A 1030584-nucleotide genomic window follows, 5' to 3' on the forward strand; every position below is an offset into this window, starting at 1 on the left:
TTTCAAGTTCCACCATTTCTTACTACTTTTCAGTTGGGTCAAGTTTTTAAACTTTCTAAATCTCTGTTTTCCGGCTAATGAAAAGAAAATAGGATTCCACTGAGTCTCCTATTAACCTACTTTAGGACTTCTGTGAGGATCAAATGAGATGAGGCTTGAGAAAACACTTCACAGACTTTTGGTTAAAGTGTAAAATGTTTGCACCTGGCTATAAAGCAAGTCGTGTTCCTGGGCTGAAGAAACTCCAAGGAGGCTAGTCCCTAGGACAGTGGTGGGCAAACTGCGGGTCGGCAAACTGCGGCTCGGCAAACCGAAGCTTGTGAGCCACATGTGGCTCTTTGGCTCCTTGAGTGTGGCTCTTCCACAAAATACCGACTTCTGTGCATGGGCCACGAAGTTTTAATCGCACTGTACATGCACGCCCACAAGTGGTATTTTGTGGAAGAGCCACACTCAAGGGGCCAAAGAACTGCATGTGGCTCGCAAGCCGAGGTTTGCCGACCACAGCCCTAGGGAGAGGAAGCCAGGCGTTGCTACATGATGTCATTACCTGGTGCCCACAGCCACCATTTCTGGGCTGGGCTGGGCTGTGGGCTGCATTTTGCACCATGGGGTCTCGGCAGTGTCAGCTGTGATTTGGTGAGCTGTTGCTCCGGGGTGGTGTTGGGGCCTGTGTCCCACTTGGGGGAAGCTGAATGTTGGTTTGTCGGTGCCAGGTCCCTGGTGCCGTTTCTGTGTAAATGACCAGTGTGTGTCACGACAGCTCCTGCATTGAGTATCTGCCCCCTGCGGGTCAGTGTACATCATAGTGACCGGTCGGAAGGTCGGGCACTTAGCATATTCACCTTTTATATATATAGATATGATATATATATATGCTATATCCTATATATAGGATATATATTCTATATATGTATACAAAAGGAGATTTATTTTGAGGAATTGGCTCATGCAGGTGTGGAGGCTGAGAAGTCCCACAATCTGCTGTCTGCAAGCTGGAGGCCTAGGAAAGCCAGTGGTGTAATTCAAGTCTGAGTCTGAGGCCTGAGAACCAGGGGAACCAATGGGATAAATCTCAGTTCAAGGACAGGTGAAGACTAACAGACAAATGTCCCAGCTCAGGTACACAACCAAGAAGGGACTGAATTCTCCCTTTTCCTGATTTTCATTCTATTCAGGCCCTCAGTGGATTGAATGGTGCCCACCCATATCAGAGAGGGGAGCAATATACAGTTCACTCTTGAACAATATGGGTTTGAACTGCACTGATCCACTTATACTTGGATTTTTAAAAAATAAACATAGAGTCAGCTCTCCTTATTCCTGAGTTTCATTCTGCAGATTCAACCAACCACCAAGGATCTAAAACAGTATTTTTTGATCCGTGCTTGGGAATCCACAGGAAGTGGGGCTGACTGTTTGCATTATCCTATGCCATTTTATATAAGGGACTTCAGCACCGATAGATTTTGTTATCCTCAGGATATTCTGCAGCCAATCTCCCATAGATTCTGAGGGAGATGACTGTCAGACGACTGTGGATGAATCAAAAGCTATACGTGGATTTTTCCATTGCACAGTGATTGGCTCCCCTAACCCTTATGTTGTTCAAGGGTCAACTGTACTTTACTGATTCCACCAATTCAAAAGCTAATCCCATCGGCAAACATCCCCAAGTCCACCCTCAGAAATAATGTTTAATCTGGGCATTCTGTGGCCCAGTCAAGTTGACACCACATAAATTTAATGATCACACCATGCCAGCAAAACTGACCATTCTGTCCTTCAAACAACCTAGCTCTTTCTTTGTATAGTCTGATCCATTTGGCTGGAACACTTCCCCCCTGGTTCTCCTCTTGATTATTATTTTTTTCATCCTTTATTGCTCAGTGGAAAGATCACTGCCTCAGAGAGCTTACTGGACCACCCTGTTAAAGTAGATCACCACTCAATGTTCTATCACAAAGCAGCCAGGCTGAATTTGTATGTATAGAGTTCTTTGTTTATTTTCTGTCTTATCTGCTAGATTGTAAGCACCATAACAGTAAGAACTATGCTTGTTTGTACTCCACTGTATAACTCTTAAGCATCTTGCTAGTGTCTGGTACATAGTAATAAATATCAATAAATATTTGCTAAATGAAGTTGTCGTAAGGAATTCATCTAATAGAGGATTCATCACCACAATACAATGAAGAGATGTGTGTTATGACAAAGGCAGTGTTGCCCTGGCAAACTGACTCTCAAAAAAAAAAAAAAAAAAAAAAAAAAGCCCTAATTTGTCATTTGCTGATTTCCATGGTGGTATAAATACTCCCATCACAGCTGATTTCAAGCCACCAAAGTAAGAACTGAATTGCAAAATTCCTGAGAGCTTAAATCGGCTTTTCAAAGTTGATGCGAGCTGGCTCTGGCATATCAATGAAAGAAAGGTCAGCATGGGTGCAATGATTACCCTGGAAAGAGGCAATAGTTCACCCTGGGGGAGCTCAGCAAAGACTTCCTGGAGGAGGTAATACTCGATCTGTGTTTTGGATGATGGGTGTGTTGGCTCACATTCTATGCCACTTAAACTGGCTAATGTAGCCCTGCTCTCAGTAGCCCACATTCAGCCGTCCTTGGCTCCCCTACTCAGCTCACCTTTGCTGGGCTGGGAGTTATCACCTGACAGTCCAATCCTCAGAAAATCCTTCTATATGGCAGGTGTTCTACTGGGTTTGCTTTGACTCCAACAGAGGAGAATAATATAGAGTACACTTAGTCACGGGAGAAAGGGAAGGGTTTTCCAAACAGAGGGACAGCTTGTGCAAAAGTGAGAGGGTGAATGCAATACAGCTGTTTGGTAAATCTCGATGTGTAAGGGAGGGAGTGGAAGGACACTAGCTCCTGACAGGCGATGTTGATAGGCTGAGGAGCATAAACCGATTCCCAGCCTGGGCAGAGGAAAAGGGAAAGCCTGCTTACTTTTCCTGTATAATTCTTACCACAGCTGGTAATTGTGGGTTTTTGTGGTTATTGCTGGGTCTCATTTTTGGTATGGAGTCATTTGATTAATATCTGTCTCTTTCAAGAGACTGTAAATTCCACAAGGGCAGGGACTGCCTTGCTTGCTGTTATTGTTAAGCAGCAAAAATACAACCTTGTTGAATAACTGAATCATCTGGGTAATTTTTGAAAAAAAAAAAAAAAATGCCCCTGCTTACCTACCTCACAATAGAGTGTGCTATAATCTTTCTCTGAACCTTCCAACCACGGTATGGGGGGGTGGGAAGTAGTAGAGCTGACTTCCATATGTTTCAAAAGCCACCCCAAAGGATTCATCCCTGTTCCCCTTCTCAAACTTAATCAAGTGGATCCTTTACAAGATTTTACCCAAAAGGTGACAGGAGTAAAATGTTCCTTTGCATATAAGGGCCCTATGGTAGTAGGGAGGATTGGATAGAGGTGCTAAGGAACTGAGGCCAGTGAGGAAGACCATGCATGAGTAATCAGGTAAGAAATAATGCAGGTCTGAGTTAAATCACTGGCAGTGGGTGTGAAGAAGGAAGAGGTTCAAGAGATGCTTGGGAGGTAGATTTGGTGACTATTTGGGCATAGGTGGTAGAGGAAGTGAGAGCGAGGGAGGAATCTAGGTTGAAGGTGGGAGTTTCACTTTTGAAATGTCTGTGGGACACGGATGAGGAGGGGTCAGTCTATGAAGTTGGGAATACAAACATCCAACTCAGGAGAGGAGGGGCAGGAGCCTCCCCTCCCCCAGTGAAATACCAAGAACTCTGGAGAACACGAATATATGAGACGGGTTAGAAAAACAATTCTTGGAGCCTGAGAGGAAGAAGGAAAACCTGACTAGTGTCAGAAAATAAGTGAAAAAGAATGTCCAACAGAGTCAAATGGTGCCTAACGCTTAAGTCAGAGGACCTGAAACTATCTCTGATGAATTTGGCAACAAGGGCATTTTCTGTGGAGGCCGAGGACGAAGGAGGAAGTGGAGACAGCGAATTTAGGCTATATTTTTCAAGAAACTTGGCTGTGAAGAAGAGGGATGGTATGACTGAGTGGGATGGGAAGAGATTCGAGTTCCTTTGTAGCTGAGCCCAAGGGGTAAGAGTTGAGCATAAGCACCTTCTCCACCTCTTCATTTTGCTAGCCCCGCCCCCCCACGTGACCCGTGGCAGCCGACGGCCCGGGACTACATCCCCCAGAAGGCCCCTCGGCGCGGGGCGGAGTCGAGGCCTGGCGCTCGCCCCCGAGGCGCCGACGGAAGAGCCAGAGCTTCGAGGAGGCGGCGGCGGAAGCGGGGAGCGACGGCGCGCCCGGTAACTAGCTGCCCCGAGCCCTATCCCTCCCTCCGTCTTTCCTTCCCTCCTTCCGTCCATCCTTCCCTCCCTCCCTCTGCACCCTGAGCCGGGGCTCGTGGCGTTCCCTTCTCCCTTCACACCTGGGACGGGAGTTCCTTTCTCTTTAGTTTGCTACCGGTATTTTTTCCTCACGTGACACGCAGGGCGGGCCCCCGCCTGGGGCGGAGGTTACTGGGCAGCTCCCGCCCTTCGACCCCCGAGGGACTGGGGTTGCGGGGGACCCTACCGTCCTACCGAGGCCCTTTGGCTCTGCCTGGGGGTGCGTGCCCGCTGAGGGCCCTCGCCCCAAAACTCCCTGTAGCGGGGACGTTCTTTTCTGGGTTTCAACAGGTACTGAGTGGGTCCGTGGCCACTTGGGGGCCCGGGGCTGTGGGCCGCAGAGGCCGTCGGGAGACGCCCCCGGGCCGTGAGCGGTGTCCGGGGTGCGAGCCTGGGGAGTGAGTCCACTCCCTCCGCTGCCCGGGAGCCGTGGGCTATGCGCGGGGAGTGAGCAGTCGGTGCGGGAGGAGGCACTTCCTGGTTTTCTGGGGCGGCCCTCGGGACGCCCTGTGCCGGAGCGTTAGTTTTCCTCAGCAGTAAAGCCGCCTCTCGGAGTGGCGGAAGGGAAGACCCCCAGGGTGGGGGCCTGAGGTCCGGGGGAGGCGTCTAGGTCTCCACTTGCCGGGCCTGTGGGCCTTGTAGCCCGTTTCCCGCAGCCCCGGCCCGGCTTCCCTCTGGGAAAGCGGGGACCGTAGCCCTGGCCCGCCCGCCCGCCGTCCAGTGTGAGAGCGCCCGTGTCCCAGGTGACCGGAGCCTCCCGTCGTTAAGCCCAGGTCGGTGGCATTGTAAAGTCACGTTCGTGTTTTTTCCTAAGCCTGGAACAGGGTCCTGCTGTTGATGAAGATGAAATGAGTTCATAAACAGGTGGCAGCCGGTGCCTTTAGAAATGAAGGTGAGCCGTGCACGTGTGCTGGTGCCGTGTTCCCGGGGAGGAGGTGGTTTCAGGGCCCCGCCTGTCACCTGCGGAGTCCGTTTTTAAACTTCGTCTGGAGTTTAAGGTCCGTCAGGATCTGGACACGTCCCTCCCGCCAACACAGACACACCTGCCTACCCCCTTGTTCTGTCGTCACATTATTTCAGGTGCAGGTGTCTCAGATGCGGTGCCCAGCTAATGCCTGTCTTCAGCAGGTGTGTGTCTGTCCCCCCTTCCCGAGAGCGCCAGTGCCGACCCGCTCTGATCCCCGCACAAACCCGTCGCCTTGTGCGCATGCCCGCTCGCGGGAGGGGGGTATGCTCACCTAGCCCAGGGACGGGTGCCAGGTGCCTGTTTTGCCTCAGAGTTCGAATTCAGAATATAAACAGCCAGTATTCTAATTTTGTTTCTTTTTCTGGCAGTTGAGCTCTGAGACTCTAAGCAGGTGGCTTTTGGTCTCCGTTTTCTTCCCCTTTTAGAGAATGGGGATTTTATAATAAAAGTTTTATGGGTTTGGAGGAGTAGTAGTGAGGTGACCTTAACTTGTATTTATTCTGAAATAATTGGTGGGAAACGATTTGAATGTGGTTCAGAAAAGCAAAGAGGTTGGCAGTGCCGGGGAATCGGTTGAATGTACAAAGTCGAACCAATTTGAGTTCCAAGTCCTGGTGTTGTGACTTATATTTATGACTTTTAGCAAATTGATCTCGAAGACTGTTTTACCAGTCTCTAAAATGGAGATAATAGCATTTACCTTGCAAGGTGTCTATAAAGATTAAATGAGATAGGAATATAAAGAGCTTAGTAGTGCCTGGAGTAAGTGCTCATTCTTTTGCTGTTGTAACTGATGATGATGATAAAAACATAACTTTAGTATTTTCTTGAGATTCCTATTTTTATTTGTAAAACGAGGATAGCTATCCTTAACCCATAAACTTAAAATACTGTAAGTTTTCAGATTGCGGGTTTGTTTTTTTTTAAGCAGTTGCAATTATGTAAAGATTATATAATGCTGCTTTTCACTTTTAGAGGTTTCCAAAATGCTGTTGTGAAAAGATTTTTGGGATGTGATGTTTCATTTATAACCTGTAGTAAGAATGTAGCTTTCTGTCTGCACATAGTAGATTTTAGCAGAACAATGATCTGTGTACGACTTAGATATTGACCATTAATTGATTAGGACAGACTTTTATAAGAGCATTGTTTTGTCTTGCCTTCCTCCCCAACTTTTTTTTTTAAGCCAAACTAATTGACTTTAAAAGTTCATCTTAATGGGGTAGGGTCCTGAAGACTGGGTGACATCATTTTTTCTTTTTTGAATGTGAAGCTTTTTAAAATTATAGTTGACATACAGCATAATGATTTGACATTTATATACCTTACAAAGTGATCACCACGAAAAGTCCAGTAACCATCTGTTATCATACAAAGTTTTGTTATGTTATTGACAACTTTTCTTCCCCGTGACTTATTTATGTTGTAACTACAAGTTTGTATTTCTTAATCCCCTTTATCTTTTTGCCCATCCCCTCACCCCTCTGGGAACTATCAGTTTTTCTGTATCTATGAGTCTATTCATTTGTTTAGTTTTTTAGATTCCACATGTAAGTGAAATGATATAGTATTTGTCTTTCTCTGACTTATTTCACTTAGCATAACACCTTCTAGGCCTGTCCATGTTTTGGCAAATGGCAAGATTGCATTCTTTTTCATGGCTGAGTAATATTCCTGTGTCTGTGTGTGTCCACTTCTTTACCCATTTATCTAGTGATGAACACCTAGGTTGCTTCCATATCATGGCTATTGTAAGTAATGCTGCAGTGAACATAGAGGTACATACATCTTTTCGAGTTAGAGTTTTGTTTTCAGATACGTGCCCAGAAGTGGAATTGCTTGGGTCCTCATTTGTCTTTTATTATAGCCTTTGTTTTAAAGCAGGGTGGGAAACCTTTTTTCTGCCAAGGGCCATCTGGATATTTATAACATCATTTTGGGGCCATACAAAATTATCAACTTAAAAATTAGCCTGCTCTATTTGGTCAAACATTTAATTAACTCACCCTTGATGTGTTGGCAGAGCCAGAACAAATGATTTTATGGGGCTTATAATAAGGCCCGTGGGCTGGATGTTCCCCACCCCTCTTTTAAAGCTTATTTTGTCTGATAATTATTTCTTCCCAGCTTTTGTTTGTTTCCATTTTATTTTATTTTATTTATTTTATTTTTTTAAATATATTTTATTGATTTTTTACAGAGAGGAAGGGAGAGAGATAGAGAGTTAGAAACATCGATGAGAGAGAAACATCGATCAGCTGCCTCCTGCACATCTCCCACTGGAAATATGCCCGCAACCCAGGTACATGCCCTTGACCGGAATCGAACCTGGGACCCTTCAGTCCGCAGGCCGACGCTCTATCCACTGAGCCAAACCGGTTTCGGCTGTTTGTTTCCATTTTAATGAAATATTTTTTTTACATCCTTTTACTTTCAATCTGTGTCTTTCGACTGAAATGAGTCTCATCTTAGGCCACATATGTAAGGGTCTTGTTTTGTTTTTTAATCCATTAGGGGGGACTTCATTTTTTGAAGGCGGAAACTCTTGGTGACTGATGCTGATGGTGGCTTTGGTTTGTGTGTATTTGCAAGGAGTGAGAGTTTAGAGATACTAGGAGAAAAACCTAATAGGGAAAACTGACTTGTTGGTCAAAGCAGAGTCTTTTGGTTAAGAAATGAAATATTTGTTTTAAATTCTTTCAACCTGTTGACTGCAAGATGTTAGTAGACTCAGATGTTTAGGAAATGTTTCCGTATTCTCTTTTTTGATGTGGTATTCCCTGGCCTCTGCTTTGTCAGTTTCATTCTTATTCATGAACAAGTAAGATATTTTTCACTACAGATTTGTATACAAAAATGTAAGTGATCACTTTCATTAAAATCTACTTTGTGTGCTGTAATGTGTTTTTCCTTTTGTGTTTTAAATATTTTTTTGACTCTTACTTAAAAGAAGTTTTTGGAAGGTAGACACATTCTCAGCTATAGTATCTAACTGTACATAGTGAAGCTCAGTTAGTGATGACTGTGCTGAATAGTTCTGAATAAGAACATTTTGTTGATTGTCCTATGTCCCTAAGGCATGCTCTGGAGAGACAGTATGGTATTGTGAAAATAACATAAGCTTTGGAGTCAGACTGATCAAAGTTTGAACCTGGGCTCTGCTGTTTATTATTTTGTGACTTTGGTTCCTATAATCATTCTGAGTTTATTTTCTCATGATCTGTAAAACGGATAATAATACCAACCTGCATGACTGAAAAATTTAGACCTTGTTTGAACTTGGTAAATCTAGCCAGGCTTAGATAGATGGTGGTGTTACTACTATTTTCAGTTTTTATTGTATTTTTCTCATAGTTATGAATTTTGGTGATACATCTGTGTTCATTCCCTCAATGCTTTACATGATCAGTGTATTTTTCTTCCCTCAGCCAAGGTTAAGGTTGTTGATCATGACCATGGTATCCTGAAACAGCAAAGCTAATTGGCCAACATGTTTGAATCTGTGACCCTGTCCTCATTAGCTCCTATTAACTAACCATTCACAAAATATCTCACCAGAATGAATAAGACTGCTATATTGTTGGTTAGGCATTCATGCGCTCATTAGACATAATAGAAGTAAATGAGCGAATACTGAAAGTAAAAGTATATATTTTTAATTACAAAACTTTATAAATATAGGACTAGCCCTCACATTATGTATGAAACTGGTAACTTGCAGGATGACATTGAATACCACTAGCCTGAACTATAATTTAGACATTACTTTTAGCTGTTGAAAATGTATTTGTTGCAGACTTCCCACTCATAGGAAAGGTGAGAAGAAATGGAACTAGACTATTCATGTCTTGAAAGAGAACCCTACTCCTATGCCACCAACCACAAAATGTGCTCTTAGTGGGGAAAACAGAGTTCTCCACTGATGTTCCTGGCAGGATGGATGAAGCCTGGGTAACTCCAAAGAGCTTATTGAATTACAGTGAAATTCCAGTTGTCAGAGCTTTAGATAGAAGAGAAGTTATAGGGTGTAGCTCAGCAGCAGTAAGACTGAATTTGGAGAGGATTTTTCTCCTCAATAAAACATGGGCCAGTTGCTCCCAGCTCATGGTGTGCATTTTTCACTGTCTTTTGCTAGCCTTCTGTATAGTTTTCCATTCTTCAAATTCACTCTTCAGTTTTATAAATATTTGTTGTTCCTTCTGTATCTTTTTTTTTTTTTGTAATGTCAAACACAGTTGGTTTCTGACGAGGGTTAAAAATATGGAAGCAGAGAAGCACTGTTGGAAACAGCAGGTTCTGGTATCTAGTAAGGTTCCCAAGTAACAGGTTAACCTGTGAATATGATGGTATGGTTTTTTGGAATAGTCAGATGGCTGATAGTTCATAACCATTTAACTTGGTGCAGAGGCAAAAATATGGGCAAAAGATTTGTTTCACTCCTTAATATGTAATTTGCCTCTTAGAAAAGAATATATGTAATGTTAATAATTGGCTTGCAGTTGGGCTGTTACAAGTTCTTTCCACCATAAAAGTGTGTCTTTTTTTTTTTTTAAGTTTTATTTTTTTATTTTTATTTTCTTAATTAAATCTTTATTGTTCAGATTATTACATTTGTTCCTCTTTTTCCCCCCCATAACTCCCCTCCTCCCAGTTCCCGTCCCACCATCTGCCCTCACTCCCCACCCACTGTCCTCATCCATAGGTGCACGATTTTTGTCCAGTCTCTTCCCACATCTCCCACACCCCTTTTCCCCCCAAGAATAGTCAGTCCATTCCCTTTCTATGTCCCTGATTCTATTATGATCACCAGATTATTTATTCACTTGATTCTTAGATTCACTTGTTGATAGATATGTACTTGTTCATAATTTTTATCTTTACCTTTTTCTTCTTCTTCCTCTTCTTAAAGAATACTTTTCAGCATTTCATATAATACTGGTTTGGTGGTGATGAACTCCTTTAGCTTTTCCTTATCTGTGAAGCTCTTTATCTGACCTTCAGTTCTGAATGATAGCTTTGCTGGATAAAGTAATCTTGGTTGTAGGTTCTTGGTATTCATCACTTTGAATATTTCTTGCCATTCCCTTCTGGCCTGCAAAGTTTCTGTTGAGAAATCAGCTGACAGTCGTATGGGTACTCCCTTGTAGGTAACTGAGTTTCTTTCTCTTGCTGCTCTTAAGAGTCTGTCTTTGTCCTTTGCTCTTGGCGTTTTAATTATGATGTGTCTTGGTGTGGTCCTCTTTGGATTCCTTTTGTTTGGGGTTCTCCGTGCTTCCTGGACTTGTAAGTCTATTTATTTCACCAGGTAGGGGAAGTTTTCTGTCATTATTTCTTCAAATAGGTTTTCAATATCTTGCTCTCTCTCATCTTCTGGCACCCCTATAATTCTAATGTTGGTACGTTTGAAGCTGTCCCAGAGGCTCCTTACACTATCTTCGTATTTTCGGATTCTTTTTTCATTTTGCTTTTCCGGTTGGGTATTTTTAGCTTCTTCGCATTTCAAATCTTTGCCTTGATTCTTGCGGTCCTCTGGTCTGCTGTTGGGAGTCTGTATAATATTCGTTATTTCAGTCCGTGTATGTTTAATTTCTAGTTGGTTCTTTATCATAACATCGAGGGTCTCATTAGATTTGTTGAGGATCTCATTAAGTTTATCGGCGGCTTCTAGACAGTTCTTGAGAGACCTTAAAAGTGTGGTTCTGAACTGAATATCCTCCATTGACAGTTTTGTCCTGTTTCTTTGTCTCCGCATTTTTTTATGCTTTCTTGGTGCACCCCTTAGTGGTCTTTGTGTGCAGTCCTCCTGTAGTTAAGCCTTGATTGTTGTAGTTAATACTAGGGGGATTAACTACTAGGGGGATCCTCCAGGCCAGCTGACTGTGAGAATCAGCTGTGTCTGCAGTGGGAAAACTTCTGTCCTCTAGGGAGGTGCTAATCTAGCCTTTGCCTGAGGCTATCTGGCAAATGGCTCTGCGCAGGGCTTGGGCGGGGTGGGTGGGTCGCTCTGGCTCGGGATCAACAGGGTGGGCCGGAGAGAGCAGTTATGGCGGCTCTCAGTTCCGTCTCTAGGGGCTTTGCCTCACAGAGTCCCAGCAACCGCTGCAAACCTCGGAGAGAAAGCTGCCTTCGAGTTCTGACTGAAGCCAGACAGTCCCGCTTCTCCCGTTTGAGTCTGGGTCCCTAGAGACTCGCCTGGATCTGGAGCTCAGAATCTGAGACTCCCTCCTGATTGAAAGCACCAACCGCGCCCTCCGCCGCCAGCCCGCTCCGCGCGCAATCCGTACCTGAGTATTTCACTTCAGCACTGCGCCTCCTCTGAGTCTGGGTATGATATTCTCTTTCATCCTAGTTGTAGAATTTCCACTCATCCAGCCTTCCTGTGGTTCTGAATGATGTCCATTCCGTCTTTTAGGTGTGTTTTGATTTGGTTGTTCAAGGCAGCAATCTCCGGCGTTAACCTATGCCGCCATCTTGGTTCTTCCAGTGTATGTCTTGAGTTGAGAATTTTTGGGGGCAGAATCCAGAGATAATATTCTGGATTACAAAACAACGTCTAATAGCTATCACTTATGCAGATTACATGCCAAGTACTGTGCTTAACATCTCTTTTTTCCTGTTTAATTTATGTTGACATTATTGCAGACCACAAAATGTGCAAAAAATTTACCCAAGTACCTCAGATATTCTCTCTCTCTCTCTCTCTCTCTCTCTCTCTCTCTCTCTCTCTCGTGTGTGTGTGTGTGTGTGTGTGTCTTGAACTGTTTGAGGCAAAGGTACAGACCTATTCTCTGGCATACCTAAATATTTGTGAGTGCATTTTCTAAAAACAAGGACATTCTTTTATGTAACCACAGTGCGGTTGTCAAAATCATGAAATTAACACTGATTTAATATTACCATCTAATCTATAGACTTGTTCAGATTTCACCCATTGCTCCAATAATGTATTTTTACAGCAAAAGAAAATTTTAGATCATGAAGTGCATTCAGTTGTCATAGCTCTTTAGTTTCCTTTAATCTCTAGCATTTCTTCAGTCTTTCTTTGTTCTTTTCATGACATTGACATTTTTGAAGACTGCAGGCCAGTTATTTTGTAGAATGCCTCTAATTTGGGTTTATCTGATGTTTTCTCATAATTGGATTCAGGTTATCCATTTCTGGCAGGAGTACCACAGAAGTAATGTTATGACTTCATTAAGGTAATGTCTGCTAGGTTTTCTAGTGTGAAGTAACTGTTTTTTCTTTCATAGTTTTTTTGGTGATAAAATATATATAACATAAAATATACCATTTAGTCATTTTAACTGAAATTAACTACATTCACATTTTGTAATTTTGAAGTATCTTTGACAAAATACTTGAAACTATAAATATATTCTGTTACTTCTTGAACTTTTACTCACTGATTTTAATATCTATTAGTGATTTCTGTCTGAATCATTTTCATGATGGTTTCTAAATGATGATTTTTTAAATTCCATCATTTTCCTATGCTTATTTATAACACTACTTTACTTCATTATTTTGATGCTGTCCCTGATTTGGCCAGTGGGAAGCCCTAAGATGATCTGTCTCCTTTCGGATTGGTCTTGTTATTTCAATAATTTTCTACTTTCTACCACAACAAGATGTTCTAGGCCAGGGGTGGGCAAACTTTTTGACTGGAGGGCCACAATGGGTTCTTAAACTGGACCAGAGGGCCGGAACAAAAGCATGGATGGACTGTTTGTGTGAACTAACATAAATTCAAAGTAAACATCATTACATAAAAGGGGACGGTCTTTTTTTTTTTTTTTTAGTTTTATTCCCGCGGGCCGTAGTTTGCCCATGGCTGTTCTAGGCCCATCCTAGACTTTCCCAGCCCAAGCCTTAGAATGAGTTATTTTTTCAAGGATCTCTGGTTGCTTTTAATAGAGAATGGCATTATAAGCCAGGACCTGGATTCTAGATGTCCTCATTGCTGCTGTGTGTCATTACTTCTAGGCCCTCTTAGCAGGTATCTGGGAAATAGATACATGGGATATAGGAATACGTGTGTTTGTGTCTACACCACTGATTCTAATCCAACACTACAGAATTTATTCTAGCCTTCATTTTATCTTTATAGCTCCTCCTCTTAACAGAAACCTAGCCCCATTATTCATGTTTTTACTTACTGGCTCAATTCTAGAATATCAGAAAAATAGGTTAAGAATTGCTAGCTCATACCACTATTTAAAAGACACCTAGTAGCCTGGCTGGCGTGGCTCAGTGTTTGAGCATCAACCTGTGAACCAGGAGGTCATGTTTTGATTCCTGGTTGGGGCACATGCCCGGGCTGTGGGCCGGGTCCCTGATGTGTGGCATGCAGAAGGCAGTCGATCAATGACTCTCATCATTGATGTTCCATCTCTCTCTCCCTCTCCCTTCCTCTCTGAAGTCAATAAAGGTATGAAAGACACCTAGTAAATAGAGTTTAATATTTGTTGATAGTTTTTTCCTTTAGCATAAATCTAAAGCATAATCATTTAGTCTACTAGTAAATCTCCACTGCCCAATAGGGTAGCCACTAACCACATAAATTGAAACGTGTCGTAGTGCAAAATATATACTGGATTTTGAAAACTTAGTATGAAATAAGAAATTAATATTTTAACAATTTTTTATATTGTTTATATATTGACATGTTTAAGCTATATCAGATAAAATATATTAATAAAGTTTTACCTATTTTTACTTTAATGCGGCTACTAGAAAATATTAAATTATTTATGTTACTTTTGGACATTACTGATATAAAAACCATGTTCAAAAGTTACTTGGATTAGTTTTCTCTCCCCAATATTATTCTTTCCCTTGCATGGTTATCTTAGTCATTTGAAGTACAGTTCAGTTCTATTTGCATTTTAAGTTTTTCTCTTCATCCTAATTGATCTTATTTATTTTTGAGTATGTGAAATATTAATAGTCTTCCAAAAGTCAGAATTGTATAAAAATATACTTAGAGCAGTGTCACCCATTTTTTTTTAAATCCTTTCTTTTCTACCCTGTTTACGCTTACCTTCTATATAGGTAACCAATGTCATCATTCTCTGAATTATCCTTCCTATGTGTTTTCCCCCCATGAATGAGGAGATACAGGTATATTTTCTTATTTTCTCTTTTTTACACAAAAGAACCCATAGTACTGGTATAGATAGATACTCTTTTATACTTTGCATTTTTCACCTAACATATTTTGAAATCCATTCCACATCAATTTATAGAGTTCGCTCTCCTCCCTTCTTTCCTCCCTCTGTCTTTTCCTTCCTCCTACAGTTGCATAATACTCTATTGTGAGGATGTTAACCATTCTCTTATGCTTTTTCCAATATTTTGCATTGACAAACAGTGCTGCAGTGACTAACCTTGTCCATATATATCTTTTCATATGTTGGAAGTGTATGTTTGGGTAAATTCCTAAAATGGGATGATTGGGTCAAAAGTTTAAAAGCATATATAGTTTTAAAATATTGCCAGATCTTTTTCTATGGGGGCTGTGCACATTTGAATTCCCATCAGTAATGTATGAGAGTGTTAGTTTCCCGACAACATTACCATCAGAGTGTTATTTTATACCTTTTAATTTTTGTTAACCTTATAGGTAAGAAATGGTATCCATATAGTTTTAATACTCACCTCTCTTATTAGTGAGTTTGAACATCTTTCTAAAATATGCATGAAGGTCACTTTAATATATCTTTTTTTGTGTGAATTGTCTTGTGTCTTTTTTTGTTAATCCTCACCAGAGGATATTTTTTCCATTAATCTTTAGGGATGGGGGGATGGAGTGGGGAGACATCGATATGAGAGAGACACATCAATTATCAATTGGTTGCCTCCCTTGGGGCCTGGGAAACCTACAACCCAGGTATTTTTCCTGGACTGGGGATGGAACTCGAGACCCTTTGGTGTGCGGGCGGATGCTCTAGCCACTGTGACGCACTGGCAGGGCTCTTGTATCTTTCTATTCACTTTTCTATCAGGTTTTTTCCCTCCCTCAATTTTTAAGAATAAAAAAAATACGCTAGGGAAATTAGCTCGTTATAAATGATATATGTTACAGTTTGCCAGTTGTCTTTTGTTTCTTTAGGGTGTAAGTGTGTATTTGTTTAGACTTTTTTTGTAGTCCAATTTTTCATTGCATCAGAATTTTGGGTAATAATTAGGAAACCTTTTCCTTTACCCAGGAAAAAAAGAAATTTACACATTTTCCTCTAGTACTTGTATGATTTTAGTTATGTTTGGATCTCAGATTCATTTGAAGTTTTTTTAAATGAATATTGTGTGAACTTATAATGTCCCAGCATGTTTTCTTTAAAAAGTACAATTTTGCCCTTGTGTTTTGAGATGCCACCTTTATCATATGTTAAGTTTCCATTGAATTTATTTCTGGACTTTCTGTTCTTTTGCACCAGTCTGTATTCCTGCACCATTATTACAGTTTTAATTATAGTATATCGAGGGCTAGCTTCTAAAATTTCTACTGTGTTATTGGCTATTCTTACATGTTTGTTCTTTCTGTTGAACTTTAGTAGCAGCTGTCGCCATAAAAAAGCTTGCATGTATTAGGATTGTTATTGGGATAATGTTAAATTCATAAATTAATGAAGAGAGAACTGATATCTGGATGATGTTGAGTTGTGTTGAGTTTTCTATCTAAGAACAAGGAATATCTATTTGTTCAAATCTATATTAGTGTCACAGGAATGTTTTCTTTTTATTGGTTTTGTATACTTGTTAAATTTTCCATTTAAAAAACTTACTAACATGTTTATAGATCTTTATGTCAATATTTGTAGAGCTACTTTATTCTGTTTAATGTTTGCATTGTTTTCCATGATATAGATGTTCCATAATTGATTTACTCTGGCTGACATAGATGGACATTAAAGTTGTGTATAATTTTTCATTCTATGTAATTTTTCAGTCTACATTCACGAAAACAGGATCTTACCGCTTTTTAAAAAATCTTTGCCAGTTTGAAAGGCATTAAAGAATATATTTATTTTTTATTTCTTTGCTAACTGATGATGCTTATTTTTTATCCATCTATTCAAACTTCTATTCAGCATATTCTTACTGAGCATCCACTATGTGCCATCCTATAAGAACTATAGTAATGCCTGGAAGTTGAATGTCTTTTTGTGTTTTTGATCATTTGCATTATTTTGTTTTGTACACCTCTTTTATTTTTTTTTCAATGGCAGTTAATTGGTGTTTCTGCCCCCTCAGACCAGTTCTCAGAAGACTGAGAATGAAAGATAACATTTCTTTATTCTGTTTTGTTGCTGAGTTTCTAAAAAGTACTTTGTGTGTGTATTTATTTTTCTTGCAAAATCTGTGGTAAATCCTGGGTTAAACTCTTAGTATTCACGAAATGAGATAATGTAAGTTAAGTGCACAGGCAAGTGTCAAAGAAATGATTACACATTTTTATAAAAATGACTTTTATTATTATTATTTTCCAGGTGAGGCTGCTGCATCTATCAGAAAGGAATTTTTGTACCATTTTTCTTCAGACAGAGTCTGTTTGTTGTAGAGCAGGGGTGGGGAACATCCAGCCCATGGGCTGTATAAGGCCCTTGAAATCATTTGGTCTGGCCCTGCCAAGGCAACCGCAGGCAGGACTCGAAATTCAAGATGTAGGACCTTTTTTCATAGCAACATACGTTTATATTAAGTGAATCATAATAATTAAAAATTTTTTTTAATTAATCCTTACCCGAGGATGTATTTTTTCCCATTGATTTTTGTTTTGTTAGAGAGAGTGGAAGTAGGGGAATAGAGAGAGAGAGAAACGCTGTGAGAGAGACACATTGATATGTTGCCGCCTGTACACTCCCAACTGGGCCAGGATTGGGCCTGCAACCCAGGTAGTGTCCTTAACTGGGAATCAAACCTGGACCCTTCACCTGTGGGCCAGTGCTCTAACCACTGAGCAACAGGCCAGGGCAATAATGTAAATTTTGAGGGACAAGCAAGGAACGAAGGAACATCCATTACAAGATAGACAAGACATGGAGGAGTACATGAAAGCTTCTTGTCTGCTGACCTACGCCTGTCTGTCTGTATTGTGGTGACTCAGAGGACAGTCAGTGACGGCAGGCTGGGAGTGTACATGTTGGGACAGTGTTAACACAGAACTATGGCGATCAGTCATGAGATGAGATGCTATGAGATGATTCCTCACAATGTTGAGGATCTTGCCTCTGATGATTGAAGACGATGTTGTTGACTTTGTTAACACAGACAATAACTCCAATCCAACCTTTATCCACACATCCACCATCAACAATCCTCCCCCAAACAGTCTCAGATGAAGATTAATGAAATTACAGCAGCACACAGAAAAGACCTCAAGTGTTGATGACATGATGATACGAACATTGCATATGTTCCAAATCCAAAATGCAGGATTAGAACAGCAGTTAAAGCAAAATAATCAACACACAGACAGGATAGTTATTAAAACTTAAGTGGTGTGACATCCTACAAATGGCGACTACAAAGAAGAGAAAAGTTGATGCAGAGCGTCCATCTTTCCAAGAGAAATGGACAAATGATTATTTCTTTGTTGAAGTCAAAGGCAAACCTGTGTGCCTAGTTTGTGGCGATATGTTAGCAGTAATGGAAAGAGCCAATCTGGAGCGTCATTACAGCTCAAAACATGCTAAACTCAGTGAATTGGGAGGCCAAATGCGCCTGGATAAAATCAATGCTCTTCAGCGGAGTTTGGAATTACAACAAGCTGCTTTCACTAAGCCTCGTTGTGACAGAGACAACGTTATTCAGACAAGTTATGTAGTGAGTGAGCTAATAGCAAAGAAGCTGAGGCCTCATGTAGAGGGAGAGTTTGTGAAAGAGTGCATGGTGGCTGCTGCAGAGTTGTTAGCACCAGACAAAGTAAAATTGTTTCAAAGTGTTAGTTTGTCTCGGAGAACCGTCTCAGATCGGATCACTGATTTAGCACAAGATATTGAAAAGACATTGAAGAATTCTGCAGGAGATTTCCAGTTTTTCTCTCTGGCTTGTGACAAGACAACGGACATAACAAATACTACCCAACTGGCTGTTTTCGTTCGTGGGATAACTGCAGAGTTTGACACGCGTGAGGAACTGCTGTCACTGGAAGCCATGCATGGCACTACAAGAGGTGAGGATTTGTTTGAGAGACTTGTTTTATCAATGAAAAAATTTGAGCTAACTTTTGAAAAGTTAAGTGGCCTTATTACAGATGGAGCTCCAGCCATGGTTGACTCGCAAAAAGGGTTAATTTCATTGGTCAAGAAAGAACTGAGTCGTCTTAGTCTTGATCCAAGTAACTTAATTATATGCCACTGCATCATACGCCAAGAAAGTCTCTGTGCACAGTCATTGCGGCTTAACAGTGTAATGTCAACAGTAGTGTCATGCATAAATTTTGTCAAAAGTAGAGGGTTTAACAGCCTCCAGTTTAAGGAGTTACTGAATGATCTTCACTCTGAGTACGGTGATCTTGTTTATAACTGTGAAGTGCGGTGGCTGAGCCACAGGAACATGCTCATGAGGTTTTATGAACTGCGGGATGAAGTCAGGCAGTTCATGGAGATGAAGGGAAAACCTGTCAGGGAACTCATTGACAGCAAGTGGCTGTGTGATCTAGCATTCATGGTGGATATTACCAAGTACCTCTCAGAGTTGAATGTCAAGTTACAGGGCCCCAACCAGCTTCTCAGCACCCTGATTTCAGAGGTGATATCATTTGAAGCTAAATTAAGGCTGTGGAAAGTGCAACTGGAAAGGAATAACACAATGCATTTCCCCACCCTGGAAGGACAAAAGCCTTCTACAACACTTGAATATGCTAGTGAATGTGAAAAACTAATTGAGGCATTTAATGAAAGATTCAAGGACGTGAAAAGTAAACAAATGGAATTGAACATCTTTGCTACACCATTCAGTGTAGAACCAGCTGATGTGCCTGATAACCTACAACACGAAATCATTCAGCTGCAAAGCAATGATGAGCTGAAAGCTAGGTACAACAATGTCCCACTGCTTAAGTTCTATAAATGTTACATAAGTAGCGATGAATTTCCCACTTTGAGGAGACATGCATTGAAATATGCATCTGTGTTTGGAACCACTTACTGCTGCGAGCAGTTCTTTTCAAAACTTACCATAACAAAGAGTCGACTGCGCTCCAGACTGATCTACACAAACCTGGAAAAGCAGTTGCGAGTAGCAACTTCATCAATACCAGCTAACATCACACGCCTCACCCAAGAGAAGCAGTTTCAGCCGTCACATTAGGGGTGAGTTAATGAAATGTTTGACCAAATATAGCAGGCTAATTTTTAGGTTGATAATTGTGTGTGGCCGCCAATGGTGTTACAAATATCTAAATGGCCCTTGGCAGAAAGAAGGTTCCCCACCCCTGTTATAGAGTTTTATTGCTCAAAAAATAAATGTCACTTATTTGGTAAGTCAATTAAGTATACTTATGCATATATTTTTAGAAAAAAATTATTGATTTTTTAGAGAGAGGGGAAGAGAGAGAGAGAGAAACATCAATGTGAGAGTGAAACATAGACCAGCTGCCTCCTGCATGCCCCCTACCAGGGATCAAGCCTGCAATGACCAGGAATTGAACCAGCAACCTTTCGTTGCTCAGGACGATGCCCAACCAACTGAGCTTCACCAGCCAGGGCTTATGCATATTTTATAGAAAGACTGTTCATTTACTCTAAATATTTGTTTGCTTATATTTTGTTTCTTCTCCGTCATTTTATATTGTAACGCATGTAAAACAAGTTTGAAAGTGGCAATTTCCTAAAAGACAGGCTCTTTGGAAGATTTTCTTCTATTCTCTAGGTCTTTCTTAATTTTGGTGTTTGTTGTAAAGAGAACAGGGATTGGTTAAATAATGGAATTAGTTCTCAAAGTGGGATCACTAGCTTTGCTTTCTTCAGTCTCTCTCCACTGGAAAAACAGAAAATTAATATCCATTCTTTTAGGCTCTAGCTTTCCTATAGTTCATATAGGGATCAGCAAAGATGGAATGTTATTGTAAGGGTTAAAGCAGGGGTGGGGAACCTGTTTTCTGCCAAGGGCCTTTGGATATTTATAACATCATTCTCGGGCCATACAAAATTATCAACTTAAAAATTAGCCTGCTGTATTTGGTCAAACATTTAATTAACTCATCTCTAATGCCTTGGCAGGGCCAGATAAAATGATTTCACAGGCCTTATACAGTAGACATTCCCCACCCCTGGGTTAAAGAATAGATAATCAATTAAGTTTTTAGTAAAGTGTAATGAAGCCCTGGCCAGGTAGCTCAGTTGATTGTAGTGTTATCCCGGTGTGCTGGGGTTGGAGGTTTGATTTCTGGTTGTGGTGCGTGCAGGAATCAACTGATGGATGCATGGATGGGTGGAACTACAAATCGATGTTTCTCTTTCTCCCTCCTCCTCCCCAAAAATCAATAAATAAAAATTTTAAAAAACCCCCAAAAACAAAAAAACAGAATGAATCTCTCTAAGAACTTGGAAATGAAAAATAGATATCGAGTGAAAGTGATTTCAGTTTTTGAATATTACTCTGTAGGTGTTATTTTCAGTTAAAAATATTTTAAAGAAAATTTAGTAAATTGGTAGGACCTGTTATTTTGTGAGATGTTTTTCTAACCTACATCCTCTGATGATCTTTAAAGTCTATTTCAGCTTCTGACTCTCACATGTAGACAGTAGCAACTGGGAAGCTGATGTGTAGGGTGAAGGCTTTAGTGGTAACAAGAGGGTCAGTCACAGCATCTGTCAGAAGATAATTGTCTTGTGTGCTGCTGAAGCAGGTGGCAAAAAAAAAAAAAGGATGGAAACTATAATGAAATGATATTGGTGATTTGCAGAATTTTAAATAAGGTTTTGCACAGCAATTGAGAAGTAAATGTTGATGCTGAGAGCTGACCTTAAAGTCTTCTCAGATAGAATCTAAGAATGAGGAGCCATAGGTATAGATAAAGGGAAAGAAAATTCTCCTTTGATAGGGTTTTGGTAGTCTCTGCTTTTGTTAGTATCAGAAAGCTCACTTCAGATATTCTTAGATGGTTTGTATGGCTCATATGAGTAGAGGCATGGGACTTCATTGTGCATGACTCTGAAATGTCCCAGATCTTGAGAGTAAACCAAAGTGAATTTTAATCTTGGTTATTTAAAATCTCCTTGTACCTGTCTTATTAGGAGCTTTATTTTTTTTTAAAGAGGAAACTAATTTGCAACTGGCTATAAAGAGTGACATTGTGTTCAGGGAAATGATGTACTAACACACTGCACTGTCCCACAAGAGTACTTCTCAAGTCTCCAAACACAGTGCTGACAATCTGTGATAGCCTGTGAATTGTAGGGTAGCAGTTGGGGGAAGATAGACAGCAGAGTGAGGTGGTTGTGTGTAAGTTACAGAGGAGATGGAGAGGGGAAGAAATGAGAGAAGAGCTAAGCAGCTCAGGTTCTGTGGACAATTTGAATGGAACCTATTCTTGTTAGCTCTGATAATAGAATGAATTCAACAGCTAGAGTGTGTGTGGGGGTTTTGGTAGGGTAGAAATAGTGTGTTTCACTTTTCCTTTCAAGGTGTTATTTGTTTCATTCTGTCATCAAAATTTAAGATTAGGTGTTCTTTTGATGAGCGTATAGATTGGATAAGTTTAAAAATTTTGAAGACACTAGAAATATCACTTCATGCCAGGAAATGAGACTATAACAATCAGAGTACTAGGGGTAGGGCTTATCTTTTCAAGGCATTATTGCAATGGTAGTCAGGCCAATTACCATATCTAGAGCTAAAATGACTGGGCCTTTATCCCAGACAAATGTATATCCTGTTATTTATTTATTTATGTATTTATTTATTTAACATATATGTACACACACATACACACACACACACCCCATCAACTTATTGTTTCAGAGACAGTTAACCAACTATAGCTGTCTTCATCAGACATCAAGGCAAGAGTTTCTGGATAGTATTTGTATCGCAGAGTAGAATTTAATGTGGGGCAGGTTTTGGTTCAGTTCTTTCTCTGATTATTAGAATGGTTATACAAAGTAAATGTGTTTAATGGTTCCCCTTGGTATCGTGTCTAATTCTGAATATAGGATTAGACTTGGATCACATTGTTTTGGAGCACATTGTGGAGTTACTGAATGATCTTCACTCTGAGTACGGTGATCTTGTTTATAACTGTGAAGTGTGGTGGCTGAGCCACAGGAACATGCTCATGAGGTTTTATGAACTGCGGGATGAAGTCAGGCAGTTCATGGAGATGAAGGGAAAACCTGTCAGGGAACATCTCTCCTGTTGATCTGTTTCTGTTTTTGAGTTAAATATGTTACTGCTTGGCCATTGATACCATTATATTAAGTAAGCATAAGAGAGATGTCAGTGTGAGATTATGTGCTATCTTATCATCTTTACACCAATGTTATCCATGTTAAAAAAGATGCCTGGGTAAATAAAGGGGCAAATGGAGTAAGGGATGGTATGGAGGAAATCTAGAGACACTGTACTTTAGTATCATTTCTTAGGAATTGTCTGTAGGATCTAGACTCGATTCTCCATTTCCTAGGAGATTGAATGCCTAAACCTAGTGTTGAAGGCTCTCCAGGCTGGAAACCATCTTTCTAGTAGAATCTTCCACTACTTCCCAATACTGAACCTTTGACTTTGTCTAGACTCGTTTCCATAACTGTCTCCAAAGCAACACTTTCTGACTTACTGCCTCTGCATATTGTTAGGCTATTCCTTCTACTTGGAATGCTTCCTTTCAAGTCTCTGTCTTCTAAAGGCCTAGTTCCTAATGATGTGATTATAAGTGTAAATGTTGAATCACTGTGTTATGTACCTTCAACTAATATAATATTGTATGCCAACTATACTTTTAAAAAATTAAAAAATGAAGGTCTGGTTCCAATTCCACCTACTCAATGACATCTTCAACCATTTTAGTCCCTTAGTGATCTCTCTCCTCTGGGTTTTTTCATTTACTGCTTTTCTCTTTATTTGGCAATTACATATTACCTTAAAACAACTTACAAGAATGTTCTTACCCTCCCAGTTAGGTAGAGACAACTTAAAGGATGGAGCGGGGGCTACATTACTCATGTGGTTCAGACCCTGTTATTACTTCTAGTTCTACTTGACATCTCTACTACCCCTGACAAGAACTTAGTACAGTATGTGCACTTGATATTTGTTTGTGAGAAAATGCAGTTACCTATTGTTAGCTTTTGCCAGCCTTTAACATTTATCTTTCTTTTTATGTCATAAGAATAATAGATAGATTAGAATGCAGTTTAAGTACTTCAGCCATGTTTGTTCAATAGATTATTCTGCTTTGAAAGCTGCCTGTAGCACTCTGTACGGGCTTCCTGATCCTAAAAGGAGCATTGTTCTGAAGATACTATGTTCTCAGGTAATTATTTGTTCTTGAAGCTCTAATTAGTATCTTATCTATTATTTATTTAATATTTTCTTTGCCTGCTTTCAAGTGAAATTTGTTTTAAAGTCTTTTGGTTTCTTAGGTTCTTAACAGCCACATTTGGCTTTTACACTTATTAGCATAGCTGCAGGGAGGGAGGAGATAGATAGCAAGTTGTAACTATATTTCTAACAGGGACTCCACCTCCTTTACAGTTATTCTCTTTTGTTGCTGTTGTACTTTGATGTTTTTGTTTTTAACTACACTATGCTTTGCTTTAACCCATTTTTTAGAAGGCATGTATTGTAATTTGTAGTAGTTAAGTGCAGGGACTTTGAAATCCTAACCAACACTTAAACTGTAACTTAAGTTTCAGATATCTCATCTGTAAAATTGAGATAATAATGGCTACCTCTTAGTATGTAGTTGGGATCAAATGAGTTATTATATATATATATATCATACATACATATGTATATACATACACACACACACATTACTTAGCACAGATTAAGCCTGTGTTTTCAAAATTTACTCAGTTATTTATTAGCTGTACTTTGTACATTCAAAAGGGGGAAAATATCAAGTTTAATGCGTGTCAAGTTTGAGGCACAGCTCCCAAAGCCTTATCCATTTCAACTCTTTCCTTGTTACTAGAGAATATGAATGTAACCCAGGATATATCTGGGAAAGGAACTAATTTCAAGCAAATCTAGAAACACAGACCAACTTATAGGTGTGTAATGTGAGGAAGAAGTTTTAGGAGGGAATTATTTTTCTTCTCTCTCCAGCCCTCTATTCCCCAACACCTGCCCAAGGTAGATAAACAGTAGGAAGCAGACTTTTCTATCTTTCTATTGCATATTATATTGCTATTGTTCAGTTATATTAAAGCTTTGATCTGACTGCCTTTTGAGGTGGCTCATGGTAATAGGTGCTAACATTAAACTTGGTGAACCATGGGGTTACCTTATCAATGGAGTGTGAAAGAGACTAAGCTGCAAACTGTTTCCCAACCTGTAAAGCATGAAATCAGTTGGTGCTGATGCATGACAACTATAGCCAGTGGAGTGTAAAATAAGTTGGGGGCTTGAACTGTGTTTTAGAAAAACCTTTTCATGCTATAGTTTATCTACTTTGGTGCCCCTAAGATCCTACTGGAATCATGTATCCTGTATCTTTCATTGTTTTAGTAATCCGTTTTTTTCATGAAATGTTTCTTTCCAGTTATGTAAGGTGTATTCTTTGTCCAGCTGCATGAAGAGAGACAAAGGCTGTAATGTCTAAAGCAGACTAATAATAAGATACTATAACTATTATTTTGCTCAGGATTATATTTGAAAAAAACATCTGCAGTATATATTTGATGTACAAGTTTCTTGTTTTTTTACATTCAGATTTAAAAGTATACTCTGTATTCTGATTTGAAACTTATTCCAGTCTAAGAACTCAGTTGTGCATTTCACTGGTCATTGTTGCCATGTTCACATGTGCCTCTGGAGAAAGGGAAGACATAGAAAAGGATAATGTTTTGAAATGGTTGGGCGAATTCTACTAAGAAGTATAGAGATTATTCTTACGGGGAATAGAAGACATGGAGTCCTCTCCTGACACCTGGTGAAGTTCTTTGCCATATGGCTTTGAGGGTGAGGCAAGGTGAATGAGGAAGTTTCAGAGACAATAGTGAATTATTATTGTCAGCACTTTTAAGTCTGGAAGGTTATTGGCATTAGGCATGCTGTGAAAGCATGAAAGTTCTTTCATTCTTGTTAGTTTTCTTGTTTTACTGCAGCAGTCTTTGAATTCTCTTTAGTTGCTTTACATTTATACAGATTGCAAGCAAAGTGTGAATACTTATGAAATTAATATATTATTGTGAGAGACCATTCTGCTATCAGGCAGCCTAGTAGTTAAATGCAGGGTCTTTGAAATCTTAACCAACACTTAGAAGCTGTGTGATCTTGAGTTATTTAAGGTTCAGATTTCTCGTCTGTAAAATTGGGATAATAATAGCTACCTCATAGTCTTATAATGTAATCAAATGAGATAATATATGTAAAACATTTAGCACAGTGCCTGTCACATCATAAGTACTCATTAAATGGTAGCTGGTTATTTTTTTCCTCTTTCTCTTCCTCTGTACTAATACTACTACTACTCTACCACTAATTCACTTTTGTTTATAGGGCCTAAATCATAATGAAACCGAAAACATAATTAGACATGGTTCATAGCAGTAGATTTGGAAAAATATGTCATTGTTCTCTTAGGCATTCCTTAATAGATTTTTCTTAACCAAATAGAAACTCTATAAGAAGACCATTTTTAATGAAAGGATCTTTGTGTTGACTTTAGCTGGCCTTGCAAATGAGTATAAAAAGTTGATTATTCTAAAACGTATTTGGCTAATGCAAATAAACAACGTTTCTATGAATTTAAGGAGTATATAGAAATAAAATAAGAGTTTAAAGAATTGTCAATCCTTATTATTCACCTAACTAGAGTTATTTTGTTGTGGGTAAGTGCTGGGTTGTTGTGTTTTTAATTCTTAGGAGAAATGTTTTATCTGGTGCTAAGAATAGTCAGAGTTCTTGTCCAGTGTATGAGACACATTGCTGTGGGAATGGGATAGAAAAGTCATCCTGATCATTTATACTAATGACGATGAGCATTGGGGTGGATAACACATTTGTTTTTGATGTGTATTATGGGATGATTTTTGCAGCATGATTAACTTCCTGATTAACTTTGCTCAGCTAATATATCCTGAGCACATAGTGGTTGGAAAACTGGTTAACCAGCTATGATGGTGATAAAACTACTAAGTTACCACTAAATAGCTGTCTTAGATTTCTCAACCAAAATGAGGTTTATAACATGATTTTCTTTTTCTTTCTTTTTTTTAAATTGATTTTTAGAGAGAGAGGAATGGAGAGAGAGAGAGAGAGAGAGAGAGAGAGAGAGAGAGAGAAACATCGATGTGAGTGCAGAACATTGATCAGCTGCCTCCCGAACCCCTCTTCCCCTGCTGAGGATTGAGCATACAATCCGGACATGTGCCCAGACCCGGAATCGAACTGGCAACCCTTCAGTGCACAGGATGATGCCCAACCAACTGAGCCACATCAGCTAGGGCACAACATAATTTTCAAAGGTCTTTTTCAGTTATAAGCCTAAAGATTAGTATGGAGGTAATTGGCAATCAGGAAATGGAGCAGTGACACATTTTGGCCACCAGAGGGTGAAGTCCAATCAGTCAACTTGTGCTCTGCATTTGACCAGAATGTGGCATCCTTGGAAATAAAGAGGACACATTGCTCTTCTCTCCATTTAGTTTAAGGTGTGGAAAATCTTGCTTTCTGATTCTACGTGTATCAGATTTTTTTCTGCTCTTTTTCTTTACGGCCGTCTAGATAGAACTGAGACAAATACGTAAAGACCCAAGAAGAGTAGACGTTTCTAGTTGTCAGGGTTTCCTCTAATTTTGTTCTCTAAGATGGTGATTGGCTCTCAAGTGATCCCATGGGCAACTTTGATGGCAAGCACAATAGTATGGATGACCAAATTTAATTATTTGTGTCCACCTTCCTCCCCCAAAACACACAGGCACACACACAAATGGCACTCATCTGTCATTACCCTCCCCATTCCCTCAGAAATCCCATGGATGAAAGTGACATGTGTGAGAAATATAATAGAATGAGCACAGCATTTGTAATTGAAATCTAGGTTCCAGTCTTGCTTTGCTACTTAATATCCACCTAACCATGGATGGTGCAACCTCAGATCCTCAGTTTTCTTACTAAAAAATTGAGGACTTTGAGTTCTGACTTCAGTAATGTAATTCTAAGAGTCTGTAAAAATTCTCTAATGTTTATATGAGGGGCAGTACTGTTCTTGATTTACTATATATAATTAAGTAGTATATTGTATAAATAGCACATGATTTCTTTTCTCTCTCTCTTTTTTTTTTTTTTTGCTAGTAACAGGGCTGTAGGTGTTGTTAAGGAATAAATATTAAAGTATTAAAGTACACTACCATTACAGCAAGAAGAATGACAGTGGCCACTCCACTTGACTGTTGCCACTCACTGAGACATTTTTCTGGCCCCACAAACAAGTACAAACAAATTCTTTGTGAGTATTAGGCTCAGGGTGACAGCAAGTCAGTCAAGAGGAGGAGGATTAGGAGCCAAGCCAAGCTGATTTGGGTTTTAGCTGACTGTGAAGCATTTAGAGGAGAAGTCATTTGGGGATACGTGAGCTTAGAAAAATAGGGCATGTGGGTCCTGGAACTTGTATCACAAAGCTGGAGTCAGAGTCCATTTCTTCTAACCACATGAGTGGAAGTAACTTAGATACAGAGTCCAGTTATACAATTCTGGATTGCTGAGCGTACGGGCTAATGTGGGAGGAACAAAGAGGGCATGCAGTCCAAATGGACAAGCTGCAGTGAGTGTCTGAGAGCAAATGGATGCAGAGTGTGCTTGTGAAAACAGGGAAGGATTAGTACTTAGGATTTAATATGTACACAGGAGAATAGAAGCCAGCCAGCAGACTAGATAGAAATAGCATTTTAGGATTATGTGCAAAAGACAAAATTTTAATCTGTTCTGGTTTTAATTGCCCTCTTTGATGTTGGTAGGTCCACTTGGTATATCCAAGGCTATACATGTTTGAGGTTAGTGATTATATCACTGACAAACTCTTTGTGGTTTATATGGTTCTAATAACTTCACTGGATACACATATTCACAGGTCCACTCACTACTACTGCAGAGTTCATTTCACAGAACTGGCCAGTAAAAAATTGGCAGGCAAACTAGCTTTTCAAGTGCTCCTAGGAATGGAGCCCAGCTGTTCCCTTTGGACTTTGAGCTGTTGGGATTCATTGGGTTAGCAACTAGAAAGAATGGAACTAACATTTTCAGTCTAGTTCTTGACAGCAAAGCAGAGGTGTTAGAATTTCTGTTTTAGAGGTTTACACTGCAAGTAACTTAACCTGATTGTGTGTCTTAATATTACTGGGCTTCTGACCACTGAAATATGGCTTGGATCGATGGTGGTTTGGGGAAAGTAGAAAGAGGGCTATCCATCATTCAGAGGCTCCATCTGATAATGCTGCTTTCACCAAGCAGCCATCTGTCCATCTATCCATCAGTAGGATGAAATGAGATTTAGCGGAACAGGCAGCTGTAACTCTGAGACACTTTCTAACCAAGGATTGCAGTCCTGGCCTGAGTGTGACCACAAAGCACAGCACTGGGGTTTGGCGGGATGTGGCAGCAAGTGCAGTCTCATTCCCGTCACTGCAGCCTAGAGAGTGTTCAATATGAGGCCAAAGCACAGCCTTATTTCCCATACAAAATTGACTAAACTTGGGGTGACAACCAAACAGTAATTCTTCTGCTCCATACTGTTTCACAAGTTGAACAGACCCTTTTGATGGAGAATTTTTTTGTTTGACTTGGAGAAGAAATAGAATTAAGATGTGATTTCATTTTGCTGGAATCCCACCACACAGTTTAACCTTTAACCTGTATAGTATATTGGCAGAATGCTTTGTAAATGTTTCAGGAAGACCACCTTTTTCTTAATTGAAGACACTGTGGGTACTTCTGCTGGCAATTCCCAGTTTGTCATGGTAATGAGACTAAATTAAATTCAAGGATAATTCAAAATTCTATTTTCTTCTTAAGTAGAAATTTTTACCTAGGTTGTTAGGTAGCAGAAATTGGATTTTCTTTCTCTTCTCTCTACTCTATATTAGTGGTGCCAATATGAAAGGAAAGAAAATGTGGACAGGAAAATTAGTAATAGATTAGAAGCAAGAAGCTGGATTACCCCTAAAATGGATAATCAGGCTCTAAGCACTGATGTTAACTGTTGTCTTCCTGGTTTTCCTGCTTTTCCAGGGTACTGAGCCTTCTGAGAGCCTCCTGGTCAGTATAGTACTATGCTTATGTTGCTATCCTGGTACTTTCCCTAATCATGGGGCAGCATCCTTGTTGTTTTTTTGTTTTTGTTTTGTTTTTTGCAGTGGCCACTTCAGACCTCACTCAACTCCTGCTCTTTGTTCTGAAGTCTTGCTTTTCATTTCAGATTGGGGGAGGGGTCCAGGGAGCCTAATGTACCGGAGATGCCTCGGAAATTAGTGCCTTGGATGAATTCCTGGGCCTATTGATCCACCGGCAGTTTATGCATCCTGACATTCATAATCTCAGTAGGCTGCTGATGTTCCTGATTAATGGGTCCAGGGGCTGTCCATCCGTCACTTCACATTAATTACTGAAGAGGTGTTTTTCCAGTGATTTACCTGACAGTGGGCTGTGATAAATACCCCTAAGCAGAGTGGGCAGTGATTAATCATAGGGCCACACCCCTCCCCCACTTACCCTTCACCCTAACCACAGGCCAGCAATGGGACCTGATGAAAGAGTGCCCCCTCCCCAAAGCTATCTATCTTCATAATTGTTTGTGGATGCATATTCATCGGGGCATGGGACCTGGCAGATAGCATTCTAGAATTTGTGCCAAAGATGATGAAAAATAAATCTTCCCAGTAGGAAGAGTAACTAATTTGCTTTTACATGGGGCAGAGAAGTATATATAAGCTGCCTTTATGTTACTTTAAAGAAATCTGATAGAAATATTGCTTACCTCTATGCATAAACTCAGCACTGTGATAGTTGCTCTGCAAGCTTGAAAGAGAGGAGAAAGCACTGTTTTCGTCTTTGTGATATTTGTAGTCTTTTTTGGGAGAATCTGTGAACAAATAGGAGACATGAAAAAACATTTCAAGGCACTAATACAATCATGGGAGGATTGGGATAGAACTCCGGGGTTCTATGTCTTACATTGAGACCTTAGAAAATGAAATTTAAATATTTGAGTGTTTTGCGTGTATCAGACACTGTATTCAACTCTGGAAATATGAAGATGAATGTGATTCAGTGGTAGATCTCAGGGAGTAAAAGTGTAGTGCTCCTGGATTTTTTTCTCAAGCTATAAAATAAGCTTTTCCAAGAAGTTAAGTACCTTAAATGAATTTAAAATTAATTTAAAATTTAAAGTGGTTTAAAATGAACTTTAAATAAAATTCCACATTAATTGTTTTTCTCTGAATTGAGCACCTGTTGTGTTTCTGGGGATAGAAGACACATTTGAGAAACAGTATCTGCTCTTAAGAAACTATATTATAGACGATGAGATGACATTTAAAAATGAAACACTTAAATAGGAATATAAAATAGTATATAATGACAAATGAATACCAAAGATAATTAATGCAAAAGAAATCACAGAAGGGTGAAATCAGTGTCTTCAAATAGTTAAAGGAAAAAGCTGGATTTGAGATAAGCCTTTTGTAGTGACTAGGATTGTATAACCAGGTAATTCAAAGAGGGCATTTCAGAAGTTGGCATGAACAGACTAGATTGAGAGGCCATCCGGTGCAGAATGGAGGATTTGTATCTGAGAGTGTTAGAAATATGACTGAAACAGTAGATTGACAACAAATTGTAGAGAACCTTGAATGCCAGAAAGCTTAGTTTATATCTTGTAGACCCTGGTAAGTCAATAAGTTTTATGAGCAAGGAATTAGGAAAAAAAGGTGTGTTTTAGAAAAAATTATTATATCTGGACATATTTAATATCATTTGGACTTGCCAGAGTATTTTAGACTATTCAGAATAAAAAATTGTGAGGGTCGCCGAAGGAGGAACACACGAGGCCAAAATGGTGAGGGATTACAAATTTATTCCATCATCTGCAAACCAGATGGGCTGAGCCACCAAATGGCGCCAGCACCCGGGGACAGGAGTCAGATTTTTTTTTTTTTAAATATATTTTATTGATTTTTTTACAGAGAGGAAGGGAGAGAGATAGAGAGTTAGAAACATCGATGGGAGAGAAACATCGATCAGCCGCCTCCTGCACATCTCCCACTGGGGATGTGCCCGCAACCCAGGTACATGCCCTTGACCGGAATCGAACCTGGGACCCCTCAGTCCGCAGGCCGACGCTCTATCCACTGAGCCAAACCGGTTTCGGCAGGAGTCAGATTTTTAAAGCACTTTTGGCGGGCTTTTTCTGGGTGGAGAATTCTCTTTGCATGTCTGGGGAGAGATAGTGGTCTTTGCAAGTGGAATGTGATCTCAGCGAAAGGGAATGTCCATTGTGAAGCAACCCGGAGGTCAGTTCCTCGGGGAGGGGTATGATGCAATTATTTGAGCAAAGCTAACAAAAATTATCCAGATGAAAAATACAGTTTTATATATATCTCTGAGTGCATTGCAAAAATTGTGTGGTTTGTTTATATAGGGAGTAGGAATAGAGTTGATAGTAAAAGGAGACTGAGTTTTACAGTCATTACTCATGCAAAGTTGAATAAGTCATAGAAGTTTTAGGTAATGACTACAGAATTAAATTAGGCAAGACTATAGCCCTAATTTTAAGAAAGAAATAGATCTTTAATCTTACTAATGTAACTTCATTAAAGCTGCACTAATTACTCACTGGTTTTGGATAGGTATATTTTAAAGCCAGTAATCAGAAATTAAAGAATCAGTGCTGTCAGTTGTATTTTGGTAGGAATTTCTAGGGAATGTGGATTTTTTTTTTTTTTTCATTTAAAGACTGTAGATATAATTTACATACAGTAAGATTAACCTTTTTAAGGATATATATTCTGTGAATGTTAACAAAAGCATATAGTCATGTAACCCGTATAATTAAAATACAGTACAGTTCCATCAATCCAAAAATTCATCTGTGCCCCTTTATTATCAACGCCTTACCTAAACCTAAGCTTTTGGCAATTATTGATATATTTCTTGTCCTTAAAGTTTTGCCTTTTCCACAGTTTTATGTAAATGGATTTGTATTTCTCTAGTGATAAATTATGTTAGCAGTTTTTGGTGCCGTCTTTATAACTTCTTTGATGAAGTATTGTTCAAATTGTTGTTTGTTTTGGATATCAAGTTTTGAGAGTTTTATTATATATTCTGGATAAAAGTCTTACCAGTTATGTGATTTGCAGATATTTTCTCCCATTTGTGGTTTATCTTTTTATTCTCTTAACAGTGTCTTGAAGAGCGGATTTTTTTTTTTAAATCTTTATTGTTGAAAATATTACATAGGTCTTCCTTTTTCCCCTATTAACCTCTTCCAGCCCACTCCATCCCTCCCCTCACCCCAAGACCCTCATGACTCCATTGTCTGTGTCCACGGGTTATGCATATATGCATATAAGCATACAAGTTCATTGGTTAGTCTGTTGCCACCCACCTTCCCCTGTCTTCTCTCTGAGGTTCAACAGTCTGTGCTTCTATGCCTTTGGGTCTATTTTTGTTCATCAGTTTATTTGATTCATTAGATTTCACATATGAGTGAGATCATGTGATACTTATCTTTCTCTGACTGGCTTATTTCATTTAGCATAATACTCTCCAGGTCCATTCATGCTGTAAGAACAGAAATTTTTAAATTTGATGAAATCTTTAAATTTGTAAAAAATTTTAATGGATAATGCTTTTGGTGTTGTATCTAAGAAACCTTAGCCTAACCCTAAGTCACAAAGATTTTCTCCTGTATTTTCTTCTAGTAGTGTTATAGTTTTAGATCTTATGTATAAGTCTGATTCATTTTGATTTAGTTTTTGTATCTAGTGTGAGATATGGATAGAGTAGTAAGAAGTGACAGGTGGTGAAGAGACAGAAACAATAAAAAGCAGGTACTGTGTGAAAAAATAGTAATTTGGAGGTCGTGATATAGTTTGTGTTGGTGAGAGCAACCTGTCACAGTATGCCATGATGTGTCACTTTATACATGGCCAATTTAGCAGTTTGAATAGAGCTATTTGCCTACTCATTCTGCTTCCCATTAATGAATGTTTTCTGCAGACCTTTGAATAAGGTCTACATGAGGTCCTTTAAATCAGCAGTCATCAACCGGTGGTCCGAAAGGTTGGCGATTGCTGCTCTAAATAATACCTAGCTTAAAACCTCTTTTTTCTTCAGTCCAGGTATTTTAAAGAGGAGGCCTAGACTCCAACTATAGGCCTAATGTCACAAATTGTCTTTATTCTGTTAATTTAAATTACAGCATACTCTATATAATAAAAGCCTGATATGCTAAGTGTCCGATCGTCTGTTCAACCAATCAAAGCGTAATATGCTAAAGATATGCTAAGGCCGCTCAACTGCTCTCTATGACATGCACTGACCACCAGGAGGGCAGATGCTCCGACCAGTAGATTAGCTTGCTGCTGATGTCCGGCTGATTGGGCCTGAGTAAGACAGGCCGGATATGCCCTGGAGCCCTCCCGCAGTCCCTCCCCAGCTGGCCAAGCTCCCACATCCCTCCCCAGCCCTGATTGTGCACCGGTGGGGTCCCTTGGACTGGCCTGCGCCCTCTCACAATCCAGGACCCCTTGGGGGATGTCAGAGAGCCAGGTTCGAGGGACTTCACTGGTGCATGAATTCATGCACCGGGCCTCTAGTATTTTATAAACCTGGTTTGAATAGAAGTGAGAATAAACCTCCAAGTAGATATAGGAATTATTTTGCATTTTTAAGGATGAAATATGTCATTGTATTAACTAGTGCAAGTTCATTTATGGAAGAATGCATTAAGAAAACTATAGGACAATCAGTTGTGGTTCATTAGCAGATTTTAAAATATGAAGCCATTTCTCTGCTGTCCAAGTATAATTTTTCATGTTATTATATTATACACAAGTACCTCTGTGATGTGCTGGATCAAGTATATGTTAAGTTATGCTCTTTTGCAGAGGAAAGACATTTCGTGGTTATTTGCAGAATGAGCTTGACATTGGGAGTGGAGGACCTTAGAAGTGTGGAAATTGAGTGTATTTTTAATTTTATTATTTTGTTAAAGACTCTTGGTTAGGTGGTTTAATCTTTTGATTTTTTAAAATTTCTCCTTTATTTTGCTCTATAACCAAAATTCCAAGTCATTTAAAATAGAGCATTTTTTTATCCCTGCTGTGAAAGTTTCTGATGTTGAAATATGCTGTTTTAGTATGTTTTTTAAACAATCAAGTGAAACAACTTACTGAATAAATTCATTTAAATTATAAGAATCTAAAAATTTTTTTTAAAAATATATCATTGATTTTTTACAGAGAGGAAGGGAGAGAGATAGAGAGTTAAAAAAATCGATAAGAGAGAAACATTGATCAGCTGCCTCTTGCACACCTCCTACTGGGGATGTGCCTGCAACCAAGGTACTTGCTCTTGACCGGAATCGAACCTGGGACCTTTCAGTCCACAGGCCGACGCTCTATCCACTGAGCCAAACCGGTTAGGGCTAAACATTTTTAAATTAAGAATGAACTAGAATAGATTTTTTTAAAAAAGAGCAGCATAAATAATATTTTATGGAACTTTTTTCAGTCACATGGGTATGAATCTGAATGTACTGTGTCATGATGTGAAATGTTTTTAACTGGAGTGCAAAAAATTTTGACAAAAAATTAGCTTAGAAAGTCTTTCTATACAGGATTCTGTGTTCATAGGAGATACATCTCATACACAAGCTTTTTAAAAAATATAGAAAGGCCTAGATCAGTGGTTCTCAACCTTCTGGCCCTTTAAAAATAGTTCCTCATGTTGTGACCCAACCTTAAAATTATTTTCGTTGCTACTTCATAACTGTAATGTTGCTACTGTTATGAATTGTAATGTAAATAGCTGATATGCAGGATGGTCTTAGGCGACCCCTGTGAAAGGGTCGTTCGACCGCCAAAGGGGTCGCGACCCACAGGTTGAGAACCGCTGGTCTAGATGCAGATGCAGCAAAATGTAAATAATGATTATCTCTGTGAGATGAGAATACAGATTTAATTAAAAGGTTATTGTATAATGCTTTTGTGTTAGGGAAAATACAAAAATCTTTTTTGGGTTTTGCACTTCATTAAGTTTTTTCTTAAAATGAGATTTCCTCTATTATAGACCTTTGAGTCATCCATTATCTTTAAAAATGGTAACCTGTTTAAAGAAATCTCTTTTTTTGGAGACTCCCACAGGTAGTAGCCCATAGTGACCTAAGATAAAGAACTTTGTAATCTATTTTGTCATCAGAATCCTGAGCACTTTATAAAAGTTTAAAGTATATTTAACTGCTACATTTACAAGATGGCCCAGTACTCCACAAAGATATAGGCTAGCATTACTAAAGAAGCAGAATTTTTGTTCCTTAGACTGATTGGATTCAAATGACTGAAGAACTGATTTTGTACAGGCTTTAATGAATCCTAAACTTCACTAAGGCAAAAATAACTCTTAAGAAAGTTGTTGCATACGTGAGCTTGATATATGTGTAAATCCTGAGGCTCAGATGCCTTAACTGCCCTGAGGAGGATTCAGAATATCATACTCTACTTAACACTCCTCTTGCATTTCTAATAAAATATAACGAAGCAGGAATTGGTAGAATTTCTAACCTTATAGTTGCTAATTTTTGTTCCAGTATTTGAAAACAATAGTAAATATGCCTTTATTATAGTTAACCTCCCTATCCTCTGCTTGCATCATCAGTTTCTCCCTCCCTATTATATCATTCTTCCTTACCTCAACTGCTCTCTCACCCATTCCAGTGAGGTATTTGTCTCCCCAACCCACTGAAGCCATTCCAATGTCACCAACAGTGTCTGTCCTATCAAATTTAGTAAAAATATTCTCAGTTCTTCCTTTTAACATTTAAAGCAAATGATTATTCTTGTCTTTCAAAAATATTTTCTACACTTGGCTTCTGGGATGCTACTTCTGTTTTCTTCCTTAATCTCCTTTGCAGGCCACATTTCTTCTTTGTGACCTTTCGGATTTAGTTTAACCACCATGGCTCAATCCTCTTGACCAGCCGTGGGCAAACTACGGCCCGCGGGCCGGATGCGGCCCGTTTGAAATGAATAAAACTAAAAAAAAAAAAAAAGACCGTACCCTTTTATGTAATGATGTTTACTTTGAATTTATATTAGTTCACACAAACACTCCATCCATTCTTTTGTTCCGCCCTCCGGTCCAGTTTAAGAACCCATTGTGGCCCTCGAGTCAAAAAGTTTGCCCACCCCTGCCCTTGACCCTCTATCTTTGTTACTCCCTGGATGGTCCTGTTCCTTGGCTTGAATATTTATTTCCAATTTTTGCACCGCCACTGCGCTTTAAATTTGTATATCCAATTGTTACTTAACTACAGGATGTCCAGCAGGCATTCAAATTAAAAACGTTCAAATCACAATTTTTGATTGCTGTTTTCCCATTTCCTGCCCTAGTCTTCCCCATCTTGGTAAATGTAACTGTGATCACTCAGGTTGATCAGACCAAAACTCTGAGTGACATGTCTCTTTCCTTCTTCACATCCCATATAGTCAGTACACTAAGGTTTTGTTACCTTTGCTTTCAGAATATATCATTTATCCAACCACTACTTGTTACCTCCTTTGTTACTACCCTAGACATGGTGCGTGTCTGTTAGTTTTTAGACTTCTTTATAGATTTTCCTCCTTCTACTCTTACCTCTTATAGTCAGTGTCTCACATTTTTGCTAGAATGATCTTCAGCAAAGGTTAGTCAGATCATGTTATTCTCTTGCTGAAACCTTTCAGTGATTTCTCAGCACATTCACAATAAAAGCTCTTGCCTTGGCCTTCGAGCCCTACTTGTTCTGGCCCTTAGTTATCCTACTGACCTCCGTGTCCCCTTCTCTGCTGTTACCACGCCTGTTTTCCTGTTATTTATTAGACACTTCAAGCTTGTCCTACCTCAGAACTTTGCACTTGCTCTTATTTTTTCCTATAATTCTCTTTTCCCTAGATAATTTGTGTGACCCACTGACTCAGTTCAAGTGTCAGCTCAGGTATTAACTCAGAGTGCTCTTCTCCACTTTATCATATGGTCTTCCTTCTAAAATAGCCATACACCCCATCACTTTGATCTCTTTCCCTGCTCCATTTTACTCCATTGCCTTTATCATTATCAGGCATTATATGTTTAAATATATGTTTGTTTATTTTTTTGTCTCCGCCATTACAATGTGAGCTCCTTGAGGCCAGAGACTGTTTTGTTCATTGCTGTGTTCACAATGCCTGGATAGCACTTGGCACATAATAGATATTTAATAAATGCTTGTGGAATGAATCAATGAATGGGGTCCCAAATCTTAGAGGTTGGGGTCTTTCATTTATTGTGAAGTCTTAAGTTGCCATGATTTAACATTTACTTAGTACCAAATTCAGTGCTATGGCATTGTAAATACAATGACAAAAAGTAACCCTACATTGAAGAACTTACTGTTTAGAAGGGAGCTGGACATGCAAACACATAACTGCAAAGCAATATGATAATTGCTTTAATAAAGGTATACTAGTTATGAAAAGGTATATAGTGGGTACTTAGGACCATAATATATCAGGGGGCTTCAGTTACAAAGTTATAGAGGAAGTAACCTTTAAGGTGAGAATTGAAGGACAGGTAGAGACTGTCAGGCAGATATCCGACTGAGAAATTGTATCCCTTCAACCACAGAGGTGTAAGAAGGCAGCTGGGCATGCTTTTTTATACTGCCAGGAGTTGGAATTGATGAAATATAAAATCTGAAATTAGGAGTGGCTGGGCAGATAGGCAGTTCTAGGGATGGCAGTGGAGCTAGGTCATATGGGGTCACATATACTATACAAGATACTTTAAAGTTTGTACATGAAAAGAGCCACTGAAGAATTTTGAGCTAGGAAATGAGCAAATCTGATTTGTATTTTAGAAAATCACTGGAAGCAGTGTAGAAGTAGAATGAACAAGGCTTGGTAATTGATTGAAATGTCAGGGATAATGACTTCCAGGTTTCTGGCTTGAATAACTGTTAGCGATACCATTCACCAAACTATGAAATTAAGGAAAAAAGAACAGTGAGTCTTTCCGAGGGGATGGCTAGAATTTCAAAGTATGTAATCAACTTTTAGTGCTTAGAAATCTATTGGTTTACTTGTGTCATGTAATATATTTTGTATATTACAGATAATTATAAACATGTTAAATTTACTTTTCATATATTTTTATAGTTGGACATTTAGGCTGCTGAACTGTTGAAGGATGTTGGCATCTCTTGGTTTTGCTAGCTTGTAAATAGACTAATGAGAATAAGAATTCTTAAGATAGTATAGTAAAACAAAGAGAGTAGTTTTATTAATATGCATAGGAATAAATCTGAATCTGGGGGCCTCTATAGGCCTCTTTAAACATATATAAAAAGCCCTCTTTTCAGGAAAAAAAGTTAAGTTAGAAGAAATGGTTCTAAATTTGTTGAGGGTAACTTTTACCACATAGGAATGTTGTCTAACATGTCTTGTTTTCTGATTTATGAAACATAAGCAGACTTCTTTTGGTGCTTTATTTTTTTGATCATTTTGAACATATGGAACATTAAAATGTTTGTGCGGAGATAAGCTTATCTGTACGTTCATGTTTTAGTTGATTTCTTGCTTTGGCATATTCCCTTGTGCTAAAAGTGGAAAAATCTGATAAAAGTGGAAAAATCTGAAACAGGCAAGACACAAGAGAAAAAGTAGACTGTTTATTCTTGTGGCATTAAGGATGTGGCAAGATCTTAGACCAGCACTATTTCATTAGAAATATAACACGAACCATATATGTAGGCCACATATGTAATTTTAATTTCTCTAGTAGCCACATAAAAATATAAAAATAAACAGATGTCATTAATTTTAATATGTTTCATGTAACCCATTATATAAAAATAGTACCATTTCAACATATAGGTAATATAAAAAATATTAATGGGGCATTTTACTTTTTTGGGGGATATACCAAATCTTTGAAATCTAGGGGTATTTTACATGCACAGCACATCTCAATTTAGACAGCCATTTTTCAAGTGCTCAGTTGCTATGTGTGTCTAGTGGCTAGTGGCTAGTTTATTGGACAATGTAGTTCTAGATCATTCTTGACCAAAAAGTAGAGATTGCTTCAGCATTCTGCAACATTTAAAGGTGTCTTTCCAACATCAAGTGATTTGTGTACTGTTTGTTTTATTGTCCAATCAAGTATATTAAAGACATCACTCTTTTCTTCATTTATCATTTTCCTGTTTATAGTGATTTTGTCCAGTAAAAATCTGTTCATCAATTTCATTGTCTTTGCTTTCTCCAACACCAAATTATAGTAATGGCCTCTTAATCTAAAACAATAGCAGGTCTTTAAATTTTAATGATTTTTTAATTTAATTACAAAAATACTACATTTATGTTAACAAATTCAAACAATAGTGAGATATAGCTATAAAAATTAATAATTCTTTTCCCTCATTTTTTTGCTCCCTCAGATGTAACTATTAAGAGTTTAGATAATAGCATTTCTTCTTGTTAAGTGAGAAAATTAGTACTTTGAAAATACTTATTAGAGTGGACCTATTTAAAATGATGACTAAAGTTTTATAGTTATTCATGAAAAATTTAGGTTGTAATTACAGCTGTGCTAATTCTTAGAATTAACAAAGAATGATGCACCTTCTTGGTATAATTATTCCACTAAAATTATGTGACAGTCTGATAGCATCCTTCACACTTTGTTTGATTTTTTTTTTTTCTTTTAGTATTTATCATATACTAGTAGACTAGCCTAGTGCATCAGTTTTACCAAAACTATTGAGAATGTTCTTGGTTTCTCAAGAGATTTTTCTTAATTTTTGGCATTTTATTCTTTGATTCCTATTCTGTCATCATCCTTCTTGGGTTTTCCCTTCTTCAGTTTACTGGTTTGATTCTGCCAGATCTTTATTCCCCAAGGGTTTTGCTATGAGATGAACACTTCCTTCAATAGTATTTTCATAGATTTCATGAAATCCTGCATTCTTTTCAAGTTTTGTATTTTCACTTCAGAATTGAATTGCATTGTGTTTACTTTGTATTATTGGATATAATTATTGGATATAACATTAGACTGTTAGAGATTGATGGGCAAAGCCAGGATACATAGTTGAAGTAGATGTTAGTGTCAAGTGGAAATGGATTCTGTAGGCAATCATGGCACATTTTGAATAGTACTATATTATAAGGGCTTTTGATTCCCTGTGCAAACTTGTAACTTAAGGAACTCAACTGCCTATTTAAATAATAGCCAGCCTTTATTTATTGACACTTTTATAATGACTGGAAAATTTTTATTCATGCATTATTTTATTTTATTTATTTAGTGTGCCTATGAAATAAATTTACTGTCCTCATCTTTTGTTTTGAATAAACTAAGGCTTAGAGCAATAAATTTTGCCACAATAAAGTTATTTGAAGTCAGAGCTAGTCAAGGCGATGGGATTCTAACCCCTGAACTACAGTCCTTATTTGACTGCATACTCATGTACATGCACATACATTTCCATTTTATTGGTTTTTAGAGAAAGAAATATGGATGTGAGAGAGAAACATGGATCAATTGCCTATAACACATGTCCCAACCAAGGATTGAACCTGCACCCTGGGTGTATATGCCCTGACCAGGAATTGAGCCCTCCATCTTTAGTATATGGATGATGCACCAACTAACTGAGCCACATCAGTGAGGATCATACGCATACTTTTGTGCAAAAAAATGGATTGGATTGTAAATTCTTTTCACTTAGCATTATGTTTTGGATATCCACCCAATGTATGGATGATCCATAACTTTAGAAAATTACTCCTGTTTAGATTGTTTACAGTTTTTAAGAAAGAAACATTGATGTGAGGATAAGCTGCCTCCTACACGCCCCCGCTCCCCCCAACTGGGGATTGAGACTACAACACGGGCATGTGCCCTGACTGGGAATTGAACTGGCAATCTTTCGGTGCATTGGAGGACACTCAGCCAACTGAGCTACACCAGCCAGGACGATTGTTTACAGTTTTTGTTTATTTTTTATTTTACTAAAGTTGCTGTTCTTGATAAGAGGCTTAGATTTAATTACCATGCCTGAAATAGGACTAGAGGCATTGGGCCTGGGACAGATGAGTTGGAAACTGAGGTTACCTACTAAAGCCTTAAATCTCAAAGCATTGTACTCTCAATCTAAGGGTAGACTAGGAAAAAAAAATTACTCAGTTACAGAGAAAAATAAGGAAACTTGTCTGTTTTTATCTGGGTTCTGAGTGAAGGGGAAAGTTTCCTGAGATTTTGTAGCTATTGTTTTACTCGCATGTGAGTTTGTTTCATATTTTATACTTATTGCATGGTCCAGAATACCTCAGAGTTAAAAATTAACATTAATGCAGAGCCACTACATAGAGAAAAGCTTGTAGTCTGACTGCATGGAATTCCCACTGATATTGCTAAAGTCCCACTCTAGTGGAGCACACTTTTTTTTTTTTTAAGTTATTAAAAAAAAATTGACAGTGCCTTAAGCAAAAGCCAGATATACAAGAGGCAGTAGAATTAAATTTTCAAGAAATCCAAAAAGTAAAACTATTAAATAGTAAATACTTAGTATTATAACAAAAATGAAATCTAATTATAAAATTAATAAGACCAAAGTGATCAGGTGCAGTGGAGGGGACAAATAGGACCTTAGTCATTAAAATTTAAAAACTGATTGGATAGGACAAAATGCAGAATAGACAAATATGAAAAGAAAATTGGTGATATTGAAGATGAATTTAAAGATATAACCCTGAATGACTAGAACTGGTAAAAGACTAATAGCAAAAATATTCAAATAGTGTTGCTCTAGTAGAAAACTAATAATACTAAACACATACTTAAACACATAGTAGACATTTAAGAACACCAAGTTCATAAGATAATATCTTGAGATTCATCAGAGAAGAATGAGAGATATCTGCAAAAAGCAATGACAAACTGACAAAAACATTTTTTAATAGTAACAATAGAAAAAAATGTATTAAAAGATGGGAGCAGTGTAAAGATACTTTAGGATGAAAACTAAGAGTACATATGGAAGGGATTGTGAAGTAAAAGCATTGTACAGTTGTCTAGAAGACAGATACAAATAATGATTAACTTTAGATATTTAGACAAGTACTCATATTAGAATGCTAAGAAAGTACTGTGATCAGCTTCTATATCAATATATTTGAAAACTTACATCAAAGACATTTTCTAGAGCAATTTGTGAAACTGACTCAAGAAGAAGAAATTTCAATGGAGCTTAACATTAAAGAAAATAAATTATTATTAAACATTTTCAACAAAAATTACTATTCCCAGGCAGTGCTACAGATGACTTATACTAAACATTTAAGGAGAAGCCTAGCCTTATACATAAATTCTTGACTTATATAATGTGTCTTATAGTAACCTTGATAACCCAGTCATGTAATTCCCAGTACTAGGAAGGAAAATGATAGACTGATTTTACATGAATATACAAGCAAAATCCTCAGTAAAGTATTGGTAAGCAAGCCAGGCAGTTTCCTGACATTGGATATTCCATATTTTTCCATTGATTTGAAGTTCCGCATTTATTATAAAATGAATTCCCATATAAATGTGGATCAATTTTTAGTGGAGGAAGGTATATATGTGTGCTTCATCTGTCATTTGAATTGAAAATCTAACTGTTGAACCTTGTATTCACGATGTTTACGTTGGCATTTTACTATATACTTTACATAAATATCTTTCTATTGCATAATTTTGCAAGTCATTTGAAGGGGATGTCAGTGTCAGAACTCTGTATACCTCTTTTGAAACATTGCATTATTCTATAGAATATTTAATAGTTCAAACAAATGTAAGTTGGAAGTAGATTTCCGCAAAATGTTTTCCCCTCATGCCCTCACATACATGTCTATTAACATGTATGAATTGATTGTGCCTTGTCTCCTTCCCAAAGGAATTTGAGATGGCTTTAAAAAGGGACAGAGAAATAAATATTACCAGCCACCTGGGATGGATTAATCATTGTGTTTGAACTCCAAACTTAAATTTTGTGTTTTCTGGAAAAGAGCAGAAAGAGACACGTTATGCTCTGTCTGTTAAAGGGCGAATGACTTTGAGAGACATGCATGCTTTTTCCCTTCTTTTTACAATGGGACATTGGATAAGGTGATAATTACTTTCATCATCCATTTGCAAAAGTTAGAAAATATTCTTCAGGTATATTAACCAATTATGAAAGCTAAGATTTTAACATGGAGTCTTAACTCAGGGGATCTTAGTTTCTGAGGTGAGGTAAGATATACGGTTTACTTTTGCTTTCTGAAAAAATGCCAAGGATTGACTAGTAAATGTGAAGGGACTTGTAGAGTTGCAAAATCATCATATTGCAACCATCATAGTAAATTTTGGATCAGATTAAAATCATTAGTGTATGTAAAATCTAGGGAAATTTTGATGACGAGCAGGATATTTACATGCTTTTTAAGTGTTTACCCCACAGACTGCTTATTAATTGCAAGGGAGAAAATACACAGTAATTATATAGTAGAGAAATTGGACAATACCTTAACCAGGTGATCTAAGTTAATATCATCACTGAAGGAGAGATGGAAATCACGTGCCTCCAGATGTGATGCCTTGAGAAGGACACACAATCACCTATGTATTATTGTGGCTAAGAATGTATAACCTCAATCTAATAATTAGGAAATGGCAGGCAGACATTAAATGAGGGATGTTTAATTTTAAAAGGGGGTTAGGGGGAGCTAGTCTTATTAAATGTCAATCCTATATAATAAAAGGTAATATGCAAATAGACCCTAACAGCAGAATGACTGGTCACTATGACACACACTGACTACCAGGGGGCAGACACTCAATGCAGGAGCTGCCCCCTGGTGGTCAGTGCGCTCCCATAGGGGGAGCTCTGCTCAGCCACAAGCCAGGCTGATGGCTGCCAGCACAGTGGTGGTGGCGGGAGCCTCTCCCACCTCCTCAGCAGCGCTAAGGATGTCCGACTGCAGCTTAGGCCTGCTCCCTGTTGGTGAGTGGACATCCCCCGAGGGCTCCTGGGCTGCCAGAGGGATGTCTGACTGCCAGCTTAGGCCTGATCCCCCTGGGGAGTAGGCCTAAGCCAGCAGGTGGACATCGCCTGAAGGGTCCCAGACTGCAAGAGGGCACAGGCCGGGCTGAGGGACCCCTGAGTGCACAGATTTTTGTGCACGGGGCCTCTAGTGTCATAATAAAAGACAGTGAAGAGCTATGGAAACTTTCTAACATGTAGGAGGCTAAAGAGACATGGTAACTAAAAGTATTGCCTGATTCTATACTGGGTCTTGTATTGGAGAGGGAAATATGCTATAAAGGAAATGACAGAGTCAACTGACAAAATTGGAATACTTATGTTAGATTTGATAAAGGTATCAATGTTAGATTTGCTTACATTTATAATGTGTAATTATGTAAGGATACGCCTATTTATAGGAAATACACTGTGAAATATTTAGGGGTAGAGGGCCATGATGTCTGTAATTTGTCCTCAAAAGTTTCAGGAAGAGAAGTGTGTGTGTGTGTGTGTGTGTGTGTGTGTGTGTGTGTGTGTAGGGAGGGGTTGAGGGAGGGAGGAAAAGAGAGACAAAAAAAAGGGGAAGGAGCATGCATGATTGCAAAAATGGTAAACCAAGTGGGGTATAAAATGTTAACGGTAGATAAATATGGGTAAAGGTGTACAGGTGCTCATTGTGGCATTTTTACTTTTGTAATTTATCTATAAATTAGAAATTATTTCCAAATAAAGAGTTAAGACAAATATATGGTTTAGTTATGATGCATTCTAATGAGGTAACAAGTAATAGAGCTTAGAGAATTTGTTCTGGAAGAATGAATAGTTAACATGCCCATTCAGCAGTTTCAAATATCAGATGTCTCAAGTGAACTTTGTTAAGTACTGGATCAAATCAGTTCATGGTTGAATTATCCATTGAGTGCCTTAAGTGTCAGTATTCCCTATTGTTGATTGAAGAGGGATCTATATGTTTTAGATACCAAATGTGGACAGTGTTGACATTCTGTTATAGAAATGTAAAAGCCTGATTTGACTTGTTCACTTACTCAGGAAGGTGGGTCAGAAAGATAATTAAAGGAAGTTACTGATACTTCTCTCTAGGAGAATTTGAAATTGTAGAAACAATTGGACAGGAGCTCATATATGATTTCAGTGTTCAGAAGTATAGTTAGAAAAAATGATTTGGCCTAAAATATTTTAAGGCGTGTATTAGCACTTAACTGCCCACTATTGTAAAGGAATCTGAATTTTTATCCCCTTTAGAAAATGTAATTTTGAAAAGAACTACATGCTGATGACTAATCCAGGATAAATTAGCTGAAAAATACAACCTAAATAATTGATTCTCCCCTACAGATAAGAAGCAAATGGAACTGATAAAAACACTTAGAACATTGTGAAAAAGTTAAAACTGTTTTTTAAAAGAGAGAAAGAGCCCGGCTGGTGTTGTTCAGTGGTTGATTGTCGACCTATGAACCTAGGAGGTCAGGGTTCAATTCCGGTCAGGGCACATGCCGGGCTTGTGGGCTTGATCCCCAGTGTGGGCGGCAGCCAATCAATGATTCTCTCTCATCATTGGTGTTTCTATCTCTCTCTCCCTCTCCTTTCCTCTCTGAAATCAATAAAAATATGTTTTTTAAAAAAGATAGAAAAGATCAAGTGCTTTTAGTAAATACTTAGGTGGGAAAATTTTAATCCAAGATACATTTTAAAACTTGCATAATACAGCCAGCTTTTATCCCAATGTTAAAGGCCTTTCATGCCTACATTTACAAAAGAAATTTATAACAACACAAGGCTTTAAATTGAATTGGCTTTATCTTGAAAGTCCACAAGATGGGGATGCTCCTTTTTTGTGTGTCTGAATTATTATGAAAGGATTGTCACAACCAATGGTGTATTGGAGCATCTCCTACTAGAGCCAGGGGTGGGTAAACTTTTTGACTCGAGGGCCACAATGGGTTCTTAAACTGGACCGGAGGGCCGGAACAAAAGCATGGATGGAGTGTTTGTGTGAACTAATATAAATTCAAAGTAAACATCATTACATAAAAGGATACGGTCTTTTTTTTCAATAGTTTTATTCATTTCAAACGGGCCGGATCCGGCCCGCGGGCCGTAGTTTGCCCACGGCTGTACTTACTAGACAGAGATGATTGTTAAAATTTTAGGAATTTTGCAAACTGATTGTTAAACATGGCTATTATTAAAATTTAAATTATATAGCTTATTATTATTAAACTAGAGGCCTAGTGCACAGGTAGGATCCGGATCCCGCTGGCCCGGCCCCAATTGGGGCCCAATCAGGGGGGAGGGGCCATGGGCAATTGACTGGTGGGCTCTGCCCCTGATTGGGGTGGGAGGCCAATTGGGGGTGGGGAGGGGCTGTGGGGAGTGGGCCGGCTGGCCACACCCCCGATTGGTGTGGTGGTGGTGGGGCCAGCCGGGGGAGGGGCTGTGGGTGGTAGCCACTGGCCTTGCCCCTGATCGGAGTGGGGGGGCGATCGGGGGCAGAGCTGGCTGGGGGGAGGGGCCGTGGGCTGATTGGGGTGGCATGGGGGCTGATCAGGGGTGGGGCCAGCCGGCCCAGCCCCTGAATGGCGTGGGGGGGGGGGTGACCGGGGCCAGGAGAGGGGCTGTGGGTGGTTGGCTGGCCACTCCTGCCCCCAATTGGTACGGGGGTTCAGTCGGGGCGGGGCTAGTGGGGGGAGGGGCCACGGGCAGTTGGCTGCTGGCCCTGCCCCTGATTGGAGTGTGGGGGCTGATCTGGGGTGGGGCCAGGCAGGGGGAGGGGTTATAGGGGGTTGGCCAGCCGGCCATCCCCCCTATTGGGGTAAGGGGGGGTGATAGGGCACGGGGCCGGCCAGGGGGAGAGGCCGCGGTTGCGGGGGAGGGGGGTTGGCCAGCCACCCTGGCCTTGAGGGAGAGGCCTATTGGGAGCAGGGCTGGTGGTGTAAGGGGGTTAAGGGGGTGAGGGGTTGGGGGGAGAGGGGCCACAGGAGGTTGGCCGGCCAGCCCCATTCCCAATCGGGCGGTTCACTGGCTGCAGTGGGCATCATAGCAACCTGTCGTTTCAGCGTTTCAGTCGCTGACTTTTTATATCCTGTCTAATAATAGAGAAACATGGTAATTAACCGTAACTTCGCTACCCTTCCCATGGGCTAATCAGGGCGATATGCAAATTAACTGCCAACCAAGATGGCGGCCGGCAGTCAGGCAGCTGAAGCAAACAGGAGGCTTGCTTGCTCCAGTGATGGAGGAAGCCAAGGTTCCCCTCCTGCTGCTGCCGGCCTCTGAGCTTGCACTCTAAGAAACAATGTTGCAATTATAGAACCTAAACAAGTTCCAGAAACCTGCTTTCAGCCATCAGAGCTGGAGCGAGCAGGACCGCAACAGTGTTATAATTATAGAACCCAAACAAAGCCAGATACCTGCTTTCAGCAGCCGAGGTCTCAAAGCTGGAGCTGAGCCTCAGAGCTAAAGCTGGCTCTCAGCTCCAGTGACAGCCATAGAAGGTAAATAAATCCCAGAATAAAAAAAAAAGAAAAGAAAAAAAAGGAGAGGTTGGGAGCTTCAGTCACCCGCCAGCCTGAAAACGGCCCTCAGCCCCTCACCCAGACTGGCCAGGCACCCAAGTGGGACCCCCACCCTGATCTGGGACACCCTTCAGGGCAAACCAGCCAGCCCCCACCCGTGCACCAGGCCTCTATCCTATATAGTAAAAGGGTAATATGAAAACTGACCCTAACAGCAGAAAGACTGGGAATGACTGGTCACTATGACACACACTGACCACCAGGGGGCAGACACTCAATGCAGGAGCTGCCCTTTGGTGATCAGGTTGCTCTCACATGGGAGGAGCTCTGCTCAGCCACAAGCCAGGCTGATGGCTGTCAGTACAGCAGTGGTGGTGGGAGCCTCTCCTGCCTCCTCAGCAGCTCTAAGGATGTCCGACTGCAGTTTAGGCCTGCTCCCCGCTGGCAAGTGGACATCCCTCGAGGGCTGCCAGGGTGCCAGAGGGATGCCTGATTGCCATCTTAGGCCCAGTCCCCTGGGGAGCGGGCCTAAGCCAGCAGGTGGTCATCCCCTGAGGAGTCCCAGACTGAGAGAGGGCACAGGCCGGGCTGAGGGACCCGTCCACCCCCCCCCCCCCCCAGTGCACAAATTTTTGTGCACCGGGCCTCTAGTATATAGATAAATGTCATTTATAAAAATGTAATAAATACTTCAAATTCATCACTTTGTAGTTATCTTACTACATATTAATATGATCCATGACCTTGAATTACTTTTGTTTATTATACCTTATGATTGAAATACTGTATCATGATGTACTACTGTATATCTTTTCCCATTTTCATGTTTAGTATCATTACCACAATGATAGCTTAAAATTAGCCACAGTAGGAATATCTACATGGCAGTTGGGCAAATGCCCTAAGTCAGGGCTTCATTATTGTTTATTGTCTAGACTTTAAGTGATGGACAAAATACTAGTAATGCAAACTTAAAGTGTCATGTCTTTACCTATTACATTGTCATAGCTCAAAAATTTGAAGATATATCCTTCCATTCAAAAACTGAGTCAGAGTGGCTCACTTTGTTGAGCGTTGTCCTGTGTACCAAAAGGTTGCAGGTTTGATTCCCGGACAGGGCATATAACTGGATTGTGGTTCAGTCCCTGTTATGGAAGGCAGTGGATGGTTGTTTCTCTCTCACATAGTTGTTTCTCCCATCGATGTTTCTCTCTCCTTCCTAAGTATGTCCTTGGATGAGGATTTAAAAAAGCAAAGTTATTACTTCACATTGTTTACATCATTGAGATAAACAAAAGTATCAATCATTATTTCAAACTATATTTGGAAAACTGGTTGCTAAACATTATCAGCACACCGCTGGTCATGTCATACTTGAATTCAGTGTTTTGGTAGGGAATGGATAATAGCATAAATTTATTATTCTGTTATTCAGCTTTAGGAAATTGTATTATGACAATATGTGGGCATTAACTAAGAATAAAAGAAAAATTGAGATTTAAAAGTCATTAGCTGTAGCACATAATACTTTTAAATTTGAAGCCTTTGATGTATGTCTGTTAGAGATGAGAAATAGAATCATAGAATTTAGTTTAAAGTTAATCCAGACCTATCTGTTTTACAGATAGAAATTTTTTCTCTAGTGTATCAGTCAGTCATTCAGACTGTTTTAAATTATTCTAGATACAGAGTTCATTGCCTAAAAATAGTGTTGGAGAACTCTAAAAGTAGAGTTCTTTTTCTATTGAGCTAAGCTTTTATTTACTTATTTATTTTTATTTTTACCATTTGGTTCTGGTACTAACTTCTGCAGAAATATAGAAGCATAGAAACATAGAAGAAAAAATTTGTTCTGTATAGTAACCTATTAGGTATAAAGGTAACAGGGATGTTCCTATTTAGACTTCTTTGGGCAAGAAGTATATCTTTAGTTCCTTTAACCATACAGTGTATGGTGTATTTTCTAGACTGTAATCTAAGACTGTTGCCTTTCTAAACTTCTAAATCACTACCTTTGGTCTCTTAATGACTTTGTAGATGAAGTAAAAGCTATTAGATTCTTGTACAAATTGTACACAGGTCAAGTATTTGTTAGATTCTTTTTAACTCAAAGCAGATCTTGGTGTTATTGTTATTCGTGCTTGTGTTTTCATATTACTTTTAGCACAGCATTCTAGATTGTAGAAATGATATTAAATTTAATTTTATAATTTTTGGTATTTATTAATCCTTTTATTTGGAGTCAATTGCAGATTTGATAAACACTCAATGTCTTTTGTTTACATTGAAATTATTATTTAAAATGTTGAATTTCAAAGGGCTATGGGGACATAGTTCTCCTTTAAATAATCTCTAGACTTACTTCTGCCCATTATCGTTACTTTTTATTGTGGGTCTACCTACCAGTTCTCTTACATAGCTCACATTTCGCCATCTTATATACACAAGTTCATCATAATGTATTTTGCCAGATGCTTTGCTGAGATCAAGATATGCTATGTCTATGGCATATCCTCCAGTGGAATACACATTTGTACTTCTGTCTTTGAAAAGTAGGCATTTAAAAGAAATCCTGGCATGGCTCAATGTTAAAGTCATATTCTTCCACAAATGCAAAAATAGAAAATCCACGAAGATTGGTGGGCTAGATAATTAAGACATCATAAGAGAATAGGGACAAACAGATCACTTGGGACACTGGATGAATCAAGGTCATGGTATATACCTGGACTGAGAAGAAAATAGCCTGTGCCATGAGAGCACGACTCCTTTACTGAGGAAACAACATGAGGTGGTGCCATGCAGCCCACATTCAAGTTACCTGAATCAGATGAAGTTTTAGGGATCTGGAATAGAGTGGACAGGATTTTTTAGCCTTTCTTTTCATCTTATTATCTCTTTCCTTTGAAATGTATGTGGTGAAATATTAACAATGGGTGCTTCTGAGTGTCTATGGTTGTTTTTTGCTACATATAGCATCTCCTTATTCACTTTATTCTGGACAACCTAATACATACTTTACTTTTTTGAATATTAAAAGAATAACTCAATATGAAATTGTCTAGCACATTTATTTATATTTTTTGGTAGTTAAAGGTTTATTTAACCTTTGTTAAATATTTCCCCTTTTTAAGTTCCATTGAGCAACCATGGTGGAGGTTGTCAGGAAGTTACTAGTGTGAATTGTCTCATCTCATTCCTTGGCCTCCACCCTTCTTCATTCTACTCAGACCTGTTTTGTTGCTGCTGGAAAGAAGAACAATTTATAATAGGTCACTTGATTAAATAGTAATAATAGAATAATGGCTTTCTCTCTCCCAGTACCTATTTCTTCCTAAAAATCATAGTTCAAAAGCAGTCCCTGATTAGTCATCTTATTTCCTAGCCCACATTCAAGTTACTCACATTCAGTTATTACTCTTAAAAAATTATGCTTATATATAATATTTATGTTGAGCCAATATATTTTTAGGTGTCCTCCTTGAGTATATTCTTCAATGTAAATTATGACCTTCTAGAATATGGAGATGGTTGTGTTTTATGAGTACTAGATAAATACTAGTTCAGATAATCTGTTTTAATTCAGCCTAAGACAAGGCTACTTGTTTAAAAAGTAGAGAGCACTTGGGAGGTAGAGGGAAAGGATTTGGGGAATATGAAGAAAGAGGATATATGGATAAAATTTATGGGCAGTTTTGGAATTTTATTAGTTGCTTATGTGATTGTATTAATTATTTTATGGCAGGTTTTCTTTTAACTTGAAGGTTTCTATAGGATGGATTAGTAGGGCCGCTAACTTTTTAAAAATCTCTTGGTTCAATACATTGTAATTTGTTTTTTGTAATTAAATCATTCTCTCTATTTCTTGCAGATTGAGGTGGTGCCATGCAGCAAGAAGCAGTGAGATGCAGAGTTCGAGCCAGAAGGCCTGACATGGCACTTTATGTACCTAAAGCTCGAAGGGATGTAGTACTCCTCAAGACAAGGGATGAGGAAAAAAGCTGTGGTTCACCTAATTCTGTGGTGGAAGAAGAACAAAAAAATTGTCTCTCCCAAAAGGAGATCTTTAGAGAAAAATCTAAGACTCAGAGACTAAGTATTTATCCTGACAAAAAGGAGCACAATCGTAGGGAAGGAAAGAAATCTTCAACAAAATTAAGAAAAGACATGTGCCTTCAAGAAAACAATGAGGTTAGGGTTTGTACTAAGAGAGGAGCCACAGAATCCAAAGAAATACTATCCCAAGGACATCAGCAAGGAGTCCTAAATTCTGGGACTGTTCCTAGTATACCTTTACAAAGACATTTTAAACCAAAGAAGGCAGAGTGTTTGGAGGTTGAAACCACAGATGTGACAGGACACGAGAGGTTGCCTCTATCTCTGTCTTGTTCAGAAATCTGTGAGGCTCCAATTTTAAACAGACCATTCCAAAATGTGGAATTCTGTGATTTCAGTAGGCTCGAACTAAGTCGGGAAACATTTGAAAACAGAGATTTAGAAAGCAGACTTGAAACAAATGCCAACGTTGTAGAGATATCTGGAGTTTTAAGACCTGAGAGTATGATTGGACCAGTAAAATTAAGCTCTGATTCTGGAATTGTGCAACAAGGCATGCAAACATCAGGTGGAATGTTGAAGCTCAGCAGTGGAGGCATCACCACTATTCCTGTTCCTGGAAGTCCAGATGGTGTCACTGATCAACCTTGTGTAGACTTTGAAGCTGAGAATGTTGGTGACATAGCCAATAGTATAGATTTCATCTTGGGTCAGAAAGGTATAGATTCCATTCCTGAGACAACGGGTCACATCTCTCATAAAATGACTTCAGCCAACACATTAGAGAGCACAGATGGCATTTTTGAGCCAACGATGATTAGAGAGTGTGAGGAGAATGACAACACTGCTGATGAGTTATGCATAAAGTATGAGCCTTCTGATACAGCTGCTCTTGCTCATGAAACAGATATAGGTAATGGGTTTAAGAGTGTAGGTGACATTACAAATAAGGCATGTATGATGGACATTACAGATACCATGTCTGATCAAATAACTGTAGATAGCCCTTGTGTCGTTGCAGTTAGAATAGCTGGTGAAGCCTATAGCAATACAAGTAGTTTCTCAGAATATTTAGAAATGAGTACAGACATAACCCCTTTTCATGTAGCTAGAGGTGGGAGTGACACTGAAAATTTCAGCAACCTCACTGCTTGCTCAGATAGTTATGCTGAGAGTATTTCATGTAGTTTCACAGAGTCACTAGGAAAGTTGACAGAGAGCTCGTCAGATTGTGCTTCATCCTTGCCTATAAAAAAGATCGCTGGTAGTAATTGTAACGTCTCTTTGGACTCTGAACTCAGTATGTTAAATGGGACAAAAGTACTTTCAGATAGTGCCTTGGACAATGATCTAGATTGTACTAGTGATATAACGGAGGCATTGCATGTACTGAAAACTGAAGAGTTCAAAACAAAAGAGGAAGATGACTCAGAGAACACAGAATTTGGTATGTCCTTTCCTGGTATAGAATCAGTTTCTATAGAGACATCTATGGAACCGAAAACGACTGAAACTTCTCACATGGAGGAAAGTTCAGCTACTGAGGAGAGCTGGGAGTCCATGTTTAATGATGATGGTGACTGCCTGGATCCACGTCTTTTACAAGAGGTATGTTTACTGGAAATTGCTTGATGCTTTGATAATTTGTAGATTCATAGAATTTAGGATTTTGGAGACATTTGTGTACATTCACTGATTTACCTCCAATGTAAGGGTTCCTGCAATACACATAGGATTATAGACTGAGAAAAGACTATCTGGTAGATCTTTAAAGAAAAAAATAGGCAGAATTGAGTGATACTTATAACAGCCAAGTCATGAGTGATTTAGTGAATAGATTAAAGATGAATTTAATGGATACTGGCTGGCTATTGAGGAATACAGAGGGAAACTTCTCAAAGGGGCTCTTCTGTGTTGACAAGATATATTTTACACAGGCCTATTTGAGGGGAGGAGGATAGTTTATTATTGTTAATTTTATTTTTCCAGTAGATGTTCAGATGTTTTTAGACACTGTGGAGTGAAAGAATTAGAGAAAGGAAGAGTAAAGTAAAGGAAGGTATGATTGTTTTTTAAGGAATTTATTTTGAGTTAAAGAATAAATGGTTGTGGATTCTATATAGAAAATATAAGTGATAATGACGTGCTGGCTAGTTAGAGTTCATAAATACAGAATGTTAGGTTTTTTGTATCTAAATAATTTATAAATTATTTAGTTAAATATTTTCATTTTCTTAATATAGACAACATTTAAATTAACATAAATACAAACTACTCCCCTTTCATTCCTTATAGTGGTGAGTTCAAATAACCTTTACCTGAAATGAAAAAAATTATTTCCCTATAAAATCCCCAATTTCATAAATGAGGAAATTGAAGTTTAGTGATCATACCTTTAGTAAAGGGAGAATCAGGATTACAGTCTAATTCTATCTTACTCCAATATTATATTCTTTTTACCAGACCACTTCCTCACCTATAAAATAGAGTTTTGTTTGAGTGATTCCAAAGAGCCTTTTAAATACTGATGAGTCTTTTGTTTCTGAGAGTTAAACCAGAAGTACAGAAAAATAATCACACGCATGTGAAAGAGACACATGATACTGAAAAGGTCAGCCCATTGGACAGAATTGACTTTCCAATACCAAGCAGTTTCTTCTCACTCTTAGAATGTGTTTGCATGCACACCTACCTATACCACAGTTAGCACTTCTTATGGTCAGATCAGCAAACACTATCTTAAACACTCCTTAGGAAGAAATATAGAGCAGAAAGTACCTATGAATGGGCATTCATGAACCCATTGAAATTGCATGAAGTTTTTATAGGTGCAGTTTTTCATAGCTTTCATCAGATTCTCAAAGACAATGGTCCCCATAATATGGTTCCTGGACCAACAGCGTGAGTATCACTTGGAACATTGTTAGAAATATAAACTCTTTAGCCCATCAAGTGATTCTGATGCACATAAAATGAGAACCACTGCTCAAAGGTAATTCAGAAACTTAAATGTATTTCAGAAAGTGAGTGTGGTAACTAGAAATTACTGTTAGCCCATAATTAGGAAAAACAACTGTTCAGAGATTTTAGAATCAAATTGGATTCAGAAATACCAATAATGGGGGAATTTGGGTGAATATAGAGAAGTTATTAAGGATCCACGCATTGGAAGATGGTCTTAGTCTGAGAAAGGAAGCAGCATTCATAGGAGTTGGGAAAGGGAATACCTGAGTGGGTAGAGAACATAGGTAGGTACATATAGAGAAAGGACAGCTTCCTACAAAAGAAGGGCATGGCACACACAGCCTTTAACACATGGTAGAACTTGTTAAATATTCACTGAATGGATGTAGGCTATAGGGGAGAATTAGAGATCTCTTCCTTTTTAAGGCAGCCTCCAGATGCTTTCAAAACACAATTGATGCCCGGCTGGTGTAGTTCAGTGGTTGAGCGTCAACCTATGAACCAGGAGGTCATGGGTTCGATTCCCAGTCAGGGCACATGTCTGAGTTGTGGGCTCGATCCCCAGTGGGAGGGGGTGCTGGAAGCAGCCAAACAATGATTCTCTCTCATCATTAATGTTTCTATCTCTCCTCTCTTCCTCTCTGAAATCAATTAAACAAACAACATAATTGCTGCTAGAACTTGGATTCTGTGTAGTAGCTTAGGGATATGGTTTTATATCCAGGGGGCAGGGCAGTCAGGTGGGTAACTGTTTTTCAGGTCTTAACACTGTTTAGAATAGATGCAAAAGAATGTAGGTAACTACTTAATATTTTGAAGAGCATAGTACTACAGCCAGAGAGGACACTAGCATGTCCTAAAGCTGGGAATGGCAGGAAAATGGAGTATGTAGTGTTTTAAGCCAAAGACAGCCAGTGCCTGGGTGTTGTGTTTGGATATCTTCTGAGGTGCTTGATAAGAAGTGGATCTATGTTGAGGGATGAGGATGGATGAGAACAAAAAACGAGATGGAGAGATGGATTGAGAATGTTGAAGCAGATCTAACTTTAAACTTTGGTCTCCTGTGCTTTGGGTTTTAGAAGATGTAATAATAATAATGTTGTTAAAAGATGTCAAATCCAATAACATTAATAATCCTTTGGCTACTATTACACTTAATTTATTATTTGTATTACTCCAAACATACTTTATTAAAGGTTAAACCAGAATGTCTCCCTACCTTGAAAACTTTCCAAACAAAGATGTTTGGCTCTTTTCCCAGCAGGCCTGTTTCTTTGTTGACAATGGCTAGACATATGGAGGTTTTTTCTAATACTTCTAATAGGCAGGAAAGTATGCTATACAGTAGGGTGTGGCAGCCATTGGCATGTGAAGCAGTTTCCTGTGATGTTTGAACCTCTAAAATTGCCTGACGAGCATAGAGAGCATAGCTAGGCCATTATTGAGCTCCCAGAATCTTGATGAGTCTCTGTAGATCACACTTAATCTTCTAAAGCCATGGTATGGGATGCCCAGAGACTTAAGTTGATAATTTATATAGAAAAGGATATTGGCATGACCTCTTTTAACCTTCTGAGTGTTGGTACAAGAACAAAGGAATTATTACTGTCTAAATAAAACTTCCTTAGCTTCTGTGCCTCTCTCTACTGATCGGCAAACTTATTGGTAGGAGGGTTAATATCTTTTGTTATTAGTTCCAGCTCATGTTAACAGACATATATTTGTTTTTTTTTTTTTTTAAGCCTCACGGGGGAGTGAAGATATTTTTTCTATTGATGTTTATGGAGAGTGGAAGAGGGGGAGAGAGAGAGAGGAGAAAGAAAAACATCGATGTTAGAGAGACAAATCAATTGGTTGCCTCCTGCACATGCCCTGATGGGGGGTGGGGATTGAACTTGCAACCCAGGTATGTGTCCTTGACCAGGAACTTAACTTGTAGGTTTTATATTTATTGTTCTATGAAATACAGACTAAGAATTGTATGTTTTGCTATTATTAACACTGCTATTTAATCAGTCCCAGAAGCCAAAATGCTTAATAGTTAGCTTAAAAATGGGATATAATTATACAAATTCAATTTTGCGGACTAGTTTACAGCAAAGGACCTTAATCATATTTTCTTGCCAGATCACCCTCTTTTCCTTTCTCTTTCTAATCAGTTCTTAGTATTTATATTTCGGAGGTATTTTTATAGTCATGCATTGTTTACCTTTCACAATGCATTATTTAGCCCCAGTTTGTAAATGCATGGACATGCAGTGCTTTGTTTTGTTTGTTTTTTTTTTTTTTGCAAAGTAGCTCTGAAAGTCAACGCCAGAAATCCAAAAATGAAATGAAGGAAACAATTCTAATAGGATAAAAAATATTTAGAATTAAAATTAACAGAAGACATACAAAACTTGTACTTTGAAAATTGCAAAATGTTGGAAGAAATTAAAGAAGACCTAAATAATGGAAAGACATCACATGTTCATCTCTGATTAATAAAATTAAGATACTTCCCAAATTCAAATGGAAATGCAAGGGACTCAGGATAACCAAAGTGATTTTGAAACAGAAGAACAAAGTAGAAAGACTCAAACTTCCTGATTTCATAGCTATTATAATAAAACCACAGTAATCAAGACAGTGTGGCACCTGGAATAAGGGTGGACTTGCAAGTGATTTAAGACTCCCCTTGTTTCTGGGGCTCTGAGTTATTAAACTGATATACCAGCCCACTCTAGGCTTTTAAGACTTTGTTAAAAGTTTAGCTGATAATAATCTTGCTCACTTGTGTGGTGGCCGCTTCTTCCCATGATAGGTCAAAGGCAAACGGTTTATATGTTCTGTTTCTCTTTGGAGGGACTTATCATTCTGTGGACTTTAGTTTTCTTGGTTGTCTTGGATTCTCAACTGTTTGTTGAGCAAATTCAAGAAACGTTATGATTTTATAGATCAGCTGCTCTTATTGGTATGGTGGTAAGAATACTCTCTTTGTACTTTCTGCATCCTAAAAGTGGAAAAAGCCCTGGCTGGTTTGGTCAGTGGTTAGAGTGTTGACCCGAGGAACAAAGATTGTGGGTTCAAATCCTAGTCAAGAGCACCTACTTCAGTTGCAGGTTCATCCCTGCCCCGGGCAGGGTGTGTGCAAGAGGCAACCAGTTGATATGCCTCTCTCACATGGTTCTTTCTCTTTCTCCCCCTCCCTCCCTTTGTCCTCTCCTCCTCCCTCTTTTTCTCACTCCTTCCTCCCTCCCTCCTACTCTCTCTAAAATTCAATGGAAAAAATATCCTCAGGTGAGGATTTAAAAAAAAAAAAAGTGGGAATAGCTTGGCCTGTAATAGATTCAGCACTCAGTTAAATTTTGTTTAAAGAAGGTTGAATTCATTGAATATTTAGGTGCCATGTAGTATGCTAAGCATTTACTGCATCATTTCATTTAATCCACACAGCTGTCTATGAGGTATAAATATTACTATTATTCCCATTTTTTAAGATGTAAAACTGAAGCCTAGTGGAGAAACGGAACTAGAGGCACTTCATTTTTTGTTGGTTTTACTTAAATCACCTTTCCCCTTTCTTCCCTCCTCAATAAAATTCTTGAATCCATTTTTTACTTCTCCAAGGAAAGGAAATACAGTCCTGGCATTGCAAACTCTCATTTCCTCATTTGATGGGAAAAGGGGCATGGTATAATAGAGGGAAAGCTTGAAGGCATCTAGTTGGGCTTTTAATTAACAAGAAGACACTCTGAAGGCTTTGGATGGTCAGTATTAGCATCTAGGTTCTATAACAAGTGAATGACAAAATGGCTTTGTTGCCACTTTCCACTTTTCCCTTTCCCTTCTGTTTCTAGTGTAAAATAGTTAATAGCCTTTAGTTTTTTCATAGGATAGTAGAATTTTAAGGTTGTTGGGTGTTTGTTTGTTTCTTAGAAAAAGAAAATAGCCAAATTTAGTACGTACATATGTATGGGAACTTCGCATATATGAGAGAGAGACCCCAAATGCATGAGAGGTGCCTAGAATGTTTAAATATTTTTATTACTATTAATTTCTTTACTAACCTGCTATGTGGCAATTATTTAAGGTAGTTCTCATTCTAGGGACTTTAATTGTAATTACTTGAACCAATTGAATTTGCCTTAACAAATTCCTTTGTAAGCTAAGTTCAACAAAAGGTGGACTAACAGTGTTTTTATTCTTAAGTTTTTGTTTTTGTTCACTTCCAAAAGAAAGACTATGAGATGAGTCTGATCAGTAAGCTCAAATAATACAAACATTATTAATTGATCTCTTCAGTTATTTTCTGAAATTCATTTTCCACGATGTGCCATTTGTAACTCACCACATTAATCATTCCACATTTCTCACACAGTAGTTGATAGATGCAAGTTAAGTTTCATGCATTGCCTGTCTTTGCTAGAAATTCAATACCTTTTCAAGTATTTCACATGTATTATATAAACTGGGTAATAGAACCCTGGTCATTGTATTTATGAACAGCATTAATACAGAGACAATGTTAAAAGTTAAATAATAGGAACATGGAGACTAGGAGGAAGATTGTTTGGGGAGAACCCTATATAATAAAACCCTAATATGCAAATTGACTGAATGGTGGAACGACTGGCAGAATGACCGGTCACTATGATGCCCACTGACCACCAGGGGGCAGATGCTCAATGCAAGGAGCTACCCACTGGTGGTCAGTGCACTCCCACAGGGGGAGCGCTGCTCAGCCAGAAGCCAGGCTCACAGCTGGCGAGCACAGTGGCAGTGGCGGGAGCCTCTCCCAGCTCCGCGGCAGCGCTAAAGAACAGCAAGCTGAGCAGTAAGGAGCAGTGAGCAGGTGGGCGGTAAGGAGCGAGGGATCCCTGACTGCTGCTGGGGGGATGGGGCCTAAGCTGGCAGGTGGACATCCCCTGAGGGGTCATGGACTGCAAGAAGGCGCAGGTCGGGCTGAGGGACACACAAAACACACACACACACACACACACACACACACACACCAGTGCACGAATTTTGTGCACCGGGCCTCTAGTACTAGTATTATATAATGCTCTGGCTTGATGTGACAGTCACTAATATGCTTCTTCTTTCTTAGTTATCAGGGAATATGAAGAATACAAAAAGCATCCAGGAACCTAGATTTGATTATTATAACAGTGAAGTTCCTGATATTGACCTCAGTGATTGTGAATTCCCACATGTCATTGAGATTTATGACTTCCCTCAAGAATTTCGTACTGAAGACCTCCTACGGGTTTTCTGCAGTTATCAGTAAGTATTGCAAATGGTTGGGGATGTTAGGGAAAGTGGGATGAAGTTTTCTTTAAAATGTCTTCTGAAAAATTATCTCATGTTTTCATATTCCCTGTTGTTAACTTTAGCATCAAGTTTACTTATTGTCTTTTCCACGTCCGTTAGAAATGTTGTGTATTAAACCACTCTTCTGCTAAATCCTTACAAATGCTAAATAGTCTTTCTAGACAATTTTTAGCAGTTAGGAAGACCAGTATTAATGATGACTTCTAAATCTGTCTTCATAGTGTATTTAGTTCATTTTATATTGTAATTATTGATATACTCTTGAATAAGGTAGAGGTTAGGAGTGCAGACCAACCCACACAGTCAGAAATCCACATATAACTTTTGACTCTCCAAAAACTTAACTATTAAGAGCCTACTCTTAACTGGAAGCCTTACTGATAACATAAGCAGTTGATTGACACTTATTTTGCATGTTATAAGTATGTGTACAGTATTTTCACAAGAAAGTAAGCTAGAGAAAAGAAATGTTACTAAGAAAATCATAAGACAAAGACAGTACATCCTATATAATAAAGAGGTAATATGCAAATTGATCATCATTTCAACACAAAAGATGGCCACCCCCATATGGTCAAAGATGGCTGGCAGGGGAGGGCAGCTGTGGGTGATCAGGCCTGCAGGGGAGGGCAGTTAGGGTTGACCTGGCCAGCAGGGGAGGGCAGTTAGGGTTGACCTGCCCAGCAGGGGAGGGCAGTTGTGGGTGATTAGGCCTGCAGGGGAGGGCAGTTAGGGGTGACTGGGCCAGCAGAGGAGGGCAGTTGAGGGCAACCAGGTCTGAAGGGGAGGGCAGTTGCGGGGAACCAGGCCTGCAGGGGAGGGCAGTTGGGGGGAACCAGGCCTGCAGGGGAGGGCAGTTGGGGGGAACCAGGCTGGCGAGGGAGGGCAGTTAGGGATGACTGGGCCAGCAGTGGAGGGCAGTTGGGGCCGACCAGGCCTGCAGGGGAGGACAGTTAGGGGCAATTGGGCCGGCAGGGGAGCAGGTAGGCGTCGATCAGGTTGGCAGGGGAGTGGTTAGGGGGTGATCAGGCTGTCAGGCAGAAGCAGTTAGGGGCAATCAGGCAGGCAGGCGAGTGGTTGGGAGCCAGCAGTCTCAGATTGTGAGAGGGGTCCCAGATTGGAGAGGGTGCAGGCTGAGCTGAGGGACACACACCCCTCCATGCACGAATTTCGTGCACCAGGCCTCTAGTTTATAATACTGTACTATATCTATTGATACTATAGGTTTTAAGAAATTCAAACATAAATATTAATAAATTCACATGCAAGTTCAAAACCATCCATGTTCAAGGGTTAACTGTATTTGGATGTATGCCTGACATCCTTTTTTGTATGTTTACTTGTTCCATCTTTTTCTCCTCTTTCTTGCCTTCTTTTGGATGGATGAGGTATTTTTTTCATTCTATTTTGGGGGGAAATGATGCTCTGTTTCTATTCTTTGGTGGTTACTTTAGAAATTACAAAATGCATGTTTATCAGTGGCTAAAGTTAATATTTTCACACTCTTCCCAAACACTGTAAGAGCTTTTAGCTTCATTCCGTAATTCCATTCTTCACTTCATCTCTACCCCATTTTAGAGGGTAGAGATGCTACTAGAGGCCCAGTGCACGGATTTGTGCACCGGTGGGGTCTCTTTGCCTGGCCTGTGGGGATTGGGTCAAAACCAGCTCCCTGACACCCCCCAAGGGGTCCTGAGTCATGAGAGGGCACAGGCCAGGCTGAGGGGACCCCACCAGTGCATGAATCCATGCACTGGGCCTCTAGTATGCATATAAGATCTTTGGTTAATCTCTTCCCACCCTCCCCTCTCTCCCCTTCCCTCTGAGATACATTGGTATGTTCCATGTTTCCATGCCTGTGGTTTCAGCTCCTACATTGAGCATATGCCCCCTGGTGGTCAGTGTGTGTCATAGCTACCGGTCGGCTGGTTGGCCAGTTGCTTAGGCTTTTATATACATAGATTATGATTGAGCATTGTGATTCTTTTTTATTTATTTATTATTTTTAAAAAATATATATTCATTTTTTACAGAGAGGAAGGGAGAAAGAGAGTTAGAAACATCGATGAGAGAGAAACATCGATCAGCTGCCTCCTGCACAACCCCTACTGGGGATGTGCCCACAACCAAGTTACATGCCCTTGACCGGAATTGAACCTGGAACCCTTCAGTCTGCAGGCCGATGCTCTATCCACTGAGCCAAACCGGTTAGGGCAGCATTGTGATTCTTTTTAATTTTTTTCTTTTAAACTTTATTTGATGTTACTGTTTTATATATTCAGCATTCAGATTTACCCATTTTCTGTGTTCTTCATTTATATCTTCTTGCATCTCATACCTACCATCTGAAATCTTTTTATGTAAGTGTGGGACAATTATTTAGCATTTACTTTAATGATAGTCTGCTGGTAAGAAAGTAATTTTTTTTAAAAATGGCTTTATTTCAACTTCATTTTTGAAAGACGTTTTTGCAGGATATAGAATTATAGATTGGTAGTTACTTTTCTCTCAGAAACTTGAAGTTATTATTTTACTGTTTCCTGGCATTCCTTGTGGAGGATGAGAAGTCATCTCAAAGTCTAGCAACTGTTACTTATGAATGTAATTTTTTTTTTCCTTTGGATGCTGTTAAGGCTTTCTCTTTGTTTTTGGTGTTCTGAATTTTCAATATGAGGCTTTGTGTTTCTTTTTATTTATTCATTCTGAGATTATTTGGGCTTCTTAAATCAGTGAATTAATGTTTTTTATTGGTTTTGGAGAGTACCTCACACATTATCTCTTCAAATATTGCCTCTGCCAGTTTCTCTCTCTTCTGCCTTCTCTAGGATGCCAATCAAATGTATATTAGACCCCTCACTTGATTCTCATGTTGTCATATTTTTTATTTTTTTCTGTTTCATTCTGAGTAATTTCTTTAGCTCTAGTTTCCAGTTCACTGATTTTTTCTTCAGCTGTTGAATTTGCTGTTAAATCTGTCCATTGAATTTTTAAATTTCATTTTATGTTTCTAATTTTTCAAAGTTCTCTGTCTTCTTCAAATATGCATAGTCAGTTTTTAGTTTCTTGTTTTCTCTAAGTATTTTCAAAATTTAAAAAATTTCTTCAAGTATATTAAACATAGACTGTATATAGTTTATATCTGGTAACTACTTTACCTGAAGTCTTTTTTAGTTCTATTTCATCAAATTTTCGCTCATAGTGCCTTGCTTTTTAGTTCCAAGATTGCAGATTTAGTTCCAAGAACTCTCCATTTTCTTTACAATTTTATTTATGGAAATTGATGCCTCCAATAAAAGAAGAGGATTTCTCCTGAAAGGATTTGTGTTTTTTCTACCAAGCACCAAGGGCACTAACAGTTCAGGAACACTGTAAATTAAATTATTGATTTGAGGTTATTCTGACCACTCAGTTAGAAAGTCAAGTGGAGAATGATAAAAAATGATTGTTACATGTTTCAACTAGTGTAACAACACTTATAAGTGTCCATTCACTTGACAGTCTTTGATGTAGTGCCAAGGCCTTTTTTTTTTTTTTTTTTTAATTTATTTGTCTATTGGTAAAAGACTTTTTGTATATTAGCATCATATTATTCCAGTTTCATTTCTTTTAAGTGGAGTAAGAACTTTAACATACTTTCAGAATCATCTGAGTGCATATTGCTTATAGGGTTAAATGTTTCCTCTGTCTTTTATGCTGTTTTGCCCAAACAGTTGTTAGTAGTTTCTTAGGATTTTTAGTGACTTCACCTTTTCTCTGGTCTTCCAATGCATTCAACTAAGTTTTTATAGACAATTAAGACCCAATATCCAGAGCCTATTCCATATAAAATGTATAATAGATTTTAAAAAGCAGTCAAGATTAAATCACAAATTAGAACTACCTTAGATTGTCATTAATAACAATGACTTTTAAAACCAAGGATCAGTTTTGATGTCTAAACTTGGACGATTTGTTAATTCTAATGAGTTATTAACTTCCCTTTGATTTGTTTCTTTTTTTAAAAAAAATATATTTTATTGATTTTTTACAGAGAGGAAGGGAGAGAGATAGAGAGTTAGAAACATCGATGAGAGAGAAACATCGATCAGCTGCCTCCTGCACATCTCCTACTGGGGATGTGCCCACAACCCAGGTACATGCCCTTGACCTGAATCGAACCTGGGACCTTTCAGTCCGCAAGCCGACGCTCTGTCCACTGAGCCAAACCGGTTTCGGCTGATTTGTTTCTTTTTAATCTTACCTGTAAGACCTTTTTTCTTATCAAATCTAAAAACATCCTCGAAAGAGAGGTATTTTAAAGGATTATAAATTCTAAAGTCTAAAAGATTCTCCAGAATACATCTAGATCTTTTTGTATCCTTTTGTAAACTATCTTATGATATATATTTTTACTATTGAATTTTTTCACAGTCTCCAACCCCTGTGGTCACTTTACGCTATGGTTAAACTTATCCTTACATTTAGGAAATTTTCTAACTAACCATCAAAGTTTCCTTTATTCTATTTCCCTTAAACGAATTTTTTTATCAAAGGAATTTTTTTTCTTCATTTGTTTTTAAAGAGGGAAAATATTTTAGCAGTTGACTTTTTTTCTTTATAGTACTTTATAAAAATAGAAAAGGTCATGATCTGTAATAATGCCTGTGAGTCAGATACTACAGGCAGCTTTGTGTTTTAATCATTAATCACCATCTTCATTAATATTAATAATTTTTTATGAATATTGCTGTTAATAATAAAAAATAATGAGTGCCATTCATTTAATACCCCCTGAGTGCTCAATACCATGTGCTCTTTGCCTTGTCATGGATGATCTTATTTCCATTTTTACAACTCTGTGAGGAAGTACCATGCCTATTTCTACAGATGAGGAGACCTAGCTTCAAGAGAGGTTAAGCTCAGGATGGATAGCAGAACCTGATTCCATTTATATCTGAGGCTTAAACACTGTGCTCTTTCCATAGTACTATATTGAGTCCATGAGCAGTTTTAAGCTCCTAGCTCAGTAGTTCTCAACCTTGGCTGCACATTAGAATCACCTGGGAATCTTAAAATCCTGATTTCTGGGCCTCACCCTCTGGAAATTCTGTTTCTTTGTTATGGGGTGAGGCCACAACATTAGTAACAAAGAAATAGAATTTCCGGAGGATGAGGCCCAGAAATCAGGATTTTAAAAAGATTCCCAGGTGATTCTAATGTGCAGCCAAGGTTGAGAACCACTGTCCCAGCTAAAAAAAAAAATAGCTGTCATGCCATCATCCTGATAGTCCTTGTGTTAACTATATAACTGTGCTCCAAAATAAAGGTGTTTTTTAGACTAGGGCAGGCAGGCTTTCTGATAACAGTTGTACTTTCTCTCCATTACTTGATTTTTTTTTTTTTTGAATGATTTGTCTCTCTGTTTCTCTCTTCGTCTCTGTCCGAAGCCTACATATGCATTAAATCCAGGTGACCTTCCCTGCCTTCTGCCTCCTCTCTTATTCTTCTAACCCTCCTTTGCTTCCCCTTCCTACCTCTTCTTGTTCTGTGCTCTTAAGAACATCTCTTGTAAAATAGTGTGTTAAGTACTTTACCTCCCTAAGGGACTTGTGAGGATTAATTAGTTGATGCCTATAAAATAACTGAGAATGTAAAATACTCCCAGGTAGTTCTTTATAATGGTATTATTGCTTTTAAAATTCAGAGGCTTCTATCCTCCAAGCTGTTTTTGTTTCATTATCCCCATTCCACCAATGTGCTGTTGAGTGTTTCTCTCTCATCCTGAAATGCTTTATGAGACTCTATTTGAAAGATGTTTCATAAAGTAAATTTTTTGAAATAAAAATTGTGTTTTTTTGTTGCAGGAAGAAAGGATTTGATATTAAATGGGTGGATGACACACATGCCCTAGGAGTATTCTCCAGTCCAATTACAGGTATTTACTCAATGGATTTCAGTGTTATTTTTTTATTGTCTATTTTTTATTGTCTATTGTCTACTTGTCCTAAGTTCCCTTTTATTTCAGCCAACCGGCATTTTATTCAGCCAGTATAGGGTATTTGGCAGATACAGGTTTTTGAGGCATGGTATTTTGGTACTCATGTGCTTCTCTTCTCCCTATTCACCTTAATCCAATGGTTTAGAGAAATAGGCAGCTTCTTTCAAGGTTATTTGCTGCATAATTGTTTGTTTCAATAGTACATAAACAGATTATAGGTAGATATTTAAGAAGCCTGTGTGACTAAATCTTATAATATTTAAGATTTTTTCCCCCAGACAAATGAATTTGCAGTAGCCCTTTAACCAGCTATATAGACAATATGCAAACCAATGGGCATGGCTCTATTTCAGTAAAACTTTATTTACAAAAGTCAGGTGATTGATTGGCTGAACTTGATTACAGAGCCATAGTTTGTTGATCTCTGGTCTAAAATAACCACCGCCAGGTTGTTCCTTACAGACTTTCTAGAGCTTACCGTCTCCTTTGCTTGCCATGAAAGAAAAAATAAAAAGCACATAAAATCTAGGGAATACTTTTTAAGAGCTAGTCTTAAATTTTCATTTGCATCGCTCTTTTTCATGTCCTCTGCCTCCTTGTATTTCTTTCTCTTTGCAGCTCGTGATGCTCTGGGTAGTAAACACACCATGGTGAAGATCCGGCCCTTGTCACAGGCCACAAGAGCAGCCAAGGCCAAAGCTAGAGCTTATGCTGGTGAGCCTAATGTCAGGTGTTTTTTTTCTTGTTAATAGTAGTTTACTGTTTTTTCAGCACTTGAACAGCATCCAGAGTAGTAAAGACATATGACTTTTATTTTTAATGTTAAAAGACGTATGTTTTTAAAGAAAGTATAATATAGAAAAGGCTGTGTAGTAAATGTGGCATCTGAGCAGCCACTTGGAGAGAATGGGTGCTAACTGTAAGCAATGCAGCAGTCATTTTCTAATGACATCCTTATATAGTTTACCTCTGTGTTTAGTTGTTTGATAGAGTCACTGTAAGAAATTGTGTTAATACAGATAAAGAAGCCAGGGTTGTTTGTGCTTTGCCATGTTAATTTCCTCTGATCATCTATCAGGCTCGAATTAATTACTGCTGATGCAGCCCTTGTTAGTCTATTTTGTATGTTAATTACTGAGTTAAATCACTTGGAGCTAGAGTGCTTTCTCTTCCTTACTTTCTTTCTCTCATTCAGAGTTCCTCCAGCCAGCAAAGGAGCGTCCTGAGACTTCTGCAGCCCTAGCTAGAAGGCTAGTCATCAATGCCCTTGGGGTTCGAAGTAAGCAGAGCAAAACTGAACGGGAAGCAGAGCTCAAGAAACTGCAAGAAGCCCGAGGTGAGTTGAAGGGATGGTGTTCTTCTCTAGTCCCTTTAGAGCAGTGGTTCTCAACCTTCCTAATGCCGCGACCCTTTAATACAGTTCCTCATGTTGTGGTGACCCCCAACCATAAAATGATTTTCATTGCTACTTCATAACTGTAATTTTGCTACTGTTATGAATCGTAATGTAAATATCTGATATGCAGGATGTATTTTCATTGTTACAAATTGAACATAATTAAAGCATAGTGATTAATCACAAAACAGTATGTAATTATATAGGTGTTTTCCGATGGTTTTAGGCGACCCCTGTGAAAGGGTCGTTCGACCCCTAAAGGGGTCTCGACCCACAGGTTGAGAACCGCTGCTTTAGAGCTAACTATATTGCATGCGTTAAAAAAAAAAAAAAAATGAAGATCATTTTTTTGGGTCATTTTCATTTCCTAGAAGCCTCCCAAGTATATTGAAATTGCCTGCCTATTCCACACACCAAGGCATCGTAATCCATTTACTTACTATTGTTTTCCAAGATAGGTTCGGTCTTCTCAGCTCATCCATGGCTTTTTCTATAGTTCTTGCTCCAAAGGCTGAGAAAAATTTTTTGTGTGCAAACATATGGTCTTCTAGGTAGAAAACATTATTTGCTGTGGTTTTACTGGGCCATGATGGTCATGCTATTATCAAATGGTTGAGATCTTACGTAGAAGACAAATTAAGAAAAAGCCAGCCACTGGCATTGATGATGATAACTGTAGGAGTTTTTTTTCTTAAAGACAGTCCTGAGTGGCTCCATTAGAGTACATCTAGATTAACCTAGCTTCTGATTATTTTTCAGTACAAGAGTTCTCAGAAAATATTTCAACTGATTCACAAGCAGTATTTTTCTTTACCTGTAAGTTTTAAGTTGAGGTTAAAATCTCTCTTCCCATTGTAGGCTATTGACTTGTCTGTAAAGGTTTGGGATTCTGGCTTTGTACTTAGGTACTTTTTATCAACCTTCAGGCTTTAGACATTCTTATTGCCTTAGCCCATGATCTGTGGAATCTGTGAAGGCAATTTATTCTGAAAATACCACTTACTGAAAGTAACTTCATTTTTTCATTAAACGAATTGAAGTTTCAAACTCTTTGTTTATTGCCAGTCTAACAAGGCCATTAATACTTCCTGTCCACTCGCGTTGGTGATAGCAGGGAGCTTACAGACTCTCTGCTGCACTGGCCAGATAACCAGTGACAGAGTGTGTCATGGCAGGTGCTAGAGTTTCAGAGTATAACCCAACTAATTTTTGAAACTTTAATGATTATAATGAGGCAGTTTTTATTTTCCCAGTGCATGGTTTACTCAAAGGCCTCATAGAAAATAGAAATAGGGTAGGATTCATCTGCTTTTTATAGATGGCAATAACATAATTAGGTTAAAGGAGAAAGTGCTGTCCTTAACCCTTTATTAATTGGTTATCTTTGAAGAAAGTGATTTCTCTATGATAACCACAATTACCAGAAGATCAATAGAGGGTAATAACAGTAATATCTATAGAAAGAGATATGACTTATTTTTTTTCAGTATATCATGCTTTTCTGTGTATCTGCACTGATATTGCAGCAGCAGTTATCCATGGATGTCATTTGAGTATTCCCTCTACTCTCTAGGCACATCAGCATGCAGCTCCACTTGAAGTATTTGTTTTAAGTACTCAGCTATACAAAGGACATTTCAGTGATGTAATTAAAAATGAGACTGTTGGTTAAGTGGGTACCCTATTACTTTTTAAATGAAGACCTTTAGGTGTGAATAGAGACCCAATGTGATAAGTTCCTATTATCTGTTGGTGCTGAGGCTATACAAATTATAGAGGACTCTTCCTTTATTATGCTTCAGAGTTTTCACATTCTTCATATCTGAGAAAATACATATGGAAAAATCCTGATTTAATTCTTTCTGGCTTCTTTATATACCTGGTATTGAGCAGATTCTGTTACCTGTCTACATGTACCCAAGGCTTCTCACTTAGCAAATTATTCTCTGTGGAAATTAAAAGTACTGTTTAGGTGTTAAGAACAGATATTTTTGTTCCAGACTTACTTCCACCAGGGGAGGAGGAATCAGTATAGCATAGTGGATAATATAGACTCTGGCATCAGATGACCTGGGTCTACATCTTAGCTCTCTGTTTATTGGCTGTGTGATCTTGGGCAAATTAGTTACTCTCTGTTTCCTCATCCATAAAATGGAAATCAAGTGAGAAAAACATGAAAGATACTTAGTCATCTTAAAAAACCATAGGAATACTCTCCTTTCTGTTTCTGTAGGCCTGTAACTAGTATGTGACAAATGTTAGTTGCTCCTGTTTTTATTAATACTAGTAAATATTATATGGTGAGTCCAGTGCAGATTCCAGGGCATATTTTTTGTCATTATTCTTTTTATTTTAAATTTTATATAATACTCAACCAATTACATTTGCCAGTTATTGAACACCTGCCCTGTGCAGAGCATTATGATCCATATTTAGGAGAATTAGAGAGTTGATAAGATTTTGTTTCTCTCCTTAAGACTGACAATCTAGTGAAGATACCTGCTTTGAGTAAGGAAGAAAATATGAGCCTGGTATTCTAAGCAGTTGTTTCTCCTCTCACTTTAGTTTTGAAGATTTTAAAATGAAAAGCCATGGCAAGGTTTTAGTTGATTAAAAGGATTGGAAGGAAACTTCAGGTAATGTAACATTAAAATAACTGTGATGGATGGCTTTATTTCCAGTTTAGAGATGGCCCAGAGAAGTAACTGGCCTAAGATTACCCAGCTGGTAAATTGAAAGGAGACATTTTAGCCTAGCCCTCTCTAATTAAAATATATGCTCCTTCTGTAATACTTGTAATCCCTCTTAAAGGATTTTGGGGCAATTAAAAATATTTTTACCAGAAAAAAAAGTACTTAGAAAATTTTAAGGTCTTCAGAAAATAAAATATGACAGGCTTCTTTTTAGTTATCTGTTGCAGTGGTTAGCAGTTTTCACTGTCAGAAAATTTTTCCTTTGGTCTAACTTAAATCTGTATGATAGTTTAATCCAGATTCCTCTTCTTTCTTCCTTAGTAGAAATAGAGAATGTCTGGATACCATTCTATTCTAACAACCTTTAACTAGAATGATTAAGGGCAGATCATTTAGGAATGTGGTTTAATAGAGTTTTTGCCATTAACTAATTGTGTGGCAATGGGCATGTCTGTGTACCCCAGTTTCCAACAAAGCGACTTACCTAACCATGAAGAATTTTTTGAGTACAACATAAGTTGACATGTGTAAAAATGTTCAGAAAGTGCTTTACAAATTCAGGATACTATTATTTATGTGATTCCTGGGAAATTATTCATTATAATAATACTAGAGACCTAGTGCATGAAATTTGTACACTGGTAGGGTCCCTAGAGGCTGCTGTCCAGGAACTCCTTTCCTTCCCCCGGCTAGCCCCGCCCCCTGGTCAAACTCCCAGATGACCTCCTGGTCGAGGGGACAATTTGCAAACTATGCTTTTATTATATAGGACTAGAGGCCTCGTGCACAAATTCGTGCCAGGGGTGGTGGTGGGAGGGTTCCCGTTGGCCGGGTGGGGGGAAGGGACTGCAGGAGGTTGGCCAGCCAGGGGGAGGATCACGGGAGCTTAGCTGCTGGCCCCAAGGAGAGAGCCAGCCCTTGACCCCCCTGGGAAAAAGGCCACATCCGCCACCACCCACCCCCAATTCCCTGCCGCAGCCCAGGGCCTCAGGAGAGGAGGCAACGGTCACCCAGCTTGGTGCGGAAGAAATGGACACCGGCTGCCATCGGCGCCCCGCCACCACGCAGTTTCCCGCCTCCCCTCCTCCTCCTTCCCTCTCTGCCACAGTGGCGGCAGGAAAAGATGGAAGCAAAACAAACCCTTGTGTCAAAGGCTGACTTTCAATAGATCACAGTGAGGAAGCTGCTCTGCTATATATGAAAGCCCAGCCCAGAAGCAGGTCTCTACCAATGGTTTAGCACCAGGGGCCAGTGGGGGTCTGCTAGCCGAGGGGAGGGGCCACAGGAGTCTGGCTGTGGGAGCGCACTGACCACCAGGGGGCAGCTCCTGTGTTGAGTGTTGCACCCCCTGGTGGTCAGTGTGTGTCATAGCAACTGGCCGACCAGTCATTACAGTTGTTCAGTCATAACGGTCGCTTAGGCTTTTATATACACTGAGTAGCCAGATTATTATGACCACCTGACGTTTGTAGGCAAGTTAGCTATAATTTCATGCTGAAATTGCTAGAGGGCCAGACCATTCTAAATAGGGAAGCAGGTTGTTTACCACAACAGAAGTGATTTTTTTTCTGAAGATATGGGTAAACAACGCGATTTAATAGCCTTTGAACGTGGGATATATTTGAACGTGAGTGGCCAGATTATTATGACCCATCAGTACTTCGTTGGGCCACATTTTGCCTTTAATACTGCGGTTATTCTTCTTGGCATTGACTCCACAAGATGTTGAAAGGTGAGGCGAGGAATCTGACACCTGCCTGATGAATAGCACTGTTCAGTTCTGTGAGATTTGATGGTTGTGGAACCAGCTGCCTGATGGCTCTTTTAACTTCGTCCCACAAATGCTCAATTGGATTGAGATCTGGTGATTGTGGGGGCCACCTAAGCAAGGTAAAGTCTCCTTCATGTTCTTGAAACCACTCCTGCACAATATGAGCACCGTGGCATGGCGCATTGTCTTGTTGGAAGAAGCCATCTCCGTTGGGATACGCCATCAACATGATAGGATGAATTTGATCAGCAACGATACTTAGGTATGTTGTGCTATTCAGACGTTGTTCCACACAAATTAAAAGGCCCAAATCGTGCCAGGAAAACATGCCTCAAACCATAACACTGCCCCCACCTGCTTGAAGGGTTGTACTCATGCATGTGGGGTACATGCTTTCATGCTGTTTCTGCCAAATTCTCACTCTGCCATCTGCATGATGCAACTGGAAACGTGATTCATCAGACCACATGACTTTTTTCCAATGCTCGACTGTCCAATCCTTGTGTTCCTGTGCGAATTGGAGATGTTTTATCTTGGTAACTGCAGACAGCAAAGGTGTTCGAACAGGCCTTCAGCTTCCATATCCCATAAGATGCAGTGTACAGCTAATTTGCCTACAAACGTCAGGTGGTCATAATAATCTGGCCACTCTGTGTGTGTGTGTGTGTGTGTGTGTGTGTGTGTATATCTCCTACGTTCAAAGGCTGTTAAATCGCATTGTTTGCCCATATCTTTAGAAAAAAATCACTTCTGTCTTGGTAAACAACCTGCTTCCCTATTTATAATGGTCTGGCCCTCTAGCAACTTCAGCGCGAAATTATAGCTAATTTGCCTGCAAACGTCAGGTGGTCCTAATAATCTGGCCACTCAGTGTATATAGATTTCTGCCTATTTATTTTGCTGGGAAATGAAAGTTTTCTGGGCCAGTTATGTGAGTGCTTTAGGTTAATCATTTCATACTAATTCTTCCATTCTTGCTTAATTCCTTGCTCTTAAGGCTGCTGTTGCTCTTTCTCTCTACTTAGTTTACTTTCTTTAAAGGTTGGAGGTAAAGTTAATCAGCTTTTCTCCTGCAGTCTATCAGCTATTATCTGCTTTCCTTTCCATTTAATACAGGGACAGAATGTTTCTTTATCTTTCTGTCAATATATTTTCACATTTTTTTTTATTTTCTTTGTAGATATTTTCAGATATCAGAATAGTGGAAAATATGCTGGTTTGAGAATTATGTATGGACCTGGGTTCCAGCGTCAGTTTTTCACTGATAATGCAACCATAGGCAAATCACTTAAACCCCCCTCCAACCTTTCATTTACTTTTTAAAATGAAGAAAATATTTTTGTCTCATTCTAACATATTTTTCTATTCTAATCATGTTCTATACTTCTAAATGTATGTCTCACATTTTTATTATTTCTTTGTGCTTCTCAATTTGTCTCCCTAATCTTACTGGTTATTTCATATGGTTTACAACTAGACTTTCTTCTTATATTTACATTTGTTAATTGAGATCTACAGTCTTTTATCAGAAAGCATTAGGGCAGGAAATGTTTCAGAATTTTGTAATATTCTAATTTTAGAAAGATATTATGGTTATCTTAATACTTGTTTCATAACACCAAAATCAGACACATTAACACTGATATTTCTGCTACAGAGTGCATGACTAGTCACCCTAAATGGCATATGTGAAGGCTATAAATAGTCATATATCCTTCAGGTTAGATTTATCAGCAAATGAGTTTTGGCCCAGACTTTAAAAACAAAACTTGGTTTTCAGAACTACTTTGATTTTAGAATTGTGGATTCTGAGCCACTCTTCCCATATTGCCTTTCTGAGCTTATTGAAAACTTTGAGTTCTAGTAATTCACTTTTCTGGGTTCTTTTTCTTAGAATCCAGAACCAGTGTTTGATTGTTTTCATATAAGGTTGCCTTTGCCTTTAGATACCCTCCTAACTTTCCTGTTTGTGAGATCAGGACAGTGCCTTCCTAAGAAATGTGCTGTTTCCTAGAGAATCCCAACCCAATTCGTAAAGCCAAGTCACAGGGCACTGAATTTGCTGACCCCCATAATTTTTGCCTCTTGTAACTTTGCTGCTATATCTGGTCATGCCACAAGATGGTGCCCAAATAGCAGCGAATTTCTCTTTCTCACATGTACAAGTGCCAGTCAACTTCCTGACAAAGTTCTTTGCCCTTAAAGTACAGTCAGATATTTTAGTACAGGAATTTTATAAGAGGTTTGGCTGATTTGGAAAAGATATGAATAGCAAATGTTAACTCTAAACTCACCTTGTTTTCCATAATCCCCCTGGTTTATGACTTGAGAAATCTTTACAGACATTATCTGAAATAATAGCCCTTGGGAAGAAGAAGTTAGACTTGTCATCTACATTTTATGGTGTCAAGATAAATGGCAAGCCATGAAATTAGAACTGGTATTATGTCACCTAATGAAGTGCTTGGGCCACTTCATTCATGTGTGGTCTGTATTTTACCCATTTTGGTGAAATTGTTAAATAAAACTAGGGTTTTATGTTAAAAATTAAAGATGGATTGCCCAGATATGTGCATTTTTTGTTTTTAGAAATAGTCCTTAGTTTTCCTCCATGATGTGTGGCCATTTTTCCATTTTGGAATTGTATATCCCAGAAGATTTCTGGTTCCTGAAAGTGCTCTGAAAATACTGAAATTCAGTTTGCCTCTGAAATATTTTTTCTGTAAGATTGTAATAAGATGTAACTAATGCCCAGGGCCTACCACCCCCATTTGAGCAAGAAGTTGGAAGAAGATTATTGAAATATATGGAAAGATCAGTAAACTGGGACTAATGGGCAATTATATGGAAGCACTAACACAGTTGAGAAATAGAATTAAAATAAATATATTATCAGCAAGACTAGAATCTGGGTCCTACTAGATTTCTGACTTACTCCATATACTTTTTATTTCTCTTAGCTCCAGATCTTTCTCTTTCTATTAAATAGTAATAGTAATAGTAACATTTCCATTTAACCAACTACTTGGAAAGTTAAAGATATTAACTATCCAGTTAGAGAAGACCAGGAAATGCAGCTCTCTCTTGATTAGTTTGCTTTGTAATTGGGATTAAGGGAAAGACACTGGTTATATGACATATACTGCCACTTTTAACACTGCCCTAATTTACAGAAAGAAAACGGTTGGAAGCCAAGCAGCGAGAAGACATCTGGGAAGGCAGAGACCAATCTGCGGTTTGAACATCACTCAATGGAAAGGATAATTCCATGAATTCAGAAAATATTTCCATACTCTTCAGATAAGAAGATCCTTCCAGAGCTCTGTGTACATGCAAATGTGCATGTTAATGAAAGGAAGGGATAAAGTGATCAAGACAAGGACTGACTGGTGTAGAAAGAAGATAGACTCCTGTCTCTCTTCAGTTCTTGGGAATCACCTTATTGTGTTGGGCAAAGAAGGGAGCAATCAGCTAGTAAGAAACTTGGAAAATAGGACTTCCAGGAGTCCTCTGGACAGGAAAAGTCATGTTAGCATGGGTCACACAGGATGTTTTAAGCAAATACGAAGCAGAGGATTTAAACCTGTGATGATGGGAGATTTAGGCCCTGCAAAACCAGGGTGATGGTTAGTACCTCACAGAGCTGAGAACAGCAGTATTGAAGGGGAAGGGAGGGAGCAGTGTCTGGTATACTTGGGATTCACAGAATCTACACTTCCAGTTCCAGAACTCCCATATTGGTGAACTGCAGCAGATGAGGGTATTTGGACTCCAGAGTTTGTACTGAGAAGCTGAGTGCCTGGGGCTTCTCCAGCTGCACAGCAGCCAGGGACATGCCAGCTTCATTCCCCATAGGAAGCCTGTCTTGGGAGCTGTATTCTAGTTCCAGCTTGAGAAGTCTATCATGTTGTAAGAGGGAGACATTAAAGTCCATTTTATGACCTAGATCACTCTGGTATTTGTCAATTTTGTCATTCCCATAAAGAAATTGGTAAGCTGCTCTCCTCATCTTTATCCCTTATAACGCTGTGTGTGGGTTCAGTGGATCTCTTGATTTTATTGTATCCATGAGCAGAGAGATGATCATCTCTCTGCCCCAGAGTAGACTATAAACGTGCCTCTCCTGGGATTGGTATGTGGCAGTTCCTTTTCCCTTCTTGCCCTCTGTGCACCCAGACTCCAGCCTCTTGCTTTTTCCCCATTTCTGTCAAATCTTAACATCCTGCAGAAAATACCTGGCATGCAGCATGTTCTTGGTATGATCTTCTCAGCCTGTGCCAGAGGCACTTGGCAGGCAGTACCAGACTGTCCATTACAATGAAAAACAGCCAGAATAAAACAAACACCTCTGGGCAGTGAGAGATTTCCTCCTAAAGGACATGGACAGGTCAGAGCTGTCACCTCAGGCTTTATCCATTTTATATCTGCATTCCCAGTGTTTTGGGAGAGTAGTGCACTGAAGAAATGATAGTGCTAGACCTTAAGATGCTGAGTAGCAAGAAGTAGTGTTTCGTTGTGCTTTTAACTAAGGCATTAGCCTCATTTTTATATGATTTGGTGCCTGTGACAATGATGGATTATTAGCATTGCCTAGAACATGGTGGAGTCGGGCTTTTTTCAAACGTTCCTCAAATGACACTGGCCTTGGGTCTTAGTCCTGACACACTATCCCTGCTTCTATTCTGGTCTTGGGAGTCCTGTCACAATTTCTCAGCATTGTTTTTTTCCATCTTGGTCCATTCTGAAAGTGTCCCTTGTTTGTGTGTAATGCCTCCAGTTCAGGTTTGGAGGATTAAATCTAATTGACCCTCTGAGCCAGTGCTTAGACCAGTGCCCCTCTCTCTGGCTTGCAGCTGCACAGCTTGTGCTTTGACATCACAGAACAGACTTCTCTAAGGTAGGCATGTGTAATGGGAAAATGTGGCTGCATTTGAAAGGAAATGCAAGGAATTATAGCCAGGCTTGCTACTGAATGGTATCCCTCTGAGGTACAGGTTTGCTCTGTGTTGATTCTTTAGGGCAGAGAGTGACCTTGAGCAGTAAGAAGATGATTGCCACTATCACTTGTCTTTGAGGGGACCTCCCCTTTCTTAAAGTATTTTAGTTTTAAATGGCATTATTAAAAGGAACACTGCCCCATGTTTATTGTCCAGTTTTCTTGTAGTCCTCATAATTGCTAGAAGTTACTTTTGTTTTCTCTCTAATGCTTTATACTAGGTGGCTAGTAGCTTGTGCTTTTTTTTTTCTGTTTCCCCCAGCTAACAACCATCCACCTCTAACTTTCAGATTTATCCTTATAACCAGACCCAGAGAAAGGACTTACTTTTTCTTTTTAGCCAATATTGAAAACTGTAGAGTGCTGCTGCTTCTACCCTTAGTAGAGAGTGTGTTTTTCATTATCTTTTTCTAGTAGTTGGGATTGATGTATACTGGCTAGAGGTAAGAGGTCCTGCCATGGCCCAGCATGGACTACATTGAGCTTGACCAGATGGGAATAAAATCTTTGGCTGTATCTAAACCATGCCTTCACAAGCTGAGCTAACTGGTGAGCACCCTGTAGCTGCCACTGGCTCCTTGTTAGATGTTTGAGAAGACACAATGCACTCTGCTATGCATATATGTTGCTTCATGTATGTTGAATGTCTGCATCCAGGATTACTTGGAATTTATAGTAAAAAGGTACCTTCCCCTTGAGTTTGGATATGCTCTGCATAGAGCAAAAGTCTTTGTGGAGTAGAAATAATGTAGGCTTCTGAAGTTCCTAGCACTTTAGTTTCTCAGAGACTAAAGTATGCTGAGATGAAAGTCTTCTGACATTTTTGGTTTTGTCTGGAATTTGGTGGTTGGTATTCTGTTAACATTCCTCATCTAGTTATAAGTCATACCAGCCACCAGTCTTCCCATGCCCTTCCCTTTCAACTCAGGTGTAACAGGACAACCCTTGTATAGCTTTTTCCAAGAATTAAAACTGGCTGCACCTATCAAACATGTGATGTGGGCAGCAAGACTGAGACCAGAGCTGGTGGCTGACTGCCTGGCCTACTTTTCTGGCTCTCTTGGAAACTGGATCCAGCCAGAACCTGTGGGTAACCTCCCTGCCTGAATCTAGCCATCAGTCACCGCATGCTCCCCCACTAGCTCCACATTCTTTCACAGACCATTAGCTGCATGTGCGAGTATAATGTTGTTACTGTTTGGGAGATGTTTGCTGGCTCCAACAGGAAATCAGTCCTTCCCTTGTTTACCTAAACTGCTGTGCCAAAATATAATGCTCCCTCTGCCTAATGAAGGAGATGAGGGAGTTGAAAAGAGAGAAGGTAGAGGAGAAGGAAGAAAGCATGTCTTTGTATTCATAGAGTGTACCCCAGAGCATGTCCCTTTTTACTCTCTAAGGAGGGGGTGGCACTCATGATATGGGGAGGGGGGAGCAAGAGTGGGACACACTATTGTAAATCTGCATCCATTTATTTAGACTTTGCAGCCTCAGTTATAAAAGTTTACAGTCCCTGGACTTGACCTTCTTGCCGCCTGCCTTTCATCCCTTAACCTTTCTAACCCATGTTTCAGCACTGAGCCTGGGGAGGGAATTGGGAAGCAGACAGTAGGCTGATATCCGATCAGAGAAATGTAGTGGGGCCTCGTGTGCCCTGTGCAGCCCGGTCATCAGCTCAGTGGGAGTGAAAGGAGTGAAGTTGGAGCACTGGGAACTACAAAGAATCACAGTCAGCCTTGTTTTTGTAACAGTCAATAGTGAAAAACCTTTATTGGCACTGGGCTGTCAGACCTGTAAGGATCATCTTTTAAGTGTGTCTAAGTGGAGAAAAGATTAAGAATCATGTCCAAGAAGACCCTGGGATTTTATACTACCTGAGCAAGAGCATATTGTAGCTACATCAAGAAGGGATGGTGGCCTTTCCTAGATTTAGTCTTAATCTAGGTTTAGGGTTAACTAAATTAAATGTTCCCTCATAGTCTCCTCTCCCCCACTCTACCAGACCTGTCTTACTCCTACAGAGATGAGTGGCTTATTTGACTGATGCTCTTTCCATTGCAAAAACGTATTCAATGCAAAGTTCACTTCAGAAACTTGGTTGAGACCTGAAATTTAGGCCATTCCTGAGATGCACAGTGATCTTGAGGGGGACATTTTGTTGCCTGCCCAGGTATATGGCACATAGTTTTTCCTTGGCAGACTTTCTGCTTTTTTTCTTTTATTGCTCTGCAGGAAGGCCCTGTCTGGTCACTTCTGCAAATCTTGCCCCTTCTCAAGCACTCAGCAACTGGTGGTGTTGGCCCATCAGGAGATAAGGGGATGCCTGAGGCCTACACTTCCAGGGATATTAGAAACACCAATATGTACAGTAGGATAAAGGTAAGGGCCCTAAGGAACAGAGTAGGCAGGTGAGTTCTAAATGAGATACAGATCAAGCAAGGCAATGAATTCACAAACTTCTCTGCCAGTTGTGACATTGACACAAATTGTGTTGCTTTGATCTGCTTGCAGAGAGCTAACCCCACCTCCTGTGTATTGCCCCTGTCTTCTCCTCCTCCAAGACATGTGCAAAGCACTATTTAAGGTGGGGGACTGGACCATAGTCCATCCCCAAGGAACTGATTGCTCCTGACCCAGGAACTCGGCCAAAATCCAAGAAAGATTGGGTCTCCTTATGCAAGAAGAGCTTAGCTGCACAAAGCCTGGAGAGTCATAGTCCATAGCCAAAGGCCCGTAGGGGACAGGCCTAGAGCCATCCCAAGGGAGCAGTACCATCCTGGTTTGGTGATCTTGCCATCAAAAGGCTTCCTGAGCAATTCTTGGCGCCCCTTGGCACTGGCCCATTTCCCTCTGAGTCAGGGTTCTGTGAAGGGCACGGCTCCAATAAGCTGAGGTATCTGGTGTGTGGGCAGCAGCTGGCAATGTGCAGTGATGGCTTCAGATGAGGTTGTTCCTCAGACGCTGCTCCTGCTCCAGGGAGAGCTCTGCATTGGCTCGGTATGAATCTCCTGTGGGCCAAAGGAAAACAGGTCAGTGACCAACCCACCACAGTCTCATCCTTTCCCTGACAGCTTCACAAACACACGGACATTCTGCTGACCTCATGCTTTACATCAGGTTGGTCCTGGGCACAGACCCCAATTCATTCTATAGAAACAGACCGACAGGTGTGTGGTTTCAGGGACACTGGGATAAATAGGCTATTGGATGGAAACAGTTGTGCTGGTTATTCTCCTTTGCCCCCTCCAGATTCAGTCTCTACCCTGATTTGTCCTCTCTGTGTCCTGGAGAACTGACCCCTAGATTGCCTCACCCTGGATCTCATCCTCTGGTTTCTGGTTGATTTAGGTCAGTGGAAAGCAACAGCCAGGGATGGAGGGGGTGGAAGGAGAGAAGGTGGGTATTTCTTCCCTTGTTGTGGCAGTGATGGTCTACTGTAACTCCCGGCCAGGTTCTCCCTCATCCACAGCTCTAGCTTTCATCTGGCTCCAGGATACCCTCTCCCCTTCAAGCCTAAAGGTGGATAGTTTTCCACTCTTGGCTTATCCCTGAATGTCTCAATGCCCCTTGTTTCCTTAGTCTTACTCGAACCTCTATAAATAGTCTGTTTATTAAATAACTTCAACTCTCATTCAAGCATGCTGTCTCTTCTGCAGGGATACTGATTAGAATGGCATTGTTTTTCTTTCCTTCCTCACTGTCCTGTGCCTTGCAGCCTGCTGCCAGCATTGTGGAGGATCTGCTGTCTCCATATGCACAGCGTCAGATTCCAATTCCTGATTCCTCACACTCCTGTCTCATTGAATGGCTGCGAAGTTGACTCAGTCACACATATGCAAACCTTAGCTATTTCTTCTTCCTCTTCTCATTGTCTTCCATCTGTTATCAGATATCTTTTGAAACATAAATCTGATGTTTTTGCCCCCTTGACTATAATTTATTCATGGTTCCCAGAAGCCCACTGGATAAAGTATTTTATTAGCAGGAACCATCACAACCCTCTGCAGTCAACCTTAGTGGGTTTGAAGTACAATAGAGAAAGATTCTGAGGTGGTGACTTCCTCACTGTCTTACAGATAAAGTGGTTGGAGTTGAATTTGGACTCAAAGAAGCCTTTTATAAGCCAAATCCTATGCTCTTCCTCCTCCTCCCTTCCTTGACTTCTGTCCCTCCTTTGAAACCCAGCTCAAACATCACTTCCTTTGGGTTGTTGCTTTCTGTCTCTGCTTGTTCAACATTTAGTTCATACCAGTTTGGGGTTATCCATTTGCATGTCTGCTTGCCCTATTTGACAATGAACTGTGCATCTCCTATATATGTTTCTAGTGCCTGGCTGAGTGTTCAGCATAGACGGAGGTCTTAGTAAATGTTTGTTAACTGAATGGACAAGTCTGCCCCACCCCACATACTACCAGTGTGGATGTGAACACACAGCCCATAGCAAATACAACCTTTTTAAAACTTTAGGATGGAATTGCTCCCTTTCTTCATAGACAAGTAGAGCAACCACCTCCTTACTCTGCCCCCACTGGATCATTGCTTCCTCTTTTGTCTGATACTGCCAATCCCACAACTGCCCTGCGCCCTGCTGTGCATGGTCCCTTTTTGGCAAGCAGTAATCACAGCTGGAGGCAGATCTGAGGGACTTCTACTTTTGCCTGTGAGACAGCTTACGATGGAGGCAACTAATAAAGACCATATGAAAGGGAGGGAAAAATAACTGGAATAGGGAAATCCTGACATGGCTTGAGTAACAGGAAAGACTCTAGGACAGATGGAAACCCGTTTACAATCCAAACAGCCTTAGGACAAAGGGATATAGAAAGAAGTAGCTATTGGGTGAGGCTTGATAGTCTGATTAGTTTGTTCTGCAAATCTTCCTGTGAAGGCGTCAAATTCAGCTCTGTTCCACACCCAGCCTTTTACACACACCTTCAAGTCACACAGTCCATTTGGAGTCTGCCAGCTCCCCAAGCCCATAGAGGGATGGTCCCCTAGTGGCTCGCAATTACCTGTGTGGCAGTTGTGCAGCCAGACCTGGTGCCCATTATATTTGCAACGGCATTGCATCATGTTGTTGGAGAAATCAGACTCTGCCACCTCGTACTTGGGGTTCACGACCACCTGGAGCGAGAGAAGGGGACAGCTGAAAACTGGTGATTTGACTCCTGAGTTGCTAGTGACTGGAATAACCTTTACATTTTGTGTAGTTCTACAAAGCATGTTTATATTCTTTAATTAATCCTCACAGCCACCCCAGGAGGTAGACATGAGTGTCCCTATTTTACAAATGGGGACTGAAAAGTCACGACTGAGAAGCTGTGACTGCCTGTTGAATCAGGACTCGAACCCAGGCCCTCCGGATCCTCAGTCAGTGTTCTTGCCCCTGCAGCACACACAGCTCCTTCGAGGGCCAGGCCTGTGGGAGACCTTGACCTTATGATACTCTTTTACCGCAGGGAAGCATTGGAACATCTGGAGGAAATGGGCTTCCTGTGGGGAGTCCCATGAGCCCCCTTACCTGAAAAATGTAGTCCCCGGGCCCCACGTCTGTGATATCCACCCACTGGCAGTCAATGTCATGCCGGTAGGTGTCCCAGCAGCCAACGGTCACTCCCTGTTCTCCAAAGTTGGCACATGCGTAGCGCCGCTGCAGTCCTGTAGGGAAGGATTGCGTTCCTGAGGCACTGCTTTAGGCATTTGGGGCTACGCACGCTGCTAGGTCTTTCGCATACTTTGTCATATAGTCTCACTCCAGCCTTCCCAAGCAGGTCTTACATGCAGTCAGATCAACCTGCCTCAGTATCAGCCAGAGATCCGGCACTGCAACAACCCCATCTGAGACAGAGGTTCTTCCTTTGGATGCTCTAGTCCAGTGGTTCTCAACCTTCTGGCCCTTTAAATACAGTTCCTCATGTTGTGACCCAACCATAAAATTATTTTCGTTGCTACTTCATAACTAATGTTGCTACTGTTATGAATCCTAATGTAAATATCTGATATGCAGGATGGTCTTAGGCGACCCCTGTGAAAGGGTCGTTCGACCGCCAAAGGGGTCGCGACCCACAGGTTGAGAACCGCTGCTCTAGTGGAAAGCCTTTTTGGCCTAGGAAATGTGGTTGGAAGATTCCAGCTCTACTGAGTTACATTTGTCCCTCCGTCCATCCAGCCCTCAGGAGCCAGTGTTTACCATGCCTTTTCCTAAGGGCTAGGAATTGAGGGTATGCAAATAGGAATCAGACAATCCATGCCCTCAAAGAATTTAGCAGAGATGAGACAGGTCTGCAACTATTATCTGAAATAGGAAAGTGTTAAGTATTTTAAAGCTGGTACAAAGTGTGGGGTGGGAATGCAGAGGAAGTAGAGACCTTCCACCTAAGATTTCGGAAGGTAGGGAATCGATCATTTTGAAATGCCTTGTGTGCTGACAGTTGCCAAGCCAGAGTCCCCAGGTGCCAGGGGCTATTGAGCAGGGCAGAGGGGAACCTGACCCCAGGAAGGGTGATGACTATAACAGGAGGCGGATATGCTGACAGGAAGCCACATACCTGCAGGGCAATTTGTGTCCTCCAGACAGAAGCTGGCCTTGTGCCCCTCAGCCACCTTGGAGCCATTGAGAGTGAGTAGGTCATAGTGGGTGAAGACCTCAATGCTGTGGTAATGCCTGCGGAAGGGGCAGAGCCGTCAGTGTAGCAGCAACAGAAGAGGGTCCTCTCTGGAGAAGTTGGCAGGGAAGATTGAGGACTAGGCCCCATCATTACCCAGAGGAGAATGTTATAATAGCAGGGCAGTGCCCTTCTCCCAAACCCGAGATTAGTGACATATGGCCTACCTTCTTGGCTCCCCTGCCCAGCAGCAAGGCACAGCTGCCCCATCACCTAGGGTCTTACCCCAGTGAGAAGTGAAGTCTCTGCCCTGGTAGCCTCCACAGGCCAGGCCTGGCTTCAAGGCCTGATCGGGAGGTGGAAGGAAGGGGCACTTCTAGGGGACCAGCCTAGGAGCTGAGCTGCTGAGAGGGTGCTTACGGTGCTCCCTGTCAGCCTGGGAAATTGCTACCATTGTTTCCAATCCAGTCCTAATGACAGCTCTCCACGCTGTAAGGAAGGGAGCTTATTATCTCACAAGGCCAAGTCCGAGTGGTTGCCCATTCCTCTCAGCGTTCCCCACCCACGGCCCTGTCCTGAAGAAAAAAAGCCCCTTTTCCATTCTGCTTTGTCACGGGCATTGTCTCTCCTCCTGTCTGGGCTGGGGACTCCTGAGAGGAAAGAATGTTCATCGTCTCCTTTCAGCTCTTCTTTGGGGACCTTGCTTTGCTGCTGCAGGAACCAGCAAGCTTTTCCTGCAGAGCCAGCATCCTGAATGGGATGTCTATTTTGGGTCTGCAGGTTCCTAGGAGTTCCCACTTCACATGGCTTTTAAAGACAAGGCCTCAGGTCCCACACAGAAAAATTGTCCAATATCATCCTAACAGAGACCAGCCCTGGTGGCAGTGATGGCTCTGTTGGATGTTACTGTGGGAAATGGACCCCATGGGCACCATCAACATGGGCACATCCAGGGCCGGCGAGAGCAATGGAGAGGGTGAGCTGATGTTGCTGGGATGCCCTATCGCCTCCTGGAGGCAAGGTCAGTAAGGCCTCTAGGAAGGAGGCTCTTACCCAGAGCGCGCACCCCTCCCAGGAAAGTGTGCCTGAGGCCAGGCAGGCTTGGCCCCTGGCCCCTGCTCTTTAGTCATGGCACGGCGGTCACTAACATGTGGCACTGGTGCCAAATCCAGCTGTGGCGGCCTGTCTTGGGACGGAAGTCAGCCCGGCCCAGGTTGAAGATCTGTGAGGAGAAGCGCAACAGGCGCCGGTGTCCGTAGGGCCAGTCCATGTGGTCAGCAGACTTGGAGAGGCAGTTCTCTTCGTGGGCGCAGTAGAGCTGGCTGAGTGGGCGGTCCTCCAAGTAGGCCGTCTCCTGCACTAGCTGGGCATTCATCACAAGGTCTGGAGCACCTGGACCGCAGAGGGCATGTGGGGATGCACAGGTTGGAAGGCAGCTGTTTGGGCTCCCTTGGTAGGCTTGCCCCCAGACTAAGCTCTTTTGGGGACCCCAGAAGGGTAGGGTGGTTTAGGAGTCAGGAGATGTGAGTTCTAGTCACAAAGGAACAATCTATTGCCGTAACCCTGGAGGCAGTTACAGTGTCAAGGTTAAACTTGCTGGCTTTGGGACCAGGCCGCCTAGGTTCATGTCTTGGCTTAATTTCTGGCTATACCATTAACTAGCTCTGTGAATTGCTTAACCTTTTTGTCTCTCATTTTCCTCATCTGGAAGACGAGGATAATAATAGCGATATTAATGCAATAATACCTGTAAGGTGCTTAGATCATTGGGCTGCGATAGGCATGTAATTGATGTAAGCTAGTATTTCTTTTGTAAAATGCTTCTCAGCCTGTCTGCCTTTGTGTCGCTTAGCTCCGATAACCTCTCAGGAAGCGCTGCTTGGTCACCTCCGCTCAGTCACTCTCTCTGGGACTCAGTTCCTTCAGTGTAAGGGTTGGGAGAATTGGGAGGGTTAATCTCCAAGCCTGCTCCTGATCTACCATTCTGGTTCATTCTGCTGCAGTTCCTAGGCCTGCGCCTTCTCCACAATCTCTGTTCTAACCTGATCGCTCCCATGGGTGTTCATACCAGGTCATCCTATGCGTTCCCCTCTGAGGGCATCATGGCCATTTCTGGTGCTTTTCTGTGCATAAAAGTTCAACGTGCTGGAGCCTGTGTCTTGATAAACTGCTCAGTGCCTCTCCCGCTCCCTTCCTGCCGCAGCGGCTCTTACCCTCCTGGGAAGCCACATCCTCCTCTCATTGCTGTCCCTCGCGTGTGACAACACAGATGTGGAGATCCACAGCTGTTGCCATGTAACATCAAGAGAGAAAAGCTGCCTGTTCTCAATGCTTGTCGTGCAAAAACAGGGTTCCAGTTCAGATTTTTGGCAGAGGCATCATATGGGTGAGCCTGTGCGCTGGCTACCCTGCGATCGAAACACGCCCTGAGGGTGGGAGTGGGGAAACGGCTGGGTGGCTATATGATGCCTGTGCTAGCACTAAAACTGCACTGGAAATTCCTGGGGTATGTTCTGGAGAGAGCCAGGGTGTGTCCCCAAAGGAAAGAGAGAGCTTTCAGAGAGAATGAGAAGAGAGAGTAAAGGAAAGAAAGAAATGAGAAAAACCACAGAGGACTAATAGGGTGGCCACAGAGGCAGCAGGAGGCTGTGCTAAGCTATTGTGAAGCTTCGAGTGTTCAGGAGCAGAGCTGCCTTTCCCAGGAAGGGAGTGAGTGGGGAGCAGGCCCCCAATGTGCCGTGAGCCTTGGTGTAGGCTCACCCCGGTGCCCCATCACCCTGCAGGGCAGGGTGTGCTGTTAGGCCCAGCTTTCTTCCAGGTTCACTGGACAGAGAAAGCCCTAAAGCTCACTGACAAGGTTAAGGATGTCTTGGCATTGAAGCCTGGTTGGGAAGAAGGTCAAGAGGCCACTTGGGTTGGTGCCAGCCTCTAGCCTTTGGACTAGATATACGTAGTTATCCTGGCACAGACCTGGTCGGCAGATGTCAAACAGATGCTGCTGCCCCCAGAATCAGTGTGTGGGACAGACTGATGCCTGAGAATGGCCTTGGCCTGTAGCCTTTTGGGTGAATCCCAGAGCTCAGGAGAATACACAGGGAGTCTGAGGCCCACATGTCCGCACATTTATGTACACTCCACAACAGCTTTCAAACTTTTCCCTTACTACAAACTGCAGTAAGAAATATATGTCATGCCATTAGTACACATATACGTAATTCCAAGAAAAAATACTGCCCTTACTAAATGTAACTCATTCTGTTGTTTTCTATTCTGTTTCTTTTTCTTTTTTAACTGTTAGTCATGATATGAACATTGGAAAACACTGTTGTATATCCTTATATTTTCACACATTCTCTGTTTTAATTCTCACAATGACTCCATGGAATGGGCTGGGCAGAGCTGGCCACCCTGTGTGAACTGACTTGGCCACACACAGCTGATAACTGGCAGAGCTGGTACTCCAAGTCCAGCCCTCCTTCCACTCCCACCCTGCTGACCTGGAGCTGGGACCTACCTTGATAGCACCCAGCCTCAGAGCCGTCCCTGAGGGAGGGAGGTGTAGGCTTGCTTTGGGCGGAGCCAGGCCTGCCTGCCCCACGGCCCCATGGGCCCTCTCGTTACTCACTGTCTGTGCAGGAGACTCCCGCTGAGCCGCGCCCCGTGCTGTGGGGGCAGTGCACTGGTCCGTGCCTTTGACACTGCTGCAGGGCCAGCTCTGTGCCTGAGCAGCGCACCCCGCTCATCACCACTTCTTCGGCCCCCGCTGTCCCCTGCCAGTACCAGGTGTCCTAAGAAAACAGCCAACATCACCCAGTCAGGGTTGAGAGGTACCTTTGGAGTCATCTGACTCCCATCTATGGCTTGGACCTGTCAGAACACCCCCACCATGCGGTGCCCAGCCTCAGCCTGGAAACCTTTAGTGATGGAGCAGCCCAGGCCACTTTGGACCCCTCTGATAATAGCCATTTCTTCCATGTAGTGAGGCAGAAATACATTGTTTGCGGCTTCCACATCCCATGGCCCTGCTCCCATCCCTCTCCCACCTGGCAGCCCTCAGCTCTTTGAAGAGGAGGGTCCTGTTCCCTTCCTGCCCGCCCAGGCGGCCTGTCCCAGTTCCCAGCCCCAGATGGTCGGCTGTGCTCAGGGTTGGCCCTGGTTTGCCAGGTGAGGTGTGCCCAGCATGCCCGGTAGCCAGCACAGTGCAGTTGAAGAGGTTTGCCCATTGCAGTTAAAGCCTCTTGACTTTGTTGCCTTGATACCTTTTGACTCTATCCACTTGTTTCTACCAGGACTGCCACTTGCCTGGTCCCAGCCAGCATCATTTCTCACCTGGGCTACGGCAACACTGTTTCCTGAGCATGTTTCCCTGTAGTCACATTAGTCCCCACCCCCGCTGTTTGCCAAAGAGCAAGGAAGAAATCTTTTAAAAATCTGCGCTGCAGGCTTTGAATGGTCTTGCCCCTGCCTCCTCCACCCTCACCCTTCGCATCACCCCGCTCCCTGATTTCCGCTGCAGAGAGGAGCTTCCTCTGGCCACAGGACTTTGCATGGGCTGTTTATTCCTCTCCAGCTTGTCGGCCTAACTTCTGTTTGTCTTTCTGCAGACACAATCGTGTGAACGTTGTGTTAATGACTGTCTCCCTCCCTGGGCTGACTGCTCTATGAGGAAGGATCTGTCTTCACCACAGCATTCCCAGCACCCAGCATTACACTGGCCCAGTTTCACTCAGTAATTAATTGTTGAATGAATGAATGAATGGATGGATGGATGGTTAGTAGCTTTAGCACAGGAAGTTTGGGAGCAAGACAGGGACCTACCTTGATAGCATGGCTGGCAAAACCCAGGCCGAGCTGTCGGCAGGTCACCATGGCTTCGGTGAGCCCCCAGTGGTCACTGCACACGGTCCCCCAGCGTCGGACCCCATTCACCTCCACCTGCACCTCCACCACACCCTCCTCGGGGCTGCGCCCACCAGCCAAGCGCACCTGCGATGGTCAGAGGTGTGTGAGAAGCAGGGTGGCCTCAGGAGGGGGAGCTCGGGATTTGCAGGCCAGCTCGCTGTGCTGCCCTGACATGACACTTCCCTCTCTGGGCTCGCCCTAATGTCCCTGTCTGCTCGAGAACTATGACTCAAGCGCCTGTTCCCGGGGCTCCTTTTCCAGTACGTGCCCTCCTCCTATCTGAAATCCTATCATTAATGGCGACTCGCCAATTGCTGAGGATTTCATATCAACCGTCCCACTCACAGTGACCCTGTGAGACAGTTACCCATTTTACAGAAGAGAGAACCAAGGTCAGAGACTCAGAGACTTGCCCACCGTCCACATTAGCATGACAGTGAACTCCGATCATCCTCGAAGCCTCCCAGTGCCACTCCCCAGCTGACAGCCCTGCAGCCCTCCGCCCTCTGCACCTTTCACCTCAACTTTACAGGGATCCAGAGAGAGTGTAATGGGAGGGGACAGCCACCTAGAGTTCCCGCTGTCCTGAGGGGCTGTGGGCCAGGCCAGGGCAGACTCGGGAGAGGCGAGGCTCTCTAGGCTGGCTCCCAGGCAAGGCCAGCTGGGCCCAAAGCAGGAGCACTAGCTGCCTCTCGCCAACCCCTCCCCCTGGCTCCATGCGGCATCCTGGGGCTATCTGAGGGCTTCCCCAGTCCCCAGCCTGAGGCCATGCCCAGGCCTGAGCTCACCTGATTCTGGAAGCCCATGTTTGGGACATTGCACCTGACAGCAGCATCATTCTCATGTTGACAACCATTAGGGGACCCGTCCAGGGCGGGGCATTCACTGAGGGTCCGCTCAGACCCCTTGCAGCGCACCTCACTCATGTGGATGAGCCCCAGCCCTACAGAGGGAGGGAGAGAAATGCCACTGAGGCTCCACCTCTGCAGCCCCACCACAGAGGGGGGAGTTTCTGTCCTGGGCCCAGGCACCCCAGGACCACCAAGGAATGGACCAGTAGCACATCCAGGCCCCACCCCCCACCCCAAACCTCCTCGCTCACCTTGGCCCATCTGGGCCCCAAAGAGGACCTCCCGAGCAGAGCCGAAGCCAAGCTGGCGGCACACGACGCTGGCGGAGATGAGGTTCCACCCGTGGTCACAGACTGTACCCCACTGGCGGTTCTTGAGCACTTCCACCCGGCCCTCGCCCACCTGGGCCCCGGAGCGGAGGCGCACCCTTGGCTCCTGGTGGGCAAGAACAGCTTCAGGGAGGGCGAAGGAGGAGGGACGGGCTGAGCCCTATAAGCTGGGCAGAGACACTGACTCTGCCCATAACTATTACCTCGAATAAGCTGTTTTTCTCAACCTCCCTAAGAGCCACCACGATATGACAGTACGAACAAAGTCCAGCTCTGAGGAAAGGGCCTTAGGAGCGGGTCCCTGCGCTTCACAACCCCGCCACCTGGTCACCAGGCCAGTCCCTGCCTCGCGCCATCCTCTGCTTCTGTGTCCTTTGGGGCCGAACTAGATCAACGCTTCCCAAAGGGATCCGTGGAGTGGTTTTAGAGACATGCAGGGACATGGCATTAATTAAACTGTCTCACAGAGTGGGGAAGCTATTTCCGTGGTGATTCTCTTCCCTTCCTTCCTTTCATCCGGAGACCACCTCCTGGGTGCTGCCCTGCCCTGTCTGTACCCCCTCACCAGCACTTGCTTGTTGCTTTTTATAACAAAGGGCCAGGCTCAGGTTCAATATGGGATATAGCTACAATGTAATTACTGTTTTTATGGGTACCTTCTATTCATAGCAGGTGATGTCAGTCTTCCATTTATGGTAGGGTTATAAATGGTCCCTTTTAAATACATCCAGGGTACCACCACTCTGTGCACCGATCCCTCCTTGATAGGGGATAGGGGCCACTGTCCCTCCTCCTGCCTGTCCTGGACTTCTCACCCGTCCTTCCCAAAGGCAGGGTGCTGCTGAAAGGGGCCTGTGCCTCCCTGCCGGGTGCAGGCACCCGGGACCCACCTCTGCCCGGGACTCCTTGCGTCCAGGCTTGGCCTTCAGAGGGCGGAAGCGGGGCCCTGCCACACAGCTGACCACAGCGTGCATGCCACCCAGGCAGGCCGGCCGCGGCTTGCCCCGAGCTGGCGCCACCTGCACCTGGCAGCTGGCTATGTGGGGCTCCGTCCCCAGGCAGTTGACCCGGTGGATCCAGAAGGAATTCTTCTGGGCCAAGCTCTTCAGCCTGGAAGACAGGGAGACTGCGGGTGGGGGAGGGGTTGAGGGAAGCTCAGGACTCAGGAAGGCAAGACATTGGGGAGCGGGGAGGGGAGGGAGGCCGGTCCTGCCACACCCCTCTGCCACCCTTCCCCAAGGGTACGCTCCTCACCTAAACCTGGGATCCCTCATCTTCGAATCCCAGACTTTCCTGGAGGAGAGAAAACAGGGGGGAGTGGAGTGGGTGCAGAAGTCCTACCCGTCACCCTGGCTCCTCCCAGTTGTCCCTGAGTCTGCACCGGGCTTCACAGTTTGAAAACTCGCCCACGGGGCCCATCTCAGCGCGGAGCTTCACAGCAGCCCCGAGAGGCGACCACCTCACAGATATCCATGGCCTCCATTTCACGGGGAAGGAAAGCAGTGCCCAGCATGCTGTCTTGACGTGTCAATCCCAACGTGGGGTCTCTGTTGCACTGGGCGCCCCCTCCCCCCGGGGCGGGCAGCTCCCAGCTCGCCCTTTTCCCATGCCAGATGGAGGGGCGCCTTTGGGGAGCACCCTGAAAAAAGGGACCCAGGGAAGAGGTCCTCTGGGGACAGGTGGAGGTTGAAGGCCTTGCTGGTGGCGGCTGCCCACCCAGAGGCTATAATCAGGGCTGCCCTCCTCATGGGTGGTAAGCAAGTCAGCCAGGCCCAGATGTGCAATTACTAGGTGGTGGGGAGTCAGGGGCCCCCATGTCAGTCACCCCCAAGGCTGGAATCGAGTGGGTCCTCAAGACCAGGGTCATCTAAGTCAGAGTCACAGGACAGAGCGACGAAAAGTGGTTGGGGACGGCAAGGGTGGGTGGCTCAGCTGTGCTGTGGGAGATTCCTCCCCTGAGGAGGAACAGTCTGCACCCCACAGAGCTGGGAGAGCTGCCTGGCCCGCAGACGGGCTGATGCAATCCTGCGACAGCTGTCACGTTTCTGACAGAGGATTTTATGTCTGTGCTCCACCCCACGCCTTGCTCACACACAACCCAGCTGAGGCCTGGCTTGGATGAGAGTTGAGGAAATTCACTGGGCAAAGGTGAGACAGTTCCTTGCAGGTTGGATAGCTGAGGCTCAGGTGCCCTGCCTAGGCCCCACCGCTAGGCAGGCAGAGCTGAGACCAGAACTCAAGTCGTCTGTCCTTGTGGGCAGCATTGTGAGGCTCTTCAGTAAAGTCTACTTTGTAAATCGGGGACACACTTTTACATCCCATTGTTTTTATGTGGGAGTGTTCTGTGCTATTCTTTGTATCGGTTAGTTTCTGGCTGTTTCTAGGCATCTCCCAACGTTCACCCTCACCTTCCTCTTAATTATTCTGTGGGATCCATCACCCAGGAGATCCAGGAACATTCCTCCTTTGGGCCTGTTTCCCTCCCAGTCCCCACACCCACTGCATGACCTGCCGTAGACACACCCAACCCTGCCAACCTCACGGACCTCTGCCAGGTCCCACGTGTGTCACACGCACGCACTCACACATGCCCCTGCCCCGCAAGCCCGCCTCCCCCGCACCCTCCCCAGCTGACCTCCTACCTGTAGTAGTGACTGTTGACAGGCGCCTCACTGGGGAAGCCCAGCATCCCGCACACCACCTTGCTGTTGTTCCTGGTCCAGCCCTGGTCACACACCTGCCGCCAGTGGCCCTCGTACTTCACCTCCACGGCTCCCTCGGTCACCGGGCTCTGCCGCTTGGCACTGGCAAGGATGGGCTTGAGCCGCACCTCCTCCAGCCGCCGGCCCTGCAGGGTGCATGGGCACCGTGGGCCGGGATTCCTGCCCCGCTGAGCCCACTGCAGGTCTTCGTTGGGGGAGTTGGGGCTCAGAGCGCTTAGAGATCTCCCCACACAGCCCCCTCACAGGACAGGCCGGGAAACTGAGGCCCAGACAGGGGGAGGCATTCGTCCACGTGGTGAGCATGAGGCAGAACCTTGGTGTGTTTAGGGTCCTTTCCTCACTCTAGGCCAGTGGTTCTCAACCTTCTGGCCCTTTAAATACAGTTCCTCATGTTGTAACCCAACCATAAAATTATTTTCGTTGCTACTTCATAACTGTCACGTTGCTACTGTTATGAATCGTAATGTAAATATCTGATATGCAGGATGGTCTTAGGCGACCCCTGTGAAAGGGTCGTTTGACCGCCAAAGGGGTTGCGACCCACAGGTTGAGAACCGCTGCTCTAGAGGGAAGCAGGCAGGTCTGCACCCTCCCTGGGGTCAGGATGGGAGCTCTTGGAATTGGGGGGGTTCCACCAGGCATAGAAGAGCCTTCCTACTCGACTGGGGAGATCTGAGGATGGCCAGACCGTGAGACAGCCAACAGGGTCCTTTGGCCCAGGAGACCCCACCTTAGCCCCAGGGTGACTTAGACCATGGAGAGCCCCTATCCTGGCCTGCAGCATGTAGTGGGCCAGGCTCTCTGGCAGAGGATGGTAGGAGCCTGGACCTGCCCTGCCTGCTCCTGTTGTTTGACTTGGGCTGTTTTTAGCTCGGGGTTGTTTGTGCCGGGAAGAGGCAGCAATTGTGGCCAGGCCTTGTGGGTGAGGCAGCCCCTTGCCCCGCTGCTGCCTCCCTTATGGGGAGCAGCTTCAGTGATTCCCAGCAGGCCCAGCCTCTGGTTCCCTGGCCTCCCCCCCGCCCCACCCCGGCCCCAAGCTGGGACCCTCTGTCCATGCACCAACAGGAGTCGGGGCCAGGATGCTTCTCAGCCCAGGTTCTGCTCTCTTTCCCCTTTCTCCTCCAGGTTCATTACCAGGAGGCTCCCTGTCCCCTGACCCAATGCTTGGCTCAGGCCAGGGCCTGAAAAGCCTCCTCACCTGGGGCCCAAGGGCATTGGAGACTCTCTCAGAAAGGTAGCCGCGCTGGCGCTGGGGTTGGCACACCACCCCGACGTCCTCTGAGTGGCTGCAGTCACTGACACCCCAGCCATTAGACCCGCACTGGCCCAGGGAGCTTTCTGTGCCCACACAGCGCACATTGTCCAGCCAGATGGGTCCTGAGGGGGAGGGGACAGACAGGTGGTGCTCAGGGGCAAGCACAGAGAGACAGGCCATGAGTTGTGCCTCCTGGATAGTTACAAACTTCCCTCTTAAACTCTGAGCAGAAAGTGGGGCTGAGCGAGGAGAGGATTTGGTTCTCCTGGGATCTATTTATAACCTGCTTACTGCCTCCTCTTGGCATCAGGTTCTGCAGAATCTTTTTGGAAAACGCCAGATCGGTCTAGTAATTAGATTAACCTGTTCACCCATTCATCCATCAATCTAGTCACGCAACAACATTTGTTAAGCACCCACTGTGTGCCAATCACTATGTTCAAGGAAGTTAGTTGAGGGGCTGTGATCATGGCAAGAGTGGTGACCTCACTGCAAGCAAGAATGGGAGCTCAGAGCAGGGGGCACTTCAGCTGAGGCACTCAGGACTGGCCTCATGGAGGAGGTCATTGGGCTGGGAATTAAAGGACGGGTGGGATGTTTTTTTGTAGGAGCCTCAGAGAGCCCAGCCTCTGAGAGAAGCCCACTACCATTTCCTTGTCATGTTGCTTGGCAGCTTGTCACTCACCCTCCCCTGGGCCATACTTGGCACTGTGGGCCCAGGTCAGGGCACCCTCAAAGCCCAGCTGGCGGCAGGCTACTGTGGCCTCCTGGAGAGCGAAGTCGTCATCACACACAGTGCCCCACTGGCCCTGGTACAGCACCTCCAGGCGGCCCTCCTCCGGCCTGCTTCCTGGGCCCACCAGCCGCAGCTTCGTGGTACCCGGCGACTGCGACCTGCTGAGAGGGGCCTGGCCCAGGAGCTGGCACAGCAGGAGCAGGGAGAGGGTAGCTGGTGGGGACCACATCATGGTGACTTCACGGACAGCTGAGGCCAAGGCACCTGGGGAATGAGTAAAAAGGACAATGATCACCACCTCCCTCTGGTCTCAGGCAGAGACAAAACATGGCAGGGCCCCTCCAGTGTGTGATATGTGTGCGTGCGTGCGTGCGTGTATGCTGGCACTGACTGAGTCTGAGGTTAGTCAATTTGGTTCAAGCCCACCACTCATTAGCCATGTGACCTTGAGTTTAACTTTACTGAGTCTCAAACTCCTCACCTGCAAAATGGGGATAACGATTCCTATCTTGCACTGTTGTTGTGAGTGTTAAATAAAACGCTGTATGTGAAGTGCATAGCACAAGCCTACCACATGGTAAGTGCTCAGTAAACAGTTATTCTTGATACAGTTTTATATGTAAACTAGAGGCCTGGTGCACGAATTCATGCACAGCTGGGGTCCCTCGGCCTGGCTGGCGAATGGGGCCGATTGGGCCAGCCAGCCAGGAGGAGCGACTGCAGGAGGTTGGCCGGCCGTCGGAGGTTGGCTGTGGGAGTGCACTGACCACCAGGGGGCAGCTCCCGGGTTGAGCGTCTACCCCCTGGTGGTCGGTGTGCATCATAGCGACCGGTTGTAAGGTCACTTAGGCTTTTATATATATAGACAGAGGAGGTGACTTACCCTTGGAGTCATGGGGGAGACCCCAAGGACCAGAAATATCTACTCCAGGGGAACTGCCCTCACCTGCCTTTTGACATTCCCAGCACCCTGACCACCCTCACCACAAAAGGCGCATGGGATGCTGGAGCAGAAAGGGTCATTTGAGGGGAGTCTAGGCCTCTACCACTCATTTGCTGTGTGACTTGGGGATGTCTTTTAAACTCTCTAGACCCTGATCCTTTATTTTGAAAGTGAGGAGGCTGAACCAATACAGCATGGGGCAAAAGTAGGCTTACAGTTGTTTGTATGGAAAATATACAATAATTAAGAAATAATAATAATAATACAAGAATAAACTGTGTTTCCCATATTCACAACTCTAAATCTACTTTTGCCCCCACCCTGTATTGTCCAGTATCTCCTTGAGCTGGGAAGTCTGTGAAATCCTTACGCCCTTGCTCTAGGTCCAGCTAGGTGCGTGATTTGTACACGGATCCAACAAACATCTGTGGAATACTTGCTTCAGGTCAACTATTAGGTCAGGTGCTGGGACACTGATATGAAGATGTCAGTGCTACTCCCCGCTCTCATGAAGCCCAGAGAAGAGGAATTAGGGGAGGCTTTCCGAGAAGGGGCAGTTCACCGGGGCCTTGTTAGAGGAATGAGTTCTCCCAGATGGGAAAACTCTGCATTTCAGGTACAGAGAACAGAATGGGTAAAGGAGGGGAGAGGAGAAGAGGTGCAAGAGCAGAGGGGGGGACAGGGTAGAGGGACAGGCTGGGCCAGTAGATCAAGGGCCTTGTGTATCACGAAGGGTTTGTCCTTCATCCCGCAGGAAGTGAGGGACCCTGGGAGGGTTAGGCGGTGACCATCCCCCAGAGAGAGGGCTCCTGCCTTCAGGAGGCTGTAAGCAGATGCTCTTTGAGTCCTTAACGGGGATGAGGTTGGGGCTGATCCTCCCTCTCTCTCTCATGTGTTAGCAGCCTTGGGCCTGGGACTAGGCTTGGAGAGGAGCATTGAGGAGAAGGTTACAGTGGATTAGAGCTGTCAGTGTCTGCAGCCATCAGTGCCAAATTCCTCCATGGCCATGGCCAGGCTCTGCTGCGGATGGGGCTGAGGCTGCCTGGAGCAGTGGATGGAGAAAGTTGGGTTCTTGGCTCCCTGTTCAGGCTTGCACCATAAGAGAACACGTTCTCGGGGGGGTGGGGGGGGGCCTGCCACTCTGTTCCCCACAGGCTGGTATTTGCTGAGAATTGCTCATTCCTTGCTGCACCCAGCCCCTCTGCCATCAGCTGCCCAGCCTGCTTTGGCCAGCCCAGGACTGGGTAGAGTGGGCCCTAGAACGAAGCTCCACTAAAAAGGGGAAGGGACTTTGTGTTGTGCCCCTGGTGCCCAGAATAGAGCAGGCATGGAGGTGGCACCCAGGAAATATCCGTGGTTGCATGGATTTGAGGTGGCAAAGCTCAGCACTCAAGTGTGCAGATGGAGCCAGACTGCCTGGCCTCGCAATCCACCTCTGTCCCTTGGTGTCTGGGTGGTCTTGGGCAAGAGGCTTAGTTTCTCAGAGCCACAGTTTCCTCTCTGTAAAATGGGGATAATAATAGCACCTACCTCGCAGGATTCTTGCCAAGGTTAAATGAATGAATACATCTTGACCCTTAGGTGAGCAAGCTCTCAACTGACACATTTACTGTTAGTAACAGCAACTATAACAGCTGCTATAGCACCATAGTTTGGTTCTAGCTCCTCTTTGGATAAAGAAGGAATGGAGGCCACATCCTAACTTGACAGCAAGTCCCTGGGACCCTTCTTGCAACATCTTCCAGCTTTGCCTCTTTTCCCTCTGAGCCCAGGCTCTCCTCTCTCCACGTCCCAAAGCCCTGTGTTGCCTCCTTCCCTTTCTCACTGCTGAAGTCTCTTCCTGCCCTGCCCCTCCTGTAATTCCTCTCCAGACCTAAACACTGGTTTCTTCACATCACTACCCACTCAGAAGCCTGGTGGGGTACTCCCAGCTGTTTCTGTCACTGCCTGGGATGTTCCCTTTCCCTCCTCCATCACCCCTAAAGGGGAGGTAGACAGCTAGGGACTGAGCCAAACTGAAGTCACTGTGGGTAGGGGCCTTCCACAGATGATGAGAGAGGATGGGAAGGTGTTAGGACCCAGTGGTCACCATAAGAGACCATGTTCTCAGGAGGGGGGAGTCTGGCCTGAGAAAGTAGACTGCTCGCTATCCCAGGAGTCAGGATGTTCCTCACTCTGCCACCAAAGTGTTATGTGACTTGAGTCAGGCACCTTCTTCTCTCTGAGAGGGGGTGGCACTAGAGGGTCCCCCTCTGTAGGACGTGCTCTGATGGGCTGTGGAGTACGTTGGGCAGGTCTGCCTGTGGCTGATGTCCCACAGCGTCATGGAGGTCTTATTAGAAGCTGTGGACAGTCCTGGACCAACTGGCTCCCTCCCCTCCAAGGGGACGCCCTAGAGGCAGGGGTGGGCTCCTGCTGCAGGACCTGGGTGTGAGGCCAGGGCAGCTCCCTTCCATGAGAGCTGCCCAGGGGAGTCAGGTGCAGGGGGCACCCTCTTCCCAGCCCTCCTGCCACCGCAGGTCCCACTGCAGCTCTTGCTCGCACCCAACTTGTCTCCTCATGTTCCCCAATGTGTCCTTCAATTCCCAGCCTCTAAGCCGTGGCTCCCACTGTTCCTTCCACTTGGAGTGGCCTTTCCCTCTACTTCAGCTTGTTAGATTCCTACAACACCCAGCTCAAAAGCTACCCCTCCATTCAGCCCTCCCAGGCCCCGTCCTCCTAGCACTTGGTGTGTTTGCTTCCTGCCTCCACAGCCAGTATCCACAGTGTCTCCCATAGCTGGTCCTCCAGGGCCGAGCACAGGAAAGAGGACCAGGCTGAGGAGCCTCCCTTAGCGAAGGAAACAGCCTCACACGGCGCCCTTTTCCCAGGGAAGGAAGAGACAGAGTGAGAGGAAGGACGGAGTGGGGGTTAATAATAATTATATAACACAGAGGTACTTATTGAATACTTATTTCCACTCTGCAGATGAGAAGATGAGGCCCAGAGGAGCTAAGTAACTTGCCCAACCAGGTCTCAAACCCAAGCAACCTATTTCCAGAAGCCAGGCTGGTAGCATGAGGGATGGAGGTTGGAGGAGGAGGGGGAGAAGGACGGGTGGCAGGGAAATGAATGAAATTCCACCCTGTTCCTGGTTGATTTATGACCTGCTGAGGTGTGAGGGCACTGGGGTAGGTGCCAGCACTGAGTGCAAACAAATGACAGACCCAGGACCCTGCCAGCTTGAAGCAGAGAGGCACCTGGTGCAGGTGCCGGGAGGAGGCTCGCCCCTGCCCCCCTCGGGAGGACTGGGAATGCCCAGGGGTGCTCAGGAGGTAGCATTGGGGATGCTGCTCTGGTGGGCACCAGCCTTGGGATACTCGACCTCTTTGCAAATGGGGTGGGGCTTCCCCTCTCAGCTCTGACACCTTCCCTGGGATCACAGATTATGTGACCTGAAGCAGTGCCAGCAAATGGTCTCTGAGCCCTACCTGTCCAGCCATAGCACCTGGGAGTTGAAGCCCTCAGCCCAGGCTGCATTCCCTGCCGGCCCTTCCCCTTCCCCTCGCCCCTTCCCTCATCAGCCCTGATCTGGTTAGTTGGAGAGCCTGGCTCTGCCCTGCTTCTTAGTCCCCCAAGTCACAGGAGTGACATCTGAACCTGCCTTGCCCCTTCCCCTGCCTCCTCCCGGGTGAGACAGAGGCATGGTTACATTCAGCGCACTCACAAACAAGACGCGCAGGCACCCTGAGGCCAGGGCGGGCCTGGGGCCAAGCTTCCGAACTTGGAGACTTCCACTGGAAGCAGAGGAGACTTCCTTTGGCGAGCGACTGGGAGCTAGGCTGCCCCATCCATGGGATCGCCATCCCTCCCAGCTCAGCCTTCAGGAACCCTCAGAGGCTTGCAGACCCACAGAGAGAAGGAAGCAGACAGACAGACAGGACAGCTAGACAGACCCAGGGCCAGGGCCAGGCGGGGGCTCACCAGCTGGAGCGCAGATGGTCCGGGACTGGACTGGGCGGGCGCTGCGGCGAAGCAGCGCTAACGGGCCTCCTGGGGCGCCTGGGGCCCTTTTATCCCGCTGGGCCGCGGGCGCCCCCCACCCTGCGGGCCGCGGAGGAGGCCCCGCCCCCGAGCGGCCCTGGAGGAGGCGGGCGCCCCGCCCCAGGTCCCCCCTCCCGCCCTATGTCCCCCCCCCTCCGCCGGGAGACGGGCCAGGGTGGCCAGGTGCCAGCCCGCATAGGTTGTGTCGTGGCCCCACCGGCCTGGGAAATCCCTGGGTCGAGGAGCTGCGGGGTCGGAGGGGAACTGTTTTCTTTGGAGGAAACTGGCGCTGCTGCGGGAGGACGGCTGGTGGGAGGATCTGAGCCCCGGGAGGACTGCGCTCATCTGCCAGGAGTGCGAGTGCGTAAGTCCCTGTCTGAGGGGCAGTTTCCTCTGCCAAATCGGGCGATAGACCTACCCCCAGAGCTGACCGGGGAATTACATTCAGCGCGCTCCTTCCCATGGAAGTGCCTCCTAGTCAGTCCTGGGGTGCTTGGTTATTTAGGGGTGCGGGCAGGGCGCTCGGTTCAGGCGGTCCACATGGTGTGGAGCAGGTGGGCTCTCTTCGGAGTATCAGCAGTCCTCTCCGTGGATCGGTCTCTCAGAGTTTATTGACTACTGCGTGGGCGGCACGGAGGCCTCTGTTCTGCCCATTGTACAGTTGAGAACACTGAGTCCCAAGAGACACGACTTGCTCCCAAGCCACCAGGAGAGCTTAAATCCTCCCTACAACCCGGTACAGAGTGGAAGGAGGCGGTCCTGGCCCCTTGAGAGGCTCCTGGGGGAGGGTTGTGTGGAGGGTGGGATGGGGGGAGGCTGTGGAATAAAACAAAAGTAGAAGAGGCTGAAAGCACAGAGTCCCATCCGCTTAGCTGAGCACTCAGATGCCAGTCCCTTTCCTCCAAATTCTCTTCCACAGTCCGGGTCCCTCCCAGTGCCTCAGTACCCCCATCTGTAAAATGGGGCAGAGTGCTCACCTCCCAGCTTCCTCTCAAGGCTCAGATCAGCACAGTCTGGCTCCCCCTCCTCCCCCAACCTTGCCCCAGTGTCTTCCAAAGGCTCATTCATTCAGCAAACCTTTATTGATTTTCTCCTACGTGCTAGACAGGGTGCTGGAGTGCTAGACACTGCAGGGGGGTGGAGGGTGGAGGGGCCTTCCCAGTCTGGTGCGGGAGGCAGATGTGTAAACAAACGCTACCACAGGCAGAGAGTGATAAGAGCTAGGGTGGCAAAGTGGACCTTTTTGATCCCTGGGTGACACACTGACTTAGCTGCCAGAGAGCTGCCATCCACCCCTGGCCGACCGTGTCCCAGATGTCCCCCCAGTGCCCCTGCCCTGCCCCAGCTGGGCCCAAAGCATTCCCTGGGATGAATCAACAGGAAAGAATGCTCCAGCCGGGGTCAGTAGCAGCAGCAGCAGCCCCGCCCGGCCCCATGGACAATGAGGCAGCTGTGGGCTGTGGTGCCAGGTATGCCTTGGCTGCCTCCCCGAGCCCAGCCACCTCTCATGCCTGGCCAGGAACAACACGGAGGGCTCAGAAACGTGGTGGGCCCCGCCTGTTGCCAATCACCAGCTTGGCCTGGCCGCCCAAAGCTAAAAATACATTGGAAGCCAGGGCTGGCCCAGGCCAGAGCCCAGGGAATGAGTGGATGTTGCCCGGAAGTCTTTTAACTGCAAAATTCAGGGCAGAGGCTGAGGCGGGGGAGCAGTGAGCCCCCTCCTTGAGAAGTGAGGGGCTCCGGTCCCAGGCCCAGACCCGTGACTTACTAGTGGTGGGATTGTCTCAGCTGAGTGGCCATCTTCTCATCCTTAAATGCTATTGCTGTGAGGGTCAAATGGGACAATTCCGTTCATCTCAATAAGCTTTGAGTGATGGAGACTGCCTGCTTGCTCCTTCATGCTTGGCTGTGTTCAGGGCCTCAGCAGCATCCAGACCCTCCACTGCACTCCTTACACACAGGCCCGTGTCCACCTTGACTCTGGGAGCCCTTGAACTTCTTCTTATTTCTAAACCTGGATTCTCTCACAGTACTTGGCCCATATCAGGTGCATGGGCCTGCTTTGTGCTGGCCCTTAAGCCAGAGCTGGAGAGATGAAGACGAGCCAGATGTGATCCCTGTCCTCGAGGTTTGCAGTGCAGTGGGGGAGGCAGACCCCTAAGCAGCCGACAGACAAGGCATTGTGGTTATGACGGCTAGCAGGGTGGAGCAGTAGTTCTATGTATTATTTCGTTTAATGCACTTAAAATCACTATGGACAATTCTTTCATCGCCCTGCTTTTACAGATGATGAAACTGGGGCACAGAGAGGTTAAGTGGTTTTTCCAAAGTCACACAGCTGTTATCGGCAGAGAGTAGCAAGTAGTAAACTGCAATGGAAGCACAGGGCTGGGAGAGTCCGGAGGAGGGAAGACTGCGGATTGAAGTCTGCATGGGAGAAGTAACTTGAAGAATGAACATGCTTCACTAGGCAGAGAGGTGGGAAAGTGGGGTGGTATGAATAGCGCTCCGGAAGCCATGGGGCACTGTGTAGAATCAGGAGTTTATCCCAGCTCCCCTCACCCCGCACCCAGGGCCCCAGGGTTAAAGCATCACCATCTGCCCACCCGCCCCACCCGGGTGAGTTGCTGAGAGGTTGAGCAGTAGCTAATATGCATCTTTTCCCCATGGGGTGTTCCTCACCCCCCACCCAAATCAGGGCCTGTGCCTTCCTCCCAAGTGGGAAGAGCAGAATCTCCCGCTGGGCAGCTGTGACCAGGATGTTGTCAGAGGCCCCCGGGAACCCAGCGCCATGTCTGTGGGGCAGGACTTCCCCTCGGCACATTCAGGACTCGTCCAACCCCACCTGCTTTGCGACTCCGTGGGGAGGGAATTACACAGCTCTGTGATCGGGGACTGGAGTTCCACTGCTGACTGTCTGAACTGTGTGGACTCAGCAAGTCATTTTGCCCAAGGTACAGCCTCCTGCACCCATTTGCGTTGCCTTCACACCCCTGCCCCTCTGACATCCAAGGTCCAAGCTGCTCTCCTCTCCTCTCTGCACCTTGGCTGTCCCTGTCAATTCCTCACAGAGTGATCTTCCCACCGTGTGGCCATGCCCTAGTTCAAGAATATTCAATGGCTCACTGTTGCCCACAGATACAGAGACTCCATGGTTGCTCCTCCTGTTCCCTCTCCTCCTTCCCTCTTTTGACTTCCTTTTCCATGTTCTGCCGATCCTTCAGGTCTCACTCAGGTTCCAACTCCTCTGCGAATTCGTTCACGAAACTGCATGAATGCTCCCAAAGTGTAAGGTGCAGGGAGATCCACCTGGTGGGAGAGATGACTCAGCAGTGACGGGAGCGGAGGGGGTTTGAGAATCTCACGGGTAGGGGAGTGAGGGGTGGACCGAGCAAGGCTGGAGGGGCCGGCCAAGGGGCTGGTTGCTGGGAGAAAGGAGAGATGGGCTGGGTGTAGGAGAGGATGTTGAGAGGAAGAACGGAGCTGGTTAAATAGAAATGTATGGAGTTTTGCTTTGTGATATGCAATGTCACCCTCCCGCGTTCCTCTGAAAGCTTCAGAAAAACCTCCGTCTCTCAATGACGTGTGCGGTTGGATAGGCTCAGCCCAACATTTGCAGGGCCTGGGCCTGGGTCAGAGGATACCTCATGGCCTGTGTCTCAGTGTCCAAGAGTTAAAATTCAAACTAACTCGTTGTCAAATCCAACGTGGTCTCTCCCCTGCCGTGACAAATACCCTTTGGAGAGACTTGGAAGGGCAGGTTTGAATCCAGAGCATTCCACTCCTCAGAGTCCTGTGCAGGACAGGTTATGACACTGAGTGTCTACCCTGGCCCTTGACCTTCCCACCCTCACAGCAAGGGGCCTTCTGCTGTGGCAGGAACACACACACCCCAGGCTCTGTCCAGGCCTTCCAGTGGCTGCCCTTTGCCACCTCGCGCCTGGCGCACAGCCCGAGGCAGCGTCTGCACTCGGGAGAAAGGCTGGACGCAGGCTCAGAGTCTTGGGCAGAGCTGCTGGAGCACAGGTTTGGAAACGAGCTGGGGTTCCAGCGGGCATGTCCCCTTGGCCCTGCGAACTCCGTGCTCTGTGGGGAGAGACACGATTGGACAAGGGCCACAGGGGTGCCCTCTAAAGCAGCGGCTGCCAACCTTTTGAACCTCATGAACCACCACTGGTCCGCGGACCGCCGATTGGCAACCGCTGCTCTAAAGCATGGAGGACCGGGGCAGGGACCCCCTTGCCCAGGCCTAAGGACAGCGGTGGGGGTAGTAGGCAGGAGGTGCAGCAAGAAGGTAGGGATGTAGCCTCGAGGTGGTCCCTGGTGGGGGAATGTGGGGTGTCCAGTCACTCAAGTTATGTTTAGAGTGCTGTGGGCCATTCAGCGCAGAGCCAGGCGGGAACTCCACCTTCCCTTGGGGGGAGCGTGGGGGGAGGGTGCTGAGCTTTCTGAGGAGGGTGGGGTGGAGGTTGGGTTTGATTAGAGCTGCTGGGCTGTAAGACCCTTCGTCTTCCTTGGTGTTGTCTTGAGCTGGTATTTAACTCTTCACAGGTTCATATCTTTCATTGGGGTGCACAGGGAGGATCTTAAGAACTTGTCAGCTATTAAAGGGCAGAGAATCTGACTTCCATTCCCCCAGTCCCACCTCTGCCCTGGGATCCCCAGCCGAAAGGCCCTAAGTCCCGCAGAGGCCGGTGTGTTCCTGTTTGATTTGATACCAGTAGCTTAATGCTCATCTCTGCCCCACAGCCTTCTCCCCCACCTCCACCCCCACTGGAAGATACAGGCTCTCACCTCATTACTGGGCTTCTCATCTTGAAGTCCTTGCCTGAGGAAGGTCTTTGTCATCATCTACTCCCTCTGTCTCTCCCCGCCCCACACCCTGCTCTCTGGGTCTCTCCCTGCTTGTTTGCCTCAGCCACGCCCCCCTCTCTAAAGTTCTCCCCAATTCTTCTCCAGTTCCCTTGAGAACATCTCCCTTTTCTATTCTCCCTCTGCCCCCCAATTCCACCTGCAAACCCCCCAATTTCCCCATCTCAGCAGCTAAACATAGGTAGTGGACGGGCTTCTGACCGGGTAAATTAAAGTCATCAGTTCTGGGGGAAATGAAATGGAATGAAGACTCCGCACCACAGCCCAAGCCCCCAAGGTCCCTTCAGAAACTCACACAAGTCCGCGCTGACCTTCTCACCCGCCAGTAATTGAACCTCTTTTTCCTCAAGCAACACCAGACAAGCTAAATTAAAAAACATTTCTTATTCCACACTGTTTCCCCGGATCTTTGACAATGACCAAGACAGTAGCTGCAGTGCTCCTCCCAGTTCCTCTGGGCCGATGAGGTCAGTAGGCCTTAGCGGGCTCCCTGGGAACCTCGCAGCCTGCACACCTTCTCCCCGGCCCAGGGCCTCGCTTCTTCTGAGCCCCTTTAGGAGAATTGTTGACTATTTGGGGACAGAACCAAACTGGAGGCCAAAGTGTTAGTAGCCACTCCTAGCCCTGGATTTAACGTTTGTGAGTCACCTCTGGAATTAATGGAGCCTGGGGGTAGGGAGGAGGGGGGCAGAGAGGTACATGCAACCTAAACAGAGTTTTGTATTCTCTTGCATCTGAGTCTGTTGATCTACAGCTTTGCAAACATCTTAAAGGCTCTTTACGTGAGAAACTGATTTTATTTCCTCAGCTGGAATAGATCATTCAAGGCTGGGACTGACAGACTCCAAAGGGTTAATTTTCCTGTTACCAGCTAAAGTTCAGCTGCCAGGAACCAGGAGGGGGCAGCAAGGAGCTGTCTGGGTGGGGAATTGCCTTGACCTGGCCTGCCAGGGGGAGAGGGTAGGACCTGACAGATAGAGGTAAAGGGAAATCCATAGATAAAGCAGGAGCTGAGCCAAGACCATAGCCAGAGAGCTGGAGGCAAGATGGGGGATCTATTGGCATCAAAGGCCAAACCAGGAGTGAGGATGGGTGGTATAGGGGAGAGAGACAAGTCCCACCAGAAGGCAGGGCTAATCGGATGGGCCTGTTCAGACAACACCAGACAGGGCAAGAGGCAGCCTGGCAGTCTCACACTCTAGCCCAGCGGTTCTCCGACTGTGGTCTCAGATCGGCAGCATCAGTATTGCCTGGGAACCTGTTGGAAATGCCAATTATCAGGCCCCGCCGCAGACCCACCCAATCAGAACCTCCGAGATGGGGCCCAGCATCTGTGTTCCAAGAAGTCCTCCAGATAATTCTGACTCCTGCTACCACTGAAGAACCATCTCTCTAGACCACACCTTTGGAAGATGTTTGCATTGACAGAGTCCAGACGCCTTCTTCCTTAGCGTCCCGGTCCTGCCTGGTGGGGTCAGCCCTCACAGGGACCCTCTTGCATTAAGAGGGGCCTCCTCCACATGTGAAGGGCCTAGTCTTTGGGGATCACAGTCTTCTATATCCCTGTTACTCCCAGGTGGATTTGCAGTCCCTTCCTGGTGGGGTGGGTGGGCCATGTCTTCTGTCCTACATTAACTCCTACAAGACCTCATGTCCCCGAGGAGTCTATCACAGGGGTGGTAATGGGGGCGGTCCTCATTATTGTCCTCAGGGGGCCCTACCTGTGCTGGGCCAGGAGTGGGAGGTCAGGCAAACATTTAGACTCTGGCAGGATCTTCCTCCATGATAGGAATTTCGTCATGTACTCAACACCACAAAAAGTCATACCATTGTGACCATCAGACTGAAATCTGAGATCTTCTGGGAGACCAGTTGGCCACCAGGTGTTATTAATGTTCCCCAGCTCTGGGCAGGAGAGACCTGGAGCCTGTGCCAACTGCCCTCTCCTTCGCCAGTCGCTGGTCCTGGCTTTCATAATTCATAGTGGATTCCAAGTTGCAGGAATAATTCTTAGTCCTGGACCATTCTGGATACACCAGTGGCCACAGAAGAGTTAAATAACTACAAGGCTGTTGATTTGTTCACAAAGGAAACTGCCCAGAAAGGACAAGAGAAGCCTAATTTCCTAGCCATTAAGTGAAAATGACTTTTCTTAGGACAGCTTGACCTTTAACATGTTGACTGAATTGTCCAGAAAAAAATGTAGATACTTCCATGACATCTTCTTTTAGCATCGAGTGCTAGTAAACAAGGTGAAAGAGAAGGAATTCCACCAAGATAGTGGCAGAAACTTAACATCTTAGGGGGAATAATCTCCTCTCCTCATTACCGATTAATGAGCATACACTTCTGCCCACCAACACATTTTGGATGATTTCACTGCGGTGAGGTGGTGTGATGGGAACTTGGTGTACTGCCTTATGCCTTTTGGCAATGATTTGTAAACCGGAGCTAATAGGTGAATGTGTTTCATTCAAGTTGGGGTGTTATGTTGTACTCAGTAGTGGGCCTGGATCCATCCTATTTGTACAGAGAAACTTTGCTGGGCATGGTAGAAACACAAAGAGGGGAAGCCCAGTTCCTGTCCTCAGTGTAAGTCACATAAGTCATCAATTATATTTATATCATTATATGAATGACATCAGCCAGTGAAATCTGTTTGTATAGATGAGATCATTTGTTTACTTATTTGTCCAACATGTTTATGAGCATCTATTATTTATGGAGCCACGTTGGGAAATCTAGAAAAGTAAACATCAACCACGTTTCCCAGGCTCTAGGGTACTACTGGGTCACACTCATGGTGAAGGCCATATTTTCCAGGCTCTTGTCTCTGTTGTTCAGGCAGCACTTCCAGCACCAACACCAACCCCTGATCCTTCTCACTCAATTCGCATCTGGTTTTCAGGGGGTGGTCAACATGTCCTCATAAATGAGAATGTAAGCTATGGTCACACTGAAGCATACTCTTCCACCCCAGCTTCGCACCCTCCCTCCCTCACCACTGATGTCCATTCCTGAGATGCTTCTTGAAAATTTTATCCAGTATGGTTAATGCTCACTGCTTCCAGGGCTCCAAAGACATGAATGACGACTACCAGATCTTTTGTTATAGTCCCACAATTCCCAGAGGCTTTGTTCATTCCTTTTTTTAAAGTCTATTTTCTCTATATTGTTCAGATTAGATAAGATCTATTTTTGAATTCACGGGTTCTTTCCTCTCTCCTCTTCCCTCCTGTTCTTGAGCTCATCCACTGAGATCTAAACATTTGGCTATTGTATTTTTCTGGTCTAAATTTTCCATTTGGCTCTCCTTTATATCTTCTTTTTTTTCCCCCTGAGATTTCCTAGTCTTTGCTAAGGCTTTTTATTTTTCCATTTGTTTCAATTGTGTTTGTATTTGCCTGTTGAAGCATTTTTATGATGGCTGCTTTAAAATCTTTGCTAGATAATTCTAACATCGCTGTCATGGTTGATGTTGATATCTCTTGATGGTCTTCTTCATTCAGGTTTAGAACTCCCTGGTTCTCCGCACGATGAGTGATTCTTTTATTGAAACTTGGACATTTTGGGTATTATATTGTGACTCTATGGATCTTGTTTAAATCTTTTGTTAAACTGGCTTTTTCTGGCAGTGCTTCAGCAGGGGACAAGCGGGCACCACCTATTAGTGCTTGGTCAGCTGTAAGTCCAGGTTCCCCATCCAGTTTCCCTTGACACCTGAGGGGAGAGCTCCTCATTATAGCTGTGTGTGTGTGGGGGGGAGGGGGGGGGAGGTGGAGGGGGATGAGAAGCTTCCATGACTCCTCTCTGGCGGAGAGGAGGGGTGTCTTGTAGCTGCTTCTCACATGGCCTGCTCTGACATCAGAAGTGGGGTGACCTTTCTATCACTGGGTGGTGGTGAACGTCCTGACTTTCCCCTAGGCCTCCTCTGATACCATCCCAATGGGGAGGGGAAGAGGTTCCTCCTTCGTGTTGGATAGGAATGGAGACTCAGGCTCCACTGACACTGTGGGAGGGGCTGGGCTGAGGATGGAAGAGGCTGATTACCACTCGGTGGGAGGCCAGTCCCAGCTCCCTACTCAACCTTTCCTGACACCACCCTGCATGTGTGGGAATGAGGTATCTTGTTACAGCCTGACAAGGTTGGAAATCCAGGCTTTCCACTAGGCTTTTGCTGGTGTGTGTGTGTGTGTGTGTGTGTGTGTGTGTGTGTGTGTTTATGTTCTTTAGGTTCAGGGGATGGTGCCACCATTTTGTTTTGTTTTGTTTTTTCTGTGGCATTTGCTGGACTAGAGCAGTTATTGTCTAAAGTTTCCTGTCTTGATAGTTTTCCTGATCCTTTGCTTAGAGAGAGAGAAAGAAGGCTTTTGGGGTCTGTGCCCATTGGCACTGCCAGGTTGCTGGTTTCCTCAGCAAAAACCCTGGGCTATATGAGGCAAAAAGAAAATTCAGGGGCTTCACCATCATGTTGTTCCGTGGGTCCCTCGCTGGGCTGCCTTCTTCTCCCCACCTTTCAGAGTCTTCTTGTGTTTATTTCACATACAAGGCCCAAGGTTGGTGTGTACTCACACTCTCACTTAGTGTAATAGTATGCTCCTCTTTCATCTTCCCAGAAGCAGCAGTCCCTCTCCCTTCCTCTCTTAGTTTCTGAAGAATTTGTGTAGAATTGGTGTTATATCTTCCTTAAATGTTTGGTTACATGTGAGCCTCGGGTTTTCTTTGTTGGAAGATTTTTAGCTGTGAATGTCTTTAAGATATCGATATTTGGGTTACCTACTTCTCACTGAATGTGTTTGGCAGTGTGATTTTCAAGAAATTTAGTCTATTTAATCTTTGTTGTCAAATTTATAGGCATCATTTTTTAAATATTCCCTAAGATGTTTTATTTTTAACATCTTAGGATCTGTAGCGATATCCTTTTTTCATTCCTGATATTGGTAGTTTGTGTCCTCTCTCTTTTTCTCTCGGTCAGTCAGACCCTGAGGAGGACAAGCATGACCCATGAGGCATCTCCCTCAACTGCGGACTCTGAGTGTTTCCCATTCATTAGCCTGGATTTCTCAATGGGGTGGGGGCTCTCTTCTCTAGTAAGGGGTATGGGGTACTTCTGCCAGCCCAGAGGATTCGGGTGACTCTGGTTCGTGGCTCTAACACACATCCCCCTGTACGTCCCATCCTAGATCTCAGGGTCCGTCCCTTCCTCATCAGGGTCCTCCCTTTAGCATAGGAAACCTGTTGAAACTGTGCATCCATAGCCTTTGCAGTTTGGCCACCCTTCTGATGAACTCCTGTGCCCCACCTTCCGCAGTCTGCCATGTGGCCGCAGGCTAGAGGGCCTCTTTAAATGCTGCCAGGGAGGCCTCTGGCTTCCACCGCAGCTCTGAGTTGCTGTTGTTGACTTAGTTGACTGAGTCTATTGTTTTCTTTCTTGGAGATTTCTAGGACAATATTTAAAAAGTCATCCAGCCCTAACCGGTTTGGCTCAGTGGATAGAGCGTCAGCCTGCGGACTGAAGGGTCCCAGGTTCGATTCTGGTCAAGGGCATGTACCTTGGTTGCGGGCACATCCCCAGTGAGGGGTGTGCAGGAGGCAGCTGATCGATGTTTCTCTCTCATTGTTGTTTCTAACTCCCTGTCCCTCTCCCTTCCTCTCTGTAAAAAAAATCAATAAAATATTTTTTAAAAAGTCATCCAATTCCGTAATCTTTATTATTATCCCTGCCCCCACACATTCAAATGCTGGGGTTACTGCGTGGGCCAATGTTTTCCTTTCCATCTGTGTGCTCTCCCAGTACACCACCGGCAAGAGCCTCCCAATCTGTGAGGCACGGCCGAAGGTTTACACTGCCCCGCTTACTCCACCAATGCTGCCCTGTTGCTGTGTGAACTGAGAAGTGGTCCAGTTCCGGAAAACCATTTTAAGGGTGTGCTTTCTAGGACCACTTTTAGTACCAATGGAATTAGCACAGTTCCTGGGACAGGGACCAGGATGCACATCGTTTACATGGGAGGTAATCCCAGAGAACAGAAGTAAAGGGCCAAGAAGAATGCCCTAACTGGTTTGGCTCAGTGGATAGAGCATCAACCTGCAGACTCAAGGGTCCCAGGTTCGATTCTGGTCAAGGGCATGTACCTTGGTTGCGGGCACATCCCCAGTAGGGAGTGTGCAGGAGGCAGCTGATGGATGTTTCTCTCTCATCGATGTTTCTAACTCTCTATCCCTCTCCCTTTCTCTCTGTAAAAAATCAATAAAATATATTTTAAAAAAGAATGCTACAGGCAAGGGAAAAGAGCCAAGTGGAGATGGATTAAGCTGGTTACCACAGCTGGAAATTGGGGCTCTACCTATTGGGACCCTCCTTGGGGGGATGTACCTCAGAATTGCACCTCCAAGGGATCGGAGGCTGGGGCTTTTATTTACCTACTCTTTCTCCAGTTGTGTCCTCTATTGTGGAGGTTGCCTTGGGGGCATTAACCAGCCCAGGAGAATATGAACTGATGCATGAGAAACATCTGCTCCACTGCCCTGCAGTGAGTGTGGGAACTGGGAGACCCATAGTCTTCGCCCTGCGGTATATTTTGATCTTGTGGCATGCCCCGGATCACTGTGCCAAGGTTTCCCCTAACTCTGCTGGCCTCCTAGTCAACCGGCCTTCCTCCAGTGCTGGCTCTGCTTCATGCGATGCAGCCTACGTTCTGGGGTGCTGATGTCCTGCCTCGCTCTGATGGAGGGTGCAGGTGAGCAGGGATAGGCAGAGGCTGGATTCTGGTCCCAGATACCAGCTGTAGTGAGCTCCCGGAATTTATTGAAGTGACCTTATTAAAAGGGTCTTTGCAGATGCAGTTAAGTTAAAAACCTAGAGATGAGATCATCCTGGGTGTAGGACAGGCCCTAAATGCAATGGCTGGTGTCTTTATACCAGAAAAGACAGGGAGATTTGAGACCTGCACACGCAGGGGAACAGGCCAGGTTAAAATGAAATAGGGGATTGGAGCTATGCTGCCACAAGTCAAGGAACTCCTGGGGCCACCAGGAACTGGAGGAGGCATGGAGGGACTCTCCCCTGGAGCATGTAGAGGGAGCACGGGCCTGCTGACACCTTGACTTTGGACCCCTGGCCTCTAGACAGTGAGAGAGTGAATTTCTGTTGTGTTAAGCCACCTCGCTTGTAGTCATTGGTTATGGCAGCTGCAGGGAGCCAGCTCATCAGCCAAGGACTGAGCGATGGAGCAGCTGCCCCATATCTGTGTCTCCTCGGGTTGCTGGGAAGTGGCCCCTCCGCAGTCTGCTGGCCTCATAGACCTCATCCCTATATGGCTGAACTTGGCCATATCTGAGGTCTTGGCACCCGCACAACCTGGTCTTGACCTGCAGGTGTCTGCTCAGGCTGGCCCTGGTCGCCTGGGCCCTGTGCTAACAGGAAACATGGGATACCGCCTCTCCTCTGCCGTTCCTCGGAGCTTTCTTAGCAGGGAATTTGAGTGACATGGGTCAGTTAGTTTGTGTTGCTGGGGAAAAAAATAGACACCAACTTTGGCTACTTTCAGCAAACACGGAATTTATTGGAAGGATACAGGAAAAGCCTGGGCTAATAAAAGGCGCCTAACCACTCTGGGGACCTGGGGATTCGCCGGGACTAACGGGCGTTGGTTCAGGTTGCTGCCAGGGGAATGGCCGCAGGTCATCTCGCTCAAGTTTAAATTCAACCAGAGAAGGTCTGCTTGGGGCAGATGATGTACTGTGCCAGACAGTACATGGTGGTGGTGGTGGTGGGGGGGGGGGCGGGTGTGCACTTTGACAGCCCTACTGAGACATCACAGAATGCGGGGGGTTAGTTCCTCAGAGGGAAAGTGGAAGGACACTGGCAGACAGAAGCCCTAACTGCCCAGGAAGGGGCAAGAGCCTCGCCTGTCCCTCTTCATGCCCTCACTCCCCACCCCGGCCTCTACTTCCTCCTGCCCAGTTTCTCAGAAGGAGAAGCCACAGATTGGTTTTATGACGCAGTGGTTCTCAACCTTCCTAATGCCGCGACCCTTTAATACAGTTCCTCATGTTGTGGTGACCCCAACCATAAAATTATTTTCGTTGCAGCTTCATAACTGTAATGTTGCTACTGTTATGAATCGTCATGTAAATATCTGATATGCAGGATGTATTTTCATTGTTCACAACCCACAGGTTGAGAACCGCTGCAAGTTTAGAGGATCCCTCGAGTCAGCGGTGAGTGATAATTGGACTGTGATGGGTCTATTTAAGCGCTTCACTTAATCAATTACAATCCCTGTGCTGTCTCCAGGTATTGATCGTAGAGTCCCGAGTTCTGGAAATCTTAAGCCTGCTCCGGGGACGCTACCACCGACTCTGATTCTCCCGGGCATGTGGACACCCCGTGCTGAAGCCGATCTTTCCATGTGGTTGCTTGAGACACTTTTTCATCTTAATTGTTTCTGGAGACAGGACAGAACAGCAGCTCCTTCCATCGCTAATCTGAATCTAAGTGGGAAGGAGCGGCCTAGTTAATGGGGCGTACGGCGGCTCCCAGGTGGGAAGGATGGGGTGATCGCTCCAGATGCCCTCTTAGAGAAGACAGGGGTACAGCCTAGAGATTGGCTGTGAACTTGTGAGGATGACATTTGAGGAGAGGTGACCCTGGGCAGACCACACCACACCCTCCTCCCATAATCATCTTGGCAGACAGGTAACAGGGGCTCAGGACTGGCCAGGGACCCCAGTGAGCAGAAGCGTCTTAAGACACGGAGGGTCTCGGCAGTGTGGAAAGGGAGCAGGGGCAGGTCAAGGCAAGAGGCAGACTGCAGTGGTTTTCAACCTGGTGGCACATTAAAAAACGACGCAGGTCTCAGTCCTACCCCAGGCGGTTGTGGTCATAGTGGGGTGGTTCTGGGCATGTGTATTTTTTGTCTCCCGGCGACATCTTATTGTGCAGTGAGGGTTGAGAACCACTGAGTTAGAGCAGGATCCTCGGCCTGAGGTCCATGGTGGAGTTCGTAGGGATCTGTGATGTCCCCTGAAAGTGTACACAAACTGTCCCTGCTTTTCTAGGGACACAAACCGATCGGTTTCACGAGGCTCTCAACGGGGCCTGTGACCCTCCATGAACCATTGAGATAGAAGTCATAAGGGGGCCTGAGCCAGGGCAGAGGAGGAGGGATTCTCCGGGCAGTCCTGCCAAGCCCCACAAAACTTACTCAGCAGCCAGGGGCCTGGCCACCAGCCCCACTGGGTAACTTCCCCTTCGGCTGCATGAAACCAGCTGCAAAAAGAGGACAAGATTTGCAGGTGGATGTGAAGTCACGGAGGAGGATTCGCCAGGCTCCTCTCACCTAAAATTAGGGAGCGGGAGCAAATCCCAAACCCCACAGGGCAGTGGCTCTCTAAGGGTGGCCCCGGCAGCAGCCTCAACGCCGGGCCAGGCCGCTGGGAATTTTCTAGAATTGCCAGCTGTCAGGCCCACCGGACCTTCTGAATCGGAAACTCTGGTGGGGCCCAGCCTGTGTCCGAACAGCCCCCCCTGACTCTCCTGCCCCGTGAAGCCGAGCTCTGCTTCTGTGGGAAGTGAGCACACAGGCCCCTCCCCCATTTGCTGATGGGTTGTTCTGGGTAACTGAGCACCTGGGTGAGGCCAATCCAGCCAGTTGAAGGGGTTGAGGGCCGGCAGTCCCACAGCTGAGAAAGCTCAGCAAAGGCTCAGAGCTGCAATGCTCCAGATGCTTGCAGCTGGGTGGGAGGAAGGGCGAGGCTGCCAGGGTCATTCGAAGACAGAGTCTGGGGAGGGGGCAGGTGTTCTATCCTGCCTCAGTCATGCCGAGACCTCTGTGTAGATATCCTAGCGGTCGGCTAGGAGGTGTGGTCTTGACTTTGGGAGAAGATGCAGGGCTGGAGGTGCAATCATCAGCAAGTAGTTTAATGTGCGGGGAAAGCGAAAGGGATGAAGGGAGCTGCATACAGAGCTGGGTCTTTCCGAACCGCTCACTGGTCACAGTGCGTCTGCGCTGGTGCAGCCCGGAATCAGGGCTCTGATGCCCACAGCACAGGGCCATCCCTGCCCTGGAGAAGACCTGCGCACAGGAGGGATTGTAATGCTACTTGGAGTGAAGAGTTTCAACAGAGGGACAGCTGTGCTCTCCAAGCACAAAGGATGGAGAGAAGGCTTGTACCAGGGGTGACCCCAGAGGGGTTCTCACGGGGTGTGAGCCCTGTGTGGCGTTGGAGGAGCAGGTAGTTATCCACAGGGATACAAACTAGGGGGAACGCATCCCCAACAGCCTTCGGCGTGGGACTGAGTCAGTGAATGGAGACTGCAGCCCGTTGGAGCATAAGGTCAGTGGATGGGCCCAAAGCGGGGTGGGGAGGGGTCGCCCTGGAGAGGCAGGCCCAGTGTTGGATGGGAGGGGCACCAGCAGCCCCGCTGAGAGTTTCCTGGTCAGGAGGGGATGATACCTCACCTGGTGGCTGAGGAAGAGCAGTCTGGTAGCACAAACGGGACATGGGGTCGGGGGAGCTGGGAGGTTATCTCAGGGATGAAGTGATACGCACCCTCAGTTCAGGTGGAGGCAGGTTAGCGAGAGGAGCTAATGTTCTGGCAAGTGGCCAGGTCATTGTTTAAAGGCTTTTCGTTGACGTGTGGAGGGTCAGCATAGCACAGCCTGCCTGCCAGGAGCGACCTTCCTTGCTGAGGCCTGGGAAGTGCCCATAGGGAGACTGTGAATGAACCCGAGGAAAAAAATGGGGGTGGGGTGGTGGATTTAACCTTCCTCAGTGGGGGAGTGATGGAGAATCTGTGGCAGAATGCTGTTCTGAAGCAGGATGTGGGAGAGAAAAAGAATGAGGCAGATCTACACGCACTAGCGAGGTGAGGTTGCCTGGCACTTTGTGAAGTGAAAAAAGCAAGTTCCATCCCAATGTATTAAAATGATGTCATTTATATAAACAATAAGAACCTCAAACTATATATGAGTGTGCAAACACATTCTTTAAAAGGTTTAGAAAGAGGCACAGCCAATGATTGATGGGGACTACCTGCAGGGAGGGAAGGGTAGTTACAGAATGGGTGTGAGGGGCGCCTACACTCAGTTTTGTTGTAGAGTCGGGGGACAGTGGTGGCCTGTACTGCATGGCCAGGGTGTGTGTGTGTGTGTGTGATGAGAATAACCCCCATTGCATGGATTCTCAAACCTCGTGTGCAGCAGAAGGGCCGAGAAGCTGGTTAAAAGGCAGGTTCCTAGGCCCATCCTGCCACACTGAAGTAGGAGGTCAGGGTGAGGCCCAGACTTCTGCATGCGAAGCAGCTTCCCATGATTATGACACCAGTGGTTCCTTGAACCACTTCTGTGGCAGCTCCATAAAACTGCCTTCCCTCCCTTAGCCCAGCAGACAGGTGCTCAGTACCAGCCTTGGAGGGTAGCCGGTCAGGGCGACTCCCCCCTCAGAGGGCGGATGGTGGGGGTAGGCGGGGAGTGCCATGTGGGGCAGCCCTCCTTCAGAGCGCAGCCTTCCGTGGGAGACACCATCCATAACCATCACCACCTCACTCAGCTCAGACTCGTGCTTGAACCTGATGTTGCCGTCTCCCCGGGACCTTCATTATTGAGGGGCCAAGGTAACCCCTCAGGATTCCCTGGGCAGTCTTTAAGAGACCTAATTATCCTTCCCAAATTAATGTTGAATTCAAAGCAAGTAGGGAAAACGGGCCATAATTAAATATTTAATTGGTGTCCATTACGGCTGGAATATTGGTTTTAGCTCAAATGTATGACATGGTTGTATTTTTTTATAGCTGCACATATATTGCATCTAGGCCATTGGTTCACTTTGTGTAATAAAGTTCAGTAAATCCATGCTCACTTTATAACCGGAGTGTCGTGGTGGAGGCACCGTACTGCATTTATGACGCCGTTGGTGGGATCAGGGATAAATTTGCTGTTGAGTCACCACTGATAGACCAGTAACCATCAAGTGCAATCTTGGGCCTCTGGGAAAATGTGGGCTGCTTCACAACGGTCCATTTTATTATGCAGTTTTTAGGTGCCTGTTGAGGCAAAATGAAGTCTGTGTATTTATGATGTGGTGGGTGGGGGGTGGAACGGCCCCTCTCCTTATGGGGCCAAGGCCAAGTCCAGAAGCAAACTCCTGTGACCCAAACGTGAGTTTGGAGATTCACCGTGGAACCCAGGGGGCTGTGGGTGATAGATGCGCGCAGATCAGGGAGGAACACACAGGTTTCCTCTTGCCCTTTCGTTCAGCCTCCAGAAGCCCTTGACCTGGGCCTCTACTCGCTCAAGCGTGACTTCGCCCCCCAGCGATGAAGAGCTGAAGAGTTTCTGGTCGTCTACAGTCAACAAAAGGACGCCGAGCCAGTTGGGGTTCGGTGGTGAAAACTGATCCAGACTGGCCCTTCTTCCGGAATAGCCCTTGGTTCCAGTAAATCCCTTTGCACAACTTTTACTTTCTACAATGGATTGCGTAGGCCCCCTCTGTTTTACTGAACACAAGAGCTGAGAGTTTAGAGATCTGAAGTCCAACAGCCTTCTCTGAAGTTTAAAAAGCAACGATAACAACCAAGAAACAAACAAAACTAATCATTCCCGACAGCTCGCTGTGTGCCAGGCCCACACTAAGGGTTGAAAAGTGTTGCCTCATTTGACCCTCAGAACAGCCTCAGGAGGGGGACACTCTTATGACCCCGTTTACAGACAAGGAAAGGGGGGCCAGCCAGGTTGGTCACCCAGACGGAAAGTGGCTCAGCTTTGATCGAGGTCTCCCTGGTTCAAGTTGAAGCTCTCAACCTTTTTGCTTTGGGAACTCATGGTTGTTGAAGGGGGTAGGGTGGTGGAGGCTTTGATTCTAGAAATCCAAACCCAGGGAGGTGAGGCAGGGCAGGGCAAGGGCCAGTCCAGAGAGAAAGAGACGCACCACAAATGTATGCGCCACTCTTGCCAGAAGGGGTTTCTATCCTCTGGACCGATCTGTTCCCTGGCCCCTAAGTCTGAGAACAGTTCCCAAACCACCAGAGACTTCTCCGTGGGGAAGCACAGGTCTTGCATGGCTACCAAGCAGCTTTTCCTCGGCATTTCAGGAGCAGTTCTTTCCCCCGGCGTGGCCTGGAGGTCGGCCACGCGCGGGGCCTGAGCCTTTATGTCGTCCTGGTGCTCATCACAGAGCCTGACCCCGTCACAGTCGAAACACCCTTATCAAACCTGCAAGAACCAACCCCAATAAACCGAGGTTCAGAGAAGCCAAGAAGCCTGCCCAGAGGCACACAGTCGAGCCCAGGCTGAGACCCAGCTCTGCTGAAGCCCAGCCCAGTCTCTCCCCGTGATGTTCATGTCTTGCTGCGTCCACTTGAAGCCTCAACTTGGGGTGTTTTCGTCTCAGACACACCTGGATGGCTCTCAGTCACTCTGGCCCACCACGCAATTCATTCTTGGGCTTCCATTTTTATTTCAGGCCATTGAGTTCCCCTCTCCCTTCTTCCGCATTGACCGGGGAGGTCAGAGAGACCAGTTCCCAGCCATTCCACCTGCTCCTGGAAAAGTCCCGTGGAGTAGAATTAACCCGATTGGCCAGCCGAGCCAGGAGCCCGGGCATGCAGACCTGGGTGACCCAAGGGCACAGGGAAGAGCTCCAGGAAAGTGACACCGAGGTGGACAGTGCCCTGTCGCCCTGTCTGGGCAGGGACACATTTTTGAGGCTGGAGCTCTGTGGGTGACCTCCGGACCACGGGCCATATCAGGAGGCAGGAGGAGGAAAAGGTTGTTGGCTTTAACCAGTTGTGGTTCCAAGAGGGGGCTCTCTTGAGTGGCAGCTTGTGGCATGAGTGACTGGCCGGGCCTGGGCACCGAGCCGGGCGATCCCAGACGGGACTGGGGCTGCTGGCCTCAGCTGCCAGTACTTTTCCTCACTTACTCATCAGACTCAAAAACAACCCCACCCACTTGTGGTGAAGCTGCCCTGCATTTTTCACCTTGGGGCTATCATTCCAAGGAAGAAATATCAGCCTGGGAGGAAAGTTTTGGCCAAGTTCAAAGCGAAGGGCTTGGGAATGGAAAGTCCTTTGAAACCTCACTTGGATGGTGACTGCCTGACCCAGATTTTCCCTTTTCAGAAGTATGCTCAGAGCTCAAAGGCCCAGGTGTCATGTAGATAGGGGCGTGACAGAGGCAGGGGAAAAAAACAACCCAAGCCCAGCTGCAGCCTCGCCGAGAAACCTCCGCCTGAGCATCAGGCCAGACTCCAGGGGCGGCCTGGCTGTGGGCACCTCCTGTGGGGCCCCCAGAGAGGCCTGCAGAGGGTGAGGCCTGAGCCCACTGCTTTGTCCCTGACTGGGTCCTCTTCTCGGGCCAGCTTCTGCCTGGACATGAAATCCTGCTCCCTTTTCCCCTGGGTGTCTTAGTTTCCCAGGCATGGACACCGAGACCCGGGGGTGACTCCGAAACGCGGTTGTGGGAGTGAGTGAGAGGATTATCACATGAGCTACTACTGTGGGCACCTGGAGTTTAATTCTTCTGGGAAATAGCGTAAATGGGCAACTCAGACTTAGCCCACCTGGGAGCAAGGGAATTGGGGTACTTATACCCCATCAGGCACTGGTGCGGGCTGCCAAGTCTATCATTCCTGTGCTCGGGTGGATCAGGCTGTGGGGCTGGCCATGGGAGGTTGGGCCACCAGCTCTGAGGTGGTAAAGGCTGAGGGACAGTGGCCTGGCACAGTGTGGCTGTTCCACTGGGCTCCATTTCAGCCCCTGGTCTATGTAGGCAGGTGCTCCCTAGAATCGACACTCCTGCAATGATGGAGCTAGTGAAATGGGCCAATGAGGTTTTACATGTGCCCCAGGAAAGGAAAGAAGGAGAGAAAATGCCGAGACTGAAAGTGATGAGCCTGCAAGTCAACCTTTTCTTGGTTTCCTGTCGCCAGAGTGGGGCTGTTCAGCCCTGAATTATTGGGCACCAAACCCAGCTCTGGAGCCCTTGCATTTCCATGGGTCTCAACGCATCACCTCAAAGCAAACTTCAGCTTAGATTTTACACTGCACCCCTGGGCCTTCTTAATTCTCCCCCACCTGTCGGGGACCTCCTGGCTGCTGAACAGACTACCAGGTACGGTCTCTGTCTGACCACATTCTTCTGTGAGGCTTTGTGGTACCGGCTGGGAGTCTGCAAACCATACACTTCCTTTGCCAGCTGGTCCCTCGTAGGTTCTGCCTTGGGGAGGCCGGAAGGAGACAAGAAGGCCAGAGGAGGCAGGAGCTGGGACTTGCTCCTCCCAGGTTTGCTCCTTGTTCTGTCAAGCTCACTCCAAGGATCGTTCTTCATTGTGGCAGCCTAAGTCAGTTCCAGTTTCTAGCTTTTCCTGAACACTTCTGGAAGCAGCAGCATCGTGCACCGTGCCCACTCGGACACCCACTGGGCAGCACCTCTCCTCAGAAGTGTCTCCACCTGCAGTCCATCCTCCAGCTCCTGGATTCTAACAACCCCAACTTCCCTTGTTCCTGCCCTCGGAGTGCCAGCTGCTTTGGCATTATTCACTCTGGTTTTCCAATGTGTTCCCCAACCCCTCCTCCATTTTTATTTTATTTTTTTACCCTTTCAGTCATCCAATGTCCATTTAACCAATTCTCTAGATTAAATTCTCTCTGTTAAAATAACTGCTGTGGTTTGTTTTCCCGACCAGACACTGACAGATACAGACCCCATGGCTGCCAAACAGTCTGCACGAGGAAGCTGTAATTCACCATCTGGTTTTCATCCATCAAAGGCGAGGGTGGCTGCCAGATTACCCAGTTACTACACTGCAGTGAGGCCATTCCAGCCCCAAGCAAAAAAACAAAACAAACCCGATACCTTGATTAGCCTGAGTGACCTGGTCATGACCAGAATCATGGTTTCCTGTCTTTAGAAGCAGTGGGACTTCTTTGCAGGATTCTGTAAGATCCCTGGGGAAGACGACCGCATGGGAGCTGGCCTTGGGGTTCCTTAAGCCTGCAGACCCCTCTGCTCCCAGATGGCTGTGACAACCCTGAAGGCTTCCATGGCATCATCCCAGGTTGCCACCCTCCCTTGGCGCCCAACTCTCTTCTCTAGTCGGTGTGGGGGATCTGAGCATAACGTGCAGACAGGAAACAAGGAGGACATTCCAGCACCCATGGCAGCGAGGGTGCAGCTTCCCCCAGACTGTGGCAACATTGTCCACAGTCTTGGAGTTGGAAGAGAACCTGGAGATCAACTGCGCCAATGTACCATTTTACTGATGAAAACCCAAGACCCAGAGAGGTTAGGCAACTTGTCCAAGGTCACACAGCTTGTAGAGGCAAGTCCTGGGCTAAGGCTGAATTTTCTGTCTTGACAGCTCTGAGCTCTTCCCATGAGTCACACCGAGATTACTCAGCCTACAAGTCTCTGCAGGTCACTCTGCATGGTGTCCTTAGCATTTTATACCTAATTCTCTGCTTCCCGTGACTTAACCCTGAGTTTTCTCTGAGCTTCTCTGACCCCCAAAGTTCTTTCTTATTCCCTGCTTTTGGTCCAGCTCCCCTAATTCTCTGCTCATCCAACTTGCCCTCTGCCTCCAAGCCCCAAAGTCTCTCTGCCGCTCTTAGGGGGGCTTAGGGCTCTCGCTTTCTCATTACCAATTAACCCTTAGCAATTAGTCCTGGCTGATGGTTTATATAAACAGTGGCTTATGTAGAGTGTAACCCTATAATCATAGGCATGTCCCTGCCCCATTGCCCCATAGCTATTGATTTAGCTCTTTCACTAAAACACTGCTATCCTCAAATTGCAGGCCTGTGGACTACCATTCTTCTGAGGGTTCTTAGGAAGATGTGGAAACACCCTTAAGAGTCCAGACACAATCCTTCTGTTGATCAGCCTGGAGTGCTCCCTGGGGCATTGTGTTCTGGAGAGCTCGCCAGTGCAGAAGAAGGGAAAGCCATCATTTCCCTTTGAGAAGTGAAGCAGAGGCAGTTCTTAGAAATCACATCTGGAGTCTGTACTCCCAGGCACAGCACAATAGCCTCAACTTGCATTTGTGCTCTGAGGTTGTTTACCCTAGTTCCAGGCGTTCCAGTTTGATATAAATTCAAATCACAGAAGAAGCTATTAAAAAATAAGTTTCTTCCCCCCACCCCCGAGCTTTCAAAATAGTCCCTAAAAAGGTGATCTATCCTGGTGATCTAAGGATTTTTAATATTTTAAACACTCTCTAAATGACTCTAATGTTCAGCCACGTTGAGAAGCACCACCTAGACAGGTAGCAGAGGCTGCTGTAAGGCTGTTAGGACAAATTGGTGGGAAAAGGATGCAGAGAAGGGTCCAAAGAGCATGATGAATGAGGTTATGCAGTTAAGCCCTTTGTGGCTGAGCATTTATCCTGGAACAGTCTGTGTGGGGATGGATTCTAGGCTCATCTCTGTGTGTGAGTCCTTGGCCAGGAGTGTCTCCTTCAGGGTCACACTACCTCTGCTCCACAGACTGGGAGCCACCAGGTCCGGGCTCTCTGACATCCTCCTGGCCAGGGACACAGGATGACTCTGGGGCCTGCAGGCCTCTGGGGGCTTCCGTGAAGATAGGGTGTCTGCAGTGGTCCCCACAGTGAATGTTGTCAAATGGCATTGGTAGGTCCCACTTTGACAAGGACCATTAGCTTTTTATTTTGCATGAGTCTGATGATGAAAAAAAAAACATTTTAAGACTATGTACTCAAGTATCATTGTCTCTCTCACTTTTATCTATCATCTATCTATCAATCAATCATCTATGGCACAATAATTGAAGCTTCATGCATCAACTGGCATCTGAAAGTGGTTTGTCCTGGAAACACAGAGGATGTGTGTTCACCTTGTCTCCCCTGGGGGTGGCTCTTCCAGACCTGCCCTGGTCTGGCTTGTTTGTATCAGGGGTCATTCCAAACAGTGTCCACCATATTTTGTCTCCAATAAGTCGGAATTGTGGCTGAGAAAATGGGACCAGTCTGGTCCAGTATCCATCTTAGACCTACAATGTGAACACTCATGAACTACAGAGGCCATATTCTGCCACGTAGATGGAATGACAGAGACAACTGTTCCCCAGATGGAATAAGGAGACACCCGACAGGAGAGGAGGTGGGAGATTGTGAAGGGTGCCGATGAGCTCACTGCTCCCAGTTTACAACCCCACTGAGGTGCAGTGTACTCAGGCTTTTGGCTTCCATTAGACACCAACATGTCCTTGCAATGCAACTCCCTCCCCCCCCCCCTTTTTATATAAGCTCCTGCCCCTTTCTGTTACTTGCCACCACTGAGTTCTAACTTATGAAAGGGAAAGGGATCACCAGTCCAGGATTGACAGGTTGACAGAGCAGCCTAAGCCCAGCACTGAGGCTAACATGGATGATAAGCAGGCATTTGTGTGTGTGTGTTTTTTTCTGTTTGTTTTTTTTAAAATATATTTTATTGATTTTTTACAGAGAGGAAGGGAGAGAGATAGAGAGTTAGAAACATCGATGAGAGAGAAACATCGATCAGCCGCCTCCTGCACATCTCCCACTGGGGATGTGCCCGCAACCCAGGCACATGCCCTTGACCGGAATCGAACCTGAGACCTTTCAGTCCACAGGCCGACGCTCTGGCCAAACTGGTTTCGGCCAGGCATTTGTTATCGAGCACCTACTATATGCCAGACACAAAGTAAGTGTTTTATATTCTCCAACTTTAACAATCTTCTCAACCCTAAAAGGCAAATGTTATTATCTCATCTTACGGAAAAGGGAGCGAGGACCAGGAGAAGAGATAACTTTCCCGACTCACACAGTGAGCGGTAGAACTGGCATTTGAACCCAATCTATGTTCCCTGAAAACACAGCCTATTGCAGCTACACCATGCTGCCTTTTCATGTAGTGTAAGGCCGAGGAGGATGCAGACACTGGCAGGCTGTTCATGTTCGGGGTAGTTGTATCTGGAGGGCAAAATCCAGAAAGGCGGAGGCGGCAGACCCAGCTCAAGGCTTGAGGGTGCGCTTGGTGCAAAGCATTTCAAGCAGAGCTGTCAGGACCCTGGAGAGCTCCCAAGGAGCCACAAAGACTAAACCCTCCTCCTGTGGTAGCTCGGCCCCTATCTTGAACCTCTGGGTGCTGAGAGCTTTCACTGGCATAGGCGGGGAAGGTTTCTTCCCTGGAACCCCAGGGAGCTACTCTCCTAGCCCACCGTCAGCTTTTCTCTGCATTGCCTTTTGGGAGCGAATGCTAACTTAGGGTGCTCTTGTCTCCATGCCCCAAGAGTTGAAAATAACATAAACAATCTCTTTTAAGCCAGTCTACCTTTGCCTGGATGAAACAACTGGCAAATATGATCTGTTAATCATGCCAAGCATCCTTCGTCCATGTAAAACCAAACTGGCAGCTTCGCATAATAAAAGGTTGGAATTATGAACCGTATAGGGAACAAATAAAGCTTGATCATTCAGGCTTGAAATTTGTGACTCAACATCTTTGCACTTGCCTTTCACATTTGCTCCATCGGCATGTGTCTGCCCTCCACTGTGGCTGTTTATTTTTAATCCACGTTTCCCCAAAATAGATATTAATAATTTTCCTGCCACTCCTCTGGAAGTACCAGAGCAACAATATTTCTTTGCCCATATGCATTTGGGGTTTCCTTTGACACTGTAAATGGATCTTTTGTTTGGTATTTAAGTTGGCTGTTTGTGGGAAGCATTGGCCAGTGCAGACTTCCTTAATAAGTTCTTCATGACTGCATTTGTGATGATGTTAATGAAAGCGTTCTGAATATCAGTGGGCAGATAATGAGCCCAGGGGCAGTGACTAGGGGAGGGCCCGGATGGAGGGATGGTGGGGAGCGGGAGGGGAGTGGGAGCTAAGCTGTCTTTCTAGCTCCTAAAGGAAAGTGAACAGGAGTTCAAAACCCCCAGGGTCTGACTTTCCTCCTCCCAGCTTGAGAGATTTGTTGGGAACTACCCGGGAGCTCAATAGTTCAACTGTCCCCAGCCTGCGTAGGAGAAGGAGACCCAGGAGTCTTCGCTCCCAGCCCCCCCCCTCTCATGCTCTCCCTCGGAGAAGTCAGGGGGGATTTCCTTTCCCAGCTTAGAGGGAGTTCCTGGAGGGAGGGTCTCAATGCTTTGTGGATGCATTTGGCCTTGTGCTCCTATCTCTTGCTCTCCCTATGGACTCCCATGCTGGCTTGCATCCTGTACCCTTCTGTCGCCAGCTCCCAGCCTCCTGCCCCCCCCCTTTCCCTTCTGAGCAGATGTGGGCTCCATCTCTGCCTTGGGGTCTCTAAGCCATTTCTTGTGCTGAAGAGGGTGGAGGATGCACTTAAATCCGAGCATAGAGTCCCATCAATCTGATCTCCAAGTTTATGGGTCACCATGGGCTGTCCATCCCAGGCTGAGCCAACGGTTCAGAGAATGCAAGGGGAGAATCAGAGATCTCGACCCATTTTGGAAGCTTCTGAGATAAAGGGCAGAACAGCGCCGTCAGCTCAAACAATTAAACACTGTTGCCCAGGTGAAGAGTCACACAACCGTGGAGCCTTGTTCGTATCGCATACTTTGCAGATCTGTAGATGAAGTATTTGGTGTCCTGTATTAACAAAATCAACATATTACAACGTTTTTCAACAAATGGGAGTCATATGGGTTGTGGAAGGAGAACCTTTATTGGAGGGAGAGTGGGAGCCCTAGACTGGTGTAGTTTAAAAACTCTGACTCCACAATATACACAGAGCTGAAGCCAGGGCCAGATCACTCCCCACCTTGCAAACAACAGTTTCATTTCATCCCTCTAGACATTCCAGAGCTGCTGGAATAACAGTCTGCTCTTCAGAAGGGCCATTCAATGGCGGTGGCCCTGCCTGGCCTCTCCGGCTCTTCCCTTAGGAAAACAAGCGGGAAGGCGATGCTGGCAGTAAACAGAGTGGGACCAGGGGTCAACCAGCTGGCTGGAGGGGGGCCCTGGTCCAGCCAGGTGTGGAACTGTCACTCCGGGCAACACATGACCCGGCTGAGCAGCCCAACCAGCAAGTCCCCCAGGGAGGGCACTGTGAGGCCAGGCTGTGGCTTTGCCTACTTCGTACTCGGAGTGCCTCACCCTTCTGAGCCTTCGTGCCCAGCTATTCAATGGAGAGGTTGGAAGAGATGATCTCTGAGGTCCTTGCCAACTCCAACAGGTGTGGTTCTGGGCAGCTCACTTCCTGACACATCTCCAAGGTGCCAGGTAAGGGCTCACATGTGGGTTTGTGTCCATCTTGGCCCCGTCCCTGGAGCTCTCAAGCCACCCCCAAGCAGTTGGTTTGGAAGAAAACGCATTCCTCTCCCATCTCGGGGCCTGGCAGGCCTCGGCCCAGCTCCGCGGCCCCAGCTCCCAGACAGCTGGTCCCCCAGCTGGAGCAGACAGAAGTGCCGGAGAAGCAGAACCACTCATGCAGCTGATTTCCGAGAGAGGCATGGAGGTTAAGTTTTTTTATTTTTTCCCACTGGAGGAGCGATTCCCTGCAGCCAAACAGCTCGGCTCCAGGGAGTACAAAGCTGATAAAAATAGCTTTTAGCCAGAGCAGCAGATATGGGAGGAGGGGGTGGGGGTTCAGACCCTTTCCTTCCTCAGAATCCAGCACAGGCCACGTGTTCCACCTCGGGGAGGGGACAGTGGCTCTTGGGACAATTACTTCCTGCCATCTCCCTCTGCACCAGCGTTCTCACTCAGGCAGGGACAGCAAGGGGGAAGCAGCTCTTGTCAGGAGGAAGGCCCTATCATCATTGAGAAGAACGGGAGCTTGGATGTCAAGCAAATCACACCTGGCCAGGAATAATAATCGTTATCACGGTAAAAATAGCAATAGTAGCTAACGTTTATTGAATGTTGGCTATATACAGGGTGCTGTTAAATGTATCATTTCCTTTGATCCTCGTACCAAAAGTGTAAGTCAGTTATTATTAGCTCTATGTCCCAGACGAGAAGTGGACGCTCACGAAGAGTGAGAAACGTGCCTGAAGTCATACAGCTGATCTGCAACAATGCGGGCCTGTCCCACCATCAGGCCCATGTGCTCAGCCATGTGGGGACTAGACCTGCCTCTGGGCTTGTCGATCGTTCCCTAGCTGCGGTGATGAGAAGTCGACCAACCAGGACTCTGGGGAGGGGGACACAGTGATAGGCAAGTGTTGGTGGCTCAGATAGGTGTTCAGCACTGGGAGCATGTTCTATAAGAAGTAACTGGGAGTATGGACCTGGCAGATGTGCCTCAGCTACCTGGGGTCTGGGATCTGGGGGAGCCTGGGCAGGGAGTCCATGTCTGGACATTTGGCAGGAGAGCAAAGCAGGTGAACCAGCAAGTAGGGGTCAGCCCTGGGGAGGGAGGCCAGGAGGAGGAGGCCCCAGCCTCACACTGTGGGGAGGGGGGGAGGAGGGGAGGGGGGAGGGGCGTTCCTCTGAAGCCTTCAGAAGCTTCTATACACTTAGAACCCCAGGCCTGCCCAATCATCCTTTCTTGGGAGTTGGATGTGCACAGGACAGGGCATGAGAGCAGGGCAGGCCCCAATCTCAGAGAAAATGGGCTGCAGGGCAAGTGGTCAAGGCTGGAGCTTGAGCAGCAGCACACCATACGGTCTATTTCTCTCCCCGTCTCTATCATCTCTCAAGTGCTCTCTCTCGCTCCTTTCCTAACTCTTTCATTTCCCCCTTTCTGAATCCCGATCACTCCCATCTCTTGGCTTTTTTCTCTACATGGGGGCCTCATTCTCTTTTGTTGGAGAGTTTTTCTATGTGGTAGGGAATATGACTACTGTCAGCTCCAGGCTTATCACATCATTGGTCAGATCCATGGAGGATAAAACCTCTCTCCTATTATTCTGATAGCAAATCCCATGGAAGCACCCTGATTGGTCCTGCTTGGGTCACATGCTCAGCCTTTTGACCAATCATTGTGAATGGAGAGGGAGATTGAAGAGCCTTTGGTTATATGCTGATTTTTTTCAGCCAGGGCAGAGGCCACTAGGATTGGCAGCCTCACAAGAGTCACATGATTAGAGAGGGGGTGGAGTAGTTTGCCAAAAAAGGGGGACATGGGAAAGGGGTGCTGGGCAGATAAGCCTAAAGGAAGTTTACTAAAATATCTTATGATGGTGTTAAAGTGTCTACATGTTAGACTTGGTGCAAGACCTTTTCTATGTGCTATTTGTAATCTTCTTAATAGCCAATCAAGGTGGGTATTGTGCACCCTATTTTTAAAGTTTAGGAAACTACGTTCAGAGAGATTAAGTAATTTTCCCAAGCCACCTAGTGAGTAAGTGGCTAGTCCAGGATTCAGACATAGGTGTGTTTGTCTGCAAGCCCCAAGCTTGACCCCCTGCTCTATTAGTCCTAGTGAGAGATAATCTCAAATACCCCCACTTAGGAACTGCATCAGTCAGGAAAAGCTTGATTAAAATACAATAACAACCCCCCCCCCCCCCCCCCCCCCGCCGCCAATCTCAGGGGCCTAACACAATTTTCTTCCTTGCTCAGCCAGAATGTTCATTATGGGTCAACAGAAGTGCTGTGCTCATCTTAGTGCCTCAGGAGCCAGGGTGAGGGACAGCCACCATCTCAAATGCAAGTCAGTGCCAGGGGACAAGGAATTTTGGAGAGTCTAGAACAGCCGTGGGCAAACTACAGCCCGTGGGCTGGATCCGGCACGTTTGAAATGAATAAAACTAAAAAAAAAAAAGACCGTACCCTTTTATGTAATGATGTTTACTTTGAATTTATATTAGTTCACACAAACACTCCATCCATGCTTTTGTTCCGGCCCTCCGGTCCAGTTTAAGAACCCATTGTGGCCCTCGAGTCAAAAAGTTTGCCCACCCCTGGTCTAGAACCTTCTACTCTCAACTCATTGGCCAAAGTAGGCACACAACCTCATCCAATGGATCCAGAAAGAGAAAAACCAAAAAAATTTAAGGAACAGCACTAGTGAATTAAAAAAAATTTTTTTGGTAATTTTCTGTGGTATGAAAGGGAGTGATTTTTAAAGGTAATAATGTAATTTTAGGTCAGGGTATTATTAAAGATTATATTATGAAGTTTATTTTAATCACTCTATAATTATCTCCATAATGTTTAAAGATAAATTTGCGCATCCTCCCCCCCTCCCCCTCACTGAATAAGTGATAAATGCTGCTTAATTTACTTTGAACTAACTATGCCAAGAGATAATTTGACAACAAATATTATTTTGATATGTTTCATTTGGGGACCAAATCTATTTTAAAATGCAGGTTGTAATTATAAGTTGTAGTGTAAAAACTGTTCTCAGGTCCTTTTATCTGGAGCCATTAAAATTTTTGTGTTTTGAGAAGTCAACTAGTCTTTTTAATGTAAAAGGTTTTCTTTTTCTGGATATTGAGATTAAAGAGAAAGTTTGAAACTGCTATTTGCAAGCACTTTTCAAAAATACATTACAGGAGTGGACCATCTCTATTCTTAGCAAACATGAAAGCCAAATTGTCTGTAGTTGCCACCATGTGTTTTCCCTCCTTAGCCTTGGTTTATGGAGTACTAGGAACATTTTGAGAATTATTCTGCTATTTTTTAATGCTCCTCATTAACTTGATACTGCATTTCCATCTCAGAGTTCCGTATGCTTCTTGTCTCAAACCAATGGTCCATACTGGGTATAAATTAAATCGAGTATGACTAAACATAAAAGGACTTTAATGTGCGTGATGAACCAATGGGCTGGAGACTGAGTCATGGGCAAACTCCTCTGATCTCAACCTACTCGGGGTGGGTGCGTTCTCATGGTTTGCCTTCCCCTGGAACAAGGCACATATGTTCTCATTGATTTAGAGAAGAAATGGCAGCAGAGCATCTTTGCGTTTAAGCTTGTGGACTCCCTGCACTTCCTTCACGCACCCTGGAGATCACACCCAACCATGGGGAATGCCTCGCACCAGCTTCCGCCAGAGCGTAGGGCCTGGGGGCACATCCCAGAAGCCAGTCATCTCTGCATGTTGCGGAGGTGCCAGCCTGGGTGTTTCTCATGGGCTGAGGTGCTTGATAGTTGTATTGGAGGGAGCCAAGAAGTAAAGGAGAGAAAGACCCACGGCCCCTCCTCGAGGGTATTCTACTTCCCACTTTCCAAGGGGCTGACAGCTTTGCCCGGTGGGCAGCGCAGCACACAGCCAGGGAAGGTGTGCTCTGGGGCAGCCGGACCCAGGCGGGCCGGGAAGGAGGGGCAGGCATCCCCAGCGACCAAGGTGCGAACTCCCGGGCCGTGCCCTCCGCTGCCAAGAAGGGCTGAGATAATGAAGACAAAACAAGTTCAGAGAAGGGCAGCAGAAGCCATCCGGGAGACATGACTTACGCAGGAGAGTTTAATTGGTTTAGCCTAAAAAGCCCGTTCCGCTCGCTGGTGGACACAGTCGTGCTATAAATATCAGCAAGGTGACAACAGGGAGAGCATGGGATCCGGCTCACTGGGTACGGTGTTAAGACTGGACGCTTGGCTGGTGCCGAACCTGCTGAGGGTGTCATCTCACTTTGGGGCTCGGTGGCTTTCTGACCCTCAGAAAGAGTCCTTGGTTCAAACAAAAGCATGGGGTTCTGTTGCAGGAAACAGATGCACACTGAGCCTCTCTAGTTGCAGTGGAGGAGGGGGCCCAGGTACTCCCCTCCCCACACTAGGTGCTCCCCCAGGCACCTGCCCAGGCTCCCAGGGCATTGTAGGAAAACCTGTATTTCAGGGGCTTTGAAACCCCTCTTGCTGACATCCCATGTGAGGGAATGAGTGTCCCAGAGGGAGCTGGGGAGACAAAAAGACAGGGAAAAGGATGCAGCTTGAAATAGGGCCTCTGGGTGGAGGGAGGGCAAGAGGGCAAGAGGAGTGTGGACTGGCCGCAGGGAGAAGCCCTGGGGAGGCTGCAGGTGTCAGCAAGCGGCCCCAGTAAAGATGAGAGAGCCCCTCCCTGACCACAGTCCAACTTCAGGCCATGCACATATACCTACAGGCATCGGCCGGTGCATGACGGTTAATACAGACAGTCCCCTGCCTTCCTTTATGTAAACTTCGCTATTGAACTCCCAGTTTACCAAAGGAGGACACACGGCACAGAGAGGTCAGTTAATCATCCGATCTCAGAGCCAGGAGGTGGTTCAGGCCTGCCGGACAGAGTCCAGTACTTGTCATGGCCTTTACCCAGAGGGCAGTGTTAGCCTTGCTCCTCCTCCCTTCCCCCTCTCCTTCCCACACCCAAGCCCTCCGACTCCAGGCCAGGGAGGGCTCCCAGGGCCTCCTGCTGCAGGCCTGCCCGCATACCTCCGAGGCTGCCATGCAGCCCATAACCAGCCCTCTCCTGCCCTCTTATGGCCGCCCCTGAACCAGCCTCGGCTACAGAGCTCCCCAGAGCCTCCAGGGCCTGTGAGTACTGGGGTCCTTAGTGACCCAGGAAAGGATGGCCAGGGCCCTGACTTGGAGGCTCAAATACAACCTCAGAGAGGGAGCACCTTCCCCAAGGGACCAGCTCCACGTGTCAACCCCCTGCTCAGAAACACAGCTCTCTGCTGCCTGGAAATCAAAGAAAAACGCCCAGTGATGGGGAGCTCTTCTAAGCTCTGGCTCCCTCTGTCCCCTTCCTCCCACTTTCCCTCCTCACCTTCCATGCTCCATTTAATCCTCTGGACCTGACAGTCCCAGATCTCTGCTCAATTCGTCCCTTTACTTGCAAATGATGGTTTCTGTCTCCAGCATCTCCAATCCCGCCTGGGCAATCCTGCTTGCACCGCACTCCCCAGCCAGGGACAGGTGCTCCCCTCCCCTCCCAGCCTCCGTATGAGACACAGTTAATTGATGTTGAAACCAACCTGAAGCCCCACTGCTCACACCTGGACGTGTGCCTCCTCAGCAGGAGCCGCGGCGCACCTGGCATTGCCTGCCTGGTCTTTCATCATCATTTTCTTCGGTTGCTCCCTGATCCTTATACTAATAAGTGACTGGGTGCCTGATTCGCCATCATATAGACGGGACGTTCTCACTCTGGGCTTAGGAGTATCCAAGGGATGTGACATCGACTGCGGGTTCAGTCACAGGAAATCTGCTGTTATCTTTTCCCGCAGCCTCATTTTTGTTCTTTTTGTCGTTGTAATACATTGGGCTCCCAGAAGGATTTTATTTGGAAAGAAAAAATAGTGCTTTATAACACTTAAAAATCACAGAGGTAGATGAGCAAATATGTGCATAGCCAAATGCGTCATTTCAAAGGATGATTTTGTGCATGTAGACTTTTCTTCTTTTAAAGTGATTTTCTCGGCATTTTTCTTCTGCTTGGCATCGTGGTCCTCCGGAAAGTGCATTGCCTTGTTCTAAAGTGCACTGTCCCCGTGTGTTTATAAACAAATCTCCCTTTTACTCCCCAAAATTCAGTGACAGCTCACTTGGTCCCCTGTCTTAGGATGTTTAAGAAAATAGAACTTCCTCCCAACTTCACTCCTCATGGGAAAATGACAGAAGGTTGGAGTCAGGGGACTCGGGTTTGAATTCCAACTTTACCAACTGCCCCTTCATCAGCATCGCAGTGCCAGTAGTTAGAGTCAAGTGAGCTGTCATTGAACTTTTGGGAGTAAAAGGGAGATTTGTTTATTAACACACGGGGACAATGCCCTTTAGAAAGGGCAATGCTCTTCCCTTAGAACGGGCTTCTGAGTGTCAGGGGCTGGGTTCCGGTCACCCCAACCCTGGCCCGGTGCCCGGGCACAGTCCGTGCTCCTTAGCACTTGTGGTCTTGAACGTGAAAAGGGAAGGTTGCTCCAGGGGGACCTGGGATGTGTCTCGGTTGAGAAGTTCAAAGTCAGAATTTCTCAGCATGCCAGGGGACAACAGAGGGTCTCCTAGTGAGCCTTTGTTGGCAGGGCAGGGCCAAGACTACCTCCCCCACCCGGGCTCAGGGGGTCCCCGAGAGTGGTGTCCTGGGAGGGGTGTTATAATGAACACCAGGGTGAGGCAGGCCACATGACCCCTCTCTAGGCCCTGGTGGAGTCGGGTGGATGTCTTCCTTCTCCTCACCCTTCCCCACGTCCCCACTGCCACCATCTGAGAAGGTCCCACTCTAAGCGATGATGATGATGAAAAGTGCTCTGGGCTTGGAGTCAGGGGACTCGGGTTTGAATCCCACCTTTACCAACTGAGCTGTGTGACTCTGGGCACATCTCCTCACTCCCCTGACTCGCTCTTTTCTCCAAGATCAATGAAGACACCACAGCTCCCCCTCACAGGCTCAGTGACGTCGCAGTCAGGGCGCACCAGAGTCAGGTATTTGGAAGCTGAAATGGTCCCACCCTCTTCTTTCCTCGTTCCCTTCCATGCCCATTTCCCATCACCTTCATTTCTATGCACTTGCCAAGGAGTAATTGACCTCCCTCCCCACGCCTGGTGAAAACGGGCACCTTTCTTCCTCTGCCCCTCTCCCTCGCCCAGCGTGGTCTCAGAGCCTTAGGCTCCCTGGTTGTGAACTGGAGAGACAATTTTGTAACTCCCTGGGCTGTGTGAGGACAGGATGATGTGTAGCTACATTCGGTGAGTCGCACGTTCTCAATACAGGTCACTTGTACTCAAGGAAGGAAATATACCCAGGCTGTAGGGATGCTGGGCTGGACCGCAGCACAATCTCCAAGGGGGAGGTCACAGGTGAGCTGCTCCTTGAAGGGTGGTCAGTTGGGGGAAAGGGAATACAGAAAGGACCTTTATTCCACCCAAGTGACCGGGGAGTGCCTGCCTGGTCCCAGCTTCCACCTGTCGAGTCCTGGCAAAGACCCACCCAAGTGTACCAAGGACATCGGGTCTGTGTCCCTCGCTGCACTGCGTGTGCTGCTGGGGAGGCACGGCAGGCCAGAGGAGACACGCCCATCAGCTCTGCTCAGGAGGGAGGGACATCCATGGCCCCATCTTGTGTGGTGGCCCTGAAGTCATGCCCACAAGAGGGGAGCAGTGACCAGCCCCCAGAAGGGACATAGTGAATCAGAACGCCAAGGGCTTTCACAATCTGGCCAATACCCTCATTTATTGACGACTTAACAGGGGCACAGACACGAGAAAGGCAGGGCTTAAGGTCCCCTGCTCCTTCATCAGCATCATAGTGCCAGTAGTTAGAGTCACTTCTTGTTTAACAGGTATCTCTCTTGCCAACATTCCGTCATTTTCCCTTGAGGAATGAGGTTGGGAGGAAGTTCTATTTTCTTAAACATCCTAAGACAGGGGACCAAGTGAGCTGTCACTGAACTTTTGGGAGTAAAGGGGAGATTTGTTTATAAACACACGGGGACAGCAGGTGTAAATCAGGAAAACTGGGCTGTACGTAAGGTTACCTGAGCCCTAAGCTGTAGGTCAGTGGTTCTCAACCTGTGGGTCGCGGCCCCTTTGGCAGTCGAACGACCCTTTCACAGGGGTCGCCTAAGATATTTACATTATGATTCATAACAGTAGCAACATTACAGTTATGAAGTAGCAACGAAAATAATTTTATGGTTGGGTCACAACTTGAGGAACTGTATTTAAAGGGCCAGAAGGTTGAGAACCACTGCTGTAGGTGATGACTATGGAGATGGGTGTAGGTGTGGCCAGAAGCACGGCCAAGCTCACCTCCCAGCTCCCTGTGGGTTGCTGCTCCAGCTCCAGGGGCAGAGTTATTAATAACAAAGCCAGGCCTGCGCCTCCTGCTCCCACTCCCTGCCCTGCCTTCCTCGCAGGATCCAGAGGTGACTCTTCTCACTGGGCAGTCCATGTGACTCAGCAGGTGCCTGGGGCCCGTCACTGGGCTTCTAAGAAATCGCTTCCCCTTGAGTGGCAGACACTGTGTAGTTTATGAAGTCCTTTCACGTTGCTCCAGCTCATTTCATCCTTTTAGTCACCTTTGCAGGAGGTTAGCATCATCCTTCCCATTTTACAGGCGAGCAAACCGAGGCTCACAGCCATTACGGTGCCCACGGCACAGCTGCGAAGTGGCTGAGTGGGGACCCCAGACCAGGTGCTGGCTGGGAGCGGCAGCCTGTACTGCATAAGGTTGAATGCTATGAACGGGAAACCGGGTTTGGTGGTGGGGGTTAGGAATTATTTGTTAAAACCTCAGGCTAAGTAGCAGGCATTCTGCGGTTTGGACTAAGTGTAAATGCCTTCCCTCAAGTAGAGGGCCTCTGGAAGCTGGGCTGGCCCGGCCGGGAATTCGCTCCTGGGTTTGGAGAGATGTATAACTTCACTGTTTGTGGAGTCAATATTCCGGAGCGCTTCCTTGGCATTTGTAAAAATTGTCAGTTGAAGGTTTGCCTTTTTCCCCCTCCACAGGGTCCCTCCCAACCTTCTAGGCTGAACTTGTCTCTGTAACTCGGGCTTTGGGAAGTGTGACAAGGAAAGGAATCGGTATGGAGAAAGGGCCTACTATGTGCTGGATCATCACTTCCATTCACTCGTTATAAAGTCTCCAGTGTAAACCTAGGAGGTTATTAAGTTCATGTCTCAGAGAAAGGAGTCTGCCTTGCCCAAGGCCACCCGCCAGGGAAGGGAGGAGCAGGGCCTTGAATTTGAGTGGCTGGTTGCTTTTCTCCTGCCTCCCAGGGTCAGCGTTCCCAGGGGGCATTCTCCGAAGCCGGGGACCTCCTGGGCAGCGATGTAAGCTGCATTTAATGGAGACAAAAGCAGAGAGGGTTCCAAGTTACTGGGGACTCTTGGGAGCATTAAAACCTGTTTGGAGAATTCCAAGGACAAAGACCTTGGAAAGCTGCTGACAAACAGCCTCAGAGTGGAAGGGGCTTTAGAATTCGATTAAACTCAACTTCCTGCCATACACGCCAGGTGTTGGGGAAGGTGCTTGGGGGAAGCAAAGAGGATGGAGGCGGCTCCTGCAGGCATGGACTTGTCCGGAGGGGGACTGGGACGGGGACACTTCTGGCCTCTTCACACTAGATGACTCCATGCCTGGGGTGGAGAATGGAGAGCCTCTGGTCATGGTCTTCAAATATGGTTGGGAAGCTTTGGGTTCATCACGTCCTCATTGCCAAGGGCTTGAGGAGGAAGGACTCTGGCTTAACTTTCTTTAGTCCAGAGTTTCCTACATTTATTTGACGGTGGAGCCCTTTCCCCTCTCACAATGCCCTCTTGCCCTTGATGGACTATCAACGTCTTTGGAATATTCCAGGGAGCACATTTTGGGGCAGGGTGGCCTGAGGCAGCTTCGTGGTGGGGCTGGGAGGCGAAGGAACACATTCATTCTTTTAGCATCAGTGAGAAGGTTCTCTGTTTGGGGCTCTCCGGCTTTCTCCCCCCTTGCTCTCTTGAGTAGAAGATGTGCCTGCCGATGCTTGGGTTTAGCTTTGGCTGCTTCCTTAAAAGGTTGTCTTTTGAAATTGGGGGATTACTCAGGCCTTTGATCCCTTTCGCTAAAGGGATCCCTTGGGTCAGCAAACAAGTGTTTGGGGAACATGAGGAAGGTCACAGCTTTCATAACATATGCAGGAGCACAATTTGCAACAGGGGACTGACGCAGCCTGCATGTTAATAGGGAGAACGCACTGGAGAACAACAGAGGAGGAGCCCTTCGCCTGCAGCGCGGGGCTTTGGTCAACAGGGCTCTGCTTTCATCCCTACGAGGTCGTCCTGCCCCTGGCCAGGCTCCAGGCATTCATTTGCAGGATGAAAATGGGTGGGCAGCCGTCTCCAGCAGGTTGACATCCAAGCCTTGGCCTCCTACCAGTGGCCTTTCCAGGGAGGGGCATGGAGCAGGGCTGTTTACCTAGCAGAGCCTGTGCAAAGAAGTGACTTAGCTCCCCAGGGCTGAACGAAATTAAACGCCTGCATGGGTGTGGTGACATTTTTCCTTGGTTGGGAAACAACCTGGCTCCGTGATTAAAAGGATGCTCTGCAGTGTTACACAGGCCTGGCCCGGCCCTGGGCCTGTGTTTCTGAGCCGTGGGTCCCTCTGTCAAAAGGGATCTTTCCCCCCCTGGAATGGCTGGTGCTGGGTGAATCTGAAGGCCCCCTGGCGTCTGCCATTATGATTGGATTATTAAAAGGAGATTGTGTGTAGGAAAATGATGTATAAACTGTGAAGCACCGTATGAATGGAAAGGGTATGGCTAAATTTCACAGTGTACTCACTATTTGTCAGGGTCTGTTCTGAATTAGTTATATGCATCCTTTCATCGACATCTCACAACAACCCTATGAGATAGGAGACTGTGATGCTCCCCATTTTACAGATGAGGAAACTGAGACCCAGAAAGGTTAAGTAACTAGGTGGAGGTGACATGAAAGGGACCTGGGATTCCCACCCACGTCTGTCTGCAGAGCCGCACCTTGGTTCCTGAGTCTATGCGAGGGCAGGCGTGTTCTCCTGGGGGTGGGGGCATTCAGGCATTCTGAGGGAGCCCACAGGGTTCTGAGGGTCCCAAATTCTTTCCTGGGGTCTTTTATATCAGGTGCTCCTAGAGGGGGGAGTGGGGAAAAAGGGGAAGCCGTCTCACTTCGGCCCCTGCCAGTGACAGCACCCTTGTCTCCGGGTGATGAGGTGGGGTCATAATAAAGGCGCTGCTGTGACTGATGCTGTGACATTGCTGGACATTAACATGTCTGGAGCCCTCTGCCTCATTTCACCCTCACAACTCTGATGGAGGGGCAGCTGAATAGCTCCCTTTATAGCTGGGGAAACTGAGGCACCGAGAAACGGTGTGCAGTCATTCAGCTAGTAATCTTAGGGCTGAGACCCCAGCCTGCTTCTAGGGACTGTGCCTTTAACCACCATTCTACCTAGCGCTGGTGTTTCAGACCCACTGGAAGGGCCGGAGGGGGTGACCTAGGCCAGCTCCTAGGCCAGGGCTAGAGAGAACCAGGTGCGCCCTGTACATGTTCACATTTTATTAATCCTCACGATTAAGGTGGGTCTTGCTCTTCTAGATGAGGAAATGCAAGTTTAGGGACCTGACCAAGGCCACCCAGCTAGGAAGGCAGGGCCAGGTCTGCCTGGCTCCAAAGCCCACCTGTGCCTGCACATCCCGGTCACCCTCAGGGGCCCGCAGTGCTCTGAGGCTCAGGATCCTGGGAAGACCCTTCTCCGTGGGGCACCCCGGGACCAGGCCTCTCTCACATCTACTTCATGCTTCTTTCCTCAGCAGCCAGGAACCAAGGGCAGATGGTAAAAAGAAGTGGGTGACCGTAGAGGGAGAAGAGTCGATGGGGTGAACTAAGTTACCTGCCTGCTGTGTGTGATGGCTACACCCACTATTCTCAGCAGAGAATTTCGGTTTCTCCTTCCTCTTGTCCTCTGGGCATTTCACTATGCGAGCCATGGCCAGCTCTCCTCCGGCAGAACCACCTGCTCTCGCTGGGACCTCGTAGCCCCCAGAAGGCACCAGCCCAGGTCCTCATGGCAGCAATCAGGGCACAGATCTGAGGCCTGGGCAGGAGGGCCAGGCGGCAGCCACTCTGCTCGGAAGAGCTGATGAGTGTGGAGAGGATGCTCACACAGGATGAGCCTGGGCAAAGCGGGAGACACAGGGAGAAGGCATTCATTTATCCACTGGTTCCTTTCACCATTTTATTAAACACCTACTGTGTGACAGGCTCTGTAGTTGGAACTGGCGAGACTGAATTCAAATCCCAACCCCAGCTCTGGGCCAGTCACTCATCCTCTGTGCATCAGCGCCCTCATCTCCAAAATGAGGACAGCAGAGCCCCCAGCTCAGCCAGCTGGAATGAGGACTGGACGAGGTTGTGTGTGTGAAATACTTGGAACCGTGCGTGGCACAGAGTAAGCGCTGAATAAATGGTGGCTATTAGTGCTATTATTATGTCTGTCCTTGGGAGTTCACAGTCTGCTAAGACACAGACATGAAAAGAAACAGATTATTTCCTAATGACTCGGGCCAGGAAGCAATGCCGAGTTACACCAAGTAGGGGTGCCAGAATGTCCTGCCTCCGGTCCTCTCCGAAGCCTACTGAGCCCATCTTCTTTGCTTTGCCCAGAGCTGGGTATCTGCAGCACTCCCTGCACACTGAGCTGGGGGGTATGGGGGATCCCGGACCCGGGACCTCGCCACTTGGTCCTTGTTCAGTTTCTGAAATTAGAGAAAAACTGGGTAGGAATAGGAAAGCAGCTTCACAATTTTGCCCTGCAGACAAAAGACAATGAGATGGAAAATTCAAATGGCCAGAATGAATACATAAGAGCAAGTTTAACGGCCTGATGACAAGCAGCACATGAAATGATAATCTTCTGGCGAGGAGAGCATTTCAGAGGCGATGAAGCAGGAAAGGATTAGTGGGGTGAAGCTGGGGACCCTCACTCCCCCGCCTACTGGGTTCCTCTGGGTGTGGGATTCGGGCAGCTGTCTAGACTGGCAGAGACTTCATTTTGCTGCATCTGGAAGATCATCCAGATGTGAAACTCTGTTTTCAAGTATCACCTGCTTTATTATATCCACAGTCTTGAGGACAATATTTCCCCTATAAATTCTCTGCTTTAATCAGGCCTGTGATCATCATACTCTCCAATCCTAATTGTGGACAATAGACAAGTCTAAGTTTTTTATTTTATTTAATATCTTTATTGTTGAAACTATTACATATGTCTCCTTTTCCCCCCATTGACCTCTCCCTGCCCATTCCCACCCCTCAACACAGGCCCTCACCCCCCTACTGTCTGTATCCATTGGTTATGCTCATATGCATACATATAAGTCCTTTGGTTGATCTCTTACCCCCCCATCCCCCACCCCCACCTTCCCTCTGATGTTTGATGTTCTGTTTGATGCTTCTATGTTTCTGGAACAAAAATAGATCCAGAGACATAGAAGTCTAAGGTTTTTTTTTTATTATTATTTATTGTCAACTTTGTACCCAAAAGATCATCTCCAGGAGCTAGCTTTCAAAAAATTTAATTATTAGGAAAAAAACGTGTGATTTTGGAATAAACCACAACTATATGGAAAATCTACTTCCTTCTAGGAGGTCAGGTGTGTTGGTGTTCAATGAGATGGGACTGAAGCAGAATGCACTATTAGGCAGGCTTGGTAGGACTATCCTTTCCCGGGGGGGCTGCCACAGGGTCCCAGCACGGCTAGACCCTCAATAATGGTGAGCCGAGGCTGTGGGCAAGCGTGGGATGAAGAAGCAGACTGGGGAAAGGGATGCACAGAGGAGGGGTATCTGGGTGAACTAGCCTCTTGCCTGGCCATGAGATTTCCCACAGGGGTGATCTAGTTTTGCTGGGTGAGGGTTGAATGGTGCCCCCTCCTCCAAAGATATGTCTACATCTTAATCCCCAGAACCTACGAATGTGACCTTATTTGGAAAACACGTCTTTGTAGCTGTGACTGAATTAGGATCTTGGAGGTGATTCATGGTGAATTCCCTGGGTGGGAAGCTCTCCTGGGTGACACGAAGGCTCAGGTGGTGACTTCCCTTTGAGTTCAGCGTCTCCACTCTTCCAGTTATGTCCACCTGGCCTGTCATGGTCACAAGGAGAGGTGACTCAAGGATGCAGGAGAACATGAGGTGGCAGGGCCATCATCTTGGCAGCAGCAACTCACATGGGAACCCAGTGCTTCCAGCAGGGTCTCGGCCGCTTCGGGGCTTCAGGATCGTGCTGGGGCTGTCGGGTCCAGGCACGTCTGGCAGCTGAGCCCCATGTCTGGGCCCGTGGAAGGGGCTTTCTGACCCTCCTGGGCCAGATTCCTGCTCAAGACTGCTCAGTCTTCTCACCCCCGATCCTCGATTTTTTTCTTCTTGAAGCTTTGGTACCTGCTGCTCCTTGGCTGTTGGTTGGCCCCAGAGATAACAGCACGAACAAGCAGCACACAGATACGAAAGAGAAATTGCACACACAGCCGATCTCAATGTGGCGGCTATTTTTTTCTTCTTCGAGGACATGTGTGTTTGTGGTTGCGATGTTATATTGCACGCATTAATATAGTCATATTTTCTGCTAGTAAAATTGTTGCTGGCACATATGATGGGATTAAATATATCAGTATTTCATGGTGTTCCGCAAAAAAGCCCCATAACTTCCAGGTGCTCAGCCACATGGACAAGTTTGAGAACCACTGATCTATAATAAGGGTAAAATCATTGAACACATAAGTAAGCAGGATGTTTGAAAGGAGCCATTTGTCATGAATCCAGCAGCATTCTGGGAGGTGGGAACTGTATCTGGGTACAAGCAAACTGATAAATGTAAGTTATTTAAATTTTTCAGAACTATTTGATTAGACTTCATGTCTAATAGAATTGATGGGAGACACTCTTGACGACCTCTTTTGGCCTTTGGAGGCAAACCAGAAAATCAGCTTCATTACTGCACGAGCCAAACAGCCTCATTACTTCTGGCCACACATGGATTTGTCTGTCCAATGCACGCTGGATGTTGAAAAGCCACATCACAGAGCCTGGTCCCAGAGCCCATGCACCCCACCTCTCAATCAGATGACTTGGAAAGCACCCTCTGGAGAAGGGACTATCTTGGTGTCATCAGGACCATTGTCCCCCTGACCTGAATTGCGATGCACTGAGCTACCAAACACCACCCCTGGACATTGACTGGCCTCCTGCCAGAAAACATTGTTCTGCCTCTGAACTCAGCGACGGATGAGCCACAGTGGAGTGTGGCATACATCTTGGCCACTGGACACCCCCAAATCAGAGACAGTTCAGAGAAGTTTCCAGAAGGCCAAAAGGGTGTTGATTTGGGATGAGAAGTTGGAGAAATAAAAATAATTAGACTGCACAAATAATAATAACATTCTGCTAATAATAACATCACAAGCAAGCTGGGACATACTTTAGACCTGGAAAGGGTGTCTTCAAACAAACAAAATTCTCTTGTAAAATGGAGTATATGGCAAGAAAGTGTAGACAGAAAACAGCTAGAGGGAAAAAAAATGACAGCCAAGTCCCTCTCTGCTGGATTGACATGAGTGTGGGGCATGCATTCATTCAGTGATCATGTCTTCAGTCCCTGCATAGGCTGGCTCTGGGGAAATAGCTGTGCTGAAGACAGACACTGCCTGCCCTTTGAGGAAGGAACTCTTTGCTGGGGATTCAGGAAGAAAGGTGGTAATCACAGCCTCAGGAGTATGATGGGAAGGTCAGGATGGAAGACCCAGCACCTGAACAGAGGAGAGGCAAGCGTAGACCGCCATGGTCGCCGGCGGAGGTGCAGCCCTAGCTGACTGAGCCCTCGGTGGCAGTTCCCACCCTGGGACTTACCTTGCCCCCCAGAGAGGAGCCAGCAGGAGCACAAATGGTTTTGAAAGCATTTTAATGAGTGGACCCATTCATAATGCAGCGGCTGCAACCCCAGAAGCCCAGACAATGGGAGCCTGGTGGAGTCTACCCTATTATAAATATTTGATCTTCTAAAACGGTGTTACCGTAAATATTATGTGCTGCCCTGAAAAGCTTCAAGCTCATAGTTTTAATTTCCCACATTAGGAGTCTAATGAAGAGGATTTCAAAGTGCCTCTCCTGGGACAGGGTTTACCGGCAGGTTCCAGGCTAGGCCCTAGGTGGGTGGGGGAGGTTAAATTTGGAGGAGGTGGTGCCTGCAAAGGAGATGGGCAGGGGTGGAGTGGAAATCGCTGCAGGTGCAGGTGGACAAGGTGGTGCTGGGGCCCGAGGAGACAGACTTGTGGGGTTCCGGGAAAGTGGGCTCCCAGAGAGGTGGGAACGCGTCGTGGTGAGGAGCACGGGCCTGGAGCCAGCTCTGCTTCCGACTCACTGGTGGCCTCAGATGAGGTACAAGGTCACCTTATCTGAAAAGTGCAGTTAAGAACTGCCCTACCTTCCTTCGAGGGTGACTGCTTGGGAGACGGTGTAGTGACCCAGTGCCTGGCACAAAGCAAGCGCCCAGGAGACACTAGCTCTTTGCCGGCTGCTCTTCCCATGAGCACGTTCGCTCCCACAGGCACCCATGCTGCTGCTGCTCATTGGCACCCCATGGCCTTCAGGCTGGAAACCAGCCCCTCAGCGTGACCCAGGAGTCCTTCCAGAGCTCACCTTATCTTCTCCCCATCCTGACGTCCTCGGCCAGTCAGCTTGCAGCTGCCCATCGCTCTCACACCATCACCTGGTCCTCCTTCTCCTTCCCCTGATGCTCTCTCCACCCGAGCACTCGCCTCCAGGCCTCTGGCCTGGCTAACCCCTTCTAGTCGTCGTGGTTTAACTGATCTTGCCTCCTCCGGGAAGCCTCCATGACAGCCACACCTGCTACTCTCCGCGGGCCCACCAGGCCCTGTCCCTGTGAGGAGCTGCTGACTTTCTGCTTCTCCACACAGCAGGGAGCACCTGCTGAGGATGGAGGCGTGCTCATCTTTCTCTCCCCAGGGCCCATCGACCCCTCCCCAGCTTCGTCGAGTTCAGTAAATGTTGAGTGAATGAATGGATCTGTGTAAATATCGGGTGTGCTATTCCACCAGTCTCCCTAGGAGGATTATGATACTTCTCAGGGGCTCAGAGAGGTTAAGGGGCTTGGCTGGAGTTGCTCAGCAAGTTAGGAGCATGATCCCAACTTTGGCTCATCTATACTCCGGCCCCAGAGTAACTCTGAATGATTGTTGAGTATTCAGGGTCTGGGCCCTCTAGATTGGGTCAAGGCACCTCTTTCTGACTCTGGCTGATTAAGAGTTGAGGGCTCCACAGAAACATTAGTCCTGGGCTTCCTGCAGTTGCAAGTCATGGTGGAGAGAGGTGGAGAGGAGGGGTTCTTCCCGGAGCTGAAAGCCATCAACAGCCCCCCCCCCGCCCCGCCCCCTATAACTTGAATGAACTTCCTCGAATTTCTCAAGGCATGCTCCTTCAAGTGCTTACAACCCCATTTACAGAAGAGGAAACTGAGGCACAGAGCAGTTCTGTCCCCTGCTCAAGGTCACACAGCTAGTAAGTAGCAGAACTTGGCAAGAAACCAACTCCTTAACCACTGCTCATTTCCCTGGGCCTTTGAAACAGAAATCACGCCAGGGCCTAAAACAAATCTAGTCCCAGGGTAGCTGGTGCTGATGATTTAAAGGGCCCAGCAATGCTTAATCTTCCTGCCGGGCTCCCTCATTTTAGCAAATGTTAAGATTTAAGAGCTCATAAAACTGAGCTATATTAGTGTTCTGCCACGAGCTCTGCATGGGCTCTCCATCCCGGGCTGCACCTGGCCCGGCGGTCCCTGTCTTGTCCCAAGTCACCCTGGGAGAGGTCTGCAGCCCATTAAGTGCCAGGCCCCCTGAGGCCCCCAGAGGCCCATCAGGTTGCTTATGTCCTTACCAGGGCCAGATTGACATGCGGTGGCCATGTGCTCGGTGACTGACTGAATTCATAAATGGCTCAGGATTCTGGAGCGGCAGCGATGCTGGGCGGGCGTCAGGGTCCAATCTGGCCACAGAAGCCAATGAGTGTGGATGGGTCATCTGCACAGGGGGCCATCTTGCAAGACAGAAGCTACTCATGCCATGGAAGCAACTCTGCCTCAGAGGTACTTTCTTTCTGGTTGGAATCCCCTTCCAAAGTCTCAGGCTCATGTGACCAACATACACACCCTCCAGCCATGCCTCCAGCACCTTGCATGACCCTGTCCTATTGTAGGTGTCCAGCCAGTGTGTTTGGATGGAGGGATGGATGGGTGAATGGAAGGATGGAAGGAAGAAGGAAAGGAAGGGAGTAAAGACAGGAGGGGAGGAAGAGAGGGAGGAAGAGCGGGAGGCAGGATGGGTAAACTGATTATGAAAATGTTCCCAATTCTTCTACCTTCCTATACCCGCACCTTTGCAATGTGGCTTTCCAAGTCTTCGCATGAAGGGGTGGAGGTTTTTCCCTCCCCACCCCTCAAACCTGGGCTGGCCTTGGGACTTGCCCTGGCCATGGACTGCAGCTCACGCGACAGGGTGCCAGTTCCAAGCCACGGCCTCAAGACGTCTGGTGCACGTCTGCTTTTCCTCTCGGAACTCTGTTGAGCTGCCGAGTGAGTAAGTGTGAGCTGCTCACTAGATGATGAGTGACACATGGGCCAGTCACCCCGTCACCCAGCCTACAGCTGTCAGCTTCCAGATGTGTGTGTGAGGGGCCTCCCGCTGATCACAGAAGCAAGACTGAGTCCAGTCAAGGTCAGCCAAGTCTGGTTTAGATCTGCCCAGCTGACCCATAGTCTCATGAGAGAGAAAGAAATGCTTGTTGCGTTTAAGTCACTTAGCCATGGAGTGGCTAGTCACGCAGCGATCGCTGATCTGGTGTAGAAACCTTGGGAAATGATGTCTTTAGGTTCAGCACAGCCCCCAGTTCCATCTTCCTTTCCCTTTTTATGCTATGCCCCCATCTCCCATCACCCCCTAGTTGGAGCCGACCACGTTTGGGCATGCTTCTTCTAGGCCTGCGTCTGAGATGCCGGGCAAGCTCCTTCGATTCTATTCAGCCAACAACCTTTATGGAGCACCTGCTGTGTAAGGCGCTTCGTTCCAGCTACTACAGAGACAGTGGAAAAACAACTTATGGCTTCTGCCTCCCGTAAGCTTTCAGTCGCCATCATAATAGCAACGTTAACAACTGATACCCGCCCAGTACCTGACAGTATTCAAAGAGCTTTCACGGGTATCCCCTACTTGTGTTTACAATTTGGAGGGTGACACAGCAGGTTGGATGCAGGTTCGGCTAGTAGTTAGCGCCTACTGCATACACAGCATCATGATAGATGCCAGTGAAAGAGAAATAAATGATGCCGGGACACAGTAAAGATTCAGCCTTCTCTAAGCCCTGGAATGGTTGAGTCCTCTCCACCCCCCTTCCCCTTTTCACATGTCTCTGCTTGCAGGGGAATGGAGATGCTGAACCAAAGACTGCAAGGAACAGATGGAAAGTTCCACTTTTACATTCAAAAAAACAATTTTGCAAGAGCAGGTTAGGGGAGCCATGGCTTAGCATCAGTCCCAGTGAAGAGGATCTGAAGGGGTTTTAGTCGCCAAAACTACAACTGAGAAGCCAATTCAAATTTTATATTACAGGACAGCTCTCAGTTCATTGTTGCATCAGGGTGTAGGGCGTGAGAGCGCCAGGCTACTCAGGCCACATCTAGGAGAAGGCATTTCCCTCTGGCCACACCCTGGTCTATAAGGAGCATATTAACAGACCAGGGTGTGGGCAGAGGGAAATGACTGGGATGGAGAGTCCGGAAAATGGGACTGGAATGTTTGAGAGAATTTGGGCTATTTTGCCTGGAGAAGACAAAGCTAAGAAAAGACGGGAGGGCAGATTCAAATGTTTGAAAAGCCTCTTACACTTAAAAAGGCTGTTTTATTTTATTCTTCCTCCCTTCCTCCCTCCCTCCCTCCCTCCCTCCCTTCCTTCCTTCCTTCCTTCCTTCCTTCCTTCCTTCCTTCCTTCCTTCCTTCCTTCTTCCTTTTGTATTTTAGGGCTTGTTACTTTAACATGTATTGATTGAAAAAAAAAAAAAGGTAAAGGGGAGGAGAAGTTTTCAACATCATTCAGGATAACTATTTCCTGGTATAAAAAAACATTCTCAAACAATAACTTTCTAAAAAAGAAAACATCAAACTTTTACGTTTCACTGAATGTTTCAAACCTCTGGGAACAAATTATGCAGTAACTGTTTTGACCAGTTTTTGCCTGAATAAATGCAAAATCTTGCAAGTCAATGCAGAGGCCGGCTTTGCTGCAAGCTGACCTGCTGACCAGAGCCCAAACCAGACTTATTTCAAGGGACTCCAGCGAGGAAAAGGGGCCAGAGTAAAGAGCCAGTCAAGGCTGGTCTTTTTCAATGTTATTCAGGGGGTGACAGACGAGGAATTGAAAAGGGACAAATCTCAGCTCAACTGAAGAAACAATTGTCTAACATGTTGAGCTGCCTGCCCATTAAAGGGCCAGGCCCTTCCTCTGTGGAGATCTGCAGATTCCTTGACTGATGGTTGCTGGAAAAGGGATTTCTGGGCGTGGTCCGAGTTTGGGTTCAATGGCTTTTAAGGTTCCTTCCACCTCTGAGTTCTTGTGAAGGGCTCCACAAAGTGGCTTCAAAGCGCCCAGGGTCCTGCAATGCTCTTTGTATAAAGACAGTGAAGAGGAAGGTCAATATGGAACAATGCTTCCATCAGCACGTTGGACTCTGGTGACTGCTGAGAACATTTGAGAAACAGCATGCCAGTACATTAGCCTTTCTATGGGGACCTGCATAAATATTTTATCTATATAAAGGTTCCTATGTACATGTTATAAAAACATGGCCTATAATTTGTATAACTGCATGGCATCTATAGAAATGTGATGTGTAATTTACAGTTCTGCTCTGATGACTGGCTCATCTCCCCCAATGAAAGGGTGCAAGAAAAAATGAAGCCACTGTGCTAACCAGAGGGAGCTGGAGAGGAAGGCAGAGATGGGAGGGAATTCACAAGAAACACCAAGTCAAAGGAGTGGTCAGAATAACAAGGCTGCAGCGAACACAGGGGTGGATATATCTTTTTTAACTAGTGCTTTGGATTTCTTAAGATAAATACCCAGAAATGGAGTTGCTAGGTCATGTGGTAGTTTTGTTTTTAATTTTTTGAGGAACCTCCACACTTTTCCACAGTGGCTGCACCAATTTACTGGGACAGTCCCACCAACAGTGCACGAAGGTTCCCTTTTCCCCACATCCTCGCCAACACTTGTTGTTTGTGGATGTATTGATGGTAGCCATTCTGATAGGTGTGAGGTGATATCTCATTGTGGTTTTAATTTGCATTTCTCTGATGATTAGTGATGTTGAGTGTTTTCCATATGTTTGTTGGCCATCTGTGTGTCCTCTTTGGAGAAATGTCTATGCAGGTCCTCTGCCCATTTTTTAAACAGGTTGTTTGTTTGTTTTTTAGTGTTAAGTTGTATGAGTTCCTTATATATTTTGGACATTAAACCCTTATCTAATGTATCATTGGCAAACTTCTTCTCCAATTCAGTAGGTTGTCTTTTCATTTTGTTGATGGTTTCCTTCACTGTGTAAAAAGTTTTCAGTCTGATGTAGTCCCATTTGTTAATTTTTTTCTTTTGTATCCCTGCCTGAGGAGACACATCCAAAAATATATTGCTAAGAGTGATATCAAAGGGTTTACAGCCTCAGTATTTTTCTAGGAGTTTTATGGCTTCAAGTCTTACATTTAAGTCTTTAATTCATTAATTGCAGCATTATTTACAATAGCCAAGATAGGGAAGCAATTTATGTGTCCATCAATGGACAAATGGATAAAGAATATGTGATGCATATATACAATGGAATATTACTTAGCATTAAAAAAGAATGAAATCTTGCCACAAGCAACAAATAAATGGACCTAGAGGGTATTATGCTAAGTGAAATAAGTCAAACAGAGACAGATACCATATGATTTCACTTATATTTGGAATCTAAAAAACATAATAACCATCCAAACAAAACAGAAACAAATTCATAGATATAGAGAACAAATTGATGGTTGCCAGAAGGGAAGGGATTAGGGGTAGATGATAATAATAGTCACAGAATGTAAAGTACAGCATAGGGAATAGATTCAATAATATTGTAAGAACTACGTATGGTGTCAGGTGGGTACTAGACTTACTGGGCCGATCACTGTGTAAGGTATGTAATTGTCTAATCCCTATGTCATACACCTGAAACTAACATGATAATATATGTCAACCATAATTTTAAAATTAAAAAAAAGATAAAAAAGAATAACAGAGCTGCAGCATACGGACAAATCAGCTGGGTGAGGGGTGCGAAGGCGCAGTGTTCACTGACTTCGAGCCTGCTGCTTCGGGACAATGATGTTGTTGATGATAGTCATAATAGTTCACATTTATTGAGCACTTGCTATACGCCAGGGACTATGCCTTAGAAACATCTCATTTAAACCTCACCACAATCCAGTGTGGCAGTGCTCTTATCTTTATTTTATAGGAGAGCAATGAAAGCACAGAGAACGTAAGTAACTTATCCAAGGTCACACAGCCAGGAAGTGACAGAGCTTGCATTTAAATCTAGATCCTCAAACAATAGCTTGTACTTTTAGCCTCTTCCCAGTCACATCTTGTTGTCTGTCTCGGTGGTGCTTGTGGAAGGCCAGCTGCCTGTCTTTCAATCGTCTGCAGTCCCCAGGGTGTGATGGGGTGGCGTCAGGAAACATTTCAAGAGCTCTGAGTGATCCCACCATCTCAATATATTGATTCCTCCTCTGGAACGCGACAGGCGAGAAAGATGAGTTCTGCCTAGTGGCATAAATTAGCTCTGTGCCCTTGTGGTTTTGTCTCACCTTGCCGCCTCCTTGCCATTCAGGTGGCACGCCTGCCTGCCGCAGAGCTGTTTCCTCAGAGCGATTCACGACCAGCACATGGCAGACGCCGGGACAACAGCTTCCACGCCGAGCCTGGACAAATGGCAGAGCGGAGCAGAGGGCAGTGCAATTTACAAGGAATCTTCGCAACCAGGCAACAGGCAATAAACCAGAAAATCGGGGAGGAAACCCAGCGGAGCATGAGCTAAAGGAATTGCAGGATTTGTGAACCAATTTACACCCGTCAAAGGAGGGGTGAGAGTGGCACGGGGAGGCTCGGAGAGCCACAGCCGGGGAGCTGCGGGCTGTCACTCAGGCAGACCTGTGGAAGGGCAGTGAGGACAGGCAGTCCTGCGGGGGGACGGCTGAGCGGTGGCCTCGGGGGTCGGGGTGCATTAACGGCCCACTGTGGAGGGATGGATGTCAGGTGCAAGAGGTAAAGGTGTGAACGAAGTGAGCCTCTCTCTTCCTCGCTCCCAGGAAATCGATTAAAGATAGATGGAGTGCCCTCAACCAGAAACAGAGCCCACCTTGGGTCTCCATTCCAGGAAGTAAGGCTCTTAGGAAGGGAGCAGCGTCACTCGGGTGAGACGCCTCATCGTGAGGTCGGAAGCAGACTTGTGAGGACGTGGGAAATAAGCAAATGGGGGAAGAGCCCATTTGCTCTTCAGGTTGACATTGGCACATGTCTGCTCAGAAACACACTCCCCTCCCGAGAGACCGCTGGGAAGAGCCAACCCCCTGCCCCAGAGCCTGTGTGGTGGGGAGCAGGGGGTTTTCCTGATACAAATATCCCCACCCAGATAAGCAAGGACAGCTAAGGACAAGGCGCTGCGTCCATCACGCAGGCCAGAGGGGGTCTGCTCTGTGGTAGCCTGGCGGGTCCCAGCCTCAGGTGAATGAATCACACTGATAACAGTGAGTGCACCAGATGCAGAAGTAGGAGGAAGGGAGGTGATCGCACGTTAAAGACAAAGGCTTGTAAGTCTTAATAAGGGGATCGATGGGCTGCTTCCTCAGCGACATTCTTGCTGGTGCTCCTGGGAAGTGAGGAGTGAGAGTCTGCCTCGTAGAGAAATGAGCCTCAGTTTCCCCGTCTGTAACCAAAGTTTTCTAGGGCCGTGTCCAGCTCTGCCTCGCTGCGGTGACTTTCAGCAGTAGTGGCGGCTCAGGCATCGCCTTGGAAGGGCGAGCGTGACCCAAACTTCCCACAAGCCCCATGGAGCTCCTCGCTGACTACCCCTTGTTCTCTGGCCTCCGAGTTCTCCGGCCTCACTGGCTACAGAATGGCTCCCCAAGGCCTCACAGCACAGGGGTCCTATACGGGACCCACACAGGCTTCCGCCATGGTCCCGGGCTAGGAGACCACCTGGGGGGGGGGGTTGGAGTTGGGGAAGAGAGTATTGACAAGGATGACAGGTCCAAACCCAGGACCTGGCCCCTCCCCCGGCTTTCTGGCCCTGAGTATGACAGAGATTGTTTGTCTGCCAGCCTAGGTGGTGGGGGCACAGAGTGATTTACACAATTTAGGTAAGTAAAGGGGTGGCAGCATGATGTGGGCACTGGAGTTGGGCGTAGGTGAGTTTGAGTTCCCTCCACATGGCTCTGAGACTTGGACACGTTCCTTTCCTTTGAGTGCAGCAAAGATAATAATAATAATACCTGCCCTGTAATTCTGAGGAATATCTGAAACAATACGTGTCGGCATTTAGTGCAGGGCCTGGTGCTTTGGTAGCACATGCCCAGTAGGAGTTAGCTATTTTTAGAATCCACATTCCAGGGACGAAGATGCACACATTCTATACTTACTCGTTATTAGGCCACCCGAGAGAGTCTAGCCCTTGGGGATAAGCCGGAGCCCCAGGACTTGACCCAACCTGAGATGCTTGGAATAAGGTGAGAATACATATAGGAGTGAAGTCTAATTTCCAGGGAACTTGAGAATCAATGGTATGGTCTGAAGAATCAAGGCCAATAAAATAAGATCAAGAACAAGATCTTCCCAGAAGGATATGTTATTATAAAGTGTACCTGTCAGCTTTTGCTGCATAACAAACAGCCACAGCATCTCAGTGGCATGCAACAGTAAGCACTGATTTTGCTCATCTGGGGAAACTGCTATGTACAGGCCCCGGGCTGAAGGAAGCTGTTCTTGTGGCTACGACAGAAGCACAGGGAGCAAGTGGAAGCTCGCCAGGCCTTTAAAGGCTCAGGCTTACAGCGGGTACACTGTCCTTTTTGCCCCTTCTATTGACCAAAGCAAGTTGCAGAGCCAAGCCCAAAGTCAAGGAGTGGGGAAGAGCATTCTGCCCATGTTGAGACCATGGCAAGGGTGTGGTTGTAGGGAAGGGTGAAGAATTGTGGTCTCTAATCTACCACTTAAAGAGTGGGTGCTGACGGGGCCAGGGAGTGGATGTAGGAGACAGAGATCACCAAGGTGACATGTGCAAAAGTGAGGAGACACACACCAAAGGAGGTCCAGGGTGGGGCTTAAGGGGGAAAATGTTAAGTGACAGAACTGGTTCAGGCAGAAACAATAGCGTCGCCTCCCACGGGTCCCAGGGCACCGAGAGCCACTCTCCATTTTGCTTTGTTGATCGCCAAGGGAGCTGGGATGAGAATGGAGTGGCTGTCATCCTTGCAGGGAAATAAGCTGCTGTTTTATCAGTAAGAAGCTGTATTTGATCAGAGAGGCTTACCAGGACTTAGTTATATAGGAAAATGACTAAGTGACGTCAATATATAACACTTCATTTCTAAAAAATCCCATTATTCCCAGTCAGGCATAATGTACCCAAACTGCTTCTTATAATAGCTCTATGGGTGCAGTTGCCTGGAAATACCAGAGAGGAATTTGGAATTGATGAAGGGAATTATTAATTACTGGATGAAGGCAGATAGGACTTGAAAACGATGGGCTAGGGGTCCCATTATTGTTTATTTATTTATGATCTGTGTTCCTAGCAGCTTCCAAACAAATTTGAGGCGACTGACAATTAAAAATAGGGGCCCAGGACAGTGAGATTAAAGATGAAATATCCAAAGTCATATGGATGAAGGGAGGAGATGATTAAACCAGAAACCTAGCAGAAGATAGTTACCGCAATTGCACATTAAATTGAGCTAAAGCGAAAGGGGAAATGTGATGAGTTATCGGATAAAAGGAAGTACAGCCATTTGTCAGGAGAGGCAAACTTTTCCCTGACACTCATTGTGAGCACAGATTTATCATGAGAATCTCAGATAAGGACAGGGAGGCACACAGTAGACGCTCTCTTCAAAGGCTTCCGTGGGAGATGCAGAAACATTCTTCAGACGGTCGTTTATTATACCGACCCCGGGTAAAAGCTGAGGTCTTAGGGATGAACCCTTCTAGATTTAATATTGCCCAGGCTAATGGCTTATAGATTGTGGCCGAGGCAGGTCCAGTTAGGAGTGTTTAGGAGGCCAGGGCTGGGGCCAGAGGTCAAAGGTTTGGGAGGGATGGAGGCCAGGCGGAAGGAAGACGCACCCCCCCACCAACACCCCCTGTCCCCGAGTGAGAGATAAGCAAGGCCGCCTCCTGAGTGGGTGAAAGTCAGGAGATCCCCTGGGTGGAGGACTAACCACGACAAATCAGACTACCAAATGGAATGTGTTAGTCACGACACAAACAAAATACGTATGTCAAGAAACCAGACCTCAAGGAGACCCGCTGAAGTGTTCATAGTGCTCACCTCGGAGCTGTGAGAATTTGGAGCATTCTTTTGTTGATCATTTTCTTTCGTTTCCAAATCTTTCGGATTGAGCTTGTCTAACTTTTATAAAGAGACAGAAGAAAGTGAATAAGGTTTCTTTTGTAAATCCTGATTTTTTTCTCCTGTTTTATTATCTTTCTCTTTTACATTAATTTATTTTGTCAATTAGAGTTGACATCCGATAGTCTTTTATATTAGTTTCAGGTGTACAGCATAGTGGTTAGACATTCATATAATTTACGAAGTGACCCCCTGATAGTTCTAGTACCCATCCAGTACCATACACAGTTATTGCAATATTATTGACTGTATTCCCTAAGCTGTACTTTCAATGCCCGTGATTACTTGCACTTAATCCCTTCACCATTCTCACCCAGACCCCTAATCCACCTCCCCTCTGGTAACCATCTGTCTGTTCTCTGTACTTAGGCGTCTATTTCTGTTTTGCTTGTTTATTTTGTTCTTTAGATTCCACATGTAAGTGAAATCACATGGTATTTGTTTTTCTCTGTCTGACTTATTTCACTTAGTATAATACCCTGTAGGTCTGTGATTGTCAACCTTTTACATCTCATGGCACACATTATTAAAATTCTGGGCAGACTAAAAAATGTATTTTTTGCCAATTTGACAAAAAACAAAAGGTATAGCCCGACCGGTGTGGTTCAGTAGTTGAGTATTTGCCCATGAATTAGGAGTGTCACAGTTTGATTCCTGGACAGGGCACATGCCTGGGTTTCAGGCTCAAACCCTAGTAGGGGCATGCAGGAGGCAGCCTATCGATGATTCTCATCATTAATGTTTCTATCTCTCTCTTCCTCTCTCTAAAATTAATAAAAACATATATAATAATTTTAAAAGTTATAATTTTGAGTCATTCACCCCTAATAGCTACTGTGCTGGCTGTTGTCATTTTTTAATTTGGCAATCTAAGGGAAAAAAGGTCAGTGCCCCTGACTAAATAGTCATGTATTTCATGTTTTAAAAATTCTTGCAGCACACCAGTTGAAAATCACTGCTCTAAGTCCATCCATGCTGTTGCAAATGGTAAGATTTCATTCCTTTTTATGGCCAAGTAATAGTTCATATGTACCACAACATTTTTATCCACTCACCAATTGATGGACATTTGGGTTGCTTCCATATCATGGCTATTGTAAATAATGCAGCAATGAAATCAGGATGCATATGTCTTTATGTGTTTAAAAAAATTATTATTATTATTATTTGTTTATTTTTAAAATCTTTATTGCTGATAGTATTAAAGATGTGCCCCCCACATTGCCCCCTTCACCCAGTTCTTGCCCCACCCCAGGCCTTCACCACCCTATTGTCTGTGTCTATATGTAATGCATATCCTATCTAATAATAGACAAACATGGTAATTGACCGTACCTTTGCTACGCCTCCCATTGGCTATTCAGCATGATATGCAAATTAACTGCCAACAAAGATGGCGGCTAATTTGCATATACTGGCTGGGAGCAAAGACTGAAGACACTGTAGAAGGAAGCCAAGCAATGGAGCCGAGGTAGTGGAGACAGGCGGGAGAGAAGCTGCAGAGACAGGCGGGGTAGGAGCCGAGCCGCAGAGAAGGGCAGGGTAGGAGCCGCAGAGACAGGAGCGAAGCCCTATTCTTGCAGGAATCCTCCTGCAACGGGCCTCTAGTATGCATATAAAATCTTTGGTTAATCTCTCCAACCACCCCACCCCCACTCCCTTCCCTCTGAGATTCCTCAGTTTGTTCTATACCAGCCACGGGCAAACTACAGCCCGCGGGCCGGATCCGGCCCATTTGAAATGAATAAAACTAAAAAAAACAAAGACCGTACCCTTTCATGTAATGATGTTTACTTTGAATTTATATTAGTTCACACAAACACTCCATCCATGCTTTTGTTCTGGCCCTCCGGTCCAATTTAAGAACCCACTGTGGCCCTCGAGTCAAAAAGTTTGCCCACCCCTGTTCTATACAGTGGGGCCTTGACTTATGAGTGTCCTGACTAACAAGTTTTTTAAGATAAGAGTCATCTCTTGGCTGATTTATTGCTTTGAGTTGCGAGCTAAAATTTGGGTTACAAGCCAGCTTCAGATACCCCACCACTAGTTGGCGAAGCAAACATCACAGTGAACGCCACATCAGCCCAGCATCACGTGTCTCACTTGTTCACTTTAATGATTTGGCATATGAGTAATTTGAGTTACGAGCTCCGTCATGGAATGAATTAAACTCGTAAGTCAAGGCCCCACTGTATTTCCATGCCTCTGGTTCTATTTTATTCATCAGTTTATTTTGTTCATTAGATTCCTTATTCATTTATTTTGATTTTTAGATTCAATTATTGATAAATATGTATTTATTGCCATTTTATTGTTCATATTTTTGATCTTTTTTTTCCTTCTTCTTTTTTTTTTTAAAGAATACCTTTCAACATTTTGTATAATACTGGTTTGGTGGTAATGAACTCCTTTAGCTTTTTCTTGTCTGTGAAGCTCTTTATCTGATCTTTAATTCCTAAATGATAGCTTTGCTGAGTAGAGTAATCTTAGATGTAGGTCCTTGTTACTCATCACTTTGAATATTTCTTGTCACTTCCTTCTGGCCTGCAAAGTTTCTGTTGAAATCAGCTGACAGTCTTATGGGCGCTCCCTTATAGGTAACTAACTGCTTTTCTCTATTTGCTTTTAAGAGTCTCTCTTTGTCTTTAACTCTTGGCATTTTAATTATGATGCGTCTTGGTGTGGTCCTCTTTGGGTTCCTCTTATTTGGGGTTCTCTTCACTTCCTGGACTTGTAAGTGTATTTCTTTCATCAGGTAGGGGAAGTTTTTTGTCATTATTTCTTCAAATAGGTTTTCAATATCTTGTTCTCTCTGTCCTTCTGACACCCCATCATGTGACTGTTGGTACATTTGAAGTTGTCCCAGAGGCTCCTTACACTATCTTCATATTTTTGGATTCTTTTTTTCTTTTTGCTCTTCTGATTGGGTGTTTTTTGCTTCCTCATATTCCAAATTGTTGATTTGATTCTCAGAAGCCTCTACTCTACTGTTGAATCCCTGTATATTATTCTTTATTTCAGTCAGTGTCTGCTTAATTTCTAACTGGACCTTTTCCATGTCTTTGACATTCTCACTAAGATCCTTGAAAGTCTCACAAAGTCCCTTGAAGCTCTCATGAAGATCCTTGAGTAACCTTATAACCATGGTTTTTAACTCTGTGCCCAGTAGTTTGCTTGGTTGCATTTCTTTCATTTGTAACATGTCTCTTTGTCTCCGCATCTTGGCTGCTTCCCTGTGTTTGTTTCTACATATTAGATAGAGCTGCTATGTCTCTTGAAATTGATAGAGTGGCCTTGTGTAGTAGGTGTCCTTTAGGGCCCAGTGGCTCAGCATCCCCAGTCACCTGAGCTGAGCACTCTAGGTGTGCCCCTGTGTGGGCTCAACTTATAGTTGAGTCTTGATTGCTGTTAGAAGCTCTGGGAGGAATTGACCACCAGGCCAATTGGCTGTGAGGACCAGCTCTGACGACAGTGGAAGAGCTGCTGTGCAGGAGACACTCCTAAGGAGCAGAACTTGCTTCAGTGGGGTTTTGATGCTCACTGCCCCTGCCCCTTGAGTGTGTCACTTGTGGATGTGTAGAGTTATAATATGCTATGGTCTGGAGCTGTCCACTGGGCGCACTGGTTCTGGGGCTTCTCGGGAGTTATAAAGTCAACCACTGCCGGGGGCCACCTGGCAGGAGGTACTGAGAGATCAGCAGATGACTGCTATTTGTATTGGGCTTGGAAGTACCAGGTGAGGCCCAGCTGTGAGGCAAGGCAGGCTGGTGCTACTGCCAGGTCTTGGACCTCTTATTGATAGATTTGGGGATGCAACATCGCAGTTAATGGGTGTCACACCCTCCTGGACGTGAAACACAGTGGGTGAGAACAAGCTCAGTTGCTGACCCTGATGCCAGGTTGGTTTTTAAAAGATGACACATGCTTCTCAGGATGAACCAGCTTCTAAGAGACGAGGACCCAAAGCAGTTCCCTTGGGCCTTGTGGACACACTCCTTGAGATTTATTTGGCTTTTTGCTATTGAGTTCAGCTCTTCGAAATCCATCTCAGTCTAATTTCTTACCATGTGGCTTCTCTTTGCAGTCAGGCTAAGACGGATGAACATTTCCCCTCTTGGTTTCCCTCACTCATACGCCATGCTGGTGAAGGGAAAAGAATAAATCTGTCCGTGTCAGACTGTTGCCTGGACTTTGTGCTGTGAGATGAAGGGATGTCTGGTTGAAATAAAGACAGGCAGAAAAAAATGTCACTCAGGTGAAGGCAAGAAATCACAGGCTACAGGCGTCCTGGGCTTGGAGAGACACAAATGAAGCTGGCCAAGTGCCTCATTGTCGGTTGAGATGGTTCCTAAAGTAAGGCCTGGGATCCTGGCGGGCCTTGGACATTTCCCATGTTTCACTGAGCGCAGGGAAACAGGTGTTTATTGAGGGTCTTGCAATTACAGGATGCTTTGCTTGTGAGACCTCATCGAGCCTCACCACAGCCATAGGAAGTAGCTGTTGTTATCCACCCGCTGCAGGTGAAGAGACCAAGGCTCAGAAGGGCTGACTGACTTGCCTGAAGACACGCAGCTAGAACGCAGAGGAGGGTGAATTTGAACCCAGCCATGTCCGACTCCTAAGCATGAGCTCTCAATGCCCTACCATGTGATTGATCTCCTTCTCTGTGAATACTGTGTTTCTAATATGACCAAGGTAGATGGAAAATTTAGGACAATGCTTTGCCTTGCCAATGATCAGCTCCAACTGCTCGTCAATGACACCTATTTTTAAAAATTTAAATGCTTTCTATTTCTGGCAGGAATCAGTTGTTTGCTTTTGAGATTGTAAACAAAAGGTTACTTTCAGAGTGCCTTACCAGAGCAGTACCAGCTTCTTATTTACTCTCATGAGAGGTTTTTGAATTCCTCTTGGTGTTTTGCTTTGGTGTTTTGCACTGGTCAGCAGAAGAGGGGATTGTACTTCTTCACCGAGGTGGATAGAGGCTAGAAGTGTTTAAGAGGCTCTGCTCACGTGAAGAAGTGCTTCCTTTTCTTTGTCAAGGGTCTGGGGGACACGGGTTGCCATTTCAGGTCTGATTGTTTTGATTGTTTTGTAAAATATTTTTTATAACTTAATTTGAAGTACTTTCAAACTTATAGGAATGTTGCAAGAAGAATAACAAAGAATTCCCAAGACCCCCTTCATCCTGATTCCCCATTTGTTCAATATTTCCTCTATATACACAAATTCCCATTCTCACAATTGCTTTTCTGAACTATTTGAGAACAAATTATAGACATGCCTCATACCCCTAAATATTTCAGTGTGTACTTCCTCAAATGAAGGACACTCTCCTACGTAACACCCACAAATGCCCCGAGTCAAGAAATGATGTTGTTATGACAGATCGCACTCAGAATTTGCCAACTGTCCCAACAATGTTTCTTTTTATTTTCTGGTTCAGGACCAATCTGACAGCACATGTTGCTTTGGGTTGTCACCTTTCTTTATTTCCTTTCAATGTGGAATAGTTCCCCAGTCTTTTCTGTATCTTTCTTGATGTTGGCAGTGTACAGATCTCTCATTGGTTTTTTCCCCCCAATGTTTCCTCATGCCTGGACTCAAGCCACGCCTTTGGCAGGAAACCCACAGAAATGAGGCTGGAATCTTCTCTGTGCATCTCACTGGGGTATCACAGTGTCAACCTTTTCATGACTGTGATGGATCCTCAGTCATATATCTGGTCAAGGTGGTATCTGCCAGGCTTGCCTACTGTAAACTCACCATTTCCCTTTGTGTGTTGATAGGTATTTTGTGGGAGACACTCTAAGGCTGCACTGATATCTTATTCCTCCTGGAACATCCACTCAGCCTAGGGTCTGTTGCTGCCTCTATCAACAACCTCTGTGAGCGTTGCCAAATGGTGACGACTGATTTCCATCATTCCTTCTACATTTGTTTGTTGACCTCTTATAATAAAGAAGAGCTACCTCTTCTGATTGACTTGTCTGTCTGTCTATCTATCTCTCCAAACAACCAAACACAAGTTTACATCAACACTTCTAACTAGTCTATCACTCCAGAATTCTTCCTGTCTTTCCCTGCTCCATATTTGTAAACCCATCTCCAACAGTGAAAACTAGGCTCCAATTAGCTTCAACGTATTTAGCTTTTCACTCCCTCCCTCTTATGGACCCAAGCTCTGGACGATGCCTGCAGCCTCTGAGTTCTGGCCCTACCACCACCATCTCAGTCCTTGGCAACTTCCTGGGCCCCAGGCCATGCACCACCTCCTTGGCCCTGCTGCCTCCGTCCCTGGCCATACTGTAACCTTCAAGGGATGGCAAGAGGAAGAAAGGGAGAAGAGGAGGAAGAGGATTGAGGACTTGATCATTTCCTTTAGGTCTTTCTGTCTTGCTTCCTTCCCTCTGTAGTTATTGCAATCTGAGGCTACCTTCATTGGGAATCACCATCACTCAGGCTATGCTAAAGGGACAGGCACATTTTTATACCAAAGGATGCTCATCCTCTCCACTTCTGGTGAGATCACTTCTTTCCAGGACTTGAGCTAAAGGTGGCAGAGACTCTAGGTGTTGAGACTGGACTTGTGTTGAATGACATGTAGAGACTGGCCTGAGGATGCCACCTCAGCCACTGCACCCAAGTCTGTAAGCCCGCAGAGGAGGCTGGTCGTCAGAGAGAAATGAGGCATGGAGCACAGAAATGGGCCCAGCTTTTGCAGGGTCTGAAGCCTATACCACTTTAAGAATACGTTCCTTAAGAAACATAAGAATGTGAATATGAGTATATAAATCTCATAGCCTTTAGATGCCTCTTACTCTTCCCACAACTGCTTTATTTAAATTAGCTCAAGTAGCTTTGTGCTTCTTGCACCAAGAAGCCAGAGCTTGAGTATTAAGGCACCGACAAGAAACAAACACTAGCTGAGCTCATTTTCCATCTTTCAATTTTGAAGGCAAACTCAGCTCAACATTTGTGTCCATGAAAAATGTCCCTCTTAACTAAACCACTGAGTTGCCAGATAAGGTTTGGAGTTTGCAGCAGTAAATAAAGAAGAATCAGAAGTTATAGTTTTGGCATTGCTGTCCCAGATTTTTAGTCTGGTTCACAAAGATGTCCTTCTGAATCAAGTGTCTGAGTGTCCTTCAGCATGGCTGTTGATTCAAGGTCGCCGGGGATGCTTTATATCCAGTTCCAGGTAACTCCAGAGTTCACAGCAGAACAAGGTTTTCAGACTCGCTAGCAGAAGGTGCTTCGGGAAGTGGAGAAGGGTCTCCCTTGCAGGAGCCAGTGGATCCCAGGTGCAGAAGTGAACCACAAGTTAAGAAAGCTGCTCAGGTTTAGCTCACTTGCCAACAGGGGGCAGTGTACTAAAGTGGGGGGGGGTCCCTCCTGCCCCCCCCCACCTCCATTTCCTTGCCAACAGGGGGCAGTGTACAATGGAGATCTCTCCTGCCCACTCCTGTCTCCCTCCATCCCCCCATGATCCAAGAGTTGTAACTGATTTGGGAGACCTTGAAGAAGAATAGTGCAGATTTAACATCGATGTAAAAAAAAAAAAAAAAAGAAAAGAAAAGAAAAAAAGAAAGCAAAAGGAAAAGGAAAGCAAATCCACCCAGTGCTAGAGTGTGAAGGACTTTTTCATCATCTAATCAATTCCTGGCTCGAGTTCTAGTTTGTACTCACTAGCTAAGCAAGTTTCTCAACTTTCTTGAACACTGGGTTCCTCTTCCGTAACACGGGTACAAAGCGAACAGCGAACGCTCTTTGTAAGTGGCAAAGTAAACAACAACAACAGCTCAGCCGTAGCCAACCGTGGTGTGCTGTGTCTCAGGCTCTGCTCTGGCTGCTTGGCTCCTGTCACTTCAGTCCTACGTCAGCCATATGACAAACCATCTGACATGAAACAACTCTTTTTGTTCCCATTTTACAGATGCGGAAAACGAGGCACAGAGAGGTTAAAGAATTTGCCCAATGTCATTTAACAGGTTCATTGTTATTTTTATTGCATCTGAAGAAACTGGGCCAGAAAGGCTGAAGCAACTTGCTCAAGGTCACAGCATTAGTCTGCGGAAGGGTTACCTTTCTGGTTTCACGGGAAATTAGTTCTTTTCCTACTCGGTGGGGAAAGCTGAGACTTGGAGAACACGCGCAGGCTTAGGAGGTGTGGGTGAAACAAGCCTGAGACCGCGGGGGAGGGCAAGTGAAGCTCCACAGCCCTCCTCCAGCCAGGACAGGGCCCCACCAGCAGTGCCGACCACACGGATGCCTGTTACCTCTGCAGCCCCGGTGGGTGGCCATCGGGGACTCTGACCAAAGAGCCAGAGTAACCACCATCCTTTACAAGCCCAGAGCGGAAGGCCAAGTGCATTTTACGTTTCAGACACAGGGACCCCTACACTCACATTGCCACCTTGTAGTTAAATGGCATGAGGCAGCTTTTTATTTAATTCGACTCATTTTGGCGATAATTTGGTGATCCCTCAAGAAGAAAGTCTTATTATAAACAGATGTTGCTGGAAGGGTGTTCGGGCCTTCAAAGGGACGTTTGCTTGGGAACACTCCCAGCTCGATCACGGCTGTTCGGTGGCAGAGCCAGGACTAAATACTCCTTTGGATGTAAGGCTTAGGCTGTGGCGTCATTTTGACCGGAAGTCATTTTGACGTGGGTCCAATCCCAGCAAACTCCTCATTGGAGATCTGAGCAAATTCCTTATTGCCTCTACACCTCCCTTTCATCCGAGGGCTTTAGAGAATGACATGAGAGAATGCAAGTAAAGGCTTAGCGGGGCTACGATGAACTATCAGTGTGGTCTAATGTTCTATGGCTCAAGAATAAGGCCGCACATCTAATTCTTCTGCAGTATCTCCCCTTCCCTCCAGCTCTTTGGAAGTGTAAAGGACATACAATAAACTGCGTCTACGTAAAGTGTACAACTTGACAAACTTCCACAGGTGTATAGAGCCACGAAACAATCACCACAATCCAGGTAATGAACGTATCCATCCTCCCAAAGTTTCCTTGTGCCCTTGCATAATTCATCTCCCGCCTCCCTTCCTGTCCCCGAGCAAACACTGATCTGCTTTCTTTCACTATAGATTAGTTTGCATTTCTTGAAGTTTTCATAAATAGAATCCTTCCGTATGCACTTTGTTTTTTGTCTGGCTTTTCTTTTTTTTTTTTACTCAGCGTAGTTATTTTGAGATTCGTCCAGCATATCTATTATTGACTTGTTTTTTGGTGGCGGGGCGGGGGGGAGGGGGGCGTCCTTTTCGCTCGCACACGTGTGACAAAGTATTTCCACGGGAGAGACCAGGCAGGGGAACGCGTCCTCAAGGTCTCGGCGGGGGTTCCGGGCTTGGACTTGCAGCTGCTTGGGGTTTCCAACGCTTGCGTCTCAGCAGCGGACGGGCAGGTGGTCCAGAAGCAGCAGGGCTTGGAGAGGGTTCACGCCAGGCCGCCTTTCACATGACGTGTGCCCAGGCGCATCCCGGGCCTTCCTGGGTCTGGTGTGTGGCCCGGTGGAAAACCATGTTCTAAAGCAATGCCACTGGTTTCCCAAAGCCACCGGGGCAGCGACCGCTAGAGCAAAAGGGAGGGGGTGCAGACAGCACCCCGGGATGAGCGTCACGTTTCACAGAAAAAGTGGGGTGCTCTGTGGCACCCAGAATACACTGTAAGGCACCCACGGGCCCTCACGAATGTGGCACCCACAGTTGTTGTGACCACACGTGAAAATAGGTCTGCTCCCTGGGTTATTCCAGCATTCTACACACACGTGACCAGAGAGCCACTGGGCCCAGGAAGTCATCGTGTGGACCAGGAAATAAACAAGGGTGGTGCCCTCACCTGCCCCACATGCGAGGCCAGAAAAACCATGCTCGAGAGGGCACGGAAATCAATATCGAAAATGAGACGCCGGCGTTACCACAGAGAGCTATTTTTGCTTATTCCAAATTGCTCTGTTTCTCTAAGCAGCTATTTTCACGGCAAAGCCAGCCTCTTCCCTGGCTATGTATAGGGACAATTCAGCAATTTCAAAACAAGTGGGAAGAGAAAAGAAATCGGCAAATAGACTCACGCCCCGGGGATAAATCTGGGGCTATTCAAAAGGTGGTGTGAGTGGGTTCTTTTCCCAAATATCCGGCCTCCTCCAATTCCAGCCTGGGGTTGGAAACCAGCAAGAAATAAACACACAGGCTCGCTGGAGGGTCACTTTCTAGTAAGCCCGCGGTGTTTAAAAATAGGGGTTTGAACGGAAAGTCTGCTCCGTGTCTCGCGGTGCCGGTCCCTGGGCTGTCGTTTGCTCCGCTGTCCAGGGACGTGTCTAGGTGGCAGGCGAGGGGGCGCTCGGGTCTATTTTTAAAGCTCTCTGGTTTTCTGACTGTTGCCAGGGAGAAGGGGGACAGAAGAGGAGCACAGCGAAAGGGAGGCCACCTCACATGTTGGGTCAGTGAGTCACTCAACAACTACTTACTGGGTCTACAGCCCAAATTAAGTGGCACCTGCCCACTGGGCTCCGTCGCCCGAGTTGCCACCGTTTCCCCCTCGGCTAAGAGGGTGTCTGTTTCCTCTCGCGGCTCCTCGGTGGCCTGCTCTCCACCCAGAAGCTTCTCCAAGTGGGACCACACCCTCCATCCATAGACATGCCATAGACATGCCGGACAACAGGTCTGGAAGCCGAGCTCAGACAGTCGTCCACTGTGGGTATCCCTGGGGAGGGGGAGGGGGTACCCGACTATCTTTCCTATGTGGTTTGGATTTTATACAGTGGGCTGTGTTTCCTTCACAATTTAAAAAAGGGTCTCAAATGTTTCGTGAGGTCCTTACAGTCTAAGAGGTCTTAATCTTGCATTGGAGTCCCAGACACTGAAAATGGCAGGAATGATGCTTGTTCGTTATGGCCTCAGGGACAGAAGCTGTTGTGGGGCCGGTGTGATTGGCAACTGAACCTTAGAGAGCGGGGTGGCAAGCAGAGCTGCCCGGAGGTGACGGTCAGCTGGTGGCCAGCATGGTGGCGCTGGCCAGGGCAGGTGTTGGGCAGAGGTCCTCTGCTGGACACATTGCCCAGGACTTAGTGCCACCAACCCCTGCAGTTCTGTGACTCCAAGCGATGGGCCTCATGGCTAAGGGGATGTTCTCCAGGGCCCTCGACACTGTCTGCTTCCTTCACTTCTACCTCCGATTGCTATCAGACAAATACATTCCCAGAGCCTTCGCTTCTTGTGCCAGGAAGGTATGGACAATGGTCCTTCCGCGCGATAAACACAACACACAAGATGCACAGGGAGCCAAACTGGGGACTAAACGTGGAGAGGGGACGGGACTCCTGGAAAGGTGACCAAGGAGAAGCACCAGCACAAACACCTGCTAAGCGTTGCCTTCAGCCCTTCACTGTGACTCCACCCCAGGGTGCTCTCCGCTGCCTCCCGGTGGCTGGCTCTCTGGCTGCCAGGCTGCTCCCCTCAGGCCCAGCGCCCCTTTTCCAAGTAGCTCATTGTTCGGCTTCTGGAGCAGAAGTCAAGCTGCTGTCCAAGGAGATGACATATCCCGGGAGATGTCATTATTCTTATTCTGGAATAAATAGAGATATTAGTCTGATTGGACAAGTGCTTTATGGAGCCTTCCTTGTTCCCTGCAGGCTCTGAGACCGTTACAAATCGGTCGAACCATGTTTTTATTTTTTCCCACCGCCTCAAGGCCATGCCATTTTTCTTTTTAATATACAGACCGTGCCTTGCACAGAGTAAGTGCTCAATAAATATTTGTTGAATTGATTTTCCCGCTCGGAGATGTGGCAGAAAGACCCCCTTGCTTTATGCGCATAATTCTTGTGTGCGCTGTTGTTGAATTTCTTTCTCACACCGGGGTAAGTCTCAGGGTCTGAGCTGAGTGTTGCCTGAATCAATAAAACAAGCGTGACTCAAGATTGAGGAAGGATTGTGGTGGGGAAGAGAGCCCCAAGGTGGTAAAAGGAGAATCATTCCAGTCCCGTGTGGACAGGGGATGCATTTGAGCCTCAGGCAGGAGTCAAGGTAAGAGCTGAGAGTGCACCTGAGGAGGCCCAGATGACGGATCAGAGAACAAAGTAGATGATGTGACAGGTCCAAGAGCCAGGGGTGGACCCTGAGGGGTCCGGGCAGACATCCTGGGCTGGCCTCCTGGTTCTGGGACACATGTCACTCCGGGCGGCTCATTAGATTCCACCCTCCCAGCCACAGCATCCTTGGTGAAACTCTGCAATGCTCAGGCCCTGGAAGGATTTAACGAGGGAGCTAATATATGCGATAACACCGTACACTGAAATGTGATGCAAAGAGAAGACCAGTTAGCAAGATGTGAAAGCATTTTGCGTCCTCGAAGAATTCTTTTAAAAAAATTTTATTTATTAAAAAGATTTAAATTTTTCAATTCCTGTTGACATTCCATATTATATTAGTTTCAGGCATTCAGCATAGTGGCTAGACATTTATATAACTTACAAAGTGATTCCCCCAATAATTCTAATTACACCTCCCCCCCCCCCACACACACACACACACTGTGCATGGTTATTGACTATAGTCCCTGTGCTGTGCTTTACGTTCTCTTGACGGCTTTGTAACTGCCGATCCGCACTCTCAACCCCTTCACCCTCTGGAAGGATTCTTTACAAGTGACCTTTGGCCTTCTCTTTCCTCTTGCCGTTTTATTCACGGGGACCCAGCATCTCCGCGCGTGGAGGGGTGTTGGTGTTCATGTGACCCGTTCCTGTCATGTTCTGGGCTGGGAAATGGGCTCAGAGAGATTCAGCCACATGCCGTCAAACCCACCACAGGCTGCCTGGATGGGACTCTCCTAATTTAACTGGACTTTGTTCTCTACTCGTCTAGTGGACGCTTCACTTCGATCTCACATGTCACGGAAAGGACAGCCCACGCCGCTCAGTGTAGAGCAAAGGGGTCGAACTCCCGAGTGCGGGGCGGGGCAGGGCGCCCACCGCAGCCCCCAGGCCCGGTGCCTCCCTGACAGTCAGATTGTCCGGGAGCCCGGGCTGTGGCCAGGCTGCTTTGGAAAGGGTGACCTTCTGCAGGGTCGGGATTCCACTGGTCCGGGCAGGACAGAGAAGACGCAAAGCCACTGCCCCCAGGTGTCCTGCGGCCTCCTCACGCTCTCGCGCCCAGTTCCATTTCCCTGGGTTTCTTGGGTACAGCCAGCTTCCTGCCACCCTCCGTGTTAGCTCATGGCTTCCACACAGCCCTGCCCCATCTCAGTGGCACATCAGTGAGCCTCCCTGCTTGGGCCCTGGTCTAGCTCACCAAACAGTACAAACACCAGGGATGTGATATATATCCATGGCACGTGTATCACAGAGAGGTCACGTAGCAGAGCGATTCAAGAACCAATCAGAGAAGAAATAAAACCGGTCCTGTGTAGGTATTTTAAAAAGATTAATAATGAGAAACCCAGAGAAAGATGGCTGCATTCTGTTTTGGGTTGTCCCTTTTTGAGAGAGGAGAAGGAGGAGGAGGGGAGCTGAGAGCCCAGGTATGACAGGGTGCCAGCGAGGGAGCCAGAGCCTCCTCATGTAGCAGACTTCCAAAGGCAGCGGCCTCCTCCATCGCTGGGAGACAGTTCACCCTCCTGCCCCACAGCCTCCCAGCCTCCGCGCCTCCGCAACCCGCTGGCCCAGCTCAGCTGCCCCCTGCAGCTGTGCACCGTGACCGCCTTCTGGGGCTCCAGACCTGCCCCGGGGTCCTGCCTGGTGAGCGAGTGGCCACTTGACCTCCCCAGCTGTCTCCCCCGGCATTTCCTGACTCGGAAACCAGCCCCCCTGCTCTGCGGTGATGTCTCTTGATCCTGGCAAGCCTCTTCCTGGCTCCCCACATTAACGTCCTCCCTACAAAGACGGATGATGACAGTGCGATGCAAGATCTATTTTCCAAACCACCAAAGGCATCAAATAAATATATGAATGTGTGCATTTGTCATACAATACTGCTAATGACTGAATTAGAGCTGGCTTGGGAAGCAAGGATAAGCTACAGCAAACCCAGTAATTTGTGGCAGCCAGATGCTCGGGAGAGCGTGCTGGTGTGAGTCCTCACACACGCCCCGGCTGTGGTGCTGCTATAGTACATTTCACTTCCCTCGCTTGCAAAATGGCCTTCGCAATCAAAATAATGCCCGTCCTATTTCCTTTACAAGGTTCTTGGGAGGATCAAAGAGCAGAAAACTCTATGACACCTGTAAAAAACACCCTGCAATTGCATACAGGATTATTAGTTCCATCATTAGCAGAGCGCCTGGCTGCAACAAAGTGCTCACTAGACTTTCAACTGTCATTTGATTGTGAAAGAAAATGTCACGGTTTTGTGACATTTCCTACCTGACATGCTTATTTTCCTGCCTATGACCTGTCTCCCCTATTAGACTCCAAGCTCCGTGAGAGTAGGAATGCTGACCATCTCGCTCAGAGCCACAGTCCGGGGCCCGGGGGGTCCTGGCGGTGGATCATGCTCACTGAGTGGTTGTGGAGCGGATGAAAGGCAGCTTCCTGGCTCAGGTGGAGGCGATGCGGGGAGTAGCCACATTGGGCTTAATTGGTGAGCACACGCCTCTTTAACAAGAACCTGGTGCTGGCGTAGACATACGATGTCTTAGAGCAGTGGTTCTCAACCTTGGCTGCACATTAGAATCACCTGGGAATCTTTTTAAAATCCTGATTTCTGGGCTTCATCCTCCGGAAATTCTGTTTCTTTGTTACTAATGTTGTGGCCCCACCCCATAACAAAGAAACAGAATTTCCGGGGGATGAGGCCCAGAAATCAGGATTTTAAAAAGATTCCCAGGTGATTCTAATGTGCAGCCAAGGTTGAGAACCACTGTCTTAGAAAGTGACCCATTCGTCTTAGAGATGAAAGCAGGGATGGAAATGCTGGGCATGAAGAACAGGTTCGGGAGCTGCACGTTTCCAGTAGAGAGAGAAGATTTGCTCTAAATGCTTCTAAAGGGCTGGTGCCATTTGTGTGGTAGAACCGAGACCTGCAGAGAGCTGGGGTTTGTTTCAGTTAAAGACATTTGAAAATGGGCTGCCTCATAAGGTAGTGAGTTTCTTGTCAGGGGAGGTATTCAAGAAGAGGCCAGATGAATTTGTGGCACGAATGTTGTAGGTGGATGAGTGACGATGATACTGGACAAGATATAAGATGACCTCCATTTGGTCCTGCCTGTAGAAATCTAGAGACAAAGTCCAAACTAAATAATTGATATAAAAGAATAGGGAAAAAGGAAAGACAGGGAAGGGAAAGGGAGAGGAGGAGAAGAAATGGGGACCTCTGCCATTTTGCGTCTTTGAGAATCCTTTCCCTCCCCAATCCCTGGCCCGCTTTGGGGAACCTCAGACACGCCTCACACCCATCTCAGAACCAGAGACCCCCAGGCTCCTTCTTCAGCCAGTCCGACGCCTCTCACGGGACACATGGCCTGGATCTCAGCCCTGAACCCCAGGCACCTCAGTCCTCAGTCACCTGTTATCAGACCTGCCGAAGTGTAGCTCTCACCTGTTCCTTTTGGACACACAGACCACTGTTCACTTATGCTGAGCTGGATTGGGCTTCTCATGCAGGACCTCAACTTACCCCTGCCCGGTGGGGATGGGTAGCCCTCTGCTATGCATTACATGTATGTGTCCCTCTCCCCAAATTCATATACTGAAGACCTTCCCCCAGTGTGACTGTATTTGGAGACGGGACCTCTAAGAAAGTGATGAAGGTTCAAGGAGGTCGTAAGGGTGGGGCCCTGATTCGATAAGCCAGGAAGAGTGTCCCCACCAGAAACTGAATCTGCCAATAGCTTGATCTTTCACCCCCTACTTTTCAGAGCTGTGAGAGATAAATGACTGTGGTTGAAGTCGCCCAGTCTATGATATTGTGTTTGACCAGACCCGGCAGGCTCATATACCGTCTTCTGGCCGAATACACCTTCTCTGTAAAGTAACTTCAAGCAGGAGGCCTGACCTGAACCTCTGATCTGCCACTTCCCAGCCAAGGGGCCTTGGCCATGTTACTTCTTTCTCTCTAAGCCTCAGTGTCATCAAGAATGGATTGCAACAGCTGTTGCAGAGGGCTATTGCTAGGGTCTCAGGTTGGGTGTCTGGTGCGCAGTAAAATTTAACATTAGAACGTGTTAGGTTTAGAGAAAGATACTCTCGTCTCGAGACAAGAACACCTCTTGGTGTGGTCATTTGGAAGAAAAACAACAATAGCCATAACATAAACCACCTGCCCCAATGGGGCTGCCTCCTCCGGACACTGAACTTGAAGTTCCCCTTGTTTGTCAGTTATCTTTTGGGTTCATCGTCTCCCAACACCAGCCTCTCCTGGGTCCCTAACATTTACTTCCAAGAACTCTGCTGGAACAGTGAACTCTCCCGCTCTCCCGAGACCTGCAGACATAGGCAGCAATTCCAAGTGCAGAATTTCCAAGGAATGCTCATGGTCCCGGGGCCATAACTCATTCCTTGAGGCCACCCCCTGAAGGACCGCTGGAGGTACCCCACTGAGGAGCCAACCCACCTGCTCATCCCATGAGCCTTGGAAGCTCGTTAGACCCAATCAGACACAGGGAGAGATTTATAGCTTATCTCAAAACGGCGATGTCAATGTCGATTCCAGACAAACGGCCGGAGAGGGTACTCGGTGCCAAATTACAGGCCTCGCTTCTGAAGAGCAGCTGCCCGCGTGCTCGCCTCGAACCCTTCTCAGCGTGCTGTCTCTTCAGAGTGTGCACATCTGGACTTGAATCTTCAAGCAAGAAGTATACATTTTTCTCACCCTTGTAGAATGGCTCCCCAGGGACCCGGCAGTTCTGGCCAACCCAGACACTTCCCGCATCCTGACCTCAAACCAGCCCACATTCTCCAAGATAACAGAGAAAACCCTCCCACATCTGCAAGCTGCTGTCAGCTAAGAATTCAGGCGTCCTTGCTTCATGCTGAGAGGAGGCTCTTAAACATATCACTGCCTGGGCTGAGCTTAGCAGAGAAGCGAGTAGAAAATGTGATTAACATGAAGCTATAAAACCTTGGAGCCATAAAAAAAAAAAAAAAAAAAGGAGAAGAAGAAGGGAAAGAAGTTACGCATAAGTAATGGCTGTGTGAATGGCCACATCAAGCCACTTCCAAAAGTTCCATCTCACTGAACAGCAGTCATCGGGCTGGCCAAGTGGAAACCACCTCAAGGCATTTCCGAATTAGCGACATTCTGCCAGCAAGCTACAGTGGCTGCTCAGGGACTCCGACCACAGTCCGCGTGCTGGTCCCAGGCACCCCTGCGTTTGACTTAAAAATATACGAGGCCTCCTGCAGGCTAAGGGGTGGGGGTGGGTTGGCTCTCAATCAGTGTCAGGAGCAGGTGTGATATAGGTTATAACTCATTTGTCTGAAAGGTAAAGCAATCATGCTGGGAAGAGGAAAGAGAGAAAACACGTTGGAGATGTCTCCCTAATAAACACCACCATCTCCCTTGTATTTTGAAAGTGATTTCCCTGAGTGAGAGAGACAGACACGGTTAAAGGGAAAACAGGCCACAACAGGGATGAACGAGACGAGAGCTGAGATGATCTGCTTGCCCCGCGAGGGAGCCTGTGCCAGGAGGAAATTCGCCAGGTGGCTCCGGGCTGGCACACAGTCCGGGGTCTTATGTTCTAGACAAGGACGTTTCATTGTGGTTATGCCAATTGAGGATGGATGCTAATGGCCTGGGTAGGATGGGGTAAATCCATGAGCTCACATCCATACTATGGACCCATGAGTCCATACTACGAAATATGTGATGAATCCTTCAGTGGGCACATGATGAGGTAAAACAAATCCCACTTTTCACTGTTCAGACTCTCCCTTCAGGCCCAACACACTGGGATTGCTCACAGTTCACGGCCCTTTATTGGTTTTGCCTAGTTGGAGCCAGCGGCGGGTGAGACATAGCACCCAGTCTTGATATCTCCAAGGCAGAGGTGCTGCTGAGAAGTTCCGTTTACAGAATGAGCGTTTGGGGCAGGAGTTGGGCAGGAGTGGGCCCTCACCTGACACTTGACCTTGATCTTGAACATCCAGCCTTTTGAAAGGCACCCAGTTGGTGCTCATTTTGTTATAGAGCCCGAATGGGCTAAGCAGGCACTGTGGGTGGCGGCCTCAGCCTGTGGATTATGGGCATGGCTCTCCAGCTCACAGCCGCTGGTGGGGAGTGACTGGCATCTGTACATGGTGTGTCTCTACAGCCCCTGCCGGAGCCCAGAGTCCTGCGGCTGCAGCTCTCTCCCCCTCCCAGAGACTTTTGGCCATGCCCCTCCAACCCCAAGGCTCCGTGGCTTGTCCCTCTGCTTAAGCCTCTGGGTCAGACCTCTTCTTGGGCTCGCACTACCTTGCTGTCCTAGAGAAAACATTCTTCTAGCTCAATTTTGTTCTTTTACAAATTCATTCTCTTGTTTCAGGTTGATATTCCAGACTTCTCCTTAAATTCTGTTGTTTTTCTATTATCTGCTATAATCCCCTTTCTACACCAAATGTTTGCCAGCGTGAACCAGAAGAGCGTCAGGTTCTGGTGATGGAATCAGACAATGTAGAAGCAAGGATGGTGCTCTCCACTGTCCCTGGGTCCAAAGTGTCACTCCCGGCCCCTGCCCTTCCCCCAACAAGACACACGTCCTGTGTCCTGACCTCCCAGGCAACTCTCAGACTAGAGGAGAGCCTGTTCTGGGAGCGTCCCAGGCCAGGAAGGAGTAGCTCCCTATGTGAGCAGGGCTTCTGCCGCTCCCACAGGTATTGTTATAGATTGAATGCTTGTGTGCTCCCCAAACTCGTATGTTGAAACCCAGTCCCCAGTGTGATAGTGTTAGGAGGTGGGGGCCTTTGGGGGTGATTAGGTCATGAGGGTGGAGCTCTCACGAATGGGATTAGTGCTCTTATAAAAGGGACCCCAGGGAGCTCCCTCGCTCCTTCCACTATGTGAGGACACAGTGAAAAAATGGCCTTTTATGAACCAAGAAGTGGGCCCTGACCTGACACTTGACCTTGGTCTTGAACATCCAGCCTTTTGAAAGGCACCCAGTTGGTGGTCGTTTTGTTATGGAGCCCGAATGGGCTAAGCAGGCACCGTGGGTGGCGGCCTCAGCCTGTGGATTATGGGCATGCGCCACACTCATAAGCACACGTCCAAGAACAGATGTGGTCACTGGAGCCTGGGAATTCTGTTATAGTGAGGAAGTCTGCTCCAGTCGAGAAGGAGGTCATTAATTAAGGAGAATTTAAAACGCTGATAAGAGCTAGGGCTAGTGTTCAGAGCGTTCGGCAACCTGGAGTCATCTATAAGCACAGGCAACGCCAAGGCTACTGAGGATGCTCACGTGTCAGTCAGACGTGAGCGAACCTCCACGTGAGCCTGGTGTAACGTGTTTGAAACGTTAACAGAGGAAAAGGAGGACCGCCGGTGGCAGCCAGTCAGTTCAGGGCTGATGCCACCTGCACAGAAGACACCGCGGGGCTTTGGTTAGGTTTCGGGTGTGGGGCCCAGGGGGGAACTGTGGTGACGGAGAAGCAGGTGGAGGGCTCTGGCCTCCATTTCCCCCCCTTTTTCTTCCCCCTCAGAAAGCAGAGAAGGCCTGGAGCCCAGGAACGTAGGACAAAGAAGGGCAGATACCACCTTGTTACGGGAGTGACTGACGGGTGGCCACGGATGTGTGGGAAGAGAGGCTCGCCCGCCGTGGAGGGTGGACAGGGACGATTGCTTGAATTCAGTTGGCAAATCCTCACATGTCCACAACTAGGTCCTCCTGGCGTGAGGCTGTGTCTGACAGTCCCGGGCCTTTGCTGGCGGTGACGAATGAAGTGCAGGAGCAAACACTTCCGAATGGCAGGCTCCTGGCTTTGCACTTCTCACAAGGCCCCTCACCAGCATGGCCAGCTTGGGGAGCCTGTGAGCCGCAGTTTCCCCTGCTGTGAACTAGCCATGGAGTTGCTGGGAGGGTTACCTGGCACAGGAACAGGCTTTGAAAATTGTAATTCACCTCTGAAGTGTCCGCGAAGAGCGCTATGATGACACAGGAAGAAGCGAGCCTGGGGGTCTGGGGGCACTTCCTGGGAGAGGAAGGGGTGAGGGGCTGGGGAGGCGTGTCTTGCTCCAGATGCCCGGAGTTGCTGTGTTGGAGTTAAAATCGCCACGAAGGAGAGACCTGTGGAAAGACACACAAGAGGAGCTGCGGACAGAGAGGCTCAGGAGACGCAGGAAGTGCCCCCAAAAGTCTGCAAAGGGCAAAGAAGAAAAATGGCAGCAATGCACGTCAGGCTGCGGAGATTCGTGATTAAAGAAGAAAGGAGAGAATGAGTAACGAGCATTAAAGTTCTGCAGACAAGAAAGGGGGCAGGAGGAAGCCGCTCCAGCTCTTCCTGCCATACATCCTTCATCACGCCGCGGGGAGGAGGCGGGGAGGCGGGGAGCTTTGAAGGACAAAACGGGCAAGTCAAAACCAAAGCACTAATGAGATAATGAGAGGTTAATAAGAGCGATTTCCAGATCTGTCAGACCACATGGGTGTGACTAAGACTCACACACGATTTGGGGGTCCCTCTGAGATGCTACTGACAGAGCGGGAAGCAGGGGATTTCAGAATCATGAGCCCTGGAGGGGAAGGACCACTCTGGGACAGATAGGTTAATTAAGGGTCTTTCTCCCGGCAAAGGTGCCTCACCGTCCAGAGACGGGGAGAGCTGGAGAGGGAGCACACACTGGCCGAGCCTGAGGGTGGGCATGACCCACACTCGCCTCCCGGGTCAGCGTCCCTGCTTGCTACCTTTGGCGCCTAGAGGTGCATGCCCCATCCGTGCCATGTGATGTGTGCAAGGACTTTTATTACTGCCAGGCTGGTGTGTGGGCCGCAGTGTTATACGTGGTGGAAGCTGATAGGGTGACTCAGGGACTAGGATGTTCTCTGAAGAATGGAAGGAAACGTGAGACGTGGAAAATGATGGTTGTGACAGCCCCTGGGCTTCTGAGCAAGTCACTCCTGGCTTCTGGCCCCGTGCGCCACCTGCTAACCATGTCTTCCTGGAAAGGAACTCAGCTGCTTAGTCTCATTGCCAAGTCTCAGTTTTCTCAGCTATAAAATGGGAATGACGTTACCTGCCTCAGAGGATGACACGAAGGTCCCCTGACATAACAGGTGTGGCGCCGGGTTAGCCTCAGGAATACACTCAAGAAAGCGATTCCTTTCCTGTGCATGAAGGGAAACCCAGGTGCCCGCATGGCAATTAGAATCTTAGTCTGCAGCTGCCCAGCCTGTGCCTAACGTTGTCATGTAGACACTGATGGACGCTCAGAAGAGTCACATTACCCCTTTGTCCTGCTCCCATCTTCTGCCCAGGGGTGCCTTCTATAGACCAGGAGAGCCTAAACCAGTGATGGCGAACCTTTTGAGCTCGGCGTGCCAGCATTTTGAAAAACCCTAACTTCACTCTGGTGCCGTGTCACATATAGAAATTTTTTGATATTTGCAACCATAGTAAAACAAAGACTTCTATTTTTGATATTTATTTTATATATTTAAATGCCATTTAACAAAGAAAAATCAACCAAAAAAATGGGTTCGTGTGTCACCTCTGACACACGTATCATAGGTTCACCATCACTGGCCTAAACCCTTTAAAGGAAATACCAAGTGCCAGCAAATGCCATGGTGGGGGGTGGGCTTCCTCGCAGCCCCTGGGGTCCCCTGTCGGGCCTGTTCCTGGCCCAGCCCTGTGTTTGCTCCTCTGGGGCCTGGTGGGTCTTTCCCAGTTTCAGCTGCTCTGTTTGTACTGGATTTAACGTTTGCTCATCCCTCTGGTTGAACATCCCTCTGAGCCCTTCTCCGTGTCCTGCTGGCACAGTCCCGAAGCCTTGGGTCCCAGGCTGTCTCCTGGATGCTCAAGTCCTCCATCCATCCCTGGCCTAGAACTCGGTGTACCGGTTAATAATGCTGATTTTGTAATCAAAGAAAACACAATAATTTTAAGAAAAACATCAGAAGTGCTTTATTCAAAGTGATGTCCATCGCTAGCTATACACTTCCCCCATCTTTCAGGTAATTTGTGGATAGCGTCCCAATAGAACTTTTCTTGTGTTGAGGCAGACCATTCATTCAGAGACCCAATTTTCCACTTCTTCGTACGTTTTGAAGTGCTGCTCAGAAAGTGTGTGTGCCATTGATCGGAACAAGTGGTGATCCGAAGGAGCGAGGTTTCACCTGGGTTTTTTTCAATAGATGGAGTTACACAGTTGTTGATATGTATGTGATTTGATATGGGTTGATCCAGGTCAACCATCAACATCGACTGCAAGGCCAAATCGCTTCAGAAAAAAGACAATGCTCTGCGTTTGGTGGGATCAGGAAGGTGTGGTGTATTATGAGCTTCTAAAACCAGGTGAAACCATTAATACTGATCGCTACTGACAACAAATAATCAATTTGAACCACGCTTTGATCATAAAATGACCAGAATGGGCCAGAAGACACGGAAAAGTAATTTTGCTTCATGATGACACATCATCACGCACTTCAAAACGAGTTAAAGACACGTTAAAAGATCTTGCCTGGGAAGTATTAACCCACTGGCCATATTCACCAGACCTTGCTCCTTCAGATTACCACTAGTTCTGATCGATGGCACACGCACTTTCTTCTTTAAAAAAATTTTTTTTTCTTTATTGCTGCGGTAAAAAAGAAGGCACATGCACTTTCTGAGCAGCACTTCAAAACGTACGAAGTGGAAAATTGGGTCTCTGGATGGTTTGCCTCAAAGCAAGAAAAGTTCTATTGGGACGCTATTCACAAATTACCTGAAAGATGGGGGAAGTGTGTAGCTAGGGATGGACATCACTTTGAATAGAGCACTTTTGATGTTCCTCTTGAAATTATCGTGTTTTCTTTGATTACAAAATCCGCATTATTAACCGGTACACCTGGTAGTGGCACTAATTTACACTGAGGGGTGGATGGGGCTTAACTCAGGAGCTATTTGCAGCTCAGGAGAGCAGGGGTGGGGGGGGGCGGTGGAGGGTCCTGGGTGGGGTGCGGTGGTGGGTGTGCAGTCACCAGGTTTGTGGGCAAACACACACCTTTAAGAGCAGCATGTGTACTCCTCCCCCAAGAGAACCCCCTCCTCACCCCAAAAACATCTCCCCGGGCTCTCAGGGGAGAGGATGAAGCACCGGATGTGAGACTCATTGGGGCCCCCAGTCTTCGGTGGCCTCCTTGTGGGTGAGGCTGTGTTGCCCCTGGACCCGGTCGAGCCCCCACTCCCACACCACCACCCTGGGCACAAACTCCGTACCTGACAAATGTGACGAGGACGCGCTGGCAGTGAGCTCAGCACTTTGTTCCCTGCTCTGGCGCCTCTGACATACAGCATGTGAGCTGCGAGATCCCATTAGCTCTCCCCTGACCCTGGGGCTTGACGTTTTTCACTGAATTCATTTTAACCAACATTTATTGACTGTGTGCAAAGCTCTGGGCTCAGCATAGAAAAAAAAGGTGAGCTCAGGGAACTCATGACAAGAACAAATCGGTAAGCCCAGGCTTCTCACCCAGGGCAGCACTCAGGGCGGGTGGACGAACAGCCCGCGGGAGGGTCAGGGGGGCTGCAGAACTCATCCCGCAGGGCCAGGGGCCAGGCAGTGGGTGTGCTGCTGGTGAGGGGGGACTTCAGAGAGCAGGACTTCAGAGAAGAGGGACGATTGGATGTGGGCCTTCTTCGGACAGGCCTTCAGACAGAGGGGACCTCGTGCGTAGAGGCATGGAGGGGTGGGTGTGGGCAGAGCCTGTGGCCGCTGGTGGAGAGACGCTGGAGAGGGCATTGGGGTCTGACTACGGAGGGCTTTGGTTAATGCTGGAACCTGAAGGCTAGAAGTGCGGGGCGTCAGGGTCCACGCGATCTCTCAGATTGCATGGGAATACCGGAGTGTGCGTGCATTTTTAAAGAGGATTGTCTACACATTTCATCAGGATCCCAATGAGATCTAGACTCATCACCGCTGATCTGGACCATGGGGATATGTACCTATGAGAACATTTACTGTAGAGATTTTCCAAACATACCAGAGATGGAGGGAATAATAAAATGCTCAATGTCCCTCCTACCTGACCAACTCATGGCCGGTCCTGCTTCAGCTGTGCCTTCTCCTCTCCTCACTCTCCTGCATTAATCTGACATTAATCCCAGACCTCATATTGCTTCAACTGTAAATATCCAGTATGTATCTCTACAGGATAAGGACTCCTTCAGAAAGTTTTTAACATAAGCACAATACCATCAAATCATCTAAAACGTTTAGCAATATTTTCTTCATATCACCAAATGCCCAGTTATGTGTTCAGACTTCCCTAATTTTTTTTTTTGACAGTTTGCTTATTTGATTTGGGAGCCATAGGCTGCACATTGCTTTTGAAAGTGTCTTTTCATTCACAGGCTTCCATTCCATCTCTTTCCCCTGCAATTCTTGTTGTTGAAGAGCTCTGTCCTGTAGCATGTCCCAGTCTGTTTTTGCAGGCTGCGTGCCCAGGGCGTCATTTATCACGCGCCTCTCTCTGTGTTTCCTGTAAATTGGGAGAGCAGGAGATGTCATCAGATTCCAGTTGGATTCTTCTTTTTCTGAGATTCCTTCAAGAGGTTCATCTCCTTTCTAAAATGAGTGTCTGATTTTATGACTCAAGACTATCAGAAAATAATCCTGGCTACACATCCAAAAATTACATTAATGGGTACTGTTGTGACCCACTAGAAAAGGAGGTGTGATATGCTCGCTCTCTCTCTCCCCCCCCCACCCCACTCCACTCCCACCACTGTGATTAAGCTGAGGAGGGAAGGTCTCTCTGTGGAGTCTGGGCAGCGACAGGGAGACCCGGAGGCAGGAAGGCCAGTGAGGCAGCTCCTGCAGAGGCCCTAGGGAGCTGCTGCCCTCCAGCCCCCCAGATGGTCTCCTGGAGACAGGGTGCCTCTGTGGGCCTTCGCTGAAGGCCCCCTGGAGCTGCAGGCGTCCCTGTGAAGCTACAGGCTTGTTTTTGTGACCTGAGGAACTTGACAGCCACCAGAGGGCCAGGAAGCAACTAAATTCAGCAAAATAAATGAGCCACTTTTACTGATATGTTTGCTTATTCTGTCTCCGCTTTGCTGGGTGAATTAGATTTCCAGCCTGTTGCCCCTCCCAAGGAACACAGAACCCACAGAGGTGAGGAGGTGGGGAAATGCCTGGGGCACAGGAGAACCTGCCTGTGGCTTGGTGTGTGTTTTAAAGGAGAAAAACAACAGCTGTTTTTTTAGTGGCAAATGCTTAAACGGTGAAAACGCCCCAGATTGCAATATCTAATCTTCCCGAAAGGTACAAGGAACTTAATGTTTCAAATGGTTTTAAATGTCTTTAGTGCCCCAAAATATTCTTGTTGTCTCTCTGCCCATCACTTAGTTTCGGAGTCTTCTGAAAATGCAGGGGGTGGGGGTGGGGAGGGAGTGGGAGAAAGAGAGAGAGAGAGAGAGAGAGAGAGAGAGGATATTACACCTTCTTTTCAAATGGGTACACATAAAAGTACCCATTAATGTAATTTTTGGATGTGTAACTAGGCTTATTTTCTGATAGTCTTGAGTCATAAAATCAAACATTTATTTTAGAAAACATTTTGATTCCAAGATGTAATAAAATCATATTGGATGCTGTGAAACATATTACAGCATGCTTTTAGAGGAAAATGATACACTTTGGATAACTCTTAAGGATCTCAACTATTCAAAATAGACCATAAAATGCAAATAAAAATGTACTTGGATTATATTTTGAATTTTGGCACAACACCGTAGAGGGCTGCAGTAGCAACCAGAATGGGAGCTGAGTTGAACAGACCCCACAGGGCCTATCAACCACTGCGACACCCGCTCCCCAAGTCCTGCAGCTTTGTGTGGTGCAGAGTAATGCCAATGGCTCCTCAGCGTCCATTTCTGAGTTTTGAGGAGGCTGATTTAAGGCCCCCATGGAGGTTGCTGTGGCATGGAGAGAGCAGAGAAGTAGAGAGGCCCAGCCCTGACTTGCAAGCCCAGGAGACTTCTGGACATAGGTAGGTGAAGAGGGGAAAGGAAGGACCCCGTAGGCCAGTGGTTCTCAACCTTCTGGCCCTTTAAATACAGTTCCTCATGTTGGGACCCAACCATAAAATTATTTTCGTTGCTACTTCATAACTGTAATGTTGCTACTGTTATGAACCGTAATGTAAATATCTGATATGCAGGATGGTCTTAGGCGACCCCTGTGAAAGGGTCGTTCGACCACCAAAAGGGTCGCGACCCACAGGTTGAGAACCGCTGCTGTAGGCCAATGAGACACATTTAGAACTTGATTATCACTTCCTTGGCTGTGTGACCTTGGACATGATGTTTAACCTTTATTTTTGTTCCTTTGTCAATACATGGGTATGAGACTCTCTTGTTTCTAATACCCAATAAGTGGGAATTAGAAATAATGAGTAGGAATATTGGCTATATGTCAGGAACCAAGTAGTTGCCCAAGAAACAATAGCTCTTATTATTACCAGAACCCACAAAACAGTAAATCCATAATAGAGGAATAAATTAGTTATTACTTACAGATGAGGGAATATTCTGTAATCTCCTTTTGTTATTCAGTAGAGATAATACCATGGAATTTCCCTGATGTACGAATATGGAAAGTCTGTGGTGTGGTAACCAGTATCCAAGACAATGGGATGACTATCCTGGTCTTCGTAACCAGAAGGAAATGAGCAGTCCCTTCCCACGTTGTAACAGGATTGGCCTGTGTGGCCAATAAAATATGGAGAAATAATAGTAGGTCATTTCTGAGATTAGGCCATCATACATATTGTGTCCACATGCAAATAATTGAAGTGGGCTCCTTATCTTACCCCATATGCAAGAATTTACACAGAATGGATCAAAGGCCTTCATGTAAGGATTAGAACTATAAAACTCTTAGAAGGAAAAAGAGGAAAAATCTTTATGACCTTGAATTAGGCAATGGTTTCTTAGATAGGACATGCAAAGCACAAAGAGCAAATGAAAAAGTAGGTAAACTGGGCACCATCAGCATTAAGACTTTTGTGCTTTGAGACCAAAGTTTTGATCAAGAAAGTGAAAAGAAAACCTGCAGAAGGAGAGATAAAATTTTGCCCGTTAAAATTGCTAAGGGTCTTGGTTCTAGAATATATAAAGAACCCTTACAACTCAATAATAAAAAGACAAATACCATATTTAAAAATTGGACAAAGGATCTGAATAGACATTTTTCCAAAGAAGATACACAAATGGTTAATAAACACAAGAAAAGATGCTCAAGTTACTGACGATGAGGGGAATACAAATCAAAGCCACAAGATCCCCCTTCACACCCACCAGGATGGCTACCATTAGAACGATAGGCAATCACAGGTGTTGGAGGGGATGTGGAGGAGTTAGAACCCTGATACGTTGCTGGTGGGAATGTAAAATGGTCCAGCTACTTTGAGAAATAGTCTGGCAGTTCTCAAAATGTGAAACGGTCACCATATGATTGAGCAATCCCACTTGTTGGTACACACTCAAAAGAAATAAAAAATGTCAACACAAAAACTGGCACATGAATGCTCATAGCAGCATTATTCATAATAACCCAAACTGAAAACAACCCAAATATCTACTAATATTAAAAATATTCACATACCACATAACCAAGTACTTACCAGCCAACTTAAAAAATAGAATATTACTCTTGTATGCCCTTCCCCGTGGAATTCCCCTCCCTCCTTCAAAAGGAAATTATGAATTTTATGTTAATAATTTCCTTACTTTTTTTTCCTATCTGCCGTATTTTAAGCTTTTTGTTTGCTCCTTTGCTCATCCTGGCAAGACTAACCAATTTTTCAGGTTTCTGGATGAGAAATCCTGACAGGAAAAATATAATACTGGTCTTCCCTCTCCCATGATCACCCTAAGTAACATGGCCTGTGGAATGGTCATGGACCATTAAAGATCAAAGGGACTTTAAATATCATCTAACCCAGAGATGTAAAGAGAGGGCAGGATGCTGCCATTCCTGCATTCATGCAGACATCACTAATCAATCACAGCATTCTTTCATACTGACCTGTCTTGACCTAGGCCAAAAAGTTTCTTTGTTGTTAAATTATAGCCATTCCTCATGAACTAACTCTAGCTTTTCTCCTCTAGAAGTCCGTACAGCAACTTTCAAGTCCCACTTATTTCTCCACTAACTGCTTTGAACTTAACTTTTCTGGACCTGGTTGGCATGGGTTCCAGGACACAACTTGTCAGCTACTTTAGGGCAGGGGTCTCAGCCTAATCTTAGAGCCCTCAGAGTACCTAGCCCAACCTAGGCCTATAGTTGGCACTTCATTAATACCCACTAATTCATCTGCTGAGATCATGTTCAGCCAGTCCCTGAGGGGGTCTCTGGTGACTTGAAAGCCAGAGACCAAATACTCCAGGGTCATGCTGTTGGAGGAGTGGCCAGTTCACTCACAGCATCCACAGGTCTTGTCCTAAAAACTATCTACTTAGCTTTCTTATGTCCCAAATTCCCGACTTCCCCAGACAGTGACCTTATGGCCCATCTCCCTGCTTCTGGCCTTCTCTTGCCCCATCAGCCCTAGCATGACTGCTGTGATTGGATGTGTACCCCGAACCTCCTTCCGGCCAGGCTTCCATTTCTGTTCTGGGCAACTGCCTCGTTTGGCCCAGTCTATCTCTCCTGGGTGAGGCCCCATGGAGTTGGCCTGGCAAACTACACATCGGGGACTTTCCTCTCCGGGGTCCATTTCTTTATCCTAGAGCATGAATTTAACTTAATTTCCAGAAAGTTTTCCTTCAAAATTTCACTCTTTGCCACGATTTTGAGGCATCCGAGAAACAAATCTACAGGATACAAGACAACTGATGAATAAAAGTTCCAATATTATCAGCCACCTTGTTGTTTCGAAGGATTCTAACATGGACAAAGCTGTGGGACCAATGAGAGGCTGACTCTTAAATGCTGCACAGTTGAGGGATCAATGACAGTTGGAAGTAAGTTGCCTGATGACTTTAGTCTGTGTCAGCGGAGGCTGGCTGTGTCAGCTGGACCACCTCTCTCCCCTCCCATGATCTCTTACCCTCCACCAGGCTAGCACCAGTTTGTCCACATAGTGGCAGGGATCCAGGAGCAGCAAGAGGGCAAGCCCCAATATGCAAGCACTTCTCAAGCCTCTGTGTCACATTTGCTACTGTCCAGACAGCAAGGAAAGTCACATGGCCAAGCCCAGACCAGAGTGGAAGAGCATTTCCACAGGGAGTGGAGACAGGGAACAAATTGTGTCTTTCAATGCCGTCTACTAACCATAGAAAGGGAATTAATGTTTATTAAGCACCTACTATATGCCAGGGACTGTGCCAGAGGCGTTCCTTGGACCTTAGTTAATCATCACAGTTCTTGGAAGCACTAGTGTCTCTACTTAAGGCAGTGGTTCTCAACCTTCTGGCCCTTTAAATACAGTTCCTCATGTTGTGACCCAACCATAAAATTATTTTCGTTGCTACTTCATAACTGTAATGTTGCTACTGTTATGAATCCTAATGTAAATATCTGATATGCAGGATGGTCTTAGGCGACCCCTGTGAAAGGGTCGTTCGACCCCCAAAGGGGTCGCGACCCACAGGTTGAGAACCGCTGGCTTAAGGATAGGAGTAATCGCTCTGAGACACTGAGTCGCTTGCCCATGAAGTTAGCAATAGGGAGCTGAGATTCAAACTGGTGCAGCTGGAGACCTGGGTGGGACCTGCCCCTCTGAGGGAAATAGAAGTTAATCACAGTGGGAATGTGCCATGGGACCACCCAGAAGTCCACCTGAATCAAGCACAGGAATGAGCTCCCAAAGTAGGTCCTGCTCCTCACCTTACAGGGCACAGCCTCTCTCCGGGCAGACCTTAGTCACAGGCAGCAATTTCCACTGGTGCCCATGGCTCTTTACCCCTTACCATTGCAGATGACGGGAACAAGGTGGGGAGAAGGGAAGCAATGCGTCCTTCGGGACCAACATCCCAGAGCTGATGGACTCAGCAAAGGGGCATCTGAGGACCTCTTCTCTCTTCTCTCTTGCCCCTGTCTAAGCCCGGCTTTGCTCTCTGAGGGCTCAGAGGTCACTGAAACATTTTTCCACACCTTTAGACAAAATATATATATATATATATATATATATATATATATATATATATATATATAACAACTAGAGGCCTGTGCATGAAATTCGTGCACTGGGGGATCCCTCAGCCTGGCCTGCCCCCTCTCGCAGTCCGGGACCCCTTGCTCTTTACTGCCCGCCTGCTCGCTCCTGCCACCACCGCTGTGCTCGCCAGTGATGAGCCTGGCTTCTGGCTGAGCGGCGCTCCCCCTGTGGGAGCACACTGACCACCAGGGGGCAGCTCCTGCGTTGAGCATCTGCTCCCTGGTTGTCAGTGTGCATCATAGCAACCGGTCGTTCAGGCCATAAAGGTCGCTTAGGCTTTTATTATATAGATTTTGGAAGCGCTGGGTTAAAGATGTGTCTCTAGATAGACCTCATAGAAGGCCTACTTCAGACAGCTCTCATTTGCTGTGAAATCCCAGACAGCTTATTGATGTGACCCAAACTATAGTGCCCACGTGGGCACCTGCATCTGAGCAGTAACACAGATCACTTGATGGACTAGTGATCCGAAGTGACTTCTGGCTCAGAACAAAGGGACTTCTGTCATTCTGGCAGGAGAGACTCCTGCTTGGGAGGCTATTGGAAGCTGCATGGAATCAAGTCAAAGACCATATGTTTGTAAAAATGCTATTTTCAACTTCGGTGGAAACAGACTCAGACGGAAGGAGGCAGAGTGAGGAGGACAGAGCGTGAACTGCTTGCAGCAACCCACACAGGCAGCCCCGACTGAGAGCGGCCCTGGCTTTGCCTCCACATTCCAAAAGCCTGCGTCAGGCCCTGAACTCCCAGCCCCCTGTTGACTTCCCGGAGCCTAATTACAGCTCGGGGCCCAGCACGTCCCTCTGGGTAACAGAGAGGCCTGCACGCAGCCCCGATGACCCCTCTTTCCACACACACGGCCTGAAACAGGCGACAGATACACAACAGGAAAGGGTTGTTCGGCCCAAACACACCACCTGACCCGGAGCCAGCCTGACATAGCCGGAATTTCCGGCTTCACCTTAACCCACCCTCCGCATGTTCACAAGCTCACTGCCCTCTTTATCCCCAATGAAAGGGGACGGTTGTCCTGCTCGGTGCCCGGGGTGCCGGTGTGTTTATCTTCTTTGTGGCGAATATTTCTGGGCCTGTCCTCACTCCTCACAAAGTGTCCAGGACAAAGCTCCCCTTACAGATCGCGGAGGAACCGGGGCTCCTGTCCTAGTTCCACTTTCTTCCCCAGGATAAACAGTGTCACCCGCGGCTTTATGAGTTTCTTCCTTATTCTTATTTATCTTAGACGGCTTTTTTTTTTTTTAAGTGGCCTGACGTCTCATGACCTAGAGATAAAAGCATCGTTCAACGTGTCCCGTTGCCTGTAACTCACTGAACTTGCTGTTCAGTCAAGGCCTCGGCAGAGACTAGATTCAAACTCAGATTTTTGACTTTGACTCCAAGGCTCTCGCCTTGACGCGATGCTGTGTCCCCGAAGAGGGAGGGAGAGGAGAAAGAGGACACGGGGAACAGAGGGGAAGTGGAGTTGATCGACTCTTCGCCGGTTGCAGGCAACAGCACGGATTCTAGCTGGCTTGGGTGGCAAAGGGCAGGTGGCCTCAGAATCCAGGGGAACGTAGGAGAACTGGGCTTGGAAAAGGCCACGGACCAGAGTGGGCTAGAGTCTGGCAGGAGAAACGAATTACTAACTTCCTTGGGGCTCTGCCCCTGGAATGAATTCGCTCCAGTGATTTCCTCCTCACGCTGTGGGAGGCCTGGGAGAAAGCCCGATGGGTTGTACTGGGGCTACATGTGCTCCCCGAAGCCTTGGGAGAGAAGAGACGACACGCACTGGGGGAGAGACAGCTGGCGCTGCAAATGCTGTGAGCAAATGAAGGAGAAATGGATGCTGAGTGCCCACAGAGCAAATTACTGCTCTGTCAGAACTTCCTAGGTCTGGGGGGACTACGTTTCTGGCCGCCCCAGAGTGCATTAGGGCTGAGGCAGGACCCTGAAGGCTGAGCCTTATTCGTGCCACTGACATGACCACCATCATCACCACCATCTTCTTCCAGCGGAGATGGGCTGGGCCCCACATCCTCCAAACCTGGTTGCCGGGAGGCAGCGTTCTCCCGCTCAGGAATGAGTCCTCACCCATAACCTTACAAGATTCCACTGTAAGGCTGAAGACCCATCAGCAGCTTCCACTCAAAAGTGTAGACACACCGTTTTACAAAGACCACACATAATGCAGTGGCCTTTATAGTCCAACAACGAGTTGGAAGTCGAACACCATTTACCGGCTATAAGACTGAGAAAATACCCGTCTGTTCTCTGAGCCTCAGTTTGTTCTGCTATAAAATGTGAGGATCATAACGTGTACTCACTCTGTCTCCATCTCCGTGTTGTTCTAGCAAATGGGACAGAAACGGTCAGAAATTTGTGAGCTGTGGTCTACATGCAGATGCAGGAGGCATTGCCATAGCTTTCATTATTATCAAGTGAGGTCAGGCTGCTCAGAGTAAGTGGATGGAGGCAGGAAACACAGCTGCAAACCACAGTAATGGAGTGGAGTTGGGAGGAGTGGAGAATGGGAGCGTGGAGGATGCCATCACTTGGACTTTCAGGTTCTTCTCAACTTCAAGCAGTGTGAGCAGATGAGGCTCCTATAGATTCCGTCGGACATCCCCAGGCCAAATGGCCTGGGAGCAGAGTTATAAATTCCACCAGGAGTGTTCAAAGCTCTGCTTTAAGCTTTATCTCCTGTACTGAGAACCCAACTGCTAAGCCCTTCCTGGCAAGTAAGCTCCTTGAGGCAGAGCATTAACGAAGCTGGGTTGCCTCCAGGCTTCCCTGCTCTGCCTTTCATGGGTTGGCATCACACAGAGATGGAACCTGATGAAACGCATCCTCACCCGCCCCTGCCTGTGTCTCCGTGGCCGCCCTTCCTGCAGCTGTGCGCCAACACGAGCATTTCAATCGTCGCTCGCTGATAGCTCCACCTCCCACTCCTCCGGGAAGACACGCACGCCTCTCTGCTCACATGCCCCACTTCAAGCCATCTGCACGCACTCGGGGCACTTGCCACCTGACATCTTGGCATTCAGAACATCTAAAGCCTCTGGAATCTCATATTTATGCCCCCGGAACGTGAAGCGGAAAGGCCAGCCCTCTCGTGTCTGTATTCTCAGTGTTTCACACAGGCCCACGGAGCTGGTCTGTCACAAGGTGGGCTTGGTCTTATATCAGTCTTTTGGCTAATTTCGCATTGTCTTCCTCATCCTTGACCCTCAGTGATTATGGCAGACCGTCTCTTCTTAAAACCCGACTCCCACTCCTGCCTTTACTGCTTACTTACTTCCGGAGGCTTCTGAGGTTACGGACTCTGTTATTTCCTGCTGTGGCCCCAGCACCCAGCACCCAGCACCCAGCACCCAGCACAGTGCCTGATCCACTGAAGGTGCTCAGAGGGTGGGAAATGGATGGGTGCCTGCATGTCAGAGCCCTCTGAGGCTGCTGTGATAGAAACTGCCCCCATCAAAGTCAAAACTAAGCTTTATTGAGCAGCGTGCTGGACAGGCTTCTGTCCGCCTGGTCTCCCCACTTTGGGAATTGAAATCATCTTTGCTGCAGTCACTTGGGGGGCCCTTCAGGACAGATTTACAATATAATGATATCCAGTCGGGTTTTACTGTAGGGCTTCTAAGAACAACAGAAGAATTGAAACTGTCTACACCTACACTATGGAACGAGCATTAGAGGCAGTTGACTGTAAAGTAAACTTAAGCATAATTATACCCTGTGAACCACAGAGCCACAGCGGATTCTGGTACTAATTTCCCAGCACTCCTCGCCGAGGATCAGTGAAAATCCTCCGCCAAGTGTGGCTCAGGAAGTGTCTCTGTTGTCACCTGGGTTGGATTTATCATCTGTGTGCCTTGAATCCTCTCCCTCCAGCTTCCAGCATGTTCCGCCCACACTGGCCATTCCTTGTACCTGGATGTTTCACGCCAGGACCTGGGTCTTGCGCAGACTCCTTATGTTGTGTTTGCAATTCTACATAATTCAGATGTTAAACTAAAAAGGTGAAAGTGGAAAGGTGTGAATAAAGGCTCCCAGAGCATCAGTGTTAGAAGCGACATTCAACATTATTGAGTCTGACGATGGTTTTGCCTCAAGTGCCAGGCCAATCAATATCATGTCCAGGCTTCACCATAGAATATGTAGCGACCATTTGGTGATTTGGCCTCAGGCCAAGGACGAGGAGTGGTGGGCCATAGGCCACACGTTTGCTTGCTTGCAGGAAGGCAGGGATGTTGTAGGAAGGAGGGGAGGGCAGGATTTAAGTTGAAAACAGCATAGGTATTTTAGGAAACTGGAAATCTGATGGCAGAAATAGTCTTCTTTACTCAATATCACTTTTCAATCCAACAAGGCTAGTAGCCAAGTGAAAAATAGTATCATAAATGCCTGACTGGTATGGGGCAAATTGTAAATTTTAATTTAAGACATTGTAATTTAAAGTTGACAACACGTGATGACACAGGAAGATATAACAAAAGCTTATAAAATAAATTATTGATCATTAATAAAAAATAAACCTATAGGATTAAAAGAGATAGTAGAACTTGTAAGTTACCTGGCCCTCTGAATTTTAATGCTAGCAGTAAAACACAAAATTCCTAATTTAAAAATTCCAAACCTAAAACTAAAATGTCCAATGATGGGAACTAAGTACATGAAGGTTTATATATCTAATGGACTATTATGCACCTATTCAACATCATGAATATTATAAATGAAGGATGTAGAGCAACGTTGGGGAATGCTTGTTATGACTCCAAGTAAAGCCATAATTTTGTAAACACAAGACAATCACAACTAGGAAAAAAATTGCTTCATTGGAAAAAAGCCCTCTAGTTCTTTCTGTGGTAAGAAAGGGTTAATGTCGTCATAGCTCTCTCGTGTTTTCATCTACTTATTAGGCATCAAAATATTAACAGTATTGTACTCAAGAGCTGTAATCATGGGTGATTCTTTTTAAATCCTCACCCAAGGATATGTTTATTGATTTTAGAGAGAGGAACAGAGAGAGAGAAAGAAAGCAAGAGACATCATGTGAAAGAGAAACATCAATTAGTTCTTCCTGTAGGCACCCTGACCGGGGATTGAACCTACAACCTAGGTATGTGCTCTGACCAGGAATCAAACTGGCAGCCTGTTGGTGTACTGGACGATGCTCCAACCAGCTGAGCCACTCAGGCAGGGCTCATGGGGGATGTTTGTTAGTTTTATTACATCATCCCTTCTTGTTTAGTGTAGCAATATTAGAAAAGAAATAAACAAAAGTAAAATAAAATAAAAACATTTACAATTCTATCCTGGATAGATAACATTTTGGTGTTATCCTTCCAGATATTTTAATAGACATGTATGTATCTTTATTTTATAAAATTAGGATCATACTCAGCATCCAGGGACTATTAAAACCGCCGACCTTTCGCGGGCTGGGGCCACCTGGCCTGGGGGGGGGGGGGGCAGGGGGCTGCCTCTCTCCTCAACGTGGAAGTTCACGGGAAGTCAGATCATACAGTCTGTAACTCAATCTCAACCAAGTCTGTATGTTGCATCTATAAGGAGACTTTAAACATAAAAGCAAGAAAATGTGCAACCTCCCCAGTTTCTGCAGAGGCAGCCCTTCTCGGGCGATCTGATGAGCTCTTTGCTTTTGTCCTAGAAGAAACCAATGAAGGGCAGGGTGGTTCAGCGAACCTCTTGCCCTTTGCCAAATGGGGTGTGGAGAGGAAAATGTCAAGTGGTCCTGCTGGAAGCACCTGGCCAGGAACATCATCCTCAGGGAGGAGGGGCGGGGTGCCCGCCAGGCCTCTCCCGCCCACCTGGTGCCCAGACACAGGCACTGACATCATGCCACCCTCTCCATGCCCAAGCTGTGTGCCCACCAGGGGAGGGAGGCCCCAGAGCTCTCCCATGTTGCTATGGAAGAGGCAGGAAGGACACAGTGCAGATAATGAGGATGAACTGTGTGTGTGTGAGTGTGTGTGTGTGTGTGTGTGTGTGTGTGAGTGTGTGTGTGTGTGTTTCCCTTCTCTTTCATTCCCAACCAGCTGCAGGGAGAGCATGAGAGAAAAGATACCCAGCCCCCCAGGGGACTATGAGCCACGTGGGGTCCTGTATTAGTTTCCTGGGGCTGGTATAACAAAGTACCGCAAACTGGGCGGCTTAAAGCAACAGAAATGTATTTTCTCACAGAGCTGGTGGCTCAAAGATTTTTTAAAAAGCGGGGGGGGGGGGGGGGGCGGCGGTCAGCAGGGCCCTGCTCACTCATCTGTGCCTCTTCCAGCATCTGGTAGCCCAGGTGCCCCTTGGCTGGTGGCATCACAACTCAGCTCCACAACCACAGCTTTGCTGAAGCCATTCAAGTTCTTTGGGCCCTGGTTGTCTCATTTACTAAATGCGCTGAAGCAGGGACTTGCATGGTGTTGACCTGGACATCGTGGTGAGAACTAGGTGTCAAACTGATGACGATGAACTGACTGAGGAATGCAAATCTTTCCTTCGCTCCTACAGGTGACTCACACAGTCCGTGGACCTTCCTCTTCACACACAGCCAAAGGCTACTTGCCAGTGACCCACAAACATGTGGTCCTCATAAGCTAAAATTAGTGTCCCCCCGGTTCACCAAGGACTCGGTTTTGTTATTCCACACCTACTGTCCACAGGTGGAATTTCTCCAACTTTTGGAAGGATGGTTTTTAGTTAGTTCTTCAGGAGTTGGTAAGAGCTGTTGTGGTTTCTGATTGCTGTCATTCGTACTGTTTATTTATAAATTGCTATTGATTTTGTGCCCTCATTACCCATTTTAGTCTGATGAGAGATTGTGGGTTGTCCTGAGAGGGTATTTTTGGCCCATAAATTGACCACTATCTCCATGTTATATATAAATGAATTACAGTTCAATAAGTAGTCACTCATGTGCTCCTATTGCTAAAGGAGATATAGATTGAATCCCTTACAGTTTGTTCATGTGGTAGAGTGGCCAGCCATACCAGTTTGATCACAACTGAGGGTTTTGCCGGGATGCAAAAATTTTAGTGCCAAAACCAGGAAAATGTGGGCAGCCTGGCAATGGTCACTGTGCTATTTAGGGACCCTTCATTGGCAGTTGGCTTGCCTGTGCTATCCTAATAAATCCTTGTGCTATTCTAATAACTTTCATCTTACAAGCAAGGCTAGTATAATAAAATCAGCAGGGTTACTTTTGAGACCATAGACCATCCTATCTAATAAAAGAGTAATATGCAAATTGACCATCACCCCAACACACAAGATGGCCGCCCCCATGTGGTCAAAGATGGCCACCACAAGATGGTCAGCAGGGGAGGGCAGTTGGGAGGGATAAGGCCTGAAAGGGAGGGCAGTTGGAGGGGAGCAGGCCTGCAGGGGAGGGCAGTTGAGGGGGACCAGGCCTGCAGGGGAGGGAAGTTGGGGGGAACCCAGGCCGGCAGTGGAGGGCAGTTAGGGGTGACCAGGCCAGTAGAGGAGCAGTTAGGCATCGATTAGGCTGGCAGGGGAGTGGTTAGGGAGTGATCAGGCTGGCAGGCAGAAGCAGTTAGGGCCAATCAGGCAGTCAGGAGGCGAGAGGTTGGGAGCCAGCAGTCCTGGATTGTGAGAGGGATGTCTGACTGCCACTGATCGGGCCTAAACGGGCAGTCGGACATCCCTTGAGGGGTTCCAGATTGGAGAGGGTGCAGGCTGGGCTGAGGGACACCCCCCCTCCTGCATGAATTTCGTGCACTGGGCCTCTAGTTCATTTATAATGTAAAATCAAGTGTATTATGTGAAGTTCGTCGCTTGTAACACTAATAGAAAGATGTGTATGTCGAAGTTCAACAAGTTCAGTGTGACATATTCATTTGGTTCCTCTGCAATTCTCACCTCCTTCCTCTACACCCCATCTCCCTAGTGATCGAGCTCAGGAGAGGTGTGAAACAGACTGGACGTTGGTGTGTTTGGCCCCCACCCAGGTGGGTATAGTCAAAAAGGTTTAGGGATCCGGTTAAAGGATTTATAAGAACGTTCCTCCTCCCTCCAACCCCCTGCAGCCTATGGTTGCAGGCCCACCTGAGCTTAGTTCAAGATTGTAAACAAATGCAGATTGAGAATCCCCGCCTCAAGGAGCCTCCTGGAGGTCCTTCCTGGGAGTTATCCGAAGGTGGGTAATTCTCCTCGCCTTCCCTTTGGGAGATTTTGGTATTGCTTCACCCTCCTTTGACTAGCGCCCACTATGGATTCTCTCGTTTGGCTCCACCGTTTCACAGCAAGGGGGCGGGGAGGCCGGAGAGCTGCCATCTACTCCAATGTCCATCTTCAGCAGGTCAGCACTTGGACTAGGGGCTTTGGGATTTGGGTCTAATGTGACTTAGTCCTCACAACAACTCTATGAAGTATGACCGATCCTACTCTGTACACCAGGAGCCCGAGTTGAAGTCCAAGCTGGCCTTCTGTGCCCCGAGTGTGCTCACACCTGGAGTCCCCACCATGACCCACAGCCTCTGAGGTCCCAAAGCACCCAGTGCTCCGCTCACCTGAACAGAGGTCACTTTCAAATGGTGAAAGGAGCAGGAGCCTCAAAAAGCTCAAACAAACAAGAGGCTGACAATTTAAGAATAAAACCAACATGCACTGGGCCAGGAATGGAAGCGCCTGGTGGGTCCCTCCTCAGAGCTCATTGCCCCTAGTTTACCCCAGATCCTGGCGACCCCTCCCCTGCCGCTCAGGCTGCATTTAGGGCTTCGTTTGCTCGTGGGGTATTGTGGCCACCGTGAAGTGGGAGGCAGCTCCCCCCTCACACACCATCTCTTTTTGAGTCCTCTGTGGGTAGAAACAAACACTTTTCTGCCTTGTATTTCCACAGGAGCTGGGGTAGGAACTATGTTGTGACTGACTCCTGCTCAGCCACTTGGTTATTCTGTCCCCTTGGCAGGGGTCGGACACGCAGCATTCCAGACAGGGTTCGTGGTGGGATTGGTATTTGTTTTACTGCTAATCCCACTTACGTGGAATTAATTTACTCCACTATTATAACTCTCCTTGCTTCCTGCCATGACGGGCTCCTATAATTTACACCTGACTGCTCCATTATGCTCTGCTTCCTGGGCTAAGGGTTGGGAGCTGGGGCTCGGGTGACTCGCTGGAGAAGGTCATTTCTACAGAAGAGAGGTTTTCTCATTATAGCCTGAACGGGGTTACTATAAAAGCAGCAGTGGTGAGTTTTTCTCTCTCCCTAATAGCCAGTGCCCTTTAGGCCAGCCCTTTCTAAGGAAGTTTGTTTACTATTATTAAACTTCTCCTTAATCCCAAACACAGGCGGCTCCAGTTTGTTCAGCGTGCAGACGAGCCTCTGGCCGCTCCAGTGGAAGCCCAGCCCGGCTCTCACCTGCCCGTCCTTGATGAAATGCAGCTCAGCGGCTCTCGGGCCGTTACTCACAAGGCTTTACAAACACCTCAGACAAAGAGCAGAGGCTGCCAGCTGGGCCAGGGTCTCTCTCCTTCCTTGTAGGCGAACAAGGGGCCACTGGCATTGAGGCTGCTGGGGACAGGGCTCTTCTACGGAAGCCGCGCTGGCCTCCTGCTGACACCCCACAGTGAGCTCTCGGCCGGGCAGACAGTGGCGGGGGGGGGGGCGGGTGACCTAAAGATCTGGTTTAGCCTCCTGGAGGCGCTGTCCCATTCCTCACGCACCTCCATGCCTGAACTACTCGTTTGTGTGCCTTGGGAGGGAGTCGAGAAGGGGTGAGGGCAGCCCAAAAGCTTGCCTGGGACGGTCTCTTTCAACACCGTGCATTGACTGCTTAAGCAAGTTAAGGGGCTGGATGTGTAAAATCCCCAACGTCTCCTCAGACTCCTCATTGGCTGTGGAAGGAAGCCTGCGTCAGCCAGGCATTGGGGTTCTCAGCAGCGGGAGTCTGTTGTCCCACTATTTCTGATCATTGCTTTTCACTGACCCTCTTCCCACCCAGCTGTGCCCTCCTGATCTCTCTGCCCGTCCCCACCCCCCTGCCTTTGCCAGGCGGTGCCCTGGAGGAACTAGGCGCCCTCTTCATCCTTCACTCATTAAATCTGTTCACTCATTGAGTCTAGACCAGGGGTGGGAAAACTTTTTGACTCGAGGGCCACAATGGGTTCTTAAACTGGACCGGAGGGCCGGAACAAAAGCATGGATGGAGTGTTTGTGTGAACTAATATAAATTCAAAGTAAACATCATTACATAAAAGGGTACGGTCTTTTTTTTTTTTTTTTTTTTTTAGTTTTATTCATTTTAAATGGGCCGGATCTGGCCCGCAGGCCGTAGTTTGCCCACGGCTGGTCTAGACTCTAGTCTAGAGTGACCTCATTCTAGCTCACGCCCTGCCCCCTCTGCTGGAAGAACCACTCCCTGACTCTACATAACCACAGGCAGCTCGTCTCTCCCTCAGATTCCATAGTTTGCTCTGTGCAGAGTCACACGGCACTGGAGTTGTTAATAACCCTCAAATGCATGCTTCTTGTTTCCCCGCCCTAGACTGCAGATGCTCTGAGGCTAGGGACCATTGCTTCCCATTTGGGTATGGCCCTAACATAAATGGTCAGCAATTAGTGGGACTTGTGATAAACCACTTGTCTGCTCGTTGGATCCAGAGTGTAGCTTCTGAACATGACTTCTAGTATCTGAAAGACCTCAGTTCAAAACTTGACCTTAGGCAAGCTATTCAGCTTCACTGGGCTTGTTGCCTCATCTGTGAATGACACTCAGTGCGGATGGCTCCTGGGTTTGCTGTGGATTTAAGTGAAGTAATGCACGTGCAATGCTCGGTGGGTGCAGTGCTTGGCATGGCGTCAGGACTCGATAAACAGCAGCTGTTACTATTATCATTGGGTCCTGTTTTGGGCCTGTGCCCAGGTATCTCTGCTGCAGCAAGACTCAACAAGTAGCAAATTAATGGAGACGCTGATTCTAGGAGAGGCATCCTAGAGGGAATGTTGAAGTGAGTTATGGAAATCCAGCAAGGAGAGTAATCGAAGTTTAACCCAGTCCTATTTCTCCCAACTTTTCAACAGCCTGCAGACAGACTATGTTTTAGCGGATTCTCCAGAGATTCCAGAGCTTTCCCCAGAGGCAGATTGACTGTGCACAGCTCCAAACACCCGTGCTTGTCACCTGACCTTGAACGTCACTAGCAGCCATTGAGGAAGGGGGCTCGAGTGCCTCATGGAGTCGGGGTGGGGGGGCTCTTTCAAGGCAGGTTGATGCCTTGGGCCAGAAAGCAGCTCACCAGCCCGCACATAGGTTCTGTGTGTGGCAACGCCTTGCCTGCTTCCTGGTCTCTTGCCCGGATACATTGATCTGTGTGCAGGTTAGTTGGTGTCATTGACTGTTGAGGTAAGTGTGGGTGCTGCTGGCCCAGGATGGAAGCTTCTAGCGTGGGGGCCCTCTCTCTCTGAGGAATCTTCAAATCTGAAACGGAAAAAAAATCTTGTTCCATTTCTTTATGTGGTGGCTTTCTTCTTCTTATTTTTAAACTAGTGGCCCGGTGCACAAAATTTGTGCACATTAAAGGGGAATTAACTAGAGGAAATATTTTAATATTGCTATTTGCCCTTTCTCTATAATAGAAGTGTCAGAGATGAAAGAAAATTAGTAAAATGTATATGAAAATCTTCCTCCTGTCAGAGTCTGGGGTGCACCACGGGACCCAGAGTTAAGTCCCCACCCACCCACATGCGCCTCGAAATCACGTGAGACCCAGACCTGGCCAGCCCCACCCCCATTGGGTTAGATCCAGACCCAGCCGGTCCCAACCTTGTCAAACCCCGCTGGGTGGGGTCGCAGCCTCAGGTACCCTGGCCTGGTGCCAGGTGGGGGTACAGCCTAGCGGGGGGTTAAGCCCCGCCAGGTGGGGGGTGCGGCCTGAGGTCCCCTGGCCTGGCGTTGGGGTAGAGGGCATGGCCTGAGGTCCCCCAGCATAGGCCAGGGTGCGGGATGCACCTTGAGGTCCCCCATCAAGCCTGCCGGGCTGGGGGTGTGGTCTGAGGTCCCCCGTCAAGCCCCATCAGGCGGGGGGGGGGGGGGGGCACAGCCTCATGTCCCCTGGCGCAGCGCCAGGGTGGGGGACATGGCTTGAGGTCCCCCGTCAAGCCACGTTAGGTGGGGGGGTGCAGCCTGAGGTTCCCCGGCCCAGCACTGGGGTGGGGGGGAATACCTTGAGGTCCCCCGTCAATCCCTGCTGGGCAGGGGTGCGACCTGAGGTCCCCTGGCCTGGTGCCGGGGTGGGGGGAGCGGCCTGAGGTCCCCTGTCAAACCCCATGGGGGGGCTTGGTGGGGCACAGCCTCAGGTCCCTGCTGATTGCTTGTTAGGAAAACTCAGCCTACACTGTGGGTGCAGCCATCTTGTGTTACAGAAACCCCCGCCTCTGCTGTGGGTGCCGCCATCTTTGTGGTGGAGTGATGGTCAATTTGCATATTCCTCTTTATTATATAGGGTGTGGTTTTATTGATTTCAGAGAGAGGGAGGGAGAGGGAGAGAGAAATAGAAAAATGGATTTGCTGCCTCCTACAAGCTCCCTACTGGGGATTGAGCCCACAATCCAGGCATGTGCCCTGACTAGGAATCGAACTGGCAACCTCTTGGCACAATGCTCAACCAACTGAGCCACACCAGTTGAGCTACGTGGTGGCTTTAATTTCATTCCATTGCTTCACAGGAGCCCAGAAGGTTCCAGAGCGCCTCTCATCCTGTCTGAACCCTCTGAATGTAGTCGTGTGTCACTTTGTAAGGAAGGAAGGAAACTGGTCTGTGTTGTGTGCCTCGTACCTGGCAAACATCACTCTCTCCATTAGTCAAAAGCAACCGAGACTCAGAAGAGTTAAGGAACATTCTCAAGGTCAAATGGCAGTAGAGCCAGGATACAAACCCAGGTGTATCTGACGGACGACCTCAGTCAGCGATGGCTGGCTCCAGGCTTAGCCCCTCGGGGGGCAGGTGGCCAGCCACCATGGGAGGGATGTCCAGGCCACATGGTCTTTTTAAATGGAAATACTTTGAAATCTAGGAGCACAGTTTGAATTGGAACCATGAGGTAGATTTTGTACCCACCATGTGCATGGCTGTTTCGCCTCCTCTGGTATTATCTATTGCTGTGTAACAAATCACCCCACACTTAGCTGATTAAAATACCACACGTTTAGTATCTCATCGTTTCCAGGGGTCAGAAGTCCAGGCAGGGTTAGCGGAGTCCTTTTCTCAGGGACTCGCAAAGCGACTATTAAGGTGCTGGCCAGGGCTGCACTCTCACCTGGAGGCCCGACCAGGGAAGGACCCATTTGTCTCCTCAGATGGCGGCTGGCAGCATTCAGTTCCTTGAGGCTGTAGGACTGTAGTCTTCGAGTTTTTGCTGGCTGTTGGCGGGAAGCGGCTCCCAGATCCCTGAGGCTGCAGCAGTTACCCACCATGTGGGGATTGCCAATGTGGCCAGCTGCTTCCTCACAGCCAGCCAGGGCGTGAGAGGTTCCTGCACGACGGGGACTGTCATCTTTTAGAACATAATCACACGCATCCTGTCCCCTTGTCATAGTCCATTGGTTAGAAGCCTGTCACTGTCCTTCCCACAGAGCAGGGAGCATGGGTGGGGGCACTTTGAGGGTCTGTCCATACATCCATCTGGTCCTTTCCCCCTTTCGTCTCCTTTCTTACTGCCCTCCTTCCTGTCCACATCCTAGTCTAGACTCAGCCCTAGGGCTTTGTCGGTAAATGAGGGCTTTTCAGTGATGGTGGTAACAGGTGCTGTCACTTTATGCCGGCACCAAGCTAGTTTTCGTTTTGATGTCTGTTGCAGTGTAATAGGCTCAGAGAGATGGCAACCTCCTAGGCGTAGAGCTGGATGAATTTTTTTCAGTCTGAACCACCACACTGATCAAACGACAGGAAATTACCAGCACCCCAAATTTGTTCTCAGGCTCTATTCCAGTCCCGAACACCCTCAAGGTGAATGCCTAACAGCATAGATTACTTGCACCTGCTTTTGTACAGTATTCTTAACAGAATGCTCCAGCCTGTGGGAGTTCGTGCCCAGCTTCCTTTATTCAACATGCTATTGTGGCCTGTGGTTCTAGGTTGTTCATTCCATTGCTGAATAGGATCCCATTGTGTGAACAGACCACAATTTACTCATCTGTGCTCCTGCTGACAGGCGCTTGGGCAGTTTCCAGCGGGGAGGTGTGACAAGTGGGGCTGCTACGAGCAGTCCAGTATGTCTTTTGGTGAAGTACTTCTTATATACGCGTACCTGGAGTGGGCTTCCTGGCCGTAGGGTACACGTGTTTTGGTGAGCTATGTTTACATACATGTTCCTCACGTCCGTGCTGTGAGGAAGCCATCCTCCTCCCCTGTGCACCCCAGCTCTGGAGCCAGGCCCACCTCCTCCACGGGCCCTGAAAGAGCAAAGGGAGGAAAGGCCAGCGGGCACAGTGGCGAGTGTGGGCCTGGCCCTGATGTTTCCTCACTATTGACTACACTGTACTTTTTCTTAAGAGACCTAGTGTCTCGGAAGATGTCTGCATATCAAGCTACCAAGGGAATGTCCTTTGCTCATTTAATTCATATTCCGATTCCTTTATTAGTCAAAGACAAATCTAACCACAAAGCAAAGGATGTGACAACCAGCATGACAGAACAGATGTAATTTCAGGTAAAAGGAAAGAAAATCCAGGTTGGGGTTCACCTCTGTGGCCTCCACACCAGCACACAGGGTTTCTGTCGGGCTGTTGAAGCACCGGCAATATGCTGCCCTCCCCTTTGTGACGGAGGTCCCCCCACTAAGGAACTCTGAGACCCAGGGGTGTCTGGAAGTCTCTGGTTTATGAGCAGTTCACTAATGCACAAGTCACTTGAGATCATCATTTTAAACAATGTTTCAAAGTCCCGTCCATTTACTTTGGGCTTGTTCTTAGGCTAAGATAGATTCTCTGAAGGTAGTAAGGAACGTTTTCCAAACTGCCAGCAAGTGGCAGAAAGACTTCAGGCTCCTGCTAACACATGGGCGCACTTGCTTCTTCCAATTTGTTTCTCTGTCCTCCATCTCCGTGTGTGCGTGTGTGTGTGTGTGTGTGTGTGTGTGTGTCTGTATATGCATGGTGTGTATATTACACATATCTCATATATATATGTTAGAGTGACAGAAAGATATATATTTTAATCTCTACAAACAAAATTAGCATCCCACTGCATCTTATTTTTATCAGCATTTTTCCATGTGATTAAAAAAAGTAATTTCAAAATGTGATTTTAAAAAATGCCTTTTGGTAGTCCATCCCATGCAATACCAAGATGAATTTAACTAATTCTCTATTTTGGGACATTTAAGCTGCTTCCAATATTTTGCCATTGCAAATAACACTGCATGAATGTGGTTATACCTCCATCCTTGGGGACAGCTCTAATATTTTTCAGAGGTTAAATGACAAAACACTGAATAACCCACCACATGGGTTGGCTTTTGAGTCTCATTATCAAATACAACTTGATGCCATTGCCAACAGCATCTGAGTGTCTCTTTTTGTGCCCACACTGGTAATTTTCTAATAGGAATAATTTGTCTTTATTTTGTAGGTAAAACAAAGTGGAATGTAACTGATTCCTGTGAGGGGAAATATGATTTTAGGTTTGCTGTCCATTTGTGTTTCTCCTTATTTCACAGGGTTTCCCTTTCCCCACAGGGTGCCAGCCCGGCTCAGGCAAGTCCTGTCCTTCCTTCTCCACGGGACTCACGTCAATCTCTCACAGAAGAACGCGATGCCGCCAAGTGCTTTGCAAACGGAACACGCGTCAGGAAAATGCATACTTACAAGGTCCGCAGGGGGCCCGGCAGCCGCATTTGTCATCCCTCCAACGAGGAGGCCCGAGTTCCTCCCAGGGCCGTGAACCTCACATCCCCCCGCGGGCCGCGCTGGACACCACTGCCCAGGGGCCATCCTGACCTAACAACTTCACCAGGTTTTTACACGACTGTGCCTCAGAGGAAGTGAGCCCCGCTGCTCGGAGGACGCCAACAGCTATAAATCAGGTTCCAACGCGGTGCTGACTTATTTATCCTTGTGAGAGTTTTACGTTCTGAAGTCAGCAAGGGACTGGCTGCTGATCTGTGGCCCATGTGCAGCCATCTCTTCAGGGAAGCTCAGTCCCCTTGCTCAGTGGGATGGCATGTGCCGGGGGCTGATGGGAGCCGAGGCTCCCCGCAGGACAGAGGCCTGGTCGTGTATCTCATCTGAACCTAATGTATCTTCCAGAGCCGTGGACACAGACAGGAAGCCACCACACAGCGGGAAACGCTTCCTGGCTGTGCTGAAACTGCTGTCCGGCCCCTCCCTGACCTCCCCGAGTTCCTCCTCCTCCAGCGGGAATGTTTGCCTGGCGGCAGCTGCATCCTGGCAGACACCATGGTGAGTCATTTCAGGGTCAGCGTGGTAGAAGAGTGGCTTTCTGGCCTGTGGCTGGTGCTAATTAGCAATCAAGGCCAAGGCTGAACTCAGTGTCCTGCAATGAAGTATGCTACATCCTTACAAGAGATTATTGGGCAACTATTAAAAACAATGTTTTCAAAATACTGATAAATGCTCATGACATGAATAAAATGAAAGATATAAAACTCACATAGAGAATGTAGCATGGGATCCAGATGACGTAAAAGCCTCGCTAGAAATACTGTAAAATGGTAACCACGGTGACTTCTGCAGGTAAGGTTATGTTTGGGTTTTATGTCCTCTTGTTATTATATTTTTAAAATTTTCTAAATTAAGTATCTGTGACTTTTATTTACCATCCCCCTCCGGTTGTTAATCTTTTGAACAACCAAGTCTGATGTGCTATGCCCCAGGCCTCTGAAGATTTTGCAAGTTCTTACTTGTTATTCAAGTGAAACCACATCTCACTACAGATATTAGCCGCACCTGCCTCCCTCACATGCTCCCTCCTCCCGCAGGACACAGACGTGGCGGTGACATCTCAGCAACAGTATCAGCCGAGGACCACCCCCTGCGCCAGAGACTGGACGAAAACACGCCCTGGTGTCTTATTTGATCTTCACGACTCCTTTACAGGCGAGAAAGCTGAGTTTATTGAGGTTGAGAAATGAGTGGGTCTATCTTAATCCGCGTACATTTGCGGGGGAAGGAGGGAGGAGAGGCCCCGGGACCTGCGGCCTGGGCTGCTGGACTGAGAAGCTGGCTGGGGCGTTGGATCGCCACGGGGCCATGTGTATGAATCTCTCTGACCAGGAGTGACAACCCTCTCGAGAATAACACGAGTTCACGTGGACAGAGTTCACAGGTGTCCTGCTCGTGGGAAGGAAGAGGTGGGACGCTCTCAGTCAGGAACGTGGCCCTCAGCTGCGCCTGCCTTGCACTCACCCTCACTGCTGCCGGCCTGGCCGGCGGAGGTAAGGGTTTGAGATGCCGGGCACCGTGCAGGCCCGGGGCCCCTGTGGGTGACTTGGTGGCTCCCTGGGGAGCTGGGACCTTTCCTACAGTTTGCCTGGAAGTGTCAGCAGCAGATTGGGCCTCACCGGGCGGCCCCCCAACCCATGGGTGGTGCGGGCCCAGCAGTGAGATGGGGATGCTTGCCGGCCAAATGGGCTGTGAGGCGCTGATGTTGTGAGAATACTGAGTATTCCAGACAAGTAAGTCCCACCTACTGTCACGGAGACATGCAATTACAGTTACATTTTTCCTATTCCAATATATAGAAAAATGCAGACTATCTGTACAAAACACTGTTTTTAATAAAACAAAAGCAGTTCATCATGAGCCCTGGGTACAAGGCTAGCCAGTGCCGAATGTAACTTGCAGGTGTTTTTCTAAAATAGCCGCCGAGCCTTGAGCACTGGTCTGCCTCAGCCATAGCCTGGACAGATGGCCCCGTGGGGACCTCCAAGCTCAAGGGCAGTTCTTCCTGGGTCAGGGTCACAGGCTCTTGAGGTCCTCCAAGACCACGTGGGCTGCATTGCGACCAGCGGCTCCCATGACCCCTCCTCCTGGAGGGGAATCTCCCATGAGCCAAAGCTGCACTCCACGCCCCTCCCCCGCCCCCGCCAGGAGCGGGCAGGGCCAGGGCTCACAGGCGAGCAGCGGCCAAGCAGAGTGAGGATGCCGGAGTGCTCTGGTGTGGGCCTCGGAACCACCCTGACCCCTGACCCCTGACCCCTGACCCCTGAGGAAGACAGGCTCTGGGCTCCCCTGCAGGTTTCCTGCCTCAGAGCTCTGGGAGGGGCCGGGCCCACAGTCCAAGCAAGTGCCCCTTTGGGTCTGAGCGCCCATGTGCCTGATGGGAGACCCTCAGCACAGGGCCCTCCTGGGAGCCGGAGCCCGAGGGGCCCAGGTAAGTGTCAGCATGAACGGAGCCTGGGGGAGGTCAGTCACGCTGGGGATAGGGGAGGGGAGAGTGTTTACATGGAGACATTAACTTACCGATCCTGACTGGTTGAATGAAGGAGGGGATTTAGGGACATGGGTGCCTCACAGTCCAAATGGAATGTGGGGAGATGCCTCGGGGACATACCCCCAAACCTCCTGAGGAGGGTGCGAGCTACCAGGCCTGTGGCTGTGGTCCGCCAGGCAGAGGGCACCAGGTCCCCCAGCTCCGAGAATCCCGAATGTGGGGATGGTTGTTCCGTGGGGGTCCCGGGCCCCTCCCTGCCTCCCTCCCTGTTTATTCGGTCCCCGTCCACATGCCTCTGACGTCCCGCCAGCCCTCGCCACCCACACGGGGTGGTGGGACAGAGGGGCACTCACCAGGGTGGGCCCCACTTCCGCAGAGGTACAGGCCGGGGAGCGGGCAGCGGTGGCCGGCGTGCAGGGGCGTGGGGCGGGCGAAGTAGAGCTGGTCCAGGGCCATGGCGCCGTGGAATATGTTCTGTGGAGGCAGCGCCACGGCGTGAACACAGGAGTGTTTGGGTCTTCACTCCCTGTGCTCCCCAAGGGTCCCCCTTCCGGGATGCTCTCCTGGTTCTCAGGATGCAGAGAGGACACAGGGGCACGTCCCTGGGGCTGGGGGGAGCTTTCCAGGGGCATGTTTTCAGGAAGAAAGAAGGTGGGAGCATCTGCAGAGGCGAGGGAACCGGGACACTGAAAGGGAGATTCTACATGTTTTGCTATGGACTGCGAATCCCGCTCTGTTTGCAGTGAGAGGAACCCGACTGATTTCGGCTGCTGGCGCGTGTTTCTTTGACCAGGACACCGTCTGAGCCTGGGCCCGGGGATCCACGCTCCACAGAAACACAGTAAGTGGCAGGCGAGGGGCCTGGGACCGAGCTCAGCTCTGCTCCATGGCCTGGGCAGACCAGCCTGGCTGGGGCAGGGGTGACGGGGGGTGGGGGGGGCAGGTCTGGGCAAGAAGACGAACATCTATAGGATGTCACCACAGGGTGTGCTTCCAGCCGGCTTCTCAGCACGCCCCTCACCGACCTCGTCCCTCAAGCCTGCTCTTGCCCGTCCCCCGCGCCCCCCCCCCTCAGTGGAGATGCCACCTACCTCTCCTCGGCCTCCAGGCGGACCCTCATGTCACCCCCGCCCACCTCATGCCTTCCACACCCACCCACTCCTTTCCCTTCCCCCTGCCTGGCCTCCTTTATCCTAGAGCTGGACCAGGGATCCAATAAAATCTAACGTGAGCCACATAGGTGACTGTTATTTTCTAGGAGCCACATTCAAATTTAAAAAAGGGACTGGTGAAATCAATGTCAATGTGTGTTTCATTTAACCCAGTAGACCCAGCACATTATCATTTCAACACGGGATCAATAGCGCGTGATGAATGAGACACTGTACGCTTTTCCCACACGAAGTCTTTGCAACCTGGTGTGCCTTTTACACGAGCAGCGCGTCCCATTTGGGCCCAGACACAGGGCCGCGGTCAGCAGCCACGGGAGGCTGGTGCCACTGGGTTGGGACTGGCCTCCTCACTGGCCCCCCTGCCTCCCTCCAGCCTCAGGGAGGCTTGGGACCCTGACCAGGAGCCTGAGGGCCGGCTGCCTGGAGGAAGGGCGCTCCCTCTGAAGGAGCTCAAATGGGACGGGCGGCCATGGACGTCCAGGCGGAGGGGCCCCAGGCCTGGTGAGCTCCCCAGCAGGTGCTGCCTCCCCTGCCTGAATCTCCCAGCTCTGCCCGCTCCCTAGATCGGGCCCCTCCTCTGTCGCCTCTCCGCCGTGGGCCCTGCCACTGTCCTCCCTTGGGGTGAAGGCTGTGTGTGGGGCCCCCAGGGAGTGGGGTACAGAGAGAAGAATGTGATGAGGGACCCCACACTTATTCTTACCCCTCCAGGAAGCCCAAAGATTCTCTCCAAGTCAGGTGGAGTGAGGATGTCTCTGCCCACCACGGAGCCCTTGAAGCCAGGGGCGTAGGCCTCGATGCAGTCGAACACTGGCCCAGGCAGCAGGGAGACGGGGTGTTAGGAGGAGGCGTTATGGTTCATAATTTGGCAAGTTTACTGTAATTCATTAAACTATACACTGCAAATTACATCTCAATAAGCAAAATTAAATAGATAGATAGATAGATAGATAGATAGATAGATAGATACAATCCTCAGGCAAATAAATAATTCAGTACAAAGGCCTATGGATCTCAGGCTAGTCCCACCTTCTTACCTCAACCCTCAACACAAAGTGATTTGTTTCTCCTTGACTGTGCAAAGCTTTCCTCACCGCATCGCTTTGCTCAAGCTGTTTCTTTGCGTGGAATGCCACTTGCTATCTGGCTAACTCCTGTTCATCCTGTAAAGCCCCGCTCCCACGGCCCCGGCTCTGGAAAGCTCTCCACGTCCCCCCCCCTCACGCTTCCTCCTTCGGTTCACACAGGACCTTGTGCTGTAAGATTGGTTTCCTTATTACTCAACCCACTGGACCATGAGCCACTTGAGGGCAGGAACTGTGTGTTTTACTTTCTTAGCCCAGTGCCTGGCCCGGGCATTCGCTATGCAGACTTAGTTCCCTTGGGTAATTCTCTTCTCAGGGGACAGATCCTGAAGGCGGGGGACTCAGAGGAGAGGGGCCCTTCAGACCACCAGGCCAGCTGCCACTGCAGACAGGAAGTCTAGCGGAACTCCTTACCTTTATCTGCATAAGCGTTTCTCTCCTGCTCATCCCAGACTTGGCCTCCGGCCAGGGTGTAGGGAGTGTACTGGGTGAAGAGGGAGACCACGTGGGAGCCGGGCGGGGCCAGCGTGGGGTCCAGGGAGGAAGGGATGCACAGCTCAATCATAGGCCTGTGACAGGAGGAGGGACGGTCAGATCCGAAAAGCAGTTGCCCCAAGGGAAGGGGCTGGGGCTGCTCTGAGATGACAGGGACAAGAGGAAGGCCTGGGACCAGATGACGCCCAGGCCGGCGGATCATCTCTGTGAGGCCAAGGTGGCTGGTCACCGGCACAGGGACAGTGGCCACCAGGAGAGTCCAGACTACTCCCAAGGAGCCCAGCCCCAGCCCCAGCCCCAGGGTCTCTGGTCCCACCAGCCCCAGCCCCGAATGCCTGGCCTTCCCTGCCTTCCTCCACCACAGCCTGTAGAACAAAGGGTCTCAAATGTCCCAGGTCCAGACAAACAACACGAATGAGCGAAGGGGCCAGGCTAAGACAGCAGGCGCTTGGGCAGCCAGGCTTCAACCTCTCTTACCCCTGCCTGGTCGCCTGTCCCGAGCAGGCCAAGCAACACAGAGCTGCCGGGCACCAGCAGCCCAGGAACCGCCTCCCGCCCCTCCCTTGTTACAACACCTGTTCCCTGCAGCACAGTGTTCCTCTGGCCTCCGAACACTGCCACCCTTAGGCCACCGCGTGCCCCTTCTCCCCGCGTCCCTCCCTTCAGCGCGTCCTCTGGGCTGTGTGTCCACTAGGCCCCTCCAAAGTAACTTGCCAAACCGAATGCCTGGGATCCGCTAGAACCCGCTCCTCCCTGCACAGGCCTCCTACCCTCTCCTGGGGCTTCTCTTTCTCGTTCCTACCCCACTTCCTGCCCAACAGCCAATCCTGGCAGCTTTGCCTTCAAATACCCAGTATGTGGCCACTTCTCATCACTTCCACCGCCCCACCCTGGGCCAAGCCTCCACCCCTTCTCCCTTGGGTTCTGTAACAGTAACCATTGCACAGACATCCTTTTCCTCTGCACAGCGGCCACAGTGGTCCTTCTGAAATGCAAGTGAGGCTCCGCCCACACTCCCCTGGAGGAAAGTCCAGCAGTGGTGGACAGCCCAGCAGGATGGAGCAGCTGCGGCTCAGACCCCTCCCGCTGCCCTTCACTCCCAGGTTCTCTTTCTCCAGCCACTCTGGCCTCATTCCTGTGCCTCCCACACAGCAGCACCCTCCTGCCCCAGGGCCTTTGCACCTGACTTTCCCTCCGTCTGGATGTTCTTCCTCAGATAGCCACAGACCTCCTTCAGGTCTCTGCTCAAATGCAAAGTTATTAGCGAAGCCTCTTCTGACCCTCTAATGAAGACTAGCAATGCCCCCCCCCCCGCCCCCCGACCTATTTTTCTTCATGTCACAGTGCATGGCTATCTTGTCTCCACCATAAAATGCCAGTGACCTGAGGGCAGAGGCCTTGTTGACTCTGCTTGCTGTGTTGCACCCTGGTCCCTGAACTAAGCCTGTAACAGAGTAGGGCCCCAAATATTTATGAATGGATAAGTGGGCTTCGCCCTCTACCCTTCTCTGAGGGCCCACATCTTCTTTACCTCGTGCTGTTAACGTTTGTGTGCCCGTCTTATGATGAACTTAGTGTCTGTCTCATGCCCCTACCCGACCCCCGATCCCTTCAACCTGTGCCTACACACAGCCTGGCACAGAATCGGTTTTCAGCAGGTTTTGGGGGACATGGACAGGATGGGCAGATGCTTGCTCCCGAACATCCCTGCCTGTCCCTAGGCTGGAGACACAGCTGCGGTGCGGTGGGAGGTGGGAAACCCTTTTCCAAGTTTTGCATGAAGCAGCTTATCAGAGATGAGAGCGGATATGGGATCGGTGAGTGTGGGCCCCGGGCAGGCGGTGAATTGGATAAATGCCCTTTCTCTTCCGCATTTTCTCCAGTTCACCCCAAACGCCAGCTCTGATCTCTTCGCTCCTTCTGCTAATCCGTGCTACTTGGCTGAACCTGCTGGACTCTTCGTCCCTTCCCTGCCCTGACCCATACTTCCTGCCTGGGATGCATTTCCTCGCCTTGGAATCTCAGTGTGGATTTAGGCAGGTCCTACCTCGTTGTGAATATTTAACACCAGGAGGAAGAGACAACCCTACTGTGTCCCTAGGGCCATGGCTGAGAACACCCCAGGGATGCAAAGCCCAGGGACCGCTCACCTGCGGGAGGGCCGGCCATCCATGGCATCCTCAAAGGCCTGGTGGAGCAGGTGGGTGTCTTCACAGTTCAGGTGGATGGAGCACTGGTGATGGGGCAGCGGCTGGCCCCTGGGAGCATTGGGGGCCGCCAGGAAGTCAGGCAGCCGGCTGACAGCCACTGAGGAACCAAAGGAAGGGCGGGGTGAGGGCCCCACGGCCTGTGTCCCCTGCACCCCGGATCCTCCTTCTCTCCCCATCACCCTGCTCACCCTGGGAAGAGAAAGTATGAAAAAGTGTTTCCCCTTCAAATCAGGGGCAGGCTGAGGTCGGGGACAGAAATGATGATGAGGTCAGTTTCCCCCAGACCTGGACGCTGCTCACTCTGAGCAGGCTTTGCTTTTACCGTTGATCTTGGTGACAGGCGACCGGATGTCCAGCTGAGAGATCCTCTGTGTGAACTCTTCGGGGAGCCATTCCTGCAAGCGGAAGTTTCCATAAAGGCCTGGCCCCGAAGTGGCGGCCTTCCTCCTTTGCTCAGACCGGTCTCTTGACCTCTACTTCCGGAAATCCTCTCCATCCTCAGAGCTCAGCCAGACCCCCTCCTCCGTGAAGCCCTCCCTCCTGCTCAGCGCTAACCACTCTTCCTCCGTGACCTGTCAGCAGTCCTGACTATAAATGGCCCACACTGACTCCTGCTTTCGACACGGCCAGCGGTCTGCAGGCCTTTCTCCACCCATCCGTAAGCTGTTGGAAGTCTTGATGATCTCAGAAGTGCCTTAACAAGAGGCTTTTGAACGGATGTTTGTTGGATTTTAGTAGTGGAATCACTCAGAAAAAGAGGTGCTTGTCTCAAGAACAGCCCCAAGAATGGTTGGGAGCTCCGTGCTCATATCATCGCCTATCTTAGGGACAGGGGAGGTGTGGTCAGTTGCAAGAATTATTCCAAATCCTCACGCCTTTCTATGCATCCCTCTCTGTAATGACCTCCCATTCTGACTCTGGGGTTGGCCTTGAACAAGACCAGTGTGAATGGGATGCAACCCGAAGCCTGGAAAGGGCTTGCCTGGTTGAGTTTGCTTGCTTTTGCCTCTGCCAGACGCTGAGAAAATGCAAGAGGATGAAGGACGGTGGAACAGAGCCCCCCACCCCCCGACCCCACACACACACACCGGCCCAGGTCATTTGGGCAGAAACTGCCTCCTGACCCCCTGGCTGGCATGTGAGCGAGCCCAGCCCAGGTCAGCGGGGCTCAGAGCTGATGGCAGATGTACGAGGAGCCCAAATCAGCTGAACTTAGCCAAGATCAACGGACTTCTCCAGCTCTCTGTGCTAAATCAGTAGTTCTGTCGCATGCCCAGGAGTCCTGTGGCTGTTTGTGATGCGGCATTCATGTGGAAACAGGTAATCCACACAGGCCGTGGAGCCGGGGCTGGTTAGAAGGGAGGAACCGGGATAGCAGGACAGTTGTATAAATAACTCTGGGTCCCAGATCTGGCTCTGTCCTTTGCCTCCTGAACGGCCCAGGGCACCTCACCTCTCTGGACCTTTCTCCTCACCTGTGAGGCTCTGCCCTGTTTGTTACCCGTCTGCGAGGTGAGAAAGAGGAGGACTGGCTTCCCCAAAGGTGGACAGACTTGGCCCTTGCATCCCTTACCCCCATGCAGTTCCAGCTCCCTCGATCACCCCATTTCTCAGCTCCTGTCTTGGCAGAGATCTTTAAAAAATTGGCTTTTTTTATTGACTTCAGAGAGGTGAAGGGAGAGGGAGAGGGGATAGAAACATCAATGATGAGAGAGAATCATTGATTGGCTGCCTCCTGCATCCCCTCTCCCCCAACTGGGTAATCGAGCCCACAATCTGAGCAGGTGCCCTGACCGGGAATTGAACTGTGACCTCCTGGTTCATAGGTCAACCCTCCACCATGAGCCATCGGGCTGGGCAGAGATCTTAACCCCCCCTCCCTCCCCCAGGCTCACCTGTGGCGTCAGCTTCAGGAAGGTGGTCTGGGGCGCCGCGTTGGACAGCACCACTTTGCTCCTCACCTCGGAGCCGTCCTGCAGCACCACTCCTCGCACGCGTCCTCCGCTGCTCACCTGCACCTGAGCCACCGTCTGGACCCCGCACCGTGAGGCCCCAGAAGCCCCCAGGAAGGAAAATGAGGTGAGACCTTGAAGGATTTCCATGGTCTCTGCTGCTCCTGGACATTCACAGCTTCCGCACCCTGAATCCACTGGCCGAGCTCGCAGCTCCTTGGGGAAGCCTAGCCCGCCCCTCCGCCCGGAAAGCTCAGCCCAAGTGTGGGCAGTGGCAGTGAACTTGACGGGAGCCAGGACCTGGTGGACAGCTGCGCAGCTACTAACAAGCTGCAGGACTGAGCCTCTCGACTCCGAGCCCCGCCTTGTCCATTGGTAAAATGAGGGAACTTGCGAATCTGAGGTTTTGGAAGGACCCTAGCCAACCATCAGAGGAGGGGACAGAGGGGCCATTCACCTTCCCAGTGAAGATACTTGCTCCGTGCGCGGTGGCTGAGCTTGCGATGGCATCCGAGAGGGCACCCATGCCTCCCTGGACGTAGCCCCAGGCCCCCTGCATCCCCTCCAGGCCCCCCATCACGTGATGCAGCAGCACATACCTGAGGGCAGATCATCAGACTCAGTGGCCGGAGGTGGCATTTAATCTCCTCAGAGTTCAAGGTGCAAATATTCCACCCTGTCTTGTACCTTCAGCCTCTCTCTTCCCACCCAACCTGCCCCACTAGCCTTTCAATGGGCTTAGGCTCTTGTGCGAGCCCTTTGCTTCCCCATCCCAGTTCTCTCCCCGTGCACGTGTCTGGTGCTGCAGCTCCGGCTCTCTCCTGCGCTCCAGTCCGTCTGTCCAGCTACCCACTGAGATCCCCATTTGCATGGTTTCTTATCAGGCGTCTTAAACCCAATCTTTGCCCCCATCCACCAACCTGTTTCTCCCTCCCCACCCCCAAAGAATGGCATCTTCAGTTTCCAGAAGAAACCTGCCTCCTACTAGCCGCTCACAACCTCCATCCAACCACGTGCTGTCACCTCCGCCTCTGAAGGGCTTCCTGCCCCTGCTCCCTGCGGCTCCTTCCCGGGTCCAGGCCACCCTGCTCTTCCGTAAACACTGCAGTGGGCCTTCCTCACTGGACCACCTTCTCCCGCTCTCTCTTCCCTGCAGACCTTTCTCCACGTAGAACCTGGAGTCCCAACTCAAAACCCAGCTATGCCCTGGCCCTGCTCTCCTGTCAAACCTTCGTGGGCTCCTTGTTGGTGTGGCCAGAGTCTGAAAAGGGCCCCCAGGGCTCCTGCCTGATCTTGAGCCGCATCCCTCACCATGCCCCCTCCCAGCCCAACTCCTACCAAACGGAACCTCCTTTAGTCCCTCGGATAGGCCACCTGGTTTCTCAACTCCCAACCTTTGCACATGGAGCACAGCTGCCTAGAGCCCCCTCCTCCCTCGTCTTTTGCTTCACTAGTTCCTCCGTCCTCAGAGGCTCAGCTTCGCCGGCGCCCTCTCCTGCAGGGCTTCTCTGGCCCAGAGCACGTTGTCCCGCCTCCTTCCCGTCCCAGCACCTCGGCACTCGGCTGTCAGTGCCTGCTCTGCGTCCGCCTCACCCACAGGACTTCAGCTCCATTCTCTGCTGTCACCCTAGCACCTCGCACAGACAAGTGCTCCACCAATATTTATTGAAAGAATTAATGAAGAAACAAATTACTTAAAGGCACATTTTACAACCTGGGCAGTAGCTAAGCCTCCTGGAGGCCCACAGAGAAAAGGGTAGGAAGCCCCAGCTGGAAGATCCCTATTGATTGATCACAGAGCTTGGCCAAGGTGTGGCAACTGCTGCCAGCCCCCCTTTTCCACGGCCCTGGGGAAGGGGGGGCTGGCTTAGTGCACGCGGGAAACCACTTCCAAGGGGCGCTCCCTCCCTTGAGAGAAAAGACACATTGACAGCTTCTAGCTGCATCTTCTGGTGCTTTGGACACAGCCCAACACCTGGCAGCATCCTCTGTCCCAACACACACCCCCACCCTTCCTGCTCTCACAGGGCTTCCCTCCATCCTACCGCAGCCAAGGACTCCACTGCGTGTGACTGCCCCCTGCAGGCTCAGGCTGTTAGCACACCCCGCTCACAGAGGGAAGGCGGCTGCCCACCCTTACCCAGGTGTCTGTGTGTGAGCCTGTCCTGGGAGCCAGGGAAATGGTCGGTGGGAGGGGGAGGGGCAGCAGGGCTTCCTGGGCGGGGAGGAGATGGGAAGAGGAGTGAGGGAGAGAAGAGGAGAAAGGGTGGGAAGAAGATACATTCACGTGAGATGTCACCGTGGGAGGTGGGTGAGAGGCTTTTCTTACTGAAGAACAGAGAGTAGCAGCTAGGAAGGACTTTTTGGGGGTCAGACAACTTGGGCTGCAAATCAGCCCTGCCATGTTGTAGCTGTGTGACTTCGGGCAAAACACTTCCCTTCTCTGAACCACGGCTCTTAGGTCCTAGCGTGAGGGTCAGATGGATCGTGTACGGAGTGTGTGGCTTCCTGCTTGGCTCACAGGGTGAGCTCAGTGAATGGCTGTTGTTATCACGCTTTTGGGGGAATTCGCTCCACTCCCACTGCCCCACCTCGCCTCCCACACTCACCCACTGCCTGGAGTGTGGGGACTTGTCATGGCTCCAATCACAGCATCCGTTGCTAGAGTAGCTTTTAGAGGCTCGGACTCAAACCACTGATCCAGCACCTGGGACAGTAACACAGCAAGGAGAAGAGCTTAGGGCCACGGGGGCGGGGCGGGGGGGGGGGGAGAACCCCTCACCGCGAGGCCCTGCCTGAGGCGGGGAGCCCCTCACCTTGGTAATGGGAGCTGTGAGGACCTGGTAATACTGGGGCAGCTGGGCCCCCAGGATGCGGCCTGAAAGAGAAGACCCACAAAACATAAACTGACAGGTGAGAAGGAAACGCTCTGATCTGCAATCTCTCTGCCCTCGATTCTGGACTCATCCACAAGGTTTGCTTGGTCAGTGGAATGCTTTAAGTTGTGATGCAAACAGTGGCTTGAAACTGGCCTGCACATTGGGTCTTGCCCTCTGAGCTTCTGCCATTAATGTAAGAAGGCCTCGACTAGCCTGCAGCTCTCAGGAGGACAGGCGCCTGGAGCACAGCTGCCTTAGCTGATCTTCCCCAGCCACCACCATGTGTGAGACCAGACCAGATCAGCTGAGCCCAGTTGGCATCAGCTAAACCATGCAGATTTGTGAGAAATTAATTTTTATATGCCACTGAAGTTTTACAGTTTATGTAGCAATTTTGTGGCCATAGCTAACTGTTTCAGTATTTTTCTAGAATACAGAAGCTAAACTGGTCTTTATAACCTGGAGGAGTAGAAAAGAATAGCATGTGTAGCCAAACTGCCCTTTTCATACCTGTGTCAGACATCACTAATCAATCACAGAAGTTTTTCTTGCTAAGCCCCAATCTAGCATCCTCTTCAAACTCTCCTGGCCCCTCTCTCTAACGACCAGGGCCAGGCAGGCTTCCATCAGCTCCACACGGTGCCATCGGCAGCATCTCACCTCACACTGTAAGGTGCGCCTCTTCATTTCAGCCTTGGGGCTTTTCTGGCCCCAAGACAGGACACCCACAAAAGACCACCTGACACCCATGGATGCCCAGTCCTATGTAGGAGTTAAACTCCCATGGGGCAACCTTTGATCACTGGGAGATAGAACCTAATGGAGAAAGGTTTCCCTTTCTTCTCTGGGGGCAGGTCCTCACGAGCATCTCCTAGGGCTTCTAGGGGGTCCTCTCGGGACCCAGCACCTGTCACCTGCGTGGTGGCCCGCACAGCAGCATGCTGGTGTGGACTCCCCCTCTTTCCAGTTTCTCTCTGCCTTCCCTGGATCACCCTGCAAAACGAACCGCTCGCACGTAAGCCTTTGTGTGGGCTCTGGTGTTAGGGCACGCCAGGCACGCCCTCCCTGCCGACCTCCGGGCAGCCGTTAATGGGTGGCAGCTGGCAGGCTGCCTTGGAGGCTCAGGCTACGTCTGATCATGGCGACAGTGGGCTCGGCTCCGGAAGGTCACTCATCTGCCTGGTGCCGGCCGGGACTTACCTGCCTGCAGCAGGGGTGCGAGGGTGGAGAGCGCCCGGAGCCTCTGCAGCAGGGAGCCCCGCCAGAAGGCCTCCATGTCCACGGGCACTGCGTCCAGCAGAGGGTCGATGGCTGATGCCAAGCGATTCATGAAGGCCTCGTATTTGGGAAAAGCCTGGAACAGAACCCCAAGTCCAGGCCCTGATGCCTAGAAGGGGACATGGCCCCATGCTCTGCCCTCCATGCTGCCCCCATGTGGCCGCCGCCCTCAGCGGAGCCTCCTGGTCCTCTGGCCGCTGCCCCGCCTCTCGTGTGGCTGTGCTGTCACTCCCTGTCCGGGTCTATGCTGAGGTCGACTCCAGGGGAGGTCAGAGCGAGTCTGGGCCGCGGGAGAGCCATCGGGCGGTGGCAGGAACAGGGGTTAAGCTGGCCGGGACCAGTCGTCCGCCACAGGAACCTGGCAAGTACCCAGGATGTGGTCTCCGCGATAAACCAAGAACCACGGAGCAGTTCCTTCTTTCTCTGCCGTGCATTACTGAGGGGAAGTAGGATCCTTTCCCCGCTCTCCAGGTTGCCGACTGCTCCTTCCTGCTCCGCACCCTCCCACGTCCTCTCATCACAGCAGGACCAGGTCTGCACCCCTTCACCCCACGAGCTCCCACGACAGAATCCACTTCGACACCCACCCTCCTCCCCTGGATGGGCGACAGGAGCTGGGTGGCTGCCTGTGCCCTGGAGGCCTTATCTTCATTTTCAGCCCAGAGCTCTTAATTTTTGGTTCATCCAGACTCACGGATATACCCACGGATATAATTGTTACATAAAGGAAAGTTCTGTGTTGAAGTACACAGTGAAGCTGCACAGCTCTCTGCGGGAGGCCTTTAGAATGACCATGGACAAAGACGAAGCCAGAATCCAGGCCCCTGACTTCCCACAGCGGATGTGCCCTGCCTCCCGCTCCTGTGGTCGGCAGCACTCCAGGCCACCGCCCCGTCCCACAGGCCCCGGGCCCTGGCCTTGCCCTAAATGCTCCCTCGTGCGTCTGAGGCGGCAGGGTTTGGAGCAAGGGTGGAGGCCGTGGTCCCCGACCCAGTGCACAAAAGAATCACCTTGAAAACAAAGCCAAGCTCCCTGGGCGACCCTGACTGTCAGCGGGTTTGGAAATTGCCGGTTGAAGAGACATTCCCTGGTTATAGACTAGCCTCACAAAAAGCCACACACACTGATTACAGTAACCAGGTTCCTATAAAAACGTCTGCACAAGATCTGAGTTAAGGCCATGCCTTCAGCTTATATCTAGGCTTAGTACAAAAAATAGCCATTTAAGGAATCTTTTTATATCCGCAAACCAATCACACCAGGCCCATTATATTCACTAACTCGTTAGACAAAGCTACCCAACAAATTCCTTCTAATGCAATCCCAGAGAAAAGCCTGGGAAAATCGTGCGTTCGCTGTCAGATGCGCTGCTTCTGCTCAGCAGACCTGCACGCTATCGCGTACAAGTTCTTGCCTTGGGCTGTCGGGGGATTGACGCCAAATCGAATGAATATTTATTACAACCTCCTTGTCCTAGATTCCTGATCCAGTTCATTCTACCCTTAATCGTCTCTGATCCGCCCTTGATCCTTCGTCTTGGCCTCCATGTACTTTAATATTGATAACCACTTAGAGTTCTGTCTGAAAGCAGCGGAGACAGAAGCGCACAGTGCAAGCACCTGCCAGCGGCCTCCCTCTGACACGCAGCAGGCAGAGGCCGTCGGAACAGCGGCTGTGTCCTGAACGCACAGGTGTGAGGGGCTCCAGTGCCCACTGGTCTTAACCACTGACCTCCCCCCTTCTCTTCGCAGTGCCCAAGAGTGAGGGCAGGTGGGTGGCCTGTCCGAGCCCCCTGGCCCTTGGACCTGTGCTCCAGGACAAGTCCAATTAGGCCCGTTGCCTTTCAAGAGCCGCCTGCAGGCGACAGAGGGAGGAAGAGGTCAGTCGCCAGTCACTTTCCCTACCTGGGCATCCTTCTGCGAGAACTGGGCAATCTGCCTCTGGTTTTCCGCCATGTCTGTGCCCAAAAGTAGGGACCTGGGCGCCTTGCTCCCCGTGCCTTCTTCCAGCATGGGGGTGAAGGAGTGGGGGTTTCGAAGATGAACTCTCAGCCCATGTTTCTGCAGGACACAGGCAGAACAAGCAACATTGGAGGGATTGTGGCCTCTGCCCTTTGAGCTTCTCTGGTTGTGTTTATGATCATTGAGATACCTGCATGCAGGTTCCCACGGCCCTGATTCCTATTGTTTAGTAAAAGCCCCCGTGCCCAGGCACTCTGTGGCAGACCATATCACACCACATCACACCAGGACACACAAAGCCACACCACTCCATGTCACACCGTCACACCACCTCATATCACATCACAACACACCACGACACACAAAACCACACCCTGTCACACCATGTCACACCACATCATATCACATCACACCACAACACACCTTGCCACACCACTCTGTGTCACACCACGCTACCCTGTGCCAGGGACTGTCCTAGGGTTACCATGGTCAGCCCACAACAGCTCTATACCATCTTCATTGTACAAATGCAACAATGGAGGCTCGGGGACGTTAAATAACTTGCCCAAGGTCACAGTGGAAGGTAGATCGGGTTTCAAAACCACATCTCTGACTCAGAAGCCCTGGCTCCCGCTCCATACTAGTCTACAGCTGCCCCCGCTCCAGAAATAAATAATTAAAATTTGGAAAGACACAATAAAAAAACAATTATGTGAAAATCCATACTTACAAGGTAGATAAATTATTCACATCAAAAATTTTTATTTACTTTGCAGACTCATTTACTCCAGGGTCACCTTAAATGGAAGTTCCCTTGATGCATTTAAAATATGATTTGACTTACAAATATTTGAGGAGCACACAGAACCTTTCAGGAGCACATATTTTTTAATTTATTTTATTAATAAAGCTATTAATCATGTGAAAAATTCTATTCTGTGACTCTCCGTTTTCAGAAGCTAGATTTTTCACAGGAGGGTCTACCCCCACCCCTTCCCCACTGCGGCTGCCTCTGCGCACAGCTGGTGCGTCTGGACGTGCCGCCAGCTCTAGGCTGGTACGGGCTGAAGACCAGAGGCCCTTTCCCGTCCTTGGCTACATTTCACCCAGTCCTGGCTGGTGATGCTCTCTCTCTCTCGGGCTCAAAAGAATAATTTCTTTAGTGTGTTTCCGTAGTTATCTAGTTTGGAGAACTCCTCTACATGAACCAGTTCAAGCAGCCCAAGAGCTGTGAACAGTGGCTCAACATCCTATCAATGTCAAACTTCCAATTTAGAGCAAAGTTGGCGCTAAAGCGCGTGCGGCCTCCAGCACAGGTGGCACAGGGGCCTTTTCTCTGGGCGACAGGCACCCGCAGGGAGGGGCTCAGGGCTCTGGGCTGTGAGCAGAGTTTATACAAGAGGCAGCGAGGGGTGAAAGGAATGTGGGGGGGGGGCAGCGCTGGCCCAGCCTGTGACCAAGGCTAACCCAAGAGAGGCAGCAGGGGCCACTGAGAGGATTCAGATGGCTCCCAGCAGCCCTGGGGCCGGAAGAGGTGAAAGTCCCTCCGCTCCTGCTCGGGCTGCCAGGGCAGCAGCAGGACCTCAGCTAGACAGGCTCCTGGCCTGAGGCAGCTTTGCAAACTCGGGGCTCAAGGGTTCAGGCAGGCTCCCGAGGGCCAGACAAGTCAGGGCTGGGGGCAGGCAGGGCTGGGGACCCCCGCCCCACGTGGGGATCAGTGCTGCATGGAGGAACACGGGCCTCGTGTTGATAAAGCTCCTCCATTAAAATAAGTCTGATTTTTATGTGAAAGTTCCCGATTTTTAAGACACTGGGTGGACTAGACCAAACCATCAGGGAACGTACCAAGGAGACCGTGGACAGATAGGCCCTTGGATAGAAGCGAGGCCTCAGGTGCCGGGAATCACCTTGTGGGGAGCCTCACCCCAGGGGGAAGATGGAACTGACCCCCCCTCTCCCCCAAGGCCGGCCGCAGCAGGGCTCTACCTTCAGCTCCAGGTCAGTGTAGATCTGTGGTCTCAGCAGGCTGAGGAGGTAGGATGCTCGGGAGAACTTGAACCCTGAAACCGAGTCACATGAAGACAGTCACGGGCGGCCACTGGCGGTCACCCCACCGCTGCCCCCACTCCACCGCTCAGGCTCACCTGGAATGATCTCCTCCGTGACAGCTGCGCCCCCGATCACATGGCGTCTCTCAAAGACGGCCGTGCTCACCCCCGTCCTCTGTAGGTAGGCCGCCTGGGGGACACACAGCACCCTCCCTGCACCCTGGTGGCCGCCTGCAGTCTCAGGGGCCGCACTGCAGGCCAGCCTGCCCCCCGGGCTCACGCCGTTCCCGCCTCTGGGAAGCCGTTCCCCTTGCTTCCCCTGAAACTCGCTTTCCCAAAAGTCTTCTAAGATCCCACATGACTGCTCCGCCCCTCTGCTTCCTGGCTGCCTCTCACCTTCCCTCCAGGCAGGCCCAGGAGCCTCTGGGAACTCAGGGCCCCCCCTCCCCCCTCCCCCCTCCCCCCCCACCCCAACTTCCCCCATGAGGCTGGAGTGACTGGGCTGTGAGCGCTGAGCCTGACCTCCGCTCCCCATGGCGTCTACTCCTCTCCTGCCTGGGCAGGTTCCGCACGGAGCCACCTGGCCTCCATCTCCTCATGTGCACAATGGGGCCATGGTAACGACACCCACTTGACCTGGCTCGCCGGCTGCTGGGAGGGTTCCCTGAGCTGGGCGCTGGCTCAGGGAACGTGCCCAGAGAATGAAGCTCAGACTGCAGTGCAGCCTCATTTGGAGGAACAAATGATGGAGGGATTTTAGTAATTTTTCTCTAGCACTTAGCTGTAAATCAATAAATATTTGTTTTTTTGTAGAATTAGTCGGGTTTTGAGCCTATGCCGGTCCTCTCACCACCACCCAGGTGGCAACAGGGATGGAATAGTTCAAATGGTATGGAGCTCAGACTTTTAAAAAAAGTTCACTTGGCAACGACAATGTGCCAGACATTGGACTGGGTCAGCTCCTTTAATTCACCCAGCCCTCGAGGGAGAATTAGAATTCCTCCCATTTCACAGGTGAGGAGACCAAGGCTCAGTGAGGGGCATCGCTCTCCTCAGGCTCACGGAGCTGATGAAGAGAGTGGCTGGGAACTGAACCCAGCTGGCCTGGCCCAGGGCCCATGCTCCCCACACATCCGGGTGGGAGAGGAGAGAGAATAGCTGACCTTGGGGAGCCCGCCTGGCCCCCGGAGGGGAGCCCGTGTGTCCTGCTGGAAGGACCACCTCCGACCAGGGGCTGAGAGCACAGAGACCGAGACAGAGCAAGGCCCTCACAATTCTAAGCACAAACGCAGGGGCTCTGGGCCCCCACAAAATGCCAAGCGCTCCCTTTCTGGGCCGAGAGACGGCTGCTTCGTCACCAGTTCCTGTCTCCTCCCGCCTCGACACAGACAAGATTCATGGAGATGGCAGTCACGGAGTTGTCCCCCTTTCTGACAGGGTCCAATCGAGAGCAAACCCTACTGCTAGACGCCCCTCAAATCATCCAGCCACCGCGCCGGTCCTCCCACCGCCCCCTCACTGAGCGCCTGGGCCCCCGGGGGTGCGGTCTCCTCGCCGCCAGGAGCCAACACCCAACTCGATGAACCGCAGGGCCCGGTGGCCTCGGCTGGAAACCTCCAGCAACGAGTCAGCATCGAGTCCCTTCACAACACTGCGAGGCCCTGTGTTCCCGCGGCTCAGAGCTGGCGTGACTTGCCTGACCCTCCCCACGTAGGCAGAGCTGGGAGACAAGCCCAGGCTCATATGAACACAAACTCGATGTTTTAAGTGACTGATTTCTCCCCCTGTGAAGTGTTCACGTGAAATGGATCTGTCGGGGAAAGCGCTGAGACTTCCACGCCTCATCGCTCCGGCACAGCGAGGCCCCTACGGTGATCGTCCAGAGCGGCCACTGCTTCCGCACGATGTCCCGTGTCTGCCTTGGGTCCGGGACACCCTCTGGCACACTGTGGCCTCCTAGGAGCCCACGGACTCAGGTCCGAGAAGCACGGCCATGGGTAACCCTGGCCCGGCTCCGACGGCACCTCCCTGCTGCCCTGGCTTCCTTGCTGTCCCAGGGTGCACCTGGCCCGTGGGGCTGCTGTCCACTCCGGGTGGTGCGTGGCCTGGGCCCAGCTGAGAGCACGGGCCTCGGCACACAGGACTGCGCACACTCCGGAGCATAGACAGGCCCGCCCGCTCGGTACCTGGTCCCCAGGCTCCAACACGTCTCCCAGGTGATGCCAGTTACCCAGACACCTCCCCAGCTTCTCATCATTTCGCCTCTGAAGTTCCCTGACTCCTCCAAGGCCAAGGGGAAATCCATGGCATGAAGGAGAGGGGAGGAAGGGGAGCCCCCAACACCCTCCTTAACTCCTGCGGATTCCATTCCTCCCGGCCACTGGTCAGCACGAGGAGAGAGGACGGGCCTGCCTTTCCTTCCCTCCCGTGGCTACTGAGAGCCACATGCCAGGGGCCAGTGAAGCGTGGCAGGGGAGGTACTCACAGCCACCAGCCCGTTGTGACCTGCAATGACACAGGGAGGGGAGGGAGGCAGCATGGTCAGCAGGCAGACAGACACCTTCCCTGGTGGTGTGGTCACCCACCCCTGCCCCACGCCTGGGAAGACGCTGGAGAGGGAGCAGAAACCTGGGGTCCCCCCAAACTTGCACCTGGATGTCAGAACAGCACCCAGCCTGATGCCCTGAGACTCCTGGTCTGTGGGGAGTCAGAAACCCCGGTTCTCGCCCTGGCCTGGAAGATGTCCTTTCCCCTGGCGTGGCCTGGGGCTCCGTGCTGGAGTGGGTGGTGCGGAGTCCACGTGCATCAGAGAAAGCCATCCCGTGGAGCCTCGTATCACTGAGCTTCCTCACGTGGGAATGAGGGGTGACTGTCGGGGGGAACGTGGCTGGTGCGCTGATGCAGGAGGGCCCCGTTTGGCACGGAATCAGCGGCCGCCCAGGTAAGGGCTGGTTGTGAGGACGGTTGCTGTCCTGGCTCACTTTGCCAAGTGTGGTTCACAGCAGTGGCCCAGATGGCTGTAGGCACATGGCTTTGTCTTTGTCACCCCCAGCGCTCCCCAAGTACAATCAGCACAGTTCGAAAGGCAGGAACTGAACTCCACCGTTGCCATGTGTGCTAGAGTAGCTAGTGTGCGTCAGGGAGCCGGGGATCGGGTGGGCTTACCGACCTTACACACAAATTTCTTCCCCAAAACCGTAGGATGCCACCTGCGGGTCAGGAGCCCTGAACTTGGCTTGGGAGCCCAGGTCCACGCCAACCCTCCTGGTAGGAGTGCCTCCCCAGCTTGAGAAGTGTCAGGACCACCAGAGCCCGTGTGAATGCCGAGTGTACTCAGTAGGTGGGTGGCGGGGCCTGGTACGGGGTCTCGCCCTCCCAGGTCATTCTGACGCAGGTGGTCCCGGGGCCTCCTCTTTCCTTAGTTTCAGGAGAAGGTGCAGCTGCCAATGGATCCTCGTTGGGCAGAGAACAGGCCCCGGACATTTTCAGGGAAGGAGGAGGGCGCAGTCTGGACCACTGGGCATGTGTCTGTCCTTGGTGATGAAAGGTCGCTCTGCATCTTCGAGACGTCAGATGACTGTTCTCTGAGCACCAACCTGAACACTCTGTTGACTCAAATAAAACGCTCAACTGATAATTTCACAAGCATCCATAAATAGGGGAGCAGCAATGACCCGCATGATGGCTTTCTTCACTGCTGAGCTGATTTTAAATTTTCCACATAGAAACTCCCAGAGTTTTAGAGGTCATTGAGCCGACCTCTCACCCACTCCAGGAATCCCTTTTCAAACCTCGCCAACCAGGATCCGTGGGAGGAAATGCACCTTACACGCTGGCCTGGCACACCCTCCACATGCAAGTGTCTTCACAGAAACAAACGTGAACTGACATCAACTCTTACTATGTGGTAAGCAGGTGATGATCTATTAGATAAAATTCTATTTTTTAAAATGCTGGTGGATATACTATTTTTACACACTTTTGAAAATTCTCTTAAGAAAATTTAGAAAACATTGCTGGGTGGGACTCATGAGTGGGTTGCCACTGCAGTTTGAAAAGCCCTGCTCTCAAATACATGCACCTGCAAGACCCTGGCTCAGCCTGGCTCCCGCTAGTTCCGGGCGTGGCCCGAGAGCCAGTGTCACGGCCAGGTGCCTCATGCTTCCTCATGTGCGAAACAGGATGCTGGGGGCCTTGCAGTGTTGCAGAGAAAACAACCAATAATATATGGAAAGTCCGGCCCTTAGCAGGCCCACAATAAATGGTAGCTATTTGTTCTTTTAATTAGTACTGATTGTGAATCTTGGAAAACTAATAAAGGCTTCCAGGCAACTAGGTTCCAGTTTAATCATCACAGATAAGCCCACAAATGCACAAACATACCTCAGATGACAGGAGTCTGGGATCCGATATCCCAGAACCCTCCTCACGGCAACCCTCACCTCCCAGTCCCGGCTGAGCCCTCCTGTGGCTTCTGGTGACCTCCCCCTGCCTCCTGCAGTGGCCTTAAGCTGCAGGCAGGCTCAGCTGATCCCCACGCCGACTCCTGGGAGCCATGGGCAGCAGGCTCTCAGGGCTCCACGGAGAAGCTGCTCTGAACAAGGGCTCTGGAACGTGTGGGCTGACGCTGCCTGCATGGGGTCCACTCACAGGGCTGGTTAGACATGCGGACCTCCGGAGACACCTTCAAGCCCAAGAATCCTAATCGCCAGGCCCAGGGCCTGGACCTGCATTTTAACAAGCTCCTGCCTGGCTTTCTTAGGCACGCTGAGTCCTCTGACTACATCGGGGTCCTCTTCCAGGTGGCTCCCAGCTCCTGGTGTGACTTCAGGGACGCAGAGATGAGGCCTAGAGTCAATCTCCCTGCCAGGAAACAGCCAGGCGAGCTGTCGTCATGGGCGGAGAAAGGCAGAGGCCCCCTCTGAGGCTGAGAGACAGGCGCTTCCATTTACTGAGCTGTCAGTGCGGGCGGAGCTGGCTGTCCCAGCCCAGGAAGTGTGTGAGCCGTCGTCAGAACAGCCATTGTTAAACATTAACTTACATAAGCTTACAATGAAGTAAATTATATTAAAGACAATATTCATACTGTCACTTCCTGATTATTGTACATGTTTTACTATGGTCTATATGCTCTTGCGGTAATTACCTCTGTGCATCCGTACGGCAGCCGTGCTAGGTAACGGCGGGCTGCTGTGTATCCCACTCAGACTCACACCCAGCACGCCATTTGGCAACTTGAAAAAGGCCACGGCGAGAGTACTTACACCATGGGGATCAGCCGGCACTACACGGCGGGCTTGATTCGTTATCCTGTTGATAGACTTGAGAAAGTGGAGAAAATGCTAATTATGCAGGTTACACTTAACTGTGTTGTGTCCGTAGCTGTAGCATCGCGAAAAGCACAAACAACGGAGGGAATGTTCTTCCAGTAAAATTATTATTGGATGGAGGAAAGTCGGTCCCACCACTGAAGGAGTGAAGTTCGGACATAAATCTTCATGGTTTCACTTAGTTCACTTTTGTTCTATTCTTTAACATAAATGAAAACATCAGGCATTTTTTGGAACTATCCTCATTTGTCAATTGCAGCCATAGGTTGGCTACTGAGTTTGGCAAAATCACAGACATTTGGTGAGAATCACTTGGCTACCTGGAATGTAGAGTACCGTTATTTTACCTGTAAAAATGTGCTCTGTTGCTTTTATTTCAGCATCGCTACTAAGCTGATGCATGGGTGCATTTGCACACGTTTCCCCTGGAGGGGTGACTGTTAAACATTGACTGGCCCACGGCTGCTCTCAGCACATACGAAATGAAGGAACGCCAAAACATGGTGCAGCTTTAAAGCTAATGGGCACGGTCTCCTTCCAGTCCTGGCATCTCTCTGTATAAACCCAGTTGGAAATAATCCCAAAAGTTGAAACTCAGGCCCTCTGTGTGAATGGCAGGCCGGTCCTGCCTGCAGCCCCCCCAGGCACCCGGTGGGGTCGGGGCTCTGAGCCCGGGGCCAGGAGGACCCGTTGCAGATTCCACACCCAGATGTGCGCGCCGGGGGGCTGTCGCCCTCTGCGGACATGCACAATCATCTCTGGGACTCGTTTTTACTTGTTTTCTGACTGCCCTTTGTGAAACGATCCGTTTCCTCTGGTGGTGACCAGGACTCAGGCCCTGGATGTGGCTGGACTCCGCCGGTCTGTCTTTCTAGCCTGTAGGTAACGTGCTTTTCAAGAATGTGGTGGCAACCAGCAAATTTCACAGGAGAGAGAATGACCTAGTCCTCCTCCTCATTGTAGATGGGAAGACCCAAGCCCAGAGGGCAAGAATCTGCTCCAAACCACACAGAAGTCCACGCCAGAGCCCCAGGACCCGCGCCTGCTGGCAGACTGTGGCTTCCACCACAGCCCCTCTCCCTTTTGCCCCTTCTCCTGGCCGGCTACTGCCCAGCAAAGGGAAGGCTGGGGAGGGGTCCCTCCAGGCCTCTGGGCAGAGCTGCCTCCCAGCCCTCAGCTCTGGCTCAGCGCTTTACCTGCTCCTATCACCACCACATCGTACTCAGGCTTCAGGCTCCCCGGGGCTTCCCAGTGAGCTCGTCTCCACGCAGGACAGGGCCAGGCGCTCACGGTCCTGAGGAGGCCTCGGACACTTGCAGCCATTTCTGCTCAGCACTCGGCCAGTAATTTGCTTGCCATCAGCATTTGTGCCTCCTCAAGGGGTGGGGGAGCAGGGACAAGCGGGAAGAGAGGAGGAGCTGCAGTCCTGTTGCCACACCTGGCCCGGGGCCAGGCCTAAACCGAGGACGCTGAGCTGCACACACCCCTCCCCCACCGAGTCCGCCCAGGGCAGCGCTGCAGAACTACAACCCGCAGAACTCCGGTGGCCTTCGGAGTACTCTGTGCTGGTAATTCTCGAGGCCCCCATGAGCCAGGCGCTGTGCTGCCCGGTCCTGAAGCCCCTCCCGTAAGCCCCAGCACTCCCATTCTACAGCCCAGGGCACTGAGGCTCGGAGAAGGGTGTGAGAGCAGTGAGCGGCTCTGTGCTGTCCTGCTTCTCAGCAAGGAATGAAATGCCCGGGAGGTGCTGAGGTGGGAAATCTGAGACTCGGGTTTGACTGCCTCTCGCTCCCTGACCTGCTGGCCTGTAGGGTGGTGAACCCCTTGGGGAGCCGCTGGCCCAGCACCCCCTAGCATGGCCTTGCTCGCGGCCTCGGCAAAGCTGCAGGGAGGGCCGCACCTGCACTGGGCAGCAGAGGCGCCTTCTCCTCCAAGCACTTAAGTGGCTGCAGCAGGGGCCTGAGGGCTGGGGGCCAGCTCACTCGTCTGTAACTCTTGGGGTTCACCTTTTCCTTTTGAAGGCCTGGACATCTCCCTTGTCTTTTGGCAGCTTTCCCAAGAATCCTCAGGGACTGAAGGCCACATGTGTAAGGATCTTTGGCTAAAGCGCCTGATTACTACCCTCTGGCTTGTTTTGAATTAGGAGCCCCTTGGTCCCTGGCCCCTTAGTAAGCGGGCTGCGCCCCTTGTAGGAAGCACCACCCCAGCAGCCGGGAGTGTGCACTGCTCTGACAGGTTCCAGTAACCCCATGTCAGCCTCACCTCACCATCGGGAGGGCGTGTGGAAAGTGCTCCCAGGGGGCGTATTCCAGGGACCCTTCTCCTCACAGAGCCCCTCACAGGCACAGCCCCTGCACCCCCTGCGAGGCTCTGCGGAAACCCATCAGGATGCCCCCGCTGCTAATGACAGGGGCGGGGGGGGGGGGTCGGTTAGACTATGTCACAGCACGCAGCGGCTGAAATTTAAGGGGAATATTAGGCGACGAAAGTGGGGGCCCTAAAGTCACGGGGGGGGCGGGCTTCCAGACTTAGTCTCCCCTTTGTGCTGGCCGTATTTTCCAGGGGATGTTTTAAATGTCCCTCATGAAGGCATATGAGGGAGGACTGCAGTCCATTCCCTGGCTGTCCCTCCCTGCCCCCTTCCAAGGACTTGGGCCCGGGTGTGGCTCTAGTTCAGTGGTTCTCAACCTGTGGGTTGCGATCCCTTTGGGGATCGAACGGCCCTTTCACAGGGGTCGCCTAAGACCATCGGAAAACACATTTATAATTACATATTGTTTTTGTGATTAATCACTATGCTTTAATTATGTTCAATTTGTAACAATGAAAATACATCCTGCATATCAGATATTTACATTACGATTCATAACAGTAGCAAAATTACAGTTATGAAGTAGCAACGAAAATAATTTTATGGTTGGGGGTCACCACAGCATGAGGAACTGTATTAAAGGGTCGCGGCATGAGGAAGGTTGAGAACCACTGCGCTAGTTCCTTTAGCACCTGTGCCCCAGGCTGCTCCCTACGGGAAAGAGCAGTCCCAGGCACGAGTTGTGGCTCCAGACTGCAGACTCAGGAGGGGCTGCGGTGTGCCATCACGCAGGAACCTGCAGGAACCTGCTGCGAGGGGCACCGACCTCTGTGTCCTCCCCAGGCCCAGGGCACCAACAGTCTGTCCCGTGTCCCCCTGGGGTGGGAGCTTCTGGGTTGGAGGCTGCTCCCCCGGGCCGTTGGTTCTCAAACCCAGGCACACCAGGATCACCTGGGCGCCCTGACAAGCCTCCACACCTGGGATCCCTGGGTCTCTGGGTGGGGCCAGGGTAGGAGCCAGGAGCCGTGTGGGCACCTAGAGGCCAGGCCCTGCCAGGGTTTCTAGGCACCAAGAAGGCCCAGGCGCTTTAGCTTGGACAGGACCAATAACCATGACCAGCATTTATTGAGGCTCCTCCCGTGCCCAGCAGCCCTTACAAACACCCTGACAGGGAGTGCTGTCGGCCCTCACGTGGGGAGAGAGGAAGTGGCAGGGTTGGAACTCGACCCCAGACAGGGAGCACCTGTCATCTCGGAAGGGAAAGGGCTTCCCCAGGGAGCTCTCCCCCCTCGGACAAAGGCAGAGGATAGGGTCCTCAGACACCTGTCTCCTGGGATACAGCAGGCAGCTCTGACCTGGCAGCCACTGCTGTTTTAGAGACAAAGGAACCTCCTGGCCTCTCTCTTCCTGCAGACAGAAGCTTCTGGGGGTCTGGTCACTGCCTGGCCTGAGGCTGCTTTGGGTGAGGTTTTTTAAAGAAATCCCGGGGTGGGGTGGGGAGAAGGGAACAGAAGAAAACAAACAAAAGAAATCCTGGCGCTGCCCTGGGCCTGTCCGTCCTGAGGTGGCTGCCGCCAGGAGGCTCCGTAGCAGGGATGTCTGAGGTGGGGGTGGGGGTGGAGAGCCAGGTGCACTGCTCATGGCCTAGAGCAGGGGGACCCGGGAGGACTCCCACAGGCGCTGGGCCAGCTCGCCCGCCTGCTGCACCAGCACATCGACGGGGATGACTGACAGGTGGAGGGCCAGCAGCTCATGACACCTGACGACCTCGGCCGGGTGGTCCTTGCTGTAGTAGCGCAGGAGCTTCCTACGGGGGGGCAGGGGGGACAGGACTCAGAAGCAGCCCCGGCACGCCCCCCCGGAGCCAGGGGCTCTTTGGCGCCTTGCAGACAGTCCCCTCACCAGTTCCAGCACCAGGCCTGCGAGGCCTTCCCTTGCTGACCTCACCGTGCGAGGCTCAGCCCCAGCCCGCCTGGGTCCATCCCTCCAGTTCCCAGTCCTGTGTGGGGCCTGCTGACGGAGCATCCTAGCTAAGAGCCACAGAGCCAGCAGGGAAGTCCTGGGACCCACGGGCAGATGTTTGCAAATGCTGCCAAGAGGGTGCCAACAGCAGGATGGGCAGAAACCCACATGCCTCCCACTCACTTTCTCACTGGATGCTGGCCCCGGCTGTGAGGGCCTGTAACGAGGGTTCAGAGGTCCTTGGGGGGCATCCTGACATAGAAGCTGCTCCCCTATGTGGGAACTGTTACTTATCACCCAACATCTGTGCACCCACGGCCCCAACAGGGTACACAGATCTGTCACCTGTAGTAGTCTCCTCCCAGCATGCCCACGGGCGCCGCGTCATCAGACAGGACAGGCACCTCGATTAGCTGGAGTTTGTGCCCCTGGGAAGGAGGAAGAAGGTCTTGCTTGGAGAGGTGGTGGGTGTGGTGGGAAGAACATGTTGGTCAGACACCCCGGGTTCAGGGCCTGGCTCAGCCCTGCCTGGGGTGTGCTCTGTGCTGGGAAAACCGGGGACCTCTTTCTACTGTTTTCTCATCTGTGAAGTGGGGATAATAAAAATCCCAACGAACAGCAGAGATGACGGGTGTAAAGTTCCGAGCACCATGCCTGGCACGTGGGAGCTCCCCGGGAGGGCCACGGGGAGGGTGACCGGGGAGGTGCCGTGAAGAGCAAAGTATTACCAAGGGGCCCGTCTCTCGTTGAAAGCACCGGGCATTCCCAGGGTCGCACCTGGAGGGGAAGGGAACCAAGGTCCTCTGGGCACCCACTGTGTGCCAGGCCCAGTCACGGCGCCTGCCCAGCACCCAGGAGGTACGCTCGGCCAGACTTCACACTGGGCCTCCCCACCCGCAGCTTTACCTCAGCCCACTGCCCCGGGGGCCAACCAAGCACACAAAGCTGTGCTTTGCTCCAGAAGCTAAGGGCAAGGCCATATACACATTGGGAAGTTCTGAGACACAGAGCAAAGATGGGTGCCTACAGGTCCAAAGAGCTGAGCCTGGGTTCTGGCTTCATCACCTATGACCTCAGTGACCCACCGTGGTGTTTGATCTCCATTGTGTAGAATGGGCCAATGATACCGGCCTCAACCGTCGCACAGGGCTGTGCGGCTGGGAGAACAGTGGTGAGAGACTCCAATAACTTCACTGAGGAAAGGGACGGGCCATCACCTCAGAGTCACCTCTCGCCAAGAGCAGAGAGAGTAGGGCATGGGGACAGGGAGACAGGAGAACGGGGACCAAGGGCATGTGGGGGTAGCAGAAATGACCTTTAGAAAGCTGGAATAATGATTAACAGTGACAAATGAGGAGAAAACAAAGTGAAACAGAAAATGAAAGAGTGGGGGAGGGAGGGAGAGCAAAGAGGGAGAAGGAGAAAGAGAAGGGGAGGGAGAGACATGGGGACAGCAGACAGTAATTTTCCAGCCATGTCCATACACTGCAGTAACAGTGAGGTCTAGAGAACCAGCCAAGAGGAAAGAGATCCAAGCTATACTGTCAGCTATACTTGGGCAGGCTGGCTAATTGCTTTGAGCCTCAGTTTATCCACCTGTACAATGGGAACAACAGTGTGCCATGCTTTTTAAGAACAGTGGGTGATGCTGGGGCATCACTGAGGAAGCACATGATCTGAGCAGCCTTTCTCACACAGGGCAGGCATCCCTCTGTTCTCACGTTACCTGAAGTTACTAAATGCTGCCTTGAACCACAGCTGGGTGGAGGGACCTCTGAGTTCCGGGTCCCAACCAGCTTTGCTTATCTGTCAGCTCCACCAGGGACACGAAGAGATGGAGAGAGAGCCTGCACACCGTCCACGAGAAAGGAATGAGTGCCAGGCAAGGAAAGCTGCACCCACCATCTCGTTCTGGAACCACAGGAAGTAGGAGCAGAAGAAGTCCCCCTCCCGGAACAGCAGCGTGGTGTAGCCCTTCTGCAGGTATCTGCGAGCCCGCCGGATCAGAGACCAGACCTGGGGAGAGGAGGAGAGCGCTCGCACCACCCCGACAGCGGACAGCTCGGCTGGCCCTCTCCCCAAGGCAGGGGCAGAGCTCGGCTCTGGCCTCCAAGGGCAGAAAAGTACCCAGAGGAGCTGCTCGAAGGCCTCTCCTGCTCTTCTCTCCCTAGCGCCCAGGCACAACCCTGGCTCAGAGCAGGAGCTCAGCAATAAATCCATGTTGGATGGACTACCCCTCCAGTTCCCGTGACGATAAAATAGATGTAAAAGCACTTTATATAATGTCACCATACACTCCAGCTATAAATGAGTAAACTCATCATTCAGGCCACAAACTAGCCAAAGTCAATGTTAACACAGGAGGAGATAAAGGGTGGCCACCTGGAACCGCTCCTGCTGTCTAGGGCCGGCCCCTCCGGGCACCCTCCCGGGCGGGGAGCCTCTGACGTAGGTTCTAGGCCGGGAAGGTGTTAGTAAGGTGTTTGAGCACCGAGGGCACCCTGACCCAGCACCTCTGCTCCAAAGGGGAGGTCCTAAGGAGGCTCACCAAGGGGTCTGACGGAAACGTGCTCGCGGACTACGCAGCTTAGGCCTACCACGTACTCTGGCCTCATTCAAGGACTTCCTGAGGCTGCTATGAGCTGAGGGGAGCAGCAGGGACAGCTTGGGGCTGGGAAAAGGCCGGATGAGCCCTCTCACTGAAAAGCTGAGCGGAAGGCACACCGGGTTCACTCCGAACCTGACCACAATGCAATGTCTAATTAAATCTGTAAACAAATGCATGGATTTGCTGTGTTTTCAGGAAAGCAACTTGACAACATGTATCAATAACCTTAAAAACATTCCTCCCACTTGACTTAGTCATTCCATTTCTGGGAATCCACGGTGCGAAAGTAATCAGAGGTGAGGACAAAGACGAATGCACACAGGTGTGTGCTGCGGAATTATTTATAGCAGCGAAAGCCTGGAAACAATCTCCATGTTCGACATCGGGGAAATGGCTAAGTAAATTATGTTACATTCCCATGATGGACTCTTGTGGAGCTGTTAAAAATCATGTTTATAAAGAATTAATGACATGAGGAAATGCACGGACATAAAAGTGAAAATGTGGTAAACACAATTGCATAGACAGAAAGCGCTCAACTACATCAACCTGCACAGGAAAACAAGGAAATTAATGTACCACGGGAGCCCAACTCTCTGGAAAGAGGGACGGAGATGGAGAAGATGATGATGGTGGTGATGATGGTACCAGTAAATACGCAATAAATTCTCTCTGTTGTGCTGCGTACGGTGCTAAGTACTGTGTGTGCATTTGTAATATTTGTCAACAGTGTCACTATCCTTTTACAAACGAGGAAACCGAACTTAGGCTAAGTAACACCCAGCCACATAGTGGGAACTGGTTTTCAGCAAAGGCCTCTGACGCCCATCTGCTCTGGGCCACACTTTATTTGGGTGCAAAAAGTGCGTGTGTCTCTGTGTGTATGTAGTGTAGAAGGTGGCAGAGGTCCTCCCTTCTCCTGACTCAAAATACGAGTTTGCCATGAAGAAGAGTCAGTTAAAGAGAATGAATCCCCAGAGAATGTTTCCTTTGCAGAAACCATCTAGTTTTAAGTTCTGACAGTCAAATTGGCTAAGCTGTGTTTCTTCTTTGTTTTGTTTAACTCAACAAGTTCTTAATGGATACCTTTTACGCCAGGCGCTGTGGCCGGCCTGGCCACGACTTCCCCTGACCTCCCTGCCCAGTCTCTGCTAATCCAGGACATTAGCCAACACCCAGGAGGGTGCCCCCAGCATTGATCAAGGCTGATCAGGGCCCTGGGGTGACAGAGACAAGCTGCTATGAGGTGCCTGCGGGGCTAGGCATAGGTGCTGAAGAGGAAGAGTAGGGGTTAAGGTGGGGCGAACTCCAGAGCCTCGGGAGCCCTGGGAGCAGGGGGCCCATCCCTCCCAGGCAGGGCCAAGGCCAGCACGTCCTGTCTGATGGGCAGTGAAGAGTGCCCGGCTGGGCAGCAGTTACCTTGGTTCTGACAAAGGCAGCCAGGGGCCCCTTGCCCAGCTCCGACGAGGTCCTGTCACTGTAGCTGAGAGAGGGGGCCACCATCTGGCCAGTCGTGCGGTCCACGTAGATGAAGTGCACCAGGCCCGGGAAGTCCTCCAGGTAGGTTCAGGTCAGAGTCAAGGTGCTGTAAGCCAGGACCAGGGAGGCGCTTCTCTGTCCCTGACCCAGTTCCGTGAGGCTAAGCAGTGGAGTCAGAGGCCAGGCCTGCCCCTCCCACAGTTAACATTTCAGCCAACCCCTAGAACGCCCTTTCCTAGACTCTCTTTACCTCCGAACCCAAACCCCAAAAAGTTCTAAGATGCAAGTACAATGGATCCCCGACGTTGGCACATTGAACACGGGGAGCTCTGGATGCAACGGGAACATGGTATGTTCATGTTTTATGGTCTTCACGAGGGATGCATTTAAAGTATACGCACGATGCGGCTGGCAGAGAGGAGAGCCGCATGGGTGATGGGTGAGCCTAGCTGACCGCCACCCCACACACCTCACCGTGGCTGTTCATCTCTCACCTCAAGAGGCTGGAAGGCTGGGAACAGACCCCACGGAAGGGCAGTGGCTGGTGCTCTGCCATCCCTCTCACCTGCACACGGGAGAGACGCTGCAGGGGCTGGAGACCAGACCCTTTGGAGATTTCATACAGGCAACGCTGCTTTATAGGAAGTTCCAGGGAAGGCCAATGTTCAGTAAAACCAGTGGTCCATAGTAAGAGGGTCTAATACATCTTGGACATGGTTTCTCAAACAGGGATAAACATTCTGTGCAGGCCTTCTAGGAGCCTTCCTGTCTGCTGTGAACTGTGACCTCCAAGGAGGAGGACATGGCTCTCACACTGCCCCGCCCCCAGGACCTCCGTCCCTCGAGGAATGCCCGTCACCACTTTGCTGGCGGCACCACCGACATAAGTGAACTCTGAGGCTCTTAAGAAGTAACTTTGGGACACCAGGGGCTGCTGAAATTTCAGCCTTAGAGCGTTCCTGCGGACAGGCACCTGGCACTATTGCCTGTGACTCAGAGAAAAGAACTGAGGTGATGGAAGATATATTCTCCATCCCACAGCCGCAGTCCTTCCGAGTGGGCAGGCGGAGGGACAGGCGGACAGGAGCGCCCCCCCCGGGAGGCGCGGGGCTCAGACATGAGGATATGACACCATGGTGACGTTCCTCCTGCTCTTCACCAACAGGAAGTCCTTCCAGTCCATCAGCTTTTCTCTGTGGGAAAGCAGAGAGCAGGGGGCATGGGGAGGTGTGCACCCACCCACCCCGCCCACCCAGGGCCACCCCCACACTCACTGCATGAGCATCTGGACCTGGTCCTGCAGGTGCTGGGCTAGCTGTGGGCCTCCGTGGCTCGGAGCTGTGCTCAGGAAGCTCAGACGGTAGATGGCACAAAGCTGCCGCTTCATCTTCCCGCACAGCTGGAGCAGCCTGGGCCAGGAGATGAGAGTGTCAAGGCGGGCAGGGCCCTGGGAAAAGGCACTGTCCCCTGTGGGGCCACCTGACCCTGCGCTGGCAGACGCAGCAGGGACAGCACCGCATCCCGCATCCCGCACGGCCACCAGGCACTGATGACAGGCGCGGCTGGCGAAGCGCGCCTCACCCTCGTGACCCAGGAGACAGCTTCCTTCCCAGTTCCTCCCAACATGGTGCTCCATGCGCTTAGATGCCGTTCATGGGATCGCGTCCAACTTCATGGCTTATTTCCCAATAAACGGGGGAGGGACGTGTTCGAGGCTGCACTGACGTGGAGCTGAAGCTGGGCTGGAACCTGGCTGTGTGTCCCTGGTGTGGGGTCCTCACGGGCCTGCCGATCTCCGCTCAGACTCTAGCCGACCTGCTTCCAAACCTCCCTCTAGCGTCTGCAGCTGGACCCCCTCTCCCAGGACCCCCGTCTCCTCAAAGGCACCTTCCTGAACATTCTCTCCCTTCTGGCCTGGAGGCAACTTGCCCCTCTGTCCAAACTTGCTCCCCGCCACCCAGACCCCACAACTCACTCCTGCGATGAGGCGGGGTCACTTCTGGAGAAGGCCTTGGTCTTGAACTCCTGCCAGGTGCTCTGCAGGAGGGCAGGGGCAGGGGACCGGTCAGCTTCCTGGTGGTGTTCCACAGCGAGGCCCAGGCTCCGAGGGCAGCCTCTGAAGGCTTACTTAGGCCCCGCACACACGTGCCCTCACACAGCCAATGTGGGGTCCCGGCAGAATCCCCGCTCTCGGCACCCGCTGTGCACCATGTTCTACTCTTGGCAGGTGTTCATTTCAAAAGCACTTTCCACGTGCTGGGCCCACTGCCTGGCTGGCAAAGACAGGCAAACGAATGCTGCCAGTGACAGGTGAGTGACTCGAGGGGGCACTGACGCTGAGAGGAGCCTGGGCATCACCCTACAGAGGACCTGCACCCTGAGGCGGTGCCGCCGCGATGCCGGGGTCACTGGGAGACGCTGAGCAGCTGCCGGCTGCTCTGACGGAGACTGTGGGTCTGAGGCTGGGCCTCCTCCAATCCTTCTGCTCATTTCAGGTCAATTGTGCGCAGCCACAGTGATGCTCAGTTCCTCACACCGACCCAGCCTCCACCCCACTTCCTGCTGGGCTCCCCTCCCCTATGCCTCCGTCACTGGTCACTGTCCCTGTCTCCAAGCCGCCGTGGGCGGGGTGGAGTGGCCCTGTGAGACCTGCCACCCTGTGAGGGTGTTGGGGGCAGACGGATGGCCTTTCCTGAGTCCTGGAAGCAGGCTCTGGCTTCCTGAGTAACCTTGGCCACGTCGAGATCTAAGTCCCACAGTTCCCTCCTCTAAAAAAGTGGGAATTATAATTCGTGTTCTGCCAAACTTACATAAACGTGTTCTGAAAATGTCAAGTGCCGTGAGTTTTCGCTACAAGTTCCTAACGGGGACACAAGGATCGCAGACCCACGGTGGGGCAGAGGCGGACGGAAAAGGCCTGCCCTCTCCCGGAGGCAGGCGGATGAGGTCCTGGCCTCACCTGAAGCTCCTGTCTCCCGCGATTCTTGACAAACTTGTCCATCCTCTGGCGCAGGTCCCCGACGAGCGGGTGGGACCGCAGGGAGCTCCGGGCCTCCTGGCCCTCCTTCAGCTTCTTCTCCAGCAGGGAGAACCCGTCCAGCAGCTGGTACAGGGCCAGGGCCAGCGGCGCGCTGGGGCTCTACGGGAAGAGGCAGCAGGCAGGGGACGGGCAGCCGCGGGGCCGGTGTCCGGGCCCAGGGAGGGGGCCGGTGGGGGAGCCCTACCTTGGTGAGGAGCACCATGTTGATGCCCGGCCACAGGGGCAGGCAGTACACGGTGTGGGGTGCCATGGGGCAGTAGATGTCTTTCACACTGGCATCCAGGAAAATCCGTCTGGGGCAGGAAGGCGCTGGGGAGCCGGGCATCAGCGTTTGGAGCGTGTCTTCTCCTATCTGTGGAGGAAGAGGGGCTGTGGGGGGAGGGGCGGGGGGCCGGCTGGCCTCCTCCCGGCCTTGGATCCACCCATGCGCCGTCCTCGCTGAGAACCACGAGGAGCCAATGTTTCAGCTCCAAGACGTCCCAGCTCTCCCGTCCCTGCATGTGCCCTAACAGCCCGCAGCCCCGGTTCCAATGTCTGTCTCTCTCTCAGCTCCTCTGGGCCTTTCCACCCAGAGACAGGGCTGGGTGCCAAGCAGGGGTGGTGGGTAGAGAAGAGACGGAAAAGGCAGGAAAAACAGACAAGGGCGGAACGAGGGCAAGAGGCTCCCTCCCCATGTCTTCACAGAGAGGAAGGCATTGAAAGTTAAGTCAGTCTGTCATTTCAACTACCCTCAGAGTGCCCACCGGGGGAAACCGAGGCACTGATGACTACATGAGCAAGACTCCCGCCTGACAGAGGCTCTAAGAAAGCTTTAGTGGTAAAAGCAGAGAAGTGAGGAACTCGTTAGAGATGCCACCAAAACCTTCTGTGAGGACGGCACTGCAGTCGTATGGTAACAGCAAACGCTGGGCACCGTGTGCTGCTGTTCCGGGGGTTGCGAAGTAAGGAACAGCACACGCGATGGACTGCAGTGCGGACCACGCTGCTGAGGAGGGCCCAGCAAAGGAGAAAATGCTTACGGCAAAAGTGGGATGAAATACATTAGGAAAAGAAAAAATACACGTCGTGTGTGTGTGTGTGTGTGTGTGTGTGTGCGTGTGTACTGAGAGAGTGTAGTCCTTTACCATACTTTTGTATTTCCCAACTTTTCTACAATGAATATATTTACATTTTCATCTTTAAAAAAACGTTAAAAAGTTGGACTTTCACTCTCCAGTGAGGAGTGGGGATTTCTCAGGAGTTGAGGTCCACCCCCCCCCCCCCCCCCCGGCTGAGCTGTCCCGGCAGCACTGACAGCCCAGAGGGGGCAGGCCTTACTCAGAGGGGAAACCCCAGAGTCCCCAGCATTCACTGCAGCATCTAGATCAGCTGGTACCCTGGGCCATCCCCTCCCCCGAAAACTCACCTGGACCAGGGAGTCATCGGTGGGTGGGGTTCCCCCATCCATCCAGACAGTGCTACCTGCAGGCCACAGGCAATAAAATAACATAAATAATTGGAAACTATAAATAATGGCGCAATAGCACATCAGGAGGGGTGGGTGGAGGAGTGCCCCCGCCCCAGCTACCCACAGCACCTGGCGGGGCAAGCACTTAGTGTGGGCCGGAGGGGCACGGCCCTTCCCGTCCTATCCCAAGCCGGCAAGTGCAGGCGAGCTCTGCAGTCCCAGGGCCGGGCCGGGAAGAGAAGCTCCCCAGAGCCAGGCGCTGGGGGCCAGTGCCTGAAGATGCACCGGGCAACAGGGATGCTCCTCAGCCCCTCCGTCCCCCTGGCTTCTGCCCTCTGCCCCTTCAGTCCCCTGCCTGGCTGTAACAGTGCCTCGCCACTAGGAGGCAGCACATGGTCTACATGTCCCCATTTGTTTAGTCAGTCAGCAAACTTACTGAGCACCTACTGCGTGCTGGGAATTGAGCTACATTTCCCTTCCCAGTACAGCTCACAAAAACCTACGGAACCCACCACATACTGGAGATGTTATGTGTTTGTAATAATGGTGTCCTCTCAGAGTTTATTGCAAACGACTATCATTTATAACCATGTTTCTCTGGGGGAAGTCTGTTCCTGTGTCTCACACACCTGACTGACAAATGGGTGAGTGCAACTCGAGCCATCTGTAAGCTGAGTTCTGTGCCCTGTGGCATGGCATTATTTACAGCTCTGAGGCATAAAAACTAGCGGCTGAGAGAAAGGGGCGAGGAGGAGGACCGTGATGAGTGAGGGAAGGGAAGCCAGTGATCACCCCAAGTGGTGCTTCCCAGTGTGTTCTGGGCTCACGGAGAGGCTCAGAGGACAGCTACGGACCCTGGTCTCAGGAATGTGCCAGCACAAGTGACCGGGGACACGCCCTCGGGGGCCCCAGGCTCCTTGCTGCCCATCCAAGGACCTGAAGTTAAGAACGTCTAGCCCAGCGGGTTTTAGCTGTGGCTGCACATGAGACCTTTTAAAAATCCTGACGCCGAGGCCACGCAGTAGTTTAATTAATAAACTAAATCTTTATTTTATTTCTGTTGTTTACCCACATACTTTAGAAACAGATCAGATATAGTCTATAGAGACTGAGTATCTTTATTTTAAATCACTGTGCTTGAAATGAAATGATTACTACTTAATTTTAATTACCCGATTACTTATTAATTACAAAAAAGAAAGAGAAAGCAGAGAATACACAGACGAGAGATGAATTTTTAAATGGAATCAACGTGTCATAAACAGTTTAGTGATCACTTGAGTGGCCCTCACAGCCCCTGAATTCAAGCTGGAGCCAGGAGGGCTGACAGAGGGGTTGCTGCAGACGGTGTCCCACACTCTAGAAATCCCGGCGTCTGTGCCTGGGCCCTTACAAGGCAGGGGGTCCACTGAACCCCAAGACAGACTCCCCAGGGCTGCCACCTGGCATATTTCTCCTTCCACCCCTTCCCAGCCCTCCCCTCCCAGGTCTCACCTGAACCTGAACTCTGCTCCCCTGGGGAAGGGGCAGGGGTGAAGTACTCCTCAGGGAGGGAGAAGCTGTCTGTCTCCTGGGGGGAGAGGGGGCAGCTTGGGCCGAGGGCTCAACCCGGCCCCCTCTCCCCTCCCCGCAGGCACACGGCACATACCGTCCCTGTGGAACTCCGGGCGGGGCCGGAGGAACGAGGGCGCCAGGCCTGCTGCACGGGGATGTTCTGGCTGCTCTGCAGCCTCCGTGGGGAAGGCTGTGACAGGCACAGGAGACGCGGTTAGAGCATGTCTGACGGGCTCCTCCCCACGGTCCCCACTCCCAGCACTTCACAGCCCAGCCACGGAGCAGAGGCACAGGTGCGACTGGCTCCACCGTTGAGGCCCTGGCGTGGCCTCACCTTCCACGGATGTTTCAGTCCTAGGTGGTCTAGTCTTTCTCCAGAACCACTGACATTCCCTCACACTGACATCCAAACCACCGACGAGCAGGAGGATGGTGACGGTGGGGAGCACACTTACTGAGAATTCCCCCGCCCCAGGCATTGCTGGGCTCTAGGAACCTGCCTCCTTTATTCCTCCAAACAACCCTGAGAGGTAGATGTCATCGTTGTCCCTTTGCACAGATAGGGCCACTGAGGCTCAGAAGGGGTTAGTATCAGCCCCGCTCACATAGCTACATGGTGAAGCAGGGACTGTCTGACTCCAGAAATCTGCACTTTTAACCACATGCATTCTAGAACTCTCCTTCTATCTGAAAGCAGCAGGAAAGGCAGGCCCAGCCACAAGCCCAGAGCTGTGACTCAGGAGCCCCGGCCGCCCCAGCAGCTGCCGGCACCCCGCGGACGGGCTTTCCACGCGTCCCCGATGGCCTCCCGCTGCCCAGGGGCTGCCTGAGACCTGAGTGTCGTCACCGTCGTCCTCCTCCACGGTGCTCTCGCTGGGGTAGAGGTCATGGACCAGCAGGATGAGGGCCAGCAGGTCGGCTGGGCGCAGGGCGCTGGCACTGTGGCTGCAGAGAGAATGGGTGGCTGGTCGGCACGTGCCCAGTGCCCTGGGGGGCAGTGGACGAGGACAGCTTGGGTTGTGGAGACCCGGGCATGGTCCCGACCCCCCAGGAGTTTATGACTGCTCCAGCTGAGCCTCCCTTTTTAAAGAAAGGCAGGGTGTAGATAAAATTAGCTCATCAGTTTTTAAACTAAAACTTGGTTGTGTTAAAAATAATTATCAATGGGGAACCATCGGGGACCAGGAAGTCCTAAATTCTGACTCTGAGACAGTATTCCCGGGAGAAGTACTTCAGAGAGAGACTGAGCTGAAAGGGGCTGAGGGATCTAAGATCCGAGAAGCTTCATGGGAGAGACGGTTCTGGAAGGTTTTCTTGGCCGGGGAGGCGGGGGTTGTCAGGCGGGGTGAGCGTGGGGCCAGGGCCTCCGCTCACCTGGAGTAGAAAGCCAGCAGCTTGGAGTGCACGAGCAGGAAGGCGTGCAGGGCCTCCTCGCCGGCCCGCGCGGGGCTGGAGTTCACGGCCTGGACGACGTGCCGCTCCAGCGCCTCGATGCACAGCTCACAGAGCTGAGGGTGAATGAGCCGCTCCACGGCCTGGCCACGCGTGGGAGGAGAGGAAGCCGCGTCACCCGCCACCCTCTCCTGCTCCGGCCCTGGCTGGGGGTGCACTCCCTCAGTTCACACTGAGCACAGACCTGGGAACAGGGAGCTCAGCCCAGCACGGATCCTGCCTCACTAGAAGCTCCTGTGTTTGGGGGTCTGCCTGCGCCCTCACCCGTGAGAGGGATCAAAACCCGGACCTACGGCTGCACGGCCCCTCTGACCTGACCCGTCCTGGGCCCGAGGACCCGCACCCACGTCACCTCCACAGCGAAGCTCTGCTCCCGCTCGCGCAGGCGGCCGTGGGTCCGCAGCAGGCTCTGGAAGTGCTCCCACACCTGGACACGCTGCTCCGTGTCGGGGGGCCGCAGCCTGGGGGAGAGCACGAGGGCATGAGGAAGCTGGCTGTCCCCCGCTTCAACCCCGGGGCGCAGCCGTAGGTCCCGGGCAGAACCGGCAGAGCTCCAGTGACCTGACCAAGTAACAGGCAGAGCCTGCGAAGCACAGAGGGCCGTGTTGGGGCCATGCCCTCGGCGTGGAGAGGAGTGGCGGGGCAGGAACCGGGGGCCAGAGCCTGAGAAAATTGCTGCCCTTCTCGGCTCTCACACGCAGATGTGACACGACCCCAGCTAGAGGCCCAGGAACGCTCAGGAAGGAGCCAGGGCCCCGGTGTGCACACACGGCCTGGCCTCAGAGGGTGCTGAGCAAATGCCTGGATGGACCAGTCACGAGGACTCACTCCTTCCGGATGAGCTGGCCGTCCACGGTGACCAGCCCGAAGTGCACCTCGAACAGGAACTTGAGCACACGCAGCTTCTGCCGCAGGTCCCCCTCGGCCTCCGTGCCGTCGCCGTTGATGGCGATGAACAGGCATTCTCCGAACTGTGGGCACAGCGGGCTCATGTCAGCCAGCCCCGGGGGGCTCCCTCACCTGCCCTGATCCCTGGGGACAGTGAGGGGACGATCGGGTCCCAGGGAATTTTGGTAAGACTGCCCATGGAGTCCAGGGAGGAGGAACACAGGCCCCAGGACCACACACTCACCAGGTGAAGGACGTAGAGGTAGCTGCCATTTTCTGTGGAGAAGCAGGTGTACGTGTCTGAGAGCTTCTCCAGCATTGTCATGGAGGAGATGATGACTGGGGCCAGGAGGGTGCTGAGCTGGTCCTCCAGGGCAGGAAGCTGCCAAAGGGGGAGAAACCTGCTTGAGTGGGCCGGCCACTGGGGACAAAGAAATGGACAGAGCCGGCCTGGCCACCAGGGTGTCCACAGCTCTAGATCTGCCTGGAGGGTATCACTGTTCTGACGCCGAGGGAGCGGAAAGACATTGCCTCAAACCTGGGGCGTCGTTAGGAAGGCTGGGAAGGGCTGGCCACCTCACTGTGCTGTTCAGGCCCCGAAGGTGGAAGGGAACGTGAAGGGAGGAGGCCATGCTTCCACAGTGCAATGCTTGGGCATGTGATGGAGAGCTGGCCAACTCGAAGAGCATTCGCTGCCTGGCGCACAGCCCGCGCCCTCTGCAGCAGAAGGCCTGCTGTGGGGCGACGCAGCCTAAGGAAAGGGGTCAGAGAGTGGGCACAGACCCAGGTGCGAAGATGTTCACTACAGCATCGTTTATAGTAGCAAGCAGCTGGGGGAAAGGTAAGCGACTAGTACCAGAGGGGCATTAAATAAGTACCAGCTCATCTACATGATGGAAGAACAGACAGCCACTTAAAGCAGTGGAGTGTTTCAATGATGTGGAACATTCCTCCATATTGCAGTCAATGTTATGTTTAAAAAAAAAAGGTGTGGCCCGACGGGCGTGGCTCAGGGGTTGAGCATCCACCCATAAAACAGGAGGTCAGGGTTCGATTCCCTGTCAGGGCACATGCCAGGGTTGTGGACTCGATCCCTAGTAGGGGACGTGCAGGAGGCAGCGATAATTCCCTCTCATAATTGATGTTTCTCTCTCTCCCTTCCTCACTTTGAAATCAATAAAAACACATTTTTAAAAAATGGTGTGAATGTTTTGTATTTTAAACTATATAAAAAGCATTAAAAACATTAAGAAAGTCAACATTGTTAAATTTATTACTTCTGAATAAAGGGACCTGTGAGTGACTCTTCCTCCTACTTTTTCTATAGTTCTGTACCTCCTCCATTTCCATAACAAGCACACTTTTACTTTTATAAGCTCTTCCCCCACCCATCCTCTCTGCCCTCCCAACTAAGGAACAAAACAAACGAAAAAAGATGGACAAATTACTCGAGAATCTGCGAATAAAATGGGATAAGGCCAGTGGAATGGCCTCAGCTGAAACTCACAACACTGGAATGCAAGAAGGGAGGGAAATGCTGGCCTGGCCCAGCTGATTCCGGGAGATATGGAGAGAGCAGAGTCCCGACCTGGAGCTGGTGAGATCTCCAAGGAGCCGAGGAAGCCCTTGCCTTGAGAAGCCAGGGGCCGTGCAGAGTTAACATATGAACTGGACACAGCGTGCCATGCGGCTCATTTTCTCCCAACGTCTCAACATCAGGAGCCAAGGTCTGCCCAGCGGCTGCAGAACCTGCCAGTGAAGCTTACACAGCGGCTGCTTCTCATCATTCAGGCCCCAGCTCAGACAGCCTCTCGCCTGACCACCCTCAGGCCACCCTGCCCCAGTCACTCCCCATCTCACACCCGGTTTAAGTGCTTCTGACCATTCATCACTCGCTGAGCTCACGGTGCTTACTTGGTTCACTGTATGTCATCCCTTTTTAGCCCCTAATTACATGAGAGCAAAGTCACATTCACTGCTTTACCCCCCGAGAACGGCACACAGTAGGTTCTCAATTAACATTTGTCTGGACATCCCTCCAGGTAGGCAAATGTTGAATTATTCACGTACCATAATTTTCTAGAACTGTCATAAATGAATTGTATCAATAGAAAAGTCACTTAAAAATCTAGAGTGTGTACGGCAACTCATGTTAAAAGTAGTAGTTTTTTTTGCAGGTGTAGCAAGAATTTTTTCTGGGGGCGGGGAGATAAAAATACTTGGTGTAGGCAGAGTGTGAGGGGACATTGTCATCCTAGTTGGTAGAATTATAAAGTGGTAAAATATCTATGGCTTTTGAATCAATGTTTCTGTACTTAGGAATCTATCCCAAGGAAATTGTAAGATGTGGGGTAAAATTCAAGCACAAGTGCTCCCTACAGTAATAGTTATAGAAAACTAGAAGTGATAAGCAAGCCCAGTATTGAGGAAATAGTTAAATAAATGCACGCATTTATCCATACACAGGAATATGTTTCCATGAACATTTATGCTTTTGAGAATATTTAACAAAATGGAATAAGCTTTAGATATGATGGTAAGTGAAAAAAACAGAAAACAAAACTGTAAACGTGGCATGATCCCAACTACGGTATATATAAAATCTACTGAGTGTTGTCCTATGCACCAAGAAGTTGCTGGTTCAGTTCCCAGTCAGGGCACATGCCCGGGTTGCGGGCTCAATCCCCAATATCAATCATTGATATTTCTATATCTCTCTCCCTCTCCCTGCCTTTCTGAGGTCAATAAAAATGTATTAAAATAAATAAAATGTAGAGTGAAAATAATTAAGTGAAAATAATCTGAGTTTTAATAATAAAGTGTAAAATGGGATGTTCACATGCAAAAAATAAATTTACTTTAATCTATGCCTGACACCATATTAAAAAATTCAAAATGGATCATTAGACCCAATATAAAACCTAAAACTATAAAATTTCTGGAAGAAAATACCGGGAGAACTCTTTGTGATCTTGGGTTGGGTAAAGATTACTTAGATATGGCATCAAAAGCATGATTCATAAAAGCAAAAAGAAAAAAAAAAAGGACAAATTGAAATTATCAAAATTAAAAACTTCTGCCCTTTGAAAGACACTATTAGATGGATGCAAAGATAAGACACAAATTGGAAGAAAATAACTACAAAACATCTATCTCCTTGGATTTACATCCAAAATACATAAGAAATAATCAACCCAATAAACTGGCAATAGATTTGTACAGTTCAGTAAAGAAGATATAAGAATGGCAAATAAGCACGTGAAAAGAGATACTCAAATTCATTAGTCATTAAGGTAATGAAAATTAACACACAATGAGATTCTGTCATGAACAAATTATATTAATAGAAAAGTCACTTTCTATTACTGATCAGAATGGCCAAATAAGTTTACAAAGAGTGACCACAGCGGTGTCAGCAGGCTACTGAGGACACGGAAGTCTCACATCCTACTAGTGGACTATTAGATGGTACCACCTCTTTAGGAAAGCTGGGCAGTCTCTTAAAAAGTTTAACATACACTGACATGATCCAGCCAGCTACCCTAGGGATTTCCACGACAAGCCAGTGAGAGCTGCTTTACGTGTAAGTCAGAACTGGAAACATCCCGCATGTTGCTCCCACCAGCAGGTAAGTGGCTGAACCAGTGATGGCGAACCCATGACACGTGTGTCAGAGGTGACACGCGAACTCATTTTTGGGCTGATTTTTCTTTGTTAAATGGCATTTAAATATATAAAATAAATATCAAAAATATAAGTCTTTGTTTTACTATGGTTGCAAATATCAAAAAATTTCTATATGTGACACAGCACCAGAGTTAAGTTAGGGTTTTTCAAAATGCTGACACGACGAGCTCAAAAGGTTCGCCATCACTGGTGAACCAACTGTGGCGCATGGTGAAGACGGACCACAGCTCAGCTGTGGACGGGGATGAACTGCTGAGACACACAGTGCAAGAGGGACGGGTCTCAGTCAGGCTGCCTGAAGGAAGCCAGACCAAACCAAGACCAAACCCAGCCGGTACCCACTGTAAGATTTCAGCATAAAGGCCTATAAATACAAACTCATCCAGCATGACAGACAGCAGATCTGTGGTTGGCCAAATTGGGGGAGGTGGAGGAAGCTCACAAATTTGGGGGATGGTGGCCATGTCCATTTTATTGATTGTGATGGAACTGCAGATATGTATAAAGTATATCAGACTGTACACTTTGAGTATGTTCAGGTTATAGTATGTCAATTATACCTTAACATAGCTGTTATAAAAAGTAATGTCTTAAGATTATGCTAAACTTTTTAAGTAAAGGAACTGGTGAGATCAAGTTTCTCTGCTGTGCGATTAAAATTCCACCTCCCCCTGGCCTCACTTAGCCATCAGCCCTGGGGGAAGTAAGGGGGGGAGGTGCCAAGGATGCTGGGCCGCACGCTGTCTCTGACCCCGCCCTGGAGGGCCGGCAGGTTCTCCTGCCTCCTGTCCTCCTGGTAGTTCTGTGTTGTCCCCTCCCGTCCATCCCACACTCACCTCTTCTCCCTCATACTCCGACTGCCCAAACTTCAGCCGCAGACTCTCTTCAAACTCCTCATCTGTCCAGTAAAAGAGGACCTCTGCTCCCTCTGTGGCCACCAAGACGCACTTCATCTGCCAGGGAGAAGCAAGGTCAAGGTTGCCTCCCAGGCCCACATCCTTAAGCTTGGCCTGAGTGATGAAGAGGATCCTAACCCCAGCAAACATCTACTGAGCCCTTCCTGGGCACCAGGCACCACGGCCGGGCCTCCTGGTGTTACTTCTCCACACCCTCTCAACCACCTGGTGAAACAGGAACCTTCAGTTCCTTCCGTTCCATAGAGCACCATGTGGCACAGCTGCAAGTGGCAGAGAAGGGATTCTGTCTGAGGCCATGGCTGGGCCCTTCCCTGTGTCTTCTGACCCCTGGGCCTCCTGGGACCAATCGTGAGGAAGGACCCAGCTCTTGATCTGGACACGAGTCCCCTGCACGGGGAGGCAGGCAGTCCCCGGGTCAGGGCAGACAGAGCCTGTGCTGGAACGGAGGGCGGCTACGGAACCTCCGTCGGGGCAGTCCAGAGGTGTGTTTGTCCTCAAATCAAAAAACAGCCACAAAAGGCGAGCTTCGAAGCCCACCAGGAGTGGACTCAGCACAATTTCATTCGCATGTCCTTGCTCTGGGTGGACACAGGCTGCCGGACCTTGTCCACGTTCATTCTCACACCTGCTTAGCTGCCGAGTCCGCAGCCACATCCTCCAGTACCTCTGGCCCTTTCGAACCTCCTTCCCCACCGCCCACACATGTACCCTCTGTGCCACACATTTTAAGGCTTAATTATAGAAAATGTGTTTTCGTATCCACCAACTGGTCGATTCTTAATTCAGAGCTCCCTGCACTGTCTTGGCCCCCCGGGTGCAGCAGGACGTCGAGCCTCTCAACCCTGGAGAAGTGTGCCCAAGCCTGGTGAGGCCAGAGCTCGCAGGCGGTGCGTGCAGCTCAGAACCCCCGAGAGGAACTTCACACCTTCTCGTGTGCCTCACTGTGCTACGTGGACATGATGACGCTGCCCCTGTGCTAAGACGTGACACGGATTAGGAAGGAAGCTCTGAGTCTTCTGTGATGGAGGTCCAGCTTCCTCAACAGGAGCCTAGCAGTTAGAGGTCTCAGACGCCTATCTCTTGAGGATCCCCTATCTGAGCAGCTTAGTGGTACTTACTGAATTCCCTCCAAACCTCCAGTTGGTTTATCAACTCTAACGCAGAGCACCTGGCCTCAGGGTGTTTCCAGCCTATCCCCGCGGAACTGCTAAGCACCAGGCAGGGACTGCGAGAAGACGGAGTGTGAAGAGGTTGCTGTGGACGAGGGCAGCTGGACCTGGAAGAGGCGCCGGGACTCCCAGGCCAGCCTGATGTGGGGTGGGGCATGGCGCGCTATGGACTGATGGCTGTGGTCCACAGCAGAGAGCCCCTTTAGCCTGGTAAGGCTGTGGGAAAGGCGTGCTGGCCACAGATGGGTGAGGCCAGGTTATGGAGGCAGGCCGCCTGGTGTGGGGTCTGGAGGGCCCACTCCTTGGTGGAGGCCGGGAGAAGCGTAGCCTAGAGCCTGATGACTGCCGGGGGCTGGGGAGAGGGCCCTGCAGAGCCTGGGAGAGCGCAGTCACTGCCTGCCTCGCTCTGTCCACCTTCCGCAGCCCCAGAGTGGGTGCTGCCCGCCTCCGGCTGCCCCAGGTATGGCGGAATCATCTCCCTTGGTAAGGAGCACAGCGGGGCTTCCCGACAGCCAGCGGTTCAGAAAGGGCTGCAGGGCACAGACTCCGTGACCGGCTCATGGAGAGCAGCATAGCATTCCGGGTCCTGCAAATGCTTAAAACAGAGAGGTCAGGAGGACAAGCAGTTCTGACTGTGCCAGCTCCCGGGAGTGGACAAGGTGGCGAAGGACCGACTGCGTGGTCACAGCTCTTGCTCTGGCTCGGAGGCAGTCTGCTCAGCACGTTTTCCCCACAGCCAGGTGTCTGAGTGCCCTGTACCCCTCCACCCCTCCCCGTGAACAACTGAAACAGGACATAGCAGGTGCCCCACAAACGTGAATTCCCACCTACTGTTTCCCTCCAAGCACTCTCACTTCCCTGTGGGCCATGCAGAGCCACGGCGTGGTCAGCAAACCCACTCTAGTCCCAGGAAAAAGGAACCTGACCCCTGGTTCTAGTCTTGGCTTTGCCAAGGCCCTGAAACCTCCCTGAGCCTCAGACTCGGCTGGGAAAGGGAGGAGAAATCCCCGCTGCACTTGCCTACAAGGTTATAGCGAGAGTCGGGGGTCACCTGGCAGGAGGGCCCTGACACAGAGGTGTGTGTGGGGGGAGGGGGAGGGGGGTCTTTATTCTTATTTCCCAGGTGCCCTTCATCAAACAACGGGGTGAGCTAAACTGGCTGTAGGTCCTTCACATCCTGATGATAAAAGGCGGGAGTAATCCAAAGCTTCAGCTCAATTAGGATGAGGCAGGGAAGGGCTTTTAGGGCTCAGCATTTTTTCGCAACAGAACTGAGCGTCGCTACAGGACCGGGTGCCTGGGCTTAAGGCCACATTCCCAGGAAAATGGGAGTGTTTCCTAGTGAACGTTCGGTTGTACTTTGGTTATTCCAAACGGCTAGTGGAGGCCCTGTTCTCTCTCCCCTGCGCTCAGGAGGGAACGCGGGACTCATGGAGCTCGGCCGGCGCCCCTAGCCCCGTGCCCCGTGCCCCGTGCCCCTGGGCACCGTCCGCCTGTGGCAGGTCGGGCTGCGCCCGGCCCTGCCCCGCGGGGCGCAATGGGCACCTCGCCGCCGCCGCGGGCTCCCGACCCCGCAGCCTTCCGTCGGCCCCGCACTCTCCAGTGTGGACAGCAGTTTCACCCCCAAGTCCCCTCGCACCTCGCAGCTACCCGGGGGAGAAGGCCGGGCTGGTGGCACCCGCCCCACTTCGGAGCTGCAGGAACTTGGGCTCCGAGAAGCGAAGCGACTGGCTCTCCGCCACGCGGGCGGTGGGTGAGCTGGGGTGGGGCCCGCGCGGTCCCGAGGCAGGTCCGCCGTCCACGGAGGGGGCAGCCGAGGGCCGCGCCGGGTCAGTCGGGGGCCCCACCTGCGCGAGCGCCGCCGCTCAGCCGGTCCGCCCCGGCGCGCTTCCGGGTGGGACCACGTGATCTCCCACGTGACCGCCTGCCCGCGGCTCCGGGCGGCGCAGTGGGATCGGGTGGGATGTTCCGCCCTGGAGCGCGGGCTCCCGACCCGGGTCCCCTTCCTGTTGTCCTTGAGGGGGGCGCCCCGGCCCAAAGCATTGGGGGCGCCGCCCACAGCGCTCAGGGCCGCGTCCCGCACTGTGCCCGCCCGTCCCTGGCCTCAGTCCCAGCGGTGCCCATGGAGGCACCGGGAACAGCCCCATTTCGCTTCATTTCGCAGAAGAGGAAACCGGGGCCTAACGATAACCGCTTGCCGCGGGGCCCGGTTGGGTGAGCAGCCAGGCCCCTGGCTCCGGGCTGGCCCTTGCCCACGGACGGGCTTTGCTTCTGGGCGGCGCTTCAGCCCCGGCAGGAGCCGCGGGTTTCCCTGGCCTCCTGGGGAGCGGACAGCCTGCGGGAGGGCCCAGCTGCCCCCACGGGCACCCCGGAATTTCTTCGTCCATTGCGGGGAGGGGCCTTCCCATTAGGGGCTTTGTCTTGAACCCGAGTTCTCAAGATTTTCTGAAATTGTGTGTGTGCTTGTAGAGGCTGAAGGCGGGGAGGGCGGAGGAAGGTTATGGAAGGGACCACATCCCCACCCCAGCCACCCTCAGTGTCCTGGAGTCTCTCTCCTGGGAGCTTTGAGCGCAGCCCACGCGGGGGTGACTGTGCGGGTCTGTGTAGGACACAGCAGGTAGAGCACCCCTCTCCCCGTCCCGCCAAAGGCAGGGGCCAAGAATTAATGCTCCACCACCTTCGGACAAAGCAAGCATCACTCCTCCCCTTCCTCCATGCACTGCCCCTCCCTGGCAGCCCACCTTAGGGCCGAACTCCCCCTCCGTAGCACAGAGCCCGCCGCGGGCACTGGCTCCCGTCCATAGCTGAGGCCTCCGGCTGTGCACTCTTGATCCTGTTATTCCACTCACCATGTTTCTCTTTGGTGTCAAACTCTTCATAAGCATGAATGTCCGTGATTGAATAAATTTCATCAAGGGGATTTGCTGCTATTTATTCTCCGCGCCCCCCCCCCCCCCCCCACTAGTCCATTTCCCATCAGCATTGTATGAGGGCTCCATTTTCTCTACATTTTCGCCAAAGCTTGTTGTCGTTTTTTAACAGCCATCCTCATGGGTGTGAAGTGGTATCTCATGATTTTGATTTGTATTTCTCTAATGACTAATGACATTCAGCATCTATTCATGTGCGTTGCAGCAATTTATATGTCGTCTTTGGGAAAATGCCTACTCAAATCCGTTGCTCATTTTAAAATTAAGTTAATTCTCATTATTATTAGTTTTAAGAGTTCTTTATATATTCCGGATACAAGTCCTTTATTTGATACATGATTTGCAAAAATTTTCTCCCATTATGTGTTTCTTAAAAATCTTTGTTGCTGAAAGCATTGCATATGTACCCTTCCCACCCCCAGGCCTTTACCACCCTATTGTCTCTGTCCATGGACTATGAATATATGCATACAAGTTCTCTGGTTGATCCTTCCTGCCCACTCACCCACCCCCACCTTCCCTCTGAGATTCTTCAGTCTGTTCCATGCTTCTACGTCTCTGGATCTATTTTGTTCATCAGTTTATTTTGTTCATTAGATTCCACATATGAGTGAAATCATGTGATACTTGTCTTTCTCTGACTGGCTTATTTCGCTTAGCATAATACTCTCCAGGTCTCTCCATGCTGTCTCAAAGGGAAAGAGATCCTTCTTTTTTACAGCTGCATAGTATTCCATGGTATACATGTACCACAGCTTTTTTATCCACTCATCTACTGATGGGCACTTGGGCTGTTTCCAGATTTTAGCTATTGTAAATTGTGCTGCTATGAGCATAGGGGTGCATAAATTCTTTTTTATTTATTTATTTATTGCTTAAAGTATTACAAAGGGTATTACATATGTGTACATTTTATCCCCCCGCCCTAGACAGTCCCCTAGCCTCCCCTATCCCCCAGTGTCTTATGTCCATTGGTTATGCTTATATGCATGCATACAAGTCCTTTAGTTGATCTCTTACCCCCCTACCTCCTGCCCCCCAACCCTCCCCGGCCTTCCCGCTGCAGTTTGACAATCTGTTTGAGGCAGCTCTGCCTCTGTATCTATTATTGTTCAAAAGTTTATAATAGTCTCTATTATCCATGAATGAGTGAGATCATGTGGTATTTTTCCTTCATTGACTGGCTTATTTCACTTAGCATAATGCTCTCCAGTTCCATCCATGCCGTTGCAAATGGTAAGAGTTCCTTCCTTTTTAGAGCAGCATAGTATTCCATCGTGTAGATGTACCACAGTTTTCTAATCCATTCATCTACTGATGGGCACTTAGGCTGTTTCCAGATCTTAGCTATGGTGAATTGTGCTGCTATGAGCATAGGGGTGCATAAATTCTTTCTGATTGGTATTTTGAAGTTTCTTAGGATATCCTAGAAGTGGGATCAATGGGTCAAATGGCAGTTCCATATTTAATTTTTTTAGGAAAGTCCATATTGTTTTCCATAATGGGTGTACCCGTCTGCATTCCCACCCACCATGTACTAGGATTCCCTTTTCTCCACATCCTTGCCAACACTTGTCATTTGTTGATTTGTTGATGGTAGCCATTCTGATAGATGTGAGGTGCTACCTCATTGTTGTTTCAATTTGCATCTCTCTGATGATCAGTGACTTTGAGCATTTTTTCATATGTCTCTTGGCCATCTGTATGTCCACTTTGGAAAAGTGTATATTTAGTCCTTTGTCTGTTTTTTAATTGGATTGTTTGTCATCCTTTTGTTAAGTTGTATGAGTTCCTTATATATTTTGGATATTAACCCTTTAGCAGATGTACCATTGCCAAATATGTTCTCCTTTTTCATTTTGTTGATTGTTTCTTTTGCTTTGCAGAAGCTTTTATTTTAATGTAGTCCCATTTGTTTATTTTCTCCTTAGTTTCCTTTGTCCTAGGACAGGGGTGGGCAACCTTTTTGTGAGTGCGTGCCAAAACCAGCAAAATCTCTGACTCAAAATTCTTCTGCGTGCCAACCCTAATTTTTTGAGAACATGTTACACCTACTTGATATCTCTTAAGGTGTACGTATGTGAAGGACCTTGAAGAAATAATAAAATTCATTCGAGCGACTAAAACACAGTATATGATGATGAAAAATACATTTATTTTTTAATGTATACATGTTATGTAAAATTATTTATTTATCTAAGATGCACCTACACTGAATTTATCTGAAAAATAAAGAAGTCAATATTAAGAAAAAAATTGTAAATGGAAGATTATAAGAGAGGGTTTCATGTGCCAGCAAAAGTTACTGGCGTGCCATGTTTGGCACGCGTGCCAGGGGTTGCCCACCCCTATCCTAGGAGATGTATCCACACACATATTGCTATGAGAGATGTTTAAGATTTGGCTGCCTAGATTTCTTCTAGGATTTTTATGGTTTCACAACTTACATTTAAGTCTTTTATCCATTTTGAATTTATTCTTGTATATGGTATAAGTTGACGGTCTAATTTCATTTTTTTGCATGTGTCTATCCAATTTTCCCAACATCTTTTATTAAAGAGACTGTCTTGATCCCATTGTATGCTCTTGCCTTCTTTGTCAAATATTGAGCGTAATGGCCTGGGTTGATTTATGGAGTCTCTGTTCTATTTTATTGATCTATATTCCTGTTCTTGTGCCAGTACCAGACTGTTTTGATTACAGTGGGTTTGTAGTATAACTTGATACCTGGTATTATGATCCCTCCAACTTTGTTCTTCTTTCTCAAGATTGCTGTGGCTATTTGGGGTCTTTTTTGGTTCCATATAAATTTTTGGAGTATTTGTTCTAGATCTGTGAACCATTATGTTTTGTCTTTTTACTTATCACTTGTAGCACAAATGTTTTCAATTTTTATGTAATCCAATTTATCTATCTGTAATTATGTGCAGGTTTTTGTGTCAATGTAAGTTTTTATTTCACTTGGATAAACACCTAGGAGTGGGATGGCGGAACTGTATGTAAAGTGTATGTTTAAGTTTATATTAAGCCGTTGAACTGTTTTCCAAAGTGCATGCACCATTTTACATTCCCTCTACAATATTGAGAGTTTTAATTGCTTTGTAGTCTCCTTAGCATTTGATGTTGCCTTTTTCTAACTTTTGCCATTCTAGTAGGTATGTAGTTTTTACGTATGTATCTCATTGTGGTTTTAATTTCCATTTTCCTAATGACAAATGATGCTGAACTTCTTTTCATGTGCTTGTATGCCATCTATATCTCTTCTCTGGTAAAGTATTCAATTCATTTGCTCATTTTTAAAATTGGATTGTCTTGCTTATTACTTATATGATTTTTTATATATTTGGATACAAATCCTTTAACAGATCTATTTTGCACTTTTTTTTTTTTTTTTTTTGCAGTCTGTGGCTGTGTTTTTTCACTTCCTTCACAGGGACTTTCAAAGAATAGAAATCTTTGTGCTTTTTTGTGTGTACTGTCTAAAAAAATCGTTGCCTAAGCCAGGGTCACAGTTTCTCCTGTCTTTTCTTCTAGAAGTTTTATAATGTTAGGTTTTACCTTTATGTCTATGATCCATTTCAAGTTGATTTTTGTAGATGGTATAAGAGAAGGGTTCATTGTTTTGCATATAAATATCCATTTTTTCTAGTTCCATTTGTTGAAAAAATATCCTTTCTCCACTGAATTACTTTGACACATTTATCTCAAATCAGTTGTCCATATATGCATGAATCTATTTCTGGAGTGTCTATTCTGTTCATTAAATATGTAAGGATTCAGGTCACATTAAGGATTTTATTGATTTTTCTCAATAGCTTTTGGTTTCATCAATTTTCATCGGTTCTCATTTCCCTAATTTCTGTACTGATATTTACTATTTCCTTTCTTCTGTTTACTTTGGATTTAATTTACTTTTCTTTTTAAGTAATTTCTTAAGCTAGAAACTGACCTGATTTGAGATCTTTTGTCTTTTCTAACAATGAAGTTTACTGCTATAAAATTCTCTCAAGGTTCTGCTTTATCAGCACCTACAATTTTTGATATGTTATATTTTAATTTTTAAATAGTTCAAAATACTTTATATGTATTTTTATTTTTTTGACCCATGGGTTATTTAGAAATGGGAGGTTTTCAGGATATCTATAGATTTCTATTTCAAGTCCATCTGCTCAGAGAATATGCTTTGTATGACTTGAATCTTTTACATTTACTGATGGCCTAGGACAGTGATGGCGAACCTTTTGAGCTCGGTGTGTCAGCATTTTGAAAAACCCTAACTTAACTCTGGTGCCGTCACATATAGAAATTTTTTGATATTTGCAACCATAGTAAAACAAAGATTTATATTTTTGATATTTATTTTATATATTTAAATGCTATTTAACAAAGAAAAATCAACCAAAAAATTGAGTTCACCTGTCACCGCTGACACGCGTGTCATAGGTTCGCCATCACTGGCCTAGGATATGGTCTATCTTGGAGATGCCCATAGCAATCTTCGAGGCCAAGTGCTGAAGATGGCAGAGAACTCACAGCATCTGGATCCCTAAAGGACTACATGGAACAGAACTGCTGCCCACCTCAGTCCCATTACCACCAACTGAATTTCACATGACCTGTGAGCAAGAAATAAACTTCAATTGTGTTAAGCCATTGAGAGTCTGAGGCTTACCTGTTATTACAGCTATTAGTTAATTTATGAGAGACAATGACATCTAACTTGAATAATAAAATTTAATTTCCATTTAGAGTACTTGAGGCAAGCTTGTGGGGGAGAAGGGGGAAGGGTAGGGCAGCACACCATGAAATCAGAGGTTCCCAGCATCATCAGGCAATCAGTCTTAAGGTCAAGGACAACAGTGACCTCCCTTTCCCCACAGAACACCCTGAGAACAGAAAGTTAGAGTATTCACATTTTATTACTTAAAAAACATTACCTCAATATATAAACTACCTCATGAACCCAAGCCTCTGCAATCATCAGGTTCATATAAACCTTAATATATTCTGTTTTCTGGAAGGAAATATTAACACCTGTTTAAATCCCCTGCACAGAGAAGAACCTTTCCCTGGGAGGTGTTCCTGCACTCATTTTGCCAACTTCCAGATCAATAGAACTAAGGTTTCTTTTTGCTTCTCCCAAAAATATAATTTATTACATAACATTTACAACTTAAAAAAGAATCCTAGAAGATTTTTATGAGTAATAATTAGGAGAGTAATGTTAGTGATGTCTCTGCTGGGTGCATGAGACAGTGGGAGTTATTCACGAGCTGGTCATTTGGGACTTGTCAGCTCCTCCCAAATGTTCGTAGAGCTCCCAGGGACTGCTCTGGTGTTTGGAAGAAAGTGGGTGCCAAAGCGTTTGATTTGCTCTCTTTTGGTGTTTTGGCTTTCTTGTTTTGGAGTGATATTTATGAATACTACGCATAGGACAATGATTAGTGGACTTTTTATTTAGTTTGGGAAGGTGAAGAGAAACTTCCAAACCTCTGGGTGGTGGAGGGAGGAGGAGCAGGGCTAGCAGGGCCAGCATGCATGGGTGCTAACTGGCTCTGCCACTTACCTTCAAGACTTAGAATATCAAACTCATCACCTGTGGTGGGTAGTGGTGGTGGGAGTGGCCGTTTAAATTATTCGACAGAAAAACACACACGGAGGGGAGCAGACTAGGAGGACCGCTGCTGGGCCAAGTTGAGCCTGGATTCAAAATTCTATAGCCAATTTTGGTCATAGCCCGACTCACTACTCATCCGAGTTGTTAGCTGGCTACCCCAAACCCGAGATCAACTGTCCTGGGTGAAGCCACTACTAGAGTTGTCTGTAGACACACACAGGATGTTAAGAAAGCTAGCTGTGGGCATAATAGAGATGAGAAAAAGTTGGCCATAACTAGTCCAATAAGCGAGAAAGGAAGTACAATGCAGTGAGGGTAGGTTTTGGAATCCAACAGATCTGGGTTCAAGCCCCAGTCCTGCCCTCTGCTTATCCAGATGGCCTTGGATGGATTACTTCTCTGGCCCTCTGGTACTCACTGCCCAGGATGGGATAGAAAGGCAGTACAGGAGCTTTTGTGTTCCTGTTAGGGGAACTGAAAGGGAGTGATTGTGATGTTCTCGTTGTTTGGGCCTTATAATGACTGCTTCTCTTTGAGAACCCTTACTATCTTATGTTTAATTCTGGCTCATCTTATGAAAAGATTGCAAACATTTCTACAACCAAAACTGAATTCCCTCTCAGTACAGCAGATTTCCCTGGGCTCCGGGTTGAGGACAGAGTGGCTGGCAGAGGTGAGGCTGTGGGACTGGACAGTAAGTTAGTAGAAGTGAGCAGTTGGCAGTGTCCAGGCTGGGGCAGTGGTGTGAGGTTGGGAAGAGGGGAAGTAGAGGAAGCCATGCTCCATAAATGTTTATGCCCTTTCTTCCCTTGTCTTTTCCAAGCCATATCTCTATTATTTTTGGTTGCTCTATTGATATTTCTAATGCGTAAAGTCCTTCCCTGTTCCAACATTTTTATCCACCTGGTTGGCCTTTGCTTCTGCAGAGATTAAACACTGCCCTTTTGTTTTCAGAAATAAACCCCAGGAGGCTGCAGAGCTGGAGGGGCTTCTCAGGCAGATTCCACCACCAATCTCTGACCTGCCAGAGCTGTAGGGCTTGGCCCACCTGCCCGGGGAGAGGCTGGGGCTGCAGAGGGAAAGTGGGCCTTGGGAATGATGATGTGGGAGTCCTAGGCCTGTTGCCCTGTCTGGGATTTTCAAGCTTTTCTCCATTTGGCGGTAATGCCAACATCCTGCAGCTGCAGTGTTTTCAGGGCACGAGAGGAACTGGGACACTCTCTCCAAATAACAATGAGAATTTGTTCTGAGCCTTTGCGATAAGAAAGGAGAAAGAAAATCATTCCTAGAGGCAGAAGGAGCATAAAATCATCTCCACAAGACAGAGTTTTCATTAGCCATTATCAGGCGTTCAAATAAGCACTTTGGAAGCCCATCTTTCGGTTTAAAATAAATGGTTCTTAAGTCTTAGGTTATCTCAGCCATGTCTTGTTTTAGGAGGAAATATCTGATGGGGGAGGCTGTGGGTGAGCTCTTTGATCCCGGGCCCAGCCTGGCAAGCTGCTCCGTGATGTGGATGGTGGTGCTGAATTCTGCCCCAGGCTCTCTTTAGTGGGAAGTGTGATAGGGGAATCCATTCGAAGGGGGCATCCCCCCTGATTGAGTCATCACCCCCACACTGAAATGAAAAATCCCGGATAAGTGCGGTGTTTTAAAATCTCTATCGGATGTGATTTTATATTGAGTTTCTTCGTTTTCTTTGAACAATGCAAATACTTCTTCTGTGATTCAGTTGCAAAGTTTGAATTGCAGGACTCCAGAAATAAATCTCAGTGAACCTCTCTCTCTTTTAATTAACTTGAAAAAGCAAAACCTCTTAGGAGCCACATTTAATACACAGAGAAAGACAGAAGAAGCAGGAACTGCCTATATTCCCCATATGTAGAGTCTGAGTGAAGAATCAGCACTTACAGGAAGTGCACTCAGTGGAGTTTGGGGGTCCTGGCTGGGCTGAATTAACAGAACCTAGAAGAGGTGAAGGGGTGAGTCTGTGAGCTGGGCAGCCACTGAGCTTGGTGGTTAAATGAACAAGCTCCTGATTATTCTGAGCTCAGCAAACCATTGCCCTGGGTGATCTGGGAACGCTCTGGACCAGGGGTGGGCAAACTTTTTGACTCGAGGGCCACAATGGGTTCTTAAACTGGACCGGAAAGCCGGAACAAAAGCATGGATGGAGTGTTTGTGTGAACTAATATAAATTCAAAGTAAACATCATTACATAAAAGGATACGGTCTTTTTTTTTTTAGTTTTATTCATTTCAAACGGCCGGATCTGGCCTGAGGGCTGTAGTTTGCCCACGGCTGGTCTGGACCCTGTGCCTGAGTTACAGAAAAAACAGGGGCTACTCTGTCTGTAAAGCAACCTAGCCCAGGGCCTGCCTGCAGGCACCTCAGGTAGCTCTGGTGTTACCAGGGGCCCTGCCCCTCCGCCTGCGCTCCCTTTTGGGGAAACAACCATTTGGTCTCTCATTTCTCCTTTTCGCTCTCTTCCTCACTTGGGGCTGTCTGTCACTTCTTTCCCCTCCTTTCTCTCTCCATCCTCTCAGAGCTGAACCTTCAGGGGGAGGTGCCTGTTTCAGAGAAGAGGGGCCCTCTGAGTTACCCCAAGGCTGCATGTCAGGGTCCAGCCTCCCTCTCCCCAGCTGCTTCTAGGCTGAGCTACCCGCTGACGGGGCCCAGCGCATTCCCGTCTCCCCTCTTGCTGTACCTCCTTGTGCTGTTCCTTCTGTACCGAACAATAAGCCTGTCAAAGCCGCACCCGCTCCCTTCCTCACACAGAAATGCGCCTGTCAGCTTCCCTCTCCCAACTCCCAGTTCTTCAAGCTGAGAACCCTCCACGCCCTCTCCCGGTTCCTCCTCCTCCTGTCTCTCACCCACCGCTCACTGCAGACTTGGCCCTCGTCCTTATTTAACTCCTTGGCATCTTGGGCAGTTCCCCTGGCCTCTGGCCTCAAAGACCCTGCTTCTCCTCCATTCTCAGCCTTTCACAGTTCACTCCCCTAGTTGGAACCCTGTGACATTGACAAATATCTCCTCCTTTTAAAAGAGCATCATTCATGTCATTTATCCTGAGATAGAAAATCACATCCACAGAAAAGGAAGGAATTTCAGCCACAGATTGTTTGCAAGGACCCCACAGCCCAGACAGAAGGTCCTCATGATGAACTTCAACTCACTCCACTTGCTCCTGTCCACCTGGGAGCTTCCCACCAACCATCCAGTTTCCCCTTCAGTCCTGCTCTGGATCCTGCCCTCCCCGGAATGGCTAACTGAATGCTGTGTTCACTGCTCAGATGAGTTGGTCTGGGACAAGAAGGACCTGGTCGTGTTTAGTGACCAGATTGAATTTCTGCCTAGTGAATGCACTGAGAGGCACACAGCTACTAGTGAAGAGGCAGGAAGATTAAATTCAGTGGTATCTTAAGGCGAGAACCTTTGGTTTACACCTCTTTTTTATTTTTAATGGTTTTGGTCAACCAAACCATTAAGGGCTTATCCTTAGTAAATATTCTTTAGAATTTGAGGCAAGTCTAATTGTTTATTTATTGTTGTGTGTGTACATGTGTGGTGATAGTTCGGTGTGTGTGTGTACATATGTGGTGGTGGTTTTATGTGTGTATGTGTGAGTGTACATGTGTGGTGGTGGTTTGTTATATGTGTGTGAGTGTACATGTGTGGTGGTGGTTTGATATGTGTGTGTGTGAGGGTGTATATGTGTGGTGGTGGTTTGGTGTGTGTGTGTGTGTGTGTGTGAGGGTGTACATGTGTGGTGGTGGTGGTTTGGGGTATGTGTGTATGTGTGTGTGGACATGTATGGTGGTGAACTGTGTGTGTATGCGCGTGTGTGTGTGTGGACATGTGTGGTGGTGGTGTGTGTGTGGACATGTGTGGTGGTGTGTGTGTGTGGACATGTGTGGTGGTGTGTGTGTGTGGACATGTGTGGTGGTGGTGTGTGTGTGTGTGTGTATGTGGACATGTGTGGTGGTGGTGGTGTGTGTGTGTGTGTGTGTGTGTGTGTACATGTGTGGCGATGGTGTGGTGTACTTTCTCTTTGTACCGAAACTCTCCCTCACAGCCGCATGACGGATGATGATTGCTTTTTGTGGTGCCTACTACATTGCTCTCCACTCAATGTATATTGTTACCCGACTCCCATTCCAACCCTGGGGGAATCTGGATTCACAGAGGAAAAGAGCCTTCTTATAAAATCTGGAGTATGATCACAACTTTACTTTGGAAGCACTGACTTCCCAGAGGAATAGCCAGTGATTGATGCCACTGTCAGAAACCCAGATGCACACACTCATACATCAGCCGGGAGATGACACAAAGAGCTCACCCATCAGCCAGGGCTGACTCACCCACTTGCTCCCCTCTGGGAAGAGAGCTCATAGGAAACCCAGTGCAACAGCAGGGAGCAGGCAAGAAAAGGAGTGTGCTGGTGGTGCGGCGTGCTTTCTCTGTGCTGAGACTTTGGAAGAGGATGGGGCTCCCAAGGCCCACCAGGCTTTGGTCCTTGCTCATCTTCTCAGGGCAGCAGCCACAGGCTACGGCCTATAGTGACACTGCGGTGTGACCAGGATCTGGGCAGTTATTTCATTTGTCAGGGGAGTGTGCTTCAGCTGGGTTTCATGGTACACATACAAGGATACAAACAGCTCTACACACACAACTTCGACCTGATAAAGGTACACGTGATGTCCACACTTTCCTCTGGGGTGGATGTGACCTACCTAGGCTAAGCTCGTGCTACCTTGAGAGAGCAAGTCTATGTTGATTCCAGCAGGATGGGCAGCAGAGACTGGTTTGTGGCTAAGAAGATGTCTGAAAAGTAAGGATACTATTGGGGCGGAAAGGTGGAAAGCAGTCCAGTAGGCCTGCTGGCATTTCATGAATGTGAGGGTGGCTTATCGGTAGCGGCAGGCCAAAGCGTTGACATTCTTTACCACATAAAAGCCCATGGTAACTGGAGGGATGACCAATGTCCGGCCAGCCCGTAGCGGGCGGGGCTTCAACTCTGGGAGGGTCCCGTCGTCCACCATCACTAAGGGCTGCCCGTTCAGCTGCACTGACCTGTGGAGAAGAGAAACAGCACGGAACTCAATAATGCATTATAAGGGGGCCATCGCCACGAAGCCTGGGCAGCCCCAGAATGCTGCCTGTCTGTCTGATACATGCACAGCTATCACTTGCTGACACTTGCTGTGCCCAGGCTTTCACCTAGCAGCTTTATTTTATTAATACATTCAAACATCGCAGCAACACTCTGGGAAAGAAACTGTCATTATTCCCTTTCTACCTGCAGTGGTTAAGTGACTTGCCCAAGATCATGCAACTTGTAGGTCTGGGAGCCAGGATTTGAATACAAGATAACTAGTAGTTCCACAGACACATCATTTAGACCAGCGATTTAGACCAGCAGTCGCCAACCTTTTGGACCTCAGGGACCACCAGTGGTTCACGGACCACTGTTTGGTGACTGCTGATTTAAACAAGTGACAAGTCTCTGAGATGCAGAAGTTGAAAAGTGTCTTTCTATCAATCAAATATATCTATATCTATATATATCTATATCCATATCTATATCTATAGCTATACCTATAGCTATATCAATTTCTATCTATATCTAGAGAGAGAGAGAGAGAGAGAGAGAGAGAGAGAGAGAGAGAGAGACTGACTAATGTGAGAGAGAAACATCTACTGGGGATCGAACCTGAAATATGTGCCCTAACCAGGAATTGAACCAGCAACCTTTCGGTGCACAAGATGATGTTCAACCAACTGAGCCACACTGGCCAGGGCTCATGCTTATATTTTTAAAAATCATAATAGCACTTTAGTTAGACCTGTGGACTGATGCACAGGCTTACAATGATTTCAGAAATCTTCTATTTAACTAGAATTTTTCATTAATTTGATAGCTTAGAGTGCTGACATCATATTACTTGTATAGGGTTCTGAAGAAGGGCAGAGACATAGCTAACAATTCCCCTTTTTCTAATTTAAGAATGAGTTTTCATATCTAACATTTAACAGATGTTTTCATTTTTAGCAATACAATGAAGTATAAGGTGACAAAAGTAGGCATTTGTGATTACAGTTCACCTATCTTGCCTGCCTTTATTCTTCCTGTGCAGCAGCCATCTTCACGCTGAGAGGGGGCCACATGCGTAGTGCACTTAGAGAGGAAAGGGGAACAGATCACCCATCCTTGGCCTGCAGTACAAAATCCAGACAACTTCCCAGCTGTTCCTGACTGGGGAGCAACTTGTACAGTCACATACCCAGAATGAACCTCAGCTTTATGGGTCAGTAGAAAAGGCCAGAATCAGGGCATGAGCTGCAAATAAGGCTGTGAGTTACCCTCAGAAAACTAACATTGCTTAGTGATGACTGTTTCTGGGCCTTGTCTAACCTTCACTGTGATAACATTGCAGTGATATCATCTGAGCAGTAAAGAGAATAAAGTGTTAGAAATTGATACAAAGGTCTTTGTTTAGTGTTCCTTCTGTGCTGTGAATGATAGACAGGTTTAGAGAGAGATAATCAGACCCTTGCCCAATGGAGCAGTGAATTCCTGAGATAAGTGTGTTGTGAATTACTCCCCATGGAGGAGAGTGAGGCAGAGAGGCAGCTCCAGGCTGGCCCTGCATGAGTAAGTTTGGGCCGAGTCCAGCTCTGACAGGCCAGAGGGTACAGCCCCCCTCTTCTGGTTGGGATGGCTAAGGAATGAATGAGCGGGGAGGAGACTCTTATATAGAGCCAGGCCTGCCTCTGGAAGGTGTGGGGGTGGGAACATTGAGGTCTGAAGATAGGAGTTGACCTCGTCAAATATGCAAGGAGCTTTTGCTCCAAATTTGAGTGGTTCTCTCCGGTGAAGACAGTCTACTCACTGGTGTGGGAGGCAAGGTGAAGAGAGGCATTTCTGTTGCAAACAAAACAAAACAAAACAAAACAAAAACCCAGACAGGTCTTAACAGTGTATTTTTATTATTTTGTTTCAGGCGGTGTGCACTGTCAAACACAAGTTCACTAATACTAATTAATCTTTCCAAAGCATACTCAAATGTGTATCACTCCTCTACTTGAAAACCTTCAATGTCCCTCTTATACACAGAATTAGGCGCAAGCTCTCCCCTTGAGGAATTGGCTATTGCCCTTTTAGAATCAGGCGACCCCAGAGCACTGACATCTTTGGCTTCCAGGCAACCAAAACCAAGTATGATAGGCAAGCCTTTTAATTTCTATACTAATAACGAGTAGTTATTCTGGAAAAGGCCCCATTCTGATTTCCTTATTGGTTGGTTAGAAAGCCAACTCGGAGTGGATGGAATCAGGGAGCATGGTCAAGATCTGGACTATCTCTAAATTCAGGAGCCCGACTGCTAACTTGCAAGATGCTATGGCAAATCTCTTAACCTTACTTCCTGCACTTTCTGCATCTGTAAGAATGCTATATAGGGTGTAGTGCAATGAAATAAAAATATGAAAGCCCTTTGCAAGTATAATGAGCCATCTAAGCAGGGAATGGTGTTTTTGTTCATCTTTTCATTGCCATTATGAGTAGATAAACTTTTTGGTCCTAACACTTGAGTGCTCGGTGGCACTGACTAGTTTCATGGCTCCCTGCTTAAAGCCTCTCTTCCCTTGGCTCCCATGTTCATTCTCTCTGGCTCTGCCTCTCTCTTGGGTTTCCCCCTTTGTTTCTTTTCCAGGGGGACTGTTCTCTTCTACCTGCTTCTCAGATGTTGGGGTTTCCGGTCTTTGTCCTTGGACCGCTTCTTTTTCCATACTATGTACTCCCCCTGAGTGCTATCACCCACACCCAGCACTTTGGTTATTATCCATATGTCCATGCTTCCCAAGCCTGCAGCTCTAGCCTAGGTCCTTCCAACTTACGTATCTCCACTTAACTGTCCCACAGGAACTTCAAAGTTGCTATGTCTAAAGTAAATATCTTCTACTCAAACCCTGTCCTTTTCTCTGCTTTTTAATCTTGGTGTTGGTACCACTATTTGTACAATTAGCTAAGCCAGAAAGCTGGGAGCCATCTGATATTTCTTCCCCAGTTCCTGTCTGTAGGGCCCCTACGTCCAAGCAATTCAACCTTTTAATACTTTTCACATCTGCTCCTTTCTCACCATTTACTGCTATTCTTTTAGTTCAGACCCTCCCGCACTTGCCACACTGACCTAGTAATGCTCTGTTGCTCTCACTGCTTCAAGCTCTCCAGGAACTCCCCATCCCTTCACTTGAATATGGACACTGAAGCCTAGCTCCAGCTACCTCTCCAGTCTCAGAGCATGCCGGTATCCTCACTGCAATGCTAACTCACTGTGGATCACAGACCTCTGGGTGCGTGGGGGGGGGGGGGGGGGGGATGAGCTGGCAGTTATTGTAAGGATTTCATCAATATATGCATGAACAAAGATTGCTTTACAATGAAAAACTAGTAAGTCTTGCTCATACATGAGATAGTATTTCTTAAATGAAAATGTCAGATACTGTTGGGATTAAAATACACGAGTTCATTTAAAGTATAGTATATATTTCTGAAATGTGAATGCCAGTAGAAACTGTTGGGATTAATAAGACACAAGATGATTTAAAACTGTAATAAAATTCCCAATATGATTTTTTTTTTGGAGGATGAGGGCATCATGTGCTTTTTTTAAACAAAAGTTCCTAAAAGAACAATGACTATAATGTCGACATTACCAAGGAAGCCCCCTGCTCTCCTAAGGCCCACAACCTTGCCTCAGCATGACCAAATTGCTAAGTGACTTGCAATTCAGCTTCTGGGTTGCTGCAAAGGAGCTCTCTGTTAGATTAACTGCTTGGGTAGTTGTAGGGCTTGCTCAGGTGTTGCTCTCTCTGGGGATCCTTCTCCAACCCCTGAGTTAGGAGCCCCACCTCTGGGCTCTCTTGTACCCAAACTTTACCTATAACTACCTCACCGAACTGTAGTGATTTACTTGCTCTCTTACTAGACCGTGACTTTGCTGCAGAAAGGGACCATGTCTTTTGTCCTTAAATTCTTGGTGCCTAACAAGATGCATGTCACAGAGTAGGGACAAAATATTTTCTGAACAAGTGAATGGATTTTTGAGGTTTTTTTTTTTGTTTGTTTGTTTTTGCATTTTTTCTCGTCTTGGGTTGAGTTTCTCCAGTTCTAAAGAGGCTCCCTGGAGGCTCCCTGAGTGTCTTTACAGATTTAATTAACACAGTGATTTTCAGCCTTTTTCATCTCATGACACACATAAACTGATAAAATTTTGCTGCACACCAAAAAATATATTTTTTGCCGATCTGACAAAAAATATAGGTATAATTTTGATTCATGCACACTGGATAGCTATTCTTGTGTTGGCTGTTGTCATTTTTTTATTTGACAATCTAAGGGAAAAGAGGTTAGTGTCCCTGACTAAATAGTCAGGAATTGCATGTTTTAAAACTTCTTGCCTCACACCACTCTGTTGTGGCACACCAGTTGAAAACTGTTACATTAACATACCAATTGCTCTGGATAAGTCCTGAATTATCACTGATTCTCAGTCACTCACTAGATAATCCTATCCCAACCTGAAACAAGTTTCATTACTAGTGTTTTTCATCCTTAAAAAAAGATCTGTAGGACCAACTCTTAGCTAAGCCAACATGAATTAATTTTGTGAGGCCTTGAGTCCTCCTATGTCCTTATTTACAAAGTCCCTTCATTATAAAGATGGCCTATGTGCTTACCACCTTCATTCTGTTTTTCCTGCTTACATTAAAAACATTTTCTTAATTCTGTTATCCAGTGACATCATATCATGCTAGATATTACAATGTTTCATTTTTATTCATTGAACAAATTTGCAAATTTGTAAATATAATCAACTTAATTATAACAGTCACTGATTACTGAGCACTACGTAAAAGGCACTACGCCATGATTTACTTGGACTATTGCATTTAGTCCTTACAACTACCAACTGAGGCAGGTGTTAGCGTCCCTATAGTACAGGTGAGGAAGTAAAAGCTCACCCGGTCTAAAACTCTCCTAAGTCACACAGTCAGTGAGTGGCAGGGCTAAGAATGCACTGCCCTTCACCACAGTCCTGTCTGTCCTTCCCTGTGATTGCTAAAGAGCCCCCTGAAGTACTTAGGGCAAGCACTATTATTATTATTATTATTATTATAACTTTACTATTGAGATGAGGTCAGAGAGGTTAAGCAGTCTGGACAAGGTCATATAGCTAATAGGCTTCCTGACACCTCTTTCTACTATTTCATGTTGTTCTCCAATTCCAGATGGCACTCACCAGGATCATGTTTCTTTTCTTACAAACCTTTCTTATCATATTTTCATCATATTCTGGGGCCTCCTTACTGCCTAGGACTTTTCAAACCAAACACTAACTAATCCAGTCTATGTTGAACTATTTCTCTTAAATCCCTAGGTGTTCAGGCCATTTAAATTATCCAAATATTAGGACAACTGGGCTTTATCACCATCTGTTTTTACAAAGTCTGAGTTACTTTGCAATTCCTAAGTTGTTTTCTTTATTTTGCATGCTATTTGAAATGGGATTCAGTGTCTCAACGTGGAGTCAAGCCCTCTGCTCTCCAGGTCTCTAAGGGAGCCTCTTGGCCTGGCCACCTCCTTCCCCGTCCGCACCACCTGCCCACAGTCTCTGCTCGTCATGGCTTCCCATTGTTCTTGCTAGCAGTGGACACTGAAGCAAACTTTTGACCATCCTGAGGTCTCAGAAGCAAGTCTGGTGAGAATACCCTCTGGCCATCTTGAAGGTAATTTGCTAGACTCTGGCCCGGCCCCAGGTGGATTTTTGTAGGGGCACAGGCAAGGGAAGCCTGTGTATTATTGGGAGCAGCCTTGAGATGTAGTGTCTGGTTCAGGCTGGCATATTTGGGGCCTAGGTGGGAGGTGAAGGGACTTAGAGGTCAGTTCTGCCTCAGCCACTTTGAGAAAGTCATTGGCCTTCTCTGAGGGTGGGTTTCTCAACCTGTAAGATGGACTGGATGAACTCTAACATTTTTTTTAGGTTTGAATATTTATCAGGCAGGTGGCCCACAGCAAAACAGCTAGCCTGAGGTAGAGTTTAATGTCAAATTCAGAGTGAGCTTACACAAATAGAACTCTGATCATGACATTCACTTTCCTAATTGTCCAGTGGCTCCCTGCTGATTTTAGAACATTGTCCAACGTCATTACAAGATCCCACAGGCAAGGCCTTTTACATACTCCTTCAGCCCCTGAGAGGCTCACTGTAGCTCCTACCCATTCCAGCTCCCCACCACCCACCAACAACTTTTCTTTTGTGCTGCAATTTCCCCAATCACAATCTCTCATTCTCAGTGTTTTTGTACATGTTCCCTCTGACTAAAACCTTCTCCATACTCTCTCCCCGCTTCCAGCTTCCTCTTCCTGGCTACCTCCTATTTGTCCTTCACGTCAGTGCCCCTCCAAAGTGCTCCTATATTAGCCAGGACTTCTTGGGTCTCAGCACTCATCACATGGTATTGGGACTGCTGACTGCTTGTTGGTCTCTCTACTGAACAGGAAGACCGTGTTTCTGTCCTATTCATCCTGCATGTTCCTGTCAACCAGCTCACAATACAGATTTGTGATAAAAGGACTGGATATAAATATGTGGGTAGCGGAAAAGACTCTGGAATGGAAGCCAGAGACAGGAGTTTTGGTGCACACTCTGAGCATGACATGTGCAGGCCTAGATATGTCACCAGTCCTCTCTGGTCTCAACTTCTGGATTGTTAAATGATGAGGGAGAGGGCGGGAGGGAGGAAAAGGAGAGGAAGGGGTTGGGGGAGAGGAAGTGAAAAGAGAATGAATAAGAGTCTGAGTGTGTGTGTGTGTGTGTGACTGAGTGGGTATATGGGGGGCAGTTGGCGGGGGTATCAGTTCCCTTTGCTCCTCATAACCTGAACAGCTAGTTCTGACATGGTTCCATTGTGCTTCCCCATGGGCCACTAGAGGTCACTCTTGTTCTACACATCGGTGTCAGAGAGCATGTCAGGGCTGGGGCTCCCAGGAAGCCAGAGAGGGTCAGCCTGTCCCCACAGACCGCTCTCAGTCCCAGGAATGCCAGGGGTGAGCCCTGTGCTTGGTCTCCCGAGGAACAAACCACAGGATCAACCAAATCCCAACAACACGTCGTGGCGGTCCACTTGAAATGGGGCTAAAATTAAGGAAACTTGCAAGCCGGACTGAGACTCCTGCCTGGGGTGCGGAATTCCAGGCCAGTGTGTGGAGAGGGGTCTGCGCAGGTGCGAGGCTGGCCGGTGCCTGTGTGACTCTGCGCCAGGCTCTCAGGTCCCCAGTCCCAGGCGTCCCCTTGCACTAGCCAGCGTGCACCTGTGTGTTTTACAGGCCCCAGGCCGAGTTGCCCCCTGGAGGCCTCCTGGCTGAGTTAGAAAGCTGGTATGCACAGCTGCCCTGCCCTTCTCCAGGTCAGGGGCAGGTTAGGGCCCGAAGGGAGCAGGCCAGGTTTGAGGAGGGCCCTAGCTCCCCTCTGCTGCTCTGGGAGGGGCTGTGCATCTGGGGTCGCTTAGAGAGGAAGTTCTTTTGAAACAGCCTTGAGTGATCGCTCCTCCACTGAGAGGGCTGCTCTGAGCCGCCACTGCAGCTAGTGTCCCTGGTCCCACATGCCCAGCTGGAGCATAGGCGGTAGGAAGCCCACCACCCTCTCTGGGGTCCTGGGGAGGCTTACTTCCTCCCAAGGGTGTCCTGCACTTTTTCTCCCCGTGCTTTTTGCTCTGCATGGAATCTAGTAGCATCTGCCAAAGGCGTACTCTTCCCTCCAGGCCCCATGGATGTGGCCTCCTCCACGGGGCGTTACCCAAGGGCCCTTCCATTTGAGCATGCATCCTTTCCAGCTTTATTTTATCCATGTGCGGGAGTCATTTTGCCTGTGAAACATATTTGTTTTCATTTCTTAATTTTCATACCACGTGGTTCAGTGCCTTCTTGCCTGTGATAGTAGTTCAAATTAATGCCTGTCCAGTTCTACTCAGGCAACCTCTCTAGGAGTTCTCATGTGGCTGGTTAGGCACTCCTTTCCCCTTCTCTGTTGTTAGAAAGAGGAGACCAAACAAGAGAGAAAAATGGAGATAAAAGCTTCCTGTTCCCCTTGCCCCTCCAAAAGCTCACATCATATATGAAGTTCCTGGCCACGGAGACACTGGGAGGCTGATGAGATCGTTCGCCCTTCATCCTACTCTTTGAGGGCATATTGACACAATGAGGCGTATCAATCAAGCTTTCTTACCACTGAACAGAGAAAACACTGGGACTCCTTTATGCAAGCAGAGCTGGGGATTTTATAGGCAAGTTGCTAGGAATATAGGCTTTTCCTATTTGCAGTCAGGTTTGGGGGTCCTGCTTTAATGTGTTCTAATCAAGTCTATGTAACTATTGTCCAAGCCATAATGAAAGTCTACCATGTGCTTCTATCAGCTTAAAATGACTTAGCACACTTGGCAGACAAGATGAGAGTCCAGCTAAGGACCCTGGACTTATACCGATACTAACTCCCAACAGACGAGGGAATCATCTGGGGGCAGTGTAGGAAGAACATTTGATTCTGTGATATCCCAAAGCTCCATGACATAGCCATATCATACTCACACTACAGGATACAGTGGAGCCAGCAATAAAACTCACGAGGACTTGAATCTGTGGTTAGCTCTGTTCCCTTTGCATTGCAAAGATTTGACGCCATGGCCACCGACATTCACAAGTTGTGTGTAAAGGCATTATTCATATTCCTACTGTTCTTTGTGTTGTACAGATGTAATTACAACAGACGTAGCCCTCACCCACTAACACAGAAAACACAGAAACATGCAAATGTGTGGTCAGACACACTGTAATTAACACGTTATACAAGGAGAGAGACAGAATGAAAATCAGCTTCTTGGCCTGAATTTCAAGCCCTCTGATTCTGGCTCTAATATATTTTTGTGGCCTCTCCCTTCAGCCCACAAAGCATTCTATATTCCAGTCATGAGAGACGATGTGCCACCCCACCCCCACAAACCAAAAAAAGTGGCCCTTGAACTTTTGTGCTCCCAAACTTTTAGTAAGCTCGCCTTCTTTCCAGCATTTCCTAGACATAGGGTTCATCCTTCTGGTTCCTGCTCGATGACCCTCCGCCCTGCGGGTTTCCCAAATTCCCAGGTCAGAATTCATCTCTCCCTGCCTTACACTCCCACGCTCCTGTATTTACCCTCTTGTGGTTTGTATCCTCTGTGGGGAGGGACCAGGTTCCCCAGCCCTAGTTGTGGGAAGCTGGAAGAGGCAGTCAGGGGGGTGAGGGTAGGTCAGGAGCATCCCTTTGCAGATAGTCTGCAGGTGAGATGAAAAGAGTCAGGTAAGAGAGCCAGTGAGTGTGTGTGTGTGTGTGTGTGTGTGTGTGGGCGTGTGCTCACATGTGCACAGACAGGTTTTCCCATATGTAACAGTATGAAATAGAGTCCATAAGCCATGCCAAAAATTAGTTCCATCACTATAAAGTCATGGCTCCCTGGATACCTATTCAAATATGTCAAATCAAAGGGATAAATATCTCAGTTTGATCAGAATTTGACAGTGTTCCCTATAATATTAAGTGCACTGGTGTGCCCTCAATAGGGAAAAATAAGATGTTTCCAGTAGTGCAGGTTCTGTTCCAGGGTCCACAGATGTCAAAGTGCAAGGAGTGCTGCACTCTGAATCATTCCTGCAAGATAAGCAGGAAAGAGGCAGTCTGCTAAGTGACTACTGGCAGTTGGTACACAGTTTGGTACTTCAGCCCCTTGTCTGGAAAGAAACACATCCTGTATGGGCTCTCAATGCTTGGCAGCCAAAGAAATACCAATTCAGAGCCCAGGCCCTGGTATAGGGATGAGGTGGGTTAGGACTTTTCTGTTCCCTGGACCTTACTTTTGTCCATCACCTCTGGAGGCTGTGGAGAAAGAAGACCAGGGCCTCTTCTTTTCAATGCACCAGAACTGCCTACATGTTCTGCTCCCTGCCCCTCGGTTGAGAATCAACTGCTGGGAAACATGTTAGCTTTACACCAAATTGCGCATTTACCAGTGTTTCATCCAAGTCACCCGAACAGAATGGAAATCTCTGCAACAAAGGTCTCCAAGTGAAAGGAGGTGAGGAGGGGAGGCCACAGCCTTGATGGACAGCTATGTAGAGAGATCCCAGCTGCTGGGAGTGAGATGGAAGAAAATCTAGTCCATAACCGAAAACAAATTCTCAGAAAACTACAGTGCAAACCGTGGATTTCTAAACCAAGCATCTTGGTTTAAAATGTCAAGTCACTGTAAAATATAGAAGCATTTCATAATCCTCTAATCTGCACAGTGATCTATATATTACTACATCACTAATCGGGAGTTAAAGCAAGCAAGAAAACCTTTGGGGAGTTGTACACTCAGGCACAAGAACTCCTGGGGGGCTCATGGCATGTTCACACCTTTGGCAAAATGGCTCAGTGCCTGAATGCAGAACAGGGTGGGATCAAAGATGCAAATCAGCAGGGCTTTTGTTCCAGCCTGTTCTCCAGGGACAAGGGTTCCCACCCTGGCCACATATTTGAATCACCCGGGGAGCTTTAAACACTACTGGTGCCTGGGTCCAAGCCCAGAGATTTTGGTTTAATTGGTCTGGGGTGAGGCTTGGGCATTAGGGTTTGTAAAACTCCTCAGGGTGATTCAAAGTGCAGGCATGATTGAGAAGAAAGAATGGGAGTACGTTTGCAGCTGAGGGTGGAGGGGAATCAGACAGCTTTCTAACCATTCCATTCTGAATTAATTTTGAATAAAATAAGCTTTTTAAACTCTTTTAGAGTACCATGTCAGGAGGTCACACTTTTCAATCTAAAAGGAAGATGTGAACTTTTAAAAGGCATGCTTTTCTTTGACTAGTATGAAATGAGCATTTTTGCTATTTCAATGGAAATGCTTTATTTCATGTTTCTCTTGTATCATGTACACCGGTGAGATGCTCCTCAGCACTTACCAGGGAGATGTGTGTAGTACTTTGCAGGGTGGATTCAGAACTGAACCAGATGAAGCATTTATACACATAACGAACTCGAGTTTCTTTAGCACTGAAAGGAACAACATTGTCCTTTTCTTGAAGTGCATGTTCTAAGTCATTTGATTGTCTCAAGCTGTGTCACAGAGAGATGCCTATGGACAGAATGCTTCCAGCTCTTGAAGCAGGAGGAGCTAAGGGGATTAAATATATCATCCATTGCCCTTACTATGTTTTCTAGATATATAGGTAATTATTTACTTAGACAATGCTATAGACATTTTGTATAGTTACCATCTCTTTCTTAGCCACAAACACCCCCAAACTAGCCCAAGGTTTAAAAGAACCCAGACTCCTCTAAGTTTTAGTGAGGAAGCATATATTGACTAAAGATTTGCAAGGCTCATTTCTCTGTATATTTTCTCCTCTTTCTTTTTTCTATAGACCGACTTAGAGCCTTATTTACGTATAAGTATTCTTATAAATAGATAGTCTCATAGATACCTATATTTCTTCTGTTACAGTCTACTTGAGAACACTAACTTCCTGTTCCCTCACAGCAGCTCTGAGGTCTTGCCCTCACAGGCACCTGTTCTGCCAATCGCCGTTCCCAGTCCCTGCAGCTTCCCTTTCCTCCCGGGGCTCTGAGCGGCCTTCAAAGGGGCTGCAGATGATGTGGTTGTATCTGCACTAGTAGGACCCTGTATTCAAGGTAAGGGACCTCTATTCTAACCCTTACTCTTAAATAAAGGATCTTTTAAAAAATAGCATTTTGAATCAGCACCTGAAGCCCTGCACGAGTGAGCAGGCTTCCTCATACACTCTCAGTTTGGACAGCACCACTGTTGATGCTCTTCACTTCTTATGGGATGTCAAAATGAATTCCAAATGCATTAAAGAAACTGAGATAAAAACAAAACCACAAAGAAACTAGGAATAAAATAAAGATACCTATTTATCTTATTTCAGAAATATGAATACATAAAAAATATAAGTAGAATGGAAAAACTCACAAAGCAAAAGATAGATTTAACTATATAAAAGGGAACACTTCTGTATGTCAAGATAATACCCTAAAAATGAAATAGCTGGAAAATAGCAAATAAAATATTAGAGACAATATTTCAACACATATGATAGATAGCAAAGGGGAAATTGCCTTATATTAGAAAAAAAACTTACAAATCATTAATAAAACAGATAACACCCCAGTAGAAAAATAAGCAAAGGGCATAGAAAATGCATAAAAGTAATACAATACTAATAGACATAAAATATTCAATCTCACTAATACTCAAAAATACAAATTAAATAAGAATATGATTTTTCATTATAACGTTGCAAAGATTTAAAACTATTACTGTTCTGTGTGGATGAGGTAAATTATAATAAAATGTTCACATTTCCTACTCTTTCTCAGACTTTTACAATTCAGCTTGTCTAAAGTAAGAAAATTGAACTGTTAATCATATGAGATAAGGGTCTAAAACTCAGTAAATTCTAAGGCAAAGAGGATAGTGAGCAATCTCTAAACCAAGCTATTTGAAGAATGGTTGAATGAGCTGAGAATGTTTAGCTTGGAAACTAGAATTCTAAGGGGAGACATATTGAAAAATTGTTATAAAGAAGGTATAGATTTACTCTGCTTTATTTTTTCTAAAGCAAGGGAAGAAGTGAGAAGAAAACACCTTCTGGCCACATATAAAGAAGATCTTTTCTACAATCAGAGCCGTCTAGTCTGGGAGTGGGCCAACTCATGAGATGAGTAGTCTCATCGAAGAGAAGCTGTCAGGGATATTATAGAAGAAACATCTTCATCTCTAACAGTGCTTCCTTTTTCCCCCTTCTATAAAGTCATCTTTTAATAAGTGCAGAACTTTCATAGAGTAGCTTATTTTAAAGACTAGAGGCCCGATACACAAAATTTGTGCAAGGGGCTCGTCCTCGCAGCCGAGGCATGTTGCCTCTGCCCTCGCAGTCCCAGCTTCATCTGGAAGGTCGTTCAGCTGTCTAGTCTAATTAGCACATTACACTTTCATTATTATAGATAAACTAATTTAAATGATCCCAGACTAATGAAGATACAGTAATGGAACCCTGCAGGGAGTACATCTGGTTGACCAGAGTACAAAAGCTCCAGGTACCAACTAAGTATAGAAGTTAAATACTTAGATGTCTGGAGTTGCTGAGATAAATACAGTAATGGCCCTTTGGTCCAGAAAACAGGTCTTCAGATTTTGTGTTGAGTGTATGGGTAAGAAGTCTTGGTATAGAATTTTTAGGGTTAAGATTTTTCCCAAAGCTCCTTTCGCCAGATTCCAAAATAAATAGCTTCCAGTTATCATCAGAGAGAGATTGTGATCGGTCAGGTGGTAGCCAGTTCAGCCCTCAGGACTTTTAACACTAGCCAAGCACTGAATCTGGAAATGAAGTATCAGAATGTGGTCTGTTCCAACACGGACATGAAGTTATTTTTAAAGTCTTAGCACCTGGGAGTTACTTGAGTATTTTCAGAACCAATCTGTTTGGCTAACATTAAATGACACCTCTATAAAGGCATGCAGTTAGATGCCAATGTTTCTCTTTGATATAGAATTTAATGGGGGTAAAATCAAAGCAAAAGTTGTATCCCAGAGAGATGGGAAAAAAAACAACCCAATATCTAGATTAGGAAAAACAGTGATATTCATTTCTTCCCCAAATAGGCAAAACAATGTTTGGTTCACAGAATCCTTCAGATTCTTTCAGGTAAAATCATGGCAGCTGAAGGAGAGACTCATGCAGGTAGGAAATGCAAATGTTTAATATGGAACCTATTACCCTCAAAGCAGAAGTACTCTTCACCTCTGATGGCACCATCCACAGGCTGCTTCCTGCTAATTGTTTGCTTCTTTACTTCTAATAGTGATGAACTATTTCAGGGCAGAGACCTATGAACTGTCCCTTCCCCCTCCAAACATCCCACATTAAATAACTTTTGAAGGCCAGGTGCTGACATGGCCTGTCATTAGGTTGATGAAGAGATATTCTGATCTAAAGTATTCATATTAAACTTTATGTTTAGACTTTTCCCCTAATATGTCTACTTGGGATTCCTGAGTTCTTATAGTTATAGGAACACAATTCATTTAAAATTTTAGCCAGATTAATTGCCATTGCATATTAGACTGTTGAAGAGGAAATAGTTACGTCTGGCACAAAGTACAATCTCAATCAAAGTTGATGAATGTTGAGGACATATACTCTTCAGTTTCCCTGGGAAATGTTTCCTGCCAGCATCTTTCTCCAGAGCTGGACCTCTGAGGGTGGGCTCCAGCAGGTATAGGGCAACTGGCAGTGTCTGTGTATGGGGTCAAAATATAATATTTTGAGATTCATTTTTAGAGACCTCAGATTAAATTAATTTGTAATCACTCCTGGTATTTAGTAATTCTGTAACTGGGAAGCAGAATCTTAGAAGTGGTACAGTGTAGAACTTTTAAGAAGGATTTGAAATTAGGACTTGTGAAGAAAATTTAATGGAACTGGGTTGAGTTTAGCGTAAAGGAGAGAACATTGCTGAGTAACCTAATACTTTGAAAACATATTCATTATGTAATGAGCCTAAGATGAAATTAAACCAGACAGTATCATGACAGAGCTCAGTTATCCATACTGTATATTCATCATGGGCCATTATAATTTTATATTACTGGGCTGTTGAGGTAGTACAGTGTTGAAGCAAGTACACTGAATTTGGGGTCAGGAGAACTGACTGCTAGATATTTTCTAACTCTATCACCTAATAGCCGTATGACTCTGGAGAAGTCATTTAATGCTCTAAAACTAAATGCTCTAAAACTCAGTTTTTTCAATTCTAAAATGGGAGAGAGGCAGGAATTGTTCTACTTACTTCATGGTGCTGTTTGGAAGGTTAAAGGAGATAATGGCTATTAAAGCTCTTTATTATCTATAAAGTTCTAGCCACAGGCACAGCAGGCCCCAGTGTTATATAAGTGTTCTTATAAAATGCAGACAGAATTGAGACTGTGGGCACTCCTTCCCGAGAGGTCTTTAAACACAGAGCATCTCCTAGTCCAGATGTCCTAGCCACAGACTTTCTGAAGGCAGGGGAATGAACCAGAACACCTTGAAATGTCATTCCACTCCAGGACTCTCAGCATCTGCTAATTCCCTCAAGCCAGTGTGTCAGAATAGAGCAGCCAATGTGATAGAAGTTGTTTTCTTCTTTTCTAATTTTTGGATAGTTTTCCATTCAAGTGGAATTGAACAAGACACATAGGGAAGAACACTGGGATCTAACCAAACACCTGCTCTGGGTTGGATTTTCTCTCCATAAAGTGAGTTCTCCTGTTTTTTTGCTGTAAGTTGACTTGTTTGGCCTGACTTCATGTGGCTTCTCTGTTGAAAGACATTGGACATATTTATGTCTGGGGTAGAACTGATTCCCTAGAGGACAGTATTTATTGATTTGTGAACTTATGAAGCACTGGACAGATTCTCTCCTTTGTAGATGGTAGAGATGCTTCCAAAGGTGCCCTTTGACTTATCCAGAAGGGGAACTATTATTGTCTTGGGTGTGAATGGTCAGTCTTCCTCACAGAGAGGTGAGAAACCAGGGAACATGACAGGGAGGGACTGGCAGTGGATATTTTTTTGGAGAAAACCTAGCCCGATATTACCACCACTCCCTCCTGTAGCATAGTCTCTTTGTGTGGCCTTTTAATGGCTTAAAGAAGCTACTTTGCTGGTGAGCACAGAGACAACCAGCTCCACAAGTGAAATGGGAGTGTGGCGAAAGGGGAATGAAGAGAATAACAGAATATTAGAATTTGATGGGAAGCAGTAATCTTTTACCTCAGCCTCCCACCGAGTGAGGAATCTCAGAGCACCTCTGAGGTGGCCACGGCTTCTCAGTCTCTGACTAATAAGCCACCTCCTGAGAAAGCCTATCCTGGCCTTGGTCGGACCAGGCAAGCCATGGGAAAATGAGCTCATTTTGTGGTGAAATCTTTCTCTTTCAAATTTTACTCCATGGTTTTCTGTCATTTCAGAGGATTCTAGTCCAAATCTGTTTCTTTCAGTTAGCAGTCCTTTCATTATCTGAAGTAAGCCCTCATGACTTACCTTAATTTTCTTCTCTGAATTAAGTCTGCCATTTCCTCCAGCCATTCTTGAAGAACATATATTTCAGATACAGTATACCTTTCTCTTGTACACACTGAAGTTTTGTAAAAGTATCCCTTTTCCTATCCTAGAGGTTATAGAGCCCCCACCTTTTATCTGGTTCCTAGAATGAGAACTATCTCATTTTAAGAGTTCAGACTTGAGTTGAGACCCATCTCATGTAGAGGTGGATCTGATAATTTGTTCATGCACTGAGATGAGAAACAGGAACCTTCATTGTTGTCCTGGATGCTGGGATTATGCCTGATCAATGGTCCCAAAGGGGCGTCCTGTGCAATAACACCTGGCATACCTGAGCCCTGAGTTCACATGAAGATACCCTTTCAGAGATTTCAAATATTTCCAGTCCTGAATGGCAATTTTAAGAGAAGGCAAATTACCACATGTTCTCTACTAATCAAAAAAGTTTGCTAATGTCTCTCTCCTCCTGAAATCCGCGGAGGGAACACCAGAATGCCTGGCTGGTGGCTTGAATGGTGCACTGGCTTGCTCTGTATCTTCTTCTGGGTTCCTCCAGACAAGCAATTGCAGGATCCCGGCTCCCAGAGTTAATATGGCTTCAGGCCATAGCTAGGAATTAGACACAGAACACAGAACCTGGCCCCAGAGGCTTATAAATGAGAGAAGGAGACACCAAAGGCTAAAATCACTTCCTAGCATTTGCTTTCATCCTTTCCTGTGGACTCCGCTGCACCAAAACCACGTCCTTCCTGTGAGACCCCCATCCCAGAACCGCTGAGGGCTCTTGCTCTTAGTAGTTACTAAGCAGAGTGTGGGATGCAGCACTGAACCTGTACATGGCAGTCCCTGTCTGATAGCTGACAGTAAGATGGCACAGCACAAGTCCGAGCCACCAAGCTCTAGAATGGGAGAGGTGGTAAATCAGCAGTAGTTTACAGGAGAGAAACAGGGTTAGAGATGTGAGTGGAGGGCCCACAGTTCCACAGAAGAGCAGCTGCAGGGTTACATTCAGAATCCAGGTCTGTTGACTTCCAATCCAAAACTCTCTTTAATATCATAGATGTAAAATTATATGTGGCATCTGTATCTACATTCATATGTATATATATATGCGTGGGCGTGTAAAATTTTCTTTGTAGGAGGCTTCATTTCACTCATATGTTCTAATTTGATTCTCACAATAACCCTTCTGACAGTAAGGGAGCTGAGGCTTGATCACACATGCAAATGGTAGCAACTGGGTTCACATCCAGGCCTGGTTCCAGCTCCCTCTTCTTCCAGTTGCTGGGCATTGTTATTTGATCTCAGTGGGTATTACCAAGTCCTCTTCAGGACCCCTGTGGAACGACTAGGCATTAAGTCAATTCCTTCCATGGGGTACACACGGTCTTCCTGACACTGGGCAGGCTCAGCTCCTAATCTCTTTGGTTCTAGAGGACCCTGAACTGTCACATTTGCTAAAGAGTCAGCCCCTCTGCCACACATGACTTTTTAGGTCATTACTGAATGGCAGTGGGAGACTTGAACAAATGCAGGGTCCCCAGAAAGTCAGACCAAGGGTGAGAATTTTAGAGCTGCAAGGGAGTTTACCAAATTTATAACATCCCTTGAATTTTGTAGATAAAGAAATTGAGGCCTAAGGATTTGGATTAAAGGATTTGCCCAAGTCATAATTATTTAGTAAACCAGAACCAAGTGTCCTGCTGAGGATGAAGACCGGGAATTCTTCACACTAGTCATGAACTGCTGGGAAGTTGAGAGAGAGGGGATAAAACCGTCAAGAGAGTTCCTCTGATACAGGTATGATTGAGAGGGGGGAAAAAAAGAAGCAGTGTGCGTGTAGCCAGAAAACAGAGCCAGAATGTGAACTAAGACTGAAAATACAGATCTAGGGTGGGCTAAAAAACTCAGTAAGTGACTTCCCAGATTGTGTTTTGTTCCCATCGCACATACAGTTGGAAGCCAAATGCAAGCCACCAAGGTTGCAGTGCAACAGCGAACAATTAAAGCGCAAATAGTTGTGGGCAGCTGTGGGAGTGCAAGCCACCTGCTCCAAGTTTACAGCTTTGTTTAACTTGGTAAGCATTAAAAATGGAGTGGGAACACTCCCAGTACAACATCCCATGCCCTTTCTGGGAGGCCTTACTTGGGGAGCTGGGGTGGCTTTACCCTTGACCAGGCCCTTCTCACTGTGGCCTAGAGCTGCTTTCTATTGATAGTGGTCAGTGTTGTCAATAGCTCCTAACAGAAACTGGGGGAGGTAGGGAGTATCGCAGAATTATATATTTATAGAGTTTGAAGGGACCACAAAGCCCCAGAATATACCTTCTCTCCTGTTATTCAGATAAGAAAATTGAGATCCAGAGGGGTGATGTACCCAAAGTTACAAAGTTAGGGGCAGAACTGACTTTTAATGTCTGAACTTCTGATCCTTTGTTCAGTGCTCCTTCCTCTAAGCCCACAAGGTTTATAAATAATGCCAAATAGGGAGTTATAGCATTAGAGAATGTTATGACTGGAAGGGAAATTGTTCTCAATTCCCAGTGTTTTAAGTTGTCACATGACAAGGGGGTACTATTGGGGGGTGCATAGGGCCCAAGGATGGTAAATAGCTTGAAATGTGGTCATCCTGCATAACGAAGAATCCCAGATACCAAGAGTCACCTTGTTGAGAAATATTTTGTCCATCATTTTACATTATAGTTGAGTGATCCAAGCCTAGAGATAGAAGATGTTTGACTAGGGTCCCAAAGGGAGTCAGTATTCCCCTGACTCCATCCTACTGAACCCCTGAGTTAATTAGCAGCACCCTTGGTACCTTCAGCAAAGGGGAGACTCTAGATCCTTCCCCACCCAGCTCCTGTTGCCCTTGCACCTAAGCTATTTCCAGGCCAGCACTTACTTGGACTTCAGGCCCTCCTGTCCATAGGGCTGCAGCAGATACTGGTGCACAAGCTTGTCCCTGAGAGTCCCAGCCAGTTTTATTTTCTTTCTTGATCTGTGCAGGTTGATGATAAAAAGTGTAATGGACCCTCGAACATAGTTGTGGCTGAGATTCAGAGAGAGAGAGAGAGAGAGAGAGAGAGAGAGAGAGAGAGAGAGAGAGAGAGAAAGATGGAAACAGTGGTCAGTTAAATGCTTCTAAATATTTTACAGACTGCATGAAACAGGACAGCCCTAGTAAAGGGCACTTTGTTTTATGGTTCTTGGCCACCCTAGGCCTTCAAAGACAGGAAGGGCTTATTATTGTGATTTTCTGCAAAGAAGATGCTCACATCTCACCGCACTCCATTTGCTTTTGTTTAAATGCATTGCAATGATTTGAAAAAACAAAATATCTTTTTCTGAGTATGGAAGCAAAACATGGTAATTGCAATAAATAAATAAATAGATAGATAGATAAATAATTAAATAAATAGAAAAAATACAAAAAAGAAAAAAGAAAATTCCCATAATTCAAGTATTTTGGAATATAATAACATTTTGGTAAACATCCTTCCAGTAGTTTTTAGTTTATTAATTTAACAAATATTTACTGAGTATGTGGCACATGCATACATATTTCTCAGTCTTTCCATAACTGGGATCACATTGTTCACACAGTTTTTCCAGTTCATGAGCATCGTAAACATGTTCCCATCTTATTATATGATATATTCTGCTAGTAAAAGAATGCTAGATTCTTCAATCATAGAAATGCAACATAATTTATTTACCTAATGTCCTACTTTGGGGCATGTGGGTTGTTTTCAGTTGCTTGCCATTATAAATTATGTGATGAAGCACTTTGCACATAAACCTTTTTCACATCATGATTATTTCTGATGGATGAAGTCGTCAAAGTTGGAAACATTAGGTCAAGGGGAACGCACATTGTATGATTCCTCACCAACTCGTCATTCCGAGTGGTGGCCCTCCCTGTGGAACATTTTCTGTCCCTGCTCTGTTGAACCCTAGAGTGCTCACGTTATTGGCTTTGCTCAGTGAAATGTGGGCGGATAAGGCTTCTGGGCAGAAGCTTTAAGAGCCAACCCATGCTTTGCCATGCCCCTTTCTCCCTGCCAGAAGACCAGCAATGTTCTTGGCAAGAGGGGCCCTATTGACCTGCATCCTGGAGTGAAGATGATGTGGAGCAGAACTGCAGCTGAGCCGTGACAGACACACAGTGTGAATGAGAAATACATTTTCTTATTGAAAGCCATGGATATTTGGAGGTCTTCTGTTATCACAGCATAACCTCACTGATCCTAACTGATACACACATTTTGATAGCATTGATATTAATTCCCTAGAAAGTTTGTATCTTTTTGCTCTGGTTGACTATGTATAAGAACACACATTTCCTCATACCCTTAAGAACACTGGATATTAACCTGTCTCAACCTGAGAGGTGATAATGGGATTTCAATGTTGTATTAATTTGCATTTTTTAAAAATTCATACTGAGGTGCATTTTTTTTCGTTTGGCATTTAATTTCTTCTTTTGTAAACTGACCATGTCCTTTGCCTATTTTCTATTGGTTTATAAAAACTATTTATTTATTAAGGATAGTGATCCTTTGCCTGCATGTATGTTATTAAATGTCTCCCAGTTTTCTTTGACTAATTCAGCTTGTTTACACTGTATTTTATGTATACAGGTTAAAACTTTTATGTAGTCTAGTTTATTGATCTTTATTATTTCTGCTCTAGCTGTTTTACTTACTCCTAGATTATAAAACTCTTCACCATTTTGGAATCCTTTTAAACCAGTACAGGATGTTCAGAAGCCTGCGAAAACTATATGTCTACATGGCCTTTCAGCGTATATCAACAAAACTATAATGATTTCCTTCTCTCTTGTAGGAAAAATATTTTGTTTTTAAGGGGTCCCGTAAGGCCCCATCTGGATGGGTTAATGAGAGGAAACAAAAAATGACCTGGTCCTGCCTTCAAAGGAGGAGTTCAGAGAAACTCTACGTCAACTTTGCCCAGAGGAAAATACCATTCCTTGCAGAAACAGCACCCCTCCGCCTCTGGATCACTCATCTCTGCTTCTAAGGGTGATAATTAAGAATTGAGCCCTAGCTGGTTTGGTTCAGTGGACAGAGCATCGGCCTGCGGAATGAAGGGTCCTGGGTTCACTTCCGGTCAAGGGCACATGCCTGGGTTGCGGAGTTGGTCCCCAGTGTGGGGCATGCAGAAGGCAGCTGATTAATGATTCTCTCTCATCATTGATGTTTCTATCTCTCTCCCTCTCCCTTCCTCTCTGAAATCAATAAAAAAATATATAAAAAAAGAATTGAATGACCAAGGGCAGGTGAATATGACAACTTGTTTATTGGTTTTTTAGTAATATAGTTTCCAGGGCTCATGCTTGAATTTTTTTATTCCATTCATTTGTGATTGGGGCCTGAGAATCTGTATTTTTAATCTCTTTAGGATATTTGGCAGATGAGTTGGGTTTGGGGACATTTGCCCAGAGCGATCCATTCAGATTATGAAAAGAGTAACCAAAGTATACCCCACCAGCTCTCTGTCATGATTTTTCTTGCATGTGTAAGGGGGCATATTGTGTTCAAAGCTTTTTGTATGCCTACATTGATATTTTGATAAATTATTAAATGAAAATGTCTCTTCTATCTGGTTCCCCTTCCTCTGGTCCTCCTCAATCCCCTGGAATGTGTGAATTAGCTTTTGGAACCAAATGAGTTAGGTCAGAAGAGAATGCCAATTTACTTGATCAGGCTTGTGTCACCAGAGCTCTGAAGAAAGATGCTCTGGTGTGTCAGCATTTCCCTTCATTACAGAACACCAGTGGTGGGCTTTAGGCTTAACTTAGCTGTGCAGAACCGAGGAAGACACCATTAACTACTGCTACTCTGGTTCAGAGTGCGAATGAAAGTAGGCATACATGGATACCGGTTTTGCTGACTATGGTAACCCCCATGTTAACAATCATCAAACAACCTTCTCAAAGGCCAACAGTGGAGGAGGAGAGAGAGCCCTGCGCTTGCATTTATGAGTTTCTCTTCTGCAGAGCCGGTGCATAAAGAGGCCTCAGAGACTGGAGAGCAGAAGGGTGGGAGGTGGGGAAATGGTGGGGGGAGGGGAGGGAGGTCTGAAATCACACATTGCTCCAGGGAAAGCCATCTTTTCAAGCTGCTTGGCAATGGCCTAATTTCCATTCACATAGTTCCCCTGAGGGAAACAAACCAGTACTGAAAACCTGCCCAGAGATTGTTGTGCAGAGGCTCTCAGAACTCCTGCAGCCTCCTCAGGTAGGAACCGGCTTGAGGACTGCCTCAGCCAGACCTTCCCTGCTTGGCTGATGGGCAAGAGCATTAAGCAGGCCGTCTGACTGTGAAGACACACTTTTGGCTGGGGAGTACAGCACCAACCTGAAAGTACTGTGCTGAACATCCTGAAGCATGTATATTCTCTGCCCACAGAAAACAGTCCCTTTCCCTAAAAAATGGGGTCTGACTGAAGGTGTGGCCTGCAGGCAATTAGTCCAGGTGGTTTTTTATTCTCTTAATAAATGCCCTTTTTGTCTGGTAGAACATCTGTCTTGCTCCATGTCTCACTCATGGAGACATTTTACCACCAGCAGAGAATCCATGAATCTGGAGTTCATCTTTCTGGCTGTTCTCTCATTGCCTGACATCTCTGTGTTGCCATGGGAGGAGGAGGAAGTGAGTCAGGGAAGGGAAGCTGGAATTGGAATATCTTGGACGTAAGAGGTGGGGAATGTCATATGGGGAGGTGCATCTTGACTTCCAGATAAAAAACAGTCACTGTTCTAGAAATGTCTCCAGTGAAGCTGGGGGACTGGAAAAGGGAAGGGAGGGCGGATGATGCTCTGGGATCACAATCATTCTCAGGGAAAGTCAATGTGCTTGAAAACTGGGTTGGTCCATTGTCTCCAAATCTAATTCAAAGTTTTTGGGTTTGGTAAAAGTCAGGCCATGTTTTGCCAAACATTTTTTTTTTTTTGCCCTAATTTCAAAGCCCATGTGTATTTTAAGGGAAATTTAATCCACATGTTTCTGATTCATTTACACTTAACTCATCAAAATATTGTTTTGTAAGAGCCATTTGATGTCCAAGAAGCCTCAGGAACCTTTTTTATGAGTCTTCTGAAAAAAAAAACAGGAAGTCATGTTTTGCCAATAATAAATGAACTTGAACCCCAAAAGGCTCAATTTTGCTTCAATATTCACCAGGTTCCAATGTTCTGAACTTGGCTAAGGACCGCTGCTCCTCCCCAGAAACATACATTGCCTCAGCAGAATGGTTTCGAAAAAGGTTTCTCCCAGTCAAAACATATTTGTTCTATGAACAAGAAGACCTAAGGTGAGAACTGCCATGCTGTCACTGTCCTGACTTGTTACCTCTAGAACAGAAAGCAGAAAAGCACCTGCTGGTGGTGGTATGAGCATCTACCTTTTGCTCCCGAACCTATCATAAAAGACAATGCTCTCTTAGGTCAGAAATGATCCACAATACAAGGCTCTGTCATGGGAGACAGTGAGGCAACAAGTAGAGGTTGTACAGTCATCAGAGAGAGTATAAAAGGAATGTCTGTGTTGCATGGGATCCTGGGCCAAAATATCTCTAAGGGTTCTTCTCAAATGTAAAGCTGTTTCACTATTAATGGTGTTATTGGCATATAAGAGTAACGCATTAGAACTGTTGAATTCAATATAAGTGCAAATTACTGGCAAGATGCTTGGCACATAGCAAGTGTTCAATACACACTGGTGTGCAGGAGTTGTGTCTATAGACACTTTCTTTGGGTTATTCTACTGGTAAGTTTACACTTTCTCACCAGTCCCTGATTTGACTAAAGATATATATTTTCAGACTACTGGTCAAGACTGAACAGTATGAAGCCAACATGCCCACTCGGGGACATTTCTGTGACCTTAGCCTTGTTGGCCACAAATAAATTGAGTCAATAATGTTTCATGACTGTTGAAACATGAGTCAATTGAGTCATGACTGTTGTGGAGGATGAGGGGGTACACACAGGGCACCTGGCTTCCCAGAGAGGGAGCAGAAACACTTCTTTGCTTGTGCCTACTTATGTGGGGTATCTGACACCCACTGACATGGAGGAGACCAGCATTCTTACCCAGTGCAGTGCATCCATTGAGGATTTTCTTTTCTAATGGGAACAAAAAGAACTTCACCCCAATTACTATCATTAGGGTCATGTGTGGAATGGATTAGTAAAGTCTTCCTTCCTTCCTTCCTTCCTTCCTTCCTTCCTTCCTTCCTTCCTTCCTTCCTCCCTCCCTCCCTCCCTCCCTCCCTCCTTCCCTCCCTCTCTTTCTTTCTATGTGGAGGAGGAACACTACTGATCAAAGCACAGCGGTACCATTTCCCCAGAGAGGTTCTGGAGTGACTCCCCATAGAAAGAAGAGGAGAGCTGGTGATGTAGGGACACTATTGAATCTAGGTGATTTGAGTAACTTGCTGGAGTCCTCATGCTAGTGAATATAGAATTCTTAACCCTGCCACCACACCTTCTCCTTCTGGCTGATGTGGTGATATCAAAGTGGAAGGGAGCTAAAAGTCTAAGTCAGAAGTAATGCCTGAATGCCCTATTTCTGCATTCATTCATTCATTCATCAAATATTTACTGAGAACTTCTTTATGCCAGTCACTATATTAGACACCAAGAATACAAAAACAAATGGGACACTGGCCCTGAGTTCATGGTATACTCAGAACATTAGTGACAACTTCCATGAAAACATAAAAGAACGTCAGGATGGACGCTTGGATGAGACAAGATGAGGAGCCCTCTGTGAAGACACTCAAGTCCTGTTAAACCCATGCTATTGAATTTTCCCCTGAGTCCTCAGACTTATAGTATAAAAGCCACAGACTGTTGTGCTTCCCAAAAGAGACCAAAGGTGCCAAGAATAATTTTTCTCTGTTGAAGCTGGGGGTCCACTTTTGGGGGTTACTCCAGGGCCAAGGTGGAGACAAGGAATACAATGTTTCCTTGTGTGGTGATCAGATAACGTCAGGCCCAGGCCGTGGAGCAGTCACTCTCTGTCAGGTATTGGACCGAGCTTCCTGTTGAGCAAAAGGGATGTTGAAAACCTCTGGCCTCTGCCCAAACCAGTCTCCTCTCACCCACAATAGGGACCTGTATCTAAAGACAAGACAACTGGCCCCAGGCCCCCTATGCTCAGAGCGATTCTTTGAAAAGTCTTATCATGATAAATTAACTGGCTTAGCTCTTCTCTCATCAAGGAAGGAGAAGGAGCGTCTGTTGTAACCTGACCGCTGGGGCGCTGTGCTATCCACTGCCCTCATCAGCCCCTGATGGGCTTGCTGGAATGGAAGTATGGCTGGAGACACTTGTGCCCGGCCCCCACTCTGTTTCTCTGCGTTAAGAGAAAGAATTCTCTTTTCCAGGTCTGCCTGCTCTGCTCCTTAAACCTGAAGTGATGTAAGAAAGCCACTTATAGTCTGAAGGGTTTGCATTAGGCTCAGTTTTAAGTTTTTACCCTTATGATACTCATGTTTTAAAACATTTTATCTGCCAAACTTTATTTACTGGTAATTACTTTTCCTGTTTGAAATATAATTCTAATGACAGCCAGTGCTTCAGATAAGAAGGAGGAGGACAGCTACACATTACCTACCACGCTGAGTTGTTGGAGGAGCAGCCCCTAAATCAGATTTTGTTTAACTTCTTAACCCTTAAAAAAGCTGAAAAGATTCTGAAAGGCTGAACATGGCTCTGAAGCTGACAGGACTACCTTGGGCACACCTTTCATCCTGGGGACCCCTGGTTTGGGATGCGCTGGTCTGGGCCGAGCTTTCAGCTGATAGCTCTCCAGCATGTCTCTCAGAAATGTTGACTTACCATCTCCAGCTCTGCTGGTGGATTGTAGGAACAGAGTTTATGTCTCTTGCTGTGGCTTAGCCAGAAGCATACAAAAAGGCCTCTTGGGCATTACATCAACTGGCACAGAGGAAAAGCTCAGTAAATATTTGTTGGATGAAGAAGTAAATGAATAAATGGCATGCATTTTTATGAATAAATACTGTAAGTGTGAGAAAGGAGTTTACTTGCAGAAAAGCTATTTATCAGAGATCATTTGAAATACACAAAGAGCAGGTAGAATGTAATTCCAGAGGCAGTTTTCAGTGTCTTGAAGGGGTCCCAAAGGGCATGGAATTCTAAGAGGGGCCCACAGCCTGAAGCCCCGAGGGTGGCTTCTTGTGCCATCGCTCTGAAGACTTACTTGTGGTGGTTTGTGCAGTGAGCATAAATCCTTAGTTTGTCCCGGATGACTCGGCCTGGCCGTGGCTTCCGCTGCAGCCCAGCCACGTGCACAGCCAAGACTTTGGGGCCGATCAAGCGCTTGTAGAGGAGAGAGAGCCAGTAATCCTGAAAAGAACAGAGACATGGAGAGTCAGGGGAAGATGCAGTTCAGGTGTTTGAGTACACATAGACCAGACAGACCAGAAAGTACTTCTTAGCAGGAGTAAAGCCTGACCAAAGCGACTAACCCTGTAAGCATGGCCACCCGACAAAACGTTCACCCCGGGTTGGTAGTGAAGCCAGCATTGTCTAAACAAAGTGGCCTTCACATTCCTAATGGGGGAATGTAAGTGTGTGTATGTGTATGTGGGGGGAGTGGGGGACGACTCAGAGCCACATACAATCAAATGAATCAAATTTTCATTTGAAATAAGTTTCACATGAAATAACAACTAATTGGAGCCTTAAATTTTCAACTTTATTTTCCTATGACTATACTTTCATACTGGTTTATGGCTCTGTTTAATTGTAGAATGGAAGATCTCCAATCTTTAGGATTGCTACCAATATGCAAACCCAAAATGTTATTCTCCAAATATTGTCACTGAAGACGCCTGGTGAGGTGTGAGGGAGATGAAGCTGTTCCAGGTAGAGACTCCAGAATAACATTTGCAAACCCTAGTGCTAATTCTGGGTCACCTTCAATAATTCTACAATAAAAAGAACGATTGTAAACTAAAAAGAATGTGATGTTTTAACTATTGCATGGTCCATTTGGAATTGATTAATAAATATTCAATCTGTAACCCACACATGTATTTGAATTTACAAAAGCCTATTTACCCAACACTTTAATTTGTCTTCGCTATTACCATATTTTGTTTCTGTATTTGATACAAATATAAAATTTGCATTTGCATCATGTAAACATTTATCACCTGTTATGGGGTAATGACTTCAGTGTTTACAACTCATCATGTAACACAGGGCTTCCTAATTTGTCTAGGGGCTCTCCCCGCCCCCCCGCCACCTCCTGCAATTCTGGAATTCAGTGAATTCAAGGTCTTTAAGACATCAACCATGTCTTCTCAGCCTTCATCTTTCCAGGGGAAGCCTCTGAATAATATTTTTATCTTTCCTTGTGTCGCCATCTATAACATCAGCTGCTTAAAAATGTCTGGTGAGTTGCATAAATCAGAACAAAGCCTCAAAGCCTCTTTGACACAGAATAGATCCAAATCTACCCTGAGTAGTGGGCTCTAAACCTTGCCAGGCCATTTATCTTAATTAACTTTAAGTGGCCTTAGGATGACTATTACAGATAGTCTCTTATTATTATTATTATTTTTTAAAAATATATTTTATTGATTTTTTTACAGAGAGGAAGGGAGAGAGATAGAGAGTTAGAAACATCGATGAGAGAGAAACATCGATCAGCTGCCTCCTGCACATCTCCCACTGGAGATATGCCCGCAACCCAGGTACATGCCCTTGACCGGAATCGAACCTGGGACCTTTCAGTCCGCAGGCCGACGCTCTATCCACTGAGCCAAACCGGTTTCGGCAGTCTCTTATTATTTAAAATGGCCAATATTTCATCATTGTTAGGCAAATAGATACAAAATATCATTGGTTTAATTTTCTCTCATTTGATTACAATTTCTGTGTTTTTTATTGTTACTCTGTGATGTGTTTATCACAGTCACCCATATTTCTAATGAGATGTCCACCATTTTCTTACAGATTTGTAACATATCCTATATAATAATAATAAAAGGCTAATATGCACATTGACTGAACGGCAGAATGACCAGTTGCTATGATGCGCACTGGCCACCAGGGGGCAGACACTCAATGCAGGAGCTGCCTCCTGGTGGTCAGTGCACTTCCATATGGGGAGTGCCACTCAGCCAGAGCTGGCTCATGGCTCGCCCACCTCTGTGGCAGCACTAAGAATGTCCAACTAACAGTTAAGGCCTGATCCCTTGGGGGCCTAAGTCTTTAGTCGGACATCCCCCGAGGGCTCCCTGGCTGCCTGAAGGATGTCTGACTGCAAGCTTAGGACTGATCCCCTGGGGAGTGGGCCTAAGTTGACAGGTGGACATCCCCCAAGGGGTCCTGGACTGTGAATTGGTGCAGGCTGGGCTGAGGGACCACCCCCCCAGTGCACAAATTTTTGTGCACCGGGCCTCTAGTCTTTTAATATTAGTGGTAAGAATCCTTTAGAATGTATGTGGAACAAAAGTTCTGTCCAAGTTTGTAGTTTGCCTTTTATTACTTTTTATGACTTTTTTGACATGAAGAATTTAAAAAAATTTTACAGGAAAATATGTCAATCTTTTTCTCTCAATATCTTCCTTTTCTTTTATTCTTAGAAAGTCCTTCCTCACACAGGATCAGATAAAGCTTTACTTATATTTTTCTAGTTCTTATTGTTATTTTAAAATTTAATCTTTTAGTTCATTGAAAAATATTTTGGTGTATGATACTAGCCTTATTATTTTCTGAATACTTTACTGGTTGTTGTAGCATCATATAGTGAATAATCTATCCCTAAGTTCATCTTTATCACATATTAAGTTTTATATACATGTAAATATATATAAATATAAATAGTATTATCCTATATAATAAAAGCCTAATATGCTAAGTGTCTGGTCATCTGGTCGGCCATTCAACCAATCAAAGTGTAATATGCTAATGATATTCTAAGGCCGCTCAAATGCTCACTATGACGTGTACTGACCACCAGGGGGCAGACACTTCAACTGGTAGGTTAGATTGCTGCTGGTGTCCAGCTGATCGGGACTGAGTGAGATGGGCCAGATACACCCTGGAGCCCTCCCGCGGTCCCTTTCTGTCCCCAATTGTGCAGTGGTGGGGTCCTTTGGCCTAGCCTGTGCCCTCTTGCAATCCAGGACCCCTCTGGGGATGTCAGAGAGCAGTTTCGGCCCAATCCCACAGGCCAGGCTGAGGGACCCCACTGGTGCATGAATTCGTGCACTGGGCTCTAGTATCTCTATATATATAAAAGCCTAAGTGACCATCACAACCGAACGGATGACCAAACAGGCTGCATGGGGCGACTAGGCCAGCAGGGGGGTTAGTGAGGGGTGACCAAATGACTGAGCAGCAGCCTGCGTGGGCCAACTAGGCCCGCAGGGGGGTTAGTGAGGGGTGACTAAATGACTGAGCAGCAGGCTGCATGGGGTGACCAGGCCCTTAACTAGAGGGGTGGGGGTACATGGGGGCGACCAGGCAGCAGGGGGGGGGGAGTTGGGGGCAATGAGGCTGGCAGGGGCGGCAGTTGGGGTGACTAGGCCAGCAGGAGGGGCAGTTAGGGGTGATCAGGCAGGCAGGCAGGTGAGCAGTTAGGAGCCAATGGTCCCAGGTTGTGAGAGGGATTCCAGATTGGAGAGGGTGCAGGCTGGGCTGAGGGAAACCCCCATGCATGAATTTTGTGCACTGGAGCTCTAGTCTAATAAAACCCTAATATGCAAATCGAGCAAACGGCCCAATGACTGGTCACTATGATGTGTACTGAGCACCAGGGGGAAGACAATGCAGGAGCTGTCCCCAGCCTGCAGGCCCGCTGGTCACCCCACAGGTCTGCCCTGATTTCTGGCCAGGTTGGGGGATCCTACCTGTGCACAAATTTCGTGCACTGGGCTTCTAGTATTATATAATATGATATAGAATTATTTTATATAATATATTAGTAATTATATAATTATATATAATATACTATATCATGTATGGTATATTATTTATTTTTTAAAATGTTTTTATTGATTTTTAGAAAGAGGAAGGGAGAAGGATAGAGAGATAGAAACAGAAACATCAATGACAGAGAGGAACATCATCAATTTGTTGCTTCTTACACACCCCTACTGGGGATCGAGCCTGCAACCTGGGTATGTGCCCTGAGTGGGAATTGAACCTGCGACCTCTTGGTTCTTGGGTTGATGCTCAACTGGCTGAGCCATGCCAGCTGGGCTGATATATCTTATTTTAATATATTACATTTACATATGTATTTACATATTATATATGTATCTACACTAATAAAAGAGAAAAATGGTAATTGGCGTACGGCGATACCTTTTTCATTGGCTAATCAGGGCTATATGCAAATTAACTGCCAACTAAGATTGGCAGTTAACTGCCAACTAAGATTGGCAGTTAACTGCCAACAAGATGGCGGCTAATTTGCATATGTAGGCACAATGCAGGGAGGCGAAAGGGAAAGCAGGAAGAAGCCCCCTGCCACTGACAGTGATCTGAAACCCAGGAGGGAGCTAAGAGCTGGGGGGCAGGGCAAAGGCGGCCCTGGGGCCACCTTTGCCCTGCCCCCCAGCCATGATTGAGAATCAGGCACCTTTGCCGCTCTGGCCAGTGATAGCAGAAAGTAGGGGTGGAGCCAGCGACGGGAGCTGGGCACGGTCGAAGCTGGCAGTCCCAGGAGCTAGGGGTCCCTTGCCTGGGCCTAAAGCGAAGCCCATGATCGCGGCGCCCCCCGCTGCCACTGCAGGTCCCCGCTGCCTGGGCCGGACGCCTAGGCCAGAGGCGTTAGGCCTGGGCAGGGGCGGAGCCTGCAACCGCGGGGAGCTGGGGGTCCCCTGCCCAGGAGGCCTCAGGCCTTGGTCAAGGGGCCGATCCGGTGATTGGTGACCGGAGGGTGATGAGGGTCAACTCCTCTGGCTGAGGCATCAGGCCTGGGTGGGGGGTGGAGCCGGGGATTGGGGGGATATGATGGTCCCCTTGCCCAGGCCTGAAGCCTGGGTCAAAGGCGTCAGGCTTGGGCGGGGGTTGGAGCAAGCGATCAGAGGGAGATGGGGGTCCCATGCCCAGGCATGATTCCTGGGCCAGAGGCCTCAGGCCTGGGCAGGGGCCAGAGCCAGTGATCGGGGGGAGATGTGGGTCCCCTGTCCAAGCCTGACACCTCTGGCGGAGGCATCAGGTCTGGGCAAGGGGCCGATCAGGCGATCGGAGGGTGATGGGGGTCAACGCCTGAGGGCTCCCAGTATGTGAGAGGGGGCAGGCTGGGCTGAGGGACACTCCCCCCCCCCCACACCCAGTGCACGAATTTCGTGCACCGGGCCCCTAGTTATATTATAATCTATAATACTGATTAAAAATATGTAAATATATGTATACTAGGGACCCAGTGCATGAATTCGTGCACCTTGAAAGGAACTATGGGCCGCAAGGCTGCGGTGGGCACAGAGGCAGGTCTCAGCCCATCCTCCGTGCCCCTGCCCAGCCCCTCCTGTTATCGATTCCGGTCCCCTGTCTGCCTGCAGTCCCGCTCCAGCTGTCGCCACTCCCATGCCCGCTTGCACCCGCTGACAACATGTAGCGATCGGGGCTGGAGCTAGCAGCAGGTGTGAGCGGGTCCGGCGCTGATCTGGCAGCTGCCGCTCTCAACTGCTGACGGCGCTGAGCGATTGGGACCAGCACTGGGCTCCGGCAGTGGGTACAAGCGGTGGCTCTGGCACCAGCTGAGGGTGCGAGCAGGGCCAGCGCCGGCAGTGGTGTATGAGCAACGGCTCCAGCACCAGCAGCGGGTGCAAACGGGGCTGGCACCTGCAGCAGGTGCGAGCGCCTAGCGGCGTGCGGGAGCAAAGAATTTTCAGTAACCACCAGAGGCTAGCCCTGATGACAGTGACTGGTGCCCTGCCTTGGTCTGGTGCCCCCTCTCACTTGCTCCACCATCCCGCTGTGGCCGATGCCCACCATGTTTCATGCCACCTGCTGTTGACACCTGCCATGTTCTGCGTGCAGCTCCTGGTGGTCAGCGCACATCATAGCAACTGGTTGTTTGGTTGTTCCACTGTTTGGTCTATTTGCATATTAGGGAGATATATATAGTTCTGCATCTGAATTTTCTATTTTCTTCCACTGAACCCTATTTCTTTATCAGTTTCACATCATTTTAATGATTAAAAATTACATTTTAATATCTACAGGTTTAAGTCCATTTCATTATAATTTTTCTTTCTTTGTTCAAATTTTCCTTAATTAGTCATATCCATTTACTTTCCTAAATAAACTCAAGTAACTTTTTATAGTGTTTGTGGTTCTAGAGAACCTTGAGGCCTTAGTTTTATTCTATGTATGGTTAGTCTGTTTATTTTCTATCTCATATGTTCTGCCAGGATGCTTATAGGAGTCACGTTTTATCCTTGATATTTGAACTTTCACCAGGAATGTGTCAATGTGGGTTCTGCATTAATTTTCTGGTATTTGGGAGTGCTTTTGATAAGGAAGCCTAAGGACTTTCTCCAACCTGTGAGAATGTTCTTTAAATAAAGCCTTAATCTTATTTCTTTCTGTTTGCTTGTCTCTGTTTCAGGAGTCTGTTAGATTTCCGTCCTCAGTTCTCCACAAGTATCATCTCTTTTCTGTTTTCTCTCTGCAAGAAGAAATCTCAAGTCTGTCCTGCACACTGTATATTTATTTTCCCCAGGATCTTTTCTGTCATTCATTACAGTTTTACTTCTCTTGTAATTTTTTCTTGTTTTATTTAGTTCACTTGATTGGAACTCATTTAATTTCCCCTCATTTTGTGTATACTATGTCTATTTCTCATATACAGGACATATGTACCTTACATGAAAGTTCTGAGGCATATGAGAACCTATCATCCACCTTAAAAGCTACAATAATATCCACACTGTTGCATCTAGTTATGTGATTCTTCCCTTTCCTATTGTTGTGATTTTCATTCCTTCAGCTAATATTTGAATTCTGTCTTAAGCAATATATTAGCTTGTTAGCTTTTAAAAACTGGCATCATGCGATATGTAATTTTCTATAACTTACTTTTTTACAATATGCTTCTAGGATTCATCTAGGTTGTTATACTACCACAGTTTATTTATTTTCAATGTTGCATGCTTCATTGTGTGAACATACTATAATGCATTTATCCATTCTCCTGCTGATGGATATTTGGGTTGTGTCCAGAGTTTTGCTATCATGAACAATGTAGCCTTCAACATTCTTGCTCCTGTTTCCCAAGGTGCAGGTGAAGCAATCTGGAGAAGCATTGCTCCAATCATGACTGGAAACCAGCAGCAGCCTCATCACTGTGTGCTTCGTAGAATTGCAGATTTACAGACTTTACCCAAGACCTATTGGATCAGAATCTTCAGAGGCGGGGCCTCCAGACTGTATAGCTCTCCAGGGAATTCTGCTGCTCATTAAAGTTAGAGAAGTCCCGTAGCACTGTTGAGAGCAATACCTAAGAGTGGAATTGCTGTGTCCTGCACAGATATAAAAATATTCAACTCTATAGGCTAATGCCACATTGTTTTCCAAAGTGATTCCAATTATTCCAACTTCTACTTCCTTCAAGAAGTGTCTGAGTTCCTTTTGATTCACATTGTTGCCAACATCTGTTATTTTCATACTTCTTAATTTTTGCCAATCTAGTGGGCACATAACATCTAGTTCTTGTTGTTTGTTAAATAGTCCTTCCTCAGGACTAGTTCATAAAGATATTTTATATTTTCTTTTAAAACTTTTAATGTTTTTTCATAGTTACATCTTTAATCAATCTAAAATTTATCTAGGTTATGGGATAAGTATCTAATTTCATATTTTTCCATATGAATAGTAAGTTATATCAGCATCATTTATTAAATGGGTCTCTCCTTTCTTTAGTGATCTGCAACGCTCTCTGTATCATACATCAAACTTCCATATACTCGTGGGTTTATTTCTGGGCTATTCTGTCCTGTACCACTACTGCATTTAAAAAAATAGCCGTAACCAGTTTGGCTCAGTGGATAGAGTGTCGGCCTGTGGACTGAAAGGTCCCAGGTTTGATTCCGGTCAAGGGCATGTACCTTGGTTGCAGGCACATCCCCAGTAGGAGATATGCAGGAGGCGGCTGATCAATGTTTCTCTCTCATTGATGTTTCTAACTCTCTATCTCCCTTCCTCTTGGTAAAATCAATAAAATATATATTTTTTAAAATAAGTAATTTTATTTCAGAGAGGAAGGGAGAGGGAGAGAGAGATAGAAACATCAATGATGAGAGAGAATCATTGATTGGCTGCCTTCTGCACACCCCACACTGGGGATCGAGCCCGCAACCCAGGCATGTGCCCTGACCAGGAATCGAACCATGACCTCCTGGTTCATAGGTCAATGCTCAACCAATGAGCCATGCTGGCTGGCCACCATGAATGCAGTTTTAATTACCATCCTATATAATAAAGAGGTAATATGCAAATTAACCCTCACACCCTCACATGATGGCTGACTATGACCAGGCCGGCAGGGGGGTTAATGAGGGACGACCAAACAACTGAACAAGCAGGCTGCATGGGGCGACCAGGCTGGCATGGGGGGCAGTTAGGGGTGACCAGGCCGGCAGAGGGGGACAGCTGGGGGTGACCAGGCAGGCAGGCAGGTGAGTGATTAGGAGCCAGCAGTCCAGGATTGTGAGAGGGATGTCCGACTGCTGGTTTAGGCCTGATCCCAGCAGTCGGACATCCCCCAAGGGGTCCCGGATTAGAGAGGGTCCAGGCTGGGCTGAGAGGACCCCCTCCCCTCCACACGAATTTCATGCACCAGGCCTCTAGTTGTCTTATATGTAATGAAATTTGGTAGAGCAAGTCCTCCTGTCTTATTCTTCAGTAATGGCTTTGCTAATCTTGGGCCTTTACTCAGTCATAGACATTTCAGAATCAGATTATCATGTAGCTAAACAAAATCTACTGAGAACTTGGAATTTCATTGAATTCACAGATCAAATGAAGAGAACTTTATTTTTATGATATCGAGTCTTCTTATCAATAAATATGAAAGAGACTGAAAACAACAACAACAACCTCCTTCCACTCAGGGATCTTTCTTCCCTCCTTCCTTCCTTTCTTTCCTTCCTTGCTTTGAAAGTGGAAGTTCATAATAATGTCTTTTTTTTTTCTATTAAGAAAGTATCCTAGATCTTTTATAATGGAAGTAAATCTTGAAAGAAGAAGAAAACATGGAAAACATTTCAATTCAGAGACTAAAATCAGAACACATTTTATTTTTAGAAGCTTCCTATTCACCATTTAGTAGTAAGCATGGCAATAAGGAGAATCCAGTGTTAAGCCCCAAATTTGCTCTGTTGGCAGATTCACTGATTTTTTATTTCTAGATAAAGCACTTTTAAAGTGTTTATACATTTCCTTTCTCCCTGCCTATCCTTTGGTATTTTTGAAAACTATTTGTGATGAATCTCTTCACTTCTACTTCCAAAAGTGGACAAAAAGAAAGCCTTCATTTTCCAGCCCCTACCCCCCCACCCCTCGCCACCGCCACCTCCCAGAATTCAAGGATAATGTGCCCAGGTAAAACATGTTCTAGGCAATAGCTGTGTGCCTCTTGTATGGTGTAGGAAAATGTTTACTTTTTGTTTTTTAAAAATATCTATTCACAGTTAGGTCATATATGTCATTTAAGCACACCTACATTTGTAATAAAATTATGTGAATAGGCATGTAAGCAATAGATTGATAAACATAAAATTTGGGATAATAGTTACCTTAAGATGAGCAAGAGAAATATGAAAATAGGATATGAGAGAACTTATAAATTCTATTCTTATCAAAAACATTGTCAAAAAAGCAGTGTTTTAGTTTTGGGGTTGGGTGGAGGATTCACAGGTGCTGATTGTATTGTTTTGCTTAAAAAGTAGCATGTATGCATGGATACTCTTTTGAATGTGCCAAATAATATACTGAGAAGATAGTAAAGAATAAATATGTATACATTTGTTAATCAGAACTTCCTTTCTGAAGATGACATCATCGATCCACCCATAGGCTGACATCTCTTTGAATTGTTTTACCCAAAGGGAGATGTGTTTATGGTGACTTGCTCTTAGTTTATCATCTCTTCCCTCAGGGGACTAAAGGATTTTGGTTGCTAAGTCAGGTGATGGTAGGTTAAAAACCAAGGGGAATGTGAAATTTTTACCTTTACATAGCTACATGCACCATTTACAGTCTCCTTTCTCACATATATTCTCCAATTCCCTACGTACCCTTCTCCTCTTTAAACTCTCCATCCTCCCTCTTTCGCTGTCCTTATCTCTCCCTCATGTAAACCAACTCTTAGCTGACTCAAATTGTATTTCCTTCCTCCCTCCCTTCCTTTTTCCCTGCTTCTGCCCCCCTCTCTCCTTTCTCACTCTTTCTTTTATTTTACTATGAATATGTGCCTATATAATCATAAATAAAATTAAATAATATGATCTCTAAATATCTCTTAAGGAAATGACACGAAAAAGCAGAAAAATTGTCTTTATGCATAGAACAGGTAGAAAAGAAAAAAAAAGAATGCACACACATCTCAAACAACAACAAAAAGGTTATTGTATAAAAGATGGAATATAATGAGAAGTTTTCAGATAATAAGAGTCCTCAAGAAGGAAAGCAAATATAATGGCTTTTTAAGTCAATAAAAAATCCACAGCAAGGAATGCATTGCAATTTTCAAGGGACAAAGAGAGACACAAACAGACATTCTTTAAATGTATCAGACATGAGAAGAGATTGAAGAAAAATAGTGTCCATTTATTAGTTGGAGAGGGGAAACTAATAGAAGATGACACTGAAATGACAGAGGTTTTAAATCTTTTCTTTTACTTGAGTATTTGTCAAAAAGTCAATTGTCTGAAAGCTAGACAAAGCAATATATGGAGGAGTAAGTTGAACCAAAATAAATGGGAAAAGAGAAAGAAACTGACAGAGGGTTGCAGAATTTACTGGATTAATCGCTGAATCATGTACTCCTCGAGGTCTAAGATTATTTACCCATTCCTACAGCCCATGCCTAGCAGAGTGCCTGGCCTATCTATAGGCGGTGTTAGAATTCAATTATGAATTGAATTCAGACAATATTTAAGGCTCTATCTAGGCAGTAGGGTTACAGTGGTGAATAAGGCACATAATTTCTTGCCATCATGAAGTTTATAATCTAGCAAGAAAGTCCTTACGCCAACGAGTTAGGTGATTAATTAATTTTAATAGTACTAATGACAATTGAGGAATCTATGATACCTTATAATAGAAGATGTGACCCAGTCTGGGAATAGGGACAGCCAGGGAATGAGTTTCACGGAGTGACATTTAAGATTTGAGAAAAAGGGAGGAGGGGATAGAGAGTCTTGTTGGGCAAGAGAAAGAGCTTATGTAAAGGGTTGACCTGGGGAAGAATTGGAATGTTTGAGAATCTGAAAGCAGACTAATTCAGCTTGGAGCTCAGCAAGTGAATACAAGATGAGGATCGTAGGTCCAGGTTGATATAGACCTCAGGATTTTAGAACCACTGCAGAATTTTAAGAGATAAAGTGACATTATTCAATTTACATTTAGCAAGTTGACTTTCACAGCTGTGCAGAAAATGGACTGAAGAAAACCATTTAGGTTAGTTGGAAGAAAGATAATGGTAATCTGATCAAGGTGAGGAAATTAAATTAGAGATAACATGAGGGAGTTGAGAATATTTAGGAGATAAAATTGATTGGAATTGATGACTGATTGGGTATAGAGAAAGAGTATTAAACAGGATTCACAGCTTTTTAAATGCTCAAATCCTTAATTCCAGAGTGTGGGATGGCTCCTGGCAGCACAGCAACAAGAGCTGTATTTCCCTTCTGTCCTCAACACCACCTCCTCCCAACCCAATCCCAGCCCACAAAATCTTGGTGAGATAAAGTTCTGCCAGGAATAAGTGAGATAAATAAAGAAAATACCTGAAAGAAAACAGTCAAACAGTGTAATAGTAATATCTAACAAATGTGCACTGGCTAAATCTTTCCTAATGTGTCCCAGAACTTTAGTTCTGAAGTACTGTTTTATCATTTTTAGTACATATGAATCCAGTGCATATTTTTGAAATGCTTTGTCTTTATCCACTTACTTCACTCATTTCTCACACTTGCTATTTCTACTAATCTAGAGCTGGGCAAGGGGGCCCTTGCTTTAGAGAGCCAAGCTCTGGCCCATCTTCAGCTGCCCCCCTCTCCATGGGGTAAGAACTTTAGAGAGCCAAGGACCCATGCCCTTTGTAGACCATGTTCTGAATCCCCATGACCCCAGAATTCTCTGCTCAGATAGGCCCTCACATGTTGTCAGGGCTCGCGTGGACATCAACCTGGAGTCTGACTTCCTGAGAGTGGACCATAGCGCTGGAGTTTGTAGCACTGGTCTAGAAAGGTGGCAAGGGGAAGCTACTTACGGAGGTGTGAGCAGGGCTTGGGCTTGCCAACTAGGTTTTCCACATTGCATGACCATAAGACCCTTGATGATACACTACAGAACTAGGTGTGAGAAGGGGTGCTGGGATGTGGCTCTGGGCTCTGACCAACCCAGTGAGAGCTGAGAATACATTCTTTTATTTTACAAGCATTTTATGAGCACATATTAGTGGTATTCAAGATATTCTGTTTAGCTTGAGTGATACAAAGATGAACAAGAAGTCTTCTTCTCCTCAAGGAACTTAGTGGCCAAGACACATGTAAACAACTCTCTAAAATGAGATTCACTAAAGTAAACACCACATGAGCAGGAACCACTTGTTTTGGGAATTCAAAAGAGGAAGCAATTAATTATGATGAGGGAGTTGGAGAATGCATCACAGAAATAAATGTGGAGAAATAATTTGCTTACAGTTGAAAGATATACACTCAAACCCTAAAAAGTTATTTATTATATACAAACCTGTTTCTTCATAGGGGTTTAATGAGATGATACACCTGGAAACATCTATTATAGTGCCTGGTTTATAAAAGTATTTAATAAATATTGCTTATTTTTCTCCTTATTCCTGATTTTTTTTTTGCCTCATGAAAATAGAATAGTTATCTTATAGTATGTTCACAGTTATGTCTCAAGTTGCCCCAAAACATAAACTTAACTGGTGCATGTGTGTGTGTGCGTGTCTGTGTGTGCACTTGTGTGCATATTTTGGAAAGTCTGATGATGGTTTCAAGGAAGATCCCTGAGATCAGGGCTTATCTTTGCATCCTCTGAACAAGAATGTTGGTATTCAAGAAGTGTCCTATGAGTTGTTATCAAATAAAGATTCAACCTCCTGATGCCTGGAGGTTGAACCTTCCAGTGCTGAATAACAGTGAAAAGATAGCTTTGCAAGGTTTGCAGGTCATGGTTTTCTTGAGCAGGCCTTACTACAGGTGCTTAAACCTGTTTAATTCCAACATTTCCTGCTTCTGGAAAGTACACATGTACTGAAGTGTGTCAGCAAAACAGCAAATATTTTTCCTTCATAGAACCTCTTTTTGAATGTCCAAAGTTACAAAAACCCAATTAACTCTAGTGGGTACAAATGCTGCGCCAGTGGCCACACTTTATCTAGATATCTGACCTTAGAGAGCCAAGAAGAAATGAACTAGAACATCACCATGGCCCTCTGCGCCAGACATGGCAGTATGCCAGAGCTCACATGTAAGGGGGAGAATCCTACTGTTCTGACCTTCTCCACAGAGAGGGAACTGCAGGACAGATCCAGGAAGTTACCATAGGACTATAGCACCTTTGGAAATACTGAAAGCTACACTTTTCCATACTGCTCTTTGTAGAGGGAGTGAAATCCCTCCATTCCCATTGTTTGACCACCTTACTTAAAACATCCAATGGTTCCCCAGTGCTTGTAAGCAAGAGACTGAGACAAGTGGTTTTAATACAAACTGGGCCCTTTCACCTTGCCTTTCATGCTCAAGGACATTGATTTTTCCCCCCTCCCACCATGGGCAGGGCCTTCTTGTTTCTCTAATTCCTCCCAGTCACATCCCACACACCTCTTCCCAATAGGTGCGCATGCGTGCGCGCGCGCACACACACACACACACATGCATGCACACACGCACGCACACACATGCACACCTCACATGCACACCACACATCTCAGATGCTAGCTTTAGGGTCACTTTCTCAGGGATTGCTTCCTGGACCACCCCCAACCCCCCACCTGAGCTAAATCACATTTATGTGTTACATGTTCTCAGAGAACCATTTCTTTCTCTTAGGACACTTGATTCAGTTTCTTTTGCACGTTTATTGATAGAATTTCTGATTCATATGTCTCTTCCCTTCTAGACTATGAATTTCATGAAGATGGGACTGTGTCTTCTCCCTGTTGTATTCTCAGAGGCTAACACAACACCTGTTTTCCCTTTGGCCTGGCCCTCTGCCCCTTGTTTTTCTTATGCATCTGTAGCTAGACTTCAGATGACCTACGTGAAACAAAATTACAGAATTTTTTTTTGTACTCAGCCCCATCAATCCAAGACCTAAGTAAGGGTGGAGGGCACTGGCTCAGTTGGGGCGCTGTGGAGCAGCCAGTGAGGAACTTCATCATTTGCTGAGCGCCTGTGATGCACTGAGCAAATAGAAAGAACTAAGACACAGTCTCACACTTGGGGGAGCTCATTGTTTAGCTGGGCAGAAGCCAGTAGGGTGTCTCAGTAGAGTTTCTGAGCTAACTCCGAGGTCCCACCTCTTCTTCCTTAATTGACTCATTCTTTGTGTGTTGGTAGGCAGAAGGAGGTAAGCCCTTGTAGGTTTGAGCAGATCCTTTTTCTCCCCAAACTTATCCCCTTATAGCTTTTCTGTAATAAAAGTATTTATTTGTGCAAGTCGTGAAAATTAAGTGCACATGTGGTACTTGGAGAAGAGGCTTTATAATAATGCATTTCTGGGCAGGCTACAGAAGCCGAGCTAGTGGAGAGATTTCTGGAAGGGCATTTGGAGAGAAATTGATTTATTCCTTCATCCATGGAGGCAAAATGCTAGCACCTTTCTGGTTACAAAGAGTAGAATCGAGTCGGTGAAATCAGCCACAAGACAACCACAGCTTTAACAGCCAACAGAAGGGCCAACCAGAGGAGACATTTTGTTGACAGCCTCTCTGATGAGCGCAGGGGATTCAGAATACAAAAGTGAAGGTGGTCTCTACCCAGACAGCTCCAGGAGAGCCTGTGGAACACTGCCTACACAGCACTGCCCACAAGCTATTGTGCAGCTGTTTCAATTAAAGAATTAAACTCTATCTGAGTAGCAGCAACTACTACAGCAGACAGCTCCATGAGAGCCAAATTGGATTTCTCCTTGGAAAACAAGCTACAGACCACATCTTTATTGTGCAGACACTCATTAGCAAATATGTAAAAAATACCAGTCAGAGAAAGATGTTTTCCTGCTTTGGAGGTTTTTTATTTTATTTTTTTATTGAGTTTATTGGGGTGGCATTGGTTAATAAAATTATATAGGTTTTAGATGTACAATTCTGTAATACATTATCTACATATTGTATTGTGTGTTCACCACCCCGAGTTAAGTCTCCTTTCATAACCATTTATCCCCTCGCCCCCTGCCCTTTACCTTCTTCTACCTTTCCCCACCCCCATTTTCCTCTGGTAATCACCATATTCTTGTCTGTGTCTATGAGTTGTTTTTTCTTAATCCCTTTACCTTTTTCACCAAGCTCCCTAAACCCCTCCCCTCTAACAGTTGTCAGTTTGTTCTGTGTATCTATGAGTCTGTTTCTATTTTATTTGCTAGTTTATTTTGTCATTAGATTCCACATATAAGTGAAATCATATGGTACTTGTGTTTCTCTGACTGGCTTATTTCACTTAGCATAATACTTTCCAGGTCCATCCATGCTGTCGGAAAAGGTAAGATTTCCTTCTTTTTTATGGCGGAATAGTATTCCATTTTGTAAATGTACCACAGCTTTTTTATCCACTCATCTACTGATGGGCACTTGGGCTGCTTCCAAATCTTGGCTATCAAAAAAAAAGTGCTGCAATGAACATAGGGGTGCATATATTCTTTTGAATTAGTATTTTGATAATTTGCATACAACTTAAGTGCTCTTATATTAACATCTAAGCCACATGCACAATACAAGGATGGATGGCAAAATTCATGCTAATTATTTAAAATTTTAATTTTTCTTTACTTAGAACAACAAGAAATAGCTAATAAAAATACTACAAGTCAAGAGACTGGCAAAAAGGAAAAAAATCTTTATATTTTAGTAACTTTAATGCCACTTTTTGAAGTTGAGGTTCCACACTTTTATTTTGTATGGGGTCCTACAAATAATGTAGATGGTATGACCAGCCCTCCCTTATCAACTCTATAGAACTGCAATATCCCCTTCTTGTTGTACGCTGTGCACACACGATAAAACAGGGTGGGAGTCCAGAAAACACGAGAGAGACTCGATGGGAAGGCAGGTCTAAAGGAGACCCAAAGTGGCGTTTGACTATAAAAGGAAAAGCCAGAGAAAGAGAAGTAAAGGTGGTAGTTGCTAATTAAAGGGAACAGAGGGATTTTCCTTTGGTGAAAACTGATTTTGATGGGTGAGACCCCAGAGAAAGCAAAGCAGACTGTGGGCTGCTATAGTGACTAACATCTTAGTTATCTGGATCTCAGAAGGGCAGGAAGTGAAACGTGTTGGTGGGGTGGTCTGGGAGCATGTGAACTCAGAAGGATGAGACTAGTAGAAATATTTTATCTCCATAAAGGAATTTGAGTATTTGGCAGCATGACGAAAATAGTGTTGGCAGCTTTTAACACTGACCATGAATAATGTCTGAACGTTAAACTTTTTATGCAACTCTCTAGTAAGAGTACCTACACTGTAGGTTAGATGCTCCCATGAGTGTGAGGAAAAATTATATGAAGGCTTGTCTAAGAATGCGTTGTCTAAGATGTAATTTTCCAACATTACACACTCTTAGTCACCCCACAGAACAGGGATATGATGATTGCCATCAGACCTCAGGTGAAAAGTCCACAGTCTTAGAAGTGAGACTTCCAGCTTTTTCTGGCCTCGATATGGTCAGATGTAGAAGACAATTATGTGTGCTATTTAAGGACCTGGGGCTGAGGGGAAGGTATAGGAGAAAACTGGGTATAACAGGGGGAATGTCAGCTCTGTGAGAACAATGATTGGAAGTGAGGTCTAGATAGAATCTTTGCCTTTATTGTGCGTTATTTGCAGAGGCGATAGAGAAAATTATTGACAATTCTTATAAAGAAAGCTGTGGTGTAGCTGTGAAATGGAAATGTGCGTAAGTCATTTATACAAACGCCACTGCTCTCAGAACAATCACATCACATATATCGGATGGATCAGATCAACTGTGGTGTTTTATTTTGATTACAACACTAACTCCAATACTAAATTAAACTCTATGGTATGATGTTTAGCACTAGTCATGGGGAACCAGTCATTCCAAAATCACATTTCCTTGGTTCAGATTTCAGTGCCTGTGCACATGAAGCATGGCAATCTGCTCACAGCTCCAACAATAAATACATTGTTTCTGAAGGACCTGGATGCTAAAATACAGAACATGGTCATCATTAAGTTTACAGATGATGCTAATGGGAAGAAGGGTGGGTTAGGAATTCCAAATAGGAATAAATTCAGGGTAGAGGCCTGGAGAGAAAATTTTAATCATACAAGTGAATGATGGTGAAGGACTGCCTTTCTGTGGTCAAGACTAAATTAGGATCAGGGCTCATTGGAGAGTGGAGGTGAAGCTGGTAGAAAGTTCTGGGGTCCAGAACTCTGGAAAAGGACCCAACATCCAACTATGCTAATATCAATTCAAGTCCCTTGCCAGGATTTTCAGCCAGTCCACCTTTGCTTGGAGAGGAGTGGAGAGCTCAAATCCACTTGGGAGTTTGTATAGTATTGATGTAATTTAGGAAATTACTATCCTAGGGATTGTATAAAAGGAGGCAGAATGTAAAAATGGTTTCTCTCTTATCCTTACTCCTCCTCAACCAATCCACCTACTTGTCCTTTCTTTTCTACTCTACTATTTCTCTCAGCCATACCTTCTGCCCTCTTCATTGCCATTACCCTATACTGAGCCATTGCTGTTTCTCATATTCTTTGCAGCAACTTTCTGTCTAGACTCCCTGCCTTCACTCTTATAATTCATTTTCCACAAAGCAATTAAAGTCATCCTTCTGAAATTTAAAAAATCAGAACATATCTGTTCCTTGTTAAAGCCCTTCACTGGCTGCCCATTGCTCTTAGACTAAAATCCAAGCTTCTTGTGGTGATCTGCACAGTCTGCATGATCTGCCTGCTGCTTAGCTCTCCAACCCTATTTCACATCACGCTTCTCCCAGCTCACTACATCCAGCCTTCTTCTCTGTCCTGTGAATTTTACAGACCTTCTCCCTTCAAAGGCACCTGCACAGAAGTTCTTCCCTCCAGTTCGTCTGGAGGTGATTCCATCTCATCTTTCAGGTCTCCTTTACCAGATTTCTCCAAATCTTCAATGCATTTCTCACACTCTGTAGTAATTATCTTATTTATCAGGCTACATATTATTTGTCTCTTCCTTATAAAGACTCTGAACTTCTTGAGAACAAGAGGCCATGCCTGTTTCCTTATAGCTATATTCCCAGAACCTAACACAATGTTGGGCTGGTGCTCAATAAATAGATATGAAGTAACTAAACTTGTCTCCTATCACAAGGCCACTGCTGTGCCCAGCATATTTTAAAACTGGACCTCTGAATACTATGGTCATTCCTGGGGGAGGTATCTGCAGCCACAGAACTGAGGAATGTACCTGGACAGTAAAAGTAACCATATTTTCCAGCTCCCAACTTGAGGCCCTTCAGAATGAGATAGATGAGTATTGCGCATGGTTATATTATCTCTGAAGCTCTGAATCTTCTATTACAGCAATGGTAGCTCTGGATAAGCCTTTTTTTTCCTTTTGTGCACTTTCCACCTATATTTTCTATGCTTTGGAGAATGCCTCCAATTTAGTATCACCTACATTCTCATTAAGGTGGTTTTAACATCTGCCTTCTAGATCAAGAAGGATGATGAGAGAGTCAACTATTAAACGGTTCCTCATCCCTGACAGCTTCACAGCAGGCATTCCTCTGTTCAGCCCAGAGTCACTCATCACTCTTCCGTGTTTGTCTTCCCCCAGCCAGCTTTAGTTCATTTGACTGGCTTCGATTCAACACACTTAAGTTTTGAAAGCTGAGTTTATGAGATATAATTCCAGATACTTACATTCTCTGAGTCATGTCATTTTATCAAAAAAGCATATGATGCAAGTTTTAAAGGGCATTTCCAGAGGCACAGCTGGAATTTTCAAAAAAGAGTGGGAGAGCAAGAGGATGAACGGTACTTTGATCAACACTCATTCCCCAGGCCACATGGTGATTCCATCAGTGGACCTAAGTGTGTGCAGATCAAACCCTGAGAGCCAGTGGAGGACAGACACCCAATTAGTTATAATAACCTTTGACTGGTAAGTGAAAGGAGAGAACTATGGAAACATGGACACCCAGAAGGAATTTGGGGACCAAACCACTCTGAGTTTCCCATCTGATGTGTTGGCCAGAAGTGCAGTCCCTGAGTGAGGTGCTGTGTATTCATTAGAACTTGGGGAGCCAAGCAAATGGGACGCAGCAGCCCTAAATGAGCTTCACAGTTACTGCAAATGAAAAAGGAAGGCCATGTATTTCTAAGAGAAAAAGCCATATAAATCTGACAGCTCCACCCCACTCAACAAATCCCAATCATCTCCAGCCAAACCACTCTATTTTCCTGACAGAGACTTGAACAGTGGGAAGACAGTGTGAAAAATAAGTGGTAATAACCACAAACCTCTTATGATACACCCTGGGCTCAGTTCTAATGTCTTTGGGTCCATTCAGAGCAAGGTAGGTCACTTTCCATTTTTACTCACACACTGACAGACACATACACACACAAACACCAAACCATGACTCAGCCAACACACATGCTGCCACACCTCATACACACAAGATGAATTATGCAAGTACATATTTTGTTTATTTCCTTAAATTGCATTAAACTTTTCTGTGTTTTGAAACTTCTGAGTTATTGGTCTTAATATTACTATTATTCACTTAGTGCTTTTGTTTTTCTTGTATTAAAAGAGACTAACAGGGTTGAAAACAGTATTTTTAAAAAGTTTCCAGTGAAATCAGCAATCTATTGATTGAAAAGTATCAACATTTAATACTCTTGAATCAGTAATTTTATCTCTATGTATGTTTACTACAGAACAATATATATAGATATCCATGACCACTCATTTTCCCCATTTTTGTACCCAAGCAGCTGAATATAGTTGTTGAAAAGCACACAACAGTAAGACAGGTTTCACTTTAAATCTGACCCCATACCTCATATGTGCTCTCAGTGTTTCCTGTGATGTCAGCCTACGCTGTTTCTCTAGTTTCTTCACCGAGCTTGCCATTCTATTCTCTGAGATAACTACCTTGTACACTTGTTTCCTGTTCAAGCCCTCTTCTGAATGCACTTCCCTTCCTCTCAGTCAATGGCCCTGCCTTATGTTTCAAGCGATACAAGACACCATGATTTGGGAGCCCCTTTTCTTCCCATCACCCAGTCTCTGCATGGTTGCCTCTATGGCCTATGCTTTCTCCCTGTGCAAGTAGGAAATGCTGTATCTCCTAGAGAAGGTCAGTCTCTGTCAACTTTCATCCTATTTCTCTCCTGCATAGTCAGTCCTCATACTTTCACCTGCTTCAAATATACAACAAATTTATATCTTCAGTCCAAACATCTCCTTTGAGCTCCAGACTTGTGATTAATCTGCATATTTGATACTCCACTTGGATGTCTCCTCAACATCTCAAAATTAACATGTTCAAAGTATACACTTGATTCATCCATCCCCTACAAACTTATCCTTCCCCTAGTCTTCTTAATGCAGTAAATGGCTCCATCACTCATGAGCTGTCCAGGTTTTTCTTCTTCAATCCCCATATCCATTCCTGTTTTTCATGTCAGTTCTACCTTTGAAATATATCTTGAATTTCTCTATTGCTATAGCCACTAGCCTGCCAAAACCATCCATCATCATGTTGCCTATACTACTAAAATAGTGTCCTTCTTGGTCTCATCCTTATCCAGTTATAATCTACTAGAAGCCTGTTGCACGAAGATTCGCACAATAGGCCTTCCTTCCCCTGGCAGCTGGCACTGGTTTTCCTCCGGTACCTGGGACCCAGGCCTTTGGGTCAGTGAGGCTTGCTTCTCCCCTCTGGCCTCAGTGAGGCTTGGCTTCTCCGCTGCAGTCACAGTGGAGAAGCCAAGCCTCTTCAGTCTTTAGTCTTCACTCTGGCCAGAGCCTTCAGTCTTCGCTCCATGCCTGTGTATGCAAATTAACTGCCATCTTTGTTGGGTTAATTTGCACAGTCACTCTGATTGGCTGGTGGGCATAGCAGAGTGACACCAATTTGCATGTTTCCCTTTTATTAGTGTAGATTCTCCACAGAGTACCAGAGTAGTCTTTTATATATCTCTATCTATATATCTATATATCTATCCTATACTAATAAAAGACAAACATGCAAATTTACCATACTTTTGCTACGCCTTAAGCCACGCCCACCAGCCAATCAGAGCGACTATATGCAAATTAACCCAACCAAGATGGCGGCTGGCAGCCACAGAGCTGGAGCAAGCAGGAGGCTTGCTTGCTCCAGTGATGGAGGAAGCCAGCCTGCTAAGCCTGCTCTGAGCTACACTCAAAGCAACAAAGTTTCAATTATAGGAGGTAAATAAACCCCAGATACCTGCTTTCAGCAGGCCATGGCCATGGAGCTGGAGTGAGCAGGAGGCTTGCTTGCCCCTGTGATGGAAGAAGCCAAGCTTCCCGGCGGCTGCTGCCTCCTCTCAAGGCAACAAAGTTTCAATTATAGAAGGTGAATAAACCCCAGATACCTGCTTCCAGTCACCATGGCCAAGGAGCTGGAGCGAATAAAAACAAAAACAAAAAAAGGAAAGGCTGGGAGCTTCAGTCGCCAGGGGGCTTGGTCAGTCTGAAAATAGCCATCAGCCCCTCACCCAGGCTGGCCAGGCACCCCAGCGGGACCCCCACCCTGATCCAGGACACCCTTCAGGGCAAACAAGTTGGCCCCCACCAGGCCTCTATTCTATATAATAAAAGGGTAATATGCAAATTGACCCTAACAGCAGAACGACTGGGAATGACTGGTCACTATGACACACACTGACTACCAGGGGGCAGATGCTCAATGCAGGAGTTGCCCCCTGGTGGTCAGTGCATTCCCACAGGGGGAGCTCTGCTCAGCCACAAGCCAGGCTGACGGCTGCCAGCACAGCGGTGGTGGTGGGAGCCTCTCCCACCTCCTCAGCAGCACTAAGGATGTCCAACTGCAGCTGAGGCCTGATCCCTGCTGGCAAGTGGACATCCCCCGAGGGCTGCCGGGCTGCCAGAGGGATGTCTGACTGCCAGCTTGGGCCCAATCCCCCAGGGAGCGGGCCTAAGCCAGCAGGTGGACATCCTCCGAGGGGTCCCAGACTGCAAGAGGGCATAGGCTGGGCTGAGGGACCCCCCCGAGTGCACAAATTTTTGTGCACTGGGCCTCTAGTATATCTATATATCTATATATCTACATATCTATATCTAATCATATTACTCCCCTGAATGAAATTCTCTAGTGGCTTCCCATAACACTTCAGATGAAACCCAAACTTCTGCCCCAGCTCGTTAGGCTCAGTGGATAGAGTGTCAGCCTGTGGACTGAAGGGTCTAGGGTTTGATTCTGGTCATGGGCACATGCCTGGGTTGCAGGCTTGATCCCCAGTGGGAGGCATGCAGGAGGCAGCCAACCAATGATTCTCTCTCATCATTGATGTTTCAATCTCTCTCTCCCTCTCCCTTCCTCTCTGAAATAAATAAAAATATATTTTTAAAAACCACCCAAACTTCTTACCATCACCTACAAGATACATCATGATTGGTTTCTGCCTACCTCTCCAATGTTATTTCATGCCACTCTCTCTCATCCATCACCTTTTAGCTACACTGGCTTCTTTTCAATTCCTTGAAAACGCCAAGTTCCTTTCTATCTAGGGCTTTGTAATGCTCTACCCTATGCCTGGAATGTTCTACCATTTTTGGATCCCAATTTAAATGTCAACTTCTCAAAAAGTCCTTCCTGGCTCTGCTGTTCAGGTAAGTGATTCCAGTTAACTTTACATTAGCACACTTTATTTCCCTCATAGCGTTTATCACAGCTTGAAATTATATTATACCTGCTGCTAGATTGTAAGCTCCACAAAAAGGATATATACTATTCAGATATGATACCTTCCCCTTCCCATAGCATGTCACACATAGAGGTCAATAAATATTGATGAATAAGTAAATGAGTGAATGCAAGAATGTTAGTAATAGCATTATTATCATAGCAAAAGATTAAACAACTTAAATGTCTATTAATAAGTGAAAGGTTATACAAATGATGGCATAACCTTAGAATAGTAATAAGTGGAACAATTTGCACAGTGATAGAAAATCTGTCCAAGATACAATAATTGAAAAAAGCAAACTGCAGAACATGGTACTTAAAAATGTTTATGCCACATATAAATATATTACTACATATGCATGCAAAGTTTCTAAAATTTACACGAGAAACTATTATATGAGACACTCATACTTCTGCTTAGAGGGAATCCTTTATGTCATCCCATAAAGCTTGAATTTCCTACCATAATTATGTTTCTTTTTAAATTTATCATTTAAAAACTTTTCAAATAAAAATACAAACATACAGTAACTAAAACTTAGTCAAATATTGTGTGCCTGCTCCAAGGGCTAGTAAGCTTTGCTTGCTAGAAGTTCAGGGGTAAAGAACCCATGTGTAAGTAACCATTTTCATTAATTGACTTGCTCTGCTTTGTTCCAAAGAACTAACTCAAGGTGGCTACAAATAACTGTGTTCGATGTGACAGTTAGAACATGTGAACTTGTTACCAGATTAGGGAGGACATTGTATGCAGAGCAAGTACTCCGCATTTAACTGGACAGGAACCAGGAATTTGTAAAAGTTCCTGTCCAGTTAAAGCTTTAAAAAATTCAATATAGGCAGCTAAAAGATTAGTCTACCAGAGTAAATTTAACCTCTTAATAACATTTTATGATTTAAAGACCATAAACCAGGTAACACTCTCATTGCTCCTCTGCTAACAGTAATAAGATGTAGTTGCCTTTAGTGATAAAGTGCTTAGTATCATCCCTTATTTCTCTGGGTCAGATTTCCTTGATCCTCACTGATTGCCTAGGCTTTGTCTTATTTGAAAACCTGTAAACAACATTAGTGCCCACTGGCTCCTTCTGATACTTCTTTGTATTTATAGACAGACATAATGCAGGGAGTGTAGGGTGAGGTATTTGCTCTCTCCTGCTCACAGGTACTAAGCCTAGCCAGATTTATTTTGGTTCACTTGTGTGCTCCATCCCTCACTTGGAGGCCTTTCAATCCTCCAGTGGTTGTCAAACTTTAGAGCACATAAAGAAACACCTGGAAGGCTTGTGAGAATCCAGATGCCTGGGCCCCAGTCTTAGAGATTCAAATTCATTAAGACGAGTGGGCCTGAGAATTTGCATTTCTAACAAGTTCCCAGGTGATGCTGATGGTCTGGGGAGTCTTTGTTGAGAACGACAGCATTGGTGGAGTACCGTGACCTTTCTCTGTGCACAGGGATCTTGAGGCGCGTGACAAGACATCATACAGAAGAGCACCCATCCCTTTTGTTAGTGCTCAGTCTAAAGCCTTGATTTCACAGCCTGACAAGCTCCCAGAAGAAAATCTTCCTAAGCTGATTTTAGCCTATCATTTTACCTTGCAGAGGTTAGAAATATAGCCTTTTCTCTCTCTGGGATTCAGAGAACAGACTGTCTACCCTGGAAAAGTTTCCCTTTTGTCTATTTTGACCTTTATTGTTTCTGGCCTTATTGATTTTCAAGGACAAAGGCTGAATTGGTTCTTTCCCGTTCACAGGTCTGAGTCCATTTTCATTTCTGCAGATGCTCTGGATTTACTCAAATCCTGTGGTATCTTGATATCCACCAAGGACCTGGGACCAGAAATGTCCCCTTTGTGGAGCCTCAATATTCTCAGTTGTAAGGACTGGATGATCTCTAAGGTCCCTTCTAATTCCAATGTTCAATGAGACTCTAACTACCTGTTTCAGTGATGTTTGGCTCTGACTGCTACAAAGCTAAATGCATTCAGGGGCAGTACAGGCAAACAAGATTTCAGTCTCTGTGTTAGATTGCAAATGAAGCAGCTGTGATGTCAAGAAGCATTGCCATAATTTGAGGCTCAAAAAGTGTAAAGTAGACTTTTATAGAAGAAGGTTCTGAGAGGTATTTATGGGAGTCACAATGGGACATTTTGAAGATATAATAATGCCTTAATAAAAAATTTCCTGGCTTTCTTCTGACTCACTGGAACACAGTGTTTATGTTTTGTAATGTTAATCACATGCAATTCTTCCAAATCTGGGATCTAATGGATGCAAAAATTGGTCCAAATGTCAATTTTAAACATATGTTTTTTATATTGAATAGACCTGTGTGATTCCAAACACCAGTTAACTCTTTGATGAAATTAGGGTCTGATTTTTCAGAGGTGGTTCTGATTGGTATTCAAGATGGGGAGAAATCATTGGATCATTCCAGCAACAGGGTCAGCAGAGGAATTGGAAAGGTACTTCCTGAAGCAAAGCCCAAGGGCCTGGGATAGCTCAGTGATATGGCTCACTCTGAGGAATGGAGGGAATTAGGAAGTGGCCCAGCAGACTTTGGTAGGATCTGGAAATTGAAAATTGGAGAGAACAATGGAAGCCAATGTGAGAAGCCTTTCATGGAGACTTTAATAGCAGATGGATAACATACTGATTTTGTTGGTCATTAATAGTTATTCTGAATTTCAAAATGACCATTTTCATATTTTTCTAATGATGTGAAACAGTTTCACTTGGTCCTCAGAGAGCAATTAACCAGATTTTTTGTTGGTGTCCAACAATTGTGCTTGTGTTTTGTCTGAAGAAAAGGAGGTTGGAAGATGACTTAGCTTTATAGGACAAGAAGAAATTTATAGTTTAAAAAGTAACAAAAATAAGGGTTATTTATAAGGCTTTAAATGCCAAGACATCACAATGAGAATAACTGTCAAAAGCCATGATACCAAGGGATGGGTGACCTCTGCTCTGAAGATCTGACAACTACCACCTGTTTTGTCTAACCAGGAGATTGAGGACAACTTGATGCTTAAAGCTGGACACCAATTTATCATGTGGCGCTTCAAATAACACAGCCATGACTCACAACCATTTGGATATTTAAATTGTATTACCTTTTGAGCCAATAAAAGTCATGGATGCTCAAAACTCAGAGTGAAGGCAGGGGAGGGTGGGGGTAAGGGGGAAAGATCAACCAAAGGACTTGTATGCATGCATATAAGCATAAGTGATGGATGTGGACAACAGCGGGGGAGGGCGAGGGCAGGATTGGGGGGATGAGGAGACATTGGGGGGATAAGGACACATTTGTAATATCTTATTCAATAAAGAAAGAAAAAAAAGTCATGGAAGAAGTCTACTTCACATTAATAACCTGGGATTTTTTTCACTCCAAGTGTATTTCTCAGTTAAACTATCCATTATTCATTAGTCTTGGCTCAAAATAATAATTAGTTATTTCAGAAAATCCAACCCACTACCAAAGGATAAAGATTAGCCATGGATAAGATATCAAACAATGTGCCATCAATTCAGAAAGCAATTTCTAAAGAGGTGTTTCAGATATTTTGAGCAAAGACATTATCAGTAAAAGAACTACAGAGCCTTGTGAAGTGACTGTCTCTGAAGAGAAATCCCTTCATTTGGGTACATATGTTCTGGAAGGTTAGATAAAAAATTAGTCTGTTATCTCTTAAACTTACTTTATATGTGAGGTAGGTCCTTGTGATGGGGGGGGGGAACGGACCTATAATCTGATAGATAGAGCACCTAATTAATCTGAAAAATAATATTATTTTAAATATTAGGACACATACTTATGTGAATAGGGGGTTAAGTTTCTTATATGAGAATAGGGGGTTAACTTTTTCTTAAGTTTCCTTTTCAAGGCCTATGCAAAGCAATTGAGGTGACTTGTGAATCCAGCAAGCAGAACTGATAAGCAGGGTCAGACGGACCCACCAGGAGTCAAAACATCATCTCATCAACATCATCTCATCGCTTGATGACTAAAGTCAATAGCTGATGTCTGCAGACCCCCAGGACTGCACGTGGCTGCATTCTGTTCGCAGCCTCACCCTGGCCCCTTCCCCTTTATAATCCTGTCCCCTGCACCTTGCTGTAAGACAGGATTTGAATGCTTGTAAGAGCCCTGTCTTCTTGGTTGGCTGGCCTTCTCAATAAACACCTTATATGATTCAACCCTGCCTTCGTTATTGGACACAGTGACAGGCAACCCGAGCCCAACCAGGGGTTTCCAGGTAACACTTGCCCCCTTTCTGCCACATTAGATGCTAAGAATAAAAGTATAATTGTTTACTTAAAGGGTTCAACCTCATGTGGTACCCACAGAAAACTTCATGCTTTTTTTTTTTTTTAACCACTGCCTCATAAACCCACTTTCCTGAATGTATTCTCAAAGCTGATTTCTTAGCTTTTGGATATTAATGAAAGTTTTCATTGTCAGGTAATAAAAAGTCCAGACCAATTGAATATAAAAACTTCAGTTTTCATCCAATTCCATTCACATATTGACCAGTTTAGGCTTGACATTCAAATCAAAGAAAACTAGGGAAAGAAGGGGATACATTTTTGTTTGCTTGTTTGGTTTTTATTTAATCGTCTTCTCCACCAATTCCTGAAGGCAAAGAGGGAAAGAAGGAAGGTAAATGGGGGCAAAAATGCCTTCCTGACTGGTGGTGTTGTAATCTGGCTTTGGTGCACCCTCTCAGGGAGATGCCCAAATCATGGACCCTTTTCTTGCAGGACATATGCCAACAAGAACTCTCCTTATACTCCTCCTGTAGCAGATCTGGCACTGAGGAGCCAGAGATGTTTGTGAAGTCAGCAATTAAAACAGTGGGTTTGCATCCTGCCTGGTTTGGCTCAGTAGATAGAGTGTTGGCCTGTGGACTGAAAACTCCAGGGTTTAATTCCAGTCAAGGGCACATGCCCAGGTTGCTGACTCAATCCCTAATAGGGAGCATGCAGAAGGCAGCCTATCAATGATTCTCTCTCATCATTGATCTCTCTCTCTCTCTCTCTCTCTCTCTCTCTCTCTCTCTCTCCCTCTCTCTCCTCTCTGAAATCAATAAATATATATATATTAAAAAAACAAAACAAAACAAAAAAACAGTGGGTTTGCAATCCCAAACTAATGGTTACCTGCTCCATTCTCTTATTATCCCAATCCTGTCTTCCTGGGTGTTTTTTGAAATGATCATGAATTTAGACAAGTCCATGCAAGCTCACTATCTAAAGAAAGCCAAGAACTACACATTGATAACTGCACTGAGTACCTGGGCCAGAGGCTCCAGCCTATGCATGTTCACTGCAAGTCACCACCCATCTTCAAAATCTTCAGTTGCCATTTTAATAGATACTAATAAAGCTAAATGTTGTCATAATTGGGAGGAAAGCAGACATTGCTTCCCGGTGTTTCTGATATATATTCTGGATGCTACTAGGAGTTATTTTGAAGTTTAATAGAAATGCTCATATCAAGTGAATATGGAATTAACATTAGTAAGACCAGCTTAATAGAAAGGAACCCAATTATAGCAAATCACAGAATGACAGTGTCAGACATAATGCTCAACTATTGCATTTAGTCCAAAATACCAATAATGGTGATATTTGTATTTTCTCTAAAACATACTTTAAAAAGTCATGGCCAGCTACTCTTTTTTTTTTTAACACTTCTAGGGAGCGAAGATTAATTGATTCACTTATGGACACACTGAAATCTGCACAGTTCTCTTTAATGTTTCCTAAAAGTATGTCCCAATCTGTACATTTATATGGAAACTTTCTTTCTCAAAGACTGCTGGCATTTGATGTAAAAATAATTATGAAATATGGAGCCATTTTTAAACACATTAAGCCCACTAAATATGCTTTCCTCTAATGCATATTTATTCTCAGTTTAAGTGTATGTAAGTACTGAAAGCGCTGTGGTATGATTTATAAAGGTAAATGGGCTAAAATGTACAATGAGATGGGCAGCCACCTATGGTGCCATTAAAACTGACCCAGGAAAGGGATCTGCTTAGACCCAGCCTTCTTTATTTCTGCACTGCACCAATACTGCTCACATATGTGACAGCAGCATACTACTAGAACAATAATGATATCAGAGAAATGGCATTACACTTTTAAATCAGTTTCTTATAGGTATTGATATAGTTTTCATAAAAGATGATATAACCATGATGTTGATTGAAAATATATTTCTTTAGTGCTTGAAAGAAAGCCATTTTTACTCTGGCTTAATATAAATTAAGATTCACTTTTATCCTACATAACTTGTTTGGGGAAAATAGCCAAGAAATTATTCAATATGGTAAAATATGCAACAGAGAAGGTAGGCCTTTACCTAGGCTGTGGTTCCCAGGCTCTGAGTTTTAAGCATCAGTAAATTTACAAAACAATTTGTGGTAGAGAGGAAGAACCTTCTTCCTGTCCCTACTGCTCTTCTGACACAAACACAGTCTTCCCTTCATCCACCTCCCAGTGCCCTCTTATAGGTAGACAGACAATTGGCAAAAGATCCCATTTGGTTCGGGTTCAGAACTGTTTGGGGAAGTTCTGTGTGGATGGTATAGCTCTAATCTCTTTAGCTTTGGGGCCTCAGTTGAAACGGACGAAGAAAAGTCCAATTTGTTATAAAAGCAAAGGCTCAATGTAAATTGAAGCCAAGGCAGAGATGAAGGATATTCTCAATCATTAAAAAAACCCCATTTCATACATAAGTATTTATTGCATTATTTTGGGTTAGAGGAGAACCCAAACAAAATTGCTAAAGAAGCAGGTTTGTTTGAAATCATTGAGGTGATGCTGGGAAGAGAGAGTGCTTCTAAAGTGAAGAGTGAATATTGATGCCCTTCATACTGAACTATTAAGGCAGAGTTAAGTAGAGATGGATCTGGTTACAAGAGAGGGAGAAGAAAGGAAAAGTTCAGGGTTAATAGTGAAATATCAGGAAGGTCAAGAACCTAAGAGGCAAGAGCCATGTTTGCTAAGCCAAGGTCAAGAAAAACAGAGGTCAGAGTCAGGTAGGGAAGAGAAGAATTATAATTCTGAATGAATGGATCAGTGCTGATCAGCAGCTCATTAGGAGAAAGGAGAACATCTAAGGCTTTAACACTGAACACATATTCAGTCCCTCATACACACATGGTCGCATGCCACAAATGCTGCTTGGTTCTTACTCTGTACCAGGTACTGCGGCAGGGACTAGGTTTGCAGTAATGAACACAACAGCGTTTACCCAGAGATGAGAAAGAAAGAAACCACCTTCAAGGAGCAAAAAGAAATTCAATTTGGCTGGAACACAGAGTGCAAGAAGGGTGGCAGGAGATGGGGCTGCAGATGTAGGCAGAGACCAAATTATGCACCCTGTGCACCATTTCAATGAATTTGAATTTTATTCTAGAGGCAACGAATCTTAAGGCAACAAAGGGTTTTAAGCAGGTGTTAACAGGCATTGCATTTTAGAAAATCACTTTGGAAAAATGAATGGTGGTGCCATTCATTTAGATATGGCACAGAAGGACATCATACTTATGGCAAGGAAGTGGAAGGGTATGGGAATTGAGATGCTGAGTTTACATTTAGGCATGTCTATGAAGCACCCAGTCAGATATATCCAGGAAGAAGCTCAAACTCAGGAGAGAGAAATGGGCTAGATGTATGCCTTTATGAATGGCCGATGATAACTGGAGCTGTGTGGGTGGATGAGCTTACACAGGTTATGTGTAGAATAAGAAAAGAAGTAAGCCTAGGACGGAACCCTAAAGAATATTGATATTTATAGGATGGGCAGAGGAAGAAAAGCTTACAAAGGGAAATTAAGTGTCTCAAATGAAGAATGGTGTCTCTAAGTCAAGCATCTATCACCCTCTTACCTCCACTGGAATTTCTTTATCTTCTTGTGGTCCTGACAGTTATGAACCTTCCCGAAACTTGGTTCACCTAATATACCAGTAGATTTGGTAATGTATTTATTTCTTATTGATGTACATTAGTTTCTTGGGGGCAGGTTGGAGAGAACAAGGCAGGTAATTTATTCCCTAGGACTCTGTAATGTCCCCCAGTATATCTCATTAAGAAGGTCCAGGTCAATTGTTCTGAACCTTGGCTGTACACTGGAATCATCTGGGGAATTTTAAAAATACTGATAAATGGGTCATATCCCACCAAAACTCTGATTTAATTGGTCTAGAATGTTGCCTAAGAACTGGAATTTTTAAAAGCTCCCCAAGTGATCCTAAATGTATAGCCAAGATTGAGAACAACTGACCTTAATTAAGATGGCTTCTGATCTTGCATCAGTATTTCCTAAAAAAGGACATACCATTCATCTCTAGAGAAGTGCTTGGTTTGACTTAATGGCAGAAGTGAAAAGTTTGAGCAGGCTCTTAAGAAATGCAAATGGATAGAGTGAGCATTCCCATTTGTGAGGATAGTGAAGACATTGGTGGGGCTGCAACAGATGGTTTCTTACTTACATATTGTTAGGTACCTTGACAAATCTTGTCTATAGCTGGTCAGCAACATAGGCTAACTCTATTGTAGCACCAGATAGAGAACCAGAAAACTTCTCCAGAATTACTGACCCATTGCATCGGGAAAGCAATAGATGACTGCTTAATGTTAGGCTCAGGATAGTGGTGAAGAGGCTGAAATCTGCTTGGGGCCCTCTCCTTATCAAACCATTAATCAACAAATCAACTCCACAATATTTAACAGCCTGGTAACTTAAAAGGCATGTTAAGAAAGCTGTTTGTGGTCCTATTTTAAACTTTTTACTCATATTTTTAGAAGACTGTTGGTGGCATTCTACTTCTACAGTTTCTCCACCTATTTCTTTCTTGACACCTCTGCATCTCCTGCTTTCTCTGTTGCTGGCTCTCTCTGCCCCCATACCTCCCTTCTTTGCTCTTGCCCTTCACTTCATTCTCTTTCCTTCTCTGTCTCCCACACCGCTGCCTCTTTCAGTTTCTTGGCTGCCTGCCCTAAGCTCGTTGACTCTTTTTTTCTCTTTTAACATCCATATTCATTCCTGGTTTTACACACTGTTAAGCACACCTTTCTTACTTCCATCTCCCACAATGCTTCCGGTACCCTAGATCAGTCTTCCCACAACTTTAAGTGAAGGTGTTATGGGAGAAAAGCCCTTGTATGAAACCTGGACTTTGGGCTCCATCCTTATGACTGCATTATCTGGAAGTCTCTGCATTAAACACTGAAAGCCTCAGTTTCCTCATCTGACAATGAAGTTGGTGTGGATCAGTGGTTTTCAACCTTGACTAAATACAGTAGAATCATCTGGAAAGCTTTTTAAAAAAACTTCCAATGTCAGGATCCAATTCCAATCAGTGAAACCAGAATGTGTTGAGAGAGCTGTTGCCAGGTCCACTTTCTCTGCCAATGGGGGGTATAAGGAGACTGTTTTCTCCTCCAAAATTCTGTCCCATCTTCTTTTGCCTGTACCTTGTCTAGCTCTGCTTTGGAAAATCTTTCTACTGCCATAGTTCCAAGGTCCTAGGTTTTTAAGGCTGAGTTAAAACAAATGGGAATGAGCAAATAGCACTGAGGTTGCAGTTCAGAAGGAACCTGAAAGGATTGGCTGGAGGTCACATTTAATTTAATCACATCGATAATGATTTGTGTGAGGGAAATGTCACACAGTAAGGAGTATGGATTTGTGCATGGGAAATCTCAGTGAGAGAAGGTAAATGCAAACCACAAATGTTAACATGAATAAAAAGATTAAAATGTTAAGTAAAACCAAGAATTTCAGTTTTATATAATTACTAGAAGTCTGGTGCACGGAATTCATACAAGGGGGAGGGGGGGCCCTCAGCCGGCCTGCACCCTCTTGCAGTCCGGAGCCCTTGGAGGATGTCTGACCGATGGCAGTCTGACAACCTTAGCGCTGCCACAGAGGCCGGAGAGGCTCCTGCCACTGCTGCTGCGCTTGCCAGTCATGAGCCTGGCTTCTGGCTGAGCAGCGCTCCCCCTGTGGGAGCGCACTGACCACCAGGGGGCAGCTCTTGTGTTGAGTGTCTGCCCCCTGGTGGTCAGTGTGCGTCATAGCGACTGGTCGTTCCATGGTTTGGTTGATTTGCATATTAGCCTTTTATTACATAGGATTGATACAGTGGCCCTGGAAGAACTGCTAGGCTTGTCTAATTCAGCAGAGTACAATTTTTTTCTTCTTTTTCCAACTACATGTCTGTATAAGTGCAGATTTTTCTCATATAGTTCAACCAAAACAATATATTGCAACAAATTGAATGCAGAAACATGAAAATTCAGCTCTCTTCTGTTAAACAAGACATAAATGAGATTTGCAAAATTGTACAACAATGCCACTTTTCTCAATTACTCCCTTGTTTTGGAAAATAGAGCTATTTGTCATTTTATTAACATGTAATGGGATTTATTCTTATTTTTGAATGTATTAATACATATTTTGAAAATGTTCTCAGTTTTAATTTCTATAAGGTGAATGTTGATAGATATAATCCACATAGCCTTGGGTTCTTTAGTAATTTTTAAGAGTGTATAGGGAATCTGAGACCATAAGTTTGAGATCCGCTGGCCTAATATGACAAGCTATTGGAGGACAGGGAATGTGTCTGTTTTACTTCACACATCACACTCAGCCCTAGGGGCCTAGTACAGTATTATGACTGAGATTTATGATACAGTAGAAAAAAACAACAACAACTAAAGAGCCAGTCAGGCAATTCATTCATTCTTTGATTTAACAAATGTTTACTGCTCTAGGCTTTGGGAATATATTAGTGAAGAAAACAGATGAAACTCTTTCTTGTGGAGCTTTCATTCTGGGTTCTAGTGACAATCCTGTCCCTAACTCATTGTGTAACTTCAGTATATCACTTGATCTTCCTAGGGCTTAGTTTTCCTACAAGTGAAATGGAGACCTTGGAAAGAGTAATGTCTAAGGGCCTCCTTTAATTCTATCATTTCATAAACTTTGACTGGGCCTCTCAATGTGATCCTATTAATTCACCTGAAATTTTGCTCCTCCTTGTCACCTAGACAATTTACTCATCTGTTACATCTCATTTTAAATTCCATTTCTTCAAGGAGATTTTAGGATACTGATCAGACTGGTAATTGCCTGTTCAATATCTGTCTTACCCAGTGGACTGTGAGCTCCCTGTGGGCAGGAACTGTCTTCCTTTTCACCATATTCAAGGGACACAGCAGAGATATCACTCTATTTAAAATTTTACCTTTCTCTCTAACACTTCCTAACTAACTTATTTCCTTTTAAAAAAAAAAGTCCTTGGTATTTATCTCTATGTAACATATCTTACTCAGTTATCATGTTTATTAGCAAAGGTTGGGATGAGGGTCTATAATAATGAAAATTCCATGAGGGCTAAAATAGTCGTATCTCCAGTAACTAAAAGAGTACTTGGAACACAGGAAGAAGCCAATAATTTTTTGTTGAATAAATTAATAAATATTGCTTGAATAAATGAATAAATGTTAGCAGTGGGGTTGGATTTGAATTTATTTATACATTTCCCCCTAGTTTCTCTTGTGCCTAAAATATACATTTGTGTGAATTTTGAACAAGGTCATGAGCAAAGCCTGTAATCTATAAATGATGCAAAATAAACTGACCCAGAGAGTTAAAGGCTGTGACCTTGACCATTGTTGGACCATGAAGATGTAGTGGCCAAATGTAACTATGGTTGGTTTGCCTATTCTCTAAAACCATTAACAAGTGTGGAGAAATTCCCTAGTTGGTTTTGTTCAATGAATAGAGTGTTGGTCTGTGGACTGAAGGGTACTGGGTTCAATTCCTGTCAAAGGCATGTACCTTGGTTGTAGGCTCAATACCCAGCCTGGCCAGGATGCATGCAGGAGGCAATCAGTTTCTCCTCTCCCACATCGATGTTTCTCTCTCTCTCTCTGTCTCTCTCTTTCCCTTCTGCTCTCCCTAAAAATCAATGGAAAAATACCTCGGGTGAGGATTAACAACAATAACAAAATGTGTGAAGAAAAAGAAACATTAAAAAACCAGGCTACATGAATAGAGAACAGAGTCCACAGGACATAAAACATAAAACCCTTCAAAGGCACTTAAATAACTTAAATAGGTAATACTCTCTGAGAAAATAGTTTGCAAGATTGAGGGAAAGATAAACAGCAAGAAAATTAAATAAGCAAAAGCAACTAAATCATAGCACATTAAGACTTATAATCTAGTTAGGAAACAGCAAGTTTGAAATGCATAGCCATTGCAAATGCATACACCATGATGTAAAAAGGAAATATAAGGATAATTAAATTTAAGCTGTATAGATTTAAGAACTATAATATAAACTGTATCAGATTATAAAGGAGAAGCAAGAACAATGTGAAGCAGAGGAATAGCTGTTCTTTTGGAAATAACCTTTATTTTAGGACTCAGATGACTCATTAGAGAATTTTAAAAAAAATCAATTCCCTTTATATAACTTAAAAACAGGTTTGAATATAATAATTTAGTATGGAATAAATGTTTAGAGTCATTGTAGTCAGAAGAACAGTTTTCTACTTTTCAATGACAATTTAAAGAGGCTTTAAACGTTAGACTATCCTCATACTGCTACATCAGAGTTTAATTTTTGAAATTTAATTTTTCAAAGTTAAACTTTACTTCCCTTAAATTGGCTGTATACATCAAATTCTGAACCTACAGGAGCATTATATTTATCAGAACATTGCAGTGGTCTTCACAAATTATTTAAAAACTAGTGAGGATATTGGAACTGACTTGTCCATGTAATTCATTTAAATTAAATTATAAATTATTTGAATTAGACATAATTTCCAAGTTGAACAAAAGGTCTTTCTCTCCTATAATAATTAAATTTAAGGAGTTATTATGCACTTATGAGATTCTAGGTTCAATGGAAAGTACAGATATGAACAACTCATAGTCCCTGTCTTCCAAACTGGTGAACTATAGGGGACAAAAAAAAATGCCTACAAATAACTATAACATAATGAAATTTATGTATTTCATAAGAGTACAAAGCATAAAGGCCACATAGAAGATGTATCACTCATGTCTAATAATTCTTATAAACCTTTGGCAATAATCTTGATTCTCTGGTGACTTAGTGAATGGTGTTGACAAAAAATATATTGCTGACAACAGTTGGGCAAATTCCCTTTCCCCTCTATCTTCCTGTATGATTTCAGAGATTCAGAGATGGATGCTTACTATTTTTAACCTTCGGTGAGGGGGTACAGAACTCCTTTGAACACTAATGCAGGCATACGATTGTAGGAATCCCATTTAGCACACTGAGAAGCTGAATGTTAGGCCTACCATCCCACTCATAATTCTACAATCAAGTATTTCAGCATCTAGATCCATCTTGGAAGAGGTAAGAAAAATAAGCACAAAAGTAATCTTACTGTGATACTCATAGTTCTCTCATTGTGGCAGGTAAGATAGATATGGCTCTTTTGACTCACTTCTTACTAGATACCTATTGAATTTCTTACAGTAGATTCCCAAACCATCCCTGTTCCTACAGAGTCCCCAATCTCACCTTCTTTTGCCCACTTACAGCAGATGAGCTCAAGTTCTATTTTACTGCCGTTTTACTCATCTTGAAAAAGCATCTGCAACTTCTGCTTTCTTTTTAAAATCACCTACCTACTAGTTTCCTTCTAATCAATGTGATGGAAGTGTTCTTTCCCGTAACCAGTGAGCATCTCACTACCCAATGTGAGGGATTTACTTAGTCATTATTCTTTTCTACCCCTGTATTTAACATTGGCCATTTAACATTGACCAACCACCTCGTTTTTGAAGCTACCTTCTTTGCTTTTTGTGACCATCCACAGTTTGAGTCTTCCTACCTCAGACTGAGCCTTCTCTTTTACCTTAGATGTGGGGTTTTCTCAAGTTGTCCTTAACTTGTTTCTACTAGATCTCCTCCTCAGCAATATCATCTACTCCCACAGTTTAGATCTGTATCTGACTCCCAAATCTATATCCCTGGCCCAATATCTGCCCAGATTGACACACTGGTGTTTCCAACAGAGTGCAGGATATTTGCACCTGCATTTCTTGTGGCACATAATAACTCAACCGGTCCCAGTTTAAATATTTTCCTTCCAAAGGACATTTTCTTTCTTTACTTTTAAAATATATTTTTATTAATTTCAGAGAGGAAGGGAGAGGGAAAGAGATAGAAACATAAATGATAATAGAATTATTGATCGGCTGCCTCCCATATTCCTCACACTGGGGATCGAGCCCATACCCTGGGCATGTGCCCTGAATGGGAATCGAAACGTCACCTCCTGGTTCCCAGGTCGACACTCAATCACTGAGCCACACTGGCTGGGCTTTTACTTTTTAAATCCCTGTTAGTGTTTGTTACAAACTGAATGTGTCCCCCTCAAATTAATATATTGAAACTCTAATTTCCCAATGTGATGATATTTAAATGTGGGGCCCTTTATAGGTAATTAGGTTTAGATGAGGTCATGAGGATGTGGCCCCATGATGAGATTAGTGTCTTTATAGGAAGAGAAAGGGAGACAGAGGTCTCTCTCCATCATGTGAGGATACAGTGAAAAGGCAGCCATCTATAAGTCAGGAAGAGGGCTGGAACCTTGATATTGGGCCTCTCAGCCTCCAGAGTTGTGAGAAATAAAATTCTGTTATTTAAGCCAACCAGTCTGTGGCATTTTGTTATAGCAACCTGCACTAAACTCTTCCCTTTCTTTCAGTTTCCATATCCACTTAGTTGACAAGTATTGTAGATTCAAGAAGTGTAGATTTGCAATGTCTCATGCCCATCTTCTCTAGTTTTGCCACTTACTAGCTATACATCCTTGGGTGATTTACTTAACTGCTATATATAATGGTAAAGATGATGATGATAATTATTCATAGGGTTTCTATGATACTTAATAAAAAACAGAATGCTGCCTGGCACAAGATAGTTACAAAAGTATTAAATAGATAAATGAAATAAAGTTAAGTAAATGAATGAAGTTGGATATAAGGTTCTACATTTAAAGGGAGAAATTCTGGCAGGAGATGATGATACATGAGTATGATCCTAGAAGGAATGATTGAAGTAATGTGAATGACCAAAAAAAGTATGTAGTACATAAAAAACAGAAGGACCCCTGCTTGGTGGGCTTTTTCTCTTATTTCAACCTATCAAAATTCTTCAATTACCACATTTCATCAAGTCTAGACGATTTTTTTTTCACATGTTAAATGTCTCTAGATCATGGATACCTCTTGCAATTGATGACACATCATCATTTAATTACCAGCTCTTTTTTTCCCCAGTGGTGAATAAAATAAAGATGTCTTTCAGTTGACAGCATCTTAGATTTTATGAGATATGAAAAGTGTGATCTCTTTTCTTTTGAACCTCTAAGACACCCTACATAAGCTTTACTCTGCCTGTATTAGTGATGTCTGTTAACTACTACATTGCCAAAGTCCCCAAGTGTCAAGAAAGCTCCTGAGTCTCTTTTTTGTTTCTCTACAAGCACACTAACCAGTTCTGCTTGCAGAAGGACATCAATTAAAATTGATTGAATTAAATTGGATTCCAAGCAGGATATTATTTTTAGAATTTCTGATACTTTACAATTAGCCTCATCAGTATTCCCATCCTATAGTTAATTTGACATGAAAAATACACACTTGTTTTCAGATTACTCACTTACACCTGATTCAAAGCATCTATCACATGAATTCCTTCTGACATGAATTCATGTGACCAGTTGTACATGAATTCATGTGGAATTGATTAAATGAACTATTTCAAGAAAGCATATTGCTGGCATTCCTGTGAATATTTAAAAGTTATATTGAGAACAGAAAATAAAATAAATGTAACTATTATAGTAAAAAATCTAGGTATTATTAAGATAACTTTTTATGCCAGTAGTAGCACATGGACCATGCCTTGGGAGGTATTGGCCTAGACTCTCCCCAAGGTCCCTTCCAGCTATAACAACTCCATCTTCTCTGGGGAAGTCCTGTCCCCTCTCGAGCCATTTAGCAAAATACATTAAATGAATCTTTAACTGGGAATGACTCAGCATTAGCCCCAGGGAATGGAGTGTAACTAAATAAGCCTTCCAGCACCTTTAATGCCTGGGATTCCACCATCTTTATGCCTCCCTTTTGAGTGGTGCTGTTTGCACATTCTGCCTTTTCTGCAGCCTCTGCTTTCCTGCAGGGCCTTGTCTGTGTTTGTCTGCCCAGATCCTCCTCTGAGGGCTGTTTATGTTTGCACACTCGGCTTGTCTTGTGGACTTGTCTAACTAAACTCCCCTTTGTGGGCTATATATTTTGGCACAGTCTGGCTCTCTAAGGGATTCTTTTGTCCATTAACACTTCTTGTCTTGTAGTTATATCAGTCTTTGCTTCTCTTGCCTCAAGCAAATAAGTCCACACTATCCTATTCATGATTCTTCTGTGTATTTCTACTTATTTTCTACACTTTTTACAATGAGCATGTATAATGTTTGTAATAAAAACCAAAAATTGTCGTTTTTAAAAATATAAAGGGGACATCTGATTGCAGATGATGTAATAAAGGCATTTTAACTTCATTCTCATCCTTCAAAACCAATTAACAAAAACGAAATGAATAAAAAGCAGCATTAAGAAGAATGCCCACCCTAGCTGGTTTGGTTCACTGGATAGAGCGTCGGCCTGGGGACTGAAGGGTCCCAGGTTCGATTATGGTCAAGGGCATGTACCTTGGTTGCAGGCACATCCCCAGTAGGGGGTGTGCAGGAGGCAGCTGATTGATGCTTCTTTCTCCCTACTTCTCTGTAAAAAAAATCAATAAAATATATTTAAAAAAGGATGCCCATTATCAATGAAATAAGGAAACAACCACAATATACCATAATTAGCACCATACATCATAAGTAGCACCCTTACAAAGTGTTAGGCTTGCTTGAGGTAGAATAGTCACATTTTTGAAAGCTACTCATACTAGCACTAAGAAATCCAGGGGCATAGTTGGGATACCAGAGAAGTGGAGTTTGTTCCAATTAGAGACTTAGTTGCCTATCACAGAAAAGATTGAGTTGAATAAGAAACCAGCTTGATTTCCCACTTTTATTGTTTACCACATGCACCATAGCCCAGAGAGAATGGTGGTAATAAAGGGAGTGGTAAGCTGACCAGATGGTAACAGTTTCTCCCTGGATGCAGAGAAAGGAAGGAACATACTTCCAGAGCAGAGGAAATAAGAACTTAGTGGAAGGAGGTACAAACAGCAAATCCCACTACAAATAGATCACTCTGATAAACATACTTCTTCAGCAAATAAATGGCCCCAATCAAAGATGAGTAATAATCAAAATTGGAAAAATAGAACTTTTATTACTGGTTGACAATAGCATGTGTATGTAGGAAATCCAAAAGAATCTAAATAAATGAAGAGATTTACCATATTCATGGAATGGAAAACTCACTGTTGTAAAGATACTAATTCTCCCTAACTTAAAGTACAGATTTAATGTAATCCCTATCAAAATTTCAGCAGGTTCTTTTGCATAAATTAGCAAGCTGGTTCTGAAATTCATATGGAAATACAAAAGGCCAAAAATATCCAATGTAATCTTGGAGAAGAAAAACAAAGCTGGGAGAGACATATCACCAAGATATTAGACTTATTATAAAGTTATAGTAATTAAGACACTCAGAGTTAGGTGCAAGAATAGACAAACTAAGAAATAAAATGTAATACAGAGTTCACAAACAGATCCTCGCATATATGATAACCCGATTTATGATAAAGACAACATTGCAGAGCATTTGGGAAAGGATAATCTTTTTCAGTAAATGGTGTTGCTACAACTGGATATCCATATGGAAAAATTTTTATTGACCCTGCCTTCTAACATACAATAAAAACAATTCCAGATGGACTGCAGAGCTAAATATGAAAGGTAAAGCAATAAGCTTTTAGAGGAAACATAGGAGAACATCTTTGTGACAATGGAATATGCAAATGTTTCTTAAACAGGACACAAAGAGTACTGATTATACAGAAAAAATTGATAAATCAGACAATGTTAAAGTTAAGAACTTGTGTTTATCAAAAGACACTATTAAAAGAGTGAAAAAGCAGGTGACTGTGTGGAAGAAAATATTCATAATACATGTACTTATCAATGAATTCAGATTCAGAATATATAAAGAAAATATAATCAACTCAATAGAAAAATGAGAAAATCAGTCAATTCATAAAAGAAGCTATCTAAATGGCCAATGAATATAAACCAATGAACAACATTATTTATCAGGGAAAAATAAATCAAAACTACAATGCAAAACCAATACATATCCATGAGGATGGCTAAAATGAAAAAAACAAAACAAAACAGCATTGACAAGGCTGTGGAGAAACTGGAACTTCCATACACTGCTGGTGGGAGTGTAAATGTGTACAAACACATTGGCAGTATCTATTAAAGCTGAAAATATCATATTATAATCCTGTTTCTTTATTGCAAGGTATATGCTCAGTAGAAATGTGCACATATGTTCACCAAAAAATGTTCCTAGAAGCACTATGTGTACTAGATAAAACCTTGAAACTAAATGTCCTTCAGCAGTAGAATGGACATATAAATTATGGTATATGCACACAATGGGATATATATACACTAATGAGAATGAGCAATCCACAATTACATCCAAAAATATGGATGTTTCTCACAAGTATAATCTATATATATATAAGGCTAAGCAACCGTCCGACTGTCCAGTAGCTATGACTAGCACTGACCACTAGGGGGCAGATGCTCAATGCAGGAGCTGCTGAGCTGCAGTCACTTGGCAGCGGTGATTCTCGGGTAACGCACTCCGAAACCAGAGAGGAGGGAGCCCGATTCCTCACGATTCCTCTTGCACTCTGGGACGCCTCAGGGATGTCAGAGAGCCAGTTTCAGCCCGATCCCCGCAGGCCAGGTTGAGGGACCCCACCTGCTGGAGGGACCCCACCCACTCCACAGATGCCCTTGGAGCCTCAGCACTGGCACAGGTGCAGTGGGCAGGGAGGGGCCAAGCGAGGTTGGCTCCACTGTCTCACCCAGTCCCACCCCCGGGACCGCCTGCGTTAGTCCCTGCACTGGAGGAACTAATTAATTTCCTTTCAATGTGCATGAATCCGTGCACTGGGACACTAGTGTTGAATAAAAAAACTCAGACACACAAAAAATTAAGCACTATGTGGTTCCATTTATATAGACTATAAAACTGGCAAAATTACTTTATGATATTAGAAGTCAAGATAGTGGTTACTACTGAGACAGAACTGGAAGGGAGCATATGGAGGGTGCTTCTGAATTGATAATATTCTGCTACTTGATCAAGGTACTGGTTGCATGATGTGTTCAGCTTGTGAAATTCACTTAGGATATGTGTACATTTCTGTATATATATTATGTTTCAAAAAAAGTTTAAAAACCCAATTAGTTTATAAAATTTCACAAATAGGAGATTTCACAAAAAATGCATATTTCTGGAGTTTTTGGAAAACATTTCAAGATCAGCCCATGGTAGTTCACATCCAAGAATCCACTGGAGTTGAGGAGAGGCCCTAGTCTTCCGAAGATCTGAAATTTCTTCCTACTCACTTCACTCACTGATCCTCCCTATTGGAGGAGCCCCTAGAGGAATCTGTCTATTGATTCTTCAGCTCAAGTCTGAGTCCCAAGATAGAGCTCACTGTTTTCCTTGCATACTCCCTTTCCCTCTGACCACTCTCGCTCCCCACTGCTAATCTCTACTCCCATTTGATTGTACCTCAGCACATCATTAGCTATCTCACCTTGAAGCCTTTTCTTCTGGCCTGCACTGGCACTTATTTGACTATGTCTATCTTCACATAGTTCCCCAACTCTCTTCCCTTTTCCACATCTCTATTCCATGAATTCATCACCCATTGATTCAACAAACATTTATTGAATACCTATCATGTACCAGACTCTATGTCGGAGGCAGGTAAGTTAAGGGACAGTCTTGCCCCTGAGAAGTGTACACTCTGAGAGAAGTAAGGACAACCTGTGAGAGTCACTATACAGGTAAAGAATTACATGTGTTCTGGCAAGTCTGAGATTAATTCTGTCTGGGAAGGACTGTGTAGGGGTTCTGGAGAGTCCTTGTGGAAGAAGTGGGTTGTGAGTTGGGCTTTGAAGGACTGGCAGTTATTTGGATACACAGAGAGTAAAGAAGGTAAGTCCAGACAAGGGCTGAATTCTGTTTTCATTTGGGAGACAGTAAATACTTCTGTGTGGCTGGATGTAATGAAGGGGAGCAGTGGGAAGTAAGGCCGGAAAATAAAGATGGGGTCAGACCATGGAGGATCATGGATGCCTCAGGATGGACTTCATTTTATAGGTAGTACAGGCTATTGGACGGTTTTGAAAAATGGAGTGCAGAGATGGGTTTATAAATAACCTGCTTGGTGTTTCATCCATATTTACCTCTCCCACTTTCTCTAAATCCCCTGGCCTCTTCAAACAGGGGAATCACTGCTAATAATTATGGGGTTTCTTTTTCAGGTGATGAAAATATACTAAAACTGTGGTGATGGATGGTTGCACAACTGTGAAGATACTAAAATCATTGAATTGTATACTTAAATGAGTGAAGTATATGGCATGTAAAGTATATCTCAATAAAACTTCTATAACAAAGGTGTTCATTAAACAAAACTTAGAAAATATAGAAATACTAGTATATACAGAAGAAACAAATTACCCATTCATAGACTACTTAGAGATAGCAGCTATTGACTTTTTGCTATACTTCCTTCTTATGCTTTACACACACACACACACACACACACACACACACACACACACAACTAGAGTCATTTTCTAAATTCAAGCTTACAGCCTGCTTGTTTGACTTAATGGCAACCACAGGCATTCTCCACAGATGGTAAGGTCAGGGATTCCAGGGCAAGATAGGATTCCTGAGTCAGAATCTTGCCATGATCCCTGGCAAACTTCTTAACCTCTCTAAGCCCTCACTTTCCTTAACTGTGAAATGAAAATGCTGATACCTACCTTCCATAGATGGCACAAGGATTAAACAGAAAAGTCTATAATTCTATAATTATATTTCTTCGTTTTTTCCCCCTCAGTGAGGATCAGTTTGTTTCCCTCCGTTGCAAGGCAGTCTGCTCTCACCAGCAGACAGCCCAGATACATGAAAAACCAGGTAGTGCTATTGTCCCCACTTCATTTAAACTAAAATGTTCTTTTCGGTGGAGCTTTGCCATAGAGGTGGAAAGTATGGGTTCTGGATCCAAACAGCCTGGAACAAATCATGAGCAAGCTTCTCAACTCTCTGTGACTTAATTTTCTCATCTGTAAATATATAGAATAGTACTAAATCCATAGGGTTTTTGAGGACAAAATCTGATATTATCTATATAGTCTCTGGCGCATTGTTAATAATTATTACAATATTCTTAGCCAAGTAGTAGTTCACATTCTTATTTCAAACTTTAGTTGCCCAATAATTTGTTAACTTCCAAACCTATGATCTCTTTTCTATAATCTGAGGTACAATGTACTGGCTCTAAATTCATAATGGTTGCTCATCCATATCCACTAGCCACAGCACAAAGCAATTTCTTTTTTGGCAAATTGAGTAGTAAAGTATGTTGCCTCTATTAATTTTACTACCTATGTATCTCCTAGAGGCAGGGCAAGGCAGTTTAGTTAAACCAAACCAAACAAAGAATTTAGGGGCTTGTAAATAAGTACTCACTTGCAGTTGTTTTAAATCATCCCAGCCAGATGGGTATGTTGTAAATATTTCCAAAGAGATTTCACAAGTTCTCTTAGAAACCTGTCTTAATGCTTCCAACCCACATCGAAAGTCTTCTGAAAATCTAATGCCTGGGGCGACTCAACAATTTACTATCCAAACTGGGACATTTTTAAGAGTATTAATAATGACCACAGGAACAAAGTGGGGCAATGCTGGGCAAACTGCTGGGACATATTGTCATCCCACTAATGGCAAGCCTTCCTGTTATGAGTGCTGCCCATGTAATTCTCCTTGGTACTTAGGACAACAACTGGCTCTCAATGGCCTCTGTAACAACCTTATATTATTAAGCTTTTACTTGTTTGTCAATTTGTGGAATGGAAACAAAAGGAGAAGGCTAAAACTTGAAGGCAAATTTGAAGAATTTTTTTCCTTGCCCTCTTCCTACTTGATGTTGATAATAATACTTGGAGAGAGAATTTAACATTATACTAGGCACTCTTGTGAGTGCTTTATATGTATGATTTTATTTAATCTTCATAAAGAGTTATACTGCCCATGTCATCAATATCACCCTTGTTTTGCTGATGAAGAACTGGGTCACAGGGAGAGGGAGCATCTTGCCTAAGGGTACACAGCCAGAGTCAGTGTCCAGAGGCTGGGCTTTCAAATAAGATGCTCAATAGCAGGCCTTCTGTAAGATTTTGCAGTTCAAAACCTTTCACTTTAGTGCCCCACCCTGACTAGCTTTACCAGCCCAGTGGGTGGATTCAGCTCTCTGCTTTCTAAGGTAGGACACACAGCGTCTGCTCTAGAGGATCTCCAATGGAAGGGAGGTGACTTAGTCCCTTGGCTCCAGAGGGATGAGGAAAAATGTGGATAAAAGTAGATTAGAATAATAGAAGGTCAACAGAAGAGATCTTTCCCTTCATTGCAATCATATTACAGTAGACTTAGCTGCCCAAGGAACTAGTGGGTTCTACATAAAAACATGTACTCAAACAGGGGTAGATGTTTTGTTTCTTGGGGCAGTCACAAGGAGTCTGCTGTTCAGAAACACCTATTGGTGAGCTTGTGAGATGCAGATTCCTGGGTCATGTTCCCATAATGCTGATTCCAGGAATCTGCATTTTAACAAGTTTCCTTGCTGACTCTGACCCAGGTAGCCCAAGCAACACTGCTATAAAGGGAAGGGATTCCTGTTTGGAGTGTGGGAGGAGATGAGGTGGAAGGCAGGGTAAAGGGATAGACACATCCCTTTTGAGCTGAACCATATGGTTTGCATGAACTTTACTCTTTTAGTCTCTCTAATATTAATCTTCTTTTTGGATGTTTATTCCTTGGTTTCCTGACAGAGAATGCTTGAGTGACATATGAGGTGAGAGATCTGGGGTGTAATAATACCATGTCATGGAAACACTCATAAAGCCATGACCCTATGGCATATGAATTCTATGTGGGGTTTGCACAGGTATTAAATGTTCTGTGGTTGGCTTTTGGAAGCCTGCTCTATCCTGACACCAGGATTTCTAAGCTGGCCTGGAGGGAAGCAAGCCTGAAGCTTCCTGGTGTTTGGAGCAGATGGGGAAAGAGTCTGAAATATTCCTTGTCATCACCTCCAGCTGACAGACCACAGGCAAAGGAGGCAACAGGGAGAAGTTAGACCAGTTGATCTGGGAGAAAAGAGAAATCAATGGTGATGCCTTGTGAATGTTTCCTTCTTTGTGTTCCTCTTCAAATGGATGGTGTGTTGTGTGTGTGTGTGTGTGTGTGTGTGTGTGTACTTGTGTATACCAAGTTGTGTAGCACTTGTCTCAGGCTAGACACAGTAATAAATCAGGGGCTACAGAACCACCACTAGCCACCTCCTGCAGGCCCCGTCAAAGAAACAGGCCTTCTCGAGCACAGCTGAACCGGCAGGATCCCCAGTACTGTGGCCCCACTGCATCGGATGAAAATCACACATCTGGGATCTAGTGTGCCAGATGTGCAAAGGGCTAATACAGAAAAGACACTGCTGAGAAGACCACATTGCTCTCAAAAATATTTGTGAAGGATTCAAAGATTTTTATAACCCAATCACCACAGTGCTTTTATCAGGCTTGGGTAGTGACTTTCTTATGCCTTGGTTCTCGGTCCTGGGGTGTCAAGAAGGATGCAGAAGGATGTTGATCCCACTGAGGCAGTGACAGGAGAGGTCTAAAAGCTAAATGAATCCAGGTTGGAGTCTTGGGTTTGAAATCAACGTGGTCACTTACCAGGTATATGACCCTGAGAAAGTTACTTTAAGTCTATGAGCTTTAGTTTGTTACTCTCTAGGCCAGTGAGAGCCAGCCTCACTCAATGGCGGCAGCAGGCCCTCCTGAGGTTCCTGACCCAGAGCTGAGTTTCCAACAACCTGATCAGCTGGTGGAGCCCTGTAGGTGCCAAGAACACACCTAAGAAAGAACAAGAAACAATCTAGAGAGAACCTAAAAACCGTGCTTTTAGAATCAGCTTTAGTGATTCTCATATTGTGTATTTCCTAAGATGTGAAGACATTTTTAGAACTAATATATTAGGCTTGTCATTTTTGCTAAATATTTGGAAGTGTTTTTAATAAATTTGCAACCAATGTTTAAAAAAAAAAGTGATAGCCATTCCTTGCAGGGCTGTGGTAGAGATTAAATCATCTCTGTGAGATAACACAGAGAACAGTGCTAGCTCAGGGTGTGGCACTTAGCAGCAGGGGCAGAAAGAGGGAGACGAGCATGCTCAGCTGCTCCAGAGAGGATGGTTAGATAAAGGGAAAGAGTTTCAGTTGGCCCCAGCTCTGTGGGGACAGAGCAGTTGTCCTGTAAGATTCTTGCGTTACTAGGCCTTCTGGGGGAAGGGCTGCCTTCTTCTCTGCTCCACAACCCGAGCCTGGTTGCCTTCCTGTTTCCTCAGGGCCCCACAGTTCCCTTTCTCTCCCTAGAGGTTCTCTTATAAAGCCTTCTTTTTTGGGACCCAGGACTTCCCTGTCCCCTCTCCGCCCCACACTCCCTGTAGCCTAGCCACATCAGGATGTTTTTCTGTAGAGCAAGTGACATGGGACTTGAAGATTAATGAGAGTCAGTTCAAGGTTTCTACCCAGCTAAGACAAAGAATTCCTGGAAACCAGAGCCTCCATTCTCATTGTACTTGTGAGTTCAAAATTAAAAATAGGGTTTCTTTTTGGGGTGATGAAAATGTTCTAAAATTAGAGAGTGGTAGTTACACAACTCTGTGACTATACTAAAACCACTGAATTGTATACTTTAAATGGATAAATTTTATGGTATGTGAGTTATATCTCTTAAAGCTGTTATATATAAAATAGGTTAGACTAGTTAGCTTTCCATGCTTCTGCCTTCTCCAGTTTTAACTGATATATAAATTATAATTTAATTATAAATTTAAATTAAAAATTTAAATTGTAAAATATAAATTAAATGAAACTATAAAGAGCCATAACATACCGTAAAGCATTATGAATCAAGATTAAATACTACCTCTACTGCAAATCTATATTCCTTCCCATTCTCTCTCTCCTCAAGTACTATTGTACCTGTCAAAATTCAATTAATCTTTCCAGATTTATTCCATGAAGCCTTTTCTAGTCCCTACCAGCAAGTCTCCACTTTCTAATCATTACCAAACCTGTGCTTAGTTACTCTTGTCCATCCTTCATGGAACCGGCCCCAAGATGCGGAAATGAAGAGGTGAAGGAGGATACTGGCAGCACCGCTGATGGGGGGCTCCCCAACCTCTGCCTCAGACCAGGACTGATGCCCAAAAGACCTTCCTGCCTTCTGCTTCCTCCTATTCCATTGACTCCCAAAGGGTTGCCACAAAAGAAACTTCCTCATATACCAGTTCCATTAACTTTTCTCTCTTAATGAAGAACTCAGCATAATCCCACTTGCTCACTGAGTCTGTCCATAAGGGCTAAAAGGCCTTCTACAGACCAGCTGTGTCATATCTCATTGGCATTTCCTGCCACTTGCCAACATGCCCACTTGCTCTCTCAGCTAGGGTTCTTCCTGGCAGGTGGAATCCTCTCCCCAAACCAGATCTGAACCTTCCTTCTCCTTGAAGACAGTCCTCCCCTAAGGAGCCTATTCCACAGCTACCTGATCTTTCTTTGTTCACCTTATGATCCATTCTTTTGTCCTTTCTGGTAACATCTACTGTCATGGCTTCTGTAACTTTCATGCCCTCATTGCACAATACGATACACTGTACCCAGTAGGTGCTAAAATGAATTCATTTGTTGACTTGACTTTTCTTCTTTAAGAAGAACCTCCTGACTGCTTCAGAGTTCTTCCTCTGGGCTCTGAGGAAGTTTGTTTTAGGAACTATTAATTAATTAATTAATTAACTATTAATTGTCCATATATTAGACACCGTGGGAACTATTTCTTTCCTTTTTTTGACCTGGTCATTAGAATAGGAAAACCAACAATTAGTGGCGAACCAGCAATTAGTTGGCATCATTGTTCTATCTGCTCAGCCCCTATTTACTGATTTCCTTAACATTTTCATGTAAAGCAGAGCCATCAGATGGTTACCAAAGCATCCCTTTGTACAATCTGTGGCCACAGATGAGGGGTCCAGGGTTGGACAACTAACTAGGATCAATCAACTGGAGTCCCTTCTTTCAAACTGCAACCTGCATCTTCTGACTCTAAGTTAAGCTTGACATAATCTATCATGTCCAATTTTTTAAAATGTATTTCTTTTATTGATTTTAGAGAGGAAGGGAGAGGGAGAGATAGAAACATCAATGATGAGAGAGAATCATTGATTGGCTGCCTCTTTCCTGCCCTCCACTGGGGATCAAGCCCACAACCCAGGCATGTGCCCTTGGCCGGAATCGAACCTGGGACCCTTCAGTCCGCAAGCCGACGCTCTATCCACTAAGCCAAACTGGCTAGGGCTATCGTATCCAATTTTTAAAATACCATTCCTTCCCAGATTCTGGTTTCAGCCGCACAGTGTTAATTATTGTATGTTTAAAGTTCTAGTACCTTACAGTGTAAAGTCACAAATGTATAAATTTAATGAAATATGCTTATTGTGGCTGAGGGCAGAGGGGCTGCACAACTTTCTTTTTAAAATGTAATTCAGGCAAGTAAAGGTATTAAATTATACTAGTGCAATGGAAGATTTATTTTCTAAACTTGGAGAAGTTAGCTATTTCAGAGTCAGATTCCAGGAGAGATATTTCTAGAAAAGAAAGTAGAAAAGATATAATGCATGTCAGTGCTGTGTCCATTTGCTGCCTGGTACATTAATCCTGTGGATTAAGCATGGGGATCATGTTGCACAGACTCCATCCCTATACTTACACAGAGGCAACCCATATTTAATGAATGATTGTTGAATGGACTTCAAAGGAGTCAAATAATTTTGCATTTAAAAAAAGTATTATCCTGAGGTAAGTGACCAATAAAACTACATTATCTCCATTACAAAAGGAAAAATTGAGGAACAGAAAAATGAAGTGACTGACTCATGTCTTCTAACATGTCCATAGTAGACCTAGTACTGAATTTAAGATTTACGTACTCCAGAGACTGGATTTTGCAATGTTCATGGACTGCTAACTTATTTCATGAGATGGAGAAGTAGTGAGCAGAGTAAAGTGCATTCAAGGATGCCTCCAAAACAAAGTTCCATACAAATCACACACAAAATAATTGTTGGGCAAGGGAGGATCTTTAGGCCCAGCCTGATTCATTTTAGGCACTGTCAATTGGGCCAGGCTCATTTTCATAGTTGTTCATCTCATGAGGACTTTTCTTTATCTACACTGGGCTCCAAGTCCTGGCGCTCTAATCCAGAGGAAGATAATTCTTCTATTTCCTTTCCATTCTTACCTCTAATTTCAAAACAAAATTGCTTTCCAAATATAGTATCTCACTTCCATTGAGGCAAAATACTATAATTGATTATGGGGTTTTTGTTTGTTTGTTTTGTCTAGAGATAGCATCTGTGGGCTCACATGTTTCTATGAACATGTAACCTTATCTCAATGTGCATCTCTGCTTTGGCCACTGCTCTAATTTTCTCTCCTTCCTGATCTGATCCACACATGCTCATGTGCTTTAAGGATGACTGGAATTTGGTTTCTTGCTTCTGAGGGTTAACTCTTGTACCTGTCATTTGTATCCTGCCAACTGCATTCTCTCCATTTCTCCACTTCTCTGCTTTCTTGAGAGTGAATTCACCTTCCATGACTAATGCAATATGTAAGCAGCCTTCATGCTGATCCCACAGATTTTAATGTCCTAACTTTTCCCTTAGACTCTTCCTAACATCCCATTTAAAAAAATAAAACTCCTCTCTGGAGTTAGTCAGAGGCTCCACATGGCTTCCCATGTGAACCTGCCACAAGGAACTCAGACACCTCAGCTGGTACATGGCCATGCTCAGGCATTCCTAGAACCCAGGCAAGACTTGCACAGATGAACTAAAGCAGTGAGTTCTGAGAATGCATTTCTACCTACATGTACTAGGAACCAGCTGTGTGCTGAGCACCCTGCTAGGTGTGGCAAACAAGACAGAGATTAATGAATAAGGCCTCTGATCTCAAAGAGCCCTCAGGTCGTCAGCGTGATATTCAAGGCTAAGATACATAGAAGACAGCATGATGCAGTAGATAGGGCATTGGCCTGAAGCATTAGATCTACATGACTTGGGCTAGTTACTTAACCTTATTTTCCTCAATTATAAAAGGAGATGACACTCTTCTCATGGGGGTTCTGGTTTGGATTTAGTAGTACAAGTGGCTAGGCAGTCATTCAACAAATGGTGATTAATTATTTATTGTTATTATTTTTTAATATAACAGCAGCATTCACTATTAGGGCCCTAGAGCCAAAAATAAAAAAATCTGAAACTAACCTCTATTGCAGAAAAGCCTTCAGAGAAGAAAGGAATTGTTCCAGCTCATTGGTGAGCCTGCTGCTTGAGGCCAGCATAAGAAACATCTATCTACTCCCAAGAAAAGGGCCCATTTTCCACCACGAGGCCACTGGAGAAGGACTCTGAAGACACTACCCTGAGAAGTGTTGTTTATGGTTCAGGCCCACAGATGAAAAGGAGGACAATGAGTTTGCTGTCCCCCTCCCCCATTCTAGAATCACAATGAAATGGGGTGGGGGCAAGTTTCTTGCTTGACTCCTGCTCTCAGGATTTGGAAACCACCAAGAACTCTGCACTGCTCAGCCCCTGTCCACCTCTCCCCTTACTTTTTTCACAAAGGTCACAGGTCACATAGGTCATAGGTTAAACCTTAAAACACTTCAGCTGCTAAGGAAATGAGGCTTGTCACAGAACATGCTACCTGTGTAGATGAGGAGCTGAGGTTAAAAACCACCAGTTATTAAGCAGTCCCTGGAGATGACCCCAAATTTAATTACTTCTGATGAAGCAAACCTAATGAGATTATTACTATTTTTTCTTTCATGCAACTTTATTGAGTTATAGTTTACATACCATACAATTCATCCATTATGTATACAATTCAATGGTTGTTTTTTTTAGTACATACGCAGAGTTGTGCATCCATAACCACAATCAACTTTAGAATATTTCCTTACCCTAAAAAGAAACCCTGTATCCTTCAGTCATTACCCCACAACACTATTCTTCTCTCCCACTCCCCAGGTCAGGAAACCACTAATCTTTCTGTCTCCATACATTTGCCAATTCTGGACATTTCACAGAAATGGAATTATACAATACATGGTCCTTTGTGACTGGCTTCTTTCATTTAGGATTATTATATTTCTTGAAGACAGAGGTAACTTCAATGTTTGTCAGAGGGGAATTGCTAAAATAAAGCAGAGTGCAAACTATGGATTACTGCATCACTTAAAGAATTAGGTAGATGTACATATATTAATAAAGGTCTCTAATGTATGCATACACATATGAAATCTGGAAGAATACACAGCAAAATGATAAAGGTAGAGATCTGGTAGGGGGAGAGAGAAATAAGACTGTGGATAGAATACAAAGAAGATTCTCCTTATTTGGAATATATTAAAAAATTTCAAGGATAATTTATTCATGTACTACTTAAATTTTAAAATTAATTAAAAAGAGAATATGAGACTTCTGGTTTCCAGTTCTGCATATAAAAAGCTTGGAAGTAGCCACTACATCCCAATAATAAGTAAAAACCTGAACAGACTTGAAAAACCAACAACTCTTCTTGGATCCATAAGAGAGGGAAGGACACAGTGCAAACCACTGGATCCAAGATTGGAGAGTCAGACAGGTGAATACAGGTCATCACCACTAACAGGAGCAAAACCTTGGGAGCAGAAACTGCCCTGGGAACCAATGCCCAGGTAGGGAAACCTGAACTGCAATTTAGAGTTAAAAACTCTAGGGCAGTGGTCGGCAAACTCATTAGTCAACAGAGCCAAATATCAACAGTACGACGATTGAAATTTCTTTTGAGAGCCAAAGTTTTTAAACTTAAACTATATATGTAGGTACATTGTTATTAACTTAATTAGGGTACTCCTAAGACGTAGGAAGGGCCACACTCAAGGGGCCAAAGAGCCACATGTGGCTTGCAGGCCGCAGTTTGCTGACCACGGCTCTAGGGGACCCATTCATGGGGGTCTCCCATAATTTACCCCCAGGAGCTTGATCAGGTTCCCACAATAGATATCAGAGAAAAATCTCCTTGAGCTTCTGCCCAGGGGAAGGGAAAAGGCACCAGAGCACTCTGCTCCTTTAACAGGCCTGCCCTCAGAGGAAACAAGTTCTCCACAGCCTAACCTGCTGGGGTTTCATCAGAGCCCAGCTGACCTGGGGAAGAAAAACACCCAGCTCCAGACTCTGATGTTTCTTAAGATCTAAATATAATTGAATTTGCTTATATAATAACCTTAGAAGGGATGTCAGCTACCTACTATCTAGGGAAAGAATACAGGTCACCGCACAGCTGTGGTGGTCCACGGTGGAACTTAGATGGAAAAAAAGCCTAATTGGAGTGTCACAAAAACAGAGGTAAAATAGAACTTCTCTATTTTGACATACCCAAATAGGTAAAGTCACTTCCCCAATGGTGAATTTGTCTTAGCAAAAGTCATAGAGACATTGAAGATAAAATAGTTAATATTTATATGTGACAAACACTATGCTAAGCATTTCATATTTACTATTTCAATTAACCCTCACAATAGCCTTATGATGTAGATGTTATCATTATCCTATTTTATGGATAAAAAATAGGATCTTAGAGAGATTAAGACATTTGCTTAAGGTCAAACAGCTAGTCAGAGGCTGGAATTACACCTCATCTTCTAATTCTCGCCTAATATCACTGCCATACCATGATGTCAATTCCTTACTTTCTTGCTCTAGGACTCCTACAATCACCAAATCTTTAATTCCCTATAACTTCCAAATGTAAGACAGGCTACTTAATCTTTTCTTATCATTTTAAATTGTATATTTGAGCTAAATTCATTTGATAAAAGCAAGAGATTATTTTAGTAAATGATAATTCACTAGGATTTTGCTAATTCTGTGTGAATCCCCAGTTAATATTTTCATATACTGACACTTAAAATCTAAGTCTTTATTGTAACTATTTACCTAAAAATTGAAGTAAACTCTTGAGTTTCTAAGTGAAATGAAACTCCTGCTTCACTTTTTAGTGGAAGTAAGATATGTGAAGGTCAAAAATGAGTTCAGAATAATTTGGATATTATACTTTAAGCTACAAAGTAACTAACCTATAATATCACAGATAAAACCTAGAGCAGGTTAGAATAATCAAAGGTGTCATAGAGGAGCACAAATCATGAGGGAAACAATACGAATTCTGGCATATGAGAAGGTGGATTACATTGACCCAAGGGAACAGTGTAGGCTGCGAGGAGGGGGAGGAGCGAGTCTTTCAAGACCACTCACCCACAGAACAAAATCAACTGAAGACCACAGAGAAATAAAAAACAACTCAATTTGGTTTTAATATTTTTTTCATGAGAAACAGAAAATGTTTAACTCATCTGCTTTTTCAATTATGAACAGGAAACATAAAACTGTAGTCAATAAATACACCAAAAATTGTAATAAAAACTACTCCAGGCCCATGTTACAGCCAGTGAAAGAGGAAAAGGAGCAGAAGAGAAGGAAGGAGTGTCGGGAGAAAAAAGAGGACACTCAGCAGGGTCCCAGCCACTTCTTCGTCACTGCAGACTCCTTCCTCTCCCAGAGTACCATCCTCAGGACTACCCTATTTCTGTTTTCTTGATGCCTACACTTCTAGAACACTCCTTTAGCTTCCAATTTCTCTCCCTCCTTCATGTTCTCCCTAACCCTCCCATCACCACTTAGAGAAAACTTGGAGATGATCAATGACCCCTTCTCTAAGAAAGCCCTTACTCTTTATAGTCTTTCTACAAAGCTTTAAAATATCTTTACTAATAAAAGCCTTGGGGGTGATCAGGCCAGCAGGGGAAGGCAGATGGGGGCAATCAGGCCAGCAGGGGAGAGGTTAGGGGGTGATCAGACTGGCAGGCAGAAGCAGGGCAATTAGGCAGGCAGGCAGGTGAGCAGTTAGGAGCCAGTGGTCCTGGATTGTGAGAGGGATGTCCAACTGCCTGGATCAGGCCTAAACTGGCAGTTGAACATCCCCCAAAGGGTCTGAGATTGGAGAGGGTGCAGGCTGGGCTGAGGGACATCCCCCTGTGCATGAATTTCATGCACTGGGCCACAAGTATGTATATATATATATTGATTTCAGAGAGGAAGGAGAAGAAAAGAGAGATAGAAACATCAATGATGAGAGAGATTGATTGGCTGCCTCCTGCATGCCTACTAATGGGGATCGAGCCCGCAACCCGGGCATGTGTCCTTGACTGAAATCAAACTAGGGACCACTCAGTCCGCAGGCCTACGCTTTATCCACTGAGCCAAACCAGCTAGGGCTATACCACGCTTTCAATGGGTAATAAGCCATTCTGTTCTTTATTCTTTTTTTAAAAAAATTTTCCAAAATAATATATATTCACATGATTTAAAATAAGACCAAAAGACTTCTAATAAAGAGTGCTGCCTCTCCCACTAAATATACTATTATTTGTTAATGATCAATTTTAGAATTATCCCTGATTTTCTGATATGTAAGATGAGGATTTTAGCTCTTTAAAAGCCTAAACTCTCTATTCCTTCCCTCCTTCTCTCAATATGATTAAATTATAGTCCAACTTCCTCCTCTGTTCACCTCTGTAATTTCAAACAATGTATTTAAGATGATAATTCTTTTGTTAGCAACTACACAAGTTATTTAGTGATATCCCACTGAAAAGGAAACTAGCTGCTGTCTTTATTATTTCACTGTCTCCATCAATATGATTTTTCTATTTCAGGAAGCTCTTGACCAGGAAGATACAACTTGAAAATAAATTTGTTTGTTTCAGGAACTTCATGAAACCCATTTAAATGACATCAAACTGCTCAAGTTTCCTATAGATAGTATCAAATGACTATTTAGTATCTAAGACTCCTTGAAATGGTCAAAATTAATGATTGAGACTTTAATCAAGACAGGAATCAGGAGAGCCTGTAGGCAGAGCTCTCATGTCCTCTATTGGTGGAAAGCCCTACAGGAAGAACTCTGTGGTTATAACCCTGACACATTTCCTCTTCCTGTCTATAAAAGAACTTCTTTGTTTTGCCAGGCTTACACGTGGCTCACCATGGCTGCATATACCAGACTGCAAGGAATACCTGACCAACTTTTTGTTGTGGTCAACAAAACCCTCACCTCAAAACTCTTGCTTTGCTGTGTCCACCAATCTTAAACTGTTATGTTATGATACTTACCCAATCCTAATCAAGCCTGTACTGCACTGGTACACTGAAAGACCTACTTTGAATCAGACTTCATAAAAGCCTCATAAATATCCTGACTTTGTCCTTGTCATTCTGAGATGCTACTAAGACTTTGTAAAGATATTGTTCTCTTGCTACAGTAAGCAATAAACTCAATTTTGCTTGATCAAACGGTTACTTTGGTGGTATTTTGGAGCCAGCATTCAACAGTTTTGGCAGTCCCACTGAGATTCAATTGAAACCTCTTTATCATCAGGACCCAAAGCTTTCCATTCAAAAACTGCCCCCCAGAGTTCTTCAGTCTCCTGCTGGGATCTCTCTGACATTGACATTGAAGTTTATAAGCCCTGCATTGGGCCTGGCTCTAACTGTATATTTAAAGAGAGTCTAAGAACAAAAGAAAATAAGATTGCCAAGGGCGTGCTCTCCATTACTGCAGTAAGTGATAACACTCATCTTTGGCATATTAATAGGCTATTTGGGTAGTATTTTTAGGACACTCAACTCCACTTTATAAAAGAAGGCCTTTAGTTCTCCTATCTTTTCTCTCTCTTCTTGGCTCTTGAAATTTCTATATATTGAGCCATTTTCCTTTGTTGACCAACAGGAGAAATAGCATGACAGGAGACTGTGAGGTTATGTTGAAGCCAGGGTAATGGAACACATGTCTTCCTGAGTCGAGTCAGGAAATGGGAGGTGGAAAAGAGTGTCCAATTCAAATCCTAGGGTGATAGTCCGACAGGCAGGGTTACTTTAAATTATCCACATTAGATTCCATTTGCAGCTCTAAGACTCCCAGCTATGATGAAAGTATTATAATCTCAGGAGGGGGCAGAATAGTGAGACTAGACCTCTCACCCTGAAACAGCTTTCAGAAGAAAGGAGGTGACTGGGTGTGCAGCGTAGAGAATATAGTGGGAGTAGGCTTCCCTAACCCTGTTCTCCAGGCAAACAATCAGGGTAAGCAGGTTTTACATACCAAATTATGAGCTATTAGAGCTAATAGGACACCTTAAACCTGAAAGACAGAAGTGGGGGAAAAATTTAAAGTACTGTTTGCCCAAAACTCATTTTTATGTATACAGCTAAACAGAAATAAAAGGAGATTTTAGGATAAGAATTCAAATTTGTGAAGATTCTATTTAAATAAGCTTGACAACCTGTTCTATAAAAGCAATTAATGATCTGCAAGCTGTCAATAATCCAGAGTTTCCTATTAGTTGAATGTTGCACATATGAAGTGCTCAGTAAAACTTTGAAAATCAGTTTATAAATTACTTCCATCTAAAATTGAGGAACACTAGAAGAAAGAAGTGAAACAAGTCTTAGAGTCTGACTGTAGAATGTCTTCCCTCTGCTGCACCATCACTGCCAGCCCACCCCACACACGTACATCACCCCTGGAGAACTCCCTCTCAGCCCCTGAAACTCAGTCTCATGCCACCTCCTGGACAGTTTCTCTCTGTCCACAGAGAGCATGGCCTCTTCCTTGGTGCTCCTGAGCTCTCTGTACATTCTTACATTGCAGCACCAACCACACTGAATTATAATAAGGTGTTTATGTTTCTGTCTTTGCCACCAGACTGAGAGAATTCTGAGGGCAGAAACGATAATATTCATCTTTGCAATCCACAAATTACAAATTACACAGTACCTGGGTTATAAGAGGAACTGAATGAATGAAGAATGGAAACAATGGGAAGTAAAGAGGAAAGAGAGCCAGGCAGGCAGGAAAAAAGAGAATGGATGGATAGGTTGATGGGGTATTTTAGTTCTCCAAACGGACTTTAGATCTCAAACATCTGAGTAGATTATAAATAGAGTCTCTAGAATTCTTAATGATTCAGGTCATAGGGTCAACTGGCCTTGTTTCCATATATATATATATATATACACATATATATATATATATATACATATATATATATATATGTATATATATATATATTTCTTATTTTTCATACCACCTTTCTGTGATAAAGGGGTAAACCCAGATAATATACCATTACAAGTTGTAGTTTCAAATGCTTTTCTAGAATATTGTTATGATTATTTGCTTATTATTATTCCTCTTTTTGTGTTCTACTTTTTTATACTAAAAGTTTTAATATTTAAAAACAAAGTGTGTGTTGAGTGCCCCAAGAACATAACATCTGGTTATAAGAATTTGTAAAAGACAGTCTTTTCTTCTTAATGAAGAAAATTAATTTTTCTCTTGAGAAACTCATTTTAACTTATTACAACTTAGTGTGGGTTTTAGAGCCTCCATGAAATCAGAGGTTTTATAAAAATTAACCTTTTAATTCTAGTTCTAGGATTATATAACAGACTTATAGCAAATTTAGATTTAAAAATATATATTTTTATTGATTTTATTCACAGTAACTTTAGTTATTAGAATATATAAGCCATCATTTGCCATGGTTATGCAACTTAACGTCAGTGGTGTTCCACATGCAGGGCAGTGGGGGAGTCGCCCTGGGTACAGGCATCGAGGGTGGTGCATTGTGTGTAGAGATTTAAAAAACAAGAATGAAACTGACTAAAAGTCAGTCTGTTTTTTATTATCACCATGTGCCAACAATTCTAAACATTGCCAGTGATAAAATACTCCTCCCTGAAAAAGTCTTTTGTTGGTCTAACTTGAAACAAACTGCAATGGTTACTATTGAGTTTTAATAATATATATGTAAGCCTCAAATTAGCACATTTTAATAGTTTTTGTGTTAGTAAATATAGTATTCTACATGGAATTTAATTATGAGAACTCATTATTCAGTGAGCCCCCTACCACATGGAGTTGGCAACACGTGTTCCTTTTGAGAATAAGTTTGTAACTGCGTGCTGCGCGGGATTGTGTAAGCTCTTTTCCAGCCAACCCGTCCATCTCCAATGCCTGTAGGACCACATATTCCTAAATTCACACCGGAGCCTCTAAAGAAACAGTGACTACTCAGTGATCTTAAAGATGAAAAAACAGAACTAGGGTTATTTCAGTTCTGTCTTTTTATGTGACCACTTAAAGATTTTGCGTTTAAAATTTAGAAGTAAAGCAGAGCTATGAGGTGTACTATTCTTATTTGACAAATGTAAATTTTAGTTTATACTAAAATCTTTTACTGAATTTGGACAATCTCTTTAAATAGAAATACCTTTAAAATAGAAATGTATTTTTTTTTTAATTTTCAACTCTTTGATACTAAAAAAGGAATCAAGAAAATAATGTTATTACTGATTATCACTACAAATAACTGTCATACTGAAGAATGGGGATGTTAAAAATGATCCCCCTCTGCATGTCAAATGCACTGAGCATGCCCCTGTGTGATGAGGCCTTGAGGTAAGCCCAGGCAGTGCCTGGCCCAGGCAGGGTCGCTTGTGCCAGTTCATCAGCTCCACATACACTTCCTCTTTCAGGGCCTGTTCTTCCCAGTCCCATCCCATTGTTCACCAATCCAAGATTCCTCTTCTGAAGTTTTGTTCTCAGCAATCAGTTAATGGATTATTTTATAGCTTGACTCTCACTAAAGAATATTTATATTTTATAGGAACCTTTAAAAAAAGCTTTATTGAGACTAATTCACACATAATACAATCCACCCACTTAAAGTGTACATTCACAGAGTTATTTAACCATCATCACAATCAATTCTAGAACATTTTCCTCACCCTGTAATGATTAGTAGTCACTCCTCATTACCCCAGACTCATTCTCTCCTTCCCACCTTCCGCTCCCAAACAATCACTAGTCTACTTTCTGTCTCTATGGAATTGCCTATTCTGGGTATTTCATATTATTGCAATCATACAATATATAGTCTTTTGTGACTGGCTTATTTCATTTAGCATCATGTTTTCAATTTTATCCATGTTGTAGCATGTACAATAATTCGTTCATTTTATTGCCAAATAATATTATATTTCACGAATATATCACATTTTATTTATCCATTCTGTGGTTTATGTAGATTTGCATTATTTCCACTTTTTAGCTATTGTGAATAGTACTGCTATGAACATCCATGAACAAACTTTTGTGTGGACATGTTTTTAATTCCCTTGGGTAGATAACTAGGACTGAAAATGCTGGGGCATATGGTAATTCTATGCTTAACATTTTGCTAAGCTGTAAAACTGTTTTCCAAAGTGACTGCACCATTTTACATTCCCATCAGCAATATATAAAGGTTCCAATTTCTCCATATCTTAACAGACGCCTTTAAAAGCATGGAGAGGAAAAGCAAGGTGAAGGGAATGAACATTTGGACAGCACTGTGCTATCCAAAATATATGCACTCGAAAACCTGGGCAGTTTTCATTGTGCTATCCTGAAAGTAAAAAAGCCTTCACTAGAAGGCATCTTTATCACGGAAGGGCAGAAATAATTGGGTGGCTGGGTTGTAAGAACTGAAACTATTGATACCTACACAGCTCATTGTCTATAGTAACCCAACTCTACCATTCCACTATCTTTAACAATATAACTTTAATAATCCAATAAATTCTTGCCCAGAAATGACAGAAGTTGGAAATAATTGAATTTTGCATTCCAGGCCTAGAGGATTCATCAACCCGTCAATTGAAAACAGCAAACAACAGTTTACACCCCAAGACTCCAGTGAACCGCTCACCTCAAAATCCTCACCTGGCTTTGTAGATATTGTGAGAAGCTAGCATGCAACAGTGGATTGGAAGCCAGAAACCCTAAGTATATATGTAGCCAGGTGTCTTCCCTTTCATCCTTGGAATGAATATAAAAGGCTCCTGTATTACTAAGGAGAGTGTAAAATATGTCACAAAAATACTGTGGCAGTAAAATACTGTGGCAGAAAAGCAAAGACAGAAAACAAAATTTAAATCTTCTATAAGAAGAATACAAATTCTCTTAGAGGTTTCCAATAATTTAATGACTCAAAAGCTCAAAATAACCTCCTTGCAGTTTGGTCTGGTTCTACCAGGTGATGGTCATGTGACAACGCCATGACCAGAATGCCTTACCTCACATGGTTTGTCTGAATTGTGGTTAGTTGTTACATAGAAAGTTACCATCAGCAAGAAAGGTGTCAGATTATATAGCAGGCACTTCTTTGTTTTCAAAGTTGCTCTAAAGCAGTATCTTTTAAAAGGAACAATTACCTGATTTTTATTTGATGCTGCATATTTTATATTAAAGAGGTGTATTTCCATAAATGACAATTTGTGAATGATTAAATGAGGATGGCAGAAACTGCCACCACTCTGGGATAAAGACATATATCTGTATTGAGCTTTATTTATTTTTTTGTCTTCATCTTTTAAGGCTGGCTCAGTAACAGCGTGTAAGAATATCATTATTCATGGCTATTGCTATATTTCTTTATTCGCCTTACCTAAGGTGTTTGAATTAAGTCATAAGAAAGCTTCAATTCTTTTTTTTTTTTTTAATTTTTTTATTGCTTAAAGTATTACAAAGGGTATTACATATGTGTCCATTTTATCCCCCCGCCCTAGACAGTCCCCCAGCCTCCCCTATCCCCCAGTGTCTTATGTCCATTGGTTATGCTTATACGCATGCATACAAGTCCTTTAGTTGATCTCTTACCCCCCTACCTCCTGCCCCCCAACCCTCCCCGGCCTTCCCACTGCAGTTTGACAATCTGTTTGAGGCAGCTCTGCCTCTGAATCTATTATTGTTCAAAAGTTTATAATGGTCTCTATTATCCATGAATGAGTGAGATCATGTGGTATTTTTCCTTCATTGACTGGCTTATTTCACTTAGCATAATGCTCTCCAGTTCCATCCATGACGTTGCAAATGGTAAGAGTTCCTTCCTTTTTTGAGCAGCATAGTATTCCATCGTGTAGATGTACCACAGTTTTCTAATCCATTCATCTACTGATGGGCACTTAGGCTGTTTCCAGATCTTAGCTATGGTGAATTGTGCTGCTATGAACATAGGGGTGCATATATCTTTTCTGATTGGTGTTTCTGGTTTCTTGGGATATATTCCTAGAAGTGGGATCACAGGGTCAAATGGGAGTTCCATTTTCAGTTTTTTAAGGAAACTCCATACTGTCTTCCATAGTGGCTGCACCAGTCTGCATTCCCACCAGCAGTGCACAAGTGTTCCTTTTTCTCCACATCCTCTCCAGCACTTGTCGTTTGTTGATTTGTTGATGATAGCCAGTCTGACAGGTGTGAGATGGTACCTCATTGTTGTTTTGATTTGCATCTCTCGGATGATTAGTGACTTTGAGCATGTTTTCATATGTCTCTTGGCTTTCTGAATGTCCTCTTTTGAAAGGTGTCTATTTAGGTCCTTTGCCCATTTTTTGATTGGATTGTTTATCTTCCTTTTGTTAAGTTGTATGAGTTCCCTATAGATTCTTTTTTCCTACCTCGCCACTCTCAAAAATCTTCATTCTTTTCTGTACAAATCATAGATGAGAGAGAGAAAGTGAAAGAGGCAGGTAGTCTGCTTCAGGAAGCACAATGGTCTCTCAGGCTTCGCTTTCTACATAAGGTTTAACTGCCACCAAATTCATTTTTTTTTGTCTTTCTAAGAATTATTTAACTTATTTACTTAGAAATGAGTATAACTTACTTTGCATATAAGTTCTCACATATTCTTTTACTATTATTTTACTTGAAATAACTGAAGATAGAGGGTTCAAAAAAGTCAGAAAATTTCCTAAAAATACATTTCTTCAAGGGGATGGGCATACCGCCCTCATGGGAGCTTATTTCTCAAGATAAAAATAGCCTCATTCTTTGCCCACACTCTAGTCTGAAAAATTTATGATAGACCTTATTTGCTTAACAAGCATTTGTAGGGGAGGAAAACTTTACCCTCTTAGGTTCAGCATCTGGGGTATGCAAATTAGACTGACAAAAGACAGATTAACAGGAGAAAGACATACACATTTTATGTGATGTTAACATTTTAATTTTTACATGCATTAGAGATCTTCATAGAAAAGATGCAAAGAAGCAGTTAGACTTGGAGGTTTTATACTATTTTGACAAAGGGTGATACATTTGTGAAGAAGTGGAAGATTAAGGAAAAGAATATTAGACTTCTAGGAGTCATGCTGTGGGAAGGTAAACATACAGGGGAAACTAACGTATCTAATTATAGATAAGGCTTATTTTAGTAAGGTTTGTTGATGCACACCCATCTCGGTGCTAACTTTCTGTTTCCATTGATAACCATTGTTTTTCCTTTTTCTGGTATGGGAGGAGAGGGGAAAGACCTTTAGAAAATACTTACATTTTAACTTAAATAAGTGTATAATTTCATATCAACTTATGTAAAATTTTTAAAAGCACCATTTTCCATAGTTAGAAAGTGGCCATAAGAATAAGTACTGTGTTGCCGAAACCGGTTTGGCTCAGTGGATTGAGCGTCGGACTGCGGACTGAAAGGTCCCAGGTTCGATTCCGGTCAAGGGCATGTACCTGGGTTGCGGGCACATTCCCAGTGGGAGATGTGCAGGAGGCAGCTGATCGATGTTTCTCTCTCATCGATGTTTCTAACTCTCTATCTCTCTCCCTTCCTCTCTGTAAAAAAAATCAATAAAATATATTTAAAAAAAAAGAAAAGAATAAGTACTGTGAAAAAATGTATTATTAAATTCTAGTGAGAATATTACCAAATGCTCTGAGCCTGAGGCTCTTTGTAAAATGGGAGGCCGGCAAATCTGAAGATGTGTAAGAACACAGTCCAACAAACTGAAACTTCTTCCCATACTTTAACAGAAAAATGAAATGGCAGTAATTCCGCCACTGTGGATGCAATACTATGTAATGCTACACCACACTTCTCCTAACCTCCCTGGGGATTGTGGAAGTGGTGCCTTTTCCACCCTTTGGAAACATTGGTTCAGGGGAATGGTGGGGGGATTTGGAGCCAGGTTGCTCGAGGTTCAAATCTGAGCTCTGTCATTTATATATGTGGCTTTGGACAGGTCACTGGACTTCTGTGAGCTTCACTTTTTACTTCTTCTTAAGTAAAAATGATCTATCTCCGTGGATGCTATAGATGGAATGTTTGTGTCTGAAAATCTATATGCTGAAACCTAATCCCCAAAGTGACAGGAGTAGGGAATGGGGCCTTTTGGAAGTTGATTGAAACCCTCTTGAGTGGAATCAGGTCCCTTACAAGAGTCCCCAGAGAGATCCCTCAATCCTTCCAGCATGCGAAGACACAGAGGAAAGACAGTCAGCTATGAACCAGGAAAAGGGCCCTCATTAGAAACTGAATTTGCTGGCAACTTGATCTTAGACCTCTCAGCTTCCAAAGCTGTGAGAAACAAATTTCTGTTGTTTATAAACCACCCAATCTACAGTATTTTTGTTACAGAACGCCAAATGGTCCAAATGGGGTATTTTGAGGATTGAGGATAATGTATATATAAAGTGGCTAGCACATGGTACATCTTAATAAAGAGTAGCTTATATTGACATTATCATCAGTATCATCACCATCTTCAAGGTATAAATCAAATGTCATTCTCTGCAAAAAGCCACTTTCGCCCCTGAATTTCACAGTACTTCCATTTTGATAGAATAATTTATGTCTGTCTCACTTGTTGTTTGGTGAGTTTTTCAAAGGCCTCTGTTCAGCCCAGCAAAGCAGACACTGATTGAAAGCCTACTGTGTTGAGCCATATCATTATTTGGAAAAAATTTGCAAATTTAGTTATCAAGAGAAAGAGTACTTAAAGTGGGTTATAACCACATCATTAGAACAGCTGCTCAGAAAAGAGGCTATATAACATGCTGAATGGAGACACTGGTGCATTTTTCCACTTTATAAATTAAGAGACGCTTAAGGCCAGAGAATTTTCCATTATGGCACTAGCATGTCCTTGCTTCCACAGCTGTTCCTCTCTACTCTTAATGAAATCCAAATTGCCCAAACAATGGCTGCTAACTCACAAGTACAATTCCTCCTTCTGAGAACTATCTTGATCCAACTATTCCCAAAGCTAGCTGAACTTCAGCTAACCTCTCCCACTAAAGTCCTGTTAAAAACTACCCTCACCTGGCCGGTGTGGCTCAGGGGTAGATCTATGAACCAGGAGGTCACGGTTCAATTCCTGGTCGAGTCTATGACTGGACTGCGTGCTCAATCCCCTGTGTGGGGCATGCAGGAAGCAGCCGATCAATGATTCTCTCTCATCATTGATGTTTCTATCTCTCTCTCCCTCACCCTCCTTCTCTGAAACCAATTTTATATATATATATATATATATATATATATATATATATATATATAATCTCCTTCTGCTCTCTCTGCCCAAGTTAGAATACTTTGCTGGAACCTTCTTTCCCCTGGCATTTTGAATAAAAGATTATGCTAATGGACTCTGGTTGATTTTCTTTACAGAAGGCAGTAAAGTATACAGAGAATGCTATTCTGAGATTTTAAACCAATGTAATTAAAATTTTAAAATTATAAAACATTCCACTGAAACAAAAGAATATATAAAATAGCCAATTTAACTTTCATTCTCTATAAATTTTGTTGCTCTTCAACTCTTTATATATTGAATCACGTACATTCAAGCTTCTTTAGAAGATCAGATACTACTTACAATAGAAGGGTCATAACTCAGTTTTGAGTTTCAAATTAGCCTCAGCAAACTCAGTGAGACAAGATCTTAGAAAATAGATTTTATTAAGTATCCCCTTCCAATTCTTAAAGCTTTTTAAAATACAGCAACACTTAGAGGTCTGAACATAAAGTTGCACTGGAAGCCATACTGCAGAGAGGATTGAGGATATAACTGACATAGGGAAGGTTTGGAGGGGGATAAAACCAGGGTTAGGAAGTTGCCTGGATCACAGAAAAGAGACACAGTATTCATCCCCTGTCCTCAGGCCAGGAAGAAGGAGGAATTGAAAGAAGAGTGTACATGTGTCCTACTTTTTAGAACTGGGGGTTAGGGCCACATCATATACCAACCAAGGGCAGCTACAATGGCACAGAAGTGGTGGCTTGGTGTGATCCTGCGAAGGGATGTCTGAGTCAGTGCTTCCCATCTGCCATGGCCTTTCTTTTCCTGCAATAGCTCCACAAGTTCCCATGTGCTCTGTGATGCCACAGAGAACTGCTGAGGGGACTGTGTTTTGGAAGAATCTTGGTGACACTACAGGGAAATCCCAGAGTATGGGGTGCTTAACATGGAGCAATAGTAATTCCCATGCTCAATAGCAGGTGCTAACATGGCGCCAAAAGACCTGGCAGCACCCATTCCCCCTAAGTAAATACCAGTGTGGTGCATCAAGTAATGGGGGGGGGGGGCGGTGATTGAGCGAAGGTCAATGAGTACCCAGATAACAGAACATGTCCCTCCTCCCCATCACCAGCAACCTGAGATCAGTATCCCCATGTGCCCAGATGGCATTGAGGAGCAAGAAAAGAAGGAGAGACAGATGAAAACTTGGAAAAGTCTGAAAAATTATCAGGAAGAAAAGACTGAGTTAACTTTGATTTGTGTGTGTGTGTTTGTTATTACCAAGCAGGGTTAGGGGCTCAGAAGTGATCAGTTAGTGAAATAATGTTTGTTTGTTTTTAAAGATTCGAGTTGTAGAGTACAAATTCAAGCCCTCCTGTTAAAATGAAGTGCTCTCAGGTCAGACTTGGGCTTCGAATCCTGGCTCATAGCTTTTAGCAGGAGTTAAAATTCTCTTCCTTTTAGTTTCCAGCAAGGGGTGCTGTTCTGTGCCTTACCAGACATCTATGTCCTCTAGAAGAAATCTAAACTCTCTTACAAACAATAGCCTTTCACATATTAGAAGACAACTTTGACATTACCAATGAGTTTGCCCTTCTTTAGCTTAAATTCCCCAGGACTTTCAACCCATACTCATGTCTTTGATTTAGTCCTGTCACCATCCAGATTGCTCTCGTTAGAAGCATTTGTAAGTTGTCTACTTCTCTTCACACTTATTCCACACTGTTGTACATCACTGCTTGATGACTTCACTTTTATCCTCAGCCTTGATCGGAATGGTTCTTTTCATTCCCTTTGACTCCTCATTTTTTACTTCAACTCCCCATGGAATTACTACAGAATTTAGTCAGTCTGTCAGGTAAAGGCCTTCTGGCAACTGGGACTCAAGTATCTAGATATTCACAATTTTCTCTGTCTTGTCTCCATTAAGCTAGTAGAATTAAACAAAGAGATGAGCTGAATTAAAATTTGACTCTTGAGTACAAGTCCCCTAGTTACTACTTCTCTAGGAAGCAATAAGAGAAAAAAATTAGGCAGACATGTCTGCATGTACCAACCTAAAGCCTATTGTCCTTTATTTCTAAAAAAAAAAGAGGTAACTTTTCCTTCTCTACACTCCTCATTAAGAAGCAGCAGCCATCCTGACAATGGGAATCTCCAGTTATACTTCTAGGGGTTATACTATTTAAAAATTGTACTATTTAAGTATCTCTCCTTATTCTTTCTCTTTGGAATTCTCCTTTCTATTCACAATTCAGCAGTCACAATGTGGCTGGGAAGAATTACATATCTAGGCTGGTGACACAGTGTGCCTGCTGATAGACATGGCACCTCAGCTCTTTTCCAGTATAGAAACATCAGGTTCATTGAAATCTTTACCCAAAGTTTAGATATACTCCAGATTAGATGCCAGCTTTATTCTGATATAGCTTTACTCTCACCAGGGGAAATGATGTTTATGATAATGTTGTTTCTAAATAAGAGTACAATATAGTGGCTAGAGCAGCCGTGGGCAAACTACCCGCGGGCCGCGTGGCCCGTTTGAAATGAATAAAACTATTGAAAAAAAAGACCGTAATGATGTTTACTTTGAATTTATATTAGTTCACACAAACACTCCATCCATGCTTTTGTTCCGGCCCTCCGGTCCAGTTTAAGAACCCATTGTGGCCCTCGAGTCAAAAAGTTTGCCCACCCCTGGGCTAGAGAGTGAGTGAAGAGACAGACTGCCTGGGTTTGAATCCCAGCTGTTCCACTTACAAGTATTTAATCCATCTGAATCTGTTTCTTTGTTTTCAAAATGAGGTAATAATTAGGTCTACATCATAGTATTGATATAGTAAAGTGCTTAGATCAAGCATGTCAAACTCGTGGCCCAAGGGACACATGCAGCCCACAACAAATATTTTTCCAGCTCAGCCAATATATTTAAGGTATGTAAGGTATGTAACAAACACTAACAAAAATTTTGTAACTTAATTTTTACAATATCCTATTATACATAATTATTAATAATGAACTACAACATTCACTAATGACTGATTACTATAATCGTGTTGCATTCATTTCCCTTACATGCCTTATGTGCAGGCGCACCATTTCTCTCCACTAATACTAGCAGTGAATATTTTAGCAGCCGGTTGCCATGTCATTAGTCTTGTACTGACTTCTTTGGTGTGTGCAACAAGAAATATTTTGCTTTCAGAGAACAAGAAAAATAGGTTTATTTACATTACGCTTATTAATTTATGCAGTTACTCAGTGTCTGGTAAGTTAATATTCAAGAAAAAACATTAATTTTTGTTAAAATGTTCTATGATTTTATGTTAACAATTACTCATTTATTTCAGCCCTTTGTATTCAGTATGTCTATATCGAAATAAACCTACGTTTCTATAAAAATTGAAGCTTTTGTTTTTTTGCGGCCACATAAACTTAAACCTTGTTTATTTGGCCTGTGTTAGCCTTTGAGTTTGACGTGCTTGGCTTAGATCATACGATCAATCCAATCACAAGGGATCTGAATTATGTAAAGAGACTTTCAACAATCCATAGTAATCTTCTTCCCTACAGTCATACCGATAAGCTATGAAATCACTTAGTCTTGATAACTCTGCAAAACAAGGCCCAATTTCCAAGGTCAGAAGTTGCCTATAATGACAGTACTTTAGCTTGGCCTATTCAGCTGAATGTCTGACCTCTTCAAAAGATATTTTCAAACGACAAGGAATGATAAAACACTTCTAGAAAGGCCTCCTGTGGATGGCCCATAATGCACTCAAGACTTCAAACACAGATTGTGCTCTTCCCTAGTGAAGGTATCCATTTGAGCTTGAGCATCAGTTTCTCTTGCTTTGAAATTCAGACTCCATTTTGCCTCTGGACTTTATGCTCAAGGACTACATACAGTCTTGACTGGTCATTTACTTTCTTGAGTTTTCTGGAAAAGTTAGTTTAATTTTAGCCAAACTATTCTTCCACCAGGTAAATGACCTAACCAAAAGCAAAGGCTTTGTTTATATTCTGTGGGCGATGAGTAACATTACATACATATTCAATAGTCCAGGGTCTTTTCTCTTGCATCCTCAGGAATAAAAATGACCATCGTTCTATCACATGAACCATGCCAATTAGAAGTCACCCTTAATGTCTTGTAGTCTCCATAACTTTATTGGGTTTTCCCTCAAACCAAATCTCTCTGTTTCTGATTATTTTGCCCCAGATGTACCTGGAGCATTCTTTCAAGCTGAATCTCATTTTCTTATTTCCTGTCCATATTTCTAGCCTCCCCAAGACCCCTTGGATAATTTATCTATTGCACTAATATTTGCAGTTAAAGAAGTATAGACCTGCTCCTTCTTAGTCTTTGGGCTCAGGAAATATCTCCAATCATTTTTCAATCATTTGTGGTCCACAGAGAGCCCAAACATGCCTTTTCTGGGGAAATTTAATCCACATGTTTATGATTAATTTATATGTAAGTCATTAAATTGGTGCTTCTAAGACATTTCATTTGGCAAGCTACCTCTCTCTCACCCTTCAAATCCCCTCTCAAGTCTTATTTGAGTTGGTATGGAACCACTGAGCCAGGTGCTTCTCAGAGCTGGCAAAACACTTAGAAAAATAGTCCTGAATATAGCTGAAATTTCATTCTATCTATGCATGTTGCAGTTGATACACAACAGCCTGAATGGTGAGTGTGCTAGAGCATAGCGAATGATTAAAGAATATATAATCAGTGTCCCTTTAGGCAGCAGCTGTAACTTTTCCTCAGAGTGGAGTATGGCTTTTAATGTCTCATTCACCCAAAATTCACATTCATTTCAAATTAATTCTAGACAACTTCATAAGCTTTCATTATGCACCTATTATGTGCTAGGCATAAATCATAATAATCCCTGTCTTCAATTTGATCATTTTCTAAAAGGAGAGACTGACCTATGTATTTATAAATATGATAGACAGCATTGTATAATGAAAACCAAGTGTAACACATCATCAAAGTGCTACGAGATAACCAGAGTGAGAGATTTCTATTGGGGACATTAGAGAAGGTGGCACTGGAGATGGGCTTTGAAGCAAAGTATGGATTGGTCATTCCAGTGGAAGACATGATATCTTGGAGTGGCTGGTTGGAAAAAGAATTACAAAGGCAGAGCAAGTCCAAGGACTTGTGTAAGTCCTTGAATGCAATGCTTAGGAGTCAGGGGAATTAAGTAGGCAATGGGGACCCAATGAAGGTTTTTGAAGAAGGGGAATGACATAACCATGTATCAGACTGATACTGTGGAAGATTTATTGGAAGTAGAACCATAAAGAGGTTGTTATGATGACTCAGACAAAAGCTAAAGAGGTTCTGAGTGATTATAGAGACTAGAGCAGGGGTGGGCAACCTTTTTGTGAGTGCGTGCCAAAACCAGCAAAATCTCTGACTCAAAATTCTTCTGCGTGCCAACCCTAATTTTTTGAGAACATGTTATTCCTACTTGATATCTCTTAAGGTGTACGTATGTGAAGAACCTTGAAGAAATAATTAAATTCATTTGAGTGACAAAAACACAGTATATAATGATGAAAAATACATTTATTTTTTAATGTATACATGTACACTGATAGTCCGACAGAAAACTTTATGACTCTGTTTGATATTATCAGTGGGACTTTTGCTGCTGCATCACTGATGACAGAGTTTTTACATCAGGTTTATATTTTGTGACCTTCAGAGATATGCACAAGCTACTACTTTCATCCGTCAGGCTACTCCTATTACAAGACTTAACAAAACTCATCACTGAGAACAAAGATTCACAAGCGTATGCGGATGAAACCAAAACACTGGTCGGATCTAGGAAGGCAGGGAGAGTTAAGGCAGAGGCATAGAAAGTGATCTTCCCCTCATCAATCCATGTCTATGGTCTTTAAGATAACTTGTTATGTAAAATTATTTATTTATCTAAGATGCACCTACACTGAATTTATCTGAAAAATAAAAAAGTCGATATTAAGAAAAAAATTGTAAATGGAAGATTATAAGAGAGGGTTTCGCATGCCAGCAAAAGTTACTGGTGTGCCACATTTGGCACGTGTGCCAGGGGTTGCCCACCCCTGGACTAAAGTAATGACAGTGAATGGCTTGGCTTTTACATAAGACAATTGCTGAGGTGGACTTCAAAGAGCTTAGAGATGAGCAAGGTATGAAGATTAGGTAGATGGTGAGTGATCTTTGAGTAAATTTTCTACACTTTCTGGGCCTCCACTTCCTCAGCAGTTAAAATATGACATCTCCAGTTGTCTTAAGGATGAAAAATGTGGCAGGAAATGACCTAGCTCCTGGCATTTAGCAGGCTCTCATTTCATGGTAACTCAAAAGATGAAGATGATTCTGAGGTATATGAACTAGGATTTCTAGACCCATGCTATTTGGGTCTCTGAGTGTTTTGTTATTCTACTCACAGGTCTCATTTATGCTCTCTATAAACATGTAGTTATTGGCTCATTTTAAAGGCAACCAATCATTACAGAGTTGTGTGGTAGTTAAAGTGGTTCTTAACAAAAGGCCATGCTTCCTAAAGGGAATTTGAGCTGGTAACTAATAATCAGAAACACCTAAGACCAACTGTGGGTAATTAGCACATTTGCACCAGCGATTTCCTACCCTGCCTTGAAACAGCCCAATTTAGCAGACAATTTTTTAGTGTCTGTTAGGTATTGACTGTGCACTTGGTACTACAGGAAATATAGGGATCAATATACCAAGTCCCTACATTCAAGGAACTTATAATCTAAGAAAGGAAATATGACCAGTTTGCAAAGACTATAAATATTTATAGATAGCACCATGCATACTAAATGCATAAAAGGATATAGATTCAATGTCAATAATATTTGAAAGCTAGAGAGAAAACATTCTCTTAGGAAAATTTAAGAAAAACTACAAGAAAGAGTCAGTCTGTGAGATGGACCCTGAAAGAGAGCTTAGGCTTTTTCTGTTGTTGTTGTTGTTGAATGGAGATATAAGGGAAGGCAACTATAGGGGGCTGAGGGAATTCAATCATAAACTCACTCACGCAGTCCCCCTCTCATTCAACAAACCTTTACTGAGTGCCTGCTATGTTTGAGGAAGACAGAGTTTATTAAAATAAAGTCTCAGCACCCAAGGTTTCACAATCACTTTCAACTCAAGTGTTTCTCCCCGTCATGAGAGAGGAAGAGAAAGAGAGATGAAGAAATGAATTGCAATATAATATGGCCAGTATTTTATAAATGTCCTGTGGATAGCAGCCTTAATTAAATGTTGTCTTAGTCACACAATAGGATATGTGTGTTTATATCTCTATCTCTATCCTCTATCTTTATCTATATCTATTTATATATCTATCTGATTCTATTTATATATCTATCTGATTGATTTTAAGTAATTGGCTCACACGATATGGATTATGGAAGCTAGCAACTCCAAATCGGCAAGGTAGACCAGCATGCTAGAGATCCAGGGAAGAGTTATGCTGTAGTTCAGTGGTTCTCAACCTTCTGGCCCTTTAAATACAGTTCCTTATGTTGTGACCCAACCATAAAATTATTTTCGTTGCTACTTCATAACTGTAATGTGGCTACTGTTATTAATCGTAATGTAAATATCTGATATGCAGGATGGTCTTAGACAACCCCTGTGAAAGGGGCCTTTGACCGCCAAAGGGGTCGCGACCCACAGGTTGAGAACCACTGCTGTAGTTAGAGTCCAAAGGCAATCTGCTGGAGAATTCCCTCTTGATTGGGGGTCAGTCTTGTTTCTATTAAGCCTTCAGCTGGATGAGGTCCATCTGAAGTATATTCTGATTTACTAAAAGTCTACTGATTTAAATGTTAATCTCATCTAAAAAAGTTTAAATGTCAAAAATAATCTTTAATTAAGTATCTAGGCACCATGGCCTACCTAAGTTGACACATAAAATTAACTATTATGCTGTATGAGACAAATGCAACAAATATGGTCCCAGACTCTGTGAGACAGATTCATCCAAGTGGTTGACAGAGCAGTACACTGGTCCACTCAGGTAAAAATAGGAGTTCAGTGAAGAACATACAGAGTCAAGGGGTAGATTGTTGGGAGAGGCAGTTGGTAACCAGTCCTGATTGTTCTTGCATGTTCTTGGTGAGTGTGCTAGACTGCAAGGCTTATCTGTCTTCTGATAAAAAGCAGTTTATGTAGTTACTCACACAGGCAACTAAGTAAGTCAAATTGACCACAGTGTGACTACCATATCACTGCTCACCCTTGGGGAGTGGAGGGAGAGGTGGGGAGGAAAGACTGCTTGCTATAATGTTTGCTGCTTGCTCAAAAAGTGCTGGGTCCTTGCCCCTGAATTCATCAGCTGTAACTTAAACCAATTGTCTGTGTAGCATGCATTTGAGCCTATTACATTGCCCCAGTGTGACTTGGCCTCCAGAAGAACCAATGGAAATATGAGAATGCTCATGCTGCTTGCTGTGCATGAGAACATAAAGTCTTTTGTTTCTGACCCAGGAGTCTTGTGTCTTCGGCCTACATCTATGAAGCAGCAAAAGCTAACAAATTAGCTTGCAAGTAGGGTAAAATTTCAGGCCCTTCACAATTCTTGATCACTTTGGTGATGAGGATGGGAAGGTGACAATGACATGACTTTCTGGTTAAGGAAGAACAAGGGATTTGCAGGCCAGGTTTAGGGATAAACAAAGATTTCCCAGGATCAGGCAGTAAGTGCTCTCACCCAAATAGTAGGTGAGGTTAGCTAGTAAGTGTCCCCCAATGTACTGCCTATTAACAAACAAAAGTTGAATTAATATTTAAAGGCTGAGCAATGAGAGGCAGGATTGAACAAATAAAAAAAATAGTACCTTGACTATTGTTCACACTATCCAGATGGGTGAGAGAAAGGATATTATCGTGACAATGAAGCAGCAAACCCTGGGACCCCAACCTAAAATCAATGTGTCTGTTGTTACTGAGGCAATGAATTCCTAAAGCTGCAATAAATGAGTCATAATGGCCTTGCCATCTGAAAAGGAATTTTGAGTAACTACAAACATTAGAAATTTAGTTAGTTGAGCTGCTACACCATCCAAAACTGATAATAATAGCTAAGGCAATCTTAAAAAATAAAGAACATTTTCTTTTTTGGACTTACACTTCCCAACTTCAAAATTTAAAACAAAGCTAGATAGAGTAGTCAAGACAGTACGATATTGACATAAAGATAAACATATAGATCAATGAAATAGGATTGGGAGTACAGAAATAAACCCTTACAATGATGGTCAATTGACTTTCAACAAGGGTACAAAAACAATTTAATGGGGAAAAACAGTCTTTTCAACAGATGATGCTGGAACAACTGTATCTACATGCAAAAGAATGAAACTGGATCCCTACCTCAAACCATATACAATATTAATTCAAAATGGATCAGAGATCTACATCTAAGAGCTAACTATGAAACTCTTAGAAGAAAACATAGGAGTAAATATTTGTGGTCTTGGATTAGATACCAAAAGCACAAGTGACAAAAAAATAAATTGGATTTTATAAAAATTTAAAATTTTTGTGCTTAAAGACATCATCAAGAGAATGAAATGACAACACATAGAATTTGGGAATATATTTGTAAATCACATATCTGATAAGGGACATGTATTATAAAGAATTCTTACAACTCAACAATAAAAAGACAATTAGCTCCACTTTAAACATGGCAAAGAACTCAAATAGACATTTCTCCAAAGATTCACAAATAGCCAATAAGCACATGAAAAGATGCTCAACATCATTAAGCATTAGGGAAATTCAAATCAAAACCATAATGAGATACCACTTCACACCCACTAGGATGGCTATAATTAAAAGACAGACAATAACAAGTTGATGAGAAATTGGAACCTTCATACATTGCTGGGGAAATATAAAATGGTGAAGTCACTATGGAAAACAGTTTGGAAATTCTTCAGAAAGTTAAACACATGGCCCAGCAATTCCTCTCCAAGGTATATACCCAAGAGAAATAAAAACATATGCCACATAAAAACTTGTACAGGAATGTTTAATAGTGGCATTTTTCATAATAGCCCAAAAGTAGAAACAGCTGTAATATCTGTCAACTTATGAATAGATAAAAAAGTACAGTATATCCACATGATGGACTATTATTTAGCAATAGAAGGGAATTAAGTATTATTAATACATTACAATATGGATGAATTTTGAAAACATGCTAAATGAAAGAAGCCAGTCACAAAAGGCCACACATTATATGATTCCATATTAGGAAATATTTAGAATAGGTAAATCTATAGAGATGTAGATTAGTGGTTGCCAGGGGCTGAGGAAAAGGAGAATGGGAAGTATCTGCTAATAGGTATGGGGTTTTCTTCAGATGATATTCTAAAATAAATTGTGATGATGGTTGCACAACTCTATGAATAGACTAAAAACAATTGAACTGTACATTTTTAAAGAGTGAATTTAATGTAAATGCAAAGTCTTCCTTACAAGCATGGAATTATTCTCTCCTTCACCATCCCTGATCCTTCCCTTGCCCTCTAACCCAAGCTGAGGTATTTTTTTAAAAATATTTTTATTGATTTCAGAGAGGAAGGTAGAGGAAGAGAGACAGAAACATCAATGATGAGAGAGAATCATTGCTAGGCTGCCTCCAGCAGGCCCTCAGGCATGTGCCCTTGACCAGAACTGAACCAGGGACCCTTCAGTTCACAGGCCAACGCTCTGTACACTGAGCCAGACTGGCTAGGACCCAACCTGAGCTGTTTTAAGGAGAAAGATGACTAGATGTATGGCTGAGGTCTCCTTCTTTATGAGGGATCAAAGGCCACATGCATCCATACAAGTATGATGAAAAACTTCAGGGAAAAAGTAACTCAAACTTTTATGACTCTATTGGATACAGATGATCAAGTCACCATTCCACTAGTTTTCCTGGGGAGGAGGCCTCCTGAATTCAACTAATAAGGTTTGGGTAAGATTCCCAGTAGAAAAAATAAATCAAAAGTGACCTTGTGGATGACAGTCCTTTGGACCAGTTCAATAGGTAATAATGGTTACTGTTGTAAGCACTCATAAGAAGCTATAAGGTATGGAGTGCTAGCATCCCCATTATACAGATGGTAGAAGATGAGGGACTCTGTCAAATGTGACACAGCAAGAATCCAGATCTGTCTGACGCTAGAGCCCAGTCTCTTAAGCACCTGGTATACTGCCTGCCTGTACTCAGTGTGCACACAGAGGCTGAAACTGAAAGCCTGCCTTCCACAGTTCCATTACTGAGCACACACTGCAATTTTCAGAATCCCAGTCACTAAGCACCTTTAGTATTCAGTAAGCATTGACTATGAACAGGGCATTATGGGAAATATAAAGACAGGAGAGATGGCTTCTATTTTTAAGGAGCTTACACTCAGAGAGAGGAAATAGATGTACCCGAAAAACTCTAATGATAAAAGAAACATTACTGCTATAACATGCTACAAGAGCCTTGAGAAAAGAGGGATTCCTCCCTGAATCATTTAAAAGTGAAATCGTGTAGTTTGATTATATTTAATAGGTTTTATTAATGTAAGCTTCAGCTAAGAAGTCTGTCTGAAGATACTGGTATGGAAATCTTGAAGATGAATCAGAAAATGTCAGAATTGAAGGGGACCTCAGATCCTCAAGTTCACCCTCACATTTGAGATGGACCCAGAGCGCCCAGTGTTTCAGGATGAGTGAGTTGGTGGGAGACCCTGGAATCAGATCTAGAACTCCTGATCTTCCTTCTATCCTAAGGCACTCCTTCCTACTGGCAGCTCAGCATGGCGGTGCCCTGGTATCAATGAGCTTTCAAATAACTTAATGATAGACAGTACTAAATATTTCGTTAATATCTTGATCGTTGAAGCAAGAGTTGAGGACAGTAGAGGGAAAAAAAGGTAATTTCTAATCTAATTGGGGCAAGTGAAAATCTCTAACCGAATGGTTCTGAATTCTGGCTGTAAAATCAAACAAGGGGAACTTTAAAAGACGCCAACACCTGGCTCCTCTACAGACTATCTGAATTAGACTCTGGGGTGGGGTGGGGAGGGGGAAGGGTGTCAGCATAAGTATTTGTTAATAGCCCCAATGTGACTAGAATAGGCAGCCAGGTTTGAGAATCACTGCTTTAATGAATAAAAGTTATAAGGACTTTGACACCAAGGTAAGGGCAGTGAATTTTAGAGTAGAAGACAGGTCTGCTAACTCTCAATTCAAATTGAGAGCGAGTTAAAATGGTGTGTTCTATTCAATCCTTCCAATGCTTAAAACCAAATCAGAGGTAAAATAAGCAAAGACTGACAGTTGAAAATTAGAAAATAAGTTACCTAATAAAAATAGATTTTTAAAAATTTTATAGTGTAGTGCATTGAAATAAGAATGAAAAAACAGTCTGACCTGTGTGGTTCAGCAGTTGAGCGTCGATGTATGAAACAATAGGTTGCTGGCTCAATTCCCAGTCAGAGCACATGCCTGGGTTGTAGGCTTGATCCCTAGTAAAGGGTGTGCAGGAGGCAGCCAATCAATGATGTTTCTCTTTCTTATCAATGTTTCTCTCTCTCTCTCTCTCTCTCTCTCTCTCTCCCTCTCTCTCCCCCTTCCTCTCTATATATAAATCAATAAAAACATATTTTAAAAAAGAATTAAAAAAATAACTTTTTCTATTTCTATTTTAAAATACTTCTTTTATTTTAAAAAACAACAACAAAAAACAATTTAGAAAAAACAATGTATTTTCTTTGGCTCTCATGTTCACTTCTATCACAGGCCTATTTGTTAATTCCTAACAATTATAACCAGATATCATTGTGCCTCTAGTATTTCTAAATATAATATTTAAAAAGAAATAATCTTAAATTTGTCATATTGTGGCACTTACAAAAGATCTTTCCAACCTACCACAGAGCATTCCATTTTCCCCCTACTTTTTCTTACTCCCTACCCCACCCTTCCTCTCTTCCTTTCAGATTATTTTTAGGTTATTTTTTATTGTTTTAGGCAAGCTGATGGGGTTAGGGCAGACGAAGTTCTTATTTCCAGAGATGGCCTTGCTCCTCCATCATCTCTAAGTGGCTTCGAGAATGGCACACTGTGCTCTTAAGTCAAATGCAGAGAGGCTGTAATTGCTTCTCCTCCTTAATTTATTTAGGTTGCTGCACAATTTGCTGTAGCTGTAATCCTTCAGTACTGCAATCTGGGAACAATATAAATGGTTGATGGCAGAGTGAGATTTTCAATTGTTGCCTCTCAGTGATTCACATAATGTGCTGTCATTAGCATTCTGATGTGACATATCATGGTTTCCAGGGCTTATTGGGCCATTTATAAATACCAAATGAAGGTGTTAGAACGAGTATTGCAGTGCGGTTCTGCCTTAATTGCCTTCACTGAGAAAAGGTGGCAGCGTTTTCTCTGGAGGAAAATAAAATGTAATTTTTAGCTTGTCTTTAACCACTTACGGTCAATTCCTCTCAAGTGTAGGAATTACAGCTTTCCTTTTTTGTTCTTCTAATGAACTACTAATAAAATTTTTATGAAAAATACCTACTTTTCATAACTTGAATTGATTTCCAGATATCTGTACAGATATTCAAATATATATAATCTCACCATAGTCATGTTCAAGTTACTAATAATAATTATTCCTGTGACTATAGAATTTTGTATTTTATAATGTGACATAAGTAATAATAGCAGCTAACATTTATTGCGTATTTACTATGTGGTAAAAGCAATCTGTCTATGGGCACAGAGCTTGTAATTAGTAGAGCTGGATTTGAAACTCAGGTCAGGCTAAAGCACTACATTAAAATACTCTCCACGCCCACTCCCCAGCATAGTTCCATTTTACAGAGGCGGAAATTAAGATACAAGCAACTGAAACCTTGTGGGGCTGCACTTAGAGCCTGTATCTGCTGATTTCAGGTGCAGAGCTCTTACAACTTCCTGAGGCAGCTTCCATCAGGGTGAGCTGTTACAACTGCTAATGTCTATGCTGACATCCTGTGCACAACATTCAGGTTGATAAATAAGCAAAGGATGAGGACTGTAGTAAAAAACCAGAGGGGCTTCTATTTAAAGCATTAGGAGCAAAAGAGTTGCCTGCCTAGTTAGACAATGCAGGCGCAGGCTCTGATCTGAGAAGCCAGGGTCTGGAGGCAGAGCAGAGGAGAGAAGCAAGTCATGCCCGCTGGGCATTCAGCCCAGGCGCTCCAGCCACTGCCACGGAGCCAGCACAGTGATTGATCCTGCAGCCGAGGACGCCCTTCTCTCAGCAGCTGCAGATCTCCACAAAGGAAGGCTGTGCATGGAGAAGTTTTTGCCAGGGCCTCTAATGAGAGGATTGGGTTTCACATCACAGCTACCCCTAAACAGGTACACTCTGCTTCTTTCATCTTCCTGATGGCTCCCACGGGAAAGAAAAGAAAGAGAAAGGAAGCTACACCAAGAAACAGGTCCCAGGCTGGTTTGGCTGGGTTTTGTACCTCCTCTCCCTCACCACCTCCAGTTTGGAAATTCTTTACTTTTCACTCAGCCTGTGTGGCCACTGGACAGCAATGGGAAAAGCCTCCTAAGTAATTTTTCATAATTCATCCACCATGACTCCCTGGAAAAATTAACGCCCCTGTAACTGCACATGCTCCTGCCTCTGTGTGGAAGTTCTTCTCCAGGCCCCAAACTATTCTTCCTAAATTAACTTGCTCTTCCCTTCAAGACCCAGCTCTGGTGTTGTCTCCTCCAGAAAGACTTTCGTGATGCCTGATGCCTGCCTGACACAGGCTGGCCTCTGTTCCTCTTCTGCCCTGACAAAGTGCTTCTGCCAATTCCTGATGACTCATCTGTCTTCCAAACACTCCTAAGCTCCTTGAGGGCAAGACAGTGAGTACCTCCAGTGTCTAGCACAGTATCTATCTGGCATGTAGCATGAGTGTAATAAGTTTTTGTAAGTGAAGAATCTCTCTCTCTCTCTCTCTCTCTCTCTCTCTCTCTCTCTCTCTATATATATATATATATATATATATATATATATCTCCTAACATGCAAATAGACCAAATGGCAGAACAACCGAACAACCAAACAATCGGTCCCTATGATGTGTGCTGACCACCAGGGGGTGCGTGCAGAACTTGGTGAGCATTGGCCACAGCCGTATGGTGGAGCAGGTGAGTGGGGGCGCCAGACAAAGCCTCTGGTAGTTACTGAAAATTCTTTGCTCCCACGTGCAACAGTCCCGCCCGGCACTCGCACCACTCACACCTGCTGCTGGCGCCGGCCCTGCTTGTACCCACTGCTGGCACCAGAGCCGCCGCTTGCACCCGCTGCCAGTGCCCTGGCGCTGGCCCTGATCACTGGGTGCCATCAGCAGGTACAAGCGGTGGCTGCTGGCCCTGATTGCCACTCAGGGCTTCTCCATCTCCCTCTGCTCCTGAGCGGTGATTGGGGCCAGCAGCCACTTCTCACACCCACTGTCGGCGATGGCACCACTTGTACCTGCTACCAGTGCTGGCCCTGCATATACTCACAGCCGGCACCTGGTGCCGGTCCCGATCACTCGGCACTGTCAGCAAGTGCAAGAGGCGGCTGCCGCCCCAATCGCCCCTGAGGGCTTCTTCACCTCCCCCTGCTCCTGAGGGGCAATCGGGGCAGCAGCCGCCACTCGCACCTGCTGCTGGCGCCGGCCCCAATTGCTCCATGCAGTCGGTGGGTGAAAGCGGGGCCGGCGCCATCAGCATGTGAGAGCAGCGGTGACAGGAGCAGGGCTGCTGGCAGACAGGGGCCTGGGGGGCACGGCGGGAGGGGCTGGGCAGGGGTGCAGAGGATGGGCCGAGACCCCTCCCCTTGCCCACCACAACCTCACAGCCCACAGTTCTTTTCAAGATGCACGAATTCGTGCACTGGGTCCCTAGTGAATGATAAGTGAATTAGGTTGGGACAATGTTTACTTAACTATTGAAAACACAATCTTTTCAAAATAGTCTATTTTTTAAAAACTATTTTTCAGATTATAAAAACAGTAATGCTTGTTGTAGCAATTTTACATAAAAAATCCACAAAGAAAAAAAGAAAAACTATCTGTAATTTTTACTACACAAAGAAACCACTTTTAATATTTAGATGTAATCTCTTCCAGTAATTATCTATGTATACATGTATGTCATGTATATATAAAAATCAGAATCTTATCATCATGTCTCATTTTCTCAAGGATTGTAACAGTATCTTTTGGAGGTAGACAGAGGAGACATTTTTATTACAATTTAAATGACAAGAAAACTGGAACCCAAAGATACACATCTAATTAATAGCAGAACTAGGGCTAGAATCGTGAATCTTTTCATTATACCAGGATCCTGCTGTTCTCCGTGAGGCTTCTAATTAAGTGGTGTTCTTCACACAAGAATAAATTGTGCATCAATCCAACATCAATAGGACATGAGCTGTAATTGGATGTTCTTCCTCAGGTAAGGCACAGATTTAAGCTGATCCTGTGTCCATATCATGGCTGTGCATTATTTAACATTTCAAAGGGAAACAAGAATGGCGCACCTAGGATCTTAGTCCTATAAAAACCTAACTAGCGAAGCTAGGCAGGCATCATTAAGATTCAATTTCTTTCCAATGTCCAAATGACATCTGAACAGTGTTGGCTTGGCTCAAATCCTGTTGCTATGATAACCACAGACATAGGTTTAATCCTACCATAGACGAGTGAGTTGCAGTACAATCCACAACCACTGACTATATTCCAGAACAACGTATACAACAAGTATTCAATAAGTGTGTACTGGGGTGAATTGAATGTTTATTATCATTCAGCAGGAAGAGTCAACAAAACAGACAGCAAATATAAATATTCCATCACTACACTCAGTATAAAAAAGGCAACCCAATGTGAACTAGCTTTCTATTTTATTCTAAATAGAAGACTAAATTGTAATCCCTCAAATGCAAACACACACCAGATTGTTAACTCTGCAGATGAGGGAACTATATCTTATTTTTCTGCATACTAGCACCGAACTAGACACATTTGAAGTGTCAATGTTTTTTTAATTGAATTATATTTGCTAGGCTGGCGTGGGAGTTAAAAAGATGTTGACTAGTAATTCACTATTCTTTTCCCTGAGAGCTCTTTAAATCAAGCTCTTAAAAAAAAGCAGCAAGCTAAATTCCAAAACCCTCTCTTAGGAGAATGCCCACAACTGGTGGGGTCTGGACTATGTCCACTGGATGTGCAAATCTCTTCTGCACAAACATCATTTACTCCCAAGGGAGCCCATGACTGGCTGACTGGCTGTGGAGACTCACACGTTCCCTCTTTCCCAATGGCATGGGGTCAGGGGAAAGGGTGGGAGCTGAGTGACGAAGCACTGCTAAACTTAATGTTCTGCTCTTCCTTGGAGAAGGGAAATCTCACAACAGGAGGAGAGCTGGTACTTTTCTGGAGGAGGAACCATAAAGAACACAAAGAAGTTGAAAATGATCTTTTTTTTGAAGACAAGTTTTTGGTGTGTTTTTAAAGGGCCACTCACATAATACCTCTTACCTTAGACTGGACTGGTGCTATTGGAATGACCTTGTCAGAGCTGAGCTGAAATTCTACAAACTGGGGTCAAAGTTGACTGAGTCAGTGGAAGGGTAATATGAGATACAGGTGGAGTGATTAGGCTATGATCCTCACTTTTTAAAAATGTATCCTAGAACATTAACAAAAACAAAATGCTATCTTATATAATAAAACCCTAATATGCAAATCGACCAATCGGTGGAACAACTGGTTGTTATGATGTGCACTGACCACCAGGGGGCAGACAATGCAGGAGCTATGCACTCCCACAGGGGGAGCACCCACTGCTCAGCCTGAAGCCGAGCTCACGGCTGGTGAGCACAACAGTGGTGGCAGGAGCCTTTCCCACCTCCACTGCAGGAGGGCGGTAAGGAGCGAGGGGGGGACTGTGAGAGGGTGCAGGCTGGGCTGAGGGACTCCTCCCCACCACCAGTGCATGAAATTTCATGCACCATGCCACTAGTTTTCTAGTAAAAACTTTTCCTGAAATATACTGAGCTAGATTTGAAGGAAGTGGAATAGAAAATACTGATTTTTCTGGGAGGCAATCAAAACAACTCAGTAATCTCCTAAGCTTTTTACAAATTCTCCTGAAGATTTAGTTGCAATATAAAACCCACACATTTTTATTGGCAGTGTTTGGTTATCAACTGCACAACTCTCTGAAGTGCCTCCTATACAATTCCCACGTCTGTCTCTGTTACACATTCCCGGGGCTGCTGGCAGGACCTGTCATGTTGGTGCCATGGTCTAGCCTAGTAAATTTTCTCCAGGGGATTTAGGACACACTCTCCCAGCTGCCAAGTTCTCTACTTATAAGGTGCAGAATTTATTAGTGTAAAGAAAGACAAAAAGAAAGACTGTTACCTTTTTAAGTGCATTTTACATATGGTTTCTTTATTAGAGCTTGGTGTTTCCAGAAATACAGCTGCCCAGCTCATTGGTACTAAATCAGTGGGATTTGTTTTAGCTTCCTATGAGCTTCTGTGAGCTCTGCTACTACCACATATCAACCGAGGTCTTCTGTGCCATGCTTTCTAAGGAAGCCACCTGCAGCGACTCTCATTTTGTGAAAAAAGCCATGAAGACTTGCATCTTTAACCTGCACAGAGCCATGCTTTGGAATTCAGGATTGTCCAGTTCTAGAAATCAAGCCTGTCTAGTTACCCAAATACCATCTTTTTCTAGTCTAGGTTTTCTTCTCTTCAATTCCTGAAAATGCCTATTTCCAACTTTGGACCCAATTCTGAGGCAAACATTGGCCTCAGACCATAGCATAGATACAACAAAGAGCACTGCAAGAAACGGTGCAGCATGGTGCAAAGAAAACAGGATTTGGACCTGATAGACTCTTAGATTCCAGTTCTTACTACTTGTCTGACCTTGGATTAGTCACTTAATAATCTTAGTTTTTCTTTAGCAAAATAAGTAAAAATAGTCATACTATAAGACTCTGCAGAGTAATTATGCCAAAGTATAATGATTTTGTTTGCATGTTTATTTATTTTCCATTTCTCAGTATGCCTCATTAGATTATAAGCATGCCTTTTCTCTGTGGTTCATCACAATGGCCCATTGCACATGATCAAGAAGAGTGAATAAGATTTGAATGAAGGAAGGAAGGAATAAAGCAAGAAGGAAAGAAAGAAAAAAGGAAGGACAGAGGGAAGGGAAGACAGAGTGCTGAGAGCATTATTGGTGTATATGAAAGTGGTATATAAATTAAATATTGTCCACAATATTAAAGAAATTATAACTCACATTTGATGCATTAATTATATGAAGGTGATTTTTAAAAATGTTACTTCCCTCCATAAAACCATCCTATGACTTTTCATACTACTTACAGGAAAATTCAAACTCCTATTAGCTTAAAAATCCCCATGTGCTCTGACTCCAGCGGGGCTTCATGTCCAGTCCCCCCTTCTCTGCCAGGCCCCGTCACTCAGCTATTCTTGTGTTTCCTCAAACATGTCTGCTGTGAGGACTTCATGCTAGCTCTCCCCGTTCCTGAAAGCTCTTCTGCAAAGTCCATATGACTCCTTCTTTTCACTGGGCTCTTAGCTTCAACGTCACCTTCTCAGAGAAGCCTTCCTGCTACACACTTTCCAGGAGCCTCCACTGACTCCTTGTTATAGAACTCTATTATTTATATATTCACTCACCTATTATTAGTCTCCTCCTCACTATCTGATGATCAGTATTTTCATATGACATTATATTGGTTTAATGCACTTTTCTAATTATTATTTTGTTTATCTCTATAAGTTTATGAGCTCAAAGCAAGTACAAAACCCTGTGGTTCAAACTAAAATTTCCCTCTCCATCCCTCTGTACCCAGCCCTGCCCCCGCCCCCCCGCCCCCCCCCCCCTCCACACACACACTTTGAGAGAGGCATTGTGGCTCTCTGAATAAAAGCAACTGTGCCAGTATTGTGATTGAATTGGAGTGATACGCAATAAGTGATGCAATAAATGTTCAAAACTCTGACTAGAGGGATTGTTTTGAGACATGGAAATGGTGCTGTTGGAGGCCAAGCTGTTCTCTGTTCCAGGCTTGAAGGCCTCCTGGCTCAGGCCTGGACTTAGGAAGAGGGAAGCAAATGGCAGGAACACTCACTGGTTCCACTGGGTTTGTTTATTGTGGACCCTGGGGGAGCAGAAATTCTGTAGAAAGAGCACTGGACCAGGGCACAGGGACAGGCCCTAGGGCTGGCTCTACCTGCCCTCTCCCCACCTCCCCACCCCAGGTTATCAGTCCCTCTGTTATATGAGGTGGAACTAGATCATCTAGAAGGGGGATCCTAGCTCTGACATTCTATGGGTTAGTGAGAAGAGTCTGACCTTGCATCATGACCAAGACATCTGTGAAAAGGATGGCCCAGGTAATATTTCTGGTAAGCACAGTTTTTCTGGACTAAATGGGATTTCTTGGACTGGTCAGTCACTGGACAAACCCAGATCTCTGCTTTTGCGATTCTTCCTTAGCTTTCTTTCCATTTCCTTCACTTTGCTCGAGAAGTTGGTGCTCTGGGAAAATCCCCTCAATGTCACATAGGGATCAACATCTAACTGTAAGTGCACTTCATTCAGCCACTCTCCAAGGGATGGGCTCCTACTGTATCTGATTTTGGCCAGCATGCTCCCATCTGCTTTCAACATGTTGTATCTGACATTAACTAATGTCTCCTATTAGCATTAAGGAAAACAATCTGGAAAAATTCACTCTCAAGCAGAGTTCAAACAGGCCACAAGTAGATGTGGAATCTCAACTGCACAAGATTTCTTAAAATTATAGTAGTAAATACAATATATATAAATGTGTGTGTGTGTGTGTGTGTGTGTGTGTGTACATGCACATGTAGAGGTGTGGGTGGTGGGGGGTAAAGCCAAAAGTCTGTGAAATGGGTCAAGAATGCTTCTGTCCAATTCATGAGATTAACTGGTAACAGAAGAAAAATTCTCCCAGAGTGGAACAAGGCATGATCCAAAGAACTGAATGACATGGAGAAGGAGCTGGGAATCTTTATCTCACACTTACTGGTAATGGGTTAAAATTCTGGTCCACGAGGTGATTGTATCCATGGTCAAAAAATGAGTGCCGTATCACAACATCAATGCCCTGATTGGCCAGCATTCCTAAAGTGTTCAACCATCTAAAAAGCAGGGGGGAAAAGCTACATCAATACATTTTTAAATAGCATATAACAAATTCTACAGAGTCTGGCTAACACACACATATATACACTAACCACCCTCACCACCAAATTTACCTCATACTTTAATGGAGAAGATTATTTTAAGCATTAAATACCTAGCTGGAAGAGATTTTAGAGATTATCAAATCTTACCTCTCACTTTATAAGAAAAAGAGATACAAGAGAGTAAAATGAATTGCCCTTGGTCATAAATAGCTTGTTGCTAATGACTTATTTTCTATTCCTGTAATATTCAATATTTAAATGAACACCATAGGAACTTGTAAACATGATTATCACCCCCTGGCCACAGGATACACAATCACAGGAGCACACACACTATACTTTTCATCACTTGAACTCTCCTGCTTACACCTTATGACTGTGCATGTGGCTTTCATGTGTCTCTAATTCAAATACTCCTATGATCTGTGCAAGCGTGGGACAGTCATTTGTATCCCTCATATATTACCATCAGCAGTCGATGCAATAATAATTGTCTTCACACTATAACTATACAGGGATTGAAGTGTGCTATCATCACATGCATATCACAGTGAAGGACCTGCATTGCTCAAACACTTATTGCATACCCCACTATGCCAAACACCCACTTTCCAGGGCATGTGTTTTTTTCAAAAATATTGTTCTCTGGGTTCTTCCAACACCCATGCTAACTCTGCTTTCATTATTGACAAATTCAGTTCATTCTTTTCTCTTCCTCTTTCTACTTCTGAAACGTAGGGAAACTTCTAATTGTAATAATATAAGTGTAAGAAATATGATTGAGAGCTTCAGTCTTCTCAGTATAATATTGAGGCATTTCATAATATTTTCTCAGCATATGTGTCTAGCTTCATCTGTCACCTCTTCTTTCCTTTTCTCTCACCCTAACCCTCATTTCCCAGGCTCTAAGCTACATAAAACTACTCTTGGCTGCCCAAATACACCATGCTTTCACATGCTTACCTGAGTCTTGATACATGTTTTAACTTCTGCTCAGTATTCCCTTCCTCTCTTCCTCTAACCCATCTCATCTGGCAAATTTCTTTCCACCTGTTAATCTACTAGTCAAGTGTCACCTCCTTCTAACTTCTGCCACCACAAAGTAGTACCTTCCTCCTCTGTACTCCCAGAACTCTTATTCATACCCTTTTCCAGCCCATTAAATGACAATCACTTGCTTACTTCTCTGCTGTCTCCCAGTTGGTTATAAATTCATCGAGAACAGACATATGTTTTAGCTTTGTACCCAAAACACCCATCACTGTTCCTAGTACAGTGTAGGTGCTCAATACCCTTTATTGTGTTGAAAATGATCTGGATCAAATTAGATCCTAGGAACTTTAAAAATCACCATTCAGCATACTAGAGACATATTATGCATAGTTGTGATTTCCCAAATCTGAAACCATATGGAGCTCCAAACCAGTGACTTAGAGAATGAAAGTTTTCCCTTACTGAAATGAAGGGCATTGCTAATTTTTATATTATGAATGAATATCATTGATATTTTCAAATATTTTTCACATTGACAATTATATGTTATTCTCATAAAAACTAACAAACATTTACTGATAATTAGAGTTACAAATACAAAACAAAACACAAAAGTTTTAAATACAAAAGAAAATTTAGCAATAATATAATAGAACCTTTTTTTGTTTGTTTTGATTGGGACATTGCAACTCAGGGAATTAAAAATTCTTTTGAAATATCACACCTAAGCTACCTGCCTTTATTATTTTTATTAATTTGGCAGCCCTAGAAATCAGGATAACAGCTCTGGCCTTTCCTTTGAGCACACTACCAAGTATCTTGCAGCAGAACTCTAACACGAGTTCCGGGTGGACGCCTCCTGACTCAGTGTTCTTTCAATGTGAAAACTGGGCAAACGCAACAGGGCCCACATCTAACAAGTATTTATCTATAAAAAACACGTGTGTTATTCTCCTTTCTCGCCCTGTCCTTGTTGAGTGAATGAAGAAACAGAGTGATGAGTAAATATGTCATCATGTATATGTGAGACCCTGTATCTACCAGCATCTGGATGTCAACACAAGACCGTATTTTGGTATTTTTATATGTGAAAAGTTCCCACTTGTTCATTCATTATTCATTCAAGGACATTAATTAATCAATTGTAAATGCCAGGCCTTATTTTCAACATAGAGGATAGATTTAAAAGTGCTATGACTATGTAAGTCATTTGTAAAGCACTGGGTATGTAAATACCTGTACATACACATTTACAGGGATGGTATCAAATTCCTACTTGTGACCTCTACAGAGCCTAGCACAGTCACCTGCAAAGATTTATATATATATAGTAAATAAATGTTAACTAGTAAATCTGAGTTTTTGCTAGTATATGGGGAAGTTTTGAAGGAACTCTAACACAAAAGGGAAGAATATGCATCTTCTTCTCCAAACCCACATCCAATATGCACATCCCCACAGCAGTCAAAATTGACTATAGCCAGAACTCCTGCTTCCCCCTGGCTTTTCAGAGTGGATGGTTAGTACTGAAGTTATCTTCATCTTCTTCCAGTAATAATAAGCCCCGAGAGGAAGAGATACATGATGTTCTAAGTCTCCCTTTTATGCTCAAATAGAGAAAGGGGTAAGCTGACTGAAATATTTCACCAAGGATGCTACTGCAGCCAGTATTTTTCATTCCGCATAAGTGTATTGCATGTCTAATATGTGCCAGACACTACTAGAAGCTGGAGACACAGTAGTACGCTAAGGGTACATTGTAGTGCATCAAAGAATCTCAAAGCCAGTGGGGGGGGGGGGGGGGGTAGGGGGTAACGTGGGGATAAGGACACATATGTAATCTCTTAATCAATAAAAAATATATTAAAAAAAAAGAATCTCAAAGCCCTGATGGGGAAAAGTACCCTTGAATACTTGACAGTGAAGAATTCTGATTCATGATTGCATGGATATGTGTACCAGTAAGCTCACAGTTATACCATATATTGGGGAAAAAAGAATAAAAAAATGTTTTTTTTCCTATTTCTTGCTAACTTTCTGGAACTTCCTATAATGCTTTACTTTTTTTTCTAGGAAGCAATTTATGCCCCTTGAAGAGAACTGAACTCAAAGGGCACAATGCTGGATAGCTGCCAGTGGAGCTGTGAGCAAATGTGTGCTAAAGAGGTAAGAAGGAAAACCAGGAGCAGAATGAGCTAGTCTTCATATAGTCTGTGCCAACTAAGCAATGGGTGTCTGAACTACAACTAGAATCTAAACAACCATGTAATCTGTGTTCTGCAAAATGACTGCAGAGATATTTGGCTGATGCTCATTAAAGATAGGTCTCTCTCTAGCTCCCTCCATGAAGGTCTGTGGTACTTCTCACTTCACATCATCCCCTAAAGAGAAGAATGCTCATGAAAACACTCAGTGCACTGGGGCTGTTTGCTGGGCTCTGCAGCAGAGTTCTTTTGCAACAGCTGAGCAAAAGCTAGTCCACTGCTGATGCCAAGAGGTCCCCTGTAGTACTGACTGCTAGTCTGGCTTCTTACCCTGGCCTCTGGGCTCACAGTGAAACCTGGTGGGGAGTGTATTTTTAAAAGAAGACTCTCAGCAACATTATCAAATGCTGATTCACTCCATGTCATTCATCTGTTCTGTGCCACTCAGTGTTAAGTGCTGAGGACACATAGACGGAAGACCCAGGGTATCACAGTATATTACATTGACTCATTATCTTCATCTGCACTTGCAGGATTCCATCTGTAAAGGCAAATCTACCTGACTGACTTGATTTTTCCTTCACAAATGTGTCAAATAAGCTTCTTAGGAAGACCTTGCTTAGCCAAAAGCCAGGACCGTAAGACTAGACAGGACAGGTTAGCCCGTGGTCCTGCTATGTAACACTGGCAGGCCAGTTAGAGGTCCTTATTCTTCTGGCTTAAATTGTTCTCCAGAAAACTTCAATAACCTTCAAGTTCATTTTCCCATCCCTTGCCTCTCCAAACTCTTTAGTGTACTATTGCCAAAGCCAATGTTTTAAAAGATAGGTCAGAAGGTGTCTCTCTCTCCTCCAAAACCTTCACTGGCTTGCCACTGAATACGGAACAAGCTTCATTTCATCTGCCTGATCTTCAAGGCCTTTCGTGATTTGATGGTAAACTCCCTCCTTAGTCTCAGCCTTCCTACATTCCCTCAGATGCCAAGGCTTTTGTCACACACATTTCCCCTCCCCTGTTCCTTCAGCTGAGAATGCTCCCTGTCCTGTCACCACCATTCTCCACCAACAGAAATTAGAGTAATGTCTCTTTGTCCCATTCAAATGCTACTTTTCCCATGAAGCCCTTCCTGATCCTCCCAGTCAGAGAAATCCCTGATTCCTTTGCATGTCTATTACTTTTCTTTTATAGACAGGCTCAGGGAAAGGTGGTCTGATATAGTGGCAAAGAGGCTGGAGCACGCTGCCTGGGTGTGAGTCCAATCTCTGCTACTAACTAATAATAGTATTTATCTCACTGGGTTGTTATAAAGTAACTAGAAGCCTGGTGCATGAAATTCATGTGGGTAGGGTCCCTAGGCCTGGCTGGTGATCAGGGCCAATCTGCAGGGCAACCTGCGGAGCAATCAGGGGGCCGCCTCCTGGCACCCACCTTGGCTGGCCTGGGGCCTGCGGGCTGGTGGCAGCTCCTGCGTTGAGCATCTGCCCCCTGGTGGTCAGTGCATGTCATAGCGACCAGTTGTTCTGCTATTTGGTCAATTTGCATATTAGGCTTTCATGATAAAGTAATAGTTCCTACTTCACTGGCTGTTAAATTATTAGCCATATTAAAGCATTTTAAACAGTGCTTGGCACACACTAAGCACAACAGAGTTAAAATTATTATTATATGGCACTTATCTTTATGACTTTACTTATCTTGTCTCCCTTCCTCCAATGTTAAGATCCTGGAGGGCAAAAACCCTGTGTTACTCTTACCCATCTCCCAGGACTATGGTGAAAATTAGATGAGAAAATGTCAGCACTATGTTTTGCACTGGGGACATTAAATAAATTTTTTATTACTTTTATGACTACTGTTGCTACTATCTTGTTCTGATGCCTGTGCCTGGCATTTTCATATCTAGAGAAGTCTCTAATCTTGCTTGTTTATTGAATGGCTAAACATATTCACAAATAAGTGGCTGAAGAATTTTCAACATGAACTCTCCCTCTCAAGGGCAGAATACTGAGCAACTATGGAAGTCTCACTATCCTTCTTTCCTCAAAGTCCCTGGAAGTGAAATTGAAAGTGTTACTCACAAGAATCCTGCAGCATAGGAATCTGATAGGTTGTTTGTGCCTCCAGCTGAGGTTGTTACCACACCTTCAAGCCAAATCTTCTTTCCTGGGGTGTATGTATTAACCACCTGTTCACACAACAAAGCAGAAAGGAATAGTGATATTATTAAAAGCTGTTCTCCAATGAGAAGAAACACACATCCCTTAAGGAAATTCCTGCAATCCCTTACTCCCAGGTGGTAATGACCTATGCTTTTTTTATTTTAATGCACCCCATACAGTGACCTGGCACACGCATGCATATACACGCGCGTGCACGCACGCGCGCACACACACACACACACACACACACACACAAGAATTAATACTGACACATGTCCACCAAAAGAAATAATCACTTTTCCCTAAATTACTCCAATGTGACAAGAGAACAAATGCATATTCCAGGAAATAAACTGACTGCAACACCCTTCACTGGAAGATATAAATCTATGATATTTCCTTATTAACAAGCACTGAGAAGCAAGTTTTCTTTTTGTTTTTAAATACATTTTTATTGATTTAAGAGAGGAAGGGAGAGAGAGATAGAAACATCACTGAGAGAGAATCACTGATCGGCTGCCTGCTGCACACCCCCTTCTTGGGATCGAGCCAGCAACCTGAGCATGTGCTCAGAATCAAACCTGGGACCCTTCAATTCGCAGGTCAACGCTCTATCCACTGAGCACAGCCAGCTAGGGGTAAAAAGCAAATTTTCTTAATACTCTGTTACAGCAAATCCATGGATGAGTGCACTGTCCATGCATCAAAAGTCATCAATCATGAGAGTCCACAGAAATCAATGTCTGGGAGAAGTATTTTACAATTACCAGGGCATGTGTACATATTACAACCACATTTTGAGGTAACTGCAGTAAGCATAAAAAGAAAAATCACTGACCCACAGGTGAAAGATCCTACACAGGGAGCAGTCTCCTAAGCAAAGGCAAAACGTTTTGTCAAAAGGTGGCCCTCTGACGTTTTGAAATAGCCTAGTGTCTGATCCACAAGTTGGAGATTGGCCAAACTACCCCAATCAGAGCTCTGATCTTTTGGGAAGCAATCTGGCAGTACTTAGGGATAATGCTGTACACTGCTTAGCCTCTGAAAGCAGAGCTGACACAAAGGTTTGTCTATAGGTGGTTCATTTGGGAAGTAATATCAGCAGGAATGAGGAACTGGGGGACTGAAATAGGGAGGAAGGGGAGACCAGTACAAGGAAGCATTTTCAAATTGGCAACCAGTGCTGGCAACTTGTACTCAGTCCCACAGGGATCTTGGTAAGAGCTGTGTCTCAGAACTGTCCTTTGGCTCTTATCCTCCAAAGGTCAAGAGTAGCCTTGTGACATTTATCCCCACCCGCCATTACCCCATTTCATTGAGGGGTGAGGCTCTACTGCACCATACCAGCACTACACTGGTTGCGGCCTGTGCGCCTGCCTATCTCTGATCTCTGCAGAGATAACCAGAGCAGGAGGTGGGACTGAGAAGATGCTGGTTATGCACAAGAGGCACTGGATAAATATGATAGTGCATTTAGTAAGGTCCTATGGCCCACCAATTACTCTCCTGTACATTTAGACCAACTCTATTTTCCCTTAGGTCTCTAAGGAGACAAGTATGAGAATGTTTGTGGCAGATGTCTGTTGCTAGAGGAACAGGAAAGTAAAATGTGGTGGGTATATATCATAAAATATTATGCACAAGTTAGAGAAATAAATTCAATGTAAATCCAGCAATATGAACAGGTTTTAAAGGGTTAGTGGTAAGTTAAAAAAATAGCAACAATATAATATTTATGGACCAATATTATTTATATAATTACCATTCACACCCAATAACACTAAACAGTATATAAAGATAAATGTCTCTTAAAGACATATATCAAACACATAAGGAAGTCATGCATTTGAGGGAGGTGCATGTGAGTGAGGATTAGAAATGAAGGTGAAAATTAAAGCAGGTCTTTGTATGAACTGATGATAATAATTTGCTATAGTTCAGTAATAAGATTTTAATTAATTCTTTCCATAATATATATATATATATATATATATATATATATATATATATATATGGAGAGAGAGAGAGAGAGAGAGAGAGAGAGTTACATGTATGTCAGAACTTTCCTCTTTTCAAACTCATGAGCAGACATCAGCAAAGAGATTTCTTTTTTAAAAATCTCTTCCTCGGTACAGTTCTCTGCCTTTCCATTCCCCCTCCTGCCACCTACTAGATATTTGTATTATTTGAAACCTATTTTCAAATCAGAGATGGCAAAGTGCTTGACCCTTTAAGGAATAAAGTTGTAAAAATACTTAAAAAATTTCAGATGAAAGTAAGATAGCAATCAAAAATTGAAGAAAAACCCTGGGAATTAATAGTGGAGATCAAATTAGAATGCTGTTAAAGATTAAATAAGAATCCCCCTTACACCAAAAAAAAAAAAAAGAAGAGTTATTGAGGAAGTCACAGACAGTTCTCCTCCCCTTCTCAAATGACCCGAACCCATGTAGCCAGGGCAACACTTTATAACTAAAAAAGCAAGGAAACCACCTTAAATGATCAAAAGATAGAGCCATACAGTGACACTAAAGGATTACAATGATTCCCCTTAAAAATACCTGTGCTAGAAAAATACCTGTGCTCTTGATAAACTTTGTAGTTCTTTTGTGACTAACTAAAATTGAGTCAAATAATGGTGTTTTTCTTTTTGTCTTTGACTTCTAGGATATTCAGGATTTAATTTTGCTCAAAGACAGATATTCAAATGAGACAATTAGAGAAAAGGGGTTTGGTTAAACAAAACAAAACAAAAAGGTAAATACTACAGTATGATGAATCTTGAAATCATTAAACTAAAAGAATCCAGACACAAAAGGCCACATATTATAGGATCCATTTATATGAAATACCCAGAATAGACAAGTCCATAGAGACATAAAGCAAATTAGTGGTTTTTTAGGGTTGGAGAAGGAGAGGGAGAAGAGGAGAGGAGGTGGGGAGTGACTACAAATAGGTATGGGGTTTCTTTGGGGGATGATGAACATGTTCTAAAATTAAACAGTGGTGATGGCTTTACAATACTGTGAATATATTAAAAGTCACTAATTGCACACTTTTAAAGGGTGACCCTATGGTATGTGAATTATATCCCAATAAAATGGTATATGTGCCATTTTATATTTAAATTACCTAATAATTATAAAGCATTTGGAGAAGTGCCTGGTATATGGTAAGCTCTTAAAGCATAAATCAAAATTACCTAGATCACTCTTCTTGTCCAAAGTATATATGATTATGTTTGGATTAATCTAACATTAAAGCTGATTACTTTTCTTTTGGACACAATGCTTTTCATGGTAGATAATGGGCCAGATGTATGCTCAGTAGCAAAGAAAGGTCTATTTAAAATTTAAAATGCACAGGGATCATTTACATTAACATAATTCCCATTCAGAGTAGTTCATTTATCCACTCTCAACACAGAAGCAATTCTTGTCTTTTTCTAGAGAAGCCACATGAACAAAAAATACACAGTGAGGTAGAACTTTGATACAAAATCTAAACAAGTTATATGAAATGTTCTGTGGAAAAGAGATTCCTTGAAAGTATTCATATTAAAGGTTCTGGGAGTAGCTGGTACAGATCAACAAGGATTTTCTGAGCATTTACCATTTGGAACATGGTGAGAAGCTTGATGAACTGTATGACTATCATGAGCAGAGAAGACCATTGTGGTGAGGTGGTAGGGAGATACTGAGGCTGGGTGCTGGTTGGGATTAGGGAGGAAATCGGTAAGGGCAGACTAGGGACGAAAAAAATCAGGAAAACCAGATGGAACCACCTGCAAAATTCCCTTAGAAAGTGAAACTCTAAGAGACGGAAAGCTCTAGTTCAACACTGCGGTTTTCTGCATAAATATGATTCTCCCTGTGCTGGAAGAGAGAAAATTGCAGGACTGGAATAAACAAAGGTATGTTCCTGGTGAGAAATGATGTGCCAATGAAGGTTATTTTAAGAAACACACTGACTGGGGAGGGGGAAGTACAAATGCTGAGATTACTGATGTGAAGGTAGAGGGAGCGAAGTGGTTCGTTCCCTTTCAGAAGCTCTTTGTTCTAAATAGGCTTCAGCCATTGGGCCCATGTAGACAAGGGAGTTTTAAGGCACCCACAGAACAGCTCACAAGTGACTAGTTGCTGATCAGAATCCTTGGGCTTGACTGGGAGCAGGGTTAAGGGAAATCCAGTTCTCTGCCCTCATATTTCGAGCTTGAAGGCCTCAGGACTATTCGTGTGGCTATGCTGAAGGAAGTGAGGTGAGAAAGCAAGAAGAGGTTAGGAAAACAGCACCGGTTTTTAAAAAGTTTTATTTTCTCAACCACTTTGAAATGCTTTTTTAAAGGAAAAACAGTAAAAATAAAAAAATAACCATTTACGTGGCATAGTTTCAAACCTGGACTTCCTTTTCCTGTTTCTCAAAAACTGTGACCTAAGTCTTTTTTAAAAAATGACTCCTGAGAGCCTGGTCTCAGCCACTGACTGTGCAAGAGATGGTAGCCTTGTAGCAGCAGACATGTTGTTTATGGTTATCCAAACCCAACACCTTCCTTAATGAGAAAGGAAGCAATAAAACAGGAGCAGTGGACAGGCCAGCTGGCTAATCAGCCCTGGCAGGAGGCCCACCCTCCAAAAGAAGCTGGAGTCCATTAATTCCAGCCTCTCATCTACTCAGACATCAACCTTCCCCAGGACATCAGGAAGAGCAGTAGCCCTTTAAGAAACCAGAACCTATCTCCTGTATCATCGGTTCAAAGCTTCAGGAAGCTTCTTAAACCTTACCTATGCACAGAGCTCCTCTTGGGGGTGCCTCTGCCTCTTTGTTCCATATTATATTTACAAGAGGTTCTGGTTAGAGTTCAGTAATGTTCCGATGTTTCTTTATATTCTTCTTGTGTATTTTTTACTTTAAGCTACCTCCTATTAGAAGAGGAGGGGATCATTCCATTCTGTCCTCTCCTTCCTCACTGCCCTGTTCTGAGTGCTAGATCTTACCATTTCTTCCTCAGTCCTCCTGACAAGTCCACCTCCACACTGCTGTGTGTGGTCACAGAGGTCTGTGTAATTACTTAGGAGATGTACTAAAAGTAACTTGTGTGTAATGAATTTGAGAGCAGTGATCTGGGGAATGATTTACCAAAAAAAAAAAAAAAAAAGGATTCTAAGTTGTCACAGTAACCTTCTTTTCATTTACCAGAATTATGAAATAATTCCTTAACTGGGAGAAATAACTACAGAGCCATTAACTGCACACAATCCATGGTCTCTTGTATGTATTTGGCCATGGGAGTATGTTAGACATAGTGAAATAACAGTGAGAACCACTGAAATCTGATGCCAACTGCTTTAATTAACTTGGTATCTAAGATACTTCATAAATCCCTTAGTGACCTCTTCTGTCCTCCTTCACCACACCACCTCTGGTTTACTACACAAAATGGACTCACCATTTCCAACTACACAATCTTATTTTAGGTGTTCACTGATCACCTTCTCCCCATATCCATTCCTCACCCAGATTATCTGATTTTTTTTCGTGGGTTAATTCATGTTATCTCCTGTGTGAAACTTTATTCAAACCTTCAGAAAGTTACTTTTCTCCTTTGGGTCCCAAAGTTCTTTGAACCTGTCTCTGATCTTGACCTAATTATACCGAGTTATAATTTTCTATTTGCCTATTTGTTTTCCTTCCTATACTACAAGCATTTTTTCCTTTTTTGCATACCCTATAGAACATTTGTTAAATACTTGTGAAATAAATGAGATAATGAAATCACTTGAGATAGTATTTTGCTGATGAAAAGGCCAAATTTCAGAGAAGAAAATTAACAGCCTCAAAACCATAACAGCTAATATCAAATACTGATAGTTGCAGTTTAGGACTCTGTCCACTTTCTAGTTGAATTTTCCTGTTTGAGGAGACCTAGAGGCTTCTACTGACTAAACTGCTTCCATATTTAATATGTCCTTAAGTTAGACAAGCCGAGCTATTCTGAGCTCAGCCATTCTCAACACATTCTCTTGATTTATTTCTTCTGTCTAATGCACTTTCTGTCAGTTTCATTAATTTTTTTCTGTATAATTTCTTTTTATCATCTCCCTGTTCCGGAGTGCTACATTTTGCCCATTTTCTTTTGGTATTAGATCAATTTTTAATTTGTGGCTTCTGCGTCATTTTTAGGATTTAAAATGGCAGTCTCTGCTCTTATTATCTCAAACCACAGAAAAGCAATTGAATATAATTGCAAAAAAACCCATAAAATTAAAATAAGACATACACAGAAAATATAAAGTCACCAGGGAGGCAAGGAAATTATGAGCATATGCAAAACAATAAAGAAGAAAGTTCACAGAATCCCAAAGCCATGACTTGTTTAAGGGCAAATTCTGATGGAGGAAGAGACGAGGCAGCAGCTACTTCCATATAAAGCAATCTTCCTTCCTTCCCCAGTCCTTTTCTGTCCTTCCCTCAGTCTTTCTGAACAGTCTATCCACAGACAAGTGACAGGTTTCACCAGCCTCACAGGTAATTTCCTCTCGCTGAGGACAGCTCCCCACTTCCATGTGTAAACATTGGTAAGTCACTCCAAGTTGCCTCTCCCTTCTGAAGAAGCTTCTTGCCCAAACAGCAATTTGTTCCCAGGGCCATTCCTCCAATGTCCACGGGCAACATAAGCTCCACATTGTCATGCCTTGCACATACAGGACCAAAATCCTGTGCACATGAAACATATAAATGAAGTCCAGTGAATGAATGCAAACAACTCCCTGAAAGGCCTTGTCATCTTCCACTAATTTTGTGGTAACATTAGATATTATCTAATATTGTGGTCCCAACTCTCATTCAGTCCTGATTTCTAAGAGACGAACCCCAAATTATATTAACTGATTTGGGGATTAAATTAATGTTCTTTCACCAGGAACATTCAATATTCTTCTTTTTTTAAAAATATATTTTTATTGACTTCATAGAGGAAGAGAGAGGGAAAGATAGATAGAAACAACAATGATGATAGAAAATCATTGATCTGCTGCCTCCTGCATGCCCCCCCCCCTCCATTGGGGATTGAGCCCACAACCCAGGCATGTGCCCTGACTGGGAATCAAACCTTCACCTCCTGGTTCATAGGTTGATGCTCAACTGCTGAGCCATGCTGGCCGAGCCAGTATTCTTCTTTAAAAGCCTTCTTAATCCTGGGTAGTTAGGAAAATAAATATTATATGGGTTATGAAATAATGGTTAATAAGTGTAGGCGATGCAGATAGTGTTTTGGATAGTAGTGTGAGCTCTGGAGTTAGATGGGCCTGGGTATGAATTCTAATTTTACTACTTAACAAGTGTGACCTTGAGCAAATCACTGGTTTCTTTTAATGGGCTAGTTTATATGATGCACTTAATAAGTGACATTTGTAACCTAAAAAGTAATACAATTATATTGCTGGAAGTTAATGATGCATATTTCACACTTTAATGATTTTGGAATCAAAACGTTTTTCATGATCAATATCAAAAGAAACTTGTCAGCTGTTTACTCTCTCTTCCAGCTGTTATTATATTGATGGTATCCTATCTAATAATAGACAAACATGGTAATTGACCATACCTTCGCTACACCTCCCATTGGCTAATCAGTGTGATATGCAAATTAACTGCTAACAAAGATGGTGGCTAATTTGCATACTGCAGGCAGGGCAGGACAGCGTGAGTGCGAGCCGCCATCCAGGCCCCTGTGTGCTACCCCAGAAGCCGCCTGCCTGCCGCCCGTGATCAGATCTGATCCCAGGCCGCAGGCTGGCCCCAGAAGCCCCAGAAGCCATCTGATATGGCAGTAACTCTATCAGCAAGCACTCTGAAAGTCAGTGGCATAAATGCATCAATTAAAAGAAAGGTTATGAGGGTGAATCAAAAACAAAACCCACTTTAAAAATAAAGACACATATAGATTAAAAGTAAATGAATTAAGCTGCAGCCTGTTTTGCTCAGTGGATAGAGCATTAGCCCGTAGACTGAAGGGTCCTAGGTTCGATTCCAGTCAAGGGCATGCACCTCAGTTGCTGGCTTGATCCCCAGTCCCTATCAAAGCATGTGCAGGAGGCAACCAATCAATGTGTCTCTCCCTTTCCCTTCACTCTCTCTAAAATTCAATGGAAAAATATCCTTGGGTGAAGATTAACAAAAACAAAGTAAATGGATTAAGTAACATTAAAGAGATTATAAGAAAAATATATTCCAAATTTTGTTAGTTGTATAATGGTTATGTTTAAATTATTAACACCTAAGAAATTGGGTGAAGGGTACATATAATATGCTGTAGTATTTTATAGTTTTTTTTACATGTATGAGATTATTTCAAATTAAAATATTAAAAAATCAAAAATTAATAAAATACTAATTGAAATGTATCTGCATTACATGAAAAATCTCCTAATTGCTTCTAGCATAATTTATTAAATTGTGCTAAAATTTATAAGGGTTCCATTAAAAGATATCTTAATTCTAAATGATATAATTGAAAATATATAATAGTGGAGTTATAAGCACTTACCTGAAAATAAAAATTTAAAGAAGTGAATTTAAAAAAGGGATTAGCCAAAGAAAATATATGCACAACCCATGGACACAGACAACAGTATGGTGATGGCCAGAGGGAAATGGGGGGCAAGAGCTAGGTAGAAGGGGCAAAAGTGGGGAAATAGGGACATCCTATATAATAATAATAATAATAATAATAATAATAATAATAATAATAAAAGGCTAATATGCAAATTGACTGAATGGCAGAATGACCGGTTGCTATGATGTGCACTGGCCACCAGGGGGCAGATGCTCAATGCAGAAGCTGCCCCCTGGTGGTCAGTGCACTTCCATATGGGAAGTGCCACTCAGCCAGAGCTGGCTCATGGCTGGCCAGTGCAGAGGTGGTGGCAGGAGCCTCTCCCACCTCCATGGCAGCACTAAGAATGTCCAACTAACGGTTTAGACCTGATCCCTTGGGGGCCTAAGCCTTTAGTCGGACATCCCCCGAGGGCTCCCTGGCTGCCAGAAGGATGTTTGACTGCAAGCTTAGGCCTGATCCCCCAGGAAGTGGGCCTAAGTCGACAGGTGGACATCCCCCAAGGGGTCCTGGACTGCAATTGAGGGCAGGCCAGGCTGAGGGCACTCCCAGTGCACAAATTTTTGTGCACCGGGCCTCTAGTATTTAATAATTGTGTTTAATAATCAAGAAAATATGGCTAATGGAATGAAAATGTCCTCAACTTTGGAGCTCTTTTGTGGTAAACATACTTTTCTAGCCAGAGTCCCTGATTTATCATTAGTATCCATATATATAAAGAGCCAGGGGCCATCACATCTGAAACAACTGAACGGACAACTGAACAGGCTGAGTGGGGCAACCAGGCCGGCAGGGGGGTTAGTGATGGACGACCAAACAACTGAACAGCAGGCTGTGTGGGGTGACCAGGCTGGCAGGGGGGTTAGTGAGGGACAACTAAATGACTGAGCAGCAGGCTGCATGGAGTGACCAGGTTGGCAGGGGTGTTAGTGAGGGACGACCGAACGACTGAACATCAGGCTGTGTGGGGTGACCAGGCCAGCAGGGGGGGCAGTGAGGGGTAACCAGGCAAGCGGGGGGGGGGGCAGTTGGGGGCGACCAGGCTGACAGAGGGAGCTGTTGGAGGCAACCAGGCCAGCAGGGGTGGGGGCAGTAAGGGGCCAGCATGCTGGTGGGGGGGGCAGTTAGGGTGACCAGGCTGGCGGGGGGGCAGTTGGGGGTGACCAGATTGGCAGTGGGGCAGTTGGGGGTGACCAGGCTGGCAGGGGGGACAGTTAGGGGCAATCAGGCAGGCAGGCAGGCATATGAGCAGTTAGGAAACAGGGGTCCTGGACTGTGAGAGGGATGTGCAGGATTGGGCCTAAACCAGCAGCTGGACATCACCCGAGGGGTTTCAGATTGGAAAGAGTACAGACTGGGCTGAGGGACCACCCCCCCACACACACACACACTCCCGTGCACGAATTTCGTGCACTGGGCCTCTAGTCTAACATATGAAAGAGCAGAGTCAAAGTTTCCCTTGTTTCATATTCTCCCATTTGCAGATGCACAGCCAAGAGGAGTCACAGAGGCTAATTTACTGGGAAGCTCATGAAGCTTCAACTTTCAGCTCTCCACTTTCACAGCTCTCTACTAACATCCTAGGCAGGCCTTAGGAATGTGTTCACTTGTCAGATATACTTCTAAAATGTGCAAATTTGTTTGTTTCTTTTTCTAAAAGATGTCCCCAGTATATAAGCTCTGGCCATATGAAAATCAGAATCACCCAGGAATATCACCTAAGGTATTAAAGTGACATACAAACAAAATACACAGTTTGTATTTAGGATCCTCTGCCTCTCCTGAGTACTTCTTTAGCCTGTTTCTCTTCTCCTCAACCAAAACCTACTCTTGGGAAAGGGCCTTCTATTTGATACTACAGGCCCAGTGCACAAAATTCTTGTATGGGTAGGGTCCCTAGGCCTGGCCGACCACCAGGGCTGATCCAGACCTTCTAGCTGCCAGCCAGGGCCTTCCTTCCCCTGGCTGCCAGCTGCTGGCCAGGGCTTTCCTTCATTCCATGCCACCCCCTGGTGGTCAGCACACATCATAGCAAGCGATTGCACTCCCCGTAGAACTCCCAAGGGGACACTTTGCTTATTAGGCATATATATATAGACTAGAGGCCCAGTGCAAGAATTTGTACATGGGTAGGGTCCCTCGGCCTGGCCAGCGATCGGGCTGATTGGGGCCATCTGGCCTGGGGGAGGGACGATGGGAGGTTGGCCAGCCACGGGAGGTTGGCTATTGAGCATCTGCCCCCTGGTCGTCAGTGTGCATCATAGCAATCGGTCAAGTGGTCGTTCGGTAGCTTAGGCTTTTATATATATAGATTAGCACCATAGTAGGTCTTTAAATCTATGTAGTTTACCTCTTCTTGGGTTATTTACATTTTATATCCTCATTGTACTATAGAATAAAACATTATTTTTCTAAAATGAAATATCCAGCATTAGCAAACAGAGTGCAATGTTACTTTGAGCTGTAAAGAGATCTTTGCTTCACTCCTACACACATATTCAGAAGACAATCTCCTGAAGAAGACAGAGCCCATTTATGGCTGCCTAAATCTATTTCTATATATTCGACACTATGCTACAAAGTCAGTAGTAGATTATATTCTTCCATTATTAGATCCAAATATGAATGAGACAAAGACATTACTTCTGTTACACTTCTTCCATTATTTGATTCTGCTCATTCGCCTTCCCCTCTCTGCTTGCCTTCCTCCCTCTAACATTTATTGAGCACTTGCTGAGTGAGAAACACTAGAGTAGGAACTGAAACATTGAAATAAGCATTCAACATTATTAAATGAATGAGTGAATTAATGAATGAATCAATCCAATACTGATTTTTGTGGTGATACTACTGTTCTTGCCCTATATCTTTTCATTTTGCAGTTTGCTCATTAGAGAAGGTTAACAATATCATTGTCCTCATTTTTCCTTGTGGGTTAGTTATTTTATGATCCTGAAGAATACCTATTATTATTTTACCTTGTCCCCCTTGATATACAACAGGCTCAAATAAATAGGTAAATCAGAAGATTGGTTGAGAACAAAGTTTCTTTTTTGATCTATTAATTACTTCAAAAGAATTAAATATTCTTCTGCCTTACCTACTTCCATGATCCTGCAACTAAGATATATTGGCAAAACTGGCACAATGTTATTGCATTTATTGAGACTTCAATGGAGTTAATCTTTATTAAATAGAATAAGCAACCATAAGCATTGATGATATTAACAAAAGAATGATCATAGTTATATTATGAACCATATAAACCATTCATTCTACCACATATATCTATAATCAGGAGTCCTCTGATCATGACTTAAGACAAACTGTATAAATATGAAGTTGTCTATACTTTAGGTGTTAGCCTAAATGTTACTCCCCCTAGAAGGACTTCTTATATTTCTCTTCCCTTTGAAAGTAGATATTTCCCTCTATGGGCACCCATAGCACCTGTTATGTCCCTATATAGGACATATCACACATTATTGTTGCTTGCTTCATTAACTATTTTTCCACTAGACCATAAGGTCTATGAAGACAACCACCACATCAGTCTTATTTACCATTTTATCCTCAGGGGTCTGAAAAATACTAAGAATATTATAACCAACTGATAAGTGAAGGAAGAAAGGGGAGGAAAGAGGGAGGGAGGGAGGGGAGGAGAGAAGGAGGAAGGAAGGAAGGAAGGAAGGAAGGAAGGAAGGAAGGAAGGAAGGAAGGGACTATTAGGGAAGCCAATTGTTTAGTTTATTTAGTATTTTAAATGCAATCATATGGATAGACTTTTGGAAATACTTCCCTTATGACTGGGATTTCACCAACTCCTTCCTGTGCTTATTGAATTGCTGAAAATAATATCAAAAAGTATTATTTCCTCCTCTGATTCCTCTAGGAGATGACACAAATCATTGAGTCCAAATGACTTAAGCCAAAGTGGTTCTTCTTGGTTCTTATATCATTGTTTTGGAGTCAGCCCAGTTATCTACATTATACCATCTGTACTATATCCTAAACATCTCTCACTTTCCCATCTGACTCTTGCCTGTATTGTTAGATTCTCAACCCTTTTCCCTTGACTCATCTCCCAAAGTACAGATAGATGATTATCCTCATTCTAATGGAAGGGAGAGAGAGAGTGGGGATCATCCAAAGAAGTTGGTGTCCAAACACTGTTTCTGTTTAGCTTTCAAAAGCATCATACAGATGTTCATATCACAACAATTCACCCACTGCTCAGAAAACTGACAATTCTTATAAGTGATGTCTAAATTTGGAAACCACAGCTGTTTTCAGCAATTGAGTTACTGTCTTTCGAGTGCCAAAAATATCACCTATCATATTCTCCAGGGTTCAAAGAAAGAGGAAAGAGGGGGGAAAAGCAAAACAAAAAACAAGCTGAGGATAAAGGTAGCATGAAGCTTCTCCAGTTACATAAATTATTAAAAGTAACTGCAGTAACTAAAACCACAGTAGTAATAGCATTAAGAACTAGCTTTCAATAGCAATTAACAGAACAGGACTTCACATGACCTTCCTAACCTTCCTGAGAGGGAAGGAAGATAGTGCTCTTAAAGAAACAGAATCAGAGAAATTAAGTTAACATCCCGAAGTCACACAACTAAGCCTAACCTCCAACCCAAGCCACCAGACTTCAGAAAATCCTGTATCCTATCTCTTATTCAAACAGCTTCACCACTGATCTACCTAACCAATTCCACTTTGTGTTTTAGTCAGAAATATGCCCTTTTCTATCACTGTGGGCCTGGGGATATCAGCATGGGGGGAGGTGTTATTAGGACTTCTCTGAAGTTCCCAAAGTACAGAAACACACACACAAAGATATCATTTATAGCTTTTGGGTGAGGGCTTCAGGCATATACATATTAAAATCCTACTTGGCTCATCTCTGAACTGGTTTTGGGGCTTACAAGAAAGAAGCTGGCCCCTCTGCCCCAGTCTTCACTTTGAACTCTAACTTCCCATAACCCTGCCTACCCAACGGGAGCATTCAGGAACTGAAAAGCAACATTTCAACTGGCAAGGCCTGGTGACTCTTCTCTGATCTTCTCCCAGCTCTCACCTCCCCAGGGCAGGGCAGGGCAGGGCAGGGCAGGGCAGGCCAGTATCTAGCACATCCTGGGCTGTGCTGAGAGAGACTCATCCTGAAGGCCCTGACATTGGAGCCAATGAAGAGTCTGTCCTATGTGTCAAGTCTCAGAGAATCTGCAATCCAGTCGCACCCCCAGCAGATACCCATTTAAGACAAAATCTACAGGAGTTTTGTAAGAGAGAGTTGGAAGAAGAAAACTAATGAGGGAAATGACTGAAGGCTACTAAATGAAACAGGGAGGATGGAACTTTGGCTGACAGTATTTTCAAAAAATAACTGCAAAAACATTTCTGGTCCTAGATGCTCTTCCAGAATCTTGCCACTCCCCCATCAAGAGGAGTTTATTTCCTTTGCCCTTGAATTTCCATTAGTCTTGGTGACTTCTCAGGGTAGATTAGAAAAGGTGATGCCATTTCCACCTGGCTCTCTCTTGGGCATCTATTGGACTTTAGAACCTTGGGAGAAAGCCCAGGCTACCTCAAGAGTTCATATGAAGGTATTCCTGTATGAGTCCCACAAAGGTGCTGGTCAGTAGCTGGCATCAACTAACTGTCACACTCAGGAGTCAACAAGCCCTTCTGATGCTTCTTGTTGAGAGCCTTTGAGACATCCCAGCCTTTGAGTCATCCAGTGGAAGCTTCAGGCATCATGCAGCAAAGACAAGCCATCTCTTCTGTATGTAGGTCATTTCTCTTAGAGCAGCGGTTCTCAACCTGTGGGCTGCGACCCCTTTGGGGGTTGAATGACCCTTTCACAGGGGTCGCCTAAGACCACCCTGTATATCAGATATTTACATTACGATTCATAACAGTAGCAAAATTACAGTTATGAAGTAGCAATGAAAATAATTTTATGGTTGGGGTCACAACATGAGGAACTGTATTTAAAGGGCCAGAAGGTTGAGAACCACTGTCTTAGAGGCTCCACTATTTCTCTCTGACACTGTACTTTGCCCTCCCCATCCAAGTCCATCAGACATGTTTTCAAAGGTCTGAATCTCAAATGAGCAGTTTGAGCCTTTTTCCTTAAGTTTCTCTGGCCTTGCTTCCACAAATCAGGAGGTAAGCTTAGCTTATTAATTTCAGTCTTTGAATATTCCATGATGGTTAAGGAGTATGCAGTGGTGGAGAGTAATGGGTTGTGAGGAGAAAGGAAAGAACCTAATCCCAACACCTTTGTCTTATAGCTCTGACTTAGAGCTTTTTGTTCTACTTTAAAAATTATATGGGCACAGCTAAAACCTTCACAGTCAATACCATGATACCACTGAATCATTTTACTTCCACTGTCATCAGGTCAAAACCAAAAAGTAAAAAATACAGGGAGTTATCTATCTTGTACACTACTGTAATACAAACACTTGGAATAGTGCCTGGAACACAGTAAGCACTCAATAAATATCTATTGAATGGAAGAACAAATAAATAAATAAATAAATAAATAAATAAGATAAAATTTCCCCCCTCCACATAAGCACAATATGCTTAGAAAACTGTAGTATTCAATAGGTTGACATTGTACTATCAGCTGGGTTGTTATGTTCAAAGCTCCAGGGGTCAGATTCATGTGGGGCTTTCCATTTATATTTTGACTTGAGCTAAGACAAATGTTGTTGGTGGAAATTAGGCTCTTCCACAGGATTGCAAGGAAAGCATTCCAAGGATCTATGCACCAGAGATTGTGGTGTGGCAAAGTTTATTTGTGATGCAGGTTCTCTTCTTGGGTTTCCAATATCCCATCTCCCACCGTCCCACCATGGAAAAAATCCAAGCAAAAGCCAGAGGAACAAAGGTCAGAGGAGGTCATGACTATCTATATGAAAGGTGAGGGGGTCTAAGCCACATGACCTGTGATATGCTAGGGGAGGAAAGGTTACCCTGGGGGGTGAAATCCTTAAAAAAAAAAGAATAGGTTGAAATTGTACCTATTAAGTAATATGTTTCTAAACTTGCTTAAAGTAAGTATTAAACCTTAGAAGTGTGAATTCCTCAAGGGTAGACACCATGCCTTATTCCATTTTATATTCCAGCATCTGGTATTTTGCCTGGTACTTGCTAAGTGCTCAGCAAATGTTAAATATTTCAATATTAAAAACTAAATGAATGTCAAACACTGACAGAGATATTTCAAGTCATTTATTTCTCCTAGGCTTTGCCTAGTAGAAGGCAGTGGCAGATAAGTGCTGGCCAAGCACCTGATCCTGAGACAGATCAGACTTGGGTGCAAAGTGCAGAAGTCCTGAGGCTTCCCAGTCTTTGATAACAAGGAGACTCAAAATGATATTTGTAATTCTACGTATGACTTTAGTATGAATGCAAAAAAGGGTACAGACTTCCACTTTAGTGAATCAAAAGTACTTTTCTATAATTGTTCTACATGGGATTTTATTCCACAGCTAATTTTATACACGAACCATTTCATTCACTTGTACATTCACTTATTTATTCATCCCATATTAATGGGGGCCTATCTGTTGCTATTATTCTGCAAAGATTTGTTTAATCTGATCAATGGATAGTTAAGTGTTCAAAAGGTCCCCATTCCCTGGAAAAGGACCTGACTAGGCAACAAAAGATGTGAAATCACCATTTTGTAGAGACAGATGGAAATTGTAGACATAAGATCTCCATGGTTCAGAATTAACTAATCCAGTTTATTTCAAAATGTGATCTGCATTGGGTAAAATCACTTAACGGAAAACTATTAAATATAGAGATGTCTGGGATCCACTCCACACATACTAGGTCAGAATAACTTCCTGAGCAAGCTCTGGTGATTTAACTGTACTCAAGTTTGAGAACTATTGATCAAAGGTGTCTTATTAATAGGACCTACATGCAATTACTGAATATAATATGGCTTTCCTCACATCTCTACAAAAGTAAGATGTTACTTGGCTGGTTTTAAGACATTTAGAAATAGTGTAAATATGGCTCAAAATTGCCAGTTCCCCAGATCAAAATTTCACTTAATAAATGTAATCATCCTCTTCTTTACCTAAACCCAAATAAACCCCTGCATTTAAAAAAGAAAATAAAGTAAACCTATCCTTAAGAAACTCACAATTTAGAAGCAAACTACTACAAAATACTTGTTATTGAATCTTGGTATATCACATTCAAACCCTTCTCCATTTGAAACACAATAAACATTCGTCAACTCTGAGGGGGAGCTCTGGACCATGCAAACCCGGACTAACTGTTTTTCTACTCTGTTCCCACAGTGCTGCCATTCAGCTGGGCCCCATTGACCTTTTCCTTGCCTCATCCCCAAACTGATTCCTCTTCTTCCCAGGGGACTTTTACTCACTTTCTGAATTTTCCTAATCTGGTCAGAGAGTGTATCTAACAGGCGAGTTTTCAGGAAGTCCATCACCTTGACAACTCGGCCATCAATGTAGCAACTGGAATAAAAATAAAATAAGAATCAGATAAAATCTTGAGCAGAAGACTACATACACTTCTCTAGTCAGAGGTGTCTGTTGCCTGAAGAACCCGTCCAGGGTTCACTTGGGTTCTTATATCCTAAAAAAGTTTGATCCTGGGTACTTTTCAAATAAATAATACATTTTTTACTTTTTCTTCTTTTTAGACTGTATTAAATTCATTGGGGTGTCATTGGTTAATACAATTTTATAGGCTTTGAGTGTACAATTCTATAATATATCATCTGTATATTGCATTGTGTGTTTACCACCCAAAGTCTAGTCTCCTTTCATCTCCATTTGTGGGCTAATATTGTGATTTTTTTCAACCTTTGTCACAAGAAACTTCATTGCTTACTCTATAGAAATAGACAGGAATCCATAAAATAATGGAGAATGGAGAAATGGAGAAAAGGGTAATGGAGAAAAGGTTACATTCCCCCCACTAGGAAATGTAATTTAACACTCACTCCATATCACCCCTACCCATACCTTAAAGTAATAAAAGTATGTGAGGTTTGAAAGAATACTCAAACATTTTTATAGGTTTCCACACTTATAAATAAGAAAACAAACACCAACCACAATAATGGAATTTAGTGTAGTGAGTGTCTTCAAGGTTTCATCTCCAGTTCATCTCCCTGGGCAAAATTTCTTGTGGTCAACCTTCTCTTACTATCTTCAAAGTAAATGAATAGTGAATGAATGAATAAACAAACAAATAAATGAGTCAGATAGATTAAAGTTCAGGAGCCCTCTCTAAAATAGTGAGAAGGCACTCATGGGTGTGTCCAGGTTTTGTCAGGTAGCTTCAGTGAAACATCAAGTTGTGCTGATACTACACTGTGAACATTTGACTCCAACAGTTGCATCCAGCTTTGTGAGTACGCTCTGTGAATTCTTATTCAAAGTCAAAGCTGAGACTGGCCCAGGACTAAGTGACTTCCATTATCTCAAACCTCCCCACACCTCTCTTTGCAAAATTCCAAATTAAATCCATTTAAATCAATGCTTATGACTCTTGGGTGCCTTTTCCAACCCACTCAGGTCTTCTTGGCTGATGGCTAATGATAGGCTATTTCATTTTAAATGAGACATCAACCTATCAGTACATATTATTGAACTATGTGAAAATTCTTTTTTAATTATAAATTCCCATACCAATGTATGATGTAGTAGAATGGTTAATTCTTTCTTTAATTATAAAGCAGGTGCTCTGGTTGAAGTGAAGGTGGGAGATGAACTCCACCCATTCAGCCCCCCTCACTACCTCAGACATTTCCACAGAATCCAACATTGGTATGTTGGACAGAGTATGAGTTTGGGAGCCAGAGATATCCGAGTTCAGATTCCAAATCAGGTATTTCCTGTCTAAGTGATCTTGCACAAGGCAGTTGGCCTCTATCAGCCTTAGTTTTCTTATTCTTAAAAGAGAGGGAACACATCTACTTCTCAGTATTAACTGAAAATTAAGCACATAAACTTATAGTGTCTGCACACCGTAGGAACTCAACAACTCTTAGGTTTTTGTTTTTTTCTTCTTCTAATTTCTCTAATTTTCAGCTCGCAAAGATGGGGTCATAAATAATATGGGACTGATTAAATTAATATGAGTATAGAATTCTAAAAGTAGAATTGTATCATCGGGTACATGTTTTTGAAAATTTTTGTGGTTACTTATTTTAGGGAATAAAATAAAAACAATGACATGACCTTTCACCTCAAGTCCAATAAACATTTATAATATGCAACACAGAGTGCTAGGCATGTCCATTACCTCCTATAAGTACTTCACTATTACCATCCCTGATTTTTTAAAAAAGCTGTGATTACACAGCATATGACATGAAAGCCAGGCATATTAAAACATAGTGTTAAAATTAAAAATAATTCATGCAATTTTAATCTAACACATACTGTTAATAGATGTTGCTATTTTACATGATGACTAGGTATATGATAAAAATGCACTGTAATAAATGTTCTTTTATGTTTTAATCAAATATATTATAGTTTCCTCTTTTCTCTTTGTTAGCTCCAGTATCTATTTTAAACATCAAAGTTTATAAATGTTGCTGGCAACACATACAATTAAATACTTACTGAGATAAAAAAATGCCAGATGTACTTTTTCAATGTACACCCTCCTATCCCACACAACCCATGGTCCAGTCCAGGGTTGAGGGGCTCTTCACTCTTCCCCTCCTTCCTTTTGTTTCTTTTCTCAAGTACACAGAACTTGGAGTTAGAAAACCTTAGTTCAATCCCAGCTTATTACTTATATGATTATTGTGTTTCCCCTTCTTTAAAATTGTTTTAACAAGAAACTATAGTATTTTTACAGGGCTACTGTATCCATCAAATCAGAAATCAAAATGCTGGGCACAGAATCTAGCACATAAAAGGAACTCAATATGCAAATCTAGCCTCCATGTTACTTAAGAGCCAAGGTGGCAGTAAGCTAGACTGTAACACCATGGGATGGGGTGAGCAGGGGAGCATCTGTCTGGGGAAGGAGAGCATGTTCATTCACTGTAGGATTTGGAATGGGGGAAGTATGAAAACTATGGAGCTTGAAAAGACCCTTATGGTCATGTGGTCTGAAGTGTGTTAGCTTGCTACATCATCGCTGAAAAGTGATTATGTAGGACAGGGAACCCACTTTCATATACTATGAGTACTGTTCCACCATACTACAGCTTGAATCCATGAAAGGCTCTTCTAACATGGGTCTAAAATATGCTTCCTGTTATTGTTCACTCAATAGCTATTTTCTTAGACCCAAGAAATAGTCCAATTCCTCCTTCATTTAACATGTAGGGGGAGAATGCCCATAAAAACTTTGACTTAAACTTTTTAGAGCCTGTTGTTGGCCCCACATTTAACCTAACAAGCTGGATTCAATCATTCTGGGTTGATCTTAGGCTTTTCTGGGGCTGTGAATTATATTGGAGCAGGGGAGAGCTCCAAGCAGGAAATGCATGTGACAAGGTTATCTTATCTCAACAGTGCAGATAAGAAGGGATTTGGGTCTAAGTAAGGGAGTTCACGGAAAGATGTAAAAGTGAGAGCCTGTAAAGGAAGAACTAATAAAATAAAACTTCTGTGGAGTGTAAGAAAAAGAGGAAGGGAGCCAGTGATGACCACGAGCTTATGAGAGAGAATATTTTGGAGAATACTGCTGTCAAGGACATGAAGGCCAGCTAGACTAGGTTTTAGGTTTGTCAAAGGAGATGAAAAATGCTGTTTGAACTATCAAGGATGCAGAGAATGTCAAAGAGGGAATATGCAACAGGTAGTTGGGGAAATAAAGAGGAGGTACAGAGAAGAGTTATGACAGGTGATGATGACCTGGGTGTCTTTTTCAGTTTATAAGTAATAAATGGAGCCATGGATGTACATGAACTCTTCAAGAGAATAAAATAAGTTAACAGAGACGTAAGTCACCCTCTAAAATGCTTCTCAAATATGACCCTGGACATTGCCTCTACCTTTGACCCCGCTAAGAATCCCTTCCATCCCCAACCTGACCAACATGGTGTCTTTTTAATAACCTCAGTCTGAATCAAATTCACATTTGGATGTCAGAGGAAGCCCCATAGTATGCTGAGAAGTTTCAGCAAACTTTCATTTGCAACCTTAAACCCACATTTATAATGTACTGTGGAAACAGAAACTTTGGTCCCCCAGAATTTAATATCACTTTTAAGAGGGGATAATTTAACCATATGTATGAATCTGATAAATACCTAAGCCCTTTTTTGGGAACACTTGAACATTTAGCTTGTTGTACTTAACCCCTTAGAAACTGCTAACAAAGCTTTCAATGTCAATAATCATTGGTTATTTAAAAATCCCTGCCTGTTACAGAGCTTTGGTTCACTGATAGTGGCTGCCTGTAGTAATGGGCCCAGGCTATCATTTATATTTGGATATGAAGGAGGTGGGATAACCTGTGGTAACAATTTGGTAGAGTTAATTATTAAAAATGATGAAGATGGTGATTTCTCAATGAGACTAGGTAAAAGCAGAACTGAATTCCAACTGACTATCCAGTGACCTGGGGGCAACTCTCTCTGTTTTCTCTGCTTTTCTCACTATGATGATTAATATAACTCTTAGCTACCAATCAGTCTCTCTACAAGAGTTAATTAATTTAGTAATGGCTACAAAGGTATCAGAAGACTAAATAAATCAGAGAGGAAAGGAAGAATGGAGGGAAGGAAAGAAGGGAGATAGAAAGGAAATCCATCAAGTAGAGGTACTTTGACATCTTCTACATAAACCCTGGCACAATGGTTGGTTCTAGAAATACTAAACCTGATACTTTTAGGCAAGTCATACCCCTCCTACAAGACATCTTGAAATTTCAGCATCTCTTAGGTTCCCTCCACAGTGACTGAGCTGTTCAACTAAAGTTGAAGCCAAGGGAGACTGTATGGAAACAACCTCTCTGTGAAGTATTCCAAATTCAATGAGGTTGAAACCTTTCTGTGTGGACAAATAGTCTGTCTCACTCAATACCAGCAACCATCACCCCTTCTTCTGCTGGCCTGTAATTAGCAGTTCACATCAAGCACACATCTGGGGAGGTAGCAAAGATGGCAGAATATACAAAGTAAATGGAACCACTTACCAACTCTCTTGCCCTCAGTTTTAAATTTTATTTCCAGTTTAATACCTTTCATCTTAAGTTTGCCCTGTATTTGTTTATTGCAAAAGAAATAAGGTTCATTATAGACAAGTTCAAAAATATACACAAACAACATTAAAATATAATGAAAAATCACTGATAAGCCCAACACCTAGAGAGATCCATCGTTAATATTTTGCTGTATACCTTTTCATAGCTTTTCATAGTGAACACATAAAATTTCCCATAATTAGTTATTTAAAAAAACTTATTCCAGATGCTATTCTATGAGCATATAAACTTAAAACTGTCCCCAACTAGACTCCCAAGCCCATCTCATTGGGATACTGACAGAAACGTTAGAGACTCCCAGCATCAAATCATCTTCCTCTTCCTCCAATTCCATTCTGTTCATTTAGGGAGCCTCTGCCAGAGGCAGGTCTCATCTCCTTTCTGTCTTTGCTAGCCAGGTTTTAACCCTGGTTCCCCTTCCCCCTTCTCCAGGACCCTAGATTCAGCCTTCAGCATTGTACTACAATTAGCCACTTATATCATTAGCCTCTTAAAAATTTAATGAGGAGAGTTCCTTGGCTCCAGTAGCAGCTGGTTTTGTTTACCTGGCTCTTTACTTTAAAAAGAAAAACCTTTGCCCCTTCCTATCTGACCCCTTCTTTTATTTCAGGTAATTGCATTAGTGCTGGCTTCTCAATGCTCAGGAATTTCCGGACCTATTTTGCCGCCTGCTGCTTTTCGGGAGGGGGGGGCAGTCTGCTCCGAATTCTAACACCCAGCCTGCTGACTGGGCAGGTAATTCCATAAAACTGGGGCCTTCCCCAATGAAGGGGGGAAAGCTTGGATAATCATTAGAACCCTGTTGACCTATAAAACCTATTCTGACACTTGAAGCCAAACACTGGAGAGGCTGACTTGCATCTCTCTAAAGCTTTATAAATTGTATTTGCCCCTCCTCCAAAGGCCCTCACTCTGGTTTCCTGCTGGGTACATTCTTCACACTTGCCATTAGGTTTTCTTTCTGAGGCTCCATTATCCTTGATCTTCTTTGCAATGGGTCAACCCTCCTCTCTTGTGTTCAGAACTACTGTGGGCAAGTAAAACATATAAAATGAACACTGTTACAAAAAAAAAAGATCATACAGAATATAGATGTTTCTTTGACTTTCTTAAACCAGTTCCTGTAAAATCCATACAGCTGATTAAAGGGCTGTGGTTCAAGAATTTCTAAGAGTTGGTACTCTGAAAGATGTTATCATTGAAAAACGGTGCAAGTAAAGGTCAGTGTTGTGGGCAATCTCACAGGCACATAATGGGTGCTCGAAAAAGACATTAAATGAGGCCCTGGCCAGGTAGCTAGCTCAGTTGGTTAGAGCATTGTCCTGATACACCATTGCTATGGGCTCAATCCTCAGTCAGGACACATACAAGAATCAACCAATGAATGCATAACTAAGTGGAACAACAAATTGATGTTTCTCTCTCAAATCAATAAGTTAAAAAAAAACACATTTAATGAAATCATGACTGCTTGTATAATCCAACCCATAATGAGCCAAAAGATTGGTCTTGAAGCTTAAGGGCTGTTCTAAGGGCCCCATTTTCTTGATCTTTCCTCTCTCCTAATGCCTTACAAACTTTTGGTCCTGAATCCAGGTCGTTCTTCCTCATGAGCCCTGTCAGTGTATGTGGAGACACTGTCTTTTGGCAGAGGCTCAAAGGGCTGGCCCTTCCTTGACCCTTGCAGTGCTGAGGAGAGCTCTACAGGAAGCACAGAAGGGTGGGGGTGGAAAAGTCATCTGCAGCTCCAGCCACCGGAGTGGGCGCTGAGGGGGGCACCTCAGCGTAGTACCAGGTGATGGTACCTTAAGTGTGGGCAGGAGTGGATCCATGTATTTTGGGGCTGAAACTTAAATAAATTGTGGGACCCTCTAAGAAAAAGGAATCAAAAGTACAAAACACAAAATTAGGTACAAAAGTAAATATTAATTTAGAATGATAAAGTAAATCACAACAAACTCCCAGAAACTTAAGGAATCAAGTCTCTCCAGTCCCCCCCCCTCCCCCCCGTCCCTCACACACACACCTTTTTTTAAAAAAATATATAGTTTTTATTGATTTTAGAGAGGAACGGAGAGGGAGAGAGAGAAACATCAATGATCAAACATTAATCTGTTGCCTCTTGCACACCCCCACATTCGCCACACACACACCTTTTTTTGTTTCTGAGAGCTCTTCTGGCAATTTACCAGAAATGCTTACAGAACAAGGCTTCCTGATACAAGCAGCCCCTTACCACCTAGCTAAAGTATCCAGGTTCCAAAATGAGGCAAATGTCCAAAAAATAAATCTACCCCTGTTAGTAATCTCAAGGGATACTTTCTGGTCTTATGATTCTCAGAAAAGGGCCAAAATATGAGTAAATACAGTCATCCTCCACATAATGACATTTTAGTCAATGATATACATATACGATAGTAGTCACATAAGATTACTAACGAGCTGAAAAATTCCTATCATTTAGTGACATCGTAGCAAGTTGTAACATTATAGCACTTTATGGCACCTCACCTGTTTGTGGTGATGCTGGTATAAACAAACCTATTGCTCTCAATCTTCTAAAAGTATAGCACATTATATACAGTATATAATACTTAATGATAATAAATGACTATGTTACTGATCTATGCATAATTCCAGCATCTGTGTCATATCTGACTATAGTTCTGATGCTTGGTTTGTTAGTTAAAACTGTGTTTTTCCTTGCCTTTTAGTATACCTTGTCATTTTTTGTTGAAAGCCAACATGCTGAACTGGATAATAGAAACTAAGATAAATAGACGTTTCTGTGAGGATTTGGGCTGAGTTGGGTTATGTTTGTTGTACGTTTGTTGCAGCTATACGTACCAGAGGCTTCAAACTCCTCTAATGTACTTGTTTGTGAGTTATCTTTTGACTTTAGGCTTCCCTAGTTACTCCTCCTCAGGGAGAGACTGTGTCTTGCAGCTCTTTCAGCTATAATTCAGTTATTATATTAGCACCCTGTGGTATGTGGTTGGGTATAGAAGAAGGAAAGTGTTCCTTAACTTTATGATTCAATCTCAGTCCGTCCGGGGCTATCTCTGGGCTATAAATGTCACTCCCTCCTCCCCAGTGGTATAGCTATTTCCCCTTAGGTGAGACAGGAAGGCTAGAGGGATTCCAGTGAGAAAAATGCCTTCCCCCAAAGGGATAAGGCTCTGGTTATAACGTTTCCCTTTGAGAGTTGGTCTTTGTTATAGAGAATGCTCTGGTTTTCTACTCACAATGATAAATCTTACTCTCCCCTGGTCAGAGCTACTAGGGGATTTTTCTTGGATTCCACAAAAGTAGGGGGTAAAGGGCTAAGACTGAAGCCTCCAGCGGTTCCTTACTCTCAAGCTAGTCCACACTAAGTCCCTAGCAATTCATCAGAATTACCACTTATGTGTTCCTACCAGATTATGGCTTCAGTATTTTCTGTTTCAAATAAGCAAATTTTGGTAATGTCTCTGGATTCATCTGTCTTTCCAGATTTCAGAGTGTCGGTTTGCCCTGCAATCATAATTCCCTGATACATCCAAGAAAAGTTGTTCATTTTCAACCTTTTTATTTTGTTCTTGTTGAATGAATAAGAGTAACAACTTCTAAGCTCTTTATATGTTGGGGCTAAAATCAGAAGTCCACTAAAAGAATTTTTATCATGCATACCATCATTGATCTTTTGCATTAAGGGTTGTGTTGAGAAATAGCCCTATCTCCACTGTGCATTGTCAATTAGTGTATTAATGTGATCGATTAGTAATGTCTGCCAGGGTAATGAGAGTAAGAAATGAAGGCACATCTGCCACATATTTGTCATTTTTGATGGAGATGATTTTTAAGGTCCTTTCCAAATCTAAGGCTCAAGGTCTCCTCTTTGACACACAGTCAAATGATACCATTACGTGTCCCCTCAACACATATGAGAATCTTATATTTCAGTTGGTATTAATGAAATTGCATTTTCATATGATATTGTCCAACAAATGCACACAGGAATATATACTAAGAGAAAAGCAAAACAAAATGACTTGCCCAAAGGTTTCATGTAAGTTTCCTATTTGAGTTTGATTTTCTACACTGTCATTTATATGAGATTGAGAAATTACTTCATTTTACACTTCCCCAGTCCCTATGTCATGCCTTTTCCTTAATGCAGATTTTGCATCCATGTATTATGGTGAAAGAATAGGATAAGTAAAAACTGTCTATATTATACACACATATGTGTGTGTAAAACAACATCCATGCCATCATATGGTAGATTTTCTAGAAGACCTACCAGAAAAATTTATCTCAAGGCTTATTATCAGAAAAATGATGTTTCTCATAAAAATTAGTTTTGTTTTTTACTTGTGGACACTAGATTTTGTTTTCAGCTTTGCTTTTGCTACTTAGAAACAAAATCAAATTTGTAGCCCATTTCTAACAAGAGAATAAAATAAACTGATAAACACTTTAGAGTGCTAATCTTCCACACTGCTTTATTGTTCTTCTAAGTCTATTTTCCATTTACTCTTTCTTCCTCATTTATTTTTGATCATTTTGCTATTTTACAGAAAAGTGGCCTGAAGGAAGGTTCAGAGAAACTGTGAAAAGAAAAAAGACATTCAATAATTCACAAACTATATATTTAGCCCTCTATGTATAGGGTGTGCCAAAAATGTATATACACACTTTGAATAATTATAAAGGCAGTATTTATTAAAATAATTTCATTTTCAAAATTGAGCTATCCGCTGTTAAAGTGTGTATACATTTTTTTTGGGGGGGGGTGGGTATCCTGTACACAAAGCAAAGCAAGGCCCTATTAGTCTTATTTCCTGCCTTATTTTCATTTCTCCAAAATCAATCTTTTATCTTATTAAATATTTGGGAAAGCCTCAGGAAGTCCTATTCTCTTATCAAGTTTAAAAATTCTCTTTTTTTTTGTAAGATCAAATGTTTTATTTGATACAATATAGTTTGAGGTTAAATCATGAATCTATTAACCTTTAGTTTGTCATAAATGGATTTCCCCTTCTAAAAATTTTTAGACATTTTATGTTTTCCTGGGGCCAAAATTGGTCCTCCTAACTGGCACTAGGAATTGGTAAGGACTGAATTCATATAATCAGAGCTACCTGATATTTCCAGAACATATTTCCTCAAAGATCACAGAAGTAGTACAAATAAATTTAAAGAATCTTTCTGAATGAGAACAGAGCAATTTTGCTTTCGTCTTTCACTACAGGACATTTAGTCAGAGAGAGAGAGAGAGAGAGTGTGTGTGTGTGTGTGTGTGTGTGTGTGTGTAGTGTTGGGTGTGAGGGGGAGGTAAAGAAGTAGAGGGGGCCTAGGGGTTATGGGGAGATTGACAGACCTGCACTAAGGTAAAGGCCTATTGCCTTGCCCAGGGTTCTGCAAAGGTTTAGGCCTGAGTGGATGGGGGGAAGGGAGGCTATGTGGTCTCTGTTGAGCCTTCTTAACTCTGCTGTTGTAATATAAAAACAGCCATAGACAATCTCTAGATATAAAAGGCTACTATGCTAAGTGTCCAACTGTCTGACCGGTCGCTATGGTGCACACTGACCACCAGGGGGCAGACGCTCAACGCAGGAGCTGCCATGACATGCACTGGCTGGCACCATGGACCTGGCGCTGACAAACCAACATTCGGCTTCCCCCAAGTGGGACACAGGCCCCGCCACCACCCTGGAGCAAGACCCCACCAAATTGCAGCCAATGCTGACAAGACGCATGGCACAAAATGCGGCCCACAGCCCAGCCCAGCCCGGAAATGGTCGCTGTGGGCTCCTGGTAATGACGTCACATAGCAATGCCCAGCTTTCTCTCCCTAGCAACTAGCCTCCTTGGAGTTTCTTCAGCTCAGGAACACAGGTGGAAACATTTTACACATTAACCAAATGTCTGTGAAGCGTTTTCCAGTGCCTCATCTCATTTAATCCTCAAAGAAGTCCTGGAGTAGGTAGATATGAGACTCGGTAGAATCCTATTTTCTTTTCATTAGCCAGAAAATGGAGATTTAGAAAGTTTAGAAACTTGACCCAACTGAAAAGAAGAAATGGTGGAACCTGAAAATGACTTCAGGTTTTCTCACTACGCAGAATATAGTCAAACACCGCTACAGTTAAATATTTTACCCTTTGTTCTCCTTGTGTGATCTACAATAATAATCTGCTTCATGCTGATATTTACTGCTGTGTTGCTGATAATTACCTGAAAGAGAAGTTGGGGTGCTTCACTGGGCTGGAAAAAGTTTAGCTAAATCAGAAAGCAGGTCTAATTAAGCAAGTTTATTCTATATATAAAAGGCTAAGTTGACGTGCGCATGCACGATACATATAAAGCTCTCGTCGGTACCAATAGCACACGTGTGTATTGATCTGTCATTGTCAATCTTGAATTTGGTTGACACTTCTATTATAGAGAAAGGGCAAATAGGGATATTAAAATATTTTTCTAATTCACTTCCTTTCAATGTGTATGAATTCATGCACTGGTATATTGATAAGCACAGTTATGTTCCAATAAATCTTTATTTATGGACACTAAAATTTGCATTTCATAGAATTTTCACATTATAAAGTACCATTCTTTTTACTTTTTTCAACCATTTACAAACACAAATAACATTCTGTAAGGTTTGCTGGCTACACAAAAACACATGATGGGCTGGATTTGGCCTGTGGGCCATACATTGCTAGTACCTGCCACACTAAACAATTAAAATTCTCTACAGCTAGAAAAATAAAAGCTATCCTCGGAATTAAGTATCATCTGCAAGATTTCCCACAGGTGATATACAACCACCACTGGTAGGGTTAATATATCTATCTCTGGTATTTATCTATAAGGATTTCACACCTTACCATACAAAGCACCATTAGAAAGCACATAATATGTAGGTTCCCTGGCCCTGGGTAGAGTCCTTGAATCTACATATTTTTAAAAATATTTTTATTGATTTCAGAGAGAAAGGGAGAGGGAGAGGGAGAGGGAGAATCATTGATTGGCTGCCTCCTGCATACCCCACACTGGGGATCGAGCCCACAACCCGGGCATGAGCCCTGACTGGAAATCGAACTGTGACCTCCAGGTTCATAGGACAGCACTCAACCACTGAGCCACACCAGCTGGGCCCTTGAATCTACATTTTTAATCAGTATCTCAGGTAATATGATTTGTGAGTAAAGTAGATCCAAACTTTGAGAATCATTGAATTATTATACATTATTAGATCCTTGGCTTACACAAAACAAACTAAAACCCACGAGGTCCTTAGTGACAAAGAGCAAGTGCTCAAAATGAGTTCAACAGAAAAGAAGGTGCTAAATGTACACTTGCTCTTCCAACATTGGTTTCCAACAGTTATATAAACCTCCAGATCCCTCTATTTCACTCTTCCTAGCTAAATAGCTTCCTTCTCTGCTAACTCCTAATCTACTGTCCACGCAATGATTTATAGTGTAATATAGAGTCATGAATCCAGAAACAATACAGGGTCATATCACCCATTCTAATCTAAACTGACTTCATGAAAAAGGAATTTGGACTTAAGTAAACACACATGACTGAGTGGATGCTAGGAATCCCCCATCCAATCTTAAATATGTAGAAATGCTGCACAGATAAAAGAAAGAATATTAGGTAAACTTGAAATGAAGGAAAAGCTCCAAATAGTAGAAATAAATAGGGACTCAAAATCAGAATGGTAAGTGAATAGAATCAAGAGAACCTGAATTAAGCAAAGACCTTAAGGGTGGGAACTGCAAGCAACAACTTATATCACAAATCTCAGAGGGCTGCTCCATACATGGAAGAGGGCATTTTGTGAAGCACATCTTTGTGTCTTGTCCTTAAGATACAATTCCTTGTCTTTTCTTACTTACTAGCAGGAATATTATATATATTCTGGATGTGAACCTTTTATTGCACTTTAGCCCCTTGGCTGCTTTTTTCTGCTTAGTTTCTAGAGGTCTCACCACTTGCACATGAAGCTGAGGTGTTGGCCAATGACTTGTGGGAAAGTTGTATTCATACTTTTGGACTCCTTCTCTGCTTGCTTTTCTCTAGGATTTTACCCTTTATACTAGCCACTTTGGCAACCCCAAATTCTGACTCTGTCACCCTAGTCCAATAAGAATGCTATTTCTGCTTAAACTCTTCCCTACACTATAGTCTAGAAAATGTCCTTAGGAAAAAAAAAATCTAGGGATGATGTTAATATGTGATTCACTTCCTAAATTTCCCTTCTTTCAAGGATCTTAGCTCCTCAAGTCACCCTTTGTTGGTTAAACCCCAGTGCCTTAGAAAGGTTACCTTATTATTTGATCAGCTTTTAAAGTTGTTTTTGGTAGGAGGGTCAATCCAATAAAACTTCTCCATTATGTCAAGATCAGAAACTCTCTACAAACAAGTTTAACAAATAATATCTATATTGAATACACTGCTGCATAGACAAAGAAGGAAAACTACTTAAATCATTTTATAATGATAGTAGAACCCTGATTCTAAAGGCAGTATAGTACAAGAAAACAAAATTATAGAATTATCTCACCTATAAATATGGAAACAAAAATCTTAAAATAAAATGTTACCAAATATCACCCAGTAATGTATTAAAAATATTCCAGTCTAGATAGAATTCAGTCATAAATGGAAGGATTGTTCAATATTAAAAACTCTGTCTGTGTAATATACTATCTTAGTATTAAAGGAGAAAAACCACATGATCATTTCAATAGATACAGAAGAAAGGTTGGGTAAAATCTGATACTTTCCATTACTTAAAAAAATAATAAAACAACTCTTTAACAAACCACAAAGATAAGATCTTCTTAACCTGATAAGGGCTTATCTACCAATAACTCAGAGAAAACATCATACCTTATGGTGAAAATTAAGTCATTCCCATTCAAGTCAAGAACAGACAAGGATGACTTCCATCACCCTTAGCATTTAGCACTGTACTGAAGATCCTAACTAGTTCAAAAATAAAAACATTTTATTTTTTTTTATTTTAAATATATTTTATTGATTTTTTACAGAGGAAGGCAGAGGGATAGAGAGTTAGAAACATCGATGAGAGAGATGTTTGATCAGCCGCCTCTTGCTCACCTCCCACTGGGGATGTGCCCGCAACCAAGGTACATGCCCTTGGCCGGAATCGAATCTGGGACCCTTCAGTCTGCAGGCTGACGCTCTATCCACTGAGCCAAACCGGTTAGGGCAAAAATAAAAAATTTTTAAAGACACATAACTATTAGAAAGAAAGAAACTAATTTATCATTTTTTTGCAAGCAATATAATGATCTATAGAAAAACTAAAGAAACTATAGAATAATTTTGGAACTGGTGAGAAGATGTATCACGGTAATTACTTAAAAGATAAATATATAAAATCTATAGTGTTCCCAAATACTAAAAACACCTAGTTAGAAACTGTATTAAACATATGACATTTAGCAAACCTATAAAATTCTTGGGAATAAATCTATCCAAATGTGCAGGTACTATATGAAGAAAATTATAAAATCAGATTTCTAACTCACATCCATAAACAAAAATATATTCCAGATGGGATTAGACTTGAGTATTTTAAAAACACTTTAAAAATTTAAGAAAAAAGGAGAAATGTTTTTCATTATACTAAATAGCAGAAAAATAAATGAAATAAATTTATATGTAACAATATATATATTAGTATGTAGATCTTAGAAACATGTTGAGTAAAGAAAGCAATTTGTAGAATATGAATGTTATAACTCCATATAATTTTATATAATTTTCAATATGTAATTTATGTAAATTTTTAAAGCATACAAAGCAATACAATAGCTAGTTTATAGATTCTCATGGCTTTAGTAAAAATATAAAAATAAACATGGACTGGAAGTATGCAATGTAAAATTATGTAAGTGGTTATCTCTGAAAAATAATGGGGCTAGGTGGAAGGACAGGTGGACTTCAATTTTATATCAAAGATGTTTTGTTTTACATAAAATATCATAAGCAAAACTTAAAACATTAATACTTATTAATTATGAGTTGGATGCATTAATGTTTTCTGCTGCCATATCTGACCTCTTAAGTAACGGGTCCTATGGATGGTGCTTTTCAAATCACCCTTTCACCTCAGAAAAAGAGTAAAGATTCTCCTCTAAACAAATTTACTAGCAAAAAACTTTAAAAGATAAAACAAACAAAACTCAGGCTTAAATGAAACTGAAATTTTAGAGGGAAATGGGTCTGGCTCTAGAGGTGAAAAGGAGAACTGACAATAGGTGCCAAGAGTGTTAGCATTTTCCTCCCTGGGAGCTAGGTGTGGCTGACTTCATTGAGTACTTGTGAAGCATTAATGGGATAAGAACAGGAAAGTTATGAATCTTTATTCAATTAAAATTTGGTTGCAGCATCATTAAAACTAAGCTGTTCCACCTGCTACTAATTTCATTCTTGGCTACTAGGCTGGTTATTTATTTGTCTGAATGACGAGAGGAAATGCTGCTGGTAGGGCAGATCAAACTGAAGTGCACATGAGGGGGAAGTGGTCATGTGTTAATGAACAAGAGGGCTGATCCTGGAGTGGTTCTCACTGCAAATTTATTGTCTAAATTTGATGACAGTTTGAATGCAGAATTGCACAAATGCCTGGGGTTTCTGTTTTCCTTTATCCAGTTGTGCTGGGTAGTTTGCTTACTTCAGAAGTAGTCCTAAGGACCTTCTCATTTATAGACTTGGAACCTGAGACCCAAAGAGGTGAAATCATTGATCCAAGGTCATGCAACTCATTCCTGGACTCTTTCCAATGTCTCTGAAAATAATTCTATGTTCTACTTCTAAAATTATTTCACTCCAAATAAAAAAGGCAGCTTTTAAAAGACATTCTTCACTCACCATAACTGCTCTTGGCCACAGGAAAGGCCTGGGCAAAGGGCTGCCAAGTGAGCCCATTTGAACATAGGAGGTAATTCCTGGCCGTATCCCTGGACGTCAGCTTCCCCATAATGCCCCTTACACACTCAGGGTGAAGTTCTAGAGCTTGAAGAAGATATGGCGACTTTCTGCTTCCTTTATGAGGGAATGATGGTGCAACCACCAGGAACAATGCTGCTTCATTGTCATATTTAGTGGATGCACCTGGAGCAATTTACTTTCCAACAACAAATCCCTCTCTCCCACATATATAGAACCCACTGCATTTGCCAAGCACATTTTCATCTATAATCTCATGTGAGCCTCAAAACCTCCCTGATACAAGTAAATTATTCCAATTTTCTAGAGGAGAGAAGTGAAATGCAAGGAGGGAGTATGCTAAATTGGCACCACAGGCCAGGGCTCATCTCAGGATATCCATTTTGAATCTGGGCTGCTAGCCATCCTTTGGCCCCTCCTGCCCTGACACAGCTTTCCTCCCAGGTATTAAGCTTGGCAGACACAGAACAACCATAACTGGTGCCCCCCCCTTGGAATCACAAGCCTATATTAGGGCTGAGAAGTAGGAGAGGCAGGAGGAGAAGAAGAGCATGATTATCTCTTTTAAAGGATGCATAAGGGAAGTCACTGGAAGGACATGGGACAAAACTTGGACCAATAAAACATTTCACAGGATTCTGGTCTAGGAGAACAACATATAGTCTAGTGTTTTCCAACTCACTGATTCATTAGAATTACCTTATATAACTTTTTATTTCTTTAAATTTTGTTTTTGAATAGGTAATAGACTCACAAGGTTCAGGAATCAAAAGAAACAAATGGTATCTGATGGAAAGTCTTCCTCTAACCTCTGTGTCATAGTGACTCTATTCTACTCCTTGGAGGCAAAAAAAGGTATCAATGACTTTAAGCACATATAAGCAAAGCATATATTCCCCCTCAACACATATTTTTACATAAAAAGGAACATACTATACACATTGTTCTTGACTTTCTTTTTTCACCTAAATAATATATTTTGGAGATTATATCATACTAGAGGCCCGGTGCACGACATCCCCCAAGGGGTCCTTAGTGCTGCCACAGAGGTGGGAGAGGCTCCCGCTACTGCTGCTGTGCTTGCCAGCCGTGAGCCTGGCTTCTGGCTGAGTGGTGCTCCCCCTATGGGAGCACACTGACCACCGAGGGCAGCTTCTGCATTGAGTGTCTGCCTCCTGGTGGTCAGTGTGTGTCATAGTGACTGGTCGTTCCTCTGGTCAATTTGCATATTAGCCTTTTATTATATAGGATTATATAGGATTAGTACATGAAGAGCTTTGTCTTTTCTTTTTAAACTGCATAGTATTTTTTGTGCATATACCATGAATTTTATTTAACCAACTCCCTCTTAATAAACTATTAGGTTGTTTTAAATCTTTTGCTATTACAAAGCTGCATTAAATAACTTGGTACAATGGATATGTAAGAAAACTGAGTTTTATTTTAAATTCTAATGTAATGAATGTAGCCATGTACCCTTGGGCAAGTCAGTTATAATTTTGACCTTTTAGAAATGGAAAGAATCTTAATGACCTTTTGGTCTAGCATAGCGATTTTTAACCAGTTGCCACAAGAGGCACACTGGTGTGTGGAAAGAATTTTTAAAACATGTAATACCTGACAATTTAGTCAGGGGCACTGACTTTTCCCCACTTAGATTGTCAAATTAAAAAATGACAACAGCCAACACAACAATAGCTGTCTGCTATAAATGAATCAAAGGTATACCTATTTTTTTTATCAGATCAGCAAAATATATATTTTTTTGGTGTGCCACTGAATTTTAGTCATTAGTTTATGTGTGCCATGAGATGAAAAAGGTTGAAAATCGCTGGTCCAGGATTACCCAAAGTCATGTGCATGGAACACTAGTCCCAAAGGGTGCACACCCAGGAAACTGATAGTACATCTAAGACTTTGAGAAAACCAGAGTGAACAAACATTAATTAATCAAGGGTTTCACAAATTTATTTAATAATGGAGTCATTTTAAAAGTGTTTTTTTTTTATTGATTTTAGAGAGAAAGGAAGGGAAAGGATTAGAGAGATAGAAACATCAGTGAGAGAGAAACATCCATCAGCTGCCTTCTGCATGCCCTTTATCAGGGGTCGAGCCCACAACTTGGGCATGTTCCCTGACCAGGAATCAAACAGGTAACCTCCTGGTTCACGGGTTGATGTTCAACCACTGAGCCACACTAGCCGGGCTAATAATGGGCTCATATTTTCAGAGACTGTGATGGTTAATTTTTTGGAGAGTACTTTTAGATGAGATAAACATTTAAATCTGTGAACTCTGAGTAAGCAGACTGCCCTCCATAATGTGGGTGGGCCTCAACCAATCAGTTGAAAGCATGAATAAAACAAAAAGACTGGCCTTCCTGAGTGAAACAGGGCAGGAGGCAGTCCAGCAGATGCCTTTGGACTTCATCTGCACCATTGACTCTCCTGGGTCTTGAGCCTGCTGGATCACACGGCAGATTTGGACATTCCAGTCTCCATAACCACATGAACCAATTCCTTACAATATATCTATTTTCTGTACATATACAGTTCCTATTGGTTCTGTTTCTCTGGGGAACCCTGATTATTATAAGAACCAACTGTTCACATGCTATAGAATTAATGTTCCTTAGAACACTTAAAATTTAAAGAGGAAGTGAAATTTAATATGGGTCACAAAAACAAATAGGTTCAGCGGCAGAGGTGTGAGTGTTAGACATTTCAAGAATCATGAAAACATAAGGCATGTTGCAGGTATAATGGAAACCAGTCTGATTAGGCCTTCTAGTCTTTACCAATATTTCTCTTGTCCTCTCACTCAACAATTCATTATTGAGTACCTATTATGTACCAGGTATCATTTTAGTTACTGGGAATACAGCAGTGAATAAGACTGACAATGCATATGGACCTTATATTCTAAAAGGGGGAGAAAAAATAAAAGTAAACTAATAAATGTGTCAGATTGGGGAAAATGCTATGAAGAAAAAAATAAAGCAAGATGAAGGAGTTACAGGCTGAGGGAAATCACTCTTTTACAAAAGGTGACCGTGAAATATCACTTTGATTAGGTGACATTAGAGCAGAGTCCTAAAAGAAATGAGAGTCATGCAGATTTCTGGAGGAAGAATATTCTAGGCAAAGGGAAAAGCAAATGCAAGGGTCATGTCCAAGAAACAGCAAATAGGCTAGGAGTAGAGTTGGACAGGAGGTACCAGGGTGGTAGCAGGAGATAAATTCAGAGTTAATTTAAGGCCTCATAGGTCACTTTAAGGGCTTAGGTTCTTATTTTAAATCAGATAAAGAGATATTGAAGGATTTTGAGCATAGGAATGATAGGATCAGTCTAGTTGTTTATTAAAAATAGGCTGTAGGAGGGAGCAAGGAGATCAGTTAGGAGGACATTGCTAAAGTCTGGGGAAGAAATGAAAATTGTTTTGAATTTTGATGGCAGTAGTGGAAATGGTTAGAAGTATTTGGAATCTGGATATATTTTGAAGGTAAAACTAACAGGATTTGCTGATGGTTTGCCTGATAGTATTGTAGGACAGAGTTCTGCACAAAAAAAAAAAAAAAATCCTGGGTTCCAGTCTCTTTTGCTACTATTTAATTATGTGACTTTGAGCAAGCCATGTAACCCCCTTTGGGTCTTATTTACCCACCTATAAAATGGGGTCATTAACTTCTTGCTTGGAGATAGCAAGTCAAATGGCCTCATGAAGTGCCTTCGCTTGACCTATGCCTCAAAAATAGCACCCATAATCTACTGTCTTGTATTCCTCACTGTAGTTTTATGTAAAGAACTTTATCTTCTCTGCTACATTGTAAATTCCTTGGATGCTGGAACCTTGTCTATTAGGGTTATTATCCCTACACTAGAGGCCCGGTGCACAAAAATTCATGTACTCTGGGGGAGGGGGGGGGTCCCTCAGCCTGGCCTGCACTCTCTCACAGTCAAGGAGCCCTCGAGGGTTGTCAGACTGATGGTGGGGAGCGGGCCTAAGCCGCAGGCTGGCCTCCCTCTGCAGGAGGCGACCAGTGGGCTGATCTGGGACGGCCGGCCAGCAAGCTGCCGGCCCCGCCCCCCGACCACACCTCCACTGTTGCCAGTCGCCACTGCCCCCCCGACTGCTGTCCCCTCCCTCTGCCCACTGGCATCAGCCTTGGCCGGCCTGGCACCACCTGCTCACCGGCCCTCCCCACCCCTGCCAACCAGTCATTCAGTTGATTTGCATATTAGGCTTTTATTATATAGGATATTATCCAGTGTTTTGTCAATTGACTGAAAATAAACAATCTTTAAATAAAAACCCCTAGGTGAATTATAATGTTGTATTCAATTTGCTAATGGATTTTGCAAATATTTTTAAAATACTTTTTTTTTATTGATTTCAGAGAGGAAGGGAGGGAGAGAGAGAGAAATAGAAACATCAACATGAGAGATAATCATTGATCGGCTGTCCCCTACATGCCCCACACTGGGGGTGGAGGATTGAGCCCACAACCTGGGCATATGCTCGGACAAGGAATCGAACCATGACCTCCTGGTTCATAGGCTGACACTCAACCACTGAGCCATGCCGACTGGGTGGGATTTTGCAATTCTTCATCCCCTGCTACTACTTTTACTTTTCTTGTAATTCTTTAAATTTATTGCTTAAGAACCCCAGTTTCAAAGAGCAAGAAAGGGAAGGGAAAGAGGAAGGAAATTCCAATTAAATAGATACTATGCTGATGTAAGGAGGCTAGTTAAGAAAGAAGTTGAAAGTTTGACATGGGAGCTCAACTTTAAAGAAGAGGCAAGATTTTTCAAGTCAGAGAAGGGAAAGAAATGCATTCCAGGGAGAAGAAATAGCACTAGCCTGAAAGTGCATGCTGTAGAAAAATAAATTGCCATTGAATGAATCACTATTTTTAAACAGGAAGACTGATATAATCAGATGCATGTTTTAGAAAAATAACTGGTAATAGTGATGAGAAGGGACTGGGAAGTGCGATAAGAAGCATGGAAACCTCAGTTAGCTGATTATTGACATTCTAGGAGAGAATAAGTAGGTCAAATACACAATGGTCTTTATTATAATCAACAGGAACTTAATTGAATAGAATTTAAATAATTAAATGCTAGTAACAACTATATTTTCTTTAAAAATATTAGCATGCAGGGGTATTCAATAAATATTTATAGCTTCAATAATGTGTATGACTTGAGCAGAGAGCAAAAAAGGCAAGCAACAGCTACCATGTGACTTGAGGATTCCCAGGAGGCAGCAAGTGATTATAATCTGAGTAAATGGAGGTAGAGATAGCACCGAGAGTAGAGAGCGATGAGATGGGTATAGAATTAAGATGATTTTCCTCTGGGTCTGCTAAACTCACACATGGTGTAGCTCTTGAAAAGCTGAAGTTGAACACAAAAGCAAGTGAGCAGAAAGCAATTGTTAATTGAATAGATTCCAGAAAATGATGCTGTGCTTGAATAATCAGCAGCTTTTTGCAATCTGTTCACTAGATATCTGATATATAAGGTGTAGATTATTTTTTGTTTGTTAAAATTTTTAGTACAAATGTAGTAAAAATGCTTGTCCTTACAGATGTTGCCAAAAGTGCTGGGAAGAATATGCCAGTTGACAATATTCCATGAATTTATGAAGGAGGAATTCGTAAAAACTGTATGTATCATGGAATGATACAAACATTTCACTTTTTTCTCTTACACAAAAGCTCTGGCAAATATCACTCTAAGAAAAATAAAATATGATAAAATAAAGTGTCTTCAGATAGTCATATGTGTCTTTCTGTGTGTCATCTCCATTTATCTCTACAGTGATTTAATGAACACCAATCATATATAAAACTTTGAGGGCAGTAATGGAGGGAAGCCTACGAAGACTTCCTTCTCCTTTACCCACAACCTCTGTCTCTTGTTACACAAGAATAATTTAATTTACATTAACATTTTGGGCTCTTTATATAATCTACTTCAAAGGCATTTTAAAGGAGGACTTGGGGGCATAGGAGTTAGTGTGTTATGAGGGCAGGAGGAAGCAATGTTCAAACCTAATTCTTAACATAGGGACTTAGGATTCCTTATGAGGTCCATGGATGGGCTCTAGTGGACCCATGAAAACCTTGAACTCTTATGTAAAAGTGTGTGTGTGTGTGTGTGTGTGTGTATTCTGCATATACACATGCATTTTCCTAAGAAAATCAATCATTTTCATCTGAATTGTAAAAGAATTAATGACCTTAAAAAGTGCCTTAAACCCAAAGAACTTGCAGTGAAAGTTTGGCTCCTGTGGTAAGTAGTTAAGGATCTGGGAAATCTCTTTGGACCTGGAGGTCTTTCATGGATTTTGAGTCCCACCAGCCCATAGTCTGCCTACTCACTAGGCTGGTTTTCTTAAGCACTGAAAGATTGGTACTGCTGGTTATGCTACCACTTTTTTCCAGTCTGGAACAAAAGCTTTCTGCTCTCCTTATGGCAAAACTCAGCTCTTCATGAAATAAAAATGTCTCCTATGCCACAGGGAAATCATCATTCCTTCACTCAAGGCATACCAAGTATCCAAAAAGGAAGGGTATTTTCCAACTCGCTCTTTGCCCACCTCCCAGTCTATTAGGCTAACACCAAATTTACAAATCTACTCACACAGAAGAGGACATGCAAATGTTAAGGGGCTCATAATGTTCAACCACATTTTTCATGTGATGCACATTAAAGCATCTTATGTAAAAGTTGAACAAGCATTGAAAAAACTCTACTAATTACACACAACATAAACAAATCTTTTAAAATTATAGAAAATTTGAATTCCTTGACTTCTATAGGCCAAGTGTAGAATTTAAGTGTTTGTGGATGGTGGTTCTTTTGTTACCCTTAGCTTTGTATCCTTTTATTTATATGAAATGAAGTGGGAAGAGAGAAAAAAAGGGAGGGGAGGATGGCAGGAATCAGCTACCCACCTCCACACCAAATACCAGCAAAAACCACAGTTACACTGCCATCTAACAATAATATACTCTGTTTAAGAAACTTCCCGATCCCAGAAACAGCCATGTAACTCTAGACAATAATGACATTACATCCTGCACATGCTCAAAACCATCCTCCATAGCTTCTAACAACATACTTTTTTTTGTTTTTGCTTTCTTGAACTCGCTGAGATTTTGTTCCTTTGAAAGGAGCCTAACTATGACTTTCAGAAAAGGTGATAGTGGTGGTAATCATGGTGGTTATAGATGTGGTAATATACTTTTATCATGACCTCCAGTTTCCACTGCCATACATTTGGGAACTGGGATAGGAGTGCTTGACCATTTCTTATCAGAGAGAAGAAAGCAGTCACTTCTCTTAAGGAGAACAAATGTCTGCCAGGGTAAATGATTTACTCAGAGCATTCAGTCTTTTCTCCTGTGACAGAAGCTGGGCTCAATCTCAATTTGTCATCAAAAGACAAGCCATTTCTAAACTTCTCTTTTTTTTCTTTATTGGTTAAGGTATTACATATGTGTCCTTATCGCCCCATGGCCTCCGCCCCACCCATTTCTAATCTTCTTAGGAGAAAATATTTAGCTGCTACTGAAATCACACAAGTGTACTCAATTTTACTTTGCAAACCTACAAATGGTGAGTGTCTCTTGCTTAATTTTTCCAAGAAAAAATATTAATACTAAATAATAAAAACAACAACTTTTGCACTGAGATCACTTTGAAAAGTGTTGCTCACAAAGGCCACCTGAGGTGATAATGTGGAATATATTACCAGAGACTGAAAATTGGAAATGACTTTGAATATCTGTATGATTTTCCCAGATGCTATCAAGTATGGTTTACCTCTGGGAATCAGAGTTCCGATGGTGGTAAATATAATGATGGGTCTATAAGATCCTGGGATCCAGTCACCTATGAGGTTCCATGTTCTGTAATCCTAGAATTCAAACTCTTAAATGAATATAGTCAACATTCCATGAAATCTGAGAAACACAATCAAACAGAGTACTCACGGCACAAAGCAAGCCTGAAAGTCAAACATCCACATTGAGATAATACAGCTCTCCAAGGGATCAAATGACACCAGAGACAAATGGATCAAGTTGTTTTGCAACTGATCCAAAGTGTGGTCCAGCTGTTCGCAGTCTGTTTTCCTAACATCAGAGGCGATTCACTTAAGACAAACCATAAAAATACCTCCTTACTCATAAAAATAGATATTCCCTGACTAGTAGGCCAGACTGTTCATCTCCTCAGGCCATCGTCTGTTGTTACCCATTCCCTCCCCTGTTCTTCTCATCAAAGTAGGATTTGGGGAGAATCCTGCCAACAACTACACTTGGATTCCCTAATCCAATGGAAAGGCAGGTTATCTCGGAAGAACAGGGGAGCATCTGACTCATCCACCCTGAGACACACACAGATTCCAGGGTCATCTGCTAGGCCGCTTCTTTGGACCAAGTGTTTACACTCAGTCTATCTCAGTGATGGCAAACCTATGACACGCGTGTCAGAGGTGACACGTGAACTCATTTTTTTGGTTGATTTTTCTTTGTTAAATGGCATTTAAGTATATAAAATAAATATCAAAAATATAAATCTTTGTTTTACTATGGTTGCAAATATCAAAAAATTTCTATATGTGACACGGCATCAGAGTTAAGTTAGGGTTTTTCAAAATGCTGACACGCCGAGCTCAAAAGGTTCGCCATCACTGGTCTATCTGGTCAAACGCTTTCAAAGTACATTCAAGTGGAAGCTGAGCTATTTCTCTTTTTTTCCTCTATAAAATAGATTATGAAATATGTCTACTAAAAGAACTGTGAGGGAAATAGTGTCGTGGAAAGAGTATGCATTCATCTCTGTGAACAGACCTCAGTTCAATCTGGAATCACCATTCATTATACAAATTACCTGCTCTCTCTGCAGCTTGCTGCCCTAATCTGAGGAAGATGGTGTTGATACTTGTTTTGTTAGGGCAGTACTTCTCAGACGTTAATGTGCATCTGGGGATGTTATTAGATTGCAGATTCTGACTCAGTAACTGGTCTAGGGTGAGGCACCGTGTCTGCATTTCTAAACATTCCAAGGCACTGCTGATGCTCCTGGCCTGGCCCACACTTTGAGTAGCAAGGTAGTCAGGTCTTTCAAGGTTTTACTTTTATATAAAGTAGCTACAAGATTTGGTAGATATAAAGGTTTCACACAATACATTACATTAAACACTAACTATGTATACAGAGCTTCAATTCCTCCAAGAATTTGCAGTTAGAGATAGCCAAAATATAATTTTCATAACAAAACCTCTCCCATTCTTTTCTTCAAAATTGAAAAGAAACATGGAAAGAAAAACTGGTACACTGGGAATATTGGAAAGACTTCCCTGGAGGCAGCTGTGCTTTTAACTATAGCAGCCTTTTAGATAATAACCACCAAGAGATTGATACAGCAACTGAAGACCTGGGAACAGTGGTCACATATCCAATTTAACTTAAAAACATTTTTAATATAACACAGTTTATACCTTTTTCATGACTCTTGACAAGGGAAAAAAGTATTCAGAGATAATAAATGTATTTTTCATCTCAAAGTAGTCAAAAGTCAAGTGTTTAAAAGTCAAGAATATGTATGAAGAAAAGTAGCAATTTCAAAAAGACACTACTCTATTTATGTGCTATATGGATCATCTTGAAAGAGTCTATAACATTTAGAAATGTGATTTCCGTAAAGACAATAATAATCGTAACCAAAATTTACTAAATACTCATGAAAATTAAGTACTAGGCTCAGTGCTTTACATGTGTCATCTCCTTTATCCTCACAATCCTATGTGGTGGGAGCTAATATGACACCTAAGGCCCACTCTTGTCTTGGAGCCTTTGATCTAGCTGCTCCCTCTGCCTGTAATACACTTGTTCCAGGCCCTCACCTCCTATTTACATCTTGCTCAAATTTCACCTTTTCAAAGATAACTCCATTTAATACTGCAGTCTGCCCTGGTCCATCCATCATTTCCTTTATTCCAACTTTTGACCTCTAACATACCATATAATTTTCTTATTATATTTATTGTTTATTGTCTTTATCCACCCTTTTCCTTCTCACCAAACCCCACCCACACTCTCCCAGAATGTAAGTTCCATTAAGGCAGGGATTTTTATCTGTTTTGTTCACTAATCTATCCCAAGCACCTGGAACAGTGCTTGTCACAGAGTAGAAACTCCATAAATATTTTTGAATGAATGAATACCTATTTTACAGATGCAAAAAACTGACACTCAGTGCAGTTAAAAGACTTGTACAAGGTGATAAGCATTAGTGCCAGAATTAAAAACCAGATAATCTGACTCCAGATTAGTGCAATACTTGTTTAACAGAGCAATAAAGAAAGTGAAGATCAGGAATTTCTAAGTCTAAGCTGGCATCCAGACCCTTTGATTTCCCATGAATAACAAGATGGATAGATATAATCAACCAGCACTTCTCCAGGGTGGGCTCCAAAATAATTAAAACAAGGACCATTGGGATCTGGCATGAAGATAGAAGGCATGATCGTGGGATTTCAAGTCTAACAAGTCTCTAAAAGCTGCCTCTTTAATATCCATACATTTAGCAGATGCCCTTGATATAATGCATATAATGTGCTTGAGCCACTTTAATTAATGGCAGATGTTATTAGCTATGTGCAAGGCCCTGCACCAGTGTTTCTCAAACTTTCCTTCCTTAGGCAGGGGAGACACCTGTGGAAACCTGGAGATAATTCCAGATGGAGACATCTTTGGGGTTTTGTGTGTGCATACACCGTGAACTAGGAAGAGACTTGCTCACTCTCTTTTGCCCAAATCAACAGATGAGACAGCTTCCATGGGAATGACGGGGGAAAAGGGAGCTACTAATGGAGACTATGCAGCCTTCCAGAAGAATCAAACTGAGAGGAAGCGGCAAACACTTCTTGGGCCAATGGTAAGCTAAGACGCCTACCACTTGGTCACAAAAGAAGACACTGAGTGAGGCTCAGTGAGGTGCTGAGCAACTGGCCTAAGGTCACATGGACAGTAGGTATTGAAGACTTGAACTCAATCGGTTAGAATGCAAAACCCACGCTCTGGATCACTTCTATAAAGAACTTAGCACAGAGCTTGATCCCAGAAAATGTGAAATTAAAATATGTATAATACATATATACACATATAGGTGTGTGTGGATAGTCTTTCTGAAAACAAAGAGCTATTCTATTGTTCAATTCGCTTTTAATATATTTTTTTAATTGATTTCAGAGAGAGGAAGGGAGAGAGAGATAGAAACATCAATGATGAGAGAGGATTATTGACTGGCTGCCTCCTGCACACCCTCTACTGGGGATTGAGCTCCCAACCCAGGCATGTGCCCTTTACCGGAATCTAACCCAGGATGCTTCAGTCCACAGGCTGACGCTCTAGCCACTGAGCCAAACCAGCAGCTAGGGCTCTACTTGCGTTCAGAAAGTTTTCTCTCTCTCTCTCTCTCTCTCTCTCTCTCTCTCTCTCTCTCTCTCCTCTTTCTCTCCTCTCCTCTCCTCTCCTCTCCTCTCCTCTCCTCTCCTCTCCTCTCCTCTCCTCCCCTCCCCTCCCCTCCCCTCCCCTCCCCTCCCCTCCCCTCTTCTCTCTCTCTCTCTCTCTCTCTCTCTCTCTCTCTCTCTCTCTCTCTGATTTTCTTCTTATTGTGATCTTTACCAGGAGCACCTATCCTTTTCCACTTTCTCTTAAGGAAGGAGAATAAGCGTGGTGTGCAGATCTGATCACTAGAGGGATAAACTCCTTGCTAACCCATTAAGTTCCCCAGGAAGGATCTTGTCTCTTTTTTTCTATCTAGTCTATCTATAACAGCGATTTTCAATCTTTTTCACTATGGCACATATAATCTAATGACTAAAATTCTGCGGTATACCAAAAATATATTTTTTAACAATCTGACAAAAAAAAATAGGTATAATTTTGATTCATTCACACCAGAGTATTATTGTGTTGGCTGTTGTAATTTTTTTTATTTAACAATCTAAGGCAGTGGTTCTCAACCTTCTGGCCCTTTAAATACATTTCCTCATGTTGTGACCCAACCATAAAATTATTTTCGTTGCTACTTCATAACTGTAATGTTGCTACTGTTATGAATCATAATTTAAATATCTGATATGCAGGACGGCCTTTAGGCGACCCCTGTGAAAGGGTCGTTTGACAGGGTCATTCGACCACCAAAGGGGTCGCGACCCACAGGATGAGAACCGCTGATCTAAGGGAAAGGAGGTCAGTTCCCCTGACTAAATAGTCAGGAATTGCATGTTTTAAAAATTCTTGCAGTACACCAGTATGCCGTGGCACACCAGTTGAAAATTGCTTATCTATAACATCTAGCACAGTGCCTGAACATACTTATTGGTACTCAATAAATACCATTTTAATGAATTAATAAATAAAACATAACAGGGTTACCCCAAATAACCTCTCAGTTTCCCCCTTGGCTGAAAAGACCATAAGCAAAAGCCTTGAAGCATCTGCAGAGTGCTATGAAAATGCTCAGTAATGGAATATGTGCTAATCATCTGTATATTCCATAGTGAGACACTTTCATAAACAGAGAGATTGGGAAGGATCACAGAAAGACGGAAGGGGAAGGAAGAAGAAAACATATTTTGTGGAGGTCCATATCTATATATAAAAAAGGCTAAGCAACTGGCCGACCAGCAGACTGGCCAGTAGCTATGATGTGCGCTGACCACCAGGGGGCATATGCTCAATACAGGAGCTGCTGAGTTACAGCAACTTTGCAGAGTGCCGTCTCACACTCAGGGACCACTTGGGGGATGTCAGACTGCTGGTTTCAGGCCAGGCAGAGGGACCCCACCAGTGCATGAATCTGTGCATCAGGCCTCTAATATTGTATATATGTACTGTGCAAAGTGCTTTTTGAGCATTACCTCATTTAGTCTTCACAACAGTTTTGGGCATTAACTTTACTTTATAGGTGGGAAAACTGAGCTCTGAAGGATTTACTTTCTCCCCAAGGCCCCAAACCTACTAAGGATCAGAGGGATCTGTCCAGGCCTGCTTGACTTCAAAGCCCATTTTCTTTCTACCAAACCATAATGCAGTGCTCTATAGATTCTTTGCTTCCAAAATAGTGTTTTAAAGATGTTTAAGCACTCTTGTGAATTACTTACACTGTTGAATCATGTTTCCAATTTTTATAAATAGGGTCCACATTTTGCTTGAACTCTTTTCTCTAAAATTTAATATTTTTGTGATGGATTCCTTCAGTTTTTCCTTTTAAGCAGAATTTCTGCTTAACAAGTCACTCTAATGTCCCATTGCCCCTGGCAATGTTCATGAATTTCCAATAGATGCTCTTCTCAGAGTCATTTGCTCACATTTACTTATATTGCAAGCAAATCCATGGTTGCTCTTGCAATGACTTTTTTTAAATGTTCATTTTTGCCTTGGTTGAGCATCATCCTAAGCACAGAGAGGTCACTGGTTCCATTCCCAGTTAGGGAACATGCCCAGGTAAAGGGCTCGATCTCTAGTAGGAGAGCATGAAGGAGGCAGCCAATTGATGTTTATATCTCTCATCAATGTTTTTCTCTTTCTCACTAATGTTTTTTTTCTCTCTCTTCCTCTCCTTCTAAAATCAATAAAAACATATTTTTAAAATGTTCATTTTGTTTTAAATGTAGCTAGAATTTTAAATTATAAAATTGATCTCTTTAAGACTATAGCTGTAGTATATCGCCATATTACATTTTTCTGCAACAATAGAAGTGAGGAATGGTATATACTAGTATAAGTGCAGACTAAGACCAAATAGAGAAAAGTGCTGACTTTCATCTGCGGAAAAACTTAATTAAATGACTTGAAGCTTTGACTCTAATTACAAGGAGCAAGAAATTTTCTAAAGGCCAATTCCAAGGACAATTTTTCTTAAATCTTTTCTCCTATCCACATGTCAATAAAGAAGCTACTGAACAAAGCTTTATGCCGGAAAATACAGTGATGAATGTATTCTTATAATTAAATCCAGGCAGTCATTATCTATGGTTCTCAAGCTTTAGAGTACACTAGAATCAACTGGAGGGAGGTTAGCACACAGATTGTTGAAAGGGTTCCCAAGATCCTTTCAGGAGTTCATGAGATAAAACCTTTTCACTACAACATTAAGACACTTACTTGCCATTTCACTCTCATTTTCTCACAAGTGTACACTGGGTTTTCCAAGGCCTATATCACATGTGATAATGTCATTGCTCAGACAATTAATGGAATATATGCTTGTATATTCTTGTTTTCTAGACTTCTAAAGTATGGTTTTGGAGTATAAGTGTGTATGTTTACAATGGTTAACTCAGTTTGTCCTCAATACATCTACTGTTCTCAACAAGCTTTTTTTCTATTACACCTGCTATAATCTGTATAACTCCATAACCATCCAATAAGTTCTTTTGAAATTCTAATGTTTTTCTTATGCCTATATGAAAATTAAAAAATGTTGTTGTCTTATTTTGCAATAACATTTAAAATTATTTTGAAGTTTACTGTACTTAAAAGAGTAGGTTATTGTATTACATTGGCTAGAAAGGTGCATGAGGTAGCTGAAAGACTGACAGAGCCTTCTGCAATTGACAGTGTTGAATGACTACTGGGTGAAAACTCAGTAAAGTTAGGAAAAGGAATCACCCCAGTGCCACTTCCCAATAATACAGTAACTTGTTAAATTAAAGCATGAAGACAAAGTTAATATTTCAGGATATTAATATCTGGATAAATCTCTAGACAGCTTTTTCTCTTGCATCCACCCAATTAAGCATTAATAAAAATTTTCTGTGTGAATGGCACTAAAATAACTTGGTTTATTGGCACTAAATACAATGCTTGGCACTAAATACAAATGGTGATGCAATATATAAAGTGTAAAATAACTGATTTGACTCTCATGTTTGTACTGGAAAACTATGCTGTAAACTGAATTGGTAATTTTTTCATGGAACAACAATTGGACTGATGGTACAAAAGCAACAGTGGGTAAAACTTCGGGAAGTTTAGCACAAGTCAAGTCAGGAGCATCAAACTATCCTAGTGATCACTGTCATATAACTGCAATAAAACAAAAATACTTCCTCTGATAAAACAATAAAAGTTATTAATTTTATTAAATTTTAACCCCTGAGTACATATTGAAAAAATAATCTGTATGACTAAATGAAAAATATACATAAAAGACTTCATCTCCACAGCAAACTATGATGTCTGTCTCAAGGACAAACACTTGTATGATCGAGTTGTAAACTGCATTGGTAATTTTTCATGGAACAACATTTTTACTTGAAACAATGACTGACAGACAAATTGTGATTATTCAGACGGGTTTTTAAAAGATATTTTTTCACAAAAATGAACAAAGTAAGCCTGTCACTTCAAGGAAAACAACTGACAAAACCTGCTGCTGATTATAAATTTTGAACTGTTGAATGAAAGTTAGGATTTTAGGATATTTGTATCTGTACTATGAGCTTGTCTGCTTCCCAAAACGTACAGACTTTTTTGATTCGGTCAGCAGTGATAATAAATGTGCTTGATGCATTATGATGAAATGTGCCAACATTTGGGATATCTGTGTAACAATTCACAACTCAGCAAAACAGTGTTTTCCAAATGATCAATGCATGGTGTTACAACATCATACATGGGTAAAAGATACATTCAAAATACAAGACCAATAGATTTTAATGCATCAGAGTATGAAAAGTCTATTGATATGGCTTCATATTTCACATTGCGACAAATCTTTAGGAAACTATCACTTGTAGAATTTCAATGTAGTATCTGAGAAGAATAGCCGCAAAAACCTGAAAAAGGCTATTCAAATACTTCTCTGTTTTCTAGCTGTATATCTCTGTGAGAGCAAATTTTCTTCATATTCTTAAACCAAAATAACATATTGCCACAGAATATAGCAAATGATGTGAGAATCCACATATCTTCAGTTGAGAAACAGCTATAGACAATTAGGATTTCCATAATGTAATATCCTAGCCAGATCACCCTATATAATCCTCCACTAGTTGAGAAGAAATTTCCATGAACAAAAAAAGTCCAATCAGCGTTCATGCCTCTCTCTTAAATATTAGTGGAGATCTCAGGATCATTTATCATTTAGGAAAATTCATGTGAGAGACAAAAACCGAAATAAAGAAATGAGGAAGGGAGGAAGGACATAGAGGACAAAATGTTTAATTCAGAAACTGTAAGGAGAGAGAGAGAGAGAGAGAGAGAGAGAGAGAGAGAGAGAGAGAGAGAGAGATATTGAGAGAGAGAGAACAAACAGAGGGAAAGAGGAAGGGGAGAGAAAAGAACAAAAGAAACTAAATAAACAACTAAAATTAAGATCCTCAAGAAATAAGGAGCTAAGCTATATGAAGCCATAGGAAAAAAAAAAAAGAAGAAAATTTTGAGGATTAAAAAGAGCTTTTGGAAATTAGAAATACAACAGAAATGAAAATGTCAACAGAAAATATGGATGATTAAGAAGATTTATCAGAAAATGGAAGAAAAACAAGAAAGAGAAAAATATATAAAAGTTAGAGTACTGTTTGAGGACTTCTGATATCTGATAGTGGAAATTCCATAAAGAGAGAGCACAGAAAATAAATAGAAAAAAATTATCCAAGAAAAAAAATTCAAAAAGAGATTTCTAAACTGAAGGGTAAGAATTTCAGATTGATAGGGTCTACCAATACCTACTGAACAGAATAAAAAGAGAACCATGTAAAGGATCGCTTAGGACAAAAAGATCTTAAAAGTACCAAGATAGAAAAAAAAAAGGGCAAATAAAAGGATTGGAAATTAAAAAGGTATTGGATTTCTCAATAGTTACAAGGAAAGCTAGAACAAAATGGAGCCAACGCATCAAAATCTTAGGGAAATCTTTATGCATCCAAAATATAAATCAAATTCTAATACAAGGTCTCAACATGTTTACTTCTCATTTATCTTTTCTCAGGAATTTCCTGGGGGAAAATGTTCCCCCCAAATAGGGAGTAAACCTCAAAAAAAGGCATTGATCCAACAAATAAGAGAGTCAAAGGAATCCCCAGGATGATGGTGAAGGGAGATCCCAGGATAACAGCTGTGCAGGAAGCACAGAGATCAACCAGTCCAGATGGGATCAGAGGAGGACAAGAAGAAACTGATGGCTACCTGGGGGTGTTTGCACAGAGAGAGATTTACCCTCTGATACAGAGTTAGGGATAGATTAATAGGAAATTAGGCAAATGAAAAAGACAGTTATTAATTCCAGAGAAAGCAAAAAGTTGTGAAAGAAAGAAAATGTAACCATAGCACACCACATTCTCTGCTGTGAATCATATTTATTAGTAATAAAAATGTGAGCACTGAATTCTGATCTCACCAATACTTAAGTAAAATGTTGGAGGATGGACAAAGGAAAGTATGTTTCAGTGTGCAAGGAGTTAGGGAGGTAAGAGAGCTAAATTCTCATTTTCCATAGTAGGAAATTAATAGATAATATTTGAATTGGAAAAAAAGTCAAGAAACAGCAGGATCAGACTGTTACTTAGAAATATGGAAATAAGTATCAGAAGTGGCTAAAATTATGATGATGCTTCTATAGAGGGGCAATAAGAGGTGGGAAGGGTGGAGCTGGGTACTGCTGGTTTCTATTATGAAGAAAAATGCACTACATGCTGATTACAGAAAGACTGGAAACTACAAAAAAGAAAATATGAGAATAAAAGAGTCCCTATATGCCATCTACCTAAAGATTAACACTATAAATCTATTAGTGCATTTTCTTTGAGTTAATGTGCATTTTATATTATTGGGGTATGACTTGTATATTTTATATTTTACTTTATTCACTTGACAAAAGCATTTTCCCATTTATTATGTTCTCATACATATTTTCAGAGCAATATATTATTTTGTAATAAATAACATTATGTATTTAGGTGTAACAATGTAGGCCTATTTTCCTAATATTTTATTTTGAAAAATTTCAGAAACAGGTGAAAGAATTATATAGTGAAAACCATATATCCATCACCATGGTATTACAATGAATGCTTTGCTATATACATCCTCTACCACACATTTATCAATCTATCCCTTTATCCATTCATTGATCTATTTTATGTATTGAGGCATTTCAAAGTAAATTGCAGGCTTTGATAAACTTCATCCTAAACACTTCATCAGACATACTATTGATTAGAGTGCAGTATCTGTTTATGGTTATTTTTCTTAAGTTTTACATACAATGATATGCATAAATATTAGGTATATCATTTGATGAATTTCAAAAAATGGATAATCCTGTGAAAACTAAATTGCTATCAAGATGTAGATTACATTATACTCACCCCAGACAATTCCCTCATCCTCTCAATCCATATCCCTACCCCCTACATCGACAAAGGCAGTCAATGTCCCCATTTTTAAAATCTATTCCAAAATTTCATGTAAATAGAATGATACAAATGTATTTTTATATGACTTTTTGCACTTAGCATAATGTTGAGGTTCATTCATTTGTGGAGTCTATCATTAGTTTGTTCTTTTATCTTGCTGAGTAGTATTCCTTTATACAAATATACAACAGTTTGTTTATTCTCTTGTTAATGGCACTTGGTCTGTTTCTAGTTTTTGCCTATTTTTAATAAAACTGTTATGAACCCTTCTATAAAAAGTTTTTGTGCAGTATAGGTATATGTTTTCATTTCTTTTGGTTAAATACCCAGCAATGAAATGATTCTACAATTAATGCTTTACACACTACAATTAATGCTTTACTATATACATCCTCTACCACACATTCTTGATTTACTTTACAATATTAAGAAATTTTCACCTCAGCATTTCTCAGGGTTAGAGAAACATGGCATTTGGTTTTAATTTTTACTAAGTCCTCCTGGCCAGGATTTTCTGGAATTGTTCCAAATCTTGACTGAACACTATAGCTGGAAGGGATAAATGACAGATCTCAGGTGCTACTTGTTGTCCTCAAATGAGTTAAAAACTTTGGGGGTATTTTTAGAGTAGTTGCAAACATATGATCTATATCTTGAGAGATGGCCAGTATTTTTAAAGTAGCCAATAAACAAAACATGTTTATGAAACAATCTATTTCTCCAATATAAAAATTACTGCGCTCATTTCATTCCATTTGCATGGTAAAGTGTGCTTCACTAGGGAAGAAGAGCTTTCTCTGATCCCTCCCTGTCAGCTATAATTGATCAAGCCTTACCCATTAATATTTGTATACTTATTTCATTAGTTCTCCCTACAAACACTACAAATTCTTCAAGTTCAACCTTTATCCTACATTATCCAGATAGTCTTTTGTGAGGACACTGAAGAGGATTTAAATTCCCACACTGGAATGTAATACTTTCAGTAAAGGATCATTTATTGCTATCAAAGCAGTAATAGTTAGTAGATTATTCCAACTTCAACTCAAAACTCTGCCACTTTCTATGCAATCTTTGGATTTTTTACAACTTTCTCTAAATCATATATAAATAGAGATAAAAAGAGTCCCTACCTCATTTGGTTGTCGTGAGGAGATATGGTAAGGCATATAAAAGTTTGCAACAATTCCTGCCCTATTGTTATTATCATTGTTGTTATTGCCCAATAAACAATTGCCTAATTGGAGGGCTGGGTGAAAAAGGTGGAGAGATTAAAAATTACAAATTGGCAGTTACAAAATAGTCATGAGGATATAAAATACAGGGTAGAGAATATAATAAATGAAAATGTAATAATTAAGTATGGTGCCAGGTAGGTACTTGTAATATTAGTGGGATCACTTTATAAATTATATGGCTGTCTAACTACTATGCTCTACACCAGAAACTAATCTATAACAATAAAAGCATAATATGCTAATTTGACCGGACAGCCAAACGACCTTCCCATCCTTCCGGATGACCTTCTGGATGAAGCCAGGGCTGCGAGGGCCGAGCCCCTTTCACAAATTTCGTGCATTGGGCCTCTAGTATAAAATAATATTGAATGTTAACTTAATTTAAAAAGAAGAAAACTGAGTCTCATAAAGATTTGCAAAGGTAACAGAGATAACAATTGAAAGAACTGTGGTTCAAACACAAGTTTTCTAATATCAATGCCTTTGTGCTCAAACACTCAACCATATGGGTGTCTGGTTCTATTATTCCTTTTTTGTTGTAGTTTGAATATGCCACTTTTAACTTAAGCAATTAATAAAATGAAAGTGTTGTTTTAAAAGAAAAAAAATTGCCTAAATCAGCAGTTGTTGAATAAAATAATGCTATTTTGGTGGAAGAAAAAAACTCACAAATTATAAAAATAATAATTGTAAGTTACAATAAATTCTATGAAAAAAAGAGCTAAGAAAGAGAATTGATGAGGAACCTATTTTATAGGGAAGGCTTCTTGAAGGAGATAACATGTAAGTTGTGCCTTAAGAGATGAGAAGTAGCAGGTCACACAAAAAAATGGGGAGAACAGTATTCCAGGCAGAAGAATAACATGTACAAAGGTCCTGAGGCAGCCATGTCTGTGAATTTTCTATGAACCACAAGACCATGAGTGTGTTGGGACAGCATGAGTAAGGGTAGAGTAGCACCAGATGCAATCACAAAGAGTAGAAAGTTTGGCTTTTGGGCTAAGTGCAAAGGGAAGATCCTGAAGGGTTTTAAACAAAAGAATGACAAGATTGTCAGACTTACTCTATCCATGACTCACAAAAACAATTTGAAGGAAGGTAAGATAAAATAAACAATTTGAAGGAAGATATGAAAAATATCTGGAACTTGTTTAGAGAAACTAAGAGTATTTAGGTAGAATACAATATTTTCCATCGTAATTGAAGTTACTGATTGCCAACAAACCAAAAATCCTTTTGGGATACTTAATAAAGATTTCATCCACTTTCTTTCACACCTGTTATGAATATGCAAGGACTACAGTGACCCACTTAAAACAGAGGAAGACAAGAGTTCATGAGCTAGGGAGCAAGGGTTGGAGTAACTGAGAAAGATGGCCATAGTTGATAGCTCTGAGGGCACAGAATGGGAGCATGTAGCTGAGCTACGAAGACCACATTAGATGAAAGATGATTTGGAGGATGCTGTGGGATAGATTTCTTACAAAAAGGAAGGGCAGGATTCCAGTATAAAACTGTGAGACATTGTAAGATGTTGGACATTCCAGAATACATGGTATAAGGAGACTTAGAGAAAATGTAAATTTATATTTCAGATAATTATTGTTATAAGTCAATCTCCCCTTAGGGTAACATAGTTCTGCTATTTTAAGCTTCTTCCTGGAATGTTGGAGGGGTTAATTCTCTCTTGAAGCTGCTTCATTCCCTTCATATTCTTTTTTTTTATTTGCTTCATATTAGTGACTCTCTTGGCACTAATTAAGACCACTGCCATTAATGTAATGAAGCATTTCTATTTTCATATGATATATTGAGTAATTAACAATATTTCCTCTCTTAAGGAAATTTATTCCTAAGGAAAAGCTTATGGGGAAATGCTGGCATGTTCAAATTTCCATCACCTGCTCACTGACGACAGATTGATTTAAAAGTGTACATAATAGCCGAGCTTTCCCAAATGTGTCAGTGTTGCTGTTTTTTGTAAAATTGTATTATTATGAGATAGTATGTGTCATAAGAACAGCTTTGGGGTTAGTTTTAACTTTTTTTCTTGGAGGATGAAGAATAGTCTATTAAATGTCAGATATAAACTTCATGACAAGTAATATCTTTTATTTCACAGCAGCTGATAGATAATAAGAGCAAAAATGGTGAATACCTACTGTTGCCAGGTAACTGCATCCACTGTGCTTCCTGCCACCTTCATGAACCTGTAAGGAAGAAAAATAACAAAGATATTGCAACTTGAAGCAAACCGTATCTACAAAGTTAAAATGAAATAAAATGAAATAAGCTGAGACATACATAAATCAGGCCAATGCCTGGGTAGCTATGCTTTCTGAAAGTGTCCACAGCCCTTTTATAAACATGGTCTATCCAACAGCTATTGAAGTTAAACTGTACAGAAGGTAAAGGTAACTCTACTTTCATCTTTCCACACATCCTTACCATCTGGAACTCAAGACCCTATAGGACATTATGCCTATGTCTATCTTCCCAAGCCGATGCCTGATAGCTCCCACGTCACTCTCACTATGATCAAAACTTATCTGCCCCATTTTGTATTCTCTAAAGACTCTGAGATTTGCTAGAAAGCTATAAATAAAGGATGACATTTCACAAGAATTAGAACACAATCGATGCCTCTGAAAAACCTCAGACCTCTCCTTTTGAAGAGGGCACAGGGAAACCCAATTTACTTATACAAGTATAAAGTGATATCAAATATACTCCTATGATGGGCTGGGAGATATGCCTTTCAACCCTGAGACCCTGAAGAACTTTTCTTCAGACAGAAATTATCTTCAATCAGGACTTCATAACAAAAGAACTCTTCTACTAGGAAGGGAGATGGTATTTTTCAGGAAGGCCCTATTCCTGCTCTACCCCAGCATAACCTTGCCAGGTGTAGACATAAGCAAAGGGGTTTTGCTTTGTCCAAATAGAGGTTCTGCGTTGCCATTATGGTAGAAGAGGACTGAGTTTCTATAGGTCTAGAGAGAGGTAGAGAGAGGACAACAGGACTATGACTTAGCATTAGAGTGAAGTTTATAAAAGAAGATGAAGAAGAATGAGAGGAACGAGACAGGGACTGGGATACGGAGAGGAGAGGGGAGGGAAGAGAGAAGCAGTTGAAGGAAGAGGGGTGGAGAAAAGGCTTGGGTATTCTCTTTTCCACCCTGCCAAGTGCTCTTTCTAAGTCAATATGCATAGAATCAGCTACCTGCTTGAATAGAGAGGGGAAAACTGGAAAAAAAATAGAGGGAGAATAAAAACAGATTAGCATCTCAAATACTATCCTGGCCACGTACATATTCTAAGCAGTGGAGACCTAATAATAATCTTACAAGTAGGATCATCCAAAACTAAAGAGGGGGAGATAAAATTTTACACCCCTCCCAAGGATATTTTAAAAATTAGAAAACCTAGACAAACTTAGATATAAGTTGTTCGGTTTTTTTAAATCCTCACCCAAGGATATTCTTCCATTGATTTTTAGAGAGAGTGGAAGAGAGGGGAAGACAGAGAAAAATATCAATGTGAGAGAAACACATCAGTCGGTTGCCTCCTGCATGAGCCCCTCCCAGGGCCCTGGGCCGGGAGGAGTCTGCTACCCAGGTACCATGCCCTTGACCAGAATTGAACCCAGGACCCTTCAGTCCACAGGCAGACGGTCTATCCAGTGAGCCAAACTGTCTAGGGCTAAGTATAATTTTTTAAAAAGAAACAAAATGCTTAAAATATATTTACATGAGCTTTACTCCTCCAAAATAATTTCTAAAATCTCTGAAATAGAAATACTATTTTATATAAAGCTGTCTCCATTGATATATAAAAATAACCATAATGAAAATAACACTGACATTTATAATGCTTTCTCACTGTAAATTTTTTTTCAGCTTTGTATGTGCATAACTTCACATAACCCTGAAAACAACCTGAGTAGGCAGATATTTCTAATTTATAGTGGAGGAGGCTGAGTCTCATAGAGGTTATGTACTAGCTCAAATTCATAGAGCTCATTACTAAACCCAGGTTCTCTGATTTCAAATCCTACCCTCTTTCTAGGATCCTGTGCTGCCTCCAAGCTGTTTTCACTGAGGCCAAGAAGTGCAGTATAACTCTTAGATGCAAAAATAAGTAAATTTGACTTGAGAAAATACTACCATATTTATCAGAAAAGGCATAAAGGCCTAAGCATCGTCTTTTCCTGCTGGCTCCCTCTCACAGACTTTAGCATTTCCATGCCTGTTTGTAAGACAAGGCGCTAAAGCAGGTATCAAAAGGTGACTGACTCATGGCCTCTGCTATAAGACAACCACAATAAAGTCAAGAAGACAGACACTGAGACAATTAGCTATCAGAATCTCTATGTGTGCACTAGTGGTACAAACTAACTGTTATGAAACAGCAGTAAAGGGAGCAGTTAGTTCTACCTTCTCTGGTGTTAGAAGAGGGCTAAGCATTGAGAAAAGCCTCACATCACACATGACATTGCATCTGGCATTGAAAGAAGGGTAGGATTTTGCCATGAAGAGGGAGGTATAGAACAGCTTGAGCAAAGCAAGGAAGAGTCAAAATGAGTGTGTTCTCAGGAGTCCAGAGTGGCTGAATGTCAGGGAATAGATAAGGGAGTAACAGGAGGTCAGAGGAGCCTGTGATGCTAGTGTGTCTGGCCTTTATCATGTAACAACTAGGTACACTTCCCTATCCTATTTATATTTGTATCACTAGCACTTAACATATTAATTATAAAATACAGCTAGCTCAATTTTCATATGTATATTTGGATTTACCCTGTGTTTAAACAAGAGAGGGAGTGTCAGGATCAGATACGAGTTTTAGGAAGCTCACTCTGCTTATGGTAAACGTTACAGGTATAGGTGTGGACTAATTGACAGGAGATGAATGTAGAAGTTGGGAGACTTTGAAACGTGAGAATGAAGAAAAGACACAATTGAGAAACACTGCTGGAGCATCTAAGAGGACCTGACAGGTGTGTTTAAGTGGGGGGAGAGAGAGTACCCCAAAGTTTAAAAGTTTTTCTAAATTTTTTCAATAACATTGAATGTGATTTTTTAACTGATTTGAGGGGGAAAGAGACAGACAGACAGACAGACACACACACACACACACACATACACAGAGAAAGAGAGAGAGAGAGAGGAACACTTATTTGTTGTTCCACTTATTTATGCATTCATTGGTTGATTCTTTTATGTGCCTTGACCGGGACCGACCTGAGACCTTGGTGTATGGCATGATACTCTAATCAACTGACCTACCCGGTCAGGGCCTCAATATGATTTTATGTTAGTTTCATTATATGTACAGTATAGTAGTCATATAATGATACGCTTTATAAAATGTTCCTCTGACATTTCTAATACCCATCTGGTACCATACATAGTTATTATGATATTATTGACTATATTTCCTATGCTATACTTCACATCCTCTTGACTATTTTGTAACTATTAATTTGTACTTCTTAATTCTTCACCTTTTTCACCCAGCCTCCCAACCCCTCTCCTCTCTGGTAACTGGACCCTGAACATTTTTTTAAAAATATATTTTTACTAGAGGCCTGATGCACGAAATTCGGGGCTTGATTCTCACAGCCCGGCTTCGTCCGGGAGGTTGTCTGGACAGTCATTCTGCTGTTCAGCCACCCAGTCTAATTAGCATATTATGCTTTTATTATTATAGATTGATTTCAAGAGTAAGGGAGAGGGATAGCGACAGAAACATCAATGATGAGAGCGAATCATTGGCTGGCTGCTTCTTGCACACCAGGGGGCCAAGCCCACAACCCGGGCATGTGCCCTTGACTGGAATCGAACCCAATACCCTTCAGTCCCCAGGCCAATGCTCTAACACTGAGCCACACTGGCTAGGGCTGAATCCTGAACTTTTAATTGCAATAATGTTTTTGCTCATATGGGCAACCAGGGAACAGACTTTTGAGGCTGATATTGGTGAATATATTACAATCCTTCTGGCTGTCTCAAAGAACTTGAAGTAAATAGTTATTGATGGTAAGTTACGCATTCACAGAAAATTAGGAGGAAAAATTTAATCATCAATGCCTTGTTTGGCTAAAAGGCTTTGGACAGACAATAAAGAATACATCTAATTTGGCATTTTGGAAGTTAGAAAATGGTTCTCTATGATACTATAATCTGAAGATATCATATACATTGGATAGTTTGTTCTACTGTAGCTTGATAATTAAGTCCTTAAATACCCTTACGTTATCAAATGCAGCATTATAAAAAGAATGAGTAAACTAGAGTTAGAAACATTTAAAGTGATGCTAATGTTTTCTCCCCACACCTCTCAAAGAAAATCTATAATATCAATAATTATAAATTAATGGACCCATATGTAGAATATTATATAGTTTACAGAGCAATATTTTAAAATTGAATATAGGAAAAGACTTACCATGATCCTGGACAGGAAAATCAATTATTATTCTTAAAGTAATTTATGGGTTTAATAAAATTCTAATAAAAAATGCCAGCAGATAGTTTTGAAACTTTATAAAATCATTCTAACATTCATCTGAAGAAGCCAAGAAAATCCTAAAAAATTGGAATAATGAAGGGACATTTATTTGATGTACCATTTATTAAAATACACCATAAAAGTTGCAATGATTAAAATATTCCTAGCTCAGAAATTAGTAAGTAGATATATGGACCAGAAAAAGAATATTTTTAGTTTGCATATAAGAATTTATTACAAGAAAAAAATCAGTATATATAAAAGCCAAACCATTTTTAATATGGATTTGTGGCTATTTAAAAAGATTAAAGTCAGATCCTCATTTAATATCTTATCCTATATAATAAAGAGGTAATATGCAAATTAACCCTCATGTCCTCACAAGATGGCTGCCTTCGACCAGGCCAGCAGGGGCAACAGGTTGCATGGGGCGACTAGGCTGTCGGGGGGGAGGGGGCGTGAGGGGTGAACAGGCCGGCAGGGGGGGGGCATTTGGGGGCAACCAGGTCAGCAGGGGGGGCAGTTAAGGGTGACCAGTCTGGCAGGGAGGGCAGTTGGGGGTGACCAGGTCACCCCTCACTGCCAGCCTAATTGCCCCCAGCTGCCTAATTGCCCCCAGCCTAATTGCCCCCAGCTGCCTCCCCCTGCTGGCCTGGTCACCCCCAACTGCACCATGCATGAATTTCATGCACCGGGCCTCTAGTTTTGTATAAGAAATCAAAATAGTAAAACTGTAGTTTAGTTTTATTAAATTTTTTTTATACTTCAATCACAGCTTAACATTTTAAAACAAATGATATTATCTTCTTCACTTTAGTAGTATACTGAAGCAATAGAAAAGCTGTTTTGCTAACTTTGAGAAAACATCATTATGATACACCATGTTCACATGAAAATTGCTGTAAACTATATCTTTTCTTTTTTCCCTCAGAGCAAACTAATAGACCAACTTCAAACATATGGAAGCATTTCTGCACTTATTTCAAGGAGAAAAAAATCTAATTTTCAAATAATGTCAAGCAAAATATGCACTTCCAAATACTACCAGAATGACCAAACATGCCCTTGTTTTTTGAAATGTGTAAAAAACTCATCTCAAATGGAGCAAATGTTTTGTTTTCAGACGTCCTCAAATGTTATTTTAAAAACTCTAGAAATACAAAAATCAACCACAGAAATAACACATAAAGAAAACTGATTAGACGAAACTCCAAGGAATTGATATTATAGTCAAAGGGTTTTGGAGAATTCTCCCCATCCCCATTCTCCTTCCCTGAGAATTATGGCTCTCTACCTACCCTGCATTTATATTGTTTCTATACTCTGCTTTTTAAAAATATAAATTTATTTTCATTGTTGAGAGTATTAGAGATGTCCTACATTTTCCCTACTTTGCCCCTCTCCACCTGCTCCCACTCTACCCCAGGCCTTCAGGGCACTACTGTCTGTGTCCATGGGCTATGCATGTAAGTTCTTTGGTTAATCTCTTCCTGCCCCCCTTCCCTCTGAGATCTGTCAGTCTGTCCCATGCTTCCATGTCTCTGGACCATTTTGTTAAAGTATGGTTGGCATACAATATTATATCAGTTTCTGGTGTTTTTAGATCTATTCTGGCAATGTGGATGACAAGTCCAAAAAGATAATTTTTTTTGTTTAAATCTAGCATTGATGGATTCTTCTCTCTAGTTCTGCTTGTTTCTCAGAAACTGGCCCAAACCACATAAATGAATAACTTCAACACAGCTGCAGAATGCTCAGCAACAGTAATATTAGAGGTGGAATAACATGCACACAGACTAGTGTTGTCAGAAGTAAAATACCACTGGGAAAGTGAAATATCATTTAGGATCAGTATTATCCAAGGATTTTCCACCATCCACTTCCATTCTAATCCCTAGATTTAGGTCTATGAATGTACAAGTAAAAGATGACCGAGGATGTGAATAACGACAAGAAAGAACGATCTTGGTTTTCCAAGGTTGGATGTCCACACCTGAAATATGAAGACAGAAATTCTGGATGATTAATTCCAAGAAGAGAAGCTGTCTATGCTCATGCTGACATCAAATTGTGCAAAACAAAGATAAGAGACAGAAGGGGCAGGAACCTGTATCAAAGGAAATTAGCCAGTGCCAGGCAGACCTTTCAGTATTGGGGAGTCTTTCCCATTGGAACCAATGTGCTGCTATAGAAAAAATTACATATATATATATCCCCTTTCATTGTGAGAGTTCCTTTCCTCTCCCAAGAGACCTCGAATCTGGGAGAATTTCTTTCCTTTGTTATCCACCTGCACATATGACGTATCTGAAATATTGTTGAGCCTTTTCTCCCAGGGCATATCACAGCTCTCTCTTATAATAAGGCACATCTTTATTCATGGTCTTTGGGGTTTTGATTTCTACTTCTGGACCACAAAGTGCAACCCTAAAAACTGGATTCTAAATTTTTCTCCCAGGAAGGAGGATAAATCCTTCACAGAAAACTGAATGTTTAAATGAGTACAAACTTCAGTGAGACTGGGCAGTCTGATCTTTCTTCCCTTGTCTAAAAAGAAAATCTTTGGTTATATACCTAACATGAATAAGATTTAACAGCCATTCCACACATAAAACTAGGAAAAACATGTGAGAAAATTATTCATTTTGAGTTACAGCAAACCAGGCATCTTCCATTTGGTCCAAAGCCAGTTACTTTTCCATGGCTAATTATATATTGAGCTATACTAGGTACTGCATTGAACAAATAAAATATTGACAACTTTCTTTCTTTCTCTTTCCCTCCTTTTAAGCCTCCCTTCATTTTCCCTGGCTCCCCGCTTCCTTTTCTCTCTCAACCTCTATTTATATATAACTAGAGGCCTGATGCTTGAAATTCGTGCAAGGGGCTCAGCCCCCTGACGCCATGGTGGCCACCTCTGCCTGGGTCCCCGCCTGCTGCAGCAGCTGGGGGCCTCTGCCACCATAGTGGCCACCCACTCTGCCTCAGCCCTCACAGCCTCGGCTTTGTCCGGAAGGTTGTCCAGAAGGACGTCTTGTCTAATTACCATATTATGCTTTTATTCTTATAGGTTGTACACTGGCAGTAGGCTGATAGACTTCACTTCTAGCTAAAAACCCCATTAAATGTATAGATTTATAGAGCTGTAAATATACAGAGACTAGAGATGGGTTGAAACTCTTTAATCAGTCTCTCTTGCCAATAAGTTATACCCATCAGGATTAATTTAAGGAGGCTGCTTAATGAAGAAAGGAAAAAATAAGTTAGCTAAAATTACTGATTGACAAACACTTGGTAAGTAGTTTATATAATGTAAAACCCTGTAAGATTGGTATTATCACTTTTGTTTCATAGATGAAAAAACTGCTCAAGATCACCCAGGTAATAAGTTGCAGAGCCATAATTCAAATGCAGTTCTGATTCTAAAGCACTTGTTTAAATCATGGAGAGATGGCAAATTTGTGATATGTGTGGTGCTGCTCCCTTTTACTGAGCCTATGGTAGATATTAATAATAGATATCAATACTCTCGTTAATCTCAGAATTGACCTAAGAATCCTTCTCAAGTCAGGGTTCTAGCCACTTTTACCTGGAACTGGCCCCCAACATGAAGTCTATTTGCTGCTAATGGGCAGTGGGGTTTGGGATAAAGGAGGCTACATGAGACAGTGTCAGGAACTAAATGGAGGCAGATGTGAGACAATAATGCATAAAGGACAAACTAGGTTTGATTAGAAGGAAGACAAATGGCAGGGATATGGGGGATGATGAGAGAAGATGCCAAAATGGAACTGGAAGGCTATAGCTGGAGCTGGAAGGTGCTGGTTAGGGGAATATTTGACAGACATATCTTGACAGCCTAAAATACTGCTGAGGAAATCTTAAAGACTTGGATGCAAGCAAAGAAGGATAACGGACCTGATATGATTTTCCCTGGCTGTGGAGCCTGATAGGAAAAGGAAAAATGCATCAAGATGTTATGATGAATTTCACACCAAAAAGCAAACTGTCCAAAAACTCAAGTCCTGGAATAAAGCTGCATCTAAGAGAGTGAACACTGTGGAACTAAGATGAAGAAGAATTTTATTTTTCTATTATGTTAAGCCGTGTGACTTTGTTCAAGGATCTTCATTCAGGAAAACAGCACCACATGGGCCCAGGAGTCAAACAGATAAATAATTTAAGACCTGAATCCACAGCTTATTTGCCATATGACCTTGGGTACATTGTTTAACCTCCCTGAACCTTTTCAAATAGAGAGAACAGCAACTACTTCCCAAAGATTTTGTGAAGATTAACAAGATAACAAACATGAAGGAACAGGGGTATTGCCCAGTATATTGTTGGCACTCAATAAATGTGAGCACCTCCATTCTTTGATCTGTAAAATAAAGATAATAACACCTGATCTGCCTCTATTAGAGGACAGTGGTTCTCAAACTTTGATGTACAAAGAATCTCTTGGGATCCCTGTTCAACATGCCAATATCTATGCCCTATATCCACACAGTCCGTTTTGGTAGGTCTGGGCTGAAGTCTAAGAATCATGCTATAATTTTAAGAATCTCTCTAGGTGCTTTTAATGTAGGGGGATCATGACCACACCTTTGAAAGAATTTGATATTAGGAGCATCTGTAGAATAGGCCATTCTTGGAGGAGAAAATAGGGTTTTGAGGAAAAGTAGAAGAGGAAAGAGAGGGGAAAATAGAAGAAAGTGAGTGAGGAAGAATATCTCCCAAGAGAGCATATTTGAAGGCTCACCACATAAAGAGAAGCTTAGCACAAACCAGGCCAGTGAGTCCCAAATGAAGTAAGGAAAGGGAAAGCTGGGGAAGATAAGAGTAAAGAACTGAGCAACAGCAAAGCATTCGTTGTAGAGCCTTGTCAGACATGGTAAGGAGATTTAATTTTGTTATAAGAGAAATGAAAAGTCATTAGAGTCTTTAGCAGTGACTGACATCATACACACACACACACACACACACACACACACACACACACACACACACACTAGCTGTACCCCGCCACGCATTGCTGTGGCTCAGGCTGGTTAAATGGAAAAGAAAGAAAAGAGAAAGCGCACATTTCTAATATGTTTAATTTCACAATGCTTGTGGGTATACAATATTTTTTGTTGTTCCATTGTCTGTGCAGATATAGAGATTGTCTGGTTTGCCAACTGTAGAGCACGCAACATATAATTGTCCGTGTGAGAAGCAATCTGTGTCTAGATCTAAACGGCACAATTGTAAAGATTGGCCCTGAGCTTTGTTGATGGTGATTGCAAACGCCAATCGAATTAGGAATTGCAATCTCTTAAATTGAAATGGCATATCCATTGGAATCATAGGAACGCAAGGAATGAGTATATCTTCACCTTTGAAAGGTCCTGTCAAGATTGTTGCTTCTACGATGTTGCTCATTAATTTTTTTTACTGCAAGCCACATGCCGTTGCAAAGCTTTGGCTGGTTGATATTTCGCAACATGATAATTGGCACACCGATTTTCAATTGCAGTACGTGTGGTGGCATCCCTGGCAGATCGAGTGAATTCAAAAATTCTGTTGGATAATTAACCCCTTCATCTGCTTCCACAACAGTGTTGACGGACTTGTATGTGACTGCCTCGCTTTGAATGTTAGACTGAATAATATTGTTAAGTTCGTAGACGTCTTTGTTCTTGGCTGCAAGAATAGCTCGTTCACTCAGCCAGTCGTGATTCTTGTAATTGGTTTGAATATTGGGAAATACTTATTCAACCAATTCTTCTTTTGACATCAATAAATTGCAGAAGTTATGAGGCAATGAAATTCGTGCTGAGGTCAGATCAACTGGCACATTTCTGTTCCCAATTTCCAGCAGTTGATGTGAGAATACCTCAGCTGATCGATCGTTTTGCAGCTGGACACACATATTTGTAGTTAATTTTATCTACAATTTATAATTGTAAACAGAATCATTGAATTGGAATCGTAAAATATTTAGTATAACGTGTTGCTTTTACGTCCAACAGATGGCGCTGTTTTCCAAAAAAGCATGTTTTTACCTGTCACAGGTGTGACATTTATATAATAGTAGGTATATAGGTATATAAAAACGCGCTTATTCGAATGCAACGTTGTGTCAAAATTTCAAAGCAATCGGTGAAGAACTTTCAGAGATTTAAGATTTTGAACAAACGAACATTTACATTTTTATTTATATATACATATATATATATATATATATATATATATATATATATATATAGAGAGAGAGAGAGAGAGAGAGAGAGAGAGAGAGGTAATATGCAAATTAGGTTGGGACACCATAAAGGTCATGACCAGCTCAGGAGGAGGGGCCTGGCATGGGCCCAGAGCCTGAGAGAACAACAGACAGGGCAGCCCGTGCCTTGCCCTGTAGCCAAAGAGAACAACACACAGGGGGGCTGGCCCCCAGCCTCAGCCCCGCAGCCATGGCACTGGGCTGCTGGGGCCGGAATGGAGACACAAACCCACAGTGGGGCTGGGTTCGATTCTGATCAAGGGCATGTACCTAGGTTGCAGGCTCCTTCCTGACCGGGGCCTAGATCAGGGTTCATGCAGGAGGCAACCAATCAAAGTGTGCCTCTCACATTGATGTTTCTCTCTGTCTTTCCCTCTCTCTTCCACGCTATCTAAAAATCAATGGGAAAATATCCTCAGGTGAGGATAAAAAAAAAAAAAAGAAATGTCATATCCTGTGAAAGAGACATCTTGAAAATGCCTAAAGAAAGTTGTCATTTTTTTTCATGGGGAAGGAACTGGAGTCCGTGTTGATGAAAACACCTTGGCGGCTGTGGCGGCCAGCAGTGGCAGCAGCAACAGCAGTGGGGTGATGGGGGTGACGCCTTCCCCAGATCAGCCTGGTTGCCTCCCACAGAGGGAGGCCAGACTGCGCCTTAGGCCCATTCCCTGTAGGACATCCCCTGAGGGCTCCCGGACTGTGAGAGGAGGCAGGCTGAGCTGAGGGATGCCCCCCCAGTGCATGTATTTTGTGCACCGGGCCTCTAGTGTGAATTATGTTATAAAAGATTTTCTGACAACTAAGTGGCGAATAGATTGGAGAGGATAAGAGTGGAAAGAAAAAAACAAAACAGTAATGAGGCTGTTGATGTGGCCCAGGTCTGAGTTCTCCAAACTGTAGTTCTTTTGTTGTTATCTGTTCTACTGCCATCCCTCACTTAAAGCAGGATGCATATTCCAAGTCAATGTGGTCCAAAAATGTTAGTGAAACACCAGTTCTTCAAGATGGCCTCTGAAAATAAGACTCTGGTCAAATAAATTTAAGAAATTCTGCATGCTATATCCCCTTCTTGGAGATTCATAATGTAAACTAATGTATTAAAGGTTCTGGGAAGTGTTTCAGGAAATTTGTGTATCCCGATATTTCTCAAACTTACTTGACCATGGAACCTTTTATTCTCCCCACCTCCACATACTGTTAATAACCTGCAGAACTGATGTTCTCCAAGAGTACATTTAAGGAAATGCTACCATAAGTCATTCTAATCAAGAGTTAACTCCATGTACTTGGTTTCCGGGGCCTCCTCTTCATTTCTCTATTATTTCAATGATTTAGACAGTATTTTCTGACTCCACATTTTTACATGAGGACATCAGCTTTATATGTCTTATTTCTTCTCTTCATTTCTACCATCTATTTTCTGTCAACTGTTCCTTTACTGTTACATTATAAAGGGTGATAAAATTTTTACTCCTTTCTGTAACCATATTTTTCCCCTTGTTTCTGAGTCTGGATCTCCTATGAGCCAGTTGTTGGGTGTACTGAATTAATCCTCTATATCTGTAATATTTTATTTCAAATTTTCTAACTCTATCTAAGCTCCATGTATGAGTGATTTCCTTGATTTTTATCTTCCAATTTCTTAGTAGACTTTTTTTCTTTTAAAAGCATTTGGGAGATATAATTTAATACCATATAATCAACCCATTTAAGTGTAAAATTGAACAGTTTTTATTGTATTTGAAGAGGTGTGCAACCATCAATATAATCTAATTCTAGAATGTTTAATTTCAAAAAGAAATCCCTATCCCTGAGCAGTCACTCTCCATTAGCCCTAAGCAACTACTAATCTACTTTTTGTCCCTATAGATTTGCCTTTTCTGGACATCCTATATAATAAAGAGGTAATATGCAAATTAACCCTCATGCCCTCACAAGATGGATGCCTACGACCAGGCCGGAAGGGGGTTAGTGAGGAACGACCAAACGACTGAACAAGCAGGCTGCATGGGGCAACCAGGATGGTGGGGGGGCCATGAGGGATGACCAGCCCGGCAGGGGGGAGCAGTTGGCGGCAACCAGGCCAGTGGGGGCAGTAAGATACAATCAGGCTGGTGGGGGGTGCAGTTGGGGGTGACCAGGCAAGCAGGGGGGGCAGTTGAGGGTGATTAGGCTGGCAGGGGTGGCTGTGAGGGGCAACTAGGCCGGTAGGGGGGGCAGTTGGGGGTGACCAGGCCAGCAGGAGGAGCAGTTAGGGGTGACCAGGCTGGCAGGGAGGGGGCAGTTGGGGGTGACCTGGCCAGCAGTGGGGGGCAGTTAGGGGAAACCAGGCAAGGAGGCAGGTGAGCAATTAGGGGCCAGTGGTCCAGGATTGTGAGAAGGATGTCCCAGATTGGAGAGGGTGCAGGCTGAGCTGAGGGGACCTCCCACACGTCCATGAATTTCATGCACCAGGCCTCTAGTTTCATATAAAGGGAATCATGCAATATGTAGCCTTCTTTCAGGTAGCATTATGTTTTCAAGGTTCATCCATGTTGTAACATGTATTGGTGTTTCATTTCTTTTTATTGTCAATTAAAAAGACAATGAATGTATATGTATATTCACTGTATGAATATACCACATTTTATTTATCCATTCATCAGTTAATGGACATTTGGGCTGTTTCTACTTTTTTGGCAATTATGAAAATGTCACTATGAATAATTGTATACAGGTAGTATGTGGATTTTTTTATTTACCGTGGGTATACACCTAGAAATGTAATTGCTGAATCATATAGTAACTCGGTTTAATTTTTTGAGTAATTGCCAGAGTTTTCTAAAGCTGTTGCACCATATTATATTCCCACCAGCAGTGTATGAGGGTTCCAATTTCTTCACATCCTTTCCAATATGTGTTCTTGTATGTCTTTTTACCTTAGCCATCCTAGTGAATGGGAAGTGATATCTTATGATTTTTATTTATGTTTCCCTAATAACTAATGATATTGGACATCTATCTATTCATGTGCTTATTGGCCATATGTTTATATTCTTTGGAGAAATGTCTACTCAATTCCCTTTTGCTCATTTTAAAAACTAGGTTATCTTTTTATTGTTTAGTAAGAGTTCATTTTTAAAAACTCTTTATTGTTGAAAGTATTACATGTGTCCCCTTTACCCCCATTGACCTCTCCTAGTCCGCCCCTGCCCCTTCAAAGAGTTCTTTATATATATTCTGTAAACAAATCCCTTATCATTTATATGACTTGAAAATATTTTCTCCCATTCTGTGTGCCAGTTCACATTCTTGATGATGTCATTCAATGCACAAAAGTTATTAATTCTGTAAAGGTCCAATGAATCAATATTTTCTTTCATCATTTATACTTTCAGTGTTGTATCTAATAAATCATTGTCTAACCTTTATGAGATATAATTTCAACAATTACATATTTAGTTTTTAAAATTTCTTATTGTTCTAATTGTACGTTTTTTCATGAAAGTAAGTTTTTACTCTAGAAGTACAATATCTTATTAAGAATACTAATTCCAGTTTTTATTTTTAAAGTTCTGATCCTGAGTTATAATCTTCTTGTGTCAATTTTTAAATTTATTTATCTTGGTTTTTCTCTTCCATGCTACTGGTTTCCTTGTGATCTTTGGCTATCAATTCATATTTAAAAATTGGGACTAATATTTTTCTCAGCTATTGAGTATGTGGGCTTTGAGATAAGCCTCTCTTTTCACTGGGATGTCTGTTTTTAAGGCAGAGTCTGTTGACCAATCCATTTCACTTTAGAGAGGGAGGAGGAGGATGCACAGACAGCCTTTGGCATGGGTATCCCACAATGCTTTATTCACTGTTTTATTTACTATGCAAGAGCAACTCCATCTTAACATACTAGGTTCATCCCCTGGCGATTCTTTCAGTTTCTTTGGTGAGGGCTTCTGAGCTCTGGTTTGGCATCTGCTTAGAAATAACAGACTGAGCTGTTTTTGCTCTATCTGGGCAGGGTAGGGCACTTAAAATGATGGAGGAAGAGTTGAGCTCTGTTTGTAGTCACTCAGCAGAAAGACTTTCATGTAAACCCCTTGACTTGGTCCTCCTTTCCCATTCCACCCTCTTCTGACTCAGAGCCTATCTGCTAGGCAGATTAGCTATCTTTATTCAGAGCCCACATTCTCTGGGTTGCCATTTCCTTACTCTGCTTAATTGTTGACAGTCTTCCATCTGTTTAACTGTCTTAGTTAAAATGCTTTCAATGAATGTCTGCTTCTTGATACTACTGCATCACCAAAAATAGATTAGGTCCCTACTCTATAGCAGATATAGCAATAAACTCCAAGTAAATTAAAAGAGCTTAATTAACAATTTAAAATGTCTATATGAAAAGGAAATAGTAACTTTATCCTAACTGTGTAAGAAAAAGAAAAAGACTACTAATAAGAAAGTAGACAAGAATAGTTATAATAAAAATAAACTTTTGAAACAATAAAAACATGTTTCAAAGTAATAAAAAAGCAATAGGTTAAGATAAAATTGTCATTATATAGATGATGCATAAAAGTTTATAAAAGAATAGCAGAGGAAATTGATATAACCCTAAAGAATAATTCTTCATGCCTTTAGATAAAAATCAATTACTAGGAAGAGCCGTTCCCCGAATGAGGAAATGAAAATAATAAAACAAGCATTTTATTAAGTATGTTCCATATTCCAGGCAACACGTTAGTCCCTGAAGATATAAAAGTGAAGATTCTATATCTGTCCTAGTGGAGTTTGTATCCTAACTGGAAAGACAATCCTATAACTACCTAAGTTAAAAAATTTAAAAATTAGTTTGGCTCTATAAAGTTAAAGCTAAACCATGATGATTTATATAAACCACCATAATATACAATGATTTAAAATGCTTCACAATCACATTTATGCATACTGCTTTTGGTTCATATGAATATAGAAACAGTTGTTGAATAAGACAGAATTTATTCAACAAGCACTTATAACACACCTATTGTATTCCTAGGTTCTGAGGCTAAAAAATGAATAAAACATAGGCTGGGTCCTGATCCTAGTCCACAATCTAGTAGGGGAGGCAGACATATAAATAAATAAGTTATCATCAATTTGATAAGTGCTACAGCAGGAAAATAAACAAAGTACCATATAAGGACAGAGGAGGTGATAAAAAATCCTGCCTAAAAATGTCAGAGAAGATCTATTGGAAAGATGAAAAATTAGGGGACAGGGCGTTACTCTAAAGAAAATGTCACAAGATAAAAAGGTGCAAAGGGAAAAGGTATATGGCATCTGTCAAAATTTACATATATTTTTATGGCTAAGGGCACATTGTGCAAAGGGCATGGAGCTGCAGACTGCAAAATGAGGCAGGCACCTGATCCTGAAGCCCAGGGGGACATGTGAAAGGGTTTGGATTTCAAGCAAGAGTGATTTGATCACGTGTTGGATTTTTTTTAAAAAACCACTGAGAAATCGATGTGAAACAATTATTAGAGTCTAACACTAGATATATAGACACCATTCAGGGGAAAAAATGATAAGGCTTAAAATAAAAATGGAAAGAAGACAATATGAGTGATACTACGATGTTAGAAACAACAGAACTTAATAAGTAATTGATAGAATATATGAACAAAGGAGAGGAATGAATTTGAAATGGCCTCCCAGCCTGCGCCTGAGGCAAAAATGGTACTGTGTCGTTAACCAAACCTGGGGCAGGAGAAAGGAGACAACATAAGTATTTGGAAAATGTTCAGTTGTGTGTGTGTGTATGTGTATGTGTGTATATATATATATACACAAGGGGCCCGGTGTACGAAATTCGTGCACTGGGTGTGTGTGTGGAGTGGGGGGGGGTGTCCCTCAGCCAGCCTCCCCCCTCTCACATACTGTGAGCCCTCAGGCGTTGACCCCCATCAGCCTCCAATCGCAGGATCGGCCCCTTGCCCAGGCCTGATGCCTCTGACAGAGGCGTCAGGCCTGGGCAGGGGACCCTCATTTCACCCCATCACTGGTTCTGCCCCCAGCCCAGGCCTGATGCCTCTGGCCCAGGCATCAGGCTTGGGCAGGGGACCCCCAGTCCCCTCCGATTGCTGGCTCTGCCCCTTGCCCAGGCCTGATGCCTCGGCCAGAGGCGTAGACCCCCATCACCCTCCGATCGCCTGATCGGCCCCTTGTCCAGGCCTGACGCCTCCGCCAGAGGTGTCAGGCTTGGACAGGGGACCCCCATCTCCCCCTGATCACTGGCTCTGGCCCCCGCCCAGGCCTGAGGCCTCTGGCCCAGGAATCATGCCTGGGCAGGGGACCCCCATCTCCCTCTGATCGCTTGCTCCACCCCCCGCCCAGGCCTGACGCCTCTGACCCAGGCTTCAGGCCTGGGCAAGGGGACCATCATACCCCCCCAATCCCCGGCTCCGCCCACCGCCCAGGCCTGATGCCTCGGCCAGAGGAGTCGACCCTCATCACCCTCTGATCACCAATCACCGGATCGGCCCCTTGACCAGGCCTGAGGCCTGAGGCCTCCGGCAGAGGTGTCAGGCCTGGGCAGGGGACCCCCAGCTCCCTGCGGTTGCAGGCTCCGCCCCTGCCCAGGCCTAACGCCTCTGGCCTAGGCGTCCGGCCCGGGCAGCGGGCACCTGCAGTGGCAGCGGGGGGGCGCCGCGATCGGGCGGGCTCCGCCCCTGCCCCTGCAGGATGCCTCTGGCTGAGGCGTCCGGCCCGGGCAGCGGGGACCCGCAGCTGCAGCGGCCCCGTGATCGTGGGCTTCGCTTTAGGCCCAGGCAAGGGACCCCTAGCTCCTGGGACTGCCAGCTTCGACCGTGCCCAGCTCCCATCGCTGGTTCCACCCCTACTTCCTGCTATCACTGGCCAGGGCGGCAAAGGCACCCGATTCTCCAATCATGGCTGAGGGGCAGGGCAAAGGCGGCTCCAACCCCCAGCTCTTAGCTCCCCCCTGGGTTTCTGATCATTGTCAGTGGCAGGGGGCTTCTTCCTGCTTTCCCTTTCGCCTCCCTGCATTGTGCCTACATATGCAAATTAGCTGCCATCTTGTTGGCAGTTAATTTGCATATAGCCCTGATTAGCCAATGAAAACGGTATCGCCGTACGACAATTACCATTTTTCTCTTTTATTAGTGTATATATATATATATTTTAGAGGCCTGGTGCATGACATTCGTTCAGTGGAGGGGAAGGGTTCCTCAGCGCAGCCTGCACCCTCTCGCAGTCCATGAGCAGCCCAAAGCCGGCAGGCGGACAGTGCCCAAGGGGTCCTTAGCACTGCTGTGGAGGTGGGAGAGGCTCCTGCCACTGCTGCTGCACTCACCAGCCATGAGCCCGGCTTCTGGCTGAGAGGCGCTCCCCATGTGGGAGCACACTGACCACCAGGGGGCAGCTCCTGCAGTGAGCATCTGCCCCCTAGTGGTCAGTGCGCTTCATAGTGACCATTCATTTGGCTGTTCAGTCGATTTGCATATTAGGGTTTTATTATATAGGATATTTTTTTTTCAAGAAAAATGATTTTAAGTATAACAATGTTACATGCAGTAAACATTAATATTTCAAGAAAAATGGGTTTAAGTATAATATTACATGCAATAAAAATTAATATTTCAAGAAAAAAAAAAGACTTAAAAAAGTATTACCAAAACTGTACTAACATAGTATATCATAAAAGTTGTAGGAAAAATTAAAAATCTGCAAATAACAGGATTACTTGTGTTATACTCTAAAATATTTTTTTTCCTCTGGCTCTATTTTGGATCATCAGTTTATGCTGTTCATTATATTTCACAAGTGAGTGAGATCATGTGATATTTATCTTTCTCCAACTGGCTTATTTCACTTAGCTTAATGCTCTCCAGATCCATCCATGCTGCTGCAAATGGTAAGAGTTTCTCCTTTTTAGATGTACCATAGTTTTGTAATCCACTCATCTGCTGATGGGGATTTAGGCTATTTCCAAATTTTAGCTATTGTATATTGTGCTGCTATGAACATAGGGGTGCATATATCCTTTCTGATTGGTGTTTCTGGTTTCCTGGGCTATATTCCTAGAAGTGGGATTACTGGGTCAAATGGGAGTTTCATTTTTAACTTTTTGAGGAAACTCCATACTGTTCTCCACAGTGGCTGCACCAGTCTGCATTCCCACCAGCAGTGAAGGAGGGTTCCTTTTTCACTGCATCCTCACCAGCGCTTGTCTTTGGTGATTTGTTGATGACAGCTATTCTGACAGGTGTGAGATGGTACCTCATTGTCATTTTGATTTGCCTCTCTTGGATGATTAGTGACTTTGAGCATATTTTCATATGTCTCTTGGCCTTCTGTAGGTCCTCTTTCGAAAAGTGTCTATTGAGGTCCTTCGCCCATTTTTTGATTGGCTTGTTTATCTTCCTTTTGTTAAGTTGTATGAGTTCCCTGTAAATTTTGGAGATTGAACCCTTATCACAGATAACATTGGCAAATATGTTCTCCCATGCAGTGGGTTTTCTTGTTGTTTTGTGGATGGTTTCTTTTGTTGTACAGCAGCTTTTTATTTTGATGTAGTTCCATTTGTTTATTTTCTCCTTAGTTTCCATTGCCTTAGGAGATGTATCAGTAAAGATATTGCTACGACATATGTCTGATATTTTTTTGCCTACGGATTCTTCTAAGATTTTTATGGTTTCCCATCTTACATTTAAGTCATTTATCCATTTTGAGTTTATTTTTGTGTGTGGTGTAAGTTGGTGGTCTAGTTTCATTTTTTTGCATGTATCTGTCCAATTTTCCCAACACCATTTATTGAAGAGACTATTTTGACTCCATTGTATGCTCTTGCCTCCTTTGTCAAATATTAATTGAGCAAAATGGCTTGGGTCAACTTCTGGGTTCTCTGTTCTGTTCCACTGATCTATGTGTCTGTTCTTGTGCCAGTACCAGGCAGTTTTGAGAACAGTGGCTTTGTAATATAGCTTGATATCTGGTATTGTGATCTCTCCAACTTTGTTCTTCCTTCTCTGAATTGCTGTAGCTATTCGGGGTCTTTTTTTATTCCATATGCATTTTTGGAGAGAGTTAGTTTTACGTCTGTGAAGTATTCCTTTGGTATCTTAATAGGGATTGCATTAAATCTATAGATTGCTTTGGGTAGTATGGACATTTTAATGATGTTGAGTCTACCAATCCATGAACATGGTATATTCTTCCATTTGTATATGTCTTCCTCTATCTCTTTTTTCAATGTCCTGTAGTTTTCCAAGTAGAGGTCTTTTACTTCCCTAGTTAAATTTATTCCTAGGTATCTTAACTTTTTTGTTGCAATGGTAAATGGGATTTTTTTTTTTTTTAGTTTCTCTTTCTGTGAGTTCATTATTGGCATATAAAAAAGCCATAGATTTCTGGGTGTTAATTTTGTATCCTGCTATATTGCCAAATTCATTTATTAACTCTGCTTGTTTTCTGATGGAGTCTTTGGGTTTTCTATGTACAATATCATGTCATCTGTGAATAATGACAGTTTTACTTCTTCTTTTCCAATTTGAATGCCTTTTATTTCTTCTTCTTGTCTGATCGCTATGGCTAGCACTTCCAGTACTATGTCAAACAGGAGTAGTGAAAGTGGGCAACCCTGTCTTGTTCCTCTTCTTAGGGGAAATGATTTTAGTTTTCACCCATTGAGTATGATGTTGGCTGTAGGTTTGTTGTATATGGCCTTTATCATGTTGAGATATGCTCCCTTTATTTCTACTTTGCTGAGAGTTTTTATAAAAAATGGGTGTTGGATTTTTTCAAATGCTTTTTCTGCATGTACCAATATTATCATGTGATTTCTGTCTTTCAATTTTTTTATGTGATGTATCACATTTATTGATTTGCAAATATTGTGCCAGCCTTGCATCCTTGGAATAAATCCCACTTGATCATGGTGTATGATCTTTTTATTATATTGCTGGATGAGATTTGCTAATATTTTGTTGGCGGTTTTAGCTTCTATGTTCATCAGGGATATTGGCCTGTAATTATCTTTCTTTGTAGTGTCTTTATCTGGTTTTGGAATTAGGATAATACTGGCCTCATACAAAGAGTTTGGAAGCGTTCCTTCCTCTTGGATTTTCTGAAATAGTTTGAGGTGTATAGGTGTTAGTTCTTCTGTGAATGTTGGTAAAACTCCCCTGTGAAGCCGTCAGAACCTGGGCTTTTGTTTGGTGGTAGTTTTTTGTTTTTTCACTGACACTCAATATATTTTTTTTTATTGTTTAAAGTTCTACATATGTCTCCTTTTTCCCCGCTTGACCCCTCCCCCTTGCCACTCCCACCTCTGAGGACAAGCCCCCACTGCCCCAGTGTCTGTGTCCATTGGTTATGCTAATATGCATGCATATAATTCCTTTGGTTGATCTCTAACCCCTCTTCCCTCCCCTGCCATTTGTCTCTGTATCTATTTTTGTTCATCAGTTTATATTGATCAATATATCCCATATTTGAGTGAGATCATGTGATATTTATCTTTCTCCAACTGGCTTATTTCGCTTAGCATAATGTTCTCCATTTCCATCCATGCTGTTGCAAATGGTAAAAGTTACTTCTTTATTATAGTGGCATAGTATTCCATTGTGTAGATGTACCACAGTTTTTTAATCCACTCATCTGCTGATGGGCACTTAGGCTGTTTTCAAATCTTAGCTATTGTAAATTGTGCTGCTATGAACATGGGGGTGCATATATCCTTTCTGATTGGTGTTTCTGGTTTCTAGGTGGGAGTTTTCTTTTATTACTGCTTCTATTTCATCAGTTGTTATTGGCCTATTCAGGTTTTTATATTCTTCCTGATTCCGTTTTGGGAGATTGTATTTTTCTAGGAATTTGTCTATTTCATCCACATTGTCCAGCTTGTTGGCATATAGTTGTTCATAGTATTTTCTTACAATCCTTTGTATTTCTGTGGTGTCAGTGGTTACTCCTGTGTAACCACAGTGGTTATTCTCTGTGTTATTTATTTCTGCTCTAATCTTTATTCGTACCTTCCTTCTACTTACTCTGGGCTTTCCTTGTTGTCCTCTTTCTAGTTCTTTAAGTTGTAGGGTCAAATAGTTTTTGTTGATTTTTCTTGTTTTTTGAGGTAGGCCTGTAGTGCTATGAACTTCCCTCTCAGGACTGATTTTGCTGTGTCCCAGAGATTTTCGGTTGTTGTGTGTTCACTTTCATTTGTTTCCAGGAAGTTTTTTATTTCTTTCTTGATCTCATTGGTAACCCATTCATTGTTTAATAACATGCTATTTATCCTCCATGTGGTTAAATGTTTTTGGGTGTTTTTACTGTAGTTGATTTCTTATTTCATTCCACTGTGATCTGAGAAGATGCTTGATGTGATTTCAATCTTCTTGAACTTGTAGAGACTTGTTTTGTGTCCTAACATGTGGTCTATCTTTGTGAATGATCCATGTGCGCTTGAGAAGAATGTATATTCTGCTGCATTGGGGTGAAATGTTCTATAAATGTCAATTAAATCCATCTGATCCAGTGTGTCCTTTAGAGTCTCTGTTTCTTTGTTAAGTTTGTCTGGAAGATCTATTCAGCGCAATCAGAGGGGTGTTAAAGTCCCTTACTATGACTGTATTGTTGTCAATCTCTCCATTAAAGTCTTCTAGAAGTTTTTATTTATTTATTTATTTATTTATTTATTTATTTATTTATTTTTAATATATATTTAGGTGTTGCTATGTTGGGTGCATATATGTTTACCAGGGCTGTGTCGTCTTGTTGGATCAACCCCTTTAGTATTATGTAGTGACCTTTGTTGTCTCTTGTAATGGCCTTCATTTTAAAGTCTATTTTGTCGGATATGAGTATTGCTACTCCTGCTTTTTTTTCTTTTCCATTTGCATGGAAAATTTTTTTCCATCCCTTCACTCTCATCCTGTGTATGTCTTTTGTTTTCAGGTGGGTCTCTTGTAGACAGAATATAGTTGGCTCGTTTTTGTATCCAATCTGCTACCCTACAACTTTTGATTGGAGCATTTAGTCTATTTACATTTAGGGTTATTACTGATAGGTACATATTTTTTGACATTATATTTCTGTATGGCTATGTTTCTCTCTCTGTTTCTTCTTCTCATTACAGCAATCTATTTAGCATTTCTTATAATGCTGGCTTGGTGGTGATGTATTCCTTTAGCCTTTTTTTTTTTTGGTCAAGCTTTTTATTTGACCTTTTATTTTGAATGATAGCCTTGCTGGATATAGTAATCTTGGTCTCAAATCCTTGCTTTCCATTACCTTGAGAACTTCACACCAATCCCTCTGGCTTGTAGAGTTTCTGATGAGAAATCAGGTGTCAGCCTTTAGGGAACTCCTTTGTAGTTAACAGTTTTCTTTTCTCTTGCTGCCTTTAAGATTCTCTCTTTGTCTTTAATTTTTGGCATTTTAATTATTATGTGTCTGGGCATGGGCCTGTTTGGGTCTTCTTGTTTGGGGTTCTCTGTACCTCCTGAACTTGTGTGACTTTTTCCATTAACAGGTTAGGGAAATTTTCTGCCATTATTTCTTCAAACACCTTCTCTATGCCTTTCTCCCTTTCTGCCTCTTCTGGCACACCTGCTATTCTAATATTGTTATGTTTCATGTTAAGCGGTCCTCCTATTTTTTAATTATTTTTTTCTTTTTGGTTCTCTGATTGAGTGATGTTTTTAACTCTGTCTTCTAATTCACTGATTTGATCCTCAGCTTCCCCTAATCTGCTGTGTATTCCTTCCAAAGTGTTCTTTATTTGTATTATGTCATTCTTTATCTCAGACTGTTCTTTTTTCATAATTACTATATCTTTTTTCACACTGTTGAGCATCTTTACCATCAATACTCTGAATTCTTTTTCAGATAAATGTCTTATCTCTGCTTCATTTATTTCTTCTTCTGGAGAATTCTCTGGTTCTTTCATTTGGGGGTTGTTTCTTTGTCTCCTCATTTTGGCTTTCTGTTTGGGTTTGTGTCTATGTATTACACCTCTATACCTCTCAGTCTCTAATGCAGGGCAGTGTTAAAGGCCATTTTTGACTAATTAGATCAGGCAGAGAATCATAGCCTCCAGAGACTGCCTTGGCCTACAGACTGATAGTATTCTGACTTGAATTGCCCCCCAGGCAATCGTCTTCAGGTATGGCAAGAGTTTTGTTTTTTTTTCAACAGGGTGGGGCAGTTGCTACTCCCTGGAGGCTAATTGTTATTTTTAATCTCTTAAGTAGCCTCTGGGCAAGGTGTTTTTCAATAGGGTGTGTCAACTGTCTTCCCCCCCAGTTAAGGTAGATGTCTATGTGGGAAAGATGTTCTCTGCTGCATGAGAGAATGACTCAGCCCAGGAAACTTGGGGTGTCTGCCTTCTGAGCCCTATCCCTCGAGTCCCCAGTCCTGGCTTCTGTCCTCACAGCTCCAGTCCACTTAAGCCTCCTTCTGCCAGAGCACAAGGTGGATGGCTCCACAGGGAACTTTGTACTTTGGCCCTTTAAGAGGGTGCCTGAATTTTCAGCTGTTATTCTCTGGCAGAGAGCACCCTGCTGCTTTTCACAGCCAGATGTTATATGGGTACCCTCCACTGTTTTGGTGCTCTCTGCTGGGGGGCCCAGCTTGGGGATTAGATCCCAGAGTTCTCAGTGGCAACCCCCCACAGCTGAGATATCTCTTCGGGACTCAGTTGCTATCTGTGGGTACCCGGCCAGCCCTTTAGCGCTTCTGCCCCTCCTACCAGTTTCTATGCAGTCTCCACTTTCAGTCCTCGGGTGTCAGGGTTCTCTCCTGTGAGTTTTCTGTTGATTATTCAGGAAGTTTTTCTGTATTTTAGTTGTAATACCAGTTTGTTTCTGTGAGCATGTCCATGCAGCATCCACTTACTCTGCCACCATTTTTAATCTCCCAGTTGTTTTTATAGTTAACAGAATTCAAATTTAAACAACCATGAGGAGTCTTGCATCAATTAAAATAGAGTAAATGAATAAAAAGACAATATTCATTGCTGTGGGGTATTGGGGAAAAAGATTCACTAATACATTACTGCCCAGCAACCTGGTAAAATTGTTCTGAAAAATAAAATCTGGCAACAAATATAAGAACCATAAAAATTATCATATACATACTTCGATCCAGAAACCCAACTTTTTGGAATACAGCCCAAGGATGTAATTCAAAAGAAATAAAAAACCTATTTGTATAAAGATGTTTATAGCTGTGCTATATATTACAGACAAAAACTGGAAGCAGTCCAAATGCCCAACAGTCAGGGAAAGCTTTGGTACATTAATGCAATAGAATATTTTATTGCTATTAAGAATGACAAATATGAGAACTATGTAGAAATAAAGAAAGGGCAATATAAAGCAATGAGTAAAACATGCAGAACTCAAAATGATACATATACAATGATCGCAACTATTTAAAATTATATCTGTATAACCAGGAGAACTGGAAAAGACTACAGAGCTGATAATTTAGAGTGCTGACATTTTTGTTATTGTTGGTTGAGTTGCTAGGAATGTTTATGTATTTCAAGTTATATTTCACTGTTTACTTAGTACATATACATTAAGAAAGACAAATCTCCATTTCTTCCTGGCATATAAAGCACTGGGACCTTTCCTTGCCCTAAGTAATTTTCTCTATCTCCTGAGTCCTGTTAGTTTTTAGAAGTATAGGGAGGTGAACCCCACCACTTGCTACCACAGCATCTAGTTACATGTTCATTTCTTTTATCTGTCACTTACTATTGTATCCAAATTTCTTGACTTATTCATAACAAACCAGCATCTATCTATGTGCTCACATTTACAGTATGTACACAAACTAGAATGCCCTAACTACACCTATGTACTGGGTAGAAGTATCTCCTCAGTATGACTTTTTAACCTCTGGCATGGAGATATATTTGTTTCTTACCTTCTGTTACCCTGATGGGATTACCCCTCCATTTACTGAAGGCCAATTTTTCTGGCCTCCATTTCTTCTAGCCTTGAAGGACTTCTCACTTTGTTTTACATCTTCAGTCTGGCTCTTCTCTCTTGCATGAGCCTCGTCAACACACAAACCTGTCCTACTGTCTCCCAGAAGAAAAATGCCATCACTTTCCTTGACTCCCACATCTTCCTTAGTTTTTCTGCCTCCTTCATAGTAAAAACTCTGTTAAGGATTACTGTCCATATTATGGTTTCCAATCTTTCACACACACACACCATTTACTCTTCAAACTATTGTGATCTGCCTCCTGTTCTCACCACTCCACTGAACTTTGTCATCCAAAGTCACCAAAACCATGCATGTTGCCCAATCCATCGGTACTTTTCTATCTTCCTGTTACTTGACCTCTTGGCCTCCTAGCAGCACTCCCTCTGTATTTAAAACTCTCTTTTCTTGGTTCCTGTGACATCTTAATCTCTCCCATTTTTCTTACTTCTGAGGTCATTCCTCTTTTCTCCCTCTAAATATGAGAGTTCCTCTGGCCTCTCCTAACCCTCTGTCTCTTCTCTTTCCACATTCTCTCTAACTGATCTCCTCTATTCCCACAGCCTTATATCCTATTTGCATTTTAATGACCCCCAGAATTAGTATTGCTAGCAGAGATCTTGATCCCTTGACTCATTCAATGATATATTTGACATCTTATTTAGATTCAAACATAATAAATGTAACATGAAAACTAAAGTCATGATTTTCTTGCTAGACTAGTCCTCCAGTCTTCCCATCTCTGTAAACGACAATACCACTCACCCAGTTGCTTGAATATTCTTATGTCATATCACCATACATTTATCCAATATATCAAGACTTTTGGATTCTACCTCCAATAATATATTCCCTTGCCACCATCTTAGTCCAGGTTCCCATCATTCTTCCTTTCTGTACTACAGTGGCCTTCTCACTGCTTCCTCCCCAACCTATTTTCCATCGAGTAAACACAGCATACTTTTTGCATAACAAGTCAAATTATTTCTCTCCCCAGCTTAATAACATTCAGCATCTTTCCCATTGTACTTAGAAGAAATTCCAAGTCCTTCACTATGCCTATAAGTTTCTATCTATATAATATGACACCTACTCACTTCTCTAGCTATGCCTTTCTTTAGCCAACCTGGCCCTTTTTTCATCCTCTGGGTCTTTGCATATGCTTTTCTTTTTCCCAAGAACACAGATACTGTTCAGTTTAAACTTTATCTAGTTAACACCTACCTATCATTTAAATTACACCAAATATCTCTCTTCCTCTTACATGTGGTTTCATTAAGGAAATCCTTCTATGACCTCCTGCTCCATCAAATCTCAGCCCCTAGAGTCATTTATAGTACCATGTACCTTTACTTGGTATTATCTTAATTTTAAGATCAATTGATTAATGTCTATGTTTCTCCTACCATATTATATACTCTGTGAAGGTAAAGAAAGTATCTGTTTTTGTTTATTATTACATACCCAGCTCCTGACATGGTACTAGGCACATATCATTTACTCAAGAAACTTTTCCAGAATGAATGAATAATTAATTAGGGTTATGGTACTGAGAGGACACTGTCATCCCATGAAAATACATTAATCAAATCCTTAAAAAAAGATAATCCAAAAGCATAACTGCATGGACATAAATGATAGAGTTATTGGCTTTGTTTGATTATGTATTCCCTCCCCAATCCTACCACCTTCTGTTGACTGTGGAAGGTCTAGAGACATGAAAAGTTATTACACTGTTTGATGGAGAATCCCTGATTTAGAGTGGGGGAAATCATGGAAAAAATCTCTCTGTCCTTCCTAAGAACAAAATAACTAGAAAAAATACAAACACATTAATTAATTACATTTAATAAATAATGTTATAAGAACTGCTAAATAATCTGACGTACCCATCTAGGAGGGCGATGACATTCTTTCTGGGCCGCCCAATATTAGGGCCATACAAGCTGGCTCTTGAGTAAATCCGGATGGGCTGCAATAGACTTTTCAGCTGGATGTAATCCTTTCCCAACTGGCTGCCATTTACTGCCCGGCCATGCATAGTCCGATAGTTATTTGGCTCTAGATTAAAAGAAGACATGCAAGTCAGGGTTGAGAAGGGTAAAGCTCTGCCAACCCTTTGCTGTTCACAGATCTCTCTGCCTTTTACTTAACACTGTGAATGAAATAACCAAAGAAGATGTGAGCTAGCTTAACTTGAGGAACCCCTGCAACAAAAAAGTCAAATGCCATCTTACTATTCTATTAATTTTCAAACTAATCTTCATAAAAGATCACCTAATCCACAACAGAGAGACCATACTGATTTTCAGGTGATATTTTATAATGAGTGATACACTGGGTTGAACAGTATTCCACAAAATTTATGTCTACCTGAAACTTCAGAATGTGATCTTATTTGGAAATAGGATCTTAGAAGATGCAATTAGTTAAGATGAAGTAATATGGGACCAGGGTATGTCTTAAACCCAATAACCAATCCTATATAATAAAAGGCTAATACGCAAATCGACCAAACGATGGAATGACTGGTCTCTATGGCATGCACTGACCACCAGGGGGCAGATGCTCAATGCAGGAGCTGCCCCCTGGTGGTCAGTGTGCTCCCATGGGGGGTGGGAGGGTAGTGCTCAGCCAGAAGGCGGGCTCATGGCTGGCGAGCGCAGTGGTGGTGGCAGGAGCCTCTCCCACCTCTGCAGCAGTGCTAAGAACCCCTCAGGGGATGTCCTAAGTGGGCAGTCGGACATTCCCCGAGGGGTTCTGGACTGCGAGAGGGCGCAGGCCGGGCTGAGGAACCTCCCCTGCCCCCAAGTGCACGAATGTTGGGCACTGGGCCTCTAGGATCTTTATAAAAGAAAGGAGAGGGAGATTCAGGTACACAAACACACAGGGAAGAAGGCCACAGGTCAATGGAAGCAAAGATTGGAGAGATGCTGTTGTGCCAAAGCCAGCTGGCGTCTACCAGGAGCTAGGAGAGAGGAATGGAGTAGATTCTTCCTCTGAGCCTCCAGAAGGAATCAACCCTGGCAGTTCTTTGATTTCAAACTTCTGGTCTCTTGAACTGAGAGAGAATAAATTCTGTTGTTTCATACCACAAAACTCATTATATTTTGTTATGAGAAGCCTAGGAAATGAATATAAATGATAAAAAAGGAAAGTTCATAAATATGGTTATTATACCAAAAAGTTAGAAAAATGTAATGTTTAATAATAACAAAATAGCTAAATGAAATAATTTAGGGCAAAACCCCCTCTCCCAGTTTTTCTTAACTTGGTAGTTCTAAAGGGCAAGGAAAGTTCTAAATCCAGCAGCTCCACTGCTAGAGGGAGCTAATTTGATTTGGAATGAAGTACATGCTCTAAGAAGACTAACTTGAGGTTTTGATACTGATAGGGGAAAGATATAAACCAGCACACTTGCAAGAAATTTAACAGGAGATTTGGGGAATAAGACAGTCAAAGTGGGCCTTGATAAGCTCACAGATACTCCTCGTAGTCTGGAAGGCTGTGCATGCTCAGGAGAGACTGGAGAGGGCACTAGCTATCTATGCATTTGTAGATGAGTGCGAAACCTAGTACACTCATAAAGGAGACATGAGAAGGCATGTCAGAAAGTAAAAGTTAGTCAGACTTGTAAATTGCCTAAATTTTTATTGTGTTCCCCAACCCACATACAGATCCACTGGCAAAGGATGGAAGCCTTACTGGCTCAATTAAGCATAACCTCTGATCAATCATAGTCTCACCATTAGCCTATGTTGACTAAGGGAAACCCCTAGGAAGCTGGCCTTAAAAATAAAAAAATAATTTAAAAATAAAAATTTAAGAGATATTAGCAGTTACATAACGCAAGGGAGGCAGATTCTACAGAACTAGTGCAAACAAACAAAAAGCAAAAGCAAAAATAACCTCTGAGATGGAGGATTTGGAATTCAGGGTTGTGCTAACCTACCTGTAAGTATAGTTTCAACAACAACAAAACAAATTATGAGATGCAAAGATATAGGAAAGTATGAACATATCAAGAAAAAAAAGCAGCAAATAGAAACTCTTTCTTGGGGGGGCCCCAATGTTAGACTTAGCAGATAAGAACTTCAAAACTGTATTATAAATATGTTCAAAGAACTACATTATAATAGTTGCAGCAGGCTTCTCAGAGCCTTTTTTGAAATTTATGTTTATTGTTAAAAGTATTATAGATGTCCCCTTTACCCCCATTGCCCCTCTCCACCTTTGAGAGGTGCATATACTATAGAGCAGTCCCCAAATATATTTGAATTTTATAAAGGTTATCTTGTAGGACCAGTGTTCCATAGAACACACCCTATAAAATGCAGCTCAGACTGTGCAGACAGGTTGTATCTGACTTAGCTCCAATTTGTTAGTTATGAATCACTGATGACATTTTCTCCATATGTGGAATGAGTTAACTAGCGATAACTATATATGCAAATGGTGTGGATTCACTAAATCTACTGCCCTTCACTATTCGGTCTTTTACTATTTTCAACGCAGTGGCAAAAATCTCAAGTGTTTTCAGGCCCATACACTAGAGATGGTCTAATTGAGAGCATATCTGAGGACAACTTATTTTTTTACCCTTTATCTTGTCAATTAAAGCAAATAACAACCTTACTTACCATTACCCAATTCCCAAGAAATGTTGTACTTTTTGCTGGCGCTGTACTTTAATAGGCTCAGGGCACTAGAACTGTTCCAGGAGTTATTGGGATTACGACGCATTGCGTTTAGAGCAAATATCAGGTGGAGTCCAGAGCAATCAGCAAAGTTATAAAGTTTGTCTAGAGACCTGGCTGGGAAAAAGCAGAGAAAGGCTTGTAACTTTCAAATCATCATTCCAACAAAAGGAAAATATTAGCTACTACAAAAAGCCTTTCTATGAGTTTCCTAATAGGAATTACACAGAGAGGCTTCTAAAAGCTACTATTACCTTTTGGTTCAGTATACATTTCAAGATGATTTTAGAAAGCAGCATACACAATTGTAGATACCATGAAAAGAAGAAATATCACCCAAGGATATTGTGAAAGGGTATGATAGGAGGTAGAACAGATACTATGCTCAGTGGGCCTTGGGGTTTAACCCTGTTCTGAGCAGAGGACTCTGACCTTCTCTGTCCTTGGGCAATTCCAGAGATTCCCTGGAAGGATGCATAGGAAAATAAAAGTCATCCTAACACCAAAATATTCACTGTTGAATTGAAAACTGACTTAAATAATCCTCTACTTTACAATACCCTCGGCTCACTAATAAGATCAATGATGTTTTCAATTTCTCCAATATAATTCAAACCCAATACATATCTATTGGAAATTCAAGTTACAAATCTAAACAAAAAAAGTAGAATTGCATGAGATTAAAGAAAAAGTCTGCTCAGATCACATAAAAATCCACTAACTTATAAGGATTTAGAACAATTAGATCAGTAACTGAACAAGAGAAAACTCACAAGGATGATAATTAAGTAGGTTGCTCATAAAATAATTTGAACATTAAAAGGTAAAGAGAGGTCTATTTTGATGTCTTTTAATATTTATGATTGTGCCACAAAAGTTAAATTATTTTGTCAGAAAAATACCATTCAATTAAATAATATTTTTTTCATTCAAATTATCAATAGTTGCAACACAGCTTATACTTTGTTGGGTAAACAATGAAATACTTATTTTCATAATTTTTTGTTTCATTTATAAACTAAAATCCCAATCGAACTTTTGCATAAAAAATTAACATAAATGACTGATACTCTTTTTCGGTAGATTGATTCCCTTTAAATGGTCTTTTTGTAGAACTACAGTAGGTCATCAAGAAAATTATTTTGTTCGATGTTGTTTTGTTATAACATTGATGAGATGCCATAGGCACTTAACTCTTGTTTATATAAATTAGCCTATGGTAAAACTGGTTTCGTTATATGTAGTTTCACTTAAAGACACAGAACCTATCAGTGACTAAGTGAGGACTTACTGTAATTATCTCCATATAATGAGGATTTCCTGTGTTTATTTCATGTATATTAGCAAAACAAATATATAGCAAACACAAAAACATATCAAACCTGTAATTTCATGGACTTGATGGTTTTAAGACAAGGCAGAAGGTATTTACAAAAAAAAAAAAAAAAAGTGTGAATGAAAAGTGTGAAGAAATAACAATATTAGATGGTTTCCTTAACATGACCACATTGAGAACTAGAGTTCTAGAAATTTTGGAAATGCTTTGCTGAGGATAAATTGAAGTCCAGCCTCCTTCATGAAGTCATTCCTGAGCACACCAACCTCATCTGAGTGCCCAGTGACATCTCCTGTGACATTGTCTTACCTTGGGATTTGCCTCTTGATTTTCTCATTTCCCTAGAATAAATGGCTTATTTCCCAGTTACACTGTTAAGTTACTAAAGGCTAATTCTGTATCTCCTTTTTTCCTTCACAGCATCTATCAGAGAGCAATTTCCTGCCTCAAAATTATGCTGAAGAGTTCTTACAACCCAAATCCTTTTAGTTGCAAGTACCAAGTCTAGTAAGAAACTGAAAGGTCCCAAAGAGAGATCTAATAAGTATTATTGCTAGCTCAAGAGATATATCTAGAATTTATTAGAAAATTACATGTTTGAATGGAGAGCATTTAGTAAATGATAATCTTTGTTGCAACATCTGCTGTAAGGTCCCATATTTAAGCAAGCCCATGCTTAAAGATGAGTTTCTACTCTCTCCACCAGATGGTGCCAATGCCTCTATGTCCTATAGTCAGGTTTCCTGGCTTCTCATATGAATACTAGAGGCCTGGTGCATGAAATTCATGCACTCGGAGGGGCGGGATTCCTCAGCCTGGCCTGTGCCCTCTCGCAGTCTGGGAGCCCTCAGTGGATGTCTAACTAATGGCTGCGTTCACCAGCAGTGAGCCTGGCTTCTGGCTGAGCAGCACTCCCCCTGTAGGAGCACACTGACCACCAGGGGGCAACTCCTGCATTAAGCGTCTGCCACCTGTTGGTTAGTGAACGTCATAGTGACTGGTTGGTCCGCCATTAGGCCGAAACCAGCTCTCTGACATTCCCCAAGGGGTCCTGGATTGAGAGAGGATGCAGGCCAGGCCGAGGGACCCCACCGGTGCATGACTGTGGCCAGGGAGGGATGTGCCTGGACCCCCATCAGAAAGCTCACCCACTGGTTAGAGCGTTTGCCCCCTGGTAGTCAGGGCATGTCATAACGACTGGTCAACTGGTCGGCTGTCTCACCCCTGGTGGTCAGTGCATGTTATAGCAAGCGGTTGAGCGGCCTTAGCATATCATTAACATATTACGCTTTGATTGGTTGAATGGCGACTGGATGACCGGACACTTAGCATATTAGGCTTTTATTATATAGGATTATTCTAAGGAGCATTGACTAATGATGTGTTGAGTAAGTTTGGCTTCTACTTGGGCTTCCTTAGAGTTTTATCAAGATAAGTCATTAAAATTTAAGAACTTACTACCCAGTAAGTCATTCCAGTATTAACCCCCAACCCCTAAACAGGTTCATTTCCACTACAATTTGCTCAGTTGGGTGGGGAGTGGGGTTGGGGCAGCTGTCTCAGAGGAATGACTTCAAAGCATCAACTAAGTTCTGCTCAAGTGTGACTGATCTCTACATTTTGTTGTTCATGTGATTTTATAATCTCTTCATATTCTCATGTGCTCACAATTGGAATAAACTGATACTTCTCTATTGCACTCAGCATCAATTTCCCCTTTTGGAGTCACTGGCAGTGTTCTCCAAGAGCTAAGGAGCAGGATTATGTGTCCCAGTCCTTAGCCACATAAAAAACAAAACAAAAAAACAAAACCAGCATTTTTATTTTTAAAAAAATCACAAAGGGGTTTGCCTTTTTTTCCATTTTAGAAATGAATAAAACAAATACACCATGTTTTCTCTGTGAAACCTGCCTGTGCTTGGTGAAGAATTTCTCAAACACTAGTTTGATCAACTTTGGACCACATTAGAACACCCCATCATTCCTCCATAAGCACATTATTCCTTGGCTCCCTGCTGTCCTAAGCTTTTAATCATTTCCTGGAATATCCTTCTTTCTCTTTTTTTCATTCTTCATAGCCTAGATCAGTGACGGCGAACCTTTTGAGCTCGGCAAGTCAGCATTTTGAAAAACCCTAACTTAACTCTGATGCCATGTCACATATAGAAATTTTTTGATATTTGCAACCATAGTAAAACAAAGACTTATATTTTTGATATTTATTTTATATACTTAAATGTCATTTAACAAAGAAAAATCAACCAAAAAAATGAGTTTGCGTGTCACCTCTGACACGCGTGTCATAGGTTTGTCATCACTGGCCTAGATCAATGATCTCATCTGTGCGAGGTCTTCCCTGACTCCTTAAAGTAGAGACACTGGGACTTCCTCTCCTCTGATCTCTCCTAACTATTAATCAACTCCTGTATCAGCAATTGCTAACCATGCTATCATTGTTTAGCTCTGTTTTCTGCTCTAATGGCAGACTGGAGCAATTCCCAATGAGAAGGTACCTTGTCTGCCTTTTTAGCATCCATTTCAGTGTCTGATACACAATAAGCTTTGACAAATGTAACTCATACAGTTGTTCTTTAGGCCCACTCAATGCCACTTCGAGACAATCTGTCTGCACCCTAAACATTCAACCTCAATTATCATTATTCATTGTAGCAAATTCCCTCTAGATGATGTCTGTTACTCTATGCTGTTACATACATTCAAATAACATCCACATTGTGTTCGGTATAGAATGAGTAATACAGAGGAGGCATAGGTTATTAACCAATAGAGACTGGAATAACAGAGGAATTTCTAGTGGAAGCTAGAAAAGAAATGTAAGAATGAAATAGAATAAGGTGAACTCTGAACCAACTCTGCCTCTTGTAATTCAGAAAGAAATCATCAGTTAATGGGAAACCATTTGAATTACTGAGTACAATCAATAAGGGAGGGGGCATTTTAATTGCAGCTATTAACAGAGAACAGTTTAAAATTGCCTAGGAGGAAAACACAGCCACTTTGCAAAGAGTGAAAATATCTCTAGGCTAAGAGTGAATTTTAATATAAAGAGAAATATCTCTGGTTTAGTCAGGGCAATGAAACTTTAACTAGGTTATAAAGAAATCAGCATAAATGTCTATAATTTGACTGAAGCTATTGAAGGATAATGAGACTTGAGAAATGTCTATGAATAAAAATTGCAACACTATCAGAAGACTCTGGGCTAGAGATAAATGACCGCAGTAATCAATGTTACTAGGCTAAGGGAAAACTAAATGCCACTGAATCTCGGGACCTCTGGGTCCCCCCAGAAGTCTGTCTAAATGGTGACAGGAAAAGGGTAAAAGAGAACTGACATTAGGAAACAGGCCAGGATTGTTTTTAAGAAATGTGCCCTTAAGACAATTATTTTAAAAGATGCAAACAGTATTTTTAGAGGCTAATTTGGAAATATCTGTAAGAATTTTAAATGTTCATTTCCTTAGACCAAGAAAGCCCACTGCTAGACATTTTTCCCTATATATATATTTGAAAAATCTCTCCAAGATATATGTACAAATATTATCTCTGCAGTACTCTTTTTAACAGCCAATAACTAAAAGCAATCCAAATGCCTATCAAATGGTTACTGGTTAAACAAATTATAAAGAATCTATGTTATAGAAAGACATTCCAATAAAAAATGGGAGAAGGTTAGAATAAACCCTGTGGAATTGGATTAGATTTGGAGGTATCAATATAACTCATGGTTTTTAATATATATACAGAAGGACAGATGTAGAAATATAGATGTATATATATAGGTAATACATCTATGGATATATAGATATAGATATAATAATGTCTACTGAGCAAGCCTGGAAGTAATGACATCCCATTATCAATGAGCACACCTAGCACCCAAAATTTTGGTTTCTAAATACCATTCTCTAATTAAAGGAACCAGGACTCCTTGGAGAAAAGGCTGGTTACCAGAAATAGGTCAGAGAATACAGAAATAGGCCTAGAACATTTGATATCAGAAAGTAAACAAGTGCTCAAAAAATGATAGAGACATTTCTAGGAGACTTAGGAGCCAATTTAAACGAGCTCCCAATGGCTAAAGCTGAGAAAATTTGAACAACACAAATAACATTGAATTATAAAACACAGAACAATATAAATACACAAAAGTTATCTTGTATAAATAAATAATTGCTTACATAAGTCAAAGGGAGAAAAGGAACAGCTGTTCCTCACAGAATACTAATTCATAAATGTAGAAAATGGCATTAGGCAATGCCTCTGTAGAAATTGTTGCAGTCAAGACCATTGATGGATGCTAAAATTATTATGTCTCTTGCAGACATTAGACTAGTCTGAAGGCTTTCTTTACCTTTGCCAACTTCCCCATCCCCAATCAACCTCTCGCACACTTAATCCTATCTTTGTGTCTCTTGTTGGCATATAGCAGGAATGGTTCAAGGAAGCAGGCAGTAAAATGCATATCTGGGACTGGTTCACTCACCACCCAGTAAGGAAAAAAAACAAAACAAACTTAAGTGTGGTGGTAACTTGAAAACATAGCCAGGTAGAAGGATGCAGCCGCAATAATTTAAAAGATATGAGTATGGGGTATTCCAAAAAGAGGGCAGGGTTGCAGATTATTGCAGAAATATATTGAGACCCTGAAAAAAATGAGAAATTAAGGGTCATTAATAAGTAACTAAAGCTAAGTGTGAGAGCCAGAGGACTTCTCTGGTTATTTATAAAGGTGCCCTTATATCTTGTAGTGTAAGAATACACATAGCTAAGCAGAAGACAGATATGACAGTTCCCGAGCTTCAGGGACATTTGAATGGTCAATCACAAAATGGTCTGTTGTGGTACTATCAAGGCTCTGGTTGGAAAAACCTAGTAATCTGAAAAATAGGATGGGGACATCTGGATGGATGCCACAGATGATGGAGCTGAAGAGCCTCCCTGAGTCCAAAGGGCTTACAGTGTAGCCCACCCTTCCCTAGGAAGAGGTAGCATTTGCCCTGTGCTAGAAAATAGTAGAGAAGCCTCTCTGCAAGACAACAGGCACCCCCCTCAGGAACTGTTGCACCTCCTCTCCTGGCACCTCTTCTCTAGCATTACCCAGTTAAGGAAATGAATAGACTATGTAGTCAAGGAGTTGTGAGAATTAGCTAGCATGTAACTATAGGAGCCAGGGATGTACTCCTGGAATCAGACTTTGAAGATGCCTGATCAAGGGACCCAGGATGTAAGATTGGTTAATCATGAATTCATTGGCTTGGGGTTGCTTTCTTGGGACATGGGATTTAACATCCTAGCAAGTACCCCAGGGGCTGAGGCAAATCCACTGCCAGGATAACATTTAGCATCCTAGAAAAAGTAATGGCCATGCTGAGCAAAGTAGAAATGCTTCAGTTGCCCTGGCAGATGGTAACAGGGAGGAATAAAAGAGACTGAGGGAAGTGGCCATGTTAAGATGGATATATTTATAAGGCCAGAAAACTCACCAGAGGGTGGTGGTCCAGGGGAGAACCCAAATGACACAATTCCACCAAGGCCAGTATGAATGTGCTGGCAAGAGAGGCACAGCATCAGTAAGAAGTTCAGTATTGGCTCATATGCAGCCAGGTTTGGGCTTGTCAGTAACTAAGAGGATGGGATGATAAGGGCCAAAGCAATAGAGCTCAGTGGTGATGCTTAAATGCAATAAACCAAAAGGCTGCAATTCCCATAATGGCCAGCAAGATTAGAGGGGCAGCCAACGGGCTTGATCAGCACGGAGTTGTGAAGATGGTTAATGGAGCATGACATCCTTGGGCAAATAGATGGGTAGCCACAGGAGTGTTCTGTAAAATCTACAACCATGGAAAGATAAAAATGAATAAGCAGGAGGCTGGAAAGTCCTAATCCCTTGCTAGTTTTTGGTCCTGATCCAGTTTTCAGGTCCAGAACCCATTAACTGAAGACATGGCCAGATCTTCAGGAATAACACTGTAATATATATATATGCAACTGTCCGACTGTCCGATAGCTATGATGCACACTGACCACCACGGGGCAGACACTCAATGCAGGAGCTACTGAGCTGTGGTCACTTGGCAGCAGTGGTTCTCAGGTGACACACTCTGGAACCAGAGAGGAGAGAGCCTGATTCCTCACGATTCCTCTCACACTCCTCTACTTTGCCTGTTCTCCATACGAAAGCTTACTTATGGTGGCCTATTTCCAAGATCCTAGCCAGAGGTATATGACTATATACCCAGCAGTCAAGGGTATTCTGTATTAATAAATTAAATAAATAAAAATGATTTAATTCAGTAGATATAGCAAGAATTTATTCTTTTACAGTTTAATTATTTTTCTATATAATATTATCTCATATATTTTTGGATTTTTATGAGACTCTAGGCTTTTAGTATTTTAAGATTCAGACACTATGAATTCATTTAGACATAGTACTACATCTGCGTCAATAAAGAATCAGATTAGCTGATAATCAAATAATTAAATAATTAAATAATTCTCAGATTAGCTGCCTTTCTCTGAGCCCATCCAGAGGGGTTAGGGACTTATTCATCCACAATCTTCAATGACAACTATCCCAATTATTTTGGACGAGATGCTTTTAGGATATACAGTAATGACCTCCCTTGTAATGTATAATCCGTGCTCTAAACCCCAATCTGTTTATGAAAATTTCAGATTATATAATCCTTATAAAACTTTAAAGCTCCTCTGGAAAGAAACATTTTGGCAAAATATATTAAAAGCTTTTAAAGTGCACGTACCCTTGGATTAAAAAACTCCACTTCTAAAAATTTTCTCTGAGGGAATACACAGAATTGGATAAGAATGTTCATCATAGCTTTATGTAATGGCAGAGATAAATAGAGAGAGAGAGAGAGAGAGAGAGAGAGAGAGAGAGACAGACAGACAGACAGACACTAAATTTCCAACAATAGGGGAGTGAATAAATACATCCATAAAATGAATTCAATAAATGCACTACAGAAAAATATTTTTGACATGGAAAATATTAATACAGTGCTAAGTGAAAAATAGCAAATATATATTTAACCTTTGTTGTTTAAAAACCACTAAGAAAATAGCCCTGGTAGGTTCAATTCCTGGTCAAGGGCACGTACTTGGGTTGCACTGGCTGTAATTTTTACCTTCTTGTTTCTTTCCAGCCTTAATGGAGATCTTTCAGATTAAAATTAACATTAGAAAATCTGGATCATCTTTTGGATAGATATATATCTATATACACATACAGGAGTGGGCAAATGTAGGTTTATAGTTGTGAGTATGTGAAATGGCAGTTTATTCTTGTATTATTTATTAATTATTGTATTATTTTACATATAACTATAAACCTCTTTTATACCACCCCTGTACATATATATATATATATATATATATATATATACACATATTCTATTCTGATCCTTAATGTCTTCTCTGCCTTCACTGTATCTATTTGGGGATATATATATATATATATATATATATATATATATATATATATATATATCTGTGTACACAAAAAGTTACAGTGAACGCAGAGAAGATATTAAGTACCAAAATAAAAAATAATAATTAAATAGGAGTACAATGATCAATTTCTATAGTCCCCCTTGGCAAGGCTAATATAATATTTAAAAAAAAAATTACTCTCTACTCCACATATTGAGCAATGTTGATGATTCAAGAAAGCAGAAGCTAGAGAACCACTATGAAACCAGTAAAACAACTATTAAACCAGCAGCATCAACAACAACCAAAACAAAATATAGCATTAGGTTTAAATGACTGAATTAGCCCTCTCTCTCTTGCCTCCTTGTACTTGACTATATTGCTAATGTGTTAGTGTGTGGGAGAAACCTCATAAGTCAGCTGCACAATCAGATCAGAACTCTCAAGAGCTTCCCACTCATCCCAACCCCCACTCACCACTAATTGCATCCTCCTTTCTTTTAGCCTTCATGGGTCTGGCTGGTGAGGCGTGGGCCTGGTCAGGGGAAAGAAGTAGGGCAGATGCTGCAGTTTTAAGTGAAATCAGGTGTTGCCTTCTCTGACGTGAGATCTGGAAAATCTCAGTACTTAAGTAACTGGCATTGGCAACTGAATACTCAGCCTTCCCCACTGGGCTCAGCCTTCCCTTTTCCTGCAAGAAGTACTATTTAGGCTTTCCCTTTTCCTCTTACATTGCCAAGTTCCTCTTTAGAGGCCATTGAATAAGAATTTCCATTTTGTAGATATTCACATAACATGAGACTAAGCATGTTGGGAATGGAAAGGTTTTTGGTAATAGAATATCACAGTGTCGGTAAAGCACTGCCTAGTGTTGTTGGTGACTCAGGCTTCTACCTGTGGAGGAAGTATAAAAGATTTCTTGGAGGAGTGGGGAGGAATGAATGACTCCATATGCTGTGAGCTACAGGCAGAAACACAGCACACACGTTTAATAAAGTCAAAGCATTACATGGGGCTGGGAAAACATTCTTGGGTTTTTTTTTCCTCCTTCTTCTGCTAGTTCAGTCTGGAACTACTTCACCACAAAATTTCAGTCTAGATTCCAAGAAACACACATGTGCTCACACACAGCTGATGTATGACCATCTTTACAGTGTTTGGTTGACCTGCATAATGTGCCTCGGCACACTGTTACTTGGGTTAGGGAGCCTCCACATGTAGCACCCTTCAATCCCATCTCCATACTACAGTCCCATCTTAGATGGGATGTGGCTCCTTTTGGAGAGACAGCCCCACACTTACGCAGGGTATCTGGATGAAAACATGCATCATTATGAGTATGGTGTCAGTGCCAGTGCCGGTGATTCTCTAGTCTAGGTGGGACAAATGCAATTGTGATGAGGGCCAACAATTCTGAATTTAGTTGCTGACTAAAGACTAAATCAGTGGAACAACCTCAAAACTTAAAATTCTGAAAAACTAAACAAGCATTCCAGGGAAAGAGGACTGGACTAAGAGCTATGGCTAAATCTTCACTAAGAATATTCTACCACCCCACCACTCTTCACCTAATACTCTAGGTCAGTGGTCGGCAAACTGGCCCCTTGAGTCTCTTCCACAAAATACCACATGCGGGCGTGCACATACAGTGCGATTGAAAGTTCGTGGCCCATTCCACGGGGCCAAAGAGCCGCATGTGGCTCGTGAGCCACGGTTTGCCGACCACTGCTCTAGGTAATCTGACCCATCCCTATGGATTCATCCCAAGATATATGCTAATATTTCAGTCCAAATTTAAATCTCCAGTCCATGACTTGTCTCCTGAACTGCAGACTGGTCATATCAATCATTTCTACCTAAATGATGCACGAACATTTCAAATGGTACATACGAAAAATAAACTCATCAGCCACCCCAATAAACATTTCTTTTCTTCTATTCCCTGAACTAATGAAATGACATCGTCATTTTTCAATAAACCTGAGAATTATCCTAGGTTCCTCCCTCTATCACCTATCACAACAAAAGCTAATTAAGTCCATCTTCTAAACCTTTGCTAGATTCTCCCTTCCTCAGTCCCAACCACCTCCACCCTAATTCAGGCAACCATATCATTCATCCAAATAACTGCTACAGCTTCCCCATTTAGCACCCTTCTATCCTGTCTCAGAGAGCTTTCCTAAAAGGACATCTATACTGTAACATCCATGTAGTATTCTTACCAAACATATTTAAGCAGAATCTGACCATACAGGAACAATCAGACAAATCCAAATTTTGGTGCATTTATAAGAAATCTAGCCTGGATTCTTCAAAAATGTCAATGTCACAAGAGACAAAATATAATTGGGGAATTGTCCTAGATTTTAAAAGATTAAAGTGTAAGAAACTAAATATAAACAAGATCCTTGTTTGGATCCAGGATTGAGGCGGAGGAGGTGAAAATAGCTACTGTGGACATTGCTGGTATAATTAGGAAAAGTTACACAAACTGTGTATTAGATGATATCGAATCAATAAATGTCAAATTTCTTAGGTATTGTAATGGTATTGTGGTTATGCAGAAGAAATGTCATGATGTATGCAACTTACTCTCAAATGATTCAGCCAAAACTTACATAGGTAGATATATACCTGATAAAAAGAAAGCAAAATGTGGCAAAATGTAAACAATTAATGAATTTAAACTTTCAAGTTTCCTTCGAGTTTTAAACTTTTCAAAATAAAAAGTTGTGCAGGAAAAAAAAGAGACAGAGCAGCCAGTTACCACTACTAAAGTGTTCTTCCAGGAGACATCTTTTATGTTACAAAAAATTTGAATCTCTTGGAGATTAAAAAAAATGGTAGGGAGGTCATTAAGGTTAAATTACCAAAGCCATTTACTCTCACCCTCAGCACCTTGGGCAGGTTTAATTTCCAATACAAGTTAATTCAAGACTTAAAACTATACATAGAAGTGGCTAGGCCATTCAACAGAGAAAGTGAATTTTGCCAGCCATTTTCTTTTACACACAAGAATATAAAAGCAATTATAAGCAAACTCTCTTTAAATCCTCATAATAACTAAATGAGATATTTTAAAGATGAGGAAAACCAAACTGAATTATGTCCTAGAGTTTTTATAACTGTCAAACCAATAAAGCACATTATTATGTGATGTCAGAAGTTTGCCAAGATTAAACATGTTAAACTTTTTAAAACAGGACAGTTAAATCTTTGTGTGTGTTTTTGCTGTTTGTCTACTATATTATAGTTTTCTTCTGCTCCACAACAAAATAAAACAAAAAGTTTAAAAAAACTATGTTAAGCCCTGATCAAATCATTGTTGTATCTAGAATAGGAGTCCCTCTCTCCCTGTCCTTTCTCTCCCTTGTCACATCCCCTTTTTACTCTCTATGCTACAGCCATATTAACTACTTGTGCTTCTTTGAAGCATAGGTTCTGTCATGCCACCAGGATTGCTTGGTGGTGATCTAAGTCAAGGGAAATAGGACATGCTCCTTCATGCCACAGTTATGCCTATTGCAAACATCTCATACACAAGAACACCTAAAATCAAATCTAAACATACAGGGGGTCAGACCAGGATTCTGCTTCCAGGCTACTAAGGTTAGTCCCTTATCCTCTCCGAGCCTCAGCTTGCTCATCTATAAAAGGAGGTGGTGGTTAAATCAGATGTTCTCCAATGTCTATCTGTTTTCTGCTCTCACTGTCCATGAATCTAAGAAGTTGCTCTAGAGAAATCATAAGAGAACTTGTGTAGTAAATTCTGGTACAGAAATTTTCTTCCTCCTCTTAAGAGAAATCATCTCAAAGAAGTTGTGAAAGACAAATAAAGAGTAAAGTTTCAAATCACAGTCAAGTTTAATGGACTTCACTGATGATATAACCAAAATCCAAAGTGTGTCATCTGTGAGATTTATATCAAATTACATCTGAAAGTTTATTATTAATTTTTCTAAGGAAGAATTTTTATTTTTTAATATGTTTTTATTGAATTTAATGGGGTGACATTAGTTAATAAAGTTATATAGGTTTCAAGTATACAATTCTACAATACCTCAACTGTATATTCTATTGTGTGTTTACCACCCCACATCAAGTCTCCTTCCAACACCATTTATCTCCCCTTTACCCTCTTCTACCTCCCAGATCACCCTTCCCTGTCAATTGCTGTACTATTGTCTGGTCTACAAAGCTTTTTCTTTTTTTTTTTTTTTAATCCCTTCACCTTTCTCACCCAGCCTCCCAAACTGACAGCTGGAAATTTTAAATAATATGGTGAAACAAATGTTAAGTGAGACATTAATTTTAAGCTGCAAAATGAGATTTAGCTCCATTTTGTTGCTGGGCAGAAAACAGGCTCAAGGCAAATGCACTTGTGTGAACGTGGCCCACTAAAGAGAAAAATTAGTTTCTTAGTGTTTCATTTTCCCTCAACTGTTAGTTATAGAAATAAGTCATAAAAAGCTCTGAGGATGATCAGTGCCTGAAATCACTAACATAGGGATGCCTTGAAATTATTCAAATTTTCCCTCTCTTTTTCTTCCAAAAGACAGAGCTCCTTCCACACATTGAAACTGACACCTAGGTGGGTTGAACTGTAATAAAGCTAGAGGAAGAAGCACTCCCATATTATTCAAATCACTCAACATGGGCAGTGGAAGTGCAAATGAGGGGAGGTACTGCTCTTCACAATTCCACTCTTTTACTCAGGGGGAAATTTCACACAAGTGTTAACTATAAAAAGCTGATGTTTACATACACCATGGGCTCTGCTCTACCCAATCAAGACCTAATTGGGAATTATCTTGAGAACTAAAAAATTAATATGTATTTTTCAAAAACTTGTATTTTAAAATGTGTTTTTAGGTTCAGAAGCAAACTAGGAAGACTCTTTTAAGATGATTCTAATATTCATTAATTAATTCACTCAACATTCAACATTTATTGACTGCCTAGCATGGCATACACTGAGTGAAGTTAAGAGAATACAAAATAAATAAGACAGAGTCCCTAATCTTGAAAAACTCACTAGAAACCAGTCCTAAAACTGCCAATGTCTTTGGATATTATCTTCAAGTCCAAACTATTGGAGTTAACGTAGATGGTTTTTATCAAGAAACTGACATCAAAGGGTAGAGAGTTGCTTGATTTGGAAGAGGCATGCTAGGAGAGCCAAACATTGGTTACAAACTTGAGAGTATCTATAATGTATATTTTTCTACTTCAAGCTGGAGTTCTCTGAGCAAATTTTTAAAAAATTATATTGTAGGGGAGAAACTAAGATGGCAGCATAGGGAAACACCGAAATTGCTGCCTCCTACAACAACTTCAAAACACAATAAACAGACAAAACGGACATCATCCAGAACTTACAGGAAGGCTGGCGGAGTGGAAATTCTACAACTAGAAGGAAGGAGGAAAGCACATTGAGGGTCAGGAGCTGCGGAAGTAAAGTGCAAAGGTACGGAGGCTCTCGCGCGCGGAAAGGGGCTGGTACCTGAGGACTCGGCTGTCTTTTTGAATCGGGAGGGAGTCACAAGCTCCCGACTTCTCTGAACTCTGGTTCCATGAAGTCTCTGGGGACCCAGGACTCATACGAGGAGAAACTGGACTGTCTGGCAGCGGGCAGAACTCAGAACGAGAGGGCAGCTTTCCCTCAGAGGTGCTTGCAGCAATTGGATTGTCGGGACACTGAGACAGACTCGGCCCCTTAGGGCAGGGCTGAGAATCCGCCATAGTTCCTTGCTCCGCCCTTTGATTCCCTGAGACCCCGCCCCATCCAGGCTGTGGCAGAGACTTTTGCATATGAATGCCTTGGCCCTTTGCAACCTGAAAATTACCTAACAAATTGCAGCTGGGCCACAGACCCAGAACTTCCAAGAGAAGGCCCAAGGCCCCACAGCAGCTTGTATTGCTTCACAGCTGGGCCTCATCAGGGCACCTCCAAACTCCAAAAAAGGAAGGGGAATCTGCAGTTCTCTTCAAGCTCCTGCTGGGTAACCTCCAAGAGCCAGTGTACCCAGTGGTCAGAGTGGGACCATCCGGATTACAAATCCTCAGATCCATAAGGGACACACCCAGGGGGCAGACTCAGTGAGCACCAAAGCCCCACTGAAGCAAGTCTTGCCCCAGAAGAGTGTCTTCAGCACATAAGTTCTCCCACTGCAGACACAGCCGATTCTCACTGCCAGTTGGCCTGGAGGTCAATTCCTCCCAGTGATCCTACAACAATCAAGGCTTAACTACAACAAGACTGTGCACAAAGCCCACAAGGGGGTGCACCAAGAGTGTCCACCTCAGGTAACTGGGGAGGATGAGCCACTGGGCCCTATAGGACACCTAGCACACAAAACCACTCTACCAACACAGGGAAGCATAAAAAATGCGGAGACAAAGAAACAGGTCACAAATGACAGAAATGGAGGAAAGCAAACGACTGTATATAGAGTTCAAAACCACGTTTATAAGGTTTTTCAAAAATTTTATGGAAACCGCCAATAAATTTAGTGAGACCCTCAAGAAATCTAGTGAGACCCTTGAGGATATGAAAAAGGACCAACTAGAAATTAAGCAGACACTGACTGAAATAAAGAATAATATACAGAGATCCAACAGCAGACAAGAGGATCCCAAGAATCAAGTCAAAGATTTGAAATACAAAGAAACAAAAAATACCCAACCGAAAAAGAAAAAAGAAAAAAGATTCCAAAAATATGAAGATAGTGTAAGGAGCCTCTGGGACAACTTCAAGCGTACCAACATCAGAATTATAGGGATACCAGAAGAAGAGAGAGGGCAAGATATTGAAAACCTATTTGAAGAAATAATGACAGAAAACTTCCCCTACCTGGTGAAAGAAATAGACTTACAAGTCCAGGAAGCGCAGAGAACCCCAAACAAAAGGAATCCAAAGAGGACCACACCAAGACACATCATAATTAAAATGCCAAGAGCAAAAGACAAAGAGAGAATCTTAAAAGCAGCAAGAGAAAGACAGTCAGTTACCTACAAGGGAGTACCCATACGACTGTCAGCTGATTTTTCAACAGAAACCATGCAGGCCAGAAGAGAGTGGCAAGAAATATTCAAAGTGATGAATAGCAAGAACCTACAACCAAGATTACTTTATCCAGCAAAGCTATCATTTAGAATAGAAGGTCAGATAAAGAGCTTCATGGATAAGAAAAAGCTAAAGGAGTTCATTACCACCAAACCAGCATTATCAGCATTATATGAAATGCTGAAAGGTATTCTTTAAGAAGAGGAAGAAGAAAAAGGAACTCTTACCATTTGCCACAGCATGGATGGAACTGGAGAGTGGATAAATACCACATGATCTCACTCATTTGTGGAATATAATGAACAACATAAACTGATGAACAAGGACTGATCCAGAGATGGAGAGGCATTGATTGGACTGTCGTGCCTTGGAGGGAAGGTAGGGGAGGGTGGGGGTAAGGGGAAAAGATCAACCAAAGGACTTATATGCAAGCATATAGGCCTAACCAATGGACACGGACAACGGGGGGGTGAGGGCATGAGCGGGGGGCGGAGGGGTAGAGGGTAACATGGGGATAAGGACACATATGTAATATCTTAATCAATAAAAAATATATTAAAAAAATTACATTGTAATAAAGTTGTTTCCTCTTGTGGAGAGTTATTCACGGGAGATTTGTCTATTCAACCCCAGTTACTTACTAATTAAATAATTCATATCAATATTTTAAAAAAATGTTTCCTCTATAAGAACAAAAGTGGGAAAAGAATGGCGAGTGAAAGAGGGATAAACAGTATGTGCAGGAAGGCAGCATTAGAGAGAAGGTTCTGAGAGCTATTTATAAAGTGACATCTTTCTGATAAATTATAGGCAAATAGTTTAAGAGAAGAGGAAACCTTGCAAAGTGCTGATATAAAAATGAAACCATAACCAAACACAAAACATAGAATATCTCTAATTCTTAGAAAAAAATTTATCTAATTGATAATCTAATCTAATAATAGACAAACATGGTAATTGACCATACCTCCACTACACTTCCCATTGGCTAATCAGCAGGATATGCAAATTAACGCAACCAAGATGGCAGCCGGCAGCCACGCAGCTGAAGAGAACAGGAGGCTTGCTTGCTTGCTCCAGTGATGGAGGAAGCCAAGGTTCCCCGCCTGCCACGGCCAGGCTCTGAGCTCCCTCTATGCAACAAAGTTGCAATTATAGAAGTTAAACAAACCCCAGATACCTGCCTTCAGCAGGCCCTGGCCTGAAGCAGCAACAAAGTTTCAATTAGAGAAGGTAAATAAATCCCAGAATAAAAAAAGAAAAGAAAAAAAGGAGAGGCTGGGAGCTTCCGTTGCCGGTTTGGCCAGCCTGAAAACAGCCCTCAGCCCCTCATCTAGACTGGCCAGGCACCCCAGTGGGGACCCCCACCCTAAAGGGGGTGTGGGCAGCCTGAAAATAGCCATCAACCCCTCATCCAGGCTGGCCAGGCACCCCAGTGGGGACCCCCAGCCTGAAGGGGGTGTGACCAGCTGCAAACAGCAATCAGCTCCTCACCCAGGCTGGCCAGGCACCCAAGCGCGACTCCCACCCTGATCTGGGACACCCTTCAGGGCAAACCAGCCAGCCCCCACCCGTGCACTAGGCCTCTATCCTATATAGTAAAAGGGTAATATGCAAACTGACCCTAACAGCAGAAAGACTGGGAATGTCTGGTCACTATGACACACACTGACCACCAGGGGGCAGACGCTCAAGGCAGGAGCTGCCCTTTGGTGGTCAGTGAGCTCCCACATGGAGGAGCTCTATTCAGCCACAAGCCAGGCTGATGGCTGCCAGTACAGCGGTGGTGGTTGGAGCCTCTCCCGCCTCCTCAGCAGCGCTAAGGATGTCTGACTGCAGCTTAGGTCTGCTCCCCACTGGCAAGTGGACATCCTCCGAGGGCTGCCAGGCTGCCAGAGGGATGTCTGATTGCCAGCTTAGGCCCAATCCCCTGACGAGCAGGCCTAAGCCAGCAGGTGGTCATCCCCTGAGGGGTCCCAGACTACAAGAGGGCATAGGCCGGTCTGAGGGACACCCCCTCCCCCCCGAATGCACAAATTTTTGTGCACCAGGCCTCGTCCTATATAATAAAAGGCTAATATGCAAATTGACCAAAAAGCGGAATGACCGGTTGCTATGACGCACACTGACCACTGGTGGCAGACGCTCAACACAGGAGCTGCCCCCTGGTGGTCAGTGTGCTCCCACAGGGGGAGCGCTCCTCAGCCGGGAGCCTCTCCTGTCTCCATGGCAGCGCTAAGAATGTCTGACTGATGTCTGTCTGTAAGCCGTCAGTTGGACATCCCCCGAGGGCTCCCAGACTATGAGAGGGTGCAGGCCAGGCTGAGGAACCGCCCCCCCACCCCCGCCCCAAGTGCATGAATTTTGTGCACTGGACCTCTAGTGATTAATAACTAGCTAGATTTTTTTATTAGGAAGGTATTTCATTTGTACTTAAGTGGGTTTTTTTCCCCACGACCTTGTTCTTTGTTGTAACTTTTAAGACATGTAAATAACAGTAATTAGTGGGAAAATCACAGATGCATGGTTACAATTGGATTTCTTATATCATTAAAATACTTTTAAGAGAACAGTATATGTCAGCATGATTTTTGTTTTAGAATTTTCACTTCAGCTGTGGCATAGAAGATGGATTGGGGGCTGGAGAGTGGGGAAGGTTATATATAGAAATAGAATATATGAAATTATTGCAATACTATAGACTTTTGATTGGTTAGAGAGAGAAAATAAAAGATCACAAGATAACCACACATTTTCAATAGGAAAGGGGTGGTGAGTGATAATGTATTTGAAACATACAGATCTTAAAATAGAGCAAAAATTCCAGGAAAATTCCTTCAGATCTTATTCAAGTGTCACTTTTTCAGTGAAGCTTTTATGTCAGAAAAGAAAATGGTATGATCACCGCACCATTTCCTTTTCATAGGCAGATAGGAGGCATTTCCTTGTAGTTAAGTGTGGGAGCATGTTACTTAGTTTTGCCAAATGAGAATATAGATAGGAGTGATGTGTCACTTCCAGACCAAGTCACCTATTGGCTAATAATCTATCTACAACTCTCTCTGCCCTTAGAAACTATATATCAATGTGGCACCATCACAATATGGAGGAAACCTAGAGTCCTGAATTGCTGAATGGAGCAATGAACCATCTACATCAGACTTCTTATGAACAAAACTAAAATTTTGTTGGGCTAAACCAGTGATCAGCAAACACTCAAGGGGTTGAGTGTGGCTCTTCCACAAAATACCACGTGCGTGCACGCATGTACAGTGCGATTGAAACTTCATGGCCACACTCAAGGGGCCAAAGAGCCGCATGTGGCTCTCGAGCTACAGTTTGCCGACCACTGGGCTAAACCATTGATGTCTAGATTTATTACTATAACATAGCATAGCCAATTTTGATTAATACACTTTCCCTGACCACTATATCAAAAATTTCCTTGACCCTTCCCCCACACAAAAAAACAAACACACATATACACACTTCCTATACTTACTTCTTGCTCTTTATTTTCTTTGGTGCTTGTACTCTATAACTTATAATGCATTTCATCTATTTATCTTGTTTATTATCTGCCTTCCCCAGTAGATTCCCCTCCATATGACCAGGAATTTGTGTGTGTGTTGTTCATTGTTACAATCCCAGTGATACAGTGCTTGAAACATGTTGTGCAATCAAGAGATATTTGTGGGATGAATGAATACAAGTATAATTTTAGTTCTGCCTGGAAAACATTCAAACCTTCAAGTGGAGAGGTACTATGAGCAGCTGTGAATGCAAGTGAGACACAGACATATGTTTGGAACACATTAATATAGTTGGAGGGGTCATAGTTGAAGTCATAGAAATAAGTTCCTTCAGAGGATCTTCTTCAAAGGCAGAAGCTGAGACAAAGTCTGGATGCTTACTAAGGATCAATGCCTTTGAAAGAAAGGGAAGAAAGTGGATCGGACAGAGGAAGAAGGAACTGCAATGCAGGCTGAAAATGCCTTGGTCAATCTGATGGCGAGCTCTGAAGCAAATACTGCCTGACAGAGTTGCCCTGCATCAGACCAAAATGGTTGTGCCTTCTTGTACCTTAACTTCATTTAGTCATTGATGTTGGCTACCCAAAGAAGGGGTGACCTTGGGTGACAAAATACCTGAAGGAGCAGACAGCTGGAGGCTGTCTGCTTACCTCAATCAACACTTTTGGGTACTCCCTTCTTTGAAGGGAAATCTGAGCAATACATCTCCATATCAACCACAAATGAGAAAAAAAGAGAAGGTTAATGGCTAGATTTAAAAAATACAAATAATGTTATTTAACAACATAAGCATATACCATGTAATATTTGGGACATACTTAGGCTAAAAAATTATTCATTGCTTATTTGAAATTCAAATTTAAATGGGTGTACTGTGTTTTATCTGGCAACTGTTGTTGGGAAAGAAGTAAGTTAACGGCCAAGAAGAGATAAGAGGAAGTCATAGAATGATCACCAAGATGCAATAATAGCAATGACGGCCAATGAAGGATGTGATTTTTAAAATAAGGTGATATAACTGAGCCTTGAAAAATAAAGAAGATAAAGACAGAATTACTGCAGTGACTCAGAGACCAGGGATAACACGGCTTCAAAAAGGAATGGACTCCAGTGTCAAATGGCACAGACAGGCAGAGAGCACAGCTAAAATATTGGGGGTGGGGAGCTGGGGAGATGATGGTGAGTGAAGTATGTCAAATTAAATGTGGTACGGCATGCCTTACCACAAGATGGCACTCATAGTTTCTCTTTTTCTGGGTTTCTATCAATAAACATTCTACACATTTTTTATTGTTGTAGAACAAAGAGAATATCTTATGTTCTTATATTACATACAGCATTGTGCTCCATGTTCTACCATTTTCCCACAGCTTATGACTGATTTCTTCTTAGAACATGAAGATATAATGGATGTTGGAATTGATTGTAGGTTGGGGGCTGGCATTAGAACCTGGAGGAGGGAGCAAATGTAATGCTATTGCAGATACTTAGTACAAAGCTCTAACAAGAATCCATTGAATCTGGCCATCGGATGATGACTGATTATCTTCAAGAAATCTAATACTGTTGGAAATGGAAGCCAGACTGCCTGGTGTTGAGGACTGATACCATGTTAAGAATGTAGACAGACTATGTGTTTGGCACATGTACTGTGAAAGATAGGAGTGTTACCAGGTGGATTTTTTCCTTATAAGGAATCCTTTCCCAAATAAAGATTTGTGTACCTTATTCATAAGTTTCAAATATTTGACCAAATGCCTATTAAATGGAAGTTGGCCTCACATAAAATATCTCTACAAAAATAATGCAGTTGTGACAGAGATACTTCTACTTAATTAATAACTCCTTTAGCTCCCCAATAATATAACACTTATTTCTTTTCAAAATAATTTCAGACCTATTTCTCATATTATATTGCTTAAAGACTGAATGTTTGAATTGGGGTCTAGAGAGATGACAAGATGTGCCTAACATTACACAGATAGAAACGGAGCCTTGGTCCAAAGTTTTCTGATACTTAATTCTATACCCTTTCTACTGAATTATTCTTCCTGTCACTTAATTTCTAGTTCAAGTTTTCCACTTATCTAATTTTATTTTTCTGGCATGCATAAAACAACAATGACTTTGAAATTACATTGTTTGAATATTTTCCATGCTATCTCAGGTATGAAACAGTTAAAAATTACCTGTCTCTAGACTAGAATTAGAAAATATGTTCATTATCATCTCTGCTTCTTATAAAACCAAATATAACTGTGAGAGGAACTTAAAAGAAGAACTTATATATTAATGTACTACTGAAAAGGCAAAATCCTGTGCCTGTTGTTTCAGGTATACAGGTACTTCTGCTAGAATATGGTCTCACCACACAATCAAAAAGTTTTCTCTTTAATAAGTCCAATCATTAGCCATTTATTTGTATCTTTCTTTATCAAGATGGAAACAGTATTGGTGTATACTTTGTGTAAAAATCTTTTTTTTATCTCTTTAGACACAAAAAATAATGAAATTAAGACAACTTTAACTTTGTTTCTCTTCCACTCCAAACACAGAAAAAAAGGACAGAGGGGCTTCTCTAGCTAGTTCTATATATATAATTCCATATAAGCCAAACAAAAGAAAACTTCAAACTTGCTTTGTGGCTTGGCCTCCGCGGGGAACAGCCTTCTTACTAGGTTGGAAAGAATAAAGGGTATTTTTGAACTTACAAGTGCCTGAAAAAAGTCATGTCTGCAAAGTGTGGTTGGTATTTGTATGCATTTTAAAGAGTCTAATGAAGCCCAGCTCCTTAGAAATTCCTACAAAAAATGAAGAATGGGAAATGGTTCCTGCCACCCAGGGGTCAGAGTAGTGGTTATTGCTCCAACTAACTGTACAAAGGAGACCTGTCATTTAGAGATAACTCCAAAGGAGACCTGTCATTTATAGATTGCATTAGCAAGAACACCACAAAGACTGGCCCTTACCCAAAGAATTTACTCAGACAGACATTTAATATGGAGTAAATAGAGGCTCAAAGAGAACAGCTTTGAAGAAGGGCTTTGAAAAGGTCGGAAGAAGATGAAATGAGGAATGTTGTTACTTAGTGCTTTTAATAAACAAATGCTTGCCTAGCTCTTCTCCAGCATGCCTCAAAATGTGGCAAATAGCATGCCCATGTCCATTCACATACAAAAATATAACTGGGAACATGAAATTTTTCATTAAGATGAGCCCTCAGAACAATGAGTTATTCTTAAAATGTGTGAGTGCCCCGTTTCTACCAGCATGGTAGCCATCCTCTACATATCTACTGCTCTATGAACAGTCCAGGATAGTTTGGATCGCAGATGTTCTCCCCTAATTGTCATACCAGCTAAGTTTGGGAACTCTATTCTTCGCAATCTTTAATCCATGTTCTATCTCTTCAGGCCCTGGCAGACAGCACTTGGGTGTTAACCCTTTTGGAGACATGGGTACTTTCAATTATAAAATAAACTGATTCATGGAGTTGAATAAATTTTTTAGTTAATAATTTTAACCATTCTTAAGTGTACAGTTCAGTGGCATTAAGTCCATTTATATTTTGTGTCTGCCATTCTTATATCATCTACATTTCCAACCACTCCATAATTATGAGAATCTCACTTTTTAAATCAGACATCTAACACTTCAATTTTCATCCAAGTTCACATGCATCTTTTTTGCTCTAAATCCTCAATTCATCTTTCATGAGAATCATAATACCTCTCTCTTTCATTCTTTAAAGGGCACTCAATAATTGTTAGCTCATTGACAACATCATTCATGTGTTCCCAGAGAAGCTGTGCTGAAAACACAATGAATTCTATTTCACTGACTTTCAAGTTTTATTTGGAGTATTTTCTTGACATTTTTTCATTGTTCTCTTGTACCTTATCTAAGTGGGACATAAAAATCTAATTATGTTTCCAATATCATAATGGTCTTTGTAGAAAAGTAATAAAGAAGTTCTCTATATCTTGGTGATAGTACCTATATATATAAAAGCCTAAGTAACCAAAGACTGAATGACCCGTAGACTGGTCGCTATGACACACACTGATCACCAGGGGGCAGACACTCAATGCAGGAGCTGCCCCCTGGTGGACAGTGTGTTCCCACAGCAGGAGTGCCACTCAGCTGACTGACCCGTTCTGGCAGCCCACCAGCCTGGTGGCAGCCACTCACTCCCTCAGTAGTCCTGCAGGTCCAATCTCCAAAGAATGGGCCAGACACTGATGGACCACTGCTGGCGGCAACATCTGACAGTGCTGCCTGCCTCCTGGAAGTCGGCCTAGGGCACTGCGGCCACTTCCCCTCCCTAGATGCCCCTCAAGGAAGAAACAATATAAAAGCGGCCGCCAGTTGGCTCCCTACAACCGGTGCGAACATCAGCGGGACGGATCTGGATCCCAGGCCAGCAAGGGCATCCCACCGCCTGCCGGGAGGGCTGATTGTGTCCTGAGCCACCCCCTCCCCCCACCGCCATCCCCCTCGGGATGGGCACCAGATGCAGGGTTCATGGCTGGCAAGCGCCGCTGTGATGGAGCGAGTCTCTCCTGATCAGGGCTGACTGGGTGCGAGCCTGCATCAGGCACAGCAGGGCCAGGATGAATGGGAGCAGCAGGCAGGAGCAGTAGGCAGCATTGGACTGCCGGTTTTGGCCCAATCCCCACAGGCCACACCGAGGGACCCCACCCATGCATGAATTCGTGCACGGCGCCTCTAGTTTAATTATAAAAGTAATAAAATAAGCTCTAGTAGCCTAAGTGAGGAGCTTCTCAGCTTGTTGCAGCCACTCATTCAAGTGTATTGTTGGGAAAATCAAAAACAGTTTTGACTCCTGAGTCACTGTAAAGGACACAGGAAAGCACTGATTACTTGACTGCTCTCTTCTGTGTCACTGCTTTGACTATGCTCTCTCATCTCTCTGACAGATTCTTCTCAGCCTCATTTTACCCTTCTGTACTAAATGGGAAGATATTCTAAGACCTACTCCTCAGCTTGAGTTCTTTTACAAGCTTTAATAGATGACTCATTTATATGACCTCAGCCTACATCTCTACATGAGCTGCTCTAAAATCAGTATCTCCAGCCCATAATTCTCTGACTCCAAAAATCTTCTAAACTCATCATCATCCCCCCAAACTTTCTTACCCTCCCAGAAATCCTCTGTTTCTATTGATGGTATCATCACCTTCCTGGTTGTCTGATCTTACACTACAGCCTCATCCTTACATTTTTAAAATCCCTATCTCCTATACCAGTGGTCGGCAAACTGTGGCTCGCGAGCCACATGAGGCTCTTTGGCCCCTTGAGAGTGGCCACGAAGTTTCAATCACACTGTACGTGCCTGCCCGCACGTGGTATTTTGTGGAAGAGCCACACTCAAGGGGCTGTAGTTTGCCAACCACTGTCCTATACTCAATTCAATGCCAAAGAAAAGTGATTCCTCTTAGAAACATCTCTCATTTGCTCCACTCTTTCCCCAGCTCCACTGATTGAGGACATTACAATTTCCTAGCCTAATGAATGCAATAGTTCATGTGGTCAATCAAATATAATTTCTAACACATAATGCTTAATGAAGAAACCAGAAATCTACACTCTTTTAGGAATTAAGAGTCATGCCTCAGCATTCCTTCAACTAACACTTAGGAAAGTTTAAAAAGACATAAATCTTTTTCTGAGACAGAAAAAGCAAAGTTTTCTTTATTGGTAAAGCATGTTAGTTTATAACTAGGTCTGAGTAATGCAAACATCTGATAATCTTCAGAGAAATCACACCAACCAAATCTGAGTGCAATCTGGGCCCTCTCAAATACAGCTCACATTTCCCTAATTTTACAGTCTGTATATAAAAACTAATACTCCCATTATTACATTTAGAGAGGCCTTCAAAGGTGCTATAAAGTTTCAGTCTTGATAGCCTCCAATTAGTGCCCTGGCTACATACCTCTGAAGTTCCAGTTTACTAGATTAACATGCAAGCTAGAGCTTATCTTAACTGAGAACATTTATCTCTAATGACTGGTTTCCCTTCCAAGTCCCCAACTATACAAAACGGCTAACTTCCAGATTTTAGTTTTTAGTTTTTCCCTTGCAATCTAGTATATAGTCCAGACATCTACCTTCCTATGTGAATCTTCCACCAGAGAATACTCCATTGACAGTCACTCACTCCGATGCTCAAAGTGTTGATAATATGCATGTATAGATACATTTACAAATACGTTCACTATAGTTTCACCTGTTTAGCAGAATCTTAAATATAATCTCAGTGTCTATTCATAAGTGGGTAGCATAGTGGGCGAGTGTATAGATGAAACATAACTGCCATGAGTTGTTAATTCTTGAAATCGAGCAATGGTTCATTATACAACTCTTCTTTTTTCATATGTTTAACCTTTTTTCCTTATTTTTTAAAATTAAGGTATGTACCTACTCTGAATACAGGTGGAGCAAAAAATAGGTTTACAGTTGTTCATTTGAAAAATAATACAAGAATAAACTGTTTCGTGTACTCACAACTGTAAACCTACTTTTGCCCATCTGTATACCAGAAACAATTAATATTGTTCTAATGTCACAACAGACACAATTAATATTGATCTATCTGTTCTCACAAAATGGGGCTGTGATATGCTGTTAAGTGAAAAAAAATACAAGTTAGTAAACATAAACAGTAAGAACAGTATGGCTCCATTTGGGGGTTTTGAAAGCTTTATGGGTTTATAATTATACTAGAGGCCTGATGCGCAAAGATTTGTGCAAGAATGGGCCTTCCTTCCCCTGGCTGCAGGCACCACCTTTGCTCCGGCCCAGAGCCACCTTTCTGTCTTCCCACACTGCCCAGAGGCCCAGAGCGGCTGGGGCTGTGCAGAACGCAAGCATCCTGCCCCAGCCACTCGGCGCCTGTGTATGCAAATTAACCTGCCATCTTTGTTGGGTTAATTTGCATACTCACTCCTGATTGGCTGGTGGGTGTCGTGAAGGTACAGTCAATTTGCATCTTTCTCTTTTATTAGTGTAGATATATTTGCATATCCACAAATAAAGGGCTGGACAGAGACCCACCAAATTGACAGCTAACCTTAGAATGGATAAGAGTGGATGATCATGTCTTACTCTTCAATAATGTTTGAATTTTTACAGCATCTGTTGTAAATTTAAAAAATAAAGAGAATAATAATATTAACAATAAAAATCTATAGTGCTACAATGATCTGGAGGCTGTATTCTTGTGAGTATTAAATACTAAGGAATCCTAAAGGGGTACATCTATATTTCAAAGCATATTAAAAGTAAAATCCATTTATCTGACCTACTACTCTCTCAAGGCATTAACTTTAATTAAGTGTTTTTCCTACCTTATCTGGGGCTGCCTTTTGTTACATCCTGGCAATGTTTTAGGTAATTCTTTGATCTTTCCTTATAATAGGCAGAACAGATGAAAGAAAACCATAAAAGATTTTTTTGCCCTTTAGTCTGGTCCAAATTCATGATTTTCTTCAAAAGTGTGATCAGAGTTAACTTGTGTTTCCATGGCAACCAGAAGTCACTAGCTTTCTGCTTGACCCAAAGACATTCCTACTAGTCCCCTATTTGTACTACAGAATCTACACCTTTCCCTGCTTTTTTACCTACTAATTCCTAAAACCTTCAGGTACTAGTTTCCCTGCCTTTCACTACCTCCCACCATGTCTGGGTCTGGTGCCTTCCTCTATCATAGCATTTGTCATATTATGCTGAAAATGTTTACCTCTGTGCCTACTTTATAAGACTGTAAGAGGGCTGCAACCAGGGGTGGATCTAGATTTTGTGAGACCTGAAACTAATACAACTTAGGGAACCTTCTTTAAGAAAAAAATCCTATCTAATAAAAGCCTAATATGCTAAGTGTCCAGTTGACTATTCAACCAATCAAAGCATAATATGGTAAGGCCACTCAACCGCTCGCTATGATGTGCACTGATCACCAGGGGGCAGATAGTTGACTGGTTGACCAGTCACTATGTTGTGCACTGACCACCAGGGGGCAGACGATCCAACCAGTAAGATAGTTTGCTGCTGGGTCTGGTGGATCAGAACTGAGCGAGGTAGGCCAGACACACCCTGGAGCCCTCCCGCAGTCCCTTACCAGCCCAGATTGTACAGTGGTGGGAGTTCTTCGGCCTGGTCTGCGCCCTCTCACAATCTGGGACCCCTCGGAGGATGTTGGAGAGCCAGTTTTGGCCCAATCCCGCAGGCCACTCCCCTCGGGAGGGCACCAGGTGTAGGGCTCATGGCTAGCGAGCAATACTGTGGCGGCATGAGCCTCTCCTGACCTGGACTGATTGGGCACGAGCCTGCGGCAGGCACAGTGGGACCGGGATGAGCTGGAGTGGCAGGTAGGAGCTGCAGGTGGCTTTGGACTGTGGGTTTCAGGCCAATCCCTGCAGTACATCCCAAGGGACCCCGCCTATGCACAAATTCGTGCACCAAGCCTCTAGTCCTATATAATAAAAGCCTAATATGCTAAGTGTCTGGTCATCCAGTAGTCCGTTCAATCAATCAAAGCATAATATGATAATGATATACTAAGGCCACTCAACCGCCTACTATGACATGCACTGACCACCAGGGGGGCAGTCAACTGGTCGACCAGTTGCTATGACGTGCACTGACCACCAGGGGGCAGATGCTCCAACCAGTAGGTTAGCTTGCTGCTGGGGTCCAGCTGATCGAGACTGAGCAAGATAAGCCGGACACACCCTGGAGTCCTCCCGTGGTCCCTCCCCAGCTGGCCAAACTCCCGTATCCCTCCCCGGCCCCGATCGTGCACCAGTGGCGTCCCTTGGCCTGGCCTGCATCCTCTCACAATCCAGGACCTCTCGGGGGATGTCAGAGAGCCGGTTTCGGCCCGATCCCACAGGCCAGGTTGAGGGACCCCACTGGTGTACGAATTCATGCACTGGGTCTCTAGTATAAATTATAAATACAAAATTGTGTATAAACGTTGTGCTTATTTATAAAGAAAGAAGAAATCACAACAGATTAATAAAGCTTTAAAAATTAAGATTCCTCTCTTCTGAAACTTCTTTAGACAATTTGCTAGAAATGCTTACAATAGAAATGTGTACCGATTGCAACCTGGCTTTCCTTTCCCATTCTAGCACTCATAAGGGCCTGTGTAAATGGCGAGTCCTAAAGTCTAAACTTCATTAGCTTCATCATAAATCTATGTCTGATTTCTTTGTTGTTGAATTCTCAGCAATCAGCTTAGTATAGTATACATATAGTATACATATTAGGTCTTCAAAATATAGCTGTGATACATGAAAGCAGGGATGGATGGATTCATCCTCCTTTTACCAATTATAAACCCTTCAATGGCTCCCCATTACTCTTAAGATGAAAGTCTACTGCATAATCTAGTCCTGGCCTTCCTCTCTACTAGCCTTTTGAATTTCTTGCTTCTTTACTTAATATACACTGGCCTCTCACCGCCTCCAGAACCTGCCCATAGGCAGTTCCCTCTGTCTAGATCAGTGGTTATCAACCTGTGGGTCGCGACCCCTTTGGGGGTCGAAAGACCCTTTCACAGGGGTCACCTAAGACCATCAGAAAACACATATATAATTACATATTGTTTTTGTGATCAATCACTATGCTTTAATTATGTTCAATTTGTAACAATGAAATTGGGTGTCATTACAACATGAGGAACTGTATTAAAGGGTCGCGGCATTAGGAAGGTTGAGAACCACTGGTCTAGATCCCTCTTTCTATATCCTCTTACCTCAGTTCTGATCCTATTTTGTCAAGGAAGACTTCTAGCCTTGGTTAAATCTCCCAGTCATCTCCCGCAGTATGCCCTACTTCTTCAAAAACACTTTTCACAATAGTAATTACCAAGTTTCATAAAAAGCAATTTAATATCTATTTTGCTGCTGGAATGAAAATTTCCTGAAGGTAGGGGTAACAGTGTGTTTATTTAATATAGTGTATTTTCATATTTAGTCTATTTAAAATATTTTACAATTTCTGTTGGGTGAATCTGTTGTCAGGTCTTTCATACCTGTCTGCTTATCTTATCAACTATTGTGAAAGGATCTTTGAAGTCACCAAGTAGAAATGTGAATTTGTCTATTTCTCCTTTCAGTTCTATCTGGTTTTGTTCCTCTTTACCCCTGACAATATTTGTTTTTCTGAAGTCTACTTTGTCTCATTTCAATAAAGCCATTCCAGTTTTCATTTTATTACTGTGGTTCTTTTTCATAGACCTACCCAAGGAAAATTCGACATTAATATAAGACAATCTTCTTAGGGGTAACTCTTGCTCAATCCTCAATCCACAAGGAATATTATTGAGGGAGGATTTAGTTACCCATAGGAGATTATCTGGCAATATTTCCAATTGACCTGAGTTGTCCTAATTCCTACGATTTGGAAATGGAAAAGATGGGAATAAAGGACTTCTTCAGGAATTCTCAAACTTTACTGTGCACAGGAATCATCTGTGGAACACATATTAAAAATACAGATATCTGAGACCCACCCTCTGACATTCATGCGCTAGTATCAGGAATCTGCCATTTTAACAAGCACTCTAGGTGAGTCTGATGCAGGTTGTCCATGAACCATAGTTGAGAAATACTAGTCTATTCTGTGCTCTAAAAGCAGCATTTTCCAGAAAAGCAAATGTCATACAAGCCATATATATCATTTAAAATGTTTTTTGGTAGCCCAGCTGGTGTGGCTCAGTGGTTGAGCATCGACCTATGAACCAGGAGGTCATGGGTTCAATTCCCAGTCAGGACATATGCCTGGGTTTTGAGCTCAATTTCCAGTGTGGGCGTACAGGAGGCAGCCAATCAATTATTCTCTCTCATCATTGGTGTTTCTCTCTCTCTCCTCTCCCTTCCTCTCTGAAATCATTTTTTTTTAATGTTTTTTGGTAGACCCATAATCAGCTTTCCTGAAAAATCACTGCTAACTAAAAATACATTAGGCATTTTGGGATATAATGACACAATAATATGCTTTTGCATTAAGCTGGTGCTCTATGAGTCAACAGAGTTAAAAGATATAAAAAAGTATCATTTCTCCTAAGGAGTAATAGATGCCCCAAAATAATTAAATTAATTGTATTATACATTGTTATTAAAGTAGAAAATCCTTTATCTTGTGAGTTCCAAATTATTATCTCTCTATAAATAACATTATTTGTTGTTAGCAGGATTTGTAAGGTTGGACTTTCCATAGGTCAGTTTCCTGACCTTTGTTTTGTGAATTAATTAACAAATGGTTATGTTCATTTTAATGGTATTTTTATTTTAATATGTGTTTTTTTAATCCATCAAGTAGTAAAAATAACCAATTTGGCCATGTTGAAAATGAAATTTTAAATTCAGAGGTAGAGAAATTACATTGTTATGCAAAGAGAAAGAGCACCTGCTATGTATCATATATATGAACTCATTTCAACCCTTAAGGTAAATTTTACTATACTAAAATTTCAAAAAAGTGGAAACGGAAGTCTAAAGAGTCTAAATTCTTGCTCACATTTTCCCTGCTAGTAATTAGTGATGCCAAGGTTTGAGTTTGTATAACCCGAAAGGCCTCACACATGTTAAATGAAGTGTTTTATGTAAATTTTCACAGATCCAATTTATCAAATTTATCACTAAGTACTTTTTATGTTTTTGATGCTGTTAAAAATAGCATTTTTGCCCTAACCGGTTTGGCTCAGTGGATAGAGCACCAGCCTGCGGACTCAAGGGTCACAGGTTCGATTCCGGTCAAGGGCATGTACCTTGGTTGCAGGCACATCCCCAGTGGGGAGTGTGCAGGAGGCAGCTAATCAATGTTTCAAACTCTCTATCCCTCTCCCTTCCTCTGGGTAAAAAAATCAATAAAATATATTTTTTAAAAAATAGCATTTTTAAAATTTTTATTTTCCAGTGGTTTGTGGACAGTATGTAGAAATATAATTGATTTTGTAGCCTACAAATTTGCTAAGTGCACTTATTAATCCTATCAATATTTTTGTACAAATCCAATCCATCCTATATAAAAAAGAGGTAATATGCAAATTAACCCTCATGCCCTCACAAGATGGCTGCCTATGACCACAGCAGGGGGTTTAGTGAGGGACGACAAAACGAATGAACAAGCAGTCTGCGTGGGGCGACCAGGCTGGCAGTGGGGGTTAGTGAGGGACGACCAAATGACTGAACAGCAGACTGCGTGGGGTGACCAGGCCGGTGGGGGCGTGCCATGAGGGAAGACCAGGCCGGCGGGGGGGTTAGTGAGGAACAACCAAACAACTGAACAGCAGGCTGCGTGGGGCAACCAGGCTGGTGGGGGGGCCACGAGGGGCAACCAGGCTGGTGGGGGGGCAGTTAGGAGTGACCAGACTGGCAGGGAGGGAGCAGTTGGGGGTGACCTGGCTGGCAGTGGGGGCAAGTTAGGGGTGACCAGGCCGGCAGGGGGGACAGTTAGGGGCAATCAGGCCAGCATGCAGAGGTAGTGAGGGGCAATCAGGCTGGCGCGGGTGGGGGCAGTTAGGAGCGACCAGGAAGGCAGGCAGGTGAGCGATTAGTAGCCAGTGGTCCAGGATTGTGAGAGGGATGTCCGACCGGCAGTCAGACATCCCCTGAGGGGTCCAGGATTGGAGAGGGTGCAGGCTGGGCTGAGGGGACCACCTTGCACGAATTTCGTGCAACGGCCTCCAGTATAAACATAACTGTCTGTTTATTACTTTGTTCCATGTCAAGTAAAAATAACCATATGGATTTTCATCAAATTTAGAAGCCATGACTTTTGATTATGCTAATAGTCTATTCAAGAATGACCAAAGGAAAAGGCTACACTTATTAAATTACCAGAAACAGAGAAAACAACCAATTAAGGAACACATTAATAGCAGATATACTAAACTGAAATGTATAGCCTGCTTTTCATTTGGGCAACTCTATGTGTTATGATGCTCCATTGTGAGAAGCAGCAAAAATTTATTTAACTATGATAAACAATTTTCTTCTGCAATAGGAAAGCCAGACAGTAAAATAACCATTATTTATTGTTTCTTAATGTTGTCTCTGCCCCTTCCTGTTTATCACCCAATATAACTTTTTATTATGTTATACATTTGTGGCTGATAAATTTTAAAATAATTCTGAGATTTCCATTCTTGGTTATGAAGAGTCATGCTATATAAGATCACCTTCCTGTTGCTAGAAAAACTGAATTTTAAAAATCAGTTAGAAGACAATGGAGAGTTACCAAGATAGTCAGGACCTAAGGGGCAGATGCATGAAAGAAGGGTACTTTATTGAGTTAGTTGTTGCTGGCTTTGCTCTTAAAAACCTTTTATTATTTTACTTCTTGTATAGCTCTTAGCAGCTGCATTGAACTATTGGCTTATATCTCTATTTTCCTTAGTAGCCTATATATTTCTTAAGGTTAGGAATTCTCTCCATCCCTCCCTCCCTTTTATTCATTCAACAAACATTATGGAACACCTACTATGTGTCAGGCACTGGGCCACAAAATTGTTAGAAATATGATATTGAGAAAAATTGGTATAATGTGTGTGTTCTTACATCCAAAGGTATAGTGCAAATCCCATATACTACTCAAGTTATCATACTGAAAATCTCCGCTATACTAATTACAACAGAGTAGAGATACACGTATCTTACAAAAAATGCATGTTTCTTTACAGTTTATCAATCAAAGAAGGTTTGATCCAGTGTTTGGATATATGTGAGGTGGGAGAGGCAAAGAAGGTTTTCCTGAAACCTTTAGCAATGTCTGAGCTGAACTTTCCTAGAGAAAAAAAGAGGTACTACTATGATGAAAGAGAGGAGAACATACAGACACTGGAAAGGTCATAAGTAAAGGCTGTATTGGGTATGTACATAATTATTTGAGAAAAAGCTGGAGAATTACTAAAAGGCCAATTACATAGTTCCTTAAGAGTTTCCTTTTCCTCAAGCAAGGCTGGCTCCTTCCTGTCATTCAGATTTCAGCTTCAATGTCATCTATTCAAAAAGGTCTTTGCTAACCTCCTAAATTAAAATTTAGTCACTGATGTTAAAGCCTGTTCCCTCTTCTTCTTTATTAACAAAACTCCAATTTTATTTACCCTTCCCTTAAGCAGACAGTGCTTGTGGGGAAATAGATGCCATCCCCAGGAGATGAATTCTATTGTCTAAGTCAGTTATGGTGGTCTCATTACAATTACTAGGATTTGTTTAAGCATGAGCATGTGACACAACTCTGGCCAATAAGACATGAAGGAAACCTACTTCTGGGAAAATGCCCCTTACTTATGAGAATGGAAAAGAGAGAAGTTCTATATACATACACATCCCTTCCTTTTATCTCTTTGTCATGGGGCATAGTCATGAATGCATGTGATGCCAGAACAGCTGCAGATGGAAAGCACCTGGGTTCTTGATGATGTCTCTGACCACTAAATTAACCAGACAGAACCACCCTACTTCCAGGCTCGTTATTTAAATTACTCTTAATTAATTGCAGCTGTTACTTGCAGCTGAACGTTTAATATTTTTAGTCATTTCATCACATAATTGCAGCTCAATTCTGTGAATAGTATCTAAAATCATTAGATTACCATGTATTTGTTCCCCACTAAAATGTGTGTGCCGAAGGATGAAAAGACCTTGCCTCTGTTGTACAGCATTGTGTGCCAAGTGTTTAGAATAGTGCCGAATACATAGTAGATGCTCAGTAAATATCTGTTGAATGAGTACATGAGAAAACCTGAAAGATATTAAGTGTCAGTATTGTGTAGGAGCAAAAAAACCACAAACTAACCCTATTTTTAATACTTTAATATTCATTTTACTACACTTTAAATTTTCTTTAATTTAAAATAGCAACTCTGAAAAGAGGGTAAAGACAAGACCTAACAATGAGATTTATGGAAGTATCTTTGTGGCAGATTTAAAAGTTGACCACAAGTTCTTTGACACTTCTCCCATTGAAAGATAGAATCCATGTCTCCTGTCCTTGAAATCTGGACTCTGTATGCATCAGTTTTTAGGACCAGGCCTCTTAGGGAACTGGCAGTTTCCACTTTCTCTCTTTTAAAATGCTCACTCTTGATACCAGCCATCATGCCATGAGAAAGACAGACAGCCCATGGAAAGATCCATGTGGAGAGGAACTGAGGCCCGTAGCCCTCGGCTCCAGCAGGCTTTGTACTAGCTCCAATGTAAGTCAGCAGTGTTGGAAGTGGATCCACCAGCCCCTAGGATAAGCTGCCCAGGTGGCTGATACCACATGCAGCAGAGATGAGCATTCCCTGTCAAGCACTGGCCAAATTGAAAACTTGAAATAAATAATTATTGTAGTAAGCCACTAGTTTTGGGAATGGTTTATTATTATACAGCAATAGATAACTATACTAGCCTTCAACAGAAAAAAAAAAAAAGATGCTTAGAAAAGAGCAGCTTTTATGTGGTTACCAAGGTAAAACAATAATGGTGGTTATAAGCATGGTAGTTGAAAGACAGAAATGAAAGGTTGAATGAATTACATATTTTATTATGTGGCAAAAGTTAATAATTAAAAGCTGCTTTAAGATTGTTGGGGGGAAAAAAAGATTGCTAGGGATGTGGTGCCACCAAGGAATCTATCTCCCCCCTGTAATGATTAATTTTATATGTCAACTTTGCTAGGTTATGGTACCCAGATATTAAGTCAAACATTAGTCTAGAATCTAGATGTTTCTGTGAAAATTTTTTAGATGAGATTGATATTTAAATCAGTAGACTTTGAGTAAAACAGATTACCCTCTATAATGTAAGTGGGCCTCATACAATCAGTTGAAGGCCTTAAAAGGAAAAAAAGACTGACCTCCCTGAAGGAAAAGAGATTCTGCCAGTAGTTGCCCTTGGACTTGAACTGGAACTCTTCCGTAGGTCTTTAGTCTGCCAGCCTATCCTACAAGTTATGGACTTGTTACACAACAGTGTACACAACAGTGAGAACCAATTTCTTAAAACTCTCTTTCTCTCTTTTTCTCCCCCCCTTTCTCTCTCTAAACATATATGTATATATTTATGTATATATTTATGTATATGTATTTACACACACAGATGTCATTGGTTCTTTTTCTCTGGAGAACCCTAACTAATACACACTGTCTCCGCTTTGCATAAAGCTTTGTAGTTTTCAAAAATATTCATATGTATTTTCTTATTGGAGGCCCACAATCTTGAAAGGTAGGAAGAGTGAATTTTCAAGGATGCTGAAGCTTGGAAATAATAAATAATTTGGAATAAAGTCACAAAGCTGCTAAGTGGTAGAACCTGAACTAGAACTCATCATCATCAGATTCTTGGTACAGATTATTGATGCTATATCATCTATCCTCTTTTCAAACTTTGACATATTCTCATAAGGGCTTCGATTGCATTTTCAAAGTGATTTTCAATACTACCTTGAATTGTGAAAATTTTACCACTCCAGTATTCTCCAATATCACTAGGAATTTTAAGTTATTTGTTTCTGGCTGATCTCATTCACTCATTTATTTAATTAGGCAGTCTTTCAGCTAGTCAATAAATATTATCCACTATGTTCCAGGTATAGAGGAAACTACAGTGAATGAGGTAGATTCAATTCCCCTCCTAATAGAAATTACATTCTAGGGGGGGAGGACAGAAAACAATAATAAGTGTAGTGGAGAAGGGGAGGAGGAAAGGGGGATTAAGAGGAGGAGGGAGAAGATGAAGAAAAAGAAGAAAATCAGGGTAACGAATAGGACTTAATGAAGAGATAATTTTCACCTCGCACCCTATGACTCAGAAACAAAAGGCTTCAGTCTGAAAATAGTAAGTTTAATGACAACCCTGAATCTCCAAGATACAGGAAAAAGAAAAGGTAGAAGGATTTACAAAAATTATTCTTGATACTTCCTAAATCTAACACTATAGTAAAAGTACTCATGTAGACACAAGCAAGGCTTATTAACAAAACTTCTAACATTATGAAATTTTTTTTCACTTTAACCAAGAAGTTTAAAAAATAAACATCCATAAGACTTGATGGTTTAAAATATTCTTTAATTTAACATCCCTTGGTTAAAAGCAAACACACATTTTAGCCCTAGAGAGCATGATTCTCCCCTCAGAATCAACGGGAAATCAGGGCCATGCATTTTCAATAGTGGACATAAAATTCAATTTGAGTCACAATAGTCCATGCAGATTTTCCCAAGTTATTTTTATATTAAGGCATGCTTGAAAAATTTCAACCCAGCTTAGGTTTAAGTTTCCCAGACTTAGTAAGTAATTGCTGCAGTAATGAGTTCTTATGTCTTAATTTGGTCTGCTCCAGATGTTAACATCTAGATTGTTTGTTTTTCATTCTCCACCCCTCAGCATTTCCTTATAAAACAGTACATTTGTAAATACTCTGATTTTTATATGGGAAGAGTGTGTGTGTGGGGGGGGCGGTGTTTGAGAAAGCAGGGACAAGCAGGGTAGGCAAGAAGTTTTAGTGTCACCTTTATGCCAATTTGACCAGCTTGAATGCTGCGGAGAAGCTGGGGGAGGACCAGTTTTTACCTTCACAGAAGCTATATTTGCAGGATGGTGTGGTGTTAAGGAACATGCATTCAGAGCTGATGGTATGCTTCCCCAAGGCAAGGTACTATATTGGTGGTCCTGTTTGAGTGGGAAATGAAATCCCTGTGGCAGAGTTGGCTGTGCTATACCACAACTCAACTTACTCCCCTCCTCCCATATTTATTGAACCAAGGGAATGAGTCCCGTCCTATAAACCAGCACAACTGAATAACAGTTAGGAAAAAATTGGCTTATACATCCAGGCTAATAAAGTAATGTACTGATAGAATATATTAATAAGAACCTGCATTGTAGACCCAGCTGGTGAGCAGCTGGATGGCAGCTGGGAGACCTGGGATTATTCTCCAACAGACAACATAGACCTTGCTCAAGGGCAGTGGTTCTCAACTTCTAATGTGCATGAAAATCAGCTAGAGCGCTTTCTGAAAATGCAGATTCCATGGCCACAGGCCTAAGAATTTTTGATAGAGCCATAACTTGGATAGAACCCAGATATGTGCCTTTTCAATAAGCAGCTTCAGGTGGTTCTCTTGCAGGTGGTGGGAAACCAGATTTTGAGAAGTACTGCTCCTCAGAGCTACTAATATCATTTAAGATCTTTAGCAGCTGAAAAAGATAAATAGAGCTTTCAACCAATCTTTCTGCTTGTTTTTTGACAGCCAAGTCCTATCCACTGCTGGTAAAGATGTTGGATAATGACCATAGATAGGTTTGATCCCTCAGGATAGAATGCTTAAAGTGGTTTGGGGAGCTCTGTTTCTCCCCCATCAATAAGGGGTTGGAAGGTGGCCACAGACTGGGCTTGGAATCCAACTGGCATAAAAGTTGGAAGACAATCCTCAGTGAGGTCTGGGTTCAATATCTAACTGCTAAAGAGCTTGGCTTTCCGCCTTGTGGTGTGCAGTCAATCTTCAATTGATATAATGCTTTGATAACATATGAACAGCATGGGTTAAATCCAGAAACTGTAAAGAACTTAGATAAAAGTACTAAGACCTAAAGTTTGGTCCCCAAATGGCATGGACTAAGGACAATATTTAGGAATGAATTTAATCCTCAAGTGGTAAGAGTTTTGGATGTCAGAAATGAGGTCTGCATTCAATCTCTTGTCATTAAAAAGCTTGGAAGACCAGCTTGGGGTCTGGTTTCAATCGTCAGATGGTAAAGAGTTCAAATGACAACAATGGTTTCTAGGTTCAAGTGAAAGCTGACAAACAGCTTGAAATAAACTGCAAGATCTGGGTTCAATCTCAAAATGTTAAGAGTTTAGATAATTGTCATGAGGAATGAGTTCAGCTTGGAGGATTCTATAAGTCTAGGTGAGGTAGCTAAGAATCTGACCAGATGATTAGAGAAAACCTGTGGTCATGAACCATGTGGGAAAGGATTTAGATAGTGGCTACTCTTTTTAGATTACTAGAAGAGAGGGTGCCCAGATACCATTGATCTAGTGCTTCATATTTAGCTAATGTAGAAAGAAGTTTGAATTCTAGCTATGGAGTAAGAAAATGTATGTACAAGTACTAAGTCATGGACTAACTTTGCAAGGGAATATTATGGGACCTCTCTATATCCTCTCTTTAACTATGGAGATGCAGGCACCAGGCTTGGGAATGTAATTCCTGAAATAATGGAGCTCTTTTGCCAGGACTTTTGCTGAAAGAACAACTGTTTTATATGACTAAGAGAGCAGATGTCTGAAAAGCACTGAAATCTATGATGTGTGTTCCTAAGTGGGGTGACAGCTGGCACCATTGCATAAAATTTTGTTCCTACTTTTACAGTTTCACTAATACTCTTCTTTCTGATTATTCTGATTTATCAACAAACAGCACTTTCTGGAACCTTTTAAAAGCATACTCAAATATTTAAGAGACAGACAGTTCTCCAAACACCTAACAATCCATGAGACTCTCAGAGAGACAAAAATGGAACCAGATCCCTTAGGGAAGAAGCAAAAATCAAGCCATGACTACTAACTAGTTTTCTTCTTGACAATCTTTATTCTTTGACCTGACAATTCAAGGTGAATTTTTAAAAAAATGGCTTCATTTGGGGACTGGTTTAGAGCATGGATATATCTGTCAAAACTTTCTCTGCTTCTTGAATCTGAACATGTTCTGAAGAATACCTTTTAAGGAATAATCATGCTTTGGACTTCTGGAACATATTAGGCATTAGTTTTAAGACACTGCTATTCAAAAATATTGGTATTAATAGGTAACATTTATTGAGCATTTATTATATGTCAGGTACTATAGAAATATTTTATTTTATATGTACTAATTTATTTAATCCTTAACATAACCCTATAAAGAAGGTCTTGTTATTATCCTCATTTTATAGATAAGAAAACTGAGACCCAGATGTTAAGCAAGTTACCTAATGTTACAGAGGCACTGTTGTGTTTATCATATCACTTTTTCCTAGGCAAAAAGAAAGACTACATTTCCCAGTACCCCTTGCAATTAAGTTGCAACTATGTGATTAAATTCAGCCAATGAGGAATGTGAGTAGAAATGATAGCTTCTTTGGGGCCTAAATTTTTAAAGCACCTGGTACAATCCTCAGATAACTCTGCCACAATAAGCTTAGAGGCCAGTACTTCAGATAATATAACAAATGGAGAAGGACTGCTTCACATGTCTCAATCAGACTTTAAGCAAAAAAATTAACCTTAATTGTGGTAAGGTACTTCCAAAAAATCTAAGATGCTACTGATTATATTATCCAAATATATATATGTGTGTGTGTGTATATATGGTTGCTAATAAATAATGACATCCAATAAACTGTAGGGAACACTTATTTCAGAGATGTTGATTATGAAAAAATGACTGGTCTTCCTCATGATCAGTATTCAGGAGGCAGTTTCAAGAGACTCCAATTAATTAAGATGGAGCAATATACGCTTCAAAATGAATAACAATTATAATTGATTGGAACACACAAAATATATTTGTTATTAATCTAGAGTGATATATTTTTTAATCTTTATTGTTGAAAATATTACATATATCCCCTTTTTTCCACCATTGACCTCTTCTTGACCACCCTGGCCCCCCACCCCAGGCCTTCACCACCCCATTATCTGTGTCTATGGATTACGCATTTATGCATTCAAGTTATTTGTTTGATCTCTTCCCACCCACCCACCATCCTCCCCTACCTTCCCTCTGAGATTCCACAGTCTGTTTCATACTTCTATGTCTCTGGATCTATTTTGTTCATTGGTTTATTTTGTTCATTAGATTCCATATATGAGTGAGATCATGTGATACTTGTCTTTCTTTGACTGGCTTATTTAAATTAGCATAATACTCTCCTGGTCCCTCCATGATGTCTCTAAGGGCAAAAGATCCTTCTTTTTCACTGCTGCATAATATTCCATGGTATAAATGTACCATAGCTTTTTATTTTCAGTGTAAAATTTTTATATTTAGAACTAGAGGCCCAGTGCACAAAATCCTGCATTGGGGGGGTGGGGGAGGGTGTCCCTAGGCCCAGCCTGCACCCTCTCCAATCTGGGACCCCTTGGGGGATGTCCGACTGCTGCAGTTGAACATCCCTCTCATACTACGGGACTGCTGGCTCCCAACAGCTTGCTTACCTGCCTGCCTGATTTCCCCTGCTTCTGCCTGTCAGCCTGATCACCCTCTAACCCAGCTGTGGGCAAACTACGGCCCGCGGGCCGGATCTGGCCCGTTTGAAATGAATAAAACCTAAAAAAAAAAAGACCATACCCTTTTATGTAATCATGTTTACTTTGAATTTGTTCACACAAACACTCCATCCATGCTTTTGTTCCAGCCCTCCGGTCCAGTTTAAGAACGCATTGTGGCCCTCGAGTCAAAAAGTTTGCCCACCCCTGCTCTAACCACTCCCCTTCCAGCCTGATAGATGCCTAACTGCTCCCCTGCCGGCCCAATCGCCCCCAACTGCCCTCCCCTGCCAGCCCAATCGCCCCCAACTGCCCTCCCTTACAAGCCTGTTACTCCCAACTGCCCTCCCGTGCTGGCCTGGTGGCCCCCAACTGCCCTCTCCTGCCAGCCTGGTTGCCCCAACTGCCCTCCCCTACAGGCCTGGCCACCCCTAACTGCCCTCCCCTGCTGGCCTGATTGCCCACAACTGCCTTCCCCTGTCAGCCATCTTGTGGTGGCCATCTTATGAACACATGGGGGCAGCCATCTTTGTGTGAGGGCATGATGGTCAATTTGCATATTACCTCTTTATTATATAGGATTAGGCAGCTGGACTCAGCTTAGATGATCCCAATCTTGTTGGCAACATCCAAAGCATCATAGTCAGGAGCCAGTCAAACATATGTTTTCTTCTCTCCATCAGGCCTGATTAGGGTGTTGACCTTGGCCATATCAATGTCATAGAGCTTCTTCACAGCCTGTTTGATCTGGTGCTTGTTGGCCTTGACATCCACAATGAACACAAGTGTATTGTTGTCTTCTATCTTCTCACATCTGACTCTGTAGTCAGGGGGAATTTGATGATGGCATAGTGGTCAAGCTTGTTTCTCCTGGGTGTGCTCTTCTGAGAATATTTAGGCTGCCTTCGGAGCCTTACTGTCTTTGGCCATTGGAAGGTGGGTGTCATGCCAATCTTTTTTTGTGTGGCTATGGATGCCTTTCAGCACTGTTATCTTTGTTTTCAAAGCCTTTGCTTTGGCTTTGGCTTTGGCTTTGGGAGAGGCAGGTACTTCCTTATTAGCTTTCGGCGTCATCTTCGTAAAAAGCTACCACAGCTTTTTTTACCCACTCATCTACTGATGGGCACTTGGGCTATTTCCAGATCTTAGCTATTATAAATTGTGCTGTTAGGAACACAGGGCTGCATATATTCTTTCTGATTGGTGTTTCAGGTTTCTTAGGATATATTCCTAGAAGTGGGGTCACTGGGTCAAATTGCAGTTCCATATTTAATATTTTGAGGAAACTCCATACTGTTTTTCATAATGGCTGCACCAGTCTGGATTCCTACCAGCAGTGTACGAGGGTTCCCTTTTCTCCATATCCTTGCTAGCACTTGTCATTTATAGTGAGATTTTGAAAACCAACTGGCCACCTTTGAAAGGTGATCGAGAATTTAATTATCTTAAAAATGGTAAATAAGGGGAAAGGGTCACTTACCCTACCTTTTCTATATTAACTGTACCACTGAGTAACCAGTAAGTGTGGGAAGCAGATTTTTATAAAAGTACTAGAGGCCTGGTGCACAACATTTGTGCACTGAGGGAGGAGGGTCCCTCAGCCCGGCCTGTGCCCTCACACAGCCTGGGATCCCTTGTGGGATGTCCACCTGCCAACTGAGGCCTGCTCCAACCAGCGCCGCTGTGCTCACCAGCTGTGAACCCGGCTTCTGGCTGAGCGACGCTCCCCCTGACCACCAGGGGACAGCTCCTGCATTGGGCGTCTTCCCCCTAGTGGTCAGTGTGCATCATAGCGACCGGTCGTTTCTCTATTTGGTCGATTTACATATTAGGGTTTTATTATATAGGATTCCAACCAATAAATTAAAAATAAAACATAGAATATCACCATTTTTGTAACCTCCAATGATTTAATGGTTTTGGGCACTGAACAACAATAGCTGATATCAACAGACATCATGTCCCTCTTGATGAAAAAGCTCAAAACCGCCTATAGATTTGCCCAGAGATTCTTACAGTGTAATCCAAAGACCCTGGAACCCTCTCAGGACATCTGTGAGGTCCTTATATTTCCAACTACAAATGTGTATAAGGCCAGGTTTTCTTCATGCACTTCAAATAAAATAAAACAACATAATGCAACAGATTGAATGAAAAAGCAGATATGATAATCCAGCTGTCTTCTATTAAGCTAGACATTAAAGGAATTTGCAAAAAATGTAAAACAATGTCATTCTTCTCAGTAGACATTTTTTTCATTTTGTAAAATATAGGTATTTATTATTTAAAATGTTACTTATGTTAACATGTAATGAGTTTATTAATGTTTACTTTTAATAAATTATTACATAAATATTTTTAAATTTCTCAATTTTAATTCCTAATATGAAAAATATAGACAAACATGACTCAAATAAACAAAAGCTTTTGGGGGGCCTTTAAAAAATTTTTAAGGAAATCCTGAAATTAAAATGTTTGAGAACTGTTGGTCTTGTCAAAGAGATCAAACCTGAGTCTGATCAAGCCTCTGGATGCAGTTGTTAATTTTCAGAAAATACAGAGGACAGAGGAACATGTTGAACTGAGACATAAGTATGTAATCAGCACAACTCAGACTGTGGGAAACTACAGATCAAATGCCCTGGATTCTTAGACACGCAAACTATAAGGAAAAGAAAAGAACGAAGAAAGAACTTAATGAAGAGACTTCAAAAACATAAATTTTTTTTAAATGGGAAAAACTAAACTATAGTGTTCAGGATACACATTTGAGTAATAAAAATATACAGAAACACAAGAAATTGATTGCTATATTGGTTACTTCGGAGAGAAGGATGGGGTTAATTGGAATGAAGTACACTGGAGGGATTTGGGATAGCTAAGTTTTAAGTCTTGACCTCAGTGGTGGTTTATAAAGGTTTTTACTTTATAATAACATATCAAGTCTTAAAGAGTCCATATTAAAATTAATAATTAGAATTAATAATGATAAGTTTCCATGCCACTGCCTTTCCAGTGCAGGAATGAATGGAAAGTATATCTGCTTACCCATAATGTATACTGATGGATGTGTTATAACTTGAAAAGATAACTTTTCAACTACATATTTAAAAGAAGATTAGATGCTAGCTATCTGCCTCTCAAGTTCTTGTGTCTGTAACTCTCTAATCATGGATTCTCATACCTTTTTTTTTAAGAATCTAAAACCATTTTTGCATTGATGGTCCTGGAGAGTGTTATGCTAAGCAAAATAAGCCATTCAGAGAAAGGCAAGTATTACATGATTTCACTCATATGTGGAATCTAATGAACAAAATAAACTAATGGACAAAATATATCCAGAGACATATAACCATGGAACAGACTGATGAATTTCAGAGGGAAGGTGGGGGTGAGGGGGTAGGGGAAAGAACATTAACTGGGGAGCTTATATGCATAGCCCATGGACACAGACAATAGTGGTCAAAGGCTTGGGAGAGATGGGTGCAGGGGGGAGTGAAGAGGGTCAATGAGAAAAAAAAACAAAGGGGACATCTGTGATACTTTCAACAATAAAGACAGATTTTACAAATAAATAAACCGTTTTTGAAAAAGGGGTACAGTCAAGCACCACTTAACAATGAGGATACATTCTGAGAAATGTGTTGTTAGGTGACTTTGTCATTGTACAAGCATCATAGAATGTACTTACACAAACCTAGATGGTATAGCCCAGTGATGGCGAACCTTTTGAGCTCGACATGTCAGCATTTTGAAAAACTCTAACTTAACTCTGGTGCCGTGTCACATATAGAAATTTTTTGATATTTGCCACCATAGTAAAACAAAGACTTATATTTTTGATATTTATTTTATATATTTAAATGCCATTTAACAAAGAAAAATCAACCAAAAAAAATGAGTTCGTGTGTCACCTCTGACACGCATGTCATAGGTTCGCCATCACTGGTAGCCTATATGATAATAGTCTATTGCTCCTAGGCCAAAATCCTGTACAACATGTTACTGTACTGAATACAATTGTAAGCAATTGTAACACAATGGTAGATATTTGTATATTTAAACATAGAAAAGGTACAGTAAAATACAGTGTAAAAGATTTTTTTAAATGATATACCCGTAAAGGGTATTTACCATGAATGGAGTTTGCAGGACTGGAAGTTTCTCTGGGTGAATCAGTGAGTTGTGAGTGACTGTAAAGGCCTAAGACATTACTGTAGACTTTACAGACACTTTACACTTCGGCTAGACTAAATTTATAAAACAACACCATTAAATTAAGCTCAAGAGGAATGATGCAATCAAGAGACATGGTAAACAGGAGATGTGTGAGGCTGCTGCTGGAGTAACACAACATACTGTTTTACAGCAAATATTTTTATGAGTACACTCTAAAATAATAATAAAAAGTATAGTATAGTAAATACACAAACCAGTAACAGGCATTTATTATAATTATCAAGTATTATGTAGCATACATAGTTGTATGTACTTTTATATGTCTGGCAGTGCAGTAGATTTTAGACCAGCATCACTACAAACACATGTGTAATACATTATGCTATGACATTGCAAGGACAATGATGTCACTAGGCAATAGGAATTTTTCAGTTCCATCATAATCTTATGAAACCAGCATCATATATGCAGTCTGTCTAATGCATTTTTATTTTCTCATAGCAACTAGCACAGATCTAGGTGTTCAAATAATTATTAAAACTGTGGGAAGGTGTACATTCCTTACTGGCTTCCTAAGCCCTTAGCTGACTCCCTATGAGGCAGAGATCTCCTAACAATCTCCTCCCAAAGGGGCATATCTGTGGATCCTAGAAACAGTCTTCACCCAGCTACAAGAGTTTGGAAATGTATGATCTAGTATATATTTAAAATTCATAAACTATCTAGAGAAGTTAATAAAACTGTAATAGATCAGTTCTAGAAATAGGCAAGAAAAAATTATTCACATTTTACTAGAGTATGTCGTTACTAATGTAGGTAATGAGCCATATAAAGAACACTCATTTCATTCATATAGACATAATTAAAATACAGAAACTTTGTAAATTAAAGGCCAAACTAAAGCCATGCAACATTAAGACTGACAATTTGAATGCAGAAGTTAGGAGAGATCATTTTCTCATGTTATTGATGTCTGGCAAGTAAACTCACATAGCACTGCTGCTGCATTTGATATCAGTTATAAGGCTCTAAACCAGGGGTGGGCAAACTTTTTGACTCGAGGGCCACAGTGGGTTCTTAAACTGGACCGGAGGGCCGGAACAAAAGCATGGATGGAGTGCTTGTGTGAACTAATATAAATTCAAAGTAAACATCATTACATAAAAGGGTACAATCTTATTTTTTTTTAGTTTTATTCATTTCAAACGGGCTGGATCCGGCCCGCGGGCCGTAGTTTGCCCACGGCTGCAACTCTTATCAGAATAAAACCCTTCCCAAAAGATCACCATCACTCTATTCTTAAAAGATGAGATGAAAATTGGAAAAAGAAATAGATTATAAACAGGTGAGTAATACTTTTATAATCATTGATTCAAATTCATCATTCATCTATTAAGTATAACAGAACATCCACAATGTTCAAGATACCATCATAGGTCCTAGATAGAAGGTGCATGCCAAGATGAAATAATCTGGAACCCAGACCTCCAGATCCTTACAATTTAGAAGAGATAGAACATACACATACTAATTATAATAAAAGGTATACATTAAAAGTAACCCAAGTATATTATAGTGAAAGTGCTACTTGGTTCAAAAAAGGGAGGACTTATTTTCAGTTGGAAGAAAAGGTGATGATGTTAAATTAAAATTTCCAAGCATGGCATTTAAGATCATCTTTGAGAATCAGATATGGGAGGAACTAATAACATTTAAAAATACTTCACAATGCATCTTAAAAATATACTGTCACATTTTAAAAATATATTCTCATTTAAATATTATGAGTCTTCATTTGGATTTCATTTTTTGCACATAAAGACACTGAAACTTGGAGAAATTCAGTGACTTGTCCAAGATCCTACAGCTTGTGAACTTAAACTCAAGTTGACTTATTTCATGCCATTGTTTATTCCAGTAAACAAATTATTCTTTAATTAAGATAACTTCCTGACTATTGGGATAGGGCAGAAAAACATTTACAAGAAAAAGTGAGTTCAGCTGGCTGAATTATATATAATGAGTAAAGAAGAAAAGTTTAAAATATGGTTGAAATGGGCAGGAGCAGATGGGAGGTCTAAAAAAGCAAACTATTGATTTAGAACTTTATCCTTAGATGTTAAAAAGTTCTGAGCAGAGGTGTGCCATGAATTAGAAAGTATGAAGGGAGAATAAATCTGACAGCACATTGGAAATAGATGGGAGAGTTGATAGACTAAAAACAGAGATAGCAGTTGGTAGCTTCTTCAATATTATAAGAGAAAGATAATATGAGCTTGGGCAAAGGTGATGACAGTGGCAATAGAGAATAGAAGGGCAAAGAGTGACTCTACAGGGCTTGAAAATGGATTGGATTGGGGAAGAGACAAAAGAAAAATAGGTTTCAGAGATTACTCCAAATTTGTTAGCCTGAGTAGCTCAGAGGAGGATAGCATCATCAACTGAGTCATAAAATGCAGAGGAAAAAATGGTTGGGAAAAAGAAAAATTAACTATGCCCAGCCAGTGTGGCCTAATGGTTGAGCATTGACCTATGAACCAGGAGGTCACAGTTCAATTCCCAGTCAGGGCAAAGGCCTGGATTGTGAGCTTGATCCCCAGTAGGGGGCGGGCAGGAGGCAGCTGATTAATGATTTTCTCTCATAGATATTTCTATCTCTCTCTCCCTCTCCCTTCCTCTCTGAAGTCAATAAAATATATTTTAAAAAAATAACAAATGAGTATGTATGAAATGATCAGTCTCCAGACTGCAAGAATCTGCATTTAGAACGGCTTATCTTTTGGAACCATGGGCTACACTTGAATTTATTATATTAAGCTATTCATATTCTGGTGTGGCTTGATAATTAAATGGTATCAATATATTCAACAATAATTGATGTAGAACTAGACAGTAGATTAAAGAATTTAGACCTTTGTCAAGTCTTTTTCCGGTACACAGTAAAGTTTCAGAAGCAAAGAGAAATATTATGAATTAAAAGATCAGAAGCATGGATTAGCTGTACTCACAGATTCAACATACCAAGACATCAATCAGCCATGTGACCTTGGGAAAGTCACTTAGCCTTTGAGAACTTCAGCATTTATGTTACATATATATTTATAATATTTAATCTGAACAAAAAATCCTGAAAAATAGGTATTAATATGCCCATGGTATTGATGAGAAGTCAGAGTGATAACATAATGTGAAAACACCAAGATTCTAACCCTGGCCTTCTGACTGAAAAACCCAACCTCCTTCCAGTACACTCCTCCACCATTAGCAAGTTCAAGTTGTATTCAATCAAGAACATCATTTTTATTATATGCAAGGTAAGGCAGTTTTTAAATGCCATTTAAGATTTTAATTTCCTGGGTGAAGACATAGCCAAGTGTGGCACAAATGAAATGGAGGTATTCCTAAAGTTGTAGCTGGAAGGGAAAAGGTGGTAAAGGAGGGTTAGGAACAAGAGAGATGCCTCAGAGCTAGGCAGGAATGAGGAAGACTTGGAGAAAGGGAAAGAAAAAGTAATTTGTCAAAGTTAGGAGCATGGGGTCAGGTCAGGAGAGCTCATTACTCCTCTCACTACACTCAAATCAATGCTGCAGTGCTGCAGAATGACTAAGTAGCTTAAAGATGACTTTCACCATCAGTTTCTCATCTTTTCCTGCTTCTTACAGGTGGTTGTTGGCAATTATGGTATCTCTGGTGATATTTACCACTTATGTAGGCCTCTCTTCTGAGCACCAGATCTATATAGCAAATCACAAAGTTTTGGTTGAAAGACCAACACATGAGTAAAAAGAAATGAACAAATTTCATGAGAAGATCATAGTCTCTAAAGGCCTTCCTCAAGGAGATATTCTAAAAGTCTTAAGAGCAATGGCAACATTTTATGTTTTCCATGGTGACCACTTTGAGGAACAGTCCTCAATTGGATGCATAAATCCTGTTCTTGGTCCAGTTGTCATGTTTTGTTTCTGAGTGAGCCTCATTACTTTCCAGTCACACCTGGTGTGTGTCTCTGATGTGGTTGCAAGCAGGCTGGACAAGGGACTTCCCGTCTACTCTCCAGTGTGTCCTGGCCAGTGCACAGGTGTGTCGTGGACTAACATAAGGTTGGGAAATGGGTCATTTTCAGGCTAAAGGCAGCTGAAGTCTTTAGTGCATAAGCTCCTACTGAGTGTCATGGGACTGCTCAGTAAAGGAATCAGAGATTTTAATTACCAGTAGTTGTGTATCCCAACCAATAGGAATGCCTTTCCATTCCAAGTATTTCCCCCTTGAACAGATGCAAAATAAGGGACCTTGGTCCTGGCATGTGTATGGGATTTCTGTTTCCTATCAAGCAAGATAACTTTACAGATTCCCTTTACAGCATGGGGTGTTGTTATGGCTGATTCTGCAGAAAAATATATCATTATAAACTTATTAGTGGAATTTTGTATTTTGTCTTTATACAGCTTAACAAGAAAACAAGCTGGGTTAAAAAGTCTGTATTATCTTCTGAGAATTTTTAAAAAGAAGCAAATCAGCCAGGCTGGTGTGGCTCAGTTGTTGAGCATCGACCTATGAACCAGAAGGTCACGGTTCTATTCCCAGTCAAGGTACATGCCTGAATTGTGGGCTGGATCCCCAAAGTGGGGTGTGCAGGAGGCAGCCAATCAATGATTCTCTCTCATCATTGATATTTCTATTTCTCTCTCCTTCTCCCTTCCCCTCTGAAATCAATAAAAATTTATTTTTTTAAAAAAAAGCGAGTAAAAGTTGAAGTTATGGGTGGCCTTGGATAATCCCTGGATGCCTACCTCTTAGGATGACTATACAAATCTATTTATTTGAAAGTGCTTTAAAAAGAAAAATGTTCTTTTTTAATCCAACACAATTATTTGACTATGAAGAAAATTAAACCTAATGACTTTGTTGACCATGGTCACATATGAATCATTTTAAATTTTCTTTTCATAGTTATACTAAGAAATAGTGAATTAAGACTTTCTATCCCTTTTAAATATAACATTCTTTGTCATTAGAAATTTAAAGGTGTGACTGCTATTTTATTTTCAGATTCATGTTTTGGAGTTTTGAAATAGAAAACATAAAGCCTAGTTTTCAGGGATGTTCTTGAAAAACTTTGAAATGGCAGTAGTATGCTGCCTATCATTACCTAAAAATGATAACGTAAAATTAACAAGAAATAATTTAAAAAATTTAAGAGTTCAAGGAGCAGAGACTAGAAAGGATAAAAGGTTATCACTGTCTATTAACTAGCTCCTAGAGACTAGAAATTGTGTTATATTCACATTTGAACAGGCCAATATTTTAAGACAAAGATAACGTGTTTTTTTATTGTTGACACTATTACATGTGTCCCTCTTGTTCCCCCTCCTTTGCCCACCTCCACCCAGCTCCTGTTCCCCCTTCCCTCTAGCCATCACCATACTGTTGTCTGTTTCTATGGGTTATGCTATAATGGCACATTGTTATGAATGACAGAGTTCACACTGATGAGTGTGAGAAATTAATTCCATAATATTATATGCAAGTTAGAGAATGTGTATCTACAAACACAAAGCAGCCTAGAGAAATTTTAAGTATAAAATACAGAGGAAGAATGCTGATCACTGTGGTTAGCCCAAGCATATTCTTGCCAGTCTGGTAGTCATATCTTCAATTCACCATCCATGTTCAGATTCAATAACAACATCTGACAGGAAACACAAACTCTAAATTATTAAGAGGTTTCCCAGAGCTATGTAGAAGTTGTATTAAGAGTAAAGTCGATCTCCCCTTGTCTTTCAGTTAAAGATGGGTCATCCTACCAACCTTAATGTATTTGATAACTCTTCAAATTCCAATTGTAACAGCAGCTACCATTTATTGAACACTGGTTATGTGTTCAGCATTTGTGAAGTACTTCATAATATCTCATTTAATACTTATAACAACACCAGGGGGCATTTTTATTATCCACATTGAGGGAATTGAGGCCAAAAGAGGTTACCCATATAGCAAATGTCTGAGTTAAGATTGAACTCAATTGCCTAAACACTAAAGCTTGTGGTTTTAACCACTACTCCAAGCATGGCTATTGGATTTCACTACATATGCCAATTTGCTCGGATTGGGACTATATTCCTGTATTCTTAGGCAAACTGTAACTTCAGTGGGAAAAAAGAATTGTGATATTTATTGTTGTCTGCTATGTGTAAGGGATGAAAAGTGGTAGCAGTGACATACACATCAAGTCTTTGCCAACTCTGCTGTAGGGAATGAAGTATTAATCTCTCTATATATGATGTGTAATCTATTCTGTAGACCAGTTTATGTCCTGTCTATGTGACCATATTTTGCTAGACTAATATCAGAATACTAGGTCTGTCTACTTAACAGAATTTCCTTAATTAGTACTTTATTCTAATATCCAGGCTGTATGGTCACTGCACTATTATTGGTGGGTAATAGGGATCAGCCTTGAGTTTTCCATAACAATTTGATGGCTCAACTGGGATAAGAGAAAAATAAGAATTAGCATATCAGTTTTTGAAATGTTAACAAGCCCATATACACCAGCTAGATGTTTTCGGTGCATATCATTCATAAAATAATTCAGGTGAGAAATAATCTTAAAATGATTAAGGCTAAGATGAAGCAGACTTGTCCATAGCCAATGAAGCTAATTCAGGATTTGAGAGTAAAAAAGAAATTAGACTTAGCAGGAGGTGAGCAAAGACACTAAAAACTAAGAAAGGCCAAAGAGCAGCAAAGTTAGAGAAAAAAGAGAATCAGATCAAAGCTAGAAACTCATAAAAGCCAGGTCCATTGTAAAAAAAGGATTATTTACTTACTGCCTGTGTTCTGGTAATTTTTTATCACTGAACCAAAACAGATGGGCCAGAATTAGTCTTATGGATAGAAGGAATGGAACATACATTTCAGAGGCCATAGAAATAGGAGAGTGTCCCTGGACAACGGCAGGAAAGTGAAGCTGTTAGCATTCCTTTAGCTGCAACACAATCTCTCCTGCTAAACTCAACTAAGATGAGAAAGTACCAAATGCACTGAAGATTTTTCCTCCACCCTCCCCCTTTCCTCTTAACTGTGTTTCCTTCTGTCCTCTTTATTGACCTTCCCTCCCCTCTTTACTCTCTCTTTTCCTTCCTCCCACAAGACATTGTTGAGGGCCTGCTATATTCCAAGTCCATTGGGTTTACACAAGTGAATCAGATTCGCTCTCTGCCATTTCAAGGCTCACAATCCAATGGGGAAGATGAAAAATAATCCATTATAATTTTATAGCACTTTATAAAGAAAATCTCACACAGGGAAGGGAATTATTATCTACATTTATAAATGATAAAACTGAAGCCCAAATAGGTTAAGTGAACTGTCCAATATCAACACTCCAGTATATAATGTGGGTTTCTCTCCCTGTTAATTAAGTTTCACCATGGGCTGCATAAATAATATTCATATACTTTGTATACACACATATACATAAATACATATACTCATACATGTATACAGGATAATACTAGATATATATGAAAGTATTCTGTACCTAAGCAAGTATAAGTTAGCACCATTATTACACAGAATCAGAGTAAATGAGCAAAATAGTAAGCTAAGATTTGAAATATCTGACAACCATTCTTCTGCTTGCATAAGGCAATACAAAGTTCAGGATGAACCATTCAAGAAACCTAGCTGGCTGAATAGGTCAAAAATATAAATTAATTCATAAATCTACCAAGATAGAAAAGTACTGGATTCATCACCAGGAAGTTAAGGAACAGATTCACCAAAGGCTTTGGAAGTGAAAGTCAAGGCTTTAATATAGCCATGAGATAGTCTAAAGAGAGAGGAAATATGAGAACTTGAAAATTGGGAAGACTCATTGTTCTTTCTCAATATATGAGTAAATATATAAGAAGTGATAATTAGCTATGAGTTAGCTTTAAAAAGTAAAAAGAAAACTGAATTCAAAAATATTTGTTTTTATATGACATATGAATTCAAATATACCAATTAAATCACTTTTGCAAGAAGAATTCATTTTATACACCTAATGGTAGAGAAGTTTCCTGATAGAAAAGCCTTTCTGTACCGCACAAATTATCCCATATGGCAGTGGACCGTACATTCCATGTCTATTTGCATTGTTCAACAGATGTCCCAAGCCCTTACATAACTGAGAAATACAGTTTAGAAGTGATGAGGAAAGAATAAAAACAGTTCTAGCAACTTTAGAAGAAGTAACTATCTGAAACAAATTGGTGGACTCCAGTGCTTACTAGGATCTAGGTATTATGCTATATGAGTTAGAGTTATTACTTTAATCCTCCTGAAAAGCCTGCAAAGTGAATATCTTATTGTCATTTTATAGGTGAGAAATCTCAGAGAAGTTAAATAACCTTCCTAGACAAAACCAGGTAGATACTTACTTTCCCCTATCTTGTCTTCCAAGAGAACTGAGAGAAATAGCTGTTTAATAAGCAGATGAACCAGAAAGAACACTAGAAATTACTCTAAAACTAGGATTTATTGTGAATCTATGTCAACTGAATTGGCAATATGACTAAAATTAAACATTTGGAACTAACATAGTCTAGATTTAGAGATTGATGTTAACAATATGACAGTCAACCATACATGTTGAGTTTGGAAGGGCAGAGGTACATCAGGAGAAATACTACTAGTACATAATCTGTACCTTATAAAATCTTTGGAAGTGAAACCCCAAAAGGTTTTGATGACAGAGACGGGAAGTTACCTAAGCCTTAGGGAGCCTGGTGTAACAAAGGAAGCCTGGAATTTTAGTGATGCTATAGTTGCTGCTATTTTTCTCTGGAATATCTCAAAGTCCTCCCTCTTTTCACTTGTCCTTAAACTTCTACTACACAGGTTTTTACAAAGTGAAAGTGTTTTATTTTTGTTTGGCATAAAGCCAGGAAGGTATTCCTCAAGAAAATATGTCACATAACAAAATCATGACTCTTCCCAGATCCTTCTGCTCTTCCTCTTTCTGAAAAGAGCAAGCTTCTCTGATATGGAATAATCCTTTCTCTGTAGTTTCTCCCTGGCTTTCTGCAAGTTGGGTCTTCTTTCCCAGATTCATTCACATTTTGAGGGATTCTTTCTTTAAAAAGTTCTCTAATCTTACACTCACCTTCCTTATAACCAAGCTAGAATGCTGGCTTCTTGAGGTTCCCAAGATAAAGAATAAACTTATTTTTAATTTAATTGTGCTGCAAATAAGTTCACTTCTACTTCCAAGAGAGTTTATATATGGGATCAGATCAATTATTTCTAGAGATCTTGTCTCTACAACCATGTGTTCTAAGTAATTAGAATCACGTAGACCCATGGTCGGCAAACTGCAGCTCGCGAGCCACATGCGGCTCTTTGGCCCCTTGAGTGTGGCTCTTCCACAAGATACCACAACATACCACGTGCGGGTGCGCACGTACAATGCGAATGAAACTTCGTGGCCCGTGCACAGAAGTCAGTATTTTGTGGAAGAGCCACACTCAAGGGGCCAAAGAGCCACATGTGGCTTGGGAGCTGCAGTTTGCCGACCACTGACCTAGACAAAGCCAGATTGGTAATGCTTTTACTTTACCTTATCTTCTAAGAAAGCTGGGAGAAATAGATTAGGAGGTAAACCAAAAAGGGAGATTAAAATGACAAAATTTATGATTTATCATGAACATACCATGTCAGCAAGACTGCTGTCCAACTATAGTAGCCTCCACTATCAAAACTGGAAGAACTAATCCTCTTTCATTTACACTGGAAGACTGAATTGGCAATATGACTATATACATAACCCAGCATCATTTCTAACAATGTACAACTGAAGAAAGAAACTGAAGAAAGAAGTTGGGACAGCAAGATAGGCTTTTCTCCCTACTTGACACTAGAGAGCTGCTGACTTTCTTGAACAAGGGCTGAAAAGTTTCCTATCTATATATATAAAACCCTAATATGCAAATGGACCAAACAGCAGAACAACCAAACAACTGGTTGCTATGACATGTGCTGACCACCAGGCAGCACACATGGAACATGGGGGACGTCGGCAGCAGGTGGCAGAGCGCGGAACATGGCGGGTGTTGGCCACGGCAGGATGGTGGAGCAGGTGAATGGGAGGCGTGGGAGGCGCCAGACCAAGGCAGGGCACCAGTCGCTGTCATCGGGGTGAGCCTGGGGTGGTTACTGAAAATTCTTTGCTCCCGTGCACCGCAGTCCTGTCCGGCACTCACACCTGCTGCTGGCGCTGGACCCGCTCGCACCCGCTGCCAGCGCCGGAGCCACCACTTGCACCTGCTGCCATCACCAGCCCTAATCACTCAATGCCATTAGGGGGTTTGAGCAGATGCCGGCCCCAATCGCCCCTCAGGGCTTCTCCACCTCCCCCTGCTCCTGAGGAGCAATCAGGACAGCAGCCACAACTTGCACCCACCACTGACAGCACCGGCGCCGTCAGCAGGCGGGAGCAGCGGTGGTGGGAGCGGGGCTGCTGGCAGACAGGGGACTGGGGCCGCAACAGGAGAGGAAAGGAGGGGGCACGGAGGATGGGCTGAGACCCACACCTGTGCCCACCACAGCCTTGAGGCCCACAGTTCCTTTCAAGGTACACGAATTCATGCACTGGGCCCCTCGTATGCATATAACATTCATTGGACCACTTCTTTATTTGTTTACACAGTTTCAAGGTCCTCTGCTGGGCTATCTGTAGTCTGGCTGAGCTCCAAAACAAAAGTTTTAAAATGTAAATTAAATACAAATGGCAAAAGCCAGACATCTGAATAGTTACAAATGAAAGTCACAGAGACATTTTCATAAATATCCTTGTCATTAATCTTCTTTGAAAAGTTATTATGCAATAAGCAAGTTACAGAAGGCCAAACCATTTTATTCTCACAGCTAAATGAGGAGGAACAGCAAAACTTCCCCTAAAAGTTCTGAGCATTTATAGAGGGCTTTTGAACAACTCGCATACATGCGTGCGCACACGCGCGCGCACACACACACACAAAGAGGAGATGCTTATGTTTTCCATAAACTAAATAATACATTCAGGTGAGAAGCAAGGTGCTTCAATAAACAAAGCTCCCCAAGATATGAGTTCTAATCCAAGTTCTCTCAGTCAATGTGATTGCCTTGATATAGACAGTAGACAGAAAAATAGAGCTTCCTATCTTTATCTGCAGGAAGCCAGTCCACCCTTGCTGCTTGACACAGTCGCTGCAGGAAAGAAACATCTACACAGCTTATGTTTCAAGGGACCTGGCATATATGGTATATGTTTGCTCCCCCTCTTAGCGCTATGTGTTTTAACCAGGACCACCTGGTTGTTTCCCCAGGTGAGGATTTTTCCCTGGAGTTAGGGATTAACAGGACTAAGGAAGAGAATAAATCAGTAAAACCCCCTAGTGTTACAGAAATACCATGTACTACTTATGAAGAACTTGGACTAAGACTGTTAGCAATAAATTTGGGACTTGTTGGGCCCACATCCCCAGGGGTCTGCCCACCAGGGAAAGCACCAAAGCCTATACCCCTGGAGACCCACCGACACAGGGCAGTCCTAGGGAAGGCAAGCAGCGAGGCTGGGAGGACATAACCTTTACTGGGTAGGATAATCTCCTTCAGTCACTTCCTTGTAGCTTATCAGTAGAGCAGTGACCTTGGAATAGCCCTTATAATGGAACACAGAGATTAATCTAGACAAGATTAAAATCAACAGAACTAGATAGAGACAGGATTTTTGGCAAAGGTCAGATAAGAAACTATGGAAATGAAACAAGGAAATGTAGGTTACCCAAAACATGCCATGATGTGATTATAGGATCAAATGGTATAAATACAGATGTAACAGGACAATAGAAAAAGAACCTGGCTATGCTGATCAACTGAACGCTCTCTCCGTGTCATTCCTTCTTCGCCGACTCCATCCACACCTTTGGGAACCCCTGGACCTGCTGGGGCAGGACCCCAACATTTATCTGTTTCTCATTCCCTTTTCTCGCTCTCTTTTTAAAAATCTCATCTCCTTATCCCTTCCTTTTATCTCCTCTCCTTTCCATACATATCATTAGGAAAAATGTTTTGGTATAGTGAGTTGGCATGGTTTAGAGTGAAATGGCCAAGAAAAAGTAAAAGTGCTATATCCCCATTAGCCCTACCTACCCACAATAATCTCTTCCTTGGCACCAACTATTTCATACATTTAGAACTTGAATATATATATGAATCCTAACAAAAACAGAGCAGTTAGAAAGACACAATTTATAATGTTAAGCTAGAAGAGATGACCTGACTCTCTATTTCTCACTAACTGCATGACTTTGGGCCACTCATGTATCTGTTCTGAGCTTCAGTTACTTTATGTATAAAATGGAACTAAAGGTCCTAAACATCTCACACATAATGTATGTGAAACTGTTTTGTAAACTGTAAAGGGCTAGACAAGTGAAAGGGAATAGTATTCTCTTCTTCTCTCTGGCCTTTTCTCTAATTCTAAGTAGGCTAATAAAAAAAATCTAGACAATAAGCAAGACTTGTGTATCTCAATAATTTTTTAACATTATATTAAGAAAATCGCCGAAACCGGTTTGGCTCAGTGGATAGAGCTTCCGCCTGCGGACTGAAGGGTCCCAGGTTCAATTCCAGTCAAGGGCATGTACCTGGGTTGCGGGCACATCCCCAGTGGGAGATGTGCAGGAGGCAGCTGATCGATGTTTCTCTCTCATCGATGTTTCTAACTCTCTATCTCTCTCCCTTCCTCTCTGTAAAAACTCAATAATATATATATATATATATATATATATATATATATATATATATATATATAAAAGAAAGAAAGAAAATCCAACTGGAATAATATAACAAGAAAAGTTTCCCCTTGTCCTTTACTCTGGGAATTGAGAGCTTAAAGGCAAAAAAAAAAAAAAGAGAGAGAGAGAGAATTCAAAAGTGAAGGTTTCTTGATGTCCTCTGCTCTTTCTCTTAATTTCCTCTAGATTGATTTCCTAATATTGCACATTTCATGCACACTTTGCATCATAATGACTATTTTATGGGTTGATGATTCTTTTATGAGAAATGGTTTTCTGTGTAGTCAAGCAGAGAGAGAATTGTCTCAAGGTTCAGTTACAAAAAAATCAATTGTGAATTGCTAAATGTACGGCTCACACAGAGAAGATTGAAATGTGTTTTTTTGTTTTGCTTTCTTTTCTTTTGTTTTAATGTATCATTAGCTATTAATGTCAGCATTTCTTTGCTTGTCAAGGCCAACTCATGACATTTCAACTCTCAGGGAATGAAATGACTCTAAAGACCCAGTAGTCTAATAATCTATAATTGAGGTCACTAGATTAAATAACTTTCCTCTTCCTCTGCCTCTTCCCCCTCCCCCTCCCGCTCCCCCTCCTCCTCCTCTTCTTCCTTCTTCCTTCTCTTCTCCCTTCTCCCTTCTCCTTCTCCTTCTTCCAAAGTTTTCTTTAATTATGCTTTGGGGGGAAGGGACACCATACTTCCACTCAATTAAGAGAAGCATTTTTATCAGCACAGAGGTCTTTTTTATTTTTTCCCACTTATCATGCCATGAATTCATAGGGAATGGGTTCCAGCAGCTCAGGCTCCTTTCCATTGGTTCTCACAAAGTGTGTTTCTCTGGGTGGAGCAGGCTGACACTTCAGTTGAACCCAGGTTACTTTCTTTTTGGCTTCCTTCTTTTTCCGATCATTTTCCTTCACATGTTTCAGGAAGCTATCTCGGCTCATAGAGTGCTTAATATGCTCAATACGTACATTCATTCTCTTGGCAAGAATCTTGCCCTTAACTTGCTTGTTCACAATAATGCCAACTGCATGCTGGGTGATATTGTAGACTCTTCCAGTTTTGCCATGGTAACATTTTGGGCATTCCTTTTTGAACAGTGCACATTCCCTCAATGTCCACAATATCACCTTTCTTGTAGATTTTCATGTATGTGGCCAAAGGAACAACTCCATGTTTTCTAAAAGGCCTAGAAAACATATTGTGAGTGCCTCTCCTCTTTCCCTTTGACAAACTACTGGAAGATGGAAGTTCCGGCCGAAAGGCTTAAATAACTTTCTTTAATTGGAGTTTAGCAAACATGTATGAACCTACTGCTACACACAGGCAGTATGCTAGGGGGAAGTGTGTGGAAAGACAAATATGAATGATAGATATAACTAGGCCTTAAGGATATAAAATTCCAGTAGGCAGAAGAGGGAAGGACACACAACATATAAGGAGCATACAGGGGAACATATGAAAACCAGAATTCAGGGCACTAAAGAGGGACAGACACTACTAGTGAGGGGCAAGAAAACCAAGCTTCTATTCTAAACCACTGAAGTTCCTTATCCTATATAATAAAAGGGTAATATGCAAATAGACCAAATGGCAGAACAACCAATCAAAGCGTAATATGCTAATGATATGCTAAGGCTGCTCAACCGCTCACTATGATATGCACTGACCACTGGGGTAGGATAGATTGCTGCTGATTAGGGCTGAGCGAGATGGGCCGGACACACCCTTGAGCCCTCCGGTGGTCCCTCCCTGGCCTGATCGTGCACCAGTGGGGTCCCTCAGCGTGGCCTGGGCCCTCTCGCAATCCGGGACCCCTCGGGGGATGTCGGAGAGCTGGTTTCAGCCCAATCGTGTAGGCCACTCCCCTTGGGAAGGTGCCAGACACAGGGCTCATGGCTGGAGAGTGCTACTGGAGCAGCGCAAGCCTCTCTTGATCAGGACTGATTGGGCACAATGGGGCCGGGATGAGCAGGAGCGGCAGGTAGGAGCTGAAGGTGGCATTGGACTACAGGTTTCGGCCCAACCCCTGCAGGCCACCCACAGGGACCCCACCTGTGCACGAATTTGTGCAGCGGACCTCTAGTAGATAACATTCACCTATTATATCCAATAAAGGCAAATAGAAGAAATTAATTTATTTATCTTTAAAAATTCTGGTGTCAACTCACTGGACTTTTGATGTCTTCTTATAATGCAGGAAGTTTCACTCTACCCTAGTGATAAGAAAAACAATAACAGATAATCTACGAAATTATTTCTTAAAGCTATCAGAGACAATTTAAAAAAATCTCAGGGCAACAAACTAGCCTGAATTCTAAGGAAAGACAAGCACTTTCAAGGAGAGACAGGATGCCTGCACTTGCTTACTTTAGGCAGAGCACTGGAGTAGGAGATGGGAGATAATATATAAGCTGGTAAGAAGTACTCAACTAAAATGTTCAACAAATTGCAAAATGTAGAGTGTGGGCTAGCATGAAAGCATAGAACTCTTGGGATTCTGAGATACAAAAATACAAAGGGAGTTCTGCATCTTCTTGCAGGCTCTTCTTTCTGGATCTTAATGGGCATGCATGAAAATGATTGGGCGCAGTGGCAGGGAGGGTGGGGTGGGTGACTAAGGAGCATTCTACTTGGTGGTTCAGGCCTGGAAGAAGTGAAGGGGGGATGAGGGGAATAACAATGACTCTTCACAAAGCCTGTCCAGGTCCTTCTTCCCTATTTTCTCTGAGATACAAAAGCTCTAACAGCTAAAGGATTGGAAGGAAGCACACCCTATCACTCTCAGGGCACAGTTGAAAACCAACTACAATTGAGGGATGAGATGAGGGGAAAAAAACCTACTATCTCTGTGGGTGGAGCAGGAAACAGTCCTGGGTTCAGATCATCAAAGATTCTCTATCATCCAGGATGAGGTAGAATCACTGATGAGAAAGCCTCACCTCTGAGACCCAGGAACACAGTACTTATCGAAGACTAAGGCTGAACCAGGACAACATAGAATGATCCCCTTGACCCTTGTTTTTCCCAACCAAGCTAGCAAGCACACAGTCATCCCACATGTAGCTATCCATTATCCCCTTAAAAATCAGAAATACTGTAATAGAAACTACTTTAGTATTATTTCCACAGGAGAACCCTTGCTACTCAAGGAAGCCAAGTATGGCCAAGACTCAATGATCCACCTTACTTGCACAGGTAGAGAGATTTTCATATCTATATTTTGTAGCCAGACATATACGTAATAGAAAAATAAAACATGCTTATATGTTTGTGTAGGCTAGAAAATAGCTCACTACAATGTAAAGGCAATTCAGCCCCCCAATTGCTAGTTGGAGTAGAACAGTATGATCCTTTTGGGGCAACAGATATTTCTTTACTAGAGGCCCGGTGCACAAAACTTGTACACGGATAGGGTCCCTAGTCCTGGCCAGCGATCAGGGCCGATCGGGGCCTTCTGGCTTCCGGCCGGGGCCTTCCTTCCGGCTGCTGGCCGGGGAACTCCCTTCCCCAGCTGCCGGCTGCCGGCGGGGGGGGGGGGGTGTGGGGGGGGGAGGGGGTCTTCTGTGCTGCCCCCTGGTAGTCAGCACATGTCATAGCGAGCGACTGAACTCTTGGTCTCCTGGTCGAACTCCTGAGGGGACAATTTGCATACATATATGATTGGTTAAGAACAATGAACACCATAAGTTTTAAGTCATTCCCCAAAGCATATTAATACAAGTACAATATTTACAACAGAAAAGGATGTTTTAAAATACAGAATACTAAACATACACACACATACACACACACAAATCAAGTTCCAAAGGAAAAAAAAAAATCTACAGCATACATCTCAATGGAGTTAAGTCTTACACTAGAAAAAAAATTATATTAATGACCAGAAGCAAAGATGAGAGTTAAACGCATTTGACTTTTAGTAAAGATGTATTAATAATGAAGTTACCTGGGGACCTGACATAGGATAGTTTTATTTAACATTTTTATGCATTATCTGAAACAGGGAATGCAGAGTGGAAACTTCACATTTGTGGAGTATAGAATCTCTTCTAGTTTTAAGATGTCAAAGAAATCAGAAAACACAACATAATATGATTTCATAAAACACTGTGAATAGAAAAAATTGTGGAGACTAAACTATTTGAATAAGACATAGTTTATAAAAACACAATATTAAAAAAAATAAAAACACAATATTGATTTTAAATGAAAATAATAATAGCTATCAAATAATAACCATAGCTATTAGTAGTTATCAAATATAATATACATCCTCTCAATCCTTAATAATCTTCACAATAGTTATTCTTCCTATTTTACAAACAAGCTAACTGAGGCTTGGAAAGTTTAAGTAATTTTCCCAATGCTACAACAATGTTTATTGAATGCAGCCTGTAAAAAAACAAACAAACAAACCTGATACATAATTATTAAGCTTTGTTTCCTTGCAACTTTAAATATCTAAAGTATTTTTAGGGCATCTAATAGAAAACCAAATTTGGCAATAGGAATTTCATCCCTGTACTTGGTAGGTTGATTTCCATGATCTTAAGGCCACAACCATCAGCAGGAAGTTAGAGAATAGTTAAGTTTAGAGAAGAAATAGTGGTCTGTACCAGAAACTGAAAGTTGGAGAAGGAAAGTTGCTGAAAAAGCCTCTTTACAAATGTATGGAAGGCTGCCAAACTCAATGTTACTAGTAAATGTGAGTTGGTATTACAAATTATTTGTAAGGGGAATGAACTCCTGAGAAATCTGTTCATGATCATGTATTTGTGAATAAAATAAACCAGCAGAGGGGGCTGCTAAAAGAATATACAATAGAGCAGCGGTTCTCAACCTGTTGGTCGCCAACCTGTGGGTCGCGACACTTTTGGGGGTCTAACAACCCTTTCACAGGGGTCGCCTAAGACCATCGGAAAACACATATATAATTACATATTGGGTTTTTTTAAAAATTAAATCTTTATTGTTCAGATTATTATAGTTGTTCCTCTTTTTTTCCCCTATAGCTCCCCTCCACCGGTTCCCACCCCAACCTCTGCCCTTACCACCCCCCGCCCCACTGTCCTCATCCATAGGTATACGATTTTTGTCCAGTCTCTTCCTGCACACCCCCACACCCCTTTCCCCCTGAGAACTGTCAGTCCACTCCCTCTCTATGCCCCTGATTCTATTATATTCTCCAGTTTATTCTGTTCATCAGATTATGTGTTCCCTTGATTTTTAGATTCACCTGTTGATATGTACTTGTTGTTCATAATTTTTATCTTTACCTTTTTCTTCTTCTTCCTCTTCTTAAACGATACCTTTCAGCATTTCATATAATACTGGTTTGGAGGTGATGAACTCCTTTAGCTTTTTCTTATCTGTGAAGCTCTTTATCTGACCTTCAATTCTCAATGATAGCTTTTCTGGGTAAAGTAATCTTGGTTGTAGGTTCTTGCTATTCATCACTTTGAATATTTCTTGCCATTCCCTTCTGGCCTGCATAGTTTCTGTTGAGAAGTCAGCTGACAGATGTATGGGTACTCCCTTGTATGTAACTGACTTTCTTTCTCTTGCTGCTTTTAAGATTCTCTCTTTGTCTTTTGCTCTTGGCATTTTAATTATGATGTGTCTTGGTGTGGTCCTCTTTGGATTCCTTTTGTTTGGGGTTCTCTGCACTTCCTGGACTTGTAAGTCTATTTCTTTCACCAGGTAGGGGAAGTTTTCTGTCATTATTTCTTCAAATAGGTTTTCAATATCTTGCTCTCTCTCTTCTTCTGGCACCCCTATAATTCAGATGTTGGTTCGCCTAAAGTTGTCCCAGAGGCTCCTTATGCTATCTTCATGTTTTTGGATTCTTTTTTCTTTTTGCTTTCCTGGTTGGGTGTTTTTTACTTCTTTGTATTTCAAATCTTTAACTTGATTCTTGCAATCTGCTGTTGGATCTCTATATAATATTCTTTATTTCAGTCAGTGTATGCTTAATTTCTATTTGGTCCTTTTTCATATCCTAGAGGGTCTCACTAGATTTATTGAGGGTCTCACTAAATTTATCGGCAGTTTCTAGAAAATTCTTGAAAAACCTTATAAGTGTGGTTTTGAACTCTATATCCAGTGGTTTGCTTTCCTCCATTTCTGTCATTTGTGACCTGTTTCTTTGTCTCCGCATTTTGGCTGCTTCCCTGTGTTGATAGAGTGGCTTTCTGTGCTAGCTGTCCTATAGGGCCCAGTGGCTCAGCCTCCCCAATTACCTGAGGTGGACACTCTTGGTGCACCCCTTTGTGGGCTGTGTTCATAGTCTTGTTGTAGTTAAGTCTTGACTGTAGTTGGTATCACTGGGAGGAATTGACCTCCAGGCCAATTGGCTGTGAGAATCAGCTGTGTCTATGGTGGGAGACCTTCTGTTCTGGAGACACCCTTCTGGGGCAAGACTTGCTTCAGTGGGGCTTTGGTGCTCACTGAGTCTGCCCCCTGAGTGTGTCCCTTATGGATCTGAGGAGTTGTAATCTGGATGGTCCCACTCTGACCACTGGGTACACTGGCACTTGGATCTCTAAGGAGGTGATAATTTAGCCTCTGCCTGAAACTACCCAGCAGGAGCTACAGAGAGTTGCAGATTCCTCTTCATTGTTTGGGATTTGGAGGTGCCCAGATGAGGCTCATCTGTGAAGCAATGCAAGCTGCTGTGGGGCCTTGGGCCTTCTTTTGGATGTTCTGGGTCTCTCTGACCCAGCTGCAGTTTGTTAGGTAATTTTAGATTGCAAGGGGCCAGGTCATTCATTTGCAAAAGCCTCTGTGCACAGCTTGGGTGGGGCGGGGTCTCAGAAAATCAACAGGGCAGAGCAAACAGCTATGGCTGATCCTCAGTCCTACCCTAAGAGGTCCCAGGTCTCAGTGTCCTGCGGTAATCACTGCAAGCACCTCTGAGAGAAAGCCACCCTCGAGTTCTGCCTGCTGCCAGACAGTCCAGTTTCTCCCCGTATGAGTCTGGGTCCCCAGAGACTAGCCCAGAACTGGAGCTCAGAGTGGGAGCGTGTGTCTCCCTCCCAATTGAAAAAGATAACCGCATCCTCAGTCGCCAACCCTTTCCACGTGTGCCTCCATACCTCTGCACTTTACTTCCACACCTCCTCTGAGTCTCAGTGTGCTTTTCTCTTTCCTTCTAGTTGTAGAATTTCCACTCAGCCAGCCTTCCTGTGGTTCTGGATGATGTCTGTTTTGTCTTTTAGTTGTATTTTTGAAGTGGTTGTGCAAGGCAGCAATTTCAGGTGTTTACCTATGCCGTTATCTTGGTTTCTCTATTACATATTGTTTTTGTGATTAATCACTATGCTTTAATTATGTTCAATTTGTAACAATGAAAATCATCCTGCATATCAGATATTTACATGATGATTCATAACAGTAGCAAAATTACAGTTATGAAGTAGCAACGAAAATAATTTTATGGTTGGGGGTCACCACAACAAGAGGAACTGTATTAAAGGTTTGCGGCATTAGGAAGGCTGAGAACCACTGCAGTAGAGGCTACTTAGCCACAGTTTATATTACAAAAGTCTGTTTCTAAGTTAATTGTTTCGAGTGCAGAATTCATTTCACCAAGGGAACAATGTTCCAAAACTGGGATAAGCACTATGGCCCTCAAGCCAAATCTAGCCTAACACCTGTTTTTGTATGGCCCACAAACTAAGAATGGTTTTCACATTTTTAAAAGATTGAAAAATTTAAAGTTGACTAATATTCTGCAACACATGAAAATTACATGAGATTCAATTTTCAGTGTCCAGAGATAAAGTTTTATTGAAATACAGCCACACTCATGGCTGCTTTCACATGTAACAGGAGAGTTAAGACAGAGACCATACGGCTCACAAAGCCTAAAACACATGCACTCACAAACTATATGGCCCTCTATAGAAGAAATTTGCCAGTCTTCTTTCTAATTAATTATTGCATTCCTGGGTTGGCTGGCAAAAAGTGGTATCATTTCAAATATGGTTGTACTGAAGTGTTAATAGCATCCCCAAGTCTATGCCTGAAGCTTTTTGAGAACTCCAGTGGCATTCCAGCTGTGGAAGCAGTGAATATCAAAGCTTTCAAAGTCATAATTTTTTTACCTTTGCTTATTCTGTCCAGTCAATTTGGAATACCCTTCCCCCAACAAAACAAAAATAAAAATAGTTAACCTTTATGAGCTAACAAATTGAGCATTTTTAAGTATTTTACATTCATTATTCTATTTAATTCTCACAACAACTAAGTGAAACAGTTTCTATTAATATGCCCATTTACAGGTGGGAAAACTGAGGCCAAGAGAAATGAAAAACTTGTTCCAAATAACACTTCTAGTAGGTGCTAGAGCCAGGACATAAACCCTGGCAATCTAGAACAATCTTAGATATGGTGCTATTATCCACTGACCACAAAGCTATATTTCTTTTTTCAACTTTTGAAAGCCCTTTCAACTTTTAAAGCTTAATTCAAATGCCAGCTTCTTCATGAAGCCTTACTCCAACATTCCCTAAGCCCATAAGTTCAAAATAATTACATTAATTATTTTATAAGTGTTCTGCATGTCTATAAAAGCATTCACTTCATTTTATTCTGTATTCTAATTAATATGCACCCCCTCCGCCTCCATAGGCACATATATGAAGAAAATGTAAACTTTAGGCTTATTGAGGTCAGGAAACATGCAATTCACTATATCGTATATAACAAGTGCATCATAAATGCTTTCTAATTGAGTGGATGAATGCAAAAGCAGATAGCCTCTGATATGAAACAATAAATTCTAATGAAGAAAATTCTTCAACTGGTAAAGATATTAATATATTCTGATTATGAAAAGTGGGGAGCTTGGTTTCATTTGTTATTCAAAGTGAATCATAATTAAGACATTCTTCTCTCACCCACAATCATCTAAAGCAAACTTTAAGTATAGCCATATATGGACCTTAAAAAAGGTCTTTTCTTTATATTCATCTCACTTTGGGATTAAGAAAGTGTTCTTCCAGCCCCAGCCAGTTTGGCTCAGTGGATAGAGCATTGGCCCATAGACTGAAGAGTCCTGGGTTTGATTACAATCAAGGGCACATACCTGGGTTGTTGGTTTCCTGGCCCTGGTTACGGTGTGTGCAGGAGGCAACCAATCAATGTGTCTGTCTCACATTGATGTTTCTCTCTGTCTCTCCCTCTGCCTTCCACTTTCTCTAAAAATCAATGGAGAAAATCCTTGGCTGAGGATTAACAAAAAAGGAAAAAATAAAGTGCTCTTCCAATCTTTTTTATTCACTGAATATTTTATTTAATAAAATCCTACATAGAAGTTCAATTTATAAAACAGATGAAGCTAAAATTCTTGTGATTGAAGCAGTAAAGAGTGGAGAAGTGGGAAAGTGAGGAATCTAGTATCCTATTACCTCCAAATGACTCCTGGAGCATTACCACAGAACATGTAGGACACGGAGCACAATTTGGTTTCAGAAACCATATTGAAATAAATGTTAATGTAGTCATGTATTTTCATCCATTATTATTTTATTACCTCTTAGAGAATTAGCTGTCCCTAGAATAAGACAGGTCCTTGAAGCAATCAACATTTGATATCTGCCTGTTGATATAATGTGAAGATTTTATATATATATAATATAGTTTTATTGATTTTGGAGAGGAAGAGAGAGATAGAAACATCAGTGATGAGAGGGAATCATTGATTGGCTGTCTCCTGCATGTTGGATGGAGCCCGCAACCCAGGCATGTGCCCTTGACAGGAATTGAACCTGGGACCCTTTGGTCAGCAGGCCAATGCTCTATCCACTGAGCCAACCAGACTAGGGCGAATATATTTTGATAGATATGAGGTCAAGAAAGAATCTCGAAGTGGGGTTCCCAGGTAAGCAGCATCAGCATCACCAGGGGACTTGTTAAAAAGCAAATTCTCAGGCTCCACATCAGACCTCCTGAATCTGAAACTCTGGAGATAGGGCTCAGTGGTTTGTTTTAAAGAGCCCTCCAGGTGGTTCTGGTGCACACTGATGTTTGAGAGCCATGAACTACAGCATCTTCTGCACCAGAATTCTGCAATGGTGAGATCTGGAGCCCATGTCAGAGGGCACTACCCTAGGCACCAGGCCTGCATAAATATATGTGTGGTTTCAGAGGAGGAACCAAGATGGCAGCATAGGTAAATGGCTGTACTTGCTGCCTCCCACAACCACATCAAAATTACAACTAAAATACAGAACTATCATCTGGAACTGCAGGAAAGCTGGCTAAGTGGAAGTACTACAACTAGAAGAAGGTAAAGTAGAAAGTGCATTGAGACTGGTAGGAGGTGCGGAGGCACGGAACAGGCTGGTCAACCGCCCGGGTGTGCCACTTTTTTAACCGGAAGGGAGATTGCCTCTTTGGAGGCCACCTGGAGGAGCAAGGAGTCCCAGCCCCACAACAGACCCCCTAGCCCAGGGTTCTAGAGCTAGGGAAAGAAGCCACTACAGGCAGTAAGAAATACAGACTGTAAAAACAAGTACGGATTGGGGCGGAGTGACACACAGGCTGCTAGAGACCCAGCTGCTCCTCTTAAATGGCCAGCACTGCAAACTGAATTTACAAGTTCCCACTTGCTCTGAGCTCCAGTGCCAGGAGAGGCTCTGGGGGACCCAGGCAGATACAGGAAGAAACTGGACTGTCTGGCATCGGGGCAGGAACACAGGGGGCAGCTTTCTTCCAGACAGAGGTGCTCGCAGTGGTCATTGTTCCTGTGCTGGGACCTCCTGGGTACAGGGCTGACTAGCAGACATTTCTGTTTGCTCCTCCCTGGAGATTCCGAGACCTGCCTCACCCAATTTATAACCGCACCCAAGCTGTGTGCAGTGGCTTTTGCATATGAATGGCCTGTTATTTCTCAGCCTAAAACCTGTCAAATAAGCTACAGCTGGGTCAGGTAGCCCTGAAGCTATCAATAAAAGGCCCAAGACCAGGCACCAGCACCAGCCTGCCTTGCTTCACAGGTGGGCCTCATCTGGGCACTTCCAAACCCGATACAAAGAGGAGGAATCTGCAGATCTCTCTGTAGCTCCTGCTGGGTGGCCCCAGGCAGTAGCTGACTTTGCACTTCCCTGGAGATCCAAGAGCCAGTGTACACAGTGGTCAGTGTGAGACCATACCAGATTACAACTCTTCACATCCATAAGTGACACACTCAGGGGGCAGACTCAGTGAGCACCAAAGCCCCACTGAAGCAAGTCCTGCCCCATAAGAGTGTCTCCTGCATAGCAGCTCTCCCACTGTAGTCACAACTGGTCTCCACAGCCAATTGGCCTGGAGGTCAATTCCTCCCAGTGACACCAACAGCAATCAAGGCTCAACTACAACAAAACTGTGCACACAGCCCAGAAAGGGGTGCACCAAGAGTGTCCACCTCAGGTGATTGGGGAGGCTGAGCCATTGAGCCCTATAAGAAACCTACTACACAAGGCCGCTTTATCAACTCAAGGAGACACAGCAGCTACCCAATACATAGAAACAAACATAGGGAAGCAGCCAACATGAGGAGACAAAGAAACATGTAACAAATGAAAGAAATATAAGAAAGAAAACTACTGGATATAGAGTTCAAAACCACAGTTATAAGGTTACTCAAGAATCTTCTAGGAACCTCCGAGGAACTTAGTGAGACCTTTAAGGATCTTAGTGAGAATGCCAAAATAATGGGAAAGGACCAGTCAGAAAGTAAGCATACACTGACTGAAATAAAGAATAATATACAGAGATTCAACAGTAGACTAGAGAGAGGATCCCAAGAATCAAGTCAATTATTTGAAATACGAGGAAACAAAAAACACCCAACCAGAAAAGTAAAAAGAAAAAAGAATCCAAAAATATGAAGATACAAGGAGAACCAAGATGGCGGCATAGGTAAATACCGGAGATTGCTGCCTCACACAACCACTTCAAAAATACAACTAAAAGACGGAACGGACATCACCCAGAACCACAGGAAGGCTGAGTGGAAATTCTACAACTAGAAGGAAAGAGAAAAGCATACCAAGACTCAGAGGAGGCGCAGTGCAGAAGTAAAATATTAAGGTGCGGAGGTGCATGCGGAGCGGGCTGGTGGCTGAGGGCTCGGTTGTCGTTTTCAATTGGGAGGGAGTCTCAGGCTCTGAGCTCCAGTTCCGGGTGAGTCTCTGGGGACCTAGACTCAAACGGGAGAAGCGGGACTGTCTGGCATCGGTCGGAACTCGAGGGCAGCTTTCTCTCCGAGGTACTTGCAGCAATTGCTGGAACACTGAGACGCAGAGCCTCTGAAGGCAGGACTGAGAGCAGCCATAACTGCTCGCTCCTCCTGCCCTGTTGATCTCCTGGGACTCGCCCCCCCAAGTCTTGCACGGAGGCATTTGCTGGATAGCCTCAGGCAGAGGCTAGATTAGCACCTCCCTAGAGATCAGGACAGAAGTTCTCCCACTGCAGACACAGCTGATTCTCACAGCCAATTGGCCTGGAGGTCAAATCCCCCCCAGTGTTACCTACAACAATCAAGGCTTAACTACAACAAGACTGTGCACAAAGACCACAAGGGGGTGCACCAAGAAAGCATAAAAAAATGCGGAGACAAAGAAAGAGGATACAAATAACAGAAATGGAGGAAAGCAAACTTCTGGATATAGAGTTCAAAACCACACTTTTAAGGTGTTTCAAGAACTATCTAGAAGCCGCCGATAAATTTAGTAAGGCACTCGAAAAGACTGGTGAGACTGCCGATAAATGTAGTGAGATCCTCAAGAAATCTAGTGAGACCCTCGATGTTGTGATAAAGGACCAACTAGAAATTAAGCATACACTGACTGAAATAAAGAATATTAAACAGACTCCCAACAGCAGACCAGAGGATTGCAAGAATCAAGTCAAAGATTTGAAATGCGAAGAAGCAAAAAACACCCAACCGGAAAAGCAAAATGAAAAAAGAATCCAAAAATGCGAAGATAGTATAAGGAGCCTCTGGGACAGCTTCAAGCGTACCAACATCCGAATTATAGGGGTGCCAGAAGAAGAGAGAGAGCAAGATATTGAAAACCTATTTGAAGAAATAATGACAGAAAACTTCCCCTACCTGGTGAAAGAAATAGACTTACAAATCCAGGAAACGCAGAGAACCCCAAACAAAAGGAATCCAAAGAGGACCACACCAAGACACATCATAATTAAAATGCCAAGAGCAAAGACAAAGAGAGACTCTTAAAAGCAGCAAGAGAAAGAAAGTCAGTTACCTACAAGGGAGTACCCATACGACTGTCAACTGATTTCTCAACAGAAACTTTGTAGGCAGAGGGAGTGGCAAAAAATATTCAAAGTGATGAATGCCAAGAACCTACAACCAAGATTACTTTATCCAGCAAAGCTATCATTGAGAATTGAAGGTCAGATAAAGAGCTTCACAGATAAGAAAAAGCTGAAGGAGTTCATCACCACCAAACCAGTATTATATGAAATGCTGAAAGGTATCGTTTAAGAAGAGGAAGAAGAAGAAAAAGGTAAAGATACAAATTATGAACAACAAATACACATCTATCAACAAGTGAATCTAAAAATCAAGGGAACACATAATCTGATGAACAGAATGAACTGGAGATTATAATAGAATCAGGGGCATAGACAGGGAGTGGACTGACTATTCTTGGGGGAAAAAGGGGTGTGGGGGATGCGGGAAGAGACTGGACAAAAATCGTGCACCTATGAATGAGGACAGTGGATGGGGAGTAAGGGCGGAGGGTGGGGTGGGAACTGGGTGGAGGGGAATTGTGGGGGGGAAAAAGAGGAACAAAGTTAATAATCTGAACAATAAAGATTTAATAAAAAAAAATATGAAGATAGTGTAAGGAGCCTCTGGGACAACTTCAAGCATACAAACATCCGAATTATGGAGGTACCAGAAGAAGAGACAGAGCAAGACACTGAAAAGCTATTTGAAGAAATCATGACAGAAAACTTCCCCTACCTGATGAAAGAAATAGACTTACAAGTCCAGGAAGTGCAGAGAACCCCAAACAAGAGGAATCCAAATAGGACAACACTAAGACACATCATAATTAAAATGCCAAGGGCAAAAGACACAAAGAGAATCTTAAAAGCAGCAAGAAAAAAACAGTTAGTTACCTACAAGGGAATACCCATACGACTGTCAGCTGATTTCTCAACAGAAACTATGCAGGCCAGAAGGGAGTGGCAAGAAATATTCAAAGTGATGAATACCAAGAACCTACAACCAAAAATACTCTACCAGCAAAGCTATCATTTAGAATTGAAGGTCAGATAAAGAGCTTCACAGACAAGAAAAAGCTAAAGGAGTTCATCACCACCAAACCAGTATTAGATGAAATGCTGAAGGGTATTCTTTAAGAAGAGGAAGAAGAAGAAAAAGGTAAAGATAAAAAATTATGAATGAAGTGACAACAAATACATATCTATCAATAAGTGAATCTAAAAATCAAATGAATACAAAATCTGATGAACAGAATAAACTAGTGAATGGAATAGAATCAGGGGCATGGAAATGGAACAGACAGACAATTCTCAGAGGGAGGGGATGTGGGGGTGCAGGAAGAGATTAGACAACGATCTTCTATAAATGTATGCAGTACCTATGGGGTGGCAAGGGCCTGGTGTAGGGTGGGAACTGGGTGGTGGGGAGCTATGTGGTGAAAAAAGAGGGACACCTGTAATAATCTCAACAATAAAAATTAAAAAATACATTAAAATATATATATATATATATACTTGTGGCCTGGTGCACAAAATTCATGCGGGCGGGGGGGGGGGGGGGGCGGGGGGTGGCTGGTTCCCCTCAGCCCAGCCTGCACCCTCTCCAATCGGAAACCCCTTGGAGGATGTCCGACTGCCAGTTTAGGCCTGATCCAGCAGTCGGACATCCCTCACGCAATCTGGGAACACTAGCTCCTAACCGCTCACCTGCCTGCCTGCCTGATCACCCCTAACTGCCTTGGCCTGCCTGCCTGATTGCCCCTAACCCCTCTGCCTGCCTATTTTATCATCCCTAACCTCTCTGCCTGCCAACTTGATCGCCTCTAATTGCCCTCCCCTGCCACCCTGGTCTCGCCCCTAACTGCTCTCCCCTGCCAGCCTGTTCGTGCCTAACTGCCTCTGCCTGCCTGATCGCCCCTAACTGCCTCTGCCTGCCTGATTTCACCCCCAACTGCCCTCCCCTGCCGGCCTGATCTTGCCCCCAACTGCCCTCCCCTGCCGGCCTGAATGCCCCTAACCCCCTGACAGCCTGATCTCACCTCCAACTGCCCCCCTCCCCCCTCCCCCCCGCAGGCCTAATCACCCCTAACTGCCTCTTCCTAGGCCCCCACCACCATGGCTTTGTCCGGAAGAAAGTCAGATGTCCGGAAGATGGCCGGTCAACCTGGTCTAATGAGCATATTACCCTTTTATTAGTATAGATAGACATTTTAATGATGTTGATTCTATCAATCCATGAACACAGTTTGTTTGTCCATTTGTTTGTCTTACTCAATCTCTTTTTTCAATGACCTGTAGTTTTCCAAGTACAGGTCTTTTAACTCTTTAATTAAGTTTATTCCTAAGTATCTGTTTTTGTTTTTTTTTGTTTTTTTTTTTGATGTGATGGTAAATGGGATTGTTAATTTTGTACCCTGTTACATTGTAGAATTCATTTATTAAGTCTAATAATTTTTTGATGGAGTCTTTAGGGTTTTCTATGTATAGTATCATGTCTTCTGTGAATAATGACAAGTTTCTCTTCAATAAATGGTGTTGGGAAAACTGGACAGATACATGCAAAAAAATGAAACTAGACCACCAACTTACACCATACACAAAAATAAACTCAAAATGAATAAATTACTTAAATGTAAGATGGAAAACCATAAAAATATTAGAGGAATCCACAGGCAGCAAAATATAAGACATATACTGAAGCAATATTTTCACCGATACAGCTCCTAGGGCAATGGAAACTAAGGAGAAAATAAACAAATGCTACTACATCAAAATAAAAAGCTGCTGTACAGCAAAAGAAATCATCAACAAAACAAGAAGACCCACTGCATGGGAGAACATATTTGCCAATGTTATCACTGATAAGGGTTTAACCTCCAACATTTACAGGGAACTCATACAACTTAACAAAAGGAAGATAAACAATCCAATAAAAAAATGGGCAATGGACCTAAAAAGATAATTTTCGAAAGAGGACATAAGGAAGGAAGGCCAAGAGATATATGAAAACATGCTCAAAGTCACTAATCATCTGAGAGATGCAAATCAAAATGACAATGCAGTACCATCTCACACCTGTCAGAATGGCTATCATCAACAAATCAACAAATGACAAGTGCTGGCAAGGATGCAGAGAAAAAGGAACCCTTGTGCACTGCTGGTGGGAATGCAGACTGGTGCAGCCACTGTGGAGAACAGTATGGAGTTTCCTCAAAAAACTAAAAATGGAATTCCTATTTGACCCAGTGATCCAATTTCTAGAAATATATCCCAAGAAACCAGAGACACCAATCAGAAAGGATATATGCGCCCCTATTTTCATAGAAGCACAATTTACAAATAGCTAAGATTTGGAAATAGCCTAAGTGCCCATCAGCAGATGAGTGGATTAAAATTGGTACATCTACACAATGGAATACCACGCTGCTATAAAAAAGAAGAATTCTTACCATTTGTAACAGCATGGATGGAACTGGAGAGCATTATGCTAAGTGAAATCAGCCAGTCAGAGAAAGATAAATATCACATGATCTCACTCATTTATAGAATATAATGAACAACATAAACTGATGAACAAAAACAGATCCAGAGACAGAGAAGCATCCATCAGACCATCAAACCTCAGAGGGAATGTGGGGGAGGGTGGGAGTAAGGGGGAGAAATCAACCAAAGGACTTGTATGCATGCATATAAGCCTAACCAATGGACACAGACACCAGGGGGGTGAGGGCATGAGTAGGGGTGATGGGGGGGGGCAATGGGGGATAAGAACACATATGTAATACCTTAATCAATAAAAGAAAAAAATGTTCATACTACCCAAAGCAATCTATAGATTCAATGCAATCCCCATTAAGATAACAATGGCATATTCACAGACCCAAAAAAACCTCTCCAAAAATTCATACAGAATTAAAAAAAAAGACCCCGAATAGCCACAGCAATCTTGAGAAAGAAGAACAAAGTTGGAGGGATCACAATACACAATACCAGATATCAAGCTATATTACAAAGCCACTGTTCTCAAAACTGTCTGGTACTGGCACAAGAACAGACATATAAACCAATGGAACAGAACAGAGAACTCAGAAATAGACCCAAGCCATTATGCTCAATTAATATTTGACAAAGAAGGCAAGAGCATACAATGGAGTCAAGATAGTCTCTTCAATAAATGGTGTTGAGAAAATTGGACAGATACATGTAAAAAATTAAAATAGACCACCAAATTACACCATACACAAAAATAAACTCAAAATGAATAAAGGACCTAAACGTAAAATGGGAAAACCATAAAAATCTTAGAAGAATCCATAGGCAGCAAAATATCAGTTATATGTCGTAGCAACTTGTCCATTTTACACAACGCTGGTTGGGATTTTGATTGGGGTAGGGCTGAGTATATAGATTATTTTGTGTAGTATTGATAGTTTAACAGTATTGAGTCTTCTGACTCAATAAATATCTCTCCATTTATTTAGGTCTTTCTTAATTTCTCTCAGCAATACATTGTAGTTTTTAGTGTACCTACAGGGAGCTTCCATAAGACTGTCAGCTGATTTCTCAACAGAAACTTTGCCGGCTAAAAGGGAGTGGTAAGAACTACTCAAAGTGATAAAAAGTAAGGAAACACAACCAAGATTATTCAACCCACTAAAGTTATCATTTAGATTTGAAGGGCATATATAAAGCTTCCCAAACAAGAAAAAGCTGAAGAAGTTCATCACCACCAAACCAGTACTACAATAAATATTAAAGGCACTTAAAAAAAAAGAAAAGAAAAAGATCTAAAATATGAATAATAAAATGGTAAGAAATGCATATATATCAATAATTACTTTAAATTCAAACGGATTGAATGCTCCAATCAAAAAACATACAGAGATCGCCCAGGCCAGGTGGCTCAGTTGGTTGGTGTGTCATCCCGTACACCAAAAGTTTACGAGTTCAATCCTCAGTCAGGGCATGTATGGGAGGCAACTGATCAATGTTTCTCTCTCACATTGATGTTTCTCTCTCTCTCTCTCTCTTCCTTCCTCTCCCTCTAAAATAAATAAAAACATATCCTTGGGTGAGGATTAAAACAAAGTTATTTTTATAAAAGATATACTTTGCCTGAACAGATAACAAAACAAGACCTTTACATATGTTGTCTATAAGAGATTCACTGCAGATCAAAAGAAACACAGTAGCCATATTTCCATTTAAAATAATTTCTACTTATAACAGTGCTGTCCCAACACTATTCAGTAGGGAAACTTGTGTTTATAACTATACTCAGGAAAATTAGATCTGATAAAATGCCATGAAGAATGCTAGACAGCCACCACAGTATGTCATGCTGCTAATTTAGGAAAGTGCAGTTTCTCCTGAGTTACTTCCATTATGTTATGATAAAGTTAGGAAAACAAAAACATCATTAAATTCAAAGCCTTTCTATAATTACAAGGCTTCACATTTACTTCTATGAGAATGTATACCATTAATTATGTGATTTTAATACATAAAGACTTCAAGAAGCTATCCCTCTCATAATTTGTTATAAAAAATACAGGTTTGTGATGGACCATGCTACTTAAGCACAGCAAAGAAAGCAGTGCTACTTAAGCACTGCTCAAAGAAAGTGGTATTTCTACTATAACCGACACATTCAGCAGAAACAGAAGGTTAAAATATCATTATACTGGCTAGTCTTTTGACTCTCTCCTGGAAAATATAAAGTGTAGTAGGGAGCTTTTGTTACCACCCAGCAATTTTTTTTGTCTTGTGACGTTCTCTGACCTTCACCTGATAGCCTTTATTATGTAAGAGATTGTGATGGTGGAAAGGTTAAGCGGCATCAACGCAGGAGGACTTTAGCATGTGACCCTGTCAACAAATTTCAGTTTATCATATCACAAAACATTCTGCTGGACAAGAAAAAATTCTATGAGAAATTGCAATTTGCTATCAAACACATATTTTAGCATGTTTTCTAATTAAAAAGTATTCTTTAGAACTTGAAGCAGGTAGTAGAAACTATGAATGCTACTTTCATTATGAGTTTTTTTAAATTTTAAACTTTAAACTTAAAAGTTTGTCACAAATCCAATGGAGAAGATAAATGAGCAGAGAAAGAGAAAAGAGACAGGCAGATTCCTATGTATTACCTAGGAAGACACACAAGCACACCTGTTCTGCAAACTTGATGCTCTCCTAGATGCCTAGGTATAGATGGTTTTTAGAAAAAGAACAGTAGTGTGCGTTTTGAATGCACAAAATTACTTTTACTTTTAAAATAATCAAAAATTAAATCTCTACATCCTTCATATTTAATATATAGAATCACAGACTATCAGAGCCAAGTTGAAAATCTTTAGAGAGTATCCAACCTAAAACCACCCATTTTACATGGAAGGAAAACTAAACTCCAGAGCAGGACAAGGATGTACATTAGTGATTTTAATACACTGAAGTTCAATGAATTGTCTTTAGACATCACTGCCATAAATAACCCATGTCCAAGTTATCTATTGCACACATCTGGAATATTATAGAATGGGGCACAGCTGACTCAGAGCATGACATAAGATTCTTAATTATTAGCTAGCGTTAAAATTTCTAGTCATTTTAAACATTGGAAAACTCTGATTTATTACTGCTGGTAATGTTTTTATTAACTGAGAATGAATATCCACTTTCAGAACAATTTACATTTTCACATAATTGTTGACTTTTTTGGCTGGAAGGATTTTTAAAGTTATAATCTTCTTTCAAGCTAAACTGATTCTATATATTATATTGGACTCTTCTCTATAACATCCATGCCCAGTGGTCACTTAGGTATCTGTTTGGATGCATTCCATCTTTGAGAACTTTTGACTGTTAAAAGGATTTTCTTTAATTTTATCCAAACTTACATTCCTTTGATCTCTCTATCCACTACCCCTACCAAGGATACTACATTTTGACAACACATAAAATGTATCTTATCTCTCTCTTCAGAGCTAAGAGGATGGTGAACATATGGCTTCTCCTCTTCAAGCAAAGCAGCTCTGCTTCCTTTAGACATCGCTCATATTACATGCCTTGGAGAAGGAAATCATAGCGGTAAAGGGCATCATACTCTGAAGGTTCAATCCCATAACTACAACCTGCTGACTGTGTTATATTTGGATATTGACTATCCTCTCTGTATCCCGGTTTCCCCCATTTATAAAAGAAAAATAGTAATTGTATTTATCCCATAGTATTGTTTCAAAGAATAAAATAAATGTTGTGTGAAGCACTGGGGTAGATTGGGTGATTACTATTCCCAACCTTTCATATTCTCCCTGTATTAGAAGTATATGCATTCATGCTTTTTGCCATGTATGCAGAGTCACTATGGGTGGAGCATACTTCCCTATCCCAGAGATGCCGAGTTTAGACAAATGACTTGCTTTAGCCAATGTAATGTTAGCAGAAGTGATATAATCAGAAACTTGAAACATGCTTGCATAGTTTACTTGCTCTCTTATGCTATGATGATCTTCCATAAGAGTATGCCCTCAGGAATTCACCAGTTCAAGGAAAATAAGAAAACACACAAAGAAGACATAAACCCAACCTGCATTCTGAATCGAAGCTTAGCCTATCATAACCAAGTCTGGCAGAGCTACATATGATTCACAAACTTTTGAGGAAAAAAACATTTTCTGTTGCAAGCCACTGAAACTTTAAGATTGTCTGTTATACCACTAGTCAACTATTGTCACAATAATGCTGCATAACTACCCCCAAACTCAGTGTACAACAATAAGCATTTATTTCTAGTTCTCTTGCCAGGTTGACTGGAGTTCAGCTGATTTATACTGGTCTTGGCTGTGATTCACTCCAAAAGCTACATATTGGGTCTGGGTCTGCTCCAAACATGTCCTGTCCTTCCCAGACCAGAAGCTATCCAAGACCTGTTCATTTTATGGTGAAAAGAAAGTGTAAGAGGGCAAAGCTGACTAAAAATCCTAAAATAATAAAAGCAGTGCTTTAGCCTGTCATATCAACTAGCTTACCATTGGTCAAAGAAAATAATGTACCCAACTCCAAAGTCAATAGGAGGGGAAATAAACTCTATGGACCTTGAGTCCAAAGCAATCACACAGCCATGCTCAGCATTAATGGGGTGGTAAGTTTACTCTTCTAATGGATTTGGGGAGAGGGAGGAGTGAATATTTAACTAAATGATAATCTAATCTACTACAGTTATACAGCAAAAACTAATACAAGCTCTTAACAGAATGTTTGGTACATAGCAACTGGTAAACAAATTCTAGCTATCATAATTAAATATCATCGCAATAACTCAGGTTCTTCTCTATTTTTGTTACTCTCCTATAAATTCAGTTTGTTACTATTCTTCTCAAAAATAAGGCATTGATACAGGAAGCAGTACTTCTCGTTCTAGGTATTTTTCTTATTTTAAAACTAGAGACCCAGTGCACGAAATTTGTGCACAGGTAGGGTCACTAGAGGCTGCAGCTTCTTCTGGCTGGGGCTTCCTTTCCCCAGCTGCCGGCTGCCAGCCAGGGCCTTCCTTCATTCCATGACGCCCCCTGGTGGTCAGAGCATGTCATAGCGAGCAATCGCACTCCTGGTCGGTAGAACTCCTGAGGGGACACTTTGTATATTAGGCTTTTTTATATATAGATGACCTACACATTCAAGTTTTTGGTAATCCATCACTCACCTAAAAATCATAGTTCTCTTTCATACAGACTGATGCTTAAACATCGCTTCCCATTAAGTAATAGATCACTTAGCTATATGTATAATTAAGTCCATTTTGTTAATTAAATGTAGTTGCAGCCTATTCAGATATTTGGAGGACCTGATTTTGTCACTTTCATGTCATTTAGGTACTCTCTATCTTTATCCAAGTAATTGATAAAAATGTTTCACTGACAACATAGGATGGAAGGACTCAACTGGACCAGATCTACTCAGAGAAGCTATGGAATTCCTACCCATAAAAACAGCTGACAGCTTCCACAAGAGTAGACCTCCTGAAAACCCTGACAATTCTATGAGTTTATCATTCTTTCTGTGTTCTTCCTGAGCAGGTGTTGCAGCCTGTGCTGAGGCCATGAGTCTTTGGGGAGAGAAGGGTAGAGGGTCAAATCTGGAAGCAAAGAAAGCTTGCTTCTGGGCAGGAATAAATGGGTCCTGCAAGCTGTCCTCAAATAAAGGAGCAACACTATGGGGTAGAGAGAGCAGCCACAGCAGTGGGGTACAAATCCTTTGCTGGAATGGCAGACTTTCCACTGACAGTCAAGACTGACCCTTAGACTGGTAAGGCAACTTAGGAATATCTGAAAAGACAAACTCTAAGAATAGAAAATATTTCTCATAATTTACAAGATAGCGGTTTGTATTCATATTGATTTTGCTTTGCTGGTTTTTAAAAAGTAATACTTGAACATGGGAAAAAATTCGATGATACAAAAGGATATATAGTGGGAAATGTTTCCCTCTTCCATCTGGCCAACCTCTCTAGGCAACAATCATTACTCAGGCTCTGTCATAGTTCTGCAGCATTATTTCCATGTAATTATAAGCATATTTATACATACAGTATTTAATAATCAAAATGAAGCAGAGCATATAGATTCATTTACTTTTGAATATTCATCTTGTTTCTGACAAGAGCAGAACATCTGAGTTACACATATGAAGTTCCCAAGGTTCACAAAGTCTTAAGTCTATTAAGAGGAAAAGCCAGTATCTAATCTGAAAGCAAGACCTGGAGTAAGACCTAAGCATAACAGGTGTGAGTTTACATAAAGGAAAAACAGCCACCATACTATTTTGGGGAGATTTTCCAAATCTGCAAATAGGTGGTAGTCATTTAAAGGAGCAAAAAAGGGTTGTTTGGTTGTGACTGTGACCCAAATCCATGCCCTACAACTTTAGCCACACCACAGATAGCAGCTTAAAAGGGTGACTGATGATTTCTTTTTTTGCACTTTGTGAGTTGGGGATCTGGTATTTCTCAAAACCCTAAAATATTTTAACCTAAAACTGTCCTAAGAAAAAGGAAATGTTTCAATTTGAAATCTTTAATTAAAACCACATTCATAATTCTAAGTATTTAAAAAGAAAGTTAAAGAAGAAATTTACTTTTGCACATCACAGAGATTATAATAAACACAGAACCTTGCCAAAAGACATGCCTCCAGCTGCACTGAGGAAACATCAGAGTAGACCAGCACTGCAGCTTAGCAAGAGAAAGGCTGAAGGCAGTCATGTACGGAAAGGCAAACAACCATAATATAAAACTCATGTTCCCTGCTGAATAGAATTCTGCAGAAATGCGAGAGAGAGAGAGAGAGAGAGAGAGAGAGAAAGAGAGAGAGAGAGAGAGAGAGAGAGAGAGAGAGAGAGAGAAACTAACTACAGTTGTTCCCCAGTAACATTTGTTCCCCAGTATTAATTCAAAAATTATCAACTGTAAGTCTATTTTCTTGAGGTTCACCAAGGCCACAGATGTTTGCTCCATAAAACTATTGCCACTTTGGGGACAAGCTCAATCAATTTGTGCCTGAAAATGATTCACATGGGTCTATACACTGCAGAGCTCATTTCTTCAGGGATTTCCCAGAGCTCCACATTCCTGGCTGCCTAATCCAATAAGTGAATGCATATTTATTTTGCCAGGATATACATTACGATACAAGAAAAATCCTTCAAAATTCCTGTAATTCCTAAGAAATCTATTGGCTCAAATATGGAATGATATACCTGTTAGAGAGAAAAGTGGGTCCTTACCAGTCCCCAGAATAATGCTTCCTGACTTCTCTATCAAAAATGTTTATGGTGCATGCACCATAGTTTACACCAAAAGCTTGGAAGAAACAGAAGTTCTCTAAAGAAATTTAAAGACTAAAAGCATCTCTTATGGAATATAGATGTGTGAAATACCTTAAAATAACTACTAGACATAAAGAGAAGTTAAAAAAAAAAAAGATCATTGGAGAACAGGGCAGGGATACCTTTTACCAACACCCATAGTTTCTATTACCATTTACATGCTGAAGCCTCCCAGATCTGACTGGCACACTCACCTGTGCTCTAGACTGTGTACTCACGACCCTGACAACGTTGCATGGGTATTTCACAGGCATCTCAAATACAATACGTTCCAAGTCAAATTTATCTTGTCCTCCCCCAAATATATTCCTTTTTCAGAACTCTCTCTTCAATAAAGAACAACATTCTCCCATTTGCTGAACACAAAAACGGAGAGGTCATCCCTCACATCTATTTCTTTCTTTCCTCCCTCCCAGACACATACACATGATCTTATCACCTAATCTATCCCACTCATCTACTTCTTCCTGTTCCACTGTCATACTGCAATCCAGTCTCTACAATCACCCACTGGGACATCTGCCTCCTAACTTATCTCCCTGCCTCTTGCCCATTCCAGTTCATTCTTGACCTGGAGTCAGAGTGATCTTTTTATAATACAAAATTTATTCAACGTATTATTTGTTTAAAAAACATCAGAGGTTTCCCACTGTCACTGGGATAAAGCATCATAATCACCCTCTGCCATTTTTTGATCTCTGCATCATTCTGAGGCTTCAACATAGATCTTCACATGCCAAGTCCCTCTATTTTCATTCTAATCAAACTAAATGTTTAATCTATTGTACATACTAGTATCTCTTTCACTTCTAGGTCATTGAACCTTCTCTTTCTTCAGTCTGGAGCATTCCAGGACTTTAACCACCTTGTTCTGCTTATCTCTTATTCATCCACCAGGAAATAAAGTCCGTGAGAGCCATTTGTCTACATTGCCTGTCTTGTTCAGCCTGCCACCTTAGCAACTAGAAAAATGCATGCATATTATAGACTAGGGGCCCGGTGCACGAAATTTGTGCACTGGGTGTGTGTGTGTGTGTGTGTGTGTGTGTGTGTGTGTGTGTGGAGTGTCCCTCAGCCCAGCCTGCCCCCTCTCACATACTGGGAGCCCTCAGGCGTTGACCCCCATCACCCTCCAATCACAGGATCGGCCCCTTGCCCAGGCCTGATGCCTCTGGCCTAGGCGTCCGGCCCGGGCAGCGGGGACCTGCAGTGGCAGCAGGGGAGGGGGGGGGGGGCCACGATCGCGTGGGCTCCGCCCCTGCCTCTGCAGGATGCCTCTGGCTGAGGCGTCCGGCCCCGGTAGTGGGGACCCACAGCTGCAGCGGCCCCGAGATCGTGGGCTTCGCTTTAGGCCCAGGCAAGGGGCCCCTAGCTCCTGGGACTGCCAGCTTCGACCATGCCCAGCTCCCGTCGCTGGCTCCACCCCTACTTCCTGCTATCACTGGCCAGGGCGGAAAAGGTACCTGATTCTCCGATCATGGCTAGGGGGCAGGGCAAAGGCGGCCCCAGGGCCACCTTTGCCCTGCCTCCCAGCTCTTAGCTCCCCCCTGGGTTTCTGATCACTGTCAGTGGCAGGGGGCTTCTTCCTGCTTTCCCTTTCGCCTCCCTGCATTGTGCCTACATATGCAAATTAGCCGCCATCTTGGTTGGCAGTTAACTGCCAATCTCAGTTGGCAGTTAATTTGCATATAGCCCTGATTAGCCAATGAAAAGGGTATCGTCGTACGCCAATTACCATTTTTCTCTTTTATTAGTGTAGATACTCAGTAAACATTTGTTGAATTAATACATGAATAATTTAATAAGAGAAAGGCTGAAGGCAGTCATGTACGGAAAGGCAAACAATCACAACGTAAAACTCATGTCCCCAAAGTGGCAATGATTTTTATTGTTTTGTGGTTTTGTGGGAGGTTTTGCATTTATTATTTTGCATCTTCAATGAATTCCTACCTAATTGCCAGGTTTTTAACTTCTATAGCTGAGATTATTTTCAAAATAGAAATAGTCTCCAATTTTACTAATAAGGCAAAGTGGATTACTGCTCAAAGAGGTATCTATTCTACCAAAGATAGGCAACATTTTACCTCCTTATAGACAGCAGCCAGTTTTCTGAAATCCTTTGCTCGGGCTGTTTTTCTGCTTGGAATCACCTGCCTTACTAAATCTGCATGTCTAAATCCTTCCTTCATTAAAAGCTATTAGTGATTAAAAGCTATAGTATTAGTGAAAGAGGGTATAGAGGGGATAAATAGTGATGGATAACAAAATAAAATAAAATAAAATAAAAAGCTCTTAATGGATCCTTTAGAAAAAAATAAATGCTACAGTATCATGTTTTCTGCATGAATTTAATAAATATTTGTTTAATCAATAAATAAACGATCTTAAATAAGAATACAATTACATAACATTATCTTAACTGAAATATTTGCTATTAAATGTCGTTGAATTATAAATAATATTATATACTATTAAATTATTCCAACATATCTAAGAATCTAAGCTATTTTAGGTAAAAAGTACACAGAGTTTTCCTTTTCTTTTTTGAAGACCAAGACTCAGTGATACTAACACATGTGGTTATGTCTAATCTCACTGTGAGAAGGTAAGGACCTCATTTAGGTGCAGCTCCTAACTGCTTTCCGTAGCAACAATGCCAGGGTGTAGCCAAGAGGGTTATGTTTTACCTGTCCTTAACCACTACTGGGGGTGTATAGATTAGAATTACATTTCCATGAGCCCCAAAGAATAACCCAAGAACATAAAATCCCATTTATTGAGGGTCTATGCTTTGCATATGCTTTATCATGACAACAACAGCACAAAGTAGGTAGAATTATTCTAATCACATGGATATGGAAGCTATAGTTGAAAGAAGTGAGATCATTTTCCCAAAATCACTAAACTATACGTATCAGGGCCAGTATATAAACCTAGATCATATCAGACTCTAAGGCCTGTACTTTCTCCACTACTATCTCCTGTTTCTGAGAGTTTCTCAGGGACACTATGGCTTCAGCCCTGGCTCCTGATTAATAAATATTCTAAGAGCCAGCTCCTATCTTCTATCTCAGCTGCCTTGATTGCCAATTAAATTATACATTTAACTTTGGGTTCTGATCACTGAAAGACAATGTAATAAAAAGAGACAAGTGGCAGGTGTGGCTCAGTGGTTGAGCATCAACCCATGAACGAAGATCATGGTTTGATTCAAGTCAGGGCATGCCCAGGTTGCAGGCTCAATCCCCAGTAAGGGGCATTCATGAGGCAGCTGATCAATGATTTCCTCTCATCGTTGATGTTTCTCTTTCTCCCTCTCCCTTCCTCTCTGAAGTCTATATATATACAATTTTTTTTAAAGACAATACTGGATTCTTGAGTTCTACTTCAGTTTCATTCAAATTCACAGTTAGCCATTTGCCCACTTCCATAAGGTGGCAGATGCACTCCAGCAACTCGGCCTTAAACTCTTCACTGGATAGTTCATTCCTTTATGACAGCCTTTACATGATACAATACCTACTCTTAGTTATATGTTTTAGAGCTGCCTCTCCTAATAAAATGACAGTTGCAAGAACTATTTTTTCCCAAATTTAAAGAGTTTAAATTTATAGCATTAAAAACGAGCAAGAGTATATCTTAAAATCATACTGTTAATACACATTTATCCTCTCTCTTCCTTGTCTTAAACCTCCAACTCAAGTCACCTCAGGTCCTGACTTTCATATGCTATAGATTTTCTACTGTCATCATTGATAGTACCACCTCAATACACTAAAAGAAGGAAACTGAGGCCAAGAGGAAAAGAGAAATGACTTGTCCAAGACCACACAAGTATTTAGAAAATGGTGTATTTATTCCAAATTTGCTACCATTAATTCACCTTGGACTTCTGAGCCTGTGGCACATTACCTATATATACTAGAGGCCCAGTGCATGAATTCATGCACGGGCGTGGTCCCTCAGTGCGGCCTGCAGGGATTGGGCCGAAACTGGCAGCCCAACACTGCCTGTCACTCCTGCCTGCCATCCCGCTCATCCCGGCCCCGCTATGTCTACCGCAGGCTCCTGTCTCCTGCCCATTCAGTCCTGATTGGGAGAGACTCACCCTGCACAGCAGCACTTGACAGCTGTGAGCCCTGTGTCTGGTGCCTGTCCCCAGGGGGGTTGCGGGGGGACTAGGACGAGATCAGCCCTAGGACGAGATCAGCCCTCCAGGCAGGCCGTGAGCCGCCCTTGCCAGCCCAAGATCCAGATCCATCCTGCTGATGTTCATGCCAGCTGTCAGAAGCCACCTGATGGCCACTTTTATATCACTTCTTCTTTGCAGCTCAGCACGTCTAGGGAGGGGAAGCGGCTGCAGTGCCCGAGGCCGACTTTCAGGAGGCCTGCAGCACTGTCGGGATCATGCCTGTGGTGCCAGTCCATTAGTCCCTGGCCCGTTCTCCAGAGATTGGACCTGCAGGACTGCCGAGAGAGTGAGTGGCTGCTGCTGGGCTGGTGGGCTGCTGGGTAGGGTCAGTCAGCTGAGTGGCACTCCTACTGTGGGAGTACACTGACCACCAGGGGGCAGCTCCTGTGTTGAACAGCTGCCCGCTGGTGGTTAGTGCGTGTCATAGCAACCAGTCAACCAGTCGTTTGGTCACTTATGCTTTTGTATAGATACTAGAGGCCCAGTGCACAAAAATTGGTGCACTTGGGGGAGGGTCCCTCAGCCCGGCCTGTGCCCTCTCGCAGTCTGGGACCCCTTGGGGGATGTCCACCTGCTGGCTTAGGCCCACTCCCTGGGGGATTGGGCCTAAGCTGGCAGTCAGACATCCCTCTGGCAGCCCGGGAGCCTTTAGGGGATGTCCACTGGTCAGCAGGGAGCAGGCCTAAGCTGCAGTCAGACATCCTTAGCGCTGCTGAGGAGGTAGGAGAGGCACCCGACAGCGCCGGCCCCGCTTGCACCCACTGCTGGCGCCAGCCCCAATCGCTCCACGCTGTCAGTGGGTGTGAAAGGGGCCTGCGTCGGTGCCGGCCGCTTGTGGGAGTGGTGGCAGCAGGAGCGGGGCTGCCAGCGGACAGGGGATCGGGGGCCACAGCGGGTTGGACCAGGCAGGGACATGGAGGATGGGCCTAGACTTGCCCCTGTGCCTACCCCAGCCTCATGGCCCACAGTTCCTTTCTAGGTGCAACAATTCATTCACTGGGCCCCTAGTTATAGATAAAAGCCTAAGCAACCTAGCCTGTGGGGATTGGGCTGAAACCAACTCTCCAACATCCCCCAAAGGGTCCTGGATTGCAAGAGCGTGCAGGCCAGGCCGAGGGGCCTCTAGCTTTAAATAAATACTCTTATTGGTGATAAATCAAAAGCAATTTGGAGCCTAGTAAAGAAAGTTTGTGACTAAACTACCTAATTACATTTGGAGTAAAAAACAATTCTTAATTACATTAGAGTGAAATTGGTTTTCTTCAGATGAGGTCTTGACATAGCTGCTTGAAAGCTAATTCTTCTGAACAAAAGTGTTTAGCATTATAAAAACATTGCTATAGTATGTGTCTGACCTCTAATAAGAATTGCTTTAAGGAATTAAAACTCATTTTAGACATTAGAGTTCTAATGTATTGGTTTTTAAGAGATTAGCGCATATTTTACTCTGGCATCTAGTAAAATTTACAACCATAAATAATAAACAATAATAATAAATAACAATAAGTAGAGCCAGATACTGCATCTATTAACTGTCTTATTTAATACTCCCAACAGGAATTCCTTCACAACACCTAGTACTTTGGACAAAATTCTTGCAGATTTTTGTGTATCTTTCCTTTTCCAAATTCCAAAATATGTTCCATTTAAGCCACTCTGTTGGAGAGATTAGACATAACAACAATATAGAGAATTGTTTATCCTCTTGGAAACTGATAAGACAGATTCTTTGGGGTAGAGCACAGGACTTAATTGAAATAAATATTTTATATGCTTAGAGTTTGGAGTAAGATCCCTCAAATAATAAAAGAAGATCATGCCTCCTAAGCAACGTAGATCCTATTACTAAGGGTCCTTTGGGTTTGTTGGTTTTTTTTATTGAGCCCTGTGATGGATTTAGATATATAATTTTGCAGGTAGGAACTAGAACTAACCTCAATAAATCTGCATAATAAGGGATGAGAAACTGAAAACTTCTCATAAAAAACCTACAAGAGAAAGGAGCCAAGAAAGCTGATATGTGCATGGAGAAAAAACAAGGAAAGAAAATTGTTGATAGTTGCAAGGCTATGGAGAGACTTTGATGAGTAGAAATATCTGATAAAGGTTTTGGAGGTGTTGTTGTGGAATAAATGATATAAACTCCTCTGTTTTTTCAGGAAATCTGCAACAAAGTACATTGTTTGCTGGTGCTTTAAAGTGAGTGAATTTAGGAGAGGTGATGAGAAGGTTCCAATAGGTGCTAAATTTTATATTCATAACTGTTCAGAGATGCAAATATTAAGCAGCTGATTTGGGGGTGCTCCAGAAAAAGGATAGTACTGGAAATTTTTAAAAAGTAAAGATGTTGGCAGAGCAGGAGTAGACATTTTTGCCATGCTGCCTCAAAGTACATAAAGGAAACACCAGAAGGTAAATCCAGGACTTAGAAATTGTTTTCTTAATTTGTTGGGGAAAAAGAAGCTAAATTATGAGAGTAGAGGCTAAAAAATATACTCTGGTATGAACAGAGCTAAGGCCTACGAGAATTGGGAAATGCTTACTTAGTTCCATAGAGTATATTAAATAAACCTATTTGTATTTTTTGTTTTTGGTTTTGTGTTTCCACTCAAAGTATCAAAATTAATATCTTAATCTCTGGGATCACAGTAAAACCTGAAGACAGAGCATATAACCTGAAAGTTGCTAAAAGTTTAGACAAAAAAACAGCCATAGAAAAATAAATACCCTCTTTTAGTGTCCATATTATCTGTGGGGAAAAAAACAATCAATTTATGAGTATCTTGTTAAAACTTTAGGATAAAAAAAATCTGAAAAGTTTTTTTGAGGTATCAATATTAAGATATACAAAATGAAGAATTTTATAAAGACACTAGGGGCCCGGTACACAAAATTCGTGCACTGGCGGGGGGGGGGGGGGAGAGTGTCCCTCAGCCCAGCCTGCCCCCTCTCACATACTGGGAGCCCTCAGGCGTTGACCCCCATCACCCTCCGATCGCCTGATCAGCCCCTTGCCCAGGCCTGACGCCTCCGCCAGAGGTGTCAGGCTTGGACAGGGGACCCCCATCTCCCCCCGATCACTGGCTCTGGCCCCCGCCCAGGCCTGAGGCTTCTGGCCCAGGAATCATGCCTGGGCAGGGGACCCCCATCTCCCTCTGATCGCTTGCTCCACCCCCCGCCCAAGCCTGACGCCTCTGACCCAGGCTTCAGGCCTGGGCAAGGGGACCATCATATCCCCCCAATCCCCGGCTCCGCCCCCCACCCAGGCCTGATGCCTCAGCCAGAGGAGTTGACCCTCATCACCCTCCGATCACCAATCACCGGATCGGCCCCTTGACCAGGCCTGAGGCCTCCGGCAGAGGTGTCAGGCCTGGGCAGGGGACCCCCAGCTCCCTGCGGTTGCAGGCTCCGCCCCTGCCCAGGCCTAACACCTCTGGCCTAGGCGTCCGGCCCGGGCAGCGGGGACCTGCAGTGGCAGCGGGGGGCGCCGCGATCGTGGGCTTCGCTTTAGGCCCAGGCAAGGGACCCCTAGCTCCTGGGACTGCCAGCTTCGACCATGCCCAGCTCCCATTGCTGGCTCCACCCCTACTTCCTGCTATCACTGGCCAGGGCGGCAAAGGCGCCTGATTCTCTGATCATGGCTGGGGGGCAGGGCAAAGGCGGCCCCAGGGCCGCCTTTGCCCTGCCCCCCAGCTCTTAGCTCCCCCCTGGGTTTCAGATCACTGTCAGTGGCAGGGGGCTTCTTCCTGCTTTCCCTTTCGCCTCCCTGCATTGTGCCTACATATGCAAATTAGCCGCCATCTTGTTGGCAGTTAACTGCCAATCTCAGTTGGCAGTTAATTTGCATATAGCCCTGATTAGCCAATGAAAAGGGTATCGCCGTACGCCAATTACCATTTTTCTCTTTTATTAGTGTAGCTTTATAGACTAGTTTAGTCCTTCTAAGACTATTTTTGCCATGAGCTTTTATATTTCTCTATCATAAATCTGCCACATGGTTTTTCAAAAACAAGATTGAAGAAGAAATATTATAAATATTTGTATAATCTATACATGAATTATATGCACTGATACATCCAAAACTCATAAGGTAAAACCTTATTTGCTTAGACTAAATAAAAGGCTTGACAATCTGATCTAGTAGAATATATTTAATAAAGATTTTTACTTTCACATATGCCCAACTCCATATATATTTATAGAGCATCTATTATGTATAATGCCTTAACACAGAGAAATACATAATTTCTAGCCAGAGGGAGTGAAAGGTCTACCAGGGGTCAGAAGAGATATATGCTAATGACTCAGATACAAAGCCTACTAAGAGAAGAGCACCATAGGAAACTCCTGAAGAGTTAAGAAGATTCAAAGGAGAGAGATAAAAAGATTCATTAGAATGGCTTTTAAGATTCATCCATTCAACAAAGAGTTGAATGAACATGAGATCCTAACATAATCCAGGTTTAGTGCTGGATACTGGAATGGCCCAATGAGCAGATTTACCAGGCATGGAGATTAGGGAGTAAGGAAAGGGTTGAGAGGATTGGAAAAGCACAAGAAAAGATGGATGTATTTAATGAAGAGACAGCCAGGTATGGCTTCTAGTGTATTTCCTTAATTTAGCAGCAAGGAATGGGACTCCAGAATATATATTTTTTAAGCAGCGGAGTGATAGACTGAATCATTAATTTGGAAGATACATTAGTATAACTAGTTGCTTAAAAAAAGTTGCCAAATCTCAATGTGTTTAATTTGAAATTAGTCAGATTCATGTAAAAAACACAATACAGCCAAATCCTTCTCAACCTTCTGTGTTCTGAAGAAGGCAAAGCAGAAACTATGGTTTGGAGTTCTCTGTAAATTTCTAGTAATAGCATAAAGTAATGCCTCAGTGCTGACTATCAAAAAAGTCACAAATCTCAAATGATTACAATGCTAAACAATGAGATTTCCTGTATCACAAAATCTATAAAATTACCTCTGATAATGCTCTATAGAACACAAACATACAGTATAAGTTAATTCTTATAAAGCCAAAGCAGGAATCATAATATCAGCTTTAATATTGCATGAATACCAGGATTGGATCTCAATTTACCTCAATTTCTTCAAGTTATTAGCACCCTCTGTTTCTGCAGTGGGAGAAAAAAATTGATATTATACGCTAGCTATGTTGTGTGAAATAACTAAATAACATGGATAAAGAAGTCTAAGACATGAAAAGTGCTAAATTTAATTATTTATTATTAGCATCTCCTCCCCATGCAGATGTTTCTGATTTAAAAATGTGAACCATGTGGACAACATAGGATCAGTGAGTCTAGCAAATGGGAAGCAAGAATAGACAGAGAGGCATTATGAAAGCCATAGGGTCAGGAATGAAAGCATCTGAGGTGTGGCAAGAGTTCAAAAGTAAATTAGGATTAATCCAAGAAATATTCACAGGGATAAGCTTTCAAGAAAAACAATTTGGCAGACCAGAAATGAACAACAACAACAAAAAATGGAAAAGGAGGAGGGGCAGAAATTATGCAATCTTGAAAAGTTAAAGGGAGAATCTATCAAAGGAGGAGTAAGAGAAGCTGAATGGAAGAGAAATAAAAGACATGCATTTGTCAAACTTGGTGCAAATGTACCCTCTGGAAAACAGGAAATGTAAGCATTGGCAAAAAAAAAAAATATATATATATATGATGTCCAGAAAAATACAATTAAACTTTAATTATTAAGTTATTAAAGCAATTTAAAAAGAAAAGTAGGAACACAAAAAGACCAGTTGCAGAAATTAATAGATAGACAGGTCTTTAAACACATGTACACAAGCACACAAAAAACATAGACATGAAGATAAGTTCCAAAGAAAGCCCAGCAGTACATGGTAATCAGCCCTGCTGAATTTAATAAATAGATCCATCTTTCCATTATCTCTACATTTATTTTCCATTGGAGTCTGTTAGTGGAGGCTGATCACTTACATTCTCATAGTTAAGGAAATTGCTTCAGAATAACTTTTAATCAGAGTCACTATTCAGAAATTACCTTTTCTAAAGACAGAAAAGGCCAAAAAACTTCGTATACTTATTTTAAAACTAGAGGCCCGGTGCACGACATTCATGCACTGGAGGGAGGGATCCCTCAGCCCAGCCTGCACCCTCTTGCAGTCCAGGACCCCTCGGGGGATGTCCACCTGCTGGCTTAGGCCCACGCCTAAGCCGGCAGGCAGACATCCCCCGAGGGGTCCTTAGCGCTGCCATGGAGGCAAGAGAGGCTCCCACCACTGCCACTGCACTCACTAGCCATGAGGCCAGCTTCTGGCTGAGCAATGCTCCCCCTGTGGGAGTGCACTGACCACCAGGGGGCAGCTTCTGCATTGAGCATCTGCCCCCTGGTGGTCAGTGTGCGTCATAGAGACTGGTCATTCAGCCGTTCGGTCGGTTTGCATATTAGCCTTTTATTATATACGACTAGAGGCCCGGCGCACAAAAATTTGTGCACTCAGGAGTAGGGGGTCCCTCAGCCCGGCCTATGCCCTCTTGCAGTCTGGGACCCCTCAGGGGTGACCACTTGCTGGCTTAGGCCTGCTCCCAAGGGGATTTGGCCTAAGATGGCAATCAGACATCCCTCTGGCAGCCTGGCAGCCCTCGGGGGATGCCCACTTGCCAACAGAGAGCAGACCTAAGCTATAATTGGACATCCTTAGCGCTGCTGAGGAGGCAAGAGAGGCTCCCACCACCACCGCTGTACTGGCAGCCATCAGCCTGGCTTGTGACTGAGCAGAGCTCCCCACTGTGAGAGCGACTGACCACCAGAGGGCAGCTCCTGCATTGAGCATCTGCCCCCTGGTGGTCAGTATGTGTCATAGTGACCAGTCATTCCCAGTCTTTCTGCTGTTAGGGTCAGTTTGCATATTACCCTTTTACTATATAGGATAAAGGCCTGGTGCACGGGATGGTGCCAGCTGGTTTGCCCTGAAGGGTGTCCTGGATCGGGGTGGGGGGTCCCGCTTGGGTGCCTGGCCAGCCTGGATGACGGGCTGATGGCTGTTTGCAGCTGGTCACACCCCCTTCAGGGTGGGGGCCCCACTGGGGTACCTGGCCAGCCTGGGTGAGGGCCTGAGGGCCGTTTTCAGGCTGGCGGGGTACTGAAGCTCCCAGCCTCTTTTTTTTTTCTTTTTTTTTTTATTCTGGGATTTATTTACCTTCTATGGCTGTCACTGGAGCTGAGAGCCGGCTTTAGCTCTGAGGCTCGGCTCCAGCTCTGAGCTCGCTGGCAGCTGAAAGCAGGTTTCTGGGTTTGTTTAGCTTTTGTAATTGCAACATTGTTGCATCCGGAGCTCAGAGCTGGGCCGCGGCAGGCGGGGAACCTTGGCTTCCTCTGTCACTGGAGCAAGCAAGCCTCATGTTCCCTTCAGCTGCGTGGCTGCGGGCTGCCATCTTTGTTGGCAGTTAATTTGCATATCTCGCTGATTAGCCAATGGGAAGGGTAGCAAAGTTATGGTTAATTACCATGTTTCTCTATTATTAGATAGGATGGTAATTGACTATTCCATTTTTTTATTAGGAAGTTAAGGAAAAATATGTGAGCTTCAATAACAGAAGAAACCATAGTGGAATCAGATAGATCCCATCTCACCTCTTAATTTATCTGTTATGACCTTGAGTAAGCAGTGAAATTCTCTGAGCTTCAGTTTTCTCACCAGTAAAATGGGAATATTATCCTCTGTTTGAGGATTATGTAAGAGAACGTATGTTAAATACAAATATGGCACATATTAAGTGCTCAATTAACCTCTCCTTTTCTCCTCCAAAAACTCATTAGCATAAACATACTGAAATACATAATTCATTTATATATCTATATTGTTTCTCTACAATCCATAAAGCTTTAGCAAACCTTCTGTTAACTATGAACAAGGCATTTCTTCAACAAAACCAAGGAATTGTGGGAAGTCAATTAAATCTGGTACTTCTTTCAATCTGGAATTGCTTAAAAGATATGTGAAAACTAGTCATTTGGAGCCACATCCTCAGAATTAGCAATCTTGCCAGGGGTACCAGTGTCACTTTCCCTTCTGAACAAGGCTTTTAGTTTTAGATTTTTTTTCTCTTGCCCAATCACCAATACAAATGAACTGAAAATGAGATTGATTCAGTCATATTGCTGAATTTATTTTGATTCTTAAATTTTTATTCTTGGGCTTGCTCTGCAACATTAATAGTTGGTATCTGTGGGCAAGGACCAAGTAAGAAGAAGAAAGAGAACACAGAAGGAAGACACAAACAGCTGAATGACAGCAAAGTAGTCTGCAAAAGGCACTAGCCCAGGAAATCAAGTATCCCAAGTTAATCTTGAACAAATTGCTTCACTCCTCTGAACCTCTGTTTGATAATCAATAAAATAATATTCCAGGAGTTCCCATCAAACTCCAAAATTCTAGACTAGCTATGGGGTATCTTTTGCTTTTATTAAATTAACAAAACTGAGAGGAGAGTGCAGTGTGGGGAGTAGGAGAGGAATGCATAAACTTTCCTAAAGTTCACAGCTTGGGTGGACAGGACAGGGTGGAGAACCATTTACAAATTAATATAACTCTTTAGATGAGTAATTTGATAAAATACATCCAGAATATGAGACTTACATAGTGGCTCAAAGTTGCAGTCTCTAGTTTCAGATTGACAGGGTTTCAATGCCTATCTAATTAGGTTAATGATAAAATAAAAATAATGTAACTCTCTGTGTGGTTATTGTAAAGATTACATTAAATTCAGATAAAGATGTGCTTCACCCTGCTCCACTCATAACCTGGCACATGGGAAGAACTGAAGACATATAAACTATTATTTTAATACTAGGGGCCCAGTGCACGAATTTGTGCACCCTCAGAGAAACTGTGGGCCGCGAGGCTGCGGTAGGCACAGGGGCGGGAATCGGTCCATCCTCCGTGCCTCTGTCCATCCTCTCCCGCTGTGGCCCCCAGTCCCCTGTCTGCCAGCAGCCCCACTCCCACTCCCACACACTGATGATGCTGGCCCGCTTGCACCCACTAACGGCACAGAGCGACTGGGGCTGGCGCCAGCAGCGGGTGCGAACAGGGCCGGTACCATCAGTGGGTGCGAGCAGCAGCTGCTGCCCAATTGCCCCTCAGGAGCAGGGGTAGGTGGAGAAGCCCTCAGGGGCGATCAGGGCCAGCCAGCAACCACCACTCGCACCCGCTGATGGTGCTGAGCAATTGGGACCAGCACTGGGCACCCGCAGCGGGTGTGAGCAGCAGCTCCAGCACCGACTGCTGGTGCAAGCAGGGCCGGTGCTGGCAGTGGGTACGAGTGCCGGGCAGGACCGTGGCATGTGGGAGCAAAGCATTTTCAGTAACCACCAGAGGCTCACCCCAATGACAACAACCAGGGCCCCGCCTTGGTCTGGCCTCCCAGTTCACCTGCTCCACCATCCCACTATGGCTGACGATCGCCATGTTCTGCGCATGCCCACTGGTGGTCAGTGCACATCATAGCGACTGGTTGTTCGGTTGTTCCGGTTGTTCCACCATTTGGTCTACTTGCATATTAGCCTTTTATTATATAGGATAGCTTTGACCCAATAACCTCACTTCTGAGAATTCATCCTTAAGAAATAATTGTGAAAAAGAAGCAAGGTGTTTGAGGAAATAATTTGTAGATACACTGAGTATAATAAAAAAAAAATCTAAATGTTCAACAATGAAAAGTGGTAAAAACAAACAAGCTAAAACCTAATCAATAATTGAGAAGCTATTACCATTATTATAAGGGGTAGATGGTATTTGATATTATGGGAAAATATGTATGACATAATGCTAAGTGAAGAAGCATGACCCAAATTGCTTGTGTACTATGATTTCAACTATACAAAAATGTGCATACATTTATATAAGGGTTAGAAAAGAACAGGGGAAAAATGAAATTAGTTGATCTATTTGGATAAATTGAGTTACTCTGTTTTTTTCTTTTTAAATACTTTTTTAATATTAATATGGTACTGTTATGTAATGCTATTAAAAATTAATTCAGTAGATGAAAACAAACAAATGAAACAAAACAGACAAAACCTTCCAGGTAAAAAATATTTTAAGCAGTGACAGTTCTGGCTCACTTGTGTTGTAAAAGGGCACCAAGCCCAGCCATCTTGATAGCTAGAACATCTTTATGGTGTGTGCATAGTGAGACGATATACTTTTGACATAGCTATTTTACTGATAGGATTACATTTTAAACTTCTTTGGTCAGTCCATCAAAATATTTACTCTAAATATCAATTGAACTCAGAAAGAAACAAATAAAAGAGAACCATATCCAAATCAGCCCCAATAACCAATGGAAACTATTTTAAACAACAGGTCATAAAAATGTCAAAATATCCCCATAAGCAAGGAAAAGAATAAATGGAATAAATAATTCAAACCATAAAAACCACTGCATTTGAAACCCATAAATATAGAACATTTATTTCTAACTGATTCATGGAATGTAAGTAATAAATTTAATAATTGTTACATTCTTAAATTGAGAGTGTGAGAGAATTATTTATACTTCTAGCATTTTGTCACAAATCTTTCAGACATAATACTAGGGATTGGGAACATAAAATAAAGATGAGTATAAAGTTGAAAAACATTCTTCTCAAAATTAAGTAAGAGGAATAGAAAAAAAAGAAAAACTTAAGTAAAATAAATGTTATCAGAAAACAAGAGGCACACTGGGATTAGGTGCACTATATCTCTGTTGTTTTATTCAAATCCTTTACTGTCAAAGGTCATCCCCTAAAATGACAACCAAGATCCCATCATAATCCCAAAGATCCTAACTGAACTTTGGAATAAATTTGGAATAAAATTATTCAATATGTTCTGACACCACCAAATCCATCGTCTGCTTAATTCAGCAAATATTTACTAAGTGCTTATCATGATCAAGGCATGAGAGTAAATATGGGAAATCTATCAGAAATAAACAAATATGAACCTTTCTCTTACTCTCTCAAATTTATGAACTCTCAGATGTTTCCTGAGCAAAAGAACACTCTACTATCTTTTGCAGAACAATATAGGAACAAACAAGATATTTACAACTGAGTTAAGTTCCAGTCCCAACTTCCAAAAACCACAAACTAATTCATCAACCAGTTAACTGACAATGAAAATAAATTGCCTTATGACAAGTCTCTTGTTCCCACTGAATGATTTTAATTATTCCTAAAGCCAAGAACTGTGGCTAACTTCTGTGACAGAAGTGAGAAGTACATTGTTGAAAAGACATTAACACTTTTATTTTGTTGTTAAACCTTTGTAGAGCTGTCCTCTTTCCTGGAGCAGGGAGGAAGTGAGTAGGTAACTTGAGTACTACCAAATGCCCTATACTGGTCTATGTGCCTTATGCACATTATCCTATTTAATTCCTGCAAATAATATTATGAAGTAGGTATCACTATCACCCTCATTTTTATTTTTATTTTTATAGTTTATCGACTTTTTACAGAGAGGAAGGGAGAGGGATAGAGAGTTAGAAACATCAATGAGAGAGAAGCATCGATAAACTGCCTCCTGCACACTCCCTACTGGGGATATGCCTGCAACCAGGGTACATGCCCTTGACTGGAACTGAACCTGGGACCCTTCAATCCACAGGCTAACGCTCTATCCACTGAGCCAAACCGATTAGGGCTCATCCTCATTTTTAGAATCAGGCTTTAAAAAATTAAGTAACTGTCACACAGTCACAACGCTGAACATGAAAGGGTAGGCATTCCATGCAAACATCTGTACTTATAAAGTCAAATTATAAGAAAGTCATGAACTAGAATACCAAATATTAAAAGAATATACCTGGATCACATTTCTAATCATACAGCAAATTAGATAACCTGAACATAACTTCACTTGCATAAAAATTAAATTCTGAATAAAATATAAGAATATCTCGTAAAATTACTGAGCTGGCAAGAAAGTAAAAGAAATCAAAGGTATGAAGTCAAATAAGACCTGGTGCCTGCCCTAAAAAACTTTACAGTCTAGTAAGGGAGGCAGATATGTAAATACATAATTAAAACTAGAGGCCCAATGCACGAAATTTGTGCAAGAGTAGGCCTTCTTTCCCCCGGCTGCCGGCACCAGCTTCCTTCTGGCACCTGTGACCCAGGCTTCCCTCTGGCACCCGGGACCCGGGCTTCCCTCGAAGCCCTGGCTTCATCTGGAAGGTTGTCCAGCCTAATTAGCATATTATGCTTTTTATTATTATAAGTATAAATGAACATGTACCATAATTAAAGTATGTAAAAGTGCTAAGAGAGCACAGACTTTGCCATTAGACTTAGAGTCAGAAAAAATGGATTAAAAGCTTTGTGATCTTAAATAAGTTATTTAATTACCTTGAGTCCCAGTTTTTCAACCATAAAATAAAGTAAATGCCGCCCATGGGTTATTGTAATAATTAAATGTAAGCATGATATGAAACTATTTTGTAAACTATATGCTATAGTACACTGTGACATATTAATATTTTTTACAAACAATTGTTGCTTTATCGACTTTTTTTGTAAATTAGTGAGAATCAAATTAGTAATGTGCTCTAAGATCTGAGAAAAATAATAAATACAATATTTTTTCTTATAACTGAGAGTTATGTTCATTAGATTCCACATATAAATGAGATCGTGTGATACTTGCTACACATTTAAAACACAGTCTGGATTGGTACAGAAAGTTGGGGAGGTTTGAGCACAATCATTTAAGCTTTTTCTCCACACCCAGTATTGTCAGTTCTCCTACCAGTTACACTCATTCACCCTCGTTGGGGTCTCTGTATCCTTACTATGGAGTGCTGTAATAGCCTTCTAACAGGCCTCCTTGCCTCTGGTGTTTTTTCTTTCTCCTACTTCACCTAGGTCAGTCTGTGACCTGCTTTTTCATTGTCCTGAGAGCTAAGAACAGTTTTTACATTTTTAAAGAGTTTGGGGAGAGGGGAGGAGAAGGAGAAGACATGATAGATCCCAGCCAAATATATTCACTTTTTTTTTTTTTTACAGAAAAAAAGTTTGCTGACACTTGATCTAGATCAGTGGTTCTCAACCTTGGCTGCACATTAGAATCTTCTTTTTTATGGGGTGGGGCCACAACATTAGTAACAAAGAAACAGAATTTCCGGAGGATGAGGCCCAGAAATCAGGATTTTAAAAAGATTCCCAGGTGATTCCAATGTGCAGCCAAGGTTGAGAACCACTAATCTAGATTATCTCTGGCAGATCAATCTATGGAAAAGACAATAGAGGTATCCTATATAAAACAAGGGTAATATGCAAATTGACCCTAACGGCGGAACGACCAGTTGCTATGACATACACTGACCACCAGGGGGCAGACGCTCAACGCACGATCTGCCTCCTGGTGGTCAGTGCTCTTCCACAGGGGGAGCTCCACTCAGCCAGAAGCTGGCTCATAGCTCGCCAGTGCAGCAGTGGTGGCAAGAGCCTCTCCCACCTCCGCAGCAGTGCTAAGGATGTCAGACTAAAGGCTTAGTCGGATATCACCCAAGGACTCCCAGGCTGCCAAAGGGATGTCTGACTGCCAGCCTAAGCCTGATCTCCCAGGAAGTGGGTCTAAGTTGGCAGGTGGATATCCCCTGAGGGGTCCCAGACTGTGAGAGGGCGCAGACCAGGCTGAAGGACCCCCTCGAGTGCATGAATTTTCATGCACCAGGCCTCTAGTATGACATAATGGAATGAATACTAGCCCTGGACTATGAAGCCTTGGCTTTTAGTCCCAGACTAACCTTCCTCTATCTCTTTCTGCATTTACAATGGGAAGTGAAATGATAATGATCTTTAAGTTCATCCTGTTTTTACGCTCTAACATTGGTGTGTGTTTTTTAATTTTAAAAATTATATGAATAATTCATAAGTATGAGAAATGTTTAAAGTAATATACAGTTGACCCTTGAACAATGCCAGGATTAGGACACCAATCCCCATGGAGTAAAAAATTCACATATAACTTTTGACTCCCCCAAAACTTAACTATTAATAGCCTACTACTGACTAGAAATCTTACCAATAACATAGTCAATTAACATTATTTTGTATGTTATATGTATTATAATCTTTATTCTTAAAATAAAGTAAGTTAGAGAAAAGAAAATGAGGAAACAATAAAAATAATGAGAAAAATACATTTACAGTATTTATTGGAAAAATCAACGTATAAGTGGGCCCATGCAGTTCAAATTGATTTGCTCAAAAGTCAACTGTAGAATATATATGTATATACATGTTTCTGTGTATGTGTGTATGTATCTTTGAAAGTGTCTAGATGAAAGTTTTTAAGCCTTTTTCATACACAAATATGCATACACATATAAACATATAAATATATGTTTACAATTTTTTCCAACTCACAATACGTTGTAAATATCCTAATTTGTCAGTGCATAAAATATTTTTTTTGTTTTGTTTTGTTTTTTAATGGAAGCACAGTGGTCTCTTAACCCTCCAGGCGTGTGTTATGGCAAATGGAAAATTTGCACTTGTGCCTCGAAATGAAAAACTTTGGGAAGCACTGAGCTGAGCTATTCCCCAGCCTTCATAAAAAGATGTTGTTAAGCTTTTCCATATAGATGAGTTATTCTTCTTTTTGAATGACTTCTCTTCCTCAAATAGCACAGGGGTTGGTCTATAACAGTGGTTCTCAACCTTCCTATGCCATGACCCTTTAATACAGTTCTTCATGTTGTGGTGACCCCCAACCATAAAATATTTTCGTTGCTACTTCATAACTGTGATTTTGCTACTGTTATCGATATGCAGGATGTATTTTCTTTGTTACAAATTGAACATAATTAAAGCATTAATCACAAAACAATATGTAATTATATATTGTGAAATATTTATTTCTAATTACAAATAAATGAAATTTTGACTTGAAGCATGGTGTAACATGGGTAACAGTCTTAATATAACAACAGTAAACTACATTGCTACATTTTGTGACAGTATGCGTAAAAAGCCAACGTCAGTGCGAAGGTTGAGATTGCTTCTTCCTCATCAGATCAGAAATTCTCGGGGCAGTCTTTGCAAGAGCACAACGAAGGTCATCTTCCACAACAAGTCTACTTCTGTATTTAGACTTGCTAATCAACAAGCTGGAAAACCCTGTTTCACAAAGATATGTTGTTGGAAATGGAAGAAGAAGGCACAACACAGTCTCAGACAGAACAGGATATGACTGCAAACACTTGATCCAGAATTTTGTAACTGGCATTGTAGAGAAATCAGTTCTTGCTGCATCGTTGTTAATAAGTTCAATGAACTCCTCTTGTGCTGTCTCAGGAACATCTTCAACTTTGACTGTGAATGGGCTTTTGGTAAGTTCAAATGGAATGTGAGGTAGATTTGGAAAGTATGATGAAATTTCGTCTGCAAGCATGTGCAAGTGTTCTTTCACAGAAATTATCATCATAATCCTTTTGTCTGGTTCAATGTCATGTTCCTCAAAGAAAGCAGATAAGGTAGGCAACATGAAAATTTTATTTTCATCCAATTTATTTTTGCCAAAGCTGAAGTTTCATTTGGAATGATCGGGTCTTTTCAGACAAATCGAGGTATGTTGCATTTTGGTCCTTGCAGTGATAGATTTAACTCATTCAAGATGGCAAAGATGGCAACCAAGTAAGCTATTTTCTGCAGTTCACTTTTATCGCTGAAAAGTGCTTTGAACTGCGGTCTTGCTTTCTGATTAAAAAACGTTTTGAGTTCATCACGAAGCTCAAAAACACATTTTAAAATTTTTCCTCTCGACAACCATCTCACTTCAGTGTGAAATAGCAGAGCATTGTTTGGCGCATCCAACTCGTTGCACAGTTGCAAAAACAGTTGACTGTTTAAAGTGCTCACCTTTACAAAATTGACACAACTTATGACGCTTTTCATTACTTCTTGTAACTCTTGTGGCAGCATCTTCGTTGCTAATATTTTCTGATGAATCATACAGTGAGTTCCGATGACTTTTGGTGACTCATTCAGTACCAAATGCTGAAATCCAGATTGACATCCTAGCATAGCTGGAGCACCATCTGTGCAAACGCCACAAACCTTTTCCCAAGAGATCTTATGCTCTTTCAGAAATGAACCAACTGTGTCAAATACATCACGTGCAGTAGTTGCTGTTTCAAGAGGTTTGCAAAAAAGAAACTCATCTTAAAGTCGCCATCATTAATATACCTCACATAAACCAGTAACTGTGAACAGTTTGCAATGTCTGTAGATTCATCAAGCTGGATACTAAATATTGGAAGTGGAGCAGATTTAATTTCCTGGATTACCTGATCAAGAATATCAACAGGCATGTCATCTATTCTTCTGCGGACAGTGTCGTTAGATAAGGAAATTGCACTCAATTTCGTAACAAATTCGTCTCTGATCATAACTTGAACAATGTCTTTGGCCGCTGGCAACAGTAAATCCTCAGCAATGGTGTGAGGTTTCATAGCTCTGGCGATTCTGAGTGCCACCAAATATGAAGCTTCAACGGCTGCTACGTTTTGTTTGTGGTACTTGCCACCAGTGTCAAGTCTGGCTTTCTTGAGTCCATCAGCTTTGCTTCTAAAATAGTTGGTATCCTTGCCGGCAAAGCTCAGATGCTTGCTATCAAAATGGCGTTTTAGTTTGTTCAGCTCCATAGATTCGTCTGATAGAACTTCACAACAAATAACACATTGCGGTTTCACAATTCCTGCTGTAATTATTGAGGTAAAACCATACTGTAAAAAATCCTCACTATATTTTCTTTTCTTAACGTTCTTCTCTACACGATCCACTGTCATGGGATGGTTTGCTAATGAAAATAATATATAACAATAGCTTTCATAATACAAAAGATGATACATGGCAAAGTTCAGTCAACACAGTTCATTAAAGTTTCCTATAATTTACCATTCTCTGTGTTGTTTTTGTTTTTTGGGTTTTTTTTTATAAATCTGTTACTATCATAAGGGGGCAGTATTCACATCAACCATAGCTGAATATAAAAAGACCAATCAGCATCCAGATTAACTTCCCATGGTACAGATATATATTTTTTTGCAGTAGTTGATGATTTTACAGTACATGATTTTACATTTACCTAGTAATTATAATTCATGAAGTGTCGTTTTACCTCCAATACTGCTGCTTTCAACACAGTAGCTGCTTTTAACAGAGTAGCTGCTTTCAACACAGCAGCTGCTTTCTACACACTAGCTTCTCTCTATACATGTGTGACTGGTCCGCATAAGTACATTATGGTGCCAACCCTGTCACATACACTTGTATTTGTATAGGGTGTATGTGATGGGGTTGGCACAATGATGTCATCACGTCGGTTACTCCTATGTGGGCATATCTGCATGTGGGTGGACCCGCCTGGAAATGGATAGAGGAGCGTTGTCTCAGTTCCTAAGACCATCGAAAACATGTGTTTTTTGATGGTCTTAGGCGGCCCCTGTGAAAGGGGTTGAGAACTGCTGGTCTAGAAAGGTGAGTAGGAGTTCACAAACTAAGAAGAGTCAGGCAGAGTGTGTTCTAGGCAACTGAAATAGCAACAAAAATGTTAACGAGTAGGAAACATTCAGATAATGCCAACAAATCTGAACCATAAATAGCTGAAGCACAGGGAGCCAGGAGGTAGACAAATAGGAAATGGGTAAAAGAGTAGTCAGAGATGAGAGAGGGATCTAGCTAGGATCGAACTGAAACAAGCCTAGAGGTTTAGACTTCATTGTTTAGGCAATTGAGGGCAGTGATGTTTGCATACTTTAATATTAACATAGTTTTGTTGCAAAAAAAGGAAAGAAAGGAGTTAGAAATTAAATGGAGGTGAAGGCAGGAAAATTAGAAGGCTTTCACAAATAGAACAAGCAATGGATGAATTTGTTTTGGGACCAGATGGATATGGGTTTAAAAAGTTACACATTATTTAACCTTGTGAAATGACATAATCTACCCAAACCTCTGTTTCCTTTTCTTTCTTTTTTAAAATATATTTTATTGATTTTTTACCGAGAGGAAGAGAGAGGGAGAGGGATAGAGAGTTAGAAACATCAATGAGATAGAAACATCGATTCAGCTGCCTCTTGCACTCCCCCTACTGGGGATGTGCCCGCAACCCAGGTACATACCCTTGACCGGAATCAAACCTGGGACCCTTCAGTCCACAGGCTGACGCTCTATCCACTGAGTCAAACCTGCTAGGGCTGTTTCCTTTTCTGTAAAATACAGACAATAATACCTACCTTTGTAGAATCATTAATATGATATGTGTCTAAATATGATAATGTAGTATCCAGAACATATCTACACTAATAAAAGAGAAACATGCAAATTAACCATCACTCCACCACTTCGCTATACCCACCAGCCAATCAGAGTGACTATGCAAATTAATCCAACAAAGATGGTGGTTAATTTGCATACGCAGGCTCCGAGCAAAGACTGAAGATGACTGAAGATGGCATCAGCCACGGAGCTGGAGCAAGCAGGAGGCTTGGGTTGCTCCCGGCGATGGAGGAAGCCAAGCTTTCCGCTGGCCTTGGGCTCTGCTCAAGGAGGGGCTGGGAGCCTAGGCTCCACTCAAGGAGTGGCTGGGGGCCTGGGTCGCCGGGGGCAACCCAGGCTTCCAGCCAGCCCTGGGCTCTGCTTGAGGAGCTGGAAAAAAAAAAAAAGGAGGGGCTGGGAGCAGCCAGAGTGGAGAAGCCAAGCCTCACTGCTGCAGCCAGACCAAAGGCCTGGGTCCCGGGTGCCAGAGGAAAACCGGTGCCAGCAGCCAGGGGAAGGAAGGCCTATTGAGCAAATCTTTGTGCAACAGGCCACTAGTTAAATAATAAACGTTTATAACGAATACATTGATAATGCAGTGGCACTGAAGATAGAGATTACCATGAATAAGTCTTGGGGACTGAGTGGATATGGAATTTAAGGAAGATGCAAAAAGAGGGAAAAGTCCTATACTTAGCAACTGACTTTGTTCTCTGTAATAAACATCTCTAATATCAACCCAGTGAATTGTTAACATCTGCCTCAGCTAGACACCATGCTCTGTAGAACATAATTCTCTAGTAATGCCATTTGGTACGAGTTTAAGTTTCTCTTCTTTCTTATATCTCCCTTTTCTTTCTTATATGTTAGCTAAAGAAGCTCTATTCAAAGATTTCAGATATTCAAAAGAAATGTACTGAAGAATTATATTAAATAATTTATAGCCAAAGTAGAGTTATAATCTAACTAAGCAACAACATTGCAAAATGTTAAAAAAAGAACCCCATCTCTTTATACTGAAACCTTGAGTAGCCTAAAGAGGTCCTGTAATCAAATTGAGATGGTTCAAGTCACTGCCCCTAAAGCTTGCATATTGTACACACTGGAAGTTAATTAACAGTTTAAATTATTTATCTCCTTTAATGGTAGAACTGTTGAAATGAGCTGTAGGACAGAAATCATTTGTAATCTATCTTCATGCAATGAAGTATATTTTGTGTAAATCTCCATAACCTCTTATGGTATCTTTAGTTAGTGCAAAGCAGGGCCCAGAAATGCTTTGAAAAATAATTGGCGTCAGAGAAGTCTGAAATTTTATCAGAAAATACCATAAAAAAAGACTTTATTTGTGAGAAAAACTGGTCTAAAATTTTCCCAAATGAGCAGCCCAAATGCCACTGACAGAGCCTGGGGATATGAACCACTGAGTGCCTACCATAGCTTTCAAATGCCTGAATCAGAGCAGATAAAATGAAATTAAAGCTTTCATTGGGAGCCTGTAAGATGGATCTTCAAAAAATTTTAAACCAATCTCTTGAAAGGAAACAATTTAAGGAATTAAAAAGAAGGGGATGCTTCCTTAACAAAAGCGAGCAAAGTACCATGCTGAATGACTGGTGGAACCTCAAATGCACAAATAACTGAGGGGAATCAAGTAAGCAGTTAAATTTTTTTGTTTGTTTGTTTGTTTCTCATAAGATCAGTGAGAGAAGTGAAATTTTAGTAGATAAAAATGGAGTACTAAGCATTATGAGGCCTAGTGCTATTCAACAAAAATAAAAGGCAAAAGAAAACAAAACAGAAAGCACTATAATTTCTCAAACCCACACAATTTAGTGTCAGTTGAAGCCTTAATCTTCCGGGAAGAAACCATAAAATAAAAATTAAGATTGCACCAATATGTTGCCTAAAGACCAAATAGCAAACACTTCTTAATCCAGGCCAGCCACATTTAGTAATTTGCTGTAACATCAGATCTATGTCTGATCTTCTTACATAGAGAATGAATGTTTATTAGTTTATTAAAAAATCAACCTAATGGAAGCTGGGACATCTGAGCTGTGGCAGCACTAAGATACCTGCCCTCTACATTAAGGGCAAAGGGAGAAGAGCTTAGAAGATAGACATCCATCTCCCATCAAACTGAAGCTAATTTTATCACATTTCAGATGCTCTGCTACCTAAACATTTAAAGAAAAAGGGAAGAGCGCTATGTGATAGACCATACCCCAAGGCCAGGCCCCTATAGCAAAGATCAATTTAAGAAAAAAACAACAACAACACACATACACATTATAAAACTTTCCAATATTTAAAAAAAAAAACATTCAAAAGTGTATACACAATATAAGCTCAACAATACAGAAAATTTTATGCACTAAAAAAATTGGAAGGAAATATGATATCATTCATATTTTTATCTTTTGATAGTAAAATTATTTTTTCTCCTACATACTTCTATATACCTCACTAAGCTTTGAAACAATTTTTATATATTTCTTTCTATACCTTTAAATTTTTAATATTTTCTACAATGAGCAAGCATTAGTTTTACACCAAGAAAATAAATGTTAAAATATTTTTTAAAATGAGAAGCAGGGAAAGGTTTAATTGTAAGGGGATAATTCTAGAATCTTCTCTAGAATGTCATAGTTAGAACTAAAATCTGTGATCATGATTTAAAAACATAACCAACAGACTAACACTTCACATGCCCCAGTCTCTGGTCTTATGTTTGCTTTTCCTTCGTGCAAACTCCATAAAATGCTAACAATAATCTCATTCCATGAAGTGTGTACGAGAAGAAAAGAAAGAGAGTAACTTGCACTTGTGAGAGGAAGAGTGTTTGGAAAAGTTAACTACAAGGAATGTCTGAAACTTCCACAGAAATAGTCACAGGTAAAAATGCTTATAAGACTCCAAATGAGATACAACTGAGGCTGGCCTTACCAACAGGGAGGAAAGTATGAAAAGATTACAATGGACAAGAGCGAGCAGAGTACAAAAAGAATAGCAGGAAACATACAAACTTCGTATGGTGTTTTTTTCCACATAGGATTCACAACATTCCTCAGAAAATTCAATTTAGTTGCCCTGTTCTAGCTTACTAACCAGAACCAATTTAATTTTAAATCTACGCACAGAGCCAAGGGGGACAAAATATTTTGCAATTACTTTTAGCTCCCTCTTGGAAGGCAAAATAAGACTTAACCAGTTCTGTTCGGGCTGCAATAAACAGCCAGGTTTGTCAGAGACCTAAATGGTGTCCTTTGCTTAAAGATTAAAGAATAGAAAATTCTGTAACAATTACTTGCTTTGTTTAACAACTTAATGGGAGTGAATTTTGAGAATGTGACAAATTGCTTTTGATTTATCTACACAGGGCATGAAATACTGATGCAAGAGAGCAATTTGTTACATAGACAATATCTACCCCTTGCTATAAATCTGCCCACTGTCACACTCCATTTGACACCCAGTTAGGTGATTTTCGAAGAACTAGTTTATTACTGCATTTAATAAAGAGCAGAAAACTGATATATGCCTTTCTTGCTGCTTCGCAGCTACCAGGAACATGTTTCTCAGATATCAGTCTATGCAAACGCTTCTTGGTTTTATGCTCTATTGTGACAGATAGGTAAACAAGCTGATAAAATCAAGCGCTTTCAAAAAGGAAAAGTTACCATATTCATGTATGCCTTAACTTGTCATGAAAACTTCAAACAGTTTCTGGTTCTGCTTACCATCTGCACAGATTTATTCCAAATAACATAACCAAGTTTGTTTCTTGATTTCTTTCAACATAAATAGAACCATTAACTTTTGGAAGTGTTTATATTCTGGGAGATAATCAGATCATCTATTCTGATTAGCCTTAACACATAGACCTGGCCCCTGCCTTTACACAGGGCTCACCCCTGCTTCCCTCCTCAGTCAACCCTTTCCACATTAGCAGTGCTGTATATCTAGAGCATCTATCTTCACCAGGCCTCCTACTGGGAGGAAATGAGGCTGCTATAGGTCTGACTGGAGTTCCTCTTGGGCTATACTGTGGCCTGTCTTTATTAAAAGCAAAATATAGGTCTCACATGGGGAGTTAGCAACTATGTCAGATTGTACCAGGTTTTTTTATTCTTATTTTTTTGGTGGGGAATGTAGGGAAGGATGAGGCCTTTTTTTCCCTACTACAAAAGTTTGTCAAAAACGTTCAGTATGAAAATGTACATGACCAAATTTTCATATTATAAAACAGGTGTTGTGGTGAGACTTGTGGAAGCAGTTGATTTCTCTGGTAAACACAGCCATTCTTAATAGTCATTCCAAAGCTTCCAATATGATTACATTATTTCCTCCTATTATCACCATTCCAATATTGTTCTGTTGCCCACTAGTTGCCATCTCCACACATTCATCTATCACAAGATTCATAAAAGGATCAAATCCCTATATTAGTCCTTGGACATGTCTGCCACCATTTAATTTCAGTGATAATTTCTTATCCATAGTGTTTTTAACTCAAGGGGGTAAGCTTTGCTAATGATGTCTACTCAGAGAACTCAAAACATGCTTCCAAATGGAATTCCTCCCTCATGCTTGGAGAAATCCATTTATAAATGTATACAAATACAGATCCCAATTTATCATGGTCTGTTTAAATGCAGACACCCTCCCCACCACCCCAATTCACTTTTAGCTAGTTGAATTTGAGAAAGAACCATTAGCAATTTCAATAGAAATAATTCTTATAGGCAAATTAAGAACTAATCTATACAATTCTAACTATATACATTAGATATTCAATAAGTATGACGCTGATTCAGAACTTAATTCTGTATGCCATCTAATATGGAAATTGGTATCATCAGATTCCTGGATTGAGTGGAAAACAACTCAGGAATATAAAATACAGAAGCAATCTTCACGTGACTAGATGGGAATAATTCTGAAATCAATCCTGAAATAGAGCTATTTCAGAGCACTAATTCCTACCTTCAAATCCTAGCTCCACTAGTTAACATCTCTGAACATCCAATTCTTCATGTTTAAAATGAATAGAATAGTTTCTACTACCTCATAGAGCTGTTCTGAGATTATGTCACCTGAATGAGCACTTAATAATTGGCATCTAATCTTTACTTTCTTTCCTTGTGGACTGTTTTTACCTACCACTATAAGCTAAAAGATAAATGAATGAGTGAATGAATAAGTGAAATGATAAATGAAACAAAAATAAATAAATATGTAGCAATACTTGTAAAAGAGGAACTCTGGTAGGCATCTAGCAATAAAGTTTAATTTCTTTTCTGTTTCTCTTTCTAGTGACAATACCCAGTGGGAATTTTAATGCAAATCAGTCATACATCACTAGTGACATTGTTCTGAAGATATAACCCAATATAATTGTCCAGGTACAAGTTATATGAAAATGAAAATGATATGTCAAGGCCATGCTTGCCAGGTAACTCAAACCCTCAAATCTTGCCTATTGCATCATCATATTTATATAAATATATGTGATATACATAATAAGACAAGTAAGGCAACTGCTCTCAAATAATGAAAATCATTAAGATGTAAATAGCATCAACAAGTCCAGTTAATGAATACTGAAATTGAGTTTTCTTAATGTTCCTTAAATACATTTTCATTTCATTCATTTACATCCCATTTCACAAATATTTGTTCAAAGAGACTCTGTGATAGACATTGTGGGCAATACAAGGAATGTAACTCAATTTTGGTTCAGTTCACCATTATTTATTGAGCACCTCTGATGGGCCAACCACTGTGCTAGGGGCAAGGATTATAAATATAAATAAAACACAACCTGGCCCATTATGGAAAGGGTACAAATAATTATAATACAAAACATGGAGCTTCCAATTACAGATGAAGGGTCAGTTCTGAACAGAAATCCACAAAAGCTTCCAAGAGAATATGCTACCTAACCAGATATTTAGTAGCAGTATGTCAAGTGGATACAAAAGAGTACAGTTTAGACAAAGAACGGTGTATATACACAGGCAGGCAATAAGCAGAACTATGATTGGTTCCATAGCACTAAAAGAGCAAGCACATGGAGGAGAATTGAAGGAGAAAAGGTTAGCAAGGTGAGCAGGAGCTTGGGGTTTTCCCCCTCTAAATGCTAATAAGCCATTGAGGTTTTCTAAAAAGGTCACATTTGTGTTTTGTACTGTACAGAAGGTGAATCAAACATCGACAAGACAGAGGCAGAGAGAACAGATGGAAAGCTACTAAAAAATCCAAGGAAGTAGGGATGAGAGAACTGCCCTAATCTAATAGCACAGGGAATAGAGAGAAAGAACACATTTTAAATATATTCAAGAGACAAAATTATCATTTTAGATTATTTAATATTTATGGAAAAGTGAAAGTGAAAAGTAAGTACAAATGTGTTCTTCCTACGCACATAACATAAATTTGAAGCACTTAAAACAATTATTCGATACCAACATGGCAAAGCTATAGCAGATTCCAGAAAAAAATAAAAATAAACAGCCAAAGAGTTGGGTATGGGGTCTAGAAAGAAAGGGATCAAGGAGTCTTATTAGACAATGCGCTTTGATGCCAGGGGATTTATTTTTAGGAAAAAAAATAGTTTACTTCTTGGTTCACTTGACACTAGCAGTAAATTTTAGGAAAATACCCCAGTTTAGCAATGTTGTATGCAACTGCAGTAGACATGGATATGGTCCACTCAGCTCTCGTCCCTTCAAGAGAGCCTGCTGCTTGAAGCATAGCTAGCTGACAGCCTCCAGCTGTTGTACTTTAGATCTACTGCAGTGTTCACTCTGAGGTCATGCTCCGCACCCTGCCCTCCACCCTCTGACCCCCATGCTGCTCCCAGGCAATGACTAAGTACAGAAGGTGAAGAGAGCTAGGCCGTCCCCCCAGCACAAATTTCTTTAATGGGGGATGTTTTCCTAAAGTCTCCCATCAGCCTAGCCAAGACTTTCTCAGAATTGCTTTGTGGACTGAAGCTCTTCCTGCCCAATTTTCTTTCCTTCTGCACCTTTCACAACTGTCAGACCTGCATCACTCTCTGAAGGCTCTCCCTGCCTACTCTTGATTCTTTCCTCTTTACCCTTAATGGTTGTTTCTCCAAATAAAACTCGGAGATGTCTAATTCCTGTCTTGGTGTGTGCTTCTCAGAGGACCTAAACTGACACAGTAGTTTAAGTTAAATTTATGAAGAATAAGAATCACAAGGAAACCTGAGGTCCTCTGCTGAGAACCTCACACCTAAACCATCTCTGGGAGACAGAAATGTAGCTGGTCCTCAGGATTTTCAAGAGATTACACAAAGACCCAGTGTTTAACAGCCCTCACAGTCAGACATTTTATTCTTAATGACTTACCCACCTCCCTTGGGTCACATGTTTCATTCTAAGTTCCAGAACATCTTTTACTAACATTTCATATAATTGAATTAAATTAGATTAAACTCCCCATAAAAAACAGATAACTAAAAATAGTGAAAACTCTATGCATAAGAATTTTGTCTTGAATCAAGTGAATTCTCAACTTAAATAATCACAGTCTTCTCTTTGAGCCCCAAGGGCAGAAGCAATTCAGGCATACAACAGAGTTCTCTGGAGTATAACGTTCATCTGCTTCTCAGGAGAATTTGCCTTTCCTGCTGCAAGCAGCTTCATCCAGCTGCCGGGAGAATATTTGGATGACACTGCCTCAAAGTCAACACAGAAGAATTCTAGTCAAGGGAGGCAGTCTGGCATGATAGTTAAGTGGATAGACTCTGTACTCCTACACACTTGGGTCCACTAGGTGCTCAAACTGGGTAACCTTAGGCACAAATTTTTTTCCTCTCTGATCCTCAATTAACATCACTTGTAAGCTGATTATAACAATAGAGCCCACTCGTGTGCTTATTGTGAGAATTAAATGGGCCAAGGCAGATAGAGCATTTAGTACAGTTCCTGGTATATACTGAGTACTCAGTAACTGAAAAATGCTATTATTTATGTCATTTTCATCAATGTGAACATCTGCTCTGGGAGTGAACAGAGTTGCTCTCCACATTGGAGAAGCCAGTTACCATATAAAGTGATCTGGCCTCTTTTTTCACTAGAAAGCTGAGAAGCTATGTAAGTGGCCACACATTAAGGCTCAGCCTTCACTCACAGCAGTAAAGGGGAAGCTGGCCCCTCTCTGCATAAAGGGCAGACAGCTGGAAAGGGCCAAAAGAGGGATTACCAAAAGATTACAATGGTCAGGGGAAAGCTGAAATAACTATTTTAACAGACAATTTGTGCTCCAATTACCATCTAAATGTTCATGGTAAATAAAGATCCATAAAAACACATGTGTAAAACCCCAACTTTAGTGACTGGGGCTTTGCATGGTTCATTAGCACATGCTCTTTTGCCCAACTGTGACATCACTTATCAGCACAGCCTTGTCTTTTCAAAGTCTATTCTCTAGCAGTTGGATCCAGGAAATGTTCTAAATGTGAGGAAATGTTCTAAAATCAATGCAGTCACAGACCTCCTCCCAAGGGTGCAGGGGAATCTTATTAAGGGAATAATTTCCATGGTTCTGTCACCTATCCTATGCTCCTCTTTCAAGGTAAGGGTTAATACCTATAAATTAGTAGGTGACAATTTGGGGAGAAAGATTTGTGTGCTAGATACAAGTGATCAGCTATAAGGAAAGCCCTAAATCCAGGACCTCTATGGCAGCGGTTCTCAGCCTGTGGGTCGCGACCCCTTTGGGGGTCGAACAACCCTTTCACAGGGGTCGCCTAAGACTACTGGAAAACACATATATAATTACATATTGTTTTTGTGATTAATCACTATGCTTTAATTATGTTTAATTTGTAACAATGAAAATACATCCTGCATATCAGATATTTACATTACGATTCATAACAGTAGCAAAATTAGTTATGAAGTAGCAACGAAAATGATTTTATGGTTGGGGGCCCAGGTTAGGGTGCGCATGCAGGAGGCAACCAATCAATGTCTCTCTCTCACATCAATGTTTCTCTCTCTGTCTCTCCCCTTCACTTCCACTCTCTCTAGAAATCAATGGGGGGAAAAATCCTCAGATGAGGATTAACGAACAACAACAAAAAAGAATAAAATCTTACCATTTGAGATAGCATGGATGGACCTGGAGGGTATTATGCTCAGTGAAATAAGCTAGTCAGAGAAAGACAAACACTGTATGATTTCACTTACATGTAGAACCTAGAGAACAAAATAAATTAACAAAACTGAAACAGACTCATAGATATAGAGAGAGAACTGGTGATTGCCAGAAGGGAGGTTGGATTGGGGCACTGGGTAAAAGTGGTGAAGGCAATAAGAAACACAAATTGGTAGTTAAAAAATAGTCACATGAAATAAGTAAAGCATAGGAAATGTAGACAATAATGTAATGACTATGTACTGGAAATATCAAGGGGAACACTATGTAAAGTATATGATTTTCTAACAACTAAGCTGTACACCATAAACTAATCTACACTAATAAAAGAGGAAAACTAAGATTGGCAGTTAACTGCCAACAAGATGGCGGCTAATTTGCATATGTAGGCACAATGCAGGGAGGCGAAAGGGAAAGCAGGAAGAAGCCCCCTGCCACTGACAGTGATCAGAAACCCAGGGGGGAGCTAAAAGCTGGGGGGGGGGGCAGGGCAAAGGCGGCCCTGTGGCCGCCTTTGCCCTGCCCCCCCAGCCATGATCGGAGAATCAGGCGCCTTTGCCGCCCTGGCCAGTGATAGCAGGAAGTAGGGGTGGAGCCAGCGATGGGAGCTGGGCATGGTCGAAGCTGGCAGTCCCAGGAGCTAGGGGTCCCTTGCCTGGGCCTAAAGCGAAGCCCACGATCTCGGCGCCCCCCGCTGCCACTGCAGGTCCCTGCTGCCTGGGCTGGACGCCTAGGCCAGAGGCGTTAGGCCTGGGCAGGGGCGGAGCCTGCAACCGCAGGGAGCTGGGGGTCCCCTGCCCAGGCATGACACCTCTGCCGGAGGCCTCAGGCCTGTACAAGGGGCTGATCCGGTGATTGGTGATCGGAGGGTGATGGGGGTCAACTCCTCTGGCCGAGGCATCAGGCCTGGGTGGGGGGCGGAGCCGGGGATTGGGGGGATATGATGGTCCCCTTGCCCAGGCCTGAAGCCTGGGTCAGAGGCATCAGGCTTGGGCGGGGGGTGGAGCAAGTGATCAGAGGGAGATGGGAGTCCCCTGCCCAGGCATGATTCCTGGGCCAGAGGCCTCAGGCCTGGGCGGGGGCCAGAGCCAGTGATCGGGGGGAGATGGGAGTCCCCTGTCCAAGCCTGACACTTCTGGCGGAGGCGTCAGGCCTGGGCAAGGGGCCGATCAGGCGATCGGAGGGTGATGGGGGTCAACGCCTGAGGGCTCCCAGTATGTGAGAGGGGGTAGGCTGGGCTGAGGGACACTCTCCCCCCAACACACACCCAGTGCACGAATTTCGTGCACCGGGCCCCTAGTCCTATATAATAAAAGGCTAATGTGCAAATTGACCAAACAGCAGAATGACCGGTCGCTATGACGCACACTGACCACCAGGGGGCATATGCTCAACACAGGAGCTGCCCCCTGGTGGCCAGTACACTCCCACAGGGGGAGCGCCGCTTAGCCAGAAGTCAGGCTCACGGCTGGCGAGCACAGAGGCGGTGGCAGGAGCCTCTCCTGCCTCCAAGGCAGCACTAAGGATGTCCGACTGCCAGCTTAGGCCCTCACCCCAGGAGGAGCAGACCTAAGCCATCAGTTGGACATTCCCCGAGGGCTTCCTGACTGCAAGAGGGCGCAAGCCAGGCTGAAGCAACCCCTCCTCCCCCACAAGTGCATGAATTTCGTGCACTGGGCCTCTAGTACGTAATAAATTTTAAAAACTAAGATAGCATCGATTGATTGTCTTTTTTCATTCAAGATCTGGCTCTTGGTAGGAAACTGGACATGCCCATATTTTGTTATGAGACTCTGAGTCTTCTTTAAACATTCCCTTTTAACTGGCTTTTTTTTTTTTTTTTTTTTTTTTTTTTACTATTCTTGTTGAGGATGTGAAGGCCCTGCTTTAGTACTGACAGGTGGAAATAAAAGTCCACGTTACCCATTCAACCTCCACTGACACCTAAGGGCAGCTTCTTGTCATTGCTTGGTGGAAGTTTCAGCTCCCTGTAGTCTCCACTAACATCACAGTAAAGGAGGAAAGGAGCACCTCATTGGCAGTCAGTAGGGATGCAAGTCCAGGTTCTCTACTGTATTTATCTGACATCACTCTGATGAGGGTATTGGGGAACAACACTAGAGCTTTATAGTAGAGTATAGCCTGGCCACTTATCCTTTGGTAGCATGATGGAGTGGGTACACAATTTTTTGTGGTGTTTTGGTAGAATAGAGCAGTTGTGTAAAAGTTTTCTGTGTTGCTAGGTTGCTCCTTTACTGGTCCTTTGGCTATAGAGAACTGGCTGTTTTTGGTCTGCTTTATTGGCATTTATAGGTTGCTGGCCTTTACATCTCTAAGTCTGTGATATGTGAAACAAAAAGAAAACTCAGGGAACTCACTACCATGTCATTCCTTGAGTCCTGGCCTGCCTTCTTATCACTACCTTTCAGAGTCTTTATACACATAATATCCACGGATTTTAGTTGCACTTAGCAAGAAGAATAGGGAAAAGTACATCTACCCTATCTGCCTGGAAGTGGAGTTAAGCTACATGACCTTTATTTATTCATCCTGCCACTTTACTATTCCATGGTGCACTGAACATGCCCTTGCAAGCACAAATGGCAGACAAAAGTTCCAGAAACATACACCACTGTAATCAAGCCAGGCAAAGGAACAAGGAAATTGGGAGCTTCACTGACAGTGGACACTGGGGTTCCTATACTCATCGATTTTCCCATTCTTTATGAACAAAATCAAACTAAGGCTTTCCTTGACTAGGGCTACAGTACCAGTTCTACTTTTGATAAAAGTTAAAAAAAGCTCTATACTTCAGATTACTTGTTTATAAATTGGAAAAAAGAGTAAGGAGGTGGGCAAGATAATATCCAAGGTCTCCTCTGGCTCTACTGATTCAGGATACTACACACTAAAGTTTCCTCATTCTGAACAAGGGAAAGAGAAGCCAGCTTTGTAAAGAAGTATGAATGTTGAATAGCTACTGAAGATCTAGGGTGGTTGCAAGAAGAATTCCCAACTGAAAACTGAGATACTACAAATGAGAAGCTTGCTCTAGAGGGAATTACCCAGAAATATTTCATACCCTTAATGGAGAAAAAAATAAGATGTATTTGTTTACATTTGCATAAAGAAAGTCTAGATCAGAGGTTGGCAAACTACTGTCAGTGGGCAAGATCAGCCTGCTTTAATATAACCCACAAGCTAAGGATTTTTTTGTTTTGCTTTTTTAACAGCTGAAAAAAATCAATATAAGAATATTTCATGACAGAAAATGTTAAAAAATTCAAATTTCTGTGTCCATAAGTAAAGTTTTATTGACAATGGCCATGTCCTCTTGTTTACTAATGTCTATGGGTGCTTTCCTGCTACAACAACAGAGTTAAGTAGTTGTAACAGGGACTGTATGGCCCATAAAGTATAAAACATTTACTATCTGACCTTTTATTTAAAAAAAGTTTCCAAACTGTTCTAAATTACCATATAAGAAACTTTTAAATGTTACTATAAGAAGGGGGAAGGATGAGGGCAAGAATAAGAGACTTGTATTGAATATTAAGGTCATGTGCCCCTTAACGACAGGAATACATTCTGAGAGATCTATTAGTAGGCGATTTTGTCCTGTGATCATAGACTGCATTTACACAAACCTAAATGGTATAGCCCAGTGGTCGGAAAACTGCAGCTCGCGAGCCACATGTGGCTCTTTGGCCCCTTGAGTGTGGCCACAAAGTTTCAATCACACTGTATGTGCGCGCCCGCACGTGGTATTTTGTGGAAGAGCCACAAACAAGGGGCCGCAGTTTGCCAACCACTGGTATAGCCTATTACTGTAATTGTACGCACAATACTTTTATATGATTGGCAGCACAGTAGGTTTGTTTGCACCAGCATCACCACATATGAATAATAGTAGTTAAACCTTGACAGTAGGTTTCTTTTTGTAACACAAGTGCCTGTCTTAAGCTTTGATTGCTCAGGTATTCACTTCAAAGAGGCACCCCTCAAGTAAAGCTATAGGGAATAAACACGTGGCCAGCCACCAGACTAGGTAAAGATCCAGGCCACCTCCCCCCAGTGAGGTTCCTTGTTTTAGAGATCTTGGTTGATTTCAATAACTGACCATTTGGGCCAGTTTTGTTTTCTCTTTCTGCATTTTAAATTCTCCCTTATGTTTTAAATTCACCAATAAAGAGTGAGCCTACAAAACACTAGGCCTCCATCCTGAACCCACCCAAATAAAAGCAGAACCCTAGGCCTAGTCTCACATGACCCCCACCCCACCCATACCTTGTATACCCTAGGACCTATAAGTAATCTCTTTTTTGTTTCGAAGGTTCTAAAGGTTATTGCTGAAGAGTAGTGGCTTGCAATTATAATAAGAACCACAAGAATAGATCCACTTGTAATACTGGTTAGGAAAGGGAGATATCTAAGCGATGCTCATCAGGGGCTAGGTGAGTGCTCCCAGGCATTTCTAGCAGATAGCAATAGCATTACTAGAAGAAGACCAGCACAAAACAGTTATATATGGTGCTATGCTTTTAGGACAGCTACAACACTAGGCAATAGAAATTTTTCAGCTCTATTATAATCTTACTAGAGGCCTGGTACACAGATTCGTGCACTGGTGGGGTCCCTTGGCCTGGCCTGCGGGGGTCAGTGGAACTCTATGCCACTGCAGTCCAGCCTTACTGGCCAGCTCCGGGGGCTCCAGACGCCTGTCCATATCAATCCCGCACAGTAGTGTGGGAAGCAGCAGGTGGCCGGGGAGAAGCCTAAGCCCAGGCTGGGCGCTGCGCCACTCCCGCTCATCCTGACCCCACTGATCCTGCCGCTGCTGCCACTGCTGGGGTGTGCAGTAGGAGTGTCTGTGGGAGAGGCTGGCACCACTGCAGCTGCGCTCGCCAGCTATGAGTCTGGTATCTGGCACCCGTCTGCCAGCTGAGCAGCACTCCCACTGTGGGAGCGCACTGACCACCTGGGGGCAGCTCCTGCATTAAGCATCTGCCCCCAGGTGGTCAGTGTGCATCATAGCTACCGGCCAGTCGGCCGGTCACTGAGGCTTTTATATATATAGATGGGACCACTGTCATATATGCAGTCCAACATTGACCAACATATGATTATGCAGTGCATGATTGTATTTTTTTTTGGACTGCATGAATGTAGACCCCATGAAAACAATTTTAAAATAAATTTTGTTTCTGTACCTCTTCACTAAAAAGCGCTCCTGTATCCTTATGGTAGCCAGCATACAAGATGGACCCCAGTGATCCCCACCTCCTGGGATTCACACTCTTGTGTAATCCCCTCTCTCACTATACCAGGAAGGTCTGTGTGACAAATAACATGTGGCAAATGATATGTCACTTAAAAAATTGGGTTATAAAAGACAATGGTGTTTTTTTTTCCTCTCCATTTCTCTCTTTCTCTCTCTCTTATCTCTTCACTCACTAGCTTTGAATGAAACCAGCTCCCATGTTGTGAGACACTCAGGCAACCTATGGAAAGATCCGTGTGATGAAGAACTGAAGCCTCTGACCAATAGCCAGTGATGAACGGAGGCCTGTCAACACCATGTGAATGAGTTTGTAAATGGACCCTCCCCATGCCGAGCCTTCAGATGAACCTGCAGTCCCAGCCACTTTCTTGACAGAGACCTCGTGAGGGAACCTTGAACCAGGACTACCCATCTAAACAGTTCCCAGATTCCTTCCCCAGAGGAACTCAGATGATAAATGTTTGTAGCTTTAGGAACTTAGGTTTGAGGTAGACTGTTACATATCAGTAGATAACTAATAAAACCATTACTTTTGGCTAAGAGCAAATTAAAAAATGGGATAGTGTTAAAGATCAAAATTTAAGACTGGGAGCAGATAGGAGTTGCATGCAAGGCCTCTCAGCTGACCTCTACTGAGAAGCCAAATAGGTACAAGAACAAAAAATGCAAATCAGTTCAAAAGGCAAAGGGTAGACATAGAGAATGAGTTCAGGAGTGATTGACTTAAGTCCATTTACATCAAATACTCAGGTGGAAATATACTGAACAAAATTAACTGGTGAATAAAATAGGTCCACAGGCATGGATGCATGGGACAGACTGACAGGTCTGGGGGTAAGGTGAGGGAGGGGAGAAGAGTTTTACCAAAGACCTTATATGCATAGCCACAGACAATATTGTGTTGAAGGCTTGGGGTAGGGCAGGAACTGGGTAGAGAAGGGGAAGGAGGTGGGGGATGAGGGACATCTGTAATATTGTCAACAATAGGAAAAAAAAGGACTTTTTTTTTTTTAAGCAGCTGAGGCAGAGAACAGCAGAACAGGAAGGTGGCAGGAAAAGCTTTTCTGGACTAGGGTCCAAGAGGCTAGCATTTCATAAATCTACTGTGCTTCTAATTAGCTATGGGATCCTGGACTAGCTTCTTGAACTCTCTGAGGATTCAGTTTCCTTATCTAAAAAGGAGTTGGATAAGATGTTTATAAACTCTGCCATTGAAGTATTCTCTTTGCACAATGCTAGAGGCAGTAGCACTGCCTTGGGCAAATTATAATTTATACTGTTTCAGTGGTCTTGGGGGACAGAAGTATTGGCAGGGCATCTTCTTAGATTGGAAGCTTTTCACATGTATCATTTACTCAATAATTGTTTACTGAGGATTTCCTCTGTTCCAGGCATAATGTACTGGGTTTTAGGAGTGAAAATGGATTTAAAAGGTCAATGAGACATAATACCATTCCTCAGGAAACCAATGACACTCATTCTACCTGATCTGGCACTAACCCAACATCTGTTTTTTGGCTTAAGTAGAAAGGTTCCTCTTTCTTTTATCTATTTCTGAGATCCTTAGCTTCCAATTTCTTCATCTCTGGGACTTTTAAGCTCTAACATCTATTCTTTTATCTTCTCCACAGTACTGGCTTTGGAAGAAAGGGCATCTGGTAAGCCAAGGACTTTTCTGAGTTCTATTCATTTTAATAACTTTGGAGAACATTATTCCCCTTTTAATGAACATTACACATCTTTTAATGGAACTTTAAGATTGCTTAATTGCTGTCACACCACAATGGTTGTTCAATCAACTGCAAATTTACTTAGATACACATTCATCATTTTAGCTACAAGATTGTATGACATTGAAACCTTTGTAAATTGATTTTCTGAAATCAATACACACTCTGTATAAGGAATTCTCCAATACATCAAGCCACTAACCACACCCCAAAAAGAAGCAAATTTACTTTGGTAGTGTTTCTTAGTGAACATAATTGGTTCGTACTGACCACCACTTTGTCTCCTAAATGTACATAAAGCACAACCTTTATAATTATCTACATTGTTTTTACATTATTAAAACATATAAATGATGTTGTTTCCAAATTCACTCCTTTTCCCTTAAAAAAAAAAATAACCTTTTGTTCACCTTTGATCCTGATAGCTTTCTCTAGTTATCACATTTGTAGATGACAGAAAGATCCTCTCATTGACCTCTTGCTTTATCTCTTAGACATAAAACCGTCAATAAAACAAGAAAAGAATTCAGATTTTAGAAGGATCCAACATGGTGGCCGACAGGACGGCAGTGAGGAAGAGAGTGTGAGTGAGAGAGAGAAAGGGGAATGCGTGGATGTGTGCGGGGAGTGAGTATGTGTGAGTGAGGGACAGTTATATTCCACAGGACTGTCCGGGACTGGCAAATCAGGCTCCCCTAGCCAGGCAGCCTCTACTACCGCTGAAATCTCTCCCAGGATGGCCGACTCTGCTGCACAGACCACACCATCTTGAAGGGGAGAGCAGATGTGACTTGGAGCCCAGCCTCACCTCCACCAGGAGAGACCTCAAACACCACCCGGGACCCCACAGCCACACCGGCCAGGGACCAGCTACCTCAGCTGCAAACCCACCAACACTGATACTCCAGCCTCCCCAGCTGCAGGCTCCTAAAAAGTATGTCCAGGGGGAGACAAAATGGTGGCCGAATAGGCAGACGGGTCCTGCACCTTCTCAGAGCCGATTGAAGAAACAGGTGAATCAAATAACATCCATCTGGAATTGGCGAATTAAACACAGCTGGCAAGACATTCCATAGATAGAAAGGTCAGAGGTCACCTGGAGAGAGGTGGGTTTGGGGATCTGGGCTGGAGGGAGAAACACAGGCAGCTGGGACTAGAGTCTCAGAGGGGGACTGCGTTTCATTAAATCCGAGTCCCTTGTGGAAAGTACAGCGCTCCACTGTGGAAGGGGGTTCACAGGGCTGCTGGCAGCGGGGACTCTAGATCTAAGCCCACATCCTGAGAGGCTGTGCCCAGAAAGGCAGCCTGAAGTTCTTCATGGGCCTAGCAGTGTGTGTGTGTGGGGGGGGGGGGGGAGGTGGAGGGGGGGGGCAGGGACTGGGGGTGGGAGGGGGCACGAATCGGCACAGTTGCTCTGTCTTCATAATTTCCTTACTTTTATTCGCTAAACCCAGTGCATAGGATCTTTCAATTACAAACACTCACCGAGGCTGCGATGCAGGGGAAGGTGGTTTTGTGGAAGCTGGGAAGCAAAATAGGGAGAGATGATCAGGAAGCCAGCTCTGGGACAGTCCAATCCCTCCAATCCTGAAGATACATTTTTCTCCTGAAGATCAGACACCTCCTAACAGCGCAGCCACACCCAGCCTTGAGCTCAGCAGGGAAACAAAGATTCTAAATACCCCCAAGGAGCCCTTGGGGACTGGGTTGAGGGGCCATTGGATCCCGAAACTAATACAGAAACACCACCACCTAGAGGCCATGTCAGAAATAGATGCTTGTGTAAATAAGACTGAAAGCAGGCAGAAAAAACAAAGTGGGCAGATTGATCCCGCCTGCCTGAAACTAAGGTTGTGGCGTCTGACACAGAGGAGCGGTGGATCACTGGGAGCTTCAAAATGGTGCTGACTACCTAACAGGAAACAGAGACATGGCAGGCAGAACACAAAGAGGGGTCGGGTCTTAAGCCAGCCCCCATGGGACATTAAAACCATGCTGAAGTGAACAAACTTCACTACTTCACTTTTTTATTTTTTACTTAAGAAACTAAAATTTTTTTATGTTTTTCTCTTTTCTTCGTTTTATTTTATTATTTTTATTTATTTTTTTAACCTTTCATTTTTTTTGCAATGGATTATTTTGTTTTAATGTTAAATAATAAGAATATAGGAAAAATTCTATTGAATAATACAATTGAGCCACAGAGTGAACTAGTAAGACTTTAACAAAGAAGGTCTAGAGAAAAAAAATCCTTTTGGATGAGAATAATAATTAATATTTATGGACTGAAAACATCCTTGACAATAGTCATCATATAGGTTTGAGGTAAAGGTGGTGGCATAATCCTCCAAAAGAATATTTCTAAATATTTCTGACATAAAAAGGAACAGAATGTGGAAAAGGATGTTCCAACTATCTCCTCCATTCACGCCCCAAGTTTGCACAGACTGCTCTGCTATTCCTGCCTTTCCTGTTTTAATTTCTTCTCAGTGGACCATTGAGAAAACAGAAATGGTGATACTGAACCGGATATAAACAATTTCCAAAGAAGACCTTAATAAATAGGTTCAAAACAAGCATTTTTAGGCTCTAGCCATTATCTATTGGTAAATATGCATTTGTTGGCTTCTTTTTCCTTGGACAGTCATGTCTTGAAAGTTTCAGATGTTGTCCTCCAGAACTTCAGAGTATTTTGTTTATTAAAGAATGGATTTCACTTAGCTGCTTCATATTCTGGTGGCTACTCTACAATATAAATTTAGTCTTCATAGATTTACAAATATATTTTCATAGCAGTAAGTCTGTATCCATTATTGTGAAGTTTGCTTTCAAGGGAATTTGATGTTCCATCATGAGTTAAATTATTTGTTCCCAAAGTAACTTCATTTGAAAGATGTCATAAAGTTCCTAGATCTCTATTAAAATTCAAGCCATTCTGTCATGTAAATACAGTTAGATGGTGAAATCTCATCACCTTCCTGGCAGTTGTCAAAAACCGGGCAGAGTCCACATGGGGCCCGGACCAAGCCCATATGTGGGATGATTGGATTGACTGCTCTGTACAGTTTCATGTGTCCGTCTATACTACCAACTGTGCCTTCCTTTGCTGCGATGATAGTCATCTCCACTTTCCCATCATATGAGTATATTCAAAATGGTTTCGGTTCCTCCATGGACAACTCTACCTTACTGATCCCCAATTCACAGATATATATTTCCACACTTCGTGTGATGAAGCAAATGAACTATTTTTTGTATCATTGGATTCTGTTTGCTTTCTTGGGCTGTTTCTGCCTTGGACTATAGGAACTTAAAACACTGTTGGTTAAGTACCTCTACAAATTCAGATTCAAAATCCTGGTCACTGTACCAGGCTTCACCAGTCACAGACTGGTCAGGCTGCAGGTTGTGAAGCATATGCTGCAGTTGTGAAGCATACACACCTTTTTTTTTTTTTTTTTTTTTTTTGAGGCTGATACAGACTTAACAGCTTTGATAAGCTTTATAACTTTCCAAATTCTTAAAAATTTTGTTAATGGCAAATTACTTTTATACCAGATATCTCTGCTCCGTATTTCTTTATTTCCTGCATCCTCTATGATCTGATATACTAGTTTTTCTTGGTTATCTGGTCCCTTCATTTTACCAGCATTCTGAGAATCCTTTATTCTATACAGAAGGCCTGTATTGCTCCTTAAGATATCCAACTGACCCATAGACAATAGTCTACTGATTGCCACTGCCCGCTGCTGAGCTTCTATACGAGGCATTTCATTTTGAATTACTTGGTCTGTGATTCCATGAGGGAACTGGTGACATAATTTTATAATCCTGTTTTTTTTTCTACTGGATCCACGTCGTGTGGCTGCAGCTTCACTTTCACCTCAGCCATGAGAACGAGGTTCCTATCCCCAACCTTTCAAATTTTTTTATCTTTTTTTTTGGATTAGAGTATTAGATTCTTCTTTTATTCTTTTTAATCATTATTTTACTCTATCTCATATTTTCCTTTATGCCAACGCTTTCTTCCTCACTTCTTGCTTTTTCATCCTGTTTCTCTTCACCTGTCCCTGCTTTAGTTTTACACTCTCCTTTCTTTTTACTCCTTGTTAAAAATTGATATTCTTTATCTGCCTTATTGATGCATTACTAGTATAATAGTCTCTGTTGGCTTACTCATATATCTAATTTCCTCTCACCTGCTTCAAGTCCATGAACCCTTTTCTTTTCTCTTTCTTTGCTAATTTTTTTCCTTGTTGTTGTTGTTTGTTTGATTGTTAGTTCTTGTTTATTTTTATTTTTTTTATTTTATGCTTTTGTTTTTCCTCTCCTCACCTGTTCTCTTCTTCTACTAATAATAGCTTAATTAGTTTCACTCACCAAAATCAGGCCTATCTGCTCTCTAGTCTCCTTTTCCAAAAATAGATGAATATATAGATAAAGGAGAAAAATTATATATATATAAATTTTATTTTGTATATATTTTTATTATTTTTAAAATTACTTTTTTGAGTATTTTGTTTTTTTACTTTTCTTCTTATACACTCACTACAGGCCTGGTGCATGAATTCATGCACGGGTGCGGTCCAGCTGGCCCACCTCAATCGGGGCCGATCACGCTGGGCCAGCCGGGGTGAGGGGACGCAGGAGATTGTCCAACTGGCCCTGGCCCCTGGTCAAACTCCCAGTCGAACTCCCAGTCAAGGGGACAATTTGCATATTATACTTTTATTATATAGGATTTTCTTTCTACCTCCTCTATACTGAATCATGGCCATTCCCCCAATCATTCAATGCCTTTACCTTACCTTCTAGAAATAAGCTCTGCCTCTTCAGATTCAGGTCCCCTCCTTTTTTTCTAGGTGGTGGTTGTTTGTATTTTTTTGGGTTAGCTGTTGATTTTGTGGAGTTTTCTCCCCATATATGTATATTTCTTTCCCTTCTTTTTTCTTCTTTTTCTGTTCTCTCTTACCTTTCCCCTTTTCTCAATATCATTTTTGCACACTTTTCTCTCCCCTATGTCTCTTTTCTCTGGTGATCACTTTTATTTGGGGTTATTGGTATCAAGAATACATGTGTTTTTTGTTCCATGTCGTGTCTTATCGAGTTGCATTTTGTGCCTTTTGGTCAATGCAGTAGAGAGGAGTGAAAATGAGGAGAAAAATAAACAGCCCTCATAAGAAAGAAAAGGAGGAATCACTGGAAAAGTAAGTGAAGGAAATGGAGGCAAGCAATTTGTCAGAGAAAGAATTCAGAGCAATGGTCATAAGGACACTGAAAAGGAGGAAGGCAAATTCAACATGTGTAAGAACCAAGAGGAAATGAAGAAGCACCAAGAAGAAATAAAGAATGACATAGTTGCAATAAAGAATAAAACAGAAAGCATCAACAACAGACTAGAAGAAGCTGAGGACCACATCAGTGAGCTAGAAGACAAGGTCAGAAAAAACACCCAAGCAGAGCAGCAAATGGGAAAAAAAACCTTAAAAAACAGGAGGAGAGCCCAAGGGAGCTTTGGGACAACAAAAAACAAAACAACATGCACATAATAGGGGGGTCAGAAGGAGAGGAAACTGAACAAAGAATAGAAAACCTGTTTGAAGAAATAATGACAGAAAACGTCCCTGATATTGGGAAGAAAAAACCCACACAAGTCCAAGAAATACACAGAGACCAAAACAAGATGAAACCAAAAAGACTGACACCAAGACACATCATAATTAAATTGCCAGACACCAACGACAAAGTAAGAATCTGAAAGGCTGCCAGAGAGAGCCAGAAAGTTACCTACAAGGGATCTCTCATCAGACTATCAACTGATTTCTCAACAGAAACACATCAGGCCAGAAGGAAATGGAATGAAATATACAAAGTGATGCAAAGCAAGGGACTGAATCCAAGAATACTATACCCAGCAAGTCTATCATTCAAACTAAAGGTGAAATCAGAAGCTTCACAGACAAAAAAAAGGGCTAAGGGAGTTTATTACCACCAAACCAGCAATGCAAGAAATGCTAAAGGGACTGCTGTAAAAAGAAGAAATAGGAAGGGTAGAAGGAACACAAGCATAAAGAATAAAAATGGTGACAAACAAGTACCTATCCTATCTAATAAAAGAGAAACATGGTAATTAGCGTACAACCGCTACCCTTCCCATTGGCTAATCAGGGAGATATGCAAATTAACTGCCAGCCAAGATGGCGGCTGGCAGCCAGGCAGCTGGCTGCTAACATGAGGCTTGCTTACTTCAGTGATGGAGGACTCCAACGTTCCCCGCCTGCCTTGCCGGCCTCTGAGCTTGCAGTTTCAAACATTGTAACAAATATAGAAGCTAAACAAAACCCCAGAAACCTGCTTTCAGCCTGCCAGGATCTCAGAGCTGCAGTTATACATTGTTTCGATTATAGAACCCAAACAAACCAGATACCTGCTTTCAGCAGCAGAGGCCTCAGAGCTGGAGCCAGAGCTAAAGCTGGCCCAGAATAAAAAGAAAAAAAGGAGCAGTTGGGAACTTCAGTCACCCATCAGCCTGAAAACAGCCCTCAGCCCCTCACCCAGACTGGCCAGGCACCCCAGTGGGGACCCCCACCCTGAAGAGTGTGTGACCAGCTGCAAACAGCCATCATCCCCTCATTCAGGCTGGCCAGGCACCCCAGTGGGGACGCCCACCCTGATCCAGGACACCCTTCAGGACAAACCAGCCAGCCCCACCCATGCACCAGGCCTCTATTCTATATAGTAAAAGGGTAATATGCCTCCCAGCACCGGGATCAGCAGAGCCGAGAGGCCTCCCGGCACCGGGATCAGCGTGACAGGGGGGAGCGCCCAAACCCCCTGATCGCCCTGTGGCTCTGTGTGTGACAGGGGGCGGGGCCACAACCTCCCTATCCGCCCTGCTCTGTTCGTGACAGGGGAAGGCGCCCCAACCTCCTGATCAGCACTGCTCTGTGCCTAATATGGGGGAGCTCCCCAACCCCCTAATCGCCCTGCGGCTCTGTGTGTGACAGGCTGCAGCGCCCCAACCCCCTGATCGGCCCTGCTCTGTGTGTGACAGGGTAGAGCCATAACCTCCCCATTGGCCCTGCCCTGAGTGTGAGAGTGGCGGTACCCCAACCCCCTGATCGGCCCTGCTCTGTGTGTGACAGGGAGCGGTGCCCCAACTCCCCTATCGGCCCTACTCTGTGAGTGACAGGGCGGAGCTCCTCAACCCCCTGATGGGCCCTGCTCTGTGCGTGACAGGGGGGAGCTCCCAACCCCCTGATCGACCCTGCTCTGTGAGTGACAGGGTACGGAGCCCCAACCCCCCTGATGGGCCCTGCTCTGTGCGTGACAGGGGGCAGTGCCCCAACTCCCCAATTGGCCCTGCTCTGTGCGTGACAGGGAGTGGTGCCACAACCTCCCTATCAACCCTGCCTTCAGTGTGACAGGGGGCGGTGCCCCAACCCCCCAATCGGCCCTACACTGAGCATGACTGAGGGTGGCATCACAACCTCCCAATCTGCCCTGCTCTGTGCATGACAGGGGGTGGCGCCCCAACTCCCCAATAGGCCCTGCTCTGAGCTCGACCAGGGGCTGCACCTAGGGATTGGGCCTGCTCTCTGCCACCTGGAAGCAGGCCTAAGCCAGCAGGGCGTTATCTCCCGAGGGGTCCCAGACTGCGAGAGGGCACAGGCCGGGCTGAGGGACCCCCTCTTCCCCCCCGAGTGCACAAATTTTTGTGCACCGGGCCTCTAGTCAATAATAACCTTAAATGTAAATGGATTAAATGCTCCAAACAAAAGACATAGGTAGCTGAATGAATAAGAAAACATGGCCCATATGTCTGCTGTCTACAAGAGACCCACCTCAGAACAAAGGACTCAAACAGACTGATAATGAAGGAATAGGGAAAAAAGTTTCAGGCCAATGGAAATGAAAAAAAAGGGTGGGATAGCAATACTTATATCTGACAAATCAGGCCTCAAAGTGAAGGCCATAATAAGAGATAAGGAAGGCCACTTCATAATACTAAAGGGAGCAATTCAACAAGAGGATATAACTCTGGTAAACATATATGCACCCAATACAGGAGCACCCAAATATATTAAAAAAAACTTCTGGAAGATATCAAGGGAGAGATCGACAGCAATACAGTGAGAGTAGGGGACTTTACTACCCCATTTACACCATTGGATAAATCCTCTAAACAAAAAAATCTGCAAAGAAACATCAATCCTAACTGCCTAACTAGATCAGACGGAATTAATTGACATCTTCAGAACATTTCACAGCAAAGGTATAGAATGTACATTCTTCTCAAGTGCACATAGGGCATTTTCAAAGATAGACCACATATTGGGACACAGGCAAAGTCTATTCAAATTCAAGAAGATAGAAATCATACAAGCATCTTCTCAGATCACAATGGCATAAAATTAGAAATCAACTACAATAAAAACAATGAAAAAAAATCAAACACTTGGAGGCTAAATAGCATGCTATTAAACAATGATTGGGTTATCAAAGAGATCAAAGAAGAAATAAAAAGCATCCTGGGTAACAAACACAACGAAAACACAACAATCCAAAATCTATGGGACACAGTGAAAGCAGTCTTGAGAGGGAAGTTCATAGCTCAACAGGCCTACCTCAAAAAACAAGAAAAAATGGTAATAAATTATCTAACCCTACAACTCAAAGAATTAGAAAGAGAGCAACAGGAAAAGCCCAGAGTAAACAGAAGGAAGGAAATAATAAAGATTAGAGCAGAAATAAATGACATAGAGACCAAAAAAGCAATACAAAACATCAATAAAACCAACAGCAGGTTCTTTGAAAGGATAAACAAGATTGATGAACTTCTAGCCAGGCTCACCAAGAAGCAAAGAGAGAGGACTCAAATAAACAAAATCAGAAATGAAAGAGATGGAGTAACAACTGACCCCACAGAAAAACAAAGGATTATGAAAAAATACTATGAACAACTCTATTCCAACAAACTGGACAGCCTAAATGAAGTGGACATATTCTTAGAAAAATACAAGCTTCCAAAACTCAATCAGGAAGAATCAAAGAACCTGAACAGGCCGATAACTACTGAAGAAATTGAAGCAGTAATCAAAAATCTTCCAGCAAACAAAAGCCCAGGACCAGATGGCTTTACAGGCGAGTTCTACCAAGCATTCAAAGAAGAACTAAAATCTATCCTCCTCAGACTGTTCCAAAAAATTCAAGATCAAGGCACACTTCCAAGCTCTTTCTATGAAGCCAGCATTACCCTAATTCCAAAACCAGATAAAGACACCACAAAGAAAGAGAATACAGGCCAATATCCTTGATGAACATAGATGCCAAAATCCTCAACAAAATTCTAGCAAATCGGATCCAGCATTACATTAGAAACATCATACACCATGGCCAAGTGGGATTTATTCCAGGGATGCAAGGATGGTACAATATCCACAAATTAATAAATGTGATACATCACATAAACAAATTCAGAGACAAAAATCACATAATCATATCAATCGACACAGAAGAAGCATTTGACAAAATCCAACACCCTTCCTTGATAAAAACTCTCTGCAAAGTGGGAATAGAGGGATCATACCTCAACATACTAAAAGCCTTATATGACAAACCTACAGGCAACATCATACTTAATGGGCAAAAACTAAATTCATTTCCCCTAAGAATAGGAACAAGACAGGGATGCCCACTTTCACCACTCCTGATCAATATAGTACTGGAAGTGCTAGATATATCTATCAGACAAAAAGAAGAAATATAAGGCATCCAAATTGGAAAAGAAGTAAAACTGTCCTTCTTCATAAATGACATGATACTGTACATAGAAAACCCCCAAAGACTCCATCAAAAAATACTAGATTTAATAAATGAGTTTGGTAATGTGGCAGAATACAAAATTAACATCCAGAAATCTATGGCTTTTTTTACGCACCAATAATGAACTCATAGAAAGAGACTAAAAATACAATCCCATTTACCATTGCACCAAAATAACAATAATAATAATAATAGCAATAATAATAATAATAAAAAACCTAGAAATAAACTTATCTAAGGCGGTAAAAGACCTGTACTTGGAAAACTACAGGACATTGGAAAAAGAGATAGAGGAAGACATAAACAAGTGGAAGAACCTACCGTGTTCATGGATTGGTAGAATCAACATCATTAAAACGTCTATACTACCCAAAGCGATCTATAGGTTCAATGCAATACCCATTAAGATACCAACGGCATATTTCACAGTCGAAAACAATCTCTCCAAAAATTCACATGGAATAAAAAAGACCCTGAATAGCCGCAGCAAACCTGTGAAAGAAGAACAAATTTGGAGAGATCACAATACCAGATATCAAGCTATATTACAAAGCCATGATCGTGGTCTCCTTTTTCTTTCTCCTTTCTTTCTCCTTTCTCCTTTCTTTCTCCTTTCTCCTTCCTTTCTCCTTTATCCTCTCTTTCTCCTTTCTCCTTCTCCTCCTTCTTCTTCCTTCTTCTTCTTCCTTCTCCTCTTCCTCCTCCTCCTTCTCCTCCTTCTTCTTCCTCCTCCTTCTTCCTCCTCTTCTTCCTCTTCCTCCTCCTCTTCTTCCTCTTTCTTTTCTTCTTCCTTCTCCCTCCTTCTCCTCCTCCTCTTCTTCTTCTTCCTCCTCCTCCTCCTCCTCCTCCCTCTCCTCCTCCTCCCTTCTTCTTCTTCTTCCTCCTCCTCCTCCTTCTTCTCCTTCTCCTCCCCCCTCTTCCTCTTCTCCTTCTCCTTCTCCTTCTCCTTCTCCTTCTCCTTCTTTTTTTCTTTAAAGCCACAGTTATCAAACTGCCTGGTACTGGCACAAGAACAGACATACAGACCAATGAAACAGAACAGAGAAGCCAGAAATAGACCTAAGCCATTTTGCTCAATTAATATTTGACAAAGGAGGCAAGAGCATACAATGGAGTCAAGACAGTCTCTTCAATAAATGGTACTGGGAAATTTGGTAAGATACATGCAAAAAATGAAACTAGATCACCAACTTACACCATACACAAAAACAAACTCAAAATGGTCAAAGGACTTAAATGTAAGATGGGAAACCATAAAAATCTTAGACTCCATAGGCAACAAAATATCGGACATATGTCATAGCAATATCTTTCCAATACAGCTCCAAGGGCAATGGAAACTAAGGAGAAAATAAACAAATGCGACTACATCAAAATAAAAAGCTTCTGCACAGCAAAAGAAATCATCAACAAAACAACAAGAAAGCCCACTGCATGGGAGAACATATTTGCCAATGCTATTTCAGATAAGGGTTTAATCTCCAAAATTTACAGAGAACTCATACAACTTAACAAAAGGAAGATAAACAATCCAACCAAAAAATGGGCAAAGGACCTAAATAGACACTGACCGAGAGACATATGAAAACATGCTCAAAGTCACTAATCATCCAAGAGATGCAAATCAAAACAATGAGGTACCATCCCACACCTGTCAGAATGGCTATCATCAACAAATCAACAAATGACAAGTGTTGGTGAGGATGCGGAGAAAAAGGAACCCTCGTGCACTGCTGGTGAGAATACAGACTGGTGCAGCCACTGTGTAAAACAGTATGGAGCTTCCTCAAAAAGTTAAAAATGGAACTCCCATTTGACCCAATAATCCCACTTCTAGGAATATACTCCAAGAAACCAGAAACACCAATCAAAAAGGATATATGCACCCTTATGTTCATAGCAGAACAATTTACAATAGCTAAGATTTAGAAACAGCCTAAGTGCCCATCAGCAGATGAGTGGATTAAAAAACAGTGGTACATCTACACAATGGAATGCTACACTGCTATGAAAAAAAAAAAAGGAACTTTTATCCTTTGCCACAGCATGGATGGAACTGGAGAGCATTATGTTAAGCAAAATAAGCCAGTTGAAGGAAGATAAATATCACATGATCTCACTCATATGTGGGATATAATGATGAACATAAACTGGTGAAGAAAAATAGATCCAGAGACAAGGGGCAGGGGAGGGGGCTTTAAAGATCAACCAAAGGACTTGTATGTATGATATTAGCATAACCAACTGACACAGACCCTGGGGCAGTGGGGCCTGCCCTCGGGGGTGGCAGTGTATGTGTGGGGCCAATTGGGGAAAAAGGAGACATATGTAATACTTTAAACAATAAAAAGAAAACGTAAGATGCACTGTCTTTCGCAGACACTAGCTTCTAGTAGCCATCAAAATAGTTGTCACAATTACTATAATTTGCTTTGTTCAGCTTTGTAATATGTATTAGAAAGCATTTTTCACATCCTTTTTCTGGTCAGACTACTAATATCTGTACACAGTCAATGTTAGACAATTAAATAATATTTTTATTTGAAAGGAATTAGAAATCCTCTAGAAACGGAGGCTCTGGAGAGTAAAGGGGTTTGTCCAAGGTCATAGTCCTGGGCAGATAAAGAGGTCAAAGTTCTTGATACTGAAAGCGTCTCACATTGCAATACAACATCTCGCCCTCATCACAATTTTAAGTGCAATTGAAACTTCCCTTCTCCTTTTACCCTCAGCCAACTGCTCCTTCCATGTTAAAAAGTATTTATTGAACACTAGTAATTTATTGAGTCTAGTAATTGCTTATTTGTGAACAATTTTTTGCTAGTACAACCTATCTTTAATCCAGTACACTACTAAGAATCTACAATACAACATCAATAACAGCCAAAAATAAATTATTTTATATTAAACTGTAAAATCGAACCAATAAAGGGGGAAGTACAATATAAATTATGATATATCAACATAATGGAATAATACATAGCCATTATGCTATTCTGATTGTTACCTAGAAAGATAGGAAATGTTTATTACATAAATATTGAAAGCAGGATACAAAGTACAGGTAAATACAATGATTAATTCTGTAGATGTTTTGGGCTTGGCAGGAAATATGCAAAAATACACTCAGTAAATGAGATTGTGGAAAATTGGTTTTCCTCCTCAAAATTTTTCTTTAATCTTATATTGATTGTTGTCAATGTCCAAACCCTTTTTAGATAAAATTTAATGGTACCTTAAGAGAGACAATTAGATAATACTAACCTCTTATTTTACATTTACCATTCATGTTTACCAAACGTTGTAACATTTCACACTCATAGAAAAAATAGCAATATAAACCAAGTACGTTAGAAGAATTTTATTACTAACTCTCATAATAATCCTTCAAAAAAGGTGTGATGCCTCCCACAAACCCACACACATTATAACCAAGTAGTTTTGTTGAGTATTGCCAAAAGTAGGCCTCTGCCTTGTCCCACAACCAATGAAACCCAATCAGACTCTCCTTGGCATTTATTAAATTAGACCTTGGGAAAGAAATTCAGTCCCTCTTTGGTGGCTAAACTGTGTCTGAGATGGAAGAAAAAGGAGAGTCTGGTAACCAAGTTTGTAACCGTGTGAAAGAACCCATACTGAGAAAATAAAGCTGACCAGAAAGTAGTAGCTCAGAGTTGGAAAGGGACAGACAGTTCTTATGACATTGGTGTCAGTGATCCCTGAGTCTCAATTGCACCCCTTTCTGGAGTGATCTCACACAAAAATTTTCTACTTTTCATGTTTGCCTAAATTATTCTTAGATGGGTTTCTGTCATTTGAAATAAAAAGGTCATGCCTAATATAGCAGATATTATTATTCCTGTTTTACACACAGGAAATCTAAAATTCAGAAAAATTAAGTAAGATTACAAAGTTAGTAAGCTTTGGCTTTGAAGCACCACTTTTTCTATAAAGGCAAGTTGCATTCGTGGAAGAAAAAAAGGCAGCTAAAGGAAAAAGTTACAAAAAGGGAAAACATAAAATAGAAAGGCAGAAGTACGTCAAATGGAGAAAAATAAAAGTTTCAAAAAAACTATATACATACGTTAGCACACACACAGAATTTATGCCCAGTTGAAACAGAAAAGACCAAGTATTTCTAATATTAAGTTAGGAAAACTGAACAATTGAAAAATTATAGTAACAGCTGATTCCATCTTAGTTTTTTCTTTTTACTTTTTATCTATATTGTATCCAGAAGCAGCTTAACTGAGCCTTTTGCCTTAGGGTCTCCTACATAAGTCTCTCCATAGAGCATAAAATATATAATAAGAAAGCAAAGAACAGAGCCAGAGAGAATCTTAGCAAGAGTAAATTCATGATCTTTTGTAACCTAGACATAAAGTGACTTTTCATATCCTATTCTTCAGAAGCAAGTCACTAGGCCCGGCCCACACTTAATAATCATCCAAGGGCATGAATATTAGGAGTGGGGGATCACTGGGAATCATCTCAGAAGCTACCTGCCACTCGAGTGGTAGCTGAAATGATGATGCATCTTATAAAGGACAAAGTCTTAGATTCACTGAAATACAGTAGGAAGAACTCAGTAAATATTTCTTGAATGGTTAAAATGAATGAAAAAGATAAAATAACACTGTCCTTTTTCACATAATCAATGACAATTTTCTTGCTGTGTTATCAATATTTCCAAGTGTTTCTGACTGTCACTGTGACTATACCAACTTCCTTCAAATTGATTTTCTAAAAACACAATCACAGAAATAATATAATTGTTTTACATCTGCTGGCAGAATGTACCAGCACCTTTTTTTAGTGCAATATTAACATGTGCTAACCCAATAAACAAATCAACATTCCCATCTCAAATAACTCATTCAAGAGGATAAGCAATTCAAATGATTAGTCATGAGCTAACAATATGCTCCCTCTTCACAAAGACCACTGTGATTCTCAGCCCACTGAGAAGTGGTAAGACTTTTTTCCCCTTTACTTGTTCTACTATTGACATCACTGTTTACACATGCACTGACCTCTGTCTAGCTTTCTGCACCATCTTATATAAGGGCTGTAATAAAGGAAAGTTCATGTGAAGGCTATCTAAGCCAGGCAGGCCTGTATACACAAGTGACGAAGTGGTAGTTAGCCCCTTTTGCGTTCTACTAATTAAACTAGAGAAGGAAGATGGGTTCAAAATGAAGAAGGTGAGAGAGCCATTTTACAAGCATTAGGAGACAAACACTAACTCCTTTTCTTTTTCAAACCAAAGCATACTGCAATAACCTTGTCTGAACAACAATAGTTTGACTACAGAAATACCATAGTCCTGGCTCTATTGAAGAAGAAAAGCAAAGTATTTTCATCTTAATTGGTAACATTAAGATATGCTGATCATTCTTATAGAGTTATTTTGTTTGTTTGTTTTTCAAGAAAACGTACTGTCTTTGTGAAGAAATGACAAAGTCAGCATACGTGGAGCCTTTGGACTAGATGTTCTTCCAAGAAAGTCTCCCTCCTTTGTATGCAAGAAAAGGGTCTGCTTTGGAGAAGCACCAGGGAAGTGACAAAAAAAAATAATACATGAGGTATAATATTTGGCCACATTGTGCACAGGGCTAGGAGGAAAGATTCAAAAAAGCCAAATGTAGCTGACTTCAAACAGCGTAAGAAGACAGATAAACTGAGTGTGCAGAAAACCTGACAGTAGGTTTACTGGAAAACAGGAATTTTGAAGATGTTTTAAAAGACTTGGTGTCTATGTGGGTCTCTTAATCTCATAGGAATTCTGCATGCTGTTTTTCATACTTGTAAGATCCCCAAGGGCAGGCACAGAGCATTATTTCTCTGTGTATTTCCAAATATAGTGTCCTTTACAGGAGGTGCCTAGTAAATTATATTTATTGCCTACTTACTAATATATAAACAGATTCTCTGCTACAAGCTTAACATAGATTATCTAACTAAATCTCTACATCTCTTTGAATAATTATCATCATAAACCCCACCTTACAAATGAGACAATGAAGGCTTAGAGATCATATAGCTATAATCTGTAGAGCCAAGATTTAAGCCTAGGTAGCTGATTCCAAAGCCTTAGCCACTCTTAACCCTACACCAAATGACTGCTGACTTCAATTGCTGCTCTTAGTTCCAAAGAGGGATCTTCCTGATTCGGTTTTACAGAATTCTATTTTTCACAAGTCTTGCACAGAAAATAATAATCTATTGTCACAGGTGAGCTCCCTTTCACAAGTGAGGTACTAAGAAGGTCACTTCTTTTTCTCATACCCCAACAACGCCTCATATATGAAAAGAGGGAGCTCAAGAAAGCCAAGGGCCATTGAGGAAGGATTCCTTGCTCGTGTGTGTGTGTGTGTGTGTGTGTGTGTGTGTGTGTGTGTGTGTGTGTGTGTGTAGTTGGGGGAAATGGGCCAGGATGGGGTGGAGAAGAGTGGTAGATGGGCTGTAACAAATGTCACTGGAAAATCCCTATGCCCTCGGGGTTAACTAGTCACTCATTCACAACTCCATGTGAATTACTTTGATCAGTTTGCCTTCCTTTTAGGGACTGAAAGAATTCCTGCCACTTTTGCCAAAGAAAATGACCAGCCACTGAGGGCAAAGGCTCTGATAATCAAGTAGTTGTATTCATCAGCTCAGAATAACAAAACACCAAAGACTAGTGGCTTATACATAGAAACTTATTTTCTCACAGTTCTGGAGGCTGGAAGTCCAAGATCAGAGTGCCATGGTCAGATTCTTGTGAGAACTCTCATCCTGGCTTGCAGATAGCCTCCTTCTCTTTGTGTCCTCACACAGCTTTTACTCAGTATGTGTGCATAGAGAGAAAGAGAGACATTTCTTCTTATCAGGCCACCAATTCTATAGGATTAGGATCCCACCCTTATGATTTCATTTAACCCTAATTACCTCTTAAAAGCCCTATTAAATACAGTTACTTTGGAATTTAGAGCTTCAACATATGACTTTGCAGGGAACACAATTCAATCCATAACAATAGTGGTAGTAAGCTCTGACAAAGAATAATGACACCTAACCCACCCTTTCTGCCCCCTACCCACTCTGCCAGAGCCCCAAATAAGTCCAAGTCACTGGTATAGCTGCAAAAAGGTGCCAAAGGCTCCTGGTGGACAAGGGTAATATTTCTTAAACAGGAGAGCTGGGCTTCCTCCTGGTAGTGGGGTTGACCTGGCAGCTCTGAGATGCTCAATAAAAGACTTCCACTGGAAGATCACAGTGGGAATTAGAATTCATTTGGTGCTCCCCTTGAGTCTTTCCACATGACTGGAACCTTGCTGTCTTGGCCGTATCCCACATGGACATGTCTAATCCAATTCTGCTGCTGTGACTGTGATCTTTTGGCCTTATCAATGCCTGCTTACCTCTCCATGCTTCTGTCTAACACAGGAGGGACCTGGGCAGACTCACATTTCACTGCACCAAACTGTGTTCACACTACCTGGGTCTGGCCTCTTCTACCCCAAACCCACGTCTGTGCACTGTGATATCTTGTATTATCTACCTAGCCCTGCTTGATGCTGGTGGGCCCACATGCTTAAGAGCAAAAGGACACAGCCTCCACACTGACGTAGTGGTAAGGATAGCCTATTTTGGAGCTTGAGGAATTGGGGCAGATGGTTAGACAGCTGACTCATACTAATCTGGAGCATAACTAGGGAGTATAATAACAGGCATCAAAGAGGAAGTATAACATGCCATATGATAGAATGACTGGTTAAGAAAACAGGATTTGGAGTCCTATATACCAGGGTCCTCATCTCAGATCTGCCAATTGGTCACAATGCAACATTAAAAACCTTAATTTCTCTAAGCTTCAACTTTTTCACCTCTAAACTGGGAATAGAATTCCTAAATTCACATGGTTTTTCCAGGATTAAAAAGATAATATAAGCAAAGTGCTGAGTATGGTATCAAATCTATACTAAGCATTCAATAAATAGTAGTTATTATTAATAAGAAAGAACATAGAGTTGGAGGAAAAGGGCAGTAAGCGTTTGCAAAGGGCCATGGGAAGTAAAGCAGGAAGGCCTACAATTTTCATTCCCTTTTCCATTCTATTGAGAGCCCTGGTGACACCATATATGTTACTAAAAATCATCTTGACTAAACACCAGTAATAGCTAGATACCAAGGTTTCCTAAAAATATGACAATTCAAGCAGTATTGGGGAGAATACAATGACTTTTAAGCTTTACCATCACCAATCCATTGAAATTGCTTTCTGACATTTCTAAAGGTTCTTTATTTACTAAGTTTTCACTTTTTATTACAGAAAATAAAAAGGAAATCTTCAGATTGATTTTAATATATTTTTCTATAGCTTTTGCAACTTTGGTTTAAGAAGTTTACTGATTCATATGAAAGAACATAATAAAAGAAACTGCTTCCTTCATTTTGAAACATAAGATGAGGTGAGTGTTGACGGTGCCCACACAGAAGAGACAGGCTCCACTTTTTCTACCCAATTCATCATTTACTGAGTACCCCTAAATGCAAGCCCTGTGTGAATGCTGAGGAATTCACAAGCCCTGTGTGAAAGCTGTGCTCTCCAGCTCTGTACTTGGAGTAATATCTTCTTACATTCTCCCTACATTTCCTTCTACTCTCGTAATCCTACTTGCCACCCCTTTCTCTGCAACAAAGCCATGAAACCTCTTTATCTTTCAAAATCTACCTTCACCTTAATGGGTACAGAGGTCTCATTCTCACCTCTATGAGCACAGAGCATCATATGTTATCACCTCTTCTCAGAGGTTCCCTATATATACTAAAGCCATTTCATCCTGGGTATTCATTTTTCTCCCTTAAAACGTTAGAAATATTTCAAAGTTAACAAGTGTCCCTTGGTTTCCAGCTACTTGCAAAATATTCTGAACATTTTTTCATACCACCAGTGGTTGGTTTTTATTCACTTTTAGGGAGATTTAATGTGGGGTTTTTATGCATGAAGTCAAAAGAGACAGCAAGCTGAATACCAGTCAGCAACATGTAGCTGCTGGAAACCTGGGAACATAACTCTACAAAGTACCAACCTTATTTCATAAATGAAATAAAAAACCTTTTGTTCTATTTGAGGCAACAGTTATGAGGTGAGTACAACATAAACCTAGTATTTTCCACCTTCTTTAGGATGAATGTATAATTTACATTGTAGGGAAGCTAATAACTCAAATTTGATCTTTTTAAGTACCTACAGATGACAACAGATGCCCCCTTCCCAAAGCATAACTAGAAATGAAGGTTAAATTAAGCAGTAAATACTTGATGGATCAAAGCTAGAAAGACCTATTTAAAGACATTACTATATCTACAGAAAGAAGGTGTGGTTCACAAGAAGACTGGTCACCCACAGAAATAGAATCACAGAGAAAAATGCTGATATGAGTAGGAGGAATTTTAGCCTACAGATTTCATTAACTCAACAAATTGTTTACTGAGTACCTACATTGTTTTAGCTCTGAGGATACCACACTGAACAAAGAAGATAAGGTCCCTCTCCCACCAATGTTACATTCTACATGGGAGAGACAAACAATAAAAAAGAAAGAAATGAGAATTTCCAATTGCTAAAAGTGCCATGAAGACAAACCAGAGAATAACGGTATCATAAAGTATGGTATATGCTGGCAAGAGAAGAATACTTTAATTTGGCATAGGGTGGCTGAATATACAAAAAAAAAAAAAAGAAATAAAAGTGGCTTAAATGAAATAAAGTTTATTTCTCTCTCATTTAAAAGAAGCCAGGAAGTAGACAATCCAGGACTGCTTTAGAGAGTCACAAATTCATCAGGGACTCAGGCTTTCCAGATCTCTGCTCCATCATACCTAGTGAATGCCCCTTTCCCATTATTCAAGTTAGCTGCTAGGACACAGTAACCATTTGGTATTTCAGGGAACAGGGCAGAACAGGGGAGAAAAAAAGAACCATTTCCTTCCTCTTAGGAATTGTCTCAAAGCACCACATTACTTTTTGGTTTACATTTCATTGACCAGAACTTAGTTACAGGACAACATGCATCTGCAAGGGAGCTTGGGTAATATAGTTGCTTGGCTGTGTGCCAATGTGCCTAACAAGGAATAAAAGGGAGAAGGGATATTGGGAAACAAACATCATTTTTTTTGCCAAAGGTGGTCAGGGGAGCCCTCTCTGGATAGCTAACCTTTGACCTGAAGTCTCAATGAGGAGGAGGCAACCATGAAAAGATTTGGAGATAGAACATTTCAATCAGAGGAAAGGACAAGTGAAAATTCGCTAAAATGGTAATGAACTCTGTGTGTCTTTGAAATAAAAAGAATGCTAGGGCACTGGCAAAAAGTGAATGAGAAAAAGTGTAACAGCATGAGGTTGTATTAGCATGTTAGACCTTGTAACTGGCCACAGTAGTAAGTTCAGATTAGAGCATTTTCAGTCGTCTTGAAAGGACCATCCTCATTGTGATAATGATGAACAGGTCAACCTTTCCTGAGACCATCAAACATTTGATTTATCAGCGTTCTCTTGTCATGAATATGGTTTTCTAATTCTATATGCTCCATCAATAATATGACTTCTGATTCTTGCATCTCACTCCTTTCCCCCCACTTCCTTAGCAGCTTTTCACAATTGTTGCATGGGAGTGCTTGAGCTTTAAGAAGATCATGTAGGCATGTCATGAACAGATATAATTCAAGATAGTTAAATCTTAAATTGCCTCAAAATAAACATATTGGTCAAGTAATATAAGATTTCATTCTTGGCTTCCAAGAAAAATATTCAGAAAAGACTCTCTTAACCTTTGTTTGCAATAAAATAAACAGCTCAACAGTTTCCCTTCTGCTTCTCCCAAATTTCATAAAGAGGTTTGTGGGAAGTGTTCACATCTGCAGAAAGAAGAAAGGGAGCAGCTGGAAGAGCTGCCTCTTCTTCCAGCATGTGCTCTTGGTAAGCTTTGACAATCTGAGCCACAGATCTTCCAGAAAGTTTAGCTGTTTAAAGACTGATCTGGATTCCTAAGAGGAGATCAGTAAGGTTGCTAACAAAACATTGCCCTATAAGGCTAGTGTCTCAGAGGTCTTTCATTGTCTCTATATATGTCACCCACTCATATACTCAACACAAACGTATTCATATATACTTAGATACATATACAATAGCTAAACCAGACCAAGAAATTTGCATATGACATATTTTTAACACATTTGTAGAACCTGGCTGGGTATTATACAGAACAACTTAAAGTCAAGGATTAGTCAAATGGATAATGGAGTTGTAAAAAGTATGGAAGGAAGAAGAGGTCACACAGAGAACTATGAAGCAAAAGAGGAGCTAATGCAATAAGAAAAGTCAAACTTCGATTTTAAAAAAATGAGTAATGTTAATGTTTATTAATCATGCTATCCGTTATTGAACATTTATTACATGCTAGGAAATGTGCAAATTACCTTATACCATTTAATAATAAAAACCTCAAGAAACAGGCACTATTATTATGCCTGATTTATAGTTAAAGAAACTGAGTACTAGAGAGATTAAATCTCTTTCCAAATCTGAGAATTAGTAAGTGATGGAGCTGGACTCAACCCAGATCTGTCTCACTCTAAACCCTGTGTTCTAACAGCTTCTTAAGCTTACGTGGTGCTCATATGCCACAGGGGTTAAGAAGGAGGAGAGAGGAAAATGCAAACTTAAACTTCATTAATATTAAAAGTTTATAATATTTCTACTAGATTATATTCCTATCACACCTCACCTGGAGTATCATGTCAAATTTAGAATCTAATTTAAAGACACAGACTTGCCAAGTTAGGAAATACCAGTTCCTACCACTTCCAGCTATATGACCTTGATTAGTTCCCTAAGAACCTCAATTTATCCATCTGAAAGTGGGAAAAATATCTACTTTACAAAGTTGATGTGAAGATTAGAGATAATATGTGTGAAGTGAAAAAAAGAGTGTCTGAAATATGGTAAACAGAAAAGGCACTAAAAGCAAGGCATCCAATATATTTATTTTTCTAAGAGGAGGGTGACTAGGATATTGATCATGTTATTAACATTAGCATGAGATGTGAGTTTATACTTTCTAAGGGAGTGGTTTCATTATTACTTTGCATTCCGCAACAAATGATAATTCTCAGCAAGGTTAAAGTTGGGCTCTTCTGAGGCAAATAAGATAGATATTGTAAATTTTGTATTTTCACATTCCCCAGAGAACTGAGAGGGATTCTCTCCAGATTCTTGTCAAAATTATCTCTAAAAAAAAAAAATGGTCAGTGGGAAAGAAGTCGCAGTGGCTGCTGATGTGCTGCCAAGTCCAACACCCATATCTCTTCAAAGGCCTAACCCAAAAAGAAATAATCACTTTCTGTCTTGACTGACAGCATTTATCTTGGATTTCAAAGCATCAAAGAACTGTTGGAGCCTAAGATGTTTTGTGAAATGATACTAATGTGTTCAATTATCTATATTTGAGAGATTATATTTCTGAAGCTGATAAACTCCAGCAAACCTCACTAGCAAAGTCCATTTTCAGTATATAAACGTCATCTACATTCGAAAAGGCACCCATTATTCTCATCTGCAGAGGCATTTATAGTCTAAAGCAGACTCACAGATGATTGGGGTGGAGGCCTTCATCTAAGATAGAGACAACTATAAAGAAGGCATTAGATATACAAGAAACCTAGTATTAGGCTCATCCTTATGTCTAAACACAAAATCAGTATGCTTCTATAAACAGCTTTTCAATGGGAATATCCTTGCTTCAGATTCTGCCAAGTACAAGTCTCATACACCACTTCTTCTATGAAATCCGCCTCTTTTCTGCTGAGGTCATGTCCATCAAACCTAAAATCTGTACTACTGATTCTCCAAAGTACTTCCTTAAAAGTGAGACTGGTACCAGGAGTAGTAACAGAAGTTATCATATAGCACGGAATCACATAGTGAGAAAGTCATTCCATTTTCAATTCTGTTCCTGAATTTCTAATTTGTTAAAAAGTAAGTCTCAGTGTCATGCTAATATGTCATTAGCATCTCTCCAACACTTGCTAAGCTTTCTTTTTACAAGGATTCAGTCTCAGAGCCAAGGAACAGGCAACACTACCTAGATAGAATTTAATAACACTATTTTGTTTATACCGTCTTTATTTTTAGTTACTGTCTTTTTATGGTAAGTGAACTGGTTTTCCATTTATAGTACTAAGATAAAGTTTACTTTCTTAATTCATTTATTTGAATTATTAAAGTTAAAAAGATGGATCAACTGTAAAATGGTATACAAATAAGGGGGAAATTATGAAGGTGGGCTGAAGTGAGTAAATTTGGAAGATTCTAGTTATTCTACAATCTGAAAAGAGAGTATTTGAAATGTGCCCATCATCTACTATCCAAAGGAAGAGCTACTCTCTTCCTCATTTGTAGCCCCACAGCTCTGTTTGTATCTCTAATACAGAGGAATTCGTCCTCTTTAAATTGCATTTAGCTATGTGCATTTCTTATTTTCCTAAATGGAGTGTTAGCTTCTGGAAGTCTTGCTCATTTTTGTAGATTCCCTTTTTGTTATACAAAGGAAATTCTCTGTGAATGTTGAACTAGGAAACTGATTCACTTCCATCACACTTGTAGAAGAATACTGGTAGTCACTTTAAGAATTCTCAGGACCCACACAACATAATTTCTCTACAGCACACAATTTTAGTGAAAGTGTAATTATATTGAGCTATTTGGCATTCCTTTCATTTTGTCCCTTTTTCTAGCTAATAACTTGATTATCTATACTAATAAAGGGGTAATATGCTAATTAGACCAGACAACTTCTGGATGTCCTTCCAGACAAAGCCACAGTGGTGGGGGCCAAGGCAGAGGTGGTTAGGGGCGATAAGGCTGGCAGGGGAACACAGTTAGGGGCGATCAGGCTGGCAGGGGAGGGCAGTTAGGGGGCAATCAGGCTGGCAGGGGAGGGCAGATAGGGGGCGATCAGGCTGGCAGGGGAGCAGTTAGGGGATGATCAGACCAGCAGGGGAGCAGTTAGGGGGTGATCAGGCCGGCAGGCAGAGGCAGTTAGGGGCAATCTGGCAGGCAGGCAGAGGGGGTTAGGGGCGATCACGCAGGCAGGCAGGTGAGTGGTTAGGAGCCAGCCCTCCTGGATTGCGAGAGAGATGTACCGGATTGGAGAGGGTGCATGCCGGGCTGAGGGGACTCCCCAACCTGTGCATAAATTTCGTGCACTGGGCCTCTAGTTGTTTGAATAATAACTTAGAAACCATATCACCTGCAAGTTGTTAACATGTAAAAAAAAAAAAAAGGAAAGAAAAAACAACATTCAAACCTGTAAAGACTTCTTGTACGCTTATTTGAGCCAAACTGTTGACAACTGCCAGGAAGCAGAATCTCAATATATTGGGATAATGCTCCAGAGAATGGCAGTTTTTACCTTGTTTTATACATTATACTTGAAAGAGGAGATGTAAGTGGGTTACATGGACACCACTGGTGATAGATTAGGGAGGCGGGAGAAGGCAAAGCGGGGAAACTTCTGGGGTTGGATAAAAAGTAAAATGATAGACACATACTTCTTTTACTGAGGTGGGTGCAGGATAGTTAACAGTCAACAATTAACTCAATAACAATGAGGGGATTTGTGGTCTCAGCAGAGTGGTGTCTGTTCTTTGAGGGGTCTGGAAAAAGGAAAATTACTTTGACATTCCAATGATATGTTATTATAGATACAAAAAGACAATAGGCTCAGTTAAGGTAAAGATTGACCTTTGTCAGGGAAGATACTGGCCAAGGACTTGACTACCCACCATAACTGCTTTTAGTTAAAGTTTTAATTTCAGATCATCCTTTGTGGTTAGTTTAGGTCTCTGAGCTTGCAAAACCGCCATGCAGACCTTCCCTGAGCTTGTCAGGTTAGCATATATAGACCCTTTTTCATCCACAAAGTATCAAACATCTGAAACTGTCACAATGTTAATTACACTTAATTTCTTAAAGTACCTTCCTTCCTTTCCATACTATTCCTCTAGTCCAGTGGTCAGCAAACTCATTAGCCAACAGAGCCAAATATCAACAGTATGATGATTGAAATTTCTTTTGAGAGCCAAATTTTTTAAACTTAAACTATATAGGTAGGTACATTGTTATTAACTTAATTAAGGTTAATAAGGCTTAGGAAGAGCCACACTCAAGGGGCCAAAGAGCCGCATGTGGCTCGCAAGCCACAGTTTGCTGACCACGGCTCTAGTAGGTTTCTCCTACGCTCTAACACACTATCTGTACTTAACCTCTATGAATCTGTTTCCTTTTCTAGAATACAAAGATAAATAATAATGTTTTCATATAGTGTGGTAAATATATATTGATTTTTAAAATATTGACATACTTGACACTTGATAGGCATTCCATGGAAGTCATTTGAATCTGAATATAAGGTCTCTTCCACCTCTAAATTTCAATGATTCTCTTTCTCAACCAGTCTATCCACTCCAATCTAATTCCCATATTCATTTCTTCCAAACAAAAATATTCTTTTATTTTCTTGTGCCCTCCTTTACTTCTACACAAATATTATCCATCCTCCAAGTTCTCTCCAAAACCTACTCTATTCTGTGAGGTTTACAAGAGAAATCTCAGCTAAAAATGATTGCTGCCTCTTCTAAACACTCAAGTCTCTTAATTGTTTTTCCATTATGAAATTTTCATGTATTCAGAATGCATCATTCCAGCAGTATTACACGCTCCTTCAGGGCAACTACTCTGCATTTGTTCCTCTTTGTCTCCCTCCTTCATTCAATGATGCATGGGGCGTTCTCTCTGATGGGGACTGAATTAACACAGAGTTCTAAAGGATCGGCAGGAGTTGGCTGGGCAAAATGAGGGAGGAAGCGCTTCCTGGCAGAAGGGACAGCTGTGTGAAGGTCCTGAAACCAGAAACAGATTGGCAAATTAAAGTAACTGAAAAAGGAGATGAGGTTGAGAAAACCGAAATGCATCAGGGTGAAGCATAGCAAAGTGGAAGAGAAAGGGGACTAGTTCCCTCCCCTGAGCATATTCTATCATAGGGCCGCATTTTGAATAGATGCCAGTAATATACTGAATTACAGCTGTTAATGCTATAATGAAAAGACTTCAGAAGTAGCAATAAGAAAGCTGCCAGGGTAATAAAAAGAGAAGAGAGTTAGAAAGTGGTGAGTTTCTTTTAAATTTTGGTTTTTCTACCAGCCTCTCTTGGTCCACTCCCTCTTTGGCCATCCCTCTTCAACTCCTCAGATACTTAGATCCTTCTAGGGTGAGGTTCCGATCATGCAGGGCTCATCAGGCCATGGAGGAAAAGTAGGGGTTTTAGGCAAGGGAGTGTATGATCTGGTTTGCATGCTAACAAGATCATCCTCTGCCTTGAAAACCATGCTTTAAAGGAGAGAGCAGTTAGGAGACGGTGGCAGACTCCAACATGTTTTCTTCTGAGCTTTTAGCTAGCAATTTCCATAAAGGCTTAAGTTCAAAAAGATGATATGAATATTGAAGCTGGTCTAAACTCAGAAGCAATAGTATATCCCAGAAATAGTTTAGCACATACTACTATATTAGCCCCATCCCAGACATGACCCAAATGTGATTCTGTATTGGAGTTTATGATATATAGAGTGCTGTAACACAGACATTAAGAAGCCATATTTTATTCTCTCCCCTTAAACCAGTGGATGTCTTCCTTCCCCTTATCTAACTTTTCAACTATTGCAATATGAACTGTTTCCAAACCATCTGAGGTTGCAACTTCCCTGTGCTTTGTCTCAACACAAATACAGACTCTTTCTGGGAAAGTCTGAGGAAAGCTCATGAAATATTTGTATGTTTTATTTAGTTTTTCAAGTGGAAAAAACAATAGACATTTCCCTGTTCAAAAAGAAAAAACAAATCTGTTGACTCTAAATTACAAATAACTAAAACCAGCTGACCTTTAAAATGTCAAACTTCACATGTGGTCAAGCCTCAGACAGACCCTAAGCTAAGTTTGGAAAAAAAAAATAATTTAAATAATGAACTGGTAAAGCAACTAAAGTAAAATATTTGGATGATGATTCAGTTGAGTAACCACCAGTGACCCCAAACTGCCACTTGTTTCGGATAGATGCCACGTAAGATTTTAACTTGGGAGAGTTCAGAAACAACCAATTATGCTGGTGTTTTTCCAAATTGACCAGGGGCTAGAGGCAATAGGAGAGGGAGTGTCTGATATATTCAAGATTGAAATTCTGAGACTTTAGAAAATACTGGAAACAAATCTATCACACACATGACTCACTCGTGGCTTGAATAATGATATTTTTTCAGATTAAAGACTAAGACCTTTATACGACTGAAAAATTAGGGACTTCCCCCTCCCCACACATCTCCCATTATATAATTCAAAATAAAAGTAATACTGAAAAAAAGTGTAAAAAAGCCCAATAAATTTGATTTTCTCCACAATGGCCACTTTTATGCTTTTTTTTTTTAAAAAGTTGTAATTCATTTAGAAAAATCTGGTGCATCTTATTTTGCTAGCACTCTAAGCATATGTTTGGTTTGCCTGTATGGATCCCCTATACAGCTATATTATTTGGGTTTCTTATAATTAACACTAGACCAGCCGTGGGCAAACTACGGCCCGCAGGCCGGATCCGGCCCGTTTGAAATGAATAAAACAAAAAAAAAAAAAAAAAAAGACCATACCCTTTTATGTAATGATGTTTACTTTGAATTTATATTAGTTCACACAAACATTCCATCCATGCTTTTGTTCCAGCCCTCTGGTCCAGTTTAAGAACCCATTGTGGCCCTCAAGTCAAAAAGTTTGCCCACCCTGCACTAGAGGCTCAGTGCACGAATTCGTGCATGGGTGGGGTCCGGCTGGCCCAGCCCCAATTGGGGAGGATCGGGGCTGGGTCTGTCAGGAGGAGGGGATGGCGGGAGGTTGGCCGGCCAGCCTGCCCTGATTGGGGCCCAATCAGGGCTGGGCTGGCTGGGGAAAGGGGCCGAGGGCGATTGGCCAGTGGGCTTCACCCCCTGATTAGGGTGGGGGGGCCAATTGGGAGTGGGGCCAGTGGTGGGGAGGGGCTGTGGGAAGTGGGCTGGCCAGCCCTGCCCCTGATCGGGGTTGGGGGCGGGGGTGATCTGGGGGGGGCGCTGGGTGAGGGGAGGGACTGCAAGAGGTTGGCCTGCCAGCTCCTCCCCCCAATTGAGGGGCGGGCAATCAGGGGTAGGACCAACCAGGGGGAGGGGCTACAGGAGGTTGGCTGGCTGGCCCCACCCCCCCAATCCAGCCAGTTCACTGGCCGCAGTGGGCATCATAGCAACCAGTCGTTCTGGTCATTATAGCGTTCTGGTCACTGGCTTTTCATATATATAGATTTCCTGACTTCTATAAAGTTACTATTGTGGAAAGTCTTATCTAAGTAGTTTTCTTTCTTTCTTTATTTTTTTCTTTTTTTTAACCTAAATCAAAGTCCCTTCACATTACTAGATAATTAAATGACTTTCTTAATAAATGAACAAGGAAAAGATAACATGATTACACAATGACACTCACGTAACACACTACTCAAGCTGAGCATAAATTCTTATGCACCATGAACAATGTATCTTGGCTTGTGGAAAACTATGTAAAGTTTATGTAAGTCAAGTGTTAGCAACCCAAGTTTACTATACAAATCCTTCCTTTTTCCATTGCTCTTCAGTATCAGAAAGGAAATGTTCAATGTTGATTTTTAGTTCAGGTAGTTAATACTTGCATTGGTCTGAAGCCCAATACCAATGATTTTTGCTCAGACTTCCCCTATCCTACGGGAAAAAGAAAATCCCACAAGCCTGAAAAGTGGAAATGAACAAGTCTGTACTTTAACTTTCTCTTCTTTATGTTTCTGATTTTATCTTTCATGTTGGGTCCTTATTTGAGGTAAACTAAGATGCAACATGAGGTGGTGTTCTAGAAACACCCTCAACTGAAGACAAAATGTGTTGTAGCTTTAAGGCAGTCATTTCTCCCTACTACCTTCAGCTCCTAACCACTGACCTGAGTGTTTGCACTAGAGTAATGTTAAAGGCTCCTTGCAACCCTGACATTTTATAATTACTGAACTTTTGCTGGTTCAGTGAAGGCAAAGATAGGGTTGAATTAGTGGAAAATGAATGATTTAGCAATGCTGCTCAAAGTTAGCTAATACTAAAAAGCATATTAACTTAAGAAATGTACCCTTTTCCGTTATCATTGCAGCCCTTGATTCCAGGACAGTGTTTCACATAAATAACCAGCCTAAAACAGACTTTTTGATTGTCCCAACTATATGAAACCACTTTGTAAATTTCTGGGCAAAAGTGACTTATTCTAGGATCAGAATGCATAGAGGCAAACAGTCATCAAACAACATGTCACACTTGTGAAATGAAAGAAGATCCTTATAACAGAGTTCAGGGTGCTTAAAGAAAGAAATAAGCAAAAAGGTGTAGTCAGAAGCCAAGTTATGTGCATGTTATGTTTCTGAAGTAACTTTATCCAATAAAGTTTAAATGAAGCCAATAAAGCATTTGATCATGGAAGTCATCAAATTTGTATTTTATAAAGATGCCACTGATTTAATTAAAACAGTTTGTAATATGGTGCACAGAGCCACCAACACGATGAAGCTATATTTATTTCCCTGATTCAGAGCTGTTTAAAACCTGGAGATAACAACAGTAAGGAAACAGGATTTTTAAAAAATAATTAGTTGTATTCATTCATCCATTTCTTTTACTCATTTACTTAACAAAAAATTGCTTAACACTGACTACTCTGTGCCAGACACCAGAGTTATAAAGACTAACAACAACAACAACAAAATTAATTCTTTCAAACAATATAGAATTTGTAGAGGAATGTAGACATAACCAATATATTCTCTCCTTCTGTTATCTGTCTTTAATTTTTGGCCCTAAAGGCTTCATTGTACAAAAATCCTTAATTTTAATTTATCAGTGTTTGCCTATGGTTGTGCTTTAAAATTTTGTTGAGAAATCATATTGAGCCCTTATAGTCCACACACATATTCACTTACATTTTCTTCTATTAATTTTATGGACTTATATTTCACTTATAGATTTGACTTGTGATATCAAATTACAATATGTAAGTAACACACATACATGGATATTTCTTTGGGATCTCTATTCACCATGGGGTTGTTTATCTGACATTATTATTCATTATTTATGCAATAAATAAAACAACTTTGCTGCTGTCTTTCCTTCTTTCTCTCTTCTGTTATCTAGCTTAAACCATCCCATCAAACCCCATCCTCAAAAGCTTAAGATTCAACAGAAGAAAGACAACCATCCTAGTCCAATTTTCCTTACATCAAGTCCTACCCCAGATCAGCAATGCAGACAACATTTAGTTCCTATAAATACAGTCTCATTTGGTGCAGTTACCTCTCAATGTATTTATAAGATTTGTATTTTGGGAGATAATTCCATGTGGGCATGTTCCTTGTTTAGAGATCAAAACACTTTTGATACAGGTGATCTTTTTTTGAAGATGATAAATTGTATATATTGATTCCCTTTACATGTCACGTAATAAATAGTAACACCATTATGTTGAACTATGTATATTATTCTAGATTTCACTACACAACCAAAAAATAAAATCCCTGAGTTTTTTTTCTTATAAGTACTATAGTGGCTTCTACTATACAATATAACTTTGCAATGATTTGTATAAAACAAGTGGAAATGATAATAAACTACACTAATAAACTGTAATATTAAGGCTTAGGTACCTTCTTCCATCAATCAGAGGCTACAGTAATCCTCGCCAAGAAAATCCTCAGCAAAGTAGTAACACAAAATTGACAGTGTTTGCAAATTTCTGTTTTAATTATATAACCATGATTACAAGTATGTCAAATTACCTGAATAAATAAGCAATCTTCTGCCTAAAAGTCACAACTTTGACACAAAGAAAGAAACTGTTCAGAAAAGAGCTGTTACCCAAGTAAAATCAGCAAGTTGACTCATTAATTTCAGAATACATATCTACACTGTATCACAATCTGAGAACGTTCAGAGAATTTCCTAACCACAAACACTTTTGTTTCTGAATGTAAATTCTCATGTAAGTATTAGAGGCTCCGTGAAGAATTTGTGCACAGGTGGGGTCCGGCTGGCCCGCCCTGATCAGGCTTATTGGGGTGGGCTGGCTGGGAGGAGGGTCTATGGGTGGTTGACTAGCTGGCCCCACCCCTAATCAGGGTAGTGGTGCTGATTGGGGGTGGGGCCAGCCAGGGGGAGGGGCCACAGGCAGTTGGCTGGCCGGCCCTGCCCCCTGGTTGAACTCCTGGTTGAGGGGACAATTTGTACATTAGCCTTTTATTATATAGGATATGAAAATGCTATCTGCAAAATAAAACACACAGACCTACAAAACTTAAAACAGCATCTGCTATGTAAACAGTAATTCTGAACTAGATGGCCTTGATGATCACATCTTAGTTATAACAAAAGGTAAATTTCAAATCCGTTTTACCAAATGTGAACAACTTCTAACAAGAAAACAGCTTTTTTTTTTCACTTGGTAAAAACATGTTCATGTTTTTCATTTGAATTTTCCAGAAGTATATTTAGGTAATGTTTTTAACCTTCCTTTTTACTTGTCTATATTGTGAAAATTTTCTATGAGCAAAATAGGCAAAAATGAACTAATTTCTCTTTTTAAAAACTATATTAATCCTCATCTTACCCCATATCCCTACTACTACCACCACTACACACATACACAGTGACAAAGAGAGATTCAAAGTAGAGGGGAGCTTGAGTGAGCAAAAAAAATGATTTGTAATGCCAAATAAAATATATTTAATGTGGGGTTTTAAATGACTGTAGCAATTTTATTGAGATGATAATTACCTGCTGATCACAGAATGAGATTGTGAAAAGTTGAGTTATATGTTAGGCATGGTAATTCAACTTTAGGCACTAATATATTCAATATAAAGTAACTACAAAGCTTATTGCCTTGTTACCTTTTACTGTTAATAAATATCGCTCCAGCTATAACCACTAAGTGAAGATTGACTACAGATGTACTATTTTTGGAAGCAGAAAATTGATACTTAATAAAGATAACATCAAACCTTTATTAGTGTGAAAACTTAATGCTATTAGTTTTCTTATTCTGGTATTCAGTGTAGTAGTGTTGTTATTCTGGTGTTCAAAATAGCAGATAAAATGTTAGATTTAAAAATACATTTTTACTTATTTCAGAGAGGAAGGGAGAGAGAGAGAGAGAAAGAGAGAGAGAGAGATCGATCAATGATGAGAGAGAAAATCTCCTACATGCTACATGCTACCCATTGGGGATTCAGCCCATAATCCGGGCATGTGCCCTGACGGGAATTGAACCATGACCTCCTGGTTTATAGGTCGTCGATGCTCAACCACTGAACCACACTGGCTGGGCAGATTTACCTTCTTTAAATTAATAACAACTATATGAAGGCTGAACTATAAAACTAAAGTAAGAATGTTCTTCTAATTTGGCTTTAATTTTATCTTCAACTTAATGTCCTAAGTGAATTTCTTTTTCACTTTTGTTTGGTAACTGCTTTTCATTAAACTTTATTAGGTTTAACAGAGAAACTGTAACAGTTGTTGAAATTATAATGTTAATATATCTGGCAGAATCAGTGTATACTCTGCTGCATACTTACAAAGAACTACTGTGAGATCACACTAACTGTTCAAAGAAAAGAAACACCAGCCACCTCTTTTTCAAGACTTTTGCTCTTCTTTCTTCTAAACTATTTTTCTGCATTTCCATCAGAGGAATGGAGTGAAAAAACAATAAGTAGTTAAAGAAAAACATAAGTATATATAATTTATTCACAAATTCCTCTCTCATATAGAGATATCTGAGACCCAGCTCATGTGTTTCAAGAACTATAAAAGTGAGTGTAAGGGTCCATAATTCAACAGAGAATAATTAAGACAACAGTAGAGGTTGGAACTAGGTTAGTTAGGCTTCTGGCATTCAGTTATCCTGAACAAATTGCTGGACCTAGGGGGATTTCTTCAAAAAAATCAGAAGAGTTAATATTAATAAAACTTAAGCTCTGGAAGGAATCTTATTAATTCATCTTAGAGAAAAAGTCTAACTAATGCTGGTTTTAGAAATTGAATGGAAATAAGGAAAAGACTGTTTCCCTCCCATAACAAGGTAGAATAAAGTTGCCAAGTATTGGTCCACTTTTCTTTAAAATTATCCACTTATCCAACCTTTCTACTCTATTCTACAGCTCCATTCCAAGCCCCCTTATCTCATATGAGATTTTCCATAACAATCTCTTAGTCAGACTACTTGACTTTGATTTCTCAATCAGAACTCAGCTATGTAAGTCCTGTATTTGCCACAAGATTTTCCCTCAATACATTTTTTGTATTTCCCTTAAGGAAAGGAACCATTTATTTTATTTCTCTTGTGTCCCCAACAAAGCCACATATAATAGCTAACAATAATTCATATGCACTAACTAATTAAAATGTTTACTATATGCCAGGCACTGTTCTAAATATTTGACATATATTAACTCATTTAATTCTTACAACAACCTAATGAGATAAGTACTATTATAATTTCCACTTTGCAGGCAAGACTTACAAAGACCAATGAGGGTATGGTGAGGGATTTATAGCCAAGCAATCTGGTTCCAGAGCCTGTACTACACTATCTTCTCAGGGAAAAGGGGACTTCATATTAAATTTCTCAGTAAGAACTTAGCATGAGTGGCTGGGAAAATATTCAGAACTTAATACACTTTAAAAAGAAAATCCTTAAGCATGGCTGAGCTGTTTTATACATACTGCCATCTCACTGTTTATAGTTGTCAATATAATAATTTCTCACGCCTGAAGTAAGAAACTATTTGTACCCTCATAAAAACAGACTTGACTTGACAGTGGTTGCTATATGTGGTAGAGGTTGGAACTAGGCCACTCAAAATACCCATGCCAAAACTCCAGAGCCTGCACCTGGCCAGGTGACTGACTTGGTTGGAGGTTTGATTCCTAGTCAGGGAACACACCTAGGTTGTGGATTTGATGCCCTGTTGGGGTGGGAGGCAACCAATTCTGAGATTGATGTTTCTCTATCACATATCGCCATGTTTCTCTCCCCCAGACCTCTCTTATTCTCCCTCCCTCCTTTCCTTCTTCTCTCACTAAAAATCAATTTTAAAAAAAATGTCCTGAGGTAGGATTAAAAAAACACACAAAAACTCTGGAGCCTGTGAAAAAAGGGTCTTTGCAGATATAATTAAGTTAAGGATTCGAAATAAGGCCATCTTGAAGTATCTGGGTAGGCCCTAAATCCAATGACAAGTGTCCTCAGAAAAGATAAACAAGGAACAGAAGAGAAAAAGGCAATGTGGCCACAGAGGCAGAGATTGGAGCAATGCAGTCTGCAAGCCAAGAAATGCCTGGAGCCACCAGAAGCTGAAAGTTGCAAGGAACAGACCTCTCTGAGAGCTTTCAAATAAAGCCGGCCCTGCAACCTAGATTCTGGACTTCTCCTAGAACTGTGAGGGAATACATTTCTATTGTTTTATGCCACCATGTTTGTGGAAGTTTGTTACTGGAGCCACAAGAAACTGCTACTCTATCATCTGCTATCTCTAATAGACTGTACACTCCTTGAACAGGAACTACCTTTGTAGTGTTCCCTCTTTCTATCTAGTGTAGTACCTAAGAAGCATGGGTATAATGCCAATAATATTGAGAAATAAGAGTGAAAATGGAAAACAAGAGGGCTGACTTACTACACAAAACTTATGACCTTGGCATTTAATATATTCATTCAGTAAGCATACACTGAGGACCTATTTTTTTTTTAAATATATTTTATTGATTTTTTACAGAGAGGAAGGGAGAGAGATAGTTAGAAACATCGATCAGCTGCCTCCTGCACACTCCCTACTGGGGAAGTGCCCGCAACCCAGGTACATGCCCTTGACCGGAATCGAACCTGGGACCTTTCAGTCCGCAAGCCGACGCTCTATCCACTGAGCCAAACCGGTTTCGGCAACACTGAGGACCTATTATGTGCCAGTCAATGAGCTGGGCAACCAGGAAGTCAACCATGAAGAAAACAAAAATGGACCTTGCCCACATGTCATTTCAAGTGACTTATTACATTATCTTTTTAAAAATGTTTTATTGTTTAAAACATTACATATAGTATTACATATGTCTCCTTTTTCCTCCATGGATCTCTCCCCAACCACTATCACTCCCAAGCACATGCCCTCACCTCCCTAGTGTCTGTGTCAATTGGTTATACTTATATGTGTGCATACAAGTCCTTTGGTTGATCTCTTACCTCCACCCGCCACCCCCCACCCCCCCGGCCTTGCCTTCGAAGTTTGACAGTATGTTTGATGCTTCTCTGTCTATGGATCTATTTTTTTTTCATCAATTTATGTTGTTCATTATATTCCACAAATGAGTGAGATCATGTGATATTTATCTTTCTCCGACTGGCTTATTTTGCTTAGCGTAATGCTCTCTATGTCCATTCATGCTGTTGCAAATGGTAAGAGTTCCTTCTTTTTTACAGCAGCATAGTATTCCATTGTGTAGATATACCACTGGTTTTTTTTGTTTTTTTAAATATATTTTTTATTGATTAAGATATTACATGTGTCCTTATCCCCACGTTACCCCCTACCCTCCCCACCCCCCCCCCGCTCATGCCCTCACCCCCCCCTCCCCCCGTTGTCCGTGTCCATTGGTTAGGCCTATATGCTTGCATATAAGTCCTTTGGTTGATCTTTCCCCCTTACCTCCACCCTCCCCTACGTTCCCTCCAAGGCCTGACAGTCCAATCAATGCCTCTCCGTCTCTGGATCAGTCCTTGTTCATCAGTTTATGTTGTTCATTATATTCCACAAATGAGTGAGATCATGTGATATTTATCCTTCTCTTACTGGCTTATTTCACTTAGCATAATGCTCTCCAGTTCCATCCATGCTGTGCAAATGGTAAGAGTTCCTTTTTCTTCTTCCTCTTGTTAAAGAATACCTTTCAGCATTTTATATAATGCTGGTTTGGTGGTGATGAACTCCTTTAGTTTTTTCTTATCTGTGAAGCTCTTTATCTGACCTTCAATTCTGAATGATAGCTTTGCTGGATAAAGTAATCTTGGTTGTAGGTTCTTGCTATTCATCACTTTGAATATTTCTTGCCACTCTCTTCTGGCCTGCATGGTTTCTGTTGAGAAATCAGCTGACAGTCATATGGGTACTCCCTTGTAGGTAACTGACTTTTTTTCTCTTGCTGCTTTTAAGATTCTCTCTTTGTCTTTTGCTCTTGGCATTTTAATTATGATGTGTCTTGGTGTGGTCCTCTTTGGATTCCTTTTGTTTGGGGTTCTCTGCGCTTCCTGGACTTGTAAGTCTATTTCTTTCACCAGGTGGGGGAAGTTTTCTGTCATTATTTCTTCAAATTGGTTTTCAATATCTTGCCCTCTCTCTTCTTCTGGCACCCCTATAATTCTGATGTTGGTACGCTTTAAGTTGTCCCAGAGGCTCCTCACACTATCTTCATATTTTTGGATTCTTTTTTCTTTTTGCTTCTTCGGTTGGGTATTTTTTGTTTCTTCATATTTCAAATCTTTGACTTGATTATTGGGATCCTCTTGTCTGCTGATGAATCTCTGTATATTATTCTTTATTTCAGTCAGTGTATGCTTAATTTCTAGTTGGTCTTTTTTCATATCCTCCAGGATCTCACTAAATTTATCGGGGGTTTCCATAAAATTCTTGAAAAACCTTATAAACGTGGTTTTGAACTCTATATCCAGTCATTTGCTTTCCTCCATTTCTGTCATTTGTGACCTGTTTCTTTGTCTCTGCATTTTTTTATGCTTCCCTGTGTTGATAGAGTCGTTTTGTGTGCTAGGTGTCCTATAGGGCCCAGTGGCTCAGCCTCCCCAGTTACCTGAGGTGGACACTCTTGGTGCACCCCCTTTGTGCACAGTGTTGTTGTAGTTATGCCTTGATTGTTGTAGGTATCACTGGGAGGAATTGACCTCCAGGCCAATTGGCAGTGAGAAATGTATTTACCTACACCGCCATCTTGGTCCCTCTCCAAGTACAAATCTTTTACATCTTTGATTAAATTTATTTCTAGGTATTTTACCTTACTTTATTTTTGATGCAATTGTAAATTAGTTTGCTTTCTTAGTTTCCCTTTTGAACAGTTCATTATTGGTGTATAAAATCAAAACTGTTTCTGGATATTAATTTTATATCCAGCTGTGTCTGCAGTGGGAGAACTTCTGTGCTGAAGACACCCTTCTGGGGCAAGACTTGCTTCAGTGGGGCTTTGGTGCTCACTGAGTCTGCGCCCTGAGTGTGTCCCTTATGGATCTGAGGAGTTGTAATCTGGATGGTCCCACTCTGACCACTGGGTACACTGGCTCTTGGATCTCTAAGGAGGTGCTAATTTAGCCTCTGCCTGAGGTTACCCAGCAGGAGCTATGAAAAGATCTGCAGATTCTCCTTCCTTTTTTGGAGTTTGGAGGTGCCCAGATGAGGCCCAGCTGTGAAGCAATGCAAGCTGCTGTGGGGCCTTGGGCCTTCTCTTGGAAGTTCTGGGTCTGTCTGGCCCAGCTGTAATTTGTTAGGTAATTTTCAGGTTGCAAAGGGCCAGGGCATTCATATGCAAAAGCCTCTGCCGCAGCCTGGGTGGGGCGGGGTCTCAAGGAATCAACAGGGTGGAGCAAGCAGCTATGGCAGATCCTCAGCCCTGCCCTAAGGGGCCGCATGTCTCAGTGTCCCAGTAATTTAATTGCTGCAAGCACCTCTGAGGGAAAGCCATGCTCGAGTTCCGAGTTCTGCCCGCTGCCAGACAGTCCAGTTTCTCCCCGTATGAATCCTGGGTCCCCAGAGACTTCCCGGAACTGGAGTCCAGAGCAGTCGGGAGCTTGTGACTCCCTCCCGATTCAAAAAGACAGCCCCGTCCTCAGGTACCAGCCCCTTTCCGCACGCGCTCGAGCCTCCGTACCTTTGCACTTTACTTCCGCAGCTCCTGACTCTCAGTGTGCTTTTCTCTTTCCTTCTAGTTGTAGAATTTCCACTCAGCCAGCCTTCCTGTAGTTCTGGATGATGTCCGTTTTGTCTTTTTGTTGTATTTTTGAAGTTGTTGTAGGAGGCAGCAATTTCGGTGTTTACCTATGCCGCCATCTTGGCTTCTCTATACCACTGTTTTTTAATCCACTCATCTGCTGATGGGCACTTAGGCTGTTTCTAAATCTTAGCTGTTGTAAATTGTGCTGCTATGAACATAGGGGTGCATACGTCCTTTCTGACTGGTGTTTCTGATTTCTTGGGATATATTCCTAGAAGTGGTATTATTGGGTCAAATGGGAGTTCCATTTTTAATTTTTTGAGGAAACTCCATACTGTTCTCCACAGTGGCTGCACCAGTCAGCATTCCCACCAGTAGTGTGCGAGGGTTCTTTTTCTCCACATCATCACCATGTGCTGGTCCTTTTAGAGGAACTCTGTGGGTCTCCAGCTGCCTCCATGTCACTCAGCCATAATCCCCATTGCTTTTACAGCCTGATGTTATGTGGACTTACCTGCTCAGCACTGGAACCCTGGGCTGAGTGGCCTGTTGTGGAACAGGGACCTCTTGCTCCTCGTGGGAGGCCTCTTCAGCCAAGATATCCCTCCCAATTCAAAACATTCCATGTGGATGTTGGACTAACCCTTTCTGCACCGCCACCCCTCCTACCAGTCTTAATGTGCTTTCTTCTTTAATTCTCTAGTTGTAGGACTTCCATTCAGCCAAATTTCAGGCAGTTCTGAATGATGGTTGTTCTGTATTTCAGTAGTAATTTTGATGTGGTTGTGGGAGGCGGTATTTACCTACACCGCCATCTTGGTCCCTCTCCAAGTACAAATCTTTTACATCTTTGATTAAATTTATTTCTAGGTATTTTACCTTACTTTATTTTTGATGCAATTGTAAATTAGTTTGCTTTCTTAGTTTCCCTTTTGAACAGTTCATTATTGGTGTATAAAATCAAAACTGTTTCTGGATATTAATTTTATATCCAGCTACTTTGGAAAATGCATTTATTAGATCTAGTAGTTTTTGGTGAAGTCTTTAGGGTTTTCCATGTGCAATTTCATAAAATTCAGCATCCATTTATGATAAAAACTCTCAGCAAAGTGGGAATAGAGGGATCATACTTCAGCATAATAAAAACTATATATGATCATTCTAAATGGACATAAATTAAAAGTGTTTCCCTTAAGATCAGGAATAAGACAGAGTTGTCCACTTTCACCACTCATATTAAATGTAGTACTGGAAGTCCTAACCACAGCAATCAGACAAGAAGAAGTAAAAGGCATCCAAAGAGAGAGAGAGAAAAAAAGAAAAACTGTCATTATTTTCAGATGACATTATCTTATAATTAACACTTCAATTGTAAGAACAGGATTCATTGTAAATTCCCAGGAGGGACAGACTTAAAGGTAGTGGAGTCTGGCAAGAAAATCACTTAACTTCTCTGAGACTTCATTATAAAATACAATAAATAATATAAGTGATATAAACACTGCTTGCCTTAGAGAATTGTGTTCTCATTTAAAACAGGTTCTTTGTAATGATAATACATACTTCTTATAAAATACTTATATGTACCTAGGTTGTGCTATGCATTTTATACAACTTACTAGTGGCCTGGTGCACAAAATTCATACACATTAAAAGGGGATTAGCAGAAATATTTTAATATTACTATTTTCCCTTTCACTATAGAAGTGTCAGAGATGAAAGAAAATAAAATATATATGAAAATCTTCCTCCTGTCAGAGTCTGGGGTGTGCTACGGGACCCAGAGTCAAGTTCCCGCCCACCCATGGCACCTCAAAATCGCACGAGACCCAGATGCAGCTGGCCCAACCACCACTGGGTGAGATCCAGACCTGGCCAGCCCCAGCCTTGTCAAGCCCCACCAGGTGGCGGGGTGCAGCCTCAAGTCCCCTGGCCTGGTGCCGGGCGCAGCCTCAGGGCCCCCGTCAAGTCCTGCCTGGTGGGGGGAGGGGGAAGCCTCAGGTCACTTGTCAAGCCCCACTGGGCAGGGGGTGCAGCCTCAGGTCCCCCAACCTAGCACCGGGGCAGGGGGTGCATGTGAGGTCCCCCGTCAAGCCCCACCAGGCGGGGGATGCAGCCTCAGGTCCCCTGGCCAGGAGCCAGGGCAGGAGGCATGGCCTCAGATCCCCTGGCCCGGTGCCAGGATGGGGGTGTGGCCTGGAGTTACCCATCAAACACTGCCAAGTGGAGGGCATGGCCTGAGGTCCCCCGTCAAGCCCTGCACAGCGGGGGGCATGGCCTGAGGTCCCCTGACCTGGTGCTGGGGTGGGGGCCTTGGCCTAAGGTTCCTCGTCAAGCCACACTGGGGGTGGGGGGGGGTGCAGCCTCAGGTACTCTACCCCAGCCCAGTGCCACACAGCCTCAGGTCCTTGCTGATTGCTCATTAAGGCTCATTATGTGAACTCAGCCTCCACTGTGGGCGCTGCCATCTTTGTGACAGCGTGTAGTCAATTTGCATATTCCCTCTTTATTAGATAGGATATTATTTACACAACAAATAATTATTTACATATGAATTACATATGAATTATATACAGTACATTTGAACATAGATGTCATAAATTTTTATTTATGTGACTATTTCATACATTTATATCATCCTAATAAAAGAATAATATGCAAATTGACCATCACTCCAACACACAAGATGGCCACCCCCATGTGGACACAAGATGGCCGGCAGGGGAGGGCAGTTGTGGGTGATCAGGCCAGCAGGGGAGGGCAGTTGGGAGAGGCTAGGCCTGAAAGGGATGGCAGTTGTGGGTGATCAGGCCTGCAGGGGAGGGCAGTTGGGGGGGGGGGCAACCAGGTCTGCAGGGGAGGGCAGTTAGGGGTGACCGGGCCAGCAGGGGAGGGCAGTTGGGGGCAACCAGGCTGGTAGAGGAGGGCAGTTAAGGGCAACCAGGCTGGCAAGGGAGGGCAGTTAGGGGTGACCAGGCCAGTAGGGGTGGGCAGTTAGGGGTGACCAGGCCAGCAGGGGAGGGTACTTAGGGACAATCGGGCTAGCAGAGGAGCAGTTAGGCATCAATCAGGCTGGCAGGGGAGTGGTTACGTGCAATCAGGCAGGCAGCAGGCAAACGGTTGGGAGCCAGCAGTCCTGGATTGTAAGAGGGATCCCAGATTGGAGAAGGTGCAGGTTGGGCTGAGGGACACACACACACACATATACACCCATGCATGAATTTCATGCACCGGGCCTCTAGTCTTCCTATCTAATAAAAGAGAAACATGGTAATTAGCCGTACGGCCGCTACCCTTCCCATTGGCTAATCAGTGAGATATGCAAAGTAACTGCCAACCAAGATGGCGGCCGGCAGCCAGGCAGCTGACGCGAACAGGGAGGCTTGCTTGCTTCAGTGACGGAGGAAGCCAAGCTTCCCCAACTGCCTTGCCGGCCTCTCAGCTGCACTCTAAGCAACATTGTAACAAATATAGAAGCTAAACAAAACCCCAGGCTTCAGCCAGCAGGACCGCAACATTGTTTCAAATACAGAAGGTAAACAAAGGCCAGAAACCTGCTTTCAGCAGCGGAGGTCTCATAGCTGGAGCCGAGCCTCAAAGCTAAAGCTGGCCCAGAATAAAAAAAAAAAAAAAAGGAGCGGTTGGGAGCTTCAGTCACCCGCCACTCTGAAAACGGCCCTCAGCCCCTCACCCAGGCTGGCCAAGCACCCCAGTGGGGACCCCCACCCTGAAGGGGGTGTGACCAGATGCAAACAGCCATCATCCACTCACCCAGGCTGGCCAGGCACCCAAGCGGGACCCCCACCCTGATTCAGGACACCCTTCAGGGCAAACCAGCTGGCCCCCACCCGTGCACCAGGCTTCCATCCTATATAGTAAAAGGGTAATATGCCTCCCAGCACCGGGATCAGCGGAGCAGCGAGGCCTCCCGGCACCGGGATCAGCGTGACAGGGGGCAGCGCCCAAATCCCCTGATTGCCCTGCAGCTCTGTGTGTGACAGGGGACGAGGCCACAACCTCCCTATCTGCCCTGCTCTGTTCCTGACAGGGGGGAGCGCCTCAACCCCCCGATCGGCCCTGCTCTGTGCCTGATAGGGGGGAGCTCCCCAACCCTCTGATCGCCCTGCGGCCCTGTGTGTGACAGGGTGCGGCACCCCAACCCCCACCCCCCAGTTGGCCCTGCCCTGAGTGTGACAGTGGCGGTGCCCCAACCCCCTGATCCGTCCTGCTCTGTGTGTGACAGGGGGCGGTGCCCCAACTCCCCTATCGGCCCTGCTCTGTGAGTGACAAGGGGGAGATCCTCAACCCCCTGATTGGCCCTGCTCTGTGCGTGACGGGGGAGCTCCCCAACCCCCTGATGGGCCCTGCTCTGTGTGTGACAGGGTACGGAGCCCCAACCCCCTTGATGGGCCCTGCTCTGTGTGTGACAGGGGGCGGTGCCCCAACCCCCCAATCGGCCCTACCCTGAGCGTGACTGAGGGTGGCATCGCAACCTCCCAATCCACCCTGCTCTGTGCATGACAGGGGGCGGCACCCCAACTCCCCAATCAGCCCTGCTCTGAGCCCGACCAGGGGCTGCACCTAGGAATTGGGCCTGCCCTCTGCCACCCGGGAGCAGGCCTAAGCCAGCAGGTCGTTATCTCCCGAGGGGTCCCAGACTGCGAGAGGGCACAGGCCGGGCTGAGAGACCCCGCCCCCCCCCCCCCCCCCCAGCGCACAAATTTTTGTGCACCGGGCCTCTAGTATACAAAATAATACACTATTATTTCAGTCTTACAGAGAAACAGATTTAGGGACAATAAACATCATGCCCAAATCTACATAACTAATAAAAGGTAGAGCCAGCATTTGAACTAGGCTTATTCTACAACCTGCAGTTTTAACCACTACATCATACTTGTTATGCAAATGTTAAAAATTAAAAAAAAAAAAGAGAAGGTGTAGGGTAGTACCAACAGAAGTGGCAAAAATAACCTGCCAATCTGGTCCTTTTTTTGTCACAGTTGCATTTTGACTAACCAGTGGCTTATTCCATGATTTGAAAATAATCACTCTATTTACTTCAACTTGTTTGTCTAATAGTAACCTCATAATAAAATCAAAATTTTCCTTTTGGGGCTACTCTGAGAAATATACAGTAATAATGTGGTAACTTTTAAGATGTTACCTTGTTCTTCTAAATTCAAAGTGTCATGAAAGTCTTGAAAATTGTCATGCATAATCTGAAGAGTACAATAGATCTTGTGTTACGTCGATCCATTCCTAGGGCACTACATAACGTAACGCGATTTTCCCCGTAAGTCAGAACCCACCTACATAAGTACCTAGGTCACTCACATGAAGCACATACACAGAAGTAATGAAGTGAAACCATAAAAAAAATTTAAAAGATAACAATTCCTGACCTTTACCTGTGGTAAATAAATAATAAAAAACATAAAGCACATATGTACATATGTCGAAATGACAGAACTTTTTTTTTTTATAAATAAATGGGAGATGGCGATGTAACTACAAAACGCCGTACGTCAAGTCCAACGTAACCCGAGGACTGCCTGTATTATGCTAAGCAAAATAAGCCAGTCAAAGAAAGACAAATATCACATGATCTCACTTATATGTGGAATCTAATGAACAAAATAAACTGACAAACAATATATATCCAGAGACATGGAAGCATGCAACAGACTGATAATTCTCAGAGGGAGCGGGGGCGGAGGTAGGAAGAGATTAACTAAAGAATTTATATGCATGTATGCATAACCCATGAACACAGACAACTGTGTGGTGAAGGCCTGGGAAGGGGGCAAGAGTGAGGAGAAGAGGACCAATGGCGGGTGGGGGGAAGGACATATGTAATCATTTCAAAAATAAAGAAATAAATAACCATTTAAATAAATAAAATTAAAGAAATTATTATGCAGAAAAACTGTGGTTTGTAATAAATCCAATTACAATTGATCCTTTCACTAATTCTGTTTGCAAATTTGTCCACTTGCTAAAATGTATTTGTAACCCCCAAAATCAATTATTTGTGGTGCTCTCATAGTCACTCGCAGAAAATTTGACATCCAACTCAGATGCTCCCAACTGAGGTCAAAATAGGTGACTTCTTGTTTCAGCTTTCAAACTGAAAACAAGTGTGCTTTTCCCTTCCCTATTTCATGCCACATTTATGCATTTTGGTGCTTTTTGTTGATGATTTTTCTATTTAAAGTGGCCACAAACATTGTGCTGAAGTGCTCTGTAGTGATCCTAAGTGTAAGAATCATGAGATGTGCCTTACAAAGCAAATACAGCTCTAGTGGATTAACCAACACCTCCTTACTGGCATTTTGCCCTCAAATTGCCCACTTGTTGGCCTTGAGTTAAATGATAATGAAACAATATACAGTTCCTCCAGGAAAAGGAGGCCACTCATAATAGCACTAAAACATCTATAGTATGTGCTGAAGTTATGGAAAAAAAATGAGAAAGAGCTTAATTTCTGGATTCTTGAGATAATGACCTTTTTTTAAAAAAAAAAAAAAAGCAGAGAAAAAACGTTGTGAGTCAGGAAACTGTTACACCCTTCTCAGGTTGTGTTTTATTATAAAGAAACACAGCATACAATTAATTATTTGTATGAAGTACATATAGGGTGGGGCAAAAATAGGTTTACACTTTTGAATATGTGAAATACAGTTTATTCTTGTATTTATTAATTATTGTATTATTTTTCATATGAACTATAAACCTACTTTTGCCCCACCCTATATTAAATAAAGTATCCTTAAACAGAAATATGTGTAAAACAAAGCTATGTATTGATTCGCTGATGAAAGCGTGGCCAGAAGCTCACAGGAACCTAATCTTGATTTCCTCCAAGAATATGACTCAGTATTCCCTAATTCAGTGTTTTTGGGCAACTTTATGAAACATAACTATTAAAAAAGAAACAATGAATAGAAAGAAAGAAATCCTTTGTTATTGATAGGCTTTTTCAAACATTCTCTCCATTTTCCAAAAAGATATTTAAGCAAAAAAAGCAGAAATGTCTAGAGAAGGCAAATGAAAAAAAAAAAAAAAAAGGAAAGCCACTTTGGTTGGGCTCAGAATAAAGATATTCTAAACTTGAAGCCACATTAAGAAGGCACCTGCAGCTACAGAGGAAAGATATCCATTTTTGTATGGCTTAATTAAAATGTAAATAAAACATTCCATGTGAGATGAATACCACAGACAGCTATTATTACTACAAGTGTCTTCATTTTTCTAGATCTCCATAAGGAATCAACCTAGCACACTGAAAGGCAAGGCATTTACTGTAAGAGATACCTCAAATATGACCTCTGCTACCTTCCAACCTATCTGCCCATGGACAACTCGTAACCTTTCTTAGCCTCATCTCTAAGAGGAGGAAATAGTATCTATCACATGCCGGGGTCCTGCCCCAGCAGGTCCAGGGGTCCCCAAAGGTGTGGACGGAGTCGGCGAAGAGGGAAAGACTCGGAGACAGCGTTCAGTTGATCAGCAGCCTACCCAGGATCTCTAGCCAGGATCTCCAGCCAAGTTCTGGTCTGGATCTCCAGCGAAGTTCTGGTTAGGATCTCCAGCCAGGTTCTGTAGCCATGTTCCCTCGCTAGGTTCTCCAGCCAGGTTCTGTCCAGGTTCTCCAGCCAGGTTCAGTCACCAGGTTCTAGTCAGGTTCTCTTGCCAATTTCTGTAGTCAGGTTCAGTCCAGGATCTTTTGCCATGTTCTCTCGCTAGGTTCTGTCTCTAGGTTCTGAGGCCAGTTTCTGTCCAGGATCTTTTGCCATGTTCTCTCCAGCGAAGTTCTTCTGTCTCTAGAGAACGTTCTGTGTAGGTTCTGTGCCAATTTCTGTCTCTCTCTGTCTCTTGCTGTCTTGTTACATCTGTATTTATACCAGTTGATTCAATCCTATCAATCTCTATTACAAAGGTTAGGGCGTTTCTTATCTCCATTCCAGGGAGTAAAGATTATGTAGCTTAAGCATGATTGTTCATAGTTAAAGTGATTAATTACCCGCCTGGCACTTAGTTGAGAGGTTTTATTCCCTCCCTAACTTCAGGGGAAAATCCCTACCTGGGGAAACAACCTTTCTCAGAGAGGAGACCTTGGTTAAAACACATAGTGCCAAGAAGGTGAGCAAACATATTAAGAACAGTATGCCATATATGCCAGGTCCCTTGAAACAGCAAGCATGGACCGGCACCCGGCAATCACATGGTTTGCTCTGAAAATTAAATAAGATAATAATGGTAAGCATTTAGCACATCATAAAGATTTAGTAATGTCAATAAATTATTGCTCTTATTATTTTGTTATTCTTATTGTTAAAAAATGGTAGAATACTGACAATTTCACATGGCTGAACCTAATATTATGGCACAGCCCAATGTTTAATGTTAAATAAACAGTTAAAACAATATTTCTGTCTAGTAGCTATATATTCTGGCTGACAAGTGAAAATGTTTTTCCTCTAAAGCTCAATGTCTGTTGTGGTTTGGCTGCTAACATGGAGTATGATGGGATATTATAATTAGAACCTTTCCAAATTCTGACAATTTCAGTAGCTATCCCTCATGAAATCTTTAGCCAAAGTTGGGAATATGTTTATGTTTGGTGGCAACACTCCAATGCATTCAGTATATAAAATATTGAGAGAAAAGTCACCAGACAATTGAAAAAAGATCTCAAATAGAATCAACCCTACATTGATATAACCTGGTTTTGGATAAAATACAATCAGATTCTCACGCTGCCTAAGCTACTCTCTTGTTTCATTCTTAGACAGCTATTTCATCTGTAAAACTGCCCTCTCATTCCCTAATTATTTATGTATTTCTTAACCCCTACCCCCAGAGTTTCCTTCCTGTTTTTCCCTTCCTGGGTGGAAGAATCAGTGTGATATAAATAGGAAGACATGGACTTTAGAAACAAAATACTAGTTTAACACTGGTTCTGAATGATCTGAATAGTGTCATCTAAAGCTTTCTAGGTTATACCAACAAAAATGCTTTCTTGTGAGGAATCTGCAGAAGTGAGAAGAGATGGATGTAAAGTTGCCAAGTTATAAGATGTTTATGTTCATAACAAAACAACAATAAAAACAAATGAAAGGGTTGGGGGCAAAAGGGTACCCCTATGGAGAAAGCTTCTCTATGAACTCAATAATTCCCTAACACTTAACAAGACTCTCACATAGACAAATGAATTCCTGGCTCAGTTTTTAGGTAAAGTCAGTAAACATATAATATCTGAAAGCAAAGGAAAAAAAATGGTTTCTTCTTGATAAGAAAGAATAAACACAATCAAGAATCAGGAGAAAAGAGCTATCAAGCAACTAAAACAGATGTGGCTTTCTAATGTCAGAGTTGCCAATAACCAACCAACCAGAGGCCAAGATAACATTATGGGAAAGAAAATTCACTATGCATTCTAAATAAGATCATAATCCTAATAAAACAATCGACTAGGGTTAGTTCTACCTATAGTTCTTGTCCATTGCATTTTAGTCCAAAGTATATTTCATTTCATTATTTACTTATAATAAAAATGTTATATTTTAATAGTCATCTAAGGAGGAAAAAAATCTAAGTCTAGAGTCTGGATTGTGTAGTTAATCTCTTGAATTACTTGCTGTAAAGGAACCACAAAGAACAGTTACCAAAACTCTAGAGTTGGGAACCATTCTGCTGAATGACTTTAAGGTAAGTCACTCAAATTCTTTGGGACTTGTTTCCATTCAACAAATATTCTTCATTAAATCAATATTTACTGACTCCCAAATGCCAATGTGTTAAACAATGGTTCTTGCCATGAAAGCACAACATCATGGTAGTAGTTTAAACAATATGTCAAATGTGTCTTCCAGGTCAAAAATGAAAACTAATTAAAATATGTTCATATATTCCAAAATAAGGCAAGCTTCTGGAGCTTTAGCAACAGAGACACTGGAGAGATTATAAGCTTCCCTGGGATGTGCCTCATGAATTCTGTCCTGGTAAAGGGAAATACACACGCCATTCTTCTAAAATCTGCAATCACTTCTCATTATTTATAATATACAAATAAAATATCTTAGCTTGTTCTTCGGAATTTTTCGCAATATACTCCAAAATAACTTTACAAATTTTGTCCTATCATTTTTCAACTCAAACCCAATGTCCCAGTCATATTAGTCAACTCACTATCTCTAAAATTGATCATATTCCCACCTCTCCTTGTTTCCTTAAACTATTTTCCTAACATGGAATGACTTTTCTAGCCTTCATCTCTGAAATGTTTACCCATTTTTCAAATGTCTACTTCATTCATTCATTCAAAACTTACTGAGTGTCTACAACATGTAGGCTCTGAGAATATAACTCAGAACAAAACAAAGTTCCTTACATTCAATTGAGAAGTGACAAACACTAAACAGATAAATAAATATATAATTCAAAGAGAAATAAGAAAGAATAAGGGTGCTAGAGAGTCTGCCTGAGGTCAGACTGGGGATTAACATTCTATATAGGTGGTTAGGAAAAGCCTCCTTGTCATTTGAACAGGAACCTGAAGGAAGTCAGAGACAAGCCACACAAGCATCTTAGGGAAATTTCCAAGCAGAATAGCTAATGCAAAAGCCCTTACATAAGAGTACACTCGATATTTTCTAGGAAGACCAAGGAAGCCAGTGAAGGTAACAAATGGGAGAGTAATAGGAGAAAGATCAGAGAGTAGGCAGTCAGTTGGAGTGGGATAGAGGGTAAATGACAGACCACAGGGCCTTCTAGGCCACTGTAAGAACAGTGGCTTTAATCTGAGAGACATGATATGCCAATGGAAGGTTTAGAGCAGAAGAGTCTTGTGGTCTGATGTAAATTTAAAAGGACCCATGTTTGTATGCCAATGAAAGTAAAGGATACGAGGTGGGGGGGGGGGGGTGTGGGGGGGGCGGGGATTGTAAATTTTGAGGAGAGAAGATAAAATGAAAAAAATAGGTGAGTCAATGGACAAGAAAAACAGTAAGATCGCTGAGCATCACCATGGCCTATTCCAGGTTATTGAAATTCATGAAATTGAAGTGAGACTACTTTGTTTTTTTCCAGCCACATAAAACTACTTGGAAGCAATTCAAAGCAGGCTGCACCCTGTTAACTCCACTGTCTCCCTAACCTTAACTCTAAGCATTCCAGGTTTCAATCACCTCTTCTATCTCATCAGTTCCACAAATATTTCTCTAAAACCATAAGGCACTGACTCCTTTCCACTAATGTAGAAAAATAAATCAAATGCATCTTTATCAATTGCATCTTTCGACTTTATCTTGTTTCCCAACTAGATTTTAATTTCCTTAAATGCAGAGATAATTTATTACTGCATATTCCTAATACAGGGTAAGCTCATTATGTAAGCAAGGTTACCTTTTACAAATAAATGTTCAACATGACAAAAAATATATTTTTTACTGTAGAAAATACTTTATGGTTCCCTTGGGCTTTAGGAAACTAGAATAGCCCCTTTGCCCTTTAGCTTTCTGACTTCTTTAGGCCTGATGCTATAATTTAAGTAGTTGTTTTTTCATAGTAACTGGGTGTTTTTTAATAGAATGTTTTTAGTAATAACTCTCTAAAAAGATAAAAATAAGACATTTTAAAATAGAAAATGTTAATATATTCCAGAACACAGACATGAGATTATGTTGCTGCCAATCATTTACTGGAAGATCTATAAGAAAGTTGAGGCGATGATGGTTTAACTCCCAAGCCACAGCCCAGCTTCTATATTGAATCACTGGAGCACAGTAAGATATAATTCAATTCAATAAATTTTCATTGAGCACCTACTATGTACAAGACCCTGTGCTAGATCTATGGTGGAAATAATAAAGTATAAGGGAAGCCTTGTAATCGATAAGCTTGTTACACAAGGCCTGTAAGGAGACCAAACATGCTTAACGAAAGGAGTAACATCTCTCTTCTCTATAGGCATTCTCAGTGGTAGCCAGGTATGGAGTAAACTAAAATGTGATACAAGGAGTCAAAAAGTCTTCATATTATACTGGTTTAAAGCACAGCATTTGAAGTTAGACAGCAATGGGTTCCAATCCTGGTTATACTTTCTTGCAGCTGTGTGACCTGGGACAAATGATTCAATGCCTTTGAGCCTTAGTTCACAATGGGGATAATGGTTATGGTGGGAATAAGTACAGTTAACCAGTATCCAGTTTTCAAGTTCTGGGCACATAGGAAAATTATACATTCTTGTTCCCTTTTTTATCTCTTTGACCTCAAGATTTGCCATCCAATCATTCGCCAGTGAAAATTTAGATTGTAAGACTGCCTAAACACTGTAATTGGTGCTAAAATAAAAGAAATTACAAGGAGAACAGAGCAGGGAGTAACTAACTGCCTAGAAAAATCTTGGATAAGGCTGCACAGAAGAGGTGCCTTTTAAGGTGAGTCTTAAAGGATGAAGAGGGCTGGGGCATATGAGCCAGAGAGAGCTGCATATATGATAACATAGGAATACAATGTCATATTCTGGAAAAGGCAAGTTGTTCAGACATATAAAATGTCCTAAAGTTTTGCAATGCAATTTGTTAAAATTGAACATAGTTGTCTTCTCGGACAACAAATTCAGACCTCAGGAGTATCCCTGTTCCCTAGCTGCCATTTATTAAACGTTTTAAGCTTTCCTCTGAATATATTTCTACCCTTTTTACCCTTCCCTATTTCTCTTTAGTTAATAAGTTCCATAAGTTATATAAAAGAATTCTTCCTTTTATTTTACTTAAGCTTCTATAAACTAAAGAAACTTCAATGACGGTCCTCTTATGCTGCAGCTCCAATCGGTATAATTCGTTCCTGAACACCTCCATCACCACTACTCCTCCTTTTCTTTCTTTAATATTTTAGTTGACCTTCTGATTCCATCATTTTGAAATATGGTGACAAAAAAAAAATTACACATAATACTCTAAGTACAAGGGCACTGTTTTATCCAAAGATAAAATAATTTTCCAGAAAGTTATCAATAACTTTTGCCACAAAAATGACATCAGAAACAGTGTTTCATAGTTCTTGGTTTCCATGTCCCTAGTCACACACACTGAAGTTCACTGATTTTTTTTCTGTTAGAATATTGCAGAAATTAAGCCTGCAGATTCTGGAGTCAGACTGCCTGGATTCAAACTCTGAAGTCACCATTTTACAGCTGTAACTTGAACAAATTTTTTAACTGCTATAAGACTTGTTTTCTTACCTTTAAATGTGGATAATAATAATCCTACCTCATAGGATTGCTGTGAGAATAAAATGAAATGATGTTTATAAAGGAATAAGCAAATGGGTTTGCTATATACCAAGCACCCAACAAGTATAAGCAATTACTATTGCTACTATTATTATTAGGCCCATTCCTGATATATTCACCTTTAGGTTTATATTTCAGAGTCCAAACTTAGTTCAACCTACCTCTCTGAAGAAGTCCTAATATATTCTTCTCTTCAGATTAATTTCAAAATATTAAATATGAGTCCTCCTTATTATCAACTGGAACTCTAGCATTAATTATACTTCACACACACACACACACACACACACACACACACACACACACACTCTGAGTGGCCAGATTATTATGACCAGCCAGATTATTATGACCACCCCATCAGTAACTCATTGGGCCACCTTTTGCCTTCAATACTGCGGCGATTCTTCTTGGCATTGACTCCACGAGATGTTGAAAGGTGATGCGAGGAATCTGACACCATGCCTGAATAGCACTGTCCAGTTCTGTGAGATTTGATGGTTGTGGAACCAGCTGCCTGATGGCTCTTTTAACTTTGTCCCACAAATGTTCAATTGGATTGAGATCTGGTGATTGTGGGGGCCACCTAAACAAGGTAAAGTCTCCCTCATGTTCTTGGAACCACTCTTGCACAATACGAGCACCGTGGCATCCCATCTCCATTGGGATACGCCATCAACATGATAGGATGAACTTGATCAGCAACAATACTTAGGTATGTTGTGCTATTCAGACATTTATAATGATCTGGCCCTCTAGCAACTTCAGTGCGAAATTATAGCTAATTTGCCTACAAACATCAGGTGGTCATAATAATCTGGCCACTCAATGCAGAGTGTGTGTGTGTGTGTGTATGTGTATCCATATCCAGAATGGATCCATGTCCAGAATAAATAAGGAGTTCTCAAAATTTTGTGACAAAAGGCAAATAAAGACCCCCCCCCACAAAAAAAAAATAAAAAGTTGGCAAGACACTTGGACACTTTACAAAAAAAAAAATCTATAAATGGCCAATGAACACATGAAAAATTATCATTAGTCACCAGAGAAGTGCAAATTAAAACCATGAGATTAACTACAATGTGGTATCCTGGATTTGGTCCTAGAACAACAACAACAAAAAAGGGTACTAGTGGAAAAATTTGAGGAAATCCAAATAAAAGCAGATTAGTTAACAGCATTATAACAATGTTAATGTCTTAGTTTTGACAATGTACCATGATGATGTAAGATGTTAACATTAAGGGAAGCTAGGAGAAGGGTTTATAGGAACTTCTGAATCCAAATTTATAAAACTTCTATACAGGCAAAATTTAAAATAAAAACTTAGGAATAATGAGGTACCATTCCACATCCACTAGAAATGGTAAAATGAAAAAGAATTAATGTTGGAGAGTATGTGGGATAACCAGAACTCTCACACCTTGTTGGTGGAAGTATAAAATAACAGAGCTACTGGAAAATAGATTGGCAGTTTCTTAAAACATTAAACATATATCTCTCTACCTTATGATTCAGGTATTTATATGAGAAAAATGAAAATCTATGTCTAAATAAATGCTTGCATAAGAACTTCTAGAAACTTTATTCATAATAACCAAAAACTGGAAATAATCCAGATATCCATTAACAGGATAATGGATAAACAAACTGTGATATTTATATAAGATATTAGTACTCAGCAACAAAAAAGGGGCAAATTACTGATACAAAGAAAAACATGGGTGAATCTCAAAAATGTTATGCTGAATGAAAGCAGCCAGATATAAAACAAGTACATGCCACATAATTCTATTTACTAGTATATGAAGTTCTAGAATAGCTTAACTCAATCTATGATGACAGAACTCAGACCAGTGGTTGTTTAAGGGTGGGAGAGGGTGAGCATTGACTGGGAACGAGTATAAGGAAGCTTTCAGAGGGTGATGAAAATGTGCTGAGTGTTGATAGTACTGGGGTAACACAAGAGTATGCATTTGTGAAAACTGATCAAACTGTTCACTTACGATCTTTTAACTTCACTCCATGTAAATTATACCTTAATAAAGCAACTTTTAAAATAACATAAGTATGCATTATTCCTCCTTTTGTTTCCTATTCCTAAAGTCCTTACTTTAGTCAAAATAAGACTGTTCTCACTCCAAAATCAATGCAATGACTACATTTTAAAGACCTTTGATTAGAAGCCTTAGTATAGATTTTTGAAAATCTAATTGGATTATATCCACATGTTCCCCTCAAAATAGCTGGCAACTTATCTTCACAATCAGGAGACAGGGGCACTATAATATTTACATCCTTTGCATTGTATACTTTGGCACATTTTTCACACACAATTTAAGAATATACAAATAGCCCTCTTATTTGAAGGAATCCTAAGTGTTTTACAAACCTTCAAAACAGATTTTTAAACTATCTAATATTTTATAGGAGGAACATTTCATGCACACTAATGTGCAGCGACATCTGGCCTGCAACATGGCAGCTGTTTAACAGCCATGACACCTCACAAAAGTTTAGGACAGGAAGTGAAGAATTCTACAGCCAACCAAGGCGAAGAGGAGAAAGGCTGCAGAAGCAGAAGGCTGCAATGGCTTGGGCTGGAACACAGCCAGCACGATGTGGTTAACACCTCTGTTGTAATGAAAAGCACACGTGTCATTAGTGGTCAGAGCCTCATCTCACAGAAGGCATATCCCACAGCACAGTGACCTTTTCCTGCCATCAGGAACACTGGTTTATTTCTAATACAACGGGAAAAACGCTCCCACTAGTCATGCCCAAACCATTCTTCTCTCAGGTCTCCTTTTCAGGTATTACACTGCACACAAACTTAACTGTGCTGAAAGTTGACAAGGTCTTTATCCTGATGTCAGAAGGTCAAGCCCATCCTTATTTTGATATATTTCATCAGAGGCAAATAGAACAGAGAAAGCTGTCATATGGGGTGAGGGAGTACAGGCAAGCACATTACCATTCAAAGACAGTGCTTTTAGGTATTTTAGGATAACTTCTGTTCTATTTGTTTAGTTTTGCCAAATTAAATGAGAAATTTTTGAGTGCTTTTTTTCCCTTTGTGATAGCCTTCAAGGATCTCCCTGATGGAAAGCTCACCTAGTTTCTGTTGTGCCTAGAGATGAATTCTAGAGATAGAAGAGATAAAGGAGACCACAGATTTCTTCACATGCTTCTGGCCAGTACTACCTGCCTAGGAAAGCTTCTTGTAAGAAGGGTATGAACAGGCCTGTAAACAATCAGCACACCTTGGCCTCAGCTCCCTGGAAACACAGATTATCCTTTGTTTAGCTCCAAACTGTTTTGGATGCTAGATCTCAAATCATTTGTTCCATACACAATTGAACCAGATCACTCAGCGTTCCAGCAACTCCCAATCACTTCTCAGGATTTGTGCCTTGAATTTCAATGCTTCCCCCTTGATAGTCATGCAATTTAAAAGGCCAGGTGAAGAAAACTCAGTATCCAGTGTTGCATACTACAGTAAGAGGTACACTTAAGCAAAAGGTGTGGTCTACCTTTTCACAATGCATTTAAGGTTGTAGTGACATCTCCTGGATACCAGAGGATACTAAAGAGACTCCAACCTTGTAATCTCACCCATCATTATTAAAAGGAAAGTTCTTATTCCTCTTCCATTCTTCCCAAAGAGCAAGGCAGGTCAGAGACTTCTAATTGAGACTGGAACTAGATTAATCTATTTTTGCTTGGATCCAAGTAAATGTGTAGATATGTATGGGGTGGTATTTGGGGATGGTATTTGGGGATGACTATGGTTGACGGAAAAGGAAAGAGATGGTTACACTTAAATCCTAGGCCATCAGGTGAAATAATACATGTCAGTATTCACTGGCCCCATGTGGATGGGAGGGGAGGAGAGGGGAAGGGAGAGGAGAGGGGAGGGGAGGGGAGGGGAGGGGAGGGGAGGGGAGGGGAGGAGAGAAGAGAGGAGAGGAGAGGGGAGGAGAGGAGAGGAGGGGAGGAGAGGAGGGGAGGGGAGGGGAGGAGAGGAGGGGAGAGGGAGGGGAGGGGAGGGAGATTACAAAAGAGATAACATTATCGTAGTAAGGCAGTAAACATATAGAGGGGAAGACGAGCTGTGTAAGAAATCCTACCATAATTTAGGTTTGGAGATTCATGATGCCAGATACTATGCCTGGAAAGTTTACATATGTCTATTTATTTAATCTGCCCAACATCCTTGTAAAGGTAATGGTATATTCTGACTTTTACAGTTAGGAAATGAAAATTAGACAGACAAAATGATTTGTTCAAAACCACCCAAATGGTGAAGCCCTCTCAGCTCCAATCTCTTGTTTCTCCTTCTATCCACCATGCTACCTTTTCATGCTGCCATTCTACTCACATTACACATGAGCTGTCAGCTGAGACTTAAATGATGTACAGATTTCACTGTGGAATGAAATAGGGAAGGCATCTTAGGTAAGCAGACTATTACTACCTGGATTTTTTAAAAATATTTTTATTGATTTCAGAGAGAAAGAGAGAGGGAGTAAGAGAGATATAAACATCAATGATGAGAGAGAATCAATCGGCTGCCTCCTGCACGCCCCGTATTGGGGATCGGACCCGAATCCGGGCATGTGCCCTGACTGGGAATCGACCCAAGACCTCCTGGTTCATAGGTCAATGCTTAGCCACTAAGCAACACCAGCCAGGCTATTACTACCATGATTTTTAAAAGGAAAAGTCCAAATAAAAGGTGAGTTCAGTGAATTATGAAGAAACTTGCTTTGGAGGAAAGAGGGTTATATAGAAAAGAAGGAACTTACACTCCAAAGATAAGCATGGGCCAAGTTGTGGAAGGATTTTATCATTAAGCATAGAAGTTTTACCTTATTCTCTGTATAGAGGAGAACCACTCTAGTTCTTTGAATGACATTATAAAATTCATTTTAAGAACTGTCATCTGGTCCCTGGCTGGTGTGGCTCAGTTGGTTGGAGCGTCATCCTGACACATTAAGGTTGTGGGTTCCATCCCCAGTCAGGGCACATATACTAGGTAAGAATCAACCAATGAATGCATACATAAGTGGAACAACAAATCAATTTTTCTCTGCCTTCCTCTCTCTCTAAAATGAATCAATAATTTTTTCTTAAAGAACTGTCATCTGGATAGATGGATTAGGGGAGAAAGAAAAAAAACAGAGAAGCCAATCTGAGGTGGTCATTATAATAGTTAAGATATATAGTGGTAAATTAGAATAAAATGGACAGGAAGAGTAAAATGAAAACCCCTGGCACATGGTGAACAATACTCAGTAAATATTTACCAAAAACAAAAAAAACAAAGCAGGAGGGAAAAGGCAGTGCAAAGGAGAAAGTCATTAGAACTTGTTGACTCGGTGGCTATGTAGAACAAGAGAACAGGTATATCAAATGTCACTTTAATGTCAGGCCCAGGCAACCCTGAGAATGGTGAGATTATTAATAGAAATATAAGAAAGGAACCAAATTTAAGAAAGAAAAATGACAGGTTTAAATACACTGCATTTAACATGACCCAAGACACCACATGAAAACGTTTCCTGGAGATAATTACCCAGGAGAGAGATCAGACTGTAGATTTAGATTTGACCATCAGCTATATAGAGTTGGAACCAAAGTAGGGAACAAAATCACCAAGAAAAACTGCATAGAATGACAAAAGCTAAGAGCTAAAAACTAGATTTAAAACACACACAACACATGCACAAAGGTGCAAAATAGTATTAAATGTTGCAAGCAAATCAAGGAAATTAAGGCTGGGAAAAGACAATTGGATTTAGCAATTAGGAGGTCATGGTGACCTTCAAGAGTTCTGATACAAGCAAGTAATCAGAGGAAAAGGCAGATTTCAGAGAACTAATGAGAGTGTGGATTCAAAGTGGAGGCTGTGGGATGACTACATATTTGAAAAGATTGGCAGTGAAAGAAGAGAGAAACAAGCCTTTATTTTATGTGCTTTAATGTACCTAGGAGAACTTTAACTTTCTCAGTCTGTTATTTTAACAGTAAAATTCTAAAATAGAGTACCACCATGCTATAATCTGGCCATACTATGGATCAAATCTTGTCCCCTGTGTGCATAGTGTTATATAGGACTAGAGGCCCGTGAACGAATTCGTGGGGTCCTGAAAGGAGTGGGAGGGGGGCCAGACACAATCGGCCCTCTGGGCAGGTGGCGGGATGCCCTTGCAGGTTTGGGTTCCAGAACCATCCCACTGACATTCGCACGGGTTGTCGGGAGCCACCTGGTGGCCACTTTTATATTGTTTCTTTCTTGAGAAGTGTCTAGGGAGGTGGAGCAGCTGCAGTGCCTGAGGCCAATTTCCAGGAGCCCGCTGGATCATGCTGCCGGTGCTGGTCTGTTGGTGCCTGTCCAGTTCTCTGGAGATTGGACCTGCAGGACTACTGAGGGAGTGAGTGGCTGCCGGTGGGCTGGTGGGCCGCCAGGACAGGTCTCAGCTGAGCGATGCTCCTGCTGTGGGAGCACACTGACCACCATGGAGCAGCTCCTGCGTTTAGCATATGCCCACTGGTGGTCAGTGCATGTCATAGCAACCAGTCATTCAGTCACTTAGGCTTTTATATATATAGACTGGAGGCCCAGTGCACAAAATTCATGCATGGGGGAGGGGATGTCTCTCAGCCCAGCCTACACCCTCTCCAATCTGGGACTTCTCTGGAGATGTCCGACTGCCGGTTTAGGCCCGATCCCCAGTCAGACATTCCTCTCATAATCTGGGTCCACTGACTGGCTCCTAACTGCTTGCCTGCCTGATTGCCCCTAATTGCTTCTGCCTGCCAGCCTGATCGCCCCTTAACCGCTCTCCTACTAGCCTGATTGACGTCTAACTGCTCCCCTGCCAGCCTGATCACTCACAACTGCCCTCCCCTGCCAGCCTGATCACTCACAACTGCACTCCCCGCCTCCTCCGCCAGGACCTGCCTCCTCCGCATGAGGCGGTGGAGATGCCAGGACAGGCCTCCTCTGCACCATGTGGAGCCAGCCACAGGACTCCCAGGTCTCGCCACATGGAGCAGCCACTGGGCCCCGCCTCCGCTGTGCGTGTGGCCATCTTGTGGCGGCCATCTTATGGCAGCTATCTTGTGACGATGTTGCGCACGAGGGCGCAAGGACCACCTAGGCTTTTATTAGTATAGATATCAGTCTCAACACACCATAGAAAGCATATGAGTATTATCCTTGTCCATTCTACTCCTATCTATGTTATTATGAGTTGAACTGTAATTTGAATTTATAATACTAATGTTGCTTCACTGGAACTTTAATAAATACACTTATTTAAAATAAATCACCCCATTTCTCTACTCGCCTTCTATTGACAACTTTACTATTTGGTGAGATGATGATATTGGAGTGTGAAAACCATACTAAAATAAAATTTATGTCTAAATCCAGATGTTTAGACATATTAAACCACCATGGAGCCTGATGATTTATTTTCTCTCAGTACTGGTCAGAACACATGGCTTAGAGAACACTTAAGAGAAGTGGTCTAATGCACTCCTATTCACTATTAGAACCTTTGGTTCTAATTTGAGTAAATTCACTAATGAAGTAGGCTTGATGGACTTGCACAAAACTCTAGTCAGCATTCTTTACTTCACATCAAATTCTCCACCTATCTGCTTCCATGGGGCAGATTTAGTGCTATCAACAAGAAATTTTTCAAGTACAAGCCATTAAACAACTCTGACCTTGGTTATATAAATTCTGTGGGTTTTTTGTTTTGTTTTGTTAATCCTCACCTGGGGATATTTTTCCATTGATTTTTTAAGAGAGGGAAAGGGAGAGGGCGAGATAGAGAGAAACATCGATGTGAGAGAAACACATTGATTACTTGCTTCCTGCATGCACCCCGACCAGGGCCAGGAAATCTGCAACCAAGGTACATGCCCTAGGCTAGAATCGAACCCAGGACCATTCAGTCTGTTGGCCAACACTCTATCCATTGAGCCGAACCAGCTAGGGCTATTATAAATTCTTTTAGTCCAAGCTCATAAAATTTTTTCTGAAAACTTAGTAAAAAGTTACTGAATTTTTCCTTCCATAAAACGCACACACGCACACACACACACACACACAAACACACAAAAACTACTAACAGAAAAGGTATTTTATAACTAATCAAATACTTGGGCAAGGAAGCAGTCATAGCCAAAAAACATAGCCACCCAAACCCACAAGTGTTAAACAAAGGCTTGCTGATGGCACCACTGGTGATTAAACTTCAGGGTCAAGACCATATTCTGAGAGAGGGAAAAATGTAATAAAGTGAAATCTGAAAATCCTAGAAATTATACTCTATCAAGTTACAGTTACTAGAAAACCTAAGAGAATGGGGCCCTGGCTGGGTAGCTCAGTTGGTTACAGTGTCGTCCCAATGGTTTCAAGTTTGATCCTTGGTCAGGACACATACAAGAGGTAACCAATGAATGCATAAGTAAGTGGAACAACAAACTGATGTTTCTCTTTCTCTCCCCTTTCCTCTCTCTCTCTAAGATAAATACATTTTTTAAAAACATATAGAATGGTCTAAATCAAGAGTCAGCAAACTTTTTTTCTGTAAAGTATCAGAGAGTAATATTTTAGGCTTTGCAAGTCCATATGGTCTCTGTTAGAGGGACTTAGCTCTGCCTTTGTAGGACAAAAGCCACCATAGAGAATATGTAAAAGAATGGGTGTAGCTGTATTACAATAAGACTTTATTAAAAAACAAAACAAAAAAACAGGTGGCAAAAGGAAGCACTCAAAAACAACAAAAACCCAGTGATGAAGTGTGTCAAAGGGACATGGGAGCCAACTGAAAGAACTCCCAATGGCCAAAGCTGGAACAATTTGAACAATGAAATAAAGTTATACTGGGTTATAACCAAAAGAATAAAATAAATATCTATGAGTCTATACTGATATGAATGAATGAATGAACGAATGAATGAATAAATAGGGAAGAAGAGATAAATCCCTCATGCAGAAGAAGACAAATAATTTATGTAGACACCCCATCCTCAAGGATGTGAATCTTCCCACTCCTTAAGTGTGGGCTATGCACAGGGACTTTCTTCCCAAAAGTAAAATATGGAAAGTGGAAGAAAAGGATTAAATTTATAGTGGAGAAATCTGACAAATACTACCTCAGCCAGGTTGACATCAGCAGTTATAAGTCATGTTGACAATACATACCCTTGATATGATGCAATGAGAATGGCACTTCATCTCTGTGGCAGAGTTATTACAGGTTTTTCTTCCCCAAACCTGTAGGCCCAGTCTAACCATGAGAAAAACATTAGCCAAACTCCAAGAGAGAGACATTCTATAAAATATCTGACCAATACTCCTCAAAACTATCAAAGTCATCAAAAACAGAGGAAGTTTGAGAAACTGTCAGAATCAACTGAAGCCTAACAAATGTGTGACAACCAAGTGTAGTATAGTATCCTGGATGATGATCCTGAACAGAAAAAATAACTTATGTAAAAACTAAGGAAATCTGAGTAAAGTGTGGGCTTTTTTAGTTAATTTAAAAAATAAGAATAATAGATGGCAGAACAGATTTAGCCCAGGCCAGTTTGGGTTAATTGTTATATTCACTATAGGCCATGGTGGTCTCCCATAGCACTAAACAAAACACAGATATATATGACAGAATGAGAGCAAGGTCTTTAGAGACTATCCATTCTAGCCCCTTATTTTACAGCTGAGCAAACAGGAGCAGAGAGGTTGTCTTACCCAAGGCCAACCAGTCTATATCTGATAAATTTAAAGCTGGAATTTGGGGGGTCTAACTTTCTGGCTAATTCTCTGTATGCTACACTATGCTGCTGTCTTTTCCCTTTCTCCTATGTACATAATTCCAAGTCAGTATAGGAAGGAAAAAAAAAAAAAGCACTTTGGCAATTTGTCTAACATGCCCTCCAAAAAATAAAAATCCTACTAAGTCCTACTATTCTTTCCAGATAAAGCATTTCCCCTAAGTTCCTACAACTGAAAGCTAGAACCCACGAAGCACCAGAGGCCAGAAAGACTGACTCCTCACTGCTTTCCATTCCCTGATCTTGTTTACATGTGTTTGTCTGCAAAAATTTTAATGGAATAAGAGAAAACGAGTGCTTTAATTTCCCAATAAAATCTGTGCTCCAGTATGAGTCATTGTTTTCTTTTTTACACTAGCCAGGGTAAAGCCTTCTGGTTTTAATAACTAATACTGCTGAGTTCAATAAAAAGCACTTAATTTAATTTAATCCAAAACTTGATCAATGCCAGCTTCCCCTGGAATTTTATCTTTGTTTTAATTTGAGTTTCCATGCTCAGAAAAATGAGAGGCCAAGAGGAAAGGAACAGAAGTCAATTAGCTTATAGGCTTGTTTCTAGACAAAGGACATGAAAATACAAGATTGACAGGTAAGCTCCAAGACTCTAATATTTCTGCCCTGCTAGACCAACTTTTCCTGGCAGAATTAATATTATTTTTAGTCCTGAATAAAGAAACTGAACAATTCACAGCCCCATTTTGAAAAATGTTTTTTAAATTAAATATCCCAAAGCCAATTAGTATCAAATTTCTAAGTTAGAAGTATATTGCCTTAATGTGTTAATAATCAAGAGATATGCTACTGTAAAATTAGACACAGAAAGCCTCTTGAGTCAGTCTGCTTTAATACTAACACAGTCAGACTCAGTGCTTGAGGGTGGAATGGATATGGGGACTGAAATGGAAATAGAATGAAGCAACATCAAGAGCAGTTTGACAGGATGGTGATTATCAGAGGGAAGGGGCAGTGTGGGGTGGTTGAAGAGGGTAATGTGGGGATAAATGGTGATGGAAGAAGACTTGACTTGGGGTGATGAGCACATAATATGCAGATGATGTATGGTAGGACTGTATAACTTAAACCTCTATAATTTTTTAACCAATGCCACCCCAATAAATTCAATTTAAAAAGAATAGTTGGTAAGCTTTTTTATATAGACCCTTTATTCTTGGAATAGAATTAAATCCTATATCTGAAAATGTGCATCATTTTAGAAGAACTGCCATTTACTATTAATGACACCACTTCCTTAACTTATACCTGAAAGTTCCTATTGCCCTGTCAAATGTGAACCAAAAACTTTTTGAGAGTTGGAGGTAATTATGAAAATCTCCATTTTGGTCAAGTATGCAGTTACTCAGTGCAAAAGATTTTAGAGCTCTTCTGAAGGATCTTGAAAGAAGACCCAGCACAAGCTCCAACTTTCATTCTCCCCTCAGGGCAGGGTTACTGGCAGCCACATGACTTTACCACCATTCTGAAGTGCTGATTCAGCAGTGGACCCCAAGGACAAGGCAGCCAGTCTCATGCAGAATTCCAACTTCAGTTACTGTATCATCTGGATTTTCCATAGGGGTTTTGTGTCCATACCTAATCCAACTACATTTGAGAGAGTATAGAATGTTAACTCTGGCAGGAGATTTAGAGAGCATCTAAGCCAGTAATTCACATACTTATAGATTTCATAGACCAGCAACATTTCCAAAAAAATAAATATTGAGAGTACCAAACTAGGGTTGCTCATTTTCTCAAAGTCATTTGCTTTAGCAAAATAAAGACATTTAAAAAGGAACTATCATCAATTATCAGCACCATTTCATAATGTTATAAAAATTTTAATAACAAAAATGTGGAAAGATTAACTTGGAACTTAAACATTAGATAAATTTAGCATCATTAAAATCTCACCACATTGTTCTTATTTTTTAATTTCATCCTTAGTTGTTAAAAATTTCATCATAGACTGGCATTCATCTATAGACCATTGTTTGGGAAATAATCAGCTAGTCTAACCCTTTTACTTTACTGATGAGAACACTGACTTCCTGAGAGATGAAGAAACTTGTTCAAAGAAATCAAATTTACTAATGGCAGAGATACACAGGAACCCAGATCTCTAAGTTATGAGTATGTTGCTTTTCCTTTGATAGCAGATTATTTCATTTGCTCAACAAACATTTCCTGATTCTTTACTACTCACTAATGGAAAAGTTAGAGAGAAAGAGAGAGTGCTCTTATTAAGAATTTGTGGCTATGGCTAGGTGGCTCAGTTGGTTGGAACATCATTCTGTGCACCAACAAGTTGTGGGTTTGGTCCCAGTCAGAGTGTGTATGTGTGTGGGCGGGGGGGAGAGAGGGAGGCGCAACTGATTTCTCTCTCTCTCTCTCTCTCTCTCTCTCTCTCTCTCTCTCTTTCTCTTTTTTTCTCTCTCTCAAAAATCAATAAACATATCATTGGATGAGAATTTTAAAAAAGAATTTATGGTCAAGATGGAATAAGGAGGTAGATAGAAGTTTGGAGAAAAGATAAGTAACAATTCTAATTTAGAAAAGAATGTATCATGCAGAGAGCTGTATATTGCTATGACAGTTTTAGAAAAAGAAGCAGCCACTTACAGGTGATGACTTCCTGATGTCTTTATAGAAGAGGCCACATTTGAACTGGATCTTAAAGAAAAAAGGCAGTAAGGACATTCGTAGTGGAGTGAATAGTGTGAGCAGATTTAGTAGAAAATTATGATAGAATATCAAATATTTAAATTTGGACACAGCTTAATAGTAAAGGAAAGAGAAAGAAATGTTGTTAGAGCATTTCAGTAGATGTTGAATGTAAGTCTATGACGTTTACACCCATGCATCTCAAACTTTCATGTGCATGAGAATTCCCTGAAAAGTTATTAGAACACAGATTTTTGGGACCAGAGATTCTGATTCAATAGGTTTGAGTGGGGCTTAGGAATTCATTTCCAATAAGTTCCTATGTTATATTGATGCAGCCCATTTGTGGGTCACACTGTGAGTAGCACTAACATTAGACAACATTTAGAGCAGAGGAGTGATGTGCTCTATTATTATCTATACTAGAGGCCCGGTGCACAAAAATTTGTGCACTCGGGGGGGGAGGGGGGAGTCCCTCAGTCTGGCCTGTGCACTCTCGCAGTCTGGGACCCCTCGGGAGATAATGACCTGCTGGCTTAGGCCTGCTCCTAGGTGGCAGAGGGCAGGCCTAATCCCTAGGTACAGCCCCTGGTCCGGCTCAGAGTAGGGCTGATTGGGGAATTGGGGCACCGCCCCCCGTCATGCACAGAGCAGGGCGGATTGGGAGGTTGCGATGCCACCCTCAGTCACGCTCAGAGTAGGGCTGATTGGGGGGTTGGGGCACCACCCCCTGTCACACTCAAGGCAGGGTCGATGTGGAGGTTGCGGCGCCACCCCCTGTCACGCCAATCAGGGGGTTGGGGCGCTGCCACCTGTCACGCACAGAGCAGGGCCCATCAGGGGGTTGGGGAGCTCCCCCGTGTCACGCACAGAGCAGGGCCCATCAGGGGGTTGGGGCGCTGCCCTCTATCACCCACAGAGCAGGGCCGATCAGGGGTGGGGTGCCGCCACTGTCACACTCAGGGCAGGGCCGATGGGGAGGTTATGGCTCTACCCCATCACACACAGAGCAGGGCCCGTGGGGTGGGGGGGTTGGGGCACCGCCCTCTATCACCCACAGAGCAGGGCCGATCAGGGGGTTGGGGCGCCGCAACTCTCACATTCAGGGCAGGGCCGATGGGGAGGTTATGGCTCTGCCCCGTCACACACACAGCAGGGCCCGTGGGGTGGGGGGGTTGGGGCGCCGCACCCTGTCACACACAGAGCCGCAGGGCGATCAGGAGGTTGGGGAGCTCCCCCGTATCAGGCACAGAGCAGGGCCGATCAGGGGGTTGGGGCACCTTCCCCTGTCACGAACAGAGCAGGGCAGATAGAGAGGTTGTGGCCCCGCCCCCTGTCACACACAGAGCCACAGGGCGATCAGGGGGTTTGGGCGCTGCCCTCTGTCATGCTGATCCTGGTGCCAGGAGACCTCGTGGCTCCGCTGATCCCGGTGCTGGGAAGCATATTACTCTTTTACTATATAGAATAGAGGCCTGGTGCATGGGTGGGGGCTGGCTGGTTTGCCCTGAAGGGTGTTGGATCAGGGTGGGAGTCCCCACTGGGGTGCCTGGCCAGCCTGGATGAGGGGATGATGGCTGTTTGCAGCTGGTCACACAGCCTTCAGGGTGGGGGTCCCCACTGGGGTGCCTGGCCAGTCTGGGTGAGGGGCTGAGGACTGTTTTCAGGCTGGGACTGAAGCTCCCAACTGCTCCTTTTTTTCTTTTTTCTTTTTTTTTATTCTTAGCCAGCTTTAGCTCTGAGGCTCCAGCTCTTAGGCCTCCACTCCTGAAAGCAGGTATCTGGTTTGTTTAGGTTCTACAATCGAAACTCTGTATCAACTCCAGGTCTGAGATCCCGGCTAGCTGAAAGCTGGTTTCTGGGGTTTTGTTTAGCTTCTATTTTTGTAACTATGTTTCAAACTGCCAGCTCAGAGGCCTGCAGCGGCAGGCGGGGAACATTGGAGTCCTCTGTCACTGAAGCAAGCAAGCCTCATGTTAGTTTCAAGCTGCCTGGCTGCCCGCCGCCATCTTGGCTGGCAGTTAATTTGCATATTGCCCTGATTAGCCAATGGGAAGGATAGCGGTCGTATGCCAATTACCATGTTTCTCTTTTATTAGATAGGATATTCACTTATCTTAGACTTAAAAATGGAATTACCCTAAGACCAATTATTAATGGCAGACCTTTACAATCCTCTCTTGTGAACACAGCTGTTCTCCCATAAAGATATAATCCAAAACTCAGTGAGATTTTTGGAGGAATGGGATTCTTTACTCTGCTTAAGGAGACATCAAATGGAATGTGTCTACAATTGAAAGTAACAAAAACTTAAAACCACCATCATTTTAGAAATCTAAAAGACTAGAAAGGAAACTAAATGTCTTTATTAACTACTGATTTGAAAATCTTTAAGCAAAAAATATTACAAAAGGTAAATAAGGCTTACTTGGGAAGAACAATTATTATGGAATCAGCCGATTTAGGAATCGCATCTTCCCTTAGAAGCAGGAATAATGTTCACAATATAACCTCCAAGCTTGGGGGAAAAAACAGACTCATGAATTGCAGTGTTTTGGAAGAAGAATTAAACTTGACTCCTATGATTACAAAGATCAGAACTACCACCAATAAGTAGAAATTTTGACGGATGTTAGTTATTGCTAAAAATAAGAACTTATTTTTATTTTTTAAAATATATTTTATTGATTTTTTTACAAAGAGGAAGGAAAAGGGATTGAGTTAGAAACATCGATGAGAGAGAAACATCAATCAGTTGCCGCCGCACACCTCCTACTGGGGATGTGCCCGCAACCAAGGTACATGCCCTTGATCGGAATTGAACCTGGGACCTTTCAGTCCACAGACCAATGCTCTATCCACTCAGCCAAACCAGTTAGGGCATAAGAATTTATTTTTAAAGGCATAACTTTCTAAGTCTGTTCACCTCATGGTAAGAGGAGCTGCCCTACCATACAACTGTTTTAGGCAAAACCTGTTTAATAATTTGGCAGGTTTATTGCAAAGGGAAATCAAGCAAGGCTTAGATAGTATTATTGGCCTAGATTCGTGATCCGCAAACTGCAGCTCACGAGCCACATGCAGCTCTTTGGCCCCTTGAGTATGGCTCTTCCTAAGCCTTAGGAGTACCCTAATTAAGTTAATAACAATGTACCTACCTATATAGTTTAAGTTTAAAAAATTTGGCTCTCAAAAGAAATTTCAATCGTTGCACTGTTGATATTTGGCTCTGTTGACTAATGAGTTTGCCGACCACTGACCTCCAAGAAGCCATCAAACTCTAAAAATCTAGAAGTCCTTTCTCATCTCAACCCCTACCAAACAAGAATCAGCAAAAGTTTAGCCAAATACTTCAGAAGAGACAAAAAAACTCTCATGAGGATAAATGTTAATTGCACAATTTCAGAATATCAACCACTTAGCAGTCATCTGTTGAGCTACTATTAGTGCTGAATTCTTAAGAAAGATGCTCTTCCCTCTATAGAATGTTACTTTTCATTATATCAGAATCTTTAAATACATTTTGATATATGCTTTTAATACACATTTTTAAGCACTTACTTCATGTCATGCACTATACCTAGGTGTTGTCCTAAAATAAACACACTCAGATATTACATAGAATAAAGCCTCTTTCATTTTAAAGAGTTTTACTCCCTAGCAGAGGGGTTAGTAGTAATAAGGAGGGGGGCGGGGGAAAGGAATAGGAATCCAGTTGAAGAGTTTCTTTATTCTGGAATAGTTTTCTACCACCTGAAAGTTCATAAAACTCCATCAATAGGAATCCTTTCCCTTGGTTCTTAAAGATTTTGTGTTTGAAGACTTCTCTTATATCTCCCAATGACAACATCTTGCAAAACTACAGTATGATATCACAACCATGACATTGATACTGATACCATCAAGACAGAACATTTCCATCAACACCAGTATTCCCTCAGATGTAGAGTACAGCATAGGGAATATAGTCCATAATACTGTAATAACTATGTATGGTGCCAGATGGGTACTAAACTTACTGGGGTGATCACTTTGTAAGCTATATAAATATCTGATTACTATGTTGTACACCTGAAACTAACATAATATATTTGTCAACAGCAAGTGAAAAGTAAAAATTTAAAAAGAAAAAAGGCAAATGCCCCCTGGAAAGACAAATAACTTAAAACTCATTTCCCATCTTTTGACTTCAGTTTCTTACTTGTAAAATAAGTAGTTTTGACCAAATGATCTCTGTGAGAATGTGAGGAGCTCATGACTGTGCTTTCAAGGCTGCCTAGAAATGGAGGTTGGAATCATAAGCAGTCCAAAGTACTTATAATGATCAAACCCTCTCCTAACCCTGATGTTATAAGGAAATATTTAAACATGCCTCCAAGCCTCATGGGCAATTCACTCCCTCTGAGCTGTTAGACAGCCTTTGGCTAATAAAGTTTAAACAAATAAATATAAAAAATGGTTCTATCCAGCATCCTGAGAGGCCAATTTGCTGCTAATGGTGGTGTTTAGGCCCTAAAAGGGTATTAACTTACAGAGTAGTTAAGTCTCCAAACACAGACCAGAGCTTTAAAAGATGTACAGGTGCCAAAATTAAGGGCCAAATTACCAATCTGTTTTAAATGATGATCTGGGAATGCTCAGTATGACAAGGAAAATGTATGACAAATAATATCTTCAATACAAAGAAAAAGTTGCTTGAATTTATTAGAGGAAATGTACTGCCTCTTGGGACTTCTATTTGCCCACTCCTCAAAGAGGTGATTTTTCAAAATCGACTTGAAGTCACAGTTAATGCAAAATGACCCTTTAAACACAAAATAAGCTCATTTTTAACTAAAACAGTTTCCATGTCAGCATTTGCCAAAACCTTTGAGAACTTCGAAATCCTTTCCTTAATGCACATTCCATTAGTATCAAATCTAGGTGCTTCCATGGAATGCTAAATGCCTGCATTACTCAACATGTGCAAAAGCTTTAGACCAGAGTAAAGCAGGCTGCCTCTCTATTCACCAACAAGTTTAAAGAATTGCATTGCCAGCCCTGCTGGATGACAGCAGAATGACTTCCTGTTAAGTAACCTCCATTCTCCAAGGTGACAGGAAATGGGTTTAAACACTGGTAATATCACTAATCAATTTGAAGGAGCACATGTTCCCAGCCTGCAATTGTGAAGTTTGGTTGCAATGTGTTAGCTGCTTGCTGGGCCATGTGATTCAGCAAAATGACAGATGAAAGGAAAGGTCAGATTTACTAAGTGTTGAAGAGGTGTCATCAAGAGTTGCATATTACTTCAAGATGCCCTCTGCATCAGAGGCATCTCACATATAGGAGGTGATTTCTCCTACATAATTCTTCAGTTTCCCCATAACTTCTGTGGGAGCTCTCAAATTTATTTCAACACATGAAGAATCGGATTTTCTCTTTCTTATTCCTGATTGAGACCAAATAGTCCAAGGTAATGGTCTTACTTTTATATGATCCTACCTTAACCTTTAAGATAAGTACATGCATACATATACTGTCAAGCTTTTCCAAATACCCTCTGGTCAAATTAAAATAGCCATATTTTCCTCAGAAGTTCTTTCTAGTGCCCCCATTATCTTGATGCTTCAGAGATCGAGATGATTTCCCTCCTCAAATACATGGCATTTGTATTTCCTCCCAAAGAAGCACTACTTACTCAGTTTTACACTAAAGAGGACATAAGGATATTTTCCCTTAACTTACAGAAAAAGAAAGGACTTCTCCCAGAGCTTATTCATATTATAGATTCATTTCTTCAGTCATAATTATATTTGAGCACTATTCTAAGTCAGGAATTGTGCTAACAGTTACAGTAACCAGTAGAGCCAGACATAGTTCCTGATCTCTTAGAGATAATTAATAAAACATAACTAATTATTCAAATGAATGCATAAATCATAAATTAAATGTTCATAGTTACTAAATAAATTAAATAATTGTTCAATGAATGTATAATAATTAACTGGGGATGAGTAAATAGACATTGAAACGTAAAGTGACTTTCAAAGGCCCCATAGTAAGTCTGTAACAGAATACCATACCGATCTCCTGGCTCCTAGCCCAGTTCTCTTTCACTCTGTATCTCAATACATTTCAGTGTGCTTCCCATGGACTGAAAGATGATCTGACATTCTATTTCTGAGGCAATCTCACAGCAGCTTCTCTAGAACAGAGCTTTCCAAGCTTTTTACCTCCTACTGCAACTATAAAATGCTTTGTTCTTTGCTGAGGCATACTTGGGGGAAGAGCAGGGTAGGTGTATGTTAATGTTTTATGGGGAAGGCAGGACACCTAGAAGTAACACTGTGATGGACATACTAAGGTTTAATGAAGAACACACAAGACTACCCTATTGAAAGTATAAGACAGCAGTGCCTTCATGGCTGTTCTTTAAAGGGCATGGATAACCTGCTTCTAAAGTAAAAGAGATATACCTGAGAGAGGTAAGGAGAAGCATTCTAAGTAATGTTCTAGAATAATCACCAGCATCTGTCTTAAATACTGGCTGGAAATGGTGACTCAGCTTGGTTTAAAAGGTCAGAAACACAGAGGCCATGGACATGACTTGGTCAAATAAAACAACTGGCTATGGTACCGGAGGATACTTCTTTGCCAGGAGAGTGAAACCAGGGCCCTATGAAGCATTTTCTTAAAATTCAGGGTAGCAGAATTGGGTAGTCCATTTCTCAAAATTATAACTCCTCTTACAGTTTAGATTCCTGTCTCAAGAGGAGAGAAGAAAGCTGTTCTCCACACTTAGCCTACAAACTATGTGCCTAATCAATATTTGTTGAATGTGCAAATGGTGTGGGCAGTGGTATTAATCTGAATTTGCAGACATTAATAAACTAGAGGCCTGGTGCATGACATTTGTGCACTGAAGTGTCCCTCAGCTCAGCCTGGGCCCTCTCGCAGTTTGGGACCCCTCGGGGGATGTCCAACTACCAGCAACATGAGCCCAGCTTCTGGCTGAGCGGCACTCCCCCTGTGGGAGCACACTGACCACCAGGGGGCAGCTCCTGCATTGAGCATCTGCCACCTGGTGGTCAGTGTGCATCATAGCAACTGGTCGTTCCACCATTCAGTAGACTTGCATATTAGCCTTTTATTATATAGGATAAGAAGAATTTATTGAGCACTAGTTGTGACAGGTTCTGTGTAAAGGCTATAAATGCATTATCTTACTAAATCCTAATAATCCTGTAAAATAGCTAATATCTCCCATTTCACAGATGAGAAAAACAAAGGAAGTTTAGGTAGGTTAAATAACTTCTCCAAGATTAATAAACTAATAAAATATAAGAGCTAGGATTAAATATAAGTCTGGTACACTTCCAAGTCTATGCTCCTGATCACCTTATTTATTGCCTCTTTGAGGGTGAAGGCAGGGCAAGATGTAGATCTCTCTCACTACAGGACCCTACTTTCAATTAATTAGGGTACTTTTAGCAGCAAAGAAGAAGAAAAAAGTAATTTAACAGTACATAAATGTATCTCACATAAAAAGACTAGACTTAAGGTGTTTTTAGGGCTGATTAATTCAGTAGCTCAGTGATACCTTTAATGATGTAATTAAACCCTTTCCAATTTCTGCTCTGCTGTTCTCAGAGCACTGGCTTTGTCCTCAAGCATGTCCCTTAATAGTAGCAAGATGGCTGCAGCAGCTACAGGCCTTACCTCCTCACACAATTGTTTTTCTCAGCACATTTCTTTTAAAGTGAGGAAATCTTTCCTAGTAGCTTCCCAGTAGACTTCCATTTTTATTTTATTGGCAATTCTTTTTTTTAAATATATGTGTGTGTGTGTGTGTGTGTGTGTGTGTGTATATATATATATATATATATATATATATATATATATATATATTCAGTTTTTACAGAGAGGAAGGGAGAGGGATAGAGAGTTAGAAACATCGATGAGAGAGAAACATCGACAAGCTGCTTCCTGCACACCCACACCCCTCACTGAGGATGTGCCCGCAACCAAGGTACATGCCCTTGACCGGAATCAAACCTGGGACCCTTCAGTCCACAGGCCAATGCTCTATCCACTGAGCCAAACCGGTTAGGGCTTTTATTGGCAATTCTTAAACTAATAATGAAAGGAGACTAGAACTACCATGCCTGACTTAAAGAAATGGCGATCCACCAATCTAAGGTTGGGAAGAAATCAGTTTCCCCTGAAGCATACAGCTGCCTGTTTCTGAACAAAAGTGAGACTCTTTTAGAAATGAAGAAGGGCAGGAGTGGCTGTCTGATAAGAAATTAATAGTAACTGCCACATACCCAAACCAAATCATAAGTGAAACTAGAAGCTCTATCACCTGAGGAATTTTCTAACCACTTCCAAATATTAGTTGACAAATGCTTTCAAATCCAGTTATGTTAAAAGGCAAAGTAGCAACCAATTCCAATATTCTATGCTTTGAGAATGAGAGGAAGATGTAGAAGCAACCAAAAGAATCAGCTTTCCACCCATCTGATGCCAAAGAAAGAAATCTGTGGTTTCTCACTGAGTTTATAGTCAGACTCTGGAAAAAGAGAAGGAAATATGTAGAAGCCATTCTTCTGATCTCCCTGCCCTGGAATGGAAGGCAAAGTACTACTTTTTGTATCAAAGACCCACAATGGCTCCTGAGCATTTACCACTGCTGCAGAACTTCTTCTACATTAAATTAGGGGGAAATGATTCCTGTCTATTTATACCTTGGGATTGTTAACTGGGGATTGCTATTTCATGTCTCTCACCATTAATTTAGGGATGATAATCTGTTTATGTTAAAAAAAAAACACAAAAAAAACACATTACAGCCGAAACCGGTTTGGCTCAGTGGATAGAGTGTCGGCCTGCAGACTGAAGGGTCCCAGGTTCAATTCCGGTCAAGGGCATGTACCTGGGTTGCGGGCACATCCCCGGGGGGTGTGCAGGAGGCAGCTGATCGATGTTTCTCTCTCATCGATGTTTCTGACTCTCTGTCTCTCTCCCTTCCTCTCTGTGGGAAATCAATAAAATATATTTAAAAAAAGAATTACAGAAATAACACGTAAAAGTTCTTTGTGACATTTAATTTTCTGTGCAAATAGAATGGCGTATTCAAAGTTAGCCAGGAGCATGACTTACATGGTGGAAATTAAACTATTTGGCTTTTTGAAGAGCCTTTGCCAGTGGCTCACTCTCCTACATTTCCCAGCAGTCTTTTTCTCTCTGAGTTTCTATACCTCACATAATACACTTCATGATGGTCACGCCATGGCCTGTCCAATAACCTCCATGAGTCAAGTATACTTCTCGACACCTTGACCCTAGGTTTGATTGGCCACATGGCTTTCTGTGGCCAACAGAATGAGGCTGAAATGACAGTGGCCTGTTTCTGAGCCTAGGCCTTAAGAAACCTTACATGTTTCCATCTGCTCTCATGCATTCTATCATCACCCTAAAAGCATGCCCAGGTTAGTAAGCTCACTGGTTCAAAGAGCAGAAATGCCTAAACTAAACCCAGTCTAGATGACCTAATTCCCAGTCAGTTGACCCTCAGACTATGAACAATAATATATATTTGTTGCTTAAAGCCATTGAATTTTAGGGTCAACTCTTAAATAACAATAGCAAGCCAATACAGTGCTCAAGTGTAACCATATTCAGCAAGGAAAACATATGAATTAAGCAAATTGAACAGTCTCCCAAAACAAGTCCCCAAGCATTTTGTCCCAATTACTTTCTACTACCAACACACTCAAGAGTGATCTCAGTTCTTTTTCTTCTTTATAGCATGTTTCCAGGAGAAGGTATTCTTTCTCCATTAATTCTCTCAGTACCCTCTCAAACTGGCCATCTGCATTGCATACTCATTTGCTCATTTAAGTAAGCTCCTGAAGAACATGGGTTTTGTCTTATACTAAACATATCAAGATTAACGAAGTTACATAAGACATTGCATTACATGTAAGAAGTGCTCAATAAAGTATGTTTAATTAAAATTTTATTCCATTTAATTACAGTTTCTGATAATCTAGACCCATGGTTGGCAAACTGCGGCTCACGAGCCACATGCGGCTCTTTGGCCCTTTGAGTGTGGCTCTTCCTAAGCCTTAGGAGTACCCTAATTAAGTTAATAACAATGTACCTACCTATATAGTTTAAGTTTAAAAAATTTGGCTCTCAAAAGAAATTTCAATCGTTGTACTGTTGGTATTTGGCTCTGTTGACTAATGAGTTTGCCGACCACTGATCTAGACTAAATGATTTTCATTAGGACCACTACTGCTGGTCATCCATGGAAATTTCACTGGATGAGTCTGTCTTTCCCCAAGTCCTTTCTGTCTATCTAAAGGTGTTCTCTGTGACTGTCTCCCCCAGGTCCAATTATTTTCTAACATATTTGCTGCTACTAGAGTATATAGACTTTGTCTTCATCCATGACAATTTATTAATATTAATATATTAAGAACCAGCCGAAACCGGTTTGGCTCAGTGGATAGAGCGTCGGCTTGCGGACTGAAAGGTCCCAGGTTCAATTCCGGTCAAGGGCATGTACCTGGGTTGTGGGCACATCCCCAGTGGGAGATGTGCAGGAGGCAGCTGATCGGTGTTTCTCTCTCATCGATGTTTCTAACTTTCTATCTCTCTCCCTTCCTCTCTGTAAAAAATCAATAAAAAAATATATTTAAAAAAAAGTATTAAAAAATATATATTAAGAACTAATATATATTAATTGCTTAGTCCCCATCAGGTATAATATTAGCTGATTTATATGCACAATCTTCTTTCATACTTAAGAGACGCCCTTTGAGGCAGATTATCATCTTTATTTTATAGATGGGAAAACATCCACTTAGAATAGCATATCCAAGGCTTACACAGAGAATGAAGATTACTATTAAGTCATCCATATCAACAAGTTCACATTTCTCAGCAGCCTTTTTCTCTCTAAGTCTCTATATCTGACATAATACACTTCATGATGGACATGCCATGGCCTGTCCAATAACTCCACATATCCTATCCTGAAAAGCTCACTCCCTGAGCCCCAAAGTGTCTGATTCATTATTGTTTTTCTTCCTGCGATATTGGTCTTCAAACCAATATTTATTTTCCAATTGCTTTTTCATCCCAGAAGCATTTTGGGAGTAGGAACAATTGCTTGCCTTGAATTGCAAAGGCTCCCAGAGACTTGGAAGAGACTTTACCCTCCAAAGAGGAATGGAGAAAATTCAGAAAGAAAAGAATCATCTCTCATTGATGTGGGAGTGTTAAGTGAACTTTAACCCAGAAAAAAAAATTTGTTTTACTGAGATTTTATAAGAATTTCACACATGTTATTTAGTTATTAATATTCTATGAGATAACCTTAGTTATTATAACTAGTTACTCTCTCAATTAATAATAACCTTCCTAAGTGAAAACTGTTTCCTTTCTATGACTCTTCTGGAGTCCTAACACTTGACTGGGCTCTCTGTTTTACATTATCCCCAAATTTACAATGTCATGAAGACTTATTTACAAAGCCCTTCCATAGTCATTTAATGAACATAAATATGAGTACACATGATATCAATCCAAACAATCCAGAGATCACTACTGAGAGATATCACATCACACATGCAGACCATAAATATACAATTCACCAGCATTGTATAAGGATCCTAATTCCTCCATATCCTTGCAAACACATTTTCCATTTAAAAAGTATTATTATGGCCATCCTAGTGAGTGTGAAATAATATTTCACTGGGATTTTTATTTCCATGTCCTAATGAATAATGATATTGAACTTGTTCTTTGTTTTCTGGGGTGTTTTTTCTTTATTATTTTCCTTCCACTAGACCAAGTTTGTCAATAACTGTTAGTTTTATGACTTCAAGATTCAAGATATTAAAAGAAACAATTTTTTAAAAATCTGTCCTTCCCATACCCTCTCCCTTTAGATTAAGTTCTATTTTTCTCAGCTAAAATGGTAAGCTAAAGACATTCCAAAACTTCCCTCACTCCTTTGACTTTCCTTGATGTATGAACAAAAAGGCTACTCAAAAAAGGTAAACAGCATATTTGGTGGAAAAAAGTAGGAATAGAGAGAAATATGGAGCCTATGAAGTAAGACAATTATGGGAGATTAGATGTGTTCCAGTCTATCTCTTTTAACTTTCTGTATACCTTTATTGAGGCATAACTAATATACATTAAACAAAATATATTTAAAGTATACAACTTAATACATTTAAAAGTGTGTGTATATACATAAGAAACCATCACTACAATCAAGATAGTGTACATAGGAAAAACTTAAGAGTACATCAGGAAACCAAGATGGCGACATAGGTAAACACCTGAAATTGCTGCCTCGCACAACCATTTCAAAAATACAACTAAAAGACAAAACGGACATCATCCAGAACCACAGGAAGGCTGGCTGAGTGGAAATTCTACAACTAGAAGGAAAGAGAAAAGCACACTGAGACTCAGAGGAGGTGCGGAAGTAAAGTGCAGAGGTACGGAGGCAGACGTGGAAAGGGCTAGCAACTGAGGACACAGCGCATGTGGAAAGGGCTGGCAGCTGAGAACGCAGCGCACGTGGAAAGGGCTGTCAGCTGAGGACACGGTTGTCTTTTTCAATCAGGAGGGAGTCTCAAGCTCCCGACTGCTCTGAACTCCAGTTCTGGGCGAGTCTCTGGGGACCCAGACTCATACAGGGAGTAACTGGACTGTCTGGCATCAGTCGGAACTCGAGGGCGGCTTTCTCTCAGAGGTACTTGCAGCGATTACGAGGACACTGAGAAGCAGAGCCTCTTAGGGTAGGACTGAGGAGCAGCCACAGCTGCTTGCTCCACCCTGTTGATCCCCAGAGACCCCACCTCAACCAAGCTGTGTGCAGAGGCTTTTGCATATGAAAGGCCTGGCCCTTTGCAAACTGAAAATTACCTAACAAACTGCAGCTGGGTCAGAGAGACCGAGAACTTCCAAAAGAAGGCCCAAGGCCCCACAGCAGCTTGCATTGCTTCACAGCTGGGCCTCAGCTGGGCCTCATCTGGGCACCTCCAAACCCCAAACAAAGAAGAGGAATCTGCAGATCTCTCGATAGCTCCTGCTGGGTAGCCTCAGGGAGAGGCTAAATTAGTACCTCCTTAGAGATCCAAGAGCCAGTGTACCCAGTGGTCAGAGTGGGACCATCCAGATTAAAACTCCTCAGATCCATAAGGGACACACTCAGGGGGCAGACTCAGTGAGCACCAAAGCCCCACTGAAGCAAGTCTTGCCCCAGAAGGGTGTCTCCAGCACAGAAGGTCTCCCACTGCAGACACAGCTGATTCTCACAGCCAATTGGCCTGGAGGTCAATTCCTCCCAGTGATACTTACAACAATCAAGGCTTAACTACAACAGGACTGTGCACAAAGCCCACAAAGGGGTGCACCAAGAATGTCTACGTCAGGTAATTGGGGAGGCTGAGCCACTTGGCCCTATAGGACACCTAGCACAGAAAGCCACTCTATCAACACAGGGAAGCATAAAAAATGCAGAGACAAAGAAACAGGTCACAAATGACAGAAATGGAGGAAAGCAAACTAATGAATATAGAGTTCAAAACCACACTTTTAAGGTTTTTCAAGAATTTTCTAGAAACTGCCAATAAACTTAGTGAGACCCTCAATAAATCTAGTGAGACCCTCGAGGTTATGAAAGAGGACCAACTAGAAATTAAGCACACACTGACTGAAATAAAGAATATTATACAGAGTTCCAACAGCAGACTAGAGGATCGCAAGAATCAAGTCAACGATTTGAAATACAAAGAAGCAAAAAATACCCAACTGGAAAAACAAAAAGGAAAAAGAATCCAAAAATATGAAGATAATGTAAGGAGCCTCTGGGACAACTTCAAGCGTACTAACATCCGAATTATGGGGGTGCCAGAAGAAGAGAGAGACCAAGACATTGAAAACCTATTTGAAGAAATAATGACAGAAAACTTCCCCTACCTGGTGAAAGAAATAGACTTATAAGTCCAGGAAGCACAGAGATCCCCAAACAAAAGGAATCCAAAGAGGACCACACCAAGATACATCATAATTAAAATGCCAAAGGCAAAAGACAAAGAGAGAATCTTAAAAGCAGCAAGAGAAAGAAACTCAGTTACCTACAAGGGAGTACCCATACATCTGTCAGCTGATTTCTCAACAGAAACTATGCAGGCCAGAAAGGAGTGGCAAGAAATATTCTAAGTGATGAATACCAAAAACCTACAACCAAGTTTACTTTACCCAGCAAAGTTATCATTCAGAATTGAAAGTCAGATAAAGAGCTTCACAGATAAGATAAAGCTAAAGGAGTTCATCACCACCAAACCAGCATTATATGAAATGCTGAAAGGTATCCTTTAAGAAGAGGAAGAAGAAGAAAAAGGTAAAGATACAAATTATGAACAATAAATACACATTATCAACAAGTGAATCTAAAAATCAAGTGAATAAATAATCTGATGAACAGAATAAACTGGTGAATATAATAGAGTCAGGGGCATAGAAAGGGAGTGGACTGACTATTCTGGGGGGGGGGAAAGAGTGTGGGGGGTGCGGGAAGAGACTAGACAAAAATCGTACACCTATGGATGAGGACAGTGGCGGGGGGGCGGGGGGGTAAAGGCAGAGGATGGGGGGTAAGGCTCTACAGTGACTTTATTTTAGTTATTATATTTTCAGTTCTAAAATTCCATTTGCTTCTGCTTTATATTTTCAACTTATTTACTGAGACAGTCTTTCCATTTGTTTTTAAGAGTGTACGCATTTACTTGTTGGTGCTTACTAAGATAGCTTAGAGTCTTTCTCAGATAATTCCAACATTTGTGTCATACTGTCATTTGCATGTTTATTAATTTTTTCAATGCAAGCTGAAATTTCCTGGGTTTTGTATGACATGTAATATTATATATATCCTAACAATTTTGAATAGTAAGACTCTGGGTCTTATTCAAATTCAAACTAGTCCTCCTTGGGTTATGATTTCAATGAGAGTCCTGCTTTCAAAGACATTACAGTGCTATTTTAATATACAGTGGAACCTTGGTTCTTGAACTTAATTCATTCTGGAATGCTGCCTGAGACGCAATTTGTTCAAAACCTGAATAATTTTTTCCCATTAGAAATAATGTAAATTGAATTAAGTCATTCCAGACCCCGAAATGATTCCATGTTTTAACCTTTCTTATATACAGTATATGTCTGATGTGCTATTTAATCTGTAAACAAAACTTATTTTCTTAAGTTTATTGAACCATCCCCTGCCAGCCTTAAATGAATCACTTTCAGTACTCATTCCAGGGGTGTTAGAAGACAAAGTTAAAAATATCACTCAATCAGAGAACCAAAAGAAAAAAACAATTAAAAAATAGGAGGACTGCTTAAGGAAGCTGTGGGGCAAAGTGAAACGTAACAATATTAGAATAGCAGGTGTGCCAGAAGAGGCAGAAAGGGAGAAAGGCATAGAGAAGGTGTTTGAAGAAATAATGGCAGAAAACGTCCCTAACTGGTAAAGGAAAAAGTCCCACAAGTTCAGGAGGCACAGAGAACCCCAACCAAGAAGAACCCCAAGCAAGAAGAACCCCAACAGGCCCATGCCCACACAGATCATAATTAATTTAAAATGCCAAAAATTAAAGACAAAGAGACAATCTTAAAGGCAATTAAAGAAAAGAAAACTGTTCCTTACAAAGGAGTTCCCATAAGGCTGACATGTGATTTCTCAACGGAGAGTCTACAGGACAGAAGCGTATGGCATGAAGTATTGAAGGTAATGGAAAGCAAAGGTCTGAGACCAAGATTACTATATCCAGCAAGGCTATCATTCAAAACAGACGGTCAAATAAATAGTTTCCGAGACCAAAAAAAAAAAAAGGCTAAAAGAAGTACATCACTACCAAGCCAGCATTATAAGAAATGCTAAAGGGACTAGTGTAATGAGAAAAAGAAACAGAGAGAGATGCCTACCCATACAGAATTAAAATGACAATAAATAAGTACCTATCAATAATAACCCTAAATGTAAATGGATTAAATGTTCCAATCAAAAGGAATAGGGTAGCTGAATAGATACAAAAATGTGACCCAACTATATGCTGTCTAAAAGAGACCCACCTCAAAACAAAAGACACACAGAGGATGAGAGTGAAGTGATGGAAAAAAATTTCCATACAAAAGGAAAAGAAAAAAAGCTGGAGTAGCAATACTCATTTCTGACAAAAGACTTTAAAATGAAGGCCATCATAAGAGACAACAGAGGTCATTACATAATACTAAAGGGATCAATCCAACAAGAGGATATAACCCTGGTAAACATATATGCACCCAATATAGGAGCACCTAAATATATAAAAAAATTCTAGAGGACTTTAATGGAGAGATCGACAACAATACAGTCATAGTAGGGGACTTTAACACTCCTCTGACTTCACTGGATAGATCTTCCAGACAAAAACTTAACAAGGAAACAGAGACTCTAAAGGACACACTGGATCAGATGGATTTGACATTTATAGAACATATCACCCCAACACAGCAGAATATACATTCTTCTCAAGAGCACCTGGATCATTCACAAAGATAGACCACATGTTAGGACACAAAACAAGTCTCTACAAGTTCAAAAAGATTGAAATTACATCAAGCATCTTCTCAGATCACAGTGGAATGAAATTAGAAATCAACTACAGTAAAAACACCCCAAAACATTTAACCACATGGAGGATAAATAGCATGTTATTAAACAATGAATGGGTTACCAATGAGATCAAGAAAGAAATCAAAAACTTCCTGAAAACAAATGAAAATGAACACACAACAATGGAAACTCTCTGGGACACAGCAAAAGCAGTCCTGAGAGGGAAATTCATAGCACTATAGGCATACCTCAAAAAAAAAAAAAAAAACAAGAAAAATCAGCAATAAACTATTTAATCCTACAACTTAAAGGACTAGAAAGAGTACGATAAGAAAAGGCCAGAGTAAGTAGAAGGAAGGAAATAATAAAGATTAGAGCAGAAATAAATAACATAGAGACAAAAAAATACATATATAAAAAAATCAATGAAACCAAGAGCTGGTTTTTGAAAGGGTAAACAAAATTGATAAACTATTAGCCATACTAACCAAGAAACAAAAGAGAGAGGACACAAATAAATAAAATCAGAAACAAAAGTGGAGAAGTAACCACTGACACCACAGAAATACAAAGGATTGTAAGAAAATACCATAAACAACTATATACCAACAAGCTGGACAATGTGGATGAAATACACAAATTCCTAGAAAAACATAATCTCCCAAACTGAATCAGGAGGAATCAGAAAACCTGAATAGGCCAATAACAACTGATGAAATAGAAGCAGTAATCAAAAAAATCCCACCAAACAAAAGCCCAGGACTGACGGCTTCACAGGGGAGTTTTACCAAACATTCAAAGAAGAACTATACTCCTCAAACTATTTCAGAAAATCCAAGAGGAAGGAACACTACCAAACTCTTTTTATGAGGCCAGCATTATCCTAATGCCAAAACCATATAAAGACACTACAAAGAAAGAGAATTATAGGCCAATATCCCTGATGAAAATAGATGCTAAAATCCTTAAAAATATATTAGCAAATCTCAGCCACCAATATATTAAATAGATCATACATGATGATCAAGTGGTTATTATTCCAGGGATACAAGGCTGGTACAATATTCACAAATCAATAAACATGATATATCACATAAACAAACTGAAAGACAAAACTCACATGATCATATCAATAGACGCAGAGAAAGCATTCGACAAAATCCAACACCCCTTTTTTGATAAAAACTCTCAGCAAATTGGGAATAGAGGGAGCATATCTCAACATGATAAAGGCCATATTTGACAAACCTACATCCAACATCATACTCAATGGACAAAAACTAAAACCAACTCCCCTAAGAAGAGGAACAAGACAGGGATGCCCACTTTCACACACCTGTTCAATATAGTACTGGAAGTGCTAGCCATAGCTATCAGACAAGAAGAAGAAATAAAAGGCATCCAAATTGTAAAAGAAGGAGTAAAACTGTCATTATTCACAGCTGACATGAAACTGTACATAAAAAATCCCTAAAGACTCCATCAAAAAACTACTGGATTTAATAAATGAATTTGGCAATGTAGCAGTATACAAAATTAAAACCCAGAATTATATGGCTTTTTATACACTAATAATGAACTCACAGAAAGAGAAACTCAAAGAACAATCCCATTTACCATTGCAACAAAAAATTAAGATACCTAGGAATAAACTTAACTAAGGAGTTAAAAGACCTGTACTTGGAAAACTACAGGACACTGAAAAAAGAGATAGAGGAAGACATAAACAAATGGAAGAATATACCATGTTCATGGATTGGTAGAATCAACATCATTAAAATGTCCATACTACCCAAAGCAACCTATAGAATCAATGCAATACCCATTAAGATACCAACGGCATATTTCACAGATCTAAAACAAACTTCCCCAAAATTCATTGGGAATAAAAAAAGACCCCAATAGCCACAGCAAACCTGTGAAAGAAGAATAAAGTTGGAGGGATCACAATACCAGATATCGAGCTATATTACAAAACCACTATTCTCAAAACTGCCTGGTACTGGCACAACAGACACATAGACTAATGGAACCGAACAGATAACCCAGAAATCAACCCCAACCTTTATGCTCAATTAATATTTGACAAAGGAGGAAAGAGCATACAATGGAGTCATGAGTCTCTTCAGTAAATGGTGCTGGGAAATTTGGTAGGATACATGCAAAAAATGAAACAAAACCTCCAACTTACACCATACACAAAAATAAACTCAAAATGGACAAAGGACTTAAACATAAGATGGGAAACCATAAAAATCTTAGAAGAAGTCATAGGCAGCAAAATATCAGACATATGTCATAGCAATATCTTTACCAATACAGCTCCTAGAACAACGGAAACTAAGGAGAAAATAAACAAATAGGACTACATCAAAATAAAAAGCTTCTGCACAGCAAAAGAAACCATCAACAAAACAACAAGAAAACCCACTGCATGGGAGAACATACTTGCCAATGCTATCTCATATAATGGTTTAATCTACAAAATTTAAAGGGAACTTAACAAAAGGAAGATAAACAATCCAATCAAAAAATAGGCAAAGGACCTAAATAATCACTTTTAGAAAGAGGACATAGAGAAGGCCAAGAGACATATGAAAACATGCTCAAAGTCACTAATCATCCAAGAGATGCAAATCAAAACAACAATGAGGTACTATCTCACACCTGTCAGAATGGCTATCATCAACAAATCAACAAACGACAAGTGCTGGTGAGGATGTGGAGAAAAAGGAACCCTTGTGCACTGCTGGTGGGAATGCAGACTGGTGCAGCCACTGTGGAAAACAGTATGGAGTTGCCGCAAAAAGTTAAAAATGGAACTCCCATTTGATCCAGTAATCCCCCTTCTGGGACTATATCCCAAGAAATTAAAAACACCAATCAGAAAGGATATATGCACTCCTAAGTTCATAGTAGCACACTTTACAATAGCTAAGATTTGGAAACAGCCTAAGTGCCCACCTGCAGAGAAGTAGGATAAACACAAAGCTATCCAAAACTAGATACATGATGGTCAACCTTTAAAAGACAAAGACAAAGAGAAATGTTTGAAAATATCAAAAGAAAAACTATCAATCACATATAGAATAATAATACCATTAAAAGCTGACTTCTAATTAGAAACAGTAGAGGACAGAAGGCAGTGAAATGACATATTCAAAGTGCTGGGGCAGGGGTTAGAGAAACAAACTTATCAACCAAAGAGTCTATATCCAGCAAAACTATACTGTAAACTTGTGAAGATGAAATAAAGATAAACAACCTTAAAATAAAAATAGTTGGTTATAATGATTTCATCAGATAAAAAGTTTTGTTCTTCAAAAGAGACCTTTAAGAGAAAATTCTTCAAAAACTATAGACTAGGTCAGTGATGGTGAACCTTTTGAGCTCGGCATGTCAGCATTTTGAAAAACCCTAACTTAACTCTGGTGCCATGTCATATATAGAAATTTTTTGATATTTGCAACCATAGTAAAACAAAGATTTATATTTTTGATATTTATTTTATATATTTAAATGCCATTTAACAAAGAAAAATCAACCAAAAAAATGAGTTGCGTGTCACCTCTGACACACATGTCATAGGTTCGCCATCACTGGACTAGGAGAAGGTATTCTTTACAAAGTATTTAGCTGATAAAGGACTTGTACCTAGAATATATGAAGAACACTCACAACTCAATAAAATGAAAATCCAGTTAAAAATGGGCTGAGGATCACCATATAATAATAAACACATTAAAAAATACACAACATCATTAGTCATTAGGGAAATGTAAATTACCACAATGAGATATCACCTCACGCCCACTAGAAAACAGACTCACTGGAAATAATCAGATAGCATACTTACTTTTGGCTCCCACTACCCCTTTAAAATATATTTTGTGGGGGAAGCATTTCCTATGACTCTAGAGCAGCGATTCTCAACCTGTGGGTCACAACCCCTTGGAGGTCGAACGACCCTTTCACAGGGGTCGTCTAAGACCATCGGAAAACACATATATAATTACATATTGTTTTTGTGATTAATCATATGCTTTAATTATGTTCAATTTGTAACAATGAAAATACATCCTGCATATCAGATATTTACATTATGATTCATAACAGTAGCAAAATTATAGTTATGAAGTAGCAACGAAAATCGTTTTATGGTTGGGGGTCACCACAACATGAGAAACTGTATTAAAGGGTCGTGGCATTAGGAAGGTTGAGAACCACTGCTCTAGAGGGAAATTTAGGTTTTTCCATGGCTTTTAATTCTCACTATCGGGTAGTAAATGTTTTATGGTCACCTTAAGACTCAACCATAGTCTCAATCTTCACAAAATCTCTAATCCCAGGTTATAATCAAACCTTTATACTTAATTCAAAACTACATCTACTTCCTGCTCAAGGGTTCACACAAGGTAAGGGAAATGTGAGAAAAGTAAGAACCCGCTTATAATTAAATATTAAGTATTGTATGTTTTAAAAATTCTTGTGATACTACAGTGTTCTACAGTACACTGGATAAAAATCACTGACTTAGAGGAATTTACTCTGTTCTGGCAGTAATTTATTCCTTCCAAAGGCTAGGGACACAGTAGTCCATCTATGCTGAGGCCTATCTGCCTTTCAATGAACTTCTATTTAAGTGGATCTAAGAAGTTCCCCATAATGGCCCTTGTTCGTATGACCCCACATCTGCCCTACTAAAAACATTAATGGATTCTTTCCCCAAAACATATTGTGAGAACCGCAGGCCTATTCCAATGCAGTAGCAAATCTCCTTTGTCCCATCACAAAAGTAACTAGGCCGTCTTTTATTCTCTAGATTTCCTGGAAAGGAGTCTGTTCATGGCAGTCTCCCACACCAGTGGCAGAAAATATATATCAAGTGCCTTACATTGCCCTTCTCTCTTGACCTTAGGTGAAGAGGGAAGCACTTTTCCCTTATTCCTGGTAGAGAGGTGTGGAGAAAAAGATGCACAGTACCACTTTCTCGAAATAAAGCTTCCTTTAAAAACCCTCCTCGAATATCTAACAATCCATACTTTAACACCCTCATATGGGTGAAGAGTTTTTAAGATTATGTGAGCAGTTTCTAGGTATATCCTTCTGCATCTTGGACTGGCACTTTGTATGTAACATCTATTGGATACTTATACCTTAGTAGGAACTTCCAATTTAACATGCTGCTATTGAAATGTATTTAAGGTATAATTTAATTTCCATATAATGCCAAGAGTCCACTGGCCTGGACCTCTACTCAACCACCATAATTATAAGAGGATAGAAACTAGTTCTTGGGCTATTTGGCTCTTCCTTTAAATATTTCCACTAATCCCCAAAAGGCTAGTTGACCAGAATTCACTTAGTAATTGACCTAGTTATAAGTGAGGCAGAATTCTAGTGTTGGTATTTGTAACTACTATGCCCCATGCCTTTGTTGGTAGCATTCGATACTCTCCTTACCATTTCTGATGAGGGTCTACTAAAACACAAACTCTTTGAGAACTCTTTGCCCTGGCCCCACTTTATTATCACAGAAAATATTCCACTGTGCTTAATCCCTGATAATCCAATACAAAAATATTGAAATTATATAACCTTCTATCATTGTTCATCAACCAAGATTTAGTAGTAACAAATTTCTTCAAATTCTTGAAACAACTGATATGAAAACGCTTAGCATTTGTTTATAAAATTTGGAATTTCATGGAAATGGTTCTCCTAAAAATGCTAATTGTTTATTTTTAAATGGTAACTTCATATATTTCTTATTTGATGACACTCACATTTCTGGGAGGAATTAAGCTAATACATGCCACAGCATGCTAAATGAAAACTGGGGAATGGCTGCTTCCAAACACATGCAGCCAATTATCATGATGTAGACTCTTCATTTAAAAATGAACAAATAAAACTTTTATTTTTTCACAAATTTCAAGACCTTACAAACTTTCCAGAGCTCTCTAGAAAGGGTTTTCTCATGTTCTGAACCTGCTAAGAGCATAGCTCTTTTGTAGCTATATGCAGTTGTGGCTCCACTTATAAATTTTCAAGTAAAATATATCATTTTAAAGACAGAAAGAGAGCAAGGCCTAGGCTTCTCAAATGTCTTTACATGTTAAATATTTGGAAAGGTCAGGATACCAACCAACGTTGGGATATGGGAAAACTATTTAACTTTCTTGTATAAAATAAGCTTTCTCAGCTTGATGATTATTTCAGTTTTGTCTAATAATATGGTTATTGCCAAACACTTCAGAATCACCCAAAAAGTGCATTTTTAAAACTAGAATTAGTAGCATTTTTTTTTCAAAAATCATGCTTTAACGATTCATAAAAAGGACTAGCAAAGTCTGATGTGAGAAATGAATTTCAAATTTACCCTTAACACAATCTGTACAGTAGGATTTAAAGTAAGATGGAAAACAGAGAGTAATTAGAACTTTTTATTCCACTGAGTGGTTGGCAAGCCATTTCCCACAGAGAGGCCTCTGAGTCTTACTCAGGAATAACAACATTAAAGGCTTTTATTATATATCTTCCTAGAATCACTGAAATTTTTATGGTGAATAGGCAAATTAAGTTATTTATTGTTCTGGTATTTGTTTAAAAGTTGCTTCTAAGGGCGCAACTTTCATGTTACTCATTTTTCGGATATCAGATTTCTTTAGGTTAGATTTTTAGTGTATTCCATATTAGATGACCCATAAGAAATAAGGGCAGCAGTTTGCCTTGGGTCTTCACTTCTCTAGTGGGATCTAAAAAGAGTTGTTATTTTTTACTTTGTTCATCTTTTTATTTCTTGTTAGGATAGAATGGAGATGTCCAAGCTCTTTGCATGCTAGACCATAAACAAGAAGTCATAATGTTCATTTTCAATTCTTATTGTTTGCCAAATTCCTCTCTATAAAGTAAGGAAGACTAATTACCACACACACACACACACACACACACACACACACACACACACACACAGGTTTTTATGATGTGATGCCAGGTAACATAACGCAAGCCCATAGCATAGGGCTACTTTATAAAGGCACTTAATTATTTGGTTGCCAGTTTGATTCCTGCTTGGGACACATACCCGCCTGGGTTCAATCTCTGGTATGGGGCATGCAGGAGGCAGCTGATCGTCGTTTCCGGCTCACATCAATGTTTCTCTCTCTCTCTCTCTCTCTCTCTCTCTCTCTCTCTCTCTCTCTCTCTCTCTCTTCCCCTTTCACTCTCTTTAAAAATCAATAATCTTAAAAAATTTACAAGATGGGCTTAAGAGTAAACAATAGAAGAAAGAGCAGTGAGCTTGAATACAGATTAATAAAGTAATTCAATTTGAAGAAAAAGAAAAAAAAAACAATGAAAAAATTTAATAGACTCTCATGGATCTTTGGGACAATATGATATGACCTAACATACGTATAGCTAAGTCCTGAAGGAGACTGGGACAGATAAAATATCTGAAGAAATAATGGCCAAAACTGGTGATGAGAAACACCAAATGTACAATTAAAAACTTACACAGTGTGTTCTCTGACAAGAAATTAAGAAAAAAATGAGATATCTAGGAAATCTCCTAATATTTGTAAATTAAATAAATAAACACATTTCTATATAATCCATTGGCCAAGGAAGAAATTACAGAGAAATTAGAAAATACTTCAAACTGAATTATAACAATACTAGTATATCAAAATTTACGAAATGCAGCCAAAACAGCACTTTAGAGGAATCTATAGTATTAAATTCTTATATTAGAGAAAAGAGAAATATTTAAAATAAATTAAGTTTTCACCTTACAAAGCCAGAAGGGAAAAAAGCAAATTAAATCCAAATTAAGTAGTGGGAAAGGAATGATAAAGATCAAATTAGAAATCAGCACAAAATAGAGAAAATTAACAATGTTGAAAGTATTTTTTTCTTTTTTTAAAATATACTTTTATTTATTTCAGAGAGGAAGGGAGAGAGAGAGAGATAGAAACATCAATGATGAGATAGAATCATCATTGCCCTCTACTGGGGATCAAGTCCCAAACCCAGGCACGTGCCCTGACCAAAAATCGAACCATGACCTCCTGTTTCATAGGTTGATGTTCAAGCACTGAACCACACCCCTGGGAAGGTTTCTTTTTTCTCTTAAGTAATTAATAAAAGTAATAAGCACCTACCAAGAATAATTAGGAGAAAAACACAAATTAACAATACCATGAATAAAAAAGAAGCATCACTGCAAATCCTACAGGTCTTAAAAGGAAAATAAAGTAATACAATGAACAATTTTATATCCATATATTTGAAAACTTAAATAAAATGGGCAAATTCCTTAAAACACACACACACACACACACACACAAAACGTAAGGCTCTGGCTGGGTAGCTCAATTGGTTAGAGCCGTGGTCGGCAAACTGCAGCTCGTGAGCCACATGCGGCTCTTTGGCCCCTTGAATGTGGCTCTTCCTAAGCCTTAGGAGTACCCTAATTAAGTTAATAACAATGTACCTACCTATATAGTTTAATTTTAAAAAATTTGGCTCTCAAACAAAATTTCAATCATTGTACTGTTGATATTTGGCTCTGTTGACTAATGAGTTTGCCGATCACTGGGTTAGAGCATTATCCTGATAAGCTAAGGTTGCAATTCAAAAATCCCTAGTCAGGCCACATACAAGAATCAACCAATGAATGAGTGAATAACTGGAACAACAAATCAATGTTTCTCTCTCTCTTCTTTTTCTTTTTCTTTTTTCTTCCTTTCTCTCTCTCTTCACTAAAAAAACAAACAAAAACACTACTTAAAAATAACTCAAGAAGAAAGAGAACATCTGAATAGCCCGATATATATTAAAGAAACTAAATACGTAATAAAAATTTCACACAAAGAAAACTCGACACCAGACTGAGTTCTCTGGTATATTCTGTCAACCTTTAAGGAAGACAATATCAATATTACACATACTCTTTCAGAAGAATAGAAAAGAATGCGTTTATCTTATTTTATGAGCCTTCTTAACCCTGATACCAAAATCAGACAAGGACATTACAAAAAAAGTTACAGTTCAATAGACCAAATCCTCAACTGTATAATTATATGGGGGGAAGGATAGCATTTTTAACAAATGCTGCTGGAAAAACATATGAAAAAATGATCATTAATCTCTCCCTGAAAAAATCAGGGAGATTTTAGAAAATGGATCACAGACCTCAGTGTAAAACCTAAAGCTAAAAAAATGTCTAGAAGAAAACATGAAAAAAACTTGTGGCCTTGGGAGCAGACAGGGATTTCATATATGGGACAAAGAGAACATTACATATATTTTAATTTTATAAACTGGACTTATCATAAGTAAAACTTTCTGCTCTACAAGTTAGAAGTTCATTAGTAGGAGAAAGCATACCAATTGTGGGATACTCATACACTGGAAAACAACTCAAGAAATTTTTTAAATGAATCACAGAAATACAACATGGATGAGTATTAGAAACATTATGTTAATTTTAAAAAGTCAGACAGCCATAAAAAATAATGAAATCTTGCCATTTGTGACAACACTGATGTACCTAAAGAGTACAATGTTGAATAAAATAAGATGGAAAGAGAAAAACAAATAATGCATGATTTCACTTACATGTGGAATCTAAAAACAAATGAACAAACAAGATGAACAGAAACAAACTCATAGATTCAGAGAACAAACTAATGGTTGCCAGAAAGAAGGAAGATGTGAAGATGAATGGAAAAGGGGAAGGGGATTAAAAAGTACAAACTTTTAGCTATATAATAAGTCATAGGGATGTAATGTACAACATAGGAAATATAGTCAATAATATAGTTATAATAATGTACAGTGACAGATGATGAGTAGACTTATTATGGTGATCCTATATGGGACAAAGAAGTGATTGCTTCTGAGTTGGGCCTCACTTTGTGAGGTATATATTAAGTTACTAATATAATATTGTATGTCAACTATAATTTTTAAAAAAAATTTAAAAAGGACCAGACACCAAAGAATACATATGAAGTTTAAGAACAGGCAAAATATTCTATGGTGATAGAAGTCAGAACAGTGATAGCCTTTGGGAGATTGGGGATTGGGACTTACTATCAAGGGACAGCAAAAGACTTTCTGGATGACAGAAATTTCTAGATCTTATCTGAGGTGGTAGTTACATAGGTGTATACTTTTAGTAAAACTAATCAAGTTGTGCTCTTCAGATCTTTACATTTTATGATATATAAATTTTACTTCAACTTTTTAATGTGACAACATGGAAAAAGAAATTTCAGTTTCTGCCAACTTATGTAATTTTTCATCTAGATTTCAGAAGATACCAAGTACCAAGTAAAATAAAACTCAAGTGACACATGCACCTTACTTGAACTCTATTATGGACTATAACATACCTAAAATGAAAGGTTACAAAATGCATCCATTTAATATTCTACAAATTAGGAAAGGTATAGTCATTATAGAAAGATACAACAAGGGCAGTAGGTAACCAACAGCATGGGGCTTACTTTTCCATCTGCTTCTCCCCTTTACCTCCCAGTGTGTTCAACTTCCAAGGACAGCCCATCTGAACTCTCTGGAAACCAAAAGATGTCCATGAACTTTCAGGCCTTGCCACCATATGCTATATAAAAGTTATCATCAAGACAATAGCCAAGCACAATTCAGAAGCAATCACTTCTTTGGTAACCCATCAAAGTCACTCAAGTCAGTGAGACTGACCTTAACCAACATTAACTCAGGATTCCAAGCAAGTTGAGGTGGAGATGAACTTTTTTGTCTAGCTGGCTACAAAAACACATGTATGAATTCCTTCTTGCTCACCTTCATGCTCGACTTTACCTCTTCCTGTTTCTTTTTCACACATGCACAAACAGTCATGTTGTCATATGGGACAAGTGAACACTGAATCTTATGGGTAAAAAAAACAGATGTTTTGCAATTTTCCTTTACAAAACCGTATTTTATATTGGGTTATTCTATGGATTTACAGCCAATGAAGAGATGTTACTACATTAACTCATGAAGGGGGATGAGAAAAACTGGAAAGGAAGACACAGACAAGGCAAAGAGAAGCTATCCAGAAGGCTGCAATTGGAGAAGCATGACAAATGGGCAGCACAGTTTTAGAGGGTTCCGGCAGAAAGGCAGATTGCCTGACTGGGAGAGATTCTCCACAGCTGGAGCATCGCACACACCATCTGGAATTTTTTAAATCTGCTTTCCCCAGGTGATCTGATTCTCAGAGTGTCAGTGGAGATGAGAAAGGAGTAACTGTATAGCTCAGAATAGCTCCAAATGCTCCCCAAATTAGTTAATAAAATCTCATTTGAATCAGTTTCATCTTATCCAAATTGAGACCCTACTTTTGTGTTGTTGTTTTTCCACAAAGAATGGAATGGTAGGAGTTTAACCCCTAAAGGTTTTTCTGTACAGTGGAACAAAACAGGATTCCCAGCGTGGTGGTCAAAAAATGATGTTCAAAACTGTTGGATCTGGTCCAAATTTCCCAATACAGGCCAACAAAGCTTCATTTTCAGTCTTACTCCTCTTGACTAGTCTTAGCACTACTTTTAGTTGTTGCCAAATGGAGAGTCTACATACTGAGGTCCCTAGTTTTCTTTCCCATAGGGCCCAAGCTCCAGATTTAAAACAATAAAGAAAAATACAATTATTTTTTTAAAGCACGACTACAAACTTTCATAAAAATGAAAGACTGGTTTTCTTTCTTTCATAACATATATGTGTCTGTAAATACAGAACTAGGGTACAGCGAAGGGTGGGAGTGTGAAAGAGAAGAAAGAAAGAGCTTACTGGGAAGAAATAAAAAGTGGCAGGAAAGGGATTCTGCCTTTATCTTATGTCCTCATTTCTGCTCCAACCCACTTTTTCTTAGGGAGTCTCCCATCCTATCTTACATTATACCAGAAGTATAAAAACAAACTTTTTCTGTAACAGGTCAGATAGCAACTATTGTAGGTGTTGTGTGCCATGTGGGTTCTGTTCCAACTACTGAATTCTGCCATTGTAACTAAAACCAACCATAGAAAATATATACATGAATGAATAGGGCTTTGTTCCAATTTATAGAAACTGACATTTGGATTTCATATACTTTTCATATGTCATGAAATATTCTTTTGGTATTTTTCAACCATTTAAAAATTTGAAAACCCTTCTTAGCTTGCAAACCATACAAAAGCAGTCAACAGGCCAGATTTGGCTCATAGGTCATAGTTTGCCAATTCCTGTTTAATACCAATAAAGACCATTATTCATCCTGATAAAGATCACTACTCAAGATTCAGTTCCAGAGCTGTGCAATGTTATAGCAAAAATCTCACATGATTCCTTACTCAGAGTAGGTTTTTAAATAATTGAAGTGTTCCATCCTACTGAGAAAAATTCTGGTAAACATTTCATTCTCAGATCAACAGATGACAAAGGTCTAAATAAACGTGCATATAAACATCGATTTTCACATTGCTTACTCTGGTTTCTTTTGGACAGCATTTACTTTCTCATTTATTGTCAGACATCATCTTTACCTGAAAGGGACAGATTAAATGGCTATAATTTTTTTAATCTTTTAAGAAACATACCACTAATACTACTTTTCATTTAGAAAAAAAGGTGTGCAGTTTTGGAACACTTATTATTTTTTAGACTATATATGGAACTTACTCTTAATTTTGATTCTTAGATACTATGTTTCAAGATTATTTGATCTTTAATGTTCAAATGATGTGTATCACCAATAAATTTATATCTGCATCCTTTAAAAATTAATTAAATAAATGTGTATCTAGTATAAATTCCTTCTTCACTTTTAAAATTTCAAAAATTTTCTACTTTGCCTATATTTTACTGAATTTATTTGCATGACATTGATTCACAAAACCATACAGTCTTCAAGTGTACAGCTCAATAAAAATCTGCACACTGCACCTTATGTCCATTGCCCCAAGCAAAGTCTCTTTCTATCTCCATTTCACTCCCTCTTTGTCCACCTCCACCTACCCCTACCCCACTTTCCCTCTTGCTATTATCACACTGTTGTCTGTGTCTATATGTTATGTATATACTTTTTAGATTAATCCCTTTACCTTCTTTCATTTTTAAATGTATCTTATTTCATTTTTGTTGGCATCAAGAAAGGGTAGTCGCTTAATGATCACAAACATTTTCAAGTATTTACTCAAGCTTTACTTTGGTGATTATAAAGTTTAATATAGATACCAACACATTTCTTTTTCTCTTCTCTTTTCTCCTCCTCCTTCTCTTCTCTTCTCTTCTCTTCTCTTCTCTTCTCTTCTCTTCTCTCCTCCTCCTCCTCCTCTCTTCTCCTTCTTCTCCTTCTTCTCCTTCTTCTCCTTCTTCTTCTCCTTCTCCTTCTCCTTCTCCTTCTCCTTCTCCTTCTCCTTCTCCTTCTCCTTCTCCTTCTCCTTCTCCTTCTCCTTCTCCTTCTCCTTCTCCTTCTCCTTCTCCTTCTCCTTCTCCTTCTCCTTCTCCTTCTCCTTCTCTCTCTCTCTCTCTCTCTCTCTCTCTCTCTCTCTCTCTCTCTCTCTCTCTCTTCATTCATGCACTTTCTCTCTCTCTCTACGAAAACACTAACATGTCCACCTAAATAAGCATCTCTACTATGGAGGCTTCTTTGCTAGGAAGAGGAAAAAACAATAGGAAAGAATCAAGATGGAGGCAGAGTAAATGGAAGTTACACCCACCTCCTCCCAGGACCAAAATGAAATTACAACTGAAGACTAGTTGAATACAAGCTTTATAAACAAGGATTTACAGAAGAAGCCATATCAAGATTGGTGGGAAGGGTGGAGATGTGAAAAGGGCTGACCTTGCTTTGCTTCCATGAGTGGCTGAGGTTCTGGAGGGCTATCTCAGCTGCCCCAGGGAGGGCAGGGGGATATTACCCCTGAGAAGCATGGTGTCCAAATCTCAAGATAAGCTCCCTTCCCCCGGATTCCTGCCCAGACCACCAGAACCAGGAAGAGGTGCCCAAATATCTGTCTGCAAAAAGGAGCAGGGTTTCTGTCCACCAGGGAGAGACAGCTAGAGACACAGTCAACCTCTTAAAGGGCCAATGCACAAAATTTTAAACTTCATTCGCAGCCACTCACCTTGGTCTCTGGCAAAGGGAGTGCCAAGCAGACTGGAGTTGCATGAGGAGATTCTGGGGTTTGTGGCTCTGAGGAGGAAGCTGAAGGGACAGACACCAGGATCCCTGTGCTAAGTCATTCTCTGAGACTGCAGTTGCCACCTTTCTTGGGTGAAGCACTCCCTTCTATGAATCATCAGCCTGGGGGATAGCAATAATCCCACCCTCTAGATTCCCTCTCAGGCCACCCTGTGGAGCTATGCCCTGCTGAGGAGTATAACCAAAGGCTCTTTCAGTGATTAAGCCTAACAAGCAGCTGGCTGGCTCAGGAGACAAACCTCATCAAGGTGCCTTGGGACTTTTGATGACCTGTCACCGGGCCCAGTGCTGGTAAGAGTTAACCTTGGTGTACAGCTTGGTCTTTCCCATGCATACCCACGCCCAGCAGAGGAAGCGATAAATTTTGGATCACTGGTAGCTCCAAATCAGCTGCCCTGGGCCAGTCACAGACAGTATCAGACACTGAACTACACCAGAGTCCTTCCCAAGAGGCCCAGAACCAACAGACCCAGTGGCCAGCTTCAAACAACAACAGAGCAAGTTCCAATAAGCTTCACAAGCAGCATACCCAAAGGAAGATCTTGGCAGGCACCAAACCCTGCTGAGGGGAATTCTGCTTTGTGGAGTCAGCACATGTACAGCAGCTCACACACCATGGTTGAGGTTGAGCCTCACAGTCAGCCAGTCTGACAGCCAATCCCACCCACAAACAGGCTAACAGCAATAAAGACACAATTACAACAGGAGGGCTCACAAACCCACACAGGGACATTCCGGAGCACCCAGCTCAGTTGACCAAGGAGACTGCACCACTGGACCCTACAGGATACCTACTACATAAGGCCACTGCACAAAGACTGGGAGTCAAAGATCTATCTAATACATAGAAACAAACAAAAGAGGCAGCCAAAATAGGAAGAAAAAAAAAACAGGCCCCAAATGAAACAACAGGAAAAACCTTAGAGAAGAGCTAAATGAAATGAAGGCAAGAAAGTTATCAAATATGGAATTCAAAGTAATAGATATAAGGATGCTCAACAGCATGAAAAAAAACACATAAAAACCATAAGAAAAACCAGCCAGAAATGAATAATACGGCATCTGAAATGAAGAATACACTGGAAGGACTAAACAGTAGTTTGGATAAGCAGAGGATTGAATCAGTGATTTGGAAGACAAAATAGAAAAAATAACACCCAATCAGAGCAGCAAAAAGGAAAAAAAGAATTTTTAAAAATGAGGACAGTGTAAGCATAACAACATCCAAATCATAAGGGTACCAGAAGGAGATGAGAAAGAGCAAGGGATCAAGAACCTATTTGAAGAAATAATGACCAAAAACTTCCCTAACCTAGTGGAGAAAAAAGACACATAAATCCAGGAAGCGAAACATCCCAAATAATCCAGGAACTCAGAGAAGGCTGAGGACTGAGGTAGTGGTTTCCAGAAGAATGTAGTCCTACACAGAGACCCTGCAGAAAAGCCCAAAATAAAACAAAACAAAAAAACACCAAAAACCCAGATGTTGAGAGGGAAGGAGTGAGAGAAAAGATGTTGAGAGATGGGGTGATGATGAGAAAGAATTAGAGCATGAAGGAAATCTTTCTGCCCATGGCAAAGAGAGCTTATTAATTAGAAAACAATCCAAAAAAGATCCAGACAGCATAATGTCCAACAGTCTAACATTTATTTATTTATTTATTTATTTATTTATTTATAATCTATCTGCGGCAATAATCAATGAACATTAGAATCAGAAATTTCTCTTGAGATTATCTAATCCTATACATTAATTTTATAGACAGATCTTCTATCAATATAGGTAAACTAACTTACACAAAGTCACATAATGAGTTGGTGGCAGGGTCTAGGACTCCAACTCTAATAACCCTATCTCCCAGATGGTCAAGTATGCTGTCCATTGCACCACACTGCCTTTACACTAAGTCCTCTCAAGTGATGTTTATCCTTTCATATTACTCTCTCAGAAATTTCCAAAAACTGCCTTTCAGTATCAGAACTTATAATTTTAAGTTTGTAAGTTCAATACTTAGAAGACTAAATGTAGCTGGGTTTTGTTGTTTATCAGTATAGAAAAAAGTTATTATCATTGGCCCTGGCATCAGATAGCTCTACACTTAAATTCTAGCATTGCCATTACTGATTGCATAGCCTTAAGTAAGTTATTTTACCTCTCTAACCTCAGTTTTTACATCTATAAAATAGAGATAATAAGGTGTCTCCCACAAATGACTATCACGAGGATTAAATAACATTTTACATGTAAAGTATGTGGTACATGTCCTGAAATATAATAAACACTTCATAAATGTTAACTATAATGAATGCTAGCTATTGTTAAAGAAAACATTCACCCTTTTTCATATTTTTGCCCATGAGGGGCAGCATAGTATAACATAGTATAAAATGGTAGAGTATAGTCTCTGGAAGCCCTCCTCTACCACCTGCTAGCTGTGTGAGCTGGGGCAAATTACTAAAGCCCTCTGTATCTCACATCCCTCTCTGTAAATAGGGTTGTTATAAAGATTAAATGAGATATTTCTATTTTAAAAAATAGAAATGCTCCAAAATAGAACTATTTGGTAATAAAAAATTGACATATAAAAATTTCAATCTGCTGAGAAGTATTAGAGAAAATTTTGGCTTTCCCCCTATACTTAAAGTAAATTTATAGAGTCGGAGGTGGTGGGGGAATGGGTAGAAACTGCTCCAATACTTCTACCAATTTACCACCAAAATCCTTATCAAGAGGTTTTCTGCATCAATTAGAGCCAGAATTAGATGATACTGATTATGAGTTAGAATCCTAACCAATATTCTATGGTAGTGCTTTATTTTATAACTAGAGGCCCAGTGAACAAATTTGTGCATGGGTGGAGTCTGGCTGGCCCACCCCAATGGTGGGGGGAGGGGCCACAGGAGGTTGGCTGGCCCGCCCTGCCCCTGATAGGGGTGGAGGGGTGATCGGGGCAGGGTTGGAGTGGGGGTGGGGGGACGATTGGGGCCTGGATCAGGCTGGTTGGCTGCCACAGTGTGTGTCATAGCCACTGATCAATCTGGTCATTCTGGCTGTTCCGCCAGCTGGTCCCTGGGTTTTTATATATATAGATAATAGGATTACAGTATGCACAATGTTCTGTACTTTGCTTTTTTATTTGACAATAATTTACTCTACTTTATAGATTTCAGATCAGCTAGTAGGTGAATGCCAGTTACTTCCAGTCTCCCTGCTCCTTTCAAACCACAGGTGACAGAGTGATTAAGAGAATTTATATGACTTCAATCCATGCTGACAAAGTAAACTGCCCATAACTAATTCTTTCCAGTCAGAAAGAAGAGTCAAATGTACCACTCTTCCAACCCACCCTTATTTTCTCACAAATATTTGGTATCCAGTAGCTGAATTTTCTCAATAAACATTTTGAGAATATTTTTAAATAAAATTTGTGTTGCATTTTCTCCAACTCTCCATCCCTCTGTCATTCACCAATACAAGGGCCTAAAAGCCCAGTATCAGCACCATGGCCTTCAAACAGGGCCAAAATCACAGATCCAGGGAACCCACTGAAATTGCAGCCAATAATCTGTCCATAGGCACAGCCAATGGTTGGAGCCAGAAGTCACGAAGTAAACAAAGTTAATATCTAAGATCTGAGCCAAGAGCCATAAAAGAAAATTGGCCAGGAGCAGTGAGGAAGGAAAATGGGTGTCAAATCTAAGCCAAAGGAGTTACAAACACCTCATATCACCAGAACCACCAAGAGGCCATTGCAAAACTATTACTGCTGCTTTAGGTACAGCCTCCTTAAAGACTGTTGACCAATGGCTGGGCACTGAGGAATAGTCAATTTGGAAGGGAACATGCTTTGTTCTGTGGCTCTTTAGCCAGCTCACTTATTTTTCTAGTTTCCCTTGTCATGGTGTGCATTTCTAGCAAGGTAGGCTTAGATGAGAGTCCCTTCCTCCTTGGGCTTATGAGGTTCATAAGCTTTATGAACCTCAGCTAGCTCATCTGTACAATGATGATAGTATTTCCTACATTAATGGATTTAAGGATTGTCTGAGAATACGTGTAAAATATTAAAGATTTGATGAAATAAAAATATTTTGTATGACACTCTAAAAAATTAAAATATAACTGTTAAACTCAGAGAAAATATAACAAATACTTAACAAAAATGTTAATGTCCCTAATAATTCAAAAACTTCTACAAATAAATATAAAAATACAAATAACACACACATAAAAAATGGCAAGGCATGCACAGGCAATTCACAGAAGAAATACAAGATGTACAACCTCACTAGAGATCAGGAAACTGCAAACTAAACAGGGAGATACTGCTTTTCAGCTTGGCAAGAATTAAAGAGGTTGATAATACCCATGTTGGCAAGAGTGTGGGAAAAAGAATACTCACATATATAGTTGGATGGAGTATAAAACTGTTAGGTAGGCAATCTGCCTATAACATTTAAAATGTGAATAACCTTTATTCCATCAATTCTACTGCTCATAAACAATCAATCAGAAATACTATTATAATTCATAAAAATACATGTGTAGGATGTACAGTAAAATAAATAAATTATAAATGTATCCATATATAAATATTATACTTATACCTTTGCTATATATATTATATATACACCCAAAAATATGTTTATATGTAAATATAAAGAGATCTGGAAGTTTACATAACTATTAATGGTATCAATTCCTATAAGTAGGATTGAAGACCATATATTAAATATATAGATATATACAGTATATCCTATAATTTTTTCTAACCAAATAAATTTCTTTCATAATTTTAATTTTATTTTTAAATTTATTTTTCAATTATAATTGATATACAATATTAGTTTCAGATGTATAACATGGTTATTAGACATTTATATGCCCTACTAAGTGATCATCTGATGGAATAACTAGTCTTTTATAATTTTTAAAGAAAAAATGCTTTGCAGATTATAAAGCAAAATACAGATGTTATTGTTCTTGTTATCCCCCCCCCAAAAAAAAATTAAGGTGATATGCAAATGTAAAGGGTAATTATTTTCCACCAAAATTTATTACTTAAAATTATTTTTGAGTCAAGAAAAAAAAAGTTGTGTTAAGCATTCCATATGCATTAAAATAAGGTAATTCTAGGTTTAAAGTGTAGAATGATAGCTCTCTTTAGAAAGATTATGATCAAAGAAAATTTCCTTGTAAATTTTAGAAATTCTTACCTTCTTTACTATTATTCTCATGCTTAAAGCATATTAAGACATTAATATTATTCCTAGAAAATGACTATCTCTGACCTACTTTTCTAAAGCAATTACACCAAATTTAAATGTCCTTTTTATATCATCCCCTTTTCTCAGTTTGTCAGATCATTTTAAATTTGAACATATTCCTCTCAGGTACAAGATCACCAGCTGTTTTGTGAGATAATCAAATTAAACATTCATTCTTTCCATTTCATCACTGAAGGTAATATAAAAATGATACAAGTTTATCAAAAAAACAAAAATTCCAATAAATCATGTTAAACTTAGAGGTAAATCGAGACTTTACTGTGCCCTTTGCCCCTTTCTGTGTCCAGGTCTCCTTTGGTGCTGCCTCCCAATGTACCTCAAGCGCCCTCCCAACAAAGCCTGCTTTCAGGAAAGGATCTAAATATCAAATTTACATTGTTGAGTAAAAAGCATACAAAGGAATAAAGCTGTAAATGCTAAATTTCAAAAATCCATTTATTAAATTCCACATGAGTATCCATTATTGCCAGTGACTGTATATTATGTGAACCAAAATCCTGGGCCCTGTCCTCAGAGAACATGGAGAACAGAGAAATAAACAAGCAGTTACACTAAAGTGTGGTAATTGCTAAGATAGTGTTAAGACACTGACTGGTGTGATCAGAGAAGAGGTTAAAGCAAGTGAAAAGGAACAGAGAATTTTAGAAGAATGAATATCAAAGTCAAGGATTAAAGAGTGAGTGGACATCAACTAGACAAAGATAGGTAGGAAGAAGGAATAAAGACAAGAAAAATGCCTTCCTGACATCTCTAAAATCACATTACCCCAATCACCCAAAATATGTCTGACCCTGAAAAGCAGTGAAGCTGGGAACAAAATTCAGGCTTTCTAACTTCCAGTTCTTTTCATCAATTAGGAACACTATTTACCTCACTTCCTCCCTTCTCTTAAGCTTCAAGTGAATATGGACAACAACTGAAATAATAAAATAAGAAGTCATCAAAATCACAAATGCAAGGCAGAAAGTGCATAGGTATAGGCAGACAGCTGGGGAAATGGTTCTGTAAGACTTTCTCTGGAGAACAAATGTTTGGAATAAAACACAATTCCCAGCAACACTGTAGATGCCCCTAAAGATTGTAGCTTTAGCAGGGCAGTAAATATTCAGCCCCAATGTCCAAAAAGAACAAATATCTGGATAGTCTCTGCCAAACCAAGATTAAAAACCACTACTATATCTTCTGAAGTAAAAAATAGCCAGCAATAAATTTATCCACTTTCAGCTAAGCAATACTTAGAGGGGAATTTATAACTTTAAATGACTGTGCTAGAAAAAAAAGATCTCAAATCAATAATCTAAGCTTTCACCTTAGAAACCTAGAAAATGAAGAGTGGACTCAAACTCAAAGTAGAGAAGACAGAAAATAAAAAAGATTAGATTGCAAATAAAATGAAATAAAAAATTAAAAAGCAATAGAGAAAATAAATAAAAACAAAAAAAATGCTTCTCAGAAAAGGTAAAAAACAACAAAAACAAAACACAATGTCAAACTTTTAGCAAGACTCACTAAGAAAAACACTGTGAAGACAGATCACCAAAATCAGGAATGAAAAAGAACACATCACCACTTATCCCACAGAAATTAAAAGAATTATAGGGTGTATTATGAACAATTTTATGTCAGCAAATTAGACATATGTATCAAATTAGACATATGGATTAAAATGAATGAATATCAAAGTTAAGGTTATTCAGATGAAATGAATAAATTCCTAGAAAGACACAAAGACCAAAATTGACTCAAGAATAAATAGAACCCTAGCCGGTTTGGGTCAGTGGATAGAGCATTGGCCTGCGGACTCAAAGGTCCCAGGTTCGATTCCAGTCAAGGGCATGTACCTTGGTTGTGGGCACATCCCCAGTGGGAGGTGTGCAGGAGGCAGCTGATCGATGTTTCTCTCTCATCGATGTTTCTAACTATCTATCCCTCTCCCTTCCTCTCTGTAAAAAATCAATAAAATATATATTTCAAAAAAGAATAAATAGAAAATTTGAATAGACCTATAATAAGTAAAAAACTGAATTAGTAATTTTAAAAAATCTTTACTCAAAGAAAAGACCATAACTAGATGGCTTTATTTGTGAATTCTATGAAACATTTAGGAAGAAATAATACCAATCCTTCATAAACTCTTTTAGAAAATAGAGAAGGAGGGAATACTTCCCAACCATTCTGAGGCCAGTGTTCCCCTGGGAATACTCTCTCTCTTTTTATTTTCTTTATTGATTAAGGTATTACATATGTGTCCATATCCCCCCATTGCTCCTCACCCCTCCCCCACTTATGCCCTCACCCCCCTGGTGTCTGTGTCCATTGGTTAGGCTTATATGTAAGCGTATAAGTCCTTTGGTTGATCTCTCCCCCTTACCTCCACCCTCCCCTACCTTCTTAAACTTGGATCACATAACTCAGTCTGATACCTCTGGGTTCCAGATGATTACTTAGGGACAGGTAGGAAGCTAGAAATGTTGTCCAAGTACAGATTAAGAAAGTTCTAGAACCAACCTGGATCTCAAAAGTTCTTTAAATATTTAAGGTTATCTCATAGGAAAATTGAGAATAGCTACCTAAAAAGCTCATTAGGGAACTTTTCATTTTCCTATCTCTGCCTAGAAAAGTCAGTAACAACTATTTTGGTTTGTAGGGCAATACTGGGATCAGGTCATTAGAGCTAGGCCTCTCAGTTCTCAAATCTATAGATTTTAGACATCCTTAATGGTTTTGGTAATATCTATATCTGTGGAAAACAAGTGATTTTTTCCAGTTAAATAAAACTTATATTTAAAAGTATTTCCACTAGGAGGTCATGGTTCCATTCCCAGCCAGGGCATATATACCTGGGTTTGGGGCTCAATGCCCAGTGGGGATAGCCAGAAGGAAAAGGGATGTAGAGGTGGACAAATTGAGGGGAAATGGGAACATCTGTAATAGTATCAACAATAAAAATAAAGTTTTAAAAAAAGAATCTACATAATCTACATATCTAGGTACTGAGCAGATTCAGGGAAAGTATAGAGCAAATTCTTTCAGAGCAATTTAGAGAGAGATGTCTAGAGAATTTTTTTTTTTTTTTTAGTTTTTCAGTGCATTAAAAAAGGACTTGTATGCATGCATATAAGCCTAACCAATGGACACAGACACCAGGGGGGTGAGAGCATGAGTGAGGGGGTGGGGAGGGCAATGGTGGGATAAGGACACATATGTAATACCTTAATAAAGAGAGAAAAAATGTAATACCACCAAAAGCATAACCCATAAAAGAAAAAAAAAAGATGAATTAGTCGAAAGTAAGAATTTCTGTTCTTTAAAAGACACTGTCAGAGAATAAAAAGACAAACCACAGACCAGGAAAAAATATTTGGAAATAACATATCTGGTAAAGGACTTTTATCTAAAATATATGAGGAACTCTCAAAATTCAATAATAAACAACCCTTTTTTAAAATCGGCAAAATATTTTAATATACATTTCTCCAAACATGATATAATGATGACAAATAAGCTCATGAAATAATGTTCAACCCATTTTCCATTTGGAAAATGTAAATTAAAATCACAATTCAATACCACTATCTACTAGGACAGCTAAAATTACAAAGACTGATAATACCAAGTGTTAGCAAGAGTGTAAAGCAACTAGAACTTCCATACAGTACTAGTGGAAAGTAAAATAATTACAACCAGAGAAATAAAATATATCCATACAAAGACGTATACAAGAATATTCATAGCAGTTTTATTTGTGAGTTCCAAAAACAAAACCAGAAGAAAAAAAAACAGCTATCTATCAACAGGTAAATGGATAACCAAATCATGGTAAACTGATATAACAGATTTTTACTCAGCAATAAAAGGAATGAACTGTTAATATGTTCAATAACGGATAAATCTCAAAATAAATATACTGAGTGAAAGAAACCAACAACAACAAAAAACCAACAGTACAATGTGCCCCTATGTTCATAGCAGCACAATATACAAAAGCTAAGATTTGGAAACAGCCTAAGTGCCCATCAACAGATGAGTAGATTAGAAAACTGTGGTACAGCTACACAATGGAATACTACTGTAAAAAAGAAGAAATTCTTACCATTTGCAACAGCATGGATGGAACTGGAGAGCATTATGCTAAGAGAAATAAGCCAGTCAGAGAAAGATAACATCCCATGATCTCACTTATTTGTGCAATATAATGAACAACATAACTGAGGAACAAAAATAGAACCAGAGTCATGGAAGCATTGAACAGACTGTCCAACCTATGAGGGAAGGCAGGTCGAGGGGAGGGTAAGAGATCAACCAAAGGACTTGTATGCATGCATATGAGCATAACCAATGGACACAGATGCGGGGAGGGCATATGCTGGGAGGGAGTGCCCAGGAAGTGGTCAAGGGGAAAAGGGAGACTTATGTAATACTTTAAACAATAAAGAATTTACATTTAAAAACAAACAAAAAAACAGTACATACTATATTACCCATTTATATAATTTTTTAAGTGCAATCTGAAGTATAATGTCAGAAAACAGATCAGTGGTTGCCTGCAGATGGGTGAGCCAGGGCGGGGTGGAAAAAAGGTACTACAAAGGGGCATGAGGAAACTTTTCAGGAACATAGATGTGTTCATTATCTTGATTGTGGTGAAGATTTCATGGGTATATATAAATATTAAAGTTTATTAAATGCTATGCCTTAAGTATGTGCAGTTTATTATATATCAACTAGAGGCCCGGTGCACAAAAATTTGTGTACTCAGGGGGGAGAGGGGGGTCCTTCAGCCCGGCCTGTGCCCTCTCGCAGTCTGGAACCCCTCGGGAGATAACGACCTGCTGGCTTAGGCCTGCTCCTGGGGGGCAGAGGGCAGGCCCAATCCCTAAGTGCAACCTCTGGTCGGGCTCAGAGCAGGGCTGATTGGGGAGTTGGGGTGCCGCCCCCTGTCATGCACAGAGCAGGGAGGATCAGGAGGCTGCAATGTCACCCTCAGTCATGCTCAGGGTAGGGCCGATTGGGGGGTTGGGGCACCGCCCCCTGTCACACTCAAGGCAGGGTCGACGGGGAGGTTGCGGCGCCACCCCGTGTCACGCACAGAGCAGGGCCAATCAGGGGGGTTGGGGCTCCGTACCCTGTCACGCACAGAGCAGGGTCGATCAGGGGGTGGGAAGCTCCCCCGTCACGCACAGAGCAGGGCCCGGCCCATCAGGGGGTTGGGGAGCTCCCCCCTGTCACTCACAGAGTAGGGCCGATAGGGGAGTTGGGGCACCACCCCCTGTCACACACAGAGCAGGGCGGATCAGGGGGTTGGGGCACCGCCCTCTATCACCCACAGAGCAGGGCCAATCAGGGGGTTGGGGCACTGCCACTCTCACACTCAGGGCAGGGCCGATGGGGAGGTTATGGCTCTACCCCGTCACACACACAGCAGGGCCCGTGGGGGGAGGGTTGGGGCGCCGCACCCTGTCACACACAGAGCAGGGCCGGTCAGGGGTTTGGGGCGCCGCCCCCTTTCACACACAGAGCTGCAGGGAGATCAGGGGGTTGGGGAGCTCCCCCCTATCAGGCACAGAGCAGGGCTGATCAGGGGGTTGGGGCGCCTTCCCCTGTCACGAACAGAGCAGAGCCGATAGGGAGGTTGTGGCCCCGTCCCCTGTCACACACAGAGCCACAGGGCATACAGGGGGTTTGGGCGCTACCCCCTGTCACGCTGATCCCGGTGCCGGGAGGCCTCTCGGCTCCGCTGATCCCGGTGCTGAGAGGCATATTACCCTTTTACTATATAGGATAGAGGCCTGGTGCATGGGTGGGGCTGGCTGGTTTGCCCTGAAGGGTGTCCTGGATCAGGGTGGGGGTCCCCACTGGGGTGCCTGGCCAGCCTGGATGAGGGGTGATGGCTGTTTGCAGCTGGTCACACACCCTTCAGGGTGGTGGTCTCCACTGGGGTGCCTGGCCAGTCTGGGTGAGGGGCTGAGGGCTGTTTTCAGGCTGATGGGTGACTGAAGCTCCCAACTGCTCCTTTTTTTCTTTTTCTTTTTATTCTGGGCCAGCTTTAGCTCTGGCTCCAGCTCTGAGGCCTCTGCTGCTGAAAGCAGGTATCTGATTTGTTTGGGTTCTATAATCGAAACACTGTATCAACTCCAGCTCTGAGATCCTGGTGGGCTGAAAGCAGGTTTCTGGGGTTTTGTTTAGCTTCTATATTTGTAACAATGTTTCAAACTGTAAGCTCAGAGGCCGGCAAGGCAGGCGGGGAACGTTGGAGTCCTCCATCACTGAAGCAAGCAAGCCTCATGTTAGCTTCAAGCTGCCTGGCTGCTGGCTGCCATCTTGGCTGGCAGTTAATTTGCATATCACCCTGATTAGCCAATGGGAAGGGTAGCGGATGTACGGCTAATTACCATGTTTCTCTTTTATTAGATAGGATTATACATCAGTAAAGCTGTTAAATTTTTTAGTTTGTATTTTAAAGACTAAATATCATAATTCTCTGTTATATTTTTCTGCTAAATTGCTGTTTCTTTGAATAAGATACTATACAAAGATTAGTCATGTGCAACCCAAGTTATATTTGGATGTCAACTGTCATCCTCATTTTACAGATAAACAAACTGAAGATGAAAGTGGATAAAAAACTTTACCAAACCATTGACACTGTAGATGATAGAGCCAAGATTTGAAACCAGATCTGTCTGGCTCCAAAGCCCATGTTCTTCACATTGTTATAATCTGTGGGAAAAATGAAAAACAAAATGGTATGGACACATTTTAATTATCGAAAAAGGGCAAAAATGAAAATACTTTTTTAGGCTGTCAAGATACAAGATAATTTCTTATTGTAAAAAGACTTTATTTGTGTTTTAAGTCATTAGCCTAATGTTCCTTGTATGATATTATTTTAATATACCTAGTTTAAACTATCTTGGCCAAAAATCCAATAATCTATATATATAAAAGCCTAAGCAACCAAACAACTGAACGACCAGAACAACAAGAACGACCAGAATGACTGGTCACTATGACATGCACTGACCACCAGGGGGCAGATGCTAAACGCAGGAGCTTCCCCCTGGTGTTTAGTGCGCTCCCACAGCAGGAGCACAACTCAGCTGACCTGTCCCTTCTGATGGTCCACCAGCCAGGTGGCAGCCACTCACTCCCTCAGTAGTCCTGCAGGTCCAATCTCCAGAAAACGGGCCAGGCACCAATAGACCAGCACCACTGGCAGGATCCCGACAGTGCCACCAGCCTCCTGGAAGTCAGCCTCAGGTACTGCAGCTGCTTCCCCTCCCTAGATGCTCCGAAAGGAAGAAACAATATAAAAGTGGCCACCAGGTTGCTCCTGACAACGGGTGCAAATGTCAGCAGGACGGATCCGGATCCCCGGCTGTGGGGCGTGGTTATGGTGTTTTGGCCAGGTTCAAGCCTCGGACCTATGAAAGGACAGGGTCCTCTCATTGCCACGTGCAAGTCCCAGCTGGAGGGCAGGGCCCACCCAGCACAATCATAGCCAACGGCTGTGGTTGTGAGCTTGAACCTATGGTCCAAACACGTGGCCCCACGTGCCTTGTGCTAGAGCAGCCGTGGGCAAACTACGGCCCGTGGGCCTGATCCGGCCCGCTTGAAATGAATAAAACTAAAAAACAAAAAGACCGTACCCTTTTATGTAATGATGTTTACTTTGAATTTATATGAGTTCACACAAACACTCCATCCATGCTTTTGTTCCGGCCCTCCGGTCCAGTTTAAGAAGCCATTCTGGCCCTCGAGTCAAAAAGTTTGCCCACCCCTGTGCTAGAGTTCAGGTGCATGTAGTTGAGTAGGGTTGGAACTCACAAGAATGCTGTAAACAACGTGATCACGCCCCTACTTTGCCTTGTGACATCTGCTATAAAATAAAGACACGGCTTGTGGGCGCTGTCGTTGTTTCCTCATCAGGGAGGCAGCGTCCCACCAAGACCCAGCTATTATTCTCTTGTCTGTGTTTCCTTAATCCTTTCACCCTCCCCCCCACCCCCCCCCACCCCACTCGGGATCACCCTTGGTCGTGCTGGCATGGCACACCGGGCCTACAAGGGTATCCCACCGCCCGCCCAGGGGACCTATCACATCCCGGCCTGTCCCCAACTGTCTTGGGATTTCACCCATGCACGAATTCATCCACTGGGCCTCTAGTACCAATATAAAAGGCTTTTGCTGCTTCTTAATTATCTAGTAAACAGTATAAACCAGGACTGTGGCATGTGGGAAATAATTTGAGGACAAACACCATGATACATTTCCTTCTTAAAGACATAAACTCTGATAGGGTGGGAGTATCTTTGGCATTGACTCTAGAGAGTCTGGAACCAAAGTACTCTTAGGTATGTGAGAAAATAATGTTTAGAGTTCATCACATTGTTTTACTTGGCATTATCCTGACACTGCTCCATCATTATATAAATCTGAGTGATGCCAAGTCTACATGTTCTGATTTAGTTCCACTTAGCAAATCAAAGTGCTGCTTTATGAATGCTGTTTGAGATTTAAGGCAATACTCAAATGCTATCCTTTGAAATAAGGAGACTAAGTCAGAAGCCATCACTCAAGTGGCAGATGGGTTAAAGATGCTTTATGCAAACCAGCTCTATCAATTTCCACTGAAGTCCATCCTCTTGCCAAATGCATTCTCTTAGAATATACAATGACATTTTTTTCACATTTATAGGCCAAAATTTCTCTTGCAGCCACATCTTGCTTCAGTTTATTTGGAATAAATTTCTATCTCTTTTATATAAGGCTGATTGTAGAATATTTGAATACATGTTGCTTGAGTTCTAGTAGAGTCAAGAAATGCAGCAGAGTTGACAAGAGCAGAGAACATGAGACCAGGGCTATTTGAAGTACTCATATTCAAAAGCAAATAGATGAGAAATAAATAGAAAGATATGGAAATACGCATAATCACACATCATTTCTTAAAATGAAGATGGAATAAATGGCGATAACCTGTATCAGTGGTCAGCAAACTCATTAGTCAACAGAGCCAAATATCAACAGAACAATGATTGAAATTTCTTTTGAGAGCCAAATTTTTTAAACTATATAGGTAGATACATTGTTATTAACGTAATTAGGGTACTCCCTAAGGCTTAGGAAGAGCCACACTCAAGGGGCCAAAGAGCCACATGTGGCTCGTGAGCCACAGTTTGCCGACCACGGACCTAGATGACTGAAATTTTAAAATATTGCAATAAATTCACACAGCTAAATGGAGAGGTAAGTGCTAATTCCATTTTTTCTCTTCCTGTGACTTACTTTCATGTTTCTCTCCAACTCTAAATTTTTCCCCTGTTCAATAATGAGACAAGTTTGATGCAATGAGAGTTTTTTTAAAAAAGGAAGAGGAGGAGAAGGAAGAGGCAGAGGAGCCTATATGAGAAAGAAAGAACTAGATGGGAAGAAATGGAAATGGAGAGGAGAGAAAAGAAAAAAAATAGTATGAAAACATCTGAACACCTGATAAATTTTAATTACTGAAACAGTTTTAAAATATGCTCCATCGATAAGGGAGCATTTTGTTACTTCCCTTGATTCAAAGAAGTCTTTGCTTCTACTAATAAAGGATGTCAGAAGTGATATTATGTGATATCCAGGATTTGGTCATTAAAGACCAACAGCTTCTACCTAGTTCTTCTGGAATATTTGCCCTCTGAAAGGTCTTTCTAAGGACTCTACTGCTTGGTACCTAACTACCACATTGGGAGAAACCCAATTCATATTGAGAAGCCATATATAAGTGTTTTAGTCAATAGGCCCACGTGAGTTCAACCTTTGAGTCATCCCATTAAAAGTATCAGAAATGTGAACGAAGAAGTCAGGACCAGCTTCATAATCATCCAACCTGTACAGTCACACTGGGGTTCACACTCAGAAAGACCTTATACTTGGTTTAATCTATAATTGACATTTAAAATTCTTAATACTTTTATCTTTGAACTTACAATTTGTAAGTGAAATTCAATGGGACAGTGGACATGAGTGTGAACAGAGGGAATGCACACAATATTCATGTCCTCCACAGTATCTTGCTGTTCCGTTAACATGGAGCTTTTGTGATGCTCACTACACAGCTTCCATATCATACCTTATGCTCAAAGCCCTGTGCTCGTAAGGGTTTTGTAAGTTAAGTCCATTGGGGCAATTCAGCATGGGCACGAGTAGAGTCTATATGCAAAATATGTATATACTCCCCACCTCCACAACTGTGCTATCTCGGTTGCCACCTCTTTCCTATATAGCCTTTATGCTGCTACATTCTTAGGCCATATAAACTTCCAGTGAAAAAGTTGGAGGGGAGAGAAATTCCTGACTAGAATGTTGTTTTCAGGAGGACAGAGATTTTGCCATCTTTGTTTACTGCTAAATGGCTAGTGGTTGGCACATACTAGATACATGTTATTTGTTGAATAAGTGAAAAAATGAATTCACAGGGAGTATAAACACCATTAATTACGCCATTACTTTCACCCTATTAACAAGGAACCTCAAAGTTCCTATTTTCCCAGAATCTAAATTAAGGCCTTCTCATGTAAAATAGAAAAATATTTGAAGATCAAAAACTACATTATGCCAGTTGATTGCTATATGTAGAAATACATATAAAAGAAGAGAAAAACAAAGAGACAAATTAATCTTGCAGCACTGAGCATGCCTTTAATTAGAGAGCTCTACTTTGAAGCTCTACAACTAAAACAAGATTTGGGGAATTGAGAAGATGTTTGAACAATAAAGTTGTTAAAAATAGTCACTATATAGAAAATATAAAGGAATCAGACATATTTCACCCAGAGAAACTGAGCTTTCAAGAATTTAAAAATATATCACATTAATAATAGTGAACAGCTGTCCTGTTTCCATTATAATGGAACAAGAGTAACAGCCTTTAATTGTAGCAGGAGATCCTTAGATTAAAAATCAGAATTCACATTGCTAGGATATGAAACAGTGGAAAGGACTGCCAAAAAAGATGGATTCTCCTCTCTAGACTTTGAGAGAAGAATATTCATCTTTCTAAGATTATTTAAGTGGATTTCTGTCCAAAAGAAAGTGTGAGCTAGATAACTTCAAGGTCACTATTCTAAAATTTTTTTAATCAAAAGCAACTGTTGCCCTACTGGGTTGCTCAATGGTTAGAGCGTCAGCCCTTGGATTGAAGAGTCCTGGGTTTGATTCCAGTCAGGGGCACATACCTCGGTTACAGGCTTCCTGGCCCTGGTCAGGGCACATGCAGGAGGCAACCAATTGATGTGTCTCCTTCACACTACTGTTTCTCTGTCTCTCCCTCTCCCTTTCACTCTCTCTAAAAAAAAAAAAAAAAAAAAAAAAATCAATGAAAAAAATATACTCAAGTGAGGATTAACAAAAAGTCAAATAAAATAATAATAAAAATCTTCAAAAGCAACTGTTAAAAATAGGACATTTCCAAGTACCTAAAGAAATCACATAATATCTAGGAGCTTTTTTAAACCCCACCTTTCATTTTTATAACATCTTATATTTAAATGGAGTTTCAAAATTTATAGTGAGCTTTCATACGTTTCACCTCTTTATTTTTATGATATGGTACCCCAGTTTTCCTACCTAAATTTGAAGGATAAAGGAGGCAAAAGAACAGATCAGAAGTCTTGCTTTTAAATACAGACAGACTCAGATACTCACAAAGGCCTCAGACATGATAACAGTGTGGTTTCACACAGTAGAAGAATAATAAAGGGAGAAGACTGCAAAGATAGATAGGCCCAAGGCACAGAGAACACTAACCAGAAGTAAAGGTCTTTTCTTCCTTTTTCTAGACCAGTGATGGCGAACCTTTTGAGCTCATGTGTCAGCATTTTGAAAAACCCTAACTTAACTCTGGTGCCGTGTCACATATAGAAATTTTTTTATATTTGCAACCATAGTAAAAAAAAGATTTATATTTTTGATATTTATTTTATATATTTAAATGCAATTTAACAAAGAAAAATCAACCAAAAAAATGAGTTCGCGTGTCACCTCTGACACGCATGTCATAGGTTCGCCATCACAGTTCTAGACAGACTGTTCCTGGGTGCACTGTAGACAATCCAGAGATCAGTGAAAAGTCCTCCATCCTTCTCAACTATCTTGTCATTCAATTTTCTTAGAAAGATGAGTTTGTTGAAAGAAACCCTGAGTTTCTTTTCCTCCAACAAATATGTTTTTGGGGTCAATAACAGAAAAGAAAATGTCTTGAAGAAAATGACAAATGTCAGAGAATACAATGAGAATTTTGCAAAAGGCTGAAAAATCCTGAGCCAGAAGGCACTGTCCATCTGAAAATCTGAGCTAAAGGCCTACAAAGCTACTTAAGAATCTGGGAAAAGGCCTTTTATTAAGTGACTGCTCAAGGTTCTTTCCCAAGAGAAAACTGTTACCCCATTTTCAATTTGAAACAAAAGTTATGGCTATTGGAAAAAGGTCAGAGCCAGGTCAGAAGTCTGAGATTTGTTTGGCTTGTGCCCTTTTCAGAGAAAACCATAAAACTCAGTTCCTCCCCAGCTTGAAATAAATGCTAGGCAGAGTAATGTTTCCATAATGTCAACAGAATGCCACAGAGAAACATTTGCTTTTCTTGGTAACCAGTATATTTAAGGGCACTGAAGTCCATATTTTCAATTCCAGAGAACTAAGGACAATGACAATAACTTCAAGCTTTTTTCCCTCTAAGGAAAATGCTGGAGGAAATTAAGATGTAAAGTGGCCATTTTTCTTTGCAAATATGTACTGGTTCCTTTTCCTAACAAACCACTTGATGCATATTAGTTCACAGGTAGGTCAAAGGTCCTCACAGAAGAAGGATACAAATATTCTCAGAGAATGCATTTTCCCTTACACTCAGGGGGTTATTTTTAAAAGTTAGACATTTCTGCAAACAAACTAGCACTGAGCCTCCCTGGAGAACTACTTTTGATGGGCAGGTTGGCTCCACTAGTTAGAAATTGATTTGAATGATGCCAATGATTTTTATTTTATCCTTCAATGGAAATAATTCTAAAAAGTAGAAACAAAAACAAAATAACCTGGTAAGACTAGGGATAGCACTTCTTGTACATGCATGCCTCTGGTTGCCAGCAGAGTGATTAAATCTGAAGAAGTTTTAACAAAGAAGAACCTGCAAAAACAAGCCAATGGACCAATGGGCCCATCAATACCACCTGACACACATATAAAAGTAACACATTCAGAAGTGACAAAGATCAGCTTCACCTATTTTGTAGTTTTGCCTCTCTTGCTCCATATCCTTCACACTTCGCACTCAAAATATGCCCTGACGCTAACTTTCCTCTCTACTTCTAGCACCTCTTATTACCACCTCCTCCACTACCCTTTATTGGGGCTGTAGGTTTAAGGCAAGGTGAGGGAGCAGAGCAAGACAGATGCAGGAATCTGTGAGTACATACAGAGTGAGATACTAGATGCCTCAGTACTGGCCAGCAGCAACAAAGAAAATCCAAGATGCTGTCTCTCTTGCTAGGTGCAGCTGTGACTGCTCAATATTGAATCATGGAAGAGGAAGGGAGCTTGGAACTTATTTAGCCCAACTCCTAATTTTCAAAATAAGCAATGTGAAGTCCAGAGAAGTAGAGCAATTTGTCCAAGTCTGTGTCCTAGGACGAACAAAGAGGCAGAAGATTATTTCCCAGTACCACAGTTTGCCAGGACGGGACTAGCTGCATACCTGTGCTAATAACATTCATCATCTACACTGAGTGGCCAGATTATTATGACCACCTGATGTTTGTAGGCAGATTAGCCGTACATTGCATCATATGGGATATGGAAGCCGAAGGCCTGTTTGCTGTCTGCAGTTACCAAGAGAAAACATCTCCAATTCACACAGGAACACAAGGATTGGACAGTCAAGCATTGGAAAAAAGTCATGTGACCTGTTGAATCACGTTTCCAGTTGCATCATGCAGATGGTAGAGTGATAATTTGGCGGAAACAGCATAAAAGCATGCACCCCACATGCATGGGCATGACCCTTCAAGCTGGTGGGGGCAGTGTTATGGTTTGGGGCATGTTTACCTGGCATGATTTGGGCCCTTTAATTCGTGTGTAACAACGTCTGAATAGCACAACATACCTAAGTATCGTTGCTGATCAAGTTCATCCTATCATGTTGATGGCGTATCCCAATGGAGATGGCTTTTTTCAACAAGACAATGCGCCATGCCATGGTGCTCATATTGAGCAGGAGTGGTTTCAAGAGCATGAGGGAGACTTTACCTTGCTTAGGTGGCCCCCACAATCACCAGATCTCGATCCAATTGAGCATTTGTGGGACAAAGTTAAAAGAGCCATCAGGCAGCTGGTTCCACAACCATCAAATCTCATAGAACTGGACAGTACTATTCATCAGGCATGGTGTCAGATTCCTCACATCACCTTTCAAGATCTCGTGGAGTCAATGACAAGAAGAATCACCACAGCATTGAAGGCAAAAGGTGGCCTAACGAAGTACTGATGGGGTGGTCATAATAATCTAGCCCAATGGTTCTCAACCTTCTGGCCCTTTAAATACAGTTCCTCATGTTGTGACCCAACCATAAAATTACTTTTGTTGCTACTTCATAACGGTAATGTTGCTACTGTTATGAATCGTAATGTAAATATCTGATATGCAGGATGGTCTTAGGTGATCCCTGTGAAAGGGTCGTTCGAGCACCAAAGGCCACTCACGTTCAAAGGCTGTTAAATCGCGCTGTTTACCCATATCTTCAGGAAAAAATCACTTCTACTGTCATGATAAACAACCTGCTTCCCTATTTATAATGGTCTGGCCCTCTAGCAACTTCAGAGAGAGATTATAGCTAATTTGCCTACAAACGTCAGGTGGTCATAATAATCTGGCCACTCTGTATAAGCAAGAGAAAACTACAAGAGCTGAAAGCTTTATGTGTCTTTTTCTCACCCAGAGATTTCACACTACCCTTTTTCTCCTTGAATACTTTTTATGATAACCCATCATATTGGTCCATAAACCTGTTTATGCAACATTAAAACTTTCCTGAATGGGTAGAGAATCATATTCATTGAAAATAGTAAAAAAATAAAAACTACATGTGAGCATAAGAGGTTTAGAGATAATATCTGTGAAATTGCTTTTATTAAGAGAAATGACTGTAATTTTATCTTGATATGGACTGAGATTGGACAAAAACACTAAAAAATGTTAAGTGCATTTAAAGCAAAATCCAAATTCCTCAGCCTGGCATTCTAGGGCCAAAGGTTGGTCTTAACTATTTTATCTCCACTATTACTACTCAACATACCCTATATTCTAACTGCACCAGACATCTCACTGCTTCCCAATATCCATATCAATCACTCATTTCATTCTTTTTTTTTTCAGGCTTATCACTCCACCTGGAATACTGTTCTCATTATCCTACCTATACCTCTGTCACCAGTCAAAACCACACTCATTTTCAAAGTGCATCATGGTAGATCAGGGCTGTTTGGAACCTTTCCAGAATAGCATGCAAATTTAAACATTTTTTCTTCCACTTTATTCTCTCTCAGAATTTTTTTTATATGTCTATTTATAATTTATCACATCCTGTCTCCTGTGCATATTGATGTATACTCCCATCAATAAAGTTTTCAGCCCAGAGTGCCAGCCCTGAGACTGTCCTAAAGAGGTTACACAGTAAATGTTTTTCAATTGAATTAAAGTTTGGGGAAAAGGAAGTCTTATTATTATAATCAGCATTAAACAACCTAAATACACAAGAGTACTCCCATCTGAGAGTTTAAATGACCTCTCTATATATTTGAATTGGATTTCTTATAGAACAAATTTTCCTAATCTCATCTTTCATTCAAAGGACACAAGTGTTTTCGTGACTGTGTCACCAAATGAAGGCTCCCTTGTATTACTAGTATGCATTTTTAAAAAATCCTCTCCTTCTGAGGACTTACAGCGCTTGACCTCCATCCAACCACCAAGCCAGAAGATCATGCAGAGGGTCATTTTCTCATTTGTTAAATTCAAAAGATTCCTAGAAATTCTCAAACTCTAGACACCTTCATTGTGGAAAATGCATCCACCAATGGATGAAATGTAACTACTTTGGAGAACGTTTGATTTTCATTGTATTATTCCAAGTCCAAAATTATAGAATGAAAGTTATTTTGGAATGCTAGGGTTTAGAATTTTAATTCCACTGCATTTAAAAGTATACAACAGGCAAAGTATTAAAACTTCACTAGAGTCATCTCCTGCTTGTTTGAAAAAATCATGTGTACTCTTGAAAACACATTTGCAGATCATAGATGTTTGTAAACTTAAACAGTAATGGGAAGAACCATTTTGCATCCCTGGGACATCTTAATCCATCAGTATTGACATTACCACAGAAAATCTTCCCTTTCATGGTTAGTAGCTTGTCCCTCTCAGCAGATCTGTGATACTTTCTGGCATTCCACACAGGGAATTATTTAATTTAATTTCCAAGGGCCAGATTCTGCCCCTAGATATGTGTAAGCAATAAGTATTGACGTCAATGGAAATTCTGGAGGTGCATCTGAGGGCAGACTGTGGTCCTCTGCATATTCCTAATGCAACTGCTGAAATTCTCTTTGTTAAGACTGATTTAATTTGGCTCCCTTTCTCTTAAATGTGCACACAATTCCAGAAGTGATAAATGAAGGCCTTGATCAAATGAAGAGCTTCACAGCTGGGTGGGATCCTGTAAAGCTTTTTGACCTAAAGAAAGAGCTAGATTTTAAATCCTTTATGTTCCCTGGTCTGTTATTGTCCTGTTGACCAGCCCAGAGCAAGATTTTTCATTTCCAGATACATCTCCTAGTTAAAGAGAAAATAAAACTGAGATTTCAATTAATGCCTATAATTTAAGAAACAGCTGTTAAGATTAAAAAAATAAATAAAGCTGCATGCAATTCCAAAACAACTTGACTGTCTTTAGCCACTAAATTGTTGTATTTTTTGTTTTTATTTGTTGTTTTTCACTGAATTGAACTATAAACTCTAATAATTCTAAACACTTATGATCTTGTATATAAGTATAGACAAATTGATAAAGTAGCAATCTAAAACTACCTGGAAACACAGGACTCATCCTACACTCACTTATTATTCTGCACCTGATCTCTGCCCAACCTTGCCATGAGCACACAAACACATAGATACATTCAGTCACCAAGACCTCTCAATTCTGACTCCTTAATAACTCTTGAGTCTCTCCCTTCTTCAACTCAATTATATTTAGCCCTGCTCATTTTCCCCCCAGACAATTGCAATAGTCTCATTGTTCTGGTCTCCTGTCCAGAATACTATCCATTTTCCACAAAGGTAGCAAAGTGATTCTTTAAACTCCAAATCTAAAAATGATACTCTCATTAATATAATCCAATGGCTTTCCATTGGCTTAAGACAATACAAACAGCCTATTATCTAAACCAGGGGTCCTCAAACTTTTTAAACAGGGGGCCAGTTCACTGTCCCTCAGACCGTTGGAGGGCTGGACTATAGTTTACAAAAAAAACTATGAACAAATTCCTATGCACACTGCACATATCTTATTTTGAAGTAAAAAAACAAAACGGGAACAAATACAATATTTGTATTTGCATGTGGCCCACGGGCCGTAGTTTGAGGATCCCTGATTTAAACTGTCCCCAAACTGCTAATTCAGATAAGTTACCTAGATCCCTGTAGCAACCCATCCATCAAGTTCAATAAGATTTAGAAACTCAGACTTAAGCTCTCATTTCTTTATAATTCTTAAGACCCAAACACACACACACACACACACACACACACACACAAACACACACAAATCCTGACTGATAATAAACATGTCATTTGGTAGAATAGGTGCAATGCATAATTTTTAAAAATTAAAATACACACAATTTATTTCAGTTTAAAATATAGCTAAGGGAAAGACATATCTTATATCCAAAAGGGATGTTTTCGTGATTGTGTAGACACTGAATTCATCTGAGGACCAGTTCACATGAAGAACTGATTATCATAACTTGATTGAACTTTGGCATTATCAAAATAGAACTGTAAATAATTTCTTCTAAAAATTCTGAATGTGGAGGTCTCAATCCCAGGACCATTTTTGACCATTCATTTCAATATTTAGTAAATGTTTACTTGGCAGGCACCAGATTTTCAATTAAGAATAATACATTTGGTTGATCTCTATTATTGTTCATAAGTTTATAATGGTCTTTATTATCCATGCGTGAGTGAGATCATGTGGTATTTTTCCTTCATTGACTGGCTTATTTCACTTAGCATAATGCTCTCCAGTTCCATTCATGCCGTTGCAAATGGTAAGAGTTCCTTCTTTTTTACAGCAGCATAGTATTCCATCATGTAGATGTACCACAGTTTTCTAATCCATTCATCTACTGATGGGCACTTAGGCTGTTTCCAGATCTTAGCTATGGTGAATTGTGCTGCTATGAACATAAGGGTGCACATATCCTTTCTGATTGGTGTTTCTGGTTTCTTGGGATATATTCCTAGAAGTGGGATCACAGGGTCAAATGGGAGTTCCATTTTTAGTTTTTTGAGGAAACTCCATACTGTCTTCCATAGTGGCTGCACCAGTCTGCATTCCCACCAGCAGTGCACAAGTGTTCCTTTTTCTCCACATCCTCTCCAGCACTTGTCGTTTGTTGATTTGTTCATGATAGCCATTCTGACAGGTGTGAGATGGTACCTCATTGTTTTGGCTTTGCATCTCTCGGATGATTAGTGACTTTGAGCATGTTTTCATATGTCTCTTGGCTTTCTGAATGTCCTCTTTTGAAAGGTATCTATTTAGATCCTTTCCCCATTTTTTTATTGGATTGTTTATCTTCTTTTTGTTAAGTTGTATGAGTTCCCTATATATTTTGGAGATTAGGCCCTTATCAGATATGACGTTGGCAAGTATGTTTTCCCACGCAGTGGGCTTTCTTGTTTTGTTGATGTTTTCTTTTGCTGTGCAGAAGCTTTTTATTTTGATGTAGTCCCATTTGTTCATTTTCTCTTTAGTTTCAAGTGCCCTAGGAGCCGTATCAGTGAAGAAATTGCTTCGGCATATGTCTGAGATTTTGTTGCCTTTGGATTCTTCTAGAATTTTTATGGTTTCCCGTCTTACATTTAAGCCCTTTATCCATTTTGAGTTTATTCTTGTGTATGGTGTAAGTTGGTGGTCTAGTTTCATTTTCTTGCATATATCTGTCCAATTTTCCCAACACCATTTATTGAAGAGACTATCTTGGCTCCATTTTATGTTCTTGCCTTCTTTGTCAAATATTAATTGAGCATATTGGTTCAGGCCGATTTCTGGGCTCTCTATTCTATTCCATTGATCTATATGTCTGTTCTTGTGCCAGTACCAGGCAGTTTTGAGAACAGTGGCTTTGTAATACAGCTTGATATCTGGTATTGAGATCCCACCTACTTTGTTCTTTCTCAGAATCACTGCAGCTATTCGGGGTCTTTTTTTATTCCAGATGAATTTTTGGAGAGTTCGTTCTAGATCAGTGAAGTATGCCGTTGGTATTTTAATGGGAAGTGCGTTGAATTTATAGATTGCTTTGGGTAGTATGGACATTTTAATGATGTTGATTCTACCAATCCATGAACACGGTATGCTCTTAACCAATGGACATAAGACACTGGGGGGTAGGGGAGGCCAGGGGATTGTCAAGGGCGGGGGGGAAAAAAAGAACACATATGTAATACCCTTTGTAATACTTTAAGCAATAAAACAATAAAAAAAGAATAATACATTTTCTTGCTCTCAAAAATTATATTATCTATGTGGTAATTCTTAACCAGATTACTGAAACCCAACTCAAAATGCTGTGATACTTTCTGGTTATTTTAGGAGCATTATTCTAACTTGAAAAATTCCGAAGACCATAAATCATCTGTATCCTACCATAACATACTTTCCAAACCTCTCTTCTCATAAGTTCTCTGAACACATCTCCCTATTACACTCCTCTTGCTCACAACTCTCCAGCCACACGGGGCTTTGGCTGTCTCAGGAACAGCAGACATGCTCATGGCTCTGGGTCTTTGCCCATGATACTCCATAGAACACTCTTCCCCTATTACCTGTATAACTTGCTCCTCAACTACTTTAGGTCTTCCTCAAATGTTGTTTCCCAGTGAGTTCTTCCCTCAACATCCTACTTAAAAGGAATACCTATCCCAGCAATCCTACCTCCCTTTTCTGCTTTTTGTCTTCTCCATAGCACTTTTCACCATCTAGCAAAGTATGCATTTTACTCATATATTTTCTAAAATGACCATTGTTATATTCTACAGCAATTAAAGCAGTGCCTGGCACATACTGAATCTCCAATAAATATGTTCTGAATGAATGAGGGAACTTGCTCCAGAAGAACCTGGAACATTGGGAGTTCTACAGCAACAAGACCCCCAAAGCAGTAAGTCATTACGGTATTAGAATACTCTCCTTTGTATTCTCCATAATGCCTAGAGGATACAGAAGATGCTCAACAAATGTTCAATAAAAAGAAAAAGGTCTCAAAAAGAAATATTCTCCTTTCACAAGTATAAATTTAAATATCTATAAATGCTAAATAAAATTTAAGTATACATGCTTACATGAGAAATACATAAACCAATAAATAGTTGAGTAGGATAAGACATTTTTCAAAGAATTTAACAGATCAAATGTGTAAAAGTGTTAATAAATTTTCTAAGTCATTCTTTTATCTGTATGTTATTAATATATCTTATTCCAATACTACTATTATAGTTTTATATAGGTTGCAGTTCAATTTTTTTTCAAATTGTGATCAAAGATTTATCTGCATCAAAAACTTCCGAGTTGCTGATTGGTAAAAATTGATTTTTCTGTCTCCACTCAAGAGCTATGGAGTTGTGACCTATAAATCTGCATTTTTTTCTAACAAGTTCCCCAGAAAATTTTTATGCTTACTTAAGTTTGAGAACTATTGCTTTAGTCCATCAGTTCTCAAAACCCACTCCAGCCATATCTGTCTAAGCCTACCTTCCACATTACCAAGGATTATCTCCCTGAGTCCAGATAATCTTTTAATTTAATCACTTGGATTTTACCTTAATTAGAGATTTTTTTAAACTTACATTCTCTTTTTTTGGTGGTAATAAGTCATTAGAGATATGATTTACAGACCATCATTTCTATCAGTGACAAAAGTATTCCTTCCAAACTATTAGTCCTTAGCAGTTTCTTGTAATAGCATCCACAAAATTAGAAAATGAAATAGAAGTTCTAAAATACACTAACCTTCGTTTATGTACTCAAAGAGTCAGAGCTACAACTAAGTTTATTAAGCTCCAACTATGTAGTACATTCGCTACCTCATTGTAACCTGAATCATATAAAATAGGGTAAAAAATATTTTGTTATTTGTCCAGAGCCACTTAGCTGGTACCTGCAGAACAAAAACTGAACCCAGGACTTCAGACTCTAAGTCCATGATTATTTCTAGAATACGCACAGTTTTATCAATTGATAAATAAGAGTTCTTTGAAGTCATGGCTACTACCTTCTGTGATTTTGGCCCAATTCTGTTTCCTTAAATAGTGGAATTGCTCTGATTTAAAAAAGAAAAAGGGCACAAATTCTCCTACACGTTCCATTTGATATTCTGTGCTCCATCCCTATTGTGGTGTTTCTTGATAGCTCTGCCAGCATATTCTTCTGCCCCAGCTGCTATTAATTTACCTTTTTATGGGGCATGAATGTCATTACTATGTCCCCTAATTCAAATGTTCTTGATGTTGCAGTTCAGCTATATCTTTTTCTTTTTTTTTTTTTTGGCCCTTTCACCATATTCTCTTTTAATAAAGCACATGTCACTTTGTTCATTAACTTAAAATAAAACTCACTATGGGTTTTTAATTCTCTATGAGCTTTCCTTTCAAATGTCCTTTGAATTAACTAAAAAAAAATTATTCTTATTTTGTTACATGCCTGAACTGAAATGCTAAAAATCCTGAGGTTTCCAAACAAATCCTTTTTAAAAGATGGTGTTTTCAGAAGTATTTCTTCAGATCATCTCAGTCTCAAGACAAGCAGAGGAAGCAGGGAAGTAGAGAGGAAAGAGTTTCTGGTCAATAAAGTTAAGGAAATACACATTCTATATCCCCCTCATTGAAATTCATAAGTATATCAGGATATTAAAGGCTGTGATAAATTTTTCAGTGAAAAAAAAGGTTTTAAGTATTTCCCAAACCTGCTTAACCATGCAACCTTCCCCTCTCCCTACTCCACACCTAATAACATCCCATAGAATTTGGTACATGGTAAGCAAAATATCCAATAAATGTATAATGCCTACTAAATAATAAGTGCTCAATAAATATAGCTATTTTTATTTTTACCATTAATGAGCAGGTCAGTATATATCATGACTCATCTAATCCATTACTCTAAAGATGGCAAGCTATGATTCTAATGTGCTCACTATACAGCACCTCCACTGACCCTTGGAAATAATTCAGTTTACTATTGCCAATGGAAAACTCAGAGGAAAATATTTAGTTTATCTCTTCTGAGTTGATTAATCAAACTTTTGCATTTGGGGACAATCCATACTGTGGGACACAAATATTTTCTGGGAATTTTGTTTTCTCTAAATTGTAGAAACTGAAATAAACCATTTTTATTTCCCACGGGGGGGTGGGGGTGGTGAGAGGGGGCATTCTTATTTTCATTAAAACATTTTTATATCTCCTCAATCTCTACAAAGCTAATAAGTAAAGCCTCTTTTACAACTCTAAGAGGCATTTGGTTATTCTGGTAATATTAGAAAATTCCATGCCTTACATGTTTTTAAGTTTCCCTTAAAAATCTGGAAAATAACTGATCCATTCCAATTAATTCTATAGCTTTCTTTTTGCAGTAAACTCTAGCATTTACTTCTCATAATCTAATTATCTCTATTAAAATCAAAAAGAGGTCAAAAAATTTTATTTTGCTTCAAGTTTATAAACTTTTTATAGTGATAAGTACTTTGCAATAATAAACCTTGTAAACAATTTCCTTAAGCACAATATAGTTAACACCTAGGAACATCCCTATACAGGCAGTCCTTGGGTTACGTCGGCCTCAACATACATCGTTTTGTGGTTACGTCACCATCTCCCATCTACACTAATAAAAGGGTAATGTGCTAATTAGACCAGGAGACCTTCTGGGAGACCGGACATCCTTCCAGACAAAGCCATGGTGGCAGGGCCGAGGCAGAGGCTGTTAGGAGTTAGCAGGCCAGTGGGGCGGGGGCGCAAACAGGCCAGCTTGGGGGGGGGGGGCAGTTGGGGGTGATCAGGCCAGCAGGGGGGGCAGTTGGGGGCAATCAGGCCAGCGGGGGGGGGAGGCAGTTGGGGGCGATCAGGCCAGCAGGCAGAGTGGTTAGGGGTGATCAGGCAGGCAGGCAGGTGAGCGGTTAGGAGCCAGCAGTCCCAGATTGTGAGACGGATGTCTGACTGCCAGTTTAGGCCCAATCCCACAGGGATCGGGCTAAACCTGCAGTCTGACATCCCCCGAGGGGTCCCAGATTGGAGAGGGTGCAGGCCGGGTTGAGGGACACCCACCCCCCCAGGCACGAATTTCATGCACCGGGCCACTAGTCCTATATAATAAAGCCCTAATATGCAAATCAACCTAAGGGCGAATGACCAGTCACTATCATGTGCACTGACCACCAGGGGGCAGACGCTCAATGCAAGAGCTGACCCCTGGGGGAGCACCACTCAGCCAGAAGCCGGGTTCATGGCTGGTGAGCGCAGCAGTGGTGGCGGGAGCCTCTCCTGCCTCCGCTACATGCAGGCGGTAAGGAGCAAAGGGTCCTGGACTGCAAGAGGGATGTCTGACTGCAGGTGGATATCCCGAGGGGTCCCAGACTGCGAGAGGGTGCAGGCCGGGCTGAGGGGATGACCCCCCCCCCCACCCGCATCCTACCCCCAGTGCATGAATGCCGTGCACTGGGCCTCTAGTTTATTTATAAAAAAAAGTTCCATCATTTCGACGTATGTACATATGTGCGTTATGCTTTTTATTATTTATTTACAAGTAAAGGTCAGGCATTTTATATTTTTTTTACTGTTTCACTTCATTACTGCTGTGTATGTGCTCCATGTGGGTGACGTTAGGTGGTTATGTAGGTGGGTTCCAACCTACAGCGAAAATTGCATTACGTCGCACCATAGGAATGGATCTCCGACGTAACCCAAGGACATACTGTATTATAATCCTGCCTCATATATGGTTTTGGTTTTATAATTTGCAAAGTACTTCTATGTACATTTAATCTTGAAAACAATGTTATGAGATAGATAGATATCATTATCCTCATTTTTACAGATAAGAAAATGGGTTCACAGGAATTAAGTGACATGTCCAAAATAAAAATCCTAGTAAGTGGAAGAACTAGGACTGAACTCCAGGCTTCTGCTTTTCAAAAATGAAGACAGGAAAAGTAACTGTCTTCTCAGGAAGTTCTCAAGGCTCTGAAACAGCCAGGGGTAGGGGTTGGAGTGGAGTCTTCTATGGTTATAACTTATTGTTGGAGGTCCTATTCCTCCCACTGAGGCTGTCTTTCTTGGAGGTCCATATTTTCCATTTCCAAATTTAATCCAATCTTAACCCTTTGTCATTAAATTATATCACAAAATACAAGCGAGTCAAAAACATACACCTCCCTATGTTCATAGCAGCACAATTTACCATAGCCAAGATCTGGAAACAGCCTAAGTGCCCATCAGCAGATGAATGGTTTAGAAAACTGTGGTACATCTACACGATGGAATACTATGTTGCTGTAAAAAAGAAGGAATTCTTACCATTTGCAACAGCATGGATGGAACTAAAGAGCATTATGCTAAGTGAAATAAGCCAGTCAATGAAAGAAAAATACCACATGATCTCACTCACTTATGGATAATTAAGACCATTATAAACTGATGAACAAAAATAAATACAGAGGCAGAGCAACATCGAACAGATTGTCAAACTACAGCGGGAAGGCTGGGGAGGGTTGGGGGGGGGCGTTAAGAGATCAACTGAAGGACTTGTATGCATGCATATAAGCCTAACCAATGGACACAAGACACTAGGGCGTACGGGAGGCTAGGGAAAGGTCAAGGGGAGAAAAAAAAGGAGACATATATAATTCTCTTTGTAATACTTTAAGCAATAAAACTATTAAAAAAAATACACCTCATTTTAAGAAGGCCTATATATTTTGCAAATATGCTGAAATTGAATTTCAATTTTTTATCCTTCCTTTCACAAAACTTGAATCTGTTATAATGATTTTTTTAATATGATATACTAAATACCTGATGAGTGCTTCTTATGTACCTCTTTTATTCTTAATTCCACCTTATTACCCTTTTTCATTAAAGAATGCAAAATAAACTGGTGTACTGGTATATAGCTTGGTAGAAGACCTTAGTTCTTAACAAGTTCTTAAAATAGCCAACCACTCCAATTATAACATTTAGAAAATCTATTCTGAAATCTCTATAAAAAAATCTTAGAATTAGCTCCACTTACAATAACCATATTAGTGATGTAGATTTTAATAGTGTTTGGGGGTAATTTACATACAGGGTAATGGTATTACATTAATAATATTTCACTAACCATTTTTTTAAAACCTATACTAGCTGACTAAAATACTAGTAGTACTAGGGTTTTCATGAACCAGTATAAGATAAGCTATTCTGATTTTTATATAAGAGAAAACAAGTTAAATTTTTTAAATAATTTCATTATATTTTAAATCCCTACTATTTTTCCAAATGTTGGTTATATAATATTTATAATTTTTGTCACTTACTCGAAGCTTACTATAAACTGGGCACTGAACTAAGCCCTAAACATACATAGTATTTAATCCTCACATCAACATTAATAAATAGATACTATTATAAACCACATTTATAGCTCAGGAAACTGAGGCTTAAACAAATTGTTTTCCAAAGTCAACTCTTGAAGTTGAAATCAGAATACTAGTCCTGCTGGCCTTTGTGACTCCTCTAAGTTTTAAGAATTTTACTACTCTTAATTTTTCTAGAACATATTTCATGTCATTTTCTCTGACATTAGTCTGACCATAGTTGAGACATCTTTTGAAACACAATCTTACCTAATAATAAACAAACATGCAAATTGACCGTACTTTTGCTATGCCTTAAGCCACGCCCACCAGCCAATCAGAGTGACTATATGCAAATTAACCCAACCAAGATGGCAGCCGGCAGCCTAGGAGTGGGGCGAGCAGGAGGCTTGCTTGCTCCAGTGATGGAGGAAGCCAGCCTGCCGCGGGCTTTGAGCTCCACTCAAAAGCAACAAAGTTTCAATTATAGAAGGTAAATAAACCCCAGATGCCTGCTTTCAGCCGGCTGTGGCCACGGAGCTGGAGCGAGCAGGAGGCTTGCTTGCTCCAGTGATGGAAGAAGCCAAGCTTCCTGGCGGCTGCTGCCTCCTCTCAAGGCAACAAAGTTTCAATTATAGAAGGTGAATAAACCCCAGATACCTGCTTCCAGTCAGCATGGCCACAGAGCTGGAGTGAATAAAAAAAAAGGGCTGGGAGCTTCAGTCGCCAGGGGTCTTGGGCAGCCTGCAAAAAGCCATCAGCCCCTCACCCAGGCTGGCCAGGCACCCCAGTGGGTCCCCCCAGCCTGATCCAGGACACCCTTCAGGGCAAACCAGTTGGCCCCCACCCGTGCACCAGGCCTCTATTCTACATAATAAAAGGGTAATATGCAAATTGACCCTAACAGCAGAACGACTGGGAATGACTGGTCACTATGACACACACTGACCACCAGGGGGCAGACATTCAATGCAGGAGCTGCCCCCTGGTGGTCAGTGCACTCCCACAGGGGGAGCTCTGCTCAGCCACAAGCCAGACTGACGGCTGCCAGTACAGCGGTGGTGGTGGGAGCCTCTCCTGCCTCCTCAGCAGCACTAAGGATGTCTGACTGCAGCTTAGGTCTGCTCCCTGCTGGCAAGTGGACATTCCCTGAGGGCTGCCAGGCTGCCAGAGGGATGTCTGACTGCCAGCTTAGGCCTGATCCCCCAGGGAGCAGGCCTAAGCCAGCAGGTGGACATCCTCCAAGGGATCCCAGACTGCAAGAGGGCATAGGCCGTGCTGAGGGACCCCCCTGAGTGCACAAATTTTTGTGCACCAGGCCTCTAGTATTTAAATAAAGGTTAGTTCTGCAAGGTTAACTATACCTTTATATGTTTATATGTCAGTTTCTAGGCTGACACTATGATTTTTTTTTTAAATTGTCATTGGTTTCTAGCCCTTTATCATTTCTCAGCTAATTTAGAAGATGAACTAATTTCCCAAGAGCCATGCCTTCCTCTACTTCCACCAATACTATGAATAAATTGTAACAATTTCATTTCATATTGGCTGCTAACTTTATAATTTTAAATGAGACTTTTATATTAACATTTATTTTTAGATCAGTATTTAAGACTTTGTTTTAGCACTGGAAATAAGAACATAGATTCAACTTCTTTTTCTCCATGGCTCCTGGCATTGTGCCTTATATATAATTATTTTCACTTAATAAGTGATTAATTGATAAAAGACTACTCAAAATCCCAACAATATATTAGGAACTGCTGGATGAACGCTCAACGTGTATCACCCAGAGACTTGCACACTGAGCAGATTTGATTTTCTTGGAATAAAAAGGGGAACAAAATGAAGTATCTCCATAGACTTGTCATTTTTTTTTAATCCTCACCCAAGAATATTTTTTCCATTTTAGAGAGAGTGAAAGGGAGAGGGAGAGACAGAGAAGCACTAATGTGAGAGAGATACATCGATTGCTTGCCTCCCACATACCCCCTTCCTGTTCCCCCCCCCGCCCCCCCGCCCCCCCCCCCCCCGCCCCATCAGGGCTGGGAGTCTGCAACCGAGGTATGTGCCCTTGACCAAAATGGAACCCAGGACCTTTCAGTCTGCAGGCAAACACTCTTATCCACTGAGCCAAACTAGCTAGGGCTGGACTCATCTTTTTAGGATGGCATCCCATTCATCTTCTGCAAGTATTAATATTCCACTGAGAAGCAAGATAGGACTGTCAGAAGACCTCATTAGCAGATTAATTGTTTTGCTTTGTCAAACCAGACATAAAAATATAGATGATCTAACTCTTATAAAATAAAACAGGCTATATTCCTCTCTAAATTAAGAAATTATAAGTAGCTGAGGCTGACAATGGCATTTCATGTCTCCTCATTAAGAGACAGTTCAGAGCTATTGGAGAGTTAAAAGAAGATACTGTTATTTTGAGCTACAAAATAGAAACAACCTTTAACAAAGAAATACAGAGACACAAAACTAGGCAACTGGAAAACAGACTTGTGCTGAGAGGATTTGAGAGTCTGTTAAAAGTTTATTGTGTTCAGAAAATTTAGCAGAAGAGTACTGACCAGGTATTTCATAACTTCAGACGAATAGGCATAAATTGAAAAGAGAAGACATACTGAAAGTAATCTATGGCAACCTACAAGAGAAAAAGAAGAAACTGTTTAGAAAAAAATCATAGTTTACTTTAGTAACAGTTTTCCCCTCATATTTAGAAACCTGTTTCTTCACATTTCTCTAAAGATAATATTTCATGGCTAATTATGGGTAGCCAATTAGAATTCTATTAAAAATATAAGTATATAACAAAGGGATGTCCCTTTTCTCCATTACCTATACCTAAAATCTAATCATTACCCTAAACAGAGACCATATTAGCAACTACCACTCAGCCACCAAAAATAAAGATAAAAGACCTAAAGAAAATTACAAAGTCCCTATGGCCTTAATCTTCTTGGATTGAAGTAGTTTCTTAAATTGGATGCTCTTCTAAGTGACTCCTTTACCACAAGGACTTGGAAGTCTCTGCAGGCCATAACAGGGTCAAGTGATATGTTCCATTTTCAACAAAATTAAACTGCTTCACCTCACACATTTTATAATTCATATTCTTCCTTCAAGACTCAGGTAACATGTGCACTCCATTATTCCCACAGTGGAGATACTCTGGTCCCCATGTTTGAGAGTAGAGCACTTACCCTCCTTATGGTGGTGCCTTTGTCTGTCAATCACACCAACAGACGGTAGGCTCATCTGGTGCTATAACACTGACATATCACCTCCATATTACAAGTGCCTACCTCTGCATGAGACAAGGTAACCCATTAATAGAACTTTGGGAGTATATATATGAATTTTTAAATTGTATAATTATTTTTCAGTTGAACAGAAGTTATTTCATTTCCAGGAGGGAAAACATTTTACAGTGTAGTAGGAAGAACAGTGAGCTCAAGAATCCAAAGCCTGGATTTTAGTCCCACCTAGCCAACTGTGTGACCTTGAACAAGCACCCTATAGCGTAGTGGGGTTGTATTTGCTTCCTAGTAACACCCCTAGCTATAAATTTATATTTAATATGGAAAAGTGTTTTATTTGGTTAGTCATTTTCACTTTCATAAAACAAATTTCTTGTTTTTCCTTTTTATTGAATTTCCTAGAGGCCTGATGCACAAGGATTCGTGCAAGAATGGGCCTTCCTTCCCCTGGCTGCTGGCACCACCTTCACTCCTGCCAGAGCCACCTTTCTGCCTTCCCACACTGCCCAGAGGCCCAGAGCGGATGGAGCGGTGCGGAACGCCTGCGACATCGCCATGGCGACAATGCAAGTGTCCCGCCCCATCCCCAGCCGCTCAGCGCCTGCATATGCAAATTAACCCTCCATCTTTGTTGAGTTAATTTACATACTCACTCCTGATTGGCTGGATGGGTGTCATGAAGGTATGGTCAATTTGCATCTTTCTCTTTTATTAGTGTAGACTGACATGACACTGGTTAATATTATACAGGTTTCAGGTGCACAATTCCACAACACATCATATTTACATTCTATTGTGTGTTCACCACCCCAAATCAGTTTCCATCCATCACCATTTATCCTCCATATCCTTCTCTACCTCCCACTAAGCTCCCTTTTTCTAGCAATCACCACACTTATATTTTTTCTCTTTTCTCTTCTTTTTTGCTCTTTTCTAATAAATATGTAGATGATCAGCAACTTTACTTTTGAAATACATACCACAGTTTATGTGAAGAGAAAGGGAAGATAATTTTTTAACAACTCAAACATAAAATATCACTTTATATTATTTCAAATTAAGAATTCAGAGTATTTCTGGACCTACTTAGTCATTCTCTTAAGAGTATCTTTCAAAGAGCAGAAATTTTTAATTTTAATAAAGACCAACTTTTCCATTTTCTCTTTCATGGAGCATGCTTTGGGGCTATATCTAAAAACTCATCACCAAAAAAATAAAAAAATAAAAATAAATAAAAACTCATCACCAAACTGAGGTCACCTAGATTTTCTTCTATGTAATCTTCTAGAAGTTTTATAGTTTAGTGTTTTATCTTAGGTCTATGGTTCATTTTGAATTCATTTTGAAAAAACTTTTATTGATTTTTGAGAGAGAGAGGGAGAGAGAGAGAGAGAGGGAGAGAGAGAGAGAAATAGAGAAAGGGAGAGGGAGAGAAAAAAACATTGATGTGAGAGTGTAACATCAATCGGCTGCCTCCTGCATGCCCTCTACTAGTTATCAAGCCCACAACCTGGGCACATGCCCTGACTGGAAATGAAACCAACAACCTTTCAATGCACAGGAAAATGCCCAACCAACTGGGCAACACCAGCCAGGGCCATTTTGAGTTAATTTTTGTGAAAGGCGAAATGTTTCTAGAGTCTTATTTTCTCTGTATGTAGATGTCTGGTTGTTCCAGCACAATATGTTGAAAAAACTAACTTTTCTCCATTGAATTATTTTTCCTCCTTTGTCAAAGATCAGTTGACTATATTTGTCTAGGTCTGTTTCTCAGCTATCTATTCTATCCCATTATCTATTTGTCTAGTTTTTCACCAATACCACATTACCTTGATTACTGTATCATTACAATAAGTCTGAAGTCAGCAGTGTCAGTCCTCTGGTTTTGTTTTTCCTCAGTATTGTGTTGGCTATTCTAGGTCTTTTGCCTTTCTATATAAAATTTTGTGTGAAATTTTGATTTCATAATTTTGTACCCATCATCTTAAAGACCTGTATCCATTATTTTAAAGATAAAATAAAATGTTGTGTGCTACGTATCCCACAAAAATTAGGACCCACCTCTATATGACAGTTCAAGCCATAAGTATGGATTAAAAACTGAAGGGGGAAAGCAGAGGGTGAGGCCCTAAAGCAGTGATGGCGAACCTATGACACGCGTGTCAGAGGTGACACGCGAACTCATTTTTTTGGTTGATTTTTCTTTGTTAAATGGCATTTAAATATATAAAATAAATATCAAAAATATGTCTTTGTTTTACTATGGTTTCAAATATCAAAAAATTTCTATATGTGACATGGCACCAGAGTTAAGTTAGGGTTTTTCAAAATGCTGACACGCCAAGCTCAAAAGGTTCACCATCATTGCCCTAAAGTATATTCTCACACAAGCAAGAGACAAATGAGGAAAAAGAATAAGAAGAAAGAATAACAGTTGAGCTCTTCCAAGGTGCTCAACAATTCTAATTCCAAATCACATATGCAGGTACCTATATATAGTATCTCTAGTCCTACTGTACAAATAAAGGTATGTTACTTGTAAACTATTTTTTTTATTTGAAGGCATCACAAGCTACCAACAAGTTTGAAGAAAACTGCTCCTGTGCCTATCTCTTTGCCAAATAGTCCTTAATTTCTAAAATGAGTGCTAACCAGAATTTTAATGTAAGAGTAACAAACTTAGAGATCATTAGCACCACTTCCTTCATGAAGACCCCTCCGATTCCCCAAGGCCAACTCAGACTCCTATCTCTCTAATATAGCCCTAATCACAGTAAGCTATAAGTGGTTGCATGTGTTATCTTCTTACTGGACTATACTAGTATTTTCAGGGAGAGCAAGAATCAGATCCTGTCTTATCACCTACATATCTCTAGTGAATACCACAGTGCTAGCACATGACAGGTGTTCAGAATGTGCTGACAAAAGGCAGATCTATAATTCCAAATTTATGAATTGAGGAAGCTAAGTCTTGCTCCAGGATGCATGTAAAGTAAATGCAAAGCTGAAATCTAGGTTTCTCAACTCTGAAAATTTCTCCCTAATACATTAATCATCAATCACTGTAACAATAATACATTTTACAACATAAGCCACAGGAGAATCAAATGGCTATTCTAAGTGAACAAAATGTTATTTTTCCTTGCTGTATAGTACAATTTATCACTTCCTACATCTACCATACTGCCACATTCACCTTGATTATGTGTGAGATTACAGATCTTAATCTGCATAATTGTAAATTTTCTTCATACTAAAAAAAAAGAGCAGGTAACCTATAACTGCTGAAGCCATTACATTCAAAGGAAAGACAGGCCAAAGACTAAAGAAATTGTAGGATGGTTGCATTTCTCTTCTTCAGAACCCTAACAGATACTAGAGAAGTGTAGCAAGGATGTTCATGTACCCGTTGACCCTATAATCTCTATAATAAATTCTATTTACTCCAAGGCCTAGACCAGCCGTGGGCAAACTCCGGCCCACGGGCCGGATCCGGCCCGTTTGAAATGAATAAAACTAAAAAAAAAAAAAGACCGTACCCTTTTATGTAATGATGTTTACTTTGAATTTATATTAGTTCACACAAACACTCCATCCATGCTTTTGTTCCGGCCCTCCGGTCCAGTTTAAGAACCTATTGTGGCCCTCGAGTCAAAAAGTTTGCCCACCCCTGGCCTAGACCCTTAAACACACATACACACACAAAAACATGTAGGGAAAACTTTAGTGCTGACAACAATCATGAAACTTAAGAACTTGCTTCTTTTGAAATCTATTTAGCTCTTTTCCATTTTGCATTGTGATAGTAGTATCTGAGACATGAACTGATTTATGAAACATTCTCTAAAGAACAATCTCTTTATTATCTATACTAATAAAAGGGTAATATGCAAATTAACCATCACTCCACGACAGAGATGGCGGCACCCATAGCCACAAAGATGGCGGTGCTGGCTGGAGCCACAGAACCAGCCAGATCAGGAAGGATACTTGGCTTCCTTTGTCGCCCCAGTGACGAAGGAAGCCAAGCCTCCTGCATGCTCCGGCCGGCCGCCGAGGGCCTGCCTCTGGCGGCAGCCACAGAGCCCGCAGGACGCTTGGCTTCCTTTGGGCAGGATGCTTGGCCTCCTTTGGGTGGGACGCTTGGCTTCCTTCATCGCCCGGGTGAGGAAGGAAGCCAAACCTTCCACACGCCCCAGCCACTCTGGGCCTGTGGGCAGCACGCATGGAGAGCCTGTGAGCTGAGGATAGCCTCTGGGTGGGGGAGGTGGGCCAGTGGAGAGCGGCCTGTACTCCCCACATGGCAGCAGCAGCAGCCGTGAGTGTGCCAAGCAGAGCCTGCGGGCCGAACTGAAGTAGCACCTGCAGGCCATCAGCGCCGAGGAGTGGCTGCACAAGTCCCGCCTCCTGGCCCAGAAGGTGCTCGATCGCAGGGACAGCCACCGTGGCAAGCCAGATTGATGTCCTCCTGGCCGCGCCATGGGGGTTTACAGATCTGCACAGCCACAGGCCTCCAGTGCATACATCTTCTCCTCCCCAGCTTGAGTGCAAATGTCTCCCAGCGCGCTGTCACCCACTCACGCCTGCAACAGTCCCGGACCATGATGTGCACAAGTCCCCCCCCCCCTCCCGCCACCCCTCCGCCGCACTTCCATCAACCCCAGCATGCCTATGTCCCCCACAGGACTTGCGCACATCCCCTCCAGCACGCTCAAGTTCTGTGGAGTGTGTCTGGGTGTTGTGGGTGCTGGGGGTGGGCACCTGTAAGATGACAGTGAGAGGGTGGAGTGTTGATGCCCTGCTCCTTCGAAGTCCAGTGCAGTGATGAGATCACCTCCATGGGGCTAATGCAGGTGCTGAGATGGGAGCAGGTGGGGACAGACACACCTGATGGGTGCAGGCGGCCCTTGCTGAGGTGCCTTCGGTCAGCATTCAAGATCTGTAACCCAGAGGAGGTGAAGAGTTCCGTCCTCTCAGTGAAACGGTGAGATAGTTGGTGCAACTGCAGAGGAGGAATGTGCACTTTGGGTGTGGGCACCCATGAGCGAAGGCTGCCCTGACTGAGCCTCGCTCGCTTGGGGCCCAGCGCACTCCTGTCGGGCAGCTGGTGACAGGACGTGCTTTTCTGAGTTAATGAGAGAAAACATTGATTCTTTTACTGCCTGCAAAAGTGAAAAGTGGAGTGGGGAGACATGTGGGGAGTGAGCGAGGTTCCCAATCTGAGGGTTCCAAATCCATCGTTGGTTCCTTTCACCGGTAACTATAGATATACAGGGTGTCCCCCCAAAATGTATACACACTTTGAATACCTTCTAATTCCAATGGGTTTAAACATGAAAAGAAAGAAACAACAATGGAGCTGTCATCTGTTAAAAGTGAGGGCACAAACCGGCAGTCGGACATTCCCCGAGGGGTCCCAGATTGGAGAGGATGCAGGCTGGACTGAGGGGCTCCCTTCTTGCCCCCCACCCCTGCATGAATTTCGTGCACTGGGCCTCTAGTTAAGATAATAATTATAACAACAACAACAACTAACATTCATTGAGTGTATGGCCCTGTGTTAAGTACTTCAAAACAGTTCATCTAATCCTCACAAACCACATAAGACATTATTTTGCTTATTGTACAAATGGGAAGGAAATTAAATAGTTTGCCTAAGGCCCCCAAAACTAGTACAGTTTAAGTACAGGATCAAAACCCGTATCTGTTTAATCCTAAAGTTCCTGTTCATATCTACTACCCTATACTTCTTTGAGGAACAAAGGACTTTATAGGTTATTGATCTCCAATTTTTTATATACATATATTAATATATAACTATATATGTAATATATGTATTTCACATGCAGCTCTTGCTGCAGTAATATTTTAGTTACATTCTAAAATATAGGTCAAAATAAAAATTTTTAATTATCAGCTAAAAATTAAGTAAGCAATAATTTCAATGTGTGTCTTATTTTGATTATGATTCAAAACCTTTTTTGTTCCTATTTTTAAAATATTAATAATGTCTGGGCATTATATCACTGTTCCATTAGACTTGTTATTAAAAATACATGTAAATTTTAAAATAGATTTTTTAGTAATTCAGAGACTTTTTTTGGACAACTTCTTGTCAAATTATTTTTACCACATTGTGTGGCCAACAAAGATTTCATACTGAAAGAAAACCACTGGTCTTACAATTTTTTGTTGTTCCTTGCTGGCTTTAAAACTATATTTAATCCAGTTTATTTTCAAAAATTTCTTTAAATCCACTTAACTGGACACATGTGAACTACATGCAATATGTTGAGATACACTGAAAATAAACTAATGAATAATGGTACATTGTCAATCCCTCTTAATTATGAAAATTCTTATTCTATTCTGAGGACATATTAAAAATATAAAAAACTAATACTCCTCTGACAAGATGATTGCATAATTATTAGTAAGACTCCCCCACTCAATGGATTTCCTTGCAGAGCTCTTGGAATGCCTAGCTACCCTCTCCCACACTCACCTGGATCTTGAAGATTACTGTCCTAATACTCTACAATGCACCATTAACTTCAACCAGACTACAGAGAGGGCTATCTGTATTTAATTAACTGCCCCAAAAAATTGCTTTTATTCCATTATGTTTTGAGGTGATGCCATCATCCTAAATGAAGGAACTGATGAGAAAATGCTTCTCATAGTGAGAAAACAAGAGAGAACTAAAGTTAAAATGAATTTAGAAGACTCCTTCCTATATCATCTTACAGAGCATAGGTGAAAAGCAACAAGTAATCATCATTTTTCCAGGTCTCCTAATACAAAGACTCCTGAAAACAGGGAAGTTCACTTGGTGATTCACAAAGAAAAAGCATACATCAACTTGGTAATTAATCAATCAATGCTCCCAAGTATATTCTGAGAGAAGCAGAACATGAGCACTTTTTTTAAAAAGCATCCTTGATGACTCTTTATAGTAATTGCCAATACAATGCTTTTCATGTATGAAATGTATGTTTTTGCAATTATATCCTTCTCTCCTATGTTACCTTTCTTCTGATCATATTTATTGAAATTTAATTTTATGTCTGTTGAATCTTATAAGAAATTGAGTTTTAAAACAATTATTCACTTATATGATGGTTCATAAGAGGACTTACAAGCAACAGAGTATATTCTACTTAAAACCATAAAGCAGCTGGAGAAATTGAGAACTTCTAGTCATGTGTTATTTAACCTCATGACTGTGCATTTGTGTATGGCCACTGACATTTACACAAACACTTCATTGTGTTGATTATAGCATTAGTCTCATTTTAAACATGTAAAATAGCATCTGATTCCTTTTCTGCTCAACCTCAGAGCTTCATTTTAGGGTAATCAGGAAGAACTCTAATACTTATAGTCCTCTAGTTAGAATCATGTCTTCAAGGAACTCAAAATGCTTGATCAAAAAATTATGAGGAAGCAAAAAACACCTAACCAGAAGAGCAAAAATAAAAAATAATCCAAAAATATGAGGATAGTTTATGGAGCCTCTGGGACATCTTCAAGCATACCAACATTTGGATTATGGGAGTGTGAGAAGAAGAAAGAGAGCAAGATATTGAAAACCTATTTTAAGAAATACTGACAGAAAACTTCCGAGCCTGGTGAAAGAAATACACTTACAAGTCCAGGAAACACAGAACCCCAAACAGGAAGAATCCAAAGGGGACCACACCAAGACACATCATAATTAAAATGCCAAGGGCAAAAGACAAAGAGAGAATCTTAAAAACAGCTAGAGAAAAGCAATTAGTTATCTACAAGGGAGTGCCCATATGACTGTCAGCTGATTTCTCAACATAAACTATGCAGGCCAGAAGGGAGTGGCAAGGAATATTCAAAGTGATGAACATTAAGAACCACAACCAAGATTACTCTACCCAGCAAAGCTATCACTTAAAATTGAAGGTCAGATAAAGAGCTTCACAGACAAGACAAAGGTAAAGTAGTTCATCAACACCAAAGTAGTATTATATGAAATGTTGAAGGGTATTCTTTAAAAAGAGGATGAAGAAGGAAAAGAAAAAGATCAAAAATACGAAAAACAAAATGGCAACAAGTACATACCTATCAACAATTGAATCTAAAAATTAAAATAAATGAATAAAAAATCTAATGAACAGAATAAACTGGTGAATAAAATAGAATCAGGGGCATGGAAATGGAACAGACTGACAATTCTCAGAGGGAAGGCGGGTGAGGGGTGGGAAGAGATTAAACAAAGATCTTACATGCATATATGCATTACTTATGGAAACAGACAGTAGGGTGGTAAAGGCCTGGGGGGTGGGGAGTGAACTGGGTAGAGAGGGGAAATGGGGGGGGGGAGGGGCATCTGTAATAACCTCAACAATAAAGATTTTTTTTAAAAAAATCTGCCAAGCTCTTGCAACTTGGCCACCAACATGCCATCCAGACTGAGGAAGACCCGGAAACTTCGGGGCCACGTGAGCCACGGCCACGGCCGCATCGGCAAGCACAGGAAGCACGGGGGGGGGGGGGGGGGCGCAGTAATGCTGGCCGCTTGCATCATCACAGGATTAACTTCAACAAATACCACCCAGGTTACTCTGGGAAAGTTGGAATGAGGCATTACCACTTTAAGAGGAACCAGAGCTTCTGCCCAACTATCAACCTTGATAAACTGTGGACCCTGGTCAGTGAGCAGACACAAGTCAATGCTGCCAAAAGCAAGACTGGAGTTGCTCCTATCATTGATGTGGTGCGATCGGGCTACTACAAAGTTCTGGGGAAGGGAAAGGTCCCAAAGCAGCCTGTCATTGTGAAGGCCAAGTTCTTCAGCAGAAGAGCTGAGAAGATTAAGGGTGTTGGTGGGGCCTGTGTCCTGGTAGCTTGAAGCTACACAGAGGGGAGTTCATTAAAATGTCCAAGTACTTTTGTCTTCTGGTCTGAGTGTAGGTCCTTTGGCATCTCCACTTCCCTACCTGTACTTCCAAAACCTCACTCACAGGTCCTAGGAGTTAGAGTATCAAGGCCTGGGATCCTCTGCAAACTTCCCTGAGGAAGAAAGAGGCCTTTGGACCGATCCTGACTTGAACTTTTCATTTATAAAGTGAGAATGATACCTGTTGCTAACATGTGTGTGTAAATAAGTATTAAATAGTTGAAAAACAAACAAAAAAAATCTGCCAATATTAAATTTAACTCTAAAAAAGAAAATATCAATCCTTCCCAAATTAGGATATAAATTTATTGCAATTACATTTATAATTCAGTAATGAATTTTCTTGAAAATTAAAGAAAAATTAAAAATACATTTCAAAAAATAATTATATGAGAACAGTCATGGGAACTTTGGAAAGAAAAATGAGGAAGTGGTTAATAAGCCTTACCGGATTTCAAATCAGTATAGCATTGGCACAGAAATAAAGACTAGAAAAATTACAGAAAATAGAGTTTAGAAATAGGTACAAAGATATGTGAGAGCATAATATATAACATATATGATGTTTCAATTTAGTGACAAAAGAATGTTTTATTTAAAAACAGTGTATGCAAAGCTGGCTAGTTACTTGGAAGAAAACAATGCTATATACTTACATGGTACTATATATAAACATAAATTCCAGTCATAGTTAAAAATTAAAGCTCTTAATTAAAAACAGAGCCAAAAAAAAAAAAAATGATATCCAGGGAGGAAAATGTTTTGCAATACACATGACAAAGGATTAACATTCCTAATTCACCGAGTACTTACAAACTGATAAGAAACAGATCAACACCCAAGTGTTGCTTTTTTTTAAAGCAAAGTATATGAGTAGGTTATTCACAAAACAGAAAATGCAAATCACCAACAAATATGTGAAAACACAGTCACTCTGGCTATAGCCAGAAAATTACAATGAAGTAATAGTTCTCACTTGTTATACTGAAAAGGACTGAAAAGAGCACTAATATTCAGTGCTAATGTGAATGCTAGGAAATAACGGCTATTGTACCTTGCTAGTGGGAATGGGAATTGCTATGAACTTTTCTGGAAATTACCTGACAAGATGCATTAAAATTTTTAATGGAAATCATAAAAGAAAAAATAATAGATTGGACTTCTTCAAAATTATTCCTGCTTTTCATAAGAAACTATTAGAAATTTTTTAAAAAGTCACAGAGGAAAAAGTATTTGCAAATCACATATCTAATAAAGAACTTATAACCCAAAATATATACAAACTCTCAAAAATCAATAGCAAGAAAACAAAACTCATTAATATTTTTAAAATGGGTAAAAGGCTTGAACAGACACTTCACCAAAGATCTATAGATGACAAATAATCACACGAAGAGAGATGCTCAATATCATTAGTCAAAAGATAAATTGCAAATTAAAACCATGAGATACTACTACATATTCACTAGAATAGCTAAAATTTAAAAGACAGGTGATACTAACTGTTGACAAGAATGTGGAGGAACTAGAACTCCTCACATACTGTTGGTAGGATGTAAGATATAGTACAGTCACTTTGGAAAATAGTCTGATAGTTTCTTATGAAGTTAAAAGATACCATAAAATCAAAAGAAATGAAAGTCCATGTCAACACAAAGATCTGAGAACAAATATTTACACTGGGTTTATTCATAATCACTAAAACTAGAAATAAACCAAATGTCTATCAATAGATGAATAAATAAGTTGTAGGATATTCATAACATAAAACATTACTCAGCAATGAAAAGGAATGAAATGCTGATTGATATATGCAATAAGATGAATGAATCTCAAAAAACTATGCTAAGTGAAAGAAATCATACACACACAACTACTTTTATACATTACATTTAGGGTCAGAGATCAGATCACACACACCTAAGGACTGGAGGTAGGAAAAGGAGATTAACTGCACAGGGAAATAAGAGAACTTTTTTTCATTTTCTTTTTCTTTTTATTGGTGACCCTGTTACAGATATCCCCATTTCTGCTCCTGCCTTTACCCACCTCCATCTATCCCCCCACCTCCACTTCCCTCTGCTCATCACTACACTGCTGTCTGTGTCTATGGGCTATGCATATATGTCTTTTGCCTAATCCCTTCATCTTCTTTCATCCCAGTCCCCCTCTCCTAACCCCTCTGACAGCTGTCAGTCTGTTCTATGTATTCATGCCTCTGTTTCTATTTTGTTCATCAGTTTATTTTGTTCATTAGATTCCATACATAAGTGAGATCACCTGGTATTCGTCTTTCTCTGACTGGCTTATTTCATTTTGCATAATAATCTCCAGGTCCATCCAGGCTGTTGCAAAAGGTAAAGATTCCTTCTATGTTTTACAGCTTGGTAGAGAACTTTTTAGAGTGACAGAATCTTGTATATCTTGATGGTGGTTGTGGTTATATGACAATATAGACTATACATTTTTCAGAATTTATTTTTTCGGCATGTAAATTATACCTCAATAGACCTGAGTTTATAAAATTTAAAAATACATATCTTTTGATCCAGCCATCCACTTTGAGATGTCTACTCCACAGAAATAAATGTGTCAATATATATAGAACTTAATGGACCTTAATAAGAAAATGATTAAATAAAATTATGTTCTATTCAATACTGTAGAATATAATGTAAATAATTTAAAAGATCTGGAAATAGTCCTTTGAGCATTATGGTTTGTGGGAACTGAAAGAACAGTTTTCACTCCACTGATTTGAGCCCTTTTTCTTAATTGAAGTTAGAAGAATGGACCACAATGGGGTACTATGTGCATCTTGAGTAATGCCATCCATTTATTATGGCCATGGTTTGGACTGTCTAGTTATTCCTTGCCTTCCAGGGGTTTATGTCCTAAACAAAACCCTAGAAAATGTATTGCCCTTAAAGGCTGACTTTCAACTTTTATTTTCTGTTTTTCATTTGATTATAGTATAGGAATCCTCCACAAAAGTTCAATTTACACCTCAAAAGGGGGGTGAGGTGACGGAAGACAAATAACTGAACCTAAACCTATAAAAACTATTTAATTGATGTTAAAATTATCCCTTAAAAAGAGTCTTCAAGTGAATTCATCCTTTATGTAGACAGCAGAACATTTTAAACAAATTTATAGAGCATTATTATTAGATTAAGAATCTTGAGAGCACGCACATACAATAAAAAAATCATGAGAGCCCTGGCCAGTGTGGCTCAGTTGGTTGGAACATCAACTCACACACCGAAATGTTACAGTTTTGATCCTGGTCAGGGTGCCTACAGGAGGCAACCAACTGATGCTTCTCTCACATCAATGTTTCCCTCCCTTCCTCCCCTTTCCTCTCTCTCTAAAATCAATGAGCATGTCCTCTGGTGAGGATAAAAAAATTCATGAGAGCACAAAGAAATGAAAGACATGATCCTTGTTCTTTAAAGAGTGACATTTAACACTCTCAGACTCAAGAAGCACAAGATGAGTACACAATCAGGTGTTGGTGAGTTAGTGTAATAAGCGTAGTATATGACTCATCACCATTTAAAATACTTCTATCACAGATGTTCTTTTGGAAGTACTCCTTCACCTTCCTGTAACCTTAAGGTTTACTTCAAACCCTCTATTTTAGATGAGGCTAACATTATTTCCAATACCATGTAAATAATTTACATTAAAATATTAAGACATGCTTAGTATCATGTAAAAATATCTACTTTCCTAAAATTATGATATAATGAGGAATACTTCAATAAGATGTATGCATTAAAGAATTATTATTAGTTTCCATTAACTGGGTAGTTACTAGAACTGTAGAGTTTTTCCTTTTATTAAATGGTCAAAATATCATCAAAACTAAAATATCATTTACCCTCATCTTGGGGGTGTCTGCTTAAAAGAAATCATGAGCTGAAATGAAGAACATGAAAGCATGCCTCTCACCTCAATGCTATTAGTCATATCAAATAAAGACAAAACATCTAAGAATGAGGGCTTGCTTGTGATGCAGAGGGCAACAACCAATATTTTTAACATGCTTTTATCTGACATTTCAATAACTTTATTAAGTTCTTACCATAGTGACATTTCAATCACTTTATTAATATTTTTCTTATACTGTGATCTTAGTTCTCCAATTTAAAAATAAATAATATACCATTAACTTACCAGGAAACAATTATGACACACTGCTACCCATATACATGAAATTCTTTAAATAACTGGGAGAGGTATTGAGGGGAGGGCAGAGATATGAAAAAGTTATCTCTTTCTGAGATTTTGGAGACCCAGCTTCCTTATCCTGTTCCCACATAAATACTCAAACATTATGCCAGAGTTACACAAAATAAGTGGACATCACCAAGCAGAGCTCCAAGAGTAGGTGTTCTGAACATGTTGGTAAAGAAAGTCACTTCATCTGAGAGGTCTCTGCCCCTTCAACCTCACCCTCCTTACCAATATACATTCATCACTAAAAAGGGAAATATTTACAAAAGTTAGTTTAGTTATGTTTAAATATTATGTTTAGCTGTCTGGAGACCATGTTCTCAAAATTTATACAAGAAATCAAGGATTAAACTTCATAACAATTAGAAAACCACTCTGTCTAAAATCAAAGACTTAAAGGACACTAAAATAGGTTTACCATTGGTGCTAAATTGAAATGATTCCATCTCTTCCCAACACCTGGAACCAAAACCTTTTAAACTTTCATGTAAACATACCGGGGCACACCAAATGCTCTGTCTGTAGCAAGGTACCACCTCTGCACAGACATTGGGTGAAAAATGTGGAAAATGCCTAAGGACTCTTTGAAGTAGCTTGGGAGAAGTAAGAGCAGGAAAGAGGCTCTTCACTAGGGTAAGTTTGTTTAGTGGAAAGTAAGCAAGTTGTCAGGGTAAAAGTTGACAATGTTGATTCCAACAGTTTGAACTGTGAATAAACATCGAAAAAGATTATGTTACTGAGAATTAGAAAAGATTCCATTGAACTCAATAGAACACTTGTGTGTGTTCAAAGATAATATGCCTTTGAGCCACATTCTGGATCCACAGTTTAGGGTTAGAATTACCTTAAGTCCTTTCTATGCCACATTAAAGAACATGGGGTCTGACCTCTCTAATATGTGCTTAAAATATTTGAATAAGGATAGAATAAAAATATTTCATGTCCAATAACAGAATTGAAAAACATTAAATACATGCACATTTGTACATCTGAGGTAGACTGAATAAATCTAGAGAGAAATCTTCCCAAACATCTAAACACAGTTTCACTAACCAATTTAGGGAAATGCATCATTGGCTATAAATCACTTTTAAGTTTTCCTTCTTTTACCTATCAAAGAGCAAAAAACAGGGCCTATATTATGAAATCCATAATCCTCTTCTCTGCTCACCAAAGCCACATTTAAATCTGGCTTTCATCTCATGCTATTGAGTTTTCCACCAGGTACAAAATGGAAAGTTGAAAAAGACTTGTGCTTTTTACAAAGCAAAACAATTTGGTTGCCACTCAGCAATTCCTGGTAAAATGCCAGGAAGCCTGTAAAAAAAAAAAAAGTTAAAATTTTCCTAACTTAGACTTTACAAAAATAAGTGTGAGATGTTCAGAGCCTGTCAGACAATCCAATCCATCTTTTTATTTTTTAAATATTAGTAAACAAGGGAAAATAAACTTTTGATTTGTTAAATTTTATTTGAATAAACATAATGCAGATCTATCTGCCTTGCATGCCCTCAAGAAAATGCAGGTAACTTGAGCTGCTCTTATTAGTTCATCTCAAGTCCTTCATGATTCTCACATTAGTGAATGTTATTAGAAACTTTTTATTATTGATTTTTTTTTAGAGAGATAGAGAAACACCAATTATTGTTTCATTTATTTACGCTTTCATTTGTTGATTCTTGTATGTGCCCTGACTGGGGATTGAACCCACAACCTTAGTGTATTGGGACAACACTCTAACCAACTGAGCTACCAGGGCAGGGCCTGCTATTAGAATATTTTCCAAAGTTTGACAAAGACGTGCAATTCTCATGCTCTTTACCAGCAAAGTTTGCAGGCAACCCTGCAAAAAGTTGTTCTTCCTTTGAGCTCTCACACATATTCACATCCCCCCTAGAACCAAGGATGTAAGGGAGTATCGCTCAGTCTCATAGCCTCTTTGCTCTTAAAAAGAAAATCAAATTCCCCAGGTATTTTCAAACTCCACCACGAACAGAACATTCTCAGCTCTGCATGTGCATCATTATCTCTTTTGCATTTCATCTTTATATTCACTGGGTTCATAGAAAGGACATACACAGAAAAAGGAAAATAGCTGCTTCTTAGACACCAAATTTAGTAATTCTCTCAAATCTACTGGCACACATCTAAAAAGTAATATTTTTATAAGGCTTCATTAGGTTTTCATTGGTTCTGTCTTTTAAGAACACACATGCTGAATCGCCCATAACCTCAAACCAAAATACATCTGCAAACTACAAGAAATGTTTTTTATAGGAAGACAAGAGTCATCACAATTTAAAAAGGGATATAGTGAGTAAAGACAGACAGATGTGGGCTCATCTGGATCTCACTTTAGTGTCTCCCAAGCATCAAGTTACTAACTGATGGAGGCCATCAATCTACAGTGCTCTAAGATTCCAGCCGGCTCCAATAGCCTTACCTGTTAATATGAGATTACTGTAAGTATTGGAGAATTGCTCCTTTAGAAGAACCAGATGCATCTGAGCTGCCTTCTCCCGTTGAAGCTCCAGCATAACATCAGGGTGCTGGGCAATCTTGCAGCCTTTCTGTTTATCCAAGGCAACATCACTCCGAACAATGTCTACAGAAAGAAAGAAGAAAAGGGAGTGGGGGGGGCAGGCAGCACAAATGAAAAACAAAAAAATTACAAATAAACAAATAGCCCTGGCTGGCTTGGCTGAGTGGATAGAGCGTTGGCCTGGACTGAAGGGTCCCAGGTTTGATTCCTGTTAAGGGTACATGCTCTGGTTGCAGGCCCGATCCCCAGTAGAGGGTGTGCCGGAGGCAACCAATCAATGATTCTCTCTCATCATTGATGTTTCTCTCTCTCTCTCCCTCTCCCTTCCTCTCTGAAATCAATAAAAATACAGTTAAAAAATAAATAAACAAACGAATAAAACAAAAATCATATACATATTACAGTCCTGTTTTATCCCAAAATGACAATTTATAAACTACCAGTATTTTCATCAGAATTAAGAAATCCAAAATTAATAAACCTGAGGGTCTCCAACTTCATGATACATCCTGCAAGTTTCTCTGGTCATTTCCAAATTTTTGGAAGATTTTTTTGTTTCTTATCTCTCTCTAACCTCACTTAAGATTCTCACTCCTCCATTCCTCTTCTAAGCTCACCTCTAGTATTTATTTACCTCATGGGGCCTTTTCTTAACATCTTTTAGCACTCTCCATGGGAAAAAAATAATACAACTTTGTCTGAATACTAGTGACTATGAAGGTCATTTCCTCTATCTCATGCCATAGGACCAAGTGATAAGCTCCAGCATGTGTATTCAGGATTCTTGGCCTGTTTTCAAGTTTACCTCCCAGCCGGCCTACTCAGCTCAAACTTACCCCATTCTGTGGGTAAGCTATTCAGAATTTCTCCTGATATTTTTTTTCATATACCTCTGGATACATTCTGACTCAGTAATTGTCCTTTCAATTTAGTATTTTGTGAGTCACTAAAGAAAGCAAGAGCAGTGCTAGAGTAACTTTTCAGATCTTTCTATTTCCCAGTTATTTTTCCATTAGTGATAGGTTGCTTTTTATACAGTATGATTTACACTCAAAGTAAAAGTATTCTTCAGAAAATAGCCTTCCTCAAAAATAAACATTCTTCTAGAATGCGTCACAATTACCAGGAAGCTTTCATGGCCTAAAGTTATTTGTTTTACTTTTATAAGTTAAAATATAATTCAGCTGATTACCATAGAAACAAATTATATTATCAATAGCAATTTGGATAACAACTCTAGAAACTTTCAAGTTTTACATAGCAAACTAAAGGATTTTAGAAGAAAATGCTTTAAAAAAAAAAAAAAAAAAAAAAAAAAAAAGGCTGCTCTGCCACTGCTCACTGCTGACAGCAATGGCTTTGGAACCAAAAAAAAAAGAAAAGAAAAGAAAAGAATGCCCGTGTTGATGGTACCAGTAGAAATATTTGGTTCTTTAAGCAGTGCTCAACATCATTCAACCAAAACCTTGAAATAAAGTGACCATATTATCTTAATATTAATAATACTAAGAAAAGAAAACAATGGGCATGGGCAAACATACTTCCTAGACTTTAGAAAAGTGCATTACGACAATGTTTGGGGGAAAACAGATATTCTATATGGATTTTTATCTATACTTCATCTGTTCAACATTGTATCAAAGACTCGATAAACACAAAGTGAGAATACTTATCAACGATGCACATGGTCATATATCTGAAGGAAAAGTAAGTATCATAAATGATAGGCTCAACATTCAAAATTATCTTGGCAACCCAGAAATGTAGGATGGGATCCCCAACATGTAGGTAAGGACAGGAACACAAAGTCCTGCATTTATACTGAAAATAAATTACATAAGATAATATGCAAAGGCCGTACCAGACAGAAGTTGAGATATTTAAGATCTTATTAAGAATTGTAAATTTTAGTTAAATACAAGCTTAACATATAAGCCAGTGATATACTGCCAAATATAATATTGCCACCAAAAAAAAAATTAAATTTTAGACTAAATTAATGGAACCAGAACATCCAGAATACAAAAGATTACATAGCCACACTGCATTCTATGCCAGTCAAGCGAAGCAGAGTGAAGAGTTGGAGTTAAGCAGACCTCAGTTCAAATTCTGATTTGGGGGGGAGAACCAAGATGGTGGCATAGGCAAACCCCTGTACTCATTGCCTCCCACAACCACATCAAAATTACAACTAAAATACAGAACAACCATCATCCAGAACCACCACCAGAAGACTGGCTGAATGGAAGTCCTACAACTAGAGAAATAAAGAAGAAAGCACACTGAGACTGGTAGGAGGTGCGAAGGTGTGGAATGGGCTGGTCTGGCACCCATGTGTGCCCCTTTTTTAATTGGGAGGGAGATTGTCTCCGTGGAGGCTGCCCAGAGGAGCAAGGGGTCCCAAGCCCACACCAGATGCCTAGCCCAGGATCCCAGAGCTGGGAAAAGAGTCCCTACGGGCAGTAAGAACTACGGGCTTTTAAAAAACAGTGCAGATTGTGGCTGAGTGACACACAGGCTGCTAGAGACCCAGCTGCTCCTCTTAAAAGGCATTTACCACAAACTGCACTTACAAGCTCCCGCTACCTCTGAGCTCAGTGCCAGGCAAAGCTCTGGGGGACCCAGACACATATGAGGAGAAACTGGACTGTCTAGTATCTGAGCAGAAACTTAGGGGCAGCTTTCTTCCAGAAGGAGGTGCTCATGGGGTTCATTGTTCCCCTGCTGGAACCTCCCCAGTTGCAGGGCTGACTGGCAGCCATTTCTGTTTGCTCAGCCCTGGTGATTCCCTAAGATCCCGCCCCACCAATTTACAACCCCACCCAAGCTGTGAGCAATGGCTTTTATGTATTAATGGCTGTCTTTGCTCAGGCTAAAAACCTGTCAAACAAGCTGCAGCTGGGTCAGAGAGTACCAAACCTATCAATAAAAGGCCCAAGACCCAGTACCAGCACCAGCCTCCCTTGCTTCACTGCTGGGCCTCATCTGGGCACCTCCAAACCTGATACAAAGAAGAGGAATCTAAAGATCTCACTGTAGCTCTTGCTGGGTGGCCCCAGGCAGTGGCTGACTTTACACCTTCCTGGAGACCCAAGAGCCAGTATACCTAGTGGTCAGTGTGAGACCATACCAGATTACAACTCTTCACATCCATAAGTGACACACTCAAGGGGAAGACTCAGTGAACACCAAAGCCCCACTGAAGCAAGACCTGCTCCATAAGGGTGTCTCCTGCACAGGAGCTCTCCCACTGTAGTCACAGCTGGTCTCCACAGCCAATTGGCCTGGAGGTCAATTCCTCCCAGTGACACCAACAGCAACCAAGGCTCAACTACAACAAACTGTGCACACAGCCCACAAAGGGATGCACCTAGAGTGTCCACCTCAGGTGATTGGGGAGGCTGAGCCACTGGGCCCTTTAGGACACTTACTTACTATACAAGGCCACTCTATCAATTCAAGGAGACATAGCAGCTCTACCCAATACATAGAAACAAACACAGGGAAGCAGCCAAAATGTGGAGACAAAGAAACATGTAACAAATGAAAGAAATGGAAGAAGCAAACTACTGGATATAGAGTTCAAAACCACAGGTATAAGGTTACTCAATAATCTTCCAGAAACCTCCAAGGGACTTAGTGAGATTTTCAAGGATCTTAGTGAGAATGTCAAAAAATGAAAAAGGACCAGTCAGAAATTAAGCATACACTGATTGAAATAAAGAATAATATACAGGGATTCAACAGTAGACTAGAGGATCCCAAGAATCAAATCAATGATTTGAAATATGAGGAAGCAAAAAATACCCAACCAAAAGAGCAAAAAGAAAAAAGAATCCAAAAATATGAAGATAGTGTAAGGAGCCTCTGGGACAACTTCAAGCGTACCAACATCCAAATTATGGGGGTGCCAGAAGAAAAGAGAGACTAAGACATTGAAAACCTATTTGAAGAAATAATGACAGAAAACTTCCCCTACCTGGTGAAAGACAGACTTACAAGTCCAGGAAGCACAGAGAACCCCAAACAAGAGGAACTCAAAGAGGACCACACCAAGACACATCATAATTAAAATGCCAAGGGCAAAAGACAAAGAGAGAATCTTAAAAGCAGCAAGAGAAAAGCAGTTAATTACCTACAAGAGAGTGCCCATACAACTGTCAGCTGATTTCTCAACAGAAACTATGCAGGCCAGAAGAGAGTGGCAAGAAATATTCAAAGAGATAAATAACAAGAACCTACAAACAAGATTACTCTACCCAGCAAAGTTATCATTTAGAACTGAAGGTCAGATAAAGAGCTTAACAGACAAGAAAACGCTAAAGGAGTTCATCACCACCAAACCAGTATTAAATGAAATGCTGAAGGGTATTCTTTAAGAAGAGGAAGAAGAAGAAAAAGGTAAAGATAAAAAATGTGAACAACAAAGTGGCAACAAATACGTATCTATCAACAATTGAATCTAAAAATCAAATGAATAAAAAATCTGATGAACAGAATAAATTGGTGAATGAAATAGAATCAGGGGCATGGAAATGAAACAGACTGGTGATTCTCAGAAGGAAAAGGGCATGAGGGGGTGGGGGAAGAGATGAGACAAAGATCTTATATGCATATGTGCATTACCTATGGACACAGACAATATGGTGGCAAGGGCCTGGGGTGGGGTGGGAACCAGGTGAAGGGGAGCTACAGGGGGAAAAAGAGGGACATCTGCAATAATCTCAACAATAAAGATTTTTTTTTAAATCTGATTTGGTGCTTACTTATTAGTTGCAGAAGCAGAAGTGACAGTGAAAGTACCTCTGTAAGCCTCAATTTTTTCATCTATTATTATTGTAAAGAGACATAAAAGACTGAGAGTGGTAAGCTTGGTAAAGAAAACTTGCTTTCATACAGAAGAGATAACTGACTTACTCCATGTAAATCTCAAAAGTCAAACATTATGGGAATAACCAAAAAACATACTCTACAGTTCCACATGAAAAAATGATAACAGAACCTGTCATATAAGGAAAAGAGCTACTTGAGGATGCAGTGAGTTTCCTATTCCTAGAAATATTCAAGCTAAGGCTAGATGACACAGTCACAATAAAATGATTTTAATATAGTCATCAAAGCCTACCAAATACAGGCTTTCTCTGACATTATATGAGGCAATATAATAAAGGCACAGGCCTTGTATTCAAACAGATACATCATTTAGAAAATGAAAAGATGACACAGAAAATATTTGAAAATAATATATGCAATAGAAATATAAAGAAAATTTTTATTACTTAATAAAAAAAACTAAACTAATAACCCAATTTAAAAATGAATAAAATATCTGAATAGACATTTCACCAAAGGAGATATACAAATTGCTAATAAGCACATGAAAAGATGCACAACATCATAGTCCTTTGAAAGAGATTCACAGATGCTAGAAGACCTCTGTGATGAGAACCTATCACTCCCAACCAAAGTGCTCATAATCTACTTTATCCTCCCTCCAATTGGCTTGCCCTTTAATTTTCCTGATTTAATCAACCATGTCATTTCCCTAATCCTCTAGTTTCTGACCCCTGTAATCTTTTACTCCTCTCTCTCTTTCTTTCCCTTTAAGTCACCAAATTTATCCACTTTGGCTTTAAAATGTCTCTTAGAATTACACCCTTCTTTACAATTCCAATTAATACTATATACCTCTTATCTGGATAATTAAAACAGTGCAAGCCAGCATCCACAACTCCAGACTCAGGGATCTCCAAGACATGCAGCATATCACTTTTAGAAGAAAAAAAAACCTTCATTTTTACTTTGTTTTCATTATATAATCTTTCAAACAGAGAAATGTACAAAGAATACCCATCCACGGCATGTACTCTCTCTCAGCTCTAACCTTTTATAACATTTTATAATCAGCTTGTTAAGTAAGTCAGACACACACAGAGAGAGAGCTTATAGGAGTTTTAACTGCACTGAATTTATACATTAATTTGGAGACAATTTCAAGATATTTAATCTTCCTTTTTATGACATTATGCATTTCTATGTAGGTCTTCTTTAATGTTTTTCAATAAAGGTTTATAGTGTCTTCTATTAAAATTTGGTATATTTCTTAGATTTATTCAAAGATACTATGGTTTTTGCTGGTATAATTTTTAATAATATATTCTAAGTTGTCCATAGTTTGTAAAAAATGAGTCTGGTTTTGCTATATATAGCTTGACTTTAGCAATCTTGGCAAACCCTCTTGTCATTTCGAACCATTTTTTACTAGATGTTTATGAATTCATTATGTAACCAATTATGCATCTGCTAATAAAAACAAATTTTTTGCCTTGTCTAGTGTGGCTCAGTTGGTTGGGCATTTTCCAATGCACAGAAAGGTTACCGGTTCAATTCCTGATCAGGGCACATGCCCGGGTTGTGGGCTTGATCCCTGGTAGGGGGCATGCAGGAGGCAGATGCTGTGCTATCACATAGATGTTTCTCACATAGATGTTCCTCTCTCACTAAAAATCAAAATCATTCTTTTAAAAAAATGTGTTTCTTCCTTCTTAATTCTTATATATTTTATTTACTTTTCTTATTTGTTGGAATACATAGGACTCTTGCATTTCTAACTGCCTTACAATCAGAGACAATGGCTGCCTTTTTCTAGATTACCTTTTCAAAGATGTTTGTATATTAAACAGTCTTAGAAGATAGAGATAGTACCTCCCTCACGAGCAAAGAGTAGGCATGCTTAGTATCCTATATAATAAATACAGCATTTTCTCTAGAATACAGGACAGGCCTGTTAATTTCTCATTATAAAAGATTCAGGGTTCCCTAATCTCAGGGTTCCCCTCCTGTCATACAACCCATTTCACATGCAAGTATCATTTAGCATTCTTCCTATTGTCCTGTGAGAACTGAGACTCAGCAAAACAGTTAAAAACATGTGCTAATGCTCTAGCCACAGATATTGCTGTGAAAAATAAACTGTTTTGTATCTGACACAGGAGTCTCATATCTTCTGCCAGCATCCATGCAACTCTGGCAGGCTACCTTGTTAGTTTGCATGTAGGGTAAAACCTCAGACCCTTCACAATTCTTGATAGTATTGTGCCCACTAGTATCTCCAGTACAAAGGTGAGCTGAGGGCATTATTGGCTTCTTCTTGACTTTAAAAGGAATGCTTCTAACATTTCACCATAAGCATAAGAATTAATTTAGATTCTTGGTAGATATCTTGATGGATACTCTTTTTCAGATTACGGGGAGTGGTTAAAAATTTCTAACTCGCCAGCTGGTGTGGCTCAGTAGTTGAGCACTGACCCATAAACCAAGAGTTCACAGTTTGATTTCTGGTCAGGGCACATGCCCAGATTGTGGACTCAAACACCAGTAGGGGGCATGCAGGAAGCAGCCAATTGATGGAGTTTCTCTCTCAGTAATGTTTCTATCTCTCTACTCCTCTCCCTTCCTCTCTCTAAAAATCTATTTAAAAAAAAAAAATTTTAAAAAGTCCTAACTCATTTGACTTGGGAAATTGTTGCCTATTCTAAAGAATTGATATAGCTTTCAAAAATGGATCTCCTTAGAATCAAAAATAAGGAAGGAATCCCTAGGAGGGAGTTACTGGAATTTCAGGTAAAAGAGTTATTCATTATGTCCTCATTTGACATTCTTGGCCCTAATCAATCAGAGGTCAGTGCCATCCCTAATGTCAATGTTTATGAACCCCTCCCCCAATTTTTAAAAATGTTCTCTAGAGCATGGGTTGCAGGCTCTTTCTATAAAGAATCAGACGGTAAATATTTTAGTTTTGTGCATACAGCCTCTGATGCAACTACTCAACTCTGCTGTTGTAATGCAAAAGCAGCTAAAGACAATACATAAATAAATGGGCACTGCTGTGTTCCAATAAAACTTTATAAAAACAGGTGGTGGAGAGATTTGCCTTGCAGGCTATATACTCTGACGACTCCTGCTCTAGAGGAATGAGTAAAGAATAGAATACCCTCAAATTTCACAGATAAGGAAACTAGAGACAGGGATAAAGTGATTTGCTCAGCATTCTGTTTGCGTGGTGTTTTGTACCAAACAAAGATTATAACCCTGGCCTCCTAACTGCTGGTGCTCTTCCCATATCACCCAGCAGAATAAGTGACACCCTGGCAGAATGTGCCTCTGCAAGTATCTTTATCCATTTTTACTAAATGTATGCAAATATATATGGATACTTGGCAGATGTCCATGAATATTCAAGTCTCTGTTCCAGTTCCCTCATCTGAGGTCTGCAGGATTTCTCTACTGTTACATCATTCCCAGATGGAGACACCATTGTTCCATCACAAGAATGTTCATGAAAACAAGCAATACAATTGAGTTGGAGGCTGAAACCAGAAGCAAAGACTTCCCACAATAACTCAGCATAAATCATTCTTCAGCTAAATATTTCTAAGGCTGTCCTTACAGTATTGACCACAGCCCTGATTTTTCATCTGTACACCATGACTCATAACCAATTTGAAGTCTATTTTCAAGTGAGAGTTCCTGCAGAATTGGATCTAATTTATACAAAGTAGCAGAATGTATCATAACTACTTCTTTTATTTTATCTGCAATTGCTGAAATTCTATCCACAAACACATTTTTGCACTGATTGATTCTTCATAAAAGTGCTAAATAATTTACCTCATGGAAGGACTGTGTAATCATAAGTAGCGCTTAGTAGGGATACACATAACATGAAGTAAAGCATTAGTTCTTAGGATGAGACAAGAACTATTACATAACCAACCTTGGCCAAAACAAGATACTTGCTGGTTTACTAAGTGTCTCTGGGCCATTTTTACCCACATTTGGTGCCATTTTTCACACACTGGTAAAAGACCAGACTACATTAACTAAATGTCTTCCAACTCCAAAATTTACTTTGGCTTAATTCAGAAGAAAAAAGAGAGAGAATGCTACATCCTGGAGAAATCCCCATAGAAGATGAACTCGGCATGAAGAACAGACAGAATTCAGATTATGGAAAGAGAAGACAGAGATACATAAAGAAAAAAGGTAGATCTGCACCAATGGGCTCCTCTCTTCCTCCTCACATCTAAATAGTAAAAACCACTCAGAAACTCTAGGATCATCCCATTATCAAGTGGCTCCTAAAGAGGCAACCTTGTAAGAAATGGTTCAGAATTTACTTTACCAGAGCAGCAATCATGAATGCCAATTAGAGCCGATAGTCTGACATATTTGGTCATTGTGCAGCAATAATTTTAGATGACAATTTCCATTAGAATCTGATGTATTCAAATCTTTTGGAGCTAACTAAATAATAGGCAAGAACAGGAAGCCAACAATTACACTTAATTCATGCTTTTTGATGAATAAGAAAAAAATACTTAAGCACTGGATTAGAGTCAGTCACACTGAAGTTCATTCTGTGCCTGAAAAACTAAAAGCTTTGAGAGTTGGTTTTCCCCCAACTCTCTGTAGACTGGCTAGGACTAGAATGTATATATCGTTTAAGTATACTATCAGTTCTCCAAAGGATAATGTGTAATACAAAGATATATAATACTAAATATCAAAACCAAAACCAAAACAGAGTTCTAAAGAAATTAAAACAAAGGTTTAGACATCTGAATTTTTAATAAGGACTTGTCCAGCAACATCATTTTCTTGCTTAACTTGGAAGCAAACCAAATTTCCTTATGTGGATGGCTTTGGAGCCTCCTAGTGGCAGCCTCAGGGGACCCACAGAATTAGTTCTAGAAAGGACCAGGCTTTCAAGGGAGTGTTAGTTATATGCTGGTAATAATTCAAACAAACACATCAGCTCCTACAATGTGCTCAACACACTATATTGGACACTAGGAATTCAAAGATTAATAAATATTGGTCCCTACCCTTATGGAGTTCACAGCCTGAAATAACAACAAATAAGAACAGAAATAATTCTAAAACAATGTAATAAGCACTTACAATCTGCATACTTAGGGAAAAGAGATAAAGTCAGAAGTGTGTAAAAAAGGGGGTTGAGTTCGTAACCAAATCTTTATTGAAGGATAAGTAGAAGTCTATCTGATGGAGACTCCAAGTACATTATATATTTTCATGCCTTTGCTAATTTTGCTTCCTGTTTGAAATATTCCCTTTTCCACATACCATAATTAGAATACTAAGACTAGAGTATAGTAAGGTGGCAAGAAACCTGGAGAAATAAGCTGGGAACAAACAAATGAGTGCCTTTATGGTTTGAAGTTTATTTCCAGGCTCTGAAGAGATGTCAGACAGAGGCTCTGTACCCAGAGAAGTGACCTACCGAAAACTATACATGAGACTAATAGCAGTATGAGGAATATGTTAAGAGAGCTGGGAAGCAGAGACACCCATTAATATATCACTAATGGTCCAGGAGAGAGGTAAGTTGGGTTGGCAATACAGCAATAGCAAGAAAGAGTATTCCAGAGTTAAAGATGGCTATACCTGATAGCCAAATAAATATGTGAGATTAGACTCAGAAAAGAACAAAAAATAATACAAAGCTTTCCTTAAGACACAAGGTAGAAAGTGATGCCATTAACCATGGTAGGGGACACAGGAGAAGTCGAGGGGATAAGTAATAATGAAAAACCTTACTAAATTTTATTTGGGGTACATATTAGATATGGGATTTATTTTAAAAAATCAAAAACACTAGAAGTATCTGCAAACTTCAAAAATCTGAAAAAAAATTATATTATAACCATCTCAAATAATCACAAGAGTTATAACACTACTGAAATATTATTTCTTATTGATATTGGAAAAAGAACAATTACTTCCATTTTTGTAGATAACAACTTCAAATTGATCCACTATCAGCAAACTAAACTCTCATTAAACAATGACAATTTTCTAACAAATGCGAACATCTTATTCCCCTTACTTTTGTCCCTTTGTTTTATCCAAAAATACTAAACCTTCAAGGAACACCTTGATTTCCATATTTTTTAATATATATTTTTTAATTTCAGAAAGAAAGGGAGAGGGAGATAGAGATAGAAATATCAATGATAAGAGAATCTGCCTTCTGCATACCCACACTGGGAATCAAGCCCCCAACCGGGGCATGTGCCCTGACCGGGAATCCATAGGTCAATGCTCAACCACTAAGCCACATCGGCCAGGCTGATTTCCGTCTTTGCAGAAAACTTTATCTATTATGTTAACATATCTGAACTCTCAGAGCACTTAGCATGGATAACATCCTATCTAATAAAAGACAAAAAGGGTAATTAACCATACCTCCACTACGCTTCCCATTGGCTAATCAGGGTGATATGCAAATTAACTGCCAACAAAGATGGCGGCCGGCAGCCACGCAGCTGAAGCGAACATGAGGCTTGCTTGCTCCAGTGATGGAGGAAGCCAAGGTTCCCCGCCTGCCGCGGCCCAGTTCTGAGCTCCGGAAGCAACAATGTTTCAATTATAGAAGCTAAACAAACCCCAGATACCTGCTTTCAGCCGGCCGGGGCCTCAGAGCTGGGAGCGCCAGTAACGGCAACAATGTTTCAATTATAGAAGGTAAATAAATCACAGAATTAAAAAAAAAAAAAGAGAGAGAGAGGCTGGGAGCTTCAGTCGCCCGCCAGCCTGAAAACGGCCCTCAGCCCCTCACCCAGACTGGCCAGGCACCCCAATGCAGACCCCAACCCTGAAGGGGGTGTGACCAGCTGCAAACAGCCACCAGCCCCTCACTCAGGCCGGCCAGGCACCCAAGCGGGACCCCCACCCTGATCTGGGACACCCTTCAAGGCAAACCAGCCAGCCCCCACCCATGCACCAGGCCTCTATCCTATATAGTAAAAGGGTATTATGCAAACTGACCCTAACAGCAGAAAGACTGGGAATGACTGGTCACTATGACACACACTGACCACCAGGGGGCAGACGCTCAATGCAGGAGCTGCCCTCTGGTGGTCAGTGAGCTCCCACATGGAGGAGCTCTGCTCAGCCACAAGCCAGGCTGATGGCTGCCAGTACAGTGGTGGTGGTGGGAGCCTCTCCTGCCTCCTTAGCAGCTCTAAGGATGTCTGACTGCAGCTTAGGTCTGCTCCCCGCTGGCAAGTGGACATCCCCCAAGGGCTGCCGGGCTGCCAGAGGGATGTCTGATTGCCATCTTAGGCCAAATCCCCCGAGGAGCAGGCCCAAGCCAGCAGGTGGTCATACCCCGTGGGGTCCCAGACTGCGAGAGGGCACAGTCCTGGCTGAGGGACACCTCCCCCCCCCCCCCTGCCGAGTGCACAAATTTTTGTGCACCGGGCCTCTAGTTCTACTATATTGTCCTTTATGATTTGCTGAAGTATTAATGAAATTTAGTTGTTTCTCTACCTATATTTAAGTTCTTTAAGGAGTAAGACATGGACCTACTGCCCTCAGCCAGAAGTCAACTAATCATTTACTCCTCCTCCTTTACATTTCACAAATGATAAAACTGAGCCCATACATGTCAAATAACTTGGCCAGGGTTCACACAAACTTGTAGTAGATCTCAGAATGAAACCAGATACCCAGAGTTCTACTTCTATAATATTTCTATGCTTTCAGATGTCCCATGAGTATTTAGTGAACTTGTACTATTATGCTTCCTTTCCTATGGAGCACTTTTGCATCTCAATAGGATATTCAAATGCCAAAAGACTCAAATGAATGATTATTTAATGGCGGGATTATAAGCACCTTGGAAGGCAGTAAAAAAGATATTTGAGGACAGTGAGACATTCTGGGAAACTTAAAATCATATCACAAATTTTAGCATCCAGTCATGATGAAATAAGAGAAATTAGATTAACTCTCCTACCTTAAATAGCTTAAAAGAGAACCAGTATATGTGAAACAATGGTTCCAGGCATAGGAAGACAGAAAGCGCAGGACACTGATCCCTGAGGAAGGAAAAACAAAGAAGGTGAGCCCTGTGATGCCCTCTCTCACTACCTGGAAAGAGCTTTCAAGCTTTAGTACAGGACGGGGAACCCAAATAGGACTCAGAAGTCTTGCGGAATTGAGGAGGCAGAGTTCAGAACTAGGAGAGGCCAAGGCAACTAGAAGTTACAGAACAGAGTACAGAAGAGGTGGAGCTACACAAAAAGTAGGAGATCCAGAGATCTGCAGAGGAGGCACCTGACAACTCTGGGTAATAACCTGCCATATGTGAAAAAAATTACCAAGGCAAAAAAAAAAGAATGACCAGGAATGAGTAAGTGAAAAAATCACCATAGTTTACATAGGATCAGAAATAGTTCATGTTCTGGGCACCCAGACTAAAAAGACTTCATTATACACAAGGCATGGAGCACGAAGGGTATGGATGTCAAATGGTACTGCCTCAGAAAGGTATTGCTTCAACAGAGAAGCCAAATTAGCCATAGAAAGAAGACTGTTTTTGATCACCCTTACAAAGTTTAAAAATCAAACTGACTCCAAGGAATTTAATTTCATCACCCCCACACACACACACAAAAATTTTAATATCAAAATATCCCGCATCCAACAATGTAAAATTCAAAATGTCTGGCATCCAATTAAAAATTACCAAGCATACAAAGCAGCAAGAAAATATGACCCATACAAAGGAGAAAAAAATCAATAAATATAAAGACACAGAAATTATAAAAAATGTAAGTAGTAACCAAAGATATGAAAAAAATTCAAATATATTCTATGTGTTAAAGATAAAAGAAAGCACAAGACTGAAAATTAGAAATATTTAAAAAATGGAATTTCTAGAAAAAATATATAGCTAAAATGAAAGTACACTAGATTGGATTAACAATAATTTAGACACTGCACAAACAATGATTAATGGAATTAAAGAGAGCAATAGAAACTATCCAAAATGACAAATATGGAGAGGAAAAAAGACTGAAAAATTTTAACAGAGCATCACTGAGCTATCGGACAATCTTAAGCAGCATAACATAGTAATTGGTGCCAAAAGGGATGAGAGAAGAAAAAGATTAAATACTTAAGAAAATAATGGTCAAAACTTTTAAATTACAGTCATGTGCTACATAACCACTTTCAACAACAGACTGCAGTGATTCCATCTACATACATAAAAAGCTAAGCAACCATCCGACTGTCTGACCATCCAATAGGCATGACCCACACTGACCAGTAGGGGGAAGACTCTCAATACAGAAGATGCTGAGCTGCGGTGAAGCACCCTAGAACCAGAGAGGAGGGAACCCAATTCCTCATAGGGTGCGTGATACCACATTCAGCCATGGGTTATGTTGTTGCTGAGGCACTGTTGGCCAGAGTCTGGTTTACTGCCGAGCTGCAGTGACCGCATTCACCCTTCGAACCGCAGTGGCGCCCCAGATGCAGCCGGCTGGGGAGGGACCGCGGGAGGTTGGCTCCAGGGTGTGTCTAGCCCATCTCACCCAGTCCTGCCCCGCCAGCCACCTTCTAATTAATTTCCTTACAATATGCACAAATCTGTGCACTGGGCCACTAGTAAGATTATAATGGAGGAGCATGGATGAAAAATGGATACTGTAATAAACCTGACAAGTCCAATGACTGCAAGTAACCTCACAGGGTGATCTGATCATAAATTCCTAACTGGGAAGGTCATGGTAGGTAGTCATGCCCCAGGCATATAACTTCTTTAGTAAAAGGTTTATCTTTGCCTTAAACAAGCCTTTCCATTGTCCTTGTACATCTAGGTTAATACACCTTTGAAATGTCAGAGTAATACCCTTTTCAGACCCCCAGAAGCATAACCACCCCCAAGAAAACATATAATTATCCTGTCTCCCACCTTCCTTACATTCCCTCCTTAATTCCAAATGCATAAAAGAAACTGTAAGCCCTAGCTGGTTTTGCTCAGTGAATAGAGCATCCGCCTGTGGACTGAAGGATCCCAGGTTTGATTCTGATCAGGGGCACATGCCTGGGTTGCAGCTCGATCTCTGGTAGGGAGCGTGCAGGAGGCAGCCAATCAATGGTTCTCTCTCATCATTGATGTTTCTATCTCTCTCTCCCTCTCCCTTCCTCTCTGAAATCAATAAAAATGCATTAAAAAGGGAAGAAAGAAACTATAAACTGCCATTCTCAGGAACACTTGAAATCTTGCTTCCCAGCAACTGTCATCAGTTTGGCTCAAATAAACTCATAAAATTTCGCTACAGGTTTGAATGTTTCTTATATCAACAGGAGGTATACATGTTATTAAACTTCTTTTTTCCTGCTAATCTGTCTTTTATTACAAGATGTGCCAGCCAAGAACCTAGAAGGGTAGACATAAAATTATTTTTCCTCCCCTACAGACCAACAGGCCATACCATTGTGGATGGGGGGGGGGGGGGAGGAGTTCTATAGAAAATAACCTCACAGAGCAATCTGATCATAAATTTCAAACAGGTCAGGTCATGGTGGGTAATCATGTCCCAGCCATATAACTTTTTAGTAAAAGGTTTATCTTTGTCTTAAGCCTTTATTTCCGTACTTCTAGGTTTAACACAACTTTGAAATAACAACCCTCAAGAAAGCATATAATATTGTTAACTATACCATAATCCAAATTCCTGCCATGTTTTCTCCCATCTCTATGTAATCTTCCTTAATTTCCCTCCTTAATTTTAAATGCATAAAAGAAGCTGCAAAACTGTTATTCTCCAGAGAGTCCAGAGCATTTGAGATCTTGCTCCCTGGCATATGTCATCAGTTTGGCTCAAATAAACTCTTATAAAATTCTCAACTGTCACTTATGTTCTTATATTTATGTGTATTTGTTAAAACTGTAAAAGATGTTCACAGATTATTTTGCCCAGTATCTATGCAAGATGTATGGGTAGCTTAAACTACTCATGACCTGGTGTCTGTATGTAAGAGACTGGTCTGTCTCTCACATTTTAAGTGTATGTATACTGTGTATATAATATAGGAGCATTAAAATGGGAAATTGCACATGTTACCTTTCAGTTCTATCATGTTAGGAGGAAATAGTTGCCAAATAATGTTTAGATTAAGACTGGTTTAGATTTTTTTTTTAATTCTCTACAGGTTTGGATGTTTCTTAAATAACACCATACCACCTACATTTTTATAAGTGCACTCTATGATGTGTGCAGAAACAAAATCGCCTAAAGATGCATTTCTCAGAACCACTGTTAAATGGTGAATGACTATAGATTAAAACTATAAACCCATGCCCTAACTGGTTTGGCTCAGCGGATAGAGCGTCGGCCTGCAGACTGAAGGGTCCCAGGTTCGATTCTGGTCAAGGGCATGTACCTTGGTTGCGGGCACATTCCCAGTAGGGGGTGTGCAGGAGGCAGCTGATCGATGTTTCCCTCTCATCGATGTTTCTAACTCTCTATTCCTCTCTTTTCCTCTCTGTAAAAAATCAATAAAATATATATTTTTTTAAAAAACTATAAGCCCAGAGAACCCCAAGAAAAAGAAACAGGAAGAACACCACAACACATCAAATTATTGAAAACCATACATGAAGAGAAAATCTTAAAAGTAGAACAAAAAGACATGTTAGAGGGGAAAAATATACATATATATGTACGTATATGCCCCTGCCCACTGCCCGCCACCGCTGCAGCTGGGGCCTCTGCCAGTCTGCCTCGGCTCCCACCCGCTGCAGCTTTGTCCAGAAGGAAGGACGTCCGGAAGGATGTCCGGTCTAATTAGCATATTAAGCTTTTATTATTATAGATATATATATCTGCAGGCCCATCAGTAGACAAGTAGATAAAAAGGCTGTGGTACATTTACTAGTACACCATGGAGTACTATGCAGCTGTGAAAAAGGAGCATCTCTTATCCTTTGAGACAGCATGGAGGGACCTGGAGAGTATTATGTTAAGCGAAATAAATCAATCAGAGAAAGATAAATATCACATGATCTCACTCATATGTGGAATCTAATGAACAAAATAGATCCAGAGACATAGAAGTATGGAACAGACTGATGAATCTCAGAGGGAAGGTGGGGGTGGGGATTAGGGAGAGATTAACCAGGGAATTTACATGCATATATTTATAGCCCATGGACACAGACAATACTGTGGTGAAGGTCTGTGTGGGGTGAAGGGGGTCAATGGGAAAAAAAGGCAGGGGACATCTGTAATACTTTCAACAATAAAGATAAATTTTTAAGAAAAGGATGGGGAGGAAGCAGAGAAAGAGAAATTTTTTTACAAAACCATTTGCAAAGGCTGTCACTTGTTCTATCCACTCACAAGGTAATTCCTCACCTAAGTCTAATTGAGACCTACTAAATACACTTGAGACATCATCAAAATACATTGGAAAATAGCACTGTTATTATCTCCCAGTGCTTTAGAACTTCAGAAAGAGAAAGTTTAATAAAGCCACTGCAATAAAAGGAAGTTTGGGAGTAAAGTAAGATTCAAACAGGACTTGGAAGGCAGGGTAAATCTGGGATTTTAAAAAAAGCGAGCCTTTGGACATGTGAAATAATTTGTTTAAATATTTTTAGAATATCGAAATGGAAATTCATTTGCAGAGATGAGAAGTTATCCTTGGGAAAAGCCCCTGATTTCCATTCAGATTCATATGAACTAGCTTCTGTGCTCAAGACTTCCTAATTCTGAGAATTGGAAATTCCACACTCCCTTCTCTCTGCAAGAGTCCTATTTCCCCACATGACTTTTCCCCCTTTTAGCACAAGAGACATCTCACAAATTAACTTCTGCCACATGCAGCTGGCACCAAAGCAAACCAAGCTGTGGGGTGGCTGACCCAGAATTACTGATGAATGTTCAAAGTAAACATGTTTTCAGCCAATCTGGAATGGTATATTTCTAAGAGGACAGAGAGCTCTTAAAATTAATTAACTCATCCGGACAAACTGTCCATCCAGTGGAAGTTTTTCAGTAATGAATATCAGACCACAGATCTTCCTGCAGCTGAGCTTGTTTATCATTCAAGGAGACTGCTTCTGCATGTTTCATGGATAACTTCATGATTTTTATTTTTACTGGCTTCTGGTTTCTTATATTTATATAAACAGGCCAAGAAAGCAAAACACACAAGTTTAAATGGAAGATCCCACAGTTCCCCAAAAGGCAGAGACACCTATCTTTCTCTTCTTTTCGAAATGTCAAAGTAGACAACTGAGGAGAAAAAGACCCCATGTTTGGGAGAAGAGGAGAGGGCCTCATTAAAAAACTTACTTAAGTGGTTTTGTCAATTGTAGAAATTCTAATAAAGTGCTTTCTAATGCAAAGACTGAGTGGGGAGTTGTACACAAAATGACATCAGACCCACATGAAGACTGCAGCTTAACCCTAAATTAAGAAGTGCCAAAGTTAGCGTCCTGAAAGAACTCAATTAAATGGTTCATGCCACGTCTGTTTTTTTCTGTTGTTTTGTTTGACTGTTTATTTTTATTTACATAGAACATAATCTTCTGAATGATCTCTGTGACTCTGAATGGAGCAGTACATCTTACATGGGTACTTTTGGGGATAGAGGGAAACCTTTGAAATATCCAAGAATGTCTTGCCTTCCTCTGAATTAATCAACCACACTGCCTGATGGGGAGTTCTTACTATTCTTTTAGTAACAGGGGGCCCAAGAGATGCTCTGGCCAGCTTAGGAAGCAGACAGAGTGCCTCCAACTCTCTGAGAACTAGCCTCTGTAGATCTTTTGTTACCCCACATGAATCTACCCACATGAATGAACCCTCCCAATGGAGTTTTTCTAACTTCATTCAGTACAAAGTCCTTCATGCCACAGATCACTTTACGGGCCAATCATGTGATGACTCAATAATATACCATGCAAATGTACTATAGAATTACTAATGTAAAACATAAATCTGACAAAAGTGAAGGAGATAAAGAGGAGATAGCTTTACATAGACTCAAAACTACCTTGGCATAACACTACTAAAATGTACACTTAAAAATGGTTAAGATGGAAAATTTTTTCCCAAGGTCACAATAATTTATTAGTAGCTAAAGAGATGTTTCTGGACTAAGAAAAAAAATAAACATTCAAAAACAACAATACAAAACAAAGACCTACTAACCATAATCTCTCACACAACTCACCTATGTTTCTGAATCTCAGACACCTCATTCTAAAAGATGAGTAGTAATACTTTTCTCACAGGGTTTTATAAATATTTAAATAAAACAAAATACAGTAAACATTTTGCACAGTATCTGGCACATAGTAAATATTCAAAGATATCAGTTTCCATCAGTTTGAATGTCCTTACTTTCCTCGTAATTAATATATATCCCACGTTCAAAGGCTGTTAAATCATGTTGTTTACCTATATCTTCAGAAAAAAATCACTTCTACTGTCGTGGTAAACAACCTGCTTCCCTATTTATAATGGTCTGGCCCTCTAGCAACTTCAGCGTGAAATTATAGCTAATTTGCCTACAAACGTCAGGTGGTCATAATAATCTGGCCACTCAGTGTATATCCATTAATCAAAGCTTTATCTACTGTGTGGTTCTCCACCATTTTAAAAAGATGGGTATGGAAGAAATAAAATGAACTCCACATTCAAAGATCTTACAATTGAGTTAAGATGCCAAAAAGAGTCACAGTGAACACTTTAAAATCCTATTTTACTCATATAATAAACTTTAGAGTTTTATAAATGACATAAATCTTTATTGTAGCAAAAACACTTATCATGAGATCAAATCTCTTAAAATTTAAAGTATACAATATAGTGTTATTACAGCAGATGTTACACAATGTTGTACACCAATTTCTCTAAAACTTAGTATAACATCTTCAAGAGTCATCCATGTTGTTGCATAGGTAAGGACTTCTTTTTTTTAAGGCTGAAAAATATACCATTGTATGTATACTAGTATACCACATTTTCTTTATCTACTCATCCATTGATAGACATTTAGGTTGTTACCATATTTAGCTAATGTGAATAATGTGGCAATGAACATGGGCGTGCACATATCTCAATATCCTGATTTCAATTCTTTTGGATAAATATCCAGAAGTGTTGCTGGGTTTTATGGTATTTCAATTGATAATTTTTTGAGAAAGTTCTATACTGTTCTCCATAGTGGCTACAGTATTATACATTCCCATCAATGCTGTACAAGGTTTAATTCCTCACCAACACTTACCTTTTGTTTCTTTGATAATAGCCATCATAAAAGGAATGAGGTGATATCTCATTGTGGTTTTGATTTGCATTTCTCTGATGATTAGTAGTATTGAGCATCTTTTCACATACCCTTGGCCATTTATATGTCTTCTGTGGAGATATGTCTACTCAAGTCCTTTACCAAGTTTTCAATTGGGTTATTAGTGGTTTTTCTGCAATTAAGTTGAAGGAGTTCCTTATATTTTAGCTATTAACCCCTTATCAAATATATGATTTGTAAATATTTTCGCCTATCCCACAGGTTGCCTCTTTACTATTCTTTCCTTTGCTGTGCAGGAACTTTTAGTTCGATATAGTCCCACTTGTCTTTTTGGCTTTTGTTGCCTGTGCTTTTGCTATCATATCCAAGAAATAATTTATAAGACCAAGATCGTGAAGCTTTTCCCATTTTCTTCTAGGAGTTTTACACTTTCAGATCTCATGTTTAACTCTAATTTATTTTCATTTGACTTTTTGCATAGTATCAAATAAAGGTCCAATTTAATTTCTTTGCCTATGGATAATGAATATCCACTTTTCCCAACACCATATGTTGAAGAGGCTATCCTTTTGCCATTGTATATTTTTGGCACCCTTGGTGAAAATCAGTTGACTATATCTGCATGGATTTATTTTTGGGCTATTCTGTGCCATTGATCTATATGTCTGTTTTATGCTAGTGTCATACTCTCTTATTACTGTAGCTTTGAAATATATTTTGAAATCAGAAAGTGTGATGTTCCCAGCTCTGTTATTCTTTCTCAGAATGGTTTTGGCTATTTGAGGTCGCTTCTGGTTCCAAATTAATTTTAGGACTGTTTTTCTATTTTTGTATAACAATAGATGCCAGATGCCGCTGGGATTTCAGTAGGGGTTGCATATAATTTGTAAATTGCTTTGGGTATTATGACTATTTTAAAATATTAAATACTCTAATCCATGAACACAGGATGTCTTTTCATTTATGTGTGTCTTCTTTAATTTCTTTAGTCAATGTTTTATAGTTTTCAGTGGACTCCTCTTTCACCTATTTAGTTAAATTTATTCCTGAGCATTTTGTTCTTTTTGATGTTATAATAAATGAGATTGTTTTCTAATTTCCTTTTTCCGATAGCCCATTGTTAGTGTATAGAAATGCAACTCATTTCTTATGTTGATTTTTGTGTCCTACAACACTACTGAATTCATATATTAGAGCTAAGATAGTAAATTGTTTGTTATATGTTTTTGTCACAATTTAAAAAAAAAAAACTACATGGGCAGATAGTGACTCATTACTATTAGTCACTGACTTGTTGAAATGTTTTCCATATACTAGTATAGCAAAATGATAGGTGCCTAGAAACATGGTATCAAATATTTTGTAAATAATTCCAAGCCCCTGTTACCAGATTTATCTTTAGGAGGTACAATACTGTGCTGCTGATTTTTAGCTCTAAAACTGATGCTCCCCACATGTCTATTAGAAATGTACTTGGAAGTGTTTTACCAGATAAAATAATGCTTTGGAGTCAAAGTGATCTGAGTTCTGTCCTAGCTCTGCCAAATACTAGCTGTATGATCTTGAACAAGTTATATAATAGCTCTGAGCCCTGAGTTTCCTCCTCTATACAATAATAAAAATGGTACCTATCTCATAAGTTGTTTGAGAGAATTAAATAAAATAGTAGGTATAACGTGGGTACAATGTCTAGCTCATATGAAATGTTTCATAAAAGTCATCAATAATAAAAATAGCCATATGATCATAACAACACCGATGATGATGATTAACTGGGCCATCCATTCACTCATCTAATCCCTATTTATAAACAAGAACATACAACTGTAGGATAATAGAGCAGGTTTAAGAGTGCAATATTAGCTACAGGAAAGATTTTTTTCCTCTACCAGTATGTGTTAACTAGATTCATACATACACTGAGTGGCCAGATTATTATGACCACCTGATATTTGTAGGCAAATTACCTATAATTTCGCGCTGAAGTTGCTAGAGGGCCAGACCCTTATAAATAGGGAAGCAGATTGTTTACCATGACAGTATAAGTGATTTTTTTCTGAAGATATGGGTAAACAACGTGATTTAACAGCCTTTGAACATGGGATATATTTGAACGTAAGTGGCCAGATTATTATGACCACCCCATCAGTAATTCGTTGGGCCACCTTTTGCCTTCAATACTGCGGCGATTCTTCTTGGCACTGACTCCACGAGATGTTGAAAGGTGATGCGAGGAATGTGACACCATGCCTGATGAATAGCACTGTCCAGTTCTGTGAGATTTGATGGTTGTGGAACCAGCTGCCTGATGGCTCTTTTAACTTCGTCCCACAAATGCTCAATTGGATTGAGATCTGGTGATTGTGGGGGCCACCTAAGCAAGGTAAAGTCTCCCTCATGTTCTTGAAACCACTCCTGCACAATACGAGCACCATGGCATGGCACATTGTCTTGCTGAAAGAAGCCATCTCCATTGGGATACGCCAGTGATGGCGAACCTATGACACGCGTGTCAGAGGTGACAGGCCAACTCATTTTTTTGGTTGATTTTTCTTTGTTAAATGGCATTTAAATATATAAAATAAATATCAAAAATATCTTTGTTTTACTATGGTTTCAAATATCAAAAATTTTCTATATGTGACATGGCACCAGAGTTACATTAGGGTTATTCAAAATGCTGACACGCCGAGCTCAAAAGGTTCGCCATCACTAGGATATGCCATCAACATGATAGGATGAACCAGATCAGAAATGATACTTAGGTATGTTGTGCTATTCAGATGTTGTTCCACACGAATTAAAGGGCCCAAATCATGCCAGGAAAACATGCCCCAAACAATAACACTGCCCCCACCAGCTTGAAGGGTTGTACTCATGCATGTGGGGTGCATGCTTTCATGCTTTTTCCACCATATTCTCTCTGCCATCTGCATGATGCAACTGGAAACGTGATTCATAAGACCACATGACTTTTTTCCAATGCTCGACTGTCCAATCCTTGTGTTCCTGTGCGAATTGGAGATGTTTTCTCTTGGTAACTGCAGACAGCAAACAGGCCTTCGGCTTCCATATCCCATATGATGAAATGTACGGCTAATTTGCCTACAAACATCAGGTGGTCATAATAATCTGGCCACTCACGTTCAAGTATATCCCATGTTCAAAGGCTGTTAAATCACTTTGTTTACCCATATCTTCAGAAAAAAGTCACTTCTACTGTCGTGGTAAACAACCTGCTTCCCTATTTATAATGATCTGGCCCTCTAGCAACTTCAGCGCAAAATTATAGGTAATTTGCCTACAAACGTCAGGTGGTCATAATAATCTGGCCACTCAGTGTATGTCACACAGATATGCCATATATATATACATATACATATACATATACATATACATATACATATACATACATACATATCGGGGGAAGTCTCAAATACAAAAGTGTTTTCTGCCCAGGTAATAATAATTTGAAAACATTTTAACCACATTCTCAACTATTGAATTGTCTGACTTTATTTTGACTTTGGGTAGAGGAATCAGTTAAAAAAAAAAAAAGTAGAAGAGGGATTGTTTCTAATTGAAATGACAGAGCCAAAAACCTGCTATGCACTGACTAAATTTTTTTTAATTAAGTTTGACTCATGCTGATGCTATTAATCCCTCAGTTTATAAAGATTTTTTGGTCCCAGTAAATTCTCTTAAAAAAAAAAAAGGTCTCCCTTTCATGTTACAACTGGAGCACAAATTAATTGTAAAGGATACTATCCATATCAAATCAATTACTATGTCCTGTCAACTTTTCATTTGTAATAACTCTCTATCCTTTTCTTTCCCACTACTGATGCACTAATGTAGTCTATCCTCATCTCACTCCTGGATATCTTCACTAGCCTCTCTTTTGTCCCTCTGCAGCCAGGAATCTACCATTGTTCTATTCTGTCCTATGAGCCATAAGAAAAATCTTTCTAAAATATTACATACAATTTTCTTAGTTACAACCCTTCCTTGACTCTCTATTGTCTAAAGAATAAAATACAAACCCTTTAACTTATCCCTCGAGTTAACTTTCAGAGAGTCTTCCACAGTCTAGTTCCAATCCCAATCCATTTTCATCTCTCAAGAAAAGCCTTTCATAATTGGTTCCCAAGTGGCCTTGGTATATTGGATATATGATTGACCCAATGGTACATGATCATTATCTTTAGCTCATTAATTCCCAAATATTAAGCAGTTTGTGAAAAAAAAAGAAAAAGAAAAAAAATCCCTTCATTTCCAAATACCCTTGATGATGACTAAAAACCCCAGAAAAGGGATCAAAATTTAATATGCATAAAATTTAAAAACCACTCTATATTCCTTAATTCCCAAGAAAAGTTAACTTCTCAACCTAGCTCCCAGTTATTTCCAGAGGCCTTGCAACTTTTAAGAAACCAGAACTACCAGAAGATGAGCATAATATTAGTCTCCATGGTGGTAACTCATCAGCCTAACAATGTCATCAAGTTTTCACAATGCTCACTTCTATATAGTCACCATAGCCCTCTCCTGTACTAGTATAGCAAATGAGGATGCTAGAGGAGCAAAGCAAGAACTGGAAGTGGAGGAATAAATCAGCTGCCAGGCTGGGAACAAAATTCAGGAATTCTACTCCCTCCTCATACCCAATTACTAAGAGTTGTCCATTTAGTTTTTGTCTGTTTTTAATTTTTTCCCTGCATTTTTTTCCTTCTGAATAAACAAACTATTTTGAAGGCACCAAGACTCTCAAGATGTGAGAGCTCCCTCTTTACATGCAAATCACAGCTTCTTAAGACCTCTATTTTCCACAAGAGAATATTTTATAACATTAGACTCATAGGTTCTCTATAGATACTGGGGCTTCTCTGGTTAATGGTGATTGTAAGCAAAGATCCAGTAACAGCCACTGGAAGGACAACTACCCTCAAGTTAAGTGAATTAAAGATCTTTGTTTTCAATTTGCATGGATATCAGACCACAACAACCTAACCCATTCATTATTCTTTCAACAAATATTTATCAAACACCTACAATGTGCCAGGCCCTATGCATGGCACAGAATATATAGTGTTTTTAAAAATACCACCACACAAGCAGGCAGATTGATCCCGCCTGAATGAAACCAAGGCAGTGGCATCTGACAGAGAGGAGCAGTGGATCCCTGAGAGCTTTAACGCAGTACTATCTAGCAGGAAGCTGAGACGTGGCAGACAGAACAGTGGAGAGGGGACTCAGGCCAGCTCCCATGGGACATTAAATACTCAGCTGAAGTAAACAAACTTCACTACTTCACTTTTTTTTATCTTTTACTTAAGAAACTAAAATATTTTTCTTCATTTTATTTTTATTTTTTATTAGTATTATTGCTAGAGGCCCAGTGCACAGATTCGTGCACTGGTAGGGTCCCTTGACCTGGCCTGCGGGGATCAGGACGAGGGCAGCAGTCTGACATCCCCCGAGGGGTCCCGGAGTGCAAGTGGTCACTCTGCAAAGTTGTAGCTCCACAGCTCCTGTGTTAAGCATCTGCCCCCTGGTGGTCGGTGTGCGTTATAGCTACTGGCCTGTCGGCTGGTCACTTAGGCATATATATATATATATATATATATATATATAGATATATATATATATATATATATAGCACGATGCACAAAATTCGTGCAAGGGGCTCGGCCCTCGCAGCCCCGGCTTCGTCTGGAAGGTTGTTCGGCTGTCCGGACTAATTAGCATACTACACTTTCATTATTACAGGGGTTTTTTTTCTGATTTTTTTATTTTTTAGTGTCCTACATTCTATTTTTATTTTATTATTTTTTATCATTATTTTACTCTATCTTATTTTTTCCTTTCTGCCAACCCTTTCTTCCTCATTTCCCCCCTTTTAATCCTGTCTCTCTTCTGCTGTTCCTATTTTAGTTTTTCTCTCTCCTTTCTTTTTACCCCGATAAAAATTTATCTTCTTTATCTGTTCTATTGACGCATCCTATATAATAAATGCCTAATATGCAAATTGACCAAACAGCAGAATGACTGGTGGCTATGATGCACACTGACCATCAGGGGACATATGCTCAATGCAGGAGCTGCCCCCTGGTGGTCAGTGAGCTCCCACAGGGGGAGTGCTGCTCAGCCAGAAGCCAGGCTCATGGCAGGCAAGCACAGTGGCGATGGCAGGAGCCTCTCCCGCCCCTGCAGCAGCGCTAAGGACCCCTCAGGGGATGTCTGCCTAAGCCAGCAAGTATATATTTTTCCGTGCACAAATGTCATGATCTGGGCCTCTAGTTACTATTATAGTAGTCTCTGTTAGCTTATTCATAAATCTAATTTCCTCTCCCCTGCTCCAAGTCCATGCACCCTTCTCTTTTTTCTTTCTTCACTGGCCAATTTTTTTCTTGTTGCTGTTGTTTGTTTATTTTTTTTTATTTTATGCTTTTGTTTTCCCTCTCCTCACTTGTTCTCTTCCTCTACTAATAGCTTAATTAGATTCACTCACCCATCTCAGGCCTATCTGCTCCCTCCTCTATTCTTCTTTTCCAAAAATAGATGAATATATAGATAGATAGAGTAAAGAAAGGGGAAATCTTTTTTTTATTGAATATTTTGTTTTTTACTTTTCTTCTTATACACTAATTCTCTTTTTACCTCTTCTATACTGAATTGTGGGCATTCCCCCATTCATTCAATTTCTTTGCCTTACCTTCTGGAAATAAGCTCTGCCTCTTCAGATTCAGCTCCCTTCCTTTTTATCTGAGTGTTCGGTGTTTGCATTTTTTGGGTTAGTTGTGGGTTTTGTGGTTTTCCCCCATATATGTATATATTTTTCCCTTCTTCTTTCCTCTTTTTCTTTTCTCTCTTACCTTTTTTCCTTTTCTCAATAACATTTTTGCACTGTTTTCTCTCCCCTAAGTCTCTTTTCTCTGGTGGTCACCTTTATTTGGGGTTATTGGTGTCATGAATACAGTCGTGTTTCATTCCCTGTCTGTCATGTCTTCTCAAGGTGTATTTTGTGCCTTGTGGTCAAAGTGGTAGAGAGTAAGCCACACAACTAGATAGCCTGAGAGGAGCAAAAGTGGAAAGACAAAGAAACAGCCCCCATACGAAAAAAAAAAAAAAAGGAGGAATCACTGGGGGAAAAAAGTAAACGAAATGGAAGCAAGCAATTTCTCAGAGAAAGAATTCAGAGCAATGGTCATAAGGACACTGAAGGATGGAAGACATTTTCAACAACATGTGTAAGAACCAAGAGGAAATGAAGAAGAACCAAGAAGAAATGAAGAATGACATAGCTGCAATAAAGAACACAACAGAAAGCATCAACAGTAGACTAGAAGAAGCTGAGGACCGCATCAGTGAGCTAGAAGACAAGGTTGGAAAAAACATCCAAGTAGAGCAGCAACTGGGAAAAAAAAACAAAAAACTTAAAAAACAGGAGAGCCTAAGGGAGCTTTGGGACAACAGGAAGCAAAACAATATCTGCATAATAGGGGGTCAGAAGGAGAGGAAACTGAGCAAAGAATAGAAAACCTGTTTGAAGAAATAATGACAGAAAACTCGCTGATATTGGGAAGAAAAAACCCACACAAGTTCAAGAAACTCACAGAGTCCCAAACAAAATGAAACCAAAAAGACTGACACCAAGTACATCATAATTAAATTAGCAAACACCAGTGACAAAGTAAGAATCTTAAAGGTTACCAAAGAGAGACAGAAAGTTGCCTACAAGGGATCTCTCATCAGACTATCAACTGATTTCTCAACAGAAACACATCAGGCCAGAAGGAAATGGAATGAAATGTACAAAGTGATGCAAAGCAAGGGACTGAATAGAAGAATACTGTACCCAGCAACTCTATCATTCAAAATTGATGGTGAAATCAGAAGCTTCACAGACAAAAAAGGGCTAAGGAAGTTTATTACCACCAAACCAGCAATGCAAGAAATGCTAAAGGGACTGCTGTCAAAAGAAGAAATAGGAATAAACACAGGCATAAAGAATAAAAATGGTTACAAACAAGTACCTATCAATAATAACCTTAAATGTAAATGGATCAAATGCTCCAATCAAAGACATAGGGTAGCTGAATGAATAAGAAAACATGACCCATATATCTCCTGTCTACAAGAGACCCACCTCAGAACAAAGGACTCACACAGACTGATAATGAAGGGATGGGGGAAAAAATTTCAGGCAAATGGAAATGAAAAAAAAAAAAGCTGAGAGAGCAATACTTATATCTGACAAATTAGACCTCAAAGTGAAGGCCATAATAAGAGATAAGGAAGGCCACTTCATAATACTAAAGGGAGCAATTCAACAAGAGGATATAACTCTGGTAAACAGATATGTACCCATTACTGGAGCACCCAAATATATAAAAATAAAACTTCTGGAAGATATCAAAGGAGAGATCAACAGCAATACAATCATAGTAGGGGACTTTAATACCCCATTGACACCATTGGATAAATCCTCTAAACAAAAAATACGCAAAGAAACATCAATCCTAACTGACTAACTAGATCAGATGGAATTAATTAACATCTTCAGAACATTTCACCCCAAAGCTACAGAATATACATTCTTCTCAAGTGCACACAGGGCATTTTCAAAGATAGACCACATATTGGGACACAGGCAAAGTCTCTTCAAATTCAAGAAGATAGAAATCATATCAAGCATCTTCTCAGATTACAATGGCATAAAATTAGAAATCAACTACAAACAAAACAATGAAAAAAAATCAAACACTTGGAGGCTAAATAGCATGCTATTAAACAATGACTGGGTTACCAAAGAGATCAAAGAAGAAATAAAAAGCATCCTGGTAACAAACGACAATGAAAACACAACAATCCAAAATCTATGGGACACAGTGAAAGCAGTCTTGAGAGGGAATTTCATAGCTCTACACGCCTACCAAAAAAAAAAAAATGGTAATAAGTTATCTAACCTTACAACTCAAAGAATTAGAAAGAGAGCAATACGAAAAGCCCAGAGTAAGCAGAGGAAGGAAATAATAAAGACCAGAGCAGAAATAAATGACATAGAGACAAAAAAAAAAAAAAACAATACAAAAGATCAATAAAACCAAGAGCTGGTCCTTTGAAAGGATAAACAAGATTGATGAACCTCTAGCCAGATTCACCAAGAAGCAAAAAGAAAGGACCCAAATAAACAAAATCAGAAATGAAAGAGATGGAGTAACAACTGATCCCACAGAAAAACAAAGGATTATGAAAAAATACTATGAACAACTCTATTCCAACAAACTGGACAGCCTAAATGAAGTGGACATATTCTTAGAAAAATACAAGCTTCCAAAACTCAATCAGGAATAATCAAAGAACCTGAACAGGCCGATAACTACTGAAGAAATTGAAGCAGTAATCAAAAATCTTCCAGCAAACAAAAGCCCTGGACCAGACGGCTTTACAGGGGAGTGCTACCAAGCATTCAAAGAACTAAAACCTATCCTCCTCAGACTGTTCCAAAAAATTCAAGATCAAGGCACACTTCCAAGCTCTTTCTATGAAGCCAGCATTACCCTAATTCCAAAACCAGATAAAGACACTACAAAGAAAGAGAATACAGGCCAATATCCTTGATGAACATAGATGCCAAAATCCTCAACAAAATTCTAGCAAATCGGATCCAGCATTACATTAGAAACATCATACACCATGACCAAGTGGGATTTATTCCGGGGATGCAAGGATGGTACAATATCCACAAATCAATAAATGTGATACATCACATAAATAAATTGAGAGACAAAAATCACATAATCATATCAATTGATGCAGAAAAAGCTTTTGACAAAATCCAACACCCTTTCTTGATAAAAATTCTCAGCAAAGTGGGAATAGAGGGATCATACCTCAACATAATAAAAGCTTTATATGACAACCCTGCAGCCAACATCATACTCAATGGGCAAAAACTAAATTCATTTCCCCTAAGAACAGGAACAAGATAGAGATGCCCACTTTCACCACTTCTGTTCAATATAGTACTGGAAGTGCTAGCCATAGCTATCAGACAAGAAGAAGAAATAAAAGGCATCCAAATTGTAAAAGAAGGAGTAAAACTGTCATTATTCACAGATGACATGATACTGTACGTAAAAAAACTCAAAGACTCCAAAAAACTTCTAGACTTATTAATAAATGAGTTCGGCAATGTAGCAGGATACAAAATTAACACCCAGAAATCTATGGCTATTTTATACGCCAATAATGAGCGCACAGAAAGATAAACTAAAAAAAAATCCCATTCACCACTGCACCAAAAAAAATTATGATACCTAGGAATAAACTTAACTAAAGAGGTAAAAGGCCTGAAAACTATAGGGCATTGAAAAAAGAGAATGAGGAAGACATAAACTAATGGAAGAACATACCGTGTTCATGGATTGGTAGAATCAACATCATAAAAATGTCCATACTACCCAAAGCAATTTATAGATTCAATGCAATCCCCATTAAAATATCAATTGTGTATTTCACAGACCTAGAACAAACTCTCCAAAAATTCATTGGGAATAAAAAAAGACCCCGAATAGCCTCAGCAATCCTGAGAAAGAAAACCAAAGTTGGAGGGATCACGATATCAGATATCAAGCTGTATTACAAAGGCACCATTCTCAAAACTGCCTGGTACTGCCATAAGAACAGACATATAGACCAATGGAACAGAACAGAGAACCCAGAAATAGATTCAAGCCATTATGCTCAATTAATATTTCACAAAGGAGGCAAGAGCATAAAGTGGAGTCATGACAGTCTCTTCAATAAATGGTGCTGGGAAATTTGGTCAGATACATGCAAAGACAATGAAACTAGATCACCAACTTACACCATACACAAAAACAAACTCAAAATGGTTAAAGGACTTAAATGTAAGATGGGAAACCATAAAAATCTTAGAAGAAGTCATAGGCAGCAAAATAGCAGACATATGCCATGGCAGTATCTTTACCGATACAGCTCCTAGGCCTAAGGCAATGGAAACTAAGGAGAAAATAAACAAATAGGACTACATCAAAATAAAAAGCTTCTGCACAACAAAAGAAAACATCAACAAAACAACAAGAAAGCCCACTGCATGGGAGAACATATTTGCCAATGCTATTTCAGATAAGGGTTTAATCTCCAAAATTTACAGTGAACTCATACAACTTAACAAAATGAAGATAAACAATCCAATCAAAAAATGGGCAAAGGACCTAAATAGACACTTTTCAAAAGAAGACATACAGAAGGCTGAGAGACATATGAAAACATGTTCAAAATCACTAATCATCCGAGAGATGCAAATCAAAATGACAATGAAGTGCTATCTCACACCTGTCAGAGTGGCTATCATCAACAAATCAATAAATGACAAGTGCTGGCAAGGATGTGGAGAAAAAGGAACTCTCCTTCACTGCTGGTGGGAATGCAGACTGGTGCAGCCACTGTGGAAAACGGTATGGAGTTTCGTCAAAAAGTTAAAAATCGCCCTGACCGGTTTAGCTCAGTGGATAGAGCATCGGCCTGCGGGCTGAAAGGTCCCAGGTTCGATTCCGGCCAACGGCATGTACCTTGGTTGCAGGCACATCCCCAGTAGGAGGTGTGCAAGAGGCAGCTGATCGATGTTTCTCTCTCATCAATGTTTCTAACTATCCCTCTCTCTTCTCTGTGAAAAATCAATAAAATATATTTTTTTTTAAAAGTTAAAAATGGAACTCCCATTTGACCCAGTAATCCCACTTCTAGGAATATATCCCAAGAAATCAGAAACATCAATCAGAAAAGATATATGCACCCCTATGTTCACAGCAGCACAATTCACCATAGCTAAGATTTGGAAACAGCCTAAGTGCCCATCAGCAGATGAGTGGATTAGAAAACTGTGGCACATCTACACAATGGAATACTACACTGCTGTAAAAAAAGAAAGAACTCTTGCCATTTGCAATGGCATGGATGGACCTGGAGAGCATTATGCTAAGCGAAATAAGTCAGTCAGAGAAAGATAAATATCACATGATCTAACTCGTATTTGGGATATAATGATCAACATAAACTGATGAACAAAAATAGATCCAGAGACAAGGTAGCACTGAACAGACCAGACCATCCAACCTCAGAGAGAAGGCAGGGGAGAGGGGGGTTAGACATCAACCAAAGGACTTGTATGCATGCATATTAGCATAACCAATGGACACAGACACCGGAGCCATAGGGGCTTGCCTTAGGGGGTAGGAGTGGCTGGTGGGGGTCAATCAGGGAAAATAGAAGACATGTAATACTTTAAACAATAAAAAAAAAAATAGCACCACACACTCAAGTGTAGAGATACCAGGAACAGTGGTCTACTCTAAGATGAAAGTGCAGTAAGGCCTTAAGCATAATTATTTTATAGTAAGAGGATCATTGGTCCTCTCTGGCTTTTAAATGTTGTTCTGTGTATTAAAATAGGAATTCATTATAAATAAGTATGCATTTTTGACCACCTACTATGTACTCTATATGTGATGCGATTCTAAAATGGACTATTGTTGAAAAGAGATTTTAAAATCATCAGCTCTGACTGGTAAGTTCTAGTTGTAAAGCTGGGACAAGTTATTCAACCTCCTTGAACTTCAGTTTCCTCATCTTTAAATGGTGGTATTTGGAAAACCTGCTTAGTAGGGTTGTTTTGAGGATTAAATGAGATATACTATAGATCAGGAGAAACCAACATGGCAGCATAGGTAAACATCTGAAATTGCTGCCTCGCACAACAACTTCAAAAATACCTAAAAGACAAAACGGACATCATCCAGAACCACAGGAAGGCTGGCTGAGTGGAAATTCTACAACTAGAAAGAAAGAGAAAATCACACTGAGGCTCAGAGGAGGTGCGGAAGTAAAGTGCAGAGGTACGGAGGCGCACGTGGAAAGGGCTGGCAACTGAGGACACGGTTGTCTTTTTCAATTGGGAGGGAGTCTCAAGCTCCCAACTGCTCTGAACTCCAATTCCGGGTGAGTCTCTGGGGACCCCAGACTCATACGGGGAGAAACTGGACTGTCTGGCATCAGTTGGAACTCAAGGGCAGCTTTCTCTCAGAGGTGCTTGCAGCGATTACGGGGACACTGAGACTCGGGGCCTCTTAGGGTCGGAACTAGGAGCAATCATAGCTGCTTGCTCCACCCTGTTGATCCCCTGAGACCCTGCCCCACCCAAGCTGTGTGCAGAGGCTGTTGCATATGAAAGGCCTGGCCCTTTGCAATCTGAAAATTACCTAACAAACTGCAGCTGGGTCAAAGAGACCCAGAACTTCCAAAAGAAGGCCTAAGGCCCCACAGCAGCTTGCACTGTTTCACAGCTGGGCCTCATCTGGGCACCTCCAAACTCCAAAAAAGGAAGGAGAATCTTCAGATCTTTTCGTAGCTCCTGCTGGGTAACCTCAGGCAGAGACTAAATTAGCACCTCCTTAGAGATCCAAGAGCCAGTGTACCCAGTGGTCGGAGTGGGACCATCCAGATTACAACTCCTCAGATCCATAAGGGACACACTCAGGGGGCAGACTCAGTGAGCACCAAAGCCCCACTGAAGCAAGTCTTGCTCCAAAAGGGTGTCTCCAGCACAGAAGGTCTCCCACCGCAGACACAGCTGATTCTCACAGCCAATTGGCCTGGAGGTCAATTCCTCCCAGTGATACTTAACAATTAAGGCTTAAGTACAACAAGACTGTGCACAAAGCCCACAAAGGGGTGCACCAAGAGTGTCTACACCTCAGGTAATTAGGGAGGCTGAGCCACTGGGCCCTATAGGACACCTAGCACAGAAAGCCACTCTATCAACACAGGAAAGCATAAAAAATGCAGAGACAAAGAAACAGGTCACAAATGACAGAAATGGAGGAAAGCAAACTACTGGATATAGAGTTCAAAACCACACTTACAAGGTTTTCAAGAATTTTCTAGAAACCGCCAATAAATTTAGTAAGACCCTCAATAAGTCTAGTGAGACCGCCGATAAATTTAGTAAGACCCTCAAGAAATCTAGTGAGACCCTTGAGGTTATGAAAAAGGGCCAACTAGAAATTAAGCATACACTGACTGAAATAAAGAATATTATACAGAGTTCCAACAGCAGACTAGAGGATCACAAGAATCAAGTCAACGATTTGAAATACGAAGAAGCAAAACGCACCCAACTGGAAAAACAAAAAGAATCCAAAAATATGAAGATAGTGTAAGGAGCCTCTGGGACAACTTCAAGCGTACTAACATCCGAATTATGGGGGTGCCAGAAGAAGAGAGAGACCAAGACATTGAAAACCTTTTTGAAGAAATAATGACAGAAAACTTCCCCTACTTGTCCAAAGAAATAGACTTACACGTCCAGGAAGTGCAGTGAACCCCAAACAAAAGGAATCCAAAGAGGACCACACCAAGACACATCATAATTAAAATGCCAAAGGCAAAAGACAAGGAGAAACTCTTAAAAGCAGCAAGAGAAAGTCAGTTACATACAAGGGAGTACCCATACGACTGTCAGCTGATTCCTCAACAGAAACTATGCAGGTCAGAAGGGAGTGGCAAGAAATATTCAAAGTGATGAATACCAACAACTTACAACCAAGATTACTTTACCCAGCAACACTATCATTCAGAATTGAAGGTCAGATAAAGAGCTTCACAGATAAGAAAAAGCTAAAGGAGTTCATCACCACCAAACCAGTATTATATGAAATGCTGAAAGGTATCCTTTAAGAAGAGGAAGAAGAAGAAAAAGGTAAAGATACAAATTATGAACCACAAATACACATCTATCAACAAGTGAATCTAAAAATCAAGTGAATTAATAATCTGATAAACAGAATAAACTGGTGAATATAATAGAATCAGGGGCATAGAAAGAGAGTGGACTGGCTATTCTTGGGGGAGAAAGGGGTATGGGGTGCGGGAAGAGACTGGACAAAAATCGTACACCTATGGATGAGGACAGTGAGGGGTGGGGGGGACTAAGGGCAAAGGGTGTGGTGGGAACCTGGTGGAGGGGAGCTATGGGAGGAAAAAGAGGAACAACTGTAATAATCTCAACAATAAAGATTTAATTAAAAAAAAAAGAGATATACTATAAAGTGCCTTTCAAAAAGTAGGTGCTCAGTAATCGTTTATTTCCTTCATTCAAAGAAATCAGGGCCACTGACACCAATCAGGAGGTTACTATTTTTGTAGAAGGCCTGGGATAGGACAGTAAAAGTAAAACCAAATTGCAAATGAGAAATATCAAAGGCAGTTAACAAGGCAAAAAAGAGAGTTGGCATTGCATTGAAAAGATTCCATTATACTCATGAACTCAAGAGAAATGTACTTGTAGGGGAAAGGTTAGGTCTCAAAATAAGGGTGAACCTAGTATATCTTTTTTTTTTAACTTATTCTATCTTAAGAAAAACTACACTTCTAGGCAAAATCCAAAAAGCGGAGAAAAGGAAAAGATATCCTTGAGGTAAAATATTTTAGGTCATTACACTTAAGTAAAAAGAAAAAAAAAATTACCTAAAGAAGGAAAAAGCAGTCTAGACGAAGAATAAAAGGGGGCATATATATAGTGATGGAAGAAGACTTGATTTTGGATGGTAAACACAATGCAATATACAGAAGATGTATTATAGAATTGTACACTTGAAACCTTCATAATTTTATTAACCAATGTCATCCCAATAAATTTAATAAAAATGTAAATGGAAATTTAAAGAGGTAAACAGTAGTGAATTGCTTTATAAACAATCTTTTATAAAGAAAAGTACAGGGGGTGGGGAGAGAAGCAAGCCCTAATATATGGTGACAGAAGATCTGACTTTGGGTGGTGCAATATACAGGTCTTGTAACATAGACACTCATACCTGAAACCTATATGTTCATGTTGACCAATGTTACCTCAATAAATTTAATTTTAAAAATATTTTTTTAAAAGAATCATACAATAGCCCAGCTGATGTGGCTCAGTGGCTGAGCATCAACCTATGAACCAAGAGGTCACAGTTCGATTTCCACTCAGGGCACATGCCCAGGTTGTGGGCTCCATCCTCAGTAGGGAGCATGTATGAGGCAGCCGATTAATGATTCTCTCTCATCATTGATGTTTCTATCTCTCTCTCTCCCTCTCCCTTCCTCTCTGAAATCAATAAAAATATATTTTTAAAAAAGAGAAAATAGAATCATTCCATTAAATAGAACACTTTAGCCACGGGCTCCATCCATCTCTAGCCCAAGACCATGGTGTCCCATGACCAAAAGAAAGCATCCTATTTATTGAGTTTTGGCAAAGAGAAAAGGACTGCTTCCTTGGAGGTACCCCCCAATACACAACTTTGGTTTGAGAGAATACCATATACAATGTCACTGTCAATAGCCAGAGCCAATAAAAGAGGCCTCGGAGGTTTGTTTGTTTGTTTATTGCTCTGGTAATTTGAAGGAGGCTTTAGGAATCAAGTGCTATAGTCAAACTGCCTTCCAGAGGTGGGGTGAGGACCATTCGTTAGATATAAAATCTTGGCTCGGCTACTTATTAGCTTTATTGTATTACTAACAGACTTAATCTCTCTGAGCCTTAATTTCCTCTTTCCATTCATATTAAATATCCAGAATAGGCAAACCCAGAGAGACAGATGGTATATTAACAGTTGCCAGGTCAGAGGTAGGGGATAGTTTGGAGGAGGTAACTAAGAGGTGCAAGGTTTCCTTTTGGAGTGATGAAAATGTTCTAAAGTGGAGAATGGTGATGGTTTCACAAATCTGTGAATATATTAAAAGCCACTGATGTGTATACTTTAAATGGTATATAAATTGTATGGAATATAAATTATAGCTCAATAAGCCATTTAAAAAAGATTGAGACAATGCTTATTGTCAATTTAATCTCAACTTTTTATGCATGTAATTGATGAGAATCACCTGTACCCTTAATCTCAAAATTATAAAATCATTCTTAATACAGAGGAAACTTTAAGAAATATCAGCAATGGTCTAATAACCTAAACTCTTATAGACATTTACAACAATCAGAAATAATAACAAAAGTAAATTTGTCTGGTAACACCTATAAAGTCTTCCTCAGCTACTTCTGGTAAAGTTTACTGCTTCTTTCTCTATAATCTGTCTATTCATATTTCTACCATATCATTATCTATTTTATGTCATTGTTTCCCCACTAAATTGTGAGTTCTATCAAAGCAAAGACTATATTCCATTTGTTTTTATATCCTAAAGAGAGAAGATATTGCATTGTTAACAAAATACTATGTTAGCCCTAGCTGGTTTGGCTCAGTGAATAGAGCGTCAGCCTGTGGACTAAAGGGTCCCTGGTTCAATTTCAGTCAAGGGCATATGCCCGGGTTGCTGGCTCAACCCCCAGTGGGGGGTGTTCATGAGGCAGCCAATCAATGATTCTCTCTCATCACTGATGTTTCTATCTCTCTTTCCCTTTCCCTTTCTCTCTGAAACAAATAAAAATATATATATTTTAAAAAATACTATGTTATATAGCCAGTGCTTAACAAATGTTTATTGAAATATTTAACTGAAAATCTATGTTTTTCTTGTAATTTCTCATCTATCTGAACTCCTGTTTCAGTCTCCTTGAAGAAAAGGAGAAAAAGTTTTAGAAAGCTGACCAATTTAGCAATTACAACCCACATCTCTACCTGACTAACAGATGAAAACACCTCAATAAGTGAAGTTATACTAGTTTTGCCAGTCTTAAAGTTCCGAGAGTTCTCAGGAATGGGACAATAATCTGAAAAAGGTTATTCAGTCCTAGGAAAATACTGAGAAGTGTATATAGCCAATCCATGATCCCTGCCATCCTCACTAAAGTAAAATGGATGAGCCCCTCCCAGCTCCCCATCTTGCTGCTTACTGCCTTTCAGCAAACATTTTTCCCTTCTGGCTACCATAAGTACTAATATTAGTATCAAGTAGAAAAGCCTGCTACTCCAAGTATGGTCCCCAGAGCGGAGTATGGGCAAGACCGGGAAGTCTGTCAGAAATGCAGAATCTCATTTTTAACTAGATCCCCAGGTGATTCACATACACATTAAAGTTCAGGCGGCACTATAGTAGAGTTGGCTATGCCTAGGTTCTAGATCAGTGGTTCTCAACCTTGGCTGCACATTAGAATCACCTGGGAATCTTTTTAAAATCCTGATTTCTGGGCCTCATCCTCTGGAAATTCTGTTCCACAACATTAGTAACAAAGAGAATTTCCGGAGGATGAGGCCCAGAAATCAGGATTTTAAAAAGATTCCCAGATAATTCTAATGTACAGCCAAGGTTGTGAACCACTGCTCTAGATTCTGTCTAGATCTTAACTCCACAACAGACCAGCAGAGGTACCTTACACAAATCACTTCACCCAGAAGTTCTTACCCTGGTGTGCATTTTAGAAACACCTGGGGAGATTTTTTTTTTATCTCAATGCCTCAGCTCAACCCCAGAGATTTGTTTAATTGGCATAGCACCCAATATTTGTTAAAGCTCCCCCACGGACTAACTTCTCTCAAATGGGACAATTAATAGTACCAGTCTCATGGGGTTGTGAGGGGAAAATCTGATCACCTTTGAAAAACTTTTGGCCCAGTACTTGGACCCAGTATAAATGCTCAGTAATTTGGTAGTTATTATTTTCATACCTAGAAACCTAGAAATGAATTATCCTACAGCAGGGGTGAAAAAAAACAAAAAACAGGCTAAGATGTACTAATCTGGTCCTATCCTACAGGTAATGTATCTGCCAAACTCAAGAGGAACAAAAGAAAGGGCACAATCAAAGAACACATTATCCCAACGATTAGTTTTTCCTAGCTGCAAACTGTTGATTGAAGCTTCAAGGAAACTATACTGTGTCAGTTGAGGGGCAAACCATCTCTGCAAGGTGTCAGAAAAAGCCAGTACCTTCATTTGGAATGTGTTGATGGAGGGTGGGGGAGCACTATTTCAGCAGTTCTGTAACACAGGAAATCCCCCTTACCACACCTTCCTGATTTACACTGATTTTTGATACACACCACATGTGTCCTCAACTCTCCTTTCCCTCCCCCCAAGTTTTCAATCGTTCTGTTCCACATTTAGGTGATGAAAACTTAAAACCTGTGGTTATAACTTCTATGAGAAATTTCATTTTGAAAGCTTGCTAAATTTCAACTTTATTGCCATGAGGAAAACAGAAGAAACAAAAGACCTCAGTCATCCACTAACACAAAAACCCCTAGTGAAGACATTTAATAAGTGTAAGTTTTCTGCTACAAGTTGTTGAAAATCCTGACCTTTGGGCTGGGGTGGCATTCATTTGCTTCTACAAATGTTCTATGAAACAATAGCACTTATTTTTCTAATGGTTTTAGGTTACATGTTTAGTTTCACCTATGGATTTTAACTTGGCTACGCCTGGCCTGTATGTAGCTCCTTTTGGATCTACACGTCAATGGATTTAACCTGAGTCTACTCTTCCAAGGGGATTCATAATGGCCCCGCAAATAAGTCCACAACCTGGTTTTCAACAACTGCAAGGAAATAAACACCCAGATGAAAACAAAATACCTATTAGGGCACTAATTGGTATGCAAAGATTTGTCTCACTAGTGATTACAAACATTTTTTTTTAAAGTGTGCATGGTTCAGTGACTATGCCACCAAAAAACCTCATGTTCTATTTCTAGCTTCTCTGCTTACCCACAATGGGCCTCCTCTGTGGTAGATGAACAGACTCCTCCTCCCTCCCACCAGATGCACTGTGACAGCTAATGAACGTCTGTGTTTAAAAGGCTTTGAAATTCTTAAAAGGGGGGATATCTGTAATATTCTCAACAATAAAGATAAATAATAATAATAAAATAAATTTTAAAAAGGCTTTGGAATTCTTTGTTGGAAATCTCTTCAGTGATAGTGCTCTCCCACCCAATGCTCTCAAAGTCCCCTCCATCCCTTCTCTGGACTGGTTCTAGCCCAGCCGTGGGCAAACTACAGCCCGCGGGCCGGTTCCGGCCCGTTTGAAATGAATAAAACTAAAAAAAAAAAGACCGTACCCTTTTATGTAATGATGTTTACTTTGAATTTATATTAGTTCACACAAACACTCCATCCATGCTTTTGTTCCGGCCCTCCGGTCCAGTTTAAGAACCCATGTGGCCCTCGAGTCAAAAAGTTTGCCCACCCCTGGTCTAGCCTCACCCTGGGAATGGATCCCAAGCTCAAGGGAATCTGGGACTCAGGTTCTAGATCTCCAAGAATAGCATTCTGTGGCCTGTGCAAGAGTTTGTCAATGAAGAGCAGTTCAAGAAGATACAAGAATCTGGTACTAAACTGGACCCCAGCACACCTACAAACAAAATGGCCTCTCACAAAAACCCATTTTAGCTTCCCACAGAGCCCATCTCAGATAGGCCAACTACCACAGAGCAAGAGTACTATCTGGTGAGCCTGGCTAGACGTTCTCAAAACTTCCTGGTACTGGCACAAGAACAGACATAATGACCAGTGGAACAGAACAGAGAACCCAGAAATTGACACAAACCATTATGCTCATTTAATATTTGACAAAGGAGGCAAGAGCATACAATGGAGTCAAGATCATCTCTTCAATAAATGGAGTTGGGAAAACTGGACAGATACTTGCAAAAAAATGAAACTAGACCACCAATTTACACCATACACAAAAATAAACTCAAAATGGAAAAAGGACTTAAACGTAAAATGGGAAACCATAAAAATCGTAGAAGAAGCCATAGGCAGCAAAATAGCAGACATTTGTGATAGCAATATCTTTACCGATACAGTTCCTAGGGCAATGGAAACTAAGGAGAAAATAAACAAATGGGACTACATCAAAATAAAAAGCTTCTGCACAGCAAAAGAAAACAACAAGAAAGCCCACTGCATGGGAGAACATATTTGCCAATATTATCACTGATAAGGGTTTAATCTCCAACATTTATAGGAAACTCATACAACTTAACAAAAGGAAGATAAACAATCCAATCAAAAAATGGGCAAAGGACCTAAATAGACACTTTTCAAAAGAGGACATTCAGAAAGCCAAGAGACATATGAAAACATGCTCGAAGTGATTAATCATCCGAGAGATGCAAATCAAAACAACAATGAGGTACCATCTCACACCTGTCAGAGTGGCTATCATCAACAAATCAACAAACCACAAGTGCTGGAGAGGATTCGGAGAAAAAGGAACTCTCTTTCACTGCTGGTGGGAATGCAGACTGGTACAGCCACTGTGGAAAACAGTATGGTGTTTCCTCAAAAAATTAAAAATGGAACTGCCGTTTGACCCAGTAATACCACTTCTAGGAATATATCCCAAGAAAACAGAAACACCAATCAGAAAGGATATATGCACCCTTATGTTCACAGCAGCACAATTTACAATAGCTAAGATTTGGAAACAGCCTAAATGCCCATCAGCAGATGAGTGGATTAGAAAACTGTGGCACATCTACACAATGGAATACTACACTGCTATAAAAAAAAAAGGAATTCTTACCTTTGCAACAGCATGGATGGAACTGGAGAGCATTATGCTAAGTGAAATAAGCCAGTCAGTGAAAGAAAAATACCACATGATCTCACTCATTTGTGAACAAAAATAGATACAGAGGGAAAGAAGCTCAAACAGACTGTCAAACTACAGTGGGAAGGCTGGAGAGGGTTGCGAGGGTAGGTAAGAGATCAACTGAAGGACTTGTATGCGTGCATATAAGCATAACCAATGAACACAAGACACGAGGGGAGTGGGAGGCCTGTGCCGGGGAGTAAGGGAGGCCAGGGGAAGGTCAATGGGGGAAAAAAGGAGACATGTGTACTACTATTTGTAATACTTTAAACAATAAAATAAAATTTTTAAAAAAAGAGTACTTTTGGGGGATGAGGGGACATTGGGGGAATAAGGACACATTTGTAATATCTTATTCAATAAAGGGAAAAAAACAAAAAAAGAGTACTATCTGGTTCATTGTAGTGGAGTGAAAGGATTATTAGTTACGATACCTCATTTAAAAGTGTCAGGCTTTTAAAGGCAGAAGTATTGAGTTCTAATGCCAGCTCTGCCACTTAAAAGCCATGTTATTCTGAGCAACTTCTCTGAGTTTTTCTCATTTAGAAACCAGAAATTTCAAAATTTAAAATAAGACTATGCACAGTTTCTGTACAGAATAGAGAGGTTTTTATAATCTTTAAAGAATATTACAAATATAAAATATAATTTTCTCCTGAAAACTAAGGTGCTATTAAAAAAATGACTACCTTGTGCCTTCTTTAGCCTGTTTCTAATAAATCATAAACCAGGTCTTTTTATAAATCTCTTCTTTGGCTCACTAGCATTCAAATTCACAAAGCAGCTTCAATAAGATGAATGGCATTCAAAGAGACTTAAGAAATCCTCAGCTAGGATTTCTTTAAAATCACACAGTGATATAGTATTTGAACAAAAAGTCAAAATGGTTTTAGTGTTACCTTGATTTTTAGATCCAATTGTTGATAGATATGTATTTATTGCCATTTTATTGTTCATATTTTCTTCTTCTTTTTCCTCTTCTTGAAGAATACCCTTCAGCATTTCATTTAATACTGGTTTGGTGGTGATGAACTCCTTTAGATTTTTCTTGTTTGTGAAGCTCTTTATCTGACCTCAATTCTAAATGAGAGCTTTGCTGGGAAGAGTAATCTTGGTTGTAGGTTCTTGATATTCATCACTTTGAATATTTCTTGCCACTCCCTTCTGGCCTGCAAAGTTTCTGTTGAGAAATCAGCTGACAGTCATATGGGAGCTCCTTTGTAGGAAACTAACTGTTTTTCTCTTTCTGCTTTAAAGAGTCTCTCTTTTTTGTTAACCCTTGGTATTTTAATATTGATATGTCTTGGTGTGGGCTTCTTTGGGTTCCTCATTTGGAACTCTCTGTGCTTTCTGAACTTGTAAGTCCATTTTTTTCACCAGGTAGAAGTTTTCTGTCATTATTTCTTCAAAAAGGTTTTCAGTTTCTTACTCTCTCTCTTCTCCTTCTGGCACACCCAAAATGTGAATGTTGGTATGCTTGAAGTTGTCCCAGAGGCTCCTTACACTATCTTCATATTTTTGGATTCTCTTTTCTTTTTGCTCTTCTGGTTGGTTGTTTTTTGCTTCCTCATATTCCAAATCACTGATTTAATACTTGTAATCCTCTACTCTACTGTTGAATCCCTGTAAATTATTCTTTATTTCAGTTAGTGTCTGCTTAATTTCTGCCTGGTCCTTTTCCATGTCTTTGACATTCTCATTAAGATCCTTGATAGTCTCACAAAGTCCCTTGAAGCTCTCATGAAGATCCTTAAGTAACCTTATAACCATGGTTTTGAATTTTGTGTCCAGTAGTTTGCTTAGTCCCATTTCTTTCATTTGTGATGTTTATCTCCACATTTTGGCTTCCCTGTGTTTGTTTCTACATATTAGATAGAGTTGCTATGTATCTTGGAATTGGTATAATGGCCTTGTGTAGTAGGTGTCCTGTAGGGCCCAGTGACTCAGCCTCCCCAGTCACCTGAGCTGAGCACTCTAGGTGTGCCCCTGTGTGCACTGTGTGCACAGTCTTACAGTTGAGCTTTGATTGCTGTTGGCATCTCTGGGAGGAATTGACCTCCAGGCCAATTGGCTGTGAGGACCAGCTGTAACTACAGTGGAAGAGCAAGTGTGCATAAAATACCCCTATGGAGCAGGACTTGTTTCAGTGGGGCTTTGGTGCTCACTGAGTCTGCCTCTTGAGTGTATTACTTTTGGAAATATAGATTTGTAATTCGTTATCATCTGAAGCTGTCTACCAGGTGTACTGACTCTAGGGCAGGGGTGGGCAAACTTTTTGACTCGAGGGCCACAATGGGTTCTTAAACTGGACCGGAGGGCCGGAACAAAAGCATGGATGGAGTGTTTGTGTGAACTAATATAAATTCAAAGTAAACATCATTACATAAAAGGGTACGGTCTTTTTTTTTTTTAGTTTTATTCATTTCAAACGGGCCGGAACCGGCCCGCGGGCTGTAGTTTGCCCACGGCTGCTCTAGGGCCTCCAGAGAGGTGCAGTCAGCTACTGCCTGGAGACATCCTGCAGGAGCTATTTGTATTGGGTTTAGAGGTGCCCAGGGAAGGCCCAGCTGTGAAGCAAAACAGGCTGGTGCTAGTGCCGGGTCTTGGGCCTTTTATTGATAGGTTTGGGGCATGCTGTCACCAGCATGAGAGATTTTAGCAAAGTCTGAAGCTTGAACAAGACAGGCCATTCATATGAAAAAGCCACTGCAAACAGGTTGGGTGCGGCTGCAAATTGGATGGGGTGGAGGGGTCTCAGGGAATCACCAGGGCAGAGCAAACAGATATGGCTGCCAGTCAGCCTTGCAACTGGGGATGTCCCAGCCCAGGAATAATGTCCTCTCAGGTGCCCCTTTCAGGGAGAAAGCTGCCCCAGAGTTCCTGCCCCGATTCCAGACAATCCAGTTCCTCCGAGTATGTGTCTGGGTCTCCTAGAGCCACCACCTAGTGGCCGGCACTGGAGCTCAGAGGAAGCATGATCTTGTAAGTTTGTGTGCCAGTCCTTTAAAAGGAACCCGAGTCTCCAGCAGCCTCCATCATTCAGCTGGTTTTTACATCCCGTAGTTGTAGTATGGGGGCTTCTCTTTCCAGCTCTGGGACCCTGGGCTGGGGGGCTGCTGTGGGGCTTGGACTCCTTGCTACTCACAAGCAGCTTCCACAGAGATTATATCCCTCCCAATTAAAAAGATAGTACAGCCCTAACCGGTTTTGCTCAGTGGATAGAGCATCGGCCTGCAGACTGAAGGGTCCCAGGTTTGATTCTGGTCAAGGGCATGTACCTTTGTTGCAGGCACATCCCCAGTAGGGGTGGTGCAGGAGGCAGCTGACCAATGTTTCTCTCTCATCGATGTTTCTAACTCTTTATCCCTCTCCCTTCCACTCTGTAAAAAAATCAATAAAATATATATTTTAAAAAATAGTACACATGGGTGTCGGACCAGCACATTCAGTGCCTCCGCCCCTCCTACTGGTCTCAATGTGCTTTCTTCTTTACTTCTCTAGTTGTAGGACTTCCACTCATCCAGCTTTCAGGTGGTTCTGTATGATGGTTGTTCTGTATTTTAGTTGTAATTTTGTTGTGGTTGTGGGAGGCGGCGAGTACAGGGGTTTACCTACTCCACCATCTTGGTTCTCCCCTCTGTGGTTATTATTTCATTGTTGTACATAACAACTATTTGTGACCTGACTCACAAGTCCTTTGAATATTCTCATAGGAAGCCTATGCTTAATATAGGCCTTTTGAGTGCCTAATAGATGAATAAATGAAATAATGAATGAATCAAAGACTGAATCCCTCTCTTATCTAAGCATTGTAAAGAGAAGATTGGATTATAATCCTGGTCTGACCTTGAGCAAGTCACTTGTCTTTTCTGAGTCTCAGTTTCTTCAAACACACACACACACACACACACACACACACACACACTTCTCATCAGATAGATTTATGAATTAAAGGGGGAAACAAAAGTCAAACATAGCAATTGCTCAACAAACAGTTGCTAGTAGTAGTAGTAGTAGTAGTAGTAGTAGTAGTATTCACCCTTAAGGTCAGGTCAAGATTCTTCCTCCTAGACACCTATCCTGACTACTCTAGCTCTCACTTAATGCCCCTACTCTGAACTCCTTACTGCTTATACATCCTTTAATCTTTAAAAATATCCTATCTTGTTTTCATTGCTATTATTTCCTGCATGTCTTGTGTATCTGAGAAAATCTTTAATTCACAGAATTTTAAAATTAGATGCTACATGTGGACAATGTAGTAAATTCTCTTCATTTTACAGATCAGGCAGGCTTCAGGAGGGTGAACAGTTTCCCCAATTGCACATGGTTAGTTAGGAAAAGGATTGAGACTAATACCAAAGTCTCCTTATGAAGCTCATAGCAAGTTTAATGAATGACATCACTGAGTCCCTCTTTCACACTACATTAGCAGGGCAAGCTATTTAGTCACTCTGTGTCTCCATTTCCCCCTCTGTCAAATGAGGAAAACAGTACTTTACTCAGAGGGTAAAAAGGATTAAATGTGTAAACTGCTTAAAATAGTATTTGGCACATAATAAGCACTCTATAATGTTAGGTAATATTACTACATTATTAATACTATTAAGCTACAAAAAAGCATCCATTCTTTCATAGTGTTTCAGAACAATGCCACAAGTCTGGGCAATCTACCTTTTCCCAGCTTTCCAGCCTCACCTTCCGTCCCTCAAGGTGCTGTTGCCTTTCCAGGGTAAGTGAAAATAAGGTACTGTTTTAACCCTCAACTCCTTCATTATAAACATATAGATACAGATATGTACCTCTATCTTTTCTAAATATGCAGCTTATATTTTTCGTTCTCCACTCTTTGCCACACAAAAAGTAAAACACATGCATTAAAGCTTGTAAATAACATTCTTTGTTTGACTTATGTGTCTGTTCTATACAGTGTGGTGATGATGATTATCTCTATATAGATTTTATGTGCATCTCAATGCCTGTGTTTTTTATCGTCAATTCCTAGAGACAAAAATTATCTTTTTAAGTCAAGCAAACATAAATTCTGGGGCACTTGGGCTAAACTGAATTGAGTATTCAGAGAAGAATTTCAGAAAAATTCAGAAAATGAGGGGGGATTACTGGAGATTGGCTTAGTAGAAGGCTTAATGAAAGAAAGGACTTAGGTAGAGCTTGAAGGACAAGAAAATAAATTTTAATACAAGACAGAAGATGAGTGTTCAAAGTGAAGGAACTAGACAGAGATTAGTCTAACTACAGTGGTGATACTAGAAACCACTGTGAAATTCTGTTGAAAATGTAAGACCAGAGCATTTTGATATTATAGTTCATGTTTTATTCCTCTTGGCAGCCCCAATATCTAGTACTAAGTTTGGATACAGTTGATAATCAAAAATGTTTACTGAATTAAGCAAAATAACCTTTTCCACTCTACTATAGTGAAGAAAATGGGACAGAATCGAATCCAACTCAATTGGATCATGAAATCAAAGGATAAAGTAGTTCAACAAGTATCTATGCCTTCTACAGCACTAACCACTAGTCTAGAAATGTTTTTACTTTGCCTACATCACCATGGACAAGAAATTAACACACCAAAGTCTCTCATGCTCATCTATATAAATAAAAGCCTAAGCAACCATTATGACCGGATGACCGGTACGACCAAATGACCAGAACGACCGGTCGACCAGTCACTATAACATGCACTGACCACCAGGGGGCAGACGCTCAACACAGAGGCTGCCCCCTGGTGGTCAGTGCACTCCCACAGCCAACCTCTCATGGCCCCTCCCCCACAACTGGCCAACCTTCCATGGCCCCTCCCCCCCCGCCGGCATCCTGTGGCCCCTCCCTCCCCCCAATCGGCCAGCCCCCCCCTTTGATCAGTACCCCCATAGGCCCTGATTGGGGGGGCCACCCGGCCAACCTCCCAGGATTCCTCCCCACAGCTGGCCAGCCCCCAATAGGCCTGGATCGCCAGTCAGGCTAAGGGATCCCACCCGTGCACAAATTTGTGCACTGGGCCTCTAGTATATTCATATTACCTGACTCTCTGTCTCTCTCTCTTTTTTTTTTCTCTCTATCGCTCTCTCTCTTAGGTACTCCTCCCTCCTCTCTCCCCCTGTATCCTTCTCCTTCCTTTACCTCTCCCTCATAAACATACACACACATTACTCAGAGTTCCAATCCATTGCCTCATACACTGAGATAAATGAAAACTTGATTGAGATACTAAGAAGCACTGAAGTTAAGATTCCCTAACATCTAATCCAGTGGTTCCCAAACTTATTTGGCCTACGGCCCCCTTTCCAGAAAAAATATTACTCAGCGCCCCCTGGAAATTAATTTTTTTTAAATTTTAATAGCAATTAAACAGAAAGATATATGTATTAATGTTTCTACCTTTTTCGTAAAATATAGTAAAGAAAGGTGTAAATTAGAAACATTAAAGTTTGAAATTATGAAACTATTTATTGAACTCAGAATAGAAAGGTAATACAAAAAAAGTTAAAACAAATGCACCTGTGGCCATCACCGCCCCCCTGGATTGCTGCAGCGCCCACCAGGGGGCGGGAGCGCCCACTTTGGGAATCACTGATCTAATCCATTTTGATGAAGGATTCTCAGAAGAGGCTCCTGACTCCAGGAGCCCAGACCATGTAACTGGCAGGCACAGAAAATTTTGACAGAAACTTCTTTTCCTCATGAGGTACCCATCTCAACAAGAGTGTTTGGGAGAACAGGAGAGAGAATTTAAATAACTTTGGCAAGAAAAATAATGATATTTGGTACTGGCAACAGTAGCACAATTTGTGTTGTACAGGTACACACAACTATGTGAATTACCTTTGGCCTCAATGACCAGGTGATAATTATACAAATGTGGTTGAGACTGGAAGGTTTATTTACTGGACTTTTTTATTCACTCAAATTAATTAAGCCACTTCTATAAGCAATAGATCAGAGTATCCTGATCGCTATTACTTCAAGCATTATACAGATGGCCACAATGACTAAATTTTGATTAAATGACATGATGACTATATCTCTGTGAGATACATTCAAATTCACAGGGGTACAGTGAGCTGCAGCTAGCACTCAGGACCTGGTTACCAAATATCAAATATTACAGAAAATGAATCCTTTAATATAACATTAAATTGCATTAGACCCTAAAGTTACTGGCAGACAAATCATAAATACCAAATGATGAAGCTGGAATGGAAGCTTTTCTTGGGCTTAAAAATCTCCAGAAACTAATTTTGACTTACGTTGCATAAGTGACAAGAGGTCAGTAGTATGTAATGTGACAATAGTACCTCACTGCTCAGGCTGAAAATGTCCTCCCCTTCTCCAATGGAGTAAAAGAATTTATGATGGCCTTTATTTTCCTATAGGGCCAATTCCATTTTACTACGCTTAAAATGCAAGGTTCTCATAATCTAATCTGGATTTACCCAACCAAACCTTCTTCTCAAACAGGTACTTTCTTCTTCTTTTTTAATTACATATTTTGGAGCTAACAGAAATATATTAGAACTTCTTAAAACTCAATTTAGACATAATTCTAGCAATATGAGCTTTTCTTAGTGTAATTTCTAACATGTACTTTATTTTTATAGATTTTTAAAATTATAAACATTTCTGAATTAACAAAAATGTGCAAATGAGTGTCTAAAAAATGTGACATGGTTCTAGCAACATGAATCAAGATAATTTCTAACATGCACCTACTATGAAGCCAAGGTTTAGGATTAGAGTTAGGATTAAGATTAGGGTCGAGGTATATGCTCAAACACATACTTAGGCTTTGGTTCGTGCTCTTTCCTTTTAGTTAAATGTCTTCTCTCCTTGTCTCTTCCTCCAAAATCTACCCATCTTTGAAAAGGCCTAACCTAGCCCTGACTGGTTTGGCTCAGTGGATAGGGCGTTGGCCTGTGAACGCAAGGGTCCCGGGTGTACCTTGGTTGAGGGTACATACTGAGTGGGGAGTGTGCGGGAGGCAGCCTCTCTCATCGATGTTTCTAACTCTCTGTCCCTTTCCCTTCCTCACTGTATAAAATCAATAAAATATGTTTTAAAAAAAGAAAAGGCCTAACCTAACTCCCATCTAAGTCTGGCCAGTATTCATCTCTACTTTTCCTCTTATACCTGAAAAACTATTATTTCTACTTTGCATTTTATTCTATATTCTCTTCGTGTTAATCTTCAGATTTATCAATATAAACTATTATCTCACTAAGTTATTAGTTCATTGACAGCAAGAACAATGTATTTTGAAGGGTCAAGTGAGATATTTTATAGTGTCCTTCAATCTGTTTTCTCAGATTTACAGAGAGTTGTGGATGTGGGGAAAGAACATCACAAAGGTGAAGTGCCCTTCTGATCACATCATATTAGGAAATACCTGATATCAACATGACTTATTTGCTGGTGTTAACCTTGATCACTTTGCTAAAATAACGTCTGTCATTTTCTCCACCATAAAGTTAGCATTTTCCCCTTTAAGACTCTCTTCTTTAGAAGCAAGTCATTAAATCCAGTCTACACTCAAAAGGAGAGAAGTCAATCATATCCTAGATGCAAAGTACCAGAGAATTTGAGGACATATTCTAAAACCACCACAATAAAAAATTATTTTTAATTGATTTTTTTTTTCTTTCAGAGAGAGAGGGGAAGGGGTAGGGATAGAGAGATAGAAACATCGATGAGAGAGGAACATCATCAATCAGCTGCCTCCTGCATGCCCCCTACTGGGGATTGAGCCCATGTGACTGGGAATCAAACTGGCAATCTCTTGGTTCCTGGGTCCACGCTCAACCACTGAGCCACACCAGCCAGGCTCCTCTTCTTATTTTTACACAGATTAGTGAATCTTACCTATAGCAGTTTTTTACTGTTGGGTTCTACTGATGATTTAGGACAGCATTTTTTATTTGATATTCTGCCATTCCTTATTCAGCATGAAACTAAACACAAAGTAGATAATCAATAAATATTTGTTCTTTTTAAATAAATAAATACTTGTTAAGTATAATTGAATTTCAAGAAACATTTAGGTGAGGTAAAATGAGATAATGGAAGGTGGATACGTTCAAGGTAAATATGTATTTTGGCAGTTGTGCTGTTCTTATGTCATATGTCTTCATTAATGGAATGGAGATAGAAAGAAAAAGAATTAATTACCTCACCTCTACTAAAACTAGGAAAAGTTCCTGGAGAAAAGAACAATAATAATAGTTGTATAGTGCCTTAGAGTTTACAAAGTGTACTCACACTGATCATTTAGAATTTCAAAAACTCTCTGAAGAGAAAATCTTCAGGAAATAAAGACAAAAAATAATAAACTTGTGAAAGGCACTATTAAATCAGGAATTGAAAAGTTAGACATAGCAACTACATAAGACTAACAAAGAAAAGCAAAAGTAAAAGCACAGAAGAAACAAATACAATAAAAAAAAAAAATAGTGTGAGTCCAGTGCAAGGTTTTAAACCAAGTGGTAAGGTTGATTTAATACAGTGCATGAAACCAAGACAACTTAGACTACCAAAGATAAAGAGTACATGGCTAAGAAAATGAATGATATCATTAAACTAAGCATTAAAAGCAGACTTTCATGGGAACATGCATTGAAGATAAAAAATGAATAGAATCTTCATGTTTGTATTCATTCTTTTCTTCGTTGGTCACCTCCATTTTCCCAGTGCCTTTAGCAGTGCTCTTAACCTTTTATGTATCCAAAAATATTTGCGGAAGGTTTACTATGTGTCATACATTATGCTAGGCATTTGGGGATACACAATAATTAGATATGATCCCTTCCTATAAAGAATGTGCATTCTTTCTTTTTTTTAATCCTCACCCAAGGATATGTTTTTATTGATTGTTTTAGAGAGAGAGAGAGAGAAACATCAATGTGAGAAATATCGATCAGTCACCTCCCACACACGCCCTGACTGTGGATCAAACTTGCAACCTAGGCGTGTGCCCCAACCAGGAATGAACCCACCACCTTTTTTGTGTGTGTACGGGATGTTGCTTCAGCCAATGGAGCCACTTGGAATGTTAAAACAAACAAATAACTTGTGTGAAAAGTGAAAAAGCAAAAGAAAGTAGAGAGGGCCAAAAGAACAGCATAAAGAGTAAAAGCTACAATGGACTAGAGGAAGAAAAGATGGTTATGGTATGCCTTGTTCAGGAAAGGCTTTATGGAAATAAGGGGCATTTGCAATAGGCCTTCAGGAATTGGGCAGGGTAGGGGGTGAGATTTGAACAAAGCCAAGAGAAAGGGATTCAAAGCAGAGATATACCAGCTGAACATAGATATGGGGTTTAGACAGTGCTTTAAGACGACAGTGAAATTAAGTAGGGTTGTAATAAAAGGTATATCAAAACACAAGTTACAGAAGGTAAGCTGAGATTGAAATGTAAAAGGCCTTGAATGCCAAGTTGAGGAGTTTAAACATTTCTGTAAGCAATCCAAAAATAATCATTTTTTAGCAAAAAAGTGACATGATATACCTGAAACTAATATAATATTGTTATGTCAACTGTAATTGGAAATAATGTTTTTAAAGGAAACATGATGAATGTGATATTTTAGAAATATTAAGCTGGTTTCTGATGTGCATAATAAATGGTATACAACTTGATTAAAGTTATGGTTATGGCAGCAAAGAGGCAGGTATATAAAGAAAGCACATAGAATATGTAACAAAGAAGGGCAAATTGGAGCAAAATAAACTTATGAACAAAAGATTAACCCAAATTTCTTTGTTGAGAGCAAGAAAAGCATAACATCACAGAATAGAGAGAAAGTTAGGCAAAGGGTAAGATTCCAAGGTATGAAGAACAATCCAATTTTTATTTCCTCCATCATCACCATGTTTCTATAAAATTTAAGTTTATAATATACTCTAAGCATAGAGTATATTAAATGAGTAACCAAAGAAGTTCCAAAAGTGATAAACAATGGCTGTAGAAAGAGAAAACACAGTTGCATTAAAGTACTTAAAATTATTTGGAAAATAGAAGCCACATGACTCTATTATTTTACAATATGTTTAAGTCAGTAATATCTTTTTTTTAATAAGGTGCTTATGCCTAAGTGCCTATTATAGGGCCATTTACTAAGAAGACCTAATTATTTTAAGATGAAAATTGTCACTGAATGAAAAGTAACAACTGAAGTATAATTTTTCAAAATTGCTGAGACTATACCTAAAACAATTTTGCCTTGAATTCTGCAATGCAACATGCAACAACAAAGACAACATGGTGGCTTAAGGATATGTAAGCATCAAAGGGCAGAAATAGGGCATTCCCACTCTCTTTAACTCTGCTAAGGACTCAAATACTGATATAGTTCAGAGCATCTTACTACCAAGAGACATAAATCAAAGAAGTTCAGCTAGGAGCAATAAAACAGATTAGTGTCTGGAAGAACTGACTTTAAAGAAAGTTTTAAAAGAATTAAATCCAGGTAGTCTAGATAAAAAACAGCTATGATAAAACCTCTTTTTTTGAAGGTGATATGCCAAGGACAGAAATTATTTTGAAGGTAGACACCTAAAAAATACAAAATGAATAATTATAAATATTTATGGAATATGCATAAAGGAAAATCTCAGGATAAATTTTGCTGGCAAAAACCTATGGGACAGAAAAACTCTCTCCCATAGAAGTGGTGAAAACTGTATTCCTAGAGATATTGAATGCCAGGTTGGACAAAACAAGGAAAGGATTCCATATGAAATGATCCTGTACTGGCCGGCCCCTGAAATGGTGGGAGGATTGAAGATGATCTCTTAGATCTTTTCCAATTCTGATTTTTTTAAATTCTATGAAGTTTTATGGGGCACAGTCTTTTGCCAATTTCTTTTCTCCCCATGGTGCCCACTTTCTCTTTTTACAAAGGAAAACAAATTGTATCCTTCATTTGAAGATGGTCTCATGTTCTCAATGAATCAGTAATATAATCCTAGGTACAAGTTTTGGAGAAAAGGCCAATTCCTGGGGCTCTTACAAGTTTTACTACAAACTAAAGAGGAAATATTTCAAATGGATTCAAAAAAGAGCTATTTCATCAGGAAAGCATTAATATTTTCCCTCCTTATGTCTGATCACAAGAGCTGACAGTGACCCTGCGAGCTATAAGGCCCTGGGTCAAATTACCAACAGAGCTGCTGTTCAGGATTTTATGCTGAATGACAGCAAAATCTACTTGCAATCTAATTTTTATGGCAATGACATTTACCTTGGAAAAGATATAGCCTTAAACACCTACACACTTTGGCAGATGTTATAAAAGAGGAAGTGCTATTCACACTTCAAACTCAAGAAGTCTCAACCTTGTTCTCTTTCTCCATTCTGGCACTTTAAAAAAAAAAAAGTTTCTCAGCCACCCTTGAAATAAATCCAGTACCTCTCCAAAATTCCCATTCAGTGAAAGCCCCAGAAAACAAAACAGCATTTCCTCGTTTTGCTGATTTATAAGGACAAGGTGTAACAAAATCCAGGGAGCTCTGAGAAACTGTCCCTGAACCCTTTAAAAATAAAACTGTAACTCACTTATGAGAAGGAACAGCAGGACAGAGATAGCCCTCCAAAAATGGACACTGATGCTCTTCTATCTTATCTAAACAGCCTCAGTGGCTGAGGACCCACCAATTCCCATCTTGCCTGTCTGAAAAAAAGTATGTCCCTTTACCCACACAGGAAGTTCATAGATATTAACACCAAACTCCCTAAACAAAATTTTTAAATACCATTTTCATTTTTCCCTACTGAAAATGAGACTGTTCAAACCTAAAAAGATTGGGCCACCTCACACGGGAATAGGATCTGGAATTTTCAAAGCCAGACGCTTAACTCATCTGATCCTGGCAGGAAAGAAGGCTGGCATTTATAATCCAATTTTAATTTTCTTTTTTAATGTGACTCTGAGATTAGGCAGTCTGAAGGAGAACCGACTGTGGAGATTTTCAAACCTTCCCTAATAAGGGACCAATCTAAAAGGGATTATTTCAGAAAACTTTAGAGGAGGTTTCAAAAAAAGGCTAGATTCTCACCTCAGGAAAACAAGAAATAAAAACAATAGCCACTTTTTTTCTAGAATTTTAGCAATGAAATGTGAACCTGACCTTTAATATTTAATAGCCTATGAACCCGCCTGTATTTTCTCAAGAAACCCACTGCATCTTCTCCCCACTGGACAAGCCTTCCGAAAGTTTGGGCTACAGTTCATGGCCTTGGGATTTAGCAGCCCCGCGGAAGGCAAGCAGCTGGGACCTGGACTACCTGAAAGCCCTTTCTGCGTAATCACGTCAGGAGCCCACACTCCGGGGTGCCCTCGCCTGCAGCTACCGGCGTTTCAGGAGAGCTTCTACCAGGCTCTCCTCCAAATCTACCTCTACCCACCCCATCCACACACAGCTCGCTCCCACTTTCCCCACTCCCCCCACCCCGCAAGAATGGGAAGCAAGTTTCTCACCATCCTCATAGTTTTTGAGATAGTAATCAGGGCCGGGGCCCCCGCGGCTTTTGGCCGGGTTCCTCAGGTTCTGGAACTGCAGGAAGTCAGTCCTTTTGCCCCCGAAGCGCAGAAAGGCCGGCGAAAGTCCCCGGGCCAGGGTCACCAGACGCTTGGAGCTGCGGGGTAGAGAAAGAGAGAGGAAAGGATCCCAAGGGAAGGCGGGAGGCCGCGAGCACCCAGCAAGGCCCTCTTTCCACTCTGCAAGCGACCTGGCCCAGGCTCAGAGGCTCGGTGTCCACCACAGCCCGCGGACTGCACGGGCTCCTGGCAGCTCCACGGCCTCTAGCGTGCGCCTCTTGCCCTTGCCCTTGGCCCAAGCCTACCTTTTGCGCCCAGCTGGCCACGGACGCCTCCCTCGGACACCCCGAAGCTGCTCGCCAAAGGTAGTTATTTCCAAAGGACTAGATTGTGTTCGCTAAGTGTGTGTAAAGGGGGTGGGGGGGGACACCTCTGAGAACACGGGGCTAAGGCGCAGTTGTCCGGCTTTGCTGCTGCCGGGAAAGCGCTCCTGACGGAGAGGCGCAGCGCGCGTGCCGCGGGGCTCGGGTTTTTGCCAAACTTCTGCTGAATCCCGGGATCTGCCTCCTCGGCCCCAGGGGCACCGCAACCTCAGTAGAGAAAGTTAAACTCATCTTCTTTCTCCTTCTTTCTCTCAGACCAGGCACCTGAGGTCAAGTTGATTCTGACTTTGTTTTTAATGCCTAAATTGATTTTGCTTTTCCACTACTTTATAGCAACCGCATCCACCTCCCAAATCCCAGGTCGAGAGAGATTCCCGGGGTAAATCCTTGCCTTTCTGTGAATACCTCCACCCCTGCTTTGCACAGGAAAGGCAGTATTTCTTTGACCCCACAGTAATTCAGAGTGATCTCAGAAAGGTATCATTCTTCTCCCCTCCTCCCAGTGGGGCTCCATCTTTTTTCCTTTCCACTTGGAGCCGTTTAGAAGCGATGGGGAAAGTGAAGTTTGCCGAAAGTTGGAACCTGCGAGTCGGAGGAGCACCAGAACAATAGCATTTACCTCTATTTAGGTTCAGGATTTCCATAGTTTGTTTTTTAAATACAAGCGCTGTACTTCGGAAATAGGTGAGAAAGAGCAATTATAGATGCTCTTACTACTATACGTTATTTTTAACACTTGGCTGGTTCAGGTTCTGAAATCCAAACCCAAATGGAGAAACTAAAGAGTATCATAATGGGACAGATACGAGAGAGGGGACCGGAGATTCTGCTTGGGGACTTTCTGAGAAGTTTGACCCCCCGGGGCAGTCCGGCGGCGGCGGCGACCTCTAGGACTGCGTTCCAGGGAAGCGCGGTCGGATATCGCGTGGCCCTCCGCCGGCAGAGTAGTCCGACCAGCGGAATCGGCATTCCCAGCAACCGTCCGTCCGGAAGCCTGCACAGCCAATGCAAATACGCCCGCCGCGGCTTCTTCCCCCAATGCCGCCTTCTAGAATCTTTTCTGCGGCAAGCATTTGGCGCAAACAGGATGTTTTTTTAAAGAGAATCCTGAAGGAGTCTGCGCAGCTGGGTAAGTGCAATGCAAGTGGGGCGTGTATCTCGGCAAACCCCGGTTGCCCCCCACCTGGGGACAAGCTCAGAGACACGTTCTGCTGCATGAAGAGCTTCCAAGGAGGACGCCAGGCGGCGCGGAGATGTTCCCGCCCTCCCAGCGGAGTCGGGGCAGCAGCTGAAGCGGCCTCGGAGGCGGCGGCGACAGCCACTCAGTCCTCACGCAAGGCTTGCTCCATGTGGAAGGAGCGCCCCATGTTGCGCCTCCCGCTACCTGCCGAGTCCGCTGACCCGGCAAAGTCCTGGAGACCCAGAGGGCTGAGGGCGGGCGCACACGAGAAGCAAAACTCGAATTTCGCGAGGAGTCAAAGATACTCACGAAAGAAGCGCAGCGGTCGCGGCCTCAGGGCGGAGAAAGGAGACTAAAAGCGCTCAAGACTCTTTGGGTGAGCCCACTGCTGAGGCTCCAATTTGGAGGGATTTTTAAAAACTCAGCACTTGGATTCAGCACTACAGATGATCTGTTTATTTCTTTTTCTTTACACTGCAACTCTGTCCCTGACGGGAAGGGATCGTGGTTGCCTAACTGCTGAACATTAACAACCGGCGAGAGGGATTCCAAGCCCGAGAGTAAGGGGGTCTGTGAACACAGCCTCCGGGTTTGCGAATCCGCCAGTGCCGTGTTCAGACTTCTGAAACATCCCCGGAGTATTTCTAGAACCCTTTCCGCTCTCCTTATATACGCTATGATCAGAGCGAGGATTTTTTTTTCTTTAAAGAAAAACTAAACTATGCAGTTACCGCAGGAGATTTGAGGAGGAGGGACTGGGGGGCCCTTCGGTCTATAAAAAGCATCTTACAAAGTCTTCAAGTCTGGAGATGAGAGTGGAGGGTATAAAATAAAAATTTAAAAATATGATCCACTTGTCTATCACTCATGCCTCTGCTTAAATTCATTTTCTGTCTGGGAGTTGGAGAGAACTGAAAAAACGATCTTTCCGTGGAAAATTCCATTTTCGTGCTATTCCCCGCTTGAACACTCACAGACACACACGCAGACACGCACTCTCACACACACATACATACATACATACATACATTCCTCTCGGGTCTTTGTTGCTGGAGACCTTTTCTTCACTTTTGTAACTGTCCTGAACCTCGTCTCTTTTTCAGAAGGAGACGGGTAGACTAATTACAGATATATGTAAGCACAACATTTCTTCAGTCATAACTGATAAGTTTCTGAAATGCCTTCTGCATTGCAAACATGTGCATCTTAATAGAAAACATTGCTTTTCTCAATCACCAGTTACAGCCTCACAGCAAATATTCCAGGAGGAGGAAAACCTCATTTCTTTCAGAGAAATCCGCTTGGCTTATTTTCTTCTTCTTTCCCCTTGGAATGGGAGATAGGAGGGGTGGGGGGTTGTTACTTAAAAAAAATGATCCATGGAAGCCCCTGCCTTACCTTAAGAAATCGAGCCAGCCATCATGAATGATGGACGGATCCAGCTGCAGAGAGAGGAAGTTCTCATTGACTGTCCTGATTGGGTTCTTGGTGCTCACATCAAGTAGAATCAGGGTCTTTTCCTTCAAACCTGGAGCTCTGTCTACAGGCAAGGGTCTCCTGTCTCCAGCTTGGGAGGAAAGGAAGAGATGGAGCAACAGAGCCAAGAAGAGAGCCACCGGGGCTAGGCACGAGGGGGGGCGGGAGTTGCTGGAGGGCATGGCTTCAGGGAAGGCACAGAGCACCCTCATTAAATCCCTCTGATTTAAACCTCTCTTCCTACAGGGTCTCGCTGGTGACTAATTGTCCTTATCTAAAGTGTGTGTCTGTCTGCTTTTCCCCCCTTTTTTCCCTTCCTCCCCCCCCCCCCCCTTGCTCTCTCTCTTTCTCTCTCTCTCTTTTTTTTTCCTTTTTTTTTTCTTCTGTGTTTTGGTGCTTGGTGGAGCGAACTCACGCCCCTAGCCAGCCTTCTCAGCAACTCTTGCCAAGAGTACTCGTTCACCAGCACCGCCCCTTTAAGAGATTTCGACTGCAGACATTTTTTAACTTTTTAAAGGTAAGGGGGTGGTTGGGGGAGAGGCGGGAAGTAGGAGGGAGGGGTGGCGTTGTACCCTCCAGATTTAACCCTCTAGGGTCAGGAAGTGGAGGAAGGGATCCAAGCAGTACTGTTTTAAGTTTTGAGTACAGGGTGGGATGTCTTTTTTTTACTTCCCTCCCTGTGAGGTTCTGGGGAAGGCTGGTCTAGCTACAACCCCAACAGGACAGCCCAGCGCCAGCCCTGGGCACAGTGGAGTAAAAGGTCCACCCCAGCCTGTGCCTGTTGGTCCTTACAGCATCAGCTATTCTGCCTACTCTGGGCCCTTCCCTTTGGATTGAAGCAGGAGAGCAAGGATGTTAGTTAAGTAGCAGATGGTCCTGATTCCTGCAGCGACTGATTCCTGCCAAAGCATGGAGTGCAAAGACTCCATGGACACAAGTCAGGACCTCTGCAACACACTGGGTATCCACCCAGAAGCATCCTCTGACCTAGATGGGGCAAAGAGTGGCCAGAAGTAATATACAGAGTGACCAGGTCAAAGAGCTTCTCTGTGTGTAGGGACACGGGGATCCAGGCTGTGTGTGGCTCCGTTCTGCCTGCAGCCAAAGTGAAATGTTTTGGGGGCTTCAATTTACGCTGACTTAGGCCAAGTCAAAGCAACCTAGTCTGTGTGTGGATAGTCTGGGCAGCAATGCACCCATCTCATCTGAACCACTGCTTGTCCACTCTACTCCAATGCACAAACAGAGGTGCCCCTCCAGCCCTTCCTCAAGGTCAACCTTGGGCTTACCTCTGCTGTTGGGAAGTGAGCCTTTATGGTGCCAGAGAGGAACAGAATGACACCGTTGAGTTTTCAAACTCAACCTGAAGTCACCTAGAGTCCACCCACAAGTATCCCCCTAGATGTACAAGAACAGCCTGGAACCCACATGGTGCACCACCTGCCCTGGCTCCTCAAGTGGAGACCCACAGCACCTATCAGCTCTAACCTTAGGTCTCAAACCAAAGTGCAGAAGAAAAGCCAGGCCCAGTTTGTGCAGTCAGACCATTAGTCCCCACTTTTGGCTTATTTCTGGGACAAAATGGGCCTTCTACTTGGCAGATGAACGTCTTTGTGCAGCAGAGGTATGCATGCGTGTCCCAAGGCCTCTGATATCAAACAGGCAAAACTCTAAAATGCAGATCAAAGGTTTTCCCGAAGGGTAGTCTCAGAACCCACAAACACTGAAATTGCAACCTGTCTCCCTTTCCCTTCCCACCAATGGGATTAAGGAATCTGGAAAGAGTTAGCATTGATAGCCTTCAAATGAAGTTTCCTGAGGAGCTTTTACTAAACCAAGCAACCAGGAAGTCCAAAGGTTAGGTTGGGTTAGTCTGGAAAGTGCCATGAAGACCTCTTTCTGGAAGTAGGATTGCATAAAATGAAGTCAAAGGAAGACCACTTGAATGAAATAAATCATTTCAGCCCTGGCTGAGTGGCTCAGTTAATTGGTAGTGGGTTTGATTCACTAGAAATCACTTAATCAGTTAATCTTCAAGATTTCTGGGAACCTAGACTCCTAGATATCAAAGGAATTTATCTATAAGGACCATTCAGTAATACCAGGCAGAGACTATCAAAGGAGACTTCAATGTATCTAGTTCCCAATAACTAATATTTTATACAGAGGCCTTATTTTACTCAGACTCAGGCACTTAGTAGTTTGATTCTCAGTCAGGGCACATACCTAGATTGCAGGTTCGATTCCTGGTCAGGGCACAAACCTAGGCTGCAGGTTCAATCCCTACTCAGAGTGTATGGGGGAGGCAACCAATTGATGTTTCTCTCTCACATCAATGTTTCTTTCTCTCCCTCTTTCTCCCATCCTCTCTAAAATCATTTTAAAGACATATGTTGGGGTGAGGATTTAAAAAAAAAGAAGAAAAAAACATTTCACCCACTACACTAGATCTTTTTAAGTAACGTACCTCTTGTGACTAAGGATGAACTTAGGTATAATGAGAATCTGCTTAATCATGAATTTTAACCACAAATTATGCTTACTGGCCCAACTATTCTGTAATTGTTTGGTGGCCTATTTACTTTAACCAATATTCATCAGAACCTGTATGTAGTATAAAAATAAAAGCCAACAAACCAAATGCTTTTTTCTTAATTCCTGATTAGAACCATCTCTCTGGTATAGCCATTGAAATTCTATAGTCATGTCCAGTCTCAGGAAATCAAGGTAAAGAAAGCAATTCCATAACTTTTAGGGAGTTCCAGATATTCCTGGTTGACTCCAAGATGACCTGATTGTTTAGTTTGGGTACAGATCTGCACAGGGCTATTCCTTCCAAATAGCGCCCATTGCCCATATCATGATTTTTGTCTTGCCTCCTATCTAACCACCTACTTAATATGCTGTAAGTAGCTCATTTTTAATCTGTATATTAGGTTGATATTTCTATCCTACTTTCTGTGTGCTGTTGGGGGACAACAATTTGCATTTCTGCTCTTAGATTGTAATTTCCTAGGGAACAAAAATTGGGCCTCTATATAAAATATTAATTATTGGGAACTAGCTACATTGAAGTCTCCTTGGATAGTCTCTGCCTGGTATTACTGAATGGTCCTTACAGATAAGTTCCTTTGATATCTAGGAATCTAGGTTCCCAGAACTGTAAGAAATCTTGAAGATTAACTGATTCAATGATTTCTAGACTATGGGATTTCCAAATAAATATTAGTGGGGGAAAGCTGACATATATTTGCCAACTTTTTATTTTGTCTAGTACGGACATTAAAAAATCAACTATTTATCACTATTACTTCCCAAAAGAAAAGAACATTCTAACAGCCAAAAAAAAAAAAAAAAGCTGAAATTATGTGAAAATAATGAGCAAGTGTATACTGAATAAATTTAGTTTCATAAAAAATTGCTATATTTTTCTCATTTCATTTTATACCAGTGGAAATATGCCAGTGACCAACATTAGCACTAGGACTGGTGATTGGGACTAATGATGTATCCTGTGTGTATGGCCAAATTCTACTTTGTAGCCTACAGTGTGGCTGCAATGAGTGCATACTTTTTAAATGATGGTCATCTTCACTACAATAATTTCTTTCCAGTTTTCCTATGCTTTTTTCTCACTTTTAGCCCATCACAAACTCATTGACTCTATATACCACCTCCTTTTCTTCTATTAAACATTCATGTCCATGATGACTACTATTTATTGAGGTCTTATGGTCCATGCATGGCGCTCAGGGCTATACCTATGTTATCTTTAATCTTGAATAAGTCTGAGATGTATATAATTTATTATTATACCTAGTTTACATATACTAGTAAGAAAATTCAGACTCAGAGATATTAAGCAACTTTCTCATGGTACACAACTAATAAGTGTCAGCAAGGATGGAAACCCAGGGATGCCTGACTCCACCACATTCAACTATAAGTGGCTAAAATAATGCATATGCTCAAACAACTTGTCAACGTAAGAAAAAAACTTTGACTAGGGGTTGAAAGACCTGTGTTTGCCAGATCCCAGCTTTGTTACCTTGGGTAAACTTTTGAACTGTTCTAAACCTCAGCTGCCTACTCTGTAAAATATAATATCCTGGAGTTGAATAATAACTGAATAATGTTATTATGTAGAATAACTTTATAAATTCTAAAATATTAATGTATTTACTTTATAAGTTCTAAAATATTATGCCAATTTTGCTATTTATTTCATGTTATTTCTAATTCCCTCTCTCCCACACTTACCATAAATACATCCTGTCAATTAATAACTGAAACAAGAATTAAACTAATATTAAATAATCAATTTTGTGATAACCTTGAAACAAAAGGTCAACTCTAATATTATATCAATAAATGTAGTAATAATTATAATGAAAGAATATACCACATATTTCAACCATGCAGGCTCTTCTGTCTATAATTAGCATCTGAAAAAAGAATAAAAGTTAAGTAGGTTTTATATGCCTCCTTCAATTTTCCACTAGGAGAGGGGAGACAAAGTGGGCAAAGGACAGTGCTGAGGAATAAGAAAGACTGTGTCTCCGTCCTAAGAGAAGCAAGGAATGGTGACAGTTTCTCCATATGGGAAGTTGAAGGGGAAAGAAATTTATAATTCTCTAAGTTGTTTTACCTCATTATATAAGAAAATTCTAGCTGGATGGTTTTTGTTCCCATTGTTGCCATCAAGCAGTAAATGCATGTTGGGAAGATCATAACCATATAAATGTAGTTGACTCTCTTCAATCCAGTTTGAAATCCCTTGTTTCAGGGTAGATATGACAGTTATGTGGGCAACTACTATAGGTGGAAAAACAAGTAACAGTAAAATAAAAGTATTCGTGTCCTGATGTGATGAAGGCCTAGGATGGGAGGACAGGTGCAGACTGGAAGGGGGCAATAGCGGGAATGGGGACATCTGTAATACTTTCAACAATAAAGATAAATTTTTATAAAGTTTTTATGTCCTTAATCATATTCATTGATAGGTCACTTTACCATCCTAGCCCATTTTGCCTTTTGTACATTCAGGTAAGTCCTGAAAAGCATCAGGTTATACTGCAAATTGCATGGGTTCAATAGACTTTGTTTAAAATCTAGTTCACAATCTACTATCTGCTCATGTGACTTTTGTTGAACAAATCATTTTTCCCATCTATAAAGTAGGCATAAGTATACTTCCCTCCACATGTGTTCTGAGAATTAAATGAGGCAATGTCTTTAGTTCCTGGCACATAGTTACTAAACTATTATTTTCACTGTTGGATTTTATGGTGGAAATAAATGTAATTTGCATAGATAAGGTAGGAAGAAATGTATACACCTGAAACCTAAGGTTTTTGAAATAATATAATAACTACCTACATCTATGTATATGATTCCATTTCATGCTCATAGCATATAGATCAGGGATTTTCAACTGGTATGCTACAAGAATTTTTAAAACATGCAATACTTGACTATTTAGTCAGAGGCACTCTTTTGCTTTAGATTGTCAAATTTAAAAAATGTCAATAACCAACACAACTATAGCCATTCAGTATGAATGAGTCAATCAAAATTATACCTATTTTTTGTCAGAATGGAAAAATATATATATTTTTGGTGTGCAGCAGAATTTTAGTAAGTAGCTTATGTGTGCCATGAGATGAAAATGGTTGAAAAATGCTGGCATAGACAGGACAAACTTTATCCTCTAATTCAGGTAAGGAAATCAAAGGTCAAAAAGATCAAAATGCTAATTTCTTGAAGAACCTGAAACTAAAGCCAGCTCTGCTAATTGAAAACTAGATAGACAGCTTTGGCATGTTTGTTATTGAAAATACCTGAGAACTTTTACAGATAAAAGTTGTATGTATATATTTTATGTCCCAGGACAAAAATTCAGATTGCCTTTCACATGTTTTACAACTTCATTAACTATAAATCGTGTATACCTTCAAATAACTATAAGTTGTTTATAGTTTCCCATATACCACTTTCCTAGTCAGTCCATTCTAAACCTTAATTATTATTAAAGATAATTTCTAAGTTAAATATATAAGTCATATATATTTATCTCAATATACCTACCTATTTTAGTCTCAACATTGAGAAATTAGGCCTATAATAAAACATCTACCTGGAACACAAGTGTGTTTGTTTACCCCCCAAAAATGACTAGCTGTGATTGCTTTTCTTTTGTTCCCTAGGCTAATGGTACACTTTGACCTTTTAAAATACCTAATGTTCTTAGTTTATAATAATGGGAGTTGAACAAATAATGACAATAGAAAGCCTACCTCAGGTCGAGTCCACTCCTCAATAATCAAAGTCTGCTGATATATTCTACATGTACACAGTTATTCGACTGAATATTTTACCTCTGCCAGAATTAACATCTAGATCCCTAATTCTTTGGAATAGTGTTGTCCCCACATAAGCAGATCCAAGTCCTTCTTTAGTTCAATGGCCATTGTGCTAAACCTTACCAGCCTTAACTCTCATCAGATTTTTCAATTTCTTTTGGTAACTTAGAGGGATTGATATGCTGTGACTCTTAGAAAGTATATTTCATTTTAATCAGACACTTAAATTTCAAATTTCTCTTTTGATTTTTCTGAAGCCTAGCCAGCACAATACTGTGTTTAAATACTTTAAAATGTTTTCCCCTTTCAGGAAGAAATAAAAATAGTTTGAGTGTCTGGGTCAGTGATTTTCAGTCCTGGGGGCACATTAACACCTGAGGAGCTTTTTAAAAACAATCATGCCCAGGACCATCCCCCAGATACTCGGATAATTGATTTGGAATGGCGCCTCAGCATATCCTGGATCCCATGCTATAAAACTTCTATTTGGTTTATAGTTTCACAGAACAGATTCAGATGACAAGGGATACCATGTTATTTGAATCTATTTAATTCCTAGGTTTCAGGTAATGAGGAACAAGAGTTCAAATACTGGTATCTCAAAAAAAATACTAGAATCTATTCTGTTCCTAAGTTTAGACAATGAAAGTTCAGATAGTGAGGGACCATCCTCAAAGGGGGTAAACTGTGCAAGTAAATACCATAGAACCTATTAGCTTTACTAGATTATCAACTGATTATTCCTTCATTCAAGAAATGTTTTCACTTTACACCATCTGATTGGCAAAATTTGAATATTTGATAACACTAATTATGGATGTGAAGAGATGATAACCTTTCTGCATGCTGATGGGAGTGTAAACTGGTTGGGCCATTCTGAAAAGTGATCTGGCAATATTTTGTGACATTATATATGTGTATTCCTTAAGATCCAGAAATCCCATTATGGGCATAAACTCCCAAGCAACTCATAAAAGGCTCATAAAAGGACTTGAACGAGGATGGTGAGTAAAGCACTGGTTTTAATACTGAGGAATTGGAAGCACCTAGCTGTCCATCACAAGGCAAATGGACTGGTAAAATGAGGAGGGGATCAGTTAGAAGATATTTAGAAGCAATGAACTAAATGTACATACATACAACAACATGGATGGTCTTTTACATATGTGAGAAACATGAAAAAAACAGAATGAGATCTATAGCATAAATAACATTAGTGAAAATAAAACACAACTAAACTATATTTTACAAGAATACAAATATATCAAAGGACATACATCAAACATATTAGAGTCAATACCTATAAAATAATTTTTGAAAGGGAAAAAATTTTTAAAAGGCCTTGCAAAGACTAATGTTCATAAACATTTTCCTGAATTCAAGGCAATACTTAACCGATTTTGAAGGGACTGAAAGGGAGAAATATTTATTGAGTGCTGACTATGGGCTAGGAAGTGTGTATGCCTACCCACCCACTTACCTTGGGATCCAAAGAATAATCTTGCCCTTGGAAATCTCACAGTCTAGCTTCGAAAATGACCGAGTTAAAAGTGTTGCAATAGAGTATGGGGAAAAGTGCCACGGAACACTGAAAAGGATTATGACTTCATAATAATTTGTATGTATAGGGGTCTATTACTTGATACATATGTCATTTTACATCTCAATTATAATGAAAATATTTCATACTTTAATAAGTTAGGGGAGGTTGTTTTGGCTTTTGTCTCCAGTTTTTAGACTCTACTTGAGGCTACCTAAGGGTGGCCTGCTAAGAAATGTTAGAGTGCCATCTGCTGGTGAAAGTGTTTCAAGTTCCCCCATTTATTTGCCAATCCATTTTCAAAAATAAAAATATCACACCTATCATAGGATATTTGGGTTTAAATAAATCTATTTCAGGCCTCTGGCTTTAAAGAGGAGGAAATATCCTCTTACAAGTGCATCTCATTTAAGGAAAATGTACACACACACACACACACACACACACACACACACCCCTTCCATCACCACTATAAGCATCTTAGAATCACACGTCTAAACTATCTAAAATTTCCCAGATAGATAAACATACAAATGCCTTTAGAGGGTTCCATAGATATTTTAAACATTTATATAAAGCCAATTTACCATAAAAACAATCTTAGGAAGGCAGCTTATTGCAATGCCAAATGAATAAACTTTGAAGTCAGACGAAGTTCATCCCAGCTTTACTACTTTCTAAGAAACCTTAAGGAAGTAGTTTAATGTTGCTGAATATCAATATTTTTATATGTAAAATAAGAATAGTAATCTAATTTTCATGGTGGTTGTAACAATTCATTGAGGTACATGTAAAAAAAGACCCAGTAATGTCAAATAAAGATAATGGCTAAACTAAACCACTAATACTTATTTAAATATGCTTCCTAATCCATCCCCAATGAAGCTAAAAACTGTAAATAGGTCTTCCTCGCATTTATCTTTGATATTAATATTTAATATAAATAATCTGCCAGCTCCAAAATTATTTCATACAATTATTTCTCATAAAATGTAAATTAAAGGCAAAATGTGTGTTAATAATTTGTTGTATATCTTGTCAGATCATACTTCTCCTCTAAGGCCTTACTATTCAAAATGTGGTCCACAGATCTAGCAGCATCAGCATAACCTGAGAACTGGTTATAAAGGAGAATCTCAGGCTCCATCTCAAACCTACCTAAATAGAATCTACATTTTAACAAATACCCCCAAGTGAGTAAAATTCAGATTTAAAATCTGAGAATTATTACTGTAGGGGACAGCAAATAGAGCCTGGGCTCCATATTTTTAGAAGAGGTTTCCTCTTGGCTAACTTTATCTAAGTTTTAGCACTAAAGTACTGAAACTTCTATAGTTCTTTAAATTTTTAGTGAAACTAATCTTTATAGTCCACATAACACTTAACATACAGCTCATGGATAAAAGGGAGAAAGAAAAATGCTATTATGTTATTGATAAAATGATGCTCCAAAGCCAAAGAAGACAGAAATTGGGTAAACACTACAAGGAATAAACAGTTACAGGGTTTCTGCTGCTGACAGTGAATAAGCAATTGTAAAATATGGAATAGGTCAGTCAAAAACATCATGAAAATTAATGCCCACAGATGTGTCTATGTATCTTTGTGAGTGTAATGATAGATGAAGCAGCAATCGCAAACCTAGCAACAACCACCACTAGCTAGAGAAATAATCCTCAGTTGCTGGGAAGTCTGAAAGTCCAGGTGGTGAAAGAGGATGAGCTACATGAAGATAAAATTGGGGATTGCCCACCTGAACCTTACAGATTATCTATAAACAAGTAATGTGCTACTTGTATTCCATGAAGACAAGAAGTTATCACATTTATTTAACTAGAGGCCTGTGCACGACCTTTGTACACTCAGGGGCAGGGGTCCCTCAGCCTGGTCTGCACCCTCTAGCAGTCCGGGAGCCCTCGGGGTATGTCCGACTGATGGCTTAGACCTGGGAGCTGGCCTACGCCATCAGTGGGACATCCTTAGCGCTGCCATGGAGGCGGGAGGCTCCCACCACCTCCACCACCGCTGCCCTTGCCAGCTTTGAGCCCGGCTCAGGGCTTCTAGCTGAACGGCGCTTCCCCTGTGGGAGCGCACTGACCACTAGGGGTAGCTCCTGCCTTGAGCTGGTGGTCGGTGCACATTTTAGCGACCAGTCATTCCACCGTTTGATTTGCATATTACCCTTTCATTATATAGGATATCCACTGTGTGCAAGACATCATGAAATAAAAAAAAAAGTCAGTATCGCCCTAGCCTGTTTGGCTCAGTGGATAGAGCGTCGGCCTATGAACTGAAGGGTCCCAGGTTCAATTCTGGCCAAGGGCATATACCTGGGTTGTGGGCTCGATCCCCAGTAGGGGGCATGCAGGAGGCAGCCGATCAATGATTCTCTCTCATCATTGATGTTTCTTCTCTCTCTCCCTCTTCCTTCCTCTCTGAAATCAATAAATATATTTTTTAAAAATAAAGTTAAAAAGTCAGTATTACAGAGAAAGTATAAGCACACAATACAGAATAGGCAGGCAAGCAGGCAAAAACTGTTCTTGCCAGGGGGAGACACAATATAAAAATAAAGCTGATGTCACTTTAAGCCCTTTCTTCATCATCTCAAGTATGAAATCCATTTATCCACCCAAATTTACAAAGAATAATATTTAAAATAACCAGCTTTCTTGAGCACATATTAAGTACCAACCATTGTGTAAAGCATTTTAGTGCATTATCTCATTGAATCTTTACAATAACTCTAATAGACAAATTCTCATAACTTAATTTTAAAGGAGGAAAAACTGTAAGAAAGATTAAGTAACTTGCTAATAAGTAGCAGCTTGGGGATTCAAATTTAGGTCTGTCTTTCCAGAAGCTACCTCTTAACCAATGGGATATTCTGAATCAGTCTGTGTAACATAGAAGTAGACCCTATATTATACTTATTTAGTTAATAAACACTTAAATCAATGTAACATGTCTTTTAACATTTTTAACATCTTTCTTCCTCAATCTAAATGACAACCTCTTCTATATAATAGAAGATATATTTTGCATAAAACAAATTTTATTTTCTTTTTCAGCAATACTGGCAATTTTGTTTTCTCAGTAGATTTTGAATTTGATACACAGTATTTATTAGTATATAAGCACTAAGTCTATATCCATGATTATTTTCACTTTTGCTGAGCATACTATGGTTAGCGAGTAAAGCCTAGAAAATCTGGCTCCTGATACCTTCTCAGAAATTCCCTAACTCATGTGCATAAATTCTTGTTTATGTTTATTCATATTCATATATTCATTCATCCTCTCTTCCTGTTTCCTTCCCTCTCTCTCTTCCTCCCTCTCCGTGTTCTCGTTCTCTCTCTCTCTCTCATACTTACTCACTGGAAAGAGCATCAGACATATTTGAAAACAATAGCAGAAAGCTGGTGAGGCATCTATGTAAAGAAGAACTAAGACTAAATGATAGTTATAAAGGAGAGAATATAGCAGGCAATATCTATATGTTCTAACAATGTAGACCCAGTAAAACTATCAAAAAATAGTAAAGGATGAAAAAAAGTAGACTAAAGCTTGCTAATTAACTGGGAATAAAAGGATATTACTTCAAATCAAATATTGGGGTAGAAGGAATGGGGAAGGAGAGAAGTTATCTGACTAATTTTAATACTGCTCACATTGGAAGCCAACAGAAAAAAAAATCAAAATACAAGTAGACTAAGATATTATATAGAGATACTGGATTTTTAAAATTAGCTTGTTTTACTGATTTGACTTAGAACCATGCAAATATTTTACTTAATTGGAAGAAATTTAAAACAGCCCTTAAAAACTAAAAATCAAATGAAAATACAGCAACCTAAACATATATCCAAGTGGGGGAGTTCACTACATAGAGATTAGTTCAAGTGACTTTAAAGTCCAGTATTTTATACATCTCTAATACATCTTTACTAGTAAAGCCCAGTACTTTACATACCTTTATACATCATAATTGCTAATGGTTGTGTTGGTATTATTATTATTAGGCTGTTATTGTGTAATGTGGGATAAAGAAAATTAAATTCTCCGGAGCCCTGGGCACAGCTGGGCAGGATTCAGTGATTGTGGAAAAAGTGCAATAAAATGTGAAATGTGGGCCCTGCAAAAAATAAAAATTAAATTTTATGTAATATTCTATTTTATTCTATAGTATCCAGCATTCATGAGAACCAGAGTTCTCAGCATAGAATGAAACAGATTAGTATATTTTTTTAAAGGTAAGGTTAAATAAAAATCCTTTAGTACTGAATTTGAATTGGAAGTATTACTAAGGACTCAGATGTAATTTATCTTTAAAAATAATATTTTCTAGTTCTATACACTGAAACATCCTAAAATCAGTGATAATCCCAGTAACAATGAGCACACTTAATGCACAGATTTCCCTACCAAGAGGAATCACGAATCCTTGGGAAAATGACACTACAAAAAGAGAGACTATCAGATATGATGGTAAAAGAACACAGGATTATCTATAAAGAAGTCTTGTGGGGGTGAAGTGGAGAGAAGAACGTGAATCTCTAAACTCAACTAATTTACAGGAAAATCCAGACTTAGGAAAATTCTACAGGACAAATGATCTAGTTTTTTCACACAAAAAACCAACAGGGATTGGAGGGTAGGTATTTCAGATTAAAAGAGATTGTAAAACCATATTCTTAAAATAAAATTAAAATAAATTCAGAGTATTTATGAGGAACTAGAAATTTGGTTATTTAATGTATTAAGGATTTATTGTTAATTCTTATATGTGATACAGTTCTATAGGTGACAATTATATGGTTATAGTCCTGTTTTTAAAAAGCCCTTTTCTTTTAGAGGTACATAATGGAATATTTATGAAAATGTCCTCAAGCTTTGAACCTTGTTGGGAAGCCCTAGAAAAGCATCTGCTTACAAGTGAGATTAAATAACTGTAACATGGCAATATCAGGGGTAACCAGATAGGTTCTGAATCATCTGTTCACCAGTGTCTGATTTTAAAAGAGGGATTAAAATTCCCTTTAACAACTCTGACCTTCACTAGGTTCTTACACCCCCATGTATATAGCCTAACTTGCCCTTCATTCATTCTGTCTGTCTTAATTAGGAACTGCATTCAGCTGCTTGTTACACAGTTTTTCCCATTATCAAAGTTCCCTTTAAGCAAAAACTAGAACAAAGATGGAAAAAACTCAGGCTGTCATGGTAATGTTTAAAGAAGGAAAGAAAAAATCCTCAGAGTTAATGATGCATCCTGACATATTTATAAATGAAATTACCTGTTGGGATTTGCTTTAAAATACTCTAGGGGGAAAAAGAGAGAGAGAAGAAATGAAACTAGACCACCAATTTACACCATACACAAAAATAAACTCAAAATAGGTAAAAGACTTAAATGTAAGACGGGAAACCATAAAAATCTTGGAAGAATCCATAGGCAGCAAAATATAAGACATATCTCGTAGCAAAATCTTTACTGATATATCTCCTGGGACAATGGAAACCAAGGAGAAAATAAACAAATAGGACCACATCAAAATAAAAAGCTTCTGCACAACAAAAGAAACCATGAACAAAACAAGAGAGCCCACTGCATGGGACAACACATTTGCCAATGTTACATCCATTAAGGGTTTAATCTCCAAAATTTATAGGAAACTCATACAACTTAACAAAAGAAAGATAAACAATCCAATCAAAAAATGAGCGAAAGACCTAAATAGACACTTTTTGAAAGTGGACATACAGAAGGCCAACAGACATATAAAAAGATGCTCAAAGTCACTAATTATCTGCGAGATGCAAATCAAAACGACAATGAAGTACCATCTCACACCTGTCAGAATGGCTATCATCAACAAACCAACAAATAAGTGCTTGGCAAAGATGTGGAGAAAAAGAAATCCTCATACACCGCTGGTGGGAATGCAGACTGGTGCAGCCACTGTGGAAAACAATATGAAGTCTCCTCAAAAAATTTAAAATGGAACTGCCTTTTGACCCAGTAATCCCGTTTCTAGGAATATATCCCTAGAATCAGAAACAACTATCAGAAAGAATATATGCACCCCTATGTTCACAGCAGCACAATTTATAATAGCTAAGATTTGGAAACAGCCCAAGTGCCCATCAGCAGATGAGTGGATTAGAAAAGTGGTACATCTACACAATGGAATACTATGCTGCTGTAAAAAAGAAAGAACTCTTACCATTTCCAACAGCAAAGATGGACCCGGAGAGCATTAAGCTAAGCGAAATAAGCCAGTCAGAAAAAAAATAAATATCACATGATCTCACTCATTTGTGGAATATAATAATCAACATAAACTGATGAACAGAAATAGATCCAGAGACATAGAAGCATCAAACAGACCATCAAACCTCAGAAGGAAGGCAAGGGAGGTGGGAGGGGAGTAAAAGATCAACCTAAGGACTTCTATGCATGCATGTAAGCATAACCGATGGACACAGACAGTAGGGGGATGAGGGCCTGTGCTGAGGGGCAGGAGAGGGCGGGGTGAGGTCAATAGGGGACAAAGGAGATATATGTAATACTTTCAACAATAAAGAATTTTTAAAAGAGAGAGAGAGGAAAGATAGTTGAAATGTTTTTTCAAAATGTTGTCTTATTGAATCTAGGTGATAGATACATAGGGGTTCATTATATAATTCTATTTTGCTGGTCTTTCAGAAATTTTCCATAATAAAAGGGTTGGTTTTTTTAAGTGAAAAACAAAATTATAGCCTGAGAATGTTCCTTCTTCCTCTGTCTTTAGCCCAAACATAATGACTGTAAAATAGGTTAAAGGTAAATGCTTAACAAATTATAGGCAAGGATTTTTGCACCTATGGTCATCAGGCATATTGGCCTATAATTTTCTTTCTTAGTAGTGTCTTACAACTCCCAGGTAATGTTGATGCTGCTGGCCCAACCACTATACTTTGAATAGTAAGACATGAAATTATATTGAACATAAAAAGTTAGTCATTCAGCTACTCAAAATATAGCAGTCAAACCAGCAGTAGTAAAGGTAGTATGGTTCTTAAAGTCTGTCTTAATTAGGAACTGCATTCAGCTGCTTGTTACACAGTTCTAACAAACGAGGTTTACCCACCCTACCCTCTCACTAACATAAAGTCTGAAGGTAGGCTGTCCAGGACTGTTAGGATGTCATCACATCATCTTCAGGGTCTTAGACTCCTATTTTTCTACTCCACAATCCTTAGCACTGGCATGTAAGTTGCATTCTCGAGTTTCCCTCATGTTCACAAGACAGATGCTAGAATTCCAGCCATCACATCTACTATCTAGACAGGAACAGAAAGAGAAGAGTAAAAGATGACTCCCAGTTGAGTCATTCCTGGAAATCCCATCCAACAATTTCCACTTATATCTAATGGCTTCTCCTAGGTGAAAAGGAGGTTGAAAAATACAGAATTTTGCTGCCTTAAAAATTGGGTTCAGCTCGGCAGGCAGGCATGGCGCAGTGGTTGAATGTGGATCTATGAACCAGGAGGTCATGGTTCAATTCCCGGTCAGGGCATATGCCCAGGTTGCAGGCTCGATCCCCAGTGTGGGGTGTGCAGGAGGCAGCCAATCAATGATTCTCTCTCATCATTGATGTTTCTATCTCTCTCTCCCCCTCCCTTCCTCTCTGAAATCAATAAAAATATTTTTTTAAATTGGGGTTCAGTTTATAAGAAAGAGGAATGAATGAATATTGAATAGGCAATTGGCATTCACCACCACAGAAGTCAATAAATCTGGGTTTAAATCCTGGCTCTATCACACTAACTGTGTGACCTTAAGCAAATTACTTGGACTTTCTGACCTTCCATTTCTTCATTAGTAAAAATTAGTTTAAAAATAACCACTTAAGCCCTGACCGGTTTGGCTCAGTGGATAGAGCATGGGCCTGGGGACTGAAGAGTCCCGGGTTCGATTCTGGTCAAGGGCATGTGCCTTGGTTGCGGGCACATCCCCAGCGGTGGGTGTGCGGGAGGCAGCTGATCGATGTTTCTCTCTCATCGATGTTTCTAACTCTCTATCCCTCTCCCTTCTTCTCTGTAAAAAAAAAATCAATAAAATATATATTTTTAAAAAATAAATAAAATAAAAATAACCACTTAATAAAGTTTGTTATGGGCTTAAATTAGTTAAAGTATGTAAAATTAGCTGTCATATGTAGATGTTCAATAAATGAAAGGTTCTATCATTCCTTTACTGAAAGTACCAAGGGGGTATTCTATAATGGGGGAAGAAAGTAATAGTGAAGTGTTTAAAAGAGACTATGTCCTATTATCTATTATTACAAATGTTAAAATTAAAAATGTTTTAATAAAAAAAAAGAGACTATGTCGTAGGCATATTTTTCCCTTTAAAAATGACTGCTTAGTTTCTAGACTTCAAAATACCAAAGATAACTGAACTGATTAAGTCATCAAAATCACAATCTACAAAAACCATTATTTCTCTCCTACTCATTGAGCTTGTACATATTCCATGGATCTTCATTTATCATCAGAAAAAAAGAAATCTCATTTCAGAACAAGAGTTGCAATTGTTCTTTTTATAGATGACAGAACCAATTAGGAAAGAGGGAAAAATGGTTTCTTTTCATGAAAAAAAAAAAAGATTGTCTTGTTCTTTACTGATACCACAGAAAGTGATAGCACATAAATGAGCTATTTCAGATAAATGCTACAAGCAAATTACGTACAGAAAAGCAGGATGATGCTGTATTTGGGGGCCAAGAACATCCATTCTGGTAAAGAACATATTAGCACAGAGGTGAAAGAATTTATAGATCTCAATAAGACTCAAAGCTTTTATTCTTTACCTAAGGGGATACACTTAGTGAAGAGAGATTCTTAAATTGTAAATAAAACTTGGGTTCCAATTTTTTACACTAAAAGACTAGGTCTCCTTTGTCAAATACTGTAGTTCCTCAGAATACCCAAGAAACCAATATCCAAGTGATAGATTTTGGCAAGTTCTAAATGCAATGCAAGGAGAAACTTCATAAGTAAATTATGGATGCCCAATGTACATAACTCAGAAACATTTAATAATTTCCAGCTTTGTCCCATATGAAGCTATCCAGAGCTGTTTTCATTATGGGAAATCAAGCTATGACAAACAAAACCCATGGGAAACAAAACGTTTTCCTCCCCCCTTGGAGACTGGCAAGTCACCAGGGAAGACAGACTAAATAAATTCTATATTTGCATATCGCTGTCAGGGACTACACTGAATAAATAAAACAGACGTGACTTTCTTGAAAAATCCCATACTCTATATATGAAAATTCACACTGGCACATATTTTAAAGTTGACGTCAGAGGAGACTCAGAGGCCCTCTCAGCATATCCTTTAGAGACTGCTCCTAGCAACCCAAAATTGAGGCAGAGTGAGGCTGTGCATAGAGCCTGTGACTACAAGTTTAGAAGAACTGGGTTCTTTACTAGCTTTGCCATTAACTGTTCTGTCACCTTGGACAAGTCTCTTAAGCTAAGCTTTCTGGACCAGAATGTTTTTAAAGTCCCTTCCAACTTCAGAATAGCAAGTTTGTGAACATCCCAGGTTTATCACAAGAGAAATTATAGGCCTCGTTAGGCGAAACCTCAGGGAAGGGGAAGTGAAAGGTCTATTAGATGGGCAGTGAATGAATCAGATCATCTACGGAAGGATTCAGTATGAGTAGTAATGGGAGAAAAAGTCAAAAAGGAAAGTATGGCCCCATCTTTTAATACATACCTGTATTTACTTAACATCAGCAGTCTATGTCCCAAGTTATAAAGAAAAGAAACAAAGTGAATTTGAGATTCATAAGCATCTCCCAAATCTCAACTATCTAATAATTACTTCAACCTCTCTTTTATACCTTTCATTGGAGCAGTTAAACAATGATAATATTTCTTCTTCCCTTTCCCAGACTTTTGGAAACAGTGAAATGGCCACAATGTGAAGTATAAAAGCAAAGAACCTCTGACCAATTTCAGGAACAATTCCCTATCATCAAGACCTAACCTAGATATGTAACACAGCCCTCACTTTCTGCCACCCTGTGCTATTGTTAACTGTGGCATGCCCATCCCACAGCTCTGGATTCAAATCCACACTCCTACAATTAATAGCTCTGTGACCTTGAACAACTCCTTCCCTCCCTCTCTCTCCTTTCTTCTCTCTCTAAAAATCAATAAAAACATATCCTTGGGTGAGGATTAAAATATATATATATATACACACACACATATATGTGTATATATATATATATGTGTGTGTGTGTGTGTGTGTGTATGTATGTATGTGTGTATATACATATATATTTTTTTAAAATGGTCAACACCCGAAAAGATATTCAACCTCATTAATCATCAGGGATATGTTATTTAAAAGCATAATGAGACCACTACACATGGACCAGAGTGGCTAAAATGAAAAGGACAAAAAATACTAAATGATGATGGGAATACAGAGCAATAGTCAGCAAACTAGGATCCACCACTTATTTTTGTAAATAAAGTTTTACTGGAGTGCAGCCATTCATTTATGTATTGTCTATGGCTTCTTTCATGCTACAATGACAGGGCTGAGTATCTGCCACAAGTCCGTATGGCCTATAAAGCCTAAAATATTTACCATCAGGCTCTTAACTACCAGGCCCCCAACCCTTGATGTAAAACAACTAGAATTCTCATACACTGCTACTGGGAGTGTAAATAGGTACAATCATTCTGGAAAACTACTGGGTAGTATCTACTAAAACTGAGCATTTGCACATGCTATATATCCTATTTATTAACTGCTATAACAAATTACCATAGCCTTGAAGGCTTAAAACAACTGAAATATATTCCTTCATAGTTCTAGAGGCCAGAAGTCCAAAATCAAGCCTTGTGACCATAAGGCTCAGAATATTAAAAAATTTCTTCTGAATTAATCAATTGAACAAAGTCAGCATAAATATAATAAAATTTATATAGATAATACGTATAAGAATATTTTATTAGACTCATATCTCTTAGTGAGATTAATGTGGCTTTTATTTTATGGATCTACTGATAGTATTAGGCAACGTACAAAATCAATCCCTTTCCTTTTTGTTTTATTTTTAAATACAAACTCTGAGAAAGTTTGTTTACATAAATAAGTAGATAGGAAATAACAACCATTTTGTTATGGCAAAACCACATAATTCTTTTACCTCCTCCAGAGTTATACACCAAACTATCCACAGTGGATATTTAAAATTACTTTTAACTATCAATTAACGATTACATTAGGTCCTCCTTCAATTTTGTTGTAAGAAAGAACTGGAAACCACCTGCACTGAAAAAAGATTTGTGGCCCAGTGGTTTGGGTCACTCACTTTCTCAAGATCCGTACCAATTTTCTTTCCACGCACCATAATAAGATTAGGAATGGACGAGAACTATAACGATCGAAATATTTTTTTTAAGTTAGTGATATAGTATTAAATGTTTCAATGTTAATGCACTGAAAATAGCTCATAATCTCTCAGTCCTGAGCAAAAATATGTCTAAAAGCCACAGTGGGAATGCCAACATCCGTTCTTCCTATGGCCACGAACGTGCAGTATTAACACTGTGTGCTTTCTCTTGAGGACATAGTCATACGGACCGCTCATGCTACTCTGGTTCACAATTCCTGTCCTCACTGATGAAGAGGCAAACATTTTACTTGGATGCTGAATAAAATAAAGTGATCGTCTCCCCATCCGAGCTCACAGCCCACGGGAATCCCGGGGCTATGCGCGGGCGGGTTTCACGGAAGGAACCGGGAGATGGCGCGGAGGAGACGCTAGGGGAGGACGGCAGGAGGGACGGAATGAGGGCAAGCATGACAGAAATGAATCCAAGCCCCTGGACTGAGGCTACGCAGTCAGCTCAGGTTCGCCGCCAGCGCCACGGCTCTTTCTTTCCGGGTGAGTTTCCCTGCATCTCCACAGCCAGCTTCTCCAGCGGAGCCCTACCCACCAGCCCCTGCCCAGGCCCAGAGGCAGCAACTGCGGGGCCTCATGCAACCAGGACTGGCTCTCATCCTGCGGCCATACCCACACCTGTGCCTCGACCCCCACCCCGCCCTCATGCTCGGGCGGCCCCTCCGCTAGCAGCCCCCTGAAAGCCCCCACACGGGGCTGCTCACCTGCTGTCTGCGCCGCCACCGCCCCGCTGCCTGGGTCCCTCTGGTTCTGGACGTAGAGCTTCCCTGCGCTTCCTGGTGCTGCTTCTCACTTTATCCTGCTCTGGGCCCCTCGGAGGGGACAGGCCCCCGTCTGGCCGGGGGCTCGACTCCCAGCCACTAGCGGAGGCTTCCCTGTCCCGGCTCCGGTCAGCGGCCACCATTCCTCCACAGGTTCCTCAGAGACTTCCGTCAGGGGCTCCCATCAGCGGCCACCATTCCTCCGCAGGTTCCTCAGAGACTTCCGTCAGGGGCTCCCATCAGCGGCCACCATTCCTCCGCAGGTTCCTCAGAGACTTCCGTCAGGGGCTCCCATCAGCGGCCACCATTCCTCCACAGGTTCTGTCGCTTCCAGTCTGGTGTCGGGGCAGCAGGGAAAGACACGCGCAGCACGTGGCGGGACACGTGGCGGGACACGTGGCGGGGCACGTGCTGGGGCACGTGCTGGGGCACGTGTTGAAGCGAAATTCCCGTCCAGGAAGCCTCGCGATATTACGGGCTGTGCGGAGGGTCCAGCTGCGATGCTTTCCCAGGGCGTCCAGATGCCCCGAGGCATCACGTGGCCCCAAGAGCACTGACACCTGCAAAGAAGGGCCACGGGGGGGGGGGGGGAGGGGAGGGGGTCATGCCGTCAGCGAAGCGGCACCAGCTTCCGCCTGTCGCACGCCGCTCTTTTCCGCCGTCTCCTCCCTCCTGAGTGCCCGCTGCCTCGGAGTTCTCTCTAAGCTGCGCTTTGAGTCACCCCCACAAGAGATCCAAACAACAAAATAACTGTAGTTTTCCCTTCCCAACCCCCAGTAGTCACTCTCTAAAAACTTACACTATAGGAGACTACCCTATTAAGGAATTTTAAATCTTCTGTTCGTTTATGCAACAAATAAGTTCCTGGTGCCTACTGGGAATTAATCATGCATTCAAGATCATCACGGCCCCTAAAATCACAGAGTCCAAATTACTGTTAAGGGGGTAAACTGGCAATTATAATGAATACGTTCTATGTCAGGGGAAGAAAGGGAATTTATAGGAATATAGGTCAGGGACTTCTGACCCAGGCTTGGGAAATCATGGAAAGCTTCTCAGGGAAATTTCTAAGCTGGGCGCTGAAGGGTCACTAGGAAGGGGCTTCCATGCCAAGAGCGTGGCCAGAGAAAAGTCCGGTCCGTCTATCGCACGGAGAAAAGCCTAAAGAGAAAACAGCACAGCTCCTGGAAGACACTGAAAGGAATTCAACATGGCTTACTGCTGGGCGATGCAAGGAAGCCATTCAGAAGCTTGGCCCTGGCCCTGGCCCTGGTGGGAGCGCGGCCGCAGAGCTGGAGGTCTCGGGTTGGAGTCCCACCTGGGCCGCCGCCAATCAGAGTCCACGTGCCTCGCTCACATCAATGCTCCTCTCTCTCTCTCTCTCTCTCTCTCTCTCTCTCTCTCTCTCTCTCCCTCCCCCCCCCCCGCCCTCCCTCCTTCTACTCCTCTTCCTCCTCATCCTCTTCCTCTCGCCCACCCTCCCGTCTACTCTCTATAAAAGAAATGGAAAAAATATCTTCAGGTGAGGATTAGAATATTGGCTCTGGAAGCTGATTATCGGTTCAAACGCCAGCCCTGCCACTTGCCCTCCTTGGAAAACCAAGTGATGGGATACAGAAAGAAGGCAGCTCATGAAGGATTTTGGTAAGCCACGTTAAGGGATTTGTACTCTATCCTACAAGCAGGAGACCCCTTGGAAGCAAGTGATTGATGTAGTCAGATTTCCGTTTTATAAGTATTGATCTCTTTCCAAACAAAAGCTGAGAGAATTCATCACCACATGACCTTTCTTACAAGAATTGCTAAAGGGAGTTCTTCAAGCTGAGACAAAGGACACTAATTAGTAACCAGAAAGCATATGAAAATACAAAATCCTTGGTAAAGGTGAATATATAGTCAAATTTGCAAAATCATAATCCTATAATGATGGTGTATAAGTCACTTTGAAGTCTAGTTAAAGGCTAAAAGACAAAAGTGTTAAAAACTATAACTAAATGTTATTTTAAGTGATACCCAATATAAAGCAATGTAAAATATGACATCAACAACATAAAATATGCGGGTGGGGAAACAAGTATATATGTAGAGCTTTTTCATGCAATTGAAGTTAAGCTGTTATCAGCTTAAAATAGACTATTTTTCATTTATTATGAAAGCCTCACAGTAACCACAAAACAAACCCCATAGTGGATACACTAAAGATAAAGAGGAAAGAATCAAAGCATAATATGACAAATAATCATTAATTCACAAAGGAAGACAACTAGAGGAAGAAAGGAACAAAGGAACTAAAAACAAACAGAAAACAATTAACAAAATGGCAATAATAAGTCCTTATCTACCAATAATTATTCTACATGTAAGTGGATTAAACTGCTCAATCAAAACACATAGAGAAGTTGAATGGGTTTAAAAAACAAGACCCAATCATTATAATGATATAATGAGTCAATTCACCATGAGATCTAATAATTATAAAAATATATGCACCTACCATCAGAGTAGCTAAATATATTATGCAATTAACTATGAAGAGATTTGAAGACAGAAACAGAAAGCAATACAATAATAGCCAAACCCATAGAATGTACAACACCAAGAGTGAACCTTAACATAAACTATGGACTTTGGATGATTATGATGTGTCAATGTAGGTTAATCAACTGTAACAAATGTAATACTCTGGTGGGGAGCGGGGGTTGATATTGGAGAAATCTGCATATATAAGTCAGGGTTATATGGGAAATCTCTGTACCTTCATCAGTTTTACTGTGAACCTAAAACTGCTCTAAAAAATAAAGTCAATTTTAAAAAATGAAATTGTAACCAAGCTCCATCTCTGTGTTGTAAAGAATAGACAAACAAAATAAGACTAGAGTCAGGGAAAATAGAGTTGAAGAAGCTGAGGCCATCATGAATAAACCAATGAAATCCCTTATGGATATGTTTTCATTCCTGCTAATAAAACAGTTACTTTCACTATATCATCCCATGCTTACTAAGAGCCTTTCAGTTTTGACAAGATGCTTGGAAATTTGTTTTGCTTGGTTGCAGAAAATCTGCAAACTAATAAAATATCCCTGTTGGTTCCTCCATCCAAATATGTCTTTCTGATTTTATGACATAGGGTTGTCACTGACTCCCACATCTTGGTCACACAGGTCACAGGGACTGAGTCACTTGGATGCTCAATACAAAAAGGCCTTTGGACACACTTTGTTTAGTCTGTTTGACCTAGCAGAACTGGTATTTCTCAATCTTCTCTCCAAAGTACAGGGCTACATAAGTCTTATTTCGGCCCATCCTATATAATTAAAAGGCTAATATGCAAATCGCCCAAATGGCGGAACAACAGGTCACTATGATGCGCACTGACCACCAGGGGGCAGATGCTCAACGCAGGAGCTGCCCCCTGGTGGTCAGTGCACTCCCACAGTGGAGGGGTGGGGGGGGGGGCGCACGCAGGGATGGGGGGGGCGCCACTCAGCCAGAAGCCAGGCTCACAGCTGGTGAGTGCAGCGGTGGTGGCAGGAGCCTTCCTGCCTCCGTGGCAGTGCTAAAAATGTCCACAGGGAGCAGGCCTAAGCCATCAGTCAGACATCCCCCCTGAGGGCTCCTGGACTGCTAGAGGGCGCAGGCTGGGCTGAGGGACCAACACCCCCCCCCCAGTGCATAAATTTTGTGCATCAGGCCTCTAGTGATAAATAAGCTCATACCAAGGCACATGCCCCCAACTCCTCTTATATCAGACCAATTCCCTGCTTCCTAGTAGTCCAGAAAACAAGTCCTTGCTTAACTTCTTCTTAGCTTCCTTTGCCTCTCCCAACACTATATTACAAACAGCTCAAATCTTGTTCCACCACGTTTTACCTCCTGTTTTTGTTCCTGTTCCCTTTCCAATTTGTCTCTTTTCCTCATTACTCCCCAAAAGAATGACTCAAGACTACACATTCCCAGATATGGAGACAAATCTTCATTAACTGGAATTTCTCATAAGGGAGAGATAATAGTGCATAACTATTCAAGTAATTAATCCACTGCCTGTTCTTTACACAGATGAACACCAAGCAGCTAGAAGCCCTGGATGCTAGCTTTGACTCTTCTGTTAACATCTCAGGCCCTGGGTAAGTCTCACACTGCTGATTATAATCCTGGCTCTACCACTTACTTGCTGTTTAAACTTGGGCAAGTTAATTTTAGCCTCTTTGTATTTTGGTTTCCCCGTTTTTAAGGTGTAGATCATCATAGTCCTATCTGATAAGGTTGTTGTGAGGATTAAATGAGTTGATACATATAAAACACTCAACAGAATCAAGAATATGGTAAAATGTGTTGGCTATTACGTCATGAAAGGAACTGGAACTATAGGACTGAGTGAGATAGAAAAGGTCCTTGTTCTCCTGGACTTTACATCCTAAGAGGGGAAAAGATAATACACAAGTAAATAACGTTAATTACAGATTGTGATCATGCTCTAAACAGGATGATGGAGCGGCCACGGAGACTTTAGATAACATGGCTGTGTAAGGAAGCAAGATGAGAAGGAATCCATAATTCAAGGAGCTAGAGAAAGAAACAGCAAATACAAAGACCATGAGGCTGGGAGAGTTTGCAGAGTTCTAGGAATAAGGAGAGGGCCTGGCTGGGGAGCTCAGTTGGTTGAGCACTGTCCTGATCTGCTGTTTTCAGGTTCAAGCCTCAGTCAGGGCACATACAAAAATCCAACCAATGAATACACAAATAAGTGGCAGAACAAATCTATGTTTCTCTCTTTCTCTATCTCTCTATCTCTCTCTCTCTAATATCAATAAATAAAAATGTTAAAAACATAGAAATTGAGAGAAGGGAGATGTGGCTGAAGATTGGTGAGCTCAGGGAAGAGTTGTAGAAAACAAGATTTAGGTAAAGGCCTAATGATACAGGCCCTGTTGAAAGGCTAAATTTATTCTAAATACCATGGGGATTCACTGGGGTATTTTAATCAGGAGAATAATATGAGATCTGTTTTTAAGGGGACCCTTGCTAGATCTCTGTGGAATGCACAGCCCAAGGGCAACCTACCTAGCTTACAGAATTTTAACACTGCCCAGGAACTTAAAGGTCATCAAAATTCACCTCCAAAGACCCTCCCAGCTCCAACAATCATTGGTTCTATGATGACATTGAAAGAAGAGACCTTTGATTTCTTTAATTTCTTAGTAACACAATCAAAGTATATAGTTTCATTACTCCTCTCTCCCTCTGTGCTATTGGTTTTGAATGGTTGAGTTGTGTCAAATAAATACTTTTAATTGTTCTTGCTTCTTTCCTCTAAATTCCCAAATATTTTTTGTGTTGTTGTTTTTTTGTCTTTTTAAAAAAAACATATTTTATTGATTTTTTACAGAGAGGAAGGGAGAGAGATAGAGAGCCAGAAACATCGATGAAAGAGAAACATCAATCAGCTGCCTTCTGCACATCTCCCACTGGAGATGTGCCCGCAACCAAGGTACATGCCCTTGACTGGAATTGAACCTGGGACCTTTCAGTCCGCAGGCCTATGCTCTATTCACTGAGTCAAGCTGGTTATGGCTAAATTCCCAAATATTAATCAACACTTTCCCACTAATGAAGTGTCCACTAAAAACAGCATCCCAGGTGCTACCTCACTAGGGCCAAACAGAAAGAGCCATTATCTTCCTGCTTTGTGACAAGAGGCCAGTGTCATATTTTTCTCGTAATATCTCAACAGACATATTTCTAATTTGCCATTTAGCATCACCCTTGGGCCTCTTAGAGCCATTACTATTGTCCAGGTGTTGCCCTCCCCATGAAAAATTTTCTTTCCAATTACTTTTCCCCAGATGCCTCTCCTTGAAAATTTTCCAAGCTGAGTGTCATTCTCTTTGCCATATTGTTTATGTTTTATATAATTTCTTTGGCTTTCCTGGTGTTTGCTGCATATCCTCTTTTGGGGTCATCTGCAAATTTCATTAACGTGTTTGTGAAGAGAATGTAGCTGGAAGGGAATTGTTGAGGGATCCATCTTCTTTCTGTTCCTTTATTAGTTAGGAGCTGATTCTAGAAATGGAGGAGGAATCCCTTCATCGAAAGTAGAAATCACTTCTGCACCTTTCTTATACATACACATATGTGCACACATATACATACTTTTAAATGCTCTCAATTTTCTAAACTTCTCTCTTAAAAAACAAAACAAAACAAAAAACTCCTGCCCTGGCCAGTGTTTTCCCAGTAGTTAGAGTGTCACCGGTTCAATTCCTGGTCAAGGACATGTACCTGGGTTGCAGGTACAATCCTCAGCACCAATTGGGGCATGTGTAGGGGGCAACCAATCGATATGTCTTTCTCACATGAATGGAAGAAGTATCCTCAAGTGAGGATTAAAAGCAAAAACAAAAACAACTCCTTGCATCATAAAGAACAAATCCTATATGTCAGGGATCCCTAATGTAAGGATCATGAATATGATGCCACTGGGGTTCCCATGAACACCTGCAATTCTATTCACAACATATTCACATTATCCTGTCCTTGAGTACAAGTGCAGTTTTCTAGGGAAAAAGCCCATAGCTTTTATTAGAAATTTCCAGGAGTGCATAAATGTAAAAAAGATTAAGAACTACTCTTTTATGTCATTGTTTCTCAAAAAGTGAGTCAACAGTCAACTGTATTGAAATCACAGGAGACACTTATTAAAATGCAGATTCTTGGGTCCTATTCCAGACCCACAGACTCAGAATGGAGATAGGAATGTGCATTTTTTTCTTTTTCTTTTTTTCAATAATTGGTTGATTCGTATATGTGCCCTGACCGAGGATCAAAGCCACAACCTTGGTATATCCAGACAACTTTCTAACCAACTGAGCTACCCAGCCAGGGCCTTAAGAAGTTTTTATTCTTTTGTTTTTAAATTTATCTTTATTGTTGAAAGTATTACAGATGTCCCCTTTTTCCCCCCATTGGCCCCCTCCCAGCCCACACATGACCCCCACTCCAGGCCTTCATTTTTAAGGCCTTAGGAACATGCATGTTTAAATTAAATGTAAATTATTTTTGTATAGAAAATGTATGTTAATTATATAAAATATAAAGATCAAAAGGGAAAAGTTTTCCTCCTATCCTTGTTTCTCAGCTACCAGTTTCTCTTCAGAGAGGCAACCACTGTTACCAGTTTCCTGTGTATTCTTTTGGAATCTGTTAAAAAATATATATATATCAAACCTCCCATGTGATTTTTATGCATGATAAAATTTGAGAATCATGGCTTTATAAAGACAAAAATGAATATTTGCCTGCATTAAAGACTCTCTTAGATTGACTGCCCCCTGCCCATCTAAGAACCGGATTATCATGAAAAACAACACTCAAGCCAATATTATATGAATAACTTTGAATTTTTCCCATCTCCTCTCAGTAAAGAAAACATCATCAATATTTTTCATTGTTTGGCTGGAAGTTACTATCTCTGCTTCCAGCATTTTGTGCCCCCGTCTGGTACCCCACATTGGATTGAGGTGTTTAATACACTGATTAGCTGGTGATCAAAGTGGGATTGACATTCTAACTACCCAGATGCTGGGTATTAATGATGAACAAAGAAAATTATTGACCTTAGGGGGGTGAGGGAAGGACCTCTCTGCCCTGGGTAAGAGTTTCACTTATTAACTGATAGAAACGCCTGTACCTCAGAAATATTGTGCGCACAATTAATGGTTTATTGTAGACATTAACAAGTCCAGACTGCCTTACCCCTGCTCCACTGGGAACCCCCATCTCCATGCTTCTGTATGAATAGGGTCCAGGGCTTCAAGCAGAGTAAAGTGTGTGTTAGCATTTTCAGATATGAAGCATGCTTGAATATGCGTCCCATAAAAGAGGAGATGTACTTTAGATGCCAGCCCAAAACTTTAACCCTACTCCACCCAATTTCACACCTGAAAGGCTAACAAATAATAATGAGATTCTCAAAGTTGTTAGGACATTCAAGTTTTTTAAAAATGAGATAGCACTTCATGCTCATCGGCTTGACCAGATTTGAAAAGTAAATACTAATTGCAGGCTAGGATATGGGGAAACAGTAAAATTCAGGCACTACTGGTGGAGAGTATTCTGGCTATACTAAGAAAAATTAAGTGCATGTATACACTGTGGCCCAACAGTCTGAGTGAGTACATCCCAGAGGAGTCTCCCACAGGTCCGGTAGGGAATGGTCAAGTATTTCGCTGTGGCTTTTGGTAGTGGAAAGTTGATGGCAATCTGTGTCCCTCTCTAAGGGAATAGATGAAATTAAAGTTGTGGCTATCCAATGTGGAAGACCACCCAGCATTTAGAAACATCAAATTAAGCACATGTTCAGCAACATGGACAGATTTTATAAACATAGGGTTTAGTGAAAATGTAAGAGACAGAACAAGTTTTATAGCACATTTTATGACAATTAAAAGCATATACATAGGCAGAAATTATATAAAGTGGGGCAGGGGGTGGGGCTTTCTTTTGGGGGTGATAAAAATGTTCCGGAAGTAGACAGTGATGATGGTTACACAACTTAATGAATATACTAAAAACCACTGAATTTTATAGTTCAGAGGGTGAATCTTAAGAGTATGTGAATCATATCTCAATAAAATAAAAACACACAAACCAACACTGTATATTTTACAGGGATACTTACCTGTAAAAGACCATATCAAGATATTGGAGTGGCTGCCTGAATGAGGAAGGGATGGGATTAGGATGGAAAGGAGGCCTTTTCTTAGCCCATGAACTGAGGAAAATGATTAACTCAATCCTCTGTGCCTGTGGTAAAACCAACAAACAACAATAACAATATTAGTGTTTTCAGATATGAAGCATGCTTGAATATATGTCCCATAAAAGAGCAGATGCACTTTAGATGCTAGCCCAAAACTTTAACCCTATTCCACCCAATTTAGTGTAAAGAGAGGAAAGGAAAAAATGTGTATGGTTTTAATAAGGGAAAATAATTACACTATAATGAGGAATGAAAGGAAGCAATACTACAATTGTAGAAATGTTAGAAGTGCAACTATATAGGACCACGTATATAAATGGGCAAAAGTTTGACAGATAGCTGTAGTGTAGTGCAGTGTAGTGGCAGTGTTTCTGCTACTGGTTGAAAAATCCACCAAGGTACTTAATTTCTCTGTAGCTTAGCTGCCTCAATTAAAATGGAAATGATAATAGTACCTACTTCCAAAGGTGCTTATGAGAATTAAATGAGTTAATTTATGCCTGATATATAGTAAACCTTCTCTAAGGGTTATTGGTATTATTATTTTTCTAACTTTTTAAACTATAGACTCTGGACTCAGACTGTCTATATGATTAGGCCCCACTACCCATTAGTGATATGACTTTCACAGACTTATCCAGTTACAGCCACAGTTTTCTCACCCATTGTGAGGATTAAAAGAGATAATGTATTTGGCACAAAGTAAGCATGCAATAAATGCTAATGGATTATATTAGTAGGAATATTATTAATACATTGTCATAATTTTAAAAGTAGTACAAAAGGAATAGAAGGCACAAAATACTAAATTTTTCATCTTCTTCCTAATGTATAAATTCTTCCATTTTTATTAAATTTAATTTGGGGTTATAGTCTTCCCAGATATTCCTCTCTAGATGAATGACACTTTGAACATCTCCTTCATAGGAGTAATTAATTAATTAGGTAGGTAAGCAACTTCTAGTTCATCTCTGTCATCCTCAGTAGAAATTAGGCTCCATGAAGGCAAGGATGGCATCTGTCTATACCCAATACTTAGCACAGGGCCTAGTACTTTGTTGCCTAACAAATACTTGTTGAATTAATAAACAAGTAATAAAAAAACATTTTAACATATGCATTCTCAAATTGCATAGTCATGAGATTAGAGGCAAGTATCATTTCCTCCATCTGTCTGAGAAGTGAGGAGTTGCCCGTTTTGTAAGCTAGGAAGACAGTCAACATTCAGATTCTGAGGAGCTATTTTGACAGCTCTTCCTTACTAGAATCACACCGCCTGAACCTGTTTTAGGAATCCTTCCAGTTATAGTAGAACACTGGAAGCCCAGTACTTTTCCAGACCCTCCTGTTCAGTAAAGGAAAAGTACTCAGTCTCTCTGGATTATCCTCACCCAGTATACATTAGCCCTCAGACACTGACTCATAAAAGGGAGGGACCCTAAAATGGTCTTTCATTTCATAGATGAGGAAATGGGCCCAGAAAGGTGGATTGACTTTCCAAAGCCTAACACTTGCTAATAATCGAGCTGGTGCAATTGGAAATAGAATCATTCTTACAGTTCTCTCTCTCTCTCAATATTATACATATATATGTAATAGTATCATTCATTAAAAACTGTCTTTATGAAATAAGTGTTATTACATTATGGAAAATGCTCTTAATATATTAAGTGACAAAAGCAGACTAGAATTATATGTATAATATGTATTTAAATATAAAATATACAAGTATGTGTGTGTATTTCTCAGTTATCTGTCTATATAGAAAAATTTTAAAGTGTGCTATAATATTAACAGTGTATATTTCGGGTTGGTGGTGTTATAGTTTCTTTATACTTATGTTTTTTTACATTAAAAATCTATCTTCAATGAGCATGTAATTCTTTATCATCAGAAATTTAGGTTTTAAATTCCTGATCTAATATTTTTGAAAGGTTTTATTTTGACACTAGAGGCCTGGTGCACGGATTTGTGCACTGAGCAGGTGGGCGGGGGAGGGAGAAGAGGCGGGGGGGGGGGGAGGGGAGGGCTCAGCCTGGCCTGAACCCTCTCACAGTCCGGGACTCCTCTTGCAGTCTGCAGTTTGGGGCTCTTGCTGTCCGGGACCCCTCACTCCTTACCACCCATCTGCAGTGGAGGTGGGAGAGGCTCCCAGACCTGCCGCTGCGCTTGCCAGCTGTGAGCCCAGCTTCTGGCTGAGAGGCACTCCCCCTATGGGAGCACACTGACCACCAGGGGGCAGCTCCTGCATTGAGTGTCTGCCCCCTGGTGGTCAGTGTGCATCATAGCAACTGGTCGTTCCACCATTCGGTCAATTTGCATATTAGAGTTTTACTATATAGAATTAGTCAGGACTGCAGGGTGAGAGAGTATCAAACTAGAGTCCAAAGATGTTTTACTGGTCATTTAATCTAATCTGTAAAATGGGGATAATTATATCTACTTCATAGGGCTATTGTGTGAAGGAAATAAAAAATATAAAATTCCTTTGTAACTCTAAATCTTGATAAAGGTGTTAGGTGGTATTATAATGATGATAAAGTCCTATGGCCTAAAAGAGGTGGGAGAACCCTTAGGATAACAAACCTTTGTACTGAGAAGCTTTAGGTTGAGAGATGAGAGAGATCAAACTGTCAAGAGAAAAGTGAGAGCTTTTATCCCCCCCAATACTTAAGGGAAACAATCACATGCCTGACCCCACTTCTCCTGTTCCTCTATATATCCAGTAAATGCCTCAATGTTCCCCCTTCAGATTAAATCATCAGCTATCTCTTAAGCAGCCCATGCCAGAGGCAGCTTGTAGTGCATGGACAGGATCTAGTGTATTTTAAGGCAATGGCAGGGTTGTTTCACATTCCCTGCAGAGTGACAAGAAAACCTATTTAGGGCCCTAACTGGTTTGGCTCAGTGGATAGAGCGTCAGCCTGCAGACTGAAGGGTCCCAGGTTTGATTCCGGTCAAGGGCATGTACCTTGGTTGCAGGCACATCCCCAGTGCAGGAGGCAGCTGATTGATGTTTCTCTCTCATCAATGTCTCTAACTCTCTATCGCTCTCCCTTCCTCTCTGTAAAAAATCAATAAAATATATTTTTTAAAAAAAGAAAGAAAAGAAAACCTATGTAGGAATGTAGCCAACTAGCCCCTGTCTAGTCTCAAAGCAGAAAGGGGCTATTCCCACTCTGGATGATTAGAGTTTGTTATGAAAAGATGACTTTTAACTGGGATCATTTGTATTGAGCTTTATCCTCTGCAAGGCTTTCTTAATATTTTGGGGTCTCACACATTCTATGGAAATTAACATTTCAAACAAAGCAATGATTTTTTAAATTATTAAGAGGTATCAGCCCAGCTGGCGTAGCTCAGTGGTTAAGCGTCAACCTATGAACCAGGAGATCATGGTTTGATTCCCGGTCAGGGCCCATATCCAGTGCAGGAGGCAGCCGATCAATGATTCTCTCTCATCATTGATGTTTCTATCTCTCTCTCCCTTTTCCTTCCTCTTTGAAATCAATAAAAAAATATATATTTAAAATGAAGTAAAAAGTAATACAGACCTATGGTAATTTCACACAAGAGAAATGAAAATGTATGTTCACACAAAAACCTGCACATGAACATTTATAGCTGCTTTATACATAAAACTGGAAATAAATGTTCTTTAACTGGTAAGTAGATAAACAACCTGTGATACACTCATATAATGGGATACTACCCAGCTATAAAAAGGAATGAGCTCTTGATAAACACAAAAACATGGATAACTCTCAAATGCATTATGCTTACTAGGGAAACCAGATTCAAAAAGCTGCATATTGTATTATTCCAATATATAACATTCTGGAAAAGGAAAACTATAGTGGAGAACAACTCAGTAGTATCCAGAAGATGGGATGAGGGAGAGTTGACTGCAAAGAGACAGTGAGAGGGAATATTGGGGGGTTATGGCACTATTCTTGATTATGATGGTTATATGAATATATACTTGTCAAAATGTATAGAATATAAGCCAAAAAGTGAATTTTACTACATAAAACTTAAAAATAAATGCATAAAAATGAAGTCACAAGCCTATGGTACATTCAAACAATACACAGGAATTCAACAAAAAGTCTCCCTCTCAGATCGTTGTGGTGATAGAATAATGGTTCTGTATTTTGATTGCAGTGATGGTTATATAAATCTATGTGTGTGATAAAATGACATAGAATTATACACACATTATACCAATATCAATTTCCTGCTTTTGGTATCTATATATATAAAAGCCGAGTGACCAAATGGTGCAACGACCAGAACGACCAGTGCCTATGATGCACACTGCAGCAGCCAAACCAGCCTGATCCAGGCCCGGATCAGCACCACCCCTCCCCCCCTCCCCCAGTGGTGCTGCTCCAGATCAGTCCCCAACACCCCAATTGGGGGCAGGGCTGGCTGGCCAACCGACCACTTCCCCTCCCCTGCTCTCCACCAGCCGGGCCCTATGGGCCCCCATGGGGCAAGCCACTGGACCCCACCCATGCACAAATTCATGCACTGGGCCTCTAGTTATGCTATAGTTAAGATATAACCATTGGGGGAAACTGGGTAAAGGGTACTTGGAATCTCTGCTTTATCTTTGCAACTTGCTGTGTGTGTGTGTGTGTGTGTGTGTGTGCACTTTAAGTATCTCTCAACCAACCTTCCAGACTCTAGTCCTGTTCCCCACTCCCCAGAGGCGAACATTACAAATTTCTTTTATACCCTCTGTATATTAAATCTAATATATATGTTTATGTGTACATATAAGTTTATACACAAATACTTTTAACACAAACAGTAGCATATTACACACATCGTTCTGCACCTTGCCATTTTTCCAACTAACTCTTACTTTGGAGACTTTTCCATATCACAATCACAAGGATCCATGTTATTCTTTTTTCCTGCTGCATAGTATTCCATCACACAGTAGTATCATGACTTATTTCAACAGTTTCTCTCTGATGGACATTCCAGTCTTAAGAAAGAATTGAATGTAAGTGATTTAGAAAATTTTAAGCATGAAAGATCAGCTGGAGTTGAGACCAAACATAATGTTTTACAGATTCAAGACTTGCCTCCAGAATATATTTTTACCAGAAGGGGGGATGCTAGCAGGAGGAGAAGCAACACGAGGGGAAATTTCCCTGGCCAATGGGGAAGAAGAGGGGCCGGGGGGAATTACTGCCGGGTAGGAGTTCGCTAAGGTGCTGCCTGCTGCTTCAGCAGGAGGCCCTGCTTCGCAGCCAAGCTTTCCCTAGGCTGCAGTTCAGATATACCAGAGCGCGTCAGGGTTATGCACCGTGCAGTGATGCGTGGCCATGTCCAGCCTCCTGCTGGGACATCCTGCCCAGACAGGGTCCGAGCCCCCACCGCCTCCAGCCCACGCGCGCAGGGAGCGTGCACGTGGTGACCTGCCTGGGACCGGTTCCAGGCGCTGGCTCCTCCTCCCTCAGGCTCTCGCTCTTCTTTCTGCAGTATCACGTGCAGCCGCGCCGGGTGCAGGATGGCGGCAGCGGCAGCTGCAGTGGGTGTCAGACTCCGAGACTGCTGCAGCCGGGGCGCCGTGCTCCTGCTCTTCTTCTCCCTGTCCCCTCGGCCCCCGGCCGCCGCCGCCTGGCTGCTGGGCCTGAGGCCCGAGGACACCGCCGGAGGCCGCGTGTCCCTGGAGGGGGGCACCCTCCGCGCGGCAGAAGGCACCAGCTTCCTCCTGCGCGTCTATTTCCAGCCCGGGCCCGCAGCCCCCGCGGCGCTGGTGCCCGTCCCCACCCTTTCCTCGGGGGAGAACGGCACGGGCGACTTGGCTCCACGGCTCGTGTTTATCGAGGAGCCGCCGGGCGGGAGCGGCTTGGCGCCCAGCGCTGTCCCCACGCGTCCGCCGGGGCCGCAGCGCTGCCGCGAGCAGAGCGACTGGGCGTCGGACGTGGAGGTCCTGGGGCCCCTGCGCCCCGGAGGCGTGGCCGGATCGGCGCTAGTCCAGGTGCGAGTGCGAGAGCTGCGCAAGGGTGAGGCGGAGAGGGGCGGCGCGGGCGGTGGCGGGAAACTCTTCTCGCTGTGCGCCTGGGACGGACGCGCCTGGCACCACCACGGCGCCGCCGGCGGCTTCCTGCTGCGCGTCCGCCCGCGGCTGTACGGCCCGGGCGAGGGCCTGCTGACCCCCGCGTGGCTGCGGGCGCTCGGGGCGCTCCTGCTGCTCGCCCTGTCTGCCCTGTTCAGCGGTCTGCGCCTCAGCCTGCTCTCGCTGGACCCCGTGGAGTTACGGGTGTTGCGGAACAGCGGCTCGGCCACCGAGCAGGAGCAGGCGCGCCGCGTGCAGGCGGTGCGCGGCCGGGGGACCCATCTGCTCTGCACGCTGCTCCTGGGCCAAGCCGGAGCCAACGCGGTCCTGGCCGGCTGGCTGTACACCTCGCTGCCGCCGGGCGTCGGGGATCCGGGGGAAGACTACGGCGAGGCGGGGATTCACTTCCCGTGGCTGCCGGCGCTGGTGTGCACCGGCGCCGTGTTCCTGGGCGCGGAGATCTGCCCCTATTCTGTGTGTTCGCGGCACGGGCTGGCCATCGCCTCGCACAGCGTGTGCCTGACCCGGCTTCTGATGGCGGCCGCTTTCCCGGTGTGTTACCCGCTGGGCCGCCTGCTGGACTGGGCGCTGCGCCAGGAGATCAGCACTTTCTACACGAGGGAAAAGCTGCTGGAGACGCTGCGGGCCGCGGACCCCTACAACGACCTGGTGAAGGAGGAGCTCAACATCATTCAGGGCGCCCTGGAGCTGCGCACCAAAGTGGTGGAGGAGGTGCTGACCCCGCTGGGCGATTGCTTCATGCTGCGCTCCGACGCCGTGCTGGACTTTTCCACGGTGTCCGAGATCCTGCGCAGCGGCTACACTCGCATACCCGTGTACGAGGGCGATCAGCGGCACAACATTGTGGACATTCTGTTTGTCAAGGACTTGGCCTTCGTGGACCCCGATGACTGCACCCCACTCCTCACCGTCACCCGCTTCTACAACCGGCCCCTGCACTGCGTCTTCAATGATACTCGGCTGGACACGGTGCTGGAGGAGTTTAAGAAGGGTGAGCAGTGGTCTATCTCCTTTCTCAACTCCTACCACCTTCAAAAGTACTACCCTTTCATAAACATGAGGCTTCAGGCACCCAGAGCACTTCTTCCGCGGTTCCAAAAGCTCAAGAGAGACCCCACCTCATGACGCACGGGCCCTTCTCATTTCACTTCTCCTTACCTTCCTTGCAGATGACTGAGCTCCAAGTCTCTTCTCCTTGGCTTGGCTCACAAGATGCCCCATATTTCTCTTTCATCTCATTCCAGTATTTTTTCAGGGCCTATCATTTGCCAGGTATTGTGCAGGATGGACTTTGGAAATAGTCCTTGGAGGTCATTGCTTATAGCTTCCCACTCATTCCTGGAGGAACCTTTACCAGTTCCCATAGCAAGCAGCCTTTGTTTTAAACTCCTCCCAGGGCTGGAAGCTCACTATTTCCAAGGCAAACTCAATCCACTGCTGGACAGCTCCGCTGCTGACAGTGTCTTGCATTGGAGTAGAAATTTATTTCTTCTAAGCTGCTCTCTGGGTCCTAGTTATAGCCTTTGAATCACATAGAGTAAACCCCAAACACCTTAGACATTCTTCCCCCCTATTGAATTTTCCATCAGCTATTCACTCCGCATATCAAGTACCCACGTTGGAATTAAAAATTGAGTAGGGCAATGAGGTCCTTGTACTTCTTGGAACTGTGGTCCCATGAGGTAGGATAGATCTGGACCTGAGGAAATATTCTGGTAAAGGGAACTAGAAAACTTGCATAACGACATGAAAAGAAAACTTGTATGTTTACTTCAGAGCAGTCACCCCCACTCCTTGATGTCATGCTTATAACATGTTCACTGCATGTCTGGAGTTGGTCTTTGGTAACTGCCTTTTGGGGTTGAGTACAATTCACCCAAGAAACATCAGCCTGGGTACTTTGGTGTCAGTCCTCTTGGCATTCCACAGTTTTGCTGCTCCCCCTAGTTAGCTAGAGTTGACCCAGAAGGACCCTTGCTTGTTTTTCAAAATCAAATCCACCTTCAAGAGTCACCACTGAGAACATTCAGGAGATTATCTCACAGACCCTGAAAACAATTCCAGAAATGATTTGAGAACAGTGACATAGTTAGAAAAAGGTAGAATCTTCTAGATAAGTGGTTCTCAACCTGTGGGTCGCGACCCCTTTGATGGTCGAACGACCCTTTCACAGGGGTCGCCTAAGACCAGCCTGCATATCAGATATTTACATTACGATTCATAAAAGTAGCAACATTATAGTTATGAAGTAACAACGAAAATAATTTTATGGTTGGGTCACAACATGAGGAACTGTATTTAAAGGGCCAGAAGGTTGAGAACCACTGTTCTAGATTCTAGAAGGACTATTTTGAAGGAGGCACTCATCAGTACATATGAGTTGGCATGTTTATTACAAGCTAAGCTAAATAAAAATAATAATTCCCTGACTTTAGAATCAGGTTTCAAATGTAGCTTCCCTGTGACTAGCAGGAATCTCATTTGACTGTGTGTGTTTTAATTTGTTTGTCAAAAATTCAGTTTCATTGCCTTATCATCACAGGTACTCTCTAGCTCTTTGCATAGAGAGGTACCTGGGGTCTTCCTTCTGCTACCAAGGGGAAAAGGAGTCAAAAAGCTGTTTACTTGTGTTGGTATCATGAGAAGGGAGGAAGTGTGTGTGTGTGTGTGTGTGTGTGTGTGTATAGCAGCTGTTTTAGCCCAATTTAGGCTACTGTCTCACCTTCTTCTGTCTGTCTCCCCCCAGTGTTTCCATAATTCATTCCCACTGCACTCTGGGGTTCATCCATCCACTCAGAATTATTCTTCCACTTTGTGTGCCCTACAAAAGGGAGTCTGGATCTGGGCATAAAAGCTGTGAAAATCTGTATAAGTTTGTTGAGGATGTCATAACAAAATACCGCACATTGGGGGGCTTAACAGAAATTTATTTTCTCACAATTCTGGATGCTGGTAACCTAAGATCAAGGCTTGGTTTCCTCTGAGGCCTCTCTGCTTGGCTTGCAGATGGCCACCTTCTCACTGTGTTCTTATCCCTGGAGTCTCTCTCTGTGTTCTAATCTCCTCTTTTTATAAGGATACCAGGCAGATTGTATTAGTACTCAGCCTATCAGCCTCAGTTTAACTTAGCCACTTCTTACATGTGATACTTAGGATAGAGTGCAGTTTAAGAGTGTCCCATTGTCATGTGCTTCGAGAAGACATTTTTAATGAAACTCCTGTGAACTTATTGACTCATTTATTTAGTATTTATTGAGTATCTACGTAGTGTTAAGCAATAGGGGAGGCAGTAAGACTGCCCTCAGAAAGTTAGTCTACAGTGGCATGCAGTGTTAGAATGAGGACAGTCTTCAGAAGCAGGAATTGTGTCTTACTAACCTGTATATCCCTGGCACCTTGCACAGTGCCTTGCACAGAGTAGGCTACTCAAAAAAGTCACTATTGATCTGAAATGAGTCCTGTTGCGGGATTTCTACATCTGGTCTGAAAAGGGCTTGTTAGTGTTCTAGCAGTTAGTTTGCAAATTAGGTAGATCACAAAAGAGAAGCAGGCCATTACAGTGAACTCCGCGCCAAGGAAGATATGTCCGCGTCCCTTCAGAGCCTTGCTCTTTCCTCAAAGTGTGGCCCATGAACCAGCAGCATGGACCTTGCCTGGGAGCTTCTGGAAAGTCAGAATTACATGCCCCACTCTAAATCCACAGCATAAAAGTCTGCATTTAACAAGCCCTCAGCTGACTCATGTGTACATTAAAGTTTGAGAAGCATTGCCTTTGGAGAACCCTTATTAATGGTGATTGATAGATTTACTTAGGATAGACTAAATACAAGGAATAATTATCAAGGTGGGTGTTCTGTGGCTCCAAGCTATAGAATACAGTGCTAATTTCTACAAGAGTTATGTTTGCACCATAGGTTAGGAGAGGAAAGCCGAGTTGGACTACTCTTTTTTTTTAACTTTGAAAAGTAACTTTTTAAGTCAGTCGTAAAAACCCTTCCATTTCCCTCACTTCTTGGCATCTCAAGTTACTTCACTACCTACACAAACCCCTTAGGAGATCGGAGAGGAAAGCGATAATATTTTAATAGGAGCAACAGTTACCATTAATTGAGCGACAACTCTGCCAGGCACCATGCCAAGCCCTTTACATACTCAGAACAACCCTCCAGGGTTGGTATTATTAACTCCATTTTGCAGATGAAGAAACTAAAGCTCAGGTTAATTATATGACTTGTTCAATTTCCCATAGCTGATAACTGACTGGACTGTGATTTGAACTAGGTCTATAGGGCCCACAGCCTATTCTATGTCCCCCTACCATCCCAGAACTCCTGCCCCCACAGGGTTCAAAGCAGCCTTTTTAGCTCTGACTTGTTGCCTATGGCTGATTCACCTCTAGTTTCTGCAGGTGAGAAATGTAGCTTTTATAATAATTATTATTATTAACATGCATATTGCATTTGACAAAACATTTCTACCTACCTTTTCTTCTGTGATCTTAAAACAACTCTGCAGTTGTAACTGAGAACCCTAAAACTGCCTATGATCATCACTCAGCTTTTATACTCCGAGGCTCATATGCAAATCCAGTTCAGATGACTCTTTTTTTATTGTTTAAGGTATTACAAATAGTAGTACATATGTCTCCTTTTCCTGCCCCCCATTGACCTCCCCCGCCCCAGCCTCCCGTACCCGCCTCAGATGACTCTTTCTTATTTATATGGGATTTTACCTCTGTAGTTCTGATGATCCCAGGTCTTTAGGAAATGGAGAAAGGGAAAATGGTCTTTCCAGCCAGCATGCTAGATATACAAAAGGGAACAATATTTCTCCTCAGTGGACTGTGAGTTCCTTGAGGTCAGAGAATGACTCTTATTTACTTTGAATTCCCAGGATAAGCACGGCAGTCACCATGGCTAGGGGATGAATACACATTTATTGAATAAGTGGTTTTAAATAGCTGACTTCTATATTGCTGTGTTTGAGTGAGGTAAACCCTGAGTTCAGAAAAACTAGTGTTGTTTGTTCCATTAACCATAACCAATCTTTCCTCTTTCTCTTGCTGGGTTCTTTACCTCAGTTACTGGCACCACTGTCCCTCTAGTCTTCCAGGCTTACAAACCTCTCCTTCACCAGCCTTCATCCTACTAATCACTGTCTTGTCTGCTCCAGCTTCCATAACAAATCATCATACACTGGGTGGCTCAAACAACAGAAATTTATTTTTTCACAGTTCTGTAGGCTAGAAGTCCAAGATCAAGGTTCAAGCTGATTTGTTTTCTGATAAAAGCCTCTTCCTGTTTACAGAGGGCCACCTTCTCACTAGTCCTCACATGACCTTTCCTGAGTGCATGCTCAGACAGAGAGAGGGAGAGAGAGAAAGACAGAGGGAGGGAAAGAGAGAGAGAAAAGAACAGAAAACACACTCTGGTTTCTCCTCCTCTTCTTATAAGGACACCTTACTGTTGGATTAGGGCTCCCCCTTATGATCTCCTTTAACTTATTCGGTTCCTTAGAGGCCGCACTGGGGTCTTAGGATTTCAAGGTGTGAATTTGAGGAGGAGCAACGTATGAATTTATGGACATTTAGTCCATAGCAATCACCAACGTCTGCAAAAAGTTTGCCAATATTTCACCCAAATTATTTCTTATATGTATACATAATTTAGTCCACTGTTTCTTTCACTTGGGTTATTCATGGATTTTATTCAACACATAGTTACCATGTACATGTTGTGTAGGCACAGTAGAAAACGCCAGCAATATGGTTCCGGTCTGCATGGAGTTTTCATTCTAATGCAAGAGACAGACATTAAATAAGTGAGGTAGTGATTAGGAGCATAAGCTTTGGTGCTAAACTGCCCAGGTTGCATCCTAACCTTAGACAAGTTTCTTAACAGTTTGTCTCTTTTGTTAGCTGTAAAATTAGGGTAATAATAGTATTTATTCATAGGCGTGTTTGAAATAGTAAGACAATATTGCATTATAGTGCTTATTTAGTAACTTTCGTATAATAAATGTTAGCTATGATTATTCAATATAAACACAAATCTACTACTCATTTGTGCAAATGCCTCCTAAGAGGTTTTGCTTCTTCCAGTTTTTGTCTGCCTCAAATGTATCCTCTCCAGTGCAACCAAAATAATCTCCGGTGATGTCATCCCCTGCTTTAAACTCCACCCCCCCCCCCCCCACCGTGCAGTATGCAGTCCAAGCTGTGCCCTCATCAACTGCTCCCTGCTCACCCCTCTGGCCTCATCACTCACCACTCCCTGCCTCAGCTGTATGCTCCAGCACCATTAAACTTGTGGCCATACTGTGCTATTGCTTGCCTTTGCTCCTTTACTCAAGCTGTACTCTGTCAGGAATATGCATTGCCTGACTGACCCCTACTCCAGTTCCTCTTCTAACACTCAGCACACCGGCCACCTCCTCTGTGAAGCTTCTCCTATAAACCCCATATTGCTGGTATTGAACGAACAGGCTCTATTGTCCATATTTAATTGTTTGTGCTACCAACACATATAATGAGCAGCTGGAGAGCCAAGAGTCTTTGTAGCTGTAGCACCCTAACAGTGGATATGACACATAGTAAGTTTTCAATACATGTTTGTTGGATGAATGATTGAAGGACTTTAATATAATGGAAGGGATCTACAGAGCTCTAGTAAATGAATTAATTATCCCAGCCCCATCATCTGGGACTATGCAGCAGGACAAAGTCAAATTGTATGTTATTTATTTTTAAAATTTTTATGTGTTGATTTGAGAGAGAGAGGAAGGGAGGGAGGGATGGAGGGAGGGAGGGAGGGAGAGAGGGAGAGAGAGAGAGAGAGAGAGAGAGAGAGAGAGAGATCCATACAGACAGTAAGTGCTCAGTAACATTTTCATTGAGAAGAAATCTGGTTGAAAAGTCAGTATTTTGCTTATGACTCCAAATTCTTACATGAGCTATTTTATCAGGAAGAGTATCCATCCCATTGTTTAATTCTTTAAAAAGCTGCCAAAACATTAGTGCTGCATTTTGTGTCTTTCATAGAAGTTACTTTCACTCAAAATTATATTTCACTGGTATAATTAGATGTAATGTGCTTTAAAATATGTTAAACGTTGCTAAATAATAATTAGTAATATTTAGGATGAGATGCTAACCTTCTAAACAATAGTTAGAGCAAACAGTAAACAAAGTCTAGTCCATCATGTACAGGGAAGAAGAAAGAACGGACATTAGCAAAAGTAAAAGTAATTAATTATACAAGGCATAATATATTTCTTTAAAAATTTTCATTATGATTATTATAATATTGTTCCACAATAATTTTTTTTCTCAGCCTGACAAAAGAAATACCAGGTAACAGTAGAATCTAAGCTGGAAGAGGCATTGAAAAACCTGAGAGAAAATCTAATTCACTCGTTTTTTTTAGATCTAGTTATCTTTTCCAGGGTATAATAGCCTTTATTGTCAGGCTTTCTTTTTATCTAATATAAATCCCACAGGCTGCAGTTCAATTCAATTTCCTCTTTTTTATCATCCTTTGTGAGTCCTCTTTTATTTGAAGAATATAGTACCTCACCTCAATTCCATTTTTTAACAACCAAATACATTTGGTTATCTTTCTAGCTCCCTGAAAGCATTTGGATGTCTCACAGGAGGTGGTCTGTGGATTCTCCTAGTACGAAGTCTCTTAAACTGGTTTACCTCTGGACCCACATTTGGGACCCCTGGACCTTCAATAACAACTCTCAGTTCTCTTTATTTTCTGCTGTCTGTTCCTTTCCAGATTGAGATTTTTCTCAATTCATTTCTTCCTTCCTTTCCTTCTTCCTTCCTTTTTTCCTTTTTCCCTTCTTTTTTCATATGACATTATTCTATGTCAAGCCTCCTGACCTCCTGGTGCTTACAGTTGAGTAGGGATATATACAATAGCCAATAAATAATTACAAACAGTGACAAGTGATTTGAAGAAAAAGCATAGGGATCTATGAGAGCATATAATAGGGGCCCTGGTTCTGTGGGTAAGGATAGACTCCCGCTCCTCGAGTGCTATTTGAGCTGAGTCCTCCAGGATGGTGATGAGCGTGCTGGAAGAAGAGGTCAGGGGAAGGGAGCAGACATGCCAAGGCTTGAGGAGCAAGGGCCAGTCTGGGTGCCATGCGAGGTTCCTGGGCCATTTAACATCCATGAGGAAAAACGCCACCTTCTCCAAACAACTCTCCCTGGACCTCTAGTGACTGCCAACATTGTCTGAGCAATTGAATGCAGTAAGAATCGCTGAGTGCCGGGCTACCAGGGCTCTGGGAGATGGATGTGGATACAAGTATGGAAAAAGCGCTGTCCCCCAGGAGCATGAAAGGAGGAAGGGCTCTGATGGAAATGATACAAAGCACCGTGGAGGACAGGCAAGGGCATCCAGACAACATCTGCGGGAGAAGGGAGAAATAATTCCCTGGGAGGTCCTGGGAAGTGGAAAGAGAGGGACTTTGGTAAGCAGTTTTAACGGAAAGGGGCATTCCAGCTGAGGCAGGAGCTTGAGCTAGAAAAATAAAGGCAGGGAGGGAGCCAAGGCTACATTTGAGTGCTGGCAAAGCAATGATCCTATGCTGCTTTTCTTGCAGTAAAATGGGGGACTAGGTAGAATGAGGGATTTGTCAAACATCATTTGTTTCCTCCAAATGCTGAAAATGTATCTCTTCACCATTTTTGGTGGTGATATTTCTAAAAGGTTTTATACCCATTTCTGCCTTTCGGAACAAAGGATCCTAAATGTAACTTAATCTTTCCTTGATGACACAGGAGCATGGTCATGAGAATGTAGTAATTTTGTGCAGTATTATAAAGCAGTTCTCTGTCTACTCTTTTTTTTTTTTTCTGCTGCTGGCTATCAGCTGCTGGTTCTCTTCGAGCCGGCCTCAAGCAAATCCCTGCCCCACTCAGCACAAAACCACTCTTTCTGAGCCTATTTGAGAACTCTATTTAACTGAGAAACCAAGTAAATACACATGTTGGGAATCGTGTGCCTGGTATACAATACACTTGAATAAATATTTGTTGAATAAATGATTAATTAGGCTTTGACTAGGAGTTGGGGTACAGAGTTGGTATACAAACCTGGGATAGTTCCTTCTGGGACCAGAGTCAAAGCCGTGCAAAGTCAGACCTCCAGATAATGGGTCGTTACACTGCTATTTTTATAGTGTTGCTTAGCAAGCCAAACTGCCAATCGGCTTAGTTTCTAGTGACTAACAACTATTTTTTCATGCGCCAGTGATGCTGGTTACCATGGTGCTCTGGGTGACACAGTTGGCTTTTTTATAATTGCCTTTCAGTGGCTTAAGAAATTTTTTTGTGATAAATGGGTTGATTACTCTATTTCCAATGAATTGGAGCAGGATAATTACTACACAGGACAGCCTCTCTCACTCCTTATTTTTAAACTAGTAACTAGAGAAAGGGACTTTTGTTTTTCCAAATCAAGGTGGTTGCTGTATGACTGGTAGGGTAACGTTTTTGTCTTTCTCTTTCTGATTTGATAGAAAATGATTTTATTTGATTGTATATATTTTTTTAAATACCAGCATGTGTTAAGGTAGCTTTTTCTCATCTGATTCCAGTGGAATTCTTCAATATTGAAATATAAACATTAGGGCTTCACAGACCTTTGTAAACACAGAAGCTGTAATTATTGGCACTGTTAAAATTCTGACATATCATATATCATCACAGAGAAGTATCCTCTAAAAAGCCAAACTGTTTTTGCAGTCCAGGACTTTTTCAACTTATTAAAGTACTAGAGGCCCTCTGCATGAAATTCATGCATGGGTGGGGTCTGTAGGTCTGGCTGGCAATCAGGGCTGACCAGGGTCAGACAGACTGGGGCCTGCGGCCAGAAGGAGGGACGGGGGCGGGGGAGGGAGGGACTGCGGGAGGTTGGCCACCAGCCCCAGGAGGGAGCCGGCCCTCGGTGGGGTCGGGAGAAGAGGCAACAGTTACCAGGCTGGACGTGGAAGGAACAGCCAATGCCACCGTTGAGCACCTCTCCCCCTCCTCCTTCCCTCAACACTGCGCCACCACCATGGCAGGAGGGCACTGATTGGGGCCTGCCAGCTGGGGGGAGGGACAGGGTGCAGGAGGTTGGCCGCTGGCCCCATAAAGGGAACCAGCCCTTGTCCTCCTGGGAAAGGGGCCGCGTCTGCCTTCACCCACCCCCAGTTCCCCATCCCAGACTGGGGCCCAGTCCGGGGCCCAACCCGGATCAGGCAATCAGGGCCTGCCAGCTGGGGGAAGGAACCACGGGAGGTTGGACAGCTGGGGAGGTTGGCTATGGGAGTGCACTGACCACCAGGGGGCAGCTCCTGTGTTGAGCATCTACCTCCTGGTGGTCAGTGCGCATCATAGCGACCAGTCGTTCTGGTTGTTTCAGTCATTCCGGTCGTTTGGTCATAACAGTCACTTAGGCTTTTATATATATAGATAGAATTTTAGAGCCAGAAAAGGCACCTAGGGGAACATCTGGTCCGATCCTTTCATTTTAAGGTGGAAAAAACTGAGGCACAGAAAAGACTAATAAAAATAGCAATGATAAGCTCTTGAGTTGCAAAGCCTTTACACTGGCAAAGATCTTTCCAAAACAGTAACTCATTTGCTAACCATGCATGTGAAGTCAGTAGAATTTATCCCTTTTTTGTATATGAGGCACCTGGGATCTGGAGACACAAGTGTCCTGCTCAATGTTAGTGACTGAGGCAGAACCAGAAGCCACATCTGTGACTTGCCGTGGAGCCACAGACAGAGAGTTGTAGACACCTGGGCTCAGATCCCAGCTCCTCCTTTTACTAGCTGTATGATTGGGGCAGGTTCCTGTACCACTTCGAATGAGGCTTATCTTCCTTCTTCTTAAAATGAGAATAAAGGTACTACATTGTAAGTTTACTGCAAAGGCTAAAGATAATGCCTGTAGAGCCCTCAGGACACTCCACCATGTGCTTCTTACCTCACTGGTCTAGTTACATGAATAGTATCTAGTTAGACATTTTGTATAGCCAGTGCTGATCCAGCCCATGTAAAAGTCACTGTATAGAATAAACAAAAAAGAGAGCTGTTTACTTTGGATAGGGACCAGGAACCAAAATTGAGTTCTGGCAATATCCTTACATTTCTTTTATCCTGTCGTCAGTTAGCATTAGGTTTCTTCACCCATCACTCTGCCCTTCCGCAGGCATCCCAGGCAAATAAAACACACACACACACACACACACACACACACATCAGATCAATGGCAGCCTTCAAAGCAATCCACTAAGATGAAATGCCAGGCAAAACACTGGAAGGGTTGGACCAGAAGGCAAAAGTATGGTGGAGAGGTGGGACTGTGACTCCTGTCCCCTTCCCCATTCAAAGCCCTCCTCCTCCCTCGCTAATTCACGAGTGAGGTGCTGGGCAATCGCTCTGTATAGTACTTTCCTCCAGGCTCAGGGCCTTTACAAAACAAGTTTCATTGCTTTTAAATACATCCAAGATAGGAAACCTGAGATTTGGCCTGAAATGTGGAGTCTGCAAGGTGTGTTGGGAAGAGCAAGGCTGTGGCGTCAAGACAGACTTGGGTGTGTTTCCTGGTTTTGCTACTTGATAACTCTGGGCCTGGGGCAAGTCACTTTATTTTTCTGAGTCTCAGTTTTCTTGCTCACAGGTCAGCAATAACAATCCCCATTTGGCAAAGATATGATGAATAGATGCACCCAGTGAACACTGGCCATCACCACTATGGCACACACTGGAAAATGGGGTGAATGTTAACCTGTGCTCCAGGTCAGCTGGGCTAGCTCGGAAACAGTATGGAGATCACTGGAGAAGCTGTAGGTGGTCTTCACGTAAATGAGGACCTTCAGGCGGGTTCTGTCTGGCCTACTTCACGTAGAGCCACGTCTCCCTCTTCTCGCAGGGACCAGCCTAGGTTGACCACACCCCTCGGCTGTCCCAGAATTAAGTACTCTGTGGGCAACTAAGACCAGCCCTGTTCACCTTTCAGTGTATCTTTCTCATTCTGAGGTTGGTTTATGGCCTGAGACTGTCCCCATGAGCCAAAGCTTAACCAGAGTCGGGGGTCATCGTGGTGATTTTTAAGCAGGGGGACCTGGTTATGGTTAGTTGAAGCTGGAGAGAGACAAACTGGCCTCAGGGGCAGCCTCTAAGACCAGTTCTGACTCTGAGAGGCCTGGGGTTAAAGTTTCCATTTTTGGTTAGGATGTCTTAAAGTTTTCCACAAACCCCAGCTAGCATGGGTCCTATTTAATTCCCTGAATTCAGATATTGGCTCTACCATTTATTAGCTAAGTATCCTCAAACCAGTTATTTTTTGAATGGCAAATGAGCACAGTACATTTTAATAGAGTGGAGGAAAAGAAAGCAAGATATATACCAAAAACCACAGAGGCCTTTAATGGCAACAAGAAGACTTCAGAAATGATCCTCCCTGGTAACCGGAAGATGTTACTGAGATGGGGAATCACCTCATAAATGACCAGGATGGACTAGAGCTGGAAAAAAGCAAAAAGGAGGGCTGCTTAGGATATCAGAACAGTCCGCCAGGATGCAGTGAGGAAGCTGAAATTAAGGACTACATAAACTTACAATTGGAACAGGGTAAAAATCTGAGACTTCATTACCTTGTGGATGCTCCTTCTCAGTCTGCTTTGTTAGTTCCTCCTACATCATGTTCAAAGATATGTCCCCAGCACTTGGAGCAGGGCCTCTCTATATCAGATGCTCAAATATCTGTTGCATTAACGTTGCATTTCTGTGACCTCTAAATGTTGGAATTCTCCAGGACTCAAAAGAGGATCTCTTTGTCTAGTCTCACTCCCTTGGTTATTTCATGCATTCTACCAAAGATATTGCCAACTTGAGACTTGTATGTCCAGCTGCTACGTGATGTCTCCACTTGGAGATCTAAAAGGCATCTCAGCCTTAAGCCTGCCCAAAACTGAGCGCTGCTCTCTTTGCCAGACCTACTTCTCACACAATATTCCCAAACTCTGTAAATTGCAGTTCCATTCTTGCAGTTGTTCAGGCCCAAAGTTCTCTTTCTTTCCCCACAGTCAGTCCCTCACATTGGCTCTGCTTTCAGCATATGCAGAGAATCTGTCTACATCTCACCACCTCACTGCCGCCATCCCAGTCCAAGCCGCCACCATCTCTCACTTGGATGTGTGCCAGAGTTTCCCATGAGGTCTCTCTGCTTCACCTTTGCCCACTTTGTGTCCATTCTTAACATAATTGCTAGAGTGATCCTTTTAAAACGTAAGTCAGATCATGTCACCAATTTTGCCAAAAAACAAATAAACTTAAAAAGGCACGAAACTCTATAATGGCTTTATTTCACTCAGAGTGAGAGCCAGCGTCCTTACAAAGCCCGCTCAGGGCTGGTCATAGCTGCACATACCCACCCCTTACATGCCTGACCGTGGCTCTTACCGCTGTCTTCTCCCACGCTCTGCAATCACCCGGTTGCCATTCCTTAAGCACATCAGTTACAATTCCAACTCTCACAGCCTTTGCATTTTGTTCTACTGCCAAGATATCCCCCAGATATCCACAGGGCTCCCTACCTCACCGCCTTCAGATCTTTATTCAAATAGCACCTTCTCAAGGAGTTCATCCCCGGCCTCCCCTACCTAAAATTGTAACACCTACTAGCTCACTCCCACACTCCCTCATCCCCCTTCCCTGCTTTGCTTTTCCTCTTAGCACTGCGCAATAGATTTTATCTGGCTTGTTCTCTCTCACCCCCATTTACTAGAATGTAAGCTGCAGAGGAACATTACTTTGTCCATTGTGTTCATTGCTGTATTTCTAGCGCCTAGAAAAGTGCTTGGCACATCGTAGGCATTCAATAAGTTCTTTTGAAAGAATGAAGAAAATACAAATTGGAAGAATGTGAGGATTTCTTCTAAATAGGAGCAAATGAAAAGAAGGTTAAAAATGACTCCTAGGTTTTGACTCTGGGTGACTAGAAAGTTGATGGTGCCACTTATTATAGCAAAGAGGGAGGAAGAGCTGGAATGGTGGGGCTTGAAGATCATGTGTTCCTGTTTGGATAAATGATTTTGATGAGACCAGGGGACAGCTCAGGCAAAAATGTCTAAAACAGGATGAGAGTTCAAAATAGACACTGATATTAAGATACCAGTTTAGTTCTCAGGAAAGAGGTAATGGTGATACAAAGTGATGGGCTCTGCTGGGATCGTTAAGAGAGCGGGGAAAGAAGAACGGAGGATCAAGGACTGGAGTAGAGGTTCTTTTTTTAATGTAGTTTTATTGATTTCAGAGAGGAAGGGAGGAGAGAGATAGAAGCACAAATGATGAGAGACAATCTTTGGTTGGCTGCCTGCCGCACTCTCCACACTGGGGATCGAGCCCACAACTCAGGCATGTGCCCTGACGGGGAACTGAACCGTGACCTCCTGCTTCATTGGTCGACGCTCGCTCAGGCCCACCAGGCTGGAGCGGAGGTTCTTAACTACAACTGCCCACTGGAGTCTCCAGAAGAATGTTTAAACATCCCAATGCCTGGACCATGCTGGGACTGAGGCCGAACTTCTGCATCCGTCACAAGCTCCCAGGTGATACCAATTCCTCTGGTAGCAAGTGTCAAGCGCAGTGCCTCTCAAACTTTAGCGTGTCTACGAATCATTTGGGATATCATTAAAACAGCTATCTGAGCCCCACCTCACCACCCAAGATCCTGATTCTGTAGGTCAGGGGTGGACCCAAGAATCTGCATGTTGAACAGAGGCCCAGGTGATATTCAATGCTGCTCCCCCAAGGAACACACTTTGAGTGGTAGAAGGTCACCAAGACCAAGGTACAAAAGAATAGGCATTCAATACTTTCTACCAAATGAATAAAAGATGCTGCAGGGACACCAGGGAGAATTAAAAAAAAACCACTGTATTTTACAAGGTGAAGGTCATAAGTGAAGCAGAAACCATAAAATGGTCTCTGCTTTCCTTAATTCTATATTTCTAAGCAATATGTTTACTTCCAAGCTTCTGTATTTTATCTTGGGAACACTTTACCAAAGTACTGTGGCTATTTTTGAAAGAGAGAGGAAGCAAATCAATTATTTGCTTTTTTTGTTCAAAGCATAAGAAGTATACTAATAGGGTCCTTGGAAGCTCTTCTCAGTGGACGTGCCTAAACCATTTAGAGGCTATATTTATTAAAGACATGTCAGAAGATACTTATTTAAGTACCAAAATGCAGTTGTGATGTTTCTGCCACTCTCTAACTTTCTGTCTCTTTAAAGCAAGGTTTCCAACCTCAGCGCTATTGACAGTCCTTGTTATGAGGCTGCCCCGGCCTCCACTCACTAGATATCAGTAGCATCCCCCACCCCAAATTGTCTCCAGACATTGCCAAATATCCTTGGGGGACAAAGTCAGCCCCAGTTGAAAACCACTGCTTTAAAAGCATCTGCAAACCTAGTCGCCCTTCTAAGAAATCTGACCTGTAGTTTGGGTGGTGAGATAGAACACCCTTTGGATTCTTGGGGCAACAGAAAAGACTAGCTTGACTTTCAGTAGTAGGAAATTTTATTGACCTCAGACACAGCCAGAGCCTAATAGATAGTGTAGTACCTCAAGCTTGTCTTAGAGGAGATTGATACAAAAACTACAAGAAACCCCTTTCCAAGCTCAGTATTAAACAGTCAACCACCATTCTCTTCCCCATGTCAACAAAATACCTTAACCACCACATCATATGAGAGAGCATTCATCAGCTTGCCCTACAGCTACTCTTTGAGGAGGTTCTTTTCTGTCTTTTCAGGAGTACTTAGCATCTTGTGACTTACACCAAGGTTACCAAAAGGACCAGGATTTAACTAGACAGCTCAGTGCTTGTTTCTCTTCCTCATTAATAGGTCATCTGACACCTAACCAGAGTACCACAGAACCTACCCATAAACCAGTGGTTTTCAAACCTTAGCCTGCATCAGAACCAGCTGTAAAGCTTGTTAATGGACGGAACCCTCAGAGATTCTGATTTACTAGGTCTGGGGTGGGGCCTGAGAATTTGCATTTCTAACTAAGTTCTTGAGAGATGCTTGACAAATTGTGAAGTTCTGTGTAAATATTAATGATTTCATCATTTTTAGCCTAAATTAATTACCAGGCATCATGCTTTTCTAGTAAGTTGGAAGGAAACTGAAGTTAATGAACTAATAGTTGTGAGAAGGCTCTTGAAAAATTCTGCTAGTTTACACAGGGACAGCTCAACCAGAAAGAGCATGGTTCCCATAGAAGGGCGGAGGAGGGGAATAGTCAAAATTTAAGCCCCATCCTCATCAATATTTATTGCTTATTGGCCAGTTGTGTGTCTTCTTGGATAAATGTTTATTTGCATCCTTTACTCACTTTTTTATTGAGTTGTATTTTTATTAGTTGTAAATTTTCTTTAGTATATTCTGAATACAAGCTTCCTATCAGATATATGATTTGCAAATATTTTCTCCCATTCTGTAAGTTGTCTTTCACTTTCTTTTGATGGTGCCCCTTTTTAATTTTGATGAAGTCCTGTTTGTACATATTTGTTCCTTTGGTTACTTACACTTTTGGTGTCTTATCTAAAAAACCATTTCCTACTCCAAGGTCACAAAGATTGACTCCTATGTTTTTCTCTAAGAGTTTTATAGTTTTCACTCTTACATTTAGGCATTTGGTCCATTTCAAATTAATGTTTGTGTGTAGTGTGGCATAGGCATCCAACTTTATTCTTTTGCATGTAGCTATCCAGTTATCATCCATTATTTATGGAGTTCTCTCTCTATGCCAGATGCTATTCTAGATTCTGGGAAAACAGAGATAAGTAGAACATAGCTGTTGCCTCATAGTGGGGAGGATCATGCATAAGTAAGAGAACAAGCAACATGGTGAAATAATGTGTGTATGATGCTTAGTACTGTGCCTGGCCCCTAAAGTATGTGTAGAAAATAGTAGCTGCTACTATAATCATAATATCTATTAATGTACTTACAAATTTCAGTTAAAGAGGTATGTTCAAAGTGCTGTGGCAGGAGGGAGTGACTAACTTATCCATGTCTCAAGACTGACTTCACTTTGGGCCATCCCCATCACTTCTGGGGCCCAGGAAGAGGAGGGCTACAGGAAGACAAGTCTCTCAAAGGCCAACCTTTTTGAGAAAGGAAGGACCTCAGGAGCAGGTGTCATGGGAACATCTGGTTTCCTTGTCCCTGTGAATGTCAGCTCAGAACAGGGTTATGTGATTGCTGATTCCTGTTCCAGTCTGTACCCAAGAAAGAATGACTTCTTCATGTGTTTGTAGATCTCTACAGGCACTTGAGGGAATCATGAAGGCTGTTTATAGATTATAAAATGTTTCTAAATAGATTATATAAGTACATTGTCTTGATATTACATAATTAGGATTTAAACTCTCTATTCCCTGGTAATCATATAGTGTATCCTCAAATTTATCTTCTAAAGTGTAGACCAATGGGAGATTTTTCACATGGAAGATATGGTATTTTGTGTGAAACATCATAAAATGTTATTTTATTTAATCCCATCATATGAATTGATCTCTTAGTGGCAGGAAGTATGGCTGTGTTATATATATTTTGGGCTCCACAATAAAAAGTTATCCAATTATAGAAAGTAATCTTATGAAATCACTTTTTCAAGTCTTTCCATTAGAGTAGTGTTTTTTTTTTTGTCATCTGCTAGTACATGTTAGCAGAAAAGTGTGAACAAGTGCCATATGTGTAAAAACACTGTGTTGGGGTGAAAAAACTTTAAATTAAGCACATTCTAATAATCAGTATACCCTAAGTCAAACTACAAAACCCTTCAGTCCAGTTGGATAGGATAGTTGTTTCAAAGAAGGATAATTTTAGAACCACTGAGTAAGAGTTTAGATTTTAATTTAAACACATTATATTTTATCAAAAAGTAAGGGTTTTAGTGTCTGGTCTTAACATCATATATTATATCCACTATGTATTTTTATTCCATCTTAGCTCAGGTCATCAGAAATTTGCTGGCTGCCTGTTATATGGGAGGTAACCTATCTAAGTCTAATGTCCTGAAGGAGCTGATGACCTGAGGAAGATAAATAGTCCAGTAGAGGACACACACATTGCTAGTAATAAGAAGCAGCAACTTGTGTGACAAATGCTCTAACAGAGTTATCAGGGGCTTAGAAACACGGGCAAGGAGATGCTGGTTCAGATTCAGAATGGGGACGATCTGGGAGAGCTTTCTTGAGGAGCTGTCATGTGAGCTGAAACTTGAAGGACGGGTGGAGCTGGAATGGGAGAAGGAAACTGTGAGTGAAGACTTCGAAAGTGGAGATGGAGGACGTTGAGGAAGTAGAGGTAACCTGGAATATAGAATGAGTAGGAGATATAGGAAGATAGGGAAGAGCCGCATTTTACACTCTTCATAATACCCAACTCATGAGTCTAGCTTTGATGCTCCCAACTGGGGAGCCAGGGGGGGTTTTGAGCAGGGCAGGGGCATGATCAGATCAGTTTGGGAGTAAGTCAAAGGATGGGTTAAAGGTGGAGAAGAAATTATAAACCATTATTGAAAGAAATGCCATCTTTTCCATTAAAAATTCCAATAGGTAGCTTTCTTGTGATTAGAAGTATTTGACACAGAAGTTCATGTATTTAAATTGTAGTGGTTAATTATGTGTCCAGCAAGCTGGCTACTCCTCTTATCTGATAGCAATGACGAAGCATAAGCTTATAAAAAGTAACACTGATAAAGCATGAACTTCCCCTTTTTTTTTTTTTTTGCAAGAATAGCATCCTAGTCAGTACCCTAGATTTTCTCCTGAAATGTCTCTTAGACAAGGAAAAGAACCACCCAGATTTTCATTTTAGAAACAGGACAAGGAAATGTGTTTATCAGCAGATGAAAACAAACCAAGGTGAAGGAAGACTGTAGGTAAGACTCATTCCCTAGGTTAGGATTGAACCCAATTACCTGGATTTGCAATCCAGCTCTGCCATTTATGAGTGACTGTGTAACGTTAGGCATCTTACATAACCATTCTGTGCCTCGGTTCTTCCCTCTGTAAAATGGGGATAATAATAGTATTCATCTTAAGGGTTGTTATGAGGATCAAATGAATCAATATATAGAAAGTTCTCTGAACAATGCCTGGTATGTAGTTAGAGCTCAATAAATGTTAACTATTATTATTCAGTTGTTGGACAATAAAAATGAACTGCCTGTGACACATTACAATTTACAAAGTGCTTTCACATACCCACTAGGTCATTTGAGCTTCAAAATGCCTTATGGGTACATTTCATTCTGTGAATCAGGAATTTGGACAAGGTACAGTGGGAATTGCTTACCTCAGCTTTGCAATTTCTAAGCCAGCAGCTGGAGATGACTTGAAAGCAGAGATGAATCAACTAAGATTACAGATCCCCTGCCATGGTGGCTTCTTTGCTAAAATCTGGCTGGCACCTTGATGGGATGGCTGGAAGGCCAGGCTCAGCTGGAACATGTGGTTTCTACACCAGGGTAGTCATCACACTTCTCACTTAGAGTGTTTCTGCAGCAGAAACCGCATGACCTTTGTGACTTAGCCTCAGCAGTCTCATAGCAAACACTTCCCTGTTCTCTACTTGTTAAAGCAGTCACAACCTGCTCAGACTCAAGGGAAGGGGATAGAGACCACACTTCTTGATGGGAAGCCTATCAAAGAATTTGGAGGCATGTTTTAAAGTCACCATACTGGTATTTCCCCCTGATTCTAGATGAGAAGATCAAGACTCAGAGAGGTCAAATAATTAGGTGAGGATCAGTTGCACAAATGGTAACTGGGATAGTTAAGGGGTATGGGATGGGGAAAGTTGGAGGAGGAAAAGGCTTCTAACCTAATTCTTTGACTCCAAGTTCTTGGTCTTTCAATAGCTCTATTCATCCTTCTTTAGCTTAGATATACTAGTACAGTTAACCCCTGAGTAACATTGGTTTGAACTTCGTGGGTCCACTTACATGCAGTTGTTTTTCAGTAAATATATTTGGCCCTTCATACCCATGGTTTTTGCATCTGCAGATTCAACCCACTACAGCTCAAAAACAGTATTTTCCCATTCCCAATCCTGTTTCAATCAGCAGTTGGTTGAATCCACGGTGCAAAGGGCTGACTGTAGAGTCAAAAGTTACTCTTGGATTTTCAACCGTGCAGGCATCAGTGCCCCTAACCCCCATATTGTCCAAAGGTCAACTGTGCTTGCTAATGTGTGAAAGTTAAAAGGAGAAAAATTTAACTGACTTTGTGTACAGGGTGGACAAAAGTAGGTTTATACTTGTGAGTGCGCAAAACACTGAGTTAATAAAGCTATTGTAATCATTATACCCTGCATGTCTTTTTCCATATGAGAAACTGTAAGCCTACTTTTGCCAACCCCTTATATTAGGTAACTTTCCTAAAAAGAAACAGATGTAAAAGTATAGTTTCCATTTATATAGGTTTGTATACAAACTTCGTATTTTAAGGAGGTCCTGGGGTGGGTCAGTCCTGAGATCAGTCAGAAAGCAACGTTGTATAATTTTCTCCCTAAGGAAGGGTCTCTGAAAACATCCCAGATGCTTAACTGTGATTTCATTTGTTCTCTAGGAAAATCTCACCTGGCCATTGTCCAGCGGGTGAATAATGAGGGAGAAGGGGACCCCTTCTATGAGGTGATGGGCATTGTCACACTGGAGGACATCATAGAGGAGATCATCAAGTCAGAGATCCTGGACGAAACTGACCTCTACAGTAAGTGCATGGCGTTGGCTGTTGTCCAAGGTCATCTGCTTTTCCTCTGTGACTCTCAGAGCTGGCTTAGTGTCATAGACAGTGTGAAAGAGTGTGTATCAAGCCCATGCATTCTGTGTGTCAGCCCCCTAAATGCCAGGTGCAGGCATGGCAAGGTACTCTGGCTTGAATTACCTGAGTCCCTGAGAACATGCTAGCTCAAAGATTTTCACCCTTTTTTATCTCGTGGCACACATAAACTAATTATATTTGGAGCCGAGTTGACAAAAAAAAAACTATAATTTTGATTCATTCACACAAGACAACTATTGTTGTGTTGGCTATTGTCATTTTTTAATTTTACAGTATAATCTAAGGGAAAAGAGGTCAGTGTTCCTGACTAAGTAGTCAGGCATTGAACGTTTTAAAAATTCTTGCTGTGCTAGCTAAATGTTTATCAGGAAAGAACCTTCAGGAAGGAGGACTATGAAAGGAGACCTCCTGGCCTTTGGATGGAAAAGGAACTAAAGGAAACAAAGGGTACCTGAGGTGGCCACTCTGCCCTTGATTCTGTCCTGCATTGTCCCTGTTTTGTCTCTGTAACCACCCAGATACAGACCCCAACACACCCTGGGATTCCGCTCAACAATCTCCTTACACCAAAACTTTGTGCGCAGTGGAGACTGACCTGAGATTTCATACCGCAACCCAAGCCAAACCTTCAATGTCCCCTCTTCCACACGGCTCTTCTCCTTATGCTTTTTCAGCCCTACCAGCTGGTTTCTTCTCCCTTCCCCACCCCTGGCTCCTGCCCCTGCTTCTGGCCCTGCTCCCTCCTTTCTGGTCTCCTCACCTTCCTACCCACTCTCCCCCAGGAACGATATGGACTCCTCCATGCAGATAGTGACTGCTTTTGGTTACCGAGTCTTATCAAAGCTTTCCTTGCAAATGTTACAAAGTTGTCTCTAGAATGGGAGTGTTATCTAAATCCATGGGAATCCCTAAACCAGGAAGTGTGTCCTCCGAATTTCAGCTCATGGGACAGCAATCCCTTCTCCCCAATTCTCTCCCCGTAGAGGGGTCAAGGTTGAAGCAGGAGAATTGTGAGTGGGAAGAGGAGGTGGCATGCCTCCAGTTCTGCTCAGAGCGTGGTTAAAATCATCAGAAGAGACCAGGTGAGCCCAGCTCTGGGGACAGAAGAGGGGCAGAGGCCCAAACCCTCTGGGACTCCCAAATCCCTAGATGCTGAGAATGCAAGTCCCTGATGTTTGAATGCCTTTTTGTAAGTACTTCACAGGTAGCTTTTGGTTCAAGTCTCATACTAACTCACTAGATGAGTAGAAGAGTTATTAATTATTAACCTCGTTGTATAGATTAAAACAAACAAACATTCTGATGCTTACAGAGGTTGCACAGCTCATAAGTAAGGGACCAGCTCAAGAACCCTGGCCACCCTTTCCCCTTTTCCACCGTGCACCACCTAAGTGGAGATAACACTGAGACAATTACAGCACCTCTCACCTTCTGTCCCTGATCAACATCCTTTCACTCCCTCAGAGAGGTAATGTCATCTACAGTGGACACTGCAGAAATTCAGGGGGTCTCAGAGGATCTGCCTGTCCCCCATAACTCCGGGAAACCTCCAAAAACCAACAGTGATTCTGAGTTGCTGCATTCTGTCCCTTGTGATCCCCGCAGCCGACAATCGGAAAAAGCAGAGGGTCCCGCACCGGGAGAGGAAGCGGCATGACTTCTCCTTGTTTAAGCTTTCTGACTCGGAGATGCGAGTGAAGGTCTCCCCTCAGCTTCTGCTGGCCACACACCGCTTCATGGCCACAGGTATGACTCTGCCCACCGTGTCTCCACCCCAGGCAGAATCTGGAGGGTGGGACCCATGCACCAATCATTTTTAATACTTCGTGACCTAATTCCAGTCTAAGACTGAGAACCACTGTTCCAGGAGAGGAGATTGCCTCAGGCAAGGGTGACAGGATGCCACATTCTGTCAGGGCCAGTCCCCGCCTGATCTTCTAGGGAGGGAATGGATACAACCCAACTCTGCTTGTTGATCTTTTCCTCAAGAAAAAAAGCTAAAGAAACCACTGCTACACTTTCCCCTTCCTCCACTCGCTTCTTGGTGGGAGACAGAGGCCGACCTGCATCCTGTTGGATTTGGGGTACCCCAAACGATCTGTGGGGGAGGGAAAGGCATTGTCCTATCCAGCAACAAGGCCCTGGGGTCCAGTACCCTCCAGAGACCATATAGAGATACGAGTTCTTAAAATATGTAAGTAGATTGCGAATCTTGGGATCTTTAGAAAGAAAAAAAAGTAAGAGGATCCAAAGATAAACTTGTGAAGAAGGTAAAGTTTGTCTTTGAACCCTCTGGCCTTCTCACACAGGCCTAATTAATGTGCAGACTTCAAATACACTCCCATTACAAAGTGCAATATTTAATTGATCCAGCATATGATTATTGACTATATGATGAGTACTAGTACTATTCCAGGTGTTTAAAAATAAAGTAGAAAACTTTATGTTGCAATTCTTTAAAGTAGAGTTTTCAACATGTTATCTAGTTCTGAATACAGATTTCTTTTAACTACTGACTGATTTCCTAGAGTAAAGCAGCTGTATCTTTTAATGTTATAGTATGATATAATATCTGTTAACATATAAATTTGATGTAAGGATGCTATGCATTATTGAGAACATATCACTTAAATAATTACCATTTCTATTAACTTGGAATTTCATTTCTCTCAACAGATATGTCACAAATAAGTCAGATTAAATTCTCTGTATTTCACTTGATCATTACAGTGAAACTTTTGCTGTTTACATGCTTACTTAGCCATGCCCAACTCTGTCTGTTTAACCACTTTATTGAGGTATGATTGACACACACAAAACGGTTCATATTTAATGTATACAATTTGATGTGTTTGGAAATAAGTGAAACTATCACCACAATCTATGCCATAAATATGTCCATCTCCTCCAAAAGTTTTCCTCCCACTCTATTGTTATTTTTCTCTGTTAATATAAGATCTAACCTCTGAGTAAACTTTTAAGTATACAATACAGTATTGTTAACTGTGGGCCCTGTGCTGTGTGGTAGATCTCTAAGGTTTATTCATCTGGCATAACTGAAACTTTGACTAATCCCACCCTTCCATCACCCTCCCACCACCCCAGGCAATCACCTTTTTGTCCTCTGCTTCTATGAGTTTGACTATTTTAAATTCATCATATAAGTGATATCATGCAATGTTTGTCCTTCTGTGTCTGGCTTATCTCACTTAGCATAGTATCCTCCAGGTTCATCCATGTTGTCACAAATAGCAAAATTGCCTTCTTTTTTTTATTTGTATTATTTTTTTAGAGCGGAAAGGAGAGGGAGAGAGAGACAAAAACATCAATGACAGAAAAACATTGACTGACTGCCCCCTGCACGTCCCCCACCAGGGACCGAGCCCACAAACCTGGCATGTGCCCTAACCAGGAATCAAACCAGTGACCTCCTGGTGCATGGGTCAACACTCAACCACTGAGCCACGCTGGTGGGGCAGAAGTGCCTTCTTTTTTAAATTCACATGCAACTTTAAATAAAGTCAAGTAGAAAATCAATAACAAAACTGACGTTTCCAAAATGGTGACCTGTTTCTCCTGAGGTGCCAATATAGGGACACACATCCCCAGGGAGCAGGGGAAGGCCTGAACACACATGGGTTTAAACACACACACACACACACACACACACACTCACCTGAGTCACAAGAGCCCTTCCAGCCTCGTGCCTGGAGCTCGAATGGAGGTGGCTCTAGACACGTGGCCTGGTTGTGCCCACCCTGACTCCTCCCAGCTGCCGATTCTTCCTGCCTCCCACTCTCCCCTAGAAGTGGAGCCCTTTAAGTCTCTGTACCTTTCGGAGAAGATCCTACTCCGGCTCCTGAAACATCCCCACGTGATCCAGGAGCTGAAGTTTGATGACAAGAACAAGAAAGCCCCGGAACACTACCTCTACCAGCGCAGCCGCCCCGTGGACTACTTTGTGCTGCTGCTCCAGGTGCGTGGGAGCATTCGAGTCCCTCTGAGGACATGACAAGGGCCTCCCTAGGCTGGAGAGGAATGGCCATGCCTCCCCACTGCCGGGTTCCAAGAATCAGCTGACTGCCCTGGGAGCAAGGCCAGGTGGTGGGGTATTTGTCAGTGACCCACAGAAAGGGCCAAGTTTGACTGGTTGGTGTCCTAGGCCCCGGGGGGGGGGGGGGGGGGGGGATCTTGATGGCGTTTAGTCCGACCACTCAAGGATGTTCGTGGTGGGGTGCGGCAGGTACCTCTCCAGCAGAGGGGTCCTGTGACTGAACTTTCAAAACTGCTGTCCCACAGAATCCCTGACCCCTTCCTGTCTCTGCTTGGGCATGCCCAGAAGTGGACCTGTCCTGTGCCTTCTCTCAAACTTCAGACACTTCTTATTTAAAGCTTTTCCCTCTGTCGATCTGAAATCTCATCATCTCTGACTTCCACCTGGAGGTGCACAGAACACGTCCACTCTCTTGGAAACTTCTCCGTCTCTGCAGTCCCTTGATGCCTCCTCCTTAAGAGGACACGGAAGGAAACTAATGACCGAGTGAGAGCGGGGCAGCATCTTCCCGGTCCTCACCTCTGCCCTTGTGCCCAGATAGGCCTGTAAATGCGTGCCAGGCGTGGTTCCGGCACTGGATCCTGCTGGCGCCCTGGCCTGGCTCCACCATTAGCTCTGTCACTGCTCCATCTCTTCCCAACAATATCTTCTGAACCCTAAATACAGTGACTGGCTTAAAATCTTAATTAAACTTACAGTAACTTACACGTGGGCTCTATTTTGTCTGTCCACCTGCACTCCGTCTGCTCTGACACGGCAGTGTGCCGCATGCCCATTCTTCCAGACAACCTCAACAAAATGACCTTCTCCAAAATGGGGTCACATTCTTCACTGTTGGAAATCAGGAAGGGTTCTGTAACTTTTTTAAAAATAACATAATGACCCATACAATTTACTGTTTTATGCTTCATATAAACTTAACTGTTTTTAAATCAAAGCTGGAGGAAGTAAAATATATAGTGGCAAGAGTGTAAATTCAGATATTGGAAAGATCTGGCTTTAAAATTCCAATGTTGCCGTTTCCTAACTAGCCTTGACCTAAGTGATTTAACCTTTCTGAGCCTCAAAATTTACTCATCTATAAACTGGAGGTGAAGGCAGGAGGGGCCGCATAGGGTTGTGGGACCAATTGAATGAGAAACCATGCCAAGTACATAACACAATGTCAGCCCCATAGACACACACTGTATGCTACACATAAGCTGTCGTCATTAGTGGTGATGGGTTAAACAAGCTTCACACAGAATCAGAATTAGATTTTATTTCAACCAGACTTAGAGATGGTCTCATCTCAGAACAAGCCAGTGAGTCCGTTTATAGGGCCCTGGGCCAACTGATGCCTGGGCCTGCATCATGGGAGGGCCGTTGCAGTATGCAAGGAGAGCTCAGGGTTATTTGTGACTGGATGCAGGTTTATAAATTAGGCAATTAATTCACTGCAAAGGGCTACTGAAGCTGGCAGTGCTATTTCTGACACATAAATCTGGACAGAATTCACATTTCCCTGTGATCAGCTCTTAAGTCCGCTTGTTACCCAGACAGAAGCTTAAGGTTGTGGTCAATAATCGAACTGGAAGTGCATGCACACACCCTTAGCACACTGCCTTCTTTCTCCAGGGGAAAGTGGAGGTGGAGGTTGGTAAGGAAGGCCTTCGCTTCGAGAATGGAGCCTTCACCTACTATGGTGTCCCCGCCATCATGACCACGTCTTGCTCAGGTATTCCAGTTCCCAAGTCATAGCTATTGGGGAAGCAGTGGGATATTGTAGAAAAAAGCAGCTGGGTTCAAGTCTTTGCTCCTGTTAGGAACCCTGGGCAAGCCCGGCAACTTCCTGGGCTTTAGTGTCCTCCTCCATGAAGTGGGAATAAGACTCATTTTTCGTTCAGAGAGTTTGTTTGTGGAAGTGCATGGCAGACAGTAATGTTGTCAAATGTTAGGGATGGATAGTGGGGTATTTTAGTGTGAAAAGACAAGTTTGTTTTTCTTTTTACACTTCCATTTGATTGGTGTGTTGTGCTGTTGTTTTTCCGAGTTCATTGATGCTGGGGGTGGGGTGGAAGAGGGAGAACCCCGATAAGAAGGTGTACTTTCTGAATTGCCTCTGAAACACGTTGCATCTTTCTGCCCTCAGATAATGATGTGCGGAAGGCGGGAAGCCTGGCTGGATCCTCTGCCTTTCGTATGTATTTCTCAAACCCCTCCCTCATGTTCCCCATCGTAGTCCTGCCTCAACCCCCTCTGGGGACCCGGACCCAGCACTCTGAGCCTGGGCTGGGGCTGGGGCTCACACAAATGCTGGCAGCCTCTCTGTAATGCTCTGCCAGGAACACTGCTTCTTGCCAGGTACTCACAGACCACAGGGCCTTCGTTTCTGTGTCTGGAATGTTTTCTGCTGCTGCTCTGCTCATGTTCAGTGATGAACGGCAGGGAGGGAGGTTGTGAGGGGAGGCGCCATTTATTGTCACAATTTGTGTGTTCTGGTGGAGGTTCGGCCTTTCCTTCTCTGCGGTGCTAACTCACCCACTGGCCTTTACTTGAAAACTTAATATGCCGTTCTTGTGTCTGTGGGGTTAGTAGGAAGTGACTGCAAGATCTTGGGATAGAAGTCCCAGGCTGGTGCGATCTGTTGCTTATCTGCTTTTCGTTCCTCCTTCGCCACATCTCAGCTGGAGGAGAGGTGTCTGCCAGCTGGCCGTGCATGCTGATGGTGGTGGGCGCTGGCACGGGGCTGCTGGCTGGTTTGCTCTGCCCCTTCTATGCTTTACCTACTTGCTGTTTCCTAAATAGAATTGTTGTGCTTGTGCTTAGAAGGCATGGCATTTATTGTGATGTGAGTGTGATGCTGAAAGAATGATTTCTCTAGAACTTATTTTTACTCACTGGTCTGACTTTTGCATTGCTTTCAGCTGTTATTGTTTAAAGTGGCTATTTTAATGCCAAGTGGAGTGTTTCCTCTTATCATAAAAAGCATTTTACGTAGTGTTTTATATTGGATTTCTCAGAGGGTCCCAACGCTGGATATCAATCCCTGGCACATGAAAGATAGACACCGTTTTAACATGGAGAAACTAAAGAAGTGACTTGCTCCAAATCACCCAGCATATTGGTGACTTACATAGATGCATTCCGGTGCCCTGACTATTGCACACAACACAATGAAATACAGATTGGAGAGCCATCATGTTCCAGAATGCAATCTCTATGTGGGAATATTGGAAACATTTATGGTATAATTTCACATCCTAGCCCAGCATAGGGCTGAAATGAAATCAGAGTAGCTACCCACACCCCAAGGGGAGGCCCAACATGAGTTGAAGGAGATCTGTAAAATAAAAACCCTGGTTCATTAGTATACTTATATAAGCCAACAAATCTCAAGTAAGGTGGATGGAGGAAACCTCAGTACTCAGAATGAGAACTCTGTGTGGGTGAGGGATGTGCTCCAGGACCGGACTTGGTTCTCTAAAGGCGATGTCCACCCATCACATAGCTCAATGTAGAGCACCTTCCGGGGTTCTAAATCTTACCTAGACTTGTTGGCCCTGTTCTGGCTATTCCAGAAGACCAAAAGAGGTGGGAATTCTGGGGGAAGGGTCTAATTACAACTCCCCAGCCCACCTAATTTAGATGACATTTTAAAAGTATATATAGTTTAAAGTATTAGGAAGATATTATCCGGTTTTCTCCTTTCCTTCATTTCCATCTCTAGTTTTTTGTATCAGAATCCTTCCATTTTATCAATGAGATGGGAGTACACTTGCAACACGGGTCTCTCCTTCAGAACTGGTTAACTAGTTAAAAGGAAGCATTACACTCTTTTCCTCTCCCCACTTTTGAGCATCTTTAGGAATCTTCAGGAGGAAAAAAATCGAGTTAGTCTGTAAGGGGCATAGAGACATTTTCCATTCTCCCCCCAGACCCTCTCCACTTAGTGAAGTGTGAAATAACTCCAAAGACTAGCCACACCAAACATGTCAAACTCAAAGGCTAACATAGGCCAAATAAACAAGGTTTAAGTTTACGTGGGCCACAAAAAAACAAAAGCTTCCATTTCCATAAAAATGTAGGTTTATTTCTATAGAGACATGCTGAATACAAAGGGCTGAAATGAATGATCGTTAACATAAAATATAGAACATTTTAATAAAAATTAATATTTTTTCTTGAACATTAACTTACCAGACACTGAATAACTGCACCAATTAATAAGCGTAACACAAATAGACCTATTTTTCTTGTTCTCCGAAAGCGAAGTATTTCCTGTTGCGCACACCAAACAAGTCAGTCCAGGACTAATGACGTGGCCATCGGCTGCTAAAACATTCGCTGCTAGTATTAGTGGAGAAAAGTGGTGCGCCTGTGCATAAGGCGCGTAAGGGAAATGAATGCAACACGATTATAGTAATCAGTCATTAGCGAACATTGTAGTTCATTATTAATAATTATGTACAACAGGATATTGTAAAAATTCAGTTATGAAACTTTTATTAAAACGTTTCTTACACACTGTTATATATTTTTTTTTAAATATATTTTATTGATTTTTTACAGAGAGGAAGGGAGAGAGATAGAGAGTTAGAAACATCGATGAGAGAGAAACATCGACCAGCTGCCTCCTGCACATCCCCCACTGGGGATATGCCCGCAACCCAGGTACATGCCCTTGACCGGAATCGAACCCGGGACCCCTCAGTCCGCAGGCCGACGCTCTATCCACTGAGCCAAACCGGTCTCGGCCACACTGTTATATTGACTGGGCCTCAAAAATATTCATCGTGGGCCACATGCTGTGAGTTTGACATGCTTGGGCCACACCCTACAGTTGTCCCTGCTGAACTTTCAGCCCCAGGTCCAGCCACCCAGCATCTTTCACTGGCCAAGAACCTTGGCTTGTAGGTCAAGGGAGAGTTTAAGGCTGAGCCACAAGGCAGTAAACTCTTTTAGGATCTCACTTTAGCAAATTGCCCCTGTCCTAGAAGCCAGCCTGTAATTCTATCAGCCTTTGAAGGTGATTAATGAGATGATGAGTTTGCCAGAACACTGCCCATGACCAAGGCCTCAGAGTTGAACTCCAGGTTACAAGTAAGTCACTCTGGCTTTCCTGTGCAGAATAAAGGGAACAGAGCCTGCACTGTCTCCTTCATCTTGGTACTGACTGCCAGGGAGCCCAGGAGGACCATGTTGAGCCTGGTGCTCTGGAGGAACTGGGTCTGAGCTCAGGGTAGCCAGAAAAGCAGCCCGTGGGGCTGTGCAGGTGGAGAGAACGAGTCCTTGATTGCTTGGCCAGGGTATGCATTCAATTTGCAGCCCAGAAGTGTAGGATTCTTCTTGAGACTATGGGGTTTCTTATTCCAGTGTATCTCACGACATTAAGGGCCTGTTCAAGTATCCTTTGATATCTCGTATCAGAGTAAATGATTATCAGGTATAGGGCTCCAGACACACACACTCCCCTGCACCTGTGGGTCCTTTCAGTAAAATCATCTGATGCTGCAGAAGCTGCCTACTTTGATGTGCCATCACCTGCAGACTGGCTTCATTTAGCTCCTTGGGAGGGACTGGGAATGACCCTATCAGAGAGGTGAAGACAGATTCCCATGCAGAAACACCGCTTGATCAGGGTCAAGCGTGGGGAAGGACTAGAGTACTGCTACACTCCATATCACATCCAGGCCCCCAGTGATGGCCAGAGCCATTTCAGACCCGGTGGGGAAAGAGAGAAGGAAAAGGGGACAGTGAGAGAGGTGCTCTGGAGCACTTTAAGTGCTAAGAAGTGACGATGAGTTAATTCACCAAGTTGATTCCCATTAAGATTGTTGGAAATGCTGCCTGCCACTCTTGTTTCCCAAGCCTCTAGCACAGTGGTTCTCAACCTTCCTAATGCCGCAACCCTTGAATACAGTTCCTCATGTTGTGGTGACCCCCAACCATAAAATTATTTTCGTTGCTACTTCATAACTGTAATTTTGCTACTGTTATGAATCGTCATGTAAATATCTGATATGCAGGATGTATGTTCATTGTTACAAATTGAACATAATTAAAGCATAGTGATTAATCACAAAAACAATATGTAATTATATATGTGTTTTCCGATGGTCTTAGGCGACCCCTGTGAAAGGGTCGTTCGACCCCCAAAGGGGTCGCGGCCCACAGGTTGAGAACCACTGCTCTAGCAGCACACAGTTCCTCCACGGAGGGAGCTCCTAAGAGTCCCAGGGAGGATACAGCTTCCTCAAGGATGCCCCTAGCAGGAGCATGCATTTTGCTCTCAGCCCTCTGGTTGGTGAGCAGATACATGTGGCAGCTGGGAGAGCCTGGTGGGAATGCTGTGCTGGGCTCCCGGAGATGTGCTGGCTCAGAGAGAATGCTGCTGCGGATGCACACGCCCCACTGGGGCACTGCTGCTCTTGTCCTTGGCAGGTCTGCTTCCCTCCAAAAGTATTATACACCTTTTTGGAAGACCTTCAGGAAGGTATTTCCTTTCCCTTCCTGGAGAGTGACTTTGTAAGAGGGTGCAATCTCCATGTTTTCAGAGGCACGATTCCTTTTGCAGAGAAATGTGATGCTTTGAAGATCCAGGAACAGACTGTCTCACCACTATTTGTCTCTCTCCTTTTGTGTTTATCTTCCCCTTCACAACTCACAAACCCTTGGCCCTTGACTCTTTAGTGCCCGTGTCTGTGTCTCGTACCTTCGCCTTCAGCAGAGGGGACTCTCTGGCAGGCTCGCCAGGTAAACATGCATGGGTGTCTTGGGTCCGCAGAGATCCAGTGAGGTTTGCAAGAGGCCTTTGGTCTCTGTCACTTCACTGTCCCACATGAGAACAGTCTCTCCCAGCAGGCATTCTGGTGCCTAAGGCACAGCACAATGAACAGATAACACTCCTTTGCACATATAGCCCAGGCATTGCTAGTTCAGTGGTGTCACTTGTGAATTTAGCTCTCAGGGTTGTATCTGTGCATGTAAATAGAGAAATAATGGGATGAGAGATGATGTGAGTTCTTCCTCAACATTTGTCTGACTGTAGAATGGAGAGGTGAAAAGTGCAGCAGGAGAAACATAGGAAGGAACAATAGAATATTATGCCTTAATCCTATTTTTCCTCCACCTTTCTTTCAGTGTGGTCTCTGCCTTTAGCTAACCACTAACCCATCCTCATTATCTTCCTAGTAATGTTACCATGTGGTGACCATATTCCCTCTGGCTCTGTTCACACAAAGGATGCTCTATGTAAAATTTCAAAACAACTTTTCATTAGATTTAACCTCTCATTAATTAAATACAAGTTACCAGTTTCTTTTTAATTGGGTAAAGCAGCTCCTCATAGAGCTACACAGTAACTCAAAGATTAAGTAGAATGTAATAAATCTGAGCAATCAATTAAGTGTTTGTATTGTTTTCATCTCTAGAGGTTCATCTGTTAGGCTCGGGGAATAAGTAATGACCAAACCAAGAATTTATTTGTTCAATTGCTCTGAAGTTGGAACACAATTTCCCACACCCTCTACATCTGTCTCTCTTATCCCAGTGCTATGGTAATGATTCTGAGGCCCCACCATATTCTCAGTCATCAAAAATCCAGTTGTGTTTTGCTATCTGCAGAGTAAACCCTCAATATTCAAAAAAGGCTATGTGAGACCTCAAACCCCCAAGTTTGCAACTTCAAAAGTATTTATGTTGACTTCTTCTTTCTCCCAAATCACATTTTCCCATCAAAAACCATCTGGTTCCCATGTTTATCTGTACAAGATACATCAACCACATTCTCAAATTTTCTCTCTCACTTGATGGTGATTTTCCACCAAGAAATAAAATTTTTCTCACTTTGTGAGAGCCCATGCCTTCACGATGACCAAAGGACAGTATGTTCAGTATGAGATGCCAAACTGGTGCCTCTGCCAGCTAACTGGTCTACTCCCACATGCCAGCAAAATTAGAAATGACTACATCATGGACCTTCACAATCCTTTACATATGGGGAATCTTGGTGAATGAAGAATGTCCCATGAGTTTCAGCAAAAGGGAAGATGCCCATTTTTAAAAGATTTTCAACCAAAAGGATCAAAGCATTAAAAAAAAGAGGCAAGTCAGGGTATATTTTCCTTTTTAATTAACCCTCAGTTAACCAGACAGCCTAGTTAATTGTAACTTCCAGTTAAAGTAAAGGTTAATTCTAGTTCATCAGTGTTTATTATGAAAACCTTCATGGTAACCTAGTGTCAGACAGAGATTAAGGTGTCTCATTCCTTCTGGGCAAGACCCCTTAGGACAGCGGTTCTCAACCTGTGGGTCCTGACCCCTTTGGGGGTCAAACGACCCTTTCACAGGGGTCGCCTAAGACCATCAGAAAATACACATATAATTACAGATTGTTTTTGTGATTAATCACTATGCTTTAATTATGTTCAATTTGTAACAATGAAATTGGGGGTCACCACAACATGAGGAACTATATTAAAGGGTCGCGGCATTAGGAAGGTTGAGAACCACTGCCAGGCACTGAGACTTCCCATCCAACTGGCTGTTGCCATGTGCTCCTGGAAGCTCTTTTAACCACCACCACCCCATTTTCAACCCAATAGGAAATAGATGAATGACAAGGAGGTGAGAGCAAGGCCAGCTTACTCCAACCCATGGTTTAACTGCAGAGTGGAGCCCTGACCAGCACAGTAGGAGAGAATGAGAAGTGGCGATGCCTTGCTTCTCCTTTGGCTGGTTCCTCCCTACCTTCTTTTGTCTGATCTCTATCTGTAGCCAACCACCAAGCCTTCCCAGCAGTTGGGTGACATCGTCATACCTATATTATGGTATTGCCACTGTCACTCTTGCTTCTGCTCCATATTAGCAGCAGCAGAAGCATCAGTCATAGGAGTATTGTGGAAAGCAATCCTGGCACCTTCTGGCCACCATACTTGATTTGTAATCCAGATAGCATATTATGTATAGTATGTCTTACCCCCATCTTACACAGGCAAGAATGGAAATACTGGAAATTAATAGGGCCTGTAAGTTTAAAAGGAACCTTCATTTTATTTGATCCTCACAACCACTTTAGGAGATGGGCAGGAATTATTGTTGGGAGGCAATAGGTCTGAAAAATTAAGTCATTGGATCAGTGTCATGGGTGTAGTAAGCAGGTAGAGGGATGAGGACTAGAATCCAAGATTATTAGGTCCTGCTCTCCCATAGCCCAGGACCTTGCTGCCCCTCTGAAAGTAGGCATTTTGTGCCCCCCAGAGGGTTGTGACTTGTTTGCATTTTGAAAGCAGATGTGCTAAAGAATATGGTGCTCACGCTGGATTGAGGCCAGTGGTCCCTGTACCAGATATCAACCATAATGAGTTTCCTTCTGTTTGAGCCTCAGTTTGGAATGAGGAGAGCAAAGTGGTCTGTGGATTAACTCCAGAGTAGGGTGTAATTAGCCAGCTTTGCAAGTGTCTTCACTTAAACGCAAAACTTCTGATCAACCCGCTGAGAGTATGAGGCCCGCTGCAGTTAGTTATCATTCCCTCTCCCCAGATTCATTCCTTCTTCTCTCAGCAGAGATGATTTCACAATCCTTCCGAACCCACAAAAGCACAGAGGCAGGAGAGAGGCGGGAGCAAGCGTTCTTTTTCAATGCTTGACTGTCCATCTATAATGTGCTTTGAGTTCAATGAGAATAGAGTTTTCTCTCAGAATATATGAGGAGTCCCTAAAAATAATCATTTTACTTTGTGAAATGTGGTAAGTGGAAATATTCCTTTGGGTTGGCTCTTGCGTCGTAAACATTTGGGAACCATTAAAGCTTCATGTAACGTGAGCGAGTTCATCTGGGCTCCTAACTTGGGCTGATTTGCAGAGTTCACATTGTAGCTTTGACGGAGTGCTTTTGACATTTGGTTGTCTGATGTTGACTGTTACCCCAGAATGATGCATTTTTATAACCCTCGTTTGTGCTCTTATAAGCCTCTATAATTAAACTCCCCGTGCAGTTTGGAGAACACAGATGGCACATGGCACAGTGACCATGACCAATGTGGACTGTTCCCCCTTGTGCCTCATTGAATGCTCCACAAGATGTACCCAGGCAGCCGCTGACGCTCACCTTCCGCTCAGATCCTCAGACTGAACAGGGAGTGGGCATTCTTCTGTATTGTGGGTCCTTCTCCTGGGATAGAGTTGTGATCACTCTCCTGATACAGTTGTCACAAGTGAAGCAAGAGTCCCAGAGCTGTGTATAGGTTTCCTCAGCCCCTGCCTATCAATGAAGAGTGAAAGGATATTCCATCCAGCCCCAACTACAGTGGCAAATCCTCTTCCACCCACCCCCAATTTCACCACAGTGTCTTCTCCACCCAACCTCAGTAACTCCAATTTGCCACCTAGGACAGATCTGTCTTGCAGACTGACTAGGCAAAGACTGCAGAATGAGTTCTGCCACACTTCTCCATGGCACCTGGAGGTCTAAAGTAGAAATCCCTGGTCTTCTACCACCCTGTCTTTCCAGGGCCATGATGAGCAAGAGTCGACAAGTGATATACCGGCTGCTTGGCCTCACCCCTGTTGAGGGGTCCTGTGGTCAGTTTTATGCATCACAGTTTGGTCTGTTCCCTCTTAGACCTCTTTGTACTACAGTTAGGATTTCCCTCCTCGCTTTGCTTCCCCAAGCTGTGCCTCTGTGCTATTAGGAAATGCCAAGGAGAATTATACAACTTGAACTAGTTTGCCATGCTGCTGGGACACTCGTCTGTTACTGATTTCTTCTCCTTTTTATTAAAAGCATGTCCATGTCCCTTGCTCAGAAACCTCTGCGTGTATGGGCACAATTACCAAAATGCCGAGTCATCGCATCCCACCTATTGAGGAATGTCAGGCTCCGGGACATGAAAACATTGATCTTGCACAACACTCGATGAGCTGAGACTTTCTTTGTCATGAAACGAGGGCTTCTTTTCCTTTTAAAAATTACTTTTATAGACCAGACCTCTGTAAGATGGTTGGAACTTTTTGTGTTTGGAATCCTCCAGGGTTTTATGAATAAACCTTCAATAGCATTGTTTTTACTTAAAAAACAAAACAAAAACATGTTTCTCATCCCAGCACAACAGTGATGTTGCGTGTATTTGACATGCAGGTTCTTGTGAGTGGCAACAGGGTGACAGTGCTAAGCTGGGTGTCAGTGAGGAGGAGAGCTTTGGGGGGAATCAGGATGTAGTAGCTGTTGCCTCTGTTTCCAACAGGGAGTAGAAGTGATTCAGGCAGAGCCTTCTATGGATGGAAGTTGTTTAGTAGATAAGACAGGGCTGTGTTTCCCTGTCATCTTCCTTGAATGTACCTTGAGTTGAGACAGAAGGGATGAGAAGGTGGAACAGCAGATGTAGAGTATGTGAAGCACATGTCCGACCAGGCAAAGGGAGGGTTATCAAGGAGTGAAACTGAAGCCACAGGCCCTGCTCACACTCTCTCCCCTTGTTCTAAACTGAATTGAGGACAGGACCCACCAGGTCAAGATACAGTTTCTGAATTCCACTCACATGCCAAAGAAGCCGCTCTCCTGCAGGACTCCCTACCGTTGCCAGAACAATGTGCCCAAGGAAGCACCATCAACTGACTTAGCCAGCCACCGCCTTAGAACATCACAAATGGATCTAGCCAAGCCAGAACTCAATCAGTTTGTTTTCAAGGAACTGGGACCAGAAATGAAATACATACTTTTCTGCCCAATTCTACTGCCCTTTACAATCACCTTGGCGCTTCGCTCAGTTCTCCGTGGCACCATCACTGTCCTTCTCAGTCCTTGGTTACTCTGGAGGAGGCTCTGACTCAAACGAGCCTATTTCACAAGCTTATTAGACAGACAAGCAAACAAACAGAAAGTTCTAATGCTTCCTGTTGCCTCTTCCTCAAGCTATCAGGCCAGCGCCTGAGGCTTCTCGGTGCCCTTTGATTCTCATTGCACATGATCTCACTCTTCAGCTGCCCACTCCTAGCTTCTTGGAGATGTTAGCTTTCTCAGAATGACTTTAAGTTGCAGAGGAAAGGTTTTCTGATTCCAGGATGATTTGAGATCTCTGAAACCTTTTTTAAAATAAAATTTAGATTTTAAACTTAAAAGTTCCTTAAGGGACTCATACGTGCTGATTCATTCATTCTACACATTTTTATTGAGCACCTACTCTAGGCCATGCACTGTGCTAAGTACTGGGTGTACAATGATGACCAGAAAAGACAAGGTCACTGTCCTCATGGAATTTAGTTAAATTGAGTGGACAATTAAAACTTGAAGGAATGAACAGAGGGCAGTGATAGAGGAAAATAGAGGAATCTTCTTGGAGCAGCCAGACCAGGTCTTCAGAGAAGGTGGTGTTTCAACTGAGACCTAATGACTGGGAAGTGAGAGTGGTTAGGGGAAGGGGTGAGTATGGGAATGTGGGGCTGGGGAGCTGAAGGCTGGGTGGGTAGGAGGTGGGATAAGAGAAGGGGGAGCAACACAATGGAATACTATGCTGCTGTAAAAAAGAAGGAACTCTTACCATTTGCAACGGCATGGATGGAACTGGAGAGCATTATGCTAAGTGAAATAAGCCAGTCAATGAAGGAAAAATACCACATGATTTCACTCATTCATGGATAATAGAGACCATTATAAATTTTTGAACAATAATAGATACAGAGGCAGAGCTGCCTCAAACAGATTGTCAAACTGCAGCGGGAAGGCCGGGAGGGTTGGGGGGCAGGAGGGAGGGGGGCAAGAGATCAACCGAAGGACGTGTATGCATGCATATAAGCATAACCAATGGACATAAGACACTGGGGGGTAGGAGAGGCCAGGGGATTGTCAAGGGCGGGGGGGGGGGGGAGGACACATATGTAATACCCTTTGTAATACTTTAAGCAATAAAAAAAAGAGAGAGAGAAGGGGGAGCAGAGGAAATAGTATCGACTGAGGGGGGAGATGCTTGCATGATTGAGGATCCCCAAGGCGGCCAGTCGAGCAGAGCAAGCAGGGGAGGGGAAGGGAATCCCAAGATGAGATCCAACAGAAGAGCAGAGGTCAGGTCATGGTGGGGCTTAAGGGTCCCAGCAAAGAGTGTGGATTTTTTTCAGATTCAATAGGAAACTGATTTGTGTCTTTAAAATGTGCTTCTGGCCGCTGAGGTGAGAACTGATTATAAATAAGATTATAAGTGGGGAGACCAGACTGTGGGCCAGATGAGAGTGATGATAACTCCGACATGAGTAGAGTCAGAGAGGCAGATGGGCTTATGATGTCGGAGGTGGAGATAAGAGGACTTGATGTGGGGCTGATGGTGGCAGGAGTCAGGTGGACTCCCAGGTTTCTGATTTAAATAGCAGTATATGTGAATGACATTTACTGAGATGGGGAAGACAAGTGAAATCCTTAATTCTATAATCCTTTCAAGGCAGTGAATATTATGGTTTCAATGAGGAAATTACTCAACCTATTGTTGGTTTAATCTTTCTGAAACACAGTTTGCCAGACAACAATAATAGCTTGGCAGCTGACCACATCATCAGTGCTTCAGGACTCACTCCAAATAGATGCTAATGGGATATTTTAATTGATGGCAACATTATCTCAAGAGACAGAATTAAATTCCTGAAGTTCTACCCTGAAAGAACAAGGAACAGAACCTCTGAATGATCGGACTCTTCATTTGAACCCCCGCACTAAGTCTGTGTTATGAGAAGCTGAGGGCTCCTGTTCCTCTTTTTTTTAGAAGAAATGCATTGTAGCATCAGTTGGGAAGCTGGGGGGTGGAAGGGTCTTGTGCCCAGGTTAAGATAAAGCTAGCGTCATCTTCAGAACCTCTCTCCTTTTAATCCTGGGGAGGGTAATTCACATAGTTCATTTTGAAACCAAGTAACAGAGTCTTAATTGAACTTTCCGAAGAGGTGGTTCTTGAAAATAGAAAAGAAAAAAAACAACATTCAGGAGGTCTTACTCCTTCCCCACCCCCATTAGGCCTAGGCAGTGGTTCTCAACCTTCCTAATGCCACGACCCTTTAATACAGTTCCTCATGTTGTGGTGACTCCCAACCATAAAATTATTTTCGTTGCTACGTCATAACTGTAATGTTGCTCCTGTTATGAATCGTCATGTAAATATCTGATATGCAGGACGTATTTTCATTGTTCACGACCCACAGGTTGAGAACCGCTGGGCCCCAGGGGGTGCCCTGACCTCGCCCCACACTAGAGAGCCCCACTTTGGCCCTCCTAAGTCCTGGCCCGCTCTGTGGGGTGCGGAATTTGCAGGGCCAAAGGGATGTGCCCACTCAGAACCTGTGTTCTTCCTTCTAGGCCAGTGGTCGGCAAACCCATTAGTCAACAGAGCCAAATACCAACGGTACAACGATTGAAATTTCTTTTGAGAGCCAAATTTTTTAAACAAACTATATAGGTAGGTACATTGTTATTAACTTAATTAGGGTACTCCTAAGCTGGCCTTTGCTAAAGACGTCCTCAATTTGATTGAGGTACGTTCACTGAGATCGACCCCTTCCAGCTCTCCCATCCTCAACTCATGCATGAATCGTGCGTGCCTCCCCCACCCCCCGCCTCTTCCCCCCACACACACACTCCCCCTTCCCGCGCTGCGTATCCCTCGGCCCGCCTGCGCCACATCTCCCGTCGCCCGACCGACCGACACCCCCCACTTCTTCTAACACCACTTCTTCAAAATAGACTCGCCCAGGCCGAAAACCGACTTCTGCGCATGGGCCACGAAGTTTCAATGCACTGTACGTGCGTACCCGCACGTGGTATTTTGTGGAAGAGCCACACTCAAGGGGCCAAAGAGCCGCATGTGGCTCTAAAGCCGCGGTTTGCCAACCACTGTCCTAGACCACATTTCAGATACCAAAATCCCAGAATTCCCCATTCCAAAAGGGTGCTGGGGATTGGTCCTCCTCATACAACTCTATTTTCTGGCACAAAACTCTAAGGAATTGGACCTGGCCTTCCAGGTTGTTGAGGACAACGATAGAACCTATTTTAACAGTTTATTAGTGTGATTTAAATATATGCCCTGTGGTCTGTGGGCCTCCACTTGTCCCGGGCCCAGCCATTGTTGGGGCAGACCTGAGTCATCCCCACGGCAGTGCATCAGTGCAGTGAGGATTGGTTATCGGTGCTGTGGCAGATGGTTTTGAGGGCGAATCTTGGCCTTTCTAAAATAAGGTTTGTGAATGGAGTTTATCTAAAGCAACTCAGTCTAGTACAGCTGTGGGCAAACTACGGCCCGCGGGCCGGATCCAGCCCGTTTGAAATGAATAAAACTAAAAAAAAAAAAAAAAAAAAAAAAAAAAAAGACCGTACCCTTTTATGTAATGATGTTTACTTTGAATTTATATTAGTTCACACAAACACTCCATCCATGCTTTTGTTCCGGCCCTCCGGTCCAGTTTAAGAACCCATTGTGGCCCTCGAGTCAAAAAGTTTGCCCACCCCTGGAGAAGGTCTCATGGGCTGGGTAGCTAACCACGCTCAGATGGCCTCATCTGCACTGTCAATGTGAGAACATCCAAACCTGTAGGCATTTTTATGAGAGTTTATTTGAGCCAAACTGACAACATGCCAGGGAGCAGGATCTCACAATGCCCCAGAGAATGACAGCTTTGCTGTTCCTCTGATACATTTGGAATTAAGGAGGGAATGTAAGGTCAGTTACCTGGAGGTGGGAGAAAGCAAGGCACAGAGGAAAGTTACAAGAGTATGTGCTCCCTTGAGGGTGGTTACCTCCCCAAAGCGTCTGGTAAAGAGGGTTACCCTGGCATTTCAAAGGCGTGTGAACCTCAGTGCACAAGAGCAATGGACAGGGCTTGCTTAAACCTTTTTGTAGGCCTGGAGCATGACTGCCCAGTTAGAAATTTATGATCAGATCAACCCGTGAGGTCACTTTCCATCAGCTTTCTTTCAGAGCCCCTTTTTCCTCCATGGCACTCAACCCTGGGTGAGGTCTTGGGGAGCAGGAGGAGCCTGAGCAGAGTGGAGCCATGAGTTCCTGTCCTAGGTGTTTGCTCCTCGAAGGAATAAACATCCGTGGGCAGCTGGGCATTTTTCTGGGCTCTGATGGGAGGGGTGAGGGCCTGGTTTCACCACCCAGTGTAGCCATTGTCTTAAAGTCCTGCAGGACCTCAATAAACAACACCTCTCTCTTCTTCTCCGTCTTTCTGGTCCCCTCTCCTTTCTCCACACCCACCCCTCCTTGCCTTTTCTCCCTCCCCTCTCCCTCATCATCTGCAGTAAACCGCTCCCCTTCGCGCTGTAGCGGGTTGAACCGCTCCGAGTCGCCCAACCGTGAGCGCAGTGACTTTGGGGGCAGCAACACCCAGCTGTGCAGTAGCAACAACCTCTACACTCCTGACTACTCAGTCCACATCCTCAGCGACGTGCAGTTTGTAAAGGTAACTCCCCCGGGTGGACCGTCCCCTCGATCCTGCCGGCAGAGGTGGCTGGGGGGTCAGGATGTGCATCCCATTCCCCTATGATCCAAGATAATGTGACGATGAGGTTAAACCTCAGAAAGCCAGAGCCCATGACTCTTGTCCCTATGGCTTCCAGCCCTGAAGCCCTCTCATTGCAGACCTTCCTCAGAAGTGGAGGTCGGAAAAAATGGGAGAAGAGAAATTCTAATATGCTAACTCTTATGGTTGGTGGTACTGGCCACATGACTTGTGGGAAAAGAAATGGGAAGTCACAATAGAGTAAGTGGTTCAAATATTTACTGAACGTCTGCACTGCGCTTGGCTCTGTCCAGGCATTGGTGAGTTACGGGAGCGAACAAGACAGCAAGCTCCTGCCTTTCTGTACCTTCCATGCTCCTAGGGCAGTGATGGCGAACCTATGACACGCGTGTCAGAGGTGACACGCGAACTCATTTTTTTTGGTTGATTTTTCTTTGTTAAATGGCATTTAAATCTAGAAAATAAATATCAAAAATATAAGTCTTTGTTTTACTATGGTTGCAGATATCAAAAAAAATTTCTATATGTGACACGGCACCAGAATTAAGCTAGGGTTTTTCAAAATGCTGACACGCCGAGCTCAAAAGGTTCACATCACTGTCCTAGGGGAAGAAAGATGATTAACAGGTAACCACATAGATAAAACCCAGGTAATTTCCAGGTAGTGATAACGACGATGAAGGGAATACACAGGGTGGGGGATAAACGGAGGCTACTTTAGAAATGGTTGTCAGAGCAGGCCGAGCAAGGGACATTTTTGCTGAGACCTGAAAGGGAAGGTGGGGAGAATGTTCAAGACAGAAACAGCAGGCAGGAAGGAGCTGGGGGTTCCAGGGTCTGAGCGCAAAGGCAGAGGCTGGTGTGAGATGAGATTGGAGCATTAGCAGCAATGTCACCTGGCTTTTTAGGCCAGAGTAAGGCCTTTGGATTCTCTTTGAACTGGGAATTTTTGTTACGTTTGTTTCTCAGGTCTTTCCATTTGTCTTAGTTCACTCGGGGTGCTCTAACAAGTTACCATAGACTGGGTGGCTTCAACAACAAACACTTCTCACAGTTCTGGAGGCTAGGCGTCCAAGTTCTGGGTGTGGTCGGATCTGGTGTCTGGTGAGAGCCCCCTTCCTGGTTAGCAAATGAAAACCTCTGATTGGAATGGTTGGTTCTATACAAGGAATTTGAAAACTCAAACTTAACACAGCTTTTGTTTTATGTTGCTGTTGGTTTCTCTTTTGTTTTGTTTTTTAATGTAAGTTAAGATGATGCTTTAGACCAGTGGTTCTCAACCTGTGGGTCGCGACCCCTATGAAGGTCGAATGACCCTTTCACAGGGGTCGCCTAAGACCATCCTGCATGTCAGATATTTACATTACGATTCATAACAGTAGCAACATTACAGTTATGAAGTAGCAACGAAAATAATTTTATGGTTGGATCACAACATGCGGAACTGTATTTAAAGGGCCAGAAGGTTGAGAACCACTGCTTTAGACTAAAGTTAAAAATCCCCTCCTCCTGATTTAATGGACTAGTTAGGACCATGATATAGGCGCTCTCTTACTGACCTCTCCCACCCCCCCCCCTTTTTATTTTTTAACATAAAGAGAGTTTTTGAGCCCTAACTGGTTCGGCTCAGTGGATAGAGCGTCGGCCTGTGGACTGAAGGGTCCCGGGTTCGATTCCGGTCAAGGGCATGTACCTGGGTTGCGGGCACGTCCCCAGTGGGGGGTGTGCAGGAGGCAGCTGATGGATGTTTCTCTCTCATCGATGTTTCTGACTCTGTATCCCTCTCCCTTCCTCTCCATAAAAAATCAATAAAATATATTTTTTTTAAAAAAGAGTTTTTGAGGAACCTAGACAGAAGTTTGTACAAAATGGGTGTTTTTATTGGTGGAAGCCCCTGTGACTGGCTGCGGGCAGTTTGTGAGGGCTTTCCATGTCCAGATAGAATGAAGTTCTAGAACTGGTTTTTAAAGTCCAGGAGTAAACCGACTTCACAATATGTTACAATATTAGATAGAAAAGTATGCCTAGATTATCTGGGAAAGATATTAAAGCTGTGATTAAGAGTAGTTAATAAGCTATGAAGATATCAAAGAATCCTTATGCTTGTTTTTAAAAAAAAATGTATTTTGTAAATGTCATTATTAAACTAAGGATATTTGGCTAATGACATAGTCTGACTCGTGTGACTGCAACCAAGATGCCTCATCACCATCTGGTGGCAGAATCCCTAAATTGCAGGATCGTGTTTTGAGGGATGAAAGTTATAAAATGATAGGAGACATCACACTGGTTAAAGGTGAACTTCTGGCCAGGGCGCTGAAGGCCTGCTAACTCTCAAACCTTGGGCAAGTGCTTCAACCTTCCTAGACCTCACTTCCTTACTCGTAATATAGGCCATAGGAGACCTCTCGCGCCCACCCCATACAGTCATTATGACAAGCAAAGGTGATAGCACATACCTACATGCTCTGTAAGCCATTATGCACTATATAGTGTGTATATATATATACATATATATGTATGTATGTGTGTGTGTGTGTGTGTGTGTGTATATATATATATATATATATATATATATATATAGCCCACGTTCAAAGGCTGTTAAATCGCATTGTTTACCCATATCTTCAGAAAAAAAACCACTCTACTGTCGTGGTAAACAACCTGCTTCCCTATTTATAATGGCCTGGCCCTCTAGCAACTTCAGCGTGAAATTATAGCTAATTTGCCTACAAATGTCAGGTGGTCATAATAATCTGGCCACTCAGTGTAGATAGAAGGTTCCGTCCTCATATCCCAACCTCTACCTGCAAAAGCACACCCTCCTGGGTAACATTAGCACTAGAGTTTTCACCAATGTCTGAGAACCTAATCTCTAGTTCCATCTCTTTAGGATATTTATAGCACTTCCAGTAGTATATGTTATATGATTTCAATAAGTAAATACTTCAGTTATGTTTTAAGTTAGAAGTTGAAAAGAGACTGTAAACCAATTTGGTAAAAAAGCTATCAGGAATGAGTTGGATACTGAAAGGAAATAGAAATTTATCTGTGAGCTTCCTGGTCATAAAAGCAAAAAAGCAGAAACAGTGGATCTTTAAGTTCCCATCATAATTCACCTAGAGAAAGGAGCTTCTTTCTGGCAATAATTTCTTGAAGGATAGAACTATAGAAGGCTTCAAAAAACACACACATATTGGCTTCATCTGCAGTTTTGCCAGAGTTCATGTTCTTCACATGTAGGTTTCTTATTTCAGCCTTTGACACAAGCTGGGGGTCTCGCTCTTGCCAAGTCCCCACTGACTGACCCTTAGGAAGAGGACTCTTGGCAATAGGATAAGCCCGTGTGTGCCGCGCCTGCACAGCCAGGTTCAGTGAGCCTGAGAGGAGGCGGTGAAGGATTGAGGAAAGACAGACAACAGAAGAAAGCTGGGTCTGGGTGGGACGCTGTCCTCTCTGATGGAGAGCTAGCGACAGTGCCACGACCTGCAAGCCGCGTCTTTATTTTATAACCAGTTTCCACGAGGCAAAGTAAGGGCGTGGTTACAACATTCTCATTCTCGTGGGTTTCAAATCTACTCAGTTACATGCACCTGCTCAAGCTTTGTTTACTGGCTGCACCTCCCACAGCCTATATCACTTAGCCACGTGGGACCACAGGTTTGGACCATAGGTTCAAGCTTACAGCTATAGTCTTTGGCTATAATTGTGCTGGGACTTGCACGTGGCTTTTGCCACGAGAGGATCGTGCCCTCTCATTAGTCCCAGGCCTGAACTTGTCCAAATGCTGTAGACGCTCTCCACACCTGTGTTTTAAACCTCTCTGTGGGCAACCACCCTGCTAACTGAAGATGCCCTCTATCCTCTCCAGGGTCTCAAGTAAAGACTTAGCTCCTCCAGGTGCACTTTAAGAGTCCAGAGCCAGTACCCAATTGGTTGGGCGTTGTCCCATGCAGTGAAAGGTTGCCGGTTCAATTCCCGGTCAGGGCACATGCCTAAGTTGCTTGGCTTAATCCCCAGATGGGGGCATGTAGAGGGAAGCCGGTTGATGTTTCACTCTCACATCGATGTTTCTCTCTCTTTCCTTCTCCCTTCCTCTCTCTCTAAAAGTCAATAAAAAAAATCTTTTTAGAAAAAAACAAAGATATAAGCATAACCAATGGAAACAGTAGAGGGGTGAGGGCATGTGCTGGGGGGTGGGAGTGGCTGGGGAGAGCTCAATGGGGCAGGGGAGGAGACATATTTAATACTTTAAACAATAAAGAATTTAAATTTTAAAAAATAAAAAATAAAACAAGAGTCCAGAGCAAATAAAAACGACAGTGAGAACTCTGGTGGCAAACAAAGGGTCCTCTCATTGTCTTCAACTCCTTGCCTGGCCCCTAGTTCATGGATCCCAGGTCACGGAGGCCTGGGCTCCAAAGCACCCAGGTGAGGCTGCGTCTGAGCTTGGGCCACATCTATGGAATGATCTGCCCAGCGTCTCCTGAGCTTCTGCCCCTCTCTGCCTCTTCCTCCCAGATCACACGGCAGCAGTACCAGAATGCACTCACCGCCTGCCACATGGACAACTCACCCCAGTCCCCCGACATGGAGGCCTTCACTGACGGAGACTCCACCAAGGCCCCCACGACCCGGGACACACCCCAGACCCCCAAGGATGATCCTGCTGTCATCCTAAACAACAGGAACAGCCTTCCATGTAAGTCAGTCAGGCGGATGGGCTGGGCTGCCTTGAGGTGAGGACATCCCTGCCTTCCTCCTCATGGCTGTCCCGAGCTGCCATCTTGTCCTCATAGAGCCCGGGTCTTCTTCAAAGCAGAGAGGTGACACACATGCTGTTCTCCCCAGGCAGCCGCTCCGATGGGCTGAGAAGCCCCGGCGAGGTCGTGTACCTGAGGATGGAGGAGATGGGCTTCACCGAGGAGGATATGACAGACTTCCAGGAGCACAGCACACAGCAGCACTTGGTGTCTCCTGCAGCCATTCCCACAAGAGCAGGTCCGGGAGGGAAACTGGGCCCCAGGAGCCAGGGGGGTCTTCACCACAGGGCACTGGGTGAGGGGAGCCTGGGATCCCAGCCCCCGTGTAAAATGTCCCGCCTCCTTACGCCTCCTAACATCTACTGGGCAGCTACCGTGCGTCAGACCCTGGAAGACAGTGTGTTTGGAACTAGGCTTCCACCTGGGTTCAGAGCCTGGCTCCTTCACTTAGGACAGTGGTTCTCAGCCTTGGCTGCACATTAGAATCACCTGGGAATCTTTTTTAAAATCCTGATTTCTGGGTCTCATCCTCCGGAAATTCTGTTTCTTTGTTACTAATGATGAGGCCCAGAAATCACCACTGACTTAGGAGCTATGCAATTTGGGGCAAGTTACTTTATCTGAAGATTCGGTTTTCTTGTCTTAATAGGTACATTTCCTTATGTTAATAGATACAAATCACAGTAACTAGCTCATAAAGTAGCTTTGAGCTTTGGTGAGATAACACGTACAGAGGGTACCTTCCAGTGCTTGGTGCATGATCTCTAAATAGTGCATAGTTATTGTTAGGGCTACTTTCCAGATTAGGACGTTGAAGTCAGCCATCACTCTCATTGGCAGGGCTCTTCCCTTCCTTTGAGGCCCAGGGACCAGACGTAATCTGTAGGAGCTGTCCTGAAGTCTGAGACCGTATCACCTCCCTCTGAGACACTGGCGGCCTCTGTCTTGATGGTGGTGTTGCTCCGAGCTCCCAGCGTCCCAGCAGTCCTAAGGTCCTTCTGTTCTTGCCTAAGATATGCTTGCCTGAGATATGTTTGAACTTGTAGCTAATGCAGAAAATCTGGGACATACATAAATACTGTTCCAGGACCTAAATTTAGGACTGATGCTCTTTTTCTTCCACCCACACTGAATTTAGTAGCTAAAACATGTACCAAGAAATTGTATCAAAAGAATAAGAATGGAGGAGATGGGATAGTCTTTGGAGATTATCTAACCCATCCTCCTCTATGGCACATGAGGACCCTGAGACCTGGAGAAGGGAGACGACTTGCCCCATCGGTATGCTGCATTAGAAGCGGACTCAGCCTCCTGGCTTAGGGTGCAGTGCCATTTCCAGCACATCATTTTGCCTCCCAGGTTAGGTTCTTCCTGCATGGCACTAAGAGCTGGGCTCCTTCCTGGCTCTGATATTCTAGGGCTTTCTGAATTCTCACCGGGTTCAGTGGGAGAAGACCTGGCATGTGCTTAATTGTTATTGAGCGCTGTGGTTTTCCAGGATCTGTACAAATAGAGGAAGGACACATCACCACCTGTCCTCAAATGTGCTTTTTGTCTGGCAAAAAATGCTGAGTAGAGAGCATCTTGTTCCCTTCTCTCTCCTGCCAAACAGGGTTTGAGTAGTTAATTCCCACTCTTGTTCTCTGTCTCTTTGTTCCTTTTGTGGCACTAAAGTGCCCCTTGCTAAAGGCTCCCTGGGCATCCCTCCCTTGTTGGAGCCACTGCTGCCTTAGCACTGGTGCTGCACTCTCACCTGCTAAGAAATGTGAGCCAGAATCATCCCACCTCAGTCCCTGGGTATGCACACTGGAAACACTTGTGTTCTTTCTTCTTTCCTTTCAGCATCAGATAGTGAATGTTGTAATATCAACCTGGATACAGAGACCAGTCCCTGCAGTAGTGACTTTGAGGAAACCATGGGCAAGAGGCTGCTGAGAACCTTGAGTGAGTATCTCCTCACCCAGACGAAAGCCACCTACCAGCTGGGTAGTAGAAAAAGCATGTTAGGCTCTTCCTCAGGGAGGAGGAACCAGTGACTCTTTTGGGGAACCCTAGTGAGGTACAGTCGGGGGAATCCATCATAGGCCCTGGGCTGTTATTGCATCCTTGATAATTGGGGATCAGAGGATGAGAAAGGCATGATCCCGAGGCATTACATGGGCCTTACTCGGTTCCCTCCAGGAAATCTCCATTCCATTGGCACTAGCCTGGGTTTGTGGCTTTGTAGAGCTGTCATCTCAGGGGAAAGGTGCATCCTAGTCCTTCAAGATGTAAATATGCTGCCTGGCTGGTGTGGCTCAATGGTTGACCTATGAACCAGGACAGGAGGTCACGGTTCGATTCTTGGTCAGGACATATGCCTGGGTTGTGGGCCCGATCCCTAGTGTGGGGCTTGCAGGAGGCAGCCAATCAATGATTACCTCATCATTGATATTTCTATCTCTCTCTTCCTTCATCTCTAAAATCAATAAAAATATATTTTTTGAAAAATGTAAATATGCTGATAGCAGCAGCAGGTTACAATGCAGATTGCTTCCTGCCAAACTGTCTCCATTTCTGCTTCTATTTTGAAGAGAGCTTGGACCACCAAGAGAGTATGAATGTCCTCTGAGTCCTACAGATGGATCCTTACAAACTGTGTTTTTCAGGTGGTCGAAAAAGGAAGAGGTCACCCGATGGAGAGAGAGCCTCTGAGGAGAACTCCAATTTAACACCTCTCATCACATGATGGGCAGACAACTTTTGCTGGGTGTGTGACATTCCAGAGCTTTGGGGGGAACCCACCCTCCTGTCATCTGCTTCTCCCCAAGGCCCCCCACAGGTGACAGAGCATTCTGCTTCCCTCACCACCTCTTCACCCCTGTCAGTTTAGCAGACTTTCCCTCATCGCCTCCAGTTGGACTCAGAGCCTGCAGTGGCCAAGATGGAAGGAGGTGCCTCGAGTGGAACATGCTAGAAATGGCCTCGTCCACAGCACAGCCTGGGACTGGAGAAGACATGACTCCAGGCTGACAATACCACTCTGGGACCCCTAATGCCCTTTTTGTTCTTTGAGATCCCCTGATGCCATATTTCATGCAGAGCTTAGCTCAGAAGGTGCCGCTGACAGGCACAGCGGAGGCTGGAGCAGCAAGCGTGACGGTGTGTTCAGAAGATGCACCAAGAATTCCTCCAGAACTTCAGGGCAGCTGGACTCAGCCATGTGGGCATGACATTACAATACAGAAAACTGTTGGTGACCAGTTTCCTGTTAGATAAGGGCTCCAGCAGCCTGGGAACTGGGTCTCAGCTGGAGTGGAAAGAATGCCAGATGGAACCTCAAGTCACTGATTTTCCCAGGGACACATCTGCTTTGGCTCCCAATCAGCAGTTACCAATCCATCAATAAATCTGCTCTGGAAGAGGAGGAACCGGGAACAGAGAGACCCAATTGGGAGCCAGAGATGGAGCTTCAGGTTTTTAAGTTCAAATCAAAGCAAATATATATTTTCCCATATATATGTGTGTGTATATATGGAAAAATTCTAAGCTGTTGAAGCAAGTTTAGCCATGACAAACCAAAGAGTGCCCACGTCAGCCAAGAAGGATGCAAGCTCTCATGGGACTTCAGTGTGCATTACACAGGAACATTGAAGAGTCACTCCTCTTTTTCATCCACTCCCCCCACCCCTACCCCTTATTGCACCCCCAGCAAGTTAGCCATGTGTACTTTATTCCAAGAACATACTAAATTTCTGCCATTTCACTTGGATGTGGGGGCAGATGCAATTCCAAGCATAACCATCAGATGGCAGGATGACTGCACGTACCTACTTGAATAAACAAGTTCTGATCGGGACACAGAGCCAGCCTTAGGGAAAATGTGGAAGTGAAGGTCTTTGGGACCCCAAGTCCCTTTCTGATCTATTGCCCTGATCCAGTGCTGCCTGCTGAATCTCCAAACCATTCCCTAACTTTTCCCTGGGGTGGGGCACCAGGCGTACCTCCCCTTCCTCCACAACCATTACTCCTATTGCCCCACACCCATTCCCTCAGTAATCACATGATGGTTCCTCTGGGTTATTTGCAGCTTATCCATAGGAACCTTTAACTCAGGGGTTCTTAACTTGGGGGTCCATCACCCCAGGGGGTCCATGGTTGGATTTCATAGGGTCTATGAAACCCCTAACACTAGGAATTTAGTATCTGTGTTCTTATGCCTGTTTTCCAGAGGGCTGAAGCTTTCATAGATCCTCAGAGGTCCCAGATCCACAAAGGGTTAAAACCTATTTAACGGAAAGTGGAGCCTTCAGCCCAAAGTTTCTGCAATGCAGAGTGAAGTGGGCACTGGCAGCTTGAGACAGATTTTTCATTGTAAGTGGTCTTCGCAAGTGTCCTTGAAATTGATGGGGGGAGCTGGCACCCACCGAGAGGTGGAAATCCTCAGAAATACTTGGCACAACCTAGGCTGTTGTACAGCCTACGCCCCACATAACTTCACCCCCTCTCCCCCTCCGAACCGGAGCAGGTGTTGCAGACAGGAGGGCCACGGCGTGTGGAAGTAAAGACTTTCCAGCTGGAGATGCCTTTTCCAGCAGCGTATTAGCAATGTATTACTGACTTCACATCCTTTGCCTGGCTCTGCCTGAGGCTCAGTAGTGCATGACTTCTAGGTAGTTCCAAGGCTACCACCTGCCCCCAACACCTACTCTTGCCTGGTAGGAATAGCGAAGTGTCACCCCCTCACCCCGCCCTGTGCTGGGTGCCTCAGACCCAAACCAGGGGACTGAGTTTCAAGGAAGAACTGTTATGCAGTCTTCTTGCATTACCACTTAGGCCACAGGGCGGAGGCCACTGCTGTTGTGTTACCTCCATCCCTTTGCAGAATCCCTAAGGACCTGTAACCACTCTCATTCCTATTCCCCAACCCCACTCTCCCCAATTTTCTTCAGGTTACAAAAAGTTAAAAAAAAAAACAAAGACTTTAATTTTAAAATAAAGCATTTATGAAGACTTAATGAATTGTGAATAATTTTTCAATAAAATGAAAATGCTTTCCTGGAATGTGACTGGTTTCCTTGCCCTGAATCTGGGAGTTCTGAAGTGTTTTCATTTGAGATGCAGGTTGGGTGGAGCTCACCTGTGATTATCTCACGGGGCCCACCTGCCTGAAGAGGCTTGGCTCTGAAGGCCAGGTGTGAGGCTGCAGTCAAGGTTACAGGAAGGCTCCAGTGCTGTACTTTGGGAAGACAGATAGGTAAGATTTTGCAGAAACAAATGCCAGAAATGGAAATAAAACTCAAATGAGAAGCTAGAGTGTGACTGAGAACAAGAAAGAAGCACTAAGACAATAATTATTTGTGGAACCCATGTGATGCATGAGGCACTGGTGGGTGCCTTCCAAGCTCAAGATCTTTCTTGGGAGGAACACAAAGAGTTGGGGTGGGGGGAAGGGAGGAGCTTCACATGGAAAAGCAAGAACTAGGAATAACAACTGCTACTTCAGATATTTGTAAAGTCATCAATTAGAAGTGCCAGTGGACTTGGTATCTGTAGTTTAAAGGAAGCGAGTAAGGGAACCAGGGGAGTAGGACAAAGACCAAAATCTGAATCAAGGTAAATGATCTCTTTAAGGTACTCCATCAATAGAATGGGATGCTTCACCAAGTAGTGAAAGAACCTGCCGCTCTCCCGCCCCGCCCTCTCCTAAAAATGAACAGGTCAGGGACAATATGGCAGAGACTATAGCCCTGAGAGAGGCTGGAGTTGATGAATTCTAAGACACCAATCAGCCCTCAAGACTAGGATTTTATATCAACTCAAAAGCACGTTAGAAAGGGGCAGATCCTGTTAAAATAACTAGAATTATCTTTCAATATTTTCAAACTCAAGACTCAAATTCTACAGAACTGTATGGGGAGAGTTCCTTGGACTCTCTGGAAAATGTGATCTATGTTCAAGTGGCTCTAATTGACTAGGAGGTGCTCCACTGCATTGGGCGGGACTGTGATCTAGAATCACCCTGAGTGATGTCAACCCTTCTAGGAATCCATGAAGTCCAAGGTCTTAAGTGATATAAGACAGCTGGCATCTGAAGGACAAGTCCAGAAAACTGGCAAAGAGCTGGGGTGCAAAAGCGTTCACCAATGGTAAGCCTGTTACAAGAACGCATTAGGTTTTCTTTAGCAACTAGTACATCACTCTATAGCATTCTTTTTTTTAATATATATTTTTATTGATTTCAGAAAGAAAGAGGGAGAGAAACATTGATGAGAGAGAATCATTGACTACCTCCTGCATGCCCTCTACTGGGGATCAAGCCCACAACTGGGCATGTGTCCATGACCAGAATCGAACCCGGAACCATTCAGTCCGCAAGAAAACCCAATATCCACTGAGCCAAACTGGCTAGGGCTCTATAGCATTCTTTTATATATATATATTTTATTGATTTTTTACAGAGAGGAAGGGAGAGGCACAGAAAGTTAGAAACATCGATGAGAGAGAAGCATTGATCAGCTGCCTCCTGCACATCCCCCCACTGGGGATATGTCTGCAACCAAGGTACATGCCCTTGACCGGAATCGAACCTGGGACCCTTCAGTCCCCAGGCCGACACACTATCCAGAGAGCCAAACCGGCCAGGGCTATAGCATTCATTTTAAGCCATGGGTTACAACCTACTGGTGGATACAAAATCAATTACATAGAGTCTCAATCAGCACTTTTATTTCTTTAGTGAAATGGAACATAAAAGAACAGAATGGACTAGAAAATATCAGAATGCACTGCATGTAGCAAGAGTATATACTGTTTTGTGAAACTTTTAGTTAACTGTGTGCATGTGATGTAAATATATTTTGTACCTTAGCTGCCCTAAAGAACTAAAGCTTAGGGCTAGGGACACAACCATGCAGAAAGAGCAGGGACACAGACACTCTGGGGAGAGGTGATGAGTTTACTGACAGCCAAAACCCACAATTACACATGGCTCTTCAGACAACTTGATCTTTGGGACTAGACTTTGTACAGAGTCAAGCAACACATAGAAGCACACAAGTGACACAGGCAAGACTCTGGCTTCTAGCAAGGGAGCAAGATATCTACAGCTCATGATCAAAGTACCGCTTTATTCTTCTTAAACAGAAAGCTTAATTTGCTCTGGCCTTCAGAAAGGCTCTAACCCAGGCCGCATCTCTTTTCAAGAGATGTTCTCTTCAAGTGGGGCCAACCTCACCAGAGCAGCCTTTTGGTCTTGCAATAGTCTGATCCATGATGTATACAACTAGACTTGTGCAGGCAGGGAACACACTCGACGGAGGGCCGCTTTGGTGCTGCTGGTTTCAGTGGTACCTCTTTACTTGATTTTGGTGACTGCTTCATGGATGGAGGTGGCCACATAATCTAGGTTTTTGGTGGTTAAGCCACACATGTTGATCCGACCACTTGGCAGCAGATAGATGTGCTTTTCACTGACCAGATATTCAACTTGCTTGGCTGTAGAAAACAAAAAGAGATATAATCAGAGTAGTAGGAATCCTTTAAGCCTCAGCAACTCCATGACAATTTTAGTTTTCCTTCTTTGCCTCGTAATACAGAGAAGAAAAACCAAAAAAGCTATTTTGTCCAATTGTACACAGGGAAAAATCCTCCATCGATTCTGAAAACTAGTCGTATTAGCTGACTTTCTAATCCCCAAAAAGTTTAATAGCGCTCCTCCTCATGGGAATTTTAATCTGGGACTACCTCCCAACCAAACCTTGCACATCCCATTCACAGGACACACTATCAACTGAAACAACCCTCAGACTTCAGAACATTCCATTGATACAAAAAACTGGTTATGAAGTGCTTCTTTCGTCTCTTCCTTAACCTGAATTTGCTTATCCCTGAGCACCTAGAAGCAACCTCCCTTGGACATTTCATTAACACAGTACATTGTACAAGGCCCCGTGCATGAGAGGAGCTGGATAAATGTTGTGTGCATGAACCAACGGGCTAGAAACCTGCAGATACCTCTCTGATCTGACATGTCTTAGCTCTCTCATTCAAACATAAACAGGGGCACTTTCCCATGTGTTTGCAGAACTTCTCATGGATAGAGCAGGTAGGGACTGCCTGTACTTCCTTTATGCCACAATCTCTAGAGCTTTTTTGCTTTGTTGCAAGGCCATGAGAGAATTTCAACCGATTGTTGTCTAGTTTGTACCCTTAAGACACCATCATTTGAGGGAATGGGATGATAATTGTTATGGACTGAATGCTTGTGTCGCTCCAAAATGCAGGTGGAAACCCTAACCTCAATGTGATGTATTGGGAGGTGGAGCCTTTGGCAGGTGATTAGGTTCAATGAGGCCATGAGGGTGGAGCCCCATAATGGGAGTAGTGCCCTCATGAGAGGCTAAAGAGAGCGCGCTCTCTCACCATTCTGTGAGCATGAAGCAAGAACACAGCCACCAGCAGGCCAAGCAGAGAACCCCCACCAGGCCCTGACCATGCTGGCACCCTGACCTCAGACCTCCCAGCCTCCAGAGCTGTGAGAAACACATTTCTGTTGTTTAAGCCACCCAGTCTGTATTTTGTTATAGCAGCCCAAACTAAGATGGTAACAAATCATAATTATCAGGAGCAAACCCTGTGCCAGCCAGTGTTCTAAGCACTTTATATTAACTCAGTTCATCTTTTTAAAAATTGATTTAGGAAGAGGGAGGGAGGGGGAGAGAGAGAGAGAGAGAGAGATGGCATTCTGGTGGCCCTGGTTTATAGTAACTTCCAGGACCTTTGATGTCCCAATTACTACCAAGCCAGGCACACAAGCTCCACATGCAGGTGAGTGGCCATGTCTGCAACATATGGCCTGGCCAGTGGGTGCTCGGGAATAACTTATTAAATGAATGATCCCTCTATCACTGGAAGGGACGGCCAATTGCAAATAGGCCCTACTGACGGCTGACCAAGATCATTCAAGGCTACCCACTGGACACTCAATCATCTTTTAATTCCAACTATCAATCTAAGTTTTTATTTATGACATGAAAAGGTAACTCTGTAACCTCTTTTTTGAGGGCAATGCTTAAGAGACTAGGAAAGACCGGTTAAGAAATTATGTCCCTGCTATGGGGCGCGGCTACAGTGTTTTGGCCAGGTTCAAGCCTCAGACTAATGAAAAGACAGGGTCCTCTCAGTGCCACGTGCAAGTCCCAGCTGGAGGTCAGGGCCCTCTCAGCACAATCATAGCCAACAGCTGTGGTTGTAAGCTTGACTCTATGGTCCAAACACATAACCCCACGTGCCTTGTGGTAGAGTTCAGGTGCATATAGTTGAGTGGGGCTGGAACTCACGAGAATGCTGTAAACAACGTGATCACGCCCCTACTTTGCCTCGTGGCATCTGCTATAAAATAAAGACACGGCTTGTGGGCGCTGGTGCTGTCTCCTCATCAGGGAGCAGCGTCCCACCGAGACCCAGCTTTCATTCTCTTTTCTGTCTTTCCTTAATCCTTTCACCCCCCCCACTCAGTTTACCTTTGGCCGCAACACCCTGCCCATCCAGGTGGCTCAGTTGGTTGGGGCGTTAGCCTGCACCAAAAAGACTGCAGGTTCAATCCCCAGTCAAGGCACATACAGGAGGCAACTGACTGATGTTTCTCACATCAATGTTTCTTTCTACCTCTCTCACTCCCTTCCTCTCTAAAAAAAAAAGTCAATAAAAAAAGTAAAAAAAAAATTAGGTCCCTGAATAATCATATGTAATATTCATATTTAGGACTAAGGAAGAGCCAAAGGGTACCTAAGCATTTATAACAGACCTTTCATAAATCAAGGCTCCAAGCCATAAACACTGTTACGTTCCAGCTGGCTCTGAGCCACTTCCCAGGCAACAAAAATGAAAATATCTTCGTTATGGGATGCAGGACAGACCACAATCATGCTCTTCTGAGACCCAGGGAGTTTAAGAAAACCTAACTTGTTCTGGTCTAAAGTTCTCGATGACCAATTAGGCAACAGCTAATGGAGCCAAGTCCAAGGACACTGACTGAGAGGAGTGCTGGTTCCAACAGTGAGCATTTGGGTGTGGGGAGCACTTACTGTTCAACCCTGTGAAGCTGAACATTCCAATTTGCTCAGTGATGTGGTTCCAGGTTCCAGGGGTCTTGAGGGCCTCTAATCGTGCCCTGAGTTCAGATCTCATGGTCAGAATCCGGTCAGCCATTGTCTTCACATTACCTTTCCTGAGTGGACAGTAACATAAATACCAATACAGATCAGAGAGATAATACATGAAAACACAGATGTTTAAAAACCACAATTCAATCTATAAGCTGAAAATGGGACTACCACTTGCCTGTTATGGTATGTGGGTGCCTGGATGGGGGATATACAGGCCAAAGAGATATGGTTACCAGCAGAAGGAATGGAATATATTCACTGATGGAGCTCAGTTCTAGCCTTGGGTATACTAGCTGTAATACCACCTATGTTTTAACTCAGACTTCACCTAGGTGCTGATCTAGACAGAATGATATATTTTATCAAGACTCATTAAATAGCCGAAACCGGTTTGGCTCAGTGGATAGAGCGTCGGCCTGCGGACTGAAAGGTCCCAGGTTCGATTCCGGTCAAGGGCATGTACCTGGGTTGCGGGCACATCCCCAGTAGGAGATGTGCAGGAGGCAGCTGATCGATGTTTCTCTCTCATCGATGTTTCTAGCTCTCTATCTCTCTCCCTTCCTCTCTGTAAAAAATCAATAAAATATATTTTAAAAAAAAAAAAAGACTCATTAAATAGAGATTGCAGATTTAGCTACTATATAAAAATTACTGTTTCAAATAAGATAAAATATATGTAACATTAAGAATGAAGAGCCCCCAAATTGTCACACTAACTTGAAGTTGGATATTCTATCCTATCAGGAATTCCTTCCTGTTTCCCCACTTTAAGGGGACAAAGCCTAGATGGTGGGAGAGTGGGGGAAACTTGCATTTATTCGAGTGTCCCTTCCTATGTTCCCAGTGCCTGTGAGGCACAAGTGTTGTGTTATGCACCTGAGAGTAGGTGGCACCCTATTTCATAGAAATATCTGAGATTCAAAGAGGCTGAAGAAATTATGTCTTGCCTCTGCTAAAATAAGAGGAAAAGACAGTTAAATGTAATGGGGCACTTACTGTTCTGCAACCCCTTGCCCATCAGGTTGTGAGTCCCTTACCATTCCTTAAAGAGCTCGGGGTTAGAGAGGGTAGTGGCCACGATCCGTGCTCCCTGAGCAGGGGGATTGGACCAAGTGATTCGCACAATCTTCTCCATCTGGGAAAGGACCCGCTGCATGCTATCAGGTTCTTTTGCAACCACGGTCAGATTCCCCACACGCTCATCTGGAGACAGAGATGAGAATTAGCCGTGGTTGCCCTGATCGGGGCAGGGGTGGAGGGTGGGGCTGCAACTCAGGAGAGCACTCACTGTAGAGCCCGAAGTTTTTGGAGAAGGACTGGGCACAGAAGAGCTCGAATCCTTCAGACACAAAATAGCGAATGGCCCAGGCATCTTTCTCTAGGCTTCCAGATGCGAAGCCCTGATAGGCTGAGTCAAAGAAGGGAAACAGAAACCGGCGCTGCGAGGAAGGAAAGTGAGTCAGGCAGGACATCCTTCAGGAACCAACCTCAGACACTGGCTTTTCATCCCCAACTGTTTCTGGAAGGAATTTCTAAAACTGTCCATTTCTCCTCTCTCTCTCTTTTCTGCATCCAATCACCACTTTACATCTCTACTTCTCTGTTCAGCTAAACACCAACCCCTAAATCTAACAATTTCGGTAAACCTTGTTTTTTTAAGTGTATTGCCCCAGAGCATCATGATGCCGCCTTGCCAACAGGGCTTAGGGATGGAGGCATGGAGGCAGTGTCTGTCCTACATTGGCAGATTCTTTCCCATGAATTCCTGGTGTGATAAGCTTAGTCAAATGTCAGCTTGGTATCCCCAAGGCCTCTTCGTAACCTCAGGGCTATTCTACTGGACAAGTACACTGCATACTCTCTATTCTTATCACTCCGGTCTCCTCAAAGGGCTCCCCACACTGAACTTGCTCCTCCTCTGGGCTCACTCTCTATGTGGGCACCACCTCCCTGATCCAACCATCCAAGCCAGCGGCTAAGGTGCATTCTCCTGCCCTGCCTCTGCAACTCATCCCTCACATCCAATCACCCTCCAAGTTCTATCACTCCTGTCTCCTGGGAGCTCTAGAATCCTTTCAACATCTGTCACTGCCATCTACTTCACTCAGGTCCCCATCAGCTCCTACCTGGATTATAACAATAGCCCCCTAACTACTCTCCCAGCCTGTCTAATCTGGACTCCCTCTGATCCATTCCCTGCCATGTAGCCAAGGTGACTTGAAGACAATGCACATCTGATCATGTCACTCCATGACATCAAAGGTTTTCATGGCTCCTCATTGCCCTCAGAATGAAGTCAGTGCCGCAGCACAGGCTCTGGTCCCCATTTACCTCTCTAGCCTCATGACTCACATTCCCCCAAAGCCCTTGGACTCTAGGCCAGGAATCACTTTCACTTCCTTAAACGGGCCATGACCTCTACACCTTGGGTTTTGGCCATGCTCTTCCCCTTACAGGGGACATTCCTGCCCCTCCAGCCCCCACCTGTCCTCATCTCTCAAGTTTCAACATGGAAACCACTTCCAGGAAGGATTCTTCTGCAATACCACCCCTCCCCGCGCACACATACATACTTCCCAAAGTCCGGTCTATGTGCCTCTCTATAACCCCACCAACAAAACTGTCTCACGTGGCTGTTTCCCCAAACAGGCTGTGTATGCTCTTTGAGGGCAGCTTTGTTCACTAGTATATCCCCATGCTGCCAGTCATATAAGTTTCCCAGTGAGTATTTTTTAAACACCTTAATAAAGAACATATGTGCACTTTAAACTAGAAATCCCAATCTAGAAAGTTACCCCAAAGAAATAACACAATGGAGTTTTATTACATAATTGTTCATAAGAGGAAGAAACCTGAGATCTTAATGTCCATCAACCAATTTAGTCAATCCCTATGTGACATGTCCATGCATGGAAAACAATGCTACAAAACATTTAATGACATGTAAGGGGAGTTCAAATCAAAGACAAAGTATGTTATAAAATGGTCTAGACAAAATAATCCTGCCTTTGTAAAATAGATATGTTTATATGTGTAACTACACTAAAAAAAAAACACCATACATTCTGCACCAAAATATTGACTGGCTTCCTTTGGATAACAGGATTTACAGTTAATATTTATTTTCTTCTTCAGGCTTTTCTCCACTTACATATTCTCCAGTAAATAGGCATGGCTTCTGACACATTAGATGTTAATACAGACTACTTGTTAAGAGAGGCTCTGGAAAGGCAGTTAGTTACCTTCATGACGGAGGCAATCTGCCTCCACTGCTCTGGAGTTGGGTCTGTTCCAGTTGGGTTGTGTGCACAGGCATGGAGGACAAAGACGGAGAACTCAGGAGCTTTCTGAGGAAAGGGAAGCTACATCAGCTTGGACACAAGCAGGACTCTCTTGCTTATCAACTGATCCAAAAACTTTTCCCTGCTCCCTATGGTTCTGCTTACTTTATCATCTCATCACCCACCTCCAGATCATTCAGGAAACCCTGGAGGTCAAGTCCTCTCTTCGCTGCATCCCAATAGTGATAGGACCGAATGTCTTTAAATCCAGCGGCAGTAAACACAGCATTATGATTCTCTGCAAGCAAAGGGGTAAAAATGTAAATGGTTTTATAATCACAGGAGGTGTAATTGTAAAGGACACAAGTCAACTTCCAGGGCCCTGGAATGTCCACTGGGTAACACCGAGGTGAGGAGTTAAGAATGGTTGTAAGCAAAAACAAATTCAACCAGGCTTCTTCATGCTAAACTTATATCCTAATGGTCCCTATATATCTACATTCTATGCCCCCTCTGGGAAGTTTTAACACACATGAAAACATAAGTCTACCAAGAGTCTTGGGAAAAAGTATTCCTAATGTGAATTTAAGCATCATATTACGCGTGTCCTGCCAAAACCCACTGCTGAAGCCATTCCTAAATGTCAGTTGATCCAGGGCTGGATTACATTTTCTGGGTAAACAGTGAGGATCATGAGGATAACTGCCCCTAGTTTCTTTGTTCCTCCTCTGAATACACCTAAAGAACTCACCCCAGGTTGGTGAGGACACATAGATAGGCGTGTCCTTGTTGTTCGTTCCATTGTACCATCGCGCTAAGAACTCGGCTCCGATTCGAAGTGCACCTGTTCCCCCCAAAGACTGCACACCTCCTACCTGAAAGAGAAGAAGCAGGGTCACTGGTTGATAATGGGGGAGTCAGAAAATATCGGGAAAAATACAGTAATGATGAGCATTTACTTTGTGCCTGCTCTATGCTAAGCCCTTAAATGTACTGTCTCATCACACCTCACACCTACATGAAGAAGATACTGTTATTTGCCCATGTTTACAAATGTGGAAATGGAGGCTGAGAACTGAAGCACATTGCTCAAAGTTACCAACTATGAGCATTAGGGAAGTCTGAAGTCTGACTCTGAGGGGAACTTCCCTTCTGAATACAGAAGAGAACATACCTAGGCCACATCAGAGTGTGCCCTGGAGGGCACACCCCCAATCCCTTTGATACCCATCCCAAGATCAAAACTGCCCTCCATACCCATACGACTGTCAGCTGATTTCTCAACAGAAACCATGCAGGCCAGAAGAGAGTGGCAAGAAGTATTCAAAGTGATGAATAGCAAGAACCTACAACCAAGATTACTTTATACAGCAAAGCCATCATTCAGAATAGAAGGTCAGATAAAGAGCTTCACAGATAAGAAAAAGCTAAAGGAGTTCATCACCACCAAACCAGCATTATATGAAATGCTGAAAGGTATTCTTTAAGAAGAGGAAGAAGAAAAAGGAACTCTTACCATTTGCCACAGCATGGATGGAACTAGAGAGCGGATAAATAGCACATGATCTCACTCATTTGTGGAATATAATGAACAACATAAACTGATGAACAAGGACTGATCCAGAGACAGAGAGGCATTGATTGGACTGTCGGGCCTTGGAGGGAAGGTAGGGGAGGGTGGGGGTAAGGGGGAAAGATCAACCAAAGGACTTATATGCAAGCATATAGGCCTAACCAATGGACACGGACAACGTGGGGGTGAGGGCATGGGGGGGGGATAGAGGGTAACGTGGGGATAAGGACACATATGTAATATCTTAATCAATAAAAAATATATTTAAAAAAAAAAACCTGCCCTCCAGCAGAAGCCTGGAAAATAATGTTCCAGCTTGCCATTGACATCAATCTGTAATACTGCTTTCTCCTTCCATAATGCAGGCTTAGGAATCCTTAGACATATATTCTAATGAAACAAAGGTGACATGTGAATACTACTTTCTCTCCTTGAGCTTCATCTCATCTTAAAATGACCTCACAGGGGCAATAATAAAAGTCCTAAGTTTTACCATTTACCAAATACCTTCACATACATTCTTTTTTTTATCCTTATACAATCCCATGAAATAAGTTCTAGATCCCAAATTTACATGAGGAAACTGATTCAGAGAAGTGGCTTGCCAAAGAAGACACAGGTGGTGAGTAGCAGAGCTGGACATCAACCCAGGTCTTCTCACACTAGTCACTAACCCATTGTTGTTCTGCCTCTATATCTTTGATTTTGCCCTTTCATGATTTAAACGAGGTTTTAGCATAACTCTTTCAGTAGAGAAATGTTATAAATTACATGTTGCTTACTATGTCTATAGGATTAAGGAGAAAGAAAGGAAAAGAGTACATGGAAAAGCCTATCTAAATAAAAGGAACCTAAAAACAGTGGCAACCTCTGTGGAGGGGCCTCGGCTATGGAGAATAGTGGTCAAAGGGACTGTGGCCTAACCTGTAAGTTGTCTTTTAAAAATAAAAATGTCTTCATGTATTATTTGTAAAATTTTAAAATAATTTTTTTAAAAAATATATGGTGGTGTCTAGGACCGGCTCTAAGATAATTCAGCTTTGGCAGGGCAGTGGGAGGTATACAAGATTGACCAAATACAGATCATTGTTGAAGCTAGATGATGGATGCATGGAGGTTTGCTCATTACACTGTTTTATCTATTGTTGTAGATATTTGAAATTTTCTACGATAAAATGGTTTAAAAAGCCCAGCTGGTGTGGCTCCGTGGTTGAGCATCAACCTATGAACCAGGAGGTGACGGTTCGATTCCCTGTCAGGACACATGCCCAGGTTGTGGGCTCAATCCCCAGTAGGGGGTGTGCAGGAGGTAGCCAATCAATGATTCTCTCTCATCACTGATATTTCTATCTCTCTTCCTCTCCCTTCCTCTCTGAAATCAATAAAAATATATTTTAAAAAAAGAAGATATGAAATGCACTAGACTAAGAGGGAGGGCTATGTTCCACAAGTAACAGCCCCGAGTCTTACAGCATGAAGTGATCAATAATGGCAAAGGAACAAGTGTCTGCCCAACACAGTTAATAAATGTGTAAGAGTGCACAGTCTTAGGAGAAGAAACTCCCCAACACAGAATCTCTGCTTTCATTTGTTAAAAGAATTCCAACTATCAACAGCACCTCAGAAGAATCCCCAGTTGCCAAAATTCCCCACTTTCAAACTTTATCAAGCCACTCCTCTCCCTCTATGGAAACACTGGAATGTCAGAGCAATGTCCCAATGCCACCCATAATCTCTAAACTCTTCCATTTCTACCCGTATTATCCTTCAGTTCCTTGAAGTGAGTCACCCTAATTAAGTTAATTACTTGCCTAATCACCGACCTGGAGCCTCACTGCCTTCTGATACACATAATAATGTGTCCCTGTGTAACCTTCACTAGGCCCTGCAGTCCTGTTTATCAGAGCATATGGGTAACAGCATGTGGGGATAAATCAGGTGTCTCCAAGATGTGGTCGCTTCCACTCATGAGGGCGCACTAGACAATGGCCCAGGGGAGCGATAAGGGCCGCTGGTTTAAATTGCATAATATCTAACTGAGCTATTGCAAAAACCTGAGCTCTTCCCCTTCCTACGCACACAACCAAGTTTATCTTCTTCCAACACTTTTATTGGGTAACTCCTCTGCTCAAACCTTAAGGTGGCTTCCCCTGCCCGGGCTGCTAAAAACCAGCCTGCCTGATCAGATAGGTCTCTTTACATATAGGCCTGCTTACCTCTTACCTCTGGCCCTGAACTCCCACTACTTCAGACAAATACCTTCCCTCTGTACCTTGTGGTTCTCAATCCTGCTGTACTTTGGAATCACCTAGAGGGCTATTAAAAATATGCCCGTTGCCTGGCTGGCATGACTCAGTAGTTGAACACCAACCTATGAACCAGAAAGTCAAGGTCCAATTACTGGTCAGTACATATGCTTGGGTTGCGGGATCAATCCCCAGTGTGGGATGTGCAGGAGGCAGCTGATCGAAGATTCTCTCTCATCATTGATATTTCTATCTCTCTCTCCCTCTCCTCTCTGAAATCAATAAAAATATACTGGATTTTAAAAAAAAAATGTTTTAAATGCCCATGAAGGGAAGGTAGTAAAAGGGCAGGATAGGGTGGTACCCTCCAAGATTCTGATTTAACTGGCCTGGTGTTGGGTCCAGCCATTAGTATATTTTTAAAAACTCCCCAGGTTATACTAACGTAGCCAGTGTTGAAAACCAGCGTTGTATCTCACTTCCCAAGGTTCAGTGGAAGTCTCATCTTCGGCCATCACCAGCCTCCTTCTTCTCTGAATCCCTACAACACTGGGAATCTCCACCAAACCACTTCCTGCCACATAGAGCCTCTCTCATTGGCTGCTTCCAAATGTGCTCCTCTTCCAAGGGTCTCTAGTCATACACAGACTACGTACCAGGAAGCACTGAAATGAGAGAAGCTGAGACCAAGGCTAGAAGAATAAAAGAATACAGTAAAAGTGACAGGAACTTCAGAGAGCATCTAGACTAGTGGTTCTTGAACTTTTGGGGGCCACAGACTCCTTTCGAAAATCTGATAAAAGCCTTACGAGACCAGGAGCCACAAACTAGTCTTTCAGTAACACGTAGATGAGTCATAGGGGCCAGAGGGGTAGGTGATTTGCCTATGGTCAAAAGAGTGGCAGAGCTGGATCCAGACCCTAGTCTTTTGATCAATCCATTATATTCCCTTAGCTTGGCATTTCCTGACTGCTTCAAACCCAGTAGCTAAAATCTGATAATCAACTGGGCAAAAGTGAACCATTGAAGAAGCTGTGCTTTATACAAAAGCACGTTATTTGCACTATCAGGTTCCTGAGGTCACACTACTTAATCCCTGATTCATCGACAGTTCAATAGACATAACACCTAACATTTTAAAACAACTTGAATTTTCAACCTCTTTTTCACCTTCACAGTTCCTAAAGAGAAAATATATATCCTCATCCAAAAACTCACCCGCTTCTCCTGGATTGCTGGGCTGTCATCCCCGAGGGCAAGGCAGGAAGCATGGGTCCGGAACTCCTGTAGGCCCAGGATTGGCAGATACTCGTGGTTTAGGTTACTGTCGTTAGCAATCTTCTGCTCCACCTTTCTCACTACAGGCAAAACCCAGGGCTGGGAGTCATCCGTGCGATAAGCTAGAACATGGGAAAGAGTTACATAAGGGATTTATATGAGGCTTTGTCCAAATAAGAGTTTGGAACTATGAACAGGGAAAATTCTATCACCATTTGATCAAAACAAACTAAAGTTCAGGAAGTGACTGCCCGCTTTGGGCCAAGCACTGGGCTAGGCGCTGGGCAAATAGAGACAGACATGGTTCTTATCCTTACAGAACTTATAGTTCTTAAAGTTATGATCACTGAAAAATAGAATGTTAAAATAAAACTGGGATATCAGAGCCTGATGGAGTGAGAGAATGCATGTGAAAGCACTGAGTGAACGAAAATGATATATCCTACAAATGCTATGTCAGGATTACGAGTGCACTGAGGTCTCTATAGCCATTGACCCACCAATCTGCTTCCTTCTGTATCGCCCCAAGAGGCTTCCAGAAAAAGGCTAGGTGCTACTTCAGATGAAAGCTGCACCTTCAAACATAAACATGCAGAGAGAGGGGTGTGAAAGGAGACCCCCTCCTCCTCTTGTCCCATACGAACAGAAATGGGACAAATGACAAGCAAACGCCCTGTGACTGAAGATTCCAACAACTGGTTACACAGTCACTCAACAGCCCACTGAAACACATCTGTGTCCTCTCTCTGTGTTCTGACATCATTCAGTGTTTACCATTTTAACTGTCCCTCCCACTTCATGCGCTTCACACTTTTATTGATCTAAATGCATCTATTTCATAACCTTTAATCTTGCTTATAATCAAATTTCTAAGCACTTCTACACTAAAAGTATTTTTTGTCCACTTTGAGTTATCCTATAACTGATTTTCCCCCTCCCCCCTTTTATACTACCCTATGCTTATTTGGGGATTATGGCTTTTGAGGGCAGCTGTTCTGGCTTGCACCCAAGCCAGTGATCTCTCTGAGTAGGATTCCTGCTGGGACCATTTGCCTCTCTGCTTGAATGTTTAGGTTTCCAACAAGCCTGTACTTTTGCAAGTGATTTTGAAGCTGAAAATTTTAGAGTAGTTCTGATTAACTTGGTTGATTTCTGCCCAATATTAATCCCTAACTTTCTTAAAAAATCACTTTGTGGGGTGGTTGATATTATTTACTGAACAACACATGTTGACTGTACAAAATTTAGAAAAGCCCAGAAAGTAAATAATAAACATTATGATTAACATGTAATCCCAGCACTCAAAGATAAGGAGTATGAAAATTTTGGTATACAACCTTATAAGCTTTATTTTACATGATTATATTCTTTTATAAAACATGAATCAGATTGTATATAGAATTTCCAATGTGCTTTTTTCCACTTATCAAAAAACTAATTGGCATTAACTATTCTTCTAATAGGTGATATATTCACATGCTCTCATCCCATCTTTATCCTCCATTTAACCTAGTTCCAAATACTCTCACTCCATGAATAAACTGTCCTTAATTTCTTTTTATAGAAAAGAAAAAAAAGTTTCTTTTTCCAAAATTTCCCTATGCACACACAAGGAAATACAGCTTTGTCCCCCCTCTTTTCACACAAAAGGTAACATATACCATAATATACAGTTTTGTTTCTTGCTTTTTCCACTTGAAGATCTTTTTATATCTGTGCACACAATGTTTTTGTTCTTTTCTACAGCACAAAACTGATGAGTGTACCATAATTTGTTTTGCCGGTCTCTTGCTGATGAACATTTGAGTTGTTTCCAATCTTTGGCTATTACAAAACTTCAGTGAACAACCTTGTACATACGTCATCTTACACATGTGCAAATATATCTGTTAGATGCAAGGTTGAAATGGCTGAAAAATATGTGCATTTGTTGTTTTTGATAGGCATGTCCAAATTGTCCTCCATCAAAATGTTATCAGTTTACATTCCTACCATCAACATATAAGACTGTCTGCTTCCCGACACAGCCTCACCGAGTGTGTTTTTTTGCCAGTGTGAGAATGCAAATAGAATCTCAGAGTAGTTTTAATTTGCATATCTCTTATTATAAAGGCAAGTGGGCATTTTTCAAATATATATGAACAATTTACAGCACAATTTTAGTGGCTAGACAATATTTGTAAATTGTATGTTTTAAATAAATAAAATAAGATAAAGAAAAAGCCACAGTACTATTGCTCTTACCAGTATTGTATACTCTGCAACTCTAAGAAATACTTAATGCAACTGGTGTCAGGGAGGCAGTGTGTCTATATAGTGACAACAGAGAAATTGGCCAATTTAAACCTCCCTTTCCTTCTTCACTGCTGTTTCCCCAGGTTCAGTTCCAGATGTATTCCCAATGTCTCACCTAAATGGCCTAACGAGGCAGAACTGCAGGTTCCTCTTGGGTGATTGGAGCATTATCAACAACCACTGTTCCTGCTGCCCAAGGGATTTTATTCCTGTTTCTGGAATAATAAGTTTCTCACCCATTTTTTTATTCTCTCATTCATCTTACAAGGATTTACTGAATCTATCATGGACCAGGCATTGACTAGAAGTAGCTACACAAAGATGGATAAAATAAAACACTGCTCTCTAGAAAACATAGAACACAGAGCCATTAATTCTCCTGTGAGGGGTCAGGGGAGGTTGTGCAGACAATGAGGTAGAAAGGGTGTAAAAGATAAAGAAAGACAAGCACTCCGCACAGAGAGAACACTGGCAAAGTCCAAAAGGCGTGGAGAGATGTTTTGGAGGATCTGCATTTTCATGATTGGAATGGAGGAATACCAACGAGTGGTTCAAAGAGTCTTGGAGTCTCTCCTAGAAGGAACTTCATTTCACTGGGCAAACCACTGAAAGCACTTAAGCAAGAGAGTGACATGGAGCCCTAGCTGGTTTGGCTCAGTGGGTATAGCATCAGCCTGCGGACTGAGGGGTCCCAGGTTCAATTCCGGTCAAGGGGGCACATGCCCAGGTTGTGGGCTTAGTCCCCGGTATGGGACATGCAGGAAGCAGCCCATCAATGATTCTCTCTCATCACTGATGTTTCTCTCTCTCTCTCTCCCTCTCCCTTCCTCTCTGAAATTAATAAAAATATATTTTAAAAAAAGAGAGAGACACAGAGAGAGTGACATGGACAGCTGTAATAGGATCATTTGACTGACACGATAGAAAATAACTGGAGAGGAGGATGGAGGCAGATAATTAAGCCAGGAGGTTACTGCAATAATCCCAAAGGAAAATAATGAGGTCTTGAATTAAGGAGCAGCAGAAGGGATAAAGAAAAGGAGAGATAATTAAAAAAAGATTTATGAGGTAAAAAAGACAGAAGGTAACCTGTAGAGAGCACCTGGGAAGGCACATGGGCATTTCTTTAATTATTGTTAGCTGAAGCCAGTGATGTTGGCAAAGCCACGTCCTGGAAACACGCCTTGCCAGAGGCAGGAGTGTTGTCAGCTTGACCTTCAGCCCAGGTGCCAGGGGGTGGGTTTTGTTATTTAAATCCAGCCAAGCACCAGGAATGAATACGATCCAAGAATGAACATAATCTCCTTTGTCTTAACTTTTAGTAAAACTTCCTGGTTTTTTCTGTATAAAATAAACACGTTGTATTGGCTCTGAGTTCCTGTCTCTCCATCAGAGGACAGTGGTCCCACCGGCCCCAGCTTTTTCCTTCCATCTCTGTGTCTGTCTCTTTCTTTCATTTTCTCAATCCCCAGCAGCCCCTACTCAAGAACCGGACTGCTCTCTAGCTGTGCTAGACGCGGAGAAAAGAGAAATATTTACAGTAACCAAGTAAATAGATATAGGATCCAGGAAAGGGTCCGTGATGACTCCAAAGTCTCTCTCTAGGGATAATGATTGGTGGTGGTGGTGTTGACCAAGACATAGAACATATGGGGAAGAAAAAAAAGAAAAGGTTGAGGGGAAGGTGAAAATGATGAGTTGTGTTTTAAACATGTTGCATTTGAGGTGGTTGTAGGATAGACCCAGCAAACTATAGCAAATGTGGGTCTGGTTTTCAGGGAAGTTCAGGATGTAAAGAAGCCAAAGCCATTGTAATAACAAAGACCTACTGAATACTTAGCACATACGAGGGACCATGCTAAATGCTTTACTTCTTTTTACTCTCAATTCTTATAACAACTCACAATATAGATTCTGTGATCCCTATTTTAGGGGTCTAGAAACTGAGATCAGAAAAGCTAAATAAATTTTCCAAGATCACAAGGTCTGTAAGAACCAGACTATCATACTTAATCCATGTGTCTTTTTTAAGAATAACAGATGTATAGAAAAAGCCCAAAGCAAGCAGGTCCCAGAAGACTATGCGAGTGGCCTTTGTATCAGCATGCTCCCACCTCCATGCAGCACTGCTGCTATCCCTGGGTAGAAACCCTTTTAGAGGAGTCACACAGGTTTCAGGTAAGTCCAGCAGTCTTGCTTTCCAGACGAAAAGGAACAAAATAGGGAAGTAAAAGATGAAACCATCACCTCTCCTCCTCCTAAGACTTCCACTTCCTTTACCCATTCCCACTCAAGAGCCCATGCAGATATGCCTCTAAGGCCCTTCTCCCACAAAGGTTCTGGGGAAAGGGCCAGGGGTACTCAGAAACACCTAATATAGCGCATCTCTCCAATGATTTTATCTGAAGATGCCAGAACCGCATTAAAAATGACAACAAATATTAAAGCAAATACAGTTTGGAACAAAAGAAAGCTACGTTTACGTGACAAACAGACCGGAGTCCATGAAGAATGTCTTGCTTCAGGCTGGACCCGTGTCTCCCCAGCCTAAAGCCATTTGTCTGAAACTTTGAGAAGCAGTAAAACTGTCAACTCAGAGAACATCATACCGGACAGTGGAAAATGTGATGCTCTGCTCTAACTATAAGGAAATTATGCAAATTGTCATAGCAAAAAGAAACTCCCTGGAGAAATAATCTGCAAGTAGCAACTAGCTACTGAGATTATGGTTGCAATTTATTCAAAACATGTCCAACATCACTAGAACTTGAGCTGGATAACCACCATTGGGCTTTAGCTTAACTTGGAGGAAAAAGAGTTAAGTGACTCAAAATCAGTGACTAATTAACATTTCCTTCACAAAGAAGATATTGTGGGATGAGTATACAGCTAGGACACACAAAGGCTGAAAAGAGACGTCTTATTCTACTTTATTTAGACCCTTATCAGTGCACCTGTCATCCACAAAAAAGAAAGGTCACAGTAATCATCAAAAATAACATTTATATAACACTTTATTTACATATCACATTTCATCGTTATTCATTTAATCCTCAGTCAACGGAAGAGGCCAGTAATATTATTATCCTAACCTATAGTCAGGAAATGTGCTAGTGAATCTTAAGGGCAGAATTTTAGAGAAAGGGCATTCTGCCCTGCCTCCTCATTTCACCAACTAAGTCTGTTAAATAACCCATCAAGGTCATGCCACTGAATCTGTACCCAAGTCTCCTGGCTCCTCCCACTACAGTGCACTGACTGCCTCTGGAGCACCTGAAAGTACCCAAAACAGAGGAGGGAGCAGAGACCCAGGAGTGTGAGAGACCTGGCCTAGAATTCCAGCTCCACACCACCAATGGCCATATAACTTGCCTGCTTCACCAGTAATAGTAACAACCCTCCAGCGTCACTGTAAGCATGAAATTAGATTAAATGCAAAAATCATCCTATATAATAAAAGCCCAGTGACCATAACGGCATAAAACCAGAACGACCACTCGACCAGTCGCTATGAGGTGCACTGACCACCTCTCGGTCCCACCCCCGGCCCACAGGCTCTGATCACTGGATGGCGAACGATTACTGGATGGCGAACGGGGAACCATGGTGGGTTGCAGCGGGGCGGGACTGGGGACTGGGAGGGGAACCAGGTGGGTGGCGGCGGCGGGGTGGGACTGGGGACTGGTAAGCGGGTGGAAGATGGCCCTGATCACAGGCTAGGTCTAGGGACCCTACCCGCGCACAATTTCGTGCACTGGGCCTCTAGTTTGCTCATAACAAGGAGGTGAAGTTCCTGGGTTCCTGGAAAACATGACAAAGGCACTGTCACAGTTGAAGTGAACTTCTGAGCTGTGGACTATGCATCTGAGCTAATCACACAACTGGTCTGGGCTGGGAGGGTGCTTTTCCTCTGCATGAGCACTTTCCTTCTGAACCAATGCCAGAAACTTTCATTTTGCAGTTCTTGAACTGAAAATTTTTATTCTACATTTTTTGTGACCCACCCAAAGAAATGCCAAAACAATAACAGCAATAGCTAACCCTTACATAACTCCTACTTATGTGCCAGAAACTGTTGTGTACTTTAGATGTATGTAATCCTCATAAAAAACCCTGTAAGACAATTCAAAGGTAACTGAGTCAATAAAATCTGAGGTTTTAAAATATATATTTAGATCAACATCAATATTAGTTCATCATCATATATCTGGCCCCAAGAAATACTTGGAAGTTTGGATTAGATTTAAGTAAGAGGATGAATGGTACCCACTTTAATTCAATTCAAGGCAATCTTTCGATGTTTCTCCCACTCTGCTGCCTGCTAGAAATATCACTTTTCATTTTGTGGATGAAACTATGTAGTATTGATTTAAAAATGCTTTCTTATGAAAAATGTCAAACATATACAAAATTTCAAGAATAACATAATGGATGCTCATGTACCCATTTCCCAGCTTCAACAAATTACCAGCTTCAACAAACCCTCACTTTTTAATGGCTTTTTCTTACCCCTCCCCCATAATCTTTGGTGAAGTCTTTTTAACAGGTCATATGCACAGACATAAACAGTCACAGTGGGAAGCCTGATTCTGAACCGCCTTCCTGCCACCCTCTGCTACAAAACAGTCCAACTGTCTGTTTTTAAAAGTTTTACTCCTTTGCCCAGCTAGTGTGGCTCAGTGGTCGAGCGTCAACCTTGAACCAGGAGGTCACGGTTTGATTCCCAGGCATGGTCAGTGTTAGGTTTGATTGAGCAATTGAATTGATACCCCTTCCCCAGGAACTGGCATTTCAGATCATTGCACTATGGACAGTCCCTTTGCTGAAGACATTTCACTTGCGGTGACCACATTCCATTATTCCATTCCATCAAGAAGTCTCCGCCCAGAAAAAGCCCCTTTAAAAGCTGCTGACTCCATCACTGGGTGCTGGAGGCATCCAAGCTCAGCCACCTGGTGTGCAGATGATTGAATAAATGAATAAATTCATAATCCCTTACCACTCTGACCACCTGTGTTCCTCCTTCAGGACCTAACAGTCAGACCACATGCCCAGGTTGTGGGTTCCATCCCCAGAGGGGGGCCCGCTGGAAGCAGCCGATCAATGATTCTCTCTCACCTTTGATGTTTCCATCTCTCTCTCCCTCTCCCTTCCTCTCTGAAATCAATAAATATATATATAAATTCTACTCCTTTTAGGAAAGTCTGTTCCCTAGCATAGAACATCACCCTATTCATTTTCTTCTTCCTGGCTGGACTCTGTATGTGGTCCAGAAAGTGTGTGGAGTTTCAAACATCCAAACGACAGTTGATAGAAATAAAAATTTCCCAGAGAAGATTAAAGTTAAAGGAATTTAAGAGGCACTTAAAAGTCCAAATCTTTTTCTTGGCAGAAGAAGAAAACTGAAGCCCATGCTCTGAACTGTTCAAGGTCCAAGAAATACAAGCAAGAAAGGAAGGCAAGGGTGTGTAGAAAATGAGTTTCTTATGCTTTCCACTCCTTTCCACCCTCTCTACTCCTTTCCTACCACTTCTAAAAGGCTGGGACATTCTTCCCAGGTCCCCCCAGGGAGCATTAACCTGCCACAGAAGCATTTTCCATCTCTTTTTATCTCACTTAACACCTACTTCTTGAAGGCAAAACAAAGCCCATCTTCAACACCCCCTACACACACACACACACACACACACACACACACACACACACACGGCCTGGGAAAGTACCTGTCTGATACCTGGTAGCCACTCACATATTTACCGGCTCAGAAAAAAGCTCCCCAGGGCTGAGTTCTCCCTTGTCCATTTCCCATCAACAGGACTCCAAGCCTAGCGGGCTCCCTATCTTACCCTCTCTCCCTACAATCTCTGGCCGCCCACTTCTTACGAAGTGAAGAATGTAGTATAAAGAACACGGAACGGCCCTAGCTGATTTGGCTCAATGGATAGAGCCTCAGCCTGCGGACTGAAGGGTCCCAGGTTCGATTCTGGTCAGGGGCACATGCCTGGGTTGCGGGCTCGATCCCCAGTAGGGGGCGTGCAGGAGGCAGCCGATCGGTGATTCTCTCGTCATTGATGTTCCTATCTCTCTCTTCCTCCCTAAAATCAATAAGATAGATAGATAGATAGATAGATAGATAGATAGATAGATAGATAGACAGACTTAAAAAGAACACGGAACGGGGATTGGGAAAACTGCGCTAGTGCGCTACATCTGTTCTGTGTGACCTTGGACACATCTCCCTTTGCCAGGGGCTCCTATACCCATGTGTAAAATAAGCAGGTTGAACTAAGCCTCCATGATCTTGCCCCTCCGCGGCCCCTACCCCAGTGCCAAGCTGGCCTCCGCCTCTCCCTCCCACAGTCCCCACAGCCCAGGTTAGGTCCGCTCCGCTCCCCGGGCAACTCACGCGCCTGGGCACGGCATCTTTACCTCCCACTCCCAGGTTGACCTTGCGGGGGTCCGGATCCTCCCGGAAGTCGGCCGTGAGCTTAAAGACCAGGACCGGCGCGGCCTGCGGAACTTCGGCAAACACTGACGGAGGCGCCATGGCGAGAGAGCTGGAGTCCGTGAGGCTGGAGCCGCTCGGTCTGGTTCAGCCGCGCCGGCTGGAGGAGACTCTCACCTTCAACTAGCCGGCGGGGCGGGCCCGCGGCCTCCAATGGTCGAGCCGCGTCTGGAGCTTGGCAACGCGGTTAGCCAATCGCCAGCTTCTGACGCACAAGACGTTATTAGCCAATCCGAGAAGAGAATCTGATGGGAGGCATAATACCACCAATGCAATGGACTACGTCTGAGCTGGGGGCGTGGCGTATATTGATTGGCAGAGCGTGGTCCTATCGCTGAGGCCATTTTCCGGGCGTCCGAGGACGGTGGGGCGGAGCCGAGCAACCAGAGTGTCCCGGAGGCTTCGTCATCGACCTTCGGGGGTTCTCCAGGTATGGGAGCGGTGGCAGGCGGGAGTTACGGCGGAGGGGCCTTCCGGTACCGGTACACGCACGTTCCTGACCCGGCCTGACCTGGCCCCGACTGGTAGCCAAGTCCCCGGGTCTGCGCTCGGGACGCCAGTCCTCGGGCCAGGGCGTGCAGCTCCAAAACCCGCGCGGGCGACCTTGACCATCGCCGGCTGTTAGCTCCAGAGGGAAATGGGGGTGGGCCGCGCGCCTTGGTCTCAGGCCGGGGACATCCTACTCAGAGAGAGAGGGAGAGAGACCGGGAGCTCCTTTCTGCCGCTCTTGCAGTTTAGATGGTTGTTTCCCTTTCCTTGCAGAGAAGCCTGGTCCTAAAGGGGTCTGGGCGCCGTTCCTGTCCTGCTTTCCTCCCGCCACGGACTCAGCCCCGTCTTATGTCCTCCGCGGGCTGGTCCCCAGGCTGCCTCTTCTCTCAGGCAGGCTGTTCCTTCCCTGAGTATGCCTCCTCCTCCTCCCCACCCAACCTGGTGACCTTCAAGACCCGAGTAAATGCCTCCTCCGGAAAGTCTTCCCTTAATCCTCACTCTAGTCAAATCCGCCTCTTTCCTTTGCGTCTGATGTACCTTGTGAGCAACATTACCGTTTTAGAAAATGCCCTCGTTATGAACCCACGTCCCAGCTTAGATTCTGGTTCTGCCACTTGCTTACTTGTGCAGGGTTAGGCAAGTTACTTGACCTCTCTGTTCTTGCTCGGTAAAGGGGAGGTGATAGTATTTTCCTCCGGGGCTTATGTGAGCTCATACTTACGAGGTGGGTGGGGTTTTTTTGCATCTAGTGAGCACTCCCTACGTCTTAGCTTTTGTGGTCATTGCTCATCTGCCACACCCCGTGTAGGTGGGCGGCTTCCTTTGGCCAGAGAGCTCATCCTGCGAAAGTCTCCCTCCGTTTCTTGCACTTAGTGTGTTCAGTAAAGGGTGGAAGGAGGCGTCCGTTCTCTTGGTGGGTCCGAGGAAAACCGCACCTCAGCCTCTGTTCATTGAGTGATACAACAAATCTCCAAATGAATTTTCCACTCAAAGTAACGAACACAAGCCAAGAGAGCCCGGAGCAACACTTGCCCACCTTGGGTGGCCTCTGCTTCTTTTCAGAAATACTGCCTTTGGTTTTAAAGGTAACCGCCCACAGTGTCTCATGAACAACACCTTCCTCTCAGGTTGCAAGTTTAAAGGTGAAATGACAATGAACTTTCGGGGCTGCCAAAGGCGCTGGCAGAAGGCAACTGCGAGAGGTGTGTTTTATGGCCCAGCCTCCCCAGAGGCCGATTAGAGGCATGATCTTCACAGTGTTGGCCAACAGTATGGTCACTCCCTGCGTCATTCCCTAGGGGAAGAACAACCTGGGGTTAGCTAAACACTATCAGCGTAGCTAAGTCCAAATAAATATTTATCGATAACCTAAGCAGCTCCGTAACCAAGTCCGTGCTGATAGGGGAAAGTGCCATAGGCATGCAGTTTTCCTCATGTCTGCACGATCTCGGTTGTGAATTTTCAGAAAGGGCAAGCAGTGACTAGGTGGGTGGGTGCGGGGAGAGGGGTTGGAGACAACATATGCGGGATCCAAGTCTCAGACATTCTTCCTTAGGAATATGAGGTTCTTGGACATTAAGTTCAGTGCCCTTCTGCCCTGAGCCCTGCAGGCTGCCCCTCTAAGTAAAATGCCAATCTTGGAATAAACAAAATGTTTTCCAGGCCATTGCTAATTATAACACGTTGACTTAGAATTGATGCAACACTGCCTGGCTGCTGAATGGATAATTCAAGTCAAAGACTCTTGAGAGGCCAGCACTGCCCAGACAAGTAGGCAGCCAGGTAAAGTGAGTGTCCAGGGAAAGGGCAGTGAAGGTCAAAAGGAAGATGTTTGGCTAACCTGAGGTGGTTCTTCCCACAGGGAATGATACAAGGAGAGCCATACTGTTGGCCAACACTGTGAATATCATACCTCTAAATCAATGATTCTTAAGCATTTAAGCAACCTCCCTACCGTCCCCTTCTGCCTCCCCACCCCCTCAGCCCCTAGTTTCTTCAGAATTGTAAGAGAAGATCTGGGAACAGCTTCATCTGGAATGAACCCCTTTACAATATACTCTCTTGGAAGAAGCGTGCAGGGCCCAGAGCATAAGAGGCAGGCGAGGCCAGGGCAGCAGTGAGTACTGCCGGACCTCTAAGCAAACTCCACACCTGCTTACTGTAGTCAGTCTTGCCCCTGATGCCCAGAGGTCTAAATTTAGAAACAAGTCAGGGGAAGGAGGAGTTAGTCACATTTTACTTTCAGTTACAAAGTGGTTTGAAATGGTTATATTTGGGTATATGCTGTCACTGAGAGTGGGGTATTATTTAGCAGCTGAGCTGTGTGCTGAACGCATATTTCTTTACAAACCAAAACTGTAGCTTCTGGTCCCAGGTGCTTCGTGCAGATATAGCCAAGTCCCAGAACCACACCACACACAACTAGTCCCAAAAATGGCACAGAAATGCCATCAAGAAACCCCAATCACAAAGACGAATCTCCTGAGGGTAGACCCCAAGGTTCCGAGGAACATGTGCTTCACCAAGGAGCACAATAAGAAGAGCCTGAAGAAGATGCAGGCCAGCAACGCCAAGACCATGAATGCATGTGCCAAGGCTGTTAAGTCTCCCAAGCCTAAGGAGGTCAAGCCAAGATCCCAAAGGGTGGCATTTGCCTTTGAGATTTATTTACTTTGTTCATTGAATGATGAGCTGCATAGCAGAACAATGCAATCCTTGTTTTGCCTCTTACTAGTTTTGAAACTTTGAGTCAATTACTTAATGTGTCTGAATTTTAATATTCTTAACTGTAAATTGGGGCAAAAAGATTTTGCTTAGTGTTGAGATACATACGCCTTTAACACAGTTTTAGAAATTATCATTGCCATATGATACACTTTAGTCCCTGAATAGCTGTAGGATAATGACTTAGCTAACTCTCTTTGAAGTCTTTTTGCTCTGGCCTCTCTCTTGCAGGCGTACAGTCTGAAATTTTTTAAAAATGAAAAAGAAAGCCGAAACCAGTTTGGCTCAGTGGATAGAGCGTCGGCCTGCGGACTGAAGGGTCCCGGGTTTGATTCCGGTCAAGGGCATGTACCTGGGTTGCGGGCACATCCCCAGTGGGAAATGTGCAGGAGGCGGCTGATCGATGTTTCTCTCTCATCGATGTTTCTGACTCTCTATCTCTCTCCCTTCCTCTCTGTAAAAAATCAATAAAATATATTTTAAAAAAAAAATGAAAAAGAAAGCAGGAAACAATTTTAAAAATATTTCGAGTTCTTTAAGAAGTCTTGCAGTGAGCAGTAAAAATCTCAAAGCAATTTAAAAGTAGTAAGACAACATATTTAATAAGTTTAAGCAATGTTAATAATAACTTTGTATTTCTATATTACCTTTTTTGAAGAATAGAAAGTGTTTTAGAAACTATTCCTCTATTCTTTCAACATCCCTAGGTGACTGTCATTATGTGCAGTTGAAACAAAAAAAAACTGGATTGACTTAACAGAAAGCAAATGAAGACATTCAAATGACAAAAGAACTTCAAAGCTACAGACCTTAATTAAAGTCAGAGGAAAATTTCCTCTCCATGTCCTGTTTCTCCCTAAATGCATCACTAATACAGCCTCTTATTTCTAGAGTAATATGTTAGCATTTTTCCCCAAATTGTGATGTCCTTTTTATTGAGCCATACGCTTTGATACGAGATGGACGTAGATGAAAAGATAATGAAGGAAATAAATTCAATGTGTTTGCTAAGAACATGTTTATTTTAGACTAAAGCAATATACTATAATAGATTGTCTTAATCTATTCCACATAGCTAGCAGGAAAATAGAAGTACATTGTTAACATTTCAACATCCAACAGTAGAGGGCAGCACTGCCCATCTTTTGCAAAATACAGGGTATGGCAAAAGTGACTTTACAGTTCTTCTTTGGAAAATAATATAATGAATTAATAAATAATAATAGAAGAGTAAATTCTGTGTTTCATAAGCCTACTTTTGCCTCAACATGTATTGAGTGCTCATGAGAAGGAAAATAAAAGCAAAGCTCTGGTCATTGTATCTGTGTTTACTTTAACCTAAGTATTTTTCTCTTTTATTAATTTATTGATTTATTGGTTTTAGAGAGAGAGAGAGAAAGGGAGGAGAAAGCAACAGGTTTGTTGTTCCACTTCTTTATGCATTCATTGGTTGATTCCTGTATGTGATTGAACTCGAAACCTTGGTGTAGCAGGAAGACACTCTAACCAACTGAGCTATTCGGCCAGGGCCAAAGTATTTTTCTTATTGTTTAGGTGATTGCATAGAAAGAATGTCAGAGCCTGTATAGCCTTGAAGTAACTGGTGGAAAATGCAGAAGGTTTTAGGTTCTCTGCTCAGGATATGGGTTCCGTCTGGCAAAGATAAACAGTAGCTTGACCCTGGACAATCAGATAGGGTTATTGTTATGAACAGACCAAATGCTCCTGTGCTTTCTGGGTAGGAGTCAGTCTACTGAACTAGCAGGATGTGGTTTAAAAATGTGTATAACTCATGTGGTGTGAGCGCTGATAACTGCTTTTAAATTAAAATTCACTGACTATTGTGTTGTCTGTGTTAGTTTTCCTCTCAACACCTGAGTCAGATCAGACCTATCTTCACGATACCACATGTCTTATTACTTTAAGAATAATGTCAGACATGACGGGTAGGAATGTCTTTCATGGGATTGCAGTCGGCTGAATGGCTGTGTGTATATATACACAGGCGAAATTGAAACCTTGTATGCTAATCCTCATGCTATTGCTGTATGATTTCTCCATCCACTAAGAAGCAAGAACAAATCTGTTATTTTGTACTAAAAGTTACATGATGCTCTTGAGCAGGATGACTGAGAAGAGAGAATAATCCTAATCTAGCACACAGTATCCCTAATACATTTGGACTCTGCTCTAACCCTCAAAACGTTTTTGGCAACACTTGTTCAGTGCCCAGCTAAATAAATCCCACCAGGAGTAAGAGTGGAAGGCGCTTGAGCCTAGTTCCCAGCTCTGCCTTGGGAACTTGGAAAATGACAACCCCCGAGCCTTCGTTTTCTGTCTCCTAAATATAGGTCACACCTCCCACATCTAGAAACGGTCAGTTTGGAAAACATATATTAAAATGCCGGAAAAGCCATGTAAGTACCTAACATATTTCTATCACTGTAGCTCAGAAATGCCTGCCTAGCCCATAAGACTTTGTGTTTCTTCTTCTCATTTAGTATCATTATATTGCCTGAGATTGTTCGTTTCCATGTGTTCTGAACTTTTGCCATAAACTTGATTGTTTGTTCCTTGTGAACTGAAACCATCCATTATATTTCCTGGTATCTTTCACAGCAACAAGATATTCCCATGCAGAATTAACTTTTTTATTTAATTATGGTAAAAAAATAAATTGCTATCATATCCCTAACCGGTTTGGCTCACTGGATAGAGCTTTGGCCTGCGGACTGAAGGGTCCCAGGTTCGATTCCAGTCAAGGGCATTTACCTTGGTTGCGGGCACATCCCCAGTGGGGAGTGTGCAGGAAGCAGCTGATCGATGTTTCTGTCTCATCGATGTTTCTAACTCTCTATCCCTCTCCCCTTTTCTCTGTAAAAAATCAACAAAATATATTTAAAAAATTGCTATCATAAACATTATAAAGTGTATAGCACAGGAGTAATAACTATATGAACATTGTTATACAATGATCTCTAGAACTTTGTCATCCATAATTAATTCTTAACTATCTTCTGTATCACCATTTCCAAAGCATTTATTGTATTGATTGGGCACAAACAGGAAAAAGATATAGGACTTTCACTCTGTAGCTAGGGTTGTCTGGAACAAGGTCATCAAAGATTTCCATTCTGTTCTAAATTCTACCCCCTTTTAAAGAGATTCTGCCCTAGTCTCTTCTAACCTGTAAATCAGCCATTTTCTATAAACCTGGGAATATATACCAGAAAGAAGGTGCCTCCATAAAGTGCTTTCAATGAATTATTTATATCTAGCATATAATTAAACATTTACATGAAGGAAACTGTCATGTTAAAATATAAACTCACTTGCCAATTTGATTTTCAGAATTTTGTTTACTGAAGATAAGTACTCTTTAATTATTATTGCTGTAATAGTAGCATTTTTATTTAGCTGGTGTGTGTGAGGACTGGGACTGGTATATGGATGGAAACTCTCAGGAGAAGACCTTGCTTTAGCTATAGATACATGTGCTTCTAGAACTCTCTCAGGATAGTATGACCATATTTAACTCACAATATGTGCTTTTAGAAACAGTGTACCCTTTCTAGCACAGAATTACATCTAATGTGATTGTCAATTATGTCAAATTTATTTGGGATAAGAAATTTGATTTTCTTCTTTGTATCAAACCTAAAAAGAAACTCTAGATAGATTTCAGATGTAAATATTTTAAACTACAAACAAAATAGGGGAAATAAAGGAGATTTTGAAATATTACTAAAATAGACTCTCCCAATCATAACACAATCTCAAAAGCCATAAAGAAAAAAAAATGAGCCCTAGCTGGTTTTGTTCAGTGGATAGAGCGTCAGCCTGTGGACTGAAAGGGTCCCAGGTTCGATTCCGGTCAAGGGCATGTACCTTGGTTGCAGGCACATCCCCAGTGGGAGGTGTGCAGGAGGCAGCTGATCGGTGTTTCTCTTTCATCAATGTTTCTAACTCTCTATCCCTCTCCCTTCCTCTCTGTAAAAAATCAATAAAATATATATATTTTTTAAAATGACTTTGTATGGTGATATACACCATAAATAAAAATATGATGACTTGGAAAAGATATTTACAGCATCCTTCTCAAACACATCCTATATAATAATCCTATATGATAAAAGGCTAATATGCAAATCGACCAAATAGTGGAATGACTGGTTGCTATGACGTGCAGAGGCCACCAGGGGGCAAATGCTCAATGCAGGAGCTGCCCCCTGGTGGTTAGTGTGCTCTCACAGGGGGAGTGCTGCTCAGCCAGTAGCCGGGCTCACGGCTGGCAAACGCAATGGTGGTGGCAGAAGCCTCTCCTGCCTCCATGGCAGTTGGACATCCCCCGAGGGCTCCGGACTGTGAGAGGGCACAGGCTGGGCTGAGGGGTTCCTCTCCAAGTGCACAGATTTCATGCATTGGGCCTCTATTATATATTCAGAGCATTTTATTGATAGAAAGATGATCTAAGGATATGAAGAAATCAGGAGAGAATAAATACAAGTGGTCAATAAACATATTAAAATTCATCCTCATTAAATTAAATACATGTTAATTTATCCATTTTGCTCATAAGATTGACAAAAATTAAAAATATTGATAAATTAATGTTGTTGAGAATGCAGGGGGAAAGGCAGTTTCATGCACTGTTGGTGAGATGTCAATTGATAAAACCTTTTCAGAACGCATTTTGGCAATATCAGCCAAAAAGTGCAGATACCAGCCAATCTCTCCTCCAGAGATTTATCCTAAAGAAATTTATATAAGTTTACAGGAAAAGATAGATATAGAGTTAATACAGTTATGCTTTGCAGCATTGCTTTAGTAGAAAAATAATAATGACATACTTTCCAACAGATGTGTTATTTATAACCTAAAATCAAGTTTTTATTGAAAAATAACAGATTTGAAAGAGCCTTCACAAGAATACAAAATTGAGACAGTCTAACAATTATAATTATGTGGAGTAGAGGGGGAAAGTAGTTCTTCAAAGCACTACAGTTGTAGTACTTTAAAACTTCAGTAGTCATGAGAAACTATTTTGATAAAGAATAATGTCGTGTGCTACAGTTTAGAACAGATCTCGAAATTGAGGGACCTATTGAAAATTACTTGATAATAAAATAGTGATTTTTTAAAAAATATAAATTCTAAGACACTGTATCCAGAATTTAAAACAGTTTCTGATATCTAGTAAATCTCAATAAATATTGGCTGAAAAAATAAATGAAGATGATATCTTGATCTGGTTTGTTATAAAAATGGATGCAAAACTGCCTGAGTATTAGCACTTGATGCATAGCAAATGTTCAGTAGTTCACTACTTTCCTGGGGGCCTACCGCATTATAGGAGTTTGTTTATTTAAAACCATGTATATAGTGCTTATTATAGGTACTGTTCTAAGTGCTTTATAAACAGCAAATCGTTCAAATTATAATCACCACGGAAGAACATGGTCTTCTTATCCCACTTAACAGATGAGGCAATTGAGGCAAAAGCAAGTTGTCTGAGATGGCACAGCTAGACAATGGTGATCCTTGCTCCACTGTGCCATGTTGCCTCTACTGTGACAAAAATGTATTGAATGAAAGAATGGATGAGATTTTATTGTTTTCATGTTGTGATTTTTTTTTCCCACAGAGAACTCAGAATATTTTATTTTAAGTCATAGTTAAAAATCACAACTTTCCTTTCAGAGTAAGGCATATTTTTTAAACATTTTAAATGTATTACTAGTTAGTTAATCATGTTTAAAAAAAAAAAAAAAAAAGATCAAGAGAGGTACTTGTTCCTGTGATGAAGTCACTGTATTTGCTTTCTGACATCATATTAATTTCCATACAACAGTTCCAAGTTCTGAACAGAGAAACATCCTGCTCTAGAAGTGGAAGAGGCATAAGGGCTTACAGGGAATTACAAAACAATGTCAAAATTATTGAATGGGGTAAGGTATTGTGTATGGCTTTAACCTTCCACATGACTAAAGCAGTGGATCTCTAACTTTTCCAATCAGGAATCTTTCTAATGTAAGCTAAGCTTTATAGACTTCTTGAGTTATTTTTTAGTTTTTGTTTTAATTTTAGTTCTAACCTTAGTTTAACTTCATCTTATAACAAAAAACTAGTGTTTCTTTTTCTTCATGATTTATTCATTCATTTGATTAATATTTATTTACAATCTACTATGTGCCAGGCATTGCACTAGGAGTTAATGATAACATGGTGAACAAAAAGAAGAAGTCCTTATCCTCACGATTAATGAGGATGACAATAAGAGCATTGAATAAGCAGAATTACTAAAATTATAGCCATGGTAAGTGCTCCATATCTTTCACATCTAATTTCTACTCCAGCAGCACGTCTTGGATCCTACACCTTGCACATATTTTCAATTTCTGGAATCCATATTGGCAACCAATGTTTTCGAGAGAAAATAGCCCTTCTATAATAATAAAAGCATAATATGCAGATCAACTGAACAGCAGAACGACCGTCCAGAGGACCACACTATGACACACACTGGTGCCAGGCCAGCCAAGGCGGGTGTGATGCGATTGGTGGGGGAGCCCCACCATCACCCCATGACCGCCCTGCAGAAGGAGGCCCAGGCCACCGACTGGCGGGGCAATCAATTGGGGGTGGTTCCGTGATCGCCCCAAAGAGGGAGGCCCAGGCCACTGACCGGCGGGCTGCGGCAGGTGGGCAGGGCCTCCCTCTATGGGGCAATGGATCGCGGGACTCCCAAACTGCAGGCCAGGCTGAGGGACCCCCCCACCCTGAGTGCACGAATTTCGTACACCGGGCCTCTAGTTAAAAATAATGCCTTTATTATTGTATTATTGCTTCTAGCTCTTTTTTTCTAAAAAATAAAAGCAAAAACATCATTTTTAAAAGTCTAATTTCCATTAGTAAAATATAAGTATTTTTGTGATTCAGTTGAGAAATGTGAAGCAAGTAAGAAATTTACTCTTGAGAGTAATAGGGTTTATTAAGTTAAAGAAACAAGTATCAAGAGAAGGGAGGATCAGGAACATTTATATATTTATTATTCCTATCCTACATAGGACAAAAATCTCTAAAGGCTAAAAAGAAAACTGACCACAGGCACTGTCCAAGGAGAACAGCCCTGTTATACAGGGTGAATAGATATTGCCAAGAGATTTACAGCATCTTATGTCTGATGGACATGAGAACCAGTGCAGGGCTGCAAAGTCTCCTCTGGAAGACCATTGACCCAAGAGAGTAAACAGTAGGCAGAGACAAGTCAAGTTCAGACTTTGGTCTTCTGGTTCCCCGGGGGAGGATTGGGCTGTAACTGAGTCATGAAAGGCCTCAGTGGAATGAGCACTAAAGGCCCCATAAGCTCCCATCAGGATTCCTCCAAAGGCAAAGTTACTGGTATAGTCAGAGACAAGAAACAGTATTGGGCAAACTCCAGAATTACAGATAGTGTGACGACAGCCAGTAGGCTTAGAATCCTTCTAGAGACATATACAGGATGCACCCCTATGATGTCCAGTTTCTTCCATTGGAGTGGATTCTTCATTGTGTTTAGTTCACCATCTTTTATCCAGGTGCTTGCTAATCAGAGCATGGTCCTCAGACCAGCAGCATCAGTATCACCTATGTGCTTGTTAGAAGTACAACATTTCAGGTCCCACCCTAGGCCTACTAAGTCAGCATCTGCATTTAAAGGAGATCCCCAGATTTTTCCTAAGCACATTAAAATTGAGAAGCATCATTTTGCCTCCATCAGCTTCTGAGATTGTAAAATAGATAAGGTCATTTCTGACTCGACTTGCTCAGAGCTTTGAAGATGCCCTGAGATTTTTTTAAAAGGAAAGCATTTTCAATAGAGAAAATTGCTACACAACTATTAAACATCAAATTTCTTTTTACCTGGGCAACTTGATTTACTTAAGCTATTTTCAGAGTAGACAATCAGTGACTGTTTAACGGACTCAGTCTATAGTTGTTGTACTATCTTAAAATGCTCTAAAGCTCTGTTCTGTTTTGTTTAATGTATAAATTAATGATTCTGAATCTTTGCTGCACATTAGAATTTTCAGATTTTTTTCTGACAACCGAAGCCTAAGCCCTTTCCCAAAGATTCTGATTCAGGAGGTTTGGGGTGCAGCTTGGACATACGTAATTTTTTAAAGTTCCTTGGGTGATTCTAATGCTCTGCTAGAGTTGAGAACCATTGATAGAGATGAATTGAGAGAGGAACAGAATTAGACATACTATACAATAAACAAATGTAGAAGTGACAATAAAACCAAAAAATGGCTTGAGCTTTGCCTTTGATCTTGAAATTTTGCATTCAGGAATCTGTCCTATAAGAATATGTGTACAAAGATGCATGTGCACAGAGGCTCATTGCAACATTGTTTGTAATAACAAATATTTTAAAAACAATTTTAATAGCACCAATTAGTGAGTGTTTCATCCCTATAATTCAATACTGTGCTAATGTTAAAATGAATGAGGAAGACACATCTACTGCCATGAAAATATATCCAAAATATATACTATTAAGTTTTTAAAACTTACATAACAATATGTGATATATAATCTCATGTGAAAAGGTAAGTATCCTATCTAATAAAAGAGAAACATGGTAATTAGCATACGACCGCTACCCTTCCCATTGGCTAATCAGGGCGATATGCAAATTAACTGCCAGCCAAGATGGCGGCAGGCAGCCAGGCAGCTTGAAACTAACATGAGGCTTGCTTGCTTCAGTGATGGAGGAAACCAACGTTCCCCGCCTCCCTTGCCGGCCTCTGAGCCTGCAGTTTGAAACATTGTAACAAATATAGAAGCTAAACAAAACCCCAGAAACCTGCTTTCAACGAGCCAGGATCTCAGAGCTGGAGTTATACATTGTTTCGATTATAGAACCCAAACAAAACAGATACCTGCTTTCAGCAGCAGAGGCCTAAGAGCTGGAGCCTCAGAGCTAAAGCTGGCCCAGAATAAAAAAAAAGAAAGAAAACAAGGAGTGGTTGGGAGCTTCCATCACCCGCCAGCCTGAAAACAGCCCTCAGCCCCTCACCCAGACTGGCCAGGCACCCCAGTGGGGACCCCCACCCTGATCCAGGACACCCTTCAGGGCAAACCAGCCGACCCCCACCCGTGCACCAGGCCTCTATCCTATATAGTAAAAGGGTAATATGCCTCCCAGCACCGGGATCAGCGGAGCCATGAGGCCTCCCAGCACCGGGATCAGTGTGACAGGGGGCAGTGCCCAAACCCTCTGATTGCCCTGCGGCTCTGTGTTTGACAGGGGGCGGGGCCACAACCTCCCTATCCGCCCTGCTCTGTTCGTGACAGGGGAAGGCGCCCCAACCCCCTGATCAGCCCTGCTCTGTGCCTGATAGGGGGGAGTTCCCCAACCCCCTGATCGCCCTGTGGCTCCGTGTGTGATGGTGCGGTGCCCCAACCCCCTGATCGGCCCAGCTCTGTGTGTGACAGGGTACGGCGCCCCACCCCCCAACCCCCACGGGCCCTGCTCTGTGTGACGGGGTAGAGCCATAACCTCCCCATCGGCCCTGCCCTGAGTGTGAGAGTGACGGCGCCCCAACCCCCTGATCGGCCCTGCTCTGTGGGTGATAGAGGGCGGCGCCCCAACCCCCCCACCCCAAGGGTCCTGCTCTGTGTGTGATGGGGTAGAGCCATAACCTCCCCATCGGCCCCACCCTGAGTGTGACAGTGGTGGAGCCCCAACCCCCTGATGGGCCCTGCTCTGTGGGTGATAGAGGGTGGCACCCCAACCTCCTGATCCGCCCTGCTCTGTGCATGACAGGGGGGAGCTCCCCAACCCCCCTGATGGGCCCTGCTCTGTGAGTGACAGGGGGCAGCGCCCCAACCCCCTGATTGGCCCTGCTCTGTGCGTGACGGTGTGGCGCCGCAACCTCCCCATCGACGCTGCCTTGAGTGTGACAGGGAGCGGTGCCCCAACCCCCCAATCGGCCCTACCCTGAGCGTGACTGAGGGTGGCATTGCAACCTCCCGATCTGCCCTGCTCTGTGCATGACAGGGGGCGGCACCCCAACTCCCCAATCAGCCCTGCTCTGAGCCCGACCAGGGGCTGCACCTAGGGATTGGGCCTGCCCTCTGCCACCCGGGAGCAGGCCTAAGCCAGCAGGTCCTTATCTCCCAAGGGGTCCCAGACTGCGAGAGGGCACAGGCCAGGCTGAGGGACCCCTCCCTCTCCCCCGAGTGCACAAATTTTTGTGCACTGGGCCTCTAGTCCTATATAATAAAAGGGTAATATGCAAATTGACCCTAACAGCAGAGCGACTGGGAATCACTGGTCACTATGACACACACTGACCACCAGGGGGCAGATGCTCAATGCAGGAGCTGCCCTCTGGTGGTCAGTGTGCTCCCACAGGGGGAGCTCTGCTCAGCCACAAGCTAGGCTGCCAGCTGCCAGTACAGCGGTGGTGGTGGGAGCCTCTTCCGCCTCCTCAGCAGCTCTAAGGATGTCCGACTGCAGCTTAGGTCTGCTCCCCGCTGGCAAGTGGACATCCCCTGAGGGCTGCCAGAGGGATGTCTGACTGCCAGCTTAGGCCCAATGCCCCAGGGAGCGGACCTAAGCCAACAGGTGGTCATCCTCCGAGGGGTTCCAGACTGCAAGAGGGCGCAGGCGGGGCTGAGGGCTCATGTCATGCACTGGACCTCTCTCTCTCTCTCTCTCTCTCTCTCTCTCTCTCTCTATATATATATATATATATATATATATATGTAAATATAAAGATGTCTGAAGAGTATTCATCAAACTATTGACAGTGGTTACCTCTGGGAAAAGAAATGAGAGAGGGACTTTTTTGCTGTGTAAACTTCTAAATATTTTACAGCAAAAATGTATCCATGCACTATTTGTATAACTATCCAAAACACATTCCAGGACTGTTGGCTGTCATACCATCTGTAATCCTGGATTATAGACTATTTAAACTAATTATTATTTTAATATTATAATCTTGAATGAATAATTTTATGATAAATAGTTTAGTGGCTGACAAAAATAAAACAAATCTATAATACCTACACAAAACAAAAACTGACACCCAGGGTTTTCTTTATTAAACCTGTCACTTTTCAATGCTGGGATTACTGAAATTGAGTTGCTCTGACGTCTCCAGATACTCTCCCACCTGGAGATTATAGTTGGCATCAACTCTTACAATCTTTCTGGTTCCTCTGATACTTCACCCGTGCAAGCAGATCCCACCTCTAGAAGGATCTCTACATTAGCACTTTGTAAATTCTCCCTTGTTCCACCCCTCAAAATCACTTGGAACAGAAGGATCCTACAACTCAGCCTTGCTGAGAGCCAGGTCTCCCGCATTTTAAGCAATTAAGAAAAGCACACTGATTAAGCTGTAGTATGAAGGATGTGCCTCCTTTCCAGGGCAAAATTCTCAAAGTCTGCTGTGTTGGCTCTTCCTCTTTGAAATGGTGGTTAAGCACTGGAAGTGTATAATGAGATAAATTACTTATGAATCTGTGCCTCTCAGCCCCAGGCCACTTCTCTTTCTCTGAGAGAAACTCAAGGATTTTACCCTAATAGCATTGGAACAAAGTCAGGGCTGAGGCAGGCCGACAAAGAGGGAGGCTTCCAACCGTGGTGGGGCCCTACTGACAGCTCGTTAGAAACTGTCCCTCTCCTGCTCCTCCTTTCATTTCTTCAAGTTACAAAGCCTGACAGAGTTTGATGGGAGAACCAAGGCAATAACATCCCCCGCGGCAACCAAGTCCCTGCTCATCTATCTTTGTTTGACAGATAAGAAGAGTAGATGTCACCTACAAAATGCTTCACTTACCTGAGCCAAGTGTACCAGGACAGCCCTGTCGCCTACAGGACCTTACAAGAGGAATCCAGACAAAGCCCACCAACTACAATTAAGATATCTCTCAAAAGAAAATCATTTTAAGCAGACAATGTGAAAGCCAAATGCCCACTGTAGGTGTCCTCAGAAAAGTGCCTGACATCTAATAACTCAAAGTTACGCTTTGATTTTCAAAAGTCTTTTTTGGGTTATAGTCTCCACCTGGTCTTTGACAGCTGGTGACCATCTAAAATCTGAGAAACCGTTCTGAGGTTCCATGCAGAATATCTGGGCCTCCAACCTGACCAGAATGCTAGGAAGGGGAGTGTGACAAAACCACACAAAAACACCTCTCCACCCCAGATGGCAGCTGGGACACACTGGTATCTCAACAGTCTGTCCGTGGCGCTCTGATTTTAGCATACCACAGAAAAGTCTGTGAAGCTTGTTTAGAATGCGGATTCTGATTCAGTAGGTCTGGAGTAGGAGCAAGGACTCTGCATTTTAACAAACTCTACGTGATTTTTGGAAGTAGGTGATTCCACTTTGAGAAGCACTGCTGCTACCTGCTGCTGCTTGGGGCAGGGCCTCCAGCAAAGACTTTTCATGGCGTTTACAGCATATCCCTTAGCAAGAGTTCCCTCAACAAGCCCAGGACCAGTTCTCAGCAGCTGTTCCTGTTAGAGTCTCTAGGATTGTCCTGGAGGTCACAATTGTCCCAGAGGCTACTTGCAGCAGCAGAGGCATCTCCCAGAGACCAATATCTCAGAGCCCTTTCTAGAAGGCAACTCCAACATAGTCCTGCTGAGCCCAATGCTGCTACATGGTCATAGTAGCTGTTGATTTTAACCACTTTCTTTTTTATTAGATCACAGGTTCTTAAACCTTGGTATGCATCAGAATCACCAGGGAAGCTTGATAAAGTCCATGGAGCTAGGCCCCATCCCAGAACTACCTAGATGTAAAGGCAGTTGATCAGTAGTTTAACAAGCTACCAGACGATGCCGATGCACACCAAAGTTTGAGAACTTACCATCTAGAACAAAAGCAACAGTCATAGAAACACTGTTTAAAGTCCAACTACAGTATTGCAAAAACTGAAATCTTACTGTCCCTAATAAGTCTCCACCCAACTGCTCAAATACGTTCCTAGAGGGAAAAGCTACTAGACTAGCTAACTTACTAAGCACAGCTATTCTGTGGTTTAATAAAATCTATATTCAGAAGTCTAAACTTTTAAAATTAGAGATTTCTTATCAGCGCAAAAAAATTAAAGCAATAATAAATATTTACTATGTTCTTATTATGTGCCAGGTATTGCTCTAAGCATTTTTGTGTTAAAATAGTTGATATTTATTGAGCACTTGCATTGTAATGAAAAAGATTATTTCACTTAGTCCTTCACTTCCTCTACGCATTTTAGATAATAGATAAGGAAACTGAGGCATAAGTAAGTTAATTTACTTGCCAAAAGTTGCATGAATGTTACGCAGTAGAGTCCAATTCTTAACCATTATGTCACCTCACTCATATTAATAACAAACAATAGTGCTTTATTCAACAAATATCTAAGGCTATTAAGTGCCAGTATTGGGGATTCTGTTCTAAGTATACAGAGACAAACAGGACAAATAGGCTCCCTGCTTTCACAGGGCTCTTGATCTAGTGAGCAATCCAAATGTGTAAACAAGCCATTCAATGCAGTGAGGAGTGCAGTACCAAACCAGGAGGAGCAAGGAGGGTTTCTCAGAAAAACTGAGGTGTAAGATGAGATCTAAGGATGAGTGTGAGTTAACCAAGAAGTCTGAGAAGGAGAAGAGAAGGAGAAAGGAGTTGAAGGCTAAGGAGATGGTAGTTACACGGTAAAGGCCCAGAGTTCAGAGAGCAAGTAACACAGTCAAAGAAATGAAAAATGGTTTGGTAGCCTGGAGCAGAAAGAGAAGAGGAAATGTGTGAGCGATGAGATCAGAAAGATGAACTACAACCAGATTTAAAGAACCATGTAAGACATGTTATAGGGTTTTAGCATTTGGTAAATGGAGATCCATTAAAAGACATTAGGCAGAGCACGTAGCTGAGGAGAGAGATTGCCTGATCCATTGGCTTGTATGTCATGGGCACTGGTGGTCACTGAAACCATGAAAAGAAAATATTTCCCAGGGAAGGAGAAGAAGGCCCTCAGCAGCCTTGGGAGCATCAGCATTTCAGGGTTGGAAAGAGAAAGAGGAGCCCCCAAAAGAGACTCCCAAGAGGTAGGAGGAAAAATTAAAGGTGACGTATAGTAAGTCTTTACTTAAGGTTTTTGATAGGTTCCACGACTTTAAGTGAAACAACATGTAATGAAACTGATTTTACCATAAGCCAGCCGATATAAAAAGGAGTTGGGTTTTTTTTCTTCTGAATGAAGCCACATTATTTGAGGATCTGCTGTAATTTGCCCAAGATTGCAAAGCTAGTGACAAACTTTGAATTCAAAATGTGTCTATCATTCCAAAGTCACTTAACTTCAACAGCTCTTAAATATTGTTTTCCCTTACTGCCTAAAATTATGGTTGATATAAAAATTGTATTTAGAGATATTTTTTTCAGGAGCTCATTTACGGTATACAACAAAATTTTGTCAAGGAATTTGTTCAATGCACCCTTGAGTTGCATTAAGGAAGCAAGCTCATGAAACATGCTTCTAGCTGCCTCCTCATCTCTTTCCTTCTGCATCCTGCCATTATTTGGTTTAAATATGCTTGTTCTACTGAAGAGTGTCTCCTAAGACAGAGCTGTCCCCATACACAGTCCATTGGAAAAGACGTGGAATTTCTCTTCAAAAGTTCTCCCATGTGGCCCAAGGGCACTTATACAAATCCAGGAACCACTCTATGTATCCATAATTCTCCAAGAAGCAAACAAAACATTAGTAATGATCTTTTTCCATATAACATGTGTGTCTTTTCCAAAAGACAGATTAGTGAAAACTATGGCTGCTTTTGTTACCTATTTGTTGTTTTATTAAAGCAAGAAATGCTTGTTGTAAATGTATATGTATATGTATATGTATATGTATATGTATATGTATATGTATATGTATATAATTAAGTGCAGGATATATAACAGTTTGGAAGGTACCAAGTAAAAATAAACTATTAAATTATTCTGTCTCCCTGACCCTATTGCCCATAACTCCAAATAGTATTTCCCAAATTGTAATATATACAATTTTGTATATACCCTTACATGCATTTTTCTATACACATATAAATATAGATTTTTAATGAAAAGGATTATATTATCTGTACTATTATGAGACTCACTTCTTAAACTATGTAGTGGCCAACTCTTTATGTCAGTGTATAGTTTTATCTGTGTTATTCTTTCCACATATCAGTCCATCATATGAAGGTACGATTATTTAACCGTCCTCTAATCAGTCCATTGGTATTGTTTCTGGGCTATTTTGGGCGGGGGGGGGGGGGGCACTCTTATTCTACAGAGTGTAAGGGATCCAGAAGCATGTTGCTTGGACTCAGTTGTGGATTGGGCCTTTTCTGTCCTTAACTTTCCTCCCTTTTTGAGATAGTTGGATGTCTCTTCCTGCTGTTCACTCTAATCTTGCCACTAGTCAGTTTAAGGTATGTTTGTTGCTTTAAAGATCTCCTTACAGAGTCTAGGATTCTTTGGAGGAGATAAGTTCAACAAATAAACTATTGTCCTAACTTTACATTCTCATTCTAGAGCATTTCAGAGGCACTGGAAGAAGTTCCCTTGTTATCTGGGAATCAGCTTAAAAACCTCACCATGTTTGAGCTGTGTTTTTCATCTCCTTTTAAAGAGCATCCTAGCTAGAGATTGACTGAATATATTTAAGTAGAAGGCATGTCCTATAACTTCAAAGTTTACTGTCTCCTACAGTCTGGTGGGAGGCAAAATTAGCATTAGGGAAACAATTAGAGAGCAGCTGAGTGCTAAATTATGTGTTACAAGCCCTGGGCACCAGGAGCTCAGGGAAGAGAGGCTTTGGAGGCAGTCTGTGCCTCCATGGAGAAGGTGGAACTTGAGCTGGGTTAGGAAGCAGGAGGTAAAATTTAAAAAGTCTACCAGGTAGGCAGAAGGTGGAAGGTTTTTCAAGTACCTGGTAACTTTTCAGGCGTTTTTATTATCTGACATTTTTAGTTTTTATTTAGGGTCTGCCTACCCCCATGACAAAATAAGCTTCATGAAGGCTTGTTCACTACTGACTCCCCAGATCCTGGTACATAGTCAGTGGTCTATGGATATATCAATGAATCAATGAACCAATGAACAAATGATCATGGGGTGTGTGAGGAATAGTAAGAAGACTGGCCTCTTTGAAAAAAAGTGCCTCTCCTCGAGAAATGGGGGACTCTCCAACAGACTACCAGAGGGGCAGCTAATTGGGCCTTTGTGAGATTCAAAACACAGGGGCAGGTAGAACCAGCTAAAATTAGGGAATGGGAGCGCCTGACAATTGCCAAGGTGAACCCTGTATGGAGTGCAATATAAGCTAAAACCCAGACAAGTAAGACAGAATTGTTATATACAGCATTCTGGACTCTGTGCTTGGTCAGCAAATAGTTATATTAAAATAAAATAAAGAAGATTGATTTATCTTGTCCTTTCTTTGTTCAGAACAATGCCTGGCCGGAGTGGCTCAGTTGGTTGCCAGTTTGATCACCAATCAGGGCACATACCTGGGTTATGGGTTGGAACATCGGTTGGAGCATGTACCAAAGGCAACTGATCTATATTTCTCTCTCTCTCTCTCTCTCTCTCTCTCTCTCTCTCTATATATATATATATATATATATATATATATATATATATATAGTCCTCGGGTGAGGACAAAAAATAAAAAAAGAACATAGTAAAATGTTAGTGTTAGCACAATACTTTTATTAACACCTACTATACTTGTATTTATTATTTAAGCAGATGGGTTCATTGTTGTCTCACATTGAATCAGTTGTTGACTGAAAAATGTTTGGTATCATTTGGTTTGGTTTTTCTACATAAACTTGTTTGGTAGATCTTTCCATCCTATGCTTGTACAGTTGATTATTGGACCTAAACGCAGTGCTTCACATTCCTGGCGCAGCCCATCTCATTGATTTTAGACCATCTTTCACCTCACGGAATTCATTTTAAACCTCGGTCCTATCATCAATCACAGCAGTTATTCCTCTTAGCTTGGTGTCATCCATATATATGATCTGCAATCCTCCAGGGATTTGGATGCTTAGAGATCATTTGGAGAGTTCCAAAGGGCAAGGATGTTTACCAGCCAATATACCACCAGCCATGTACAAAAAATAAATGACATTTGGCACCAGGTCTGGATACATAGTGCAAAACTTAAGGGTAGAGTTGGAAAAGGAGGAACTGTTGGAATTCCAGGTTGAAGCAAGCCACGGTCAGAACCTCCAGTTTGAGCAACCCAGAAAGAGTTCTTCTAGGAAGCAGCATTTTAGAACTGAAAGCAGGAAAGTAGCTTGGCAGCTTTGGAGGCAGGCAAGGAGGGGTAAGGGGCAAGTTGCTCAGTTTACAAGCAAAACTGGAGGTTAGAAAAGGATGACCAGCCAACCTAGTCTGTGAACCCCACTCCCTGGCAGACACCAAATTCACGGAGAACCACGGACTATGAATATCCGTCCGTCTCTGCTCGCTCTCAGGCGTAAATCCCACTTAGGTGTTGCAAGATGTTCCTCCTCCTCTGGCTACTCTCCAGGCTTTTCACAGGAATTCTGCATCATCGAGTCCCCTTTGCACCTCTCCTCTCACTCTGTGTCTGTTGTAAAATCAATTACAATTGGCTTACATCTCCAGTTATGGGTACATTTTCCATCTGCTTCAAACATGCACACCCTTCGACAGCACCATTCCCCGCTCCTCCTACCTCCCCACCCCATCCCTTCTCCCCGTTAACTTTATCTCCTTAAGCAGCTCAGGAACACAGATGTTTTCACCCTGTCGCTCCAGCACAAGGGTATTTTCCCAGTCTCTCTGTGTGTATGCTCCAGGCACCGACTCTCCGGCTCTCCGGGGAGGGAGAGAGTAAATGTTTTCATTCCAAACCCTCAGGGTCAGGTCTTGTTTGTCTAAACTGTGTTTGTTGCCATAATTATCAGATTAGCTGATCTCTGGCAGCAAGTTGGGGGGCAGGAGTGGGGGGGGGAGTATTAACCCTTTTAAAGATGGTTGCTGTGCTTTGTCATGGGCACACAGTGGGGAGGAGCTGCCATTTCTCTCCTGACCTGGAAGATTTGGCTACAATTCTTTGTACCAATCCTAATAGGCCTCAGTTAACAGTCTGCTCTGAGTCCATCCAACCATCCAATGGGCTCCACTGCTGGGATCCAAACGGCATTTAGCAGAGATGGAGGGTTGAAAGGGCATCTCTCCAGGGATCCGCTGGAAAAAGAAAGAAATGGAGCTTAAAGAGGATCTGGACAAGTAACTCAACAAAGGGTATGGGTGTCTCCCAAGCCAAATAAGGAAACCAGGAGTGTGCACTGGGGGTTTCAGTTTGTCCCTCAGCCCCTCCTCCTCAGCATAAATGCTATGAGACTACCAGGCCCCATTTAGGTTTGTTTTGGGGATTTCTGTTGTTCCAAAGAATATGAAAATCAGTTTTCACCACTGCTGTTAAAAAAACAAAAACCCAGCAGTCTCCCCTTGTTAAGCCATTCCCAAACCTTAGTCATCAGATCAAATGGCTGGTCATTTGAAGATTTTCTCATCTGTCCTTGCCTCTCTTCCATGGCAACACTGAACTTCTGTCTGGCCTCTAAAGAACCATAAATGCAGAGATAGCTTTCTTCTTTCAACTCCAAGAGTAACAACTCTTTTGCCTTTTAATGGTCTCTTTTACAAATGAATAGCTCTTATCGTGCACCGGTGGGGTCTCCTCAAAAGTATTGTAGGCGCCGAAACCGGTTTGGCTCAGTGGATAGAGCGTCGGCCTGTGGACTGAGGGGTCCCGGGTTCGATTCCGGTCAAGGGCATGTGCCTGGGTTGCGGGCACATCCCCTGTGGGGGATGTGCAGGAGGCGGCTGGTCGATGTTTCTCTCTCATCGATGTTTCTGACTCTCTGTCTCTCTCTCTTCCTCTCTGTAAAAAAAACCAATAAAATATATTAAAAAAAAAAAGTATTGTAGGCTCTTTGAGAATAAGAACTATGCATGAATCCCATTCATTGGTTACCTGGTGGAGGACCTAAACACTTAAATAAGAGGTGCTTATTAAATACTTGTTAATAGCACTTTTCTAAGCTTCTTGTTTTCCATTTCTCACCTTTGTTCCTTTCTGTTTTGTGTTTGATTTTTGTTTGTTTACAGATTCTTTATTTCTAGAATGGTCCTCCAATTCATACTCATCAATTAAGTCCTTCCTCTTCACTCCAAACACACACACTTACAGACATATACACACACAGAAACTAATATTTGCTGAGGGGCTATATACCTAGCACTATGCAAACATATTTCCTGTGCTTTGCAAATACCTTGTTTGAAATCCACAATGGCTTGTGAGGTAAGTGCTATCCGATGAAAGGAAGTGGAGACCCAGGGTTAAGTCACATACACCAGTTTTCAGGATTCTAAGTGGTGAACGAAGATTGAGCCCCAGGTGTGTGTGACCCTAAAATCAAAACAAATTTCATCTTTCTAGTTACTGAAGAGGAGAAACGTTCAAACAACTAATCTAACTAATATTCAACCAGTGTCTCTTCAGTACTTTTTTACCAACCAATTCAACTATAATATCTGTGGTTGTTTGTTTGTTTTTTAAAGCAGCTGAAACCCAACAAACAAATTTTGAACAATATTATCCTATAAAATAAAAGCCTCATATACTATGTCTGGTCGTTCTTTCAACCAATCAAAGCGTAATATGCTAATGATATGCTAAGGTCACTCAACTGCTCGCTATAATGTGCACTGACCACCAGGGGGCAGACAGTCGACCAGTTGACCAGTTGACCAGTTGCTATGACATGCACTGACCACCAGCGGGCAGACACTCCAACTGGTAGGTCAGCTTGCTGCTGGGATCCGGCTGATCAGGACTGAGTGAGACGGGCCAGGCACACCCTGGAGCCCTCCTGCAGTCCCTCCCTGGCTGGCCAACCTCCCAGGCCCTGATGGTGCACTAGTGGGATCCTTCAGCCTGGCCTGCACCCTCTCACAATCTGGGACCCCTTGGGGGATGTTGGAGAGCCAGTTTCTGCCCCATCCTGCTCAACGCAGGAGGTGCCCCCTGGTGGTCAGTGTGCTCCCACAGGGGGAGCGCCACTCAGCCAGAAGCCAGGCTCACGACTGGCTAACGCAACAGCGGTGGCAGGAGCCTCTCCCACCTCCGCAGCAGTGCTAAGGATGTCTGACTGCCAGCTTAGGCCTGCTCCCCATTAGTTGGACATCTCCCAAGGGCACGCAGACTGCGAGAGGGTGCAGGCCGGGCTGAGAAACCCCCTCCCAAGTGCACGAATTTTGTGCACCAGGACTCTAGTATACAATAAAATAGTTTAAGAATTGACTTAGCATTAGTTATAAATTGAATTGGGCTACTTCATGTCCATGTCCATACTATTTGTAAAGCTGTCATTGCTTGAAGGCAAATATGACTTTAAAATATTCTATGTAGCCCCCACACTGATACTGGGGAAAAACCAAAACAAAAAACAGCTCCTGACAGAATATTCCTGTGTTCTGAGAGGATAAAAGTCTTTTCTCTACTGATCCTGCCAGACCTGGTTCTGAATATGGAGAGCGCACAGACAGAGTCCTTGGGAAGAAATGTTTACAACCAGAATTGGACAGGAGTTTCCCTGTCATGTTCCTGGGCTGTCCCAGGGGCAGAATTCAGGTGGATTTCCATGGAAACAAACAGCCAGCCAGACAGCTCCCTTCTCTTCTGCCAGAGAGGTGTTCTCTTCAACATGCAGCCAGCCCTTTGTTCTGCTCAGGGTCTACCTCTCCCTGATACCTGCTCTCCCACTGTCCCCCTCCTCTATTTTTAGGGTTAACTTAATTTAATTTAATTGTCTTAATTTGTTGTTGACATTATTACAGATGTCCTGCATTTCTCCCTGCTCCTTTACCCACCTCCACCCAGCCCCTGCCCCCCACCACCCACTGCCTCTTACATCCTTCGCGATAGGCCATGCAAGAGAAAGACTGGACAGATCTTGACTAAGTCAACTGAACTGTGTTTGTCAGTTGTTCTGATAAGAGAGTCAACAGCAGAAAAGTTAAAATGATTGTTTTGTTCTGATCCAGAAATCTCACTCTAACTTGGAGAAAAATTCACTTGTCTACATTAGAAAAGTTTTAAAATATATTGGAAAGTGGAGGGAGAGATGACACAAGTGCTTGGGAAGAAAGTAAAAAAAAAAAAAAAAAAAGACTTATTTTTAAAAGATAGGAAAAATAATAACCCAGCTAGTGTGCTCAGTGGTTAACCATTGACCCATGAACCTGGAGATCTATGGTCTTGGTCAAGACACATAACCAGGTTGTGGCTAGATTCGGGCCAGGAGAGAGGGGCGGGCTGGGGGGGGAGGGGGGATTGATGTTTCTCTCTCATCAATATTTCTATTTCTCTATCTCTCTCCCTCTCCCTCTCTAAAATCAATAAAAAAAAAATCTATAAAAAAAAGATAGAGCCCTAGCTGGTTTGGCTCAGTGGATAGAGCATCAGCCTGAGGACTGAAGGGTCCTGGGTTCGATTCCGACCAAGGGCACATACCTTGGTTGCAGGCTCAATTTCCCACCCTGGTCAGGACACGTGCAGGAGGCAACCAATCAATGTGTATTTCACACATCGATGTTTCTTTCTGTCTCTCTCCCTTCCACTCTCCAAAAATCAATAGAAAAGTATCCTCGATGCCCGGCTGGTGTGGCTCGGTAGTTGGATATCAATATATGAACCACGAGGTCACTAGTTCAATTCTTGGTCAGGGAACATGCAGGAGGCAGCTGATCAATGATTCTCTCTCATCATTGATGTTTCTCTCTCTCTCTCTCTTCCTCTCCCTTCTTCTCTGAAATCAATAAAAAAATATTTTTTAAAAAAGTATCCTCGGGTGAGGATTAACAAAAAAAGAAGAAGGAGAAGGAGAAGGAGGAGAAGAAGAAATAGGTGATTTTGGCAACTTGTGGCAGAGCATTAATCACCTGTGGAGCAAAACGAAGCAGATTCTTACCAAAAAAAAATTTCAAGTTCCTGAAATAACTTACTTGATCCTGGCTATGAATGATGATCCTGTTGTCATTAAGACATTTGAATTCCCACCCTACTAACTGTGTGACCTAGGTAAGGCATATACCCTCTCTGGTACTTATCTGGAAAGTTGGGGATTGGACTAGATGACTAGATTCAATCTTTTTTATATATATATATATTTTATTGATTTTTTACAGAGAGGAAGGGAGAGAGATAAAGAGTTAGAAACATCGATGAGAGAGAAACATCGATCAGCTGCCTCCTGCACATCTCTCTACTGGGGATGTGCCTGCAACCCAGGTACATGCCCTTGACCGGAATGGAACCTGGGACCTTTCAGTCCGCAGGCTGACGCTCTATCCACTGAGCCAAACCGGTTAGGGCTAGATTCAATCTTTAATTGATATGTCATCATATTCTGGAACCCTGTAGAGAAGAAAATAGTAAAATTGTTTTTGAGAAATCATGTTTTCTTGATTTAATATATGCAAAATGCTCAGAACAATGCCTGGCACATAGTAATTCCATAGAAATGTTTGCTATTATTATTGTACATGACAATGAGGCCGATGAGAAAGGATTTATGCACTACAAACACATTTTTACCTCCACATCTGTAAATTTTAAAAAGACAAGTAACCCAGTACTCTGATCATAAAAGGCCTTTCTCTTGCAAAGACCTTGATAGGAGCGGAATGACCTGTGGCTACTGAATATTAAGAATAACTATCATTCATGGAAAGATAGTTTGCTAAGCAAACAACTACCATGACCAAACATAGGAATGTTTTCTTTGAAAATTCAGCTTTCTTATTTGGCCATGGAATGAATTGGGCTGCCTTGGGAGGTAGTGAGTTTTTCTCCCCTGGATTCAGGGATGTCAGGTAGCTGGAGAGACTGCAGTGACTTTGAAGGACCTTCCTACCAAAGTCTCCATAATTCCAGAAGAAGCCTACTCAGAAGTCCTAGGTGTCCCAATGCCTGTGGGCAATAGAGGAGCAGAGGCTGGGCTTCAGCCAGAATACTTAGTCCTGTAAGAGCATAATATCAGCCTCAAACATCTTGCACCTTAAATGGTGAAGCTGCGTCTTCTAACCGTTGGTGGAAAGGTGATTCACGGGGCATATTTCTGAGCAGTTTCCTAGTTCATTCTCTCTCTTCAATGCCGACATTAAAAATGAAAGTACTTAGAGGGGAAAAGCCAGATAATTAGGGAAGGGCCAGAACCCAGAGCTTTGGAGTTTTGTTTTGTTTGTTTTTCTAGCTTTTTTTTTACTTATGAAGAGATGGTGTTATTGTGGCCTGAAAATATAGACCTGAATACGAGTAGGACCTCATATGCAATATTAGAACAATATGAATGGCAACTAAGACAGGAAAGGAAAAAATAATAAATAAGAACAGAAGGTCAAAAGGGCAGGAGATGGAGAATTGGAGAGGCAGAGGAAGAGAAAATAGGAAATTAAGGGACTTTTTTTTAAGTTTATATTCTGAATAAAAAAATGAAGAGACATTTAAAAAGGACAGGGATTGCAAAGGAAGAAAGATGGTAACCTGCATCAAATACTAAAGAAGGTAAGTGGGAGAGAGTAATTATGGTTAAAAAGTCTATTGTAACCTAAGTTATCTACAGGAGATGATAGCTGCCTCTTTGTAAAAGAGATTCTCAGCCAGAGATTTCAGGATCTGTCTACTCCCCAGGGATCTCAATCTATCCTATATAATAAAAGGCTAATATACAAATCGACCGAATGTTGAAATGACCGGTCACTGTGACGTGCACTGACCACCAGGGGGTAGACGCTTAATACAGGATCTGCCCCCTGGTGGTCAGTGTGCTCCCAAAGAGGGAGTGTCACTCAGCCACAAGCCCTGAGCTGGGCTCACAGCTGGTGAGTGCAGCGGCGGTGGTAGGAGCCTCTCCCGCCTCTGCGGCAGTGCTAAGGATGTCTGACTGTAGGCTCAGTCAGACATCCCCCGAGGGCTCCCAGACTGCAAGAGGGTGCAGGCTGGGCTGAGGGACCCCCCAAGTGCACAAATTTTGTGCACCAGGCCTCTAGTCCAATATAGCACTGATCAGTTGTTAACCCTGTAAATAGAAGCAAACCTTCCACTGCAGCCTTTACCCTGTCTTTCCTCCCTTCACTTCTTTCCAGTCCCTTCTTGACATCACTGATACCACTCTTAATTGACTGTGGGATGGTTGTTCAGGAGAACCTTCAATGCTTTCCAATTCTCCAAGTCAGCAATTCTCTACTTCTACTTTCATATCTCTTTCTTCTTTCTTTCTTTCTATGCTGTCTCCTTTACTGGGATCTGAGGTTCAAGGAATAATGTAAGGATGTCCAATGGGAGCAGGGACAACTCACAGGACAATCTAATGGTATTGCTTTGGCTCAGTATCTCTTTTTCTGGTTAAAAACAACAACAACCAAAAACAAAACAAAAAAACAGAAGGGTTGGTTTCAGGCCCACAGAGAAGTTGCTTGGTATCAGTTTTAGACATCATTGGAAGCAGAAGGTATGTTTTAAAATAGCTGAATGTTAATTTATTAACAACAATAATGATAATGAAGTAAGTGATGAATAGTAACCATAGAATCTGCCCTTGAGGAGCTCACAGACCAAAGGTGGTAGCCCCAGGTCCCTCCAGCTCATCACTGTCTGGTACAATGCTGAGCATGTGACATTCATCCTCATAACATCCCAGTGAGGCAGGTACTGTTGCTGCCATCCCCACTTTACAGACGAGGAAGTGGAAGCCGAAAGGTTAAATGATTTACCAAGATCGTTCAACCTGTGACAGATTGGAACTCAAATATGCTTGGAGGCACCTTACCAGACTCCCTTCGAGAGTCCACATTCTGCATCAGTCAGAGTCCATTTAATGGCTCAAGATTGACTGCAAGAGGAGTGAGGTCCCCACATTCATCTCACTCCTATTTCAACACTCATTTTGAGGATTCATGCTTGGAAGCCACTCCCATGAGCCCCTTCTCACTGTCACCTGTGATCCAACCTGCTTTAACCTGTCTGTTCTCTTACCTGTCTGAACCTGCAGATGCTCACCCTGAGGGATCCTTGGCCCTGGGTTTCTCCTTCTCCCTCCCCCCACTCTACCCTCTCCACCAAACCATCCACAACCCTAACTGCATCAAACCTTCCCAGCAATAGTCCTTTACCTCCAACTACCTGGGCATGCTTCTGGCCTTTGGGTTCCTACCTGGGCTGTTTGTCCCCTTCCTAAACCAAACGAATGACTAAATCAAGCAACATACCAGTAAACCTTCAAGACATGAAGTCCTGCTGTCTGAAATCTTGTCCTCCAATCCAAGGTATGGTGTCCTCTTTTCAAGTGCTTTCTGCCAATAGCAACAGTCCAATAAAAACCTTCACTTGGACTCTACGCTATTTGGGGATTTAAAATCACTAGTTCGGGAGATATGCTAAGTATTCATGTAACCAGGATTTGGGGATAGAAGAGGACAGGAATGTTTCCACATGACAACTAACAATACGGCTACTGCACATCATGTCATCAGTTTTTACTTTCTCTAACAATACTTTTCTTAGCCTAGTTTGAGGCTTACTTTGATCTGAAAATAATAAAGTAATATTAAACATTGTAATTCAGACTTTGTATTTTTTTGTTCAACCTCCCCATTCTACCTTGCCTTCTCCACTCCCTCCAGGCATCCCAAATGACACCATGTATCTGCATAGAGCCAGGCATCTTATGAATACTCAGTAAATATTAACTAACTGACTGTCTAAATGAATTCATCTATTAGCCTCTGATATAAGTGCTTTCTCTGTCTCTCAAATTCAGATCACTTCCTCTCCTTTTACTAACATGGGCATTCATGCATTCAATTCAAACAGCCGTTTACTTGGGGCTGCCGTGGCCTCCACAAATGCACAGCCTGGGAAAGGTACAAGATGGTACAAGAACAAGTGCCCACGTGAGGGCTGCAGCAGTGGGCAAATGAAAAGAACATAGGCCTTGTTTGACCACAGAAGACCTGGGTTCAAAGGCTGCCTCACCTGTGAAATTGGAGCAGTGACGCCTGGCTCACAGGGTCGTTGAAAACAGCGACCATTTTGGGAGGTTGTCGAGTGCTGTGTTCACTTACCTCTTCAGTCCTCCCTGCCGTCCTACATCAGAGGGACATGGCACTGGAGGCGCACAACTGTTGCCCAACCTAAGGCCTCAGAGCTAGCTAGTGGGGGCACTGCTGGAATTTGAACACGCTCAGCTCTTCCTGGCAATACCGGGTTTGTGGCAGTGGCCTTGAGAATTAAACTCCTGTCGGTCCTTTCGTACTTCCTGTTCAGTGTGTCCGTTTCCTCTAACAGTTGTCAGGAGAGAAGGACGCTGGGGTCCAGGTATGGAAATCCGTCATGTTACTTTAATGCTGGAGAGATGCGAAGGTGCTTTCTCTGAGGTCAATGGTCCATTGGGTCCCCAGACCCATTGTTGGATTCTGCTTCCTCCCCCCTAAGGTGTTCGGGGTGCCGATGGGGAATGAGACTGCAGCCAGATCAACCTGCCGCAGCCACTCTGGAAGGACAGCTGTAAAATTACAAAGAGGCTTCTCTGGTCCCTACATCTGCTCTGATGCGTTTAGCTTTCCTGCTTGCAGTTTGGTTTGATCTCATCTTACATTCACAGTAAATGTTCCTTTACTTTTGAAAAGTGCTCGTCTTGTTTCTGTTCAAAAAAGGGAAGGGGGCACTTGTCTCCACCCAGGTTGGCTCAAGGAGAGGATGGAAGTGTCCTTTGGGTTAGGTGAGGTGATGGCAGCGGGAGAAGTGTGGGAACTGAGGAGCTGGGCAGAGGAGAGGGGAGAGAGTGGGAGGTGAGTAGTCTCTCAGTGCAGGGGACCCCACCACCAGCTCCTCCCAGCGGGTGTTTTCAGTCCCCCACAAAAGGCAGTCAACGCTCCAGGTCAGAAATGGAGATATCCTAACGCCCTGGAGTAAAAGGGAAAGACTGGGTGGAGGCAGCAAAGCACAGAAAGACATTACAAAGCCCCCTGGCAACGACCACTCCATTTTCCGTCTCTAAGAATTTGACTGCTCCAGTTACCTCTAATGACTGGAATCGTACAGTATTGTCCTTTTGCAAATGGCTTATTTCATAGCATAACGGACTCCCAACTTCTAAACTAGGTATATTCCAAAGTCATTTGAAAAGTGACTATGGCTATGAATCACAGTAAATGTTTTAAATAAAGTAAAAATTCAGATCCTCCCAGGCTAGCACAATGCAATGCCAACATCCATATGGAAGATGGATGAAGAGGGTTCTTCCCTGACCTGGAGGAGGGAGTTGATACAGATAAAATGTGGTCTCAATGAAACCCCAGATACAGCTTTCGGGGCCAGGGACTCCTTCCCCTTTCTGGAATTCCTGTGTGTTGCCACACTTGAGTTCAGAGGGTGTTGACCTTAGGATTGACAGCATCTCCCTTCATATTACCCCCTCCCTGGATGTTCATATAGTTCATAAAGAACAGGCACAAGGTCAGTTAGACAACTCACAGTTATTTAGAACTTGCCACGTGCCAGACATAGTCAACAATTTGAAGTGGATTGTTTTAAAGAGGAAGTTATAGTGGGCAACATAATTACCTCCCGCCATCCCTACTCTTTTCTTTCCCAGATTATGAAGCAGCTATGGAATCTGGGTGGGTTGAACCTTCCTTCAGTGCTCAGAATTATCTTGGATTGGTTTAAGTGATCAGTAAAGCCCATCACACCGGCCACAGTGATTGATTTGGGAATGGATCCATGATATAATTCCAACTAATGAGACACGTTCACTGGAGGTGGACTTGGAAGCACAACGTCTCAGACATCCTACACTGAGAGAGTAAGCAGCCTCATATAAGGCAATGCCGTGGGCACCAGAGCCCTTGATGTTATGGCTCAGGCTGGCCCACCCTAATTTGCCTCTAGTTATCTAAACCAACAAATGCCCTTTATTGTTTTAGTCCCAAAGGGTCTTCTGTTACTTAAAACTGAAATCACTCTAACTGGTACTGAACTGTGTCCCTCTCCCTCAGTGTGATGGTATCTGAATGTGGGGTCTTTGGGAGGTTTAGATGAAGTCACAGGGGTTCCCTTAGTAGCTTCATAAGAAGGGACACCAGAGAATCTCTCTCTCCTCCCCTCTCCTCCTCTCCCTTCCCCTCCCCTCCCCTCCCCCCACCCCTCTTCTCCTCTCTTCTCCTCTCCTCCCCTCTCCTCTCCTCTCCTCTCTGCCATGTGAGTACACGGTGAGAAGGAGGCTGTCTCTAAGCCAGAAAGAGAGTTCTCACCAGAATCTGACCATGGCAGTTCATGGCTCTGAAATAGTCTCACAAGCCAACTGCCTTTGAGGAATTCTGAGAGTGGTATCATCACCTAAATAAATGAAGATGAGGAAAATGTCTGAGGAGGAGGAGGAGGAGGAGGAGGAGGAAAGAAGAGGTGAGAGGCAGCGTGGTAAAGAGCAGTGCTTCTCACTCATTTCCACCAGAACAGCAGAGAACAGTGAAGCACACCATTGGAAAGCGTGGGGGCAAGGCCAGAGAGGGTCCACATTAGTACCAACAGATAGCTTTAAAATCTTGTATTTTATCATAAAAAGTCATACAAAGTCATACCTTATATTATAACATGCCTTTATATTTTTTATATCAAAATGTTTCCCTAAAAATCTTTGAGAAGTGCCATTTTATCCCAAATCTTTGAAATAATCTCCTGCCCACCTGTCCATCCCGGCATGCTTTACCCCAGAACAATTGCATCAGAAAGAGCACTGGACTGGTTGTTTTTAAATCTGGGTTCTTTTTCTGATTCCATTTGTTCCTAGCCGTATGACCTCACAAGATCACTTGCCTTCGTAAAGCTTCTCCTTCCTCATGCATAAAAGGGAAGATGACATCTTTTCTACCATTCTTGGAAAGCTCTCAGTCTCCAAGGAGTTAATGTGCGAGAAAGGACTTGGAGACCAGGAAATTCTGACTCCTGAGCCCTGTAAGGTGGTATCAATATTATTCCAAGACAGTTTTGGAGGTTTCCCAGCCCAGATTAATTGATTCTAGGACTAGCCTTTTCTATCTATTCATTCTGATACCTTCTGTCCAATCCTTGCACCTGTTCTAGGAGGAGGAGGGGCTATTTATAATCAGCTCTCAATGGAGGTGGGAGAGGAGTAAGATCTTATTCTCATGTGCCTCTACATCTCTTAGTTTCCCTTATTTCCACATTGTATGCGGGAAACGTATTTATGCATTTTACGTATTTATACGTTCTACCACTGTAGTAGAGCGCGGGACACGTATTAATACGTTTTTTATAGACTAGCGGTAGAATGCGGGTAACATATAAATACGTAAACTAAAGTTATCGTAATTTTACTGAACGTTGCCATTTGCGCAAAAAATTAGCAAAAATGGCCCGCGCCACCTGTTAGCGCGCGATAAAAACTACCCGCAAACAATGTGTTTCTACATCTTCCATCTTTATTATGAAACCTCAAGATTCTCTATTGAGAGGAATTTCAAGCCTGTACCTGTTGTATTTGCCTTATGAACAAATCACCTACAATATAGGATAGAGCAGAAAAGACAAGTTGGTTTCATCTTCAGCACCAGCTCTGATTCATTGCTTGCTTGGAACACTGTATTAGGAAGTAAAAGCTACTCAAAAGGAAAGATTGCAGAGATCGATTTGAGATGTCTCCACAGGCACAGGGAGTGAGAACTGACTACCCCTGGTTCAGAGGCTCAAGATGAGTCAACTCTAAAAAATGCAGCAAATATTGAAACCTCAAAAGTTTTCAGAAAAACCTCAAATGTGGGAGTTTTCATCCTGGGGTCTTAGACCCCTGGGACATTTATGAAGTCAGAATTAATGGCTATGTCTATTTTTAATAATATGAAAGGCCAATTCCTTATCTGTGATAAGGATGACGAGGTTAACTAAATGTCAAGTTCCTTTCCTTTTAGATAGAACAGTATCAACTCCATTCACTTAACCTTGAGTGTATCATGTAGTCACTATAACCTACATTCGTTGAAATCACAGAAAGCTTTAGAATGTTATTGGCCAACCAGACAGTCCACCATTGAACCCATGAGCAACTGTGGACATGACGACAGAGCAAAGACCTAAGATAAGCGACTGCTCGCAGAGAACAAGTGCTGATTAAGAGGTTGGAAATCACTGTTTTAATGAACTTCAGTGTCAATATTAATGCAACTGCTTCAAATCCTACCCCATATTTCTGAGAGCTCTAGGAGTTTCAGGTTTGGATGAATGCTCTACAAGTTTACTACTATTTTAGCGTGTGTTGCTTGAGACTTTTTTAAAAAAAACAAATAACTTCCATTAAATAATTAAATGCCTTCTTGTTGTGGAATTCTAAAGGGCTTAGCACTGTGTACATGCACTGAATTTAAGCTTTTAGGAATTCATTTTACCACTTTAGTGCTTTCAGTTTGCTTGAAAGCAGGCCCTCCTGGGTGAAAGGTCCGGTTGGTGTTTAAAAGCTGTCAATTTGCCTTCATCTGCTCTTTAGGCCACTAGACTTCCTGGCTGTGCAGAGTGTTTGTTTAGTTTTAGTCAGGTCCTATTGTGCTACAAGAAGCCACACAACAACAATGAAAGGCATACTAATTAAAAAATTTTGGAATTAGTTATTTTGGTTTTTTTTATTCTGGGTATCTTTGGGGCCTTATTTTATTTCTATGTTCTGAGCTACCCTAGCAAATGAATTCTTGCATTTTAAGTAATAGCCATTGAAGACAGGGCTCTGAGATGGTAACATTTTACAGAAAACCCCCTTGGAGAGTGACAGGGGGGTTAGGGAGGCCTATCGGGGGAGATGAGCATGAAGGAGATTACAGGCAACTGGGGTCTCTCCTACAAGCAAGGGGGAGGGGTTCTAGAAATGAGTCTCTCTGTTGGTACCTTCCTGCTCCCCATTCACTTTTCCTCATTCTCTTTAATTTTTCTTCCCTCTCTCTGCAGTCCTCTCTCCTTTTTTCCCCCCTTTGTGTTTCTCTCCATTCCCTTATTTATCATTTCCCTCCCGTTCTCCTGCCGTTTCTTGTCCCCTTCTTTCTCCCTCCCCAAATCCTTCTTTTCTGTGTTAACTCCTATTCTCTTCCCATTTCTACAAAAACCATTTTCCACTTATGGCATCAGACTGTTTCCTAAAGTGTGTTCTATCAGGTGCTAGATCCCTGAGATGCATTAAGGAACATTTTTTAAAAGATGGGGGGGGCGGGACAGCAAGCTAGGTCTGTGGTTAAGTGAGCTGATAAAACAATGCACAACCACAACCCCCCTACTCCCCCCACCCCCCACCCCACCCCCAACCCCTGCTTGGAGTGTCGTCCATTAGCATTTGACGGTTTCTGAGAAATCCTGCTGAGAGAGACTGGCCTAACCTGGCTTATCCCACTCTTCCCAAACCCCCTTGACCTCACGGTCTTTTTCCTCCAAATGAATGAATCTCATTGAGAATACTTTTGAAAACCCCCAGGTGGAGCCTCCGGTCTTGGCTCACCTTGGGGCTGCAGAGCACTGACCGCACCCAGCAGCACCTGGAGTCAAGGTGTCGTCTCACTTGTCCAAGCTTTTCTCCAGCCATCGCAGCCCGTGCCTCCTTTTCTGTTCATCCCCTTCACAGCCCACTGCTGCAGCCACCTACCACTCAGACTGGCAAAAGTTCCGTAGGGCTCTCCTCTTGTGTTAAATGTGTGGGACTGGTTGCTCTTTTATCTTTTCCCTCACAAACTGACGGAGAACATTTTGGAGGAAGAATATGCAGCATGGCAGAGATACAGGCAGGGGACTGTTTTGATTCCCTGCTGGTGGCAACGTAGGTTGGTATAATCATTTGATGGTGGGGGTTGCGGGGTTGAGGGGGGGTGGGATTTGGGCAATTTGACAATATGTGGCCAAAGTCTTACAATTCTAAATTTGGAACTTTAGCCTAAGAAAATAATTAAGGATGTAAGCAAAGATTTAGCTACAAGGATTTTTTAATGGAGTGTTGTTTATAATTGCAAAAACTTGGAAACAACCTGAATGTCCAACAGTGGGAAACTAAGCATACTGTGGCATAGTCATACGACGGGGTGTTATGCAGCCCCTGTAAATAGAGTTTTAGGAGAATATAATGTAGATGCCCAAAATTAATTCTGTGCAAAAAAATACATATGTACAGTGTGAACCGTTTTGTTTTGTTTTGTTTTTTTCAGAATCAACATTCACTGAGTGTAATATATACATATAAATATGTAAAAGCTAGGAAGAGTATTCACCAAAATTTTGCAGTAATTATCTCTTACTGGGTAGTGGAAATTTCAGAGTTTCCTTATTGATTTGTGCTTTCAGATTGTTATATAAAGAGCATGTGCTTTTTGTATATTGAAAGGAAACAATACATTAGAAGATTTAACGAAAATGGTTGGCAATTCCTATACAAGCTTTGTTGCCAACTGAACCCCCAGATTGTCCCAAATAGGGTCCTGTCAACACCAACTGGGACTTTTCTGTTTCCTGGGGAGTAAGTGGTCCATGAGAAAGGTCAAAGAGAATGTCAACCTTCCTTCTGCTATCTGAGGGAATCTGGATACAAGAGCTGGTTTCTATGTTGTGATGCCGCAATTTACTGGGCGGTGGGGGGAAGATCAACATACCCCACCATCTATTTATTTAATATTAAAAATAATATTTCACTGAGTTTGGCTGGCGTCAGCTCGAACAGTTACTCATACAGGAATTCAAACAAAAGCAGCATTGGCGCCAGGCCAGTGGGCTGGTGCTGGGTGGTCCATGTCCATCCTGAGCCCAGAGGAGCGCCTAGGCTGCTTTCAGACCTGCTTCGGGTTGGGAAGATGATGTATTCATTTATTTATTAGAAATGTTTTAACAGGAAATGCTAATAGTTTGCATTTAGGGAAAATTGCCTTGGAGACAGCTGGAGGAACCCAGCAGACGAGGCTGGGGAGGAGATTGTTGCTCTTGGCCTTGGAGCCGGATGGGGGCCTGGTGTAGGAGTCTACACTGCAGCCCTCCGCACCGAGTTCGCCGAAAAGATCCTGGTTGCTTTGCTCCGGGAGCAGGCCGTTCTTTCAGCTGCCTTATTTCCCTTCTCTGTTGCCATGTGTTTCTCAGAAACCCCAAGGTGTGTGTTCCATGTGGCTGTGAACACAGATGTCGGCTCTGCTAGGAATGAACAGGCCCTGTGCACACAAACCTCCCGGTGGGAGCAGGGGAGCCGAGGTGTAAGCAGGCACACGTGTAACTCGAACCCACTTTTAGTGTGCCTGTGGGCTGGTGGAATCATGTATGAGTTCAGGGGTTATATGTGCACATCTTTTCTGTGGATGAGGGTGAATGAAAGACAAGTGTTTGCAGGGGATTTCAGGCGTGTCCTCAAGCTCCAGGGTACATTCCAACGCTCGATCACATTCATGAGTGGTTTTGCAGATCCCAGAGAGAAAATGAAACCCAGACGGGAGCAAAATGTATGCATATGAGAGGAACATGAGCAGGTTAGTATACTTTTAAAAACTCTCTCCCAGCTGTTTAGAAGAACGTAATACTTCACTTGTGGGGAGAAGGGTGTGGCTACAGTCTGTGGGGAGTGGGGTCCAGTGTCTAAGCCAGTCTGGCACGACAAAAGGGCTGTTCCTGTGTTTCCAGATAACAATGGAGGTGAAGCCTGACCCTGGAAACCAGTCAAGATTCCCAGAGATAAACCCTCAGGCAGCAAGAACACTGTCAATGAAAAGAAACTGACCTTTCGCCTTCTGGAGTCACAGAATTCCCACAAATGCTGTGTCCTCATCAGCTCTGGCAGGACTCACCACCCCAGCCCCTGACTTCGACGCCAATTCATAAACAGCAGGCAGGGAGCTGCTGGAGTCTCTGAGGAGAGGGCTGTGCCAGTGGTCAGGGCAGCTCAACCTCCAGCACCTCGAAATACAGGACCCTCTCCATGTTCCTTCAGGCTCACAGAAGCATGAGGGAGCCCCTTAAAGGGGTTTACTTTGACAATGTGGCCTGGTCTGCTGCTGCTAAGCCTTCTACCTAGCAGACATACGGCATTCAAAATCTGAACTGAGAGCCTTGGGAAGGATTGCACAGCCTTGGAACAAGAGGCAGAAAGTCTCAGGGCAGCGGTGGTAGAAGCCCTGGGTGGGGTGAGGAAGAGCAGGATGAGGGCTGTTGAGGGAGAGAAGTTTGTGTCTATGACAGTGAAAGGTAAGTAGGAGGTTGAAAACTCATGACATTCTTTCTTTAAGGTCACAAAATCAATCTCTTGGAGCCTTGGGTTCCTCAGCAAAATGAGAATGTTAGGATTTCTGGTATTTAAATCCAATGAACTAAGACTTTATTCCTTAACAACTGCTTCCCCACACAATCCTAAAATCCATCAAGCATCACATAAGCCCCTAGAACAATGGTTTTCAACCTCGGCTGCCCATGGAACTGCTTGGGAGGCTGTCGGCAATGTTAATGCAGGAATCTCACCTCCAGAGGTTCTGGTGGACTCAGTCTGGCTGAGGCCTGGACACCAGGATTTCTCTCTTCTTCCCTGAGTCCTCTTGTCAACTCCTACCCTGAAATGCAAGTATTTTCTAAACTGTCCTTAACTCTTATCTTTCTCTTTATGTCTCTGCTAATTCATTCCCACGTCTTTAACTATCCTTCTTTGGGGATGATGGTCAAATCCGTCTCAGTCCCTCATCTATTTATCCAGCTTTCTTTTGTCTATCTACACCTGGAATGATGCTGTGACTCCCCAAACATGCCCCGTTCCGAACTCATCACCTTAACTTCAGTGTTCTTGCATCCCTCGGTTTTCCTATGTCTGTAATGATATGCTCTCCATTCTCCTACCACCAAGGCTCAACCCCAGTGCTCCTTCCGATGATGTAAAAAGTGTATTAACATGAACATGTTAGTAAATAACCTCTCTGCTGCAACACAAACCTCTCTGCCACCCACCTGGGAAGAGAACATTGTCTGTGATAGCGTTGGGAAACCTCTCCTCTAAGGAGAGTTCTGCCTTTTTCAGGGTGGTTCCGAGGTTTTGTGATCCAAAACCTGGAGAGTGAATATACAGAGACAAGACTGAAGAGGCAGAAGGGAAGGAGGAGGGGAGCTAAAGACCAGGGCCTCCTGGGCTGAGGGTGTTAACAGTTTCAGGAGAGAAGAAAAGGAAAGTGAGGAGTGAGGAAAACAAGAAGCCTCAATGCTGATGAGATATGAGAATTACTGAGGAGAGGAAAAGGAAGTCTAGGAATTTCCCTAAAGCTATGAATTGCATGCTTTTTAATGTCCTTGGAGAATGGCAAGCAACATTTTGAACTAGTTTTAAAATAGTTTGGATTGCTAGACTTTTTTTTTTTTAGTTCATCACTGCTTTGAGACTGGACCATGTGGAGCTTCTATGTGGGTCATACATGACACCTCATTTTCCCTCAATTGTCACATCTAAACAGTTGCCAAGCCCTACGATTTCTTTCCCTTCCAGCCTTATCACTCTCTCCTGCCCAGCAGCACCATACACGCCAGCTAGATTTCCTCATTTCTTAAACTTTTTTCCTTTGGACTTTGGCTCATTCTGTTTCCTATCCCCAGAACCACTGCCCATTTCCATTGTTCTAAGTTCTTTCTAAGCTTCAAAGCCCAGCTCAGACTGTACCTTCTTAAGGAGACTTTCCCTGTGGATGGTCTCCACACATTCCACATTCCTTCTTGTCCTTGCACATGTAATTCCCCAAGGCAACAGTATTAATGATGATAATACTGATAACTAACATTATATTGAGCTCATTATGTCCAGGCACTTTCTAGGGCTTTGCAGATATTACTTTATTTAATTCTTACAACAACCCTATGAGGTAATATTGAGGGAACTAACTAATGAAGAATAAGTGATTGCCCCAAGGTTGCACAGCTATAATTGCCACAGATGCAATTTGAACCCAGGCCCTGGAGTCTGCATTCTTTCTATAGTGCACTCACACTTTAATACTTCGATGCATGCCTGGATTATCCTTGTCATTCCTCTCTGTCCACCGGCAGTGTTCATTTGTTATGACTTCGAATTTTGTACCTTCCCCATTCAACACTGTGGAATAAATGCTTGTTCTTCGCTGTCGTCAGATTTACATAGTCACTTACCATTTCCCACTGGTATCCACATAGAAGACATCAGCATGCGCGTGATCAGGACTTTGACTTGCAGAGATCCACTTTTGGCTGAAGTCTTCAAGGACACTTAATCTAAGAGCAGGGAGCGTATGTTTATAAATCTTACCTTTGAGTTTCATCTTCTTCCTCATAATGTCTTTGACATGTCAGCTGTAAAGCAAACCACAGAATGGCCATACTTGAGTGAGGTGAAGATTTAATGCTGCCGCGCTAGTTCAAGTGGCTATACCTAGAACTACAGTTGTGTTTTGCCAGTCACTGTGAAGTACACACACAGTGATTTAATGCATTAAACCAAACTGCACTTGGTTTATAGTCAGATGCAGCTCTGCTCTTACATCTTGGAGTAAGCAATGGGGTTGCCATTAAAACAAAGGGCAATTTACTTGGTCAGGAAGAGTTTTCGGGTGAAGAAAACTAGAGTTTTCATTGGGGAATACATAAATCAATTATTTTTAATTCTATAAAACAGACTTTTAGGATAAAAGCATGCTTTAAATTTTAAATGTAGACTTGCACTTTTGACCAAGATGGAGGATTGGTCTACTCCCCCACCTGAAACAATCCCCCGAAATTGACAAAATATCTGAAACAACAGTTTGAAAGGCACTGGGGATTAGGCAAAGAAGGATAGTGATCCCTGAGAGGTAAGCACTTCAACTGTCTCAGATTTCTGCCTTGAGATAATTTCTAGGCTATAATCCAGAAAGGGGGGGACCCACGCAGATCTGGACAAATCGAATCAGTTGAGAATATAAAGCTGATACAAAGTCAATATGCAAAAATTACTGTAATGGAATTTCTATATATTGATAATGGGCAATCAGAAATCAAAATTAAATAAACAATACCATTTACAAGAGCATCAAGAGATATAAAATGTGTAAGTATACTAGTAAACCAAACAAAAAACGATGAAAGAGTCTGTGCACTTCTGCTCTTTGAAAGACTCTGCTAAGAGAATGAAAGGACAAGCCACGGATGAATGAAAGGAAATAGTTTCAAATCATATAAGTAACAAAAGTCTTTTATTGAGAGTAAAGAAGTCTCAAAACTTTATAATAGAAAAAAAACTCAATAGTAAGCAACTAACCCATGCAATAAGAAAATGGCAAGAGATTTTAATGGATATTTTATCAAAGAGGACATACAGATGGCAAATAAGTACATGAAAAGATGTTCACCTTCATTAGACATTAAAGAAATGCAAATTAAAACCACAATGAAATACCACCACGTACCTACCAGATAGGCTAAAATTAAAATACAGACCATACCAAGCAAGGGTTGGTGAAGATGTGGAGGAACTAGAACTATCATTCACTGTCAGTGAAATCTAAAATGGTCCAACCAATTTGGAAAAAATTGGGCAATATCTTTAAAAATTAAACATATAACTTTCACATGACACAGCAATTCCACTCCTAGATATTTAGCCCAAAGAAATAAAGGTGTATGTTCATACAAAGACTTGTACATGAATGGTCATAACAGCCTTATTTATAATAGCCAAAAAGTGTGGTCCCTGAACCAGCACTATCAACATCACTTGGGAACTTGTTAGATGTGCAAATTCTTTAAAAAGGTGAAGGGATCTAGAAGTACAATTAGTCATAGCCCATGGACACAGACAATAGCCAGGTGACGGCCTGGGACTGGGTGGCAGATGGATGGGAAGGGGCAAAGGAGGGAGGTTGTAGGGGATATCTGTAATACTCTCAACAATAAAATAATTTTTTTTTAAAATGCAAATTCTCATACCCCACCCCAAACCTACTAGATGAGGTGGTTTATAGGTTCACCAGTTTCCCTTTGGACTGGGAATTTGAGATTAACAAATCCTTTAGGTAATTCTGATGCACGCTTTAGACACTAGGAATATCACAATGAACAAGACAGACACAAACCCTACCTTCATGGAATTCATGTGTAATGGGAACTCCAAGTCACATGGGACACAGAAGAGGGGCCCCAATCCAATGAGTATAATTAAGAAAGGCCCACCTATGGTCCTACATCTTTCCTGGAATCTTACAACCTCGTATCATTCAGGCCTGAGAAAAGGGGAGTGCACTCCAGGCAGGAAGAATAGCATGGCCAAGGCACAGAGGCATGAAAGAACACATTCAGAGAACTGGCAATACCATTGTGAAGGGGGCTTCCCATAAGCCCAACCGTTGGAATCTAACAGCTTCTCCCTCCCTCCACACCATGCTTGAGGCAGCCTCTCCTCCTTGTACTTAATAACACTCTTCAGGGGCTAGACATGCACAGCTTCCTACCAGCCCATTCTATCAACTCAGAACTCTACAATTCTGACACCATGTGTGAGGGAGTCTTAGGCAAGAACCCTCCTGTTCTCTTCCCACCACTGCCCAGAATCAGGGGTGGGCAAGCTTTTTGACTCGAGGGCCACAATGGGTTCTTAAACTGGACCGGAGGGCCGGAACAAAAGCATGGAGTGTTGTGTGAACTAATATAAATTCAAAGTAAACATCATTACATAAAAGGGTACGGTCTTTTTTTTTTTTAGTTTTATTCATTTCAAGCGGGCCGGATCCGGCCCGCGGGCCGTAGTTTGCTCATGGCTGGATGCATCCCAGCCTCTCTCCTTCTACCACCTCCAGAAAAAGCCTCCAGGTGGAGCCCTTCACTCAAATCGCTTCCCACCTAATTTACTCTCTACTGAATTTCCTCCCCACAACCGCAGGCCTGGAACCAGAGCCATCTTTAACCTGAGGAAGAGGATCTCAGGAAGCAGGTTCAATACACAAACGAGTGGAGTTGTTCAGTGAGCGCCTTTCCCTTCATTCAAGCAGTGCAGGGTTCATTCTTAGTTCTCTGCGCACTTCACCAGCTTCCGCCCAAGCCTATTGTGCTCCTACCTAAGACTTCCCCGACTCCACCCACGGTGAGATGGATGTTACCCACCACTCCCAGGCAATGCATGTGCAAAGAATTGTTCCCCGGATAATTTGACATCTGGGCACCAAGGAGGATACATTTTCTGGGGGATTGGGAGGATTTAAGATCTAACATGTCAACATTCTTCCCCTGCTCTCTGCCTAAGAGAGAACCAGAAGGACATTTCCTTTACATAGAGGCTGCTGTTGAGAAGCAAGCTGCACACTCCCTCATGGAAGAATCACTTGAACCTCTTTTAGCCATCACAACAATCATGCTGATTGCTTCTCCTGACCATCACCCCCCCCACCCCCCCCACCCCTGGGCTTCTCCATTTTTCCAGTCATACTTAACACCCAGGATGGAAAATTGGACAGCAGCACAAAGGTAGGAAGGAATTGTTACCAACATTCCTGAGAGCAGGAGCCACAGGAAGTCACATTGGTATCCCACATAGCACCTAGCACAGTGCCTTATCTAGCTAGTCCAGACAGATTCATTTGTAACAGACACAATATAGCAAAAAGTGTATGATGTTTGGAGAATGGAATCTGCAGTGGTACAAGGCCGATGCCAAGCCTTCCCCTAAAGTCCACAGAGATATTCACTGCTTCCAGTTGATTTCCGCTTACTATGTGTGAGTTGAGAAGGTGATTTAATTGCTCTGTCAGACAACATTAACCGAGCATATGCTGCCTAATGGTGCTATGGCACTGTAACTAGATGGAAATTCCCATAGGGCCAATTAGGTATAAGGAGTTACCCTGCTAATGACATAAACGACTCTTCTAATGAGCTCTTCCTTAAGGTGCCTATCCACTCAGTTGGGGACCACCGAACTACAGGGCAGTTGTGGTGGATTAAAGAATAACTGTCCATTTCTTTTGATCCTCCTGTTTTGATGTGGAATCTAATTCCCCTTTCCTTGTATCTGGCTGGCCTGAATGACTTGCTTGACCAATAGAATGTGATGGAAGCAATGTTCTGAGACTTTGAAGATTAGATCATTAGAAGCCTTGCATCTTCTACCAGGCCTTTGGAACAGTTGCTGCGGAGTAAGCCAGCTACCACATAAGAAATCTGATTACCCTGAGACGACCCTGCTGCCAGGAAGCTGGAGCTGGGAAAGGCACGTGGAGAGGGATGGCTTACTAGCCCAGCTTCACATGAGTGAAGAAACCTTCGGATGACTCTAGCTTCAATTGTCATCTGATAGTAACTGAATGAAAGACACCACAAGAAAACCAACAGAGCCTGTCCGGCTGGCGTGGCACAGTGGTTGACCATTGACCTCTGAACCAAGAGGTCACAGTTTGATTCCGCATATGCTTGGGTTGCGGGCTTGATCCCCAGTGTGGGGCATATAGGAGGCAGCTGATCAACGATTCTCTCTCATTATTGATGTCTCTCTCCCTCCCTCCCTCCCTCTCCTTTTCTCTCTGAAATAAATTTTTTAAAAAGAAAGAAAACCAACAGAGTTCATCAACGTCTATAACCACCATAGATAATAATAAAGTATTTGTTCTTAGATGCTACATTAAAAACAAAACTATGGTTAGGTAAGAAATCATCTTTGGGGGAAGCTGGGTGATGGGTACACAGGAACTATATGTACTATTTTACAACTAATTGTGAATTCCAAATTATTTTTTGTTATTAAAAAATAAGACACTAACTCCCCACCCCCTCGATCTGGAGAAGATTCATTTGGAAAGAACTAAAGACAGCTGGAGATTTTTCCCGAGCCATGTCCCAGATGCTGACAATACCACCGCTGGCTGCTGCCAACAGGTGTGTGTAACCACGGCCCTAAGCACGTTTGCTGGCTTGAAAGCTCAGGGGAAGACTATGATTCCCCACCCTCCCATTGCCAGTGACTCAGCCTCTGTCCCAATGCTTCACTCATCACATGTGGGTCTCCTACTAGGGAAACACCCAGCTCTTCTTTTTGTCTAGTGAGGAGAGAGATTGCTTTAGTTTTTCACTTTTCAAAGACTGACATAATGAGATGAACAGGCATGAAATATCACTCAGCCAAAGGAGAGAGATTTTCTCTGCTAGTGTTTTTTTTAAATACCCCTTTTCTTTGGTTAAAAAAAAAAAAATCTCATAACAAACAAGTGAAATCATGTCCTCATTCTGCTGTACTGTAGAGCTATTTCTCCTCTCCAGCTCTTCAGGGAGACCATGCCCCTCACAGACGGCATCCCCAGAGAACAGACCTCAGCCCTCCTCCCCAGATTCAGCTTCCATCACAGAGGGTGTCTGGGAAGAGCAGACTTTCCACCTCTGGGGCATGACAAGTGGGAGCAGACACGTTGAGTTGGGTGAAGGTGGTATATAGAAAGAAAAATTAAGGTCTGACAAGGTCAATAGAACAATCTACAAATATTGGAGTGTCTACATTTTCTAATACAGTAATATGAGAAAGTAAAGACAAAAGACCAGCAGAAAAGCTATTGACTTCCAGGTTCTGGGTTGACATCCCAGTGTTGCCATTTGCAATATGGCTTTGGGATAGTTTTTGTTCTCTCTGAGGGGACAAGAAAATTCTCCTTACCCACCTCAGGAGCTTACAAAAATCACAAGTGAGTGCTTTGTCAACCACTGAGCCAATGAAGGCTATTATTATCACATACCATTGTGTAGTAAGAGGTCAGAGAAGGAAGAGGGAACTGGGCAGGAGCTGTCAGAGAGGACTTGATGGAGGACGTTGGTCTAAAGTGGACCTTGGAGGAAGGAAAGGATTGGAAAAAGCAGAAAAGTCGTTCCTCCCATGGGGATCTGAGGGAGGGATTTGTATCCTGTGGGGGAGGGATAAAAGCAAGAAAATTTGACCTAACCTGTGAAAGGGGTTTTGATTGAGGAACCACATGGAAAATAAATGTAGGGAGATAAGGGAGCCTCTAATTTTGAAGTATCTAGGAAAAATAAAGATGTAGGAAAAGGTGAAGATACTGGAGAAAGGATGATTATCAACTTCTGCATTATACCACAAAAAGTATCCAATTTCAACCTCTAAAATATTGATTGTTCAGGTATATACTGCAGAACTACCATAGTGAACAACATTGGGCAATGGAAATTATGATAATAACTAGAGGCCTGGTGCACGACATTCGTGCACTGGGGGGGGGGAGACTCTCAGCCCGGCCTGTGCCCTCTCACAGTCCAGGACCCCTTGCTCCTTACCGCCCACCTGCAGCGGAGGCAGGAAAGGCTCCCACCACCACAGCTGCGCTTGCCAGCCATAAGCCCGGATTCTGGTTGAGCGGTACTTCCCCTGTGGAAACACACTGACCACCAGGAGGCAGTTCCTGCATTGAGCATCTGCGCCCTGGTGGTCCGTGCACATCATAGCTATCAGTCATTCCGCTGTTCGATCAATTTGCATATTATGCTTTTATTATATAGGATATTCCTATATAATAAAAGAGAAACATGTAAATTGACAGTCCCTCCACTATGCTCACCAGCCAATCAGGAGTGAGTATGCAAATTAACCCAACAAAGATGGTGGGTTAATATGAATACACAGGCGCCAGGCAGAGAGCAGAGTGGGAAAGCCGGAAGCCTGGGGGGACGTGGCTCCCTCAGTCACTCCCCCAAGCGGCCAGAAGGAAAGCAGAGAGGGAGAGCTGGTGGCTTGGAGGACTTGGCAGAGTGGGAGGCCGTGGGACAGAGAGCAGGAAGAGAAAACCAAGAGCATGGGGAGCACCAGGAATTCTGGGAATGGTAGTTCTGGTGGCAGCCCCAGGACCTGAAGCAGAAGCCCAGAGAGTGGGGAGCACCAGGAGTGCTGGGAATTATAGTTCTGGTGGCAGATGGATCTCCTAGACCAGCCGTGGGCAAACTACGGCCCGCGGGCCGAATCCGGCCTGTTTGAAATGAATAAAACTAAAAAAAAAAAAAGACCATACCCTTTTATGTAATGATGTTTACTTTGAATTTATATTAGTTCACACAAACACTCCATCCATGCTTTTTTTCCGGCCCTCCGGTCCAGTTTAAGAACCCATTGTGGCCCTCAAGTCAAAAAGTTTGCCCACCCCTGTCCTAGATACTAGAGCAGTCGTGGGCAAACTACGGCCCGCGGGCTGGATCCGGCCCGTTCGGCTGTTCTATCCGGCCCCCGGAGCCGAAAGAGCGGAGGGTTCTCTTGCTCTCCCCTCCGCTCCTTCACCAGCAGCAGTGTTAACATGGCAATGTCGGGAAACATGGCCGCAGCTCCTTCTTCTGAGTCCAGTTTAAGAACCCATTGTGGCCCTCAAGTCAAAAAGTTTGCCCACCCCTGCACTAGAGCAAAGTGAGCCTGGAGCAAGTTGCTGTTGCGGTGGGAGATGGAGGGAAAGCAAAAGTGAGAGACATAAGTAAAATCAGAGTGTCTAGGAAAAATTAAAGGGAAAATATCCTAAAACTTCCAGGAAATCTCCACCAATGAAGCAAAGGGGGAAAAATGCCTCTATTATTCTGTGAGCAACAAACCAAACTGGGTTGAGGAGTCTCAGACAATTTGCTCATAAAATTGCAAAGACAGACAGAAACTCCCGGATTAGAGAGGGCTCCCCTGAGGGCTCCCAGATTGGAGAGGGTGGAGGTCGGGCTGCTCCCAGTGCACGAATCTTCTTGCACCGGGCCTCTAGTAATAATATAATGAGTTACATTGGCAAATGCTATATAGGGAAAGGGACACTTTGAAATTTATTCTTTATGCTCTCAAAAACAAAATTATATTTATCCAGTTGGGTGTCTTCAAAAAGATGCAACAAAGCATCAATCATAATTTAAAGGTTCTAGGAAGGGAACCCTGTACCTCTCTTTTTCTTACAGTGATCTACCCTAGTGCTAAATTAGCACACTGAGAATAAAGGGCAGTATGTGTCTCTAGATAGTCCTTCACCAAGATTCAATCTGGCTAGAACCCCACAGCTCCAGTCTGTCATTTTCCCTGATCATGAACTATTTTTATTTTATTTTATTTTTTTTTCATGAACTATTTTTAGATGGGGGTATTCCACAGTAGTAAATAAATTCCCTTACAGGGTAAGCACCATGACTCATGAAAGGATCTTTCTTTTTTTCTTGTAGTTGTTCCTAACGTTTCATTGGCATCTTACTAATTGGGGGAGGGGCGTCCTTTTATTTAATCTAAGCTTTCTCCTCATGAAAAGAAAACCTCTGAAAGAGTCTGGTTGAATGCTAGAGAAATGCAGGCATAACACATGTAAGAGTAAATTCAACCACATTGTGACTAAAGACCATTTGAAAAGAATTATGTGCTCTGGCCGGTGTGGCTCAGTTGGTTGGAGCATTGTCCCTTGCACCAGTCTCGGTTCCATTCCTGGTCAGGGCACATACCTAGGTTGTGGGTTTGATCCCTGGTTGGGTACGTGCAGGAGGCAACTGATCAATGTGTCTCTCTCACATCAATGTCTCTCTCTCTCTCTCTCTCTCTCTCTCTCTCTCTCTCTCTCTCTCTCTCTCCAATTCTAAAAAAAAGGAATCATATAGGAAGACCTCCAAAGTTGCTTTATTCTAGTCCTACAAGAATAATTTGACAGTTTTTCACAAAAATTATGGCTATTCTTTCTAGTCAAATTACTGCTTGCAAAACAACTGCAAAGCCAAATAAATATAATGCTTTCAAAATGAGAAAAACTCAGTTGATGCCTCAAGACCTAAAGTCAGAAATTGTGTCTTGTTCTTTATATTCCTGTTACCTAGCGCAATAAATGTTTGTTAAATTAATACACTGAGTAAAACCTAATGATAATAGTAATAATAATTATAATTGTATCATAAAAATAAGAAAAGGTGATGAACTCCTGGCTCCAGCACAAAAAGAAAATGAAAATTATTAGTAAAGAAATCCTGTGTATCCAATGTGAGTGTAATCATGTCATCACTGGGAACAAACACCTATTAACTTTCCACAATCCAAAAATAACTATGCTAGCTCCTTAGTCTAAAGAGCAAAGTATAGCCATAATTCCTATCCTGAGGGAGCTTACAAATTATTGGAGAGAACAATACATGAACTTATTCAACAGAAATATTTGAAAACAATTATCTACAGGCTAGCGTGAGAAAGATGGTATGTCAGAAATTGTGCTGGCAAGTCGGAGACTAGGTGGAGTTACTCAGGAAACACGAAATTCCTTATCATCAACTACTGTTTATTGAAACTCATTCTCCCTGATCATGGGGAGAAGAAGATGAAGTTATGACTGAGAATAAGGTTGAGATTGAGGATAAAGTTGAGGATAAAGTGAAAATGAAGATGGATAATGAGGGTAGAGGCTAAAGAGACGGGAGTAGAGACGGAAGCTGAAGTTAAGGAAAGACTGGGGCTTGGTCATCTATACATTCTGGGATATTCTTATAAAAGGGGTAGTGAATGGATTTCCTCCCAGTACTTTGAGCAAATTATTTATCCTTTTGGACTCCTGATTTCCTTTTCTGTAAAAGAAGATAAAAAATAATTCCCCCATGTAACCACAATCCCATACATTTTCTATGACCTTGGATGTGGTAATATACATAAAGCACCTCTTGGATACATGGCACATAGTAGATACTCAATAAATAGTGGTTGTCTTCCTCAGATATTGTCTGATGAATCCTTTTAGTCTTGTTAATTGTCCATGGCCATTGTTCCAATTCTACTGCTAAATCACCACATGACCTCAGGCAAATCTCACGTCCTCTCAGAGACTTGGCTTTTCATTGATGAAATGGGGATACTAATGTCTGTTCAATACACCTCTCGGGCTTATGAGGATAGTATATGTGAAAGAACCATGAAATGTATCAAGTGCTGAGCAAATCTAAGGTATAATTAGAATTAGGCCTATATGTGTCACTCCCAAAAATAATATGTCCATCACCCAAAGGTAGGGTGAGGCTGGAGAAAGACTAGATAACTTTGGTGAACTAATTATTGACATGTCCCCTGGGATTGTAGCACCAGCTCTGTGGTGCTTCCATAGAGAGACTTGCACACCAAGGATGTTTAACTGAGCTCTTCAAATATTAAATTGCAATTACAATTTGAGTTTAGAAAAGCAGAGGGAATCAAGTGATCCACAGTATTTATCAAGTAACCACAGAGACCATGGTACATACTCATATTATTGTAAAAATTAACATAACTTCTCACTTCCAGGAGTTTGGAGGTGATTCCAAGTTAATAGAAAAGGTAAGGCCACCAACAGTAGGCACAGACACACACACACACACACACATACACACACACAGACATCCATATCGAGACACAGGAAGGACCAGGCTTATTTGCAGGTTGATAAACTGAGTCCAGACCCCAGGAAAATATTCTGTCAAATTCCCCAGGGGGAGGGGAATTCAATTGCTATGAACCTAGAATTCAGTTTTTGTTTTTCATTTGTTTTTGAGAGAGGGAGGGGGAGGGAGAGGGAGAGGAACATCAGTTTGTTATTCCACTTATTTATGAGTTCATTGGTTGAATCTTGTAAGTGGCCTAACCAGGGATGAGACTGAAATCTTGGCATATCGGGACGACATTCTAACCAACTAGATGGCCCGGCCAAGGCTATAATTCAGCTTCTGTTCTCTTCCCCCAAACATGCTGAGAACAAGTAATAGAGTTGATTTTTTTTATGGGATAGTTAAGGGGCTTTTTGTTTTGTTTTGTTTTCTTGTTATGTGTGTGGTGTTGTTTTGTTGTTGGGTGTTTTTTTGTTTGTTTTTTTTACAGTACAGAGATCTTTTATTTGTTTTTTTAAAAATATATTTTTATTAATTATTTTAGAGAGAGGAAGGGCGAGGGAGGGAGAGAGAGAAATATTGATGTGAGAGGGAAAGATCCATCAGCCATCTCCTGCATGCCCCCTACCCATGACTGAGCCTGAAATCCAGGCATGTGCCTGACTGGGAATTGAACCAGTGACCTTTCCATGCATGGGATGACTCCCAACCAACTGAGCCGCACCAGCCAGAGTGTATTTGGTTTCTTTTTAATACCTCTTATGGAATGAATTCATAGAGAATTGGTCCCAGCAGCTCAGGCTCCTTTCCACCGATTCTCACAGAGTGTGCTTCTCTGGGTGGAGCTTCAGTTGAATCTAGGTGCTTCATTTGAATCTAGGTACCCTTCTTTTTAGCATTTCTCTCTTTCTGATCATTTTCCTTCACACGTTTTAGAAAGCTATTTCAGCTCTTAGGATGATTAATATGTTCAGTAAATACATTAATTCTCCTGGCTAAAATCTTGTCCTTAACTTAATGGGGAAAAAACAAAAAGAAAAAGGAATCTTGCCCTTAACTTGTTTGTTTACAACAATGCCAACCATGAGAACATTTGTGGGGCATCCCTCCTTCAAGAGTGCCCATTCCCTTGATTTGGACAGTATCACCTTTCTTGTAGATTTGCATGTATGTGGCCAGAAAAACAACTTCATGTTTCTGAAAGGCTTTGAGAACATGTAATGGATGCTTCTTCTCTTTCCCTTGTGTTGGTCATTGGGTGAGTTACTGGAAGATGGCAGTTCTGGCCAGAAGAAACAAAGCAGATAGTGAAGTTTTAAACTGAGCTTATATGGTGAAAATCATGTATGCTTTAAAAATTATGCCTGAAAAGTCCTTAAATTAGCCACAAAGTAAAATGATGTGCCTATACTCTCATGTGCCTCTCTAAAGACATCTCCATAATTCAGTCTAGTCATATACAGTATCTTGAAACACTAGGCTTACACTCACTGCAGCAAAATGCTTACATTGCAACAGGCACACAGCAAATGAGACCAAATGAGTGAAGAGCAGATTCACCTCTCTAGTCTCACTTCCGCTCTGGGTAGAATCACCCATGCTAGTTAAGTTATTGCATTTTTAAGCCCCAACTCTCTACTGAGGCAGCGTTTACCTGCCTCTTTGTAAAGAGGCAAGCTTCTTTCAAAAAGTCCCTCTTACAAAAAAAAGTCTTTATTGATATGTAATCTACAAACAATAAAACATATCTATCTTAAGTATACTGTTTGATGAGTCTGATAAATGTATACACCCATGTAATCACCAACACATTAAAGAGATAGAACATAATCATCACCGCAAAAAGTTCTGTTGTACCCCTTTGGGGTACGTTCCTACCCCTAACACCAGGTACATTCCTACCCCTAACACTAGGTACATTCCTACCCCTAACACTAGGTACCTATTCTCTTTTCTACAACTTTCTAGAATTCCATATAAATAAAATTTCCTTTTCCTAGAATTTCATATATATGGAATCATATAGTAAGGACTCTTCTGTGGGAATGACCCATTTAAAAAAGGTTTAACCCATTTATAGAAATATAATAATTAACCCATCTGGCTTGGCTCTGTGGTTGAGTGTCCACCCATGAACTAAGAGGTCACTGGTTTGATTCTGGTCAAGGCACATGCCTGGGTTTCAGTCTCGATCCCCAGTAGAAGGCATGCAGGAGATAGCCAATTATTGATGTTTCTCTCTCATTGATGTTTCTATCTCTCTATCCCTCTCCCTCTCTCTCTAAAAAATCAATAAAAAACATATTTTAAACAGAAAAATAATAATTACATTAGGGGGTGAAGCCTTTGAATGTAATTTACAGTGAAGAAGGAACATAGTGTGGCAATAAAGAAGGGAAGTTGCTTTATAAATATGGGATGATTTGCTCAATCCTGTAGGTGTAATAATATAATTCCCCCATTGACCATTGGGGGAATCAATTGATAAGCTCAGAGGACCTCAGTAAGGCCAACTTCAGTAGAAGGATGGCTGGGAAGGATCATTGTGGAAGATGAAGGCAAATAAAAACCATTTAGAAAGGTGTGGAGGTAGGAAGTAGAATAAGCCTGGGAACGAGTGTTAAACCTTATTTGCAGTCATGGTTTTGTCACTAACAAACCATATGACCTTAGACAATTCATATGCTTGCTCTGATCCTGATTTCATCTTTCCTATATAATAAAAGCCTGCTATGCTAAGTGTCTGGTCATCCGGTTGTTTGTTCAACCAATCAAAGCATAATATGCTAATGATATGCGAAGGCCACTCAACTGCTTGCTATAACGTGCACTGACCACCAGAGGGCAGACGCTCCAACTGGTAGGTTACCTTGTTGCTGGGGTCTGGCCGATCAGGACTGAGGGAGATGGGCTGGACATGCCCTGGAGCCCTCCCACAGTCCCTCCCCGGGTGGTCAACCACCCACAGCCCTTCTGGACTCAATTGTGCACCAATGGGGGTCCCTCAGCCTGGCCTGCGCCCTCTCACAATCTGGGACCCCTCAGGGGATGTTGGAGAGCCAGTTTCAGCCCAATCCCTCAGGCCAGGCCGAAGAACCCCACTGGTGCACGAATTCGTGCACCAGACCTCTAGTTATCTATATAATAACTGGACTACAGACATGATTTCTGAGTAGCTGCATTATTACACATAAGTTTCATGAGGGCAGGGACTTTGTATCTATTGCTGTGACCCCAGCACCTAGGAAAATGCTAGCACCCAGTAAATATGTGTTGAATGAATGAGTAATCTAAGATCTCTTGTAGCTCTGACATCATATCACTTTTGTTAGAATCACCTGTTATAATGTTGGCTCCTCAGGTCCTGCTAGCATTCAATGATTCTTGGCCCAAACTACTCTTTGTGCCACACAATTATGTACCCGAGGAGGCTAAAGGTTAATCTTGCTCACCCATTAAAAGCCATAGAGATAAACATTTCCAATTACGAAGGAGAAACAGCCTCCAGCCCCCCAAAGAGCCAAAGGTGGAAGACAAATGGGGAAATGATCTGACCCTATAATTTGTGGCAGTAAAATTTATGACATATGGGACTTCTAATGTGGTACACTTAGTGGACAAATGAGGCTGAAAGATCAGGTGTATGACCTTCTAGAGTTACCAAGATGGTTGTAAGCATAGTTTTCCTTGCCAGCTTTCATTCTGAAAGTTTGGCAATCTCTATCACATGGCAAAAGGCCTATCCCAAAGGTTGCAAACTTCGAGACCTTTAAGAGCTGAATAAGTAATGAAGGAAGTTGAGAATATGCCAAAAATAAAATGTGAGAAGTGTGGTGAACTGGACAAGGCATACTTACCCTAAAAAAAAAAAAAGAATTAAATCGAATTGAATTTTTAAAATGGTTTGCTGGAAAAAAAATACTGCTTCTAGAATTAGGTCCCTGGGTTTGTAATCAGGTTTGTAATCCAGGCGTTATTTCATGATTGTATTCATGATGGCAGGAGCCTCTCCAGTGGCAGCTCTTTGAAAAGCCCTGAGCCCACAGTAAGATCTTAATAAATGCTTTTTAAAGTAATAGATTGTGGGGAAGGTCTGGGATATTATTGGGCTGAAAAATCTGATGGAGTGAGTACCTTTTATCATCTCTTCTCTCCACCTTACTTTCCAGTAAAGTGTCAGTTCTAATGCCTGACTGTTCATCTATTTTCACACTTCCAGCTTGGCAACGTTGAAGCAAACTTGACTCAGTGGGCTCCAAACGCTCCAGTTCTCATTGGTCATCTCTGTCTCTCTGCCTACCTCCCTTCCCCTCTCCCTCCATTACCTGGTATTCTCAGGACAGAGCTAGGTCATTTTATTCCTCATTCCCCATCCCCTACATGAATTCTGACCCTTGTATCTCAACTTTATCTTTCTTAACCCTTCAAGTTCATGGATTTCTTTCTATTATAAAAACTACCCAGTAAACCTATTCACCCAAAGGTATTATATGGTATTATATGATTTCAGCTAAAATCATAGAAACAGAAAGCAGAACGATGATCACCAGGGGTTGGGGGTGGGGGCCACAAGCCAAGAAATGCTGTGAACCAACAGAACTGGAAGAGGCAAGGAACAGATTCTCCTCTAGAACCTGCAGGAGGAACCAGCCCTACAGAATCTTGATTTAAACCCTATAAGACTCAGTTCGGACTTCTGGTTTCCAGAGAAGCTAAGAGAATACATTTCTGTTGTTTGAAGCCACTAAAGTCTATAGTTTGTTACCATAGCTGTAGGGAAATAATACAGAGAACTCATTATGTCATGAGTTTCCTTTGCAGCCCAGCGGGATCTTCATGGAAGTGAGAGGAACAAGAATCCTTGGGGATAAACAGAGATATTCACACTCTTTGGGAAAAACGCACATTTGGACCTGTCTTGACCATTGGGGGAATCCAGTTAAGCTTTCCTTTGCCTTGGGTCTGGAAGGAGGCAAAGAGCTGACACTCCCAATCTATTTACAGTCATGCAAGAATCAACAGCTAAAATTGTCATTTTTGCAGTTTTTAAAACAATAGAGTTTGTTATTTCTTTTCTAAACGCATCAGCAGGGCCAGTGGAGAAGGTCTGGAACGCGACAGCTAAGATTAGCTTCCAACCTCCCCACTGAGACCTTGAGGGGCTGTCAGCTCTGCAGGGAACAGCAGCAAACCCTCACGCAAATGGCCTATAAAAAAAGGCCTTGTCAGAGGCACCTTGACCTGCCAGGGCTTCTCTGGGACTCGGATTCCCAGTGGCCCCCCCAGGGTTACGCTCCCTCGCATGATGTATTTCCCCTGCCTTTTTTAGAGCTGCATTATGCTTGCTCCAGGAAACAGCCTCTTCCTTCTCATAAACACAGCCTTGGGTTCCCGACCAAGCGCCCTGCCACTCCGCAGCTCCTTGTCCATCCATCACACCTTGCTGTCACCCTGGCTGCGATTGTGGAGAACTGGTCCAATTCCAGAGGTGAACCCAGGGTGGGGAGAAGGAAGGGGAAAGCCCTGGGAGCAGCTGAGGGTCACACACACCCCAGTTCCAGCCCACTGATAAGTTGCCTGGAAACTGGCTGGCCTGCACAGTGAGCAAGCCTTTCCGATGACCCAGCGGGTGTGATGGAAATTCTTGATAAGGTCGGCACCAGAGCGGGGCTCTGAGTGTGCAGTGCTCAGGAGTCGGCTAGAACAGAGACCCTATGAAGAGCCAGGGGAGATGTAGTGAAATGTCCTGGCTCCTTGTAAACAACGTGGAAATGGCTAAGGGGGGATTTGAAGGGCCATCATGACCCACCCCCAAGTATACGCTCCATCGCCTCTGGCGGTGCACCTGGAATTCCCATCAATGGCTTTAAAAGAGATACCACTTGTTGAGTACTTACTATGTACCATGTGCCAGGCACTATTCTCAGCACCTCACTTAATTTTCTCCATCATCCTATCAAGTAGCTACCATTTGCCCCATTTTACAGATGAGGAAACCAAAGTACAGAAATGTTAAGTAAGTTGTCAAAGGTCACAGAGCTGCTCCTCTCCACTTTCCCTGTCTCCATCCATCTCCTGCCATGGGCTCTACCTACCATTACTTCAATGATCCCTAACTCTACAGCCATACAGATTCCTTTCAACCAAACTCAAGTCTTGGCATCTTCTCTGATGCCTCTTCCTCTTTCCCAGTGTCCAGAAAATTCACAAATTCTTTTAGTTATCCCTTGGCAAAAGCTCCCCAAATGCTTCCTCCCCCAAAGCAGGCCCTCATGTGCTCACCTCCAATTCCAGGTGAAGGAAGCAGGGACTGGTCTATGCAAAGATAATTCTTTCCCAAATATCTTTCTCAAAAGCACAGAATCCCACACCACCAATTCATCACTGTGTATAAAATATCATCCTCTCCTACAGCCCTCTTTTAAGATGCAAAACTCCTGGAAGGAGTAATATTTGGTTGTGAAGTAAGAAGGTGAGTTAGAATCCCACCTCTGTTCTTTAGAGTGTGGCCTATAGCAAGTTCTTAACCTCATAGAACCTTGTTTTTCTGGACTGTAAAATGGAATATTAATGTCTTCCCTAGCTACCTCATAGCTAACATTGTTTTAAAGAGATTTTGTAAAAGACTTACATTATCTTCAATATTTATCATTTTTAAAGATTCCCAATAACTTTATGTAAACGGTTGTGTTGGGTTCCTAGAAAAAGAACAAGGAGCTAGCTTGTTTCTATTATTTTGCCTCAGGGATGCCCTGTAATTCTATCATGTAGTTTTGTATATAATTATACATATAGCACCACATTATTTTATATATATAATCACTTGTAATAATATCAGATTAAGGAGAGAATTGAGAAAGAGTGGTTTTACTAAAATCTGGAAAAAATGTATGTAGGGTAAAATATCATTATCTTAAAATACTCAGCAAAGAAAAAGAAGGCAAGGAAATAAGAGAGAAAATGTTAATTTTTAAATTTAGATTGTGTGTATATGAATGTTCATTATCTACTTTGACATGGTTCAAATTTTTAAGGATTTTAATCTGTTATAGACAGAAAAGTAATTAATAATATAGAAAATGTTCATCATATGTTATTAATTTTGAAAAGTGAGTTAAGGGGCAATATATGTAATATATTACCATATTTATACCCCAAAAAAGGAGAAAAAGAAAATAAATTATACCACGAACAGCAAATGCCTATCAAATTGTAACTTGGTCATTGCTGGGTGGAATTATGTTTTACATCATTGAGACTACACTGTGAGTACATTTTTGACATATACCTTTCTTGAGAGACTATTTAACATAAGCATCTCATGTTCTTCAATATTTTGCCTATTTATCATTTTAAGAATCATTGTAATAGTGCATGGAAACCCTTCCCTGTTTCAAAGAGCATATAGCTCCTGATAATGACAGATTGAATCTTTGCGCTGGTGGTGGAAGCTTGTATCTTAAAATACTTTCAGGTTAATCCAGAATTTCCTCCCACCACCATTCACCCTGTTAAAATTCCACCCTCCTTCAAGGCCCAGCTCAAATCCCACCACCTCCAGGAAGCCTGCCCACCATCCCGGGAAGCCTCCTTCTTCAACCTCAAAGGTACTTGCTAGCTAGTCTGCCTCTGTTTATAGCTATTTGTGCTTGTTTCTTTTCTCCCCTGGTACACTGTAAATTTTGGAGGACAGAGACCTGTGTCTAGAGGCCCCGGAAAATACTAAGTGCTCCATAAGTAACAAGTAAATAAATTTGAAAGACTTTTTTTATTCTTTGCTTCCATATCCTGCATTACCAGTAGTGTTTGTCTATATAATTAAGTCACTTATGGGCTTTCGCCCAAATTGAAGGTTCTCAAATGGAAACACATTCTGTTTGTCCATAATTGCCACATCCAGAAATTGGTAACATGACCACCCCTGCTGTCCCCGTTAATAGATTTGATATGTGCTTTGAGGGCTGGATTAAGGAATGTTTGTGCTCTAAAAACAACAATTCATGTTTATCGGGGGCCTATTAAGTGCCAGACACCAGCGTGAGCAGTTGCATGCATCTGTGGTTTCATTCTCACAGAAACGCTATGAGAGAAAAGCTATTTAGTTTGTTCATGTTACACCTGAAGAAACCGAGCCACTTGCCCAGAGTCAACCAGGCTACATACGGAGGAACTAGGACTCCCAACTCAGATCTACCCGAGTCTTGCATTCCTCACTTCCAGGCAAGGCTGCCTTCTCAGAAGAAATAAAATATAAAATCCAAATCTTGATCTCCAGCTCTCAGCTTCATATCACAAAACTAGCTGTTTTGAAAGCTAGTTTTGGAAAGAAAAGAATCGATTAAAAAAAAAACAAAACATATCCTCGGGTGAGGATTAAAAAATGTAATAAAATAAGATAAGAGATAAGAAAGAAATCCATAGTTTTACCACCTAATAAACACTATCATTTTGTAGTACTGTCCTCCAGTCTTTTTCTGTGTGTGTAGAAAAAAAAATCCTCAGACTGTGTATGTGCTTTTAAGCTGAAGAGTCTGTTTAGTGGTAAAGACAACAGTGGCACCAATGACAAACGTCCGCTCTCCCGCAGCTTTGCCTGGGGCTTATCTTGCATCAGATGGAAACCGGGAAATATGACAAAGATAAAGTGTAATTAACAAGGAGTTGATTTCCTACACACTCAAACAGAGCTTGTGTGCAGCGGGGGTTCCTGGATGAGAAGAGGGGGTGGACGTTAATAGCACTGGTTTGTGCTCTGAGTATCATACGTTATGTCTGCAGCTGCTGAAAGTGCAGCAAAAAGTACAATGTAATTTACTAGAAAATGTTGAACTGTATAGCTGCATTCCTAATTGTTCAATGATGGAAGTCCGTTTTTCTGGGAAAGACACCAGGCAGATGTTTCTCTCGTAGGCAGAATGATGGTCTCCAAAGATTGCCCATCCCCTAATCCTGGGGACCTGTGAAATTGTTACCTTACGTGGCAAATTTGCACTGTGATTAAGGGTACAGACCTTGACATGGGAAAATTAGCCTGGATTACCCAGGTGAACCAACCTAATCATATGAATCCTTCATCTCCAAGCTGTAGTCAGAGAGACCTGACTACAGAAGAAGGGTCAGAGAGAGAGCCAGCAGGACAGCAGCTGAGAAGGACTGAGCCTGTCATTGCTAGCTTTGAAGACGGAGGTCGGAAACTTTCAGCCAAGGGGTGTGGGCAGCCTCTAGAAGCTGGAAAAGGCAATGAAATGGATTTGCCTCTAGGGCTTCCAGAAAGGCTAACACTTTGATTTTAGCACAGTGAGACCCATGCCAGATTTCTGACCTATAGAACTGTAAGATAATAAATTTGTCTTGTTTTAAATCACTAAGTTTATGGGATTTGTTACATCAGCAATAAAAAACAATTTTTTTTTCTCCCTTGCCCTCTCTCTCTTCCTCTTTCTCCCTCTGTCAATTGTGTCCTTGTTAATGACTGTATGTGATTATGCTATGCTTGATTTTCCAATCCAGGCTCAGCCACTGCAGCAAGTTCCTGGACTTGCTCCAGATTCTCAGATCCACTCATCTCAAAAAGAAAACAAGAAAAGAAACAGAAACTCTAGGTGTCACTCTTTGCACTGGCTAAAGGGACTAATGGCTGAAATCTTGTCTGCCTTGTTATTATTGAGTCCCCAACACCTAGAACAGTGCTTAGTACACAGTACTAGCTCAATAAATATTTGTTGCTGGCTGGCTGATTGGCTGGCTGGGTAGATGGATGGATGGTAATTTAGAAGCTTGTATCTTACTCCTAAGCCATGTGTTGTTGCCATATGCTGCTACTGACTCTCTGAGTCTCATCATGACCCCATCTTTCTCCAGGAAGAGGGGTGAACGCAGTGGGCCACTGGAGTAAAACTGAGGTTGAATTAACATAGGAGTAGCTGTGCGTGGCCAATGAGGACTTTGTGTAAATAAATCTTATGCGAGGCTTTGTGACATATATACAAAGCTTCCTTAATCATTCATTCAACCAAAATTAAGAATCTACTATGTGCCCTGACCGGTTTGGCTCAGTGGATAGAGTGTCGGCCTGCGGGCTCAAGAGTCCCTGGTTCGATTCCAGTCAAGGGCATGTACCTTGGTTGCAGGCTCGATCCCCAGTGGGGAGTGTGCAGGAGGCAGCTGATCGATGTTTCTCTCGCATCGATGTTTCTAACTCCCTATCCCTCTTCCTTCCTCTCTGTAAAAAATCAATAAAATATATTTTTTTAAAAAAAAGAATCTACTATGTGCAGGACTCTTTGCCATGTTCTAAAGACACTAAGATAAATAGAGCACAGTTGTTGCCATTCCAAAATCGACAACCTAGGAATGGCTGTTAGCTGCCTTACAATGCAATGTGGTGAACACTCTTTTACATACAATGATTTCATTTAAATCTGAGAACAATGTTCCAGAGAATTCGGTATTATTAGTATCACTTTATGGATGAGAAAACTGAGCCTAACATACAAATGGCAAGTCAGTGGTTCATTGTCAGGCTTGGAATTCGGCTCCATCTGGCTCCAAAAGCATATAAGAACTACTCGCGTTGCATAGTAACTTACAGTTTACAAAGCACTTTTATCATACATGATTTTACTAACTCCCTCCAACAAGTGTATGAAATAGGCATTGCTGTACTCATTTTACTAAAGAGAACATTCAAACTCAATTATTTGCCCGAGGCATGAGTTTTTATGAATACAAAGACAAATAGAACTGCTAGAGTTGCAGCTCATGCCAGGTGAAAATTTGTTAGTTAGGGCTGTGTTGACTGCGCAGTCGATTATAATCACTTGCTTGATCTGGGGCCAGCACTTTCATGATCATCCTACCTGTCATGTTGGGTGTATCCTGCACATTTCTTACATTTGGAAAAGCCCCACTTTGTTCAACACTTTAATATTACAATGGTGTTCATCAAGGCTCTTGGTCTAACTAATTACTTACCTTTTGCTAGTGAAATAGAAAAGACAGGTACCCAACCAATCAACATGCTCCAAGCTTTTCCTCCCTTCCAACAAGACTTCTTTAGCCCTTGGTGATGGTACAAGCATCAAATCAGGCCTGGGACAAAAAGAGGCTGATGCTTATCAGGGTTACGTAAGGTTGACAGTGATGAGGGAAGGTAACTGAAAATTCCTTATGGGTAGCAATCACCTCTTTTCTCATTTCTGCATCTTTCAGAGCATCTAGCATAATATGTGATCGATGGTATTCACTGAGTGAATGAGCGAGTGAGTGAGTGAGTAAATGAATGCAAGTTCTAAAGGTGCCAACATAGAAAAATTCTATAAATTTTCCCGGGTGCTCAGCACTTGGGAGCTCCTGAAAGCAAAAAGGAAGCCAGTGCAGAAAGCTGACATAGGACCACAGTGACATGGCTTGCCACTGGCCATGTGTTATGCCTTGACCTCCCCACCAGCAAGTGTGAGGATTAAACTTGGCATTTTACTGTAATGGACTATAGACCTACCTCTGCCACTAGCAATATGGCTTTTGGCAAGTTTCTCTTTTTATATATAAAATACAGGATCAAGGTGGAGGGAGTTAATTTCCGAAGTTTTCCCAGAGCCTCTGCCAGCATGTTGGAATCCTCCATCAAAATGTCCCATGCCAGCCCTAGCTGGTTTGGCTCAGTGGATAGAGCGTCAGCCTGCGGACTGAAGGGTCCCAGGTTTGATTTTGGTCAAGGGCACATGCCTAGGTTGCAGGCTTGATGCCCAGGAGGGGACATGCAGGAGGCAGCCAATCAATGATTCTCTCACATCATTGATGTTTCTATCTCTCTTTCCCTCTCTCTTCCTCTCTGAAATCAATAAAGATATATATATGTAAAATTTTTTTAATGTTCCATGTCAGCTTCCTACCAAGATGTTCTCCCAGGCCCCAGCCTGCCGTGCCCACCAAGTTCATGTGCACCACCTCAAAGTAGTCTCCATGGAAGAGCTTCTGCCCAGAGTTCCTCTTCTCCATTCTACCTCCCACATCTCCAAATCATTCAAGCAGCCAACCAAAATGATGATGCTAACCAGTAAAGCCCAGATGCAGGGAGTCCCACACTTTACGTGAAAATAATCCTTGGATAATTCAGTTAAAAGCAGTTTTCTGTGTCCACCTATAGAGTAGATCTTAGAAGGGGTCCTAGAATTTTCTAACAAACACTCCTAGGTAAGTCTGATACAGGTGATCCAAAGACCATTCTTTGAGATGAAGTGATCTAGACCAGTGGTTCTTAACCTGCAGTTTATGGATTTCTAAGGGAGCTGAGGATAGAATCCAGGGGTCCTTGAATTTGAAAGGGAAAAGGACATCTTTATTTTGATTAGTTCTAAGTGTAATTTAGCATTTCATTCGCTTTTAAATGCAGACAACAGCCCAGCCGGTTTAGCTCAGTGGTTGAGCATTGACCCAGAAACCAAGAGGACACTGGTTGGATTCTCAGACAGGGCACATGCCTGGGTTGTGGGCTCAATCCCATGATGTTTCTCTCTCTCTACTATCCCTCTCCCTTTCTCTCTCTGGTTCAATTTCTGGTCAGGCACATGCCAGGGTTTTGGGCTTGGGAGTATGAAGGAGGGAGCTGATCCATGATGTTTCTCTCTCATCAATGTTTCTTTCTATCCCTCACCCTTCATCTCTTTAAAAACAATAAATTAGCCGAAACTGGTTTGGCTCAGTGGATAGAGCGTTGGCCTATGGACTGAAAGGTCCCAGGTTCAATTCCAGTCAAGGGCATATACCTGGGTTGCGGGCACATCCCCAGTAGGAGATGTGCAGGAGGCAGCTGATCGATGTTTCTCTCTCATCGATGTTTCTAACTTTCTATCTCTCTCCCTTCCTCTCTGTAAAAAATCAATAAAATATATTTAAAAAAAAAAAAAAACAATAAATTAAACATATTAAAATAAATAAAGTAATTAAAAAGTGAAATAATAAAAAGAAGTACTTATATTACTATACTACTATTTTTATTTAAAAAATTTTTTTGTTAATCTTCATTCAAGGATATTTTTTTCATTGATTATTAGAGTGGAAGGGAAGGAGATGGGGAAAGAGAGAAACATCTATTTGAGAGAAACACATTGATTGGTCACCTGCAACCCAGACAGATGCCCTTGACTGGGAATCAAACCCAAGACCCTTCAGTGTGTAGGCCGACACTATAACCACTGAGAACACTGTCCAGGACTATATTACTATTTTTTTTTAAGATTTCAATAACTGCATTTCAATACCATTGTGTGTATTTTAATGCATTTAAAAATATTATTCTGCCCTAACCAGTTTGGCTCAGTGGATAGAGCGTTGGCCTGGGGACTGAAGGGTCCCAGGTTTGATTCCGGTCAAGGGCATGTACCTTGGTTGCGGGCACATCCCCAGTAGGAGGCATGCAGGAGGCAGCTGATCGATGTTTCTCTCTCATCGATGTTTCTAACTCTCTATCCCTCTCCCTTTCTCTCTGTAAAAAATCAATAAAATATATGAAAAAATAAAAATATTATTCTGAGAAGAGGTCTTGGCGGGGCGGGGGGAGAGGGGGACGTTAAAAGTCCTTGCTCTAGATAGAGCCAGGAACAAAAACAATTTCTGGCACCTTTCTGCTCCCTGTTTTTATTTTATTGTCCCTCCCCCAGAGGCAACCCTTCAGCCAGGCGGAGGTCCACTCATAAGTTACTAAATTCTCTGGGCTGAAGAAGGAACAGCTTCCCAGCACAGACGTTTCTGAAAGTGACCTTGGGAAAGGTTAGGAGAGGCTGGCTCCTCCTTCAGCTTCCCTTGGCTCGGAGAGCACGGCCTTTTGTTTTCTGATCAATCTGAGCCACTTTTCCTAGTTCAAAAGCCACTGTCTTATCACTATAAATATTGACTTGAAGGGGTAAGAAAACCACACTCCACACGAGCAGACACTTCCTGGAACAGGTCACTGGATACTCATCTGAAATGGACACTCAGAGAGGTGGAGAGCAAGGACCCTCTAATCTGCTGAGTGCCAGCACCACCCTCCTCATTTGACTTCATAGATAGGCTGGCCCAAGAGTAAAATAGGGGAGCATTTCCTTTGGGAAGCGAAGCAACAGCAAGGCCACACAGGCTGGCCGAACGATGGCCCCAGGTCACAGGGTGTTTGGGCAGTGCCCACCCAGTACAGATCTCCTGTGCTTCATAAACTCCCAAGTAGCTGCTGAAAGCACTATCCAGTTTACAAATGGGGAAGGAGCCTGCAACACAAGCACCCTGGCCCCTGGCACCGGCGACACGGCTCTCCGCTAAGAGTTTATCTGTATATCCACAGCCGGAAAGAAATCAGCATTCCTGGGCTCCTGGTTTAAAGAAAATTAATGACTGGACTAGCCGAGCTCTGGGGACTCCCTACCCTCGAAGTCTTAACACCCAGGGCGGGATTTCTAGGCTGAGGGAATGCCCCACCTTCTGGCTTTGGTCAGGACAGGGATTTCTTAGAAGGTTGGGGGGGCAATCAGCGGCCATAAATCTTGGGGGACCTTCACCGTTTTACAAGGGAGTTCGCGGGGCCGCTCTTCTCCCTCTCCAGATCTATTTACAACTCCAAAATCTCCGTGTTAATGGACCTGGGGTAATGGTGTTTACTTTACCGCGATAAAGAGCTCGGCTTCCTGGGAAGCCGCTGTAGAATGTCCTGGAGGTAGGGGTGCAGAAGGGCGCCCTTAAAGTGGGCGCTGCAAAAACCGGGGCACCAGGTTCTCTTCCAGGCCGGCCCCCACCCTCCACCCGTAGGCCGGTCTGAGCAGCCCAGGCCTCACGGGTGAGGACGGTTCCCACATAAATCACCAGCGCCAGAGTCTCGGGAAAAGGCGCATTTTTCATTGCTGGCTGCAGGGCAACTCCCGACAGCGAATGAGAAACAGAAGTTGTCTTTAGATAAACCGTTTACGGAGCGCGGGTCGTGGCTGCACGGCCCACAGAGCACAGGGCAACGGGGTCCTGGCGCTATGTCCCCCTCCCCCTCCCCTTCCCCCTCCTGCCAGCCAAGCACCCAGCCAGAGGCCCCAAAGAAAAACCCAGATACTCCGAAGTACTGGCTCCATGATCTCCCGCCCATGGAAAGTGAGAACCAGGAGGAAAGGAAAAGAACTTCAAGGTCTGGGGAGACTGGATAACGGAGTCCACGACGAAGGCTCTAGAGCCCGATTCCACATTTACCGGCTTTGTGGTCTCCAGCAAGTGACATGAATCTTCAGTTAGAAAACGGATGTAAAAAGGACTGCCTTCCTAGTCTAGGTTCAAAATTAACAAGTTAAGTCACATGCGACTTGTATAACCTGTAAACGCGAAGTTATGAGCCAGTGGATGGGCCTAGGGAGCTCGGTGAAAGCCCTGGAATTGTTGACAAAGGGTTGCACGTGCCCATGCGCGCTCTGCGGGGAGCGGGCTCATGGCTGACATCAGTGATCCAAACAGTGGCTCCAACCCCAAAACGTTAAGAACCCCCGCGCTGATGCTGCCGTGGGACTGCAGGGTTGCAGCTCTGGCTCTCACTAGCTGCGAGACCTCGCCATGACTTAAGCCTCCTGTTTCCTCTTCTGTAAATGAGATAATAGTTCCTAGGATTGTTGTGGGGAGTAAAAACGCTCAGCGTGGTGTCTGGCACTAGTAAACACGAACTAAACGTTATTTTTACGCATCGGCCCCAGCGCTGCAGCAAAGACGCGTGGCTGGTCTTTCCAGGCTGAAGGCGGCCAAGATCGCAGAAACCCTCGTTGGCCCTGGGCGCCAGCGGGTGACCCGCCTGGCCGCTGGCAGGTGGCGGCCTCTCCACTGCGCGCGGTGGGCGCACAAGTCGCGTTTCGCTCCAGAGCGCGCCGTGGGCATGCTGGTGGGTCGGGCGCTGCGGGGGCCTCCCGACTTTGGGGAGCATCGCGATGGCTGGGCGGCCACCCTTTGAAGGCGGCTCTAACCCCGCCGACCGCCAGGCGCCCAGGGCTCAGCCAAAATCCGGATTTGGAGGCCGCAGCCCTACACTGTCCGCCACCGACTGGGAGAATCAAAGCGGCCGCCATCCCGGGAGCTGCAGGTCTTGTTTACTTGTTGACGTGCGCGCACCCGAGCGGGACGACCTCGAGTTTGGAATCAGCCTTGAAAGGAGAGAAGTAGGGGCCTCCCGGGAGAGGCACCTCCAGCCTCCACCCCACCGGAGGCCCGAGCTTCCTATCGCGGGCAGACACGTTTCCTTCCCTCCTGAGGTCAGAGGTCAAGCCCGGGAGAGGCCTGCTCCATCTTCCCTGCAGGCCCACCCCGCGTGGTGGCCCGGAGCCCCGTTTCCAGCCGCGCCTCCTTCCCCCTCCCCGCTCCCCATCCATTAGTGTAATCCCCTGTCCAAACACTGCGGCTGGGGCCGCCAGACGCTGGTGTAAACAGACCCAGGGGGACAATTCTAACGATATAAATAAAATAACCATTAATAGCGCAAATTATTCGATGAGCCGGAGGCCGAGCACTCGGGGCTTCAGTTTCGCTCGCGTTTGTGTACACAGCGTGGACACCACGTACTGGTCAGGTAAACCGAAGGCTCTTGCCGGGGCCAAAATATAAATCCCGCGCAGGTGAGGTCCCCGCAGGCGCGTCAACAGGGACCCTGACGCGCACGTGGCTTTGGACAGACGCACACGCCGCCCCACCACGGCTGTTCCAGTTTACGTAATGGCCTAGCCCAGCCCCAAACACAGCAGAACCTGAGTTAGCGGGCCCTTCTCCAAAAATTCGCGCACCTATGTGCCACCGGGCACCATCCGCTGCCTGAGCTCATACCCAGAAGGGGGAAAAGTCAGCCTCCACTAATCCCGGGTTAATACTGATAAATATTTGATAGGTTATTGTGCCAGTCACCACACTAAGTGCTTCACGGAGGTCATTTTTAATCCTCAGAGCGACCTATGAGGCAGGTACTTTTAGTATTGCCAGTTCTACAAATCAGAAAAGTAGGGCTCAGAATTGAGGAATTCGCCCCGAGATGGAGTGGAGAAAGGATTTGAACCCACCACTCTGAACCAAGCAGCGCGGTGTGCACACCCGAGGTGCAGGCACTTGCTCCGATTCCCACTGGCCTGGTGTCCAAGGTCTGGAGCCTGTTCCCAGGGACCAGGAGTGGGGGCCGGCGGCCCTCCTAGCGCCAGACCTCTGGGCTCAGACACTCGAAGCTGCATATTAGCTGGCTTGCTGGCTAGGGAGAGGTCTCCCTGCGAGCAGGCGGCCCTGGACGCTTCTCCAGCCCACCCAGAAGGTGGAGGGCAGGGTATAGCTCAAGCCCCTGGAAGTGCTGCATCCATCGGTTCCCTGCTTTAGGACCTTGGACAAGTCATTTCACTTTGTGGGCCTCAAGTTTCATGGCGCTCATTTGAGAGGGGAAGAGCAGCATCTGTCTCAGGGATTTAACCATGTGCAAGGGAAATGCTTTGTTCATCCACGGGAAGTTCAGTATCATGATTAATGTTAACTCCATGGCAGGCACCTCAGAAGGCAGAACCTAGGGTGTGGCAGTACCCTCTTCTTTTTAAAGAGAAAGCTAAAAAGGACGCAGATGGGGGGACAGGGAGCAGCCCTGAGCAAATGCCCTTGGTGGGTTGGGGGGCTCTACATGGCTCCACCCCACCTCCCAGCAGTGTTTATCTTCAAGGCAGCTTCCAGTCAATCCCGTCACCTGGGCACATTCTAACATTCTTCTCCAGGACTGTGGGCTGCCACCTGGGCCCTACAGGAAGGTTTAAGGTGGGGGAGGGCTGCCGAGCTGGAATCTGCAAAAGCAGAGGGAACAGTGCCTGGGCAGACAGACCCTGCGTGGCGCTCAGCCTGGTAACGCTGGGCTGTGCAGGAAAGAGACAGGAGCGAAAAGAGGGAGCTGAATGTGGAACATCAGGAACTTAAACTCAGGCAGGTTATCTCACCTCTCTGAGCCTGTTTCCTCCTCTGCAAAAGGCTTACATGAACAGGGCCATAGACAAGAGCTGTTTCAAGAAGCAGAAATAATAACAATGGTGGACACTTAGGGAGGGTTGACAACACTCCTGGCACTGTTCTCTGATCTTCATAGCCATAGCAGGGAGTTTCCCAGCCCCCAGTCCTACTGGGGTCGCTTGCCAGCAGTCTGACAGTTTGTGGGAGTTGGGAGTGAGGAGGTTTTTACTCTGAGCCCATCCATGTGCTTGTAGGAAAGCCGTAAAAGGTAGCTAATGTTACCTATGTGACCGCTGCTGGTGGGAGTATTATTGTTGTTATTGTTATCAGCAGTATTCTTCTATTATTATTGCTGCTCACGCCTCCCTGAGAGGTAGTCATCAATAACTTTTCTTTAAGGAAAAGGAAACAGGCTCAGAGAGGGAGAGTGACTTGCCTGAAGTCATACAGTGGGTCTGGGACAGAGTGAAGAGATTAGAAACCATGCAAATCCAAAGGCCAGACATTCTCACCCACACCAGAAGGAAAAGGAGAAAATGAAGAGTGTGGGACATTGCACCAACGCAGGGTGGGGAGAGGGACACCATGGGCTGGCAGAGGTAAGACTGGGCAGCTGATTTATTTACATTCCAGTGTGTACACTGATTGGCCAGATCTTTATCTAAACATGATAACAATGACGTGAGACTTCGGGGATTTGTTTACTGCAGCTAAAAATGATGCATTTGTGGGAGCGGAAAGCTGGGTCAGGGTACAGGATTTGTTTGCTACGGCTGTGTGTGTGTGTGGGGGTGGGGGGGGGGTAGGGGAGAGTGAAGAGGAGGCTGTTGGTGGTTCCAAGAGTATATCCTAAAACTCCAATGATTAAGAGAACTAGTCTTGTTTGGGGACCAAATTTTTTCCCCGAAAATTGATTGATGGTTAAATAATGCTTGGTTTTGCCCCCAAGTGAGAAAAGGAGGCACCTGGGAATCCTGCTCCCTGAGCTCTGCTCAGTGGAGGAGAGGTTCAGAGCCTTCCTCGTTGTGCTTAATAACCACCCCTCATACACACCCTCAGGCCCAGCGCAAGAACATTTACTGCACGCCCCTCTGTGCTGAGGGCTCTGTAAGCCCTTTCCTTCCATCATTTCTCTAATCCTTACTGCAGGCCCATAAAGTCTGCACCGTTATTATCTCCTTTTATAGGTGAGAAAACTGCTGCTCCCCGAGGCTAACAGACTGGCTCCAGGTTACAAGACTACGAAAGTGGCCCTGAATTAATGCTGTAGCCCTAGACACAGGCAGGAGATGTGATTATAGAGAAAGCCACGTCTTCCCAGACCCCCACCCCAAACCCAGCCCCCCCACTCTGTGGGCTCTCCCTGCCCAGGAGGGTGTCACAGGTGCCAACTCTTACACACACATGCTCCTGAGGTTTGTGTACATCCATTCACAGACATGCTTCCTGGTTGCGGGTTGTGGGAAGTGTAAAACACTCATAGGTGCGCACATCTGTGCTCAGTCGGTGTGTGTGGGGGGTGGGGGTACAATATGTACACACACATACACACAGACACCCCCCTCCCTACTGTAGTAATGGGAAGAGGGGCATGTGGAGTTTTTAAAAGTAAATTGCAGAATCATTTCACTGTGGTTTTATTACTTTCAAGAACACACACAGTCATTACAACGCTGGTAATAAAGATCTATTCCCTCTTCTCTGCAGCTTAGACAGGTCCTTATGGGCCCACTTTGGACAAGACTAATTGTAATGATCCCATAAATTGCCTGCATGGGTGTAGTGCATCTGATACTCATGAAAGCTAGTTTTCATCTTGGATCATATAAACATTTCTCTCCAATCTCATGTAACGACCAGTAATTCACACTTTTGTGGAGAAAAGCGGAGGGAGGGGCTTCAGAACAGGTGTTGGGCCCAGCCCTCCTGTTTTGGCCACACTCTCTGAAAAGAGCAGAGCCCTGATGGGAGTCTACGTGTAAGGGGCGTCCTGAGTGCCTTCTTCCCAGGCCTCTCTGCGTGTGCACACTGATGTGTTCACACAGGAAAGCACCTGCCTTCTCATGCAAGGAGAAAGTAAGTCCATAGAAACATGCATGCCGGGTCTGCATGCCTCTGTTGGAAACCCGTATTTGTCAGAAGGTGACAGTTGCCACCAACCTCAGAAATGTGGTTGCAGATACGGGGGGAAAGGAACAGAGATTGGCTGGCAGCCTACTATGTAGCTGGAGAGCCTGACTCGCCGGGGAGAAGGCCAGACCCTGTCTCCTCTCCAGAGGCCAGTGGCTCAGTGTCCTCTCTGGCCCCCTACCCAGCAGCTAGGAAGAGGGAAGAGATTCTAGTGGGCGGGGAACACAACTAGACTGTCTCTGCTGGCTGGTGTGAGAGCTGGGGACTTTGCTCTCCTCTCCCAAATTTGGTCCCTGCATGTTAAGGCAGCCTGAGAAACACTTCCCCAGTCGGAGTGATCTCAAGACTAAACAGCGCCCCCCCCCCCCCGCCCCCGCCTTTAAAGTGGGACTGGCAAGAAAGAGAAGGGAAGGCCAGGTCAGTCTGCTCTTGCCTGTGTGTGTAGTGGGGGAAGGGCTGGCCCTGGCCAGGGAGCCCCCATCTGTGTCCTCAAGGGATGCCCAGGGCCCTGTGGTCCCCTCCACTCCTCTGTGATCCTCTGGGGACGGCCACAATAGAAGGAAACGGAGGCTCTGCTGGATCTGCCTGGAGAGGGGATTTCCACAGGGAGGGTGGCCAAGTCTGCCACCTGGAGCCCCACAGGTCCCGTCAGGGTCCACAGCTGAGGCTGCTGGAGGTTGGGGGCCAGGGAGGTGGGAGAGGTCCTACAGGTTGGAGCAGGGTGCAGAGGGGCATCCCTGTCACACACCCAAGGTGCTTGGACATTTTTATGAGCAGCTCCCAAGACAGAGTAGGCCCTGGGGTGGTGTGGGGGAGAGGGGTCTGGGACTCAGGAGTGGGGCTGGGTTGTACTAGTGAGATCTCGCCTTGTACAGGCCTCCAGTGCAAGGGAGGGGGGATTCCCTCCATACCAAACACCAGCAGGGCCCAGGGACAAAAAAATATGAGAGCTTCAGAGTAGAGGAGTGAGAAAGGAGGGAGACAGAAATACAATAAGGTGGGAGAAGAGAGGAGGGAGTGAAAAAATAAGGCAGAGTGAAACAGGTGGGGAGGAATGGGGACCTAGTGAGAAAGGAGGCCAGGGAGAGGAGGAGGAGGTGGTGAAGGAGAATGGAGGGGCCTGAGGTGGCGGGGAGAGAGAGTGAGGAAAAGGGGGGGATGAGGAAGAGATGAGGTGGGGGAGCCAGAGATGGGCCCAGTGAAAGAGGAAGGGGCCACAGGAGAAAGAGACTGACTGACAAGGGGAAGAGAAGGGACTGCCCAAGGGACTGTTTGGGGTCCCGGACTGTCCGAGGTTCTCTGGGGTCTCTGGGTACCGGGAGCCACCAAAGGTAAGGTCTTTCTCCCCCGTAGGCGGGAGTCCGGAGAGGCCGAGTGGAGTCGGAGAACCTTCAGGCAAGTTCAAGGACAGAAGCCCGGCGGCATCTTCGCGGGCTCCAGGTTAGGGTCCGGCTCTGGCGGCCGCTGGAGAGAGAGGCGCCCGGGAGAAGCCGGGCGGACCAAGTGCGTGGGCTCGGAGACGCGCCCTGGCTGGCACCGCGGAGTGCAGCCTGGCAACGTCACAGTCCCGCAGCCTCAAGGCCCCAGTCCTTGATCTCCGACCTGGCACCGCGGCGTCTCTGCGCAATGTGGAGGCTCCCAGTGCTGGCCTGGACCCCGCTTCCCAGGTTTGTCCGCCTTCTGCCGCAGTAGCTGGGCGCCCCGGGGGCTTGGTCTTCCCACGTCAGGTGCCTAGCCTGTGCCGACTACGGCCAGCAATCCATAGCACTTCCCTCACCCCCCGCCCCCCCCCAAAAAAAAATCCCCGAGGGATCAGGCAAGTTGGGACTGTCGCCAAGGCAGTGGTCATTGTTGGGTGCCCCCCCCCCCCCGGAGCTCCAGAGAATCAAGGGCAAATTGTCGGCTGGGTCCCAAGACCCGGGGGGTCGCCCAGGGACCAGCAAAGGTCCCGCTGCACCTTGGGAACCGCTCTTCCCCATCGGGGACCAAAGACCGGGAATCCCAGGCTGAACACTGCGAAAATGAGACAAGGTGTTGCTTTAAAGAGAGAAGAATGCGGCAAAAGTTTCTTTCCAAGTGCGAACGGTCTATTTCGTTCCCAAGCGCTTTGAAGTTATTTGCTCTAATTTGACTCTCACGGAGATTTGAGAAAAGATTTCTATGTCAGTGGCCAAAGTGCCAGGGCTTGGGGTGGAAAGCAGACGGGGCTGAGAAGATCGCTGTAGGAAGAGTCACAAAGAATCTCTGCTTCTTGGAACTTGATGGCCACATCCCCCCACCTCCCACCCGCACCGCTCAGAGATCTGCAGCGAGCTCTGGTTTACGTGAATTTATTCGCCAAAGACTGCAGCTGCAGTTCTGAAGTCAGGCTATATTTTAAAAAGTCTGTAGACATTGAAGTCTTGCTACAGGAAGTTAAACTCACACTAAAAAAAAGTTAAGGAATGCATCCAGAATTCCAATTTAATCCCCAAGTTAAAAAACTTCACTGCACTCCCAAATAGTACAAATAAAACGTCTGTGTTTAGGCATCCTTTCTGTAGGCGATTTTTTTTTGTTTGAAAAAATAGGCATTGATTTTCATTAGACAAAGTTAGCCTTTCTAACTGGTGTGTTTTATGGGCAGAATAGAACTTGTTTTGGTGACGAAAGCTGTATTTACATTGTTATCTTAAGATGTTTTGGAGTGGAGCAGATACACATAGATGTGGACAGTCCTCTCCCCGAGAAATCGAAACTCACTTCCTCCGCAAGGGCCTGTAATTTACAAAGATTTACAGGATTACTGGACCTGGACTGGTTTTCTCCCAGGGAAAGGACGTGGTGGCTTCTTTAGAAAACTCAATTCCAGACACAAAATGGAAAAATATGGCATTTACACAAATACATGCAAAACAAGCTAAAATGACATTTCAAAATCTCTTACAAAATTACCAAACTGAGGAAATATTTCCTCTGACAGAATTAGATCAGTTCAGTGCTTTCTGGGACTGACCTACCAAGTTGATGTTTCTTAAAAAGTAGAAAATGTATTCAACCTTCTCACAAAACACTATTGCCTCTAGATTGATCAAAAAATTTGAATAGCTTCCTAACATCCCTCCACTAAAAATCAAACCAAAACACATGCACCCATACACACCACCAACAAAATAACAAAAGCCTATTTAGTGCTGCCGCTAAAGAGGAAACTTTTTCCTTTTATTTATTTACTTATTTATTTAAGAGCCATTAAAAATAAAATTTCTAGGAAAGCGGTAAAAAAATTTTTAAATTCTATGAAATATATTCTGCTGAAAGGTTATCATGTGGTTTTGGCTAGCTGTGAGTTCATCACAGGACGGTTTTTTTATGCTTTAATAGAAATATCACTTCTGACTTTGGTGCTACATTGAGATTAGAAAGCCGCAATAACTTTCAACCTTTTTGTGGGTTTGGTTACAGAATTAACTGGTTATTTGAATAGTTCGAAGGTAACAACAAAAACAGTGGCATATATAACTAAAATGATCGATGATCTGCCTATATTCATATGGATATTAATGAGGCAATTTTTGTGTAGACAATAATAACTTATGGGAACACTTTAAAGTTTTCAAAGAAGCATCACATTTTTATTTGAGAACATATTTATTTTCATGGTTAGCACGTGACTTTTCTCCAAAAAAGATACAGGGTTTTTTTTTTATCTCTTATGAACCATATAGCACTTTCCCCTCCTAGAATTTGCCATCATTTTACTATGATCTTTAATCGCATATGGGAGGAAGGGGACTTACACAGCTGCATAATGTGACAAGCTGACATTCACAGGCAGATACTACCCTGACCTACACTCGATTAAAATAAAACCAAACGCTTCCATGGGTGCAGTGATATTTACTTTATCTGACAGTAATTAGCTAAACTGTCTGGAACGAAAACCTATTATTAGTTGAGCACAGCTCCAGGATTTTAAAGATCCTCGTTTCAGACAAGAGAATGCAAATGCCCCAGAACACAATCGTAACTGGATACTCCCTGGAAACAGATTCCACATTCTGATAAGTGACTCCGGAGAACCCACGGTGGCTGTAAGGTAACTGGTGCTCTGGGGTTTTCCTCCTGGGCAGGGGTGCGCAGCTGGTGGCTACACTCTCTCCAGTCTAGGGGAGGGCTGGCTGCCGGCTGGTACAAAAAGGCAGGCCACTTATTTAGATGAGATCGGCCTGGTGAGGATCCCGGCTGGGAAATTCAACTTTCAGGGAACCAGACGCACCAAAAGCAGGGGAGGGCAGCCAGAGATGGCTGGAGCCCCTGCTTTAGACCAGATATCAGGTAGAAGTCTCCCCCGCCTCCCGTTCCCCTCCCCACCCCACCCCCGCCCTCGCCGCCATAGATCAGCCCGGCGCGGGGCTGGGTATGAGAAGAGCGAAGGGGAACAGGGCGCAGAAACCGCCTGCTAAGCCCCAGCACCTGGGCTCCCCGCTCCGGATCCTCACCAGCCTTCAGCCCATCGACTCTGAACTCGTCCCCAGGCGGCCCGCTGAGGAGCAACACGGTCAGGGGACGCAGGAGATAACCCACTCAGGCCTGGCCCACGGGTATCTGGGTGGGTATTGGTGGCAGCGGGTGGGGAGGAGACAGCCTTCTACGTGCGCAGGGAGGAGGCAACCGGACAGACTCCAGAGGGTGCGTGGCCATACCTTGTCGTTCCCTGTGCCCAGCCGCGGGATCTAAGATGGGGGTCTCAGAGGTGAACTTGGGGAAAGCTTAGGAGCGAGGTGCTGCCGAGAAGCCAGAGAACGTAGCAAGGGAAAATGCAGGCTTCGGTTGGAAATTCGAGAGATAGTGTCGGTAGCTTTTGTCTTTTTTCTGTTTTCTAAATCTTGGAATTACGTAAGGAAAGCACCCAGAGAAGCGTAAAAAAAAAAATATGAGGACCAGAGGGGAGCCAAACATTCCCCCGCGAGGCGTCTAGCCCTGGAGATGGGGGCGGAGGAGTGAAGCTGGAGCGCAGCTTCCTTCGCCTTCATCTGCCTGACTCCACAACGCACACGCTCAAGGACTCGCAGCCGGCCGTGCCGTGCACTCACCCCCACCTCTTTCTCGATCTTTGCGCCCAAGCTTTCTCGATCTGCCGCAAAACCAGGCGCATCCTCCTTTCAGCAACACCACGGCCTGGTGTGGAGACGCCGGCCCGCCTGGGGCGTCAATAGTCTGAGAATTCAGAGCTGAAAGGCACGGGGTGCCCCAGTAGCTGGGGAGCGGTCTTCCTGGCGCAAGGCCCTGCCCACAAAGCGTCCCCCCACTGCCCACGGGCCACTGGCACCTAAGAACTCCCCAGCGCACGTGGCCCGCGCGGCCGCGTCCCAGCTCCCCGAGCTCCCCAGGAGCTGACTCCCCCACCATTTCCGCTCCCTCTTGAACCGCCCCGCCTCTCCCCACCTCCCGACCGGCTGTTCTTTCTCTCCCCAGTCTTGGACACCCACTCCTCCTGCTGTTGCGGGGGAGTGAGGAGAGAAGGGGGGGGGGCTGGCAGCTCTCCACCCTCATTCCCCACTCCCATTCCATGTCTGCCACCGCCCAGGGACGTTGTCCACAGTTCCTGCGCGGTCCACCCCGCTCCTTCCAGCGGAAGCCGGTCTCCCCCAATTCCACCATCTCGACTGCCAAAAAAAAAAAAAAAAAAAAAATGCTTAGGGCAGCTAAGGCCGGATGGAGCATCAAGGTTGGTTGGGAACAGATCTCCGTTCTTTCAAGGCCAGCGCTATGCAGGGTCTTTAGCTGCGCCGCGTTCCTCATGGGGCTGGGCGTAATGGCAGGCGAGCGCCTATTGTGCGGGAAGATGATCCCTACCAGCGTGGAGTGTCCTGTATCTCAGGAGACCCCCACAGATTCGCCTAGAATACACGAAGGGGGCCGCACGAGGGCGCCAGAAGGTGTGTGGGTTGGGAAAATTAGAGGCCTCCAAGGGTCAAGGCCTAGAAACTGGCCCCCAATTTCAATAGGCGGAAAGGACAGTCTCCACGGCTGGTTTTTTCACCTCCCTCCTGAGGACAGATTCTTCATCAAGACTGTTTGAAGCCACCGTGTGCGCAGTGCTCCAGCTTTGTCCTACCAGTGCAGTCAACAAACACTGCTTGACCTCTAATGTTGAATAGCAGTAATTGACATGTATTTGAGCACTTAACATGTGTGGGGCCTTCCCCTGGCTCCTGGCATGTTTTGCCTCATTTATCCCTGGCAACAACCCTGAAGAAGGTATTATTGTCTCCTTTTTGTAGACAAAGAAACTGAGGCTTAGAAACGCCCAAGGCCACACACTGACTAGGCTAGGATTCAAACCAAGAGTTGTGAGAAAACAAAGTTCAATAATAACTCCATCGTACTGTCTCTCACACACCTGCTTAGTGCAGATGCTGCAAGACAAATACAAGGGCAAATGCCACTGGGACCCTGCCTTGGGGGGCTCATAGTCTACCTGGGTGGGGCAAGTAGGCAATATAGCTATAGTGGGAAGTAATAAGTGACCGAATGTCCTTTACTAACACACGCTGCAAGTTCAGATTCCAGAGAGATGAGCTCCGGCCAGGCGACCAGGGGGAGCACACTTTCTTGGAGGAAGTGGTATTTGAGCAGAACCTTGGAGAACACTTTTGACTCATGGAGACAAGCGTGGGAGCGCGGGGAAGGCGTTCCAATGGGAGGGAGCAGCTTGAGCAAAGTCAATGAGACGGGAACGGACACGTCGATCATCTATAGGTATATAAAACATTCTGCCTCCTTGGGGATCTAATGCCCGGTATTTCTAAGCAAGGAAGCTCTCCTGCCCCGCAGCAGCTGGAAAAATCATGCTCCTGGGCCATCCATCCTTCCTAGCGTTGGTCTGCCGACAGGAAACCTCCCAGAACTGGCGCTGGCCGGGAAGGTGCGGCCAGAAGGGGCGGGAAGTGGTGTTCGGGCACCCAAGGCGGTGCAGACTCACCAGCAGCGACTCAGACTTGGAGACTCTCTCCTAGTCCTTGTCTATTTCTGGTCGGGTCACTACTCCCCACGCAGTGGAAGTGGGGGGCGTGGTCCGCATGAGCTGGAACCAATGGGAACGGAGGCTGAGGCGAGAGCCCCGCCCCTGGCATGACGCACGAACCTCAGACACAGGCTTCACCACCGAGGGCCCAGACCCTGCAGTGGCTGTAACAAAACCCAGACTCCCAGGTCCCGGCCAATGGAGCCGATTTAGACTGGAGCAGGACCGCGTCTGTCAAAAGCCCCACTCGGCAGCCGCGGTGGAGTTCAGAAGGAGAGCTGGAGCGCTGCGCTGCCTCCCCGCCCCCGCCGGGATTTATTGAGTATTTGGGCTGGAAAATTAAGTGGCCCTGATGATGTTACCAAGCCCGGTCACTTCCACCCCTTTCTCAGTCAAAGACATCTTGAACCTGGAGCAGCAGCAGCAGCAGCAGCACTTCCACGGCGCTCATTTGCAAGCGGACTTGGAGCACCACTTCCACTCAGCGCCCTGCATGCTGGCCACCGCCGATGGGACGCAATTTTCTGACGGAGGGGAAGAAGATGAGGAAGAAGACGGGGAGAAATTGTCCTACTTGAACTCACTAGCCACGGCCGACGGCCACGGGGATTCTGGGCTCTGTCCGCAGAGCTATGTCCACGCGGTCCTGCGAGACTCATGCGGCGGGCCTAAGGAACATGAAGAGGACTCCGAGGTCGTGAGGGACCGGAGCCAAAGTGAGTAGAGGGGGGAAGGAAACGCACCCGCACATCTGGAGCAATGGCGGAGCGCCCCCAGATATCCCCCAAAACCTGCCCCTTTAGCCCTTGGCTGGGGTCATGCCTCACCCTGGTCCAGGACAACTCCTGGTCCAAGAGCAGGTGCCTGGGGTGGAGGGAGAAGGACCAGGTGACCCCGACAACTCCTCCTCCCAGAGAGGGGTCCATGCAGCCCCTAAGGGAAGGGAAGGTCGGTGTTGCCGCCCTAATGTAGATAAGCAATGGGCCCAGCCACTGAGTCCGGGCAAACTCACTGTATTTTTGCTCTTTCCAAGAGCTAAAGGGGCAAGGGCTTGAATCTTTCCCACCTTCCCTCTAGCATGAGACCAGTTCTCTGATGCCAGAGCAGTGGTCCCTCTTTTCAGAAAAAAAAGGGGGCTCCAAGCAGGTTGTGTCCAGCATCCAGGAGACACAGGAAGTTTGCTAGAGACCAGCTGAGTGATTTCCTCTTTACTTGGAGCTCAGCATCCTCGAACCCACAGCACCCGGCAGAGAGAGGTTGCGTGGGAACACAGTCTGTTCCGCAGAGCACTCACACCCCTGAGGCGCCGGCCTTTTTTTTAAAGAATTCTTAACGTTTTGCTTTGTGTCCCAGGCAGTGCTGCTTCCGGCCGAAGGAAAACCGCGCCAGACTTAGTCTCGGATCCTGGCGCTCCCATCGGATGGGAGGTGACTTGGGCAGGGAACTCAGATAACTGAATACAACCTCCAAGGAGGTGTTTGTGTCTGAGGGGAGACAGTGGAATCCCTTTCCCCAAGAGGAAATTTGATCTGGCCAAAGCCGAGGCCTGCCTCCCCTCTGACAGCTCCCCTGGGCCTAAAATCGAAGTGAAGCTGTCTATATCAGTCAAATTTCCTTTCTCTCTAAGGCAGCACAGACATCATCACACAGGCATTTAGCCGTGAGCATGTAGTGCTTTAGGAGCACAAATTAGTCGCTGGGCAATGCACGAGCGTTACACTTTCTATCAGAAAGATGTCCGTGCAACTCTCGCATACCGGCTCACACCAGATACCAACACGCCTCACACCTTCCGCTATCTGTGACGGCGTGGAAGGCAAACGAGTTTGCAAATACTGTAGTTATTATGTAGTTGCAAACGTGCATCCTGAAAATAGTCATTAGCACTCTGAGCCGCACATGTAATACGGGGTAATCTCCTCTCTCGCAGATGCTCAAGTTCTAAATAAACGCCGCGCACTAACTATAACTACCCCTCCCCGTGGAACGTGCCTCGAGGGCGTTCTAGCTGTACTTGGACAGAGCCACAAACTTTCCAAAAACTCTAGACATTTACTACCGCACGCTCCGTGCAGCTACCCACAAGGGCACGGTGGTCCGGGGTCGGAGCTGCCGTGAGGTCTGGCCCATCTAAGGGACGCTGATGTTTTGCTTCTTCCGCAGAAAGCTGCCCGCTGAAGAAGCCTCTGGAGGCGACGGGAGACTGTAAGGCGGCCGAGGACGGCGAGAGGCCGAAGCCACGCAGCCGCCGGAAGCCCCGGGTCCTCTTCTCGCAAGCCCAGGTCTTCGAGCTGGAGCGCAGGTTCAAGCAGCAGCGGTACCTGTCGGCGCCGGAGCGCGAGCACCTCGCCAGCAGCCTGAAGCTCACGTCCACGCAGGTGAAGATCTGGTTCCAGAATCGCAGGTACAAGTGCAAGAGGCAGCGGCAGGACAAGTCCCTGGAGCTGGGCGCGCACGCGCCCCCGCCGCCGCCGCGCCGCGTGGCCGTGCCGGTGCTGGTGCGGGACGGGAAGCCGTGCGTCACGCCCGGCGCCCAAGCCTACGGGGCGCCCTACAGCGTGAGCGCGGGCGCCTACTCCTACAACGGCTTCCCCGCCTACGGCTATGGAAATTCTGCTGCGGCCGCCGCCGCCGCCGCCGCCGCCGCCGCCGCCGCTGCGGCCTACAGCGGTAGCTACGGCTGTGCGTACCCCGCCGGCGGCGGCGGCGGAGGGGGCGGCGGGGCCCCTGCGGCGGCCGCGGCTTTGCAGCCCGCCTGCAGCGCGGCCGGAGGCGGCCCCTTTGTGAACGTGAGCAACCTGGGCGGCTTCGGCGGCGGCGGCGGCGGCGCTCAGCCGTTGCATCAGGGTGCGGCGGCCGGGGCAGCTTGCGCGCAGGGCACCTTGCAGGGCATCCGGGCCTGGTAGGGTCAAGGCGGCGGGCGCCCCACCACAGCCTGGCGCCGCGGGACTGAGTGCGAGAAAGGCTGGATCCAAGGGCCAAGTCCCCTTGTTAAAAAAACAAAAAATAACAAAACTCGTCTTGCTCACTAGAGAGCCCTGAGCGCAGCTCACATTCGGCTTGAGGAAGGAGTCTCAGGGGCGAGGAGGATGCCCAGGGCCGGTGCGGAGACCGACTCCGAGGCAGAAAGGCCGGCTGGTGCCCGGGGGGGGGACGGTGGCCCCGACCTGGCCCCGAACGGAGTGCGAGAGGCTGGGAATCTGGCTGCCGCTCGGTTCTCCCCGAGCGAGAAGGCTTCTCGCCCTCGGCCTTCCCAAGACCTCCTCACAGCGTTGGCGGAGAACCCAAAGACACACACACAAAATAGCATGAAGGAGAGACAAATGGGCGTCGTGGCTTGAGAAATCCCCAAGCCCCACGGACCTTTGGCCCCCTTTGCGGGCCCGGAGCGCCACACTATACTCGATTTTCCTTTTTCCAACCGCCTGCCCTCAGCAGAGATCCTCGGCCTGGATCTCCGGATTGTCCGGGGGTAGAACTCTTCAAGAAAAACCAGCGAAGCGAGATAAACAATCTGGGGGCTGAACAAATCCGGGACCTGGTGGCCCGTGGAAGGTGTCACCGGGTTCCTTTCTGTTTCGTATTCTGTATTCAGCACATATAATATATATATAAAACTATATCCACATGCCGTGTACACACCCGCTGCCATACACTACAGGAGTCAATAAACAAGGTGCAATATTTCCAAACCATGAGCCGGCTACAGACTCTGTTTAGCCCCCTACCCACACCCCCGTGCGGAGGGATCCTTTAAACCCGGCGGGCAGGGGAGGACCAGGTGAGTAAGGGAGAGCAGTATTCCTTGGGCGATCGCAGCCTGTTGGGCCCTGCGCCAGTCCCCAGGCTGCAAGTCTGGGCTCCTCATGGCTTTGTTCGTCAATTTCTTTTTGCTCTAGTGGGGAGAATAGGTCGGAGCATCCCGGCCTTTTGAGGTCCGGGGCTTTGTAATCCCCGCCCCCACAATTTTTACCCAGATGTTTGGGCTAGTGCCTGAGTCTGCCCTGGATCAAGGCTTAGACTCTGCCCCACCTGGAGGGTCGCCCGGGAAAAGGAAACGTCCCCAGGCCCAGCCGCAGGCGGCGCGAAGGTAGCTCCTTCTTTGGCCGCCGGGGCTTACAACGCGCCCGGGAGCGCTGCGCCCCGCCGCGGCCGCGTTCTCCCCCTCGGCCGCCCTCCCTTCTCCCCCGGCGGCCGCGGCTTTATGCCGCTCCTTGTCACTTGCGGAGAATGCCTGCGCGAGGTCTGTGCTGCCACACGGCCGATTGTGAGCGTGCCAAGGCGGGTGAATGGGGAGGCCTCAGAGCGCCGCGCCATTGTGGGGCCGGGCCTCGCTGAAAGGCGGCTCCGGGCCGGGAAGGTGCGGAAAGAATGGCTTTTTATTGGAGTCCCGAACAAAAGGTGTGGTAGGAAGGCGAAGTCCCCTGCGCGAACAAAAACCCCAGCATCGGGATTGACGTCCCCCCCTCCCCAACTCCCCATTGCTGCTTAGAGCGGGGGCTTTGTGCAGCAGTCTGCTCAACAGAGGGACGGAGAAATGCGCGGGGGGTTTTGTTCCCCACTTTTGTGCGCTGGGGGAGGGGGCGGCGTGGGGGGACGGAGGCTGGGCGGGCAGCAGGGAGGGCCGCGCTGATTAGGCCCGGCTGGCCGGGGCGCAGAGACGTTCAGCGGGAGTCGGCCGCCTGAATGCAGGGTCATTATTGCTACAAGTTTAGCAATTTCGCCCTTACAGGAGGGGGCGGGGGCCGCTGGGCTGCAGCGGGGCCGCCGGGCTAGGGCGCGGCAGCGACCACGGAGAGAAGGAAGAAAAAAGGTGGGGAGAAGGAGAGGGGAGGCCGGCGAGGGGATCCTCCCCAACCCGCCGCTGACCGCCCAGGCTGAGGCTCGGAGGCAACCAGAAGGGCCCAGCGGGAGGCTTGAGAGGCGGTGCCTGGGGAGCGAAGACCCTCCCTCCCCTGGCTTTTCTGGAGGCAGAAAGACCCGGGAACGCAGCGTGAGTGACTGCAGAGGCTGCCGGTCAGTTAGCTCTCGGCGGCCAGTTCCCTACTTTCTGAAAAGCCGACCTGGGCCTGGGACACCGCCTCCCACCACCGCGACGCCCCAAACCTCTCCCTAGGAGCCCTCTCTTCTGGAGCTAGTATCTTTCATGAGTTGCTTAGGGGGGAATTCTCGCTTCCTAATACGTTTCTCACTGCCTGCAGCTGCACACGACTCATTCCTCCACCCATCCATTCAACAGCATTTACTGAGCACCTATTAAAGTATGTTCACTTGCACTGTTCTGGATGCTGAGGACAGCGAGGAAAAAAAACACACACAGTGTCCGAGGGCGTATAGAGTTTATTTTCAGGGGTGTGTGTCAGGGAGGTAGACAACAACAACAAAATGTAAAATAGTAGGTAAATTCTAAAAAGGAACTAGAACCAAGTGCTGGAGAGAGGGTTCTTGTGGAGTAGGTGGTCAAGAAAGCCGTTTAAGCTGATGCCTGAACGACGAAAAGGAAGCCAATCCAAGCTGTGCTTTGCTGTTGCAGCCTCCCTGCCTCTGCTATTCCGAGTCTCCCCTCCACCTGGAATGCCCTGCACCCCATCTGTCTAGTGAACTTTTGCTTCTCCTTCAAGGCCAGGCTTCTTTCCTGAACCACCCAAGTGGAGGTCATCACTCCCTCATCTGTGCCACCAGAGTCTTAGGTACTTTCCAATATCACAGCACAGTGGCGTGCAAAGCTTTATTTGTCTCTCTCCCAACACGTGAGTTCCCAGTGAGGTGTGGAGGGGCAGGTTGGCATCTTTTTCCTTTGGGACAGATAACACAGTAGGAGATCATGGGGCCTGGCTCCTTTAGGGTGCTCCAGGGCCATAGAGCTGCGGGCCTTGGGTGCTGGCTGCAAGGGAGAAGTAGGGCAGACTCTCCGCTCACTTGGGCAGAGCCAGGACAGCTGACATCCTGGCAGGAGAGGTGCAACCCCACCGATCCCAGAGGAAGATCCAGCCTTCATTACCCCTCCCTCCAGATGCTGCCTGGGGACACGGCTTCTCTAGGGAGTTGTTGTCCTTTGCTCTACAGCTCAGAACCTGGTAATGACCTTGACACCAGTTCACAAACTTTAGGCGATGGGGAGGAGTCCAGGATAAGGAAGAGGAGGGTGGGGGCAGCATAGGGGGTGGAAAGCTGGGATGGATAGGATAAACCCCTGGCCCTACATTTGGGAACCAGTTTGACTTCCCCTTCATTCACTAGGTGAGGAGTATGGTAGGTGATGAAGATGATGCCCGCACCCCGGGGCATCATCTTCTAAGGTGGGATTTCAATGCCTGCACACCAGGCCTTCCAAGGATCTGAGAGCAGACGCCCTGGTTCCGCTGGGTGTTTCCTAAGTAAGCAACTTTTCCTCCAACCTCATCCGTATTCTGTTGGCTGTGGCCCCTCAGGGCTCCCAGCCCCAGATACCTACCTTCCTGGTCTTGCTTCCTTCTAGCCCACGTTCACCTTCCTTCATTCTGTATCGCCTCCTGTTCTGGAAAGGAGGTGTGTGACCCTCACAGAGGAAACAGCCGTTCCATGGGCTGGCTTCCCTACCGTTTGCATGTCTTGAGATACTGAAAGCCAGCCTGGACCAGCCCTTCCCCACTGGATACCCCTCCCTAGGGCCTGCAGTCTCTGAGTGTAAATAGCTCCCATCTCTTTGCTGAAAGACTTCTGTACTGCTCCTTGCTGGGGCTCCAGGGCCCTGACCATTGGAGGGCGAGAACCCTTGACCAATGCAGCTACCTCTCCCTAGGCTCCCTCTGCAAGGGGAAAGACTCTCCCAGGCCCAAACTGCTGCTTCGCTGGATTGTCCTGTACGCCAGGATGAATTGCAAAACCCAGGCAGGCCTTCTAATGAGCCATGAGATTTTGAACAGGCGAAGTAAATTGTCCCTTTGGGCTCTGGTTTCTGAGCTCTCAGATAGAGAAAAGGATGGACGATATGATTTCAGAGATTACTTTTGGCTCAGGCCTTTCTTGCTTCCCTGAATGGGTGGCTAATCCCTCCCCACCCAGTGACTGTGCCACACCGAGTTTAAGGACTGAATAGGCGCCAAGGGTGGAGGAGGTGGCATAGATTCTAGAAGGCCAGCTTTTTTTTTTTTTTTTTCCCCTTCAGAGCCCAATCTCGAGGGGTTAAGAGGCTGGACTCTGGAGTGATGCTGCCTCCATTCTAACCTCAGCACCACCACAAACGGCGGTAGAGACCTTGGTAAGTTAGGAGCACTCTGAACCGCAGTTTCCTCCTCTGTGAAATGGGTATGCTTACAGCACCTCTCTCATAGGTTTTTAAAAATGCACACATTTTAAGCGTACAGCTCAAAGAATGCTTAGATAAGTAAACACTCATGTACAAATCACCTTGGCTTTGAAAATCAAATGAGATGATCCATGTAAAAGCAGCGTATCCAGCTGGTACGCATCAGGCATTGCATCAATGTTACAGGCCTGGCCTGTTGTACTGAGAAGTCCGGGACTCTATTCTGCCCGCGAGGCACCTCCAGGCCGGGGTTTGGGGGGCGGCAGGCGGGAGGATTCAGAACCCCAACACTGCAGGCGCGCATCACTGTTGAGGCGGGTCAGAGTCCCTGCGGGCAAGCCAGGGGCAGGTGCTTCCTCGCCGGGTTTGTGGAAGCCGATGAAGGGCCGGCCAGGTGAAAGGAGGTTTCAGGAGAACCTCGGGTCCCCTCCACCGCGATTCTGCAGGCAGGAAAGGTGCGGGAGGGGAAACGCAGCCCCTCCCGGCGGGGCTTCTCCCGGCCCCGCTCCGGGTTCCCTGGCGCCGCCACAGCGCACTGCGGCCGCGCTCTCCCCGGGGTGGGGCCGGGTGGGGCCCGGGGGCGGGTCTTCCCCGGCCAAGGGCTCTGGCAGGAGGCGGGTGGGTTCAAAGCCTCGGTCGCAGCCTTCTCCCCCTTCCCTGCAGAGTTCAGGGCCCCACGAGGGAACTCTCCCAAGTGGACCGGGCCCTGGACGGACGGCGGATTCCCCGAGACCAGAGGGGTTCGCCGAGGGGGACGGAGCCTGGAACCGGCGGGAGCGGCGCAGGTGACGCGGGGCCGGGCGCCGCCTCCGGACCGGCCTGGGGCGGTCAGAGCCCGCGGGGCGGGGAGCCCACACCGGGATGGGAGCCCGGACTTGAAGAGCCAGCCGCCCTGACGGGCGCAATCCGGGCGCAGAGCCAGGCCCGGCGCGCGGCGAGGAGGCAGCACGTCCCGGGAGTGTGGGTGAGTCCACGGCCTCGCTGGAGCCCCGGGGAGGGGGCTGGGGAGGCCGCCGGGACGCACACCCACGGTCGCTGTATGGAAAGGTTTGCTTTGAAAACCTAGACTGCAGGTCACGTCCATCACAGCACCGTTTCTAAAGGGGCTTTTCGGAAATGTATTGAAGAAGCAGATGCAGAAAAGACGGAAGAGTATACAGCTCGCTGAATCTTCATGAAGTACACACTCCCCTGAGACCAGGTCCCAGGGGGAGAAACAGTCCGTTTCCAGCCCACAACGTCCCCTCTCGCTCCCTCGCGTCACCACCCCACCGCTCTCCTGGCAACCGCTATCCTGGCTTCTCACAGTAGCCAGGATAGGTGAGATTTGCCTGGTTTGGAACATAATGGAAACGGAGTCATATCAGATGTGCTCTTCTGTGCCTGGCGTTGGGCGCTGGGAGATTTATCTGTGTTGCTGCGTGACTTGTAGATCGTGCCCTTTCCTCACTTCACAGTATATTCCATTGTGTGACCACGCCACAATGATCTCGTCCATTCTGCTGTTGATGGGCACGTGGGTAGTTTCTAGTTCGGGTCTGTTGTGAATGGTGCTGCTACAGACATTCTAGAACAGTCTGCAGTAGAACTTTCCGCGTGGAAATGCGCTGTATCTGGGCCGTCCAGTGTGGCTCCTCTGCTAGTCATATGTGGCTCCCACCGGTCACATGTGGCTAATGTGACTGAGGAATTGGACTTTTAATTTCCTAAAATTATAAATAATTCAAATCTAAAGAGCCACATGTATTGGACAGCACAGTCCTGGTATGTATGTCTTTGGGTGACTGTAGCAAACATTTCTATTGACCTGCAATTGCTGTGCCATAGAGCACCAATATCAGCTTCAGTAGATCCTGCCAAGCAGTTTTCTAACATTGGCCATATCAGTTGACACTCCCACCTGCGGTAGCACCACATGCTCCACAATACTTAGTATTTTTATTTTATTTCGTTTTCATGTTAGCCACTCTGCTGAACGTGTAATTAAAAGAAGCCTTTGCTCACTTTTAAGTACAATTATGAAAATGGCCCCTTAGCCATTGTAAAGACGATGCTGATGATGGTTGGAGAGATTCTTGGGGACTGAGAGGTGTCATAGGGCTCTAAAGTTCACCACTTACCCCACCCCTGCAGTCCCGTCTCCCATCCTGTCAGCTTCTCCCCTAGGAACTGGGTTAGGGTTAGCAGCGCACAGGGAGGGGCCCTGTATTTAGAGGTGATCTCCCACAGCTCCTGTTACTCTATGTCTTCTGAAAATCAGCAGCACTCTTCTTTACTGTCACTTATTGGAATCTCCTGCCTGAGGAGATGGTGAGATTGCCTGGCAGGCTGCAGCCATGGCAGAGAAGCCAGGTTTTGTGCTGGTTTAATTTTAGTGTGTAACTTAGCTCTGCTTTGTATAAAATGGCATTAACAGCTGTTAGGTGTGCTGCCTCACTGGCTTGTTGTTGAGGAGCAAAGTAAAGGCAGCAGAGGACCTGCCTGCCGTGTGTGTGTGTGTGTGTGTGTGTGTGTGTGTGTGTGTGTGTTGCTCTGTAGACATTCTCTCTAATCCTCAGAATTACCCACGTGTGTTAGGTAATCCTTGTTTACACCTGTAGAAACTGAGGCTGAGAGATTAAGTCACTCCCCTCAAAGCCACATGGCTAGTAAACAGTTGCAGCAAGCCCGTTAGGGCTTTCCACCCAATGCCACTGAGAACATTTCTGACGTTTTCTACGTCCCTTCTCTGGGTAAACAGAGCCCTGGCTAGTGTAGATCTTAAAATTCTGGATCAAATGAGATGTCCTCTGCTAAGCCTCCCTTTGAACCCAAACTGATCTTTGATCACTTGTGTGCAGCCAATTAAGCGGGAAGTGTTTTTTATGTTGCAATACTACTGAAATCCACTTTGTGTGACATACAAGTTCTTGGAAAATTGTGTGTAAAGAACTTTTTGTTTGTGGGGAAGGAGAAAATTGAGTACATTTTTAGTTCATTCCTGAAATTTGTGGCTTTAAGTATCCCAAAGTGAATTATTTAGTAAAGTGGGGGATCCTTTTAAAATATGGATAATAACCAGCATTTGCTTTGTAAGTTTGGGGTTTTATGTAATAAACAAGGGTGAAGAGCAACTAAAATTATATACAAGATTTATCGAGATTTCCTCTTTCATTGAGAAGGGTTCTCATGTAAGTTTCACCTAGACCAGTGGCCGACAAACTGCGGCTTGTGAGCCACATGCAGCTCTTTGGCCCCTTGAGTGTGGCTCTTCCACAAAATACCACGTGCGGGTGCACACATACAGTGCAATTGAAACTTCGTGGCCCATGCGCAGAAAAAGTCGGTATTTTGTGGAAGAGCCACACTCAAGGGGCCAAAGAGCCGCATGTGGCTCGAGAGCCGCAGTTTGCCGACCACTGACCTAGACCATCTGGGAGGTCCACGAATTAGTTCCCTATGGATTCAGGCTTAGCTTGGGTGCATTTTAAAGTCCCTGATCACTTGGTGAGCACATTGTGGGAGGGGCTCAAGAATCAAATGGGTTATTAGATTAGATAAACTTTAAGGTCCGTTCCAGCCTTGGGGTTCTTTACATTAAATTGGTTCCATGCCTATAGATTTCATCTGTGCTGGAGAAAAGGGCCTTAGAAATCACCAAAGTTTAACTCTTTGCTGATACTAAAGCTTTTTGCAGCATCCTAGGCAAGTAACTGTCCCATATCTTCTGGACACCACCTCTGGGAGAACCACTCACCTCTCCATTCCATGGTGTGAGCAAGTTTTGCCTTATGTTCATGTGGAATCTGCCTCCTGTAACTTCCACCAGCTGGTCCTCCTATTCCCACAGATGTTTACTCCTTCTGTTTAGTTCCTCAAATATTTGAAGCCAGCCATTGATTCCTACGTAGATCTTCCCTTCTCCAGGCGAAACAGCCTCAGTTCTTTGACTGTCCTCCGCCTCCTGCCCCTTCTTTAGTGGGCGTTCTCAGCCTCCCCGTTTCTTCTGTGCCTGGGCTGTTCTGGTGTATCCCCCACAGGAGGTCCCCGCTTCCTAAACATTTGAACACTTCCATCGTTAAGTACTCTTCTAAGAAGGCTGCGGCCCACTGGAAGGCTCTCCCTCATGGATCCCATGCTCCTCAATTTATGTTTTTATTCTTAATTTTCAGAGGAATAAATATCCATTCTCTCTCAAAGTAACACCTCCCCTTAAAGCAGTGGTTCTCAACCTTGGCTGCACATTAGAATCACCTGGGAATCTTTTTAAAATCCTGATTTCTGGGCCTCATCCTCCGGAAATTCTGTTTCTTTGTTATGGGGTGGGGCCACAACATTAGTAACAAACAAACAGAATTTCCGGAGGATGAGGCCCAGAAATCAGGATTTTAAAAAAGATTCCCAGGTGATTCTAATGTGCAGCCAAGGTTGAGAACCACTGCCTTAAAGACTGGATAAAATTATTTTCTTCTAAAAACAATGCTGCTTATTTTGAGTTCTGAGGTTCCCCCCTCCCCACTCTACAATTTAATATTCTCTACTTTTCTTCTTTTCACCCTCAACATGTGGCAATCTCTCCGTATTATTTTGGGGGTCAGACTTTTGAATATTTGTCTTCATCATTGACTTTCCTTTCCCTCAGCCTGAATGATGCTTACCTCCCAAGTGGTGAATATTGATGCCAGTTGGAAGTTATCTTGCGGTCAGCTAGTTCATCTCTTTCCCTGATGCCTGATTCCCTTCTCCATCTTTCCCCAGGGGTTAAAGTCCTGCTGCTTCCCCTAATTATCTGAGATGCTATCTTTGAGATCAGATGGCTTCTCTTCAGGCTCCTGTTCTCTTCAGTATTTGGCATAATGCCTTTTTCCTGGAAAGTCTTATTGCAGTTTTGACACCCTGTACTATCCCAATCATTTTCTTTCTTTTAAAAATATTTTTATTTATTTCAAAGAGGAAGGAAGAGGGATAGAAACATTAATGATTAGAGAATCATTGACCGGCTGCCTCCTGCACGCCCCCTACTGGGGAATCAAGCTTGCAGCCTGGGCAAGTGCCCTTAACCAAATCGAACCTGGGACCGTTCAGTCTGTGGACTGATGCTCTATCCACTGAGCCAAACCGGCTAGGGTTCATTTCCTTTCTTAAAGAGTAGTTACTCCTCTTCCTTCTCCAGCCCCATTTAATACACCCCTCCAAGTCTCAGTGACTCTTTTACACTCTTGCTGTCCTAGAGTTTGTCATCACACACACAGTGTCAGCTATCACTTTTATACTAAGAGGCCAGAATCTACAGATTTAGCTCGGTCTCCCTCTAATGTCCTGTTTTCAAAAACCTAGGGGATAATTCTGCTTCTGCCTATACCACTGTCTTTTCAAGTTCATCACCATTCCCCCAAACTACTCACCTCTCAACTTCTGCCAACGGAATCACCTTTCCTTTTTCTCTTCCTTCTGGGTGGAACCAGTCAGTTAACAGAGGATGTCCCCGAGAGTCCCTCTTCACGTAGAGCAGAAGGAAGGAGAGAACTAACATGGACTGAACACCTAACACATTTCAGGCACTGGACTCTGCATTGCCTGACCAGTTTAATACTGGAACCATCCTGAAAAGTAAGTGCCATCATCTCCATTTTAGAGGTTAAGAAATCAAAATTTGAGAATATAAATATCTTGCTTAAGGACATTCAGTTCTTTTTTTTTTTTTTTTCTTAAATATTTTATTGGTTTTTTACAGAGAGGAATGGAGAGAGATAGAGAGTTAGAAACATCGATGAGAGAGAAACATCAATCAGCTGCCTCCTGCACATCTCCCACCGGGGATGTGCCCGCAACCCAGGTACATGCCCTTGACCGGAATCGAACCCGGGACCTTTCAGTCCGCAGGCTGACGCTCTATCCACTGAGCCAAACCGGTTTCGGCAGACATTCAGTTCTTAACTGACAGACTCTAGGGCAGTGGTTCTCAACCTTCCTAATGCCGCGACCCTTTAATACAGTTCCTCATGTTGTGGTGGCCCCCAACCATAAAATTATTTTCGTTGCTACTTCATAACTGTAATTTTGCTACTGTTATGAATCGTCATGTAAATATCTGATATGCAGGATGTATTTTCATTGTTACAAATTGAACATAATTAAAGCATAGTGATTAATCACACAAACAATATGTAATTATGTATGTGTTTTCCGATGGTCTTAGGCGACCCCTGTGAAAGGGTCATTCGACCTCCAAAGGGGTTGCGACCCACAGGTTGAGAACCGCTGCTCTAGGGCTACCTGATTCCAAAGCCTAGCACTTTACTAAAATGGCCTCCTAACTTGTCACTTTGGCTTGGGCAGATTGCTGATGAACGCCATTCTCCTACCAGCACCAGATTCATTTTCCCCAGATGCCTCTTAATCAAAGGTACCTACGTTTTCTCAATCATACTATGGCTCCTCATTGTGCAAGAATCAAATATACTCTCAAGACCATTAATGACCCCTCATTACTGTACCTAATCAACCAAATTTCTCATTATTTTTAAATGACCTATACAATCTCCTTACTACCCCATATGAAGTCTTTTCCAGCCACCACACTCACAATGATGGCATGTCATGTTCTCTTAATATAGATGAAATGGCCTCGTCTGCAAAATTTAGCTCTTGATCCAAGTACTTTTATTGATTGTCTCATTATCTCCATCCTCAATTAGAAAATAAGTTCCTTGCCGAAACCGGTTTGGCTCAGTGGATAGAGCGTCGGCCTGCGGACTCAAGGGTCCCGGGTTTGATTCTGATCAAGGGCATGTACCTGGGTTGAGGGCACATCCCCAGTGGGAGATGTGCAGGAGGCAGCTGATTGATGTTTCTAACTTTCTATCCCTCTCCCTTCCTCTCTGTGAAAAATCAATAAAATATATTTTTTAAAAAAGAAAATAAGTTCCTTGAGGGTAAGGATCATGTTTTATGCTTCTTTTCTATTGCCTATAGAGAAGGATATAAATGAAGTCATTTAGGAAAAATGCTTAGAAAAGTATAAAGTGCAATATAAATGAAGTATGTTATTTTTAAAATTACTAATATTATAAACGTTGCCAAAGTGTATTGCCTAGTTGCTGTTGGGCACGGGTTCAGCAAACAATCAGCAGAAACTTGAGGGATTCGATAAATAAGTTAGACCCAGAGTTCCTCCTCCTCCTCCTCCTCCTCCTCCTCCTCCTCCTCCTCCTCCTCCTCCTATTTAATCCTTAACAATATCTTCCTGCCCTCTCAGACTAAACGTGTAAAAGGAGAGACACCTACCTTGCCCACTAGATGACTGGCTTCTTAAGGACAAGGATCACTTATCTTGTCCATCCAGTTTCCCCCCCTCCCACCCCCCAGAACCTTAGTATAGTGCCCAGAACATGCTCGATGTTTGATACATGTTTACCAAAAGGATGAACAACTGGAAATATGACTTGGAGCAGATGTTGATGTTGTCCTACATGTCTACTTCCTTTGGGATTCTCTTCCTGCCTCTCCATGTGAAATGAGAAAATGTCAGAGCTAGAAGGGATCAGCCCAACCTCCCATTTGAAAAATGAGGAAATGCTCCCAGAGGGAACAGTGTCTGTCCCCAGGTCACCCCTCCTGTTCACGGCTTTCTGATGTCCCATCCAGTCCAGTGTTTCCCCCACAGTGTTTCACTAACTCCCTCTTTTTTTTTTTTTTTTTAAATATATTTTATTGATTTTTCACAGAGAGGAAGGGAGAGAGACAGAAAGCTAGAAACATCGATGAGAGAGAAACATCGATCAGCTGCCTCCTGCACATCTCCCACTGGGGATGTGCCCGCAACCCAGGTACATGCCCCTGACCGGAATCGAACCCGGGACCCTTCAGTCCGCAGGCCGACGCTCTATCCACCGAGCCAAACCAGTTTCGGCAACTCCCTCTTTTTAATGGCCTGTCCCCCCACCTCTCCCCAGCCCTCTTCCTCTTTGGGAGGTTTCCTTCCCCACACCCCCTCTCCCAGCTCTGCACTCTGCATGCCCCCAATTTGTGTTTAATGTTGTACACAGTGCTCTTGGGAATGTAAACAAAAAATACCTCCAAGGTTGTAATGGTGACTAAGTGAGAGGGACACAACCTCCACCAGAAAGTTCCAATTCAGAATCTCTTCATGGGTTCTCTCCAGGGCTCAAATACCCTTTCAGAATTTCCTTAAGTCCAGAAACATAGTGAGATTTTTATAATCATAAACTGTAGTCCAGACGCTTAAAGTGTCAGGAAGTGTACTGGACTTCTAGAAGGCTCATGGCAACTCTGCAGTCCCAAGTCATAGTAGCTCCATTTTACAGATGAATAAACTGAGGGCTCAGAGAGGTAAAACAACTTGCTTACAGTCACTCAGCCAGCTAGTGTCACAGAAGGGGATTGAACTGATCTATTTGCCTTCTCCAGAAAATTTCTTGAGACCCACTGACTGACTTCAGTTGGATGTTCACTTTCTCTTTTATGGCTGCTCTTGGTGAGGTCTCTCTTCTAAGAGCTGCCTCCCTACCTTGGCTCTATCACCGGTCCCATCTGTTTAGCATCTCTGGAGCCAGAGGAATGCCCTGCCTGCGCCTTCTAGTGGTCACAGGGAGATGCACAGCCCTTTCTGACGCTGTCTCTGAGGACCTCTGTCAGCATCCTCTGGCATTGGACAGGGGCCCACCGCCATGTAGATTCAGGCTTCAGAGGTGCATTTGTCTCTCAGGCTTCCCTGGGCTGAAGAAGGACCTGGATTTTCTGGGTCCCACATCCCTACTAGTTCTTTAAGGAAGACCCACCCACGCCTGACAGTAACCAAATTAGCATAAGAGAGGGACTTGGCAACAACCCCAAATTCCTCTTCAGAGAGTCAGCAAGAGCATCTGACTTGGAGTCTGTATAACTGATGTCTACTCTTAGCTTCCATAGTTCTTGGTTAACTGATACACCTCTGCCTGGTATTGTGCTAAGTTCCCAAATTTACTTACTTTACGTGCTCTGAGTAGATCTCATCTCTCTGAGTATCCCCTGTGCAGATCGAGCCTCCAGAGCTGCCCACAGTCTCACAGCCTCCCTTCAGATAAGTAAGCAAACCTGCTCTGAACGGAGTCTGGGTCACACAGGACCACTGCTCTTTGGGGAAAATTAGAAAAAGGCATTGCTTCCTCCAGTGGACATGGCTTTGCCAGGTCGTTGGCTTGGTGGGTGGCTATGAGTGTCTCTTGGGCTGGCCACCCTTATTCAGTGAACAGCTCTCACAACCAAACGTGATGGCTTTGGTGCCACAAGCATCTACTCCTCTCTACTCCTGTAATAGCATGTGCTAAATGGATATGCCAACCACCTTACAGGACACCAACACAATCACTGTTTGGGGGAGAATTCAGAGGAGGGCAAGTCCAGCCCTCTGCCTGGGTTTGCTTGATTTCCTTGGCTCTGGGACAAATGTTGCTGTTGTCACTACCCCTACAGCCCAAAGAAGAATTCCTCCCTTAACTGCCTGCAATTCCTACTGGAGAATGAATCCTCGCGTCACTAAAAGCACAGAAGAAGACGGGCTATAGGCAGTGGTGAATCAGAGACTTACACTTTGAGGGCAGGTGCGAACAAATAACCCTGTGATGAAAGACAGCGCCCTGGTCAGTAGCAGGGCTGATCAAGGGCATTTTTGACCCTGTTTGCTTCTGTTTCCCCTGATGCTCTTTTCTCTCCCCGCTTCTCTCCTCTCCTCACCGCCTCTCCCCTCTCCATCTTTCCTCCTTCTCTTCTCTTCTGACTTGCTCCCTCTCTGTCTCTTCCTCTTGAAACCTCCACTTGTCATTCTGTCTTCCCCTCTCTCCTTTCCCCTTCCTTCTTTCTTGCCTCACTTCTCTTGTATCCACTAACTGACTTATATTATGAACTTAAAGAATATCTAATAGCTTCATATAGTCTAGTATTTAGATTTAAAAATAAGACATCACGAACCCATCATAATTCCCTCATGAAAGAGCAACTACATTAAACTGCGTTTTATTTGTCTAAGCCATATTGTTTTTCTGTGCATCAGTGACCTTTGATTAAAGAAAAGTCCTCCCCGCCCCCTCCCACACACACAGAGCTTATACCAGAACAGGGAGGGGAGGGGAGCCAGCAAGAAGGCACTCATCTGATTAGCACCAAGGGGAAATCCTCAGGACACCAGCAGCGAGGAAGGTGTAAGATCATGGAATGTGGAAGGTGGGCCTTCTACTCCAAGCTCCCTGCTTCATTTCCAGGCTCCCCACTCCAGAGTTTCTCTGGAGAAGGCAAATAGATCATTTCAGTGCCCCCGACAGAAAGCGGGGTGCCAGAGAAGTCACATGATTTCTCCAAAGCCACACAGCCAGCTATTTCATGGCCAGACCTTGCAGAGAACCCATTTGTATTTGTTGAACACAACAAATATCTAACATGGAGTACATAATTTGAGAACATTATAGGAGCTACAAGAGTTCGAACAGCTTAATAAGACCCAGTTACCACTTAATGGAATAACAACCTCCAGGGAGAAGATGGATCATTTAACCAACAAATGCGTACTCACTTACCGGGTGGACAGAATCGGATTCAACCCCAGTCTATAGATTACATGTCAAATTCACATTCACGCACAATAGGTCACGCTAATGGCGGGGTCAGGGATACGGCACACAGAAGATGATCTGTTTTCCTTTCAGCACTCAGCACACACACCGCAATGACATGTTGGACAACAGCTCGCCGCAAGCAGCTGCTCCCATTACTGTCCGCCCTCCTGCATCCTCTAAGTACCTTCTGCAATAGCCATGTGATTCCTCCTCCAGGGTAGGTTGTGATCTGCATCGGCAGGCAGTCTCGCTGACTGGCTTTTGAGCTTCTTGAGTCCTGAATCCTAGAACCCTTTCTTCTTCTTTGTTTAATGGCGTTGATCACTTTTTGTTTAGTCTAATGTATATATGGAGTAGTTACTATCACCAAGCACTGTGCTGGGCACAAAGAACAGGCACAATAAGCCAATATCATGGAGGCGGGTGATGGGGACGGCCACATTCATAAAGAACATTTCCCTCCTTTGGAGACCAGAAGGGAGAACCTGTGGGTTCACAGGGTGCTATTAGCCCAGCCAGGAGGCTCAGGACTAACTTCTGGGAGGAGGTCACACGAGAGCCAAGTTTTAGGCATGAGTAGGAGTTAGTTAGCTGAAGGAAAGAAAAGTAAAACTAGTTCTGGAAAAGGGAAAGTGAGGAGTTTGAGAGAGGGGAGGTGAAGAGAGAGCTAGGGGCAGGTTGTGCTTACTGTTGTGTTACTACCAAGTACAAAGTTTTCCCATGTTAAAACCATCTCTCGCCCTGCCCAGTGTAGCACAGGTGGTCGTGTGTTGTCCAATACACTGAAAGGTCGTCAGTTCAATTCCAGGTCAGGGCACATATCCAGGTTTGGGGTTTGGTTCCCAGTTGAGGTACCTACAGAAGGCAACCGATCAATGTTTCTCTCTCTCTTTCTCCCTTTCTCTTTCTCTATAATCAATAAAAAAATATATTTTTGAAAAAACACCTCTCTGTTTTGAGAAGAAATAGGTAGACATGCATAGATGTTTGTTTTGACTCTATGAACAATTTCCTTTGGCTTTAAAACTTATATTGGATTTCATAGAAGGAATTGTGTGCAGAGGAGAGATATGGGAATTATTGTACTATCTGTTAAATTTTTCTGTAAACCTAAAAGTATATTAATTTTTAAAACCCTTCTGTTGGGTTTTAATTTAATTTATTTATTGAGGGCGCAGCCAATGTTGTCTTCATTGTCATTGAGAACATGGACCTCCATGGAGGTCATGACGAGGAGCCTTGCTTCTCTTCTCACCCCGTTTCTCCCCAGTGCCTCCTCTTCTCAGTGAAAGCACCACCATCACCCTGCTCAGACCAGCCTGCCTGATCACCCTTGTTCCCTCCGTCTCCCTCACCCCACATTAGACCATCACCGAGTTCTATAGATTGGACGCTAAGCTCTCTCTGTAATTCATCCAGTTCGTTCCCTCTCCTTTTCCTCCCCTCTGGAATGAGCCACTTCATCTTTCTCCCAGCCTGGCTTTTTCAATGGCCTCTTACGTAGACATCCCAGTTGTATTCGTCTGCTTAAGCTACCAACAAAGCACCACAGACCGGGTGGCTTAAACAATAGAAACTTATTTTCTCACAATCCTGGAGACTGGGAGCCTAAGACTATGGTGTCTGCAGGGTTCTGCGGTCTCTTCCTTGGCTTGAAGGTGGCCGTCTTCTCCCTGTATCTCCACATGGGGAGGGGGTGTGTGCATCTGTGTCCTATGCTCCTCTTGCTATGAAAGGGCACTTACAAGGCTCCCCTTAAAGACAGTGACTGTGTTGAAGTTCCCATTTTAAAAAATGGCTTGCACATAGTTGGCACTCGGTAATCCCAGTTGGGGACAGTGTATGCAGGCCTTGGTCACATGCACAATGTCAGTTGTGCAGACCCGCACACCTGCCCTAACACCCTGGGGATGTTGGTTCTTCAAATGCCCATGTCACTCATAGCCTCCAGCCCTGCTCAGCCTGCTCCATTCCTGATGGCCCCTCATCCTTTGCTTGTTTTCAGCCCTGGCAGAAACAAAGCAAGCCCAAAATACACCAGCCAACTGGCAAGTGATGAGTGATTAGCTGCCTAGCTCTGAAAGGCTAGAATGAGGTGGCCTTTCAGTGCTAAGTGCAGTAACCCTAGCCCTGGCTTGCTGTAATTCTAGATGGAGGTGGTCTGGGCCTGGGCGTGGACGGGGCAGCACGCACAGACCCCGGAGGTTCTCAGCTGGGCAGTGGGAAGAGAGTGCATCTCCCTGTGGTCAATTGAAAATGTGAAATTAACACGCGGATGGAGCTGAAGAAGATACACTGGATTGTGTGAGAGGATGGGTAATTCTATTTACTAAGGGAAGGCTCTCTGTAAGAGATAGGGTGGCAGGATCGGGGGCCCCCACTTAATCTCTTTCTTGCTCTACACTTAAGGTGAGATACCGCATGTACAGGAAGATTCTCATTTCTTTTTTTCTTCACTTAATTTCTGCCAAATATCCTACAGCTCTGTAGCTTTGAACTTCAATTTCCTCACTGATAACGTGGGGCATCATAGCCCTCCCCTCCAAGGGTTGTAGTGAGAACCTAAAAGAGCTAAAGGATTTAAAAGAATGACTGGCTCATAGAGACATTCCCTAACCGAGGTGGTTAGCTCCTACTGAAAGCAAGCCTCTCTTTCAGGAGTAGCAGGGCAGTGGGGAAATGCAGTCCGCCCTCAGATGTCTGTGGTTTACAGTGTGATCGTAAATACTAACCAGTGTTCATTTAGACTATGCTCTAGGGAAAGTCGGTGCCTTAATCAAGAGCACACAGGCGCGATCCGCTAGTGTTTAACAAAACACTCACTGTTATTCCGAGGGCTTATTAGGCCATTATTTTCTCCCATTAGCATCAGCACATTTTAATTAGTATAATAAGTGTTTAGATCAGTTTTCACTGGGGGAAATGTGGCTTGTTAATAAACCCAGTTGGAAATGAGTTTTTATCACTAAAAGCAGGAACAGGCAAGATACACATTACAGTTATTCCTCACCCATGCAAGACAGAAAAAAAGAGCCTGCTGTGCCCTGGGTATTTTGCCTTTCTGAGTGGTACCCGAGGCTAGATTCTCACACGGTCCTGTGTCCAGCCATGGTGTCAAAGAATTTGATTTGCTCCAAGCCTGAAGGTTGATCTAATCCTGTTTCTAGACTGTGGATTTCCCTCAAGCAAACCTTTCACACAAGGCTTGGTTAGAACATCTGAAAGGACAGAGCTGTGATCAGCCTTTAGAACAGATTTTGTCTATTTGCTGATAAAAGTGTGTCTAATAAGTATCCAAGATGTGGCACAAGTTGATCAGAAACTTGTGTGAAGCAAAGTCGTAGGGGTATGAGGGGAGGATGGGGAGCTGCTAGCCTTCAACAGCTCATATTTGGGAACTACCTATATCTATCCAAACAACCTAATAGTTTGTACATAATTAAATTTGTTTAGGTCAATTTGCAACAGCTACTTTTAAAAAATATATATTTTTATTGATTTCAGAGAGGAAGGGAGAGAGAGATAGAAACATCAGTGATGAGAGAGAATCACTGATTGGCTGCCTCCCGCACGCCCCTCACTGGGGATCTAGACCGCAACCCCAGGCATGTGCCCCTGACCAGAATCGAACCTGGGACCCTTTGGTCTGCAGGCCAATGCGCTATCCACTGAGCCAAACCAGCTAGGGCTGCAATAGCTACTTTTAATGTATGTTAGAGTTAAGGACTTTATTTACCTTACTTCATGTAATCCTTAGAACAAATCTGTGAAGCAAGTCCTATTATTATTCCAGTATATATTTTTTTATTTTTTAAAATCCTCACAGGAAAATATGCCCATTGATTTTTAGAGACAAGAGAAGGAGGAGAGAGAGAGAAACATCAACGTAAGAAAGAACGTCGATCGGTTGTCCTTCATACATGCCCCAACCGGGGATTGAGCCTGTAACCCAGGCAAGTGCCACAATCTTTCAAAGCCGCAATCAAATCAAGCCACAATCAATCAAAGCCACAATCTTTTGGTATACGGGGGGAACGCTCCAGTCAGCTGAGCCACACCAGCCAGAGCTATTCCAATATTTTAATCAGGAAAATGGGGGCCCAGAGATCTTAATGCATTGCCCAAGGTCACACAGCTACTAAATAGCAGATCAGGATTTGAATCCAGGATTGGTGAACCCAGAGCCTTCATTTAATCACTGCATGAGACTTTCCAGTAGCACCTGGGGGTTTGAGTTTGAACAACTTTCCCCCTCAAATAGGCTCAGCCTATAGTCTGGCTCTGCTAACAGCATGCCTTTCTCATCTCAACGCCCACTTGCCAAGAAGCAGCCACCTTCAAACTGAGAGGGAGCCACCCCACACTGACACCTCTGTCACAGATTCTGGCCACGTCCCCCTCTTGACCCTCCTTCTCACAGGTTTATTTTTTCCTGTTTTCCTCCCTAACATACCAGCAGACGCTTAGGAGCTCCGAGTTGGAACATACAGTCCCCTGCTGGAGAATATGTAAATACACAAGGTCCCGGAGCTGGCTCTCTGGCCTTGCGTGAATGCAGCCAGGTGGGCCCTTGTGCCATATTCGCCGGCTCTGATTCCTCTGGAGTCTTTTTTCTTATTGGCCAGACCATGCCTTCTTGTCACTTCATCCACTGGCCTGATTCTGCCCAGTGGAGTCACTGCCTGTGTCACATGACAGCCCTTTAGGCGTGTTAGGATGGAGTCATGTGTTGCTAAGCGTGCTCCCTTTGGGGTGACAATGTCTTGAGGTGACCTGGGCTCTCTCCAGTCCCTGCCCATCTCCCACCGGAGGCTTTGGCATCTGAAAGGCTCTGGCTTTCCAGGGATTTGTGCTGTCCTCTGGGCAAAGAGTGCTTCCTGAACAGCCCTCCAGAGTCTGAGGGGAAGCTGCGAGAGCCCTCTCCCCTTTATTATTATTTATACTAGAGGCCCAATGCATGAATTCATGCATGGGTGGGATCCAGCTGGCCAGCCCCGACTGGGGCGTAGAGGGCTGATTGGGGGTGGGGCCTGCAGTGGGGAGGGGCCCCAGGCAGTTGGCAGGCCAGCTCTGCCACCTGGTCGAACTCCGGTAGAACTCCTGTTTGAGGGGACAATTTGCATACTACCCTTTTATTATATAGGGTGGAGGTGTAAGTTAGTAATTATTTACACAGCTCTTTTTTTTCTTTTTAATCCTCGCCCAAGGATATTTTTTCCACTGATTTTTTAAGAGAGAGGGAAAGACAGAGAGAAATACAATGTGAGAGAAACACATTAACTGGTTGCCTCTTGCACACGCCCCGACTGGGGCCCGAGGTATGTGCCCTTGACCGGAATCAAACCTGGGACCCTTCAGTCCCAGGGATCCACCCCACACTGACACTCTATCCACTGAGCCAAACTGGCTAGGGCTACACAGCCCTTACTGTTTTTTAAAAAATTCTTATTCGGATACAATTTATATACCATAAAATTCATCGTTTTAAAGTGTACACTTCGGTGATTTTTAATATAGTCACAGTTATGCAACCATCCCTACTCCCTAATTTCAGAACATGTTCATCACCCCAAAAAGTAGCCTCATCACCCCAAAAAGTAGCCCCATCCCCATTAGCAGTCACGCCCATCCCATCCCCCAGTCCCCAGCCCGGCAGGCACTAATCTACTTTTTGTCTCTATGGATTTGCCTATTGTGGACATTTCATATAATGGAATAATACAGTATGTGGTCTTCGGTTACTGACTTCTACTTCCCATAGTGTTTTCAAGGTTCATCCATGTTGTAGTATGTATCAGAATTTCCTTCTTTTCTATGAGCAAACGGTATTCCATTGTATGGACATACCACCCTTTGCTTATCCATACATCAGATGGGCATTTGGATTGTTTCCACTTTGGGGCTGTTATGAACAACGCCGCTGTGAACATTTGTGAACAAGCTTTGGTGTGAACATGTTTGCAGTTCTCTTGAGTACACGCCTAGAGTGGGATTGCTGTTGCTTAGCTCTTGAGTGTACGTTTTGGTGCATTTCACACCGAGCCCTTTTCACCCATAAGGCTTCAGCCTGGGCTTGGGACTTGGGTGAGCAATCAGGAACTTCTCTCACCAGCGGGTGGTGGACCGAGTCAGCTAGAAAGCCCTGCCAGAATCCCACCAGCAGTTCTTTCTTCCTCTCTCCCAGGCCCTGAGGGGCTCAGTGGATTCTTCAATTCCAAGATGCCGTCTATTTGATAACAAGTCAGAGGATGGGGCAGGGGAAGTGGTGCTGGGAACGTTTCTTTTGGCATTGATTGTACAATACTTCCTGATTTAAAATATTAAATTTTCAGGGAGGAGGATTATTGCATTTTAGATTTGGGGAGATTATAGCCTTAATCAGAGTCCAACCCAGCATATTCATACAGAAGGAAATGGAGGGTTGGCTCCACATCTTAGCAGCCATACGCAAACCCTTATGTTGAGGCTACAGAGAGAAGTGCAGACACGGAAGTGGCAGAGGGGGCTGGGCTGTGGTCCATTCATTGAACATCTCTGAGTTGGCCTCTAGGGACACCCAGTGGAGAGAGAGGTTACTGAGTGTGACATCAGACAACAAAGGTTAGGGATCTGCTCCTTAATTCTCTAGACCAGTGGTCAGCAAACTCATTAGTCAACAGAGCCAAATATCAACAGTACAACGACTGAAATTTCTTTTAAGAGCCAAATTTTTTAAACTTAAGCTATACAGGTAGGTACATTGTTATGAACTTAATTAGGGTACTCCTAAGCTGGCCTTTGCTAAAAACGTCCTCAATCTGATTGGGGTACGTTCGCTGAGGTCGACCCCTTCCAACTCTCCCATCCACACTCCTAAGCTGGCCTTTGCTAAAAACGTCCTCAATCTGATTGGGGTACGTTCGCTGAGGTCGACCCCTTCCAACTCTCCCATCCACACTTGTCTTGTATCCTTGTTTCGTCTACCACCTTTCCGAAAACCGACTTCTGCGCATGGGCCACGAAGTTTCAATCACACTGTATGTGCGCGCCCGCACGTGGTACTTTGTGGGAGAGCCACACTCAAGGAGCCAACAGCCGCATGTGGCTCACCAGCCGCGGTCTGCTGACCACTGCTCTATACCATGAAGAGACTTAGGAGCCCCAGGTGGCAGAACCCAGAGAACTCTGGCCTCCAAGCCCAACACTGCTCCTTCCATAATGCCAGCTCCCTGGGTCTCCTGACCTGTACAGTCAGCAGAGTGATCCTCCCCAGCCCGATTCACTGGGTTGTTATCAGGACCAAACCAAGTGAGATCATAGGGAGGGGAGCACTCTTTAAAATGAAGACTGTATGGTGGGTGATGACTTATTATGGGCCTGGATTCATTTAAACTCATTCCTCTCTTCATGCCACAGATATTAATGAGTACTTACTTATAGTTTAAAGTTAACTACCTCTTAAAGTAGCTACACAACATTTTTTATTACCTATTATATACTTTTGTTTATCCTAAATCACTCTAACTCCAAAAGCTATTCCTTAGGCCTCCCTCCTAGTACTCGTGCCTACTACTCCCTGCCTGATGCTCACGCCTTCCTACAGCGTTGGTCTTTCCAGCAGTCTCCCTCTCAGGACTGTTTCAATTTATGTTTTGGCTGAGGTCTCAAGGTCAAAACCACATGCAAAATGCATCATGATCTGTAAAAATCAACAAAATACTCTCTGGTTTACTTGAGTGCTTTCTCCATCAGTGCCTAGGAGACACCTTCTAACATGATGAAACCTTGCAGCCTTTGGTAAATACTTAAGACCGCAAGGTAAACTTCTTCAAAACATTCACTTCATTGACGCTTTTCACTACTGTTTGTTGGGCTCACAAATGAGACGCATATCACCCCTTGATGTTCTAATGGCTTTGTAATTATTCAAATAGCAAGAAAAAAAATTTGAAAAGTTAAAGGCTCAACACAAATGTCTATCGATGGATGAATGAATAAACAAAAGGAAGCATATCCAGACAATGAATATTATGCAATATCAAAGGGAATGAAATTCTAATACATGCTACAACATGGATGAACCTTGCAGACATGCTAATTGAAATAAGGACAAATATTGCATGATTCTACTTGTGTGAGGTACCTAGAATACTCAAATAATTCATAGGAAAATAAAATAGAATAGAGATTACCAAGGGCTAAGGGCAGGAGCTAATGGGGGAGATAGTGTTAATGGGTACAGATTTACAGTTTGGGATGGTGAAAAAATTCTAGAGATGGGTAGTGGTGATGATTGCACAACAATGTGAATATATTTATTGTTGGCCTGACTGAATTGCACACTTAAAATGGTTACAGTGGTAAATTTTATGTTATGTAACTGTATGGCTTCTTTCCAGTATTTGACTATTGTGAATAAAGCCACACACAAAAAAAAAGTCAAAGGCAGCGTTTAGAATGTTGTGATGTAGTAAGGGGAACGCAGGCTATGAAAGACTCACACTCTTTTCAGCATCTTTCTGTGGTGTCATCATGGCCGAGTCTTCTCCGTGCATCAACATCAGGTTGAGAGAGAAGCAAACACCACGTTCTTTCTAGTCCTGTTCCAAAGCCATCCTCTGGTTTCTAATGACTGATAATGTCTATTAATGATCACAGAACTGGGCAAATTGTTGTGAATTTTACAAGCAGATTTAACAAGTGTGGAGTGATCAGCACCATATTTGGTGTACAATTCAATAATCTAGAAAAATAACAGAGCAATCTGCTCCCATCCATCAGTTTGGTTCTATTGTACTAATGACGTTAGCTGGGATCATGGACCAGGAGGAAGCAAGATAAAAACTCAAAGGAGGGAAAATCTTGGGATTCTTTTTTTAGGATGTAATTCATACATATAAATACAATGCCTCAATGAACAACAAGAGGACTATAATTTCTATCTTAAGAAAACAATGATAGTAAAAAGTTTTGCATAATCTTCAACAAAATGCAAGTAGTGAATAGATCTGCATGGTGGGATTATGAATAATTTTGTTTTCCTCGCTTACTTCTGTCTTCTAATTTTTCTACAAAGACTTTTAATTTTATTATTTGTATGGTACAAAAATTCCATAAAATTATTTTTGTGTGTATATCTCTGATTCTCCCTGGCCACAACAGAGAACTTGAGGCACAGATTTTCCTTTCAATGATCTTACTGTTTCCTTTCCATTATGTTCTACTAGAGGCCTGATGCATGAAATTCGTGCAAAAGTAGCCCTTCCTTCCCCCAGCTACCGGCACCTGGGACCCAGGCTTCCCTCACAGAGGGAAGCCCCGCCCACTCGCCACAGCCTGCTGGTGGGTGGCCTGGGCCTCCCTCTTTGGGGTGATCGTGGAGCCCCCTGATTGATCACCCTGCAGCCAGTGGCTTGGGCCTCCCTCCGCGGGGCGATCATGTGGCGGTGGCGGGCCCCCGACCAATCACATCGCACCCGCCTTGGCTGGCCTGGCGCCAGTGGGTGTCACAGTGTGGTCCCGGATGGTCATCTGGAAGGTTTTCCACTGTTCGGCCATTTGGTCGATTTGCATATTACGCTTTTATTATATGGGATGAGTTTACATGTAGAGAGCAGCTGTGGTACAAGAGTGGAGCTGTTGACCTTGGAAAAGTCACTTAATCCCTCTGAGCTTCTGTTCCTTCGCCCATTGTATAAGAATAGCAATAATAATAAAACAACAATGAAGTCTTTCTGTGTGGTGCGGAGGAATGTGGAAGCACTCAAGAAATACAGCTGATGTCACTCTTCATTACAGAAAATACTGCTGTGTACAGATCATCACAGGAAATAGGGTTGAGAGGAATAGTTTCAAAATTCTCCCCAACCCAGCCAACTGTAATGAATTAAGGCTGTCACTGGCCCCCTCCATCAGTCCATTCTTCACCTTCTTCTCCCACTCTTAACTTCAATATCCTAGAGAGGGACCACTAGGGGGCACAATTTCACCACTTGAAAACCTGGGTCCCATTTCCCCCCAATTTCTGGCCAGTGCATTTTAAGTAGTTAAGGAAGCTTTCAGGTGAAGGGAAACTCAAGGTCACAGGCTCACCGTTCCACCCTTCTCTGGGTCTCCTCTCCCTGGCCTGCGTCCCTCCTGCCAGTCATATCTGGCACCAGTTCCCCTGGCCTGTGGTGGCAGGGTCTCGCTGTGCCTACTCAGCAGACATTGCCAGGAACTTTTCACCCTTGTGGACTGTGCGGTTAAATGTTATTTGTTGTTTTAAATACTGCTCACGGCTGCTGTGGGGCATTCTCTGGTTTGAAGGACTTTTTTCTTTGCTTTAAGCCAGTTCAGGGCGGCTATCAAGTTCAGAAACAGTCTCCCTATTTCTCTTCCACCTTCTGACTTCTTTCTAGGTGGTTTAAGATCATTCCTTTAAACATTTTTTCATTGGGGGGGGGGGGATGTTCATCAAACTTTGCCCTTCTCTTTACTATTGATGGTGACACTGTAGCCAAATCTCTGTTTTGCTTCTCAGAAAACTCACAGTCTCTTCTCTTTCTGCTGCTAAGATTTCTAAAGAGGAGCAATTCTCAACCTTTGGTGTGAAAAAGAACCAAGTGGAGGATCATGTTTAAAGTGCAGATTCTACCACTTCACATCCATTAGGACAGCTGTTATGAAAATGAAAATCAGCCCTGGCCAGTCGGGCTCAGCTGGTTGGAACGTCTTCCTGGGCACCGAAGGGTCTCAATTCTGTTCCCAGTCAGGGCGCATACCCACGTGGCAGAGACAACCGATCGATGCTTCTCTCTCACATCAATGTTCTCGCTCTCCCTCTCCCTTCCTCTCTCTCTATCCTCCGGTGAGGATTAAAAAAAGAAAAGAAAATTTACAAAAATAAACAGAAACTAAGTATTGGAGAGAATGTGGACAAATTGGAACCCTTGTGCATTCTGTTGGGAATGTAAAATAATGCTGCCGAGAAGAACAGTATGGTGATTCCTCAAAAAGCAACAACTGCCATTTGATCAACAATTCCACTTCTAGGTATATACCCAAAAGAATTGAAAGCAGGGACTTGAACAGATATTTTCACATCTATGTTGACAGCAGCATTATTCACAATAGCCAAAAGGTAGAAAAACACACACAAATATCCACTGATGGATGAATGGATAAACAAAATGTGGCATCTGCAATGGAATATTACTCAGCCCTAAAAAGGAAGGAAATTCTGACATATGCTACAACATGGATGAACCTTGAGGACATTATGCTCAGTGAAATAAGCCAGCCACCAAAGGACAAGTATTTTATTATTCCACGTATCTGAGGGACCTAGAATAGTCACATACACAGAGGCAGGATGTAGAAAAGGGTGCTGTTGTTGAATGAGTACAGAGTTTTGGTTTGGGGTGATGAAAATGTTCTGGAGATGTATGGTAGTGATAGTTAAGTATAACAATGTGAATGTAGTTATTGTCACTGAATGGTCCACTTGGAAATGATCAAAATGGCAAATTGCTGTCAGGTATATTTTAGCACTAGGAAATAGTTCAAGATAATTTTTTTAAAGTGTAGATTCCAGAGTCACACACTCTAGATTCCATAGGTCTAGACCAGTGGTTCTCAACCTTCCTAATGCCGCGACCCTTGAATACAGTTCCCCATGTTGTGGTGACCCCCAACCATAAAATTATTTTCGTTGCTACTTCATAACTGTAATTTTGCTACTGTTATGAATCGTCATGTAAATATCTGATATGCAGGATGTATTTTCATTGTTACAAATTGAACATAATTAAAGCATAGTGATTAATCATAAAAACAATATGTAATTATATATGTGTTTTCCTATGGTCTTAGGCGACCCCTGTGAAAGGGTCGTTCGACCCCCAAAGGGGTCGCGACCCACAGGTTGAGAACCGCTGGTCTAGACTGAAACCCAGGAATCTGCCTTTTTGAAGCTGCTGGTGTGTGTGCGTGTGTGTGTGTGTGCGTGCGTGCGTGTGTGCGTGTGTGCGCGTGTATGTGCGCGCGTGAGTGTATGTGCGTGTGTGTGCGCGCGCGCGCGTGTGTGCGTGCGTGCGTGAGTGTGTGTGTGTGTGTGTGTGTGTGTGTGTGTTTTAATGGAAGTGCCTTGGAGAAACATTGCATTCTGTGGTGGCGGCTGTGTTCATGCTTCCCAAAGCCCTGCGTGAGGATTACCCACCACTGGGGCTTTACAATACAGACCTCACTTAGCAGTGAGTGACAAACATTAGACCTCCCTGTGCCTAAGAATCCTCATCTCTGAAATAGGGCTACTTACGAACCCTACCTACCTAATAGGCTCTTTGTAAAAACCGAACAGGCAATACATGCAAAATGCTTTGAAAATTTTTTCTAACACTTGTGTCAGGATCTGCTTTTTAAATGACTCTGAATATTCTCAACAGCCAAGAAGCAGTTGCATTGGGCAATTCTTTTAATGAAGCAGGGCTGGGCGTTGGCGGCATCTCTCTTTCTGCTAAGGGTTTAGTGGTGAGCATCTTATCCCATGAGAAGGAATGGCATTCCTAAGGTGGAGGAGGGGGACATGAGACATCCCATTGAGTTCTAGTGGTTTTATTTTAAGTTGTTCAGAGACATTTAAAGAAATCAGAGGAATAGGATTTGTGGCAGAAGGTAAAGGAGAACTTTTACTTTTCACCCTATTTACTTCTGGATTGTTTATTTATTTTACATTGTGAGGCCCTGTATTACTTTTGTACTTAGGCAAAAAACAAATAAAAAGGTTTTCTTAGTGTTGTAAGTATTAAATGTGGCTGCCCTCTCTTATTCAAAACTGCACTGGCAGTAAAAACACAAATACTCAAAATAATGTCCTTATATAATACTATGGATGATGATACATTAATCATCAACAATTTACAAAGCATGTTCACATCCATTATCTCATTTAATCCATGGCATGGTTTTGCACAGTAAGTAATATTTTACCCATTTAACAGCTGAGAAACTAAATGCACAATAAGTACATGCCATAATTGTCTAAGATGACTATTTCTCCTTTCTTATGGTTTGAGTGTTGTCTTTGGTTCCCTTTGCTGTAGTGTTGCTGGCACTTACTCCAGTCCTGTATAAATGTATTTATAGATCATTCACTTGTGAACAAGCATCCTTTTTTGAAACTGCCTTATCTGATCCTCAATTTCCTCATTTTGAAAACAGAAACAAATATAGTACTTCTCCCATTGAGTCAGTTTAGAAGTAAATGAGTGTAAAGTGCTTAGAACAGTGCCTAACACAGAGTAAATTATTATTATTATTATTATTATTTACGATGTGACCAACTCATTCTTGTTTGAGATTTTTCTGATTTCACCACTGAGAGTCCCAAGTCCTGGGAAATCCCTTAGCAATGATAAAACTGGGCCATTTGGACTCCCTTCACCCTATCGCCATGTGCAATGTGGTGTTTCCCCCCTATCAAAACCACTCTGTTGATCAGCTCAACTTTTACAGAAGTATCACAAAATGCAATTTTTTCCCCATAAACATAAAACCCATGCTCTTATCTTATTCTGACTGCCCTGCCTGAGGCTGGTAGACATTCTTTGGCCATCAGAGCTTAATCTAGGATTTCCCCTGGTTTTCACCTGAACCAAGATCAAAGAGCACCCCCACCTTCAAGAAGGAGAAGGTGTGAGGAGAAAAGATGTGAGGGGAGTCAAATGAGGGCTAGGATGACTCCAGGGCATTGGAGCCCTGGAATACTCCGCTCATGGAATAAAGAAACAGCACTCTTCCTGGGTCTGAATTGCCAGAATGTAAAAGAGCAGTTGTCTTCCTCACTCACTGGTCACTCTAACTTCAGCTCTATAATAGATTAGGGCAATATATATCACAGGGGAGGTGGTATAGTATGTATTTCTCAAATCCTGCCACTGAAGATGTGCCAACTCTGCAAAGGTGTGTAGAAGGCTGAATCTAAAGGACAAAGGTGCCGGGTCCTGGTTGGTTGGAGGAGAGAAGAGAGGGTTATTTGTGTTGGGGAAATCAAGTCTTGGGCTTAATTAGACTTAATTTAATGGTGCAACAGAGAGAGGGGCCTGGACTGAAAGTCAGAAAACGAAGTTCTTGAAAGGTTAAAGTCGGTGGTGATGTGCAGGCAGGCTAAATAGCCATCTCAGACAGTGATAAAAGAAAATTATATTTATTTAAAGAAAGGGGGATGGAGATAGGGGATATCCATATGGAAGGGCTACACAGCACTGAGCCAAAAGGTATTGGGTTCACGACAGCATCAAAAATGTACTTCAGACAATGAAACAAGGAAGGGCATAGAACAGTGGTTCTCAACTTTCCTAATGCCGCGACCCTTTAATACAGTACCTCATGTGGTGGTGACCCCCAATTTAATTGTTACAAATTGAACATAATTAAAGCATAGTGATTAATCACCAAAACAATATGTAATTATATACGTGTTTTCCGATGGTCTTAGGCGACCCCTGTGAGAGGGTCGTTCGACCCCCAAAGGGGACGCGACCCACAGGATAAGAGCCGCTGGCATAGAAGAAACAACAGGAAAGCCTAGGCTGTGCTGCTTTGGCTCAAAGGGGGCCTTGGAGACAAATTTAGGGAGTAAGCCCAGGACGAGCTGCCCCTGCCCATTGCTCCCCTGGTGGCAAGCCTCATGGGGCCCCTTAGTGGTTGGGAGATAGTGCCTGCAGGGGAAGGAGAGGGGGTCAGGAGTGGCACAGTGAGCTCCTTGGAGGGAGAGCACTCGCTGGGTCCTTGGTCCTGAGCACATTTACCTCTCTCTTGCAGGTGGAACTCTTAGGGGAGGTCTCAGGGGAGGGTCAGAGTAGAATATTCATCAGCCTTCCAGGTGTGCTCTTTCAGGGTCCTGGTCTCCACTGATTGGTCAGGGCCAGGGCGGGGGGGGGGGGGGCGGCGATCATTCGTCAATGTAGCTGTTCCTGAGGCAGCCAAGGGTCGCTTGTCTGGTTTTGCTGCTTCTCTGTACCTAGAGCTGAAATACAACTGAGGCCTAAATGTTCTCTTTAGGGAGGAAAGGTCGTGGGCTCAACCCACATGACCGGTGTGCTGTGCTAGGGGAGGACAGGTCACCCGGGGGCAAGGTTCTTGTTTTCCCGGTTTTGCCCCTCGCTAGGCATCCAGGACTTTCTTCCCTTGTGAGTGTCAGTGCCCGACCCACTGACTTTGCTCTGCTCATGTCTAACAGCTCTCATCCTAGGCTGGGCTGCTTTGACTCAAAGGGGGACTTGGGGACAGGTTTAGGGGTAAGCCCGAGACAAGCTGCCACTGCCCGTTGCTCCCCTGGTTGCAAGTCTCATGGGGTCCCTTAGAGGTTGGGGGAAACGTGCCTGTGGGGGAAGGAGAAGGGGGCGGGAATGGCCTTTTATGGACTCACAGCCCCAAGCCACACACTTCTCCCAGAGCCCTGTACAACTCCAGCGGGTGCGTGTCATTCACAGAGACATGTGGATATGCCCTCTTGGAGCTGGCAATGCAGGAGGCTCCGTAGCCTCTCTGGTCCTCTGTTTCTCCCTCCATAAAATGAAGGGTTAAATTTTATGACCGTCTTCATCATTCACTTAACTTTCTTTATGGTTCCATTCTAATCACCAAACTGGGAGAAATGGGATTTGAGTGTCAGTTGAAAAAATACTGTAATCTGATGCTAGTACCACCTGCATTTTTTTGCTCCTTCCCTAGAGTGTAAAGTGGTAGAAACTAACAAGACGAGAAAAGAAAATCAGAAATTGACGTGTGGAACATCTATTATTTCAGCCTCATCTGCTTCCATGCCTCTTTCTTTTGGGGAACTTAATTTTGCTTTGTGGAACCGCCCCCTTCTAATTGGATAAAGTCTGGCCAGTCCAGGCACCCCACCCTCCCCTGGCCAAAAAATGAACAAGTGACTCAGGTTCTGCCAATAAGATGCTGTCTCCTTTGAATCTGAATCTTGAGCCAATGATGTGAAATTAAAACTAGTTAGAGCAGATCCATGCCAAAGGATATACCCTAAAGCAAGAATCAACAAACTATGGCCCTGTACCAAACCTGGCCCTCCAGCAATTTTTGTAAATAAGGTTTTATTGGGACATAGACACAATCATGTATTGTCTGTGGCTGCTTTCATGCCACAAAGACAAAATTGAGTAGTTATGAGAAAGACTGCCCCATAAAGCCTAAAATGTTTACTATCAGGACCTTTACAGAAAAAGTTTGCTAATTTCTGTCTGAAGGGGTTGGCCATGAATGCAGCTCCATAGATCCCAGGAGCGATCCTGGCTCCTTCCCATTCCAAAGCCTGGGTCTCCAGGGTTTCCCTGGATTCTGTGAGTTACTCCTCATTTTTCTGATAAATTAATTTTTTTGCTTAAGTTAGAGTGACTCGGTTCCTGTTGTTACAACCAATGAAGCCTAAACTTTGGGGGATTTAAATGTTTTTTTTGTGTGTTTTTAAATATATTTTATTGATTTTTTACAGAGAGGAAGGGAAATGAATAGAGAGTTAGAAACATCGATGAGAGAGAAACATCGATCAGCTGCCTCCTGCACACTCCCTACTGGGGATGTGCCCGCAACCAAGGTACATGCCCTTGACCGGAATTGAACCTGGGACCTTTCAGTCCACAGGCCGACACTCTATCCACTGAGCCAAACCAGTTACGGCGGATTTAAATGTTTTTAATTTTTTTAAATTACTTATAGAAATTAGTATTTGACTTGACTTTTCTGTCTGGCTAAGTGTGACCATTTAGTGTAGCATCGATGGGAGAGGAGCCACATCCCTGTGGAGCAGCGCTAGGTGGCGATGTCAATGGCCCCTGCTCTTTAACCTTATGCAGGATCTTAAGAAAAATGGCCAGTAATCCACATCAAAGTCACAGTGACATCTAATATGACCACTATTCCCATTTACCCAGGACAGGATTTGTCCAAGACTGAGGGGTTTCCTGGGACTAAGAGGTTTGTGGATTGCAGGACTTTCCATTTTAAAAACAGTCCCAAACAAAACCAGGACAATTTGATCACTCTGAGATATTGTATGATTGATGTTAAATATATGTTGTTTTAAAAAATCAAAACACGAGTAGTATTTTAAAAATAAAGAGCATTTAAAAAATTATCATTGCTTTGCTTTGTTTCTAGCCACAATATTTTAAGAATTTTAAATTTTCAAGTAATGTTAAAGGAGAGCACATAATTTAGTTAAAAGGGACACAAGTTTACTATGTTTAAGGAATTCTGTTATAATGGAAATAGTACTAATTGAATCATGACATCATGGAATGAACATGGGGTTAGGAATCCGGAGTTCTACGTCCACATCCTGGCTCTGGGACAATAGCATTTTGTCTGTGAACATTACTTCTGAGAAGCACGAAGTGCCACACACACAAATGCAATATGTTATAATTACTGGTGGAAGGAACAGAGAGTACAATTGCAGATAATTTCTGAAACCTCGGCCAAGAACCAGAGCCTGGTCGGTGCCGGTGATTTCAGAAATGAATCCAGTGCCGGTGCTTGTGTGAAGGAAGGAGACTGATCCTCTGGATTTGCAGAGTCCTGGAAAATACCTTTGGTGATGAAAAACATCTATTTGGACAAGCCAGCCTCCAGTAAGTAGGCGGATTACCCAGCTTCCTTCGTTCAGAACTGACTGGACTTGTTAGACGACTTCCTAACTATCAGGAAGGAAGAAGGAGGGATGTGCATGTTAAATCTAGTGCAAATATGAACTGTGCTGAGGTGGAAGATGGCAAGATGAGCTTCTGTCTACAAATGTGTAGAGGCTGGCCGGGAGTGAAAGTGGTTGGGGGCCGGGCAGATGCCTAGAGATGGGAGAAACTCCAAAATTAATTCTGAATATCTCATAGTCATGGGGGCTGTTGATGTTGGTAGTTTGGGTAGAAGGGATAGAAAAGATGAAAACCTTTCCCAGGCTAATAAGTGTAGAAATTCTCTGGAGTAGATATCTGTTGACCTAGAACCCATTACCCTTGTATAGAATTCAGATCTATGAACTTGGGGGCGGGGAAAAAGAGGTCTTTGTTTTTGCTAACATAAAATGAAATGTAGCATTTCCTTCACTTACAAACGTATGCAAGTGATGCTGCAGTATTAGTGAACCTGAGGCTTGTCACCAGTGGAGATCACAGATGCTTTCAAATCACATTCTTATGTTGTAGAAATATTTGTGTTCATCACTACTCTGAAATTATGATAGAAATTAGACTCACTGCTAAACTTGTTTCTTAATACACAGGAAGTACATATATTATTGCTATATTGCATCTTTTCACCTAGATTATTGTATTTCAAAGTTAACCGTTTCTTTTGTAGTCCTCTATATTTTGTTTTATACATTTGAAAGTATTGTTCTGAGAAGGGGTCCAGCAGTTTCACCAGATTGCTAAGGGCTCTGTCCCTGAACTCTGCTCTAGATGCTGCCCTGTAGAAAGCCCAGCGCCTTCCTCCGCAACCGGGCCCTACGGCCCTTCAGAGACGCTTTTAAGGCAGCTCTGTAGACACATGGACAAATGTTTCAGATGCCGTGATAAAGGAGTATTTCAGCATGGTTATAGCTTGGTAAAAATATTTGTTCTAGCTCTTGTACTAGTATGTGGACAAGAACTGGAAAATAATTAAGAAAAATGAAACTAGCTATGTTTACTTTTAAAGTGTTATCTCTTCAATACTACTTTTATTTTTTTAAAGCCTGTATCATCTTTTTTACCTAAGTAATATATCTTCATTGGTGAAAAATTACAAAATGCAGTTATAAAAAAAAGAAAAATGTTCAGTCTTCCTTAACCAGTTAAAAAAAAAAAAGTTAAGTGCTGCATTTTTAAAAATGCATACATAGCATTTTAAAAAAAAATGATATAGAGCTATATGCTCTGACCTGGAAAGATTCCTATTGCATATTAAGTAAAAAAGCAAGAATAATACATAAAATGGGATCCCATTTTTGTTTTTTAAAAGAGGATGTATATACACATATGAAAATGTCTAGGAGGCCACACATCAAACAGGCATCGGTGTTAACAGTCTACGATGATGTGGTAATATTAGCCAATACCAGTTTTGTTCAAGGAAAGGAAATCCTCTAAGGAAAAGCACAATGTTGATGCTAGGATTAGCAGCTTCAGGGTGTCCCGGGTATATCCTGTGGCAGCCTATAGAGGTGGCTCCATGCGTCAGATGGCTGGTGCCTGGGAGGGGCCCCCTGGACACCCCCACGGAGCCCTTTATGGCCTGAGCCTCAGCTTTGCAGGCTGGAAGGTACTATATGGTTTTATACCCAGAAAATGGTTTGTTTCTGGGGAAATGATTACATTTACAAGGAGCAAATGGATAAACCAGAATCCAAATGTTTTAAATTAGAATGATAACAGCTGCCTAGCAGAGTGTATGAAAACTGGACAAGAGGATGAACTCAAAGCTGTTCGCAGAGAGCATGGCATGTGGGGAGCCCTCAGTAAAACAAAGCGATTGTTGTTAGGAGGTTTCCCCAGAGTTATCTGAAGGAAGGCGAAGCTGGCCAGTGACCATAAGTAACGGTGGAGGTTTACTTCCCCCGTGCATGTACGCTGCTGAGGGCTTTGAGCGTATCCTCTCGTTTCATGTTCACACACCCTCAGCTGTTATTCCCATTTTCCAGACGGGGGACTGGGCATAAAACAGCTAAGAAACTGCACTGTGACAGAACCAAGGTTTGACCTCACTCTGCTGACTCAGCCAGCACTGCCTTTGAGGATGACTTGGTGCGCATGAGCTTGGAGCATGGGTGTCATCTGGATGGTCTTAATGGCAGTATCATGTAGCTGTAGTGCCAGATACCTCCATATCCACTATCTAGTTGTGGCTTGCAGTGGGTCACTAACCTTGCAGTGGGTCCAGCTAACCTCTCTGTGCCTCAGTTTCCTCATGTGTAGAATGAAGATAATATTAGTATCTACCTCCTAGGTTGTTGTAAGGATCAAATGCTTTTAAAATGGTGATTGGCACATAGCAAGTATTCGGTTAACGTTCGCTGTTGATGTGATTGTGTTTGTGGTTGTGAATGTTATCTACCACCAGGACTGATCAAAGTGCCCAGTTGTGGGTCTGGGCATTTTGTCCCCTACTTCACACTGAAGATATAATGACCAGTTCCTGGCGCTTCCACAAGGGGAGTGCCACTCAGCCAGAAGCTGGCTCATGGCTGGCCAGCGCAGTGGTGGTGGCGAGAGCCTCTCTCGCCTCCTTGGCAGCGCTAAGGATGCCCGACTAATGGCTTAGGCCCGCTCCCCACAGGGCTCCCGGGCTGCCAGAGTGATGTCTGACTGCCAGCTTAGGCCCGATCCCCTGGGGAGTGGGCCTAAGCTGTCAGTCAGACATCCCCCAAGGTGCCCCGACTGGGAGAGGACACAGGCTGGGCTGAGAGACCCCCCCCCCCCCCAGTGCACGAATTTTCATGCACTGGGCCTCTAGTGCACAAATAAAGGTGTGAACTGAATATACGTGGGTTGGCCCCACATATATGGGTACGTCCTTTTGGGCAGTAACCACTCTGAGCTTAGTCCATCCAGGCTCCAGGCAGGAGCTGTGAGACGGAGGAAATCCGGTCCTTGCCCGGCTGGGACCAGGCTCTGGGGCCTCCACTGGGACCTGTCCTTGGACACCGGACTCGGATGAGCACAGTTCTTGCAATGTGCCTGCAGCAGGGCTCAGGTGTTGGGCTGAGTGTGGTCTCACATGGGCCCGTTGGGGCTGGTAAAGTGGCTAGTTCTCCCCTCAGCTGGACCTCACTGCAGGCCCAGGAAGCTGGAGGCTGTGCTGTTTTCATTCCTGGCCCTTATTCCAAGACAATGGATTTCTCCTCAGCAACAGTAATTCTTTATTATTGAAAGACAGCTGCTGACAAGAATGTTTGCATGAAAACCTTCCCTTCCATCTCCACCTTCTCACAAAGTACACGTCCACCCTCCCACTGCACCCTCAGGGTACACCCAGGCCATCGTCACCATGTTAGCCATATCCAAGTTCCACTTGTACTATTATTGCCTTAACATTTTACTTTGAATGTACTCCTTTTTTTCTCAAATTAATTAATTTGCCAGGAAGTTTATATCAGAAATACTGCTAAAATTACAGATTTAATGAGCTGCACTTTTCTTAATATACATTAAGATAAATATATATGTATAAGTATTAAACATTTTTAAAGTTTTCCCATGGATCACCTAAAATCACCCTTGCTGTGTGGCCCTCGCCAGTGGTATCCCAACTCTGCCAAGGGAAACCCTGGCAAGGTTTGTAAACTCTTCGGGGGGCCCTTCCCAGTCATCCAATTTGACTTGTCTTCCCAAGACCCCTCGCCTGTGCCCTGTGGGCAGCCTCAGCAGGAAGGAGCGGGTCTGTTCCACGCTGCAGGTGGTGCCCTCTTCCACTCAAACCTGGATGTCCTTCTTTTCAGATGGAGAAAGACCCATTCTTTTTTTTTTTTAATGTATTAATTTTTTTACAGAGAGGAAGGGAGAGGGATAGAGAGTTAGAAACATCGATGAGAGGGAAACATCGATCAGCTGCCTCCTGCACACACCCTACTGGGGATGTGCCCGCAAGCAAGGTACATGCCCTTGACTGGAATCGAACCTGGGACCCTTGAGTCCACAGGCTGATGCTCTATCCACTGAGCCAAACCGGTTAGGGCCCATTCTTTTATTGATCACTGATGAAACAGGGTGAGGATTCTAATTGGCTCACCTCCCTAGGGAATGATGTGGCCAGACAAGGCCCTGAAAAGGGGGGCATTAGAGACAAATGGAGGTTGGTGGCAGCTACAGAGAGAGGATAGACATGCCCAATTGTCTGATTGGAGGAAAGATATTTGCCTCTTTTCACAAAAATAAGTGATGGATAACATTTGCCTCTTTCTCAAAGAATCTGAGGCAGAGAATGGATGTGGAAGCACAAGGGCATTGCGGGTTCTTGCTCCATCCATTACTAGCTATATAACCTTGGGCGAATCCCTTCACCTCCCAGAACCTCCCTTTACTTCCAGTAAAGTGGGACTGGTGACATTTAATCACACCTGTCTGATCTGCTGTCCAGGCTGTGGTAAGGATTGAATGAGCAAAGGAAAGCATGAATGCTCTGCAAACTCGAAGGCAGGGTCCTCATCTATGGATGCGCTTTGGAGTAACCTGGGAAACTTAAAAACAAAACAGAAAGCAATACCAATGCTCCAAGACCCAAGTCAAGAGATTCTGGTTTAATTGGTGTGGAGTGGGTATTGGGCATCTGTATTTTTTAATGTGCTTCCGGTGATTCTGATGTGCAGCCAGTATAAGAACCACCTCCCCAGAGCTGTGTCATCCAATATACTTGCCAGTAGCCACATGTGACTATTTCAATGTAAATTAATTAGAATTAAATAAAATTTAAAATTTGATTCCCCAGCCACACTAGCCACATTTCAATTACGCAATAGCCACATGTGGCTAGCGGCCGCTATGTTGGACAGGGCAGATATAGAACAGTTCTATCCTTACAGGGAACTCTATTGCCTCTGAGAGTGTGGTCCAGGGCCCACAGCGTCAACATCACTTAGAGCTTGTAAGGAATGCATAATCGTAGGCCCATGCCCAACCTGCCGAATCAGAATCTGGATTTTATTTTATTTTTTATTATTATTATTATTTTTTAAATTGTTTTATTGCTTAAAGTCTTACAAAGGGTATTACATATGTCTCCTTTTTCTCCCCGCCCTTGACAATCCCCTGGCCTCCCCTACCCCCTACCCCCCAGTGTCTTATGTCCATTGGTTATGCTTATATGCATGCATACAAGTCCTTTGGTTGATCTCTTAACCACCCCCTGTTGCCCCCCCAACCCTCCCCGGCCTTCCCGCTGTAGTTTGACAGTCTGTTTGAGGCAGCTCTGCCTCTGTATCTATTTTTGTTCATAAGTTTATAATGGTCTTTATTATCCACGAATGAGTGAGATCATGTGGTATTTTTCCTTCATTGACTGGCTTATTTCACTTAGCATAATGCTCTCCAGTTCCATCCATGCCGTTGCAAATGGTAAGAGTTCCTTCTTTTTTACAGCAGCATAGTATTCCATCGTGTAGATCAGGGGTCTTCAAACTACGGCCCGCGGGCCACATGCAAATACAAATATTGTATGTGTTCCCGTTTTGTTTTTTTTACTTCAAAATAAGATATGTGCAGTGTGCATAGGAATTTGTTCATAGTTTTTTTAAAAAAAAACTATAGTCCGGCCCTCCAACGGTCTGAGGGACAGTGAACTGGACCCCTGTTTAAAAAGTTTGAGGACCTCTGGTGTAGATTACCACAGTTTTCTAATCCATTCATCTACTGATGGGCACTTAGGCTGTTTCCAGATCTTAGCTATGGTGAATTGTGCTGCTATGAACATAGGGGTGCATATATCCTTTCTGATTGGTGTTTCTGGTTTCTTGGGATATATTCCTAGAAGTGGGATCACAGGGTCAAATGGGAGTTCCATTTTCAGTTTTTTAAGGAAACTCCATACTGTCTTCCATAGTGGCTGCACCAGTCTGCATTCCCACCAGCAGTGCACAAGTGTTCCTTTTTCTCCACATCCTCTCCAGCACTTGTCGTTTGTTGATTTGTTGATGATAGCCAGTCTGACAGGTGTGAGATGATACCTCATTGTTGTTTTGATTTGCATCTCTCGGATGATTAGTGACTTTAAGCATGTTTTCATATGTCTCTTGGCTTTCTAAATGTCCTCTTTTGAAAGGTGTCTATTTAGGTCCTTTGCCCATTTTTTGATTGGATTGTTTATCTTCCTTTTGTTAAGTTGTATGAGTTCCCTATAAATTTTGGAGATTAGACCCTTATCAGATATAACATTGGCAAATATGTTTTCCCACACAGTGGGTTTTCTCGTTATTTTGTTGATGGTTTCTTTTGCTGTGCAGAAGCTTTTTATTTTGATGTAGTCCCATTTGTTCATTTTCTCTTTAGTTTCAAGTGCCCTAGGAGCTGTATCAGTGAAGAAATTGCTTCGGCATATGTCTGAGATTTTGTTGCCTTTGGATTCTTCTAGAATTTTTATGGTTTCCCGTCGTACATTTAAGTCCTTTATCCATTTTGAGTTTATTTTTGTGTATGGTGTAAGTTCGTGGTCTAGTTTCATTTTCTTGCATGTATCTGTCCAATTTTCCCAACACCATTTATTGAAGAGACTATCTTGACTCCATTGTATGTTCTTGCCTCCTTTGTCAAATATTAATTGAGCATATTGGTTCGGGCCGATTTCTGGGCTCTCTATTCTATTCCATTGATCTGTATGTCTGTTCTTGTGCCAGTACCAGGCAGTTTTGAGAACAGTGGCTTTGTAATACAGCTTGATATCTGGTATTGAGATCCCACCTACTTTGTTCTTTCTCAGGATCGCCAGAATCTGGATTTTAATGAAATTAAAATCTCTAGAGTTTTTGTTACATTTTGTCAAACACTGTTCTAAAGCATACATTCCACTCATTTGTCCTTTCAACAGATATTTATTTAATGCTTGGTATACGCCAAGTATATTCAAGTGATGAAGGGTGATTAGGGAAAAAGACAGCAATGTCTACCATCTTAGCAGGAGGAAACAGACATTAAGCAAGAAAACCAAACTCAGAAGCAAACTTATTTCAGAGTTAAAAAAGCAATCCAAGGGAATATGCTAGCTAGAGAGTGACTCTGGGGACAGGGTGACCACTTTAAATTGGGGTGAGGGAGGGTCAGAGAGCATCTCTGTAAGGAAGAGATATTTGAGTGGAGCCTGAATGACAAGGAACTGGCCAAGAGAAGATGTGGGGGCGGTGTATTCTGGACAAAAATAACAGCAAGTAAAAATATACTTAAAGTAGGTTGCCAGATTTAGCAAGTAAAAAATACAGAATGTTCACTTAAATTTAAACTTCACCTAAACCAATACTTTTTAGTATATCCTAAATATCAGATGGGACATACTTATACTAATCAAAGTTTTTCAGTTTACCTGAAATTTGAATGTAACTGGACACCCTGTATTTTATGGAGACCTTAGCTGAAAGAGGACTTGGGGGGAAGGGCGGGGGGGGGGGACGCAAGCTGGAGGAGCACAGGAGGAGCAGGGCAATGGGGTGGGTAGTCAGGGAACAGGGCCCCACGGGGCAGGGTCGGAGAGAGAGCAGGGCCCAAAGCTGGGACTACACAAAGGCGAGTTTTAAACGACAAAATGGTCATGAGGGACCGTACTGACCGCGGCTGTTTCTTCCCCTCGATGAAGTCATTGGCTTTACCTTCCTGCAACCCTATGGTTTCTGGGAAGGGCTTCTGGGAAGATGAACAATTGTCCGGGCTGTTATGCCTGGGTGGTGCTTGGGGAGACCTCGGGCCGCTGCTTGACCTGCCTGAGCATAGCGTGCGGTATATATTGTTTGGTCTGAGCTTTTAAGTGCTCTTTCCCTGTTTGTTTGTTTAATTCCTGTGCTTTTGTATGTGATCCCCTATAAATCTTCCTCTCCTTAAGGACTATGTTTGACAACTTCATTTCCCCCCAACTAGAGACATTTCCCCTGCTAGGGGTCAAAAAGATTAATTACCCTAAACTGAGCATTAGAGGCACCCTCCGGTTCACACATGACCCAGCAGCGCAAGGCCCCTGCCATGTTAGTAGAAGAACGCAGTGACAGCAGACCTGTGCCCAGGAGCAGTGACATCCTCGAAGCCCAAATGTATTCCTGTCGGAAAATAAACTCCTGACCCCACAGCACATGTGAGGGATCTGGCAGTAGGAGAGGCCTTGAAAGAGGTCCTGTTCAGACACTTCAGTTTCCATCTGAGGAAACGGAGGCGCTGGGAGGATTATGATTTACCAAAGGACCCCAAATCGACGGTGGGGCCGGAACCCAACCTCAAAGCTCCTAACTCCCTGTCCAGTGTTTTTTCCACCCAAGTTGGGCTTTTGGGGGGGGTGGAAGTTAGCGGGGCGGGAGGGGGTCAGGGGAATTGGGGAGGGAGGTGGGAAGGGCAGCAAAACAGCAGCTGACTCGCAAAAAGTGCTTCAACATTTCCAGAGCACTTCCCTACATCATCTCATTCAAGGCAGGTACTATTTCCATTTTGCAAGTGTGGAAGCTGCGGCTCAGAGAGGTTCCGTGACTTGTCCAAGATCACACAGCTGTTAAGTGATGGAACCAGGAGTCAAACCCAGATTCAGACTCCCTTGGTCTGTTCCCGCCATTACCTGGGAAAAGTGGACCAGGAGAGAGCAGCGGTGTGGTCAGATCAAAGGCAGGCAGGTGTGAGATGGCTTGCCTGGAGCCATGTTGGGCACTTTACATGCACAATCTCCTTCAATCATCTCATTAAGTTTATGAAAGGGGTATGACCTCCACCTTACAGTAAAACTGTGGAACTGGGGCTCAGAGAGGGTAAGTGGCCGCCCAGTTGGTTAGTGACAGAGTTAGATTTCAATCCAGATCTGTCCAACTTGAGAACCTCAGCGGGTCCCCACTGGAATTGGGGGTGGGGGTGGGGCTGTCAGTGAAAGTCTGCAGGATGAAACTGGTCATGAGAGAGGCACAGAGAACACGCAGGTTAGAAGGACCAGGAAGGCTTAGGTGTATCATCAATGGACCTTTCAGGGATGGGGGGAGGAGTGGAGAGAGACTCGTCTCCTCCGTGGCTCTCCTCTCCTCTGTCTGCACGGAGTGTCCCGAAAGCGTTACACCAATTCCCTCTTCTTTTTACAGTCCGTAGATTTGCGTGGGGGCTGAAATGAGGCTCCACCTGTGTTGTGGGTAGGCTCCACTCTTAGCACTTCAGTGTTCTGGCCCTCTGCTTCTCTGGCCACACCTAACAGGGACCCCTTCCCCCGGAGCCGCCCCCCTTCCAAAGACCACCAGCATTAGGCAGGAAACAGCGCTGGATCGCCTTGTTTTTACACAAGAACTTGTCCCATCTTGTCCTGCCTCTTTCCTCCCACCTCCCGGCCTCCTAATTTTGTTTCCAAAATAATGGTGAGTTTTTCCCCAGCTGAGGTTCCTGATCTGGCTACTAGTGGGGAAATTCCTACCACGCCTCCCTTATCTTTTCTAGTCAACCATCTTGGTTTTTCTGTTGGTAAAGGCAGTGTCACTGACAATCTTACCATTTGCCTCCATACTCAATTCAGTCCCTACGCATAGTAGGTTCACAGTAAGTCTTTCTGTTCCGAACTGACAGCTCCAGGGAGTAAGAAGTGGAATTATCCTGAGGGGCTGTCATGGCTAGTGTTTCCCTTGTTTAGACATCTTTTGTAGCTAATGAATTTCTCAAGCCTGGTGTCGGGGACATTCCTCAGAAGCCTCCCCATTAGGACAGTCACTGGATGACCCTCTTGTCCTCCGCAGGAATGCTGGGAGTCAGCACATCTGTTCCAGAGGCTCAGGGCTCCCACATGGTCAGTGGAGCCTGTGCCCACCGGCCAGCTGCCACATCACTTCTTCTCCTTGCCCTCAGTAGGGGTCTGTGGTTCCCAAAATACAAATGAAAATGTAAGTCCAAAGGACTATAAAAATGTAGTCTGGAAGTCTAACCAATATTAACTCCCTGCAGTAAAAGGCCAACATTTGGGGCATGTAGATGAAGGATAGATATATGGAGATAGTTTGTACTGTTTTGGTGAAAACTTACGTTCATCTGAAAATATCTATATATATAAAGCCTCGGCGACCAGAACTACCGGGACAACTGGTCACTATGATGTGCACTGACCACCAGGGTGCAGACACTCAATACAGGAGCGGCCCCCTGGTGGTCAGTGGGCTCCACAGCCAACCTCCCCCGGCCAACCTCCCATGGTCCCTCCCTCCAGTCTGATTGGGGCCAGCCCCCGGGCTGGGATGGGGAACCAGGAGTGGGTGGCAGTAGAGGTGGTCCCTTTCCCAGGGGGGCCGAGGGATGGCTCCAACCTCCCGTGTCCCGTCCCTCCCCATGGCCAGCAGGCCCATATTGGCCCGCCTCCCGCCCGCCATGGTGGCAGCTCATCAGCAAGGGAAGGAGGAGGAGAGGAAGCAGGAAACCACATGGTGGTGGGGCACCGATGATGGAAGCGTCAGTGTCTGGCGTCTGTTCCTTCCACGCCCGGCCCGGTGACCATCACTTTCTCTCTGGCCCAACCCTGATTGGCCTAGCCCTGATGGGCGCTGATCACTGGCCAGGCCTAGGGACCCCACCCATGCACGAATTTCATGCACTGGGCCCCAATCTCATAATAAAATGTTAAAGAGATAAAATATGTTTCGTGACTATGTTGAGTAAGAACATGGGGACAGTGTGGAGCAGATAGAGGCAGGGAGTGGAGTGATGAAGATAAGAGAAAGTTGGGTGGCATCTTGATTTCCCACTTAGCTATTATACCTTGAATGGGTTACTTAACCTCTTCAAGTTCTAGTTTCTTCATCTGGAGATTGGAGATGTTAATGTCTCCCTCCCTGAAATATCAGGTTAAATGAGATCATGCATGGATAGCATTTAGGACCATGCCTGAGACTTAGTAAGGGGTCAAAAAATGGTGTGGAAGAAGGCAAAAGAGACACAGAAAGAACAAAGTCCTTACCTTATCCAATCTCAGTGATTTCTCAGTCTCTGCCATTTAAGGCTCTGAACCTCACACCAGAGACCACATTGTCATAACCAGCCACTGGCTTCACCTGCAGTTGGCCATATGATGAAATAGGCAGGATTTGCTTCTCATAGATTGTTTCCTGACATTCCCAACTGGTCATCTTAAAGGCCAGCAGGAAGGTGCTTATGGATCCTTCTTAGCTTGTGACCTCATCCGTCCATCCATCCATCCATTCATCCATCCATCCATCCATCCCTCCATCCAATAAAAACTTCAGTGGGTAAGAGTGCAGGGAACCATGAACCAAGCACTGCATTTTGCATGGGGATATAGCATGGAATGAAACTTATTCCTTGCCCTCAAGCTGCTTATGTTCCAGGAACTAGCTTTTCCCTGTGTTTTCTCTGGCTCTGTTCCTCAGCAACACCCAGCCTTAGTCACTCCTCCAGAATGCAAGATTCGTTTCCAAGTCAGGCACACACAGCCACAGAAGGCAGGGCACGCGATGAGATGTTGGCAGTTACTGGGCCTTATCATTCCGTAGCTGCAGTGCTTGGGAGTTTGGGAGGAGCAAAAGGTAGCCAGTCAGGCAGATCTGAGACTGCCTTATCCACAAACACTTTAATTCCAGTTGGCCTCCCATCACCCCCATTCCATGACCACTGTGCTTTTTTAACCTAGTCTCTCTCTTCCTTCTCTGTCTGCAATCTCTGTCTGAAATCCTTTTTTTCAAACAGCTTTCCTTTTGTAATCAAATATGCTCTCCACTCACCCACATCCCCATCCTGTCTCACCCTTACCCTGCCTCTCCAACCAACTCCACCAAGAGTTCATGCTTCCTAGCCTCATAGTTACAAATTGGTCACAAAATTAGCATTAGCAAACCTGCCCAGGTTCTCTATGTGGCAATTTTTCCGTTCATTTGTTTTACAGGAAAACTGGAGTAATAAACCAATCGGAGGAGGAAGCATTTCATCATTTTTACCTTTTTTCACGTTCACAATTATTTCAGTAAACCTCTCATTTGTGAAAACTGTTTATATTGAATGTTCTCAAAAATAAATTATTTTTTTCCTTTCAAACATCATTTTAATATTATTTATTGAGAACTGCCTGTATTTTAAAACCTATAAAGTCTTATATATTCTTCACAAATAAGACCTACCATAAGCCAAAAATATATAAGTAAATACAGTCTAAAGGAGAGACTACAATGAGTTCTGTATGATGAGATGCAATTTCAGAAACTATAAGATTGTGTGTGTGTGTGTGTGTGTGTGTGTGTGTGTGTGTGTGTTTGGTCAAGAGGAAAAAGATATTTTCCAATTATTTTGTGATTTTTATATCGTTAAGTCTCCATGAAGCCTAAAAATAAAAAATTTTTAGAAGAGCCCAGGCTCTGGGCTCAGACATAGTTCAGGTTTTACTCTCCTTTCTACAATGTACTTGCTTGTTGAACTGATATAAAAATGAAAAGAGATAATAGATGTAAGCTGATTAACACAGCACCTCAACAAATAGTGGCACAGACCGCTAGCTGTATGCCTGGAAATCTGTTCCCCTCTTTCTTTAGTGACATAACCCTGATTTTTATCTGAGCCTACAGACTTCCTCGCAGCCCTGAGACCAAGCCAATGAGTTCTGAGCAGAAGCATTGCCTGGGACTTCCAGGAAGGTTTCCTGAATAGAGGAGACACTCTGGCCCTGGCCAGTGTGACTCCTTTGGTTGGGCATCATCCTGGGCACTGAAAGGTTGCTGGTTTGATTCCTGGTCAGGGCACATGCCCAGATTTCAGGCTCCGTCCTGGGCAAGGGTGTGCAGGAGGCAGCCGATCCATGTTTTGCTCTCATCTCTCTCTCTCTCTCTCTCTCTCTCTCTCTCTCTCTCTCTCTCTCTCTCTCTTCCCTCCTTCACTCCCTCCCTCCTTTCCTCTCTCTCTCAAAATCAATAAAACTTATTCTTAAAAAAACTAGAGGAGACACTCTTCTTCATCCTTCTGCCTATTATTGGTCTGGCCTCTAAATGTGATGTCTGGTGCCCCAACTGCTTTTTTGGAGCATGTGGGGGCCACACCCTGGCGATGGCATTACAGAGAGCTACATTAAAGATCTTGGGTCCTTGATGAGCAGGGAGATGCCATTCTGGGTCTGGACTTCCTGAAGATTTTTTTTTTTCGTAAAATATAAATTAATTGTTCTCATATTAAACCATTATTTTTCAGGTCTTAGCTTCTCAAAGTGAAGCTAATCCTAACTAATATACTATAATTATTATTGTCATCATTATTTTATTAGCCCTAGCTCACAATCCTGCTCTCGCACAGATCCCCTCTTTAGGCCATTAGAAACAGCCTACATGTACAAAGAATTTTGCCTTGGTTCTTCTAATATCTGCTGCCAACCCACTGGCACATTTAATGTGGGGGTGCCCTGCTGGCATGCATGGCATCCCCACTACATTCCCTCCGTGGCTCTTCTTTCAGAATTCTCAACTGAGTGGGTGGGACTGAACCACCCTGAAAGTGGAGGATTTGGACCAGATAGAAAAGAGGTAGGAGTATTCCAGGTGGAGAAAACACTATCAAAAGGTGAAAGCAAATAGAGCGTAATTTGGGGACTAGAAGGAAAGTGACTGAGGGTTCCTGCTGAGGGTGGTAGGAATTGGGAAGGGAGGTAGGACCCGATTATGGAGGGTCTTCAAGGCCCAGTAGAACAGTTTGGACTTGATCCTGGAGGAAATAGAAAGTCAATTCAAGTTACTGAGCAAGGCAGTGACAGAAGGCAAGTGATGTTTGCAAAAGAATTAATCTGGCTGAAGTGTGCAAAACAGATTGAAGGCAGGAAGAGCCTGGAGACAGGGAGACCAGTATAAATCTTCCACCCCGTAATCAAATGGTCAAACATTGTCAACAGACTTTGAAAGGGGCTGTAGGAAACAGCAAAGTTAAAGGATAATGTAGTGGTTTTGGTTAAACAGAGTAAGAAGACGTAAACAAAGCCTTTCCCCAGAACGACTCACCCAGAGAAAGTAGCAAACTTCCAAATGGAGAAAACCGGTTCGGTCCTTTTGGAAAACAATTGGGCACTATGGATCAAGAGCCTTATGAATGTTCACACCCTTTGACCCGGTAAGTCAACTTCTGGGAATGCTAGGGAAATAATCCAAACCATAGAAAGGAAAAAAAAAATGCGTGGAGATCTTAATCGCAGCAAATAATTAGAAACAATCTAAATGCTCAGCAGTCAGGGGTGGTTAAGCAAACTGTGGCTCTGACTCAAATGTCACCCAGGCATTAAGTCCGAGGGATAAGAAGACCAGGCAGATGACACAGAAAATGCCCCTGACATTATTAGAGGAAAGCAGGCTGCAAAATACGCCCAGTGCCTATCACACAACAAACACCCCAAGTGCAGACAAAACCAGACTGAAGAGTAATATTCCAACTTACTCCCAGTTGTTTCATTGAGGTGGAGGGATAACTGTTTATTTTCTCTTTAAAAATTTTCTCCAATATGCTCTTGTTACATCTATGTTTTTGAATATAGGGAATGTCAAGGAGAAGTCTTACTTTTCATTCCATTCACTCTGAATTGTTTGGCTTTTATAAAAATGTATTAAATATGTACGGCTTGTATGTTTTTTACTTTTTTTGTTGTTAATCTTCACCTGAGGATATTTTCCTATTGATTTTTAGAGAGAGTGGAAAGGAGGGGGAGAGACAGAGAGAAACATCAATGTGAGAGAGACACATTGATTGCAGCACATGCCCCCAACAGGGCCGGGGACCAAGCCCCCCACTGGGGTATGTGCCCTTGACTGGAATTGAACCCAGGACCCTTCAGTCCCTGGGCCAATGTTCTATCTACTGAGCCAAACCAGCTAGGGAGCTTGTATGTTTTTTAAAAAATAAATGCTTTTTCAAAGACAAAAATAGATGCATAAACATGGGAAACCATGAGCCATGCTCTTGTCTTCATAGGCACAGATACTTATATTCATCTTCTCTCTATGATGTGTGTGTTTTTTGTAAAGGTATAGGCTTTGGAGTTTAGAGGGTCTGAGTTTGTTTGTTTTAAAAATAATTTGTAATTGTAGTTGACTTTTACTATTATATTAGTTTCAGGTGTACAGCCTAGTGGTTAGACATGTATATAAAACTTACAAGGTGCTCCCACCAATAAGTCTAGCGCCCACCTAACACCATACGTAGTTATTAGAGAATTATTGCCTATAATCCCTACGCTGTACTTTATATCCCTGGGTGTGTGTGTGGCGGGGTGAGTTTAAACCCCACCTTAGCTAGCTCATCGGTGAAGCAGGGAATAATGCCTTCCTTGCGCAGTCATTGCGGAAATGCAGGGAGAGAATGCAAGGAAATCTCCCAGCACGGTGCTCTGCAGTTAGGGAGCACACAGTGAATGTCAACAGCCACGGTTTTCTCTTTTCTGTCTTCTGCCTCTTGGTGGGGAGCTGTGGGTTTCCGAGGTGACTGTCTGAGGGCGGAGACAGGGCCCCTGAGCAGTGTCCTCGGCCTCAGCCACCTCACGTCCCTGTGCTGCAGCCACAGGACTTTTCCCCCTCCGAGCGCACTGGGCAGTTTCTGCTCCTCCATCTGCCTTCGCAGTGCCTCCCCACCTGCCTGGACCGCACTTGAGGGGTACAATGAACTGACTGTGGAAGACAGAGTTTATTTTCATAAGGCAGTTTGATGTTTTCAGGTAATCAGTTGGCATGTATTTATTAAGAATGGTTTTGCTAGTACGTTTTCAACATTTAGGTTGGAACAGAAAGTGGCCTTCGCAGAAATCATTTTATGTCTCCCTCGACCCCAGGTTTTATGTACGTCCCCGTTGACAACCCTGCTCAAAGCTGCACAAGTCCCTTGGAGAATGTTATATGATTTTAAAGGGTCACTGAGATTAGGACACAGAGGAGGAGGAAGACAAGAATGGTTGGAAATCACCTAGGGCAAAGCAAATTCATGCCAAAAAAAGATTTTGGGGGAGGAGCTGAACGGTACCACTAATGTCTCCAACATCCTGCTTAATAAAACTTTCATACTCAGCCATATTCCCCAAGTTTCTCAAGGACTGCTTAAGTGGGGACCCATTCAAACTAGGTGGGGACTTATTAAAGTCCAAGGAGATGATGTGTATTGGCTCTGCGTGGTCAGCTACGCCTGCAGGCCGTCAGGGAACGCAGCTCACTGCCTCCTGGGTGTCTGTCCCCAGCACACGGGGCGCTGATGCTTTGGGAACATCCTTCCTCCCCAACCCCCATCCTGGATTCTGGTCTTGAACCAAGCATGTGGCCAGCCTGGGAACAAAAACACTGTATCTGACCCTTGGACCACAGATTCTTCCCCTCCAAGACGAAGAAAGCCAAGGGGGCTGGTCACAGGAGAGGACAAAGCTGGGCCGGGGCTGTGTGCTCATCCCTCGCTGCTGCCCCAGACTCCTCTTGCCCAAGCACTGGCTCTCTCGCTCATTGGTTTCATTTTTCAGTCAGAGAGATGCTGTGACGTGAGCTGACTGAACAGAGGCAGGGACCCTGGCTTAGGTGCTGTTGAATCCCCAGCACCAGCCACCTGCTGGCTGTTTGCTGACAGTTTGATGAATCAATTAGTAACACTGCTTTCCATTCACTTCCACTCTCCCAGCTGTCCTCTCCCCAGGTCTTAGCTTCCCCCGGCAGATGGATGTTATGGCTACTCACTGCTATGTTCCAAACCATCTTTTCTTGTTACGGATTTTTAAAAGAATTATGGCTTTAAAAGAAAAAATATATAATGTTATTTAAATGCAAACAGGAAATCTGAATTCTGTTACCACATGGAGCAGAACTGCCTGGTTGGGGGGGGAGGGGGGAAATCTATGTTTTTGAAATAAAGAGAAAAATGGAAAAAGGAAGGGGGGAAGGGAGAGAGGGAAGAAAGAAAGAAGCAGAGAAAGATTGAGAAATAAGTTTGAGTTCTGGTCCTGTGGTCCTGACTCAGCCACTCATGGCATTGTAACTTGGGCCTCAGTTTTTCCATCTGTAAAATGGGAGTTTGAACTGGATCAGTTTTTAGACAATGAGTGCGTCAGAATCTCATGCAGGGAGCAGTTAATCATGCGGGTCCCTGAGCCCCATCCCCAAAGACTTTGGCTCTGGGCTGGGGGCCAGAAAACGTTTATGTTTAACAAGCCCAGCTGCAGTTGTCACAGTCAGGTTGGGAAAACAGGATTTGATGATCTCAGAGAGACTGTGGCTGACTCCAAGGATAAGACTCTGGAACTGGGAGGTGAACCAGTATTCCTCATCTCTTGGGGTAATAGTCAACCACTTTGGAACTTCCTTTAACTCTGGTTTGGATGGGAATGACTCATTAGTAAGTGCTGGCGGCGAGGGAATGGTACATTAGCATCTTAGAAATGAGCAGACTCTCAGGGTAGCCTTTGCCTTTCCTTGTTAGGACTTGTTAAATGGGATCAGGATTAACAGACACGGACTATAGTTACCTGTAGAGATGGGTACAGTCACTCCCATCAGGGAATATTTGTGCATTTTCTACGTACTTTCCCCTATGAGATATCATCTGCTCCTCAAGGCATAGGCCAGTGGTTCTCAACCTTCTGGCCCTTTAAATACAGTTCCTCATGTTGGGACCCAACCATAAAATTATTTTCGTTGCTACTTCATAACTGTAATGTTGCTACTGCTATGAATTGTCATGTAACTATCTGATATGCAGGATGGTCTTAGGCGACCCCTGTGAAAGGGTCGTTCGACGGCCAAAGGGGTCGCGACCCACAGGTTGAGAACCGCTGGCATAGACTATCACTCCCATTTCACAGATGGGCAAACAGAGACACAGAGGCTTCTTGCCAGATTAGACAGTGCTCTTAATGGGCAGACACAGGGAAAGAGCTCAGATCTCCCGATTCCTAGTGTAATGCCTTTTCCAGAGCACCATGTTGCAGATAACTGCTTATTTATTAAACAAAGGCCTGAGGAATTGTTAACAGTAGGTTTCTGAAACTTTTTACTTAAACTACTGATAAAGTTCCAGTGTAGACTGACATGACTACTCTGATGAAATCAATGATAAAAATGCTAAGAAACGCTGGGGGTGCAGTTCATGCAATCCAGTCTCATGGTGATGGGGCCTACGTGTATATAATATGTGTTTGCATACTTGTGCTTTGGACCAGAGGTTGAAAGGGATATACAAATGGTAGCAGTGACTAACCATGAGTAGCAGCATCATAGGTGGTTTTTATTTTCTTCTTTATACTTTTTATATATTGATTATATTCATGATATTTTCCATAATGAGTCATTTTTCCTTTTTTAATCCGAAAAATATACATGTAACCTGTTTATAGATACTTCAGAGTTTCTGAGATGCTTTTACATATTTGTTATTTAATGTTATGACCGTTTTGTAAGAAGTACTTTCAGTGGGTATTATTTTATTATCTCCAGTTGACAAAGGAAGTAAGTTCCCTAGTGTCAGACCACACAGATACAAGAGGATGGACTGGGACACAAACCGGATCTCCCAGCTGCGCTGACATTTCTTCCCCATCTGATCCCTGTGTTTGTATGAAGCGCTTGGCCCCTCACACACTCCTTTCGTCCTGCCCTCGCTTCCCCTCCCTCTGGGTAGCCTCTCCTAGTGCAAGGAACCCCAAAGTGGGTCTTTCCCTGGGTCTCCATCCTCACGGTGCTGGGAGAAGCCTGAGGCCCTCGGAGGGGCGGATGTCCTCACGTTGGTGGGTTGGATCCTTTCCCTCAAGTGGGCCTATTGAGACAGAAGCACAGGTGCCCTGCTGCAGGGCCCCAGGTGAGAGGCCAGGTGGGAGAGAAGCAAGTGTCCCTGGCAACACAAGTGAGGTTGAGCCACTCTTGCTGTTAGAGGGTAATCCAGGCACTGCCCACTGCATGAGCTGGATGCTAGGTGGCCACTGGAAAAGCGGTAGTGGTGCCGTGCTGTGCTTCTGTGCTGCCAGGGACTATAGATGGCTCTCTGGGTGTTGGTTTCTTTCTTCCTACAATCTGCCTATAGTCCCTGGACCACAGAACTGTGATTTTTTAAAATATATATTTTATTGATTTTTTTTATAGAGAGGAAGGGAGAGGGATAGAGAGTTAGAAACATCGATGAGAGAAACATCGATCAGCTGCCTCCTGCACACCCCCTACTGGGGATGTGCCCGCAACCAAGGTACATGCCCTTGACCGGAATCGAACCTGGGACCCTTGAGTCCGCAGGCCGACGCTCTATCCACTGAGCCAAACCAGTTAGGGCCAGAACTGTGATTTGAGTCAAAGTAGGAGAAGAGGGCAATGCTGGGTTAAGAGGGTGGCATGGGAATGGGAGGGACCTGACCGGGAATGGAACCTGAGGCCTCTTGGTGCATGTGACAATGCTCCAACCAACTGAGCCAGACCAGTCAGGGCCTGTTTTGATGTCTTGTTCTCAGATGAACAACCTGTCAAGCCATTAGCTTGTTAAGAACAGATACAGTGCCTGATCCCCACCTGAAGCTAAGAAGCAGCCCATTTGCTTCCCACCTAGACCTCAGCTATCTTCTAGCTCCTGCACATGGGGCCTCCCCCAATCCCTCCCTGGTGCCTTGTCTGGAGTTTGTACCTGACCCCCCCTCCCCCATACCCAGCACTTCATTGTACCTATCCCTGCGATTTGTGGAAAGCAGTCTTAGAAGCAGACGAGCCAGGTAGAAGTTAAAGCAGAGATCTCAGGATTTAGCCAAATACAACATATACCTTAAGTTCATATGTTCCAAAGGTGTGACCAGCAAGAACCATCGTGGCTCACAATTATCCATGGAATTGTGTGGGTTATTAAATTTGAAACAAGCAGCTCATGGTCCTGGAAAATAGAGGATTTGAGGGGGAAAAAGGGAAGAACACCTCAAACGGAAGAACTTGGTGCTTGCGAGGCTGTAGGTGGGTGGGGAGTGGGTTCTGAGTAGCTGGCAGGAGTATGTGCTGGACAAGGCCTAGGAAAGTGCCCCCCTGGGAATCTCCTCCTTGCTTGCTCTAACTCCAAACAGGCAGCGTTCTGTTTGCTCTCCCAAGACCCAGTCCTGGCATGGAGAACTAATGGCGACCTTGAGGCCTCCCTGCCCTCTGTCTGCCTGTGTCTTGTGCAACCTGATGCCATGCAGATCGAATGTGTCGTCCACCTTCTGAAGCCCCCCTGAGCCAGGAGCGGGAGAAGGGGAGAGGGTGTCTGTCTTATAAAGAAGGTGGGAGGTGACTGGGAGGGCTGGTTGCCTTGCCCTCGCCTCTACTTCTGTTCCTTGGACACTATCCAGGTGGCACAGACTCAGCAGAGTGACCCTGAACCAGCTCAGTGTCTAACCTTTGGCAAACCAGTGCCAGGAATTTGATGTGTTTGGCTGAAGTGGGCAGCAGATCTAGGTCAAAGCGGTGCTTTACACTGCAGGGCTCTGTTAACACTGTGCACATGAAGTCAGAGTGGCAGTAAGGAGTACGGATGCCCAGACTAAGGGTTCAACGAGCTGGCTGAGGGCCCGTGACTGCGTGGCTGTTGGCAGTGCCTTACCCTTCCTCAGCATCTGATTTCTCATCGATAAGATGCAGATAATAATTCCTGCCACGCCTAACACACGGGATTTTTGTGAGACTCCCAGTTGAGCCGATTTACAACACGTGATATAAAGTGGTAGAAAGCGCACGCTCCCCATATATTTCCCTCAGACAGTGGTTGTGAAGGTCACCTCAATGACCAGCACATAATAGACACTCAGTAAATTATTATAAGTAATTCTCATTGTTGCTTACAAGAATTCCAGATATGCAAGTGTGATCTTAGACCACAGAACCATATAAAATGTAAATTCTTATTTTTATCTTTTATTTTGCTGCTAGTAGGATCACACGGCCATGGGTCCCAGCCCAAGCAGATTTCTCCATCCAGGTGACATTAGTAACCCCCCTGCCATCCTCCTTGCATTTGGCAACTCCCCATTTCAGCCCTCTGCACAGCCTCTTCCCCAAACATCACTCCCATCGCACTGTCCCTCTTGAAGCACAATGTCTTTGATGGGCGTCGACCTCAGCACCCTCCAGTGTGGTCTTTGAAGCAACCTCCCTTCTCCACCCTCCAGAGCAGTCATTTATCCTCCATACCGCTGCTAGTCCTTGAGTCATCACTGACAGATGGCACACTCTGGTCTCTTCTCCCTTCTTCAGACTCAACTCTTCTTCAAAATCCAAATCAACTCCTTCTTTTGGGAAACTTCCTCTGACTTAACCAGTCCACTTCACCCAGCTGTGTTGGCTCTGTCTGTATTCTCTGGTGTTGCTTTTGCCTGACTGTGACTTTCTAAATGTTCTTTGTGCCATGTGGCAGGGACCGGGTCTTCTGTTTCTTTGGATTCCTGACCAGCACTTAGTGGGATGTGCTGCACCTGGAGGCATTCTGCAGAGATTGTCCTTGACCATGAGGCCCTCGCCTCATGATCTACATGCCTAGGCCCCTCTTTCACAGCAGAAGTTCCTTGAGGAAAGGTGCCGCCCTTCAATGAAATATCCTTGTCAGATGCCAGGGTGGGCCCCTACCTCTCGCCCCACCCAGGGAACGCTTTCAGCTGGTGCCTGCAGAGGGCAAACCCTGCATGACTCACGGTTTCCCTACTCAGGTAGAATGGTTCCAGTTCTCCAGTTAGACAGAAACCTTGCAGCCAAAAGAAACCCATGCAAGGAGTACATTGGGGCTGTGGATCAGTGTTTCTGTAGCAAACTGAGATTTTTTTTCTCCTCGTTCATTTTTCTGTGTATATCTGTGGGTAAATGCCAGGATGTAACTCCCCAGACACCTCTGGTTTGGTTCCAGGCCTCCCTGGGAGGCCCAGAACCTAAGACATCTGATGCCATGGTGTCATTGGTGGGGAGGCGCTTAGGAAGAAAGTGCAATCCTGAGCTTGCTTCGGTGTGCAGATTTGCTCCCAAGTTTCTCTTCTCTCCTTTGGTGTCTGTTCACGTGGCATCTGTGTGTGTGTTCGGCAGTGGAGCTATAAGATAGGTAAGATCCTGCCTGCCCTGGAGAGTCTCACCATCTGATGGAACTTCTAGTCACTGGTGGGAGGCCTCCATGAAGGCCCCGGAATTCCTGCTCTTCTCTCTCCCATAAACTTTTAAAGTTCAACACCAATTTGAGAATATTTTGAAAGTACGGATTCTTTCCCTGGGGAAAAAAAAGCACACATATCCAATAGTCTGCATAAAACTCCAGGAAGTTTACAGACCCCATGAAGCCCATCCACAAACCCCCTAAGTCCTAGGTAAGGAACACTCTTGTTCTTAAAAAAAAAATCAACAAGGATGAGGAGAGGAGGGGGGAAAAAGAACACCTAAAAATGGAATACAAACAGAAACAAAAGCAACTAATTCTATTTCAAATAAATAACATTACCACATCGAAGGGAGAGTAAGCAAACCAACAAATTAAAACTAATGAATATTGAATTCTAGTTAGAAAGAGTTTTTGCTACAGTGGTATGGTTTAACAATCCTGAAATACTTTTTGTGTGCTGTTGAGTTGAGCAAATAAATAAATATACTGGGGATAATGGGAGCCAGTTCTTGCTGGTGGAGAAAAGAGTTATAAATATAAAGAAAGGGCTCTAGCCGGGTTGGCTCAGTGGATAGAGCTTTGGCCTGTGGACTGAAGGATCCTGGGTTCAGTTCCAGTCAAGGGCACGTACCTCGGTTGCAGGTTCCTCCCCAGCCCGGGCCCTGTTTGGGGTGCCTGCAGGAGGCAACCAATCAATGTGTTTCTCTCATATCAATGTTTCTCTCTGTCTTTCCCTTTAAAAATCAATGGAAAGCCGTAACCGGTTTGGCTCAGTGGATAGAGCATCGGCCTGCGACTGAAAGGTCCCAGGTTCGATTCCGGTCAAGGGCATGTACCTTGGTTGCGGGCACATCTCCAGTGGGGAGTGTGCAGGAGGCAGCTGATCGATGTTTCCCTCTCATCGATGTTTCTAACTCTCTATCCCTCTCCCTTCCTCTCTGTAAAAAATCAATAAAATATATTTTTTAAAAAATCAATGGAAAAATATCCTTGGGTGAGGATTTAAACAAAAAAGTACTTTCTCTAGAAAAAAAAATAAATGTAAAATAAATGAATCTTGGATTGGATTGGAATGGAGGTATCTATAGGAGTTCCTGGGTGTGTGTGTGTGTGTGTGTGTGTGTAGATATAGACCTGAATTAAGATACACACACTTATTTATATTTCTTAGTTCCGTTTGCTAACAGGCTCAGAAGTAGACGCTCAGTCACACTGAGTACACCTGGCATCCAGATCTTGGTTTCTAAATACTGTGCTATTCTCCACTAAAAGGAACCAGGGCTCCTTGGAGAAATGGCTGCTTTTAGGGCTGAGAGAGGGAAAGTACAAAATGAGCCTAGTATCTTGTTGTACCAGAGAGCAAGGAAGTGCTAAAAAGATAATGGTGACATGTCCAAAGAACAGAGGAGTCAGAAGGGGCTCCTGTTGGTCAAGTCTGGTACAGTCTGTAACAACAGTCATATTACCATAGAGTAGTCATAGAATAAAATAGAATCTATGCCTCATACCAATGTAAAGAAAGAAAGAAAGGAGAGCTTTTCCTTATAGCAGATTTAATAAACTAGTAAATATAGAAGGAATGAAGTTAGAATATCATCATTGTGCAACTGTTATAGCAATAAATGATGTAGACAAGAATTACCAATGGGCCCAAACCGGTTTGGCTCAGTGGATAGAGAGCATCGGCCTGCGGACTCAGGGGTCCCAGGTTCGATTCCGGTCAAGGGCATGTACCTTGGCTGCGGGCACATCCCCAGTA

At 42.9% G+C, this 1030584-nt stretch overlaps 8 protein-coding genes and 5 pseudogenes across 15 annotated transcripts; 4 read left to right on the forward strand and 9 right to left on the reverse strand.

Annotated features, from left to right (window-relative positions):
• Positions 1–4268: 4268 nt before the first annotated feature.
• R3HCC1L (R3H domain and coiled-coil containing 1 like) lies at positions 4269–76463 on the forward strand. 2 transcript variants are annotated; one of them, XM_081105279.1, is made up of 8 exons: positions 4291–4316; positions 5212–5289; positions 52220–54012; positions 60458–60633; positions 66525–66595; positions 67277–67372; positions 67854–67994; positions 75692–76463. In XM_081105279.1, exons 3-8 carry the CDS (start codon positions 52234–52236, stop codon positions 75757–75759), a joined length of 2331 nt encoding a protein of 776 aa, XP_080961405.1. In that variant the 5' UTR covers positions 4291–4316; positions 5212–5289; positions 52220–52233; the 3' UTR covers positions 75760–76463. The 2 variants fall into 2 exon arrangements, with proteins under 2 accessions (XP_080961406.1, XP_080961405.1); XM_081105280.1 differs by lacking the exon at positions 5212–5289 and having other exon boundaries at positions 4269–4316; positions 60458–60637.
• Positions 76464–79255: 2792 nt separating this feature from the next.
• LOXL4 (lysyl oxidase like 4) lies at positions 79256–95147 on the reverse strand. Its single transcript, XM_081105074.1, has 14 exons — positions 94862–95147; positions 94120–94298; positions 92841–93046; positions 91453–91491; positions 91089–91308; positions 90121–90304; positions 89807–89961; positions 88935–89102; positions 87742–87904; positions 85265–85508; positions 84060–84175; positions 83033–83169; positions 82524–82635; positions 79256–80519 (listed from the first exon to the last, which is right to left on the reverse strand). The coding sequence occupies exons 1-14, from the start codon at positions 95142–95144 to the stop codon at positions 80449–80451; spliced, it is 2277 nt and encodes a 758-aa protein (XP_080961200.1). The 5' UTR covers positions 95145–95147; the 3' UTR covers positions 79256–80448.
• A 105735-nt stretch (positions 95148–200882) lies between these two features.
• PYROXD2 (pyridine nucleotide-disulphide oxidoreductase domain 2) lies at positions 200883–224608 on the reverse strand. Its single transcript, XM_081104505.1, has 16 exons — positions 223165–224608; positions 219124–219143; positions 216735–216828; positions 216577–216650; positions 214534–214689; positions 212552–212705; positions 211289–211350; positions 211082–211179; positions 208930–209071; positions 208416–208550; positions 206843–206915; positions 206461–206617; positions 204230–204384; positions 203434–203540; positions 201915–202035; positions 200883–201157 (listed from the first exon to the last, which is right to left on the reverse strand). Exons 1-16 carry the CDS (start codon positions 223289–223291, stop codon positions 201087–201089), a joined length of 1746 nt encoding a protein of 581 aa, XP_080960631.1. The 5' UTR covers positions 223292–224608; the 3' UTR covers positions 200883–201086.
• A 141-nt stretch (positions 224609–224749) lies between these two features.
• HPS1 (HPS1 biogenesis of lysosomal organelles complex 3 subunit 1) lies at positions 224750–246378 on the reverse strand. Its single transcript, XM_081104506.1, has 19 exons — positions 246122–246378; positions 243233–243349; positions 238954–239091; positions 238650–238792; positions 238174–238282; positions 237744–237904; positions 237203–237314; positions 236464–236559; positions 236310–236385; positions 234774–234829; positions 233553–233720; positions 233288–233467; positions 232304–232365; positions 231603–231737; positions 231456–231521; positions 230269–230413; positions 228144–228257; positions 226587–226669; positions 224750–226086 (listed from the first exon to the last, which is right to left on the reverse strand). Exons 2-19 carry the CDS (start codon positions 243347–243349, stop codon positions 225924–225926), a joined length of 2124 nt encoding a protein of 707 aa, XP_080960632.1. The 5' UTR covers positions 246122–246378; the 3' UTR covers positions 224750–225923.
• Positions 246379–256499: 10121 nt separating this feature from the next.
• On the reverse strand, positions 256500–786189 carry HPSE2 (heparanase 2 (inactive)). The gene is made up of 12 exons (XM_081104611.1): positions 785892–786189; positions 782871–783028; positions 727515–727676; positions 462140–462313; positions 459389–459560; positions 431917–431964; positions 394269–394362; positions 377155–377261; positions 371717–371831; positions 284479–284624; positions 277131–277277; positions 256500–258102 (listed from the first exon to the last, which is right to left on the reverse strand). The coding sequence occupies exons 1-12, from the start codon at positions 786179–786181 to the stop codon at positions 257937–257939; spliced, it is 1779 nt and encodes a 592-aa protein (XP_080960737.1). The 5' UTR covers positions 786182–786189; the 3' UTR covers positions 256500–257936.
• LOC308528814 (large ribosomal subunit protein uL23-like) lies at positions 503481–503960 on the reverse strand (annotated as a pseudogene). The gene has a single exon. The product of its transcript is annotated as a large ribosomal subunit protein uL23-like (transcript).
• On the reverse strand, positions 520646–529371 carry LOC308529150 (large ribosomal subunit protein eL21-like; annotated as a pseudogene). The gene is made up of 2 exons: positions 529301–529371; positions 520646–521124 (listed from the first exon to the last, which is right to left on the reverse strand). The product of its transcript is annotated as a large ribosomal subunit protein eL21-like (transcript).
• Positions 570841–571055, reverse strand: LOC308528815 (small nuclear ribonucleoprotein G-like; annotated as a pseudogene). The gene has a single exon. The product of its transcript is annotated as a small nuclear ribonucleoprotein G-like (transcript).
• LOC308528812 (DNA-directed RNA polymerase III subunit RPC6-like) lies at positions 585648–586746 on the reverse strand (annotated as a pseudogene). Its single transcript has one exon. The product of its transcript is annotated as a DNA-directed RNA polymerase III subunit RPC6-like (transcript).
• On the forward strand, positions 720333–720784 carry LOC308528813 (large ribosomal subunit protein uL15-like; annotated as a pseudogene). Its single transcript has one exon. The product of its transcript is annotated as a large ribosomal subunit protein uL15-like (transcript).
• A 33560-nt stretch (positions 786190–819749) lies between the features above and the next one.
• CNNM1 (cyclin and CBS domain divalent metal cation transport mediator 1) lies at positions 819750–872135 on the forward strand. 2 transcript variants are annotated; one of them, XM_081104612.1, is made up of 12 exons: positions 819750–821961; positions 841630–841773; positions 843451–843591; positions 845652–845821; positions 847517–847616; positions 848031–848078; positions 852572–852634; positions 862155–862315; positions 866897–867077; positions 867227–867376; positions 868981–869082; positions 869787–872135. In XM_081104612.1, exons 1-12 carry the CDS (start codon positions 820398–820400, stop codon positions 869864–869866), a joined length of 2904 nt encoding a protein of 967 aa, XP_080960738.1. In that variant the 5' UTR covers positions 819750–820397; the 3' UTR covers positions 869867–872135. The 2 variants fall into 2 exon arrangements, with proteins under 2 accessions (XP_080960738.1, XP_080960739.1); XM_081104613.1 differs by lacking the exon at positions 852572–852634.
• A 1694-nt stretch (positions 872136–873829) lies between these two features.
• On the reverse strand, positions 873830–894593 carry GOT1 (glutamic-oxaloacetic transaminase 1). The gene is made up of 9 exons (XM_081104614.1): positions 894389–894593; positions 885605–885786; positions 881319–881442; positions 880753–880865; positions 880529–880633; positions 878575–878725; positions 878324–878489; positions 877206–877348; positions 873830–874614 (listed from the first exon to the last, which is right to left on the reverse strand). The coding sequence occupies exons 1-9, from the start codon at positions 894504–894506 to the stop codon at positions 874475–874477; spliced, it is 1242 nt and encodes a 413-aa protein (XP_080960740.1). The 5' UTR covers positions 894507–894593; the 3' UTR covers positions 873830–874474.
• A 76985-nt stretch (positions 894594–971578) lies between these two features.
• NKX2-3 (NK2 homeobox 3) lies at positions 971579–974132 on the forward strand (the record flags this gene model as incomplete). The annotated part of the gene is made up of 2 exons (XM_081105088.1): positions 971579–971942; positions 973390–974132. 2 exons carry the CDS (start codon positions 971579–971581, stop codon positions 974130–974132), a joined length of 1107 nt encoding a protein of 368 aa, XP_080961214.1.
• Between the last annotated feature and the right edge of the window lie 56452 nt (positions 974133–1030584).

The sequence above is a fragment of the Myotis nattereri genome (assembly GCF_964212035.1).
Source record: "Myotis nattereri genome assembly, chromosome: 13".
Taxonomy (NCBI): Eukaryota; Metazoa; Chordata; class Mammalia; order Chiroptera; family Vespertilionidae; genus Myotis; species Myotis nattereri.

Bases quoted from the DNA above. Each gene is read 5' to 3' on its own strand.
- R3HCC1L (XM_081105279.1), top strand. From the start codon at position 52,234: ATGCAGCAAGAAGCAGTGAGATGCAGAGTTCGAGCCAGAAGGCCTGAC. The intron at 60,634-66,524 runs GTAAGTATTGCA...TTTTTGTTGCAG, and splicing joins CGGGTTTTCTGCAGTTATCA to GAAGAAAGGATTTGATATTA. The intron at 67,995-75,691 runs GTGAGTTGAAGG...CCTAATTTACAG, and splicing joins GAAACTGCAAGAAGCCCGAG to AAAGAAAACGGTTGGAAGCC.
- LOXL4 (XM_081105074.1), bottom strand. From the start codon at position 95,144: ATGATGTGGTCCCCACCAGCTACCCTCTCCCTGCTCCTGCTGTGCCAG. The intron at 89,103-89,806 runs GTGAGCTCAGGC...TGACCATCGCAG, and splicing joins ACATGGGCTTCCAGAATCAG to GTGCGCTTGGCTGGTGGGCG. The intron at 83,170-84,059 runs GTATGTGGCTTC...CCTTCCCTACAG, and splicing joins GGACACAAATTGCCCTGCAG to GACTGCAGCGGCGCTACGCA.
- PYROXD2 (XM_081104505.1), bottom strand. From the start codon at position 223,291: ATGGCTGCAAGTGTCCGAGGCCTCCTCAGGACCGTGAGCGCCTGGCCC. The intron at 204,385-206,460 runs GTGAGCGGTCCC...CTCCTGTCACAG, and splicing joins GATGGCCGGCCCTCCCGCAG to GCCTATGATTGAGCTGTGCA. The intron at 201,158-201,914 runs GTGAGTGCCCCT...ATTCCCCTCCAG, and splicing joins CGGAAGTGGGGCCCACCCTG to GAGGAGGGGTCATGGGAGCC.
- HPS1 (XM_081104506.1), bottom strand. From the start codon at position 243,349: ATGAAGTGCGTCTTGGTGGCCACAGAGGGAGCAGAGGTCCTCTTTTAC. The intron at 230,414-231,455 runs ATATCCTCATGT...TCTGACCTGAAC, and splicing joins AGGAACGTCACCATGGTGTC to CTACCTGGAGGACTTCCCGG. The intron at 226,670-228,143 runs GTGGGTGCAGCT...CCTCCTTCCCAG, and splicing joins TGTGGTTCCAGAACGAGATG to GGGCACAAACTCCAGCTAAT.
- HPSE2 (XM_081104611.1), bottom strand. From the start codon at position 786,181: ATGAGGGTGCTCTGTGCCTTCCCTGAAGCCATGCCCTCCAGCAACTCC. The intron at 462,314-727,514 runs GTAAGGCTATTG...GCTTTTTCCCAG, and splicing joins CAGTAATCTCATATTAACAG to CCAGGTCTCTAGACAAACTT. The intron at 459,561-462,139 runs GTAAGTAAGGTT...CTTTTAATCTAG, and splicing joins TTCTTGGGAATTGGGTAATG to AGCCAAATAACTATCGGACT.
- CNNM1 (XM_081104612.1), top strand. From the start codon at position 820,398: ATGGCGGCAGCGGCAGCTGCAGTGGGTGTCAGACTCCGAGACTGCTGC. The intron at 847,617-848,030 runs GTATTCCAGTTC...TTCTGCCCTCAG, and splicing joins CATGACCACGTCTTGCTCAG to ATAATGATGTGCGGAAGGCG. The intron at 867,078-867,226 runs GTAAGTCAGTCA...TGTTCTCCCCAG, and splicing joins CAACAGGAACAGCCTTCCAT to GCAGCCGCTCCGATGGGCTG.
- GOT1 (XM_081104614.1), bottom strand. From the start codon at position 894,506: ATGGCGCCTCCGTCAGTGTTTGCCGAAGTTCCGCAGGCCGCGCCGGTC. The intron at 878,726-880,528 runs GTAACTAACTGC...CCTTCCTCGCAG, and splicing joins AGATTGCCTCCGTCATGAAG to CGCCGGTTTCTGTTTCCCTT. The intron at 878,490-878,574 runs GTGAGTGCTCTC...CTCTGTCTCCAG, and splicing joins CAAAAACTTCGGGCTCTACA to ATGAGCGTGTGGGGAATCTG.